This window comes from Schistocerca cancellata, chromosome 3, assembly GCF_023864275.1.
Source record: "Schistocerca cancellata isolate TAMUIC-IGC-003103 chromosome 3, iqSchCanc2.1, whole genome shotgun sequence".
Taxonomy (NCBI): Eukaryota; Metazoa; Arthropoda; class Insecta; order Orthoptera; family Acrididae; genus Schistocerca; species Schistocerca cancellata.
In genome coordinates, this window is record NC_064628.1 from 682870469 (window position 1) to 683908706 (window position 1038238).

Here is a 1038238-nt window from a genome sequence, read left to right on the forward strand (position 1 = left end):
AAGCTTAAGCTCTGCCTACAAAAATTCTGTCTATCCAATGAGAAACGTTATACTTTTCGTGATGGGGCAATGTTTTTAACGTTTGCAACGTAACAAAGACGCGAAAAAGTCTCACGCTAAAACTTGCAGCTGGTGTGGTCCTTTTAATGTTATCGTAAGATCTATACTGTTCTTGTGGAGGGCTCTATCTTTTAACATGGGCTGGGGGGTGGTCCTGACGTAACAGAGACACGAAAGGGTCTCACGCTAAAACATGCGGCTGGGGTGGCCCTTTTTGTGTTACTGTAAGATCTATACTGTTCTTCTGGAGGGCTCTAGCTTTTAACATGGGCTGGGGGTGGTCCTGACGTAACAGAGACGCGAAAAAGTCTCACGCTAAGGCTCTAGCTTTTAACATGGGCTGGGGGGTGGTCCTAACGGTTAGCTGGCGACGTGGGTGTCCGTCCCTTATCGTAGGGCCTTCTAACTTAACACGGTTCTGCTCTCGGCTTCTGTTCTCGTTTCTCCCCTCGGAACTGCGTCTGTCTCACGTTGGGTAGGTATGACATGCATTTAGGCATTCTTGTGTTAGTCTGTGGTATTCCATTTGCTCACTCGTTACTCGTATTACTTTGGTTAATTTAATGTCAGAGAGAAAAAATATGTGAAGTTCATGTCAGAATGTCAAGTTTCATAATTAATATTCCTTCCGCGAATTCCGAAGCGCCAGCGTAGTGCAGAGCTGTTCTGTACCAAGTGATCGTTTTTGGAAGCCATCGCAGTCTTTGGTTAATGGAATAAAGGGATATCTGCCAAGAGATACTTTGGAGGGTAGAGGTGCGAGCAATGATAGGCTTGCAGTCTCTGTAAGTTCGTTTGAGTAAAGATCAGAATCAGTTACGGTCACACGAATGCATTCGTTCCAGACATTCCCCCCCTTTCCAGTGGCTCTTGAGTTGCCGAAAGCTGTTCCAGTGTTGGACAGTGTACGGTTATCACTAGTTTACACTGCTCATATGAATTTATTCTGGTGATTCCAAAGAGTTTAATGATCTTGCTCCTAAGAGGAAAGCCCGTGAATGCATATAACTTTCTGTGTTCAGCCTGGTAGCCCTCTCTTTGAATGAAACAACAGCTACGTTCCTGCTAGCCTTTTTGAGAAACTGAACATCTCGACCTTTTGAAAATGTAATAGATCCTAGTGTAATTTTATTCCCTTAGTGGACTTTTCAGCAGGAATTTGTATTTGAATCCTGGGGTACGGAAAACAATAGGAGCTCAATATATTTAACTTCAGTTTCACAGTGAATAATTTTCGCCTTTTCCATACGAGGGTTGGATCACAATATACGACAATTATGGGTCACATATTATTCTCATGGCTATAAATGACTCGCACACATTATCTTGGCTCACTTCGGAGGGTAGGTGGCTTATGCTACAGTACATATACAGGATGTCTGTTTTAACTTCAGACAACAAAATATTTCGAAAACGACGCATTGTACGAAAAAATATTCTAGGTGAAGATCATCTGTCTGTGCTGCAACTGGCCATCTCCTAACCACCCCTCCTGCGTGAACGGATCAACTTTGTATGTTCAAATCGTAATCCCCCATTTTTATTTCTCATTCGGACTCTACGCCAATAAATACATACGGTTTACTTAAACCATTGTATCCCATAGTGGTAGATGGCGCCGTAATCGACGAATGACAAGTGTGCCTGTTTTTGCCATTAGAACCGACGCATTTAATTCTACATTTCGTTTACGATGTAAATGTAAATTTTTGTGTTCTAACGGCTGACGTTTATGTTAGAAATTTACTTTAGTGTTACAAATATGATTTTGCAGTAGAAATAATATGCCCAAACATTGACATTTCTTGCAAATAAACTACTTGTATGGCAACGTAGTTCTCTATTATACACGGAGTTGATTGTCCAAACCATCGGAATTGTTTTCGGTGAACGCCCTTGCAACCCGCCTTCAGACTGACTGACGTCGGTGAATGTTCCATCCAATCGTTGTAAAGCTCACATTGGCCGCAACGCAGCTACCGGCGAAATACAAACCACAGCCATCGCAATAAGTGATACTGACAGGCGCACGTACTATGGATATTCACCGAAAACAAGCACACCAATGGTGAGAGGCAAGAGGACTCATTGATATCAAGCATCCCGGTGGGAACAGAAAACTACTACACCCACGTCGTTCCTGGATCAGGCTAAACGTAGTTAATAACCAGACATTGAAATGACTAACCGTATTGTACTGTACAATGAAATTGTCGATTACAGCGCCATCTACACGTACGGGAAACAATCGTTTGGATAAACCGTAAGTATATTTTTTGCACAGAATCCGAATATCCAATAATATGAAGCGGATGAGGTTCCCATTTAAAAACACAAAGTTGACCCCGCTCACGCAGGAGTGGTTGTTGGGAGGTAGCCAGCTGTAGCACCGACAGATGGTCCCTTTACTAATATTAACTTTTCACGTAGAACTCTTCTTTTTTTTCGTACGACGTGTCGTTTGTAGATATTTAGTTGTCTCAAGTGAAAACAAACACACCCTGTATGTTGATGAAATTAAGCTGCATATCAGATTCATAACAGCTGTTGGCAGTGACCACACAAAGCAATATCTGTTCAAAATGTTTGGATGTTTAAATGTGCACTGATATTATCCAGTTTTAAAGCAACAATAGTGCAAGCAAAAACGAACTGCTTGCTAAATGTTTTGCCCAGGATTATAATTACGTTCCCACTGTTCGACAAGGTGTGCCTGTGCAACAACAAAATTTTTAAAGATACGCAGGTGACAATGTAAGGTGAAAGAGGGACAAATAACGATGCGGGTAGACATTGTTGTGCGTGCAATGCTCATTCTTGTTGCAACAGCTGGTGAGATCAATTTACTTGCAAGTTTTTCTACATCAGGAGTTGAAAATAGAGGAGAAATTTAAGAAATTAGAATTTCAAGACCAAGGTAAGTCAAGGAATTTTTTCATGATACCTTTCTAACAGTAGGTACTAGTAGATACGGGCCTGGTAGCTTATAGCTCGTATTTAGATTGTGCAGTAGAAACACTGCGGGTTGTGTGGGTCAAGTAATGAGAGTTTTCGCTAACATCTTTGGAGAAAATGGGGGTGCGGCATCTGTCCCTATGAAAACGGACAGATGACGCACCCTTACTGTGGGACAAATGCCGCTATGCTCGCAACGCTAATAGAGGTCCATTTGATTTTGTTTTACAGAAAAATGCGCCGGCCGTGGTGGTCTAGCTGTTCTAGGCGCGCAGTCCGGAACCGCGCGACTGCTACGGTCGCAGGTTCGAATCCTGCCTCGGGCATGGATGTGTGTGATGTCCTTAGGTTAGTTAGGTTTAAGTAGTTCTAAGTTTTAGGAGACTGATGACCACAGATGTTAAGTCCCATAGTGCTCAGAGCCACTTGAACCATATTTGAACCAGAAAAATGCCGAGAAAACGCATTAGGACTAAAGAAAATGGACTGCAGAGCATCTAACAGAGGTCGTGAGACTAGTCGAAGAGGATGGTAATGCTAAAATGAAAACAGCTGGAATGAAAAAAAAGTACCAGAACGAATATTAAGGAACAGACTTGCTACTCGCTAATTAAAAAAAAAAAACGGGGTATGGTCTACCATCGAACTTGGGTGAAGGCCCAGAAAGTAAATTAGTTGCCCACCTAAAGAAATTGCCAGTATATGGCTTTCCTACCAAACCATCAGACCTCAGGTAAATAGCTTTCAATTTAGCTGACGAGATGGTACGGAGAAATAAATTCAGTCAAGAAAACAAAAGTGCAGGAAAAGATTGGCTTCTCTCATTTCTAGAACGCAATTCAGACTTAAGCATCGAAAAGTCCAAGGGATTTCTGTTGCCAGAGCGATCGGAATGAACAGAGACGAAGTCAGTTTTTATTTTGATCTATTGACAAAAACGACAGAAAACCGGCCTTTGGATAAAGTGGTATCTATAATGTAGACGGAACTGAACATGGAAACGTTATAGCGGCAAAAGGAAGCAGAGATGCCCATGCTTCTGCTGAAAAACGGGTGACAGTAACAGTTATTGCCTGTTGTAATGGCGAGGGAAATTTCTTACTACCTTACTGAATTTAGAAAGAGCTAAATAAAAAAAAAACAAGACGCTGAAGACAACATGCACTCAGGATCAGTTAATATGAGAACACAACCCGCTTATGTCAACACTGACATTTTGATGGATTGGTTCAAAAACGATTTCCTTCCTAGAAAGGCGGCCCTGCTCTGCTTCTGCTAAATGGTCATGCCTCTCATATGAATTCTGTCACCGTATTGGAGCTAGCTGTTGAAAAGTAAGTGTCAATAGTTCGTTTGCCTAATCATACGACAAACTTTTTACAGCCCCTAGACTGATCATTTTTCAAGCCGCTAAAATCTTACTTTAAAGAGGCTTGTCATCCATGGATTGTAGCTAATGCAAGCAAAGGCAGAAGAATTACAAGGCAGCAGTTTGGAGAGTTGCTCTTCAAAGCATAGACTCGTGCTACAACTGTCCAAAATGGTATATCCCGCTTGATAGAGCAGTAATTCCTAACCATGCCTTTGTTTCAGACATTAATAATACTGAGACTGAACTCCCTACTACTGATTTGACTCCAGATCAGCCATCAGCATCAACGTCAGAAACAAATTTTGTTAACAGGACACCCTTCTACTTGCAAACGTCGGCACAAATTTAGCTACTGTTCGACCATCTGCACGCGGCAATTCCAGTGTAAATGACAACTCAGTGACTCCTCATGGAGAAACTCCTTCAAAATTGCTAGAACAGATTACATTTGTTCCTGCACTACCTCATAGAAGTAAATCCGGAAGAAAACAGTCAGCAATGAATCTAACATGCGACGAGTTTATAGCAACGGAAAGAAAGAAAATTACTGAAGGGAAGAAGAAAGAAAAGTGTGAGTACAAAAAAATGTAGCAGCTAAAAGAAGTCAGATCCCCAAAACCAGAGGAAAAAAGCCGCCAAATAAGCGTCTGTTTAAGACACAATTTCAGAAGAAGATGATCATCATATTTCCCTACACAATAATTTCTCCTAAGAATTAAGTTTTAAAGGAAACGAATGTGTAGAATGCCATGAACTTTACCAAGAAACATCATCTACCTCTGATTGTACTCAATGTGCCTGGATGTTCTAGATGGCTTCATGAATCACGCAGTCTCTATGAAAGCATGTATTGTTTGTGAGGACGATTTAAAAATCAATCCGAAAAACAAAAGCCAAAGTGAATTCATTTTCAGTATCGTTTGCAATTGGCCATCTGTCTCTCCCTTCTGCGGTATCTTGCCTGCCATTTGATATTTTATTGAAATTTACAAGCCATTGTACATCATAAGAATTTACCTTTGTTACAAAGTTTTTGTAGTACGATAATTTCTGTAACAATATACAATGTTCAAACCATCAATCTTGCCTAAATTTATTGCCATTTAAGAATTTATATAGTGATAAAAATTAATTTGAATAAACGTGCGGTGTCTGTCCCGCCTTTACTTACTTCTCAATAGTCTTGTGATATGGTCCCGACCACTTAAACATTAACTATGACTTTCTAAACAGAAACATAATTCCCATAAGAAATTAATTCATTGTCACTACCCTGGAAAACTTATGATCTTTAATATACTTAATACCATTAGCACACAGAGTATACGTTCGAGTAACGCAAAAGTTTGATACTGTCATGACAATCACGAGGTTGCTCGTGCACAGTAGAGACATTTTGCAAACGGTAGTGATCGGTCGTGACACATCTATTCGAGCCAACGTTTAGTGAGGCCCTTTGACTAGACAAAGCAGTACTATTCTGTTCCTGACAGTGTTCGGGCAATTTTGTGGTGAGCTGCTCTTGGATGAGCTGTCACGCTTTGGCTATGGACGATCGATGTAGTAACTTACTTTGTTGTTACTTTCTGATGGCCATTCTCATGCGAAATACAAATAGTGTGGTGAGATTGCAACTAGAATTTGACAGCTTAGTGTAATATTTATTTTCAGCATTCTTCAGAGCTTCGAAGTGCCTTTCCGTGTCTTCAAACTTCCGTTGTTCAGTGAGACAGTTAGCTTCTCAGGCACATGTTACAGAATCTGCGTTTCATTAACTCATCCACACAGTGAGTGTTTTGATTATATCACACTCTCGTTTATAACTTGTCTCAGACCAGTTCTTTCTCATGTGGTGGCCTTGTATGCCACGTGGTTTACATACAGACAGTTGTACCGCTTCTTATACCCATGGTTGTGATTTGAGTCGTATTTATTATCTTTGAGCTGAAGCTTCTACGGTTTATTTTCATTTCCGTGTCACTGATAAATTCATGCTTAATGATACGAATAATTACATGCTTTAGTAGTTGTAGTCGTAGTAGTAGGATACTATACATGCTTTTGTTTCAAAATTCAAGAAAAAAATAAAGTAATTGACATATACAGACTTCTCAAACGTACAGGTCAAGTATGAAAAGGATGGGACAGGTAGAAGGCCATGGCCTTGTACTAGGAACCATCCCGGCATTTTCCCGAAGTAATTTAGGGAAACCACGGAAAACATAAGCCAAAATGGCTTGATGAATGTTGGAGCCTCTACCTTCCCGAAAACAAGACCACTTTGTTTAAAACAGCACTGCCTCATTCAGTTTATAGCATAATTTTTGCAGTCCACAATTAATTTGAAGTACGAACTCTGATCCGTACACTGTCTTAGTAGGAATGTTAATGAATACGAGGCTAAACCGCAGTAAGTGTAAGCTTCTTCAGAACTGCAATCAGCACAAACATTTTTACAATTGTTTGCTTTGTTACTGCTAGGAAGGTAAATGACGGAGGAGAGGCTCCGAGGATGTTTGTCACTTATCAGATTATGTTCAGCGTTTCGTTATACAGCTGTATATTTCAGGTAAAAGAATTGTGTGTTAGGATATCAGATGGAACCACACATGCGCAGAGAACATGATTTACGTGCAAGGTGGATCATTTACACGTTATTTGAATCAGATTATGAAATTGCTAAAAGCAGAAGAGATTTTAAAACTCTCTCAAATGTTTATTCATGTCTCCATTTCTTTCCGTTATCCAAAGCATGCACTACCTACTCCTGAATATGTTTTTGGAAGATGGTCAGGCAGCATTATGAATTGTTATATGTAAGTCTGCAGGCTTTCGTGGCCGTTGTCATTGAAGTTATAATCTTATGTGTTATTAGGCCGCGTCATGTTTCTTCTAAATGTTCGACGTTTCGACCCCTCAGCTGGGATCTTCCTCAGGATCTTTTGGTGTCCACTACTGCTAGAGCACTGTGTTCTGCTGGGATCTTCCTCAGGATCTTTTGGTGTCCACTACTGCTAGAACACTGTGTTCTAGCAGTAGTGGACACCAAAAGATCCTGAGGAAGATCCCAGCAGAGGGATCGAAACGTCGAACCTTTTAGAAGAAACATGATGCGGTCTAATAACCCAGAAGATTTTAACTTCATCATGAATTGTTTCTTGAGTCAATACTTATGTAGTAAGTAGAAAATATTCAGGGAATTTTTCTGAAGATTTATTTCAATACTCAGAACATACAAGCAAGAGAGGGGTGGCTTACAAGATTCAAAGAAAAGCTGCACGATTCGTTAAGTGTTATTTAGAGTGAGATTGTCACAGAGATTCTCAACAAACCGCTACAACAATGACGAAATGCATCATGGAGAGCCTGAAACGAGTCGAGGGACATATTACTTCTTCCATTTTACATCCCGCGTAATGACTAACATGGTAAGCACAGTTCTAAGTTCTAGGGGACTAATGACCTCAGAAGTTGAGTCCCATAGTGCTCAGAGCCATTTGAACCATTTGAACTACCTACCAAAGCAATAGAAAAGGGGGAAATTATTGTGGCACAGTGTACATCCTCCACTGCACATGGTACTGTGGTTTGCGCAGTACATGTTGATGTATCAACGCCGTAGCAGCAAAGATCGTCCAGTTATTGCAGCTGACGCTGACCTCCTGGTTGTACGCCTCATCCGTAGCCGTGACTTGCACTTAAGGTGTATCTAGGGCAGCAGTATAACAGCTCGACACAAACAGCTGCAGTAATGACGACTTCACGATGCCAAGCTACTCTCGGTGAGTGGTAGCGGTGGCTTGGTGCCATCATATTAATACCAATGCTGTTTTTACTGGCACTCGCTATTGTAAAGATGTTGCATCACTGTTCGGATAGAGTAATACGTCTATTCGAGTTTCATTATAGTCACTCGATGAAACTTTTATGAAAGGCGCCTTCCGAAATCCTGAAGTACTCCATGTCTTGTCCATATCTGCTCAAGGATTAGGAACACAAGTCGACTACTTTACGTCGCTCCCATGCAAGACAAAGTCACTTAGACGTGAAAAAATTAGAGAAAAAATTAATATTAAGCACATCGTACTATAGTAGATACGTAGCAGTTGGACTTCACAATGAAGCACAACAATATTTTCTAGATAAGCGTCAATGGAAAATCGCCGGCCAGAGTGGCCGAGCAGTTCCAGGCGCTACAGTCTGTAATCGCGCGACCGCTACGGTCGCAGGTTCGAATCCTGCCTCGGGCATGGATGTGTGTGATGTCCTTAGGTTAGTTAGGTTTAAGTAGTTCTAAGTTCTAGGGGACTGATGACCACAGCAGTTAAGTCCCATAGTGCTCAGAACCATTTGAACCAATGGAAAATCCCCAAGCTCTAGACGAACGTAGTAGGTTTCTTTCGCAAAATCTAACATACATTAAGTGTCTGGACTACATTTTAGGAAGATTTCGGGTTTAAAGCGAGCAGTTGTAGCTCAAGGGGCTCATGGAAATTCCTCGGAAGTGGGCTCTTCCGCCGTAAGCATCAGAGGTGTTTCTCACGTTAGGTCACTTATCGGGTAAGAGCCAAATACGATCAAAATTACTGCCTCAAACTCAAATGCTAACCTCGTCCCAGAAATGATATAACCGAGCGAGGTGGCACAGTGACAAGTCACCGGACTCGTATTCGGGAGGACAGTGGTTCAGATTCTAGGCAAGCCATCCTGATTTAGATTCCGTGGTTTCCCTAAATCGCTCAAGGCAAATGCCGAGTTCATTCTTCCGAAAACGGCACGGTCAGTATCTCTTTCCTTTATTTCCCTATTCGTAACTTGTGCATCTGTATACCGACTTCGTCGTCACGTGACCGAGATAGATTATATTGGCGTAATACTAATTCTTGCAGACAACTTGACCAGAAGAAGGGATCGGTTGGTAGGACATGTTCTGAGGCATCAAGGGATCACCAATTTAGTATTGGAGGGCAGCGTGGAGGGTAAAAATCGTAGGGGGAGACCAAGAGATGAATACACTAAGCAGATTCAGAAGGATGTAGGTTGCAGTAGGTACTGGGAGATGAAGAAGCTTGCACAGGATAGAGTAGCATGGAGAGCTGCATCAAACCAGTCTCAGGACTGAAGACCACAACAACAACAAACTAACAGGGTTGCCAGGAAATTAGGAATATTTACACTGAAGAGCCAAAAGAAACTGGTACATCTGCCTAATATCGTGTCGTCCCCCTGCGAGAACGCAGGAGTTCCGCAACACGACGTTACATCGATTCGACTAATGTCTGAAGTAGTACTGGAGGGAGCCAACAACATGAATCCTACAGGGCTGTCCATAAATCCGTAAGAGGGGGCGGAGATCTCTTTTGAACAGCAGTTTTCAAGGCACCCCAGATATGCTCAATAATGCTCATGTCTGGGGAATTTGGTAGCCAGGAAAGTGTTTAATCTCAGAAGAGTGTTCCTGGAGCCAACCTGTAGCAATTCTGGACGTGTGGAGTGTCGCATTGTCGTGCTGGAATTGCCCAAGTCCGTCGGAATGCACAATGGACATGAATGGATGCAGGTGATCAGAGAGGATGCTTACGTACTTGTCACCTACCAGAGTCGTACTTAGACGTGTCAGCGGTCCCACATTACTCCAACTGCACACGCCCCACACCATCAGAGAGCCTCCACCAGCTTGAACAATCACCTTCTGACATGGAGGGTACTTGGATTAATGAGGTTGTCTCCATACCCGTACACGTCCATCCGCTCGATACTGTCTGAAAGGAGACTTGTACGGCCAGGCAACATGTTTCCGGTCATCGGCAGTCCAATGTCAGTGTTGACGGGCTCAAGCGAGGCGTAAAGTTTTGTGTCGCGCAACCATCGAGGGTAAACGAGTGAGCCTTCCGCTCCGAAAGCTCATGTCGATGATGTATCGTTGAATGGTTGGCACACTGACACTTGTTGATGGCCCAGCATTGAAATCTGCGGCAATTTGTGGGAGGATTGCACTTCTCTTCAGTCGTCGTTGGTCCTATTCTTGCAGGATCTTTTTCCGGCCGCAGCGATGTCGGAGATTTGATGTTTTACCAAATTCCTGATATTCACGGTACACTCGTGAAATGGTCGTACGGGAACATCCCCACTACATCGCTACCTCGAAGATACTGTGTCGCATTGCTCGTGCGCCGACTATAACACAATGTTCAAACTCACTGAAATCTTAATAACCTGCCGTTGTAGCAGCAGTAACCGATCTAACAACTGTGCCAGTCATTTGTTGCCTTGTATAGCTGTTTCCGACCGCACCGCTGTATTTTGCCTGTTTACATATAGCTGTATTTGAATATGCGTGCCTATACCAGTTTCTTTGGCGTTTCAGTGTAGTTGACGTGAGTAATGTGACGCTTTGGTAAGATCTTTGGGTAAACAACAAGTTGTTCAAAAATGTTCAAATGCGTATGAAATCTTACGGGACTTAACTGCTAAGGTCATCAGTCCCTAAGCTTACACACTATTTAACCTAAATTATCCTAAGGATAGACACACACACACCCATGCCCGAGGGAGGACTCGAACCTCTGCCGGGACCAGCTGCATAGTCCATGACTGCAACTAGTTGTCAAACTTGACTTTTTACGAGTATCAGATAATAAGAAGCGTATTTTAATGTATGAGCAACAGCAAATTATCAACAACTTTAAAATATTACTGAAATATTACATCCAACAACTGCAGACAGCAATTATAGTGTACTGAAAGTTGACAAATTCCATTTACAACGACAGGACATATATTGATGAAGGCAATAAAGTCGAAATAAGCTTATGTAGTAAAATAAAATATCAAGCGGCATACTGTCTCCAATTCTCTGCATAATGTCCTACTGTGACATATTACGCAGCAGGCCCCATAATAAAGAAAATAATTAATAATTCATTGAAAAACATAATCAACAATCTCTTGTGTTGCGTTCTCTCTAATGGGATTTTGCTTGTGCAGTGCTAAGTGGAAGGTCATTTACATATATAAGGAATAGGAGTGGACCCGAAATTGAACCCTGTGGGAATCCTTCTGTGGTTTTTTTTCCCCACTCACTAAAATTTTTCATGTTTCCAACACTGAATTATTCAGCACAGCTTTTTGCATCTGCTATTTTATTGAGAGTTTGAAAAGTGTCTTGTTGTCTTATTAGTTGGTATGTGTCACAGTCGGGTAATTGGTCACGTAATGTGGAAGCAACATCATTGAAAAGGGGGCACTCGTAGATCACATGATCGGGGGTTCACGACATTCACACGCGGGTGTGGCCCTTTTCCCGAACCGACATAAGTATGTCGGGTATGGCTCATGTCCAGTGAGAAAATGAATTAGTCCTCTAGTGGGTTCAAAATACGTCATTTTCAATCGTTCCCTAATGTTTGGAAGAAGTTCATATGTCCTACGCCTTGTTTTATCCGCCTCCCATAGTTCTTGCCATAGTTGTTCGCCCCTTTGCCGAATCTCACCCTTATCCCTAGCCCCAGTGGCTAATATCTCTTCTGTCTTCGTGACGTTCCCTTTCTTAACCGAGAACCACGCAGCCTGCTCTCTAATTTTGATGTCCAGGGGGCAGAGCCCCATTATGACTAATAGGGTTTCCCCTGGTGATGTTCTATAGGCCCCCACAGACCTGAGTATCATGTTCCTCTGAACCCTTCTCACTGTCATGGCGAGCACAACCCTCGTGAGCCTGTGTGCCCAGACTCCCGAGCCGTAACCCACTATTGATGTTAAGATACTATTATGGTATAGTTTTATGAGATGAGGGGGGAGATGAAATCTTTTGTGTCCGATAGAAATGAGATTGTTTAGTGTTTTAAGGGCTTTCTGGGTTACGGTGTCAATGTGTTTCCCGAAGTTCCACTTTTCATCAATGATGATTCCTAGGTACCGTGTTTCACGTCGCCGAAGAACCGGCGAGCGCTCGATTCGTACAGTAGGGCTTCTGATTAATTGTCCTTTTAATAATAGGTAAGTAGATTTTCTTGGTGATACTTTCATTTTAGTGTTTTGGCACCACAGTTACAGTTTGTTCAGGGCACTTTCTATCTTAGGTTCTATGTCTTCGCGTCTACGGCCGCCGACCAACAGGAGGAGGTCATCCGGAGAGGCTATCACGTCTAGCACCTCTTCACTTTGTTGTGTTTGTTGTTGTGGTCTTCAGTCCTGAGACTGGTTTGATGCAGCTCTCCATGCTACTCTATCCTGTGCAAGCTTCTTCATCTCCCAGTATCTACTGCAACCTACATCCTTCTGAATCTGCTTAGTGTATTCATCTCTTGGTCTCCCTCTACGATTTTTACCCTCCACACTGCCCTCCAATGCTAAATTTGTGATTCCTTGATGCCTCAAAACATGTCCTACCAACCGATCCCTTCTTCTAGTCAAGTTGTGCCACAAACTTCTCTTCTCCCCAATCCTATTCAATACCTCCTCATTAGTTACGTGATCTACCCACCTTATCTTCAGCATTCTTCTGTAGCACCACATTTCGAAAGCTTCTATTCTCTTCTTGTCCAAACTAGTTATCGTCCATGTTTCACTTCCATACATGGCTACACTCCATACAAATACTTTCAGAAACGACTTCCTGACACTTAAATCTATACTCGATGTTAACAAATTCCTCTTCTTGAGAAACGCTTTCCTTGCCATTGCCAGTCTACATTTTATATCCTCTCTACTTCGACCATCATCGGTTATTTTACTCCCTAAATAGCAAAACTCCTTTACTACTTTAAGTGTCTCATTTCCTAATCTAATTCCCTCAGCATCACCCGACTTAATTTGACTACAATCCATTATCCTCGTTTTGCTTTTGTTGATGTTCATCTTATATCCTCCTTTCAAGACACTGTCCATTCCGTTCAACTGCTCTTCCAAGTCCTTTGCTGTCTCTGACAGAATTACAATGTCATCGGCGAACCTCAAAGTTTTTACTTCTTCTCCATGAATTTTAATACCTACTCCGAATTTTTCTTTTGTTTCCTTTACTGCTTGCTCAATATACAGATTGAATAACATCGGGGAGAGGCTACAACCCTGTCTTACTCCTTTCCCAATCACTGCTTCCCTTTCATGCCCCTCGACTCTTATAACTGCCATCTGGTTTCTGTACAAACTGTAAATAGCCTTTCGCTCCCTGTATTTTACCCCTGCCACCTTCAGAATTTGAAAGAGAGTATTCCAGTTAACATTGTCAAAAGCTTTCTCTAAGTCTACAAATGCTAGAAACGTAGGTTTGCCTTTTCTTAATCTTTCTTCTAAGATAAGTCGTAAGGTCAGTATTGCCTCACGTGTTCCAACATTTCTACGGAATCCAAACTGATCTTCCCCGAGGTCGGCTTCTACCAGTTTTTCCATTCGTCTGTAAAGAATTCGCGTTAGTATTTTGCAGCTGTGACTTATTAAACTGATAGTTCGGTAATTTTCACATCTGTCAACACCTGCTTTCTTTGGGATTGGAATTATTATATTCTTCTTGAAGTCTGAGGGTATTTCGCCTGTCTCATACATCGTGCTCACCAGATGGTAGAGTTTTGTCATGACTGGCTCTCCCGAGGCCATCAGTAGTTCAAATGGAATGTTGTCTACTCCCGGGGCCTTGTTTCGACTCAGGTCTTTCAGTGCTCTGTCAAACTCTTCACGCAGTATCTTATCTCCCATTTCGTCTTCATCTACATCCTCTTCCATTTCCATAATATTGTCCTCAAGTACATCGCCCTTGTATAAACCCTCTATATACTCCTTCCACCTTTCTGCCTTCCCTTCTTTGCTTAGAACTGGGTTGCCATCTGAGCTCTTGATATTCATACAAGTGGTTCTCTTCTCTCCAAAGGTCTCTTTAATTTTCCTGTAGGCAGTATCTATCTTACCCCTAGTGAGACAAGCCTCTACATCCTTACATTTGTCCTCTAGCCATCCCTGCTTAGCCATTTTGCACTTCCTGTCGATCTCATTTTTGAGACGTTTGTATTCCTTTTTGCCTGCTTCATTTACTGCATTTTTGTATTTTCTCCTTTCATCAATTAAATTCAATATTTCTTCTGTTACCCAAGGATTTCTATTAGCCCTCGTTTTTTTACCTACTTGATCCTCTGCTGCCTTCACTACTTCATCCCTCAGAGCTACCCATTCTTCTTCTACTGTATTTCTTTCCCCCATTCCTGTCAATTGTTCCCTTATGCTCTCCCTGAAACTCTCTACAACCTCTGGTTCTTTCAGTTTATCCAGGTCCCATCTCCTTAAATTCCCACCTTTTTGCAGTTTCTTCAGTTTCTATCTGCAGTTCATAACCAATAGATTGTGGTCAGAATCCACATCTGCCCCAGGAAATGTCTTACAATTTAAAACCTGGTTCCTAAATCTCTGTCTTACGATTATATAATCTATCTGATACCTACTAGTATCTCCAGGATTCTTCCAGGTATACAACCTTCTTTTATGATTCTTGAACCAAGTGTTGGCTATGATTAAGTTATGCTCTGTGCAAAATTCTACAAGGCGGCTTCCTCTTTCATTTCTTCCCCCCAATCCATATTCACCTACTATGTTTCCTTCTCTCCCTTTTCCTACTGACGAATTCCAGTCACCCATGACTATTAAATTTTCGTCTCCTTTCACTACCTGAATAATTTCTTTTATCTCGTCATACATTTCATCTATTTCTTCATCATCTGCAGTGGTAGTTGGCATATAAACTTGTACTACTGTAGTAGGCATGGGCTTTGTGTCTATCTTGGCCACAATAATGCGTTCACTATGCTGTTTGTAGTAGCTAACCCGCACTCCTATTTTTTTATTCATTATTAAACCTACTCCTGCATTACCCCTATTTGATTTTGTATTTATAACCCTGTAATCACCTGACCAAAAGTCTTGTTCCTCCTGCCACCGAACTTCACTAATTCCCACTATATCTAACTTTAACCTATCCATTTCCCTTTTTAAATTTTCTAACCTACCTGCCCGATTAAGGGATCTGACATTCCACGCTCCGATCCGTAGAACGCCAGTTTTCTTTCTCACTTTGTTGTAAGGTATCTAATACTATAATCTAATAGTGCGCATCGACTGCCAAAAGCGTACGGTGTGGAGCGTCTCGATGCTGTCCTAATGAGGGCCGGCCCGGGGTCCCCGGCAGCCAGAAGGCGGCCGCCGCGACTGCACTCTCGCCTGGCGACTTTCTCCGCGACGCGACGCGAGCGCCAGAGGCAGCCGCAGCCGGCCCCACTCCACTCTCCCCGGCAGTGTGCTGTGTGTGGCCCGCGCCGCGACGCGCCGTCTGCCGCTACCTGACCACTGTGCTTGCGTTCAGTGCCGTGCCGTGAAGTGTACCGCGCCGAGAGTGACAAGTGCCGCCATGAACCACGCCCTGCAGTACCGACAGCAGCACCAGCTCTTCAGCTGGGCCGCCACCGCCGTACCACTCACGTGAGTCCAACAAGCGCTTCACCATTCTGTTCGCCTTTGCTTGGGGGAGTCCGTTTGGCGTGCAACGCCGGCCGGGCAACGAGCCAGCGTTTGTTTACATTTTGCGCGTTGTGGCGGTATGCACTGGACCCCCACCTGCGATTTTCGTTTTATAAGGAAACACGCTATTCACCACGCAGCTACCCTAGTATGCATCGAATGGTTATAACTAAAATGCAGGTACTCATCGAGGTCCAGTGTGCGCTGTAATTATCGTACGGCAGCGAAACTTGGTAGATATTCTAAGGCGTTAATGTAAACCGATTTACGCTGAAAAAAAGTACCTGTTTTGGCCACCAGGTGCAGATCTCTGTGAATGCAAGAAAGACATAGAAATATTTCCATGAATAACGTACCGTATTAGGAATGGGTCGAGTGCAGAAAAGATCGAACAAGTGGGAAAGACATAAAATTATTTTTACTATTAACTGCCGCTAAGACAATCTATGCAGTATGAGCACCGGAGACGCCGACGAGATGCTGAATAGAGAGCGTTGGTCGAGTTGCAGCGATCTACACTATGTGATCAAAAGTATCCGGACACCTGTCTGCAAATGACTTGCAAGTTCGTGGCGCCCTCCATCGGTAATGCTGGAATTCAGTATGGTGTTGGCCCACCCTTGGCCTTGATGACAGCTTCCACTCTCGCAGGCATACGTTCAGTCAGGTGCTGGAAGGTTTCTAGGGGAATGGCAGCCCATTCTTCACGGAGTGCTGCACTGAGGAGAGGTATCGATGTGGGTGGGTGACGCCTGTCACAAAGTTGGGGTTCCAAAACATCCTATAGGTGTTCTGTAGGATTCAGGTCAAGACTCTGTGCAGGCCAGTCCATTAGAGGGAAGCTATTGTCGTGTAACCACTCGGCCACAGACTGTGCATTATGATGTGCTCGGTTGCACTGAAAGATGCAATCGACATCCCCGAATTGCTCTTCAACAGTGGGAAGCAAGAAGGTGCTTAAAATATCAGTTTAGGCCTGTGCTGTGATAGTGCCACGCAAAACAAGGGGTGCAAGTCCCCTCGATGAAAAACGTGACCACACCATAACACCACCGCCTCCGAATTTTACTGTTTTCGATGTACACGCTGGCAGATGACGTTCACCGGGCATTCACCATACCCACACCCTGCCATCGGATCGCCACTTGTGTACCGTGATTCGTTACTCCACACAACATTTTTTCACTGTCCAATCTCCAATGTTTGCACTCCTCACACCAAGCGAGGCGTCGTTTGGCATTTACCGGCGTGATGTGTGGGTTATGAGCAGCCGCTCGACCATGAAATCCAAGTTTTCTCACCTCCCGCCTGTCATAGTACTTGCAGTGGATACTGATACAGTTTGGAATTCCTGTGTGATGGTTTGGATAGACGTCTGCCTATTACATATTAAGACCGTCTTCAACTGTCGGCGGTCTCTATCAGTCAACAGACGAGGTCGGCCTCTACGCTTTTGTGCTCTACGTGTCCCTGCACGTTTCCACGTCACTATCACATCGGAAACAGTGGACCTAGGGATGTTTAGGAGTGTGGAAATCTCGCGTACAGACGTATGACACAGGTGACAATCACTTGACCACGTTCGAAGTCCGTGAGTTCCGCAGAGCGCCCCATTCTGGTCTCTCTCGATGTCGAATGACTACTGAGGTCGCTGATATGAAGTACCTGGCAGTAGGTGGTAGGACAGTGCACCTAACATGAAAAACGTTTGTTTTTAGGGATATCCGGATACTTTTGATCACATAGTGTATGTAGAGTAGAAATGGTGCTAGGCGGTTGTGTAATCCTTCACTGCTGATGTAAGTGGCAGTGATCTGGTGTGTAAGTGCCATCCGGTTGTGTGAAATCGGTGCAGTAAGATGTGTTGACGTACAGACGTTACAGAAAGGCGAAAAGGAGCTATAGTTTTTGAAAGTGCCCATGAAGTTGCCATATTTGCTGATGCATCGATACGGACTATCAAAGTGTCTACAATGAATGGTGTGCCACTCGAAGCCGCATAGTGAAACATAAGAATAGTGTAACCATCCGGCCAGCTTCAGTTGCGGACACTCACCTGAAGATGGGTGGACGGTTGTCAACCGAAATATTGTGGCAAAAAGTCAACATAATCCTTCTGCACTCCCGAAACTCATAGAATATTCAGTACGTCGGGAGAACTTGTAAGTAGGCTGTTTAGGTTTTTATGTTGGTAACGTCACCTAGCGCTCTGTATGAAAATCACTGGCTGTGCTGTGTGCAGTCTGTGGCTGGTTGGCATTGTTGTAATATTCGCTATTGTAGTGTTGGGCAGCTGGATGTGAGCAGCGCGTAACGTTGCGCAGTTGGAGGTGAGCCACCAGCAGTGGTGGATGTGGGGAGGGAGATGGTTGTTTTGAGAGCGGATGATCTGGACGTGTGTCCATCAGAGACTAAATTTCTAAGACTGGATGTCATGAACTGATATTATATATATATATATATATATATATATATATATATATATATATATATATATATATATATATATAAAATGACTTTTGAACACTATTAAGGTAAACACATTGTTTGTTCTCTATCAAAATCTTTCATTTGCTAAGTGTGCCTATCAGTAGTTAGTGCCTTCAGTAGTTAGAATCTTTTATTTAGCTGGCAGTATTGGCGCTCGCTGTATTGCAGTAGTTCGAGTAACGAAGGTTTTTGTGAGATAAGTGATTCATGAAAGGTATAGGTTATTGTTAGTCAGGGCCATTCTTTTGTAGGGATTATTGAAAGTCAGATTGCGTTGCGCTAAAAATATGTTGTGTAAGTTTATTGATGATTATAATAAGTAAAGAGAGAAATGTCTGAGTACGTTTAGTTTTACTCAGCTGTTTGAAAATCAAATAACTTAAGGGGTTTATCAGCACAGTCATTCATAAATACCCGGCCGGTGTGGCCGTGCGGTTCTAGGCGCTGCAGTCTGGAGCCGCGTGACCGCTACGGTCGCAGGTTCGAATCCTGCCTCGGGCATGGTTGTGTGTGATGTCCTTAGGTTAGTTAGGTTTAAGTAGTTCTAAGTTCTAGGGGACTGATGACCACAGATGTTTAGTCCCATAGTGCCGAGAGCCATTTGAACCATTCATAAATTTTTCTAAGGGGAGGTTTCAAACTTCAAAAATCACAAAAGAATAGAGGTTTTAGGAAAAGTAATAACCGACAGGTAACGAAGGCGAACACCACTCCTTATCAATCGATTTCAAACCTGACACGAATTTCTGGTTTCTGTAAATGCAGGCCAATCTCAACCAGCTTCCGAGCGAACATTGTGAAGGGAATTATATGTAATGGATATCTCGAGTCGTTTATCTACGAAAGGTCATTCTTCAAAGTGGCACACAAAGCAGAAGGTCTTCCGTAGACCATACAAAACAGGAACTGAGTGGGCATTAGCTGACTGGTGGTATGCAATGCGGTCCAACGCGTTGCTGTTTTGTCTCTTTTCAAATGGTGCGGGGCGTCCAGTGGATCGTCGGACCAGTGGTGAGACTGTAGCTCATATTGGAGCTGGTTGCGTGATGTTAGGGGACATTCTCGATCGTGTTAATATGAACATGAACATCAACATTCTCGGTGATCAAGTGTTGAACTTCCTTCTCCATATTCCATGGTGAGTATATTTTGACGCTCTCATCTTCCAATATCACAACAGTCATGTTTACCGGGATGGATGGTAACACTTCTGGTCTGATTGCACATCCAGGCACCCTATCGCACCTTGACAGACCCACTAAATAAGCCGTTCTTAACTGCACAGAAAATGTCTGTGGCCATTTGGAACAGCAGGTGAAATGTAGCAATCAACTTCCCTTCAATTTGGCAGCTCGACGGAATCTAATTATTAATGAGTGGCTAGTTTCCTGAAGAAATTAGTCTACTTCCTTCCTCGCCGAATTCAGACGTCGTCAGGGCTAGAGACAATGTTACACGATATTAGCGTGATGTCTGCTGGGGTGACTATCTATCTGATGTGGCTATTTGCATAACGGCTTCAGAGTATTATTGCTCAATTTCCAATGAAACAATATGTTAACTGATTTTTCCGTTGCTTTTTGTAGAACAACATGGTTGGAAATAGAAAATGCAATATTGTGTGTGTTCTACTGGATTAATTTATTTAGCTAACCAGTTTTCATCTTACAATGCCATTATGAAATGTTAGTTGACTACTCTCGTCAAAGAATTTACAATGTTTGTAAATAGCAATGGAAAGGTGTTACTCATCTAGACTGAAACAGGAACACGCAGTAAATATTATCTTTGACAGAGCAGCAATTACAAAGTAAAAAGTTGATCATTTAAATAAATATAAAGGGAGAAAATTAGGAGAAGCATTAATGCTAAATACGAGAAACAATTAACTCTGTAGCAATTTAAATTAAGTTGACAACCCCAATAAAACAAAATTAGTACTTGACAAGAGTACCAAAGTATGACTTGAATAGGCATTTCATATGAAAAATGATACATAAACAGAGGGAAAGATAGAAATGACAATTATAACAACAGGATATATTAAGTAAATCGGCAATCACAACAAAATAAATAAATGTGGGGACAGAAAGGGACAGACACTGCAGGAAGCATTTAGAAAAATGTGAGGACGGGATGAAATTTAAGAGGGGAAATACTGAGTTGTGTTTGGTCATTTAATTTTAAATCAGGACTGTGGGACAGACGTTTGTTTATTTCCAGGGACTTCAACAGGTTGAGTTTCTGGCCTCTGTTTGCTTAGTGGAGGACATGGATCTGTGGTTGTTAGTTGTTGGCCTTCACTCTGTACATGCTCAGCTCATGTGGAATCATAATTCTGTAACCTCCAGCTGTGTTCATGTTCAGGCAATCTGCTTGCTTTGTCTCTGCCTGGCTAACCGGTACAAAACTGAAACGTCCCCTTAGAACATTTTTACAAGTGAAACGTCCACTTAGAACAATTATACAAGCCTGTGCTTAACCTGACACACAATATTATTTAGCGCAACGCAATCTGACTTTCAATAACCCCTACAAAACAATGGCCCTGACTAACTTTAACCTATACCTTTTACAAATCACTTACCTCACAAAAATCTTCGCTACTCAAGCTACTGCAAAACAGCGAGCGCCACTACTGCCAGCTAAATAAAAGATTCAAACTACTGAAGGTACTAACTACTGATAGGGATAGTTAGCAAATGAAAGATATTAATAGAGAACAAACAATGTATTTACCTTAATATTCATAATTGACATTCAGTCTTACAGATTATCAAAACTCCGCCATCTCTCTCCCCACGTCCACCACTGCTGGCGGCTCACCTCCAACTGCCCAACGCTATCTGCTGTTCACATCCAGCTATAGCAGTTCATGACAACAATGGCAGGCAACAATGCAAACTAGCCACATACTGCACACAGCACAGCCAGTGATTTTCATACAGAGAGCGCTACGTAACGTTGCCAATAAGAAAACATAAATAGCAAACTTACATAAAGATAACATAAACAGCCTACTTACATAGCCCCCATGCTCCCCACAAAAAATTTTACAAAATATTTTTGGGCAGTGGCCAATAAAGATTTGATAAAATTTTTCATAATTACAGTAACAAAGATATCAAATGCACACACTTATTTATACAATGTTGGTCAAAAGCTAAAATTTTCTCACAGTCCATAAAGACAGTCCAGATTGTTCATCATAATAGTAATTACAGTTTATGTTTTTCACAAAGTGTCATTAGTAAAAGAAATTGCACACAAAAGTAGTGGATTTCCATGCAGTCTTGAAGAAGTAGTGTTGTCCTTCCAACGGAAAGACAGTGCTGACTCTTGAAATGCTGACAGGTAATGGGCCACAACAGAGCAAACCCACAGCAGAGTCAGTCGAAGTTGATGAATATTGGTAGGTAGGTCATCACAGAGCAGACCCACTGCAGTCCTGGTAGAGAGTATTGATGGGCCACCAGAGATGCAGACCCACTGTAGTCCTTGTAGAAATAATGGTATTGGTGAGTCAGCAAAGGTGTAGACCCACTGTAGTCCTTGTAGAAACTGTGGTACTGGTGAGTCAGCAAAGGTGTAGACCCACTGTAGTCCTGGTAGAGATGGCCAGCACCCATCTGCTGCGACTGTGCAGGTGCAAAATCACCATCGAAGAGTCTTGCAGAGAAGATAGCAAGTCCATAAACCACCACTTGTGCACGCACAAAGTTTTTGGGAATTGTCCTTAGAACCAGCAATGCTGTTATCCAGTCCCTTGCTGAATTAGTAACACACGTGCAAACACTAACAGTCCCTACTTCTCACATATTGTCCATATACTATGACCAACAGAATGTGTGCAGTGAAATGAATGCTTACAAGTTAATAATATGATGAACTGGTGTCAATTACAATTATATAACATAAGAATACAATTACAAAGATACAAAATACATCATTAAAAACATAACAATACAGATAATATTTGTAGTAATAGGGGCTTTACAAAAGAATAGAAATAAACATATACATCAGTGTTACAGGAATGATGACATGAGTACAAAAATAAAAGATCAGAATCACTTTTGAAACGTCAACTTCACACATGAGCATTAAAACAACACAGAATAAATAATGTCTAAGCATCTTTACAAAGAAAATAACAGAGTATTAGAAAAATTCTACAACATAGCTGTCATCAGCTAAACACATAAGGACAGGAAAAACACGAATACACAAGGGTACACAAACATATAGCGGAATAACACAAAAGGAAAGGACAGGGTTTGTTTTACTGCAGTATTTTGCTTGGAGATCTCCCTTCATTCCATAGATCGTTCGTCTTATTTCAACCTCTGCTTCCACCAAAAAAATCCTATCTAAGCATGCTTTCTGTATTTATATGTTCACACATTGCTTACCTCATCATTTATTTCCAAGAAAATCCTACCTATACCTCCTTCCTGTATTCTATTCATATTTCTTTCAAAATAATTATTTCTGATTGTACAATAATCATTGGGGCCCAAATCTTTCTTCGCAATGCATTCTTTACCTATTCTCCATAGTCAGTTTCATATATAGTCTACCCCCTCTTAAGCTAACTTAAATCTACTGAGCTCAGATATATATACCAAGGGACGAGGCAATGCAGCAAAAAAAAAATAATTAACACAAACATCAATGACAAAATATAGAAATGGCAAAGCAAGCAGCATAAATTAGCAAAGCAAGTGCAATATTACAACTAATATAAGGCAATGCAGGAAACAAGAAAAACTAGCTTAGAAGAGTAACACAAAGTCAAATTCAGTAACACTATGCCTGACAAACAGCAGCAACTTATACCTAAACATGACATAGCTCAAGCAGAAAAAATATTACAGGAAACAACAATGCAGACAAGGGAAATGCATATTCACATCTTAATGTCTATGTAATTAAAGTGGTGCACCATAACAACTGATTGTAAAAAAATATTACCATGTACCTGAAAAGGAAATTAAGTGTTACTGTTACTAGTTACTTCTTATTGTTCTTTCCTTTCCAAGTTCTCCTTTTTTAAAGAATGTGGATTACAAAATTATCATTTAATAGATCTGTTGACAGAAAGAGTTCACATTAGCAAATGCATCTCATTTTATAAAAGCAATGTTGCAACACAGCTGGAAACCAGACATCAAATGAAATAAGCAATTACGCAAACCAAAGCATAAAAATGTCATTCAGTAGTCATGTGACATTTCATTTCATAAGTTAATTGCTCTCAACTCTCGTACAAAGACTCTTGTCATAATCAGGTGTGCAGATGTAAAAATATTTCTTGTCATTTTGTTAGGCATTTCAGTAAATATCATAAATTTTTAAGTAACGAGGGTGTCGCATTAGCGATGAAAGGCACATCCTAATGGCTTATTCTCCAGGTGTTTGACACAGCTGTGTGCCCACAACGCATTACAAAAATCATATGTTTTCAAGTAGCGAGCGTGTCGCATTAGCGATGCCCTCTACAAAGGAATGTCATTAACAGAGGTATAGGCCTCTCTTTGTCCTTCTCTTCCACCTGTGCCTCTGGCACACCCTAATGGCTTGTTCTCCAGGTGTCTGACACACCTGGGTGCCCACGACGCATTATGTGCAGGTGGTCACTTAACTTTCTTACGGAAATATTTACGACAGTAGTTTCCGCTACAGTGACAGTCTCATATACAAAATTTCACAGGTCAAGAATTAGCGTTGCAAATCTGTAGAAACAAAATGCTATTGATATGACAGTGTCCAAAATATTTTCGCTTGCATTGTGATACATTCACGCATTTACACACACATTTCATAACTCTTAAAGTACGATTCTTGGTTTCCAACATCCTTTTTCACAAGTCTAGAGTCCCTAACCACTATTCATTACTCCTTACCTTATTCGTCGACACTTTTTCCATATTTCATCATAACAGATACATAGCATAATCAAATAACTCATATAGCATCAGCTTATGGATCATAAACTTACCGCAACAGCATAATACACATCGTCGTCGTAAAAATAACATCATAAAACCTCAGTCAAATCTCAAAATCGTCGTAGCTTCCTCCAATAATTTCAAAACCTAACAAAATTCTCTGCTCATGTCAAAAGTGTCATCTGCCTCCAACGTACTTTAAAATCATACTCCCTTACCAAATACATCATTCAAAGTTCTCATAGTATCACAATGGTTCCAAAAAAATATGAACAGTGCACAAAGTACAGACAAAGTACAATTTCTTAAGTGTGAAGTAATCCAACTCTGTAATTGCGTAAACATGTGTCACTGACGTAGTAAAAAGATGTTTGTTTCTCTGTTAAATGATCAGATAGGTGTGTAATTTATGTGTTAGAGAAATATGGTACCGATGTGTAAAGTTGTATAAGCAAATACCATATTAGCTAGGGCTCCTTGTGCTTGCCAAACACATGGTACACAAAGTAGGCGTGTACCCCCCTGAGGTTCTAAGTTCTGCAGAAGTCAATGTACCGACCTCATGATAAACAAAGTGAAATGCTTTGCGTATAGATATCATACTTATTACGCTTATTGCCGTGATGAGGAAAGTACTGTGCTGTAACGTATTGTTGTCCTACGGAAAAGGCTGTCTCCTTGTAGCAATAGCACAAAAGTTACTACTAAAACATGTTTTACTTTACAGAAGAATTCAGAAAAACTGTGCAGATATCAAACAGATACACCGCAAAAGCAACATTGTAAATTGTCACTCATTAGTAACGTCGTGATATAATCGTGTAGCTGTCAAAGAAACCAAATACTAAGTCATCTTGAATTTCACAGAAAGCACCTCAAATCCAGAATCCACTCGTAAGCAAACCAAAATGTTGCATGAAAATTTCATTAGCAGTGCTGGTATATGTTCTAAGTATGTAAGCCGTATATTCGTTATGTAATCGTGCAACTAACAAGGAGGAATGTATAAATAACAACACTGTGTCGTCTGTTCGCAATAAAAATGCATTCGCAATTACTTGTCTAAGTTACCTATGTTCTTGACTGGATGGTTAGTTAGCTTTAAAAACATAGTTGCATGTTAACAGTTTCTCAGTGTGACAAATTGTACAAGTGGTGTGAAGTGAAAATTGCAAAGACTAAGTTAAAAAGCAGATTATCTGTCAATAAATGGTTTTACATGAGAAATGTGGTGTAAACCTTTACTCTTCCTAGTACGCAGAGTTTCAACTTGAATGCAATTATCATGCGGTATTCGTCCGTAAAGAATACTGGAATTTTGCTCAAGGTTAGCGTCAATGTTATTTTTCTCGGAGCCAGCCGGCGCACGCGGCTGCCTGCGGTGTGAGTCATTGTCTGTTTCTTTGTTGGCGCGCGCCGTTACTGGGATTAGGAGGCCTAACTTCCACAAATTCATCGTGACGAGAGTGCTCTGCTCTATTTAAATCTCGCCAGTTCTGATGCAATTCAGGTCTGTCGTTACGATCATATCGTCTGTCGTCATGTCGGTAGTTTACATAGTTTCTTTCTTGTCTGTTATGTGGTGGAGAATTTCTCCCTGAGTCGTAACTGCGTGCTGGACCGTTGCGTCTAAAGTTATTCTGTCTCCCTTGATAATAGTTATTTTGGTTACCATATTGTCTGTTTCTCTGATTGTCTCTGTGATAGTCATTACCGCGGAAAGGTGATCTTTCCCTGTAACTATTACTCTGCCAGTGGTTATCATATGGGTGGTGTCTGTTTTGGTCACGATTTACGTTGTAAGAATAGGTTTGTCGTGGCCATTTATTGTTTCTGTCGTCACGGAATTGAGACGGATGTGACCTGTAGTGATTGTTTTCCTGTTTTCGCATCCCGCGACTGTCTGTGTCAATTTCCAGTTCTTGTAACAATCCCTGAAAAGCTTCAATGTCGTCTTTGCAACGTCCTGCTAAAATAATATGTCTCAAATGTTCGGGCAGTTTGATTAAGCAAATGCGGATGAGTTCTGAGGGGCTGTATGGGTTTGACAGGTACTGATTCTTGTGCAACATGTCTTCAAAATATTTGACAAGACTGGAAAATTCAGATTGTTCAAAGTGTTTCATCATCATGATGCTATGTTTTACACGATCTTGTGTAGCTTGTGACCAATATGCTGAGAGGAACGCATGGTAAAATTCTCCTTCACTGTGACAATCGTGAATGACCGATCGCATTCTTACAGCTGGTTCATTCTCTAAGTAGCCACACATAAATTCTAACCTGTGCTCCAATGACCAGTTGGGAGGGAAACAATGAGAGAATTGATGGAGCCATGCTTGTGGATGAATGTCGTTGCCAGAATTCTTAAATGTTTTGAATTTACGTGTAGTAATGAACAGCTTATAGTCAAAATCATCGTGTCGGCGAGTAGCATGTCGGTCATTGTCACGTCGTTTCGGCGGTTCCATCTCAAAATTCGGTGTACCTTGCCAATTTCTTTCATAATTACCGAAATGCCCTGTGCTATTATTTTGTGGCTTTTCCGTATTTCTAAGTTCCTCTTCCCGTGTTGGAGCGCGAGTATCCTCTGAAATATGTAATTCTTGTATTACCTGTGTCAACTGATCTTGTACTTCCCGGATTTCTCTTTTGTACTGTGTATTGATTTGATTTTGATTTTGTTTGAATTTTCTAATTTGTTCATACTCTTCTGTGTCAGTGAAGGCTACGGGTCTTGTGTCATTCAGATCATCATCTACCTTTGTAGATAAGTTAGTGACCTGATCCGAAAGTTCGGCTACTTTCTCTGATAATGAACTAATTTCCCCCATGTGTCTTTCTACTGTGTCCTTTAAGTTTTCCTGAGTTTTTGCAAGTTGCGTAACCGAATCGGTAGATGCAACTGAGTCCATTTTAGCTTGCAAGGTCTCATGATTTTCATGAACAATAGTTTGCAGCTCTTTTATGGCTGCTTCGTGATTCTGTAATGCATTTTCATGCCGCGAAAAAATAGGCTGAAAATGCTCACAAATTTGTGTTTTTACGTCATTACAGACTTTTTGGCATTTCGATTCAATGTTATGTAACTCAGTAGTTAGATCTTCACGTGTTTGTTCAAGTGTGGTGTCTAACTTCCGAAGATTTTGTTCCATTGTGTCTAACTTTTGAAGATTTTGTTCCACTGTGTCTAACTTTTTAAGATTTTGTTCCACTGTGTCTAACTTTTTAAGATTTTGTTCCATTGTGTCTAACTTTTGAAGATTTTGTCCCATCTGTCTCTGATTTTGTTCCATTTGTTGCATTAGTTGTAATAACAATGCATTAGTGTCTGGAATCTGTTTCTCTATGCTTTTTGACAGTGCGTTTTCACCGGCCGCATTCACATTTTGACAAGCTGAAAATGTGTCTTGACTTATTTGAGAAAACGGTGAGGACGCAAAACCTGAATCTACAGTATTTGCAATATTGTGTCCTATCATTTCGGATTCCTGAGGCGAGCTGTTGCCGACCGATCGATTGATAATGCTTCCCTGTTCACTACCTGTTTGACTGTCTACGCCATTGTTTGACGTCCGCTCCATTTCCCTATGCACAGTTACCAAATTACTACTTTGAACATTAGTTAACTCATTACACAGTGGCGCTAACACATTGCTTTCGTCTTCACTGTCGTTTCTCAGTTTACTTTGGAGCCGAGTGTTACGTTTTTCACACGCCATTATTGTGACAATATTTCACACGATAACACAGAAAAACACAATTTGAAGAGCAAAAATAGGAGAACACATTAACATAGCACTGAAAATAATATCTAGTTAATTGCAGCTGCGAAATACTTGGTGCAAATCTACATGCATGCCACAACTGTTTTACAGTACAACAATGAAAGGCTGCAACTACAAAGGAGATTCCCTCTACAATTACGCACTAGCAATAAACAAAAGCTACACTAAATACACAAACTACAAGAAAAAATCAGAAGATTCCAGTGAGGTATCCTGGCAGGGTCGCCATATGAAACGTCCCCTTAGAACATTTTTACAAGTGAAACGTCCACTTAGAACAATTATACAAGCCTGTGCTTAACCTGACACACAATATTATTTAGCGCAACGCAATCTGACTTTCAATAACCCCTACAAAACAATGGCCCTGACTAACTTTAACCTATACCTTTTACAAATCACTTACCTCACAAAAATCTTCGCTACTCAAGCTACTGCAAAACAGCGAGCGCCACTACTGCCAGCTAAATAAAAGATTCAAACTACTGAAGGTACTAACTACTGATAGGGATAGTTAGCAAATGAAAGATATTAATAGAGAACAAACAATGTATTTACCTTAATATTCATAATTGACATTCAGTCTTACAGATTATCAAAACTCCGCCATCTCTCTCCCCACGTCCACCACTGCTGGCGGCTCACCTCCAACTGCCCAACGCTATCTGCTGTTCACATCCAGCTATAGCAGTTCATGACAACAATGGCAGGCAACAATGCAAACTAGCCACATACTGCACACAGCACAGCCAGTGATTTTCATACAGAGAGCGCTACGTAACGTTGCCAATAAGAAAACATAAATAGCAAACTTACATAAAGATAACATAAACAGCCTACTTACAAAACTTACCACAATCAGGATACGTAGTTTTGTGCACCACACTGTCTGATAGTAACTCGGCCTCATCTTTGCTAATGCAAATGATGTGGTGTTCCTCACATAGTAGGAAAATCTGCAGTTTCAGGAGTTTGTGTTTTTGCTACACTCCATGATACATGTCGTAGGTATGAGACTGTACACCTGTGGGAGGAGCAACAGAGGGAGCATAGAGGAGAAGTATCATTTTCAGCTGCAATGTGTTGCAAAATGTTGTCAATCAAGACAGGATGTAGTCATTGCTGAAGGCCATAAATTTTATTACACCTAAATCTGCTTTGAAATTTTCTTTGGACATGGGAACAGTGATGAGATGGTGCCCCATTGAGTGAAATAGATGGATGTGTGCGTGTTACTGGGTCTTGTGAGCAAGAAATCGTAGTTGAATTTGCAGTAACAGTTTTATATTAATTCTACATCAAGGTGTTTGTGTACTGATGTCAATGGTTAGATCTAAGGAGTTTATGAATATTAATTTCATTTGAGGTTGTGTGGGTAGACTACAAACAGCTGGTCAGAACGACGTCCAATTGGTAATCAGGACCTGTACTTGGCACACATTCATGCAAGCAAACGGTCCACAATGGGTGTCGGGACGGCCGGAGGGTATTGGTGAAGGCAAGAGCTTGCCCACTCCTGGAATCTGGAATGCTAACGTTCTGTTTGTTGGAAAGTTCTTGTGCATATCTAAAAACGAAAGTGAGTCCTCTATAACGGAAGTTTGCAAAACCATTCGACACCATCCTGGAGTGTGTGAAACTCTGGGTAAGATCGTGATCTGACGAGTGGATGCACGAGCAGCACTGAGTGGAGAACGTTTAGGACATTTACTAATGTTTCTTACTTGTTGTTCAAATAGAAACGAAGTATTATCGAAATACGTTGACTACGACTTATTTCTGTGTTTTGATATAAGGAGCAAGATCCAAAAGGCTGTAAAAATATTTCTGATGTACCCTGTAAATAGCCTCAAAGTTCAATGGTTAGTTCCAGCGTGATCATTTTTTAGAAGTGATGGTCCATAGTACCGAATGACTGGTTATTATTACTGATGGCCTTCGGAATACTTCATTTCTGATTTTTTTTATCTCCGATTTTTAGTTTTCTCTCCCACCTGATATTACTGAAAGATACATAAACATCGTAAATTTTTTTCTAGCGTTATTTCCTAACTTGTCAATCGTTTTGTTGAATACCTGCTTCAGTTCCCATACGATTATATGGGAATATAATTTCTGAACATTAAGTTGAGAAGGGTAAACCAATAATCATGTTAATATTATAAAACTATATTCTTTATGTATGTTCATGGCATTACCTGTGGCTTTTAGGTGTAATAATTATCTCTATACAAAAAAGAATGTGTGATTAGCTTTCTTGTATCTTCTATAAAATTTAGACCTCGGGGCGTGGCATGTTGACGCTAAGTAATATAAACAAATTGTAATTTTCAAATTTTGCCCCCCTCACCCTTTGACAGAGTCTATTGATATCCATGAATCCGAGTGCACACAAAAATGAAAATAATAAGCCTGAACACTGGCGACCAGTTATAATTGTTTACAAGGTGGTGCACAAATGAAAGACGTATGAAGTTCAAGTGTTCTGTTGACCACCACAGTTTGTTGTGACTGCATTGAAGTGAATTGATTTTTAATTTTAGAATGAAAACGTACAAAATTACCTCTTATTTGAAGTTGTCTGCTCGCGTTTACTGTGCAAAGGAGGACTGAAAAACATCGCACATGTTTCTCTCCCACAATTCGGACTAAGCAATGTCATGTTATCGAATCAGAAATAACACCACCCCTTCCTTTAACATTTATTCTGTCTATAAATTTAATAACCTGTTTCATAGTTGCCAATAACAAGTGGTAGAAACATATCCTTCTGTTTCTATAGAATAACAATGGTATATGATTTAGAAAATTATGAACTTTTTAGCTTACTAAAATATTTATCACGAACTTCTAATGCCTATGCCTTGTCTCTGTAACCACTCTTTCATATTTTATGTTCTCTTCTACATTTCATGACAGTCTTGACATTTTGATAGCTCCAGCAGGTATACAATCTTTTTTCTTGGTTTTCTTAACAAAGTTTTCTCCTTTTAGTACATTTCTTAGCAGCTTACTATTTCTAGATAAATGTCGAAAGAGATTTCCTTTTTTGGTTTCCTTCTCATGGATGAGTACAAAACATAAATACAATGCTAGTTGTCAAATTAATTCTGAACTTAGCAGTATCACCCATCGATTCTGTGTCGTGGTAAAACTCGAGTCACAGCAACTATACACTACCTGTTTGGGACTTGTTTTCTAAATAAAGCCAAATGGTTTTGTGAGACGCTGTAGACATCGAGTTACCGCGTTGATGTGGTTTTTAAGCTCATTGTATGCAGTTCGTACAAAAATTTACAAGTACACACAACTTTAGCCCACCATCTGAATCTCTTTACTTCAACAGTGCACAGAATATCAAATTCAAGTACAACAATAACACAAGAAATATAAGAAAAAGTGAAACAACTGTTAAAATGTGTGTTAAATATACTGGTTAGCGATCATTATATTTAAAACGAAGAGAATGCCCCAAGAAACCACAGTATCGTGAAACGTTTGGTGGAATTGCTTGAGAATTGCTTCAGAGCGCAGAAAATGTTGAGAACATGACAAGAGAAATTAATAGCGTGACAAATTAGAATTTCGTCAAGTGAACTCTTAAGTCGTAGTGGGTATTATGTCTAAGTCCACCTTCAGACGTCTGCTACAGCGGAAGTTATATATTGTTCCTTATGCAGAGACTGGAGCTTCGCCCTCTGCCCGCTTCCCTTCTCCGCAAAAATATTAGAAACAAATAGCTTTTTCACAGTAGCCAAAATGCGTGATTTATATGAAAATTGTGTGCTCTCAGCGGAAGATGTGCTTAGGTGCGAAATCGTTATGGCTACATAAACAGATCATTCAACGAAATTGTGAATGGCTTCAATGGCTTTTATCACGATCATAAATCAAGTTTCCGACACAGACGGTATCATTGAACTATTACTACTTTGAGATATATTTATTTACGATTTCGCGTCTCTTTTGTTAGGTACGAAAGTTAGCAAATAAATTTAGAATCATTCCTATTATCGAATTTCAGGATACCCAAGAACTATTACACTTTTTCCAATGGAATCGTCTTCGCAAAAACCGTGTTAAGAGAGAAACCCATTAATAACAGACGAAAGGAGCAAAGTGAAGATGATTGCCAGTGTGCACATGCAGAAGGATGTACTCTATTAAACACGTGACAAATTGGTATTTCAGTGTACTGTGGTCGAGAAGTACTTTTACCATTTCCTCTGACGTAAACACAGTTAATTCTGCACATTTTCACTGTTGACTGCTAATATTTGATTTGTACCGAAACATTTGTATGTATTAATGCATAAAATATTAGTGCAGCTCTGTGGTGTATATGAAGTTATTCAAGGGATATTTGTTGGCTCCACGGCAAGGGGCGCAAAAAACTTTTGTTACACTTTCCAGTTCGTCGCATAGCCCTAAAAGAATGACTCCAGTCTTGTTGAGAGGTAGTTTCACCAAATCATTTGTAGCCAACACGAATCTCGTGTTAGCCTTTATTATTCCTAAAGTTACACTGCTAAGACAAAAAGCTAATATACTCTCTCTCCTTTCAAAGAACTAGTTATTACATGTTTTACCGGTACTTTCTGTTCGTTCATATGTGGCGATTAGTTTTTATAATGGAAAGTACAGTGTTAACCTGCAAGGAAAGGTATCTTTTAGACGGTTTCCGGAGCCCCGTTTATTGAAGGGCCGGATAACCTTCTCATTTCCGCTGCACATAAACAACGAGTCAGAAGAAAAACTGCGAAAACACTTCTTGCAAGTTCTCACGCCTATCTCCCGTTCTCCCTCAACCTGGCTGTAAGATGATACCCAGAAGCCAGGAAGAGCATCCTACGGCAGCAATAAAAACCATCTATCCCTCCACCAAAGATAAATATGAAAAATGAAACTACTTTCTATCCTTTGGAAAGGCAATTCTATAAATTTTCATAAGTGCCAAACAGATCTTTTATATATGAAAAATGTTATTTACCACCTTGTGCTGCTGGTAAAATACTTCATTTCTACAACTAGTTTCAATCTATGACCATCATCGTGTTCATAAAAGTATTCGCAGCAGCACATTAGGCGAAATATGAAATCGTTACGTCAAGTAGAGAAACAATGAATAATAGACTGTCATCATATCGTAATATAAATTACGTCGTCAATCTACAAAGATTGTGCTAGGCACCGTACTCAGTCATGTTTGACTACATGACTGAATACAGTCCCTAAAACTTTTTATATACACAACAAAAAAAGTTTTGCATCACCACGGTTCCGAGAGTTCCGGAACCTGTACAGAAAACTGAAATAGAGATCAACATAAACATAATTCTCACCCTTTTTATTGCTCATAAAAACCACACATTGCATGTTGTACCGCCATACAGCGAGACTTTCGGAGGTGGTACACACCTATACCTCTATTACCCAGTAGCGCTTCCACTTGCATTAAAGCATGACTGTATTCGTCGTGGCATACTATCCATAAGTTCATCAAGGCACTGTTGGACCAGATTGTCCCACTCCTCACCAGCGATTCGGCGTAGATCCCTCAGAGTGGTTGGTGAGTCACGTCGTCCATAAAGAGCCCTTTTCAATCTATCCCAGGCATGTTCGATAGGGTCCTTGTCTGGAGAAGCGATGTTGTTATCCTGAAGGAAGTCTTTCACAAGATGTGCACAATGGGGGCGCGAATCGTCGTACATGAAGACGAATGCGTCACCAATATGTTGCCAATATGGTTGCACTATCGGCCGGATCGTACAGCCGTTACGGCGCCTTCTTTGACCACCAGTGACGTACGTCGGCCCCACATAATGCCACCTCAAAACAGCAGGAAACCTCCACCTTGCTGCACTCGCTGGACAATGTGTCTAAGGCGTTCAGACTGACCGGGTTGCCTCGAAACACGTCTCCGACGATTGTCTGGTGAAGGCATATGCGACACTCATAGGTGAAGAGAAAGTGATGCCAATGCTGAGCGGTCCATTCGGCAAGTTGCTAGGTCCATCTGTACCGCACTGCATGGTTTGGTGGTTGCAAAGATGGCCCTCGGCATGGAAGTTGCGCATCATGTAGCCTATTGCGCACAGTCTGAATTATAACACGACGTCCTGTGGCTGCACGAAAAGCATTATTCAACATGGTGGCGTTGATGTCAGGGTTCCTCCGAGCCATAATCCGTCAGTAGCGGTCATCTAGTGCCGTAGTAGCCCTTGGGTGGCCTGAACGAGGCAGGTCTTCGACAGTTCCTGTCTCTCTGTATCTTCTTCATGTCCGAACAACATCGCTTTGGTTCCCTTCGAGACGTCTGGACACTTCCCTTGTTGACAGCCCTTCCTGGCAATAAGTAACAATGAAAACGCGATCGAACCACGGTATTGACCGTCTAGGCATGGTTGAACTACAGTGTACCTCCTCCCTGGTAGAATAACTGGAACTCATCGGCTGTCGGACTCCCTCAGTCCAATAGACGCTGCTCATGCATGATTGTTTACATCTTAGGGCGGGTTTGATGACATCTCTGAACATTCGAAGAGAATGTGTCTGTGATACAATATCTACGGTCAACGTCTACTTTCAGGAGTTTGGGAACTGGGGTGATGCAAAACTTTTTTTGATGTGTGTAGATTGACGACGTAATTTATATTACAACATGATAACAGTGTATTATTCATGGTTTTGTCATCTGACGATAACGATTTTATATTTCGCCTAACATGATGCTGCGTATGCTTTTATGAACCTGATGATAGTCAGACGACTGAAAATGGTTGTATAAATAAGGTATTTACCAGCAATAAAAGCGGGTAATATGACGTTTTTCATGTAAAAGACTTTACTGCGATATACAGGGCTATTACAAATGATTGAAGCGATTTCATAAATTCACTGTAGCTCCATTCATTGAGATATGGTCACGACACACTACAGATACGTAGAAAAACTCATAAAGTTTTGTTCGGCTGAAGCCGCACTTCAGGTTTCTGCTGTCAGAGCGCTCGGGAGCGCAGTGAGACAAAATGGCGACAGGAGCCGAGAAAGCGTATGTCGTGCTTGAAATGCGCTCACATCAGTCAGTCATAACAGTGCAACGACACTTCAGGACGAAGTTCAACAAAGATCCACCAACTGCTAACTCCATTCGGCGATGGTATGTGCAGTTTAAAGCTTCTGGATGCCTCTGTAAGGGGAAATCAACGGGTCGGCCTGCAGTGAGCGAAGAAACGGGTGAACGCGTGCGGGCAAATTTCACGCGTAGCCCGCGGAAAATTGGCTCATGCCACAACTGGAGACCGACAGCGCCGACTTCATCTTTCAACAGGATGGTGCTCCACCGCACTTCCGTCATGATGTTCGGCATTTCTTAAACAGGAGATTGAAAAACCGATGGATCGGTGGTGGTGGAGATCATGATCAGCAATTCATGTCATGGCCTCCACGCTCTCCCGACTTAACCCCATGCAATTTCTTTCTGTGGGGTTATGTGAAAGATTCAGTGTTTAAACCTCCTCTACCAAGAAACGTGCCAGAACTGCGAGCTCGCATCAACGATGCTTTCGAACTCATTGATGGGGACATGCTGCGCCGAGTGTGGGAGGAACTTGATTATCGGCTTGATGTTTGCCGAATCACTAAAGGGGCACATATAGAACATTTGTGAATGCCTAAAAAAACTTTTTGAGTTTTTGCATGTGTGTGCAAAGCATTGTGAAAATATCTCAAATAATAAAGTTAATGTAGAGCTGTGAAATCGCTTCAATCATTTGTAATAACCCTGTACAATTATATTCGACCCCAGTTCCTACAAAATATTAAGAGCAACGATTATAATGTAGCGGTCATGTGTGTATTCTTTATGCACAGCCAGGTACCGAAAGATGCAAGCCAAGTTTAGGTGTTGTCCAGAAAAGCAAAATACAAGTTAAAAAAAAAATGATTTACAGTTGACTTCAGTAGCGTTTTCTTATATTGTTTGCCTATCGCACTACAGTTCAACAGATCTCACTTGCAGCCTTGTTCTTCTGAAGAAATAAGATCGATACCGTGATTCCTGATCTCTTCTCGTACCAATATTCATGGTGTGACAAAACAGCGAAATGTTGTTTTGGACTTCATTGTAACAGGTACCACGGTGAAACACGAAGTTTTGTGTTTGACTGTGGTACTTTAAACACCTTAACTTGTTGCCAACAGGGAAATGATTATTTGCTGATAAAGACGTTCGACGAGGGAAACCAGTAACAGTGAATCAAATGGTGTGCGATCTGCGGCCGTTTTATTTTAATACCAGTCTTGGCTTCGCACTCGTAGCACTAAGAAAAGAAACTCCCATCCGACCCCCGTCAGATTTAGTGCTGAGATGGCCTAGTGGATAGTTCGTCAAAAACTGAACTCCGATCAGAAATGAAAACAGTAAGAAGGTGTAAAGAACTCTGAAAAAAGAAGCGAAATAGAAACAGTGAACGGACCAAATTCAAGATGTACCTTAAAGAGTGTATCTCAATAGCAGCGCGTCGTGGTAATGTAGACACGGTTTTGGATTGCGAAGGAAGGGGTCCTTCAAATGCCCTCCCCCCCCCCCCCCCTCCCGCGCCCAATATGTTTCCTTTTTTTTCACAAAATTATGAACTTCCGTCCGGTTATTGACGTGTCTATTCACTGTATTCAGATTTGTGTCAGTATCATGGTGTTACTTCCTTCTGCAACAGCGCGGTATAAGGAAGGGATCTCCAGAAGTACGAATCGCCTATTTGTTCTACACAAGTATCACATGTTATGACTCTTGCGTTTCGTTTTAGAAGTTATGACTCTTGAATTCCTTTGTGGTAAACATACACTACTGGCCATTAAAATTGCTACATCAAGACGAAATGCAGATGATGAACGGGTATTCATTGGACAAATATATTATACTAGAACTGACATGTGATTTCATTTTCACGCAATTTGGGTGCATAAATCCTGAGAAATCAGTACCCAGAACAACCACCTCTAGCCGTAATAACGGCCTTGATACGCCTGGCCGTTGAGTCAAACGGAGCTTGGATGGCGTGTACAGGTACAGCTGCCTAAGCAGCTTCAACACGATACCACAGTTCATCAAGAGTAGTGACTGGCGTATTGTGACGAGCCAGTTGCTCGGCCACCATTGACCAGACGTTTTCAACTGGTGAGAGATGTGGAGAATGTGCTGGCCAGGGCAGCAGTCGAACATTTTCTGTATCCAGAAAGGCCCGTACAGGACCTGCAACATGCAGTCGTGCATTATCCTGATAAAATGTAGAGTTTCGGAGGGATCGAATGAAGGGTAGAGACACGGGTCGTAACACATCTGAAATGTAATGTCCACTGTTCAAAGTGCCGTCAGTGCGAACAACAGGTGACCGAGACGTGTAACCAATGGCACCCCATACCATCATGCCGGGTGATACGACAGTATGGCGATGACGAATACACGCTTCCAATGTTCATTCGCCCCGATGTCGCGAAACACGGATGCGACCATCATGATGCTGTAAACAGAACCTAGATTCATCCGAAAAAATGACGTTTTGCCATTCGTGCACCCAGGTTCGTCGTTGAGTACACCATGGCAGGCGTTCCTGTCTGTGATGCAGCGTCAAGGGTAATCGCAGCCATGGTCTCCGAGCTGATAGTCCATGCTGCTGCAAACGTTGTCGAACTGTTGGTGCAGATGGTTGTTGTCTTGCAAACGTCACCATCTGTTGACTCAGGTATGGAGACGTGGCTGCACGATCCGTTACAGCCATGCGGATAAGATGCCTGTCATCTCCACTGCTAATGATACGAGGCCGTTGGGATCCACCACGGCGTTCCGTATTACCCTCCTGAACCCACCGATTCCATATTCTTCTAACAGTCATTGGATCTCAAACGTCGCGAGCAGCAATGTCGCGATACGGTAAACCGCAATCGCGATAGGCTACAATCCGACCTTTATCAAAGTCGGAAACGTGGTGGTACACATTTCTGCTCCTTACACGAGGCATCACAACAACGTTTCACCAGGCAACGCCGATCAACTGCTGTTTGTGTATGAGAAATCGGTTGGAGACTTTCCTCATGTCAGCACGTTGTAGGTGTCGCCACCGTTGGCAACCTTGTGTGAATGCTCTGAAAAGTTAATCATTTGCATATCACAGCATCTTCTTCCCGTCGGTTAAATTTCGCGTCAATAGCACGTCATCTTCATGGTGTAGCAATTTTAACGGCGAGTAGTGCATTTCATATCCGTTTATTTGTTGTTTTCATTTCTGTAAGAAGTATACGCGGCCTCTCGCCTGCTCTCACTTTTCATCACGTTTACTTGCGACGGAAATATATTTTTACCACATGACTCATGTTTCGTAAGCTACGTATAGTGCGACAATTGCGAAGGCTACATAAGCAGAGCAGAGACGTCAATGACCCGATGAGCAGACGGAAAGTTCATAAGATTGATATACACCTGCGCGAGGGAGGTTTGGTCACAGATCTCCCGTCTCGCATTCCGACACGGTGACCACAGAACCACGACGCGGTAGATTTAGCAATCCGCTAGATGTTGTATATCTAAAGCTGTTTCTATTTTGCTTTTCTTTTTAACAGTTCAGTAGACCAACTTCTTGTTTTCATGCTTGATCTGTGTTCAGTTTTTGACAGGCTATCTACTGGATCATTTTACGACTAAATCTGAGGGATGCGCTATGCGAGTTTCCCTAGCAAGTATCTAAAGACAGATATAAATTATCGTTCTGTTTGTTAGTGAAAACCGTATAAAATCAATATACTAGCCTTCACATACGTGACGAGGAACTTTAATTTATAATATGTATAAACCTACATTATTTTCGTTAACAGGTGGGTGTCTAGCGGAAAAAGACGTTGTTACAAAACGGTTGACAATTTATCATCGGCTGGTACAGAGTCCCATAAGATTCAGCTGTCAAATAGCTGGCTTGGCGATGACATCGTCTGCACGTGAAACCTGTTGCCACATACTTGTGAATGAGTAATTAGCTACTGTAAGTTAGCACGCCGCTGAATGACTACTGATGTCTGTAGTACCGGTATGGTATTTGTGGTACAACAGTTCTTTAAATGACTATGTTGAACAATGTTGTTCTTTCCAATCCCCTATTTAATTGTTCTCACCCACTCTGTGATGTCACCTTTTTTTGTGGAAACGGCTCTGTTTCTTCAAAAATATTTCTATAGAGAAATATAAAGTGGTCTAGCGGTAGCACCTTTGACTAACGTATTCAGTCTTGGGTTCTAACCCACACACTGCTTAAATTTTGAATAAAAATCCTCAGCCTTGGCAGCCGTAGCCTTCTGGTATAAAGGGCCAACCTAGTTATGTCGTCGACATTAGCAAAGACGGCGGAGGAGCGGACATAGGTTCAGGGCACTCTCTTGCCATTGGTGTGGGAGACTGCACCAGTGAACAACGGCTTGCGGTTGTAGAAAGCAATGGAAACCATTGCGTTAAAGACACTTAACGTATATCTACAGAATATGTGGTCTATAATTGAGAAGGTATCACGATGATCTCTCCGTTGGCAAAAGATCAAAAGATTGCTGATTTTCCCTTACTATGATAAACAAGAATGAAAAATGGTATCATAGCAAAAAAAAAAAAAAAAAAATGGCAAACACGCCCTGGGCAGAGTTAGGGAAGTAAAAGAATGGAAGTGGTTTTTCGGCTTATCAGAGACATTTAAATCAAAACATGCTAACATATTCTCCTTTTTTAGAAGTTAACCCTGCTTCCCCAGTACAGGGAGCTCTCTTAGCTGCAACGTGTTGGCAACTGCATCTTGCAATTTATGGGCTGGAGGCTCCCATCCTGTGCCCAAAATCCGGAAGATTCACCAGCCATAGTAAACAACATATATCATGTGTTGAAGAGCATATATGTAATAGCTCAAAAGGTTTCTGCGGTCGAAAAATTTTTGGGGTGGATTTGTGGATTTTTTTTCAAAATTATGGGTAGGGATGTTGACTTTCTCCCGAGGACACCATATTTCTCCCAAATCTGTCAACTTTGCATGCATGGTTAGGGAGTAAGAACAAACACACACAAATTTATGTGCTTCTAGACAGTGTGATGCATCTACAATAGTAAATATCCAAGAGTAGCGGCGCATATGTAATACGAGGTGCCCGCATCTCGTTGTCGTGCGGTAGCGTTCTCGCTTCCCACGCCCGAGTTCCCGGGTTCGGTTCCCGGCGGGGTCAGGGATTTTCTCTGCCTCGTGATGGCTGGGTGTTGTGTGCTGTCCTTAGGTTAGTTAGGTTTAAGTAGTTCTAAGTTCTAGGGGACTTATGACCACAGCAGTTGAGTCCCATAGTGCTCAGAGCCATTTTTAATACGAGGTATCCCAGAGTGATGTTGCATGCAACCTGAACTTTAATGAGACATAGTGTCATACTGAACTACTTGACAAATGCCTTGTTGAATGACATGATGGTATGTGTCATATTATACGACTTAACATCATTTATAATGTTACTTAACATGATGCAATATGTTGCATGACATGAGTACTAAAACTAAAAAGTAAGAAAGTGCGAATATGTCAACATGTTATAATTTAAATGTTTTTGAAGCTGCCAGATGAGTCTGTTCTACAATATTTAATCTCTAACTGTGCGCAGGATATATTCACCCGTTTTTGTACTATGACACGAACATGTTTCATTCTGGTTTCTAACTCTTATTCTACCACGAAATGTTGCAACAACTAATCCGTATTAACTACAAGTAAGACCAGCTGAAACAAGCAGAACAACTGCGGAACACTGTATGAATGTAATAATATACAATGTAATAATATAAAATCCAGTGAAAAACGTAAGCATCTAAAACACAAGCTACAAACCAGCCCATGAAATTACAATCAGTCAAGTCGTTGTAATTTCATGGACAGCATTGCAGTTTGTATTTTACATGCTTACTTTTTCGACTGGATTGTAAAATATTGTATACTCCTATAATTACATACATTACATATACTCCTATAATTACATTATTCAATCCTGTTACTCTTTTTGTTTATATGTATTTTATTTATGTTTTTATTTAATATTAGTCAGTGTACAATTGTTAATATTTCAGTTTTGTGATCTGATTACCACCGAAGTTTCAATGGTAACTTTTTCTGGATTGGGACAAGACTGTCATCTTTGGCTTTGAAGTTCTTTGACTGTCATTGCTATACATCACAAATTGTCATCTTTGACTTTGAAGTTCTTTGGCTTGTATTGCTATACATGACATGGTGTCCTTTTGTGAGTGGGCCATCACATTGTAATCTTGCTACGATTTTTCATTTATATTGACAATTATGGCTTTCAGATTCAACGTATGTCAAAGCACGTATAAATGGCGATAAATCTGCGATAATTTTTGTGAGAATTTTATTGATTCAACGGTTTTTTTCTGTTTTTCCGTTGACGATGGTTTAATACCGAAACCGATAGCAGAACAAATATCATTACCACAGACAGCACAGTGTAATGCTTTTTGTAAAATAATTACGGAATATCTTTCGACTGTATCACTGTTTTTAATATTTTTAACATAGAAGAAAGATTAATATACATAACAAATAGATATTGTTTTTAAAAACAATTTCGTTGAATGATGAATGTTTTTTCTGTTCGTTTTTACGTACATAGATATTGTTTTTAAAAACAATTACGTTGAATGATGAATGTTTTTTCTGTTCGTTTTTACGTACATCTATCAAGAATCATATAAGCCTTAATTCATTGCAGCGTTCGTAAATCCATATGAATAAATATTGTTCTCCCGAGGGCAACCAGTACAGTAACCGAGGAAGGTGTAACATTCTACGAATCATAGGGAAGGAATGTCAGAAGTCTGAATGAATGTGGTAGAAGAGCCAGAAAACCTGAAAAAGGAAATGGAAAATGTCATTCTAGAAAAGTACGCCTCTGTAGCTGAGTGACCAGCGCTGCTGACCGCTATGTGGGGAACCAAGCTTCCGTTCCTGGTACTGCCAGGCCTTTTTGCTTGTTGGGAATAGTGATACGGGGTGAACTCAATGTTGTGAGACCAACTTGACCGATCAGTAGCGCTGCCGAGGTCAAGAAACCCGACAACTTCCGGGAGAGCAGTGTGCTGACCACACCCCCTCCGTACCGCAGCGGAAGAGGACGTCACGGCGGTCGGTAGGGCCCGCTTGGTCCGTCCACTGCCAGAACGCGGATCTTTGACTTTGGCATTCTAAAAATAGTGCAGTGAGTGAATTGAAATGGAAATGAGAAAGAAGATAATATTTTCTAGTCAGACGAATATAGGGACTGTCAACAGCAATTGAAAGTGGTATAATAGGAGCAGGATTCGTTATGAATGGGGAGGTGGGGTATAGAGTGAGTTAATACCAACGTTACAGTGATAGGGTTCATTACAATCAACACTAAACCAAAACCAATAACAATAGTTCAGGCATACGTGCCGTCTTCAGAAGCAGAAGCTAGAGACAAAGAGATAATATATGAGAATATTAAAAGGGTAATTCAGAATGTAAAGATAGATGACCTGATCGCCATGGGAACTTAAAAGCAGCTGTAGCGGAAGGACAAAAAGACAGGATTAACGATGACACTTGATATGTAGTGGGAATGGCAGAGGAGAAAGACTAATTAATTTCTGCAATAAATTCTACGAGAATGAGTCAAATTAAAACCTTAACTTTTTAAAAAATATTATTTATTGTGCAGAAGTGGTACGAATCTGTATCACTTTTCAACATAATCTCCCCCACGCTCAATGCAAGTCCTCCAGCGCTTACAAAGTGCATAAATTCCTTTAGAAAAAAATTCTATTGGTAGTCCGCGCAACCACTCGTGTACAGCGTGGCGTACCTCTTCATCAGAACGGAACTTCTTTCCTCCCATTGCGTCTTTGAGTGGTCCAGACATGTGGAAATCACTTGGGGCAAGGTCTGGTGAGTATGGTGGATGACGAAGACACTCAAAATGCAGGTCTCTGATTGTTGCAACTGTTGTACAGGCAGTGTGGGGCCATGCATTGTTATGTTGCAAAAGGACACCTGCTGACAGCAATCCACGTCGCTTTGATTTGATTGCGGGCAGCAGATGATTTTTTTAGGAGGTCTGTGTATGATGCACGGGTGACAGTGGTCCCTCTAGGCATGTAATGCTCCAAAATGACGCCTTTTTCGATCCAAAAGAGAGTCAGCATAACCTTCCCTGCTGGTGGTTCCGTTCGAAACTTCTTTGGTTTTGGTGACGAGGAATGGCGCCATTCCTTGCTCGCTCTCTTCGCTTCCGGTTGGTGGAAGTGAACCCGGGTTTCCTCCCCAGTAAAAATTCTTGCAAAGAAGCCATCACCTTCTCGTTCAAAGCGCCGACGAAGTTCTTCACAAGCATCAACACGTCGTTCTCTAATTTCAGGAGTCAGCTGCCGTGGCACCCATCTTGCAGACACTTTGTGAAACTGGAGCACATCATGCACAATATTGTGTACTGACTCATGACTAATCTGTAAGCATGCTGCAATGTCATTCAGTGTCACTCGACGGTTTTCCTTCACTATGGCTTCAACTGCTGCAATGTTCTGTGGAGTCACAACTCGTTGTGCCTGACCTGGACGAGGAGTATCTTCCACTGAAGTCACACCATTTGCGAACTTCCTACTCCATTCGTAGACTTGCTGCTGTGACAGACATGCATCACCGTACTGAACCTTCATTCGTCGATGAATTTCAATAGGTTTCACACCTTTACTACGCAAAAACAGAATAACAGAACGCTGTTCTTCCCTAGTGCAAATCGCAAGTGGGTCGGCCATCTTTATACTGATACAGCGACGGTATGTGTGCATCTGAACTATGCTGCCAACTACAGGCCATTCAGCACGCTGTTTGTAGCACGCTTACCAACTTACAGGATAACGGCGCGAAGTTTCGATTTGTTATTACAAATTGAAGGTTTTCATTTGACTCACCCTCGTAGCTTGTAATAGCGAATACACCGTTCAAAAAACAAGGGGAGTAGGTGTACTTGGTGAGGCCGGGTGACATGGGAAGAGGCCAGCTGGATTCCTTCATGGACAGACGCAGATTCCCAAATCAGATATTGGATTGTAAGACGTATCCAGAATCAGATACAGACTGCGATCAGACTTTATTAATGATGAAGTGTAGACGGAAGTGTAAGAGAATGGACAGACGAACACAGGTACAGTGAACGTAAAGGCGAAGAAACGTTTAGTGTCGGAAGAAATACGTCAATTGATCGACGAAAGAAAAAAGTATAAAAATGTTCAGGGAAAGATAGGAAGTGACTTGGGAATGAAATAAACAGGAAGGGCCGGGATGCCAAAGAGAAATGGCTCCTGGAAAAAGTGTGAAGAAATCGAAAATGCTTGCTGGAAAGACTGACGCAGCATAGAGAAAAGTCAAAACAACGTTGGCTGAAATAAAACTAGGGCGTCAACATTAAGACTGCAATGTGAATTAAACTGTTAAACGCAGAGGAGACAGCTGATTGATGGAAAGAGGCCGCTATGAGTGAAATGACTTGTCTGATTACATGATAGAAGCGTGTCGATGTGGAAGACATAGGAAATACAGTATTGCAGTCAGAGTTTAACAGATCTTTGGAAGACTTGCCATCAAATATGGCGAAAGGGATCTATAAAATTTTTACAGAATTTTTAAAATCATTCGGGAAGCGGCAACCATACTGCTGTTCAAGTTGGTGTGTAGAATGTATGAGATTGGCGACATACCACTCCCCCCCCTCCACTTTCAGTGAAATGTTCACACAGTTCCGTAGATAGCAAGGGCACATAAGTGCGAGAACTATCGCACAATCAGATTAACAATTCAAGTTTCTGACAAGAATAATACAGAAAAGAATGAAAAAGAAAATGAACGATCGAACAGATGAAAATCAATTTGCTTATTGGAAAGGCAAAGACAGTTCTGATGTTGTGATTAATAATGAAAGCAAGGATTAAGAAAAAACTACTTGGAAAAAGTGTTCGACAACGTAAAATGGCCAAGATTTTTGAAATTCTCACGATAGTAAGGATAGACTATAGGGAAAGACGAGTAGTATGCGATACGTACAAGACTGAAGTGGATAAATAAGAATAGAAGACCAAGTACGAAGTGCTAGGGCTAAAACGAATGTAAGACTCCCACTGTTCAGTCTGTACATCAATTAAGCAATGACTGAAATAAAGGAAAGGTTCGAGAGCGGGATTAAAATTCGTAGTGAAAGGATACCAATGACAAGATTAGTTGATTACATTTTTATCCTAAATGAAACTGAAGGATTACAGGACCTGTTGAACCGAAGGAATAATTTAATGAGTAAGGAATATGTATTTGGGGAAAACTGAAGAAAGACGAAAGTAATAAAGAGGAGAAGAAATGAGAAAAATAATATCACGAAGTGAGCAGGAAGTACAAAAAGTGAAGGAATTCTGCTTCACTGAACGCAAAATAACATATGACGGATGAAGGAAGGAAGATATAAAAAGCAGATTAGCGCAGGCAAAGAGGGTATTCCTGCCCAACAGAAGTTTGCTAGTTCATACATCGACTTCAATTTGAGGAAGAAACTTTCGAGAATATAACCTTGAGGTACAGCTTTGTACGATAGTGAATCATGGATTATTCACAGAGTGTGGGAAACCAGGGAAAGAAGACAATCGAAGCTTTTCAGATGGCGCTGAAACTTGGGGGAAGTAAAAGGATAAGGACTAAGGAGGCTCTTCGTAGACTCGGCGAAGAGAGTAACATATGTAAAACACTGACAAGAAAAAGGTACAGGATAACAGGGAATGTGTAAAGACATCAAAGAATAACTTGCATCGTACCAGAGGAAGCCATAGTGGGTAAAAACTGTAGGAGAAATCAGACATTGGATTACATCCAACAAATAATTTGAGGACATAGGGTGCGAGCACCTCTCGGAGGTGTGGATGTTGGCACAAAGAGGAATTCGGGGCCGGCCGCATCAAAACAGTCAGAATGTTGTTGACTGAAAATAAATAGTCTCACATTCTATAAAAAAATATGGGTGTGTCATTCCACTTTCTCAGCCAACGGTCATAGCTGTCATAGCTTCATTTCTCGAGGAGATAATTAAAATTTCATGACTGCCCCGCGTGTCTGCTGACAGCCTATCCCTCTCTCCTCAAGTGGGAACCTAAAATAATGAAAAATAAAAAATAATAATAGTAATAATAATAATTCTATATAATAAAAATGTAAATATTAACTTGTTCGCCGGCTGGGGTGGCCGAGCTGTTCTAGGCGCTACAGTCTGGAACCACGCGACCGCTACGGTCGCAAGCTCGAATCCTGCCTCGGGCATGGGTGTGTGTGATGTCCTTAGGTTAGTTAGGTTTAAGTAGTTCTAAGTTCTAGGGGACTGATGACCTCAGAAGTTAAGTCCCATAGTGCTCAGAGCGATTTGAACCATTTAGCCATTAACTTGTTCAAAATATTAAATCTTCGAAAGTTCTTCGCTGTATGTTTCAAAACGCCGTGCATAAAAACAGGATTCTTCCGGGGCTCATACCTCGGAGTCTATTGGGGACAGAAAGGTAGGTTCAAGTATTCTGGTTAGCCCTTGGGCTACGGTTCATTTCTACACCCAACGCAAGGGTTGTCTTAGTGTTACTATGCTAGGCAGTGCAGGGTCAAAGTATGAATATCACAAACTTTTTCCTACTTAGGCGATTGGAGCAAATCGTCTGGTCCTCTTGCATTTCATGAGGTCTGCGGTGGGCCTCAAGGGGCTTGTGGAAGCACCATTAGTTCATGGACGGTTCCTTAGAAAGCCACCCAAAAAGGTTTTCTTGCAATTTTTCATTCTAAAGTCGAGTCGCGGAGTCCTAGACGGCTGTGCACAGCAAATGGTTAAAATTTTTGCGGTGTATTCCTAAGATCGCGATCTCGAACAAACTTGAAAATTTTCTTGATATCTTTATCCGTTTCGGAGATATAGAGGATCAAAGTTACCCTACTTGTACACGTAAAATACACGCTTAAAATTCGGTGTAAAGCGAAAACATGGCTTATAAACTGACTTAGCACGGAGAAATATGTCTTCCTTATTATGAGAAGAGTGCTGGCAACCCCAAGTTGTAGTACTGAAGCACACGAAAAATTTTTGTGCGCATAAAATCAAGCCAAAGTTGTAAAACTAGTTTTGCTTTATTTCGAGTTCACGTCGGTAACTTCGTTCTCATTATATCCAATTTTAAACAATTGTACACATAAGAATGTGCTGTTTTGTTTACTTCCTCGCTGTCGGTATTACAGAAAACAGGAACGCTGCATTTATGGTTCATCGGCTTATACTAGAATACTGTTACGGAATCTGAATTAGCAATATTAAACAAGCCTCACGGTCAGAGAGAAAGGAAGTGGAGATGGGTAGAGAGCGGGCAGGAAATGGGTGTAGAAAAGCGGAAATAGTAGATGGATGGAGGGAGGAGGGCGAAAGTGATGGTCAGAGAGAGGGAAGAGGAGTCATGGCCAGAGAGGGGAGAGGAGGAGGTAGATAGAGCGCGAGGAGGTGATTAAGACGTATATGCCGTTTCCAAACATATTTAACAATTGCGAAGTATAATTGAATAAGCTAGTAATAATAATAACTACACTACTGGCCATTAAAATTGCTACACCACGAAGATGACGTGCTACAGACGCGAAATTTAACCGACAGGAAGAAAATGCTGTGATATGCAAATGATTAGCTTTTCAGGGCATTCACACAAAGTTGGTGCCGGTGGTTACACCTACAACGTGCTGACACGAGGAAAATTTCCAACCGATTTCTCATACACAAACAGCAGTTGACCGGCGTTGCCTGGTGAAACGTTGTTGTGATGCCTCGTGTAAGGAGGAGAAATGCGTACCATCACGATTGTAGACCATCGCGATTGCGTTTTATCGTATCACGACAGTGCTGCTCGCGTTGGTCGAGATCCAATGAATGTTAGCAGAATATGGAATCAGTGGGTTCAGGAGGGTAATACGGAACGCCATGCTGGATCCCAACGGCCTCGTATCACTAACAGTCGAGATGACAGATACCTTATCCGCATGGCTGTAGCGGATCGTGCAGCCACGTCTCGATCCCTGAGTCAACAGATGGTTACGTTTGTAAGACAAAAACCATCTGCACGAACAGTTTGCAGCAGCATGGACTATCAGCACGGAGACCATGGCTGCGGTTACCCTTGACGCTGCATCACAGACAGGAACGCCTGCGATGGTGTACTCAACGATGAACCTGGGTGCACGAATGGCAAAACGTCATTTTTTCGGATGAATCCCGGTTCTGTTTACAGCATCATGATGGTCGCATCCGTGTTTGGCGACATCGCGGTGAACGCACATTGGAAGCGTGTATTCGTCACCGCCATATTGGCGTATCACCCGGCGTGTTGGTATGGGCTGTCATTGGTTACACGTCGCGGTCACCTCTTGTTCGCATTGACGACACTTTGAACAGTGGACGTTTCATTTCAGATATGTTACGACCCGTGGCTCTACCCTTCATTCGAACCCTCCAAAACCCTACATTTCAGCAGGATAATGCACGGCCGCATGTTGCAGGTCATGCACGGACCTTTCTGGATACAGAAAATGTTCGACTGCTGCCCTGGCCAGCATATTCTCCAGATCTCTCACCAATTGAAAGCGTCTGGTCAATAGTGGCCGAGCAACTGGCTCATCGCAATACGCCAGTCACTACTCTTGATGAACTGTGGTATCGTTTTGAAGCTGCATGGGCCGCTGTATCTGTACACGCCTTCCAAGCTCTGTTTGACAAAATGCCCAGGTGTATCATGGCCGTTATTACGGCCAGAGGTGGTTGTTTTGGGAACTTATTTCTCAGGATCTATGCACCTAAATTGCGTGAAAATGTAATCACATGTCAGTTCTAGGGTAATATATCTGTCCAACGAACACCCGTTTATCATACGCATTTCTTCTTGGTGTAGTAATTTTAATGGCCAGTAGTGTATTATTATTTTTATTATTATCAAGATATTTGTATTATAAGAGATATTTTCCAGGCCACTAAAATTGCGGCAGGCTTTGAAATGTAGGTGTATATTAGCATTATTGTTTCCAGGGAAAGGGAGTAGCAGAACTGATAGAAAAATAGTCATTCTGGACTGAAATGATGCAACTGATTTATCTCACCAAAAACCAATATAGTATTTGTTTAATGTCTCACCAAATTTCTAATTGCCAGTAACGCAGAAGTTACACTTCAGCTCAGTTGCTGGACGTCGGTATGTACTCTGAGGTCACAAGTCAGTGGGATAGCGATATGCAGATGGTGTTAGTATCGCGTTCACAACGTATAAATGGGCGGTGCACTGGCGCAGCTGGCATTTGTACTCAGGTAATTCATGTGAAAAGGTGTTCATGACCGCACGTTGGTAATTAACAGACTTTGAACCCGGAATGGTAGTGGGAGCTAGACGAATGGGACATTCCATTTTGGAAGTAGTTACGGAATTCAACACTCGGAAATGGAAATGAGCGTTTGGCGTCATTGGCCGGGAGGCCTCTTGCGGGGCAGGTCCGGCCGCCTTAGTGCAGGTCTTATTACATTCGACGCCACATTGGGCGACCTGCTCGCCGGATGGGGATGGAATGATGATGAAGACAACACAACGCCCAGACCCTGAGCGGAGAAAATCTCCGACCCAGCCGGGAATCGAACCCGGGCCCGTAGTACGGCAATCCGTTACGCTGACCACTCAGCTATCGGGGCGGACAATACTCGGAGGTACACAGTATCAAGAGTGTGCCGGGAATACCAAATGTCACGCATTAGCTCTCAGCGCGGGCAACACAGTGGCCAACGGCCTTCACTTAACGACCGAGAGCAGCGGCGTTTGCACAGAGTTGTCAATGCTAACAGATTGCATGAAATGACCTTAGAAATCAGTGTGGGGCGTAGGACGAACGTATCCCTTAGGACAGGGAAGCGAAATCTGGCGTTAATGGGCCATGGCAGCAGACAACTGACGAGAGTGGCTTTCCCAACAGCACAACATCGTCTGTTTCCTGGGATCGTGACCATATCGGTTGCATCCTAGACGACTGGAAAACCGTGGAGTGGTCAGATGAGTCCAGATTCCAGTAGGTAAGAGGTGATGGTACAGTTCCTTTGTGGCACAGAACCCACGAAGCCGTGGACCCAAGTTGTCAACAAGGCTCTGAGCAAGCTGATAGGGCACGATAATGGTGTGGGCTGTGTTTACATGGAATGGACTGGGTCACTGGCTGGAAATGGTTATGCTCGGCTATTTGGAGACTATCTGCAGCAATTCATGGACGTCATGTTGTGATAAACCTTTTGCATATCTTTTATGTGTTGGTCTTCTTTAAAGGCGAAGAGAAAAGACGAAGCGGCAGCCCATCATAGAGCCTTTGCCTACCGTCAGGTATTTTTGATTTCCAGTTGTTAAAAACAGAGGAGTTTTTCTTGTACCAGTAGGAGGAAGGAAGGATTCGCGCTCAGCTAATGAACGAGTGAGAAGCACGCCATTTTAAGCGAGTAATTGTAGACCGCCATTTTGGGGTTGCTATGAATAAGTGAAGAGTATGTATTTCATATGTGCACCGTTTAGAAAAATACAGTATTGTTTTATTAACGGAAAGGTCGTGTGAGTTGTTATTTCAAATACTACGATAATTACAAGAACTGAAGCCCCCCTGTGTACTTTAATTACGAAGATCCGATAAGCTCAGTGGGAACACGGTCAAGACTTCGAAGGTGAACACGGCGACCAAACGTAGCATTATAAAGAAGGGTAAGCACAAATCTACAGCGGAGAAAGAAACTACTTCCCCCTGCAAAATAATATGAACTAATACGAACTTACTTCCAGGCATAGCTCAGCTTACTGTGCTTGTCATTCATGGTGAAAAATTAATCTCATTAATTCAATACATTTTAAAAAGCCACGCATTTCAACATTTTACTATCATCTATTCCATTATTTTATTATATTATAATGTTCCCAAACAATGATGGAATTTTTATGGTCGACACTGCGCCGTGTTACCGGGCTGCAGTCGTTCGCGATTTGTTTGAAGAACATTGTGGGCAATTCGAGCGAATTATTCGGTCAGCCGGATCGCCAGATATGGGACATAATCGAGAGGTCAGTTCGTACACAAAATCTGCACTGGCAAGAAATTAGCAGTTATGGACGGCTATAGTGGTAGCATGGCTCAATATTTCTGCAGGGGACTTTCAACGATTTTTTGAATCCATGCCATGTCGAGTTGTTGCACTGTGTAGGGAAAAAAGATCTGACAATACTAGGAGATATCCTATGACTTTTTTTACTTCAGTTTATGTACCACTTGAGCCAGCCTTCTAAAGAATGTCAATTATTAGCGTTTCATAATTTTTCTCTAAGAGTTTCAATTGACTGATCTCTACACGATAACTAGAGCGGCCCATGTTATTCGAGACACCAACTAACTACTGTGTCCATCAGTATCTAGCATGTAAGCTTAGTCGTACAGTCGAGCCTTCTCTGCGTCCTCATATTACCTTACAAAAAGTGAATGCAGGTGAACAGACAGATTCAGTCTTCCTTGACTTTCGAAAGTCGATACTGTGCGACTATCACACTGGTCATCTTAAGAAACGTGTTATTTGATCGAAGGATGTTTCACTGCAAGAACCCAATACGTTATACTGCACGACGAGTGCTTAATTAAAGCGCAAGAAATAGTTTGTATCTTTTAAGCGTAATAGAACCACTTATTTTCTCAATATACGCTCACAAATTGTCAGGCAGTGTCACAATGTTCGCTGATGATGTTACTACATTCAACAAAATATCGTGTTTCGACAGTGACAACGAAAAACCACTCAGACGGTATATTCATTTGGTGATCTTTACCTGTGACTAAATCTTATATGATGTCAATATCAAAGAAAGGGAATTCCATAGCGTCTGATTACGCTATTACTGGAAAGTTCTAGAGCCCAACACAATTAAAATATTTGATGTGGCGCTACGAAGAGGTATGAGACTGGACGACTACGTAAAATCAGTAGCGCGGGAAGGTGAACGGTAGATTCAGAGTTGTTAGAATGGGTTGGGCAGACTACTGTACATCCCAGAAGGGAGCCGGACACAAGTAACCGTAACAGCTGACGTTGGAGCAATTCAGAGAAGCGCTGCTACCATCGTAACGGATCGGTGTGACCCATGCGAAAGTGTAACAAAATTGTTCAGGGAACTTAAGCCAGAATCTTTGGATTAAATACGACGTTTATACCGCATAATACTCTTGGCCAAATTTGGAGGATCAGTATTCGAGGTGGACTGTGCAGTAATTCTGTTTTTTTTTTTTTTTCCTTTATTGGGTTTCGATTCCCCCTAAAGGGGGCTAAAGGGGGCGGGCTGGCAGCAGCTTATTACGCCGCTCTTCAGCCTACAGAATTTGTTTTAAAAAGATGAAGATAATAAAAAAATAATAACAGTTGGCGATAAAATCGGTGACTTAAAGGTAAAAATGGCAGAAAATTCTGGAGCGTAAAACATAAAACACAGGGTCGATGAAGCTAATAAAACACACAGGAAGCAGAAAAACAATAGACAGACAATTAAAAAAACACGGCGACAGTCTGGGTAGTAATTCTGCTGCAGCCATCGTTTATATCGAGCAGGAAGCATGATACGAGTAAATATAGAGAGTAAAGTGCGTACCGAGGCTTATAAACAATGTTTCCCCTGGCTCTATACGCGATTCTAATAGGATGGGAACTCGCTAATTTTGGTAGATAGCGCTCTTCACCAGGCACTATACAGAGATTTAGTGTGTGTGTGTGTGTGTGTGTGTGTGTGTGTGTGTTTGTGTAGAAGAAAATGGAAATGTGGCGTCCTGCAGGCATCCTTGACAGAAAATGTGCGAGAAGACCCGTTCGCGTGTCGTTGCCGTCACCAGCGATTAATCTTTCTCACGCAGTGTCAGACCATTACTTCTGTTACAGAAAGACGCAATATCGGGAATTTTTTTGCCACATCAAATATTTAGAACCGAAATGAGGTTCGGTCTATGAATTTCAGTGCACTGAGTTTGGAAACAAGAATCATTAATCTTCTTGTTATAATCTTGTTGCTCAAAGGGAGCAGCAATAATCGAATAAAATGGACTTTGTTGCAGTATAGAAGCTAAAAAAATAGTTTGCAAGCTCATAGCGTTAACATCGTTGAAAATTTCGAAATTATAGGACATGCTAAATAACAATTGATCAGCAAAAAACCTGAAATGTTTCACAGTTACAATGGTATGTTGAAAACTCGTATATAATAATATTGGCGAAGTCATGAAAGCTGATGAATACTGAATAGTGCCTATTATTTACAAAATACAAAAATATCAGGTAAGTTACTAGAAAGTTGTAAAAGGTGTTGATTTCAAATGAAACATCAGAATCCGACATATTTTTGCTACCAAGCGTTGTGCCACATACTTCGGTATGTGCATATAGTGAACAACGCGAACCATCGGTATATTATGTGAAATCTGGCGTAGTGTATTACGTATATAACGTCTGCAATATTTTGGTTTGCATGTTTCAGATTTTAGGTAATTATGTGATTTTTTTCAATAAATCGCCAAGTTATTGTGGGTCTTTGCTTGCGTTGTGTTTACTAGACTTGCATGAGTTTACTGGAGATGTCGGGTGTATCAAGACTAGCAATACTTTCGTTCTCCCAGTGACGTCATCGTCGCCAGTGTTTTCGTTTTATTTATTTTTTTATTTCATACAGATTATAGTGACAGAGTGATCTTGTGTGTAGCCATTGTCTAAATTAGGTTAGGCCATAGTTTAGTTGATAGCTGCAAAGACAACGAATGAGTTGTGAAATTCAATATTCCGAGATCTCTGTGTCAAGAATGCGCCGAGAATGCCAAATTTTAGGCATTACCTCTCACCACGGACAGCGCAACGGCCGAAAGCATTCACTTGACCGGGAGCAGTGGCGTATGCGTCGATGTGTCAGTGCTAACAGACAAGCAACGCTGCATGAAACAATCACAGAAATCAGTGTGGGGCGTACAACGAACTTATCTGTTAGGACAGTGCGGCGAAATTCGGTGTCAATGGGTTATGGCAAAGACGACCAACGCGAGTACCTTTGCTAACAACACGACCTCGCCTGCAGCGCCCTTCTGGACTTGTGAACACATTGGTTAGATCCTAGACGGCCGGAAAACCGTGGTTTGGTCAGGTGAGTCCCGATTTCGGATCGTAAAAGCTGATTTTTAGGGTTAGAGTGTGGTGCAGACCCCACGAAACCATGGACCCAGGTTGTCAACAAGGCGCTGTGCAAGCTGGCGGTGGCTCCATTATGATGAGGGCTGTGTTTACATGGAATGAACTGGGTCCTCTGGTCCAGCCGAACCGATCATTGACTGAAATGGTTATATTCGGCTAATTGAAGACGATTTTCAACCTTTGATGGACTTCACGTTTCTACACAACGATGATAATTTTATGGATGACATTGTGCCATTCCATCGTACCACAGTTCGCGATTGATTTGAACATTCTCTATTGTTTGAACGAATGATCTAGCCATCAGTTCGACCGACATTAATCCCATCGAATACTTGTGGCACATAATGGAGACGTCAGTTCATTTGCAACATTCTGCACTAGCAACATTTACGCTATTACGGACAGCTATAGAGGGCAACATGGTTCAATATTTCTGCAGGGACTTGCAACGACTTGTTGAGTCCATGCCACGTCGAGTTGCTACACAACGCCAGGCAAAATGAAGTCGCCTCGATATTAGGAAGTATCCCATGATTTTTATCACCTCAGTGTACATCCCCTATGAAAAACCCTATTATCCCTCTGTAGTCTGATATTTTCAAGTTTTTCCTATGTATAAAGAGGCCAAGAACAAGAATGTCCTCGCCAAAAGCCGCTTATTACCGTGGAGTTGACGATAGCTTCTCAGCTTTTGTTTTGGTAATATTTTCGTTCCTCGAGGTGCGTATCACTGCCATGCTGAATTAGTCTGTCTGTAGGCACAGACCCTGTCGTCTGTTAATCTTGCAGCAAGCTGATTCCAAACTACAGAAAACAGTTTTGCTACTAAAGTTCTATAATTAGTCTGCTCCTCTGGTGTCTAGCTCATCTTCAGTTCATGTTTAAGGAATAGAACCTGTTACGGATTCCGTCTGTATACACACTCCTCTTCCACCATCTCTAACAATTTTAGGTTTTAAAGGTAATCTTTTATTTTCCATACTTCCACTTCAAATGTCTCAGATCTACTCTCTCACTGAGATGTCTTTAGCTTTTTTCAATTTTCAATCCTCCTCCTTCCTGTTTCCTGCATTTCAGTACCTTAGTGGCGACCATGGCTTAGTTTTAACGAGAGCGTACCGTAACCTGTTGTCGTATAGAATTTCATTAACGTCGCTTTGTGTGGTTTGTATCTCACGATTCTGTCAGTTTTTCTACATATCAAATAAAATTATAGAAATTGTTTACTTTTTCATCTTGGCTGCTCCGATTTTTTTTATCTCTCAGATAGCATGCTCTTTTGTCCTGTACGGTTCTCTCTTGCACCGTGAAAGTTATTCCCTGATTTCTTAGGAAATCTCCTCTCATTCTGTTCCTTCTGCTAGTCTGAGTTTTTCACATTTACCTATCCTCGCCGATTTTGTGGAGAACCGCCAGCATTTTAGTGTTTCATAACAACAATGCCTAACACCCAAATCGGTTCAAATGGCTTTAAGCACTATGGGACTTAACATTCATCAGTGCCCTAGACTTAGAACTACTTAAACCTAACTAACCTAAGTACATCAACACATCCATGCCCGAGGCAGGATTCGAACCTGCGACCGTAGCAGCAGCGCAGTTCCGGACTGAAGCTCGGTCACAACGGCCGGCTCGAAAACAGTTCGGTGAAGTTTTGTCAGCTTCTCTCCCGTATACAAACTTGCGTGAGGCCTTGTCTTGTCATGGAGAAGGAAAAGTTCGTTTGCTGAAGTCGTTTCTTCAATTTCCTGAGGGTGGCACAGTACACTTGACAGTTGATCGTTGCACCATTTGTTACGGCGTATAGTCAAGCGCCGGCACGTCAGTCGGAAACGAGAGAGCAGAGACTGCATGAAGAAGACGTCAGCCAATTGCACACTGTCCGACCCCTCCCCCTCCCCCCACCCTCTCTCCCAGGACGACAATGCGAAGGCAGCGGTCTCTATGCGAAGAGGACAGAAGCGCCCCGCCGACTGGTCGCGGCTCACTTCTACAGCAGCATCAAGATTAGGTACTTCAAGGCCAGTGACTTAGGAATTGTATATACTGAAGAACATTGTTTATTTCCTCTGTCGCCCTTCCGCTTGCGACACATCTGTGTAAATACAAAGTTAAGTATTGTAATCACTTCCTTTGTAATAAAATTCATTAATACGGTTTGTTTGAATGTTGTCTAGCGATCCGAGAAAGCAGGTTTCCTAGACACCCCATATTTCACGAGTAGGCAGGATCCACCACCATGAAATGAAATGGTGGTATGGCATTGTTGGCCGGGATGAGAGAGGACAACAAACAGAATAGTGCCTTCAGAGTTCCAGAAGACCGTCTCCACGACATTACCGGCTGAGGGAGTGGCTTTAACTTATTGTTTGGAGGAGAGGTGACTCCACTTCACCGCCGTTTTTTTCTGGTTCATAGTGCTGAATCTATGTCTCACCACCGGTGACGACGTTCAACAAACATTTATCACGATCAGGCATCGTAGCGGGCAAGCAGTTCCGCGCAGATGATCCTTCGTTGTTTTTATCGTCTTCTCTTAGGCAGCGAGGAATCCAGCGGGCACGTACCTTTGCGTAACCGGCTGGGGACGATTGTGTCAGCACTAGATTAGATTAGATTAGATTAGTACTTGTTCCATAGATCATGAATACTACACTTCGTAATGATGTGGAACGTGTCAGGTTAATAAAAGGTGTCTATACAAGATATGCTTTTTGTGGTAATTGGGGAAATTACCCACTTACTATATCCAAAAATTCATCTAATGAGTTGAAGGAGTTGCCATTTAAGAAGTTCTTTTAATTTCCTTTTAAATGCTATATGGCTATCTGTCAGACTTTTGATGCTGCTAGGTAAGTTCAAAATGGTTCAAATGGCTCTGAGCACTATGCGACTTAACTTCTAAGGTCATCAGTCGCCTAGAACTTAGAACTAATTAAACCTAACTAACCTAAGGACATCACACACATCCATGCCCGAGGCAGGATTCGAACCTGCGACCGTAGCGGTCACGCAGTTCCAGACTGAAGCGCCTTTAACTGCACGGCCACATCGGCCGGCTGCTAGGTAAGTGACCAAAGACTTTTGTGGCAGCATAATTTACCCCCTTCTGAGCCAAAGTTAGAGTTAACCTTGAGTAGTGAAGATCATCCTTTCTCCTAGTGTTGTAGCCTTTTACACTGCTATTACTTTTGAATTCGTTCGGATTGTTAATAACAAATTTCATAAGTGAATAAATATATTCTGAAACTACAGTGAAGATCTCTAGCTCTTTAAATAAGGGTCTGCAGGATGATATTGGATGAGCTCCAGCAATTATTCTGATTACACGTTTTTGTGCAATGAACACTCTTTTACTCAATGATGAGTTACCCCAGAATATGATGCCACACGAAAGCAGAGAATGAAAATAGGCGTGGTAAGCTAATTTACTGAGATGTATATCGCCAAAATTTGCAATGACCCTAATAGCATAAGTAGCTGAACTCAAACGTTTCAGCAGATCCTCAGTGTGTTTTTTCCAGTTCAACCCCTCATCAATGCATACACCTAGAAATTTTGAATATTCTACCTTAGCAACCGATTTCCGATCGAAGTCTATATTTATCAATGGTGTCATTCCATTTACTGTGTGAAACTGTATGTACGGCGTTTTGTCCAAGTTTAATGAGAGCCCATTTGCAGACAACCACTTTATGATTTTCTGAAAAACATCGTTTACAACTTCACTAGTTAATTCTTGTCTGTTGGGTGTGATAGCTATACTTTTATCATCAGAAAAAAGTACCAGCTTTGCATCTTCTTGAATATAGAATGGCAAGTCATTAATATATATTAAGAAAGCAGAGGACCCAAGACCGAACCTTGCGGCACCCCATTCTTGATTGTTGGGACACTTTGAGAAATCGCCAGTTTTTTGCATATTATGTGAACTGCTTATTTCAACTTTCTGCACTCTTCCAGTTAGGTATGATTTAAACCATTTGAGCGCTGTCCCATTCATACCACAGTACTTGAGCTTATCTAGCAGTGCTACCAACAGAGATGTCCACTTGAGCAGCGAAGTGTTTCATTTTGATCCGTCGAACACCTCGAATGAGAGTGTCCGCACGTTCCAAGATTGCAGGAGTCACAGTATGTAGGTAATGTATGTATGTACAGCTGTGTGCGGACGTCCGTCACGCTGGAGATCAGACATATTTGCGCGGCCTGGTTGCGATTATAACAGACGGCCCGCCGGACGACTCACCGTGCTTTTGTTCAATGTCAGGTCTCCGTAGACATTCTGTAAGCGCCTATGAATATCAGTCATGCTGTGGTTTTCCGCCAAAAGAAACTCAATGACGGCTCTCTCCTTGGAACGCACATCCGTTACAGACGCCGTTTTGAGCACTACATATAGCGCTGCCATCTATCGGAACTTCACGAAACTGTAGGGGCCGAAGCGAGAATGTCCCACGACGTCCCACAACAAATTCCAAAGTTTTTCAACCGAAATTGGGCGAGAGAAAAATATGTTGAATTGTTGAATTCTGCTCGTACTTTGATTCCGAATAACTGGGAACTCCGGTGACGGAATACTATGTGATAGTTAAAAGAAAAGTCTGTTTCACTATGCAAACGTGCTAGGAGAAGCATGGCGACTATGCAATCCTTTATAAGCAACTTGTTCGCATTTTTTGTTATAAGCATAGATTGGTGCATCTTACATTTCACTGTTATGTCATTCAGTTTACCGCATGGTATTATCATTTAGTATTATAAGAGTCTTTTAGAAATAATATCATCGTGATTCTGTCCTGTTGTTGAAGTGGACGACCACTCCCTTCGCGAAAGTGTTCGCGTAAGGTCGTTGGACTTCAAGCACGCACAAAGGCGTCAGGGAAAGTCTCAGCGGTGTGAATAGCAAGCAGGCGGTGGGACCGCCTGTTGATGAGGCGCCAACGCAAACTGGACAACGCCACGCTACACCAACATTCAGCAGACAATGCTTCCGAGGAGCCGGACAAGTTCTTCCATAGAAGCTAGCGGCATCCTGATCTGGCCGAAATGAGTATGTAACGAAATGTCGAGGCACAGAAACATGAAACAGTTCATATATGGGCTGTTCAAAAAGTCTCTCCGCAGTGCTGTATGATTGCTAGCCGCGCGTGCCTTATGCCGCAGTGAATATACCGAAATCAAACTCAGTGAAATACAAGTTATTAATTTACTGAATATTCATTTTTCCTGAGATAAACGAAACAGTGGAATGTTGGGAGGGTCCACTTGAACGGAAGTAACCCAGGCGGGCGAATAATCATACGGCACGCGCGGCTGACAAACAAACGGCACTGCGGAGAGACTTTTTGAACACCCCGTATTAAAAGCTGTTAAAATACAGGGCTATTACAAATGATTGAAGCGATTTCATAAATTCACTGTAGCTCCATTCATTGACATATGGTCACGACACACTACAGATACGTAGAAAAACTCATAAAGTTTTGTTCGGCTGAAGCCGCACTTCAGATTTCTGCCGCCAGAGCGCTCGAGAGCGCAGTGAGACAAAATGGCGACAGGAGCCGAGAAAGCGTATGTCGTGCTTGAAATGCACTCACATCAGTCAGTCATAACAATGCAACGACACTTCAGGACGAAGTTCAACAAAAATCCACCAACTGCTAACTCCATTCGGCGATGGTATGCGCAGTTTAAAGCTTCTGGATGCCTCTGTAAGGGGAAATCAACGGGTCGGCCTGCAGTGAGCGAAGAAACGGTTGAATGCGTGCGGGCAAGTTTCACGCGTAGCCCGCGGAAGTCGACGAATAAAGCAAGCAGGGAGGTAAACGTACCAAAGCCGACGGTTTGGAAAATCTTACGGAAAAGGCTAAAGCAGAAGCCTTACCGTTTACAATTGCTACAAGCCCTGACACCCGATGACAAAGTTAAACGCTTTGAATTTTCGGCGCGGTTGCAGCAGCTCATGGAAGAGGATGCGTTCAGTGTGGAACTTGTTTTCAGTGATGAGGCAACATTTTTTCTTAATGGTGAAGTGAACAGACACAATGTGCGAATATGGGCGGTAGAGAATCCTCACGCATTCGTGTAGCAAATTCGCAATTCACCAAAAGTTAACGTGTTTTGTGCAATCTCACGGTTTAAAGTTTACGGCCCCTTTTTCTTCTGCGGAAAAAACGTTACAGGACACGTGTATCTGGACATGCTGGAAAATTGGCTCATGCCACAACTGGAGACCGACAGCGCCGACTTCGTCTTTCAACAGGATGGTGCTCCACCGCACTTCCATTATGATGTTCGGCATTTCTTAAACAGGAGATTGGAAAACTGATGGATCGGTCGTGGTGGAGATCATGATCAGCAATTCATGTCATGGCCTGCACGCTCTCTCGACTTAACCCCATGCGATTTCTTTCTGTGGGGTTATGTGAAAGATTCAGTGTTTAAACCTCCTCTACCAAGAAACGTGCCAGAACTGCGAGCTCGCATCAACGATGCTTTCGAACTCATTGATGGGGACATGCTGCGCCAAGTGTGGGAGGAACTTGATTATCGGCTTGATGTCTGCCGAATCACTAAAGGGGCACATATCGAACATTTGTGAATGCCTAAAAAAACTTTTTGAGTTTTTGTATGTGTGTGCAAAGCATTGTGAAAATATCTCAAATAATAAAGTTATTGTAGAGATGTGAAATCGCTTCAATCATTTATAATAACCCTGTATACTCTGCGAACAGTTGTAATTCAGTGTGTAATAACATACGCTTCAGGAGGCATTTCCTAACATCATGTGTCAATTTATTTTTAGACGTAATTACTGTGTACAATGGTGCATGACCGACGCATAGATGTAATAACTATCTTGATTAGGCGCTGATGGTCTCGCATTTAGTGTCCGTCATCGCATGTATTCTGACGGTCCCTCACCTAACCCCTGGAATTACATGTAACAGAAACTGTAGTTTAGAGCCGCAGTATTTCTTCAATATAGAAACACAGGCTGAAATAAAATTTATTTTTCTGAAAGGATATTACTTCAGATTTCAGGTCCAAGGCTTTCTCACAGTCAATGACTTCGACAAAAAGTGATATTTCCTATTCAGTGCTCCGTCCGCGTGATGCAACTGAATGGAACAATTACAAAACCGTTCAAGTTTTAGAGAATTCTCTTACTCCACAGATATTATGTAAATAATTTTGCAAGTTTCTTTTCTTCCAGCGCAAATAGTTTCTATTAAAACACTATCATATCCTGAGTTCTTTCCTTTCTTCATACACCGAATGACTTTACATAGTTGATGCGGAATCTACATCTACATCAACTTCACTACTCTGCAGTTCACATTGTAGTGCTTGGCAGAGGGTTAATGGACCCACTTTGGACTATTTATCGACCGTTCTGTTCACAAATAACATGTAGTAAACATGAACACCTAAATATTGCCTTGCGAGTTCTGAATTGCTCCTTATGTAGATGGGAGTCGACAACATATTTTCTCATTCGGAGGAGAAATTTGGTGACTGAAATGTCGTGATAAGATCTCGCTGCAACGAAAAACGCCTTTGTTTTATTGATTGACACATCAACTTTCATATCATATCCGCGAGACTCTCTTCCCTACATCACTATAATACAAAACGAGCTGCTCTACTCGGAACTTTTTCGATGTAGTCAGTCAGTACTATCTGGTAAGGATGCCATAGCAGAGCACGGACACGAGTAGTGAGGGCAATTTTTTTTTTATAGATTTGTTGCAGCTTCTAAGACCTCTGCCAACAAAACACAGTCCTTGGATCGCCCTCTCCAGAACACTTTCTGTGTGATGTTTCCAGTTTAAATTTTTCTTACTTGTAATTTAGTACAATCGACATCATCTAAATTTGTATGATTTATTGTGTAACTGGAATTTATCAGATTTTTTTGGTGCTCGTGTGGACGTCCTCACACTTTATACTGCTTAAGGTCAATCTGCACATTTCGCACTACACGATAACTCCTCTACATCATTTTATGATCAATACTATATAGAGACGACAGCATCGCGTGTAAAAAATGTAAAAGAGTTGCTCAGATTGTCTCATAAAATGTTTGTATAGACTAGGAACAGCAGAGGTCCTGTAATACTTCATTGGGGAATTCCAGATATCACTCCTTTATCACTTGATGACTTCCCATCAGTTTTTACGAACTTTTAACTTTCTGACAGGAAAACACAAAGCCTGTCGCACAACTGAGACGATACTTCATAGGTACGCATTTTTATTAAAAATTCCTTGTGAGGAAAGGTGTCAAAGGACTTTTGGAAAACTGGAAATATGGAATCTACTTGAGGTCGCCTGTCGATAGCGCTCATTACTTCGTGAGGATAAAGAGCCGTTTGAGTTGCACAAATATGATTTTTCTGTATTAGTGCTTGTTATGTTTGAATAGATCGTTTTCTTAAAGGGATTTCTTAACGTTGGAACACTGTATATGTTCCAAAATCCTACTGCAAATCGATATCAATGACATATTTTCTTGGGTATTAGTCAGCTGCAGTTGGTCCTTTAAATACAGCTGAAGCGGCTATTAATACCCAAGATGACTACTCATAACTGCAGTTGTCCCACGTACAAGGTTGTCATGATGTGTGTCGGTAATTCAGTCGGTTAGGTACTTCTATTTCCATTATTGTGTATTGGTGTGATATTTGCGATTTTCTAGCCTCTAGATACGGACATCTCACTTAGCGAGCGATTCTTTATTATTTGGTAAGAAGGGAGCTATTCCATCAGCATACTCCGAAATGAATGTAATCGGCACACAAAATCAGGACACTGTTGCAGAAGCAACAAGAAAAGCATTAAAAATTTAAAAGAACGCGAAATCTCCATGCCTGGCGACATTTTACGGAAGTTCGAAACTTAAGCAGACTTCAGTGTGAGATGATTTCCCACAATGAAACTCTGACTAGAAATTTGACAGAAAATCCAAAGACATTATTCAGTCTGAACCAGACGACTTACCTTTATTACGTGACATCAATAGTTTCGCTACAGAGAGAATATATTCTTCTAAATTGTTCGTGTTGTCAGCTGTTATTGTTTAGAATTCTTGAATATTGACTGCTTCTTCTTTGGTGGAGGAATTTCGGAAAACCGTGTTAAATAACTTAGATTTAGTGGCTCTGTCACTGGTAGCATTATCATTGCTATCACGCAATGAAGGTAGTGACTGCGTCTTGCCGGCCACTGTGACCTTGCGGTTCTAGGCACTTCAGTCTGGAACCGCGCTGCTGCTGCGGTCGCAGGTTCAAATCCTGCCTCGGGCATGGATGTGTGTGGTGTCGTTAGGTTAGTTAGGTTTAATTAGTTCTAAGTCTAGGGGACTGACGACCTCAGATGTTAACTCCCATAGTGCTGAGAGCCATTTGAACTGCGTCTTGCCGCTGTTGTATTTTACATTGTTGTAGAAACTACTAAAAACATCTCACTTCAAAATTCGCTTTAAGTTTCGAACTTGTGTAAAATATCTCCAATTTCGGGGAATTTGCGTTCTTTTAAATCCATCATTCTCTTTACTTTACTTCTGCAGCAGTGTCGAGTTTTGTGTACCAAGGGGGATGTGGTCAGTCTGTTATCAGTTTTCTTGCCGTCAACACTGTTTCATTGAATTTAAGGCCCATCCGATCGACGCTAAAATAGTTAGTTTGGAAGAAACGGAGACTCTCCATTAGGAAGGCTACAAGCAAATTTTCATCTACTTTTTTAAACAGATTTACTGTCTTTTCGTTTTCTTTTGGTGGATTTAAATGTTGCGCTGTTCAGTCTCGCCACAGCGAACTTAGGGTCGTTGTGTTCTGTATCCGAAATAACTCTCTCTATTTTCTCAGGACTGTTTGTTGCCAAGAGGTATAGTGTCTTACGACAACCATTTACAATTCGTGTGGGCTCCTGAACTACATGATAATTTTTTTTTCGGACTAATCATTTAGTACAGTTTCATTTTACGCATCCCACCAACTTCAAACATGTTACCTCGCCAACAAATCGGGGCTAAATTTGTTACATAACATCATTATCTCGTTTCCGCGAATCATATTGAATAATACGTTCTTTTCCATTAACGACCTGTCATCTAGAATGAAATACCGAGTTTCCCAGATAGGAAAGCGTCCATGGAGTCACACAGATGACTGTACATATTATTACTAAATATTAGTGTGGAACTGTCACAAAGTTCAACGAAGGAGTCCACCTTCAGAATCTGTACCAGGATCGCTGATAGTGTAAAACCTATCATTCATCGAGATAAAACTCTCTTCATAAGCTGAGAGCACGTATTTTGAGCCACTTTGGTGCTCTCTTAAATTCATTAAACGTAATGACTCTGCATAGCAAAATGCAATTGTACTCCGTGTAGAAAAGTTATAAAAAGCAGCCTTTTCCAAGCAAAACACTGAATACTAAAGAATAATACTTACTGTCTACATTCAATTAATTCGATCTCTTATTGCTCTGACTAAAAATCTTTTCAACTCTTAAAATCGATACCCTAGTGTGCAAACTCGAGTGTGCCACTCCATGTCACACCAGGCTTCTCGGAGACGAATATTAGCTGACACACATCTTGACTGTGCTAATTGCTCCCAGAGGCCTGCTGATCGGCCACGTGATTAACAGTTGTTTCTTAACAAGTGACTACCTAATTGCTGGCTGAGATATGGCCCCTGGTATGTATGTAGATGTGGGTGTTACGAAGATGCTTCGGTAACTAAACTGGGAATCTCTGGAAGGAAGACGACGTTATTTTCGAGGAACACTATTGAGGAAATTTATAGAGCCGGCATTCGAAGCTGACTGCAGAACGATTCTAATGTCCACCAAGCACAGTATGGTGTCTTGCGGAGTGTGTATGTAGAGGCAGGTGTAGGTAGATGCAGCAGGTCCAACGCCACATGAAATGTGGTAGGCTTTATAGAGAAAGAGTATTAACTCAGCTACAGCAAAACGACATACAATTAGTTACAGCTATAAGCGCAGTTTTTTACTTTCTTATCTATTTTTATAGCCTCAGTGGTTAACAAACAACGGAAAAATTAAGTATTCAGTAAAATGATTAAATGTCAAAAATTTGCGTTTATAGATACCACCAGCTTGCATTTCGGGATATAGCTACTTCGTCAAGCTTTCATCTACCTCCTGATTGCAGGAACAGTGGAAGCTTATCAGAACGTAATGTAAAGACAGGCAGATGAATATCAACTGAAACAAATATAATGGAAGCCGATGAAAAACTCAATACCATTTGACTCAACGGTGCACGATCAGCCACGGACTTCACGTATCTAGCAGCATCCGTCAGATACGATTAAATATGACATATTTCTGTACACACAGCAGACGGATATTTGTTGGAGCAATCGTAATTAAGTGTCGCACACGAAGGAGGCCACTTACAAGGTCTTCGGTCAATTCTCGGACATCATTCGTCGGTCTGAGGCGTTCACGAAACTGGATTAATGACCGTGAGAACTATGATTCAACACCACACCTGAAACACCAAACACTGACAAGAATTCTGTCTAAATAATAGCTTCGTTTGACAGTTTTCCACTCGCACCAGACCTTAGCGGAACACTATTCCTGGCACAGAAAACTGTGCTACATGGGCAGCCCTTGAGGCCATTCCTATATAAACGCAACCACTTTCGTCCGGCATACAATTCACGTTTGGGCTCATTAGGGTTATTCTTTCTAGGTGTTTTCATTTATTCATTTAGTAGCTACCTCATCAACATGTACCCTCTTGAAACTCTACTGCAAATCGTTCAACAGACAAGTGCACTAGCAAAAGACCCACGGTGGTTTGCAAATCGTGAGAGGTAAAATTACAATTCACATTACTGGCATACCTGACCTGGAAAGTGCTGCGCACGTCAGAACCGCCTTTAAGTCTTAAGACTCACCACTCATAATATTCACGCAACGGACTAAACAACGTTTGCAATCAGACTGCCAACGGACTAAACAACACTCGCAATCGAACTGTCGCCCCCAGCAGTGCCCCTAAGGTGGGTATTTTAATATAATAATCCTGCGCTCCTAGCGTGTGCTCCAATCACAAGAAAATTAATAAATTCATGGACGATCAGGAAGAAAAAGCTACTGAAATGAAATACTGTTTTCCTGAGATTTAGATTGCTCTAAAACATATGAATACTCAGATATAGAACATTGGTCAAAAATAAAAAAGAAACGCGAAACAACTTCACAGTTACGGTTGATATTAACAGTTGGGAAAGCTACACTACTGGCCATTAAAATTGCTACACCAAGGACAAATGCAGATGATAAACGGGTGTTCATTGGACAAATACATTATACTAGAACTGACATGTGATTACATTTTCACGCAATTTGGGTGCATAGATCCTGAGAAATCAGTACCCAGAACAAACAACTCTGGCCGTAATAATGGCCTTGACACGCCTGGCCATTGAGTCAAACAGAGCTTGGATGGCGTGTACAGGTACAGCTGCCCATGCAGCTTCAACACGATACTATAGTTCATCAAGAGTAGTGACTGGCGGATTGTGACGAGCCAGTTGCTCGGCCACCTTTGACCAGACGTTTTCAATTGACGAGAGATCTGCAGAATGTGCTGGCCAGGGCAGCAGTCGAACATTTTCTGTATTCAGAAAGGCCCGTACAGGATTGCAACAGGCGGTCGTGCATTATCCTGCTGAAATTTAGGGTTTCACAGGGATCGAATGAAGGGTAGTGACACGGGTCGTAACACATCTGAAATGTAACGTCCACTGTTCAAAGTGCCGTCAATGAGAACAAGAGGTGACCGAGAGGTGTAACCAATGGCACCCCATACCATCTCGCCAGGTAATACGCCAGTATGGCGATGACGAATACACGCTTCCATTGTGCGTTCACCGCGATGTCGCCAAACACGGATGCGACCGTCATGATGCTGTAAACAGAACCTGAATTCATCCGAAAAAAAATTCGTTTTGCCATTCGTGCACCCAGGTTCGTCGTTGAGTACACCATCGCAGGCGCTCCTGTCTGTGATGCAGCGTCAAGGGTAACCGCAGCCATGGTCTCCGAGCTGATAGTCTACGCTGCTGCAAACGTCGTCGAACTGTTCGTGCAGATGGTTGTTGTCTTGCAAACGTTCCCATCTGTTGACTCAGGGATCGAGACGTGGCTGCACGATCCGTTACAGCCATCGGATCAGCTGCCTGTCATCTCGACTGCTAGTGATACGAGGCCGTTGGGATCCAGCGCCGTGTTCCGTATTACGCTCCTGAACCTACCGATTCCATATTCTGCTAACAGTCATTGGATCTCGACCAACGCGAGCAGCAATGTCGCGATACGATAAACGGCAATCGCGATAGGCTACAATCCGACCTTTATCAAAGTCGGAAACGTGATGGTACGCATTTCTCCTCCTTACACGAGGCATCACAACAATGTTTCACCAGGCATCGCCGGTCAACTGCTGTTTGTGTATGAGAAATCGGTTGGAAACTTTCCTCATGTCAGCACGTTGTAGGTGTCGCCACCGGCGCCAACCTTGTGTGAATGCCCTGAAAAGCTAATCATTTGCATATCACAGCATCTTCTTGCTGTCGGTTAAATTTCGCGTCTGTAGCTCGTCATCTTCGTGGTGTAGCAATTTTAATGGCCAGTAGTGTATTAAATAGAATGGGCGTTCAAGTTAATATGACACCTCCCACAAAATAATCGCAACAAACGCTATATGACTAATACGTGTAAAATTGACAGAGATTGTGAACCTCTAGCTGGACGTTCAGTACGACACACATTGGCTGAAACTCAAATGCTACAGGTCAGCCGGCCGGCGTGGCCGAGCGGTTCTAGGCTGTGGTGGTGTCCTTTGGTGAGTTAGGTTTAAGTAGTTCTAGGTGCTAGTCCCATAGTGCTCAGAGCCATTTTTGAGCTACAGGTCAGGTTGACTCGCTGCAATGAAGAATAAACTCCTCAACGAAAAATTCCTAATATGCAAGGAGCTGCAGATATGCTTACAAAATCTCGAAGGTGGCCAGCTGCTAAGACAGCAACCAGTGCACCCGTGCACCGAGATGAGTGAAAATCATGTGTGGCACCTTCCGGAAAACCAAGACTGTCTTCTCCCCTGGACCTCCACCGAGTGCCTCGAATAATCTTCCCTTGCTTCTCTTCTCAGCACCATGGCTCCAAGTGGATCGTCCTCTAAACCTGCCGCCTCCAGCCGACAAGCGCCTCACGCAGTTCGCGCCAGTGGCGTAATCATACCACCGCGCCTGAGCTCCATCCTAGACACGGCATAAAACAATATCCTCCCAATGTGAAATCTCCCACCACGAGTTGCGCGTCAACGGCGGTCCCCTAATCGCGTCGCGATATCATCCCGCCCGCGCGAACACCGTCCCGCGTCAGAAACGTTATGTGGGCTACTTGGCTCCCACGCTACTCTGGCGCCAGAGTAACGGGCAATAATTTTTTCCCGCAGCAGACAGTGCTGTTTTCTCGAAACCGGTAGTTTAAGTAGGTGCCAAACAGTCGCACGCCCGAGCCGGATAAAACGTCCCATGACGGAACCCAAGACGCCGGTTGACACCTTGCGGCGCACCGGCACCCGGCCTTCCAGGGATTTGAAAACATCAAGGCCGATGGATGCTGCAAGTCTCCACAATGCGGTGCAGCCCCTGCTTTTCTCACAGCTTGAGTGAGCCTTTCAAGAACTGCAGATCCACCTTCGGTTAACACCTCGGCCATGGGTCCCGTCGACCAGCTCGAGGGACACATCTCCCAGGCGGACTCGGCGATACGAAAAAAGATACAGTTCTAATTACCAGTTATCTCCAACTATTGGAAGTCTCTTAGGGTTTGCTGCCGGTCGACGTCGATTTGCAGCCTGGCGTCAGTTCTCAGCGGGACTCATCAGCAGAAGCAGCTTTCTCCTGAAGATGGCGAACAGTTGGACCGCCGAAATATTGAATCGAGTTGATTTAGGATCCGGCAGCAAAACCGAGGAGACTTTCAAGGCTTATTACGCCGGGAAGGCCTCCGAAGTCACATCCCCTACTGTTAATCCTAGCGCAAATAAACTCTTCATTCCACGTTATACATTCATTCAATTGTCCAGATGGATCACAACGTAACTGAGATGGCTATAATGCATCTACTTACAGTTCATTGTTGTTCAAATTATTATCTTTTTTTCTCTCTTTATTGATTTTCAATTCCCCCCAAAGGGGGCGGGCTGGCAGCAGCTTACTACGCTGCTCTACAGCCTACAGACTTTTTGGTAAAAAAGGAAGAAGAAAGAAACAAGAAAAAAACAGGCGATAAAATGGTGATTTAAAGTGTAAAATGGCGTAAAAATGCGGAAAGTTAAAACAGAAAGCAAAAGGGGTTTGCAATGTTGATAAAATACACAGGAATAAGACAAGTAACATTGTAGACACACAATTAAAAAAAACAGGGCGACAGTCTGGTTTCTGTTCGTAAGAGATAAAAAAATTCACATCCAGCGACAGTATGATGGCTGTTCGCTACACTTCCCAAAAGACACAACACGGAACACTCACTGGAAAAACACACCGTAAAACACCGCACGAATATGGCGGCACAAATATGGCACTCCCGATCCAAAGGCAGATAGGGGGGGGGGACCTGGAGAAGGGGGAAAAACAAGGAGGGAGGAGAGGAAAAAACGAAAAGGGGGGGAACCAAGGAGGGAGAGGACTAATAAAGGGGGAGAAGGGCAGACGCAAGAGGCAATGAGAGGAGGTAGAGGAGGGAAATGTAAAAGGACTCGGGGGAGAGAAGGGGGCAAAGAGAGGGGAGGTGGGGAAGAAAGAGGATGGAAGGGGGGGGGAGAGAGCCCGGGAAAAGGACAGAGGAAAGGAGGGGGAGTGAGGATCAGAGTTGATATGAGGGATAAATGGAGGGAGAGAGGGCATCATCCAGGAGGGGGAGTTGATGGAAGCCACCTTGGGAAAGGAGATGTAGGGTGTAGAGATGGAGGGTAAATTATTATCACGTAGTTATCGCTATCAAAACAAAATGTTTGACATAATGTAACGAGTACAGTAAAATCGAATGGAAGGATATCAAATTGCTGAAACGCAACTACCAACAAAAAATAAACTACACCAAATCTCCATTGGTGATGCAGAACATGAGGTATATGTGCAAGTCCTCTGACATTAGGGTCTTTGATAGAGGGCAGATTGTCATGATCTGGCGCCTGGGGCAGACGACTTCGAAAACGGCAAAGCTGTTCGGGGTTTCACGTGCTGGTGGCGTGCGCGTGTCTGGGAAGTGTTTGACTGACGGTTGAACGACGGGTAGGCGTCAAAGTGTTGCACTTTCACGCTTCATCGTAATAAGTGGGGGAAGGAGATCTGTCCACTCTGTAAAGCAGGAGAGGCAGCGATCTGTGTCAGACTGAGCACAATCCTGATACGTGAACAAGTGTTTCGGAGCTCACTCTTCAGCCACAGTGTTGAGCATGGAGTTCCAAAGAAGATGACCCCTGCATACTCGCATGTTGCTCTACGACTGCAGTGCCACTAGTACCTTGACAGTGGACTATGTATCAATAGAAGCGTCTCGACTGACTGCATGTGTGAGATGGCAGGAACTATGCCCCTTACATGAAGTCATTAAAGATCACTGAACTCACATTGAGTGTACAGTAGGGCTGAACAAAAATGACTGACAAGGCACAATGCATCTTGTAGAGGGTATAATATGGACGTATTGGAATAATTAATGTTGGGTGATGGTTTTAAAGTGTTGTAGAATTCTTCTTGCACTTCGCATTACGCCTGGGTCTGTTGATATGAATTACTTTTGACTTATCGCGCTTTACTCCACGCAAACGCAATTTATTACCACTACCTGTTAGGAGAGTCATGTAATGTGATGATTGAAGGTCGTGAGTTAAAATAAATTTGTGCTAATCGACCGCATCTGTTTTCAATCAAGTGGTTGAAATCCCAAGTCACTTTATTAATTAATTTTATGTTCAACATTTGCATCTGGTGTTCAATATCTGAATATAACATCAATGTACACCCCTTTTTAATTAAAAGGGATTAATTCTGAATCAATTAATGTCAACACTGCCACCGCAATTCGATCAGGAGTCACAGGGCCTTATTACTTTCTTTGCGTTATCCGATATTGCGGCAGTTTTGCACTCTCTGTTGATCTGTTAGTCAATTAGCTGGGGTGAACACACGCCAAAACCAGATAAGTGACGGGTGGGGTGTTACACATGAATCATGTTTCTTGTTACACCTCGTCGATAGTTTTGTCAGAATTCGCTTTCATCCAGGTCAACGGCTAGTCTAAAAATATCAGTCCAGTCACATTAATGTGACCTACTGTCAAAAGCCTGAATAAAAACATTTACAGCGCGGACTGCTCCGAGATGTGCTCTAAGGGAGTCACTCACGTTCTGGAGGTACCGGCAGGGACGTGGAGCCATAGAGACTCTCCGTCTCTAATGACCTCGTTGTCGACGGGACGTTAAACACTAACCACCACCACCACCACCACCATAGAGACTCCAGTGCTGGGCCAGCTTCGCGGAGGTTTGTCGGCTGAGAGTGGGTGGAGCGTACAGCTCTATCCATGTGGTCTCACAGATTCTCGATTGGCTTAAAATCGGCGTGTTTGGTGGTGCTCTCTGAACCACGCACGTTCACTGCAAGCTGCATGATACCTTCCGGTAGAGGCCATCGTGCCGAGTAAAAACAGACTGCATGTAGAAGTTTACGTGGTCCACAAGGATGGGTGCATATTCGTGTTGATCCACTGTGCCTTCCAGAATCCTATTTCACTCAGAGAATTCAACAAAAATATTATCCAGACCACAAAACTCGCTTCTTGTTTCGCTTCAGATGTTTGACGCCGTACACGCCAACTGCAATCAGTCCGATGGAGCATAAAACGTGGTTCATCTGAAAAGGCAACCTTTTGCCACTCAGTAACCGTCCATTTGCGGTACTGGTGTGGAAGTTTTAGTCTTCGTCGCAGATGAGCAGCAGTGAGCAAGGGTGCGTGAACCAGACGACGCTGCGGAGGCCCACACGCAGCATTCACTAAACGTTCGTTGAGGAGACAGTGTTGGCAGGCCCATGGTTCGTCTGGGCAGTTTAATGGTCCTTGAATTACGTAACCATTACGGCACCTCACCTCAACCTCTCGATACCAGCAATATTCTACTGTGTTTCTGTAAAATAGTTAACATACTTCTGTGACAACATTCAGATTTGATTTCAATAAAGTAGAGGTACTTCGTTACATCGATATGTTTATATTGCAATGATATTATTCTTATGTGTATTCTTTTTTTGTCGCTATGATCTTTGGCGTACTTGTAACTCTGATTTTTGGGCGCTTAAGCGGTTATTAGAGAGTCAAGCTTTGGTCGTCATGTTAAAAAGACGCAAATTGTAGTCAGTTTATGAAATGTGAACTTAAACAGTGAGGAAGATATTTTCAAGTATGTTTTATATTGTGAAGCGATGTTTTGGAACGAGTTAAGTGATATTGCAACAAAAGTAATAAAAAAGAAGTTTAACTTAAATTCGGAGTTACTTTTTTTACATCACCATTGTCCTAACTTGCAAAAGTTTAATCTTCAAGAATGGTTTATGAAACACTACAGAACTTTTGAATATCGCAGAATAACATCTAGGCCTCTTTGCATCCGAGCTTGGAATCATCACTACCTAGATTTTCGACGATTGAGCCATGAGTTCACAACCACACCAGCGTGGGAAACACGAAAAGATGAGTGCCTAGTTTATCTATTATTTCAAGAAATGACTATTAACTGTGCTCTAATGACAGCCGCCACATAACATAACTTTGTTGTTGCCCGAAAATGCAATATTTAGCAACGTGATCAACACTACAATCATAATTAATTTTTGACCTTTGTTGTGGTAGGGTTGTTATAGCAGTCAGTTGCTCGTGTATTCGCCCGTATACATCTCCGCTACCGTCATTCACCTCTGTCATCTAGGGCTCGTGGTGCACACGGCTGCCTCTGCGTCGTTTCTCGATAGCGTCACTTTGCCATACATGGTATATCTCAACTATAGCGGCACGCGAAATATTTACAAACTCAGACGCTTCGGAAATTCTTTCACCCTTGGTCTAACAGCCAACGATCATTTTTGTTTCTTGTTTTGGCGCCATATAAATCGCTCTGTTCCCGCTTTACGACGACGACGGTCCTGTTACCTGCGTCCTCCCGGACACATTCCACTGCTAGTGCTGAAACCTGCCGTTGGTGAGTATTGCACGTTGCCGTCGAATATAGGCGGTAGTCACATTAATGTGTATGGACTGTATATAACTGCGCCACGGACGCCGGCCTGTGGTAGCAACGGCAGTATTATGCTTCCGGGAACATTGGGACTATCACCTGGGCTTTCATGAGACCTGTCGTAGTAATCAAGGGCACCATGACAGCTCTGGACTACGTGCGCATTGTTATGGACCTTTCACATCCCATAATACTTGGTGCCTTCCCCCACCTCGATGGCATTTTGCAGGAGCATGTCTGTATACAAGCCCAGAATCCTGCTACAGTGGTTTGAGGAGTATTATAGTGAACACAGGCTGATATCTTAGCCACCAAATTCGCCTGATCTCAACCCTATCGAACATATCTGATCATATGTTGGCAGAAGAGCCAACACCGTATAGCTAGAGGAGGCCGAAATGCACGCTTTAAAGCTCACGCAGGCTGGCGTGAGGTCTGGAAAATGACAAGGAATTATAGTAGCCAAAAATAGTACATAGCTTCTGGAATCCATAATTGGTGTACATCGCTCTTTACGGTACAGGTTTTACAATCTCAATATTGACTGGTAATGGCGCCTTGCTAGGTCGTAGCAAATGACGTAGCTGAAGGCTATGCTAACTATCGTCTCGGCAAATGAGAGCGTATTTGTCAGTGTAGCTTCGCTAGCAAAGTCGGCTGTACAACTGGGGCGAGTGCTAGGACGTCTCTCTAGACCTGCCGTGTGGCGGCGCTCGGTCTGCAATCACTGACACTGAAGACACGCGGGTCCGGCGTATACTAATGGACCGCGGCCGATTTAAAGGCTACCACCTAGCAAGTGTGGTGTCTGGCGGTGACACCACATCTGAGACACAGTCAGCCCCTAGCTCTGCACCTACAAACCACTGGCCATAATTTACGGGAACTGCGTGACCTATTGCGTAGTCATCTGGTCCCCTCACACCTACGGAAAGCTACGAAGGATTTTTTGAATACATATCACACTCCAAAATTGGACCAACACGCCTTTAAACACTTTGTCATATTGTATTGGCTCATCAGTTTATCTACTAAACGTATTCATGCCTTTCTCTGAAAGACCTCGAGTCTTGCCAGTTCCTTGTTGTGCATCATAACCTCAGTAAGTACACTATATCTAATTTACTTCGTATCCTCCTGTCGCCACATAACTCTAGTCTTGGACTCGTGAGAGGGTCACCGCTGTTCCAATACTAAGTCCTATTTACTAGTTATAATAACACTGTAAGAAACCAACAACTACGGGAGCGTCTGAAAAGTAATGCCTCCGAATTTTTTAAGTGAAAACTTCTTAAAGCTTTCTAAATAAAACAAACGTTATTAACATTCCTCATCTTTATTCTTCATGTCTACATATTTACTTCTCAACATATTCACCCAGGCAACGAACACATTTCTTCCAACAAGAGACCGGTTTGTTGATACAGTCACTGTAGAATATTTGTCTTCGTTGACGGAGCCACAATCTCACCTCTGCTAGCACCGCTCCATCACTATCAAAGAAAGCCCTCGGAGGAGTTATTTAAGTTTTGGAAACAGATGACGATCGAATAGGTTCAATTCTGGAGTGTGTGGAAGATGATCGATGACAGTGAATCCAAGGCTTATTGCAGATCTCACAGCGCTCATATGGCGTCTGGGGTTGTCATGCTGAAGGAGCGGGTACCGTACTCCATGAGCGGAAGAGCTCTTCGAACAGGAAACTCGACTACAACACTCTGTTCCTCATGCACCGACATAGTTACTTTACACATCGCCATCTTACACGCAGAGAGTTGTAAATATGTAGACATGGAGAATAAAGGCCGGCCGTGGTGGCCGAGCGGTTCTAGGCGCTTCAGTCCTTAACCGCGCGACTGCTACGGTCGCAGGTTCGAATCCTCCGTCGGGCATGGATGTGTGTGATGTCCTTAGGTTAGTTAGGTTTAAGTAGTTCTAAGTTCTTGGGGACAGATGACCTCCGATGTTAAGTCCCATAGTGCTCAGAGCCATTTGAACCATTTGAGAATAAAGATGTAGAATGTTAATAACTACCGTTTTATTTAAAAAGTTTTAAGAGTTTCAACACAAAAATAGGAGGTATTAAGTATCAGCACACATTCATACTTCATACTTTCTGATACACCTAAATGTAAAACATATATCGGCGACAAGACATCCAGCAAGGAAGTTTCGAAGGGCTGTTTTCGATACAGCTTGCAGTTGGTTTCTATTGATGACCATAGTCCTGGACCTCTTGGAATGATATAGAAATAATCATAACTTCATCCCTATCATATACTAATAGTGGACAAGGACATTCTACGCTCTCGGGAGTCCTGTTAAACCAAAATCCAGTCACACATATATGAGTGCCGTTTCCTAACTTTAAACACACATGGTTGGGACAATGGCCACGGTTACCGCCAAGCCCTGACTCGTATTAAGGTCTTCGAATTGAAGCCTTCCGTGACATCAGGGAATGTACCAGGTGGTTATAAAGTGCTGCTACTGAGAGGTCCAGTGACAGCTGTAAGCAGCATACGGCAGCCAGTCTTGATGGGTATTGCGGCAATGTGGAACTGTTTTAGGCTGAAAAAAGTTCCAACTTTGGCCACCATGCACAAATCTGGCGCTGTGAGAGCAAGGAAGACGATTAGAAATGTTGCCATATGTAATGGATAAGAAACAGGACGTGGGCGGGAAAGATAAAAAAAGTGAGAAAGGCATAATGTTGATCTTATTATTAGCCGAAACTTACACAGTTTGTTAAATTTGAACACCGGAGAAATTGACGGGATGTTGTAGCGCCAGATTTGCACCTAGTCTCAAAAATTGGAACTAGTTATTTTCCAGTGTAAATCGATTCCGCGTTAACGCATTACCATACCTACCAAATTTTGCTTCCATACGATAATTACGCTGGACCTCCGTGAGTAACTGCACACTAATTATAGCCACTTGGTAGCATTGGCTCTTTTAGTTTTTGTAATTTTTCTTTATGGAAGGTCGGTTTTTGTGTCACTCTGTTTTCTTCACCGATACATAATGTTTCACAATCTGCAGTGGGGTCCCTTTATGTTTCTCAGTTGCATATACTGTAGTACGTGTCGCTCTATATCTTCTTCAGTTCAGCAGATATTTCATTAAAGTTTTTTTGGTTTCATGTTATTAAAGCTAGCACTCTGCCATGCACTACGTAGCGGTTTGCTGTGTATTCGCTAACACGTATCACTGTTTACGGTATATATAATTGTCCAAAACGGAAAGGCAGTGAAGATGGCGAAATATCGTCGAAATATGTATGGATGAAGGAAAATGAGAAATTCTGTTTTGTTAATGGCGGAATGTTCCAAAAAATATTACTGTGTCGTTTTGTCCAACTTACGCTGCTGAGAGTTTGTTTTACAATATTTTAGGCTGACTTTGTCCGTGAATCTGGAACCCGCAATTTCATAGCTGCTGTATACGTCTAAACACCGTAGTCAATACTACGAACTCATAAATGTCAAAGCTGTACTGGGCCCACTCAAATCACGAACAGGGTTCGAGTCGGTGTAGAACGGAAAGCTTCGGAGGTGTTACAGTTTCACAGACTGTAACGTGTATTTTTTGCCGCGGCGGAGGCAGGAAGCTGCGTTTCTCGGAGATCTCGCGAGAGCCTTGGCCGCCAATGAATGGCGAGGCGCGGGCGTCGCTTTCGCCGGCAGTTTTCCGTGTCAAGGCCAGCGGGCCACGGCGGCGGCAGCGCCTGGTTTCTCCGCTGCCGTGTCCGCGGCCACGCACACGGCGCCGTCCGGTTCGCTGACCCTACCCGTAAGCGAATGGCAGCGCTGGAACCTCCACTGTCGAAAGTGCCACATGCTTTCCTTTGACTTCGATCCTAAGTTTTCAAACAAGATTCAGAGAGCATATGGAGGGTACAGCCTGCAAAAAATCTGCATATGGGCAACATCTGAGGAGCACCAACCATTCGAACCTGTATTGTAATGATTTGTTTTCAAGTGTAGATAACGATACCGTCGTGACTAGTCAACATCAAGACGCATTTCTTGTCTTGATTATATTTCTCAAAATTTTCAAAATATATTTTTGTCTGTCTGTGATGGTAGTTCTGTTTCGATGCGTGAGAACCTTTAGTTCATACACTACTGGCCATTAAAATTGCTACAACAAGAAGAAATGCAGATGATAAACGGGTATTCATTGGACAAATATATTATACTAGAACTGACATGTGATTACATTTTCACGCAATTTGGGTGCATAGATCCTGAGAAATCAGTACCCAGAACCACCACCTCTGGCCGTAATAACGGCCTTGATACGCCTGGGCATTGAGTCAAACAGAGTTTGGATGGCGTGTACAGGTACAGTTGCCCATGCAGCTTCAACACGATACCACAGTTCATCAAGAGTAGTGCGTGGCGTATTCTGACAAGCCAGTTGCTCGGCCACCATTGACCAGACGTTTTAAATTGGTGAGAGATGTGGAGAATGTGCTGGCCAGTGCAGCAGTCGAACATTTTCTGTGTCCAGAAAGGCCCGTGCAGGACCTGCAACATGCGGTCGTGCATTATCCTGCTGAAATTTAGGGTTTCGCAGGGATCGAATGAAAGGTAGAGCCACGAGTCGTAAGACATCTGAAATGTAACGTCCACTGTTCGGAGTGTCGTCAATGCGAACAAGAGGTGACCGAGAGGTGTAACCAATGGCACCCCATCCATCACGCCGTATGATACGCCAATATGGCGATGACGAATACACGCTTCCAATGTGCGTTCACCGAGATGTCGCCAAACACGGATGCGACCATCATGATGCTGTAAACAGAACCTGGGTTCATCCGAAAAAATGACGTTTTGCCATTCCTGCATCCAGGTTCGTCGTTGATTACACCATCGCAGGCGCTCCCGTCTGTGATGCAGGATCAAGGGTAACCGCAGCCATGGTCTCCGAGCTGACAGTCCATGCTGCTGCAAACGGCGTCGAACTGTTCGTGCACGTGGTTGTTGTCTTGCAAACGTCCCCATCTGTTGTCTCAGGGATTGAGAGGTGGCTGCACGATCCGTTACAGCCATGCGGATAAGATGCCTGTCATCTCGACTGCTAGTGATACGAGGCCGATGGGATCCAGTGCGGCGTTCCGTATTACCCTCCTGAACCCACCGATTCCATATTCTGCTAACAGTCATTGGATCTCGATCAACGCGAGCAGCAATGTCGCGATACGATAAACCGCAATCGCGGTAGGTTACAATCCGACCTTTATCAAAGTCGGAAACGTGATGGTACGCATTTCTCCTGCATACACGAGGCATCACAACAACGTTTCACCAGGCAACGCCGGTCAACTGCTATTTGTGTATGAGAAATCGGTTGGAAACTTTTCTCATGTCAGCACGTTGTAGGTGTCGCCACCGGCGCCAACCTTGTGTGAATGCTCTGAAAAGCTAATCATTTGCATATCACAGCATCTTCTTCCTGTGGGTTAAATTTCGCGTCTGTAGCACGTCATCTTCGTGTTGTAGCAATTTTAATGGCCAGTAGTGTATTTCATGTTGCTTTATATTCTTTCTTCTGCAACTAGTCATAATTTATTGTTTCTAAAACTAACTGATTATTCAAACTCATCAAAATACAATTATAATTCGATATAAACTGTTGTACATAAGTGACGTCTCTGTGAGCCAGTAACGATATGAATGTTAAGCTGCGATTGGAAGAGTTGTAATATCTTTGTACTACAGGCCTGTTATTTGATGTATTCGCTCGTAAGAGGTTAGTCAGTTCTGTTCTGTGTTCGGTCTTGTGCGAACGAGCGTCAGGTGTGATTCTACAAATCTCGATTCCACTCATGTAAAAATACATTCATAAAACTATATTGTAGAAGAATAAGTATTTTATGACGAAATGTGTTCTTGTCAAGTGTGGGAAATACAAAGTAGTATCGTTTATAAAGTGTTTGATTTAAAAACTCATTTAATACCATTATTTTGGAGAAGTTTGGAGAAGTGAATTATCATCCCATTTTTTGAAGAATGGACTACAACGGACTGTCTGCCTGTGAGACTATGCAAATGTTGCGATACACGTAAAATTCAGTCCTCTACCAGCTACATCATGCCCCTTATTATTTCAGGACAACGAGCAACAAATAACAGCAATAATTACGTCGGTCGCCGCAACAAGAGAGTATAACATTTAACTGTCGACTTTTACACCGACGAGCGTTAACACAACTGATCTACTACCTGTGTCTTGCAATTTTACCTAAACAAATTCTATCTCTAGTGTGCTTAGACAGAATTGTTAACGGAATTTGATTTTGACTTCTTCAACAATAATTTTAATTAGACGGCGGGAGTGGGTAGTTTAGAATTCACAGCCGTGAAAAGCATTAATTCCTCTTAATTTTTGTTATTTATTTTTTATTTCTTATGCTGTGTGTTGTTTGATTCACTGAGACAGTATGTGGGCGGATCCAGTAGCGGAAACAACTATCTAAAAGTTAAATGCACCAAAATAAATGAAAAACAGAGGACAAATACTGTAGAGCTTATTTTAGTATTTGTAGTTGGGTAACTGGTTAAGGGTTTTGTGAGGCTCTGCCCACTCGTCTCTTATATGGTGCCTAAAAAATGGCTCTGAGCACTATGGGACTCAACTGCTGTGGTCATAAGTCCCCTAGAACTTAGAACTACTTAAACCTAACTAACCTAAGGACATCACACACATCCATGCCCGAGGCAGGATTCGAACCTGCGACCGTAGCGGTCGCGCGGTTCCAGACTGTAGCGCCTTTAACCGCTCGGCCACTCCGGCCGGCTATGGTGCCTAAACGATGCTCCTTTCTCGGATAGCTAAACAACAATTCAAGCAAATCACATTAATGGCTTTTATTACAATAAAGTAGATTGACAAAACTTTGGGTCGCAAGCAATTGGCGACATGCAAAAATAATCAGTGTCCTTCGCTATATACATTGTCCACATAAGCAGTTATTATAAGGCACAGGTCTCAGTATAACACTTACGATGACGGCTCTTCTAGTGTTCTCTTCTAGTCCGTGTCTACTAGCGTCCCTGCTAGTGCGCGTCTTTTACTGTCCAGCCGAGGCTGGCAGGAGCGGCGCTTGTATTCTCTTCTTGTAGAGGCCGCTCCTGCCGTGGTGCGGTCCTAGTCAGCGAGCTTTTGGCTGACGTCGGCTCACTGCATTCTCTGCGGTTACGTTCTTCATCTTCGTGCCGGCGCTTGCCGTTATGCCGGAACAGGTTTCTAGTATTAGAAGTAGTTGTAGCGTTTTAAAAAATTAAATACCAGAAATAAGCCGGCCGCGGTAGCCGATCGGTTCTAGGCGCTCAGTCCGGAACCGCGCGACTGCTACGGTCGCACGTTCGAATCCTGCCTCGGGCATGGATGTGTGTGATGTCCTTAGATTAGTTAGGTTTAAGTAGTTCTAAGTTCTAGGGGACTGATGACCTTAGAAGTTAAGTCGCATAGTGCTCAGAGCCATTTGAACCATTTGAACCAGAAATAAATAATTAATACATAATTTATTACTTTCTAAGTAAATGTGATTTTATGGCCTATTTTAGCTCTTCAGATAGTAGACTGTAATTATGAAGAATATATAAATAAAGAAATAAGTGAATGTCATATAAAATTTTTTGATAAATTTTACAGTGAAACTGAATATCGCTATATCATCGATCAATGCATTACCAGGCTTTCGCCGTACTTCACCGTTGTGAAGAACCATCTAATTTTTTCGTATCCTCTCATAGTGTCCATGCATAAACACATTCTGTGGTATGGAACACAATAACAATGGGTCCATAAGCACGTGCTTTTGTTTTCATTGCTCGGTAGTTCAGATTAGAAATGGGTCATTCTTGAATGAACTGGTCTAAATGAACCGTTCATTAAAGGTAAAGAAAGGCTGAAGAAAGACTTAATAAGGAACGGCCATTCACTATTCATTTCCATGGCTGTCGTTCTCGTTTCCGGGAACGGTCTTTCATTCGGCCGTTCTCGTTCCTGCTTTGGTCTTATTGAGTCCGTCTCGTTCCTCACTCTAGTTCCTCCATTCCTCGTTCCTGCTTCGGTCCTGTTCTGCCTGCTCGTTCTTTCTTATGTAGTCACTTGTTCCAATTAATTTTTTTTTATTATTATATATGCTGTTAAGTAAGATCTTGGTTGGATAGATCAATAGAAAAATATACATGACAAGGAACTAAAACATATATGATAACACGTCTAGTCACACGCAGCATCTGCGAGGCATGCTAGAAACCAAGTTTTCCATATATCCGCGTGGAAGAGACCTTCAAATGCGTCGAATTTGAGGTGACACCTGTTCCAAAGTGAATATCTTTTTCCCTTGCAACTTCTTCTTTATATAAGACTCATTTTCAATAGTATTAGCAACAGGTCCTGAGAGCCTGCACACCTTTCTCCTTTTTCCAGTTGCTGCCAAGCCTGCTGCGGTACTTCAAATCATTGTCCTCTTGCAGTATCTCATCTTCATTTTTGTCGGTGAACCAACGTTGACAGTCGTTATCAAATATCTTTGATTAGATTAAAGTAGTTTTTCGTTCCATAAAGCCGTGCTGAGGAGATCCTCGTGGATATGGAACATGTAAATTTTTTTAAAAAGCTGACATAACAATACTAATAATATGTTTATATACAATACATCATTTGTTTCTGTTAAAAAATTCGTCAATGGAGTAGAAGGAGCTGGGCAATCGTAAGTCTTTCAGGCTCCTTTTAATCTGATCTTTATTTGTAACTAAATGTTTTATGTTTGCTGGCAAATTATTGAATATGAGTGTTCCTGAGTAGTGGACCCCTTTTTGAACTAAAGTAAGTGCTTTTAAGTCCTTGTGCAGATCATTTTTGTTCCTGGTATTGTATGTATTCTGTTTATTGGAAAAAGAGATATATTATTTAGGACAATTTCATTAAGGAGTAAATATACTGAGAGGCAGTAGTTAGTATACATAGTTCTTTGAAGAGGTTTCTACAGGACGTCCGTGAATTTACTCCACAAATAATACCTATTACACACTTTTGGACTCTGAAAACACGCGATGAGCAAGTAACAGTCATGTCTCTTGTTGTTTGTCTCCGTCAAGAATTCAAAGTAAACTAATGCTTTACGGACATTACATGAAGGACAAAATCTCCCTCTGTTGGATCGTGAAAGGACTAAGGCGATAGCTGTTACTATCTGCGTGTAATGCCGACCAGGCTCTTTCTTAACAGACTTTATAACTTATATAAAAATGAAGTTGTGTGTAATACATACTGTTATGGCTTGCTTTGCAAGCTGTGTAGTTCTTTAGTGGTTACAGGAGCGAGGAACAAAGCCATTCATGGACAGGAAATGTAGATATCAATTTATTCTACATCTAATATCAAATAGTAGCAATAATACATAACTTTGTTGCTGTAGTGGCTGCGTCAGTTGCTAAAAGCAGATTCGAATGAAAGAATATGTACCGAAACAAAAGCTTTACAAAACTGTCACTCTTCAATACAACGTCTGTTCACAGTATGTGAAACCCTGGCTATTATGAAAGTCTGTAAATATTATTCAACTGGCAAAAACTGAAAATGGGCTCAGTGCATGTATGTTCGGACATAGACCCGCCGTTGGAGCTCCGGAAAGGGGATGCTTGAATCTCATTGGCAGCGAGATAACCGTTCGTGATGATGATGATGTTTGGTTTGTGGGGCGCTCAACTGCGTGGTTATCAGCGCCCGTACAATTATCCAATCTTTGCTCAGCCCAATTTCGCCACTTTCCTGGATGATGATGAAATGATGAGGACAACGCAAACACCCAGTCATCTCGAGGCAGGTGAAAATCCCTGACCCCGCCGGGAATCGAACCCGGGACCCCGTGCTCGGGAAGCGAGAACGCTACCGCGAGACCACGAGCGGCGGACGATAACAGTTCGTGGCAGAGCCCTCGTGTCGCGCTGGCGGATATAGCAAATGTGGCGGCTTAACTAGCGGCACGCATATTTGAAAGTGTGGCCGATAGGATAAAAGCCGATGCTGCACATACATATTTTCCAGCCAACCAAATGAGAAATCTTCTAATCTCTTTGTTTTGATCAAATGTAAAACACGTCCTTTAGCGCAAGGCAAATGGTTTTTTTGTTCGACCAAGCAAAATGAGCAGCCATTGTTTTTTTTAATTCACATATTTTTTAAAGTTTATCTCCTTCATGTCACGACTAGTTTTTAAGATAACTCTTAATCATTTTTTTGATGTAGTGTAAGAAAGTAAACTTGCGATTTTATTGTAGTGTAAGAAAGTTTGTATAAAACTTGCGATTTTCGCATTTTGTCCAAAAATAAAACATGGCAGAAAGGCATAAAATCGTGTTTATTTTTTACCTCGAAAAATATTGTTCAGTTGCTAACGAAACCCTGTTTGCAGGGACAAATTTATAATCTTTCATTAACGCATATTAGGCAAATTGTTGAAGTTTATGCTTGTTTCACTGTCGCCTGTTAATGACCACCTGTGCTCGTTCAGAACTTCTCCTTCTTTGCCTGCTGTGGCGACTCTTGCCTGGCTTGCGGTCACTGGCCCATGACGTCAGCTGGCGTCGCTTTCTGAGAAGGCATTCGGCTAAGAAGATCGAAGTTAGCAGCCCGTCTACGTCAATCAACGAATTAATCGTGTGGAAGTAATACTTGCGCATGCTTGATGTTTCTTTCGGAATATAATTTAAAATCCATGTAGCATGCACAGTCAGATAATAAAAGAACGATGAACGAGTAACAACGAACGGTTCATAAAAATGTTCAATTACCAGTGAACTAGTTCCCAAAGATGAACGAATCTGCCCATCTGTAGTTCACATGCCATCGTCCTTGCACTAGTGGAAATGTTCTTTGCATGTGACAAGCACACTAATACTCCAGTCGGCAGGTATATGGGACCTTACAAAAGATTCGAATTTAATTAAATTTTAGGGAATTAAATGTACGTGCGCCGTAGTATCCGAGATTTCGAGCTTGGGAACTGCGAGCTAATTTGGAGGCATATGTAAAACCACGAAATTTCGCCATTTCTTTTGAGTGTTGTGACCGTAACGTTTTTCCCTTGCGTTACGCTACAAAAAGCACTGAGATGTTTTTTGTAGAAAGTAAAATGAACTATAATATGCACTGGTCAAACATATTTTTATACCATATACTTACCAAGATACAGAGATTCAAGGAAACGGCAAAATTCCTAAAGTACAAAGAAACTGCAAAAAGGGCAGATTTTAATATGATAATTTTACTTCGGGTGTCCTAAGGACATCGGCCAATCTGACCAGCCAACTCACCATCTCAAGCAGAAATGAACGCCTCGTTGGAAGGGGGAGGCAGGGACTTGCTGGAGCTGATAAATGTTGACCATTAGAGGCACGTGCCACTATGCTTTAAAATTGAAGGTATAATGCCGAAAGATTTACCTTCTGTATTTTTTTGACGAGAAATTTGCCGTTCCTTTCAGGAGCTGCACCTCTGTAGCTAATTTGAAAGACCGCGGTGGCCGTGCGGTTCTAGGTGCTGCAGTCCGGAACCGCGGGACTGCTACGGTCGCAGGTTCGAATCCTGCCTCGGGGATGGATGTGTGTGATGTCCTTAGGTTAGTTAGGTTTAAGTAGTTCTAAGTTCTAGGGGACTGATGACCTAAGATGTTAAGTCCCATAGTGCTCAGAGCCATCTGAACCAATGAAACGGTAGGAATTTTAACGCTCTACAAGAAAGATCAAAGTGACCCACCCGGATAACAGAGCGCGTTCCCGGGACTTGGGAAGTCGCGCCGGCCCACTTTGAATTCACCCGGTGGACTAACGACGGGGACCGGTGTGCCAGACAGCCTGGATGTGGTATTTAGGAGGTTTGCTCAGCCAGATGGTTGAATACCGGGTTGGTACTCGCGTCTCCTCTCAGATACACGCTATGCAAACATTAAGAAAACCTTCTTACATTTGAACATACGTTTCAATCTGGACGCAGATAGGTAGGGCAGACGAACTCTGTCCCTGGGGAGGGTGGAGGGTGGAGGGGGGGTAGTGGTAACGTCAGGAAGGATATTCGGTCACCTACTGTCAATAAAATGTCTTCTACCCATGTAACAATGAAAAACAGAAGTAAGAACTTCAAAAGCCTAAACCGTTAATTGTAATTTTATTTTTGATGACCGGCTTCGGCCAATCTAAGTTGCCATTAATGGATTTGCATCATATCCGATGATGGCAACTTGGATTTGCTGGAACAGACAATCATAAATTATAACTATCGATCTTGACTGTTGAAGGTTTTACTTTCGTATTTCGTATTACTCTGCATCGCCGCCATAGTTGAGTGGTGCCATGTATATAGTGTATAACGACGTCGACCCCGTAGAGACACGGGACAAGCCAAGGACGAAAGAGTAGAAGAGGAAGAAGGAAAAGGAGAAGGAGAAAGAGAAGAAAGTGTATGTGCTGTTTGTCATGGAACACTAGGGGAATATTTTATAGACAAGAGTCCCCTGGACAAAAATCGCGTACTTTCGATTCCTCCAAGTCAGTACAGGATTCTTGAGATTGGTAAGTCGGAATCTACATTCCAGACCACCTACGTACAACATTCAAAAAGTTTGTGAAATTCTGACTTTTTTAACTTAAGCCTCTGCCATTTTTGACTTTCTGCCTACTAGGCAGTTTGGGTAATTTATTGCCATTTTCATATGTGGTTAAGAAGAAATTTGTAGGCTTCCTAGCCAAATTGTCCCTTTACAGACAATGTTACACGGTATTAGCGCTATGTCTCCTGTGGAGTGGCTAACTTATTATGCGATGTGCTTATCATGTCTACATGACAATAATGACGATGTGTTCGAAATTGCCCAATAGTGACGAATAATAGGTTCGTCTCAGCCACTGTCTGCAGGATTCCTTGGGCGTCGGGCAGCACGTCAGCAGCGTTTCCACTATAGCAAGTAAGTCCACCCATCACTGCTACTTTTTAAGTCCACGCTTCCATCATCATTGGCACCAACACAATGTAGATTCTTGGGACACTATTTCATTCGGTCGCCGATCTCAGTTATCTTCTCTCCTTCTCCAGAGCACGTTGTCTCACCTGGATGGCAGCAAGCTGACTTATGGTTGAACGCCTCGTGAAATCTTCCTTGGTCTTCCTGGATATTGCGGCTGCGGTATCGTCCAACATGCGCCAGGTCAACTCGCTCCTTAGTGCTGAGAAAGACTATTTACAGTTTGCACAGAAATCAGACGGCAGTTCTAAGAGTCGAGGGACGTGAAAAGGAAGCAGTGATTGGGAAGTGAGTGAGACAGGGTTGTAACCTGCCTCCAATGTTACTCCATCTATATATTGCACAAGCAGTAAAAGAAACCAAAGGAAATTTGGAGTATGAATTTAAGTTCAAGGAGAAGAAATAAAAACTTTAAGGTTTACCTGTGACATTGTAGTTCTATCAGAGACAGCAAAGGACTTGGAAGAGCAGTTGAATCAAATGGACAATGTCTTGAGAGGAGGATATAAGATGAACATCATCAAAAATAAAACAAGGACAATGGAATGTAATCGAATTAATTCAGGTCATGCTCAGGGAATTAGACTAGGAAACGAGACACTTAAAGTAGTAAATGAGTTTTGCCATATGGGCAGCAAAATAACTGATGATGGTCGAAACAGAGGTGATATAAAATGTAGATTGGCAATTCCGAGAAAAGCATTTCTGAAGAAGAGAAATTTGTTAGCATCGAATATTGGTTTAAGTGTTAGGAAGTGTTTTCCGAAGATATTTATCTAGAATGTAGCCACGTAGGGAAGTGAAACATGGACGATAAACAGTTTAGACAAAAAGAGAATGAAGCTTTCGAAATGTGATACTTCAGAAGAATATTGAAGATTAGATGGGTCGATTACGTAACTAATAAGGAGGTACTGAATACAATTGGGGAGGTAAGAAATTTGTGGCATAATTTTGCCAAAAAAAGGGGTCGGTTGATAGGACACATTCTGAGACATCAAGGGATCACCAATTTAGTACTGGTGGGAAGTTTGGGGGGTAAAGATCATAGAGGGAGACTAAGAGATGAGTACAGAAAGCAGATTGAGAAGGATCTAGGTTGCAGTAGTTATTCGGAGACGAAGAGGCTCGCGGAGGATGGAGTAGCATGGAGAGCTGCATCAAACCAGTCTTCGGACTGAAGATCATCACAATAAAGAGAATTTAACACTTCGATACCAGTCCTCATGTTCCTGGAACGCAGCATTAAATTTTTCTTCTATAATTCTTGTGGAGGCACCACCTACAACGAATAGCACGTCATCTGCAAATGCTACCAGTCCGTGTATGCTATCGCTTTCATGTAACTTCTGTAGTATGGGCTCCAGTGCTACATTCCAAAACTCTGGCCCATACACTGATGATTGCGGACAACATTTTGTTATTGTCGTCGTTATTTTCTTTCCTGGGCATGTTAAAAAAACATGTCGCACGTGGTAATAATGTCTCAACAGTTGTACGCCGCTTGTGGACATTCCAAATCTCTAAGGCCAGCAAAGAAAGATGGCCGCCAGGAAGATGAGTCATCATCGCTAGAGCGTATGCAGACTGAGTATCTGTTGCTAGCGAAATCGCCGCATTAATTGCGTCTGCAGTCGACTTGCCTCTTCTAAACCCGTACTGGTCTGGTCTCATTCCGTGTAGCAGTCTGTGGTCTCGTAATCTTTTGAGTCATAGTTTTTCAAATATCTTGCGAGAACGTTCAAAAGACAAATTGGTCTGTAGGATTTAAGTATCATCCTCCCCTTTACTAACTGCTACCGCTTCAGCGTGCTTCCACAGTACAGGGACCCTTCCTTGCAAAAGACACTCGTTGCACAGTACGCAAAAATATCTAAGTCGTCACATAGGACTTGTATTAATTCGGCAAGGATCCCGTCCGATCTTGGAGATTCTTTTCTTTTTCAGTCTTAAAATTATTTGCCTAATTTCTTCTCGTGGGATGGGGTACACAAGTTTATTGTTTCTGTAATCATCCCCTAAGATTTCTCGTAACCTACGGTGATCATATGTTTTGTCGTCTTCTCCGCCGTCATGATGTAGTGTTTTCTTTAGCAGGGCAGCTGGCTATTCCGAATTTTCTGTTACCGTCGCATCATCCCCTCTGAGCGTAGGTTGGTGATTGTATTTTCTCGCAGACTATTTTATGTGGTAAATCCCAGTGATCGGTTTCTGAGTTAGTCTCCACGAATTGCTTCTACAATTTCACTTTTGTTTTCAGTACCTCTTCCTTAAAACATTGTTTAACATAAATGTAACTATGAAACCTTCGGATTCTTTCTTTTTGGGTCATACTGCTCTGGTATAGCTTCCTGGCTTTTCTTCTTTCACGTCTTAATTTCTGCAGCCCCTCGGTCCATATGTAAGGTGCTCCTTTACCTCTGTTGACAGGCTTGCGCTTTAACATTAACATTATCACCGAGCGATGGACTTCCTGGGTACTGAAACATCCTTCATAGTTCTCTCAGTTAGGATCCTTGGTGTTGTATTTGGACCCTATGCATACGTTTTCTGTGATGTCTTGGATTTCCTTTCCAGTGATGGTGTAGTGTGCCAACGGCCTTGCCGTAGTGGTAACAGGCTCACGTCAGATCACCGAAGTTAAGCGCTGTCAGGCTGACCTAGCATTTGGGCGGATGACCATCCTGTCTGCCGAGCGCTCTTGGCAAGCGGGGTGCACTCAGCCCTTGTGAGGCAAACTGAAGAGCTACTTGATTGAGAAGTAGCGGCTCCGGTCTCGCAAACTCACATACGGCCGGGAGAGCGGTGTGCTGACCACATGCCCCTCCATATCCGTATCCTGTGACGCCTATGAGCTGAGGATGACACGGCTGCCGGTCATTACCGTTGGGACTTCATGCTCTGTTCGGGAGGAGTTAAGTTTTTAGTTTTAGATGGTACAGTGTACGATATTTTGGTCAGTTAATGTCATTCCACTCTCAACCTCCAGCCTGTCACACGGTGCATCATGCCTTATTTGCTAAAGTGCATTTAATTTGACGTTCTCCGATCATCCCTTCGTAGGTTGGCGGACTGTGAGGTGCATTCAATACCTGTAGATGTAATTTTAGTTGGCAACGAACATTCAACCACGCGAGTAACGTTTCCGTCAGGGAATTTCGTTTTATAACGTTACAAGAATATCTCTGACTTCTAGCGGGTGCCACCCATACAGACTGAAGATCTCAAAGATGTTGCTTACACTTGTCAGTTGACTCCATCAGAAGTTGAGAGTCGTAGACAATGTGAGCAGATAGTATCCATCCGACACACATTTTGGACAATTTATCTTTACGACAAGAGTAGAATAAATACATTTCATTAAGAAGCTTTATCATTTAAGAACACCTTAAAATTCCATGATGTCTGAAAATGGTATATTCATTGTATTAGGCGGCGGAATTACTTCCTGTATGGTAACAGAGACACGAGAAGGGCGTGGTTGGAGGGGACCAGGCATATGTTGCTTGTGGTCTTTCCGCTAAGAGAATTCCTGCATTGAAGACCATGATAGTAATAAAGTGAAGTATTTATTTCAGATGTGATTTTCATTTTGTCCTGTTAGCCGCACTGGTTTTAAAAACCATGAACTAAAGCAACAACTGGCACTGATGAGTGGCAGTGGGTACTGAACAGTAGATCATCTCTTAGACAACATGAATCTGACAGTGAACCTAACATCTTTTATTTAAGTGAATATTTTGTAGCTATGCAGCATTATACTCTCATGAATCTGTAAATACCCGAGACATTTACATGACAGAATGAACCTCCGAAAACACCTGACTTCAGTGTTATCGAACCACTATGATCTTTATTGAAAGAGGAATCAATGGAATGTTAACTTTTCCCAGCAAGTCTCAAATGTTTTGTATTCCTCTTCGATGATTCGTGCCTATCACATTGTCCATCGTTCAAGATTTTTGTGTTGAGACTTCCAGGAGGAATAAGGTTCGCTTGGATGTCGAAAGGAGGTTGCTCACATAATTCAGTCTTGCTCTTGTATTGTAATTCTAAATGCCATGTGATTGTACAATTTTAACATTGTAGTTTTACGCGGTAAGGTTACGTACCAGGAAGAGCATCGACGGATATCGTGGTGGTGTTGGCATAGTGATCAGAGTTACTTCCTGGCATCACTTCCTGGCTGGCAGAGGGCCACCACTGTCTCGCTGTTGACAGTCCAGCCACGTGTACACTCTTTGTCTTTCCCCGAGGTCGCCGGAACCAATTTCTCTGTTAGATGCGCGCAGCGGAGAATCCTCGTCCACCTGCCGATTTGGACTTTTTCTTCGAACGTGGGTTGTTGTCCCAATGCGTTACCGACCTGCCATGGATAAATGTGCATCACACATGGATAGATGAAAATTTTGCGTTCGTTAGCTTCACCTTCCATACATAATCCGGCCCTCATTACCTCAGGGTGTACCTGATACAATGGACTTCCACGTCCTCTCGTCTGCACTCAGGGTTGCTGCCTCTCTCCCTTAGTGTCTCTTCTATTCTACTACATCTTTCTTGATTGCCTCGGCTGCTCTTTCCATCTTCATGTAAATACATACTCCGCAAGCCACCGTACGGTGCGTGGCGGAGGGTACCATGTATCACTACTAGAGTGGCCGTCATGAAATTACTTCTACATCTACGTGATTAATCTGCTATTCACAATAAAGCGCTTGGCAGAGGGTTCAATGAACCATCTTCAAGCTCTCTCTACTGTTCCCTCTCAACGGCACGCGGGAAAAACGAGCACTTAAATTTTTCTGTGCGAGCCCTGATTTCTCTTATTTTATCGTGATGATGATTTCTCCCTATGTAGGTGGGTGCCAACAGAATGTTTTCGCAGTAGGAGGAGAAAACTGGTGATTGAAATTTCATGAGAAGATCCAGTCACAACGAAAAACGCTTTTGTTTTAATGATTGCCAGTCCAATTTACGTATCATGTCTGTGACACTATCTCTTTAGTAGACCTATTGCACCTTCTAAGTGATCTGCCAATGAATTGCAGTCTTTGGTTTGCTCTTCCCTCAAATTATCTATGTGATCGTTCCAATTTAGGTTATTTGTAATTGTAATCCCTAAGTATTTAGTTGAATTTACAGCCTTCAGATTTGTGTGACTTATCGCATAATCGAAATTTCGCTGATTTCCTTTAGTACTCATGTCAATAACTTCACACTTTTCCTTATTCAGGGTCAATTGCCACTTTTCGCACGATACGGATATCTTATGTAAATCATTTTTCAAATCGTTTTGATCATCTGATGAATTTACAAGACGGTAAATGACAGCATCATCTGCAAACAATCTAAGACGGCTACTCAGATTGTCTCCTATGGCGTTAATATAGATCAGGAACAACAGAGGGCCGATAACACTTCCTTAGGGAACGCCGGATATTACTTCTGTTTTACTCGATGACTTTCCGTCTGTTACTACGAACTGTGACATTTCTGACAGGAAATCACGATTCCAGTCGCACAACTGAGGCGATACTCCGTAGTCACGTAGTTTGGTTAGAAGACGCGTGTGAGGAACGGTGTCGAAAGCCCTCTGGAAATCTAAAAATATGAAATCAATTTGACATCCCCTGTCGATAGCACTTATTACTTCATGAGATCTTGTGTTTCACAAGAACGATATTTTCTGAAACCGTGCTGACTATGGCCGGCCGGTGTGACCGAGCGGTTCTAGGCGCTTCAGTTTGGAACTGCGCGACCGCTACGGTCGCAGGTTCGAATCCTGCCTCGGGAATTGATGTGTGTTACGTCCTTAGGTTAGTTAGGTTTAAGTGGTTCTAAGTTCTAGGGACTGATGACCTCAGATGTTAAGTCCCATAGTGCTCAGAGCCATTTTTTCGTGCTGGCTATCTGTCAATAAATCGTTTTCTTCGAGGTACTTCATAATGTTCGAATACAATATTTGTTCCAAAACCCTACTGCAAATCGACGTTAGTGATATAGGCCTGTAATTCAGCGGATTAGTCGTACTTCCCCTTTTGGGCATTAGTGTGACTTGAGCAATGTTGCAGTCTTTAGGTATGGATATTTCTGTGAGCGAGTGGTTGTATATAATTGCTAAATATGGAGCTTTTTTATCAGCATACTCTGAGAGGAACCTGACTGGTATACAATCTCGACCGGAGGCCTTGCCTTTAGTAAGTGATTTAAGCTGTTTCGTTACTCCAAGGACGCATCAAAGTCATATCCGCTGGCCGCAGTCCACAGGCGCTATGTTTCGCCCGTCTCATAGCTTTGTTGCCACATACCCATTGTTAACAGTGCACATAAGTCAGTGTCATGTGACTGTTCTTGTTCCCGTGCGATACTGAGTGTTCACATGTGGTTTCAGGCTTCCATAGAACGGTGTGTTTGGTAGAGGGCAAAATGCCGGAGCAAGAGCCTATCTGCACTGCTGCTCCAGTTGGTGTGCATAAAGGGCGAAAGGACATTAGTAAACAATCTAAAATTGTCATACCGAATGCAGTGAAGATTTTTACTGATCGGGCCAATAGTGAAGAAACCAGGAATAATGTAAATTTCCAGCAAGTTCATTAAATGACAACAAAACCTTGTGGTATCCGGAGTCGACTGTATCCCATACTAACAGTGCAGAATCTCTACACATGAGCATATAAATGAAAACGGAAATCTACGGATTTGGACGATTGTGACAAAAAGTTAGTGCGTGAACTGTACTTAGACACTACTACAGAAGAGAGTATCGAACAGCTTGAAAAATACAGGGTGTTTTCCGTGAAAAAAATTAAGTGTTCTTTCTCAAAGACCTCCGTTCTTTGTCTCCTTTGCTTATTTGATTTTTTTATTTAGAAAGCACAACGAACGACGAAAATTTTTAGTGAAATACAAAGACATAACAGCAGCAAGAACGAAGTTTTGTGAACAATGCATTTATTGCTAGCTGAGGACAGTAGGCTTGTAGCATACTTCGATGGAACTTGGATTTCACAAAATCATACTCACAAGTATATTTTCTCGGCTTCAACGAAAATGTTGGCTTTTATAGAGTATATCGCCGATTTGGGCGATGGGTGCAGTGACGAAGGGTCAGTGAGAGCAGCAAATAAAAATTTTTCGGGAGGTAGGGAATATTCTCGAACGTACAGTATTAAGGGGAACCGTCGGAACTAAAATCCTGGCGGCGGCATGCAAGTACCCTCGTGTTGTCTCGCAGATGAAATGCTTCCATAGGTATCACGATGTAACAGATGTTACCACTATTAATTTTACAGTTTTCTGAACATATTTCTGTTTCTATAACCTCCTACAGAACGCAAATTCGTCAGTGACATTTTCGTTACAGAGTTCACACCTCTTACAGTACATTATTTTTTTTATTTCGGAATACGTTTATGTTTTTACGATAAAATATGTATCACGTGCATCTATAAACTTTTAGAATGTTCACATATTTTTTTCTCAGTTAAAGTGTGTCAGCGGTTCTGTTTTTTTTTTCCAGGAGGTAGAAGTAAAAACTTATGTTCCTTCAAAATTTCTTGTAAAGTTAATTTTTATTTTTTTACATAGTAACTGGCAAAAATTTTGTTTGGGAAAGTACTCCATCATATTCTAGATTAAAAATATAGATGTCTAGTTTTTTCAGAATTTTTACTAACATCTGAAATTATCAGTAATTGGTAAGGCTGTAAGATGGTGAGATGGCCTTGTGCCTATTTTCGTGACGGCTGCTGTAGTCTTTTCCTTTCCAGTTCCACTTGCAAATAGAGCGAGGCAAAAACGACAGTCTGTATGGGTCTGTAAGAGCCCTAATTTCTCATATCTTATCTTCGTGCTACTTACGCGAAATGCATGATGCTGGCAGTAGAATCGTTCTGCAGTCAGCCTCAAATGCCGGTTCTCTAAATTTTCTCAGTAATGCCAATCGAAAACAACGTTGCCTTCCTTCCAGAGATCCCCACTTGAGTTTTCAAAGCATCTCCGTAATACTTGAATTCTGTTCGAGCCACCAGTCGCAAATTAGCAGCCGCCCCTCATTTGCTTTCGTGCCTTCCTGGAATCAAATCTGGTGCGGATCCCAAACACTCAAGCATTACTCAAGAACAGGTCACACTAGCGTCCTGTGTGCAGTCTCCTTCACATTTGAACCATATTTTCCCAAAATTCTTCCAGTATACCGAAGTCGATCGTTCGTCTGCCCCACCACAATCCTAACATGCTCGCTCCATTTTATATTACTTTGCAACGTTACGCCCAGATGTTTAAAAGATATGTCTGTGTCAAGCAGGACGCTACTAGTGGTGCACCCGAACATTGCGGGTGTTTTTCCTACTCATCCGCAGTAGCTTACGCTTTTCTACATTTAGAGCTAATTGTCATTCATCACACCAACTACAAACTTTGTCTTAGTCATCTTCTATCCTCGTACAGTCATTCAACTTCGACATATTCCCCTACACCACGACATAATCAGCAAACAACTGCAGATTGCTGTCCACCTTGTCTGCTAGATCATTTATGGGTACAGAAAATAATAGCTGTCCTATCACATTTCCTTGGGGCACTCCTGACAATACCCTAGTCTCTGATGAACTCTGGCCGTCGAGGACAACGTATTACGTAAGAAGTCTTCAAGCCCCTCACATATATGTGAACCCATTCCTCACGCTCGTACCTTCGTTCGTGTCAAATGATTTTTGGAAACCTAGCGATATGGAATCTGCCTGTGCCATTCGTCCATAGGTCGCAGTATATCATGTGAGAAAAGGCTAAGCTGAGTCTCGCACGGGAGGTGCTTTCTAAACTCAGCTAGACTCAGCTTACATTTACGAAGAAAAAATAAGCATAAAACTCAAAACAGCATTTTCTACCAAGGAATAAAACTGTACAATAAATTACCAAAAAAGATTAAAGAAATTGCATAAATACACTTAATTAAAAAGGCAGATAGAAAGCACCTGTTATGCAATACATTTTACACATTGAAGGATTACTTTGCTAAAACAGAGTAGGGGTTTGATAAGAAATGTTACCAGAATGAGATTTTCACTCTGCAGCGGAGTGTGCGCTGATATGAAACTTCCTGGCGTATTAAAACTGTGGCTAAGCCATGTCTCCGCATATTCTTTCTTTCAGGAGTGCTAGTTCTGCAGGGTTCGCAGGAGAGCTTCTGTAAAGTTTGGAAGGTAGGAGACGAGATACTGGCAGAAGTAAAGCTGTGAGGAGGGGGCGTGAGTCGTGCTTGGGTAGCTCAGTTGATAGAGCACTTGCCCGCGAAAGGCAAAGGTCCCGAGTTCGAGTCTCGGTACGGCCCACAGTTTTAATCTGCGAGGAAGTTTCAAGAAATGTTATACAAATAAATAATAATAAAAATGATTACAAAATATCCAACATTCCACATAACACCTTCACTTTAAGTTTTTTCCTTTCTAGAAATACTTACCCCAAGCTATGCATTGCACAATACTAGCACCTCTTCCTCTTTCTGAGCTCAACATCTCACTCATTATGAAGGGATGCTGACTCAGCTTTTCAGAATAGCAAATGGGAAGTTGCGGTACAGAAAATGGCCCAGAGATCACCAGTGTGTGTGTGTGTGTCTGTGTGTCTGTCTGTGTGTGTGTGTGTGTGTGTGTGTGTGTGTGTGTGTGTAGTGAGTGCAGTATTATGAAACAACGTGTGTATACTGAAGTTAAAATCTTCTGGGTTATTAGGCCGCGTCATATTTCTTCTAAAATGTTCGACGTTTCGACCCGTCTGCTGGGATCTTCCTCAGGATCTTTTGGTGTCCACTACTGCTAGAACACGAGTGTCGCGTCTACTTATAAAGGGGGGATTTTCTGGCTTTCGTGCTGGAAAAGTGATAGTATTGGTTAAAATTCATGTGGCTACATTTGGTGGGCCATGGTCATAGGCTAATACAGAAGAAGGGGCGTTGGTAGCTCATCTCCTGTGGATGCCACTGGCGATCATCATCATTGGATAGAAAGGCACTGTTCCACACTTATGCTGGAGAAGGGCTATTGGTTGAAATGCCTGCTACCACTATTGGTGGTCGTCATCAGTGGCTAGATTCGAAACGGACAGAGCAAGAGTGGGAGAATGTTTATCCAACATAGTGCAGTGACTGATAGTAAGATATGAGTGAACTATGTGGCATTACTTTATTTAAGAAGTTATTTGTAACAAAAATATTGTATACCAGGAGTAAATCTAATGATTGTCTCTAACTGGAAGTCTGTAAATGTATGTGTATACGAATTAGCTTACTTTAAATTGATCTGAATTTGTAAATACATTGACATATCTAATATCCTTGTAAAGAGAGATCTACGGATGAATAAAGCTACTACTACTACCACTAAAACCGTGCTGATTCGTGGACGTAAGCTTCTTGGTCTCAGGGAAATGTTTATTATTCGATCTGAGAATATGTTAAGGAATTCAATAGCAAACCGACGTTAAGGATATTGGACTGTAATTTTGCGAGTCCGTTCTTTTTCCCGTCTTATATGTAGGAGTCACCTGCACTTTTTCCAGTCGCTTGGGACTTCGCGCTGGGTGAGAGATTCGCGATAAATGCAACTAATTAAGGGGCCAATGACGTAGAGTCCTATTTGTAAAACCGAACTGGGATGCCATCCGGACATGGCGACTTATTTGTTTTCAACTATTTCAGTGGTTTCTCTTCGCTGGAGATGCTGTGTTACTATGTCGCCCACGCGGGGGTTTGTTCGATGACCGAAGGATGGTATGTTCGTTACTTTCTTCAGTAACATCGGAAGGCGATCTTTCTACATCCGACGGACGTGACCAAATCATTTCAGCTTTGGCTCTTGGAAAGTTTTCCCGAAGACTTTGTATTTCAATCTTTCCGAATAATTGTATCGGATATTGTCTCTCCTGATATTGTTGGAGGCAGAACTTTTGAATCGAATCACACTCACAGGATTTGCAGACATAGAAGAAACACTCTACAGCGTAAAATTGTACAAGGTGTTTGAAATTCTCAGAAAAAATCATTTTAAGCTACAGGGCAACACGGGTAATATACAGTATTCGGGCTGCTTAAAAAAGTGTCTCATATTCCTGCAGGAGATAGTATCGGCTGAAACTAGAAGAAAAGTTCCTGTAATTATCCATGTTTCACGTATAAGTAGACACAAGGAGCAGTGATGCATGTGACTACCATGCATGCTGACACATCCTTCACAACTTCCTCGCAGTTTGTCACTCACCCTTTCTAATGTTCCTTTCTACATTCAGATTGCGTCAGTTCCATTGGTCACGCGTTCCTGTAATGTCTGCACATTGTGAATGTCTTGGACATACACCAACGCCCCTTTCATCGGACCTGGATGCGTTGTATTTCTGGCTCTGGTGACGTTTAAAGGCCCAGAGTCATGGACACTGACAAAGCATACGCCTGTTCAGGGCACTAAAATAAACATGATGGGACGCATGAAGGGTTACAGTCTGAGGGATCAGATAAGGAATGAAGACATCAGTTCTGAGTTGAGCATTTACTCAGTTAACGAACCGATACAACAAAAGAAGGTTTAAGTGGCTGCTTTCCTAAGACTCGATTTTTGTAGTTTTTCTTCCGTAAATAGATCCAGATAATACTTGACCGTTGTGACTGATTAACGACTTATTTTTTTATTTATTTTGCTGTAGACTCAAATCTGGTAAACTAATATCGGTCACTGATTTTGCAGTGTTTAAAAATATTATGTAACTATACCGACGTCCAATGAGGTTTGATATTTTGTCAAAAATCAGAGGACCTAATCTTATTTTGGAAACCATTGTTTTATTCATTACTGCTGTGATTCCTCTGGTGGAGTCAGTACAGCTGATAAAGAATATTATAAGTCATCATCAGACCAAAAAATGCATAAAATACAAAAAGCAAAAATACTGTTAGATACACAAAAATTAAGAAGTGTGATATAAAGGGCGAAATAAAGACATACCCAGTATCTTGGCACAAAAGTAACAAGTCAAACAGTCAACAAATGCCCATTTACTCATTTGACATTAACTCTCCTTGCCTCAGGGGTTCTACTTATAAAATGGAACAGTTACTCTCGTAGAGGGCTCTTCAGTAAGACAGGATTATATGCGCAGAAACCAAAATTTAGAAAATAATATTTAAGTTTTAAAAACTATAACGTAATCTTTTAAAAATATAATCGACTACAGTATTGAGTATTTAAAAAAAGCTTGTTCGATAAAAGGAAACGAACTTGTTTTTCACTGCAGTATTTAGCAAGCATGTGAAATTATAACTGCAAAGTAACCAAACATAATCAAAAATATGACAGTCAAAGACACAATAATTTTTCCAGAAAAGGAGTACAAAAAGAAAAAGTAAGATTGAACGATGATTATTTTATGTTTAATTTTATATTTAATAATTACTTCGCATATTTTTCTGTAATTTTAGTTTTGATGGTGCCAAGTAATAGTCGAAATCACTAAACTGTTGTAAGTGAAACCAACACGATCAAGACAACAGTGAATAGAAAAGTATAAACTGAAACTTACTTATTCTATTACATGGCAATAAATCAGAATCCAAAATTCTTAACACATGGAAAATTTATGACTAGAAAAGAAATCAAATCAAACGTGTAGAAAATTGGACGAGATTGATTCATTTCAATATAACCTAAGACATAAGTTTATCTATTATGAGGGTCAGCTGCCACTCTTTGTAATATCTGCAAGACTTTTTACATTTCATACAATTAGCTAAAGATGTGACCAAGAAGTATTGCTTAATTTCCATGTTAGAGCTCATTTTAGTTTCGTTACTATGTACTGTACTTCCTCCATTCACCATCAGTTGGCCCAATTGAAGGAAGGTAATGTTGACTTCGGTGCTTGTGTTGACATGCGACTCATTGCTCTGCAGTACTAGCATCAAGCACATCAGTACGTAGCATCAACAGGTTAGTGTTCATCACGAACGTGGTTTTGCAGTCAGTGCAATGTTTACAAATGCGGAGCTGGCAGATGCCCATTTGATGTATGGATTAGCACGGGGCAATAGCCGTGGCTCGGTACGTTTATATCGAGACAGATTTCCAGAACGAAGGTGTTCCGACAGGAAGACGTTCGAAGCAATTGATCGGCGTCTTAGGGAGCACGGAACATTCCAGCCTATGACTCGCGACTGGGGAAGACCTATAACAACGAGGACACCTGCAATGGACGAGGCAATTCTTCGTGCAGTTGACGACAACCCTAATGTCAGCGTCAGAGAAGTTGCTGCTGTACAAGGTAACGTTGACCACGTCACTGTATGGAGAGTGCTACGGGAGAAACAGTTGTTTCCGTACCATGTACAGCGCGTGCAGGCGCTATTAGCAGCTGATTGGCCTCCACGGGTACACTTCTGCGAATGGTTCATCTAAAAATGTGTCAATCCTCATTTCAGTGCAAATGTTCTCTTTACGGATGAGGCTTCATTCCAACGTGATCAAATTGTAGATTTTCACAGTCAACATGTGTGGGCTGACGAGAATCCGCACGTAATTGTGTAATCACGTCATCAACACAGATTTTCTGTGAACGTTTGGGCAGGCATTGTTGGTGATGTCTTGATTGGGCCCCATGTTCTTCCACCTACGCTCAATGGAGCACGTTATCATGATTTCATACGCGATACTCTACCTGTGCTGCTAGAACATGTGCCTTTACAAGTACGACACAACATGTGGTTCATTCACGATGGAGATCCTGCACATTTCAGTCGAAGTGTTCGTACGCTTCTCAACAACTGATTCGGTGACCGATGGATTGGTAGAGGCGGATCAATTCCGTGGCCTCCAAGCTCTCCTGACCTCAACCCTCTTGACTTTCATTTATGGGGGCATTTGAAAGCTCTTGTCTACGCAACCCCGGTACCAAATGTAGAGAATCTTCGTGCTCGTATTGTGGACAGCTGTGATACAATACGCCTTTCTCCAGGGCTGCATCAGCGCATCAGGGATTCCATGCGAAGGAGGGTGGATGCATGTATCCTCGCTAACGAAGGACATTTTGAACATTTCCTGTAACAATGTGTTTGAAGTCACGTTGTTACGTTCTGCTGCTGTCTGTTTCCATTCCATGATTAATGTGATTTGAAGAGAAGTAATAAAATGAGCTCTAACATGGAATTTTCCGTGATTTTCCTAAATCGCTTCAGGCAAATGCCGGGGTGGTTCCTTTGAAAAAGGGCACGGCCGATTTCCTTCTCCATCCTTCCCTCACCCGAGCTTGCGCTCCGTCTCTAAACACCTCGTTGTCGACGGGACGTTAAACACTAATCTCCTCCTCCTCTAACATGGAAAGTAAGCGTTTCCGTACACATGTCCACATAACATATTTTCTTTCTTTGTGTGTGAGGAATGTTTCCTGAAAGTTTGGCCGTGCCTTTTTGTAACACCCTGTATATTACTTCCTTGATGTGCGCCAGGTGCTACTTTCGCTTAAGAATTATATATGAAAATATGAAAATATTTTAGTATGTTATTCTACAAGTAAAACTAAAGAATAAAGTTGGTTTAAACATCGGTCCGCAAGTGTTTAGTTACGGAGTTACATCTAATAAAAGATGTTGCCTGATATTTTGAAACTTCGCTAATACGAAGCCATCGCCAAACCGTACGAGGTTAAAGTAAAGCACGATTTCCATTTATTTTGTCAGGACAAATTCAATAGACGTGAGGCATTGCTTGCTCGCATTATGAATACAATAGACAAAATTAAGAACAACCCTGTGAAACTGAAACGAGCAACAAAATCTGTTGATACACGTGCAGCTAAATGCACTGAACTCGGTGGAGACATTTTTGAACTTCTTAAAGTCATTACCACCAGTAGACTGTTGTCTATGTGCAGTGTTACGTTTACAATTACACGATCACGATTTCGGCTTCAAAGTGCCATTATCAAGTGTTTTAAGTGTTATACTTAAAACACTTGATATGGCACTTTGAATCATGACCGTGTAAGTGTTTTAAGTGTAACACTGCAAATAAACAGCAGTCTAAGGGCGGCACTGACTTTAAAGAAATATATTATGATTGTGGTCCCGTATTATGAAAAAGATTATTACATTTTTGAACATTTATTTGAATGTACTGTGAAACTATATGTAAATGTACAACTTCCTTAACACTGCGCTTTGTTTTTCCGGTTCAACATGAATTCACGTGTGCTATGGTATTAATAAAAGCACACTGTCTGACACATTCATACAGTTTCAGTTAATATTATTACTATAATTTTTCCAAAATTCAATTCTCTACATCTTCTGTTGAAAACTTTGTGCAATTGCCTGGAATTTAAAAAAACAAACTGGGCCAAGTAGTTCATAAATTTAAAAAATTACAAAATTTCGTCTTTCCTTCTCTGGATGTTCTGAAAACTACTGCACTACTGCACTACTGGGACACGTTTTATTAGATTCACCAGATCAGTAACAACAAAATAAATGGAAATCGTGCTTTACTTAAACCTCGTACAGTTTTGCAGTGGTTTCGTATTAGCGAAGTTGCAAAATTTCAGGAAAAATCTTTTATTAGCCGTAACTCCGTAACTAAACATTTGCGGACCTATGTTTATATGACCTTTTTTTCTTTTGTTCTACTTGTAGAATAATATATTAAAATATTTGAACAGTAGGGATCATTCTCTTACGTCCTTGAGGAGCGCTTGGTGTTACTTTCGCTTAAGAATGATGTATTTTCTGTATTTGAGGAATTCTTCAATCAGATTGCTTAAATTTACTAGGTGACGTTGCGGAACTGCTCTGAAGACTGTACGTGATTTAAAAAAATGCGGTACTAATATGGATCTAGATATTTACAGACCTCTGAATCTCGCTAACGAAGAGGGCAAGCTTCATTTTACGTGATCTGTAGCTGCAGAATCTCTGCTGATTGCTGCAGAGGAACTATTCCGTCAGAAAGAGAGATATTACGTGCGAGCAAAATGTACACTGTGTGATTAAAACTATCCAGACATATATCGGCGGACGTTAATATGGGATGTGTCCACCCTTCGCCTTTATGAGGACTTAAACTGTGCTGGAGACACTTTCAATAAGGTGTCTGAATGTATGTGGAGGAATGGTAGCTCACTATTCCTGAAGATCCGAAACCAGGAAAGGACCCTGGGACGTGGAGCGAAGTCGAATTTCTGACCCATCCCAAATGTGTTCCGTTGGGTTCAAGTCGGGGCTCTGAGCAGGCCAGTCCATTTCACGAATGTTATTGTCCGCAGGCCTCACCGATAAAGCTTTACAATAAGGTGCGTTGTCATGCCGATAGCAACAATCACTGTTTGTCATGCTAATACCAACAGTCACAATTTCCGAACTGTTCCTCTACTGTACGCAGTACACAGTGGTGTAAAATATATTCATATCCTTTCTTAATTGCAAGAAGGGGATCACACTCTGACAACGAAGAACACCTCCATACCGTAACACCACCTTACCTGTGCTTTACTGTTACACAGCACATGATGGCAGGTAACGCTCTCCAGGCATTCGCCAAACCCAAACCCTTCCATCTGATTGCCACTGTGCGTAAAACGATTCGTCACTCAAAATCACTCGTTTCACATCATCCACTGTCAAGTGAGATCACTCTTTGCACCACCTAAAGTGTCGCCTAGCACTAACTGCAGAAATTTGTGGCTAACGAATAGCTTCTCAACCATTGTACCCCATTATTTTTAACTCTCTATGTCCAGTCATTGTACTAGACGGACTGCGGGTACCACTTTGTAACTCAGTTGCCATACCTTCCTCTGATTTCATGCGACATTTTACAACCACCGTTTGCAATGCTCGACGGTTCCTGTCCTTTAGTACATAACTCGTGCCTGATCTTAGTTTAGCTATAGTCGTTCCTTGCTATTTCCACTACACAATCACCAACAGCTGACTTGAATGACTTTAGAAGTATTGAAATGCCGCTGATGGATCTGTGACTCAGGTTACATACAATGACTAGTCCACGTTCGAAATGACTGAGCCTTCCTGACCATCCCATACTGCTGTTACTGCTTTTCTGCTGACAACACAACCAGCCTTCTTTCATATTGGTGGATCCGCCTCTCGTGAAATCTAGTGGTCCATTCCGCATCACATGCTGGTGTCCGGACACTTTCGATCAGATCGTCTGCAAGAAAATGACACCTGTGGGATAGGTCTGTAAGGGTTGAACGGTCTCCATTTGTTTTATGCCGGCAGTATCGACTAGACAGCTTTCCTGTCCAGAGTTATCAGACAATTTATGCACGGCACGTGGAACGCGGCTCTCTCGAGCGGCCGTGCCTTCAGTAACAAAGTTCGGGGTGGCGTCGCGTGAGCGTGTGTTGCCGCGAGAGGCCGACCGCAGCGACCCACGCATAAGACATTAGATCGTGACGTCAGCAAGGTCATCGACTCGCCCCCGTGTTGCGTTCTGTCGCCCTACATCGCCTACATATTGAGACAAAACAGTCACCGCGAAGCAATTGGCATGACAAGAAAAACTTTTTAACTCTCGCTCTCAGAGACGAAGAAACTAGAAGCATAAATGTGGCAGTGTTGAGAGAAGTTAAAAATCAAGTGGACTGGTGTAATATGGATAGTACGAGGGTGATTCAAATGAAAACCTTAAATTTGTAATAACAAACTGAAATTTCGCACCGGCCGTTATCCTGTAAGTTGGTAAGAATGCTATGAACAGCGTGCAGAATGGCCTGTAGGTGGCAGCATAGTGCAGATTGTGACGTCGTTGTCACAAGTTTCGTTACGTCGTATACAAAAAATTTATTACATATATATTTTTATTTTTTAATTTATCATCATGATTCTTTATCTCAGGGATATTGTCTTCTCTTATCACTTTTACTTACATGCATAAGTAAATATGAAACGGGTTCTTGAAGGGCCTCAGTTATTCATGTACCAACTTTAGATTTTGAACATGATGACTAAAATGCAGTTGCCGTTAACTGAATTGAATGTAATTTTGTTAATTTCTATTTATTGATTGCAAAGCAAGGCTTGAGAGAATTTCGATTGTTGCCGTGGAGCAACCAAGGTAGAACTTACTGAACTCATGGAATCTGAATAGTTTAAAAACATGAACTTTAACGTAAAATAATTATCTGTTGCAATTTAAAAAGGTTCTTATAACGAAATCTCTCGCATTTACATTTACTGTTAACACTGAAAAATAAATTAATACTTCGGCGCGTAATGGCTGACCAGAGGCTGCATCGGAAGATGAGCTTCTCGCAGCGCAAATTACTGAAAAAATGCTTATTAAAAATAATTAGCCACTGCGAGCATTTGAGGTGACAACTATTACAAAGAAATTCATTTTGTAATAATAATAACAAGTTTATTTTAGCAATTAATACGAATAACTTACTTAAAATATATGTAGCCGCTCAATGGCTGCCTTCCGTATAGCGAAACAAAACAGTGTGTCTACCACAAAATACGTCCTTCCTCCTCGGCCGTACAATCGCGTCTCTTTCGATCATTTTTTATTTTCATAGACATTAAATAAAGATGCTATCGCTGCTATCAGTTGTTTCAAGAACATTAACTACATCTTTTACACTAATTATATTCATAAAATACGTAAACTTCGATTTACAACCGCTAAAAATGTCAATATTTATGTGACGTTCCGTCACAAGATGCACACATACCGTCGCAGTATCGGTATAAAGATGGCCGACCCACTTGCGATTTGCACCAGGGAAGAACAGCGTTCTGGTATTCGGTTTTTCCGTAGTGATGGTGTGAAACCTATTGAAATTCATCGACGAATGAAGGTTCAGTACGGTGATGCATGTTTGTCACAGCAGTTTGTCTACGAAAGCAGTAATAAGTTCGCATATGGTGTGACTTCAGTGGAAGTTGCTCCTCATCCACGTCAGGCACAATGAGTTGTGACTCCACAGAACATTGCAGCAGTTGAAGCCATAGTGAAGGAAAACCGCCGAGTGACACCGAATGACATTGCAGCATGTTCACAGATTAGTCATGGGTCAGCACATCACATTCTGCATGTTGTACTCCAGTTTCACAAAGCGTCTGCAAGATGGGTGCCACGGCAGCTCACTCCTGAAATGAGAGAACGACGTGTTGATGCTTGTAAAGAACTTCTTCGGGGCTTTGAACGAGAAGGTGATGGCTTCCTTGCAAGAATCCTTACTGGGGACGAAACCTGGGTTCACTTCCACCAACTGGAGACGAAGAGAGCGGGCAAGGAATGGCGCCATTCCTCATAACCAAAACCAAAGAAGTTTCGAACAAAACCATCAGCAGGGAAGGTTATGCTGACTCTCTTTTGGGACGAAAAAGGCGTCATTTTGGAGCATTACATGCCTAGAGGGACCTCTGTCACCAGTGCATCATACACAGATCTCCTAAAAAATTATCTGCGGCCTGCAATCAAATCAAAGCGACGTGGATTGCTGTCAGCAGGTGTCCTTTTAAAACATGACAATGCAAGGCCCCACACTGCCCGTACAACAGTTCGAACAATTACAGACCTGCATTTTGAGTGTCTTTCTCATCTACAATACTCACCAGATCTTGCCCCAAGTGATTTCCATATGTTTGGACCACTCAAAGACGCAATGGGAGGAAAGAAGTTCCGTTCTGATGAAGAGGTACGCCAAGCGGTGCATAAGTGGTTGCGCAGACTACCAAAATAATTTTTTTCTAAAGAAATTTATGCTCTTTGTAAGCGCTGGAGGACTTGCATTGGGCGTCGGGGAGATTATATTGAAAAATGATGCAACTTTGTACCACTTCTGCACAATAAATAACATTTAAAAAAATATTTAAGGTTTTCATTTGACTCACCCTCGTACTAAGAAAAGGTGGTGAGGAAAGAAGTCTGTAGAAAACCCGTAAAAGAGTGAGGTTTATTACTTGTGCTATTATTATTATTATTATGCTCCATTAATGTGAGTACTACTACATGTGATGGGTTATTTAATTGAGATTTTTATTGTAGAAATAATAAATATGTTTTCTCTTACAGTGGCTACTGCCCTAAAATTAGTACAGAGTTTGTTTTGTAATTGGTGACTGAAATTCATATATTTGTAACTTCTGTTGAATTACAAAATTTACAGAATGGTTTAGAAGAGTCGCAACCAGTTGCCTAATTTCCGCTTTTCATTATTACACTATTCAGTAGTACGTTTCTCTGTCTATCCAAGCTGCTACATCCGAGTAACATATGTTTCACAGTTAGGCTACCTCCAATACATCGACGTACTGCGTCGTTGGTTATTCCGAACTGATGGTAGGAAGCCTTTAGTTTTCCGTGTCGCATTACCATCACTGTGAAATTAGAAGAGATAGATATTCTTATAGCTAGCCTTTGGCGCACCTTGGAAAATATTCTTCTTATAAAGATTTGTTTTGTAGTCTCACATTCTGCTACAGCTGCTTTTCGTGACATGGGACGTTTAGTATAGCTAACTTCACAGTGTGATCTGGATGCCTCTTTTGCCAGCTTATCTTCAAGTTCGTTTTCTGGTATTCCTACGTGAGCTTAAATCCCATGCCTACAATACGGTTATTCTTTTGCAACATATTTGTTTTATTTCTTGTTTCTTCTATGAGGTTGTTGTAATGCTTTGGATTCCCTAAAGAATTTGATGTTGCTTTAGTGCCCTTCCTTGTAAGCCATCTAATGTGTTCAGCATTTCGAGAGCCTTTAAAATGGCAAAGCACTCTGCCTGATTGAGAATTCATTTTAGAGTTTGTTTTTCACCAGATGTGTTAACTTTTTGTTGATGAAAATTGTTAAGCTTGATTCTGCTCCTTGTTGAGCTTTACTCCTTTTAGTGACTGCTTATATCCAAGTATTGCCTCCTGTTATTTCTTTCGTTAAGAACGACAGTATTCTTATGAGAAACAAGAGTTTCTAATGTTTAATTAATATTTCCAGTTTTCATTTAACTTTGTCCATTCACTGTTCCTTTTATTTTAATAATTCTTGGAATTAGGTGCGACAGAATACAAGCGGTTCGTCAGTTACTACTCTGTAGCCTTTGGAAATCTTGATGTTAATTAATCAGTGTATTCGTTTGTGCTTATTGCAACTGTGTTGCCTTATTAGAGCGTTAATCCGTATTGGGGATGCATATGATAATATATGCAATACTGCTCCTCTGTAAATGATTTTTGGAGCCTCTGAATCAAGTCCCCTCTTAAATGTGGATGGTTTTGATAATGCATGCATTAATGTTGTACATTTGTCTGTGACGTGCCCTACATGTCAATAAGAAGGTTAGTGGGACATCAGCTATGCATCAGGGATAGTTAGCTTCGTGCTGGAAGGAGCAATAGGGGAAAAAATTGCACGGCCAGACAAGGACTAGAATATGGAAAAACAGATCATAGAGGATGTTGGCTGAAAGATGAATAGATTAGCACAAGGCAGCAAAACAGTGTATATCCATGACTCAAATACCTTGTCGACTTTGTTCAGACGCGAAAACAACTAAAAAGAAAAACAACGTTAATTAGGCAAAGTGAAAACCCATTTTTGAACATCGGCGGTATTTTGGAGTAGTCATGTAAAAAGAAAAGAAAAAGGGCGAAACTAAGGCATTTCCCCTTCAACTCAGTACTGTACGTTCAAATTCATTCTATTTGTGGTGTATAGATCTATGTTATATTCAATAGTTGGTACATTTTTGTCTATAGAAAGACAACTGAGAAACAGCCAACTGCCACAGGAATCGTAGAGAATACTGTAATAGAGTGGAATGAAATGGGACAATCCGTAAATGTCTCTGTTTTATCCTGCAACTTGAATCACACTGTCATGACACACAGACGGCTCACAAATTTGAGAATCAGCTCTGGTATCAGACAACACATGGGCAGTACGCGGCTGATGTTCACGTTGATACTGTTTCCTTTATTGCACATTACACCCATGAAAACCTTATCTGGGATAAAGTATAGATTGCAAAAGGTGACGTGTAGAAACAAGATTGCAGTTGTAAGGGTCGAAGGACATGAAAGGAAGGCAGCAGTCGAAGGACAGGGTGTACCTCAGTTTAACACTCATGTTGTTCAGTCTGTACATAGAGTAAGCAATAAAGGAGACCGAAGGGAAATTTAGATATAGGGTTAACGTTTAGGCAGCAAAACGAAGATTTTGAAAAAAAAGGGCTTTGAAGATTGAACAAAGTGTGTTGAAAGGAGCAAGTGTAATATACTGTAATCAGAGAATATATCGCTGGGCAAATTAGTGACCCCGCAAATGCGATTCTTTCAAGATTCGAACTCACATGTTTGATGCTGAAGTTTCACTGCATGAACAGCGAAAACGTGGTAAGCGACCAAACTCTTGCCTTTCGTTACTCTAAGGGGGTGTAAGAGAGAAAAAGTTTCGAAAAGGTTTGAAATTACCTGTAAAATTCGTTGGAAGTCGCTAAGTGCTCTTGTTCTGAAATACTGGATGAATATGCGCATGGAAACACGATTGAAGGGACACATTTTTGCTATCAGTTAACTGCCTCCAAGGCGAGACAGAAGTTTAAAATTTGGTGCAAAGATGTCTACAACCTTTCTCTATAGCGGTGCAAAAACGTGGCTCCCTGCGACGTCACCCTCACCTCGGCAATGCTTTAAATGGTAAGGTGACCACACATGCGAGAAAAATGCAACAGTCAGAAGTTCATGTGCGGTCTAAGGGGGATTAGTGATGTAACATTCATACCAAATACCACCGCAATTCCACAACCCCAGAGTGTCACACGATGGGAAGGTCTTCAGCCCCTTCTCTTGACACATGTGATATGGTCAGAACCGCGGCACACAGAGTTGAAAGCACGCGGTTTTCTTATGGCATTTCAGACACACCATCGCTTATAATCATCACGAAAAGGCCTCGGGAGGTTGCATATAGGATGTCAATGAAAACACCCCTTCCCTTGTTGTCTAAAACGAGAGTTTTCAATGGGATGAGCAGCACGACGACTTTCTTGACAAACTTTGACACTGACGACACCCCCTGGACGATTATACCCTTTTCTACGGATATCGCAGGCTGCAACTCCACTGAATGTCTCAACCCTTCGGAGCGTAGCATGACAGCAATTTTTTCTCTGGTATACGCGGTAGAACCAGTAGGGAATATTCAAAGCCATTCGGGTGACTGTTTCAGCGGTTTAGTAATTTTTATGTTGAATTCACGAAATAGTTTTAACGTCCAACACCAAAGATAGGTGGCATGCTTGTATGCCTGCAACAAGTCTCGTCAAAAGGACATAGGAAATTAAAACTCAGTATGGTCGGCAACAAAATAAGTGACATATAGAAATCGTTTACCAACATAATATGTACACAAATACTCATCATTACTTTTATGACAAGGCATGGCGGTGAAGTAAAAGTTCCGAACATGGGTCTAGCCTAGCTTGCTGAATTTTGGCTAACCACCTAATAGTTGTTGAGATGGACAGCTTTCAGATAGTTTATAGTTCAAGCTCGAATAACTAATAACAACTTTGATACTTGACTTTTACGTCCGACAATCACTCATAGTGGCTGGGCTATAACTGCAGCGACTGCTCACTGAGGCGACGAAAGTCATAGGATAGCGATATGCCCATATACAAATGACGGTAGTATCGCGTACACAAAGCATAAAAGGGCAGTGCATTAACGGGGCTGTCATTTGCTCTCAGGAGATTCATGTGAAAAGGTTTACGACGTGATTATGGCCGCACGATGGGAATTAACAGAGTCTGTAGGTGGAGCTAGACGCATAGGACACTCCATTCCGGAAATAGTTAGGGAATTTAATATCCCGACATCCACAGTATCAAGAGCGTGCCGATAAGACCAAAGTTCACCCATTATATCTCACGACGGACAATTCACTAGTTAACGTCCTTTCCTTAATGACCGAGAGCAGCTGCGTTCGCATAGAGTTCTGACTGCTCGCAGAGGAGCAACACTGCGTGAAATAACTGCGGAAATCTTGTGGGACGTACGACGAACTTACCCGTTTGGACAATGCAACGAAATCTAGTGTTACTGTGCCACGGTAGTAGACGACTGACGTGAGTGCCTTTGCTAACAGCACGACATCGCCTACATCGTCTCACCTGGGCTCGTGACCGTATCGATTGGACAATAGACGACTGGAAAACCATGGACTGTCAGATGAGTCCCGATTTCAGTTGGTAAGAGCTGACGGTAGACTTCGAGTGTGACGCAGACCACATAAAGCAGCGAAACCAGGTTGTCAACAAGGCACTTTGCAAGCTGGTGGTGGCTCCATAAAGGTGTGGGAGATGTTTTCGTCGAATGGACTGGGTCCTCTGGTCAGACCGAACAGATAATTGACTGGAAATGATTATGTTCGGCTACTTAGAGCCCATTTGCAGCCCTTCATGGACTTCATGTTCCAAAAGAACGATGGAATTTTTAGGGTGCAAAGAGTATATAAAATACAAATTGGCAAAAGCAAGAAAGTATAAAATATTCTCGGTATTCTTGCCGCGTCAGTTCTAGATAAAATCTCGAGCTTTCGACGATTACCTCTATCGTCATCGTCAGGAGCTGACTGTCTCCACTGCTGCTATGGTAACCTCTATATAGCCCGAAGACGTCTTCTGATTGGTCGGCTTCTGATTGGTCGGCTTCTGATTGGTCGGCGATTACGTGCTGCTGTCTCAGACGGTGTCACTGTGTGCGCCGGTGGCGCCACCGCTTCCGTTTGAACGTAAACCTTGGAAGGAACGTCTCTGCTGCTTCTCTGCATCAAGCGCTCGTTTCCACGCACGGCTCAGATGGTATCCGCTATCGCGGTTAAAGTTCTTTTGGCTCATTCTTATTTCAACAGCCTCCTTAATAACAGAATCCCAGTACGTGGAGGCATGGGCCAGAATTTTAGTTTCATCGAACAATATCTTGTGTTTGTTCGTGAGGCTGTGCTCCGCAATTGCCGATTTCTCCAGCTCTCTATTTTTAATATGGCGTTGGTGTTCTGCACAGCGGTCGGAAACGGTACGAATAGTCTGACCTATATAATTGCTTCCACACTCACAGGGTATATTATAAACTCCAGGGACCCTGAGGCCGAGATTGTCCTTAATTTTCTTAGGAGGACGAAAAATCGGTCTTATACCACGTCTACGCAAGACTCTTCCTATTTTGCTGGAAATTGCGCCACAAAAAGGAAGAACCGCAATCGGTGTTTCATCCTGTGAGGTTGCAGCATTATCATGTTTCCTTCTTTTGGAGAACGCTGCCTTTATATCGCGTGCACCATAGCCGTTCTTTCAGAACACGTTCTTTAGGTGATTAATCTCGGACGTTAAGTGGTCCTCGTCTGAAACAGTTTTGGCTCTATATACCAACGTGTTCAAAACGGCTCTCTTCTGAGCAGGGTGATGGAAACTCTGTGCGTTCAGGTATAAATCGGTATGCGTCGGCTTACGGTATACACAGAGGCCAAGACGCCCGTCTGTCTGTCGTTGTACTAAAACGTCTAAGAAAGGCAGTCTCCCTTCCTTCTCCATCTCGACAGTGAACTGGATGTTCGAATGGATGCTGTTCATGTGTTCAATGAATTCTTTAAGAGCTTCTTCGCCGTGTGGCCAGATCATAAATGTATCGTCAACGTAACGATAAAATAAGGATGGACGGAGGGGAGCCGAATTTAGTGCACGTTCTTCAAAATTCTCCATAAAAAAGTTAGCCAGTGATGGAGACAACGGAGTGCCCATTGCCATACCGTCTGTCATTTCATAAAATTTATTACCATACAAGAAGTAGGTGGTCGTCATCACGTGCCGGAACAACTTTACAGTTTCAGGAGGAAAGAGATCCGCCAGCATTTTCAAAGTGTCCTCCACAGGAACTTTTGTGAACAGCGACACCACATCCAGGCTGACTAAAATGTCATTTGGACCAACTCTAATATCTTTGATTTTCTCAATGAACATCTGGGAGTTTTTGATGTGATGTTGACACCGGCCAACTATAGGAGTCATCAACTTTGTTAGGTATTTGGCCAGCTTATAAGTAGGAGAACCAATTGCACTGACAATAGGTCTCATGGGAACATTATCCTTATGGACCTTCGGTAGTCCGTACAAAAGGAAACGTGATAATGCTGCAACCTCGCTGCAACCTCACAGGATGAAACACCGATTGCGGTTCTTCCTTTTTGTGGCGCAATTTCCAGCAAAATAGGAAGAGTCCTGCGTAGACGTGGTATAAGACCGATTTTTCGTCCTCCTAAGAAAATTAAGGAGATGATGCGCCCTGTTAAGGATAATCTCGGCCTCAGGGTCCCTGGAGTTTATAATATACCCTGTGAGTGTGGAAGCAATTATATAGGTTAGACTATTCGTACCGTTTCCGACCGCTGTGCAGAACACCAATGCCATATTAAAAATAGAGAGCTGGAGAAATCGGCAATTGCGGAGCACAGCCTCACGAACAAACAAAAGATATTGTTCGATGAAACTAAAATTCTGTCCCATGCCTCCACGTACTGGGATTCTGTTATTAAGGAGGCTGTTGAAATAAGAATGAGCCAAAAGAACTTTAACCGCGATAGCGGATACCATCTGAGCTGTGCGTGGAAACGAGCGCTTGATGCAGAGAAGCAGCAGAGACGTTCCTTCCAAGGTTTACGTTCAAACGGAAGCGGTGGCGCCACCGGCGCACACAGTGACACCGTCTGAGACAGCAGCACGTAATCGCCGACCAATCAGAAGCCGACCAATCAGAAGCCGTCTTCGGGCTATATAGAGGCTACCATAGCAGCAGTGGAGACAGTCAGCTCCTGACGATGACGATGGAGGTAATCGTCGAAAGCTCGAGATTTTATTAGAAATGACGCGGCAAGAATACCGAGAATATTTTATACATAAGTGCCGCTGCGAAAAACTTCGTTCTCACAAAAGCAAGAAAGGTTTTTTCTGAAAAAGGGAAAATTCCAAGTGCGAATCCATATTTAATTGTTAGAAATTTTTTCTGAAAATATTTGTTTGGATCCTAGCATTATATGGAAAGAAAATGGGACGGTAAACAGTACAGGTAAGAAAGGAATAGAATCTTTCGAAATACCGTGTTACAGGAAATGTTGAAGATTGAATCTAAACAGAGAGAAAAGAACTTTATCTTACAACTAGACGAAAAGAGAGAATAAGTTAATAGGAAAAATCCTGATGCTTCAAGCAATAGTCAAATTGGTAATGGAGGGAAGTGACGAAGCACAAGTTCTGGACAAGGAGCAAGAGTTAAATACAGTGAGCAGGTCTAAATGGAATTAGCTTGCAACAGTATGCAGATTTAGTTTTGTAGGGGATAAAATACCGCGGATGGCTGCAGTCTTCGGACTGAAAACAACTATAAAATTATGATCACCATCTATCGTAAAACTGAGCTTGCGTGCTAACTCCAAGATTGTACTCGATAAAGTTTTTCCAACCTCGGCGATAGTTCTCACATTAAATTCCATGATCACGTACGAACTATCAGCATTTCGGCTTCCTTCTTTCGCTTTCCAGTTTATCATCAACCGTTACTTTTCTCAACCGCTCTAATAGCCAGGGATACTAACGCTTGCTAATGCTGTGGCAGTCTATTTGCGGGTAGTAGATTCGAGTCCTATTGATGGTGGAAATCTTTCCATAATACGGATGAGAAGTAGTGTGGAGAAAAGATCGCGATCTCAGACTTTGCACCGGTATTATGGCTTAAATTCCAAACGTATCCGCAGGGTCTCATGTGGTGAGGGCAAATGATGGTATTAATGGTGATCTGCCTGTGGGACGGGGCAGTGAAACTAAATAAATCTGTGCGCGATTGTCATAAAGTGCAAACGTGCTGAGGAATTGGTTAGGCAAGTGTGAAAATCCCCTGTGGCTTCGCAGAACGAACGATCAGTCATGTCAACTGTACAGCCACGCTGCTATCGATTGGTTTCCTACCAGTTTGCGATTACTGCTCAGTTTGTTTCTGAAAGGGATCGTACAGCACCTCATTGCGAATTGGAAGTGAGTAATTTGTTTAGCGAATAACTGCTACGAGTGGAGGAGTATATATTGCATGGTAACTTGAACCTTCAAATCTGGCACTATTAGATTTTTTTCTGATACCACATTAACGTATTCAATGCTGGTTATCTCAGTTTTATACCTGCATGTACGTTCGGAAAGCTACTGATTGGCGGAGAGTATTTGGATACATTAACGTAATTGTACGTTCCGAAGAAGCTTATGATTTAAACGTGAAACGGTAATGGAAACAAAGAGGGAATAGGGACAAAATATCATGTATATGTGTATCGCCCTACGAATGTTGGTCAGTTTGTTATCGAAGAAAAAAAGCAACACACATATTCAGACAAAAATAATCATTAGTTATAATAAAAACTTATTATTGCAAGAAACCAACAGTTTTATGTGACCCAGCTTCTCTGTATCAGTGCCGAGCACGCTGGCATTAAAGGAAAGGTTTTTTCCCCGTGCAGTTCGACTACACATTTCTGGAGACTCGTCTTCTTTGTTTACTGCGCTATTGCATTAACATAAAGTGGCAAACTCTTCAATGCTGGTTATCTCAGTTTTATACCTGCATGTACGTTCGGAAAGCTACTGATTGGCGGAGAGTATTTGGATACATCCTATTCTATTCGTATATGGGGTGAGACGAAATGTCAGTCTCCATGCCTACGTACTGGTTCTGAATATTCCACTCTTATTGTAATGATCCCTGCATGAGATATACGTAGGAACTTCAGAAAATAAGTTACACACGTCGTCGTACGCTTAAGACCACTCCGCAACTAGAGTGCCGCACTGTCATGAGAGACTAAATGCTTCGGGTTCCTTGTTGCACAGTTCTGCCGCGATTCGGGTAACAGGGGCGACCGAAATGGTGCTGCAACTGAAAATGTACTCCAAAGTTGAATTACATGGACCAGTACGACTCTTGCGATCAAAACGTCTAACTGCACATAGTTTCACCTCAAAATTCCGGCGCTTTAAGGACCAACTGCGATGTCGCGTGCAGCCGTAGTGAGATGGTGCCAACAATTCGACCATGGTCTCACAGATATGGACGACGCTGATCGAGAAGGAAGGACATCGACACCAACTACAGACGATAAAGTCCAGGCGACCGAAAAACTGATTCGCAGCAATCGCTGGGAAAGAGGTTTTCCAGCGATGAGGGCATTCACACAGCGGTTCTCGAATGACTCCGTGAGCGATCTCTATGATCGAGGAACTAAACGGTTGTTAGAACGTTCTGACTGTTGTTTACTTGGTGACATATTGAAAGATAATGGCATTTGCGTGTGTCACTTTGAGGTGTAGTCTAGCAATGGCCTGCCTTAATAATGTGTAACTTATTTTTTGAAATCCCCTCGTACGATACGGGCATTAGAATTCTTTCACGGTCTTTCTCGAATATCTGTTCCACAAAATTCCACTGGAAAGACATAGTCGTTCTTACAAAGAATTCCATTGAAGTTTCCTGAGCATATGCGTAGAATTTTCCTATATGCCCTGGTTCCACGTTCCTAAATTCGATTTCTGCCACTGTGATTACTTCGTAAAGAGTCCTAACGCTGGGTTAGTATTCTAGAATCGGTCGCAATGTGTGCCATTGTTTGTAGGTGCTCTACATTTTACCAGCTCCTTCCAGCAGTCTAAGTCTTCCATGCACCTTTCAAACAAATATGACTGAGTGAGAGCACGAATACACTTTTCTTTGAAGGAACGAAATTAAACGTTTATATTTAATACAGTATTAACATGTTGTATCCCATAACCAAACCGAAGAAGAAGGCAATGAAGATGAGTAGAAAAGAGAATAAAAATTTGCTTAACCACGAAACTGGACAGACAGTGTAGTGGGAGAAGCAAGATTTCACAAGATAGACGAAGCAAGGATGGTGTAAGAAGTAATTTTCCACAGGCAAAGACAGCTTTCTTCGATAAAACTACTGGTGTCAGACAGTGATATGCAAATGAGGAAAAAGTTCCGGGTAGTAAATGTCTGGAGCACTGGATTGTATGAAAGTGAAACCTAGGCTGATAGAAAGTCAGTGTAGGAGAAGCTGGAAGCATTTGAAATCTGGTGCTATCGAAGGGTGTTGAGAAATAAGTAGACGAAGTACGAAATGAAGGAGATCTAAAAAGAATAGGAGAGCGAGGAGGTTTATGGAAGACCCTTTAAAGAAAAAAAAATTGCATCCACAAAGTTGGCAATACAGAACACAAGTTATTAAACATAAGATGAGTGTGGAACACCTGTAAACTACGATAGTGTTTTCGAGTAAAGTTTACAAAAGTGAGGTCAAGTGGATAAATAAAAAATGTAGCATAAGAAAAATCAGATTTATAAAAGGAGAAAAATTGTCAAAAGTGAATGTGCTACCATGTTGTTTTTTTCGATTTTAAATGCCGCTATCACCGTAGGAAAAAGCGCAGCACTTTATAAAATGTATAAAGAGGCAAAAACACAGTAAGTAAAATTATGCGCCAATTTTATGAAGAAATACTATTTTCATCTAAAAATACAGAAATGTATACACACACATCATGTATACGGTATCATATTTTCGAAATGACGACAGAAGATGCTTCATAAATATAAATGAAACGCGTCTGCTGCAAAATACTCTTTGATTGCAGCAAGCTTGAGATGAAAAAACCGAGAATAACTGTTTACAAGAGCTGCTGTGGGAGATGACCCCAAAACAAACGTTAGATCTTTAACAGAAGTCGCCTGGGACTCTTGCTGTTTATTCTTCTTGCAGACAACATTAATACTAACCTCAGATTTTTCGCTGATGATGAAGTCATCTGTAATGGAGTACTGTCGGAAAAACGCAGCAAAACTATTTAAAGTGGTGTTAAAGTTGGTAACTTGTTTTAAATGTCAAGAGCGTAAAACTCTGCGATTCATAAAAAAAAGTAGTATCTTTTGGATACAACATCAGCACGTCTCAATTGTAATCGGTCAACTCTTCTCGGTGTAACAATCTGTGGGGATATGAACTGGAACGATCACATAGGCTCAGTCGTAAGCAAAACAGGTGGCAGATTTCGATTCATTGTTAGAATATTAGGGAAATACTGTCGGTATAGGAAAGAAACAAGTTTGAATACATTCTGTCTGGAACCGCGTGACCGCTACGGTCGCAGGTTGGAATCCTGCCTCGGGCATGGATGTGTGTGATGTCCTTAGGTTAGTTAGGTTTAAGTAGTTCTATGTTTCAGGGGACTGATGACCACAGATGTTAAGTCCCATAGTGCTCAGGGCCATTTGAACCATTTTTGAAGTTTGAATACAAAACATCCTAGAATATTGCTCAGGTGTGTGGGACCGTAACAGGCAGGACTAACAGGGCATATTTAACGTCTAAAGAGAAGAGCAGGAAGAACGATCGCAGAACCGACCCTTAGGTGAATGTCACGAAGATGCTAAAGAAACTCAGTTGGCAGATTCCTGAGCGTAGACGGAAACCATTCTTATAAAGCTTACTTACAAAGTTTCTAGAACCAGCTTTAAATTACGTGTTCAGAAATATTGGCTACTAAAAACCCCCAATGTATCGCTGCCGTAAGGATTAGATTAATTTCAATGCGCACAATGTCGTTTAGACATTCCTCCAGAGCTTCATAGGTAAATGGAGCTGGAAGATACTCTGATAGCTGATACAATCGGGATCGTGTTAAGGGGATGTCTACTGATGCTGGTGCAGTTATTCGAGACTATATCGTTTCGAGTTACACCACTCACGTAGATGACCTGCATTTCTGTCTCCCGTCCTTCGATGCACGGGTAGAATGTGTGTCAACGTGACGCGACCGCCCCTACTTGACCTGTGACCTGTCGTAAAATGCCCCTTGTCCCAGCGACAGACTGATCCACTGCTGTTGATCACCGTGACCGACTTTGTAAGGCCCCCATTCTCTTGTCCGGATGTTTATCCGATATTTCACCAAAATTATCTCATCAGAAAAGCCATAAACACTACTAGCCATTAAAAAAGCAGTATCGCCTATGATAGTAAATAAAGAAATTCTGCTTGTTGTTTGTATGCAGTATAGTAGGAAGAACGTATGATTTTAGTCGAGGGTATACGGAGCATGAAACTTAGAGCTGGTACTACTGGCAGCAGGAATGGCTAAGCAGTCTGGGTCTCGAGCGATCTGAGCTTGGCTTGCAGATACGAGTCCTGTTGCTCCAACACTACGGCAGATTTCGTTAGCCGCAGTCGCTAGTAAGGGGTGGCCCACCGCTCTCTCGCAACCCACAACCAGTCCGGAGAACTTGCTAGCCAGAGTAAGAGACGAACACCATTTGTGTCGTGGTAGGTAACGACAAGATGAGCAATATGCGATCTTGAGTTATCTTGTTGAAAGATAAGTTCATGGACACCTCGATGATAGGGCACAGCCATCGCCCTTAGCACCCCATAACCATAATGCCTTTTATTACAGTTAGCTCACCGATCAGAATAGTAGATACCCCATTAAAAGAGAGAACATTTACTCTGGATCGCTTTACGAGGTGCAGAACTGACACAAAGACGTCTCTCACCGCTGACGTAAAATCGTATTTGTGAAACATAGGTGCCAGTAGGTTTTAGGGTATCAGCGCAGTGATATGGGTCGACATGTAATCGTGATAGAAATGCAGAAAGGAGCTATCGGGGGTTGGACGTGCCCATAACTGTATCGTGAGTACAGTCGCTCGATTTGTTAATGTATTCAATTAGCCTGTCCAACGTGTCTACAGGGAATGGTGTGACACTCGTCGCTAAATAACACCGGTAGTAAAAAAATCCTAACTGACCTGAACCGGAGACGAATGTCACACCCTCTCAATAATGGCTTTCAAACTCGGCAGTTGTTCTTGCTGACTGTGAATGGAGGTCCATCTCAACCAGTTTCCGAACGGACATTACCAAAGGGATTGCATTCAGCGGATATTTGGAGACTGGTATCTCGCAAAAAGCCACTTCTCGCAGCGACAAGTGAAACTGGACTTCTCCAGTCGACCAAACGTCACAGAAATTGCGCAGTATCTGACTGGAGGCGTGTACTATGGGCCTAGGAGTCGCGATTTTGCTTATTTTCCAACGACACAAGGCACCGAGTGCACCAACGGCCGAATGATGTGCTTAACACGCAGTGCGTGGAGGGTGAAGTTCAGGCCGGAGGTGGTTGTGCGATGTAGTGGGGTGTTTTATTTTCCATGACTTGGACCCAACTCATTCGGGTTACTCTCGGCATGAGCCAAGGTCATTATTTCAACATTCCTGGGGACCAAGTTATTCCTCTTCTTCTACATCTTCGTGATGAGTCTACTGCTGTCAACGGGAGTTCTAAGATGACAGCAGCCGTGCATAAAAGGGTGCACGAGATTGTTCCGCTGGCATCGTCACGCCTATACTAGACACGATTTTAATCCTAGAGGTATGTCTGTGGCATTTGGAGCAGCGGGTGAAACACAGCAATCGGCATTTACGCCACCTGGAAGTTCTACAGGATGTAATCGTCAGTAAGAGGCTACAAGTGGATGTGGTGTATCTGACGAATCTTGTGGACTTACTTCCTCGTCGAACTGACCGTCGAGCAGTTGGATTTTTGTAATTTTTTTTATATATATGCTATGTGAAGTTCGGAACTGATATATCGCTTTCTCAAGGCAAGTCGATGCAACTCTCAAAAATTCTCGAGAAAATCGACTTTGAAGATTCCCAAGGAACCTTAATTCACTAAGTTGAGGCTATTTTGCACAAGTAGTGTCGGCGAATGATAACCGGGTAACTGATGGATCACTAAGATTCGTTCGTACAAAATCTCCGAAAGTTATTCAGCGATTGCTTTGAAATTTTGACGTAACATTGCATTGGATACGTGCTTCTCTCTCTCTGGATACGTTATTACCGAAAATGTAGAAAAGTTCTTGACCGATTTACTTTAAATTTTTACACACTACTCTAATGAACTTTCGGTCGGACATAAGAACAGTAAAACGCTGTTAGCAAACAAGAAAGTTGTGAGGGGGGGGGGGAGAGGAGATAGATCGAAAGGTGGGAGGAAATGGAAGTAGAAAACGGAAAGGAGGAGGTGTACAGAGAGAAGGGTAGGAAGAGATAGAGAGATAGGGGAGGTAAAGATGGATATAGAAAGATACAGGAGGTGATGGAAAGAGGGTGAGAGTGGGCAGAAGGAGATAGAGAGAGAGAGAGAGGATGCAGGAGTAGATGAACTGAGAAAGAGGGGAGAAGATGATGAAAAAAGAGAGTGGGAAGCATGAGGAGATGGACAGAGGCAGGGGAAGGAGGAGAGGAGGAGAGTTGGACGTATATCCAGTTCTGACACATGTTGTAAGCGTGTGCTCTCAGTTTCTTTCTTTTCCGTTTAACCAGACTGAACAACAGCAACGTGTGGTTGTCAAATATATGCTAATTGACAAATATCTAATAATCATTTTTATGAAATATGCGTGTCTACTTGTTTCTAAACACATTGCACATATTGAAAATATAAATTCTTAATTACTGATTTTTATAGAAGATAATTAATTAAGATTGTTTAAATTTAAAAAATCATTACAAGTTTCTTAACCATCTCTTATAGAATATCGATAGTTAAGAATTTACATGTGCAACGAAAATTGTAATTTTCCATGTGATACATAACTAGAAACAAAAAGATATGCATTTTTTGAAAAAATGATGGTTAGATATGTATTAATTATCACATATTTTACTAATTTCTTATTTAAATTAGGCATTCGAACTGAATTAAATAGAGAAAACGAAAGAAAAACATCCCATATTAGAACCAACAAATGCATTGATTGTCCGATTACCATTGTCCAACACTGCCGAGTGGATCACGTGACCCGTTGTCGAAACCACTTTAATTTTAGAGAATTGCAGTTCCCCGGAAACCTTCAAAGTAGATTTTCTCGAGAAGTTTTTAGAGTTGTATCGAACTGCTTTGGGAAATTGATATCTGAGCTTTGAACTTGACGTACCACAAATACAAAGAAATTAAAGAAATTCTATGGCCACTTTGCCTCCTTGTGAGACCGTTTTCGCTGCTAGAGGCTGTGTTACCCAGTATTAACGCGAAGTCTCCTGTGGGTGGCTAATCTTTTGTCCAGTTTTTCAGGCTATTGATCTACAGGAGTGTAAAATTTATGTCTGCAAATCTGAGTGCGAAATTTTACCCTGAACGTCGAATCCTGCGTCCACTTATTAAAAGAACGGACACGACAAACGAAATTGCGTTAGTCAAAAGCGGGGATCGAAAACTGCTAAATTATGCAAGAAGGTAGCGCTCGTACGGTGAACTTCCTCATTATCCCGACAGTTGTTCTCGAAGTGGACGCGTTGTCTAATACAGGAAGTCGTGTACCTATACGATCGAATACGGTGTGACGGTTTGGGGTAGGGCCGTTGCACCGATAAAGAGGCCCGGAAGTAGGGCGAAGGCGTGGTCAAATTGCTGGTAAGAAAAGGAGGTCGCCTGGAGGGATTAGGGGAAAGGGGCGTGGGGGGTGGAAGGGCAGAGAGTGGGCGTGTCGTGGGAATCGCCACGCCCCCCTACCCTCCTGGCAGCTCTCGCCCGCTCGCCCGCCTGAATAATTGAGCGCCGCGGCGCTGGCCGGCCGGCGCCTTCGCCCCCGGCGTCAGTAGGCGCCGACATGGACGGCTGCGAGGTTGCCGAGCGCTGCGACGGGCTCTTCGGGAGCCCGACCCACGTCCTCGAGTTCGAGAACCCGCTCGCCAAGTACTCCACCATACTCGTCAGGTCAGACGCTCCGCTACAGCACTGCATTCTTATCACCATCTGCTGCTGCCGCCACACGTTGCGAAATACTGTGTATGTCAGGACGTTTGCACGTGTAAGCAGCAATTATCCCATGACCATTGCAGACACATCTTCGTTATTTAAATCCTGGCTTGCCAACATGTTGTCGTTGTTGTGCTCTTCAATCCTGAGACTGGTTTGATGCAGCTCTCCATGCTACTCTATCCTGTGCAAGCCTCTTCATCTCCCAGTACCTACTGCAGCCTACATCCTTCTGAATCTGCTTAGTCGATTCATCTCTTGGTCTCCCTCAACTATTTTTACCCTCCATGCTGCCCTCCAGTACTAAATTGGTGATCCCTTGATGCCTCAGAACATGTCCTACCAACCGATCTTCTCTTCTAGTCAAGTTGTGCGACAAACTCCTCCGCAATTCTATTCAATACCTCCTCATTAGTTATGTGATCTACCCATCTAATCTTCAGCATTCTTCTGTAGCACCACATTTCGAAAACTTCTATTCTCTTCTTGTCCAAACTATTTGTCGTCCATGGTTCACTTCCATACATGGCTACACTCCATACAAATACTTTCAGAAGCGACTTCCTGACACTTAAATCTATACTCGATGTTAACAAATTTCTCTTCTTCAGGAACGCTTTCCATGCCATTGCCAGTCTACATTCAGTTATTTTGCTGCCCAAATAGCAAAACTCCTTTACTTCTTTAAGCGTCTCATTTCCTAATCTAATTCCCTCAGCATAACCTGATTTAATTCGACTACATTCCATTATCCTCGTTTTGCTTTTGTTGATGTTCATCTTATACCTTCCTTTCAAGCCAATGTCCATTCCGTTCAACTGCTCTTCCAAGTCCTTTGCTGTCTCTGACAGAATTACAATGTCATCGGCGAACCTCAAAGTTTTTATTTCTTCTCCAGCGATTTTAATACCTACTCCGAACTTTTCTTTCGTTTCCTGTACTGCTTGCTCAATATACAGAGTGACTAGCATCGGGGATAGGCTACAACCCTGTCTCACTCCCTTCCCAACCACTGCTTCCCTTTCGTGTCCCTCGACTCTTATAACTGCCATCTGCTTCCTGTACAAATTGTAAACAGCCTTTCGCTCCCTGTATTTTACCCCTGCCACCTTCAGAATTTGAAAGAGAGTATTCCAGTCAACATTGTCAAAAGCTTTCTCTAAGTCTACAAATGCTAGAAACGTGGGTTTGTCTTTCCTTAATCTTGCTTCTAAGATAAGTCGTAGGGTCAGTATTGCCTCACGTGTTTCAACATTACTACGGAATCCAAGCTGATCTTCCCCGAGGTCGGCTACTACCAGTTTTTCCATTCGTCTGTAAAGAATTCGGGTTAGTATTTTGCAGCTGTGACTTATTAAACTGATAGTTCAGTAATTTTCGCATCTGTCGACACCTGCTTTCTTTGGGATTGGAATTATTATATTCCTCCTGAAGTCTGAGGGAATGCCAACATGTACGTATTTAATCTCTGCTGATCCTTCGCGGGTAATGGGACAGCGGCCGGTCAGATATTTCCCAAAGAAAAATCACCAAACAGCCGTATGTTTTCAGACGTTATGTTGTGTACACGACCAGTTTCGGCATCTCATTATTGTTACCTGTAGGCCCCTATGCACTCCTTGCATAGAGAATCAGATATACCGTTCCATGCATAAATGGAGCCATCAGTAGCTGGATTCCCTGGAATTTTTTGTGAAGTGTGCACTTCGAAGACTTGACAATAATATGTGCTCGTTCATCCATTTACAAATCCTTTCCTTACTTCGACAACACACACTTCATTATGCCTGTCAGCACTGCATCCATACTTCAGCACAGTGAATTTGCAACTTCTCTCTCCTCCGCCTCTCTCTTGTGCGCGCTCGCGCCCTGCGGTATTGTTGCCGTACTTGAAAACATTCTCTGGATTTTATACAAATTTCCCTCATTTTGCCAGCATTTCTAACTCAGAGTTCTGTGACGTTATTTTCCAAAAGTTTTTCATAAATACAGGGCGTATCAAAAGGAATCATCCGATTTAAAAAAATCGTGAGTATTGTTTTATTTGAGATATATGGGTGAACAACGTACTGTTTGAAAGAACAAACTCTTGAGTTTTACGTGGTTCCCGCTAGGTAGTAGTGTGCGCCTGCTTCAGTTCTAGTGAAAATTGTGTCGGGACAACAGGAAGCGTAATGTATCCTACGATTTGCTCAGTGCGGATCAGTAATAACTGTTCAGCGTAACTTTCGTACTAGGTATAGTGTGGATCCCCATACACCAAAGAGCATTAGACGATGACATGAACAATTCCTAGAAACTGGTTGTTTGTGTAAAGGCAAATCGTGGGGCCCGTCCCTGAGTGTCTGACACAGACGTCGAACGCATCCGCTGTTCTTTCACAAAGAGTCCGCTGAAATCCGTTCGACGTGCAGCTCGACAGCTCAGCTTGCCCCCGATGTCCGTTTGGCATGTGGTGCGCCGACTTTTATACATGAAACCATACAAAATTCAGGTACTGCGAGCTCTTCGTGAACGTGACAAACAACAACGTGTGGAGTTCTGTTATTTCGTTCTTGGCATGATGGAGGATGACAGTTTTCTTCTACGCTTAGTATTTAGTCACGAGGCAATATTTCATTTAAATGGAATGGTGAACCCTCATAATGTGAGTGTATGGGATACGCAACAACCACAGGAAATTGTACAACATGAGAGGGACTATCCAAAATTTAATGTGTTTTCTGCAGTTTCACGAGAAAAGGTGTACGGTCCATTTGTCGAGAACACTGTTACAGGAAGCACATATCTCGATATGCTTGGGAACTTTCTTTTCCCACAACTGGACACTGATTCGAATCACTTCATTTGCCAACATGATGGGGCAACGCCACATTAGCATCTGAAAGTGCGGTAATTTTTAAATCAAAGGATTACTGAACGATGGATCGGTCGCACTGGACCAATGATTTAGCCTCAGATTACTGGCCTCCAAGGTCACCGGACCTGACTGTATGTGATTATTTCTTGTGGGGGCTTATAAAGACTCTGTTTATGTGTCTCCGTTACCAACAACAGTGAATGAACTGAGACGTAACAGCAGCTGTGGAAGCTTCCACAGCTGCTGTTATGTCTCAAGACATGCTTGCTGCAGTGTGGGAATAATTTGAATACTACATTGACATATGCCGTGCATCTGAGGGCGGGCGTATTGAACACCTACGAAAATGTGTGAAAAAAACTTTTTGAGTTTTCCGTTCACTTAAAAACAAAATTCATGGTATATGTTTATTGGTTTCCGAAATATAGACGTGCAAAATCGGATGATTCTTTTTGGTACACCCTGCATATTACGGTTTATTAAGTAAGGGATATTGCCAAAAATTAAGAAACTATCCAGAAAATTACATCAAAATTACAGAATTCATTAATAAGCAATTATGAGGCAGGGTGTTGTGTTATAATGCGCAATCGAAACGTCACATGTTGTGGAAATCTATACTTCAGCAGTTTCCTTAGTATAAATGTAATATAGCACTCTGTCGTTTTTCTGCAACGCAGTATTCAACAAAATTTTGAGATGGATAAATAAGTTCTGCGTTGTTACTGTACCACGATATGCTGTGTGCGAATGATTTCTGAACGGTTGCTTTACAATTGAAAAAAAGTTTACGGACAGCAGAAGAACAATTCGTACTTTGAAGAAAAATTATGAAACTGGCTCCTGCCAATCAGAATCATCTGACAGCGTTAAGCAGTTGCACCATTTTCTACTGAGCAATTTTTTGAGTGGCTGACGAGAGTATTTTGTCTCGTGTTTCCAAAGTTATACCTCCACACCTACTGTTCACATGTGGTGTAATAATTAATGAGAAATATTTCGCTACAAAACTGTTCTCGATGATATGTAGGGATAGTGACGACAATATGTAGATGATGATGAAGGTAATGATGATGATACGAAGCTGAATTAAATCATATGAGATTCTTGGGAGAGGCAAATCAATGTGTAGGTTTGTTGATCAACTGGAACGATATTTTCTTCGATGTACACTGGTAGCGTTCGGACATCAAGTTTTCGTTTGGTGTTATGTGCAACTACTGTTTCTGCGTTTTTGTTATCAACGGCGATGAACGAGAAGTGAGACCGTGAAACCAGGAGCCTCCCGAACACCTGGGGGGGGGGGGGGTGGGGGGGGGGTGGGGGGGGGGGTGTTTAGCGGCGAACATAATGTATCCACCCAACAGTGTAAAATGCCTTATCCTCTGACACACTTGGATGTGTAGGATTGCACGTAGGTGCACTGTACCGTCATGTAGCGTCTCCTCTCCTCTACTACACAGCTAAATTTTCTATGATGGACGGTGATATATCAGTTTCCATGAGTACGTGTCCCATCATTCCGATTATAAGCAGTTTCTTCGTCCACAAATTGAAAGATTTTTTTATTGGAAGCTTTAATATTTATTTTTGACATAATAGTTGCGTGCGTATTTTGGCGCCCTCGACAAGAATTGTATCAGGTGCCCTTCTCATCGTCGCTCAATTTTACGTCTCCTCCCCCCCCCAAAAAAAAGCCTACAAATTCTCTAAAGTTTTTTATAGATGGACAATGCCCCAATTATATGTTCATCATAAGTTAGTGTAATAAGGATCTGTGGGATTTAATCATTAAAAAAGAACAGAGCAATAACAAGAAAACAGTGTTATAATTATGCGAATCAAGAAGGAATAATACTAATGTTGACTGGCCCCGTATAGTGAGTGAAAGTGCAGTGTTGAGCTTTGATGTCTGTTTTATTTCCGAATGTGTTCCGCTAATAGCAGTCTAAGTGTGGAACACGAGGCTAATTTGCCATGAGTTCTCTAAAGAAACTCCAAGGCTCTTTCATTTTCTGACATAATGAAAGTTATCTTTACAGGCGACTGTTTTAGCCCGTCTAAGACGACCATCTTCCTATCTTCAGATCCAGTTGCTGCACAGGAGAAACATGCGTTGTCAGTAAGGTAGAAGTATACGGCGGAGATATTTTTCCCTCAGAGACACTGCATGTTTCTTACATGCAGCAGCTCGATCTGAAGAAAGCCTCCTGACACACTGTTTACTGGTTGTCTCTAAAGATAATTGTTACTGTGTCTAGAAGAGATACATTTTAACGATTTTAGCCATCACGGCCCTCTCCAGACGATATATAAAGCTAATGTACTTTGTGAAATTCTAAGGTTCATTTAAAGGCAGTATTTTTGTATGACGTTTAATGGAATAAATTTTTGTGTCTGATAATAATAATAATAAAAACCATGCAGTTACTAGCAGGACTTACAGGAAACTGGGAATATTTGTGAGAACTTGCGACATTTTGAGATATAAATGAAGAAAAACACTTAGGAATGAGAAGTAGTAAAAGTATTTTTAATATGTTTGTAACTAAAAGTAAGTGGTAAATTTTTGCTTTCTGTTGAAATGACACTTCTAGGCCAATAAGCTGGACTACACTTTATTGCCGCTTGGATATCCACAAGATTGTCCAGGAGAGTAAGGCGCTGAAAACGTAAGCTGACAACTTTCCGTATATGGCGTCTCCCAAATCTCGTAATTCATCTTACCGGCCGATCCGACTGTGATTGTATGCCACTAATAAACATGCTGTAGAGCGCCCGTAAACAAAATAATTGCTATTATCCGTCCTCAACCGAGTGCATCACGTGTGTATCTTATATATTTATCGGTAATAATAATACTTACTATTATTATCATCATTGTAGCCTGTACAATCTCATGTCAAGGGAGTTGAGACCAACCAAACGCTTACTTGCACACAACACCAACGGAAAACAATAGACAATCCCAGGGAAATAGCACAGATTGACACACATGAGAAAATAATAAAGCACGGAAGCTTAAATTAATCTAACAATCATTATTAGTGCTTTCTACGAAACTTCAGAAATTACCAACGACTTCGTGGGACAAATTTACACATACATAAACAAAATGTGCGTTGCTTGTATTTTGACCATATTAGCAAAAATATGGTACAGTTGTGTGTGCAGAAGACAGTTACGCATTCCTGCCAGTGAGTAGTCGGTTACGTCACGCAGGCTTTCATGACGTTTTTTTAACACAGTGAACTACGCTTCTCATATATCTCGTAGTGGTCTCTTGTGTCTGGTACGTTTCTGCAGACATTACTCCAAACTAATTGCCTGCATACTCATCTGAAAACTCTCACTTTTGAGCTATAAGAGAGGATCCAGTATCAATATGACCAATACAGTATAAAAGGAGTTGATTGTCACTGTACACCCTGCTAACGCTGTTTCATAATTGAAGGATCGTCGTGCTAAAGTAAATGGCTTTCTCCATTGATTGCTGTTGTAGGTACTACGAAAGCCAGCAGATGGCATGAGAGGCAACTCATGATAGATGGGGTAAGAGCAGAATGCATTACACGGGTTGGCTATACTCGACATACAGGTTATAGACTTCCACTAGCTCTTGTCATTTTGTCGCCTGTCTCTTGCATGTCTTCGTTGGTGGTAGAATGGATAGGGAAAACAATATGAATAATTCATCAAAATGAAGCGACAGTAAAACTAGTGCTGTCAAAGAAAGCGTAACGAAGCCGAGGAAGTATTTTGTTTCTGATGATACAGTGAGCACTGTAGCAACAACTCGCAATAAGCTGTTCCGATGATGTTCAGATGAAAGGCAGTTATTCTGTGGGCTTTCTCCAAGCAGCTGATATGATCATTAACACAATTAAGGTTAATAAAAGTCCTGCCCCATGGATTAAAATCAACATGCTGGGGTAATTCTGATAAAAAAACGCATTTGGTGAAATAGAGGGACGAGAAATGATAAGACTGTTGAAAGAAAGGTGGTGAAGTGAAGATTTCAAATCGATTACATACAATGAATTCACTGGTACAAAAGGATTGTAATCAAAGAAGAAAAGAGACATCAAAAGTATGAAGAAATAGCTACCTGAGGTGCAAAAAGAGTTTTACAGTGAATTGTGCCGATACCGGACAGTAATATAATTACTAGTTGTCAAAATAATACAAAACTTATTTGGTGGACTTATCCCGTTTAGCGTTTCAGTGCAAATTTATTTAGAAAGGTCAGTGATTATTTGTTACTTTGGAATCACGCCAAGAGATAACTTGTTTTCCAAAAGTTAATGAGCAAGTGTTAATGTGGAGATAGTGCTTAGTGCATAGTTATGTTCATGTTATTCGAATAAAATTTATTCTGAGTAACTTAGGAAGTACATTTTGTTACTTAACCCCTTTAGCATGATAACCCCTCAGTTCTCTTAGAATCCCACTTGGTTCCATCTTGCCGATAGTTACCTTTCACTGACTATAAGACTGCACCATGAAAATATCTCCTGGGAGGCTTGGATTGATAAAGTGTTCCCTGACTTTCGGAAACATTCCATATAATTCTGCATTGTCATCTAGTTGAAAAGATAAGAGCCTACCGAGTATGGGGTCAGATGTGTGATTGGATTTCCTTGCAGATGTTACTCAACATGTTGTTCTTAAAGGGAAGCAATCGACAGATGCAAAGGTAATTTCTTAAGTATCTCAAAGGGGTCTTATGCGGAGGGGGCAGTGTCCACGGTATATATACGCTGAAGAGCCGAAGCTTCCTATCCTCTGCGCAACGAGAGACTCAGTAGCTTTTGGTAGCGCTGCAGTGACGCGTCGCGATGAAGATATACAGGGTGACACACGGCAGACGGAATGTTTTGAACTGTGTAGTACTGAGGGCGCGGCGGTGGGAGGTGGTCGTGGTGGGGATAGTTCTGATCCACACAAGACGCCATTTCATTTACTCAGTCACTATCGAGCAGTGGGACTTGCAACGTCGAGTGTATGTCTATGACAGTTTCGTGAAAAGTGGTGAGTCTATTATTGCTACGCAGCGATTGTTTCGTGCGCGGTTTAATGTCGGTCGACATGGAGCTGTTCCAAGCCATAACACAATCCTCAGATGGGTGGAAAACTTCAGATAAACTGGAAACATACTGGATGAGAAGCATCCTGGCCCGAGGCGCAGAGTAACGACACCAGAAAATGTTCAAAGGGTAAGGCAAGCGGCAGTCAGAAGCCCAGGACGCTCAGCTGGACGTCATGCTAGTGAATTACGAATCAGTCGTGAATCAGTTAGACGAATTTTGCATAAAGCATTAAAATTCCATCCCTACAAAATGCTTATTGTCCAACAGCTTAAGGAAACTGATTTTGCTGTACGAGAAGACTTCGCTAACTGAATGCAAGTGATTTTGGGATCGAATGAAAATGAAATTTTATTCATGAGCGATGAAGCTCATTTTCATTTAAACGGGACCGTGAATAAGCAGAACCTACGTTACTGGGCTCCAGAGCATCCACACCTTATCCACCAGTGTCCTCTACACTCAGAAAAAGTAACAAGTCTGCTGTACTCTTGGCTCTATTGGCATTATTGGACCTTATTTTTTTCGTTACATTCGTATGCTTGAAACATTCTTGAAAGCAGAACTAAGAATACGACGAATCTCTTTAAAACGCGTTTGGTTCCACCAGGCTGGGGCAACATCGCACACACCAAACACTTCAATGACAGTCTTTAGACGCTAGTTTCCTGGCCGGATTATCTCACGTTTTGGCAATGTTCCTTGGCCTCCCAGGTCTCCCGACTTGTCAGTATGTGACTTTTTTCTGTGGGGGTACCTTACGAACTGTATCTATAACCACAAACCACGAAATTTGGACGAGTTGAATAATGCAATCAGTCATGAAATTGCTGCCATCCCTGCAGAGATTTTAGTTTGTGTGATGGAGAATTTTGAGAAGAGACTTGAGTCCTGCATTCGAATTGATGGACATCACCTTGACGACATTATTTTTCACAAATAACTTTGTTAACTAAAATGGCAAATAATGAGCTTTCATTTTGTGTAAATAAACATGCATTAATTTTAAAGTTGGCTGAGTATTATTTCATTAAAAACCGTCCGTCTCCCGTGTGTCACCCTGTACAAGCAGGGAGGGAGAGCGAATGGAGAACGGGGATACGAGCCGCAAATGTGGAAGTTCTCAGACGTAAGACACTTTGACAAAGTTGTTGTCTGCCGCCGCGAGGCGTACGAACCCGACAAAGCTGGTCGACTGTTCGCGTGCTACTATCGTGAATGTGAATGACTGATGGTGAAACTACTAGTGGGCGGCAAGTTTTCAGGCATACAGGCCTCATCACAGAACGGGGAGGTCGTAGGCTTGCCCACTCTGTAAAGCGGGATAGGCGGCGCTGTGTGGCAGGTCAGGTAACAGAGCACAGTGCTGGTGCAAACACCAAATGTTTCGGAGCAGAGCGTCTAACGCACATTGTTGAACTTCGGGTTCCGCAGCGGACGTGTTCATATGTTGACTGAACTACGTCACATACGATTACAGTGTGCAAAGGAAAGACTGGAACGTGGACCAAAAGAAACGTGTCAACTGGTCGGGTGAAACACGTTTCTTGTTAAATATGGCCGTGTACGGATGCGTCACCATCCACGCTAACGGCTGTTCGGAACATAACTGTACCACTGACGCAGAACCGTGGGGGATGTATTATACTGTGGTTTCATGGGACCTGTGGTAGTAATCGAAGGCACCATAGCAGCTGTTGACTACTGCCTACCATCTGCATCCCATCCTGCTTGTTGCCTTCCTCGACGGCGATGGTACGAAGGCCATTCGGAAAGTTATGTCCGATCGGTCGAAAATCGAAACCACTGTGAAAATCAAAGAAGTTTCATTTGAAACAGTCAGCTACATTTTCAGCTACTTGTCTGTGTAATCGCCGCTCCGAATTAGACATTTGTCTTAGTGTCGTACCAAGTTTACAACACTCTGGTCATGGACAGCCACTTGTGCTTTCCGCCAGTTCTCTACGCTGGTGTACATTTCGTTGTCTGCGCCAAAATGTTGCCTTCATAGTCAGCGGTTCATGTGACCAGAGGGTGAGCCACTTACGGGCTGTATTGTGGGTGATCAAACACTTCCCATCGAAAACGCCGCAGGAGCATCTTCATTGCCCCTGCAGAGTGTGGCCGAGAATTGGCATGAAGAAGGGAACGCATGACAGTTACGTTAAGAGGGTTGCATGAAATCAGGCGGAACCCCTCCTCAAGACTTCGCATTTGGCTGGAGACATTATTTTCAATACATCTTTATGTGCATACGTCTTTATGGGCATACTAGAGACGCTGCCCAATACATCTGTGCTAAACGTCAGCGGATTTTCACGGTGGTTTTCTGCGAACGTTTGGGCAGGCATTTCGCGCCCGATCGGACCTTACTTTCCGAATAGTCCTCGTATCTACCATCAGAACAACTGTGTCACAAGGCCAGAACCGTGGCACAGTGGTTTGAGGGGCATGAGAGTGAACACAAGTTGATGTCTTAGCCATCAAATTCCTGATGGCACACATGTGGGACCTCTCTGGCATCATCTCAGCACCAGCAAAGCAACAGACTGTATTTAGGAGAACTGCTTTACCTTTTGTAGACATATAACGTCACTGAGGACTTGCCGAATCCATGCAACGTTGAATCGTTGATAATTTGCGTTCCAAGTGTGTACCTAAAGAGGAATAACAGCATAAAACTTGATGTAGGAAGAGCAGATGACAATCTGTGATTGACTGGTCGAATTCTTAAAGAAGTGGATTATGAAGCACCTCACCTACTCTTCGCCTTTTTTTTAATAGTATACGATATGTACAGCTGCTACATTTAACTGAAAGGACGACACAGGAGATGAAAACGGCGGACTGCGTCAAACCAGTCAGAAGAATGATGGAAAAAAATGCCTTGGTCGACGTAGGTACAAGTTTGTACCACAGTGTCGGCTGAAGAGAGGGATAATGGAAAAGTGCGAAACAAGCGGTTATTAGTACACAGGGTGTTACAAAAAGGTACGGCCAAACTTTCAGAAAACATTCCTCACAAACAAAGAAAGAAAATATGTTATGTGGACATGTGTCCAGAAACGCTTACTTTCCATGTTAGAGCTCATTTTATTACTTGTCTTCAAATCACATTAATAATGGAATGGAAACACATAGCAACAGAACGAACCAGCGTGACTTTAAACACTTTGTTACAGGAAATGTTCAAAATGTCCTCTGTTAGCGAGGATACATGCATCCACCCTCCGTCGCATGGAATCCCTGATGCGCTGATGCAGCCCTGGAGAATGGCTTATTGTATCACAGCCGTCCACAATACGAGCACGAAGAGTCTCTACATTTGGCACCGGGGTTGCGTAGACAAGAGCTTTCAAATGCCCCCATAAATGAAAGTCAAGAGGGTAGGTCAGGAGAGCGTGGAGGCCATGCAATTGGTCCGCCTCTACCAATCCATCGGTCACCGAATCTGTTGTTGAGAAGCGTACGAACACTTCGACTGAAATGTGCAGGAGCTCCATCGTGCATGAAGCACGGTGTCGTACTTGTAAAGGCACATGTTCTAGCAGCACAGGTAGAGTATCCCGTATGAAATCATGATAACGTGCTCCAATGAGCGTAGGTGGAAGAACATGGGGCCCAATCAAGATATCACCAACAATGCCTGCCCAAACGTTCGCAGAAAATCTGTGTTGATGACGTGATTGCACAATTGCGTGCGGATTCTCGTCAGCCCACACATGTTTATTGTGAAAATTTACAATTTGATCACGTTGGAATGAAGCCTCATCCGTAAAGAGAACATTTGCACTGAAATGAGGATTGACACATTGTTGGATGAACCATTCGCAGAAGTGTACCCGTGGAGGCCAATCAGCTGCTGATAGTGCCTGCACACGCTGTACATGGTACGGAAACAACTGTTTCTCCCGTAGCACTCTCCATACAGTGACGTGGTCAACGTTATCTTGTACAGCAGCAACTTCTCTGACGCTGACATTAGGGTTATCGTCAACTGCAAGAAGAATTGCCTCGTCCACTGCAGGTGTCCTCGTCGTTCTAGGTCTTCCCTAGTCGCGAGTCATAGGCTGGAATGTTCCGTGCTCCCTAAGACGCCGATCAATTGCTTCGAACGTCTTCCTGTCGGGACACCTTCGTTCTGGAAATCTGTCTCGATACAAACGTACCGCGCCACGGCCATTGCCTCGTGCTAATCATACATCAAATGGGCATTGTAAACATTGCACTGACTGCAAAACCACGTTCGTGATGAACACTAATCTGTTGATGCTACGTACTGATGTGCTTTATGCTAGTACTGTAGAGCAATGAGTCGCATGTCAACACAAGCACCGAAGTCAACATTACCTTCCTTCAATTGGGCCAACTGGCGGTGAATGGAGGAAGTACAGTACATACTGACGAAACTAAAATGAGCTCTAACATGGAAATTAAGCGTTTCCGGACACATATCCACATAACATCTTTTCTTTATTTGTGTGTGAGGAATGTTTCCTGAAAGTTTGGCCGTACCTTTTTGTAACACCCTGTACATGTAGATGTAGAACTTAATATTTTTCCTGTCATAATTGTTAACATAATACTTTGAAATGAGCATTACTGAAGATTGAACTTCCGACCTAGCACTGAAGGAGTTCCTTGTGAGGCGATACGGCATGCTATACGACCCGATGAAATAGAAGTTCTTCTGCTACATTATCAAACTCTGTGGCACTGGTGCAGCAACAGTGGTAATGTTACAGAGACAATTCACTCGTGGTTGCAGTAAGATGGTTTTATTACTTCTTCACTTGCGACGCGTTTCGCCTGTATTTAAAGGTGTCTTCAGACAATCAGTCTGATCAGCGGCGAGATCCGCTGCAGGTTGGCGTGCGGTCGTATGCGCCGGCCCCTAGTGGCTCACGACTCCACATTTATCGGTGCGACGCTCGTGTTCCCACAGGGATGATACAATATGTATTATGACGCGGAGTGTGGCTCGCCATGCGACGAGCAACAAGAAAGCACGCTTCACGTTTCTGAGAGGACCCCATTGTGGATTATCATTTATTAAAGCTTAAGAAACTGAAAAAGGAATGGAAGTACTGGGTGCACCCGTACAATTCCATAAATATCAAAATTAATTCAGATGCTTCTCGTGAGCTTTCCCAATACGAACACAAATTCCACGAGTTTCACAGAATGAGTCCAGATAATTTCTGCTTTTCGGAGCAACTAGTATCAGCTGCTCTGGCAAAACAAGAAACAGATTTTCGACTCGCTACTTATTCTGCTGAGGAAGCTACTCATTACAACAAGGTAAGTTGGTCAAGTGTTTCAGTGACAATGAAAGTGACACTAGGAAATATTTACTTTCAGTAAGATCTCTTAGCATGGCACTTCATTCATTGTGGTACATAAATAAATAGTGGTTACAAATTAATAAAGCTAGGATTATATATCTAAAACTGTTCAGTTTCGCAAACCAGTATATTAGTCAACCAGAGGAGTATTCAAAGAGACATTGCTAGATTATAAGATTCACCACCAATGGTCGGCGTAGGGGCACACAACGTGTTTCAAGAAGTAGAAGCAACCCTTGATGGTGAGGAAAATCCCGACGTCTGTTTCTTGCCTTCGTCCAGCTGCTTATTCAGAAGTAACAGGAATTTATGCTTCACATCTCATTTACGACTGGCACAATGTTTCCCGCATACTGGGAGCACAGATGGAAAAAAACATCCAGTTATCATAATCAGTTTATTAGTACCGGTGTCTTTTCATTCCAGTATATTTTCCAGTTCCAGATTCGGCTTTTAGCGGCAGCATACGAAAAAGAGCAGTGGGCGGCAACAGCGTCGTGTGTGGGGCGTACGTGCCGACCTCGTCGCGGACAGCCTGCAATATAGTTCACGTATTTTCTCGAGAACAGAAAGAGGTATCGATCTTCTTACACAGTTTAAGACAATTTCGATACGTTATCCATATTTCGTAAGCAGCGATCTATGACCTAAGACCCACCAAAAGGGAACTCGCCAGCGACGACATCTTTTACTGCAAACTTTTCAAAATATGCCTAGTAGTTCATTTATTTGCGAAATGTCACAATAGCTGTGGGCAATAACAAAGAAAACAGTTTGTTAACACGAGACTCGAACTCGGGACCTTTACCTTTCGCGGGCAAGTACTCTACCAACTGAGCTACCGAAGCACGACTCACGTCCGGTACTCACAGCTTTACTTCTGCCAGTATCTCGTCTCCTACCTTCCAAACTTTACGGAAGCTCTCCTGCGAAACTTGCAGAACTAGCACTCCCGAAAGAAAGGATATTGTGGAGACATGGCTTAGCCACAGCCTGGGGGATGTTTCCAGAATGAAATTTTCACTCTGCAGCGGAGTGTGCGCTGATATGGAACTTCCTGGCAGATTAAAACTGTGTGCCCGACCGACACTCGAACTCGGGACCTTTGCCTTTCGCGGGCAAGTGCTCTACCAACTGAGCTACTCCTTTCTTCCAGGAGTGCTAGTTCTGCAAGGGTCGCAGGAGAGCTTCTGTAAAGTTTGGAAGGTAGGAGACGAGATACTGGCAGAAGTAAAGCTGTGAGTACCGGACGTGAGTCGTGCTTCGGTAGCTCAGTTGGTAGAGCACTTGCCCGCGAAAGGCAAAGCTCCCGAGTTCGAGTCTCGGTCGGGCACACAGTTTTAATCTGCCAGGAAGTTTCATATCAGCGCACACTCCGCTGCAGAGTGAAAATTTCATTCTGGAGTTTGTTAACAAGCTGTGTTGTCAGATTATGAGATACGGAAAAATAATTTGTTTTTAACTAATAGTTTGCTCAAAACTGGGTGTGACTTACTGCATAGCGGAGACACACGTTTATCGCTAAACAGTGGTTTTTTATTTTTTTAATGCGAAAAGTAAAACTGTAACTAAGAAACTAACCACACAGACGGATGTAACTTTGCTTCATCTACATAAAGTACTGCTTATAGTAGAAACAAATTGCGTGGAGCGTTGAAAAATGGTTCAAATGGCTCTGAGCACTATGGGACTTAACAGCTGTGGTCATCAGTCCCCTAGAACTTAGAACTACTTAAACCTAACTAACCTAAGGACATCACACACATCCATGCTCGAGGCAGGATTCGAACCTGCGACCGTAGCAGTCGCGCGGTTCCAGACTGAAGTGCTTAGAACCGGAGCCGGGCATTACGATATGGTTGCATGTAAGTATCGTCCTCGTACAAACAAGTCAAGTCGCTTTCACTATGTCTGTGTGTGTTCTGTTGACGCAAGATGCTTCTGTGTCGTACCGCGAGACACATCACATATCGTATCGCCTTACTTTCTCAGCGCTAAATTAATATGAAACACATTCCAAAATTTGTGGAAGTGTTGTGTATCATTCACAAAAAAAATTAAAGCTTGTCAGACGATAGCAATAAAATGAGTTCCAGAACAAAGGAGAATAAAATCTTAGTGGCGGTCATAAATATAAGGTCGCGTGGGTAGCCGTGCGGTAATAGGCGCCTTTTGACGTTTCGCGCCCCCCCCCCCCCCCCTACCCTTCCGTCGGAGGTTCGAGTCCTCCCTCGGGCTGGGTGTGTGTGTGTTGTCCTTAGCATAAGCTAGTTTACGTCAGATTCAGTAGTGTGTAAGCTTAGGGACCGATGACCTCAGCAATTTAGTCCCACAAGACCTTACCACAAATTCTATAAATAGAAGTGTCGACCACATCACAATAAATCACATTATTGTTGTGTAACAGGACCCGATGACCACACGCCCTCATCCGGAACAGAAAACATACCTGAACAGCTCCAGAAATTTGGTCGGCAGACTTCTGCTTCACGCTGTGTGCAACGCGATGCACTGATTCTGATTGTGAGACGGACATTTGTCCTTATAGCGGCACAGGTTAACGAAATTTAATGATAACGAAAAGATATTTACAGGGGCTTTGTTGCTTCTAAACTGTCTGATGTGCAGCAAAACTCAAACATTACGCTTTCGCTGGAGCATGCGCAGTATTCAGCAACTGTTTGCAGAAACCCTGTGCTCTGCTAATTGCCTGCCAAAAAGGACAAATCGGAGGTTTGACGACGGCCGGACCGTATCTGGCAGCAGTTGTATCGGCTGTGTCCAAGGTCGCTTACCGGCCACAGTGGCCGTGCGGTTCTAGGCGCTACAGTCTGGAGCCGAGCGACTGCTACGGTCGCAGGTTCGAATCCTGCCTCGGACATGGATGTGTGTGATGTCCTTAGGTTAGTTAGGTTTAATTAGTTCTAAGTTCTAGGCGACTGGTAACCTCAGAAGTTAAGTCGCATAGTGCTCAGAGCCATTTGAACCAAGGTCGCTTATGACAGCCAGTCTATGGCTGTGAGGCGGTATCATCCAGAAAGAGCAAGTCGGCCGCCTAGCACAAAACGAAACGCAAATATACGAACTCAGAAGAACCTCGTGCTCTTCCAACAAGTTGTTTGACGCTTGCATCAGTGAAGTACACGATAGTTAAATTAAACTTCCACTACTTCAAAGGGCTCCCATGACAAACGAGTCATAGTAAGACAATGAGACTGTGTATAAACGCTCGTAAGGGCATACGGAAGAGAAATAACGAATAAACCGTTGAAAGAAACACATTTTAATTTCCACATGAAAGGATAGCAATTGTTAATTGCATACCATTTTTACGGTCCAGGTTACAAACGTCGCTCAGCATGACGAACATCTGCATCCACGACAGCCTCGAAGCGCAACAGAGATTTCTCTACTTCTGCCCGAAATAACGGTGATCCATCGAATGCTAAGCCGTCGTGACACAGCTCGTGCACCGCTTTAAGGTAACACACAGCGTCCAGCGTACTCAGCCATGGCAACAGTAACAGCTTCAGCAATTTTTAGTGCAATGGACCGTCGCCCTCTCCTAGGAGCAATTCGCAAATCCCCAGTTAATTCGAATTTCAGAATATTGTTCTTTGACCTCGGTGCGGAAAGAGCACCTCTCCGTATTGCACTTACGTTCCGATGCCCGCCCGGTTGGCCGTGCGGTATAACGCACGGTTTTTCGGGCAGGAAGGAGCGCCTGGTCTCCGGCACGAATCCGCCCGGCGGATTTGTGTCGAGGTCCGGTGAACCGGCCAGTCTGTGGGTGGTTTTTAGGCGGTTTTCCATCTGCCTCGGCGAATGCGGGCTGGTTCCCCTTATTCCGCCTCAGTTACACTATGTCGTCGATTGCTGCGCAAACAAGTTTTCCACGTACGCGTACATCACCATTACTCTACCGCGCAAACATAGGGGTTACACTCGTCTGGTGTGAGACGTTCCCTGGGGGGCCCACCGGTGGCCGAACCGCACAATAACCCTGGGTTCGGTGTGGGGCGGCGGAGGGGTGAAGTGGACTGCGATAGTCGTCGTGGGATTGTGGACCACTGCGGCTGCGGTGGGGACGGAGCCTCTCCGTCGTTTCTACGTCCCCGGTTAACATAAAGTACAATGCAATACAATATGTTCCGATACTTACGAACAGCTGCAGCGCTATTACTGTTGTTTTGATAAAACAGCTCAACTTATCCATGCTAACTGTCTCCAGTTATAATGCACACTGATGCTTGTGTTTCAATCCTATGTCGCCGTACCAGTACCGGCGCCTAACGGTAAGCCATGACCCTACTAACAACGCAAATCCTGCACTGCACAATTTGAACATAATTCCTGTAATGTTAGGTATCGTTATGGTATATATTTTTACTTCCACACTTGCTCAAGTAACGAAAGCTTAATCGTAACTTCCCTGTAGTTAGAACATGGAAGAACTGCTTAGCGTAACTCAAATTCATATGGCTCTAAGCACTATGGAACTTAACATCTGAGGTCATCAGTCCCCTAGACTTAGAACTACTTAAACCTTACTAACCTAAGGACATCCATGCCCAAGGCAGGACTCGAATCTGTGACCGTTGCAGCAGCGCGGTTCTGGACTGAAGCGCCTAGAACCTCTCGGCTACAACGTTAGCGTGACTGCCTCCAACTTAGGACAGTTAGCAAAATCAATCACATTCATTCAGAAGCAACGTATGCCACATACACTCATGATAACGGTACGTGTTGCACCATGAAGACCTTAATCTAAAGCTACGAAATAAATACCCCAGTATTTCTGTGCACCTGGGACTAGTTGATTCAAATTTCATCCTTACGCGGCCTTGTTTTCAGAACGGAAATAAAGCCACTTCTACAGATCTACATCTACATCTACATCCATACTCCGCAAGCCACCTGACGGTGTGTGGCGGAGGGTACCTTCAGTACCTCTATCGGTTCTCCCTTCTATTCCAGTCTCGTATTGTTCGTGGAAAGAAGGACTGTCGGTATGCCTCTGTGTGGGCTCTAATCTCTCTGATTTTATCCTCATGGTCTCTTCGCGAGATATACGTAGGAGGGAGCAATATACTGCTTGACTCTTCGGTGAAGGTATGTTCTCGAAACTTTGACAAAAGCCCGTACCGAGCTACTGAGCGTCTCTCCTGCAGAGTCTTCCACTGGAGTTTATCTATCATCTCCGTAACGCTTTCGCGATTACTAAATGATCCTGTAACGAAGCGCGCTGCTCTCCGTTGGATCTTCTCTATGTCTTGTATCAACCCTATCTGGTACGGATCCCACACTGCTGAGCAGTATTCAAGCAGTGGGCGAACAAGCGTACTGTAACCTACTTCCTTTGTTTTCGGATTGCATTTCCTTAGGATTCTTCCAATGAATCTCAGTCTGGCATCTGCTTTACCGACAATCAACATTATATGATCATTCCATTTTAAATCACTCCTAATGCGTACTCCCAGATAATTTATGGTATTAACTGCTTCCAGTTGCTGACCTGCTATTTTGTAGCTAAATGATAAAGGATCTATCTTTCTGTGTATTCGTAGCACATTACACTTGTCTACATTGAGATTCAGTTGCCATTCCATGAGAAGTGATGGGCCGCTGTGGCCGAGCGGTTCTAGACGCTTCAGTCCGGAACCGCGCTGCTGCTACGGTCACAGGTCCGAATCCTACCTCGGGCATGGATGTGTGTGATGTCCTTTGGTTAGTTAGGTTTAAGAAGTTCTAAGTCTAGGGGTCTGACGACCTTATATGCTAAGTCCCATAGTGCTTAGAGCCATTTGAACCATTTGATTTGAAGAATGATGTGAGTACATTATGTGTATTGTGGGTGTCTCGGGTCACTGGATTTTTTATGGAGAGATTGCAACGCGGCACACCCAGGGGCTTGGACGTGCAAGTTACGAACATTTCTCGGAATGTGAGAAATGTCGAAGCACTCGTATGAGGGACGTGGGAATATAATAGCCACGTATCTCGCACAAACGCGACTGTAGTGCAATTTCTACAGAACGGCTGGTGACAAGATGGAGTCAGGGTAACAGTGTGCCTGGAAGAGAAGGTGCGGGTTCTTCTAAAATAGCTACAACACAATAAGATCGTAGGATTGTTCGACTGGTTCTGACGAATAGACAGTTGGTCAGAGGCTACAGGCTGTGTGTCCCAAGAAACCGTCGGAGTAGATTACTGGAAGCTGGGTTGTCGTCTCGGGTTGTTATGCGTCGTTTCCCGCTGACACCGTACCACAAACAGTACTTCTAAGGTATAGGACCGGAGTCGGCTTGGACGTTGAGTGACGTTCTGTGTTGATCAGCGATGAGCCTTTTTTCTGTTTCTGGCAATAGGATCGACACCGGCGTCCTTAGACTGTCTGGTGAATGGTTACAGAAAGCAGTGATTCTCAAGGCCCGTGCAACTACAACTCGTTCTGGTTGGAGCTACTGGATATGACAATGGCAGTGCTCAAATGATTGCTGGAGGGAGGCTGAATGCTCGCCAGTATGTAGCAAGAAAGGTAAATCCTGTAGTCATATTCAACAAACGCCTAGGGGAAGGTGCGGATCCTTGAGTGGCCTGCTCGGTTCCCTGGCTATTCACCTGTTGAGCATATCTGGGATGCGGTGAAAAGATGTATGGTTTCACATCAGCATCCGGCCAGAAATTCACACGGCGCATGGTTTAGACATGACAAGTAATTCCTCAAGATGACATTCGGAGTTTGTTCGCTTGCATGCCACAATGAGCTTATGCTGATATTTATGATGGACATCCATTCCGAATAAAATGAAAGTTTAATCATTTAGCAGCAGTTATGTGATGACTATATCCACAAAGTTTAATAAACATTGGACTAGTGACTCATAGTGTAACATGTTCCATTTCTGTCAGTGTATGAGTGATGCATAAGAAGAAAAAAAATCTGGAGATAGAACGCCAAGCTTGAGAACACCTGACATTCTGCAATGTGTGGGAGACACGTCACAATGAAAGTACGTGTGGTTTAACACTAACCAAGTTATACAGACACGAAACTCATGTTTTTCACGAAATGTGACTTGATCACAGCACAGGACACAGCAATCCAATCTTCAGGATTTGCAGTATTTGACGCTGTCTTCGACCGCAATTTTTATTCTTTAATTTTTGTTCGACTTGCTGAAATAGTATTATAACATGACAAATTTCTATCGAAGATAGGCACTGTCAAATGATTAATGTGACAACCTGCCAAAAGTTAATTCTGGAGTTCTAGTACAGACCTCGTGGCTGCCGCATCCCAGTCGCGAAGTGGGGCCGAGGCAGTGCCAGATAAGTGTTGCATTCTGACGATAGTTTATGGATTTTTAGTTTTAGCCTGACGATGTCCACTATGGACAAACGATAGATACTGTTATTCTGAAGAAGGTTGGGTTATCCCGACTGAAACGTAGGTAAATTCTAGATAAACGGTGCAGCTGGGGCTGTTCATTATTAAAATTAAAATTAATATTATACAGTTGCTGACAGGGCCGCGAAATGTTGAAGATACCTACCAAAAGCCTGAATAACCACCTTTTGCAGCTTGAACCGTTCCGAGACGTGCAGGAAGAGAGTCAACGAGGTTCTGTAATGCACCGACAGGGACGTGGAGCCATGCCGACTCCAGCGTTGTGACCAGCTGTGATACGTATCTTGGCTGAGGATCTATGGCGTGAATAACCCAGTCAGGATGGTATCACAGATTCAGTGGAGTAAGGTAAACTTGTCATGGTGCTCTTCGAAGCACACACGTACATTGCAATCTATGTGATGTGTTGCGTTGTCCTGTGGGTAAATGCCATAGTGCAGAGGAAAACCAAAGTGCGTGTAAGGTGAACACGGTCCCCAAGGATAGAAACACACTTGTGTTGATCCCTCGTGGCTTCCAGAATGACGAAATCCTCCAGCAAGGGTGCCACGCATTCATACTTTGACGCCATATATGCCAAAGGCCATCTATCCGATGAAGCATAAAACTTTATTCATCTGAAAAGACCATCTGTCGCCTTCAGTGGACGGCCACTTATGGTACTGGGGTGCAAATTCCAGCCTTCGTCACCGACGAACAGCAGTCGGCATGACTGCATGAGGCAGGCGTTTGCTGCGGAGGCCCCTATGCAGCAACGTTTGCTGAACAGTCGTTGAGGAGACATCGTTGGTAGTTCCTTGGTTCATCCGGATGGACAGATGCTCAACAATTGCACGTCTATTCGCCCATACACATCTTCGCAGCCGACGTTCACCCCTGTCAATTTTGGCCTGTTATGCATCCACAGTTGCCTCGGTGCCGGTTCTTGAAAGCGCCATTTTGCTGTGCACGGTATACTTTAATCACAGCGGCACGCGAACAGTTTACAAACTTAGCTGTTTCTGAAATGCTTCCACCCTTGTTGCGAAAGCCAGTGATCACGCCCTGTTAGAGGTCAGATACATCGCTCCGTTGACACATTACAACGACAGCACTGTTTTCCACGTCTCCCCAATATGCTTTATATGCCATCAACTGCTAATGCTGCCCTCTGAGAATGGTTATTGGACGTTGACGTCGAATATAGGTGGTGTCACATTAATGCGTATGGACAGTGTAAAATTATATGATAAACAAACACAGATGACGGGTAGCGAAGAGTGACTGTTAGCATACTCTTTTCCAAATGAAGATAAGAGCTACAGAATGGCAGCAGGGAAGTGATACATTGCAGGTGACGTTTGAGATGTTAATTTTAACATGTACGTGTAACAGGGTTGGTTATTCGTATCTCCAGTGTTTCAGAAGACGACTCTACGAAAACTGAAAGACATACATTAAAGTAACACATATTATTGGACAGTGCATCGAAAGTGTTAATTCGTAATACGCGCTGACGCGTACTTGCAGGAGTACGAGAAGATGCAGATAAATAAGCCGTCCTGTATTGTTGCATCGAATTAGCTCGCGCCTGCATATAGGCAACCGGCTGAACAGGCTGCCAAAGCGGGCTGCTGTCGTTGGGCGTTCCCAGGCAGCCTAAGCGGCCACTTCTATGAACTGCACGCAAGCATCGACGTTTGCTGCGTCACAAAGGGTGCCTATATTGAGCGACGGTAATGTGAGTTACAAACCTGGAGAGATGATGTTTCCTCTGATGCATGTATATTTTTTGTAAGTCCTATGGTTTTTCACACAGTCGTCTTCTGAAATCCCAGAGATACATACAAATAACTCTGCACATCTTAGTCGCGATTTTCTCTTGTGTTCTGGCAAATATGTGCTATGTATGGTTGTTTATCTTCTCGCAGCTAGCCAGAGCTGCCTTTATGATAGCATACTTCCGTATCTATTAAAATTTATCCTTTAGGCCAACATCACAATCCAGCATTAAAATTACTCGTTGCAGCAACTGATCAGTAACTGCCTCGAATACGGTGATTACATCAGCCATTCTATAGATGTAATATTCAGATTGTGTTGATGGAGAATGAACAAAATATGCAGAGAAATATGGTCCCGTTATAGAACACACGAAACTGTGGACATGGTGTTCTGATATTGTTTAGCCAATAGCAATCGTTAGACATGTATCAATTACGTCTAACCACTTCCTGAAAGCCACATTCCAGCTTGTTCCAGTGACTTGCAGACGTGGTACAATTAACAACATATCAAGGTATCATAGTAGACCTTGCATGTTCTCACACCAAATATGTATGAACGCATGAAGCAGAGAGAAGAAATGTTCCTGAAACGCGTGTGAAGAGTTGTTGATGCTGAACTGTGGATCATCGGCGCTCCGTATCAGAGTTCATTGGCAGAACTGTAAGCTAGCATCTAAAATTTGGTCTTGTGGCCTCAGAACTTGCACATGATGTAAGTGATATGGATAAAGTAACTGCGCACGCAGAATTGACCACACAATAGCATTCCGGTGACATGGCGATTTATTTGCATTTTCTTTAAATTGAGATGTTTATGCCTTAGATAGTAACATTATAGACATTCACTGTTGCCAGTTTTCCGTTAATTTAAAAACAATAAAGAGATGGTGTATGAAACTCAAGCCATGTCGTGAAACCTCGAAAGTATATGAAAAATAAAACTGTCATACACAAACCTGACGCAACAGCACATTAAACCACTCTTAGAATGCGAGGAGTATGCATTGTCAAAATAGCTATTCTAGCATCCGGTCACACTTTTACGACAGCCAAACAGTTGACTAATGAGTTAACTAAAACTCGCAGTTTCTTTCTAAAATAATTTAACAGGTAAAAATTAAGATAATTTAAAATGATAGGGAACAAAATAAGTATTCAATGTTCAGAAAATATTAGTGTGATATTGTCTGAAGTCGTTACAAGAATAACTTAAATTAGAAGTATACGAAGAAAAGTAGGACTGAAGTTGAAATCATGCTGCGTTAGAAAAATACCTAAAGAAACGTCTGCGCTATAAACCGAGAAATTTACTCATCAATTGTTTCCAGTCACATAGAACATAACTGGAAAATAAATATTTTGAAAATATTTAAAAATTTTCTAGGAACAAACTAAAAGAAGGATGAGACTATTAAAGTAATTATATTGAAAGTTAATAGTTGTGCTGTCACAGTCTGGGGGTCATCCAACATTTAGTCTGTCCGCTGGTCACCTACATTTATTATAAAATGATAGCCGACTTGCAATCTGTACAAATTATTTCCGATTTTCACTTGGGTGGCGTACTAGTAAAACTCTGACGCTGTGATCTGTAAAACGTATACTGAAATAGCGCACCCTATTTTCCAATACTTATGGTAACCTGCTTCAGTTAAGTTAAGCCTTATACTTACAACGTGAGGGGAAACTGATCCAAGTCTGTACTGAAAAAGTATACATTCTGTGGAGACCTATCGACACTGTTATAGACATTAACACTTCAAATCTCAATTTTAGAAACACAGACACGATATAACATTGCAAACAAGTTCAATAAAAATAAAATAACATTTTGGCTGGGAAGTAAATGCTATAACAGCCGGAAGTTCGAAACTGTCAAGTGTTGATGACTTAGGTTTTTCGAGGTTTAGATGTATGACTACGAAACCAGTGGTGGTTTCGGTGCGCAGTCACACCAAAGTCTAGTTGATTTGTTTGCTGTTGTCAGAAAAGTCCTTTCTCATTGTCGCCTTTGTTTCGAAAGGTGCCTATAAAAAAATGTGTTCGTCCTCCTTCCACAAAAATTTCTGTACAAATTCTTTTTCTAGCATCTTGAAAATATTTAGGCATACATCTGGCTCGAAAATTCTGTCGCAGATTGGGATTAAGGAGAAAACTACTAATGATGGAGTAACGTGATTTCAAGTATAAATAAGGAAATGTATCGGAATATTCCCCCTTTTTGTAAGGCTCTTTCGAGAAGTCGTATCGATATGTATACTACAATGGTGTGCATATTTTTTCTTTATTTTTTTTTTGTGAAGAACTCTATCTGTTGTGCCTCCCCTTCCAATAACTTTGGGTGAAACCTAAACGAAAGCTGTGAAAGCTAAACGAAAATAATTAGAAAAGGCAACCTAACGTTGTATGTGCAGGCACTTCAAATAGCATGCTTTCTTAAAAAAATATGGTTCCTTTGAAAATAAGAACTTCGTAGTCATATGTGTAACTTAAATTCACTCTTATTTACTACTTTCATTCATGTTGAATGTTAGGATGAGACATCTTTTTGAAACACCCTTCATTTTGTGAATACTGTCGTGATATCGAAAGCAGCTGTGTAAAGCTGTCTTACACCTACTTCGTATGCAGCCCGCACATCAGTTCGATCCACCAGGTTGTATAACAAACAGGAACTTGCCCTTTGTCCGTCCCTGACTTGCGTGCCTCAAAAAGTATGCGACGAAGAGTCTATATCGTACTACGAACCGTAACTACGTACCTAGTTAGCTGGAATCTTAGATGAAATTCGATCACCTCTTCCAAGGCATTGTAGCGTAGACGGATGGAGATATACTGGCATGAAATCTGAGAATACTCCGTATATAATGGGAGATTAAACAGTTTCGGTTTGAGGGCGTTGACGCGGCGTATATGCGACTGATCGTGATTCCGATGCGGTTACATAAACATCGACATGTAGGCATTCGTATCTTTCGGACGTGCAAGTGGTAAATGCAGAAACATGAACTAAAGTAACAATATTACCAAATGCGTCCAAACAGACAGAAACGAGGTGGCTGCCAAAGGTCCAACACCGGTACACATCGATCTAATAATAATGAATGGGGTAGCATGTATGTCGAAAACCGGGAAAACTGCGACTTGGTGTGCTGCTATTTCATATCCCCACATTGCAAATGTCGTAACGCAGAAGTTACGCTAACTCAAATGGGAGACACTCGAGCACCCACACTATAGGTCTGATCTTTACCCATGCGGTTATTACGCCTTCGGTCCCCCAAAAAAGCCCTTGAAAGCTCGTCTATTCCTGTAGGACGAATTCGTGCAGTAGGCAGTTACGGACTACTTCACGCAACAGGACACGTTGTTTTACCAAACGGGTATCTCAAACCTAATGCGTCGGTGGGCCGATTGCCTCAATATTTACGATAATTTTGTTTGACTGGCATACCGATACTGGGCAATACGGCCTTTGAACAGAAACTTTATCATCGCCCATTATACACTACTGGCCATTAAAATTTCTACACCACGAAGATGACGTGCTACAGACGCGAAATTTAACCGACAGGAAGAAGATGCTGTGATATGCAAATGATTAGCTTTTCAGCACATTCACACAAGTTTGGCGCCGGTGGTGACACCTACAACGTGCTGACATGAAGAAAGTTTCCAACCGATTTCTCATACACAAACAGCAGTTGACCGGCGATTCCTGATGTAACATCGTTGTGTTGCTTCGTGTAAGGAGGATAAATGCGTACCATCGCGTTTCCGATGTTGATAAAGGTCGGATTGTAGCCTATCGCGATTGCGGTTTATCGTATCGCGACATTGTTGCTCACGTTGGTCGAGATCCAATGACCGTTAACAGAATATGAAATCGGTGGATTCAGGAGGGTAATACGGAACGCCGTGCTGGAACCCAACGGCCTCGTATCGCCAGCAGTCGAGATGACAGGCATCTTATCCGCACGGCTGTAGCGGATCGTGCAGCCACGTCTCGATCCTTGGGTCAACAGATGGGGACGTTTGCAAGACAACAACCATCTGCACGAACAGTTCGACGACGTTTGCAGCAGCATGGCCTATTAGCTCGGAGTCCGTGGCTGCGGTTACCCTTGACGCCGCATCACAGACAGGAGCGCCTGCTATGGTGTACTCAACGACGAACCTGGGTGCACGAATGGCAAAACGTCATTTTTTCGGATGAATGCAGGTTCTGTTTACAGCATCATGATGGTCGCACCCGTGTTTGGCGACATCGCGGTGAACGCACATTGGAACTGTGTATTCGTCATCGACGTACTGGCGTATCAGCCGGCGTGATGGTATGTGTTGCCATTGGTTACACGTCTCGATCACCTCTTGTTCGCATTGATGGCACTTTGAACAGTGGACGTTACATTTCAGATGTGTTACGACCCGTGGCTCTACCCTTCATTCGATCCCTGCGAAACCCTACATTTGAGCAAGATAATGCACGATCGCATGTTGCAGGTCCTGTACGGGCCTTTCTGGATACAGAAAATGTTCGACTGTTGCCCTGGCCAGCACATTCTCCAGATCTCTCACCAATTGTAAACGTCTGGTCAATGGTGGCTGAGCAACTGGCTCATCACAATGCGCCAGTCACTACTGTTGATGAACTGTGGTATCGTGTTGAAGGTGCATGAGCAGCTGTACCTGTACACGCCACCCAAGCTCTGTTTGACTCAATGCCCAGGCGTATCAAGGCCGTTACTACTGCCAGAGGTAATTGTTCTGGGTACTGATTTCTCATGATCTATGCACCGAAACTGCCTGAAAATGTAATCACATGTCAGTTCTAGTATAATATATTTCTCCAATGAATACCCGTTTATCATCTGCATTTCTTCTTGGTATAGCAATTTTAATGGCCAGTAGTATATAAACACTCCAGGATCCGTAATCTCACTCTCTTATGCGCAATAGTTCGGGAGTTATTGGCATTTTACTGATGTTTGTTTAAAACTGAGATCCACTGTAAATTAAGGCTAGGAACACCAAATTTGGTATGAAGGTTTAGTTATGGGCTATACTATTGGGATTAGTGACTAGGGTAGTAGTTTTTGTATTTTCGTGGTTGTTTCCATTTTCAGACACTTCACTGTAGATGGTCTAATACCAATTTTGTTGTGGGTCAAAATTATTAATGGAGTTGTGTAAGTCGATTAAAATTAGGTGTGTGTGACAGTACCTAACAGTTGCTGTTGTGTAGTTGCTATTCTTAGTAGCATCCCTTACAAGCAAACCAGCTGTGTCTTTACCGGCGGTTATTCGTACTTTATGTGCTTGGGCTATGCAGGTTGTGTTAGAACAAAATAACTCGATGCAGTCATAAGGTAGAGCCGCGTACATCTGCTTTAAAGCCCTGTAGCTAATTCACTGCAGATTATAACCTGGAGCTGTGATCCTGCAGTTAAATACTCTATGCATTGACTAGAATTGCGAGTTAATAAAATACACAGAATTGTAAAAGAAAAGTTAAAAGAATAACTTAATTACACAGGTTCTATTCCAACGTCTGTAATTCATATAAACGGCAGAGAATTATATTGAATAATGTATATTCAAGAAAGGACCTTTGAAATGAATGGGAAGCGATCTTACGATATTCAGTTAAAATACGGACAAAAAGATGCCCTTATCAAATGCAGTAAAATTACGTTGAAAGTATTATGAGAATGGCAGCAAAATCCCCAAACTAAATCCTTGTCAATGATACACGAAAACTAAGTCTGTTAATCACAATACACGAAACACCAGTTTACATAGTTCAGAATTCAACCTGATGATGTACTAACTATTACATATGATACAAAGAATGGTAACTCATACTCTGTCTATTCTCAGTTCCGTAAATCAAGAGGAAATAATTAGCTACTATTCTGGAGCACTTTCAGGTCTCTCGAAATATAAAGTCTCTTCAGAAGTTAAAGTATGGTAGCGGCCATTTACCACCCAGAATCAAACATCTTCGCAATCGAATATCACTCTTTACCACAGGCACGTCTGCCTACTTTCAGCACTCGCGTAAAAATGTCCAGAATCGGTCCCTTGAGCTCTTCACTCGAAAAGCCCCAGTCTCTACTTGACCCTTTTAGTTTTCTGCTGCTGTCTGGTTTTCCATTGGCTGTAGGCCGTCCCCACAAAAATACATTGTTCTTACGTTCTAAAAACATGATTTGATTCATCATAACCACTTCTCGGACTAAAATAATATATTACAACAATACTGAAATAAAGAAAGGTTATAAAAGTGCGGTCACACTAAGATCATTCACAACAATTACAAATAGTAAATGAGAAGGAACTGTTGTTAAATGTTGTTTAAACAATTAATTAAACAATTAATGCAATTAATTAATTAAACAATTAATTATGCCTTCTCGACAGAAGCGTCTTTTGATGCTCTTTTCAATTGTTGTGTCCGCTGACAGATGCAATTGACCACTTTTAAATTAGCACAGTTTTATTTAATAGCACTTGCAATCAACCTCTGAATAAAGTTACCGGCAAAATTATAAACTGTTCATTAAATAAATACACGACTATGACAAAACACGAGGTATTGATGCCATGTTCATTTTCTGTGTGAATATAGTTCAAATGGTTCAAATGGCTCTGAGCACTATGGGACTTAACATCTGAGATCAGCAGTCCCCTAGAACTAAGAACTACTTAAACCTAACTAACCTAAGGACATCACACACATCCATGCCCGATGCAGGATTCGAACCTGCGACCGTAGCTGTCGCGCGATTCCAGACTGAAGCGCCTAGAACCGCTCGGTCACAGCGGCCGGCTGTAAATATGGAGAATACGATGTTCTGACTACATTTGCGTAATAATAGAGATGTAAAAGGCAATGTTAATCAAGAAATGAAATAGATACAGGTATTTCAGTATTAGTCGCTTGTGAGCTCTGCAACATTCATGTACTAATTTTTATTTACATGGCAAACCCTATTTTCAGGGCTACATTTTATTTTGGACTAATGGATCTATGCAGATATTTGTAAAAACGACAATGATACATCATTCCATATTAATGTAATACTGCCGCCTTCTGAAGAAGACAGATTTAAATCTGTCGAAACCTAGGTAAAGATTACTTTATCCATTGCAACTGGTCGGCTGTTTTTAGTCTTATTAGATACAGGTATGTAGCTTTCAGAAATGATGCCTATAGGGGAGTGTTATCATCTGAGATATCGTTTCTTGAGATCACATGAAGCAATTACATGTTGTTACTTCAGAGGTTCGTTGTGTAAATGTTTATTTACTGTGAAATATTAATTTCTGTAGTTTTAAAGACATTGAAGTATTATTGTGCCACTGGATATACCTCATTTTTCCGAGACTGCATACGTATTCAGATTGGCATTAATATTTAACTGTCAGTTATTGTCGAATCTCAAAGAACTGTAACTTGGTCATCTTTACGTTTGTCTGACATTCCGTCATTTCTTGGAGTATCTCTTGTACAAAGGTCATAAGAGTAACACCCGATCAAAATATCAGTTTTGGGATTTTCTCCACTTCCGGCTGCGGGCTTCTTGTCTCTGTATCAGCGCTCACCTGGGGCGGTCCTGCGACGTCTTCATCCCGCAGACTTGTACCCAGCCAAGCAAACAAACTCATGTCTCCTCAGTACCAGACCTAGGTGGACCAATAACTTGCCTACATACACGTAACATGTACCGCATTTAAAGTTCGTCAGACAGATAACGTCGGGAGAAGGAATTTTTGAAAGATCTCGTGTAAGTCGTAAAGATAAAGTCTTGGCAGTTAGAAAATGATTTACGAGGGCAGTTTTTTTTAAGACAGGGAGTTATGTTTTACACGGAGGAGAAAGCAAGTGACCTTTTTAGGGAAAATTCGGGGAGTCGGTCGCTGCGTGAAAGGGGTAGCAGGAAGCGATTTAACATGTCCTCATGCGAACGTTTGACCACTACGAGGTCAGGTGCAAGTCATGAAAATCAACAAGCGTTCTGTGTGTGATCCGCTCCCGTGGTGTACAGAAAGGCCGAGTCCACGTCTCTCGTTCTTCTGATCTGTACAAAGTGACAACATTGTGTGCTTAGAATATTTTCGGCTAAGCAGTGACGCGCAGAAAAAGTACTTTAAAAATTCACAACACTTTTCAGACTTTTGTTTTTGGAGAGAGAAACACGGCGTAGACGTTCAGTAATTCTACTGTGCGAACGAAGCTGGTGAACTTAAACTTTCATGAGTGCGCTGGACCTCGATTGTTCTAAAATTACATAGAGTCGGGACTTCATATAAATTTTGTTTCATACGTGCCACTCATAACATTGTCCTGTGCATTACTTGCCGGGCTGTAAAGATTCCGTGGCAGCACTAACTCATTTCGGAAAGTTGCGATCGTTGGTGTCTCAAGGCGAGCAAACATTTTAACTTTTACTATTTTTGATTCTTCGAATGGTGTGATGTTAGGTATTTGATGGCCTTGTATTGAGTTGTACAGCGGAAGAGCTACAGGAATGTATCAGCTATTTATCATAAACTGTGCTTCCTGTTAGATACCAAAGTTACTATCCTCACTCATATCAACATGTTGTAATGCAAGCATGGATGTTCTGGCTAGACATAGCGTTTTGCCGTTTCTTTCTACGCCCTTGTTGTAAGTTAGGCAAAATACATCGTACACTTGTGCGTAGTCTCAGAGAACTGAGAGAGACATTTATGAACAAAAATAACAAAATTAATAAATGATTGCACCCATGCACTCTTAACTGAGTCGAGGAACAACTGCGGGTGTATTCAGCTGCAACGTGATACAGCACTGTTCACCTGGTTCGCTTGCGAAATTTACCCCGCAAGTGCATGACCTCACACAATTGTGCAAGACACATCGCACTTACTGTTAAGCCAGGAAGATTAACTGTTCCATTGCAACATCGAATTTCATGGGCTATACACTTGGTAACGACGACAGATGGCTGTTTGATCTGAAGCTGCTCCACCACAATAAAAATATCAAACCATTTTGTAGTGAACTGCTATTACACATATTTAAAACTGGTTAACGCAAAAGGACACATCTGTCTGTGTCTTCTTTATTTCTAAAGTGAAATGACCAGGGTATACGGTGCCTCCCGTACGTGCTGTAAAGTACTGCAACGAAACTTACTGGAAACTTGCCGAACGTACCTTGCACATTAGAATCTATGTCAGCAACTACAACATTATGTTTGTCATGTTCGTTCTTGTTCTGTTTCCGTGGCGCCGCCTTTATCTACATAAAACACGTTCCTCCTCTCCTCACAAATGTGTTACAGAACCTAACAATGAAATCCACTTGCATTAATACTATACTCCACTACCGATATCCCTCTGCAACCTTTGCCACTCATACACCCCTGCGATAGCAAACTGACGATTCCTTGACTTCTCAGGAGGTATCCTACGAATCAATCCCTTCTATCAGCCAAGCTGTGCAATATGTTTCTCTTTTCCCCAGTCCGATTCAGTACCTCCTCACTAGTTACTCATCTATCCATCCGCTCTTCGAAATTCTTCCGTAGCATCGCGTTTCGAAAGCTTGTCTGAATTGTTAATCATCCATATTTCACTGTCGTACAAGGCTACACGCCAAATACCTTCAGGAAAGAATTCCTAACGATTAAATCTGTATTTCATTTCATGTTTTAAAAAAACTGCGACTTCTACCACTATCATTCATTTTGCTGCCCTAATAACTAAACTCATCTGCTACACACAGTGTCCCATTCCCCGATTTAATTCCCTCAGCATCGTATGGTTTAATTAGACTACATTGCATTACACTTGATTTACTTTTGTTGATGTTCATCTCATAACCTATTTTCAAGACACTGACTGTTCCGTTCAACTGCTTTTCCAAGCCGTTTGCCGTCTCCGACAAAAATTCAATTTGGTATCAAACGTGTAAGTTTTAACTTCTTCTCCGTGACTTTTAATTCCATTACCAAATATCTCCTGCTTGTTCAATGTGCTCAAGGAATTACCTCATTGGTAGGCTACGATTCTCAGTTACTTCTTTCATTCCATACCCTTCGACTCTTATAACTGCGCCCTGGTTTCTGATCAAGTTGTAGATAATCTGTTGCTGCCTGTATTTCACCGCCTACTATCTTCAAAATTTAAAATAGTGTAGTCCCGCTGACATTCTCAAAAGGCTTCTCTAAATGTACAGTTGCTGTACAGGTTTGCCTCTCAACAATCTGTCTTATATATTTATCTCGATCCTAAACTGTTCCTCCCTGAAATCGGCTTCTAGCAGTTATTCCTTTCTTACGCAAGTAGGTAGTGTAAATATTTTGGAAGCATGATATATTAAACTGATAGTTTGATAACATTCACACATATCAGCATCTGCAATTCTTGGAAATGGAGCTATTTCGTAATGCTTGAAATCAGAGGGTATTTCGTCAGTTTGATATATCCCAGAACCTTTTGAAATAGTTTTGTTACGGCTGGCTCTCGCAAGGATTTCAGTTATTCGAGGGCTTGTAGCTACTTCAGGGTACTTGAAGCGATTTAGAGATTTCAGCGTTCTATCAAATTCTTCTCGTAATATTACGTCTTCCAACTCGTCTTCATTTACTTCCTCTTCCCTTTAATTAATATTGTTTCAAATTCATTTACCTTGTACAGTCCATTAATCCCAGCTTTTCCATTTTTATTACTGCCTTGCCATCTGAACTCTTCATATTCATACAACTGCTTCTCTTTTCTCCAAAGCTCTCTTTTATTTTGATACAGGTGGAATCTCTCTTTTCGTTAGTCATGCATGCATCTAAAGCCATGCGTTTGTCCTCTATACGTTCCTATTTTCGCGGGTTGCGTTATCTATCAAAATCATTTTAAGATGCATGTATTCACTTTCTCCCGCTTCGTTTGCTGAATTTTTGTACTTCCTTCTGTGTTTTCCAAGTAGTTCCGCTAGATCTCATTTTTTTACTGTTTGATTCTCTGCAGCCCACACTATTCCATCTCTAGAACTATCCATTTGTCTTCTATTATTTTCCTTTTCCCTGTTTTAGTAAACTGTTGTCTAATGCTTGCTGTGAGAATCGTAACAATTTCTAGTGCTTTTGGTTTCTGCAGATCTGGTCTCCTTAATCTCCAACCTCTCCCCATTTTCTTCAGTTTTAATCTTCAGTTCGTAGCCCGTATATTATGGTCTGTGTCCACATCTGCCCTAAAAATATTTTGTAGTTTAAAATATGGTTTTGAAATACCACCACGCGGCTTCTTATTTCATTTATTTTCCCTAATGCATGCTCACCTACTCTTTTTCCTTATCTTACTTTTCCTTCTGTCGACTTCCAGATCCCCATCACAATTAAATTTCCGCCCTATTAACGATTTGAATTTATTTTATCTCATCATACATCATTTCAATCTCTCCGTCATCTACGAAGCTACTTGGCACATAAACTTGTACTACTGTGGTGGATGTTGGCTTCCTATCTTTCTTAGCTACTATAATGTTTTCATTATGCTGTTAATAGTAGCTTAACCTCATTCCTTCTTTCTTATTCATTATTAGACCTACTCTTGCATTACTTGTATTTGTATTTATAAACCTGTACTTACCTGAACAACGATTGCGTTGTTCTTCCTGTCTCCGCGCTTCACTAATTCCCACTATATCTGACGTCAACTTTTCCATTTTTCAAATTCTCTAAACCACCTACAGAATTAAGGTCTCTAACGTACCTCGCTCTGACCTGTAGAACGAATCCTACTGATCTCTCTCGGAGGTTCAAATGGTGCATTATTTATCTCTGGAATATTTATCGAAGAGGATGTCGTCATCATTAAGCCATATAGTAGGGCTGCATGTCTTCAGGAAAAATAACGTCTCTAGTTTCCCCATTCTTCTTCCAGCCGTTCGCGGTACCAATATAGCAAGGCCATGTTGGCTCATGTTACAAAACAACACTGTTGCTACCGAAAATACTGAAATGCTGCTGCTCCTCGTCAGGAATCATAGCTTAATTTGTCCTCTCCACAGATACTCCCCCGTTGCGGTTGAATCTACAGTACGACTATCTGCATCATTGAGGCACGCTATGCGCTCCATTTTGGTGCGGTACATAGTTCACGGAGGGAAATGCAAAGGATAGGGAAATGCAAAGGTTTAGTCTAGGTGTAATGTGGGTCACTGAAGTGAAATGGAAAGACGACAAGGATATCTGGTCAGGTGTATATAGGGTATTATCAACGTCAGCAGAAACTGGTGTAACTGGAGTAGCATTCGTCATGAATTTGAAGGTGGGGCACAGTTTAAGTTACTGTGAACAGTTCAGTGATATGTTTATTCCCATCAGAATCGGCAGCAAGCCAGCGGCAACAGCAGTAGGTCAGATATACTTGCCGACATTGCAGGCAGAAGATGAAGAGACAGAGAGAGTATATGGGGACATTGAATGGGTAGCTCAGTATACAAAGGGAAATGAAAATCTAATAATCAGGGAGAACGGGAACGCTGCATTAGCGGAGGAAACATAAGACGGAGTTACGGGAGAATATAGGCTTAGTAGTAGGACTGAGAGAGAGAAAAGAGACTAATTGAGTATTGCAGTATATTCGAGCAGGTAACAGCGAATACATTGTTAAAAAATCATATGAGGTATACTTGGAAATTAGGAAGATTTCAGCCGGATTACCTCACGCTGAGGCAGAGATTCCTTAATCAGATACTGAATTGTAAATTTCACCCAAGAGCAGATACAGATTTAGATAATTTAATAATGATAAAGAGTAGACTGGAATTTAAGACAAACGTCCGAGAATCAGTGTGACAAGGAGTGGGGTATTGGGGTTTGAGAAATGATTATGTGCGTTTGAATTTCTTTAACGCTGTAGATACTGTGATAAAGAATACTTAGTAGGCAGTTCAGCTGAAAAGGAACGGACGTCTCTAGAATAGGGCAATCACGAAAGTTTGACATGTAAGTTCAAGGACGGTAACGGTGAAGAAAACTTGGGTAACAGAAAAACTAATCGACAAGCGAAGGAACAACAAAGACACTCAGAAAAAGACAGGAATATAGCAGTATAAATCACAGGAATAATATAAATAGGGAGTGCTGTTAAGCAAAAGCAACTGGTTTGCACGAAAAATACGAAGAAATCCTATAAGAATTTTGTCAGGAGTAGTGAGTCAGCATATAGAAACACCAAGTAACGTTAGGTGAGATATGAAGGAAAGACATCACCATCAAGAGTGCAAGACGAATCCACTGCTAAAAGTAGAGATTAGAGCTGAAAGATGGAAAAAGTAGATTGAGTGTCTCTATGTGGAGAAGGAAGTGTCTGAGTCGTGATAGAAGAAGGAATGGAGGTCTGTACGGAAGACAACGACGATGCAATATTACAGTCTGAGTTTGACAGAGCTTTGGAAGACCTTCGATCAAATAAGGAAGAAGGGATAGTTAACATTTCTCGGAATTTCTGAAATTATGCGGTAAATGGCAACCGAACAACAATTCAAGTTGGCGTGTAGAATTACCTGTATGAGACTGGAAACATACAGTCATATTTCCTGTAAAATATCAATTCCGAAGATAGGAAAGGGAGATTCAGTGCGAAAACAAACGTATAATCAGCGTAATGGCTCATTCGTCAAAGTTGCTGACAAGACTAACATACAGAAGAAAACTGAGTGTCAGTTAGAAGACGATCAGTTTGCCTTCAGAAAGGGTAGAGGCACCAGACAGACAGTTCTGACGTGGCGACTGATAAAGGAAGAAAGCCTTTAAAAAAATCAAGACAAGCACATTGGATTAATAGACATAGAAAAACCATCCGATAATGTAGAATGGTGCCGTATTTTCTAAATTCTCTAGTTTTAAGCTATACGCAACGATTGGTAATGTGGAAAAGTTGTAAGACAGGAATGTAGTCTTTCGTTCCTACTATTGAATATACATGTCGAAGAAGCAGTGATGGAAGTGAAAGGAAGGCTTAGGAGTCGGATTAAAACTCAGCGAAAGTGGCTAAGAATTACAGGATCTCTTGATTGGAATGAACTGTCTAACGAGTATTAAACACGGATTGAGGTAAACGGAAGGAAGATGAAAGTTATGAGGAGTGGCAGAAATGAACTTAGAGATAAACTCATTAAAAGCTGGTGACCACGGTTTAGATGAAGCTGCGACGTTGTACGCGAAATAAGACATAAGACGGTCGAAGCCGGTAAACTGAAAAGGTAGTTGTGATTATCTAACATTTTAAAACAAGTCTAATAGTATCAAACATCGGATTTAATTTGAGACATACATTTCTGAGCGTGTACTTCTGGAGCAAAGCTTTGTATGATAGTGAATCACAGACCGTCGGAAAACCGGAAAACCGCGCGGAATGGCCGCGCTGTTTGAGGCGCCACGTGCGGGTAGCGCGGGCCCTCCCACAGGAGGTTCGAGTCCTCCCTCGGGCGTGGGTGTGTGCGTCGTTCTTAGAAATAAGTTAGTTTAAGTAGTGCGTAAGTCTAGGGCTGATGACCTCAGCAGTTTGGTTCCTTAGGAATTCACACACATTTGAACATTTGAAAACAGGAAAAGAAGAGAATGAGATGTCGGGCAGAATGATTGGACGTGTGCGAATAACTTCCATGATACTAAGGGAGCTGTGGAGGCTAAAATTGTAGGGGAGTGTAGAAATTGGACTATATCAATAAATCAATGAGGACGCTAATAGCAAGTGATACTCCGACAATGAAACGGTTGGCACGCTAGAGGACCTTGTGGTGGGCCGCATCAAACTTGTCAGAAGACTGATGGCCCTATACATCTACACCTACGTGATTACTCTGCTATTCACAATAAAGTGCCTGGCAGAGGGTTCAATGAACCACCATCAAGCTGTCTCTCTACCGTTCCACTCTCGAACGGCGCGCGGGAAAAACGAGTACTTAAATTTTTCTGTGCGGGGCCTGATTTCTCTTATTTTATCGTGATAATCATTTCTTCTGACTGGTGATTGAAATTTCATAACAAGATCCCGTCGCAACGAAAAACGCCTCTGTTTTAGTGATTGCCGCTTCACGTATCTTGTCTGTGGGTCTATCTCCCCTATCTCGCGATAATACAATACGAGCTGACCTTCTTTGTACTTTTTCGATGTCATCCGTCTGTTCCACCTGATGCGGATCCCACACCGCACAGCAATACTCCAGAGTAGGGCGGACAAGCGTGGTATAAGTAGTCTCTTTAGTAGACCTGTTGCATCTTGTAAGTTTTCTGCCAAAGAATCGCAGTCTTTGGTTTGCTCTACCCACAACATTATCTGTGTGATCGTTCCAATTTAGGTTATTTGTGATTGTGATCCTAATTTACAGCCTTCAGATTTGTGTGACTTATCGCGTAATCGAAATTTAGCCGATTTCTTTTAGTACTCATGTGAATAACTTCACACTTTTCTTTACTTTACTTAGGGTTAGTTGCCACTGTTCGCATCATACAGATATCTTATCCAAATCATTATGCAATTCGTTTTGGTCATCTGATGGCTTTACAAGACGGTAAATGACAGCATCATGTGCAGACAATCTAAGACGGCTACTCAGATTGTCTCGTATGTCGTTAATATAGATCACGAACAATAGAGGGCCTATAACACTTCCTTGGGGAACGCCGGATATTATTTCTGTTTTACTCGATGACTTTCTGTCTATTACTACGAACTGTGACACCTTTCTGACAGGACATCACGAACTCAGTCGCACAACTGAGGTGATACTCCTTAGGCACGCCGATTGTTTAGAAGACGCTTGTGAGGAACGGTGTCGAAAGCCTTCTGGAAATCTAAAAATATGGAATCAATTTGACATCTCCTGCCGATAGCACTCATTACTTCATGCGTATAAAGAGCTAGTTGTGTTTCGCAAGAGCGATATTTTCTGAATCCGTGCTGACTATGTGTCAATAAATCGTTTTCTTTGAGGTACTTCATTATGTTCGAATACAGTATATGTTCCAAAACGCTACTGCAAATCAACGTTAGTGATATGGGCCTTTAATTCAGCGGATTACTTCTACTTCCCTTTTTGGGTATTGGTGTGACTTGAGCAATTTTCCAGTCTTTAGGTACGGATCTTTCTGTGAGCGAGCGGTTGTGTATAATTGTTAAATATGGAGCTATTGTAGTAGCATACTCTGAAAGGAACCTGACTGGTATCTTCTCTGGACCGGAGGCCTTGGCTTTGTTGAGTGATTTAAGCTGCTTTGTTACACCGAGGATATCTACTTCTATGTTTCTCATCCTGGCAGTTGTTATTGATTGGAATTCAGGAATATTTCCTTCATCTTTTTTGGTGAAGGAATTTCGGAAAACCGTGTTTAATAACTCTGTTTTAGTGGCACTGTCATCAGTGTCTTCACCGTTGTTATCGAGCAGTGAAGGTATTGATTGCGTCTTGCCACTGGTGTGCTTTGCGTATGACAAGATTCTCTTTGCGTTTTCTGCCAGATTTCGAGACAGAATTTCGTTGTGGAAATTATTAAAAGCATCTCGCATTGAAGTACGCGCTATATTTAGAACTTCTGCAAAATTTTGCCAGTCTTGGGGATTTTGTGTTCTTTTCAGTCTGGCATGCTTTTTTCGCTGCTTCTGCAACAGCGATCTGACCCGTTTTGTGTATCACGGGGGATCAGTACAATCAGTTGCTGTCGATACTATCTCTCTGAAATCATTCCACAACTTTTCTACGCTTCCATGATCAGATTGGATGGAGTGAAGACTGTCTCTTAAAAAGGCGTTAAGAGCATTTTTATCAGGTTTTTTAAATAGATAGACTTTGCGTTTCTTTTTGATGGTTGTGTTACAGTATTCAGCCAAGCAGCAACTGTTTTGTGGTCCCTTATTCCTTGTATTCGTGACGTTACTCACTATTTGTCCAGGATTATTTGTTGCTAAGAACTCAAGTATGTTTTCGCAACCATTTACGCTTCGAGTGGGCTCATGAACTAATTGCTGAAAATAATTTTCTGAGAAAGCTTTCAGTACAATTTCGGATGAAGTTTTATGCCTACCACCGGCTTTAAAAGTATAATTTTTCCAGCATATCGAGGGTAGATTGAAGTCACCACTGACTATGATTGTATGAGTGGGGTACCTATTTGGAATTTCTCTTTGAACTCAGCAGCAACTATGTCTTCTGATTCGGGGAGTCGGCAAAACGATCCAATTAATTGTTTAGTCCGACTGTCAGGTATAACCTCTACCCATACTATTTCGCAGGAACTATATTTCAATTTCACTACAAGGCAAACTACTTTTTAGTGCAATAAATACTCCACCACCAACTGTATTTAATCTATTGTTTCTGAACACTGTCAAATCGTTGGAAAAAATTTCGTATGAACTTATTTCCAGCTTTAGCCAGCTTTCTGTACCTATTACTATTTGAGCTTCAGTGCTTTCTATTAGGGCTTGGAGCTCTAGTTCTTTACCAACACAGCTACGACAATTTACAACTATTTTACCGATCGTTTTTACAACTACCTTACTGTGTTTTACCTGCTCTCTTTTAGACGGACGCCCTTTCTGTGGTTCCCTGAGACCCTCTAACATGGTACGGAGATATACTGGGAAAATCACGAGGTAGAGCCAGTAGATGGTGCTAGCTTCAGTAGAAGATTAATTCTATTTGAATCGCATTCTCTCACATACAAGTCCATTGCGTTGACCCTGACGTCGCCTCACTCGATGAATGGACACGTGACTTCGTTCGCGGAGAATTATTCACTGGATTTGGCCGCTAAGCTCCCTGATTCTTCTCGTGCTATTCCAAACGGTGGGCTTTGTGTCAACAGCATATCGTTGTGTCTCTTCATCTAATTTTCCTTTTAATCTGTAATAACACATAACAGAGAATAATGGCCCACAAGTATCGGTAAGACTCAGAAATCTATTTTTCACAATGAGCACAAGACTTGCTATTTGACAACAGTTTGCAGAAGGGTGAAAACGTTCGGACTTGGAAATCTACATCTACATCTACATCTACATCCATACTCCGCAAGCCACCTGACGGTGTGTGGCGGAGGGTACCTTCAGTACCTCTATCGGTTCTCCCTTCTATTCCAGTCTCGTATTGTTCGTGGAAAGAAGGATTGTCGGTATGCCTCTGTGTGGGCTCTAATCTCTCTGATTTTATCCTCATGGTCTCTTCGCGAGATATACGTAGGAGGGAGCAATATACTGCTTGACTATTCGGTGAAGGTATGTTCTCGAAACTTTGACAAAAGCCCGTACCGAGCTACTGAGCGTCTCTCCTGCAGAGTCTTCCACTGGAGTTTATCTATCATCTCCGTAACGCTTTCGCGATTACTAAATGATCCTGTAACGAAGCGCGCTGCTCTCCGTTGGATCTTCTCTATGTCTTGTATCAACCCTAGCTGTATTCAAGCAGTGGGCGAACAAGCGTACTGTAACCTACTTCCTTTGTTTTCGGATTGCATTTCCTTAGGATTCTTCCAATGAATCTCAGTCTGGCATCTGATTTACCGACAATCAACATTATATGATCATTCCATTTTAAATCACTCCTAATGCGTACTCCCAGATAATTTATTGTATTAACTGCTTCCAGTTGCTGACCTGCTATTTTGTAGCTAAATGATAAAGGATCTATCTTTCTGTGTATTCGCAGCACATTACACTTGTCTACATTGAGATTCAGTTGCCATTCCCTGCACCATGCGTCAATTCGCTGCAGCTCCTCCTGCATTTCAGTACAATTTTCCATTGTTACAACCTCTCGATACACCACAGCATCATCTGCAAAAAGCCTCAGTGAACTTCCGATGTCATCCACCAGGTCATTTATGTATATTGTGAATAGCAACGGTCCTATGACACTCCCCTGCGGCACACCTGACATTACTCTTACTTCGGAAGACTTCTCTCCATTGAGAATAACATGCTGCGTCCTGTTATCTAGGAACTCCTCAATCCAATCACACAATTGGTCTGATAGTCCATATGCTCTTACTTTGTTCAATAAACGACTGTGGGGAACTGTATCGAACGCCTTGCGGAAGTCAAGAAACACGGCATCTACCTGTGAACCCGTGTCTATGGCCCTCTGAGTCTCGTGGACGAATAGCGCGAGCTGGGTTTCACATGACCGTCTTTTTCGAAACCCATGCTGATTCCTACAGAGTAGATTTCTAGTCTCCAGAAAAGTCATTATACTCGAACACAATACGTGTTCCAAAATTCTACAACTGATCGACGTTAGAGATATAGGTCTATAGTTCTGCACATCTGTTCGACGTCCCTTCTTGAAAACGGGGATGACCTGTGCCCTTTTCCAATCCTTTGGAACGCTACGCTCTTCTGGAGACCTACGGTACACCGCTGCAAGAAGGGGGGCAAGTTCCTTCGCGTACTCTGTGTAAAATTGAACTGGTATCCCATCAGGTCCAGAGGCCTTTCCTCTTTTGAGCGATTTTAATTGTTTCTCTATCCCTCTATCGTCTATTTCGATATCTACCATTTTGTCATCTGTGCGACAATCTAGAGAAGGAACTACAGTGCAATCTTCCTCTGTGAAACAACTTTGGAAAAAGACATTTAGTATTTCGGCCTTTAGTCTGTCATCCTCTGTTTCAGTACCATTTTGGTCACAGAGTGTCTGGACATTTTGTTTTGATCCACCTACCGCTTTGACATAAGACCAAAATTTCTTAGGATTTTCTGCCAAGTCAGTACATAGAACTTTACTTTCGAATTCATTGAACGCCTCTCGCATAGCTCTCTTCACACTACATTTCGCTTCGCGTAATTTTTGTTTGTCTGCAAGGCTTTGGCTATGTTTATGTTTGCTGTGAAGTTCCCTTTGCTTCCGCAGCAGTTTTCTAACTCGGTTGTTGAACCACGGTGGCTCTTTTCCATCTCGTGTCAGACATATCCTATATTAGCCTTCCTTCAATTCACTGTACTCTTTTCTAAATTATTCATTGATTTTATGATAATTACACAACATAACATTGTCGAATTATGAACTTTTTTCGGAAGTGCTTACGCAGACCTGTTACAATGTCTGCTGTGATACTCACTTGGTAAGGGCCCCAGACACAATAGTTTAGAAATCGACTCGTTGCTTGCAGTTTCCTTAACACATACATTGCTGTTTCAAGGATTACAACCGGCAAATATTAGTTTTCTATTCGGCTTTCTCTGCTACTAGTTCCGTATGTTCACTCGATTTCATATTATATTTTAGTATTAACTCTGAATATTTAAGCCTTATGATAGGCTCCACAACTTTACCACTATTCTAATTGGATACTGAAGGGATCAACCCCCTTACATTTACCCCATTTAACGAGAACTGTCTTCCAAATTACAAAATGTAATGTCCAAGTCATTTTCCATTTTATTTCCATCGTCCAGTGACGACAGATTCCTGTGGAAAATAGTGTCGCATAACAACATCAGAATGTATTTTAAAGAGTCCAATGTGCCTTTCACCGTTAATCCGATTTTCTTATAGCGGAGCATTATCTGTTGCACGTAGCGTCTCCATATCAGGCCCCTTATTGTGTGTCTGCCATCTTACTTTGTCGTCACCATCACCAGTGAATGAAAATGAAAAGAAAATTAGAAACAAAAATTCTCTTATTTGCAAAGTGGAACGGTCTTATTGTATTCTTTTGTCTTGTAGATATAGAAGTCATGAGCAATACATTTTCTATAACTTTTGGGTAATTCTGTGGATTTGTGTGTACGCAGACTTTTCTGGGTTATACAGCTGATGACGAAATCAATACCTTTGTTTTCACGAGCCTCCTTCCCACCTGTATTTTGTTAACTTCAGAGCTCGTGAAGAATGAGAGAGACGCCGTCGAAATACCGTGTTTTTTACTTAATCCCCTTAAATTTGTTAGTGCAATCACTTAGTTCGGCACTATACAACCTTGGACGATTGCCCTTGCGTGTTTGTTCTCCCTTATCAGATACTGTCGAACAATTTTAGCCAATTAGGCCTCCGAATGAACACAAAGCATGAAGTCACATTGAAGCGACTGCTTCAGGTGAGGACCGCACCGTGTCGCTAGCTGCTGGGTAGTATGAGTGGCGTTAGGAGCGGCGGCAGCCTACAGATGGCAGCACCATATGTGTGTGTTGCTAGAGCGGAGGAAATTACATGCTGTTCTTCATGTACCTGAAGTCCATACAAGAATTTTCATCCTGTTTTGACTCTACGAAGCATATTCCAACGTTAGTTACAAATGGTTAGAAACACCTTATAGAAGAATCCTAATTCCAAATCTACTGTGCTCTGCCTCTTCACTCATAAAGAGATCGGTGTACGGTATTTTTTTTATTTGAAGTCCGGTACCAGTACGGAGAGAATATAATCCGAAGAGGTCAACGCTCAAGCAGAGCAGCAACCTATATAAGAAATGAATGATTCAAACTGATTTTAGTCTCCTGTCATTCCCGTGGGAGGCCACCCTTTAACTCTCATAGTTTGAGGGAGGTCGGAATTTTTCCTCACAGTAGTGCAGGATTTCTTTTTGATTTACTTGTCCTCGGAAACCAAGTCCATTTACCTACTCTGTTTACGACTGTTAGTGTTAATGGACGACTGACTGTGTCTAGAGTTGCGCTCTGCCAAAATTATGGCTCGGTAGTTTGGTATACTAATGTAAATGACGTAGCAAATGTAGAATTGGTAGAACTGTTACGGAAAGAAACATAAAGGAATGTTTAAGAGAGAATTTTGAAACCGACGACTTCTCTTTGTTTTTTGTTTGTTTAGAGCCGCACATCACTCAGTGTTAGTCCATTGTGTATTATACATCCTTAAAGAATATAAATTGCATTTTATAAGTAATAAAAATCAGTTGATGGCGTAACTTTTGCGCTTTTATGTAACCAAAGCAATTACTTTCGATGCAAATACAGTTTACACGCACAAACATAAAAAATATGTATAATTATTGTTATTATTTTGTACCGAATAGAACATTATTCATCATGATCAAGGCAAGAGTTTTCTGGTATTATTTGTAAATGTGGAAGATGTTTATGAATAACGCAGACATGTTGTACACAGGTTCGACAAAGTACTCAAGTGATGTTTGTTATATTTTTGTTTTGCCTTTTTGTTGAGAAAATTGAATTTTCCAGCGCTATATGATAAACCTGTATTGTTTCCTTTATTTTTACTAAAACATACCTCTGATTCATTTAACAGATCAACAATTTTCGAATAAAACCCGAATTAAACATTGGAAATTTCAGTTTTGATACAAAGATTGCTTATTTTTAAGTAACAGATAGAAGGATAACAATGAAGAACAAAAATGTTCTATAGGTACCTGTCCCTCCTTCAGTCACTTTCTAGACGGTTCACCCCTTTCGGTTTTTAGAACAATCTGGTACAACAGGGATCGCATACGTAAAGGACGCGATCGTTGTAAGGTAACGCCCCATAGGTATGCAACACACCTAACGTGGAGGTAACGTAGGTACCACCTTCACTGATCAAAGCTACTAAGAAATCTACCGTAATCTACGCCTACCTACGATAGTCTACTGTAACTCATATTGTATGTGACAAATTGAAGATATCGACTGAGAGCGATGTAGCGATGGTAAGAAACTGGATTCGCATTCGGAAGGACATCTATTCAAATCCCCGTCTGGTAGTCCAAATTTAGATTTTGAGTGATTTCAAAAATGGTTCAAATGGCTCGGAGCACTATGGGACTCAACTGCTGTGGTCATAAGTCCCCTAGAACTTAGAACTACTTAAACCTAACTAACCTAAGGACATCACACACATCCATGCCCGAGGCAGGATTCGAACCTGCGACCGTAGCGGTCGTGCGGTTCCAGACTGTAGCGCCTGTAACCGCTCGGCCACTCCGGCCGGCCTGAGTGATTTCCCTAAATTGCTTAAGGCAAATTTCACGATGGTTCCATTGAAAGAGCTCGGTCGGTTTCCTTCCTTACCTTTATTATTTGAAAGAAAACTTCACAAGGACATATGTCCTATTCCGAACGGTTTTCCGAGATACAACAAATGGTTCAAATGGCTCTGAGCACTATGGGACTTAACATCTGTGGTCATCAGTCCCCTAGAACGTAGAACTACTTAAACCGAACTAACCTAAGGAAAGCACACACATCCATGCCCGAGGCAGGATTCGAACCTGCGACCGTAGCAGTCCCGCGGTTCCGGACTGAGCGCCTAGAACCGCTAGACCACCGCGGCCGGCCCGAGATACAACACATTTAATATACATTGTTATTTGTTTTCTATATCATTCGATACATTGACAGGTTGACATATGTAGAACAGTTAGTAAGCATTATAGCACGCGTTTTACAATGTATCAATTGGAAAACAATTTTTAACACATTCACCTCTAAGCACATCGTACGAGACACATTACAGTTGTTGCGGAGTTCGAATATCCCACCGTCAACTTCAATACATTTGAACCCCTTGTGAGAACACGAGTTGCTTGTCTGAGTGCCTCTGCACGTCCACTAATGAAAAGAGCAGCGTTCATGATGCGACCAAGCAGATCATCTCGAGTATTCACCTTTCGTTTGTTCACCTCAGACTTGATCCAAATCCTTACACAAAAATATAATTGCGTAAAGTCTGATGATTTTGTGGCCTGTTAGTTGTACCCCTAATACCACGACCAGCCATTGATTAGGATAAGAGCGTTTGGGATGGTCCTTCCCACGTCTGGTAAAATATGGAGGGGTTGCGTCAAGCTGTAAGTACATTGTAGCCCGTCTGGCCAAAGGAACGTTCTCACGGTGCCCAAAAAACGAATTTTCCAAAAATATACATGCAATTGTATCCTGTCATTCACTCTTCTAGAATGACTGGACATATCAACATATTATCGATCATGCTGCACCAAACATTGATCGAAAAACGGATTTTGAAATTAGTTTCCATTGTAGATTGTAGATTTTCCTCCGATCACTTATGATTATCACGAGTGTTGATTGCATTACTTGTAAACGTAACTTCGTAAGTGAATAGCATTAATGAAAGTAAATGACAATTGTAATCCAACAGTGGTGTAATTCAAGTCGTTAGGCATTATCGCCCATGTGAGTATCGTGGACATGTTTTATGTGAAAACAGTACAAATTTTTCTATTGCATTGTTCGCCATTCACGTGCTTCTGGGAGACTGATACGTGCAGAAAGTCGCCATGCGCTTGTAGTGGGACTACATTGCCCATTCCAACAATGTGTTAGTGTTCCTGCATAACTTGTTTAAACACACGTTCAGAAGAAAAATGGGAATTTTGAAGAACACCTGTTTCCCTCCAGTGAGCTGAAACCTCTGGCAAACCCTCTACGATCAGACGTGTCGAAAAGCGTCTAAGTTATTCTTCGACAGCAGTGGGAGCGCTATTATCGTAAAAGCCGAAAAACATACACGATATCTGCAATTTATTCATCAGTGTAGATCTGTGGTATTTTAGCCAGCACGTGTACAAACACGGTTCACCGATTCTTCGGTGATACATTCTGAACCCTTCGCGCTACTTCTCTCGAAACATATCATGGACAAGTACGCCATCAACAGAATAATTTAATGGTAGAAAGTCATCCCGAACAGAGAGGTTAAGAGCAACGGGATAGATGCTGGGATAGAATTAAACGTCAAAGAGGCTGGGTGAGTAAGATATATTCGTGCTTGCCATCAGCCCAAAAACAAATATACAATAAATGTGTTCTATCTCGGAAACCATTCGGAACTGAGCATATCTCCATATGATGTGTTTTGCATCAGCTGAGCGTTGTTGTCATATCCTTGAATATTTACCATTCCTAATGGGGCACTGTGTTTACTCTCTGGCGTAGAGTCGAGCTACTGGGGCACGAAGTCGATGGTTTCATATGATACATGATTTTATTCACAGCCGTCATTTTTCCAGCAATTGTGATGTATATTTTTTCAAAATAAAATCAGGTGTCGGCTGCACAGTTCAAATATTTTGTGGCATTTAACTGGTTTCGGCACATTAATCTGTCATGTAAGGAAGCTGGATACTACCTTATGTACTGAACTTCCAAAGAAGGCAGATTAATGTCCCGAAACCACTTAAGTGCAATAAATATTTCAGTTGTGCAGCTGAAGACTGATGTTATTATGAAAGGAAGATAATTCGTGTGATATCTAAGTTGTTCTTGAAGATTTGAAAGTCAGACAAAAACTTTCTGCGATGTTTATTATTATCACACTAGAGCACAAATAGAAACGTGTATTTTCTCCACTTCCATAAGACAGCCAACGTTGATGCCATCGTACCATTGCTATGCAAGATTACTCAGCAACGCACAGCGTGCCATCTGCAGCTGTAAAACCAAACCACCATCTGTCATTCCTATCATTCTACAAGCCACTAATTGCTCCAGAGGTAGATACTTTTGAAATGGTGGCTTGTGACGTAATTCTTATAGCTTTCTGGCTGAAGGCTAACTTTAAGCAAGATTCATGGGATCAAAACATAATTCGATTGAAATCTATATTTTTAATATTATTTTTAGCTTGGTTGATACGGTGATACAGGAATATCAACTAAAATTGCTACAAAAATGCCAAAATAAAAACTGAATAAATGTGGTTAATTTGTATATCACAATTTTGCGTTTGATTAGTAGGATACAAATATGGATTTTGTCAACGTACATTATCTTCAGCATTTTCGACCAGTTCTGTCAATGTTTTAATTAATTAATAGTAATTAAAACATTTTTTAAATAAAACTAGTTAGCTAGGAGGTGGGATTTTGACCTTGTACTGCAATTCAGATGCCTCAATGATTTGAGAATGCTATTTAAGAAAAGCGTAAAAAAGTAAGCTAAACAGTGGTCTCGTAAAAATTTGTGTGTGATTATTGGTGGAAACTATGTTTCACAAAATCTATGTGTCACTGCCAATGACAGATTATTCTGATTCTCAAAAGGTTCAAATGGCTCTGAGCACAATGGGACTTAACATCTGAGGTCATCAGTCCCCTAGAACTACTTAAACCTAACTACCTTAAGGACATCACACACATACATTCCCGAGGCAGGATTCGAACCTGTGACCGTAGCATTCTGATTCTCAATGAGTGTTAGGAGGTCTACTGTTGGGGATAATTTCTAAAAACGAAACCGAATTAGACGAAAATGAAAAGTGAAAAGACTTAAACCAAAAGAGACTGATAATTTCAAGCAATTTTATGTCGTATCGGCAAGTGTCTGTCATGTTACATCAGAAGTAACGTCTCTTACGTGAACATGCAGGTTACAGGAAATAGAAGAAGAGGCTTTCGATCTGAAGCAGTCGCTTAGACACATATTGTGTGCTTGCAGTCAATCTCAGAGTGGCATAAAGAAAACAGAATAAAACAGGATTATATCACGAATTGTGGGAATGGAGCTCAAACGTTCACTTGGACAGCCTAATTTAGGCTTTCCGAAGATTGCCTAAATCAGTACATTGGACTGTCGGGATGTTTCTTTTAAAAACGTGGTCACAGACGATTTCTTTGTAACTTCTTTGTCCAACATACCATGCTAATAATCCGTCTGTAATGATATTATTGCTGACAGGACCTAAATCTGTAGCCTTCCAATATCCCTTCCTTCAGAAATAAACAAAAAACCATTGAATCTCCAGTTTGTCGTTTAAGGTGAAATCAAAATATAACAGTAGCATACCACGTGAAGACGTAAGTATAATTAAGGAGAAGTTTTCACTGGTTTGAAAAACGTTTGAGGACCCCGCCATATTTTTCTGCTTCATTTTTTCCCCATGCTATTGCTGTTATACATTCATTAGCGACTTCATTTTCGTTTTTACTGCAGCGGAGAACATTTTGGATAGTTACAAATGTCTCATTGGAGAGCACATCAAAGGTCGCCTGTTGGCTTCTGTCCCGGGTTCTTCGCCTGACGTTCGTTTGTTGATTTTTCTGACGTTTCGCCAGCACTAATGGCTGGCATTGTCAGACCTTCACACTCCACTGCTGGTAGTGCACTGGACTCGAGCTCGCGGCCGCAGGTTATAATACACTACTGGCCATTAAAATTGCTACACCACGAAGATGACGTGCTACAGACGCGAAATTTAACCGACAGGAAGAAGATGCAGTGATATGCAAATGTTTAGCTTTTCAGAGCATTCACACAAGGTTGGCGCCGGTGGCGACACCTACAACGTGCTGACATCGGGAAAGTATCCAACCGATTTCTCATACACAAACAGCAGTTGACCGGCGTTGCCTGGTGAAAAGTTGTTGTGATACCTCGTGTAAGAATGAGAAATGCGTACCACTACTTTTCCGACTTTGATAGAGGTCGGATTGTAGTCTATCCCGATTGCGGTTTATCGTATCGCGACATTGCTGCTCGCGTTGGTCGAAATCCAATGTCTGTTAGCAGAACATGGAATCGGTGGGTTCAGGAGGGTAATACGGAACGCCGCGCTGGATCCCAACGGCCTCGTATCATTAGCAGTCGAGATGACGGGCATCTTATCCGCATGGCTGTAACGGATCGTGGAGCCACGTCTCGATACCTGGGTCAACAGATGGGGACGTTTGCAAGACAACAACCATCTGCACGAACAGTTCGACGACGTTTGCAGCAGCATGGATTATCAGCTCGGAGACCATGGCTGCGGTTATCCTTGACGCTGCATCACAGACAGGAGCGCCTGCGATGGTGTACTCAACGACGAACCTGGGTGCACGAATGGCAAAACGTCATTTTTTCGGATGAATCTAGGTTCTATTTACAGCATCATGATGGTCGCATCCGTATTTGGCGACATCGCGGTGAACGCACATTGGAGGCGTGTATTCGTCATCGCCATACTGGCGTATCACCCGGCGTGATGGTATGGGGTGCTATTGGTTACACGTCTCGGTCACCTCTTGTTCGCATTGATGGCACTTTCAACAGTGGACGCTACATTTCAGCTGTGTTACGACCCGTGGCTCTACCCTTCATTCGATCCCTGCGAAACCCTACATTTCAGCAGGATAATGCACTACCGCATGTTGCAGGTCCTGTACGTGCCTTTCTGGCTACAGAAAATGTTCGACTGCTGCCCTGGCCAGCACATTCTCCAGATCTCTCACCAATTGAAAACGTCTGGTCAATGGTGGCCGAGCAACTGGCCCGTCGCAATACGCCAGTCACTACTCTTGATGAACTGTGGTATCGTGTTGAAGCTGCATGGGCAGCTGTACCCGTACACGCCATCCAATGTCTGTTTGACTCAATGCCCAGGCGTATCAAGGCCCATATTACGGCCAGAGGTGGTTGTTCTGGGTACTGATTTGTCAGGATCTATGCGCCCAAATTGCGTGAAAATGTAATCACATGTCAGTTCTAGTATAATATATTTGTGCAATGAATACCTGTTTATTATCTGCATTTCTTCTTGGTGTAGCAATTTTAATGGCCAGTAGTGTATTTTGTACCTGGCACGCCAGCGTCCGAGGGCTTTTCGACGGCCATTACCGCTGTGGTTCTCTCCTTGTTACCTGCAACGGTCGTTCTCTGCAGCACGGGAATCCAGGATCCGTTCACCTAGATACTTTTCCTATTTCTTGTTGAAGCTATTGTCATTTTTGTGGATTTATGTATCTTTCCTGAAGAAGCGGGTGTGACAGCTCTTTTCCACAACGAGAACTGCAGTGTTGGCGAATTTCATTATGTAGTCTGTCTCTCAAAGCGCGTGCTCCGCCACGACCAATTTCTCAACCTGTCCCAATCTGCAGTGCCGCTTATGTCTGGTTATCCTGGTGTCGCCAAGCGGTTAAAGGCGCTACAGCCTGGAACCGCGCGGCCGCTACGGTCGCATGTTCGAATCCTGCCTCGGGCATGGATGTGTGTGATGTCCTTAGGTTAGTTAGGTTTAAGTGGTTCTAAGTTCTAGGGGACTGATGACCTCAGCAGTTAAGTCCCATAGTGCTCAGAGCCATTTGAACCATTTTTTTGATCCTGGTGTCGACTGATTGTCCAGTCATCCCTACACAGACTTATCCACATGTTCATAGTGTGCGGTATATTCCCGACATTTCAAGTGGGTCCCTTTTATCTTTTGCCGTTCTCAGACACTCTTTAATCTTCTTAGTCGATTCATAAACAGTTCTCACGCTGTGTTTGCGCAATATACGTTGATTCTGTTCGTCATTCTGGAAATGTGTGGTAGAAATGCCGTAACTGACATTTCTTCTTCCGATGTGTCCCTTCGTAGAGTATTTTATTCCGAGCCACATCTTATGTAAGTGGTGGAGTACCCATTGCTCCTCAGAATGTTTTTTAGGTGTTGCATCTCGCGGCTGAGGCGCTACGGCTCATATATTTGTTTTCGGTGCTTTACGAGAGTATTAATCATGTCTCTTTTCTGGTTCGGGTGGCTCTTTGACAGTTGATGCACGTCTCGACCCAGAATCGAACGCTCAAACTCCTGCATGCTAACCCAAAACGCTGTACACCGTATCAACTGTGAAACACGGTTTAAGTGCTAACAGCGTTAGTTACGGTTCATATGATTACAGTGTTGCCAGATTGCCAATCTTTAACGTCCATTTACTGTCCGAAATATGCGCAGGGCGAAATTTTGTGACAACATTTTTGTGTTGCCAGTATGCGAGGAATTGCGCTGCGAAGTCCAAGTGCGTGAATTTTTCTTCATCCTGTATATAATTTGAACTCGAATGGAATCAGCTCGAAAGGAAGACACTGAAGAATTAAGGCTGTGAAACATATATTCTGAGTCCGACCGAATTAGAACTGGATTTGGTAGTGCCATTCACTACCTTATTTTTGTTACAAAATATGTATCTTTTTTACAATAATTTCGCGATTTGACAACTTCATTGACTTCCAGTGAATTCTGTCCGCTTGTATTTGAATTGATATATTAGGACTTTTTTTCTTTTCTTTTCCTTTTTTTAATCCGTTGCCAGTTACATTTGGTTCGTGCTTCTTGTTCTCAATCGCTACAATTTTTTGTTAACGCCATGCAGAATGTGGGAAGTGAGTTACTCAAAGTAAGTGGAAGCGTTCGTTAGCGACAGATCGCCGAATGGCTTCGCGGTAAAGCAGACTGTCTGCACGAGCGCTTTGCGCTGCCCGTGTAAATTGCTTGGGTGAATATTGCAGTGAGTGCTTGGAGTCTCCTGGAAATCCGTCATGCGAGAGAAAACCGCGAAGAAGTCTGTCGCGTCTCGGACGACCTCGCTGGGGTAGGAACCCGGAGGCGTGGCCTTGTGCGCCTCGTGGAAATGCCACGATGTGTCAGATCCGCTGACGTAATGGGAGGCGCCACAATAAAATACCGAAGTCATAACAAATCAAGACTGGTATTTCTTCCTACCTTTGTTCTTTCCATAATATTTCTTTTCTATAAGCAACAGCGATAATACCCTCAGCCGGCCGTTGCGGCCGAGCGGTTCTAGGCGTTTCAGTATGGAACCGCGCTGCTGCTACAGTCGCAGGTTCGAATCCTGCCTCGAGCATGGATATGTGTGATGTCCTTAGGTTAGTTAGGTTTAAGTAGTTCTAAGTCTAGGGGACTCATGAACTCGGATGTTAAGTCCTATCGTGGTTAGAGCAATTTGAACCAATTTTTTGTGGTACCCTCATCATAGCACAGATTAAAAGACTATATAACAACAGAGATGAAAACCATCTATAGCACCTTCATAAGTTGTCGCTCAACTGTAACAAAAATAATGTGGATGCAGTTTCTCACAAGGCTCACTTGCAAAGTCACATTTTACTATTGAAAGATTGTATAATAATAACTGGAGTTTAACAGTTTAAATCTTAGGACTAAAACACAATTGTGTGCAAAACTTAAGGACGAAAGGATTTTCGCGTAATACGTATGTCGCTGCCAGGTAACACAGATCGATGAAACTTGGGCCATGCGTAGATGCAGCTGCTAAAGCATAATACAGAAGTTAACTGAAAAATACGCAATCAGAAGAAGAGAAATGACACTTTCATTCAAAGAGAATACTTACACAGAAGTCACCACGTTTCATGATATAGCTCCTCCGGTGACCCGGTAGAAATAGTTAATTATTTATGTCTAAGGAAAGGTATATTCTGCGTTAACTGCAGCGATCATGTAACGCTGATTGAGTGTTAACGCCAAGCTTACTGTGATAGGTGCGGCATTAACATCTCTGTTACTACTACAAATTACGATGCGTGACCGATTTTGCGCTCTCTATTGTTGGCCTCTCGAACTATCAGATTCTATCTTGTCAAACATTTTAGTTCTAGTGAGTTCTGTTTCTTAATATTGTAATTATTCCTTGTGTCTTATGACATATCATACGTCTCAATTACTGCGATATTATTATTTTCCACGATGATTTCCTCTGCTGACGAGCATTCTAATTTCTAAACAGGACTAAAATTTGTAAACGATAACTCATTTTCGCCGTAAGTTGGCAAATTCCATTGTGTTTTCTTTGCAGAAGATGTCTGCCATGAAACTTGTAAATGTACGAAACAATTTTTCTAAATAGTAATCTGAATTATTTAAAAAAATAGCCGGATGGTTTTCACAAAATGATTTATTAGTTAGATTTCCAGAGTCTCAGATATTCTGTATTTCATCGTTAGTCGACCCCACTTCTAGACACTAATAAGAAAAATTATTTTTCTTAGCGAAGTTTTACCCTGTTCTTTAATAGCTAGCCGGTATGCCAGACAAAAAATAATATATTGACTGCTGAATGACTTCTTCCAGAACTTCGCTACAGGAACTACAATAGGTAAATTTCATGTTACTAACTTAACTTACAAAAAATTAATATCTACTGTGAACAGAAATCGTCTCAATTATAAAATATTCTCTATATTTAACAAGATTTGGGGCAACGGCCGTGCCTCGGTGGTTACACCGGTTCCCGTGAGATTACCGAAGTTAAGCGCTGTCGGGCGTGGTCGGCACTTGGATGGGTGACCATCCAGGCCGCCATGCGCTGTTGCCATTTTTCGGGGTGCTCTCAGCCTCGTGATGCCAATTGAGGAGCTACTCGACCGAATAGTAGCGGCTCCGATCAAGAATACCATCATAACGACCGGGAAAGCGGTGTGCTGACCCCACGCCCCTCATATCCGCATCCTCCTCGAAGGATGACACGGGGGTCGGATGGTCCCGGTAGGCCACTCGTGGCCTGCAGACGGAGTGCTTTATTTAACAAGCTTTGACATTCCTTCAAGTAAAATATAAATAGTAAGCTATATTTTACCAAGACATTACCAAAGACATTACCAAAGTGTTCACCTAGGACGACAGTGCATACCCTGCAACATGTGCTGGCCATAAGGCTGGTAAGGAGTTGTTGTGGTAGGGCCCTTCAGGTTGACAACTGCTGACTATCTCTCGCTGCATGTCGACGTGCTGCAACAAGTCTTCCCAACAAATCCCGTTCGCTATAAGAGTACATCCACTGTTTCTAGAAGCTCCTAGGCCTGCGCTGTTCGGTCGCATATTGTCATATAATTGTTAGGTCCAAATGCACACTTGAAAAGCTGCACACGGGGAAGAAGTGCAACATTACAGTAACGTTGACCGGTGACTGTACCGTATTCAAAGATTCGGAGGTCAGTACGCCTATGGAAAATCTTGGCTCCCCGCACCATTACACCCGGACCACTCAATTGACTGCGTTCTACAAAGTTGGATGTGCCCTTTATGGTGAGAGGTGGGGGGGGGGACACAAAGGACACAGGAGCGTTGTCGAACGTGATCGTTTTGGAGATCCATATGTTATGGTGTTGGGAGACATGGCGTTACATGGAGATACTGACTTCCAGAACACGATACAGTCACCAGTCACTGTTACTGTGACACCGTACTCCTCCCTCTTGTGCGTCTTTTCAGGGGTGCTTTCGGCCCTGACTCATTGTTGTGGACGACAATGCGCGACTGCAACGAACAGCCAAGGTGATCTGGAACGAGTTGACATTTTGCGAAAAGACTCATAAGCCCGTTCGCACGACTTAAATTCTATCGAGCACGTGTGGAATTCTTCGGGGAGTCGTATTCGAGCACGTCCAGATGCACCAACGAACATCCAGCTGTTGTCAACCTCGGTGGTGCAGGAATGGGACGTCCTACCACAAGAACTCCTTAGCAACCTCGTGGCCTCCATGGGAGACTGCTGCATTGCGGTCCATGGTGATCATACAGTCTATTAAGAACCACGTCCTGCCTTTTTAATGCCCAGAAGACTATCATAAATAGCGGCGACTTCGTTATACTTATTGTCTTTGAATCGGATTGTCATTTCTGTTCGTCTCTCTGTGTATGTCTGTCAGTTGCGGTAAAAGTTTTTTCTCTGTTTGGTCTAAGTTACATCGATTTATGTTACACATGGACACAATGACATACTATGCAAATGTGCTATCGTCATCAAGTTTTTAACACCAGCGTGGTCGTAAAGAGTTCTACATTCAGTGTAAAGTGCAGAGATTGACTGCAGGAACTACACTGAAGAGGCAAATAAAGTGGTACACCTGCCTGATATCGTATAGGGTCCCCGCATGCACGCAGAAGTGTCACCGCAGCACAATCTGGCATGGACTCGACTACTGCCTGAAGTGGTGTTGAGAGAATTGACACCATCAATCCTGCATGGCTGTCCATAAATTTGTAAGACTAAGAGGGGGATGGAAATCTCTTCTGAACAGAACGTTGCAGTGCATCTCAGATATGCTCAATAATGTTCATGTCTGGAGAGTTTGGTTGCCAGCGGAACTGTCTAAACTCAGAAGAGTGTTCCTCAAGCCACTCTTCAGCAATTCTGGACGTGTAAGGTGTCGCATTTGGCCAGCTGGAATTGCCCAAGTTCATCGGAATGCACAATGGACATAAATGGATGCAGGTCATCACACAGGATGAATACGTACGTGTCACCTGTCAGAGTCGTATCTAGACTTATCAGCGGTCCCATATTACTCCAACTGAAACACGCCCCCCCCACCCCCCCCACCCCCCCCACCCACCATTACAGACCCTCTACCAGCTTCATCAGTCCCCTGCTGACATGCAGGGTCCATGGATTTATGAGGTTGTCTCCATACCCTTACACGTCCATCCGCACGGTACGATTTGAAACGAGACTCGTCCGACCAGGAAACATGTTTACAGTCATCAACAGTCCAATATCGATGTTGAAGGGCCCAGGCGAGGCGTAATTTCTTGTGTCATGCAGTCATCAAGGGTATACGAGTGGTCCTTCGACTCCGAAACCCCATATCGATGATGTTTCGTTGAATGGTTTGCACGCTGACACTTTTTGATCGCCCTGCATTAACATCTGCAGCAATTTATGGAAAGTTTGCACTTCTGTCGCATTGAATGATTCTCTCCAGTCGTCGTTGGTCCCGTTCTTTTTTCTGCCGCAGTGATGTCGTATATTTGATGTTTTACCGGATTCCTGATATTAACGGTACACTCGTGAAATGATAGGGAAAATCCCCATTTCATCCCTACCTTGGAGATGCTGTGTCACATCGCTCGTGCGCCGACTATAACACCACGTTCAAACACACTAAATCTTGATAATTTACCATTGTAGCAGCAGCAACGGATCTAATAACTGCGCCAGACACTTGTCTCATATAGGCGTTGCCGACCCCAGCGCCGTTTTGTGCCTGTTTACATATCCCTGTATTTGAATACGCATGTTTACACCAGTTTCTTTCACGCTTCAATGGTTATTATAAGAGCAGCATCTGTGAACAATGTTAGTGATACGCGACAATTGTTTTATTACCAATCCGTTGTATCCTACGTTATCATATATTGAAGCAATTACAGAGAATATTCTCAGCCACGAGAGGTTGGTCAAATCATATGTGAAATCATTTGTCGACCCTGATGCGGGCCATTGCCGGAATTATAATTCAGCTGTCTCAGAATACATACTCGCTTATGGGGTTTGTGTCTAATAACATGGACTCATCTATCAGAACTGAATTATTCATTCAATTAACATACGAAAACAATTTCCACTTAGAAAAAATTTCCTTAGCCTTTTTATAGTAAGATGTGACCCATTCTGAAGGTTCATTTTTCAAAGGACTTCCAACAGACCTAAAAATAGAATTTTTTTGAAGTTGAAAAGCTTCTTTGGAGCAAATTCGTTTTATTTTCCTTGCAGCACATTAGAGCCTTTTGTTCCAAACTACTGGTGGGCGCTGTCGTTGATATTTTATACAAAAATTGTAGCGACCAGAAAACTTTGACGGAATATCAGTTCCCATTGGGTTCAGAAAAGAGGAATTGGTAGCGGCCTTTCAATTTCTCTGCACATTTTCGTGCCATGGACTGACGTAATATCATTTCTGGCTTGGTGGCGAGTAACGTGAAGACTTTTAGGATAGTGAAATTTCCACCACGCAACCAGCAATTTGTTTCCCATCAGTTGGCGAATTCCTTTGCGAAGAGGCAATATCATCTTCTTACAGTTCTAACAAGAATATCTGCTGAAGCAGCATATTCGTGGATAATGACTTTGGGGTGAGCTTTGGCGCAAGACAACTCAGTTAAGTAAACCGGTCATTCGCAACTAATACCGCTGCTTTTGGCTACAAACAAAATTCTGTTTCGCGGGACACGGTATGTTGTGTACAACTCGCTACTTCGACCGGTCCTGGAATTCGCCACAACGGTGTGGTGGAACTCAGCGGTCTTACACAATCGAAATTTTCTGCTGGATTGCGAATTCCTTGGTAGGGAGTACGCAGCATGTTACCTTGAATTTCAGGATTGTCCAAGGAAATTGTGCTGGGACCCTTTCTGACCATGTTGTATATTAACGAACTGATGATCAGTTATCTATAGTGAAGTAATGTGTGAATGAAGTTGCACAAATATTCTAAGCGACCATGATGACACTTCAAAGTGAGGCAAAAGCAGGCAATCTGCTTTAAATGTCAAAAAATGTGAAATTTCCCTTTCAGACAATTCAGTAACATAGTACCGTGCGACTAAAATATAAAAGACTCACAATTGGTTTGTCAGTTCAAACAGATACCTGGATGTAAAACGATTTAGGAATTTGAAAGGGTATGATCACATAGGTTCAGCTTTGGGTACAGACAATAAAGCAGAAAAGAATAAAAACCGTTTGAAAAATATTACGAAAGAAGAGTGAATTGAATACGAATAGAAGAAAGAAAAAGTTCCAGAAATAGAAATAAAAAGCCTGGATGAAATAAGAATAAAAGAACTCACGGCATCTTTTGAAACCACAAAAATCGAAAAGCAACAGATTTAAATGGAATAAATGCAGAGTTATTTAATTATGGAGTATTGTCATTAGACCGGTTGTTATATTTGTACTGGAAGCAAAAAGCGAAATTGGAAGACAGAGCACAGAAACTTCACGCAAAAATTTCAAGCACAAGACTGAAAACAGCAGCAGAACGCTTACTAGTGGAAGACGAGGTCGGGTTTAGAAAGAGGCAGTCAACAACTGACGGAGATTTTGTTTTACGAGAGCCTATTGAAAAGTGAGACACAAAAATTGCTTTTATAGAATTTGAGACATCTTTTGATAATATGGTTGGAGAAAAGTTATGGAGAATAACGGAGTACAGAGGTTGTCCTTTGTAGCTTTTTGTCAGCACTTAAAACTCTGTATAAAGAAACATCGATAATATTAGATATAGAAGGATTGTACACAAATAAACAAAGGAAGGATACAAGGCTGCAATTTATCCACTAAGCTGTTCAGTATTTACACTGAGGATGCAATTCTCGGCTAAACGTTAGGGATCAGCTAAACAAATCAGCAAAGCTAAAATCACTCCTTTACGCTGATCTTGCGCTGACTTTTTCAGCAGAAAATGGTTTCCACGAATGAATTTATGACTAAACAAAATATGTACAGAATGTAATATGAAAATATCTTCTAATAATTCTAAGTCAGTGACATTTTGAGGAAAACATTCAGTGAGATATCAGTTAATGAAAAACAATTAAACAGCTAAAATATTTCAACTATGTTGAAGTAAAATATCAAATAAATAGTAAAAAGGTATCCAGATTAATCTGAATAGTTTTGGAACTATCTGTGGAACTATTAATAGAACTTTAAAGCAGAAAACACGGGACGAAACCAGAGTGAAATTTTACAGACCATTTGCGCTGCTGACCCTATTGTAAGGAAGAGAATCGTCGGTGTTGACTAAAAAAAAATGAAAAGTAAAAGAAATACGAGAAATAGAAATGAGATTTCTTAGAGTGGTGAAAGGACATGAAAGAATAGATAAAATACGAAATGAATATATTCGAAAAGATAATTAAAAAACTCTCTTTTAAACTATCATATTAATATAAGATCGCTGATAATGTTTTCAAAAATTTTATATTCGAAAAGAGTTGAAAATTAAGAGAGAGAAAGAAAAACTGGATGGAAACAAAATGAAGTGGAATGAACACCTACAAAGAATGGATTTAGGGAGACTACAAAGTCAGATAAAGAACTTTAAACGAAAATGCAAAAAGAAACTCTGACAGTCCGAGAAAAAGATGGGAAACGTAACAGATCACAATTGGTCTAATACGGAAACTACAGAATAAAAAGATGGTTCGGTAGCAGGTAAAGCAGATGGCTGTAATTGGTGGGATACTGGGAAAATGCTCTCTAGAAAGGCGTTTGCTGACGGGACATAATCTAGAATATCACACAAGTACGTGGGACCCATTCCAGATAGGAATAATAGGACATTTTTAACATATAGAGAGAGGTGCAGCGCGAAAGGTCACGGGGTGACTGATGCACGTCAGGACTTCACGGTGTCGCTAACGAACTCTAGTAGACATTTTACAGAAGAAGCTATATATCTAGCAAAACTCCAATTCCAAAGTTTCAGTGACTAGAATTAATTGAGTAATCTGGGCATACACCACATTCCCCTATGTATTGCTCCCGCAGCGATCATGAGGATAACATTCAGACCAATTACAACGATCACAGAGGCATTTACGCAGTCATTCTTGCTCCTTTACATACGGAGATGGGAATGTTAATACGTGGTACAATGGTAAGTACCCTCTTTCACGCACTTCACAGTGGTTGTAGGGTATAAATCAAGATGTACTTGTAGATCCAATGCTATCGCGAATCCAGTCGTACATTAAGACGGACACACCACGTTCCAAATAGCTTCCCCCACGTTAACTTGCGGCAAGACATAGGCGTCTCACCTCCTTCCCCTCAGCGCCCCCCCCCCCCCGCCACCCACCAACAGCTACCCCACAAGCTACCATTTCCGAAAACTCAACATTTCTTTTACGAGGAGGAGAAAAGATAAGGGTTTAACGTCCAGTTAACGACTAGCACATTAGACATGGGCACTAGTTCTGATTAGGGAAGAACATCGGCCGCTTCCTTTACGTGGGGAATCTTCCCGACCCTTGCCTGAAGCTATTTCTGGAAATCACTCTTTTACGAGAAGGCGCGACTGTACCAGAGCCTCTACGACCAGGCCCTTGGGCACAAAATCCGCTGTAGAGTTAGATCGGCTGACACTATAATCAGCATGCTATGAATGATGGGGTGAAAGGGATCACAACGATAGAAAAAGAGATGTAATGCTCGAAACACCAACTAAACAATATGAAAAGAGCATTTATTTATCTGGTCTACATTTTCATCTATACTCTGCAAGCCTCCTCAGGGCGGAGGGCGCTTCTAGTACCACTAACTAACCCCCTCTCCCCCTTACTCTGTTCCATTCGCGTGGGAAGGATGATTGTCTGTAAGCCTCTGTATTAGCTATAATTTCTCGAATTTTTTTCCATTTCGCGAGATGTCTGTGGGAGGAAATAACATGTTCTCTTTCCGAAAAGCACTCTCTCGAAATTTCAATAGTAAACCTCTCCATGATGCATAGCGCCAGTTTTGTAGCGTCTGGAATACTGTTCCAGTAGTGCAGACGGAGCGTGTTGATTCAAATAGAGACGTGTCCCCCATGTTGTTTCGGACCCTACGTCAGAAACATTGTCGAGATTCTGCCACATTGATTCATAGTCCAAAATCCCCCCTACATCTGGTGCCGCCGGCCGCTGTGGCCGAGCGGTTATAGGTGCTTCAGTCCGGAACCGCACTGCTGGGACTGATGGCCTCAGATGTTAAGTCCCATAGTGCTTAGAGCCATTTGAACCATCTGGTGCCCATTCTGAGTGAGTTGTTGCCACCCAGCACTAGCCATATCTGCATACAAAAAATGGCTCTGAGCACTATGGGACAACTTCTGAGGTCATCAGTCGCCAGAACTTAGAACTACTTAAACCTAACTAACCTAAAGACATCACACACATCCATGCCCGAGGCAGGATTCGAACCTGCGACCGTAGCGGTCGCGCGGTTCCAAACTGTAGCGCCTAGAACCGCTCGGTCACTTCCGCCGGCTATCTGCATACATTCAGATTGTATGTTCTGGAGTCCTTTCCTCTTCGGTGCAAGAAAGCGCTGTATGATCGGTGTGCGATCAGAAAGTAGGTCAGCTCTCTTGAAAGACTGAGGTTCCGTAATCAGAGCCGATCACTGATGCATGGGAAGAAGTTGTGGACTCGTCTTCCTCTTTCAGTGTCATTCCAACATTCTTGCCAGAGGAGGAGTTCCAGGTTTCTTACTGTTTTCGGCCTGTGTCCTACACTCGTACGATATTTTGAAATTGACGCTAGCCTTTCGTCTTAAGAACGTGTCCATGAGCTGTAGGACTCTGGGTACAGTTGCTAAGCGTAGCACATTCTGCCTTTCTTCACTGTTTCGTGGGGCAAGATAGGAGTTCGAACGTTTTTTCTAAGGCTGGGGTATGTATGTATGTATGTATGTATGTATGTGTGTGTGTGTGTGTGTGTGTGTGTATGTGATTGCGGGGGGAGGGGGGGTGATTAGCTGCCCTATGTTGCCCCTCGCTGGATACGCTGTTGATTCTCTTCAATCAATAGACAGCTGCTTTCTTCCCTATTTATAGGTCAAGTGAACATATTCCTGGAATTACTTGCATTTCTCAGAGGTCCTGTCAGCATGAGGAATATTTCTCGTTGTGTTCTGATTCTCGTGCTGCCGTGAACACTTTCGGCCTGTGAATCTCATACCACGTCCGAAAAGTTTCGAAACTGGATTATTAACAATAGAGTTAAGATAGTCGTTTTAATGTTTCAGGTGAACAAGGCATATAAATTTGATACAACTATGCAAACTGCCAAAAAAGTTCTTCTTTCGGTTGATGTTCAACTCGCACCTCATTGATTGTTAATGATGTTCTCAAAAAGTTGAGCTTTCTTGGGAAATTTTGCGTTTTGATGTTTTGTGATAGGTTCGTGTCGATAACACCAATTCTCGTCACCCGTGTCGATTTTTTCCAGAAAATAATAATAATAATAAAACAAGGAATTTCTGTCCACCTGCACCAAAATTCGTCACCACAACACTGTACTCAAACCTGAGGTGCCGGCCGGTGTGGCCGTGCGGTTCCAGACGCTTCAGTCTGGAACCGCGTGACCGCTACGTTCGCAGGTTCGAATCCTGCCTCGGGCATGGATGTGTGTGATGTCCTTAGGTTAGTTAGGTTTAAGTAGTTCTAGGTTCTAGGGGACTGATGATCACAGATGTTAAGTCCCATAGTGCTCAGAGCCATATTTTTGAACCTGAGGTGCTATACGCCAGTGAGACACTAATGCTACTCACAAAGGCCGACGTTGAGAACATTCTCACACAGGAAAGAAAAATCATCAGGAAAATTATTGGACCAAAACTCACGGACGAAGGATACAGACTTCAATCCAGGGACACCACAGAGAAGTTCTCCAACATCGCTGCGGACATTAGAAAGAGACGATTAAAATTTTATGGACGCATCAGCACACTCCCACAGACCAGACTCACCAACAGAATCCTCAGGTACATCCAGGGACTCAAGGCCCCTACACCCTGGATGACACGAGTCAAAATTGATCTAGAAAGATCTCAGATTCAGCGGACGTCATGGGCGAAGCGTCTACAGACACAAGGTGTACAAGTGGGAATTGATGTCAGAGAAAACAGCGCCTAAAGCAAAGGCCACGGTGGACTGCACAAAGAAAGAGAGCCTTTAGTGAACGAATGAAAGAGTACTGGAAGGACAGGAAGAACAAGTAGTCATGAATGTTTCGCGTGGTCTGATGAAAGGCCTGTAACGTGTGTAATAATAATAATAATAATAATAATAATAATATGGTCAAACCCTGTACAACATAACAGGCATGCACAGTGGATACAAGCAGAAACAGACACATACAAGATGATACCACAAATGCCTGAAGTGATCATGTTGCAACATGAAGTCACCCGAGCAATTAATTCTACGCACAATTGGAAAGCCTCTGGAAAAGATAAAACAGCAAATTTCTGGCTAAAGAAGTTCACCTCAACACATTCACATCTAACTAAATTATTTAACAGTTGCATTGCAGACCCATACACAGTCCCTGATACACTAACACAAGGAATAACTTATCTGAAACCTAAAGATCAAGCAGACACAGCAAACCCAGCTAAATATCGCCCCATAAAATGCCTACCAACAATATATAAAATATTAACTTCAGTCATTACACAGAAATTAATGACACTTACAACACAGAACAAAATTATAAATGAAGAACAAAAAGGCTGCTGCAAAGGAGCACGAGGATGCAAAGAGCAACTGATAATAGATGCAGAGGTGACATATCAAGCTAAAACTAAACAAAGGACACTATACTACGCATACGTTGATTACCAAAAAGCTGTTGATAGTGTACCCCACTCATGGTTACTACAAATATTGGAAATATACAAAGTAGATCCTAAATTAATACAGTTCTTAAACATAGTAATGAAAAATTGGAAAACCACTCTTAATATCCAAACAAATTCAAATAATATCACATCACAGACAATACAGATTAAGCGTGGAATATACCAAGTAGACTCATTAAGTCCTTTCTGGTGCTGTTTTGCTCTGAACCCACTATCCAACATGCTAAATAATACAAATTATGGATACAATATTACTGGACCATACCAACACAAAATCACACATTTGCTATACATGCATGATCTAAAACTACTGGCAGCAACAAATCAACAACTCAACCAATTACTAAAGATAACAGAAGTATTCAGCAGTGATATAAATATGGCTTTTGGAACAGACAAACGTAAGAAAAATAGCATAGTCAAGTGAAAACACACTAAACAAGAAGATTACATATTGGATAACCACAGTGACTGCATAAGAGAAATGGAAAAAACAGATGCCTATAAATATCTGGGATACAGGCAAAAAATAGGAATAGATAATACAAATATTAAAGAAGAACTACAAGAAAAATATAGACAAAGACTAACAAATATACTGAAAACAGAATTGCCAGCAAGAAACAAGACAAAAGCTATAAATACTTATGCTATACCAATATTGACCTACTCATTTGGAGTAGTGAAATGGAGTAACACGAACCTAGAAGCACTCAATACACTTACACGATCACAATGCCACAAATATAGAATACATCACATACATTCAGCAACAGAAAGATTCACGTTAAGCAGAAAGGAAGGAGGAAGGGTATTTATCGACATAAAAAACCTACATTGTGGACAGGTAGACAATTTAAGAAAATTCTTTATAGAACGAGCAGAAACTAGCAAAATACACAAAGCAGTAACTCATACAAATACATCGGCTACACCATTGCAATTTCATAACCACTTCTACAACCCTTTAGATCACATAACATCAACAGATGCAAAGAAAGTAAATTGGATAAAGAAAACACTACATGAGAAGCACCGTATCATCTAACACAGCCACACATCGATCAAGACGCATCCAACAAATGTCTAAGAAAAGGCAATATATACAGTGAGATGGAAGGATTCATGATTGCAATACAGGATTAAACAATAAACACCAGGTATTACAGCAAGCATATTATTAAAGATCCCAATACCACAACAGATAAATGCAGACTTATCACATCACAAGCGGATGTACAATACTAGCAAATACAGAATACACCAGAAGACATGACAATGTAGCAAAAATAATACATCAACAACTTGACATACAACATAAACTAATAAAACAACACGTTCCCACATAAGTATGCACCACAAAATGTACTGGAGAATTATGAATACAAATTATACTGGAACAGAACCATTATAACAGATAAAACAACACCACATAACAAACCTGACATCATACTCACAAAAAAAGAAGAAATTAACACAACTAATCGAAATATCCATACCAAATACAACAAATATACAAAGGAAAACAGGAGAAAAAATTGAAAAATACATCCAACTGGCTGAGGAAGTGAAGGACATGTGGCATCAGGATAAAGTTGACATTATACCAATTATACTATCAACTACAGGAGTCATACCACACAATATCCACCAGAACATCAACGCAATACAGCTACATCCAAACGTATATATACAACTATAGAAATCTGTAATTATTGATACATGTTCAATTACCCGAAAGTTCCTAAATGCAATGTAACATATACCGTACAGTTAAAAGGAAGTCATGCTTGATCAAGGTCCACGTCACTTTCCATTTTTAACCAGACATAACGTCTGAGAAAGGAAAGAAATAATAATAATATTTGTATTTGAGTGAGCTCGTGGCAGGCGTTCAAGTGTAACTGATTTTGTTCGGGAGTGATGGTGTGCAGCACAAACTTTACAGACACTTAACTCTTCTTCAAAACGCTCTGGAGAATGTGTTGAACATTTGATCTTGCCCCGTTGCTTATACACTACGAATAAAATCAGCGTTGGAGCTTTTTGGCAGGACGGTGCACGTCCACAGTACGAAAGTAGAAACTGAGGCTATAATGAATATGTGGCTGGGAGCCGAATCCACGCTGTGAAGCTGAGATTCCCCAGTCAGATCATTCTAGCGTGTTTAGTATTTTTTATGAGCATATGTCTGAGCAAACTACTGCGGTATTAGCTCCTCACATTTCTTGATATCCTGTGAATTCCCAGCGAGTAATGTGGGAACGCAGATTGTTTCATCGTAGAGCGAATCAGCCTTGCGTGGGCAGGATGCCTGGTTCTCCCTGAAACTGTGGGTTTTACCGCGCTCTTTGTTCCCAGTAGTGGAGCCCTGCGCGGTTCCTATCGGTGAGCTGCATAGCAGAAGAAATAATGAGTCTTTGCTTTTTCATAGTTAAAATGCAAGGAAATTTGTCACAGTCTGATGGTAATGAAATTACAAAGAATGGTCTTGAAATATTTATCATCCCTTCTGAAAATTAGTTAGTAGAAAGCTGCTTAAATCATACTACTTTTGGGTTTTTATTTATTGTAGCCTAGACAATTAGTTACAAAATTATTTAAAACAGTCTCGATTTTGATGTAATGGAAATTGAAATTTAATGGAATTTAGAATTTTTAATGGAATTTGGAATTTTTAATGGGATTTGGAATTTTTGATGGAATTTTGAATTTAATGGAAGAATGGAAATTCTGAGAAAAATACACTAAATTTAGTTTTTTAAACATCTGCAAGTGGTACAAATTAGGGATCTGGTTTCCTAATTTGTACCAGTGGGTGTATAAATTGCACTGCCATTATAAACTATGTTCTGAGCTTTGAGATAACTGCTAGTGTCTGTTTAAGGAAATGTTCCATATTTCAGCTCATACATCACGATTTGCAGACATTACAATATAACATTTTCACTGCTTTCCTCACGCCTGCGCTCTGTCTATGAATCCACATTTTGCATTTCACACATCTGATCATTTTATCCATTCGATATTTCTCGCACAATTAGCAATATCCCCGTTTCCCACAGATACTTCAAAACCCTTTTCACAAGCGAAGCTGTATTTTTACCTTTATTTTCCTTTGCTTCGGCTGTCTTTTTGCATAGGCTAATCGTCAGCTCACAGGCTTCTCGGTTAAGTCTTCAAGGTTCTGTTGAAACTTTCATCATTTCCGTCGGCTTCGGTGATATTTTTTTTGACGGACACCTTTAGCCCACATTTTGCCTACCATGGCTTGTCCTGCATTGAAATTATGGGGCAATCCATTTCGTTCTGCAATGTCGAAAGCAAGTTTTTTTCCGTGCGACATCCATAAAACGAACATCATCTCTTCAAATGTAAGAATATGTTCTTCCAGTTAGTTTTAACGTCGTTGGAAAACATTTTACTGCTGCTAAAGTATTTTTACATCCCCGTTTGCATTTTTATTTTAATTTTCTGTGTTCCCTTGATTGTTGCGACAGCTACATTTTATATGCGCACACATTGATTTAATCCACAATCTCCTTTTAGATGCACTGTTCCAGCTAAATGGTGTTCACGTGCGCCCCAGTTTCCATAACGCCATTCTGTGGCCATACTGTAACACAAAAAATGGTGTAAATAATATCATAGGATAAAGAACGCATTACAAACTTCACCACATCCTTTCTGATCACAGTGTTGTATTAATAATAATAATAAACGGATTTTTTACAGCTCGTTATACGACCAAGTTTCTTAAATTGTAGCAGTACAATACCGGGAACTTATAGGGGTACATTATATTATCTTAATCAATTTCCTACACACGAATCAAAACGAAAACAAATTTGAGACTACCTGAAAAGGAAGACTTTCTTGTACGTTCACCAATAGATAAAACATTGGTTTGCCACTATCCTTATAACAGTAATTCTCATCTCTTTCGAGTCAGTCGAAAACTATAAGACGATCTGTTCCACAACACATAGAACTGCCAGCTGTCAATGTGGTCCCAAGAAGCACGTCGTCCTGGTCTCACTAAATGTTGGTCTGTACAAGGGATATGAATTTTATAGCAGTGGTACGAATTAGAAGTCCTTATACTATAGGCAGTCGCCCCCCCCCCCTATGTAATTAGTAGTTTGCTTGTTTGCAGGTTTATCTAAGTACTGGTTCTCTTCCAATAAGGGGTCATTGTTCTCTTAAGTAAACAAGTCAGCTATGTGTTATAGCCAAACTGATTGGCCCTTACGCAAACAAATTTTTTACTTAGTCGCATGTTTTGTTTATGTGGCTCATAATTAACGGTCAATAAATGTCAAAATAATTACCACAATTTATGTGCAAGATGGGGGCATGTTAACCCACATTGTCAGTGCTTTTTAGCTTAAACTGAATAGTTTTCTGACGTAAGGGTCATTAAGTTAGGCTAGCGCAGGTAGCTGCTTTGTTTACTTAAGAGAACAGTTCCCCCCATTCATAACTCCCCACTACTCATGTCTACAGCCCTGATGCACATTGAAATCGCCGCCCCACAGTGCCGCAGCATGCTGCCAGAGGAAACAAAAGTAAATGGGGGAGGGAAGATGCATTGATGAAATGGAGTCCGGTCGAATTATTTATTTACTTCGTTTCAAAGCGAACAACGCAGCAATAGTCCATGCTTAGTTTCCCAAGTTTACGACAATATTGCAAAATCATACGACACAGTGGTTAGGTGGTGCATACTTTTTCAGTGTGATCAAAGAACGCTGAGTGATGAGAAAGAATGGTAGACTATCAATCTGTGAAGAACAGTATGTCGCAAGAGGCGGCCGGGTATTGAAGACCGGTTTATGACACTCGAGACGCTGGTCGTAAAACTAAAATTAAGTCACGAATATCAGAGTTGAGCATCTTATGTGACATCTAAACATACCAGAAGTCTCCAGGGTTCCACGCCTGCTCACACTCGTTCGCAAATTACATTGGCCCGAGGCAGCAGGGGTGATGTCGCGTCTGTGTCATGCCAGAGATGACCTCTTTAGTCACCTGATCACCGTGGAAAGGTGCTCAATTTGTTTCTATGGCCACAAGACAAAGGAGTAAACGAAGAGGTGGAAACGCATGGTTCCAGCACCGCCGAAAAACGTGAAGACTCAACCATTATAGTCCAGAGTGAAGCAGAGTGCTTCTGGGACTGTCACGGTGTGCTGCTAACAGATTATGAAGGACCAGGAAAATGCCGTCGAAATATCCTGCCGAGGGCACTGGAGGCTGCCGATTTTAGCTCATCCCTCACATTCTCCTGACTCAGTAAATTCCTTCATCTACAGACATACATACTCCGCAAGCCACCGTACGGTGCGTGGCGGAGGTTACCCTGCACCACTACAGGTCATTTACTTTCCTAACGTGGGAAAACTACAGTCTATATGCCTCCGTATGAGTCCTAATTTCTCATATCTTATCTTCGTGTTCCTTACGCAAAATGTATGTTGGCAGCCGTAAAGTCGTTCTGCAGTCAGCTTCAAATGCCGGGTCTCCAAATTTTCTCAATAGTATTCCTCGAAAAGAACGTCCCGTTCCCTCCAGGGATTCACATTTGAGTTCCTGATGCAGGTCCGCAACACTTGCGTATTGTTCGAACCTACTGCCAACAACTCTCAGATGAAGAAACCATTGCGTGACGACGAGGTTTCTCTGGATACGAATCGTTTTCTGAGCAGCTGAAATGTAGACTTCTACAACCCATCGTGACAAGCCATCCTTATGATTTTATTTTATTTTGTCGCTACCAGTTTCAACGCTTCAGTGCGTCATCCTCAGGCTGTTTTTGATGCGGCACAGGTTGCTTTGATCGCCATGCATAACCCATCAGTTGCCAGCAGTACTGGATACGCAGATAACGTGTCAGCACTCCAACCATCAACTGCCAGTTGAGTAGGCAGTTGATGGTTGGAGTGCTGTTACGTTATCTGCGTATCCAATACTGCTGGCAACTGATGGGTTATGCATGGCGATCAAAGCAACCTGTGCTGCATCAAAAACAGCCACAGGATGACGCAGTGAAGTGTTGAAACTGGTAGCGACAAAATAAAATAAAATCATAAATACGGCTGTAGGTGTTTTTTTGTCATGTAGTAAACGGCCGTCGTCCCGAGACCTGCTGTTAAAGGATGGACATAAGCTTTCTATAACCAAGGTCTCCGCCAAGCGATCCGTCGTTGGAAAAAAATTTGTCTCTTTGAAGGCTGAATACGTAGAAAAGCCAACACACAAGTCATGTTTCGTGTTAGCATCTTGAGAGTTTCTTCTAGATACTAACACAAACTTTATTACAGTCCCTGCTATCGTAAAATGCACTGAACACCAACAGTTGTCAACTTTGAAAGAAAAACTCGATAATTATGAAAAGAAAAATGAAAACCAGCATTATATGGGATTATTACTCTTGTGCCTAGCTTTAAACTTACCTCCTACGAAAGTTGTGTCGGGTTGGGGAGGGGGGGGGGGGGGGTTGAAGAGAGGCAGCAGTGTTAATCTTTTTATTCTTCTTATTTATTGGTTCTTTGTATGTATAAAGACATGACAAAATCTGTTTTGGTTCTAGGAGAAAAAGAAATAAAACGTATTTGTTTTATAAGAAGTTTTATTCAATGCAAAACTAAGAATATTTCATAAATTGTGATTTATTTTCTTGTGTTTTCCTAATAAACGCTGTTATATCTCTAATTCGTGATTGGGACATTAAATTGATGAACGTAATCATCTTGGGGTTGAAGCTCTTTTTTTCCGTGTTTGCTTTAACAATACGTATGTTTTTAGATAGGGTCCGCCTTTAGCAAAACACAATTTTTTTCTTTAACCCAAACATGTTTCATTGCAGTTGCAGCATCTTCAGTGGGCATTTTTTCATCTTTTTACCACTGTAGAAACACAACACATTATAAAAGCCACACCATGTGGTAGAAATATGAAAAATAAAAGTCCACTGAAGATGCTGCAACTGGAGTGAAACATGTTTGGGTTAAGAAACGAAATTGTGTTTTGCTAAAGGCACACCCTATCCAAAAACATACGTATTTATGAACGTAATTTGTTTGTTAACACATCAGGTCACTGACACGATCTTTAAAAATGATCACGTCTTTGAATCTACAGTATTTAGGCACCCCAAGAAGTAACGGAGAACATTCGGACAATATCTCCTTTACTAAAAAAGTCACTGGGTGCTTCTGAGGTACCCATTGTGATGTTTCTGCTACTCTGCTAACAACTCAGTACACCACGCCTCTTTCTGTATTGGCGCGTCCGCCTCTCATAATGTCAAGTGGTCAATTCCACATTGTATAAGGGAATTTAAGGGGGGGGGGGGGTTGGGGGTTCGAACGCTTATGGTCAGATAGTGTATATCCTTGCATTTCTCCTGATAACATCTGTCGCCTTGCCGAATGGAACAGTTCGGAGTAGTATGATATTTCTCTAAAGAGAATGATTCTTGGTTCTCTAGAAATGCTTAGTAGGAGCAAAATATCTGTCCCACTATCATTGGAACGCAACATTTCATTTCCGCATCCTGTCTCTCCGAAAAGAAGGCGGTGGTGGGCTGGAGCTGCGGTGGGTGGAAGAGTTCATACGTTTCCTTCTCAGCGAAATAAATGAGGACACAAGAATAACAATGGAACGCAAACACGTGAGACTAGAGTGCAAATATGTCACTACCAGCGAAACTTGGCATCAGTACACTTTCGACATTTTCGGATCGACAAACAATGGTTCCGTCATATGTCCCTTTTCGCAGAGTGACAAGAAGAGTATTGTAAACATGCGTGACAGACCTTGACGAAAGGAAGCAAACAATTGTTCATATACGGGACGTTAAAAAAAAAAGTGTCGCACACTCATACAGGGAGTAGTATTGTTGAAAATTAAAGAGAAACGCTCGCTGACGTGGCCGTTGTTTATTACGACAGCCAACTGTCAATTGACATTACAGGAGGTGCTCAGTGTGTTAGAAACAGTTTCTTACACATCCTGCGGCCATCCTCCTCAAAGAATCACGAACTCGTGTGAACACACTTGACTGCCGCATTATTTGGTCACTCGCCTGGGACACACTGTGTTGTAAAGTGCGCACGTTGTCGACGGCTGTGGAGTACACAGTTACCTTCACATGTCCGCATAGCCAGAAACCTAACGAACTAAGATCAGGCGAACGAATAGGCTACGCTAATTGACCTACTCGATCAATCAATCGCTCATTACTCATTTGTAGTAGTTATTATCGTACGAGGCTTAGACGGTGCCAAAACACATCAATTACCTTTCTGCAAGAGAAACGGTCTAAAATCGGTGCTTAATGGCAGCTGTTAATTTTTCTTGTAAACTATGTAGCTCTATGAGTCTGTCTCCTACAATTCCTACTCTCACACTAATACTAAAGTGAACGTGGTTCCTTGCTTCCGTGGTCTCCCGAGGACTCATATCTGCCTACACGCGATTATTGTGGTAATTTATTAGCCCACTCTTTAAATCAAATGCAAGCTGTGAAGTATAGACTTTGAGCATTTCGTCTTAGGATGAGTAGGCACATGTGCCATTGTGTCCTTGTGATCTCAAAGTGTGGCTTCAAATGGGATGGATAAAACAACTTCTCTTATAAAACTGACCATCCAGGATTGGCACTTTTGCCTTCAGCAGCTCCAATTCTTCGTACTTTTTTTTTTGACAGCATCTTATACTTGTCAAAACACTTGTTCTTCCATAACCGGCGTGCGAATTGTGCAAGATCTAGCATGATCCTTTGTACTTCTTAGGAACAAATCCGTGTCTGCAAGATGCTGTAAAAACCTGCTCAATTTTTTTTCCATGTGGAATTCGGCCCTCAGAATGTCGCTCGGTGTAGATGACTCACGCCTTTCGATTAATACCGTTGGCTAAACCGTACGAGCGCAAGATGTCTGCTACTTCCAGAGTGGAGACATAGGACTCATTGTTTACAAACAAAATCACTGATCTGATGCCAGCACAACCAGCTCGGTACATACGAACTGACTGATGTAGGAGACAGTTTAAGTACTATACCTGATAACACCATCTCAAAGTGCAGGGGCAGACATAGCTAACAAGACATGAGCAACGAATGTCAATAACAGGCCTATACTACTGAGTATTGACCACTCTCGACACAAATAAAATGGCTCATATCTCAAAAATGTATTTGTTTTTACTTTTATAATATTTTTAGATGTAGAGAAAGTTTTTCACAATGTGGACTGAAGTACAATCCTTCAAATTTTGAGGGTAGCAACGAATAAAATATAGGGAGCGAAAGTTTTTATACAGCTTGTACAGAAAATAGGCTACATTAATAATAGTCGATGGACTTCTGAAAGAGAGATAGAACTTGAGAAGGGAGTCAGACGAGGTTGTAGCCTATTCGCGATGTTTTTCAGTCCGTACATTGCGCAAGCGGTAAAGTGACCAAAGAAAAATTTGAAGCAGTTACAGTTCAGGGGGAAAAATAAAAACTTTGTGGTTAGCAGACGACATAATTTTGTCAGAGACAGCGAAGACGTAATTCTGTCAGAGATAGCAGTGATGTTATTACTCTACAAGAGACATCAAAGGTTTTGGAAGAGCAGCTGGACGGAATGCATAGAGCCTGGAAAAGACAACAACAAAAGTAAAATAAAACTAAGACAAGTGTAATTGAAATGTAGTCGAATTAAATCAGGCGACGCTAAGGGAATTACATTGAAAATGAAACATTAAAAGTGGTAGATGATTTTTTTTATTTGGGTACCCAAATAACTAATAGTGACTAAAGTAAGGAAGACACAGACTGGCAATAATAAGAAAAGTAGTATTAGAAAAAGAGGAATTTTTTAACATCTAATAAAAGTTTAAGTGTTTGCAAGTCGTTTTTGAAGGTTTTTGTTTGGCGTGGCGCCTTGTGTGGAAGTGAAACGGGTACGATAAGCGATGTAGACAAGAATAGAATAGAAGATTTTCAAATGTGGTGAAACAGAAGAATGCTGAAAATTGTATGGGTAGAACGAATAACGAATGGAGAGTTGCTGAACTGAATTGGAGGAAAAGAACTTTATTACACAACTTAATCAAAAGAAGAGGCCAGATGGTAGGACACATTCTGAGGCATCAAGGAATCGGCAGTTTTGTAATGGAAGGAAGTGTGTGAAGCAAAAATTGTACAGTGAACATATGGTGTACCTCCGGCGTTTCGAATCTCAGTTCGACATACTTTTTTTGTGATCAGCCTTCTCGCTGGTTTGATGTGGTCTGCCACGAATATCTGTCTTGCCCAGAGAGCTTCATATTGTGTAGTGCAACCTGTACAAGAGCTTCTGTGGCGGTTTTGCGTATCATCAACAAGGACAAATGCAATGAATATGGATGAAATGATACTCTGTGGTATTCTGCGCTTTGAATTTACTCTGATATTTAGCAGTTGCAATGATTTGATTTTGAAAATGATACTGACAATATTATACACATGTATAATGCAATATTCATACTACAACTTCTGCCGGATAATTATTTTGTTCAAATTGCACAAGAATTCCACCTGACGCAGTGTAATAATGTTGACTGTAAGTTGTGTTCATATCACTAAGATTACAGATCGTACATCAGAGCTTTTATAATTTTTGTCTTCGATTGATTAAATTATTCTTAGCTAATTGATCATGAAAAGGAACCACAGAATACCACCCGCACACAACACTGACGTATGCTACCAGAAATATTTTTCTCCGTGATTCGTGCGTAGTTTAATTTTGGCCTCATATATGTCAGCAATGAAATGTTGTTCAACAATAAATACCATCAGCACTGTTCTTAGAAGAAGCAGTCTGATTCGATGAATTTTTTCTTTCATAAATAGAGTTCAGTACCACCGGTGCACATTTATTTCTTACACATCGGAATAATGTTTGCAGTTTCAAGTAATTTAAATTTGCCGCTGAGATAAAAGTTAAGATGGCGGCCAACAAAAGATAGGGGATTTCTTTTTAATTAATATTTTCCTTTGCTCAATAAATAATTAATCATTTAAACTGATGCCACCAAAAACAATTATTAACACTGTTTTGCAAATTAGTTTAACACAAACCCATGATATTTCGACCAGAAGTACAGATGAAGTTGCTATATAATCGCAACTAACAATGGTTGCGCTTCCTGCAGCTCTGATAAAACAATTAATACAAAAATTAAAAGCGGAAGTGATTTTTCAATAATTAATCATAAATAGTTTTAACGCATTTGGCTCTGTTTTTTACCAGCAAATGAACATAAAATTACAATAATTTTACGTTAAATTTTCATTGAACAGACCTCAAATCGATTCGCGTCTTGCGTCGGCGATGTACATCAGAAGATGACGACAAAAGGGTACAAAACAAAAGAAAAGAATGACATAGATTAATGAAGACTGTGAGACAAATATTGTCTCTGTTGTACATAATTATCATCTTTTTAAGAAATAATTACATAATTGAATGAATATTATTCACACGTTCATACTCCACCCGTCACGCCTTGGACGAAGGCGAGCAGAAACCTCTTTGCTACCTGGTATGTGCTTTATAGGGTCGGCTATTCTGCCCCAGTAGCAGACTACTTTTACTCCCACAGATCCAGGTGCTGAAATTTGCCTTGTACACTTTCATTCATGCTTTTCATTCATCAGGTGTGACGAGGAATGGTTGTATACACTGACATAATGCACACAGATGTATTGACTATGCGTGTGGCGCTCCGGTAATTACCAGAAATCTTAGTAAATTGTGAGGTGAAATAAAGGTAATATCCTTTGTGGCCACTATAGACAGTTTTTTTTATGCAGTTTCCAGTCTGCGGCTAGAATTGAAGTGCCATAGGCGGTTATATTTAGTTAAATGTTAAACAAAATGATAAAGAGTCTCACAGTACTCTTTGCCTTCCATATAACGTTTTTAAGCACCTTACAACACTGTTTGTATTGGGCTACTGTAGCTCGATTGTGACTGTTTCTAACGATTTGTTATAATTCCCACTTTGTTGTACATGGTATCCTTTCGCACTAGTCAGTCACCCAGGCTGCCGTTTACTGCTATTATCATGTTTAGAACACTCTAATGAAAAGCAACCTTCAAAGAGCGTGAGATATGTGTTAATGAAAGCAATACATTTTCATCTATTTTATCGGCTCTGTAAACTTTCTGCCACTCATGTTACTTAACGAGGTGTAAAAAACTCTGTTGCCGTTGGATTAGCTTTTCTACATATTTTGTAATTATATAGAATATTTGTTTGACTACAAAACTCTATTAATGTTAAAATTTGCGCTTCATGGTCTGAAAGACCATTCATCTGTTTACTAACAGAAATGAAAACTGAATAAAAATATGCCCCGTGCACACTGGTTGGAAAAAACATAGTCTGCATCAGGTCATACGAGTTTAGATCTTCCAACATCCTTTTACTTGCACAGTCACATACAAAATTAATATTGAAGTCACCACATATAACTAATTTTTGGTACTTCCTATAAAGTGAACCAAGAACCCTCTCTAGTTTGAGCAGAAATGCTCTGAAGTCAGAGTTAGGGTACTTATAAATAACAACAATTAGAAATTTAGTTTCACTAACTTCAACTGCCCCTGCACAACATTCAAATACCTGTTCAGCGCAGTGCCGTGAGACGTCTACGGACGTAAATGGAATATTGTTTTCTACGTACATGGCCTCCCCCTCACTCCTCATAGAACTCCTTGAAAAACAGCCAGCTAATCTGTGTCACGGTAAAGGAAGCCTCTGAATTGCCAAATTATTCAAGTGGTACTCCGATACATCAATAGTGTCAGGGTAAACATCTATAAACAGTTCACTAATTTATCTCCTAATACCTATTACATTTTGATGAAATACGCTAATTCGTTAGCTACATGGATACCTGACCTCCTTTGAACGTCATTCCTTTGTTAGAGGGATTTCCTTTAAGCAGGGATACGTATCAGCTGACTTCAATAAAAAAAAAGGTGCAGCTCTAACACCAACTACTACAGGAATTTTTCCATGGGTGGTCCCACCACCGCCCACTACACGGTCACCTATAAACTCTGCCAGCCTCCCCTTCCCATACCTACCGAGGTGCAGGCCACGCCTACTGAAATCCGATCTATTGATAGATTCAAATGGCACCACTGCAATGTGAGCCATGCCCTCCGCCATCAGTGCTTTCTCCAGCCTCTTGTTAATATGCCTAGTAGCAGTATTAAGATGAGGCCGATCACAACGCTGAAACAGTTGCACTAAGTGTACATTAGTGCCACCAGTTTGAGCAGCTGTCTTTACGAGGTGCCACCTACATCACACTCCCCGTCGCTATCAAGACTATTCCAAGGACCACCCACAATCACCACCTGATCCCTTGCACTAAGCTTCACAATGCTGGTGACCTGCAACTGCTGCCATTCGAACTACTTAGCAGCAGGACCTTCTTCTTTCTATTAGAATTTACAACTGACAGGCTGCCTAGCTGCTGAGGACTGCTGCATGTTTCCTACACCCACAGGTACTACAGACTCCTCTCCACTAAACTCAGACAGTTGGTCGAATCTATTGGTCATACACAAAGTACAACTGTCTGAATATCACTCCTCCTAGCTGCCTTCTTACCAACTGCCAGTTCCTGTTCCCCAGCGCCCTTCGCCCTCCTCATCCTATTTATTTTCTCCTTTGCGTTTTGTAACTGCACCTGGCAGGCCCAGATCTTACGGTCCTGCTCCTCTATCAACTTACCAGGTGTACCGGTATGAAATGAGCGTTTTTTGTGAAAATGAACCCTAATTTTGAATTGAGAAGTAAAAAAAATTTATTCAAAGTACTGACTATTGCTTTCTATTCATTTTGACCACCTTTCTGGCAATTTGTGTACACCACGCCAGTAGAAATGTTCGTCTTTTGAAGCAAACCAATCAGACATCCAATTTTCGACGTCTTCGTAGGAAACGAAGTGTTCCTCAGCCAATGCGTGTCCCATTGATGAAAACAAATGGTAGTCGGAAGGGGCCAAGTCTGAATACGGCGGGTGGGGTAGCAGCTCCCAGCCAAGTGTTTTGATTGTATCCTGGACCAGTTTTGCTTTGTGTGCAGGTGCATTGTTGTGTAAAAAAATTACTTTGCCATGTCTTCTGGCCCATTCTGGTCTTTTTTCGGTCAATGCATAGTTCAAATTGATCATTTGTTGTCTGTAGCGATTAGTATTCACAGTTTCGCCGCGTTAAGAAGCTCGTGATACACCACATGTTTCTGATCCCACCAAACACAGAGCATTGGTTCAAATGGCTCTGAGCACTATGGGACTTAACTGCTACGGTCATCAGTCCCCTAGAACTTAGAACTACTTAAACCTAACTAACCTAAGGACAGCACATAACACCCAGCCATCACGAGGCAGAGAAAATCCCTGACCCCGCCGGGAATCGAACCCGGGAACCCGGGCGTGGGAAGCGAGAACCACAGAGCATTGGATTCTTGCCGAATCGATCTGGTTTTGCAGTCGATGTTGATGGTTCTCCCGTTTTCCCGTTTAGGATTCTTAAAATAAATCCATTTTTCATCGCCAGCAACAATTCAATGCAAATTTTATTTTCTTTCATGTCTTTGAAGGAAAATTTGACAAATGGTTTTTCGATTTTCCATCTGTCTATCATTCAATTCATGTGGCACCCACTTTCCACACTTTTGGATCTTTCTCATAGCTTTCAAGCGGTGAGAAATTGTTTGTTGTGCAACATTTAGCGTTGCTGCCATTTGCTTCTGGCTCAAGGTATCATCTTCATCCAATATTGCTTGCAATTCGGCGTCTTCGAACTTTTTTGGTGGTCTTCCACATTCTTCATTTCTTACATCAAAACCATTAATTCTGAACCGTTGAAACCATCTTTTGCATGTTGCTTCTGATAGAGCATGATCACCATATGCCGCGACAAGCATTCGATGCGACTCTGCAACTTTTTTTCAAATGAAAACAAAAAATTAATGCTTTCCGCAAATCATATCTTTCTGGTACAAAATTCGACATTGTTGACACGATGAAAACATAAGAAGTTGTTTGTTCCATGACTTGATGTATACTAAATATCTTTGATAGATGTCATACCAACCAAACAAAAAACAATTGAGGCTCGTTCACAACGAATGTTCACTGTCGACACATTTGTATCTTAACGCTCACTTCATACCGGTACACCTGGTACATCTGCTACAAATTCTGCATTTCCTGGAGAGGATCTCGCTAGAATGCTCGCTGGCATTCCCGCAACATCCCCCCCCCCCCCCAATGAAAATACTTTGAGCAAATCTCACGCTGTAACCCACTACTTACAAACCTACGACAAAGCCCACACTTCTCACTCATGGTAAAATGTTAACAGTTACTGAAAAAAGTAAACATCTACGTTACCTAAATTCAATTACTATAGTAGGACTATTTAAAGAACTAACAATAGTGGTCTCAAATTTCCCTCTCTACTAACAAAGCAACTAATTTTATTAATATTGCTAAACCACAAGTAATACCAATAGCACATAAACTTCACTCAATTTCTTATCTAAAACCAGAAATTCAAACGAACACTAGCACACTTGACGAAAAGAAACACAGTGAACGATAGTTTTCTGAAATGTTTCACTACATACAATATGAAACGTCAGCTATAAACTATCGTAGTATATTTAATAAATAACTTCAATGCATAAAAATCTCTATGAAGATTCCGAAAATTTATTAAACCGTTATTTCATCTGAAATAGCTCGAGACACCGTTGAAAACACCGAATAACAGTGCACAAACAACTTTGTCAGAAATTAAGAAACACTGTAGCTGCAACTGCATGCTGCGAAATGTAAACACACTGCTAATATTTAGATGAACGAATGAAAACTACTGAATTTAATATTAGAATACAGTGCACAAACAACTTGATTAATGCTTAGTTTTAGAACCGCTACAGCTGCAAACGCACGCTGCGAAATGTCACGGTAAGATGTATTCTACAGTGAATCATAGCAAAATGACACTATGAATTTTTCACTTACTTCACTGATTCCTTAATTTAAATGCCAGGTTTGGTTTCACATATATTTGTACAAATATAGCGAATGGGCTTTTTAATCGTGCTGGACAGCACTAGTGCTATAGCGGAGCTTTCAGTGTAACTCATAGATTTTGTTTACACTTTCGGAAACCATCAGGTATTTAGAGATCTATTGCAATAGAACATCTCATTGCATAATATCCTTCCAATGGTCAGAAGCTGTGGGTTCACGAACATGGTCAGGCAGTGTTACATAAACTAAAAGTTTGAAGGTGGCTGATGTAGCTGAACTGCCCAAAAACAAGAATTACCGTAAGGGAACTGGCTTACTTCTAGATGCCTTTGGCCGGCCCCTTACCTGTAAAGTAATCCTTAAAGATCTTTAAAAACACTAGATTTCAATGCTAGCGTATATTTTCTCTTTCAAGGTTATGTATCAATTTTTTTTTCTGAAAAAGAGAAAACAAAACGAATATGGGAATCGCATTCTCCACTAATAATACACTTACTAGCGCAGACATCAAAACAGTCGAGGTAGAAACCAGTGAGAGTGGAGTATACAACGTTTCGTGTTCTGGTTACTCGATTATATCCCAGGATTGTGGCAAGTTGTTTTCTACCATGCACAATTTTTCAACTGAGCATGTGCTAAACATCTACAGATGAACCTCTATGATATATATATGCAGACTAAAGGGACGAATTAAAGTTTGTACCAAGGCCAGGATTCGAACCCGGGTCTCCTGCTCAGTAGGCAGATGTGCTAACCACTACGCCACCCTGGCACGTTATAATAAAAATTGAGATAAAGATTAATGTTGTTCCATTTGGTCCTAATAAGGTTTTAAAATCGTTGTGCAAGGTTAAATTTAATTTGTTTCAAATGATATTAATCCGTGACGCACAACTGCATGGACTACACTAGTACGTCTTCCTCCTCATCCACGGTTGAAGCTTGAAAAGCTCTCTGGAGCCACATAGCCCCATTTCAGTAAAGCACTTATGCCTGAGTTTCAGGGAAGATCCCCCATTTCGTTGTATGCTAACGAGCTATTCCAATAGAGCTGGAGAACCTATGCAATGCTGCTCAAGTTTAGGGGGAATACAAAGTGGGCAGCGGCGTGAATAGGAATTTGTATCGAGGAAGCAGGCCTGCTATGGTAGTCCGTGCAGTTGTGAAAAGTCACTGTGCCAGGATGGCGTAGTCGTTAGCACATCTGGACAGTGAAAGGCAGATCTCGGTTCGTATCCTGCTCTTCGTACAATTTTTCATTCGTTGCTTTAGTCTGCATATATGTACATCGTCGATGTTAATGACCTGAAAAAGTCTCTGGAACCATATAGTTTCATTTCATACAGATGAACCGTAAATGTCTGACATCTGCTGGATACGTTACACGATTTATAAGCGCGCTGCAGTCAGCAAGCTGGGTACTCTATGGTGATGTCCGGTGGGTTGCCCTTTGGTGTGGCCCTCGGCGTACTCTGTCGCCTTCATTGAGAGTAAACCATGGAAACGAAGGAATTCAATGCGTTACGAGAATGAGAAGCCTCTGCACCGGCTAAGTAAAGAGTACATCGTGGGTAGCCGAATATGTTTGGCAGGTGCACAGGTGAAACACCGTGCGTGGTTGCAAACGACGACTGGCTTCAAGTATCCAGAAGGCCAGGAAAAAATTCGAGATTCGCATGGCCTACTCGTCCCGCCTTCTATGTCGGAAAAACAAGTACAACTTTTAGACACGGTTCCAGTAGCATATGACTGCCTTGAGATGAAATCGGTTAGAGCACTCGTTCAATGCAGAGAGCACACACGACACTAAACACGTTGCGGACTAATTAAAAAATAACAGTTGCTCAGTTCTGGCTACAGCCCAACGGAAAGGACTTAGATCTGCTAATCAAACGCAAAGAGGCAGTGGCACTGTAAAATCAGAAAGACCATTTTGAAAGGAACACTATATTTTGCTAGTCACTATTTCAGTAAGTTTCAGGATTTATTTCGACTTAACAATCCTTAGTGATGAGATATCTAACGAAACTGTAATGCGAACGTCAACATAAAGTTATTTATAGTATCTAAATACGAGAACATAGATTTTTGCTTAACTCTTAGTATATGAACACTTTAAGACGAAACAAAGAAGGATGCAACACAAAGGAATTATTCGAGTGGGGCGGAAATTGGTAGCTGTGATTTACGTGTACAGACAAACAAATGATTAGAATTTCAGAAGAAATGCATAATGTATTCAAGAGACAGAGTTTCACAAACTGAGCAAGTCAACAACGCGTTGGTCCACCTCTGGCTCTTATGCAAGCAGTTTTTCGTCTTGGTATTGACTCGTAGAGCTGTTTGATGTCCTCCTTAGGGATATCGTACCATATTCTGTCCAGTTGGCGCACTAGATTGTCAAAATCCCCAGCTGACTAGAGGACGCTACCCATACTGTTCCAAGCGTTCTCAATTCAGAAGAGATCTGGCGACCTTTCTGGTCAAATTATGCTTGGACAAACACGAAGACAAGCGATAGACACTCCCGCAGTGTGCGGCCGGTCATTATCTTGCTGAAATGTAAAACCAGGGTGGCTTGGCTTGAAGACCAGCAAAAGGTGGCGTAGAATATTGTCGACGTACCGGTGTGCTGTGAGGCTGCCGCGGATGACTACCAAAGGGATCCTTCTCTGAAAAGAAATGGCACTCTAGACCATATAGCACATGGTAGTCGGGCCGCATGGTCGGCGACACTCAGGGTGCTAACTCACTGATGTCTGGGGTGTCTCCAGTCACTTTTTCGCTGGTCATCGAGTCTCAGTTCAAAGAGGGACTCGTCTCTGAAGACAATTCTACTACAGTCAATGAGATTCGAGGAAAAGACATCTCTGGAGACGCCCCAGACAGCGGCTTAACCGTGGATTTAATTTCAAAGAATATTCTTAAAAATTTATTTTATTTACTAGCGATTCATCAAGAACATTAACACATTTAATCACACTATGTGAGCATGGAAGTACTTGCCAGGGAGTAACTGATGAAATCAAAATGAAATTGCTTTTAACAAATGGGAATTTTATTCCTAAAAGCTTTTTTTTCTTTTTAAAAGAAACAGATTTAAAATTATAAGCAGAAAGCACCCTCCAAATATCAACTTACAATTTATTCAGAGGCAGAAAGAAACAAATTTTTGAGTGTATGAGCTTTCGGGCTGAGAACCTTGCCGCTCCCTTTTGACACGGCCGTAGTCACGACCGCTCACAACAACCTCTGAAAGACTACACTGGTGCAAATCTGCAACACACCAGATTACCTTAAAGTAAAAGTTTTAACAATTCACACAAGCACACAAACTATGCACCCCGTAGGAGGGCTGGAAATGGTATAAAACACTAAAATTAAAAGATTAACTTGCCACCGAAGGTGCAACTTGATTTTAACTTCTAAGAAAATCCTTACAGTGGAAGGGTGGCAACTTTGTATACTAAAATGGCCATTTAAATAAAAGCCCATGAAATGCAATCTTATATAAAATTATAAAAGATTGGCCAAACGAATTAACATGTTCTACAGTACACATATACCGCCTCTCAAGATGATAGGCAAGATAAAAACATATTTCAGGAATTAGGCCGTTACATTCCAAGCAATAAATTCGATAACACACCGAATCTGACAAACATGACAGAGGCAGTTACTAACGTACGGTAGATTGATAGGGAGATTACCGAACAACCCGAACCGCAGGTTGCTCTAACCTGCCCCTACTCCACAAGGGAAAAACGGACCACCCAGTTCACAAATAACCAACTTCCCGCAGGTGGGCAAGCGGAAAAGAATGGTGGGATGACCCCAAAACAAAGCGGCTGGTGACCTCACCAAGAAAACAAGTAGAATTTAACAAGTAAATGAAACAACATGTCACCAAACACTTAACTTCTAATAAACTGCGATTTCTGGAGAAGACCTGGCGCTGCACCCCCAAATCGCTCTCTCGAACCGTCTGCTGCCAGCCGCTTCAACGGAAGGCGCGCCCATCTCCCGTCTCAAGGCGTCACAGCTCGCACCGGCCAGACCGATGTCGTGGGTTGACTCCTGTTGCTCTCGTGGCGGCCGCGAAGCCACTACCCCTCGCTATACGGCGCGGCCCACTGGACTCACGTGACGACGTCACATGCACCGACGCTCAAGACGGACAAGTCATCTTGTGTCTCAGTGCGCGACCGACCAACTGATCGATCCAACCGCCAATGACCATTGCCTGAGCAACTCGAGCAGACTGGCGGCCTCACGCGCAGACTCAGGTGCAGGAACTAAGCCCCGACCGAGCGACCACTCACTCCTGGCGGGGAAAAAAACTCACTCCTGGCGGAGTGGAGAGACTCTCATTTATCCGGCTTTAAACATTGATCCGAACGGAAGACATACTAAGACTCCGGGCGACAGACAGACACTGACTGCCCCACAAATTCGGATGAGAGACTGACCCCAGACTGACTCAGGACTCACGTGGACTGACTCCAAACTCACTCGGACTGACTACTGGCGAGCTCAGAGCGCCCCTTAAATGCGCGTGAACAGGCAACCTTTCGCCTTTCCCACCAGAGGGAGACACCAAAGCTGCGATTGCCACAGTGGCGCCACCGCCAGAAACAGAGGGCGACTGCTTCACACTACGCGCTGCGGCGCGCTCTTCAAAACAGCGTTTTTCTACCACGGCTCAGCGGTGTTTACCAACCGGACTCTCGACTACCGTACAGTGATGGTCTAGAGTACGATTTCTGTTCGTTGCAGGATCCCTTTGGTTGTCATCGGCGGCATCCTCACAGCCAGCGGTACGTTGATGATATTCTACGCCCCGGTTTGTTTCCCTTCACTGGAAACCATCCTGGCTCTCTGAGCACTATGGGACTCAACTGCTGAGGTCATAAGTCCCCTAGAACTTAGAACTAGTTAAACCGAACTAACCTAAGGACATCACAAACATCCATGCCCGACGCAGGATTCGAACCTGCGACCGTAGCGGTCTTGCGGTTCCAGACTGCAGCGCCTTAAACCGCACGGCCACTTCGGCCGGCGGAAACCATCCTGGGCTTACGTTTCAGCCCACTGTGGGAGTTTATGCTGCATGTCTTCGTGTTTGACGAATCATAATTTTACCAGCAAGGTCGCCGGATCTCTCCTCAACTGAAAAACATTGAAGCATTATGGGTAGTGTCCTCCAGTCAGATCGAATTTTGACGATCTAGTGCGCCAGTTAGACAGAATTTGGTACGAAATGGCTCTGAGCACTATTGGACTTAACTTCTGAGGTCACCAGTCGCCTAGAACTTAGAACTAATTAAACCTAACTAACCTAAGGAATCACACACATCCATGCCCGAGGCAGGATTCGAACCTGCGACCGCAGCGAATTTGGTACGATAGCCCTCTGGACGACATCCAGCGATTCTGTTAATCAGTGCCAAGGCTAATAGCTGCTGGCGTAAGGGCCAGAGGTGGGCCAACGCGTTATTGACTTGCTCAGTTTGTGAAGCACTTTCTCTTGAATAACTCATCCAATTTTTCTGAAATTATAATCGTTTTGTGTGCTTGTACATGTACATTTTACTACACTCCTGGAAACTGAAATAAGAACACCGTGAATTCATTGTCCCAGGAAGGGGAAACTTTATTGACACATTCCTGGGGTCAGATACATCACATGATCACACTGACAGAACCACAGGCACATAGACACTGGCAACAGAGCATGCACAATGTCGGCACTAGTACAGTGTATATCCACCTTTCGCAGCAATGCAGGCTGCTATTCTCCCATGGAGACGATCGTAGAGATGCTGGATGTAGTCCTGTGGAACGGCTTGCCATGCCATTTCCACCTGGCGCCTCAGTTGGACCAGCGTTCGTGCTGGACGTGCAGACCGCGTGAGACGACGCTTCATCCAGTCTCAAACATGCTCAATGGGGGACAGATCCGGAGATCTTGCTGGCCAGGGTAGTTGACTTACACCTTCTAGAGCACGTTGGGTGACACGGGATACATGCGGACGTGCATTGTCCTGTTGGAACAGCAAGTTCCCTTGCCGGTCTAGGAATGGTAGAACGATGGGTTCGATGACGGTTTGGATGTACCGTGCACTATTCAGTGTCCCCTCGACGATCACCAGTGGTGTACGGCCAGTGTAGGAGATCGCTCCCCACACCATGATGCCGGGTGTTGGCCCTGTGTGCCTCGGTCGTATGCAGTCCTGATTGTGGCGCTCACCTGCACGGCGCCAAACACGCATACGACCATCATTGGCACCAAGGCAGAAGCGACTCTCATTGCTGAAGACGACACGTCTCCATTCGTCCCTCCATTCACGCCTGTCGCGACACCACTGGAGGCGGGCTGCACGATGTTGGGGCGTGAGCGGAAGACGGCTTAACGGTGTGCGGGACCGTAGCCCAGCTTCATGGAGACGGTTGCGAATGGTCCTCACCGATACCCCAGGAGCAACAGTGTCCCTAATTTGCTGGGAAGTGGCGGTGCGGTCCCCTACGGCACTGCGTAGGATCCTACGGTCTTGGCGTGCATCCGTGCGTCGCTGCGGTCCGGTCCCAGGTCGACGGGCACGTGCACCTTCCGCCGACCACTGGCGACAACATCGATGTACTGTGGAGACCTCACGCCCCACGTGTTGAGCAATTCGGCGGTACGTCCACCCGGCCTCCCGCATGCCCACTATACGCCCTCGCTCAAAGTCCGTCAACTGCACATACGGTTCACGTCCACGCTGTCGCGGCATGCTACCAGTGTTAAAGACTGCGATGGAGCTCCGTATGCCACGGCAAACTGGCTGATACTGACGGCGGCGGTACACAAATGCTGCGCAGCTAGCGCCATTCGACGGCCAACACCGCGGTTCCTGGTGTGTCCGCTGTGCCGTGCGTGTGATCATTGCTTGTACAGCCCTCTCGCAGTGTCCGGAGCAAGTATGGTGGGTCTGACACACCGGTGTCAATGTGTTCTTTTTTCCATTTCCAGGAGTGTAGTTTCCGTCCCGTTGGGATAATTACTTCGTGTTTTCTTTCTTAGAGTGTATATACGGAATGTTTTGATGTATACGAAAAGAAGGGCTCGTTGAGTTTAGGGATGTACTGTTGTGAAGGACAGTTCTCGACAAGGAACTCTTTTACTTCAGCCACGAATGTTTATCCCAGCTAACATGCTAACTTTCTCACGCCTGCTAATTTTATCTTCCTTTCCTTGATCTCGCGATTTAATTTAATTTAACCCACTACCTTGAACAGGAATACATTCATTTCCATCATTATCTTGCCAGAAAGCTCCAAGGGCAACCGCTGCTTGGGAAGAATCACACGGTTTGTTCTTGTGGCCTACTGACCGTGATAGTGGGACGAGCACTTAGATCTGCATTTTTCTTCCAGTTGCCCTCTGCCGAATTCTCTTAGATGTTTTGCCTTGATCAGTGTGTTATTTGACAACAGATTATCATGCTGCTAAAGTATGGACTTAGTTACAACGAGGTCACTTCTGGGTATTTCTGTTCTTACTACATAACTATTGTGCGACTAAGAGCCGGCTTTCATTCATACCATATTCTGTATATGTACTTTCTCTGTACCTACAATAAAGCGCGTTTCGCATCACAGATATAAAATTTGTAGTTTCGTTTATTCCTGATCCGATTTCTATCTTAAGTAGCCCATCCACCCAAAAGTACTATTACTTCCTTAATTTTGATGAGAAGGGCTTTATAATCTGCGAATACTTCTATGGGTATCTGTTAATCTGCACTTTTTCCCCTGATTTACTGGCCCTATAGACATACGTGAGGAATGACAGAGCACTTACTTAATGACGTAGGTAATTTTCTTCCTATCCCAGTTTTACTCTTCTCATATGTTTTTTTCTGGGTACGGCGGGGTACTAAAACGCACAAGTTCAAATGGCTCTGAGCACTATGGGACTCAACTGCTGTGGTCATAAGTCCCCTAGAACTTAGAACTACTTAAACCTAACTAACCTAAGGACAGCACACAACACCCAGCCATCACGAGGCAGAGAAAATCCCTGACCCCGCCGGGAATCGAACCCGGGAACCCGGGCGTGGGAAGCGAGAACGCTACCGCACGACCACGAGATGCGGGCAACGCACAAGTAGCACAATATAATTCTTCTTAGAAATTTGGGCATTTTTTGCCTTTTCTGAAGAGCAGTGTCAACAACAACCCTGCTACTTACCCACAAATGTTTCTCAGAACTACCCTCTTGAGTTTCTCACGTCTGCTCGTTTTCTCTTCCACTCCATTCCTTGGTCTCATTTCATCAATGACCTTCTTACAAGTTGGCGTAGAAATGGACCGAGATTCAGGGGACCTTTTTTTTAGTGGGAGTTTGCTTTTAGGAGAGTAATAATCAATAACGATGAACATCATGTGTATGCTGAAACCTACAGAAAGCGCTACAATGAAAGCGTACCTAAGAAATGCCATATTTAAAATAACACCTCTATGACCAGTTTGAAAAATGAAGTGGACTAGTCCCTCCCGCTCGCCAATAGGTGGCAGTGTGAGGGTATTTTTAAGAAGATGATGAAAGGGCATGACGATGGTTAACGTTCTTCGAAACGGAGCGTATATTTTGTGCACTTGTACCTGAGGATCGACCGGAAAACAACAGTTATTGCAAGACGACAGTTGGAACACCAGTGTTTTAAACTAGATGCTAGGAGGTGGAATATCTAGTCCATAAAGTATTGGGTGTTTTATGTCTCATTCGTTCTCGTCACCTGTAATTCCCTACCTCCCTAGAAGGAGGCGGACAAGCAGCTACTCTGATGTCACTCTTCAGCTTATGGTTTAAAAATATTAAAATGCAGAAAGATACATTGCTAGGAATAAAAACGACGATGCTGTGGGCTGTTGGTAATATTTTCTAGATGAGGGATTCTGATGTAGATGGGACATGAGAGGAAATGATATGACAAAGGATACTGGATATTGGGAGGTGTTAAAAGAGGGATGTAGATGGTGCGATGCCTTTGGGTTGCATTTATGCATGGAAAATGTAAGATGGATTCCTCAGCTGGAATAGAAGTTGTGAGGTAGGTTATAGTTGATAGGATCGATAGATCTCACCATTGTTTATGATTTCATAGTCTTGGAGAGGAAGTCGGTTGAGATTACCCTGAGAAAGCTTAAGATGAGAAGTACGAGTACGGTAGGTGAGATTCGCTGATGAGATTGCTATCATCAGTGAAAGTGAACGAGAATTACAGAGTCTGCTGAAGGGAATGAACAGTCTAGTGAGTACAGAATATGGACTGAAGATGAGAGTAATGAGAAGTAACAGAAATGAGAACATCGGAAAACTTAACATCTGTATTGATGGTTATGAAGTAGATGAAGTTCAGGAATTCTTCTACCTAGGGAGCAAAATAATCCAAGACGCACATAGCACGGAGGACATCAGAGGCAGACTAGCACTGGCAAAAAAGGGCATTCCTGGCCAAGAGAAGTCTACTAGTGTCAAACATAATCCTTAATTTGAGAAAGAAATTTCTGAGAATGTATGTTTCGATCACAGCCAGGTATGGTAGTGAAATATGCACTGTGGGAATACTGGAACACAAGAAGTGTATTTGAGATGAGATGCTACACACGAATGATGAAAATTAGGTGGACTGATAAGGTGAGAAATGAGGAGGTCCTGCGATGAACCTGAGAGGAAAGGAATATATGGAAAAGAGTGACAAGGAGAAGGGAGAGGATGATAGGACATCTGCCAAGACATCACGGAATAAGTGCTTTGGTACTACAGGGAGCTGTAGAGGTAAAATCTGTAGAGGACGAGAGAGACTGGAATACAAACGGATAATAATTGAGAACAATGAATGAAATTTTCACTCTGCGGCGGAGATTACGCTGATTTGAAACTTCGTGGCAGATTAAAACTGTGTGCCGGACTGAGATTCGAACTCGGGACCTTTGCCTTACGCGGGCAAGTGCTCTACCAACTGAGTTACCCAAACATGACTCACAACCCGTCTTCACAATTTTACTTCCGCCAGTACCTCATCTCCCACCTTCCAAACTTCACAGAAGTTCTCCTGCGAAACGTGTAGCACTAGCACTACTAGAAGAAAGGAGAACTTCTGTGAAGTTTGGAAGGTGGGAGACGAAGTACTGGCGGAAGTAAAATTGTGAGGAGGGGTCGTGAGTCTTGTTGGGTAGCTCAGTTGGTAGAGCACTTACGCATGAAAGGCAAAGGTCCCGAGTTCGAGTCTCGGTCCGGCAAACAGTTTTAATCTGCCAGGAAGTTTCTATTGAGAACGTAGGTTGCAAGGGCTACTCTGTGATGAAGAGATTGACACAGGAGTGGAATTCGTGGGGGGCCGCATCTAACCAGAAGACTGATGACCCAAAAAAAGGGCGAGATGTAGGGATACAAGTGCGCCCATTGCTCTGGGTTCCGAGAGGAGGAGGTGCAGTGAGATGGTGCAATTCGAATTTGCGGGAGACATAGGACTGGCGAAGATACTCCAAGTGTTTTAGAAGTGAGAACTTTATCACCTGGTATAGGATAGGAATGGCGGAAGGTGAAATGATATGAAAGGCGAGCTGGAGTGCATGGCGTTGGAACATTTAGAGGAAGTTGTAGAAACTGGGATGGACCGTTGATTTAGTTCCCAGTCCCCGAATACTCTATCTGGTTAAAAGTATTCAAAATCCCTACGGAATGCGGAATTGACCACTAGACCAGCGTGTGTAAAAGGAGGCGGGAAGTACTCTCTTGCCAGTATAGAAGCAGTAACAGCAGAATTGGTCGATCAGGATGAGTTCGAACGTGGACTACTTTTTGGATGTCACCAGAGGGGTATTTCATCGCTTCCAGTGCTGCCCAAGCTGACTGTTGGTGATGCGGTTGTGAAGTAGATAGGCGAAAGAACAACCAGAGCCAAATTATAAAGCAGGCCTAAATCATCCACTGATGGACAGGGGGTTGTTGAGGATTGCGGAGGGTGGTTGTAAAAATAGCATGAAATCAGCCGAAGGAACCACTCGTGAGTTACAAAGTGCTACCAGGGAGTTGAAGTGTCCAGAGGCGCTGTACCACTGCATGAGAGAGTTGACTGATACGGTACCTGATTGGTCATGACCTATATGCTGCGTCTCTGTACAAAATCAAATGGCTGATTGACGATATTCACGCCTGCGGCAGCGAGGGCATTCCAGAGCACGCACTGTGATGCTGTGCGCTCTGCGAAGGTGTAGCGGGTAATGGTCGTCAAGCGTTAAGAACACTGAATTCCAGACATGTCAACCTGGTGCATCTTGGACGATACTGCAGCCGCGTACCCAGGAATGCCAAGGAAGGCTTTACAAGACAATCAACCGCACGGCAGTATGCTGCCATCCCGGCTACACCAAATACTCTGCAGATGGAGAGAAGACAGTTGAGGTGTTGAGGTCGGTGACCACTGAATGAAATGGATTTTCAAGAGCTTACTCTGCGTTGATGCAAGTGATCACGGAAGCGTGAATTCTAAGACGTTATAGTGAGACGTGCTGTCGCTTGTATAGTTGAAACGCTATTGACGTGCTGCCCTAAGCCGAAGGAATTCAGCAGACAGTGGCTGTTGACCGGAGCAGTAGGAGGGCGGATCCAATAGCGGAAACATATGCGAACAGTTTAGATGCACCCTAATAAACGAACAGAAACAGAACAGAACCTGTAGCACTAAAAGAGTACTCATAGTTGGGTAATTAAGAGTTTTTAGTTATAGTTTTGTAGTAGAGAATAATTATAATAGTACCGTTTTTGTAGAATTAGCATTTTTTAAACATTTGTAAGTGTAAGACACAAATAATTAATACGTGTATTTATTAGTACCCACAAAAATGTAACTGTAGGGCGTAGATAGTAGGCTGTAATATGGATAACAATTAATTTCAAAAGATCACTTTTTTAGTTTCAGTTCAAGAGGAGAAATAGATTTCCATTCCTCCACAGACATTCAGACACTTCAAAGAGAGTGTTCCCAGCAGACCTCTAGCTGCCATAAAAGCGAATTAAATGGTTTAAATGGCTCTGAGTACTATGGGACTTACCATCTATGGTCATCAGTCCCCTAGAACTTAGAACTACTTAAACGTAACTAACCTAAGGACAACACACAACACCCAGTAATCACGAGGCAGAGAAAATCCCTGACCCCGCCGGGAATCGAACCCGGGAACCCGGGCATGGGAAGCGAGAACGCTACCGCACGACGAAGAGCTGCGGACGAAAGTGAATTAATATGTTAATGTCCATTAGAAAAAAGTGAGCGTTTGGATACTCTGGATCAGATAATGTATTTGTTGCTCCCGCGCCCAATACTCGTAGCAGCTATTCATCCGGAAACTTTTCTGCCCCTATGCCGGCCACACAGCTGGTTGACACGTGCTGCACTGGATTGGTTCGGCGCCCGCCCGTCGGTCGCTAATCTCAGGGACGTGAGCTGCTTGCACAGACCATCCGCCCTTCGCTGCACAGATAATGCACGCCCAATGTCCTGTGCCTTACGGCTGGAGACAAAACACCGCTACCTTTATCACATCCTGAGGCCGGTCATTGTGCAAAAGTAGAGCAAACAGCTGTTCTGTGAACTTCAACAATAACCAGCCGGTGCCTGAAGAGAAGGAAAAGTACTGTCTCCAGCCTCATGAGATTTGTATCGAAATCCACAGAAAGACATACTGTTTTGCTGGAATTCTTAGAATACTGTAATATTTCCTCCCTATAGGTGGTACCCTAAGCTAGTCATCGTTGTTATTAAATGAATTTTTTGGTGGGAAATTCTCGAAAAGTTTTGGTGAATAGCTGGTAATCGTTCTGAGCACAGAAGGGGAGAACATGTAATAGAATGGAAATGGATACTACACCCAGCATCCTTCGAGACAATCCTTTGGGATAAATCCTACTACGCCAGCTGTTTTCCTTTCAACAAATAAGAGTTAGAACATATAATCTTGTAACTCTTTCTCCATAGCAATAACTCGATATTTTCAATGAAAGAGTCTGCCGAATATAAGTGAGTATTTGCAATGACAGACAGAAATATTCGATGTTTGCTTCACAAAGACTCCAAACGCAGAGGCAATATTATAGAACTATTCGTACTACCAGATTTTGTGTAGTTTTATAGTTACGCTGCACTTTACCGAAATCAGAATATTGATCTTATACGAAATGTAATTTTAGCCCTAAATATTTATACGATGTGCCAGACTGCAGTAGTTTGTGACTTTAATCTGATATTACCGGTTTTTTCTTCCTTATTTTGAACGTTGTTTCTCTAATCACTCTTTAATCCGAAGGCTGGTTTGATGTAGTTCTACATGCTAATCTATCCTGCTCAAGTTTCTTCATCTCTGCACAACTATTGCAATCTATATCGATTTGAATCTGTTTACGGAGTTCCTCCACAATTTGTTTATCTCCCTCCTCCCCACAGCTCCCCCGAAACACACACACACTTCCCCCAGCACCAAACTGTCTATTCATTGATGCCTCAGTTTATGTTCTATCTACGTATTCCTTTTTTTGGTCAAGCTTTGCTTTAACTTTGTTTCATCCGCAAATCGATTCAGTATCTCCTGATTATTTATATGATCTACCCACCTAATCTTCACCATTGTTCTATAGCACTACATTTCAATAGCTTCTATTCTGTCATTGCCTGGAACGTTTGTCGTCTAGGTTTCACTTGCATTCAATGCTGCAGTTGAAACAAACACTACTAGGAAAGTCTTCCTAACGCTTAAATTTGTATGCGATGTTAGCAAATTCCCTTTCTTCTCAAACTTATTGTCAATCGGCTGTTAAATCGGCTGTTACGTATCCCCGTGCACTTTGGTTTTTATATACAGTTTGATTGAATGTAAAAGAATGTTATTCATTTGATTGGTAGTAATAAAATCATGGATTGAACTTTTATAATCTTTGGCTATAATACAGTTTATATGACATAACACTTTAATAAACCATATGTTGATTATCGTTGCAAACAAAAAAGGTAAAATGCAGTTCTCATTACTAGTTTCGGTAGTTGAAAGTTTAACTTTGTGTACTCTGATCTATTATGTGGGGATACGCCCACCACTGAAAGATTTCCTGATGTGAAAGTATGATAGCTAATTTGCAAAACTATGTTCTATTACTCTAATATGGCTTGTTAGAAATGAAACACTATATCATTACTGTAACTGATTACGAAATTAAACATGTCTTTCTCTACTTTAGTCTTTGAAATGCGCCGGCCGCGGTGGTCTAGCGGTTCTAGGCGCTCAGTCCGGAACCGCGCGACTGCTACGGTCGCAGGTTCGAATCCTGCCTCGGGCATGGATGTGTGTGATGTCCTTAGGTTAGTTAGGTTTAAGTAGTTCTAAATTCTAGGGGACTGATGACCACAGCTGTTAAGTCCCATAGTGCTCAGAGCCATTTGAACCATTTTTGAGCCTTTGAAATGCACTGAAAGTTACTCTTATTACACGCACAGAAGCTACAGTATGCAATGTTTGCCAAACATAAAAGCTGCAGTGGATTTTTTGAACACTATTGACTGCCACGGCTATCACGAGAGCGTGAAGCTAAAAATGAAAATGATTTTAATATTATTAGCCACACCAGATTTCAACACAGCAGTCTTTGATCTCACACAAGTAAAGTTTTAACTCTCTGATTTACGTAAATTATTTACATCACTGATATTGTACTAGCAGTTGCCCATGGCCATCTGAAAATTACATAATAAAATATGCAATTCTCCTCTGTGGTCTCCGGGAAGCTGAAAGAAATAATTTTAATGTACAATTACCTGACGCTTAAATATGGGAAAACTGCTTTCATTAAATTATGGTTTGAATTTGCCGCGGCAGTGGCTCCCGCAATCGTGGCGCAGCACTGCGTCACAAAAAATGCTAAATTCGCTGAAAAGGGCTAAAAATGTGGGATGAAATACTGGGCAAGCGAGCTACAGATTATTACTACTATTTTTAACAATTTCTATATTCAGAATTAACATAAAATTTAAAGTACACACATTTTCTGTAGATCAGTGCCCAATGGCGTCTTTCTCGCTGAAAAAAGAAATGAAAGCGAAATGAGCATTCGAGAGAGCGTCACAGACTCTTACAACATTCATGGCTACGAGAGAACAGAGAAAGTAATGTCTAAGCCTCCACTATTTATAAGCAATTTAATATGCTCAAATATATCTTTGTTATATTTTTAATTATAATTGTCTGCGTCGGTTTCCACACTCGGCGACCACAGACGTTATTTGCAGAATTGACATACATAATATTATACAGACATATAAATGCAAAATAATTATTTATTTTATACAGAATCCACATAATGGATGACTGTTCATGTATAAATGAAATATAAGGACACAGAAAAATGTTTTTTTCCTATATAACACTGTCCTCTTCCCTAGCGTAGCGGTAGCGTTACCGTCTACCACTTAGGGGGCCAGCGTACGATTCTCGGCAGGGGACTGGGTGTTGTATGTCCTTCATAATCATTTTCATCTTCATTGACTCGCAAGTGGCCGATGTGGCGTCACCTAAGAAGGACTTGCAATACGGCAGTCGAACTCCCCCGAATGGGGCCTCCCGGCCAACAATGCCGTACGATCTCTCTCTTTTTTTCTTTTTTTTTCTTTCATGACACAGATTTTACAAATGTCTTGACAGGAGACGTCACACGGCATTCTAGATATTCCCTGCTTCTGCCATTATAAGTTTTTCTGCTACCCAAACAATACTCATCTGCTACTTTCGGTGTCTCATTTCTTTATCTAATTCTCTCAGCATAGCCTGATTTGACTACGCACCATTACTCTTGTTTTACTTTTGTTGTTGTTCATCTGATGTTGTCTTTTCAAGACACCACCCATTCCCTTCAACTGCTCTGCAAAGTGCTTTGCCATCTCTAAGAGAACTACAATGTCATCGTCAGGTCTCAATATTTTATTTCTTCACCCTGAAATTTGATTCCCTTTCCAAATTTCTCCTTGGTTTTCTTTATTGCTTGCTCAGTGTACACACTGAATGGCAAGGGGAGTAGTCTACAACCCTGTCTCACTCCCTTCTCAACCACTGCTTCCACTCATAACAGCAGTCTGGTATCTATAGAAGTTGTAGACAAACTTCCGTTTCCTGTATTTTATTCTTTATCTCTTCAAAATTTCGAAGAGCGTAGTGAAATTAACATTGTCTAAAGCCTTCTCTGAATCTATAAATGGCGTCAACGTTTGATTGCCTTTCTTCAACCTATCCGCTAAGTTAAGTCTTCGGTCCAGCATTGCTCCTGAACTCAAACTGCTCTTCCTGGAGATCAGCTTGTGCCAGTTTTTCCATTCGTCTCTAAATAATTGGTGTCAATATTTTGCGACGATGAGTTATTAAACTGATAGTTCGGAAGTATTCAGTAGTGTAACTGGCAGCCATATCTTGTCTTATTCACATTTAAGGAGAAATGTTCAACAAACGGTCATTTTTTGAAGTTTTTAAGCATTTCCTTACGATCATTCAACAACGTTACTTTCATGTGTACACAGCATACACATCCAAAAAATTAAATTGTGTTGATGATTGTATTACAGAAAATGGTTGAAATCGTAACAGGCGGCTCGAAACGTGTAGCGCGCTAGGACGCACGCCGTTGGAAGCACTATTACGCTATGGGAGACATTCTACTGCGCTTGCATGGGACCTGTGATAGTAATCGAAGATACGCTGACAGCTGTGAACCACTTGCATTCCGTTATGCTTGACATCTTCCCCGACGGCGATGTCATATTTCAGTAGTATAACTATCCCTGTCTCGGAGCCAGAACCGTGCAACAGTGGTTTGAGGTGCATTGCAGTGAACTCACGTAAATTTCTCTGCGACCAAATTCGCCTATTAAATCCTATGGAACCCATCTGGGTCCCTATCGGATGCTATCACTGCGTATGCATATCAGCGGCCCGTTATTTACGCGAATTACATGATCTGTGCCTATAGACATCTAATGCCACATACCTCCACAAACCTACAAACAAGCTGTCGGATTCCTGATACGCAGAATCAATGTCGTATTTGGTTCCAAAGACGGCCAAACAAGCTATTAAGGACGTGGTTATAACGTTTTGGCTCACCAGTGTGTGTTCCAAATATCTACAGCAAATTAATGTCAATGATGTGGACGGATTACTTCAGTTTCCTTTCTTGTGAATTGGTGTGATCTGTGCAACTCTCCAGACCGTTAGTTACGTATCTTCAGTCGAGCGAGAGGTTGCTTATGATTGCTAACTACACTCCTGGAAACTGAAATAAGAACACCGTGAATTCATTGTCCCAGGAAGGGGGAAACTTTATTGACACATTCCTGGGGTCAGATACATCACATGATCACACTGACAGAACCACAGGCACATAGACATAGGCAACAGAGCATGCACAATGTCGGCACTAGTACAGTGTATATCCACATTTCGCAGCAATGCAGGCTGCTATTCTCCCATGGAGACGATCGTAGAGATGCTGGATGTAGTCCTGTGGAACGGCTTGCCATGCCATTTCCACCTGGCGCCTCAGTTGGACCAGCGTTCGTGCTGGACGTGCAGACCGCGTGAGACGACGCTTCATCCAGTCCCAAACATGCTCAATGGGGGACAGATCCGGAGATCTTGCTGGCCAGGGTAGTTGACTTACACCTTCTAGAGCACGTTGGGTGGCACGGGATACATGCGGACGTGCATTGTCCTGTTGGAACAGCAAGTTCCCTTGCCGGGCTAGGAATGGTAGAACGATGGGTTCGATGACGGTTTGGATGTACCGTGCACTATTCAGTGTCCCCTCGACGATCACCAGTGGTGTACGGCCAGTGTAGGAGATCGCTCCCCACACCATGATGCCGGGTGTTGGCCCTGTGTGCCTCGGTCGTATGCAGTCCTGATTGTGGCGCTCACCTGCACGGCGCCAAACACGCATAAGACCATCATTGGCACCAAGGCAGAAGCGACTCTCATCGCTGAAGACGACACGTCTCCATTCGTCCCTCCATTCACGCCTGTCGCGACACCACTGGAGGTGGGCTGCACGATGTTGGGGCGTGAGCGGAAGACGGCCTAACGGTGTGCGGGACCGTAGCCCAGCTTCATGGAGACGGTTGCGAATGGTCCTCGCCGATACCCCAGGAGCAACAGTGTCCCTAGTTTGCTGGGAAGTGGCGGTGCGGTCCCCTACGGCACTGCGTAGGATCCTACGGTCTTGGCGTGCATCCGTGCGTCGCTGCGGTCCGGTCCCAGGTCGACGGGCACGTGCACCTTCCGCCGACCACTGGCGACAACATCGATGTACTGTGGAGACCGCACGCCCCACGTGTTGAGCAATTCGGCGGTACGTCCACCCGGCCTCCCGCATGCCCACTATACGCCCTCGCTCAAAGTCCGTCAACTGCATATACGGTTCACGTCCACGCTGTCGCGGCATGCTACCAGTGTTAAAGACTGCGATGGAGCTCCGTATGCCACGGCAAACTGGCTGACACTGACGGCGGCGGTGCACAAATGCTGCGCAGCTAGCGCCATTCGACGGCCAACACCGCGGTTCCTGGTGTGTCCGCTGTGCCGTGCGTGTGATCATTGCTTGTACAGCCCTCTCGCAGTGTCCGGATCAAGTATGGTGGGTCTGACACACCGGTGTCAATGTGTTCTTTTTTCCATTTCCAGGAGTGTATAAAGCTATTACAGCGGCATACTGCGAAAGATGTCTAATTGGTGTAAGGTCTGGACTGGAAGACTTGCCTTTATTGATTTAAGCTGTTTCATTACACCGAGCGTATCTACTTCCAAGTTACTCATGTTGGCAACATGTGTGGAAGGTAGGAGACGAGGTACTGGCAGAAATGAAGGTGTGAGGAAGGGTCGCGAGTCGTGGTTGGGTAGTTCAGGTGGTAGAGCACTTGCCCGAAAAAGGCAAAGGTCCCGAGTTCGAGTCTCGGTCCGGCACACCGTTATAATCTGCCAGGAAGTTTCATATCAGCGCACACTCCGCTGCACAGTGAAAATCTCATTCTGGAAACATCCCCCAGGCTGTGGCCAAGCCATGTCTCCGCAATATTCTTTCTTCCAGGAGCGCTAGTTCTGCAAGGGTCGCAGAAGAGCTTCTGTGAAGTTTATAAGGTAGGAGATGAGGTACTGACAGAATTGAAGCTGTGAAGACGGGTCGTGAATCGTGGTTGGGTAGCTCAGATGGTAGGGCACTTGCCCGCGAAAGGCAAAGGTCCCGAGTTCGAGTTTCGGTTCGGCACACAGTTTTAATCCGCCAGGAATCTTGCTTGGGTAGCTCAGATGGTAGGGCACTTGCCCGCGAAAGGCAAAGGTCCCGAGTTCGAGTCTTGGTCCGGCACACAGTTTTAACCTTCCAGGAAGTTTCAATTATGTATATAGCTTGAATGGATATGCTGAAGTTCGAAAATGAGGCAGTAGTGTATGGAGAGCTCTTACGGGAATAACTGGAAGATTGAAGTATGTGGTAGAGAAGGCCGATTTGACAACTCGCGGAGATGTCACAAGTAGTACCGACAGAAAGAAGTGGGTGATATGTGTAATGAAAGCGTTAAGGCTACTCTCAGTCTAAGGCTACGGTTAGGAAATAGCACAGGATGGATTTATGACCTTTTGCGAACTACCTGCAGCGACTTCCACATGGCACTAGATTTCCATTCTTCTGCACAGGCCACGATACGGCTTCCAGCGGGGAATATTTCGTATCCGTGTTATCGTCAGCCCTGTGCGGAGGAAGCGATCTCTGTACACTTCTGTAGACACGTGTCGTAACACGTCTCACTTTATAGCTTTGCCCTAGCGAAACGTTTATGTAGGGCACGTACCTCACATTGATTCCTCCTTGAGGACTGGTTCTCCGAGTTTCCAAGGAAGTGCTACAAACGGTACATGACTGTACAGCATCTGACGACATATCTCCGTCCTGTTGTGAAAGATCAGGAAGTATGGTCCCGTCACGAGACAAGCACATCAATCCCCCCCCCCCCCCAACCACCACCACCACCACCACTACCACCACCCTACGCCTCAAACTCTCTCTCTCTCTCTCTCTTTCTCTCTCTCTCTGTCTCTGTCTGTCTGTCTGTCTCTCTCTCTTTCTCTCTCTCTCTGTCTCTGTCTGTCTGTCTGTCTGTCTCTCTCTCTCTCTCTCTCTCTCTCTCTCTCTCTCTCTCTGTCTCTCTCTCTCCACGGAGTGGAGGGAATTGTATACGTTAATCTCCACTACTAGATCTGAAGTATCTCAGATAATTATATAGTTTCTCTATCTTCGATTTAGTCTAATTTATTCAACATAATGTGTCCAGAATCTGAAAGTTACTCTTCAAATGGATTACGCAGTACGACAGGAGGAAGACGCAGGTCGTTTCAGTCTGTGAGAAGCGTCGCAAGATTGATGCACGGAACTTCAGACGTATCTCACTGACTTCGATTTGCTGCTGGATAATGAAAGATACACTGCATTACACAAAAAAAGTGAAGCGGCCACAAGACATGGTCGGAAGTCACTGTAACTTCGTAAATATTGAAAGGAGCCTACTGGAGCGCATTTGTATGTGGCACCCGAATAATGATTTTATAAACGATGTATGTCTTTGATAGGCTTTATATCGGTTACTGTATAAGACCGCAGACCCAGAGATACTGCATCTGGTCTGAGATTATTATAATGTTGGTGTAAGAGAGCGCTTGGCGCACAGTTGTAGGTAGCTGTCTGTGAGCGAAAGAGGATGGAGTAGGCAGTTTTTGTGGCATGCTGTGCGAAGCCACCAACTGTTAGACTATTGTAGGTATGTCAATATTTTTAAACTTGGAAGCAGAAGTCTTCAAGCAAGCAAGGTATAGATGTTAAATAATTATGATTTTTCTTTTTGCCAAGGCATTATTATAGATGAGTTGGCTGATAATTTGTAATTGTTGAGTAACACCCAGAATGTACGTAAACTGATTTGATAAAAAGGCCAATCAGATATTTCACTTTTGTAATGTTGCTAAGATTTATTAATATAATTATTCGTAATTTGATGATTTGCTTTTATGTTGGATTAATGAGGTTAGATAATACTTGCTGTTTATATCTCATTGTTTGTGAATCAGTCGTGAGTAATGTAACTTCAGTTGTCAGATTGCTTTGATAAGCCAAACTTAACTTGCAATATAATATTGCTAAAAAAACTCAGTGTTAGTAACTCATCATAGTCAGTACCGCCTCCCTGTGCAGGTCATATATTTTTCAAAGAAGTTGGATATTTCTTAAATGTTCTCGTTTATCAGCCAAAAGAATTTCACTTGCATTTCAAGTATTATGGTCAGCATTGCACACTGCTGAGCCTGTAGCTGGCATATTTTCTTATGAGAGACCAGAATATATCGCTTTCCACTGTTGCTGCTCTAGAGGTGAGACAATGTAATTTATTTGTTATATGCACAGGGACCAAAGTTATAAGTTTCGAACAGGGCCAGAGGATTCAGTGCCTAAGGGGCTGAATGTATTTTGCAGTGATTGTATTTCTTTATTGTTATTGGGAGTTGCATTGCTCAATCAGTTCGTATAAAATTTTGCTAACAATAACACAGAGTTGCCACACCACTTCAACTTACAACACGCTACACGATAACCCGATTTTTGTATCCACTCCACGGTTCATACATTCATCCAACATAATCGTAAAGCATTAATCTTTCTTAAAAGAACGTTACAATACACACACCATCGGCGGGTATGAAAACGATTGGGTTACAGTTCTCTGTGACAGATAGAAAAGCCACCAGAGTGCATAAAATATGTTGTCCAGTTTTAGTTATGTTAGGAGGACTGGTAGCTTATATTAAGGGAGTGAACAACGTCGGGTGTGAAGTGATCATTGTGAGAAACAATTAGATGATTCGTATTCGTGAGAGACAGCGGTACCAACACCCGACATGGTTTTGAATGGGGCCTCGCAGTGGATCCCTATTTGGTCTGCTGGTCGAATGGTGCAATATTAAGATTTGTGGAGTTTATTTATTTTATTTAATCGTATGGTGATTTTATACAATATACAGTTGATATAAGACAGATGATTTTATACAATATACGTATGATATTAGACAAGATTAAACCTTGAAGCCCGTGGTTTTCGACCAGTTAATTAAGCTGGGTGTGAGAGTGAACAAGTCACCGGGAATTCCAGGGTATGAATGAAGTGGACAGCGTTGGACTAAATGTTCAATTGTCTGCTCTTCTTGATTACATTCACACATTGGTGAACTGATCCAGCCCCATTTGTACCTGAAGTACCTACAACAACCATGTCCAGTCCTTAACCTGTTGAGGTGGGACCAAAGATTCCTCGGTAGGTCAAAACCTTTTGGCTTCTTTGTGGGATCAAGGTGATGGGCTCTTGTTCCAAATGTTTTTGTTGACCATTCATGCTTCCAGGTTTCATTTAGCTCAAAACCATCCACGATGAGTTGTCCTGCAGTAACACTTGCTGGTCTTCTTGATCGCCATCGTTGCTGTGGCGGATGGCAGAATGCCTAGTGCAGTGGTAGAGAGGGTGATGCAGAGATTTTTTTGGCCTCCCTCAGTAGAGCTTGTTTCCGCCTTAAGTGAGGTGGAGGGATGTGACTCAGTACAGGTAACCAGTGGTATGGTGTTGATTTGGTGGAACCAGTAATGCAGGCATTGAGTCGTTAAGTTTTGTGTCTACCGTATTCACATGTACACTTTCCAACCAGACAGGTGCACAGTACTCGGCAGCAGAGTACACAAGACTGATGCCAGTTAAACGCAGTCAGCAGGGGTTCCCCAGGTGGTACCACTGAGATTATGTAGTATGTTGTTCCTTGCAGAAAGCTTGGTGATGTGCTCTTTGTGGCTCAGGGTTCTATCTAGAGTGATTCCGAGATATTTTAGGAAAGGATTATACCTCAACGTTTGTCCATTGAGCAGAACTCTTGGTTTGTAGTTCGCAGCATGATTCGCTAGATGGAAACAAGAGACTTCAGTTTTTGAGTTTGTGGAGTATTCGGATTTGACGGTGGCCTGATGTTGCACTGTATAGGAACACGAAGGGAGGCATACTTCTCGCCAAGGTTCCAGTCGACTATTTCTGAGGAATATGATATTTTCAGTGCCCGTGTTATTCAGATTACGATGCAAAAATCCTTTGTACATGCATGCATGTGCAAAGGAACTTTGCATTGTAATCAGAATAACATGGGCACTGCAATATCGTATTTATCCGCCGATACCGGACAAGCGAGTTTCAAGTACAGCGTGTGACCTGTACGGGAATATAAATGGTGGACACATGAGTACAGGTCGTAGGCGCATGGTTGACGACATGTGGAAGTTTGGGACTGGCCGTGAATCGCGCACGGATAGCCAAATGATAAGGCGACCGCCCGCGATTAGCGGGAAATCCGGATTCGAGTCTCGGTCCGGCACAGATTTTCGTTGTCGTCATTTCATTCTACAGATGATGGTATTTCTGAGGAAGGATCGCCGAAATGTGCACCAATTACATCGTAACCCCTGCGTAGCTCTGCCGTAGGAGAACAAATAATGGACTCCCCGCAACATTGCGTCATCCCGCATCGTTACCCGGAGGCTAGCAGCAGCCAAACTAGGGAATCACCATCCCTTGTATAGACTAATGTTAAAATCACTACACAAAAAGGCTGCGTCTGGAGCGGAACAGTAATTGGGGAAGTATGGACTGCTGATGAATGCCGTCGTTCTGTGTTCAGCGATGAATCGCTGTTCTGCACTGCCCCGGCTAAGCACAGTCGGCGAGTATGACGGCGACCGAGGGAGGTCCCATTCGTCCAATGTTTTGGACACAGTGAGTTACTTCTGACGTCATGGTGTTGGAAGCTATCCTGTACATATGATTTCATGTTATCGCTGGTAGTGACTGTGGGAATTGTGACTGCGCAACGGCACGTTATGGACGTCGTGTACGCGACGGTATCGTGGTGCTATTTTTCAACAGGAGAATGCTCGTCTACAAATGGTATGTGTCTCTGTGAACTGTCTGTCTGCTGTTGAGGTAACTACAGTGGCCAGGAAAATTCCGAGACCTCTCCACGACAGAACATGCGTGGTACGAGCTCGGATGTCATCTCCAGCCTCGTGCCATTATACATTTACATCTGCTGTGGGTCTGCCTCTGGAGAGGCATACAACGGGTTTGGGTCTATAGCACACTCCGTAACCAAATCAGTGCATGCATCCAATCCAGAGGGGGTACAAAGTCAACAGACAAACGCGCTCATACAACCAAGTTGTTTGTAAATTTTGCTCGATTTTGTAATCACTGCAATAACATCGTATACTCCGTCAACCGGTGAAGTTTTATTTCGTTCCTTCCCATTTGCCGGCCGCGGTGGCCGAGCGATTCTAGGCGCTTCAGTCCGAAACCGCGTGACTGCTACGGTCGCAGGTTCGAATCTTGCCTCGGGCATGGATGTGTGTGATGTCCTTAGGTTAGTTAGGTTTAAGTAGTTCTAAGTCTAGGGGACTGATGACCTCAGATGTTAAGTCCCATAGTGCTCAGAGCCATTTGAACCACTTGAACCTTCCCACTTCCAGAAAGCCTTCACGCAGTTGCACAACATTGCTCAAGAATTAAAATAGGTACATGTAGATATAATTGAACAAATATGCGACTGTACTGGAGATTCCTAATAAAAAATATGTCGTTCTTATTGGAGAGGCATTGTCAGTAGCAAAGATAGAGTCAGGTTTCCCTTAAGGTAGCGTGACGGGGCAACTGATTTTGAAGACCTATGTACTGTATATGCTGGCGGATAACAACTGTATGCGTGCCTATGCCCAAAACACTCTATAGTGTACAGAGAAGTTAGATGATTGGGAACGTCTTACGAATTGTGGAGGTACTTATAGGCGATGAGTGTTTGATGGAATGATTGACAGCTGATTGTAAACAGAAATAAATGAGATACGAGATCGTTAAGTACACTAAAAATGCTATATTGTTTGACTAATTCAGTCACTAGAATCAGTCACTATCTCGATTTCTGTCCGCAGTGATTTAAGGTGAGACGACATTAAATATAGTCGTGGACGTACGACGGAGTCCCGCACCATCACCTAAGGAACAAAATTTAAGTGTACGCTATACCTAACCAGCTTTGGATTGAAGAATTCCTGTAAAATCGAGTACCATGTCATTCTGAACGTAAAGAAATCTTCAGGGATAACTTCGGGAGTACTACAGCGAGGTGATGAAAGTCATAGGATATCGATATGCACATATACAGATGGCGGTAGTACCTCGTACACGAAATATAAAAGAGCAGTGGATTTATGGTGCAGTCATTTGAACTCATTTGATTCGTGTAAAAAGGTTTACAATGTGGTTATGCTCGAACTACGGGAATTAACACACCTTGAACAAGGTTAAAAAATGGTTCAAATGGCTCTGAGCATTATGGGACTTAACAGGTCATCAGTCCCCTAGAACTTAGAACTACTTAAACCTAACTAATCTAAGGACGTCACACACATTAATGCCCAAGGCAGGATTCGAACCTGCGACCGTAGCGGTTGCGAGGTTCCAGACTGAAGCGCCTAGAACCGCTCGGCCTCTCCTGTGAGCCCTTGAACAAGGAGTGGCTGTTGGAGTCAGGCGCATGGCACATTCCATTTCGGAAATCGCTAGGGAATTCAATATTTCGAGATCACCAGAGTCAGGAGTGTTCCGAGAATATCAAATATGAGGCATTAACTCTCACCACGGTCAGCGCAGTAGCCGACGACCTTCACTTAACGGCCGAGAGCAGCGGCGTTTGCGCAGAATTGGCAATGTTAACAGACAAGCAACACTACGTGAAATAACTGCACAAACCAATGTGAGACGTACGACGAACGTAGGACAGTGCAGTGAAATTTGGCGTTAATGAGCAATGGCAGCAAACGAGCGACGCGAGTGCTTTTGCTAACAGCACAACCTCGGATGCAGCGCCTCTCCTGATCTCGCGACCGTATCGGTTGGACGCTAGACTGCAGGAAAACCGTGGCCCCGTCAGATCCGTCCCGATTTCAGTTTGTCAGGGCCGATGGCGGAGACCCAACGAAGCCATGGGCCAAGGCTATCAACGAGGCATGGTCTAAATTCGTGATGGCTCCATAGTAGGGTGGTCTGTGTTTGCATGGAATGGATAGGTCTTCTGGTCAAACTGAGATGTTCATTGACTGGAAATGATTATGTTCGGCTCCATGTTCCCAAACAAGTACGGAATTTTTGTAGAAGACAATGCGCCATGTCACCGGGCCACAAATGTTCGTGATTGATTTGAAGAACGTTATGGACAACTTAAGCGAATCATTTGGCTACCCGGACCATCGGACATGATTCACATTAAACATTTATGAGGCATAATCGAGAGGTCAGTTCGTGGACAAAATACCGTGCCATCAACACCTTCTTCTCTGCCTCGTGATGTGTGGGTGTTGTGTGACGTCCTTAGGTTAGTTAGGTTTAAGTAGTTCTAAGTTCTAGGGGACTGATGACCATAGATGTTAAGTCTCATAGTGCTCAGAGCCATTTGAACCATTTTTGAACCAACACCTTCGCAATTATGGTCGCCTATAGGGGCAACATGGCTTGGTATCTCTGTTGGAGGCTTCGAACGTCGAGCAGATGCATTACGCCGGGCAAAAGCAAATCCGACACAATAGTAAGAGGTATCCCGTGACTTTTGTCACTTTTGTGTACAAAAGATTCAGAGAAGGGCCTGCACTACCCCCAGAGACCACGTTCGAAAACGGGAGAGGAAACACTTTTTCCTCGGACATGCATCTCGTACAGTCACCATGACGCTGAAATTACCTTAGTTTGTGCCGATACAGAGGGGTAGCGACATTTTTTCTTCCCACGAATCTTTCACTGACGATTAGCAAACAGAAGTTGCTAGATGAGCGCACGGGAGCGCATTGAGTGCTGATGCTTCCGAGGAATTCTCCTTCTGCAGAATCCGTCATTGTCCACTTCGCGCTGGACGCATGCCAGTCCGTAGCTCAAGCAGTATTTGCAGATCCTCATATGAACTGGTGAAGACGGCCGGTAGGAGGGGAAGCTGAAACAGCCGACAGCGCTTGACTATGCTAGAGGTCTAAGATTTTCACTAAACTACACTTCCCTCTTCGCACGGCGGGTGTACCACCAGAGCAAAGATATTTTCTGGAACTTTATTGTGCAGAACAAGAAACGACGTGCAAGAACAGCTGTATAGCGAAATAAAAGCTTCTTGGCCAAAGGCTCACGTGCGCAGAAAGATCACGAGAGCTGTACGAGGCACTTTACTGCATTGTTCACTGCTGGAACGAAAGGAATTGTAATGCACAGAAATAAATTTATCTGTACTCCTACGGAAACGTGACTGCTATTCTGCCTGTGTCCCAGAAGTCACCGCAAGGCGATATATTGCGCTGTTACATTCTGGTACGTTACACTGAATACATTCTTTGTGAAGCACGTTTTTCGACGGTTACGTAGAGAGCTTACGACACCACCGCAGTGTAGTCACACCAGCGCTCTCAAACTGAAGAACTAATAGCAACTGGAATATATTGTTATACTTGTTTACGCTTGAGTCATTCTGCACAATTTTACGGAGAGAGTCACATCGTAACGAATCACACAACTGGTACATAGCACGAAAAACGTTTTCAGTAACATACAGGCAGTTCTTTCCACGCGTATGTCATCACTATTCTTCCATCGCCAGCCTAATTTCAGAGCAGTGGAATATATCACGAACTACTGAAAACTGTAAAAGAGAACATAAAAAATAAATTATTTGCAAACACCGCCGAATTATAATGCGACTGAGTGGTAAAAGTGATTTCGTTCGTTCTGAAATATAGTTTCCACAAAAAAATCATTAACTGAACACATACAGTTAGCGCTTTAGGTTCTCACACTAAAATAGCAACCATCTTTACACAACATTTCTGTGTTGACGGCAATTTAACCATGTAATATACACTGACGAGCCAAAGAAACTGGTTCACCTGCCTAATATCCCCCCAGCAAACACGCAGAACTGCCGCAACACGACAATGTCTGTCGTAGTGCTGCAGCGGGCTGACGTCATGAATCCCGTAGGGCTGTCATAAATCCGTAAGAGCACGAGGGGTTAGAGATCTCTTCCGAACAGCACGTTGCAAGGCATCCCAGATATGCTCAATAATGTTCATGTCTGGCGAACTTAGTGGCCACTGAGAAGAGTGTTCCTGGAGCCAATCTGTAGCCATTGTGAACGTCTGGGATGTCGCATTGTCCTGCTGAAATTGACCAAGTCCGTCGAAATGCACCATAGACGTGAAATGGATGGAAGTGATAAGACAGGATGCTTACGTACGTTTCATCTGTCAGAGTCGTATCTAGACGTATCAGGAGTCCCGTATCACTCCAACTGCATATGCCCCACACCATTACAGAGCCTCCACCGGGCTGAACATTCCCCTGCTGACATGCAGGGTCCATGGATTCATGAAGTTGTCTCCATACCCGTACACGTCCATCCGCGCGATACAATTTGGAACGAGATAGTTCGACCAGGTTATAAGGTTCCAGTCATCAACAGTCCTATGTCGGTGTTGACGGGCCGAGGCGAGGCTTAAAGCTTTGTGTTGTGCAGTCATCGAGGGTACATGAGTAGACCTTCGGTTCCGAAAGCCCATATCGATGGTGATTCGTTGAACGGTTCGCACGCTGACACTTGTTGATGGCCCGGCATTGAAATCTGCAGCAGTTCTTATTTGTTATTTACTAAGCAGGTTTGTTGTTGTTGTTGTGGTCTTGAGTCCTAAGACTGGTTTGATGCAGCTCACCATGCTATTCTATCCTGTGCAAGCTCCTTCATCTCCCACTACCTACTGCAACCTACATCCTTCTGAATCTTCTTGGTGTATTCATCTCTTGGCCTCCCTCTACGATTTTTACCCTCCACGCTGCCCTCCAATACTAAATTGGTGATCCCTTGATGTCTCAGAACATGTCCTAACAACCGATCCCTTCTTCTAGTCAAGTTGGGCCACAAATTTCTCTTCTCCCCAATCCTATTCAACACCTCCTCATTAGTTATGTAAGCAGGTACGCTAGCCATTACACCACTGCAGCAGTTTTCTAAAGGGTTGCACTTCTGTCACGTTGAACGATTCTTTTCAGTCGTCGTTGGTCCCATTCTTTCAGGATCTTTTTCCAACCCAGCGATATTGGAGTTTGATGTTTTAATGGATTTTTTATATCCACGGTACACTCGTGAAATGGTCGTAAGGGATAATCCCCACTCCATCACTACCTCGGAGATACTATGCTCCATCACTACCTCGGAGATACTATGTCCCATGGCCCGTGCGCCGACTATAACACCACGTTCAATCTCGCTTAAATCTTGATAACCTGCCATTGTAGCTGCAGTAACCGATCTAACAAATACGCCAGACACTTGTTTTATGTAGACGTTGCCGGCCGCAGTGCCGTATTCTGCCTGTTTACCTATCTCTCTATTTGAATACGGATGCCTATACCAGTTTCTTCAATGTACAATGTGTGTGTGATGTGAAATGGTTGCTGGTGACAAATGAAAGTCGAGAATGCAATTAGTAACTTTCGTTTCCTCAGTCAGTAAAAACATTATTTCAAAAACAAACATTGTTATATAAAAGTAACACAGAACACTCTACACGTATTTAAGACACAACTGAGTAACTCCACTGCAGCTTGAAGTCAAATACTAGATATTCGTGGGAAGTACACTACCAAATTCCCTTTAACTGTTCCATTTGGTAATTGCAGTTCTTTTGCGCAGAACGTTTAAACACACGCAGACAGTAACATTCACAAATATTAAAAAAAAACGTTTTTTCAAACACATTTCCGATCAAATAAGTACAATACATGACAACACTGTATAGATTTTCAGTGTGCCTAAAGCCCCTTTTACACGAGCGATTTCCCAGAAACTTCGCTCAGTGGATACTCGACAGCTTCTGAAAAGACGACGGTCAAAGTTTTCGCGGTACTCCATCTGCTTTTTAGCGAGTAAACAGTCCAACCGCAGAGGTAGCACAGTGGCTATCGTCGCGGCTTCACACTTTCGCACCATGTGTTCGAAACCCTATTATTATATTATTATTTTTATTTTTCATTTCTCTACCCACATCCCAGAAGATAACTAAACAATTTTTCGCCATTTTATATTGAAATAACCTTGTCCTTATCTGTACACTAACTAGTTTTAGGTAAAGTGTTCCGTTATGGGAGATTTGCCGCGAAACTATTGCCGGCGCATGAAACCTTCAACAGTGGTAACGACGTTCCTTTCCCGCGTGAGTTTCATGCGAAGAAATGTCACTGTGACAACCTGCCTTCGTGCTATGATCGCGGTGTTCGGAATTTTTACATTTCGGATGTTTCTGTGATCTTTGTCATCCAAGGGAATACACCAAATCTTCCTACAGAATAAACATGAGAGTCAAGTACAAGAATTCATACAAGAATGAAATATAAGAATAAGAGCATTTAAAAAAATATTTTAAACCCTGAAAATGGCACACACTTATATATTATATAATAAATGTATGACACTTACTATGAAACACAATTGTAGTTCTACAATTAATATAACGCCAGTTTATCACCTAAATTGATAAGGAATATTAGTGTAGTAACCTCCTAGGGATATGGATGGGTAAATGAATAAAGTAATATAAATAAAAATAATAATTGGGTTGTGAACACAGGGCGAAAAAGTGAGAGACCCTGACGTTAGCTACAGAGCCACCACTTCGGCTGGGAGCATCACGCGCTAAAAGGTCGTTTTCATCCTCAGGTAGCGCTGAAATTGTATGTGTTGCGAGAGCTGTCTTTTGTGGAGTCTGGCGCCAGAACTGTGAAAATGGTGTTATGAGCGATCACCCTTTTTACGAAAAAAAATCTAAATGTAGCAACAGAATGTAGGAACAAGCAATTGTAATAGAGATTGTTGATGACTGAAGCGAAACTGATACTCTTTGTTCTCGACAAAGGTAGTGTTGTAATTCTCCACACTTCTGAGATCTGAAGAAATAGAAAAAGTGTCGTTTTTGGGAAGGTGTACATTTATTTGTTCGGGAAAATACATACTTCTCATCAAACAATACTTTGAAGAAAATAAATAGCGTTTTTTTGCTTTATCCTTTGTGTCTTGTTTTCTTTCAGAGATTCAGATAACGTGGAAAATTATTTTTCTTGTTAAGCAGATCTGAGTTTTTCACTGTTGAAATAATTATCGTTAAAAAACTTTTATCTATTTGCAGTCTCATTTATGCAGAGTGTAGGCATTTTCTTCGCCCACTTGCTGAAAGACGTAAATACGTTTCTGCTTCTAATAACCCTACCACAACGAAGGTCAAAAATTAATTATGATTGTAGTGTTGCTCACGCTGCTAAATATCGCATTTTCGGGCAATAACAGAGTTATATTATGTGGCAAGTGTCATTAGAGCACAGTTAATAAAGTCATTTCTTGAAATAATGGATAAACTAGGGACTCATCTTTTCGTGTTTCCCACGATGGTCTCGTTGTGAACTCATGGCTGAATCGTCGAAAATCTAGGTAGCGATGATTCCAAGCTCGGATGCAAAGAGGCCTAAGTGTTAGTCTGCGATATTCAAATGTTTTATAGATGTGTTTCGTAAACCATTCTTGAAGATTAAACTTTTGCAAGTTAGGACAATGGTGATGTAAAAAAGTAATCAGCACTCCGAATTTAAGTTACACTTCTTTATTATTACTTATCAGTTTATTACTTTTATTACTTACTTTATTACTTACTAAGTTACACTTCTTTTTTATTACTTATTACTCTTTTTTATTACTTATCACTTCACAATATAAAACATACTTGAAAATATCTTCCTCAAAGTTCACATTTCATAAATTGACTACAATTTGCGTCTTTTTAACATGACGACCAAAGCTTGACTCTCTAATAACCGCTTACGCGCCCAAAAATCAGAGTCACAAGTACGTCAAAGATCATAGTGTCAAAAGAAAGAATACACGTAAGAATAATATCATTGCAATATATACATATCGATGTATCGAAGTACCTCTACATTAATGAAATCAATTTGAATGTTGTCACAGAAATACGTTAACTATTTTACAGAAACACAGTAGAATATTGCTGGTATCGAGAGGTTGAGGTGGGGTGCCGTAATGGTTACTTAATTCAAGTACCATTACATACTCTCTGATCCATCGACTCTCTTGGAGGCAGAACACTTGTAGGAAAAATGCCACTCCGTCACGCAAACTTTGCAACGTGTCACAAAAACAAAGAAAACAACAAAATAAAGATTCAGAATGCACGGAAGTACAAAATTAATTACTATAACAGAACTGAGCACGGCGAGAATAGCTTAGCTTCCTAATTTCCTAATTAACTCTATTGCCGCCATCTTAGATTTTTTAATATTGCATTATGATGGCTGACGGTAAGGGGGTGAAGTGTGTCTTGCTACTGATAATGTTGATGACGTCATGGTCCCCGTGGAGGGGGGGGGGGGAGAAGGCTTTTAATTTCCTACTAGCACAACTATGCTATTTTCATCGTCTTGAATTTTTGATTATTTTTTTCATTTTTAATACTACTCTGTGATTTTTTGGGAACAAAACTGGGAAAGGGGAAGAGGAGGGGGTGTGGAGAGGGGCAGAGGGAAGGTGAGGGGCATGATTATGGGGTGAAGCTCAAGGTAGGAAACTTTCTCGAACACTCGCACTGTAAGCGCAAAGTGCGCCATGGTCATCCTACCATTACTATTTTCACTACGGACATGTTCTGAAATTCTACTGAATCATATTAGTTTTCTCTAGTTTAATATTCTAATCTTATTTATTCCCAGGTAAATGTAGTGACTACCAACATAATAAAATCTGTGCTCTAGACCAAGGAGGTTAACCACATCTGAATGTACTGTGCGACAGAACATGACCTACAACGGCGTTGATATCAACGTCTCGTGTTACCCGTCCTATCCTGTATTCGTTCCGGTCTTTTCGTAAAAGGCAGTCCTGACTGTCTTGTTCGTGCAGCCTAACTTTTTGAAACTGTCCCTGCTCTTCATTAGTGCGTGTCTTTGTTTTTGGGTATTGCCTTACTGTGTTGTGAGCTTGTGACACATAGCTCAGCTCAGTGTCGAAGCAGAGTGGTCCTGCGTCTGTGGCGTTGGTTTCCCAGACCCGAAATTAGCCTACTTTCAGACTGACGCGACGTTTCATAGAACTGTCGGGCAGTCTGTTTTATACTGGCCCTAATCACTGGAATGCCCGTTTCTTCATGCTAGCTTCTAGTTGATTTGTCTCTCGGAAGATGTAAGTCGAACCGCAGGGCTGGTACGCGCTGTAGCCGACATATGTGTCAATTGGCTGCATTTACCCCACACTGCGGAGGGATCGGTGCGCGTGGTGGAAGCGTCGATTGTGGGTTAGGTAATGGGTGACGCGCCTTTAAGCGGGCGTGTGCTTCCCCATGCCTCTCGCATATTCAACTTCCATGTGAGGTGCCTGTCAAGTACCATCCCGAGGTATTTCACCGTGCGAAACCAAGGTATGGGGCCTCCCATGATTCGCAGCTGCTAGAGGTTCAAGGGCACTCTACGTAGCATGATTACGACGGCGTCGCTTTTTGTGGGGTTAAAATTAAGACGCCATTTCGTGGCCAAGGCTCCTATGACGTCACGTCGCGTCTATCGACAGCGACGAACGACGTCAGTACTTCGGGAGCGCGCGTAGAGTGCGGTGTCATCCGCATAAAAGGCTAGGGATAACCTCTCTGACCTAGGTACGTCGGCAGTGTATAGGGAGTACAAGAGAGGATTGAGAACGGACCTCTGTGGCACTCCTGCTCGTATAGGCCTTGCAGGTGAAATGCGTCATTGCCGCGAACATGGAAAGTGGGCACTGCTGTTCTTGATTTACATAAATGATCTAGGTGATAATCTGAGCAGCCCCCTTAGATTGTTTGCAGATTTACCGTCTAGTAAAATCATCAGACGATCAATTCCAATTACAAAATGATCTAGAGAGAATTTCTGTATGGTGCTAAAAGAGGCAATTGGCAATAAACAAAGAAAAGTGCGAGGTCGTCTATATGGGTACTAAAAGAAATACGATCAATTTTGGGTATACGATAAATCGCATTAATCTAAGGGTTGTCAATTCGACTAAATACCAAGGAATTACAATTACGAGCAACTTAAATTGGAAAGACCAGATAGATAATATTGTGGGGAAGGCGAAACAAAGACTGCGCTTTGTTGACAGAACACTTGAAGATGTGACAAACCCATTAAAGAGACAGCCTACCTTACACTTGTCCGTCCTCTGCTGGACTATTACTGCGCGGTGTGGAATCCTCACCAGGTATGATTGACGGAGGACATCGAAAAAGTGCAAAGAAGGGCAGCTCGTTTCGTGTTATCGCGTAACAGGGGCGAGAGTGTCACTGATATGATACCCAAGTTGGGGTGGCAGTCACTGAAACAAAGGCGGTCTTTTTTGCGGCGAGATCTAAAAAGAAAGTGTGTGAAATCTTATGGGATGTTACTGCTAAGGTCATCAGTCCCTAAGCTTACAGACTAGTTAACCTAAATTATCCTATGGACAAACACACACACCCATGCCCGAGGAAGGACTCGAACCTCAGCCGGGACCAGCCGCACAGTCCATGACAGCAGCGCCCAGACCGCTCGGCTAATCCCGCGCGGCTGCGGCCAGATCTATTTACGAAATTTCAATAACCAACTTTCTCTTCCGAATTCGAAAATATTTTGTTGACACCCACCTACGTAGGGAGAAATGATCAACATAATAAAATAAGAGAAATCAGAGGTAGAACAGAAAGATTTAGGTGTTCCTTTTTCCTACGCACCATTCTAGAGTGGAATGGTAGAGAAGTAGTATGAAAATGGTTCTATGAACCCTTTGCCAGGCACGTAAGTGTGAATTGCAGAGCAACCATGTAGATGTAAATGTAGATGTAGATGAGTCTGACGTGTGGTGTCGCAACCAAATGGCTCAAATGGCTCTGAGCACTATGCGACTTAACTTCTGAGGTCATTAGTCGCCTAGAACTTAGAACTAATTAAACCTAACTAACCTAAGGACAGCACACACATCCATGCCCGAGGCAGGATTCGAACCTGCGACCGTAGCGCTCGCTCGGCTCCAGACTGTAGCGCCTAGAACCGCACGGCCACTCCGGCCGGCTTGTCGCAACCCCCAGGAGACACAGTTTGTAAGAGGTTCAGTTTATTTAACTTCCTATCATTCTAATTTTTTTCATTTTTATGATGTTGATTTTAATAACTATACTTTAAGAGTCCCTCGTGAAACACGCAGTTAAAGACCTTGGAGACGTCAAAGAGTCGCGCCCCCGCGTAGTCAAAAATGGTTCAAATGGCTCTGAGCACTATGGGACTCAACATCTTAGGTCATAAGTCCCCTAGAACTTAGAACTACTTAAACCTGACTAACCTAAGGACATCACACAACACCCAGTCATCACGAGGCAGGATTCGAACCTGCGACCGTAGCAGTCCCGCGGTTCCGGACTGCAGCGCCAGAACCGCTAGACCACCGCGGCCGGCCCCGCGTAGTCCCCGTCCTCCAAGGGTCCCTCCGCGTCCTTAACAACACGCAGTAGCTGGTGGTGCGTGCTGTGGCCGCGCCGCACACCGAATTGCTCTGGCGATAGTCGTCGCTCTCTGTCCACTTGCTACATGAGTCATTGTCTATATATACGTTCGGATGCATTGGACAGAACAGGTCGGTAGTTTTGCGGAAGCCTTGAGTCTTTTTCGTTTGTCTTTTCCTTCCTTCTTCTGCTGGCAGCAGCCGCCTTGGCTGAAGGTGGGGAGTTGGTAGAGCGAGTTGCCTCTGTGACAGCTCTGCAGCTTCGCGGGTCGTCGGCTCAGCCGCAACCTTTAAGCGGCGAGCAGCTCGGAGGAAAGCGCCGGCTGCCACCAGTCGCTAGCAGCAGGAAGAACCACGGATGGCCCAGCTGACCCGCCGTACGCACCGCCGCTTCCGCCTCTGACGCCTCGCACTTCTCTCTCGCCACCCGCTCGGCGAAAGGCAGTGGCGTAACGAGGAGGGGGGGGGGGGGGGCGGAGGGGGCCTATATTGCCACAGGGTGCCAGTTGCAGAGAGACGCAAAATGGTCTCTTTCCGGAAAATGTACACTTAAGCGCCAAAGAAACTGGTGTAGGCATGCGTATTCAAATACAGAGATATCTAAACAGGCAGAATACGGTGCTGCGGTCGGAAAAAAGTGACTGGCGCTGTTATTAGATCGATTACTGCTGCTACAATGACAGGTTATCAAGATTCAAGAGAGTTTGAATGTGGTCTTACAGTCGGCGCACGAGCCATGGGACGTAGAATCTCTGAGGTAGCGATGAAGTGGGGATTTTCCCATTCGACCATTTCACGAGTGTACCGTGAATTCAGGAATCCGGTAAATCATCAAATCTCTGACACCGCTGTACCCGGAAAAATATCTGCAAGAACGGGATCAACGACGACTGAAGAGAATGGTTCAACGTGACAGAAGTACAAACATTGTGCAAACTGCCGCAGATTTCAAACCTGGGCCATCAACAAGTGTCAGCGTGCGAACCTTTCAACGAAACGTAATCGATAGTGGCTTTCGGAGCCGAAGGCCCACTGGTGTACCCTTGATGACTGCACGACACGAAGCTTGACGCCTCGCCTGGGCTTGTCAGCACCGCCATTGGACTGTTGTTGCCTGGAACCATGTTTCCTAGTCGGTTGAGTCTTGTTTCAAATTGCATCGGGCCAATGGACGTCTACAGGTATGGAGTCATGAATCCATGGACTCTGCATGTCAGCAGAGGACTGTTCAAGCTGGCGTAGGCTCTGTAATGGTGTGGGGCGTGTGCAGTTGGACTGATATGGGACCCCTGATACGTCTAGATACGACTCTGACAGGTGACACGTACATAAGCATCGTGCCTCATCACCTGCATCCATTTATGTCGGTTGTGCATTCCGATGCACTTGGGCAATTCCGGCAGGACAATGCGACACTCTGCACGTCCAGAATTGCAACAAAGTGGCTCCAGGAACACTCTTCTGAGTTTAGACATTTCTGCTCGCCACCAAACTCCCCAGACGTGATCATTATTGCGCATATCTCGGATGCGATGCAACGCGCTGTTCAGAAGAGATCTCCAACCCCTCGTACTCTTACGGATTTATGGACAGCCCTGCAGGATTCATGATGTCAATTCCCTCCAGCACTCCGTCACACACTAGTCGAGTCTATGACACGTCGTGTTGCGGCACTTCTGCGTGTACGCGGGGGTGTACGGGATGTTAGGCAGGTGTAACAGTTTCTTTGGCTCTTCACTGTATTACTATTTGAGAGCTTGTATGCATTTAAGCTTGCAATCAAGAATAATTAAATTCGTCTGACCTAGTTTCTCGCTCCCCACCGGAGACGGCTGCTGGCATTCGAAAGACTTGTAGTGTCACGTGCTGTGACTTAAGAGCCACGGCCTTTATCGTGGGTCTCGGAAAATGGTAGGTGACGTCACAATTACAACGGCGACTATTGACAGTGCCCTCTTCTCACTTTATGTGGGTACCGTGAAGCAGCAGATTTGGATCTTTTTATTTTACTTAACATCCAAACGGCACATTTCAGGGTGTCAGTTTTTTTATCAAGTTTTACTTACTAGAAGCCTGTAACAGCAATAATTGTAAAACACACTATATTCATATCACTTCTTAACATAGACTCGCTAATTGTGGAATGAATTTTCAGTTTGTCCTGATTGTAGATTGAGCCCATGTTCTGAGGAAAGTAGATCGTTAACGTGCGCAGCTGTAATATGTATTATTTTTTCTGTTTCCATTGTATATGTGTTTCAGGAAAACAACGGAACTTGTGTTATCTCTGACCGTCTCATGATCGCAGTCACAGAGAACTAAATTTTCATTCATCTAAACTCGGATCTCGCAGTTTATATTCTGCTGTCTAAGTCGATCTGGACCACATTTTAATACAGCACAGACTGTTACTTTCTATAAGTTACAACTTTCTGTGTACGTAATGGAAAGGATTTTGAGATTTTCTGCGAAAGATTTCCTCGACGTAGGGAAGTCAAACGAGGACGCGTTAAAGCTTTTCACACATTGCATTCTGCTTCAAGTTAATCATACAGGAGGTCCCAGGAGGAATGGTCAGTATTCAGGGATATGTCCGAAACGATGTCTGGTAAACATAGGCTCATACGTTTAGAGGTATGGGCACTTGTTCAGTAGATGAGACGTTTCAAAGTAGCGAAGATGTGTAAGTGCTCATAACTGTTAAGGTATGCACTTTAGAACCTGTGTTTACTGCAGATTTTTTTCTTGTTTTGGTCCACGCTGTCATTTGTGAAAATACGAAAAGCAAAGAGCTTGTAGTAGGAAATAATACTGAAGATAAAGTGCTCACAGCTCTGATAGTATGAATTTTAGAGCCCATGTACACTGAACTTTTCTGCTTCGAATGATCTTTCCTGTCATATCCCTGAATATCAACCATTCCTCCTGAAACCTGTTCGTTTATAAAATGTACAATTCACTATACTGTAGAAACATGTTAACGTGCTACGCTTCTTTCTGTAACGAACTTTGCAAAGTGTACTTGTATCTTTAAGAGGAACGTAGATAGATTTACTGATTTCATACCGAACGTTATTTTTGTCGTGTGTGATAGACAAACAGAAGTCAGATTACTAGATAACATTCCAATAGATGGAGTATCCTAAAGAGCCTTCGGTTAACTTTGTGACAACTTTTGGTAGTTGCATAACTGACTCCTGTTAGTGAAAAAGAAACAGGAATGACTCTGAAGCAAGGCAGCTGCCTTATACGACGGAAGCAGGTTGCGCTGTAAATGGGTGAAAAAGCAGGTAGAAGGGGATGTTGTCATTTTCAGCCCTTACACGTGTCAACTACGCTTTTATCCTTTCCAGGGCACCGCGCACTAAAGCCAGTGTAGTAGAACTCCGCTCCTAATGAGTAATAATAGTGACCTGAAGCCATGATGATTATTATCTGTCGTATCTAATGGAAATCATAGGCCGGCCGCTGTGGCCAAGCGGTACTAGGAGCTTCAGTCTGGAACCGCGCGACCGCTTCGGTCGCAGGTTCGAATCCTGCCTCGGGCATGGACGTGAGTGATGTCTTTAGGTTGGTTAGGTTTAAGTAGTTCTAAGTTCTAGGGGACTGATCTCAGATGTTAAGTCCCATAGTGATCAGAGCCATTTGAACCATTTTGAACAAAAATCGTAATACTCAGACACTCGCCTGGCCACAAAGTAGTTGTCACGGATGTTCACACGTACACCTGCATTTTGGTACATCCGCATCGGCGCAGGCTTTGATCTGCAAAGCAGGCTAGGTACTACTGCAGATATTCGCGTACACACAGATATCTAGTTAAACCTGAAGACTGTAATGCATGGAGAGGTCGCAGGAGGCCCTTGTGTTGCGATGGCTGTCACATTGTTCAAGACCGTGATAGGAATGGTGACGGAGATGATGATCCTCGTGGTGACGAATAGCTGAAGGCCTGAAAAATTCATCCTGCCATTGGATGATCGTTCATGTGTTCGTGTTGTCAGATTTATGCTTGTTGAGGGCAGTGCTTTTGTTGATCACGAATAATTTCTTACACTTTTAGGACATTTCTCGGACTGTGTCATAATACATGAACGTAATAGTACGATGCTGCTTCAGAATGCGTTGTTCCCTGTGGTCACAGAACTTTGCGGTGCATCCACCTGCCAGATTGCCTGGCGCATCTGAGCGAGGTGGTTTCAGCTAGTTTGCAGAAATGACGAGGCTTGTTTCCCTCGTAATTTGTGGCCCTGTGTGGGTTTTCCGGGGAGACGACTACGAGAGGGAAAAGATGGGGGGAAGTCAGTTCTCCGTGAAGCAGCCGCCTTGCGTAATACGACTAGCACGCATCCTAATTTGGTTCCTATTGGTTCCCAGTTCTGACCCCTCGCCTCATTGACTGCAGATGAAATTCACATTATAAAAATCCTCGGTGAGCCATTTTTGCAGAAAGCTTTGAAAAGTTAGTAAACGCTCACTCTTCCTCACCTTACCTTCTTAGTACTCGTCGGCTCGCAACATAAACGATATTTCACCAATTTATTATAGCGTGCTTCAGTTGTAACTGGAATAATGAATAATATGTTATCCAGAAACGAATTCAGTAAAGTACTGCAGCTCTTTATTTTGTGTATGGCATGTGCCTACATGCGTACGCACATAACACAATCGTAAATTAGTCCACGGATTTTTGTACTAAGCTTATCAGCGTTGTGTCGGGAGCATGGACGTCATTAAATGAAGTAAATAAAATTTCACCTCTGTGCCATTCCCTCTATTAATAATACTCCATAGCTTAGACAAAACTGTGGAAACACTGAAAACACAACACATTATTATGCCAAATACATTGTAGAACTCTCGTTGGCCGGCCGCTGTGGCCGAGCGATTCTAGGCGCTTCAGTCCGGAACCGCGCTGCTGCTACGGTCGCAGGTTCGAATCCTGCCTCGGGCATGGATGTGTCTGATGTCATTAGGTTAGTTAGGTTTAAGTAGTTCTAAGTCTAGGGCACTGATGACCTCCAATGTTAAGTCCCATAATGCTTAGCGCCATTTGAACCGTTTTTTGAACTCTCATTGGCATTCAAAACAGCTCCCAGTGTCTCGGGATGCATAAATACAGGTTCTATACGGTTTCCATGAGAAACCATTCTTCCCGAAATCAGCAATAAGTTCAGGTAACGCTCATCCTTCTCTCAAAGCAGACCACAAAGGCTCAATAATATTGAGAGCTGATAAATGTGGTGGGCACGCTAGATGCTACAGTTAATCCTTGTGCTCACAAAACCAGCTGTGTGAGCTGTAGCGCTGTCACAGCATCAGCATCGGTAATCGAACATTGCACCAAGGGATGAACCCATCACCCAAAATGGTCACATAATCCTTGGACACGATGCAGTCTTTCGCCCCTACTGTTCAATGTGTACATCGAGAAAGCAATGATGGAAATAAAAGAAAGGTTCGGTAGTGGAATTGAAATGTAAGGTGAAAGGATATCAGTGATACGATTCGCTGATGACATTGCTAAGCTGAGTGAAAGTGAAGAAGAATTGCATGATTTGCTGAATGGAGTGAACAATGTAATGAGTACGGAATATGGATCGAGAGTAAATCGAAGAAAGACGAAAGTAATGAGAAATAGCAGAAATGAGAGCAGCTAGAAACTTAACATCAGGATAGATGGTCCCGAAGTAGATGAAGTTAAGGAACTCAGCAAAATACTGTAACCACTGACGGACGGAGCAAGGAAGGACATCAAAAACAGACTAGCACTGGCAAAAAGGGCATTCCTGGCTAAGAGAAGTCTACTAGTATCAAACATAGGCCTTAATTTGAGGAAGAAATTTCTGAGAATGTACGTCTGGAGTACAGGATTGTATGGTAGTGAAACATGGACTGCGGGAAAATTGGAACAGAAGGGAATCGAAGCATTTGAGACGTGGTGTTACTGATGAGGTAAGGAATGAGGAGGTTCTCCTCAGAATCGGAGAGGAAAGGAATATGTGGAAAATACTGACAAGGAAAAGGGACACGATGATCGGACCTGTTAAGACATCAGCGAATGACTTCCATGGTACTAGAAGGAGCTGTAGAGGGCAAAAATTGTAGAGGGAGATAGAGATCGGAATACATTCAGCAGATAATTGAGGACGTAGGATGTAAGTGCACGCCGGCCGGTGTGGCCGTACGGTTCTAGGCGCTTCAGTCTGGAACCGCGTGACCGCTACGGTCGCAGGTTCGAATCCTGCCTCGGGCATGGATGGGTGTGACGTCCTTAGGTTAGTTAGGTTTAATTAGTTCTAAGTTCTAGGGGACTGATGACCTCAGAAGTTAAGTCGCATAGTGCTCAGAACCATTTGAACCATTTTTTTGTAAGTGCTACTGTGAGATTAAGAGGTTGGCACAGGAGGGGAATTTGCGGCGGGCCGCATCAAATAATTCAGAAGAATGATGACCCCCCCCCCTCCCCAAAAAAATCCTTGGCAGTAATATTACCTTACAGAATAACCATGGGACCCATGGAATACCGCGATGTGGTTGCTCATATCATCACCTAACCCCTGCCGTGAAAACTCTTGGCACGTAAACACGGAAAGATGGAAACACTATGAAACAAGATCAATCCGAGCAAATCACTTTCTGACATTCTTCCATTTGCGTCACTGATGAGCAGTTTTGGAATTCCAGCTCACTCTGCAATTTACCGCTTATGGAGCACCATTCGTGTTGTTTTGGTGCTGAAAGAGTTCGCGAGTGACATTCCCTTAATTTTTGTCTCTATCCTCTTGAATGACCATCATGTGGATTGTGAGCAACAGGTACCATATCATTTATTTTGTCCGGTCTGGTCGTTGCAAGCTTGCCCTTTACTCTCTACGCAGTCTTCGAGTGCTCTTTTAATAACCATTCGTTGAACTGTCATTCCTATTGGTCACCTTTTCCTCATTCAATATCAAATGGTTCAAATGGCTCTGAGCACTATGGGACTTAACTTCGTAGGTCATCAGTCCCCTAGAACTTAGAACTACTTAAACCTAACTAACCGAAGGACATCACACACATCCATGCCCGAGGCAGGATTCGAACCTGCGTCGCGTGGTTCCAGACTGTAGCGCCTAGAACCGATCGGCTACCCCAGCCGGTCTCATTCAATATCACTTCTGCATTCAAGCAGAGCAGTCTGAGATCAAGTCTGGGTTCAAACAATCCAGTCTCAAACACCACACTAATTACATTTTTAAACGATGAGATTGGCATCTCAATGGCATAAACGGCCTTCTGCCAAGCATATATTAACAGTGGCCTTAGTCAAATCTGCATATTTTCTGTTCCACTTTGCTTTGACTAAAGTGAAATCTTACTCTTCCACTTTGACTACAGAGTAGCTGTGCAATGCTATCAGGCCAGTGGAAAAAGTTTGTTGTTCAGGTAGCACGTTTTAGGCAGCTGGAAATGCAGCAGTAAGTCACGACAATGAAACAAATATGTGTGTTTTCAGTCCTCTTATATCGATATTTTCTTTCTTAGCGTTAACAAAATTCCTTTCTTAGACCTGGAATAGGGCTTTATTCAAAATTCTCTAGTTGTAAGATGCATGGTTTTGCAGACGAATGATTCATACCGCTGTGTTTGAGATTTGTGAGGGACAGTCAAATGAAAACCGAACACTCGCACAACGGGACCATGGAATGAGTCCATCCAAAGGTAATCACCACACGTGTTAAGATATTTACCCCACTGGGAGACGACAGGACCAAATTCCTGTGTTGTCCGACGCAGTGCGCTGCCGGCGGATCCACAACCTCACCCACTCGTGCACTTTCTTGTCCGACTGAAACCGTCGTCGACACATGTCTCTGTTCAGATCGCCAAAGATATGAAAATCACTCGCGAAACACTCGGGCTGTACGGAGGATGTTTCAGTGTTTCCCAACCAAATCGTTGAAGCATAGCTTTCTTCCTTTTGGCAATTACTGGAACGGGCGTTAATCGTGTAACAGGATGATGCCCTACGATAGCATTACTGGCTTTATTGGCTTTATGGCACGTCGCAGTTTGTGTAAAGTGTCTTCATGTCACTGCGCGCTGATTCTGGTTTCACGCTCGAAGAACTCGACGAGCAGAGGAAACATTCTGTTGCATGATAACGCCCACCCCCCACACTGCCAATCGGAGGAAGATTGGCTTTAGTGGTTTGGTTGGGAAAGACTTCAAGATACTCTGCACAGCCGACATCTCTCGCAGTCTGATTGTCAAGTCTTTTGCGATCTGAAGAAAGACGCGTGTGGACGTTGGTTTCAGCCGGACGAGGAAGTGCGAGAGTGGGTGCGGTCGTGGATCCACCAGCAATTGGCCGCGTTCTACGAAACAGGAATTCGTCTCGTCTTCTGGTGGGCTAAATGTCTCAACGCGCATGGCGATTACTTTTGAATGGAACCATTGCATGCTCCCGTTGCCGCAGGTGTTCGGTTTTCGTTTGACTGCCCTCTGTATATTCTAAGAATATTTTCATGCTATTCTGAGTGTTCGACGTCACCCAGTTGCATTGTCTGAGATTTTTTTCTTTTTCTCAAGCTATCATCTTCGTGGACGCTAATCAGGTGTTATCTGATGATGGCATAACAAACCCAAATCTGCTGCTATGTAACAAACAAATATTAGTGGATGTAATGGAAAAATGTGTGTTTCTCCACCTTGAAAAAAATTTAGCAGTTACTTTACAATGAGGTACAGTCATGCGATACCTCCTAACATTGTATTTTAAACATAGCTGCCTAACAGCAACGGTTCCACGTAATAAAACTAAAAACAGTCGACCAGTTGCAATGGATAAAGAAATCTTTACCTAAGTTTCAACAGATTTAAATCTGTCTTCTTCAGAAAGCGGCAATTTTACATTAATATGGACTGATGTATCATCGTCGTTTTTACAAATATCTGCATAGATCCATTTGTCCAAATTAAAATATAGCCCTGAAAATAGGGTTTGTCATGTAAATAAAAATTAGTACATGGATGTTGCAGAGCTCACAACATTGTGTCCAAACTCCTTCTGTCCGGTGTAGTACAACAACTCGATGTGACATGGAGTCAACAGGTCGCTACAATTCGCTGCAGAAATATTAAGCTGTTCTGTCTCTGTAGCCGTCCATAAATGCGAAAGTATTGCCAATGCAGGATTTTGTGCGCGAACTGACGTCTCGATTATGTCACATAAATGGTCGATGGGACTCATATCGGACAACCTGGGTGGCTAAATCGCTCTCTCGAATTGTCCAGAATGTTCTTCAAACCAATCGCGAACGATTGTGGCCCGATTGCATGTGCAATGTCATCCATAAAGAAATCTATCGTTCCTTGAGAACATGAAGTCCATGCAAATGGCCTCCAAGTAGCCCAACAAACCCATTTTCCAGTCAATGATGGGTTCAGTTGGACCAGAGAACTCACTCCATTCCAAGTAAACACAGTCTCTCGAATTGTCCAGAATGTTCTTCAAACCAATCGCGAACGATTGTGGCCCGGTTGCATGTCCAATGTCATCCATAAAGAAATCTATCGTTCCTTGAGAACATGAAGTCCATGCAAATGGCCTCCAAGTAGCCCAACAAACCCATTTTCCAGTCAATGATGGGTTCAGTTGGACCAGAGAACTCACTCCATTCCAAGTAAACACAGTCTCTCGAATTGTCCAGAATGTTCTTCAAACCAATCGCGAACGATTGTGGCCCGATTGCATGTGCAATGTCATCCATAAAGAAATCTATCGTTCCTTGAGAACATGAAGTCCATGCAAATGGCCTCCAAGTAGCCCAACAAACCCATTTTCCAGTCAATGATGGGTTCAGTTGGACCAGAGAACTCACTCCATTCCAAGTAAACACAGTCTCTCGAATTGAACAGAATGTTCTTCAAACCAATCGCGAACGATTGTGGCCCGGTTGCATGTGCAATGTCATCCATAAAGAAATCTATCGTTCCTTGAGAACATGAAGTCCATGCAAATGGCCTCCAAGTAGCCCAACAAAACCATTTTTCCAGTCAATGATGGGTTCAGTTGGACCAGAGAACTCACTCCATTCCAAGTAAACACAGTCTCTCGAATTGTCCAGAATGTTCTTCAAACCAATCGCGAACGATTGTGGCCCGGTTGCATGTGCAATGTCATCCATAAAGAAATCTAGCGTACCTTGAGAACATGAAGTCCATGCAAATGGCCTCCAAGTAGCCCAACAAAACCATTTTGCAGTCAATGATGGGTTCAGTTGGACCAGAGAACTCACTCCATTCCAAGTAAACACAGCCCACACCAAAAACTCTTAGCAGCATAAATCTGGACTCATCTGACCAAGCCGTGGTTTTTCCAGTCGCCTAGAGTCCAACCGATATGGTCACGACCCCAGGAGAGCAGCTGCTCGTGATGTGCTGTTAACAAAGGCACCCGCGCTGGCCGGGTGCTGCTGTCAGAGACCACTAAAGTCACACCTTCCTAATGGATACGTTCGTCGTACGTCCCACAATGATTTCTGCCGTTATTTCACGCATTGTTGCTTGTATGATACCACTTTGACAAAGAAGGCCACTGACGTTGGAGAAATTAATCACCGTGAAACCAGAGCCTAGATTTTCCTACAGAAAAGTGTGGAGGAATGAATGACAGGATTCTGTCATCGAAGAAACCTTTGAGATCAGAATGTACAAGTACTACATTAAGTGGGACAGCGGCTTTACATCTACATCTACGTGATTACTCTGCTATTCACAATTAAGTGCCTGCTCTCTCTCTACCGTTGCATTCTCGAACGGCGAGCGGGAAAAACGAGCACTTAAATACCCTTTGTGGTGCATGGAATCGGTCTTTCGATGCGGAAGACTACACAGAAATAAGCTATACACAATCTAAAGCAATCGGCATTGTTACTGATACTCGTAAGTCATTTTCATCTACATAATTTCTGTTAGTATGCGGAAGTTCCGTGACTCGCGAAGTCTTCATAGCATAATTCTGCCAGCTACCGATGAAAGTATCTCGTAGCCTATTAGTACGACAGTCAGATGACGACGATGACGGCAGAGCAAGTCGTTGAAACGCTTGAGTGTAAAAATAAATCGCACGCTGCAAGAAAAGCGAGAAACGTCGGGGGTGTATAAAGTGTACATTTGAATCCATGGTATTGTAAGTTATCCGTAAAATCATCGTACCTGTGAGAGACCTCCACAACCGCCATTAAAGAAATGATACGCTGCTTTTATGGTGGATTATGTTCATACTATATTGCTCTTGAAGAACTATGGATGTGAGCACTCCGCGCAAGGAGAGATACAAAATTTTTATTGGTGATTTCCAGCGAATACTGAGCAGATTAGGTTCTGGAAAGGAACCTAATGTCTCATACTACCGTTCATTCTCTGAGCAACTGAAATCGGGATTCATTTGACCAGGCCATGGCTTTCCAGTCGCCTAGGGTCCAACCGATATGGTCACCTGCCCAGGAGAGGCGCTGCAGGTGATTTAGCAAAGACACTCGCTTCTGTCGTCTGCTGCCAGAGGCCAGCAAAGCCATATTTCGCCACGTTGCCCTAATGGAAACGTTCGTGTATGTCCCGCATTGATTTCTGCAGTTATTTCACGCAGCGTTGCTTGTCTGTTAGCACTGACAACTCTACGCAAACGCCGCTGCTCTCGGTCGTTAAGTGAAGGCCAGCGGCCATTGCGTAGTCCTCGGTGAGAGGTATTCTCGGCACACTCTTGATGCTGTTTCTCCAGTAATATTACTCTACTGGCCATTAAAATTGCTACACCAAGAAGAAATGCAGATGATAAACGGATATTCATTGGACAAATATATTATACTAGAAGTGACATCTGATTACATTTTCACGCAATTTGGGTGCATAGATTTCATTTCAGTTGGTGAGAGATCTGTAGAATATGCTGGCCAGGGCAGCAGTCGAACATTTTCTGCAGTCAGAATGGCCCATACAGGACCTGCAACATGCGGTCGCGCATTATCCTGCTGAAATGTAGGGTTTCGCAGGGATCGAATGAAGGGTAGAGCCACGGGTCGTAACACATCTGAAATGTAACGTCCAGTGTTCAAAGTGCCATCAATGCGAACAAGAGGTAACCGAGGCGTGTACCCATAGCACCCCATACCATCACGCCAGGTGATACGCCAGTATGGCGATGACGAATACACGCTTCCAATGTGCGTTCACCGCGATGTCGCCAAACATGGATGCGACCATCATGATGCTGTAAACAGAACCTCGATTCATCCGAAAAAATGACGTTTTGCCATTCGTGCACCCAGGTTCGTCGTTGAGTACACCATCGCAGGCGCTCCTGTCTGTGGTGCAGCGTCAAGGGTAACCGCAGCCATGGTCTCCGAGTTGACAGTCCATGCTGCTGCAAACGTCGTCGAACTGTTCGTGCAGATGGTTGTTGTTTTCCAAACGTCCCCATCTGTTGACTCAGGTATCGAGACGTGGCTGCACGATCCGTTACAGCTATGCGGATAAGATGCCTGTCATCTCGACTGCTAGTGATACGAGGCCGCTGGGACCCAGCACGGCGTTCCGTATTACCCTCCTGAACCCACCGATTCGATATTCTGTTAACAGTCATTGGATGTCGACCGACGCGAGCAGCAATGTCGCGGTCCGATAAACCGCAATCGCGATAGGCTACAATCCGACCTTTATCAAAGTCGGAAACGTGATGGTACGCATTTCTTCCCCTTAGACGAGGCATCACAACAACGTTCCACGAGGCAACGCCGGTCAACTGCTGTTTGTGTATGTGAAATCGGTTGGAAACTTTCCTCATGTCAGTACGTTGTAGGTGTCGCCACCGGCGCCAACCTTGTGTGAATGCTCTGAAAAGCTAATCATTCGCATATCACAACATCGTCTTCCTGTCGGTTAAATTTCGCGTCTGTAGCATGTCATCTTCTTGGTGTAGCTATTTTAATGGCCAGTAGTGTAGATTCCCTAACGAGTGAATGACCAATGTGTCTAGCTCCAACTACCATCCCGCATTCAGAGTCGTTTAAGATCTGTCGTGAGGCCGTAATCACGTCGGGAATGAGAGCACCGCAAATGTATTATACCTTGTGTACGCGATACTGTCGCCATATGTATGTGTCATATCAATAGCCCATAATTTTTATCATGTCAGTGTATGTTGCAACATAGCGTTACGAGACCGTCAGCGGCTGTTCCTGCGTGTGCGGGGCCACCAGAGAATTTCGGAAGAGTGTTTGTGTCCGGTGTCTTCGGTCGCGGCCAGTGGGCAGCGGGTTGTTACGCAAGCGGCGCGCAGCCGGTCCGTAATACTTGCTGTACCCTGTGCTCACTGCGCGCCGCGCCGAGCCTTACATAAGTGTTACGGGGGGAGGCGGAAGTGTGGCGGGTATTGGTCGGAACTGGCCGGAGAAAGCGCTGCGCCGCGCCGAGCCGAGCCGGCGAAAGCCGACCCACTCCTCAGACCCGCCTCGGCCGCGAGGTCTCGGCCGGGTGTCGAAACGCTGCCGCCCAGGAGCTCGCCCGCCGTGCACAAGCTACGCTGTTAGTACTTCATAAAGGGGCCGTACAAAGAAAAATATGGAAACACGGCGAGAAATGCAAACTTGCACATAATGCACATGCTAGCCGAGCCTCTAGGTTACGTCGTTGTATTAGAATGGTGCAGATGTTTGTACCGTTTTTGTTTCGCATGTTGGTGTTCCGGTTGCTGTGGCTATATTTATCTACTGTTATTTTTTATTTGTATTTCATTGTTGCTGTTTGGGTTTACATGTTGTCATTTTGTCATTTCGAGATCGTGGGTGAAGCTGTCGACGGTAGGAAGTTGAGTGCCAAGTGGAGAAATCGGAACATTTCCGAAATATTCCTCTATTTGTATAAGAACGTAGGCTTCCGCGGCCGGTGTCATCGTGATTAAAATTGTTCTGGGTATTATGCCGCGTCATTGCTAAATACTAACAACAATAATAAACTAAAACCGACGTTTCGGCCGAATTGCAACGGCCTTCCTCAGGGCACGACTGGTTTTGCATGGGGATAGGTGCTTCTGTTTATATAAGACTAACGATGTCTGACGTCTCTGCTGTAAAACGTTTAATTGGCCATCTATTATGATTGCTAGTCATGACGTAAGGCAAGATGGAAACAAAGAGGCTATTCGTGGATGTCCATGTCGTCAACGATTGGTAGCTATCCGCCAATCAGCGTTCGGCTTCTGGTCGGCAAGTATTCCTCCCGGTGTGCGCGGAAGTGGACTGACAGTTGCTCTACAGCTGTGTGTGCAGATACGTCCGTGTCCTGTGTAGCTTCTGCACCGCGACCGCTCGCGGCCCGTTTTACTGGGATGGCCGGCAGCCAGGACGCCGGGAGTTTGTAGCCACCTTCTCTGCTGATGTAGTCAGGCTGTTTCATAATAAAATTTATAATATGTGAAAGGCGTCAGTGAACGGCTAGGCAACGTCCTCCGCCGACGAGGTTTCAAACCGATTTTACGAAGCAATCACAGGATCCACGAAATGATAGGTTCCAGCAAGGATGTAGTCAACGTTCTTAACACTGCAGGTGTTTACGAACTACGGTGTGAATGCGGAGTTGCCTACATAGGAGAAACAGGGAGACATGTCAGCTTACGAGTAGCAGAACACGAACGCTTTGTACGATTACAACAACATAACAAATCGGCGTTAGCGGAACACCACCGTGACTGTGGACAACCTATCAGGTTCCAGGAGGCCCGAGTACTGGCGAAAGAGTCGTGGATGCGAGAACGCAAAATACGGGACGCGATGGAAATTATTAAACAGCCTGACAACATCAACAGAGAAGGTCGCTACAAAGTCCCAGCGTCCTGGCTGCCGGCCATCCCAGTCCAACGGGCCGCGAGCGGTCACTGGGCAGAAGCTACACGGGACACGGGCGTATCTGCACAAACAGCTGTAGAGCAACTGTCAGTCCACTTCCGCGCACACCAGGAGGAAAACTTGCCGGCCAGAAGCCGAACGCTGATTGGCGGACAGCTACCAATCGTTGACGACATGGACATCCACGAATAGCCTCTTTCTTTCCATCTTCCCTTACGTCATGACTAGCCAATCATATTAGACGGCCAATTAAAAGTTTTACAACAGTGACGTCAGACATCGATAGTCTGTAATGAAGCACCTATCCCCATGCAAAACCAGTCGTGCCCTGAGGAAGGCCGTTGCAATTCGGCCGAAATGTCGGTTTTAGTTTATTATTGTTGTTAGTATTTAGCAATGACGCGGCATAATACCCAGAAGAATTTTAATCACTATTCCTCTATTTGACCTCAATAGAGGGATGACACCAGCGGATGCAGCCAAAAACAGTGCGCCGTGTATGGGAGTAATGCCACTGGACATAGGACAGCGCTCGGTAAAAATATTGTTTTCTCGTTTTAAGAAGGCTCGGTTTGACGTTACTGATCTCCAGGTTCAGGAAGACCTTCAGGATTTGATTAAGATCGTTTAAGCTTTTTAATCCACTATTATCCACGCCAGTGTACTCGAGAACTCGAAAATATGATGAACCGCGATAATTCCAGCGTCGTGCGACATTCACATCCAATGGGGAAGGTTCAAAAATCGTCTGGGTACCGCATGCTCTAAGCCAAAACCACAAAAATCAGCGTGTGGCCGGCCATTTGAGCATCTTTGCTTGCTCGTCATCAATTGGTTCGTGAACAACACAGACCATTTCTATCCTGTATTGTTACTGGTGACTAGGGATGGGTTTTTTATATTAACACAAGGAAAAGAAAGGGACTGTTGAGGCCAAAGAAAGTAAACTCCCCGTGCAAAGACTTGTGATCACCTACGAAACATAATGTTATGCATATGGTAAAACGGCGACGGTGTGGTGTACTACGAATTGCTTCCCCATAGTGCAACCATCACAGCTGGAGTTTATTGTCAACAATTGCGACGCCTTGCAGACTCAGTCAAAGAACAACGACCAGGAAGAATGCGTGGAAGTGATGCTATTCCACGGTAAGGCTGAGTTAAGCACAATCTAAGGCAATCGACATCGATACGTACACCCGTCCATCACAGTCATATAGTGGAAGGCACATTACTTCCTCGTATCTCATTATTCCAGGAGGCGCCGGCCGTTGTGGCCGAGTGGTTCTAGGCTCTTCAGCCTGGAACCGCGCGACTGGTACGGTCGCAGGTTCGAATCTTGCCTCGGGCCTGGATGTGTGTGATAGGTTAGTTAGGTTTAAGTAGTTCTAAGTTCTATGGGACTGATGACCTCAGATGTTATGTCCCATAGTGCTTAGGGCCATTTTTATTTATTCCAGGAGGCCAGCGGTGACCAGTAGTTGAATGCTTCCATCATATGCTGATGATAACCGAACGTAATTTGTGTTTTCGTATGTCCTACAATTTATCCACGACCGTGTTTTACTATACCTGACCGCTTAGCAAAAGGCTTTTGGAATTGAGTGGTACGGAAATTGTGAGCTCAAAGGGTGTAGAAAAATTCTTTTACACTAACATTACCAAATAACAGTTGAACGCGCTATGCTCTGCTTTCCGAAATTACGAAACAAACCAGACCCAAATCAGATCTGTCCACGAGGTTGACGAACGATGGTCTGTGCACTGGTCACCTTGTTTTGGTTCTCAGATGGTTTTCCACACTCCTCTATCCACGTTTTCTATTCGTTCTTCAGCAAGACAAAGATGAGCATTGCATAAATATATACAGGAACGTTCAAGCACAAATGCAGCAAAGCTTACAGATGGCGCACACGGCATTCTTTTTTTTAGAGTAACAAATTCCTGAAACGATAGGAAGAATGGAAAAGAAAATTAAGGATCTGTTAGACGACGATCAGTTTCGCTTCGAAAAAGATACACTCACCAGAGACACAATTCTGAGTTGTGCTTCATAATTTAAGGCAGACGCGAGATGCTTTCATTGGACGTATAGAACGAGAAAATGCGTTCGACTACGTAAAATTGTGCAAGGTGTTCGAAATTCTCAGACAAATACGCGTAAGCTGAAGGAAAAGATGGGTATTATACAATATAAATAAGAACTAAGAGTGAACAGTAAGAATGTAAGACCCAGAATAAAGTGCTCGTATTAAAAAGCGTATAAGACAGGGATGTAGCCTTTCCTCTCTGCTCTTCAATGTATACATCTAAGAAGACGGTAATAGAAAGGTATGTTCAGGAATTGGAAGTTAATTCACAATGGGAGAACAGCAATGATAGACATAGCAATACTCACAGAAGGCGAGGAAGGTTTGCAGGACATACTAAATAGAATGAAAACACTAATGAGCTCAGAGTGTCGCTCTAAACCAGAGAATGGTAAAAGTACTGAGGAGTATCAGAAATGAGATTATCGATAAACTTAATGTCTAAATTCTCAACCACGAAATAGACGAAGTGAAGAAATGTTGCTGTCTTCGAAGCAAAATAATATGTGACGGACAAAATAACGTGTGACGAAAAAAATAACGTGTGGCTGACTAAACAAGGATGACATAGTAATGGTCTAGCACAGGCACAGAGGACTGCTCGAAAGTCTACTGTTATCAAGCTTAGGCAATAATTTGAGGATGTACATAAGGAGCACAGTATTGTATGAAAGTGAATAATGGAAAACCGAAGAAGAAGATAACTGAGGTATTTAATGTGTGGTTCTCTATAGAAGGATGTCGAAAATTAGATTGAATGATAAGATGACAACTGACGACCTTCGCCACAGATTCGGCAAGGAAAGGAATGGTTGGAAATTACTGACAGGAAGAAGCTGCAGAGGAAGACGAAGATTGGAATGTACCAAATAAATAATGCAGAACAGTGGGTTACAAGTGCTGCTCTGAGACGAAAATGTTGGCTCAGGTAAGGAAATCGTGGCATGCCGCATCAGACAAATCAGATGACGGAAGATTTAAAAAATAAACACAACCAAAAAAAGAAAGGAAGAAGTCGCAGCCATATTATGGAAGTACAATAATTGACAAATCATGTCTATGTGTGAGGTGTGGCCGAGCGATTCCAGGCGCTTCAGTCTGGAACCGCGCGACCGCTACGGTCGCAGGTTCGAATCCTGCCTCAAGCATGGATGTGTGTGATGTCCTTAGGTTAGTTAGGTTTAAGTAGTTCTAAGTTCTAGGGGACTGATGACTTCAGATGTTAAGTCCCATAGTGCTCAGAGCCATTTGAACCATTTGAACTGTGTGTGATCATACGTTTTAACTCGTCAGGGCGGGACAAACGATAAAGTGGAGAAAAATAGTAGTTACCCTTCGCGCTGTGCATCGGGAGGTAGGCTAGTGGGACTACTGCGGCGCGCATGTCTTAGGGTTTTCCGAATTTAACGCTAGCATTGCAGATCTGCGTGAATTTGGACACATGAAGCGGCGACACCGTAGGAAACGGGAAATACGTGGTTTCGTCAGTTTAAGGAGCTAGTAACATTCAGCACAGTATATCGACCTGACGAAGATGCACTAGTGGAATGCTAGTCGATTTCCCGTTCACGCTTTGACAGCTTATCTGGTGCCATAGGTGGCAGATGCTTCAGCGTTTCGACATCGCCCCGCCCCCCTTACCCAATCGGTCTTCTTACTGACAGGTGGTTAAGGGTGCTCCTCTTAGGAGGCTGCGAACCGTTAACCGCGTGATATTCAGGAGCGTGTACTGTCGGCTGGTGCAGCCGAATACGTAAGGCTCGTGCCACTGTCCCAAAAATAACATCACTTGTTCACATTGGAACTGCGATCAATATTCAGTCGGAATAAAACGCAAAATGTCAAGCAAGTGAACCTGAAGCTTCTAAGAACAAACGAGTGTATAATTTACTCGTTTTCCGGCGTCACTGCATCTTTTTGCAAACAACAATTACTCACTTTACTTCATAAGTACACACCAAGTCCGGTGGACAGTTAAAGTTTGAGAGCGAGCGCCGCACACTTAGTTTCTGTATCTGTTACGTGACTGCTGACGTGTCCGGTGCTAATACGCTTTTACGTAACTGAAGCGCCGGGGGAAAGCGCTTCTCTGAACTGGTGTAATGATAAAGCGTAGCTTCGCGCAGCACCTTGTCAGATTGACTGCTGTGACGTGGAGTAGCTACGCTCTCCGTGCATCTACAACTGCAAATGTGCTCAGACAGTAGCTGTTTCTTCACTATTTATGATGTAGCAACTGTTCCATAAACTTGACGAAAACTGACGCCTACTAATCCTCACCCCTTCCATGTGACCCCTGCAGAAATCCCCAGAAACATATACTCTTCTTTCTTAGGCTGGTATTACACTATCAAATTTCTTTTGACAGAGAAATTTGGACAAATATTAATCATATTTTTTGAAAAGGATCTTTGACGTGGCGTAAAAAGGGGTAGTATGCTGTAATCAAACATTTCGTCATAGTTTCTTCAGAATTTAGTAACAGAAGAACCACATGATATCAACTGAGAAATTATTTTCAATGCTGTTAATTTTATAGATCCCAGTCACTAAACGAGTCAGCGATTTTTCCATCACGGATACGAAGTGTAATTAAACTAATGTCTCTCCTCCTGTTAATTTTAACAGGAGGACGGATATTAGTGCAGTACAGTAGCCGACTCGTAGTTATGTCATCGAAAATCATTTAAAACGAAAAATATATTGTGTTCTGTTTAAGTTCAAAAGGAGCTGATTACGAATATATCCGCGTGCATGCCAAGTACTTTGATGGTTTACGCAGATTAAACTTCGTCTCGTGAATTTCTGTACGGATTTCTGACTTATTTTAATACATTTAAAACTAGGCACGATTTTTACATTCTTGGACATTAGTTGTTATTCATTCCGGTAAAAAAATCTCTTGTCCTTGCTGCTATGACTTTTGTGTACCTATCAAATCAATGTTATGCCGAAACTGGTAGCACATAGAAGTTCATAAAATAAAATAAATTTCTACAATATTAATTGCATCAAGAAGTTCATGCTAACCGTCGTCCCACGATCCATAATGGATCAACGAAGGTTAAACTAAACTCCTCCCGAACAGCCCATGAAGGCCCGAAGGTACTGACCGGCCGCCGTCTCACCCTCAGTTCATAGGCGTCACTGGATGCGGATATGGAGGAACATGTGGTCAGCACAAGGGCTGGGTGCATCCCGCTTACCAACAGCGCTCGGCAAACCGGATGGTAACCAATCCAAGTGCTAGCCCAGCACGACAGCTCTTAAATTCGGTGATCTGACGGTAACCCGTGTTACCACTGTACATATCGACCTGACGTGGGACAACCCCATAAAATTAATCGCACGTGACGTAGATGTCCCAGACTGAGAGTCATTGGAAAAATCCTCAGGAAATGTGGTCCATCAACAAAGGAAGTAGCTTGTAAAACTCGTTCGACGAAAACTTGAATATTACTCGTTAGTCTGGAATTCGTACCAGTTAGGACTGGTAGATGAAATAGAGAATATCCAAAGAAGAGCAGCACTTTTCGTTACAGGGTCATTTTGTTAGCGCGAAAGCGTCACGGAGATGATCAGCCAACTTCTGTGGCAGACTCAGCAAGAGAGGCGTTCTGCACCATGCTGTGATTTACTATGAAAGTTCACCAATCACAGGTAACCAATGTATTGGTTCCTGATATGTACCTGTCGCGGAAAAACCGTGAGGATTAAATTCGAGCCCATACGGAGGTTTACCAGCAGTCGTCCTTCCCGCGAACTGTACGCGACTCGAACAGGAAAAGGGGGAAGCGACACTGACAGACCAAGTACCCTCCGCCACACACTGAAAGTTTCCTTTCTGAGTTCAAATTTAGATGCAAAATTATCCCTCTGACAAGTGCAGTAGATCAGTAAGCAGCAGCTTAGTCGTGAAAATTGCAGTGCTAGACATTTCCAAGCCCATCCTGTTACTGGACAAATTTCAGAGCGCTCATCGTTCATTGGCTACAGTTTCATAGCCATAGCTCCATAACGGTGCATTCCTCACCTATAGTTATCTGGAAAATTTTGTTCGATTCAACATCCTCAACCTTGCTCCGTCATAATAATCAGTTTGTCTCTTTCCAGCCTGTATACTCTAAGCCAAGCAAAACCTTCGGAACAGCGGTCAGCTACTACGCGTCTTGCAAGTGAATTCCAGACATAATTCTAGTGCCGGTTACGACATCCGAGTGAGGTATTAACCCTCAACAATACCGTCTACCGAATTATTTGTATGGGAAGGTAGATTTGAGGTTAACTTTCAGTAAACGACGAGATCGCTCGGCGTTCTTCCGTGCGCTGTCTTTGAGCAATGCAGTGTCATGGTGCTAACAAGAGAGACACTAAGTACATGGAGGCACACTTACACGAAAACGAACTTGATGTTAACACTCAGTGTCCTGTTTGCCTGCAGGTCCTACGGCAACCGAGTTGAATTTTGTCGCCTATTGCGGTAGGCTGTAGTTGATGCTTATGGATAGTCTTATTCCTGTGTCTGAAAGTGAGCCCATAGTCGCCAAATTCTCTACAAGGAAATACTGTCGCAGTTGCTTCTTCCAGATTTGGATCGAAACATTATCTTCTACCAGTAACTTACCATGTCAGAAATTTCTGAGCCACGGCATCAACTTAATTCGTATGGGAAATGCCTCTGGATTCTAACATACACTAGGGACCACGTAGACGAATCACGAATCTACGATACCATGAAAAATAAGTCGAGAACCCCCTATGACCAGGTTTCCACCACGTCTAATGCGTTTCCACCACGTCTAATGCACTACTTCATTCATTAGGCACATAATACCCAGAGCTTCGGGTAAAGGTCTATCACTCATCATAAAATTTAGGATATAACACAGTACTCAAATAATTCACATCACTATACTATAAACCAGATGTTTATAAAGCCATTTCAAAAACTATTCAGGCATAACTATAGTTCTGACGTTCATACCCCGCTCACGCTTCTGTAACACAAACTAAACATTCCAGGCTTGCGGTTGAAAAACGCTGCAATACCTAAAGTTGGGTATTCCATGCCAGCTTTAAGCTGAGGGTCGACCTGTGAGGTCTACCAGTTTGATACAGGGCGTTATGTCCAGCTCGTATTCGTGTGTACATGTAGTAGTAACTTGACATGCTAGGTAAGCTAGGTACTACATTGGTGCTCCTTTCGTGGCTGTCCACTAAAACATATCACGAGGAATAGCGCAAAATCAAAATAAAATAAGCTTGCAGATGTAAAAAGCGTTTGTCGGATGAAAGGTACCGGCAAGATCTTGGTTTCAAGGGAAATACCTCCGTATATAGAGAATCCTAAGTTGAAGGCTGTCCTGTTAACTGAGGGCTGCCACAGGTTTCTGTTTTAGGTCCACTGCTTTTATTTTTATGTGTTAATGATCTGCCACTAAACATGACGGACGATTTCAAAATTTTGGTACTTTTAGATGATAGGTATCGTTTTGAAAGACTGGAATGTAATGTACATTAGCAAGTGGGGTAGTGGGTAACATCTTGTAGGGAATATATCTTCACTTAACTGCATCAAAACACAGAGCACACAGTTTCTGCTACAATACTCTCGCAAACATCACGTTTCACTGTCGCAAACTGATCAAATAACTATTGAAGTCTAGTATATTAAAGTGTTACGCGTGTACGTAGATGGAACGCCTTTTTATGCGTATCACATTCAGGATCTTGTCCATAAATTGAATGCTGCCGTTTTACGTGTAATCTGCACTGCCCGGCGGGATTAGCCGAGCGGTCTAGGGTGCTGCAGTCATGAACTGTGCGGCTCGTCCCGGTGGAGGTTCGAGTCCTCCCTCGGGCATGGGTGTGTGTGTTTGTCCTTAGGATAATTAAGGTTAAGTAATGTGTAAGCTTAGCGACTGATGACCTTAGCAGTTAAGTCCCATAAGATTTCACACACATTTGAACATTTCTTTGTAATCTGCACCGCCTGTCATACTGTAAAGCAGAAACATTTTTCCTTTTCAGTCTGTTATATCCCATTGTATCTTATTCCCAGACAGTCTTGTCTTTTCAACAAGCGTATACTTATTTGAAAAAAGATCAGTCAGAACAATCTGCGGTGCCAGTTGGTGAACTTCGTATAAGCCTCTGGTAACCCTGTCCATATACACTGTCATTAGTTCTGTGGATAATACGCGTACCCACTGAAAAGCAACTGCAGCATTCACTAAGTAAACAACAGAAACACGATATGCACTTGGTTAACACTTCCTTAATCATCGTTCAAAAAGATTTAAACGATTTTTCAAATCTCATTTTTAATGTATTAAAAAGAATCTGAGTGGTAACCCCAGACTTCCAATTCGAAGTTGAAGGCTTCCTCGTGGTATACCAATTTTATTGGACACAGGAATTCCTCACTGTAGTTTAGAGTTTTTCGCTGTAATATCTTACTTATTTGGATGTACTGACACTTTTGTTTTAGTATTCTTTGATTTTTTTCTCCATTAACACCTCGTGAATTAGAGAATTACAGTGTCTTGATCCGTTACCGATTACCTTTCGCTTGCCTGGTCCTATGGATCCAGTGGTAACCAATACGTAACTGTACCTCCCATGTGGGGTAATCGCAACTAGGTAGTGTAATCGGCGGCGAAAGCTCCTGCAGAACAAGCGACCTGTATTCAGCATGATTCAGCTGAAATAACTTTCACCCGGATAGCGCGTTCACCTCTGCGCTTCTGGGTTCAGGAGAACAGGATCCGCCGGGATGGCTATCTCGCGGTGCAAAGTCCGTAGCTGTGTGTGCTGATAGGACGTGCTGGTTCTAATGGTGCTTTTGTTGTTTTTCTTGTTTGTATAAGGCAACACAGCAGCCCGCTTATTAGCACCCATACATATGTGAGTGGCAGTTGCATTAACATACATTCATTACACATTTCAGCTTCTCTCCTGATTAATATGCATGTATAGAAGGATCATATGGGATTTGTGCCTTCATGCAAACACTTTCTCTGTTCTCCCCAACAAAGAAACAAAGAAAGCAATTGCAGCAAAACATTTCTGCAAATCTGGTTTGTCTAATAGGCAGAGAAAAGATACAATCACATGAGCATTTCACAATGCCATACAGCAATATGAAATGCTCATAAAATTGCGTCGTAAAAAAATAAAAGAATATAATCAGTCAGTCACTTAATCTCCTAGGTCAATATGAAATTTTCTCCATACAATGCAACGTGAGTAAAATGAAAGATTGGTTGGGAAAATTTATAAAAATGTGTGAAGCTGTTTTCGTTATCCTCTAAAGATGTCGCCTTGTAGATGAATCCGTCCTCTCTCTCCTAATTTGTAACATTCAGTTCATACTTCCCACTCTCGCTGTTCTGGGCCACTTCATCATTTACTTCTCGTAACAATGTTCATAATTTCATGAATTCCTCATTCTGGATTAGTTGTCTTATTAATAAAGTATTCCTTTCCTGTCTGCGATTAATTAACGACTTTCACAAATTTGTTTACGGTAGTATTTGCTCTTCCGATTCTTCTTCATTGCTAAATGCTTATGCCTTTGTTCTCTATCTACATCTGCAATTGCCGGCCGGTGTGGCCGAGCGGTTCTAGGCGCTTCAGTCTGGAAGCGCGCGACCGCTACGGTCGCAGGTTCGAATCCTGCCTCGGGCATGGATGTGTGTGTTGTCCTTAGGTTAGTTAAGTTTAACTAGTTCTAAGTTCTAGGGGACTGATGACCTCAGCTGTTTAAGTCCCATAGTGCTCAGAGCCATTTGAGCCAATACATCTGCAATTAGTCGCTGTTATTTATTTTCTTACTATATCCACACAGTCTATCCCTCTCAATCATACCTTAAAATACCTCGATAAATTTCTTCTGTACTTGTGTTTTAAGAGGATGATAGTCAATTAACTGTCTTTATTTATGAGGGAAATTCTTCTTTTAATATCCAACATGCTGTCATCATCAGTTAATGTACCAACCAAGTCGAAGAGCCCATTTACTTGCTTATATTTGTATCTTCTGTGTTGGTGACTGATCTCGCTCGTCTGTCTAATTCACCAATCAGCATATTTTTAAAACTGTATTTATTTTTAAGCTTCGTTTCTCCAGTGGGTCTGTTAAAGTTCTGAATCTGTAATTCAAGTCTTTCTTAAACCTCCTACGGTTATAACATAGCCCGCAAACCTAGGAAATGTACTTGTTCGTCACTGATTTTTATCGATGGCTCGGAGGCTCGGCATGAGCACTTGGGAAACTGCACGATTTGCTGCGTGTTCGAGGAGTGCTGTGGTGAATGTCTTCAACATGTGGTGAAACCAAGGCGAAACCACGTCCAGACGTCTTGGGGTTGGGCGGCCACCCCTCATTAAAGTTGTTGAACATCGCAGGCTGGGCAGAGTAGTAAAACAGGACAGACGGCGAACTGTGGCGGAACTAACGTCGGACTTTAATGCTAGGCAGAGTACATGTGTGTCTAAACACACAGTGCACCGAATATTCCAAACGATGGGCTCCCGCAGCCGATTCAGGCATGTGTCAATGTTAATACCACGACATCAGCACCTACGACTGAAATGGGTACGAGACTATCGGCAACGGACGTTGGCACAGTGGCAGAGCGTTGCATGGTATGATGACAGGAGGCCGCGAATCCGTCGTCTTCCAGGGGAACAGCTCCTTGACATCTGTACTACGGGGCGGAGCTGGAGGCGGCCCCATTATGCACTGGGGAACATTCACGTGGGCACCCATAGGTCCAATGGAGCTAGTGCAATGCACCATGACGGCCGAAGAGTATCGTACACTGGTTACAGACCACATGCAGCCCTTCAAGACGATCAGGTTTCCCGGCATCAGTTTCATGTTTCAACAAGATGACGCGCCATGTCACAAGCCCAGGAGTGTGATGGAGTGGTTCAGGGAACACAGTAGCGAGTTCCAATTGACGTGCTGGTCCCCCTCCTCGCCAGATCTGAACCCGGTTGAACATCTGGGATTTGACTGAATGTGACGTCAGAGCTCATCGCCGCCCTCCCAGGAATCAACGAGAATAGCTTGTGTGTGTAGATGTGTTGCCAACTCCCTTCAGCGATCTGCCAAGGCCTCACTGCTTCCATGCGTCTCTTCTGTTATCCGTGCCAAAGGTGGACATGCCGGCTAATAGGTAGGTGGTCATGATGTTCTGGATGATCAGCGTTTATGGGTACTTTAGTGTGCGCGACTGCTACGGTCGCAGGTTCGAATCCTGTCTCGGGCATGGATGTGTGTGATGTCCTTAGGTTAGTTAGGTTTAAGTAGTTCTAAGTTCTAGGGGACTGAAGACCACAGCTGTTAAGTCCCATAGTGCTCAGAGCCATTTGAACCACTTTTACTTTAGTGTTTCTTATCATAATTGTTATTACTATTTATGCAGGAATCTGGTCAGTTGGCCAAGAGATAGTGTACTTACAACGAAGTTGCATCTATCAACTTAACATGAGATATTATACACAGCAGACGATAGAGATATATCTATAGTTTGTTCGAAATGCCACTAATACGAGCTACCCCACTAATATTGTGAGACTCGTATATCCACAGCTCCCGTGGTTGTTCCTATCTAAGCAGGAACCTGGGCCCAGTTGGACAGACCGTCAAAAACTAAATACAGATCAAGCATGAAAACAGGAATAAGGTGTAGTGAAGTGAAAAAAAATAGCAATAGCGAACAGTCAGAGTACAGCAAGTGTAATCTAGAGCAGCCTGAAACAACACCGGCGTCGTGGATAAACGGCCAAGGTGTTGGACTGCCAAGCGGGTGAGTCGTGTTCAAACCTCTCTCGTCCTACTTCTTACTTTTTTTTCCTCTGTTCGCTGTATTCAAATTTGTGTCTGTGTCGTGGTGTGACGACCGTTTGCAACAGCGAGGTATGAAGTAGGGACCTATAATGACAGTTGACTCTGCACAACTACTCAATTAGCAGCCGAAAAGAAGCGACTCGAATGGGAATCGCAAACATTTGCTGACTGGGCGACAAGTCAACCGTATCCTCTACCGGGAAAAACGTCCGGTGTGTCATACATGGCATTAGTGACAGCATGTGTGTCATATGATAGGAATCTCTTATCGACTCACCTAATTTGTTCGACTGGTACGTGAGTGAGATATGCCTCCTTGCTCGATATAGGTGTTCGTGTGAACGTGAATGTGATCAGTCCTAAAGAACTGACGAAAACATGAAAGTTTGTCACATAAGCTGCAACAAATGAACGCAGTTGTTTCACTGTTTGAACACGAGTCTGTGCTATGTTGAACATTAGTCTGTGCTCTGTCCGAACATATACTATGTGATCAAAAGTATACAGACACCTGGCCGAAAATGACTTAGAAGTTCGTAGCGCCCTCCATCGGTAACGCTGGAATTCATTATGGTGTTGGCCCACCCTTAGCCTTGATGACAGCTTCCACTCTCGCTGGCATACGTTCAATCAGGAACGGAAAGGTTTCTTGGGGAATGACAGCCTATTCTTCACGGAGTGCTGCGCTGAGAAGAGGTATCGATGTCGGTCGGTGATGCCTGGCACGAATTGGACGTTCCAAAACATCCCAAAGGTGTTCTATAGGATTCAGGTCAGGACTGTGTGCAGGCCAATCCATTACAGGGATGTTATTGTTGTGTAACCACTCCGCCACAGGCCACTTATTATGAACAGGTGCTCGATCGTTTTGAAAGATGCAGTCGCCATCCCCGAATTGCTCTTCAAGAGTGGGAAGTAAGAAGGTGCCTGTACAAGTAGGCCTGTGCTGCGATAGTGCCACGCAAAACAACAAGGGGTTCAAGTCCCCTCCATGAAACACAACGACCACACCATAACACCACCGCCTCAGAATTTTACTGTTGGCACTACACGCGCTGGCAGATGTCTTTCACCGGGCATTCGCCATAGCCACACCCTGCCATCGGATCGCCACATTGCGTACCGTTATTCGTCACTCCAAACAACGTTTTCCACTGTTAAGGCTCCTTACACCAAGAGAGGCGGCGTCTGGCATTTACCGGCGTGACGTGTGGCTTATGAGCAGCCGCTCCACCATGAAATACAAGTTTTCTCACCTCCCACCTGTCATAGTACTTGCAGTTGATCCTGATGCAGTTTGGAGTTCCTGTGTGATGGCCTGGATAAATGTCTGCCTATTACCTATTACGACCCTTTTCAACTGTAAGCGGGCTCTGTCAGTCATCACAGACGAGATCTGCCTGTAAGTTTTTGTGCTGTAACTGCCCGTTCACGTTTCCACTTCACTATCATATCGGAAACAGTGGACCTAGGGATGTTCAGGAATGTGGAAATCTCGCGTACAGACGTATGTCACAAGTGACACTCAATCACCTGACCACGTTCGAAGTCCGTGAGCTCCGCGGAGCGCTCCATTCTGCTCTCTCATGATGTCTAATGACTAATGAGGTCGCTGATATGGAGTACGTGGCGGTAAGTGGCAGCACAATGCACCTAATATGAAAAACGTATGTTTTCGGTGGTGTCCGAATACATTTGATCATCTAGTGTATGTTTTTTAGCGTTTTCAAAGTTTCGTTTCGTTTTGGAAGTTTTGAGTTTTGAATTCCTTTGTTGTAACATAGTTCACACATCGTCTATTTGTTGTTTTTATTCCTGTGAGTCGTCTATGTGGTATCTCGCCTGCTGTCACTATTCATCATATTTACTTGCCATTGTAACGTATTCTTACCACATGGCTCGTATTCTATAAGAAATGTGTAGTATGACCACTGCCAAGACTACGGAAAGTTAACAAACATTTCAGTGACCGGACGGACAGTTCATAATGTTGTGAAAAAGAGAAGGTATAGTACGAAGGAGTTTTGAACACTGCTCGTCCAGTTTACAGTCCAACATAGCGACCACTTTTTTTATCTCATTTTGTTTGTTGTTGTTGTTCGTTGCATTTGTTCGGGGCGGGCGTCCCATGACACCCGTTCACATTCATCATTAATTCTTTCACTCGGATTTTTTATTACAGAGAGCAGCTAGCCCTCTGAAAGAACACGCTGAAATACCGTGCCGGCATAACCACGACGCCGTGGATGTTCAATTACTCTCGATATTGCACTTGTGCTAGGACCGTTCCTTATTTTATTTTGCTTTTTTTCACAGTTCAGTAACTCTTTTTCTTGTTTTTATGCTTGATCTGTGTTCAGTTTTTGGCGGGCTATTCACTGGGCCATATTACCACTAAATCTTAGAGAGGTACGATGGGGAAGTTCCCTTGTGAGTTAGACGGGAATGGTTGAGAAGTTAGTTGAAAAAAGAAGCATTTCCATCATTAGGAAAACAGGTGTGAAATATCAGGGAGAATTGTGAGCTACCCTGACGGTCTGTAATAACGTGTAGCACTGTCACTGGCAGAGGATGACTCGTTGATAACTCATATCATACACTCCTGGAAATTGAAATAAGAACACCGTGAATTCATTGTCCCAGGAAGGGGAAACTTTATTGACACATTCCTGGGGTCAGATACATCACATGATCACACTGACAGAACCACAGGCACATAGACACAGGCAACAGAGCATGCACAATGTCGGCACTAGTACAGTGTATATCCACCTTTCGCAGCAATGCAGGCTGCTATTCTCCATGGAGACGATCGTAGAGATGCTGGATGTAGTCCTGTGGAACGGCTTGCCATGCCATTTCCACCTAGCGCCTCAGTTGGACCAGCGTTCGTGCTGGACGTGCAGACCGCGTGAGACGACGCTTCATCCAGTCCCAAACATGCTCAATGGGGGACAGATCCGGAGATCTTGCTGGCCAGGGTAGTTGACTTACACCTTCTAGAGCACGTTGGGTGGCACGGGATACATGCGGACGTGCATTGTCCTGTTGGAACAGCAAGTTCCCTTGCCGGTCTAGGAATGGTAGAACGATGGGTTCGATGACCGTTTGGATGTACCGTGCACTATTCAGTGTCCCCTCGACGATCACCAGTGGTGTACGGCCAGTGTAGGAGATCGCTCCCCACACCATGATGCCGGGTGTTGGCCCTGTGTGCCTCGGTCGTATGCAGTCCTGATTGTGGCGCTCACCTGCACGGCGCCAAACACGCATACGACCATCATTGGCACCAAGGCAGAAGCGACTCTCATCGATGAAGACGACACGTCTCCATTCGTCCCTCCATTCACGCCTGTCGCGACACCACTGGAGGCGGGCTGCACGATGTTGGGGCGTGAGCGGAAGACGGCCTAACGGTGTGCGGGACCGTAGCCCGGCTTCATGGAGACGGTTGCGAATGGTCCTCGCCGATACCCCAGGAGCAACAGTGTCCCTAATTTGTTGGGAAGTGGCGGTGCGGTCCCCTACGCCACTGCGTAGGATCCTACGGTCTTGGCGTGCATCCGTGCGTCGCTGCGGTCCGGTCCCAGGTCGACGGGCACGTGCACCTTCCGCCGACAACTGGCGACAACATCGATGTACTGTGGAGACCTCACGCCCCACGTGTTGAGCAATTCGGCGGTACGTCCACCCGGCCTCCCGCATGCCCACTATACGCCCTCGCTCAAAGTCCGTCAACTGCACATACGGTTCACGTCCACGCTGTCGCGGCATGCTACCAGTGTTAAAGACTGCGATGGAGCTCCGTATGCCACGGCAAACTGGCTGACACTGACGGCGGCGGTGCACAAATGCTGCGCAGCTAGCGCCATTCGACGGCCAACACCGCGGTTCCTGGTGTGTCCGCTGTGCCGTGCGTGTGATCATTGCTTGTACAGCCCTCTCGCAGTGTCCGGAGCAAGTATGGTGGGTCTGACACACCGGTGTCAATGTGTTCTTTTTTCCATTTCCAGGAGTGTATATTTGTTGTTTATAGCCATTACTGCACATAGATTTTTGTGTGATGTATTATAATAAAAAGAAATAAATGTGTTTGTTCCTCATAAATTATTAGTAGTGAGTAAATTATTAACTACAAATAAAAGAAAAAAGCTATAATTATGAGCTGAGGAGCTATCTTTTTCCAGGAATTGTCTTTTATAATAATTTTCTTATTATTTTATTGTCTTGAGCGAAGCAAACGGATAATGTTACTGAAGTGTCCGCCCCCGGTATCTGAGTGGCCAGCGCGACGTACTGTCAATTCTAAGGGCCTGGGTTCGATTCCCGGCTGGGTCGGAGGTTTTCTCCGCTCAGGGCCTGGGTGTTGTGTTGTCCTAATCATCATCATTTCATCCCCATCGACGCGCAAGTCGCCGAAGCGACTTCAAATCGAAAGACTTGCACCAGGCGAGCGGTCTACCCGACGGGAGGCCCTCGTCACACGCCATTGAAATTGATGTTACTGAAGTAAAATTTTATCAGCTGTGACGTACTGTATCGACAAGATTGCTGAACCTGGTAGTCTGTTTTCATCCATTCTGAAGTAGCTTTTTATACTCTTTATTTTATAGAAATGAACTCATAAGATGATGCAGTCACTGCCATTATCAGAAATATTTGCACAGCTATTTCGATGTCTGGATAATTATCTCTTAATCTACACTTTGAAAAAAGTTACTAAATATCCAACTGGGAAGTCTTGTCATTGTCCTTCAGCACAATCTTCCGAAACTTGAAAGGAGTCATTTCGTTAACTGGGCCACCTCTGCTATATTTAGCACCAAAATCAGCAGCATATTTTTCTAGATAAATACATTATTTAGGACGTTTCCTGAGAGGAAATGAAAGTCAGATGAAATGTTGTGACACATGTGCGATCCGTCTCCCATTGACCTATTGTTCTATCAAATGCTTTGAAGCACTGTTGCTCCCCACTCGCTGACCTTTGAGATCCTACACTACCGAAGTAGCAGCAACGTATCCAACGGTAAACATGTGAGGAGGTGTGTAGGTGGCAGACGTATGAACCAAGCGTACTGTTGCCACGCATATCGTGTTTGCCGTATATGTCTTTTCGGTTGTAATGGTTTCTTCATGATGCTGCCTGACCGAAAGGTGAGCTTGGTGGTCTGATGGTAAAGCACATGCGGGATCGATTCCTGGTCAAACCTTGAAATTTCTTATTCTGATTTGTTCTATCCTTCACCTCTCAGTGATGTGAAAAAAATTCTAGGAACTACACGTAGTTCAGATTACACTTCAAAATGTAGGCACCCTTTCCCCAGTCGGACTATTGGGTTACCCGCCAAAGTGATGTCTAATTCGAAGACACCAGGTGACTAAAAATGCCTCTCGATGGACTCACAGCCTATCATGCCGTAGGCTATTTATTTATTTTACGAGGTGCATTCAAGTTCTAAGGCCTCCGATTTTTTTTCTAATTAACTACTCACCCGAAATCGATGAAACTGGCGTTACTTCTCGACGTAATCGCCCTGTAGATGTACACATTTTTCACAACGCTGACACCATGATTCCATGGCAGCGGCGAAGGCTTCTTTAGGAGTCTGTTTTGACCACTGGAAAATCGCTGAGGCAATAGCAGCACGGCTGGTGAATGTGCGGCCACGGAGAGTGTCTTTCATTGTTGGAAAAAGCCAAAAGTCACTAGGAGCCAGGTCAGGTGAGTAGGGAGCATGAGGAATCACTTCAGAGTTGTTATCACGAAGAAACTGTTGCGTAACGTTAGCTCGATGTGCGGGTGCGTTGTCTTGGTGAAACAGCACACGCACAGCCCTTCCCGGACGTTTTTGTTGCAGTGCAGGAAGGAATTTGTTCTTCAAAACATTTTCGTAGGATGCACCTGTTACCGTAGTGCCCTTGCGATGGGTAAGGATTACGCCCTCGCTGTCCCAGAACATGGACACCATCATTTTTTCAGCACTGGCGGTAAGCCGAAATTTTTTTGGTGGCAGTGAATCTGTGTGCTTCCATTGAGCTGACTGGCGCTTTGTTTCTGGATTGAAAAATGGCAACCACGTCTCATCCATTGTCACAACCGACGAAAAGAAAGTCCCATTCATGCTATCGTTGCGCGTCAACATTGCTTGGCAACATGCCACACGGGCAGCCGTGTGGTCGTCTGTCAGCATTCGTGGCACCCACCTGGATGACACTTTTTGCATTTTCAGGTCGTCATACAGGATTGTGTGCACAGAACCCACAGAAATGCCAACTCTGGAGGCGATCTGTTCAACAGTCATTCGGCGATCCCCCAAAACAATTCTCTCCACTCTCGATCACGTCGTGAGACCGGCTTGTGCGAGGCCGAGGTTGTTTCGGTTTGTTGTCACACGATGTTCTGCCTTAATTAAACTGTCGCACCCACGAACGCACTTTCGACACATCCATAACTCCATCACCACATGTCTCCTTCAACTGTCGATGAATTTCAATTAGTTTCACACTACGCAAATTCAGAAAACGAATGATTGCACGCTGTTCAAGTAAGGAAAACGTCGCCATTTTAAGTATTTAAAACAGTTCTCATCTGCCATACGGTGCTGCCATCTCTGGGACGTATTGACAATGAACACGGCCTCATTTTAAAACAAAGCGCATGTTTCTATCTCTTTCCAGTCTGGAGAAAAAAAATCAGAGGCCTTAGAACTTGAATGCACCTCGTACCTGGAGAAAATGACACTGCGATGTCAACTAACTTTTACAGTCGCAGGCTAAATGTCAGGATCTTTCTCGTAGCGGAAGAAAGGAATGCGAAAGGCAAGAGAAGCCACATACCTCTCCCAGTTATTTCTGAAAGCTTATTTACTTTTTTGTCAGTTTTTGCATCCTGTCTGTGCCTGTTTTTTAGCGGGGGCCTATCTCGCCTCATAATCGGGGCACGGCTCTGGGCGGAATGGGAACGAAAGAACAACGACTGAATAATTACGTAGGAGTAAGCCCACGCGCAGGTCAATTCAGCCACTACCACAGGCGCTGTCAAGTGCTGCGGGATTGCCGCTGTCGCCAGGGGCAGACCAAGCTGTTTGGGCACTGTTGCGTTGTCTGACTGTGATCACGGTGGCAGTACTGTCAAATACCTCCTTAGCAGCAATGAGGAAGGCGGCGATTCATCGTCATTATCTGAAGACACCACTACCATTAGCTAGCTGTACTGATTCATACATACCACGAAAAATTATCTGACCATGATTCAAGACTGCATACATCCTCCTCCACAGCGGAGTTGGAGAACACAAGGAATTCGACTTCAGGTGTTCTCACACCAGAGCCAGCTAGGTGCATTTAGTTTTTCAGCTGCTGGTTTAATGCTGTCATCTCCCTCTCTCTTCCGATCTTGTGCTATCGTTTCATATCAGCATAACCATCACAATGATCACTCCAGCGAACTCTTTTGGATATTCTATTCCTCATCTGCTCCTAATTTTCCCGTCCACTTCTCTTTTCAGAGGACGCGTTCAGCAACGCTGGCTGCAGAAGCAGAAATTCTCATAACCTGTCCTTCATTATGGGAAGTTTATTTCATAGACTTCATTCCTCATCTATTCTTTTGGTGTATCCTCAGACTGTACATTATACGCGCATCCATATACATACTCCGCAAGCCACCACACGGTGTTCGGTGGAGGGTACCTAGTACCATTGCCAATCATTCCCTCTTCTGTTCCACTTGCAAACGGAGCGATGAAAAGTGATCTTGTGTATGGTCTTATCATGATTCAAGACAAGTACGTACATGCCACCCAGCAAAGGAGTAGGAGTAGGGAATATGACTTCAGATTTTGTCCTACCATGGCCAATTAGGGTCCTTATTTCTTTTGTCTTCGTGGTCCTTACGCAAAATGTACGGTGGCAGAGTAGAATAGTTCTACATTCAGCCGTAAATGCCGGTCTCTAAACTTTCCCGATAGTGTTTCGCGAAAAGATCATCATCTTCTCTCCAGGAATTCCCATTTCAATCCAGAAAGCATCTCCATAATACTTGCGTACTGATCGAACTAATCTAGCGGCCCGCCTTTGAATTGTTTCTCTATCTTCCTATAACCCAACCTGACAAGGATCATTACACACGAGCAGTACTCAAGACTGGAAATACCAGTGTTCTCTATGCGATCTCCTTTACGGATGTCACAAAATCTCTTATAATTCTCCGAATAAACAAAATCGACCATTTGCCTTCCCTCATATACTCCTTAATGTTTATTCCATTTAATATCGCTTTCCAGCGATAGGCCTAGACATTAAATCGTCGACTGCGTCAAGGAGGAGAATACCAGTACTATATTCTAATATTACATGCGGATTTGTTCCTGTCACCAGCATTAATTTTTTCTAGATTTAGAGCAAACTGCCTTTCATCACAACAAATAGTAATCCTAACGACGACAATTTCCCGTACACTAGAGCCTCATCTGCGAACAGTAGCAGATTGCTTCTCACCCTGTCCTCTAGAGCATTTATGTATACAGATAACAAGAGCGCTCCTATTTTCACGGGGTACTTCTATCGACACCCTGGCCTCCAACGAGCGCTCACCGTCCAGGGCAACGTAATGGGTTCTATTACTTAAGAAGTCCTCGAGCCACTCACGTATCTGCATGCCTGTTCCTTATGCTCGGACAGTCCTTTAGAGTCTGCAGCGGAATCACGAAATCTAAGAGTGTAGAATCTTCCTGTTTCCCTTCGTCCATAGTTCGCAGGATAATTTACCGTGCCTACTTAATTTTTAACTTTCTTCCACAGCAGCACATTGCAATGCTTCTATACCTCCTTCTCCGCGTTTCCGATGGTCCACGTCTCACCTCCATACTAAGCTGTTCATGTGCAGATTGAAGGATCGAGCGAGGTAGCCCAATGGTTAGCACACCGTACTCGCATTCGGGAGAACGAATGTTCGTCCGGCCATCCCAGGTTTTTTGTGATTTTCCTAAATCAATCCAGGCAAATGCTGAGACGGTTCGTTAGAGAAGTCCATGGCCGTTATTCTTCCCCATCTTTTAGTAATACGCGTTTGTGCTCCGTCTTCCAATGATGATGATGATGATTGGTTTGTTGGGCGCTCAACTGCGCAGTTATCAGCGCCCGTCCAAATTCGCCACTTTCATGAATGATGATGAAACGATGAGGACAACACAAACACCCAGTCATCTCGAGGCAGGTGAAAGTCCCTGACCCCGCCGGGAATCGAACCCGGTTCCCCGTGCTCGTGAAGCGAGAAAGCGACCACGAGACCACGAGCTGCGGACCCGTCTTCTAATGACCCCGCTGTCGGTGGCACGGTACACACTAATCCTCCTTCCGTTCTTCCCTCTTGTATAGAGCCAAGGTGTCGGACTAGAATCTTCTATCAGCATTGGTCAACTGTGAAAAATTCGGCAGCTTAGCTCTTTACGTGAGGGAACGCTTTAACGATAGGGTTGCTGCCTCGAAACTAGTCGCAAAAAAGTGTTGTTTGTGAGCTATTTCCCAAACAAGTACTTTATCAGCTACTGATTTGCAAACAGAATTCGCCTTCGAAAAGAATGTAGATGTTCATGAAAAGTGGAAGGTCATCAATCTCTCTGTTCTAAGATAACTGGGCCAAAATAGTGGGTGCCTCAAGACGAAAAAGGACCAATTCACACATCAGTAGTTTCACAGTGTCGGGAAGAACGGAAAACTAAGATACGCTTAACGTTTCGTCGACGTCGATTTAAATCGAGACAGAGCACAAGCTCGGATCGAGGAAGGATGGGAAATGAAACGGCCGCGCCACCTCAGAGGAAGAATCTTGGCATTAGCCTTGAACGATACGATTTGTGGAATTCACTGGAAAACCTAAATCCAGATGGACGGACTGGGATCTGAACCACTGTCCTTCCGTGTACGACTGCAGTATGCCACCACGCTTAGTACGTGATGGGAAGATAGAGGTCCATCTTGTTGCAGCTGAAGATCAAAGTTTATTTATATGTGGCTTTCTCGCACTTTGTCGGTATAATTCAATTATTCGCTTTCGATTCTAATGTTTGAACACCAGAACTGCTGACTGTTGTAATGGGAACAGCCGACCAATAGGTCGTTTAGGTCTTTTAGCTCAGAGGGGGTGACTTCGCTGTATGGAGTGGTCCGGACATTGTAGAAATGTGCAGGATAACACGTTTGTTCAGCTTTGACTACCATGCTCATTAAGGAATGAATAGTTGAAACCTTGGAAAGTGTTGTTCCCTCCTCATTTGAGATATTTCCCGCTGTCCGTACCATACATCTAATATACCTTTCGTTACAGTGTTCTGCATAAGGTAGACATACATAGAAAGACACACTACTAGCCATTAAAATTGCTACACCAAGAAGAAATGCTGATGATAAACAGGTATTCATTAGACAAATACATTATACTAGAACTGACATGTGATTACATTTTCACGCAATTTGGGTGCATATATCCTGAGAAATCAGTACCCAGAACAACCACCTTTGACCGTAATAACTGCCTTGATACGCCTGGGCATTGGGTCAAACAGAGCTTGGATGGCGTGTACAGGTACAGCTGCCCATGCAGCTTCAACACGATACCACAGTTCATCAACAGTAGTGACTGGCGTATTGTGAGGAGCCAGTTGCTCGGCCACCATTGTCCAGACGTTTTCAATTGGTGAGAGATTTGGAGAATGTGCTGGCCAGGCCAGCAGTCGAACATTCTCTGTTTCCAGAAAGGCCCGTACAGGACCTGCAACATGCGATCGTGCATTATCCTGCTGAAATGCAGTGTTTCGCAGGGATCGAATGAAGAGTAGGGCCACGGGTCGTAACAAATCTGAAATGTAACGTCCACTGTTCAAAGTGCCGTCAATGCGAACAAGAGCTGATCGAGACGCGTAACCTGTTGACTCAGGGATCGAGACGTGGCCGCACGATCCGTTACAGCCATGCAGATAAGATGCCTGTCATCTCGACTGCTAGTGATATGAGGCCGTTGGGATCCAGCACAGCGTTCCGTATTATCCCCCTGAACCCACCGATTCCATATTCTGCTGACAGTCATCGGATCTCGACCATCGCGAGCAGCAAAGTCGCGATACGATAAACCGCAATCGCGATAGGCTACAATCCGACCTTTATCAAAGTCGGAAACGTGATGGTACGAATTTCTCCTCCTTAAACGAGGCATCACAACAACGTTACATCAGGCAACGCTGGTCAACTGCTGTTTGTGTATGAGAAATCGGTTGGAAACTTCCCTCATGTGAGCACGTTGTAGGTGTCGCCACCGGCGCCAACCTTGGGTGAATGCTCTGAAAACGTAATCATTTGCATATCACAGCATCTTCTTCCTGCCGGTTAAATTTCGCGTCTGTAGCACGTCATCATTGTGGTGTAGCAATTTTAAAGGCCATTAGTGTAGAAAGATATTCCTTCTGTGTTGCTACTCTAATTGGTTAACTGTTTCATTGTAGCCATAATCAAAACGTACTCTTTGCTAATTGGTCAACTGTCTCGTTGAATCCATAATCAAAATGTACACAGGGTCCCAGCAATGTTGCGACAAGCTTCGAGGGGTTGTAAAGAATGTCTTGAGGAGAGAACTCGTGTCCGGAAACTTCATACAACGACACTATAGAGCGTAGAAGTTAGAGGCGCCTGCGCCTGCCATTAGACCACTTCGTCGGCATCAAATGTGACTTTTTACGCTCTTGGGACGTAGACGGTACGTCTCGCATTGTTGTTTGTTAATCAGTAATCGCTACTAATTGCGCGGAGATGAAGCTAGCTGCTGAGCAGAGAGGCCTTGTCTCCTGTGAATGGGATGCTCTGTTGCCTCAGTGGGTGACTGTTTCGGTCACAGTTTTCCATCCGCAAGCTGTTTTTTTCCTAGAACCCTCTACAATCTACAACGTTTTTCATCATACAGAAGAAAAATAAACTGCAGATGGAACCGCATGCCCCAAACCGTCATCCACTAAGGCACCAAGGCATCACCCGTAGAGGACAAGATCTTTCCACCAGCAGCTGGCTCCATTTTCGCCAGTAGCAGTCGTGCCAATCAGTCGCGATCACTGAATAACAAACTACAATGCGAGACGTTCCTCCTACGTCCGCCTAAGTGAAGCACTTTATTTTCTTAAGGAGATAACGGGTTTTTACTTCTGATGATGGTTCGTTAGAGATGAAACGTATCTACCGAAGTCGATCGATACATTTGTGAACAAAAGAATTTATTTGACACAGATCACCTTCTCCATTTTGACAATGTCAAATTTCATTGATGTAGAGAGAAAGAGGGCGTTCCTGTGGAACTGTAGGTTGTTAGTGGGGGAGATGGGGAGGGGGGGGGGCGAGGTAATTGGACGGCTGGGGGTTACTCGGGACTGATATCTACAGTGTGAGGCCCAGATAAGGGAAACGCAGCTGAAAGACGCCAGTCTGACTTCGAATCTACAAACATGCTAAAAGGTATACATTAAGTCCTCATCCAAACCCAGCTACTCAAGACAGCCCGTGGTACTCAACAGTTTAATTAAAGAAGAAGGAGCTAATGACCAAAACGGAAGCTATTTCGGAAAATAATGGGCTTTTAATATAAAAGATGCAGTGTGCCGCTGTCTGAGAAATAGTCGTCTTGCCTACGGAATTCTCAATGCACTTGTACAGAATCATACTGCGGATCACCATCAAAGTTGACCGCAATGAGCTTTCAGTGATGTTGTTGCAAAAGATAAAAGATGAGGTCTAGATCAAGAATGTTTGTTGTAATGACTTGCTTCCGTTGAATCGACGTCTACAGATATAAACTATGGAAAGAATGGTAGCCATCATCGCTGTCAGTAAAGGAAAATTACTTCTCTTCGCAGAGTTCATTCCAATCTCAATACGTTGCGGTTTACATTCTCCTGCCAGATCCTGGCCTGCGTATCGAATATCGAGGAGATGGTAAGGTTGCCTACACTTTGTTCGCTTACATGCTATGAAACTCTAAGGTAGCCGATGAAGACACATCGCAGATGTTGTAAGCATCTGTGCATCGCGGCACCAGCTGTGTCCTTTTCTCCAAGCACTCACTGTGTGTATTTACGAGGTGGCCTGTGAATAGCCCAGTGACTGCGCGACTTCACGGGTGGAGTGCCTGACGTGTCTGGCTCCGATGATTCAGACGTGATTCAACACAGAGAGATCTCGATCCTTCCTCCATCCTGGACCCGACAAAGACTTGCAGAATTAAATTAGAATTATATTAATACCTTCAGCTGCTGACGGGCGTTGATATATATCAACGGCGACACGTGAAAATGTGTGCCCCGTCCGGCACTCGAACCCGGGATCTCCTGCTTACACGGCAGATGCTCTATCCATCTGAGCCATGTCCGAAAGAACAGACACCATATCCATATAATTATATAGTTCTGGCAATACCGGCCATGACCTTCTTCTGTGCTGATGCACACACATTCCACGAACTCTTACGGGACTTGGTAAGAATGTCTTCCACGAGTAATGAGTGTGTTGGGATGGGACACTACGAATGTAGCGTGTGGACATACAAGGTGAGAATGTGGGTCTCGCGGGAGGCGTGCGCGAGATGGTCCCTGCAGTCGCAATATCCTCCGTGCCCTCGGTGGCTCAGTTGGATTGAGCGTCTGCGCTGTAAGCAGGAGATCCCGGGTTCGAGTGCCGGTCGGGGCACACATTTTCACGTGTCCCCTTTGATATATATCAACGCCCGTCAGCAGCTCAAGGTATTAATATAATTTTAATTTCGTTCTAGACGACTGCAGGTCATCATTGTTGTCCGTTCTTTCGGGCATGGCTCAGATGGATAGAGCATCTGCCATATAAGCAGGAGATCCCGGACGTGTTCGAAAGAATAGACACCATATCCATATAAGTATAAGGACTTACAGCGTCATAGCTAAACGCTACGTCATATTTCATATTCAGAGACAAAAAGGGCGAAGTTTCTGAAATATGACACCCATCCCTAACTCAGCTGTCCATGCAAAATATCTACTGACTTAAACAAGTGGATTCTATATGAGACAGCTTACTCGGAATTTTCAATATACTTGACATGAAGCTGGCCGATGTGGCCGTGCGGTTAAAGGCGCTTCAGTCTGGAACCGCGTGACCGCTACGGTCGCAGGTTTGAATCCTGCCTCGGGCATGGATGTGTGTGATGTCCTTAGGTTAGTTAGGTTTAATTAGTTCTAAGTTCTAGGCGACTGATGACCTCAGAAGTTAAGTCGCATAGTGCTCAGAGCCATTTTGAACTTGACATGAACATATCACTTGGTTCTCATTAACGTAACATACACCTGGCTATACCACTGTGATTGCTTGTAATTTACTGGTTGTGTTGATACTACACTCTCCAGTCCTATTAACGTGACCGCCGGTCTAAAGCCTGAATAACCGACTTTTACAGCAGCTGCAAGACTTGCAGGAAGGGAGTCAGTGAGGTTCTGGAAGGTACTGGTAGGGATATGGAGCCATGCCGTGGCTAGTTGTGCTACGTGTATCGATTGGGGATTCATGGCGCGAGCAGCCCTATCGAAGTAGTCCCAAAGATTCCAGTTGGGTTTAGGTTTTGGGAGTTTAGTTGCCAGGGGTGAACGGTAAACTCATCTTGGTACTCTTGAACCATGTACATGCACTGCGCCCTTTGTGACGCGTTGTGTTGGGCTGCTGGTAGATAGTTACAAGGAAAAACAAACTGCCCGTAAGAGGGTACATGGTTTTCTAGATTAGATGCATTCTTTTGCTATTATCCTGTGCCTTGTAGAACGACGAGATCACCCAAAGAATGCCAAGAAAACACTCCCCAGACCATAAAGCTCCCTCTTCCAGCCTGAAACCTTCCGACGGTTGTTGCAGAGTCGTCAAGGCCAGCGCCCATCTGTCCGATGGAACATAAAATGTGATTCATCTGGAAAGTCTGCCTGTCACCGTTTAGTGGGCATCCAGTTGCAGTATTGACGTCTCCAATGAACAACAATATGCAAGGCTGCAGGAAGCACGCGCCGGCTGCGGGGGCCCGTAGGCGGCAGTGTCCGCTGAACGCTCGTTGAAGAGACACTGTTGGTAGCCCCTCGGTCCATCTGGATGGTCACTTGCTCAACATCTGAACGTCTGTTCACCAGTACACGTCTCTGCAGCTGTCGTGCATCCCTGTGCTACCTCACAGCTGCCTCGGCGCAGGTTTTGGAAAGCACTATTTTGCCATGCGTTAACCACAAAGACTTGCGAATATTTTACAGACTTAGACATTTCGTAAATTCTTCCACCCTTGGCGCCGAAACCCAACGATCAAACCCTTTTGGACGTCAGATAAATGATTCCGTTTCCGCATTACGACAACGACTGCACTGTTTTCCGCGTACCCCGGATACGCCTTATATACGCGCCAGTGCTAGTGCTGCCACCTGTCGTCTGTGAGTGGTTATTCCATTTTGACGTCGGACATAGGCAGCGGTCACATTAATGTGACCGGAACGTTCGTAAATTGTACTTGTACTTCTTCAGACAGATGTCAACCATTAATTCTAGTTTTCACTTTCGGTTTCCTATCTTAAGATACCATCCAAAGCTACAGACACATACGGACAGTTAAAACCATCTTTTACTGATTATAAAGTAACAATATTTTAACGATTTTTTGAGTTAATTTAATATCAACATGAAATATTAGTTATTTTTCCTGGACGATTTCTCGACAACATCCGATTTCATATTCACATTGTTTAAATAAAATTATAGCGATTAAAATATAAATCACAAATGTTTTACGTTATGTGCAATTTCGTAAAATCTTTGTCCGTACTAACACGGAGGTTATACAAGAATAATTTACGTAATTATAGAACCGGTACTTTTCTATTCTTAAGTCCTTATCTGAGTACAGCATCATGTCATCAGCATGACATATAGCTCACCTATCGGACGAACAGTGGTGACACATGCCGAGACTAAAACAATCTACTTCTTCTGCAGTATGACAGTTACTCATTTTACCTGACCCTCCAACCAATTCTACTACAACACTCACTAGAGCCAAAGACAAGTGATCTATAGGTACTATTTTATTTCACATGACAATCACAAGTCTCGGCACAGAAGAGAATCTGAGAACATGCACCAGTAGGCGACAAAGCGATGAAGAACAATAAAAGTCAAAATTTTAACCACGCCGGCCGCTGTGGCCGAGCGGTTCTAGGCGTTTCAGTCTGGAACCGCGCTGCTGCAACGGTCACAGGTGCGAATCATGCCTCGGGCATGGATGTGTGTGATGTCCTTAGGTTAGTTAGGTTTAAGTAGTTCTAAGTCTAGGGGACTGATGACCTCAGATGTTAAGTCCCATAGTGCTCAGAGCCATTTGAATTTATCGTTAGTAGGTCGTTGGTGCCAATGTTCATCGGAGACAAGGATATAGTCAGGAGTGCCCCAGGGAAGTGTGATAGCACGGCTGTTTATCTAATGAGGCGGCCAGAATGAGCAGCAGTCTGGGTTTTTTTGCTGTTGCTGCCATGGTGTACGGTAAGTTGAGTGACTGTAGGAAGAGACAAGACGGCTTAGACAAAATTTCCAGCTGGTGTTGAAACCTCCCAACAGTAAAAAAAATATATATATATTATGGAACATTCACATTTAGTGTAACTTTCCAACAGTTTATTATTCCGTAACCTACCAATAATACAATGTGACTAATCTCTCAATAAAATTGTGGCTCACTTAAAACCTTTCAATAATTAACTGACTGTATATCTAAACTGGTAAATTTGGACGTCAGCAGCGCTGCGTCATGGGCCTGAAAGATCATTCTGAATAAATTGAAAATTGTTACCCCAATGAAGTCGCCGGATAACGCGTATATATATCTGCTCCTATAACAAATTTTTCTGCCACAGCCCAGTGCAATGCTGACCCATAGATTTGTCATGTATAAAAAGAAAGAACTTAATTTTCTTTACAATAATCGTGATGACCATGGATTGGAGAAATAAGTAAATTCTTTAAATTGAGATGAATGATTGTCAAAAGTTAATTTTTATAAGAAAGATTATTATTAAGAGAGTTTTTAGAACATTTACATGGGACTTGATGTAACAATAGTACATATGCGCGAGGCTTGTAGTACATGGCTCAGGCACCGCCATCGCTCCCCACGACCGGCCCAGCCAACCCGATACACCAGACTCCTAGCTGCTACTTACTCCTACTGCCACACAGTTCCTACTGTAGCCAACACTGCTCTCTGGTCTGGGATTCTCTTATAGCTTACATATCGCAGGCAGCGCGTGAGCAATCCATCGAAATTACATCTGCTCGAGTGCGCTAGCAAAAAATTCCTTACTCATGGATCTCTTACAGTGTGAAGAAGGGCAGCTAGCCCTAAATGTGAAAAAAAAACGTAAATTAATGCGGATAAGGACAAAAAAATCTGTAAACAATCTGAGCAACCGTTACACGCTGCAGATGATTTTGTCATTTATCGTCTAGTAAAGTTATCAGAAGATCAAAACCAATTGAAAAACGAGTTATGTAAGATATCTGTATTGTTGCGAAAATTGTCAGTTGTCTCTAAATAGTGAAAAATGTGGGGTCAGCCACATGAGTACTAAAGGAATCAGTTAGCTTCGGTTACACAATAAATCAATCAAATCTAACGGCCGTAAATTCAACTAAATACCTCGGAATTACAGTTACGAACAATATGAATTGGAAAGAACTCTTAGAAAATGTTGTGAGGAGGGTGAACCAAAGACAACGTTTTATTGGCAGCACACTAAGGAGATGCAACAGATCAACTTAAGGGACTGCCTGCAATACCCTTCTCCGTATTCCTTTGGAGTATTCCTGCGCCGTGTCGGATCCCTCCCATATAAGATTAACGGAGTACATCGAGAAAGTATAAAGAAGAGCAGCACGTATTATCGAGAAATAGGAGAGAGAGTGTCACGGAGATGATACAGGATTTCGGGTGGACATAATTAAACCAACGGCGTTTCTCGTTGCGACAGGATCTTGTCACGAAATTTAAATCACCAATCCACCGAATGCGAGAATATTTTGTTGATACCGACCTACATAGGGAGCAACGATCATCATAAAAATAAGGGAAATCAGAGCTCGGACTGAAAGATATAGGTGTTCGTTTCTCCGCCCGCTGTTAGAGAGTGCAATAACAGAATTATTTTGAAGGTGGTTCGATGAACATACTGCCAGGCACTTAAGTGTGATTTGCAGAGTATCGATGTAGATGTAGATGCAGATGCGTGCCTGATGACGTCGTACAGCAGTTATTGTGATAATCCCGCTTGGAAAGCCCCTACAGAAATGGCAATATGTCCGGACATGAAAAGTGACAGTGGATTTAAAGTGGCTCATGGAGCCGCTGAATGCCAGATTCGCGTCTGGAGTCAGCTTTCGTCTAAGGCGTCTGGAACTGACTGATAACTGCAAACTAGCTACGATTCGAGAGGAACAGAAGCCGTTGGCTTTTGCTTTACGCAGTATCATATACGTAAACAAACATTTATTCCACAAATAGCCATGTGCCTTTATACTAGTTTTTACCACTGTATATCCGGACGAAATGTAATTTTTTTCTAAAAAACACAGATTGCCTGGACAGTGTACCGAACCAACGGTCATTAATATGTCAACGCGTGTTAGGTCTAGATCCTACTCGGCTATTTCAAACATTTTATCAGCATCGTCCAATACTCTAACCATAAAACTGAGCGAAGTCGTCGCAATGGACTCGCATTGGGGAGGGCGACGGTTCAAATCCCAGTCTGGTGATACAGATTTTGGTTTCCATAAATCACTCAAAGCAGATATCAAGATGGTTACTTCCCACCCTTCTTCAGTCTGAACTTGTATTTAATTTCTAATGGCGTCACTGCCGACGGCACGTGAAACCCTAACCTGCCTTGCTTTATCTGCTCGTGAAAAATTTCGTATTGTATTCACATACAAGGAGATCGCCATATTTCCACTCTGAACGCTCATAGGATGTTGGCGGCGTGCAGCCACTTTGCAATTACACTTCGGAGAGGCTGCAGAGACAGCACGCGTTGCGCCACCGCCAGCACAGCCCGCTGATAAACGGGCAGCCAGACGTTTTTGCAGCCGGGCTTCACCTTGCGCAGTCACATGCTTGCTGTCAGTGTGGCCAACCTTTCCCGCGTCCGCTCTCCGACTGACACATGAGGCTAGATTTTTCGCTGTATAGTTGTTTAATGTTGCTCAACTTGCCACACTACAGAAGAATTATACCATCAGCCAAACTGACGCACACATTTAGGTCTCTGTATCACTCCCCTTATTCAGTGCTAGAATTCAGGAGATAGCGTCCAATACCTCCTTTGGAATTGAATAATCTACTTTACTACTGTATAATACCATCGAGTGCTCTAATTTTTTTATTTATTTATAGGTAATTTGCAAATAGGTCTACTTCCTGCAAACTAAAGCGCCCACTACATTTTGTACTTCGTGTAATAACTATTACGCCGTAATTTCCTGTTGTAAGTGTTTGAAAGAGGTAATGCTTTTCAACTAATTGATTAATTACCAACATAATACAACTTGTCTCTCAAATTATTGATGGCGTTTTTGACTATCTGAACACTTATGCCGTCCGTGGTGGCCAAGCGGTTAAAGGAGCTACAGTCTGGAACCGCGCGGCCGCTACGGTCGCAGGTTCGAATCCTGCCTTGGGCATGGATGTGTGTGATGTCCTTAGGTTAGTTAGGTTTAAGTAGTTCTAAGTTCTAGGGGACTGATGACCTTAGAAGTTAAGTCCCATAGTGCTCAGAGCCATTTGAACCATTTGAACACTTATTCATGTGTTGACCTGGTACTGCAACCTAGGAGGGCAACTTGTGATAAATCAAAAACTAACATGTAATGTCCCACAAAAGAAAATCAAAATTAGTGGATAAACAGGGTATGTTCTCTAATGAAAAAAGAAAAAAATTACTACAAAATCGTACATGACATATGATGCTCAAAGTATACAATACCGGAAACAGATCCTACAAACCTCATGTAAATGACAATTATCTCAATAGTATTGCACGGTCGACAAAGTTGCACGAAGCGATCGGATTATCTATGCGCTGCCTCCATCCTTGTGTAACATCTTCAACGCTATCGGACTGACTGATACGACAGTGACTGCGAACCACAAAACTGTAAAGCTATACAATATGCATTAATTGATTAATGCTGCCGAAAATTGAAAGAACACTCGACTGAGGCTGTAAACAATACCAAAACCTCCATGCGTGCCGAAGCAGCGAAGGTGCCCCTCTCGGGTGAATCTCTTGTACGTCGGTGAAGAACCTGTAAGGCCACGCCTCGAACGTCGGACTTCACCTCCATAGCCACCAACGGATCCCATTCTGCGACGTGTACACGGCGCCATCTCCAAACGAACTCTTCTCCTCGGAGTTCCATAACGGGTCACGATACGTACAACTTGTCGTCCCAGAATAAACTCTTCGCTCCTGTGTTCCGAAAAAACACCCTCGATCGCCCTCAAAATCAGCACTTCTAAAAAATATTATTCCACATGGAGCGCCTCTGAAACTCATTCTACTAACTACATACAGCAAGATTCCTCTACGCCAATCGTATAATCAAAAACAGCCACAACCTCTCCATCCAGGGGATAGGCAAAAGACACTTCCCCAAGAGAAAGGCTTGCTGCTAAAAGTTACTGATGGATGCTACCGGAATTTCTCTGACGTGACCATCTGATACCCAGTCATAGCGCTTAATTTTTCACTGTGCACGGAAAATAACATGACGCGGTAAACCAACTTTCGAAAACAAATGCAATGACTGTATTGGCTACAGACAGCAGCATGGGGCAGCAGAGTACAACGTTTTACTGCACTACTGGCAATCAAAATTGCTACACCACGAAGATTACGTGCTTAAGACGAAAAATTTAACCAACAGGAAAAAGATGCTGTAATATGCAAATGATTAGCTTTTCAGAGCATTCACAGAAGGTTGGCGCTGGTGGCGACACCTACAACTTGCTGACATGAGGAAAGTTTCCAACCGATTTCTCATAAACAAACAACAGTTGACCGGCGTTGCCTGGTGAAATGTTGTTATGATGCCTCGTGTAAGGAGGAGAAATGCGTACCATCACGTTTCCGACTTTGATAAAGGTCGGATTGTAGCCCATCGCGATTGCGGTTTATCGTATCGCGACATTGCTGCTCGCGTTCGTCGAGATCCAATGACTATTAGCAGAATATGGAATCGGTGTGTTCAGGAGGGTAATACGGATCGCCGTGCGGGATCCCAACGGCCTCGTATCACTAGCAGTCGAGATGACAGGCATCTTATCCTCATGGCTGTAACGGATCGTGCAGCCACGTCTCGATCCCTGAGTCAACAGATGGGAACGTTCGCAAGACAACAACCATCTGCACGAACAGTTCGACGACGTTTGCAGCAGCATGGACTATCAGCTCGGAGACCGTGGCTGCGGTTACCCTTGACGCTGCACCACAGACAGGAGCGCCTGCGATGGTGTACGCAACGACGAACCTGGGTGCACTTATGGCAAAACGTCATTTTTTCGGATGAATCGAGGTTCTGTTTACAGCATCATGATGGTCGCACCCGTGTTTGGCGACATCGCGGTGAACGCACATTGGAAGCATGTATTCATCATCGCCATACTGGCGTATCACCCGGCGTGATGGTATGGGGTGCCATTGGTTTCACATCTCGGTCACCTCTTGTTCGCATTGACGGCACTTTGAACAGTGGACGTTACTTTTCAGATGTGTTACGACCCGTGGCTCTACCCTTCATTAGATCCCTGCGAAACCCTACATTTCAGCAGGATAATGCACGACCGCATGTTGCAGGTCCTTACGGTCCTTTCTGGATGCAGAAAATGTTCGACTGCTGCCCTGGCCAGCACATTCTCCAGATTTCTCACCAACTGAATACGTCTGGTCAACGGTGGCCCAGCAACTGGCTCGTCACAATACGCCAGTAACTACTCTTGATGAACTGTGGTATCGTGTTGAAGCTGCATGGGCAGCTGTACCTGTACACGCCATCCAAGGCGTATCAAGGCCGTTGTTACGGCCAGATGTGGTTGTTCTGGGTACTGATTTCTCAGGATCTATGCACCCAAATTGCGTGAAAATGTAATCACATGTCAGTTCTAGGGTAATATATTTGTCCAATGAATACCCGTATATCATCTGCATTTCTTCTTGGTGTAGCAATTTTAATGGCCAGTAGTGTATATTAGTGTTATCTCAAAAGAACGGCCTTGCGCCAGATGGCCTGAAAGTTGTAAAAGCAGTCCGGCCAGCAATGGGCACAATACTCCGGTCTGCGTTAGCAGTAGGCCACTGCTGGTCAGTGGTCGACTCCCCGTGGCGTCTCCCCCGGTAATTACGCAAAATGCCGTAACGTGAAAGCAACCACGAGGCCGTCACATGCTCTCCGCCATCCTGCCTGCGTGTAGCCGCTTCCGGTTTCCCGGAATTCGACTTAGTAAGGCGGCCCTCAGGAAGAACTCCGCTGCATTTCCGTCCATGTAACGACAGCACAGAAAGGACACAAAATCTTAGTCAGCAGAAAGCAAGACCCGTCACCACTATAATCATCCAGCGTAACTAGATGCGGAGGCATACACTGTGCAGTCACTGTCATCCCATCTCATTAAACGCCACAACAATAAGAAAAAATGAAAGGAAGGCAAGCCCTCAGGACCAGCCAGCTTTCAATGGGGAGGACAAAATCTGAAAAACCCAAAAACATGACACATTACCAAGCTTAATATAATGTCGAAGTGCCATTGACATTCAAAACAGCTTCCAGTCGTCTCTGAACAGACATAAACAGGTCCCGTATGATTTACAAGCGTATGATGTTAGGAAGAACTCCACTTGCAGCTGGTAAAATTGTAATTTATTAAAACACAAGTGATTTCGCGGCTTAAAGCCGCGTCATCATGTGCAACGTACACGGAAAAAGCAAAGTACACTGTCACCATATTTTGTGGATATTAATATTAATAATGGAATGTCTCATATATACTCAAAACATTAAAAGATCTGAGGCATATCCATTACTTCTAGTCAAAATTTACTATCCAGAGAATATCTTGAATACTTTGTCGAGCGAGAGGTAAAGTTTGCAGTATGAACAGCAGGACAGCTCGGTGCAGGGCAAGGCAAAAGCAGTCCGCACGAACGACAGAGAGAGACTAGCTAGCTGGAGGAACGGAAGCTATCCATGTGCACAGTGTGACGTCATATACTCATGACTAGGAATGCTGGGTCGCTACCTTTACAAACAAGAAAAATACAGAATTTTGTTACATACTAACACCTAATCATACAAACAATTAAAATTATCCAGAATGCTATGATGATTTAACTGCAATTTGTTGTTCAACATGAACTGTGCGTTCAGTTTTTATGTCTAACAGTTTCCGCTTCCTCTATCATATTCAAAGTAAGGCTTTTTTTCTGTTAAATGAAGTACCTTCAAATTTTCCGAAGCTCTTGTAATACTGTAACCCTCTTCGCGTACGTGCGTTGTTAATGCAGATCGCGGCTTACTTAAGTTACAGTGTTCCTGGAATCTTATTCGAAATGACCTATCAGTTCTTCCTATGGATTTCTTAGGACAATCATTGAATGTAATGAAGTATACACCCGCTCCATGATATTTATTTACCGCACCTTCTTCCTTGTGCCTGAGTTTCCTGGCTCGATCTGAAAATTCAAAGTACGCTGGAATAATTTTTTAGATTTCATAAGTCTGCCAATTTTTTTTTCAGATATTGCACCCACACATTGTATTCTACAAAAAATAAAGCGATCCTTTGTCTGCTCGGCTGGTCTAAATGAAATAAAATCGGCCTTTAGTCCATTTTGGAAGATTTTTTTTTGGATGTGCTTCTATTAATTGCGTACAGATACTGGATACGCTTACACGAAACACTTTATAAAAAAATAAAAGAGCCATATTTTGAATATATTAGAGGAAGTGGAAATTTTTATACATAAAGACGAAAACGCAACATTGAACAACCAATTGAAATTAAAGCACCGTAGCACTCTGGCTAATTTTGATCGTTTGTATAATTAGGTGTTAGTATGTAATAAAATTCTGCATTATTCTCGCTTGTAAAGGTAGCGACCCAGCGCTCCTGTTCATGAGTATATGACGTCACACTGTCCACATGGATAGCTTCCATTCCGCCAGACAGCTAGTCTCTCCTTGTCGTTCGTGCGTACCGCTTTTGCCTTGCCCTCCACCGAGCTGACCTGCTGTTCTACATCTACATCTACATTTATACTCCGCAAGCCACCCAACGGCGTGTGGCGGAGGGCACTTTACGTGCCACTGTCATGTTGACACTCATGCTGGCAAACTTCGAGGAATGGAGCACGTCTTCTTTACCTTTCACTCGCCATAGTATTGACGACATTCCCTGAATAGTAAATTTTTAGTAGGAGCGGTGGCATGTCTACGATCGTTTAACGTTGTGGATATATATTGGACATTCCCTTACTAATTTTAATGCCCACAAAATGTGGCGATACTGTACTTTATTTTTTACCGTGGAGGTCGCACCTGATGATATGGCTTTAAGCCGCGGGATCGGTTGTGTTTTAGTGAACAACAATTTCACCAGCTGTTATCGAAGTTCTTCCTAATATCATGCCTTTCAACAGCTGCGATTGCCCAGAATATAGAATAATTTGTTACGAGGGAAGTTTATACCATCCTTCCCGCAAAATAATTGCAAGTTGAGGTAACGACGATGGAGCAGCCTTCTCTCCAAAGCAGACCGTAAAGGCTCAATAATACTGACGTGACAAAAAGTAAAAACACCTATAGTCGTCCTTATGATTTTATTTTATTTTGTCGCTACCAATTTCGACGCTTCATTGCGTCATTTTCAGGCTGTTTTGTTGCGGCACAGGTTGATACGATCCTCAATCATAACCCATCAGTTGCCAGCATTACTGGATTCGCAGATGATGTGTCAGCCCTCCAACCATCAACTGTCAACTGTTGACATTTGACAGGTTGATACGATCCCCATTCATAACCCATCAGTTGCCAGCATTACTGGATTCGCAGATGATTTGTCAGCCCTCCAACCATCAACTGTCAACTGTTGACAGTGGCCAGGTTGATACGATCCTCATTCATAACCCATCAGTTGCCAGCATTACTGGATTCGCAGATGATGTGTCAGCCCTCCAACCATCAACTGTCAACTGTTGACAGTTGACAGGTTGATACGATCCCCATTCATAACCCATCAGTTGCCAGCATTACTGGATTCGCAGATGATGTGTCAGCCCTCCAAACATCAACGGCTGTAGGTGTTTTTATTTTTTGTCACGATAGTAAACGGCTGTCGTCCTAGAGACGTCCTGCTAAAAGGATGGACATACAAAATCTGAATAATACTGAGATCTGACGGCAGTGGTGGCCAAGGGAAACTCGGCAATTCATCTCGGCCGGCCGCGGTGGTCTAGCGGTTCTAGGCGCTCAGTCCGGAGCCGCGCGACTGCTACGGTCGCAGGTTCGAATCCTGCCTCGGGCATGGATGTGTGTGATATCCTTAGGTTAGTTAGGTTTAAGTAGTTCTAAGTTCTAGGGGACTGATGACCATAGATGTTAAGTCCCATAGTGCTCAGAGCCATTTGAACCATTTGAATTCATCTCGTCCTCACAAAACCAGTCCCGGACGTTTCGAATTGTGTGAACAGGGGAGTTGTCTTGGAGCACAGCATCACCACTGGGGAACAAACATTGTACCACGGGATGGGCCTGATCAGCCAAAATGGTCACATAATCCTTGGCAGTAACGCAGGCTTGCAAAGTAACCAAGGGGCCCATGGAATACCACGATATGGCTGCCAAAAACGTCACCGAACCCCTCTCCGATATAAGCTAGGCAAGAATTTGGAAACAGACTGTAACAAAGACTCATCCGGCCAGACTTATTTCTGCCATCGTTCTGTAGCCCAGGTTTAACGGCTTCAGCACCACGTTTCCCTGTTACGGACGTTTGCAGCACTACTGTGTGGTTTTGGAATTCCAGCTCGCCCTACAATTTCCTGCCGGCCGGGGTGGCCGAGCGGTTCTAGGCGCTACAGTCTGGAACCGCGAGACCGCTACGGCCGCAGGTTCGAATCCTGCCTGGGGCATGGATGTGTGTGATGTACTTAGGTTAGGTAGGTTTAAGTAGTTCTAAGTGTAGGGGACTGATGACCTCAGATGTTAAGTCCCATAGTGCTCAGAGCCGAGCCTACAATTTCCTGCTTATGGTACTCCCTTCATGTTATTTTAGTGCTGACAGGGATCGCGAGTACGATATTCAGTTCTGCAGTGACTTTTAAACCTGTCATTCTCTTATTTTTCGTCACAATTCTCTTCAGTGACCATCTGTTACGACCACTAAACACACACTGTGAATTAGCGGATGATGTTTCTCCACTTTCTCTGTATGTGGTATAAATCTTCAATAAGGTACCTCTTGAAACACCAAACACTTCGGCTTCCTTGGTGCAGCTGTAAAGTGAAGGTAGAGGGGGGGGAGGGGGGGAGTTGGAGAACGGAAAGGGAAGCATCTCCTGCCTAGTAAGCAGGAGATCACGCGTTCGAATCCCGGTCCGGTACACATTTTGACTCGTCCCGATGCAACTGACATCAGTGCTATTTGCCTGTTCCTTCTGCTGTTAAGTGTTTTGCATGAAATTCTGTCCTCATTTATTCCTTTTAGTACCTCACTTCGTATTTTATCTAGCCGCTTAAACTTTAACATTATTCGATAGCTCGCCATTTCAATAAGTTCCAGTTTCTTCTTCCCTCATTTTCGTACGGTCCAAGTTTCACTTGTACTGCTGTGTCGTTCCCAGTTTTGATGTTAAGCAGGTCGTCATCGTCCTTTTTACTGCTATTCAACACCTTTGTCTCTGATTATTCTTCAGTCATAGTCCGTGCTACGGATGTTACCTGTTCCTTCCCAAATCTACATCTAGGGCGTGCTGAAAATTATAGCAATCGAATTTTTTATGGAAATCTCTTAAAACTTTTTAAATAAAACAAGCGTTATTAGCATTCTTCATCTTTAATTCTTTATGTCTACATATGTGCAATCCTCTGCCGTCAGAATGCTCCGAAATGTAGGCTGTAACATGATGGTGTGTGACATTGTCGATGCTTGAGAAACAGCATGCTCTAATCGATTTTCGAATTCGGAGAGTTCGTCAACACATGGAGCGCTCTCTCCTTCATCATGACAATGCCAGACCACACACGAGCGATGCGACATCTGAGACAATCATTGTCATCGACCATCCTCCCTGCAGTCCCGACTTGGCCCCATACAAATTTAATATGTTTCCGAAAGTCAAAGAACCCCTTCGGGAACTTCACCTCAATAATGATGAAGCGGTAAAGCTCCGTCAATAAAGTGAAACATTCTACAGTGATGGTATGAACAAACTAAGCTCTTGGGGAGAGAAATGTTTTCGTTGCCAGGGTGACTACATTGCGAAATACATATATAGATATGAAGATAAAGATGTATCATGCTAATGACGTTTCATTTAAAAAGGTATAAGAGTTTTCACATAAAAAATTCTAAGGCATTACCACTCAGCACGCCTTCATGTATCTATACCATGGAAACCACTGAGTAGTGTATCGCAGAGCGCGAATTCCATTGTGAAAAATATTGGGGGTTCATTAGCGTCTCGAGCACGGGAAGAATGGTTGTTTAAGTGCGTCTGTGGGCTCTATAATAAGTTTTCACGATCCTTACGGGAGCAAGGGTAGGTGATTTGCAATATGTTCCTAGTATACGCCTAGGATTCCTGTTTGAAACACTGTAAGAAGGCTCTACCGGATCATTTGCGTCTTTCTTCAAGTGTCTGCTGGTTCAGGATTTCAGCATCTCCGTGGCGCTCTCCCAGGGGTCAAACAGACATTTGGGTCCTTTGCGCTGCCTTTGTTTGTATACGTTCTGTATCCTCTGCAAATCCTATTTAGTTCTGGTTCCACACACTTGAGCAATAGAGTAGGATGGTGTTCTGTAAGCAGTCTCGATGTAGACGGGTTTTATTTTCCCACAACTTTAGAAATGAACGAAGGTCTACGACCTGCTTTACCTACTAATGATGACACTATGTGATCATTCCATTTCATAGTCCTAAAATTGTTACACTCAGCTATTTGGTTCCAGTTATGAATCATTAATCATGTAGTCATAGAATACTATGTTTTCTCGTTCGGCACAGTGCACAATTTCACATTTCAGAACATTTATTTCAACAGTTCTCCTTATAGCCGCCCAGAAAGATTATGTAGTCTGGAAACCTTAGCAATGATAGCACAAGTTTTGAACCAACTTGCCAGTTGATGCCGTGATTAGCACAGGTTTTATCGCAACTACGACTGAAGTTTGTTTTACGAGTTCTGCGTTTTGATCTGATGATGATGACTGAAGTCGTAACGTAGTAATAAATGAAAACTTGTTACGTAATCTAACTTACCTTCTTCACAAAAAATTGAGAAGCACACAGGCTGTAAACGGTCAACTGCTCATGCCTGGTAGTTTCGCATCGACATCAGTTTCAATAGAAATGACTATCCATACATATCTCAATTCCAGAGCCATAAATCTACACGTAAAGCCAAGTTTTGGTGCACATAAGACGAAACTGATATAAAATAAACATTTCTTAAGACAGAGATAATGCAGAAACGTCCGTTCCTAAGAATCGAACAGTAAATTCCAAAGCGAGGTCACTGACAGGCCAAGATGCCAGATGTAGCAGGCGGTGTGAAGCAACCACTCCCTTGTCCAAGAGGAGTCGTGGAAACGGCGCTCGAGTATTTGTCGTGTCAATATTGCAGTGCCTGTACCGAGGTGCGAACGCCTTCGAGCAAGTGCGAGCAGTGTTTTTCTCGCTCCTCCTGTTTGAACACGGGTCGTGAAGGTCACGGACACCGCTGTCGTCTCATCAGGGGTTAAAGAAATCCGTCAACTTCACACACGTGTGCGCACAATAAACTGCGTTATTGGCCGGGACATCCGTGTTGCGTAAACTTGAAGAGGCCATATATCAGTGCCGAAGCCAGCAGGAAGCGTCTTAGGCTATAAGTCCGAATCTGATTGGGCTCAGACTTCAGCCAGGGCCTAACTTAATGAGAAATATCGTAGCGCTTCATCACGTTACGTACTACTACCTACTGTGCATTTTTTCCTGTTAACACTTTGACTGCCACGAGGCCGCCGACACACACAGCAAAGCCCCACGCTTCACGCCATGTGCCCGCCAACAGCCATAAGCTGCACTATGTTTAGTAAAGCTTATTTCTGGACGGCGTGTTTGCAGTCCAGTCACACGCCACTTGTTGACGAAACATACACTGTAGACAGACGTGGTCTGTGAATGCTGTAGGTTTCTTGCAGTCCATTGTCATCATCATTACCTACACAGTCATAGTCGTCGTGACTCCTATCGCTATCAGTTGTGTCCACACAAAACGTCAAAAATTCTGGTAATATTGGATCACGGTATCAAATTTTGATTCTTCCATCATCCTTAGTAATTCTTGGTCAGTGAAACCACGCACTTTACGACGTTTGAAATGTCGTTCCGTCACATCGACTGATGGTACGGGATTCATTTGAGATAAAAACATTTCTGTTCGTATTGTACGTTAAATCTAATCTCAGTGTTCACACCAAAATATAAATTAGCTTTTGTCTTGTCAGCTAGTGTGGGAGTTCGCACCGACACAAACAAGGGAGGAGAGAAGATGCGTTGGCCGGTGGCAGGAATCCAAAATGATCTGTACACTTGCAGATTAATAGAACACTTTATTTTTAAAAAGGAAAGAATGTAAGTTTACTTCTCGTTATGAGGTGGCTTGGTATGCTTGCTGTGCCTTCTACATACAATTACTTTTCTATAATATTACTACTGGCAGAACGCAAGCTAAGTATCGTCTTCCTATTAGTCAGTACTGATGCTCTCTATGTCTGCGACCGAAAAGAGCCCGACCAGCGATGGGCGGCTGGTTACGTTGGGTTGACGGATGATTTAGGACTGCATAGCTGTCAGCTTTGTAGCAGATTTAGGGCGACGTTGAAGTTGCGTAAGAATTAGTGGTAAAAACTCTGTTAGAGGTACAGTCGGAAATAACAAATTTCAAAACGTTGAACGAGATATTCTACCTGATTTTCTGTACACCGGTGTCATCTCAAGCAAGAAACGCAAATTAACGCAAAGTGTTAAAATATACTGGGTGATTCTTATCAACGTTTAAAAGCCCCCGAAACAACTTATAAGTCACCGACACAAATAATTTAATGTGAGAAACATGGGTTCGTGAAAGTCGGAAAAAAACCCAAAAAATGTATCTGAAATGTTGAACGTGTAACGTCGCCGGTAATGTACCTCGCCGCACGCGCAGCAGTTGGGCTTGAGCGTGAGGTGATGACTCAGGGGATGCAAACGGTGCAAATTTTGAACACCTGATCTGTTGTAAATGTAGAAATTACAGAATCATTATCCTCGCTGTAACGAGGTAAAAGCTGTTCTTATTTTGCGTTTCATTTCTTTTCTCCTTTTTTTGTTTAAAGACACCATTTACCAAGGAAAACATAGGTCATTTGCTGGTAATGACACAGTTCGGTTGCTATTACCCATTTACTTGAGAAACCATACGGTAGGTTTTTGTTATACTGTGCTCTGCAATAAACCAGCTGAGATCGCGAGATCGGTAAATAAAATAATAAATCTTACCTCAATGTAAACATAGTAAGTGTTTACTGCCTGCCGGCCGAAGTGGCCGTGCGGTTAAAGGCGCTGCAGCCTGGAACCGCAAGACCGCTACGGTCGCAGGTTCGAATCCTGCCTCGGGCATGGATGTTTGTGATGTCACTAGGTTAGTTAGGTTTAACTAGTTCTGAGTTCTAGGGGACTAATGACCTCAGCAGTTCAGTCCCATAGTGCTCAGAACCATTTGAACCATTTTTGTTTACTGCCTGCCTGCCAGACGCAAGACTCGAACCGTAAGCTCCACGCGCTAAAGTCGCGACGTGAATACTATACTTGGCTTGGAGTGATCAAGTGCGACAGGCTGATACGTTCAACCGCTGCATGAGGGGCAAGGTAAGTCATCTGATTACGTCGCATGTTCAACATTTGTCATCCACTTTTGGGGTATTTCCCAACATTTGAGACGCCATGTATCTTGCATTAAATTACATGTCTCAGTGTCATCTACGTGGCTTCGGAGGTTTTTAACAATAATCACCCTTTATGCTGTACTAAAGAGCGTGGAACTTGTGGCAACCAAATGGCGCATTGCGTCAGTCTGGAGCTTCGCTGTCTCTGCCGGCGGACTCATGGCAATCAGCGTGATAAATGAGATATTCATCGTGTCGTCCTCCCATGAAATACTGAACTCCTGTCCGATACCGGCGACGAAGTCATACTCCCCCCCCCCCACCCCCCGCTACTAACCCCACCACATACTCCTGAATCATCTCCCAAATCTCGGCAAGACTAAAATTCGCTGCCCCAGTTTTTCAACGAAAGGGCTGTACACTCCACTTCTGAGATGACGCAGACAGACAAAACCAGGGACAGAGGATTGAGACCAGGTGCTCTTTTGAGGTCAAGGTACAGGCCCAGTTGACCCTTTCCATCTTGGACCATATTGATGCAATCGTTGTTTTACAGCAGCAACAAAAGGTGGTGGCGTCCTATTATTGCTGTAGCATATGATCCAACGTTGCTCGAGGGGAACATGCTCAAGAAATCCTGAAGATTCCGTAGCAGAAATCGAAACCACTCTTGTCCATCTAATTTTTTTGTGAAAAATGAGTCCAACGAGACTATCACTTTCGCCTCCTAGACACAATTCGATCATAAACGATTGTGATGGAGAGTCTCGCGAACTGCACGTGCATTTACTTCGATTTTAAGCCCGATGAGGTGAGAACTTGAACGAAAACTTGGAGATTTCCTCTGTGATCGTGTTTGATACTTGATACTGAAGTCATTGGCGGCTCTTAACATACTTGTACTTTCAAAATTACATCCCAAACGGCACGTGTGGAGTGTTTTGCGTCTCCGGAACGTTTTATTACACTATCGCACACTTTCACCCTCGTCAGTTTTGGTTACTAATAATATAATGTACTCCTATACTAGGCAGCTACTGTGTAGTGTGTGGTGCATCACACCAGTGTAAGTCAATCATCCGTTCTGTTTGATTTGTATGAGGAGCGGCGGACAGATGACAATACATGCTACACGCCTATTATTGTCGTGAACCCTAGGCGAGATACACAATGGAGGCGTGAGATCTGTTGCATATATTTCCTCACAAGCCAGTTCTTAAATCTGTGCATCAGAAATTCAGGAGAACAATGTAGATTTTTTGGATATTATCCATTTGCGTTCTTAAAGCAAATTCGTTGCATTTTCATACATTACGACACTGAACAGAGTGACTTCCTAATGACTTCAAAAACTGGAGCAGCTTTCTGGAATACGGCAGGCTACCGTTAGGTATGCCGTTTCGTTTAAAGGTGCAGTTCATTCTCCTAGAATCTACTAACAAATTCAAGTCTTCCACTTACCTACCCTATCACTGATTTCACTTCTTCGTCCCAATTTAATGCCTTCGAAGTTTTTACGCTAAAAATTTTACAAGAAATTCCATTCAACAAATCAGGTGTAAATACGGTGTAAATCCTTGAGTGTGTCCTTACAGCCATTCCTCGACGTTACTAATCCTCAAAACAGCTCCGTCTTCTGCAGATGATAAATAGCTGATGAATGTACTATTGGGCAAAACCTAAGGACGAAATTAACTTCCCAATGATGCGACACTGCAAAGTAACGTAGCTCGATGAAATTTGGACCATACACAGAAAGAAATACTACAATATAGAAGGCAGCTGATAGAGATACACAGTGACACGAACAGATGTTACGTTTATTCGGAGACAATAATTACAGTAAAGTCATAGCGATTCATGAAGGTCCCTGGGCATTACAAGCGGCAGGACATGGTTCTTAATAGGGTGTATGACCGTTAAGGACGGCATTACAACCTTAGCAACATAATCCCATTCTGGCTGCATGTTCGACAAGAAGCTGTAGTAAGTAGTGCGTTCCAGTCCTCCACTGGCGTGACCGATAACAGCCTGATGGTTCCTGGGGCACGTAGACACGTTGCAATACGATTCCCCAAAGTATCGCACACGTGATCGATGGGATTTAAGTCGGCGGAGGGGCAGGTGAGGCCATTCGCCGACCATCCCCTCCTTCCTAAGGCACATTCACCTGGGGCTGTTAGATGCGGTTGCACATTATCATCCATAGAAATAAAGCCAGGGCCGAACGCACCTCTCAAAAGACGCAGATGGGAAAAGAGTAGATAACATTGATCTGTGAGTGTACCTTGTTCAAGGACTTGAATGCCAGTACACCCATGTAACATTATGCCTCCCCACACCACAGCACCTGGCCCACCTAAACGACCACGTTCAACCGTACTGAAAGCACCCCCAAACGGTGAGAGGTGGAGTCACGTAATGCACCCAGGAACGTTATTGAACATGGTCATTTATCATGTTATCTTTTTTGTTTCTCAGCCTCTTTTTTTCCAAAGTCGCAATTATACGAGCTACATGGGTTAAATGCCGTCTTTTGCAACTGTAAATGAAAGTCTTACACAAACCAAATGCACTTCGCTTCATTTTAAAGCATCTTCCCTTTCTCTCCTAGGTTCATGAAGAGTTCTCATGGTTTAAGTTACTACTATAAACAGTATTAATTAGATAATAATTATTATCTTTACTTACGGTTATTTTGTTGCTTCCGTCACTCTTCCTGTTCTTCTACACATATGTGGTAAATTTTTGCATACAGTGCTTTCACTGACACTAAATATGTCCACGTTTTTGTGTTGTGCACCAGCACTGTCATCTAGGCAGTTCATGAGCTTTGTTTTGCTATTGCGGCACGCGTTTGTCTTCTGTTTGTTTTGCTACTAGCGGGAGCTTCTGCTACGGCTCTGTATGTTTGAGTGTTTATATTTTCCGACTAGTATGTGTGTGGGCGTGTTTATATTTTCGAGTGTGTGTGTTTGTGTGTGTTTAAGGGGAGCTAACATGTCCAAGCTACTTTTTGTATAACTTGTTGCTTTACAATGCTGAGTGATCTAGCGTGGGAATATTGCATATGATTTTGTGGTGTGTACAGACTTGTTCTTTATCTACAACATGTTTAATTATTCTGAATATCATTTGGTTGCCGATGTATGTCGGGTCTTTTACTGTGTGTTTCTTCTCTATTATTACTTTATGGATTTGGAATAAAGAGTAACCGCCATGGATACCACAAATAATATCCTTAACTAGACAGTATCCCCGTCATAGATCACCCACCACTGAACCATAGTAAAGCAACAATTTACCCACACACACATTATTTAGGACATGTTAGCTCCGCTGATACAGATACACACAGGCACACGCACACTCACACACACTCTTGTAGAAAATATAAGCACGCCCACGCACAAACACAATAGTTGTAACACACACACACACACACACGCGCGGAGAGAGAGAGAGAGAGAGAGAGAGAGAGAGAGAGAGAGACAGAGACAGAGAGTGAGAGAGAGAGCAAAGAACGCGTAAGAAAAATCCATGTTATTACATTGGCTTCAAAAGGTGCTTTAAAATAAAGTGACGTTTGGTCCTAACAAGACTTTCATTGCCGTCGCCAAAGACGGCACTTATACGATCATTTTGGTGGCTCAGGTGTTACAGTGTGGTGAGACATAAAGTTGCTTGTGCGTACTGACCTTAAAATCTTTGGACACGGTACGCTCATCCGTCAACCTTATTGTGGGACTGTATTCGTTTCCTACATGCATGTTTCCATGGCTACCTTCGGTCCTGTCTTAATTTTTTGCGGATGAAAATGCGCGGCCGTATCGAACAGCGCAGGTAAATAAGCTCTTGGAACGAGGGGATATTTGACGAACGGATTCGCCTGCCCGATCCACGAACTTAAATTCCATCGCACGTGGTGGGGAGACATATTGCAGAACGTCTACATGCACCAACGACCATCCAGCAGTCGTCATAAAAAAATAAAGCAACTGAAGTAATAATATAAACACTTTTTCAGATATAGGAGAATTTTAACTGCGCCATTTCTTCTCGATAAATGCTGAGGAAGGTGATAACTCCACAGCGTATTAAATTGGAATTCTAACATAAATTCTGCGGAAGAGCGGTGAATTGCGGTTTCATTTGCGTTCTAATGGAGATTGCGCATGAGGATGTTCTAGTGCGGTTTCACTTGTATATATGTGCAGCCTCTACAGAAAAATTGGCAAGAAAGAAGGAATATTCTTTTGTTCACGAAGCACCCTACTCACTTTAGTCGATCTCACTAATTTCCAGGAAATACTATAATGTATTTACCCTCATTGCTGCAACTTACAATCTTGGTGATAAGCGCAAATATACTATTAATGCTTCAGAATTAACAGAAGCTAAAAGTATGAGAATATCGCCTTCCATAGTACATAAGGTCAATGTCAAAAATAAAATTACATTATAGCCAGCCGTGAATGAAAAGTCAGGTAATATAATTACAGAATTTGTGCTACATTCATTGCCAAAAGCGCATCAGTTATCTCTTCATTTACAATTTAGACACTCCACAATTTAGACACTCCCCTTGAAAAACGCAAGTTAGCCAAACTGAAGTGTTCATCTATCGCAGTATATCTCTCTATTATGGGGAGATATATATGATGTACTATTTCAGTCCACGTGTGTCTAAAACACGAACTGGAAATCAGATAGGGAGACTTCAAATACATACAAACACCGAGACTGTAATTTATTACCTCCTCAGTAACAAACGAAACTACTAGCAATAACAAAGACTTGCCTAGCAGCAGACGGTGTACTACTTGATTTTCGGCGAATATCTGTAACATGTGGGTCACCACCTCATGGAGTTGAAAATGAAAGCAGTAAATACACTTGCAGTTATTTTAGGTGTTTCATGCAATTATCTTAATCATAATTACTGGCTTGAACTACAGCCGTTGGACAAAAATATCGAAACACCCAAAACATAACACATGACCACGCCAAATACGATGTAGGAGAACCGTTGGTATTCAGAATAGCATCCAGTCGGTCAGAATGGATTAACATAGGTCCTGTATGATTCTCAAGACGATCTTATACAGTTATTCCTGCAAAATACTGTCAAGTTCAGCTAACGATGATGGACTTGTATAGCAATCCTGCGCCCTTGTCTCCTAAATAGACCACAAAGGCTAAATAATATTGAAATCTGGTGACTGTGGTGGCCAGGAATGATGTGACATTTCACCATCGTGGTCACAAAACAAGTCCGCAGCGAGGCGAACTGTGTGAACAGCCGCCCTATCGTTTTGGAACACGGCATGGCCATTTGGGAACAAACATTGTACCATGGGATAGACTTGATCAGCCAAAAAGGTCACATAATCCTTGATAGTAATGCGACGGTGCAGAATAGCCGTAAGATCCGTGGAATATTACGATATGGGTGCCCAAATCGTCAACCGAACCGCCGCTATGTTTCGCTCTTGTGACGTAAACGCGGTCAGAAGTTAGAAAAAGGGTGAAATACGATTCATCTGACCAAATGACATTCTTCCGATGTTCCATAGTACAGGTTCTATACCTTCGACACCACTTTTTCCTGTTAGAGCATTTGCATAAGTAATTAGTGGTTCTGGAATTCCAGGTTGCCCTACGATTCTCCTCTTACGGAGCTCCCTTCGTGCTGTTTTACGCTGACAGGGTTCGCGAGTGCGCCATCAGTTCTCCAGTACCGAGCGAGGTGGCGCAGTGGTTAGCACACTGGACTCGCATTCGGGAGGACGACGGTTCAATCCCGCGTCCGGCCATCCTGATTTAGGTTTTCCGTGATTTCCCTAAATCGCTCCAGGCAAATGCGGGGATGGTTCCTTTGAAATGGCACGGCCGACTTCCTTCCCCGTCCTTTCCTAATCCAATGAGACCGATGACCTCGCTGTTTGGTCTCTTCCCCAAAACAACCCAATCAGTTCTCCAGTGATGTTTTACAGTTGTCGTTACGCCAATTCTCTTCAACGACTGTCCGCCACGGTCACTCACCACACACGTACATCCATTGTGACTTGGCGGATCATATTTTTCCGCTATCCTGTTCTTTTTTTTTGAGTGAGCAGTCATTAGTCTTCTGTCTGGTTTCATGCGGCCCACCACGAACTCCCCTCCTGTGCCAACCTTCATCTCAGACTAGTACTAACAACCTATCTCTTCAATTACTTGCTGGATGTATTCCATTCTCTGTCTTCCTCTACAGTTTTTACCCTCTACAGCTCCGTCTGGTACCATGGGAGTCATTCCCTAATGTCTTAACACATGTCCTCTGTCCGTTCTTCTTGTCACTGTTTTCCTTTCCTCCCTGATTCTGTGTAGAACCTCCTCATTCCTTTCCTTAACAATCCACCTAATTTTCAACATTCGTCTTTAGCATGAAATCGTAAAGGCTTCGATTCTCTTCTGCTCCGGTTTTTCCACAGTCCATGTTTCACTACCATACAATGCTGTACTCCAGTCGTACATTTTCAAAAACTTCTTTCCCAAATTAAGGCCTGTGTCTGATACAACTGGAATTGCCAAGTCTATTGTTATGTCCTCCTTGCTCCATCCTTCATGGGTTATTTTGCTGCATAGATTGCAGAATTCCTCAACTTCATTTACTTAGTGGTCGCCAATCCTAATGGTAAGTTTCTCGCTGTTTTCATTTCTGATTTATTTTCATCTTTCTCCGATTTAATATCAATCAATATTCTGTCCTCATTAGACTGGTCATTCCATTCACCAGATCACGTAATTCTTATTAATTTTAATTGAGGATAGCAATGTCATCACCAAATCATATCGTTCACATCCTTTCAGCTTGAATTTCAGTTCCATTCTTGAAACTCTCTTATTTCATTTATTGCCTCCTCGATGTGTATGTCGAACAGTAAGAGCAAAATACTAGATTCCTGTCTTACTCCGTTTTTGATCCGAGCACTTCGTTCTTGGTCTTCCGCTCTTGTTGTTCCCTCTTGGTTCATGGACACAGTGTGTATTACCTATTTTTCCTGTAGCTTACCCCTATTTTTCTCAGAATTTCGAACATCTCTCTGCAGTATACTGTTTTAAATATCTAGGAGAATGGAGATTTGACAACATGATAGAAATGACGGAAATACAGACCATAATGGAGAGGGATTTTCATTAAAAATGAACATTTATAGGTAATAAAAGTCGTTATTGTGGAATACAAAACTGAATCACCATGAAACAGTGGTCGAACCAGATATACTCTATGCAGTAGCATCTGTTAAACAGACTACGAAGGGAGGGCTCGAAAAATTAGAAAGAACTCTAAAAAGAATATTAGGAAAAATCCCTAAAGCTGCAGTTGGTCAGAATACAGATTCCGGTCTACTACAGAACTGTGTCTGCAAGTTAGAAAGTTAACAGACTCAATGAGGAAAAGTAGAGTAAACTTCTATGGATACATATGAACAAAGATTAAAGACAGAATACCTAAACAAATTTTTGACTTATTAAACGATTACAAATCCAAAATCACTAGTCTGTGAGAGAGAGATATCAAAAATGTGGGGTCAACAATTTTTAAAGAAGCAGTAGAAAAGATAGGCTTTCAGGAAAACAAAAATGAAGAACTGGGAGAAAGGAGACACGAGAAGAGAAAAAACAACATTCCTGAAGAGCGAAAGAAGCTTATTCAAGAAGGTAACTGCAGCTGAAAGCAAAGAAGCAGAATTTAAGTTGATTTGTCGTATCTTCTAAAGGGTTTATTCGAAATAAAAAATACCAAAAATTGTACTCCACAGTAACGGAGTTCAATGTCAATTAATAATGGTTAAGATCGATCTGGCAAATTTGCTAGGAAATATAGGATAATACACTGAAGAGCCAAAGATACTGTTACACCTACCTAATACGCGTATCGTGTAGGTCCCCCGCGAGCACGCAGAAGTACCGCAACACGACGTGGCATGGACTCGATTAGTGTCTGAAGTAGTGCCGGAGGGAATTGACACCATTAATCCTGTAGGGTTGTCCATAAATCCGTATGAGTACGACGAGCGGAGATCTCTTATGAGCAGCACGTTGCAAGGCATGCCAGATATGCTCAATGATGTTCGTGTCTGGGGAGTTTCGTGACCAGCGGAAGTGTTTAAACTCAGAAGAGTGTTCCTGGAGCCACTCTGTACCAATTCTGGACGTGCGGAGTGTCGCATTGTCCTGCCGGAATTGCTCAAGTCTCTCGGAATCCACAATGGACATGGATGAATGCAGGTGGTCAGACAGGATGCTTACGTACGCGTCACCTGTCAGAATCGTTTCTAGACATAATAGGGGTCTCATATCACTCCAACTGCACACAGCCCGCACCATTACAGAGCTCCACCAGCTTGAACAGTCCTCTGCTGACATGCAGGGTGCATGGATTCATGAGGTTGTCTTCATAGCCGTACAAGTCCATCTGCTCGATACAATTTGAAACGAGACTCGTCCAACCACACAACATGTTCCCAGTCGCCAACAGACCAATGTCGGTGTTGACGAGCCCAGGCGAGACGTAAAGCTTTGTTTCGTGCAGTCATCAAAGGTACACGAATAGGCCTCCGGTTCCGAAAGCCCATATCGATGATGTTTCGTTGAATGGTTTGCACGCTGACACTAGTTGATGGCCCAGCATTGAAATCTGCAGCAATTTGCGAAAGCGTTGCACTTCTGTCGCGTTGAACGATTCTCTTCTGTCGTCGTTGGTCCCGTTCTTCCAGGATCTTTTTCCGGCCGCAGCGATGTTGGAGATTTGATTTTTTACGGGATTCTTGATATTCACAGTCCACTCGTGAAATAGTCATACGGGAAAATCCACACTTCATTGCTACCTCGGAGATGCTGTTTCCAATCGCTGGTATGCCGACTACAACACCACGTTCTAACTCACTTAAATCTTGATAACCTACCATTGTAGCAGCAGAGTGTGCTCCCTGCCGCCGTTGGATAAGCAGCTGCAGCAGCAAGTCGTATACTCCTAGCTCACTCATTTGTTACATAGTTTAATTCTTAATTTCTTTGCGTGTTTTTAGTACTTGCATTGTTTAATTCATAAACTTCGGGCGTATTATAGTATTTGAGAGTTGTAGCATCGCGTTTTAGTACCTGAATAGTGTAAATTCGCGTAGCCTCCTTCCGCCGCCGAGCAGTGTGTCAGCAGTGCACAAGTGGCAGCATTACTGCATTTACTAGGCAATCTTGTATTCTAAAAACCATTTAAATTTTGTGTCGATTTGTTTGCGCTCTCTGTAGATTAGTTCAGACGTTCTTTGCACAACAGTTTTTAGCATGGATAGGGACTGCAACTGCTGTGTTCGGATGCAGGCTGAGTTGGCATCCCTTTGCTCCCAGCTTCAGGCAGTGTTGGCTTCGGTCACACAACTTGAGGCTGTTGCCAATGGGCATCACTGTGGGGGTCCGGATGGGGGTTTGTCGGGGACGGCCAGCTCGTCCCACGCATCCCCCGATCGGACTACGACTGTGGTTGCCCGGGATACTGCCCGCATTGAGGCTGATCCCTCACCTGTGGTAGAGTGGGAGGTCGTCTCAAGGTGTGGCAGGTGGCGAAAGACATTCCGGAGGGCTGAACGGAAGGCCTCTCCAGTTTGTCTGACGAACCGGTTTCAGGCTCTGTCTCAGGCTGATACTGATCTTCGGCCTGACATGGCTGCTTGTACTGTTCCAGAGGTTGCCCCTCAGTCTGCAAGATCCGGGCGGTCGCAGAGGGTGGGCTTACTGGTAGTTGGGAGCTCCAACGTCAGGCGCGTAATGGGGCCCCTTAGGGATATGGCAGCAAGGGAGGGGAAGAAAACTAAAGTGCACTCCGTGTGCATACCGGGGGGAGTCATTCCAGATGTGGAAAGGGTCCTTCCGGATGCCATGAAGGGTACAGGGTGCACCCATCTGCAGGTGGTCGCTCATGTCGGCACCAATGATGTGTGTCGCTATGGATCGGAGGAAATCCTCTCTGGCTTCAGGCGGCTATCTGATTTGGTGAAGACTGCCAGTCTCGCTAGCGGGATGAAAGCAGAGCTCACCATCTGCAGCATCGTCGACAGGACTGACTGCGGACCTTTGATACAGAGCCGAGTGGAGGGTCTGAATCAGAGGCTGAGACGGTTCTGCGACCGTGCGGGCTGCAGATTCCTCGACTTGCGCCATAGGGTGGTGGGGTTTCGGGTTCCGCTGGATAGGTCAGGAGTCCACTACACGCAACAAGCGGCTACACGGGTAGCAGGGGTTGTGTGGCGTGGGCTGGGCGGTTTTTTAGGTTAGATGGCCTCGGGCAAGTACAGAAAGGGCAACAGCCTCAACGGGTGCGGGGCAAAGTCAGGACATGCGGGGACCAAGCAGCAATCGGTATTGTAATTGTAAACTGTCGAAGCTGCGTTGGTAAAGTACCGGAACTTCAAGCGCTGATAGAAAGCACCGAAGCTGAAATCGTTATAGGTACAGAAAGCTGGCTGAAGCCAGAGATAAATTTTGCTGAAATTTTTACAAAGGTACAGACGGTGTTTAGAAAGGATAGATTGCATGCAACCGGTGGTGGAGTGTTCGTCGCTGTTAGTAGTAGTTTATCCTGTAGTGAAGTAGAAGTGGATAGTTCCTGTGAATTATTATGGGTGGAGGTTACACTCAACAACCGAGCTAGGTTAATAATTGGCTCCTTTTACCGACCCCCCGACTCAGCAGCGTTAGTGGCAGAACAACTGAGAGAAAATTTGGAATACATTTCACATACATTTTCTCAGAATGTTATAGTCTTAGGTGGAGATTTCAATTTACCAGATATAGACTGGGACACTCAGATGTTTAGGACGGGTGGTAGGGACAGAGCATCGAGTGGCATTATACTGAGTGCACTATCCGAAAATTACCTCGAGCAATTAAACAGAGAACCGACTCGTGGAGATAACATCTTGGACCTACTGATAACAAACAGACCCGAACTTTTCGACTCTGTAAGTGCAGAACAGGGAATCAGTGATCATAAGGCCGTTGCAGCATCCCTGAATATGGAAGTTAATAGGAATATAAAAAAGGGAGGAAGGTTTATCTGTTTAGCAAGAGTAATAGAAGGCAGATTTCAGACTACCTAACAGATCAAAACGAAAATTTCTGTTCCGACACTGAAAATGTTGAGTGTTTATGGAAAAAGTTCAAGGCAATCGTAAAATGCGTTTTAGACAGGTACGTGCCGAGTAAAACTGTGAGGGACGGGAAAAACCCACCGTGGTACAACAACAAAGTTAGGAAACTATTGCGAAAGCAAAGAGAGCTTCACTCCAAGTTTAAACGCAGCCAAAACCTCTCAGACAAACAGAAGCTAAACGGTGTCAAAGTTAGCGTAAAGAGGGCTATGCGTGAAGCGTTCAGTGAATTCGAATGTAAAATACTAGGTACCGACTTGACAGAAAATCCTAGGAAGTTCTGGTCTTACGTTAAATCAGTAAGTGGCTCGAAACAGCATGTCCAAACACTCAGGGATGATGATGGCATTGAAACAGAGGATGACAAGCGTAAAGCTGAAATACTAAACACCTTTTTCCAAAGCTGTTTCACAGAGGAAGACCGCACTGCAGTTCCTTCTCTAAATCCTCGCACAAACGAAAAAATGGCTGACATCGAAATAAGTGTCCAAGGAATAGAAAAGCAACTGGAATCACTCAACAGAGGAAAGTCCACTGGACCTGACGGGATACCAATTCGATTCTACGCAGAGTACGCGAAAGAACTTGCCCCCCTTCTAACAGCCGTGTACCGCAAGTCTCTAGAGGAACGGAAGGTTCCAAATGATTGGAAAAGAGCACAGGTAGTCCCAGTCTTCAAGAAGGGTCGTCGAGCAGATGCGCAAAACTATAGACCTATATCTCTGACGTCGATCTGTTGTAGAATTTTAGAACATGTTTTTTGCTCGAGTATCATGTGGTTTTTGGAAACCCAGAATCTACTATGCAGGAATCAACATGGACTCCGGAAACAGCGATCGTGTGAGACCCAACTCGCTTTATTTGTTCCTGAGACCCGGAAAATATTAGATACAGGCTCCCAGGTAGATGCTATTTTTCTTGACTTCCGGAAGGCGTTCGATACAGTTCCGCACTGTCGCCTGATAAACAAAGTAAGAGCCTACGGAATATCAGACCAGCTGTGTGGCTGGATTGAAGAGGTTTTAGCAAACAGAACACAGCATGTTGTTATCAACGGAGAGACGTCTACAGACGTTAAAGTAACCTCTGGCGTGCCAGAGGGGAGTGTTATGGGACCATTGCTTTTCACAATATATATAAATGACCTAGTAGATAGTGTCGGAAGTTCCATGAGGCTTTTAGCGGATGATGCTGTAGTATACAGAGAAGTTGCAGCATTAGAAAATTGTAGCGAAATGCAGGAAGATCTGCAGCGGATAGGCACTTGGTGCAGGGAGTGGCAACTGACCCTTAACATAGACAAATGTAATGTATTGCGAATACATAGAAAGAAGGATCCTTTATTGTACGATTATATGATAGCGGAACAAACACTGGTAGCAGTTGCTTCTGTAAAATATCTGGGAGTATGCGTGCGGAACGATTTGAAGTGGAATGATCATATAAAATTAATTGTTGGTAAGGCGGGTACCAGGTTGAGATTCATTGGGAGAGTCCTTAGAAAATGTAGTCCATCAACAAAGGAGGTGGCTTACAAAACAGTCGTTCGACCTATACTTGAGTATTGCTCATCAGTGTGGGATCCGTACCAGATCGGGTTGACGGAGGAGATAGAGAAGATCCAAAGAAGAGCGGCGCGTTTCGTCACAGGGTTATTTGGTAACCGTGATAGCGTTACGGAGATGTTTATCAAACTCAAGTGGCAGACTCTGCAAGAGAGGCGCTCTGCATCGCGGTGTAGCTTGCTCGCCAGGTTTCGAGAGGGTGCGTTTCTGGATGAGGTATCGAATATATTGCTTCCCCCTACTTATACCTCCCGAGGAGATCACGAATGTAAAATTAGAGAGATTAGAGCGCGCACAGAGGCTTTCAGACAGTCGTTCTTCCCGCGAACCATACGCGACTGGAACAGGAAAGGGAGGTAATGACAGTGGCACTTAAAGTGCCCTCCGCCACACACCGTTGGGTGGCTTGCGGAGTATAAATGTAGATGTAGATGCAGATGTAGTAACCGATCTAACGACTGCGCCAGACGCCTGTTGTCTTACATAGGCGTTGCCGACTGCAGCACCGTGTTCTGCCTGTTTACATATTTCTGTATTTGTATACGCATGCCTATACCACTATCTTTGGCGCTTCAGTGTATATGGTGATGTGGTACTCTTATTCACATGAGACGAGGAAGGCTACAGACAGCAGCAAATAGTTAATGATTTTTATTGGGATGGACAGCGCGTGTTAAAAGATAAACGAGACAGGTGGAAGGAAAAAGAAATCGAAGGACACGATTCGGCCGTCAGGTCGACCACACAGAAAGTTTTCATGCTGCGCGTGTTAAGCCCTTGACCCCGGCTTCTTTGGCAACCCCTTGATTATAATTTCGTTGCCAAGTACTGCTGACTGATACATCATGCAAAATACATGTTGTTATCTTGCCTGTATAATGGACGCTTAACTTAACAGGAGGGGAATTACACTAGCTGTATTAAATCGAGAGCCTATTACTTAGCAGGCTGTATGGTTGTGGAAAGCAGGCTGCTACGAACGTAGCAGATTGGCAGCATGGAGAATGTGAATGTAAGATGTAGAATGTACTTAGTCGCACCCTTAATGTACTGTTAAAACGAGTTTATCAGACTACGCCTAGTGTGCTGTGAAGGACTACGCACATTTTACTCCAACAGCCACCTCTTCATGATTAATGTGAAATCACAACTTTTTGGTTGAAAAAAGTTTGTGAAACAGCAATGAAGAAAAGTCTGTACTATTATTATTATTAACGCACGCGTACATACACAAGGTACAGGATAATACTTAAATTTGACAACCAGATTGCAGTAATCTGTATCATTTCATTCATGTCTTTCAGACCTCTTCACTTCTCCACAATACGTCTCATTGCCCTCATCACAATCATACACTGCTCTTTCACAATATTCACATTTCTTCAAGTTATGGGCATATCCCCCTTGTCTCGTTCTAATGGAATCTCGACCCTGCAAACTTCGACGTGGGGCTTTTAATTCTGTGTGCGTTCTGGTGTGGAAGTTAGAGTCAGCGATTTTTCCACTTATCGGTAATACAGAAAACTATGACTCGAAGACCGACCCATTGCTACTTGCGTCACTTTAGGCGTAAAGCGGGTGGCTTCTGGAAAGCGGTACTTACAGTTGAGTTCTTTTGTATCTTGGCTGCTTTTCTTCTAGATCCGGAGGAGCAATTTGTATAGAACAGACAACCTCTATACGACAGTAGATCTGCCAGTGCCCGTAATGGGCATCTTGACGTCATTCAGACGTGCATCTTAACCGACCATGCATCGAATTCCCGTGTAGGGTCTCAGTTTTCAGCAACTGAGTCCACGAATGAAATAACAGCATTGCATAGAGTACGTCTTTTGCATCCAAGTATTCTTTCCGGTTATTGTTGGAGTAGATATAGTTGAGCCAACTTTTGACAGTTTCCCCGAATTCTGCTTAAAAGACAGTGCCCATTGGGAGCTGGTCGTGTAAGAGTAGGCAGTGAAGGAAAATATAAGGGTACCTACTGTAGTCTATTTATACACCAGTCTGTCATTTAGGCCTGTACGTATTAACTTTTGCAAAAAATAAACACCTTTTTGCTCTTAAGAAGCACAATAAAAGTGAGAGTACAGAGGCGTTAACCTAGTACTGTTACCCGGGCAATCGGAAGACAGCACACGTTCAGTCGAGCAGGAGTTCGCAAGTGAAGTAAACCGTATAGCTCTCATTCCACGATTCTCTGCATTTATCGCATAGTATCCAGTTATCATACAAGTCATATGCGCACCATAGGCAGCTGCATATTTTTCATAATCAGTTACTAGAGCTACTACGAGAAATTTCCTTTTTGCAGATCAAATTTTTTTTCTATTCTCAACGATTCTGTCAGTTTTTCTTTTCTCTTCGGTTTTCATTCTCCTCTTTATCCTTCTATTTCTATTGGAGAGCGTTTTCATCGGTGAGCATGGAGAGGATTTGCGGTTTTAGTCCCTTCTCTTCCTTCTGTCAACTGGAGACAACAGGTGACAAATGCGGCGCTGAATTCTGGCTGTTCCTTGGGAGTTCCTGGTTGGGTTTCCTTTGTAGGGACCATGTATTCCACGTGGACAAACTCGGTCAGCATTGAGTGCATAGCTGTTAAAGTAGATGACGAGCTGCATGCAGCCATGGGTGCTGACTACGGAGTCCCAGCACGTGCAGCTGGAACAAGGACTTGCAGTGCAGAAGAAAGGCCCCTGGAGAGCGAGGAAAGCGGCCCCCGTGCTGGGCTGGGCTGGGCTACCCTGCTCTGCCGCCCACCGCGTTACGCAAGGCGCCGTAACACCGCTACGTTACAGTACGTTACGAAGCGTTACAGCGCAGCCTGGCGAACGTGACACTAGCATACTCTACTACAGCACGCTTCCTGCCAGCCTCGCGATAGCACGCGGTACACGAGTCACCCAAATCAACAACTGTAAGGCTCCAGATCACGAGCTTAAGATTGGAGGACTGACATTTGAATGAGCGCTCCTAATTCCATAAAATAAATATGTCGAAGAAGAGAAGACTATACAGTCATGGAAAAGTGCAGAAATCATTCTCGACTTCAAAAAAGGCCACAGCACAAACATCGAGAATTACAGGTCTTTTTTGTCCACAGGGTACGTCTAAAGTTTTGTTTTATACCGTTTGTAAAATCATAGGCGCACCCTGTATATTTTACAAGTTGCTAACAAAAATCATTACAAATCGCCTAAGTTGACTTTTACGAGTCAATAGACATGTGGGATTCAGAAACGGCTTCGATACAGCTGACAATACCCAAGCAGTATCCACACTGATAAATGTACAGAGTAAAACATCCCACACCACGTGGCCTTCATAGACTAATAGAAGGCGTTCGACACGGTCGAAACCTGATCAGAAATGAGGACGACGAACAGAGCCCTCATGGACTGCAGATGTACCAACTTAATCCCCAACATTTACGAGACTGTCACTCTACATGTGAAAATAAAGGAAGACTGGATCATTGGAAAGATTCCTGTGAGAAGAGGCGTCAGACAAGGAGGAGCCATCCCACTTAAGTTACTCACCTCGGCTCTGGAGGATGTATGGGCCTGTCCTGTGGACATAAAGGTATCAACATGGAAAAGTCTCAACCATCTCCGTTTTGCAGATACTATCGTTCTCAGCAGCGACGCAAACGAATTGTCGACAACGAGAAGTTAAAGATGCCTCCCAAGCTGGAGGTCCCAAAATTAACCCTCAATGGACCAAAGGCATGAGCCCTATGAATATTGCGATGTCCATCGATGACCATTGTGTGGTAGTAGTACACCAATACATTTAGGCCTATCTGGGACGTAAAGATCCAACTTGGGAGGGATAACCAGAGACCAAAGATCGATCACCAGGCGAAATGTTCTCACCTGGATAGCATTCGTGTTACCTTCTCTGCAAACCGACTACCCCAAAGTCTTAAAGGGAAGGTTTAGCATATGCATCCTGCGAGTAACAACATAGGGGCTCGAAACAGCAATTTACAAGAAGCAGCGCAAACCGACTCCGGCACTGTCAAGACCAAGAGTGACAGCAATACTTGGAGCGAGAAACAGAAAGATCAAGAACGAAGAGATACGAGGAAAACGAGGGTCCAAGGCGTTGTAGTGCGATTAGAGAGAATGAACTGGCATTGGGTAGGAGACGTGGCTGGGAACAACTTCAAACTGACCAGAGCAAAGTCGGACGCCTCTGGCGAGATGGAGAGACGACATGCAACGACATGCGTGAAAAACAAGCTGGATCCATGGAAATATTTGTAAGGAATCTATGCCCAGCAGTGGGTACTTAGAAGCTGAAGAAAAAGAAGGCATCACCTTGTGGGCGAGGATCTCATATATGCGAGGGCGAGTTGAAAAGAAAAGGCTTTTTTGTATAAAGATACATTTTACTGGCAAAACAACATTGCGAATAACGTCATTTTCGTACGTTATATCCCTCAGACTGTGCACTCGGTCTGTCTCTTCCCAGTTTCATTATTGAAATCATATTTCTGAGAATTGTGACTCGTAAAACTATAATGACGACCGTCACTTTCTAAGTCACTTGCTATGTATTGCAAGGAGTAATCATACCGAGATGTGACATATTATTTACGGCAATGGATGAGTTGCAGACCTCGGTTGTTGCAGTCTGCATTTTGGCTGTTGGTCAAATTCGAAAATCACATCGCCGTCATTATGGAAATATCTGCCACATGATTTCTTCATCCGAGGAAGGAAGAAGTCAATTGGTAGCCTGTCAAGAGCACGTAGGAGGAAACGGGGAGAGACAAAATTTGATAGCCCAAGAAAGCGGCATGTGTGCCTGTGTCCTATGCACAATGATCTGGAGCGTTGTCGTGGAGCAAAACAACGTGGACAGCTTCCAGCGACTCTTCGTCTTGACAGCATCTTGTATCCTTGTCCGGAGATTTTTCTAGGATGCTTCTGTGGCCATTTGCCCCATACGAGCATCACCTGTTACAACCACCCCATGGATATTAAAGCCACAGATTCTGAAACAAACGCGGCTGAAGGCCTAAATACAGAGCAACAAGAATTTTAAGTGAAATACGGCTGAAGGCCTAATCTTAAAGTTGTTATGAAGTTCGCCTGAAGGCCATATACTAAACATAAAACAGACGATATTAATACACTGCTGAAGGCCTGGAACAGTACCTGCGACCAAATAAAATATCAGAAATAACAAGCAGTGATGCTCAGAAGTCTTCCAAGGGTCGGCCTGGAGAGGAAATTCTAACCACAGTTTAGGTGAGACAGGCAGCCAAGCGTAACACTGAACAATCGGGTGGCAACACAACCTAGGGACGGCTGAGGAACCAGCCAACAGCCTAATCAGTTCCCTTCCACCAGTCACACTGGGTGCTCTATTTCAACCGATCGACTGACCACTCCAGTACGCAGACAGAATTCATCTCCTCAGTGGAAATCACAGAAGCTACACACGGTTCCACGTAAACACACTTGCACAACAACCAGGACAACCGTAAAAACAATCACGGTGGAACAACAAGGACGAATCAATTCGACACACAGAGTTTCCACAAGCGGTCGGCGACAAAATACACGTCGTCCGATGACACGACCGACCGAACGACCAACCCAGGTCGTTCCCACTCAAGTTACGTGTGTCGGCAACGGTCGGGTGAGTCTTGGCTGTCCGAAGCTGACTACAGTTCCAACCCGACGCAACTCCATGTCCGTTCGGAACTCGAAGACACGGCGACACGGGCATTCTGGGTCGGACCCACTCATGCAGAGGTAACTCTTGCCCATTGGCCACGACACTTCTGTGCAAGGAAGGAACCGACCCACGTCCGACACGATGACCAAGTGACGAGGCCCAGAAACAGTCAAAAGACCCAATACACGCCGCCCGATGAGACCAACCAACGGTCGTCCCGTTCCAATCTCATTCCATCGGACAGTTCAAGTGTATCGCCAGCGGTCAGCGAGCACTGGCTGTCCGCACTTCACTGGCGCTCCGTCCCCGACTTCACTGCTCCTGCTGCGCCCCGACTGAGCTCCCAACTCCACTCCAGACACACGACGACCCGAAAATACTACCGGTCGCTCCAGAGATGGTACGACAGTGCACTTATCGATAAGCACTGCTGCTGCCACTCACGGGCAGGTTGTTGTTGTTGTGGTCTTCAGTCCTGAGACTGGTTTGATGCAGCTCTCCATGCTACTCTATCCTGTGCAAGCTTCTTCATCTCCCAGCACCTACTGCAACCTACATCCTTCTGAATCTGCTTAGAGTATTCATCTCTTGGTCTCCCTCTACGATGTTTACCCTCCACGCTGCCCTCCAATACTAAATTGGTGATCCCTTGATGCCTCAGAACTTGTCCTACCAACCGATCCCTTCTTCTGGTCAAGTTGTGCCACAAACTTGTCTTCTCCCCAATCCTATTCAATACTTCCTCATTAGTTATGTGATCTACCCATCTAATCTTCAGCATTCTTCTGTAGCACCACATTTCGAAAGCTTCTATTCTCTTCTTGTCTGAACTATTTACCGTCCATGTTTCACTTCCATACATGGCTACACTCCATACAAATACTTTCAGAAATGACTTCCTGACACTTAAATCTATACTCGATATTAACACATTTCTCTTCTTCAGAAACGCTTTCCTTGCCATTGCCAGTCTACATTTTATATCCTCACTACTTCGACCATCATCAGTTATTTTGCTCCCCAAATAGCAAAACTCCTTTACTACTTTAAGTGTCTCATTTCCTAATCTAATTCCCTCAGCATCACCCGACTTTATTCGACTACATTCCATTATCCTCGTTTTGCTTTTGTTGATGTTCACGGGCAGGTAAGGCAGGAAAATAGTGACGCCAGTAAACGGAATAAGAAAACGAGGTGGCAGTACCGTAAGAGAAGATGACAAACAATAAACTGGATTAACATGAGCCGCGCACGGCTCAACCGTCTTGCCTCATACGCCTGCTACAGTTACCGACTACCTCGTTAATTTTCGCTTATACCTAGCAATTCCTGAGGTACGTGTTTTTCAAGAAATTCTGACTTCTTGTTAGACTTCTCAAAGTATTACTCGTCTTTCCCACTTCATTTTTGCTGGAGTGGTAACTTAGTCTGATATTTAAACAAGCCTAGTAGATTCATAGCTCAGCGTTCAGCATGCGTTGTGATCCTCACTAAGAGCACACTTTTTGCTGATAATAGAACACCACCCCACAGTTCTCGACTGTCGACAAAAGCGGGCATCCTCAATTCACATGTCGTGGAAGCTAGATGTATGCCGGCTCGTCTGCACGTAACTTTATACTCTGAAAGCTACTGCAAATGCATGGCAGAGGATGCTTCCCATTGTACCAGATACTAGGGCTACTTCCCATTACATTCACGCATGAAGCGCAGGAAGATTGCCTCTGTGCACTCTGCCATCCGTCTTGTCTTGGCAGTCTCTACGTGAGTGATACGTACGGAGTTCTTACCTTAATATTGAAATTTCCTAAGTAGGTTCATGCGTCTGTTTCCACGCGTCCGCCAGTTCAGTTCCTTCAGCATCTCCATGACACTCTCCCAAGGGTCAAACAAATGTTACCTTTCGTTTTGTCTTTTTTTGTGTACGTTCCATATCCCCGCACACTTGAGAAACATTCTACCTGCGACCGCACGAGCATTTTGTAAACAATTCTTACTGGCCACTTATTGCCTTTCCTCAGTATCCTACAAATGAACTGCAGTCTGCCACCCTCCTTAACTATGACTGAGCCTGTGTGAGAATTCATTTCTCTACGAATCCAGGTGTTTGTGTGATCTGATCAATTCCTCTTGGGACTCAGTGATATAGTGTAGTCATCGTCTAGAGTAAAACCCGAATTCTATAATTACAGCTTTACAACTATGTTCGTTGGAAATGATGTTACAAGTGGAAACTCGAAAATCACTCAGACTTTGCACACTGTGTTTATTATGTTTTATTTTATGACAAATTGCTGTTGCTTTTTGCTGTTACTGAAACTACCTAGAGCTCCAGAACAAAGATTTTCGCGATGACACTCTGTAATAAAATATTCTCGGACTTATTGCAGCATCAGTTGTGGATAAAACTTCGAGCCTTTAATACCTTTCATCATATTCTTCGTCAGGAGGAAGTGACTTGGCTGCCTTTTTTCTATTGTCATTTTAAATGCCCACGAAGGGGTCGCAGTGGATAAAACCGCTCTTTCAGCCAAAGGTTACATAAATGCATAAAATGTGTTAAAATGCATAAAAAGAGATCCTAATACATGATGTGTTTTTGCGAAACTTGCTGGTGAAAAATATTTTAACTTTTACTTAAAAACAGATGACAATGCCTGACGATTTTTTAAAAACTCCATTTATGGACAATATTAATGATTTTAAAACTTTTTAGATCTTTTAATTTTGTGGTAGGAATACAATCACTGATAGTAATGTGTTATGACGATGTGGTGTAATAGTGATGCTGGGGTGCATGGAAATCATTACAGTCATGATGGAGGTGGACTGACGGGAATGACCACCCCGCCCTGTGGAACCGCTGGTAGCTACTGGAAAGTAGAGGTTGAGGAAGGGGGGGAGAGGGGAGAGGAACATTGAAGGATGGTGTCACGTGGACCGTTCTGGCTGCTTAAGAGTATACGTCGGAACGGATTATATCTTTGGGGAGTTGGAGTTGCTTCAAATTCCAACAGGATAGTATGGGTAGGCTTGAAAGTGCATGGAAGGTGAAATATAATTTTAGCCGTACTTCAGAGTACCTGGATTGGTCCTTTGGTGCCTTATTCGACCAACGACAAAACGGATCGCAGAGAAAACAGTTCCACAGTGTAGGACTAATCGATGCAAGATTTAGACTCCAAACACCAACGGACAAGAAGACATCCCAATGAACATCCGTTGCCAGCTACGACAGTCTGTTGCTCCTGACGATGGTGGTAATCGCCGATAGGTCGAGGGTTTTCCCAGGATTGACGAGGAAAGAAGACCGAGAATATTTTATATCAAGAGACTTGTTGCTTCCTTCAACGAATCGATTTGCAGAAGTAGGTCGCAGAGGTCAGATGCTGCAGCAGCAGCAGCAGCAGCAGTAGAAAGCCAACTTCCTAGAAGGCGCTCGAACACAGCGGCGCTAATTTGCAACCGGATAGGTAGGGCAACAAACTGCAGCGGACTTGGTTCTTGGAACGGACTGCACTTTATAAGCCCGCTCTCGTAAGGGAGAGAGTTCTCACGTCACATGGTTTTTTTTAAAAACACTCAGTCCACGAACATTACGTCACTGGTTCAAGAGCACCATTATTTCTTAGACGAGGAAGACTTGGTACTGCATGTACATCTATACGCTGCAAACCAACAATTCCCTGTAAACGTCCGTCTGGGCTCGAATCACTCTCGTTTTATCTTCATCGCCTTTTCGCGAGATATACGTACGAGGGAGCAATATATTGGTTGACTCTTCCAGAAACGAATACTCTTGGAACATTAACAGAAGATCACACCGCGGTGTAGAACACCTCTCTTGCGGCGTCTGCCAGTGCAGTTGGCCGAGGATGTGACGCTTTCGTGCTTAGTAAATTAACCTGTAACAAAGCGCGCTGCTCTTCTTAGGATCTTCTCTGTTTCTTCCATCAATCCTATCTGGCACGGATCCCATAATGACGAGCAGTATTCAAGTACTCGTCCAACTAATGTTTTGTAAGCTATTTTCTTTGTTGATGCACTAAGGATTTTTCGAATCAATCTCAGTCTGGCATCCGTCTTACTCGCAGTTAATTTACGTGGTCTTTCCACCTCAAATAGCTCCATACGCATAATCCTAGATAATTTATGGAAGTAGCTGCTTCAAATAATTGTTCTAAAATTGTGTAATCATACACTAAAGGATCTTTGTGGCTGTGTATTCGTAATAGGTTACATTTGTTTATGCTGAGAGTCAATCGACACTCCTTGCAGCAAGCGACGATGCTCTGCAGGTCTTTCTGCATTTCGCTACAATTTTCTAGAGTTGCAACAATAGCATCATCCGCGAAAAGCCTCAAGGTTCTTGCGACGTTATCTACTAGATCATTTATAAATACTGTGAAAAGTAATGTCCCTAACAGTCCCCTGATGCATACCCGAAGTTTCTCTTATATCTAAAGACGGGTTAGGAATAGAGTTAATTTTTATGGCATGTAAGACACATTTATAATGGAGTAAACAGTACACTGAAGGGCTATGGAAATTCGTATAGGCATGTGTATTAAAATACAGAGATTTGTAAACAGACAGAAGACGGCGCTGCACTCGGCGACGCCTCTATAAGACAACAAGTGTCTGGCGCAGTTGTTGGATCGGTTACTGCTGCTACAGTTGTAGGTTATCAAGATTTAAGTGACTGTGAACGTGGTGTTACACTCAGTGCACGAGCGATGGACACAGTATCTCTGAGATAGTGATGAAATGGAGATATTTCCCGTACGACCATTTCACGAGTGTACCGTGAATATCAGGAATCCAGTAAAACATCAAATCTCTGACATCGCTTAGGCCGGGAAAAGATCCTACAAGAATGAGATCAACAGCGACTGAGTAGAATCGTTCAACATAACAGAAATGCAATCCTTCCTCAAATTGCTGCAGATTTCAATGCTGGGCCTTCAACAGGTGTCAGCGTGCGAACCATTCAACGAAAGATCATCGATGTGGGTTTTCGGAGCCGTAGGCCCACTCGTGTACCCTTGATGACTGCACGACATAAAGCTTTACGCCTCTTCTAGGCCCGTCAACGGCGATATTGGACTGTTGATGACTGGAAACATGTTGCCTGCTTGTCAGCAAGGGACTGTTCAAGCTGGTGGAGGCTCTGTGATGGTGTGGGGCGTGTGCAGTAGGAGTGATATGGTACCGCTGATACCTCTAGATAGAAATCTGACAGGTGGCACGTACGTAACCATCCGACTGATCACCTGCATCCATTCACATCCATTGTGCATTTTGATGGACTTGGGCAATTCCAGCAGGGCAGAATTGCTACAAAGGGGCTCCAGAACACTCTTTGAGTTTAAACACATCCGCTGGCCACCAATCTCCCCACACACGAACATTATTCAGCATATCTGGGACGCCTTGCAACGTGCTGTTGAGAAGAGATCTCCACCCCCTCGTACTCTTACGGATTTAAAAACAACCCTGCAGGATTAATAGTGTCAATTCCGTCCAGCACTATTTCAGACATAGTCCACGTCGTGTTGCGGCACTTCTGCGTGCTCTCGGGGACCCTACACGATATTAGGCGGGTGTACCAGTTTCTTTGGCTCTTCAGTGTACTGTCAGATGAAACCTACCACCTTATCTCACATTCCGCGTCAGATTTCACATTGTTGCCTTAAGCAAAAAGAGTAGTGGATGTTAACACTGAGATAATTGAGTCCAGTACATATTCAGCGACAACTAAGTAGGAAGTAGCCTTGAAAGGCACTTCGAAAGCGATTTTCATTGATCAACTGAATATCTAAGATTATTCATTTGATATAGCCTAGTTTTTCACACGTTCAGTTTATTTCTCGTTCAGTTGAAAGCCGTCTGTTAGAAAGGTATTTCATACAATATGTCACTCCGCGATATGCGAATGACTTGCAAAAATGACTACCCTGTCCACATTTTCGTTTGGTAGCACAGTCTCCTCTTCGGTTATGCGTCATACCTGGAGGCAACACTGTGAAGGCATAGCTGGCTAGCAGGCAGGTTGCTGGGCAATTAGATTCAAGTCCGCCTAGCCCTGACGTATGCGGAAAAGGCAGTAATCTACAATGGCGCCCCTTAATGTTTTTACGATAGATTAAAGAAAAGAGAATATTAAATAACCTGGTGATAAAGGTATGTGAACAGTAATTGGATGAAGGTAATGGACTTCGTTGTGTAAGACTTCCATGCACCAGAACGTGACAAAATACATGAAACACACTCCAGTCATTATTTCATTCTTATTTTGCAGCGAAATATACAGCAAATAAAGTTACTTGATAAGAGTAATAGTTGTTGCTGATGGTGGTGGTGTAGCAGTAAAGATGTTACAGTGCAGCAAGACAGTTTCTTCCGCATAAATTAGACTGGAGTACATGTACCGAAGTGAAAAACTTTTGAAGTTATAAAGAAAATACGGACATAACCACAGACGCTAGAACACGTAAACCACTCAATATTCAGCAAGCATCTTTAGTTAAAGAAAAAATGATTTTCAAAATTTCAGTATCGTGTACCCTGACCATTTTACAGCCATGGACAATGAATTCAGAAACACCTGTCTAATAGCCTATAATGGTGAACCCGTCAGAAATCCCTATGTTGTTTCGAAAAGCACAGTACTTTGTCAGGCACGGTAGTACTGGAAGAACGTATAGTTCAACAAGAATTAGGAACCAAGGTGCGACGTGGTATTTTTTGCGTGAATGAATAATTTTCAGGCGTGAAAGACGGGATAATGAGGAAATAAATCCTGCAAATGACTGAGATTTGAGGCCCATACCATTGGACTTACAGTCTGACACTTACTTGCTTAGCCACCGTGTCACACTAGTAGTGGGCGGCACCCCATTTCTCCTTGACGCAAGCGACGACACCATCCACATCTACATCTAAATTTAAATTTAGGAGACGGTTATTATCGATGGGCTGCTGGACGTATAAGCGTGTAGTATCGGTCATTATGTGTACCCCGTGTTGCAAAAGATTGGCCATCTTAGTCGTGAGTTGTTCCACGAAGACAGAAAGCCACAGTGAAAAAAGGTGTGACTGGCAGTACGTTCTTGTGATTGACAAGTATTGATCATTGAAACGTCGTACTGATATGGTAAGAGTGATTAAATTGCCCCAGCTCTCATTGAAAAGCGCCAAGAGTTCACACCATTTTCTCACATTCACAATATACAGTTATGTGTTGCGGACGGAGACTAGGTATAGTTAAGCGATTCAGTGCAAGTTGCCATAAATATGCCACATCGAATTTCGTCTAATCTTAAGCCTACATAGGCCACTATGAACAAAATATAAGTAACAGTTTTTATTATATGTTTTCTAATAGTTTATAATTGTATTTATAAACAGTCAGATGTTCTTTTTTACCTTCGAAGGCAATATGTCTACTTTTACGCAATTTGGTTTCGAATATATGTTATTCGATTAAAAAAAAAGAACCTCCTAAAATAAAAAGTGTGAAATATTTTGACTTATATTTGGATGTGTATGGTATTTAACAGCTATTACACACTACATCCTTCATGGAAACTGCCTGGCCCAATGAAGGAAAACAAGTCGTTCCATTGGACCATTGACACTTGTTTTTATTTTTCAATTATTTTGTTAACAGCGAATGTTTATGACTTCTGTATCTACTATAGTGAAATGCAAAAAATAAGGTTCATTTTACACTGAGAATAAAATATTTATTACAATATCCGAGGATTTTATTACGCATTTCCTTTAGGTGGCCCATTAATAGCAACCTTTCCCTATATTTGTCTCCAGGTGGACTTCAGGTGGTAATTTACACATGGCAAGTGATGCAACTTTTATTGAACGCTGCAATAAACCTTAAAGTGACGCAGATAAATGACACTATTTTCGACTCAATCACCACCTCTCCATAAACAGCTGGCGGAACGTCCTACGAATCTTTCGATTTCTCGACGATAGAAATCCGCTTGTTGGTCGTAGCGCCATTCGAGAACCGCTGTGCGAACGTCCTCATCGTTGAAAAATCACTTTCCCAGACCTTTCAGCTAGCCGAAAATATGGAAATGGTATGGTGCAAGATCTCCCTACCTTCCAGATTAGCATAATCCACGCCTGTGCTGCGCTGATCGAATTACTGACGCCATTTCACTACCGCTGGATGCGACGTTGCATCTGGTCGAAGTACCACCAGGATTTCATGGTGAACCTGTGTACAGTTTAGACGTTTAGCTTACAAGAATCGCACTGTCCCGCGTGCTTCGACTTTGGAGTATGTTTCCAGTTGCCGCGTTATTTCGTTCTCATACTCTGATGCACCGATTTTTCCGTACCGCAGCATATCTTCGAAAAATCCGGAACACGTACTATCCTCTGCCAGTGCGACACTTTTATTGCGCAATGATCTTAGCGTGGAACGAAATACGTAACTTAATTTCTAAAGTCGCTACGTACATTTATACTCTGCAAGCTACCGCAAAGCGCATGGAAGAAACTACAGGGTGACTATTATTGAACTATATGAAGTAAAGTCGTCATAACTTCTGAACGGTTTGCGTTAGGACGTTCAAATTGCACGTTCAGCCGCGGTGCATGACGGTAATTAGTCTGAGCTGTATGGTTTGGTTTAGCAACTAAGCCCACTTTCATTGGGATGGGTTCGTCAATAAGCAAAATTTGCGCATTTGGGGGACTGTGAAACGTCCCCTTAGAAAAATTTATACACGACTGTGCTTAAACTGACACACAATATTTTTAGCGCAACGCAATCTGACTATCAAAAATCCCTACAAAAGAATGGCCCTGACTAACATTAAACTATACCTTTCACAAATCACTTACCTCACAAAAATCTTCATTACTCGAACTACTGCAATACAGCGAGCGCCATTACTGCCAGCTAAATAAAAGATTCAAACTACTGAAGGCACTAACTACTGATAGGCATAGTTAGCAATTGAAAGATGTTAATAGAGAACAAACAATGTATTTACCTTAACAGTCATAATATATATACAGCAGTTCATGACATCCATTCTGTACTCAAAAATCCGCCATCTCATTTCCCCACATCCACCACTGCTGGCGGCTCACCTCCAACTGCGCAACGCTACGCGCTGTTCACGTCCAGCTGCCCCTGCCCAACACTACAATGGCAGACAACAATGCAAACTAGCCACAGACTGCACACAGCACAGCCAGTGATTTTCATACAGAGCGCTACGTAACGTTGCCAAGAAGAACCTAAACAGCCTACTTACAACTGAGAATCCGCATTTCGCGATTGAGAAATCTCTTCACCCTCAACGGGTGACTGTGTGGTGTGCAATGTATAATCACGGAATAATCGTTGCGGTATTCCGTTATGGCATGCTGATAAGCGAGCGGTACGTGAAGGTTTTGACAGATGATTTCATCCCTGTTATCCGAAGTGACCCTGATTTCGACAAGATGTGGTTCATGCAAGACGGAACTCAACCACGTGGAAGCAGGAGAGTGTTTGATGTCCTGGAGAAGCACTTTGGGGACCCCATTCTGGCTCTGGGCTACGCAGAGGCCACTGGCAATGGATCTCAATAGACCGCCATATTTTCCGAATCTGAACACATGCGATTACTTCTTGTGAGGCTATAGTGAAAATAAGGTGTACAGCAATAACCCAAATCCAATGGTGAGCTGAAAACAGCCATTCAGATCATAGACAGCATCGATGTTCCGATACTTCAGCGGGTCAAGCAGAATTTCGCTATTCGTCTGCGCCGCATCATCGCCAATGACGGCAGGCATATCGAACATGTCCGAATCTAAATCAGAATATCTGTGGGGACTGATGACCATAGATGTTAAGTCCCATGGTGCTCAGAGCCAGAATATCTGTAGTGACGTTTATATGTTAAATAAAGTGAGTGCACACCGTAGTTTGTAACTAATTTACGTTTTTTTCACATAGTTCATTAATTTTCACCCTATACTTATCATTGTGACACATGTTAGGATTTCTTCCCGTTCGATTCGCGCATGGAACGGGGGAAGAATGGTTGCTTCTGTGTGCGTTGTAATTATTCTAGTGTCCTCTTTGTATAGGAATGAAACATAAATGGCTATTTTATATTCCTAGTTTCGTCACTTACTGCTGGTTCCTGAAACTGTGTAAGTAGGCTTCCGCGACATGTTAGTCTCAGCTGAAAGGGATTTTTTTCGTTTTTTGAAGCTCAAAGTTCTGCATTTCTAAACAATTAAAGCAAGTTGGCAACATTTGCACTACTTTGAAATCTTATCAGAATCTGACTAAATATTTGTGCGGCTTTATTTAGACAGTATTTCATTACATATAACTGCATTAGCAAAATAATTTCTGACGATGTTATGTTTGCGAGATTATTAATATAAAACGGAGATAGGGTCCCAACTCACTTCTCTGGAGCATACCTGCAATATTTCTTCACCTGCCGTTGATTCACCATTCAAGACAACATGTTACGTCCGCCCTATCAACAAATCCTCATCTGAGACACAAATTTGCTTCGATCACAGAGACTGCATGTAACAGGGTATAAGACAACCACAAATCGGTCGATGGCGCTTAGCTAAGCTCAGTAGCATGGAGGATAATTGACCTTGGGAGACAACAAAAGGTCTCTCATGGTCAAGCCCGAGGAGTGTACTTCCTACCTTTCTGAAACAATACATCTACATCTACATCTACATCTACATTTATACTCCGCAAGCCACCCAACGGTGTTTGGCGGAGGGCACTTTACGTGCCACTGTCATTACCTCCCTTTCCTGTTCCAGTCGCGTACGGTTCGCGGGAAGAACGACTGTCTGAAAGCCCCCGTGCGCGCTCTAATCTCTCTAATTTTACATTCGTGATCTCCTCGGGAGGTATAAGTAGGGGGAAGCAATATATTCGATACCTCATCCAGAAACGCACCCTCTCGAAACCTGGCGAGCAAGCTACACCGCGATGCAGAGCGCCTCTCTTGCAGAGTCTGCCACTTGAGTTTGTTAAACATCTCCGTAACGCTATCACGGTTACCAAATAACCCTGTGACGAAACGCGCCGCTCTTCTTTGGATCTTCTCTATCTCCTCCGTCAACCCGATCTGGTACGGATCCCACACTGATGAGCAATACTCAAGTATAGGTCGAACGAGTGTTTTGTAAGCCACTTCCTTTGTTGATGGACTACATTTTCTAAGGACTCTCCCAATGAATCTCAACCTGGTACCCGCCTTACCAACAATTAATTTTATATGATCATTCCACTTCAAATCGTTCCGCACGCATACTCCCAGATATTTTACAGAAGTAACTGCTACCAGTGTTTGTTCCGCTATCATATAATCATACAATAAAGGATCCTTCTTTCTATGTATTCGCAATACATTAAATTTGTCTATGTTAAGGGGTGCGAGCGACGGGGTGGTACACTGTCTAGTTGAATCAGTGGGTTTCATAAGGAGTAATGTGGATGATCAGACGGCTGCACATGAGCAGATAGAGGAATCCTCCCTGGATCACCGGTGAGACACAACGGCAGGCGTACCGGGGGTCGCATTTCGTCCTATGTAAACATTAACTCCATGAAAACCTTCCTGGACTAGTAAACGCAAGTAGTCATTTCATTGTGTTTGTGTTATAAAGTTCCGTTTCTAAGACTTCGCTCTCTGCAAAACACAAAGAAACAGTCTTCCGACTAATTTTGAGACGACATGCTGTCAAACCATGAAACACATAAAAACAGGCCAACCTGTATAATTTTTTTAATGCAGCTTCAGAAATCCATTCACAACAAAATAAGATTTCCGTGCCACGATTTCAACCCTAAACAAGAAAACCAGTCCAAAAATTTGAATAATATTTTACAGAAATAAAATGAAATCCGCCGCGTATAGCACATAGGTGTTGATAAACGTCTTAGTATCAGGAAAACAAAGCGACTTGCGAGTAAGACTCGCTCTGAGGGTTTCATACAAATTTAGTTATATGTATACATAGTTCGCCCATTGCGGGAATCGAGAATCTCGATTGTTTTTGCCTGTTATCGATATTAATGCTGGCAAGAAATCGGTCCCTGCGATTGCAAGACTTTCGAGAATGTTTCAGTTTCACGTTTGAAATCGGATGACAAAAGAAATATTTTGTTCATATGATGTAATTATAAATTAACAATCTTCTGATGTTTTCCTTTACTTGTACTGGGAGACCTGACTGAAAAATTCATGATTCTGTGTCAACAGAAAGTGCACTATAGGTTTTAATGAACGAGTTTGCAAGTGTCAAATTGCGTGACATAAGTGGCCATTTACATTCACATAGAAGCTTCAATTTTGTATACCGGCAAGGGACTGTAGACCTTAGTGTCTGACATAAATTTGATCTTGGAATGTGTACCCGCTCCTGAGGAAAATGGTTTTTAACAGTCGGACAGACACACAGACAACCGGACTATCGATACAGGTACCGAACACCAAAAAGACAAAAAATTGTGTTTTGCCGATGGTCGAGTTAACCACTTGAGAATATCTCCAATACCTCCATGAGAGGCACTTACTTGGTAATCGTCTCATGCGTTTTTTAACGTACTCGCACACATTGTTCTTCTCAGCAGCACCTGTTTTGCTGAGGAAATAACTGAGTTCGTCAATAACGAGATTTATGGAAAGAGTAGGGGCTCTGTACGACGGTCTTTACTTGCCAAACAGGCGTTGACTCATCCAGTCCAACTAGACGACATTCTGATGGTCCAGAGGAAAACGACATGTCAGGCGAGTACTCCATGCAAGCGCAGCACCGAAGGACAGCCACATTTCTGAAAGCTAGTTGTTTCTGTACAGGAGTGCTCACGCGAGTACGGGGAATATCTTCGTGCCTATAGCTGAGTTATTTGTGTACTCTTTGATTTCGCTTCCAGGGAATAGGTGTATAAATACTACGAAAAAATACAGTGTGGTACATTACTAAATTGTGTTTCTAGATTAACAGGTCCAGAGAAACTGATTTGCCCTTCCAGTTTCTTGTTTTCAGCTTGTTTGACAACACTGAACCTGAAATCTTGCTGAAAACACGTTTTCCCTTAAAAGAAAAAAAACGATCAACACATTGAAAGTTGAGCAATTAAACTCTATAGCGTGTCCTGCACATCTCATAATAACACGTGATTGTTAAAAATAAGTTATTTGTGTTTTCTTATTAAAATATGTCTCGGCCACGTTTAGCTCCCATTGTGCTATCCGTATTCAGAAAAGGAACATGTTTATTACTTAATTAATAGATAAACTTGACTATGTGATGACTACCGTACACATTGTCACATTGTTTCCATGCAGTATGGTAAATTCTAACGCGCTCTGACATAGATATCTGGTGTATAAGTTATAGGATTGGTTTCCACTTCCCTTCTACTAAACGTGAAGTCTTCGTACGTTAGTTTCCTTGCTCAAGTATTTTTCATCACATATATGTCACAATAAGTGGGTTCTTATTTTACTGAAATCTGAAAAATATAAGATTTTTATGATAACACTGGAGAGTGAAAATTAGGCCAAAAGTATTTTTTCTGTTTAGATTAGCCTTAATAATTGGTTGGTTAGGCATCGTACGACCTAATTAACTGGTTGTCATCTCCGACAACATGATGTCTATTTTGATAAGGTGTTTTGTAAAGTTAACGATTTGTAAAAAAATCATCTTTGGTATTACGCCGCGTCATTAAGAAGCACTAAAACAACCAAAATACAGTCGTTTCGACCATCACTGCATCAGTTCTCTTCAGGATGACTAACTTCTCGAATACATTTCGTGAGTGCTTATAGTTTTCTTTTATCATACCACATAAAAAAACTCACCTGTAGGTGGGGGCCTAAGAACTCTGCCGGTTATTTTTAGTTATAGCAAATAAATCCCATATCTGTTCTAAACAAAGGCTATCATGTGCACTTGATTTTCCTGCAACTAGTGTTGGGGAGGTCTCTGCTAGAAGTGACAGTGAAAACTGGTGATGAAGTGCGCTTTCAATACGGAGGCGAGCAAACTGCTGGTAACACTGAGAACTAATAAACAATGTATGCTTGGCTGTGGGCGATATACTAATGTTTTCGTATTTCTGCCGTGTCACAGGAACTTCTTTCTTTCTTTCTCGTGTCTTCTCAAGTGTACAGATGTACTGATGTCTGTCCTAGGAAACTGACGCAAGACCGATTTGCGTTTTGCAGAAGCAGACCGAACCAAATGTCATATGATGTTCACAAAATACGACAACTGACTGACCCCTAAAACCCAAAGGGCCATTATTTGGTGTATAGTGACTTGTCCCTGCGGCATCCATACCCTGTGCTATCACATTTTGTTCCGACGGAGTAGTGATATTTTAAACTAGACTCCTTATACTGTATCTCTAATAAAAAATGGGTGCCACTCAAGTCCGATTCTTGGTGGTCAAACACGGGACCCACTTCGAGTTATTCAACTTTACCCGAGTTTAGGATGGTACTGAAAGAGAATTACAAATTTTTCTGACTCACCACTATATTGAAATGCCCGCCCGGCTAGCCTAGCGATGTAACGCGCTGCTTCCCGAGCAGGAAGGCGTGCCGGTCCCCGGCACGAATGGGTCCGGCAGATTAGCGTCGAGGTCCAATGTCATGGCCAGCCTCTGGATGGTTTTTAGGCGGTTTTCCATCTGCCTCGGCGAATGCGGGCTGGTTCCCCTTATTCCGCCTCAGTTACACTATGTCGCCGATTGCTGGGCAAACACTTTCTCCACACCATAACTACCACGCAAACATTTGGGTTTACACTCTTCTCGTATGAGATGTTCCAGGGGAGGGGGGGGGGGGGGCTCCACTGGGGCCGAACCGCACAATAACCCTGGGTTCGGTGTGGATCGGCGGCGGGGTGGGTGGACTACTGTGGCCTGTTGTGGGGTTGTGGACCACTAAGGGCTACGGTGGGAGGAAGCCTCTCCGTCGTTTCTAGGTCCCCGGTTCAACACACACATACACATACATCATATTGAAACCACGTTCCTTCACAAATTTTCAATGGTGAATCTTCCAAACACTACCAGCACGAGGTTCAACAGAATCAGACGTCTCAGACCCGTCAGAGGAGGAGGACTAGCATAGTGGACATCTATCCATACACTGATGCACAAGGTGTAATGAGATACACAGTAATGTGTTCTATGCATGTTTTGGCTGCTGAAATCTTTTCCCTGTGCACTTCACTTATCACAAGGTTTCTCCTTCGAACCTGGCGAACTTCCACACAGCGACGCAGGAACCATGTACAGAAGGTGGAGTGCCGCAAAAACCTGCCGGGCTTACGTTCTATAGTTTCTGGGTGTGATGAAAGCGGAGTTTATCCTCTTACACATATATCTATAACAATCTAATCGCTCTCAAGTGCTTGGCAGAGGATGATTTTTTACGGTACCATGTATTACGGTTCTGCCTCTTTCCATTTCCGGTTGGAGCGAGGGAAGAATGACTGTATGGACTCCTTTGTGTCTGCTTTTATATACATATGTTTAACTACACCATCTTTATTGAATAATTAAGTAACTGAAGTACATTCGTAGCTTTTGCCCTGAGAGACGCTTGATAAAGTTTTCCAAGCAGTTTCTCGTTGGATGCACAGCGTCTTCCTTCGAGACTCAACCAGTGAAGATTTTCCAACATTTGTCTTACGGTCTCTCACCGTCCAAATAAGTTTGTACCCATCTGTCCCGCTGTTTCAGAATGAAATTTCCACTCTGAAGTGGAATGTGTGCTGTCGAGAAGTGTGTACAGGAGAGAAAATCTAACAAGCAAACAGTCGATCATTACGTATACATCTTACCAATACATTCATGGCTAGCTTAAGTCGTCTGGTATAACCATTATTTATTACCTGTTGAACAATATCACAAAGTAGAAACTGTACCAGTTATTGCTGTACTTAAAGCAGAAACATTTTCTTAAATTCTGAAACTGAAATCTGGCTACCCAAATTGTGCTGTGATTGTTTTGCACAGCTTAGATGGCTATTCTTGGTATTTATAGCTTTTACTTGAGGTAACGGGAAACAATGAATTAGTTCAGAGAGAACTGCTTCACAGGAGTGGCCACTGAAGAAATTTCGGTTTGATTTGAGAATCTTTTCTCACGATTTAGTTTGTGTCCATCTTGATATCGAACAATGGTCGTCGGACTGAGGTGGAGAGACTATATCCTTAAAGTTGCCACTTAGTTCATCTGGATGTAGTAAGCTTGTAAGTGATACAAGAATGTATCACAGAAAAAAGTGACGATTATATATGAGCGAAGACGAAGAGCTGAACCATAGGTGACAGTTTTCTTTGACGACTTTTGTGTTCCACAAACGACCCATTGCTACTGTCCCCAATTTTGTCTATTTAGCGTAGACTTTGAGCACAAAATTCAGGAAACTTCGCCGTGTCCAACAGACTGTCTGTTTTACCTGGGAACTAATGACGAGCTTATTTCCCAATCTGGATAATTTCTGACTTTTACTGATGGGAAGTATAAGTGAAATGAGTACAGGAAGTCAGTTTTCTTAAAAACGAGTACCTACTTGGCTATTGCAGGTTAGCTGACATCCGTCATCGTCCACGCTGTGTAGACATCAGATGTAGGACGCGATTATCATAATGCGGGTTCCTAGCGTGAACAGACTACTTCAGCGCACGTACCCCCTGTGAAGGGACTGCATTGACCCTTGTGTAGTGAATTTCCCCTTCTGTTTATTGATTGGATAGCCACTGAATTGCTATTTATTTATTTAATGGGATAATAATAATTATTAAAAGGTGGCAATTTTTTTTAGCATTGATCTTACTATTTCGATTGTTGCGAGTCAGCGATAGTGCAGTGCTGCTCGCTTTGGGAGAATACACATTTTATAAGAATTATTTGGTCCAGGAAACACTTTTGCGATCACGGTTGCGATATAGACGGTATTCGCGTAACTGTACTGATTAAAAGTTATCGTTTCCGAAAGACGCAGGTTCGATTAAAGCTGTGTGCACTTTTGCGCGTATAATGAAAATATTCATAACACGTCGCGTAACAAAAAAGAAACATGCGAATCACAACCGTGGTCAAACGAAGAAAATACACTCCTGGAAATGGAAAAAAGAACACATTGACACCGGTGTGTCAGACCCACCATACTTGCTCCGGACACTGCGAGAGGGCTGTACAAGCAATGATCACACGCACGGCACAGCGGACACACCAGGAACCGCGGTGTTGGCCGTCGAATGGCGCTAGCTGCGCAGCATTTGTGCACCGCCGCCGTCAGTGTCAGCCAGTTTGCCGTGGCATACGGAGCTCCATCGCAGTCTTTAACACTGGTAGCATGCCGCGACAGCGTGGACGTCAACCGAATGTGCAGTTGACGGACTTTGAGCGAGGGCGTATAGTGGGCATGCGGGAGGCCGGGTGGACGTACCGCCGAATTGCTCAACACGTGGGGCGTGAGGTCTCCACAGTACATCGATGTTGTCGCCAGTGGTCGGCGGAAGGTGCACGTGCCCGTCGACCTGGGACCGGACCTCAGCGACGCACGGATGCACGCCAAGACCGTAGGATCCTACGCAGTGCCGTAGGGGACCGCTCAGCCACTTCCCAGCAAATTAGGGACACTGTTGCTCCTGGGGTATCGGCGAGGACCATTCGCAACCGTCTCCATGAAGCTGGGCTACGGTCCCGCACACCGTTAGGCCGTCTTCCGCTCACGCCCCAACATCGTGCAGCCCGCCTCCAGTGGTGTCGCGACAGGCGTGAATGGAGGGACGAATGGAGACGTGTCGTCTTCAGCGATGAGAGTCGCTTCTGCCTTGGTGCCAATGATGGTCGTATGCGTGTTTGGCACCGTGCAGGTGAGCGCCACAATCAGGACTGCATACGACCGAGGCACACAGGGCCAACACCCGGCATCATGGTGTGGGGAGCGATCTCCTACACTGGCCGTACACCACTGGTGATCGTCGAGGGGACACTGAATAGTGCACGGTACATCCAAACCGTCATCGAACCCATCGTTCTACCATTCCTAGACCGGCAAGGGAACTTGCTGTTCCAACAGGACAATGCACGTCCGCATGTATCCCGTGCCACCCAACGTGCTCTAGAAGGTGTAAGTCAACTACCCTGGCCAGCAAGATCTCCGGATCTGTCCCCCATTGAGCATGTTTGGGACTGGATGAAGCGTCGTCTCACGCGGTCTGCACGTCCAGCACGAACGCTGGTCCAACTGAGGCGCCAGGTGGAAATGGCATGGCAAGCCGTTCCACAGGACTACATCCAGCATCTCTACGATCGTCTCCATGGGAGAATAGCAGCCTGCATTGCTGCGAAAGGTGGATATACAGTGTACTAGTGCCGACATTGTGCATGCTCTGTTGCCTGTGTCTATGTGCCTGTGGTTCTGTCAGTGTGATCATGTGATGTATCTGACCCCAGGAATGTGTCAATAAAGTTTCCCCTTCCTGGGACAATGAATTCTCGGTGTTCTTATTTCAATTTCCAGGAGTGTACATGATAACATAAATGTTGTGATTCTTGAGTTTCTCCCGGCGTATTTGATAATCAAAATATCCACGGGTATGCTGCCGGTCTATAGTGTCCAACGGGCACATTATTTCGGCGATCAAACATGTCGCCATCATCAGGTGAACTGACGGACTGAGCTCCTGTGAACGTGCCGGCACGGAGATCCGTACGCTATGGCTGCTCAGAGGGAACTGGGTTTGGTCGCGGCGGCGGCCGATTTAAATACCCTCCGCCCGCGGCGCGCTCCCTCCGCCGTCCGCGCCCAGCGCCACGGTCGCGCGGTGGAACAGATTGCGACGGCGTCTGAGATGACGTCGGTGTGATGGCTCTGTCCGCCGTGGTCGTCACAACTATACGTCTGCTCGATTTACTCTTGATTAACCCGATCGCTGGTTCCCAAGCCTTGCTAAGATTATAGCCACAGTCCCGGTTTATGAGGTCGTCATTGGTGCGAATTTCGATGGCCTCTCTAACAACGCTGTCCCAGTATCTCGACGTCTGTACCAGAATCCTCGTGCGGTCATACTCCATGGCGTGATTTTCCGACAAACAATGTTCAGCGACCGCCGACTTGCTCGGATACATCAGTCGAGTGTGCCTCTGGTGTTCACGGCATCGATCCTCGACGGTACGCATCGTCTGACCAATATACGACTTGCCACATTGACACGGAATCTGGTACACGCCGGCCTTCCTCAAACCGAGGTCATCTTTGGCGCTCCCCACCAGTGCACGAGTTTTATTTGGAGGACAAAACACAGTTCCGACCCGGTGTTTCTTCAGAATGCGGGCGATTTTCCCCGAGAGTGCGCCTGTGTATGGAATAAATGCAATGCCTACCTCCTCCCTCGTGACTTCATCCATCTCAACAGGTTGTGCTGCAGTGGGTGGGCGGAGAGCACGTTGAATCTGCCACTCTGAGTACCCATTTTTTGAAATACAGTTCTCAGATGTTCCAATTCCTGGGGTAGACTCTCTGCGTCAGAGATAGTGCGCGCCCTATGTACTAGAGTTTTAAGTACCCCATTCCTCTGTGAAGGGTGGTGGCAGCTGTCTGCATGCAAATACAGATCAGTGTGCGTAGCCTTCCGATACACCCCATGACCTAGGGTGCCGTCAGCCCTTCTCTTGACCAAGACGTCAAGGAAAGGTAATTTACCCTCCGTTTCAGTCTCCATAGTGAATTTGATGTTGGGGTGTATGGAGTTTAGATGTGTAAGGAAGTCAAGGAGTTTATCCATACCATGTGGCCAGATGACGAACGTGTCGTCCACGTAACGGAAAAAGCAAGTAGGTTTCCATACGGATGACGACAGGGCTTCCTCCTCGAAGTTCTCCATGTACAAATTCGCTACCACCGGTGAGAGTGGGCTACCCATGGCGACTCCCTCCGTTTGTTCGTAGTATTCTCCATTAAAAAGAAAATACGTGGAAGTCAAGACATGCCTAAAAAGTTCAGTGGTCTTCTCATCAAACTTCTGACTAATCAATTCTAGTGACTCTCGCAGGGGTACCCTCGTAAACAAGGAAACGACATCAAAACTCACCATGATATCTGACTCATCCAGCCTGAAGCTATCAAGGCGTTTAACAAAATCCACGGAATTACGGATGTGATGAGGGCATTTACCCACATAAGGACTTAATATTCCCGTCAGGTATTTGGCCAACAAATATGTAGGTGCCCTGATGTTGCTGACAATGGGGCGTAATGGTACCCCCTCTTTGTGAACCTTCGGGAGTCCATATAGTCTAGGCGGTACCGGACCTTGGGGTAACAATTTCTTAGCGTCACCCTCCGGTAAATCTGCGTCTTTGAGAAGCGCCCTCGTCTTGTTCTCCACCTTCTTTGTAGGGTCAACGCTGATCTTCCGGTAGGAATCGTCATTTAGCAGGCTCAGCATCTTATCAGTGTAGTCCTTATGGGAGACAACAACTGTAGCATTGCCTTTGTCAGCTGGTAAGACAACAATTTCAGAGCGCTCCCTCAGATCACGAATGGCCGCCCTCTCTTTACTGCTGATATTTGACTTCATCGGCTTGGATTTCGTCAACGCACGACAAGTTTCACGACGTATTTCCTCGGCTGATTCTGGCGGAAGTCGAGCTGCAACCTGTTCAACAGCACTAACAATTTCTGCGACCGGAGTGAACTTGGGGGTGGGAGCGAAGTTGAGACCTCTCTGCAAAACCGAGACCGCATCATCACTCAACACCATGCCACTCAAATTGATGACAGTCTTGCACGGAACTTGCAGGGATGGTTTGTCAAGGAGACGTGAGAACTTAGCTGTTTGACGTCCTGTAGCCTTCTTATGGGCGGAATCAGCTGACACCCAGGTGACACCATCAATCCAATCCCAGGAACAAGAAGTGAACTTACTAGCTAGTTGCAAATGTAGTTTGAGTAATTCCTGTGAGATAAACTCAAGGCTCCGGCGGGTGAATTGCACTCTCTCACGTACCAATGCGAGGCTGGCTCGTTTCTTGATTCTTTTAGCTGCTGCAGAATCGATGTGATGCATAACCTTAGCAAAATTTGGAACAACATTCTCGGAACGACATCTCTTTAGAAAGGCAAGAGTACTTAGCAAACGACATCTACGGTGGCGCAACTTTTCAAATTTCTTCATGCTGCGATACATCTCCTCCCCGTAAAGGTGTATGATGTGATTCTTGAGTTTCTCCCGGCGTATTTGATAATCAAAATATCCACGGGTATGCTGCCGGTCTATAGTGTCCAACGGGCACAATATTTCGGCGATCAAACATGTCGCCATCATCAGGTGAACTGACGGACTGAGCTCCTGTGAACGTGCCGGCACGGAGATCCGTACGCTATGACTGTTCAGAGGGAACTGGGTTTGGTCGCGGCGGCGGCCGATTTAAATACCCTCCGCCCGCGGCGCGCTCCCTCCGCCGTCCGCGCCCAGCGCCACGGTCGCGCGGTGGTACTCAGAGTGGCAGATTCAACGTGCTCTCCGCCCACCCACTGCAGCACAACCTGTTGAGATGGATGAAGTCACGAGGGAGGAGGTAGGCATTGCATTTATTCCATACACAGGCGCACTCTCGGGGAAAATCGCCCGCATTCTGAAGAAACACCGGGTCGGAACTGTGTTTTGTCCTCCAAATAAAACTCGTGCACTGGTGGGGAGCGCCAAAGATGACCTCGGTTTGAGGAAGGCCGGCGTGTACCAGATTCCGTGTCAATGTGGCAAGTCGTATATTGGTCAGACGATGCGTACCGTCGAGGATCGATGCCGTGAACACCAGAGGCACACTCGACTGATGTATCCGAGCAAGTCGGCGGTCGCTGAACATTGTTTGTCGGAAAATCACGCCATGGAGTATGACCGCACGAGGATTCTGGTACAGACGTCGAGATACTGGGACAGCGTTGTTAGAGAGGCCATCGAAATTCGCACCAATGACGACCTCATAAACCGGGACTGTGGCTATAATCTTAGCAAGGCTTGGGAACCAGCGATCGGGTTAATCAAGAGTAAATCGAGCAGACGTATAGTTGTGACGACCACGGCGGACAGAGCCATCACACCGACGTCATCTCAGACGCCGTCGCAATCTGTTCCACCGCGCGACCGTGGCGCTGGGCGCGGACGGCGGAGGGAGCGCGCCGCGGGCGGAGGGTATTTAAATCGGCCGCCGCCGCGACCAAACCCAGTTCCCTCTGAGCAGCCATAGCGTACGGATCTCCGTGCCGGCACGTTCACAGGAGCTCAGTCCGTCAGTTCACCTGATGATGGCGACATGTTTGATCGCCGAAATAATGTGCCCGTTGGACACTATAGACCGGCAGCATACCCGTGGATATTTTGATTAACATAAATGTTCTTCGCTGTTATTCAGGACAGGCTCAGATTAGACCTTGCAATTTTTAGTTATAGGAAATGACGTCACACTGGGGAGATATTTGTTTTGAATAACTTGTATTTACCTTCTCTCTCTCTCTCTTTTTTACAGCCTTTCTACCTTCACATCGATTAAGGAACTTTTCCTTCTCTACCGGCCAGTACGAGAACAAAATTCAGACTCAACAAAATGTCTTACATCGAATTATTACATGCTTAACCCTTAACAATCATATATAGTTTCGTAGTACAAAAATGCTAATTTATTCCGTGCACTAGAAAGTCTTTGATACACTGAGCACAAAAATTAAAGTAATAAAATTATAATTACATTTTTAATATCATGAATACTTCTTTAAATAATGAAAATAAGGTTTGACATCGTCGTAATATTAATTTTCATCGTTGTAGCACTACAGTAGAAAACACTATAGAAGCCGAGTGAGCTGTAAGGACAGCTTACATCTTACAGCACCGTTCCTGTCGTAAGAGTTAGTGTAGTCTGCATGAGAACGCCACAGAAATGGTCGAGAAGCTCTAATGGGAGACACTACAGGAAAGATTAGTTTCATGGCAAGGTTTACCGTCTAAATTCCGAGAGTGGGTCTTCCAAGACAACGACCCCGTTATTTCCTCTATCATTAATCACCCGTGACGGCCATGACGGAAAATTTGACCATACGCAGTGGCTTGCCGACATTCGTCCTTGCTGGTGATTTCCGCTAATCCAACAAGAAGAAGAACGGAAAATTGCACGGGTACATCGTAAGCCCACCACTACGCTCTTATTGGCTCTACCACTTGCCCGCGAAAGGCAAAGGTCCCGAGTTCGAGTTTCGGTCGGGCACACAGTTTTAATCTGCCAGGAAGTTTCATATCAGCGTACACTCCGCTGCAGAGTGAAAATCTCATTCTGGAAACCTCCCCCAGGCTGTGGCTAAGCCATGTCTCCGCAATATCCTTTCTTTCTGGAGTGCTAGTCCTGCAAGGTTCGCAGGAGAGCTTCTGTAAAGTTTGGAAGGTAGGAGACGAGATACTGGCAGAAGTAAAGCTCTGAGTACCGGGCGTGAGTCGTGCTTCGGTAGCTCAGATTGTAGAGCACTTGCCCGCGAAAGGCAAAGGTCCCGAGTTCGAGTCTCGGTCGGGCACACAGTTTTAATCTGCCAGGAAGTTCCAGGTTCTGTTTGTTTGAAAAATGGTTCAAATGGCTCTGAGCACTATGGGACTTAACATCTGAGGTCATCAGTCCCCTAGAACTTAGAACTACTTAAACCTAACTAACCTAAGGACATCACACACATCCATGCCCGAGGCAGGATTCGAACCTGCGACCGTAGCGGTCGCGCGGTTCCAGACTGAAGCGCCTAGAACCGCTCGGCCACTCTGGCCGGCTTTGTTTGAAAATATGGACGCATTTTTGTTTTCCGCGGACAGGGGGAGCCGCATCACAGTGACTGCATTCGCACAATACATACAGCGGCAGCTCGAGTCTTTATGGTGTGGGGTGCGATTGGGTCCAGCCAGAAATCACAGTTGGGCACAGACCAGTGTGACTCGCAGCCATACCCTTTCTGCACAGCGCCCCAGACGCCATTTTTCAGCAAGACAATGCACGAACACATGTTTCTGCAGGAACACGCGCCTTCTTGGTGTCAAGGATGTCGGCCTTTTGTCCTGGCTCGCCAGATCAGCAATCGAAAATATGTGGGATATCTGGAAAAGACAGGTGCAGTACTGTGACCCAATGCCAACCAACACAGATGAACTTTAGAAGCAGGTGAATGCAGCATGGATGGCTATACCACAGGGCGCCATTCGCGCCTTGGACGCGTCTATGCAAGCACGCATGGAACAAGTTATCAGGGCCCGTGGTGGATCCTGTGCCTACTAGACAACAACACACATGCTGAACCGAGGTGACTGAAATGCTAATCATTTCTGCAGAACATACTAATGTACATGTCCTGTGAATATGAACGCCCCACCTTTAGTCGTTCAAGGTGTTCTGTTTTCTCTGAACGTTAGCGAAAGTGAAGCCGATGTTAATGGGTCGGAGAGTCAGTGACTCTTATGATTCTCAGACTATTAACAACCGTCAGAATGTTACACAATTTTGAAAAATTTCTCCGTTTGCAGTGATACTCTATCACTTTAAATAAAAATAATCACTCTTTGTGACTACAAATATCAGAAAATGTCGCACGAAATCTACATGTAAACAACGTTATTTAGCAAAACAAGACTTACGGAATTGCTTTCTAAAGTATAAGAAAGCCTTCATTGGTAAGCCATTAAGGGTTGATTAATGTCTCAAAATCCAGTGCAAACGTAATTTAAACAATGGCATTACCTTTAACAGATAACGCTTGTTAATCAATAAGTCACATTAATGACGTGTGCTTAAGGAAACATTGTAAGCCGGCCCTAGTGGCCGAGCGGTTCTAGGCGCCACAGTTTGGAACCGCGCGACCGCTACGGTCGCAGGTTCGAATCCTGCCTCGGGCATGGATGTGTGTGATGTCCTTAGGTTAGTTAGGTTTAAGTAGTTCTAAGTTCTAGGGGACTGATGACCACATCAGTTAAGTCCCATAGTGCTCAGAGCCATTTGAACCATTTGAAACATTGTAAACTAAACCATAGCAATAGCAATGTGTACGAGGGCGGGTTGAAAAGTACTGCCTCCCAATTTTTTTATTTGGAAACTCGTAAAGCTTCTTAAATAAAACAAACGTTGCATAAACAGACATAATGTCTGATGGGATACCGCAATCAGTGGTTATACAATGTTACTTATAATCCGTATTGATTGCAAAATGTTTATTCACATGACCGGTTTCGGTTCCTCTAGAACCATCTTCAGATCTGCATGCTGTGTGTGGACGGGTTACTCCTGTAACCGAAACTGCAGATCTGAAGATGGTTCTAGAGGAACCGAAACCGGTCATGTGAATAAACGTTTTGAAATCAAGACGGATTAAGAAACATTGTAAAACAACTGTATCAACATAATACGTCCTTATTCCTCCTGTCTACGTATTTATTTCTGAACGCAGTCACCCTGGCGACAAATGAATTTCTCCCAATGCGAGACGAGTTTGTTCATACCGTCACTGTAAAATGTTTGACTTCGTTGACGGAGCCGCAATCTCACCTCCGCTTTCGTACCTTTGTCACCGTCACTGTGAAGTTCTCGAAGATATTCTTCCAGTTTTGGAAACTGATGAATATCGGAAGAGGCCAAGCCGAGACTACACTCCTGGAAATTGAAATAAGAACACCGTGAATTCATTGTCCCAGGAAGGGGAAACTTTATTGACACATTCCTGGGGTCAGATACATCACATGATCACACTAACAGAACCACAGGCACATAGACACAGGCAACAGAGCATGCACAATGTCGGCACTAGTACACTGTATATCCACCTTTCGCAGCAATGCAGGCTGCTATTCTCCCATGGAGACGATCGTAGAGATGCTGGATGTAGTCCTGTGGAACGGCTTGCCTTGCCATTTCCACCTGGCGCCTCAGTTGGACCAGCGTTCGTGCTGGACGTGCAGACCGCGTGAGACGACGCTTCATCCAGTCCCAAACATGCTCAATGGGGGACAGATCCGGAGATCTTGCTGGCCAGGGTAGTTGACTTACACCTTCTAGAGCACGTTGGGTGGCACGGGATACATGCGGACGTGCATTGTCCTGTTGGAACAGCAAGTTCCCTTGCCGATCTAGGAATGGTAGACTGGCAGTGGCTGACACTGACGGCGGCGGTGCACAAATGCTGCGCAGCTAGCGCCATTCGACGGCCAACACCGCGGTTCCTGGTGTGTCCGCTGTGCCGTGCGTGTATCATTGCTTGTACAGTCCTCCCGCAGTGTCCGGAGCAAGTATGGTGGGTCTGACATACCGGTGTCAATGTGTTCTTTTTTCCATTTCCTGGAGTGTATAAGGAGTATGGTAGATGACAGTGAACCCAAGGCGTCGGATCGTTACAGATGTCGCAGCGTTCGTGTGTGATCTGGCATCGTCATACTTAAGGAGAGGGTGCGCCATGTGTTGACGAACTCTTCGAATTCGAAAGCGATTCCAGCAACATGTTCCAATTCGAAGGCGCCTAGCGGTAGAGGGCTGCAAAAATGTATTCATGAAGACTGAAGATGTATAATGTTAACAATGTTTGTTTCATTTTAAAGGCTTTAAGAGCCTTTCCTTAAAAAATTCGGAACCATGACTTTTCAGCAAGTCCTCGTAACATAAAAGACTGAATGTTCATGTAGAATGCTTCGGGATGTAGTGTCAGTATTTGAGAAAAGGGACTACTAAAAATATAGTGCAAATGAAATTCAATTTATTTTATTTATTTGTGTATTTATCGGCGTCCGTGGGGCCATGCGTCCCAAAGATACTTCGTTATCTAACGAGTCAGCACATAGTCTGCAGAACGCTGTTTAGAAAATTCGTAAAGAATGAATTAAGGAATCAATAAAATACGAAAAACAGTGAATATATGAATAAATGGCACGTTAGAGCAACACGTACTGCGACGAACAGAATAGAAGCAGTGTGCCACAGCGAAATCCGTCAACTTGGGTTCGAATACTTAGGGTTTTTCACTGAATTTCTTCAGGCAACGTATTGAAAATGAAACCTACTGAACAGTACACAACTTCCTGTTCAGTGCTTAAAGAGCTGTTGTTTGAGTGCATATCGTCTTTTCCGTCTAGTGTTCACTGGATTAATTTTGCAGTTTCTTCCTAGTGAGTCAGTAATGTCAACAAGAAATCCCAGAATTGAATAAATGTACCGGGACGGCAGAGTAAGAAATCCGAAACAACTGAATAGCGGCCTAAACGAAGCTGACGTATGGAACCGAAGGTCATCAGTCTGACCGACCTTTTCTGGGCTAAGAATGTTTTGAGGGCACAGAATTGCTGCAGAATAGCCGTCGCTTTTCAGTGTCACGTAGAGTGGAGGTTACTCTGAGAGTGAAAATAGCGGCGTTCAGTTTCTGCACAACATGCCGAACGCAGTACTTCCAAGAAAGCGTTCGATCTTCCCTTAGTGCTAAAAAATTTAAATGGTCGGCTTCCCTGATTTTTATGACTATATTGCGTTTTTCTAACGTTGTGGATGACAGCTGATCGACTGTTTCACGTAAAACGTAGACGAATACGTCATTCACGTCCTAGTAGCCGTTTACCATCGATTCTTTCAAAGAGTTCATTTAACATTTTTTCAGTCATACTATGACTCGGTTACACTCAGTGACAGTGCACCTTGAATTCCTGCTGCTAAGGCGAGTACACCATTCCTTTGTTATATATTTTTACGAGCTTCAAACAGGAGCGACTTATTCTCACTTATGTGTGTGGTTACTACACACATCAAAAAAAGTTCTGCATCATCCCGGTTCCCTGAACTCCTTAATATGGACGTTGACTGTGGATACTTTATCACAGACACAGTCCCAGACATGTCATTAAACCCGCCCAAAGATGTAAACAACCATATGAGCAGCGGCTATTAGACGGAGGGGGTCCGACAGCCGATCAGTTCCAGTCATTCCACGAGGAAGAAGGTACGCGGTTCGTGTTGTCTGTGGTTTAACCATGCCTAGACGCTCAATACCGCGGTTAGATCGCATCCACATTGTTGCTTTGTGCCAGGAAGGGCTCTCAACAAGGGAAGTGTCCAGACGCCTCGGAGTGAACCGAAGCGATGTTGTTCGGACATGGAGGACATACAGAAAGACAGGAACTGTCGATGACATGCCTCGCTCAGCCCGCCCAAGGGCTGTTGGAATATTGCTGTGCGGTGTGGGATCCACATCAAATAGGATTGACGAAGGACATCGAAGAAGTGCAAAGAAAGGCAGATCGTATTCTACTGTCGTGAAATAGAGAGAGAGAGTGGCACTGGTATGATAAGCGAACTGGGGTGGTAGTAATTAAACAAAGGCGTCTGCGACAGGGTCTTGTCTGAAATTTCACTCCTCTCAAAGTGTGAAAATATTTTGTTGGCGCCCATTTAAATGTGGAGAAGTGATCATCATAACAAAATAAGAGAAATCGGAGCTCGCAGAGAAATATTTAAATGTTCGCTTTCGCTGGCCGGAGTGGCCGAGCGGTTCTAGGCGCTACAGCCTGGAACCACGCGACCGCTACGGTCGCGGATTCGAATCCTCCCTCGGGCATGGATGTGTGTGATGTCCTTAGGTTAGTTGGGTTTAAGTAGTTCTAAGTTCTAGGGGACTGATGACGTCAGATGTTAAATCGCATAGATCTCAGAGCTATTTGAACCATTTTTTTTCGCTTTCCCATGCGCTGTTCGGGTGTGGAACGGTAGGAAAACAGCCTGAAGGTGGAGATACTGATATTATCATCTATGTCCATTTGCAGCCCATTTGATATTGGCACACGTAAATGATGACACGAGCGATCGAATCGTCTCTCAATTTTTAGTTTTTCCTATCCTTACACATAAATTTAGGACTGAGTATGATCCTATTTACACAATAGGAGCAGTTAAACTTTGTGGAAGTTACATTTTTAAGAGACACGTTATATTATGGAACTTTGCAGGCGCTTAATTCGGTTGAGGGCGTGTATGCAACTACACAATTATACGATTAAACTTGTACGCATGTGCCTGTGAGCAATGGCAAGAAAGAATTCCTACAGATAGTTATACTACAGTGATCTGTTTGCTTGCGACTGCGTGCCGCTTTTGCATTACAAACATAGTGACGTCGGTTGATAAACATCAGCCGTAAAAAAAACCTGAAGTTGTACGTTATATTGCCAGCGAAACATCATGGCAAGCTATCGACGTCATTTGGCTGCAGTCCCGAAACTAAATGAATTACACATCGGTTCATTTAGAGAAATAATCTTGGAATCGTGCAATTGACAACCACCTTGACAAGGATGTCCCAAAACAAATAGTCAATGACACTGTAACGTTCTTCAAAATCACTGTTGCTTCGTGTCTGTCAATCATAGACACAAAATGGGTTAACAACCTTCCAACTCATCTGTACAATCTCCGTCGGCTACAGTAATGACATTCGCCTAACGGTATTTAACGACTATGGCAGTCGATTAGCTTTTGATAACGCAGTTTGCTGGCGCCAAGGAAAATTCAGATATCGTATAGGGTTTTCGTATGTTTTCTACCATTATAGATAATTCACCTTTACTGTACTAGGACAGAGATGAATGAGCGTGCTGCACAAGTACTGGATAAGATTCTTGACTCTGTGTTTCACTTTAAGTTTATCTGTGGTTCGCTTGCACGCCTGTGAGTTGAGCAGCACTGAGGCAATCTTATTTGAGGTATGGTAGCAAGAAATTGAGTTTGGAGAACGAAACTTGTTATTTGTGAATCTGAGAAAAATTGACTGCAGTACTTTATTTTGAAGATGAAAATTTGTTTGTAAACATACGTTATTGATTCTGGAGGCGATTTTTTGAGGAATTTTTTAAGTAACCAGTTCATGTGCAAGAATGAAATGTTTGTTAGTCACAACTCTTAACTGAAGGAAGTTTTTGTCCCTCAGATAACTAGTAACATTCATGATTAGTGTTAATTTGACCTCTTTGTTTTCATTATGTCACCAATAACGCAATTTGCTAGAATGTCTGTAATTTTTGTATTGAGAGAGTTTCGTAATTGCTAGAATCTTCTTATATTGTATAGTATTTTTCACAATAATCAGAATTTCATATTTCAGGAACGATTTTCTTTAAAGTTAAACCCTCCTCCATTATTCTTGGTAAAGTTATGAGTATTTTATCGTTTGTGTATTGCACATTACGCCACAAGAAGTCACAGACTGTTTCCGACAAGCAAAAAATAAATTTTGTAGTGAGTAGTTTATTTCTTGTTTGGCTGCTGCATCTGCTGATCTCTACTTGCTTTCGAGAACATGAGCATAAAGTAAGTCACTTTTATTTAAGGCAGATCTCACTTTACGTTCTTGTGAGCAAACAGTACACAGAACGTTCAGTGCTTATTAAGCAGATTAATTTGCAGTGAACAGTGTAGTTAATATCGTCAGTTATTTTCTACCGAGTTGAGGAGTGAATATTTCAAGTGAAGCTTTGTACTCCAGTACTGAGTTACAGTTAAATAGTTTTCACTAAGTACACTATTAGTTTCTTTTGGAATTTAATAACATTTATTTTCATTATGCAAATTCACTTTTATTAAAGTTTTGCTCTATGACACTGTTGACACACGCAACACAGGGCAAACAGACAGTCAGTATTGAAGCTGAATATGGTATGCAATGCAAAGCACACTCTACACGAAGAGAAAGTTTTCGAAAAAAAAATATTTAATATTTTCATTTATAGATAAATTTTTAAAGATAGCTTACAATCGAAAGCGCATGAGTCGCTAGAAGTACAAAATGTTCTTCTCTGAATGAAAATTCAGTCTTAGCTTCTTATCTCACTGGTACTTTCGTAGAATACATTCATGCTCTTATTCTAGACCCTAAAGGCCTAAGAATGTCTATCGACCGCCGTGTCATCCTCTGCCTTGCGGCGTTATGCGGACGCGTTATGGTGCGGCATCTAGTCAGCACATTGCTTTCCCAGCCGTTTTGCCGACTTCCCGCACATTAGGGCCGCTACTAATCGGTAGCTCCTCAGCTGCCATTACGAGCCTGAATGCTGCCCCTAACAGTCCTCCCACCAAGGAAAAGTCCCTGGCAGCACCGGGAATCGAACCCGAGTCCTCCCCATATGGCAGCCATCTAAGCTAAGCAGCCGATTGTCCTCGGAGGCTGCCTTCCTCAGTCGAAGGCGAAACGTCAGGGGAAAGTCTTATGTATGGACCACGGCATCTCAGCCCGGAAGTGTTAAGCGATTATAAGTAGTAACTGTTCAGTGAGTTTATAATATTACTTAAAATCCGTCTTGATTGCAAATTTTTTTTTTATTATTCATATGACCGGTTTCGGTTCATTCAGAACATGCTACGTCACATGTGAAAGCATGTGAAAGTTGCTGGATTTGGACGGGTTACTCCTGTAACTGAAATATCAGATCTGAAGATGGTTCTGAATGAACCGAAACCGGTCATATGAATAATAAAAAAAAATTGCAATGAAGACGGATTTTAAGTAATATTATAAAATCACTGATTGCTGTTATCCCATAAGACATTATGTCTGTTTTTGCAAAGTTCAGTGAGTTGTCAAGAGAATCGTTCCGTACGGATACTTTTTTTCACTTGCTGCTTATTTTTACCGACCCATCACCTGATTTCTTACAGTGGGTCACTTATTGCCTCTTGGCCGCTACGATCGGTGTATGGGACCCGAATTGATCTGAGTAGCAGACACCTATGTACTTGGCAATTTTATCAAACACATTAAGGCAAGTATTACGGGAATCGTTCCTTCAAACAGGTTGTGGATGACTTCCTGCCACATGCGTGTCCATTCTGAGGTGGTGAAGTAAAGTTGAAACAAATGAGCCCTCGGTCACAAATTTTAGCTTTATTAACCAGGTTTATCACTTGTAAGAGTGCCTTCATCAGAATTTAAATTCGGATGAAGGCACTCTTAGAAGTGTTGAAACCTGCTTAATAAGACTAAAATTGTTACCGAGGGCTCATTTGTTTCAACTTCAACTTATAAACGGTCACTGAACCTAGCAGCCATGTTTAAAACTTTGTGGTGAAGTAAGATAAAGACGTCCGGAAGCCGCATGATGGTTTCTGGCACAGTTCAGTAGCAGGTTGTGTGCCACTGACTTCCTCCGAACTTCGCACAAGCTTACCCAGCCACTTGCTCAAGATGGGCAAAACAAAACTCTCCGGTAAATGCGTACATTAAGACTGACGCAGGGTCGAACTCTTTTCGGATACTTGCCGCTTCGTTCGCTACAGAGTCCGTTTCGCGCCATTTTGTCACTACATTTTCCATTGCAGACTTTGGTGTGGGTTTTGCCAAAACGCTTCCAGTCTTCAGCTCCTGCGCAAACAGTTTAGCACACTTTTTCCTGAACTGTGATTCACTTAACACTCGACAATCACCAAGCGCTGTTTTATTGTGAACACCATTTTGTGTTGCATTCAGCTGGTCATTAAACACGTGTGCTCCTCTCACTCACTCTGACGTAGAGTTGTGCTCTATCAAGACTACCGTGCGGTAGATTTTTTACAGCCCATAAATGACGCAGGGAACAGCAGGATTAGTGGCACTGGTACGGAAGAAGCATAAATGAATGTCTGAGAGAGAAACTGGAAGCCGACGACTTCTCTTTTTTGTTTGCTAGTTTGGTTGTTCGTTTTGCACATAATTAGAACCATACATCATTCAGTGTTAGTCCATTGTTTATTTTATATCCTTACACAACATAAATAGTATTTTATGAGTAATAAAAGTAGTTGATCGCGTAACTTCTGCACTTATATGTAACTAAAGTAGTTACTTTTGTTGCAAGTATAGCTCCATACACAAGCATAAAAAGCTGTGTATAATTACTGTTATTATTCTGTATTCAATAGATCGTTCTTCATCATGATCAACGGTAAGTGTCTTCTTTTATTACTAATACACGCGAAACTTGTTTATGAATAACAGAAAAGTGTTTTATATAACTTCGACAAAATATTGAAGCAATGTTTGATGTATTTTTGTTTGCATTTTTTTAAATTTTTCATTAGAGCAGTATAATAAATCTGAATTTTTCTTTATTTTTAATACAATTTCCCTTGTTTCACATTAAAAATCAATTTTCGAATAAAGACTAAATTAAGCTCCGACAATATTAATTTTGCTATAAATACTTTTTACCTTTAAGTAACAGACAGAAGGATGACTATGCAAACTTCCTGGCAGATTAAAACTGTGTGCCGGACCGAGACTCGATTCGGGATCTTTGCCTTTCACCGGCAAGTGCTCAACCAATTGAGCTACCCAAGCACCCCGCCTCACAGCTTTACTTCCGCCAGTACCTCGTCTCCTGCCTTCCAAACCATACAGAAGCTCTCCTGCGAAACTTGCAGAACTATCACTCCTGATAGAAAGGGATATTGCGGAGACATGGCTTTGCCACATCCTGGGGGATGTTTCCAGAATGAAATTTTCACTCTGCGGCGGAGTGTGCGCTGATTTTGGAACTTCCTGGTAGTTCGGCAAGTTTCGCAGGAGAGCTTCTGTGAAGTCTGGAAGGTAGGAGAAGAGGTACAGGTCTGAGGACGGGTCGTGAGTTGTGCTTGAGTAGCTCAGCTGATTAGCGGGCACAGTAGCTCAGCATGTTCGGTCAGAGGGTTAGCTGCCCTCTGTAATAAAAAAAAAGAAATGGTAGAGCGCTTGCCCGCGAAAGGCAAAGGTCCCTAATTCCAGTCTCAGTCCGGCACACAGTTTTAATCTGCCAGGAAGTCATGTCAGCCCACACCTCGCTGCAGAGTCAAAATCTCATTCATGACTACGCAGATCCAAATTGTACTGTAGGTTACCTGGTCCTTTATATACCCTCACTCATTTTCTAGACGGTTCACAGCTTCACGTTCTTAGGAGAATCTAGTATGACATTGATCGCATATGCAAAGAAAGCGATAGTTTTGAGCTAACGACCGATTGGTATGCAACACACCAAATGTCCAGGTAATGAGGGTACGATCTTAAGTGTCCAAAGCTACTAGGAAAACTACCGCAGTCTACGATTACTGATGACAGTGTACGGTAGCCTACAGTAGTTTTACAACTCAGGCGTAACGATGCAGCAAAGTACTCGGAACAGAGCATGCAGCAGATGTGCATCGGCAGACATGTGACAGAAATCAATTGGTGCATCAATATCATGGTTTTCAGCATTTTTTGCGATGGGGAGTTCTCCTGATCATTACTGAGGGTCGAGTCCGCGCCAGTCTTATAAATATTTTTTGGGTCTACTGTTTAATGTGGGCATCGACCTACTAGACTACTCGGTATTTTTCCCATTCACAAATAATTTCCAGAGATGAAAGAAATAATATGTGATAGAAAAAACCCTTGGATCTACTAGGAATTTAACACTGAATCTTCAGATTTGTAATGTGGTAGTTACCCACTTGACTACAGGTGGTACTACATGCGTGATAACTTTATCATCGATTAAGCTATAATATCCGCCCCATTAAGACGGCTGATGAGCTAGTGGAATACTGAACAAGATTTGTAGTCGGACTAAAGCCTACCAGCAAGTGATATTTGCATTTCGATATTAACAGGGGTAATTCGTCAGACCTCGGACGTACCACAAATGACCATTACACTGAAATGACAACAGTCATCGTGTCGCTCCTTCTTTTGCCTGGAGTAGTGCAGCAATTGGACATGGTGTAGACTCAACAAGTCATTGGAAGTCACTTGCAGATGTATTGATCCACGCTGCCTCTATAGCCGTAATAATTGCGGAATTGTTTCCGGTCTGGGATTTTGTGCACGAACTAACCTGTCGATTATGTCCCATAAATGCTCATGGGATTACTTTCGGGCGACGTGGGTGACCAAATCATTCCCTCGAATTGTCCAGAATGTTCTTCAAACGAGTTCCGAACGGTTGTGTCTTGGCGACATGACATCGTCGTATTGGAACATGAAGTCCATGAATGGCTGAAAATAGTCGTAGCCGAACTAATGATTTCCAGTCAATGATCTGTTCATTTGGTCCAGGAGACCCAGTCTGTTCCATGTAAACACAGCCCACACATTATGGAGCCACCATTAGCATTTATAAAGCCTTGTTTACAACTTGGGTCAATGGCTTCCTTGGGTATGCGCCACACTCGAATCCTAAAATCATCTCTTACCAACTGAAACTGGGACTCATCTGAACAGCCCACGGTTTTCCAGTCATCTAGGGTTCAACATATATGGTCACGAGCCCAGGAGAGGCGCTACAGGCAATGTCGTGCTGCTAGCGAAAGGCGTTCACGTCGGTCGTCTCCTGCCCTAGCCCATTAACGTCACATTTCACCGCACAATCCTAAAGGATGGTTATTTCACATAGCGCTGCTGCATGTCTATTAACGCTGACAACTCTACGCAAACGCCGCTGCTCTCGATCGTTAAGCGAAGGCCGCCGGCTACTGTGTTGTCCGTGGCGAGAGGTAATGCCTGAAATTTTGTATTCTTAGCCAACTCTTGACGCTGTGGATCTCGGCATATTGTGTTCACTGCCGATTTCCGGAATGAAATGTCCCATGCGGCTAACTCAAACTACGATTCGGCGTTCGAAGTACGTTACTTCCGATCGTGCGACCATAACCACGTCGGAAACCTTTTCACATGAATTACCTGAGAACAAATGGCTGCTCCGCCCATGGACTGCCCTTCTATACCTTGTGTACGCGACGGTATCACCATCTGTGTGTGTGTGCATATCGCTATCCCTGGACTTTTGTTACCTAGATGTGTAAGACTTTTGCTGCTGAGGAATACATCATCGGTCCACAAATTTCCGAGACTGACTTTATTCATGATCTGTAAGAGACTTCAGCGCAGTAACTACGGTAGCAGCTTGAACTAACATCTACAGGGTGTTACAAAAAGGTACGGCCAAACTTTCAGGAAACATTCCTCACACACAAAGAAAGAAAATATGTTATGTGGACATGTGTCCGGAAACGCTTACTTTCCATGTTAGAGCTCATTTTATTACTTCTCTTCAAATCACATTAATCATGGAATGGAAACACACAGCAACAGAACGTACCAGCGTGACTTCAAACACTTTGTTACAGGAAATGTTCAAAATGCCCTCCGTTAGCGAGGATACGTGCATACACCCTCCGTCGCATGGAATCCCTGATGCGCTTATGCAGCCCTGGAGAATGGCATATTGTATCACAGCTGTCCACAATACGAGCACGAAGAGTCTCTACATTTGGTACCGGGGCTGCGTAGACAAGAGCTTTCAAATGCCCCCATAAATGAAAGTCAAGAGGGTTGAGGTCAGGAGAGCGTGGAGGCCATGGAATTGGTCCGCCTCTACCAATCCATCGGTCACCGAATCTGTTGTTGAGAAGCGTACGAACACTTCGACTGAAATGTGCAGGAGCTCCATCGTGCATGAACCACATGTTGTGTCGTACTTGTAAAGGCACATGTTCTAGCAGCACAGATAGAGTATCCCGTAGGAAACCGATAACGTGCTCCATTGAGCGTAGGTGGACGAAACTAAAATGAGCTCTAACATGGAAATTAAGCGTTTCCGGACACATGTCCACATAACATCTTTTCTTTATTTGTGTGTGAGGAATGTTTCCGGAAACTTTGGCCGTACCTTTTTGTAACAGCCTGTATAAACATGAGACGTGCATTCGACCAGTCAGCTGTTTGCAGGCAGTGTTAAGCAGTGGAAGTGCCGTTAGTTGTTGTGTCGTAAATCGTAATGGAGTAATATCTCTAAATCAATGTTTCAAGAGATTCTTCATAATTGTTTAGACAACGAAAAACTGTGTCCAAAGTTTGTCCCGCAAACCTTGACTCCCGAACAAAAGGAAAGAGGCTTGGAAACCTGATGCGACTCTATTGAAGTGTAAAACGCGGACAATTCATTTCTGGAAAATATCATCACTGGTGGCGTGACTTGGTGTTATCAATACGAACCTACCACAAAACGATACAGTGCAGAAATTCACACGAAGTCTCGACGCTGTGACGACAAGAGAAATTCAAGGCAACGTGACGCACGATTTGAACATCATCCCAAAGAAGGGCTTCTCTGACATTTTCACGTGGGTGTATGTACGTTCTGTGAATTTTCCTCTATTGGGGGGAAATCTGTGTAGAACGCCTGAAAAATGAAATCACCATATTAAATTTTCTCTTTTTTTATTAAATGGGTCTCAAAATTATTTGGACTGAGGGGGTATAAACGATTCGATAGATGAAGTAGGAAGCGTCTTGAAAGTATTCGCGCATGGTGATTTTGTGCATGTGGAGAAAATCCACAAAGTTCTATAAAATGTAAGGAGACTGCAGAGGTTCGCGACTTGGCATAATAACTGACAGTTAACCTCCTTCACAATAGAATCTAACGTATTACGCATAAATAGACGAAAAGATCTGTTATTGTTCGATTGCACTACTGTCGACCAATCAATAACTACAGCCACAACCATAAAATATCCAGGAGTGTACTTACGAAGCTAGCTAAAGTGGAAACAGGAAATGATATTCATTCAAGGAATTACCAACAGAGGTCATCCACGACCGAGGTGTGTTATCAAACCTTTGATGACGTTTTCTGAGCACTGTGCAGCACTTTCCAAAGTAGGATCAAGATGAGATAGAAAGCCGATTCTTCCGCACGGAGTCGTTTGGTATGCATAGAATGCCACGAAAGTGATTGTATGAACCGTTGATGCCAGGATGACCCTCATTTGACGAGTCCTAAGGAAAAAGCCCTGAAAGTAAACACGCAGCTAGAACATAAGAAACAAATATCTATAAAGTGGAGCACTAGTCCGTAACTTGTGAACTGGAAGAGCGTCGTATAAATCCAAGCTGAGCTCGTGGAAATCTACGGCAACAGTACGTCATGGTGATACACAGTGGTTAGGAGCACAGATGCTTCCAGTGTGGTCAACAAATCTGAATGACGAACGACGAAGTGGCGGACAATCCCTCAATGAAGAACCGGGAATGCAAGAGAAGTGGAAGACCTGCTGCTCAAAGAACGGAGGTAAGTAATGGATCGGTTTTCAATACACTACACGACGTTTTAAACATGACTGCGGCCTAACTGCATGGCTCCGCGAAGTTTTCTGGCTCTGGCGCCGCGACAAGTTATAAAATAACTATCACTGGATAAAATAGACATTCCAACCACGGTTACAGTTGCCTTCCTGTGAATCAGGAATCATGAAGTTTTCCTAAGTTGGAATTGTTCATGACTGGCAAGAAGGCCACTGCGACCACCTACCATACTAAGGTATCTGACACGTGATTCCATCTACTGAGTGTTTCGATAGTCGAGAGCGACTTACTGTTCGCCTTTTGTTCAGCACACAAACATGAGAAGTATTTGTCACTATTTGGTTCAAATGGTTCAAATGGCTCTAAGCACTATGGGACTGAACATCTGAAGTCATCAGTCCCCTAGACTTAGAACTACTGAAACCTAACTAACCTAAGGACATCCATGCCCGAGGCAGGATTCGAACCTGCGACCGTAGCAGCAACGCGGTTCTCACTTATGGACAATTAGAGGAAGATACAGAGGTATTTCAGTTCTGATAGTTATTTGTTTGTTCTGTAGTACCTGTGACGTGATATAAGTACATTTTGATTAATAAACTAGTCGCACGGGCAGTTGAGTTCGAAAATACTCTTTGTAAATACGGATCATTAGAAGTTTGTGTACCTCTGTGGGTGCATGCAAGACACGAAATCAAGTGAAGTGAAAGAAAATTATTGCATTGATTTGTAGCACCAGAATATTCCATTCATCAATTTTGTTCATTATCTACGCGTATGCGTAAGCCAGGGGGGTCCCAAAAGAAACCGAATTGTTGTCATAAAAAATTTATTGATGAATCTTTTTACAAAATTACTTCGGTGACCAAAATACTCTCCATTACGTGCGATGCACTTGTCAAGTCTCTTTTCCCACTGCTGGAAGCATGTTTGGACCTCTTGAAGTTTAATATAGTCCGGTGCCCTTTGCGAAGCTGTTTTTACCGCCTCCACATCGTCATAACGCTCCCCTTCTAGCGTTTTTTTCATTCGTGGAAATAGGAAAAAGCCGCACGGGGCTAGGTCCGGTGAATACGGAGCGTGGGGAACAACAACCCACCTATGAGATGCCAAATAGTGGGTCACTCGTAAGGCCGTGGGTGCTGGAGCGTTGTCGTGATGCAGAAACCAGTCATCTGATCGCCAAAGTTCCGGGTTTTTCCTCCTCACATCCTCTCGCAGACGCCTTAAAACATCCAAGTAAAAGTGCTGGTTAACAGTCTGGCCAGGGGTTACGAATTCCCGATGCACAATTCCACGAACATAAAAAAAACAATGATCATCGTCTTCACATTTGACCTCACTTGCCTTGATTTTTTTGGTCTGGGAGAGTTGGGAGTCCTCCACTGGCCTGACGCTTGCTTGGTTTCTGGGTCATACCCGTAACACCAACTCTCATCCTCCTTTGTTCAGGAAGTTTGGATCACGTGCAGTCTCTGTTTTCAAGTCCTGACACACATTCATGCGGCTGGTTTTCTTCTCCTGTGTGAGAAGGCGCGGAACAAATTTAGCAGCAACACGTCTCATGTGCAAATCCTCACTCAAAATTTGCTGGCACGAGCTCCAACTGATTCCTGTCTCTGCTGAAATTTGGTCGATAGTTTGGCGAGGATCCTCGTTGATCTGTTCTCCTCATTTCGCGATGTTGAAGGGCGTCCAGAACGAGCTTGGTCTTCAACACATCTCACCACGTTTAAGGCACCCAAACCACTCGAAAACCTGTGTGCGGCTCATAGTGTCCTCCCGGAAAGCTTCCTGAAGCATTTGGTATGTCTCCGTTGCATTTTTTTTAAAGCAGGAAACAAAATTTCACGCACACTCTTTGTTCTTTTAAAGTTGCCATAACGAGTTCGCAGAGGTAACCCGCCAACAGTCAGAGAAACACAATACCACACTTGGACGTTCAGCTCTATACTGACGCCATCTGCACAGCCGTTTCATGAAGGTCTCTACTAACACCATCTAGCGTGAGAACCCTGGACTTCGTCTGCGAGTGGCAGCGCCCTCGGAGTCCGGTTTCTTTTGGGTCCACCCATCGTACACTTTGAAGCGCCAAAGAAACTGGTGTAGGCAAGCGTATTCAAATATATAATGCGGCGCTGCGGTTGGCAACGCTTATAGAAGAGGACAAGTGTTAGATCGATTACTGCTGCTACAATGGCGGGTTATCTAGATTTGAGTGAGTTTTGATCCATGAAGTGCAACTGGAAATTTCGAACTTCGTGTACAACCTGAAGAGTGGGACTGCTACAGTTTACAAATTCCCTGTAATAAACAAAATGATCTACTAGAGTTCAGGTCCAGAATAGAAGAGGCGCTCTGTAAGCATGGAAAAAATATGACCAAAAGAATAGATAGGCCTTCAGCCACTAGTAAGGCAGGACTACTACCCAAGAGGCATTAGTGTACAACAAAACCAGTTCTGGTTAAGTCTACTCGAACTGATGCAGAAGGTCGTTCGCCTCAGTTTACAGACGCAAATCAAAGATGTAAAAGACGAAATTCTGAAGGACAGAAATTTTGTTGCAAATATGGTTGACAACTATAAACTATCTTAGGTTTGATCTTACGTACTTCATAATACTTCACTACTGGCTACAAAATATGGCTTCCCGTTTCTTTTTTTTTTTCATTAAAATGGAAATATATTCATATATTAAGGGCTTAAATGACAATGGTCACCATCCGCTGAATTTCACGACTGCTCACAACGATTCAGAAATTCCGCCGGATCGAGACATGTTACAGCTGCGTCCGACCAATCTAATGACTTCTTTAGGTTCCTACTGCCAGTATGACGCTGAGACGGAGAAAAGCAACAGATTATGCTCTGGGAAAACTTCACAGGAGCATGCTTCCGAAATCTTCTGAAGAAGGTAGGGAGACTGTGAAGATGATGCGCACTGGAAATTGTCCAAGACGTGTTTTTGTTCCACTACGACGCCCCAGTCAATGGACTGTACTGTACACAGCTAGACATGTTGCTTCTCCGGACTACCAAATTTTGCCTTCCCCCTCCGCCCCTCGCACCTTCTTATTCTCTCGATATGACACCTAGTGATATCTTGTACTTTCCTCCTTCCTGGGTTGAAGAACACATCTCTTCTTCAGTAGACGACGAGGTGGTATTTGAGGTTAACGTTTCCTGGACAGCTTAAATACAAATTGCTGCAACGACAGTCTGGAAATGCCTATTTTATTGGAGGGTGAATATGTACAGAAGGACGAACACGAACCTCTTGATTTTTTTCGAGATTCACATTTTACGACTACCCCTCATATATGCGTAGATGTGGCTGTCGATAATCAAATTTTGCAGTGAGATTCGAGTTCACCAAAAATTCTGGGCCACTACTGTTCAGTGATTCGAGCAGAATAGCTCATCTACGGAAGTAACTTACAAAGACATTTGCGTGATGCTAACAAAGCGATGCCGATACTCCTAGTGAACTGGTGTGCTGGCATTTCACTTCACAAAGTAGCTCCGCGTTCCTAGCAGACGCTCTGCAGGCGGGCCGTCAACCCAGACACCTCAGATTGCGTAACAAGAAGAGCGCTGCAACGCGTTACAGCTCTTGACGTCATTCCGAGTGCCTTTCACTTGCTCCGCGTAACGCAGGGCGCAGAGCGCGACGGAGCAACAGCCCAGTAACTCGACGGAGCGACGCCTGCTGACCGGAAAGCGTAGTGCGGCCACACTATTTGTCTGCACGCGAAACTCGGCGGCCAAAGAATGTCACCAACACAAGTATGGAGCTAAAAAGCACGTGGACTGGATGAGGAGCCAAGTGGAAATTTCAGTATCCAGCAAGGATGTGGCTGAGCAAACGGCAGTCATTACACTCAACGTGCAAACGTGAAGGAAAGCCAGGTGTCAAAAATTGGCAACATTTTACAGAAGCTCGAAATTCTGCATGGACTTCAATATGAAATGATTGTAATAGTGTCCACAACGAAACACTGTCACGAAATCTAACAGAAAATCCAGAGAGATCCTGGTCGTACGCCCGCGTAAAACGTTCAATAAGTAATGCAGCACATATTTTTCTCGGCCAATTTCGGGTGAAAAAACGCAGAATTTCTTGTCGAACATCGTGGAATAATTCCGCAGCGGCCCCTGTAGTTTCATGAAGTTCCGAGTAGCGGCGGCGCTTCAAAATGTTCCAAGTAGAAAGTTGAAATTGACTTTCTTTGGTCGGAAAACCATAGTATCGCCGATATTCACAGGTACTTGCAGAATGTCTACGGAGACCTGGCGGTGAACAAAAGCTCAATGAGTCGTTGGGCGAGACGCCTCTCATAATTTCAACAAGGTTGCGGCAGACCTGTCCAGTCTCCTGCGTGACGGCCGGCTGCACACAACTATGATTCCTGTAATGCTGTAACGTGCGGACACTCTCACATCCGAGTTGATCTTTTTCTTCTCCATGACAACACAAGGCTTCACAAGAGTCTGCGCAACCGAGAGGAGCTCACAGAGCTTCACTGGATTGTTCTTCCTTATCCACCCTACAGCCCGGATCTCCCACCTTCCGACCTCCATCTATTTGGCCAAGTGAAGGCTGCACTTTGCGGGAAACAGTACGTGGTTGATGGCGAGGTTACTGATGCAGCAACACGTTGGCTTCGACCGCGACCAGTAGTGTGTTCAATGCGGGCATACAAAGCCTCCCAGTGACTTAAGGCCGTCACATTGAACGGAGATTATATTGAAAAGTAGGGTTTTGTAGCCAAAAGAGTGAAGAGTAATTCGGTCTTTTGAAAAAAATGGGTTGCATTACTTCCTCGTATGCTAGCCAACAAACACAATCAATATCAAATGGTTCAAATGGCTCTCAGCACTATGGGACTTAACAGCTGAGGTCATCAGTCCCCTAGAACTTAGAAATACTTAAACCCAACTAACCTAAGGACATCACACACATCCGTGCCAAGGCAGGATTCGAACCTGCGACCGTATCGGTCGCGCGGTTCCAGACTGACGCCCCTAGAACCGCTCGGCCACTCCGGCCCGCACAATCAATATCTTCACTGCGCAGTAGCAGTAGTTATATTACCGGTGATAGCGCCTCTACAGGTTTCCCGAAGAATTCGAATCACAAACAACTGCCAACATGAGTAAAGAGTAGCTATCCTGGGTGTAGCGAGGCAAATTACATCATGTAATGAAGGCAAGTCTTCGGTCCAGGTTGCATAACAGTAAGGTTCCTTCCGGAGTGTGAAGATGTAGTAGTTCCATAATTGGCAATCATATACAACCGTCCGCTCGTCGAAATATCTGTACCTAAAGACTGGAAACTCACACAGGTTACATTAATGCATAAGAAAGGAGTCAAAAGTGGTCCTCTGAATAGTAGACCCATTACCACACAGCATGAATTCAGAAAATATCGTTCTTGTGGAACAACTAGTTCTTTACTCACACGAAGTAATGAGTGCTGTCAACAGGGAGCCTCGCGTGATTTCATATTTCTATATTTCCAGAAGGCTATTGACACGGTTGCGGACAAGCGGCTTCTGATCAAATTGCGTGCCAATGCCATCTCGTTTTCAGTTGTGCGCCTGGATTCGTGATATCCTGTTAGAGTAATCACAGTTCACAGTGATTGACGGAAAGTGATCTAATGAAATAAAAGAGTTATCTGGAGTTCACGAATGAAGTGTTGCAGGCCCTCTGCTGTTCCTTGTCTACGTAAACTATCTGGGAGACTATTTTAGCAGATCAATTATTCAAAATGACAGTCACAATCGCATTATTTATTTTGACGCTAATCGGTTTCAACCCGCGATGGGGTCATCTTCAGGGCATTTTACACCATTAGGTCGCTCGCTGGAGTCGTCACCCTGCCTGTGCACGGCTGGTAACTATCAACTACCTTCGTGTAAATTGCTCTGAAGATGACCCCATCGCGGGTTAAAACTGGTTGGCGGCAGAATAAATAATGCGATTGTGACTGTCATTTTGAATAATTGATTATAAGTAAATTAATCCCTGTTATCTCCGCACAACTATGTTGTCTAATATATATATATATATATATATATATATATATATATATATATCAGCAGAGCACTTAGGTTGTGTACAGATTCGTTTATCGTCTAGTAAACCCTTCAGAATATGAAAACCAAAATGATTTGGGTGAGATATGTTCATGGTGCGAAAAGCGGAGAATGATTCTAAGAAATAAAATTGTGAGATCATCCACATGAATACTAAAAAATAATCTGTTAAACTTAGGTTACAAGATAAATCCCACAAATTTAAAGGTTGACGATTCAGTTAAACACCAATCTAATTACTAATAACTCGAACTGGAACCATCACACAGAAGATGCTGTCGTGAACACGAACCAAAAGCTGCGTTTTATTGGCTGAACACTTACAACGTGCAACAAATCTGCACAAGCTTTCCCGTTCTCTTTTGAAATACTGCTGCGCAATGTGGGATCCTAGCCAGATAAGACTGACGGAGGACACTGAAAAAGGGCGGCTTGCTTTGTATCACTGCGAAGTAGGGGAGAGAGTGTCACGGACATGATACACGAGTTGGGGTGAGATCGTTTCCCGAAATTTCAATCACCAACTTTTTCCTCCGAATGCAAAAATATTTTGTAGGCTCCCATCTACGTAGTGAGAAAATGACCGCTGTAATAAAATAAGAGCAAACAAACCTAACACGGAAAATATTAATTGTTCGTTTTTCTCCCGTACTCGACAGTGGTACTCCAGAGTGGAACCATCGAGAAATAGTCAGAGTGGTTCGATGTATCCTGTACTAATCACTTAAGTGTGAATTTCGTAGCGGTCATGCAGATGTAAATGTACTTCATTTAGTTTAGAGCCATATACATGACATGTGTTTCTGTGGTTGAGGTGAAAAACCGCAATCACCTAAAACAGTGTGGGAAATCGCCGAAATACGGTTTTATTCACATTTTTCTAGATCATATTGAATGAAATTTTAGAGCACGCTTGAATTACTACCTTTCGTAAAACAAATCGATGAGAAAGGTGGACGCAGAGGTCCTAGAAAATCGGGCAACGTCTAAGAATCTATTATAACGTTGACGACATGTCTTGACTTTCTCGTTGTTTTGTGGGTTAACACATCATTCAGAAAGAAAGCATCGATAGCTCGACAGCGAGCAGTAAGAAGTTCTCTTGTGGTCGTCATTCTCCATATCTTCCAGTAGTTAGGCGTTTTAACTGCATTATCACAAAACGTAAAGTAGCTAATAAAGTTCCTCATAAACTGTCCATCACAATTGGAGAAGAACAGTGACGTCCACACTTACAACATTAAACGAAAAGAAGTCGGCCGTCGAAAGTGCTGCTTTTGTAACTGCATATCACTGCCTTTAGAAAAAAAGAGTCGTGAATTGATATTATTTCGTTTCTGTAGACGCACGAACACAAGCACTTTACGCAGTAAATTGCTTCAATAATTGAATCAATTCGACAGTTAATGCAAATGCAGTAGCAACGTAAACAGGCGAACTACCGAAAAGAAGAGTCATCGACGGAGTCATTGGGATACACTACAAGACTGCGTTAAGATCTTTTGTTTTTTCCTTGTAAATTTATGAATTTGTTTTCCATTACTGAAGTTATTCGCTATTGTTATTTTAATCACGTTACTTACAGGAAACTCCATCAGTTCAAGCCTCTCCCCCATCTCTTACTGAACCGTTATACGTACCTTGAAGGGAAAAAAACAACAACAAAAAACGGAGGAGCAGGAAAGTAGATTAATGTTTAGCACCCATCGACGACGAAGACATTAGAGCGCGGAAAAAGAGACATGATTTTGTTCGAATTATAAATACACTCCTGGAAATTGAAATAAGAACACCCTGAATTCATTGTCCCAGGAAGGGGAAACTTTATTGACACATTCCTGGGGTCAGATACATCACATGATCACACTGACAGAACCACAGGCACATAGACACAGGCAACAGAGCATGCACAATGTCGGCACTAGTACAGTGTATATCCACCTTTCGCAGCAATGCAGGCTGCTATTCTCCCATGGAGACGATCGTAGAGATGCTGGATGTAGTCCTGTGGAACGGCTTGCCATGCCATTTCCACCTGGCGCCTCAGTTGGACCAGCGTTCGTGCTGGACGTGCAGACCGCGTGAGAAGACGCTTCATCCAGTCCCAAACATGCTCAATGGGGGACAGATCCGGAGATCTTGCTGGCCAGGGTAGTTGACTTACACCTTCTAGAGCACGTTGGGTGGCACGGGATACATGCGGACGTGCATTGTCCTGTTGGAACAGCAAGTTCCCTTGCCGGTCTAGGAATGGTAGAACGATGGGTTCGATGACGGTTTGGATGTACCGTGCACTATTCAGTGTCCCCTCGACGATCACCAGTGGTGTACGGCCAGTGTAGGAGATCGCTCCCCACACCATGATGCCGGGTGTTGGCCCTGTGTGCCTCGGTCGTATGCAGTCCTGATTGTGGCGCTCACCTGCACGGCGCCAAACACGCATACGACCATCATTGGCACCAAAGCAGAAGCGACTCTCATCGCTGAAGACGACACGTCTCCATTCGTCCCTCCATTCACGCCTGTCGCGACACCACTGGAGGCGGGCTGCACGATGTTGGGGCGTGAGCGGAAGACGGCCTAACGGTGTGCGGGACCGTAGCCCAGCTTCATGGAGACGGTTGCGAATGGTCCTCGCCGATACCCCAGGAGCAACAGTGTCCCTAATTTGCTGGGAAGTGGCGGTGCGGTCCCCTACGGCACTGCGTAGGATCCTACGGTCTTGGCGTGCATCCGTGCGTCGCTGCGGTCCGGTCCCAGGTCGACGGGCACGTGCACCTTCCGCCGACCACTGGCGACAACATCGATGTACTGTGGAGACCTCACGCCCCACGTGTTGAGCAATTCGGCGGTACGTCCACCCGGCCTCCCGCATGCCCACTATACGCCCTCGCTCAAAGTCCGTCAACTGCACATACGGTTCACGTCTACGCTGTCGCGGCATGCTACCAGTGTTAAAGACTGCGATGGAGCTCCGTATGCCACGGCAAACTGGCTGACACTGACGGCGGCGGTGCACAAATGCTGCGCAGCTAGCGCCATTCGACGGCCAACACCGCGGTTCCTGGTGTGTCCGCTTTGCCGTGCGTGTGATCATTGCTTGTACAGCCCTCTCGCAGTGTCCGGAGCAAGTATGGTGGGTCTGACACACCGGTGTCAATGTGTTCTTTTTTCCATTTCCAGGAGTGTATTTGCCGTTTCTTACTAGTGCACAGCTGCTTCCAGGAAAACGACACACATAACATTTTGAAGAGTGGAGGAACTGAGCACAAGATGAGCTTTAGGTGACTGTTCGACATGTTATTATTCGAATGAGGTACTAATTCTGATGATGACTCAGAACAGAAACCTGTAAACTGTAGTAGATCTATCCAATACGATCAACACCACAGTGAATAAAAAAGTCTTTTCCGAATCACAATTCTCGCTCCTGTTTGACGATATAAAAGTAAATCACTGGAAACACTGCAGCCGTGCTAACCGGCGCGTCATCACCTTCTGAGGCTAATGAAGGAGGCAATGGACGTTAAGAAGTGCCGAAAATGTTGATTCCATTATCTGGACTTTTCCTGAGCCTTAGACAGCGTCTGGTATGAAGACCTTGGCTTCACGCTTTTTAATCAAGCGGTTCCAGTGTTGCTCGTCCACCTGTTTCGGACGTATGTTCCAGGTGCGCGTCCAGCATGGGGTTTCTTGGGACCGCAATATCAGTGCTGACTCGCCCACGAGGACTGGTGTTGTGGTCGATGCTCTTCACTCTTTCCACAGTCGACTTGCCAGTCCCAGACATAATATCGTCCACTATGTATGCAGAGGACACGATGGCCTTCGGACGGAGCCTGAACGTCCGGCACAGTCCCGACGCCTCCAAGACTGATCGCACAACCTCCTGGACCCTGAAGTGGCGCCTCGCTTACAAAGCAAGACTAAAGTCAAGCCATTCCCGTCATCCGTCGGATCATCCTAGCCAGCATACAAATCGTCCACCGCCGTGGAAACCCAATGCAGTCGAAGTAAAACTAAGCGTTACCTCGTTGGACGCTGGTTTGACAGGGGGCCATCACGTACAGAAACTCTGAGAGAAGGCGCTAGGCGGATACAGGAGTCTGCATCAGACGCTAAGCCCTGCACCAACATTAACGGAACACCTCCGCTTGGTCCTGTACAAGTAGCTGCTCCGATCTGTGTTGGAGTATGGCGCCATGGTGTGGAGGGACGCCGTGGAGTTAATTGGTTAGTCAGTTACATGTTCCATAGATCGTTTGAACGTTTTCTTCAATCCATATGCTGCCCAGTTTACGGGATGTATACACGTGATTAGTATTGACATTAATGAATATATTATTAAGTCCAACGCATGCAATTCACCTAAAAACTATGTTTTTAAATAAAAATTCGTCCATGGAGTCAGAATTGTCCTGGATCAATAATTTTAGGTTAGATTTAAAACTTGATTTGCTACCTGTGGGTCACTTATTGTTATTGGATAAATGATTAAAACATTTTTTTTACTGCATATTGAACTCCTTTCTGAACCACCGACAGCTTTAATTATGGGTAAAGAAGATCTTTTGATCTAGTGTTGTAAGTATGGACATCACTGTTCTTCCCAAATTGTGATGTATAATTTATGAGGAACTTTATTAACGATTGTACGTATCGTGATAGTGTGGACAAAACTCCTAACTACTTGAAGAGATGGAGAATGGCGACCACAGGTAAACACCTCATATTATTCTTATTGCTCGCTCATGTGATATCGCTGCTTTTCTTTTGAATGATGTGTTAACCCATAGATTATTCCAGAAGATATTATTAAGTGGAAGTATGCAGTATATGTCAGGAGGTTGTTTCGTTCGTTTCCAAGACTAGCAATTATACAAACAGCAAAAGTGGTTGCACTTAATTGTTTTAGCAGCACAGCAATACCGTTCTCCAGTTTTCATCAACGTGTACACTGAAAAATTTGAATCGTCTACTCCTTTTCACGTGATACATCACTTGTTGGTAAGACTATTTGTTGTACAGAAATGAATATAGTGTGTTTTCTCAAAAGTAATCGCGAGTCCATTTTCAGAGAACTACTAAATAGTTCTCTGAAAAACATCATTAAAAATCTCTTATGTTGTATTCTCTGCAATGTAGGTTTTTATAACACTAGTACTGTCTGCAAAAAGTACCTATTCTGCTTCTTAAATGTTAAGCGGGATGTCAGTCACATATTTAACGAATAGGAGTGGACCCCAGTCATTAAAGTTTCTCTCCTTCCAAAACCGAGTTGTTGAGAACTTTTGCATTCAGTTTGTTAAGTATGATTTAAACCAGCTGTGTGTAAAGCAATCAGTTTCATAATTTTTTCTAAGAGAGTAACATGATCTATGTAATAAGACGCCTAGGGAAGACCACAAAAATATGATATTTTATTATTTACGACCTCAAATATTTGGTAAGTGATTGTGTAAATAGCATCCTGTCTAGTAACCCTTCTGTAATCGAAACTTTCATGTATTAAGTAAACTGTTTCTACTTGAACGAAGGCTACTATTGAGTGCATTACTTTGTCGAATATGTTGGAAAAAGTCACCAGTAAGGAAATTAGACGATAAGTCTTTCTTATCACTTTTCATAGAAAGAGGTTTAAATTTGTGTGTTTTAATCATTCTGGAAAAAATTTCTTGGTGAACTGTTGCATTAGATATGTCAGTAACATTAAGGACATAACTTATTAAGTTTGAAGAGCTTTTCAGAATTCTACCAGAAATTCCATCAACACCATATGTGATAATGGTTTTAGAATTCTTAGAATTCTGTTACTTTGAGGGAAGGATGATGTTGCTGCTTCTAATTGCTCACAATTTGGTAAAATGACGTTTTTAATATATTTTCTCTCTTCTTCAACTTAACCTTTGAATATAATGTTTTTGTTGCTACAGTTACAAAGTGATTGCTAAAAATACTTACAACTTCTGAAATATTAATCACAATATTGTCCATTAGTTTCAACTGTTGTAGTATCTTGTACATCCAGTTTTGAATCGCCCCTCCAGGAATTACAAAATGAGTTCACCGTGTATTTCAGTAATATTCGTGCACTGACCGAACCTTTCGGTAATAAATCTTGCAGCACCACTTGAGTTGCTTCGACCTGGTGCAAATCCCAACCACTTGAGCAGTATGCAAGAATCAGTCATGTATGTGTTTTGTACGCTGTCTCACTTATAGATAAGCAACACTTTCCCAGAATTCTCACAACAAAACATACTATTCGCCTCCCCTAAAACCAACCTTACCTGGTCTTTCCATTTCATGTCGTTCTGCGACGTTAAACGTGAATATTTAATCGGTGTGACTGTTTCAAAAAGTACGCCAAAAACTGTGTCTGGACATTACACGATTGCTTTTCCTGCTTGTATGCATAAACTTACATTTTTCTACATTTAGAGCTAGCTGTCATTCATCACACCAAATAGAAATTCTGTCCAAGCCATCCTGTATGCTCCTTCAGTCATTCAACGACAATATTTTCCATACACTACAGCATCATCACTAAAGAGTCGAAGATTGATGCTCACTATGTCCATGAACTCTTGCCATCTTGAACAACGTACTGGGATCTATTACTCACGAAGTCTTAGAACCCTTCTCACATCTGGGAACCTGTTCCGTATGCTCGGACATTCGTTCTCTTTCTGCGGTGTGGCAGTGTCAGACGCTTTTCGGAAATCTAGGAAATGTGCAATCTGCCTGTTGCCCTCCGTCCATGATTCGTAGGTTGTCCTTCAAGAAAAGGGTAAGTTGAGTTTTGCATGAGCGATGATTTCTAAATCCGTGCACATTCTTGGGCAGAAACTTTTCTCTCTCAAGGCAATTTATTGTAGTCGAACTTAGAATGTCAGTCCAAAAAGTTTCTAGACGGGGTTAGTAAAAAAACTGAGAAAAGTTCGGAATTTAATAATATTACAGTTATATAGTAGTATCTTTATATGCGGATGATATTATTCTCTATAATGTAGACTTTCTAGTCCAAATTATAACAGTGGGATGTTGAACTACCGCAGCGTTGCGTTAGGTGTGACGTCGGTGCCATTTCTTAGGTTATATACCAAAAAATAACATATATATTTTTATTTTTAATTTGTCAGCATAAATTTTTCTTCTGTCAGAGCATGATTCTTTCTCTCAGGTATATTATCTTTATTTATCACTTTTACTTATGTGCTTAAGTAAATATGAAATGGGTTGTTGAAGGGTCGCAGTTATTCATGTGCCAACTTTAGATTTTGAACGTGGTGACTAAAATATAGTTGCCGTTAACTGAATTGAATGTAATTTTGTTAATTTTAATTTTATTGATTGCAAAGCAAGGCTCGAGAGAATTTCGATTGTTGCCGTGGAGCGGCCAAGATAGAACTTACTGAACTCATGGAATCTGTATAATTTAAAAAAAAATGAACTTTAACGTAACGTAAATTAATTATCTGTTGCAATTTAAAAAGGTTCTTACAACGAAATCTCTCGCATTTACAGTTACTGTTAACACTGAAAAATAAATTAATACTTCGGCGCGTAATGGCCGAATAGAGGCTGCATGCGAAGATGAGCTTCTCGCAGCGCAAATTACTGAAAAAATGCTTATTAAAAATAATTAGCCACTGCGAGCATTTGAGGTGACAACTATTAAGAGGAAATTCATTTTTTGATAGCAATAACAATTTTATTATTGAATAATACAGAATAACTTACTTAAAATATGTGTAGCCGCTCAATGGCTGCCTTCCGTACAGCAAAACAAAACTGTGTGTGTGTACCATAAAGTACGTCCTTCCTCCCCGGCCGCACAATCGCGTCTCTTTCGATACTTTTTTATTTTCATAGACATTAAATAAAGATGCTACTCTTAAATTATCGCTGCATATCAGTTGTTTCAAGAACATTAACTATATCTTTTACACTAATTATATTCATAAAAGACTTTAACTGCGGTTTACAACCGATAAAAACGTCAATATTTATGTGACGTACCGTCACATAGAGTTGTATCGCACAAAGTAATTACGGGATATTCCGGACAGAGCAGGTACCAAAGGTACCTAAATTTTTATGTTTTTTCTGTAACAGGCAAATATGGGGAAGTCAGGATATAAGTGGCATGAAAATAACATGAAGTAAGCCATAGAAAAAGTCTGACTTCCTGTAATGACAGTCACGGCCGGGAGTGAGAAATATTCATTTCTAAGATGTACGTTGGGTGACAGTAAAGCCTTAGCTTTACATCATGAGCCGCGCAACTGCTACGGTCGCAGGTTCGAATCCTGCCTCGGGCATGGATGTGTGTGATGTCCTTAGGTTATTTAGGTTTAAGTAGTACTAAGTTCTAGGGGACTGATGACCATAGATGTTAAGTCCCATTGTGCTGACAGCCATTTGAACCTTTACATCATGAAAACAATTTGGCCACGAAGCCTGTTATAGGATATATATATATATATATATATATATATATATATATATATATATATATATATATATATATATAACAGTGATGAACAGGAAACATATTTTAGGGTAAATGAAATCTTCAAAACAGACATGGCTGACTCGCGGCCGTGCATTCCCTGGAGCGACTAGCCTTTTATGTTTCGTGTCTTGCACTGTCAATGATATTTTGTAGCTGACCAAGAGGCCTTTAATTGACTAGCTCCGCACAACACGTTTTCCCCGTAATGCTTAATACATATTGTATCTTTATTCTAAATTTATGTAGATAATGTCTTGAAGAAATTTAGGTAGAACTGTTTCAATTATTTTAATTTGCTGGTTTATTTAAAATTATTTAATTTAAAAATTTTAAGAAGGCCAATGTTGTCTTATTTGATGAATGAATTTGAGGTTATTGTTATTATAATCCAACGGCTCTCATTCACAGTTTTGAACGCCTTCATATTTGTAGTGTTAAATCAACTTCAATTTTCTCAACTATTTTTCAAAGGAGCCCCGTTCTTAAAAAATATATTGTTGTCCAAGGATAAAATATGTTGGTTAAAGGGGGCATGGTCCTTCCTTGTCATTTCCTTTATCCGGCTAATACCCGATTTCAGAGGAAGAAACGAAACTGTAATGTAATCTCGTTGTGGCGTACCACAATGTTTCTACTGACTCGGTCGATGACTCTTCTTCCGCGTAGTTCAGCTGTTTACGTCGCCACTACATCTTCATTAACTGCTGTCGTATTTCGATTAGTCAAGCAAGTGACTGCGTCAACTTCTTGTGCTCGTGCATCTACCGGAACGAAGTAGTATCAGATGCTTCTTCTGAAGGCAACACTCCTGTCTGGAGCCGTCTGAGTGTGGAAAAACTGGAAATAAGGAGCCGCAGCTGTTGCGTGATTTCCTAGAACACTGCTTTCTCGTCAAAATAAGAAAAAATGTAATAATTCAAGCAGACTCTGAAATTTTGCTGGCCTTGTGATCCTGAAAAAGAACGTATACAGCACAAATTACGTAGCGAGCTTACGTCGAACAATAGGTTTTGTGTTTTTTTTTCTTCATCAATCTACTGACTGGTTTGATGCGGCCCGCCACGAATTCCTCTCCTGTGTGCTAATCTCTGCATCTCAGAGTAGCACTTGCAACCTACGTCGTGAATTATTTGCTTGACGTATTCCAATCTCTGTCTTCCTCTACAGTTTTTGCCCTCTACAGCTCCCTCTAGTACCATGGAAGTCATTCCCTCATGTCTTAGCAGATGTCCTATCATCCTGTCCCTTCTCCTTATCAGTGTTTTCCACATATTCCTTTCCTCTCCGATTCTGCGTAGAACCACCTCATTCCTTACCTTATCAGGCCACCTAATTTTCAATATTCGTCTATAGCACCACATCTCAAATGCTTCGATTCTCTTCTGTTCCGGTTTTCCCACAGTCCATGTTTCACTACCATACAATCCTGTACTCCAGACGTATATCCTCAGAAATTTCTTCCTCAAATTAAGGCCGGTATTTGATATTAGTAGACTTCTCTTGGCCAGAAATGCGTCTTTTGCCATAGCGAGTCTGCTTTTGATGTCCTCCTTGCTCCTTCCGTCATTGGTTATTTTATTGCCCAGGTAGCAGAATTCCTTAACTTCATTGACTTCGTGACCATCAATCCTGATGTTAAGTTTCTCGCTGTTCTCATTTCTACTACTCATTACCTTCGTCTTTCTCCGATTTACTCTCAAACCATACTCTGTACTCATTAGACTGTTCATTCCGTTCAGCAGATCATTTAATTCTTCTTCACTTTCACTCAGGATAGCAATGTCATCAGCGAATCGTATCATTGATATCCTTTCACCTTGTATTTTAATTCCACTCCTGAACCTTTCTTTTATTTCCATCATTGCTTCCTCGATGTACAGATTAAAGAGTAGGGGCGAAAGGCTACAGCCTTTTCTTACACCCTTCTTAATACGAGCACTTCGTTCTTGATCGTCCACTCTTATTATTCCCTCTGGGTTGTTGTACATATTGTATATGACCCGTCTCTGCCTATAGCTTACCCCTACTTTTTTAGAATCTCGAACAGCTTGCACCATTTTATATTGTCGAACGCTTTTTCCAGGTCGACAAATCCTATGAAAGTGTCTCGATTTTTCTTTAGCCTTGCTTCCATTATTAGCCGTAACATCAGAATTGCCTCTCTCGTCCCTTTGCTTTTCCTAAAGCCAAACTGATCGTCACCTAGCGCATTCTCAATTTTCTTTTCCATTCTTTTGTATATTATTCTTGTAAGCTGCTTCGATGCATGAACAGTTAAGCTGATTGTGCGATAATTCTCGCACTTGTCAGCTCTTGCCGTCTTCGGAATTGTGTGGATGATGCTTTTCCGAAAGTCAGATGGTATATCGCCAAACTCATATATTCTACACACCAACTTGAATAGTCGTTTTGTTGCCACTTCCCCCAATGATTTTAGAAATTCTGATGGAATGTTATGTATCCCTTCTGCCTTATTTGACCGTAAGTCCTCCAAAGCTCTTTTAAATTCCGATTCTAATACTGGATCCCCTATCTCTTCTAAATCGACTCCTGTTTCTTCTTCTATCACATCAGACAAATCTTCACCCTCATAGAGGCTTTCAATGTATTCCTTCCACCTATCTGCTCTCTCCTCTGCATTTAACAGTGGAATTCCCGTTGCACTCTTAATGTTACCACCGTTGCTTTTAATGTCACCAAAGGTTGTTTTGACTTTCCTTTATGCTGAGTCTGTCCTTCCGACGATCATATCTTTTTCGATGTCTTCACATTTTTCCTGCAGCCATTTCGTCTTAGCTTCCCTGCACTTCCTATTTATTTCATTCCTCAGCGACTTGTATTTCTGTATTCCTGATTTTCCCGGAACATGTTTGTACTTCCTCCTTTCATCAATCAACTGAAGTATTTCTTCTGTTACCCATGGTTTCTTCGCAGCTACCTTCTTTGTACCTGTGTTTTTCTTCCCAACTTCTGTGATGGCCCTTTTTAGAGATTTCCATTCCTCTTCAACTGTACTGCCTACGGCGCTATTCCTTATTGCTGTATCTATAGCGTTAGAGAACTTCAAACGTATCTCGTCATTCCTTAATACTTCCGTATCCCACTTCTTTGCGTATTGATTCTTCCTGACTAATGTCTTGAACTTCAGCCTACTCTTCATCACTACTATATTGTGATCTGAGTCTATATCTGCTCCTGGGTACGCCTTAAATCCAGTATCTGATTTCGGAATCTCTGCCTGACCATGATGTAATCTAATTAAAATCTTCCCGTGTCTCCCGGCCTTTTCCGAGTATACCTCCCCCTCTTGTGATTCTTGAACGGGGTATTCGCTATTACTAGCTGAAACTTGTTACAGAACTCAATTAGTCTTTCTCCTCTTTCATTCCTTGTCCCAAGCCCATATTCTCCTGTAACCTTTTCTTCTACTCCATTCCCTACAACTGCATTCCAGTCGCCCATGACTATTCGATTTTCGTCCCCCTTTACATACTGCATTACCCTTTCAATATCCTCATACACTTTCTCTATCTGTTCATCTTCAGCTTGCGACGTCGGCATGTATACCTGAACTATCGTTGTCGGTGTTGGTCTGTTGTCGATTCTGATTAGAACAACCCGGTCACTGAACTGTTCACAGTAACACGCCCTCTGCCCTACCTTCCTATTCATAACGAATCCTACACCTGTTATACCATTTTCTGCTGCTGTTGATATTACCCGATACTCATCTGACCAGAAATCCTTGTCTTCCTTTACTTCACTTCACTGTCCCCTACTATATCTAGATTGAGCCTTTGCGCTTCCCTTTTCAGATTTTCTATTTTCCCTACCACGTTCAAGCTTCTGACATTCCAATCCCCGACTCGTAGAACGTTATCCTTTCGTAGATTATTCAATCTTTTTCTCATGGTAACCTCCCCCTTGGCAGTCCCCTCCCGGAGATCCGAATGGGGGACAATTCCGGAATCTTTTGCCAATGGAGAGATCATCATGACACTTCTTCAATTACAGGCCACATGTCCTGTGGATACACGTTACGTGTCTTTAATGCAGTGGTTTTCATTGCCTTCTGCAGCCTCATGTCGTTGATCATTGCTGATTCTTCCGCCTTTAGGGGCAATTTCCCACCCCTAGGACAAGAGAGTGCCCTGAACCTCTATCCACTCCTCCGCCCTCTTTGACAAGGCCGTTGGCAGAATGAGGGTGACTTCTTATGCCGGAAGTCTTCGGCCGCCAATGCTGATTATTTATCAAAATTTAGGCAGTGGCGCGGATCGAACCCTGGACCGAAGACGTTTTGATTATGAATCAAAGGCGCTACCCTTAGTCCACGGGTGGACTAGGAAAATGAAATAAAGATTTCAAGACTTCAGAAAACTTCTAGTTGCATGCCTTATTTGTGGATTTTTTAATGTACACTCCTGGAAATGGAAAAAAGAACACATTGACACCGGTGTGTCAGACCCACCATACTTGCTCCGGACACTGCAAGAGGGCTGTACAAGCAATGATCACACGCACGGCACAGCGGACACACCAGGAACCGCGGTGTTGGCCGTCGAATGGCGCTAGCTGCGCAGCATTTGTGCACCGCCGCCGTCAGTGTCAGCCAGTTTGCCGTGGCATACGGAGCTCCATCGCAGTCTTTAACACTGGTAGCATGCCGCGACAGCGTGGACGTGAACCGTATGTGCAGTTGACGGACTTTGAACGAGGGCGTATAGTGGGCATGCGGGAGGCCGGGTGGACGTACCGCCGAATTGCTCAACACGTGGGGCGTGAGGTCTCCACAGTACATCGATGTTGTCGCCAGTGGTCGGCGGAAGGTGCACGTGCCCGTCGACCTGGGACCGGACCGCAGCGACGCACGGATGCACGCCAAGACCGTAGGATCCTACGCAGTGCCGTAGGGGACCGCACCGCCACTTCCCAGCAAATTAGGGACACTGTTGCTCCTGGGGTATCGGCGAGGACCATTCGCAATCGTCTCCATGAAGTTGGGCTACTGTCCCGCACACCGTTAGGCCGTCTTCCGCTCACGCCCCAACATCGTGCAGCCCGCCTCCAGTAGTGTCGCGACAGGCGTGAATGGAGGGACGAATGGAGACGTGTCGTCTTCAGCGATGAGAGTCGCTTCTGCCTTGGTGCCAATGATGGTCGTATGCGTGTTTGGCGCCGTGCAGGTGAGCGCCATAATCAGGACTGCACACGACCGAGGCACACAGGGCCAACACCCGGCATCATGGTGTGGGGAGCGATCTCCTACACTGGCCGTACACCACTGGTGATCGTCGAGGGGACACTGAATAGTGCACGGTACATCCAAACCGTCATCGAACCCATCGTTCTACCATTCCTAGACCGGCAAGGGAACTTGCTGTTCCAACAGGACAATGCACGTCCGCATGTATCCCGTGCCACCCAACGTGCTCTAGAAGGTGTAAGTCAACTACCCTGGCCAGCAAGATCTCCGGATCTGTCCCCCATTGAGCCTGTTTGGGACTGGATGAAGCGTCGTCTCACGCGGTCTGCACGTCCAGCACGAACGCTGGTCCAACTGAGGCGCCAGGTGGAAATGGCATGGCAAGCCGTTCCACAGGACTACATCCAGCATCTCTACGATCGTCTCCATGGGAGAATAGCAGCCTGCATTGCTGCGAAAGGTGGATATACACTGTACTAGTGCCGACATTGTGCATGCTCTGTTGCCTGTGTCTATGTGCCTGTGGTTCTGTCAGTGTGATCATGTGATGTATCTGACCCCAGGAATGTGTCAAAAAAGTTTCCCCTTCCTGGGACAATGAATTCACGGTGTTCTTATTTCAATTTCCAGGAGTGTATTTTTGTGCAATCGAAAAATGTCATAGTACTTTCCTATCCACGGCTATGTTCCCTGTTCTTTTAGTTTTCTACTTACAGTTTCTTCGACAACGCGATCACAAGAAAATCATCAGTTTTATGGTATATGGATGTAATCCTTAGCGAGAACCGCAATTTTTTACACAGCAAGTCTCGTGTATTTCTGGGAGTTAGGCACAGGTGATGCAGTTATGTGCATCATCTCCGTCTCTGGTGTACACTCCTGGGTAGCCGGATAAGTTAAAGCAAAGCTCCTAAGACGGGGAGGTGCAGCCGGCCGTTGTGGCCGAGCGGTTCTAGGCGCTTCAGTCTGGAACCGTTCGACCGCTACGGCCGCAGGTTCGAATCCTGCCTCGGGTATGGATGTGTGTAATGTCCTTATGTTAGTTAGTTTTAAGTAGTTCTGCCCGCATCTCGTGGCCGTGCGGTAGCGTTCTCGCTTCCCACGCCCGGGTTCCCGGGTTCGATTCCCGGCGGGGTCAGGGATTTTCTCTGCCTCGTGATGGCTGGGTGTTGTGTGGTGTCCTTAGGTTAGTTAGGTTTAAGTAGTTCTAAGTTCTAGGGGACTTATGACCACAGCAGTTGAGTCCCATAGTGCTCAGAGCCATTTGACCCATTTTTTTTAAAGTAGTTCTAAGTCTAGGGGACTTATGACCTGAGCTGTTAAGTCGCATAGTGCTCAGAGCCATTTGAACCATTTCAGCAGGGGGGAGGTACGCCGGCCCCGGATCGAATCTGCCCGGCGAATTAATGACGAAAGTCGGTGTTCCGGGTCGAAGGAGGTAGCGCAGTGGTTAGCACAATGGACTCGCATTCGGGAGGACGACGGTTCGCACCCTCGTCCGGTCATCCTGATTTAAGTTTTCCGGGATTTCTCTGAATCGCTTAAGGCAAATGCCAGAATGGTTTCTTTGAAAGGGCATGGCCGATTTTTAGGTGGTATCACTGACCCCATCATGTGAATGCCGAACTGGTACCGAAGTCCCTCCTCAGTTACATGATTCGCAACAATTTAGAAAATTTTCGTTCACTTTCACGGGACGGACACTACACAAAGACAGTTAGGGTACACATATTCCGTCCCAGCGAGGTAACGGGCTAGCGACCAAGAAGAGCATCCGGCCACATTTTAAATTAAACATGACAATCCGTTAATAACCTTGCCGACATTGCGCCTGTGCTGGGCAAAGTCACAAGAAAGAGAAAACGTAGAATATCTCTCTCTTCGGTTTCAAACATACAGTTCCGTCAAGTAGCAGATAATGTGTACAGTGTGGAAGAGGAACGCGATAGTATCTCTCTTTCTGTAGCACTTAAATAAGCTATGCTTATTGCATCACGTTTCTTGCAGGATTACAGCTGCGTGTCACGCGGGGCACTGTACATTACATTTCACCTTAAGCGTGACCTTCTTAATCTCCCTTCATTTCCACAATTCAGCTTTAACAAGTCAGTCACAAACTGAAGAGCAATCACTACAGTCATGCACAAGATACTGTCACATCTGATACATTGCGTTCACCAGTAGAAAGAAGTCACTGTGAAATCAAGTCCCCCCCCCTCCCCCGCTTTCACTTCATCTACTTAATCTCCTCCCCCACATCAATAATCCTCTACCCCTTATCTACTAATATCTTTGATTCATTCCTGTTAACCCTTGTGTGTACCATTCCCTCATTCACTCCCTCATTCACTATACACCCATCCCCCCTCCTCACTTACCCACCCATCCCCCACTTTTTTCCCCATTTTTATATCATTGTACGCTTGACCTTTTATGACAATCATTGGAATCAACAATAAAACAACAAAATATTTACTCAATTAGTAATGAAAGGTATTTTGATGTTCGTTTTAGTGCGTTTTTTAACAAAAAGTGTAAGTAGGCTGTTTAGGTTTTTATGTTGGTAACGCCACGTAGCGCTCTATATGAAAATCACTGACTGTGCTGTGTGAAGTCTGTGGCTGGTTGGCATTGTTGGAATATTCGCTACTGTAGTGTTGGGCAGTTGGATGTGAATAGCGCGTAGCGTTGCGCAGTTGGAGGTAGAGATGGGCAAACTGAAACAGATAACTGTTTCGAAACAAATGAATCAATACAATGTAATGTTTCGAAACGCTGTTTCGAAACAGTGAAACAGTTTGTGTTTTGTAATAGTACTGGAGGCAGGAACAAACTGCAGAAACAACGGATACGCTGCTGGGATTCCCAAATTTCGTTAGTATGGATAATATATACCCGGCCTGCTAATATTCATGCACACATTGTGGAGAATAGGCACATTGACTATAGACTCATGAATAAAGCCACATAAATCGAAAAAATAACGAAATATAAGAGAAAAAATTTTTGTTCCTCAAGGTGTTTCAAATCATTACTATAAATCCATCATGCTTCCCAGCCCTTCCCGTTCACCATTACATCATCAATGATCCGTCACTCACATTGCTTGAAAGTACATCCAATTTATGTATATGTCTAAAAACTGCCACTCTACGCCTTTTCTAATTCAAAATGTTGTAGGTTTACTTGAGTTTTTTTAATGTGATTACTGTACATGAACAGAGAAGCATATTTTATAGGAGATGTGTAATTTAACTGAATGTTTTTCACACTTTTATTATTTTGAATGCGAATAGTGTGCTTTATTTTATTGTTTGTTAGTGTCTATAAAGCATATATTACGCCATTTCGGAATAGAGCAGTCAATTAGAAACGAAACTTTATTTCCGGAAATCTTAAGCATCAAGCTGTTGTGTGTCAAAATGATTTCGACACTCTTGAAAGAGTTTGATGAAGTAGTATGTTAAACGTATTTCCGTATCTGTGCCGTGCCCGACTCTCGTCCGAGACAAAGTGAAATGAAGCATCACTGTTTCGATACAGTTAGTCCGTCCAAGCACAAGTGGACTGAAACAGCGTTATTTTGAAACAACGATACAGTTTATGTGGCTGGCTCGAGATCGAATCTGGTCCCTTTATCCGACAGAGTGCGGAATGAAACACCACTGTTTAGAAACAATGAAACAGTTCCACGTATCGATACACTGTATCGAAACATAGAAACAGTGGCCAAGTCTAGTTGGAGGTGAGCCGCCAGCAGTGGTGGATGTGGGAGAGAGATAGCAGAATTTTGAGAGCGGACGATCTTGACGTGCGTCCATCAGAAAGAGTAAATTTGTAATATTGGATATCATGAACTGATATATATATATGATGACTTTTGAACATTATTAAGGTAAATACATTGTTTGTTGTCTATCAAAATCTTTCATTTGCTAACTATGCCTATCAGTAGTTAGTGCCTTCAGTAGTTTGAATCTTTTATTTAGCTGGCAGTATTGGCGCTCGCTGTATTGCAGTAGTTTGAGTAACGAAGATTTTTGTGAAGTTAGTGATTCATGAAAGGTATAGATTATTGTTAGTCAGGGCCATTCTTTTGTAGGGATTATTGAAAGTCAGATTCCGTTGCGCTAAAAATATTGTGTGTCAGTTTTGTGATGATCAGAATAAGTAAAGAGAGAAATGTCTGAGTACGTTCAGTTTTGCTCAGCTGTTTGAAAATCAAATAACGTAAGGGGTTAAGCAGCACAGTAATTCATTAATTTTTCTAAGGGGATGTTTCAAAAGGTACGATGATCTATGTAGTTGTAGCAGAAACAAAGTATTTTACCGCAAACCTACCATGTCGGCATGCTATTGACGAAAATCTCCATAAAATATTGATTCATTTCGACTTCTAATTTGTGTCCCACATTTTAATTTTGAAAATCTAGTCGCCCTATTACTTCCTATAACAAGGTACTTTATCTTAGAAAATAAATTTACAGTTACAGCTGTTGTGCAAAACCGCGCGGGTTAGCCGAGCGGTCTTGGGCGCTGCAGTCACGGACTGCGCGGCTGGTCCCGGCGGAGTTTCGAGTCCTCCCTGGGGCATGGTTGTGTGTGTGTTTGTCCTTAGGATAATGTAGGTTAAGTAGTGTGTAAGCTTAGGGACTGATGACCTTAGCAGTTAAGTCCCATAAGATTTCACACACATTTGAACATTTTTTTTGTTGTGCAAAATAACGACTGTTTTACATTATTCATTTAATTTTGTGTTGATCTGAACTGTCTCTGTGCAGTTCAGTACAGACTGTGTGCATGTCTTGTCATTTCCTGGAAATTTGCTGACGTACACTATACGCACTTAGAAAATAGTTGAAACGAGGATGAAATGAAAAAAATTTGCAAGCAGACATAACTCAAAACACCGAATAGGTATTTCCTGGTACGAATATGCGTTAACTCTCGCGTGTCACGTCGAAGCCTGAGGCACGTGATCAGGTAAGGGCAAGTCCAGCGTACGGGACCCGGCGAGCGGCGCGCGCCACTTTGCTTCTGTTACACTCACAAATCGATGGTTTGACGTCAGCGCCCAGCAGCCTGCACTTAGGGTAATTACTGGACGACTAGACAAAAAGCCCGTTCTACGGCAGCAGAGTGACTGGAGCGAACTATCACTACTACAAAACTAGTCGCAACTCTAATGTGTGTGACAAACACTGTAATTAAACACCATCGCTCAATGTTTTGCACCATTGTACAAAGCGTTTAGTTAAAATTATCAGAGTGAAGCTTCCTGTCCAGTTTTGTGTTGTATTTTTTTTTTCTTCGACGTTAAACAGATCATCTGCATTATACTCCGCAAGCGCCTAATGGTGTCTGGCGGAGGGTACTTTTTGAACCACTATCTGAGCCCTGCAATCCTGTTCAAGTCGCGAATAGCGCATGGGAAGAATGTTTTTTCGGTAAGCCTCTGTAATGGCTTTAATTTCTTAAATTTTCTCCTCATGGTCGTTACGCGAGACGTATGTGCAGGAAAGTAAATATGCTGTCCGACTCTTCCCGGAAACTGCTGTCTCGAAATGTCAACAGTAAGTCTCTCCGTGATGAACAGCGCCTCTCTTGTAACGTCTACCAATGGAGTATGTTGAGCATCTCCGTAACGCTCTCGTGCAGACTAAACGATCCCTTGACGAAACATGCGGCTCTTCGTTGGATGTTCTCCATCTCTTCTGTCAGTCCTATCTGGTAGAGATCCCAGACAGATGAACAATACTCAACAATCGGTCCTTGAGATTGTTCTATGAATCTGAGTCTGGCATTTGCTTTTCCCGCTGTTTGTTTTATAGGTCATTCCATTTAAAGTCGCTCTCGATAGTTACTCCTAGATACTTTACGGCAGAGACTAGCAGTTCCAGGGGTTTGTCACCTATAATGTAGCTATACAGTAGTGAATTTCTTTTCCTATCTTAGAATGCTCATTTTTTTTTATCAAAATAGATTGCCTGGAGACAATAAACAGACAACCAGTAGGGAAACAAATTCTTTATACTCTTTTTAGGGTCCCGTTCCTCAATCGCTAAAACCTGAACCCTTACAGGATCAGTTTATTGTCCGTCTGTGTGTCTGTCCGACCGTTGAAAGCCCTTTTTTTTCAGGAACGTGTAGACGTATTAAGTTGAAATTAATGTCGTATACTAAGGGCTATTGTCCCTTGGTGGTGTAAAACATAGAAGCTTCTAAGTCAAAGCAGTCAAAAAATACGGCAGTTTATGTCAAATAGTTTGATGTAATCTCAATCATCGAAACCTGTACGATACTTACCTTTGGGCTAGAATCATGAAATTTGTCAAGAGGCAAGGTTTCACGCCACAACCAAAGGAAAAATTTCGAAAATTGTTAATAACTCTCGTGTTATGAGAGTGTGGCAACGGCCTTGCCGCAGTGGTTACACCAGTTCCCGTCAGATCACCGAAGTTAAGAGCTATCGGGCGTGGCCGGTACTTGGATGGGTGACCATCCAGGCCGCCATGTGCTGTTGCCATTTTTCTGGGTGCTCTCGGCCTTGTGATGCCAAATGAGGAGCTACTCGACTGAATAGTAGCGGCTCCGGTCAAAGAAAACCATCATAACGATTGGGAGGTCGGTATGCTGACCACACGCCCTCCTATCCGCATCCTCAAATGAGGATGACACGGCGGTCGGATGGTCCCGACGGGCCACTAAGGTAGTAAGCCGTTTAAAGGGTACTGCGGTTTGAAGATTCGTGAAAAGCTAATCGTTCTTGTTAGTATCTGTTATTATTTTAATAACATTTCGACGATTAAAACCTACAGAAGAATATAAAAAAAATAAACTCAGAAATGACCAAGCTACACCCTAGCGTAGGAGGTAGGAACACCATGTTATGGTTAACTCCGCACAGGGTTCCATTCCTGATGTATCTAGATTTTATTTTAACTTCCACTCTTTTCTAAAAGATTGTGAGTGTTTCTTACGAAACACTTGATCTTATGTAAATGTAAGTACGTTATCTGTCAGGAGAGAGTTTGTTCGATTTGGTAAGCTGTTGTCCTTACTGACTGGACATACATCTTCCTTTTTTTGTCTTATTGCATATTCACGGATACTGAAGATTTCATTTATGTATACCACAGACAGAACGTAAATAGCGTATGGACAAGGGAGGAAAAGTGCATTTTGATAGAGCTAACGCAGAAATTTGAGCGTGTCCATTTTCGTGAACCAGCTGTGTGGTTTGTGAGCAAAATAAGGGCGACAACTGCCGCTGGAGAGTGCTGAGGTTCTGCAATATCACGTTAACCAGATTGTCCCGTATGCCGACGGCGTTCTCTCTCGTGACGGTGGATATCCCGCATGCGTGGATGTCAACGTTAGCTGCCTCGTCCAGTGAGCCACGGCTTTAGTATTTGCCACATATCTCTCCCGTCGCCGATTTTCTAGAGAACCTACTGATTTCTTACATTATCAGTCCATTTAATTTTCAAGATCCTTCTGTCACACCACATCTTATACGCTCCGATTCTCTCCTTCGTTTTTTACTGTAGGCCTAGTCCATGATTCACTGCTCCAAACATATATCCTCAGAACTTTATTTCCAAAGACATGTTTTGATGTTGGCATATTCTTCCAGCGACAATGGTCTCTTTGTTTGTGCTAGTTCACTTGCATATATCTGGCTTCGTCCTTTATGCGTTATTTTGCTTCCAACGTAGGAAGATTCCTTCACGTCATCCACAGTTTGATATGTTTTTATTTTGATGTTAAATTCATCGTGAATGTAATTTCTGCTATTCCTCATTACATACGTGTTTCTTCGCTTTACTGTCAGCCGACATTTTGTACTCATTATTCTTTTCATTCAACTGTTTCTATAGTTCATCACTTTGCCTGACGACAGCCATGCCATCAGCTAATCCTGTCATTGTTATTTTCACCTTGAACCTCAATCTTACGTATGACCTTCTTTCCTTTTGCTTGTGAGCTGGTGTTGGTGTACGCATTTCTCACATCTCTCTCACAAAACGTGCTACATCTGCCTTTCCTTCCATAAATCTCTCTTCATTGGAAATACGGCATGTAAGTTCCAGATTCTTCGTACCATCGTTAGCATACCTGTCTTGCAAATGGAACTGTCAACAACAGTATGGCATGGATGTATGGATTGCCGTAGCGGAGAGCTGCACCTACATGCGCCAGCATGGCGGGTAGCTGGCGTGTTTGGCATGTCACAGTTATGGCTCTGACGTCAATCGACCAGCGATGCATTATCTCCGGTGAGAAGTCAGATCCAACAGCAATCAGTACTAACGTTACACAAAGCTTTTACGCACCGACAAAGCTGGTGGCACAGGTCATGCAATAGGTAGTTCTGCGACGTTAACAAGAGATGTTTAATAAACCAGTATCTTGAGACGAGAAGAGATTTTCTTACTTTTCCTAGACATACTCCATGAGTCGAACAACTGGGAAAGGTAAAAGTGTGTACCGTACCATTAAGTAAATCATAATTTGATCTTCCTTACAAAATAGCGTGAAAATCGTAGATATACATCAGAGAGACATGAACGGAATACTGTAAAATATTTATTTATATACAAAATACATTTTCCACTTCTAGTATTATAATAGGAAGTGATTCACTTAGATATTCGGTTTTACAAAATTAAATAATTCTTTAAAGTGTTGAAAATTGACAACATGAGTGAAATATATTATTTCTACCACAGCTGATTTGGAAACCCCATGTTAAAAAAATTGAAAAACGGACCAAGTAATAGCCCGTCACGTCAGTAAATCAGAAGAGCGATAACCCTCGACACTAAATCTCATGTCCTTCCAAAATAAAACCGTGTGGATAGAAAGATGTAACATTCCTTTCTGTTGAACTGTCGCAGCGCAACATAACACAATGGTTTCTATTAGTCAAAAATTCGACGATTCAGTTCCATTTTTTATGAAAAACTAGCGTTTCGACCGAGGTTTCGCCCGCGTTCGCAAACCATGGCCAAAATTATTTCGAGAAATGCTTGCTTGAACGTAAATGAATATGTTCACCAAGTCTGCAGGTGGCGCTGTTGTATTCAACCACTAACGCCACTTTTGTAATCTCCTCAATACGTTGCATGTGTCAGTCGTGATCAGAACAGTGTTGTGTGTGGCTTTGAGGGCATTATGTCGGAGCTGAGTGATTACGAACGTGGGAAAATTAGTTAGACGAACTGTTTGGTGTTTCAACGAGCACCACTTCGAATTATATAGCGTTTAGGGAAAGCGAAAAAATATTATTCTCTATGTCACAACGCGGATGAAAGTGCGTGTTGAGTGATTGTGGTTAGACGCTCTTTGGAGAAAATTGCGAAGAAAAAATAATAGGACGACAGGTGCAAAAGTCGTCCCAGAACTGAATGTCGCAGTCGCGAACCCTGTCAACACCAAAACAACAGGAAGGGAGCTTCAGAAGCAGGGAATTACAAAATGGTTCAAATGGCTCTGAGCACTATGGGACTCAACATCTGAGGTCATCAGTCCCCTAGAACTTAGAACTACTTAAACCTAACTAACCTAAGTACATCACACACATCCATGCCCGAGGCAGGATTCGAACCTGCGACCGTAGCGGTCACGCGGCTCAAGACTGAAGCGTCTAGAACCGCACGGCCATACCGGCCTGCAGGGAATTACAACGCGAGATGAATTTCTATAACCACTCTCAGCACTGAAAATTGTGGTAACAGGAAAAGTGGTACTGAAACCATAAAAGTTGAACTATAGGGCCATAAAAGAATATCATTTCGTCGGATGAGGCTTGTTGTACACTGTCTCCAACTTATGGCCGAGTTTACGTCCCAGGAGGAATACATTGCGGGCTTCGTTGATGATATGGGCATCCATATCCACAATGGAGCAACAGACACCGCCCTATCCAAGTGTTCCATGGGCCACATGGTTACTGTGCAAGGTCGCATTACTGCTTGTTGTCTGATCAGGTCTAAGCTATGGGAGGATGTTTATTCTTTATGGTGATGTCGTGTTCCAATATGACAAGTCCCCTGTTCACAAGTTCGCATCGACAAGGTCAGGTTTTTGAGAACAAAGACGAATTTTAGGTTCTCCTCTTGCACCTACAGTCACCAGATCTGAATGTTACTGTGTCTTTGTGGTCTACTTTTGAGAGAAGTGTGGAAGATCGCTATCCATCATCATTACCTGAACTTGCCAATAGTTTGCAGGAAGAATGTTATAAGGATAACTTGAAACCCATCCGTATTTATCCATTCCGAGACGACGGGAAGCTCTCTTGAATGCCAACGGTTGTCATACACAGTATTAACCATGGTAATGAGTCCTGTTCTTGGTTTTTGCATGTTTTTGTCCACCCGAATATATTGCAGATATATTTAAAACTAAACTGGCCATTAAAATTGCTACACCAAGAAGAAATGCAGATGATAAACGGGTATTTATTGGACAAATATATTATACTAGAACTGACATGTGATTACATTTTCACGTAATTTGGGTGCATAGATCCTGAGAAATCAGAACCCAGGACAACCACCTCTGGCCGTAATAACGGCCTTGATACGCCTGGGCATTGAGTGAAACAGAGCTTGGATGGCGTGTACAGGTACAGCTGCCCATTCAGCTTCAACCACAGTTCATCAAGAGTAGTGACTGGCGTATTGTGACGAGCCAGTTGCTCGACCACCATTGACCAGACGTTTTCAATTGGTGATAAATCTGGAGAATGTGCTGGCCAGGGCAGCAGTCAAACATTTTCTGTATCCAAAAAGTCCCGTACAGGACCTGCAACATGCGGTCGTGCATTGTCCTGCTGAAATGTAGGGTTTCGCAGGGATCGAATGAAGGGTAGAGCCACGGGTCGTAACACATCTGAAATGTAACGTCCACCGTTCAAAGTGCCGTCAATGCGAACAAGAGGTGACCGAGACGTGTAACAAATGGCACCCCATACCATCACGCCGGGTGATACGCCAGTATGGCGATGACGAATAAACGCTTCCAATGTGCGTTCACCGCAATGGCGCCAGAAAGGATGCGACCATCATGATGCTGTAAACACAACCTGGATTCGTCCGAAAAAAGGACGTTTTGCCATTCGTGCACCCAGGTTCGTCGTTAAGTACACCATCGCAGGCGCTGCTGTCTGTGATGCAGCGTCAAGGGTAACCGCAGCCATGGTGTCCGAGCTGATAGTCCATGCTGCTGCAAACGTCTTCGAACTGTTCGTGGAGATGGTTGTTGTCTTGCAAACGTCCCCATCTGTTGACTCAGGAATCGAGACGTGGCTGCACGATCCGTTCCAGCCATGCGGGTAAGATGCTTGTCATCTCGACTGCTAGTGATACGAGGCCGTTGGGATCCAGCACGGCGTTCTGTATAGCCCTCCTGAACCCACCGATTCCATATTCTGCTAACAGTCATTGGATCTTGAACAACGCGAGCAGCAATGTCGCGATACGATAAACCACAATCGCGATAGGCTACAATCCGATCTTTATCAAAGTCGTAAACGTTACGGTACGCATTTCTCCTCCTTACATGAGGCATCACAACAACATTTCACTAGGCAACGCCGGTCAACTGCTGTTTGAGTATGAGAATCGTTTGGAAACTTTCCTCACGTCAGCACGTTGTAGGTGTCGCCACCGGTGCCGACCTTGTGTGAATGCTCTGAAAAGCTAATCATTTGCATATCACGGCATCTTTTTCCTGTCAGTTAAATTTCGAGCCTGTAGCACGTCATCTTCGTGGTGTAGCAATTTTAATGGCCGGTAGTGTAGATGCTGCGATCCTCATACCACCTACGTAGATTCTCCTGTCCGCACAATCTCATAGCGAGCCAATTTCTCTAGAGAATTAGCACTCACTTGTTTAAGATGTACCCAGTATATCGCGATCTCAGCACATTCGTGTGATTTCGACCGGCCAGTAAGCCAGAATATGTCAAGGAACTATACTGAAAGATCTTTCAGGGGAATAAAATTATTTTGTGCATCTGCAGTTTCGACATAGGATAACATCAAACCGCTCGATTGAACTTGGGTAGCCTAGCTTGTTTAACGTTGATGGGCAAGCAGTGGAAAACGCTAACCGCACGTGCGTTTCACCGACGGGTGAGCAAAAGAGAAGAGAAGCGACCGCATGACGGATGCGGCGTCGCGACGACCCGGAAGGCGACGCCCCGGCGTCCTGTCCTCGGTTTTTGCCCACCGCCTGCCGTCGACGCCCCGACCCGCGCACGCAACACGACCAATGAGGCAGCTGCTCGCCTTGACGTCAGCGGCGAGGGTCAACCTACCGCGCCTGCCGCTCACCGGCTCCAGCAGTGCCGGTCTCCGGTCACGAGATACTTAAAGAGGTGCGCAGCTGCAACTATCTATGCAATATGTGCTTTATACTTCATCAGAAAGTTTTTCGAACACTCGTGAGTGTAAACATGTAGGTCGACGAATCAGGATCTTGAGTGAATCGTTGCTATCCTTGGAATTTTTAAAATTTCGACCTTATATTCTATCCGTATTCAACGTTTCTCTACAGTTTTTAGGGCTGTTTTTATTAATACTATTGATGGGTAATATACCTTGTGATCAAAAAGTCAGTATAAATTTGAAAACTGAATAAATTACGGAATAATGTAGATAGAGAGGTAAAAATTGACACACATGCTTGGAATGACATGGGTTTTTATTAGAACCAAAAAAATACAAAAGTTAAAAAAAATGTCCGACAGATGGCGCTTCATCTGATCAGAATAGCAATAAGTAGCATAACAAAGTAAGACAAAGATGTTGTTCTTCACAGGAAATGCTCAATATGTCCACCATCATTCCTCAACAATAGCTGTAGTTGAGGAATAATGTTGTGAACAGCACTGTAAAGCATGTCCGGAGTTATGGTGAGGCATTGGCGTCGGATGTTGTCTTTCAGCATCCCTAGAGATGTCGGTCGATCACGATACACTCGCGGCTTCAGGTAACCCCAAAGCCAATAATCGCACGGACTGAGGTCTGGGGACCTGGGAGGCCAAGCATGACGAAATTGGCGGCTGTGCACACGATCATCACCAAACGACGCGCACAAGAGATCTTTCACGCGTCTAGCAATACTTTGTTTTTTTTTTTTTTGTTCTAATAAAATCCCATGTCATTCCAAACATGTGTGTCAAGTTTTACCTCTCTATATACATTATTCCGTGGTTTATTAAGTTTTTCAAATTTATACTGACTTTTTGATCACCCGGTACACTCAAGAGCTACAGAAACTGTTACACCTGCCTAATATCTTGTAGTGCCCACTCGAGCACGCGGAAGTGCCGCAGCACAGGGCGGCATGGACCTGACTGATGTCTGAAGTAATGCTGGAGGGAAATAACACCATCATTTCTGCAGGTTCAAAAAAATGGCACTGAGCACTATGGGATTTAACAGTGGAGGTCATCAGTCACCTAGAACTTAGAACTATTTAAACATAACTAACCTAAGGACATCACATACATCCATGCCCGAGGCAGGATTCGAACCTGCGACCGTAGCGGTCACGCGGTTCCAGACTGAAGCGCCTAGAACCGCTCGGCCACTCTGGCCGGCCCATTTCTGCAGGGCTGTCCATAAATCCGTGAGAGTGCGAGGGGGTCGATATTTCTTCTGAACAGCACGTTGCAAGGCACCCGAGATGTGCTCAATAATGTTCATGTCTCAGGAGTGTGGTGGCCAGCGGAAGTGTTTAAACTCAGAACACTGTCCCTGGAGTCACTCTGTAGTAATTATGGACGTGTGGAATTGCTGGAATTGTCCAAGTCCGTCGGAATGCACAATGGACACGAATGGATGCAGGTGATGACAGGATGCTTACGTACGTGCCACCTGTCAGAGTCGCATCTAGACGTATCAGTGATCCCATATCACTCCAACAGCACACGCCCCACGCCATTACATAGCCTCCACCAGCTAGAGCAGTCCCCTGCTGACATGCGGGGTCCGTGGATTCATGACGTTGTCACCATATCCGTTCACGTCCATCCGCTCGATACAATTTGAAACGAGACTCTTCCGGCCACGCAATATGTTTCCAGTCATGAACAGCCGAATATCGGTGTTGACGGGCCCAGGCGAGGTGTAAAGCTTTGTGTCGTGCAGTCATCAAGGGTACACAAGTGGGCCTTCGGCTCCGAAAGCCCATATCGATGATGTTTCGTTGAATGGTTCGCACACTGACACTTGTCGATTGTCCAGCATTGAAATCAGGAGCAATTTGCGGAAGGATTGCAATAAATGTCACGTTGAACGATTCTCTTCAATAGTCGTTGGGCCGTTCTTGCAGGATCTTTTCGCGGTCGTAGCCATGTTGGAGATTTGATGTTTTGCCGGAATGCTGATATTCACGGTGCACTCGTTAATTGGTCGTACGGGAAAATCCCCACTTCACCGCCACGTGGGAAATAATGTGTCCCATTCATCGTGCGCCGATTATAACACCATGTTCAAACTCACTTAAATCTTGATAACCTGCCATTGTTGCAGCAGTAACCGATCTAACAACTGTGCCAGACACTTGTTGTCTTACATGGGCGTTGCCGACCGCATCGCCGTATTCTGCCTGTTTACATATCTCTGTATTTGAATACGCATGCCTATAAAATTTCTTTGGAACTTCAGAGTATGTAGGTCGACGGATCCATATCCTGCATGCATCTTTTGCTAATCTTCGAAATTTTTCAAATTTTCGCCCCATGTTCTTTCTGTATCCACGAATTCTCTACAGGCTTAGAGGCTGTTTTTCTTGCTACTGCTAACGAGTAATGTAATTGATAAATTTTATGTAATACTGTGGACTCAACCATATTAAATTCATCATAAGATCACAAATCACACGATGCGTTTCTACACCGTCTTCATCTTCAGGTAAGCATTTGACAGAGTATGCACAGCAGAACGCTGACAAAGATCAGAGTATACGGTTTAGGTTCCTAGATATGTGAGTGGCTCGAAGACTTTTTAAATAATAGAACACAGCACGTGGTCCTCGACAGCGAGTATTCATCGGAGATAAGAGTATCGTCAGGAGTGCCAGAGGGAATGTGATATGACCGCTTTTATTCCCTACATACGTAAATGAACTGTCAGCCAGGGTGAACGGCAATTTGCGGCTGTTGGCTAAAGACGCTGAGGTGTGCAGTAAGGTCTCATCGTCGTGTTGTTGTAGGCATATAGAGGATGATAGACAAAATTTCTGGTTGGTGTAATGAATGAAATTAGCTCCAGATGTAAGAATGTGGAAGGTAATGTGGATGAGTTCGAATACAACAGTAGTAGGTCGAAGCTTCACACAGTCACTTCGATTTAATATCTAGGTGTAACGTCGGTTGGTAAGTAGGGTGGGTGAAAGCTCGACTTCGTTTTCTTGGGAGAATTCTGGGGATGCGTAGTTCAGTTATAACGGAGACGACTTGTAGAACGCTGGTGCGGCCTTTCTTGAGTAGTTTACGAGTATTGTTTGCGAACCCCACCAGGTCGGATTAAAGGAAGACATCGAAGCAGTGCAGAGGCGGACTGCTAGATTTGTTACCGGGAGGTTCGATCAGCACGCAAGAATTGCAGAGATGCTTCGTGAACTGAAATAGAAATCCCTGGAGCAAAGATGATGCTGTTTTCACAAGGCTGCCAAATTTACAGAACCGGCATTTGAGGCTAACTACAGATCAGTTCTACAGCCGCGAAAGCACATATGACGAAAGAGCCATGAAAATAAGATGCTAGAAATTAGGGCTCGTACAGGGTTTTTCGGCAGTCGTTTTTCCCTCACCATTTGCCAGTGGAACAGGCAAAGGACGTGACTAGTAGTGGTCCAAGGTACCCTCCTCCGCGCACCGTACGGTGATTTGTGGAGTAAGTATGTAAATATAACTGTAAAATATATAAGAATCTTTAAAAAAATTACTACTTTAACAGCCGTTGGACTGAGCAGTCGCCGTCTTACTTTACATTCAACCGTGTTCGTCTTCTGCTGGTACTATTGAGCCTACCGACTTGTTTGTTCAGTACGTCGTCTTCTTCCACCGTCTTGTATCGTATGCTTTGCTGCGTATTACCTGGAAAACGTTCATCGATGGTTACGCCAGTTAGCAGTACACCAGACTGTGGCACCATGGAAGAATGTCTCATCTATATTCAAGTGAAGTCTCCACGATCGTTTGGTGTGGTGCATCGTTCGGGTCGGCAAGAGATGAATCAACTGACAGTTTATGTAACAGTCAAATTTATCTGCTTATGGGCTGCTCCTATACTGGCCAAAGCATGGACGAATTTATTCTAGAATCCTCTCAAAGCTTTTGAAGTTATGATTCGAGACAATCTTAATTTGATCATTTAAAATTAAGGAGGAGGCTATTCAGAGAAAAGAGTGTCGTCAGGAGTGCCCCAGGGAATCCGAAAGGACTGCTGTTGTTCTCTATATACCATACATAAATGATTTGACGGACAGGATGTGCAGCAATCTATGGTTGTTTGCTGATGATGCTGTCGTGTGCGGTAAGCTACCGAATTTAAGTGACTGTAAGAAGATACCAGTTAGTTGAATGTAGTCAATTACAGTCATTGGAAAAGGAATGGACAAGGTACAGGGACACAGTACTAGAAGTGGCTAAAGAATGTCTTGGAACAGTAGTGTGTAAAAGTAGGATGAAGCAAACAGCTTGGTGGAATGATACAGTCAAGGGAGCCTGTAAAAGGAAAAAGAAGGCATATCAAAAATGGCTACATACCAGAACCCAGGTAGACAGAGAAAGTTATGTTGAAGAAAGAAACAAAGCCAAACAGATAATTGCAGCATCCAAGAAGAAATCTTGGGAAGACTTTGGAAACAGGTTGGAGACTATGGGTCAAGCTGCTGGAAAACCATTTTGGAGTGTAATTAGCAGTCTTCGTAAGGGAGGTAAGAAGGAAATGGCAAGTATTTTGGACATGTCCTGAAAACTGCTGGTGAATCCTGTGGATGCCTTGGGCAGATGGAGGGAATATTTTGAAGAGTTGCTCAATGTAGGTGAAAATGCGATCAGTAATGTTTCAGATTTCGAGGTAGAATGGGATAGGAATGATGATGGAAATAGGATCACACTTGAGGAAGTGTAAAAAATGGTCAATAGATTGCAGTGCAATAAAGCGGCTGGGGTGGATGAAATTAAGTCGGAACTCATCAAATACAGTGGAATGTCGGGTCTTAAATGGCTACACAGGGTAATTGAAATGGCCTGGGAGTCGGGACAGGTTCCATCAGACTGGACAAAAGCAATAATCACACCAATCTTTAAACATGGAAACAGAAAAGATTGTAACAACTACAGAGGTATCTCTTTAATCAGCGTTGTGGGTAAAATCTTCGCAGGTATTGTTGAAAGGAAAGTGCGAGTATTAGTTGAGGACCAATTGGATGAAAATCAGTGTGGGTTTAGGCCTCTTAGAGGTTGTCAGGACCAGATCTTTAGCTTACGGAAAATAATGGAGAAGTGTTATGAGTGGAACAGGGAATTGTAGCTATGATTTATAGATCTAGAAAAGGCATATGACCGGTTTCCTAGGAGGAAGTTATTGTCTGTTCTACAAGATTATGGAATAGGAGGCAAACTTTTGCAAGCAATTAAAGGTCTTTACATGGATAGTCAGGCAGCAGTTAGAGTTGACGGTAAATTGAGTTCATGGTTCAGAGTAGTTTCAGGGGTAAGACAAGGCTGCAACCTGTCTCCACTGTTGTTCATATTATTTATGGATCATATGTTGAAAACAATAGACTGGCTGGGTGAGATTAAGATATGTGAACACAAAATAAGCAGTCTTGCATATGCGGATGACTTAGTTGTGATGGCAGATTCGATTGAAAGTTTGCAAAGTAATATTTCAGAGCTAGATCAGAAATGTAAGGACTATGGTATGAAGATTAGCATCTCCAAAACGAAAGTAATGGCAGTGGGAAAGAAATATAAACGGATTGAGTGCCAAATGGGAGGAACAAAGTTAGAACAGGTGGACGGTTTCAAGTACTTAGGATGCATATTCTCGCAGGATGGCAACATAGTGAAAGAACTGGAAGCGAGGTGTAGCAAAGCTAATACAGTGAGCGCTCAGCTACGATCTACTCTCTTCTGCAAGAAGGAAGTCAGTACCAAGACTAAGTTATCTGTGCACCGTTCAATCTTACGACCAACTTTGTTGTATGGGAGCGAAAGCTGCGTGGATTCAGGTTACCTTATCAACAAGGTTGAGGTTACGGATATGAAAGTAGCTAGGATGATTGCAGGTACGAGTAGATGGGAACAATGGCAGGAGGGTGTCCACAATGAGGAAATCAAAGAAAAACTGGGAATGAACTCTATAGATGTAGCAGTCAGGGCGAACAGGCTTAGATGGTGGGGTCATGTTACACGCATGGGAGAAGCAAGGTTACCCAAGAGACTCGTGGATTCAGCAGTAGAGGGTAGGAGGAGTCGGGGCAGACCGAGGAGAAGGTACCTGGATTCGGTTAAGAATGATTTTGAAGTAATAGATTTAACATCAGAAGAGGCACCAATGTTAGCACTGAATAGGGGATCATGGAGGAACTGTATAAGGGGGGCTATGCTCCAGACTGAACGCTTAAATGCATAATCAGTCTTAAATGATGATGATGATGATGATGATGTAGGAAGATACAAGACTATCTGGACAAAACTTCTAGTTGTTGTGATGATTGGCAGCTGGCTCTAAATCTGGAAAAATATAAATCAGTGTTGATGAGTATGAAGAACAAATCTGTAATGTTCAGATACAGTATTATTAGTCTCCTGCTGGACACAGTCGAATCGTTTAAATATCTGGGCGTAACGTTGCGAAGCGGTATGAAATGGAACGAGCAAGGGAAAACAGTGGTAGGGAAGGCGAAGGATCGACTTTGGTTTATTGGGAGAATTTTAGGAAAGCGTGATTCACCTCTAAAGGAGGACGCATGTAAGACGCTGATGCGACGTATTGAGTGCTGTCGAATGTTTGGGATCGGTGGGACTGAAGGAAGACATCGAAGCAATTCAGAGGCGTGCTGCTAATTTGTTTCCGGAAGGTTCAAAAAACACGGTAATGTTACGGGGAAGCTTCGAGAACTCAAATGAGAATCCCTGGAGGGAAGGTGAGATTCTTTTCGAGAAATACTATTGAGAAAATTTAGAAAACTGGTATTTGAAGCTGACTGCCGAACGATTCTACTGCCGCAAACTTACGTTGTGCTTAAGGACCAGGAAGATAAGTTACTAGATATTAGGGCCTTCGCTCTATTTGCGAGTGGAACAGGAAAGGAAATGACTAGAGGTGATAAAGGGTAGTCGCCGCCACGCACCGTACGGTGGCTAGCGGAGTATCTATATGTAGATGTAGAGGTACGGTTTTTCTACTTCTTTTTTTCATTTTTACGTATTAATCTTGTTTAAAGAGTCTTGTAAATTTTACAATAAGCCGAGAGCCTGCTCTCAAAATGGGTATTGTAGCTTGTGTCCTTTGTACGCAATTTACGTATTGAACCCAGTTGCCGGCTGGAGTGGCCGTGCGGTTCTGGGCGCTACAGTCTGGAGCCGAGCGCCCGCTGCGGTCTCAGGTTCGAGTCCCGCCTCGGGCATGGATGTTTGTGGTGTCCTTAGGTTAGTTAGGTTTAATTAGTTCTAAGTTCTAGGCGACTGATGACCTCAGAAGTTGAGTCGCATTGCGCTCAGAGCCATTTGAACCATTTTACTAATACACTGCCAGACAAGAAAAGCGAGGCACCTAGAAGACATGGTTGGTTATCAGTGTAACTTCATACGCGCACACCCTACCGGCGAGTATGTAAATGATTAGAGTTGAAATTCTCTGTGGAACGCCCACCAGAGTACATAAGTGCTGTTTATTGTTAGTGTTGTTAGGAGGCCTGGTGAGATGTGTAAGATTCGTGAACAACGTCTGCAGTTGAGCGATCACTGTCAAGGACACAAATAAGTCGCGTACTCTTATGAGAAAGCGGCATCAGAACCTGACAGGAATCTCAAAAGGGCGTCATTGCGGGTCTTCATTTAACCGGCTGGTCGAATTGAGCAACATCCAGTTTTGTGGGGCATTCTGATGTAGCAATGGCCCGACATTGTACTGCATGGGAGATTCCAGTTCACCATGTCTGAGACCTCAAGGGAGGTTCGCCATGTTGTGCAACAAGCATAATGTGACCCCTTCAGATCTCCGCCTACCATCTGAGAACAAGTAATGGGCTCATTCCGTGTCCTCGCGTACCACTATTCCGAGACTACCTGCAGCCACACTAGGGAATGCTGTCCCATTCGTTGGCTGCATAACACCATAACACGAAGGGCTGCGTTGGGAGTGCTACCGCAACCGGTAAGCAGGCCTGCTGATGGATCGCGTCACATTGTGTTCACCGATGAATCGTGGCTCTGCACTTCCTCTGAGGATGGCGGCGACCTAGGAAGGGATCCAGTTGTTCCAATGTTTTGCTGAGATGCAGCGGTGTTACTCCCAATGTCAAGGTGCAGGAAGCCATTGGCTATGACTTCAGGTCATGGCTGGTAGTGCTTGAGAGAACTCTGGTGGCCCAACGACATGGTCATCCTGTCTCATAAAGTGTTATCTCTCATGCGACTGTATCGTTGTGCCATTTTTCAACAGGACAATGCTCGTCTGCAAAATGGCACATGTCTCTACGAATGCGTGGTGTTGAGGTATTCCCGTGGACACCATGTTCCCAGATCTGTCTCCGATAGAACGTACGTGTGACCAGCTCGGATGTCAATTCCGTCCCATTGTCAATATGTATGATATCAAGGACCAGTTACGACCGTTGTGCACCAGCGTGCCTCAGAAGAGGATACAGTTCCTTTAAATAGAATTGTCAGACTCCCAAGTTCTTTGTAAATGAGACTTTTTTTAATTTTTTTTTATTTGTAGGCACTGAAATAGTGGTGTCACCGCCAGACACCACACTTGCTAGGTGGTAGCCTTTAAATCGGCCGCGCTCCGTTAGTATACGTCGGACCCGCGTGTCGCCACTATCAGTGATTGCAGACCGAGCGCCGCCACACGGCAGGTCTAGAGAGACTTCCTAGCAATTGCCCCAGTTGTACAGCCAACTTTGCTAGCGATGGTTCACTGACAAAATACGCTCTCAATTGCCGAGACGATTGTTAGCATAGCCTTCAGCTACGTCATTTGCTACGATCTAGCAAGGCGCTATTACCAGTTACTATTGATGCTGTAAAACATGTACCGTCAAGAGCGATGTCCACCATTTATGGATTAAAGTTAAGTATTCCACAGCTACGTCCTTTTTTTGCTAGTCTCATTTCCTTGACCTGTTCCAGACCTCACACCAGCCTGCGTGAGCTAAAGCGCGTGCCTTTCGGCTTCCTCTCATAGTGGGTTGGCTCTCTTGCCAATCGACAACAGAAATAACATGTGGCACCCTCTCAACGCGTGAGTTTCGTTTCGTCTCCTCCTCCCCTTCTGAATGATTCACCTTTTCTGTCATCCATTGTATTTCAGTATCAAGACCTCGTCTGTAACTAAAATTTCTATAATTATGTAAATATTTATTACATTGACGGAAAAAAATAATTACTGTAGGGTAGCATTGCAAGATACGGGTTAATGAAAACGCGAGATAAGCCATTGCAAATTTGAAACGTTGCTACACTAATAACCGGCGTGACCGCCAGAATGTTGAATGCAAGCATGCAAACGTCCATGCTTTGTGTTGTACAGGTGCCGGTTGTCAGTTAGTGGGTTGGAGTTCCATGCCTGTTGCATTTGGTCGGTCAGTACAGGGACCATAAATGCTGGTTGTGGATGACGCTAGAGTTGCCGTCCGATGATGTCCCATTTGTGCTCGATTGGAGACAAATCTGGTGATCGAGCAGGCCAAGGCAACATGTCGACACTTTTTGGATGGTGATGGGTTACAACAGTGGTGTGAGGAGTGTTATCCCGTTGGAAAACACGCTTTGGAATGGTGTTCGCGAAAGGCAGAACAACAGATCCTGTCAGCAGACTGACATACAAATTTCCATTCAGGTTGTGTGCAATGACCGTGAGAGTGCCTCTGCTATCATACGAAATCGCACCCAGAACAATAACTCCACTGTGTCTAGCACGCACACGGGTTGGCTGCAGGTCCACAAATGGCCTCCTTGTAACCAAGACACCGCCGTTACTGGCACCAACGTAGAAACAGGTTTCATCTGAAAACACAAAGACCTCCACACCACCGTCCAGTGAGTTCCCTCTTGACACTACAGATGTCGAAAATGGGACTGGCTTGCGGTCAGTGGAACGCACGCTACAGGGCGTCTGGTTTGAAGCTGTCCTGGAAGTAACGGATTTGTAACATTCCGCTGTGTCACTATCGAGCGAACTGCTGCTCAAATTGCTGCTACAGATGCAATACGATGCGCCAGAGCAATGCACCTATCACGATCGTCTTCCGTCTCGGTAGTGCCACGTGGCCGTCTGGAAACCAGGACTACGTCTGCCAGCAATCATGTTCAGTGGCTACATTCTTGGCAAGTCTTTCTGCAGTACCGCAGAAGGAATATACAGCATGTTACAGCCATGTTATACGACCTTGTTCAAACACAGTGAGATTTTTATAAAAAAAATGTTCAGATGTGTGAAATCTTATGGGACTTAACTGCTAAGGTCATCAGTTCCTAAGCTTACACACTACTTAACCTAAATTATCCTAAGGACAAACACACACACACCCATGCCCGACGGAGGACTCGAACCTCCGCCGGGACCAACCGTACAGTCCATGGCTGCAGCGCCCTAGACCGCTCGGCTAATCCCGCGCGACAATTTTTATAATGGCGTCTTTGTCACATTAAAGGCATTCTTGACAGACATCAACTCACCACTTCCAGTATCGAAGGTAACTAACACTCTTGACTGTTGCAGCGTATATACACTCCTGGAAATGGAAAAAAGAACACATTGACACCGGTGTGTCAGACCCACCATACTTGCTCCGGACACTGCGAGAGGGCTGTACAAGCAATGATCACACGCACGGCACAGCGGTCACACCAGGAACCGCGGTGTCGAATGGCGCTAGCTGCGCAGCATTTGTGCACCGCCGCCGTCAGTGTCAGCCAGTTTGCCGTGGCATACGGAGCTCCATCGCAGTCTTTAACACTGGTAGCATGCCGCGACAGCGTGGACGTGAACCGTATGTGCAGTTGACGGACTTTGAGCGAGGGCGTATAGTGGGCATGCGGGAGGCCGGGTGGACGTACCGCCGAATTGCTCAACACGTGGGGCGTGAGGTCTCCACAGTACATCGATGTTGTCGCCAGTGGTCGGCGGAAGGTGCACGTGCCCGTCGACCTGGGACCGGACCGCAGCGACGCACGGATGCACGCCAAGACCGTAGGATCCTACGCAGTGCCGTAGGGGACCGCACCGCCACTTCCCAGCAAATTAGAGACACTGTTGCTCCTGGGGTATCGGCGAGGACCATTCGCAACCGTCTCCATGAAGCTGGGCTACGGTCCCGCACACCGTTAGGCCGTCTTCCGCTCACGCCCCAACATCGTGCAGCCCCCCTCCAGTGGTGTCGCGACAGGCGTGAATGGAGGGACGAATGGAGACGTGTCGTCTTCAGCGATGAGAGTCGCTTCTGCCTTGGTGCCAATGATGGTCGTATGCGTGTTTGGCGCCGTGCAGGTGAGCGTCACAATCAGGACTGCATACGACCGAGGCACACAGGGCCAACACCCGGCATCATGGTGTGGGGAGCGATCTCCTACACTGGCCGTACACCACTGGTGATCGTCGAGGGGACACTGAATAGTGCACGGTACATCCAAACCGTCATCGAACCCATCGTTCTACCATTCCTAGACCGGCAAGGGAACTTGCTGTTCCAACAGGACAATGCACGTCCGCATGTATCCCGTGCCACCCAACGTGCTCTAGAAGGTGTAAGTCAACTACCCTAGCCAGCAAGATCTCCGGATCTGTCCCCCATTGAGCATGTTTGGGACTGGATGAAGCGTCGTCTCACGCGGTCTGCATGTCCAGCACGAACGCTGGTCCAACTGAGGCGGCAGGTGGAAATGGCATGGCAAGCCGTTCCACAGGACTACATCCAGCATCTCTACGATCGTCTCCATGGGAGAATAGCAGCCTGCATTGCTGCGAAAGGTGGATATAGACTGTACTAGTGCCGACATTGTGCATGCTCTGTTGCCTGTGTCTCTGTGCCTGTGGTTCTGTCAGTGTGATCATGTGATGTATCGGACCCCAGGAATGTGTCAATAAAGTTTCCCCTTCCTGGGACAATGAATTCACGGTGTTCTTATTTCAATTTCCAGGAGTGTATAAAGCAAAACTAATTTGCATACTCATAGTGGCGCTACCAGAGCCACTCTTATTCGACTAGGGCGAAATTTTAACAGATATTGTCTTTCAGATGTAGAAACACGACTACCAACTTTCGTTTGTGTAGCACATTCCTTCTGTATATTGCGTTTTTTTCTTCCGAACAAACGTAGATGTTGTTATTGACACTGGCTGAATGGTAAACGCAGGCGACATCAGTGTTACTGACACGGACATCAGAGACGCACGCTTTCTCACTGACACAGGAAACTAATGTAGCACACCTCCTGCCTGTATCTCTCACACACTGTCCACCTTCAACAGAGGCAACTAATTTTAATCCGAGATCCGTGACATTGTATGAGGTCTGGTTTCATTTTTTAACCAACAGATAACATGCGCTTCAGGGTCAAACGCTACATTGCCGAGCCCTGTGACATCTCCTGTTGCCATTCTCGATACTCCTTCATCCAAACTACCGACCAACTGGGTCTTGGCCTTCGCTTGTGTCAGACAGTGTACCTGCAGCCTGTCGAAAAATGCTTAGTGTTTTTAAACAGCTACAAATTAATGTGAAATTTTTACTGAAATTCGATAGTCCTAAGGAGGCCCATTCTTTACTGAAAACAGGGGTACTGTGATGGTTGACTTTCACACACTCAAGGTTTTGAGCAGTTCAAGCTGACAAGAATAATGTACAGAAAGATGGGAAAGAATATTGAGAATGTGTTGGACGTCGATCAGTTTGGCTTTAGAAAAGGAAAGACACTATAGAGGCAGTTCTGAGGTTGCGGCTGACAATGGAAGCAAGGCTAAGAGAAATCAAGGCACTTTCGTAGGATTTATCGACCTGGAGAAAGCGTTCGACAACGTGAAATGGTGCAAGATGCTCGAAATTCTGACGTAAATAGGGGTCAGCTACAGGGAGAGACGGATAATATACGACTTGTACAAGAACCAAGAGGAAATAATAAGACACCAAGAAGGAAATATTCGGATTAAAAAGAGTCTAAGGGAGGGATGCAGTCTTTCGCCCCTACTGTAAAATTTATACATACAAGAGACAGTGACCGAAATAAAAGAAAGGTTCAAGAATGGAATTAAAATTCAAATTCAAGGTGAAACAATATCAATGATAAGATTCGCTCATGGCATTGCTATCCTCAGTGAAAGTGAAGTAGAGTTACAGGATCTGCTGAGTAGAGTGAACAGTCTAATGAGTACAGAATATGGGTTGAGAGTAAATCGAATAAAGATGAAAGTAATGAGAAGCAGCAGAAATGAGAACAGCGAGGGGCTTAACATTACGATTGATAATCACGAAATAGATGAAGTTAAGGTATTCTGCTATCTAGGCAGCAAACAGGTGGAGCAAGGAGGATATCAAAAGCAGTTTAGAACTGATAAAGAAGGCATTTCTGACTAAGAGAAGTCTACTGGTATCAAACATAGGCCTTAATTTGGGAATGAAGTTTCTGAGAACGTACGTTTGGAACACAGGATTGCGTGCTAGCGAAACATGGAACAACGGAACAGAAGAAAATCGAAGCATTTGAGGCGAGGTGCTACAGCAGCATGTTGAAAATTGTGTAGACTGGTAAGGTAAGGAATGAGGAAGTTCCCCAGAGACTTGAAAGAATATATGACAAACATTGACAAGAAGAAGGGACTTGGGTTAAGGCCTCAGGGAATAATTTCCGTGGCACTAGAGGGAACTGTAGAGGATAAAAACTGTAGAGGAAAACAGAAATTTGAATACATCCAGCAAGTAATTAAGGATGTAGATCGGAAGTGCTACTCTGAGATGGGAAGGCTGGCACAGGAGAGGAATTCGTGGCCGGCCGCATCAAACCAGTCAATAGACTGATGACTGAGAAGACGTGGTTCACAGAGGGACAAGAAGAGACTGAAGTTGAGTCACTTCTGCAGCGGTCTTCAACTTTGACAAACATTGAAAAATCTGGAGATTTAAGCCGAAAAGAATTTCGTTTGAGGATTGTGTGATAGCGTACGTTGTAAGAATCAACAAAGAAATAGTTCAGCATATTTTAAATTAAAATTTGCACATTAGAAGATTTTGGTGAAATCTCATGCCCAAAAACCTGAAGCCTGTCGTGTTTGGCTAAGCTTGGGACCCGTGTGTTGGAACATCCACCCCTCTACCCGTTGACTTTTTTTTGCTCCGAAAGAGAAATGTGCACTGAGGGGAAAAAGGTTCAAATGGCTCTGAGCACTATGGGACTCAACTGCTGAGGTCATTAGTCCCCTAGAACTGAGAACTAGTTAAACCTAACTAACCTAAGGACATCACAAACATCCATGCCCGAGGCAGGATTCGAACCTGCGACCGTAGCGGTCTTGCGGTTCCAGACTGCAGCGCCTTTAACCGCACGGCCACTTCGGCCGGCGGGGAACAAGGTTTGAGACATATGAGGCGTGAAAGAAATAGCGAAGGAAACCATGAATATGCCATCAGAAGATAACATCAGATGCTGCTCTGAGATTCGCATGGAGCAGTGTATGGATCATGATGGGAGTATTTTTAAGGTGATAATGTGAAAGCTGTGAAAAAGTAAAAAGAAAAAAAAGAATGTTATGCCCTAAACCTGTTATTTTCTAGTCAAATCTCGTATAAGTATTAATGGAGCTACATATCATAATGACGACAAAACATCAATATCATTAGAGTATTTCATTATTTAGTTTTCGTTGGTTACTCAACCAGGTCGCCTTTCTTACAGGCCTATTCGTCACCTTTATTACTTTTATATAATGTTTAAGTATCAGAAGTTAGATGAAGACAATCTTGACGTAGTGGTATACTTTACTAACCACCAGCGATAAAGTGTTGCGGAAAAACACAGAATGTTTAGCAGGCAACGCTAAGTAGAAGGAAAGCTTCCAAGAAATACATATTGAGCTGTTTTATTTACCTGGTGCGGAATAGCGGAGTACTTCGAATCGCATCTGGGAAGATTATTCTCAAGACTTTGTCCATTGTCTTCAGCTCGTGTAATTAATTACCGGCACCTGGCGTTTTCCTGCCGACTTTAGGCTTTTATTTGGCGTAGCTTCTTGGTGCTTCTCGAAACAATGAGCAGTACACCCTTGATACCAAGAACCAGCCTTTTTCCCCGTGTAATATATACCAACTTAACGAATCATGCCCCATCCCTTTCCCAAGGAAGGCTCGTAGCATAATGTTGATGCTAACTTTTTTTCGTTCCAATCCGTTGTAAAATACATATATAGACACACAAGTGTTGCTGTAAATAGTTTGCCGGTAAAATAGTGTTCTGTTGGAGCTCAAAAATCCATATATTCAGTTAACTGTTCCTCCGAGATTTCTTGTTAGATCTACAAAAGAGTTATATCATGTCAGAGATAGAGAGGTACAAATTGACACACATGCTTGGAATGACATGGGGTTTTATTAGAACCAAAAAATACAAAAGTTAAAAAAATGTCCAACAGATGGCGCTTCATCTGATCAGAATAGCAATAATTAGCATAACAAAGTAAGACAAAGATGTTGTTCTTTACAGGAAATGCTCAATATGTCCACCATCATTCCTCAACAATAGCTGTAGTTGAGGAATAATGTTGTGAACAGCACTGTAAAGCATGTCCGGAGTTATGGTGAGGCATTGGCGTCGGATGTTGTCTTTCAGCATCCCTAGAGATGTCGGTCGATCACGATACACTTGTGACTTCAGGTAACCCCAAAGCCAATAATCGTACGGACTGAGGTCTGGGGACCTGGGAGGCCAAGCATGACGAAAGTGGCGGCTGAGCACACGATCATCACCAAACGACGCGTGCAAGAGATCTTTCACGCGTCTAGCAATATGGGGTGGTTCTAATAAAACCCCTTGTCATTCCAAGCATGTGTGTCAATTTTTACCTTTCTATCTACATTATTCCGTGGTTTATTAAGTTTTTTAAATTTATACTGACTTTATGATCACCCGGTATATTCCACCAACGGAAGATTCTGACTAACAACGATGATGCTATTTCGTCCATTGATTTAATGTGTAACATTTCACACCTTCTGCGAATAAACCGTTTCATTGTTAGCTATTATCCTACTTATCGACGTAATAAAAAAGTATAGAGCCTCAGTTTATGGTGCGACGTATCTACAGGCGGCCGTTCCGCCCGCAAACCGATCAGCGACTTTCCACTAGTTTACTGGCATTCTGGTTACCGACTTGTACCTTCGGACAAAATAGCAAGGCAAAGCTCCTGCCGGAAAACAAGGTGCGTTATGGTCTGAAAGTTCCAGAGAACAAGCAATGTGTACGATCTACTACGTCCTACTGCTATCTATAGCAGTGTGTCTACTCTGACGTGGTCAGTCCGCATTTACAGACCAGGAAGACAGCAGTCTATGTTTTCAAGATGAATTGTACATTGTGAAAAGGCGCTGTACCCGTTTACGGGAGTAGCAGACAGAATTTTCGTGTCCGAAGAAACAAATGAAAACTGGCAGGTTACTTAAGAGCAAGTACCCATGTATTTCCAACACTATTAAGTAACGGATAACGAAGTCAGGACTAATGAAACCAAAATGTAACGACCTAGTATATATTTCCAACTTTCAGTTATATTAGTAAGGCATAGACTCTAAATGGAAAAAAAAATCAGAAACAGTTGCTCGACAGCTAACGGAGAGGCGAATTCTAGGAGCGACAGAAAAACAAATAAAATGAAGGGTAAGAGGTGATTACCACCACAAGGAAAACGAAATGCAGGTGGCCGGGGCAAGCTACAAGGTGAATAGCTCTCCAAGGAAGGTGTTTGGTGGATTCCAAGAGGTAACATACGACCCAGACGACGACTTAATGCATGCTGAGTAGACGACTTTGTAAATGCACAACACATCAGTATTGCTAAGGGCCATAATGAATGTGGTGGTGGAGGGTGGGGGGCTAGACGAAACTTTTAGCAAGCTGTTGTTGTTGTTGTTGTGGTCTTCAGTCCTGAGACTGGTTTGATGCAGCTCTCCATGCTACTCTATCCTGTGCAAGCTTCTTCATCTCCCAGTACCTACTGCAACCTACATCCTTCATAATCTGCTTAGTGTATTCATCTCTTGGTCTCCCCCTACGATTTTTACCCTCCACGCTGCCCTCCAATACTAAATTGGTGATCCCTTGATGCCTCAGAACATGTCCTACCAACCGATCCCTTCTTCTGGTCAAGTTGTGCCACAAACTTCTCTTCTCCCCAATCCTATTCAATACTTCCTCATTAGCAAGCAGTGAATGTTAAATTTCTAATGTGAGTAAGAAAATGAATACTGATACGCTACCTAACAAAAAAGTTGAAGCATCCAGGGGGAGCCGGCCGGTGTGGCCGTGCGGTTCTAAGCGCGTCAGTTTGGAACCGCGTGACCGCTACGGTCGCAGGTTCGAATCCTGCCTCGGGCATGGATGTGTGTGATGTCCTTAGGTTAGTTAGGTTTAAGTAGTTCTAAGTTCTAGGGGACTGATGACCTCAGTAGTTAAGTCCCATAGTGCTCAGAGACATTTGAACCATCCAGGGGGAGAGGAGGAAACGAAACTTCAAGGATTTAAGGAGTGTCTGATATTATTCCGATGATTACAAAATCGAGTGAAATCTATAAATCACCTGGCTATCTGAGCCCACTTACCAGTATGACGAATCACCCACTCTGGCCTGGTCGCACGGACTGACTCGGTTGGGAAGCGCGTATAAAGCCACTGTATCCTCTACTGAAGTAAACTCGGCCACACCTGTTGCAACTAGTCCTTGACGTCTCGGATACGGGCACAGCGATGGAGTTCATCGCTAACATGTTCTATCTGGGCGAGATCTGGGACCTTGCTGGCTACGGGATTACCTCAGAATCACATAAACAGTTCAGACACGTGTCAGGTGTGCTCGAGCATTGTCCTGTTGAAAATTGCAACCACGATACTGTCGCGCGAGATATTGTCACAAGCAAACTATTGTGCTGTTACATTTAATTTACAGCTGTGGCAATGTTCTTTTGAAGAATTTGACTTTTGACAACTCGTGATTGATCAGATCAGAAGACGATCAATTTCTACGATCGAAACTGCTTATCAATGGTGAGTATTTACAGCTGATACTTTTATAATATATATTCAAAACGCAGCGTCTTTTTTTAAATTGCGTACCTGTATTGCACTGAAAATATCGGAACAAAAATGGAAATGTCGAATGTGTCTCGTCTGCAAACAAACGTCCTCCAGTCTCTCACAGTACTATCTGTTGACACTTTACTCGTCGCTTTGCAATCAGTACTGATGGTTCTGTCTCGCATTTTTTTCCCGGATTGTTTCGTGTGTGTTAACAGTGGCACACGACAGTGTGGTTAAGCATGCTGACTGAGGGTTGCTACATTACTCTGTTTTATGTGAACACGTTGCTGATAGAGTAACAAGGTTTCAGCCTTGTTGTGAAGGCATGTTCACAGTGTGAAAGATAACTAAGGTAACAAGCTGAATAAATCATAGTTAATCAGTATAGATTTTCCTGAGATGTGTGCAGACAAATACTCTCGAGGGAACCACACCCAATGGACATTTTTAGTGGAGTTACAGGCGAGAGAACATTCTTCACTCGTCCCTGCTGCAGTAGGTAGGAAGACACGAAAAGGTCACCGTGAAGGTGGGGGCACAAATTATATCTCTGCTTGCATATAAATGATTTACGTATCACGTCGCATCCAACATTCAGACGCTTATGGGCCAGGAGAAAGACCATAAATATTCGTCCAGAGAGTTGCTACCAATGTTGTAAACTATTGTTTTATGTCCTTGTGAAGTGTTCACGAGACGGTCAGAAAATTACATGACAATTTAAACGCGGACATATGGTCTTCATGATATAAGTCAATTGCTAATTAGTTAAAAATGATCAGTTTGCTGTTTGCGTTGAAGAGTATGTATCAATACTTAGACTTCAAGTCTTGAGAAAATCTAACACTTTAACTACTACAGATATAATTAATTTCTCATACGTTAGTGAAATAAACAAGCAATGCACCATGACAATCTTTGGAAGAAACAAGCGATCCTCTCGCAAAACGCTTCCAACTTAATGAAGAAAATCTGTATTTCCTACAGATCTACCGCCTGGATTGTTTATTTCGCACAGAGATCGTAAGGACGAGAAGAAACAGAAGGAACAGAGCACGCGCAGCAAGGCACGTTCTTCCTACGGCTGGAGCTGTGAAGAGACCAATCGATAGTTGTACTAAGTACTCTTCACCACACACTATATATTTAGATATAGATAAAGCAGGGCTTCTAAACATAAGTAATTGCTATGTTCAGCTACTCAGTAACAAATTTCTTCTGTTTACCTCGATTCGCCTGCAGTTACGAAATCCATGTTCGCCCTATATCTTGTGATATAACTGGACATATTACAGCGAATCATCGGTCAAAATCGTCTCAGTAACATATAGTTGGTTAATAAAAGTATCTATCAGTGTCACCTTTACTCTGTTAGATCGGTAACCAGTCATCTCCGTACAGTTGGGATAACTCGGCTCGGTGGGGTTTTTGGAAGGAAATGTTTGTCTTAAATCAAGATAAATTTTTGCAACACGACATATATTTCAGGGTTCAGTGAAGATTTATGATCAGTTTCCGAACTCTTTTGATGCCATTCACTCAAAGTATATTTACACAAACAGTCATTATATTTTACTTTTCCTATCATTTACTGGAAGTTTAAAGGAATATTAGAACAGTGTGAGATGTGGGCTTTCTAGGGTACAGCTGCAATAAGTTTCCTCCGTCAAATGTATTCTTCAAAATGTAGAGACCATTTTGTAACTTTACATTTTAAAAACTGTTTATGTGTACAGTATAAGTAAGTCAGTTTGCTCAGGAGGTGAAATATCTCAAGAAATCTACTTACTCCGACACAAAAAGTAATAGCTTTATCATTATTATTATTATTTAACGAAAAGTGAAGATTCAAACTCGAATTATTGTTAATTCCGACAAGTTACGGGGAATGAAATTTCAGATCTGTGTTATACAAAAAAGGGTAGTCATTGGCAGACATTAATTATAATTTAATGTTACATAAAATACAGACTAATTTCATTTTATGATACACACACACACACACACACACACAATGACGGTATTGGAAAAGAGATTTGAAATAAGATTTAAGGTTTACAACCTCGGAACGCGTTTTGGATGTGTGTTAAATGACTTCAGAGTTGCACATTGATGTCATGTTTTTAGCTATCTTCTGTGAGGAAATAGCGTGTGGTGGAACACCGTCGCTAGGAGTGTTTCTGAGGAGGCTAGACTGTTGACTGTACGAGCCTGAAGATATGTGAAGTAGCTTGAAACATTTTAGTTTTGTGAAATTTCGACTGGGAGGAGTAGAGCTTGCGGTAATGACAATATACAAAATTCTTCCTCAGAAGTGATCGTAGATCAGTTTATATTCTCCTACACTACCAAAATTAACAGTTAATCCCTAGAAAAAGGAAACCGGAATGGGATGCTCTGGATGTGCAGGAGTGGAACCAAGAAACCTGAAAGACATTCGTATTTGTGTACATGATTGAGACTGAAAATGAAGTAACACTGGCGAACATGGGTTCGCCATCTTGGTTATGAGGAGCGCCAGAGCCAGTTCTCTGTGACTGGCTGAATGGTGTTTTTCTCAGTCGTGGATACCGAGTATCGGACCTTATGGAAACCCTCTAAAGACATTTGTTTTCTTGGACTCGGCTACTAACCGAAGTTCCATAAGAATATCAGCTGCTGTTTATTTATTACAACGAAAGTCAATTTCCTTCCAGCCGTAAGTTTTCGTTAATGTTCTTTAGTTTCTAAATTGATTTCAAGACAACGTTGTTTCATTTTCAGGCTTATGTTGGACGTGCTTCGTAAATCGAATGCCCTAAGTACTATAGCTGTCCTTCCATCAGGGGGAGCACCTTTCTCGTCCCCCATATAGTATAGTTACAGGCGAGTCTAAGTGCCTGGTAGGACGGTGTTGCATAATGGAAGGACAGGTATAGCATTCGATTCATAAAATTCGACTTGTACTTGAAGATGAGACATTATTGTCTGGGAATCGATAGCGCGTAGGGTAAATCCGGGATAGATGGTCACAATTTTTTCAAAAGCCAGTTCACGACGTAATACACAAGAACAAACTGAAACTTTCCATAAATTGCCTTTTCAGGTCATAAAAAACTAGAGACGACTTCGTATACAAAGATATACCACATTTCATACCAGTTAAAAATTCTTAAAAATATGTGACACTTGGCCATCTTACCCGAGTATCAGGGCTAGACGGCAGACATGTAAGGGATAATATAGCCACTTGACAAAACACTTTAAAATCAAAGAGAAAATTAAGAGTCCGCAGCTCGTGGTCGTGCGGTAGCGTTCTCGCTTCCCAGGTTCGACTCCCGGCGGGGTCAGGGATTTTCTCTGCCTCGTGATGACTGGGTGTTGTGTGATGTCCTTAGGTTAGTTAGGTTTAAGTAGTTCTAAGTTCTAGGGGACTGATGACCATAGATGTTAAGTCCCATAGTTCTCAGAGCCATTTGAACCATTTGAGAAAATTAGAAATTTTTTTAACACTTTAAATATGTTTTATTGGATCTCTTGATGAAAATAATGTTTTATGAAGGTGTTCCTTGTAGGTAAATCATAACTTAGACAGAATATCATCTGTAAAAAGTATTTTACAATTCTTGAATTTTTTAACGTTTTTATTAACTCGTGTTAACATATTATTTTTACATAGGTTTGGGATGGGGCCCGCCTTTAGCAAAACACAATTTTGTTTTTTGTCCCTAGGCATGTTTCAGTGCAGTTGCAGCAGCATCAATGGGTTTTTTATTTTATGGCTGTTAAATATAAGGAATGTTCTTTACTGTTATATACATCTAAATTTTAGTTTCTAAATCGTAATTACAGATTTTCGAAGAGCACAGATTTTTGAAGAGCACATAAAATTATGTATTCATATGTATGAATGTATGTATGAATACATAATTATGTATACATACATACATACATATGAATATATAATTTTATGTGCTCTTCAAAAATCTGTGCTCTTCCTAAATGTAATTACGATTTAAAAAGTAATATTTAGATGTTATGCAGATAGGAGAACCCAGTCTCAGTCTACTAAGTGAGAGACGGTACTTGTTAAGGCTGTTCACGTCGACTTGCTACTATAAACAGTGTCACCTGTGTAGCTATTACAAACCCCATCGGAAGGATGAAATTTCGCTCTGATGGTGCAGTAGTTAACGTAATAGACTGGCATTCGAAAGGACCATTGTTTAGCTCTTCTTTCGACCAAATTTTTCTGTGGTTTTCTTAAACAAATAATAAATGCAAGGTGAGTTCCTTTTTTATGCGAGTCCCACCATCCGATCCTGAGTTTGTCACTAACAACCTAGTCATCGACTGGGTGCTAAACCCTGACCTCAATCCCTTCCTTCCAAACGAAGCAACTAAGAGTGGGACAGGCCTCTGACGTCGGCGAAGCTCGCAGATGCTGCGCGAGCCTCTTTGTGCTGCGGTCGACGATCCCGCGCTGTGGTCGGCGCCGTTATGCTCATATTTCGCACTGCCCCGTCGCCTCTCTCTGACGAGGCAAAGACGCAACGCGAACGCAGTTGCAGCGGACCAACCGACAGCCGCTAATGGCTTAACAGTTTCGTTAGTGGGTGCGGAGCCAAGCTCCGAGGTGCGAAAGACCTGACACACTTCCGCCCTGTGCCGGAATACAGCAGTGGTCCAGGTTAATAATGTGTCAGACCGTCTACTGCCTCGACAGTGCCCTCGATTCGGCGATAGTACAGAAGTTTGTTGAAGTAAGCCATCCGTTGAAGCCAATCGTTGGTGTTAAATCCAAAAGTACTACCAAATTACCTGAATGTCAACTGTTACGAGGTGCATTAAAAAAGTAATACGGGACTTTTTTTCTGAAAGCAGGTTGGTTTTATTCAGGACTCCAATACACCATACTACTCCCCAATCTTTTGGTTACAACATTATCTCCGTTCAATGCGACGCCGTTATTCCAACTTACTAGTAGGGCCTGTGTAACTTTCCCGTATAAACATAATAAAAATGATGATCCTTTTGTTAATATATTATCTCATGAAAGCTGAAAAATGTTGATGCAAGCAGCGCTACGCGATGGCCCTGTGAAATAAATCTGAAAAATTCTTACCTCATGATGGTGTCGCCGGATAACGCTGTCTATATATCTGCTCGTAAATGGCACAGTTTAGTGCAATGCTGGCCTATCTACGAGGGTCACTCCAAAAGAAATGCACACTACTTTTTTTTAATTCATCCTTTATTCTACACGTTTGAAAGTTTTACAGTGTGTAGATACATCCTTTAGGAACAATATTTTCATTTCTCCACATAATTTCCATCCCTCTCAACTGCTTTACGCCATCTTGAAAGCAGCGCCTGCATACCCGCACGGTAAAATTCTGGACCAACCTGTTGGAGCCACTGTTTGGCATCGTGCACAAGGGAGTCATCATCTTCAAACCTTGTTCCACGAAGAGAGTCTTTCAGTTTCCCAGATAGACGATAGTCACATGGAGCCAGGTCAGGACTGGTGAGTGTTTCAGTGTTGTCCATCCGAGTCTTGTAATGGGCTTCGTGGTTTTTTGGCTGACATGTGGCCGTGCATTGTCGTGCAACAGCAAAACATCCTGCTTTTGCCGATGTGGTCGAACACGACTCAGTCGAGCTTGAAGTTTCTTCAGTGTTATCACATATGCGTCAGAATTTATGGTGGTTCCACTTGGCATGATGTCTACAACCAACAGTCCTTCGGAATCGAAAAACACTGTAGCCATAACTTTTCCTGCAGAAGGTGTGGTTTTGAATTTCTTTTTCTTGAGTGAATTTGCATGATGCCACTCCATTGATTGCCTCTTCGTCTCTGGTGAAAAATGATGGAGCCATGTTGAAACGCGTACGTTTCATAGGCAGCGATGGCGAGCCACAGAATCTCTGACCAGAGAGCATGTAGTCAGTTCAGTTGCAAGTTGCATGTAGCGAGTCGGTAGAAGCTGTCAGTGCTAGTAGCGCGCGAGAGATAGTTGCGAGTTAGCTGTTATGTGAGGAGTCGGCGGGCGCCGACATTGGACTCTGGTCGAGATTCAGGACGAGGTATATTGTTAAATAAGGTAATGAAGCAGCTTTGCGCTCAGCTAAAAAAAAAAGTATAGTAAGTGTAATTAATTTGTTCAAGAATCGCCCCAATAATAATTTCGTTTTTAAAGCAACCATTTTTAACAAAGAAGCCTTTTTTGGAACAATATTTCTCTTGCATTTCCTTAAAGAAAAGTTTCCCCTTAAATTCAAAAAAAATTATATTTGCGATGCATTTCCTCCAAGCTATGGCGAAAAATAAGAGCAGATGCAGTTTTATTGAGGTAAGAATTTGAGTTTAATCAGGGCCTAAGATCGACATTTCGGTCTATTTGCGTTTTCATTGTCACTGAGCTTTCATTCTTTGTATTGAATTGACTTTCATTTTTTGTGGGAGGGTATACATAGGTCAGATTGCTAGTTCTCATTTAATTGTCATTGTCAATAAATTATTTTATTTGCTGGTAGATTACACAAGGTTATATTCCCATTAACATTTTTAATTATTGTCCTTTTCAAATTTCTCTGGGGAGGTTACACTTGGCTCCACTTATATTTAAATATTGTCTTTTCAACATTTTTGTGGGGAGGTTACAATGTTTCATCACCTGACACAATTCTTCTAAGATATTCATCTCCACCATTCTTGTACTGTTCCAAAAGTTTGCTGCATACCGTTTTTCTTGTTTCTTTGTGAGCCACTGTCAACATCCTGGTAACCTACCCGGCGCAAACCTTTTTTAACGCCAACACTTTCAGTATTCTGCAAACACTTCCTTCCCCTATCCCAACGTAGCGTGACAATTCGTTCACTGTGATGCGTCTGTCAGCAGTCACCAATCCGTTAATTCCTTGCACATTGTCTGGAGTGTGTGCAGTACGAGGCCTGCCGCTGCGAGGACAATCCTCAGTATTGCCGTGCCCGCTTTCATCACGTAACCTGCTTGCCCATCGACTAACTGTACTGCGATCGACAGCAGCATCTCCATACACCTTTTTCAACCTCTTGTGGATGTTCCCCACTGTCTCGTTTTCACAGCACAGGAATTGTATGACAGCACGTTGCTTCTGACGAACGTCAAGTGTAGCAGCCATCTTGAAGACATGCTGTGACGGCGCCACTCACGGGAACAGGTTGAACTAAGTTTGAAAACAAGCGGGAAGGATGTATCTACACACTGTACAACCTTCACACATGCAGAATGAAAACTGTATTTTTACAAAAATAGTGTGCATTTCTTTTGGAGAGACCCTCTTACTATTTCTGGACAACATTTGTGTGAGATCTGAATTATTAGAAAACTCACTTTGCTTACTGACACAGCTGCACACCTGGTCGTCTGATTACTAAACAACACATGACTATAATCTGCGAAAATGCCTGAAGTATTTAAATTTAAATAAATGACTGGATCGGGCCTGGTAATGACTTAAGACAAAATTATTCCTTCCTTTTTTTTTTAGACAGGTAAAAATTATATTCTGAAAATTCTCTACATTATTGATAAAGATCTGAAACCCATTACATGAAAAACTGAATGTTACAAACCTGATTCAACTGGTGCTGACGAATCACAGAAAGATTGAAACAAATTCATATTAACATCTCAGACAAGTGACTTAACTACGCGCATGCCAGTAAAAACAATAAAATGTACCTTACAATATGTGTCTATGAACTGCGCTGTACCAGTGACAGGCTACAACTGCACTGTAGCAGCGAGCGACTGCAACTGCTCTTTATCAGCGAGCGATTGCAACAACTGCCGAAACTGCTGTGACCTGCGACTCTATTGCAGCAAAGATATTTTCTGTCGCGGGCAGCATGTGAGAAATACATCGAAATTACATTTGCTACAGCAGGGTGGTCAACCCCTTACAGCTGCACGCCCGAATGTTACCACTATGACTGGTCGACGTCGGAGCCAGCGTCTCTGTGCATCAATAACATCCCCATCACCCAGGTACTGCTTCTCGCGGAGTACATCCTTCACTGGGCCAAAGAGATGGAAGTCGGAAGGTGCGAGATCCAAGCTGTAGGGTGGATGAGAAAGAACAGACCAATGACGTTTTGTGAGCTTCTCTAGGGTGAGGTCTTGCGTTCTCGTGGAGAAGGTTCAAATGGTTCAAATGGCTCTGAGCACTATGGGAATTAACTTCTGAGGTCATCAGTCCCCTAGAACTTAGAACTATTTAAACCTAACTAACCTAAGGACATCACACACATCCATGCCCCAGGCAGGATTCGAATCTGCGACCGTAGCGGTCGCGCGGTTCCAGAGTGTAGCGCCTAGAACCGCTCGTCCACTGCGGCCGGCCATGGAGAAGGAGAAGTTCGTTTCCATTTTTGTGGAGACGGACACGCAGAAGTCGTTTCTTCAGTTTCCTGACGGTAACACAATACACGTCACAGTTGATCATTGCACAATGGGGGAGGACATCAAACAGAATAACCCCTTCAGAGTCCCAGAAGACCGTCGCCATGACCTTATCCACTAGGGGTGCAGCATTGAACTTTTTTTTGAACATTTTCTTCGGAAAAGAGGTGGTGTGGTGCCATTCCGTGCACTGCCGCTTTGCTCCCGCTTCGAAGAGATGAACCCGTATTTCATCGCCTGTGTCGAAGTTCCGCAAAAAGTCCTCACGATTAGCCTCGTAACGTGCAAGCAATTCCGCACAGATAGTCCTTCGTTGTTCATTATGGTGTTTTGTTAGGCTGCGAGGAGCCCAGCAGGCAGACAGCCTAGTGGACGAGTGTGTCAGCGTTATCAACAGAGGCGTCCAGTTGAGCAGCAAGGTCCTTGACTGTGATCCGTCGATCACATTGAATGAGAGTGTCCGCACGTTCCAACGTTGCAAGGGTCACAGATCTGTGCGGCCGAATGGTACGCAGGAGATCGGACAGGTTTGCGCAACCTTGCGATGATGATAAGTGCCTTGCCCAACGACTCACCATGCTTTTGTTCACTCCGACGTCCCCGTTGCATTCTGTAAGCGCCTATGAATATCTGCGTTGCTCTGGTTTTCCGTCAGAAGAAATTCAATGAAAGCTCTTTGCTTGAAACGCACTAACTTCGTTACAGACGTCATTTTCAAGGTTATGTATAGAGCCTCCACCTATCGGAACTTCTTGAAACTAAGGTGGCTGAATTGGGAATATTCCACCACGTCTCACAACAAATTCCATATGCTTTTGTCTGAAACTGGCAGAGAATAAATTCGTTGTGTTACTTACTGGATGACCCCGTTGTTCCAAATAATCGCAGAAATTTCTTGAGAGGTTAGGGTCGGATGACAGGCTGAGTGTCGTTCAGACCAGGAACGTATGCATGCATCATCTAGGAGAACGAGACTATTAACAGCAACAGCATACCCATCACGAAGATCAAGAAGTAAAGGGCGACACTTTGTCACCGAGAATGTTGAAACAAACATCGAGCTTCAAGTTCAGGGTACATGGATGAGGATACTCAAAGTATCAAAAACATCCCCAAAATAACCCATAATGATCTTCAGCCCAAACTGCAACACTACAGATTACGCACCTCACTGAGCTGTTGGTGCAATCGACGCCTTCTTACGATAACCTCCACCTATAATCAAGTTTCTGTGTTATCGACCCACCGTAAACGAGCATCTTTATAAGTGGCTCTGAGCAATGCTGTTTGAGATATACCCACAATTCCCTTCCGCATTATCATCCGGAAACCGGTTCAGATGGACCTACGTTCACTGACAACTGCAATTTCAGTCGAATACGATACCGGCTGTCATCGACAAGGCGTCACATTAGTCTACGATCGCTGTCGATTACGATATTTTACGAGCACTATTGTTACGGTCTATTACTTGGCTGTGAATAGCACACCACTTCTTGTAGATACATTGGACAGACCTCGTTCATGAAGCAACAGTTCGGGCAATTTCAATCATGGCGTGGTTATGCGACTTCCAAATACTTTACCCACTTTCTGCTATTGTGTCTCGTCTCATTATGGACTTCTGACGTATCTGCACTCACAATTTAGACCGTGATTGAATTACTAATTGTGATGTGCGTACTGTAAGACCTTCGGTACACACACCATCATATTATTTGACTTGTCGCTCTAACGAAGTAGGCGAGTGTCAGCAATATGTCTCGTGGTCTTATCGTGGCGTGTTTATCTTCTGCCGTTAGGTCAGACGATAGAAATGCCCTTGCACGCTTTGAGTAGCAGATTGACGGTGACCAACTTCAAACAGAACTTGACTGATTTTCACACACATTTATTAAAATAATAACAAGCCTAAAAATTACTTAACTTGGTTCTGGATGCTATTTACAGCCGGCCGCGGTGGTCTAGCGGTTCAAGGCGCTCAGTCCGGAACCGCGCGACTGCTACGGTCGCAGGTTCGAATCCTGCCTCGGGCATCGATGTGTGTGATGTCCTTAGGTTAGTTAGGTTTAAGTAGTTCTAAGTTCTAGGGGACTGATGACGACAGATGTTAAGTCCCATAGTGCTCAGAGCCGTTTGAACCATTTTTTGCTATTTACAATTGACAATCTGAAGTTCCTTTGGTCTTGGTCCGTTAATCTTATTCTCACATATCTCTGATACTTGACAAAGTGTCTATACATTTATCTTCATGGCTATGTACAGGAATATGATAATATTATTAGGCGCAGACTGAAACTTGACTATAGACTGGTACAGACAAATGCAGACTAATGCGGACTAATGCAGACTGACTAATCGGAGGTCTGTACACTCGTTATAATACCTCGAGCGTTCAGGTATCACTGCGCGAGTGTGATCCGCGAGGAGAAAAGGTTCTACATTAGCAGCAATCTCATTTGCTGCGTTAAATATTAATACGCAGATCGGCGGAAGCAGAATTTGGTCCGTCTCTAAGACAGCGCCATCTCATAGTGTGGAGACGGACGAGCGCTGCGCCTGCGCTGTTGTGCTTAGTGGGGCGCGCTCTAGTGGGAAAGTTGTGTAAGCGCTGACTACGCGGAACTATGTACACAACACTAATAGTTAGTTTATAGGTTAATTTAGACAATCTGACAAAAATAATTATTCTTATCCGAAACATACCTTGATCAGTGTGAAAAAGAAAGCATATTGCAAATCGTTTATGTGAGATCATAGGAAACTGTAATTAGGAGTTGTAACAACAGTCACCAGTAAAATTGGGACATACATTTTACTGAACAAAGAACCAGTAGTAATTAAACCCGAAATGTCAGTGACTGATTAACTATTTTCATTAACTACTGTGTGATAAACCTGTGAATCAACATTTACCTTTAATATTGGTTACGCACTCTCTTGTGAAACACTATCAAAATATCAGTCCCTCATATTAGCTGTTGAAAAGATATCCTACATGGTTTTCAGTGAAGCGAATTTTATGATTCGGGCCAGGAACCTGTCACAGGTAACTTGACTTGGCTCAGTAACAGCTTGTATGCACACTTAAATCAAACTGGCCCGCATCTCGTGGTCGTGCGGTAGCGTTCTCGCTTCCCACGCCCGGGTTCCCGGGTTCGATTCCCGGCGGGGTCAGGGATTTTCTCTGCCTCGTGATGGCTGGGTGTTGTGTGCTGTCCTTAGGTTAGTTAGGTTTAAGTAGTTCTAAGTTCTAGGGGACTGATGACCATAGAAGTTAAGTCCCATAGTGCTCAGAGCCATTTGAACCACTTAAATCAAACTACACTCCTGGTAATGGAAAAAAGAACACATTGACACCGGTGTGTCAGACCCACCATACTTGCTCCGGACACTGCGAGAGGGCTGTACAAGCAATGATCACACGCACGGCACAGCGGACACACCAGGAACCGCGGTGTTGGCCGTCGAATGGCGCTAGCTGCGCAGCATTTGTGCACCGCCGCCGTCAGTGTCAGCCAGTTTCCCGTGGCATACGGAGCTCCATCGCAGTCTTTAACACTGGTAGCATGCCGCGACAGCGTGGACGTGAACCGTATGTGCAGTTGACGGACTTTGAGCGAGGGCGTATAGTGGGCATGTTGGAGGCCGGGTGGACGTACCGCCGAATTGCTCAACACGTGGGGCGTGAGGTCTCCACAGTACATCGATGTCGCCAGTGGTCGGCGGAAGGTGCACGTGCCCGTCGACCTGGGACCGGACCGCAGCGACGCACGGATGCACGCCAAGACCGTAGGATCCTACGCAGGGCCGTAGGGGACCGCACCACCACTTTCCAGCAAATTAGGGACACTGTTGCTCCTGGGGTATCGGCGAGGACCATTCGCAACCGTCTCCATGAAGCTTGGCTACGGTCCCGCACACCGTTAGGCCGTCTTCCGCTCACGCCCCAACATCGTGCAGCCCGCCTCCAGTGGTGTCGCGACAGGCGTGAATGGAGGGACGAATGGAGACGTGTCGTCTTCAGCGATGAGAGTCGCTTCTGCCTTGGTGCCAATGATGGTCGTATGCGTGTTTGGCGCCGTGCAGATGAGCGCCACAATCAGGACTGCATACGACCGAGGCACACAGGGCCAACACCCGGCATCATGGTGTGGGGAGCGATCTCCTACACTGGCCGTACACCACTGGTGATCGTCGAGGGGACACTGAATAGTGCACGGTACATCCAAACCGTCATCGAACCCATCGTTCTACCATTCCTAGACCGGCAAGGGAACTTGCTGTTCCAACAGGACAATGCACGTCCGCATGTATCCCGTGCCACCCAACGTGCTCTAGAAGGTGTAAGTCAACTACCCTGGCCAGCAAGATCTCCGGATCTGTCCCCCATTGAGCATGTTTGGGACTGGATGAAGCGTCGTCTCACGCGGTCTGCACGTCCAGCACGAACGCTGGTCCAACTGAGGCGGCAGGTGGAAATGGCATGGCAAGCCGTTCCACAAGACTACATCCAGCATCTCTACGATCGTCTCTATGGGAGAATAGCAGCCTGCATTGCTGCGATAGGTGGATATACACTGCACTAGTGCCGACATTGTGCATGCTCTGTTGCCTGTGTCTATGTGCCTGTGGTTCTGTCAGTGTGATCATGTGATGTATCTGACCCCAGGAATGTGTCAATAAAGTTTCCCCTTCCTGCGACAATGAATTCACGGTGTTCTTAAGCCAATTTCCAGGAGTGTATATTGAAAAAAACACTAGCAATAAATACTGACCCGCGTGATTTACAACACTAAAGAAACAATATGCTACCTGTAGGCGACGACGTGAAGCACTACATGGGTGTCGTCGAATAATACATGGTTTTAGCCTCAGCGTTTACATGTCTCATGAATGGCTCTTCTCCTACTTAATGAAGCACGTTTAGATATTACGTATCTTCACAAGCGGAACCAACGACCATCTGAGGCTATAGTTCCTTTTAGCAAAGCCAGGATGTACTCACTGTGACAGCCGACTACTAACTGGTGCTTCGTCCTCAGTTGGTCCACTCTCTTCTTGCACTCCACCTTTACCATTGACGCACTTTCGCCTCCGTAACATAGTAGCACTTCCTTCCAGCTTTTTGTATCCTATTGTTACAGTACCATTGAACCTACACATTCACCAATAAATCATATAATATTTTCACAGATTACTTTACATGTATCGAGATGATTCGTATTCGGTGCAAAACCAGAAACAAAGATAAATGCTAATGAATTATACACAGAGTAGAGGCAAAAAATTATCTACAAGCGACTGAAAATTATAAATGACATACAGTGTTGGTGTTCACACTCTGCGTTTTGCATCACAGTTTTCTGCTATGAACTGCTCGCATGATCTTCCTTTTTGCCGTTCTATCGAAAATTTGTGCTTGCTGAGCAAGCAGAGTCTTTGAAGACATAGCACAGCGGTATGTATCTAAAGTGGATAAATAGTTCCTGTCAATTTCCTCGTTTACATGAAGAGCATCAATATCCTTTTAAAATTATCATTTAGTACGACGCTTTTATCATCATCATTATCAATAGCAGCAGCAGCAGCATCTTAACAGACACTGTAGGATGTATGCCTCATCTAGATCTTCTTCTTCTTCTTTATCGTCGCCTTCTCCCACGTCACTTAGGGGGGCGTTGCTCTTCTGGATCCTTCTCCTCCATAGGACTCTATACATTGCCTCTTCTTTCTTCCATCCTTTCTCCCTTAGGCCCCCGGATATCTTATCCTTCCGCCTCATCTTCGGTCTTCTTCTCGCTCCTTCAATCTTTATATCTTCAACTCTGTTTCCGTTATACTCTTCCCCTTTTCTCTGTAAGTGTCCGTACCACCTTAGTCTGCTCTCTTGTATCTTTTTCCCCGTGTGTCCCACTTTCACAGCTCCTCTAACAAATTCATTTCTAATCCTGTCCTTCCTTGTTACCCCACACATCCACCTCAGCATCCTCATTTCCGCCCCTTCCATCTTCCTTTCCTGGGCTACTCTGATTGGCCATGTCTCTGCCCCGTTTATCATAGCAGACCTTACCAACGGCTTGTGCACTTTCCCTTTCAACCCAATGCTCACCTTCTTGTCACACAACACTCCACTCATTTTCCTCCACTTGTTCCAACCGCAATTTATTCGGTGTTGTATCTCGCTTTCCAGTCCTCCGTCCCTCTGTATGTGCGATCCCAGGTATTTAAATTTGCCTCTTCTAGATACCTCCATGAAATTCCGTTTTCAGTTATCATACCCAGTGATTTAAATAATATACTACTTCATTGCTCAGAAATTCACATATTCTAACCATCACTTACAATGTTTCTTTACCCTCACTAGAAACTACACCGAGGGGAAAAAGATCTCAACACTAAGGAGGAGTTGTGCGACATAAACGAAAGTTGGTAGGCGTGTTTCTACATCTGAAAGATAACGACTATTAAAATTTCGCGCCAGTGGCATGAGAGTGGCCCTAATAGCATCACTATGAGAATGCAAATCAGGTTCGTTTTAAATACACGATGCAAACGTCGTGAACGTTAGTTAGCTTTGAGACTCGACGTGGTGAGTGATGATAGTCAAGAATGTCTTTAAGACGACGAAGACACCATTATCAACAGCTCACTAAGAAATACTGTTCACTACGTAGTATGGCTACGAGAAGCTGGATGTTTCTTCAGCCATATTGCAGAAAGGCTTGGCAGGAATACATCTACATCTACATCTACGTGATTACTCTGCTATTCACAATAAAATGCCTGGCAGAGGGTGCAATGAACCACCTTCATGCTGCCTCTCTACCGTTTCACTGTCGAACAGCACGCGGGAAAAACGAGCACTTAAATTTTTCTGTGCGAGCCCTGATTTCTCTTATTTTATCGTGATGATCATTTCTCGCCATGTAGGTGGGCGCCAACAGAATGTTTTCGCAATCGGAGGAGAAAACTGGTGATTGAAATTTCATGAGAAGATCCCGTCGCAACGAAAAGCGCATATATTTTAATGATTGCCACTCCAATTCACGTATCATGTCTGTGACACTATCTCTCCTATTTCGTGATAAAACAAAACGAGCTGACCTTCTTTGTACTTTTTCGATGTCATCCTTCAGTCCCACCTGATGCGGATCCCACACCGCACACCAATACTCCAGAGTAGGGCGGACAAGCGTAGTGTAACCAGTCTCTTTGGTAGACCTGTTACATCTTCTAAGTGTTCGGCCAATGAATCGCAGTCTTTGGTTTGCTCTACCCACAATATTATCATGTGATCGTTCCAATTTAGGTTATTTGTAATTGTAATCGCTAAGTATTTAGTTGAATTTACAGCCCTCAGATTTGTGTGACTTATCGCGTAATCGAAATTTAGCTGATTTCTTTTAGTACTCATGCGAATAACTTCGCAATTTTCTTTATTCAGGGTCAATTGCCACTTTTCGCACCATACAGATATCTTATCTAAATCATTTTGCAAGTCGTTTTGATCATCTGATGACTTTACAAAACGGTAAATGACAGCATCATCTGCAAACAATCTAAGACGGCTACTCAGATTGTCTCCTATGTCGTTAAAATAGATCAGGAATAATAGAGGGCCTATAACACTTCCTTGTACAAACGCCGGATATTACTTCTGTTTTACTCTATGACTTTCCGTCTATTACTACGAACTGTGACCTTTCTGACAGGAAATCAGGAATCCAGTCGCACAACTGAGGCGATACTCCGTAGGCACGCAGTTTGGTTAGAAGACGCTTGTGAAGAACGGTGTCGAAAGCCTTCTGGAAACCTAAAAATATGGAATCAATTTGACGTCCCCTGTCGATAGCACTTATTACTTCCTGAGTATAAAGAGCTAGTTGCGTTTCACAAGAACGATATTTTCTGAATCCGTGCTGACTATATGACAATAAATCGTTTTCTTCGAGGTACTTCATAATGTTCGAATACAGTATTTATTCTAAAATCGACGTTAGTGATGTAGGCCTGTGATTCAGCGGATTAGTCCTACTTCCCTTTTTGGGTATTGGTGTGACTTGAGCAATTTTCCAGTATTTAGGGACGGATCTTTCTGTGAGCGAGTGATTGCATACAATTGCTAAATATGGAGTTATTTGATCAGCATACTCTGAGAGGAACCTGAATGGTATACAATCTCGACCGGAGGCCTTGCCTTTATTAAGTGATTTAAGCTGCTTTATTACACCGAGAATATCTACTTCTATGTTTCTCATCTTGGCAGTTGTTCTTGATTGGAATTCAGGAATATTTACTTCGTCTTATTTGGTGAAGGAGTTTCGGAAAACCGTGTAATATAGCCACTGTACATGATAGTTGGTAGCAGTGGTCACTGGGATGTATGGTCACAAGAAGACCGGGCTCCGGACGGCAACGTGGCATTACCGAGAGGGGAAGACCATAGTGCTCGGCATATGGCTCTGGCGCATCGTATTGCTTCCGCAGCATCGATTTGAGCAGCAGTTGGCAACACAGGGACACAACGAACTGTTACGAATTGACTATTCAAGAACAGCTCCGAGCCAGACAGCCTGTAGCGTGCATTCCACAGACGCCAAACCACACAGCCTTTAGCGACTTCAGTGGTGTCAAGCGAGAGCTGATTGGAAGGCAAGGTATTGCTCTGTGTTTTCTGATGACATCTGGATCTGTCTAGGTGCCAAGAAGGCGGTGTGTTAGTTAGAACCAACCTGTCTGCGTGCTGGACATCTGGAATTATGGTCCGGGATGCAATTTCATATGACAACAGGAGCACTCTCGTTGTTATACCACACATCCTGACTTCCAATTTGGACGTCTGCTGACTGGATCTGTTGTTCTGTCATTCACGAACAGCAGTCCAAATGGAGTTTTCCAACAGGATAACGCTCGCCCACATACCGCTATTGTCACCTAACATGTTCTACTGAGTGTCAACATGTTGCCTTAGCCTGTTCGAGCACCAGATCCGTTTATGATGGAGCGCATATGGAACACCATCGGACTACAACTCTAGCGTCATCTGCAGCCAGCAATAGCCCTCCCTGTATTGACCGACCAAGTGCAACAGACATCGAACTCCATCCCACAAACCAACATCCGACACTTGTACAGCACAATGCATGCACGTCTGCATGCTTTCGTTCAACATTCTAGCGGTTACACAGGTTATTAATGTACCAGCATTTCGCATTTCAATGGCTTATCTGGCGCTTAGATTAACTTGTGATCTCGCAATGTTAATCTCTTAAATTCTTTAGCTTGACAACTGTATTCTAAAAATTTCATTGCTCTACATTTTTTGGTCAGTATATATACATATATCAGAAGGAGTAAAAATAAGAATAAAAACGATCTGTATCGTTTTTGATTAAGTGATTAAAGTTTTTGAAAAATAAGTTTCCGGTCTCTGTCTGAAAGAATTTTTAAAACAATGTGCATTACAAGACTTCACTTCTAACACTGCGACGTGGGCTTTGACTATGTAAACCTTTCAAAAACTGTGAATATCTAGAGACCAATGAAGAAAAGCTTTAATGAACGAAAAACACCAACTAGATCACTAATTTTTATTGACGATGACGGGTTTCATTGTAGCCAGCGGGCCATTTTCACGTGTAATGTTTGTCAGTAACAATGTAGCATAACTATTTCTAACGAACTTTGGCGTAATGCAGACGGTGTTTTCATTTGTAATACCAACTGAGATCACGCTTTGGTTTCGTGAAACATGCCGTCTATTTCAAGAAAGGGAAACATGCTTTTTGAGAATTATTAGGAGAGAGTGGAATATAAACAAACTGAGCAAGGGGTAAAGTGAAATTGGAGACGAAATTGTGACTGTAATCACATAAAATTGCAGGGAGGTGTGATATTTACGCGTGGTCATGGGCCGAATGCTCTGCCGGATTCCTAGAGTTTAGAGAATATCGACGTGACGGCGTAAAAGGGGGCTGGTAGCTGCCATTAGAAAACATGTAGCAGCTACTTGTATATGTTTATCTTAATTTAATACTGCATAATCTATATTATTCGAAAGTCTGTATCTTTTTTAGTAATGATTTATATAGTAAAATACTGTACCAGTAAAGTTTTTTCCACACACGGCATGACTCGTTTGAGGAATTTATCTTTATTTTCAAGTATTACCATTTACATTAATGCTGTATCTGATGTCTGCACGTGTGTGTTGTTCTGGTTCTGTTGAATTCCAGTCGTCTTAAAAGTGTTGTGCCTCCTTCATTGCGGATAAATTCACATCCGGGGACGTGGACACCGCTAGCAGTAATAAAAGGTTACCCTCCGTTGTAGTAAGTTGTAACAGTGTTCCAAATCAGATCGTAATGTCAACATGTCACATACGCCGCGTTTGAACAGCGAGAAACCTCTCAGGGGACCCACAGCGGGTAAACGGTGCACCTGTGACGTACGTGTCAGGTAATAGAAGTGCTTCTATCTTCTCTAATAACTCTACAAAGTTGTGTCCGTCATTAATTTTTTTGTCCGTGGATCCGTAACCTGCATACCTATCCACACAACTCTCACCATTCATTGCTCATAGTGTTACCTTCTATCATTCCTCTTGCAGACACAGCTAAAGGACCGTCTGACAAATTATATTAACATTTTGTACTACAATACATTAGAGCCAGTCAGTGAGCTGCTGTGCTTCATGAAATGAGATACAAAATTCTCGCTAGTGACTGTGTGCGTTTTTACTGTTGCAGGTGAGTAACACTACAATAGTTGCATCTGTGCGAAATCCAGCTGTGTGGGTGGAAGGCGCAGCTGCAGTGCAGCCCCACACTGATGGTAAGTGAAGCATTAAGCCGGAGCCAAAGTGTGGCTGAGCTGCCTCCATCGTCTCCTGTTGGCTGATCGTCAACCTCCAGTGAGTGCATACTGCTGCTGCTGCTGCTGCTGCTGTGACAGCCGGTCTCCTTCAACATTCAGGCAATTAGCCATTGTTGATGTACTGCATGCGGTGTTGAAGTGACTGCATTTGCACTGCCACCTAACAGTCCTTGCAAACACTCAGCAGTGAGCGTGATTTATGCCCCAAAATACGATCGATATTACAAAATTCAATCTGACATCAAACGTAAAGACCTGAAGAATTCAGGATATTCTTTTCTGTTAACATAATCATGGTCTGCATATACATATCAGTCAAGAGTCCATAACAGTGACACTGATCTAATACACAAGGGTACAAAAAACAAGATTTTTATTATGACTTTAAGATGCTGAAGTATTTGGAAATAAAATTTAATATTTTGCATACATAAACTCAAGCTCTATACCATTCCTCTAAAATAAACGGAAAAGAATATTTACTGTATATTAAAATAAAGAAATGTCTTTACCATAGGTTTAAAGACAGTGAAATCAAACTGAATATTATAATGAATGACAGCTACGTGCATGCATGGCAGTTTGTAGTCAGTCAGATAATTTGGTAAGACAGTAGACAATACTGAAATAGTTTAGTACAGGAGTATTTTACTGCCGGAATTTGATTTTCATTGGCATAATTCTGTGCTGGGCTTCTTCTGATAATTTTCCATTATATACAAGCCAAATATTTTACTTCTGTCGCCATACGTAATAAGGTCATCACTAGTTTCTTATAATTTTTATAGGTTCTGCATACAACTACTCAAAGGAAGAAAGAGTAAAGTTTAGCGTCCTGTTAGTGATGGCGTGGAGTACTAATATGGATAAGACAAGAATGGGGAAGAAGTTCACAAGTTGTTGTGGTCTTCAGTCCAGAGACTGGTTTGATGCAGCCCTCCATGCTACTCTATCCTGTCCAAGCTTGTTCATCTCCCAGTACCTACTGCAACCTATATTCTTCTGAATCTGCTCAATGTATTCATCTCTTGGTCTCCCTCTACGATTTGTACCCTCCACGCTGCCTCCCAATACTAAATTGGCGATCCCTTGATGCCTCAGAATATGTCCTACCAACCGATCCCTTCTTCTAGTCAAGTTGTGCCATTAATTTCTCTTCTTTCCAACTCTATTCAGTACCTACTTATTAGTTATGTGATCTACTCATTTAATCTTCAGCATTGCTCTATAGCACCAGATTTCGAAAGCTTCTATTCTCTTCTTGTCCAAACTATTTATCGTCCACCTTTCACTTCCATACATGGCTACACTCCATACAAATACTTTCAGAAACGACTTCCTGACACTTAAATCTGTACTCGAAGTTAACAAATTTCTCTCCTTCAGAAACGCTTTCCTTGGCATTGTCAGTCTACATTTTATGTCCTCTCTACTTCGACCATCATTAGTTATTTTGCTCCCCAAATAGCAAAACTCATTTACTACTTTAAGCGTCTCATTTCCTAATCTAATTCCCGCAGCCTCACCCATTATCCTCGTTTTGCTTTTGTTGATGTTCATCTTATATCCTCCTTCCAAGACACCGTCCATTGCTTTCAGCTGCTCTTCCAGGTCCTTTGCTGTCTCTGACAGACTTACAATGTCATCGTCGAACCTCAAAGTTTTTGTTTCTTCTCCACGGATTTTAATTCCTACTCTGAATTTTTCTTTTTTTTCCTTTACTGCTTGCTCAGTATACAGATTGGATAACATTGGGGAGAGGCTACAACCCTGTCTCACTCCCTTCCCAACCACTGCTTCCCTTTCATGTCCCTCGACTCTTATAACTGCCATCTGGTTTCTGTACAAATTGTAAATAGCCTTTCGCTCCCTGTATTTTACCCCTGCCACCTTCAGAACTTGAAAGAGAGTATTCCATTCAACGTTGTCAAAAGCTTTCTCTAAGTCTACAAATGCTAGAAACGTAGGTTTGCCTTTCCTTAAGCCATTTTTTAAGATAAGTCGTAGGGTCAGTACTGCCTCACGTGTTCCAACATTTCTACGGAATACAAACTGATCTTCCCCGAGGGAAGTTCACATATGTTCTTCATTAAGAAAATGTGGGGTCCTGCCCACACGTCTTTTATGGAGTGCCTAAATATTTCTGCTTTCTCGGATAGCTATACAATAATTCAAGCAAATCACATTAATGGTAGATTGACAATACTTTGCGTTTACAACGAGTTGTCGCAAGCGACGTACGACATACAAATCATCAATGTCCTTCACTATATACAATGTTCAAGCAAGTTATTCACATTCAGTCAGAAGTCACTGCTGTCGTTAACATCACTGCTCTGCTGAGCCTTCCTGCTATTGCCTCTGCTATTCTCTTCGGGCAGAGGCCGCTCCTGCTGTGGTGACGTCCTAGTCAGTGTGCTATTGGCTGACGTCGTCTCACAGCCCCCTCTGCTCTTGCGTTCTTCATCTTCGTGCTGGCACTTGTCGATACGCCAGAACAGAAACCATCCAAACATTTTTCTTAATTGAATTATTTCAGTGACACGCCATCACAATTGCAACTAATGTTTTGGTATTACACTTCTTCTCGTGAAACGTCTTTCCTTTGAATACATTAGCTAATTATGTGAATTAACCACTGATCACATAGGTAAATCATGTTCATTTTGCCTTTCATTCAAAGTAGCATTTGAAGTTGTCATTGTAGAGAGAACATACGATGTGGTTATAAGTTATCTTACAACTTCTGGGAATGCAAGGCAGATCATGCCAGGAACAAGAGCTTATATAGGAGAACTGCTCAATTTCTATGCTTCAGGAGAAAAAAGGAAAAACTACGTGTTCCATTCTCCGGTAACTGACGGGTGTAAGAGCCTTACTAATTACCGCAAGAGTAAAGAACTGACGGGGAGAACACGGCAAGTGTCAGCAGCCGATTTGCAGAAACTTCGCTCAGTGGAAGAGCAGTCAGAATAAGCGGACACGTGTCTCAGTTTATCTGTAGGTATTCCACCGTTTCTAAAAAAACGTCGGTCAAAGTAATTTCCAAATACTTTATGTGCTTTTACGGCGCGAGATAATCAGACGAAACGTTGGCACAGTGATTATCATCACGGCTTACTAATTTTGTGCCGAGTATTTTCCTATGTATACTGATATAAAGTTGTCTTTATTCTTCTATTAACTGTACGTCAGATGAATGAATTAAAGAAAGAAAGGAATGAGGAAATTAGTTGAAATTGTTGTCGGGGATCTTGATTCATAAGCGCCAGTTTTAGGAAAAGCGATCCGTTATGCATGGTTTGCGCGAAATTATTGCCAACACACGAAATTTTCACTAACGTTTCTTTTCCTAGAGTGGGATTCATACGAAGAAGTGTCACTGTGGCAAACCTGCCTTCGATCAGCGCTCGTGGTCTTCCGGAATATCTGTGTTTCCAATGTTTCTACGATCAGTATCACCCAGGGGAGAGCACCAAATCTTCCTGAAGAGTAAACATATGAATAAAATACAAAAGTCATATCAGAATATGAGAATTTAAAAAGGTGGCAACCTCTCAAAATACCATATACACATATATTGCATAATAAATGTGTGACACTTACTGTGATATCCAGTTGTGATTTTACAATTAATTTGGCGTCCTTGTATCCCCTAATTTCATAACAAACATTACCGTAGTAACTTTCTACGTACACGTAGATAAATGAAAACGATGAATGTAATAATCTGGTTTCGAACACCGGGCGCAATATTAAGTTACCGCGACGCTAACCATTGAGCCACCAATTCGGCTGTGGATATCACGCGATAAAGAGTACTTAAATTACTTGAAAATTATCTCGAAATATTTGACCATCGTTTTTTCAGAAACGGTCGAGCAGCTACGGATAAGCCGAGATACGTACTCGCTTATGTTTACTGCTGTTCCACTGAGCAGTTCCTGGGAAACCGGGTGATGGTACCTATCGTGTCCTCCTCCTAAGAAAGGTAGAAACGATGACCAAATATAATTTTAGAATGACATCTGGTTGCTACGGAGGGTCACGATTTCCTCACATTAGCGTAACTGTGTAATATGTACTAAGAATCTAAAGTGCACTGCTCCACTACACGCGTCATAAAAAGTTCTGCATCACCCCGGTTCCCAGAACTCCTGAAGACAGACGTTGACTGTGGATATTGTATCACAGACACAGTCCCTTTGACTGTTCAGAGATATCACTAGACCCGCCCAAAGATGTAAAGAACCATGCATGAGCAGCGCCTATTAGACGGAGGGAGTCCGACAGCCGATCAGCTCCAGTCATTCCACCATGAAGGAGGTACACGGCCAGTGTTGTCTGTAGTTCAACCATGCCTAGACGGTCAATACCGCGGATCGATCGCGTTCGCATTGTTACTTTGTACCAAGAAGGGCTCTCAACAGGGAAGTGTCCAGGCGTCTCGGAGTGAACCAAAGTGCTGTTGTTCGTACATGGAGGAGATACAGAGAGACAGGAACCGTCGATAACATGCCTTCCTCAGGCCACCCAAGGGCTACTACTCCATTGGATGACCGCTACGTACGTATCATGGCTCGGAGGAACCCTGACAGCAACGCCACCATGTTGGATAATGCATTTCGTGCAGCCACAGGACGTCGTGTTACGACTCCAACTGTGCGCAATAGGCTGCATGATGCAGAACTTCACTCCCGACATCCATGGTGAGATCCATCTTTGCAACCACCGCACCATGCAGCGCGATACAAATGGGCCCAACAACATGCCGAATGGACCGCTCAGGATTGGCATCACATTCTCTTCACCGATGAGTGTCGCATATGCCTTCAACCAGACAATCGTGGGAGACGTCTTTGGTGGCAACCCAGTCAGGCTGAACGCCTTAGACACCCTGTCCAGCGAGTGCAGCAAGACGGAGGTTCCCTGCTGTTTTGGGGTGGAATTATGTGGGGCCTACATACGCAGCAGGTGGTCATGGAAGGCGCCATAATGGCTGTACGATACGTGAATGCCATCCTCCAACCGATAGTGCAACCATATCGGCAGCATATCGGCGAGGCATTCGTCTTCATGGACGACAATTCGCGCCCCCACCGTGCACTTCTTGTGAACGACTTCCTTCAGGATAACGACATCGCTCGACTAGTGGCCAGCCTGTTCTCCAGACATGAACCTTATCGAACATGCCTGGGATATATTGAAAAGGGCTGTTAGTGAACGACATGACCCACCAACCACTCTGAGGGATCTACACCATATCGCCGTTGAGGAGTGGGACAATCTGGACCAACAGTGCCTTGATGAACTTGTGGATGGTATGCCAGGACGAATAGAGGGATGCATCAATGGAAGAGGACGTGCTACTGGTTATTAGAGGTACCGGTGTGTACAGCTATCTGGATCATAACCTCTGAAGGTCTCGCTGTATGCTATGTGTGGTTTTAATGAACAATAAAAAGGACGGAAATGATGTTTATGTTGATCTCTATCCCAATTTTCTGTACAGGTTCCGGAACTCCCGAAACGAGGTGATGCAAAATTTTTTTGATGTGTGTATATTTATTTCTGACGATTAACTACTACTTAGTTTTTTTAATCGTGATTTTATATGTACATTTACAGGGTTTCTCTAACTATCTATTGGAGATATACTTTTTTGATAGCAAATGTAGTGATAAGTTTCCTTTAATTTACGTCTATAGTCACAAACGTTTTGTTAACAGATTACCGGGTTCGGTCTATAATGACCATCATCAGATCTGTTTTATGAAAACGAAGTCCTAATGTACTGCAGCCATAGTGGCATCGACAAATGTTAAATGCAAAATCAGCAAGATTTGACAATCCACTATGGCTGCAGTACATTAGGACTTTGTTTTCATAAAACAGATCTGATGATGGTCATTATAGACCGAAGACGGTAATCTGTTAATAAAAAGTTTGTGACCATAGACGTAAAACAAAGGAAACTTATTGTGTACACGGGTCATTTTTTTATTCGCCACAATGTCGCAGCTTGTGAATGTAATGATGTTTGGTTGTAAACTAGCATGTAAAGTAGGAGCAATAGCTTGAGAATTGAAGTACAATATCATTGCCGTCGGTGGACACTACATCGGAATTTTATTGTGCCTTGCACTCGAACTGCAGTTTTCTATGTATTCACTATAGTACTACACTCACAATTAACCTACAGGCGTTGCTAGCGTCTGAAACATGGTGATGCACGTGGTAGCGGGGCACGCGACCTTGGAGTGCCCGCGTGAAGAATGCCTGCCGCAGCACGCGCGCTGTGCCGCAGGTTCAGGGACCTGCCGCCGCCATCTTCTCTGCATAATGTATTCTGTCACGCTAAAAACAAAACAAGGAAACTTAAAACCCGTCATGAGCCTTCCATTGTTTACCGTATAGCTAAGCGTCCTCGCTCAAGCACTGCAAAGAAGACTCTGTAAACGGAAACTTCTAAATAAGCCAAACCCTTGTTTATCTTTAGAACCCACTACATACATATATAATGCCTGACAAAAAAGTGAAACACTTAGAGGGGGAGGAGGAAACGAGAAACTTCATAGTTTGAGAGGGTATATTCTGTTATTTCGACGATAGAAAATCGAGTCACATTTACAAAGAACGCAGCAGTATAGCGTTTCACCGCCTCAGGTCTCAATGAATGCATTGTATCCTTTCCTGAGAGAAGCTAGCCCACTTGTTTCTGTACTTGATACAGTGGATACAATGGGTCGGAGTTGACGTCCGAGCTGATGCCACCACGTTTTATTGCGAACAGATCGGGGGGAACTTGCTGGCCACAAGAGTACTCCAAAATCACGCAGACAGGTCACAGAGGTACGTGGCAAGTGGACGAGGATTGTACTGTTGAAAAATGGCATCACCATACTGTTGCATGAGAGGTAGAATGTAAGGGTGCATGTTGTCTGTGGCGACCCGTTGTGCCGTAACAGTTCCCTCAGTCATCACCAGCCGTGTCCGGAGTCTGTGACATGGAGCGTTGACGCCATCATCAGGGCGCAAAGGTATTGTACACGCTTCTTGCTAAGAGCGTGTACAACCGCATTTATTTCCTTTGAAGCGCATTGCAGTGTATGGTACAGAATAGCGAGTAATATTTTCATTTAACTTTGGTTCTTGGTATTACAGACAGCAGGAAGGAGCTCTGGCACTACGTCGTTACTTCCTCTGCGCTGCAGTTCTTCTATCTGTCGAGAAACTTGATAGCCATATGGCATGTTCATAAGATGTAATAAAGAACGGAATATCTCTTGAACAGCTACAAACTTCAGCAACTGAATTACTCAACAATTAACATTTTACGCAAGAAGGAGCGAAAAGTAGAGTTTAGCGTCTTGTCGACGAATATATAACAAGCAGAAGACTGGACGGATAATGGTGAGGGGCGGGAATGGGAGTATCGGCGACGGTTTTCAATGGAATGATGCCAAAATTCGCATAAATGGAATTTGAGAAATCACTGAAACTTTAAATCTGACGAGCCGAAAGCGATTTTGAATTCCGTTGCACCAGAATGTGTGTTCAGCGCTTGAATCACGGCGACACCTCAGTAAATTTGTAAAAATCTTCTCAAAGCTACCCGGTGAACTTTGTTGCTGAGTTCAGTCATCGTAGAGCTTAACGAACTTCGAAGAATTAATATCAGTAATTTCTCTATGCTGATCTCAGAATTTACAGCACGATGATCAGTTACGTTACATTGACGTCGGTGAGTGTTAACCTGAGGTTATCTCCAGCAGCAGAGGAGAAAAATCACCAAGAAAAAGTATACACTTTCCGAAACATGCTGCATGAAAGATGAGTAGGTGTCTAGAACTTAACCAACAGGATTCGGTAAACGCGTCTATAAGATAAAATACGAACGCAGTGAAGATGAAAATAGTGTACTGCACACGGCATCAGTATAAGCTGCTTAGAGTTAAGGAAACCAGTAAACCGACGTAGGAGGATCATGCAAGGGTGCACTACATAGATGAAGGATTTGGCGCAAGAATTCCTATTTAACATCTATGATGATCATAAAATCAATTAGCTCAAACACTTTAAGACACCTGATATATTAGAGTCAATTGCAGAAGATATACGAAGTTATTATCTGTAGAAAATATGAAATATAATGTTATTACTTCATCAGGTAATTCAGAAAATTATGAATTTTTAGAAACAATTAGCTAACGGTGAAAAAACTGAACCATCCAGAACATAGGTGGGTATATAAATAAAAATAATAAAGTTGCAACTCTCTGTGACAGGTAAAAAGGCCGCCAGATTACATTAGTGTTAATGTTGTTACCAAGTCTGGTAGATTATATAGGCCTAAGGGACGAGAATAGCGTGAAATGTTGGGTATTCTCTGCGAAGGACAAGGAGATATCACGTACTCATGTGAGACAGTGTTATCAGCATCTGGCGCCGTTTCAAAGAGGCCTCATTGTGGGTCTACATTTGACCGGCTGGTCGAATCGTGGAACATCCAGACTTGTCAGACATTCGAAAGTTACGGTGACGCAATTTTGGATTCTATGGCAGCATAACGTCCTCACACTCCTTACCAAGGTGCTCATCCATGACATCTGACCATCACAGGAGAGTATCGCCGTATTGTGCACCAATCACATCCTGACCCTTTCACATCTGCGTCTTACATCCAAGAACCAGAACTGGACTCACTGCAAAATTATGTGTCCTCACGTAACGTTGGTCGGACTACGCGATTACCGTCGCATGCATAGCCTGCCGTTAACGCCACAACACAAACGGCTGCATTTGGAGTGGTACGGCGACCAGCAGGAGTAGGCAGCTGATAAATGGCGTCGTACTGTCCTCAGAGACGAGTCGCTATTCTGCACGTGTATGACGGCGACCTGGGGATAGGTATCATTCTTCCAATTTTTTTGGAGATGTACACCTATAATATGACTCCACCGGTAGACGCCGAAAGCACTGGGGATCCACTCTGAAACCATGGCCTCTCAACATCCGCCTACAGATCTTGGATGTTCATCAGAACTGGATAAAGACACCTACAACTTAGTCACAGGCGTCCTACATGTTAGTATGAATGAGATCGGGTGATTTTGATGCTGCGTACATTCACCCTCATGTCCGTGGCTTTTTGCTCAAATCGTTACGGTATACTGGATACTGGTGGAAGGGGGGGAGGGAGTGTGCTTTAGTTACAAATGGATTCACATGAACAGACAACAGAGGTCTGGAGCCCAGCCAAGTTTTACTCCGTTCCTTTCGTCATGACATTTTCACGACACCATGGAACGACGTATTGTCGGCAAGCTGGATGTGTCTTGTCATAAGGTTTAAGATGTAATCGAACCCTGTCGTCGACGCCGTTGATGCGGACTTTACCCACGCGTTCACTGAAGGAGTTCCTAGGCCCAATGAAGTGCAGTGAGTGGAGATACTCGTTTGGTGCTGTGACTGAGTGGTTCTGAACTCCATGACCGCTTACCGCTGGTTACAACAATAGACTGATCAGTGATCTGCTTCACTGTGGCCATTCTGTTCGTAGCAAAGACAGGCATGACCTGCCTGGGATGCAGCGACCGCGCTAAATAATGTACAGATAAAACAGCCGCAGATAGCAGAGAATATGATTTTACCGTATATGCGGTTTCGCCCATCAAATAGGAGCATCATCAGACCTGTGAAAATTACACTATTCAGCAACAATATCAGATGAAACTAATGACTGTCTGCTTACAACATAGTACACTACTGGCCATTAAAATTGCTACACCACGAAAATGACGTGCTACAGACGCGAAATTTAACCGACAGGAAGAAGATGCTGTGATATGCAAATGATTAGCTTTTCAGAGCATTCACAGAAGGCTGGCGCCGGTGGCGACACCTACAATGTGCTGACATGAGGGAAGTTTCCGATTTCTCATACACAAACAGCAGTTGACCGGTGTTGCCTGGTGAAACGTTGTTGTGATGCCTCGTGTAAGGAGTAGAAATCCGTACCATCACGTTTCCGACTTTGATAAAGGTCAGATAGTAGCCTATTGCGATTGAGGTTTATCGTATCGCGACATTGCTGCTCGCGTTGGTCGAGATCCAATGACTGCTAGCAGAATATGGAATCGGTCGGTTCAGGAGGGTAATACGGAACGCCGTGCTGGATCCCAACGGCCTCGTATCACTAGCAGTCGAGCTGAAAGATATCTTATCCGCATGGCTGTAACGGGTCGTGCAGCCACGTCTCGATCTTTGAGTCAACAGACGGGGACGTTTGCAACACAACAACCATCTGCACGAACAGTTCGACGACGTTTGCAGCAGCATGGACCATCAGCTCGGAGACCATGGCTGCGGTTACCCTTGACGCTGCATCACAGACAGTAGCGCCTGCGATGGTGTACTCAACGACGAACCTGGGTGCACGAATGGCAAAACGTCATTTTTTCGGATGAATCCAGGTTCTGTTTACAGCATCACGTTGGTCGCATCCGTGTTTGGCGACATCGCGGTGAACGCACATTGGAAGCGTGTATTCGTCATCGCCATACTGGCGTATCACCCGGCGTGATGGTATGGGGTGCCATTGGTTAAACGTCTCGGTCACCTCTAGTTCGCATTGACGGCACTTTGAACAGTGGACGTTACATTTCAGATCGACCCGTGGCTCTACCCTTCATTCGATCCCTGCGAAACCCTACATTTCAGCAGGATAATGCACGACCGCATGTTGCAGGTCCTATACTGGCCTTTCTGGATACAGAAAATGTTCGACTGCTGCCCTGGCCAGCACATTCTCCAGATTTATCACCAACTGAAAACGTCTGGTCAATGGTGGCCGAGCAACTGGATCGTCACAATACACCAGTCGCTACTCTTGATGAACTGTGGTATCGTGTTGAAGCTGCATGGGCAACTGTACCTGTACACGCCATGCAAGCTCTCTTTGACTCAATGCCCAGGCGTATCAAGGCCGTTATTACGGCCAGAGGTGATTGTTCTGGGTACTGATTTCTCAGGAATTTTGCACCCAAATTGCGTGTAAATGTAATAGCATGTCAGTTCTAGTAAAATATATTTGTCCAATGAATACCCGTTTATCATCTGCATTTCTTCTTGGTGTAGCGATTTTAATAGCCAGTAGTGGAACTTACAATTGTTGCTCAGGTAGCATAATACTGGGGTTAATGGTACCGTTCGGTACCACAGAACAATACAAAGTTGCAGGAGATGAAGCTGTATTGTTTATTGTGGTCTCATTGGTCGGGTACACAGCAAAGCACACCTGTACAAGTTATCAGATGCGTCATATGGATACAAGGTACAACACTTATTAACGTTCATTTATGAAATATTACAGCTAACAAATGACGACCACTCGCGGCTAGACAATACTCGAAGTGTCTCACCCAGTTTTTGAGCACATCTTTCGTAATTGCTGGAGGAATTCTGGAAATTTCGTCGTCAATTCCACCTTCTAACTGCTGCAAAGTTCTCGGCCGGTCTTGTACAGTTTCGCCCTCAAATAATCCCATAGGTAAAAGTCTGGCACCGTTAAATCAGGCGAGCGAGGCGGTAATTCTGCACAAGCGTGTCTGGAAATTATGTTGTTACTTAATGCACATCACACCGGATTATGAGATGACTGGACGCCGGCGAAATGTTCAGCGTTTGGGAACGTTACCGTAAAGAACGAGGAGGGCTTGCCTACAAACTGTCACGCACACTTTCGATGTTCTCGGGAGATCGGACGGTTTTTCGAGGGCCTGACTTTCGATTCGATGCGCCAGCAGTTTCACGGAAGTTTGTTACCCACTTCAACATTGTTCCACAAGCAGGAATTGGTTAAGGCGGCTGAATCTTCAAAATTATTACGAAAGGCGCATTGCACGAGCACGACAGATTTGCCGTAGTAATCGCACGATGTTGCTTCGGCCAGTGCAACATAACAACTGACCTTTATGTGAGATGGAACTTGATACTCCGTAATATTAATAGACGGCGCCAACGTCACTGTATCTTGTTTTTAGTGCGTGTGATTCGAATTTGAAATCGTCAAAACATTGTGAAACAACCTGTAACTCAAAAATCTGTAACAGTTCATCGAAAAACGGAAAATCTGTTTCAAGCGAATTCAGTTTCTTAAATTAATACATTTTGCCGGTTTCTTGTCGTTTCCTTAAGTATCTCCTGTTTTTCTAGCACATTTAACAAGGAGTCTTATATGCTGGGTGGATCTTAAGTTTCTCTTATGCTGTACGTGGCTGCACTTAAGCACTCATCTAAAGCCGTACAGCTAGAAATTAGACTGCAATGTTCTTTAGACCGTGCATGAAACGGTTTTTCTGTCTGGTCGATAATTGCTTTCGCGATGATGACGTTTGATTTTTTTACATTCCCGACTCACTGTATTTATACGTGGGTATATTACCTGTATGCTTCAAGGCGTGTCCAAGAAAATTATCAGTCAGAAAAGCTACATTGATCTCCTGTCTAGTAAATCTGTCACTATCCAGCTACTTATGGGACATTCACAGGTAAGTGTAATATGACGTTCGTTTGCGTCTCCACAACTTGTCTATCTTTCGCTCATTTATCATTTTTCTCAAGAGAGTCGTATAGTTTCATATCTCGTACTTGATAACCGTTTCTTAGCCCAATCTCTTTACTAGTATGTAGTTCTTTTCCTCTTTTCTCATCTGTAAGGGACAACCGAAATATCTTACGTGACACTGAATAGAAATACGTTTTTATGCTGTGTCGGATGATTCGAAATATTTTCAATAATTGTTCCTGAAAATGCAGGCTTTCCATAGACCTTAAACCCATGTTTCCTCTCTAGTCTGCTAAAAAAAACATCGAGGAAAGTGATACTATTTTGGATTCATGGTCAAACTACTGTTTAGTGCCTATAAATATAACTGTACTGTCACCTACGTATCGAAAGTAATGCAGTATTTTTCACTATTGTGTACGGATACCTTTACAAAAATCTAATTTCGAAGTCTTTTCTTAATAATATACAGATTAGATTTTTTAAAATTACTCTGACATTAAAGAAAGGTTACTGGTCTACGCTACGTAGATGACAGTATTTCTACCAATCCATTGCTAAGCTATCCCCCATTCGGCAGTTTTTTTCAATGATTCTAAAGAACCAGGGACTTTAAACTTAATTATGAGATGTCTAACAACTCGCCTATCTTGCCCAGCGCATGCTTTTGTGTACCAACAAGTCACGTCTAATTCTTTCTACGGTCTCATTCATGGCACATTCGTAAATAATTTGAATTACATTCCACGAAGCTAATATTGTGGCTTGTATAATACCTAAGCCTATCACTCTGTATGAGTGCTGGATACTATTCTTGACGCCCAGAATCTGGTCTAATTTCTAAATATGTTTTAGTTGCTTAACAAGCACATTATTTACTTCAGCACTGCGGGCTTTTTCGTTATGTATACTAATAATAAATCTGTAAAATCTTCTTGTGTCTCTATTTGTCTGTTCAACGCGCTAATCTCCAAAACTGTAAGGCGAATACTCATGGGGTTTCCGCAGGTAACTACAGTACAGCTCTTGGGCACAGTATAAGCTTTATTTCATCAAACTAGGATACACGGAAAAAAAATCCGAGTGAGGTGGCGCAGTGGTTAGCACACTGGACTCGCATTCGGGAGGACGACGGTTCAATCCCGTCTCCGGCTTTTACAGCTTTTTAATACCATTGAGCCTTACACAATGACTGGGTACTTGCACACAATTTCTGAAAATAACAGAACTTTGTTACCCACACATTAGTTCCATGCTTAGAAATAATTAGGTATTGAAAACAGATGCCAGTCACACTATTTCAGATCTATATACTGCTATTACAAAAACGTCCCCTAGGTGGTGGCATATATCAACACAATGATGATCCAACTTCGGAGTGAAATCATGAGACCAGGCTCACAGCGGTGACACCTGTCTATAAACACGACATGGATGTCCCTCGCTCAGACTTGAGACAACCACGAAAGTCGATAGACTTCCCCGACGGTCGAGACAGCGCATGTACACGTCATAGTGACGTCATGGAGAAGTGTTACCGAGGTGAATCTGGCGTTCCCTGTGTTCATCACTCCGCGCACGATGTCTAGAAGTCAGTGCTATTCGGCGAGACACCACTTTGCCTAGCGGAGACCGTGTCGTTAAATTCTTGCTAACTGTGCCGGCTCCAGTGAGTATCTTGCGGAGGCCATAGGAGGACAATCGCTTGCGCATTAGGCCCGGTTTGGAATTTGACGATAACGCAGCTGGCGCCGGTCCGGCGGGCAAATAGGACGCTTCTGGAAATTTTAAGCAGCTGTTTGAACTGTAGATAATCTTGTAGAGGACAAGGAGTGCTATCTCACACATTAGCCCTGCTCCTGAATTTCACCACGCCGCCCTGGCGCCAGTGCCTTGAGGTTAACAACCCGTGCTTTTGACACAGGTACTAACTCACTCGTTGCTTGGACGACGTCTTAAAACTTAGCGGGAATGGAAGAACTGGCGTCGCCTTTCGGAGGGTCAGCAGTGCTATTTCTTTCGGGTTGTCCAGGGTTTCCACAATTTTCCTGGGTGGGGGCTTAGCAAGGAATTGTTGTAAGTTTCAAATGAAACAATTTCGTTCCAGAGATCTTTCTATGTCTCAAACAGCTACGATTTATATATGCAGACTGAGAAACCGAATGAAAATTTGTGCCAAGGTTGGTATTCTAACCAGAGTTTGCTGCTTACTATGCAGATGTGCTAACTATTACGCTACCCTACCACAGTGCCTTTTTATAGCTGCACGGACTGCCCTAGCATGTCCCCCTCGTCAGTCCAAATTCCCATTCACGTCTCAGCACCCTTCGTTTTCTTCCCTAAACTCAAACAGTACTGTAGAGGCTCGCCAGCTGTTTTGGAATAGCACCTCAGCGTTGAACAAAAGTGGGGACCCTGCTGGATTGAGGAGGGGGCATGCTAGAGTAGTCCATTCAGGTGTGAAAAAGCACTGTGCCAAGATAGCTTAGAGGTTACAGCATCTACGAATGGGCAAGAGAACTAGGTTCTAATCCCAACATTCGTCTCTTCAGTGTGCATATATAAATCATTTTTATAAATTTGTTCAAACTGTAAAAATAAGAGATTTGTTGTTGTTGTGGTCTTCAGTCCTGAGACTAGTTTGATGCAGCTCTCCATGGTACTCTATCCTGTGCAAGCGTCTTCATCTCCCAGTACCTACTGCAACCTACATCCTTTTGAATCTGTTTAGTGTATTCATCTCTTGGTCTCCCTCTATAATTTTTACGCTCCACGCTGCCCTCCAATAATAAATTGGTGATCCCTTGATGCCTCAGAATATTCCCCACCAACCGACCCTTTCTCCTAGTCAAGTTGTGCCACAAACTCCTCATCTCCCCAATTATATTCAGTACCTCCTCATTAGTTATGTGATCTACCCATCTAATTCTTCTCCTAGTCAAGTTGTGCCACGAACTCCTCATCATCTCCCCAATTATATTCAATACCTCCTCATTAGGTCAATCTGTCTTCTTCAGGCTTTCCTTGCCATTGCCAGTCTACATTTGATATCCTCTCTACTCCGACGATCATTAGTTATTTTGCTCCCCAAATAGCAAAACTTCTTTACTACTTTAAGTATCTCATTTCCTAATCTAATTCCCTCAGCATCACCCGACTTAATTCGACTACATTCCATTATCCTCGTTTTGCTTTTGTTGATGTTCATCTTATACCGTCCTTTCAAGACACTGTCCATTCCGTTCGACTGCTCTTCCAAGTCCTTCGCTGTCTCTGACAGAATTACAATGTCATCCGCGAACCTCAAGGTTTTTATTTCTTCTGCATGGATTTTAATACCTACTCCGAATTTTTCTTTTGTTTCCTTTATTGCGTGCTCAGTATACAGATTGAATAACACCGTCCGCAGCTCGTGGTCGTGCGGTAGCGTTCTCGCTTCCCACGCCCGGGTTCCCGGAGGGGCAGGGATTTTCTCTGCCTCGTGATGACTGGGTGTTGTGTGATGTCCTTAGGTTAGTTAGGTTTAAGTAGTTCTAAGTTCTAGGGGACTGATGACCATAGATGTTAAGTCCCACAGTGCTCAGAGCCATTTGAACCATTTGAATAACATCGAGGAGAGGCTACAATCCTGTCTCACTCCCTTCCCAACCACTGCTTCCCTTTCATGTCCCTCGACTCTTATAACTGCCATCTGGTTTCTGTAGAAATTGTAAATAGCCTTTCGCTCCCTGTATTTTACCTCTGCCACCTTCAGAATTTGAAAGAGAGTATTCCAGTCAACATTGTCAAAAGCTTTCTCTAAGCCTACAAATGCTAGAAACGTAGGTTTGCCTTTCCTTAATCTTTCTTCTAAGATAAGTCGTAAGGTCAGTATTGCCTCACGTGTTCCAACATTTCTGCGGAATCCACACTGATCTTCCCCGAGGTCGGTTTCTATCAGTTTTTCCATTCGTCTGTAAAGAATTCGCGTTAGTTTTTTGCAGCAGTGACTTATTAAACTGATAGTTCGGTAGTTTTCACATCTGTCAACACCTGCTTTCTTTGGTATTGGAATTATTATATTCTTCTTGAAGTCTGAGGGTATTTCGCCTGTCTCATACATTTTGCTCACCAGATGGTAGAGTTTTCTCCCAAGACTGTCAGTAGTTCTAATGGAATGTTGTCTACTCCCGGGGCCATGTTTCGATTTAGGTCTTTCAGTGCTCTGTCAAACTCTTCACGCAGTATCATATCTCCCATTTCATCTTCATCTACATCCTCTTCCATTTCCATAATATTGCCCTCAAGTACCTCGCCCTTGTATAGACCCTCTATATACTCCTTCCACGTTTCTGATTTCCCTTCTTTGCTTAGAACTGGGTTTCCATCTGAGCTCTTGATATTCATACAAGTGGTTCTCTTTTCTCCAAAGGTCTCTTTAATTTTCCTGTAGGCAGTATCTATATTACCCCTAGTGAGATAATCTTCTGCATCCTTACATTTGTCCTTTAGCCATGCCTGCTTAGCCATTTTGCACTTCCTGTCGATCTCATTTTTGAGACGTTTGTATTCCTTATTGTCTGCTTTATTTATTGCATTTTTATATTTTCTCCTTTCATCAATTAAATTCAATATTTCTTCTGTCACCCAAGAATGTCTACTAGCTCTCGTCTTTTTACTTACTTTATCCTCTGCTGCCTTCACTACTTCATCCCTCAAAGCTACCCATTCTTCGTCTACTGTATTTCCTTCCCCCATTCTTGTCAATTGTTCCCTTATGCTCTCCCTGAAACTCAGTACAACCTCTGGTTCAGTCAGTTTATTCAGGTCCCATCTCCTTAAATTCCCACCTTTTTGCAGTTTCTTCAGTTTTAATCTACAGTTCATAACCAACAGATTGTGGTCAGAGTCCACATCTGCCCCTGGAAATGTCTTACAATTTAAAACCTGGTTACTAAATCTCTGTCTTACCATTATATAATCTATCTGAAACCTTCTAGTATCTCCACGCCTCTTCCATGTATACAACCTTCTTTTATGATTCTTGAACCAAGTGTTAGCTATGGTTAAGTTATGCTCTGTGCAAAATTCAATCAGGCGGCTTCCTCTTTCATTTCTTCCCCCCCCCCCCCCCCCCAATCCATATTCACCTGTTACGTTTCCTTCTCTCCCTTTTGGTACTATCGAAATCCAGTGACCAATGACTATTAAATTTTCGTCTCCCTTCACTATCTGAATAATTTCTTTTATTTCATCAAACATTTCTTCAATTCCTTCGTCATCTGCAGAGCTAGTTGGCATATAAACTTGTACTACTGTAGTAGGTGTGGGCTTCGTATCTATCTTGGCCACAATAATGTGCTCACTATGCTGTTTGTAGTAGCTTACCCGCACTCCTAATTTTTATTCATTATTAAAGCTACTCCTGCATTACCCCTATTTGATTTTGTATTTATAACCCTGTATTCACATGACCAAAAGTCTTGTTCCTCCTGCCACCGAAGGTCCATGGTTCATTGGGAGGCTCTTCTAAATAGCACTCGTGATAGGTGCACTTGATCCAGCGCCTACTGTCGCTCTTCACGCTACATCTTTGGACTAGTGTGTTGGCGACAACTTACGCCAGCACATCTAAAAACACACTTTAGAAGTTATGAATGAATTAACAAATTGTTGTTCCTACAACACACATTGGTGTGTAGACCACTCCAAGACATTTCTGAATACACCGTATTCAGAAACGTTAGCCCCATCGTTGCCATTTCTTTTTTGTAGTCAGTTTTGTGACTGGTTTTTATCGGGCCTGCCACGAATTCTTCTCTTATGCCAACTGCTACATCTCAGCATAGCACTTGTACGCATCGCACTCATTTATTCATTGGATATAATCCAAATCCCTCTTCTACAGTTTTTACCCTCTACAACCACCCCCACAAGTACTATGTGATGCACTCCTTGATGTCCTAACACATCGACTGCTGCCTTGTTCCTTCTTGTCAGCGTTTTCCAGATGCTACTCTTGTCGTTGATTCAGTGGAGAATGTCCTTATTTCTTATGAGTCCACCTAACTTTCAACATACTTCTACAGTATTTTAACTCAAACACTTTGTTCTCTTTTCCGGTTTTTATGCAATCCATGATTCACTTTCATCGAGTACTGAGCTCCAAACGTGAGCTTCGTGCTGCTGATTACTTTTGTCTTTCTTCGTTTTACACCAAATGCGACGTGTGCGTGTGCTCATTAAAGATTCATTCCGCTCAACAGTGCCTAAAATTCTCCCTCAGTTTCAATGAGAACAGCACTGTCATACGCGAATCTCGTCAATGGTATGCTTTCACCCTGAGTCATAACCCCACTCCTGAACCTATTGATTTCCATCACGGCTTCTTCGCTGTTTAGACTGAACGACAGAGGCCTAAGACTGCATCCCAGTTTTACTCCGTTTTTAATCCCAGCACTTCTTTCTTAGTCTTCCATTCTTATTTTTTCTTCATTATTATTGTACATGTTGTATATTACCTGTATTTCCCTATAGCTTCCTCCTATTTTACTTAGAATTTCGAACATCTTGCACCACTTTACATTGCCGAACCCCATTTTCTAGATTGAGAAATACTATGAATTTGTCTTGGATTTTCCTTGTTATGCCTCCATTATCAAGCGCAACAACTGCCTCTCTGGCGCGTTTATCTTTCCTAAGGCCAGCCTGATAGTTCGTTAGTAGATCCTCAGTGTCTTTTCCGTTGTAATATCCCTTGAGACGCTACTAAAGAAATTTTATTTTCTGTAGCTCTAATAACCGACGTTAATATAGTATGTCAAATCTATCACATACGCATAATGAATACATTCACTGGCTTTTGTCTCATGGTATGGACAATTATTCTTAAACATAAAATGTTCTCTGAGCGACAAGTTTTGCAGCCAACAAATGTTCCTTCAGAGGCACCATTTTTATAAACATCGCATTGCAGTGCCAATATTTTTTTCTGTGAACACCTGAACATTTTTCTGAATACACCTGCATAGAATGATATGAAATTCATGACAAACCCTCTTAATATATTAAGACTAAGCCAAAAACACAACTCGAGTGCTAAATAATTGTGCATCAGTGTGCATTATTAACAATGTTAAGTCATTGGCTGTCATAAACTGAAAACTAAAAGAAACAGATATAGTATTTACCGTGTTGTTTCAAACGTGTCGATGGGACAGGAGATCCGGAAATGAAATCCTTGAATAAGTGTTTTAATTTGTCACATATACGAGAGTAATCACTGTTAGCAAGTACCACAGATGTAGTCAGCTTTAAAACATTTAAAAAAAGGAAAGAAATGTAAGTATCTAGGAAGAAGGGTTCAATTTTATAACAAAGTAAGACACGTAAGAACGTACTAGTCGATAAACAGGGTCATAAAACCATTCAGCAGAATCAGGAGCGACAACACAAGCAAGAGCTGGGGAGAAGACGTGCGTCCTATAAGTCACACTGGAAGATCTTTACACTTCTTTTCAGCATTTTATTTTATTATCCTTCGCCAGTCACATTATTCTTGTTATCATCTGACGCTGTTGCCATGCTGACGTCTTCCTATGGATCACTCTTTCTTTTACTAGTTTAAATACTTTGTTTGATACGTTAGCTGTTCTTTTATTATTGTTACATAACAGGTGAGTTTATAGCTCTGTTTACCGACCAGTATGTACTGTGAGCTAATTTACGAGACTAGATTCACCATAAACTCCGTCCTTGCTTTGCTCCTTCCTAGTAACATGTCCTTGTACCACCTCATTGAACATGCTTTACCTGTTGGCATTGGTTCCTATATGTCCAGGTTCCTCGGATGCAGCGACAGTAGTTTCATTTGGCTTGCATGGTTGAGCACAAACGTCTAACGAATTACTAATACAGAAAGTTTCCGTAAATACAATAATGGCCATTAGAATTGCTACACGTAGAAGAAATGCAGATGATAAACGGGTATTCATTGGACAAATATATTATACTACAACTGACATGCGACTACATTTTCACGCAGTTTGGGTGCATAGATCTTGAGAAATCAGTACCCAGAACAACCACCTCTGGCATTAGTAACAGCCTTGATAAGCCTGGGCATTGAGTCAAACAGAGCTTGGATGCCGTGTACAGGTACAGAAGCCCATGCAGCTTCAACACGATACTACAGTTCATTATGAGTAGTGACTGGCGTATTGTGACGAGCCAGTTGCTCGGCCACCATTGACCAGACGTTTTCAGTTGGTGGAAGATCTGGAGAATGTGCTGGCCAGGGCAGCAGTCGAACATTTTCTTTATCCAGAAAGGCCCGTACAGGACCTGCAACATGCGGTCGTGCATTGTCCTGCTGAAATGTAGGGTTTCGCAGGCAAAGAATGAAGGGTAGAGTCACTGGCCGTAACACATCTGAAATGTAACGTCCACTGTTCAAAGTGCCGTCAGTGTGAACAAGAGGTGACCGAGACGTATAACCAATGGCCCCCCTTACCATCACGCCGGATGATACGCCAATATGGCGATGACGAATGCACGCTTCCAATGGGCGTTCACCGCGATGTCGCCAAACACGGATGCGACCATCATGATGCTGTAAACAGAACCTGGATTCATCCGAAAAACTGACGTTTTGCCATTTGTGCACCCAGGTTCGTCGTTGAGTACACCATCGCAGGCGATCCTGTCCGTGATGCAGCGTCAAGGGTAACCGCAACCATGGTCTCCGAGTTGATAGTCCATGCTGCTGCAAACATCGTCGAACTCTTTGTGCAGATGGTTGTTGTCTTGCAAACGTCCCCATCTGTTGACTCTGGGATCGAGACGTGGCTGCACGATCAGTTACAGCAATGCGGATAAGATGCCTGTCATCTCGACTGCTAGTGATACGAGGCCGTTGGGATCCAGCGTTCCGTATTACCCTCCTGAATCCACTGATTCCATATTCTGCTAACACTCATTGGACCTCGACTAACGCGAGCAGCAATGTCGTGATACGATAAACCGCAATCGCGATAGGCTACAATCCGACCTTTATCAAAGTCTGAAACGTGTTGGTACGCATTTCTCCTCCTTACACGAGGCATCGCAACAACGTTTCACCAGGCAACCCCGGTCAACTTCTGTTTGTGTATGAGAAATCGGTTGGAAACTTTCCTCATGTCAGCACGTTGTAGGTGTCACCACCGACGCCAACCTAGTGTGAATGCTCTGAAAAGCTAATCATTCGCATATCACAACATCTTCTTCCTGTCGGTTAAATTTCGCGTCTGTAGCACGTCATCTTCGTGGTGTATCAGTTTTAATGGCCAGTTGTGAATGTTGCGACGTATGTTGTAAAATTCCTTCGAACGAAATTGTTTATTTTTAGTGTTTCGATATTAAGATAATTATTATCGAAACCGATCATGAAGTGGATTTTCTATGATCATTTAATAAACGTTTTATCTATTACAGGTTAGTAATGGCTCGTATCAAATTTCATAGAATAAAAAAGAAAGAGAGGTAGAGAACGGGAGTGTAGGAGAAAAAGTGGGAGGAATAAAAAGGGGCAGAGGAAGACAGGTTTAGGGCATATGGCCCGTACGCGCCTTGATATGAAATCGCAAGCGTGCTATAATCTCTTTTCCAGTGTACTCGTAGCTAAGCAATCGCCTCTTTCACATCCCACCAGGGGGCATGCGGGCTCTGCACTGTGCCGACTACACGGCGTTGCGCGTGAGATCACTCCGTCGTTTACCACCGATAACTGCAGGATGGTCGTCCAGAGACAAGTGCTGTCAGTCATGTGGGGCAGAGGTGCTATCAGGTAAATATCACCTCGAGCGGGCTATATCAGTTTTGATTTTACCAGTTTACACGCGCTCTCTACTCGGATTCGGAGGAAGATGGCCTGGGAAGTTGGCCTGATATTTGGTATCGACAGAATTAACAGACAAAGTGGATTAATGCATCGTCTGATGATTATTGAGCCGGCACTTGTTGGATTTATTTGGTAAGCACGCCAGTGCGTAGATTCTACGAAGCTTTACCAAAAAGCTATCTGCTGTGGTTTAAGATTCTTAATACTATGGGTTTGAGTTAACTCTGATTTTATTTAAAGAGTTTACTGATTCCACAATACTAAAACTGTTTATGGGTTTATGCCCTGTTGGTAATTTAGGATTTTGTTAGGGCTGGTTTTCTGTAATTTGTTTTGTATGCAGGTTTAGTGAAGGTTCAGTTGGACGTGGTTATGCCATATGGAACCAACTCCAAAAATAGACATTTTGAGATAGAGATGTTTTAGCACAACTTTACATGTAAAATTCAAATATGGCATAATCACAAAAGCAATTGTCGCATTATAAACATTTTAATGTCCCATCAGATTAATATTGTAGCAACATTTATTGATCCACCAAGCGCAGGGGGCCGAAACTGGAGTTGGTTCCTTATGGGTTAGCTTAAAATTTAACAGCAGGATTTGGTTCTTGTGCTTTGCATTGGAAAGAAGGAAAACGAAGCAACTCTTATATAACAGAAATGTCGACACTTCATGATTCACGTTTGCACAATTTGTGATTCACTGTACCAGTGTAAGAGTAGCAAAATTAAGAAGTAAATACAAAAATCGTTGAAACATCATGACGAATTCACTACTATTTTATTGTTTTCTATACAGTTTTATGAAAGTAAATACTTCAACATTTAAGGTAACATTATTATTACAGTTGTTGATCATATAGATATGTTATGTTCTTATGATTCTCTTACACACTGCATGCTTGAAAACTACTCCAAAGTGAAATCAAGTGTACCATAAATACCATAAATATCATCTACAATGTCAGGGTCTGAACTTAAGTTTCCATAAAACTGTCTGGCATGCCCTGGAATGAGATGCTTTAACTACTGCAATTTTGGCAGTGATACTGGTTTACCATTTGAACATAAAGGTACTAAGAATGCTGGTAGGTCTGGCAAAGACTTTGGGCAGCCTGCAGTGAATTCATTGTCCCAGGAAGGGGAAACTTTATTGACACATTCCTGGGGTCAGATACATCACATGATCACACTGACAGAACCACAGGCACATAGACACAGGCAACAGAGCATGCACAATGTCGGCACTAGTACAGTGTATATCCACCTTTCGCAGCAATGCAGGCTGCTATTCTCCCATGGAGACGATCGTAGAGATGCTGGATGTAGTCCTGTGGAACGGCTTGCCATGCCATTTCCACCTGGCGCCTCAGTTGGACCAGCGTTCGTGCTGGATGTGCAGACCGCGTGAGACGACGCTTCATCCAGTCCCAAACATGCTCAATGGGGGACAGATCCGGAGATCTTGCTGGCCAGGGTAGTTGACTTACACCTTCTAGAGCACGTTGGGTGGCACGGGATACATGCGGACGTGCATTGTCCTGTTGGAACAGCAAGTTCCCTTGCCGGTCTAGGAATGGTAGAACGATGGGTTCGATGACGGTTTTGATGTACCGTGCACTATTCAGTGTCCCCTCGACGATCACCAGTGGTGTACGGCCAGTGTAGGAGATCGCTCCCCACACCATGATGCCGGGTGTTGGCCCTGTGTGCCTCGGTCGTATGCAGTCCTGATTGTGGCGCTCACCTGCACGGCGCCAAACACGCATACGACCATCATTGGCACCAAGGCAGAAGCGACTCTCATCGCTGAAGACGACACGTCTCCATTCGTCCCTCCATTCACGCCTGTCGCGACATCACTGGAGGCGGGCTGCACGATGTTGGGGCGTGAGCGGAAGACGGCCTAACGGTGTGCGGGACCGTAGCCCAGCTTCATGGAGACGGTTGCGAATGGTCCTCGCCGATACCCCAGGAGCAACAGTGTCCCTAATTTGCTGGGAAGTGGCGGTGCGGTCCCCTACGGCACTGCGTAGGATCCTACGGTCTTGGCGTGCATCCGTGCGTCGCTGCGGTCCGGTCCCAGGTCGACGGGCACGTGCACCTTCCGCCGACCACTGGCGACAACATCGATGTACTGTGGAGACCTCACGCCCCACGTGTTGAGCAATTCGGCGGTACGTCCACCCGGCCTCCCGCATGCCCACTATACGCCCTCGCTCAGAGTCCGTCAACTGCACATACGGTTCACGTCCACGCTGTCGCGGCATGCTACCAGTGTTAAAGACTGCGATGGAGCTCCGTATGCCACGGCAAACTGGCTGACACTGACGGCTGCGGTGCACAAATGCTGCGCAGCTAGCGCCATTCGACGGCCAACACCGCGGTTCCTGGTGTGTCCGCTGTGCCGTGCGTGTGATCATTGCTTGTACAGCCCTCTCGCAGTGTCCGGAGCAAGTATGGTGGGTCTGACACACCGGTGTCAATGTGTTCTTTTTTCCATTTCCAAGAGTGTATATTTCAACGAAATTCTTATGAAGTTGTTGTTCATGAATACTGCATAAAAATTATTCCATTCCGTCTTTGGCGTGGTCGTACAGCAACCTTCTGTTGCTGCTATTTAAAGAAACAGTCACAGGTTGCACAATATTCTTTATTAACTGAAGAACAACGCGTTTCTCCTTGGTTATTCTTATTTGAGGAAGTTCCAGCCAGTTAACTATGTTATTATGAATGTCATGCTTTCTATTGACTGAAGTTTTTTTTTTTTTAGGGTGAAGTATTCCAAAAGCTTTCCCTTGCCATCCTGTGGCTGTAAGGAGGGTATTTTTTCTGGTTTGTTGCATGACAGTGATATCATCTTCTGGGGTGTACAGCCTTTGTTGCAATTTTAGCGCACTTTCTGTATCACCAGAGTCACGGTCGTTCTAAGAATGAATGACTGGAAATAAAAAGTTTTAGGGTAATAGTTTTAAGGTTGGAATGTTCCTGCATAGCAGTCTTCAACATCAAAAGCATTTGTATGTTTCTGTTCTGTCCTCTACGAGAACCAGACCACAAAATTAGTAAATTAACTTTTATTTTCTACCTAACATAAAGATATCGAGGAGTTTCTCTCGATAACATCTCTATCAAAATAGTATGTCTTTTTGAACAGTAACATACAAGAAAATACACTTTTCATAACTACTAATTAATTACTTACGTTTCAACTGCAACACGTAAACAAGCAAAACATATGATATTCTTAAGAGGATTTGGTTCCATAATGCAAATCAATACCACATGGATACAGCAGCTGGTAGTTGCTTCAGACCCCTCTAGAGAGCATCACGTAATGGAATGGACTTGGTTCTATTTAGCGTGACATGCTACACACATTCCACCACAATCTGCAACAGAGAACCAGAAATAAAAAAAAATGTTAGTTTGTTTACAATCGAACAACAACTTCCAATTATACTGCCTGATGTTTTATTTGAAGCTATGTGGGCGCTTTTTAAATTTAAGCGAGCTTTTAGTCATTATTGATGTCTTTTTTTTTACCACATGGTTGTGTTAATTGAAATTTTTTCTGTGTGGTCTAGTAATGCCTGAATTCACACAGTGCTTTATTGGAACTTACTTGAGACAAGCGCTACGCAAAGACATGCCGTCAAACCTCAGTTGTAAATTTCTCGTCTGACCATCCAAATACAGCTTTTCCATGGTTTCTTATCGCTTATCATGTGGATTTCTGTGCAGACTGACCTATGCGCTGTTTCGATACGTAATGTGAAGTGGAATATAACTTATTTGCCTGTAGCTAAGCAACTGACTGTTTCGCGTCTCGCCAGGAGACATGCGAGCTCTCTGTCATGCCGACTTGATGGCGGCCCGTGGGAACTCTCTGGCGTTCGTTGACCACCAATAAGTGGAGGACGGCCATCCGCGAACAAGTGCTGGCAGACATGTGGGACATGGACACTATGCGAAACTGTTTGTCGCTTGGAAGGAGACTGCGTGGATATTCTATCAACGAGTGTGGTCGAGAAACGCGTCCCTCACATTCGGTGGATGGCAGCCCTGGGCCTTAAGCTGTTCTTTGTGTCTACAGAAACCGCCAGCAAAGTGGAACTACTGAGACGTGTTTATTTAGCTCATTTATGTGTTGAAGTTATGAGCTGCTATCCGGAGCTATCCGCTGTGTTATAGGGTTCTTTATACTACGTTTGAGTTAGGCTCAGTTCCATTTACAGGATTTAACCTTTCAGCTACCTTATATAGGTAAAATTTGTTATGTCACTGATACTTCTGTATCGGGTTTGAGCCTAGTTCGTAATTTATGAGTATTATTTTTCTTGGCTCTATGAAACTGATTTTGGTACTCACCATTAATTTTGCTGATTGCTGTTTTAAGTGAAGCCTTGAGCGCGTTCTTGCTTAAATTTTAGTTCTACTTCATTTTTTAAAACTAAGCTGACTAATCTGAATATGAAATCAAGTTATATACATTTATAAATGTTTATTGACATTGGAATTTTACTTGATTATTTACGAACGGTGAAGTAACACTTCTTTGGTCTGAAATTCACATTGTTTTGTAACAGTTCCTTGCCTCTTTCCGGATTCTGCGGGTACTAACCGAACCGTTAAAAACGTTTTCTGATGTCTGTTGTACATTTTTGGGAACATGTATTAATTAAAACGTGTTCATCTGTCCCTTGTTGGGTTTACATAGTGGGTAAACCATATATGAGAAGTCAGAGTTTACACCTTCTCACTATTTATAATTACAATTAAAGTTGAAATATTGAATTGCTTGCATTTATGAGATACTTACTTTCACATGTTAAAAGAAATATCTGACCACAGGCTGGAGTATTTTTTCTTAAATTTCTTAATTCTGGACAACGTGTTACGTTTTCTGTGGCCTGGCAGCATATCACTCCCGGCTCCTCGCTTCCTATAGTATTTCTGGTACACTAAATATTGCTTCATCACTGACGATTAACTTACGGGAAAAAATGAATTCCTCCAGTACCTACTGCACGCCATTGCAAAAGTCCGAACGATCCTCACTGTCTCGAATAGTTAGTACATATTACATGTGGAGACATTTGTATAGAACGCGCCATACAGTTGACGGCGGTATCTACAGTCCTCTTCTCGCACGTATCGTGAATTTCTTCGGGTTCCTCACAAATGATTCCCGCACAAGTTCCACCTTATCTGCTGACGGTCCCGGCCAATCTGTTTTCTTCCCACTATATACGTAACCAGTGGCCGCCCTGAACGTAGCCTTGAAAATGGCTTCTCTGACGGAAATCATTTCCAAGCGGGGAGCTGTCATTCAGTTTCTTTGGAGGAAAATCGGAGCATCACACATATTCATCGGCGCTTGCAGAATGTCTGCAGAGACCTGGCGGTGAACAAAAGCAAGGTAAGTCCTTGGGTGAAGCGTCTGTCAACATCGCAACAAGGTGGCGAAAACCTGTCCGATCTTCCACAATTCTGTTGGCTGCTCGCAGCTGTCTCTCCTACAATGTTGGAACGTGCGGACGCTCTCAGTCAGGGTGATCAACAGAACACAATCAAACACCACGCTGCTCAACTGGACGTGCTGTAGTGCTGAGACAACGTCCACCTGAGCACTTCTAGGCGCTTCAGTTTGGAACGGCGCGACCGCTACGGTCGCAGGTTCGAATCCTGACTCGGGCATGGGTGTGTGTGATGTCCTTAGGTTAGTTAGGTTTAAGTAGTTCTAAGTTCTAGGGGACTGATGACCACAGATGTTAAGGCCCATAGTGCTCAGGGTCATTTGAACCTTTTTTTTGGAACAAGGTCCACCAGTTAGGATACTCAAAGGTGCATGCCCGCTGGGTTCCCCGCTGCCTAGCAAAAGATCAAGGGCAACGAACGTCTATCTGTACGGAACTACTTGCGCATTACGAGGCTGATCGTGACAAATTTTTGTGGAACATCGACACAGGTGATGAAACATGGGTTCATCACATCGAACCGGAAACAAAACGGCAGCCCATGGAGTGGTTCCACTCCCACCTCCTCCCCCCCCCCCCCCACTCCTCCCTCATGATGCAACGATCACCTCAGAAGTGTATTATGCTGTTGTTGTTGTTGTGGTCTTCAGTCCTGAGACTGGTTTGATGCAGCTCTCCATGCTACTCTATTCTGTGCAAGCTTCTTCATCTCCCGGTACCTACTGCAACCTACATCCTTCTGAATCTGCTTAGTATATTCATCTCTTGGTCTCCCTCTACGATTTTTACCCTCCATGCTGCCCTCCAATACTAAATTGGTGATGCCTCGATGTCTCAGAACATGTCCTACCAACCGATCCCTTCTTCTAGTCAAGTTGTGCCACAAGCCCCTCTTCTCCCCAATTCTATTCAATACCTCCTCATCAGTAATGTGATCTACCCATCTAATCTTCAGCATTCTTCTGTAGCACCACATTTCGAAAGCGTCTATTCTCTTCTTGTCTAAACTAATTATCGACCACGTTTCACTTCCATACATGGCTACACTCCATACAAATACTTTCAGTAACGACTTCCTCACACTTAAATCTATACTCGATGTTAACAAATCTGTCTTCTTCAGAAACGCTTTCCTTGCCATTGCCAGTCTACATTTGATATCCCCTCTACTTCGACCATCATGAGTTATTTTGCTCCCCAAATAGCAAAACTCCTTTACTACTTTAAGTATCTCATTTCCTAATCTAATTCCCTCAGCATCACCCGACTTAATTTGACTACATTCCATTATCCTCGTTTTTCTTTTGTTTATGTTCATCTTATACCCTCCTTTCAAGACACTGTCCATTCCGTTCAACTGCTCTTCCAAGCCCTTTGCTGTCTCTGACAGAATTACAATGTCATCGGCGAACCTCAAAGTTTTTATTTCTTCTCCATGGATTTTAATACCTACTCCGAATTTTTCTTTTGTTTCCTTTACTGCTTGCTCAATATACAGATTGAATAACATCGGGGATAGGCTACAACCTTCACTCCCTTCCCAACCACTGCTTCCCTTTCATGCCCCTCGACTCTCATAACTGCCATCTGGTTTCTATACAAATTGTAAATAGCCTTTCGCTCCCTGTATTTTACCCCTGCCACCTTCAGAATTTGAAAGAGAGTATTCCAGTCAACATTGTCAAAAGCTTTCTCTAAGCCTAAAAATGCTAGAAACGTATTTTTGCCTTTGCTTAATCTTTCTTCTAAGATAAGTCGTAAGGTCAGTATTACCTCACGTGTTCCAACATTTCTACGGAATCCACACTGATCTTCCCCGAGGTCGGTTTCTATCAGTTTTTCCATTCGTCTGTAAAGAATTCGCGTTAGTATTTTGCAGCCGTGACTTATTAAACTGATAGTTCGGTAATTTTCACATCTGTCAACACCTGCTTTCTTTGGGATTGGAATTATTATATTCTTCTTGAAGTCTGAGGGTATTTCGCCTGTCTGATACATCATGCTACCCTCTGGAAATGGCAGAAATACTTCAGCGTGTTCGTCGGTAACAAGAAAGTAAACGAGCTTGTCCTTCTCCATGGCAACGCAAGGCCTCACACAAGTCTGTGCACCCGACAAGATCACACAAAACTTGCTGTTCTTTCTCATCCACCCTCCAGCCCGGATCTCGCAACTTCCTACTTCCACCTGTATGACCGGATTATGGGGACGTTATTGGTGCAGCAAGACATTGTCTCCGACGTCGACCAGTAGAGTGGTACCTGCGGGCATCCAGGCCCTATCAGTAAGGGGACGTAAGGCCATCGCACTGAACGGAGATTATGTTGAAAAATAGGATTTTGTAGCTAATACAGTGGGAACTGTGGTGTCACCGCCAGACACCACACTTGCTAGGTGGTAGCTTTTAAATCGGCCGCGGTCCGCTACTATACGACGGACCCGCGTGTCGCCACTGTCAGTAATTGCAGACCGAGCGCCACCACACGGCAGGTCTAGAGAGACGTACTAGCACTCGCCCCAGTTGTACAGCCGACGTTGCTAGCCAGGGTTCACTGACAACTACGCTCTCATTTGCCGAGACGATAGTTAGCATAGCCTTCAGCTACATATGCTACGACCTAGCAAGGCGCCATTACCAGTATAGATATTGAGATTCTATTAATGTATCATCAAGAGCGATGTTCTACAAATGTGGATTAAAGTTAAGTATTCCAGAAGCTACGTACTTTTCTTTATAGCATTCATTACGTATCCTGTTTCAGACCTCACGCCAGCCTGCGTGAGCTTATAGCGTGCATTTCGGTATCCTCAAACAAAACAGTGTTGGCACTTCTGCCGACACTTCAGGAATAATATGGCGTATTGGAATACTAAATGAGCTGTGCGCAGATCGCGGCCCTGCGTTTATTGGTCGTCATCATGTTTTTGTGGTTCCGTCGCCTTGTTCTTCTTTTAACTCTATATACTGGCGTCACTAAGTTGCTCTTTTGCTCGCCCGTGAGTGGCAGCAGCAGCGCTTATCGATAAGTGCACCGTCGTACTATCTCTGCAGCGACCGCGAGTATTTCCGGTCGTCGTGTGTCTGGAGTTCAGCTGGGAGCTCAGTCGGAACGCAGCAGCACTGAAGTTCAGTCGGGGACGTGGCAGCAGTGCAGTCGGGGACGGAGCGCCAGTGCGGTGCGGACAGCCAGTGCTCGCGGACCGCTGGCGACATACATGAACTGTCCGACGGAAGGAGATAGGAGCGGGAACGACCGTTTGTTGGTCGTCTCATAGGGCGACGTGTATTTGGTCTTTTGACCGTTTCTGCGCCTCGTCAGTTGGTCATCTTGCCGGACGTGGGTCGGATTAGTTGCGTTGTTTGGTGGACGAGACCAAACAGCGAGGTCACCGGTATCATTGGATTAGGGAAGGACGGGGAAGGAAGTCGGCCGTGCCCTTTCAAAGGAACCATCCGGGCATTTGCCTGTAGCGATTAAGGAAATCACGGAAAACCTAAATCAGGACGTGGGTCGGTTCTTCCTTGTGCAGGGATGTCGTGGCCAGTGGTCAAGAGTTACCTCTGCATGGTTGGGTCAGAGACAGTGTGCCTGGGTCGCCGTGCCTCCGGATTCCAAACGGACATGGAGTTGAGAAGGGTTGGAGCTGCAGTCAGTTTCGGACAGCAAGGACTTGCCCGACCGTTGCCGACACACGTAACTGCTGTGGAAACGACCTGGGTTGGTCGTTCGGTCGGTCGTGTCATCGGAGGACGTGTATTTGGTCGCTGACCGCTTGTGGAAACTCTCTGTGTGTCGAATTGATTTGTCCTTGTTGTTCCACCGTGATTGCTTTTACGATTGTTCGAGTTCTTGTGCAAGTGTGTTTACGTGGAATCGTGTGTAGCTTCTGTGATTTCCACTGAGCAGATGAGTGCTGTCTGCGTACTGGAGTAGTCAGTCGGTCGGTTGAAATAGAGCAGCGAGTGTGTCGGGTGGAAGGGAACTGATTAGGCTGTCGGTTGGTTCTTCAGCCGTCCCCAGGTCGTGTTGCCACCCGATTGTTCAGTGTTACTTTTGGCTGCCTGTCTGACCTAAACTGTGGTCAGAGGTTCCTCCCCAGGCCGACCCTCTGAACACTTCTGAGAACCACTGTTTGTTGTTTGTGATTGTCATTTTATTTGGTCGCAGGTACTGCGCCAGGGCTTCAGCCGTGTATTAATATTGTCTGTTTTATGTTTAGTACATGGCCTTCAGCCGAACTTCATAACAACATTAAGCTTAGGCCTTCAGCTGTGTTTCGTTTTAAATTCTTGTTGCTCTGTATTTAGGCCTTCAGCCGCGTTTGTTTCAGAATCTGTGGCTTTAATATGTAAATCCTTGTCTGTAAGGTTTCTCATTAATTATCTTGAATTCTTGAAACGGCCTTCAGCCGTGTTCTGTAAATGTTTATCTTAAGGTTGTCTTTAATTATTACTGAGTAATTGTTTGGGACTTCAGCCGACAAGATACTTAAAGTTTTCTTAAGATGTTTTTCTGTTGTACTGTGTAAAAGCTTACTTTTAAAGCCTCTCTTTTATTACGTAAAGAAAATATTGTTATTGGGCCTTCAGCCAAAGAATTAATTTGAATTTTCCTTAATATGGCCTTTAGCCGGAATTTGTAAAAGCTTGGCTTTTAAAGAATTCCTTAGCTGATCTGAAATATTATTTCGGCCTTTAGCCGAGAAGGTATTGTAATTTTGCTTAAGTAAGGCCTTCAGCCGTTACTCTAAATCCTGGTGTTTTAAAAGCAATTATTCAAACTTATTCTGGAGAAGTTACTTGGGTCCTCAGCCGTGAATTGATGTTTGTTGTTTTAATGAGAAACCTGTGCCTTTGTCTGAGCAATAAAGTTGTGTGTGTTCTTGTACGACTAATAGTAATTGATCTTGGCCCCTTTCACAAACTGATCCGCTTTGTTCTGCGAAACAGTATTGCATTAAATGAAACCATATTGCTTTAAAAAAAAAATGTATTCCATTACCTATTGAACGTTCGTCCCTCTTCGTTCTCTTTCGCAGTACATACCTGATAAAAAATATCTGGACAGCTCTATGCCGCGCGACCGAGCGAGGTGGCGCAGTGGCTAGCACACTGGACTCGCATTCGGGAGGACGACCGTTCCATCCCGCGTGCGGCCATCCTGATTTAGGTTTTCCGTGATTTCCCAAAATCGCTCCAGGCAAATGCCGGCATGGTTCCTTTGAAAGGGCACGGCCGACTTCCTTCCCCGTCCTTCCCTAATCCGATGAGGCCGATGACCTCGCTGTTTGGTCTCTTCCCCCAAACAACCCAACCCAACCCTCAATGCAGTGCGGGATTAGCCGAGCGGTCTCAGGCGCTGCAGTCATGGACTGTGCGGCTCGTCCCGGCGGAGGTTCGAGTCCTCCCTCGTGCATGGGTGTTTGTGTTTGTCCTTAAGATAAATTAGGTTAAGTAGTGTGTAAGTTTAGGGACTGATGACCTAAACAGTTAAGTCCCATAAGATTTCACACACATTTGAACATTTTTTTGAAAGCTCTATGTAATGCGGACCACTAATGCCACCAGAGGCGGATCCGCCAGTCTAAAAGGAGGCGGGGAGTGTTGTGTGTTCAGCAGAGACTGAATAACAGAAGAATGGGTCGGTCAAGAGGTCTAATTCATATCGTATATGAATAACAATTCCATCAGACACATTACAACCCTTCAAAAGCCGCCCAGATCGACTGCTAGTGATGACACTGTGGAGTTGAACAGCGAGGGCTAAACAGAGACCAGGCCGACCTCATTATACTGATGGACAGGAACCGTTGAGCACTGCGGAGTGTGGTTGTAAAAATTTCATGAAATCAGCGGAAGAAATCACTCGTGAGTTACAAAGTGCTGACAGCATATGAGCTAACACAGCGACTGCGTGCAGAGTTCAAAAGAATCAGGTACGGTGGTCAAATGACTCATCATAAGCCACGCCGTGCTTAATGTGGTGTCGTTGTGGCCGAGCGGTTCTAGGCTCTTCAGTCCGAAGCAGCGCTGTTGGTACGGTCGCAGGTTCGAATCTTGCCTCGGGGATGGATGTGTGTCATGTCCTTAGGTTAGTTAGGTTCAAGTAGTTCTAAGTATAGGGAACTGATGACCTCAGATGTTAGGTTCCAAAGTGCTCAGAGCCACTTGAACTATTTTTTTTTAATCGGTGTAAAGAGCGACTTCACTGGGCAGTGCTTGAATCACGTTGGACACTGTGAGAAAGTAATGGCAGGATATGGGTTTGACAAATGCCTGGAGAACGTTGCGTACCAGCATGTGTAGTGCCAACATTGAAGCACAGACGTGGTGGTGTTACGGTATGGGAGTGTTTCTCGTGGTTACGGTTTGGTCCCCTTATTGTGCTTAAGAAAACTACAAACGTGGAAGGATAGCAGAGCGGTTCTAGGCGCTACAGTCTGGAATCGCGCGACCGATACGGTCGCAGTTTCGAATCCTGCCTTGGGCATGGATATGTGTGATGTCCTTGGGTTAGTTAGGTTTAAGTAGCTCTACGTTCTAGCGAACTGATGACCTCAGATGTTAAGTCCCATAGGGCTCAGAGCCATTTGAACCATTTTTTGTGGAAGGATATAAATACACTCCTGGAAATTGAAATAAGAACACCGTGAATTCATTGTCCCAGGAAGGGGAAACTTTATTGACACATTCCTGGGGTCAGATACATCACATGATCACACTGACAGAACCACAGGCACATAGACACAGGCAACAGAGCATGCACAATGTCGGCACCAGTACAGTGTATATCCACATTTCGCAGCAATGCAAGCTGCTATTCTCCCATGGAGACGATCGTAGAGATGCTGGATGTAGTCCTGTGGAACGGCTTGCCATGCCATTTCCACCTGGCGCCTCAGTTGGACCAGCGTTCGTGCTGGACGTGCAGACCGCGTGAGACGACGCTTCATACAGTCCCAAACATGCTCAATGGGGGACAGATCCGGAGATCTTGCTGGCCAGGGTAGTTGACTTACACCTTCTAGAGCACGTTGGGTGGCACGGGATACATGCGGACGTGCATTGTCCTGTTGGAACAGGAAGTTCCCTTGCCGGTCTAGGAATGGTAGAACGATGGGTTCGATGACGGTTTGGATGCACCGTGCATTATTCAGTGTCCCCTCGACGATCACCAGTGGTGTACGGCCAGTGTAGGAGATCGCTTCCCACACCATGATGCCGGGTGTTGGCCCTGTGTGCCTCGGTCGTATGCAGTCCTGATTGTGGCGCTCACCTGCACGGCGCCAAACACGCATACGACCATCATTGGCACCAAGGCAGAAGCGACTCTCATCGCTGAAGACGACACGTCTCCATTCGTCCCTCCATTCACGCCTGTCGCGACACCACTGGAGGCGGGCTGCACGATGTTGGGGCGTGAGCGGAAGACGGCCTAACGGTGTGCGGGACCGTAGCCCAGCTTCATGGAGACGGTTGCGAATGGTCCTCGCCGATACCCCAGGAGCAACAGTGTCCCTAATTTGCTGGGAAGTGACGGTGCGGTCCCCTACGGCACTGCGTAGGATCCTACGGTCTTGGCGTGCATCCGTGCGTCGCTGCGGTCCGGTCCCAGGTCGACGGGCACGTGCACCTTCCGCCGACCACTGGCGACAACATCGATGTACTGTGGAGACCTCACGCCCCACGTGTTGAGCAATTCGGCGGTACGTCCACCCGGCCTCCCGCATGCCCACTATACGCCCTCGCTCAAAGTACGTCAACTGCACATACAGTTCACGTCCACGCTGTCGTGGCATGCTACCAGTGTTAAAGACTGCGATGGAGCTCCGTATGCCACGGCAAACTGGCTGACACTGACGGCGGCGGTGCACAAATGCTGCGCAGCTAGCGCCATTCGACGGCCAACACCGCGGTTCCTGGTGTGTCCGCTGTGCCGTGCGTGTGATCATTGCTTGTACAGCCCTCTCGCAGTGTCCGGAGCAAGTATGGTGGGTCTGACACACCGGTGTCAATGTGTTCTTTTTTCCATTTCCAGGAGTGTATATCGTGTACCTCGTACAGTTAGATAAACAGTTCAGAGACGATGATTTATCAGCATGATAATGCACCTTGCCATAAAGCATCATCTATGAGGCAACCTTCTGTGCATAATAACATTCCTGAAATCTACTGGCCTACCCCGAATCCTGACGCGAAGGCAGTGGAGCCCTTTTATGATTGGAACGTTGATTACGCTCCAGGTCCCAGCATCCAACTTCACTGCCCTCCCTGGTTTTGGCTCTTGAAGCAGAATTAGCTGCCATTCCTCCACATACATTCAGATACCGCACTGAAAGTGAACCCAGCAGATTTCAAGACATGAGTAAGGCAAAAAGTGGATACAAAACCACACGAATATCCACTAACAGGTAACCGTATATTTTTCATCAGATGGCGTATTTGATCGTTTACCAGGTCATCCTCTCAGCTGTGCTCTATTGTATACGCTGAGGTGATAAAGTCTTGGGATACCTCTTAATATCTTGTCGGACCTTCTTGTCTTCTGCACGGCGTAGTGCAGCATGTCGAAGTGGTACTGACTCAACAAGTTGTTGGAAGTACAATGCAGAGCTATTTAGCCACGCCGCCTCTACAGCCGTCCACAACTGCGAAACAGCTGCCGGTGCAGGATTTTGTGCACGAACTGGACTCTCGATTACATCCCATAAATGTTTAATGGGATTCATTTCGGCGATCTTGGTAGCCAAATCATTGCTCGGATTGTCCAGAATGTTCTTCAAACGATTCGCGAACAATTGTGGGGCGGTGACATGGCGCTCTGTCATCCATAAAAATTCCATCGTTCTTTGGGAACATAAAGTCCACGAATGGCTGAAAATGCTCTCTAAATAGCCAGACATAACTATTTCCAGTCCACGATCGGTTCAGATGGACGAGAAGGGCCAATCCATTCCATGTAAAGACAGCCAACGCCATTATGAAGCAAACAACAGCTTGCAAAAAAATGGCTCTGAGCACTATGGGACTTAGGTCATCAGTCCCCTAGTACTTAGAACTACTTAAACCTAACTAACCTAAGGATATCACACACATCCACGCCCGAGGCAGGATTCGAACCTGCGTCCGTAGCAGTCCCGCGGTTCCGGACTGAATCGGCTAGAACCGCACGGCCACCGCGGCCGGCCAACAGCTTGCACAGTGCCTTGTTGACAACTTGGTCCATGGCTTCTTGGGGTCTGCACTACACTCTTACCAACTGAAATCGGGACTCATCTGAGCAGGATACGGTTTCCCAGTCGCCTAGCATCCAGCCGACATGTTCATGAGCCCAGTAGAGGCGCTGCAAGCGATGTCGTGCTGTTAGCAAAAGCGCTCGCGTCGGTCGTCTGCTGCCATAGCAGATTAACGCCAAATTCTTCGTACTGTCATAACGGATACGTTCGCCGCACGTTCCACATCGATTTCTGCGGTTATGTCACGCAGTGTTGCTTGTCTATTAGCACTGATACCTCTAGGCAGACGCCGCTGCTCTCCGTCGATAAGTGAAGGCCTTCGGCCACTGCTTTGTCCGTGGTGTTAGATAGGGCCTGAAATCTGCTATTCTTGGCACACTCCTGACACTGTGGATCTCTGAATACTGAATTCCCTAACGGTCTCCGAAATGGAACGTCCCACGCGTCTAGCACCAACTACCATTCCGCTTTAAAAGTGTATTAATTGCCGTCGTGCGGCCATAATCACGACGGAAACCTTTTCATCTGAGTACAAATGACAGCTCTGCCAATTCGCAGCCCTTTCCTACCTTGTGTACGCGATACTACCGCCACTTGTATATGTCCAATCGCTATCCTGTAAGCCGCCCTTCTTTCATCTGTTCTTCGAATCATTAGAATTGTTGTGGGTTGGCAGGAGAGCCAACACCGGGTGCTAGACGAAGCCGAAAGGCGCGGCGCGTTTTAGCTCACGCAGGCTGGCGTGAGGTCTGGAACAGGACAAGGAATTTAGACTTCAGAAAAACGGACGTAGCTGGTGGAATACTTAACTTTAATCCATTAATGATGAGCGTCGCTCTTGGCGGTACATGATTACAGAATCAATAGTAACTGGTACTGGCGCCTTGCTAGGTCGTAGCAAATGACGTAGCTGAAGGCTATGCTAACTATCGTCTCGGCAAATGAGAGCATAATTTGTCAGTGAACCATCGCTAGCAAAGTCGGTTGTACAACTGGGGCGAGTGCTAGGAAGTCTCTCTAGACCTGCCGTGTGTCGGCGCTCGGTCTGCAATCACTGATAGTGGCGACACGCGGGTCCGACGTGTACTAACGGACCGCGGCCGATTTAAAGGCTACCACCTAGCAAGTATGGTGTCTGACGGTGACACCACAAGAATACACTATGTTTTCGAAACACATTTGTGATTCTTATTGGCAGTAATACATAATCCGGCATTATTTCAGCGGTTATTGGAGTCAACAGGTTACACGATGTTTGTCACATACTTCTGTGGCTTTACTTGGCTATACTACACAATGCGATCACACCGCGTGTGTATAATTAAGGTGATGGACTATTGGCACCTCACTGTATAGCAGTTCTCTAGCACTGGAATGAGGTATTTGTTGTCACACTATTTTACTGACGATTTTCCAGTCTTGTTCAACATTTGTAAGGTGATGGTTGCGCTTTTTTCATTGAAAAGATTGATTTCAAACTCCCAATGAAATCATCACTATTGAGGATCGAAGTTCCAACGTCGTTTCAAATGTGGAAGTTGGAGGCTAATCCACCATTAAACGTGAAAAATCACTTACGCGTATTGGCGAGCATACTTGAAGCTGACGCACGTTAACGATGGCTTGCTACGCTTTCCCGGTCTCTAAATTGTTCGATTAGTGCTTCTGGCAAACGCAGCTGGCCTTGGAATACCTCAACGCTATTCGCCGCTAGTCTGACCGTCTGTAGACTATTAGTTCCTGATGTTGTCGAGCGACTACTTAATCGCAGCTTCCAGCGACCTCGGGAGACTCGCAACGCATATCGCAGAGTCCTGGTAGAAACTGCTTGGTCACTGTACTGCTGATCAGGCACTATTATTTTATTGTCTTTACTAGGATAATAAAAATATGAAAAATTTGGTGAGGGACAACGGAGATCATTAGAATAGCGTCCAGTCATCAGTCCGTTATTATTAACTTACGTCTATCGCACAGCGAGAAACTTTTTAGTAGTTGCCAGATAAGCTTCCAGTTTAAGTCTTCAAATGTGTTCCCTCAATAGTGATTTCTCTTCTTCGTTTCTCCAGAGTAAGCAAAGAGCTGGCTTTACAAGCGGAGTAGCCACCGATTATTTTTCGAGTTGTTTATATTACCAACCAGAAACCAGAAAATCTTGAATCTTTGACAACGTGTAGCCAGTTGTGAAGTACTTGAAGCGTATTAGCTCCCGCTAACGTTTTTTTCTTAATTCCACATGTTTTAGACATCCCACTCCGTCATTTTAGGACAAAGCGTTTCCCACTTTGAGAAGGTGGTTTTAGCTCCCTCAGTTACTTACAACTAAGGAAAACCTCCAAAATATCTGGGAACCATGAGGATACCAGTGAGGAGGCAGCTTTCGGTGCTCTAGTTTTGATACGGAGCTATGGAAATTGTGTCGGAGTAAGTACATGTTAAGCCTAATATATGTGCGCATATCTGATTGTGCATCTGTAAAACTGCAGTGAAAGACTTGCGGCACATTTATTCGAGTACGCCTGCCCATGGGTGTAAAACTGAAACCAGAAGACTGCAAGGGAAGGAAGTGAAACACACATAGAACGCTATAGCCGACGTATAGGTCGCGAGAGAATTCAGCAACTGCGTTGATATTTGAAAATTTACTTAGCATTTATTTCTCCTACTCAGTTGCAATTTTTTTTTATTTTTAAAATATAACTAGTTTCGATCACATGTGATCATCTGCAGAGCTATGTAGCTGCATAAGCAAAAACTGTGCATCGGAGTATGTGATAAAAACTAGTCATACTGTAAACAAATGTGAAAATGAGACGGAAAAACAAACAAAATATCAATTTCTATACACACAAAAATTGAAAAATGACAGCTAACGAGAGATACAAATTTCCTGATCTTTATTGCTGTTTAGAAGGTTTTTATTCCGCAGCACTTAGAAATTCAAATAAATTGAATCAAGAGAGTACCCGTATGACTACATTTCATCAAAACATTTTACTTATATCTTGGAAAGTTGTTGAAAAAGACTGAACTCACTATGCTTGAAAAGTAGAGGAAGATGAAAATAATAATCGTTCAGTTTTCAGAAAAATAAACCGTGATTCTTGAGAATGGTGTTATTGATCCAGATGTCTCATTTGTATGCGTAGAGCAACAGAAGCCCACAAGTGATAGCTACTTCAAGAAAATTACGGAAGACATGTTTGAAATTCACCTGGGATACTGAAAGTCATTTGCAAAAGAAAATTCCCCGAAACGTGAAGTTTATACTCAATTTCGGCTGCCATTTTCTACCCTTCGCAGGAATATATGAAACTTAAAGTACAAACCATTCAAATGTTAAATGTTTCAAAGAAACATGTCGAGAAGTACGATAAGAAATAAGACTAATAAAAAGACAAGACCAAGAAAAGTACGCCCATGAACAATCGAATTGGAGGCAGCTTGCTACCTTCAAGAATGGAGTGCTCCTCTCACTACGGGAAATGGACTAGTTACGGCGTGTAGCGTGGCTGGAATGCCGCCAGACCTCGTAGTGGCCCTGGAATTGACAGGTCGGCGCACGCTCGACAAGGCGCGTAGTATCAGTGCATTTGGTACTGATTGGTCAAAGGTCACGGGACAAATTGTTCCGTTACAAGCAGTGTGAAGACACTATATACACTACACATGGTGAACCCGAACTTAACCGACAAAATTCCGGCTGTTTCTCAGGGGTGTCAGTACTTTGGTATAAGAGACCAAATACCTCTCAGGGCTAGTTTTACAGTAATAATTACGATTTATTCAGTTTGCTACCTCAGCTACATTTGTTTTTGTGAAAATATACGTCCTGACAAAAAGTTATAGCATCATATCTTCTAATGACTGGATATCAATGTAATTACACTATGTTATGGTTCAAATGGCTCTGAGCACTATGGGACTTAACATCTGAGGTCATCAGTCCCCTAGAACTTAGAACTACTTAAACCTAATTAACCTAAGGACATCACACACCTACATCGCCGAGGCAGAATTCGAACCTGCGACAGTAGTGGTCGCGCGGTTCCAGACTGAAGCGTCTAGAACCGTTCGGCCACACCGGCTGACCACAGTATGTGATCAAAGTTATACGGACACCTGGTTGAAAATGTCTTACAAGTTCGTGACGCCCTCCATCGGTAATGCTGTAATTCAATATGGTGTTGGCCCACCCTTAGCCTTGACGGCAGCTTCCACTCCCGCAGGCATACGTTCAATCAGGTGCTCGAAGGTTTTTTGGGGAATGGCAGCCCAATGTTCACGGAGTGCTGCACTGAGGAGAGGTATCGATAGTGGTCGGTGAGGCCTGGCACGAAGTCGGCCTTCCAAAACATCCCGAGTGTTTTCTATAGGATTCACATCGGGACTCTGTGCAGGCCAGTCCATTATAGGGATGTTATTGTCGTGTAACCACTCCGCCACTGGCCGTGCATTATGAACAGGTGCTCGATAGTTTTGAAAGATGCAATCGGCATCCCCGAATTGTTCTTCAACAGTGGGAAGGAAGAACATGCTTAAAACATTAATGTAGGACTGTGCTGTGATAGTGCCACGCAAAACAACAAGGGGTTCAAGCCCCCTCCATGGAAAGCACAATCACCCCATAACACCATAACACCACCGCCTCCGAATTTTACTGTTGGGACTACACACGCTGGCAGATGACGTTCACCGGGCATTCGCCATACCCACATCCTGCCATCGGATCGCCACATTGTGTACCGTGATTCGTCACTCCACACAACGTTTTTCCACTGTTCAATCGTCCAATGTTTACGCTCCTTACACCAAGCGAGGCGTCGTTTAGCATTTACCGCCGTGACGTGTGACTTGTTAACAGCCTCTCGACCATGAAATCCAAGTTTTCTCACCTCTCGTCTAACTGTCATAGTTCTTACAGTGGATGCTGATGCAGTTTGGAATTCCTGTGTGATGACAGATGTGTGCCTATTACACATTACGACCTCTTCAGCTGATGGCGGTCTCTGTCAGTCAACAGACGAGATCGGCCTGTACGCTTTTGTGCTGTACGTGTCCCTTCACGTTTCCACTTCACTATCACATCGGAAACAGTGGTCCTAGGGGTGTTCAGGAGTTGGGAAATCTTTCCTACAGCCGTATGACACAAGTGACACCCAATCACCTGACCACGTTCGAAGTCCGTGAGTTCCGCGGAGGGCCCCATTCTGCTCTCTCACGATGACTGGCGCAGAAGTAACAATCCGATGCATGGTCAAAGGGCTCCCTCCAAACCATCGGAATCCCAAACTTCAGTGAAGTTTTCGTGCCCTTCGTCCACCGCCGGAGGTATTCCACGCACTTCTTTCAGACCGTGTGCGGTGCCCAGGGCTTATCTTGGTCACCCAGCTTGACTTGAAAGTAAGCCTGGTAGGCCTTCTTCACAAATCCAGTGATGTTCTTCCTGTCCACTGAAAGCGTGTATTCTCCGCAGATGTAGCAGAAAACGTCTGGATTATTCATGCATGAACGTCGCGCAGAAGCCATATCAATCTGAAATAGTAATAGAAATATGCAGTTGACTGTCAGACAATAAAAATTAGAATAAATTTTATACTATAGTAAGAAAAAAAGGCATCTATTGGAGTGATTAACTGTTACAATCTTAAAGGCTTCTTTTGTTTTCATATGTCCTGAATAATCCCCTTAAAACCCCTAATATTAGCATATTGAAGCCTATAAAAAGGCTTACATTTCAGGGAAAAATGGTCATGTAGGCCTATGGCTGTATCTCAAAAAGTTGACCTGATAGAGCAAAATCAATGGGATATTCGGACTCAGAACACCAAAATTAGTCTAAATCAGCTGAGAAACCCATGACGTTTTTTTGGTTGTTGCCCAGTGCTATTGAAGTCACTGATATGGAGTACCTGGCAGTAGGTGGCACCACAATGCACCTAATATGAGAAACTTATTTTTTGTGGGGTGTCCGAATACTTTTGCTCACATAGTGTTTGTAGACGTACACCACATCAGCGAATATATAACTAATCGGAGTTGCAATGCTCTGCAACAAGTAGAGCGGTGACAGGAATGCACTGTTACTGTTAATTTTTTGTGTTGTTCTAAGGCCTAGCAGAATTCATGAGGTACGTGAATAGCGTCACATGTCGAATGATCACTGAGAACAACACAGAGATGCCGAAAACTAGTGTGAGACAGTGTTATCAGCACCTAATACTCTTTGCAAGGGGCCCAATTGTAGGGCTCTATGTGGCCAGCTACTAGAATCGTGTAATATCCAGATTTACCGGGCGTTGTAATGTGAGAGTTCCCCCATGTTGGGCTGCACGGGAATGTCAGAACAGGCGTACTTGTCAGGATTACGGTCGATCGTGTCTGACCACCACAAAGGAGTATCGCAGTATTTTGCACCATTCACTTCGTAACCCCTGTGTTTGAGCACCTGCCATCCCAGAAAAAGTAATGAAATCTCGGCAACATTTTGTGTTATTGAGCATCATTGATCAGAGGCTAGCAGCAGCCCTAGTTCGGAGTTACCATGCCGTGCGTTAACACAAAAGACAGCGTTTGAGGCGATTCCACTACCAGGAAGCGTGCACTGTTGATAAATGGCGCCATATTGTGTTCAGCGGTGAACGGCGGTTCCTCCCTATCCCGGGTTACCAACATCGGCGAGTAGGGCGGCAACTTCGGAAAAGTCTTCTTCCAAGGTGTTGGTGAGGCACAGGGGCATTTGTCCTGGCGTAATTGTGTGTAGACCAGTCACGTATGACTTCAGGTCACGGTTGAGTGAACTAGCGGTACGTCACCGGCATTCTGCGTTCTCATGTTACTTCTCATGCGACAGTAGCGTGGTACAATTCTGCAACTGGACAATGTCGTCCACACATGGTAAGTGTCCCTAGGAACTTTCTGCCTGACGTTTCTCACCGTCCCCACCCTCTTGGGCCGGCCGGTGTGGCCGTGCGGTTCTAAGCGCGTCAGTTTGGAACCGCGTGACCGCTACGGTCGCAGGTTCGAATCCTGCCTCGGGCATGGATGTGTGTGATGTCCTTAGGTTAGTTAGGTTTAAGTAGTTCTAAGTTCTAGGGGACTGATGACCTCAGTAGTTAAGTCCCATAGTGCTCAGAGCCATTTGAACCATTTGAACCCACCCTCTTGTTGCCCAGTGTTAAGTGATGTTTGGAGTACGTTAGGCTGGTCACATTTTCACAACACTTGCTACACTGAGATAGTGTCACACTGCAATGAGCAACAGGGACAGTCGAATTTTAATAACTGGTTCTGTTCATAATAAAGATACTCATATGTTTTTATTTCTCTTCCTTGTTATATGTTGATGGCTAGTAGTTGTTTTCCTTTATGTGGTTCATCTTTCTATAACAGTTCAGAGGATGATCGGGTTACTACTTCAATAACAATGTGAAATCTGGTAGAATTTCTGCAGAAGTACATTTTCATTCATTTCACTTAACAATACAAATCAATGAAACACATATAATTCGTTCTCCATCCTCGCTCTTCCGACTCGTACAACCAACTGGCCAAAAGAACAAAGATTTTCCTCTAACAAAATGTAGCAAAAAAATTACTGTCATATGTCGATCGATTTACGAAAAATAATGTGTGGGACATACATTTCATAAATAAAGTACAATTAACTGTCTATCTTCTTTGAGAAGTCCATAACTGTCGTTGTAATTATATTAAGTATTTATAAACACTGATATTTAAACATTTTCACATAGCACGGTAGCAGTGGATTTTTGGTTTTTACGCCTTCACCACGGCATCGTTACTTCATATGATCCAAGATCGGGTAGTACATTTATCGTTCACTTCATATGATCCAAGATCGGGTATTGCATTTACCTAATGATAACCAGTTTTATTACACGTTGAGATACTGCCGTGGCCAACAAGATCGCCATATCATTCCCGAGAGAGCATGTGTGAGATCTGCTCGGACACCAATCCGTCCCCGTGCCAGGTATCCAGGATATCGAGGACCAGTTACAACAGTTGCGGGTGGGTTGCTCCAGGAGAGGTTACGATAGCTGTAACAACGTATCCAATTGGATCAGTGCATGCATCCAGCCAGAGAGTATGTAACGTCGCACTGATCTGCCTGAACTCCTGCTGCTAAGCTCGTCGCACATTTGACTGGATTTTGTAATCACTGTAATTACATAATATACCTTCTCAACTCATGAAAGTTCATATCGTTTCCTCCTTCCCATCTGTGTGCTTCGCTTTTTTTTTTTTTTAATGCAATGTGCCTTAACAACAGTGAAAGATTTGTGATACACAATCACCAAAATACACGACGCGAAACACAGAGTAATTCAATAAGCCTCAGAATTTTAGAACATGTTTTTTGCTCGAGTATCATGTCGTTTTTGGAAACCCAGAATCTATTATGTAGGAATCAACATGGATTCCGGAAACAGCGATCGTGTGAGACCCAACTCGCTTTATTTGTTCATGAGACCCAGAAAATATTAGATACAGGCTCCCAGGTAGATGCTATTTTTCTTGACTTCCGGAAGGCGTTCGACACAGTTCCACACTGTCGCCTGATAAACAAAGTAAGAGCCTACGGAATATCAGACCAGCTGTGTGGCTGGATTGAAGAGTTTTTAGCAAACAGAACACAGCATGTTGTTATCAACGGAGAGACGTCTACAGACGTTAAAGTAACCTCTGGCGTGCCACAGGGGAGTGTTATGGGATCATTGCTTTTCACAATATATATAAATGACCTAGTAGATAGTGTCGGAAGTTCCATGCGGCTTTTCGCGGATGATGCTGTAGTATACAGAGAAGTTGCAGCATTAGAAAATTGTAGCGAAATGCAGGAAGATTTGCAGCGGATAGGCACTTGGTGCAGGGAGTGGCAACTGACCCTTAACATAGACAAATGTAATGTATTGCGAATACATAGAAAGAAGGATCCTTTATTGTATGATTATATGATAGCGGAACAAACACTGGTAGCAGTTACTTCTGTACAATATCTGGGAGTATGTGTGCGGAACGATTTGAAGTGGAATGATCATATAAAATTAATTGTTGGTAAGGCGGGTACCAGGTTGAGATTCATTGGGAGAGTCCTTAGAAAATGTAGTCCATCAACAAAGGAGGTGGCTTACAAAACACTCGTTCGACCTATACTTGAGTATTGCTTATCAGCGTGGGATCCGTACCAGATCGGGGTTGACGGAGGAGATAGAGAAGATCCAAAGAAGAGCGGCGCGTTTCGTCACAGGGTTATTTGGTAAGCGTGATAGCGTTACGGAGATGTTTAACAAACTCAAGTGGCAGACTCTGCAAGAGAGGCGCTCTGCATCGCGGTGTAGCTTGCTCGCCAGGTTTCGAGAGGGTGCGTTTCTGGATGAGGTATCGAATATATTGCTTCCTCCTACTTATACCTCCCGAGGAGATCACGAATGTAAAATTAGAGAGATTAGAGCGCGCACGGAGGCTTTCAGACAGTCGTTCTTCCCGCGAACCATACGCGACTGGAACAGGAAAGGGAGGTAATGACAGTGGCACGTAAAGTGCCCTCCGTCACACACCGTTGGGTGGCTTGCGGAGTATAAATGTAGATGTAGATGTAGATGAAACACTTAAACTTTCAGTCTTTTCTCGTACTATACCGCCCAGCATGCAGCAAATACAGAACTGTTGGCTTACAGCTATCGCTCAAAATGTCGTCGAACTTGATCTCGGCAAAGTGTACGGCGACGCACCAGAAACTCTCATACACGTTCAAGACTCCCTTGACTTCGGCGCAATACTTGTGCAACTGTTATAGTTCTATCAATCACGTCCATGTGAGTATCGACCGAAGTCTCATAAATTAGTCTCTTCACATGACACTAGCAGAATAAGTTGTCATCTCATACATGACTGCATTACTGTTGGAGTACGCCCTCTCTTGTAAATACGGCCAGGTCTATAAACAACACGGAAACAGGGAAAATTGGTTCAAATGGCTCTGAGCACTATGGGTCTCAACTTCTGAGGTCATCAGTCCCCAGAACTTAGAACTACTTAAATCCACCTAACCTAAGGACATCACACACATCCATGCCCGAGGCAGGATTCGAACCTGCGACCGTAGCTGTTGCACGGTTCCAGACTGTAGCGCCTAGAACCGCTCGGCCAGGAAACAGGGAAACTGTGGTTTACTCACATTGCTATAAAAACCGGTATACAAACTCGACTCAGGAAGTTCGTTGTCTGCAAGGACTGCATCTTCTGTGGATTATAAGAGAACAGTTGTCGTTATGTAAAATTCTAAAGACAGTTGTTTAGCTTGTATTCAGAGGTGCTGCAACACTCAGACTACTGGTGGCACGATTTCACCCGTCGTGTGTTATTCCAGATTGAGTGTTTTCCTGTCCTGGTGCGACCAGTGTCTTCCATTCTAACGTGGAAGCATCCGGTTGACGCCTGTGCACAGAAGCAAAACTACTCTGATGTCCATGCAGCCAATCTGTACACCCTATCAAAATGTGAAACTCACACTGGAGGGAAAAAAATCCGAGACAGAACCGAGCAGTAGTAATGAATGCAAGCTTGTGTACGAAGAGTGAAGAGTAAAGTGAGCATTACTGTTATGAATAGCAAGTACCGTGAGTGGGATGGAACAAGTTTTTTATTTTATTTGTATATATATATATTTTATTTGTATATATATATATATATATATATATATATATATATATATAATTTGTCGAGCAAGACACACAGCACAAATCATGAATATTTGAACTATCGCTTAGATATTTTCAGTGCAATACAGACACAAACATAAATGGGGATAAGAGCTCAAACGAAATGCGGTTAGTATGTAACGAGCTACAGGAATAAACCAGTAACTTTGAAAGATGACTGTGTTGCATCCATGTTCGACAGCACAAATTAATCACACAAACTTTTATCTAACTTCAGCATATGAAGCAACTGCTGTCTCTGTTTCGATATTCCTGTAGCAGGAAACGCTTTCGGCATCAGAATACTGCGTCTCTGGTAGGTTCGGCAGACACTGTACCGATGACTTTCGAATACGTGGAGTCTTTGGTGTATAGTGACACTTTGCGAGTAGCTGTGAGGCATGAAGGACCTTCTCCAGATGAGCTCCTTTGTAAACTGTAGGTAAAAAACAATCTTCATCATTCTTATTCATTTTTCGAGACAGGCTTTTGATCATTCCGTTTCCATGCGTTATCCGTTAATGCTGAAGTCATATTCTTGACATATTATTGTCGCCTAATTTAGATTAGTTAGTTTTTCGCGAGTCGTCGTATGTGTACAACGACCAATCGATATTTTGACAAGTGTCCTAGCCCAGAAAGTAATGCAACGCATTATTTTTCTTTAACAATTCTTGATCGAACATAATGAGAATTACACACACGAAAGAATGGTGTTTTATTTACATACCTTATTTTTCTACGTAGTCTCCAATCCGTTCTATGGCCCCCCTCCTGCGCGAAACAAGGGCGTGTATGCACTGTTGGTACCAATACTTCTCCCGGTGGGGGAGCCAGTGATTCACTGTGCGAAACACCTCCTCATCGTCCTCAAAATGTCTTCTGCGAATGCTTCGTAATGCGCTCGCTGCAACATGTCAGCTGTGACAGCAGTGGATGGTCTCCCCGACCGCTGCAAATCGTGGAGCTCCGCCGAACGGTCTTTTGATGACATCACCCTGCGTGCCCAGCGAGTAACTGTACTTCTGTCGACAGCAGATGCTCCATAGACTTTGCACAGGCTTTAGTGAATATTCCCGACAGTGTCTATCTCTGCCGTGAGAAACTGTCTTGCAGCTGTGCTATCTGTATGAAGTGACGGAAACTTGGCGCACTTACTCAGGAGACTTCAAGTAATACACACGTAACGTTTCGCATTCGTAGCATTGTTTTCGGCTGAGAAAAAATGCTGTGCACTACTTTCTGAGCAACCCTAGTACATCCATTTTCAATGTATTTATCAAAGCCATCAATTATATTCATTGTATAAGTTTGCGAGACTTTCATTGTTACTAACGCTTGGTCTTGCATTGTGTGCCTTTATTATTAGGCATTGTGTATGCTTACTGTTAATGGAACCTCCATTGCTTTTATGTTCGTCCCAGTATAGATTTATTCGAAAACGCTGCTACGGATTTTACAAATCCTCCATATAATCTTTCGTAGTCCTCGGCCCACCTTTCCCGTTGTCACGATTTCGCCTTTTTGTAATATAGTTGAGTGACTCGTATGCGTCCTCCAAACTCCAAATACATAAATATACTGATAAGGAGCGAGAGTTATCTCCGGTCCCAGTCGGTTAAAATCTTTCTGCAACCACTATTGATGCACCTTGTTAGTGGCTGCTCCTGGTACGCCATTTCTTGTAGGTACGTTGGACACGCCTTGCTGATTCACCAACAAATCGGGCAACTTCTTCACTGTCTGGTCATAGGCACGACGATAGCTCCTTCCTGCGATTCACACGTCCGCAACTCATAATCTAGCGCAGTGTTTTCCATCCTGGATGTAATTACCTATTCAGCAGTGAATGAAAATTTATTAGGAATAAAAACAAAACGAGGGAGCACTTTAGAGACTACTTTAAACTGAATTATTAATAGTAATCTCTATTAGGCTGTCCAAATGTCGGTAGACTATAACATATAACACGTCATCAGCTGATATTCTATGAAGTATACAGGCAGATTGAAGTGATGAATGAAAATTTGTACGAAGGTTGGGATTCGAAACCAGGTCTGCTGCTCACTAGACAGATGCGTTGACCACTTCGACACCCTAGCACAGCGGCTATCCTAGTACAGGGTGTTTCAAAAATGACCGGTATATTTGAAACGGCAATAAAAACTAAACGACCAGCGATAGAAATACACCGTTTGTTGCAATATGCTTGGGACAACAGTACATTTTCAGGCGGACAAACTTTCGAAATTACAGTAGTTACAATTTTCAACAACAGATGGCGCTGCAAGTGATGTGAAAGATATAGAAGACAACGCAGTCTGTGGGTGCGCCATTCTGTACGTCATCTTTCTGCTGTAAGCGTGTGCTGTTCACAACGTGCAAGTGTGCTGTGGACAACATGGTTTATTCCTTAGAACAGAGGATTTTTCTGGTGTTGGAATTCCACCGCCTAGAACACAGTGTTGTTGCAACAAGACGAAGTTTTCAACGGAGGTTTAATGTAACCAAAGGACCGAAAAGCGATACAATAAAGGATCTGTTTGAAAAATTTCAACGGACTGGGAACGTGACGGATGAACGTGCTGGAAAGGTGGGGCGACCGCGTACGGCAACCACTGAGGGCAACGCGCAGCTAGTGCAGCAGGTGATCCAACAGCGGCCTCGGGTTTCCGTTCGCCGTGTTGCAGCTGCGGTCCAAATGACGCCAACGTCCACGTATCGTCTCATGCGCCAGAGTTTAAACCTCTATCCATACAAAATTCAAACGCGGCAACCCCTCAGCGCCGCTACCATTGCTGCACGAGAGACATTCGCTAACGATATAGTGCACAGGATTGATGACGGCGATATGCATGTGGGCAGCATTTGGTTTACTGACGAAGCTTATTTTTACCTGGACGGCTTCGTCAATAAACAGAACTGGCGCATATGGGGAACCGAAAAGCCCCATGTTGCAGTCCCATCGTCCCTGCATCCTCAAAAAGTACTGGTCTGGGCCGTCATTTCTTCCAAAGGAATCATTGGCCCATTTTTCAGATCCGAAACGATTACTGCATCACGCTATCTGGACATTCTTCGTGAATTTGTGGCGGTACAAACTGCCTTAGACGACACTGCGAACACCTCGTGGTTTATGCAAGATGGTGCCCGGCCACATCGCACGGCCGACGTCTTTAATTTCCTGAATGAATATTTCGATGATCGTGTGATTGCTTTGGGCTATCCGAAACATACAGGAGGCGGCGTGGATTGGCCTCCCTATTTGCCAGACATGAACCCCTGTGACTTCTTTCTGTGGGGACACTTGAAAGACCAGGTGTACCGCCAGAATCCAGAAACAATTGAACAGCTGAAGCAGTACATCTCATCTGCATGTGAAGCCATTCCGCCAGACACGTTGTCAAAGGTTTCGGGTAATTTCATTCAGAGACTACGCCATATTATTGCTACGCATGGTGGATATGTGGAAAATATCGCACTAGAGTGTTTCCCAGACCGCAGCGCCATCTGTTGTTGAAAATTGTAACTACTGTAATTTCGAAAGTTTGTCCGCCTGAAAATGTACTGTTGTCCCAAGCATATTGCAACAAATGGTGTATTTCTATTGCTGCTCGTTTAGTTTTTATTGCCGTTTCAAATATACCGGTCATTTTTGAAACACCCTGTATGTGTCTTTCCTCAATACGAATTCCCATTCACGCCTCAGTCCACTTGGTATTCCCACTGTACTCGAATAGCATGGGAATTTGAATTGAGGATGGAGGCATACTGGTGTAGCTCGTGCAGTTGCACAAACCCAGCTTACCAGCGTGGCTTAGTGGTTAACGCATCTGCCTAGTGAGCAGCAGAGCTGGGTTCGAATCCCAGCATTGGTAAAAATCTTCATTCGTCACTTCAGTCTGAGTATATCCATCATAGATGTTTCAGACTTAAAAAGGGCTCTGAAACCACGTAGTTTCATTTCACTGGTCTCCCCTGCTGGATAAAAGGATCCTATAGACATTTCCATGCAACGTGATCTTCGGCGATACAAATCAATGTCAGTCCTGTATATTTTGGAATGTTACCTCATCGTTCTTACCCCCATAAGTTCGTCTTTGCAGCGTTTTATTATTTTTTGCAATCCAGAAAAGAACTTTCTTCTGCTAACCACCACCCATATTCCTTGGTAGTGTCCGGCCCGCATCCACCTTTTCTTCATCACTATCATAGTACATCTCCCATCCTAATCTCTTCCCTAAACCATTTATTTTCTTTCCTGTCTCTTCCAGTAATTTAGAAAGTACATCTCTCCAATAGTTGAAGAGCCACCATCAAATTTTGAATGGTCTACGTGTTAGATGATCACCTGTCACTTTCGTGAGTAAAACCTGTTAAACGAACTGCTTGTTAACATTGTCTCATATAAATTAAGAAACTTCATTCTGGAAATATATATATAGGGTACTGCCAGTGCCCAAGGACAGCTTTACTATTCTATTTCTTGTTTTTGCTGTCCATTCAGTGGTAGTAATCACTTGCCATCAAAAATAAATTGTTAATAGGAACTCTTTTTCACAATTTGAAAGACTAACCTGGGTTCTAAGCTCAGTTTCAGTGGATGAAGGAGTATTTTCTATTAGTGAAATGCGAGCCGTACACAACGACCTTGCTGCAGTGGATACAGCGGTTCCCGTGAGATCACCGAAGTTAAGTGCTGTTGGGCGTGGCCAGCACTTGGATGGGTGACCATCCGGGCTGCCATGCGCTGTTGCCATTTTTCGGGGTGCACTCAGCCTCGGGATGCCAATTGAGGAGCTACTCGACGGAATAGTAGCGGCTTCGGTCAAGAATACCATCATAACGACTGGGAGAGCGGTGTGCTGACCCCACGCCCCTCCACCCGTATCCTCCACTGAGGATGACACGGCGGTCGGATGGTCCCGGTAGGCCACTCGTGGCCTGAAGACGGAGTGAAATTCGAGCCAAAGTACAATTTCCCGAAACTTGCAAAGGCAACATTGTGTAAACAGATCTTAATACAATAGCATTGGCACTGTTTTAGCGAAAGGTCTTCCGTTAATACCTATTAACTGTGGAAGAAATCTCCCTTTCGCCACAACTTGCAAATGTGAAAGTAATCTTCAAATGACGGTAGCAATGAAAACAAATGAGAAGAACTGACTAAACTTGGTAAATGACTTCTGATGTGCAATGGCAGTCACCAAACCAAATACAAAAATAGGATTGTTAGAAAAAAGTAGAAACAAACACCACGGTGGCTCATTAGTTTTGGTTTAGTGAGAAAAGTAGATAGTGAATGATAATTAGTTGTTTGAACATTAAGTAACTGTTCTAAATAATTTGTCACTTTAAAAATAAAAGTGTTAATTTTTTATTGTTTAATGTTTAATTCTTTCCCAAGCTTTGTTTAGGGTATTAGATGACATCTGATCTCATTCAGGGGTAACGGTCTCAGAAAGGTTGGCAACCACTGGTCTTCTAGTGAATGCCGGTGCAATAGCTCAGGACATTCGGTTAGGCGGCTGGCCACTCTCTATGATAAAAAAAAAGAGTCATATTTTCATTACTAAGTAGCCCGTAGACGGTCTTTAATATTGCAACATTGTACAATATTGCACTCTTAATACGAATAATAGTGCAATATATTGATGTTCTCTTTAGAATGGGTAATAAAATTGTCAGTTATATTGCCAATAATATTCTGTGCTTCGAAATGTTGGACGGTAAAGACACTGCTGCTGTGATAATTTATCTGCTTTGTTACTGGTAGAAAAAAAATTGGATGAAAAATTGGTTCATGGAACGTAAAAACTCGCGAAAACTTGTTGAGGGAATTGAGGTTTGAAAAAAAAAATCATAACATTTTGTATGTTAACAGTACAACCTTTCATACCTTACTGGAAATGGTTCTCCTAGTAGATTGGCGTCCTCATGCATAGGTACTTGCCCACCCCTTCCAACCACCCCCCCCCTCCTTCCAACACTCCCACCCCTCCCTCCTACTACTGGATGAATTCCTGCGGAAGCCCATATCCCCATCATCAAAGAAACGAAATAATGCGATGAGACATGCAGATCCACCAAGTCAAAGCTTATTATTATTCTATGATTCCTTCTTACTGGCAACTGTTTGGAAGACTTGAAATTTACAAATGCAGTTGCATCGTACAGCTATTTGACACATAGTTATGGAAACGTGTCATGCAATAATGCGTGCACAAAATAATTATATTCGGGTAACTGATGAATACCCACTGGTAAATGTTTACATCTACATTTACATCTACATGACTACTCTGCAATTGCCATTTAAGTGCTTGGCAGAGGGTTCATCGAACCACAATCTCAGTATCTCTCTACCATTCCACTCCCGAACAGCGCGCAGGAAAAACGAACACCTAAACCTTTCCGTTCGAGCTCTGATTTCTCTTATTTTATTTTGATGATCATTCCTACCTATGTAGGTTGGACTCAAAAAAATATTTTCGTATTCGGAAGAGAAAGTTGGTGACTGAAATTTCGTAAATAGATCTCGCCGCAACGAAAAAAGTCTTTGCTTTAATGACTTCCATCCCAACTCGCGTATCATATCTGCCACACTCTCTCTCCTATTACGTGATAATACAAAACGAGCTGCCCTTTTTTGGACCCTTTCCATGTCCTCCGTCAAACCCACCTGGTAAGGATCACACACCGCGCAGCAATATTCTAACAGAGGACGAACGAGTGTAGTGTAAGCTGTCTCTTTAGTGGACTTGTTGCATCTTCTAAGTATCCTGCCAATGAAACGCAAGCTTTGGCTCGCCTTCCCCACAATATTATCTATGTGGTCTTTCCAACTGAAGTTGTTCGTAATTTTAACACCCAGGTACTTAGTTGAATTGACACCTTGAGAATTGTACTATTTATCGAGCAATCGAATTCCAACGGATTTCCTTTGGAACTCATGTGGATCACCTCACACTTTTAGTTATTTAGCGTCAACACACCTGCCACACCATACAGCAATCTTTTCTAAATCGCTTTGCAACTGATACTGGTCTTCGGATGACCTTACTAGACGGTAAATTACAGCATCATCTGCGAACAACCTAAGAGAACTGCTCAGATTGTCATCCAGGTCATTTATATAGATCAGGAACAGCAGAGGTCCCAGGACGCTTCCCTGGGGAAGACCTGATATCACTTCAGTTTTACTCGATGATTTGCCGTCTATCACTACGAACTGCGACCTTCCTGACATACACTTTATTTCATAACTTTGCATTAATTAATTTTTTTTAAACTCTTTACTTCGTGGTCGTTCCCTAGATTTTCTGAGCAACAAATCATAAGAGTCATCATTCATAACACTTCTGTTGTTAAACTCAATTGCTCTAAAATCCCACAATGCCTGCAATGATTTACACGTTTCGATGCACTCTTGTTTTGAACAGTATTATTGCACCGGACGACCGAACAAAAGCGGAGCTCTCGCCGAACAGCGTCTAATGATCAATTCATTTTACCTCCACGTCGACCCATATTACTGCTTTATTTCCTTTCATTCGCCCGGCGGTACACACCAGTCCACCGTCATGGCTCACGACAGCGATGGGGATCACGCGACTGCCTGGTGCAAGCGCTCCAAAGTGACGAGAGTGGGTCTGTTAAGGGGATATCTCACGTTTCGTGTGATCAGGTAATTTTCGTTGTAAGGAAAATAAAGAACATATTTTAAGCTGAAAGATTACCGTCAAACCTCCTGGCCTAGGGACGCCAGATGAAAGTTGATGTCGTCGAGCACTGAATGAAAATTGTGCAACGGGTAACGGGGGAGGGGAGCTTGAGAGCGCTACCTAGAGAGTGTACGATACTAGTCAAGGGGCTGGAGGGCTCACCCGCTGATGTGTGGGTCCCTGCATTCTGTATCTTTTATTTTAAATGAATTCCTTTAATTTGACTTCTTTGTGATTTTTAAGGTATGTTAAAGATTGATTACCTATTTATTTTAAACATTATCACTCGACTTTACAGCGATTGCAGCAATTGTTCCAGTTTACAGATATTACAATTTTATAACTTATAGCTCGGGTATACTAATCTGCACGCACATTTCTACGGGCAAGACGGAATTGCGTTGCCCAAATGTATACCACCAAAGTGTCCCAATATTTTACATAGGGCATCCACTACGTGAGGAGGATAACGGGCAAACTGGGGACCAGATACATTAACTCAGGGGGTCAAATTTCCGAAATTAAACGAGAACATTCATTTCCTTACACAATCCAAAGCTGGAAATAAAAGAATTAGTACAAATATTCGAATACCTCTCTTCCATGCGTGAACATTGAGACAGACGCACTGAGGGCACGTCTGCTCACTTACCCGTCTTCTGTAACACTCCTAGAATGTGGCGGGCACCCGGAGGTCTTCCTGGGCCCCGGTGGAGGAGGTGGTCGAACCACTTGGCCGTGACGAACCTCTCCACCCCAAATCTTGTGACACTGGTGAGTCTTTGACTTTTACCTGCCCGTGCTGTCTCTCTGATCCCCTACCCAGGAGTGAGATTGGCACTACTATACGATAGAACTACATCCCAACTAACATTTGGCCATGCTTCACGGAAAAGTGTCAGGAGGATTAGGAAAGTTCATGTGTAGATTCACGTTCACGTGCAAGAAATGCATAATACACGACACGTATAAATACGTATTATGAAGCGTGACACATTTCTTTCCACCCGTCCACATGGGTTGTGTTGCAACCGCGGTCGGCCGCGTCGTGCAATAAAATTGGCGGCGGAGCCGCCTCTGTTTGTATTTCCCGTGCGAGCGAGCAGCGAAACGTGCTGCTTATAGAGCGGAAACTACTGTACCGTTTCAAAGTGTATGTGAATATATGTTACGAACCGAATTCTATTCCTGAACGCCGACAGCCGTACTTGGTGTAAAATGTGTTCAACAGAATATACTTTACAGCCAATGAAGCCTGCAGGATGCAGCTGGGTTTGAGGTATGTATGCGAGATGCTCTCCTTGCACTAATTCCCGGGCGTCCTTCGTGGTCTGGCGTTGGCCTTGCGAGATAACCACAGGGCTTTCCCAGCAGGCGACAGGGGAAAGCGGTCCGCGTCACGGGCTGTGGCAACGCAACGTTCTGTACAGCTCCGCTGACGTCTGAAGACGGTTCTCGGACGCACGTCAGTGAGCGACGGCCATCACGTGCTCATTCCTAGTCGATCTAGTTTTCCGTGCGAGAGTGACCTTGCGGGACCTCAGCCCACGAGACGTTCCGGCACGTGCACCTGCTAGGGACTGCAGGACAAGACCTCTTGGCGTGTCCCATCTCACGACAGGTGTAGTCACGACAAGTTGGTACGGCTGCTTCTTGTAACGATTTTGTTCAGACTTTCAGATACACTGACGGAAAAACGAATCGCAGCACCAAGGAGTTGTGCGCCATAAACGATTCGTAGGTGTATTCCTACATCTGAAAGACGATGTCTACTCAAATTTCGTGCCAGGCGCATAGGAGTGGCACTAATAGCACCATTGTGAACATGTAAATAAGATTTACTTTAAATGCACCCTGTATTGATCGTGAGCGTTAGTTCATGAGCCCGCACGAATTGTACGAGGTGCATTCAAGTTCTAAGGCTTCCGATTTTTTTTTCTAATTAACTACTCACCCGAAATCGATGAAACTGGCGTTACTTCTCGACGTAATCGCCCTGCGGACGTACACATTTTCCACAACGCTGACGCCATGATTCCATGGCAGCAGCGAAGACTTCTTTAGGAGTCTGTTTTGACCACTGGAAAATCGCTGAGGCAATAGCAGCACGGCTGGTGAATGTGCGGCCACGGAGAGTGTCTTTCATTGTTGGAAAAAGCCAAAAGTCACTAGGAGGCAGGTCAGGTGAGTAGGGAGCATGAGGAATCACTTCAAAGTTGTTATCACGAAGAAACTGTTGCGTAACGTTAGCTCGATGTGCGGGTGCGTTGTCTTGGTGAAACAGCACACACACCGCCCTTCCCGGACGTTTTTGTAGCAGTGCAGGAAGGAATTTGTTCTTCAAAACATTTTCGTAGGATGCACCTGTTACCGTAGTGTTCTTTGGAACGCAATGGGTAAGGATTATGCCCTCGCTGTCCCAGAACATGGACACCATCATTTTTTCAGCACTGGCGGTTACCCGAAATTTTTTTGGTGGCGGTGAATCTGTGTGCTTCCATTGAGCTGACTGGCGCTTTGTTTCTGGATTGAAAAATGGCATCCACGTCTCACCCATTGTCACAACCGACGAAAAGAAAGTCCCATTCATGCTGTCGTTGCGCGTCAACATTGCTTGGCAACATGCCACACGGGCAGCCTTGTAGTCGTCTGTCAGCATTCGTGGCACCCACCTGGATGATACTTTTCGCATTTTCAGGTCGTCATGCAGGATTGTGTGCACAGAACCCACAGAAATGCCAACTCTGGAGGCGATCTGTTCAACAGTCATTCGGCGATCCCCCAAAACAATTCTCTCCACTTTCTCGATCATGTCGTCAGACCGGCTTGTGCAAGCCCGATGTTGTTTCGGTTTGTTGTCACACGATGTTCTGCCTTCATTAAACTGTCACACCCACGAACGCACTTTCGACACATCCATAACTCCATCACCACTTGTCTCCTTCAACTGTCGATGAATTTCAATTGATTTCACACCACGCAAATTCAGAAAACGAATGATTGCACGCTGTTCAAGTAAGGAAAACGTCGCCATTTTAAGTATTTAAAACAGTTCTCATTCTCGCCACTGGCGGTAAAATTCCATGTGCCGTACTGTGCTGCCATCTCTGGGACGTATTGACAATGAACGCGGCCTCATTTTAAAACAATGCGCATGTTTCTATCTCTTTCCAGTCTGGAGAAAAAAAATCGGAGGCCTTAGAACTTGAATGCACCTCGTAAATGGTTGCGAAAACACACTTGACCTCTTAGCCACAAATAATCCTGATCTAATAGAGAGATTAGTGAACACAAGGTAATTGTAGCGAGGCTCGAAACCATATCAACCAAAACCATTAAAAGTAAACGCAAAATATATCTATTTAAAACAGTACATAAAAATTCGCTTGATGCCTTCCTAAGAGAGAGTCTCCATTCCTTACAAGCTAATTATGTAAGTGTAGACCAGATATGGCTCAAATGCAAAGATGCAGTATCGACAGCAATAGATAGATTCATACCACATAAGTTAATAAGAGACGGGACTGATCCACCACGATAGACAAAACACGTCATAACACAGTTACTGAAGCAGCGAAAAAAGCATGCCAAATTCAGAAGAACGCAAAATCTCCAAGGCTGGCTAAGTTTCACGGAAGCTCGAAATTTAGTGCGGACGTCAATGCTAGATGTTTTTAATAGTTTTCACAATGAAACATTGTCTCAAAATATGGTAGAAAACCCAAAGAGATTCTGGTCATATGTTAAGTACACCAGCGGCAAAAAACAGTCAATACCGTCACTGCACGACAGCGATGGAAATGTTACCGATGATGGTGCCACTAAAGCGGAGTTACTAATTACGGTTTTCCGTAATTCCTTCACGAAAGAAGACGAAGTAAATATTCCAGAATTCGAAAACAGCTGTTAGCATGAGTGATATAAAAGTAGACACCTTAGGTGTTGCGAAAGAACTAAAATCACTTAAGAAAGGCAACTCTTCCGTTACAGATGTTATACCAATCAGGTTCTTTTCAGAGTATGCAGACACAACAGCGCCTTTCTTAGCAATCACGTACAACCGCTCACTTGACGAAATGTCTGTTCCTAAAGACTGGCAAGTACCACACCAATGTTCAAGAAAATAGAAGTAACCCATTGAATTACAGAACCATATCACTGACCTCAGTTTGCAGTAGGATTTTGGAGGATATACTGTACTCGAACATTATGAATCACCTTGAAGAAAATGACTTATTGATACATAACCAACACGGATTCAGAAAATATCGTTCTTGTGCAACACAGCTAGCTCTTTATTCCCATGTAGTAATGAGTGCTGTCGACAAGGGATCTCAGATCAATTCCATATTTCTAGATTTCCAGAAGGCTTTTGATACCATTCCTCACAAGCGTCTATTAATCAAATTGCGTGCATATGGAGTATCGTCTCAGTTGTGTGACTGGATTCGTGATTTCCTCTCAGAGAGGTCACAGTTCGTAGTGATAGACGGTAAATCACCGAGTAGAACAGAAGTGATATCTGGCGTTCCGCAAGGTAGTGTCATGGGCCCTCTGCTGTTCCTGATTTACGTAAATGATCTAGGTGATAATCTGAGCAGTCTCCTTAGATTGTTTGCAGATGACACTGTAATTTACCGTCTAGTAAGCTCATCAGACGATCAATTACAATTACTGAATGCTGTAGAGAGAATTTCTGTATGGTGCGAAAAGTGTCAATTTGCACTAAACAAAGAAAAGTATGAGGTCATCCACATGGGTACTAAAAGAAATCCGATAAAATTTTGGTATACGATAAATCGCACAAACCTAAGGGCTGTCAATTCGACTAAATACCTACGAATTACAATTACGAGCAACTTTAATTGGAAAGACCACATAGATAATATTGCAGTGAAGGAGAAACAAAGACTGCGCTTTGTTGGCAGAACACTTAGAAGATGCGACAAACCCACTAAAGTAGGGGCGGGCAAACGTTGCACGCGGCTCATGAGCGCACAGCGCTGCACGTGTGCTGCTCGCGTGCAATCGTCGACAGGGGCAGTGGCGACAGCCAGCAGGTTGCGGCAGTGTAGTACCAGGTTAAGATGCGGACGTTGAAGCGAAGCGACCACTACGTAGTGAACGTTGTATTTCAATAACCGGAAAATGCAGAGTGAATCAAGGAAACGGAGAATTGGAGATTTGCTATCTTTTAAAAAGGAATGGGAGAGTCATTTTTTTCTCTGTGCAAAAACGTGAAAATTGGAAATGTGTAATATGTGACAGTATTCTGACTGGTCAGCGGAAGTTTTATATTGAACGCCATTATAATAAATTTCAGTATGTTGCCGTTCTTGGTGCAATAAAAGAGGAATTTCTCAAGCGATTTGGGGATATATCTTACTTATCCCAAGGTCTTGAATAGTTCTCGAGACAATCTGCTGTTTCTGTAGATGATATTCATCCCAGTTTGCAAATGGAATTAATAGATCTACAGCGTAATTCTCGTCTGAGAGACAAGTTCCTTTTGGCAAGACGTGTAATAGATTTTTATCACGATTTTCACAGCAAGAGTTTCCTCTTCCCCATCATGAAGCCATGAAGATATTGTCAATGTTTCGCTCGACATACGTTTGTGAGAGATTTTTTCTGTTATGAAAGTCTCGGTTAAGAGCAAACATCAGTAATGAAAATTTACGTAACTGTTTGCGTTTGTCTGTATGTAGAAATTTTGTTGCAGACATTAAACGTATTGTAAACTCCACCTGTGATAATTAAATAAAACGTATCGTAGGTAATAGGTACTCTTTCAAACCACGATTACTTTCAAGCACTCCTACTAACCTTATTCCTTCATCCAATAAAGCAGGCCAGGAAACAAGACGCATTACAAAGGAAGAAGCGGTGAGACGGTATGGCGGGGAGGGGAGAGAAGCGGGTGGCCAGCTTGCCCCTGTGTGCGCGCAGAACACCTGTTAACTGCACACGTGCATGTGCACCGCACACGTGCCGGATTCCTGCCCGCCCCTGCACTAAAGAGACTGCCTACATTACACTTGTCCGTCCTCTGCTGGAATATTGCTGCGCAGTATGAGATACTTACCAGGTAGAATTGACGGAGGACATCGAAAAAGTGCAAAGAAGGGCAGCTCGTTTCGTGTTATCGCGCAATAGGGGTGAGAGCGTCACTGATATGATTCGCGAGTTGGGGTGGCAGTCACTGAAACAAAGGCGGTTTTCTCTGCGGCGAGATCCATTTGCGAAATTTCAATCACCAACTTTCTCTTCCGAATGCGAACATATTTTGTTGACACACACCTACGTAGGGAGGAATGACCGTCATAATAAAATAAGAGAAATCAGAGCTCGAACGGAAAGATGTAGGTGTTCCTTTTTCCCACGCGCCGTTGGAGAGTGGAATGGGAGAGTAGTAGTATGAAAATGGTTCGATGAACCCTCTGCAGAGTAACCATGTACATGTAAATGTAGATGCCTTTGAGGCAGGACGTAGGGAGCTGACTTTAGTTAAGAATGCCTTCAGGGCGACAAAGACGCCATTATCAACACCTCACTGAATTTGAACGCAGTCGTGTAATAGAGCTGCGAGAAGCTGGATGACATTCTGCGATATTACAGGAATGCGGGCTCTCTGCATGATTGCTGACAGCGATGGGCACGATAACGTACTGTCGCAAGAAGACCGGGCTCCGGACGGCCACATGGAACTACTGAGAGAGAAAACCATCGAGGTCGGTGTGGCTCTGGCGCATCGCACTGCATCTGCAGCAGCAATTTGAGCAGAAGTTGACACCACAGTGACACAACGAACTGTTGAGCTTGATGTCCTGCAACATATGTTAATGACACAGATTCAAGCACTTGAAAATGGCATAAGAGGCCGAAACCAGGGTCGTAATTAAATAAACAAGACTACAGTCAAATGGCGGTGTGTTCATTTACAAAATGTTGGTTACTTCAAGGACAGCTCCGAGATAGGCGCCCTACAGTGCATTCCATTGACCCCAAATCACCGCCATTTGCCACTTCAGTGGTGTCAAGCGAGAGCTCATTGGAGGATAGGGTGGAGGTATACTGTGTTTTTGCTGGCCGGGGTGGCCGAGCGGTTCTAGGCGCTACAGTCTGGAACCGCGCGTCCGCTACGGTCGCAGGTTCGAATCCTGCCTCGGGAATGGATGAGTGTGATGTCCTTAGGATGGTTAGGTTTATGTAGTTCTAATAGGAGACCTTAGAAGTTAAGTCCCATAGTGCTCAGAGCCATTTTTATACTGTTTTCTGATGAACGCTGGTTCTGCCTCGGTGCCAGCGGCAGTCATTTGTTGGTTAGGAGGAGGCCTGCAAACCAACAACCAACCTGTGTGCGTGAGACACTCTGGACCTAGTTATGGTCTGGGGTGCGATTTCATATAACAACAGGTGCACCCTGACTGCTGCAACTTTGTTTGTCAGCCTGGTGATTCGACTTCTTGTGCTGCAGTTCATGAACAGCACTCCAGAGGGTGTCTCCCAACAGAATAATGCTCGTCCACATACCGCTGTTGTAACTTAATATGCCCTTCAGGGTGTCGACATGTTGCCTTGGCCTGCTCGATCACTATATCTGCCTCTGATCAAGCACATATGGGACATCATCATCGGATGACAACTATAGTGCATCCACAGACAGCGTTATCCGTCCCTGTAAAGACCAACGAAGCGCAGCAGGCATGGAATTCCATCCCACAAACTGACATCAGCTAGTATTCAACATTCTAGCGACTTATTAATGTACCAGTACTAAAGATTTGGAGTGGCTTATCTCGCGCTTACATTAATCTGTGATCCTGCATAGTTAATCACTTATATATATATATTCCCTGGACAAATTTATTTCCGAAATTACATTACTCTACATTAATTATTTTTTGGTGTCGCTATTTATTTTTCATCAGTTTAGATACAACTAGCATTTGGTTTCTGGCGGCGTTCGTCAGATGTCGGTGTCATGCACACAAAGATGCATACAGACATGCCTTAAGCAGTGAAATGGTTAAATAACGAGGCTTCTAAGTTAAATCGGGGCTATGAGTGTTTATGAAGAAGGTGCGGAAATTCAAGACGTGTTATAATTAGACAAATGAATGTAACCGGCATTGTAACAGCACTTTAAAAAAATGGTTCAAATGGCTCTGAGCACTATGGAACTTAACTTCTAAGGTCATCAGTCAGCTAGAACTTAGAACTACTTAAACCTAACTAACGTAAGGACATCACACACATCCATGCCCGAGGCAGGATTCGAACCTGCGACCGTAGCAGTCGTGCGGCTCCAGACTGTAGCGGCTAGAACCGCTCGGCCTCCTCGGCCGGCTAACAGCACTTCAGATCTGGCTCAAGAGGAAGCCAGACTGATGATTGCTCTGAAGAAATAGTCGACGGAAGTCTCGTTTTAATGACAATACACCGTCGCAGTAAGGACTGTAGACGGCAAGATTGATAGGTAGGCACTGCTGTTGAACGGATACGTAGTATCCTGAACGAACTTCTGCATATCACGAACTGAATGAGTGATGCATGACTCTTATGTTTAAAACAAGTCTAAAGACGTAAACAATCGTGTTTCTGTGAACTGATACATAATTCTAAGAGGCAGTTCTGAGGGTGTGCTGTGGCTGTAGGTGACATGCGGATCGACCATGCCACCCTGGAGACTTTTAGTCAGCGTACAGACTGTTACAAGCCTTCAGGTTCAAAATCATATGGATGGTACAGGATACCAAACTGAGTACATGAGATAAACGGACTGTTTAGTTTTTGTAATTCCAGTTTTCATAATATTTATGTAATTTGAAGGTCATGCCCTATATAGATTTCCAAAACCAATAAAACGTAGTTCTAGAAAACGCTCGAAAAAATCGCTTTGACAATTCGATTGCCAAGTGCTGTAGCATACAAAACAGTTGCAGTAAATTGGGAAAAAAGAAAAAAAAAGAGTAGCAAACAATCGTACTCGTGCACCCGTGGTCCGGTTTTGACTATGAGAAATTTTATTACTTTTACCAAAAATTGTTTATTTGTTATGAGATGAAAATGTTAAATATCAAATACTGAGTCCCAAGTTTTTAATGAAAATAACATTCTTTTACATTTATCTCTGAATCATGAAAATAAAATTTGTTACTGATATGCGAAACCCTCAACTGTTAAAATCAAATAACTTATGCACTTCAATGATAGTGTTCAACAACGTATTGTCAGCTTGCACGTTTTGCTCTCTTAAGATCGTACTATCTATTACAATCAATACATTTTTTTTTTTGTTACAATACAGCATCACCGGTCGATTGCGGTCTAACTGTGTTGGTGAGGCAGTAAATTTATGCACAGGGCAGTGACTGCGTCACTGCAATTCACTTTGGAGGTGTGGCGGTGGGACTTGTAATCCCGTACCACCCTCTGACGGTGACAGTACTACATGAGTCAGGCAGAAAAATTTAGCCTAACGTGGGCAGGTATGATTGGAAAGTATTGGACGCAGAATGGGGGCTAGTCCCGCCAAATGATGCGTCCGTGGTGGGCGTGCCAGGCCTATCGTTAGCCATGGTCGGAATCCGATTCCTCTAGGATGGTTAGGGGAACCGGATGTCGATGCCAGCGGCGTGGAAGTGTGGTCTCAACGTGGCGTAACCCATGGACAGTGTCCCGCAAGGCATCCACTTTCTCATAGAGCCGCCGCGCGTTGTTGCGTATGGTCGTCTTTAGGGGGACGATATCCGCTTCCTCGTGGAGAGTGACAATTCTCGTGAGTGGCGGTGCGTGCAGGCTCCACCTGAGCACCTTGTTCTGCAGGCGCTGCAATGTCCGCATCCTGGTGACACTAATCGTGGCCCATGCAGCAGATCCATACGTGAGGGCAGGCAGGATAACTGTTCGGTAAATGCGGAGCTTGGTATGCAGGTTAAGTTCCCTACTGCGAAAGAGCGGGTACAAAACCCTGGTTAGCTTTTGCCCCTTGTTGGTGACATACTCCGCATGACAGTGGAAGAGCAACTTGTGGTCCATCTGGACCCAGAGATAGGTGGTTGTCGGGGACCAGGGGACCTGCACACCTGCAATCGAGATATTGCGGCGGAGGACTGGGCGCCGTTTCGTGAAGTAAACTGCCGTAGTTTTGGCGGCATTGAGAGCTATTTTGTTTGTCCGGCACCAGGTGATAGTGGCGTCCACCTGTCGCTGGAGGCGGGCGACGACGGCGTCAGTAATGCGGCCAGTGGTGTAAAGTGCTGTGTCGTCAGCGTATTGTGCAAGGTGGCACTCGGGGATGACCGGCATATCATTGACATAGATATTAAAAAGGATGGGAGTAGCACCGATCCTTGCGAAGTGCCTGCCGACAATTGGCGAATGCCAGTACGCATTCCCCGTTGAGCCACTAGGAAACTCCTGCCACGGAGGAAGTCATCCACGATCTTGACATAAATATCCGGTATAGGGGTCTGTGTCAGCATCTTGTGTACGAGGTTGTCTTGCCAGATCTTGTCGTAGGCGTTTTGCAAGTCCAGAAAAACGGCAGCTGTCGACTTGGCAGTGTTGAAGCCTTAGCTGATGTGTTCAGTGATCCGTAGGACCTGAAGTTCAGCAGAGAGGTGCGAAGTGAATCCAAACTGTTCAGGACGGATCGTCCCAGCTGCCGCAAGAGGTTGGGAAAGTCGGTGAAGGATCACAGATTCAAGGACCTTCGCCATAGTGTTTAGGAGGCTAATGGGCCTGTTGGTGGGGACTGTAGGGTCCTTGAACCTCTTGGGGATCGCAATCAGCTTAGCTTGTTTCCTCTGAGGGGGGAAAGGGCCGGATGTGAGACAACAGTTTAAAATCTTGGTGAACAAGATGAGTGGTGCGCGGGGAAAGTGGCGAAAATGTTCATTTACAATTCCATCCAATCCAGGGGCCGACCGGCCACGTTTCCGTCGAAGGATGCGCTGAATTTCTGCCATGGACGTGAGAAGGGGAAACAATAATATACAAAGTTACTGCTATAACCGACTGCGAAAGAGTCAGATTTTACTATGACAACGGTATTTAATCCATTAGACAAGTGGGTAGCGTTTAAATTATATTCTGAACTGTCGGTCTTTAAAGCAAACCTGCTCGTGATTAGAATACTACCGTGCATTACTGTAATGGAAAACGGCCTCAGTTTAATTGAGTCCACTAACAGTTTTATATAAATTTCATTTATTTACTTATATTTGTTTTTTTATATCTGTAATTATTTCTATAAATATAAATTAGGTCATTTTCAAGTGTTTCTAAAAGATTATGCTGTAGAGAAACTATGTCCAAAAGATTACACTACAAGGCAAATGGACTTAAAATGTTAACGATATTATGTACTCGTAACACTTTAAAGCCAGCTGGTTTCTACTTTTATCTTTAGACGTTAGAATCAGCACATGGAGAAACTACTGCCGCTACGTCATCTGAATCGTCCGAAATTTTGTAATGCTGCCCAATTTCAGGTAATAATTATGCGAAATACTGTCACTGAAACTGTTATCCTTACTGATTCGGCAGCTGGAGTGCTCCCTCTCACACCTCGTACGTCAGTGATTCCAACCGATTTATTTATTCACTCAGTTGGAGCGGCATCGACTCCGTATAAGGATATCGTTTGCACAAGGTCTCTCTCATATACTGTATGCTAATGATCCCAACCGAATTATTCATTCATTTTAAGCGACTTCAGCTCCGAATCAAGGTTATGTTTGCTGTAACAAACAATAAAGACATTAGACTTTTTAAACAATAAATAACTGCTAAAACCGACTGCGAAAGAGTCAGATTTTACTACGATAACGGCATTTAACCCATTAGACAAGTGGGTAGCGTTTATATTGAAACTAAAACAGTGATAATATAAATGTATTCTGAGACACGTTGGAATTGATTTACAATCAGTGTGTTTTTCACATGGTCACTTGTATGTCACGAACTGGTAGTTCAGAAAACCTGTTCATGCTCATACCATACACTATACAAAAAACAACAAATGTTAATAATCTAAAGTTGTCTACAAAAAATAAAAATAACTTCAGAAACAATGAAAACAAAAAGCGAAAACAGAGGAGTATTTTCATTTATAGTCTACATGATTTATTACAATTTGAAGTTCCGTGCCTTCGGAGTTGGCGAAGTCACAACGAGGAGCCAAAATTTGCATCCTGATACAATTACCAGGGATATCCTAGATTAGAACGTAAGTTATATATAATTCCCATACATATTTAGCAGTGGTGGAGCACTGCCGGATTTACTAGTTAAAAATAAAATGATTTTACTTTTATTAAAAAATAAGATACAGTATTGGTTAATTAACATTACAACAGATAATAAACGCACAATTGATATACAAAAGTTGAAAACAATTGTTTCTAGCGAAAATCGATACAACGACCTCCCGAATTCAAGGCTTGTGCTCTACGCATTCCAACTTAGTATGAAGAAAACTGACAAAGGCAGAGAAGTGTGTGAGGTGCCCTCGTTAGCTCTAAGGACGACACAGATTCCTGCAAAGGCTGCTCAGTTCCAGTAAATATTTTCCTTTTATTGTATTCTAGCAGAACAACCATTGTTGAACCAATGTCCTTCTGGGAATGTATTTTGGTTGTTGTGCCCGACTGTAAGAAATCAATTAGTAGGCCCTATGCTCTATTACGGAAGGAGTGCACAACATGAGATTGTCGAGTGTTGGTAATTTCATTTTTTAGACCGTTCTCCTAGCAGTTCTGTTCTTTATTTTTGTTCTGCTCGTAATGCTATCGATATCGTGATCAGTTTTATGATATTTATGTACAGTGTGTGCCACACAGGGGTTTACACTGTTAGAACTTTCAGAATAGGTATTAAAGATAACCTGATCCAGTTAAGATTATTTTGTTGTCTCATGTGTGTAATCATTAATTTGTTTTTTTTTTAATTATCAGTTGCTAGTAACCACACATAAATAACAAAATGGTTCGAAACTTGTCCTTAGAACAAAAAAATTGGATTGTGAAGTCTTACAGAAAAAGTGAAAACATGAAAGAGGTGCAGAGATGATGGCAGGCAGAGTTCGAAACTGCGCCACCGTCACTTGTAATAATAACTAAATTACATGACAAATTTGAGGGGGAATGAAGTGTGCAAGATCTGAAGAAGGGACGATGTGGCAGGAAGAAATCGGTAGTGGACGAAACAGGGGTGGACGCAGTAGTGCAAGTTTCGCAAGATCCCCAAGAAGTTGGTACGGCAAGTTGTACTTGAATAAGGTCAAAGCAAACTGGAAGCCCTACATTCCAAGGCTGCTAAAGGCGATGAAGGTGGACAATCTGGATAGGCGCCTCGAATTTTGTGAATGGATTTGCGATAATGAACAGCTGACTGATATCTGATAAGGCGCCGTATAAATGAATGGAACCATCAATCACTATGCCTGCGTACTGGGCAGGAGACAATCTCCATGTTGCCCGGGAGAACGAGCTGTTAATCTCCCCGGGTTAACATGTGGCAGGAGTGAGTTCTATCAGCCGCTCACCAACTGCATCGAGATGAAAACGGTTTTTTTTTCCTTCAGTAAGACGATGCACAGTCACATTACCATTGTGAGGTGCGGTAATCCCTGAAAGAAAATGCATATCTTAAAATTTATGAGCATTTGTTCATTAGAAGATTTATGTTTCAAAGTAGCGAAGATGAAAAAGTACTCACAGCTTGTAAAGTATGCATTTTAAAGCACATGTTTACTGGACTTTTTTTTCTTGTTTTGGTCCATACTGGCACTTCCCAAAATATGGAAAGCAAAGAGCAGTAGAAGAGATTTGTTTCACAGTATCAAAGATCAAGAATTGCTAATAGCTCTTTAGGTATGTGTTTTAGATCCCATGTTTACTTGACTTTTCTGTTTCGAATGGTCATTCCTGTCATATCCCTGAGTATTGATCATCACTTCTGAACCACCCTGTACATGCGCAGGAAGATTTTATCTGACAAAACTTTGTTTCTACAACTTTCACAGTATCCTTCAAAAATTCCTACACTCTCCGTTTGCGATCTGAAGGGCATCTGCCTTGGCAAAGATTACTGAACTGCCTTGCACAATACCATTTGTGGTTTTGACCTCCGATCAAAACTGAGCCTAGATAATATGCAAATATACATTCAAAATGGAAACAATGACAAATAGTTTAAGAAAACTACTCAGATAAGTTGTCTACCTAGATTCTCATATCAAATTTTGTGTTCATATCTTTAGTCTGGAGCTGATAACGTACTCACAGTAATATCTGCGAACTAATTCCTCACAGTAGCATGAAACACCGTCTCCTGGGGTTTTTAGATATCCTGATCACAATCCCTTAATCAAAATGATGGGTCGTCACAGAATGCAGTTTCAGTATCGGCGGCGGAACTCAGAACAAATGGTCAAATACGTCTCGTAGCCTCACAGCTGGTTGTATAGTATCTTAAATGCCAGATGACAAATGAAAAACAAAAAGCAGAGTAAAAGGAACAACACTGACATAATAACTGTAGCTCATTTCAGCATCTTGTGTTCATCTATAACTAATTTGACTTTTAATTTGGTTACGTGGAATACTCAGCTAATTTTAAATTACATCCTGACAGGAAAGTCCACTGAGCTTAACAGAGGCTAAGGCACCGTCCACTTGTTTCCTAATAATGGGATTCAATATCCGTCTGGTTATTCAAATTTAGGTTTTCCATGATTTCCCTGAGCATCTTAAAATGAAATTTGAAAAAAAAAATATTGAGCGATGACTGCCATTCAGAAAAAAATTACACGACTCCAAAGGTTTCCATGAAAACCCCAAGAAGAGGACGAGAGCCACTTCAACAGAAGAAAAAAACATCGAGGAATGATGAGAGAAATGTGGAAGAAAAGTAAGGAGAAACTGTTGAAATAACCTTAGTCCATAGCGGCTCATACGTAAAAGAGATCTGGTTTCACACATTACATTGAAATCACTGTTCCTGTCACAGAACAAGCGCCAGTCAGTACCGTCCCTAGAGATACTAATACTGCTGCACATCAGTTACCAGTGCATGAAAGGCTATAATTCTAATATTCACTGCCAACGGCTTTGCGACGTAGGATACACCGGTACTCGTTGGGTCTGGTTAGCACCTGCATTGGTGACCACCTTGGTTCGCAGGTTGCCGTTGGTTCAAGGATGCGCAAGCAGGTGAAATAACTTCTGACAGACTTGCATCAGGCTGTTGAGCAATATGGAATTATCTGATGTTCCCACTTGCGGGAAGTCAGCTCTCGGAAGAAGCTGTGTCAATAACCTTGTTTGGAAAATTTCGGAAAAGAGGTGCACAATGCCTGATAATTAAAGTGTGCCGGATTTCAAGATTCAAATTTAAGTACATCGAGAGGTTACAACTCATTGCTACCGTGTCCGCCCCCGGTAGCCGAGTGGTCAGCGCGACAGACTGTCAATCCTAAGGGCCCGGGTTCGATTCCCTGCTGGGTCGGAGATTGTCTCCGCTTAGGGACTGGGTGTTGTGTTGTCCTAATCATCATCATTTCATCCCTATCGACGTGCAAGTCGCCGACGTGGCGTCAAATCGAAAGACTTGCACCAGGCGAGCGGTCTACCCGACGGGAGACTCTTGTCCCACGCCATTATTATTATAATTGCTACCGTTACCATTTCCGCCAGATAGGAGCGTTAAGCTTGGCTGTCACGTTGATGCTTCTCACAAGCAATATGTTACCATAGATTCACTGGAAAATTTGAAAAACCCAAGAAATTTTTTAAAAAATCAAAAATACTTTTATTGATACCAACTGAACCACAAAAAATTGAGATTTTAGGAGACAACAATCCAAATTATCGGTGTCTGAAAATAACGTCTTGTAGATGGCGTCCTTCCGCACGTACAGTTTGTTTACGATAACTTGATTTCGATAGAACTGTCAGAAGCGGAGAAGATCGGCGCTACTTGAGAGATACTCGTTTGTCTCCGAGCGCTGCCGACATCAAGCTGCCCCTAGATATGAAGTGTTACAAAAAGCTTGCGACCACTAGCACATAACTTTTGTAAGCACTTTCTGAGGTGTTTATATAAGAACGAAAACTTACTCAAGCTTACGTCTTCAAGTCACTGGGGCAAGCTTACTTCAGGAACTGACCGCGAGTACTTGTTTTAGAAGTGCAGTTATTCGCAAACACCAGCGCAGTCGCCACTGTTGACGCATTATTATTAATGAATAAAAATCGTGACGAAACACAAAAGTAAAATATAAAAACAAAAAAAATATTAGAGTAGTACATATTGATGTTACCAAGAAACGCTTCAGTTAATTAAAATCAGAGGACTTCACTGTCCGCAGCTCGTGGTCTTGCGGTAGCGTTCTTGCTTCCCGCGCACTGGGTCCCGGGTTCGATTCCCGGCGGGGCAGGGATTTTCTCTGCCTCGAGATGACTGGGTGTTGTGTCTTTCATCATCATTTCATCATCATTGACTCGCAAGTCGCCGAAGTGGCGTCAGCTAAAAAGGACTTGAAATTTCGGCGGCCTAACACCCTGCATGGGGTCTCCCGGCCAACAATGTCGTACGATCATTTCATTTCAGAGGACTTCACTAAGATTGAAACTTGACAATATCGTAAGCAAATTTCCAACATCTTCTGTCGATTGTGTAATCAAGCATTCGATAACAGGAAACAAAAATGAGGCGCGGGATTTCACCAAGAGACTGCCTTTTAATTACTCTTCAATATTTGCTAGCAGCGTTTACTACTTTTATCACATGTGTCATGCATTTATGTTTACGGTAACATTAAAAAAAATCAGCTAAAATTTGAAGACGTCTGGACTGCCATTCTAAATGCCTTCTGGTGAAACTATTTGATTGATAAACTCATTTCGCAATTCCTTGACTGATTGTGCCAATTATATGTGTTTAGGGGTTCCAACAGTACGCCGGCCGCTGTGACCGAGCGGTTCTAGGCGCTTCAGTCCGGAACCGCGCTGCTGCTATGGTCGCAGGTTCGAATCTTGCCTCGGGCATGGATGTGTGTGATGTCCTTAGGTTAGTTAGGTTTAAGTAGTTCTAAATCTAGGGGACTGATGATCTCAGATGTTAAGTCCCATAGTGCTTAGAGCCATTTTAACCATTTGAACCATCCAACGGTACATTTGTTTCGTCCCATCTGTCTTTGTGCCGTTTTCCTTTCTGACACTGGTACTTTTGCACCAGTACTTCTGTAAATTTGAGATGAATTTCCGCGAAAAAACAAATTCGACAAGCACTTGCAGCAAGATAGGGAAAAAAAGTAGAACGAATTTTCACCCCACAGGGGGTTGTGCGCTGCTTTCAAATTTCCTTACTATTTAAAAGCGTGTGCCGAAATGAAACTTGAACCTGGGAACCCGGTCTGGCATACAGTTACAATTTGTCAGGAAGTTTCAAGAAAGAGACTGCTTGGGAACTTCTTGAATTTGACGAAACTACCGGTCATAGATGGGAGGGGGGAGGGATAATTTTGTATGGATTGTATGGATAATGCGCCATACCACAGCAGGAAATTTTACAGGATACCTAATAAATAGGATTACGATGTTAGTGTGATTGCAAGGCCGGCGGGGTAGCCGAGCGGTTCTAGGCGCTACAGTCTCGAAGCGCGCGACCACTACGGTCGCAGGTTCGAATCCTGCCTCGGGCATGGATGTGTGTGCTGTCCTTAGGTTAGTTAGGTTTAAGTAGTTCTAAGTTCTAGGGGACTGATGACCTCAGAAGTTAAGTCCCATAATGCTCAGACCCATTTGAACCATTTGATTCATCTCGGCGATCTGGGTGACCAAATCATTGCTCGAATTCTCCAGAATGTTCTTCAAACCAGTCGCGAACAGTTGTGATTGCAAGATGGGCAAATAAACAGCTAAACTGCTACGACTCAGTCCGGAAGGCTGAACTGTTATCTAAAATGAAGGAAAACAAATCAGCCATGAAAGTGTACGTCTTGGATAAAATCGCTGAGAACACAGGCCTCTAGATCCGATAGAATTGGCGTCGGCCAAGATAAAACGCAGTTTCAGGGAGAACAATATAGCTGGTGTCATGTCGAAGGAAAGATTGCACAGACTTCTCAGTGCTGCTTTTCTCTCAGTTTCTGGACAGAACTGGCAAGGTTACTGCAGGAAAGTGCAGCAGCTGGAGCGAGAGTATTGGACACGAGGTGGAATAATGGAGGTGGCCATCGATAAAGTTATCATCAGTACCGTGCTCTCGAGCGAATGTCCTCATGATGATCTTGAAACAAACATAAGTGACAGTTATCTTTAGAGAACATCTTTTTGACAGTTCTTTCAAGTGCAATTAATTAACACTTTGTAAACATTACTGCAGTCAGCGTTTAATAAATGCAGTGTGCAAACGGATTTCACACATGTTTTTTACCTTTCGATTCATAGTGCCGTAAGTCGTACACTCATCTACATTCGGCCGGCCGCGGTGGTCTAGCGGTTCTAGGCGCGCAGTCCGGAACCGCGCGACCACTACGGTCGCAGGTTCGAATCCTGCCTCGGGCATGGATGTGTGTGATGTCCTTAGGTTAGTTAGGTTTAAGTAGTTCTAAATTCTAGGGGACTGATGACCTCAGATGTTAAGTCCCATAGTGCTCAGAGCCATTTGAACCATTTTCATCTACATTCACTTTTCATTGTTAAGGCTCTCAAGCATGAATACGACAACAAATTAGGTTATTTCTGATCCGACCGAAGTATCACTCAAGCGGGCAATCATTCCGCAAATGCAGCCTGCGATTTCGTGTTAAGCGCAAAACCAGCATTGCTACAAGCAGCCGATGCTGCCTTCCCCTCGCCGCTCCTCATCCCTAAGCGCCCTTAATGCGGAGGCACGCCCGTTCCCGATAGCCACCGCGCCAATCGCCAACTTATCGTGGACAAAGAGTGTGCATTCTTACAAGCAATCTGCTCGTACAATTCCCCATTGTTTGCTGCAATATCTCAACAGGGATACCACAAGTTCGTCTAGAATTCTTTCGGTTCATCCAGTGTTCTTGGCCGAGAGGCATCGAACCCAATCCTTAAGGTAGCTCCACAAACGGACAAATCTGGTGATCTTGGGAGCCAGGGAATGTTACCGAATCTTGAGATGCCACGATTACCGAACAATTCTCGCACAGCTCCGTTGATTGGCATTCAGTTGTGTGATGTCGCACCATCCCGTTGAAACCAGATTCGTGAAGTTGTGGAATATTGCTCAATGCAGGTGCAACAGAACATGGCAAAATCTCGACATACCGATCCGAATTGGCAGTCACTGTGACCCACTCTCCATTTTTGAAACCCATTTTTATGGCAATTCCACTCATCCATGATTACTGAATAGTGAGACTGTTTACGGCTCAAGGTCCCTATCCAACAGTGCTGTCAAATGTATAGATGGACCCACGTGTTCGCTAACAGCTGAAACAATACTTCACGGAATAATGTAGACAGAGAGGTAAAAACTGAAACACATGATTGAAATGACACGGGGTCTCAGTGAGACCAAAAAAGTGCACAAAATGACAAAAAGATGGCGTTCCGTATGACACAAAGCAGCAGTTAGCATAACAACTGATCTTTTTTTTTAGCGAGGAAGATGTTCTTTATAACAAATGTTCTACCTGTCGGCCGTCGTTCATCAACAATACCTATAGTCGAAGGAGACGCAAAGCGTATCACCTGTATGGTGAAAAAATGCCATCTGATGTCGTCTTTTAGCACCACCAATGAGGTCGGACGATCGCCGCAGACGTGCGATTTCAGGTAACTCCACAATCAATAATCCCACAGTTTGAGGACGGAACGACGTGGCGCAGTGTGCAGCACGCTGGTCTCGCATTCGGAAGGTTAACGAATTCGGTCACCCTGTTTTAGGTTCTCCATGATTTGCCTAAATCGCTTCAGGTAAATGCCGGGATGGTTCCTTTGAAAGAGCATGGCCGACTTGCTTCCCCATCGCTCCCTGATCTGATGGGACCAATGACCTCGCTGTTTGGTTCACTCCCCCAAATCAACCAACCAACCAAACAAACAACCAACAGATTGAGGCCTAATGACCTATGAGACCAAGCATGACGGATCTAGCGGCTCAGCAAGCGATCCTCACCAAACGATGTGCGTAAGAGATCTAGGAGAGTGCTATCCCGCATAAAAGTCGTACCTTCCAGCAGGTGTTTATCAGCCAGGATAGAAATGATGCGATTCTGTAACCCGTTACGCCAACAGTTTGAAAAGCAGCATCCCGAAGAGAAAGGGTCCGATCTCGGTTGGTGTGGTAAATCCACTCCACACCACGACTTTCTCGTCGTTTTGGTAGCCCAAATTCTGCAGTTGCGGGTCTTCTCATACGGCGTCACTTATTTGTTCCCGTCCAGCACCATCTGTTGTCCAGCTTTTGGTTTAAATACAACCCCATGTCATTTCACGCAAGTGTGTCAAGTTTTACCTCTTTACCAACATTATTCCTTGATTTAGACAATTTCCAAATGTTAACGGACTTTTGTGTCACCCTGTAAATGGCTGCCACTATGTGTACAGATGTCACTACGTATTTTAAAAAAATCTCCGTTTTTCTGTGTCGCCGTTTTACTCTTACCAGTAAATACGCATACGTAGAAGAGTGTACGTGGTCTACAATGTTAGTAAGAAGGTCTGTTCACAAGAGTAGTTGTCACGTATTTTGTATTGTTCTCATTCAAACTGCACAATTCGTTTACTGAAATTAACATAAAACCGCGACTAATAATTGTAGTCTAACAGGACATTAGATGATTCTCAGACTTGTAATAATTTATGTTGTCCTTAGTTTTTATTTCAAAATCTAAAATAACTTGGGAGCCCCACAGCTTTGACAGACTTATTGTGACTGGGTCAGTTAGACCTAGTCAGAAACTGTCATTGAATTCTAACAAAATTTTATTTGAAATAAATGAGATTGTTGTCCTGTGGTCTACAATCCTTCACCGACATTTCACATTGTTGTAAGAACAGGTAAGCGTATATCAACTACATCATTAGTTCAAATGGTTCAAATGGCTCTGAGCACTATGAGACTTATCATCTGAGATCATCAGTCCCCTAGAACTTAGAACTACCTAAACCTAACTGACCTAAGGACATCACACACATCCATGCCCGAGGAAGGATTCGAGCCTACGACTGTAGTGGTCGCGTGGCACCAGACTGAAGCGCCTAGAACCGCTCGGCCACACCTTTTCACTAATGAGAATAATACTGATGATGAATAACAAATAGATGAAGACGGCTGCAATATTTCACCGCCTCGAAAGACTTCACTCATTGGCGCCAGGCCCAGCGGTCCTGGGAGCAACAACCCCCCGACCAAAGGCGAAATCTCAGAATAGTCGAGGCTGCATTAGCAGTTAACTCTTCACTCAACTTAAACGTCCAGGGTTCGGTGTGCAACGAAGTCGTCGCTCTCGCAGCTACCCCTCTACCCGGCAGTGGCAGCGCGCCGCCAGCGGTCCTGGCTTGCCTGCGTCCTGCATGGACCTGCTCGCTGCTGCGTCCCCAACCAACCTCATGTCCGTTTGCCACACATCAAGAAATCCTGTACGCAGACAGCATTAAAATAACTGCTCATTCAAAACCACAAGATACACACGGATCCTGGGAAAACAATTCCACCAACAACTCACAATACTAAAACCAGTCACTATGAAACGACACAGACGAATTGTAAGTCGGCACAAACACAAAGAAGCCATAAGCGGTCCGACACCCCCGGGATAACAAGGCCGCCCAGCAGTGTTAGTGACGTCACTCTAAGCGGCCCATAGCCGACGCAGCAGTCCACGGACACTTCCGTACAGACGCGCCTGATGCTAACGATCTTCTGTTCGTCATACAGAAAGGAGTGAACTATAATTCGAACCAAAGACCAAATTATATATATTCTTGTAAACAGCATACAGGTTCATAATGAAATACCGATTACATATACGGGCAGGAATAAGTTTAATCAATTGAGAAACTTTGCCACTATTTTATAATTGTCAGAACACTATTTAGCTTTAAAACTCGCATACAGGTAGTGACAAATGCCAACTGACAGCAGGACTTGACATTTTCAAGCTATTACACTGAAAGTAAATTACCTTAAACACTGTCATACATAGCAAAACCCTCACAACTTTCGTTTACAATAAGGTAACAAGAGTTCGCTTTATCTCATAAAACACATGACTATTGTGAATTTACTCATATGTTCATGGTGACAGCTCTTTTCAAGAATTTTTACAAGTGTATCCCCAGTAATAAAGAATGGAAACAAAAGATAGATATCAAATATTCTCCTTTTAACATAGACATTACTGAACACAAGATTCTGTCTTGCACTGTGATACTAAGGGACTGCTCTTTCCTTTAAGAAAAGACTGACAATTTGAAGTTCACTCTGCTATTGAAGATACACTTCTTGAAACAATATTAAAAATGTTATGAAAGGTAAGGCAATGAAAAACAACCGAGTGCATTACATGTAAGAATGTGAGCAAAATTCTGAGGCTCTCTTTACTTACCATTTTCAGTCTCTCTACAGCTTATTTCCTTTTCCACGTAGAAATCACCAACTGCAAGTCTCATTATTGCTGTCTGTTACTAACAAAGTGCTTTTCTATTTAGAAAACCTGACAATTTGATGTTCTTTCTGGTACTGAAGATAAACACTTTTCAGAGGAGTTCTAGAACCTATTCCTGCCCGTATATGTAATCAGTATTTCGTTATGAACCTTTATGCTGTTTACAAGAATATACATAATTTGGTCTTTGGTTCGAATTATAGTTCACTCCTTTCTGTATGACGGACAGAAGATCGTTAGCATCTGGCGCGTCTGTACGGAGGTGTCCGTGGACTGCTGCGTCGGCTATGGGCCGCTTAGTGTGACGTCACTAACACTGCTGGGCGGCCTTGTTATCCCGGGGGTGTCTAGCGGTCGGAAGACCAAATGCACGTCGTCCGCTGCGACGACCGACCGAACGACCAACCTCGGTCGTCCCCACTCAAGTCAGGCACAGGGGAAAATCCCAGAATAAATCGTCGACTGACAACTTATTGCCTTTAGGTAACTTCGATGGGCAGAAACACACACACACACACACACACACACACACACACACACACACAAGTGAAAGTTGCACTACTCGAATATCGCGGTCAATTCAACTAAAACTCGCTGAACCCGGTCGTTGACGTGGTCGTGCACTCTCGCGACCGCATCCTTCCGTCGGACAGTGCATTTGTGTCGCCAGCGGTCGGGCGAGTACTGGCTGTCCGGCCCTCACTGCTGCTCCGTACCAACTCAACTAACTGGACACACGACGACCCGGAAATACTAGAGGCCGCTCCAAAGATGGTACCACAGTACGCGCTATCGATAAGCGCTGCTGCTGCCACTTACGGACACACAAGGCGAGCAAACGTAGTGGCGCCAGTGGATACACTAAGGAAACTAGAAGCCACTATCGCTTTTACAAGACGCCAACCTATGAAAGGCATCAACACGAGCCGCACATGGCTCAGTGAGCATAATAAATATATTATACGTAATTGTATTTAATAAGCATCTATTATTATTATTACTGCACCGCATCATAGTCTACTGACTAGTGCTCTGGGCTGTCACCGTTGTGGTCCTGGCTTCGAAACTCGGTCTAGCCATAGGTGATTGTTTTGGTAGGAAGGCGGCGCTGGAATAGGCTTTCTCACGATTATCCCTTTACCCCCTCAGTGTGCCGATTGTCTAGATGAAATCGTCTATCATCCGTCTCACCTTGGGGCTTGTACGCACCATATATTTACTTTTTACTTATTGTCTGGTTTAGGTTTTGTTGTATTTCTTTGTAATTTATATTACTGCATTGTATTTAATTCTACTTTAGTTTATTTTTCTTTATTTTTACATTTTTATTTTAGGGCTACAAACATTCTCCGTCCTACACCAGGACCTATGTCATCATTTTCACTGTTCATAACTAAAGAGATGTGATTTTGAATGAAATCAACAGAGAATTGGCCTCGGTATCACAAGTCAAAGATGCGACTCTCACTCCTATTGCAAGCCAGGAACTGAAGGCGTATTTCGGTCTTCTTATATTGGCTGGTGTGTACAGATCTGCTGGAGAATCTCTTGAAGAGCTATGGGACAACATTAATAGTTGGCCAGTTTTTTGTGTAACGATGTCACTTCAGCGTTTCCACACAGTCAGCAGATCTCTCAGTTTTGACAACAAGGAAGATCGACCGGCCAGGCGACGCCGTGATAAACTGGCTGCTTTCTGCAACAGTTGCCTAAAATATCGTTCCTAACGAAGATGTTACAGTGGATGAGCAACTGGTTCCATTCAATGGAAGGTGTCCCTTCCGGTATTCAATACCTTCAAAATCGAAAGGAAATTATGGATTAAAATTGTGGTTATTATCTGACGTGAAAGCAGCATATGTTTGTACGGCAGAAGTGATGCAGGAAAACCGGAAAATGGACCACGAGAAACAAATCAATGTTGTTTTAAGGCTTGCTGTAAGTATTGAGAAAACTGGGCGAAACATTAGCACCACATCTTCCACATCTACATCCATACTCCGCAAGCCACCTGACGGTGTGTGGCGGAGGGTACCCTGAGTACCTCTATCGGTTCTCCCTTCTATTCCAGTCTCGTATTGTTCGTGGAAAGAAGGATTGTCGGTATCCCTCTGTGTGGGCTCTAATCTCTCTGATTTTATCCTCATGGTCTCTTCGCGAGATATACGTGGGGGGAGCAATGTACTGCTTGACTCTTCGGTGAAGGTATGCCCCGAAATTTTAACAAAAGCCCGTACCGAGCTACTGAGCGTCTCTCCTGCAGAGTCTTCCACTGGAGTTTATCTATCATCTCCGTAACGCTTTCGCGAATACTAAATGATCCTGTAACGAAGCGCGCTGCTCTCCGTTGGATCTTCTCTATCTCTTCTATCAACCCTATCTGGTACGGATCCCACACTGCTGAGCAGTATTCAAGCAGTGGGCGAAAAAGCGTACTGTAACCTACTTCCTTTGTTTTCGGATTGCATTTCCTTAGGATTCTTCCAATGAATCTCAGTCTGGCATCTGCTTTACCGACGACCAACTTTATATGATCATTCCATTTTAAATCACTCCTAATGCGTACTCCCAGATAATTTATGGAATTAACTGCTTCCAGTTGCTGACCTGCTATTTTGTAGCTAAATGATAAGGGATCTATCTTTCTATGTATTCGCAGCACATTACACTTGTCTACATTGAGATTCAATTGCCATTCCCTTCACCATGCGTCAATTCGCTGCAGATCCTCCTGCATTTCAGTACAATTTTCCATTGTTACAACCTCTCGATACACCACAGCATCATCTGCAAAAAGCCTCAGTGAACTTCCGGTGTCATCCACAAGGTCATTTATGTATATTGTGAATAGCAACGGTCCTATGACACTCCCCTGCGGCACACCTGAAATCACTCTTACTTCGGAAGACTTCTCTCCATTGAGAATGACATGCTGCGTTCTGTTATCTAGGAACTCTTCAATCCAATCTTTACGGACTATATCCTGGCTAAAGACCTTGTCAAGAAAAATCTAACATTAGCTGGAACTCTCAGAAAGAACAAAGCTGAGATTACGACAGAAATGCAGCCAAACAATAGCAGACCAGTACTTTCAAGCATCTTTGGGTTCCTGGGGGAAGTAATGTTGGTTTCGTTCGTGCCAAAAAAAAAAAAAAAAAAGAAAGAAAAAAAAGGCCTGAAGTAATACTGCATTACAACAGAAGGAAAAGGGAAGTTGACACAACAGATAAACTTGACAGCACTTATTCCTGCTCAAGGTCACAAGGTGTACGAAATGAGGGCCTGTTTGTTTGCTCTATAACGTACAAGATATTGCTGCAGTAAACGCTTCTGTGTTGTGTGTACACATTAGTCCAGAGTATAATCAAAATAAATTGTACAGAAGGCGGCTATTTCTAGGAGAACTTGGATATGAGCTAACAAAACCAATTCGAGAAGAAAGAATGACCAAAAATCTTTCTAACAAGATCAAAGTGAGTTTGGAGAATATTGCAGGAACGAGTTCAGGAGCAAAAGAACAGAAAGAGGGCGGTGCAAAGAGTGTGGATCGAAGAACGACCGAAAGAAAAAAAGTGTAATAGATGTCAGTCATTCCTCTACCAAGAGCATGCAGATATTTGCTACAAGAATTTCATAAGTTAATGCGATAAACATAGAAATTGAGTTCAATATACTACCTCAAAGTCAAATTTTGTAATTTAATTTAAATTTTATAATAATTATTGTCTGCAATAAATGTTGAAACTTAAGGTCTAATGTGTCTTTTTCTGCAAAAAGTAATTTGATGTACCATGTAAGAATAATCTATTTTTCAACAAAAATTTTGTAAATGATTTTTAATTTTGTAGAAATCATGTTTGGTAAGTATTGATAATTTCTAGTATTTCTACAGAAAAAGCCATCTGCAAAATATAATTTGACGTGCCACCTAAGCCTAAAACACTTATTTTAATAGCGGATCTAACTGATTCATACACAATGTGTGTATTTCAGTTTGGATCACCATACGAAGGTTAAGCGTCACAGACAATTACAATGGCTCACTCCGTGAAGCTGCATTTATCAAGCCTACACCAGCTAATTTTAACGCCTAAGTATACCTCCAGAAATCCATATTGGAGATTAAAATATGACTCTTTGGCAAACACTACACATTTCATAGACATCTCTGATGGGCGTAGTTTTTTTTTTTTTTGTTTTAAAGTGGACTTGTAGTCCGGGGTGATATGTTACAATGCAGCATCACCAGTCTGTTGCGGTCTAACTGTGTTGGTGAGGCAGTAAATTTCCACAGGGCAGTGACTGCGTCACAATTCACTTTGGAGGTGTGGCGGTGGGACTTGTAGTCCCGTACCTTGTATGATGAGCGTAGTTTGTTTCAAAATTAGTATTTATAATTTTGAATCAGTTTTCTGACTGCGAGAATATATACATCCGCGGAAAGTCAACAGCACATTCACTTCCTTTCACACACCGTGAGGTGTACTCTACATATTAGGCACATATCTACAGAAACTCATAAGAAACAAGAATTATACTCTGATAACGCAGTCTGCTTGGCAAATTCTACCTATGTACGACATCTGTCGTTCCTGATATCATATTGGAGCGTTTCCTCTGCAGAATAACTCTTCAATTTAAGACCTACTTCCGCATTAGCCCTCCCCCCCCTTCCCCCAACGATTATCTAATGGTGGCATATATCAGTTCCTGTAATTTTTCGTAGAGGTTTTTCATCTCCATATCAATCAGACTGTCAGGACGTTAGTGCATGCTCTACTCTTGGTATTCATTCTCATGTTTCTGCGGTATTTGGATTGGTAGCGGATTTTCTTTAACATTACCCTTTAAAGGAACAGTCACGGAAGTCAACAGCAGCCATTATTGATAAAAATACTTCAGTGAACTTTCTGTGTCACGTGCAACCTTTAAGTAACCTACCTATTTTTCATTCTCTATAGAACAAAAATTTACAATTATAAAACATCATGATACAATGAGTAAGTATTTTCCTTTGTTTTAGGAATGAAAAGACATTATCACGTTATAGTAACTGAAAGGAGAATAGCGCTTTAGTATGGGCCAGTGGGAGGTATGGGCCACTTGGTGTTTCTCGAGTGCCGTCAGACAGTGAACGCATGCTCTGCTTGGAATAGAGCACAGACGGCACTTAGCCATTTGCTAAACTTGAGCGATGGAGTGTCGAATTTGTGTTATTGTTTTTGATTGTAGAAGCTAGTTAACTGTGTAGTTTTCAGCATCTGTTTGAAGTGTTAAAGATAAGAAGTAATATTTTCATTCTAGTATTAATATCTAAGTAGTCTTGTGCAGACTGTGTTGTAATAATGAAGTGCTGTTCACTCACTGCAGCTTCTGTTTGCGCCATGCTTTAATGTACAATGTCATTCTGGTAGTACATAAGTTCTACCATGGTTCTACGAGAAGACTACCAGTGACGATCAACGAGATTGGTTGACACCGCAGCGAAGCAAGCGGTTTAAAGTGTTTTGAAGACAAAATGATCGAAAGTGCTGCTGTCGATCATTATAATCTAACTGGAACTACACTGCAAAGGAGATTAAAATCAGATGCAAAGAATCAGCAGATATGTGTGACACATCGCAGATGGGATTTTTCAAACCAATAGTGTTTATGGGGAATTTTTGAAGAAGACTGGGTCCAGAACGAAATATGTGAGGCGTGGGCACGTCAACTTTGAGCAGACATCGAGCTTTCATTGTACAATTGAAAAGTTTTCAGTTTTTTTTTCTCTTTCAACTATGAAAATTAGGCAAGTGTTGGTGTGACGACGTAGGCTTTCCCGGCGTAATAAGTCGTGAAAGTCTCTTCGGGTTTGCTGCCGGAATTTAAAATCAACTTGACTCGATATTTCGGCGATCCAGCTGGTCACCATCTTTAGGAGAATGCTACTTCTGTTGATGAGTCCCGCTGCATTCTCCTGAAGATTGCGACCAGTTGGATCGCCGAAATATCGAGTCAAGTTGATTTTAGGATTTTAGGATGTCCGGCACATAGCTCGCGTGCGGTTGAAGCAGTATTGAATAGCATATTTCATGACAGGTGGATTGGTCGTCGAAGCACCATACCATGGCCCGCACGTTCACCGGATCTGACGTCCCCGGATTTCTTTCTGTGGGGAAAGTTGAAGGATATTTGCTATCGTGATCCGCCCACAACCCCTGACAACATGCGTCAGCGTATTGTCAATGCATGTGTGAACATTACGGAAGGCGAACTACTCGCTGTTGAGAGGAATGTCGTTACACGTATTGCCAAATGTGTTGAGGTAGACGGACATGATTTAGAGCATTTATTGCATTAATGTGGTATTTACAGGTAATCACGCTGTTTCAGCATGCGTTCTCAGAAATGATAAGTTCACAAAGGTTCATGTATCACATTGGAACAACCGAAATAAAATGTTCAGACGTACCTACGTTATGTATTTTAATTTAAAAAAGACCTACTTGTTACCAACAGTTCGTCTAAAATTGTGAGCCATTTGTTTGTGACCATTACAGCGCCATCTATCACAAAGCGAAGAAAGTGGTCCAACTAAAACATTCATTTTTTTTTTCGTACTACACGAATATGTAATTAAAAATGGGGATTCCTATTTAAAAAACGCAGTTGATATCCGTTCGGCCTATGGCAGCGGCATCTAGCGGGCCAACCATAGCGCAATTTGGTTTCCCCCTTCAAGCTAGACAAGGTTCGTTCTTTGTAGTTTTTTCGTTGGACGAAAAATGGTTCTGAGCACTATGGGACTTAACATCTGAGGTCATCAGTCCCCTAGAACTTAGAACTACTTAAACCTAACTAACCTAAGGACATCACACACACCCATGCCTGAGGCAGGATTCGAATCTGCGACCGTAGAGGTCGTGCCTTCGTTGGACGCTTAATTCGTGAGATATTTGGCCCGGTCACGATCAATGGACCACCCTGTATATCAACGCCATTCAGCAGCTGAAGGTATTAACATTCTAATTTCGTTTAATTCTAATCTCGTTACAGATGTCGCATGTCGGGGCTGGCCGGACGGGCAAAACAGGACAGGATGCGAACTGTGGCGGTACTAACATCAGACTTTAATGCTGGGCAGAGTACAAGTGCATCTGAACACTTAGTGCACCGAACAATGCTAACCATGGTCCTCCGCAGCCGAAAACCCATTCTTGCGCCAATGTTAACACCACGACATGGCAACTACGACTAAAATGGGCGCGTGACCATCGGCAGTGGACGTTGGCGCAGTGGCAGAGCGTTGCGTGGTGTGATGAGTCGTGATACCTTCTTCATCGAGCCTATGGGAAGGCGCGAATCCGTCGTCTTCCAGGGAACAGCTCCTTGACACCTACACGTCAGAACGGAGACAATGTGGCGGCGGCTGCATTATGCTCTGGAAAAGATTCATGTGGGCATCCACGGGTGCAGTGGAGCTCGTGCAAGACACCATGACGGCCAAGAAGTATCATACACTGATTGCAGACTACGTAACTATCAAGTTTCCTGAGAGCAGTGGCATTTTTCAGCAAGGTAATGCACTATGTCACAAGGTCAGGAGTGTGATGGAGTGGTTCTGGGAATACAGTGGTGTGTCCCAAGTGATGTACTGCCTTCCCAACTCGCCAGATCTCAACCCGAATCAAGACACCTGGAATGTGACAGTGTGACGTTGAAACGTCCCCTTAGAAAAATTAATCAATTACTGTGGTAAGTAGGCTGTTTAGGTTGTTATGTTGGTAAGGTCACCTAGCGCTCTGTATGAAAATCACTGGCTGGGGGGCAATGTTGAAATAGTCGCTATTGTAGTGTTGGGCAGTTAGCTGTTAACAGCGCGTAGCGTTGCGCAGTTGGAGGTGAGCCGCCAGCAGTGGTGGATATGGGGAGTGAGATGGCGGAGTTTTGAGAGCGAATGATCTGGACGTGTGTCCATCAGAGATAGTAAATTTGTAAGACTGAATCTCATGAACTGATATAGGGCTTTTGAACACTATTAAGGTAAATACATTGTTTGTTCTCTATCAAAATCTTTCATTTGCTGACTATGTCTATCAGTTGTTCGTGACATTTATTCAGCTGGCAGTATTGGCGCACGCTGTATTGCAGTAGTTTGAGTAACGAAGATTTTTGTGAGGTAAGTGAATTGTGAAAGGTATAGGTTATTGTTAGTCAGGGCCATTCTTTTGTAGGGATTAATGAAAGTCAGGTTGCGTTGCTCTAAAAATATTGTGTGTCACTTTAGTGAATGTCTGAGTACGTTCAGTTTTGCTCAGGTGTTTGAAAATCAAATAACATAAGATGTTTATCAGCACAGTAATTGATTAATTTTTCTAAGGGGACGTTTCAACGTCACAGATCATATCCCCCCTCCCCGGAATTTACGAGAATTAGGTGCCTTGCAGATGTAATGCCAACTCCTTCCAGCGACGTACCGAGGCCTCATTGGTTCCATGCCAGGACGCGTCGCCGCTGTTATTGCGCCAAAGGTGGACATACCGACTGTTAGGTAGAGGGTAATAACTGTTCTGCCTGATCAGTGTATATTCCACTTGTGCAGTTCATAATTTCAACTTGGTACAACCGACACGTGCAAGATCCTACTTATCTGGAATTCACTAGGAACACTGAAAACGTTACGTTATTTATTTAGGCCACCAAAGCTGAGACCAGTTTTAAATGATGCCCTTGAATCACTAACCGGTGTTCGAGTTGGGAGTTTGAAACGTTCTACATTCACCAGACGGATCGAGTGCCTTCACAGCGCACAAGACTTCAACGAATTCGGATCGAGTGCCTTCGCAGCCCACAATACTTCAAGGAACTACACGGTTGTGTTGTTTTGGCTCTGGGAAGATTCAACAATTTGAGAACAAGACCACGACACCATCATTTTGTTAGCCATCAGCAACGGAGATTTTTTAGTCTGCTTGATCATATTTTCTGAAATCCTTGCGCTGGGTGAGTTCATCTGCCGTCAACTTCAGCGCCAAGACGTGGCTTATGCAGAGTTAATCAACATTGCCAGGGATCTTAAAAGGGAACTGATGATAGATTGGATACATCAGGGTACCGGTGATGTTGTTGAGGGTTACTGCAAAGTGCCTGTGTTCATAACCTTTCCGGATGCCTACGATAGTTCACTGCAGTGTCAGATCTAGAAACACTGTGAACTTTTTAACAGCTTGAATTGTCTTTGACCACGAAAAATCATTGGTGAAGTTAGGAAATTCCATTCATCTTATGCTTCAGATACATTAGTTGCTGATTTATCAACAACAGCTGAGTTGAATATCTGTCATCAACGTCTGAATCAACTGGAGCAGTTGCCTCAAAGCGCAGTGGAAACCTTGTCTGTCTGCGACCATCTACATCTACAAGGATACTCTGCAAATCACACTGGCGGAGGATTCATCGAACCACCACTACATAATTCTCTATTATTCCACTCTCGAAAAGCGCGTTGAAAAAATGAATATCGATATATTTCCGTGCGAGCTCTGATTTCCCTTATTTTATTACGATGATCGTTTCTTTCTATGTACGTCGGCATCAATAAAATATGTTTGCTTTCGGAGGAAAAATGGAAATGAGCGTTTGGCGTCATTGGTCGGGAGGCCCCTTACGGGGCAGGTCCGGCCGCCTTGGTGCAGGTCTCATTACATTCGACGCCACATTGGGCGACCTGCGCGCCGGATGGGGATGAAATGATTATGAAGACAGCACAACACCCAGTCGCTGAGCGGAGAAAATCACCGACCCAGCCGGCAATCGAAACCGGGCCCCTTAGGACGGCAGTCCGTCACGCTCACTTTTCTTTTTTTTTTTTTTTTTTATCGTTGGGTTTGGTCGTTGCGGACGTCACATGACATCCGCTAAAGTTCCTTTGTTGATCATTCCACTCAGTTTTTTTATTACAGAGGCGAGCCAACTCTCTGACCGAGCACGCTCAGCTACCTTGCCGGCAAATCATTCTGAGGAGAAAATAAGTGATTGAAATTTTGTGAGAAGATTCTGCCGCAACTAAAAACTCCTTTGTTTTAATGGTCTCAATCCCAAATCCTGCATCATGTCCGTGACACTGTCTCCCCTTTTTCGAGATAATATAAGACATGCTGCTCTTCTTTAAATTTTCTCGAGGTTCTCCGTTAATCCTAACTGGTAAGACTCCCAGATGCGCAGCAGTACTCCAAAGGAGGACGGACAAGCGTAGTGTAGGCAGTGTCTTTAGTAGATCTGTTACATTTTCTAAGTGTTCTACCAATGAAACAAAGCCTTTGGTTTGCCTTCCCCACAACATTTTCTATGTGTTCTTTCCAATTTAAATTGTTCCTAATTTTAATTCCTATGAATTTAGTTGATTTCGTAAATTTGCGGTAAGATATTAGGGGACCAAACTGCTTAGGTCATCGCTCCCTAACTTAAACTAACTTACGTTATGGACAACAAACACCTCCATGCACGAGGGAGGACTCGAAACTCCGACGGGGGGAGCCGCGCACTCACAAGACGCCTCAGACCGCGTGGCTACTCCGCGCGGCTATCTTTAGTTGAATTAGTGGTCTTTAAATTAGATTGATTTATCGTGCAACCAAAGATTAACGGATTTCTTTTAGCACTCTTGTGGATGACCTCGCACCTTTCTTTATTTAGGATCATTGCCAGTTTCGCTCCATTTAGATATGTTTTCTAATTTGTTTTGATCTTCTCATGAATTTACTAGTCGTTAACGACAGCATCATCTGCAAACAACCCGAGACGCCTGCTCAGATTGCCTCCTAAATCGTTTATAGAGATAAGGAACAGCGTAGGGCCTATAACACTACTCTGGGGGACGCCAGAAATCACTTATGTTTTACTCGTTACTTTCCGTCAGTTACTATGAACTGTGACCTCTCTGACAGGAAATCACGAATCCAGTCACATACCACAGACGATATTCCACAAGCTCGCAATTTCACCACAAGCCGCTTGTGTAGTACAGTGTCAAAAGCACTCAACACTTAGTGTCTGTAAAGAGCTAGTTGCGTTTCACAAGAACGATGTTTTCTAAATCCGTGTTGGCTGTGTGTCAATACACCGTTTTCTTCGAGGTAATTCATGATGTTCGGACACAATATATGTTCAAAAAACTGCTTCATATCGACGTTAAAGATATGGGCCTGTAATTTAGTGAATTAATCCTACTACCTTTCTTGAATATTGGTGGGATCTGTGCAACATTCCAGTCTTTGGGTACGGATCCTTAGTCGAGCTAGCGGTTGTATATCGTTGTTAGATTTATCCTGAAGTTTTTTGGCTTCTACAGCTCTTTGCAACTTTACTAGTGACAACCGCCAAGAATGAGCGCATTTTCTTCACAGTTAAGAGAATGAGATATACGTAAGGAATACTACTAGCGAATAATGTATGATGGGCTAGCCGTGATGACAATTTATCGAGAAGAAAAGGCTGATGTCCAAACTGTGACAAATGATATGGCAAAAAAAGAGACTGCCGTCTTCCTTTTGTACTTTAAATTTCTAGTAAATGGTTTTTATCATTTGTTCTATTTATACGTCTTTTATACACTTCAAAATAAATTAACACGGGCCTAGACTTTTCAAACACAGGCAATTAGTAGAATCTGTGCAGAAATTCTCTTAGCAACTGGATCATATTTCATTAAAATTATTCAAATTTCATAACCTTATAAAACTGATTTCATAATGTAATTCATAACCGCAGTAAAATGTCTTCGTAGTGTCATTACACAAATGACATTAAACAAAACACTTTCCAATGACACTTTATTTTTGTGATTTTGGACAAATTGGTATGGATCAAGTTTTAATTTCAGGAACGTAAAGAAACTAAATACTATGCGACATTTTAAAACGTGAAAAAATACTGTTTTCAACACTTCTGTATTTTTAAATGAACACCACCTATTATTTTGTATATAATCAACAGCATGAAAAATCACAAAACTAACGGCGTTGGCTTCATCGCTATACGTCAATTACATGCCGAGAAATTGCGAAGCGAAGTTGTCGCTTGAAATAAATGAAGTGCAAGTCGTGAGACTCAAGCGTGCTCCTCACGCTGCCGGTAATCCTGATGTGACTGACGTACTACGTCAGTGGAGTGTTAATATATGGTGTGGTATTGTATGGCAACACGTCATTGGCCCATATTTCATTGATGACACTCCTAAATGGGGATAGTAACACACTTGATTTCACGTTTATAAAAGTTGTGAAATATGTGGCTTGTAAAGTATAGTAACGGCGTCGCAGCTTCTGACGTAATGCATCGCGTGTGCTACTGTGCCCAAAGAAGGGTTTGCCTGCACTGGCGCCAGTACCCTGCCGTAAACATACCAATATCACAACGGCACGCTCTACCTTCAGTGTACAAGTGTCTCCTAATCCGTTCTGCTGAAATGCATTCATACTGTAACGTAATTCACATACGTTGCCACATTAAAACCTGTTTTCTTGTGGCTTGTTACATTTGCCGTCATCTAGTCGATATGCCGGCGTTCAGTAATGATGAAAACCTAGATATTATTTTAATTTATTGCGAATGTCACAGAAATGGAACCGCAGCTGTGACACTGTATGCTGAACGCTACCCAGATCGGCGGTGTCTGATCGGCGGTGTCTGTCACGTCGAACCATTGGCAACATCTGCAAGACACTCACGGAAACAGGAAGCTGGGCTGCCACAAAACGTCGAAGTACAACGTCAGCGACAGGCCATGGAAATGAAATTGCTGTTCTGGCTGCTGTAGCGCACAATCCTCCGGGGGTGTACGAGAAATTGCACAAGATGAAGGAATAAGCCACAGTAGTGTGCGCAGAATCTTGCATCGGCATCGGTTTCATCTGTTCCGTATCTCACTCCACCAAGAACTGGACTTTAAATCCCGCATTGCATTCTGTCGTTTTGCACTTCAGCAGTTGCAAGGTAATCCAGCATTCCTAAGCAATAATTGTTTACGGACGAGGCTTCACTTACAAATCATGGTAATGTGAATCTGCGGAACATGCGCAACTGGTCCGTGCAAAATTCCCATTGAATTCGCCAAGTTGCTCATCGGCGACGGTGGAGTGTCAATGTTTGGTGCGGTATCATTGCTAACTGTATTGTAGGTCCCTATTTTTGCCGTGTAACACTGAATGGACAGCGATACTCACCATTTCTTCAACCGACACTAGCGCTCCTCATGGAGGATCTAGGATCGGAAACTCGTCTATCAACTTGGTTCCAACATGATGGATGTCCCGCACACAACGCAAAAGTTGCCAGAGACGTTCTAGATGCGGCATTTCCAAATAGGTGAATGGGGCGGGGAGGTACTGTGCGATGGCTAGCACGGTCCCGCGACTTGACGTCATTAGACTTCTTTCTCTGGAGCGTAGTGAGAGACAGTTGAAGATCGTATACTGCGGCGTCTGCGGCAATATGCGTAGAAACTCTACAATCTATCCAACACTCTCTCGTTACCTGTCTGCAAACGTGTATTGAGGCAAACGGAGGGCACTTCGAACATATGTTGACATGACACAGTTTCAATGGTCAAGATGTGGGTGTATTTTCTATGCTGAATGTAATGCACAACAATACAGTTTCTGTGGGCGATAGGGCACTAGTAAATGTGTTTAGCAAAGTGAATTCAATTGTGTTGTTTCTAATTGTAGCTCTGGTTGTCATTTTACTATAACAAACATACATTTACAATTTGAAAAATGTAACTTTACGTTGGACATGTTACTTGTTTATTTTTGTGGGATGTGCATACCTTCCCATTGTGTGACCCCCTGACACAGGCAGCGTGAGGTGCACGCTTGAGTCTCAGGACGTGCGCTAGCTGTGCGCTTCATTTATTTCAAGCGTCAATTTCGCTTCGCAATTTCTCGGGATGTAATTGATATATTTTGATGCAACCAACGCCATGATTTTTGTGATTTTTCATGCTATTGACTGCATACGAAATAATACGGGGTGTCTATTTAAAAATGCAAGTGTTTGTGTTGAAAATAGCATTTGTTTACGTTTTAAAGTTTCGCATAGTTTTTGGTTTCCTAAGCCCCTGCCGTACGTTATTACTGGTGAAAACCGTTTTTGAATATCTATTGTTGTTCCAGAGATATTTGAGGTGGCAGAGTGAGGTGAGACACCCTGTATGTAAATATATTTGAATGGTTCTGTTTTGTATTTCCTTGTAATTATGCAGAGCGTCAAAAAAAATTCCATTTTGGAGAGGTAGTAGTATGAACCAAAACAAGAAAAAATGTCCAATAAACGTTGAATCTAAAGTGCATACCTTATGAGCTATGAGCACTTGACCGTCTTTGCTATTATGAAAAATATCTTTTCCACTGAACAAATGCTCATAGCTCTGTGTCCAGAATAGAGCCCATGTTTACTAGACAATTTTGTCTATTCTATCACCTCTCAAAATATGGAATATTTTTAATGCCCCTTGTGTAGGTACCCGCTATTTTATACTGTAAATTCAGATATTGATGGTCCATGTACAGGGGCCGATAAACAGAAACGTTAAAACAGGTAGAAAAAGGCAGAACATTACGAATGGAAAGGTGGAGCGTGTAAAGGGAAGAGTGAGCGGACCTATCTACTTCTCTGTAAGCAGTCGCACAGGAACCTCCAAGCTGTAGGCAGCTCTTTCAGATGTACGATTGTAGATCGTAAAGGTTGTGGGAAAGGCCTCGGATAACGAATGGTTTCACGTCCTAGAAGCTGTAAAACACAACGTAATCTCAATGGCATATCGCAAAGATTAAGAGCCAGAAATACGTGCATGGCACTGCCGGCGACAACGACGAACTACCTGTTCACGTGTCGCCTCCAGGCAAAGTAGCGATTTAGTATTGTAATATATGGATCAGTCTTTAAATGTATTTTAGACTCCAACATACTGTGCATTGATCTTTAGTATCATATTTTTGAGTATTAGCTACGAGTTCTGTTCATTTCAGTTTCAAAATTGCTTTTGAATAACTAAAGCAGTTACCTCATAGCTAACTTTTAAATTCAGACAGCACGGGAACGGCAGCTAGCATTGGCCACTTAAGCGAAAATTGATAAAAGCTTGTTTTTTATAAAAGAGTCATGGCTGCTTTAAAACCTCTATTTGAAGATTTGTGTTTGTGTAAATGGTGAAAAAGATTTCTGACTAAAACGACACATAGCATGGAAAGATTTTCTAAGATTACAATTCGAGCTGTTAATGAAAGTGTCGGATAGTACGGGCCGTAAAACAAAAGTAGGATTTTAAATGAAAAGGCTGTTTTTGTGGTTCACAGACAAATGTAATCCGTTAATATATCAAGAGCACAATATAATTAAAAAATTAATTGAAAACGTAAAACAAAAAATGGTTCAAATGCCTCTGAGCACTATGGGACTTAACATATATGGTCATCAGTCCCCTAGAACTTAGAACTACTTAAACCTAACTAACCTAAGGACAGCACACAACACCCAGCCATCACGAGGCAGAGAAAATCCCTGACCCCGCCGGGAATCGAACCCGGGAACCCGGGCGTGAAAACGTAAAACAAAAACTAAACTTTGTTCACACACTGCAGCAGTCGAGTTCCTGTTTTCTACGCTTACAATATAGTGTGTGGAGGTGCGTAAGAAAAACATCTCTGAAATTTCACATTTCGTGGTTGTGACCTTAAGCCCGGAAGCCCCCCACCACCTTAAATACGGCACTGAGCGTATGTAACGTTTGAAACATTCTGTTACGCTACGTACTTTGACTTCTGTGGACAACAGACTTACCACCAATACCGATGGTACGAGCGCTGTCCAGTAATGCACAGTACTACTTTCAACTATCAGCACGGCACACAGTTTTAATTAGCCACGCAGTTTCATTTAGTCTTACCGGACAGACTGCCTTTGTGTAGAAACAAAGCTGCTCTCTTGTACAAATCGTGCGTCCTGGGCGAGTTAATAACTATTTCGTTTGTCTGGTTCCCATCAGTCTATAGTTTCAGCGTAACATTTGTCTCCATACGAATGTATAAGCTAAATTTAACAATACTCTCACTAGCGCCATTATGACAGATTTTATGTTTGTAATACGTCAGCTACAACATTTAACCATATAAACAACATATAAACTGCACTTACATATGATTTGACGATCAGCAGCTGTATGAAATATTATTCCAATTTATTCGCTTAATATGAATTCCATGACGTTAGTTGCAATAGGTACGGAATTATTACTAGACAAAGAAAAATTTGTGGCGGACCAGGACTCGGACTCTTATTTCCTACTTATCGTGATCAGTCGCCTTAACCACTTTAGATATCTGTACCCACCTTCATATGTCACTGTCGACATGTTTTTTTTTACATTGTACTCTTACGCACGTCCCCGTTTAAGCTCGCAACATTACTTGATTCCTGCTTAGTCAGAATGACATAAGACTACAAGACAAGGATACGGACAGTGACGTAGAGGTTTCGATCCGGCCGGAGAGTGTGAACGGATAGGAAAAGTTGTTAAAGCGTTTACTCGCGATAAGTGGTAAATGTGGGTTTGAGTCCTGGTCTGGCACAAACTTCACAACCGCGTAGTACGTATATGCCCACTGCAGGTGGTGTCCTCAAATTCGCGTTCAGCGAATAATTTGGAATAATATATAAAATGAAAGTAAATGTGCAGACGAATAGTTTGGGATATTATCTTTGGCTCAATAGTTATTCTCTATAATGACTACACTAGAATACAGAGTAGAAATCAATGCAAAGGCAGGGTTCCTACGAAAGTAACAGAACAATGTCTGTAGCATATTATATCGAATTTATTGTTAAAGTAGTAGATACATGTAAGACATAAACAATCAAGACGGAATTACATAGTTTTTTTTCATAATACGAATAACAAAATAAGGTGTTTGCGTTTACTGGACGGATATTGGTATAAAGGTATTCACTGTCCTCTTGTGTTATTGAATTGTTAGTACTTTGTCCAAGCTTCGTTTTCGTAATTACCTCAAACATTCTCTTCGGCATTGATTTTGTTATGGATTGTAGTTCCCACAGTGAAATTGTCCCGCTTTATCGCTCTTTTCATTTCACGTACGGCCGCAAATGGCCTTCCATTGCGATAAACAAGCCTTGCAAGTACTTCGCAAAGGTTTTCCATGGAACTCAAACGCAGACTATGTGTAGACCTTTACAAAACATCGATATCTTTATCTTCAGACCACTTTTTGGTTCTATCAGAACTATACACAGATCCATAATCTTCTTGAAACGTTACATTTTCGTCCCTAAGTCCACAGACACTTCAATCGTTTCTGTATCTATCATTTCAGTGAACACACAGTGAAATCTCGTTTCGCAGGACACAGCCGATCAGGTTGTGGAAAGTGTGGTGTCACCGCCATACACCACACTTGCTAGGTGGTAGCCTTTAAATCGGCCGCGGTCCGTTAGTATACGTCGGACCCGCGTGTCGCCACTATCAGTGATTGCAGACCGAGCGCCGCCACACGGCGGGTCTAGAGAGACTTCTTAGCACTCGCCCCCGTGTGGTACAACCGACTTTGCTAGCGATGGTTCACTGACAAAATACGCTATCATTTGCCGAGACGATAGTTAGCATAGCCTTCAGCTACGTCATTTGCTATGACCTAGCAAGGCGCCATGTTCAGTTACTATTGATATTGTGAATAATGTACAGTCAAGAGCGACGCTCATCATTAATGGATTAAAGTTAAGTATTCCACCAGCTACGTCCGTTTTTCTAAATTCTAATTGCCTTGTCTTGTTCCAGACCTCACGCCAGCCTGCGTGAGCTAAAACGCGTGCCTTTCGGCGTCCTCTAGTAACACGGTGTTGGCTCTCCTGCCAACCCACAACAGAAAGGAGCCAACGTCAATTACTGTTGGTTATACAAGAACACACACAACTTTATTGCTCAAACCAATGCACAGTTTTCTCTTTAAAACAACAATGATCAATTCAATACTGAGGGCCCAAGTAACTTCTCCAGTATAAGTTTGAATGATTGCTTTTTTAACACCATGATTTAGAGTAACGGCTGAAGGCCTTAGTTAAGCAAAATTACAATATCTTCTCGGCTAAAGGCCGAAACAATATTTCAGATCTGCTAAGGAAATTCTTTAAAAGCCAAGCATTTACAAATTCCGGCTAAAGGCCATATTAAAGAAAATTCAAGTTAATTCTTCGGCTGAAAGCTCAATAAAAATTTTTATTTACATAATAAAAGAGAGGCTTTAAAGATAAGCTTTTACACAGTGCAACAGAAAAACATCTTAAGAAAACTTGAAGTATCTTGTCCGCTGAAGGCCCAAACAATTACTCAAGAATAATTAAGATAAACATTTACAGAACACGGCTGAAGGCCATTACAAGAATTCAAGATAATTAAAGAGAAACGTTACAGACAAGGATTTACATATTAAAGCCACAGATTCTGAAACAAACGTGGCTGAAGGCCTAAATACAGAGCAACAAGAATTTTAAGTGAAACACGGCTGAAGGCTTAATCTTAAAGTTGTTATAAAGTTTAGCTGAAGGCCATATACTAAACATAAAACAGGCAATATTAATACACGGCTGAAGGCCTGGCACAGTACGTGCGACCAAATAAAATGACAATCACAAACAACAAACAGTGGTGCTCAGAAATGTTCCATGGGTCGACCTGGGGAGGAAACTCCGACCACAGTTTAGGTGAGACAGGCAGCCAAGCGTAACACTAAACAATCGGGTTGTAGCACGACCTACAGACGGGTGACGAACCAACCAACTGCCTAATCAATTCCCTTCCACTCAACCAACAGCACGACAAACAAAGATATCAGCAAAGACTAGGATCGCAGCAGGATTATGTCTTAATAACTGGCGTATAAACACAGTCAAGGCACAATAAACACTCAAAGAGAAAAGGAGAACAACACCAAGCTGTCGGATTACACGCTGTGCCGGACAGCAACAACACAGCGAGGAAAACACACTGCCGCCAAAACTTCGCTAACGACAAGGGCAGATAACCGGAACGTTAATGGCCTCAAGGCAGAAGATATCGCTGGTGCACTTCACAAATAAATTATAATCTTTTCAAAGGTTTAACACAATACAGGGAGACGGCTGCAAAATTTTGCCGAATCCCATCACACCATCACGTTGCTGCTTGTGGGGACAGCCCGGATGCAACAACCAGCGATCAACAAATAGATGTCAAAACGTTTGAGCTTTCATGACAGTTCACTGCTAAGTTCGTTGCCCACCGCATACTGGAGTTGAGTAACCCTGTGAACAGTTCAATGTGGATGAAGCCCGACCAACAGGCATTACATGCATCGATCAAAAATGATACTGCATTGAAAATGGCTAGTTTCTAGCTGCAATTTACATCTGCCGATAAAATTTCAAAAGGACGACTGATAGCTGAAATCTATTATTTACAAGTCAATATAACAGTCGCTGCGTGCAACAGCCTTCTGAATGGAAGGTAACCTGATGATACTTTTTCATATTAGGTCTATTGTGCTACTCCTGCTGCCAGGCACTCCATATCAGCGTCCTCAGCTGTCATTAGACATCATATGAGAGCAGAATGGGGCGCTCCGCGGGACTCACGGACTTCGAACGTGGTCAGGTGATGGGGTGTCACTTGTGTATACGTCTGTACGCGAGATTTTCACACTCCTAAACATCCCCAGGTCCACTGTTTCCGATGTGATAGTGAAATGGAAACGTGAAGGGACACGTACCGCACGAAAGCATAAAGGCCGACCTCGTCTGTTGACTGACAGAGACCGCCAATAGTTGAAGAGGGTCGTAATATATAATAGGCAGACATCAATCCAGACCATCACACAGGAATTCCAAACTGAATCAAGATCCACTGCAAGTGCTATGACGGTTAGACGGGAGGTGAGGAAACGTGGATTTCTTGGTCGAGCGGCTGATCATAAGCCACACATCACGCCGGTAAATTTCAAATGACGCCTCGCTTGGTGTAAGGAGCGCAAACGTTGGACGATTGAATAGTGGAAAAATATTGTGTGTAGTGACGAATCACGGTACACAATGTGGCGATCAAAAAAATGTTAAAATGTGTGTGAAATCTTATGGGTCTTAACTGCTAAGGTCATCAGTCCCTAAGCTTACACACTACTTAACCTAAATTATCCTAAGAACAAACACATACACCCATACCCGAGGGAGGACTCGAACCTCTGCCGGGACCAGCCGCACAGTCCATGACTGCAGCGCTCTAGATCGCTTGGCTGTGGCGATCCGATGGGTGTGGGTATAACGAACGCCCGATGAACGTCATCTGTCACCGTTTGAAGAGCCAACAATAAAATTCGGAGGCGGTGGTGTTATAATGTGGTCGTGTTTTTCATGGAGGGGGCTTGCACCCCTTGTTGTTTTGCGTCGCACTATCACAGCACAGGCCGACATTTATGTTATAAGCAACTTTTTGCTTCCCATTGTTGAAGAGCAATTCGGGGATGGCGATTGCATCTTTCAACATGATCGAGCACCTGTTGATAATGCACGGCCTATGGCGGAATGGTTACACGACAATAACATCTCTGTAATGGACTGGCCTGCACAGAGTCCTGACCTGAATCATATAGAACACCTTTGGGATGTTTTGGAACGCCGACTTCGAGCCAGGCCTCACCGACTGACATCGATACCGCTCTTCGATGTCGCACTCCCTGAAGTATGGGGTGCCATTCCCCAAGAAACCTTCCAACACTTGATTGAACATATACCTGAGAGAGTGGAAGCTGTCATCAAGGCTAAGGGTGGGCCAACACCATACTGAATTTCGGCATTAGGGATGGAGAGCGGCACGAACTTGTAAGTCTTTTCAGCCAGGTGTCCGGATGCTTTTGATCACATAGTGTATCTCTTGTACCACTCCGTTTTCTGAAACCAAATTGTTCTTCCCCTATGTCCTCTTCCGTTACAAGTACCAGTCTATGATTCAGTATCCTCAGTATAATTCTGGTAACGGGAAAGATTATACTCGTTATGTATTCTGTGCATTTCTTTTTACCCGATTTATTGGGGATTGGAACCGTCAATGTCTTCACATTTTTAGCCATTTACCACTATCATACCCCACAAGGCATAAGGCTATCGTTTCTCACGTGCCTTTTTTACCCATACTCTGAAATAATGCTATAGGAAGAATGTCCATTCCAGCAGATTTACCTTTTATTTCGTTTAGTGCTTTCTCTACTTCAGAGATCACAACTGAAATCCTTCTTCCCATGTTTCTATCTTGCATTTCTTTAGTTAAATTTTTTTTCCGCTTCTGCACTTTATATACTTCCTTCACTTTTTCAGTGTTGTGCTCATTTGCATCACGACTAACACGTGATCGCTGTTAATGTCATTTCCTTGTGGTCCGTCATAGCTTTCCACTGCATTCCAGTACTATGCTAAATACGGATGTCATTCAGTAATCTTTTGAAAATCGTTGCTATCGGTGTGAAGAACTAAACATTTCAATTAAATGGTTCAAATGGCTCTGAGCACTATGGAACTTAACATCTGATGTCATCAATCCCCTAGAACTTAGAACTACTTAAACCTTCCAACACTTGATTGAACATATACCTGAGAGAGTGGAAGCTGTCATCAAGGCTAAGGGTGGGCCAACACCATACTGAATTTCGGCATTAGGGATGGAGAGCGGCACGAACTTGTAAGTCTTTTCAGCCAGGTGTCCGGATGCTTTTGATCACATAGTGTATCTCTTGTACCACTCCGTTTTCTGAAACCAAATTGTTCTTCCCCTATGTCCTCTTCCGTTATAAGTACCAGTCTATGATTCAGTATCCTCAGTATAATTCTGGTAACGGGAAAGATTATACTCGTTATGTATTCTGTGCATTTCTTTTTACCCGATTTATTTGGGATTGGAACCGTCAATGTCTTCACATTTTTAGCCATTTACCACTATCATACCCCACAAGGCATAAGGCTATCGTTTCTCACGTGCCTTTTTTACCCATAATCTGAAATAATGCTATAGGAAGAATGTCCATTCCAGCAGATTTACCTTTTATTTCGTTTAGTGCTTTCTCTACTTCAGAGATCACAACTGAAATCCTTCTTCCCATGTTTCTATCTTGCATTTCTTTAGTTAAATTTTTTTTTCCGCTTCTGCACTTTATATACTTCCTTCACTTTTTCAGTGTTGTGCTCATTTGCATCACGACTAACACGTGATCGCTGTTAATGTCATTTCCTTGTGGTCCGTCATAGCTTTCCACTGCATTCCAGTACTATGCTAAATACGGATGTCATTCAGTAATCTTTTGAAAATCGTTGCTATCGGTGTGAAGAACTAAACATTTCAATTAAATGGTTCAAATGGCTCTGAGCACTATGGAACTTAACATCTGATGTCATCAATCCCCTAGAACTTAGAACTACTTAAACCTAACTAACCTAAGGATATCACACACATCCATGACCGAGGCAGAATTCGAAGCTGCGACCGTAGCAGCAGCGCGGTTCCGGACTGAAGCTCCTAGAACCAGTCGCCACAGTGGCCGGTCTTTCAATTAAAAAGGATTAGTTTCAAATATTGACATGCGAATTGCATAAATAAAATTTAATCTTAAAAATATTCCCTCTGACATATGTTACGCAAATTAATTATTTTAGATGCCCTGTAATTCTTTAAAGATCAGCTTGAGCTTTGTGAGTTCCGCAAAGAAAATAAACAAAATATTAAACGTTAAGGTAACTATTTCGAGAAAGTAATTCAATGAAATTGTATTTCTGTAAACGTTTTAATAGACAAATTAGTGGTCATTCAACCGTGACCCTTTGTTACAATTTGTCAAGGAATGAAGTGATAGCTGTCTTCATGCATGCTCTTTATAAACCATGAAACATTATTAATGTATCTTTGGAGTGATATTTCAGCAACAATAAAGAACTTTAAATTATATTAAAACGTAATGGGTGTAATCTGGATATGACGGAGCACTGATTGTTTCTACAGGAACCGTAAAAAACAAGTGATCTTTCACAAGTTTTTGTACAGTTGAAATGCTTTCTCTATATGTTATTTCACCAAGCAATCTTGAAAGATCACACACATGGTCAAAGTCGATTCCCTCAAAATTTCAAAGGCATCGGCTCACACTTAAGTTTCACGTCCATCTACTTAAACGTAAATTTTTATATCGCCAACATCAGTTTGATACGTTTAAAACAGTGAAAGAAATGCTATGAATCAAACATTGTTACAACAGAGTCAAAAAAGTTTAGACTGTTGTCGGTCCTCACTTTGAAAGGATTGTTATAACGAGGCAAGAGCGATTCTCTTTATTTCTTGTAAAAGTTTTCGTATGTGTTATAACAGTGAACTTGCGTACGTAAAGTGAACGGAAGATTTCATTTACAGGAAACACTCTGGGAAATCACGATGCATCAGTAAAGGAAAGTCCACACAAGGCGTTTTTACAACTAATCACAGAGCACTGCTGCAGCGCTTCTAGTCTTTATCAAACGATCGTGTTAGCAGACATCAATTGCAATCCGCTATGACCCTAATAAATCAATATGGTCCACAAGACAATGTAGCCAGGTTGTAGGCGAACATAAATGGGAAATCTTTGAAAGAATTGCGACATTGTTCCCGCTAAACCTTGTGGTAATGTAGAGAACCGGTATTCAAGGAAGACTGCAATAACTCTGTCTGCATCATATATCTCACGCTGAGTTCATGAGACTAAGGCAAGAGAGAATAGGTCGCTTACGGCAACTAGACAGTCGTTTTTCCCTCGCTCCAACACGTGTAGAACAGGACAGAATGTTCCTTATATTGGTGCGAAGTGCCATCTGCTATGCACTTGAGCGTGGCGCGCGGAGTACATGTACAGATGCTGATGAACAAGTTCTTTGATTAAGTATTATAGATTCCGATGTGACAGCACAGTGGAATAAAAAAGTATTCAACGTTAACCACGTAAGTTGCACATCCCGAATATTTAGTTAACGATCCTAAACATCAAAACGGCAAATGTTAGTGCGCAAAGTGGCAAGTAATTTGATATATTGGTAATATTTTTGTGTAGATTTGTTTAAATCGAACGGTATGCTAATTTATTGTTTTCGAATCCTTTTGAAAAGAGAAATGTGGTAGTATAAGTAGCCACCGAGGATGTTACTTGATGAATAGCATTGTGACTCGATGTTTTGTCAGTGCACGTCCTACATCTATATACGGGGTGTCCCATTTATCTTGACCAGCCTAAATAACTGTTCGTCCAGATGCAAATTACAAAATGTTTGAAGCAAATGTTCTTTAGCCGTCAGGGGGTATCAATCAGCACGATTGCCTTCGTTGTAGCTTTGTTTTTTACAAAGATATGAACAGCGGTATGACTTTTCTACATGGCACCCTGTATTTTTTATTCGGTAATTAATTTCCTCTCCTAAAGACCTATTCAAAATTGTATCACAGGGTACCATTCACTGAAACATAACGTTATTCATTACATAACACAACACTGACTTTGAGCCCGGGACCACAAACTCGTCCACTTGCTGGAGTTGTCAGAAAACAAATTAACTCTGACTCTCCTGTATCAATGCCCGGGGGTAGAACATTCAAAGGTGCTCAAAGTAGTGACCTGAACGCCAATACACTAGTGTACTCGTTGAATGAAAGAATTATTTACTGCTTCCATTGTTACCCGCTGATGAGAATTACAAGCAAGCACAATACTTCCCTGCATGTCCTCTGGAGTTGTTGGAATATTGCCATAGACAACGTCTTTAATGCATCCACAAAGAAAAAAGTCCAGAGGATTTAAATCAGGAGACCTAGCAGGCCAAGTAACTGTTTCCCCTCGACCAATCCATCTGGCAGGCTACCTTCGGTTCAGAACACGAGGTGCACGCATGGCATTATGTGCTGGACATCCATCGTGGTGATACCACAAAAGCATTCTGGTTCTTAGCGGCACTTCATCCAGAAGAGGAGGAAGAATTCGTCTGAGAAAGTTGGCATACACTGTGCCGTTTAGACTACCATGATTGTAATAAGGGACAATAATTGTACTACCAAGCATCCCACACCAGACGTTCATTGAAGCTGATGTTCCACCTGTCGAAGCCATCGTGGGCTGTAGCTGGACCAATATTGCATGTTCCTTGTATTTACCTGTCCTTTGTTTGATAAGGAACCTTAGTCGGTAAATAGAAAATTGGAGAAGAACTTCGAGTTGGCGAGTGCTACTATGATTGCGTTGTCGTGGGTTGCAACTTCAGTTTCCTGAAGCGTCGCAACAAGACGAGAAAACATCCTTCGTCAAGGTGGATTCTTGTCAGGATATCGCTGCAGATTTTTCGCTGGGAAGCTGCCCGCGTAGCATTTCGCCTACCTTCGACAACAACAACAACAAAAGAAACCTTACATCGGTGCAGTTTGTAGGAAGGACAGCCTTTACTGTATGCCTACTCTACACAACTGTATTTACAAAGACTAAACTAGTGCACTAAATGTACCCGTACATAAGAAAACAGTATTGCGATTACTGTTCTGATAACTTACATTCCCCATAGATGAGAAGCATTTCTACATCCTCTTCGTTGGTGTACATTCTGCTCACACAACTCTTCAACTGACTATGGTTGACAGAATGACGAGTGTCCATTCTACTTATGTACACATTTGTTCTCCGTCAACGTCAGCACGTGGATGTGTTCCATTACCCCGAGTACCTGTACTAACCGCTGGGAGCGTCAACGTCAATGAAATTTAGAAATTTGTGGTAGGGTCTATGGGACCAAAGTGCTAAGGTCTTCGGACCCTAGGCTTACGCACTACTTAATCCAACTTAAACTAACTTTCGCTAAGGACAACACACACACACCCATGCCCGATGGAGGACTCGAACCTTCGACGAGTAGAGCCGCGAGAACCGTGAGAAGACGTCCTAGACCGCACGGCTACCCCTTGCGGCAAACACCAATGTAGTGTCATGCAATTATAGCAAATCGACGAACACGGATGTCTTTCTTTAGGGCTCCAACAATATCGCATGGAGAGAGGTCCGGACTTTATCGAAGACGTGCTTCCCAGCGAAACTACTGCAGCGAACTCGCGTCCAAGGTTGTTTCGAATAGGCTGCAGATTTTTCGCTGGGAAGCCCTTACACGTCCTCCATATGGACCGATCTCTCCCCATGCGATTTCCATAATTTTTGACCCCTGAAAAAATACCTCTGCGCACGATGAAGTGCACACCTGGGTATTACCGTGGCTTCGTGGCAACCGCAAAAATTTTACTATGAAGGCTCTGACCGTCTTTCCTTATGGTGGGATATAAGAATTAACGTTTATGGCGATTACTCTTGAAATAATAAACAATTTACTTACATTTTTCCATCCATATAATTTTTATTTGTCTGCCCCTCATTAGTAGCCACTGAGGATGTCACCTTACGAATGGTACTTTTGAGTCACTAGTTTGACAATGCGCGTTTCACATCTACACCTGCATCCATACTGTGCAAACCGCTGTGAATAACGTGGATGGGGGTATTTTCCATTGTACCAGTTATTAGCTCTTTTTCTCGTTCCATTCACGTCTGGAGCGTGGGAAAAATGAGTGTTCAAGCTCATCAGCGCATTGTAGTTAGTGTGATTCTGTCCTCACGAGCCGGCCGCTGTGGCCGAGTGGTTCTAGGCGCTTCAGTCCGGAAGCGCGCCGCTGGTACGGTCGCAGGTTCGAATCCTGACTCGGGCATGGGTGTGTGCGATGTCCTTAGGTTAGTTAGGTTTAAGTAGTTCTAAGTCTGGGAGACTGATGACCTCAGATGTTAAGTCCCATAGTGATTAGAGCCATTTGAACCATTTTTTTTGCCCTCACGATCCATATGGGAGTGATAAGTAGGGGGTTGTAGTATATTATTAGTCATCATTTAAATCCCATTCTTGAGACTTTGTATGCTTGGGGTACTTCTCTGTCTTCAGGAGCCCGTCAGTTCAATATCTTCTCCATCCCTATGACAAACACACACACACACACACACACACACACACACAGGAGAGGTGGTCTGTCGTCGTAGGAAAGCTGAGTAGGAGCAGAAATGATCAGCGAACAAGATAACACAGCAAACACAAGATTTACTTGTATTTCTCCAAGCGCACGAACACTACAAATTATAAATAACGCACCAAGAAATAGCGTCCAGCTCTCTATGACAACAAATAAGAGGCTGGCTATACTAAAACACGATCGATGGATTCAGAGCCGCGGCTAGACAGCGTCTACGTAGCATCATGTAGCGAAGAGTCTCCAAGTGCGAGTGTGGTCATTGGCTGCCGTCGGCTGTCCTATGTGGTGACGGCAAGAAGTCATGGTACGGAGCCACTAGAGGCACGGATCAGCAGGCGCACACCAACGAGTCTACTGGATCCTGTGCGACCACTATTGGCGTCTGAAGGAAACTTTCAGTTCTGTTGCCGACTTCGCGACGCCTGGGGGTGCTATCGATACGTGGTACCACAGTATATATTCAGTATCCTACGTTAGTCCTGTTGCGGACGGGTCCCAGACACTTGAGCAATATTATAGGAAGGGTCGCACGGGGTATGTGTGAGCGATCTCTTTTGGTAACTGATTCCGCAGCTCGTGGTCTTGTGGTAGCGTTCTCGCTTCTCGCGCACGGGGTCCCGGGTTCGACTCCCGGCGGGGTCAGGGATTTTTCCTGCCTCGAGATGACTGGGTGGTGTTGTGTCGTCTTCATCAGCATCATTCATCCCCATTAAGGTCGGAGGAAGGCAATGGCAACACACCTTCACTAGAACCTTGCCTAGTACGGCGGTGCAGGTCTCCCGCATCGTTCCCTACGCTCCTCGGTCTATGTGATCTCAACATCCATCATCCTTTGTGCACTGATTGCGTTTCCCTAGTATTCTACCAATAAACCGAAGTGTACCGCATGCCTTACCTACGGCTGAGTCTATGTGATCATTCCATTTCATGCCCTTGCAAAGCGTTACCCTCAGCCGTTTGTATGAATTGGCCGATTCCAACTGTGACTTATTGATATTACAGTCACAGGCTACTACATTTTTCCTCTTTTGAAGTGCACAGTTTCTGAACATTTAAAGCAAACTGCCAGTCTTCGCACATCTTTTAAATCTTCTCAAGATCTGACTGAATATTTGTGCAGCTTCGTTCAGACTGTACTCGATTTTAAATAACGGCATCATCCGCGGAAAGTTTGAGGTTACTACCAATTTTGTCCTCAAGGTCCTTAATGGACAACATGAACAGCAATCCCAACACAGTTCCCTTGGACACACCCGAAATTCCCCAATCCACTCACAAGTTTAGCTTTGTATTCCACATGACGTACCTTTGATAAATAAGCGTTTATGTGGTACTGAGTAAATTACTTTTCGAAAATCGAAAAATAATGCATCTGTCTGACTACTTTGGACCATTGATGCCAGGAAAACGTGATAATAGAACGAACACGCCGCTCATCGAAACGATGTGTGGGAGAGTGTTGTTCTTTGGAACACAACTCAGGCTTTCGTCTCTACTCAGCCCTGTAGAACAAGTTTGTTGTATTTTTTTAATTCCCTTTTCAAATGATAGCAGTAAATTACATCTGTTGCGGTCTTCTTCTGAAATTACAAAAATTATACCGGAAAAGTAAGGTTTCTTCCAAATGTGAGAAACTGCTCCAAGGTACGACATGGTCTTGTTCTATTCAAATCTAAATGTGTTTTGATCTAGAAAATCTTCTCAATATTGTATTTGATGGTCCTCATGTTACATTATTACTCTAACTCGGATCGATAACCAGTAAGTGAAATCACATTAAGAAGAAGTCTTATCAAAAAGCAGTTACAAGTTACATCTACATCTACATCTCCATCTACATGGATACTCTGCAAATGACATTTAAGTGCCTAGCAGAGGGTTCATCGAACCACCTTCACAATTCTCTATTATTCCAATCTCGTATAGCGCGCGGAAAGAATGAACACCTTTATCTTTCCGTACGAGCTCTGCTTTCCCTTATTTTATCGTGGTGATCGTTCCGCCCTATGTAGGTCGGTGTCAACATAATATTTTCGCATTCGGAGGAGAAAGTTGGTGATTGGAATTTCGTGAGAAGATTCCGTCGTAACGAAAAACGCCTTCCTTCTAATGATTTCCAGCCCAATGCCCGTATCATTTCTGTGACACTTTCTCCCATATTTGGCGATAAAACAAAACGTGCTGCCTTTCTTTGAACTTTTTCGATGTACTCTGTCAGTCCTACCTGGTAAGGATCCCACACCGTGCAGCAGTATTCTAAAAGAGGACGGCCAAGCGTAGTGTAGGCAGTCTGCTTAGTAGGTCTGTTACATTTTCTAAGTGTGCTGCCAATAAAACGCAGCCTTGGTTAGCCTTCCCCAAAACATTTTCTATGTGTTCTTTCCAATTTCAGTTGTTCGTAATTGTAATGCCTAGGTATTTAGTTGAATTTACGGCTTTTAGATTAGACTGATCTATCGTGTAACCGAAGTTCCTTTTAGTACTCATGTGGATGACCTTTTTTGAAATAATAGACACTATTGGCAACTAATCAAATTTCCATTTGAAGACAGGGAAAATTGTTAAGATATTAAAGAAACTCAGTTCATTTCCAAATTTCTCGTGTTCCGGTAGAAGACCTGCTTCCGTTTCAAGGTAAAAGACGGCGCACGACAGGCGAAGTATGCCTCAGCCGTCCATGCGTTATGTAACTAGTTTTAAAAATGTGGAGAATTTTACTAACCATAAAACTCTGGAATTGAAGAATTAACAATATCATTCAAATAGGTTATATATGTACAGCACTGAAATATGTAGAACTCATAATATTTACAAACGCTGCACAAAACACGACCTCATGCCTCTCAACAATAAAACACAGTAGAAAAAGCCGAAAACTGTTTATGGCGGTTTCTAGTGCGCATTCTTTCAATGAATTCTAAAATTAATCTCTGCATTGTAACACCAACCCCAGAACATCATGTCATACTAAGTAGGCTACAGTATCTTCTAGGTATACCGCTCTTCCCTACATTTATCATGAACGTCTGAATATAAGCTTAGATGCCTCTAAATCGGTTATGGCATAGTACCAGAAGCACTTAATTGCAGTCTGAGGCTATTTTTCCCGGGAAAAATGACGTATTTCTATTGCGACAGTGATGAGTACGTATAGATAACTTGTATTCGAAGAAGTGTGAGCGATGGTTATGCGATTAGTTTCGTACATATCGTGTAGGGAACATGAAAATTGGATAAGATGAATTAGAACACGTACTGAATTACACAGTCGATGTGAGAATGCAACAGGAAAGAAAACTGATAATACTGGTACTCTCCGCCGTCCGCTGTACAATGGCTTACAGAGTATATACACTCCTGGAAATGGAAAAAAGAACACATTGACACCGGTGTGTCAGACCCACCATACTTGCTCCGGACACTGCGAGAGGGCTGTACAAGCAATGATCACACGCACGGCACAGCGGACACACCAGGAACCGCGGTGTTGGCCGTCGAATGGCGCTAGCTGCGCAGCATTTGTGCACCGCCGCCGTCAGTGTCAGCCAGTTTGCCGTGGCATACGGAGCTCCATCGCAGTCTTTAACACTGGTAGCATGCCGCGACAGCGTGGACTTGAACCGTATGTGCAGTTGACGGACTTTGAGCGAGGGCGTATAGTGGGCATGCGGGAGGCCGGGTGGACGTACCGGCGAATTGCTCAACACGTGGGGCGTGAGGTCTCCACAGTGCATCGATGTTGTCGCCAGTGGTCGGCGGAAGGTGCACGTGCCCGTCGACCTGGGACCGGACCGCAGCGACGCACGGATGCACGCCAAGACCGTAGGATCCTACGCAGTGCCGTAGGGGACCGCACCGCCACTTCCCAGCAAATTAGGGACACTGTTGCTCCTGGGGTATCGGCGAGGACCATTCGCAACCGTCTCCATGAAGCTGGGCTACGGTCCCGCACACCGTTAGGCCGTCTTCCGCTCACGCCCCAACATCGTGCAGCCCGCCTCCAGTGGTGTCGCGACAGGCGTGAATGGAGGGACGAATGGAGACGTGTCGTCTTCAGCGATGAGAGTCGCTTCTGCCTTGGTGCCAATGATGGTCGTATGCGTGTTTGGCGCCGTGCAGGTGAGCGCCACAATCAGGACTGCATACGACCGAGGCACACAGGGCCAACACTCGGCATCATGGTGTGGGGAGCGATCTCCTACACTGGCCGTACACCACTGGTGATCGTCGAGGGGACACTGAATAGTGCACGGTACATCCAAACCGTCATCGAACCCATCGTTCTACCATTCCTAGACCGGCAAGGGAACTTGCTGTTCCAACAGGACAATGCACGTCCGCATGTATCCCGTGCCACCCAACGTGCTCTAGACGGTGTACGTCAACTACCCTGGCCAGCAAGGTCTCCGGATCTGTCCACCATTGAGCATGTTTGGGACTGGATGAAGCGTCGTCTCACGCGGTCTGCACGTCCAGCACGAACGCTGGTCCAACTGAGGCGCCAGGTGGAAATGGCATGGCAAGCCGTTCCACAGGACTACATCCAGCGTCTCTACGATCGTCTCCATGGGAGAATAGCAGCCTGCATTGCTGCGAAAGGTGGATATACACTGTACTAGTGCCGACATTGTGCATGCTCTGTTGCCTGTGTCTATGTGCCTGTGGTTCTGTCAGTGTGATCATGTGATGTATCTGACCCCAGGAATGTGTCAATAAAGTTTCACCTTCCTGGGACAATGAATTCACGGTGTTCTTATTTCAATTTCCAGGAGTGTATGTAGATGTCAAATGGTTCAAAATGGTTCAAATGGCTCTGAGGACTATAGGACTTACCTTCTGAGGTCATCAGTCCCCTATAACTTAGAACTACTTAAACCTAACTAACCTAAGGGCATCACACACATACATGCCCGATGCAGGATTCGAACCTGCGACAGTAGCAGTCGCGCGGTTCCAGACTATAGCGCCTCGAACCGCTCGGCCACACCGGCCGGCAGACCTATCAAAATATTCCATAATATCTTCTCCTTGTTCATATTCTTTCAAAGATAATATGAAACATGGTTTTCTGTTTTCACTGGCTGAGAATGACAAGCTTCGTCTTTCCCGGAACGAGGGTTTGCGTAAATTGCTTTCGCAAACATTTGCAGATCGTCCGGAAACTGACGTCAGCTCCCTCTACAAACCGCAACTCCTTAAAAGTTTTCTGTTTTCGGATGTGTTAAGAGCAAGAACCAAAACATTCTCGAGTTTCAAGTGAGCATTTCGCATATGCTATGTCATTAATCGCTCGTAGATCAGATACACTTCGTATTCAAGCATCTTTCCATTCAGATTTTCCATTTTTTCAAGCCAGTAACGTATTATGTTACCGTGCTATTTAAAATAAAAATAAAACTGCAACTGATCATGACATTTTATTCCATTACTATTATATCATATGGCGTGTGACTAATACATGTCTAGATCATCATAATCGATGATTTTTTAAAATCACAATGCAGGTTTTCCAATCATATGTAATGTCTAACTCATGTAAGTCATAATCTGTTCTTCTGGCAAAAGAAATTCAAAATTTCCAACCATCTTTTATCAGGGCTGTCAGGATTTTGTCTTTCGATTAACGTCTCAAAATTACTGTGTCAGTTACTTTCGAGATTTCCATTCCGCAAACCACAATAGTTTCCTCTTTTTGTAGAAGGTGAAACTTAACAAAAGTTTTTCTGAAATTCGATGAATGTAATACTGAAATCGGTGTTCCGAAAATGTTGGACCATGGAAGATAGCCATACGGTCCCTCCCTTCAACCGTCGTACGAACGATGAAGTGGCAGATACTGAGATAAGCGATCGTGAAATAGAAAAGCAAATACAATCGGTCAGTAGTGGATAGGCATCAGGACCAGGTGAGATACCTACAAGGTTCTACTGTGATTATGCGAAAGATCTCGCTACACTACTAACAGCAGTTTATCGTAGCTCGCCGTAGCAATGTAGGGTACCTGCCAGCTGGAAAAAAACGCAGGCCGTTCCCGTTCTCAAGGAGGCTCGTAGGACAGATGCACACAATTATAGGCCTGTGTTGTTGACGTCAGTCTGTGTAGAATAATGGATCATGTTTTATGACTTTTCGGAGAACGAAGATCTCCTAAAAAAAAAAAAAATCAACATGGGTTTCCCAAGAGAGGTCCTACGAAACTCAGCTCGCTGTTTTCATCTATGAGATCCACAGTGCTGTAGATATCAGCGGTAAGGCTGATGCAGTGTTCCTAGACTTCAGGAAGGCATTTGACGCCGACTCGCAGTGCCGTTTAGTGAAAGAAATACTAGCTTCCCGAGCATCGGGTCAGATTGGCGACTGGATACAAGAATTCCTTGCAGATTGAAGTCAACAAGTCGCTCTTAACGGACAAAATCAACAGGTGTAGAGGTAATTTTCGGAGTACCCCAAGGAACTATGATAGGACCATTATTGTTTACAGTCGATACATAGTGATCTAGCAGAAAGCGTTTGATGGCCTTTAAACCTGTTCGTAGATGATGCGTTTGTCTGTGAGGAAGCAGCAACGCCAGATGACAGTGTCGAGTTGCAAAATGACCTTCAGAGGACTGATGAACGGTGAAGACTCTGGTAGTTTACCCTGAACGTCAATAAATGTAGCATTTTACGCATACATAGGAAAATAAATCCATTGCTGTACAACTACACTGTTGGTGACAGATTGCTGGAAACAGCATCTACCGTCAAAATATCTTGGAGAAACTATCCAGGCCGACCATTAGTGGAATGACCACACAAAGCAAAAAGTAGGAAAAGCAGATGCCAAACTGAGATTCATATGAAAGAAATGTAATTCATCGAAGAAAGAAGTGGCTTATAAGGCGCTTGTTCGACAGATTCTTTGATTACTGTTCGTCAATCAGGGACTCTTACCAGATATAACTGACAGAATATATGAAGAAGATCCTACGAAAAGCGGCGCGTTTCGTCACGGGATCGTTTGGTCTGCGCGAGAGCGATACAGAGAAGGTCAACAAACTCCAGTGGCATGCGCTACCGGAGAGGCGCTGTGCATAATGGTGAGATTCACTATTCAAATTTCGAGAGAGTACTTTCCAGGAAGAGTCGGTCAACGCATTACTTCCTCCCACAGCTTTTCGTGAAATGACCACAACGTGAAAATTCGAGAAATAGAGCTAATACACAGGCTTACCGACAATCATTCTTTCCATGCGCCATTCGCGAGTAGAACGGGGAAGCGAGAATCAGTTAGTGGTACCAGAAGTACCCTAGGCCACACACTGTCAGTTGGCTTGTGGAGCGTTGATGTATATGTAGCTCTCATATCGTATGGGGGAAACCAGAATAGGAAACCAGAATACCAATTTTCGTCACAAAATGTTCCACACCCTGTGGTCTTCTTTAGAGCCTAGAACCACGTGTATAGCAAAAGTGGGTGTCTTACGCTGTAGGGAATGGTGATGTCTGGAACAGATGGTCATCGAAGTTTCAACGAAAGATTTCAATTCTTGCTCGACATGTAGGACGTATTGGCTGACATTCTGTCAAAATTTAAAACTGGTTGAGAGTACATCTTTTACAGAGAGAGACATGAATCGTAACTGCAGAAAATCGTGAAGATAATTAGAGATTTGCGGAGTATCAGATTGTAGCTATCGGAAACGTAAAAGTAGTGCCAATCGTCAGCAAGTGACTCGCACCCAAATAAAGTGCACCGGTTTCAGTTAACACTGTGAACTCTGAACGGTAACGGTAACTGGCTCACCCTTGCAAACTGTGTGAGATATTGCCGCGTCCCCCAAGGATAGTCCGTTTGCCTCGTGCAGACATTGGTTTTCGCTGGGTGGGGAACGCTGACGTCACTGAGAAGAAGGTGCCACTCATGTCGCCTGGGGCAACAGAGGTGCTGTGTGCAGTCGGCTTCTGACGCAGGATCGGGCGCAAGAGCTGCAGTGTAGCCGTCTCCTGGCCTTGTACAGGCCTTGACCCGAAGAAATTCTACCATAACTCTTATTTATCTTCTTAGTTTCCTTCTCCCCTTGTTCCTCTTACTTTCTGATCTGTATTAGATGCTTTGGTTTTTGTGCGACGATGGCAATCGCATCTCCATTTACTTCTTGTTTTAAACACAAAGACAGCCTTTCAGTGTATGACGGTCGTACCACAAATTCTGAATTAAGGAAGGAGCTTTTTCTGTAAAGTGTTTTTTTTCTCCTTGATGAAAAAATGTTCACTGAAGCGTCAAAGAAACTGGTATAGGCATGTATATTCAAATACAGAGGTATGACAACAGGCAGAATATGCCGCTGCGGTCAGCAACGTCTGTATAAGGGAGCAAGTGCCTGGTGCCGTTGTTAGATCTTTTACTGCTGCTACAATGGCAGGTTCTCAAGATTTAAGTGAGTTTGAACGATGGGACACAGCATCTCAGAGGTAGCGATGAAGTGAGGATTTTACTGTACGACTATTTTACGAGTGTATCGTAGATATCAGGATTCGGTAAAACATGAAAACTGCGACATCGCTGCGGCCGGAGAAAGATCCTGCAAAAACGAGGCCAACGACGACTGAGGAGAATAGTTCAACGTGACAGAAGTGCAACCCTACTTCAAGTTACTGCAGATTTCAATGCTGGGCCATTAACAAGTGTCAGCTTGCGAACGATTCAACGAAACATCATCGATATGGGCTTTCGGAGCCGAAGGCCCACTCGTGTACCCTTGATGACTGCAGAACACAAAGCTTTACGCCTTGCCTGGGCCCGTCAGCGCCGACATTGGACCGTTGATGACTGGAAACATGTTGCCTGGTTGGACGAGTCTCTTTTCAAATTGTATCGAGCGGATGGACGTGTGCGGGTCTGGAGGCAACCTCATGAATCCATGGATCCTGAATGTCAGCAGGGGACTATTGAAGTTGCTAGAGGCTCTGTAATTGTGTGGGGCATGTGCAGTTGGAGTGATATGGGACCCCTAATCCGTCTAGATACGGCTCTGACAGGTGACACGTACATAAGCATCCTGTCTGATCACCTGCATCCATTCTGTCCATTGTGCATTCCGTCGGACTTGGGCAATTCCAGCAGGACAATGCGACACCCCATAAGTCCAGAATTGCTACAGGAACACTCATTTGAGTTTAAACACTTCTGATGGCCACCAAAGTCCCCAGAAATGAACATTTTTGAGCACATCTGGGATGCCTTGCAACGTGCTGTTCAGAAGATATCTCCACCCCCTCGTACTCTTAGGGATTTATGGACAGCTCTGCAGTTTTCATGATTTCATTCCCTACAGTGCTACTTCATACATTAGTCGAGTCCATGCCACGTCGCGATGCGACACTTCCGTGTGCTCACGGGGCCCTACAAGATATTAAGCAGTTTCTGACTCTTGAGTGTATAATACCTGGTACTTGTGTCCACCAAACGTTTATATAAACGTACAAAATGTAAACTGTGGTAGTAGTTCTAGAATAAAGACAGTAGTGTCTAACTAAAATTGCGTATGACGGAAATTATTCAGAATTCGACATTCTTTCTTTTACTTTTGATATAGTGTGTCCAATTATCAGATCTTCGATTTTTTTATCGTTTTTGGATCAGATATCTGAGTTCATTGTAAACTTTTGTTGAGTTAACGCTTGTATCTCAGTAACCGAGACACACCTCCGTAGTTGAGGTCGCTAAGGCAATCCTGCGCGATGGCTCGACTCGGAGGTAATCTTTCGAAACCTGCTATTGGAAGAAATTTTCTCCGACAATGTTTGACCGGCAAAGGGAGGAGAGGCTGTGACGTGAAAATCCTGACCATCAGGCTTTGTGTCAATGCTCTGGATTAAACTTCAAGTGTCTCCGTAGTGTCTCATGAGATGAGAACATTGATGACGGTGATCAGCCCGTCGAATGGAGACGTTATGCTCGGCTGCCCCGAGGTGATGCTCGAAAGGAGTCGGCTGTGTGCTGACACTGGATTTCGCCTTCTTCCTTCTGTCTTCATTATACACAAATATGACACCATACTATAGACACACACATTACAGTCACTGTCATGCCATAGATACATGTAACGCATAACTTGCTTTCAGAGCTTGGACCTTTATGTTCGGAGGAATGGACCCGATTAGTCGGTTGACGTATTCCTCTGGATTCTCACCGTGTCTAATTTCTTTCCTGCTTGTTTTTCTGTCGAAGCTGCAGAGGCGCTGGATTTTTCCACATGCTACACCGCCACTGATTTGTCGTAAATCGATGCAGGAAAAACGTAAACCACCCGTCACCTGCTGAGACCAGCAGGTAATAAGAGGTGAGACGGACCGTAGTGAAACGAATTGGTCGCCACTTCTACGCTGGTGAAAAACAATGGTTGACTTGCCAAGCCATGGACAAACCTGTACTTAGTGCAGAGTAGACAAGCTGCTACCCTTCTGTATCCCTGTTTACCGCAGGCATAAGGTACAGAGATTTCTACTGGTGCGCTTACGCTTTCATTGGATGCTAAAAGTTGGGAGAGAAATCTCCTTGGCTGATCTTTAGAGCGGACATGGAAGTCCGAGAAGGAACCCCTATCTTTCTAAGCTATTTCGAAGCCACAGAAAGCTACAGGAATTAACATCGAACACGAACATACCTCAGAGTTTTAAGACTTGAGCAAGGTCCTACTTACCACTTACGTGTGTAGCTGACATGTCTGCGTCAGAAAACAACTGTTTCCTTCTTTATGCAATAATATTTGTCACTCATACTCCAGAATGTCACAGTGGCAATGAAATGCTCGCGTAGCTGAATGTGAGACATACAATCCTAAGAGATGTATAGTCCGAGAAAACTCTCGGAGAGATGGGTGATGCGATTAGCTGAACTGATAAAAATCCAACATCGACTGGTATTGACTCATTTCCGGTCGTTACCAGCTTTAGCTAGCAGACAACACTCTGACGTTCTTCTTTCGGATGGGGTTTCGAACCTGCAACGTTGCCTTACGCGGGCAATGCTATCGCTGACTGAGCTGAGCTATCCATCGCCGACTCACGACGCACCCTCAAGACCCCCCCCCCCCCCCCTCCAAACACCAAAGAACATCTCCAGTATACGCTGTCTGATCAAAAGTGTCCGGATGTAATGCAGAATTGACCTTTAGAGGTTATCTGAAGCGGATCCACCAGTACAAAACAAGACGGGCTGTATTGGGTTATCAGTAGAGAAGCAGCAACAACAGAAAGCTTCAGACAGGGCAGCCCAGCGACTTTGAACGTGGGCTAGTCACTGGATGTTGCTCGAGTAATAAATCCACCAGGCACATTTCAGTTCTTCTACGGATGCCGAAATCGACTGGTAACTGTGAAGTGGAACCGTGAAGGAACAACCACAGCTGAACAAAAAATAGGCGACCTCATGTACTTATTCTCAAGGTTCAATAAATGGCTCTAAGCACTATGGGACTTAACATCTGAGGTCAATAGTTCCCAAGAATTAGAACTACTTCAACCTAAGTAACCTAAGGACATCACACACATCCATGCCCGAGGCAGGATTGCAGCCTGCGACCGTAGGAGGCCCGCGGTTCCGGACTGAAGCGCGTAGAACCGCTCGGTCACAACGGCCAGCTACTGTCAAGGATCATCGGGCACTGCGGAGGATGGATACAAAAAATTGCGTAGAGTCGGCGGAGGAAATCACTTGCGAGTTCCAGGGTGCTACCAGTAGTCCAGCTAACACAATGACTGTACGTAGATAGATCAAAGAACGGGCTAAAATGATCGAGCAGCTTTTCCAGTCACTGCTAAGCGACACTCAAGGTGGTGTAAAGAGTGACACCATTAGTCAGTGGATGACTGGAAATGAATGATTGGGAGTGATGGATCACGCTATACTCTGTCGCAATCCGATGGGAGGGTTTTATTTGGAGAATGTCTGGAGAAACTCAACTGCCATCAAGTGTATTGCGCACAGTTAAGTACGGAGGAGATGGTGTTAAGATATTGCGGTGCTTTTGGTGGTCCTCTTGTTAGGCTTATTTTTGTCGTCGGTCTTCCGACTGGTTTGATGCGGCCCGCCACGAATTCTTCTCCTGTGCTAACCTATTCATATCAGAGTAGCATTTACAACCTACGTCCTCAATTATATACTGGATGTATTCCAATCTCTGTCTTCCTCAGAGCTCCCTCTAGTAGCATGGAAGTCATTCCACTTCTCTTAACAGATGTCCTATTATCCTGCCCCTTCTCCTTATCAGCCTTTTCCACATATTCCTCTCCTCTCGTATTCTACGTAGAACCTCCTCATTCCTTACCTTATCAGTCCACCAAATTTTAATTTTCGTCTGAAGCACCACATCTCAAGTGCTTCGATTCACTTCTGTTCCAGTTTTCCCACAGTCCATGTTTCACTACCATACATTGCTGTACTCCAGATGTACATTCTCAGAAATTTCTTTCTCAAATTAAGGCCTATATTGTTTTCTCTTGACCAGGAATAACTTTTGTGCCATACCTAGTCTGCTTTTGATGTCCTCCTTGCTCCGTCCATCACTCGTTATTTTACTGACTAGGTAGCAGAATTCCTTAACTTCATCTGCTTCTTGACCATCGATCCTGATATTAAGTTTCTCGCTGTTCCCATTTCTACTACTTCTCATTACCTTCGTCTTCCTTCACTTTACTCTCAGTCCATACTCTGTACTCATTAGATTGTTCATTCCATTCAGCAGATCATGTTCACTTTCACTGACGATAGAAATGTCATAAGCTAATCGTATCATTGATATCCTTCCACTTTGCATTTTAATTCCACTCCTGAACCTTTCTTTTATTTCCATCTTTACGTCCTCGATGTACAGTTTGAACAATAGTGGTGAAAGGCTACATCCTTGTCTTACACCCTTTTTAATACGAGCACTTCGTTCTTGGTCGTCCACTCTCATCATTCCCTCTTGGTTGTTGTACATATTGTATATGGCGTGTCTCTCCCTATAGCTTAACCCAATTGTTTTCAGAATTTCTACCATCTTGCACCATTTTATATTGTCGAATGCTTTTTCCAGGTCGACAAATCCTGTGAACGCGTCTTGATTTTTCTTTAGTCTTGCTTCCATTATTAACCGCAACGTCAGAATTGCCTCTCCGGTGCCTTTACTTTTCCTAAAGCCAAACTGATCGTCATATAGCGCATCCTCAATTTTTTTCACTCTTCTGTATATTATTCATTTAAGCAACTTGGTTGCATGAGTAGTTAAAACTTCCGTGCTAAGAGGCCGTGGTCCAATAGTAGAAATACTTCTCCCTGACGTTTCTTTGCCAGCTGCTGGCAACATCATCTGAGGTGAGTCTACGACTGGCTGTTAGGCCGTGGAGGTCCTGTTTATATAGAGCGCGTAGAGGGCGCCACCACTCGTCACGTGTTGTCAACAGTAAAACTATCTCTGGCTGGCGTCATTACTCTCGATCGAAGGTAATCGATTGTCACATCTTTGGTACAAAGTCGATCGCCATATCTTATCTAACTTCAAGCCTTCTTCTTTCCTGTTAAAATTATTGTGGTGTTTAAAAATCTCTACAGCCTCTCTATACATACGTGCATAATAATGCGATGTCTTAGCTAGCACGGTCGTCTCACTAAATTTTATTTCATGGTCACCCGTTTCAAAAACATGTTCCGCTACAGCCGATTTGTCCGTGTCTCCCAGTCGACAGTTCCTTTTGTGTTCAGTTAGGCGAGTATTGATACTTCTTTTTGTGGTTCCAATGTAAACCTTCCCACAACCACACGCTATGATTTGTTGCATGAGTTGTTAAGCTGATTGCGCGATAATTCCCGCTCTTGTCAGCTCTTGCCGTCTTCGGAATTGTGTGGATGATGCTTTTCCGAAAGTGAGATGGTATGTCGCCAGACTCATATTTTTCTCACACCAACGTGAATAGTCGTTTTGTTGCCACGTCCCCCAATGATTTAGAAATTCTGATGGAATGTTATCTATCCCTTCTGCCTTATTTGACCTTAAGTCCTCCAAAGCTCTTTTAAATTCTGATTCTAATACTGGATCCCCTACCTCTTCTAAATCGACTCGTGGTTTTTCTTGTAACACATCAGACAAATCTTCCCCCTCATAGAGGCTTTCCGTGTATTCTTTCCGTCTATCCACTCTCTCTTCTGCATTTAACATTTTTTCCCGCTTAAGATACCAATAATGTGGAATAATACGAAAACTCTCAACAGCATTTTGTATTGCATGATGGTTTGTATCAGCACGACAACGCCCCCAGTCATAGAGGAGGGTAAGTGAGGCAATAGTTATGGACAGTAACATTACTGAAATGGAACAGTCTGCCTACCGAGCCCCGACCTAAATCCAGTTGAACACTTCTGGGATGATTTAGAACGTCGACTTCTCTCTAGACCTGAGCGTCCAATACTGATGTCTTCTCTGTTTCTGCCTCTTGAGAAAGAATGAGCTGAAATTCTTCCAAATATGTTCATTAAAAGTGTCTCCTGCAGAATTCAAGCCGTCATAAAGGCGACATTCATGTCCACCGATAGGTGTCCGAATGCTTTTAATAACATAGTGCACTCCACTGCGGAGTGAAAGATTAAGTTTGGAAACAGTCCCTTTGTCTGACGCTAAGACATTTCTCCGCGATATTATTTCTTCTGGAAGTGCTAGACCCTCTGGGTACGCAGGAGATTTTCTGTGAAGTTTGGAAAGTAGAAGAGATACCAGGAGAACTAAAGCTGTGACTACTGGTCCTGAGTCGTGCTTGTAAGGCTCAGTAGGTAAAGGCGTCGCTTGCAAAATTCGAGGTTCCTGCCTTGAACACCGGTCTGACATACAGTTTTAATTTGCCGGACAGTTTCAAAGCAGGACACACTCCACTACATTCTTGAAACACTGAATTTATTTCAGACTTGAGTACATACTTTTCACCGTTCCAGTTCATTTTTTGTAGATGTAGTTGTACTGAAAGCATCGAATCTGCGCACTGGATTAATGATACCTGTTCTCGTAAGCAGGTCACCCCGAGTGCTCTAATTGGTCGATTTCCCGAGGATGATGGCAAATGCTGGGCAAGTCCTAAATTTCCACCCTAGATGTCACAAACGAAACATACGATAACGCACAGAAGAAGGTGCACACTTACACGACTTTTTTTTTCCTTTAGGTTAACTGACTACTGGGGCAGCAGGAAGGCATCCTGCCACAACGTAAAAAAATTAAATGGCTAACCAGAATATAATATTCGAACTCTGTGATCAATAGGCAACGCAACGAAGAAGAAGAACTACCTAGACACAACAGTTTATTCGGGGAATCAACTACTCATTTTAGCTAATGTTGTCGATTCGTCGCAGATTTTTGAAGAGAAGTGAGTACGTCCTATTGCATACTGTGCAATGAGTTGAGGTGTTATCAGTGTTTGCTTAAAGATCCCCCCTTACCTACTGCTAGGTGATGCCCGCTTTGCCAAGTCATGTGCTAACTGTACAGCGAACCGATGCAAAACAGCAACTCGCGCATTCGTCCGCAGTCAGTGAATTTTGGAAATGTCTATTTATCCAGCTCTGAGGAGAAAAGTGTGGTACGAGAATCCACAAGCAGTAGTGGTACTGCTAAACTTTCGCATACCAACATATTTCTCTGTCAAATTAAAAAAAAATTATTTCGATTTCATTTATACAAGACTATTATAAATGATGAGAGCGATTTCACAGATTTTCTGTAACTACACTCCTGGAAATGGAAAAAAGAACACATTGACACCGGTGTGTCAGACCCACCATACTTGCTCCGGACACTGCGAGAGGGCTGTACAAGCAATGATCACACGCATGGCACAGCGGACACACCAGGAACCGCGGTGTTGGCCGTCGAATGGCGCTAGCTGTGCAGCATTTGTGCACCGCCGCCGTCAGTGTCAGCCAGTTTGCCGTGGCATATGGAGCTCCATCGCAGTCTTTAACACTGGTAGCATGCCGCGACAGCGTGGACGTGAACCGTATGTGCAGTTGACGGACTTTGAGCGAGGGCGTATAGTGGGCATGCGGGAGGCCGGGTGGACGTACCGCCGAATTGTTCAACACGTGGGGCGTGAGGTCTCCACAGTACATTGATGTTGTCGCCAGTGGTCGGCGGAAGGTGCACGTGCCCGTCGACCTGGGACCGGACCGCAGCGACGCACGGATGCACACCAAGACCGTAGGATCCTACGCAGTGCCGTAGGGGACCGCACCGCCACTTCCCAGCAAATTAGGGACACTGTTGCTCCTGGGGTATCGGCGAGGACCATTCGCAACCGTCTCCATGAAGCTGGGCTACGGTCCCGCACACCGTTAGGCCGTCTTCCGCTCACGCCCCAACATCGTGCAGCCCGCCTCCAGTGGTGTCGCGACAGGCGTGAATGGAGGGACGAATGGAGACGTGTCGTCTTCAGCGATGAGAGTCGCTTCTGCCTTGGTGCCAATGATGGTCGTATGCGTGTTTGGCGCCGTGCAGGTGAGCGCCACAATCAGGACTGCATACGACCGAGGCACACAGGGCCAACACCCGGCATCATGGTGTGGGGAGCGATCTCCTACACTGGCCGTACACCACTGGTGATCGTCGAGTGGACACTGAATAGTGCACGGTACATCCAAACCGTCATCGAACCCATCGTTCTACCATTCCTAGACCGGCAAGGGAACTTGCTGTTCCAACAGGACAATGCACGTCCGCATGTATCCCGTGCCACCCAACGTGCTCTAGAAGGTGTAAGTCAACTACCCTGGCCAGCAAGATCTCCGGATCTGTCCCCCATTGAGCATGTTTGGGACTGGATGAAGCATCGTCTCACGCAGTCTGCACGTCCAGCACGAACGCTGGTCCAACTGAGGCGCCAGGTGGAAATGGCATGGCAAGCCGTTCCACAGGACTACATCCAGCATCTCTACGATCGTCTCCATGGGAGAATAGCAGCCTGTATTGCTGCGAAAGGTGGATATACACTGTACTAGTGCTGACATTGTGCATGCTCTGTTACCTGTGTCTATGTGCCTGTGGTTCTGTCAGTGTGATCATGTGATGTATCTGACCCCAGGAATGTGTCAATAAAGTTTCCCCTTCCTGGGACAATGAATTCACGGTGTTCTTATTTCAATTTCCAGGAGTGTATATTATTTAACATATTGTCACAAGGCTTTGCACACACTTAGGAAAACTTAAAAAGTTTAATTGACATGTTAACATGTGTTCATACTGATTCTGCAGATATCAAGTCGATAGTCAATTTCTTCCTACACTCGGCGCAACACATCCCTGTAAATCTGTTCAAAAGCACTGCTTCCGACAGCTCGTAGTTCTGGTAGGCTGTTGATAGAGAAGGCGTAAATTCTGTGACCGAACACTGATAGTGATATTAAATCTTTCACATAACCCAACACAAAAACATCGCATGGGCTTAGATCGGAAAATGTGAAGGCCAAGACATCAATTGCTGATGATCAACCCCATCACGATTCATCTATCGGTTTTTCAATTTCTTATCTAAGAATTCACGAATGTCATGGAAGCTGGCTGGAGAACTATTCTGCTGGGTGATGAAGTCCACACTGTTGGTCTCTGGTTGTGGCATGAGCTAGTTTGGCAGCATTTTGAATAAAACAGATACACATGTTCTGTAATGGTCTTTTCGCAGAAGAAAAAGGGACCGTAAATTTTAAACTTTGAGACTGCAGAGAACACATCAACTTTTAGTTAATCTCGAATGTGCTGCACGATAGTATTGGGATTCTCTTCGCCCTGCTGCGCACATTGTACCTGTTCACTGTACCATTCGCAAAAAAAATGTTTCTTCATCATCGAAGATGAGTTTCTCTCAAAATCCGTCGGCTTCCATAAGCTGTTGGAACTGAGCCGAAAATTCAGAACGTCTGACTTCGTCATCGGGAGTTAGGGCTTTTAGAAATTGCAAGAGGTAAGGCTTCAGCTTCAGTCGACTCCTTAAGATCTTCCAAATGGTCGGTTATGGTATATTCAGCTCTCTGCTTGCTCAGTTCGTCAACTTCCATGGGCTGCGTGCGGTCGACCGTTTGTTCATTGACTGGAGATCGACCGCTGATTTCCCCTCAAAGATGCATCCTGAAGCTTTAAACTGCGCATACCACCGCAGAATGGAGTTGGCAGTTGGAGGATGTTTGCTTGAACTTCATTCTGAAGTGTCGTTGCTCTGTTACGGCAGACTGATATGAGTGCATTTCATGCGAAAATACGCTTTCTTGGCGCCTATCGTCGTCTTGGGTAACTGCTCGCTGCTGCACTCTCGTGGCAGTAATCTGAAGTGCGGCTGCAGCAATAAAAACTTTTTGAGTTTTGCTATGCTGTTAGGTTTTGTGACAATATGCCAATGCAACTACAGTGAATTTACGAAACCGCTTCAATCATTTATAGTAATCTTGTATTTAAGGTTGTTATAATTAGATAATTTTATACATACACGCTATTTGCTTTGATATAATGCATAGTTTTCGTGCACTGTACATAATATCGTTTTGCTTTCTTGTAGAGTATTGCAGTAAGCTCTAGAATGTGATTATCATATCAGTTTTCACGACACGGTCATCGTTTCTAACTGCCATGCAGAGGACCCGGATTCTTTTCGTGTTTCAACTAGGGGTATTTTACTTGGTGGGTAATGCCAGATTCCTTCTTTTAATGCTCCTATTTTCTGTTTTCTAAAGGTCGCGTCCATGTCCATTCCAGTACATTCATATCTTTTCTCAGATCTCTAATTTCTGCCTCTTAAACAAGAAGAAGAACCAACGCTCTTCTCACTAGTGGTAGTGTTGTAACTATATAATTATGTAGTTATTGCTATGAGAAACACTCCTGATATGGAGTATTGTTTATCTAAGAGAACCATCACTAATGTACGGTAGGAAAATTACGTGTTGGTCAGCATGTTCCGGGATGCTACACGTTGCTTCGGACGACTTGTTCGAAATCGTACAGGATTCTAATGAAGTCAGGGAAGTTTCATGAGATAGTGAGCTCCCACTGGTAAAACATCGCAGTCGTGTCTGTCTACTTGTCTTTGAACACGCTAATCTCAATACTTACTAAACAAATTTTCATTGGGTTTTCGCAGGTAACTTAAGCGTAGTTTGGGGTACCGTAATGGTTATTAATTCGTCAAAATCGGGTCATCGAAAAAAAAAAGAATCCCGTGATTTACAGTGTTTCTAAGACTTTCTTATCTGTCTGTCTGTCTGAACAAGCTAATCTCCAAAACAACTCGACGGATTTTTATGGGGTTTTCCCTGGTAATTTCAACGCAGTTAGGGTCATCGTACCGATTGTATTTCATGAAAATCGGATCGCGTAAAAGACAGATATACGTACATGTTATAAATATTATGATCCACATCTCCACCGAAATCAGTGGACCGATTTCAATCAAACTTGGTGCAGTGGGTTTAAGGACCACCTGGCTATCCAAAGGGCTTCGGGTGGAGGTGAAAAAAGCGTAGGCAACGAAGCACGGATACCCAGATTTTATTCATCCAGTATTTGGGAAGGAGAGCACTTAGTGGCTTGCAACAAACGTTACACATAATTTCAAACCATGACGAAACACTGTCTCGTTGACAGTCCCCGCAAAATAATGAGAGGAGATAAGTTTAGTGCTTACTTCTTTTTCGCTGTTCCTGCAGTGAAACTGTCGTATCAGGCATGATGTCATGACGTTTACATTTATTTCTTCTTTGCTTCTAACTGTATTCGCAAGATATTTAGCAGACAGTATCCACAAATGCTGCTGAATGTACCTACAAAATTATATCACTGTACGACACATGGTTCAGGACGTATGAGGGAAGTAGATGAACAGAGAGAGGGAGAAGAGGAGAAACAAAAGAAGAGGAGATGGTCGTGGTCGTGCGGTAGCGTTCTCGCTTCCCACGCCCGGGTTCCCGGGTTCGATTCCCGGCGGGGTCAGGGATTTTCTCTGCCTCGTGATGGCTGGGTGTTGTGTGCTGTCCTTAGGTTAGTTAGGTTTAAGTAGTTCTAACTTCTAGGGGACTGATGACCATAGATGTTAAGTCCCATAGTGCTCAGAGCCATTTGAACCATTTGAAGAGGAGATGGACCTGTAGATGGGAGAAGAGGAGATGAACATTGAAAGCAGATAAGGGGAGGAGTAGATGGGCTGCGAGAGGGGGAGTAGCAGATGGACAGAGAGAGAGAGAGAGAGAGAGCCGGAGGTAGGTGGACAGAGAGTGGGGGTGGAGGAGGCGGGAAGAAAGAGATAAAATGGACGAAAATGATCGTCAATGACCCTTAAACGTAGTTAGGGGTATCGTGCAGGTTGTATTTCATGAAAATCGGATCGCAAAAAAGACAGACATTCATACATGTTATAAAAATGTATGTATGTTCCACACCTCCACCGAAGTCAATGGACCGATTTCAATCAAACTTGGTACATTCCGTGCATTCACTTCATTTCAGGTATCTTAATCATTGTGTCATTTCAGTTAGGGTAATTTCGCAGAAACTCTTTGCCAAACCAGTTGGGAAGCTGAGCACAGCCAACTGAAGACCAGTAAGGTGGCAACACTGCGCGGACAAACCGGGTTGCCAGCCGAGTTGCTCTCCTTCAGTTTCGCCGATATCGTCTTGAAAAACCCTCGACAGCAGGTGTGAATGTGTGCCTGCGTCAGAACAAATTCCTTTCACTTTAATTAAGCCCGTCGCAGAGAAATTAATGAGAAATGTCGTGAAAAATAAAACATCACTACGGCAAGATTCTGATTACTTATCACAACCGGTTTTGTTTGCTCCACCGTCTTTTAGGAGGGATATGCCACTGTTCCAGATATCGTCCGAAACCATGCTTAAGAATGTTAATGCTATAGTGAGTTTAGACTTCCACAAGACGAAATGTAAAAGTCATCGTCCGCATCCCTCAAATAAAAACCAAAGAGAACAGTTAAGGAACTCAGATTTTAAAGTCTCTGATTACTCGTAAAATTCTAAGAACTGAAGCAACTGATGTAGGTGAATGCACTGAGTAAAACCCGTGAGTCATCTACTGCTACGCACTGGTCGGTGAGCGGAAAAGTTCTCTAAACTTGTAAGTGGGCAAGTCACGTTAATGTCCTTTCCCTGGGCTGCTTCCAGTTTCCTGCTTCATCTTGCCGTTAGCTGGATGGGTAAGGTAGCAGTAGTACCAGACAGATGCCTAATTCGTACTCAGTCGTTACTCTTTTCTGAGATTTTGTTATTCCACCCTTAAATAGGTCACAGCTGGTAATATTCGCTCTCTAGAAAAATATACAGCTGTACAGTACGAAAGTCTAAGAACACTTAAACAAAAGACTGACTGACAACAAAATTATTAAGCACAGGAGTAGCTATGGAGTATTTAGGGTGACCCTTCAGTGTAATTCTGGTGAATTTATATCAAAGATCGAGTGAAACCAAAAACCTCATCGATTTTTACTTTCGCATAGCGATAGCTGGTTTCGATGTAATAATACGTACCCTTTCGGCTACAACATGTTACAAGCGCGATGTGTATGCAAACAGAACGAACGGGTACTTCCATTGTAATACACCTAAAGTACACCATAACGAATTTCCACTCTATAAATTGTATAAATATCAGCTTATTAATCCCTTCATTAAATAACTTTAAATGACTTTTATTGGCCAGTCGGACGATACATTATCAGCACAATCCTGAAATAACCTACTGAACGTCAAAATAAATGTAGAATATGTTTAGTTCAGCACGCAAGGCCATCCATGTGAAGAAGGAAACGTACCTACCATAAACATGGCATGTAATTTCTAGAATTCCTTGTCATCTTGAATATTCTTAAGTATTCATGTCGTTTCATTCTCAGCAAGGTATCTGAGAAATTTTGAAAATTTTAATTTATAAAAATATAAATACTTTTTACTAAAATATTATTGGGGACGTAGCCCACTTGACGCCTCCCTCCAAAGTGGACTTGAACCTGTTGGAAAATGCTGTTGTAGACTGTTGTTGTTGTTGTTGTGGTCTTCACTCCTGAGACTGATTTGATGCAGCTCTCCATGCTACTCTATCCTGTGCAAGCTTCTTCATCTCCCAGTACCTACTGCAGCCTACATCCTTCTGAATCTGCTTAGTGTATTCATTTCTTGGTCTCCCTCTACGATTTTTACCCTCCACGCTGCCCTCCAGTACTAAATTGGTGATGCCTCGATGTCTCAGAACATGTCCTACCAACCGATCCCTTCTTCTAGTCAAGTTGTGCCACAAACTCCTCCCCAATCCTATTCAGTACCTACTCATTAGTTATGTGGTCTACCCATCTAATCTTCAGCATTCTTCTGTAGCACCACATTTCGAAAGCTTTTATTCTCTTCTTGTCCAAACTATTTATCGTCCATGTTTCACTTCCATACATGACTACACTCCAAACAAATACTTTCAGAAACGACTTCCTGACACTTAAATCAATACTCGAAGTTAACAAATTTGTTATCAGTCACTAATTCTGTGCATTAGTACATAAATGTGTCTGTACTCATTTGGACATGTCCTAACCACTCAGTGTTTTGAAAATGTTCCATTAGTGATTTCTGTGCACCTTTTTCCACAACGCAGGAGATCGAGGTGGATGTGATAGTAAAAAACTTTCGCACACGTTAATTGGCTTGCATAAGATTTCTCGTCCGCCCCTCGTGGTCTCGCGGTAGCGTTCTCGCTTCCCGAGCACGGGGTCCCGGGTTCGATTCCCGACGGGGTCAGGGATTTTTCCTGCCTCGAGATGGCTGGGTGTTGTTGTGTCGTCTTCATCGTCATCATTCATCCCCATTACGGTCGGAGGAAGGCAACGGCAAACCACCTCCATTAGGACCTTGCCTAGTATGGCGGTGCGGGTCTCCCGCATCGTTCCCCTACGCTCTGTAAAGAAGCATGGGACTTCATTTCATTTCATTTCAAGATTTCTCACGTCCTCCTCCTACTTATGACCTCACGGTCATCCGTATGGAAATACGAGGACGTGCTCAAGTTTTTATTCTGTTCTCAATATCTGTTGAGGTATTACATGACATGCATATTACTCGGTCGACTTTCCCGCTTCTCTGACACGAGTTGCTACCTTCTGCAGCTAGAGGGCTACAAATTGGAGGGTGTAATGTGGCGGGGAGTAACGTAACTACGTTGCTGCGTGAGAACCAGCGTGCTGCAATGGAGGTCCAGTTGAAATCCATAGAGAAATGAGAGCTGTGTATGGTAATGATCGTTTCGGTAACAGTAACGTGCGACGTTGGGCTGATCGTGCTCGTGATGAAGGAGACGGAGGTGCTAACCTCAGTGTGTGCGACAGAGAATCAGAATGAACGACCGCGTCCGGCAACCGACGAGAGTCATCGGAATCAGACTGATGAACTCACCAGAGAAAATCGTTGGGTAAAACAGACACAGTGTGGCATATCACGAAAGCGTATGCAGGTCATCCTCATTCTTGACACGAAACGGAGGAGATTGGACACCTATTCAACAATATCTTTGGCCTTTTGAGCGTGAGAGTGATGGGTTCCTGAATAATGTAGTGGCAACTGATGAAATCCGAAGTCAACATTTTGACCGCGAAAACAAGGGAGCATCATTGGAGTTCCGCCACAAAGAATCACCGACGGCAAAAAAGTTCAAGACCTTGCTATCAGCAGGCAAGTCATGTTCATAGTGTGAAATGGTTCAAAATGGTTCAAATGGCTCTAAGCACTATGGGACTTCATCTGAGGTCATCAGTCCCCTAGACTTAGACTAGTTAAACCTAACTAAGGACATCACACACAGCCTTGCAGGATTCCAACCTGCGACCGTAGCAGATTCCGGACTGAAGCGCCTAGAAGCGCTCGGCCACAGCGGCCGGCTCATAGTGTGAAATATCTGACGCTCGGTAAACGGATATTTGATTGGGCTAGTAAAATGTAAACAAGGCAGCGATATCCGGTTCGAATTTCCTCGTACGTATGTTGTGTCGTATGTCACCGTGGTAATTGTCACAGGTGCTGCAAAAACACATCATCTTCCCGGTCTTCGTCTGTCCGTACGCATTTGCCGTAAGAAATTAATGTGCGTGACGTCTTGAAGCGGTAAGGCCCATCGGCCACCAGGCGCCGAACGCCACCGCCCGCCGCTGCCCCCGCCACCCGCCACTTTTCCACTCACGCGCACCTGTGGCGCGCCCCCCACCCTCACCGCCCGCCGGCCGGCGCAGGTGCTGCCGCCAGCGGAGAAAGCGCGCGTGCAGCTCCTGTCAGCGCGGAGGCGCAGCGCATGGCGTCAGTCGCTTCCCAGCCTTCATAGTGTGAGCATCGCTGACCGTGCGCCGGACGCGAGTGCCACCTGTTGCTAGTATCCGTTCTGTGACCGTCGTAGCGCCGGCCGGTAGTCCGTCGCCTGGTGCAACTGCCACTTCTCCGCCGAGGATTACCCAGCAGAGAACGAGATGCTCCTCACGTAAGTTACCTCTAGCGGATGGAAATTTCTTCGGCGGCGCTTGGCGGCAGATGCAGCATCCGTAAGAGCGCCGCCGCTGGTTCAGCAATACCTGTGCGATACGACCCCTGCTAAGGAAGACCTGTACGTTGCGTACGTTAACGCGTCGCACGTGCAAACTAGCATTCTCATCACGTGAACCACGTGCTGTGGCGTCACATTTCCTTTCCTTGCCAAGCTTGGCACTGCCCAGTCGGAAGTGCCAAGTCGGGCAAACGATTTCAGAACAACCTGGCGGTCAAAACTCTGATGTATTGCCAGAGGTACCAACTAGGAGAGCTGGAAGTTACCAAACTGACTATTATGCATCAGTTGTGTTGCGAATGTCGACGGCATGGAACAGATCAATGTTCAGCGAAGGACAGCTTTTCACTACTACGTCACATTGAAGTTGCATTTTGACACACCTTTTTAATGTTAAGTGCACGAATACGAAAATATTCACAAGAGCTCAGCGACAGGAAGTTGTCTTTTAGTACTCAGTTCTCCAGTCTCACTGAGACTCTTCAGGATTGCTTTGGACGATTACAGGGGACCGACGGTATTACATATGGAGGAGAGTAAAATGAAACAATGTATCCATCTATTGTATTTTCAGTGGCTCGTTGTAGGAAAACTATGTATACAGTGCAAACAGACATATCTGCTACGGAATACAGTATGATATTATGCCCGTGCTCGTACATAAAGGTACAGGTATAAATCCGCTCGACTTTCCGAAACAAAGAAAATTCTGAACTTTGGCAAAATTAAAAGCAGAGCTCGATAATATTTGTCTAGTCTAGAGTATCCCTTCTCGCACTTTTCCAACAAGATCGGACATATTTTTGCACCACACAGATCATTATCGAACTCTGCATTGACGTAATAACTTGCTCAAGGTTCTCATCTCTTGTTTTCTCGGACTAGATCTGTCGTCGCTGCTTTACTTTCGTCCACAATCCAAAGATAAAGGCTGGGCTGATAAAACGGTTCTAATTTCACTCGTTAATTATCTCTAGTAGTATGGAAGACATACGTCACTAGCTCTTTTTATGCAAAATGTTCATAATAAACCTACGCTTAAGTCAGACTTTGGTTTATTTATTGCTTCCCTCATGTTCAGTCCATCAACAAAATGAGCATAATACATTTCGGAAGGGAGGTTCATCAAGGAGTCATCAAAGCTGGATCTTAAGCTCGGATTGAACAAGCGTGAGTGAAGGACAGTGGTACTCACGATTTCAAAGACACTATCCCGGAATTTGCCTGAAACGCGTCGTGAAATCCAAATCCTGAATGGACCCGAAATGAATTTCAACTGCCGTTCTCCTCAGTTAAAACACAGCGTCTTACCCGTTGTGCCACTTCTTACGGTTATATGGGTTTCGACAGCGCCTGCCATCCTCAGGTGTCTACGTGAAACGTATGAATTATGTTATCATGACGGATACTTTTCTTTAGACCTCACTAGTAGGCAGGGTATTCCAGGAGGAATGGTCAGTATTCAGGGATTTGCAGGAGCTATCATTCGAAACAAAAAAGTCTGATAAAGATGGGCTCTAAAATGCATACTTTAAGAGCTATGAGCGATTCTTCATCTTCGATACTGTGAAACAAATCTCTTGTACTGCAGGCTCTTTGCTTTTGTTTCTGAACAGTGGTAGTATGGACAAAAACAACAAAAAAAGTGCTGTAAACATGTGCTCTAAAGTGCTTATCTTAAGAGCTATGTTCAAAGACCACCTGTTCATCTTTGCTTTTGTGAAACACACTTCTAACGAAGAAGTGCTGATAGCTCTTAAAGTATTCGTTTTAGAGCCCACGTTTATTAGATTTTTTTTCTTTTTTTGTCCATACTGCCTCTTCACAAAATATGGAATGCAAAGATCTTCCAGTAGAAGAGATTTTTTCCGCAGTATCGAATATGAAGTGTTCACAGCTCTTAAGGTATGCATGTTAGTGCCCATGCTCACTAGACCTTTTTGTTTCGAATAATCTTTCCGGTCATATGCCTGAATATTAACTATTTTTCCGAGGACACCTTGTATGGATTGTAAAGCGCAGGGAGGTTTGTCCTAGCCCGAAAGACAAAACTTTCGGTAAAACAAACGAGTTAATTTAGCAGCGAAAGGCAGTGCTACCGAAATGCATCGTACCATAACAAAGTTCTCACTTGTGTCCCGAGTTCGAGTCTCGGCCCGGCACACACATTTTAAACTGCCAGGAAGTTTCACCGTACCAATTTGAATGGTGCCCGAAGTAGCATATGTGTTTTATTCTAGAAAATTTTTTAGTTACAATCGCAGGGGTCTGCGGGCTCCAATTGCAAACAAAACTGCTCCGTGATTCGGAGGGCGTGCACTAAGATAATTTGCAAAAGATCAAAGTTCCAGGCGCAGCAGTCCAGCAGCCCACGCAACAGGCTGCCCGCGCTGTTTACCTTCCAGCTCTCGCTTTGGTTGCGGTTCCAGCGACGGGTCGGGCATGTGTATAAGCCGGCGGTAGCGCCAAGAACGCAGCCTCAAGGACGTGGAAGCTGCCTGCGCAGCTGGTGGTGCCGAGCTGGGTTATCCAATTACATGGCTCGGGCGTCCGAGAATTGCTTCTGCATTCCAAACATCCTCTGCGAACGTATATGCACTACTCACAAGAGTTCCATAAAGCTCCTGAGTATACTGCTGAAAGGAGTTCCCATAACAACAGACGTTCCAGGACCACAAAGCGATGGAAAACGTGAGATAACGGTTTTGGGCCTTGAATGGCATCTTCCCTCACTGGCTTTCCACATTTTCGGCTCCGCAGAAATTGTATGCTCGTCTTTGCCTGAAGTCAGATGGCGGCGTGAGGTAACTCGTTGATTAACTGGTCTTCAATTCCCTTGATGTTAACCGAGGTAGTTTTTCCTGAAGTTGCAGTCAATGCCGGGGTGAGTTAATATCAACGACAACGGTCCACCATCTTCCTAGTACAAAGCTGAAACGACAAAAACTTACAGGAACTTTTGAGATAGTATGAAAATTGTCACCTTAAGATGTAAAAAAGGTCCGAAACGAGTTATGGCTAACACGAATTAGCTAACACGAATTACCAGTAACCCCCCCCCCCCCCAAATCTCCTTAGAGAATCTAACTTCCACGTATAAAATGGTTTCAAACTGTTTGATGGGACACATTCTGAGACATTAAGGACTCATATTCATCAGTTGTACTGAAGGGAAGAGGGGAGGGGGAGTAAAATCGTAGAGGGAGACAAAAAGGTAAATATAGTAAGTACGTTCAAATGGATATAGTTTGCAGAAGATATTCGGAAATGAAGCGACCTGCACAGGGTAGACTAGTGTGGAAAGCCGCATCAAACCAGTCTTCGGGCTGGAACCACCCCACATCAACAACATTGGACCACTGTCCGATAGGATTAGTGAGGACACTGAAAAAGTTCGAATAAGTTCTGTTCGTTTTGTGTTATCGCAAAATAGGGAAGAGTGTGAGATGGATATGATGAGCGAGTTGGGGCAGTAATCATAAAAACAAGTTGTAGCCAGATCTTTACACGAAATTTCAGTCACCAACTTTGTCCTCCGCATGTCGCAATATTTGGTTGACTCCCACTTACATGCTGATACATCACCATTGTAATGAAATAAAGGGGGAGAACGCACGGAAAGCTTTAAGTGTTCATTTTCTCCGTGGGCTATTCGAACTGTAATGGTCCAAAAGTAAAGACTTAAGTGTGAATTGCTGGGTAATCATGCAGACATAGATCATGTAAATGTAGATCTACTTTACAAACGAGTGAATGTGTTAAACATTTGACATTAATCGTGTTAATCATGAATGGTTGAAGACACAAAACCGGAATTATGTTGATTACATCAGTTTCGGATTATTCACATGTACGGTGACAAAAAATTCAAAATTAAATCTGAAGCAGAAGTTCTACTGCACGAACAGCGAAAATATAGTAAGCGGTAAACTTTTTTCCTTTCCACATTTTGTAAGGGGGTGTCAGCGAAAAAAAGCTTCGGAAAGGTTTGAAACTATGTGTAAAGTTTGTTGTAGGTTGCTAATCGCTCTCATTCTCAAATAGTGAGTGAATAGAGTCTGCATAATTTGCCCGCCGTGAGTTATCACTGCCTGGAAACATCTACACAATTTCTAAATTTAATAAAAGGCAAATTGATAAACCTTTAACGTAAGATTGCATCTCCTAATGAGTGGATTATGATAAGATGTTAAATTTTTAAATTAAATACGAAGTACTAAAACTCAAACTTTAGTTGCCCCTGGAAGCCGATATGTAGGCAACCCGCAACTGACACCTGGCCCCCGGCTGTTTAAAGATAATGCCTGGTTACGAAGTGGTACGTGTTATTTCAACAGGCTGTGTTCCTGTCACCGGCAATACTTTCACACACGTATTAGTTTTGTGAAAAAAAGGCCACACCTAAAAACTTGCTTCACATATATGTTAATATTTAAAGGCCCCATTCACATACGGAAAACAGAACTATTCGTCTCAAAAAACATCGTCAACCACTCGACACCCAATTCTGTATTAGCACCTGCTCCGGATTTCTCTATACATTTCAGTCTGCAGGTAAACTCTTCTCTGTTACGCCATCATGTTTTCTAGTGACATCTACCCATCTTCCATTACCTCGTCGCCTCTGTCTTTTACTATCTCTTGGAATACAGCAAAGACCTGCATGGACCTTGTATCATAGATCGGTATAGCTACACATCCCACTCATTTCGATTCCATTTTCCCTACGGTGGCAGTTACGTCTTCCACGTCCATTTGTTTTGCTGTCCCTCCTAGTAGTATCCAACAAGTACTTCTCAGCTGATCGCTCAGAGAACCTTAGTTTGTCAATCGATCTTGCATTAAGAATGTCATAACTAATAATTGTTGGAAGTTTTCACTTGTCAGTCATCCTTTTATAGTTTTCTAAAAGCACGGGGCGCCCTAATAACTTTCCAGAGTATTTACGAAATTACTTATATTTTAACTTCTTCAGTCTCTTTTTACTAACATTTTTTAGTACGACATGTTTTGGCAGCATGCTGCTATCATCAGGTGCGTTACAGCTATATTTACATTAAATTAATCTGAAGTAAGGCGAGTATTATTTGCTGGGTGTGTCATGAAGGTTATGTATCGTCACTTAACCACTTTTACTGGAAATTCGTTTGTCTGAGACACAGAGTAAAGTAATAAATGCGTACCCTTCCCTCAACACATTAATATTCACATTTACATCACTCCAGAGGCTCTTAACTCTGTGTAACCTAATGATGGGAGCATGCTGCACAACTCGTCGTGCAAATAAATATTAGTAATAAAGTGATTGAATCAGTTAAAATTATTTCCTATATTTAAAATACCTCAGACTTAAACAGTTACATAAACATGGACAAAATTAAGCTCCTTAGTATTACCGTAACTTGTGCATTCAGTCGTTGTCTTCAGCTTCCCAAAATCGAAACATTCATAAGCAGATTATTTGACTTACTTTCCTTTTCTATATGCCCCTTATAGACTACGTGTGTCATACCGTAAGCGATTTTTGTGACTATTTTCAAACTTGCTCTGTTAAGGTCTTTTATTAGTTGTGGAAGGGTATCTGTTCTCGAGACAAACTGTAGACTTACAAATTGTAGTTGATTGATGTGTTATTAATCAATATGTTTTCCTTTTGCCTATTCCCACTATGAGTAGCCTTGCAGGACTACTGAAAACAGTTGACGTGACAGAGATATGCTTTGCTTAATTCCTGTCTTCTAAATCTGTATAGTTCAGTGTCGACGCATCCATTCGTCAATATACAAACGCACATTGAATCACTGCCGTGTTTCTGAAATGATTTTAGTATTTTGTTTTAGTCAACAAATAACTTTCGTAAGCCACTCTACACTGAATGGCGGAGGGTACATTGTACCAGTACTATCAATTCCTGGCGTTATTCCAGTCGCATATTGAGTGATCATGACTGTCTCCTCCATCAGTTTAAAAATTTCGAAACTAGATAAACAAGAAAAAAAGAGAAAATTTAAGATGGTGGTTTTAATGGCTCAGGTGCTCTGAATTCCCTTCCTCACATGAATACAGCACTCAGAAGGTTCATACAACCATGTGAAACTCTCAGAAAAGTCTTGGGACGCTCTTCAACTTGCGCATCACATATACATTTTGTTCAGTCTTAGCGAATGTGGATGAGTAGGAAAAACAAACTCGTAATGTTCGGATACAGCATTAGTAGTGTCCTCCTTGAATATCTGGGCGTAACGTTGCGAAGCGATATGAAAAGGAGCGAGCATTGTTAAGGGCTGTTGTAGGTAAGGCGAATGGTCGACTTCGGTTTGTTGGGAGAATTTTAGGAAAATGTAGTTCATCTGTAAAGGAGACCGCTTATAGGACGCTAGACCTATTCTTGAGTGCTGCACGAGTGCTTAGGATCCGTGGCGGATCGGGCTGAAAGAAGACATCGAAGCAATGCCAAGCTGCTACATTTGTTAGCGGTTGGTTTGATCAGCACTAAAGTGTTATGATATACTTCATGCATGGTTCATATACCCAAGTGAAACTGTCACAAAATTCCTTCCTTGGGACGCTGTTCAACTCGCATCACTTTCACATTCACATTCCCTGGAGGGAAGAAGACATTCTTTTTAAAGGACACTACAGAAGAAGTTTAGAGAACCGGCACTTGAACGTGACTGAAGAACGATCCTACTGCCGACAACATACGAGAAATTAGTTATTGTACAGAGTACCCTCCGCCACGCACCGAAAGGTGGTTTGCAGAGTATGTATCGAGATGTAGAAATAGGTCAGAGACCTGTTGTGCACTTTGTCGTTTGTGGTAGATTCGTATTCATAACACCAAGTCTTTTCACAAGTGATGATTTCTTCCAGAAAAGAATTTCCTTGTTTTGCGTTTCAGTCGAGTCGTGGCATGCGTTCCCGTGCCGTGTTTGTCCAGGTTGTCACGGTGTGCGAACAGGCTTTGCACACACTTTTCTCTTTTTCTGGAGAAGAATGGCTTGACCACTTGATTTAAAGATGTTTTGCTCGTCACTGCTTTACGATTTGTGACGCAGCAATGTTGACATATGGCCACATGTCTACCACTTAACGCTAACCGCTCACAACTGTCTGGTCGAATGCACGTCTGCTGTTTATAGTTGTTAGTTCGATCTGCCACCGCAGTTGCTTATAGTCGTACGCCAGCAATAACATCAGTCTCGGAACGTTTTAGATGGACGCTGTGTGTGACTCTGTACACCTACCAACCTGTTTTAACTTAATCTCGTGAGCATTTCTGTTACACTGTCTCCGACCTGTTACGGTTCGCCGGCCGGGGTGGCCGAGCGGTTCTAGGCGCTACAGTCTGGAACCGCGCGACCACTACGGTCGCAGGTTCGAATCCTGCTTCGGACATGGATGTGTGTGATGTCCTTAGGTTAGTTAGGTTTAAGTAGTTCTAAGTTCTAGGGGACTGATGACCTCAGCAGTTAAGTCCCATAGTGCTCAGAGCCATTTGAGCCATTTTTTTGCTGATCCTGTACGATAAATCGTTTACATATACTGAAAACGTTAGAGGTCCTATGATGCTTCCTTCTGGCACACCCGATGTAATTTCCGTTTCTGTAGAATATTCCCGTATAACGTACTGGCTTCTGTTTTTGTCAAATATTCATCGACTCAGTCCAGTATCTGTGAAGATACACCGTATGATCGCGGTTTGGTTACTATTGGATAGGATGATACAGTACCGAACGCTTTTCAGAAGTGCATCTCCCTGTACGAACAAAGCAAGCTGTGCTGCACACGAGTGATTTTTCCCAATTCCGTCTGATTCTTAGACAGAGGTTCGTTTTACTTCAGAAAGTCATAATATTAGAGCTTAGCGTTTGCTCTAGGAAACTACAGTGGGCTGATATAATTAACAACAGTCTCTAAATATATGCAGCCGATATTTTATTCTATTCGTAAATAAGAGTGACCTGTGCTCCTTTCCAGTTTCGGTAGACGATTTGTTGCGAAAGAGGTTATGGGTATAAGCTAGGAAAGGAGGCAGTTCCGCATCGTATTCAGTGTAAAATCTAACTAGGCTTCAGTCAACATCTGTGAATTTAATGTTATGTAAGAAATAAAAATCCATGTTACTCATATGAAATTATTAGTAGATCGTTCTAGGCAGAACGCGGTACACAGGAAATGAAAATCCATGTTAACCATATGAAATTATTAGCAGACAGCTATAGGCAGAGCGCGATGCATAGGGAACGGCAGGTACTGCAGAAATTCCTGGATAATACTGCACTCTCTCAATGTTAAGAAAACTGTCACTAACTTTTTTTGTCCACCAAGCTTCCAAAACTGAAGTGAGGAGCAGTATTATCTGCAAAACACAATACAATTGTAAAAGGACATGACTGCAGCAGTTTCAAATCCATGTGGTGTCAACGCTAATATCCAGCATTGCCTTGATTTCCATTGTAACCTAAAAATACGCTGCATTAATTCGTTCTCTTGCTATAATCATTGATGTTCAACAGTTCTATGTGTTTCAGTAGCTCCGAAGTTCCGCGTTGTGCAAAAAAATTCACGGTATCATGGGTTTAAAACATTACGAAAACGTGAAATTTTTAGTCGCTTTCGTGGGTGTGATCCATTATCGCAATTGAGAGCTGTATGATTTTTGTCCACTGTCCCTGAACGCCTAAAAATACCGATAAAGCTTTAAATCACTTTTTGCTCTTCGAATGGGAGTCGTTATTTCCTTTGGACATTGATTATCGCCATTTCTTTAAGTTCTTTGTTTAGTACTTTATCAGTGAATTTAATGTCTTAACATCCTTCTATAGAACTACGTTTCAAAACCTTCCAATTTTTTCTAGTATGTTTTTCACAGGGTGGCCAAGTTAAACTGATTCACGAACTATATTGTATGAAGATAAAAATTGACTGTAATATCATCCTCGTTTTAACACAGCAGGATGACTCTCTCGTGTAACTTACGGCGAATCACTGACAACGGCAACTGCCACGTAGCGCAAGTTTCTAAACATGATTATATCCTGCAGTTTTAACGCTGGACCATGCACGGAAAAATTCATACTGTTATTTTTTTTAATCTTATGGGACTTAACTGCTAAGGTCATCAGTCCCTAAGCTTACACACTACTTAACCTAAATTATCCTAAGGACAAACAGACACACCCATGCCCGAGGGAGGACTCGAACCTCCGCCGGCACCCATGCCATTATTAAAGGGAAGTTTGCACTTCATAACTTTCTGCCGGCCGCGGTGGTCTAGCGGTTCTGGCGCTGCAGTCCGGAACCGCGGGACTGCTACGGTCGCAGGTTCGAATCCTGCCTCGGGGATGGGTGTGTATGATGTCCTTAGGTTAGTTAGGTTTAAGTAGTTCTAAGTTCTAGGGGACTTATGACCTAAGATGTTGAGTCCCATAGTGCTCAGAGCCATTTGAACCATTTTGAATCATAACTTTCTGAATCTTTACTTACCAGTCTCGCTGATTAAGCTGCACTAACGACGAAACATGAGTTAATGAACACGAAATTTAGTTTTTGATACGTCAGGCCTAACATATACATGTCAAAAGTTTGCTTAGACCCGTTAGATGAGTGGTCAGTGCGGCGGAATGCCATGCCAAGGGGCCCGGGTTCGATTCCCGGCTGGGTCATATTTCCTCCGCTCAGGGACTGGGTGTTGTGTTGTCCTCATCATCATTTCATGGCAATCTCCGATGCGCAAGTCGCCCAATGTGTGGCGTCGAATGCAATAAGTACTTGCCTTCGGCGACCGAAGTTCCTCGCACGGGGGACTCCCGGCCCACAATGCCATACACTCATTTCCATTTCTGCTTTGAAAGTCGGTGTCAAAATAACCCTCAGTAGGCCCTAATGACCTGTTTATCAGTTTTTCACTGCTACCACGGAATTGTAAAAAAGATAAATGTCAAGATACACTGCAGTTCAGAGTCTTGGTTAAATTGTAGAGTACCTTACAACTGGACAGGTAGGTCGATTCAAAGTTCGGATGAAGTTAAGATATGCCACCTCCAGTAGTACCTAGGCTAGTAAAACAAAACATCACTGGGAGCGATGACAGTTGTACAGGATGATTCTTACCGTCGTGAGGAAATAACTGCCTCCACTTCAGCGTACATTCTACTCATTATGGAACTTTTCCCCTTAACTCACGAGCTGTTATGGTACACCCTCTACCTCCTTTGAACACCACACAGCGAGTGTTTTTTTAGGCCTGAGCAGAGGCAGACCTGAGAGCCGCAGACGCAGACCGGCGAATGCCTCCGGGATGTGGCAGGTAGGCGAGGCGAACCCTGGAGCCGGACCCATTTTTTTGCTGTCGTCTGATGAGCGTTAAAAACATTCCAGGAACCCCGTCCGTCCTTTCCCAGAACTATTCAGTTTGTCTTCTTGATGCAATAATTTACCAACAGCTGTATGTATTGTAGAATTTTTTTTTATTTTATGAACTTCTATGTGCTACCAGTTTCGGCATTACATTTGATGCCATCTTCAGGCCCCACTCATCATAGTCGTAAAATCGCTATACACGGAAGGAGCCATATAACTGGATCCGTGAATCAAATCGTCATGCAACAGCTCTTGGTGGCCAGGCGACACCTGTCTGGATAAGATTCGAGAGAATGAAGAAGTACTTGGCCGACAGGAAACAAGAAAATTCTTTGTATAAAGTTGGCTAGAGTGGTCCAATGAAGACCATAAATGTAAATAAATAAATAAATAAAGGAAGACATCGAATCAGTTCAGAGGTGAGCTGCCATATTTGTTACCGGTATGTTAGAACAACACTCAAGTGTTGCGGAGATGCTTCGGGAACTGAAATAGGAATCACCGGAGGGAAGGCAACGTCCTTTTCGAAGATCAGTATTGAAAAAATTTAGAGGAACAGCAGAACGGTTTTACTGCCGCCAAGGTACATTTTGCCTTTTCCTTTGGTCATCTGTCTTCTGTCTGGTTTCATGCGCCCGCCACGAATTCCTCTCCTGTGCTAATCTCTTCATCTCAGAGTAGCACTTGCAACCTACGTCCTCAATTATTTGCTGGATGTATTCAAATCTCTGTCTTGCTCTACAGTTTTTGCCCTATACAGCTCCCTCTAGTACCATGGCAGTCATTCCCTGTTTTCTTAATAGATGTCCTACCATTTTGTCTCTTCTCGTTGTCAGTGTTTTCCACATATTCCTTTCCTCTCCTCCTCGTTCCTTATCTTATCAGTCATTCGTCTGTAGCACCACATCTCAAATGCTTCGATTTTCGCTTAAGGACTCGTACAGAGGCACATAGAAGTCGTTTCTTCCTCGCTCTATGCGAGAGTGGCACGGGAAAGGAAATGGCTAGTGATGGTACAGGGTATGTTCCATCACGCACCGTATAGTGGCTTGCGAGTATGTATGTAGCTGTAAGTGTAATAGCCCGCGCCGAGACCCCAATAAAGTCTCTCAGGTGAGTCTTTCAAGGCTGCACTTAATTGAAGTAAAAGCATTGTATCTGTTCATGATGTTCCTTTTTTTCCAGTTCCACTAAGTGTCAAATGAATCATTTACTATAGCTGCCAGCAGAAAGCTATCAACTGCGTATGCTGGAAAGTTGGGAAGCAAATATTTACAAATCTCTAACAGACTTCTTCATTTATCCTATTTGTACGCAGGACAGAGAACTAAATGGTTCAAATGGTTCTGAGCACTATGGGACTCAACTTCTGTGGTCATCAGTCCCCTAGAACTTAAAACTACTTAAACCTAACTAACCTAAGGACAACACACACATCCATCCCCGAGGCAGGATTCGAACCTGCGACCGTAGCGGCCTCGCTTTCCAGACTGTGGCGCCTAGAAACGCACGGCCACTCCGGCCGGCAACAGAGAACTGTTCACACTGCTGTGCTTGACTGCTCTTCAGACGTCCACTGTGCTGTACTTACATCTTTTATGACAGGGTCACTTAGAAAATAGTTAAGAAAAGTCCTGGTGTCCTACATAAGCCTCACCGTCAGCGGAAACAGCGGTTAGTTTGAGCCGGCGGGTAGTATGGGCCACAAGGTGTTTCTCGAGATTGCCGTAAAACAGTGGACGCATGCACAAGGGCTGCTGCCGAGCGTTTTAGTGTTTCTAGCACTACACTGAAAACGAGATTCAAGTCAGTAATAGAAAATGTAGGACACCTCAGGTGGGTTTTTCCAAACAGCTTTTGAAGAAAAATACCTGTAAAACACTTGAAAGATTTGATTATACGTTACTGTCGCTAACTAAGATTGGGCTTCAAAATCTGGCTTACGATTTGGCAGTAAATTTAAAACTGCCTCACAGTTTTAACTATCAAAACTTCTTGAAGACGTAGCCCGAGCTGTCATACAGAAAACCTCGCTTCACATGTTTAGTGTGTTGTGTCAGGTGCAGTGTACAACAGGTTGAAAAGGTTTGTAACTGTTTTTACTATCCTGTACTTTTACTATATAGACAGATCAATTTGTGAATCCCAACAAAACGTTTTATATTTACAAACCTATATTTTGGTCTGTGACCCATAATACCAGACAATTTTTTGGCCGCGCGGGATTAGCCGAGCGGTCTTGGGCGCTGCAGTCATGGACTGTGCGGCTGGTCCCAGCGGTGGTTCGAGTCCTCCCTCGGGCATGGGTGTGTGTGTTTGTCCTTAGGATAATTTAGGTTAAGTGGTGTGTAAGATTAAGGACTGATGACCTTAGCAGTTAAGTCCCATAAGATTTCACACACACACAATTTTCTTAATATCTCGAATCGTAAATTATAGAATATCTTTTCTTATTGGGTTTCCTTGTGGTTAGAAATCTTCTTTTCAACATTTGCTCCAAAACAAATGCTCAAGTAAACGTTTTATGCAGTTACACCTTATTTCAAAACAACAATAAAAGTTTCATAACAATTTTGGCTTGAGAGACCCGCACTGTCCACGGTTCCCCCTACTGTGCTTTTTTTATTTTTTATTTTTTTTTCCTGACGTGTACAAGCAGGCGGGATAGCTAGTGGACAGACTCCGGCGGTTATAAACTTGCCACTTAGAAGGAATAAAACTGTAGAAACATGTGTGCATTCTCTATGAGAATGTGTGGTGCACGTATGAAACTAGAGAACGTCTTCGTTGCTGCCACTTTATTTCTAAACAGTAAGATAGCGTCACGTCCCCACAACTTCCGACACACGCTGATTCTACGATGATGTCTATAACACACTAATAAGGAAATATACAACAACACGCTGATAAGTGACATTTTATTTGTTTCTGAGAAGACATTAACACATCACGCTAAGGCCAATCCATTCGTCACAAGCGAGCGAATCCACTGGCATGTTGGGCGTCCTTGTCAAATGGTTCAAATGGCTCTGAGCACTATGGGACTCAACATCTTAGGTCATAAGTCCCCTAGAACTTAGAACTACTTAAACCTAACTAACCTAAGGACATCACACACATCCATGCCCGAGGCAGGATTCGAACCTGCGACCGTAGCAGTCCCGCGGTTCCGGACTGCAGCGCCAGAACCGCTAGACCACCGCGGCCGGCGCGTCCTTGTCACAAGGAAAACAGCTTTCGGCAGCGCAGGTGTCAGCTTCCTCACTTCCGTTCTGCAGCCGCACCGGCGCGCCTTCCCATCTGTCCGTCACCTGGAGGGGAACTACGAGCGAAAGGTCCGATTCATTTCGCCGAAGCCCGCACGGATGGAAAGCTTTCTCCCAACTTCCGCCTGTAGAACCAGCACCTCCTAGACAGTCTACGGGATTGAAATTGAAACCCATGTGAAAGTTATCTATGCCCTTTTTTGAGGAAACTGCAGGTGGCAGTTTGCTCAACACTGCATAAATTTTATACGTACACCCTACGGAGATGCTACGCTAGAAATCACAGTGGAGACATTTTTTTTTTTTTTTGGTACCATTTCAATACACTCTCTTCAATGGTGTCAACAGTTATAAAATCAGTGACGCTAATTTTAAGGTACGTGGTGTTTAATATAGATAAAATTTCGGTCATTTGGAATTTTTGGTGAGATTAAATGCTGATTACAAAAAAATGGTTCAGATGGCTCTGAGCACTATGGGACTTAGCTTCTAAGGTAATCAGTCCCCTAGAACTTAGAACTACTTAAACCTAACTAACCTAAGGACATCACACACATCCATGCCCGAGGCAGGATTCGAATCTACGACTGTAGGGGTCGCGCGGTTCCAGACTGTAACGGCTAGAAACGCTCGGCCACTCCGGCCGGCTACCTGATGACATATTGTTTGGTTAGGTTTATGGATTAAAGGGGTTAAACTGCGTGGTAATCAGTCGATAAAATATTGAACACATATATAGAAAAGGTCATTAATATTCTGATAGGCAAACCGAAAAGGCACTGACAAATATTGTTTCAGTGGCTTTCACTTGCTGCCTGTTCATTGTCTGGTGTTAAATCTCTACATACTATAAAAATGTATGTATGTATGTATGTTAGTGTGTATTGATGTATGTTCTGCCGGCCGGGGTGACCGAGCGGTTCTAGGCGCTACAGTCTGGAACCGGGGGACCGCTACAGTTGCAGGTTCTAATCCTGTCTCGGGCATGGATGTGTGTGATGTGCTTAGGTCAGTTAGGCTTAAGTAGTTCTAAGTTCTAGGGGACTGATGACCTCAGATGGTAAGTCCCATAGTGCTCAGAGCCATTTGAACCATCTCCTCCCAAATCACTAGCTCAATTTCAACCAGACTTGGTACACGCATCCTTTACTGTCAGGCGACAGTCACTTGTGGTGATAAGAACCAACTAAATATCACATTTCAGGAGATATGACGTCATAAACAATGCGTTTTGAACTACCACACCATGTAAGACATTTAAATGTATTACCTTTGTACTACTAACTCTATTCCCAATAAATTTCGCCGACAGCATCCACATAAGCTACCAAATGCACCTAGAAAATTATATCGTGGTACCACACATACCTCAGGAGATATGAAGATATAAACAATGAGATGCGTTAAAAACTCCCGCATTATGCATGACGTTTAAATTACTTCCTTTCTACTTACTCTGTTCGCAACGTGGTTCGCAGACAGTGTCCACATACACCGGTGAAAGTACCTACACGGATATGTCATTTTACGACACATACTTCAAGAGGTAAGACATCATAAACACCGACATGTGTGGAAAATGCCGTATCATGCATGAACGTTTAATACATTCATTCATTACTACCGTTCGGATCTGCCGTGTGCTATTGGCAAGCGGGATGCACTCAGCACTTGTGACGCCAATTGAGGAGCTACTTGATTGAGTAGTAGCGGCGCCGGTCACGAAAACTAACAACGGAGGAAGAGCGATGTTCTGACCACATGCGCCGCCGTGTTCGCATCCGTTGACGTCTAACATCTGCTTCAAGATCTGTTCGGACGACGTTTGTTTGTTTCTGTCAGCGTACTGTAGTCTGCAACATGTGTTTCTGGGAATTAGTTTCATTATATGTTTAAAGGCTGAAAAATCTTTGACCAGAAACATTTTTTACGGTTATTATTTTACCTTCATCAGTTTCAGGGTTGTTTCTCGATATTGGGACCGCGGTATATTTATAAGGATATCATTTTTGCATAAATTATTGCTTCTAGAATGTAACAACGATGTTCATAAGGGTAATGACAAAATAAATTTTCTGAAGGAAGTGGTGGTGATGATTTATGGTGGAGGGCGCTAAACAGCAAGGTCATCAGCGCCCTGTGAAAAAAGTAAACGGTCGCTAATATCCAGTCTTTCGTTACTTCAACAATCACAGAATTCTAACAACCTACATGTTTAATAACTGTGTTTTATTTATTAAAACAAAATGCATGTGTGAAAGGAGGTTGAACGGATGCAGCTGCGTGTCAACTTCTTGGTTTCCGCGGCAAGTATCTTATATTCGGTGACCATCCATACAGATTTTGATTCTAATAATCTGTCGAGAGGGATGCCGCGATGACTCCATAGGAGAGGCATGGCCTTTGAGATAATCTTGTCGGTCTTCATTAACGAGTATTTTAAAAATTACAAGAGACGCTTAGCTGACTTTATGTCGTTTCCATGGAACATCACGAGGAAATTGTGGTTTTTAATCCCCAAATGAATTTGTTTACAATGTTTACAAGATTATCTATGATTACGACGAGCATTAAACTTCTTCTCAATACTAATATTATTTCCATTGGCGGCTACTTCTTCTTCACTATAGTTTTTGTACGTAGGCCACACAAGTTTGAAATTATTTTAAATTGGTGTCATATTGGAGTCTTTGTAAGACTTTGCAATTGCTGCTTTAGTCGTAATTGTTGACTTTCTTCTTTTCTTATCAAAATTTAAAATTAATCGATCAAACTAGCAGCCATGCCAGTCCCCACAAAGATTTTTTACTAATGAGTAAACATTTAAATAAAACCTTGATTTTACGTATCTATCCTTCGGTTTCGTCCCTGCACAGGCTTTACCCGTTATCAGTTAATCCTAGTCGACCATTTTTAGAATCTAAAGTGGCTACTTTAGCACGTACTCTGGACACTTCACCTCTTCACAAGAACTTGGTGATTTTGGAAATTTTTCTCCTCACTATCATTCTCAGTACTGGAAACAGCTGGGCAGTATAATAAGCTTTAGCAACGATGCATGTGTTGATATACTTTGTTCTTTGAACTTGGTTCATATATCGAGTTAAATTCTCTATAATGGCTCCTTGCACTTTATCTGCTGCAATTTTCGACACGCTGAGCTACAGTACCGGCGGCCACTTGGTTACCGTAAACTACCAACGATACCTATGCACAGATACATTATAGACGCATAAAACTTGTCTTGCTATTTTCTCGGAATTGCCAGAGTAGTACACGTTTTGAACATTGTGTTGTTTACACGGCCTACTAAAGGTGTACAAGTCGAAGTAAATCGGTGGTCCGAACGTGATGAGTTACCGGTGAGTGACGAGGCAGACCTCCTGCCGCTCCGCCGTGGACGGTTCGCGAGGCGCGGCCGGCCGCTCGCATGCAGCGCTGTGTCGCTGACGTCACAACAGACGCAACCTGCTGCTTCTCCTCCTACTCGTCCACTTGCCGGCCACGGTTTCCGCCGCCGCCTCCAGCGGCGAACGCGCTGACGCGTCCTCTTGTCTCACTCACGAGTCTTGGTGGCGTCATACAGCGCCGCACCGCTACAATAAACAACACGTTGATGTCCGCTGATAAAGATAAGTGTCTTTACCCTCGCCTTTACTTTTAAATCTGAAGAGATCAAGCGAAGTTGTAACATTGTTCTGGTAACAGCTTGTAGGTTATTATGATACTCTTACCAGATACCCGTTTTTGTGTTTATGGAGTTTGATGTCGACCTGACGTTCGTTATAAATTATTGATTTTAAGGACTAACATTATGGGAGATAAGCGGTTTGAGACTCTATGCACATTTAGACTTGCACTAACACTTTCACGAGTAATACGATTCTTTTTCGCGCACAATCGGTGCCCCTTTGGTGCGCAAATACGTAATTTATTTACTGGGCTTAAGCTTTGGTCTTATGTTGGTCTTCGCACAGTCACCCGTGTTTTAGCTTTTTCCATACCCACATTACCTATCGCGACACAACCTGCTATGTCTCTGTTTAAATGGGTTCGTCATTTTATCGATGGGTCATTAGAGTAGAGAATTAGTATGACATTTGTCGGTTGACAACTTTGAGGATTACCCTTACTTAAGGAGGATCTGAGATCCTTGTTGGTTTATTTCACTGTGGTAGTGCCGACCTGTTAAGCGATATGAAGGACGCCAAAGTACATCACTTTATTTCGATCTGGTGTACAACGTAGGCTTGCAAGGTATTTGTGAGTGTTCTTTGCGTGCTCTTTGCATTCCGTTTTTCTAGGCACTACAGTCTGGAAATGCGCGACCGCTACGGTCGCAGGTTCGAATCCTGCCTCGGGCATGGATGTGTGTGATGTCCTTAGGTTGGTTAGGTTTAAGTAGTTCTAAGTTCTAGGGGATTGATGACCTCTGAAGTTAAGTCCCAAAGTGCTCAGAGCCATTTGAACATTTCCGTTTTTCTTTTCATGTGTTGTTCGACGTTGCGTTTTGCGGCAAACTGCCTTTTTGATGCCGTGACAACTAATTATATCACCAGTTGTGATAGTACCTAGGCCGTAAATATGCACATTATTGTACTTCATAGATTACAATGTGACATTTTACTTTAAATGAGGATAGGTGCTCATAAATATTAGGAATTTTCTCGTTTATAAGAATTATACAGGATTTTCATATAAAAATATTGAGAAGCTTTTTTCGTCGGAGCTCCTGATTTTATGCGTCTTGTTCTGATCTTTTTAATGTTTTTGCACGTTCTCTTGCAAATCCCTGACGTTAAATAGTTTCACGACTAACAAGCTTGTACACGTTTTATTTTATTGTGCTGTATGTACACAGAGATTTGTTTTAACGCCGCTACTTTCATTTTGTAGCTTTTAGTGCTTTTATGATAGTCCGCTACTCTCTGTAAAGCTTGCTTAGTACACTTTGATATGCACTATAAGTATACTCTTTTTGTTATACAGGGGCGTGAAGATGGCGTAGTGGAATACCGAAACTGGTAGACCAAATAAAGTAGAATAACATTTCAATTACACGGCTGTTGGCGAATTTCATTGATAATTACTCTGGTAATGTTGGTTATTCTTCAGCCAGTGGTTGATAGCAGTTGAAATGTTTCCGGAGGTACTGGGCCCGTGAGTAATGTGATGAGCTGTCTCTAATGAAAATCAGGCTCAAGAATGAATTTTCAGATTTTTCAGCGAAGTGTGTACTGATTTGAAACTTCCTGGCAGATTAAAACTATGTGCGGCGCCGAGACCCGGTCCTGGGACCTTTGTCTTTTTGAGGCCAAATGCTCTGCCGGCTGACCTATCTATGCACGGCCTGCCTTCACAGATTTGCTCCCGGAAGTTCCTCTCTGCTACCTTCAAAATTTCACAGAAGTTCCCTTGCATACCTTTCTTCCAACAGTGGAGTCCCGCAAGGTATATGGGAGTACGTCTGTGAAGTTTAGTGTCTAACCAAATTCATAATCAAAGTTTCATCCATGAGATGATAGTAAATCTGTTGCCTTCAGATGTACGTGCAAATACTTTCATAGTTATAGCCAAGTCCACAGTAGCCTTGCTTATGAAGCTTACACATTCATGGAGCATCTTATCTTACTTTACCTGATCAGAATACTTGTGAGTACACAGGAGAAACACTTGGAATCACTCATGAAATATCTGCCACCAATACATCACACGTACTTCAAGAACAGTCTAGTACCGCTGAACACACGCCCCAGTGACATAACTTCGCAGAATAAGGATGCCAATGACTTTGTTTACGACTGAAAAGTTAAGAAATACCGGTACAGTTGTGACAAGTGTAGTAATGTTACAGGCTTTTTAATCAGCAGTTCTACAAAAACTGAGGATATGAAAGTTCTGTGTGTTGAGAGAACAGGATACAAATTTAGGTATTTCTTGATTTGAAACCAGTACTAATAACAAGTCTGATGTCGTGTTGTTTCCTATAAGATTTAGAGAGAACTGAACCAAGTTTTGTACATCATTAGATATTATGCTCCCAAGCCTAACTGCTTGTCGGTATAATACACTCCTGGAAATGGAAAAAAGAACGCATTGACACCGGTGTGTCAGACCCACCATACTTGCTCCGGACACTGCGAGAGGGCTGTACAAGCAATGATCACACGCACGGCACAGCGGACACACCAGGAACCGCGGTGTTGGCCGTCGAATGGCGCTAGCTGCGCAGCATTTGTGCACCGCCGCCGTCGGTGTCAGCCAGTTTGCCGTGGCATACGGAGCAGTTGACGGACATTGAGCGAGGGCGTATAGTGGGCATGCGGGAGGCCGGGTGGATGTACCGCCGAATTGCTCAACACGTGGGGCATGAGGTCTCCACAGTACATCGATGTTGTCGCCAGTGGTCGGCGGAAGGTGCACGTGCCCGTCGACCTGGGACCGGACCGCAGCGACGCACGGATGCACGCCAAGACCGTAGGATCCTACGCAGTGCCGTAGGGGACCGCACCGCCACTTCCCAGCAAATTAGGGACACTGTTGCTCCTGGGGTATCGGCGAGTACCATTCGCAACCGTCTCCATGAAGCTGGGCTACGGTCCCGCACACCGTTAGGCCGTCTTCCGCTCACGCCCCAACATCGTGCAGCCCGCCTCCAGTGGTGTCGCGACAGGCGTGAATGGAGGGACGAATGGAGACGTGTCGTCTTCAGCGATGAGAGTCGCTTCTGCCTTGGTGCCAATGATGGTCGTATGCGTGTTTGGCGTCGTGCAGGTGAGCGCCACAATCAGGACTGCATACGACCGAGGCACACAGGGCCAACACCCGGCATCATGGTGTGGGGAGCGATCTCCTACACTGGCCGTACACCACTGGTGATCGTCGAGGGGACACTGAATAGTGCACGGTACATCCAAACCGTCATCGAACCCATCGTTCTACCATTCCTAGACCGACAAGGGAACTTGCTGTTCCAACAGGACAATGCACGTCCGCAAGTATCCCGTGCCACCCAACGTGCTCTAGAAGGTGTAAGTCAACTACCCTGGCCAGCAAGATCTCCGGATCTGTCTCCCATTGAGCATGTTTGGGACTGGATGAAGCGTCGTCTCACGCGGTCTGCACGTCCAGCACGAACGCTGGTCCAACTGAGGCGCCAGGTGGAAATGGCATGGCAAGCCGTTCCACAGGACTACATCCAGCATCTCTACGATCGTCTCCATGGGAGAATAGCAGCCTGCATTGCTGCGAAAGGTGGATATACACTGTACTAGTGCCGACATTGTGCATGCTCTGTTGCCTGTGTCTATGTGCCTGTGGTTCTGTCAGTGTGATCATGTGATGTATCTGACCCCAGGAATGTGTCAATAAAGTTTCCCCTTCCTGGGACAATGAATTCACGGTGTTCTTATTTCAATTTCCAGGAGTGTATGATATAATAGTCCATTCAAACATAGCTAAACACGGAAAACGATTTAAATCGTGTGATTAATTGATTCAAGTGACTTTTCTTCTCTCAATTTTCTCTCAAAATTGACTTTTATGGACTTGATCTACTTTAATCATGAACCCCACAATTTAACAATAAATTACAGAAAGAGCCAGAAACCCCACCAATTTAATGGGGGAGACATAGGAAGAACCGTTATTAGATTAATGAAAAAATATTTTCTTTAGATTATCAAGCACACTAAATGAACAATTCAAGCGCCAGAAGTACATAAGGGTGCTAATTATGGGTCTGAAACATCTATGATCTTACAGCTTACAAGCAATGTTATGAGGGACACTCACCAGAGAAGGTAATGTTCCACAAGTCAATCAGATTATGGAAATGAACTCGTTAGAATTTGAAGTAATCTGGATTCATCTAGCGTCTCTTGGATCTCAGAAAAGGAGACCGATGGCTTGAACGAGGAGAGAGAAATTCTTGACGCCAGGTGACCGTCACTGAATATCAATTAGCAACTTCACTTATCTCTTCCTCTTCCGCCGTCGCTAAAGGATACCATAAAGACACATATATTCTCGTACCAGCACGAGGATTGAAATTTGACTTTCATAGCCAAGCACTTGAGAAAACAGTATTTTATAAGGTGCTGTGTTGATTGATGGGGGCCAAAAGTCAGATGGAAAAAAATTGTTGTGCGTTGCTGAGTCACGATGCATCGAGTTTTGTTCCGATGAAAGCGTGAGCCCTTGGAGAAAGCCTGTTGAACGGCAGTATATTGCCGACAGTGAAATTGGCAGCTGGGAGAGTTGACATTACACGTGAAGAGGGAGGGGAAGAATAGAGGTTGAAGTTCAACGTTTTGTCGGCATAGAGAACTATCTCAGATGGAAAAGACTGGGGATGGAATCTGGTCGCTATTACGCTGAAAGTGCCTAGAGAGAGGCCATCCAGGGATGCAACTTATCACCAGTGCTGTTCAACTAAAATCTTAAGAAGGGCATTGACGAATATGATGAGAATGTGGAGGGCTTGAAGTATATTGGAATGAAACAAAGATTACAACATTTTCTGCCAATTTAGTTGTCAATGAGGAGAACTATCCTTGGCAGATTTCCACTATGAACAGAAATCAGCTAAGGACAGTACTTTTACTTATGGCATGCATCGGTTAGAAAAATGCACCGATGATGATAACAGCCGTGTACCGCAAGTCTCTAGAGGAACGGAAGGTTCCAGATGATTGGAAAAGAGCACAGGTAGTGCCAGTCTTCAAGAAGGGTCGCCGAGCAGATGCCCAAAACTGTAGACCTATATCTCTGACGTTGATCTGTTGTAGAATTTTAGAACATGTTTTCTGCTCGCGTATCATGTCGTTTCTGGAAACCCAGAATCTACTCTGTAGGAATCAGCATGGATTCCGGAAATAGCGATCGTGTGAGACCCAACTCGCTTTATTTGTTCATGAGACCCAGAAAATATTAAATAGAGGCTCTCCCAGGTAGATGCTATTTTCCTTGACTTCCGGAAGGCGTTCGATACAGTACCGCACTGTCACCTGATAAACAAAGTAAGAGCCTACGGAATATCAGACCAGCTGTGTGGCTGGATTGAAGAGTTTTTACCAAACAGAACACAGCATGTTGTTCTCAATGGAGAGACGTCTACAGACGTTAAAGTAACCTCTGGCGTGCCACAGGGGAGTGTTATGCGACCATTGCTTTTCACAATATATATAAATGACCTAGTAGATAGTGTCGGAAGTTCCATGCGTCTTTTCGCGGATGATGCTGTAGTATACAGAGAAGTTGCAGCATTAGAAAATTGTAGCGAAATGCAGGAAGATCTGCAGCGGATAGGCACTTGGTGCAGGGAGTGGCAACTGACCCTTAACATAGACAAATGTAATGTATTGCGAATACATAGAAGAAGGATCCTTTATTGTATGATTATATGATAGCGGAACAAACACTGGTAGCAGTTACTTCTGTAAAATATCTGGGAGTATGCGTGCGGAACGATTTGAAGTGCAACGATCATATAAAATTAATTGTTGGTAAGGCGGGTGCCAGGTTGAGATTCATTGGGAGAATCCTTGGAAAATGTAGTCCATCAACAAAGGAGGTGGCTTACAAAACACTCGTTCGACCTATACTTGAGTATTGCTCATCAGTGTGGGATCCGTACCAGATCGGGTTGACGGAGGAGATACAGAAGATCCAAAGAAGAGCGGCGCGTTTCGTCACAGGGTTATTTGGTAACCGTGATAGCGTTACGGAGATGTTTAGCAAACTCAGGTGGCAGACTCTGCAAGAGAGACGCTCTGCATCGCGGTGTAGCTTGCTGGCCAGGTTTCGAGAGGGTGCGTTTCTGGATGAGGTATCGAATATATTGCTTCCCCCTAATTATACCTCCCGAGGAGATCACGAACGTAAAATTAGAGAGATTCGAGCGTGCACGGAGGCTTTCCGGCAGTCGTTCTTCCCGCGAACCATACGCGACTGGAACAGAAAAGGGAGATAATGACAGTGGCACGTAAAGTGCCCTCCGCCACATACCAGTTGGTGGCTTGCGGAGTATAAATGTAGATTGAGATGTAGATGTAGATATCAGTCGAAATCGATTTGCAACAAGGTAATTAAATTTTATTTCGGCGACTGGTTGCTACATTCTTTATAATTTTATATTCCACGGTCGCTGCACAGAAAGGGAACCATATGGCCCAACATACAAAAACAAAACTTGTGCCATGACAAAGAATATACCCATTACAGCCAAGATATCAATTGATGATCAGTCAATAGAACAAGTTTCGAGCTTCACTTATCTTGGTTGTAATTTATTTATTAACTCTGATAACGAAGTGAAGAAAAAGTGCCGTCGATTTCGTTATACGTTGGGCACAATTCGGCGAACATTGAACTGTAAGGTGAGACGAGAGACTCAACATAAATTTTATCGTTCTATGGTTGTGAAAACATTGATGCACGGAAGTGATACGTGGGTGAATAAATCGAATTACCGAAACAAAATAAAATCACAACTGAATTTCTGGTCGGGCCATAGTCACGTAGAATGTTTTAGATGTCTTCGTGTTTGTCGTTATTACAATGTCAACCACTGAAATTTCGACGTTAGGTCAATTTCATGTGGCTACAGATGCTGAGAACACAACAGTAGTCATCGATTTTATTCGTTTTAGTAATGCAGACTGCAGATGTGTTTTCAGCACTTGTAACCACATGAATTTGACCTAAGATCGAAACTGCAGTAGTGTATATAGTAGTAAATAGTACAGCTGAATACAATACATAATACAATAGTCTGAAAACAAATGCGGTTCCGCAGATCAGTGGAAGGTTACTTCCTAAAAGAACTCCCTGGAAGACAAAAGGTAGTTAAGAGATTAGAAAAAAAAATGGTTCAAATGGCTTTGGCCACTATGGGACTAACTTCTGAGGTCATCAGTCCCCTAGAACTTGGAACTATTTAAACCTAACTAACCTAAGGACATCACACAGATCCATTCCCGATGCAGGATTCGAACCTACGACCTTAGCGGTCGCGCGGTTCCAGACTGAAGCGCCTAAAACCCCACCGGCAAATTATTATTGTTGAATGAAAGAATTTCGAAAACAAAAGAAGTTAGGAAAACACATTTTTGAAATGTATGGGAACAGAATTCTTGCCCTTAGATATCCTCCAACCAGAAGACCCATGAAAAGACGGCAGGAAAACTGAAGTTGGAAGAGACCAATAGCCTAATCCTTGAAGAGGAAGGCGAGTAAGTGTTACTGCTGTTATATCGGAAGTACAGATTCAATACAAATGATTAAATCACTGTGACGAATTACAATGAACGGCTCATTGGAGACTAGAAGTTGGCAATTAGGCGTTCTGAACTTAACGAACAGTGCAATCGCTCCAAACACAGTGCTGATATTGCTGACAGTTATCGGCGATTCTGGTGAACGCCTTCCGCCGAGTTACGTGAGATTCTCGGGGAAAATCATAGCGGTGTGGCGGCTAACGGTATCGGTCGGCCGGATACCTGCACGGAACTGACGACTACACTTTCGTCGGAAACGCCACGGCGCCCGTCGTAAGATTCGTCGCACAAAAGCGCAGTCCACGGTAATACGAAGGGAAAATATACGGCTCAAAAGTGCGCACTGCATTGTAAAGTGATGGTGGTCCACATTTTGTCCGTTAGCAATCGACAGAACACCGAAATATCATATACTGAGATAAGAGTTTTGATTATATCAGTTGGAAAAAGTTGGTGAAAGCACGAGACTGTAAAAACAGTGGGTATATTTATCATAATAACTTTTTCTGGTACCAATGGCAATCTTATTTTTGTTAATACACTGCTGGCCATTAAAACTGCTACACTAAGAAGAAATGCAGATGTATTCATTGGACAAATATATTATACTAGAACTGACATGTGATTACATTTTCACGCTATTTGGGTGCATAAATCCTTAGAAATCAGTACCCAGAACAACCACCTCTGGCCGTCATAAAGGCCTTGATACGCCAGGGCATTAAGTCAAACAGAGCTTGGATGGCGTGTACAGGTACAGCTGCCCATGCAGCTTCAAAACAATACCACAGTTCATCAGGAGTAGAGACTGGCGTATTGTGATGAGACAGTTGCTCGGCCATCATTGACCAGACGTTTTCAGTTGGTGAGAGATGTGGAGCATGTGATGGCCAGGGCAGCAGTCAAACATTTTCTGTATCCAGAATGGCCCGTACAGGACCAGCAACATGCGGTCGTGCATTATCCTGCGGAAATGTAGGGTTTCGCAGGGATCGAATGAAGGGTAGAGCCACGGGTCGTAACAGATCTGAAATGTAGCGTCCACTGTTCAAAGTGCCGTCAATGCGAACAAGACGTGACCGAGACGTGTAACCAATGGCACCCCCTACCATTACGCCGGGTGATACACCAGTATGGCGATGACGAATACACGCTTCGAATTTGCGGTCACCGCAATGTCGCCAAACACGGGTGCGACCATCATGATGCTGTAAACAGAACCTGGATTAATCCGAAAAAAAGGACGTTTAGCCATTCGTGCACCCAGGTTCGTCGTTGAGTATACCATCGCAAGCGCTCTTGTCTATGATGCACCGTCAAGGGTAACCGCAGCCTTGGTCTCCGAGCTGATAGCCCATGCTGCTGCAAATGTCGTCGAACTGTTCGTGCAGATGGTTGTTGTCTTGCAAACGTCCCAATCTGTTGACTCAGTGATCGAGACGTGGCTGCACGATCCGTTAGAGCCATGCGGATAAGATGTCTGTCATCTCGACTGCTAGTGATTCGAGGCCGTTGGGATCCAGCACGGCGTTCCGTATTACCCTCCTGAACCCACCGATCCCATATTCTGCTAACAGTCATTGGATCTCGATCAAAGCGAGCAGCAATGTCGCGATACGATAAACCGCAAGCGCGGTAGGCTACAATCCGATCTTTATCAAAGTCGGAAACGTGATGGTATGCATTTTTCCTCCTTACTCGAGGCATCGTAACAACGTTTCACCAGGCAACGCTGGTCAACTGCTTTTTGTGTATGTGGATGTCGCCACCGGCGCCAACCTTGTGTGAATGCTCTGAAAAGCTAATCATTTGCATATCACAGCATCTTGTTCCTGTCGGTTAAATTTCGCGTCTGTAGCACGTCATCTTCGTGGTGTAGCAATTTTAATGGCCAGTAGTGTATTTTGCACGACGCATTTTGTAGAATTATCCACGTCTTCAAGTAGGTTTCCGTGTGCTACACCATTTATTCGTTTTCTTCCTATATGCGAGGTGCTGCATTGTTTTGTATTCCTTATTTTAATATAAAAAATATGTGCAATTTTAATTAATGATCGATCTTCATGTTGAGTTAATGCCGGATTCGGAAAAACATTCTACTTAAGGTTTTCTTGTGGTCCTCTTATGCAGAAACTCACACTTATTAAACATCACACGCCGTTTTATGTGCACGCTACACAATGAAACCAGCGAAGATACAAAAACATTCACAAAGATATTAACTAAAAGTGAAAATAGTTTTATAGCTTTTTCGTAAGTAGAAATTGACCGTTAACTCTATATAAGGACTGAACATTAGTTAAAGATTGCAGCTTTTTCATATATTCCAGTGAAGGCACCAGAACGTGCGGCACATCATGAGTGGCACAGCACACGGAAAATGCACTTGAAAATGGGACTGATTTTCATAAACGAGTCTTTAAAAATATAAATAAAAAGAAAATCGTGATTGGCAGTATCAAGACTTGTTTCGTAAACAAACCCATCGAGGTAGAGATCACAAAACAGGAAATCAACCACAGTCGTTCAACAGCGGAAAGGCATCTGGACGCCTTGAGATACAAGTTCTTCAGAGATTATGCGAAAGGGCTTGCTTCCTTTCTAGTACCAGTTTATCGTAGGCCGTTGAAGCAATAAAGGTTATCAAGCTCTTGGAATACAGCGCAAGTCACTCCTGGTTTCAAGAAGGACCGTAAGGTGGATGGACAAGTCATATACCTATATTGCTGACATCAATCTGTTGCAGAATCACGAAAAATTTTTATATTTACGCATTATCACGTTTTTGAAGAACTAAAATCTTCTGTACAAAAACAATCAAGGATCTGAATTCAAAGATCTTTCAAAAATCAGCTTGCTGTTTTCGTCCATGAAGTCCAGAGCACCGTGCGGAAAGGTGGCCAGGTTCAGGCCGTGGGCCGTGTTCCTTGACTTCTGGAAGGCATTCCATACAGTTCCGCACCTCATTTAGTGAACAAAATATGAGCTTACCGGATATCGGCCCACCAGGTTTGTAACTGGATTCCAGCTTACCGAGTATCGGAGCAGATTTGTTACTACATTAATTAAAACTTCCGGGCTGAATTGCCGTGGTCCATATATAAAACTTCTTCTCCTTCCTGATGTTTCGTTGCCTACTGCGGGCAACATCTGAGGTGAGTCGGCGACTGGCTGCTAGGCATTTTTTTTCTTTATTGATTTTCAATTCCCCCCGAAGGGGGCGGGCTGGCAGCAGCTTCCTACGCTGCTCTACAGCCTACAGACTTTTTTTTTAAAGAAAGGAAGAAGAAAGAAACAAGAAAAAACAGGCGATAAAATGGTGATTTAAAGTGGGAAATGGCGTAAAAATGCGGAAAGTTAAAACAGAAAGCAAAAGGGGATGGCAATGTTGATAAAATACACAGGAATCAGACAAGTAACATAGTAGACACACAATTAAAAAACATGGCGACAGTCTGGTTTCTGTTCGCAAGAGATAAAAAAAATTCACACCCAGCGACAGTATGATGGCTGTTCGCTACACTTCCCAAAAGACACAACACGGAACACTCACCGGAAAAACACACCGTAAAACACCGCACGAAAATGGCGGCACAAATATGGCATTCCCAATCCAAAGGCAGATAGGGGGGGGACCTGGAGAAGGGGGAAAAACAAGGAGGGAGGAGAGGAAAAAACGAAAAGGAGGGGGGAACCAAGGAGGGAGAGGACTAATAAAGGGGGAGAAGGGCAGACGCGAGAGGGAATGAGAGGAGTCAGAGGAGGGAAATGTAAAAGGACTCGGTGGTGAGAAGGGGGCAAAGAGAGGGGAGGTGGGGAAGAAAGAGGATGGAAGGGGGGGGGAGAGGGAGCCCGGGAAAAGGACAGAGGAAAGGAGGGGGAGTGAGGATCAGAGTTGATATGAGGGATAAATGGAGGGAGAGAGGGAATCATCCGGGAGGGGGAGTTCATGGAAGCCACCTTGGGAAAGGAGATGTAGGGTGTAGAGATGGAGGGTAGGGGGGACACAACGGTGAAGACGTGACAGGGGGTGGGGATCAGAGAGGAGAGGAGCAACCAGGGGGTGAGGGGGTTCAAGACGGCGGGAGGAGTAGAAGATGCGGATATGTTCGAGGAATAGGAGAAGATGGGGGAAAGAAATGAGATCAAAGAGAATCCACGTGGAGGACGGAAGGCGAATACGGAAGGCGAGGCGGAGTGCATGACGCTCAAGGATCTGGTGGGACTTATAGAATTTTGGGGGGGGGGGGGGCAGATATCCAGGCAGGACTGACATAACATAGGATGGGTCGGATTAAGGATTTGTAGGTGTGGAGGATGGTAGAGGGGTGCAACCCCCACGTTCGGCCAGAGAGGAGTTTGAGGAGTCGGAGGCGGTTGTGGGCTTTGGATTGGATGGAGTGGAGATGAGGGATCCAGGTGAGGTGACGGTCAATGGTGAGGCCAAGGTAGGTGACGGTGGGGGTAGGGCGGACAGGACGGGCGCAGACAGTAAGGGAGAAATCCAGGAGCCGGAAGGAGCGAGTGGTACGACCTACGATGACGGCCTGAGTCTGGGACTGCTAGGCACTGGAGGTCCCGCTTATATAGAGCGCTTAGATGGCGCCATCACTCGTCACGTGCTTTCGACTTTAAAACTATCTCTGGCTAGTGCCATCTCTCTCGATTACAGGTAATCGATTGTCACTCGTTGGTACAAAGTCGACCGCCATATCTTGTCTAGTTTTAATCCTCCTCCTTTTCTATTAAAATTATTTCCGCGCTTGCAGATCTCTATAGCTTCTCTATACATGCGAGTATAATAATGTGAGGTCCTAGCTATTACGTTTGTCTCACTAAATCTTATTTCGTGATCACCGTCTTTGAAAACGTGTTCCGCTACAGCTGATTTCTCAGTCTGTCCCAACCTACCGTTCCTTTTGTGTTCCGTTTGGCGGGTATTAACACTCCTTTTAGTTGTTCCAGTATAAACCATGCCACAGCTACACGGAATTTTATACACACCTGGGGTAGCTAAGGGGTGTCGTGCGTCTTTCACCGATCTTAAACTTTCTCTAATTTTCTTGGTAGGTCGAAAGATTGTCTCCACTTGAAACTTGGCCAAAACTACCAATACGGTCCGTGAAGTTATGAATAAATGGAAGAATAACTTTTCCAGCCGACAGTTATTGTTGTCGTGTATTTTCGGACACTTTTCTTCTAGGGTGGAGTGCTCGATCTATTTCCTTGTCAGTGTACCCATTTCTCTTGAAAGCTGTTCGCAAATGGCTGAATTCATCTTGCAAGTAAATCGGCTCGCAGATGTTATTAGCTCTGTCCACTAAAGTTTTTATGACTCCTCTCTTCTGCCTAGGATGATGATTCGAATTCTTATGTAGGTAAAGATCGGTGTGTGTGTCTTTCCTATATATCTTGTGCGCTAAAGTCCCATCTGCCCGTTTAATAACCAATACACCCAAAAAATTTAGCTGTCCATTACTCTCTTTCTCCATGGTGAATTGTATCCTTGGGTTGAAACTGTTTATGTGCACCAAAAATCACTCAGTTCCTCTTCAGCATGATTCCATATGACAAAGGTGTCATCCACGTATCGATACCATTTCAAAGGGCTTTCTTTGGCCGACTGCAGCACCTGTTGTTCGAAAATTGCGTGTCAGCAATGGCAGGGCTAAGAGGGCTACCCATGGCCACCCCATCAATTTGTTCATAAAACTCGTTGTTATATTGAAAATAAGTCGAGGATAGACTCAGAAGATGTTGCCCGCAGCCGGCAACGAAACGTCAGGAAGTAGAAGTTTTATATATGGACCACGGCAATTCAGCCCGGAAGTTTTAATTAATGAAGACGCCGGCCGTGAAAGCTTACATGCTATAGATTTGTTACTAGTTCCAGCTTACCAAGAATCGAACCAGATTTGCGACTGGATCCCAGATTACTGAGTATCGGAGCAAATTTGTGCCTGGATTAAAGCTTACCGAGTATCGGACCATATTTATAGCTGGATTCCAGCTTACTGAGTATTGGATCACATTTCTGTCTGGATTCCAGCTTTACCGAGTATCGGAGCAGATTCGTTACTGGATTCCAGATTAGTTCGAGCCTACCGATTATCGTACACGGTTTGCGACTAGATTCCAGCTTACCAAGCATCAGACCACATTTGTTGCTGGATTCCAGCTTACCGAGTAATGGACTACGTTTGTTACTGGATTCCAGCTTATCGAGTACAGAACCTGGTTTGACTGGGTCTCAGATCACCGATCATCGGACCGCATTTGTGACTGGACTCCAGCTTACCGAATATCGAACCAGATTAGTGACTAGCTTCAGGACTTCCTAGAAAATATAACGGAAGAGGTTTCTCTTAACAGAACAAAGCTGACAGATGTAAGCATAATTTAGGGAGAACCCCGAGGAAGTACGGTAGGGCCATTACTGCTTACAATATACAGGTTGAATCAGAACTCCAGCGACAGACTCTCAGAGCTGGTTGTATGGACCAAAACAAGAACAAAATGTATGCGCTGTAAAATGAATACCTTAAGAGCTAAGAGTACTTTTTCATCTTCCCTACAGTAAAACACGTCTCTTCTACTGAAAAAAATGCTCGTAGTTCTTAAGGTATGCAGTTTAGAGCTTCGCTTTGGTGCGTACTATCTCCTCTGAAAGACTGTCGGATAATTTCTAGTTCACCATGTATATGACTGATTCGGCGGATAACTTCGGAAGCTGCATGAGGCTTTTCATAGACGATGCAGTTGTCTGCAGGAAGACAGCAACGCAAGAGTGTAGCGAAACGCAGGGAGACATCCGGAGGATTACTGATCGATTAAGGGACTGGAAGATTACTCAAAAAGTAATTAAATGTTACATTTTACGAATATTCTATTACGCTTTGGCGACAAACCACTTAAAATAGTACTCTCCATCCGAACAGGCCTTCAAGGCCTAATAGTAACGACCGTCAGCTGGGTCATTCTCAGTCCACAAGCGTCACTGGATGAAGATATGGAGGGGCATGTGTTTAGCGCACCGTTCTCCCGGTTGGTGTTAGTTTAGAAGACCGGAGTCGCTACTTCTCATTGAAGTATCTCCACAGTTTGCCTCACACGGGCTGACTGCACGCCGCTTGCCAACATCGCTCGGCGTACCGATACGGTCACGATACAAGTGCTAGCCCAGCCCAACGGCAATCAACTTCGGTGATCTGACGGGAGCCGGTGTTAGCACTGCGGCAAGGCCGTCGGCAACGAAAATAGCAGGAACCGTAAAACACTAAGGACTAACTGTCCGCAGCCATCTGAGTGGAATGACTACATAAAACTAACTGTAGCAAAAACAAAGGCCAGGCTAAGATTCATGAGAAGAATATTGAGAAAATGAAGTTGATCTACGAAAACATGTCTTAAGGGGCTCTCAAGGGCTCAGTATTTATTGCGCAGAGCTGAATATTTTATTTATTTATTTTTGCAATAGTTGTTACAGTAGAGAAATACAAAACAGAAAATTTACTCGATAGCTTATACACTTCACTTATTCAGTTTGTATTTAGGTGTAGTTGTAGTAGTATTTTAGGAACCTATGTTGTCATGAAAGAGTCTCTATTTCATTGAAATGTAGACAGGAAGCTCCTCACACGTGCTTCACCAGTTGTGCATAATTTCTCGTTGTGCGCTGTAAGGTAAGCAACTCAACCGCAATTCGCGTCCGCATCGTCGAGTGCCGACATGTTCGCTAAGAGGGCAGATTTCTGACTACAGATATTGCGCATTAATACGGTGCTGTCCTTGGCTTCGCATGATATATACTGACAAAATATTTATTGTGTCAATGATATTGAGCGTGTGAAGGCCGCTTTACAAAACACTGGGCCGATAATTGAAGTATTGCGTGTCAGTCTGAGACCCTTAGCAGGTTGAAGAAGATACAAAGAAGTGTTACACGTTTCGTCACAGTATCGTTTTGTAAGCGCGAGAGCCTTACGGGTATGCTCATTAAACGGATATGCTCACGTAACACCAGCGGCAGACGCTACAAGAGATGTGTTGCTCACCATGGAGAGAGAGACAGATAAAATTTCGAGCGCGTACGTTTAACGGTGAGGAAATACCCCCGTACACCATCAAACTTATTTTTCAAAGTCACTCTTGCCTATCCACGGATTTGTCAAAGAAGGCCGAATGCGTTCCAAAAAGTTTGCCAATTCAACCTCACGCTGTTCGTCTATGCCCTGTTTTGACGGCAGTGAGAACGGCTACAAGTGCAGGTAAAGCATTTCTATCATTTGATCTTGCATTGTGGGATAAATAAGAGCAAGAAGAAGAAGAAGAAAACAAGACGTTGGTATAGGGCATGGTTTAAAATGACAGGGAAATATACACATGAAAACCTGTTAAAGGAAATGTTAAATTCGAAACCTGATGAAAATCAACTTTCTCCGAATGGACAGTGAAACTCCTAATAACTTGTTCCGAGTCACTTCCCCTCGCAATGAAAAAGAAGACACAAGTACGCGAAAATTTATTCTCTTCTACTTGGCCCTCTGATGACAGCTAATTAAAATACCACAACGTGGGAACATATAGCCCACGCCGTCTGTGGAACAACCGCAAAACTCCGATTTTTATTTTATTTTATTGCAGCCCTGTCTGTATGTTTTGCGTAGAAGACTGATTTTCTTCCTAACCTCTTCCTGTATAACACATGGCTGGGAAAGGTGCGACATTTCTACCATTTTCCGTATGTCCATCTTTTTAGAGATGATTGCGGAACTTTGCTGTTAGATACAGGATGTCAAATCAAACACCTTTCAGCCGTCTAGTTTCCAACCTTATCTTTTTTGGCAACCACTTTCAGAGTTTTAATACGACATCTTCAGTCCTGTGACCGATTCTACCTCGGTTGTCATCAAAACAGGGCCAGCAATAATGGTATTATTAGATTTTTGCTGTGGTGATCACTTCAGCCCTCGTCTACCGTCAGATAGCAGTATTGCTGGCCCCCACAACAGAGGTAGGATCTTCCTACACGTCGGTCAGGGTCCTGAAGGTGGCGTAGTAAAACGCTGAAACTGCTTATTCAAAAAGATTTTGCGCTTGCAGCCGGTCGTCTTTAGCCTCCATCCACGATATTTCGACTGAACAACTGCCAGCCATCCTCGGGTGAGCCATCGAAGACTGACGAAGGCGCCCTCCGTTCCGTAATATACAGGGTGAGTCACCTAACGTTACCGCTGGATATATTTCGTAAACCACAACAAATAGTGACGAACCAATTACACAGACCGAACGTGAGGAGAGGGGCTAGTGTAATTGTTTAATACAAACCATACAAAAATGCACAGAAGTATGTTCTTTAACACAAACCTACGTTTTTTTAAATGGAACCACGTTAGTTTTGTTAGCACATCTGAACATATAAACAAATACGTAATCAGTGCCGTTTGTTGCATTGTAAAATGTTAATTACATCCGGAGATATTGTAACCTAAAGTTGACGCTTGAGTACCACTCCTCCGCTGTTCGATCGTGTGTATCGGAGAGCACTGCAACAAACATCGCGTTTCTACAGAATGATCTGCCAACGTTGCTCGAAAATGTCCAACTGGAAACGCGTCGACGTATGTGGTATCAGCATGACGGTGCACCTGCACATTCCGGAATTAACACTAGGCTGATCCTTGACAGGATGTTCGACGGGCGTTTCATAGAACGTGGAGGACGCATAAATTGGCCAGTCCGTTCTCCTGATCTTACACCTCTGGACTTCTTTCTGTGGGGTACGTTAAAGGAGAATGTGTACTGATGTGCCTACAACCCCAGATGATATGAAACAACGTATTGTGGCAGCCTGCGGCGACATTACACCAGATGTACTGCGGCGTGTACGACATTCATTACGCCAGAGATTGCAATTGTGTGCAGCAAATGATGGCCACCACATTGAACATCTATTGGCCTGACATGTCGGGACACACTCTATTCCGCTCCGTAATTGAAAACGGAAATCACGTGTGTACGTGTACCTCACCCCTCATGGTAATGTACATGGGCGTCAGTGAAAAAGACCAATAAAAAGGTGTTAGCATGTGGACGTAATGTGCTGTTCCAGTCTCTTGTGTACCTAAGGTCCATCACCGTTCCCTTCGGATCCCTACGTAACTCGGTGCTCTCCGATACTCACGATCGAACAGCGGAGGAGGGGTACTCAAGCGTCAACTTTAGGTTACAATATCTCCGGATGTAATTAACATTTTACAATGCAACAAACGGCACTGATTACGTATTTGTTTATATGTTCAGATGTGCTAACAAAACTAACGGGATTCCATTTAAAAAAACGTAGGTTTGTGTTAAAAATCATACTTCCGTGCATTTTTTTATGGTTTGTATTAACCAATTACACTAGCCCCTCTCCTCACGTTCGGTCTGTGGAATCGGTTCGTCGGTATTTGATGTGGTTTACGAAATATATCCAGCGGTAACGTTAGGTGACTCACCCTGTATAGCGTGCAGCGAGTATTCAGCGCAGGCGTCAAATTATGGACAGACGAACCACACCGCCCGCCGGCAGCGCCCTCGCTGGTGGAGCTACAGAACTCAGCTGTCTTCGGCGCTGTCAGTTGCCGCGGCCATCGGAGTACTCTGACGTCTTAGCCTGGAGCAGATCTTAGAGATGACGGGGTTCCACGCATTATCTAGCTGGTAGCCATTGTCACGGTTCATAAGATTGTCTGTCATGCGAATTTCCACTGATTCTTTTATGACGGAGTCCCAAAAGGATGTTGCTGTGGCCAAAATTGTTGTCTTGTCATACTCCATTGAGTGTCCAGTGGAAATGCAATGCTCAGCAATTGCAGACTTGTTAGGTTGCAAAAGGCGAGTACAGCGTTGATGTTCAGTACAACGTTCTTCCCTTGTTCGCAATGTTTGTCCTTTATATGGCATGCCACACTGACAAGGTATTTTATAAATTCCCGCCTTCCGCAATACCAGATCGTCATTCACTGATCCCAGCAGGTCGGAAATCTTCGATGGCGAACGGAAAATCACTTTCACTTCGAAGCCGTGGAGGATTCTCACAAGTTTGAAGGAAATTTTGCCAACAAAGGGAAGAAAAGCTAAAGATTTAGTAGGCGTGCTCTCTTCTTTCTCCACTCCCTGATTCTTTGGCTTAATTGAAAGTGCCTTGCTAATTTTCTGGGTAGAATTTCCATTCTCTTTGAAAACCCTCTTCAGGTGGGCAAGCTCTTCAGGCAAACTATCTGCATCTGACACTACATCAGCTCTGTGTACAAGTGTTTTAAGTGCACTCATTGTTTGCGATGGGTGATGGCAGCTGGACGAATTTAAATACAAATCAGTATGTGTAGGCTTCCGATAAACTGAATGCCCCAGAGAGCCATCACTCTTCCGTCTAACTAGCACATCCAAGATAGGGAGGCAACCATTTCTCTGTAATTCCATGGTAAACCGAATGTTCTCATGAATGGAGTTGAGGTCATCTAAAAACTCCATTAATTTGTCTTCTCCATGAGGCCACACTACGAATGTATCATCCACGTGCCTCCAAAAAAACAGTTGGTTTGAGGGCTGCTGATTCAAGTGCTCTCTCCTCAAAATCCTCCATAAAAAATTTCAAATTTCACGCTGAAACTGGTTGCCAAATAAAACAAGGTTGGAAACTAGACGGCTGAAAGGTGTTTGATTTGACATCCTATTTCCCCATTTTGGTGCTTACCAGTGCTATTTTATTTTTATGCTTGATCATAGTTTCCATCGTTCTAGGAAACTCACGAAACAGCGAGAGAAATTGTAATAAAATTCTTTTTCACTGGAAATGTGCGCCGAAACATTAGCTCAAGCAGCGTTCGCCATCCTGTCACATTTTCCGTCAGTCAAAATTTCTCTCAAACACATAAGACACGTGCTATGTTTGACAAACACGTCAAACAGCGCCGAACACAGTCAAATATTTGACAATAAATAGTAAGTTTGACAAATTGTTTGACCACCTTAGGGGTCCATAAGGAGCCATAATACTTCCTTTCGTGTACGCTTGTCGAGAACACCGTGATAGTAAAAACAGAGATGTATGAGTTCATACGGAGGCTTACTGGCGGTTATTCCTTCCAAATACTATTTGCGAATGGTACAGGCGAGGAGGGAAAGTGATATTTGAAGTGTCCTCCACCAGACACTGAAAGGTGGCTTGCGGAGTCCATCTATGGATGTAGATGTAGATAAAGTAACTCAGATACCTAAAAGTACTCGCCTAGTGGCCCGGGCGGCACAGCATTCCTGAGCTTGCGGTTTATCAGCGGTTGTGTTCGTGTGTCCCCACAGCCGGTGACTCCGCAACCGCCAGCTTCCGGTCACGATGATAACTGTCCGCCCACTGCACGCGTCAGCTGTGGCTGCAGGTGGACGTTGCTGCCACACAGAGTGTTTTAAGGTGCGTTCACAAGCGCCATATTTTGTGGCAATGTTAGGCCGCACTAGCGTAGCCGTCTGTACTGCTTCAACGTGTCTGGCAACATTGCATATACTGTACTGCACGCTGCTTTTCCACCAAGGGTGGAGAATAATTCGTACAGCAGTCAAATATTTGACAATCATAGTAAAATTTGACAAATTGGTTGATTGCCTTAGGGGGCCTTAAGGAACCATAATACTTCCTCTCTTGTACATTTGTCGAAAACACGGTGATGGTAAAAATAGAGACGTATGAGTTCATACGGAGGGTTACTGCCAGTTATTCTATCCACACGTTATTTCCTTGTCTGGAGATGCATCCGTCTCTCGTTTTTGTTTCCTACTTCTCTCACTGTGCGCTGCAGTCACGTGTCTGAGCGAAAACAATATCGTTTCGCTTTTGTTCGAAAGTTTTGCCGCATGCATACGTAGTCACCTGTTTTGTTAGTTGTTTGTTGTTGTCAGAATGTTGTATCGTCCGTTTGTTGTATTCGACAATGGTCAAGTGGACAAACGAGATAACTATGAGGTCTGAGCATGTTCTTTGAAACTACGTGCAAGCGTAGCCAAATTTCCGCATTTTTATTAAATACTCCACACTGGCTGTAAAATACTTTTAGTTAAAAGACGACGTCGTGTTTCGTGTCAATTGAAGCCACATTCTCTGCTGATAGTGTCTTTTTAAAAAGTCATAGCGGAGATTTAACGGCCTTAGAGAGCCGTTCCCCATCATTCACCTCAAGTTATTAACAAATAGCGCGCTAAAAGCGGTAGTCCGCAGTTATAATGAAGGGGATAGAAGTGCCATGTCACGAGCAGGAAGGTGGTTAAATGGCAGCAGGCAAAACAAAACTGACTATGACTTGTTAAAAAGTAGCAACATCACCCGAGTATGCCTCTTCAATTGACGAGAAACTGGTCGTTTAATAAAAAATATTTCACAGACAGCGCGGATCTTTAATTCGAAACTATGAATTTCATAAGTGCGATTTGTCTACGACCAGAGATATGGGACATCGCCAGTAATCTTTACAAAGAACGCAATCTAAAAAGAACAGTTGACGAGTTGCTAACGATGGGCTCAGGATTGCGCTTGATGAAATATACAAAAAATTCCGAAGTTTTCGAACATATGCCAGATGCAGAGCAGAAATGTTGCGTAGGTAGAGGGAAAGCACAGATGGCTTTTTATCCACACGCTTTGCACTTGATGCCATGATTTTTATCCTATCTCGAGACATGCCTAAAGCACGAATTTCTATTACAAAAAGTGTGTGCTGTAGAATGGAGATGAAATATAAATAAAAATGATATTCTCATTTCGAACTTAGTGTAAACCTTAACTCCTTCTATTACAGTATTGAACGCTTTAAACAACTACATTAAACTTCTTTAGAAATTACTACATTACTGGGCATTAAAATTGCTACATCACGAAGATGACGTGCTACGGACGCGAAATTTAACCGACAGGAAGAATATGCTGTGATATGCAAATGATTAGCTTTTCAGAGCATTCACTCAAGGTTGGCGCCGGTGGCGACACCTACAACGTGCTGACATGAGGAAAGATTCTAACCGATTTCTCATACTCAAACAGCAGTTGACCGGCGTTGCCTGGTGAAATGTTGTTGTGATGCCTAGTGTAATGAGGAGAATTGCGTACCGTCACCTTTCCGACTTTGATAAAGGTCGGATTGTAACCTATCGCGATTGCGGTTTACCGTATCGCGACATTGCTGCTCGCGTTGCTCGAGATCCGATGACTGTTAGCAGAATATGGAATCGGTGGGTTCAGGAGGGTAATACGGAACGCCGTGCTGGATCCCAACGGCCTCGTATCACTAGCAGTCGAAATGACAGGCATCTTATCCGCTTGACTGTAACGGATCGTGCAGCCACGTCTCGATCTCTGAGTCAATAAATGAGGACGTTTGCAAGACAACAACCATCTGCACGAACAGTTCGACGACGTTTGCAGCAGCATGGACTATCAGCTCGGAGACCATGGCTGCGGTTACCCTTGACGGTGCATCATAGACAGGAGCGCTTGCGATAGTGTACTCACCGACGAAACTGGGTGCACGAATGGCAAAACGTCATTTTTTTCTGATGAATCCAGGTTCTGTTTACAGCATTATGATGGTCGCATCCGTGTTTGGCGAACATTGGAAGCGTGTATTCGTCATAGCCATACTTGCGTATCACCCGGCGTGATGGTACGGGGTGCAATTGGTTACACGTCTCGGTCACCTCTTGTTCGCATTGACGGAACTTTGAACAGTGGACGTTACATTTCAGATGTGTTACGACCCGTGGCTCTACCCTTCATTCGATCCCTGCGAAACCCTACATTTCAGCAGGATAATGCACGACCGCATGTTGCAGGTCCTGTACGGGCCTTTCTAAATACAGAAAATGTTCGACTGCTGCCCTGGCCAGCACATTCTCCAGATCTCTCACCAATTGAAAACGTCTGGTCAATGGTGGCCGAGCAACTGGCTCGTCACAATACGCCAGTCACTACTCTTGATGAACTGTAGTTTCGTGTTGAAGCTGCATGGGCAGCTGTACCTGTACACGCCATCCGAGCTCTGTTTGACTCAATGCCCAGGCGTATGAAGGCCGTTATTACGGCCAGAGGTGGTTGTTCTGGGTACTGATTTCTCAGGATCTATGCACCCAAATTGCGTGAAAATGTAATCACATGTCAGTTCTAGTATAACGTATTTGTCCAAAGAATACCCGTTTATCATCTGCATTTCTTCTTGGTGTAGCAATTTTAATGGCCAGTAGTGTATTTTACAGGCAGCACGGATCATTTAATTCAAAACTATGAATTTCATAAAAGGGATTTGTCTACGACCAGGGATATGGGACATCGAAAGTAATATTTACAAAGAACGCCATCTAAAAAGAACAGTTGACGAGTTGCTGACGATGGGCTTGGGATTGCGCTTGATGAATCATACCAAAAATTCCGAAGTCTTCGAACATATGCCAGATGCGGAGCAAAAAAGTTGCGTAGGTAGAGGGAAAGCACAGATGGCTTTATATCCACACGCTTTGCATTTGTTGCCACGATTTTTATCCTATCTCGAGACTTGCCTGAAGCACGAATTTATAGTGCAAAAAAGTGAGTGCTGTCGAATGGAGATGAAATATAATAAAAAATGGTATTCTTATTTCGAACTTGGTGTAAACTTCTTCTATTACAGCATTGCATGCTTTAAACAACTACATCAAACTTCTATACAAAGCACTAGAGAGCTAAATAATGAAGGCTGATGGCCATTCAGGCTGAAGCTGGTAGACGCTCTCTTATATTTGTATTGGTTTCAGCAGTTCTCGGACAAACTCCTTGTCTGATATACGAAATCGTGTTTCGACATTCTGGTAAAATTCTGTAACAGATACGCATCTAGCATGAGTTCACCAGTTAGATTTTCCAAAGCATTCCGCTTAGTTTAATAAGAACGTACTCGCAAAGCCTGGTTTATCTCGTTCTCTGTAACTTTATTTCTTGTGTGATGTAAAAGCAGGAGACCCTAGCTCGCGTTCGTTTATTTTGAGACAATAGTGTCGCCCCGTGTTAACACTTCTGATCCGGACATGTACTGGCGCAAACATTGCCGGGCGACAATGACCAGTAATTTTGTAGTGCATGTGTCTGCAATTCGTGTCGCCGCAGTGTTGTCGGATAACATTGTGGGAAACTATTGTCGACAATACGTAATTTTTATGGCGCCTGTAGATTGTCGTACCTTGAGGACTGGCTCGGGAAGACACGGGTGCTCGTGGCTGCCGTGCAGGGAGGACAGCTCGCAGAGGAGAGGAGAGGAGAGGAGAGGAGAGAAATATTTCCCAAGGCCGTCCGCCGGACGAGGCCGCGGGAGAAACTCGCGTCGTGTTATTCGTGTTACCAGACTCTGGCCGCCTCGCCGCCCGGCAGGGACGCACTGCGTGCTGCGTGGCGCGTGTTGCGTGCGCGGATCGGAAACGCTCCAGGTTGTCCGCCCGCCTGAATATGGCCTCATCTCTGGTAACAGAACGGTTCGGCCAACTTTCAGAAGGATCAGGACCGCCAAAGAATTTGCTTCTGACTGCTGAAACGAGTGTCAAGAAGGAAGAAAGTGTGTTGACAAAGTATGTGAAAGTGGGAAAACTAAAAATTTGTTCTTTTTTGAAGGAATGACATATAAAATGGAAGTAGGTTATAAAATAATGGAAAACAAGGGAATAAAAATAAAAATTTAATTAAGTCACAGAGATGGACAGATCGAAAGAAGCAGTGTGGCCTTAGAGATTGGAAAGAAAAGATTAGAACTTCCGAAAGAGAGAGAGAGAGAGAGCTGAAAGGCTAGTCTCAAAATATCATATGAAAAGACGGAATACATGGCCACAGAAGCAACACACAAAAAATTTGTTTTTTTTGAAGATGTTAAAGGAAGGCTTTAGAACGAAGTTGTACGATCAGAAGTCCTCTACGGGTCGGAAACACCACTTTCATCTGGATGCAAAATGGCATTAGAAGATTTGGAAAAGAAAGCATGAAGAAACTTGAGAAAAATATTAGGTCCTGTCAAGAACAGTGTGACAACTGGGTTTGAGGCCAAATAAGGAAATATAATCATTCTGCCTTATAATAACAGATGAGATCAAGAAAAGATATGTCACATTCTGAGGACATCTAGAAAGGATGAAGGAAGTTTATGTAACAGAGAAGATCCACACATTCCGCCAAAACACGGAGAACTAAGAAAGAGGATGAAAATGCAAGACAAAAAAGGACTTTTAAAAAATGTAGATTGAGCTAGAGACCTTAATCAACGCAGAAAAATTCAGATTAGAAGTAAAAAAAATTCAAGGGATTTCCGGGAAGATAAAACAAACAGAAAAACACCTTGTGCCAAATGGTCAGATGGAAAAATGAAAGAATTTTGAAGGCGGATGAAGGAAAAGGGAAATAAATAGTTATATTGATGTAGTACTTAGTTAACCTGATACGAGAGAACAAAATGGCACAAGACAAAAACTATTCATAAATAGTGAACATAAACTGAACTACAGCTATAGTTATTATCTGCGTATCTTGTTCTAGGTCTTGATCAAGGCATAAGTGTGGAATGTGATCACCGGAACTACCTATCCAGAGCCACAAAATGGGGACTTAAATAATTTAGCTGTGTATGTTCTCAAATCCAGGCTAGGTGAAGCAAAAATGCTATTGTTAGTGACAACAGTCAAAAAATTGAGGGAGATACAATGTTGATTGATTAATAAAGGCGATGTTACATGTATTGGAGTGTTATTTTTTCGTGATTCTATAAATTCCCCGATATGCTACACCATCAATATTTTGAGATCACTTATTGTCTGCCATCATTCATTTGAAATCGAAATCATCATCAGCGATTTGCCAAAATCAAAATTAATAACGTAACATTATGTTTTCGAGGTAATGACTAACTCTCGTATTCCCATTCTTTCCATTTGTTTAAATAACTCACGCCTCTTACTCAGTTACGAAGTTATTATCGATAGAGTTCTCTGGAATGTCTCACCTAACTCGATATCGGTTATGCTTCAATGTATCCCTCCTTTAGCTGTAGCTGACGTCAGTAAAATAAATTCAAATGTAAAAATTTTTCGCTCTCTTTTACTAGGAGTAAACGGACAACAATTAGTTAAATGGCAGTTTTATTAAAAAGCCAATATTCTTGTAACAGACAAAAAATTTCCTCATCGATTTCAACTCAGTTGCAGCTCAAGAACACGTTTACGATAGCTCTTTAATTTTTCACGAAATTAATTTCGTTATTTCCTGGTTCATCAAACGACTCCCTTTAAAGTGTGACCCTTGCTGAAGGCATCAACCAGCAGCGAACAGCGTTCGATATCGAAGACGCTCACTTGCTAGCGCCCGTACTACCGTGCCTGTGCTTTCCGGGATCGTCAAACATAACGAAAATCTCAAAGCCAACGTACGGCAGTTTAGAAACATAAACAATTACCTTTGCTCTTCTCTTGTACCGGTTGTTAAAAAAAGTATTCCATATTTTAAGAGATCATAGCGTAGACCAAAACAAGACCGAGACGTCTAAATTTACGACCAAGTCATTTAAATTTATTCGCGAGCTTAATTCCAATAAAATGCTCTTCGTTCGCAGTAGAAACGCTGCAGTGCAAAGTGCTTTACAAAATGAGCTGGTGGATAGATGAATTATGCTCTCACAAAAACTGAAAAACTGATGTCCTCGGCGATATCATTTCCGGCCGTTGCCTGCGCTCTGAAACAAACAACTTTTACGTCCGTTCACATGCCACGGTGGATATCAACAGCCAGGCAGTGGCGACCACGATATAACGTTTCTGAACTGTACTGTGTTGAAGGATGAGGGCAAAGCGCCGTACATCCAATATTCCACCACCTAATTTCTAAAATTTTATGTGACGGTACGCACCTCTTCAATCATACAACCCCCTCCCCCCCCCCCCCCCTCTCTCTCCCATCCACAGCAATAGTAGAAGAAGGAATATTTTGTTATTAAGCTTCATTAGCCTCATCTTCAGGCCGTATATACTATATATATGGACGTGGATACCGTGAACTTCTATCTATTCAACGTATACACTCCAAACGGCCGGCCGGAGTGGCCGTGCGGTTCTAGACGCTGCAGTCCGGAGCCGAGCGACCACTACGGTCGCAGGTTCGCATCCTGCCTCGGGCATGGATGTGTGTGATGTCCTTAGGTTAGTTAGGTTTAATTAGTTCTAAGTTCTAGGCGACTGATGACCTTAGAAGTTAAGTCCCATAGTGCTCAGAGCCATGTCCTTAGGTTAGTTAGGTTTAATTAGTTCTAAGTTCTAGGCGACTGATGACCTTAGAAGTTAAGTCGCATAGTGCTCAGAGTCATTTGAACCACTCCAGACGCACGACAACTGTGACAGTTAGGACATATTGGGCCTTAAGGCTGACGGTTGATATAGCGTGAATGAGTGCAATGTCTGGACATACTTGTTGACGATGTAATTTATATTGCTATGTGACAAATATATTTTATTATCTGACCCCAATGATTTTATATCGCCTAATACGATGTTGTACATTCTTTCTTTTAACATGATGATGATCTGTGACCGAAACAGGTTCTAAAATAAAGAAATTTTATAATCAGCTATTGGTGGTAATCATGACGTTCTTTAAGTACTCATTATTACAGTATCTTCAGCCAGGACCAATGACCTTTGCAGTCTGGTTTCTTCAACCTCCCAAATCAACCAACCTATCTTTAGCCTTAGAGAACTTCTACGGCGTTTCACTACTCTTCAGTACATCAGTAATCCACTTCTTTGCACAGCGATTCTTTCGGGAGTTTCTCTTAAGCCACAGCCTACTCTTTACCATTACTAAAATAAGACATCAAGCTATATTTGCTCCTTGATGCGCCTTACAATCCACCGTCTGATTTCAGAATCTGACTCTCTCCATGATATGATCCAATTCGAATCTTCCCGTATCTCCCGGTTTTTTCCAAGTCTACTTCCTCCTCTCTGAATTTTGGACAGTGTTTTCACTATAACCAGCTGAAATTGATTGAACAACTTAATTATTATAGTTCATCCTTCAGTCCTACTACCAAGCCCATATCCCCACGTAACTCTGTCTTCTGTCTCCACACCTGGCACCACTCTAAAGTCCCCCAGATTATTAGATTGCCATTTCCCTACACATACTGAATTACTAGTTCGATATCCTTATACGCCTTCTCTACACCTTCTGCTTGTGACGTTAGCGTTTATACCTGAGCTATTATTCTTGGTGTTCGTTTGCTGTTGGCTGTGACGAGAACTACACTATCACTGAACTGTTCGTAGTATCTAACTCTCCGCCCTACCTTCTCATTCATGACGTATCCTAATACCGTTGTACCATTTTCTGCTGCTAGTGACATTACCCTACACCCCTCTGAACAGAAATCCTTATCTTCTATCTATTTCACTATATTTACTCTCTTTGTAGATTGAACGTCTACAGACGTTAAAGTAACCTCTGGCGTGCCACAGGGGAGTGTTATGGGACCATTGCTTTTCACAATATATATAAATGACCTAGTAGATAGTGTCGGAAGTTCCATGCGGCTTTTCGCGGATGATGCTGTAGTATACAGAGAAGTTGCAGCATTAGAAAATTGTAGCGAAATGCAGGAAGATCTGCAGCGGATAGCACTTGGTGCAGGGAGTGTCAACTGACCCTTAACATAGACAAATGTAATGTATTGCGAATACATAGAAAGAAGGTTCCTTTATTGTATGATTATACGATAGCGGAACAAACACTGGTAGCAGTTACTTCTGTAAAATATCTGGGAGTATGCGTGCGGAACGATTTGAAGTGGAATGATCATATAAAATTAATTGTTGGTAAGGCGGGTACCAGATTGAGATGCATTGGGAGAGTCCTTAGAAAATGTAGTCCATCAACAAAGGAGGTGGCTTACAAAACACTCGTTCGACCTATACTTGAGTATTGCTCATGAGTGTGGGATCCATACCAGATCGGGTTGACGGAGGAGATAGAGAAGATCCAAAGAAGAGCGGCGCGTTTCGTCACAGGGTTATTTGGTAACTGTGATAGCGTTACGGAGATGTTTAACAAACTCAAGTGGCAGACTCTGCAAGAGAGGCGCTCTGCATCGCGGTGTAGCTTGCTCGCCAGGTTTCGAGAGGGTGCGTTTCTGGATGAGGTATCGAATATATTGCTTCCCCCTACTTATACCTCCCGAGGAGATCACGAATGTAAAATTAGAGAGATTCGAGCGCGCACGGAGGCTTTCAGACAGACGTTCTTCCCGGGAACCATACGCGACTGGAACAGGAAAGGGAGGTAATGACAGTGGCACGTAAAGTGCCCTCCGCTACACACCGTTGGGTGGCTTGCGGAGTATAAATGTAGATGTAGATGAACCTTTGCATTTTCGTTTCAGATTTTCTAGCTTCACTACCTACTTTCAAACATGACATTCGATGCTCCCAGCTGGTAGACTGTTTTGTTGGTTATTCAATTTTTTTCTCATGGCCACCTCACTCTTGGCAATTCCTTCCCGAAGATCAGAAAGATCTGGGATCGTTTTCCACTTACAGACCGCAAGTCCTGTGGATACACACTACGTGTCTTCAATGCAAATGTTTTCATTCCCTTCTGAATGGTCATGGCGTTGATCATTGCTGGTTCGCCCGTATTTTAGTGGCAGTTTCCGAAACCAAGGGAAGAAACAGAAGAAAAACTTCAAAAAGCCAAGTTTGCTAGTGAAGCATTTATTTCGATAACCGGTTTCCATAAGACTACGGTACCATCTTCGGATCTTATGTTCGGTAAATCCACACTATCTCCAGTAAACGATAAGATTCGAAGATGGTAACATAGTCTTACCGAAACGGGCTATCGAAATAAAAAAAATGGCTCTGAGCACTATGGGACTTAACATCTACGGTCATCACTCCCCTAGAACTTAGAACTACTTAAACCTAACTAACCTAAGGACAGCACACAACACCCAGCCATCACGAGGCAGAGAAAATCCCTGACCTCGCCGGGAATCGAACCCGGGAACCCGGGCGTGGGAAGCGAGAACGCTACCGCACGACCACGAGATGCGGGCGCTGTCGAAATAAATGCTTTACTGACGATCTTGGCGTTTTGAAGTTTCCCTTCTGAGTTTATACGTTGCAGAATGCGTCCATTCTGGCACAATGTCAAGGATATATACCAAGCGCTAGAGGTTGCCTCGAAACATTATCCGCTTCTCCGCCGGTTTTCGACAAGGCCCGTGGCAGAACGAGGGTGACTCCGTACAGCAGAAGTCTTCGGTCGGCATTGGTAGTAACTGTTATTGTAAGTTTATGCAGCGCCTGGGCGAAGCCAGACCTCAGGATGTTTTGGTTACTATTCAAATACCCTAGCAATAAGGAGGAACTCAATGCAAAAAATGCATGAGCTACAGGTACAATGGCATAGAATTTAGTGTTCTCATGTGATTGGGTACTCAGAATTCCAATCCTCCTACCAAGGAAGATCATTTACAGTTCTAGGAATCGAGCCCGGTTTCTCCATGTAGCGGTCTGCTTGCTGTGCCGCAAGGTGCATGGAAATAAAAATACTGTCCAAATCAGTGCTCTTCATTACATAACGTGTACATCAGTTTCAAATTTTTTGCATCCACTCACTCTCCTTGTACATATTAAATCAAGCTTCTTGTTTCTCTTACGTACCACGTCGATGTCTAACACCGGAATTAAGTGCAATTCAGGTAACAAGCGTACCACGACAGAGGGCTGAGGAAAGCTATTGGACCTGTAATTTCTGACCAATACGGAGTACCCATACATGGCAGATACAGTCACATCGAGACGCCTGATTACACACGTGTTGAAACTCACTTCTTGTTGCCTAACGTTGCAATACACGTACGAGACACACAACAGAAAAGTGTCATGGCCGCAGAAATCGTTGGCAGCAAGCTACATGCCATGACCAAGTGGGAACTTTCTCTCCTCACTTACATATCCAGTTGTTAGAGGGAGGCTTCAAATTGCTGGACAGCCGTTCACACAAGGTTCTGCCACAAGCGGAAACTAATAACGCCCTCGTTTTCAGGTTATGACATGCAAACTGTTATGACAAGCAAATTGTGGACTTCGGATCTCAAAAGACTTAAATATCAGATACCGCACAACGCCTTTACGAGCGGGAATCCCTCACTCTGTTTTCCGGCATATATTTCGCGTAAGGAAATTTCGGATGCGAACTGACTATACAGCATCATTATTCCGTAGCAGAAGGCGCCATCCGTCAGTGTATCTATGTAGTTACCTGTGAATGTCGTTAGTGCTCTGTCTTACTTTCTTTTTTAAAAAAATTTTCGCCATTCGGCTGTTAATTACTTGTTTATAGTAAACAGTTATGACTGCGTACAACAAATGAACAATTATCAGTAAAATGGCGGATTTTTTTTTTTTAAAAAAGCTCTTTATGACTGTGGTCACCCACGAAGGGAAGATCATCAGCTCTGTATTAGCCTCATGCCAATTGTGTTGCACGTCCAAACTTTATTGCTTCTGTGAGTGTGTTACGTAAAATGCGTGAAATGCTGAATTCATCTTCTCAGATTGACACAAAGCATGGTATCCTGCGTCATACAGTGTGGAACGAACATCAGTCCCTAGGAAGAGTAACCTCTTCAAGAAAGCACGATGAAACTGGTCGTCGACGCAGTTGCCCCGTTGCTCAAGGTAATTCCAACGAGAATGGAAACGATTAAGGTAGCTTAAGAGTATAATTATACTAACTGGAAGTGGAGGGCGAGGAAGCTTAATTACGACGGAATTCTCCTCTCAAAGCATCTGTTCGCCTCACTGCTTCGGTGAGTAACTCAGAAATAGGTTGCCATTTCGATGGAAAGTTTGCGCCATGTAGCGAATACGCTCATGTTATGTGACAAATACATGTTTAAGATATCAGATGCTGCCTTCTCGTATCCCGAATATAATACGGCACTTGAGCTAATTTGTAATATTGTATCATACATCGCCATACATCATATAAGAAAATAATGTTCGTACTACTCATTATACACGAAAATTTTAGGACCTAAGTACCAATACTTCACTGCACCTTTTGTACCAGACCTAAGGGGTTCCTTAACAATACGGTAACGGTGTATCGTTGCCCCGGCTGTAATCAGCGACACATAACTGTAATTATCAGCCATAATCAGTTTCCAGGCTCTTTCTTCATAAAGGCCAGTTCTTTTGTATACAATCTCGTGATCGTGATAACTATGGCTAAGATCCATTCAGGAAGTGGACGGACAATATAAATGCAAATGATGGTTCCCGACTGATCATGTATCTGATTCTTTTCCTCTGTCATTATTCCCGCGTTTAACGGGATTCGAACGCGATTCAGCGTTATAATGTCGAGCCTGGCGTTCTAGCGGTAAAGCGCGTGCCTGAAAAACGGGGTCACAGAATCGAACCTCGGTCGGAACCACTTAAGTTTCAGCGACTTTTAATCCAGCCTTCACCTCTCGACGATGTGGGGAGTCGCCACAAGCGATAACTGGCGTAGAGTGTGGACACTCCACCACTTACATCTACATCTACACGATTACTCTGCAATTCTGGCAGAGGGTTCATCGAACCACTTTCAAGCTATTTCTCTACCGTTTCACTCTCGAACAAACGAACATTTAAATGTTTCTGTAGGAGCTCTGATTTCTCTTGTTTTGTTAGGATGATTATTCCTCCCTTTGTATGTGGGCGGCAACAAAATATTTTCACACTCTGAGGAGAAAGTTGGTGATTGAAATAATAAATCTAAGACTTTGGTTCGCTTTACCCACAATATTGTTTATGTGATCGTTCCAACTTCAGTTATATGTAATTGCTGTTAAGTATTTAGTTGATTTTACAACCTTCAAATTTGTATGATTGATTGTGTAACAGAAAAACTTTGGCGGATTTCTTTTGGTGTTTATGTTGACGACTTCTCACTTTTCATTATTTAGAGTGAATTGCTACCTTTCACACGATAACTTATAATGTTCGAACACAGTCTATGTACCAAAAGCCTATTGCAAAGCGACGTCAGCGACATGGTTCTCTGATGTAGTGGATTAGTCCTATTTACTTTCTTGGGTGTTGGTGTGACTTGTGCAACTTTTCAGTCTTTAGGTACGGATCTTTGAACGAGCGATTGGTTGTACGCACATCAAAAAAAGTTTTGCATCACCCCGGTTCAGAGAACTCCTGAAGATAGAACTTGACTGTGGATATTGTATCACAGAGACAGTTCCTTTGACTGTTCAGAGATGTCACTAAACCCTCCCAAAGATGAAAACAACCATGCATGAGCTGCGCCTATTACACGGAGGGGGTCCGACAGCCGATCAGTTCCAGTCATTCCACCAGGAAGGAGGTACACGACTCGTGTTGTCTGTAGTTCAACCATGGCTAGACGGTCAATACGGCACTTCGATCGCGTCAGCATTGTTACTTTGTGCCAGGAATGGCTCTCAACAAGGGAAGTTCCCAGGCGTCTCGTAGTGAACCAAACCGATGTTGTTCGGACATGGAGGAGATACAGAGAGACAGGATGACGTGCCTCGCTGAGGTCGTCCAAGGGCTACTACTCCAGCGGATGACTGTTACCTACGGATTATGGCTCGGCGGAACCCTGACAACAAAGCCACCATGTTGAATAATGCTTTTCGTGCAGCCACAGGACGTCGTGTTACCACTCAAACTGTGCGCAATAGGCTGCATGATGCGCAACTTCACTCCCGACGTCCATGGCCAGGTCCATCTTTGCAAGCACGACACCATGCAGCGCGGTACACATGGGCTCAACAATATGCCGAATGGATCGCTCGGTAATGGCGTCACGTTCTCTTCACCGATGAGTGTAGCACATGCCTTCAACCAGACAATCGTCGGGGACGTATTTGGAAGCAACCCGGTCAGGCTGCACGCCTTAGACACACTGTCCAGCGAATGCAGCAAGGTGGAGGTTCCCTGCTGTTTTGGGGTGGCAATATGTGGGGCCGACGTACGCCGCTGGTGGTCATGGAAGGTGCCGTAACGGTTATACGATACGTGAATGTCATCCTCCGACCGGTAGTCCAACCATATCGGCAGCATATTGGAGAGGCACTCGTCTTCATGGACGACAATTCGCGCCCCCATCGTGCACATCTTGTGAATGACTTACTTCAGTATAACGACATCGCTCGACTAGAGTGGCCAGCATGTTCCCCAGCCATAGGAAATGCCTGGGATAGGTTGAAAAGGGCTGTTTATGGACGACGTGACCCACCAACTACTCTGAGGCTACTCCGAATCGCCGTTGAGGAGTGGGACAATCTGGACCAACAGTGCCTTGATAAACTAGTGGATAGTATGCCATGACGAATACAGGCATGCAGCAATGCAAGGGGACGTGCTACTGGGTTTTAGAGGTACCTCTGTGTACGGCAATCTGGACCACCACCTCTGAAGCTCTCGCTGTGTGGTGGCAAAACATGCAATGTGTGGTTTTTAAGAGCAATAGAAAGGGCGGAGATGGTGTTTATGTTGAACTCTGTTCCAATTTTCTGTACTGGTTCCAGAACTGTCGGAACCGAGGTGTTGCATAACTTTTTTTGATGTGTGTACATCATCGCTAAATATGGAGCTATTGTATCAGCACTGACGATATACAGTTAGGCCTGGAGGCTTGTTATTATTAAGTGATTTAAGCTGATTTGCTGCACCGAGCCTATCAACTTCTAAGTTACTCCTGTTGGCAGTTGTTCTTGACTCGAGCTCTGGAATATCTCAATGATCATAATTCTTTTAAATTTAGCGTCATACGCGAGATTCAGGAATCGGTATGTTTACTGACACGGTTAGAAATGTAAGATGTGAGTAAGGATGTCCACGATATACAACGTTTCCGTTGCAGCTTCACTCACTAGAGTTTGCTAACCATTTCTGTGACACCCTTTAGGTTTCTCGTACGAACTTAGAACAAATATTGCAGCTCTTTTGTCAGTCTTCTCTAACTCTTCCATTAATCCAACTTAGTGTCAGACATCGACGAAAAGTACTCAAAAGCTGGCCGATTTTAGCACCGTGACGTGGACAGTTATCCTCCTGGAAGATGGCACCGTTCTTGGTAAGACATCAACAATATATGGATGGAAATGGTCCACAATAATATTCAAGTAATCCACAGCTATTGTGGTGTGTTTGATTATTAACACAAGTCCCAAGGGCGCTCAGTTGAATGTTATGCATAACTTCATACAGCACCCTACGTCATCAGTTAACAGCATCTCACTGCTTTTCTGTCCTTTGACAAAGGACCCCTACTTCTAGATGGCCCTTTACTTCCTCTTTTGCCTCTTCAGTATTCAAACTACGTAAATACCAGTGGTGACTTACTTCTATCTTGAGTCTGGCATGTTGAATCATCCGATAAGTACTGACTAATCTGCTTTCCTTAAAGGGACTACCTTACTTTTCCATTTGCATGGAGAACATCACACAAAGAATTAAAAAAAATTATTCCATTCCATCTGTAACATGTATTCGTCTTCTTGATTCAGTGTTTTCTTTTGCCAACAAGTAGGATGTGAATTTCAGATAAATGTCTCATAACATAAGTTTAAAAAAAAGAGAGGTGTTTAATCAGCAAGTGTGCTACGTCGTCTGCCCGTTGTCTGCTTGAATGTGTGCGTCGAGTATCGTACCCACCCACGGTTGTGAGTCCACTCACGTGCCGCGAGCAGTTAACCGATACTTGGCCGTCGGCAGCCATGTGTCCTCCTCCGACTGTTCTTCCCCGTCCTCGTGCTGTTCTGTTTCCTTCTCCCACCTTTCTAGTCTCTGCTCTTCTGTTTCAACCCACAGGCACGGTAGCGCACGCCCAGCGTGGTTTCATGTGTAGAATATGACGTGCGCGCTTGTCTTTGCCTTGAAGAATTTCTTGTGAGCTGTTAAGTCGGAGAAACGATGACGTCTCGTGGCGGCTATAAGGAAAACAACGGTCGATCTGCAAACAAATTAATTAATTAATTACATTCACATTTGGCTTGCATAGAACAGGGATTGTGACAGTGATCTGAACACCACGGTGTTTTGTTACTGAAAATTTACTGTGGGTAGTATCCCCTTAACATCCATATTTTTCAGCAGTTGAGGCTCGTTGTTACACTAGTTCGACTTAACACATGGGTAAAGTCGCCGTAGACGATCAAACAATTTGTCAAACTTCGTGTGTTTCTCAAATTATTAAACTGTGTGCTGCTTTGTTTGATATTTTTGTCAAACAACTTTATCCGATGTATTTGAATAAAATATTGCTTGACAATCGATATGATAAAAAAGTCGGATGTTTATGCATGCGTTTGTCAACTAGTAACCATTAATTTGAAGAAATATTATCTATGATATATCTGGCAGCTGTAGATTATATTTGGAAGATTTGGTGGAGATATTACACGATAATCATGCATAACAACAGTGTCACATGGATGCACATATCACCAGCTATTGAAGTTTCTGTTATATCCCCAAAAATATATATACTTATCAGCACTTGAATTAGGGACTGATATCTAGTAGTGTGCGCTATAACCGCATTCTAAGAAGACTGTCTACGTGGTGACAAAAAAATGGTTCAAACAGCTCTGAACACTATGCGACTTAACTTCCGAGGTCATCAGTCGCCTAGAACTTAGAACTAATTAAACCTAACTAACCTAAGGACATCACACACATCCATGCCCGAGGCAGGATTCGAACCTGCGACTGTAGCGGTCGCTCTGCTCCAGACTGTAGCGCCTAGAACCGCACGGCCACTCCGGCCGGCACGTGGTGGCAGATGCATCTGCAACGATACAAATCGAAGTACACTGAAGGGATTGAATGCTTCTCGGCCTCTACCAACTTTAAATACCAGAGAATGCAGAGTTTAATGCGCCTAAGATGTCAATAACTAAACGTAGCATAAAAGTAAGCATAACACAGACAAATATTACTGCATTTACTTTCTTCGACATCGACATCAATCCATTTATATCAATTCAGCCGCTTACACCGGTAGCTTCGCCGAAAATCTTCTTAAAGCACGCGTGTAGTAGCACCATGTTTCACCGTGAAGATGACGACACTTCATGGTAAGAACTAATTTTTCCCTCTCTGTCTCTCTTTAACTTTCTCACCGTTTGTTTTAGTGACATCGTGACAGTCCAAGAAAATTTACGTTTCTACTTTTGGCACATTATAAGCGGCACCGATAGTACCATTGTAGTGTATTGCAGATTAAGGTTTTAGCTAAATATTTCCGTTATAGGCTCTTTGGAACTACATTATCCCTGAGGAAGCGAATTTCATGCGAACAAAATTAACGTCAGAATACTTGATCTGGTCATTTCACATGCCAAAACAAACTTATGTGTTAACCAACTTGCGATATTTTGCTATTGTAGTATTGAGAATAGGTAATGTACAAAATATATATTAATAAAGTCATTTGTCACAAATGTAAAGATAATAGTTCCGTAAAATCGATTGTAAACGAAGAAAACTGTCGTCCATAAAAGGAAGAACCCTGTTACGCATCATATTCTGATTATATCAACTACGAACGAAGCTACTTCGACACTAAATGAAGTAAATCGAACCGTAAAACACACACCTTTTTGAACGGAAGTGAGAACACGTCTACGATCAACAGCATGCACATCTAGGAGAACGCACATGCTCGTCCTAGTGCACGTTTGAAAGCTACATTTCTCAATAACCAGTAAGTATTCGAACGAAGAGTTTGTTGTGGCTTAAATTTTAGAATTAAACTCGGTGTAAGAAACAAACACAAGTGATAACAATACGTTGTACAATGATGTTAATACAATTTCATTCCGGGCAGGTATTGTCAAACACAAAACATTTAGGCAAACCTTACATTTTTATTTCTTCTCCGCTGAACTTCAGTTCCCTTCGTATACTTCTTCTCGGTTTGTTTTACTGCTTGCTTTATGTACTGGATGAATAACATGGAAGACAGATGTATCTCCATGTATCCCATGTATCTCTCTTCCCGAATACCACATCTCTTTGACGCCAGTGACTATTGTATCTTTAATATGAATAAAGCACTTTTTTTTTAATTGACTGCTGTGTGTTACATATGACCAACACTCTTCTGACTATGTAGCAGGTTGTAGATTTCTTACTGCATTACACATCACTTTCTTATTTACGTCTGCTTACATTTAATACGGTATACATTACTTTATAGATATTTGACAGCAGTTACGAAACTCAAAAAAAAAAAAAAAAAAAAAAAAATACTCCACCAAAGCCAAATAACACAAACTACCGAGTCCCTAACTATATTTTGTTCACTGTTGGATATTACGTTACTAAATATTGCAACGAAATGTATCGGCATCCTATTATGAGTAGTGATAGTTTCATGGTTTATAAATAGCTACATAAAATAACTCATAGCGTTTACCTTAACATCTTACTGAAGCCAAGGCGTGTACGCATCTTCGAATATTTCTCACGTTTGTTTAATAAGGTCTGAACGATCAGTACGTACATAAATATTACCAGCAACATTCTGTAACATTAATATTCATTCTAATTTGATTTTAACACTTTACTGAGAGTTCTATATAGTTCCAAACATTAATTTCGAGTGGCTGTGAAAACAACATAGTTCATGAATTTGTGTTACAAATGGCTACGCCTGAAAACAAATTTAAATCCTTGCATACGTTTAATCATAAGCTTTTGAGTTAGTAGCATCTTATTGAATGAACACACTTACTACGTTACACCGTGTGCGTTAATGTGCCAGTCGAATATTGCCACACATTAGAACGTACTACTGTTGGCGACACTGCCATGTACTTACTTGTTCTCCAAAACAGCGAAAAATAATGACAAACATCTCTATCGTTCCGCCAGTTCCTGCAAACGATCACCTTTTTTAAAAATATCAGAAACACGTGGAGCCTACCCATACTGGGTTGTGCCATCACTGCAGCCACGATGAGATATCTTTGGTGCTCATATGCATTTAACTATTTCTTCTTCAAGGATTAACGTCAACACTATGTAAATTAATTCTTTTTCTAACTTGCTACTTTAGAAACGATTTAAAAAGCTTCTGCTTCCAGAATGCGGAACTCAAACGGCTCAACTAGAAAAACACACCCTTGTGTTTACAGTAAGCGTCCAGGGGTTTGAGTCTTGGGAAATGGAACAGTGTCCACAGTGAAAGCAGCCCAACAGTGGAGCGAGTAGTGCTATCGACTAATAGGTAAGGCTGTCCAGTGTGTCATCAAACATAGCGGAATTCTGCGTGAGCATACCTAGAGGTCAGCCACTGGAGAAACCGGTGCGCTTACTGCGAATGTTATTTTTAGCATTGTGGCCGCCTTAATATGCAGATGGGCAGCGCAGTAGCGGACCCCTGCGGACGGTGTATGACTCATAGCGCACGCTGTGGTTTCCCTATAGAGCGGTACTCGCAGTTGTAATTTATCAGAGGTGTCGTCACTGGCGCGGCATGTTAGAAAGGTCACTAACACAGGTGCGTGTTGGCAGGTGCTCTAGACGTTAGGAAATGTGTGGGAAGGAAAACGACAACAAAACTAGTCCTGGCTACCTGTTTGTAGTCATCGTCATATCGTAATCGTTTCCATCTCCTAACAAGTAAGAAGGAAGATGCGTCTAAGCAGGAAAGCAGGACGAGAGGCGTTCGATAAGTAATGCAACACTTTTTTTCTTGGCTAATTTCGGTTGTACTTAATTTCATTACGTGATTAGACTAAGTATAGAGCTACAGCTGACTAGTCAGATGTAGTCTGTATATTCAGCTTGTTCACGTTACAGTTTTGAGGTAAGCGTCAGTGAAACCGTAACTAGTACGAACGCGATGCAATCAAACACGACAAGCTTTCGCACAGCGACGCTAAACTGATTTGTCAGAACCCGGAATTAACTTTGCGTTGCTCCTCACTCCAAAGGCCTATTGGCCAAGCTTTCAATGGCGGATCATGCGTTGATTGCTGTTTGCCACTTCCCGGATCGTTATGGAAGGCGAGTACAAAGAGTATGCAGCAACGCTAATTAAAGTGCTGTTCCGCGCGGTGATTGACTGTTGCGTGCGGCGCCGAGCCTTCATTAGGCGTAGGTCTAGCTGGTCCTTTTTCAGAGCCGTGACACCTGAAACTTTTTGTTGCGCGCGGTTAAGGACGGGCGAAGGAACGACAGGCTGCTACGTCAGCGGGAGTCGAATGTCATTGTCATGTCACTCTGTCGCTTCGCATCCGTCACGTCCAGTTGTTTTCCACTAAATGAACAAAATGAAGAGATCTTCGCCATAAATAAAAATATACTCTGAGGAGAAAGAGACAAAGAAAGACACACGACGCAAGAAGTATCCGAAAGAAACTGGAATAGGTGGATGTGATATGAGAAAGACCTTCACAAATTGAGAAGTCGATAACGCTTGCTCCACCACTGGTCTTTAAGCAAGCAGTTATTCGGCTTGGCACTGAGTGAAAGAGTTGTTGGATGTCCTCTTGAGGGACATCATGCCAAATTCTTTCAGTCGACGCGTTAGATCCTCAGAACCCTTGAATGGTTTCAGGACCCTACCAATATTGCCCCAAACGTTCTCAATTGGGAAAGAAAATGGTTCAAATGGCTCTGAGCACTATGAGACTTAACATCTGAGGTCATCAGCTCCCTAGAACTTAGAACTAGTTAAACCTAACCAACCTAAGGACATCACACACATCCATGTCCGAGGCAGGATTAGAACCTGCGACCGTAGCAGTCGCGCGGTTCGGGACTGAAGCACCTAGAACCGCTCGGCCACCGCAATCGGCAGTTGGGAAAGATTCGGAGACCTTGATGGCTAAGGTAGGGTTTGCCAACCACGAAGACAAGCTGTAGAAACATTCGTCGTGTGCTGGAGGGAATTATCTCGCTGAAATGGAAGCGCGGGATTGGTTGTCATGAAGGGTAACAGGACGGGGTGTATAATGTCGTAGCGCTGTGCTTTAAAAGTGCGCCGGTGACAACCAAAAGGGTCCTTCTATGAAAAGACCCAGACCATCAATCCTGGTGTCGGGTCGTATGACGGAACGTGACTAGACATATCTTCGCTGCTCATCGGGGCTCCATTCGAAAAGGGACTCTCCACTGAAGACAATTCTACTCCATTTAATGAGCTTCCAGGTCAAAGACAACCATTAGTGTCGGTCTGAATGCCATTTCTGTTCATAGTACGACCACTTTGGTTGTCATCTGCGACACCGTTACAGCACAACTGTACGTCGACGATATTCTACACCCCGTTTTGTTGACCTTCATGGCAAGGAATTCTGGGCTTACATTCAGCAAGGTAATGCCCGCTCGCACACGGCAAGAGTTTCTACTTCTTGTATTCGTGCTTGCCAAATCCTACCTTGACCAGCAAGGTCGTCCGATCTCTCTCCAGTTGAGAATGTTTTGAGCAATATGGGCAGGGACCTCAAACCATCTAGAGATTTTGACGAACTAGCATTCCAATTCGACAGTATTTGGCACTATATCCCTCAAGAGGACATCCATCAAATATGTCAGTTATTTCCAAGCCGAATAACTACTTCATAAGCGCCAGAAGTGTAGCAAGCGTTATGGATTTGCTCAGTTTGTGAAACTTTTTCTCTTCAAAAAATCTTCCAATTTTTAATTGTAATCATCTGTTTGTCTGTGCATGTACGTCTCATCTATCAATTTCCGTTCCATTTGGAAAATTTTGTGGTGCGTCGTTTTTTGTTGTCTCAGAGTGTATTTATTGGGATACGCCGCCACATGACACTGTCACATTCCATGCCGCGTCAATAGACATTTCCCACGTTTATGTGGACAAAGTGTGCGAGTCATTTGCATCACAAGTACTTTCCATGATTTGGCGCCCTATCTTTTGGGTACCTGCTTTTATTTCACTGCACGAAAAAGGTATGGCGTTGAAATGTGTCTACAGCTTATAATGCATTAATTGTTAAATCTGTCTTGGTATTTTTAGTTTCGCTACAATTGCGAAATTTGAGTTGTAGCACATGCATACTTGGGAGTGCATCTCATTATAACGTAATTTTTTTTAAAAAAAATTACGTGCCTTAAATAGTACGTCGCAGGTCCTCAAATTACGAATTGGTAAATCACTTTTGTTATCACAGGCGTGCTTTAATTCATGACATCCAGCCAACCAAAATTATGGCAGAGACATTCATACAATATAAGAATCACAAAAGACTGTATGTACTCTAGGGCCACTGCCGCGAGATGGTTACTATATTTCACATCTATCCTTAATACTCACCCACACATTTTCATTGCTTATATATTACAATTAGTTGGGTAAGATTTTAGATTTCTTCCGGTAGTTCTTGTTTTACACTGAAACTGAAGATTTATGTTCCGTTAACAATGAAGTGCCAAGTAAGTGTGTATTTTTGTCTTACATTATTAACTTGCACATTTACGTCAATGGAATTTCAAAATAAAGTAAAAGTCTCTTATTTACAGCTGCCGAGAATTCTTCCGGGTGTACAGCCGTGGTCCATCGAATTCTTCTATCCCTGAAGTTTCGTACAAAGCTACGTTGGACATCTTGCCGGCTCAGTACAAACAGGAGCACCTCCGAAGATGTCCAACGTAGCTTTGGACGAAACGTCAGGGATAGAAGAATTCCACGGACCACTCCCGTACAACCCAGAAGAATTCTCGGCAGCTGAAACATCCGGTCGTGAAAGCCTCCTCTTATTTACACTCGAAAATGTTATCCTACTCCCCAACGCAACATTAAAATACTAAATTCTTTAAAACACAAGCTTTTGATCATGAAATACACAGGGACATTTGTCCCATGTATCACATATTTCAATATATATGGCTGACTGAGTTACATTTCAGCGTACTAATCGCCAGGAGGGCATCAGCTCTGCGCGATATACGACTAATGGAGCCACTAAGAAACGATTACAGTTCCTGACCAAAACAACACCATTACTGGTCACACTCAATACCTGCAAAGCTAGCTTGTGGTAGACACATACTACAAAGGATGTGGACTTCTTTCGGTATTTCGTTGACTGTGTCGCGCAAATAGATTAATATCATCATTAAAGTCATTATTGGCCTATAGATGACTAACCATATCGTATTCGTTTCCATCTCGTAACAAGTAAGAACAAAGAAGCGTCTTAGCAGTAAAGCAGGACGAGGGTCACTCAAAGAGTAATGCAACACATATTTATCTCGGCCAGTTTTGCTTGAAAAAATGCAGAATTTGTTGTGGGACATCACGGAATATTCCCGGTTCAGCCCCTATGGTGTCATGAACTTCCGGTCGGTAGTGGCGCTATACGTAGCTTTCAAAATAGCACCTGATCGCAGCTATTCATGGGTGCTTGTAAAATGTTTACGGAGACTTGGCATTGAACAAAATCACGGTGAGTCGGCCGGCCGCACGCTGCTGTGACTCCTACAGAGTTGGAACGTGTGGACACTCTCTTACGAGGAGATCGGCCGATCCCCTATTCAGTAGTCTGGGAATTCTGACATTGCCCTCACAGTATATATTTTCTTTAATGTCATTTGTTGTGAGCAGTATTAGCCTATTCCCAAGAGTTAGCAGCTTTCACTCGGTTAATACTACGCAGAAATCAAATCTGCATGTGGAATGCACTTCCTTGACTCTTGTGCAGAAAGGAGTGCAGTATTCTGCTGCATCCATTTTCAATAAGCTACCACAAGAACTCAAAAATCTTAGCAGTAGCCCAAACTCTTTTAAGTCTAAACTGAAGAGTTTCCACATGGCTCACTCCTTCTATTCTGTCGAGGAGCTCCTGGAAGTGCTAAAAAATTAACAAATTCCAGTGTTACATTGTTGATTTTCTTTATTTAAACTTACGAAGTGTCACCTGAATATGTTTTTTTATATTTCATTTTATCTGTTTCTAATATCGTGTTATAATCTCATGTACGAGGTGCATTCAAGTTCTAAGGGCTCCGATTTTTTTTTTCTCCGGACTGGAAAGAGATAGAAACATGCGCATTGTTTTAAAATGAGGCCACGTTCATTGTCAATACATCCTAGAGATGGCAGCACCGTACGGCAGATGTAATTTTACCGCCAGCGGCGAGAATGAGAACTGTTTTAAATACTTAAAATGGCGACGTTTTCCTTACTTGAATAGCGTGCAATCATTCGTTTTCTGAATTTGCGTGGTGTGAAAACAATTGAAATTCATCGACAGTTGAAGGAGACATGTGGTGATGGAGTTATGGATGTGTCGAAAGTGCGTTCGTGGTTGCGACAGTTTAATGAAGGCAGAACATCGTATGACAACAAACCGAAACAACCTCGGGCTCGCACAAGCCAGTCTGACCACATGATCGAGAAAGTGGAGAGAATTGTTTTGGGGGATCGCCGAATGACTGTTGAACAGATCGCCTCCAGAGTTGGCATTTCTGTGGGTCCTGTGCACACAATCCTGCATGACGACCTGAAAATACGAAAAGTGCCATCTAGGTGGATGCCACGAATCCTGACGGACGACCACACGGCTGCCCGTGTGGCATGTTGCCCAGCAATGTTGACGCGCAACGACAGCATGAATGGGACTTTCTTTTCGTCGGTTGTGACAATGGATGAGATGTGGATGCCATTTTTCAATCCAGAAACAAAGCGCCAGTCAGCTCAGTGGAAGCACACAGATTCACCGCCACCAAAAAAATTTCGGGAAACCGCCAGTGCTGAAAAAATGATGGTGTCCATGTTCTGGGACAGCGAGGGCGTAATCCTTACCCATTGCGTTCCAAAGGGCACTACAGTAACAGGTGCATCCTACGAAAATGTTTTGAAGAACAAATTCCTTCCTGCACTGCAACAAAAACGTCCGGGAAGGGCTGCGCGTGTGCTGTTTCACTAAGACAACGCACCCGCACATCGAGCTAACGTTACGCAACAGCTTCTTCGTGATAACAATTTTGAAGTGATTCCTCATGCTCCATACTCACCTGACCTGGCTCCTAGTGACTTTTGGCTTTTTCCAACAATGAAAGACACTCTCCGTGGCCGCACATTCACCAGCCGTGCTGCTATTGCCTCAGCGATTTTCCAGTGGTCAAAACAGACCCCTAAAGAAGCCTTCGCCGCTGCCATGGAATCATGGCGTCAGCGTTGTGAAAAATGTGTACGTCCGCAGGGCGATTACGTCGAGAAGTAACGCCAGTTTCATCGATTTCGGGTGAGTAGTTAATTAGAAAAAAGATCGGAGGCCTTAGAACTTGAATGCACCTCGTATTGACTCGTTCCATGACCATGGAGACTTCTCCCTAATTTGGTCCCACGGAACAACAAATAAATAAATAAACAGAGTCAAAAATCTCGCTGCACCACTGGACGTCTCTATTCGTACTGCCGACAGTCGGGGGTTCTCAGAGATGTGTGCCTGCTCGGTTCCTCGCCGCCTAATGGAAGACCATAAACAGCGAGAACGACCACCGGTGCGGAACTGCTTGTGCGTTACGCGGCTGATCGTGCCAATTTTTGTCGAACATCGCCACAGGCGATGAAACATGAGTAGATCACATCGAACCGGTGACAGTACGTCAATCCATGAAGTGGCCCAACACCACCTTTCCTCCGCGTCTCAATTCTAGGTCTCAGACAACTGTGTACGGTCGAGAGGAGCCCACAAAATGTCATTGGACTGTTCTTTCTCATCCATCCTACAGCCCGAATCTCGCACCTTCCGACCTCCATCTATTTGACCCAACGAAGGATGCACACCGCAAGAAACAGTACGTGGATGATGGGGAAGTAATTGATGTAGCAAGATGTTGGCTCTGACGTCGACCGGTAGAGTGGTACCATGAGGGCATACAGGCCCTCCCAGTAAGGTAACATAATGGCTCTGAGCACTATGGGACTTAACATCTATGGTCATCAGTCCCCTAGAACTTGGAACTACTTAAACCTAACTAACCTAAGGACATCACACAACACCCAGTCATCACGGGTAACATAAAGCTGTCGCGTAGAACAGAGGTTATGTTGGAAAAGACGGTTTTGTAGCCTGCAGAGTGGGGAATAATACTGTAAATTGGAATTCTGAATACAACCAACCTACTTCCAAGTTGGAATATGAACCAGCATCGAAGGGTAGAATTTGGCTTAATGTAGACAATAAGATAATTACAAAGCATGGAGCGAAGGAACAGTGGGCTTTTCAACGTAAACAAAAAGCATCTGGGAAAACTAAATGAGTTCAGGAACTGTGCCAGATGAAAGATAAGTCTTTGGTGTCCACCGCGTTCTTGTGATAGCGGTTGTTGTAGAGAAATCAGCTTACTTCAAACGGTTTCGCTTACAGTAACAAATGGTTTCCGCACTATCATACGTGAAACTGCGATGCTGTGTTCAACTCATTGTCGTCTAAAGTGTGTGCAACCTTACGTAAAATTAACAGTAGTATCGACTTTGTCCCTGCACCCTCATACGCTGCTAATCTTCTTGCCTATAGTGGATCATAATCTAGTCCATTTTACTGGTTCAAATCCGACGCATTCAACAATCTCTCCAAAAGCTCATTGCACGATGAAGGGAATGAAGACTGTAGTAATTTGACGCTGGAATATTATACAGTATGGGGGTACTTGATGACTCCATATGTGGCCGTTCAGGTCTATACATAGAACATGTAATGCACTGAATGTATATGCACTGAATAGTGGTCTATGGTACATGCACGCTTTACTAAGGGCAGCACTGCGCTCTCAGGTGTTTTGTTACATCTGTTTTTAATATATATTTATGTAGTGATATTCGACACGGTACGGGACTACAAGTCCCACTGTCACACCTTCACCTGCCCATGTTAGGCAAAATTTTCTGCCTGACTCATGTAGTACTATCACCGTCAGAGGGTGGTACGGGACTATAAGTCCCACCGCCACACCTCCAAAGTGAATTGCAGTGACGCAGTCACTGCCCTATGGAAGTTTACTGCCTCACCAACGCAGTTAGACCGCAATAGACCGGTGATGCTGTATTGTAACATATCATCCCGGACTACAAGTCCTTTAAAAAAAAAAAAAATAAAATAAAAGAATAAGTGAACAACTCAAGTAATAGGGTGGAGAGATTTTGACTGTAAGCGAATTGTGGACTCTGATAGTAGCATCCACTAGCCGGCCCGGGTGGCCGAGCGGTTCTAGGCGCTTCAGTATGGAATCGCGCTACCGCTACGGTCGCAGGTTCGAATCCTGCCTCGGGCATGGATGTGTGTGATGTCCTTAGGTTAGTTAGGTTTAAGTAGTTCTAAGTTTTAGGGGACTGATGACCTCAGATGTTAAATCCCATAGTGCTCAGAGCCATATTAACCATATACAGGGTGTTTCAAAAATGACCGGTATATTTGAAATGGCAATAAAAACTAAACGAGCAGCGATAGAAATACACCGTTTGTTGCAATATGCTTGGGACAACAGTACATTTTCAGGCAGACAAACTTTCGAAATTACAGTAGTTACAATTTTCAACAACAGAAGGCGCTGCAAGTGATGTGAAAGATATAGAAGACAACGCAGTCTGTGGGTGCGCCATTCTGTACGTCGTCTTTCTGCTGTAAGCGTGTGCTGTTCACAACGTGCAAGTGTGCTGTAGACAACATGGTTTATTCCTTAGAACAGAGGATTTTTCTGGTGTTGGAATTCCACCGCCTAGAACACAGTGTTGTTGCAACAGGACGAAGTTTTCAACGGAGGTTTAATGTAACTAAAGGACCGAAAAGCGATACAATAAAGGATCTGTTTGAAAAATTTCAACGGACTGGGAACATGACGGATGAACGTGCTGGAAAGGTAGGGCGACCGCGTACGGCAACCACAGAGGGCAACGCGCAGCTAGTGCAGCAGGTGATCCAACAGCGGCCTTGGGTTTCCGTTCGCCGTGTTGCAGCTGCGGTCCAAATGACGCCAACGTCCACGTATCGTCTCATGCGCCAGAGTTTACACCTCTATCCATACAAAATTCAAACGCGGCAACCCCTCAGCGCCGCTACCATTGCTGCACGAGAGACATTCGCTAACGATATAGTGCACAGGATTGATGACGGCGATATGCATGTGGGCAGCATTTGGTTTACTGTCGAAGCTTATTTTTACCTGGACGGCTTCGTCAATAAACAGAACTGGCGCATATGGGGAACCGAAAAGCCCCATGTTGCAGTCCCATCGTCCCTGCATCCTCAAAAAGTACTGGTCTGGGCCGCCATTTCTTCCAAAGGAATCATTGGCCCATTTTTCAGATCCGAAACGATTACTGCATCACGCTATCTGGACATTCTTCGTCAATTTGTGGCGGTACAAACTGCCTTAGACGAAACTGCGAACACCTCGTGGTTTATGCAAGATGGTGCCCGGCCACATCGCACGGCCGACGTCTTTAATTTCCTGAATGAATATTTCGATGATCGTGTGATTGTTTTGGGCTATCCGAAACATACAGGAGGCGGCGTGGATTGGCCTCCCTATTCGCCAGACATGAACCCCTGTGACTTCTTTCTGTGGGGACACTTGAAAGACCAGGTGTACCGCCAGAATCCAGAAACAATTGAACAGCTGAAGCAGTACATCTCATCTGCATGTGAAGCCATTCCGCCAGACACGTTGTCAAAGGTTTCGGGTAATTTCATTCAGAGACTACGCCATATTATTGCTACGCGTGGTGGATATGTGGAAAATATCGTACTATAGAGTTTCCCAGACCGCAGCGCCATCTGTTGTTGAAAATTGTAACTACTGTAATTTCGAAAGTTTGTCTGCCTGAAAATGTACTGTTGTCCCAAGCATATTGCAACAAACGGTGTATTTCTATCGCTGCTCGTTTAGTTTTTATTGCCGTTTCAAATATACCGGTCATTTTTGAAACACCCTGTAATTGCATCCACTATAACTCCAAAATCATGAAAGGAAAAATATAAAATTTTGCAGCGCACTGCATGTGACTTCTTCCAACAACGAAACATGATATCATACATTAGCCGAAATATTCAACCTTTTTCCGTTTCTTCCTAGCTTATCCATTACCCACGCTGTTTACTCATGTACGAAACGTAGCTCTTTCAGCCAGTCTGTTAAGTACCTAGTAATAAGTACCTATAAAATTTCAGCATGAATACTTCCAAGCAATATCTCGTAAAATCATACTTCTTCGATTCGTTTTGTGGCCTTTGGCATTTCTCACTGCATACGATGTTAGCTCCCAGAACATCCAATTAGACACACTGTTTACTCATACAGGAAACATATCTCTTTCAGCCCATCTGTAAGTACCCAGTAATAAGTACATACGAAATTCGAGCGTGGTTACCTGCAAGTAATATCTTGTTAAACATACTTCTTAGATTCGATCTGCGGCATTAGGCAGTTATCAGAACAGCCGATGTTAGCTTGCAGAATATTGATTGTGTTCGTATCATCCTTGAATTATTCTTTTGTATCACTGTTAGTAACATGTAATTGTCTATGACGTCGCATTTACTCTGCCAGATACACTGCATATCCACACCACATTCAGTGTAGTAGTGTACATGGCTACACAGAAAATAATTGCTCTTCCTTAATGGTCACATACAACTGAGATATTACAGCTTGTTTGGGAGAGAAGATCTATTAATTCAATATATTTTTTACCACAGAACCACGTAATATGAACTGTTCCTGTAGAGAACGAATAACTAAAGCTTAGTAAGTATCACAGCATCACATAGAAGCAGCAGATTTGTCTTGAACACTGAATAATAGCGTCATGAAATTTCTTTGCACTTAATATTAAAGCGACATAACTGTCGGGCGATAGCGCCGAAATATTGCTGAATTTCGGATGTGCGTTTGAGATTGAAAATAAGAAGCTTTCTCGAAGGGGACAAATTCCTTCGTAATAATAAATAAGATCCAATTTGCCAGTCGTCAGAATTTGGCCTCAGTGTCTCTCATCAGACGTCATGAATGCTGTGGCATTTACGTAGGGAATGCCTTCGGTACCTTAACTTGTGTAACTTATCATTGCCTCTTTTCCGGTTAGGGAAAAAGATACTTTTCCACGGGATACCTAACCGGATATGTTGCAAGCCCTATGATTCTCTTGCAGATAACAGACGTTGTCTTGAACTGGGCCCCTTAAATAGAGAGAGATGTAATCGTGCGATGCTCCAAGGAGAACACTCCCATCAGAACTCATTAGCTTCTGTTTTGTCGGTTCGGTAGCCATGACATTTCGTTATTCCTCCTTTGTTTCAAGGTCGTGACAAGTGGTTCGTTATGATTACTGATCAGGCTTGCATCAAATATTTACGTTCTTGGCTTTGACTCTCAAGTGAAATATTTAACAAATGATATATTTACGAACAGTGAACATAGCAATTTCGAAACTTTAGCATGCAGATAGCTCACAAGATTATAAACGGATGCGCTGGAGGATTGTGCGAACAACGTGCTCAATGCTATGTTGCCTTGGCATTATATGTTGCCTCAAATGGCGGCTAACTACCCCATACAATGACAGGTTTCGATAGGTGACAAATTTATGAAGACTTTATTACTATCAGCCACTTTTTGGTCGACTGTTCAGTGGAGGGGCTTCTTACAAGCTTCCCCAGAAATCACCGTGTTCAGCTACCCACATTTCCTTTGGTAGAGGCTGCCTTTCGTCCACAGATATTCATACGCCTCATTGAAAGTGTCCCCAGCAGAATTCAAGCAGTCATATAGGCAAGGGGAGGACACATCCCGTGATAATGTGCGCCAACAGATATTCGGAAACTTCAGATACTGTATCTACAGCGGCAATAACTTACGTACACAAACCTTTCTCTTCAGCCAGTCTATCTATTAGTGAAAACCGTATCAAAACTCCTACATCAGTTCCTGAGATTAGCTTCCACATACAGACAGACGAACTGGGCTTGGGACTTTAGTAGTGTGTTTAGGAGTAAATATACAATGACGGAAGCGAACCTGATGCCTCGCTTTCGTGATCTTCTGCATTTCCTATGTCTTGGATGGCAGTATCTAACCGAAAAGTGTAGTGATCGATGGATTGGTCGAGAAAGTCTATAGCATGGAGCCAACGTTCAGTTGAATGTGGTTATGGAGGGATTCAGAAGCAATGATGATGTTTTCACTAATATTATTGCTTGTTGGAACATCGGAAACTTTATTTAAAACACTCTGTAGACCGTGATAAGGAAATAACTTTGTATTCAACGTACTTAGTAAAAAATTTAAACACACTTGCCGACGAGGGATAGCTTCGTGTATGCCAGTCGGCGAAACGTCACATTAAAATGTGTAGCGAATGGTGACGTTAAATCAGTGGCTCAAATGGCATCAAGTCCATCTTCGTAAGAGAGCGACACCGTTTTAAAATTCAACGAAATAGCTGAATAAATTTCAATCAGTAAATAGACTGGACTTTACAGAATTGTCTACCTTTCCGCGCTGTGACTTGTAAACAGTCCACATACGTTTTCCTACCCGACTTGTTGTCACGTTTAGTTTGCGTTTCACAGTTTTGTCATATCTACCATTCAATATATCTACGTTCGTGCTCCGTAGGTTCTGTAATTGGCGTAACCTATATTTTTGTTTCTGAAATAATGGATTGCAAACCATGAGATGTACCAGCAGAACTTTATTCTTCTACCTGTTTCGGTTCATAAAACCACCATCATTTCAGGGAAAGCTGGACACCGGTGATTTACACGTACGTATCAGCGCAGTGGCACTACACACAACTTGGATCTGCCTTGGCTCTTACAATATTTGCTAATCTTTACAGTTTATGACGATCATAAACTTGAAGTATTAGTTGAAAACAGTCTTGGTTCCAATTTCAGTTTTTTTATTTATCAACTACGCGTTTCACCTTATTTAGGCATCTTCAGGATAATATTTAATTTTGTATTTCTTAGGACGATCCTTTAGACAGTTTAGCTAAAGGGCATCGTCGAGTACATCAGGCCTTCGTTAACCTCAGTAAATGTTTTCTAGATGGGCGTGTGTGACTCCAAGACCTGCATAACTCGCACACGTTCACAGGAGAAACGTGAACGTGTGTTTTTTTGTGCTTATGCATTATATAACGAAGAGGTATTGCCAAACTTCCCGGAAACATTCCTCACACATAGAAGAGTAAAGTGTCTTATATGAACATGGGTCTGCAAACGGTACCTGCATTACATGAAACGTTTTCGTACCTACATGGAATATTTAATGGCTCTGAGCACTATGGGACTTAACATCTGAGGTCATCAGTCCCATAGAACTTAGAACTACTTAAACCTAACTAACCTAAGGACATCACACACAACCATGCCCGAGGCAGGATTCAAACCTGCGACCGTAGCAGTCTCGCGGTTCCGGACTGAAGCGCCTAGAACGGCACGGCCACCGCGGCCGGTCGGAATATTCAAAATACCCCCTCAGTTTCGTTTGGTTTGGTTGTAATTCTTAGGTTCACCGCTAGTGCTCTTTGATCAAAATGAACGAAAGTAATGTTGAAGTGTGACTCACTTCGCTGTTTGTGTTGACAAGCAGCTAACTTCATTGCTTTATTAGCATCAAGCCCGTAGTATCAATTGTTTACTGTTCGTCACGGACTTGGTTTCCGGTACAGTCCAATAGAAGTGTGCTTAAATTGGTATCTAGTACATACCCATTTGCTGTATGGGTTACCAGATGGTAATGGCAGTTACTCTCAACGTTTGTATCGGGAGAGATTTCGAACGTCAGTGCCTCGACAGGAGGATGTTTTAAGCAAAAACTGGGACGTTTACGCCTACTACTCGCAACTGGGAGAGGCCTAGAGGGACGAAGACATATGGAGGAAGAGCTTCTTCGTATAGTTGACGATAACCGTAGTGACAGCGTAAAGCGATTATCTTCAACAACGTACTGTCTGGAGAGTGCTACACTAGAACCTGCTTTATCCCAGCATATACAGCGTGTGCAGGCACCATCAGTAGCTGATTTTCTCGCACGGGTACTATTCTGTGAATGTGTCATTCAACAATGCGTCACCCCTCAGTTTAGCAGATTTGCTGTTCACGGATGAGGCTTCGTTTAAAAGTAAATCATTAACATGTTGGACAGTTGCAGAAACGGAGCTGTGTAATATAGAAATAAAGCGCTTTCGGACCCCTGTCCGTGTAACATATTTTCTTTCTCTCCGTGCGAGGACTGTTACCTGAAACATTTTTGTTGTACTTTGTAAAAAAACGGACGAGAGTTTACAGTGATATAAAGCAAGCTGTTATAAAAGCAGACACAACAGATACGAGCACAGGTCTTGCTTTCTACACTTATAGAATCAAAAGGCTTGACAACAATGAAATTTTCGCTAAGTTAAACAGTCGTGCCGACACTCCGAAGCCGTGTTAAAACGCACTACGGAGAGCACAGTCCTTAATCTTTGACATGGCGGCGTGGACGTCATGTCTGCCGCAGCGGCTGTTCTCAGCCAAGGACAGGACCCGCGGAATATTACCTGTTTGTTGTGCCTTACATCACACAGCCACAAAAAGTACGCGCTCTTGAAAGGAGCAAAAAGTGTCGCTAGCCTTCGATATTAACATGTTGTTTTCTGACGCTAAGAGTCATTAGTTGTCAGTGGAGAGACGAACTAAACACATTTCTTACATGTGTTCATAAAACAGCCATGGTTGGCTCTGGAAAAAAAAAGTTACAGTTTCTTTAGGTATCATCGATATAAGTGAATCATATTTGATGACGCTGCCATTATTAAGTTCAACATCGTCAACAGCATCAGCACCATCACCATTATGTTATTTACTCCAGTCATCTGCTATCCATTGCTTGATAAATGTTTCTGCTAGATTTTGCTAGTTTGACTTTTTATCCGGCTGCAAACCTGACAAGCGCGCCACGAATCACTAGCCCGGGAAAACCTACGCAGTCACATGATCGGTAACTTTATTTCTTCTCTTCCTCATTACATTCGTCTTTCTTTAATTTATGCTGAGCCGTATCCCGTGTCATGTACTTGAATATTGTATTTTTTAGCTTGAGGCTGAAGAAAGCTACCTAAGGCACTCCAAGACAGGAAACCAGAGATAGAATGCAGAGGGCAGGCTCAAGGGGGGCGAACTGCAAATGCTCCGGGCAGCTGTTCCATAGTAGGAGTTTCAGTTCAGAGAATTAATCGGTATCTGCTTATACCAACTAGACGCTGTTGTAAGATGTCATAGCAGACAGTGGTCACAAACAGGCACGTCTTATCACATGCAGGAAGCATGATACTAGCTTCTGAAAACGGCTACGTCACTGGGAAATTTGGAACTTTGTGGTAAGGTCTTATGGGACCAAACTGCTGATGTCATCGGTCCCTAGGCGTGTACACTGCTTAATCTAACTTAAACTAACTTATGCTAAGGACAACACACACATCCATGCCCGAGGGAGGGCTTGAACCTCCGATGGGGAGAGCCGCTCGAACCGTGGCAAAGCGAACGATACCATGTTGCTACCCTCCGCGGCTACGACCATTTCAAGAGTGCACCGTGAATATTAGGAATCCGGTAAAACATGAAACCTCCGACATCGCTGGGGCTGGAAAAAGATCCTCCAAGAACGGGACCAACGACAACTGAGGAGAATCGTTCAACGTGACAGTGGTGCAACCCTTTCGCAAATTGCTGCAGATTTCAATGCTGGGCCATCTGCAAGTGTCAGCGTGTGAACCATTAAACGAAATATCATCGATTTGGTCTTCCGGAGCCGAAGATCCACTCGTGTACCCTTGCAACTCGCCTGGGCAGGTCAACACCGACTTTCGGCTGTTGATGACTGGAAACATGTTGCCTGCTCGGACCAGTCTCGTTTCGAGAGGATCAACGTGTACGGGCATGGAAACAACCTCCCGAATCCATTGAACCTGCATGTCAGCAGGGGACTGTTCAAACTGGTGGAGGCTCTGTGATGGTGTGAGGCGTGTGCAGTTGGAGTATATGGGATCTCTGATACGTCTAGATACGAGTCTGACAGGTGACACGTACGTAAGCATCTTATCTGGTCACCTGCATCCATTCATGCCCATTTTGCATTCCGACGGACTTGGACAATTCCAGCTGGACAATGCGGCACCCCACACGTCCAGAGTTGCTACGGAGTGACTCCAGGAACGCTCTTCTGAGTTTAAATACTTTGCTGGCCACCAAACTCTTCAGACATGAACATTATTGAGCATATCTGGTACCTCCACCCCTTGTAATCTTATGGATTTATGGACAGCCCTGCACGATTCATTGTGTCATTTACCTCCAGCACTACTTCAGACATTAGTCGAGTCCATGCGACGTCGTGTTGTGGCACTTCTGCGTGCTCGCGGAGGCCCTACACTATATTAGGCAGGTGTACAATTTTTTTTTTTGGCTCTTCAGTCTAAATAAACTGAACATTCAACCATGACCATGCAAAATGACAACAATAATATTCAGTTATACAGTGAAATATAACTAACTCACCACTTCCGTGTATTGTTGCGGCCACAAGCTGCTGCATACTGCTACATCCATTTGTTTGTCTTTTTATGGTTACGCCCATTAGGTGGCAGCACTTGTGCATTGTGAAAAGATTGAATATTCACGAATGTGTGCATGCGATTTCCATTGAGGAAGAATATTTTTGTTGCTGTTAATACACGGCAAATATTAATGTACGCAACTGTAGCCAAAGAGTCTCTTAAAGGGTTAATCTCTAACACGCTTCCTCTACCGTATGCCATGACGCAGCATCATTGTCCTCCACATTGTTCATTCCATCCAACATATCTTTAACCCTTTAACCATTCCTTGCTTTCGATGAGACCAGCAATGTCATTAGTGAATCTTGTCATTGACATCTTTTCACAGTGAATTTTGATCCCTCTGCTGACTTTCATCAAATCTAAAACATAGCTTTACGGGTTGTGTTTTTTCCCTTGATTTATGGAAGACTGTTTATCAGGACCACTTCAGCGCCCCCCCCCTCCCTCCCTTAGTGCTTCGCTGGTCAGATAGTGTGTAGTCACTGCCCAACTATACTTCTCCGCTCGTGTTGCTAATGGTCAGATACCTACCGTCTGGCGCCCGCTAACGGCACTTTACGTAAGCCAGAGCCTGGAAAACAAATTCCCTCGTCGTGTCATAAAAATACTGCCTGTGTTTATCATCCATGGGCGCGGTCTCCATGTGTTGCAGCAGCGTAAAAACGCCACAAAGTGCCTTTCGTCGGCTTGGTCCTCACGAAGGTCGTGCTGTTTTGCCTTGTACGCACCTGCTGAACCAGTTCAACCAGTCGGCTACGCGCTGTCGTGGTATGCTGGTGAACACAGTCAGTCGATTAGACGAGATATCGCAATATTAAGGCAACTAACTAACTAACTCCATCTCCAGTTCCACTGGAACGCGCAATATCGACCTTCGGTCAATATCTGACAACTTCATTTTATGAACGTGAACATCTTTTTCTGGCTGCTCTGTAGTATTTGTCTACTTACTTGTGTCCTGATTTGTGCTCTAGACCGCCAAACTGGCCAACGGGCCGGAACCGGCCGCAGCCGCGAACAAGCACGAACGACTGGTGAGGGTGTCCGAACGTATTCATAGTATTCACTTACATGTCCAGTTAAGTCTGCCTAGAGACAAAGAAACGAGTCCTTGCGACCAGCCGTATGCATCCGTTTATTTTTCAATGGCGAGTGTGTGTATGTCTCTCTCTCTCTCTCTCTCTGTCTCTCTCTCTGTGTGTGTGTGTGTGTGTGTGTGTGTGTGTACGGGGGGGGGGGGGGGAATATGATATTACACACAACTTGTTTGAATCATAGTTAGCAAACAAAATGCAAAAAGTTGTGATAAATAACTATTACACAATGTTAGGAAGGTAGAAAATTTTAGTGACTGGGGAGAAATTACAAGCATACTCTTGTAGGGTTCAATTTTGGGTCCACTCCAGTCCATTATATAAGTGAATGACGTTCCACTCAACGTTCGAAAACCAGAGTTGCTACTTTTTGCAGACGATGTTAGTACCATAAAAAATCCCATAAGAGAGAAAGCAATAGAAGAAACTGTTACTCATGTTTCACAAAGAATTATCAAGTGTTTCTCTCAGAATGGACTATCCTCAAATTGCGAGAAACACTTTTTTCAGTTCTGTTCAACAAAGAAGAGTTATACGAACAGTTTATGTAGCACATGAACAGGAGTCAGTAAACAGAATGCTCCAAATTTTTCGGAGTACATATTGATAAAAACATGAACTGGTAGAAACATAATACTGAGTTTCCCAAACAATTAACTTAGCTGCTTTTGCTCTTTGTATAATTGCTAACCTTGGAAACAAACGAATGAACCTCTTGAGATATTTTGCATATTTCCACTCACCGATCTCTTCTTATGGAATAATTTTCTGTGGTAACTCATAACTTAGAAAGAAAGTGTTGATTGCACAAAAGCGAGCAATAACAATAGTATATAGTTTTCACCAGCGGTGTCACGCAGGTACATCTTCAAGGAGTTGAGTACTCTTCACTGCACCAAAACAATACATATATTCGTACATAATCCGTCTCAGTTTGGAAAGAACAGTTATATCCATACCTTCAGTACTATAAGAAAATGGCCATTATTACCCATTACTATAGCTGTCTGTGGCTCACAAACGAGTTCAGTATGCAGCAACAAAATTTTTTGATCATTTGTTCAATATCATAAAATGTTTGATAGGTACAAAAGCAAGTTTCAAATTTGACCTAAAATCATTTCTCTTGGGCAACTCCTCCCATTCCATGGACGAATTTCTTTTCCAAAAATGGCATCCTCCAAAGAAAGCTAGTTTCATGGTGTAGTGGCATGTGTAGGACTAACACTGTCTTCAGTAATATTAACACTAATCATGAATCATGTATACCTGTAAACTGACTCGTTCCAAATCATTTCGATAAAAGAATCGTTCAAATGATTGTGCAACATGTAACTAACCTACCCTAACATGTTATGTGCCAATAAATCCAATGATATGACGTGAATAAAGTAAACTCCAGCTTTTGACATTCGCTGCCGCTACGCTGAACACCTGTGGATTGTAAATTGAAGGTGGTAAATTGAAGATGGTTTTTGTCTAATGATCTCGTCGTACCCGCGACGTTAACTTCGCCTTTTCATTCTGTCCCTCATCTGTCCCTCTAAATGTGGGGCCCGTTCTCTCTGCACTGTCCGAGATAGCAGCCTTAGTTCCTAGTAGTATCCAGGAAGTCGTTGTAGCTGAGGACAACTAGCAAGTACATTGGTCGTTAATTTTTTTCCACCTGAAGGCCAGCACTGCAGAGGATGTAATGTTGGATAACCCTTACGTCTTCTCACAATTTGCGTTACTATTCCGGATTATCGTGTGCGTGCTGATCAACTAGTTTGTTTAGACCGTCAGGAACATTCTCTGAACTGCTACTTATCACGAAAGGCCTTCGTTAATTGCTAACAGTTTCCGTTGTTTCCCTAGCATACGCTCCCGATAAAGCGATACTATGCGATTTCCAAGAAAATAAATTGACCGTCACTTGTTGCTGGTTTCCCTCTCGATAACCTTGAACTGTTATGTTAACGAAGTCATTGCAATTCTGTTGATGTCTCTATCCTTCGCGTTACGGTACAGCTGAGCGTTTTGTTACTAAATAGTAACAATATTTTCTTTCTAAGAGCGATTTTGCTAAATGAGAACAAAATGAAGGAAACGAACCCTAAGAATATAGGGAGAAGAAGAGGTTTATGGACATAGGGCCGGAAATGCGGTCCTAGAGAAGTACACCCACTTGAAAGCGGAGACAAAAAAATCTTCGACAGTGTAGGTTTCAATGGTTGTAACCACACATGAGATTTTACGGCTGGATCTTCTGGCTGGTTTGATGCGGCCAGCCACGAACAGCTCACCTACGCTAACCTCCTCATCTCAGAGTAGCACTTGCACACTGAGTCTTCAATTATTTGTTGTATGTATCCAAATTTCTATCTTCACCTACAGTTTTTACCCTCTACAATCCCCTCCAGTATCATGGAGGTTATTATTTATCACTCTGCCCATCTTCCTGCAGTGTTTTCCATATGTCTCTTCTTTCCCGTGTCTCCGGAGAACCTCCTCATTCCTTATCTTACCAGTCCATATGATTTACAACATTCTTCTGTAGCATCACATCTCAAACGCTTCGATTCTCTTCTGTTTTTCCACAGTCCATGTTTCACGACCATACAATGCTCTGCTCCAAACGGACATTCTCAGAAATTTTTTCTTCAAAGTAAGGCCTATGTTTGGTACTAGTAAATTTCTATTGGCCAGAGATGCCCTTTTTTGCCGGTACTAGTCTGCCTTTATATCATTCTTGCTCTGTCCATCCTAAATTATTTTGCTGCCTAGGTACCAGAACTTCTTAACTCCGTCTGCTTCGTGATCCCCAGTTCTGATCCTTTCTCGCCGGTCTCGTTCCTGTTACTTCTAACTACTTTCGTCTTTCTTGAGTTTACCCTCAGTTCCTATTCTCTACTCATTAGACTGTTCATCCCAGTCAAAATATCGTTTAATTCTTCTTCATTTCCGCTGAAGACAGCAATGTCACTATCTACGGGAGTTAAATAAGATGGAAAACATTCTGTAGACTAAAATAATGAAACTACGTAATGTGACTCAAGAAAAGTAAGGTGTGCGTGTGTGTGAAATTTCTAAAACTATTAAAAATAACAATTGTAAAAATGTAGCGGTCTGTAAGGACTTGGTTTTCTCTACGAAATACATTAATAAAAATGAAATGGGTGTCAATGAAATCTTTAGTTTTGTTTTTTTTAATGAAAAATTTCACTCTATGTACGGAATGGTGTAAATTAAGCGGACATATAATATTCGAAATGAAGGAATCGGTGAGGAAATAAATCTAGGGAAGAAAGTCTAGAACAAAAGACAGGTCCAGAAATAAATAATCAGGCACTGAAAAAAGCAGTAAAGGAAAAAAAATTGTAGGGTAGATCAAGATTAATATATGCAAAATAAAAAAGACGAGACATTGGATGCAACAGCTACGTAGAGGTGAAAAGTCTAGCACAAGACAACAAATCATTCGAAAAGCAGGCTGCTTTTTTTTTTGTGCGCCTGTCTGTGCATGTCGTCACACCTGTAATTATCAGCAACAGCGATAATTCAGAAATGAAATATTAGTTCGCTCAGACGAAGTGGAAACTGGATTAAGATTAAAATTGCAAAACATGTAGCGCTGCAGAAGGACATGTATGACAAAGTGTTTATCAAAGGGGCGCAGAAGGAGGTACAAAAATGAGTAACTCAAGAATCTGTACTAAATATAGTTCCACAGACGAAAGGCGAACTGTAATCAATTAATATGGCTTTTAGTATGCGGTTTTTGAGCATTTAGTGAGTATGTAAAGTTGAGGTACGATTGGATTTAAGTTACCTTCGTATATATGTAGCTCCCTGACAAATTGACTCAAATCTGGATGTCATGGCGCCGGTTGTATAACAACAGAAGTGTTATAAATATTCGACACTCTATATACTTCTCGAAATATTGATGAAACAAGTTGATATCTCGAACGTGAACAGTTTGCTGTTCGCTTGCGACAATCCATTATTTGTTGCTATAATTGCTGTCATGACACGAGAACTCCTGAATGTCCAATAACAGCGGAATGGGTTGTGACGGTCAAGGAAAAATGAACTGATAGCTGTGAGAAGCTGCATGGAACAAAGAATTTTACGAAGTTCTTTTTAATACACCACAGTAAAAAAGAAAAGTCTTTTTCGAGGCGAGAATAAAATGCCTGTATGCTCGTTTATAATAATCAAAAACCCTTCCACGTTCTGCATGGCAGTTTATGTACCTGCTGCGGGATATGGCTACTCCAGTAACCTAATGATGTCGTCTCTCTTCATTCATACATCCGTCTGTATTAACAACCTGTCCTCGATAGTATTTGTACATAGAGCATCAGATTCTTGTTTTCCGAAAAATGTTCTGAATATGATAGTTTATTTTGTCTAACGCTGTTATTGCCTTCACTAATTTACTTTTCTTTGTTTTTCAGGTAAGTGAATGATCATCATCAGCACTAACAAATAACCATCGGATTCAAGATAAACGATGCGGTTTTATGAAAATCTTTCACGGTAAGAAAGCTGCATGTTTCGCTATCTATTAAGTGTAACTTTCAAATAAAATGCGCTACATTCCTCATGGGGTAAGACACCAATGCCCTCTGAACTGGAATATTTGGGGTAAACCATTAAAACTCTTTGCAAAGTGTAAGACGAACAAACATCTTTGTAAAGGTGCTGGATATGTGTCAAGATCGTTTATCAAAGGGAGATCGTAATTTAATGATTTCATTATTACATTCGAATTGACACATTCCTGGCTAATGAGATATACTTACAGTTTATGTTAACCGGCATTAACTCGAGCCTCCAATAATAACGTAGATTCAAAAATCCACAACTCCTGTGCATATACAGGGTGTTACAAAAAGGTACGGCCAAACTTTCAGGAAACATTCCTCACACACAAAGAAAGAAAATATGTTATGTGGACATGTGTCCGGAAACGCTTACTTTCCAAGTTAGAGCTCATTTTATTACTTCTCTTCAAATCACATTAATCGTGGAATGGAAACACACAGCAACAGAACGTACCAGTGTGACTTCAAACACTTTGTTACAGGAAATGTTCAAAATGTCCTCCGTTAGCGAGGATACATGCATCCACCCTCCGTCGCATGGAATCCCTGATGCGCTGATGCAGCCCTGGAGAATGGCGTATTGTATCACAGCCGTCCACAATACGAGCACGAAGAGTCTCTACATTTGGTACCGGGGCTGCGTAGACAAGAGCCTTCAAATGCCCCAATAAATGAAAGTCAAGAGGGTTAAGGTCAGGAGAGCGTGGAGGCCATGGAATTGGTCCGCCTCTACCAATCCATCGGTCACCGAATCTGTTGTTGAGAAGCGTACGAACACTTCGACTGAAATGTGCAGGAGCTCCATCGTGCATGAACCACATGTTGTGTCGTACTTGTAAAGGCACACGTTCTAGCAGCACACGTAGAGTATCCCGTATGAAACGATGATAACGTGCTCCATTGAGCGTCGGTGGAAGAACATGGGGCCCAATCAAGACATCACCAACAACACCTGCCCAAACGTTCACAGAAAATCTGTGTTGATGACGTGATTGCACAATTGCGTGCGGATTCTCGTCAGCCCACACATGTTGATTGTGAAAATTTACAATTTGATCACGTTGAAATGAAGCCTCATCCGTAAAGAGAACATTCGCACTGAAATGAGGATTGACACATTGTTGGAGGAACCATTCGCAGAAGTGTACCCGTGGAGGCCAATCAGCTGCAACTGCACGAAGGGTTACCGTCAACTGCACGAAGAATTGCCTCGTCCATTGCAGGTATCCTCGTCGTTCTAGGTCTTCCCCAGTCGCGAGTCATAGGCTGGAATGTTCCGTGCTCCCTAAGACGCCGATCAACTGCTTCGAACGTCTTCCTGTCGGGACACCTTCGTTCTGGAAATCTGTCTCGATACAAACGTACCGCGCCACGGCTTTTGCCCCGTAATCCATACATCAAATGGGCTTCTGCCAACTCCGCATTTGTAAACATTGCACTGACTGCAAAACCACGTTCGTGATGAACACTAACCTGTTGATGCTACGTACTGGTGTGCTTGATGGTACTGTAGAGCAATTAGTCGCATGTCAACACAAGCACCGAAGTCAACATTACCTTCCTTCAATTGAGCCAACTGGCGGTGAATCGAGGAAGTACAGTACATACTGACAAAACTAAAATGAGCTCTAACATGGAAATTAAGCGTTTCCGGACACATGTCCACATAACATCTTTTCCTTATTTGTGTGTGAGGAATGTTTCCTGAAAGTTTGGCCGTACCTTTTTGTAACACCCTGTATACACTGCGTCCTAGAAGTCTTTCCCTCATTACAAATATGCATAAGGCAGAAAATATGACACACAGGCACATATTCTTTATCTTGAAGTGCAGGTAACATATTTAAGTTCTTCTGTACACAAACACACACACACACACACACACACACACACACACACACACACTCACACACACACACACACACACACACACACACACACACACACACACAATTAAAAAATTTCGACTTGTGCTCTTTTCGTTGCCCAGAGTATATCCTGGCGATATTTCAATTCGAATAACATGCAGGTCAACATTTCTTGAAGGATGGATGTTATTTGGTGTCAGTAATTCTACGCCGTAATGCTGCGTTGTCGTACACTGGTGTTTGGTAAACGTGTTCCTTGATGTCCGGCGATCGCGGAGGCCAGCTGATGGGCCCACCACGCCCGATCCATCTTCCCGGAAGTGCTGTATCCAAATATTCGCGAACATCTAAATTCAATGGGGTGGCACACAGTCTTGTCGAAAAATTAAGTGTGGAATCTCCTGAAAAAAAATGGTTCAAATGGCTCTGAGCACTATGGGACTTAACATCTATGGTCATCAGTCCCCTAGAACTACTTAAACCTAACTAACCTGAGGACATCACACAACATCCAGTCATCACGAGGCAGAGAAAATCCCTGAGCCCGCCGGGAATCGAACCCGGGAACCCGGGCGTGGGAAGCGAGAACGCTACCGCACGACCACGAGCTGCGGACTGAATGTCCTGAATCTGCGGCTCAACGAATAAGTGCAACTAATCAAGATAGTTATTGGCTGTGATTATCGTTTCACTGAAGGAAAAAGGTCCTGTGATTTTGATGTGCGTAAGACAGTACCACACTTGCACCTTAGGGCTGTCTCTGACAGTCTCAAATACAGAGTGGGGATTTTCGGACCTCAGATGTTAGCACTGTCTCTGTTGACAACACCTTCGAATGAAATATGGCCTCACCTGAGAAAAAGACATGTTCCAGTTAATCATCATCTTCCTCGATCTCAGCCAGCTTAGCATCAGCAATGTCATAATGGGCACTGTAATTCTTCGGTTGGAGGGACTGCACGATCTGGACTTTGTACGCACGGAGAAAAAATTGTTATGTAGGATGCAGTGCAGTGATGTCTTCGGAATCTGTAACTAATGAGAGGCTCTGCGGACTGACTTCTTGGGATTTCTTGCCGGGCGCCTCTCACTGTCTCACTATGCATTGTTTTGGCACACGGTCAAAGCCTGTCTGCTCTAGCGAAATCACAGACGCTGCCTATTTTCTTAAACGTCCCATACCACATCTTGACGATTTTACCGTATCATGGCTGTCTATGGTATGTCGTCTGGAATTTTCTCTGGACTGTTTATGGTGACTGACTCCTTCAGCTAAGGCTTTTTTTAAATTATTATTCTACTGGCTACTGCCGTCATCCTCAAGGTGTCGGGCAAGACCTATGTCGGGATTACAAAACTAATTATTGTATAAATTTGAGTTGTGATGATGGCTAATAACACAGATAGTTCACTGTATCCCAATGGCATTGAACGTCCCTCAAAAATTGCCGGTTCTGCCTGAATTCAGATTATGTTTGTAATATAGGGAAGAGTATTATATCTTCGAACATTTTCAGACTTTCGCTTCTAGCAAGTCCTGCAGTAGAGGTTTTACTTACTTTCTCACTCCGTTTTTAAATGACAGCATTCACTTTGCTGCAGTCTTTTTCTGAAATTACAGGAATTTTTCTATAAAAGAAAGGTTTTCACAAACGTGAAAATTTGTTTCAAGATAAAAAATGATCATGTACCTAGGAACAAATACTCTGTATGAATTTAAAAAAGTCGCAATTGAGAACATCTTCTCAGTATAATGTTTGTCTATCTGTTGCATTATTATTCTGCTACAAACCAATAATCAGTAAGTGAAATAAAATTAAGTAAAAGCACTATCGAAAACCAGGAGTGGAAAGGGCTATAAGTGTACAAAAACAAAAATCACTATAAAATGCCAAATTATGACTTCAAGCAAAATGTTACCATCATGTACATTAAAAGATTACGTTTGATCAGAAGATTGCAACACTGTAATTGGTTCTTATCGATACAGAGTATTGTGAAACTTACTGATATTTCTCTATCGATGTTTTAATTAATTAACAATAATCAAAACATTGTCTTTCAAGTGAAAATAGTAGTACAATCGAGGTATTTTCACTTCCGGGTTCAATTGAACATCAGTTACTCCAGAAGGTTTTTTTTAAAAAAATAAGTGTCAAAAGTAAGATGAGCAGTGTTCTCGTAACAGGCTTTCTACGATTAGTTCACGTGAGCCATCTACCACAAAACCTACTTAGTTATTGCGAATGAGAAGTGGTCCTGACTTCCGATGCCTGTTAATACAGCTGATGATAATTTCTGAAAGACAAACCAAATATGAAAACTTGAAACACATGAAGAAAGCTGATAAATATAAGTAAAAACAGCGATATAGTAAGGGACGTAAAATTTCAAGCAATTTTGTGTAGTGATCGAAAGTGTCTGCTATGTTATATCAGAAAATAACTTTCTTTACGTAGAATTTAGATTATGACGATCAATGCAGTTTTCATCTCAAGCAGCAATTTGCAGTATGTCGATTAGTCGCTGTCGATCCTGGATTTATAAAAAGCGCAACGAGCTGAATTACATCACACTATGTTACGCAAATTTTCATCGTTACGATTTGGGTTTCTGGTGGGAAACCTATTTTTCAAGGTTACTGTTCCAAAGCTGTTACTCATATTTTCTCGTAATCAAACAAGTAACCACCGAAGAAATTAAGCACTCATTCGAGAATTCACAACACACAACTACAAGATCATATCACAAGGATGGTGTAATATTTTAGACTGCAGGTTATGAATGTACCTTCCCAGTACACTATATTGAAAATGTGGTGCTGTCTACCACGACGTTAAAATGTCAGCTCATACGCCTGTTTAAAATGTAAAAAACACGAATTCACGGGTTTCGAAGGTCAAGCCTCTTCATCATCCGAGTAATTACAGTACAAGGACGTCTAAAAGCGACCAATATAAAACATGAACAAAATAATAAAAGTAGAGTAACGTGGCTGCTTCCCTTCCAGTTGTGTCTCCTTAAGATGACCATCCACAACGCTGTCAACTGATAAAACAGATCTTAAGAACAATGAGCTGCAAGGAAAATAGCCACGTTATTTTATTCTCATTACTGTTGTTTATCTTTTATACTGGTTGATTTTAGAGGTTCTTGTAAGTAGTTATTCTGATAATGAATGCTTGACTCTCGAAACGCTCAAATTCTACAGTACTGACCATTAAAATTGTTACACCACGAAGATGACGTGCTACGGACGCGAAATTTAACCGACAGGAAGAATATGCTGTGATGTGCAAATGATTAGCTTTTCAGAGCATTCACACAAGGTTGGCGCCGGTGGTGACAACTAAAACGTGCTGACATGAGGAAAGTTTCCAACCGATTTCTCATACACAAACAGCAGTTGACCGGCGTTGCCTGGTGAAACGTTGTTGTGATGCCTCATGTAACGAGGAGAAATGCGTACCATAACGTTTCCGACTTTGATAAAGGTCGGATTGTAGCCTATCGCGATTGCGGTTTATCGTATCGCGACATTGCTGCTCGCGTTGGTCGAGATCCAATGACTGTTAGCAGAATATGGGATCGGTGGGCTCAGGAGGGTAATACGGAACGCCGTGCTGGATCCCAACGGTCTCGTATCACTAGCAGTCGAGATGACAGGCATCTTATCCGCATGGCTGTAACGGATCGTGCAGCCACGTCTCGATCCCCGAGTCAAAGGCAGGGGACGTTTGCAAGACAACAACCATCTGCACGAACAGTTCGACGACGTTTGCAGCAGCATGGACTATCAGCTAGGAGACCATGGCTGCTGTTACCCTTGACGCTGCATCACAGACAGGAGCGCCTGCGATGGTGTACTCAACGACGAACCTGGGTGCACGAATGGCAAAACGTCATTTTTTCGGATGAATCCAGGTTCTGTTTACAGCATCATGATGGTCGAAAAAAATGGTTCAAATGGCTCTGAGCACTATGGGACTCAACTGCTGTGGTCATAAGTCCCCTAGAACTTAGAACTACTTAAACCTAACTAACCTAAGGACATCACACACATCCATGCCCGAGGCAGGATTCGAACCTGCGACCGTAGCGGTCGTGCGGTTCCAGACTGTAGCGCCTTTAACCGCTCGGCCACTCCGGCCGGCATGATGGTCGGCATCCGTGTTTGGCGACATTGCGGTGAACGCACATTGGAAGCGTGTATTCGTCATCGCCATACTGGCGTATCACCCGGCGTGATGGTATGGGGTGCCATTGGTTACACGTCTCGGTCACCTCTTGTTCCCATTGACGGCACTTTGAACAGTGGATGTTACATTTCAGATGTTTTACGACCCGTGGCTCTACCCTTCATTCGATCCCTGCGAAACCCTACATTTCAGCTGGGTAATGCACTACCGCATGTTGCAGGTCCTGTACGGTCCTTTCTGAATACGGAAAATGTTCGACTGCTGCCCTGGCCAGCACATTCTCCAGATCTTTCACCAACTGAAAACTGGTCAATGACGGCCGTGCAACTGGCTCATCACAATACGCCAGTCAGTACTCCTGATGAATTGTGGTATCGCGTTGAAGCTGCATGGGCAGCTGTACCTGTACACGCCATCCAAGCTCTGTTTGACTCAATGCCCAGGCGTATGAAGGCCGTTATTACGCCAGAGGTGTTTGTTCTGGGTACTGATTTCTCAGGATCTATTCACCCAAACTGCGTGATAACGTAATCACGTCAGTTCTAGTATAATATATTTGTCCAAGGAATACTCTTTTATCATCTGCATTTCTTCTTGGTGTAACAATTTTAATGGCCAGTAATGTAGTATTTTTTTACACTGTAAACAGGTGACTGAACTGACATTTTAACCCTGACTTTTACAACCACACTCTCGTATCCATTATGGGTAAAATCACTCTATCTAGCACACAACGGGGAGGGACTCCTATTTCAGTAATTCTCATAGCATTTAGGAATTAAATTCAGCTACATGTTCCCGGAGCAGGAGTCGTATTTGATAAAGGCCTTACATGGCGTCGGGAGCACTCATGATCTAACAAGAAATAGATGAGAAGCCACTGGAGCTGTTTTTCCAACAGTCGCTGCCAGGAAGTCCCCCTCTGAAGAACGTTTGTTGCGAGGTTGTAGACGCTCTTTGCTCAAGGCCTCACGAGCTTTCGTTTACTGCCGGCTGTTGGTACTTGCGGTTAACCGTCTCGTGAAAGTTAGGCTGCGTACGTCGCAATCCGCCACGTGCTGTCTCCGTCGCGTCCTGGTGGAGGCGAAGGCTGTCGAGCATTAAACCGCTGTGCTTACGTTTAATTCTTTCTGAGAGTACGACGTGGTCAGGAATGATTCACAGCAGTGTTAATATGACGGAAGATTTTTATATTCAGATAGTTTGTTGTACGATATGCTCCCCGCAGAATAACAGAGAGGTTAAAAGAGGAGGGGTGCACCGTTCTTTCATGCCAGCTGCTTCCGGATGCGACTCCTTTATCTTAGTTATTGCGCTAGTTGTCTTCGTGGAAGAATTAGAGGACGAACGACATGAATTATTAAAGGAGGAGATGTTGCGCCTGTTTCATCAGTCCCTACTACAGTGGAACGGTTAGCAGTAACCATAGTGGTAGAAGCTGGAAGACCTGTACTCATTTGATAGATGCGAACTATTGTAATCATAATAAAAATATAAAAAAAACGAAATTTGTATCACAATTGCCGCGCGGGATTAGCCGTGCGGTCTAAATCGCTGCAGTCATGGACTGTGGGGCTGGTCCCGGCGGAGGTTCGAGTCCTCCCTCGGGCATGGGTGTGTGTGTGTTTGTCCTTAGGATAATTTAGGTTAAGTAGTGTGTAAGCTTAGGGACTGATGACCTTAGCAGTTAAGTCCCATAAGATTTCACACACATTTGAACATTTTTTTGTATCACAAGTAAGTACCGCCTGTTCCTCCAAGTAATGTCGAAAGTGACAACCTTCTTCAGTAATGTATTTTTATCTCGCCTAATGATAACACCATGTATGGGACAAAACAATTACATACCGCGAATGTTCGCAAGGAAAGGACGACAACGGAAAAAAAAGAATCGTTTGTTGAAAAAACATGGCGTGAGTTAACTTTCAGTAACGACCTGACGATACTTTCATTTGTCAGCCAGTGTATCGCATTATGCCTGAGACGTCGATTAAGTTCGGTGAATTACACAAACTTTGCGGTAATCTATGGACAGATTGGCGTCTTCAGAATTTCTCCATTACACAAAAGTGTCCGTTGCGTCGAATAAAAAAACAAAAAGCCTGTGATCTATAAAGGAGCTCTTCTGTTTTTGTTAAATACACTGCCCAACAAAAAAAAGTGAGTCACACATAATAATGGCCGGAAGCCATCGTAGGAGGATGAACCAAATTTATTTTAAAAAATTGAAATACAAAAAGAAGTAACAGTTTATCTATCCACGTAGTTTCCCTGTACAGAAAAACGTTTTTCCAAGCGAACATCGTAGAAGGAATCACGTTGCGTCAGGAGCCAATTGCGCACGAATTCCTTCACGCCTTCGTAGAGCTTCTTCAAGCGGTCCAAACAAATGGGAATGGCAGGGCGGTAGATCCGGGCTTTAAGAAGGATGATCAGGTTGAGTCCTGTGGATTTCCTATAGCTTGGAGACCGTTAGAGCTCCAGTACGGGTCCTGGCATCGTCGAATCGGTTGCACTAGTCTTTTGCGGCGATATACATCCTTCACGTTGTTCAACAGCTCGCAGTAGTACACAGCATTGATTGCCCGTTGCTCATGCAAATATCAATGAGCAAAATGCCTCGCCGGTCGAAAAATGGTTGAAAGAACTTTGCCAGCTGACAGTTGAGTCCTGATCTTCACTGGATCTCCCTCCCTTTTCCCCCTCCACTCCTTACTAGCTCGTATGGATTCGGTAGTGTAGTGGTGGACCCACGTTTCGTCGCTGGTGACGCTACGTCTCAAAAATCTATCACCTTCCTTTAACAAATGGTTCCAATGGCTCTGAGTACTATGGGACTTAACATCAGTCCCCTAGAACTTAGAACTACTCAAATCTAACTAACCTAAGGACATCACACACATCTATGCTAGAGGCAGGATTCGAACCTGCGACCGTAGCGGTAGCGTGGTTCCAGACTCAAGCGCTTAGAACCGCTTGGCCACACCGGCCGGTACCTTCCTTTACAAACTCACAGTAAGCCTAGGACAAACTTCCAAATGTCTCAACTTCCGATTTTTGGGTAAAAGGTCGTAACTAAATATACGTAGACACCATTGGCGGGTATGTAAATCATTCGAGCTGCAATTCTTTGTGACAGATAGAATGGCCAGCAGAGCGTATTAATGTTGTCCGTGTTTAGTATTGTTACTAGTCCTGTAGGATAGTATAAAGGGCTTGAACGTTATCAGATGTTGAGAGATCATTGTCAATGACACAGACATGCCCCGTACTCAGACGAGACAACGTTATCAGCAACTGACAGAGTTTGAAAGAGACCTCATTGTGTTTCTCCTCAACAGAGGGTTGCCATACTGTGCACCAAGCTCATCGCAAACTTTTCACATCCACGTCTGTCATTCGAAGACAAGTAATAGATCCTTGCAAGATTTTATGTCATCCCGCAGCATTCTCCGTCATCGTGTACCAGTGTCTGGAGACTGGCAGAAGCTAGACTGGAGAATTACCGTAGGTTGTCATAAACACCACAACCACAACACAAAGGACTGTGTCTGGAGTGGTGCAGTGACAGGGAAGCATGGACTGCTGAAGAATGGCAGGCCGCTGTGGCCGAGCGGTTCTAAACGCTTCAGACTGAAACTGCGCGACCGCTACGGTCGCAGGTTCGAATCCTGCCTCGGGAATGGATGTGTGTGATGTCCTTAGGTTGGTTAGGTTTAAGTAGTTCTAAGTTCTAGGGGACTGATGACCTCAGATGTTGTCCCATAGTGCTCAGAGCCATTTGAACCATTTTTTTGCTGAAGAATGGCGTCGCAATGCGCTCAGCAAAGAATCACAGTTCTGCACTACCCCGGATGACCACCGTGGCGAGTATCATGGTGACCTGGGATGAGGTCCAGCTCTTCCAGTGCTTAACAGAGGCCATGTTACTTCTGGAATCCTGGAGTGGGGAGGCACTGGGTACGACTTCAGGTCACGGCTGGTAGTGGTTGAGAGAACTCTGGCGGCAGAACCGTGCATCACAAACATCGTGCATCTTCACGTGTGACCTGTCATGCAGCAGTATCGTGGAACCGTTTCTCGAGGGGAGGACAATGCTCGTCCACACATTACAAGTATCTCTGTGAACTGCCTGAGTGTTGTTGAGCTACTCCCGTGACTAGCACGGTCCCCAGATCAGTCCCCGAAACAACATGTGTGGGACGAGCCTAAACGTCAACTCCGTCCCAATGCCAGTATCCAGAGATGCAGTGACCTGTTAGAACTGTTGTGTGTCAGGTTGTCTCAGAACAGGCTACAACGGCTTTATGATGCCATCCCCAGCCTAATGAGTGGATGCATGCAGTTCACAGAGAGCGCATCGTCATACACACAAGTCGACTTTTCCGTTTCATCCTCCCGTTTTTGGAGCTTCACTTTTTGTAGAAAAAGAAACATTCAGCAGCCAAGATCGCATAAAATACACATAAAAAAAAGTTTTGCATCACCTCGGTTCCGAGAATTCCAGAACCTGTACAGGAAACTGGAATAGAGAACAACATAAACATTATTTTCGCCCTTTTTATTGCTCATGAAAACCACACATTGCATGTTGTACCACCATACAGCGAGACCTTCAGAGGTGGTGGTCCAGATTGCTGTACACACGGGTACCTCTAATACCCAGTAGCACGCCGTCTTGCATTGACGCACGCCTGTATTCGTTATGGCATACTATCCAGAAGTTCATCAAGGCACTGTTAGTCCAGATTGTCCCACTCCTCAAAGGCGATTCGGCAGAGATCCCACAGAGTGGTTGGTGGGTCACGTCGTCCATAAACAGCCCTTTTCAATCCATCCCAGGCATGTTCGATAGGGTTCATGCCTGGAGAACATGCTGGCCACTCTAGTCGAGGGATGTCGTTCTCCGGAAGGAAGTCAGTCACAAGATGTGCACGATGGGGGCGCGGTCATCTCCAGGTCTTAAAATGGTTTTGTTGTATCATATGTTCATTTTACACTGAACGTCACGCAAAAAATGTCAAGTGGCTAAAGAACAGCACATAATAACAAGTTTGTCTTCGTTTTTGTTATGTAATGTTTTTTATCCACTTGACATTTTTTGCGTGAGGTTCAGTGTAAAATGAACATATGATACCACCAAAAGATTTTAGATCTGAAGATCACAGCACGGTCTCTCTAAAGCGGTTGTCTTAAATAAAGACATATTTTATGCGATTTTGGCTGTTGAATGGGTTTTTACAATTAAAACAGCTCGCTCTTAAGTATTCTCAAAATGAGAAAATTCAAGCGTCACTTTTTGTCAGGCGGCATAGTTTATCGTTCTGTTTCTTCATTTAAACAGACCAATATCATATGCTGTGTAGGCTGATATGCCATCATTCACTACAGTCGTCAACTTCACTATCCGGCATTGAGGCAGTATAACCAGCGAATTGTACTTGAGGAAAGTCATTTGCTTGAATGCTTATAGGCCGCCTGTAGTTTGTATATTCTTGAGGTATTACAGAGTCAGTTTGTATGTAGAATAAAAGTGTATAGGCTACAGACCACTGTGCAACGTCTTTATTTATTAGCATTGGCTAATTATACTGGTACTGAAATTCGACGAAATTTTAATTTTCCTATAAAGAGGTTTCAGACAACTCATTATGTGAAACGGATGGATACGTCACTTCTTGATAAAGATCAGAACTGAAGAACACTGAGACCGGTTCTTCCAATATATTACCGCGACAAATTTTTTGCCTGATCGTCTCATCGGAAAAGGTGAAAACTGTTGTGGGTTGGCAAGAGAGCCAACCCGGTATACTAGAGGAAGCCGAAAGGCACGCGTTTTAGCTCACGCAGACTGGCGTGAGGTCTGGAACAGGTCAAGGAAATTAGACTTTAGCAAAAAACGTACGTAGCTGCTGGAATACTTAACTTTAATCCATAAATGGTACATTATTCATCATCTCAATAGTAACTGGCAATGGCGCCTTGCTAGGTCGTAGCAAATGACGTAGCTGAAGGCTATGCTAACTATTGTCTCGGCAAATGAGAGCGTATTTTGTCAGTGAACCATCGCTAGCAAAGTCGGTTGTACACTGGGGCGAGTGCTAGGAAGTCTCTCTAGACCTGCCGTGTGGCGGCGCTCGGTCTGCAATCACTGATAGTGGCGACACGCGGGTCCGACGTATACTAACGGACCGCGGCCGATTTAAACGCTACCACCTAGCAAGTGTGGTATCTGGCTGTGACACCACAAAAACTTGACTGAGTGTGGGTCCATTTTCATGCAGTAATTGACAGCCTTCAGTAAGATAAAACTACAGAATAGTCCGCAGTCGGGAAAGGACGATAGAGGGATTTATGAATGGGTAATAACTTGCCGGCAAGCTGGGGGAGAGTAAACGTTACGTGGGAAAGGGGACGCGACGGAGGCGATGTGGAGGTATTTCTGTGGGAAGGGCAGTCGAGCGCGGCGCGGGTGCCTTTGTTGTGTCTGGTATTGGCGTGTTTGTGCTTGTTGCTTGCTCACGAGCTCAATTTGAGGGCAAGTTTATGTAACGAAACGAGCCCTGGAGACTCAGCCAGAGGCGGGGAGTTCCCCGTCGTTGCACAGAATGATGCTCGGACGCTTCCTGTCAAGGGGTCCACGCAACGATTGTGCACGTCGTAGGAGTGGAAGGAGGAAGTTACGTACAGAGTCACAGTTCAAACAGCTTTATTCCGTCAGGTGTTGACAGTAAAATGTAACACAAAATTAAAGAATACGACGAACCACGATGGAAGTCTCTGAATGGGACGGAAACCGGTAGATGTGATGTACAGGTACAGACAAACAAATGGTTACAATTTCAGAAAAATTGGATGAGTTATTCAAGAGAAAGAACTTCATAAATTGAGCAAGTCAGTAAGGCATTGGCCCACCTCTGACCCTTATGCAAGCATTGATTGATAGACTTGTTGGTTGCACTCCTGAGGGATATCGTGCCAAATGCTGCCCAAATAGCGCGTCTGATCGCCAAGTCCCGAGCTCTCTCGAAGGCCTTGCCGATAATGCTCCAAACGTTCGCGAGTGGGGAGAGATCCGGCGACCTTGCTGGCCAAGTTAGGGTTTGGCAAGCACGAACACAGGCATTAGAAACACTCAAGGCCACTTCAGAATCGATGCAAGTCCTTCGAATGGCAATTACATTATAAAATATTACTATACTCACACTGTGCTTCAAGTGAAAGAGCTTTAAAATTTTTTATTGCGTATACATGTCGGCATCACATTCGTTTGTTGGATAGTCAACTGAAATAATGCATTCCCAGCTAATGGAGGTGATCTTTAGGAATACATAAACAAGAACAAAGTATTTCTCTGTAACAATGTTGAGCCAGAAAAAAATGTACAACTCTTTCGTCACTTTCAGGTTTACCTACTTAACTGGGCTACTAGATTTCAATAAAGCTGCATGAGTTTTTGTTTCCCTCGTATTTGTACAGGGAACACTGCATGCTAGTGCAGGCACGTTTTGCCAGAGTCGTGACGCGGATTTCGAATAATTCGGTTGCAGAGCAATGCAGCATTCCCTTTTGGGTTAGCCACTAGTGAATAGCAGTGATTTCAAAAGCTGTGGTGGATAAATAAGAAATCGTGCAGTGTTTTACAGATAAATTTACTCGCTACAAAAGGTAAAGTTTGTGAAATAATTTAAAATTTTTAGTTTTTTTGTATTAATAAGCTGAAAGAGTTAAATAACACTGCGTGCCCTCTCAGCCAGGAAAGTTTCATTTCACTTCCTCCTCCCATTATGGGAGTTTCACTGTTTTTGTCAGCCAATGTTAACAGTCTGACGATGAGAGGAATATGTAGCGTGTATGTGGAAAACAGATTCAGGAAAGAAAAATTAACGAATAGGGAAGAAGAGGTACAAGGCCACGGTGTTACCAAATCAGTTAGTCACAAAGAGTAATCACAGCTGATGTCTCTGACGCGCAGAATGCAGGTCGTTAGAGGAGCAGGACACGTACCAGGATACGTAGACGCCTGGCCGCCCGTCTCAGGGCAGCGGACCAGGAAGTCCGTTCTGTTCGGAACCGTGAGGGAGCACAGTTCAAGCCGTCATCTGGAAGCAAGTTGTCTCTCCCAGCGCAGGCCCGTTCACTACATCTCTGATGTCCTCATGCACGTTATCATTTAAAACTGATTCCAAACTACTTTATTCTACTTTCGTAGTCCCACACTGATTTGTTGTATAATGACAAAGAGAAAGGCATGAGGTCGGTGCAGGTGACATCCGATAATGGTGACTTTTAAAAATAAATTCACTTGCATTTTGTATGCAATGGCTATATATGGGATAAAAATTTTCTGTGATAAATGTTGATGAAGTAATTAATGCTTTAATGTGGCCGTGTTGATGATTCCAACATTCAGTTTTCATTACTCAGTAATTTGTTGATAACCTGTGTCAGCTGCAATAGCACGGAGTAGCCCGTACGCGACATCTCAGTGACAAATATTACGTACCCGTAAAATCGGGCAGCCTTTTGAGGGACGGTCGTGTTGTAAAAGGACTGCATAGTGTTGCTTGATGTACGCCCTCTCCACTGCCCTTGATTAGCGACTGTAATCTTCACCAACACAAGCCATAAAATAAACAATTATCTACCTGTAGACGATAGTGAGAACAATCGAAAGGCGTAGTGGCAAAATAAATAAATGACTGACAAAAAATCTTTTTTATTTGTATGTTTTTATTAAAAATTACTTATTATTAGTATTCATTATTAAATAAAAGCTTACACCACTCTTTCACATAAGGACTATACAGTATCCCGCAAAGTAACAACTCTCATAAAATTCTGCTCATATGGACGAATACAATCTAAAGTCAATATTTAACAATGAATACGTGTATTAAGTTTTTTTAAAAAATAAGAACATACAAACAAAACAGTTTCCGTCAGTTCAAAATGGTTGAAATGGCTCTGAGCACTATGGGACTTAACTTCCGAGGTCATCAGTCCCCTAGAACTTAGAACTACTTAAACCTTACTGAGGACATCACACACATCCATGCTCGAGGCAGGATTCCAACCTGCGACCGTAGCGGTCGCGTGGTTACAGACTGTAGCGCCTAGAACCTCTCGGTCATCAAGGCCGGCTTTTTGTCAGTCACTTGTTTATTTTGCAGCTTTGCGTTTAGATGGTTCACACCACTATCTTCAGATGATGAAGTGTTTACTTACATGGCTGGTGTTGGTGAAGAGTACAGACGTCTTTCCACAGTTGCAGACCAAGGGCAGTGGAAAGGACGTACATCAAGCAACAGTATGCAGGCCTTTTACAACACTACTTTCCCTCAAAAGACGAAAAATAGCCTACGCTGGCCTTGGTTTAAGACTGAAAAGATTTCTGTACTCTTCACCATCACCAGCCACGTAAATAAGCAATTCTCCACCTGAAGATGATAGTGTGACCCATCGAAACGCGTAGTGGCAAAATAAACAAGTGACTGACGCAGAAACTGTTTTATTTGTCAGGTTACCTTCCATTCAAAAAGCTGATGCACTCAGCGACTGCTATATTGACTTGTAAATTATAGATTGCAGCGATCAATCGTTCTTTTTAAATTTTATTGTGCAGATCTATATTTCGGCTATAGCCCTTCGCAATGCACTATTATTTTCGATCAATGCATGTAATGCCTGTTGGTCGGGCTTCATCCACAGTTCATTGAATACTCAAAGAACTGTGGATGAAGCCCGACCAACAGGCAATACTTGCATTGAGCGAAAATAATAGTACAATGAGAATGGCTAGCTTCTAGCCGAAATATAGATCTGCACAATAAAATTTAAAAAGGACGACTGATCGCTGCAATCTATGTTTTATTTGTATTTATCAACACTCGCAGCCCTCATAATTCCGTCGATTATGGAAGAAATATTCAAATAAAAAACATACCATAAAAATTGAGTGCTAGATCTTGTATCGTAAAGTGCAAACATTTTTGAGGCACGAGCAAGACAGATACGTGCCACATATTGCCGCTGCGTGGTACAAAGCCATGTTGGCTGCGACAGAATAACTGACGACTGGGTTTGGAGTATAGCGGAAGCTAGTGCTGAGAGGTACCACCACTGCCTGACGTCAAGTACAACATGGTAACAGGATTACGCTTTTGTTTGAAATTGGAATTAACAAAAGAAATGTAACATCAACGTCATATACACCAAGTAATCATAAGGACAAAGTTTACACAAAATATAAATATAAAAGGAACAGTATGCAGTAAATTGTCATGGATGGCTGCCAGCACCATCAGATAAAATTGAGCAATTTGTGACGTACCGATGGCATAATAGATTACGTGCACTAGCAAGTTCACATCATACAATATACGTAATACAGCTAATTTTAGGGGAGAGCTAATCGATATTTTCGGAATTATGAAATAGGATTTGCTGTCACTGGTCAGTTTTGCTGCAAGAGAGAGATGTCAATTAGTACTTACATAATAGGGAGCTGGACAATAACGTAAAATATAAACAGAAAGATGATGTACCTTCTAGTGGCATTTGAAAGCTCTAATAACGACTTCAATATCTCGATTGCCGAAACCCCGTATGGATACCTTAACCACTCACGGAATGAAAGATGTGTTACGCCTTATGTTTGGAATATCTTAGGTATTACAGTACCGGCTTCGTGTCTTTACCCTATAGGGACATCCAGGGTATTACGAACTTCTCTCTGTCCTTTCTAAAAGTCGTCAATTAGTTGTGCTCACTTCTTTAGGAATAATATCTCTCAGTCGGTGCAACCATTTTAAGTGAGAAAGAAGTTAGGAACGATACTTAAAATGAACCCATCAGGATCTCGAGCATCTTCGTCGAAAATATGACTCGTTGGAAACAATTAACGTCTAGGTGGTACGATCGCGTTTGCTCTTAAAATTTGAACGTTGCTGGTTTTTATTTTCTTCATAATTACTTTTACTTTCTTCACCTCATATTTCAATAAAATGTCACACATCGGTTTGCATTCTGATAACATCCATTCATTTGTACGTATCAGTTTCATATTAACTTCATGACAAGAAGAACTCCATGACACGCCCTCAAAACTGCTGCTACTGACTCGAAGAAGAACAGAGATAATACAAAATCTCAGCTCGGCGATTTTACGAAGTATCTGTCTTTTACATACAAGCAGTTTCATACACAATTGATTTACTTCTTTTATAAATACTTTCAGAATAAATTATAAAAACAGGAATAACAACAATAATTACGAATATAATCACAATTTCAAATTGAACTGGAAATATGAAAACTAGTTATGTATTCTGAAAGTAAATCTGACGTCAATTTCCCATGTTTTATTTCTGTTTATAAAACATAAGCGATTTACATTGTTCACAAACAACAAATACAAAATTACAGTTTTGATTCTGTTGAGTCGTGCTATGAATTTAATGTGACTATCGTATTCTCCGATATGTGACAGAGGTAGGTGCATGACCCAATTTCGTGACAAAGGTTGACCAGCGCCTGTCTCAGACTTTGCCTTATGACGACATTTTGATAGGGTGTGGGAAGACATGGTGCAGTACATCGCCGTCTCGGCTGTTGTCGACTTTCAGAATCCTGTGCCCTATTTGCCACTCAGATAGCTCCTCAATTGGCTCACGTGGCTGGATGCATTGCTCTCCAGTCCTCTCATTGGAGAAATACTTCTAGAAGTAACGGCAATTGAACGTTGATGCTTCACATGGCTGTCAGACGCGCTAGGGACGCGGACGTAGAGACCACAACAGCGGTCTCATGTCTCTATGCAGGGGCAGTGTACACTTGCCAGGAAACGTCCAAGCTACCACGTCTGGTCGCGCCACGTGTCGCTCGGGCGCACGTGTAAGAGACATCGTCCCTGGGGAGGGAGTCCTTGCTCCTAAGGGCCTTGCAACGTCGGGATCCTGCGAGGTCACCCACTGGTATGCCCCGTTTCTTAAAGCCTCCTCCGAGTAGCGCTGGTAGCTGACGCCTCTCAGCGATGGCAGCAGCGTTGACTCGACCTTTCACCACTTCTTAATGGTAGACGCAGTTACGTCGCACCTGAGACCATAGATGAGATAAAGAAAGGAAATTTGGGGCTTAACGTACTGTAATTAGAGACGGAGCACAGATTCGGATTGTGGAAGCATGGAAACGTATTCGGCTGTATGCTTTCAAAAGAACCGTCCTGGAATTCGCCTTGGGCAAGTACGGAAAACCGTGTGACCTTTATGGAAAGAAACTGTTCCACTCACTTGTGGTTCTTGCTGGCAACAGTAGTGCTCGCTTTACTCTTCGTGTGCAGTCTTGCATTCAGTCCTGCTCTGTGCTGCCTTGGCCCTGTTTTTCCGGCAATGTTAGCTGTACGTTAACAGTGACACATAGCAGTATTTAAAGGTTTGCTGATGAAGAGTTGACCGATATGCACTTCACGTATGCTTTCATTGAATACAGTGGAAGACCAACAAAACAACGATATGTTCAGCAACAGCGACGACAACCACATCACAGGCTTCTGCGAGAAACTGGATGTTTTGCACGGTTTTGTGGTTGCGTATTACAGTTTTTTCTACATCTACATCTACATGGTTACTCTGAAATTCACACTTAAGTGCCTGGCAGAGGGTTCATCGAACAATTTTCATACTACTTCTCTACCACTCCACTCTCGAATGGCGCGTGGGAAAAAAGAACACCTAAATCTTTCCTTTCGAGCTCTGATTTATCTTATTTTATTATGATGATCATTTCTCACTACGTAGGTGACGTAGGTGGGTGTCACCAAAATATTTTCGCCTTCGGAAGAGAAAGTTGGTGATTGAAATTTCGTAAATAGGTCTCGCCGCAAAGAAAACCGCCTTTGTTTCAGTGACTGCCACCCCAACTCGCGTATCATATCAGTGACACTCTTACCCCTACTGCGTGATAACACGAAACGAGCTGCCGTTCTTTGCACTTTTTCGATGACCTCCGTCAGTCCTGCCTGGTAAGGATCCCATACTACGCAGCAACATTCCAGCAGAGGACGGACAAGTGTAGTGTAGGATGTCTCTTTAGTGGGTTTGTCCCATCTTCTAAGTGTTCTGCCAAGAAAGCGCAATCTTTGATCCGCCTTCCCCACAATACTATCTATGTGCTCTTTCCAATTTAAGTCGCTCGTAATTGTGACTGTAATTTTTCATTGTCGCGACGGTATTTCCACAGAAATGAAGGTAACTGATGTAACAAACAGATAAAAAATCGTAATTAAATTATTACTCTTAACGAACCGTCGGAATCATGGGGCCCCTTATACCAAAATATTGAGTAGATATCCTTCAACAACATCTGAAAATTTACCTGAGTAATTCTGCTTCACCCTGCATATTATAAAAATGTATGCACCTAGGTGCGTATGTTCCAGGTCTCCCCCTAAGCTACTCGATCGACTTGTACCAACTTGATTCACGTATCATTTACTATCGGAAAAATAACACTATGTGGTAAGAAGCATCTACTTCTCATGGGTATTTGGGTAGGGGTGAAGAGGTGGTGACATACAACCATAACTTAGGAACGCCTATGGCAATTTCAACCAAATTTGGTGTGTACATGACTAAAATGAATAAAATACTGTGGGAGTAAGATACTGCTGCTACACCCACAGTTTGGCAAGGGTACGAAAAGGGTGAAATGTGAAAATGTTCGAAGATGCGCTATTAGTATTTATTTCCTATGTTTCGAAAGCATGAAGTGCAATCTGTCTGTTATTTGTGTTGTTCGACATCAGCCAGGCCACTAGAATGACGACAGCAGTGAGTCAATAATTCTGTCTGAATGTTTCGGGATCAAAGGTCATGCCACAATGCTGGTTACGATAAATATATTTAATGTCCTCTCTGGAGACGCATGTTGTTATAACAGAGAATGGGACAGTTTCTTCATGATTCAACTACAAGAGAAAGCCGAAGTTCACTGCAGTTTCAGATGAATACATGCACAAATATGTATTATGTATGTGTGTGTGTGTGTTTCCTCTTACAATTATTTTTTTACTGACAATTGCCAGCTTTATATTCCAATATCTGTAATTTTATGTAGTTTAAATAATAAGTTCTTCTGAAGTATAGCATTTCGCTATTAAATGTATTCATATGTTACTGCATGTAATTGCTTAGATTTCCTGATGAAGACACCCAAAATCGGTGTTGAAACCAGATTAAAGTAAAATCGTGGTGCAACTAGTTCGTTGTACTGTAAGTAACATTTATATATGTGTGAAATACGATATCCAGAGGTATTAATGTGACTACCTCCTACGTTTGACGTCAACGTGCTGTAACGACCCAAGGACGCCAGATGGCAGCATTAGCAGTGGAGGCTATAAAAACCGTGTCGCGGGGGGGGGGGGGGGGGGGAAGGAGGAGAGAGAAGGGTTTTGGAAAATAGTGCAGCCGTTGTCATAATGCAGAAACAGAGCGATTTATCTGACGTCCAAAAGGGCACTGTCATTGGCTTTGGGGCAAGTACTGGAAGCATATCCGAAACTGCCAAGTTTGGAAATTGTTCGCTTACCTCAGTTGTTAATGTATACCGTGCATGGCAAAATGGCGCTATCTAAAACTGGCGACGAGGCACCCGTGGTGCACCACGGGCCGTAGAGAACTGGGTTAAATGATGGCTCCAGAGATGTCTGCTGGCGAATTGACGTGTAAATGTTGAGCAACTAACTGCCCAGATCAACGAAGGGCCTACCAAAAAGACTCATCAATGACCGTTCAGCGATCGTTGCTGCGTATGAGCTTCCACAGCTGGTGCCTGGTTCAACCACTCATGCTGGGTGCTGTTCATTGGCGACGAAGCGTGGAATGTGCACGCCAGTATAGCAATTGGAGTTCACTGAGTAGCAACAGGTGGCCTTTTATGTTCCATCGGACAAATGTCCGTTGGCGTGTATGACCCTGCAATAATTAGCCGAAGGGTCCAGGGCGGAGGAGGAAGCATTATAGTCTGGGGACTGTTTTCATGGCGTACCCTGAATCATCATTTTGGAAGGCAGAATGGATCATCACAAGCATGTATCTATCCTTGGGGATCATGTCTACCCCTACATGCACCTGTTTGTCCTCGGCACGATGGCATCTACCAGCAGGACAATGCAACGTGTCACACAGCTCGCAGTGTATGTCCGTGACTCGAAGAGCACAAAGATGACTTTATCTTACTCCCCTGGTGACCAAATCCCTAAGGATTTAAACCCAATCCAGAATCTGTGGGAACACTTCGACCGGGCTCTTTGCGCCATGGATATCTGTTGTGTACATAGTTCCGCGTAGTCAGCGTGTACACAACTTTCCCACTAGAGCACGCCTCGCTAAGCACAACAGCGCAGGCGCAGCGCTCGTCCGTCTCCGCACTACGAGATGGCGCTGCCATAGAGACAGACCAAATTCTGCTTCCGCCGATCCGCGTATTAATATGTAACGCAGCCAATGAGATTGCTGCTAACGTAGAACCTTTTCTCCTCACGGATCACACTCGCGCAGTGATACATGAACGCGCGAGGTATTATAACGAGTGTACAGATCTCCGATTAGTCAGTCTGCATTTGTCTGCACCAGTCTGTACCAGTCTGCATTAATCTGTACCAGTCTGTACGAGTTCTACATTTGTCTGTACCAGTCTATAGTCAAGTTTCAGTCTACGCCTCATAAGATTACCATATTCCTGTACATAGCCACGAAGACAAATGTGTAGACACTTTTGTCAAGTATCAGAGATATATGTGCAAATAAGATTAACGTACCAATACCAAAGGAACTTCAGATTGTCAATTGTAAATAGCATCCAGAACCAAGTTAAGTAATTTTTGTGCTTGTTATTATTTTAATAAATGTGTGTGAAAATTAATCAAGTTCTGTTTAAAGTTGGTCACTGTCAATCTGCTACTCTAAGCGTGCAAGTGGCATTTCTATCGTCTGACCTAACGGCAGAAGATAAACACGCCACGATAAGACCACGAGACATATTGCTGACACTCGCCTACTTCATTAGAGCGACAAGTCAAATAATCTGATGGTGTGTGTACTGAAGGTCTTACAGTACGCGCACCACAATATCCAACTGAGAAACCTAGCACAACTGGCTGTGGCACTGAAGTCGGTATGGCTCCATATCCCTGTCAGTACCTTCCACTACCTCAATGACTCTCTTCCTGCACGTCCGTGCTGAAGAAAACTGTTATTCAGGCTTTTAACAGGTGGCCAAATGAATGTGACTGAACAGCTAGTATGAACAAAAATGGTTCGAATGGCTCTGAGTACTATGGGACTTAACGTCTGAGGTCATCAGTTCCCTAGAACTTAGAACTACTTAAACCTAACTAACCTAAGTACATCACACACATCCATGCCCGAAGCAGGATTCGAACCTGCGACCGTAGCGATCGCGCAGTTCCATACTGAAATGCCTAGGACCGCTTGGCCACAACTGCCGGCCTAGTATGACATAAAAATGGAAATAGTAGTAGGAAAAAAAAGTAGAACAACGAAGACAAATTAGAGGAAGACATGAGAAAAGAGTAAGAGAGAGAGAGAGAGAGAGAGAGACAGAGAGAGAGAGAGAGAGAGAGAGAGAGAGAGAGAAAGAGGGTGTTTTAGAACACAAGTAATGAAGAGAGGGGAAGAGGAAGTAAGTTGAAAGACTGGGAAACGAAACTAAAAAGAAGATGGTTAATTGGAGGAAACACACTATGTAAGTTAATTGATTTAAGGGAAAAGTTATAAGGTTGATAGAAGGAAGTAGTTCAACTTTTTCTCAAATGCAACAGGACGGCTTCTTCCAGAGGCAGACAGTAACAGCTGAGAAGGGGATGACAAGTACTTTAACACTGATGCGAGGTGTTGGGGTGTATAATCACAGAGCAGTCGATGAAGGAGACAGCGTCTGATAATCACTTAACTTGTCTGACCCAACCATACTAAACTGGCGTACGAAGCACTGACACAGTCAAATAATGACATGTTGGTAATGAAACTCGCACAAATATCATGGGCTGTTCCAGGGCTTGCATGATGTGTAACTATTATTTTAAGAAAATCAGTTTTATCTCAAATGTAGCATTGTATTAGTATTTGATTTGTAAAGTTAATATCGCCGACAGTAGATAAATTATAAATCTTGAAATTTCATAAAATTTTGTTGAACGAGGTTTTGAAAGTGGAAAACTGGTTTCATGTAATTACGCAAGCTGAAATAGTTTCTATAAATGTGAAGTGCAGTCATGTTTCAGAAGTAGATATTATTAGTAAAATCAGGCGAGACGAGGCATTGATAAGACAACGGACTTCTAATTTGGAGGGCGGCGATTCGCATCTCCTTACGGTTATCCAGATCGAAAAGTTGTGTTCTTTTCCTTAACTGCTTAAGACAAATACAGCCATGATTCCTTGGAAAAGGAATTAATGCTCCGCCTCTAAAAATTTCGTCACTAGACATTAAATTCTAACTTCTGTTCCTTCTTTTATTGATAAAATGGAAGTGCTACTGGGAGGCAAGTGATTAGTGTAGCCTGCGAATGGAAAATTTTTGGTCGCCCCGTAGACTATAGTAAACATTCTGTCAGCTGATGCAAAAAGGTTCTACTCCTGAATAACAAATAAATCATCTTTACACCTACAGCAAAAGACAAAATTAGTGTTTTTAACAGACACTGTATTCTCTGAAGTTTTCTTTACTGAACGTGAGTCTAAACACTATTTGTCTGCCACTTACCGCAGAGAGTAGTAGTTCTCGCTTAGGAGTCCATTGTCTGTCTCACGAGTTTATCTGAAATTATCATTATGATCTCCTACCACTAGAGTAATTTTGTTGCGCAGGTTGCAGCCACGGCCACTGAAGGCGTAGCGAAAAACAGAGTTCTCAGGTTTAATTGCTGGAATATTGAGCTGTAAAAAAGCCCTGCCCGTGCTGACGTCTGCGACTTGCGTCACGAGTGGTCGGCCATGACAGCAGCTGGACCCAGTCCGGTTTGCGTATAGGGGAGCCGAGCCGAAGGCACGGGACCGCCATTTTGACGCAGTTACTGACTTAGTGTCCGCATAGTACTGTCGATAACGCTTTGTCTGACACAGTTTAATCTCTGTAAGAGTGTAGTCTTCTGAGCAGATGTTCGAATCCCTCCTCGGGCATGGATGTGTGCGTTGTCCTTAGGTTAATTAGGTTTAAGTAGTTCTAAGTTCTAGGGGACTGATGACCACAGATGTTAAGTCCCATAGTGCTCAGAGCCATTTGAACCATTTTTTTAGAATACTATTCGCCATGAACTCTTAACAAAATATTCTTTTATTTATCTATTTTTTTATTGTTGCTGACAAGGAGATCACCCGACAAAAGGATTTTTGTAAATTTTTATATTTATGGTACATGAACTTCAGAACTGAAATATAAATCTGCCTAAGCAGTTAGATGCAACTCTCAAAAATTCTCGAGAAAACTGACTTCAGAGTTCTCCGACGAACTTTTAATTTACTAAAATTAGAGCGATTTTCAGGACGGGCTGCGTGACTCACTCGGTAGCGTCTACGAATGATAATAGGGTAATCAGTAGATCACTGGTTTAAATGTTGCTATGATCTTTCTTTCGTTTTATTTTTTTCTTTCAGTTCGAATACTTACATGATCTAAATATAAAATTCATCAAATATATGGTAATTAAGAGATTTTTTAATCATCATGTTTATGAAAACTACAAGTCTTCTTGTTTCTAATTATATACCATACGCAAAATTCCGGCTTTCATTGCAAATACAAATTTCTAATTTGCGATATTTTGTAAAAAATTATTAATAAACTTGTAATGTTTTTTACGGTTCCGCACCTTAGTTGATAAAAACGGAATCCTTAGAGGATCACTTTCCATCTGTTTGCCTGTCTATCTGACTATTAAGAATCCTTTCTCTCAGGAATGTGTAGACGTATCAAGTTCAAATTTATGTCACGTACTGAGGTCTACGGTTCCTTGGTGGTGTACAAAAAATTAAGTTTCTAAGTCAATGCAGACAAAAGATACGGTCATTTAAGTCACAGATTTTGATACTCGCAAACTCACTCATCAAAAACTGTGGGGTACTTACTGTTGGCTTAGAATCAAGATTTTTTTTTAGCTTAAACAATCTTTACTAACAGTCTTTTATAAAATACCGATAATTAAGAATCTGTGTTGGCAAAACGTGTGATATGTAATTAGAAACAAGTGGACGTGCGTTTTTCAAACAAAACAATGATCAGATATGTGTCAGTTAGCATACATTTGATGAGTTTTATATTTATGTGATGTAGGTATTCGAACTGAAAGAAAAAAAATACAACGAACAAAAGACCGCAGCGAGATTCGAACCAGCTGTCCACTGATTACCCGATTACCGTTCACCAAAGCTACCGAGGAACGTAGCAGGTCGTGGAAAACGCTTTAACTTTAGAGTCTTAAAGCTCCTCCTAAATGTTCTAAGACATTTTCTCGAGAATTTTTAAGATCTGGATTGAACTACTCTGGCGGATTAATGATTGAGTCCCGAACTTCACGTCCCATAAGTATTAAAATTATAAAAAATCTCTTTACCAGATGGTTAGCCTGCGAGAGTTAATCCCGTCTAGCCGGCCGGTGTCGCCGTGTGGTTCTAGGCGCTACAGTCTGGAACCGCGTGACCGCTACGGTCGCAGGTTCGAATCCTGCCTCGAAATGAATGTGTGTGATGTCCTTAGGTTAGTTAGGTTTAAGTAGCTCTAAGTTCTAGGGGACTGATGACCACAGATGTTAAGTCCCATAGTGCTCAGAGCCATTTGAACCAATCCCGTCTAGTACGAGATCTGCTGTACTCATAATCTGGCAAGATTATTTTATTTAACTTTGTGGTCTTCTACCGCCGTAGACATCTAAGGTTTGGAAGTCGTGTGCACCACCTATCTATGAACTGTGTAAACTACGAACTCTGTTTTGTTTGTGTCTCGTATTTTCTAAAGTGAAAATTGGAAACCAGTCCAGCATTTGCCTAAACGAGTGTAGGAAACCGCCTAAAACCCACTCTCTGGCTGGCCGGTGGACTAGTCACGGTGGTTAATCCGCAGTGCGTATTCTATCCGCATGTGGCTCCTCTTTCTCTCACTACAGCAACTTATGCTTTAGTTGAGTCGGCATAAGGAGACCCCTACAGATAGTGGCGCTGTTGCCAGCTTTCAACTGCCAAGTGCGAATGGCTGCAGGCGACTACAGTAGAGCTGTGACAACAATTATGCGTTGCTATAGAGACGTTTACAGAATCGCGTTGCGTGATTGGTTGGGGATACGGGAGAAGCTGCCGTTTCCAGATCTCTGCAAATGTCAAGGATCAACTTAACGTCAACTCGAGTATAGTATGCTGCTGGATACGGTAAATCGTAGCAAATATTAAATATTAAAAGAAAGAAATAAAAACCTATGTTTGACGGATTATCTGTGATCGTCTGCTGCGTATCAGAATAGGAATTTTTGAGTAGACATAATACTCCGAATTTTTTGGACACTCATACTGATGAATGTTTGAGAGGGAAGAAACATTACTGAATTTCTCAGACAGCTACCTACAACATTTATTGCTCGTCTTGGAAAGAAACAGCAGTATCACAACAGTCCACGTTCGTTGCTGAGCGGTCAGCGTAGATGGCTGCGACTCGCGGTACTGCCAAGGATTTTTCCTTGGTGAGAGGAATGATATGGGGTGCACTCAGCCTTCAGATGCCAACTGACGAGCTACTGGAATGAGAAGTAGCGGTTACACGGTCTGAAAAGTCGGTAGAATGGCCGCAGAGCGATGTGCTGACCACACGCCCTTGCGTACCGCATCCGTATCACGCCGCAGGGCAGAGCATGACACGGCGAACGCTAGACATCCGTTGTGCCTTGAAGGGCTACACGAGGAGCTCGTTATTATCCTAACATACCTTGTACGTTTCTACTCCTGAGTATAAGAGTCTGAGGCAATGTGCGATTTGCAGGGGGGGATGGGGGGGGATTTCCCCCCCTCTGCATCAGACCATCCCCTCCTCTGGTTTTAGTTTATGCATCCCAACCTGGGATGTTTATTTCCCACGCACTGGAGTAAAACTTGACATATAATGTAAATTTGTGGAGCCGAACACAAAGTTTTTAATAAGTATTACTATTAACACTATTAATATGTTCAGCTTTCTATCATCAGAATAAGTACAACTTTTCACAAATGTGCCTCTACGTTTTGAATTCCCCTCGTATATCTGTACCTGTATGTAGATGATTTTGTAAATAAGCTTTACCTATTATGTACTTTTAAAGATATAACAAGGGATGGCATTTCTGATAGTGCATACGTGTCAATAGTGAGTTTCGGCTTTAACATCTATTTATAAATAGCTGTTTAACCATGCGTAATGCCACGGTCCAAGCTAGTAACATATATAATTCTACTAACCCCCTAAGACATCCCCCCCACTGGTAGAAGCACAAATCGCTCCCTGGTCTGAGGTAACTCATCAGCGCGATGACTGTATGGTCATGACCAAATGTAAGTAGTTTTATTTTTATTATAATTACCACTATACTAATAATCTCAAACTGACAATTGCGGCGACTATTTCTTTTAATTTTGCATGATCGACTCGGAAAATAATCGATCCTTAGCTTAATATACGAGGGTTGGAACTTCAATAGTGGCAACTATTTATTTACACCTCGTACAAAATAGATAAGTGTTTTAAAGTTTTACTGACTTTCAAAGTAGTCACCAACATTGTGTATAGCCCGCTGCCAGCGATGTGGAAGTCGTAGGATACTCTTAGCAGTGCCAGTTGTGTTGACAGTTCGAGCGGCGCGGTCTATTGCCCGACGAATTTGTAGCAGTTCTGAAGCGAATGCTGTGAAGTGTTTCCTTCAGTTTAGAAATCGAGTTGAACTCACGAGGGCTTAAGTCAGGGGAGTAAAGTAGGTGGTATAGCACTCAGTAGCTCCATCAGTCAAACAAACCAGTATCAGCTTGCACTGTACGTGCGTGAGCATTGTCCTGCAAAATAATGGTCAGGTCCTGCAGAAAGTGTCATCACTTCTGTCCCTATGCTGGAACACAACCTACGACTGACTCGCGTAACTTACTTACCTTAAGATGTATTCACATTTTTTTTTATTTTTTATTATTTTCAATTATTTTTTCCCGTTGTGGCAAAAGATTTAAGTCGGTACACATTTATACTTATCAACATACACTCCGCCATTGTCTACGGCAACTTGTCAGGTACAAACATCAAGAAAGGTTTTGCATGAGCCAAGTTCCCACAACTTCTGAAGATAGACGTTGACTATGGATACTGTATCACAGTCACAATCCCTTTGACTGTTCAGAGATATCACTAAACCCGCTCAAAGATGTGAACAACCATGATCGAGCAGCACCTATTAGACAGAGGGGGTCCGACAGCCGATCAGTTCCAGTCATTCCACTAGTAGGAGGTACACGGCTCGTGTTGTCTGTAGTTCAATCATGCCTAGACGGTCAATATCGCGGTTTGACGCGTCCGCATTGTTGTTTGTGCCACGAAGTGCTCTCAACAAGGGAAGTATCCAGGCGTCTCGGAGTGAACCAAAGCGATGTTGTTCGGACATGGAGGAGATACAGAGAGACAGGAACTGTCGATGACATGCCTCGCTCAGGTCGCCCAAGCTCTCTTACTGCAGTAGATGACCGCTACCTACGGATTACGTCTCGAAAGAACCCTGACTGCAACGCCACCATGTTGAATAATGCTTTTCGTGCAGCCACAGGACATCGTGTTACGACTCTAACTGTGGCAATAGGTTGCATGATGCGCAACTTCACTCCTGATGTCCTTGGCGAGGTCCATATTTGCAACCACGACACCGTGCAGCGCGGTACAGATGGGCACAACAACATGGCGAATGGACCGCTCAGGATTGGCATCGCGTTCTCTTCACCGATGAGTGTTGCCTATGCCTTCAACCAGACAATCGTAGGAGACGTGTTTGGAGGCAACCCAATCAGCTTGAATGCCTTAGACACACTGTCCAGCGAGTGCAGCAAGATGGAGGTTCCCTGCTGTTTTGGGATGGCATTATGTGGGGCCGACATACGCCGCTGGGTCATGGAATGCCCCGTAACGGCTGTACGATACGTGAATGCCATCCTCCGACCGATAGTGCAAACGTATTGGTAGCATATTGGCGAGGCATTCGTCTTCATGGACAACAATTCGCGCTCCCATCGTGCACATCTTGTGAATGACTTCCTTCAGGATAACGACATCGCTCGACTTGAGTGGCCAGAATGTTCTCCAGACACAAACCCTATCGAACATGCCTGGGATGGAGTGAAAAGGGCTCTTTATGGACGACGTGACCCAGCAACCACTCTGACGGATCTACTCCGAATCGCCGGTGAAGAGTGGGACAATCTGGACCAACAAGGCCTTGATGAACTTGTGGATAGTATGCCACGACGAATACAGGCATGGACAACACAAGACGACGTGTTACTGGGTATTAGATGCTATGGGTATTAGAAGTACCAGTGTGTACAGCAATCTGAACCACCATCTCTGAAAGTCTCGCTGTATGGTGGTACAACATGCAATGTGTGGTTTTCATGAGCAATAAAAAGGGGCGGAAATGATGTTTATGTTGGTCTCTGTTTCAAGTTTTTGTACAGGTTCCAGGACTCTCGGAATCGAAGTGATGCAAAACTTTTTTTGATGTGTGTCTAAAGGCATTTGTCGGTCCGAGAGATGGAATTGCCCTCAGGTTTGATAAGTACAATAAGATGTGCGCCAACGGCAGAAACGTTTAGTTTAAAATGCGAGGGAAACGATTAGAAACGTTACTAACGAAGAAAATACATGTTTTGACAGGTATAAAACAACGGGACAAATTACTACAGCACAAGAAACCATGACAGTCCATTGAATGGATGGTACGTATGAAACTAACAGTGTTAATAAGTGGTAGTGCGGCTTGTCCCGGCGGAGGTTCGAGTCCTCCCTCGGGCATGGGTGTGTGTGTTCGTCCGTAGGATAATTTAGGTTAAGTAGTGTGTAAGCTTAGGGATTGATGACCTTAGCAATTAAGTCCCATAAGATTTCACACACAGTTTTTGAAGTGGTAGCGTTACGTGGGACAGAATAATAAAGAAAAACCCACTGAAGATAACACATAAAGTGGTGAAATATGCGTCTTTCGCGAAGTGGAATTTCTGTCCAACTGTTTCCTTTACAAACACAGCATCCAAACGACGATTATCGGTAGAACAAATTTGAATAGTTTTGTTGTTATCAACGATTTTTCCTCCGATCTTGTTTTGTTTTATAATTAACAGGCTCGAATCAGAGCTTATTATAGAGAAAAAGTAGCGGATGTGAAGTAGCTATCCCACTACTATAATTCCCGCATTCTCCAATATAGTGCTCTCGTTACTGTGTTACAACAGTTGGTGCGGTTTTTCATTTCTTACTTGCTAGGTGAAGTTCAAAACGATGACTGCATAGTTGAATCGAAGGCACAGGTGGTCAGTTTGAGCAGGTGTCCATTACTGCAACAGAACTGGAGCGCTGACTAGTAAAAGAAAAACAGGCGATGGCTGGCTCTGACCGTGCAGTAGGAAGCGGAAGTGTTCGCAGTTCAGCCCGCGGCGGAATGAAGGCGAGCGAGTGCGCTGCTGCCACTGCAGAAGCCTGCTGTGCGTGGACGATGGAAAGACGCAGAAGCGTCCAGGAAAGAGTACTAGTTCTCGAGCAAGTCGGCGCACAAACGCTTCCAAAGTGTGACTGCGTGGAGGTTTGCGATCTGGTACCTGTAACAGAATAACAACGGAAAAACGTATTTGGAATTTTTTACTTATATAACGTTTCCTTGGAGTTAGATAAGAATGTACCCTACCCTCGCATTTATTTAATGTGTTCACTGAAGAAGCTATTCTGATCATGAAGGGAATAAAAGCCAATAGTGAAGGAATACATTGTGCACTGCTTGACATTCTCTAAGGAACATTGTTGGACAGGAATAATCACAGGGAATGATGAAAGACATGAAAAACAGTACATATGTAATAGAGGTGGAGTGGAATATTTGTAACGAAAAATGGTACAGATTTCACCACATGGAAAAGCAGGATAACAGATATAAATAACGTTCATGTTCGACAGAGGTCAGACTCCCAACATAACTGTCGATATCGGACTCCCTGTAATGAATACCGAGCGAGGTGGCGCAGTGGTTAGCACACTGGACTCGCATTCGGGAGGACGACGGTTCAATCCCGCGTCCGGCCATCCTGATTTAGGTTTCCCGTGACTTCCCTAGATCACTCCAGGCGAATACAGGGATGGTTCCTTTGAAAGGGCACGGCCGACTTCCTTCCCCATCCTTCCCTAATCCGAGCTTGTGCTCCGTCTCTAATGACCTCGTTGTCGACGGGACGTTAAACACTAATATCCTCCTCCTCCTCCCTGTAATGAATATGCCCTCGTCGTTCATTAATGCACATTTTGCACCTGTTGTTCTTGCTATCTACCAATCTGTTGACGACTCCTTGTGGCATACTATCCCATTTCTCACTCAAGGCAATTTTCAGTTCTTGCACGGTTCCGGCAGGGGGTGTTCGTTGAGAAACACGACGTCTCCCAAGAGCATCCCAGGCATTGTGTATTGTATAGTAAACCGGGGATCTAGAAAAGACGGGAGGATTCGTCCTGCTGTATCCCTCAGTGGTACACAACCCCACAACAGGCCACTGCAGTCCACCCACCTCACTGCCGCCCCACACCGAACCCAGGGTTATTGTGCGGTTCGGCCCCCAGTGGACCCGCCCCAGGAAACGTCTCATACCAGACGAGTGTAACCCCAAATGTTTGTGTGGTAGAGTAATTATGGTGTACGCCTACGTGGTTACTGTGTTGGCGCAGCAATCGCCGACATGGTGTAACTGAGGCGGAATAAGGGAAACCAGCTCGCATTCACCGAGGTAGATGGAAAACCGCCCTAAAAACCATCCACAGGCTGGCCGGCAACCGAACCTCGACACTAATTCACCGGACGGATTCGTGCTGGAGAGCGGCACACCTTCCCGCTTTGGAAGCAGCGCGTTAGACCGCGCGGATAGCTGGGCATAGTCTGCAGGGTTTAGGCCAGGGGGCGGGGGGTGGGGCTACGCAGGCCATTCCATACATTCAACACCTTCACTTTCCATAGTCCAACATCTCAGCAGTCCTGTGTTGGCGAGCATTGTCGCCGATAAACAGAAAGTTGGGACCTACCGCACTCCTAAAGAGACAGATATGGTCCAGAATAATCCACCCTAACACCGCTGTGCTGAAACGGTACCTCGTGCAAAAATATGCCCCGATGTTCGGCCGTTGTGCATAACGCCTGTCCACACCATAATGCCTAGACCATTCCGGTGACGTTGATGAACATTCTGTGGTGTGTGACGTGTTGGTCTTCGTCTCCACACCCGCTAGAATCACTTGCCACAGTGAAGCGGGATTCATCGGAGAACATCACTCTGGACCACTGATCCTGACCCCCAATCAACGTTTCCTACACCGACGAATTCTGTGTCTACGACGGCGTGGTTGAGGTGGGATGCATTTAAGTAGCTTCCGAGCATAGAAACCAGCCTGATTTAATAGCCGCGAAAAGGTTCTGTAAGAGACACGTTTACCGGTAGCCGTTGCAAGGCTTTCCGCGGTGAGCGTAAGAGTGAGATATCTGTGCCCTTTCGCCATTAGGGCAACATATCAATCCTTTTGAGGTGTTGTGGTCCGTCTATGACCACAGACAAGCTTTCCATAGCATTTCCATCTTTAGCGGCCGTTTTTAATCGTCAGATGTCACTTTTGGGAAAACCCATGACTGTAGCCACAGTACGAGGTGCATTCAAGTTCTAAGGCCTCCGATTTTTTTTCTAATTAACTACTCACCCGAAATCGATGAAACTGGCGTTACTTCTCGACGTAATCGCCCTGCAGACGTACATATTTTTCACAACGCTGACAGCATGATTCCATGGTAGCGGCGAAGGCTTCTTTAGGAGTCTGTTTTGACCACTGGAAAATCGCTGAGGCAATAGTTGCACGGCTGGTGAATGTGCGGCCACGGAGAGTGTCTTTCATTGTTGGGAAAAGCCAAAAGTCACTAGGAGGCAGGTCAGGTGAGTAGGGAGCATGAGGAATCACTTCAAAGTTGTTATCACGAAGAAACTGTTGCGTAACGTTAGCTCGATGGTCGGGTGCGTTGTCTTGGTGAAACAGCACACGCGCAGCCCTTCCCGGACGTTTTTGTTGCAGTGCAGGAAGGAATTTGTTCTTCAAAACATTTTCGTAGGATGCACCTGTTACCGTAGTGCCCTTTGGAACGCAATGGGTAAGGATTACGCCCTCGCTGTCCCAGAACATGGACACCATCATTTTTTCAGCACTGGCGGTTACCCGAAATTTTTTTGGTGGTGGTGAATCTGTGTGATTCCATTGAGCTGACTGGCGCTTTGTTTCTGGATTGAAAAATGGCATGCACGTCTCATCCATTGTCACAACCGACGAAAAGAAAGTCCCATTCATGCTGCCGTTGCGCGTCAACATTGCTCGCCAACATGCCACACGGGCAGCCATGTGGTCGTCCGTCAGCATTCGTGGCATCCACCTGGATGACACTTTCCGCATTTTCAGGTCGTCATGCAGGATTGTGTGCACAGAACCCACAGAAATGCCAACTCTGGAGGCGATCTGTTCAACAGTCATTCAGCGATCCTCTAAAACAATTCTCTCCACTTTCTCGATCGTGTCGTCAGACCGGCTTGTGCGAGCCCGAGGTTGTTTCGGTTTGTTGTCACACGATGTTCTGCCTTCATTAAACTGTCGCACCCACGAACGCACTTTCGACACATCCATAACTCCATCACCACATGTCTCCTTCAACTGCCGATGAATTTCAATTGGTTTCACACCACGCAAATTCAGAAAACGAATGATTGCACGCTGTTCAAGTAAGGAATACGTCGCCATTTTAAGTATTTAAAACAGTTCTCATTCTCGCCGCTGGCGGTAAAATTCCATCTGCCGTACGGTGCTGCCATCTCTGGGACGTATTGACAATGAACGCGGCCTCATTTTAAAACAATGCGCATGTTTCTATCTCTTTCCAGTCCGGAGAAAAAAAATCGGAGGCCTTAGAACTTGAATGCACCTCGTAGTGACATTTTAACCGCCTTCGAGTCATCCAGCCGCTCGCTCACGATCGTAAGCGCTCAAATGATGTCTGGCAGAGATGTTGGCGTAGCACAAGGAATGTGCACTACTCGGTTCCATAACAACCATCGTCTAACACCGCACTGCACGAACTGTGGGATGTGTACTGAGAGTTTGTGCACAGGCTTCGACGAACCCTATGCCGGGCATATAATTGTGAATAGCAGAATATTCATTTAAATGTAGATGTCACTGACGCACAGGATGTGAATTCCAATCGTGTACACGATACTATCAGTGGCCAACATCTATGAACTGGCTTCTGTGGGATATCGTAAGCCAGTTCAAAGATGTTGATGGGATTGGAGTTAACTTCCTCAGCGTCAGTTAAGGCCTGAAGACGGTGTACGGAGTAGACTGGTTGCAATATACTGAAACGACAGCTGCAGGTGTTTCATTTTGAACGGTCGAAGTACCGCAGGCCGTGAGTCACAAAGATCGTACGAAAACTAGTCTACTGGAAGGCTTTCGATCACAAATCATTCCTCTGCGAGGTTATCACCGTGCGATTAGGAGAGGTTTTTCGGATATAACGCAGGTGGCCTCACACAGAGTGCGCATGCGATAGAGGGACAGTATTAGTGGTCAGCAGCGATGTCGCGCTCGCGCCGTGCAGAACCGGCCGCGCTGTGAGAGCCGCCAGCAGGGAAAGTGCGTCCGCGCACTTCCTGCATGAGGACACGGACGGCCCCTGCCAGCGCGCGTTGCCCAACAGCCGCTGCGACACCCCGCAGGCGGCTCCACCAGCTCCTCACCACCGGGGTACCCGCAGTCTTTCTCCCCACGTACCATCCATCAGTGTCGAATAACTGACTTGGTGAGCTTCACTACTGTTTGTGAAAAGTGCAACATACGAGGATGATAGGATGATGGTGAGGACAGCACAACATCCAGTCCCTGGCCGGAGGAAATACCCCGACCCAGCCGGGAATCTAACCCGGGCCCAGTGGATTGACAATCCTTCACGCTGACATATCAGCTACCGGGGGCGGACGCTGATACGCCCGAAAAAATGACGGAAAAGTTGTATCGCTTAGTACATTTTTGCTGTTCATGCAGAAAGCTTCAGCGTCAGATATGACATTTTAATTTACACCTATACACTCACTGTAGGCCCTACCTGCAAAATTATAGCTCAGGAGACACGAAGACAGGCATTTAGATGGGCGAAAAACTACCTTCTGTTTAAAAATGGACCGCAGTAAATATTCAGCATCAGTCAGAAGTTTTAATTTAATACTTCTTTACTACTGACTTTATTCGGAGCACACTTTGCAGACATATCAACATGTTTCGTTCAACGTACCTGCAAAATTACATATTGTAAGAGACAAAATGGTTCAAATGGCTCTGAGCACTATGGGACTTAACTACTGTGGTCATCAGTCCCCTAGAACTTAGAACTACTTAAACCTAACTAACCTAAGGACATCACACACATCCATGCCCGAGGCAGGATTCGAACCTGCGACCGTAGCGGTCACGCGGTTCCAGACTGTAGCGCCTATAACCGCACGGCTGTAAGAGACAAAATGGTTCAAATGGCTCTGAGCACTATGGGACTTAACTACTGTGGTCATCAGTCCCATAGAACTTAGAACTACTTAAACCTAGCTAACCTAAGGACATCACACACATCCATGCCCGAGGCAGGATTCGAACCTGCGACCGTAGCAGTCTCGCGGTTCCTGTAAGAGACATAATTCAGGCGATACGACGCAATAAACACTGAGGAGAAAACGTTTAACCAGACTACTTTCATTCAGTGTTTCGTAATGAGAACACTTAGTGACTTCCAACAAACTTTAAGCATAATTTCATATCTTTTCCGAATTTTGTCTCGCTTACGTGCTTAACGTCAAATTTTTAACACTTTAACTCATTTTTAAAGTAACCAGACGTCTGAAGTCGTTTTATACATGGGGTGTCGATTCTTTAAACAATAGAGGGTTTACTGGTTTGTTACTAAATCAGTTGATGAACAATTAACATTTCTGGTGTGGGACGAATGAGGTTGCGTTGGAATGGGCTGTTTGTGACTGCACGGTGTACGGTTCCTTGGTCCCTGCAAAACATGATGCATTATAGCCACCTCTTTCACTAATACGACGAGACACTGTGCCTACAGTGAATTTATCCAATGACGCGTTACGTGAACACTAGTACTATCCACATATTTGCAAGGAGCTATATCAGAAACAAACACTTACTCATAATGTCTAGTAATTATATTCTTTGTTCACGGCACATGCACTATAATACATTACTCAAAAAAGTATTAAAAAGACGTACTCGTGTTTATTAATGCGCATCGTACTTATTCAGACCCAGATCTAATCCCACTGCCTAGCTGTTGGTCTCTTACACTGGCTATGCCGAGTGCGCCTTTTAGGTGGTTTTCCTACCCTCCTCTGGGCAAATGCCAGGATGATTCCTTGACTCCACAAAAAAATCGCAGAACAAAGCCACTGAAAACATCAAGACACACCGAACTAAGTTCACGTAATTCACAGCTGGTGCGCACGACTTTCCCCCATGTGGTAGTTGATGGAAAAACTAAATTAAACTCCGAAGAATTTTTATAAAGTAAAAAAGATGTAAAAATAGTTTGTCTCCTTTTCTCCACAGTAACAAGGAAGCGAGGTGGCGCAGTGGTAAGAAATTGAACTTCCATTTGGGAGAACTGCAGTTCGAATCTCCATCTGGCCATTCTTATTTACGTTAATCGAATCGTTTAAGGCAAATGCAAGGACCATTCTTCTGGGAAGGGTAAAGCACTTACCCTTCCCACTCCTTCTAAGGTACCATCCTGCGATCGTTTCTTATGGTCGTGTACACTACGTTGAAACGTAATCTTCATGCCTACAAAAACAAATTAATTCAAGTCAGCCCACAAGTCAGCATGTGAAGCTACTTTGCACTCAGTTCTGTTAAACGTCAGCTGTTCTGGCAGAACCTGAGGAATAAGTGGTAGTCGTCTAAGCGAGTATAGCACTTATTAAAGAAGTAGGCTAAGTCTATCTGGACGGTAAGTTTCCCGTTAACTAGTGCCGACCCACTTACGCATCATCGACGTCACGAAAATAGCGTGTTTAACGTTCTGGAGTGAAGCTTCCGATTGTTAATGATATTCGTGCACTGCTGTCGCTTGTAGTACGGCACGGTTAGCAGTTAATGCAGTGTGACCAAGTCTGCAGAGTTGTTGCAGGAGGAACAAATCAAGCTGTAAGAGAAAAAAGAGAGAGAGAGAGAGAGAGATTAATGGCAGTGTACGGCAGCGCCTTCGGAAAATTACTTCTGTGAGCGGCGCCTGACACCCAGTAAACGGAAGTTTCTGCGGTGCCTCTCACCCACAGGCTACGGAAGGTTGACTGGTTTGTAAATGACCAGTATCTAGCATAGTGGTATCTAGTATCTAGTAAATATGTTATCAAAAGCATCCGAACACTCCTATGGAATGCAGAACTGGCCACTAGATGTCACGAGACGCGGACCCGCGAGTATAAAAGGAGGCGGGGAGTGTTTTGTTGTCAGTAGAGAAGTAGCATCAGTGGAATGTGTCAGTCAGTTGAGATCAGTGACTTCGAACGAGGTCACTGGATGTCATCTAATAAATCTATCAGGGACATTTCAATCATTATAAAGTCGTCCAAATCGACTATTGGAGATATTGTGAAGTGGAAACGCGAAGGAATGACAGTAGCTGAACCAACACCGGGCAGAGCCCAGGTACTGAAGGACAGGGGCCGTCGAGTATAGGGAGTAGTTGTCCAAATGTGTGTGAATCCCTAAGGTACCAAACTGCTGAAGCCATCGGTTCCTAGACTTACACATTACTTAAACTAACTTATAATAACTTATGCTAAGGACAAAACACACACACACACACACACATGCCCCAAGGAGGTTCAAATGGTTCAAATGGCTCTGAGCACTATGGGACTTAACATCTGAGGTCATCAGTCCCATAGAACTTAGAACTACTTAAACCTAAGTAACCTAAGGACATCACACACATCCATGCCCGAGGCAGGATTCGAACCTGCGACCGTAGCAGTCGCGCGGTTCCGGACTGAAGCGCCTAGAACCGCTCGGCCACCTCGGCCGGCCCCCAAGGAGGACTCGAACCTCCAGAGGGAGGGGCCGCGCAATCCGTGCGTGGCGCCAGCCACTCCGCCCGTCGGAGTAGTTTAAAAAAAAAAAAGCACATGAAGTAAGGGGAAGGGATCGCTCGCTAGTTCCAAAGTACTAACAACAGTTCAGCTGGGGACATTGTAGGGAATTAAAAAGAATGGGTGACAATAATCGAGCAGCTTCTCTTAAGCCGCTGAATTCTGTAGTCAGTGCTAAGCAAAGTGTGACGTAGTGTAAAGAGCGACTCGATTGGAGAGTGTACGACAGAAAACTACTGACGTGGAGTGATGAATCTCGTTATACCCTGTGGCAATCCGATGGAAGGGTTTGGGTTTGGCGAACGCTTGGAGAACTGTACCTGTCATCACGTGTAGTGCCAACACTGAAGTGTGGAGGAGATGGTATTGAGATATGGAGAGTGTTTTTCGTGGTTAGGTTGTCGTCCCCTTATTGCGTTTAAGAAAACTCTAATTGCGGAAGGATATGAACAAATTTTACAGCTTTATGTAATGGCTACAGTAGAGGAACAGTTCGGAAATGGCGGTTGTATTGGCATGACAATGAATCCTGTGATAAAGCAGCATCCGTGAGAAAATGGTTTGTTCTGCGCTTCTTATGTGGAGTCAGGGAACCATCCTGGCATCTGTCCAGAGGAGAGTGGGAAAACCACCTAAAAGGCCCACTCAGCATAGCCGGTGTAAGAGACCAACAGCTTCGCATGGGAACATTGGTCGGAACAAGTACGATGCGCGTTAAGTAACGCGAGTAAGACTTTTTAATACTTTTTTGGGTAATGTATTATAGTGAATATGCCGTGAACAAATAACATAATTATTACACATTATGACGTAAATGACTGTTGCTGATATAACACCCTCCAACAGTTCGGAAATTACGGTTATATTAGCATGACAATGAATCTTGTGATAAAGCAGCATCCGTGAGAAGATGGCTGGCGGGCAATAACAACCGTGAATTGGTTAGGCCTGCCTAGAATCCAGAACTGAACTAGTCAGTGGAATATCTTCGGGGTGAGTTACACATTGTAACTCACACGTGAACTAGTAGCGATCCACTTCGCTCCAGGCCCGCGCGTCGTAGATCACTACTTTTTGGAACATATATCGTGTTCCAACGTTATGAATTACTTCGTAAGAACGGGTCTACTGAAACACAGTCAACACGGATTTAGAAAACATCGTTGTTGTGAAACATAACTAATTCTTTACTCGCACGAAGTGTTGAGTGCTATCGACAAGGGATTTCAAATTGATTCAGAATTTCTGGATTTCCGGAAGGCTTTTGACACTGTACCAGATAAGCGGCTTGTAGTGAAATTGTGTACCTATGGAATATCGTCTGAATTGTGTGACTGGATTCGTGATTTCCTGTCAGAGAGGTCACAGTTCATAGTAACTGACTGAAACTCATCTAGTAAAACAGGAGTGATTTCTGGCGTTCCGCATGGTAGTGTTACAGGTTCCTTGCTGTTCCTTATCTATATAAACGATTTGGGAGACAATTTGAGCAGCCGTCATAGGTTGTTTGCAGATGACGCTTTCGTTTATGGACTAGTAAAGTCATCAGAAGATCAAAACAAATTGAAAAACGATTTAGAAAAGATATATGTATGGTGCGAAAATTGGCAATTGACCCTAAATAACGAAAAGTGTGAGATCATCCACATGAGTGCTAAAATGAATCCTTTAAATTTCGGTTACACAATAAATCAGTCAAATCTGAAGGCCGTAAATTCAACTAAATATCTAGGAATTACATTTACCAACAACTGCGTGTTATTGGCAGGACCCTTAAGAAATGTAGATCTACTAAGGAGACTACCTACACTACCCTTGTCCGTCCTCTTTTAGAATACTGCTGCGCGGTGTGGTGTGAGATCATTACCAGATAGGATTGACGGAGTACAACGATAAAGCTCAGAAAAGTGCAGCAGTTTTGTATTATCGCGAATTAGGGGAGAGAGTGTTACTGAAATCATACAGTGTTTGGGATGGACATCATTCAAACAAAGGCGTTTTTCGTTGCGGAGGAACCTTCTCACGAAATTCCAGTCACCAACTTTCTCCTTCGAATGTGAAAATATTTTGTTGACGCCGACTTACATAGGGAGAAACGATCACCATGATAAAATAAGGGAAATCAGAGTTCGTACGGAAAGATATAGGTGTTCGTTCTTTCCACGCGCTATACGATATTGGAATAATAGAGAATTGTGAAGGTCGTTCGATAAACCGTCTGCCAGGCACTTAAATGTGATTTGCAGAGTATCCGTGTAGATGTACTTGAAACTTCCTGGCAGATTAAAACTGTGTGCCGGACCGAGACTCGAACTCGGGACCTTTGCCTTTCGCAGGCAAGTGCTCTACCATCTGAGCTGCCCAAACACGACTCACGCCCCGTCCTCACAGCTTTACTTCTGTCAGTATCTCGTCTTCTACCTCCCAAACTTTACAGAAGATCTCCTGCGAACCTGCACAACTAGCACTCCTGAAAGAAAGGATATTGCGGAGACGTGGTTTAACCACAGCCTAGGGGATGTTTCCAGAAAGAGATTTTCACTCTGCAGGGGAGTGTGTGCTAATATGAAACTTCCTGGCAGATTAAAACTGTGTGCCAGTTCGAGACTCGAACTCGGGGCATTTATCTTTCGCGGGCAAGTGCTCTACCAACTGAGCTACCCAAGCACGACTTACGCCCCGTCCTCACAACTTTACTTCTGCCAGTACCTCGTCTCCTACCTTCCAAACTTTACACTCCTTTTCAGGAGTGCTAGTTCCGCAGGTTCGCAGGAGAGCTTCTGTGAACTTTGGAAAGTAGGAGACGAGGTACTGGCAGTAGTAAAGCTGTGAGGACGGGGCGTGAGTCGTGCTTGGGCAGCTCAGATGGTAGAGCACTTGTCCGCGAAAGGCAAAGGTCCCGAGTTCGAGTCTCGGTCTGCCAGGAAGTTTCATATCAGCGCGCACTCCGCTGCAGAGTGAAAATCTCATTCTAGATGTACTTAGTCGGGTTTCGGCTCTTGAGCAAGAACAGGCTGCCGATCCTCTACAACATTCAGACATCTCACTGAATGTGTCCCCAGCAGATTTCAACCGTCATAAAGGCGAAGTGTGGATGCACCGCATGTTAATGTCCACCAATACGTGTCAGCGTACTTTTGATCAGATAGTGTATTGGTGGGAAATTTTATTTGAATTACTGGTTGATTTAACACCTCGGATTAACTTGAAAATCCACGACCGCCCCACTTATTAATAAATAATAATATCTTGTGTGAGTCAAACATCGAAAATTTCATAGGCAGTTTCAATTCCATTTTTGACAAGCCACTCTCCAATTGGAGCGTAAATGCCAGACTGCATTTTCTCAGGTACCTTTGGCGTGATGCTGCACTTGTTTCTCATTTCCCCATCGAGTCGGTTCCATACAAATAACTCACAAACGTTTCGCAAAGTGTCATCATAAGATGTCTGTTCAGTGAGCAAGTATTTGTTTCTCTTCTATTTGCCGTCTGTAACAAACTTCTTCAAGTGGTTGTGTTTAAGGTCATCGTCTAGGACCAGTTTCCTCTTCCGCTTTTGCCTCTTGTTTCCCTGCATGTATCATAAACCGGTTTTTAAAATTCTTTAATACTCTGTAAGCCGAGTTCTATATTTTTTCTGTGGGACTTGGTGGTCGAGCGGTAAAGAGCGTGGCGGGAAACGAGAAGTCGCGTGTTCGAATCCCGCTCAGACCAAGGAAGTTTTCAGTCAGCGTTGGACCTAAACTTCAGCTCTGAATGATGTGAGTCGTCGCCAAGGACAGTTTACGGTTCGGATTCCACGTTAAACTATAGGTTCCCTTTCCCAGTTGAACAACTGTGGCAGATTAGACACACCCAAGCCGCTGAAGTGGTATCCAATAGAAAGACTATCATCCGGCCGTCGAGTTACTCTCAATTATTATTTTTCTATGTTCAGTGACGTTCAGTTATTTGCTTTCTGCTCCTCAGTACCTATTTGTTTGTCGCTCTGCCTACCCATTTTATTTCTTCCAATCTCTGCATTTCAGAATCCTCCAACTGCACCCTGTCTTCCCTCCAAGTTTCGGCACCGTACCGTGCGACACTCCAGGTTAATCAAGTCGTGAAAATTTTCCTGAATCCCATTTCTATAATGTTACGTAAAATCCTCCTCCTTCGTAAATAATAATTAAATTGCTGTTGCTATTCGACATCTACATTTATGCTCCGCAAGCCACCAAACGGTGTGTGGCGGATGGCGCTTTACGTGGCACTGTCGTTACCTCCCTTTCCGGTTCCAGTCGCGTATGATTCGCGGGAAAAACGACTGCCGGAAAGCCTCCGTGCGCGCTCGACTCTCTCTAATTTTACATTCGTGATCTCCTCGGGAGGTATAAGTAGGTTGAAGCAATATATTCGATACCTCATCCAGAAAAGCACCCTCTCGAAACCTGGACAGCAAGCTACCACCGCGATGCAGATCACCTCTCTTGCAGAGTCTGCCACTTGAGTTTGCTAAACATCTCCGTAACGCTATCACGCTTACCAAATTCTCTATGTAATATTTCTCGACTTAATATCTGTGCTACATTTCCAGTCGCTTGGTATTTTACATTTACATTAAATCTCTTTATACACTCCGCCAGCTACTATAGGCTGCGGGGTGGACGGTACAGTATACCACTCCTAATCATTTCATTTCCGCCGGCCAGAGTGGCCGAGCGATTCTAGGCGCTACAGTCTGGAACCGTGCGACCGCTACAGTCGCAGGTTCGAATCCTGCCTCGGTCATGGATGTGTGTGATGTCCTTAGGTTAGTTAGGTTTAAGTAGTTGTAAGTTCTAGGTGACTGATGACCTCAGAAGTTAAGTCCCATAGCGCTCAGAGCCACTTGAACCATTTCATTTCCTGTTTCATTCGGCACTTAAAATGTTCCCCATTTAGGCTACAGAATCCACAAAACACGGGCAACGTGTTCAAGGCGTACTCCACGACCGAGTCGCTAATCTGTGGTGACATTCTCAACTGTAAGTTAAACAATTCAAGTGTCAGTGGTTGTTACGATGTTAAGTCATTTGCAGTAGACTTTAGTCATCGGCTACAGCGGGCATGTGGCACCTTGCCGTTCTCGATCACCATTCGGCGACACTGTTCTTTGCGTTAAATGCTGCTCTATTCGCAACAGTCTCACGTGAAAGCAGGCCACCGATGGCGGAGAAAAATACGTCGGACGGTGACCTTCAGTCCACGCGGAATACGCAGAGTCGTAGAGTTGCCCACTCACTACACGCTCTGATTCCAGGCCTGTGGAAAAGACGCGCTTACGCAATGATTGTGCTGAGCAGTGGTGAAGCATTGTCTTAGCAGACGTGTGAGTAGTGACAAAGGCGGGGGGGGGGGGGAAGGGGGGGGAGAGGAAGGGGGCACGGCAGACGCCTTCCAGTGAGCCGTCCGTCGTGACCCGATTCCTGGAGCGGCGCGCTGAGCCAACCAGGCCTGCGTTACGCACGCGCCGCAGAACGCAGTGCATCGTCACCACGCGCCGCGCTTGCGTAACGCACGGCCGCTGCCAGGTTGCCCAGCTGGAACCGCGGTCTCCCAGTTAGCACCTGGAGCCCGTCTCTTAGCGCTGGAAATGTTTGCGGTGACGGTCTCGGCCTATCCGCTTGAATCGCAACGTATTGATAATTGTAATCTACATTCACTCTAAGACAAAAAAAAAAAAAAAAATTGACGCAACACGAATGAGTTATGTAAACTGGTAACACTTTGGTGGACGATGGATGAATTTGTGACGCTGCAGCACAATTTCAACGCGCAATCTGGCAAGGACAGTAAACAGGGGGGGAACGTCGATACTAGGGCATAAACTTTTTGTGAATTTAATTCCGTGTTCTCAGTTGAAATGTAACTATGCGCACATACAGGCGCATGAACAGTATACGCAGCTTTCAGAATTTGAGAGAGGATGTGTTGTTGGGCTCAAATAATCCGGATGTAGTCAGCGAATCGCTTCATATTTGAATAGGAGCGACACCACTATTTGACGATCTACATCTACATCGTTACTCTTCAATTCAACTTAAGTGCCTGACAGAAGGTTCATCGAACCATTTTCATACTACTACTCTACCGTTCCACTCTCGAATGGCGCGTGGGAAAAGGGAACACCTGAATCTTTCCGTTCGAGCTCTGATTTCTCTTATTGTATTATGATGATCATTTCTCTCCCAACATAGGTGGGTGTCAACAAAATATTTACGCATTCGGAAGAGAAAGTTGGTGACTGAAACTTGGTAAATAGATCTCGCAGCAAAGAAAACCGCCTTTGTTTCAGTGACTGCCACCCCAACTCGCGTATCATATCAGTGACACACTCAGCCCTATTGCGTGATAACACGAAACGAGCTGCCCTTCTTTTCACTTTTCGGTGTCCTCCGTCAACCCTACCTGGTAAGGATCCCATACCGCTCAGAAATATTCCAGCAGAGGACGGACAATTTGGTGGGTTTGTCGCGTCTTTTAAGTGTTCTGCCAACAAAGCGCAGTCTTTGTTTCGCCTTCCGCACAACATTATCTATGTTATCTTTCCAATTTAAGTTGCTCGTAATTGTAACTCTCAGGTATTTAGTCGAATTGACAGCCCTTAGATTTGTGCGATTTATCGTATACCCAAAATTTATCGGATTTCTTTTAGTACCCATGTGGATTACCTCGCACTTTTCTTTGTTCAGTGCAAAGTGCCACTTTTCGCACCATACACAAATTCTCTCTAGATCATTTTGTTGTTGAAATTGATCGTCTGATGATTTTACTAGACGATAAATTACAGCGTCATCTGCAAACAATCTAAGGAGGCTGCTCAGATTATCACCTAGATCATTTATATAAATCTTGAACACCAGAGGGCTTATGACACTACTTTGCGGAACGCCAGATATCACTTCTGTTCTACTCGATGATTTACCGTCTATCACTACAAACTATGACCTTTCTGAGACGAAATCACGAATCCAGTCACACAACTGAGACGATACTCCACATGCTCGCAATTTGATTAATAGTCGCTTGGGAGGATGGTGTTGACAGGAATGAGTAAACCACCCCGAAAACAGTGTCAAAAAGGAAGCGATCGACCTAGAGAGACGACAGAACGTGAGGCATCGAGCAATCGCCAGAGATGTACTCACAGCCCCGGATTCATCATTTTCACCCATCCGACGTGCAACTGGTACTTCAGTGACCACAAACACCATTAACAGGCGCCGAGAAAGGGGCTTCAGTTCACTGCTACCCTTGCGCGAACTGTCATTGAATCTGTACACCAAAAAGCCCTTATGAGGCGGTGTCTGGCACATTCGGCCTGAAATCTCGTTGACTGAAGTATTCAGTGATGAGTCCGGCTTCGAACTGACCGCTGATGACAGGCGAAGACATGTCTGGAGCTGCCGCAGACAACAGTGGGATACCAACCTGCCGACTGTCAGACATGATGGTTTGAGAATCCATTTCTTTTCCCAGCAAGACCCCTTTTTTTTGTCATCGCGACACCCTTCCAGCGCAGAGGTACGTCGCCGATGTTCTACGTTCCGTTTTGTTGCCCTTCAAGGCAAGCCGTCCAACATAAAGCCCTTCCGCACACGGCAACAGTTTGTACTGCTTGTCGTCGAGCTTGCCAAACCTTACCTTGGCCAGCGAGGTCATCAGATATCTCCACGACTGAGAATGTTTGGAGCATTATGGGCAGGGCCGTCCAACAAGCGTGAATTTTTGATGATCTAAGGCATCAATTGGACAGATTTTGGCACACTATCCCTCAAGAGGACATAAACAACTTTCTCAATCAATTCAAGGCCGAATTACTGCTTGCATGCTAGAATTGAACCACCGCGTGTTGACTTGCTCAATTTTTAAAGCTCTTCTCTTCAATAAGTCATCCAGTTTTTCTGAAACCGAAATTATTTGTACGTTTGAAAAGGCACATCACATTTACCGAGCGTATATACTGCGCAAGCCATTGCACCGTGCATGGCGGAGGTTACATCGTACGGATATCGTTTGTACGGATATTTTCGATTTTCTTTCCTTATTCCATTCGCGCAGAACTGAGAGGGGGAAAATGACTGCCTGCATGCGTCTGTACGTGCCCTAATTTCTCATCTCATTCTCATGTTTCATGTGAAACAAAACAAGAATGGATATTTCAAACATTCTACTCTTCTTTCACAAAACACTCTTTCAGTCCTATTGTGTTCTCAGCAGCCTGTTTAAGTGTCCCTAGACTTGTCTCAAGTACCAAATCCTGGAAAAAAATGTTTCAGCCATAACACATGATCTGTCTGCCAAGCTTTGCTTCCCTTTGGAGGTCAAGTGCCATGCATCAAGAACTCCTCCTTTAGCTGACGCACAGCTTGTGGAGTAAGCAGAGTGCACGTAAGTTGTTATCTGTGTCCGTGAAACACCTTTGTAATGGAAGGAGGTAATTTGGGTTTCAAAATAGTGAAAAAAGTTCCAAAAATGAAAAGACAAAACGTTTTTGTCAATGCAAGCGTGGAAGATCTCCAAATTCACTATGCTCAAACTGCCTCATATTCAGCCATCTCTTACTCTGAAAAAGAGAAATGGACAAACGTCAGTCTGTTCAAAAGAGAAAACACCATGGCTGATGTACTCTAAAATACCAGCCATCTTTATCAGATGCAGAAAGACCTGTTGATGATGTTGCCATTTCTCCCTTAAGAGATTTTGCAATATCTGATCTAAAAAAAATGGAGCTGGGTAACAAAGAAAAGTCAGTACAGAGAGTTTTTCTTGAATTCAGTTTTGTTATTGCCTTGCAAAACAATTAAAAGACACGAGGAATGGTTTTTGTTGACTGTCAATAGTTAAAACATTAATGTTGTTTTTCTGTGTTTGCATTATCACATGTAAAACGTAGGGCTTTAGTATCACTGGAACTTGAAACAAAAACATTTTTGAGGAAACTGGAATTTTTTTTAATTTGGTCCGTTTCAGTTGCATTAATATACAATCTTTGCTGCTGTGGTTACCTGTTTTGGGCTGACACACCTTGCCTAGACACAGCAAAAACACTCCTATTGTTGAAACTTCCTGGCAGATTAAAACTGTGTGCCCGACCGAGACTCGAACTCGGGACCTTTGCCTTTCGCGGGCAAGTGCTCTACCAACTGAGCTACCGAAGCACGACTCACGACCGGTACTCACAGCTTTACTTCTGCCAGTACCTCGTCTCCTACCTTCCAAACTTTACTATTGTTACTCAGAGTCAGTCAATTCCGTGGTATCGTACCTTAAACATTCTTAACAAATTGTTTATCCTCTAAATTGTCTCATTATTCTTTCAGTGATATGGTGAACAGCTTAAATTTGTTATCAGAATGTTTTCTCAATTCTTTGACACGAAAAACATATGAACGAAAAGAAATACGTTGTTTTCTTATTCTCCAGACAAATCTGAAATCTGGCACTTATAATATTTGACATTTCAAATTTTCACACAGTGATGGTAGCATAATGATCGCACGGTGTTTATCGAATACAGATTTTTTGAACTTTCCCAGCAGGGTTTCGCGAGAACTACGTTGCATTTTCTCTAAGCATTCCCATTTAAGTTCCCCGAGCATTTCTTCTTTTTCGTACGGGCTACACCAACCTGTTTCGATTCTGGAAGACCGCCTTCGAAATCGTTCGACACCTGTTGAAATTCTTGCTGGATTATACATTCTTAGCCATTAGTAGAAATCAGCAATCGGCAACCGTAATGTTTTCATTATTTTTCGACATTCATCTTTGTGTAGTCGCTTGGAAGGCAAGCGGCTCACGCCAGAGACATCCCGTAGCGCCCTTACCACTCCCTCGCGAACGTGCTCGTTCACTGCAAAGTAGCAAGAGAGATAAGCATTTGTTGTGCTTTCGTCCATCTATACGTGAGGTTCTTACGTAGCTCTCTGTGCCTATTTAGCACCTCAAACCATCCGAGTACTCAGTCAGGCTTAAGAGCACTTTTGTGAAGGAAATAAGAGGTAAAATTAAAATCTCAAAATATTCTAGGTTATAAGAAATTCAGGAAGGAACAGAGATAACTTTTTAAGTCATAAAAGAGTTTATGGGAAAAAGTTAGACATGTATTAGAATTCGAGAACAAACTTTCTATTAACTTGATAAATTACTGGCTAGAAAAAGAAACACGCGATTCAGATGTAAACTACACTGACGGAAAAAAAATCGTTACGTCAAGAAGGACTTGTGCGACATAAACGAAAAATGGTAGACATGTTTCTCCGTCTTAAAAATGACGTCCATTCAAATTTCGAGCCAGTTGCATTCGAGTGGCCTTCGTAGCACCACTGTGAGGATGAAAATCAGGTTTGCTTTAAATACACTCTATTATGGACGTGAGAATTTGTTACCTTTGACACTGGACGCGGTGGGATGATATGAGTCAAGAAAGCCTTTAAGGTGACATAGACGGCATTATCAACGCCTCACTGAGTTTGAACTTGGTCGTGTAATAGAGCTACGGGAAGCTGGATGTTCTTCCTGCGATACTCCAAAAATGGTTCAAATGGCTCTGAGCACTATACGACTTAACTTCTGAGGTCATCAGTCCCCTAGAACTTAGAACTAATTAAACCTAACTAACCTAAGGACATCACACATATCCATACCCGAGGCAGGATTCGAACCTGCGACCGTAGCGGTCGCTCGGCTTCAGACTGTAGCGCCTAGAACCGCAAGGCCACTCTGGCCGGGGCGATACTCCAGAAAGACTCGCCAGGAATGTGGTCACTGTATGTGATTGCTGGCAGCGGTAGTCACGAGAATGTACGGTCCCAAGAAGAGCGGTATCTGGACGGTCACATGATATTACCGGTGGACACACACACACACACACACACACACACACACACACACACACACATACACCTTCGTGTTCGGCGTATGACTCCGGCGCATCGTACTGCACCTGCAGCAACAATTTGAGCAGCAGTTGGTCCACAGCAACACAACGAACTGTTGGAAATTGGTCACGTCAATGAAAGTTCCGAGCCAGACACCCTGTAGCGTGCATTCCACTGACCCCAAATCACCGCCAATTGGGACTTCAGTGATGTCAAACGAGAGCTCATTGGAAGGCGGATGGAGGTTTGTCGTGTCTTCTGATGAAAGTGATTCTGCCTCGGTGCCAGTGATGGCCGTATATTGGTTATAAGCAGGCCAGCCAAAGGCCTGCAACCAAACCTGTCTGCGTGCTTCACACAGAGAACCTACATCTGTAGTCACATGGTTACTCCAAGCACCATGACTGCTAATTTCTTCGTCAGTCTGGTGATTCGACCTGTTGTGTTCCCATACATGAACAGCACTCCACGGGGTATTTTCCAACAGGATAACACTCGTCCACATACCGCCGTTTCATCGCAGCATGTTCTACGGAGTGACGACACGTTGGCTTGGCTTGCTCAATAGCAGAAATTGCACGTCTTGATTATCCCTAATAAACGCTTGCTTCTTTCGACTCGAAAGAGTACGCCTTTTTGTGTATACCTTATAGGAAACAGTGAAGCTTGTGCTAACTCCTTCGACATGCCTCCGGAAAAAAGTAATATTCCCACCATTATGTGGTTAACTCGAAAGTCAGTCATTTACTACTACAGCAGGATGCCAGTAGTATCCATCAGTCGCCTCCAAGAAATATTGTGGTATTTGCAAAACATAGCGGACCCGAGAGACATGTATTAACAGCCATTTAGTTGCAAATGGGACAATGTGTTCCTTCCTAACATTCCACAGTCCACGATAACCACTGAAAAATGTACCGCAGCAAAAGAAGAATATTTCTTTAACCAAAGAGAGCGACCATCACACGCGAACTCGAGGATTAGTGAGGAATATCTCCAAGGTCCCCGTGGTCTGTTAACATCAGGAGCCTTTTCCTGCCGAGGACTTCCTTTCCGGAAGCCAGCTTATTCACCGCTGTCCGTCTGCTACTGAGTGTGGAAAAGCACGGCGTCGCGTCTGTGAGGCGTGCGCCAGAGGAAGGCGTTGCGTACACTGACGTTCGATTTTCCGCTGAGCAGTTGGCGCTCTTGCTTAACGCATGTCTCACAAAATTCCTGTGAGGTAGTTACTCATTTCCGTTTCGGAACTCACCTGGAAAATCCCGTAGCTCGTCGCAATAGTGCTGTATGATGGAAAATGGGCTGCAAAAATGTTTCTACATCTACATACATACTCCGCAAGCCACCACATGATGTATGGCGGTGGGTTTGTTGTACCACTACTAGTCATTCCCTTCCGTATTCGCATTCGCAAATTTTCTCCTATCTTCGCGGTTCTGCAGTCAAACAAAAATTCCGGTTCTCTAAATTTTCCAAATAATTTTCCACGAAAAGAACGTCGCCTCACCTCCAATGATAGCCATTTGAGTTCCCGAAGCATCTCCGTGGTACTTGCGTGTTGATCGAGCTTACTGGTAACGAAGCTAGCAGCCCACCTCTGGACTTCTTCGATATCTTCCTTTGATTTGACCTGGTACGGATTCCAAGCACTCGAGCAGTACTCCAGAATGGAGCACGCCACTGTTCAGTTCGCGGTCTCCTTTGTTAGACGAGCTACACTTTGTTAACACCTTCCCAAAAAACCGAAGTCAATCATTCTCCTTCCCTGCTACCGTCTTTACGTGCTCGTCCATTTCCCATCGCTTTGCAACGTTGTGTCTAGATATTTAAATGACTTGACTTGACTGTGTCAAAAAGCGCACTACTAATACTGTATTGACTATTAGACGATTGTTTTTCCTACTCATTTCAGTTAACTTGATACCCATCACGACAAATACAAATTCTGAGTTAACTTACATTCTGCTCGACATTTTCCCGTATGCAAGAGTGTAATCAGATAAGAGTGAATAGTGCCGCCCTCGTAATGCTTACGTATAAAGATAGTTTTTGGGAGATTTTATGATTAATTCTTCAGGTAATTGCCCAAATGGCTGGTGATTTTGTGGACAAGTATACGATAAACTACAACCTAAGATTCATAGTAAGTCTGTTTTCTGTCTTTGTAAGTTGAGCGACAGCTATGAATGGCTTTGGTGTAGATGGGTAGCTGTAGGTCGCAAAGTTTGCAAATCGCAAAATCTGGATTGGATACATAACCTGTCCCGGAATATTTGTCTCCACTTAATTCTCCAGAACTGAGTTGGGTACTCAGGAAAAAGGCAGGGTAGTAAGGCCACGAGAAAAGAAAGATATATCGTTCACATTAAAGGTTAAGTTTTTGTCGCGCAGCATATGTTTTGTTTCTGGCGTGATGTTACATATGGAGGTGTGAGATTATCGACAAATATGCGGTATCGTACGAACCTTCAGCGCACGTGTTTTTTGTGGTAAACAGTAGTTCTGTGGTTGCTTGGGCATTTAAATGTGTTTAAAAGCTTTTCATTTTATCGCATTATCTAATGAGATGTTCATAACCAAGCGCAACACCTAAAAATAATATCGTACTAAATATTCTGAAGAATTTATTTACGATAGTCAGCCTTCTTGGTCAAAATAATGTACCGTTACATACAGAATTACATGTACATGAATTTATATGGTAAACTACTTACTTTCTCGTCCCTTTTTTTTTGTTCTGCACATGAATTAAATCTACACTATTACAATACTATTTTTTTCTTTTCTTTATTTTTTCTACTACTATCGCTCTAACAGTTAGATGGCTTCCTATCGTTTTCCTATGGCATCTCTGTTTACCCTCAGCCGGGTCTTGCTAAACTGTGACAGAAAGAGTTCCATGGGTTTTGCTCATTTCATATCATCGTGATTAGTTGAAAGTTGTCATGATACCTAATGCTATTACTACTGTTAAAACATCATATACTACTGCTACAATAACAAACCATGTAAGTATTACAGTTATCAAAAAAGACTAGTAATACTACCATCACCAAGAATTTTATTTTCTTTTCAGTAAATGCTACTACTACTACTGAAAATTAAGTTACTATTGCTAACAGTAACACTAATCTCTCAATAAATTTCTAATGTGATGTTACAAATGACCACTATTTCTCTTTACTGTAGTCTGAGATGGAGGAATATATACACATACAATTTAGTACTGTCGAAATGTATCTAGTTTCTCCCTACGTTTCATGACAATATTTTTGTGTCTCCAGACAGCATTGCAACGGACCAGGGCGTATCACTTCAGTGATTCGGTCTTCTTGGGTACGCTTGTAACCACCTCTCTTCACTTATTCTGTACAGGGCCAAATGATCGTAAAGCTATCGGCTTTGTTCACGTTCCTTGGCATCGTGAATAGGCCTTATTCGTCTCTACTGTGGAGTCCGTTGTCTGTAACTACACTCCTGGAAATGGAAAAAAGAACACATTGACACCGGTGTGTCAGACCCACCATGCTTGCTCCGGACACTGCGAGAGGGCTGTACGAGCAATGATCACACGCACGGCACAGCGGACACACCAGGAACCGCGGTGTTGGCCGTCGAATGGCGCTAGCTGCGCAGCATTTGTGCACCGCCGCCGTCAGTGTCAGCCAGTTTGCCGTGGCATACGGAGCTCCATCGCAGTCTTTAACACTGGTAGCATGCCGTGACAGCGTTGACGTGAACCGTATGTGCAGTTGACGGACTTTGAGCGAGGGCGTATAGTGGGCATGCGGGAGGCCGGGTGGACGTACCGCCGAATTGCTCAACACGTGGGGCGTGAGGTCTCCACAGTACATCGATGTTGTCGCCAGTGGTCGGCGGAAGGTGCACGTGCCCCTCGACCTGGGACCGGACCGCAGCGACGCACGGATGCACGCCAAGACCGTAGGATCCTACGCACTGCCGCAGGGGACCGCACCGCCACTTCCCAGCAAATTAGGGACACTGTTGCTCCTGGGGTATCGGCGAGGACCATTCGCAACCGTCTCCATGAAGCTGGGCTACGGTCCCGCACACTGTTAGGCCGTCTTCCGCTCACGCCCCAACATCGTGCAGCCCGCCTCCAGTGGTGTCGCGACAGGCGTGAATGGAGGGACGAATGGAGACGTGTCGTCTTCAGCGATGAGAGTCGCTTCTGCCTTGGTGCCAATGATGGTCGTATGCGTGTTTGGCGCCGTGCAGGTGAGCGCCACAATCAGGACTGCATACGACCGAGACACACAGGGCCAACACCCGGCATCATGGTGTGGGGAGCGATCTCCTACACTGGCCGTACACCACTGGTGATCGTCGAGGGGACACTGAATAGTGCACGGTACATCCAAACCGTCATCGAACCCATCGTTCTACCATTCCTAGACCGGCAAGGGAACTTGCTGTTCCAACAGGACAATGCACGTCCGCATGTATCCCGTGCCACCCAACGTGCTCTAGAAGGTGTAAGTCAACTACCCTGGCCAGCAAGATCTCCGGATCTGTCCCCCATTGAGCATGTTTGGGACTGGATGAAGCGTCGTCTCACGCGGTCTGCACGTCCAGCACGAACGCTGGTCCAACTGAGGCGCCAGGTGGAAATGGCATGGCAAGCCGTTCCACAGGACTACATCCAGCATCTCTACGATCGTCTCCATGGGAGAATAGCAGCCTGCATTGCTGCGAAAGGTGGATATACACTGTACTAGTGCCGACATTGTGCATGCTCTGTTGCCTGTGTCTATGTGCCTGTGGTTCTGTCAGTGTGATCATGTGATGTATCTGACCCCAGGAATGTGTCAATAAAGTTTCCCCTTCCTGGGACAATGAATTCACGTTGTTCTTATTTCAATTTCCAGGAGTGTAGTTCTTGCTTTTTCTAAGATAGCATCAGCTACAAGATTTAAGGTATCAAAGTCCTTAATTTACTCTTGTGTCATAAACAGTTTTACCTCTTAAAGGCTGTCTGGCGGTTTTTGCTATATCTTTGAGAAGAAGACATTCCGATAGGACAGGATCTGGTGTACAGATTTTCGCCGCAGTCACAACTGGTCGTTGCCGTTCTATTAATTCTATTCAGATACGTGGGGTGTGGCCCATGTCCGGAAAGACAGTGAGTGTACTAATGCCCTACTTGGCTCAAAATGTGTCATCTTCATGTTTTCAGTTACATCAGGCAGCAATTGAAACATTTTCCTTCCTGTGTCTGATGATTTCTTCTTTATTTCCATTCTGAAAATAACGAATTGTTTATTACTATGGGAATTGTTGCCGATTCTCCGAGAATATCTATTTTTTCATATTCTTTCTTCTTCAGCTAACAAATGGTAGCCTTTTATCCTATTTGTAGGTCCAGAGGCCACACACCCACCACACCACGCCTGTAGTGGTGATGCTGAAGGCCCCGCAGCATCGTAGTAAAATCCCTCGCTGTACGTCCCGTAACGGTGCGTAAGGTCTAACCAGTCGTAACCTGTGCGCCGAAACACTGCCACCAACGCCCATAATTCAAATGGCTCTGAGCACTATGGGACTTAAGATCTGAGGTCATCAGTCCCCTAGAACTTAGAACTACTTAAACCTAACTAACCTAAGGGCATCACACACATCCATGCCGGTGGCAGGATTCGAACCTGTTACCTTAGCGGTACCGCGGTTGCAGACTGAAGCGCCTAGAACCGCTCGGCCACCACGGCCGGCTCGCCCATGATTGTAGTTGAATATGAGAGCATTGTTTGAATATGAGAGTAAGGGAATACATTTAAAACAATAAATATGTCTGCATTAAAACGGAATATTTGGTTACATGCGCACCGAGACAGGTATTAAAATCACGCACAAAATAACACTTTTAATTTACGGTTGAAGAGAGTGATAGACTTGGAAACAGTTAATCGCAAGCTCGAGTAAAAATAAAGATAGCAAAGTAGTTACTTATGTGTGGCTGTAATTAAAAACTGATCTATCGCTAGAGACAAAAAAAAAAAAAGTTGGTAATTTTTTTGACGTGTTTTAACGTGCTGAGAGCTTCAAGCCCCCCTGGTCTGTACTGCCGGTGCTGTGATCATCCACCTGCCTTGGACACAGCCAAAATCGTAGTCTCTACTCTCCTTGGGAGACAATCTCTCAACGATACGCTGTACGGGCAGATCGGTCAACACCAATGAGACAGTGTAGATTTCGTCCTTTGTTTCTCAGCTGACGTGAATGAAAATAAACGCAAATATTGTTTCAGGTGGGCAACACATTGCAACAGGTTCTTCTAATAGATGAGATACGGAATTACCATGAAGGTAGAACACTGGTATTGCACACGAGATAACGATGCCCGTCTGACGTAATTCCCACACGCGAACGTGACTGTCTACTTGAATGCATTCCCTTGTGCCTCGTAATTGGTATTCAATGCACGGTACTTCAGGCAACGCAATGTCGACGTATGTTTCCAGTCTCACAACCACGCTTCGACAGTATTTTATTGTTTGTAATCAAATATTAATGACGGATAAAACAACTGCCATTGATTCTTACAGTATTCCTGGAATTCCTCCACCGGAAAAAGAAAGACAATGCCATGAAGCTGATTGTCTCACTAGATATCAATCCTGTAAGGGATGGTGGCTGGCATACGATTAACAGACCTCTCTTCCTGTCGTTCATACTGGCTTTTCTGGTCCGCAGACGTTACTTTTCATCTAGTTCGTTCTCCTTACGAGAATAAGTGCACGCCGTTACAGTCTACCTAAGAAGGAAAATAAAATCTATTGCTGTTGCAGGAATTGAATCAAAGTATTAAATGCTCAAGATGGTTTAGCTAAGAAGCTAGAGCAAGCTCCATAAACCGGAAATACACTATCAATACCGTTCTGTTATCGCGATTCCTGACCATTTCTCCTGATAGCTGTGTTCTAGCCGTGGTCTTCAGGCTGGTCTGATGCAGCTCTCCTCTTCAGTCTATCCTGTGAAGGTCATTCCTGCATGACTGTTGCAACGTACATCCATTTTAAGTCATCGTAGTCAAGTCTTAACCTCTCTGCCTATGTTTTTACCTATACATTTTTCTCCATAAACAAACCATCTATTCCTTAACTGGTGTTCTCTTAGAAGTATGAAACATCTAATGGAGGCAGTTTAAGGGGGGGGGGGGGGAGGCTGTTGTTGGTGTGGTCTTCAGTCCTGAGACTGGTTTGATGCAGCTCTCCATGCTACTCTATCCTGTGCAAGCTTCTTCATCTCCCAGTACCTACTGCAACCTACATCCTTCTGAATCTGCTTAGTGTATTCATCTCTTGGTCTCCCTCTACGATTTTTACCCTCCACGCTGCCCTCCAATAATAAATTGGTGATCCCTTGATACCTCAGAACATGTCCTATCAACCGATCCCTTCTTCTGGTCAAGTTGTGCCACAAACTTCTCTTCTCCCCAATCCTATTCAGTACTTCCTCATTAGTTATGTGATCTACCCATCTAATCTTCAGCATTCTTCTGTAGCACCACATTTCAAAAGCTTCTATTCTCTTCTTGTCCAAACTATTTATCGTCCATGTTTCACTTCCATACATGGCTACACTCCATACAAATACTTTCAGAAATGACTTCCTGACCTTAAATCTATACTCGATGTTGACAAATTTCTCTTCTTCAGAAACCCTTTCCTTGCCATTGCCAGTCCACATTTTATATCCTCTCTACTTCGACCATCATCAGTTATTTTGCTCCCCAAATAGCAAAACTCCTTTACTACTTTAAGTGTCTCATTTCCTAATCTAATTCCCTCAGCATCACCCGACTTAATTCGACTACATTCCATTATCCTTGCAGTCTAAGGGAGGGGGGGGGAGGCTATCTAGACATTATTTCGAACGCTAAACCACATTTTTTTGAGTCATCAGTCTTATTGTGGAATCGTCATAAGAAAGCGGAGCCACATCAAAGTCGGTAAGCCATATCGATACCACATACATTAGCGATGTTTCGCTGCAATCCGTCCCGACGAATGGCAGACGCCGAGGGAGACACGCCCCCCCCCCCCTCCTCTCTCAACACAGCAGAGTCCACTCATGGAAGTCACTATGGAGCAGATCTTGGAAGCGTTCTCTCCAAGTTCATGACCTCACTTCAAGCAGTCAACGAGTAGGAGTAAAGAGTTATTCAATTCTCAGATGGAAATTTACTTTTGTAAGTGTTGAACATTGTACTCCAAAAGAAGAGTTTGTGGCTGCACACATCAAGGGATGGTTTAACAGCCAGTGATAGTTGCAAATTATGAAACACTCTTGTGGCAAAGGATTGTATCAAGTTATGTGAATGTTTTTATTCATTCTTGTAACGAAGTGAACTTACGTTTCATATGTTGTAGTTCAGATGAACCATCTGCCAGAGGAATCAAAGAACCCACAGTTATGGCTGGATGACTGTAATTTCGTCTGGTCATAACACCAAGATTGCTTTGATGCAGACCGGCGAGAAAATCCTCTCCTATTCACCTCAGAGTAGCATTTGCACCCAACGTCCTTAATTATTTGTTGGATACATTGCAGCCACTGCATCATCATCTACAGCTTTCTCTAGCATTCTGGAAGCTATTCCTATGTCTTCAAGCACACCCCACTTTCTTCAGTTTCCATGTACTCTTTTCATCGTTTGAGGAGAATCTCCTCATTTCTTAACATATCGATCCACCCGATTTCAAGTATCTTTATATAGCAGCACATCTCAAACGCTTCCATGCCTTTTACTAACGTTTTTCCCATAGTGGATACAATGCTGTGCTCCAAGCGTACGTTCTCAGAAATTTTTTCTTCGAATTAAGGCCTATGTTTCATACCAGAAGACTTCTTTTGGCCAGGAATGCCCTCTTTGTCTGTACTAGTTTGCTTTTTATGTCCTCCTTGCTTTGTCCGTTACGTGCTATTTTCCTTCCAAGGTAGCTGATTTCCTTTGTCTTGTGCGTGGTCGCCAATTTGACGACTATTGCTAATCTCATTTTCTGCTAGTTTTATTTCGTCTTTCCTGTGTTTAGTCTCAGCCCGCCACGTGTATTCGGTACATTGTTCCATTCCACTCAACATATCATACAGTTATGCCTTACTTTCACTATACTTCCGCTATCTTTTTTTAGCAAAGAGTGTCAGGTGTGGTGTTTTTGCGTACGGATGACAATGGTGACGCTGCATCACGACTGTGTACAGGTTTTTTATACATTAGTTATACAAAAGTAACCTTTAATTGTACAACAGGTAAATAACTTAGAGAAGTGTTTGATACAGCACTGAATGCAGTATATCGTCAAGTTTTACTTACAAACGTTCAGTGTGGCTACCTTTCGCAAGAGGAGAAAAGTCCCATCTGTAATCGGTTTCCTGCCAAACCCTATGAATTTGTGCTTGAGGTATGGTGGCAACTGCATTTATTGTATTTTCTCGCATCTAGTTTCCTGGAAGCGGAGGAACAAACAATCTGCCCTTAGTGTAACCCCATACGCAGAAGTGCGTTGAGGTTAAATCCGGCGATCTTGACGACCAGGATATTGTTCCACCACATCCAATCAAGCCTGGCATATTCCTATGGAGATGCGCGACAGTTTCACGATGAGGCGCGCCATCTTCCTGGAAAATAAATTCTGTTTCCTTATCCTGTTGTAACTGAGGGATTTAACCATGTCAAGATACGATATGCAAATTACAGTTACAGACACTGCTGGCCGACCCTGACCCAGTGTCCTGTGCGATACAAAGCCAGTTTCGGCGAAACTATTGTACCAATTAATGACAGTTTGCCTTTGAGGTGGTGGGTTCAGATATTTAGTCTGAATTTCCTCTGAGCTGCCGTAGCGGGTTTGGATTCGTATAAGCAAAAGCAACACTTCGCACGCTCCCCACCATTATGCGACTCCAAGGCGGCTGTTGGAGTAACTCATTTGCGCATGCCGCCTAGCGGAAACATCGGCAATTAACAGTGTTAGGTGGGAATAAAACTTGAAGATATGATGCACTCAGTGCTGTGTCAAACACTTCTGTGAATTATTTGCCCTTTCCACAGTTAAAGATTACTTTTGTATTACTAGTTTATAAACACCCTGTATTCTTTAGAATCATGATTATTACGGAAACATAAAGAATGTGTGTGGGGGCGGATGTGGCGGAAGGTAGAATAGGTGCCAGCACGTAGCTATTCTCATCTACATCTACATCTACATGGATACCCTGCAAATCACATTTAAGTGCCTGGCAGAGGGTTCATCGAACCACCTTCACAATTCTCTGTTATTCCAATCTCGTATAGCGCAGGAAGAATGAACACCTATATCTTTCCGTACGAGCTTTGATTTCCCTTATTTTATCATGGTGATGGTTCCTCCCTATGCAAGTCGGTATCAACAAAATATTTTCGCATTCAGAGGACAAAGTTGGTGATTGGAATTTCGTGAGAAAATCGCCTTTCGTTTAATGATGTCCATCCCAAATCCTGTATCATATCTGTGACACTCTGTCCCATATTTCGCGATAATACAAAACGTGCTGCCTTTCTTTGAACTTTTTCGATGTACTCAGTCAGTCCTATCTGGTGAGGATCCCACACCGCGCAACAGTATTCTAAAAGTGGACGGACAAGCGTAGTGTAGGCAGTCTCCTTAGTAGGTCTGTTACATTTTCTAAGTGTCCGTCTTTGGTTAGCCTTCCCTACAACATTTTCTGTGTGTTCCTTTCAATTTAAATTGTTCGTAATTGTAATACCTAGGTATTTAGTTGAATTTACGGCTTTTAGATTAGGCTGATTTATCGTGTAACAGAGGTTTAGTGCGTTCCTTTTAGCACTCATGTGGATGACCTCACACTTTTCGTTATTTAAGGTCAACTGCCACTTTTCGCACCATTCCGATATTTCTTCTAAATCGTTTTGCAGTTTGTTTTGATCTTCTAATGACCTTAGTAGTCGATAAACGACAGCGTCATCTGCAAACAACCAAAGACGGCTGCTCATATTGTCTCCCAAATCGATTATATAGATAAGGAACAGCAAAGCGCCTATAACACTACCTTGGGGAACGCCAGAAATCGCTTCTGTTTTACTCGATGACATTCCGTCAATTACAACGAACTGTGACCTCTCTGACAGGAAATCACAGTTCCAGTCACATAACTAAGACGATATTCCATAAGCACGCAATTTCACTACGAGCCGCTTGTGTGGTACAGTGTCAAAAGCCTTCTGGAAATCCAGAAATACGGAATCAATCTGAAATCCCTTGATAATAGCACTCACCACATCATGTGAATAAAGAGCTAGTTGTGTTTCACAGCAACGATGTTTTCTAAACCCATGTTGACTGTGTTTCAATAGACTGTTTTCTTCGAGGTTATACATTATGTTTGAACACAATATATGTTCTAAAATGCTGCTGCATATCGACGTTAACGATATGGGCCTGTAATTTAGTGGATTACTCCTACTACCTTTCTTGAATATTGGTGTGACCTCTGCAACTTTCTAGTCTTTGAGTACCGATCTTTCGTCGAGCGAACGTTTGTATATGATTGTTAAGTATGGAACTAATGCATCAGCATACTCCGAAAGGAACCTAATTGGTATACAGTCTGGACCAGAAGACTTGCTTTTACTAAGTGATTTAAGCTGCTTCACTACTCTCTAAGAATTTCGAAGGAGTTGGCGAAGGAACGAGGTTATAGCGAAATGGCTCTGAGCACTATGCGACTTAACTTCTGAGGTCATCAGTCGCCTAGAACTTAGAACTAATTAAACTTAACTAACCTAAGGACAGCACACACATTCATGCCCGAGGCAGGATTCGAACCTGCGGCCGTAGCGGCCAGGGTATAGCGTTCCGCACAAAGAGGCCATCACAGCCGAGTACAGCTGTGACTGGGGGAGGGAGGATGGGGAAGAAAATCGGTTGTGAGCAGGAATCATGGAGTTGGTCACTGCTGGAACGTCCAGCATCTACTTTCCAAGTGGGGCGGCGTGCTAGCTGCCGGGTCGGAGTGTCGCCGCAGACGTCAGCGTGGTGTCAGCAGAGTGACACAAGACCCAGCAACAAACAGCTGCCGCTCCACTGTGCGCACCTCAGTACAGTATGCCGAGAGCGTCAACAGTGCATCAGGGTGGGATTCCAAGGCCGCCGCCCACCGGCCATCGGTCATCGCAGGGGAAACTGGAAAACAGGCCAGTGCGTCAGCTTTCGAACTGTTGCGTATCCTCTTGATGTCGTAACGATGCTCTGATTTTTGTTTTTCCCTAATTGATCCATCATAGCCGCGCAGGATTAGCCGAGCGGTGTAGGGCGCTGCAGTCATGGACTGTGTGGCTCATCCCGGCGGAGGTTCGAGTGCTCCCTCGGACATGGGTGTGTGTGTTTGTCCTTAGGATAATTTAGGTTAAGTAGTGTGTAAGCTTAGGGACTGATGACCTTAGCTGTTAAGTCCCATAAGATTTCACACACATTTGAACATTTGATCCATCATATCCTTGTCAAGGGCTCTTTCTTCCTTGACTTTTTTTTTCTATCGACGTAGACGGAAGGTAAACATTTCTTACTTTGGTGTTTCAGTATAGACAATATGCAAGAGGTATTTTACATGACGCTAAGATTTTGCACCAGAATATTCAACCACTTCTCTGTTTCTCACCGAGCGAGGTGGCGCATTGGTTAGCACACTGGACTCGCGTTCGGGAGGACGACGGTTCAATCCCGCGTCCGGCCATCCTGATTTAGGTTTTCCGTGATTTCCCTAAATCGCTCCAGGCAAATGCCGGGATGGTTCCTTCGAAAAGGCACGGCCGACTTCCTTCCCCGTCCTTCCCTAATCCGATGAGACCGATGACCTCGCTGTTTGGTCCGTTCCCCCCCAAACAGCCCAACCCCCTCTGTTCCTCGATGCGTACTGTGTATATTTTCCCTGTTTTCTGTCTTTGGATTTTTCTCTCCATCTCTTCTTCCTGTATAACGTTCTATTACCTCTCCTTCTCTTATTTCACCAGTATCTACGTCTTTATAGTTACTCCCTCCACCCCACCCACTCCTCTCTCCCTCTCTCTCTCTCTCTCTCTCTCTCTCTCTCTCTCTCTCTCTCTCTCTCTCTCACACACACACACACACACACACACACACACACACAGAGTGAGAGAGAGAGAGAGAGAAACATCCTTGATACTGAAAGCACGATATGTTTTTAAAATATAGAAAAGGGCGATTGAGGTTTTACTTCTTTGTTTATTGTTTTACAGTTGCAGCCAGTCATGCTGATAACTGGAAACGACTATATATTCCATATATTTCTAGTTAGTGATTGCTTATATAATAAAAAAAAGAAAAATTGTCTTGAGACTGTCGATTCCGGTCAGTGATGACCATCTTCAGACCAGTGTGTACCATATCATTATATAATAAAAGACATGTTTTAAACAGATCTGGAGATGGCCATCACTGAGCGAAATCGATAGTCTGAGGACAGTTTCTCTTATGATCATAGACTTGAACAAAAGACACAAATTTTTATTCGAGTTCATGTCGCAATTTACGCAACTTGAGTAACAATTCTGTTTACTAGATATTTATAAGACGAAGCAAGTAAACCAACTCTTGCCTTTACAAAACTACCCTTGACTAACAAATAATCATTGTCTCTTATACTGCTTCTGGGAATACTACACCACAATTCTTCCCTTGGGGAACTCATATGAACTATTCATGATTGTTTCCGCCACCGGAATTACGGTGTAACTACCCCGGTGCGTAGTCATTTGGATTCATCGAGTACAGAGAATTACATCAGCAGCAGAACACTCTCACAGAAACTACAATTCCGAAAAATAAAAAGGTAACGGCAATTATCTACATGGAATCTGTTCCACTCAAAACTCGCATGAATTAATTGTGTAAAGCTGTCCGCCCCCGATAGCTGAGTGGTCAGCGCGACGGAAAGTCAATCCTAAGGGCACGGGTTCGATTACCGGCAGGATCGGAGATTTTCTCCGCTCAGGGACTGGGTGTTGTGTTGTCCTCATCATCATCATTTCATCCGCATTGACGCGCAAGTCGCCGAAGTGGCGTCAACTCGAAAGACTTGCACCCGGCGAACGGTCTACCCGACGGGAGGCCCTAACCACACGAAATTTACATTTATTTACATTCTGTAAAGCTGATATTAAAATACAGCGTAAAGCTTGAACGTAAATCCTTCTTGCCTTGCCACTTCCCTCCATGCCGCACGGCGTTCTTCCACTGTACAGGATTTCACATTCTGTGTGTTCACTGCTAATAGTATCGTAAGCTAGTCGGCGATGGTGCGAATAAATCCTTCAGCGAGTCACAAAGATAGTTGAAGGAATGAGAGTATAGTGATTTCAGTTACGATAAAGCTGAAATGATGATGAAATTGTTTCTGCTAATACCCAAGCCTCCAGACGTCAGTCGCTCAGGTCGATACCAATCGTTGTGTGTCGATAGAGTACCAACGAAAACGCCAATTTAGTTCGTGCTATGAATGTCGTTAGTTAGAATATTCGTAAACAGTAATTAAAGGTAACACAAGAACTACGAAGCACAGGAAAACCGTAAGCGTATCTGTGAAACAGTGTTACCTACACTTCGCGTGGGTGAGTTGGTAGAGCATGCGGTCGTCGTATCAAGGGTCCCGTGTTCAAACCCCACTGTTGGGAAACATTTTTTTCAACTTTTTTCTCGTTAAACTGGAGAACATTTTTCTGGCTTGTAAAAGGACTTTCCGTAGTTTGTGGCTACGTTCTTTTGACAGTCTGCTTTAGCTTCGTTTGCTGAAAGTAGCAAACCTTATACGTAAGTGTGGTGTTCTTTCGCAAATGTCCGGCAGAACGCCACACCTATTTATACGAATGCACTCTATAGGTTTCAACTAACGAAGCGAAAGCAGACTGCCAAAAGAACATTGCCACAAACTCCGAAAAGTCCTTTTACAGGTAAGGAAAATATTCTCCTATACAATGCTTTCACGGGTGAACAGTTAAAAAAAGAAGTCATTTGTGGGGTTTGAATGCATGATCCTTGGTATGATGACGACACGCTCTACCAACTCACCCATTCAAAATCTGCAAAACAGTTTCTCACAGATAAGCTTTTCATGTGCTGCGTAGTTCTGGTATTAGTTTTAATTACTGTTTATACATGTTCTACAGGCCGACTGCACATAGCAGGAACCATATCGGTGTTTTTGTTGATACTCTGTCAACACAACGTTTCGTACCGATCTGAATGTCTTTCATCTGGAGGTTTGGGTGTAAGAGGTGAACCCCATAAGGTGCTCCGGAAAATGCGTGATTGACCTACACCCCAACAAATCAGAAATTAGGAATGACAGTGCTGCTGATGAAATACCACACTTCATCTAAAGGACACCGATATGGAATCACGGAAAATACGGACGATTTGTCAATAGAAGCTGATAACGCTCATTGCAAATGCTGCTTCTCGTAGGTACACTAGAAACTGATGAAACGACGCTTGAGTAAAGGGGCTGTGGCAACGTTCGGTTCTGCTTAAAAATCAAGGGAAGTCCTAGCGCAGTCAACATGCTGGCCGAGTTACGTTATCGAGTGGTCGTGAGTCAAATGAGAACTATGCCGCAGACACGAACACGACTGCGACTGTCTTTGAATGGGGGCAGAGAAGAAGCTGACCAGGCAGCACAGCTTGTTGACGAGGTATTCGAAACACATGTGACTCGAGCTACATTTTTGTTTTCTTCATGACTGTTCTCTCAATTTTTCACACAACATACGCTCATACGACACGTTCCTTTACTACGGGTTCACGCATTTCAGCATAAAACCAAAAGAGATGGAGCTCTGATTCAGGTAAAAATAAAGAGATCAGTATATGTAAAACCGAGTCCGGGAATGCTTAGTTTCCAAATTATGCGATTCCCATGCATGCTTTGCCAATTGAAACAACTATTAATTATGCATGCAATTTCGGCATGTCTTCGGCCTTCAGTTTCTCGCAGTAGTAAGTTTCAAACATGCTCAAATACACCTGGAAGAATGCGTATAATGTTTCCACAGTAAGAGTCATCATTAGCAGATGTTGCGCAAACCACCGATCTGAAATAAAACCATCTGTCGCCCTCCATTGGGCTACGTTAAATGAGCACGGAGAGCACGGAATTTTTCCACAGCTTTCATCCGTTGAGTTCTGTTATGTGCATTCTGCTAAGCTAAGAAACACATAATAAAGTGTGTAGCAGCGCCATGTCAAATTAAGAACATCCCTCGACATATTTCGCGAACATGAGCACATATATCAGAAACTTTCAAGAAAAAACAAACAAACACCGTCCGAACGCCGCCCGAATTGGCCGAGTGGTTTTAGACGCTTCAGTCTGGAACCGCGCAACCGCTACGGTCGCAGGTTCGAATCCTGCCTCGGGCATGGATGTGTGTGATGTCCTTAGGTTAGTTAGGCTTAAGTAGTTCTAAGTCTAGGGGACTGATGACCTCAGATGTTCAGTCCCACAGTATTCAGATCCATTTGAACCGTCCGAACAGGTCATGAAGGCCCAACTCACCGAACGGCGCTTGGCATCTCAGGATGCGGGTACGGAGGGGCCAAAAGTAATTGAATATTAGGTCTACAACTTTGCTTATACCGTATTTTTCTCAAAGTTCGAGGCTTTATTGCGAACAACTTGCAAAAGAGCTACGATTAAAAGCGTTGGCCATCGCTAGCCACTGCTCCCTCCCATCTTTCCGGCAGCATACGAATCCTGCGGCGGAGTAACTGCGTGTCTCCTCAGTAGATCCATGAATCGATTCAATTTTTCACTTGTTCATGCGACCGAAGATGCTGGTCAGCCAGTCTGCATGTCATTGATCGGAAAGGGAGATACTCAGATGTGGCAATGACTGGTGAGTACGGTAGCGTAGGGGGAAGGAGAGGTAGACCTTTCCATTCCAACGTTTCCACGAATGTTTTGACGGCTTTTGCGACGGGAGGTCGAGCGTTGTCATGCATCAAAACTACCTTCTCATGTCCGTCGCCGTATTGTATCCGTTTGTCGTTCAATACCCGGTTGAAACGCATCAGTTGACTTCGATAATGATCTTCTGTGATTATTTCCGTCAGTTCCAGTAGCCTTCTCTCGTCCTCCGCCATGCCAGTCTTCAATATCGAAGTCACCGTTCCTGAAGAGTTGAAGCCATTCTCTGCAACTATTTCACTAATAGGTGCCTCGTCATAGGTCTTACCCAGCATTTTGTGAGCCTCAGGCGCAGATTTCTTCATGTTGAAGCAGAAAATTAAAACTCGCCGCAAATGACGAGAACTGGGCTCAATCAAGCTGAGATTTATGGTGCAACCATAAACCGACTAATATTTTGATGCTATGTTTACAGATGCCTAACCTTATCGTATGATACGACCTACCTCCTGCCCCGCCACTTGCCCCTACTGTCATCTATTGCAAAACGGCGGAAGCAAAGTTGTAGATCTAATACAAATGGCTCAGCAGTCACAACTGACTTGCTCTTAATTCATGAGCCAATCAGTTCTCGATACATTTAATTATGAACTTCGTTTCTTCCTGTTACGGGGAAATCTGACTTGACCTATTTGCTGTTCACTGTTTTCGGTACGTCCTGTATTACAAATCGACTTTCTTCTTGTGGGACTAGAAAGTGAAATTTGGCCGCCGTCAATCGACAAGGCGCTTCGGTTACGACACTAGAGTCGTATATTGGTGTATAAGAGTCCCGAAGTGCTAGAGTGAAAGTGGACAGCCAAGCCCATTTCAAGAATCTTATTATCCACAAACCATTGCATCACAGATGCTGCTTTATGAGAGGATGCATTCTCATACTGATACAGCCATCGTCTCCGAACTGTTCCTCTACTGTTCCATACAATTTAGGGCGTGCGGCCGCGTACGTTTTGCTTCTTCTTCTGCTATTTCGGCTGTATACCGTCCAGCCAACTAGAGCGAGCCGGGTGACTGGCGCTCCAGCACTGGCTCCGTCCTTTTAAACCCTCGAACCGCGCTGCTGCGTAGGCGGGCACGGATACACAACGCGCCAAAGACGGTGATGGGCAGCAAATAGGTACAACATATGCATGGAATTAGATCTATTGCTGCACGATCGATCCACACCGTGAAATCGAAGTATCACTGCGTTCTGCACTGTTCCGACGTCTTTGTGAGTTTATTACGGAAAGTACCACATTCCATGATTTGTCCAAGTTGAAGCCGTTACCTGTATTAATTAAATTCATCGCCAACCGAATTTCAATCGTTTCTTTCACTACTGAGTCCCAGAAGAATGAAGTCGGGGCTAAAATTTAGACGTTATCGTACACCATGGATTGCCCAGTGTCAATACAGTGCTCTGTCAGCGCCGATTTATTAGGTTGTAAGAGTCGGGTGTACCTACGGTACTCTCTTAGACTGTACATATCGTCCGTCCGATGTATGAACGTTTACACTCACAGGGAATCTTGTTAACCCCTGGCTTCCGAAGCACCAAATCATCTTTAACGGAACTCATGAGTGCTGCTGCCTTTGGCAGAGGCCGAAAAGTCACTTTCACTTTGTGTTTGCTGAGGATCCGTCCTATTTTTGACGACAGGCTTCCCACGTTTGACAGAAAATGCATAGATGTAAAACTCTGCGTGTCTTCTTCTGCATTCCTTATGCCCACTGTTCGTTTCATTCGTCGTGCCAAATGTATCCGCTGTGCTTTGGCTTCAGAAGCTCTTCTGTCCTGCAGACTGCTCTCGTCGGCAATGACGTGTTCCCTGTGCACTAGGCTTGGAAAAACACTGGAATATGCGAAACGCGTTAGAGAGGATGTTACGTATAGGTGAAAAGATTAGTACAAGATAGCAGATATGAGACAAAAGCATCAAATCGTACGAAAGACTGATGGTACAAAAACAAAACTATTGCTTATCATTATTGGCGAACATTACTGTTTAGTCGGGAACCGATACATTACAAAATAGCCAAAAAAATAACAAACATTCTATCATCACAGAAAATCACTGCTACCGTTACAACATACATTTAGAGATGAGATTATTTTACTCGCGTTGTGTTACGCTACGTTCGTCGTGTGCGCCGTGTTTAAACGGTGTAGGACACCAGGCTTGAACTGATACCCCACCCTCTGCAGTCGGTGGAAAACGCAGCTGCTGACTTCATTTCGCAATTTTACCCATTCTTTGTTACAAATGATCAATACTAATGAATGATAAATGATTTAGAAAAGAAATGTGTGAGGAGTGAAAGAATTTCGTGCTCAAATCACATAGCTTTTTGTATTTCTCGTACCTATCGTGTGTTACACTGAAGAACCAAAGAAACTGGTACACCCGCCTAATATCGTGGACGGCCCCCGCGAGCACGCAGGAGTGCCGCACCACGAGTGGAATGGACTCTACTAAAGTCTGAAATAGTGCTGGAGGGAACTGACACCATTAATCCTGCAGGGCTCTCCATAGATCCGTAAGAGAGCAAGGGATAGAGATCTCTTCAGAACAGCACGTTGCAAGGCAGCCCAGATATGCTCAATAATGTTCATGTCTGGAGAGTCTGGTGGCCAGCGGAAGTGTTTAAACTCAAAAAGAGTGTTCCTGTAGCAATTCTGGACGTGTGGGGTGTCGAATTATCAAGCTGGATTTGCACAATGGACATGAATGGATAAAGGTGACAAGATGCTTATGCAGTGTCACCTGTCAGAGTCGTATCTAGGCGTATCACGGGTCCCATATCACTCCAACCGCATACGCCCCACACCATTACAGAGTTCCCACCAGCTTGAACAGTCCCCTGCTGACATGCAGGGTCCATGGATTCATGAGGTTGTCTCCATACCCGTACACGTCCATCAGCTCGCTACGATTTGAAACGAGACTTGTCCGACCAGGCGACATGTTTTCAGTCATCAACAGCCCAATGTCGGCGTTGACGGGCCCTGGCGAAGCTTAAAGCTTTGTGTCGTGCAGTCTTCAAGGGTACGCGAGTGAGCCTTTGGCCCCGAAAGCCCATATCGATGATGTTTCGTTGAATGGTTCGCACACTGACACTTGTTGATGGCCCGGCATTGAAATCTGCAGCAATTTGCGGGAGGGTTGCACTTCCGTCACGTTGAAAGATTGTCTTCAGTCGTCGTTGGTCCCGTTCTTGCAAGATCTTTTTCCGGCCGCAGCGATGTCGGAGATTTAATATTCCTGATATTCACGGTACACTCGTGAAATGGTCGTATGGGAAAATCCCAATTTTGTCGCTACCTCGGAGATGCTGTGTCCCATCGCTCGTGCGCCGACTGTAACGTCACGTTCAAAATAACTTAAATCTGCCATTGTAGGAGTAGTAACCGTTCCAACAACTGCGCCAGACACTTGTTTACATTGTATTTGAATATGCATGTCTATACCAGTTTCTTTGGCACTTTAGTGTGTGACAGTTCGTTTCCGAACGTTGTAAATTGATGTAGAGAACAAGGTTTTTATTTTAATTAATCTTTCCACTGTATTAGATGAGGCATTGAAAATTTCTAACATATATCCGCTGATTTACGCATTTCTAGACACCATAATCGTATGGGAATGTTATGTGTTGTTATGTATAGAAACATGCCACTCTCGTTTTCGTCTCACTATGCGTTTCAAGCCCAATTACGTTTTACGAGCGTTTCAGTTTAATGGCGCATTTTTGCTGTATAATTATGTAGCGAAACCTTCCGTGCGTCTGACGCTTGCTACGCAACTTCACGACCAGCTTTTTCTGTTGCTTGTTTGCTCTTTCGAAAGTTTCGTGTCTGCTCTGTCTCAAGGTCTGCTGGAGGCAGAAGGTAACCAGTGGTTTTCCTGCTTTGCTTCCCTCGTGTTTCTGTCCTGTCGAAGAGCAACTTACATCTGCTTTGGCTGCTTCTATTCCGTTTCCCCCTCTCTCCCTTCAGCGTTTACGATAGCATTCCGCAGCCTATCGATAGTTCGAGAATGAGACTTGAAGCAACGCTCAACCGCGTACTATCATTATTCTCGCCTTGCACATCCGTTAGGAGATAAAAAACTACGAGGAAAATTAATGGTATTCTTGTTAAGCCACTTCAGTATCTGTGGCCCTTTCAGGTCACGTATCGATCTCAGAATCTGCTTCCAGTAATAAGTAGTTGTGATATTTCCATCGAGTCATCTAAATCCGTCTTAGCTGTATTACGACTTCGTAGACTCATTGCTTTCAGAATCTACGAACCAAACGTATTCCTGTTCGCCTTGCCACCATCGTAACTTGTTTAGAAGTTGTCCAGACATGCAAGCCACATATCCTTGCCACTGAAGTCTACAGGTCCCCATTTTCTGGATAAAGTTAGAACATTGCATCACTTCCTACAGTTATGGTGTAGTTTGTTATGTAACTGCCTGAAAAGAAATTTCCTATATTTGTAGGTTGTCTTTAAACGGGTTATGTTTCACAGATGCTTTTAATATTTTCTTTGTCCTCTGAGGTACAGTTGTTAATCAATATGCTATCCAATAATCTTGGACCTAACTCGTTTCTGAATGGAAATTTTGCAGATAGCCACTGTCGCTGTGTTATTGTCAGCCTGTGATTCTACCTGTGATTATACAGAATACTTTAAGCAGCTTTCTGAAAACAGTGGCGACTCGTTTCTCATCTTTAGTGGATAATCACGCGCGATTCTCAAAATCTGCATCCCGTTCAGAAGTATTCGTACGAGCTAGAAGATGTTATCACGAACCTGACTGATGCCTCCGCCATAACATAATGATTCTGCCTTCAAGAAAATGGACGTTAATGGATGACGTCATTGGGAGTGACTGACCTGCCTGCTAGTATCACAGAGTGCTACATGTGGATAACAGTTGTGTGTTTACGTTACGTATGAGCTAGCGTAGATAAGGCCTGGACCAACACTGTCTTCTTTTCTGCATATGGATGGGCTGATTGCAAATTATGGTAGAGGCAGGTGGCTCGTTATTATGAGTCATTCTTCACTGAACTGAGAAATCTGTTATGCCAGCATGAAAATTTCATTAGAGCACTGGTCTCGCTGAAAACGATATTTTGCATCACTTTGAAATTACAAAAAGGGAAAATCATTTCCACAGTCTGTGCTACTGAATGCGTTATCATAAATTTTTTTATGACGTAGTATTAAGATACGATGGCCATTCGGGAACTAAGGGCCGCTCGGGTGCCAAATGAAAACCATAGTAAAAATCCAATGAAGCTTTGCACGGATGAGTTGGTCAGTGTCTCTAGTATGGTTGTCGATCGCGTCAAGTCGTTGTCTTCAGTTCTGAGCGCACAGTGAGCACTTGAAGATGCCTAGAAAATGTCTCTCCCCAAGTATAAGGGTCAGGTGTGAGATTTCGCCTGATGTCTTGCAGCCCACATACGACGTCATGCGTTTCCTTCTTCATAATAATTTGCTGCCGCGCTCTATAGGGTCAGTGAAGATATTCCTGCAGCGTTTTCGATGGAAAGTGTTAAATCACCCACGGATACAGACTGTAATTGGCTCTCCTTGAGTTCCGTCTCTGCTCATATGAACCATTGGATATGAAGACATTTTGGCTCAGACAATGAGCTATAGACCAGCGCAGAGAATTGCCGGAAAGTACAGGCGGCTACCTTTCTACGACGAGGATATTGGAAAGTTAGTACAACAGTACGACAGATGTCTAAGATGGAGCGGCGACTACGTAGGGAAGTTGCTGGAAGGTAGAGCTAATTGTGGCAAATAAAACATTTTTGATTTTCACAGTGGTTGCCATTTCCCGACCGATCGGACCTTACTTCCCGACTGTCCCTCGTACGACACGAATACTATGTGAGCGCGACTCAGTCGTAACTCCAGGAAGGTGTATTGCAGCAGATACACATTTTCAGCCTTCAGTTGAGCCCGAACAACACTTTTAAGGGCAGTTGACTCTACCTTTAATAGACTGTAACAAAGCAACCAAGGTGACACAATAAGAATGGAATACCAGGAACAAAGTACTCGGATTAAAAAGGATGTCGCCCATATTGTTCAATTTATACACCAACAAAGCATTGACTAAAATGAGAAAAAGGTAGAATTAACATACATGGTTAAAGGATATCAGTGATAAGATTCGGTGATGATATTGCTATCCTCAGTGAAAGTGAAGAAAACAGCTGAATGGATGAACACTCTAATGTGTACGAAGAGGGATTGAAAGTAAACTGGTCAAAAAAATGATAGTAATGAGGAGTAATTAGATTACTGATAAACTTTAAAATCGAAATTGGCGAGCACAAAGTAGAAGAAAATAAGGAATTCTGCATCCTTGGAAAGAAAAATAACAAATGACAGATGAAGCAAGGAGGACATAAACAGCAGACTAGTACAGGCGAAGCCGGCCCCTATGACCGAGCGGTTCTAGGCGCTTCAGTCCGGAACCGTGCTGCTGCTACGGTCGCAGGTTCGAATCCTGCCTCGGGCATAGACTTGTGTGATGTCCTTAGGTTAGTTAGGTTTGAGTAGTTCTAATTCTAGGGAACTGGTGACCTCAGATATTAAGTCCCATAGTGCTTAGAGCCATTTGAACCAAAGAGAATCCTATCAAACATCGGCCGTAATTTGAGGAATACATTTCTGAGAATGTATGTGTGCGCATGTTGTCCATTTTCGTCAAAGGCCTTGTTGGCGGAAAGCTCATTTTCCGACAGTCAGACTGCGAGTCAGCGTCTCCACTATATGGTGAGAGCAACTACCATTTTCGTAGAGGTGATAGGAAGGATTGAAAATCTTTTATATAAATGAAAAGCTTGTAGGAACTAGGCAAAAATGGATATCCCATGTGTTGTGAATGGAGGAATCAAGATTACCTCTATATTTTTGGCAATATATTCCGCAAGGTATCAGATGCACTGACAGGCCACATAAGGCACGGAAGGACCAAATGTGGCTGCAACGTACCGACCAAGGGCTAACGCATGACAGAAGAAGAATAATTGGCTCAAATGGCTCTGAGCACTATGGGACTTAACATCTAAGGTCATCAGTTCCCTAGAACTTAGAACTACTTAAACCTAACTAACCTAAGGACATCACACACATCCATGCCTGAGGCAGGATTCGAACCTGCGACCGTAGCAGTCGCGCGGTTCCGGACTGAAGCGCCTAGAACCGCAAGACCACCGCGGCCGGCGAAGAATAATTATTAATATAGTAGTGGCCGAGCGTAAAGAAAAGAGAGAACATGTTTTTTAAAAAAAAGGTACCATAGGGTCACAGAATAACTGCAAGGCGTTACATCATTGTCCAAAGACATGTTGTTAGCAGAAGTTTTCTCACTAAACAAACAAATTTCAAAGATATGTAATATAACAACAAGGTTTCTTCCACGTAGTAGGAGTTACGGCTGGTGCCAAAAATGACACGAATTGTCTCTGAGGTATTTCAAGAGCTGAGAGAGAGACTTTGATGGTCGGTGCCCCCCTCCCCCCCCCCCCCTCAATTTAAACGTAATCTTAGAGACAAGGGGTTTATGAATTTGTGTTGGTTATCATATCTTATCATTTGTGCTTTTCTATTCCGTGTATCTGATGCGAGCCAAGCAAGAGTTTCGCTTAATAGATTCAGAGATCCATTTAAAAACGACATACCAAATGACAACAACGTAATGCCGAAGGCGGTTAGTCCCGTGCGTATTTTCGATCCGGATCCATTCCTCCTGCCTTTTTCCCATACTGACTCTCAGCATGTTGCATTGCTTGGACGGATCAGTTTCACCGCGTTATTGGTCCACAAAACTACACGTCAAAAACACACTCTCCCTCCTGGACGCAGCCTTTGCCTACGTTGGCCTTCCAGCACCGCCTCCTTGCGACATAACCAGTCGCTGATACTCTTGGTTTACTTTCACGCGTCGGGTATTAATCACAGTCTGGCTGTAACACATAACGGGAAACACAGTCGTCTGCGATACGAGCTTTCCGAATTTCTCTCATACGGGGAAACCCAGTGAGCGACGACCAGTGCTGTTGTGTAGAAGCCTGGGTATTCCACGGGAAACCACCAAGCTCATCACTGGAGTAGGACTGATGACTTTTGCGACAGCAAAACTAGAGGAACTCGACAAATAGGCGAAATTAATGAAAATAAAATACAGAACAATTTGAGAAGGTTTGGTTGGATCTGGATTACGCCGTGTTTTGTGTGAAAAAATACATTGAGGTACTTTTAGTCCATTGCCATGAACCTCAGTATTGAAAATTTGCTCAGAATCAATTACGAACATCTAACTATTGCACACCGCATCGAGTTGGCGTAACCAACGCCTCTCCCTCCTTCACCAGTTTCTGGTCGCAGCTATAAAGTGCCACTGCAGGTTCAATTAGAGGTTTCCTGGAATTCGTCGTCCATGATATTCACACTATTGCTTGCCTCCGAGTCGTGCTGTCGGCATTCTGTCAATACGAACATTAAAAATGGAATTTCCGAAATGTTTGTGTATTCAGTTTATTCTTTACTTGCTCGATTTACACCCTATCCGATTCTATCGAACGGAGAATGGTTAGCTTCTACGAGTTTGTTGCCTAGATCGAGTACGGCGATATGGTACTTAATCGACAGTAGTCGTAACGAATTAACCTTCCTGCTATTGGTCTGAGTCAGCAACTCGTGGTCTCGCGGTAGCGTTCTTGCTTCCTGAGCATGGCGTCCCGGGTTCGATTCCCGGCGGGGTCAGGGATTTTCACCTGCCTCGTGATGACTGGGTGTTGTTGTGTCGTCTTCATCATCATCATTCATCCCCATTATGGTCGGAGGAAGGCAATGGCAAACCACCTCTACCAGAACCTTGCCTAGTACGACGGTGCGAGTCTCCCGCATCGTTCCCCTAAGCTCTGACAACTAGTATGGGACTTCATCATCATTATTGGCCCGAAGTGAGTTGCCAAAGCCATGCAAAAACTGCCTTAGATGGTTCGATGGGATCTGAGTATGAGCCAGGAGGATGTTGGTGCCATGATAACGATATGTTCAGTATCACTGAGAAAAGCCTATTAAGGAGAGGGAAGAAAAGGATTTTGGCATTCGTTAAGGATCGTTTGCAGATGGACTCATATTCGACAGCACCGTACTTTACATTTCGTTCCATCGATATTAATTTACAATTTGCGTCGTTTTCCAACTATAACTGTCGGTTAAGACGAGGTTGGTTCCTTTACTAAGCTAACTTCCATATTTATCGCTGTCCAATCCGAGATTACGCATTTCTCTAATGATCTCGTCGAAGGTACAACGTTAGGCTGTAGCCTTTTCCTACAGAGATTTTCTACAATTTGACTGTAACAGATACATAATAGAATGACGGGCTTCACCAGAGATGCATCATCGTGAAGTGTCTCACATCGATAACAACACTAAGAGTCACACGCTATAAAGAAAATATAGTTCCCATTTGCGACTATATGTTGGAAAATTAAGAGTTTTCTTTATATTCCAACGGTGCCTTCTCCTGATAAATGTATAGTATTTCTCGACACGTTCTTTCAAGACGATATTCTTACTTAACTGATGTACAAAGAAGATTTCTACAATGAAATTTGTCGAAAAAGTCTGCATTCTCATTAAGTTGCCTATTGTTATTGGTGAATTGGCTTCCCGACTTCGATTCGTAATCCAGTTATGACTGCAAGATGTGACTCTATACACGCAAAGGAGAAAATATGTTGTATATCTGGCGTACGTATTTTCAAACTATGCCTCGGTAATTTCTACGGAATACACAATTCGCTTTCTACATATGTAAATTTGTACACTTAAACAATCTGTTTTCGCCCTGAATCATCCAAACAGCTGCACTGTTGTCGGCAGCGGAACAGCCCAGATTCCACGATTATATTTGACATAGCAAACGACTTAATAATAACACCAAATTACAAGCTGAGACAAAGTAATCTTAGGTTTCCCTTTGCCTTCAAGATGAAATGAAATGATTGTATGGCATTGTCGTCCGGGAGGCCCCATGCCAGAGAGGTTGGCCGCCGTATTGCAAGTCATTTTTATTTGACACCACTTCGGTGACTTGCGAGTCAATGTTGATAAAGGACACACGACACCCAGTCATCCCGCGGCAGAGAAAATTCCTGACCCCGCCGGGAATCGAACTCGGGACCCCGTGCGCGGAAAGCGAGAACGCTACCGCAAGACCACTTCTACCTTCAAGGTTTTTGTTACAGATACCACACCAGGAAGAGCTTCAGAAACGCATTGTAAGTTTACAGTAACATGTGCCGCCTGTATGCGTAGGTTCCACCACTTGCAGGTATTACGACTTCTCGTTCCAATTTGGTAGTGTCTACATGTACTTCCTTGCATTCCTGAGGTAGCGTTACGAACACCTTTGTAACCATTTTGATGTGGTCTGATAAAAAATCTGGGCAGGCACGTCATACGACAGGTGCTCATCCGAGCGGAAAACAGAGCACTGGATGGAACATCGAGTTGACGGTGACAGTGGCATTATCAAGCGGAGCACAAAAAAAAAAAAAAAAAAAAAAAAAACATGAATACAAGAGAATTACACAGTATACGTAACATTCACGATTTGAAGAAGTCATAACTGGTGGAGTCGGGTGAATGCTCTGAAAATAAAGCAGTGCCACCAAATATTTCACAGTGGAAAAAAATTCCGGTAGACAATTCCACTCTTGTCTAGCAAACAGTTACGTTTGGTTTTACCGTTTCTCGAAGACATCTAAAACACCTTTTCCTGGCCGAAAGCGAGTTTTCCCTCTTAACATCTCCCAATTAAGCAGTTATCTGTGATTTTCCCTTAGCCTGATGTACGCCGTGACATCATATTTAATTGACGTCTGAGAACTAACTAACGGCCGGCCGCGGTGGTCTAGCGGTTCTGGTGCTGCAGTCCGGAACCGCGGGACTGCTACGGTCGCAGGTTCGAATCCTGCCTCGGGCATGGGTGTGTGTGATGTCCTTAGGTTAGTTAGGTTTAAGTAGTTCTACGTTCTAGGGGACTTATGACCTAAGATGTTGAGCCCCATAGTGCTCAGAGCCATTTTTTTTTAACTGACTAACGTTAGTGTGGCTTTTAGAGTGGAAAATAGGATGTACGAGAAGAATAAGCCTTAAGCAATAGTTTAATTTCGATCTTATGATGGTCCAGCCAAACCGAAGTGCTTGTGGTGTTCTGTTGTTGAAGATGAGGTCGGCCTGCATCAAGTGCACAGTAGCATGTTGAATAACGCAGGTTTGCTGGAGACGTTGAGTCCTCAAGGCCACTGGGATCGCAGGTGTTGGCAAGCATGGCGGCCCGTGGTCCAGCCATCACCTGTTGCAAGCGTCCTCGCCGCTTTCGTGTCAAGCGGTGTCCGTGACCCAGTGGCACGCACTCCATCACGCCATCCCAAGCACCGCACCCGCGGAGTGTCCATGCGCACTGGTAACCCTTCGGCGCAGTGCGTTGGCAGTCCTGGGTGGCCACAAAATCGGTGTTTCCTTATTTATGCTCTGGGCCTTGACGAGCCACATTAAGGTGGAACGTGAGTGCCCGACAATTTCCCACTCAGCACGCGACCAATTGTTGGGCGACCTTCCAGTCAACACCGGGGAGTAGGAAAAGGTGGCGTAAGTACACCCTAAAGCAGGCAGCTAGCGAGACCCCGGTCTAACTTTACGAAACTAACAGCCACAGGTTCAGGATGAGCAACAAGATTGTATTCAAACAGTAAAACCCAGGCTTTGCCTAGAAATACATACTGAATGCTGTACAAGAGGATCAATACAATTTCTTCCTGCTACAGCAGCGTAATGTACAATACCGGAGCATGAAAGAATGGCAGATGAACAAGGAACAGGATAAACACAGAAAGTGGTTCAGTGGGAATGGCAGAAAGCTCATTCCTTATCGGTCCACCTAATTTGAACATCCTTGTTTAGAACTATATCTCAAACCCTTCGATTTCTGGTTTTCCGACAGTCCACAATTCATCACCATACAGTGCTGTGCTCCGAACATACGTTTTCAGAAATTTCTTCTTCGAATTATGGCCGATATGCTATACGCGTAGACTTCTTCTGAAGGGCTTATGCTCATCTTTATAGCCATCGATGCATACGTAATACTGACGGGGTGAAATAAATGACGTGGTGAACTTACGCCACGGTCGACGTCACACATTTTTCGTAGGTGGAATGGGTTGTTAAGATCCCTTTATAAGTCAGAAAGCAGTTCAATACCTCGTCATTTTCAATACAACATTGACTGCGTAAATTAATTTCATCTCTACTGCCTCGTAAACATAACATGTCTGTGCTCCTATCAATACATTGCCCTCAGTTTTAGTTTCACTGAAAACAAAGGCTAAAGACTACAGAATTTACTTCATTAAAAGAGAAAAAAGGAAATATAATTGCTCAAATGTCTCGATGGAATAGTTACAAAAATGTACGGTAAATTAACTACTTGCTCCTCTTCATATCCTCAATAACCATACTTTGGTATCTAACCATTTAGCTGGATATTCCACATATGAAGAAACTTGCAGATTCTCTTCATCGCCGAACTGAAGCATTATTAGTTCTAGAGATGGTCTTATAATCATCCCGATGTCTCCTCTTCTTTCTTAACTGTACCAGTTCCCTACAGCGTGGCCATAGTTATACGGTTTGAGGCAATTATAGTGTCACTTGGCAGTTGGGTGCTGTTCCTAACGCCACCACTACCCCAGAAAGGGTATTTGTGTAACCCATCTGTCTGCGTCTAGAGTAAAACTCATGTACATGGGCAGGCTCAGATTCTCCAAACTAGGAGCGATACATTAGCTCACTCGCCTCTCCGGCCGGGTCACCCTGACTACTTCTGGATGTGACTAATTTTGTGTTTGGTTTGCTTACTTTCAGCGGTAGGTTACTAACAAGGGAACCTCCCCATCGCACCCCCCTCAGGTTTAGTTATAAGTTGGCACAGTGGATAGGCCTTGAAAAACTGAACACAGATCAATCGAGAAAACAGGAAGAAGTTGTGTGGAACTATGAAAAAAATAAGCAAAATATACAAACTAAGTAGTCCACGCGTAACATATGCAACATCAAGCAGAGCACTAGCACAGGAGCGCCGTGGTACCGTGGTTAGCGTGAGCAGCTGCGGTACGAGAGGTCCTTGGTTCAAGCCTTCCCTCGAGTGAAAAATTTTCTTTCTTTATTTTCGCAAAGTTATGATCTGTCCGTTCGTTCATTGACGTCTCTGTTCACTGTAATAAGTTTAGTGCCTGTGTTTTGCGACCGCACCGCAAAACCGTGCGATTAATAGACGAAAGGACGTGCCTCTCCAATGGGAACCGAAAACATTTGATCGCAAGGTCATAGGTCGACCGATTCCTCCACAGGAAAACACGTCCGATATATTCTATACGACACTGGTGACGGCATGTGCGTCACATGACAGGAATATGTTGTCGATCCACCTAACTTGTACACTTGGCGCATGGGTAAAAAGATTCTTCTACCTTGCCCGATTTAGGTTTTATTGTGGATGTGATAATCACTCCCAAAAAAGTGATGAAAACATAAGAGTTTGTCACATAAACTGCAACAAATGAATGCAACAGTTTCACAGTCGTGCAGTTTTCCCTGTGCTCTGTCAAAACATATGTTTTTAACGTTTGTTTAGGTGTAGCGTCTTCATACTACGGCGCAGTTACCTCGCATCGGACGGACAGATAATAATTGTCTGAAAATAAACAAAATTAACTTTTCACGCGAGGGAAGACTTGAACCAATGACCTCTCACTACACAGCTGCTCACCCTAACCACGGGACCACGGCGCTCCTAAGCTCACAGTGTCCTTGATGTTGTCTATCTTGCGATTGGACTACTCAGTTTGTATATTTTGCTTATTTTTTTCATAGTTCCACACAACTTATTCCTGTTTTCTCGATTGATCTGTGTTCAGTTTTTCAAGGCCTATCCACTGTGCCAACTTATATCCAAATCTGAGGGGGGTGCGATGGGGAGGTTCCCTTGTAAGGAGAGAAAAATCCTTTACATCGCGCTCGAATGACGGGACAAGTTATAAGAGGACAATTTTGAGGCAGCATCAGAATAGAATTAGTCCGTTGTAACCTGATGCCTCTGATATTGTGTTTTTCCCTCAGCACCTCCGACTTCCCGTCACGCAGTGTTACGGGGAACACTCCGCGGCCTCTGTCGGTGAGACGCTGTGGTCAACCAGGCGACCTTGGCCTCTTTGGCTCGTCCCCTGTCTCTGCCAGGTCACCTGATTACGTAACGGCTGCTCTGCTGTATTTCCTCCGTCTCACGACCGCCTCTGGTCCGTCTGCTGTCACCAACCGTCAGTGACTTTCGGTTGCTTATTGCCCTCACGAATTTCGACGTTCAGTTTGTTTTCTCTGCGGCCGGATGATGCGAAGTGGATTGGCAGCTGCGGTTCGCTTGGAATTCACGACAGCTGAGCTCGCCTGTAGTTAGGATCACTTTCACTGTATACTGTCAACCATACGAGAGATCTCCACTGTTCTATCCTGGAAGCCAGAGGCACAGAACTTAAGTTTTACAACGTACTTAGTCTTCATTAACGCTAACTTATCTAAAAATCAAAGACTTTTTTATATCGGGTACCATTGCCACACATTTGTTGAGAACTATTTTATATTCCATCCGGGGCTGTACTATGATTACAGTCATTTACCTCAGTCAGCTGATTTCGGCAATGTGCATTTTTTGCGTGCTTAATCACATCCTCCTAATTTTATAAAGTCACCATTTGTCGGCTGTTATTTTAATATACACTAAGCGCCGCCGGCCAGTGTGGCCGAGCGGTTCTAGGCGCTTCAGTCTGGAACCGCGCGACCGCTACGGTTGTAGGTTCGAATCCTGCCTCGGGCATGGATGTGTGTGATGTCCTTAGGTTGGTTTGGTTTAAGTTGTTCTAAGTTAGTCTAGGGGATTGATGACCTCAGATGTTAAGTCCCATAGTGTTCAGAGCCATTTGAATCATTTTGAACTGAAGCGCCAAAGAAACTGGTATAGGCATGCGATTACAGAGATACGTAAACAGGCAGAGTACGGCGCTGCGGTCGGCAACGCCTATATAAGACAACAAGTGTCTAGCGCAGTTGTTTGATCCGTTACTGCTGCTATACTGGCAGGTTATCAAGGTTTAAGTGAGTTTGAACGTGGTATTATAGTCGGCGCACGAGCGATGGGAAAGCATCTCCGAGGTAGCGATGAAGCGGGGCTTTTCCCGTTCGACCATTTCACAAGTGTAACGCGAATATCAGAAATCCGGTAAAACATCAAATCTCCAACATCGCTGTGGCCGGAAAAAGATCCTGCAAGAACGGAACCAACGACGACTGAAGAGAAACGTTCAACGTGACAGAAGTGCGACCCTCCCGCAAATTGCGACTGATTTCAAAGCTGGGTCATCAACAAGTGTCAGCGTGAAAACCATTCAGTGAAACATCATCGATATGGGCTTTCGGAGCCGAAGGACCATTCGTGTGCCCTTGATGAGTACACGTTACAAAGCTTTACACCTCGCCTGGGCCCGTAAACACCGACATTGGACTGTTGATGATTGGAAACGTGCTGCCTGGTTGGACGAATCTCGTTTCTTATTGTATCGACCAGATGGCCGTGTACCGGTACGCAGATAACCTGTTAAATCCATGGACCCTGCATGTCAGCGGGGAACTGTTCAAGCTGGTGGAGGCTCTGTAATGATATGGGCTGTGTGAAATTGGAGTGATAAGGGGCCCCTGATACTTCTAGATACACACTGACAGGTGACACGTACGTAAGCATCCTTTCTGATTTCTGCATCTTTTCATGCCCATTGTGCATTCCGACGGATCTGGGTAATTCCAGCAGGATAATGCGACACACCACACGTCCAGAATTGTTAAAGTGGCTCCAGGAACACTCTTATGAGTTTAAACACTTCCGTTGGCGACCCAACTCTCCACACGAGGACATGATTGAGCATATTTGGGATCCCTTGCAACATGGTGTTCAGAAGAGATCTCCTCCCCGTCGTACTCTTACGGATTTATGGATAGCTCTGCAGGATTCATGGTGTCAGTTTCCTCCAGCACTACTTCAGATGTCGAATCGATGCCACGTCGTGTTGCGGCACTTCTGCGTGCCTGCGGGGGCCCTCCACGATATTAGGCAGGTGTACCACGTTTTTTGGCTCTACAGTGCATGACTACTAGTATAGTATACTCAAACGAGAATAATGTTCGAAACTCCTCAGCTATTTACAGAACAAAACTGCCGAAGTGGAAGAGTCAAGTGAATGTAAAAATCATCATACACTCTGTGATAAAAAAGGCTGAAGCACCCAGACTAAGGAGGAAAGTAAATGAAACTTCACGAGTTAAGAGTGAATGCGATTTGATTTCAGTGATTACAGTGACGCGTCAGATTTACAGAGAAGTTTGCAGTATGAGCCTAGTTTTGATCATAGCGTGTTAAACACCATACGGTCTGGATGCATGTCCTCCTTCGTTAGGGAAGGTTGTCATAAAATAGTTATTAGCTTCTCCTGAGGCAAGGTGGCCCGCAACTACTGTAGCTGGTCCTTGATATCTTGAATACTCGCACCGGGACTCCCATGTCACACATGTTGTATCAGGGTCAGGTATGAGGATTTTGATGGACACGGGAGTACCTCAACATAATGCAGATAGTTGATAGAGACATTTACGATTTCGGATAAGCGTTATCATGTTGAAAACTGGCACCACGGTCCTGTTGCATGAAACGTAGTACAGAGGATGCAGGGTGAGATTTTCACTCTGCAGCGAAGTGTGCGCTGTTATGAAACTTCCTGGCAGATTAAAACTGTGTGCCGGACTGAGACTCGAACTCGGGACCTTTGCCTTTCGCGAGCAAGCGCTCTACCATCTGAGCTACCCAAGCACGACTCAAGGCCCGTCCTCACAGCATTACTTCTGTCAGTACCTCGTCTCGTACCTTCCCGTCCCGAGTTCGAGTCTCGGTCCGGCACACAGTTTTAATCTGCCAGGAAGTTTCAGGATGCAGGATGTTCGTGACATACCATTGTACCCTCAGAGTTCCCTCAATCACTATCAGCCATGACATACAGTCATACCTGATGGCGTCTCACTCCATTTTGATCCAAACAGTTCTTCCGTTATAATTGAAAATGTGCTATTAACTATTCGCCGTACCATATATTATGGGCTTCCCAGCAGTTGGATGTTCGGCTTTGGACAACACCTTTGCTACTCAAATAGACTCTCTTTAATGGCCTGTCCGGCCTCTTGATCGTAACCTATTGCATCTTTAGACCTTATGAGCAGTAATGTTACGCGTTTTCGCCATTTTGATGCCAGAGCTGTTAATACTTTTTGGTATATGTCGGTCACCACGTCAGCTGCTGTTAAGAAATATTTCTTCACTACGGGGGTACGTTCACTGTGTACCGAAGCACTCGACAAGGTCCAATACACCTGTCACCTGAAGATGTCGAATTAGGTAGTAAAAATAACGAGAAGTATGCCACATTACCTCCCAAAAGGAAGAAAAGACAGTGGTTGGCCCAAGAGAAGACTGACAGATCAAAACGTCGCAACGTGCGTATCTCTCTTACTCCTTCAAGAGGCTTCCATCTGGAAAGAAAATTCCTCATCATCGCAGTGTTTGTGTAACAGTGTCAGCAGAATTCTCCAAGAGGTCACACTTGCAGAAACGCTCTTGTGCACTTTGGTTTCATGTTTATTCCGCCAGTCATCACCTCATTTTTGCCGTCGACGTGTCGTTACACCTATGACAGTGTCAGCTGTCACACAAGCTGACAATGCACAAACACTCACCAACCGTCCTTACGACAAGGATGCTAAATTTGATATACAACACAGAGAATATAAGAAGCACTCCTGAAAACGGGGTCATAACATTAAGGTGTAAAATAATAAATGGGCACAATGACACGTTGGCATCAGAGGGCTACAGTGAGTGCCGGAGTCGGATGACGGGCACTGTAGACACCTCTTGCCGCTGGGCAAGCAATGCTGTGCGCTGCGCGCGCCGCACTTGTAAACAAACAATGCGCGCTGCGCGTTGGGCAAGCGGTGGAAGGAGGTCGTTGGCGACTCGCGAGCTCGGCGACTGGAAACTGCCCACTCAACTGGCCAGCCGGTCGCTGGCGCAAGCGCATGCGTAGTCGATGCGCGGCTGTGTAAGATACCTGTCCGCGCGGGTCGTCCCGGGAAAAACTCTGCCACCGCGGCCAAGTTTACATTCAGGAAGGAGCTTCTCAGATCGATGGCGCTACAGTGTGATACAGTGTACGTTGCATCAGGCGTAAGAGTTGTCTGGGGCAAGATTGTGGGAGTAGGGCTTATATAGAGTGTATGACAGTTAAGAGCGGAAACTGATACAGGTGAAAATATACGATAATACTGAGTGATCGAAAAGTCGCGAACATCACAAGGTAATCAAATATATATGTGTTTGTAATATGTATTTTATCTGATAAACTGTTACACATTATAACACATGCTCAGGCTGGGTGCCCTGTTTAGTAATGGACACACGAACACGTTTTACCTCGTTTGAGGGCACTTTGTGGAGCATTTGGGCACTGATGTTGTTAATCTCCCTTGTTGCTTTAAACATTAGTAATAAAGGTGTGACCTGAAGTCACGTAGGAGACCAGCGGCCGTTCTAATAAAAATGCGTAGATCTGCAGTTCAGCGTGAAGAATGACTTCATTGATCACAAAGTATAGATGGAGCGTTTCGAAATTACTTCCATCTTCAGTAATCTGAAACAGAAATATAACAATGTAACTGGTGTACAAAAATGCATTACAATAATTATTTTAGAAAGCAATAACTAAACAACATTAAACAAAACTGCAAACACGATCCATTCGTACCTACCCAAGTGCAAAGATAGCACAAGTACAAGAGCGTTACCACATGAGACTACTAAGCGAGTTCCTACAAAACGGGGATAGGAAGACAAAACTGCCGCTAGGTGGTAGCAGACTAAACATGGTGAGGCCAATGGGTGCGGACTGTATATACCGTCTCTTTAAGGTAGATGCACAGGAAGAAGTCTGGAGATATTAAATCGGGCAAACGTGGAGATCATAATCCTTTGAAGATGATTTGATCACCAGATAATTCTCATAAGAAATGATTTAGATGTGTGGCATGCGGCACCACCTAGCTGAAACCAATCTGCCTGAAGAAGGAAAATAATGTTTGTGATGATGTCTTGGTACACAACACTGTTCACTATAACTTCGAAGAAAGTAGAGAGCCGGCCGTGTACTGCACACCACGCTCCAGTTTTCTCATAGTGCATGATATGAGGACGGTCGGTTGACCAAATTCTTGTGTTTTTATGACTTAGATATCCGTCAAGGCGAAACCACATTTCGTCAGTGAAGAAAACACGATCCAGTCCTGCGATCGCATGGATATCAACGTGCCATACATCGTACGTTAGACGTCTGTCTAGTTCCAGCATCTTCAATTGCTGTACACTACGAACATGATAAGCACGAAATTTCAGCTTCTGCATCGCTTTCTGAGCACTACCATACGGAATTTGAGATTGGACAGACAACAGCCTCAAATTTTCTGAAGGCGAATGCAATATCACATTTCTCACCTCAGCCAGTTTAGCGTTAGTCAAAATGGACGGCCTCGCAGTTCTCTTCTTGTATGCAACTGACCCGCACTCCTGGAAACTGGTAATTAATCTCTTATTGAATTTATAAATGATAGAGCGCAGCAATGAGTCACCCTTTTTATTTTTTTGCAGGTTTTATTACGCAAATTCAGATTTCGGTTAGTGCCTAGCCAATGCACTATTTTTTAATCTCGATGCATGTAATTTCCCTGTTGTTCGGGCGTCAATTGAGTTTGTCTTTCGCTTACTGTAGCATTTGCTATGTTCTTCTTGACCATTTATTTGAAATGTTTCATAAATACAACGTATTTCTCCTGAGACTGCCTCTGACAGCGAACGACTGGTTAGTTGTGGGACGTCATAGAGGCTGACTGTCGCGCCAAGGAAACGAAATATCGGTCGCAGCAGTCACTGTTTGCCGCAAGGTGCTCAAAGTGAGGTGGTGTCCACGTACAGGGACAGTCGTCATTGTTTACCTGACACAAAACGTCATGCAGCTGCCCCTATAGATTGAGTTTAATACGACCCGCAATTCTATATCCAGCCTTCAAAACCCACGTGCGAGAATTTCGTATTCTTTCTCTCGCTACTGGCAAACTTCTAGTTCTACAGAAAAAAGCCCAGGAACTTTTTGTATGAAATTTTATGTACAGTTTGTCACTTGGATACATTTTCGCTAGAGGCCGTTGTTTTTTATTTATTTGAGAAAAACGTGCCAAAGTAAGCTTAATTCTCACCCCCATTGGCACACGCAGCCTTCACCTGTCAGTATTTCTAGTATGTTGTTCATGACTCTGCTCCCTACCATTGTAAAAAAAAGAAAATTTGAAACTTCATGGATTACTTCGCACATTCGACTTTTTCACATTATTTTCACCTTTTTAATCTTCGTGACGAGTCTCATTACGCCACCGGCTTAATCGAGCACTAAGAAATGGTAAAATTGGTATTTGTGTAAATTTTACGCAACATTATATCGCTGTATTCGCCACGCCTTCTGAATACGAAACTACTGTACCTGTAAGGATTAAATTTGGATCGAATTGTCAATAATTTGAGTGTAACGTTTACAAAAATCTTTTTCCTTTCATTACACTTACAGCTACATTTAAATTAATAATGTTAACGAAATAGCCAACTATGTTAATGGTGTAATATCTCAGTCAGTTGAGACCAAAACAGTTCGAATATCGGGTATACTTCGTGTAGTCGGAAATTTTTTTAGAGTGGCAGGAGAGATTGGCACCAGCAGCATACTAGAAATCCTGACTAGTGAGGGATGAGTGTGGGGATGGAGGGGCGTTTGAAGGTCACTTTTGTACGTTTTTCTTGAGTAACTCGAAAACCGGAGCCTCCAACTAAAAGTATCCCTATGAAAGATTAAACTAAATTAAATTCCCTGCAAAAAGATCCTGTTCATTTTACTGCAGGACTAATACTCTGTACCTAGCGAACGATAGAATATAAAACTCTCGCATGTCGTTTCTGAAGGCCAGGTATAGAATTGCGGGTTGCAAAAACGACATTTGTAGAGGTTGCTGAATCACCCTTTATAATGCAAGAAGAGATGTTAAGCAAGAGTCAGTGAGATGGTGGGTCAGGAGAGTCAAGAGATGTGCTCCCTCCTATTTGAAGAGGGGGTCTTAGTTCTTCACACATTTGGCACCTATGCGCCTAGTAACTCAATAGGCATCTTAGATGTGTTTTCCTGCAGACGACTGTGAGTGTGTGTATAGAGAAGTGTTTCTTTTAGATTGTTAATGGTGAAGGGGAAGGCTGAAATAGAAAGTATCTTATCTCAACTCTGTGATTTGATAACACAGACTGGCAACTTTCCCGTGTGGTAACCTGCATTGTGTCATTACTGACAGAAGGGAACAACCGTTACACATCAATAATGACCATCGTATTAGCTATAGGTACTTTCTCGCCGGAAGCTAAGTACCGTTACTGTAAGAAGCTTTTCCTTGATGACAGAAACTTGCTTTCTTGTCTCTTCCTACCTTTTACTTTGTCATTGCAGCAATATGATAATCACTTGGTGCAAAGAATGGCAACTCACCTTAAAGTACACAAATACAATGCATACCACGTAAATAAGCGAAATGCTGCTTTGACCGTCACTGATGAGTCAGTCTAATGTGTAATCAGTCAAATAATTAGAAATACTTATCCAGTACGACTGAAGGTAGAAACAGCTCGTAGTCAAAGCATATAGCCGGCCGGAGTGGCCGAGCGGTTCTAGGCGCTTCAGTCTGGAACCGCGCGACCGCTACGGTTGCAGGTTCGAATCCTGCCTCGGGAATGGATGTGTGTCATGTCCTTAGGTTAGTTAGGTTTAAGTAGTTCTAAGTTCTAGGGGACTGATGACCTCAGATGTTAAGTCCCATAGTGCTCAGAGCTATTTGAATCAAGGCAAATATGAAACCGAGTGCCACAGAAAGCATACTAACGAAGTTAAATGCATCGACCTAGCCGTATAGCAGAGCAACGCGTAAAACGCTATCTCTGAACAAGACAGATTCCGCGCGTCGCATTAACAACGGTTCATCTGGTACACTGGTCATCCTGGGAATGGTATCAGTTTCCCACAGCGTGGGTGGATGCTTCTCTGGAATGTAAGAGCCAAACAGCTGAATCACGAAAGAGCAGGAAACAAAATTAACTCCTTTGTCATATCCAGTAAATGATATACAAGACTTTCCATCCCATCTTAAAGAAAGAATTGAAACAGAAATCATGTAGCCACAAAACACACAACAGGCGAGTACGCATCATGTACGGCCTTTGAAAACGAGAACAATGATAGATAGGAGAGAAGCTTTCGACACGTTCGATTTCGTCTTTCATTTCATTCTTGCTTCAGAGTTTTGGGATCAATTCCATACTAAAAGTTATTTTAACATGTATTCATAAAACTACGATTGTGAGTCGTGACTGTATATTGCGGTGATTCGAACAAGTAAATTTGCTGCAGGTGCAACAGAACAACATTTTACTTCATTGTATGTCCGTGTTATAACTTTTTAAGGCTGGAAGAAAGACTAAAATATCGAAAAATACTAAATTTCTGCTTTTTCCTTTGTCATACAAGAGGTGCAACACAGAATTTCAAGAACTTGCTCCAGGATTTATTAATTCCCGATGTACAAAGATCATTCTTGTAGACATTTCCAGCACAGCTGCTGCACTTTTACATTTAGCTTAATATACACATCAAAAAAAGTTTTGCATCACTTCGGTTCCGAGAGTTCCAGAACCTGTACAGAAAGTTGGAATAGAGATCAACATAAACGTCATTTTCGCCCTTTTTATTGCTCATGAAAACCATACATTGCATATTGTGCCACCATACAGCGAGACCTGCAGAGGTGGTGGTCCAGATCGCTGTACACCTCGGTACCTCATAATTCCTTCCTGGTGGAATGACTGGAACCGATCGGCAGTCGGACCCCCTCCGTCTAATAGGCGCTGCTCATGCATGGTTGTTTTCATCTTTGGGCCGGTTAAGTGACATCTCTGGTCAAAGGGACTGTGTCTGTGATACAATAACCACAGCCAACGTCTATCTTCAGGAGTTCTGGGAACCGGAGTGATGCAAAACTTTTTTTGATGTGTGCATCTGCGAGAGTAGCATCATGTCATTATGTAACTAGCTTGTATACATTAACACAAGTGAAACAATGTGCTTTGCTCTGTTTGATAGGATTTTGAGTTTTTTAACTTTGCTGCTGGTAAGCAACAATTTTGTTTGACGTGTATTTAGGTGGCTGGGCGAATTTGAGACTGTAAGTATAATGGAAGTGCAGTTACTCACAGAGGTCCAGTGTAGGCCGTGTGACAGCGAAACTTGGTAGATATCTAATGCCTTAATGCCGGTAAACTTACAGTGGAGAAAAATTTATTCCAATTTTGGACACCAGGTGCAAATATGGTGTTGTGAATGCAAGAAAGACTTATAGAAATGTTTCCAAATGTAATGGATTAATAACGGGACGTGGGCAGAAAAGGTCAAACAAGTTAGAAATGTAAAATGTTGATTTTATTACTAACCACCGCTTACGCAATTCGTTCAGTATTACCACAGGAACGTCGACGATATGCTGTACAGCGCTAGATTTGTACCCGGTGGGCAAAACTGGAACTAATGTTTTACAGTGCATTAGAATATCTACCAAGTTCCGCTGCCATACAATTATTACAGCCGACACTGAATCTCCGGGAGTAGCTGCACTTCCATTAGAACCAACCGGGACAAATATCCGGGATTCAGTCATCAGCGGCTTCTAGGACTTTTCTATATCACTTATCGCCTCTTTCCACCGTGGCAAGGAATTGCGTGTTTAAAAAAAATGTCAAGTTGCACCGATGTTCGTAGTACTCTTTAAATTGTCAGTCCCCCTCTAATTGCTTGGATAAGTCAGTTCAGCGGCCAGAGGAAGGCAGTTGAAGCCTCCCATTGATGATTAGATCTTTTTGAGCTACCCCGTTACCGTGCTGATGACTGCTATGTTTCAACTTCTGTACCTAATGGACCCAAACATTTTTTTTGTGGAATTAGTGTGGGGTGGTTTAGTGTGTCAGTCGAGGTGCAATAAAGTGTCGCAGTATTCGTCAAGCCGGACGTTGTGGCCGAGCGGTTCTAGGCGCTTCAGTCTGGATCCGCGCTGCTGCTACGATCACAGGTTCGAATCCTGCCTCGGGCATGGATGTGTGTGATGTCCTTAGTTTAGTTAGGGTAAGTAGTTGTAAGTTTAGGGGCTGATGACCTCAGATGTTAAGTCCCATAGTGCTTAGAGCCAGTATTCGTCAGCCTCGCGGGGTAGCACCTTGGTCTAGGGCGTCTTGTCACGGTCCGCGCGGGTCCCCACGTCGGAGGTTCGAGTCCTCCCTCGGGGATGGGTGTGTCTGTCGTCCTTAGTGTAAATTAGTTAGGTTAAATAGTGTGTAAGCTTGGGGACCGATGAACTCAGCAGTTTGGTCCCATAAGACCTTACCACAAAATTAAAAATTCAATTTTAAGTATTCGTCAAACAACGAATGTATCCGTGTAGCCCTGTGCACCAGGTTCTTTCTCAAATGAAGGCCTGTGTTTGATATTAGTAGACTTCTCGTGGCCCGGAGTGCTCATTTCGCCAGTACTAGTCTGGTTTTTATAGTCTCCTCGTTGCGTCTGCCGTGTGTTATTTTGCTGGCTCTAGGTAGCAGAGTTTGTTAACTTCATATACTTCGTAGTCACGAATTCCGATATTAAGTGTCTCGCTGTTCTCATTTCCGCTGCTTCTCATCACTCTTTGTGGGGTATTCAACTTCAAATGACAGTTATACGCTGTTTGCTTTGCAATGTTCGCTCGTAAACTGTTTGAGATGGTTCTACTTTCACACACGACAACAATACCTGTCAAGTTTTAAACCAGTTGTCACTAACAAGGCCTGACAGTTGTCTTACACGGCTCCGAGCGCTGGACAACTAGTACATTCCACGTTCATATTCCAACATATCGAGTAACTTAATTCAGGATGTGGTCTTAGGCAAGTCCACAGACGAGAGCTCCTTTCTGCGATTTTGCCTCTCTTTCACTCCTACGCATCTTACTGCGTTGATCCCATAGAACCGTTTGGCTCATACACACACCACTTCACTGCCACGGCTTAAGATAGCGCTGGATGGTCGCATGGCAACGTAGAACCAGTTTCATCCCGTCTACACGTTTCCTATGCGACCAGTCTGTCCCATTAAAGGGGTGACTAATGTTTTGTGGGGTGAGATTATTTTCCTGCTGAGGCAAAAAAAGTCATATTTTGAATGTATATGGTATTGTCAGAATTGTAGTCTTCGCGGAGCATTTTTGTCATTCAAAAGAAAAGAACCACTTTTATTTTGAATGAGTCAGCTCCCTGTTGCAAGCGAACTAAAATTACCTGCAGCCCTCTGCAGAGAGAGTTAAGAAGAAACCGTCACAGCGAAGTGGTTGTAGCAGTGACAAATAAATTCCACTGGTGCACGGCGGGCATCGTCTTGCGGGCCGGTCTGGGTTCTCCCAAGGCGCACAGTGGCAGCGGCAGGGCTCACAACCAGCAAAACCTGTAGGCGTTTCTTTCTGAAAGGAGAAAGTAAACCGCTCCCGTGTGCTGTATGACTGAGTCACTCTTTGACCGACCAGGGAATGCCCAGCAGGGCAAAATGTCACAGCTCGTGACCTGGCTGGAAAAGTGCTGGTGAGAAAAAAGACATTAACAATGGTATTTCGCAACAGTCGGCGTTAGACTTAAGGATTTTCTTTTTCTGGTAATGCAACGTGACAACAAAACGGATTGCTGGTGTTCGAAAAGAAGACTCATGGGACGCCGAAGAGATACGTCAACGTATGAACAAAGACGAACAGACAACAGGTATAATGTTTCTTTCACGCTGTCATTTGCGAATGGTGCTTATCGCAAAACAAGCGCTGAAAAATGGTTCAAAAGGCTCTGAGCACTATGGGACTTAACATCTGTGGTCATCAGTCCCCTAGAACTTAGAACTACTTAAACCTAACTAACCTAAGGTTAACACACACATCCATGCCCGAGGCAGGATTCGAACCTGCGACCGTAGCGGTCACGCGGTTCCAAACTGAAGCGCCTAGAACCGCAGACCACACCGGCCGGCACAAGCACTGAAAAAATGGTAGTTGAGTAAAATAGCTGAGCGACTATTTGTATTGTCTATCATGGAAATCACTAACGTAACTACTAATGAAATAACTACCTAAGGGAACTATCTGTAACAGTCGTTTATTTCACGAGTGTGGTAAGATACGCGCAGCAGTTACGAGCAGTAGTCATGAACCTTTAGTTATCACCTCAAAAAATAAATAAACAAATAAATCAAGAAGCGACTTTGGAACTTGTTAGACCATCTCTATGTACCTGCGGAAAAGGAAATACAATACTGTTTAAAAGACTGACTAAAAAGTGGGGTACCAGCTGCCTGATTGTACCTTCCTCAGCACCTTTAAAATGTCCCCAAAAGTTTTGGCTTGCGAGCATGTTCGCACTCTTTCTAACGTGCAACTCAACTATCGCTCCCACAAGCTTTTCTAATTATGACTCGCGTACACCCACTTGTCGCTCATGCCCATCCACTCCCACTTACCCATTCTCACTTACTATTTCAGCTCAACTCATTATCTCTTTGTGCCTCTGTCACTGTTTCCTCTCTCACAGCCTTCGCTCCGTCCTATTAGTACGGTCTTCTCTCGTTGTCACTGTCTCCCTCTTACTGCTGCCATCTGATTCATTTCTTCCTTCTGTTGCTGTCTCTTCTCTCTGTCACTACCTCTGTCTTCCTCGATGTCACTGTCATAGACTCTGTCTCTCATTATCACTGGCTCTCAACCATTTCCATTTTCTCCTTCTCTTCACTTCTCTCCCACTTTTACTGTCCCCTTCACTCTTTTTCTAGTACTGTTCTGTCGCTGTTAACCACGTTGCTCTGCCACTGTGTCCCTCTCTTTCTCTCACACTGCCATTGTATCCTTTGTGCTTTCTGCAGCACAACCATGTGTACTATTTTTCGCTGTTCGTTACTCTTCCCTCTCTTTCGCACAGCCACTGTTTCCTTCTCTCTCGTCATAAAAAAAGCTCGAATATGTTCGCAGGCCACAGTTTTTGGGAAAACCGAGGAAGGTAGAACGAGGCAGCTGGCACCCGACTTCTCAGTCAGTCTATTAAACATGAGTATAGGATAGAAGCATTTTTCCGCTGGTTCCCTCTTTTTCGCTTCCACAGCAGCGTGTCCCGAATAAAAAGAACGTTGTAGTCAGTAAAAGTTTGGTCATTTATGTATGTCATAATTTAAATAACGCAAAACTAATTTTCTCTCTCTCACCAGAGTTTCCTCGCACAAAAATTTTACATGTGCTTCAGTACTACAACATGGGATTTACAGAGCCCTTCTGATGATAACGGAGATACGTTACAGTATGTTTCTCCGAGCTATGTCACTTTATAAACTACGTTTTCGCCTCACATCGGATTTAAGTGCGTAGTACACGAATACTAAGAGGGAAATTTTGAGCCTCTGCACTTCGAAAACTAATAAAAATAACAAGAAAATTTTGAAGGCTGTTCGAGATCGGCATCTTAGGAATATATCGTATAACTTTTTGCCATTTACTGTGAACAGCCGCGTTGGAATCCGTGCGTTGGTTCTGGTATGAAGAAATGCTAAAAAAAAAAACCTTTCTGGGTTTTCCAAGGAACTTCCATGAGATAATTGTGCCTCCATAAGCTCCTCAAGGCTCACCGTAGACCACCTCAAATGCAGAATGAATCAACTGATTTACTACATTTGCCTAAGCGGGAGGATATGTGTAACATTCATACTTTGACCCTGTACCGTAGGATAGTGACATTAAGACGATCCTTCTGTTGGGTGTACAAATGGTCCCTAGCCGAAGGGCTACCCAGAATTCTTGACCCTACCTTTCTATCTCCAAAAGCACCCGAGGTATGAGCCCCTAAAGAATCCCGTTATTTAGCGCGGCGTTTTGAAACATATGCACTGTCGCATGCGTACCGATTCACAACTCAATGCAACACTTTTTCCGCACAATGATTGATTTGCGGCAGACCAGAATTTTGGTTACTCAGGAATCGTTCCACCTGGAAAATCTCCTCGTTGTTATTCTATAAATGCCTGCCTCGCAATAGTTTCTTCATCCAAAGAAGGTATGACTGGATGCCATATAAGACGAATACGCAGAAAAAAGAAAAAACTACGTGTATGCTGAGCAGAATGGGCTAGGCAGTTTTCGTGCAGCAAGTACATCACATTGGACAGCATCTTGCAGTGTTACATCTTGACTGTCTCCTGTAACCTCGTTAGGAGACTTCGGCATTTACACTACACCATAGTAGCCCCAAAATGTGCTCAATGTTACGTTCCCCACGATGCTTCGGTGGTTTGAATCCACATGTCTCCGCTATTTATTTTCTTCCTCTGCCTCGGCGTCATGGTGATAGTCAGCTCTCGTCCACAGTCATTAGGCGGCTCATGACATCATCAGGATTGGCCTGACACAACTTCAACATATCCACTGCCAACCAAATTAGGTTACTATCTGGGTCCTCTGCTAGCCTGTCATTGGGCCCTTGCTAAATATTCTCACCATGCTATTCGCGATATGATGAGAGTGGATGAGCAGCGTTCTGGGTTGTAATGAAATGGAAACCAGATATTTGTAGTGTTTAGTTCTCAGGCCGTACTTGTGCACAGGCCTCCCGGCTCTGTGGTTTGCTGATCTGTTTTCTCTCTTTCTGCGGCGCAGGGTGTAGAAAGAAGGCGGCGGTATCAGTCGCCGAATGGCGCGACTGCATGCCGAGTGAAAGTGCTGTCACCAGCGCCTTGGAGGTCGGCCGCCCGCGTAACGCCACACACAGCCAGCCCCGCAGCAGGCGGAAACCCGAAAACGGCTCGCGCAGGCGGCTCACCGATCTGTTTTTCTTTTTCAGTTTGTTGTCTTTTAATGGGAACCGGGGAGAAACTGTGTGGTAAGTGTAATGACCTTTGCGGTACTCATAAAGTTTGAGTTCTACTGGATAGGCACCACAGCCGCGATTAATACACCGAAGAGCCAAAGAAACTGGTACACCTCCCTAATATCGTTTAGAGCCGCTACGAGCTCATAGAAGTGCCGTAGCAGGACGTGGCATGGACTTTACTAATGTCTTCAGTAGTGCTGGATGGAAATGACACCATGAATCCTGCAGGGCTGTTCATAAATCCGTAAGAGTACGTGGGGCTGGAGATCTGTTCTTAACAGCACGTTGCAAGTCATCCAAGATGTGCACGATAATGTTCGTATCTGGGGAATTTGATGGCTAGCGGAAGTGTTTAAATTCAGAAGAGTGTTTCTGGCGCCATTCTGTGGTGTGGTGTGCCGCATTGTCCTGCTAGAATTTCCAAGTCCGTTGGAATGCACAATGGACATGAATGCATAGAGATGATAAAACAGGATGCTTACGTAGTGTCACCTGTCAGAGTCGTATCCAGACATATCAGGGGTCCCATATCACTCCAACTGCACACGCCCAACACCTTTACAGAGCCTTCACCAGCTTGAACAGTCCTCTGCTGACACGCAGGGTCCATGGATTCATGAGATTGTCTCCATACCCGTACACGTCCTTCCACACGATACAATTTCAAACGAGACTGGTCTGACTAGGCAACATTTTTCCAGTCATCAACAGTCCAGTGTCGGTGTTGACGGGCCCAAGCGAGGCGTAAAGTTTTGTGTCGTGCAGTCAATAAGGGTACACGATTGGGCATTCGGCTCCGAAAGCCCATATCGATGATGTTTCGTTGAATGGTTCGCACGCTGACACTTGTTGATGGCCCAACTATGAAACTGCAGCAGTTTGCGGAAGGGTTCCACTTCTGTCACGTTGAACGATTCTCTTCAGTCGTCGTTGGTCCCTTTCTTGCAGAATTTTTTTCCGGCCGCAGCGATATCCGAGATTTGACGTTTTACGGGATTCCTGATATTCACGGTACACTCGTGAAATGCTCGTACGGGAATATCCCCACTTCATCGCTACCTCGGAGACACTGAGTCCCATCGCTCGTTCACCGACTATAACACCACGTTAAAACTCACTTAAATCTTGATAACCTGCCATCGTAGCAGCAGTAACCGATTTAACAACTGCGCCAGATACTTGTTGTCTTATATAGGCGATGCCAACCGCAGCACCAAATTGTGCCCGTTTACATATCTCTGTATTTGAATACGCATGCCAGTTTCTTTGGTGTTCTAGTGTATAAACAATTGCGACATCCACAAAGTCTGTTAGATTAAATGACTAATTTGTGAAGCACTCCATTGCTAGCTTACAGCACGTGCACAAACAGATGTGAGTACAACATCCGCGTAAATGTATGACATAACCGCATGCTTTGCACGGTTAATGTGTGAATCGGTACAACGTCCGGACATGTATCCTCCAATGACGCGCAGAAAACTTTGTGCAGAGCAGCCAGATGACACCTCAGGAGAAATGCCAGGCACTGCCTTGTTGCTACAGATGCCCAGGGTGACGGACTGAATCAGTTTCTTATTGCACAAAGTTGTGTATTGCGTACAGAACATGTACAAACCGACCAGAAGATTAGAGACTGTGGACGATCGGCGAAAGCCAAACAGGAGTATAGTGGATACCGTTTACATGTGGAAATGGCTATGATGGAAATACCAGATTAAAAACCAACATCAGGACCATCGTACAAATCAGTGTTTGAAACAGGTGGAGAAAACGACTGTGGTGGAGCACACACTATATGAGCACGACCATGTAATGAAATTCACCGGCACACATGGTCTCACTGTGGAGAAAAATACCACCCCCGCTAGTTCAGCGAAGCTCTTCAAATCAATAATAAGACAATTGTTTGAACGACAATGGTGAATGTCTAAAGATAAATGGAGCCTCGATTCCCCCACAGAGGCTGACGGCCATTGTAGGTAGCAGTTGGAGAACCACAACATCACAACATCATCAGACGATGGGGGGCAAAAACACACATCCTCCGGCCGCAGTCTCGACTCCGGTACGTCACCAGCAATGAAGGGCGAATCCTTGACAATGGTAGCCACTTGTGCCGACGAAAGTTCAGAGAAATCACTAAACGAGCGTCGATGGATGACCCACAGACAAGCGCCTACAGACAACCGTGAAACGTGTGGCCGCAGACACTCTAAAAAAAATTATTTATAAACTATCTTTGGATATTGCAGAAATATGAGGTCACCGAGTGAAGCCACACTTATGAATCTATGGATTTCAGTTTTTATGGTTTTTCATAATTTTGCGCAGTGCTAGAGAGAATAATCGAATAGCTGTCAACTTCTTATCTTGAATCACGTGAGGAGGATAAATATTTTCTTCGATCCTTATTTCTTTTTTTAAAAAAAGAATACAATGCAAGTGAAACTTCCTGGCAAATTAAAACTGTGTGGGACCGGGTTGTAATCCGGGATTGTTTCACTCTGCAGCGAGGGTGAGATGTTATGAACTTTCCCGCCAGTTTAAAACTGTGCGCCAGATCAGTATTTAAACGGGAAAGCTATCCTTTCCCGGGCACTGCCCTAAGGGGATGAGCTATTTAGACACGACTCGTAATCCACCCTCACAGCTTCAGTTCCGCCAATACCTCATCTCCTACGTCCCAAGCTTCGCGGAAGCTGCGCATACCTTGCGGGACTAGCACTTCTGGAAGAAAGGATAGGGCGGGGAAAAGGCTTCCACAACGTTGGGGTATACAGGGTGGGCCAAGTGATACCGGCCTGGAAAATATTTCATGCATTTTAAGACAGGCAACAGAATTTTCATATTTCACACCCTCGAGGAGGATAATGTAAGTTGTCTGTCTTAAGATGCATGAAATACTTTCCGGATCAGTATCACTTTGACCACCCTGTATATGAATTTAATAAACGATGTATACTGCATATACTCGGCTTAAGATCTTACTCCAGTTTTTTCGAATGAACCACCACCTTCAGTTCGAGACGACAGTTTACTTTCCAGTAACCACGTGATTTCTGGAGTTTACCAGCACCGTTACTCGTGTAGGTGTTTGCAAACTTCCATGTAACAATAAATACCGTTTGCCTCGCACTTACTTTCAAGAGATCGTGGTCGCTCGCTTGCTAGTGGGCTATACGATTAATATTTTACGGATAACACTACAGTTGCAGTATTTATAGAATGTTTTGTAGTTTCAGTATGGTGGGAAAGAGACAGATATTATGCTTCTGTCCCGTACGAGGCAAGAAGAAAAGTAGTAGCCATGTTGTCGGGTTTAGCACCAAATTCTGCCTTGAATACATGTACCAACAAGATAAATGTTTCAGATCTCCCCATGAGATATTAGATGGAAGCTAAACTGGCGTACAACTATTCCTCTACCCACGGTTCGAAATTTCTGCTTTTAATATAGGGTGGTTGTAGGTTTGAAACACCGCTGTACTCGAATTGTTTGGATTGATAGTACTGAGTAGGATATGTCCGCTTAGACATCATGTGCTATGTTTTTGTGACTTAGTGGAAGTAAACCGGACCATTAAGTTGTACCAGAGAAAAGAAAACGGGATAATTGCTTTATGATTGTTGACTAACGGAGACTACACTGAACAGAGTGCGCTCTTTACCTAACTGCGTCTAGGGTACAGGACTCCATGTCCAAAGTAGTAGGATGCTTGTGTGCTCTTGGTAAATGGGTAGTGTAAAAGCTGACGAGTACCATCAAACTTCAAATGAGGAAGAAGTGAGGTTAATGTACAACCTGAGAGCGGCGTATTACAGTTGTATGTGAAGGAATCTGTTAGCTTTTCATATCTTTACACAAACGTTCTCATTCCCTACAGACGCAATAACAGATAATCTATTACCGCAGGACTTGATTATTTAAAGCTTCATAGAACTTCGGAAATTTCACTTTAACAATAACACTAATATTTACTACGATGATTTAGAGATAAAAATACTGTTTATTTGAGCAGAATGAATTTGTGTACCTGTAGATCCATTTTCAAATGCCAACTAAAATTGAAACATATGTATAGATCTGATCCCTACCGTTTCTTTGATTATCGCAAGGAAATTATTGCGTTGGTGGCATTAATTCACAAGGTATTTCAGAGATATGATCTATGTGTACGGCTTCAATTATACTTACTGCGACTGTTGACAATCTACTCTCGTGTTTCTTTAGTAGCGGAGCATTTAAGCAATTACATAAGTGCAGTTTATCTGTGTTCGCGGTCGCTGCGCACAGTAAACACTGAGGAAGTGCGCTGCAACAAATTATTACGATGATTTTCTTTCGTTGTCAAATTCATAAGCGACTGCCACTTTTCAAAGTGTTAAATTACAATGTTCCATGATGTTATTATTTTTCCAATGCGTGTTCCATGTGTAATGTTTCTTCCTTACACGTCTGTCATCAGCATCTGCACAAATATGCTACAACCCACTGCAGAGTGCATGATGGAGAGCATTTCTGACCGTCGTCCCTCACTCTTCATTCCTCTTTTGAACCGTGCAAAGTTAAATGAATGACTGCAGGGTGAATCCCGTAAGTCTCCAGTTTAAGGCAGTAACAAATTTTATCCAACAGATTTCGCTTCTTCTCTTCCGTGATTCAAAGTGATCCAATGTAGAGTGGGTTTCTTCCGGCTGCCTGGCTCATTTACTTCCAAGAACTTCATGTAAAATACACAGTAAGTCTTATTGTAAATCACGGTACTTGCAGTTCTGCTTTAACTTGACTTAAGGTCCGGGTTTATATCTTTACATCCACATTTAAAGCAAAAGGATTAAAGACTGGATCCTGAAAACAGAAATAAAGTAAGATTTCCACAAAATTTTGAAACTGATATGGTTTCGTTTGTTTTCATAGTCATGGAGAAGTTCACACGGCTTGTTTTGTGTGATAGTCAACTACTGGATTAATTCCTATTGTATTGTAGTTTTCTACTACAGTTATGTCCGAGTTAGCGGTATATATGACTATCTTTAGAGACAAATTTTACTCTTTACGAGGCATATAGTTTATCGCATTACGTAAATTGCTCTTACTTATAGCAGCATTACAAAACGATACTCGAACAGAACGTCATTCCACTCACTTTTCTTTTAGGTTATTTAGTCGCAGCCAGTTCCTCTTTTCTTCACGTATGTTTCAAATTTCCTTTAACGTCTGTTTACTGGTAAGTGATAATTATCCTTTATCGTACTTTGTCTATGTGTTTCACAAGGAGTTACGATATCCCTTTAGATCCACAGTACAATCATTCACTCTCGGCAAGATGGCTGGTTGGAATAGCTGTTTCTACAGAAGTCAGCATATGACTTCATTCCGATCTTCACTTTTTTCTAGCCGCTACCAGCCATAGCTTTCAGTGCTATATGCAAACAACATCTTCTTTAAATATATGAATAAAAATGAACTGTTTCAAATTCAATTACATGGATCATTTCTGTGAACTCCAAGTCCACGTGTTACGTCTGCTCTCCTTTACGAGTACGCAGACGCTCTAAATACAGTGATGGTACAGACTTCTATGTATGCAGCTACTCCTGTCAATCACTGCTCCCAGTGTCTTCAGAGTATTTTTAATAGTATTCCTACCCCTACTAAATAAATAAATACATACATACATATAAAAGCTTGTTCCATGGTGAATTAAATAAAGAAGGGTCTAATATAAGAACCCTGATATTGAGGATCATGAACATTCTTTTATTTGATTATTTGTCATCCATCTCCACATGTAGTACAACTAAAATTTGTCACCGTGACATTCTAGATAGCGTATCTTTTGTCTTCGCGAACTTTTGCTATTCGATTCTCTCATGCTCTGTTCAACTGACCAAATCGTAACAACACAACCTTCTTTCACAGCCACTACTTATCGTGGCCTGCCACGAACTATGACTGCAGGAAACTCTAACACTACACCTTTGACGATCAGCAGTATCCGTGACTTGTTCTGTAGTCAATTAAATATCATTGGATCTGCCATCGATAGCCAGCCAGACTCTGAATGAAAAAATGCCAATAAAAATATAAAAATGAAAGAACAAATAATACAAAATGCATGTATTACGTGTAGGTATACACGAACCTTACATGGTGGGTCTGTTACATGTTCGCAGATATATATATATATATATATATATATATATATATATATATATATATATATATAAAATATCTGCGAAATGATGTGAAACGAGTTAGTTTACAGATCCATTTGACATAAAGGACACATATGTCTTTCAGTCTTATTCCTGCAACTATACACAGAAATATGCTTCTTTTACAAGCTACTAGTTTTGAATAAAAATTCATTTATGGAATAAGATTTGTAAAGAAGAAATGGTTCTAGGTGAGGTAAAAACTTACTCTGCTACTTCTCAGACATTTTTGTTTCTGGAGACTACTATCACCAAAGTAAGAGAATGTTGTAAACAGCATTCTTCCAACAGAAAGTCAGTGCCCTCCAAAATGTAACTTTTTCTTTTTTTTTTTTGACTTGTCAGTCTTCTGACTGGTTTGATGCAGCCAGCCACAAATCCCTCTCCTATGTCAAACGTTTCATTTCAGAGTAACATTTGTAGCCTACGTCCTCAATTATATGTTGGACGTTCTCCAGTATCTATATTCCTCTATAGTTTTTACCCTCTGCAGCTCCATCTAGTACTACTGATGATGTTATCCCCGATGTCTTAAAACATGTCCTATCACCTTGTCCCTTCTTGTTAGCATTTTCCGTATATTCCTTTCCTCACTAATTTTGCGGAGCGCCTCCTCATTCCTTGCTTTGTCAGTCGACCTAATTTTCAACATTTTTCTGTAGCACCACGTATCAAATGGTTCGATTCCCTTCCGTTACGGTTTTCCCACAGTTGGTATTGCACTACCTCAGAATGATGTGCTTCAAACGTACATTCTCAGAAATTTCTTCCTCAAATTAAGACCTATAACTGATACTAGTAGACTTCCCTTGACCAGGAACGCTCAGTGCTAGTCTGGTGCTTATTTCCTCCTTGCTCCACCTAGCGTGGGTTCTTTTGCGACCTATGTAACAGAATTCGTTAACTTCATCCATTTCGAGATTACCAATCCTGTCGTTAGATTTCTCGCTGTTCTCATATCTGCTGTTTCTCATTACTTTCGTTTTTTTTTAATTTACACTCAATCCGTAATCTGTATTCATTAGACTGTTCGTCCCACTCAACAGATCCTGTAAGTCTTCTTCATTTTAACTGAGGATAGCAATGTCATCAGCGAATCCTACCATTTGTATCCTTTCATCTTGAATTTGAATCACACTCTCGAACATTTCTTTTATTTCTGTGGTGTGCGTACTGTAAGACCTTCAGTACACACACCATCAGATTATTTGACTTGTCGCTCTAACGAAGTAGGCGAGTGTCAGCAATATGTCTCATGGTCTTATCGTGGCGTTTTTATCTTCTGCCGTTAGGTCAGACGATAGAAATGCCACTTGCACGCTTAGAGTAGCAGATTGATGGTGACTAACTTTAAACAGAACTTGGTTAATTTTTGCACACATTTATTAAAATAATAATGAGCATAAAAATTACTTAACTTGGTTCTGGATGCTATTTACAATTGACGATCTGAAGTTCCTTTGGTATTGGTACGTTAATCTTATTCTCGCATATATCTCTGATACTTGACAAAAGTGTCTATATATTTATCTTCATGTCTATATACAGGACTATGGTAATATTATTAGGCGCAGACTGAAACTTGACTATAGACTGGTACAGGCTGGTGCAGACAAATGCAGACTGACTAATCGGAGGTCTGTACACTTGTTATAATACCTCGCACGTTAATGTGTCATTGCGTGAGTGTGATCCGCGAGGAGAAAAGATTCTACGTAAGCAGCAATCTCATTGGCTGCGTTACATATTAATACGCGGATCGGCGAAAGCAGAATTTGGTCCGTCTCTATGGCAGCGCCATGTCGTAGTGCGGAGACGGACCAGCGCTGCGCCTGCGCTGTTGTGCTTAGCGGGGCGCGCTCTAGTGGGAAAGTTGTGGACGCGCTGACTACGCAGAACTATGTACACAATAATTTCCGTCATAGAATGAACAGTAGGGGCGAAGGACTACATCCATATCTTACACACTTTTTAGTTCGCGCACTTCGTTCTTGGTTTCCAAGTCTTGGTTCTCGTACCTATTGTATATTACGTTCCGTTCGCTAAAGCTTACCCTTACCTTCCTCAAAATTTCGAACACCTTCCATCGTGCACCATGGAGACTACACGCTTTCAGAAGTAGAGTACAAGTGTGTGGTGAGCACAGCCGCTGTAATACGATCCTCACGGTATGTTTCCTTCTGCCTGTGCCCGCAGGGAGGTGAACAGCAGCGCGGAGGCGGGCCCGCCGGCGCGGCCGCAGCTGATGTCGCAGCAGTCGAGTGTGTGGGCGCGCAGGCAGCAGGCGGTCTGCGTGCGGCACGCCTTCAAGCACTACGGCTCCAACAAGAACCCCAACCACGTGCTCACCAACCTCAACATGACCGTCGCCAAGGGCACCATGTGAGTACCACCCGAAATACTACCCCACTCCTCACTGCCAAGTGGCTCATACTCTAGCGCCTATTAAAATGGCAGCAAACGTCTAATTCCTTAGAGCATTTATTAATGGTCCTGTCAATATTTCCTGTATTTACTAGGCGTCTAGTTTCAAACCTTACAGGTTCATTTTCAAGCTGCATTGACAGTGCCTGATCTTAATAACAGACACTGAGTGGCAACACATGCTCTATAAATGTTTACAAGATGAATGCCACTATCCACACATGCCTGTTCCCACGTCAAAATCAAATTGGAGGTCAACATAACAGCACCAATCATCGAAAGTTTCATGGTGATGTTGGCTATGTTGACCTCCAGTTTGATTTTGACTTGGTAACAAGCGTGTGTGGATTGTCGCAGTCATCTTGCAAACATTTATAGAGCATGTGTTACCACTCAATGTTCATTATTAAGATCAGGCACTGTCAGTGCAACCTCAGTAAATCAGACTTGAAAAGGTACTTGTAAGGTTCGAAACTAATCGTCTAATAAACACTGCAACTGTTGACAGAACCATTAATACGGGGTGCATTCAAGATCTAAGGCCTCCGATTTTTTTTCTAATTAACTACTCACCCGAAATCGATGAAACTGGCGTTACTTCTCGACGTAATCGCCCTGTAGACGTACACATTTTTCACAACGCTGACGCCATGATTCCATGGCAGCGGCGAAGGCTTCTTTAGGAGTCTGTTTTGATCACTGGAAAATCGCAGAGGCAATAGCAGCACGGCTGGTGAATGTGCGGCCACGGAGAGTGTCTTTCATTGATGGAAAAAGCCAAAAGTCACTAGGAGCCAGGTCAGGTAAGTAGGGAGCATGAGGAATCACTTCGAAGTTGTTATCACGACGAAACTGTTGCGTAACGTTAGCTCGATGTGCGGGTGCGTTGTCTTGGTGAAGCAGCACACCCACAGCCCTTCCCGGACGTTTTTGTTGCAGTGCAGGAAGGAATTTGTTCTTCAAAACATAATCGTAGGATGCACCTGTTACCGTAGTGCCCTTTGGAACGCAATGGGTAAGGATTACGCCCTCGCTGTCCCAGAACATGGACACCATCATTTTTTCAGCACTGGCGGGTACCCGAAATATTTTTGGTGGCGGTAAATCTGTGTGCTTCCATTGAGCTGACTGGCGCTTTGTTTCTGGATTGAAAAATGGCATCCACGTCTCATCCATTGTCACAATCGACGAAAAGAAAGTCCCATTCATGCTGTCGTTGTGCGTCAACATTGCTCAGCAACATGCCATACGGGCAGCCATGTGGTCGTCCGTCAGCATTCGTGGCACCCACCTGGATGACACTTTTCGCATTTTCAGGTCGTCATGCAGGATTGTGTGCACAGAACCCACAGAAATGCCAACTCTAAAGGCGATCTGTCCAACGGTCATTCGGCGATCCCCCAAAACAATTCTCTCCACTTTCTCGATCACGTCGTCAGACCGGCTTGTGCGAGCCCGAGGTTGTTTCGGTTTGTTGTCACACGACATTCTGCCTTCATTAAACTGTCGCACCCACGAACGCACTTTCGACACATCCATAACTCTATCACCACATGTCTCCTTCAACTGTCCATGAATTTCAATTGGTTTCACACCACACAAATTCAGAAAACGAATGATTGCATGCTGTTCAAGTAAGGAAAACGTCGCCATTTTAAGTATTTAAAACAGTTCTCATTCTCGCCGCTGGTGGTAAAATTCCATCTGCCTTACGGTGCTGCCGTCTCTGGGACATATTGACAATGAACGCGGCCTCATTTTAAAACAATGCGCATGTTTCTGTCTCTTTCCAGTCCGGAGAAAAAAAATCGGAGGCCTTAGAACTTGAATGCACCTCGTAGATACTTTAAGGAATTTAAACAAAGTTAGTGTTGCCTATCAACGAAATGTTGTACTCAAGAAATGTCTAACTGGCGTGAAGTATAGTATACAAGTGGATGTGTAAATTATTAGCATTTCAGCGCAGCTGCATAAAGTAGGCAGGAAACTAAATTATATAGCTTGTTTCTCACACACAGAACGCATCTGAATATGGATTGTTTGTGACAAGACCGTGTTAACGTCGTGTAAAATCAAGAAACGTCTACTTGCACTTCTCGATATTCGACAGCAGCAGGATCGTGCTCAGTCGAGACTGTGGTTTATGGTTCTGCGATTCTGCTGCTCGCTTTGGTGGGGATCGGTCGCCTCCTGCCAATATGGAATCGATGGTTTCAGGAGGACCATACACAGCGCCATGTGGAATCCCAGTGGCTCCACGCGACTAGCGTCAGAGAGATATTATGGTATGTTAATAACATTTACTTCGGAACCGTGTAAAAGGCATGACAGGCAGGAATTTTTGAAACGTGGAACAAATAACTCATTACGCTTTCTAAGTATGAAACAAACCATTGCACAATTGCAGAGCACTTAAAACATCAAAACCAACATTCTATAAATACGGAACAAGATATCAAAACAATTAATCGGAATAAACAACCGCAACAAATACCTTATACAAGTGTGGGAAAACTATCACATCCAGAAAGCGATTGCAGAGGACAAACATGTGATAAACGAGGAGACACACATCAATACAGGCTCTCTAACAAAATTAATGCAGAAAACCATTCCACGTGTACATGCAGATGTATGAAGGGCTTACTTCAGTAGTGGTACAAGGCCATTTTTATTCATTCTGAGATACAGTCCTAAAGTTAAATGAGCGCTGAAAAACCTGCAGTTGAGATACCAGAAATATTCAAGTATGTATATTTCAACATCAACCAAAACATAACAACAAAACGAGTGTTAAGACCCTCCTCCTGTGAAATCTGAAACGAATTTTGAAATGGTAGTCAGAAGAAGAAGAACAGTGGTAACAAAGGAACAAAAGCACTACATATGGATTAACATCCAGGAAATCTGCAAGTTGAACTTGAAATTATTACCTCATTATAGAAAAACAAAAAGTGTCAGAAATATTTATAACCTATATATACAACGTCGTAAATGTAAACAACAGTATAAATAAATATGTGTATGTATTACAGGGCACTGAAGATGCCTCGCAAAGAATAAAGGCGAAACTCTTATGGCACAAAAATTGTGCTTCAATCAAAGTAAAAATTATCTACATACCGTAAACGATATACTCTGGCTCGCATAGCCCGTAACTGGACAGCATCCGTCACGTTTCTAACATGTTGAATCGGTTCCTGTGGCCTATCTTCAAGATTTGCATGACCTCATCTTTCAACAAGATAACGCAAGACCACCTGTTGCATGTGGTGTCCTGGACTGTCTTCGTGTAGTGAGTGTTCTAATGATTTTATGGCCAACTCGTTCTCCAAATTTCTCACCCACTGAAAACACTGAGCCGGGGTTGTCAGGAGACTGTCACGTCACGACTCACAAGCCATTTTGAAGTGGAACAGAGTTGAAGCACCACGGAATGACGCATTCACATCTGTCATCGAAGTTCAGTTCGACTCAGCACCCAGCCACTGCCAGAGGCGGCATCTCCGTTTATAAAATTTCGCACCATTTATAACCTGAAATCACATACAAATTTATTCGTTTACTCTTTCTGCTCTACTGCGTACGCATAACAAGTAAAAATTCGTTATTTGCTATTCTTGCTTGCACTTTTTAATGTTCAGATCTGAATGTGATACAAGGATCGTTATGTTTAACTTTTACATCAAGTCAGCTTAGCAGGGTTGTGTATCTCAGTGGTTTATTTTACCGTTATTGAAAGTGAAGGTGGATTGTTGGTAGTCCGAAATCTGTAATATCTGAATAGACTTGCTAAATGGGTTCATGGTATTTGCTAATGCTGTAAACACTGAATTGTCAGACGCATTATTTTAAGGCAAACTTCATATTGTTACGCTTTTTGGGGTAGAAGATATGGTGTTGACGCTTATCATCAATACAACTGAGCTGCATCTCGGCGCGGTGCGTATCAGCGACTGTGATACTAGCCATTCTTGGTAATGCATCGGAAATTATATACTATCTTTATATATCAATAAATGGTAGTTTCCACAGTTGCGAAAGTGTGAAAAATCGCTAAAAAAGAATTTCCTGAAGGAATAAATGTTTAACTTGCTCTTCCACGTGCCTTGAAAGGAGGCACGTAAACTATTATGAAAATGCTTCGGTAGTTACTCGACCAGTTTCCCATATTCTTGTAGTCAGCAATGACGGTTACGAGTATCCATTGGAAACTACCACTTACAACATTCAGTGTAAGCCTCTCGAAGAGCACACAGAGGCAGTATCTCAGTCGAGAAACAGTGGACTGGTGTGATGGAAATATGAGTCGAAATATTGCTGGTCCAGCTCCGCCGCAAGAGCAGGAATACCCGGGCCACTGCGGCGTAACAGCTGCTAACAGACAACCTGGTAGTGTCCTTCAGCCACCCGGTGGCCTCCTTAAGAATTCTGCCTCCGGCCAAGGACGCCGAAGCTTCCAGAAGGCGCAGCTAGCTACGTGTGCGGTCGTCGCCGAGTCTTGGCGCTTCACAGGCTGGTGACAGAGCGCCAGCAGACTGCGGAGATTACCCACATCAGTGTTCTCGACGAGAACTGAAATCCCACCCACACTGAGATAATAAGAAAGCTCTACCATCCATCAGCTTGATCAAGTACCGTGCTGATTGTTCCGACAAGTCCGCTGTCGATTCCTTCTCAACTACCTGTGTAACCTAAACGTAGCTCCATCTATGATAGCCTGAACGTAAACTAGATACACTACTGGCCATTAAAATTGCTACACCAAGAATAAATGCACGTGATAAACGGGTATTCATTGGACAAATATATTATACTAGAACTGACATGCGATTACATTTTCACGCAATTTGGGAGCATAAATCCTGACAAATCAGTACCCAGAACAACCATCTCTGGCCGTAATAACGGCACTGATAAGCCTGGGCATTGAGTCAGAGCTTGGATGGCGTGTACAAGTACAGTTGCCCACGCAAACACGAAACCACAGTTCATCAAGAGTAGTGACTGGCGTATTGTGACGAGCCAGTTGCTCGGCCACAATTGACCAGACGTTTTCAATTGGTGAGAGATCTGGAGAATGTGCTGGCCAGGGCAGCAGTCGAACATTTTCTGTATCCAGAAAGGCCCTTACAGGACCTGCTACATGCGGTCGTGCACTATCCTGGTGAAATGTAGGGTTTCGCAGGAATCGAATGAAGGGTAGAGCCACGGATCGTAAAACGTCTGAAATGTAACGTCCACTGTTCAAAGTGCCGTCAATGCGAACAAGAGGTAGCCGAGATATGTAACCAATGGAACCCCATACCATCACGCCGGGTGATACGCCAGTATGGCGATGACGAATACACGCTTCCAATGTGCGTTTACCGTGATGTCGCCAAACACGGATGTGACCATCGTGATGCTGTAAACAGAACCTGGATTCATCCTAAAATATGACGTTTTGCCATTCGTGCACACAGGGTCGTCGTTGAGTACACCATCGCAGGCGCTCCTGTCTCTGATGCAGCGTCAAGGGTAACAGCAGCCACGGTCTCCGAGCTGATAGTCCATGCTGCTGCAAACGTCATCGAACTGTTCGTACAGATGGTTGTTGTCTTGCAAACGTCCCCATCTGTTCACTGAGGGATCGAGACGTGGCTGCCCGATCCGTTACAGCCATGCGGACAAGATGCCTGTCATCTCGACTGCTAGTGATACGAGGCCGTTGAGATCCAGCACGGCGTTCCGTATTACCCACCTGAACCCATCGATTCCATATTCTGCTAACAGTCATTGGTTCTCGACCAACGCGAGCAGCAATGTCGCGATACGATAAACCGCAATCGCGATAGGCTACAATCCGACCTTTATCAAAGTCGGAAAGGTGATGGTACGCATTTCTTCTCCTTACACGAGGCATCACAACAACGTTTCACCAGGCAATACCGGTCAACTGCCGTTTGTGTATAAGAAATCGGTTGGAAGCTTTCCTCATGTCAGCACGTTGTAGGTGTCGCCACCGGCGCCAACCTTGTGTGAAGGCTCTAAAAACCTAATCATTTGCTTATCATAGCGTCTTCTTCCTGTCGGTTAAATTTCGCGTCTGTAGCACGTCATCTTCGTGGTGTAGCAATTTTAATGGCCAGTAGTGTATTATCATTATGAAATGCTGTTGGTTAAGCCGGCAGAAGTGACCGGTCGCTCGGTTCCAGACTGCAGCGCCTAGAACCGCACGGCCACTCCGGCAGGCAAGAGATATTCACCCCCTTGTACTCTTACGGATTTATGGACAGCCCTGCAGCATTAATGGTATCAATTCCATCCAGCACTACTTCAGACATTAATCGAGTCCATGCCACGTTGCGTTGCGGCACTTCTGCGTGCTCGCGGGGGCTCTACATGGTATTAGGCAGGTATACAAGAATTTTGCACAGAGCATAATTTAATCATAGCTAACACGTGGTTCAAGAATCATGAAAGGAGGCTGTATACATGGAAGAAGCCTGGAGATACTGACAGGTTTCAGATAGATTATATAATGGTAAGACAGAGATTTAGGAACCAGGTTTTAAATTGTAAGACATTTCCTGGGGCAGATGTAGATTCTGACCACAATCTATTGGTTATGAACTGCAGATTGAAACTGAAGAAACTGCAAAAAGGTGGGAATTTAAGGAGATGGGACCTGGATAAACTGAAAGAACCAGAGGTTGTAGAGAGTTTCAGGGAGAGCATTAGGGAACAATTGACAGGAATGGGGGAAAGAAATACAGTAGAAGAAGAATGGGTAGCTTTGAGGGATGAAATAGTGAAGGCAGCAGAGGATCAAATAGGTAAAAAGACGCGGGCTAATAGAAATCCTTGGGTAACAGAAGAAATATTGAATTTAATTGATGAAAGGAGAAAATATAAAAATGCAGTAAATGAAGCAGGCAAAAAGGAATATAAACGTCTCAAAAATGAAATCGACAGGAAGTGCAAAATGGCTAAGCAGGGATGGCTGGAGGACAAATGTAAGGATGTAGAGGCTTGTCTCACTAGGGGTAAGATAGATACTGCCTACAGGAAAATTAAAGAGACCTTTGGAGAGAAGAGAACCACTTGTATGAATATCAAGAGCTCAGATGGCAACCCAGTTCTAAGCAAAGAAGGGAAAGCAGAAAGGTGGAAGGAGTATATAGAGGGTTTATACAAGGGCGATGTACTTGAGGACAATATTATGGAAATGGAAGAGGATGTAGATGAAGATGAAATGGGAAATAAGATACTGCGTGAAGAGTTTGACACAGCACTGAAAGACCTGAGTCAAAACAAGGCCCCTGGAGTAGACAAAATTCCATTAGAACTACTGATGGCCTCAGGAGAGCCAGTCATGACAAAACTCTACCATCTGGTGAGCACGATGTATGAGACAGGCGAAATACCCTCAGACTTTAAGAAGAATATAATAATTCCAATCCCAAAGAAAGCAGGTGTTGACAGGTGTGAAAGTTACCGAACTATCAGTTTAATAAGTCACAGCTGCAAAATACTAACGCGAATTCTTTACAGACGAATGGAAAAAGTAGTAGAAGCCGACCTCGGGGAAGATCAGTTTGGATTCCGTAGAAATGTTGGAACACGTGAGGCAATACTGACCTTAAGACTTATCTTAGAAGAAAGATTAAGAAAAGGCAAACCTACGTTTCTAGCATTTGTAGACTTAGAGAAAGCTTTTGATAATGTTGACTGGAATACTCTCTTTCAAATTCTGAAGGTGGCAGGGGTAAAATACAGGGAGCGAAAGGCTATTTACAATTTGTACAGAAACCAGATGGCAGTTATAAGAGTCGAGGGGCATGAAAGGGAAGCAGTGGTTGGGAAAGGAGTGAGACAGGGTTGTAGCCTCTCCCCGATGTTATTCAATCTGTATATTGAGCAAGCAGTAAAGGAAACAAAAGAAAAATTCGGAGTAGGTATTAAAATTCATGGAGAAGAAGTAAAAACTTTGAGGTTCGCCGATGACATTGTAATTCTGTCAGAGACAGCAAAGGACTTGGAAGAGCAGTTGAACGGAATGGACAGTGTCTTGAAAGGAGGATATAAGATGAAGATCAACAAAAGCAAAACGAGGATAATGGAATGTAGTCGAATTAAGTCGGGTGATGCTGAGGGAATTAGATTAGGAAATGAGACACTTAAGGTAGTAAAGGAGTTTTGCTATTTAGGGAGTAAAATAACCGATGATGGTCGAAGTAGAGAGGATATAAAATGTAGACTGGCAATGGCAAGGAAAGCGTTTCTCAAGAAGAGAAATTTGTTAACATCGAATATAGATTTAGGTGTCAGGAAGTCGTTTCTGAAAGTATTTGTATGGAATGTAGCCATGTATGGAAGTGAGACATGGACGATAACTAGTTTGGACAAGAAGAGAATAGAAGCTTTCGAAATGTGGTGCTACAGAAGAATGCTGAAGATAAGGTGGGTAGATCACGTAACTAATGAGGAGGTATTGAATAGGATTGGGGAGAAGAGAAGTTTGTGGCACAACTTGACCAGAAGAAGGGATCGGTTGGTAGGACATGTTCTGAGGCATCAAGGGATCACCAATTTAGCATTGGAGGGCAGCGTGGAGGGTAAAAATCGTAGAGGGAGACCAAGAGATCAATACACTAAGCAGATTCAGAAGGATGTAGGTTGCAGTAGGTACTGGGAGATGAAGAAACTTGCACAGGATAGAGTAGCATGGAGAGCTGCATCAAACCAGTCTCAGGACTGAAGACCACAACAACAACAACACAAGTTTCTTTGGCTCTTCAGTGTATAAATGAAATAATGTGGCTGTACAGACCTTTCCGAGTCTCAGACATCTATTATGTATACATCATAGATGCTTGAGACTCGAAAAGGCCTCTGGAAACATGTAGTTTCATTTTATTAAGAAACATCCATGCTTGGGTTTCAGGCAGATCTTTGGTTTCGTTCGATGCTGAGGGCCAATACATTTGAAGAGCCTCTGCAATGCCGTTAGAGTTTAGCGGTAATACCAAGTGGGCCGAGGCATGAATGGGAATTTGAATTGACGAGGGAGGCTTGCTATGGTAGTCCGTGAAACTGTGTAAAGCCCCTCTGACGGAGTGGTGCAGTGGTCGCATCTTCCTTGTGAGCAGGAGACCCGGGTTCGAATCCTGGGCTTCGCACATGTTTTCATTTTTCGCTTCAGGCTGCGTACATACATCACAGATGTTTGAAACTTGGAGCTATCCGTAGCTATCATGGTGCCTTCGGTTACTACAACAGGACCTGTGGAAAGCCAGGTGAGAGTTCTCGATAGCATAATACTGCCACCATAGGCAGTTAAACACTGTGATACATTAAGTAATCGATCACCTAGTACAGGATGTCTTTGCGACGTACTTGCGACTCAGAACTCGCGAAGGAAATGAATAATTTGAACATAGACATTTTAATGAACGTTTTTCAATGGGTCAGAAACTCCACGTATCCTGGTACGGCGCTTGCTGACTCACAGTTGAAACACTGTTGTTGTGAGTCAGCACCGCAGTCACGTGTTGTCCCGCCGGCTCGCTTCGCCAGTGCCGTCGACCAGGAAGGCTGGGCTGGGCTAGGCCAGGCTAAGGTACTCCAGGCCACGTGACCAGATTACCAGACCAGCTCCGCTAATGCTCCCCCCTGCCACCCGCCTCGTCCACTGCCTAGCGACCTCGCCGTCAAACGTGACCCGCGTTTAAGGTATCTTACTGGAGACAGTGACTAGGGTGCTGGATTCCACCGTAGGCATAGGCAGCGCGGAATCCAACTGAATGCAAACCCCTTCCTAGCAATAAAATCTGAGAGTTCTGTACTGTGAATCTGGCTGGCACAGGTCCCCAATCTCTCCTTGGTAATTCACACGCATCACATACAAACCACGCTTCGTGGGAGCCAAAAACAAGTCCTTGTATAAGGTTTTACTTCCAGCGGATATTTTTATACGCGAAGGAGATAGATCAATCCACTTTCCTATTTTGTTTATGAATCGGCGATTCACTGAGTAGACCGCCCTGCGGCCGCTAGGTAAATGAAATTTCTCGGCTTCAATTTCATTCAGCTACGTTAAGTGGATGTATAGTATTTCATTAGCGACCTACCCCGGCTTTGCACGTGTTCCACTAACTTTCTACAGCAGGAAGACTTGTTTGTCGTAGTGGTAATAAGTTATATACTTCTTCCTGGTAAATCAGTCAATTTGTTCAATTGTGTGTCAAATCTTATGGGACTTAACTGCTAAGGTCATCAGTCCCTAAGCTTACACACCACTTAACTTAAATTATCCTAAGGACAAAGACACACACCCGTGCCCGAGGGAGGACTCGAACCTCCGCCGGAACCAGCCGCACTGTCCATGACTGCAGCGCCTGAGACCGTTCGGCTAATCCCGCGCGGCCGTCGAGAATCAGTCCATTAATGAAAAACATATCAAAATCCCTACAGTAGTTCCTGAGTTTCGCCTTGACATACAGAACGAAATACGAGCTGGGGATTTTAGTTTACAATATTTATAGATACGATCAAACTTCACTTGTGAGTGTCTGGTGATTTGTATCTTCCCCTCCATTACATAACAATCGACAGAAACAAAAAACCTAATAAAGCCCTCCGCATACACTCATCACGAACATCCATAACACATTCCATAACCGCATGAGGGAATAAGTACTCTACATCAGCATTCACTTTCGGAGACGAATATCTTCATAAATGGATCATAACTTGCGACCTCCGACTAACAACCAGCTAATTTGTGCCCCCTGGTAATACAAACCGATCGGAGCCACACGACCAGTGGAGGAAAAAAAATGAAAAGAAGTGCATCTCAAATGGAGTTTACAAGAACAAGGTGACAAAAATTCATCGGATAGCGGTATGCACGTACCTGTATACAGCTCGCGTTACGACCGCGTACACGAGGTATAAAAGGTCAGTCCATTGGCGGCACTGTCATTTTTAATCAAGTGATACACGCGAAAAGTCTTCCGACGTGATTGTGACCGCACGACGGGAATTAATAGACTCTGAACGCGGAATGTAGTTGGAGCTAAAGGCATGGGACATTCCATTACGAAAATCGTTAGGGAATTCGGTATTCTGAGAGCCACAGTTTCAAGAGTGTACCGAGAATACCAAATTTCAGGCACTACCTCTCACCATGGACAACGCAGTAGCCGAAGATCTTCACTTAACGACCAATTACTGCATCGTTTGCATAGATTTGTTAGTGATAACAGACAAGTAACACTGCGTGAAATACCCGCAGAAGTTAGTGTAGGACGCACGACGAACGTATCTGCTAGGACAGTGCGACAAAATTTGGCGTTAATGGGCTGTGCCAGCAGACGACCGATGTGGGTGCCTTTGCGAACAGCACGACGTCGCATGCTGCACCTATCCTGGGCTCATGACCATATCGGTTGGTCCCTAGATGAAAATCAAATGGCTCTGAGCACTATGGGACTTAACTGCTGAGGTCATCAGTCCCCTAGAACTTAGAACTACTTAAACCTAACTAACCCAAGGACACCACACACATCCGTGCCCGAGGCAGGATTCGAACCTGCGACCGTAGCGGTCGCGCGGTTCCAGACTGTAGCGCCTAGAACCGTTCGGCCACCCGGCCAGCCTAGATGAGTGAAGCCCGTGGTATGGTCAGATGACAGGGTTCGAGACTGGCGCAGAAGCCATGGACCCAAGTTGTCTACGAGTCACCATTTAAGCTGGCGGTGGCTCCATAAAGGTGTGGGCTGTGTTTACATGGAGTGGACACGTTTCTCTGGTCCAGCTGAACAGATCACTGATTAAAATTGGCTACATTCGGCTACTTGGAGACCATTTTCGGTCATTCATGGACTTCATGTTCCCAAATAACGAACGGATTTTTATGGATGACAATGCGCCACGCCATCAGTCCACAATTAATCGCCATCGGTTTGAGGAACATTCTGGACAGTTCGAATGAATGATTTGGCCACCCAGATCGTCCGATATGAATCCCATCGAACATTTATGGGACATATATGGATATGGTGTGTGTTCTTTCTACATATTAGAACTACATATTATTACCTTCAGCTGCTGACGGGCGTTGATATATATCAACGGGGACAGGTGAAAATGTGTGCCCCGACTGGGACTCGAACCCGGGATCTCCTGCTTACATGGCAGAGCAGGAATAATAACCAAACAGGATACGTAATTTATGCAGGGTCTGACCTGAACCCAGGGCACAGAGGATAGTGCGACAGCCAGGGATTATCTCGCGCACGCCTCCCGCGAGACCCACATCCTCACCTTATATGTCCACACACTAAAGAGCGACGGCACTAGGCAATGGATGATTGGAATCGAGGGATTCGCAGTAATGAATCCGCTATGTCCTGTGGCATGACGACGGAAGCGTTTGGGTTTGGCGAATGATTGGAGAACGTTACCGGCCAATGTGTAGTGTCATCACTGAAGTACGAAGGAGGTGGTGTTACAATACAGGGGTGTTTTTCACGGTTAGGATGTTGACCCTTCATTGCGATGAAGAAAGTGCAAACTGCGGGAGGGTATGAACACATTTGATAACATTGTGTACTGTGTATGGAAGAGGATAGAAAAGTAATCGTTCGCATGAGATTACTGTATCAGCATGACCTTGCACCCTGTCATAAAGCAGCACCTGTGAGACGGTGCTTTGTGGGCAATAACATCCCGAAATGGATGGCCTGCCAAGGTGTGATGTCCCTGGCCGTGGACGACAATGTTTATTTCGCTAGAAGCTCGCCTTAATGCAGTTTCATACACGTGAAGTAGCATATGGTACAAAAGTGGAGTGAGGTACAAGCGACAGATGTATCAGTATGTACCAGTCCCGTGAGAGAGACCGCCAACTGTACTGAACGTGATTCTGATTTGTCGGCACGTTCGGGTGCTAGGAGTCAAAACCCCTAACTTCTCTCATTAATTGTATTTAACCCAATTTTGAGTACAACAGTCTCTCATGGTTACCCTACGAGTCTGTCGTTTTTGTTTATTAAATTTCACTAGTTTTGAGAAACATAAGAGTAACGATATTACAACCGAAGTGCTTCGGACACCTTCGGGTCGTTTTGGCATGCCTGGGGACGAAGTTCTTCAGCTGTGACAGTTATTATGTTTCGGGAATTCTGGAGGGCCGGACCCCGTAACTCTGTTTTGGCCTCTCTGGAGGGTCTGACACGTGTCTCAGTATCGTGCATTACTTAGTAATGAATATGTAATACTCAACTCTGTCTAGTGCGTACTGGAGATCCGGACATGTATATCATATTTCGGAAGTTGAATGGAAAATAAGATACAATTCAGAAAGCTATGTCGAGTGTTGTAAAAGACAGTGTAAATGTGTCAGTATTTGAATAATAACTAAACAGGATACATAATTTATACAGAGGCGGCCCTGAACCCAGTGAAGCATCTTTGAGAAGTGTTAAAACGTCGACTTCGCTCCATACCTGAGCGTCAAGCATCATTACCTTCTCTAGTTTCGGCTCCTGAGGAAGAATGGGGTGCCATTCCTTCACAGACATTGAGACATCTGATTAGAAGTACCTCCAGCAGAGTTCGAGCCGTCATAAAGGAGAAGGGTCCATATACTTTTGATCAGATAGTGTATGCGGTAGGAGTAAAGTGACAGAACACCTCAAAACAGAAATGAAAGTGAAAAGGAACCCAATCGTGTACTATTCATGGTAAATTATGAAGACTGGGAAGAATTTTTGAGTGGTATGGACACCAAAGTTAAAGAATTTAGATCAACGGTAAGCAAAGCAAAGTGATGAATATTAGAATGAGAGTAGTGTCTTGTTAAAAGCGAAGAACACACACTCGTGTCAAAAGCGAAGAACATACACAGTGGAAGAACAGAAATGTTAGCTGTCTAGAGAGCAAGATTATACAAGCTGCCTGAAGGTAAGCGAACGTCGAAAACGGCACAAACGAGGAATGTTTTCTTTAATAGAAGATTATTCACGCAGGACTGAGGAAGAAGGTTATTTACGTTTACAGCACATCATGCTCAGCAGTGAAATGAGACCCAGAAGCATTTGAAATGTGGTGGAACAGGAGGTTTTCAAAATCACGTGAACAGCTAAAGTATGAACACAGTTAAAATTACAGGCAAGCTACGAAATTTGTTGAAAAGCTGTACAAGCAGTGAGAGGGTCAGGGAGAGGGCATTGTTTTCCATGTGTGTTAAGGTGTAGAAGTATCGTTAACTCAGGACTGAAAAATTTTCGCAGCGAATGACCTAATAGTGTTGAGATTTCACGACAAATTGCTCTACATCATTTGCTACTAGTTAGTATTCATTACGTGTTCCAGCTTTCTTCAGACCAATACTGAATTAATTAATTCTTCTGCCTTTTCGGTGGGATATGAAGCAATTTGGGTTTGCTAAGATTTTCTTATTCGGAAGGGATTGTGGGGAGGGGGGGGGGTATAAATGTCCTCACTTGGCCCTCGGTGGGTACGCCATTGAATTGAAACGAACAGTAGAGAGGAAATAAAGTATGTATAAATAAATTTTTGAATATGCAGAAAGGATTATGGAGGAGATTCGGTACGAGTGTAAAGGTAGGCATAATTGTAGTAAGAGATGTAGGACGGCATCTTCGAAACGCGCACGATTGAATAATTGCTGTATTCTTGCAGGGACGCCTATCTTTTGGCAAAGTGCCTGTCAGATGCACTCGCAGCAAGATGTTGGCAGTAGCGAGTCGGGCGCCAAGAACATCCGCGCCAGCAGTGCCGTGTCCCCTGTGAATGCGTCCTGGGACGTACTTGGTGTGGGTCGTGGGTGAACGAACTGACCGGCCCCAAAGGGATAGGCATCCCGCAGCACTGCAATAACCCGGCCACACACCTGCTCTGCTCAGTTGGCCGCCCTCTGCACGCGCTCGTGCGTCATAAGCGACTCTCTCAGTAAGTGTGCAGGCGAGGCAATTTACGGGGCCGGCCGCGGTGGCCGAGCGGTTCTAAGCACTTCAGTTAGGAACCGCGCGACTGCTACGGTCGCAGGTTCGAATCCTACTTCGGGCATGGATGTATGTGATGTCTTTAGGTTTAAGTAGTTGTAAGTCTAGGGGACTGATGACCTCAGATGTTAAGTCCCATAGTGCACAGAACCATTTGAACCAATTTACGGGGAGCCCGTGCCGATATAACATCGCCGCGAAATGCCGGAAGACACGTTCATGGTCAACGTTCGAGGGTTCTACTTCGATTCCGAAGATTGTCGTTTGTTTCCATGAGGACTTGAAGTAAACATTGAAATTACATGCCGTCATGGAGGACTGTTACAATAATGGCTGTACTTTGATTTATCATTTTACAATACGTGAAGATATACATTCCACAAGGATGTAAAACGAACTGACTGGCCACGATTGCTTACAAAGTGCATTATGAGAGCTCTTGCCTATATTAACTTGTCTCAGGAAAGTTACCATTCTTTTACAGGCTCTACGACAGTAAACTGTAGCATTTATATTATCGGGACGCTAACTTAATAACAGTTAAAATACATATTTGCAGGCCGGAGTGACCGAGCGCCTCTAGGCGCTACAGTCTGGAACCGCGTGACCGCTACGGTCGCTTGTTCGAATCCTGCCTCGGGCATGGCTGTGCGTGATGTCCTTAGGTTAATTAGGTTTAAGTAGTTCTATGTTCTAGGGGACTGATGACCTCAGAAGTTAAGTCCCATAGTGCTCAGAGTCATTTGAACCAATACATGTTTATAGTTTGCAGACATTCAAAAATGGCTCTGAGTACTATGCGACTTAACTTACGAGGTCATCAGTCGCCTACAACTTAGAACTACTTAAACCTAACTGACCTAAGGACATCACACACATTCATGCTCGAGGCAGGATTCGAACCTGCGACCGTAGCGGTCACGCGGTTCCAGACTGAAGCGCCTAGAACCACACGGTCACACCGGCCGGCTTGCAAACATTATTGTAGATCTGCAATGTCTAGAATTGTTTATAAAAAACTGAAACATCTGGCAGATTAAAACTGTTTGTCGGATCAGGACTCGCACTCGTAACTTGTCTTTGGTAGACAATACTTTTGCCGACTGTGCTGGCCAGGTGCGGAATGCGACTCGCAATCACAGGTTTACTTCACATCTACCTTTTACGAGGTGCGTTCAGTAAGTAATGCAACACATTTGTTTTCTTGGCAAACTTTGGTTGAAAAATGCTGAATTTGTTTGGGGCATCGTGGAATATTCCCAGTTCATCCCCTTTAGTTTCATGAAGTTCAGATAGGTGGCGGTGCTATACGTAGCCTTCAAAATGGCATCTGTAACAGAGGAGTGTTCTAAGCGCCATTGAGTTTCTTTTGGTGGAAAACCGGAGCATCGCAGATATTCATAGGCGCTTGTAGGATGTCTACAGAGACTTAGCTGTCAACAAAAGCACGGTGAGGAGTCTGTTATCGCTGTAGCAACGCGCGCATATCCGTCCAGTCTTCGACGCGCCGGCCGGTCACACACAGGTGTGATTCCTGCAATGTTGGAACGTGCGGGCTCTGCTTTTCGAGGTGGTCAGCGGGTCACAAACACATCGCTACTCAACTGGACTTCTCTGTTGGTAGTTCTAACACTCTCGTCCACCAGTTGGGATACTGAAAGGTGTGTGCTCACTGGTTTCCGCGCCACCTGTCAGAAGAGCATAAAGAGTAACGAAGGAGACCTGCCAGTAAACAAAAGCACGGTGAGCCATTGGGCGAGGCGTGTGTTATCATCGCAACAAGGTCGCGTAAAGCTCTCCGATTTCCCGCGTGCCAGCTGGTCGCATACAGCTGTGACTCCTCCAGTGTTGGAACGTTCGGATACTCTCATTCCTCAAACCGATCGCGATTAATTGTGGACTGATGACATGACGCATTGTCATCCATAAAAATCCGGTCGTTGTTTGGGAACATGAAGTCCATGAGTGACTGAAAATGGTCTCCAAGTAGCCGAATATAACCATTGTCGGATCGCAATCAAACACCTCGCTTCTCAATTGGACGTCTTTGTTGGTAGTGCTGACACACGCGTCCACCAGTTTGGGTACTGAAAGGTGTGGTCCCGCCGGGTTCTTCATCCACCCTACAGCTCGGATCACGCACCTTCCGTCTGGCCCAATGAGGATGCACTCCGCGGGAAGCAATACGTGTATGGTGGGAAGTCAGAAGGATTGATGCAGCAAGACGTTCGAGCAATATGTGTATGGCGGGAAGGTTATCGATGCAGCAGGACGCTGGTTCCGACGTAGACCAGTAGAGTGGTACCAAGGGAGCAAACAGGTCCTCCCAGAAAGGTGGTGGAAGGCCGTGGCATTGAACGGAGATTACTTCGAAAAAAGAGTGGAGATTAATATGAACTATTGGAATAAAACCAACCGGATTTCAGAAAAAAATATATTTCGTTACTTACTGAACGCCCCTCCTATATTTCACAGAAGTTCTCTTGCATACCTTGTGCCACTAACACTCCTGCAAGTCAGAATATTGCGGAGATATTTCTCAGCCACAGTTTGGAGGGTTGTTTCCAGAATTAAACTCTCTCTTTGCGCTGATATGAAACTTCCTGGCAGATTAAAACTGTATGCTGGACCGGGATTTCAACTGGGAACCTAGCGCTAGTGCCACGAGGTATGTGCACGAGAACTTTTGTTTGAAGTTCCGAAGGTAGCGTGGAGGTGTTGGCGAAAGTAAAACTGTGAGGGCGGGTAGCTTAGTCAGTAAGAGCACAGACAGCCAAAAGCGAGGTTTCTGGTTCGAGCCCGAGTCAGGGCCCGGCACACAGTTTTAACTGTCATAAAGTTGCAACCACCGCACGATCTGCTGCGCAGTGAAAGATCCATTCTGGATGTAATAAAATTGGTTATACGAGTACAAACAGGCCAGATATAATCTGAGATCTACGATTTTTAAGTACAGTTTATTTCTGTGCATCTTTTCAAATTTTGTGCTCAAGGCGTAAGGCGCAAACTCGAGATTCGTTGCATTGTTTTCTAAAATGGTTCAAATGGCTCTGAGCACTATGGGACTTAACTGCTGTGGTCATCAGTCCCCTAGAACTTAGAACTACTTAAACCTAACTAACCTAAGAACATCACACACATCCATGCCCGAGGCAGGATTCAAACCTGCGGCCGTAGCGGTCGGGCGGTTTCCCGCGGTTCCAGACTGAAGCACCTAGAACCGCTCGGCCATAGAGGCCGGTCATCGTTTTCTCTACAGAAGACGTCGTTTACCGCGATGGTGACAGTAACGTGCTTCTAAGCGGTCAGTATATCAGAGACTATTTTTGTACGCACAAAATATGCCTGGACATTCATCGTATCCAATGCCCTGACCAAGGCTGCTAGCAGTAGTAGGTGCAAAGACAGTGCACCGTTTCACAGAATGATGCGCTCTGCAGTCCAGAAGAATGTTATAGTAGACTCACAATGATACTATCTCACATTCGTATTAGTCATGGTAGATACTGATACACATTTCTATAAAAAGAAACTGAATAAGAGGAATCGTTCAGAGAAGTGCAAGAACATAATAAATTCTGACAAAACACTTCACGGTTGAGGTTTGAAAGCTTCTGCCATTTGCGTAAAACGAATTACGTAAAATAAGGTGACGCTGTTAAAAGGCTTATTACGTCTACAGGTTCATCAGTCAGTGAAAAAAGCGCAAATCACTGCAGATATTTCCATCATTGCGCTGATACCACTACCGATAATTATAAAATGTGCAAGTCACTGCAGCACTTAAAGCAGAGTTGTTGGAGTCTCCTAACAGCTGCACGTACGCCACTGTATATTTCTACACAAGAAATAAAAACTTTGTTCTTTCCAGAGGTCAGTCCAACATCGTGCGTTGTAGTGTTTCTTTCGAGATGTTACCTTGGCTCTTGTGATTTTGTGCGTCATGTTTATCTGATAAAAACTTGTTTCGCCTGCGTCACACTTACTTCCACGCCTTGTTATTCACAGTGGAATAGATCAGTGCCACACAGCTGCGTCTTAAATACCTACCTTCTTCATCCGTTCTTTTCAATGTGGTATCTGATCAATTTAGTTAATGTTCCCTTTTCAGTGTCACTCCTGGTGAGAGGTAACAACCTTGTGAATGAAGGGAGAACAGCTATGAAAACAAATGAATGAGGAAGTTAAACGGGCATTCATCGAACTTGTAACGTTACATGTCTGTTCCTGCATCTAATTTTGGCTTGCGAGAGTCAGGTTAACGTGCGTGCAGAAGCATTTAAGCAGTCGTTTTCCCATCTCTCACTGCGCAAATGGAATCGGAAATAAAATCGATAATGAGGTTACGCTGTACCCTCCGCCGTGCACTATACAGTGGTTTGCTGAGTATATGTGTAGGCAGGGTGCCGTAGATTTGTATAGAAAGTTAACGTTAAAATTGATATCTGAATTTTCAACTCGACACTGGTACAAAGCTTCGATCTTCAAACATACAGGACGCTGACGACTTTGCTTTTTAGCACTCTGAAATAGCAACCATCACACACACACACACACACACACACACACACACACACACACACACACACACACAAGCAAATATCATCTTGTTCAGTTTTGTGCCTTCACTAAACATTGATGATTCATATCAGTAGCGAATAGTAAAAAATCTCGTGGCAAAGGTAAGATCTGCGGTCACTTCCTTATATCTGTGTGTCTTTTAACTCAGCAACCGATGGACATACGCAATATTGTTCTATTCATTTCTGTTTATATTTCCTTTATAGAGATTATCTCGCTGAACTACGCAAAAATACAACAGAAGGCCCACTGTCAACTCCATAGTCTATCGTTGTGAAACAGGGAACGTCAGCATATAATCCATCAACTTCAAAGCCTCACAAGCCAAGTCCACGTTCTCATAAGTAGTTGACTTAAGCGAAACATTATTGTCAGCCAAAGTGAGTGACTATGAAAAACTATCTTATCAAAATCGAATAAGAATTACTTAGTATTTTATCCAGCCTTAGTAGCTGTAGTCGTATATAATGAAATAATAAGCAACCAGCTGCGTAAAAGAAATTTAATATGTTTACCTGTTTCGGGAATTTAGTGCCCTTGTTCAGAAGGTTAAATCTATCGCATTATTTGCTAGTGTAAACAATAAGATGCATACAGCAAAAGAACATGGTCCTAGAAAATATGCAGGAGTTGTAAGTAATACAATACACAGTAATTGTATTACTTATTGTTCCTGTATGTTTTTTGGGATCGTGGCATTTTGTTCTATGCATCTTGTTCTTGGCGCAAATAATGCGATAGGTTTAACCTTCTGAAGAAGGGCACTAAGTGCTAGAAACTGGCAAAGAAATTAAATTTCTTTTATGCAGCTGGTTGCTTATTATTTCATTATTTAAGAATTATTTAGCCGTGTATTAAGAAAACCAGATGCCATAGTATTAAAGGTAGTGATGAATCAAACACGTGGCAGAAAGTGTGAAAGACGTAGATACTCGTGGAACCGATCTGTTGAAAAGGAAATACGAGAGAAACGAAGAAACAGCTTGGAAAGGAACACTGGAGGTTTCGTCGATACCAAACGGCTCACGGAGAGGGACAGGCGTTGGTCATAATACGTTACTATGCAGGGTGTAAGCCATAACTGTTTACAACGTATACCACAGTAGTGTAGGGGAAGGAAAGGCGAACAAGTTGACATGCGCCACTTGTGATCTACCAGTCCGGAAATAACATCAAACTCGACGCGCAAGTAGCCGAAGTGGCGTCAAATCGAAAGACTTGCACCCGACGAACGGTCTACTCGACGGGAGGCCCTAGCCACACGACATTTACATTTACCTCAAAGTGGCCTTCAAAACCCATCTAAGCCACAACGCATGCGCGTTGTGCAAGAATTTGGAATATCCTCTAGTCTATTCATGCCACCGGCGTAATCGTGCTCTTGCAAATTGTGAAATTGACTTTTGTTTAAATTTTATCTGACAACTTTGTCACTTTTAACGGCGTGATATTAACAATTAAACAATTTTGTTTCTCTGGCCTTCCTACTACGAGACAACTGTTCTTGTAACGGCTAAGTTTAGATTAAACTGGAAACCTAATTTGTTTTCACATAACATGTTCAGAAGTCATTTTCTTTCATCAACGTCACAGGGAATGTTACCTCAGTAATGCTAACGAAAGCCAGTGGCAAAAGAGCACAAGAAGATATTCAACATCTCGCGCTGTGAGCATGCGCCGTAGTTTAGGTGGCTTCGTACGCCAATTTGAGGTTGTTTCTCAGCTTCAAAGAGCACAGGTGTCTCATATTAAACTATTTCGTTCTGTAGATTAGTATAACGCTTCTTTCCAGATCAGTTATCATGCGAGAATGTGATTATGGTCGGTAGATAAAAGGGAAGCAATGTCTTTTGAGGGTATAAGTCACTAATTTTTTCGGGCAAGTACACTTGACATCATAACTGATTTAGGGCGAAACAACTGTAAATAAGTCAGTGAAGTATCATTGTATTTTCAGAAAACAATAACCCAAAGAACGCAGTTGAGTAATCACGACTGGTACCAGCAAGTGCATTTATAGTTATAAAAGCACCGACTCATTACGGTAAACACACAAACTTTTATATTGAAATTCGTTCTATGTCCTCTTTGAGACTATATTGATATTAGATTTAGTGTCACAATATTCGCCTGTGCATAGAACAGAAGCTGGGTAAGCGTTGTCGTTCGCAAATTCGCGACGTCTTCCCATCGTCCTTCCTACGAGAAAAGCTTTTTAGCTGTTCCTTCCCTGCAGTTAGTCTCGTAGGTTCATTATCAATCATTTTTCATTTCACCATTGTAACTAGGCATTTTGTTAACACTTTCCATCCACTGTCATACTGAAATTGAAAATAATCATAATTTTTTTCGTGGCAGCACGTATTGGCTGCTATTCTCATATGTTTCGGATGCGGTGGTCTCAAATTTCACCATTTTTTTCCTACGATAGCCTGTATTATTTCTACAAAGAATACCTTCGTCATAACTAATCCTTGTGCGTACTCAACCTAAGACATACTATCCTGTTTCGCTTTCTTGTTGCGCGTATCACTATGCTTGCAGTTCTGAACAAGAAAAATATTTGATCATACCAGTTCCGAAATCTTTGGGCTAGGAAAGTGCCTGGATGGGTTCGCAGTTTCAAAGTATTTTTGTGGGTGACAGATAAGATGCTGTGCTGTTTATAATGATAGTGCCTTCTCCCTGAAACGACAAATATGTAAAGGGAAATAGATTGTTGTTGTCGTCCATAAAACATTAGGAAAAACGAATTCTATGCAGCTGTAAAAGCAGACCAGATGCCTAAACTGAATATTTGCGTGCTTTCTTTTCCATTGTGAGTTTACTTTCACTCTCGGCTTCTTCTGCCTGTATTAGACTAGCTGAGACGAAGAAGTCCATTTTGTTCGCGACTGAGAGAAAGGAGTGTGTTGTCTTTCTTTTTGGGAATGAACAATGGAAGGCCATGCCTCACTGAAACCGCACCTAATGCTTGTTTGTGCGCTTGGGAACCGTGTAATTGCGATTACATTAGTTTCTTTTTTAGTCAGACTGTCGACTCTATTTCATGCTGCTATATCCTTTGCTAATCCTTCTACATCTGCTACACCCAGCATTTTCCACAATCTGTTGAAAGTACTTTAATGAGTGTTTGCCTCAACAATTCTTCTTCTCCTCCACGACTTCTTCCAATACAAAGTTCACCTCAATACATGTGCTACATCGTATCCTTCCCTTTCATACGGGTTTTTCACAGAATTCGCTCTTGAAGCACTTCATTCTGTACTTACCCCTGTCCATAATATCTAACATCACTCTGTAGCACCACTTTCAAAATTTTCCACTTGCTTCCTTTCCAGTGTCACGCGCTCGACGGATCATAGCGAAAGGTCGATCTGTGCTGAAGCTCCGCAGTTAAGTTCCAATTCAACAAACAATTTTATTAGAAATTTAAAATGAAAGCCTTCTCATACAGTCAAAACTGTGTTCTTTGCTCCCTAATATGTTTCGTGTGCTGAGAGCCACACCTCTATACAGACGTTTCTACGTTACTGAGGCGACGCACATTTGGAAATCATTCTATAAGCTGGCATCCGCGTTCTGGACTGAAGCTAAAAATATTTTTAATCTTAATTTTCTAATAGTGCAGTTGTATTTAAATTCTGACGAGGAGCTAATGGGGTAATCTGTTTCTCAGCAGTGTTTCGACCATTTAAAAGTAAACCAACGGATTCTGTGCATCCATTTGTTACGAGAGTACATCAATGTACGCCAGAAACTAAACAAAAACAGTAAGAGTGTACCGAAGTAGGCTTCTTCACAACAGGGCCACCAAAATATTAAGACAATCGTTACAAACTCCGTCATTATTAAATGACTAGATCAAATAAAGGAAGATTTACAAGAAACTGAAATGTCATAGAACACCACAAAAATTGTGTAGCCTTTAGGATACCAGTCAGGGAGCTATAGATTATGGAGAAACGTAGGGAGAAAGAAACGAGAATGAGAGAGAGAGAGAGAGGGGGTGGGGTGGGGGCGGGAGGAAGGGACGTCTTTTATTTTACACTAGAGCTAAAACGTAATAAGGTGTGGTTACACCATTAAGTAATATTTGCTTCTAGAAACTTTATCCACTGCTGGTTAGGTCACCAAATAATTATTCACTTTGCTGTTCTGTATCGGAACTTAACTCGGAAACGCTTCAATAAATTATTTCTGGTCATCAAAGTGAATAATGATTTAGCGACCTTTCCAGTTTCAAGTTCGCTTGCTTCCGACGCAACTTCATGTCGTACCTTAAATATTTGCTTATATTCGAACTTGTAAGCAGTAAAAACTTGTGAACGCACTTACAGATCTGTCAGAGCACTTTTATCGGCTAATATTTGATAAAATGAAATTAATCTGTGAAGATTTTAACTGATTTAGCATAGCGACTGTTTTTTCGTTATTGGTGAAGAGAAACTTTTCCTGTTGATGAAAGCTTAACTTTAAAGAATTGTATGACATTCTTCACTGGTGGACCCTGAGATATTGTTAAGCCGTGTAATCAAAAAAGTTTTCCTCCTTCGAGCACAACGTCCATTTTCCACGCGATGTACGAGTATTGCGGTTTACGTGTATCTGTTGAGTGCGGGTGACTAATGGGAGTGTGGTGCCACGTTTTTGCTGTGTGTAACGAATGAATGGAAGTGGTGAAACCCGGTACCGACACATACGTTACTCCTCTCGAAGAGCATCAGGGGCACACCGGGTTTAACGCACCACCACCTAAGGAGATGTTGGTTCTTAACATCTGCACCCGACAAACGGATCATGATCAGCAGTGGCACATGTCCTCACTCCATGAGACACTGTGTAAAGATTTGGAATTTAATCCAGAAAACTGTGCAAAGTATGGTGATCCGCAACTTTTCGCCAGAATCTCTCATCCGATTGCGGCCAAACATTGCTGGTGAAAATTGTTACACCACCAGCTTTCGAACCAGCTACTTCCGACGATCACCTTACAAGCATGCGTTAGCAACCTAGTCTACCACGGGGGGTTTTGTGGGATTCAAAACGGTATATTGTTATTGACTACGTCATTGTTATTGATTACGTCGTAAACAGAAAACAGCTGTCAAATAAAGATTTAAAAAATGCAGTCTTTTATTAGGGTAATGCACTTTCACACATAGATATAGGGTCAACAGGGAAAGTTAAGGATTTGAGGACCAGATTGTTGGAATACCCGTCATATTCATCAAAATCGGACACATCTGGAATCCATCCTTAGCAACTGGTACATCCGAGGTCTACGCGCCAAGTCATCCGCCACTGGAAAAAGCGTGTCGCACTGAGCGGTGAATACTTAGAGAAGGACTAAGCCATCGCCAAGTTTCATGGTCACAGCATGATTCCACTTCCCGCATAAGCTAAATACACTTCTGGCCACCGTAAATGCAACACCCTGAAGGAAGCATTCGAATCAAGTGAAATTTACACCATGAGTTTGCAGCGATGAGATATGCAACTGATTAGAATTTCAGCGCAGACGCACATCACGCGCGCCTGTGGCGCCACCTCATAGCGCCATTTGAGGCTTGGCGATTTCGATGACTGTACGTTCGGCACGTGTGTTTACCTTGTGGTTGTTTCATAAGACGATCAGTTATGCCTCGTAGAAAACAGCGAACATCTTTTGATCAAGTATCCGAGTTCGACAGAGGAAGGATAGTGGCTTACCGAGATTGTGGATTATCATACAGAGAAATCGCTAGTCGTGTTGGACGAAACCAAACAACTGTAATGCGGATATGCGACCGTTGGATGCAGGAGGGTACGACGGACGGACGTGCTCGATCGCATTCACCTCGGTGCACCACTGCGCGTGCTGATAGGCAAAATGTGCGCATGGCAGTGACGGATCGCTCAGTGACATCCCGAACCATAGCACAGCACATTGCGTCTGTAACGCATCATCCAGTGTCTGCGCGTACCATTCGACGCCGTTTACAGCAGAGTGGTCTGTCCGCAAGACGTCCATTGCTTCGTCTACCATTGACGCAGAACCACAGACGTCTCCGTAGCCAATGGTGTGATGACAGACGGATGTGGACGGCAGAATGGAATGACGTTGTCTTTACTGACGAGGCACGCTTCTGTCTGCAGCACCACGATGGTCGGATTCGAGTGTGGAGACACCGTGGAGAGAGGATGCTGGACAGCTGCATTATGCACCGCCACACTGGTCTTGCACCGGGTATTATGGTATGGGGCGGTATTGGATATTACTCTCGCACGCCTCTAGTACGCATTGCCGGTACTTTAAATAGCCGGCGCTACATATCCGAGGTGCTGGAGCCAGTTGTCCTTCCTTACCTTCAGGGCTCGGCCACAGCCATATTTCAACAGGATAATGCGCGACCACACGTGGCACGCATTGTCCAAAGGTTCTTCGTCAATAACCAGATTGAATTGCTTCCCTGGCCGGCTCGCTCTCCGGATCTTTCACCGATAGAAAACATGTGGTCCATGGTTGCTCAACGAGTGACCCAGATTACATCCCCAGCTGCCACACCAGATGATCTTTGGCAACGTGTGGAAGCTGCTTGGGCTGCTGTACCCCAGGAACACATCCAACGTCTCTTTGACTCAATGCCGAGACGTGTGGCACCGGTGATCTCCAACAATGGCGGCTACTCTGGCTACTGATTCTGGCAGGAACCACATGTCACAGACGTCTGTAAACGTAATCATTTGATACTTGGTCAACATGTTATCTACAAAATAAATTTTGTTGTGCTACCTCTTTTCTTTCTTGGTGTTGCATTTACGGTGGCCAGCAATGTACATTGTAAAGGCTACTTCTGCGTAACCTACAAGTGATTTCATTTAGTTAATCAGTATTTCAGAAACCATATCATATGATCACTTTTACTGCCGCTTTAGCGTGAATTACAGCTATATGAGCAATTAATATTTCTTTGTGGAAACTGATATTCAGAAATAGCATTCAATTTTGGTGCCTAGCTTCTCTTTTGGTGTCTCGAAGCTAGTTTACAGAAACTACATCTTGTCCAATAAATTTTCAAGTAAAACTGATTAAATAAAATTTTATAATCTCTTAAGCTAACGTGTTTCAAATAACATATTTAGTTGTATAACATAACGGCCGTCTTTATTAAATGTAATAAAATCTTATTAAGACCAGACGCGAAACACGTCTGTTGTTAATAAGACTTTTATTACAGGTGATAAAGACGGCAATTAACTTATACAACTTGTATACGTGCAAATGCGGGAAGGAGAATCCAAACAAGCAAAGAAGACAACATATTTGGCAGCGTGTTAAAAAAGAAACAGACTATTCTTGCATACACACAACAGCTCTACCCTTTTATTGCTTTTGTTTATTTAAAATGAAATGATAGTGACGTACTTTGCTCGAGAAGTACTATGATTACGTAACGCGCAAAATCATAGCTGAATGCAATGCTCGTGTTAATTGCTGACAACTTCAAATAATTGTTGTTTCATTATTATATCAAATGTATAGGGTAATTGTGCTATAAACAGCTCAGGAAAACTAATCCAAAGTGTATAACGTTGTACAATTTATGTTCGATATCGTATCTTAATGTATGAAATTTAGCTTATTCTCCGATGCTTTACAAGGCGATAGTTAAAATTTTATGCGTACTGTTCGAACGTGTTTCTGATATTGGCACACGCAATATATTTTCTATGTATACGCAGCCTGATTTGCTTTCTGTACTCTGTGGTCGACTGATTTCGACAGTCATACGTAGACTGACATTTGACGATGGAATTATACAGGATGTAACAAAAAGATATGGATAAGCTTTCAGGAAACATTCCTCACGTATAGAGGCAAAAAGAAATGCTTTTTTATGGGCATGGGTCTGGAAATGCTTTATTTCCATGTTGGACCCCTACTTCTCTTCAAATCACATTAATTATGGGAAACACACACAAACAGAACGTATCAGCATTACATGATAACAAATGTTCAAAATATGCTCTTATTTACGTGTGGTTAGGATGTACAGTAAGTTGTAATCCGTAGTTTCACCTCCAGTGTTTATTGTTCCAATGGAATGAAGGTAATGCTGACATGCGACTCACTTCAGCGCTCGAATGAGATGCGAATAACATCATTGCTCTACTAGCTTAGGTACATAGCAGAAGCTGTTTAGCACTGATCATGGGCTGTTCAAGCATGAACTGTTTAGTGTTCATAACGGACTTGATTTCCGGTACAGTTAAGTGGAAGTGTACCCTTACGTGGAGTTGGGAAATGCTCATTTGCTGTAAGAATTAGCAGATGGTAATGCCGGTGGCGCTCAAAGTTTGCATCGGTAGAGGTCTGTTGAGCGACGGTGCTCCAACGGGACGACGTTTAAAGCAACTGATCGTCGTCTTAGGGAGCACACGGTGTTCAAGTCTGGTACTACACATGATGAACACTAAACAGTTAACGCTGAGTGTCTGATGCCAAGAGATCAACGAAATTAGTCACAAGTCAGCAAAAGGAATGAAGTGACTCACATGTCAACATTACTTCCGGTGAACTTAGGAATTACAACGTACTATACATCCATCCAAACGTAACATGTAGGATGTTCTGAACATCTAATGGAAGGAAAAGTTTCATGTAATTTGGTACGTTCTGTTACTGCATGATGTTGCATTGTTATGTGATTATGAAGAGAAGCAGAAAATGAACTCTAACAAGGAAATGAAGCATTTCCACACTCACGTCCGTAAAACGCGTTATTCGAACATGTATGAGGAGTGTTCCTGGAAAGTTTGGCGATGGATTTTTGGTACGCCTCTGTATAAAAAAACTGACTGGAGCATTTCAGACGTATATCAGATACGCTAAAGCGCCAAAGAAATTTGTATAGGCATGCGTATTCAAAAACAGAGATATGCAAACAAGCAGAATGCGGCGCTGCAGTCGGCAACGCCTATGTAAGACATCAAGTGTATGGCGCAGTTGTAAGATCTGTTACTGCTGCTACAAAGACAGGTTATCAAGATTTGAGTGAGTTTGAACTTGGTGCTATAGTCGGCGCACGAGCGATGGAACACAGCATCTCCGAGGTAGCGATGAAGTGGGGATTTTCCCGTATGGCCATTTAAAGAGTGTACCGTGAATGTCAGGTGTCCAGTAAAACATCAAATCTCCGACGTCATTGCGACCGGAAAAAGATCCTGCAAGAACGAGACCAACGACGGCTGAAGAGAATCGTTCAACGTGACAGAACTGCAGCCCTTCCACTAATTGTAGCAGATTTCAATGCTGGGTCATAAGCAAGTGTCAGCGTGCAAGTCATTCAACGAAACATCATCGCCGGCCGCTGTGGCCGAGCGGTTCTAGGCGCTTCAGTCTGGAACCGCGCGACCGCTACGGTCGCAGGTTCGAATCCTGCCTCGGGCATGGATGTTTATGATGTCCTTAGGTTAGTAAGGTTTAAATAGTTCTAAGTTCTAGGGGACTGTTGGCCTCAGATGTTAAGTCCGATAGCGCTCAGAGCCATTTGAACCATTTTGAAAGATCATCGATATGGGCTTTCGGAGACGAAGCCCCACTAATGTACCCTTGATGACTGCACGATATAAAGCTTTACGCCTCGCCTCGGCCCATCAACACCGACATTGGACTGTTGATGACTGGAAACATGTTGCCTGGGCGGAGGAGTCTCGTTTAAGATTGTATCGACCGGAGGGACATGTACGCGTACGGAGACAACTTCGAGAATCCATGGTCTCTGCATGTCAGCAGGGGAGTGTTCAAGCTGGTGGAAGCTCTGTAACGGTGTGAGGCGTGGGCAGTTGGAGTGATATGGGACCTTTGAAACATCTAGATACGACTCTGACCGGCGACACGTACGTAAGCATCCTGCCTAATCATCTGCATCCATTCATGTCCATTGTGCATTCTTATGGACTTGGGAAATTCCAGCAGGACAATGCGACACCCCACAAGTCCAGAATTGCTACAGAGTGGCTCCATGAACGCTCTTCTAAGGTTAAACACTTCCGCTGGCCACCAAACTCCCCAGGCATGAACATTATTGTGCATATCTGGGATGCCTTGCGACCTGCTATTCAAAAGAGTTGTCTCTCGTAGTCTTAAGGATTTATGGACAGCCCTGCAAGACACACGGTGTCAGCTCCCTCCTGTACTACTTCAGACGTTAGTAGAGTCCATGCCATGTCGTGCTGTGGCATTTCTGCGTGGCCACGATGGGTCTACCCTATATTAGGCAGGTGTACCAGTTTCTTTGGCTCTTCTGAGTGAATGACATAAGTACAGTTGAACAGCCAAAAGTCATTTGTCAAAATGGGCCACACAAGAAAGTACATGGCGGCTCTTCAGTACTGGTGTGTTCGCGGCCCCTCTCGCACGCCTCTGGAGATCCAGGCTGCAGCTCCAGCGGCTCTCCAGGCCGAGCCCACGTGGGCAGATCACTTTCGCTTTTACCTTTCTACGGATTGTGTAAGAAGCGGCCGCCGCTTTCCACCAGTCATCCGGAGAATTTCCTGCTCCTTCCGCGGCGGCGGCAGCCCTACACCCGTTGCGCAACGGCCGTCCCACAAGCGGGTCACCAGCGGCCGCGGCGTCGCCAGCATCCGTCCCCCCGGGCAGCAGGTGCGGCCTTGCTGGGGACTGTGGGGCGCTGGCGGGTCACCACACACACCGACACCGACGTCTCTTGTTCCGTCGCTCTCCGTAAAGAGGAACATTGAGCACTGTACGACCACTGCGACGAGAGCTATCGGAAGTCAGTAGCAGGAAAGGACTCAATCATTGCTCCGTGAGATTACCCGGATCTGGGATCGATGCTGCCTAGTTACAGTAACACTGTGTCCGGGGGCAACTGGTCCAGCAACCGGAAAGCGGCAGGAAGCTGTCAGCTAGCAACAGTCGAGGACGAGACTTTGCCTTATTTCTACAGACGATATTTCTAACGTACCAGAAGAGTCCAAAAAAAAAGTGAAATTAGTCTTTGTTATTGTTGTGGGCTTCAGTCTGAAGCGTGGTTTGATGCTGCTTACCATAGTAGTCTGTCCCATACAAGCGTTCTCATCTCGGCAGAACTATTCCAGCCTGTATTCACTTAACTTGATTACTTTATTCTAACCTTGATCTTCCTCTACGAATCTTACCGTCCATACTTCCCTCCGTTATCAAATTGGCAATTCCTAGATGCATCAGGGTAAGTCGTACCAACTCATTCCTTCTTTCAGTTAACTTTCTCCATAGACTTCCATAGGTCGTATGCTACACACCTGGTTAGTAGACTCTACTATTTCGGTGAAATGTCGTCGCCCCAGGCGGTCGAATACTAAAGGGCGCCTATTTTTGCATGGAAGCGTCAACGAATATTTTGTCTCTAATAAAAGTGTTCTCCACGACGTGATATATCACTCCTATACATTTGCGACAATCTTTTGAAACGCCCTCTGTTAGATGCTTTAAGAAGAAGAGCGCATGTCAGGTGATTGTATAGCTATACTACTGTGATTCAAATTTAATAGTAGGGAGCTGGAAGGAGAAACACCTAGCAGATACTGAAAAGCTTCGAATGGTTTCGTGTTTCTTTTCATTCAAGCTCTTTGCAATGCATATCATGAAGAAAAGTGTTTAAAGAGCTCTCTACATGTTTTACTATGTATTATCGAGGTCTCACCGTAACCGCGAACAGAGGTTGCAAAATAGTTAAATATTTAGCGAGAGGTATCAGTTTTAACGCCGGCCGGGTTGACCGAGCGGTTCTAGGCGCTGCTGTCTGGAACCGCGCGACCGCTACGGTCGCAGGTTCGAATCCTGCCTCGGGCATGGATGTGTGTGATGTCCTTAGGTTAGTTAGGTTTAAGTAGTTCTAAGTTCTAGGGGACTGATGACCTCAGAAGTTGTCCCATAGTGCTCAGAGCCATTTGAACCACTTTTTCAGTCTTAACATCTTTGAAGAGCATTTAAGAAACACGCTGTGCTTATGATTGCCATTAGTTTACCGGAGAGTTCACACCTGATGTGGCACTATGACTTCAAGCGCTTCTCAGAACTATACATGAACCTTCACGACGATATGCAGGAGTGTGAATAAAACATATATCTCTTTGACTGATGAAACAACCGTGCATAAATCTCTGACCGCCGTCTTCAATCGTGCTTTCTCCGCTGTCACATTTACACAGCGGACGCCTTTTCTTCCTCTTTACATCGTAATGTTTTTTCCTTTGTTGCAGCTTAATGAAAAGGGAAGTCCAATATGTAACCTCAACTGAACTAGAGGTCGCCGGAGAGAGCAAACGGTCGTCTCCTTGATGGAGATATTAGGAACACATTTTCGAGCTAATGGACTGATTTATGGGTTTAATTAACGCCTTAAATATCAGCAATGGCCGTGGTTGTATTCCTGCAGGCAGTTTTAGCGAAAATCTTGGACCAGTCACACACGATTATGGCCCTGACGACCCTTCGTATTACTATCGTCGAGTTCGATACGTCGGGTAGTCAGTTCCTTTGATATTCGATTGCTAGATCAGTACATGCAGCGAACAGGTACATTCTGTACATAACAACCAACAACTGCGACATAAACATTTCCTTTCGAGTTTATCGCTTGGCAGCCTGGTGAAACGAGATTATTCTGCATTGTCAAAAAGTGTTGTGATAATAGTTTCTTATGATTACATCGAGTGACACACCAAGGAATCTCTAGAAAAATACGTAAGTTTTTATTATATCACTTTCTGTTACTATGGTAAATAAATTCTAGAAAGAGAAATTTTTTAGTGCAGCGAAACGACAGCCCCAGGAGTTCGACCTGTCAATTTCATTATGGCTGAATGAACAGGAGGCGCCTGTGGCGGCAGTTTATGTCTCGGGCGCCAGGTCGGATTCGCGTGCATCCGGTGATTGCGCAACTTGGCTCTGCCTTGCCCGTTACGAGCTCCTCCTGGCGCATATGTGGGATGATGACCCTGAGCCGCTCGATTCGGACGTATACCTGTTTACACCTGTTTACGTCCACCCCCTTACAAATCCTCATTAGACAACGCCCACTTCCACAGGTCGGACCATGACTGCGTAGATCACGCATCAATATATTCTGGGAGCATCCCTACATTGTCTGGAGCTACACACATCAAAAAAATTTTTGCACCGTCTCGGTTCCGAGAGTTCCGGAACCTGAATAAAAATCAAGATAAACATCATTTCTCCCCTTTTTTATTGCTCATGAAAACCACACACTGCATGTTGTACCACCATACAGCGAGATCTTCAGAGGTGGCGGTCCAGATTGCTGAACACACCGGTACCTCTAATACCCAGTAGCACGTCTTCTTGCATCGATACATGCCTGTATTCGTCATAGCACACAATCCAAAAGTTCATCAAGGCATTGTCGGTCCAGATTGTCCGACTCCTCAACGGCGATTCGGTGTGGATCCATCAGAGTGGTTGGTGGGTCATGTCGTCCATAAACAGCCCTTTCCAATCTATCCCAGGAATGTTCGATAGGGTTCATGTCTGGAGAACATGCTGACCACTCTAATCGAGCGATGTTGTTATCCTGAAGAAAATCATTCACAAGATGTGCGCGATGGGGGCGCAAATTATCGTCCATGAAGACGAATGCCTCGCCAATATGCAGCCGACATGGTTGCACTATTTGTCGGAGGATGGCATTCACGTATCATACAGCCGTTACGGCGCCTTCCATAACCACCAGCGGCGTACGTCGACCCCACATAATGCCACCCCGAAACAGCAGTGAACCTTCACCTTGCTGCACTCACTGGACAAAGTGTCTAAGACGTTCAGCCTGACCGGGTTGCCTCCAAACCTGTCTCCGAGATAGTCTGGTTGAAGGCATATTCGACACTCATCGGTGAAGAGAACGTGATGCCAATCCTGAGCGGTCCATACGGCATGTTTTTGGGCCCATATGTACCGCACTGCATGGTATCGTGGTTGCAAAGATGGACCTCGCCATGGACGTCAGGAGTGAAGTTACGCATCATGCAGCCTATTGCGCACAGTTTGAGTCGTAACACGACGTCCTGTGGGTGCACGAAAAGCATTATTCAACATGGTAGCGTTGCTGTCAGGGTTCCTCCGAGCCGTAATCCATAGGCAGCGGTCATCCACTGCAATAGTAGCCCTTGGGCGGCCTGAGCGAGGCATGTCATCGACAGTTCCCGTCTCTCTGTATCTCCTCCAAGTCCGAACAACGTCGTTTTGGGGCTCTCCGAGACGCCTGGACACTTCCCTTGTTGAGAGCCCTTCCTGGTACAAAGTAAATGCGGACGCGATCGAACCGCGGTATTGACCGCCTTGGCATGGTTGAACCAGAGACAACACGAGCCGTGTACCTCCTTCTTGGTGGAATGACTGGAACCGATCGGCAGTCGGATCTCCTCCGTCTAATAGGCGCCGCTGATACATGGTTGTTTACATCTTTGTGCGGGTTTAGTGACATCTATGAACAGTCAAAGAGACTGTGTGTGTGATACAATATCCACATTCAACGTGTATCTTCAGGAGTTCTGGGAACCGGTGTGATGCAAAAGTTTTTTTTTTAATATGTGTATTTGGAAATCACAGAGATGCGAGTAAAACTGAGGAAACTATAGGAAGCTGTGTATCCTTTTCGGATAATTATTAGTCGTCTTTTGAATCTACATTTTATTTTGCTTCTTAACCAAACATGTTTCAGCTATTAGACGTCTTCAGTAGAGTACAAAAGGAAATAATTAAACAATTCAGTCCGTAAGATATAAGGAATAGTAACTCATTCTGGAATGAATCTTTTACTCCGCAGTAGAATGTGAGCTGTTTTGAAACTTCCCGGCAGATTAAAACTTTGTACTGGATCGGGATTCCAACTCAGGCTCTTGCTTTTGCATTCATTAAACTACCCGATTTATTCCCTGTCTTCAAAACTTTACGTCCGACATGCCTCTCACCTATCTTCCATTTCTCCTGCGTACGTCCGCCACCGGAAATGAATTGTCAGCTAACATGATTGCCATGCAGAAGACTTGGGTCAATTCCCGGCACTGCCAGGGAGTTTTCCTTGGTGGAAGGACTGGTAAAGGTTCAAATGGTTCAAATCTATTGTAATAGGGGGAGACTTCAATCTACCAGGTATAGAATGGGATAGTCACACAATCAGAACTGGAGCCAGGGACAGAGACTCTTGTGACATTATCCTGACTTCCTTCTCCGAGAATTACTTCGAGCAGATAGTTAGAGAACCAACTCGTGAAGCTAACGTTTTAGACCTCATAGCAACAAATAGACCGGAACTTTTCGACTCCGTGAATGTAGAAGAGGGTATCAGTGATCATAAGTCAGTGGTTGCATCAATGACTACAAGTGTAATAAGAAATGCCAAGAAAGGAAGGAAAATATATTTGCTTAACAAGAGTGATAGGGCACAAATCGCAGAATATCTGAGTGACCACCATCAAACGTTCATTTCTGAGGAAGAGGATGTGGAACAAAAATGGAAAAAATTCAGAAACATCGTCCAGTACGCCTTAGATAAGTTCGTACCGACTAAGGTCCAAAGCGAGGGGAAAGATCCACCGTGGTATAACAATCATGTACGAAAGGTACTACGGAAACAAAGAAAGCTTCATCATAGGTTTAAGAGTAGTCGAATCATAGCTGATAAGGAAAAGCTGAACGAAGCGAAAAAGAGCGTAAAGAGAGCAATGAGAGAAGCATTCAACGAATTCGAACATAAAACATTGGCAAACAATCTAAACAAGAACCCTAAAAAGTTTTGGTCATATGTAAAATCGGTAAGCGGATCTAAATCCCCTATTCAGTCACTCGTTGACCACGATGGCACCGAAACAGAGGATGACAGAAGAAAGGCAGAAATACTGAATTCAGTGTTCCGAAACTGTTTCACTGCGGAAAATCGTAACACGGTCCCTGACTTCAGCCGTCGCACGGACGCCAAAATGGAAAATATTGAAATAAACGATATCGGAATTGAAAAACAACTGCTATCACTTAGTAGCGGAAAAGCATCCGGACCAGACGAGATACCCTTAAGATTCTACAGTGATTATGCTAAAGAACTTGCCCCCTTTCTATCAGCTATTTATCGTAGATCGCTGGAAGAACGTAAAGTACCTAGCGACTGGAAGAAAGCGCAGGTCGTTCCCATTTTCAAGAAGGGTCATAAATCAGATGCGAATAATTATAGGCCTATTTCGCTTACGTCAATCTGTTGTAGAATAATGGAACATGTTTTGTGTTCTCGTATTATGACGTTCTTAGATAATACAAATCTCCTTCATCATAACCAACATGGATTCCGCAAACAGAGATCATGTGAAACTCAGCTCGCCCTATTTGCCCAAGAAATTCATAGTGCCGTAGACACTGGCGAGCAGATTGATGCCGTATTCCTGGACTTCAGGAAGGCATTTGATACGGTTCCGCACTTACGTTTAGTGAAAAAAATACGAGCTTACGGAATATCGGACCAGGTTTGTGATTGGATTCAGGATTTCCTAGAAGAAAGAACACAACATGTCATTCTTAACGGTTCAAAATCTGCAGATGTAGAGGTAATTTCGGGAGTACCGCAAGGAAGCGTGATAGGACCTTTATTGTTTACAATATACATAAATGACTTAGTTGACAACATCGGTAGCTCCGTGAGGCTATTTGCAGATGACACGGTTGTCTACAAGAAAGTAGCAACATCAGAAGACTCGTACGTACTCCAGGAAGACCTGCAGAGGATTAATGCATGGTGCGACAGCTGGCAGCTTTTCCTAAACGTAGATAAATGTAATATAATGCGCATACATAGGGGCAGAAATCCATTCCAGTACGATTATGCCATAGGTGGTAAATCATTGGAAGCGGTAACGACCGTAAAATACTTAGGAGTTACTATCCGGAGCGATCTGAAGTGGAATGATCACATAAAACAAATAGTGGGAAAAGCAGGCGCCAGGTTGAGATTCATAGGAAGAATTCTAAGAAAATGTGACTCATCGACGAAAGAAGTAGCTTACAAAACGCTTGTTCGTCCGATTCTTGAGTATTGCTCATCAGTATGGGACCCTTACCAGGTTGGATTAATAGAAGAGATAGACATGATCCAGCGAAAAGCAGCGCGATTCGTCATGGGGACATTTAGTCAGCGCGAGAGCGTTACGGAGATGCTGAACAAGCTCCAGTGGCGGACACTTCAAGAAAGGCGTTACGCAATACGGAGAGGTTTATTATCGAAATTACGAGAGAGCACATTCCGGGAAGAGTTGGGAAACATATTACTACCGCCCACATATATCTCGCGTAATGATCACAACGAAAAGATCCGAGAAATTAGAGCAAATACGGAGACTTACAAGCAGTCGTTCTTCCCACGCACAATTCGTGAATGGAACAGGGAAGGGGGGATCAGATAGTGGTACAATAAGTACCCTCCGCCACACTCTCGCGGAGTATAGATGTAGATGTAGATGTAGAAATGGCTCTAACCACTATGGAACTTAACATCTGAGGTCATCAGTCTCCTATCCTAACTAACCTAAGGACATCACACACATCCATGCCCGAGGAAGGATTCGAACCTGCGACCGTAGCAACCGCGTGGTTCCGGAATGAAGCGCCTAGAACCGCTCGGCCACAGCGGTCGGCGACTGGTAAAGGGTCCACTCAGCCTCGTGATCAGTTTTAAAAGCTGAATGAAAAATACCGACTCTCAGGTCTGCAAAGCCTAGAGCGTCTTTAGCTGAGGATGACACGGCGGCCATTCGGTCCCGATTGACCCAGACTCGGGCCAGAGCGGTGGAGCTTCTCCTGTGTACTTGACTGGACTAGCACTCCTGAGAGGTTACCGCGGAGAAATTCCGCGTAGTGGAGGGGATTGTTTCCGGAATGAATTTTCCACTCTGCAGTGGAGTTTGGGAAGTAGGAGGGAGATACTGACAGAAGTAGATCTGTGACGTCACGTAATAAAATGCGCTGGGACAGCTCACTCCGTAAACAGCACTGCCCGCGAACGGCGACGTTTTGATATGCCAAGATTTATGAAACTAGAAGAGGTTCGCCCACTAAGGAACGCGTTCCTGTGTGAATGGTTCAGTAAGCAGCACCGGTGCAGCACTGCTCTCGTTCCGGCGGTTTCGTTCTTTTTGTGGTCGACTCGTTCCCTGTCCATGTCAAACAGTTCTTCATTGAGTTGCAGTCCCTTTCGTTCACTGCGGTTCGCTCGTTCATGTTCAACGTCAAACCGTTTTCCAAATCTCGCATACTAGATCTTTGCGTGGGCCGTTTAGCGCTCATCAATAATAATTCGAAACTTTACTACAACTGGAAACTGAAACTAACAGGGAGCCGTGATTCGCTTTTTTGTTTTATATGGTAGTAGATGTTTTTGAAAACAAAGTGTCCGTAATTTATCTTTCACGAATAACATTTATCACTGACAATTTGTATGTTTGTTTATAAATAACTTGTACGAGTTTTTAAAAAATAAAATTTTAAAATTAAATTAAATGAGTTTTTCAAAACAGTGTGCACCACTTTCACTTTTCAGCCTCTGAAGCACAGTGGTAATACTGTGAAGTGTTAAAGGGCAGTCGAAGAACATAAAGTTCATTCTAATCTTTTTCATTGTCTCAAATCAGTAATTTTTTTAGCTCGACTTTTGAAAATTTCTTATCACACATGACTGTAAAGTCGCTGGTTCGAATCTCACTAACGGTAATTTTTTTTATTTAAAATCCAAATGGTTGGCCGGGGTGGCCGAGCGGTTCTAGGCGATACAGTCTGGAACCGCGCGACCGCTACGGTCACAGGTTCGAATCCTGCCTCGGGCATGAATGTGTGTGATGTCCTTAGGTTAGTTAGGTTTAAGTAGTTCTAAGTTCTAGAGGACTGATGACCTCATAATTTAAGTCCCATAGTGCTCAGAGCCATTTGAACCACTAAAATCCAAATATTGAGAAACATTAATTTTAGTTAACGAATTCTGAATTACAATTTTCAATAAAAAATAACAATTTATATTTTTATTACTATTCAGACACAAATAAATTAAAATTTTATACAGATATACGGTATGAAACATGTTTCAAAAAAAGGTAACAATGAATGAGAGAAGATGAAGGACTTCCAAAAAGAGCCAGTGAGTTAGTTCCCAAAGCTGAACAAATTTCACCATCTCTTTTCAAAACAGAGCACAATCCGCTGGTGAGTGAACGCCTGTGGCTAAGCATTCCTGCGCAATTTTCTTTCTTCCGGAAGTGTTAGTCCAGCCAGCCATATAGAGGAGTTTTTGTGAGGCTTGGAGGTTAGGAGATGGATACGGGTGGAAGTAAAGATGGGAGACCGGTCGTGAGTCGTGATCGGATGGCTTACTGTGTAGGAGCATTTGCCTGCGAAAGCAGAGGTCCCGAGTTTGGGTCACACATTCACTTTTAACCTGTTAGCAAGTTTAGTAGTTACTATTATTTACAGGATACACGGCAATGAAGCAGCAATTGAAGAAGAAGAGCTGTATATATTAACCACATAACGCAGAGCCGATGGAGCAGCATCTGAGGAGAATCACGATTGCGAAATCAACTATTGTGCTGTATGTCGCAAGAAGGTATTACACCCTTTAAGGATACTAAACCACTTTTCACCTGCCACGAAATATGTAGCAGGCAGGGAGAAACTTTTTATTCTAGCGCAAATTTGATATACGTTATCTCCTCTTTATTATTGTGGGCAGCTATGCTTAGGTACCATGTCTGACCCTATTCAAGGCCGTACCCAAATAAAATACCACGGTACTCTGTCTGGACTTCAAAAATGGCTCTGAGCACTATGGGACTTAACTTCTGAGGTCATCAGTCCTCTAGAACTTAGAACTACTTAAACCTAACTAACCTAAGGACATCACACACATCCATGCCCGAGGCAGGATTCGAACCTGCGATCGTAGTGGTCGCGCGGTTCCAGACTGTAGCGCCTAGAACCGCTCGGCCACCCCGGCCAGCCATTTGGATTTTAAATAAAAGTAAAAAAAAGTATTACCGTTAGTGAGATTCGAACCAGCGACTTGACAGTCATAAAACTTCTTCGTTACACACTTTTTTTTTTTAACAGAAGACAAGTTTGTGTAAATTAATCTCTCCATCTCTCTCCCTCCCCCCCCCCCCTCGCCGCTCTCTCTCTCTCTCTCTCTCTCTCTCTCTCTCTCTCTCCCCTTCCTTCCCTCTCCTTCTCTCTCTATGATTCTTCTTCAGCTTTAAATGATCGTACAGCATGTATGTAAGAATGGGAAAGCGGCTCTGTGTCCATGTTAACTGATGCAAAAAGCAGCGCTCTTAGACACATATTAATGTATTAATAAGTGCCTTCGGGAAAAATTTTGTCATGTGTCACCCGAGTAGGTCACACGGAATGACTCAATTTCTTTCTTATTGCTCACTCACCCTTGTCAAGGAAATAATTTCATGGTCACGTCTGGGACACAGTTTTTTATACTGCCAGGAACAATTCAACAAACGATTCATTTTGGAATAAATATTTATCAAAGTCTTCCGCCTTATAGTTATGTTTCTGAAATGATAGTGTTAAGGTAACATCCTCGCTTAAACTGTGCCGTTATGCTGCAGTTAATTATCAACCGTAAAGAATTTAACGTCCTGTTTTGAGAGTCGCGGGAACACTAGACAAGATCTAAGACGAACATTTATGTGAGTGCTTCTAAATACTCTAAAGCTAGGCAGGGATGAAACCTGCAATATTATTAATAAAAAGTTCCACTATTGTGCTGCTGGGTCCAGCGTATTTTAACAGCAGATGTAGCTGTAGGGTACGTGAACTTTTAACCAGGCCGCAAAAAATCCATAAGCGAGAAGAGGTGAAAAGCATAAAAGTCTCACACGCTGAGTTACGGACAAACATATTTCTTGGCACGTAGTTTGCAACGTCGGCGCACCTTGACATTTACGGAACACCGTCAACTTCTGTCGTCAGCGTAATCTGATATGAATATTTTTGGTGTACAGATACAGGAATGACGTAGGCTTGTAACTTCTTTGTGTGTCCTACATTACTTTCTGTGTAGGTTTAAGTCCATAGTCGTTTAGACGCATTGAATAACAAAATCACTTGTAAATTTTCAATTAATCTCCTATCTAAATTCCTTCTTGACATTATTATATACGTTGTCATAATTATTTTCGCGTTTCTTGTCCTCATCTGCTTGTGTGTCTGTTTTAGAAATGCACTTAAAAACACGCTACATATTTTTAATGAACCGCACTCGAAAGGTACAACTTCGAACATCACAAAACATGAAGTTTGTGTAGCTGCACCGTACCGTGTTTCCGTGTGTATTTGTATTACAGATGTGCATGCAGATGGTGACAGATAACGCGAAAATACCTGTAGCAAGCTGTTGTTATCGTTATGGCTTACATGATTATTTTACATTCACATATAATGACTTCATACACAAATGGCTAAATGTATATGAAACAATACATAACTAAACAAACACAACAAAATATAGGTCTCTTAATCAGTCCACAGACCGTGGTATCACCAAATGCTAGACTGAATCCAACAAACTATATAATGGTTTACAGAATGCCCTACTACTAAAATTCTAGAGGTCGTGAATCTTTTTTGCTCAAGAGCCAACACTGACACTGAGGTAACGCCTCGGGCCACATGTATACAGATCTTATTATTAAATGGTAACCTACATAAATTAGTATGTTGTGAGCCCCAAATAGAAAAGTTATACTGAATGCGCTTTAAATTGGCCGCCTGCCCCCCGTACTGATCGCTAAGTCGACGCCATTCGGAATACTTTGTTTCGGCTGTTCTCCGTTTCAGACTGCGGCCATCCACAGCGACCTCCAAGTTACTATTCTGTAACTGCTTACGAAGTGTTCTTGTGGTGTCAGTACCAGCGTATGATTAATTAATTAACAACAGTAACTGTACTTATATATACGAGGGTTGGAACTTTAATAGTGGCAAATATTTATGTACAGCTCGTACAAAATGGATACGTGTTTCAAAGTTTTACTGACCTTCAAAGTAGTCACCAGCACCGTGTATAACCCGTTGCCAGCGATGTGGAAGTCGTAGGATACTCTTAGCACTGCCAGTTGTGTTGACAGTTCGAACGGCGCGGTCTATTGCCCGACTAATTTGTAACAGGTCTAAAGCGAATTCCGTGAAGTGTTTCCTTTAGTTTAGGAATCGAGTTGAACTCACGAGGGCTTAAGTCAGGGGAGTGCAGTAGGTGGTATAGCACTTAACAGCCCCATCAGTCAAACAAATCAGTAACAGCTTGCACTGTACGTGCTTGAGCATTGTCCAACAAAATGATGGTCAGGCCCTGCAGAAGGTGTCATCACTTCTTTCTGTAAGCTGTTCATTTTTGGAACAAAACCTACGACCAGCTTAGGGACAGAAGTGATGAAACTTTCTGCAAGACCTGACCATCATTTTTAAGGTCAATGCTCAAGCACGTACAGTGCGAGCTGTAACTGATTTGTTTGACTGATGGGGTTGCTAAGTGCTATACCACCTACTGCTCTCCCCTGACATTAGCCCACGTGAGGTCAACTCGATTTCTAAACTGAAGGTAACACTTCACGGAATTCGCTTCAGAACAGCTACAAATTCGTCTGGCAACTGACCGGGCCGCTCGAACTGTCAACACAACTGGCACTGCTACGACTTCCATATCGCTGGCAGCGGGTTATACACAGTGCTGGTATTTACTTTGAAGGTCAGTAAAACTTTGAAACACGTATCTCTTTTGTACGAGCTGTAAATAAATAGATACCACTATTAAAGTTCTAATCCTCGTAAAAGCATTATAAATAAGAGACACAATAACAAATATTTAATAATTGTTTTGAATGTGACTTTTCTTCCAGTCATTCCGTTGTGTTATGATAGCCTTAATTTAATTTGATAGTCCTTATTACAAGTATGTACCCCATTTGAGGATGAGGAGGAGACTAGTGTTTAACGTCCCGTCGACAGCGAGGTTCAAATGGCTCTGAGCACTATGGGACTTAACATCTGAGGTAAATAAATAATGTAAATGTCGTGAGACTAGGGCCTCCCGTCGGGTAGGCCGTTCGCCGGGTGCAAGTCTTTCGATTTGACACCACTTCGGCGACTTGCGCGTCGATGGGGATGAAATGATGATGATTAGTACAACACAACACCCAGTCCGTGAGCATAGAAAATCTCCAACCCAGCCGGGAATAGAACACGGGCCCTTAGGATTGACATTCTTTCACGCTGACCACTCAGCTACCGGGGGCGGACAACATCTGAGGTCATCAGTCCCCTAAAACTTAGAACTACTTAAACCTAACTAACCTAAGGACGTCACACATATCCACGCCCGAGTCAGGATTCGAACCTGCGACTGTAGCTGTCGGGCGGTTCCAGACTGAAGCGCCTAGAACCGCTCGGCCACAGCAGTCGCAGGTTCGAATCCTGTCTCAGGCATGGATGTGTGTGACGTCCTTAGGTTAGTTAGGTTTAAATAGTTCTAAGTTCTAGGGTACTGATGGCCTCATATATTAAGTCCCATAGTGCTCAGAGCCATTTGAACCATTTTTGAGTACATCCTAATGAATTTTTTTTTCACTGAGCTGGGAACGGTCGCAGGTTCGAATCCTGCCTCGGGCATGGATGTGTGTGATGCCCTTAGGTTAGTTAGGTTTAAGCAGTTCTTAGTTCTAGGCGACTGATGACCTCAGAAGTTAAGTCCCACAGTGCTCAGAGCCATTTGAACCATTTGATCTAGGAAACTACACTCTTAAGAAGCTCTTAACGTTAGTTGACTTTTTTGAATTCGGCTGTTAGTTGCTAGACGCGTATTATTATAAAATACGGCTGAGAAGCGCGAGCTGCGAGAATATTTGGTTCGGGCCGCAGTCTGACGTCCGCAATTCTAAGAGCGGATAAAAGTATTCACTGATAATGGCACAAATCTGCCGAAACAAGTTTGAGAGTTGAGAAGATAAATCATTTGCGTAATTAGCAGACTCCTCATAATTTCGTCTAAAAACACGACTCCTGTTAAAGCTTCCAAACCAAACGAAGATGAGTACGGAAAGTCTCTGCAAGCGAATGAATTTGAAGTATTCTGGTATGCGATTCAGCATTCCTTCAAAAATAACGAGGAGTTAAGATGAAGGGTTTAGTTAAATTGTGTTAACCAGTGACAGAGTTTTCTCGTCTCTTTATTGTTTTCAATGAGGATGTGGTATCTGTATGCACGTTTCACTGGAATTTTCCTCTTTGGCACTGGTGCCGTATATTAGAAATAAAAGATGGGCGACCGTAAACGATGAACAATAAAGCAAAATAAGACTCACAATGAAGTTTACTGCCCGCCGGGGAGGCCGAGCGGCTCTAGGCGCTACAGTCTGGAACCGCACGACCGCTACGGTCGCAGGTTCGGATCCTGCCTCGGGTATGGGTGTGTGTGATGTCCTTAGGTTAGTTAGGTTTAAGTAGTACTAAGTTCTAGGGGACTGATGACCTCAAAAGTTAAGTCCCATAGTGCTCAGAGCCATTTTTTGAAGTTTACTGGTAAGGCAGAGTTTTCCGGACGACTAGTAACACGGACCATTGGTAGTCAGGGGCGGATGGGAGTGTTGGAAAGCCATGTCTCCCCCTAGTGTCCCCTCTTCACTCCTCGCAGGCGTTCGTCTGAGGTGCCCTGCAGTACCGGAGCTTTCGACGTCGCAGTCGGCGCCATCGACTTGCACTCGGGCTAGGCGCACCGGTGGTTTCGCGATACCTTTAGCCGCGCTGACCCACTTACCACGCTCGCCGAGCTTTCTAGAGCCGGCGCCGACACCCCGAAATACCGGCCACCGCAGGCCGAGGCTGCAGTCCTCCCTGGCTGTCTCAGTTGGAGATCGTAGAAAGTCACCACACTCTAACAGAACGTCTCTATATAGAGCGAAGTTAGAAGGAAGGCAGAGCTTATTTTCCCGTATACGAGGGCATCGCAAGAAACTGTCTGCTGATTTAATTAGACAAGTACAGTTCAGACATTCGCTTAACTAATTCAGCTGTCACGTAGACAACTCAATCAAGATCAAATATTCGTCAATTTGCTAACTGATGGAAGTAGTAGAGGGTGCGGGGGACTACCCCCACCTCTCCATTCTCCACCACTTCCCTGTGTGTGTGTGGGCGGCGGGGGGAGGGGGGGGGGTAAGTCAAGCTTGACTATAGTAGGCAGGTTCATACGAATGTAAGGCTGTAGAAGTCATGCAGAGATACAGAGGCTTGCACTGGATGTAGCTTGAAGAGCTGAATCGGACAAGTTTTCGGACTGAACGTCGCAACATTCAACCCTCCGTAGGTTCGTATTTTCGTTAATAATTGTTGGTGTGGACTTGAGTCAAAATGGCTCTGAGCACTATGCGACTTAACTTCTGCGGTCATCAGTCGCCTAGAACTTAGAACTAATTAAACCTAACTAACCTAAGGACATCACACACATCCATGCCCGAGGCAGGATTCGAAGCTGCGACCGTAGCGGTCGCTCGGCTCCAGACTGCAGCGCCTAGAACCGCACGGCCACTCCGGCCGGCGGACTTGAGTCAAATGCTTTTCAACATCAAGAAATGCCGCATATACCTGTATGCTTTGATAGACTGTGTTCAGAATTTGAACGTCCTCCTTGCCCTTCATAGTGGAATAGCGCCAAGATGATCATAACCTTTGTAATAAATATCGTTAGTACAACAATAAAGTAAGTGCGAGAAGATACATGCGTTATACGCATCAGAAACAAAAAGTGGCTCTGAGCACTATGGGACTTAACTGCTGAGGTCATCAGTCCTCTAGAACTTAGAACTACTTAAACCTAACCAACCTAAGGACATCCACACATCCATGCCCGGGGCACGAATCGAACCTGCGACCGTAGCGGTCGCGCGGTTCCAGACTGTAGCGCCTAGATCCGCTCGGCCACTCTGGCCGGCAATAAATTAGTAAAGGTCAACACTGACTAGAATAAACACTGGAAGAGTTACAAAAAGTGAATATCACAAGAGAATTGATAAGATACTACCCAACCTTCGGAACATTGACAGTGAAGGATATATTGAAACACAATGTTAAAAACAAAGGTGGTAGTAAATTGTCGGACGAAAGGAATAAAGAATATAGGAAACACATGAAATCATTTTGAAAGAACAAGAAGGCAGGCACTGTCAAGAATCTAACAACTTAAAATGCATTTTGAAAAGCCGTTATTTTATTTGCTTACCGTATGGCGTACATCGTAATAGATATATATTCATACAGCAGAAAAGTCAACATTGTTCATGTACACAGTATTTTTATGCACCAAAATAATTTACAAATCAACATACATGCATCGGATACAATAAGTAGCCTCATCTGATTTTGTAAAATAAAGAAACCTCACAACAGTTGCTTAATCTACTCTCTTTTATTGTGTACACGTCCGATTTCGCAGCACTCAAAATTCCATCATCTGGAGTAAACTATAATAAAGAAAATATTCTGTTACACAAGAATGGGAGGGGTTGAAACGTCAATGGTGGCTTTATTACTCACAAGGGAACCTCCCCATCGCACCCCCGTCAGATTTAGTTATAAGTTGGCACATTGGATAGGTCTTGAAAAACTGAACACAGATCAATCGAGAAAACAGGAAGAAGTTGTGTGGAACCATGAAAAAAATAAGCAAAAATATACAAAATGAGTAGTCCATGCCCAAGATAGGCAATATGAAGGATAGTCTGATGTTGCCTATCTTGAGCATGGACTACTCATTTTGTATATTTTGCTTATTTTTTCATACTTCCACACAACTTCTTCCTGTTTTCTCGATTGATCTGTGTTCCGTTTTTTAAGGCCTATCCACTGTGCCAACTTATAACTAAATCTGAGGGGGGTGCGATGGGGAGGTTCCCTTGTCAGGTAAAAAATGGAAATGAGCGTCTGGCGTCCCTTTCGGGACAGGTCCGGCCGCCTTGGTGCAGGTCTTATTACATTCGACGCCACATTGGGCGACCTGCGCTCCGCATGGGGATGAAATGATGAAGATAGCACAACACCCAGTCCCTGAGCGGAGGAAGTCTCTGACCCAGCTGGGAATCGAACCATTTTGTAACCATATATATTTATTTAAGTATATTAACAAGGATACATTTTAAAATAATTTATTCTATTAACCTATTATATATTCGTAGTGTTGGTTAACATTACTGTTATTTTATAGGTTAGCCGAGCGGTCTAAGGCGCTGCAGTCATGGACTGTGCGGCTGGTCCCGGCGGAGGTTCGAGTCCTCCCTCGGGCATGGGTGTGTGTGTTTGTCCTTAGGATAATTTATGTCAAGTAGTGTGTAATCTTAGGGACTGATGACCTTAGTAGTTAAGTGATTCCACACACATTTGAACATTTTTTATTTTATAGGTTTTCGTTTGTATATTCTTTTCTTCTTCGTTTTCTCTTATTGTTGTTCCTTGAACCCTTTAACATGTCCATTTGTCATCTTTTTTTGGGTAAAAAATTGCAGGACAGGCATAATAATTTATATGTAGCATCGATATTGAGTTCATGTTTCTGTATGTCACGCACTCGTGATGCCACAGGCACATTGTGCATTCTGGTTTGATCTCTTCCTCTAGTTTGCGCTGTTAGGTGGGATAGTATGAGGGAAACATCAGCATGATAGATGCAGCAGAGGTGGAAGAAACGGTTTTACATATAGTACAGATTATACGTAAACTGAAAAAGAGAGAAATGTTCAAAATTTTCAAATGTGTGCGAAATCTTATGGGACTTAACTGCTAAGGTCATCAGTCCTCAAGCTTACACACTACTTAACCTAAATTATCCTAAGGACAAACACATACACCCATGCCCGAGGGAGGACTCGAACCTCCGCTGGGACCAGCCGCGCAGTCCATGACTGCAGCGCCTTAGACCACTCGGCTAATCCCGCGCGGCAAAAAGAGAGAAAATTATGTCATATTATATAAAAGAAGCAGAGAGGAAAGTGTGAGTAAACAATATAAATTTTATAGGGCACATAGTATAGGAAATCATTTAAAAATAATCGTGAGTAGTTGGCACATTCCAGGGCCCTTAGGTCGGCAATCCGTGACGCTGACCACTCAGCTATCGGGACGGACTAGTGGTCTGTTGACATCCAATTAGTAGTCTGTGATCGCAAGTGAGTGACCTCTCCTGAGCGACCCATTGTGCCCACTGTGTTGTTTCCCGGTTTCCTTTTACACTGGCGTTTCCGCATATCGTTACATCTTGAGGTCAATTCCGTATTATATAGGGCTATCTGGAGACTTTCGATCAGATAGCGTGTCTACATCTACATCTACATCTACATCCATACTCCGCAAGCCACCTGACGGTGTGTGGCGGAGGGTACCTTGAGTACCTCTATCGGTTCTCCCTTCTATTCCAGTCTCGTATTGTTCGTGGAAAGAAGGATTGTCGGTATGCCTCTGTGTGGGCTCTAATCTCTCTGATTTTATCCTCATGGTCTCTTCGCGATATATACGTAGGAGGGAGCAATATACTGCTTGACTCTTCGGTGAAGGTATGTTCTCGAAACTTTGACAAAAGCCCGTACCGAGCTACTGAGCGTCTCTCCTGCAGAGTCTTCCACTGGAGTTTATCTATCATCTCCCTAACGCTTTCGCGATTACTAAATGATCGTGTAACGAAGCGCGCTGCTCTCCGTTGGATCTTCTCTATATCTTCTATCAACCCTATTTGGTACGGATCCCACACTGCTGAGCAGTATTCAAGCAGTGGGCGAACAAGCGTACTGTAACCTACTTCCTTTGTTTTCGGATTGCATTTCCTTAGGATTCTTCCAATGAATCTCAGTCTGGCATCTGCTTTACCGACGATCAACAATATATGATCATTCCATTTTAAATCACTCCTAATGCGAACTCCCAGATAATTTATGGTATTAACTGCTTCCAGTTGCTGACCTGCTATTTTGTAGCTAAATGATAAAGGATCTATCTTTCTGTGTATTCGCAGCACATTACACTTGTCTACATTGAGATTCAATTGCCATTCCCTGCACCATGCGTCAATTCGCTGCAGATCCTCCTGCATTTCAGTACAACTTTCCATTGTTACAACCTCTCGATACACCACAGCATCATCTGCAAAAAGCCTCAGTGAACTTCCGATGTCATCCACCAGGTCATTTATGTATATTGTGAATAGCAACCATGACACTCCCCTGCGGCACACCTGAAATCACTCTTACTTCGGAAGACTTCTCTCCATTGAGAATGACATACTGCGTCCTGTTATCTAGGAACTCCTCAATCCAATCACACAATTGGTCTGTTAGGGTAGCAGTGGAATGTGAGCTGTTGTTTGAGGTCACGGCCAGTGTGTTCCCGTGGCAGACGTGCTTTCCTTTGTTGTAACGCGGAGGAACACGTGAGCGCGACGGCAGGTGGGCGCGCCAGCCAGACGGAGAAAGTGGAAGGCTGTGGCTGAGGCTGCCGTTACCTAACCTGGCAGCGGCCAGCCGAGGCGAGGCGGCCGCGGATCGAAAGCGCCCTCCTCGCGACACGCTCGCCCATTCAGCCGGTTTCCGCCGCCGCGGCGCTCAATGGGAAGGAAGTGCAGCCTCCGGCTTTGGTGCAGCCGGCCGCTCCCTCCCATTCACCACTTTTACTCCCCCGAGAGCGGGACTGGCCACTACCCACATATGGCACCCCGTCCGTTGTTTACAACTGTGTCCCGATCGTGTTCACCGTGTCGTACGCCGTGCCCACTGGTCTTCTCCCAGAGGAAAACCACCTCTCCCCCATCTGGTGCCCCATCTCAGCAAGAATTTCTCTGTGCTTCACTTTCACATTTGGCCACTACTCGTCTGGTTTTGTGCTTCAGCTAACCAATATCTAAGATGAGAGTTTGGTAAAGGTAGTTGTTAACCTTAGAGAAGAAGCTCCGTGATTGGTACCTCTGGGGAAGGGGGAGGGGAGGTGTGGAGAAGATAAGGTAATCAACCACGTCTATCATCGCAACACAATAGAAAAATCTGTCTTATTTCAAGGAACCAAAACGTCTGTACAGATTCTTGCTGGAAAAAAGACGTCGTTTGATAGTCTACTAATGGAAGTGGAGGTGACAAACTTTTTCAGGCAAGGTAAAATTTCCCTCTTGTCTGTGTCTTCTGCAAGTAAGAAACTTCTCACCGGGCATAACGTTTATCATGAACACGTCTATTCAGTTCCGAGTATGTTTTCAGTTTCAGGTCTTATCTACCTGATTTACTGAAACCTTGGCCTGTCTCGGGCATTGTTCCTTCTATTTAAAAAAAAATGGTTCAGATGGCTCTGAGCACTAGGGGACTTAACATCTGAGGTCATCAGTCCCCTGAAATTTAGAACTAATTAAACCTAACCAACCTAAGGACACCACACACACCCATGCCCGAGGCAGGATTCGAACCTGCGACCGTAGCGGTCGCGCGGTTCCAGACTGTAGCGCCTAGAACCGCTGTGCCACCCCGGCCGGCTTTAATTTTAAATAAGTGTACAATGTCAGAATATGTGTGCGACCTGTCGGTCACTCCGTTACCTGAAGGATCTTTTCTGCGCTATGTTGTTGACGACTTCTTCACTGGTCTTTCTCTCTGCCTGCGAAATATTTAGGACTCTTCTCCAACACCACGCCTCAAAAACCTGTAGCCTTTTCTGTTCTGTCTCTCCTGCTTCCACGTCTCCGAGTCATATAGGACAATGCCATTTATCAGAAGGTGTGTGGGAATGTAGATCTCTTTAGACTCAGGTCTGTATATTGTTTGTTCATGGTGAAATCGTGTAGCATGTTAGGCAACGTCGTATTCCTCTTCATTGCTTCTAAACGCGATCGTTACGACTGTTCTGCTTGTATCTTCTTTAAGATCTTCTGATGTATGTAATAAGGTGAACACTGTTCGTTGACTGTTCCATATGTAAGTAAACCTTATTCGGTAGAAGTTCAGTTTTTCTTGGAATGATCGAATCAGTACATTACGTGCGCTACACTCGATTATCTGATTATTACTTACCTGGGCCGAGCGGTTCTAGGCGCTACAGTCTGGAACCGCGAGACCGCTACGGTCTCAGGTTCGAATCCTGCCTCGGGCATGGATGTGTGTGATATCCTTAGGTTAGTTAGGTTTAAGTAGTTCTAAGTTCTAGGGGACTGATGACCTCAGAAGTTAAGTCCCATAGTGCTCAGAGCCATTTGAACCATTTTGAACCATTTACTTACCTGTAGTAATTTCAGTGGCTACATTTACACGGCTGATAACAGGTCTTTCTTTGCTTATGGCTCCCGTAAGCACGGCTCACGAACTAGTCTCTCAACAAAAAATCTAAAGGAGTGTCTGCACTACACCAGGATAGTGTCTGATCCATTTCGAGCTGCCCATTTTTGTCAGAATATTACCTCGAGATGCTCCAGAGTAAGAACTGCATAACATGATCCTATGCTATTATACTGAAATTTCAGCATTTCTGTGACGCTTTCGCACTAATTAAACGAATCGCGACGTTTTTTTTCTATATCTGCCTATCCTACATGGTTAGGGTGCCTGACTGACAAGTGAGACCCGAGTGTCGATCATTTTGTAAGGCATTTTCTTCGTGGGTTGGCTACACTTCCTTTCTTACTATTAGTTTGATGTGATCGTTCTGCTTTAAGTCGTCCATTCGCATACAGCCAAATATTTAATGGCTGTATCTGTTCCAGAGCTTATTCGGTAGTCGTGTAAACTTACAATAGCGGGTACTTTCTCCTAATTATGCGTAAGACTTGACATTTGTTTATGCTAAGAGTCAGCTGCAAATCTCTGCACCAAGTATCGATCCTCTTCAGGTGTTACTGCATGTCGTTACAATTTTCTAGCGATCCGGCTTCCCTATACACAACAGCGTCATCCGTGAATAGCCTCATGGCGCTTTTTACGTTGTCCATTAGACTATTTATCACATAGGTGGTCCGATACTCCGTGATATTTCTGCCGACAACCATTCACCCATCTCCAGGTGAGTTTACACTGCAGATAAGGCTGCCAGGTGTCAGGTTTCAGCCGGACATGTTCAGATTTTTTCCGTCGTGTCCTGTCAAATATATACAAATCCAGCCTGTCCAGCTTTTGTTAGGCTTTTCGGCGAAGATACAGAGAACGCACAATTAAGGCTAGTTCCAAGGTAATGGCGTAAACGCTAGGAATGAGTATAAGGAGGGATTAGGAATACATATAGTTACACGAACCAGTGCTATTCCAGAAAAGAAGGAAGAGTTGGGTAACAGCAAATTCTTTGATCAAAGGAAAAATTTCACGAAATTCATGTAACAGAATATACGTGTCTGCCTTTAAAAAGCTTTTGGCACATGAAAAGGGGACGCCTCGTTTCAAATTATATCATAATGAAGAATTGTATTCTGAATTACTGAAATTGCCAGAATGTTGCTTTGCAATTCCAGGCCGTCATGCATACGTCGAAAGGGTGTTCTCTTTCATAAACGCCCAGTGAAAAAAGCAACGCAATAAATTGCAAACCGATACAGTTAAAAAAATGATTTTGCTGTGTAATTTAAATTTATCCTGTTAAAGAGTTCCATGAAATTATTTACAAGAAAAATAACGTTTCTGGTAAAGCGGATTCAAAAGGAAAGTATTAATATGATACTTAACAATGAGTTATTGTTGTTTCTGTGTAACTATAATTGAAATCACTGAAGTCACGGCATACGTTTTCGTTTTCCGTCTGATAACAACAGATAGTGGTTTACTTTGTTTAATGGAGAGGTTTTAGTTTTTTTTTTTAACGTAAGGTTACCTTAGGAAGCAGGCTGCGCGCTAAGTCGCTATCACAACTGCCAAATTATAAGTCTGTTTACCGATTGTAATTTAGCTGAAGTACATTTAAGGTTGATCGCACAAATAAAGTGACTGTAATTGACTGTAAATAAACAACTGAAAATACCCAAACGACTATCTCCATTTCAAATAGGTAGTCCGGGTTTTCTATTTTGGACCTGTCAAAACAACTGGAGATTACTGGCCTACGTTGCTGACTTTATAATGAAAACTGGCGCGATAGCGGATGCGCATTGGCTATCGCTATATGGTCTCTCTGTCTAATTTTGCGCACCCTGTCGAATATTGCTCCATCTAGGGCGCGAAGGCTCATGTGCAGCGGTGATATTGCAAGCACGCCGTCCGTCGAAGTGCAGGCCTGGTCTAATATTCGATGGGTGGTATTTTGTTCATAAGATACTTTGTGCATCACACGGCACTCCGCAACTTCATATAATTTTGCCGGTTGGTGTGGCCGTGCGGTTCTAGGCGCTGCAGTCTGGAACCGCGTGACCGCTACGGTCACAGGTTCGAATCCTGCCTCGGGCATGGATGTGTGTGATGTCCTTAGGTTAGTTAGGTTTAAGTAGTTCTAAGTTCTAGGGGACTGATGACCACAGATGTTAAGTCCCATAGTGCTCAGAGCCATTTGAACCATTCCTATAATTTTGAGTCATGGGGTTTTGATTCTCAGCCGACATACCGGAAATGAAGTTAGTGACGTCCTGAGAGTATGACTGAAAAATGATGGATATATTGTAGTTTTATTGAGTGTTTCATCGAGCAGAGGCTCTGATATCCTATGACGAGGTGGAGGAAAGCTTGTGTATTTGATGCTTCAAAGAAAGTATCATACTTTTTGCGTTGTCAGTTTCGTTAATACAAAGTTCTCGAGTGTTTTTCAAAGTGAAAACTTGTTAACTGTGTTGAAGTTCCGTCACTGAAATGATAAAGAAACGTTACGGAACGTCCCCGTGACTGGGTAGGTGAGTGGAGAAACTTCGCCTCTGTGCTTGTACGTGCGGTTGTGTTAGCCCACAGGCAATACACGTGAGACGGCGCGTTTCGCAAATAGGGGCCACTCCCTGGCGGCAATTCGGTGGACAGCGCAAGCGGGAACTGCAAACAAGCAGCGAACGGCGTTTCACTGCGCGGAGAAGGAGACCCGGCTCCAGTAGTTGTACCCGCCGTGATCGATACTGAGATGTAGGCTTCGTTCTAGCGCCAACTGTTGGCCACTGCCTCACCTTCCTACGTAACACGTCGGTAGCTTAAAATACCGAGTTATGAGCAACTATCTAACAGCACGTAGTTCACATTTTCGCACATTAACACTCAATACCGGTTGTAGTTTTGTCGATCCACATTCAGGATGTTCCGAAATTCCCACTACAAACTTCTAGGACTTGTAGAGGGCAATGAGTACGTAATATTTTACGTAGGGACTGATGTCCGGAGACGTCATCGAATGACGCTACAGACCATCAAAGTTATAGGCTCCAGCGGCTATTAATTTATGTGTACATAGGGCGATTTCGTGATGATGTTACAAACTTTCTAGAATGATGGAGCAGGATAAACATATCAATGTGAGAAAAGTGTCCCCGTCCCTGAAATAAACGAGTCGAAAGCCATAAGCGAAAGCCATTCTGATACGTCTGGCAGTGGAGTACAAGTACTGGTACTATTGTTGCAAAGGCTGTACGGTAGGCAACTTTCAGAGGTGTTAGTATCGACAAAAACAAGAACAAAATGTCCAGTAAACATGGGCTTTAAAATGCATACCTTTACAGCTACGAGCAGTTTTTCATCTTCGATACTGTCAAAAACATCTCTTCTATTGAGCAAGTGCCGGCCGCGGTGGCCGAGCGGTTCTAGGCGCTGCAGTCCGGAACCGCGGGACTGCTACGGTCGCAGGTTCGAATCCTGCCTCGGGCATGGATGTGTGTGATGTCCTTAGGTTAGTTAGGTTTAAGTAGTTCTAAGTTCTAGGGGACTCATGACCTACGATGTTAGGTCTCATAGTGCTCAGAGCCATTTGAACCAACCAGTGCTCATAGCTCCTAAGGTATGCATTTCTTTACTGAACAGATTTTCTTGTTTTTGTCCACACTACCACCTCTGAAGCTTGCCTACCCTACAATATTAGCAACAACAGTACCAGTATACGTATTCCAATGTCAGCGGTGTCAGAACGGTTTTCGTTTATGACTTTCAACTCGTTCGTTTCCGGTTACAGGGACCCATATTTTAAATTGATACATTTATCCTTCTGAGTCATCTTGAAAGTTTGTGACATCGTCGCGGAATCACTGTATATACACTCCTGGAAATTGAAATAAGAACACCGTGAATTCATTGTCCCAGGAAGGGGAAACTTTATTGACACATTCCTGGGGTCAGATACATCACATGATCACACTGACAGAACCACAGGCACGTAGACACAGGCAACAGAGCATGCACAATGTCGGCACTAGTACAGTATATATCCACCTTTCGCAGCAATGCAGGCTGCTATTCTCCCATGGAGACGATCGTAGAGATGCTGGATGTAGTCCTGTGGAACGGCTTGCCATGCCATTTCCACCTGGCGCCTCAGTTGGACCAGCGTTCGTGCTGGACGTGCAGACCGCGTGAGACGACACTTCATCCAGTCCCAAACATGCTCAATGGGGGACAGATCCGGAGATCTTGCTGGCCAGGGTCGTTGACTTACACCTTCTAGAGCACGTTGGGTGGCACGGGATACACGCGGACGTGCATTGTCCTGTTGGAACAGCAAGTTCCCTTGCCGGTCTAGGAATGGTAGAACGATGGGTTCGATGACGGTTTGGATGTACCGTGCACTATTCAGTGTCCCCTCGACGATCACCAGTGGTGTACGGCCAGTGTAGGAGATCGCTCCCCACACCATGATGCCGGGTGTTGGCCCTGTGTGCCTCGGTCGTATGCAGTCCTGATTGTGGCGCTCACCTGCACGGCGCCAAACACGCATACGACCATCATTGGCACCAAGGCAGAAGCGACTCTCATCGCTGAAGACGACACGTCTCCATTCGTCCCTCCATTCACGCCTGTCGCGACACCACTGGAGGCGGGCTGCACGATGTTGGGGCGTGAGCGGAAGACGGCCTAACGGTGTGCGGGACCGTAGCCCAGCTTCATGGAGACGGTTGCGAATGGTCCTCGCCGATACCCCAGGAGCAACAGTGTCCCTAATTTGCTGGGAAGTGGCGGTGCGGTCCCCTACGGCACTGCGTAGGTTCCTACGGTCTTGGCGTGCATCCGTGCGTCGCTGCGGTCCGGTCCCAGGTCGACGGGCACGTGCACCTTCCGCCGACCACTGGCGACAACATCGATGTACTGTGGAGACCTCACGCCCCACGTGTTGAGCAATTCGGCGGTACGTCCACCCGGCCTCCCGCGTGCTCACTATACGCCCTCGCTCAAAGTCCGTCAACTGCACATACGGTTCACGTCCACGCTGTCGCGGCATGCTACCAGTGTTAAAGACTGCGATGGAGCTCCGTATGCCACGGCAAACTGGCTGACACTGACGGCGGCGGTGCACAAATGCTGCGCAGCTAGCGCCATTCGACGGCCAACACCGCGGTTCCTGGTGTGTCCGCTGTGCCGTGCGTGTGATCATTGCTTGTACAGCCCTCTCGCAGTGCCCGGAGCAAGTATGGTGGGTCTGACACACCGGTGTCAATGTGTTCTTTTTTCCATTTCCAGGAGTGTACATACATTTACAGCGGCCGTCACCTATAACTTTGACGCTCTGTGGTACCATTGGATGACGTTTCTGGACATGGGCTCCTGTTCAAAATACTATGTACTCATTCCCCTCTACAAGTCCTAGAAGTTCGTAACGGGAATGGTAATATGACGCTACAGGAATAAAACTAAATTCGTGGTGAAGAATCCTTATGTATGATGTCCCGCATGGTTCAATACTTAATCTAATTCTTTTCCTGACATAAATAATTTACCAAGAACCTCTGGCACTTTTACAAAAAAATATATTGTTTGTTAACCATACAAGCATACTGATTTAGGGCCCGTAAGAGAGACAACCAGAAGAACAGCGCCTAAAATTGATTTTACAGCGAACAGATCACCTCTTAATCTTATAAAAACTCTTTTTTTTAATCATAGACGAATAAAAATTAGGCACATGCACCAGATATACAGACCAGCGGGCGCACGCTAAATTCGTAGGCAGCCAAGCAGATGATAAACTGAGGTGACACCAGCTAGTAGGTACGTTAACCAAAAGCTGAACTCCACCTCTCGTTGTGTTGACTTGCATACGCAACGGCTACGGTGCTTTGGATACCGTACTGTCCTATAGCATAATATTCTGTAACAATAAAGCTAGGTAAAAAAGAATTTGTCCTATAGCAGCGCGCAGTAAGAATGTTAGAGAGGGTGAGTCACTAAATATTGCCACCTAGAATAACTCCGGAAATATGATAGTAGCTGAAAAGTTTGTGGGACAAATGTTGCATGAGACAACGGGGGCCATAATATGACGTTGGTTTTTTGTTGCTAGGTGGGGCCGCGTCAGAGATATGAAGGTCAAATTAGATTTTTTTTTTAAAATGGGATGCTATAATTTGGTACTTATTTTCTTAAAGCGGCTATCCTGACGAATCCAATGATGTGTAACAGTAAGGTCTTTGAAGGTCAAGAAGGTCAAAAAGGTCGCGTGAACGTCCGTTTACAGTAGGTGTTCGAAGTGATGACCATTGGTGTCAATGCAGTGCTGCAATCTGCTTACCACGGATTGAGGGGAATTCCCTAACACTTCGGTACTTATCGAAGCACACGCACTGACAATTCTGTCTGCTAAATCGTGCAAATACGCCAAATACGGCGTATCCATCAAACGTGCCATTGACATGTAAACACCATTCGACGGTTTCACAGTACAACACTAATTGGAACGGTAAGACTAGTATCGTCGAATCAAGCGAATGTGAATGATGTATTCCTTCGAAGAGCAAGTCGACATGCTTCTCATTTACAAAGAATGCCAACGAAATTCAGTGAGAGCTAAAGACTTATACGCTGAAATACGTCCTTAACGTACTCACGCCACACGTCGTACATTTAAATATGTGTATGATAAATTCAGAACAACTGGATCTTTAACGCATCGGAAACATATCCAGCAAAGGAAAGTTACTAATGAGGAAACGGAAATTGGTACTCTTGCCGCTGTGGTTCGAGGTCCTTGTATTAATTCGTGTCAAATCGCAAGGGAATCTGACATGAGTCAGAGTAGTGTTGTCCGTGTTCTACATCTCCATAAATATCAGCCTTACAATATCAGTCTCCACCAAGAATTAGCTGGTATGGATTGTATGCGTCGCATTGAATTCTGCCAATGGGCACCATTTCATATTCAGAGGGATGAAACATTTATTAACGTGATTTTATTTACTGACGAGGCTACATTCACGAACCATGTAAATGTTAGTTTGATAACATGCATTATTGGGCAGCGGAAAATCCATTTTGGATGCGACAAGTTGCACACCAAACCGTGGGCGGTGAATGTATGGTGTGGGATTCTGTAGGACAGAATTATAGGCCCCTACTTCATCGAAGGAAATCTTAATGATCGGAAGTACATCACATTCCTGCAAGAAACATTAAGTCTGTTATTGGAAGAAATACCTTTAGGAAAAAGGAACAGAATGTGGTATCAATATGATGGGTGTTCGGCACATTTTTCGCTGATGGCTAGAAATGAGTTGCAGAGACAATTCCCAAATCGTTGGCTTGGACGCGAAGGAGATGTGTCGTGGCCGGCTCGTTCGGCCAGACTTGACGCCTCTGGATTTTTACTTGTGGGGATCCGTGAAAGACATTGTTTATAAAGACTTTCAAGTACACCTGAAGATATGCGAGAGAGAATTGTCAGAGCATGCGCTTCGATAAGTGCCGATGTGATAAGGAATGCCACTCAATTCATGATAAGAAGATTTCAGCACTGGATTGATACCAATGGTCATCACTTCGAACACCTTCTGTAAATCGACGTTCATGCCACCTTTGTGACCTTCGTTGACCTTCAAAGACCTTACTGTTACACATCACTGGATTCCTCTCGATAGCCGATATCAGAAGATAAGTACCAAACTATAACTTTTCTTTTTTAAGAAAGGAAAGTTGTCTTCATATCTCTGATGCGACCCCACCTAGCAAAAAAAAAAAGTCATATTATGGCCCCCGTTGTCCCATAGTCCCATGCAACTGTTGTCCCACAAACTTTTCAGCTCCTATCATACTTTCGGAGTTATTCTTGGTGGCAATATTTAGTGACTCACCCTGTGTAAATTTGATAACTGAATATTTTCAAGAACATTCTTCAGGGACCTTGAGGGTTCCTATACTGTCTCGCCAATTAATGTATTTTATTTGTGGTTAAAAATATGAGTAGAATGTAAAGCTCACTACTTGAGCAATAAAATTTATAATATTGATGTAGACTTTTGCATAATACCCTTATTTATAGCGCATTAAGGAACTTATTTAGAAGCAATTGTCAATTATTAACATTGTGAGTTGATTAACACCACTGTTCTACAGTAAATGCTGTATAGTCCTCTAGGAAAGTCTTGGTGTCAAAACACTTATGTCATGAGAATTTTACGTCAAGATGGATACAAATGCTCTTCGAGTGGAGTTCCATCTTCAGCTTCGATATAATCTTTAGTCGCACTGGGCACTTCTGCAGCTGTGAGATTCCTTTATTGTTTCAACAGTCAGCTGAATTGCTGACAAATACAATAGTGGATTATGTCGAAAAGTGGCAAGTGCACTTGTTCTGATGTATAAGCAGCGATTGTCATTGTATTTTTCTTTTTACGACGGTCAGTGGAGGCTTCATTCTGGCATTCTTCACATTATTGATTAGAAAAAAATAGTATTAGCTTTTTGAATTACTAGAACAGTTAATACAGCAAATCCGTTGCGAAAGACTTCATAGTTAAAAGGAGATTTTAATCAAACAAAAGCCAGTACTGCAGATTGTTATCATTCAGGAAACTTTTACAAAATCCCCCTCCCGTGCATAAAAAACACTGGTGGTAAGATACAGTTAGCACTCTTACGGTGACAAAGATGAAAGCGGTAAAAGACTGCAGTCAGCGTCATACCCAAAGGCATCAGAGACTGTTGTTTGGTGACGGTCGCGATGACATCCCACCCCATAGTGTACCGCCGCTACAGAAGAATGCTGAAGATTAGATGGGTAGATCACATAACTAATGAGGAAGTATTGAATAGGATTGGGGAGAAGAGAAGTTTGTGGCACAACTTAACCAGAAGAAGCGATCGGTTGGTAGGACATGTTCTGAGGCATCAAGGGATCACCAATTTAGTGTTGGAGGGCAGCGTGGAGGGTAAAAATCGTAGGGGGAGACCAAGAGATGAATACACTAAGCAGATTCAGAAGGATGTAGGTTGCAGTAGGTACTGGGAGATGAAGAAGCTTGCACAGGATAGAGTAGCATGGACAGCTGCATCAAACCAGTCTCAGGATTGAAGACCACAACAACAACAACAACAGTGTACCGTCATTACCGGACACAATACTAAAGATTTTGTACCCATCGACGTGAGTGTTCGGCAGGTAGCGTTAGTGTGCTAGCTGCCCGCTGGCCCAGTCCACTGGCTGGGCTCTCGCCGCGGTAACCCACTGCCCCGGCTGACACAGCACTTGCAGCCAGCACCTGTTGCATCACGCGGCAACAGCCCTACCAGAGCATCTCGGCCGTTACGAAACGCACTCATTCCTCCTGAGCAGGTGCCACACGTCTCTATAGTTCCCCTTCACGTGGCCCGCTTGTGAAGCCGCTTCAGCTTTGGCGGCCCTCAAACGGTCAATAATATTGTCAAACCGTCTATAAAATGCCGCATGAGGTCTCGTATTGACATGCTGTCAATATTAGAAATACTGACGACCACTGTTTATGTCCCCCAAGAATATTCTCAATATTCCCAAAAAGTAAGGAGTGTATGAACTCGAATATTGGTGGTTTAACAATATTCGCCATTCAGATCTTGACAGAGCTTCATGAACCAGCCGCAAGGAGTTAGTATGCACTTCTTGTGTTTTCAGTTTGTGCATATAGAACCCCCAAGATCCAATTTTTCAAGTAGGCTTTTAATACGAAACAGTCTTAATACGTAGACCTACGATGACAGGCTGATGTAGATGTAGGTGTAGTCATTGAATTTACCACTTTATGACGGTCAGTGGAAGCTGCACTCTGGCATTCCTCTCATTATTGATTAGCAAAAGTAGTATTAGCTATTTGAAATATGCAGACGTGCGGAAAAACACTTCTTCATCGAAAAGTACGTCATAACATGCAATTACTAGTAAGAGGTCTTCGAAATACGAGGATGAGTCAAATGAAAACCTTAAATTTGTAATAACAAATCGAAATTTCGCGCCATTATCCTGTAAGTTGGTAAGCGTGCTACAAACAGCGTGCAGAATGACCTGTAGGTGGCAGCCTAGTGCAGATGCATACATACCGTCGCAGTATCAGTATAAAGATGGCCGCCCCACTTGCGACTTGCACCAGGTAAGAGCAGCGTTCTGTTATTCGATTTTTGCAGCGTTCTGTTGTTCGGTTTTTGCATAGTGAAGGTGTGAAACCTATTGAAATTCATCGACGAATGAAGGTTCAGTACGGTGATGCATGTTTGTCACAGCAACAAGTATACGAATAGAGTAGGAAGTTCGCAAATGGTGTGACTTCAGTGGAAGATGCTCCTCGTCCAGGTCAGGCACAACGAGTTGTGACTCCACAGAACATTGCAGCAGTTGAAGCCATAGTGACTGAAAACCGCCGAGTGACACTGAATGACATTGCAGCATGTTTACAGATTAGTCATGGGTCAGCACACCACGTTGTTCCTGATGAGCTCCAGCTTCACAAAGTGTCTTCAAGATGGGTGTCACGGCAGCTGACTCCTAAAATGAGAGAACATGTTGATACTCATGAAGAACTTCTTCGGCGCTTTGAACGAAAAGGTGATGGATTCCTTGCGAGAATCCTTACGGGGGACGAAACCTGGGTTCACTTCCACCAACCGGAAACGAAGAGAGCGAGCAAGTAATGGCGCCATTCCTCATCACCAAAACCAAGGGAGTTTCGAACAGAATCATCAGCAGGGAAGGTTATGCTGACTATCTTTTGGAACGAAAAAGTCGTCATTTTGAAGCATTACATGCCTAGAGGGACCACTGTCACCAGCGCATTATACACAAATCTCATAAAAAAATCATCTGTGACCTGAAATCAAATCAAAGCGACGTGGATTGCTGTCAGCAGGTGTCCTTTTGCAACATGACAATGCAAGGCCCCACAATGACCATACAAAAGTTGCAACAATCAGAGACCTGCATTTTGAGTGTCTTCCTCATCCAACATACTCACCAGACCTTGCCCCAAGTGATTTCCATGTGTTTGGACCACTCAAAGACGCAATCGGAGGAAAGAAGTTCCGTTCTGATGAAGAGGTACGCCACGCTGTGCTCGAGTGGTTGCGCGGACTACCAAAAGGATTTTTTTCTAAAGGAATTTATGCATTTTGTAAGCGCTGGAGGACTTGCATTGAGCGTGGGGGAGATTATGTTGAAAAGTGATACAGCTTTGTACCACTTCTGCAAATTAAATAATATTTTAAAAAATATTTAATGTTTTCATTTGACTCACCCTCGTAAGTGTCAATCTCATCAAATCGTCATAAACTGTAAAATATCTTGTCCTTAGGTTAGTTAGGTTTAAGTAGTTCTAAGTTCTAGGGGACTGATGACCACAGATGTTAAGTCCCATAGTGCTCAGAGCCATTTGAACCATTTGTAAAATATGGTTTGCATTAATTTCCTGGCTATATCTTTACAGAGCACATGTAATTACTTGACAGGATCCCAGTTGCGTTTGCTAAGTAAAGTCAAGTGAAGTCGTATAGCATATTCGGCTGGGAGACGGAAGGGCATGATCAGCTGCCTAATTGGGAAGTTTTGTCCTATCGTTCGCGCCCGCAGACACCTTTCCTTCGCGAAGTACTATACTCATCTGGGGAAGTGTATTTGTTAAGTGCAGGTGACTGTGATATATGTGTAGTGCAGCGTCATGGCCGTGTTGGAGGTGATGAGAGAGGGTAGAGAGTGAAACCCAGCGGTGGCACATAGCCTACAGCTCTTCAGTAGCACCAATAGGCCACCGAGCCGAACGTCCCTATCCGACGGGCAGATCGCCATCAACACTGTCACATGCTCTCAGTTCAGGAAATACTGCGGAGAGGTTTGGAATTCAATAAAGGACATATGCGCAAAGACTGGTGAGCACGGACTTTACGCTACCAACCCTAATGTCCACTCTCCCGTAAAGGCAAAATTGTCCAGAGCATGTGACCTACCCGAAGGGTCACCCATCTAAGTTCTGGCCACGCCCTACGGTACTCCGGCGATCTGACGGCAACCGGTGTTTCCACCTCGGCAAGACCGTTGACGTTGGGTTTGTTGTTCTTACAGCATTAAGATTCAAGCTTTCGAGTGACCTACTTGTCGCCAATAAGGTCAAAGCACTCCTAATCCTCGTAGATAGCGATTGTCTTTCTCATTAACGTGTTTTTCTCCCCTATTTTATATCGTTTTGACATTAACAATTTGTCGTAAGATGCAGGACTCGTCCAAAAATAGTTTATAAAATATTTCGGGTTCGTGGCTCTTGGTAAGGCAGTAAATTAACAAGCGACAATCGCTCCTTTTTTCAGCCATTCTCGAACATTTCCTCTTTTCTTTCCTTTTGCGTCTTGTCAGTTATAGCAAATGTAGCTGTGCCCTATGCTTTCTTTTGAGTGTCTGAGATCTTAATCTTGTGTAATCACGTTGCCAACCGACAATGCTGACGATGTTACTGATGGTGTAAGGAGCGCTTCTGTATAATGAAGGTCTGATAAACTAACGTTGTCAATAAATATTGAACGTTTGCAGACCAATTTACGAAGCTCCCTCATTCACAAAGTCCCTTGGCCCCATTGTTCTCACAGTCTAGAGTGTACTACCTGCCCACACATTCTTTTGCTTTACAATATACATTGTTAAGTGCAAAGCGTCACCAACCTATCAGAGATGTCATCACGGATCGGGCAACACTGAACACCTAAGGTTGCCTACAGGTATAAGGACCCCCTTTTATCAAGGCATCTTTCACGATCGTTGAAGATTCTGAAATCAAAAATTTTGTGAAAACTGCGTCACTGGGAACGAATAATCATAACTTAACGAAATTTGTTTGACGTAGGACCTAAAACAGCTAGGATGAATCACAGTACCAACTGTCTTCGTCGACTATCACGTCAGGCATTAAATTTCGGTGAGTGTGGTGTTCACTCCTGCTCATATTATCTTGCGTTAGGCATACTCAGCAATCCGAACTTAACTGAAACTTACCAAAAAAGACAGGCTGTTGTGAACTCACAAACAATTATGTGACTGAGAAAATTATACAGTACTTCACGTTTTTGATTCACTCACAAGCATACCTACATTCTAACTCCACCCTTTCTCTTCATGCACTCCAATCCATTTATCTACTGCACTCACGCCAGAGAAGAGTAACTTCTCCGTTTCATCCTTCTCTGCAACAACTTTCTAAGCCTCACTCCTATAAGTCTTATTGCAAGTGACAAATTCGCATCTGTCTACCGTCAAGCCACTCTACAATGGTAGCAGAAGGCACGTGGTACAGGAAGAACTATTTTCTCATCTCCCTGTTTCGTTTGGAGATGCTGCGCGAGAATAAAAGCTGTCCTTACCTCACGCTACACCCGAAATTTCCAGACTTTACTCACATGGCCTTTATGAGCGATGCGCGTTGAGAGAAGTAATACGTATCCTGACAACTATTGATTCGAATGCCCTCTCAAATTTTGGAATAAGACTTCCAGCGCCGGTTGGGGTGGCCGAGCGGTTCTAGGCGCTACAGTCTGGAACCGCGCGACCGCTGCGGTCGCAGGTTCAAATCCTGCCTCGGGCATGGATGTGTGTGTTGTCCTTCGGTTAGTTAGGTTTAAGTAGTTCTAAGTTCTAGGAGACTGATGACCTCAGAAGTTAAGTCCCGTAGTGCTCAGAGCCATTTGAACCAAGGCTTCCAGCGATATACTATGACTTTCATATAACTTCCCGTGTTGGAATTAGCATTTCTGTGACGCTCCCGTAATGACTACATATAAACGCGTGACGAAAGATACAGCTCTTTCCTATCACGTTAATTAAACTTCGTGTGGTTCCATTCCGTCGAACAATACCCAAGAATTCATCGACTGTTGGTTTTCAAGTGACCTCCCTTACACGTGAATTAAGCTTTAATAAGATTCTTGTGGTAAATCATAATCTCATGTTTGTCTTCCCTAGGGATAGATTTACGTGACTGATCCACCCTTAAAGGCTCCCACCAACTCTAAATACTGTAACGAATGTGAACAATGCCACCGACTGATCGTCCATGATGAAATCAAACGATTTCAGCTCATTTCGCACATTTACTCACATTAAAGGTATTTATATGGATGGGCCGAGCGAGGTGGCGCAATGTTAGCAAACTGTACTCGCATTCTGCAGGACGACGACTCCAATCCCCGTCCGGCCATCCAAATTCAGGTTTTCCGTGATTTTCCTAAATCGTTGGAGGCAAATGCCGGGAAGTTCCTTTAAAAAGGGTATTGCCGATTTCCTTCCCCATTCGTTAGTAATCGGAGCTTTTACTCCGTCTGTAATGAGCACGCTGTCGGTGGGACGTGAAAAACTAATCTTCCTTCCTCTTAATGTAGATGCTTAGGTACCAGGCTTCACAACGACTGCTGATCATCAGGTCTCTCTGCACTTCGTAACTGTTTTGTCACAACGCGACCAAACTGTATTCATATGCATCATCTGTGAACAGCATTAGAAAACTAGAAACTCTTTACACCTCCAGAGTCGAATTTGCCATTGAGACACTTTCACAACAAGTAAGAACGATATCAGCAATAGGAAAATTCGAGGGTCGTGGGAGATGCGTGGCCACGTCGAAACAAGAGACCAATGACTGCTTGTAAAATGCTGCCTACATCAGTTCTTGTCCTCCAATCGTCTGTTCCAATCTGAAGTAAGTGGAAAGACATAAAAATCTCAGAGAAGATCTGCGTAATGGGCAACAGGTTTGCTGAACGAGACTGTTAGAGTATTTCGAAGAATAGTGAAAATTTTTAATAACACTAACATTAAACGACGTCCACGAAACTAATGGAGTTAAGAAACCACAAGTAACCATTTGGAAATTCTTTGTCATTATTAACAAATGTAATATCAAAGAGCAAATGAGCCTGGCACTATGAACGTTCTACTACTAATACTAGAGTGCTTTGTTGCGTTTATGTGTGACATTAATGATACAAGAGCTGTACGGAAAGTAAGGTCTGATGAGTCGCGAAATGGAAACCGCAATGAAAATCAAAAATGTTTTATTTGCAAAAGTTGGTTACAGTTCCACAAACTTCTCTACATAGTCGCCGCTCCAACTTATACATTCGTCGTAGCGTTATACCAACTTTCCGCCAATTCTCTATGCTGGTCTGTCGCTGGTTGTCTGTACCAGAATATTTTCTTCATAGGCAGCGGTTCATTCGAGCAAAGATGAAAACCAGAAGGGAGATCAAACGCTTCTCATCGTAAAGGCTGCTGGAGCGTCTTCATTGCCCCTGCAGTGTGCTGCCGAGAATTTTCATGAAGAAAGAAATGCATGACAGTTATGTTGTGTGCGGTTGCATGAAATCAGGCGAAATCTCACGGCAGGCACCCATACTTCGCAGGAGATATTATTTTCTAGGCACCTTCACATGCTCACTGTGCGTTCAGAACTGCAAAGAGTGTCGTGACGTGACGCGATCGACGGGCATACCAGAGGTAGTATGCAACACATCTGTGCAAAACTCTATCAGATTTTCACAGCGATTACTATTCCCTCCTGGTCTGACCTTACTTTCCAAACAGCCCTCGTATATAGATTATGAAAGAGATTTTCACTCTGAAACGAAGGGTACACTGTATCAGAAGCGCTCTGTCAGGAAACTTCTATACAATTAGATGTAGAACAAAGAATTCCATGACAGAAGAATTTTTACTTCTGAAACCTCTCTCTTACTTACAAGTACGTGAGATGCTTGTGGGACGACTGGCTGTATTTATGTTGGACAGGTGTATACGTGTCTAACAAGCAAACCTGCTGTTGCTGCTCGCAAAAACACGTGAGTGAAGCCAAGCAGTTTCCGCCGTGACTTCTCGCCACTTAGAGAGGCCCTGCCATTCTTTTTTCGTCACACGGAACGCGTTTTAAAAAATTGTTTATTTCAGGTAACCAGCGAAGCCGCAACATGTCGCGGTTTCATTCGAGTTTTTCTTGTTCCTTTGGTGAAACCTGCCACTGTGGACGTTCACCGCCACCTTGCCTAAAATATGAAGCTGACGTTGACGTAACGAAAGATTTTCGAGGAGTTTATATAATTAATGCCACAGGTGAACAACCCGCCTTCTACACCGATTACTTGCGTGCCTCGCAATCCATCTTACGGAATGTAGCAGACATGACAAAAATTTAACAAAAATTTTTATGTAGATTAAGAGTAGCGGGGACTCTATAGCGCCTGCTTCGGAAACAAGTTGCCACTCCTGTTTCACTTGATCACTTACTGTCATCTATTAAAAGCTATGACGTTTCTGACTCAATAAGCACGTAATATGATTAGAAGCCACTTGCAAGGAACGGTTACGAAAGTCTTCTGGAAATATAGGAATATGGAATCAACCTGAAATGCCCTGTCGATAGCACAGTGAATAAAGAGCCATTTGTTTTTCAGAAGAACGATATTTTCTGAATCCGTGCTGGTTATTTGTCAACAGTTACATATCTCCTAGATATTCCATAACGCTGATACAAAGCATATGTTCCAGGATCTCACTAAAAAAAAAAACATTTGGTTCAAATGCCTCTGAGCACTATGGGACTTAACATCCGAGGTCATCAGTCCCCTAGAATTTAGAACTACTTAAACCTAACTAACCTAAGGAGATCACACACATCCATGCCCCAGGCAGGATTCGAACCTGCGACCGTAGCGGTCACGCAGTTCCAGACTGAAGCGTCTAGAACCGCACGGCCACACCGGCCGGCGATCTCACTAAAAATCAGTGTCAGTGTTACCGATGTATAATTCAACGGATTACATCTATTTCCTTTTCTGCAAGCAAGTGTGACATGTGCAACTTTCCAGTCGTTCGTCGAGAAACTGATTAGGATGACTTAAAAATGAAGCTATTTCATCGCCACGATCCGAAAGGAACCTGACGAGTATACAATCTAATCCTAATATTCAACGTTATTGACTTAAGTTTTTTTATTTTGTTTTGTTCGTCTATTGCATCCAAAGCTACTTAGTAGTGGAACGAGTCGCCACGTGCGTTGATATGAAAACGCGCCTAAATCAGAAGATTTTCAATGATACAAATGTATGAGAACATCGTTACATCCCACTGCTCTGAAATACTCCTACATCTAAGCACGCCTTTCTCTGCCTCGTGATGACTGGGTGTTGTGTGATGTCCTTAGGATAGTTAGGTTTAAGTAGTTCTAAGTTCTAGGGGACTGATGACCATAGATGTTAAGTTCCATAGTGCTCAGAACCATTTGAACCATTCTAAGCACGCCTGCAGTGAATGGGATAGGAACAACGGTACGTTGCAGCTTAGACATTTCATTTTTGTGAGGAAAATGGGACCCGAAGATTTTTTACTGATATGCGAAATCTTTTCTATACAAATTCAGTGACCTCAGTTTTCTCCAGGGTTCTTAGAACAGGTGTAGACGAAGGCTGCGCGAGGCCTACTGGTCTGGGACGTTGTTTTGCCTTGTTTACTCCCCGCTGAAATATTCCACTTCTAATGACATCCGCGTCGACGAAAGTCCCATATCCGTGTGGACGGCTAGGGAGAGCCGCGGGACGGTTGTGTGTGTGTGTGTGTGTGTGTGTGTGTGTGTGTGTGCGCACGTGTGCATGCGTGCATGTGTGTGTGTGTGTATGAGAGAGAGAGAGAGAGAGAGAGAGAGAGAGAGAATCCCACTTCACACCACAATTCATAAGAATAATATGAAAATTCAGAACCAGAAGGCAGTCTGGAAACAACATTACATTTCACTACACACATTCTCAGCAGCCGTAGAACAAAATTTCCGGTCTTAAAAGTGGCAGAAGGATTAAGGATTACATGTTAATGAAACATGTCTGAAATACTTACGTTTTTCTGGTGAGATTGTACCGACTGCTTTTGGTGTAGATACGTTTACAATAACAAACAGAACGATTTAATAGAGTAAGTATTAAAAGGCATCAGATTATCAGGTACAGTAACATAAGAACGGCAGCCGCTAGACTCTCGACAGAAATTGTGACTGGCCTTACGACTTGCGAAGCCTTGAGAGAAACTAACAATTTTTATAAAACTTAACATGAGAACTGGGAAAGAAAATACCTAGATTAGGTACAATAGGAAAAATCGCAACTTTGGCCGTACTAAGTAAATCGTTATAATTATAAAAAAGACTAAATTAATGTACTATCAGCAGATCGATAAGAAAGATGCATCAATTAACAACGAAGTAATCTTGATCATGATGAGCACCACAACTGACACTAATGTTCATTAATAAATAAATATCACGTCAGCTCTATTTTTACACATTTAATGTGCTACGACCCGTTTCGTTCGCTGAACGTCTTCAGGTTGCCTGCAGTTAACCAAAAGAGGAAATCAGGCTAAAGCTACAGTATCTTAACAAATAAAATGGACAACTCACACTGATAACAGCCTCATACCAAATCGTCACCGAGTTGTGCTGAGGTCATGACGTAAACTGGTCTACTTTTAGTAGGTAATGTTAAAAAGCAAATCCGTAAACACTGGTCATAAACATTCTGCCAACCGCCGGCGGAATTATGGTGAACAGACACGGCATGCTAAGCACAGTAAATTGGCCACCTGCTGCACGACAATGATAAACAGGTATACGTAGTACTTGGCCCCGTCGAGTGTGATCGTCACAATCGTTAGAAGCAATGACGAAACCTTGAGTTCGGAACTGATGTTAAAAGAGTGCACAATTAAATGAAACATTTGAAAAGGAGAGCCGCACAAAATCTAACACAAGTATGAACAATAACAAGGGAACGGGTGACAGTGCTCGCATCAAACTAAATCGTCTTTTCAAAGCTATGAAAGTACAATTTCAAAATTATTATGTAAAATACATCAGGAACGATAATTATGATTTCACAGAACGATCATAAGTCATTATTAAAGCAGTTATTTTCAGTACTTTCATACGTTCAATGATAAGACGTTGTTTGTTGTAACTGCTTTTATTCTGTAGTCAGCATAACTTTGTGTAATCACAATTACGGGTTCTGTTGTATTACGTGTAATTATTTCACACTCGATTGTATAATAAGTCGTATGAAATTATCAACCTGCTGATGATGATACAGATTAGTGCAACCAATGGTGTACGTTCTCTTCGACTGTAAATAACTGTAGCTAACTAAACACAGCTCTGTTGTATTCTTATTGACAACATGCGACAACCACCAGTCTGGTTACTTTAGCTCTTTTCATTTTCAAAGACAGTACAGCCGTGTAACTGCGTTATTAATTACTTATGATCTTTCTGTGAGAACATGATTATCGTTCCTGATATGTTTTACACAACTGTTTTGCTGTTGCACTTTATCATTATTCACTTACTGTCATACCTATCAAATGAAGATTTAGCTTGGTGTAAGCACTCTAACCTGTTCTTTTGTTATTGTGTGTAATTGTCTTGTTAACTTTTGTTCATTTCTACTTTTCAATTGTTTGGATTAGTTGTGTACTCCATAATATCAGTTCTACACTAAAGATTTTGTCTTTGCTTGTAACGACTGTGATAATTCAATCGACTATCGCGCTCGTCGGAGGCTAAATACTACGATAACCAGTCCATTTATGTCACGACTTTAGAAATACTCGGTGAGGATTTAGTATAAGGCTATTATCAGTGCGAGTTGCCTAATTTATTCATCAAGATGCTGTAGCTTTAGCCCCTTTCCTGTTTTGCTTTAACTGCAGGGAACCTGAAAATAATCAACGAGGTTAAAAGGTGGTAATACAATAAATGTGTAATACTAGAGCTGACGGATTTTTTAATTAAAATGAAAAAAAAACAGTTAAGTCGTTGAAAAAGACTACGAAATTTGGGGGAGTTGAAAATTATAATTTTGGGTGACACCTTCGAAAGTAAAGTTATTCATCCTCAGTGAATATTGTGGCGTTACCATTCTTTTCGAATGTACGTTAACCGGCTTCTTACGGTTATTGATACAGTAGCATCGAGTCGTATGACAGGTTTAGGACAGTATCTGACCCAGGTTCAGAGGGTGCAGCTGTGAGACGAGTGTTTTCAAGAGTAAGAGAGCAGTAATTAAAATCCAAGGCTTCCATGGCCATTGTAAATCACTATCTGGAGCAAGCACAAGAATTTCTACCTTCTAATTACTTGCCGGCCGGTGTGGCCGGGCGGTTCTAGGCGCTTCAGTCTGGAACCGCGTGACCGCTACGGACGCAGGTTCGAATCCTGCCTCGGGCATTGATGTGTGTGATGTCCTTAGGTTCGTTAGGTTTAAGTAGTTCTAAGTTCTAGGGGACTGATGACCACAGATGTTAAGTCCCATAGTGCTCAGAGCCATTTGAACCATTTTTTTCTAATTACTTTGTTGTCGAAATTCGCTGACCACAGACAAAAAGAAAAACAAAAAATAGGGCTACACCTTGTCTGCGAGAATTGTCCCCTGCCATACCAACACCTTCTATTCAAGATAACATAAAAGGAGCAATTGGGTTTCGTCCGTAGACGGACACTGGTGCAGTGTTTACAAGCACTTACTAACGGCTGCCATAAAAGTAACCGAAAACGATGTTGTAACCCCAGTTTGCCAACTCGGTACGTAGACGGCAGCTGGAGAGACCAGAGCAATTCACTGCTGCTTTCAGCGGAGAGGTTACGTCACTGCAAGACCGCTTATGAAACGGTGGGGATACGCTCATGCCCACCAAGCATGCGACTACAACTGTTACTGGCAGGGTCTGTTAATAACTTCCTGCTAAATTGCAAAGTGATGCCATCGGCTACCAGGGTAACGGTAAAACTGGTGGTTCGCACGTGAGTGGAAGGCAATAGGGATTCATGTCATACGACGTCACAAGCAGCAGTCTTTTGTATTGTAATATTCACTCTTGACTCAGCCATTAGACCACATTCGATAAGTTTGACAGGATTTTGTGGAATAAGCTGAAATACCCTTCCTCTGCGTTCTTCAGTATCGCATGTCCAGTATAAGCCTGAAAGTTGTGAACCACTGTGGTAGGTGTGCAGTGTAGTGTTGTTACGATTGATTATGGCAATGAAAGACAGGGAGAGGATGAAACCTAGCGTCGATCACATCCACTCTTCTCGATTAGCACCAAGGCGTGCGAAATTTACGTCAACAGCCGACGGATGGCCTGCACCCCCCCCCCCCCAACTGTATCACAAACCGCCGCCGTCAGTACAGGCGTTGGGGTTAAATACAGGAAATCCAAGCATAGTCTAGGAACCAGGAAGTGCGCACAATGCTCTCTCGTCATTTCTTCGTCGTATACAGGTTGTGGCTCTGGATTTCGGTGGGAGTGGATTTCGGCTTGGCGTTGTGCAAGGGTGGACTCTCAACCAATTGTAATTTCATTTAAATAACAGTACCGGGTGTTGTGTGCTGTCCTTAGAGTAGTTAGGTTTAGGTAGTTCTAAGTTCTAGGGGACTGATGACCATAGATGTTAAGTCCCATAGTGCTCAGAGCCATTTTTTTGACAGTACCGGGACGTATTCTTAAGGCACACCAAAGCAGAACATCGCGCTCAATCTTCCAAATGACATGCAATAAAATAAAAATTATGGAAATAAGCTCTTGTCCCACAATAATAATAAACCTTGAGGGAACACAAACGAATATACAATCAGAAAAACTTAATCTAATATACTTAGGAGTCATCCAATATAAAACTTTGCCACATTTAGATTAACTGTATGAAAGGAGCATTAAATATAACCTACAATAATACCTACAAGTGAAGAAGTATGCACAATGATACCCCACTAATTTACAGCGACTCAGTAACCCAATGGGCATCAAGAAACACAGAAAGGCAACTTCAGGCACTAAAAGCTTATCATTGAAATAGAATTCCTCAGGTAATTTCCTGTTTCACACAGCCTCACCGTGGTTCATCAAAATACAATACACTTATGAAGAAGACTCTGCTCTTCAATTTACAAGTCCCATACCAACGCCGGCGTTTCATCAAAATCTTGGCAGTACATTACTGCCACCACAGACTCAACGGGCAGTATAACAAAACGACAGAATAGCGTTTCATCCCTCTTCAGCAGCTGTAATTCTGTTAATCGAAATAATTAGCAACCAATTACACAAAAGAAACTTAACTTCCTTCACCGGTTAGAGGCAGCTAGTGCCTTTCTTCGTAAAGTTATAGTTATCGCATTATTTGCGAGCGTCAAAAATAAGATGCAAGCAGCATACTGCTGTGGTCCTAAAAAATACCACAATATTTAGTACAATAATGAACCGTTACGGCAAAAAAAAAGCTAATAAACGCTTACACGTGGTTCTTAGTGCCACTTGTAAGCATTTACGAGTTATTTTTGCAATAACAGATTCATCATTGTATTAAATTTTGTTCTTGTATTTTTAGGACCACAGCAACATTCTGCATTCACTTTATTTTTGACACTCGCAAATAATGCGATAATTATAACCTTCTGAAGAAGGGCACTAGCTGGTAAAGGAAATAAAATACTTTATGCAACTGCTTGCTGGTTACTTCAATTAAAACGACAGCAGTCAGTCTGATGCACAGCCTTCCAGTCCCTGTAACGGAAACATTTCTTCTGCATACGCTTCTTGGCTCCCAGCTGCTGTATCCTCAGGACGCACGGAGGCAAACCCAGTCTGCCACTCCGACCAGACGATGCCTCTCATTAACAGCAAGTCACATCCACTGTTGACAGTCCCTCACCGTACTGCCTTTCTGACTCTACACTATCCGCTCCTACTCAGGTGGCACTGTTGGGATTCCGTTACAACCGCATGGACCATCCATGCCGACGCAAAACGAGTTTGGCTGGCGCACCGGGCAAGGCCCCTGACGCCGTACGGAAGCCTTGTCCGTTGTGCTCACAGCCTGCTGCTGGCTCTCGATTCAAGTTGCCACGCCAGGCCCATACGTCCAACTCCCCGGTCCACGGTGTCCGTCTCACTCACCGGTGGTCGCCTGTTCTTCGCTACACGTAACCTTACGGATATCGCAACATCCTGCACCTGCCCCGCCGAAAGCGAACAAGCTCGGTCCTCAATATGTTGCCCGGTCCCCAGCGATACACCGCAGAATTGTCCCTCGCTCTCCACGGCGACTCGATGTTGGCTGCCAGAAGATGCGTCCGATTCCATTTTGGTCGTGCAACTGTTTTTTGTGTGTTGCACTGTCACAGGTAACCTCAGCTTGGCGCTGCGTGCGCTACTCACCGATATCAGCGGCTTCTGGCGCGAAAGGAGCGCCTGACCCAGACTGGTGCGAAATGCTCGTTGAGACGAGAACTAAAATGCGTTATGAAATAGCTACTTCATGGCACGAAGTGATGACAATTCGCTCCATCACCAGGCCTCGATCTCGATCTGGGCCCTACCGGGCCGAACGCTTCAGCAATGCTGTGCTTTAGCAACCAGAGCTACTCAGACTGGTTCACAAACGCTCAAACAGTAATGGATGGAGTACACACCTGTCCCTATACAACTGCTATAGTTTATCACGCACAAGTTTCCATCAAATGGACTCACAGCCCAGTAGTCGTTTGGTAGCGACATTTAACTCTTAACTCTTAATTCTTAATGAGTCACTGGGTCAAGCACAGGACAGTACACTGTTGTTGTTATAGCCTTCAATCCTGAGACTGGTTTGATGAAGCTCTCCATGCTACTCTACCCTGTGCGAGGTTCTTCATCTCCCAGTACCTACTGCAACCCAAATCCTTCTGAATCTGTTTAGTGTATTCATCTCTTGGTCTCCCTCTACGATTTTTGCCCTCCACGCTGCCCTCCAATACTAAATTGGTGATCCCTTGATGCCTCAGAATACGCCCTACCAACCTATCCCTTCTTCTAGACAAGTTGTGCCACAAATTTCTCTTCTCTCCAATTCTGTTCAATACCTCTTCATTAGTTACGTGATCTACTCATCTAATCTTCAGCATTCTTCCTTAGCACACAAGCTTCTATTCTCTTCTTGTGTAAACTATCTATCGTATACGTTTCACTTCACTTCCATACATGGCTACACTCCATACAAATACTTTCAGAAATGACTTCCTGACACTTAAATCTATACTCTATGTTAACAATTTTTTTTCCTTCAGAAACGCTTTCCTTGCCATTGACAGTCTACATTTTATATCCTCTCTACTTCGACCATCATCAGTTATGTTGCTCCCCAGATGGGAAAACTCGTTTACTACTTCAAGCGTCTCATTTCCTACTCTAATTACCGCAGCATCACCCGATTTAATTCGATTACATCCCATTATCCTCGTTTTGCTTTTGTTGATGTTCATCTTATATCTTCCTTTCAAAACACTGCCCATCTGTTCAGCTGCTCTTCCAGGTCCTTTGCTGTCTCTGACAGAATTACAATGTCATCGGCGAACCTCAAAGTTTTTATTTCTTCTCCACGGATTTTAATTCCAACTCCGAATTTTTCTTTTGTTTCCTTTACTGCTTGCTCAATATACAAACTGAATAACATCGGGGATAGACTACAACCCTGTCTCACTCCCTTCCCAACCACTGCTTCCCTTACATGCCCTGGGCTCTTATAACTGCCATCTGGTTTCTGCACAATTTGTAAATACCCTTTCGCTCCCTGTATTTTACCCCTGTCCCCTTCAGAATTTGAAAGAGAGTATTCCAGCCAACACTGACAAAAGCTTTCTCTAAGTCTACAAATGCTAGAAACGTAGGTTTGCCTTTCCATAATCTATTTTCTAAGATAAGCCGTAGGGTCAGTATTGCCTCACGTGTTCCAACATTTCTACGAAATCCAAACTGATCTTCCCCGAGGTCGGCTTCTACCAGTTTTTTAATTCGTCTGTAAAGATTTCGTGTTAGTATTTTGCAGCTGCGGCTTATTAAACTGATAGTTAGATAATTTTCACATCTGTCAACACCTGCTTTCTTTGGGATTGGAATTAGTGGACAGTACACAATAACAAAAAAAAAAAAAAAAAAAAACCACCACGAAGGAATTATCCGTAGATGCACACGTTGAGACAAACAGATGACTACAATATCAGAAATAATTGGATGGTCTATTCTAGAGAAAGTGCTTCGCAAACTGAGCAAGTCTATAGTGCACTGGTCCATCTCTGACCCTCATGCAAGGAGTTATTCGGCTTCGCGTTGATTGATAGATTTGTTGGATATCCTCCTTAGGGATATCCTGCCTAATTATATCCACCTGTCGCTTAGATCGTCAAAATCCCAAGCTCACTGGAGGGCCCTGTCCGTAAGAGTCCTAACATTCTCAGCTGGGGAGAGATCCAGCGACCGTGCTGGCCAAGGTTCGGTTGAACAAGCTCGAGGACACGTAGTAATAATTTTCGCCGTGTCCTAGTGGACATTATCTTGCTGAAATGTACTGAAGCACCAGTTTAACTTCGAATCGATGATAATGATGAATATATGGGACTATGACCGTTCGTCGGTACTCACATTCTGTCGTCTCTCTAGGTCGACCGCTTCCTTCTTGATCCTGTACTCGGCCGTGGTTCACCCTCTCCTGCCAACATCGTTGAATAGTGGCATCGCTCCTACTCAGATATCGAGCGATTCACCGTTTACTCCATCCGGCTTCTTTGAGCCCAACTTCACGTCTCTAACACTGATGTCCGTGTATTTTGTCTGCGAGGCATAGTTGTTGTCCAACTGAGTGCACGGAATGAAATTCGCGAAGACTTTATGCTCTGTATGGACAAGTCTTCTGTTTATCACTCTTCCCAGCTGTGCGGTGAAATTGCGCTGCAGCGTCGTCGACCGTCAAAGTTCACCGTATATTTTCCGTCGATACCTGTGTGAAATTCAATTTCTAACCAGTCTGCATATCTCCTTCGTGCTGCTTCGTTTTCTTTGTCTTAAAGGGTATTATTGACGATTACTTTCGTCCTGGCAGGAGCCACAGTTGTATAAAATTTCTTAAATGACAACATTTTCCGCCTTTGACGGCTGTTTAGCTATTATTCTTTACTTCTACGATTAGCTATTACACCGTTTTCAGGCGGTATTTGACAATATCAGCAAAAGTATCAAGCTGTCCAGCCACCAGCATATGGAGGGGAAACATAAAACTTAAGTAAGTAGTTATGTGTACAGTTCGTATGAAAAGAATTTAAAAGTGGGCCTAGTAGCTGAAAAGAGAACACGGACCAGCGCACATCAGTTGTAAAAAAACAAAATAAACTTTTTCATACCACCAACAGTTGCCTAAAAAGAAGTAACATCAACAGGCAAGAGCACATTGAGACGTTGTTTACGTTTCTGCTGCACGGTCCTACGCCAGTACATTTTACTACAGTTGAATCGTAGTGGGCAGTGTACTTGTATTACTGGTAAAGTGCCTTTGTGCTTTTGCAGCAATTTTACGGATAACTGATTGCCCTATGTTTTACGCTTAGCCGTTCTTTGCCAGTTGCTCGACAGTGTGGCGGCTTGTGCTAATGTACATCAGCTACCGTTTGAAAACGGTATGAGAGCCGAAATTGGTCAACAGTGCAAAATAAATAATAATTACACTCGAGGGAGCAAGATGTTTTTTACTGAAATTTTGACTGCTTTCATACTGTCCTCTTTCATTTCCTATCTTGCGCTAAGCTTTCCATCTCTGCTCATTCCACCGCCATGCCAGTTATTCCTGGATGCCATAAAAGGGGACACACTAACATGCCCTCTCTTTACCTCTTCACTCATTTTTTAGATTTTTTTGTTAATACCACATCTCAAATGCTTCTACTTTTTCCTCTGAATTTCCGATAGTCTCGTTTCACTTCCATACATTGATGTGCTCTCTTCATGCATTTTCAGAAAATTCGTCCTCTGTCCCATATCGATATCGTTATTTCAGTACAGTTCTTATATTGAAGAAAACTTTCTTCGCCTGTGCTAGCTCACATCTAATACCTTCCTTGCATCATTCAACATGTGTAATCTTCCTTCCTAGACAGCAGCACTTCTGCACAACTATTTTGTTCTCAATTTGGATGTTATACAAGCGGCTACTCTCCTTTCTAGTACTACTTTTCACCTTTGCTTTTTTATTCTTATGGTAAATTCAGTAACTCTTTCTCCCGTCCGGCAATAAGGGCTACATCGTGCGGTACTTTAGCATTCGCATCTATTCCCCAATAGGGACCGACCGACCGCGTGTCATCTTCTGCCACATGGCGTCATATGGATGCGGTTTGGAGGGTTTGAGATCTGTACACCATTCTCTCAGCCGTTGTCGGCTTTCTGGGCGTAGTAGCAGCAACTTCTCACTCAAGCAGGTCCTCAGCTGGCATCACGAGGCTGACTGCACTTCGTTCCAATCTTCCCACCAAGTAAAACACTGGCAGTACCGAGAATCGAACCCGGATCTTCCATATAGCAGCCAGAAGCACTACGTAGGCGGACATTCTTAAAGTGAGCTTTTCGATTTTTTTAAGGTTTTCAAAAAGTACATCAGCTGAACGTTCTGCAGCGCTTAGTCCAAGTTGAAACACCAAGGAGCGCTGCCCCTTATGTTATATCCTAGCCAGTAATGCCAAACGAGCCCGCTGCCAAAAGGTTGGCAGCATCAAAGTCCAGACGCCGTCCTCATGAGCAGTGCCAGCGATACAGGAAATCGCCGCAAGTCTGCGCGCGCCACCGCTGGCTTCTGGCTTCTTAAGCGCTGGAGTCGCGAGCGCTAGGACAGTTCTGGATTCGCCGCTCAGTTGTATACTCGCCACCGATTTGTGTACTTGCTAGTCAGTTGTGTGTTCATCGCAGCAGAGTTGGTGTTTGTCGTCAGCCGACGCTGACCTAGCCGCTCCGACTCGAACTAGACAGATTTCTGTAGACACGGAGTTCACTACTGTGTTTCTGTATCTTCTTTAATAAAGATAAGTACCGACTTTTATTTAATCAGAGTGTTTGGGTTTTCATCTTTCTGTTCACTGTTCCAGCGGACCGGTCGGCCCGCTATTAAAAGTGTGGCGGTGACTTCGTAAGCCGTTTCTACAGCGAAGTGTTTGTCGCTACGAACGCCGCCACAAAACCTTATAACTGTGAACCTCACCCACACGTTGTGGAACAAGTCGTGGTTACGCTCTAGTGACTTGGCAGCGAAACACGTCAACATCGGCCAAGCGCCCGGAATCGTTCGACGTGTGTCGACTGGTGAAAGGTATACGTGAATACAGTTTTGCAACGTTTTGGCGTGTTTATGTTTGTGTGTGTGTGTGTGTGTGTGTGTGTGTGTGTGTGTGTGTCTGCGAGCGGGCGTGCTTGCAACTGGCTACTATTCTGGCTTCGGAGCCCGAATTGGGTTAGCACTTGCCTGATCGTCTTTATACGTCTGATAAATACATAGTATTTTCTGTCCTTCTTTATTCGCTACTGAGTGAGAGAAATATGGCTGTCCTAATGTGTACGTAAGCGCCCTAATCTCTTATTCTCACGGTCCCTGCAGGAAATAAACGACGGTGACAACATAGCCCTCACACACTCTTCTCCGAATACCTGTATTCTAAATCTATCCAACAGTTTGGAGGGAATGATGTAGTATTTCTTCTAAGAACTGCCATTTAAATTCTCCAAGTATTTCTGCTAACACTTTCGTATGAGCTACTCCGGCCCATAACAGTCCTATCGGCGTGATCCTGAATTCTGTTCAAAATTAAGAGCAATTTTAAATGTTCGCGTAGCGTATATAAGAGGATTTGGGGAACCACCTGAAACCCACATCCAGGGTTGCCGTCTCTCCAGACATTCTCGTTAATCCGCGAGACGTGTTTAATCTGGGGAAGGCTTGCCTCCCTGTATCCCTGAAGCTGTGAGTATGTGAGAAATCGTTTTTTTTCTTTTATATATAATGAAAACATTGCAGCTCCTATTGTAACCTACCCATACTCTCCGGTAATCAACGGCCCGTGAACCTAATGTTTTCAGTTTCCAGAAAAGGCATCAACTCCGAAGAATTTGTGCCGTCAGACCGCAGATTCACTAATGATGATAGAAAAACTAAAATATTTGTAATTTTTTACGAATTTTAATTAGTTAACGAACGTGTTATTAATTATGAACTGAAATTTAGCAAAGCTGTAGTTGAAATAATACAGGTTCCGGTCCCTTTGAGAACAAAAGTTAAATTTTGAATTTATGTAACGGTTGAATATTTCGTCCATAAAGGAGGCATTATGAGGGCTGCAACAATTGATGAATACGTATAAAACAATTTGTGCGTCAGTCACTTGTTCATTTTGCCACTACGCGTTTCAGTGGTTCACACAATCATCATCAGGTGAGGAATTATTTATTTACATGGCCGGTGTTGGTGAAGAGTACAAACGTCTTTTCACAGTCGCAGACCAAGGGCAGTGTAATTTATTTTACGTCTTTTGTTAATGAAAAAAATTGTTTATTTAGGAAGCAAAAGGCGCTAAATAACCTACACAGCCCTTGGTCTGCGACTGTGAAAAGAAGGCTGTACTCTTCACGAACACCAGCACTGTAAATAAGCAGTTTTCCACTTGAAGATGATGTGTGAACCATCGGAAGGCGTAGTGGCAAAATAAACAAGTGACTCAGGCAGAAACTGTTTGATTTATTATGTAATAGTTACTGAAAGCGACAACAGTCACTGCACGCGTGAGAGGTTGTTTGAAACTGCAAGAGATTATAAGATGGAAAGTTAGCTAACGTGACATTGAACACTTTGTAATTATTCATAATAAAAAGTAATTTATTAATTGCAACTAATAATGTGATAATGACACAGAGAAATGTTACATCATTCTACAACGCTTCGTTGGGGCGCAACCGTTGCAAGTTTCGTTTCTATAGAACATTTGCCGTGCAGTATAACGTTCTGGGTTCTACTAGTGAAATATTCATACGTTTCTGAAGACATTCCGTATGACAGTATCTTGGTTAGTAGCCACTGGTCAGAATGGTTCTCCAGCGCCTTCAGTGTCTCGTGGAGTCTATTGCTACAAGGCGTAAAACAGTCGTCAGGCTGGTGTGCGATGCTATACAGTAGTGGTTCCGTAGTATCTAACTGAACAGTTCAAGCGTGTACTGGAGGAATGCCGGACATTTGCTACGCCGGACATTTGCCACACTTGCTCCTTCGCCAGGTAGCGATCCCTCAGGTAAGGGACGCCCTTCCTCGTACTTCTTCTGTCCGCTTTCAAACCGCCGTCTCCACATCTTACTCGATACAACTAGTAAGTAAGGGACCTTCTTCTTCGACATCTTGGCGAAATACAGAGCTTCTTTTCCGAAATCGAAATATTTATATCTTTTGGGAAACGAAAGCAATTCCGACGATTATGTCAGTATGTAATTAGTTCTGCCAAGTATAAATATAGATCCCTCTGACTGTACGGTAGCTTCCTTTCACGCTTACTGATTGCGATAGAAAGAGTCCATCGCCATGGGAGCAACAAGAAAGGAATGCTGTAAAGAGAATGTGAATGTACGCTAATCATTTCTTTTTGATCGCTGCATTTGTGCCTACTTTAATTACTACAACTGCATGCCCAAAAGACAATAAGGAAAGAAGAAATGGGTATGCGAATGTTTGAAAAGAAGAACGACATACTCCATATTAATTTACTCTCTAAAATCCGATATTCCTTCCGGCGAAACATTAGTTAATAAAGTGTAGCGGGACAATGTTCAAAACATGATTGGAAGTACGTTCATAAACAGAGACAAGAACAAGTATGATTGACATGTCATATAAAGTCGACGTACAATTTTAAAATGTTAGAAATAAGGAAATGAAGTAATACATAATGCTTTGCTTGTAATGTACGTTGTTGTTCTACATTGTTTAGCTCTGGTATTTACAGGGTCACAGAGAAAGCATCCTAGTTTTTGGAGGGCGAAGGCGTAATTGTAATGATCTCTACTACAACAGAAACAAGAAGCACAACTTAAGGAAAAATAATGTAATGTGTATTCCAGCTCACAAGCGACATTGATGCAGGTAGTTCCTGTGACTTACAAGGGAACCTCCCCATCGCACTCCCTTCAGATTTAGTTATAAATTGGCACAGTGGATAGGCCTTGAAAAACTGAACATAGATCAATCGAGAAAATAGGAATAAATTGTGTGGAACTATGAAAAAATAAGCAAAATATACGAACTGAGTAGTCCATGTGCAAGATAGGAAACATCAAGGATAACGTGAACTCAGGAGCGCCGTGGTCCTGTGGTTAGCGTGAGGAGCTGCGGAACGAGAGGGTCTTGGTCAAGTCTTCCCTCGAGTGAAAAGTTTAATTTTTTATTTTCAGACAATTATTATCTGTCCGTCCGTGTCAATTATCAAAGTTCAGGCACTCACACATAATCAACTTCGCTCTCCAAAATTCCAGGACATGTTCAGATTTGCTAGGACATATGCAGGATTTGACAGTCTACACACGGAAAAATTTGAAAACGTTAAAAACATATGTTTTGACAGAGCACAGGGAAAACTGTGCGACTGTGAAACTATTGCATTCATTTGTTGCAGTTCATGTAACAAACTCTTGTTTTCATCACTTTTTTGGGAGTGATTATTACATCCACAAGAAAACCTAAATCGGGCAAGGTAGAAGAATCGTTTTAGCCATTCGCCAAGTGTACAAGTTAGGTGGGTCGACGACATGTTCCTGTCATGTGACGCACATGCCGTAACCATTATTCAGGATATACGACGTCATAAGCGTGAAAAAGTGTCTCTTCTTAAAAATGCAGATTTCCTTGGCTACACTCATGCAGTGTTTGACATTTTATACATCGCACTTTTTGACCGTAATCTGATGATGCACTAAGAGAGGGAAACGCGTTATTAATAAACGTTGCATCAGTGCCTGTCTTTTATTCGGGACGTGGAAGCACTGTTGCTGCACCAGCACAAAGCAGGATTTGTATTGAGATAGGAGTTTCAGACTTAGACAAAGCACAACTATCTGAAACTTCGTAGCCTCTGGTGAACTGGTCAGCATTAGGAGACGAAACATTAAGCAAAGAAATTAGCGTTGAACCACGGCCAAATAATGATCATTAAAGATAATGACCAAGGCCGCAATAGCGGCCGTCCTGCATTTTAATGTCTATGGACTCGTGATGTCAGTTTCCAACCATAACAAATCTAAAATTGGCACTATCCAACACAGGTACATTACTGTGAGTCATGAGATGAACGAGACGTCTAGGGAAATACTCGCCTTACTCGTAAACTCGTGGGCGCTTCCTGGAGGAGCAGTTAACACAGGACGTAAATACGAGGCGATGACGCGGCTAAGTATGGGCGGGTTGCGTGGAAGCCGGCAGCTGCCTCGTGTACTTTTTCTTCTTCATTGGCGGCTGGAATGGAGATCGAGGCCGGACGGTGGAAAACTCCATGACCCCGGCGCAGCGGGCTCTCCGCAGAACAGGTTGTGGGCCGCGGAAATCCCGAGAGTCTCCCAACATACGGGCCAACATTCCGTGTCGTCTTACCTGGAGGTGCGCAACAGGCGGTCTCCACATCACCGATCTCTTACTCTGCCGCTATACACTCTTCTGTCCGCACCCGTTAGTTTTCTCCAAACACAGAACGAACTTTGCTGCCTACAGCGTCAAAGCTCTAACTCATTAATCACAACACATTCCTGGGCAGAAACTCTACTCCAGTACGGTGTGCGGACATTTGCCACAGCGGACATTTGCCACGATTTTAGCTGCTCCTAAGGGTTGGGTCCCTTGTCTCCCCCTCCTCCTGCTCCACCTCCTCCCTCGCCGTCCGACCCTCAGTAAAGATACTTACTGAGCCTTTCCGCTGCTTTTCTTAACATAGGACCAGAATCTCTATGGATTTTTCGCCACATTTTTAGAGAGAGCTTCGTTGTGGAAACCATTAAAAGCATCTCGCATTGAAATCCGCACCAAATTTCGAGCCACAGTAAAACTTCACCAATCTTGGAGATTTTGAGCTCGTCTAAATTATACGTGCCCTTTTCGGTGCTCCTGCAGCAGCTTTCTGTCGTGTTTTGTGTACCATGTTGGATCAGTTCCGTCTGATATTAATTTATTTGGTATGAATCTCTCGAGTGCTGTTGATACTATTTCTTTGAACTTAAGCCACATATGGTCTTCACGTATATAGTTTGGAAGGATTGGAGACTCTCTCTTAGAAAGACGTCAACCGAATTTTTTATAAATATATATATTTTGCGTTTAGTTTTGGTGAATTTCTTTGTAACGGAATTGAGCCTCGCTACGGCCGTGTGTTCACTAATTCCTGTACCCGTCGTGATGCTCAGGATTATTTGTGGCTAAGAGGTCAAGTGTGTTTTCGTAACCATTTACAATTTGAATGGCCTCGTGAACTAATTGTTCAACATAATTTTAAAAAAATATTTAGAACAATTATGGAAGTTGTTTTCTATCTATAGTAGGGTCTGAAAATGTATTTTTGTCAACATACGGAAGGTAGACTGAAGTCACTGCCAACTATAATTGTATGAGTAGGGTACCTATTTGCGATGAGACTCGAGTTTTCTTTGAAATGTTCAGCAACTGTTTCATCTGAGACCGGGGGTCGGTAAAAAGAGCAAGTTATTAATTTATTCTGTTTGTTGAATATAACCTCTGCCCATACTAACAAGGGAATCTCCCCATCGCACCCCCCTCAGATTTAGTTATAAGTTGGCACAGTGGATAGGCTTTGGAAAACTGAAGACAGATCAATCGAGAAAACAGGAAGAAGATGTGTGGAACTATGAAAAAAATAAGCAAAATGTACAAACTGAGTAGTCCATGTTCAACATAGGCAACACAAGGAAAACGTAAACTGAGGAACGCCGTGGTCCCGTGGTTAGCGTGAGCAGCTGCGGAACGAAAGGTCCTAGGTTCAAGTCTTCCCCCGAGTGAAAAGTTTAATTTCTTTATTTTCGCAAAGTTATGATCTGTCCGTTCGTTCATTGACGTCTCTGTTCACTGTAATAAGTTTAGTGTCTGTGTTTTGCAACCGCACCGCAAAACCGTGCGATTAGTACACGAAAGGAGGTGCCTCTCCAATGGGAACCGAAAACATTTGATCGCAAGGTCATAGGTCAAGCGATTCCTCCACAGGAAAACGCGTATGATATATTCTGCAGAGAGCCCGCTGCGCTGGGGTCATGGAGTTTTCCACCGTCCGGCCTCGACCTCCATTCCAGCCGCCAATGAAGAAGAAAAAGTACACGAGGCAGCTGCCGGCTTCCACGCAACCCGCCCATACTTAGCCGCGTCATCGCCTCGTATTTACGTCCTGTGTTAACTGCTCCTCCAGGAAGCGCCCACGAGTTTACGAGTAAGGCGAGTATTTCCCTAGACGTCTCGTTCATCTCATGACTCACAGTAATGTACCTGTGTTGGATAGTGCCAATTTTAGATTTGTTATGGTTGGAAACTGACATCACGAGTCCATAGACATTAAAATGCAGGACGGCCGCTATTGCGGCCTTGGTCATTATCTTTAATGATCATTTGGCCGTGGTTCAACGTTAATTTCTTTGCTTAATGTTTCGTCTCCTAATGCTGACCAGTTCACCAGAGGCTACGAAGTTTCAGATAGTTGTGCTTTGTCTAGGTCTGAAACTCCTATCTCAATACAAATCCTGCTTTGTGCTGGTGCAGCAACAGTGCTTCCACGTCCCGAATAAAAGACAGTCACTGATGCAACGTTTATTAATAACGCGTTTCCCTCTCTTAGAGCATCATCAGATTACGGTCAAAAAGTGCGATGTATAAAATGTCAAACACTGCATGAGTGTAGCCAAGGAAATCTGCATTTTTAAGAAGAGACACTTTTTCACGCTTATGACGTCGTATATCCTGAATAATGTGCCGTACAATGATATAATTTTGCATTTGCATTCAGTGCTATCTGTGGCTCTTCCTCTTCTTCTTCTTCTTCTCAAGACCTTACAACACCTTTGGGTTTCAGCTTCTTCAGCAAATTTCCCCCAATCTGCCCTCTCCCTAGCGCAGTTCTTCGGCATCCTCCACATCGTCTGTCCACCGATTTCGTGGCTTCCTTCTCTGTCTCGGTCTTCTTCTAGTTGGTTTCCATTCAACTTTTATACTCGTTTGGTATGTATGGATACCGTCTGCAAAAATGTATTGCGATTAGAATCAGTAGTAAGGAAGTAATAAATTCAAACGTGTAGGCTGATGCATAAGTGTTACTGCACAAACAGCGAAAATGTTACAGATAAACTTTGCCGGCCACTGTGGCCGAGCGGTTCTAGGCGCTTCAGTCTGGAATCGCGCGACCGCTACGGTCGCAGGTTCGAATCCTGCCTCGGGCATGGATGTGTGTGATGACCTGAGGTTAGTTAGGTTTAAGTAGTTCCGAGTTCTAGGGGACTGATGACCTCAGATGTTAAGTCGCATAGTGCCCAGAGCCACTTTTTTTTTAATACGTGACTTACTGTGTTCAACCTCCAACTTAAGACTATACCTCTTAATAAGCAGATTATGACAGCACTTTAAATTTCTTAATGAACAAATTTTTTGCCCCTGGAAGCCGTTAGATAGGCAACCTGCAAATGAAACTGGCTGATTTTATCCATTTACTAATATGTATACTACAGCCTCTCGTGCTGGCGCGGTCGAAGACCCGGCGACAAAAGCCGATAGGTAATGCGTCACAAAGCATAGATTTGTGAAAGCTGATGAATCTTTTTGAGACATGCTGTATTTTTCTGCTGATCATGACGGTATCGCGTTGTGGATCTACTAGAGTTATGGCATTTATTATTTTCGCCGATTTGCAAGGTACTGCGTTGGTCTTCGTTTCTTCTTTGGTACAGCAGTAATTCAAAGTGTTAAGTTTTGTTATTGGATTCGGTAATAATCTTGCGAAAACGCCCACTGCGTCTCGGCCAACGTGGTCCTCCTCCTCTGTATGGAGACGAGGAACACAGGCAGCAACGAAGTGCCGCGCTAACTACACGCAGCTGCGTTCGAGGGACAAATTAAACCAGCCCTGGGCGGGTGGTAACTACGAACCTGCCTGTGCGACGGTGAAAAAGGAAAAAAAAAGTATTTTATCTCCTCTGCGGCGGTGCGTATAATGGCAGGCGTTTATTACGTTGCCCCGAACCGGTTCCTGTCGTACGACTCGCTCTTCGCACTGGCTCCGGGACAGTTTCCACGTCTCCACAGGCCCAGCGGCGAAGCCGCCCGAATGGTCCGTACAGCAACAGTCGGAAGAAAAGTCCTTGACGGAGCAAATACCTGTTGTGACGAAGGCCGCCCTTTGCGTGCGGTAACTTCCCACTTGTAGACTCATTTGCATAAATGACTAAAATTATACGGAATCTTTCCGCAATGTTGTGTTCTCCTTGCATGGAAACAACCACTATAGCTAAGGAGTCTGCGTAGACGGAGGTATTCACGGATATCCTTAGTACTAGCTTTTTTGCAGATAAAAGCCTGCCTGTAAATTCAGTTAAATACTTAGGGATTGCAATTACAAATAGCCTACATTTGAACGATCACATAGATAATATTGTGGGTAGAGCAAACCAAAGACTGCGATTCATTGGGAGAACACTTAGAATGTGCAAGAGGTCTACTAAAGAGACTGCTTACACCACGCTTGTCCGCCCTATTCTGGAGTATTGCTGTGCGGTGTCCGCATAACGTGGGACTGTCTGATGACATCGACAAAGTACAAAGAAGGGCAGCTCGCTTCGTATTATCGCGAAATAGGGGAGATAGTGTCACAGACATGATACGTGAATTGGAGTGGCAACTATTAAAACAAAGGCGTTTTTCGTTGCGACGGGATCTTCTCATGAAACTTCAATCACCAGTTTTCTCCTCCGATTGCGAAAACATTCTGTTGCCAACCACCTACATAGGGACAAATTTCTCCCTATTATCATCGCGATAAAATAAGAGAAATCAGGGCTCGCACAGAAAAAGTGCTCGTTTTTCCAGCGTGCCGTTCGAGAGTGGAACGGTAGAGAGACAGCTTGAAGGTGGTTCATTGAAACCTCTGCCAGGCACTTTACTGTGAATAGCAGAGTAATCACGTAGATGTAGATGTACACATGGATATCAACAGATGCATCTGCGGGTACCTACAGTAGTAATTTCTTAGTGACGTCAGTATTACGATTTTCGTCTTATCGGTGGTAGAGATACACTCCTGGAAATGGAAAAAAGAACACAGACCCACCATACTTGCTCCGGACACTGCGAGAGGGCTGTACAACCAATGATCACACGCACGGCACAGCGGACACACCAGGAACCGCGGTGTTGGCCGTCGAATGGCGCTAGCTGCGCAGCATTTGTGCACCGCCGCCGTCAGTGTCAGCCAGTTTGCCGTGGCATACGGAGCTCCATCGCTGTCTTTAACACTGGTAGCATGCCGCGACAGCGTGGACGTGAACCGTATGTGCAGTTGACGGACTTTGAGCGAGGGCGTATAGTGGGCATGCGGGAGGCCGGGTGGACGTACCGCCGAATTGCTCAACACGTGGGGCGTGAGGTCTCCACAGTACATCGATGTTGTCGCCAGTGGTCGGCGGAAGGTGCACGTGCCCGTCGACCTGGGACCGGACCGCAGCGACGCACGGATGCACGCCAAGACCGTAGGATCCTACGCAGTGCCGTAGGGGACCGCACCGCCACTTCCCAGCAAATTAGGGACACTGTTGCTCCTGGGGTATCGGCGAGGACCATTCGCAACCGTCTCCATGAAGCTGGGCTACGGTCCCGCACACCGTTAGGCCGTCTTCCGCTCACGCCCCAACATCGTGCAGCCCGCCTCCAGTGGTGTCGCGACAGGCGTGAATGGAGGGACGAATGGAGACGTGTCGTCTTCAGCGATGAGAGTCGCTTCTGCCTTGGTGCCAATGATGGTCGTATGCGTGTTTGGCGCCGTGCAGGTGAGTGCCACAATCAGGACTGCATACGACCGAGGCACACAGGGCCAACACCCGGCATCATGGTGTGGGGAGCGATCTCCTACACTGGCCGTACACCACTGGTGATCGTCGAGGGGACACTGAATAGTGCACGGTACATCCAAACCGTCATCGAACCCATCGTTCTACCATTCCTAGACCGGCAAGGGAACTTGCTGTTCCAACAGGACAATGCACGTCCGCATGTATCCCGTGCCACCCAACGTGCTCTAGAAGGTGTAAGTCAACTACCCTGGCCAGCAAGATCTCCGGATCTGTGCCCCATTGAGCATGTTTGGGACTGGATGAAGCGTCGTCTCACGCGGTCTGCACGTCCAGCACGAACGCTGGTCCAACTGAGGCGCCAGGTGGAAATGGCATGGCAAGCCGTTCCACAGGACTACATCCAGCATCTCTACGATCGTCTCCATGGGAGAATAGCAGCCTGCATTGCTGCGAAAGGTGGATATACACTGTACTAGTGCCGACATTGTGCATGCTCTGTTGCCTGTGTCTATGTGCCTGTGGTTCCGTCAGTGTGATCATGTGATGTATCTGACCCCAGGAATGTGTCAATAAAGTTTCCCCTTCCTGGGAAATGAATTCACGGTGTTCTTATTTCAATTTCCAGGAGTGTAGTTTAAAGCTGCGGCACACATCTGTTCTAAGGGTAATTCAAGACTGGCAGTATGAAGGCGTTATTGGAATGTCTGATAGGTCCAGGCTCTTCGGAAGTCCATTCCCTTCCTTACTGCTTTACCTGTACCTATTGACATACGGTCTGTTGCGTCTAAAGTAAGGACGTCAAAACAGGGTTATCACAGGTGAAGAGGGCCTGCCTGGGTAAAAGAACGTTATTATCAACGAACACTGGCCATAATGTGAGGAACAGATTTCTGAGGATGTACGTTTGGTGCACAGCACTATACAGGGTGGTCCATTGATGGTCACTGGGCCAAATATCTCATGAAATAAGCGTCAAACGAAAAAAACTACAAAGAACGAAACTTGAATGGGGAAACCATATGGGGCTATGCTTGGCCCGCTAGATGGCGTTGCCATAGGTGAAACGGAAATCAACTGCGTTTTTTTAAATAGGAACCCCCATTTTTTATTACATGTTCGTGTAGTACGTAAAGAAATATGAATGTTTTAGTTGGACCACTTTTTTCGCTTTGTGATAGATGGCGCTGTAACAGTCACAAACACATGGCTCACAATTTTAGACTAACAATTGGTAACAGGTAGGTTTTTTAAATTAAAATATAGAACGTAGGTACGTTTGAACATTTTATTTCGATTGTTCCAATGTGATACATGTACCTTTGTGAACTTATCATTTCTGAGAACGCATGCTGTGACAGCGTGATTACCTGTAAATACCACATTAATGCAATAGATGCTCAAAATGATGACCGTCAACCTCAATGCATTTGGCAATACGTGTAACGACATTCCTCTCAACAGGGAGTAGTTCGCCTTCCGTAATGTTCGCACGTGCATTGACAATGCGCTGACGCATGTTGTTAGGCGTTGTCGGTGGATCACGATAACAATTATCCTTCATCTTTCCCCACAGGAAGAAATCCTGGGACGTCAGATCCGGTGAACGTGCGGGCCATGGTATGGTGCCTCGACGACCAATCCACCAGTCATGAAATAAGCTATTCAGTACCGCTTCAACCGCACGCTAGCTATGTGCTGGACATCCATCATGTTGAAAGTACATCGCCATTCTGTCATGCAGTGAAACATCTTTTAGTAACATTGGTAGAACATTACGTAGGAAATCAGCATACACTGCACCATTTAGATTGCCATCGAGAAAATGGGGGCCAATTATCCTTCCTCCCATAATGACGCACCATACATTAACCCGCCGAGGTCGCTGATGTTCCACTTGTCACAGTCGTCGTGGATTTCCCGTTGACCAATAGAGCATATTATGCCGGTTTACGTTACCGCTGTTGGTGAATGACGCTTCGTTGCTAAATAGAACACGTGTAAAAAATCTGTCATCGTCCCGTAATTTCTCTTGTTCCCAGTGGCAGAACTGTACACGACGTTCAAAGTCGTCGCCATGCAATTCCTGGTGTATAGAAATATGGTACGAGTGCAATCGATGTTGATGTAGCATTCTCAACACCGACGTTTTTGAGATTCCCGATTCTCACGCAATGTGTCTGCTACTGATATGCGGATTAGCCGCGACAGCAGCTAAACACCTACTTGGGCATCATCATTTGTTGCAGGTCGTGGCTGACATTTCACATGTGGCTGAACACTTTCTGTTTCCTTAAATAACGTAACTATCTGGCGAACGGTCCGGACACTTGGCTTATGTCGTCCAGGATACCGAGCAGCATACATAGCACATGCCCGTTGGTATTTTGATCACAATAGCTATACATCAACACTATATCGACCTTTTCCGCAGTTGGTAAACGGTCCGTTTTAACACGGGTAATGTACCACGAAGCAAATACCGTCCGCACTGGCGGAATGTTACGTGATACCATGTACTTATACGTTTGTGACTATTACAGCGCCACCTATCACAAAGCGAAAAAAGTGGTCCAACTAAAACATTCATATTTCTTTACATACTACACGAATATGTAATAAAAATGGGGGCTCATATTTAAAAAAAAAACGCAGTTGATATCCGTTTGACCTATGGCAGCGCCATCCTAGCGGGCCAACGATAGCTTCTGGTTTGCCCCTTCAAGCTAGACATGTTTCGTTCTTTGTAATTTTTTCTTTTGACGCTTATTTAGTGGGATATTTGGCCCGGTCACTATCAATGGACCACCCTGTATAGTAATGATTCAGGGACTGTGGGAAAACCGGAACAGAAGAGAATCGAAGTATTTGAGGCGTGGTGCCACAGAGAGATGCTGAAAATTAGATGGACTGATAAGGTAAGGAATGTGGAGGTTCTCCTCAGAACCGGTGAGCAGAGGAAAATGTGGAAAACACTAAGAGGAGGATGGGACAGGATGGCAGGACGTTTGTTATGACATCAAGAAATAACTTTCATGTTACTTGAATGAGTTACAGAGGGTAAAAACTATAGATGATGACACAGATTGGAACACATCCAACAAATAATTGAGGGTGAATGTGTTACTCTGGGACGAAGAGGTTGGCACATTAATGGAATTCGCATATAATGAGTGAGAAGACTAATGACTCAGTAAACAAAACGGAGAATGACTTGCTCGGGAGGCCTCTTTTTTCGTGGAATTTAAGAAGTGTGTCCTGGATACATCCCTGTCCGCTGACAACCTACGAAGTAAGAGTTTGATAAAGAGCTAGAGAAGGCATCGGAGTTACGACTACTGGGAGTGTGTTAATAACATCGACAACACGGGCATATCTACCTTTAAGATGAAACAAGATGACTATAAGGTTATACGAAAGCCCAAATGAGAATTGACGGTTTGACAGAAATTTGGCTACTTTCTTGATGGAAAGGAGTTGTAGTTGGTTGTTTTGCGTACAGAAAACTCTCTTCTCACAGCAGACACAAAAATGGGAACTCAAAAATGTTAAAACAAAAGTGTCAGGACGGACGAAATAGTATAATTAGTTTAACACTAATAGAAATGTCAACATTCTTGAAGTTTTCTCGACTATCAAGGTGCAGCGCCATAAAACAAACACATCTGCCTTGTTAGTGGAGATTTTTATTTTTCTCCTTCAGACGTTGTATGTGGAGATGGTTATCATGCTGCAGCGAAGAACGATGCTGAGTTCTAAGAAAATCCTGTTTCATTCATCTACCTTTTCGATAAATTTAAAGGAAACCGATAATCTTCTGCATGAAAATTTTTCGAGAGAGCTGACTTACGGAACGAATCAAGAAAATGGCAGGCTATTTTGTATGAAAATGTGGTCGTGATTGGCCATTATGCTTTTAGCTATGGAATGTATACAGCATTTTACGTATAGATATTTTAATAATTGGTACCTTAATATGTATCCACTAAAATGTGTTAGTTGTTTTTTCTCTGCATCTAACAGTCTTCCCGCCAAATTATCATTTAATTTACTACCTAATGTTTTCTGCATGATCGTATCTGCGCCATGGAGTACACTACGCCTCTCAATATAGATCACCCGTATTGTGTACACGTGTCCATAGTTTAACACCCGATCTGCTGCCCAGGGGAAAATAAACCTCAATTGCTTTCTTGTGCCACATGTTCTTAGAGGTACAAGCCAAACTGAAAATGTACTACTCGTAACATCTATAATCGATAGTCTGCAAATGAAGTAAATTCTAATGTATCTTTGTTCAGTACGCTGTTCTCGGTCATCATTAGAACTATCTGCACTTATGCCCCTAATACCCTATATGACGAGGCCCGACTTCAACAGACAAAAATTCCCGCCAGGCGCGAGTCCACATCGGAGTACCGGCTTATCGAACGGGCTTAGGAGGTTGGCAGTGCTTTAATATCCATGGATATGTATAGGGATAAGAGACTGGCGGTTACAGATGCGGATAAGAGACCTGCGAACGCCATATGGATGCTGAGAGAATTTTTCTTATCGATGCACCCTTCTAGGTATGGCGTTTTCAATCACAGTTCTCTCAGATTATTATTTGCTGTAGGATAATTTCTGAAAAAAAGATAATTTCCTCATGATTATTACACTTTTCCGTTGGCGCTTATTTCTCTGTGCCCTCCTTCACTTCTCACTCCTGACTGACTCGGCGTTTATTACCATGAAGGGTAATTAATTGAACTCAGAGGAGGCCTACAAAGATTTTAGTTTAGAGCGTCAAATACGTATCTGGAAGGGACTGAGCTTAGATTTTCGTGCCGGCCGGAGTGGCCGTGCGGTTCTAGGCGCTTCAGTCTGGAACCGCGCGACCGCTACGGTCGCAGGTTCGAATCCTGCCTCGGGCATGGATGTGTGTGATGTCCTTAGGTTAGTTAGGTTTAAGTAGTTCTAAGTTCTAGGGGACTGATGACGTCAGAAGTTAAGTCCCATAGTGCTCAGAGTCATTTTTTAGATTTTCATCCACGACAAATTTATCCACATACGAGTATATTTGACCACTGAGTTTGTCTGAAACGTTAAACTTATCAAGCAAAACTACAGGCACTCTTTTAATGTTCCCAGTTTGTAATATAGAGAAAAATCCAAGATCTTTAACACTGTATACTATGCGATATTTCGATTAGACACCTCACCTGGCCCACTTGCTTCGTTGTTAGATTAAACCGCTTCCGTTCCACAGGCGCATTCATGCCAAGCAGTAACGACGCCGTGATCTCGTAAGCACTATGCATTACAAGAAACCGGTTGAAAGTGGTAATTAACTAGAAAGTAACAAAGCAAATACCGTCACAATGGAAATCTGACAGATAGCCTCACTCCGTTAGGAATATTATTAGACTTCGAGGCGTTAGTAACCTACTCATTATTCGACAAGTTGAATTTGTCCCACTGCAAGTGTTCAGCTGTGTCTTGGAAGTGTTTCCGTCAAAGACAAATAACTGCTTGAGGTGGAAAAGCGAGAGAGATAGTACTCTGCTGGAAGACTGGCGAGCAACGAGAAGTCCTGACGGGTATGCGTAAAAGATAATTCTGAATCACATTTGCAACACTGTGTTACCACGGAAATGCTCCAAAAATTCATTCAAGAATGTGAAATAGTGACTGGTTGCTTTTTAATTCACTTATTTTTCGAGTTGTTTTGATCCGCGCTAACAAATTCGAAACAGAAAATGGTTTTGGAAAAATAAAGATCACGTAATAACGATTTTTGTTAGGACATCTTAGACAGAATCAAAATATTGGATAACCAGTAACCAAGTTAGCTGTTTCAGTTCACTGCTGTAGTACTTTACATGTGAAAATTAGCAGCTGGAAGCGGTTATTTGGTCGTTGGTTACCAACCATTAAAGATCGAATTTCTTAACTGAGATATTAGCATTTCAGATCAATATTCAGCTTGTAGAGCCAAAACAGTGGTGTTAGATGTTTTCCTGTCAAATCAGTTGTTTTCTTTTTGGAGCGGTGTTATCCTACAGGTATCACGAGATTGATTTCCAAAGTGATATGTTTCTAGTTATTAATTTCCAAAATGATCCGTTTTCGTCGTGATCCAGTTTTATAAGTCACATGCTTCGTGTTCTGTGGAGCTGTGGCACTTTTTTTGTAGACCTTGTTGAAGAGCAGAAGACGCCAATCCAGTACTGGGTTCGGTGCGGATTTTGGATTATGATCAATGTGGTCACAGGGGGCCGTTGTGGCCGAGTGGTTCTAGGCGCTTCAGTGTGGAACCACGCGACCGCTACGGCCGCAGGTTCGAATCCTGCCTCGGGCATGGATGTGTGTCATGTCCTTAGGCTAGTTAGGTTTAAGTAGTTCTAAGTCTAGGGGACTGATGACCTAAGATGTTAAGTCCCGTAGAACCATTTGAACCCTTTTGGGAGACGTACACAATGACAGGGTGCGTCTTGTGGTTGCAGCTACGGCCTGCTGGGCGCCAGCGGCTGCGGCAAGACGACGCTTCTGAGCTGCATCGTGGGCCGGCGGCGACTCAACACGGGCGAGATCTGGGTGCTGGGCGGCCGCCCCGGCTCCAAGGGCAGCGGAGTGCCCGGCCGGCGCGTCGGCTACATGCCGCAGGTCAGTCACCACCTGCAGCCTCCCTCTCTCTCTCTTTCTCTCTGCTTGTAAACACGAAGTGTAAGAAGGGGAAGGAAAGGTAAAGGATGGGTGGGACATTGTGATGCCTAGCCGCACGGGGCATTGGGGTAACGCAATGGTGAAAGTTGAAAATTTACAGCTCCTAATGAGCGGTTGCCTTAACCGCTTCGGCCATCCGGTCACGGCCCCTGCCCCACTCATGGCACAATGCATCGCAGCGCACCTCCTCCATTAAACTCACTATTCGCAAATCCTTATTACCGTAAGAGTTCGGATGCTATCTGCGCTTTCGCAGAACAGTCAGTGCAGAAAACCCGGAACATATACCCTTTCTGACAATGCGTCTTAGGGTGGGACGTCATGTTAAACTAACTTTCTGAAGTCGCTGAGCCGGCCGAAGTGGCCGTGCGGTTAAAGGCGCTGCAGTCTGGAACCGCAAGACCGCTACGGTCGCAGGTTCGAATCCTGCCTCGGGCATGGATGTTTGTGATGTCCTTAGGTTAGTTAGGTTTAACTAGTTCTAAGTTCTAGGGGACTAATGACCTCAGCAGTTGAGTCCCATAGTGCTCAGAGCCATTTTTTTGAAGTCGCTGAGTTGCACCGTAGCTACATAAGTGACGAATTAAAAGCAGTTTCACTCTTCAAAATCCGCTATTATTTTTGGAGTAATTGCAATATTTGGAACTTACGATTTGCAAGTTCTGAACATGAAACCGATTGCTGTCTTTTGCGGAAGTTCGTGATTTGGTACGAAAATAAGGAAATATGTAATGTCGAATGAAATGTATTTCATTTTACATAGGGAAGTAGGGATCTTCGCACATGTTGATATCAATTTCTACATAACGAGTATTTACATTTTTATCATCGGTAATGACACACTGTAAGTAGGCTGTTTAGGTTTTTATGTTGGTAACACCACGTAGCGCTCTATATGAAAATCACTGACTGTGCTGTGTGCAGTCAGTGGCTGATTTGCATTGTTGGAATTTGCTATTGTAGTGTTGGGCAGTTGGCTATTAACAGCGCGTAGCGTTGCGCAGTTGGAGGTGAGCCGCCAGCAGTGGTGGATGTGGGGAGAGAGATGGCGAAGTTTTGAGAGCGGATGATCTGGACGTGTGTCCATCAGAGACAGTACATTTGTAAGACTGGATGTCATGAACTGATATATATGTTATGACTTTTGAACACTATGAAGGTAAATACATCGTTTGTTCTCTATCAAAATCTTTCATTTGCTAAGTATGCCTATCAGTAGTTAGTGCCTTCAGTAGTTAGAATCTTTCATTTAGCTGGCAGTATTGGCGCACGCTGTATTGCAGTAGTTTGAGTAACGAAGATTTGTGTGAGGTAAGTGATTCATGAAAGGTATAGGTTATTGTTAGCCAGGGTCATTCTTTTGTAGGGATTTTTGAAAGTCAGATTGCGTTGCGCTAAAAATATTGTGTGTCAGTTTAAGCACAGTCATTTATAATTTTTCTAAGGGGACGTTTCAACACTATACATTCGCTCTCAGCTCAGTTCCCGCGCGACCGCTATGGCCGCAGGTTCGAATCCTGCCTCGGGCATAGATGTGTGTGATGTCCTTAGGTTAAAATCAAAATGGTTCAAATGGCTCTGAGCACTATGGGACTTATTCTACATAATTTTCATTTATGCTGTAATCATTCATTTCAGTGTCATGCAAAGCAACGACTTGAGATGCAGTGTAAATTGATGAATTAGCCACACTTATGTAAGTAGGTACACTTCGCAAAACTACGCAACCTGAACTGTGTAGGTATCTCTTGAACTGAGCTGATAGTTCAAATGGCTCTGAGCACTATGGGACTTAACTTCTGAGATCATCAGTCCCCTAGAACTTAGAACTACTTAAACCTAACTAACCTAAGGACAACACACACATCCATGCCCGAGGCAGGATTCGAACTTGTGACCGTAGCGGTCGCGCGGTTCCAGACTGTAGCGCCTAGAACCGGACGGCCACTCCGGCCGGCCTGTCCTTAGGTTAGTTAGGTTTCAGTAGTTCTGAAGTTCTAGGGGACTGATGATCTCAGAAGTTAAGTCCCATAGTGCTCAGAGCCATTTGAACCATCAGCTCAGTTCAAACGATACCTGCACAGTTCTGGTTGCGTAGTTTTGCGAAGTGTACCTACTTATATAAGTATGGCTAACTCATCAATTTACACTGCACCTCAAGTCGTTGCTTTGCATGACACTGAAATGAATGATTACAGCATAAATGAAAATTATGTAGAATAAGTTTTTCTGACCAGCCTCTCGGTGTTCGGATCACACTCTAGTTTTGAAATGATAGAGCAGATCTGTTACCGTTTTCTGCAGTGGTTTTAAATCAGTTCATTTTGTTCTTCGCCAAAAATCTTGAACATTCAGTGATTTGTACTCATGTGGGTTTGCATTGAAAACGTACTTCCTTCTGCGCTGTAGTGGCATTTCAGTTCTTGTATTACAGCAACATGGCCACCTTTGGCCGACACGGTCAGACAGCTACAGTTTGAGATGCACAGTAGGTAGTGATCATTAGTCTGCATTGTATCGTAACCACCTGTTGGCCAACAGGGATTTCTCTGCATGACGCACTGTCCCCGCCTCTGTAATCACGCAAGCGAGACCTTGTGCAACAGGCCAAGGGTCCTACCTTGTGCCTCCACACGTAGCTATTTCCATACCTGTTTTCATTGCAGGTTGTTAACGAGTGAGGTGCCTGGTGGTAAACGCACTGGACTTGCACAATCGGGGAGAGAGGTTCAATATCCCGGCCGGCAGTCGTGATTTAGTTTCTTCATAAAGCGGCTAATGCAATTGCCGGGTGCTTTTCTTAAACGGGCAAGATTGATGTCCTTCCCCGGCCGGGTCCTATCGGAGCTTCTTCCAGCTTCTACGAGACCTCGACAGGATATTAAATAATAATATTTCTTTCCTTTACCCTGTAACGTATGACTCCCGGCCACGCTGCACGGTCCTTTACCGCTAGTGACTCACGAGCCGTCTTTCGGTAGATTTGGGGTGTGGCTAGACTGGATCTGATGCACCGACCTCTGCCTCAACAATTTAAAGTGGCTCATGATTAAAACATTCCCTATATTTGTGTACCTATTTATTGACTGAAGTCTTTGCGGATGTTTAAATCACGAGCAGTTGTGGATGTCCTAACAGCAAAAATTTAAATTTAAAGTGGGCTGTCATTGGAGCCTTTTGACCTTCTGTAAGAGATAGTGACTGTTCCAAGAAGGCAGGTTTTTTCAGCACCTGCTGGAAATAAACATCCAGAAAATTCTGGCAGGAAGCCTCAGTTTACAAGGGACTTCTGTGTGAATGAAAGGGAGCACACGTCTGTGTTACTTTTCTTGCAGAGAAAATGTGCAACTAAATCGGAGTCTCGTTACCGTCTTTATCTCACAGTATATCCAGAGGACTTCTCTCATACCTCTTGACATCCTTATAAAGTGACTTTGAGCTAATGAAGCAGATCATTACATGTTTGGAGGATGGCACCAAGTAGAAGTGAAACACCGACTAAGGCATTTTGGTTAACTAGAAGCTGATAACATTATTTGTGTGATTGTTACGAATTATAATGGTTGATAGAGTGTGAAATGAAAAAATAGATGGAAAAATGACTGGCATAACTTTTTCCACAAAACTGAACCGAGTCGAAAGAATATGCTGGGACACAAGAACTAGTTAACATAGCTCAGAATCAAAATACATACTCACCAAGCCATTTTTCAGTGCATCGCAGTGGTTACGTAGTACTAGTACTAGTGTGTTCTGCCCTATTCCATTCGTGTACTGAGTGGGGAAAAATGACTCTCTATAGCTCTGGACGCACCCTAATCTCTCTCTCATGTTATTTGCATGGTCCCTATACACGAGGCATACGAAGGAGACACATACCGTTTTTTGGATACCTACCGGTTCTCTAAAGTTATTTAACAGGGTTTCGCGGGATCTCAACTTTCTTCCAAAGATTACCATTTTGGTTTCTGAGTGTGTGAGTTAAACTTTCGCATGCACTGCACCAACCGGTTACGATCCTAGTAGGACGTTTTTCAATTGGACGATCTCCGTTTGATAACGACTTCCAAATTACTTTAGAACTGCTCGCATTAGCGTCTTGTACACTATTTTCTCTGCATACGCCTTACAGTTTCCTAGAACCCGTCCGACAAATCTAATTTTTCCTCCACCTGTCCTAAAACTGATTTTACATGATCGTCCCATTTCATTTCGCACTCTAGTATTAACCCTAAGTATTAAAACGGTGTGACGAGCTACAAATTTTCGCCACTGAAATTTTAATCAGAAACGTTCGATTTCTTTCGCTTTGTTCCAGACATCGTCTAGCATTTGTCCACATTAAACCAGATCTGCCATTCATTACACTAGTGGAAATAATGTCCAAGTCTTTCTGTGCTTGATTACCATCGTCCAATGTCTTTACTAGTCATCGGGACTCAGTTCGAAGCAGTCCATGAAGACAATTCTACTCCAGTCAATGGAATTCCACACCGAAGACGAGTCTTCAGTTGCCCTGAACGGGGGTGGGATACTAACCTGATTGCCGCTCGCCATACAGGCCGACAGCCAGCAGTGATGATCTGGGGTTTCATTTTATTTCATAGTAGGATCTCTTTGTCTGTCATCCGCGGTATCTGACGGCACAGCGGTACGTCGACGATATTCCACTCCCCGTTTTGTTGCTCATCATGGCAGGCCTTCCTGGCCTTACATTTCAGCAAGATAATGCCCGTCCTCATACGGAGGGAGATTCTACTGCTGGTCTTCGTCCTTGCCAAAGCCTAACTTGACAGGGAAGGTCAACGAACCTCTCTCCCCCCCTAGTTGAGAACTTTTCCAGCACTACGGCCATTTTGTAATTTTGACGCTCAAACGCGCCAGTCGGACAGAATTTGGCACAATCTCCCTCAGTAGGACATCCAGTAACCTCATCAATCAGTGCCAAGCCGAATAAATGCTTGCATTAGGGCCACAGATGGACCAACGCGTTATTGACTTGCTCAATTTCTGAAGCTCTTACTCTTGAGTTTTCCTGTACGTTTGCTTCACATGTACCGATTCCGTCCCATCCGGATAATTCCTTTGTGGTTCGGGTTTCTTTCTTACCTTAGAGTGTATTAAAGTTAGCAAGGTGTACTAAAGTTAGCAGAAAAACTCGTGGCGCGGAAATACTCATACTATATCCATCTAATACTTCAGAATGAGAGCAGTTAAATACTTCCAACGACGTTTACACATAATTTAAAAATCTCCGCGAAACTTTTTCTCGTTGACACGCTCCACAGAATGATAAAAGAAAAAAAGTTTATCGCTTACTATATTTTCGCTGTTCACGTAATAAAACTGCAGCATCAGGCGTGAATTTTGAATTTATTACTTCTTGCTTACTAACTCTATTCGTAACATATTTTTCAGACGGTATCCTTATATACCACTGAATTTAGTAAAAAAGTGAATCATTTTACAACATGTAGTTCAGGAGGTAAGACGTCATAAACATTGACAGGAGTGAAACACTAGCTTATCTTAAAAACAAGAGCAAATTACCTACACTATACTAATGCAGTATTTGATAATGAATCTCTTACGTACGTGTGTTCGATTCTTTCAAGAATCCGGATGGTGGGGACCAGCGTCGTTTTTTAAAAATCGTGACTCTCGTGGGGAGCAGTATTACTCTGCAGTCTTCATTTTCCGTTTGCGTCCACGCAGCAAGTTTGCTACCCACGTCTACGACCCTCATCTATGTCTTCAATTGGAACATCAGATTGCATAGTCCCCGTAACTTTCTCAGTGCTGATCTTAGGCTTGTTATATTCTTTGCAGTGTTCTCTAGTTGCTCGACCTACTCTTTAATTGTTGTTTGTATTTTATCCATGCCGCATCTTGTGAAGTTCGAGGCTGTTGCTATATTCAGGATTATTAATGGAGACGCAACCCACTACAAAATACCTTTAAAAAAAACTTTAATTTATTTTCGTTACCTGTCTGTGATATCAAGCTTATCTCCAGATCGCTACACTAGTTTTACTGCGCGCAGCTGACGAATAAAATTTTGTAGTAAAACAGGCGTAGCCATCTGAAGATGGGGTTCTTAACCTGAAATTGATAGCGTCAATAGCGCAAATATTTTTTAAATTATTTCTAGCTAGTTATCTCTCCGTCAACAATCCTTAATAATCGTTAGTTATTTATACTCTGAGTCATTTTTATTAAACTCAGTAAGTATAACACTCACCGGTCTCTATCTTCCACAGTTACTGAGCTACGGTTAGTTCTTTGACGGTGAGTTCGTATCGGTAACCGCCGGCCGGGATGGCCATGCGGTTCTAGGCACTTCAGTCCGGAAACGCGTGACTGCAACGGTCGCAGGCTCGAATCCTGCCTCGGGTATGCATGTGTGTGATGTCCTTAGATTAGTTAGGTTTAAGTATTTCTAAGTTCTAAGGGACTGATGACCTCAGAAGTTAAGTCCCATAGTGGTCAGAGCCATTTGAGCCGTATCGGTAAGCCCGTTGACACCGCCGCCTCCAACTTTTTGACGTGAGAACCTGTAAACATTCCAATCTAAAGTCGTGGGTGGAATTTGGGGGGGGGGGGGGGGAGATATTCTGTGACACGGAACCAGCGCATAGTTCTTGCATTCTTACATATTCCTTGTCTACATTCGGTCCCGTTGCTTCCTCGTGGCCTTCGACGGAAATCAGTCATTGCGAGGAAGGAAGTGTATGCTTCATCCTCGGGTAGCTGTCTCGATTCGGATGTATCGCACGCAAGCAATCGGCGCATGGTTGCGGTGTCTATCTGGAGGCGTCATCGTCCTTGTTTCACAATGCGGACGCCCGGCGTCAATCTTTTCCGCTTCCTTACGCAGGACAAGACGGCGCCGCTGCAGTAGTCGTGATGCTATTCTACGCGTGACCTTGTCCTTGATCGCTGCTGAAGAATTCTTCGCGTGTAGCGTACACATGTCACTACTGTTTATATACACACATAATGAGCCTTACTTTAACGGCTCTACTATTTCTGTACCTGTACAAACACTCTAGCATCTTTGTTAGAAATTCTGTAAAAAAAATAAACCTGAAGGTAAGATCTTCGAGTTTGTTGAGGCCGCGACATGTCCCTTTTCAGTTTCTTCTAGACGATCGATGTTTCCACCCTTCTGCGTGGATCTTCTTCAGGATGTTCTAGGGTTTACGATTATCTGAATATTCAATGACACCGTCCCAGCATTTGCCTGGAGCGACTGAAGACCAAAATCTGGATGGTCGGACTTGGATCTAAACCGCCGTCCTCCCTAACTATGTCAGCCACTGCTCTACGTCGTTCGATGTGTGAAGGATCATTCGTGTCGTTGTGAGCAGGACCAACCAGTCCTTGGGATGACGTTTATCGCTTTCTTCATGTCCCTAAATCACTACTGGTGAATGCCACAGTAGTTCCTTGATCGAGCCATGGCCATAAACTCCCACTTTCTCCCCCCTCCCCCCCCCCCCCAAATTCCACCCATGTCCTTGTATGAGCAACTGTACTGACCTCGACGTTGACGAGATCTCAGCCACAAACCTTCCTTCTTTTTGTTTGATTTACATGCGGATCAAGGAGTCTTTACATATTCGCGGGAAATTGAGCTTACTAGTGACTGAAACGTAGCATCATTACCTACACATTGGTGTGAGATCTAACAGAATGACATCACGAGGAAGTCTGTCTCAAACTCGTATTTGTTTATATTCCAACAAAGAGTGTATTTTCTAAACTCGTCAATGCTATTGGTTTGAAGGAACCCTCCTGTCTAGGGCAAATATTTTAATCGATAGAACAAAAGGTGTATTTGTTATTCAACCGGAAATATGGAATTGTTCTACCAAGAAGCAACAGAAGAATCCAAAAATAAGATTTTCTTCCCTATATATCTGCTTTATCTTCAATAATGACTTTAACACATTCTAATTCTTAGCCTGCCGCTATTATTTTCCCCTGCTCCGAGCATCATGTTATCCACTCATGGCTATCGTTGCAGGTAAGCTACTATCCAGAAATACGCAACAGATCTACCACTAAACTGGCTCTCCTCTGGTGGTGGTTTTCGATATACATCTTTCCTCATGTATTCTCTTATTTCCTAATTTTGTACTTTTTCGTCAACTTAGTTTTCGACATTCTTCGATAGCATCATATTTCTGTTGTTTCCAGTTTTTGTTTTTCTGGGTTTCCAAACGTCCACGTTACACCCCGACATCTCCAATCGCCCACGTTACACTCCGATACAAGACAGAGCTGCTGACGTATAATTAAAGGAACTTCTTCCTAGTTTCCGTCAGTATCTGATACCAGCTCTTTCACTGAAAAAAGCAAGCGTTGCTTTTCCATTTCTTCTTCTCATATCTTACCTTTTTCTGCTATCACCTGTAATTATGCACTATCTAGTCAAAAGTATTCGGACACCGCTATGTAATGCGGAATTGCGTCATTGCACTATTCGCTGTATCCAGAAACGCCCTTACAGGACCTGCAACATGCGGTCGTGCACTATCCAGCTGAAATGTAGGGTTTTGGAGGGATCGAATGAAGGGTAGAGCCACGGGTCGTAACACATCTGAAATGTAACGTCACTGTTCAAAGTGCCGTCAATACGAACAAGAGGTGACCGAGACGTGTAACCAATGGCGCCCCATACCATCACGCCGGGTGATACACCAGTACGACGATGACGAATACACGCTTCCAATGTGCGTTCACCGCGATGTCGCCAAACACATCATGATGCTGTAAACAGAACCTGGATTCATCCGAAAAAATGACGTTTTGCCATAAGTGCGCCCAGGTTCGTCGTTGAGTACACCATCGCAGGCGCTCCTGTCTGTGATGCAGCGTCAAGGGTAACAGCAGCCATGGTCTCCGAGCTGATAGTCCATCCTTCTGCAAACGCCGTCGAACTGTTCGTGCAGATGGTTGTTGTGTTGCAAACGTCCCCATCTGTTGACTCAGGAATCGAGACGTGGCTGCACGATCCGTTACAGCCGTGCGGATAAGATGCCTGTCATCTCGACTGCTAGTGATACGAGGCCGTTGGGATCCAGCACGGCGTTCCGTATTACCCTCTTGAACCCACCGATTCCATATTCTGCTAACAGTCATTGAATCTCGTCCAACGCGAGCAGCAATGTCACGATACGATAAACCGCAATCGCGATAGACTACAATCCGACCTTTATCAAAGTCCGAAACGTCATGGTACGCATTTCTCCTCCTTACACGAGGCGTCACAACAACGTTTCACCAGGCAACGCCGGTCAACTGCTGTTTGTGTATGAGAAATCGGTTGGAAACTTTCCTCATGTCAGCACGTTGTAGGTGTCGACACCGGCGCCAACCTTGTGTGAATGCTCTGAAAAGCTAATTATTGCATATCACAGCATCTTCTTGCTGTCGGCTAAATTTCGCGTCTGTAGCACGTCATATTCGTGGTGTAACAATTTTAGTGGCCAGTAGTGTATATAGACACTTCATCCATTCCGAGAATCGAAGATCTAGACGATTTTTTACTTTTATCGACATTGATACTGGCAGGATATCGGTCCCAGGGATTCGAAGATTTTCGAGTGTTCTAATTTCAATTTTTGTGGTCGCGTAACAAAGAAAATTTTTTTAGTATGATATAATTTCAAATTAACAGTTACCCAATTTTCCCTTTACTTGTATTGTGAAACCCTTCTTCTTGCCAAACCTATGGGTTTTAATGAGTGAGTTTGCAAGCATCAAAATATATGACATAAATGACCGTATATTTTGACTCGATTGACTTAGAAGCTAAACATTTTTGCAGCGCCAAAAGGCTATAGATCTCAGTAAGTGACCTAAATTTCAACTTGATACGTTCACCCGTACCTAAGAAAAAGGTTTTTTAACAGACGGACAGACATACAGTCTGATAATGAAAAATGTGATGTGATATAATTATAGATTAATAATTTTGGGATTATTTGTCTTTGTTTGTCCTAGCAAATTTCATGGTTCTATGCCAACGAGAAGTACCTTGTACGTTTTGATGACTGAGTTTACGAGTATCAGAATATGAGACACAAAAGGCCGTATCTTTTGACTGCATTGACTTAGATGCTTCAGTTTTTTTGCATCGCTAAGAAACCTTAAACCTTAAAATCTGACATAAATTTCAACTTGATACGCCTACCCGTTCCTCAGAAAAGGATTTTGAACAGTCAGAAAGACAGACAGACAAAGAAACGGTCCTGTAAGGGGTCTGTTTTTACCGATTGTGGTGCGTACCTCTAAAAAATGGGAAGACTGATGGAAGCTGACCTCAGGGAAGACGAGTTTCGGTTCCGGAGGAATGTTGGACCAGGCGAGGATACTGGCCCTGTGACTTACCTTAGAAGGCATGTTAGAGGAGGGCAAATCTACGTTTATAGCATTCGTTGACTTAGAGAAATCTTAGGTTATATACAGCTTGTTCAGAAGCCAGACTGAAATTATCAGAGTTATAGGACGTGCAACGGAAGCCGTAGTCGAGAAGAGAATTCGACAGGAATGTAGCCTATCTCCGCTGGTATTCAATAAGTACATTGAGCTAGCAGTAAAGGAAACCAAAGAACAATTTGGAATTATAGTTCAGAGAGAAGAAATAACAACTTTGAGGTTTACCAATTGCACTTTAATTCTATCAGACAGCAAAGGAGTTGAAAGAGCAGTCGAACGGAATGGATAGTGCCTTGAAAGGAGGATGTAAGATAAGCATCAACGAAAATAAAATGTAGTCGAATTAAACCAGGCGATACTGAGAAAATCAGCTTAGGAAATGAGACACTGAAAGCAGTAGATGATGATGTTGGCCAAAATAGAGATGATGTAAAATGCAGGCTGACTATAGCGAAGAAAGCAGTTTTGGAGAAGGAGACTAGTTTGTTAAAATCTAATATAAATATGATTGTTAAAAAGTCTTTTCTGAAGGAATTTGGAGTGTAGTCTTATACGGAAGTGAAGCATGGACTATAAGCGTTTCAGACAAGAAGAGAATAGAAGCTTTTGTGATGTTGTCCTATACAAGAACGCAGAAGATTAGATGAGTAGATCGCGTAATTATAAGAATTTGGGGAGAAATGAAATTCATGACACAACTTGACTAAAAGAAGAGATCGGTTGTTGGAAGAGATTCTGAGGCATCAAGAAATCATCAGTTTAATATTGGAAAGAAATGTGGGGAGGATGGAGGAGGGGGGAGGAGGGGAAATTGTAGAGGGTGACTAAGAGATGAATACAGTAAGCTGGTTCAGACGTACGTAGTTTGCAGTAGTTATTCGGAGATGGAGCCTGACATTGTCACGAAGGAGATGTCAGTCTTAATGTAATTATTAAGCAAAAAATTTTAATATAAAAAACTTTTAATGCCTAGACTGCAATTTTCAGTACACTACTAAAGCAGGATGACTAGTTTCCGTAGTTTTCTACAATCGTCTTCAGTTCGTTCAAATTGTTAAAGAAAGGTGAGCATGCAGCGAAAGTCATCATTAGCTGTAGTCACGCAATGACATGCATTTGTATTATGGACCAACATGGCTCTGGCAGTACGCAGTTAAAGACTTCATCATGAGTGAGCCGGGTTGTATACCATAACTGCGCAACCTGACGGTAATAAAGAAGGAAAATGGACAGTTGCAGTAGTGAAAATTGCATCAAATGTCCATAATTTGCAAAAATACCTGCTGTACAATTGCAAATCATGGGGATGGGAAGCAATTTTCACCAATGCAACAGGCCATTTTCGTTTTTTATTAACATTCGTGCGAGATTATGGTTTGCAACCTGGCTCACTCATGATGAATTTTTTAACTACGTACTGTCATAGTCGTATTAGTCCCTAATACAAATGCATGTCGCTGCATGACTACAGCTAATGATCCTTTTCAATGTATGTTAGTAGATTTTTTACGAATTGAACGATCTGAAGACGGTTGTAGAGACCAGTCGAAACTAATCATCGTACTGTAATTTTATTCTGAAAACTACAGTCCAGGCAGTAAAAGTTTTTCATGTTAAAAAAATTTTGTTTAACAAATTCATTTCTTTGGGCTATCTTTCGAAGGTATCGTCCGTATAACTCAAGGAAATACCTCCCACGAGAGCAATTTTATGTTATCAGTACACAAAATTTCCTTATGTGAGTTTCTATCCAGCGACAATCTCTAGAACTCTGTTTGTGTCTATCGGCACCTTTGCATCAGCGTTGGCAGCATCTCTACACTGTTGTGAGAACTTTGCCGTAGGGAAGCCATCACTGGCACGAGCCTTCTGTTCCCTTGGCATGCAAGGACGCAAAGTGTTTGTGTTCTAGATACAGTTTCCTGTTTACTTGGAGAGGTTTTCCCCTGAGTATTGGACGTCATGCGTCGCATTATCGCTTTCTCACTGTGGACGCGGTCGATGATCTCGCTGTGTAACGGGCAGCCACGTCTTCATCGTAATAACACCCTTTGCAGCCATATACCTATTTGTACTTGTTCTTATTTCCTCTTTTTTCGACTTCTCTCACTTGCTTTTATTCTGAGAGTCGTATGTACTCATGAATATTCTCGAGGTATTTACCTGCCAAACAGTTCCTCTAGGGCAAACGAAATACCACACAAATAGTTAATACTGATTTGGGTTTAGCGTAGTACGTACTTCTACAACTGAACTTACATTCATGTTGACAATTACTTAACGATATTATCATCAATAATCCTGTTGGCGCCGGCCGGTGTGGCCGTGCGGTTCTAAGCGCGTCAGTTTGGAACCGCGTGACCGCTACGGTCGCAGGTTCGAATCCTGCCTCGGGCATGGATGTGTGTGATGTCCTTAGGTTAGTTAGGTTTAAGTAGTTCTAAGTTCTAGGGGACTGATGACCCCAGTAGTTAAGTCCCATAGTGCTCAGAGCCATTTGAACCATTTATTTTCTTGTTGGCACACTATTTCCTTCCTGACTGCTTAAGGTTCTGTCGACAACAAAGTCATTTAATAAAGAATACGGACTTAGTTATCGGTTTTTTGCGTTGTAAGCAGGGTCACGATTTTTAGGTTCACAGTTCAGATTCTGTGTGCCATTCGAATACCTCGACATTGTATTCACATTTATAACTACTCAAGTGTATTTGTATAACCTAAGACGTGTAGGCCGGCTGAAGTGGCCGTGCGGTTAAAGGCGCTGCAGTCTGGAACCGCAAGACCGCTACGGTCGCAGGTTCGAATCCTGCCTCGGGCATGGATATTTCTGATGTCCTTAGGTTAGTTAGGTTTAACTAGTTCTAGGTTCTAGGGGACTAATGACCTCAGCAGTTGAGTCCCATAGTGCTCATAGCCATTTGAACCTAAGACGTGTATTTAACGCTATTTTTGACCCGCTTGCAATGTTAACAACTGTTAATCCATACACTGTGCTACTACCTCTCAGGTTTTGAATGCAACCGATTAAATTTCATGTTTTGCACATCTTCGTGTTGCAAACATGGCAAGAAAATAGAACGTACATAAGAATCTGTTGTTTATTTCCAGCCTCTCTTAGGCAGTTACGATTGCAGACAACGGAACTTTCCAACGTCTTCATTTTATGAGCAACGTTACGCTTTTACGTCAATTGCACGAATTTTGCAGCAGCTACGTCAAAATGTTCCAGTAATCGACTGCATCAGCTTCGCACTTTTAGCTGCAGTGCAGTTTTTAACAAACCAACAGAGATATTCATGTGAAGTTTATTCTGGGTTCGTTTTTTCCTGGAAGCAGCTTTATTTCAAGTTTTCTTTCCCTGTGTGTTTCCGACTAGCTCCATTTATACTGTGCCAATTCACTCAACGCTGCGCATTTACGGTACTGCCCACTGTACTACATATCAAGGGAATTTCCCATTCCATTGGACTAATCTTGCTTCATAGTCCCTCGGAAAGCTATACGTTGGGCGCTGTAGTGCAGTCTTAAGATGCTAAATTAATAATGGTTTATGCTTTCGCGAAGTTCTAGACGTATATCTTCAAGCTTCTATCAGTTCAGGTTTTGCAGCTTACGTTCGATATTACTGTTACTGCTGTTTGTATTGGTTCCACACACTTGAGCAGTAACGATGGGTCGTCCGAGTGTGAGTAATTTCATTTGTAGATTGACTAAATTATCTCAGTATCGTACGAAGGAATCATAGTAAGCGATTGGTTTACCTTTGGCTGAGCGTACATACTCTTTCCTTTTTATGTTTCTACAAATTTATCTACCTAGGGATTTGACTGACTCGGCTTGTGACTCATCGGCACTGTATTGGACACTACATTTTTGCTACTTTCGTAGCAAAGTATCAATAGTATCAGAACTGTAGTGTCCAATACAGTAGCGATGGATCCTCTACAGCTTAAGGGGAGCCGGAGGTGCCTATGCTGCCCATGTTAAAATCACTAAATTTGAGGAACATTTATGAATAAACTACCAAATAGAAAAGTTTGATTTTTTTTACATATAGAGTGGTTTAGTACTGCAGTTATGACAGAGAGATGTTGGAGTATCTTTTCTAGTTTCCTTCCAATTATTGTTTTTTATTAATGACCCAAATTTTTTACAAATAATTGCTTTATAATATATAACTGAAATGAAACTACTGAACATATTGCTAAATGGCTGTGTTACAATGTAAGTTTGACCACTAGGAGTGCTGTATAAAAATTTCATCTCTCTAGCTTGAGTGGATTTTGAGAAAATGTTCCTTATATTCGAAAAATTCTAATTTACGGGAAATGGCTATCAAAGTTTCTCAATACATTCCTGCAGTATAGGATGGATTATCAGGGTCTTCTTCTTCATCCTCCAAAAGCTTCCTCTTCTGTCTTCTTTTCTGGCCTGTTGTTCCATCATACTTCATATGCCTTTCTCTTCTTTCTGCTCCTCTTATCCTTTCTTAGTGCTCGTACAGTGTTCACCCCAGCTGTAAATCCTAATCCCTTCAGAACTTCACACTTCACACTGTTCCCTTGGTTGTAGGTTGCTATTGTATCATAAATGCCAAAGTGCAGTGTTTTTATGCTTACAAACACCCTTTTAGGAATCACTTTCCAAATCAAATTGTTTACGCTCTCATTAGGATTCAGCGTCTTTCCGTGTAGACGTTTGTGTAACAATTCTGGCTGTGCTAAGTCATGAAAAATTGGTTTTATTGCATTTATCATAGCTGCTGGCAAACCATGTTTGTGATCATAGTCCTTTTTTGCATTATATTTGCACCAGGAATCTTTTGGGCACAGGCTGTGTTGAGGGTATTCATTGGAAGAGGCAGTATGAAGGAACAATGCCCACACTGCTTTTCGCATGTCACTAACATTATTAGTGTTTTGCCTTAAAGCATACCCATAGTATCTCTGTAGACGTCCAATCACCTCATCAGTAAGCCTGCCTCTCCCTTCTATTGTCTTTCCATCACTGAGCTTACTTGAACCCAAACTTTGTTTGAGCCTTCGAAGCCGTGCACCCATACGCTTTTGCACATGCCCAATGCATTCCAACTTTTCAACTACAAATTCATTTCCATATGGTTTCAGTTCCTCTATAGTCTTGAAACCTTTGGAGTCACCATCCCCAAGGTAGTATTTGCTAGAAGATGTCACAGGGCTATGGCCGGCCATGTGTTGCTTAGCAGACCAAAGCACTGTTTCAGTAATTGTAGTATCGCAACTTGGTATTAGTGTTAAATTTCTTTTCCCTTCGTTCTTCCTCTTCTTATATACACGGTTACTAAAACGTGGCATCGTTACCAGAACAACGCTTTACACAAGAAGTATAATACTACCAACAACAGGCGCAACACTGAACTAATTCGAAACGGTAAACAGCAGAGAGACGATGTTCCGCGCTCTTAGCGCTTCATTTGTCACAGAAAACAATGTAGCCAACCCTTGCACACTCGCTGTATGCGTAACATAAGGCGCTATATCCCAAGCAGTTCGCCAGGAAGTCACGAGAGGGTGTTAGATGCATTCAGCGCCGCCCATTTCCTCTGCAGGCGTGGGGGAAAATGGTAATAACTCCAGTTCTAGGGCGAGTAGAACAATAATTCAAAGTTTACATTAAAGAGGAATGTTTCAATTAATTTTCGGTAGCAAAACAAAATCGTAATTTTTTGGATTTGACCACCTCCGGCTCCCCTTAACACGCATTTCAACAAGTTGCCCCCCCCCCCTTTCCTCTCCATCCTCTCCCCCTGTCTTTCTCTCTCTTTCTCCCTCTCTGCATGTCGTGTTCTGAACCGAAGGTATTCTTCCAGATGGATTGGATTGGTCGCGAAGGAGCGGTGGATTGGTCTTCTCGGTCTCGTGACTTACGGTTTCTGGACTTTTTTCTTTGAGGATGCGTAAAGGGTGTAGTTTATCGCGATATTTCAACAACTCCAGGTACCATACAGGAACGTATTGTGCTTGCTTTGATTCACTTTAGCGGACAACGCTGGAAGCAGCGATGAATTCTTTCATCCAACATGTGGACCAGTGAATCACTGTGCATGATCACCACTTTGAATATCCTACCCTTTTTTGTCCCCACGACGGATTACAGTACTGCAGAATGGTATTAAGAATCCCCGTTTTTGTTTCTTATTAGAATTTTTTATATAGGTGAATAAGTGATATGGTTTTTGAACTGACCCTGAGGGTAGGAAGTGGATGAGCAGCGATCACGTCATAATTACAACATAAATAAATTACTTCTTACAGACATTAATTTTTCCGTCCAAAATCTGCGTCTCCTCGCATTTTGTCATAGGTTAAACGTCGCACTGTCCCTTCATTTATAATATATGGTCACATTTTCATGTCACGATTTTTTTGTTTTTTAATTTTTGTAAGCCAACTGCTGTGGAGCACCACTTCTGGTCTTGCACTAACAGCAGATTTTTCTTAATTTTTGTCGCAACTGTGTGGTCATTTGATGTCTCTTTACTTATTTGTTTGGAAACCAAATGCACGCGTGCGGTTTTGTGTGTGTGTGTGCGCATGAAACTGATATTTTTTAGATCTTACTATTATGTTAACACATTTGGGAGAGTGGTATTGTGGCTAGTCAGGGAGTGGGTTGTAGAAATTTGACATTGTATCTCATAGCTCTCAGAGAGTTAGTAAAAACGTTGTAGGTGTTCTGGTAATTTGATTTTTCGTTTAGAGGTTATTTGGAGGGGAAGTTCCAACAGTAAGGGGAAAAGGATCTGTGGAATTATTCTGATGATCATCTCTTGGGGTATTATTCTATCATTTTATAGCAACAGTAAGTAGTAATTTATTAATTTAAAACTTATGACGTGAATTGTTTTCTAATCTGTTAACACTGTATATAAAATCAAAACCGTATTATTCCAAATAAAACCCACTGAAGCTGCAGTCAGGATAAAAGTTGAAACACATCTGGAACAAATGAAATAGACTGCAGGGAGAGAAAGGAGTTTGAATTTATAAAACGAATGCTCTGGTTAACGTCCCTTTGTGAGCTAAACAACATTTGGTTAATACATTTTTATTTTACTTTTAGTCAAAAAAATTATTCGAAGTGATCACAATATAGGACACCTTGTATTATAAACAGTAACGGTCTTATTACATCTGTCAATTTCGTCGCTATAAGAACAACTTCCTGTTTCACTCTGCCCAATTCCCCGACTTGCTCCTCACAGTAACAATGAGCACTAGTGGTGCAAAGCTGACCCACCTACAACTGCCGAACACGTACGGAAATATCTTGAGTATTCCATAGTTGGCCAGTGTGGCTCCTACCGATGTCATTCCGTAATGAAAACCATTGGTCAAATTTATTGTGAAATGATTTGTCTAAAAGTAAAAAATAAAACAAATTAGAGAAACATCTGAACGATCCTCGAAATTGTAGACAGCAGATGAGGTGTCAATTCAGAACTTAAACTTCAGTGTTTAAGTTCACTTAGCAATAGCTTCTCAGTGCCCCGTTGCAGCAGACTGCACAGCCTATATAGTCCTCTAGAACTCTTTAATATTCTAAGTCAAACACTGAACTTTAGATTCCCAGTCGACACCTCATTTGCTGTACATGATTTGGAGTATCATTGAACTGCGCATCAGATGTTTTTATAATCTGTTTTATTTCTTACTTTTACACACATCATTTCATTAAACATTTGACGGTCTTTCTCTGAATTATTTTTTTACTGTCGGGTTTTGTTCAGAAAGTATTATCCCATTGACACATTCGTTTTCCAAGCTTCTTCTGTTCTCAAGGTGTCTTGCATTTAGTACTCGATTCGAAGGAACAATTTGACACTTAATTATCGCAACAATGTAACTTTTTAAGCTGAAAATAGCCCTGAATCTTGAAAAGATGAACTTTTTGACACTTCATTTACATAGCTAGCAGCAACTATTCGTGTAAGACATCAATTTTCCCACAATCGAGTAACCGAGTTTTCCATATAACCTGATTGTCTTAAGCAAATTACATATTTTTTTACGAAAGTAGACCTCACTCTGGTAAATTTAACACCCCATTTGTCCATTTACGACTCTTCGTTTGGCTATGATAATTCGGACAATGCGTAATACACTGAAGCGCCAAAGAAACTTGTGTAGGCATGCGTATTCAAATACAGAGATATATAAACAGGCAGAACACGGCGCTACGGTCGGCAACACCTATATAAGACAAGTGTCTGGCGCAGTTGTTAGATCGGCTGCTGCTGCTACAATGGCAGGTTATTAAGATTTATATGAGTTTGAACGTTGTATTTATAGTCGGCGCACGAGCGATGGGACAGCATCTCCGAGGTAGCGATGTAGTGGGGATTTTCCCATACGAACATTTCACCAGTGTACCGTGAACATCATAAATCCGGTAAAACATCAAATCTTCGACATCACTGCGGCCTGAGAAAGATCCTGCAAGAACGGAACCAACGACGACTGAGAAGAATCGTTCAGCGTGACAGAAGTGCAACTCTTCCGCAATTTGCTGCAGAATTCAGTGCTGGGCCATCAACAAGTGTCAGCGTGCGAACCATTCAACGATACATCATCGATATGGGCTTTCGGAACCGAAGGCCCACTCGTTACCCTTGATGACTGCATGATAGAAAGCTTTATGCCTCGCCTGGGCCCGTCAACACCGACATTGGACTGTTGATGACTGGAAACATGTTACGTGATCGGACAAATCTGGTTTCAAAATGTGTCGATCGAATGGACTTGTACAGGTATGGAGACAACCTCATGAATCTATGGACCCTGCATGTCAGCAGGGGACTGTTCAAGCTGGTGGAGGCTCTGTAATGGTGTGGGGCGTGGGAGTGATATGGGACCCCTGATACGTCTAGAAACGACTCTGACAGGTGACACGTAAGTAAGCATCCTGTCTGATCACCTGCATCCATTCGTGTCGATTTTGCATGCCGACGGACTTGGGCAAATCCAGCAGGACAATGCGACACCCCACACGTCCAAAATTGCTCTGGAGTGGCTCCAGTAACACTCTTCTGAGTTTATACACTTCCGCTGGCCACCAAACTCTCCAGACATGAACATTATTGAGCATATTTGGGATGCCTTGCTACGTGCTGTTCAGCAGATCTCCACCCCTCGTACTCTTACCGATTTATGGACAACCCTGCTGGATTCATGGTGTCAATTCCCTGCAGCACTACTTCAGACATTAGTCGAGTCCATGCCACAGCGTGCTCGCGGTTTCCTACACGATATTAGGTAGGTGCACCAGTTTTTTTTTCTTTTTTTTTTTCTTTTGCTATCGCTCCTCTCAAACGTTTGGCTAAAATCATGGCTGTAAGAGCGAGGAAAAGGAAGACTGTGCTAGCGATGGATGTGGAGCAGGTGAGTCACGCGCTACCTCGCAGTGTGAGGTCACAGGTCTCTGGCTACGCCCGCTCCTGATCAGTGTAGTTCTGCGCGAAGCGAAGGGTCGGTGCGTCGCAGCAGCGGTATGCAACCGCTGCCGGGGAAAGCGGCCCCGATACGCGAAAATGAGACACCGAGCTGTGCTGTTGGTACGCCCACGGTGCGTTCCTCGCGAGCTGGCGACCACTCTCGCTTGTTGCTGTAACAACCTGCTTCATTTCCATCTGTCGTCGCGTCACCATAGTGCTGGGCACCTAGCAGGGGATTTTGGAACATCTTGTGGTTCAGTATACCCAGAATACCTTTATCTTTGTTTACCTTCAGAAAGGAGATCGGTACGGATGATGAAAAGCTGTACCTAGCATTCAGTTACTGTTTGCCCAAAGCATATTGTTGTATTCCTTAAAGCGAGTCTAGCACCTAACATACAAGTCAGCAGGAAGCGTTCCCCTACCGCGGAATAGTCGTTGATGTACGAGATAGCTCACATGCACGCTTGCAACGTATGTGCTCCAGAGGGCGTTATCTCTAAAACAATTTATGTGGACAAGACAGCACGCAACTTGTAATAATCATTTACTAGAATAATGTTTACGGAATACACAGCTTTGAGTGCTGCAGGGTGCGTGTTCAAAGTGGTTCAAATGGCTCTGAGCACTATGAGACTTAACTTCTGAGGTCATCAGTCCCCTAGACTTAGAACTACTTAAACCTAACTAAGCTAAGGACATCACACACATCCATGCGCGAGGCAGGATTCGAACCTGCGACCGTAGCACCAGCTCGGTTCCGGACTGCAGCGCCTAGAACCGCTCGGTCACAAAGGCCGGCTGGTGCGTGGTACTCGAGTAAAAGTCCTGTGTGCTAAATAACCTAACACGTTGAAAGTAACTGTCTAATCTACAGAATTAAGTTTGGACTGCTGTCTATGACAGTTACTAAGTTCAGTCTTTGAATCTGAATTTCACTAGACACTCATCGCTTACCTTGTCCGGCAACCACTCTTTAGTAGCGCCTTGCTATTATGGTGGCACCGGATGCTCAGCATGGTTGATGATAACCGTAGAATGCAACTCTTGCTGCATGTACTGCGACAGGAACTGTAGAGCCACAACTGCGGAACTGGTGAACCTCAACTGGCTGAGTGTAGCGGCGCGTCTCCATTCATCCGCGATCCGAGGAATGATTTTCGTTTGCGCTCCACTTTGCGGAAGAGGAAAGTATTCCCAGTTTTAGGTGCTGTCTGTCGTGATGGATCTGATGCTTTGAAGGACTCGCAGCGGAAGCATAAATTTGTTCCAGTCTGCGAACGCCATCTGGATGGCGACAGATTGGAACTGAGCGGCGCATGCTGTGAAGTGTGTTTGAATAGTGGAGTGTACCATATGGCTACGTACACAGCAAAGGTAAATAAGTTTCTCACAGAAGCTGTTTAGGAGAGATACCGAGCAGCCCTCTTAGATTATTTGCAGATGATTCGGTGGTTTACCATTTAGTAAAATAATGAAAAGTTCAAAACGAATTGCAAAATGATATATACTAGGTATCTGCCAAGTGCGAAAAGTGGAAATTAACCTTAAACAGTAGTATGTGTGAGGTTCTCCAAATGAGTACTAAAAATTTCGTTTGCACAATAAATAATACAAATTTAAAGGTTGTACATTCAATTAGGAATTACAATTATAAGGAACATAAATTGAACCAACAGACAAAAAATGTTGTGAGGAAGGGCAACAGATAGTTTCATTCTCAAAACGCTTAGAAGACGCGAGAAATCCACTAAAGACACTGTCTGCTCTTAGCGTTTCCATCCTCTTCTGGAGCTCTGCTGCATGTGATCCTTATCAGATAGGACTGACGGAGGACAGCCATAAAATTCAAGGAAGGGCAGCTCGTTCTGTATTATCTTGAAATGAGAGACCTCCACAGATATGATAAGCGAGTTGGGATTGCAATGATTAAAACAAAGGCAGGTTTCGTTGCTGCGAGACCTATTCAAGATATTTCAAACACAATCTTTCTCTTCCGACTGCCAAAATATCTTGTTGAATCCCTCCTGCATACGGAGAGATGACTTCTTATTTTTCTTGGCCTTATATTGCATCTTCAGGGGTGGGCTTGTTAATCTGGATTTGGCAATGTTAGCGTTAGAGTGACCGGATGCCCTTAATGTTGCTCCCTCCTCTCCTTTTCCGGAACGGATAGTTTGTAGCACCCCACCGGGATGTTGTACAAGCCAGTTACTCGCCTAGTCAGATGTGGGAGACCGAATAAAGCTAAACCAGGATGGCCAGCATTCCGACTCTCGTCTGTAATCCACCGGGCCGGTTCGATCCGCGTTTCCCCGAATCCCGGAAGCTGCGTGATATCGTGCGGGTTTATCCGGGCTGGTGTACGGATTGATGATCATTGTATTAATATAAGGGAAATAAGAGCCCGCACAGAAAGATTTAGGTGATCATTTCGCCCATGTGCTGCTCCCGAGTTCAAAGGTCGAGAAATATTCCTATGAACCCTCTGCCAAACACTTAAGTAATCATTTAGACATAGATGGGCCCTGCAACATACCAAATGGACCGCTCAGGATTGGCATCACGCGCTCTTCACGGATGAGTGTCGCATATGCCTTCAACCGACAATCGTCAGAGACGTGTTTGGAGGCAACCCGGTCAGGCTGAATGCCTTAGACACACTGTCCAGCCAATGCAGCAAGGTCAAGGTAGAGGTTCCCTGCTGTTTTGGGGTGGCATTACTTGGGGCCGACGTACGCCACTGTTGGTCACGGAAGGCGCCGTAACGGCTGTACGATACGTGAATGTCAGCCTTCGACCGATACTGCAACCATATCGGCAGCATATTGGCGAGGCATTCGCCTTCATGGACGACAATTCGCACCCCCATCGTGCGCATCTTGTGAATGACTCCTTCAGGACAACGACATCGCTCGAATAGAGTGGCCAGCATGTTCTCCAGACGTGAACCCTATCGAACATGCCCGGGATAGATTAAAAAGGGCTTTTTATGGACGATGTGGCCCACCAACCACTCTGAGGGGTCTAAGCCGAATCGCTGTTGAGGAGTGGGACAATCTGGACCAACAGTGCCTTGATGAACTTGTGGGTAGTATGCCACGACGAATACAGGCATGCATAAATGCAAGAGGGTGTATTATGGGTATGGGTATTAGAGGTATCGGTGTGTACAGCAGTCTGGACCACCACCTCTGAAGGTCTCGCTGTATGGTGGTACAACATGCAATGTGCAGTTTTCATGAGCAACACAAAGGGCGGAAATGATGTTGGTCTCTGTTACAATTTTCTGTACAGGTTCCGGAACTCTCGGAGCCGAAGCGATACCAAACTTTTTTGATGTGTGTATGAATGTGTGGTGTCTATTATTTCGGACATGTTATATAACTGATTCCCCTCGATGGGCAATGGATCCACCTTCTTCAGTGCCGATGCACATTTACGATTGATCTCCTGCGGGGATATCACACTGCCGAGCTCGGAGGATGTGGACAGGGACAGCAGGTAGGTGGCGCTGGGTGAGAATGTGGGAGGTGTGCCGAGATAGTCAGGGCAGTTACGATAAATACCATGTCCGGGTGGCGCAGAGGTTACCGCAATTGCCTAGTAAGCAAGAGTTTCGGGGTTCGAATCCCAGTCCGGCACACATTTTTACTCGTCGCTGCTGGGAAGCGTAGAGTCCCGATGCAGCTGAATCGATAATCCCTTTACTTTCCTTTCCCCCCTTCCATCTTCAATTTACATATAATCAGAGATCTGACATACCGTTCACTATATCTTACTTGCTGCGCTGTTGTCACTGCGAGCAACCACATACTGTCGCGATTGTATGCAGTGAAAACGCTCAATTGGCAGTGCTGTGCTATATCGGTAAAAGAATTTCTTTGAACGGTTTGCAGGAGATCGCGCTGTTCGGCGAGTTCTCCATCAAGGAGACGATGATGTACTTCGGCTGGATCTTCGGCATGAGCACCTCCGAGATCCACGAGCGGCTGCGCTTCCTGCTGGACTTCCTGGACCTGCCCAGCCAGAACCGGCTCGTCAAGAACCTCAGGTGAGCCGCCTTTGCTGTCGCCCCAATGCTACGCTCTGGTCACAATATTGGACGTTGGCCTCCAGCGGTATTCAGTTTCTCGCTACAACGAGATGCAAGAAAAGCATTGGAGTCCAATAACAGATCCATAATTTTGTCTAATCGCAATTGCCTGCTACACAAAATCTGCGGTACAAAATGCGAGAGGGAGTGTTGTGAACGTACAATAATAACTAAATGCGACTATTAAGTCCAGCAGACTTTCTTGCTGCTACAGTTCTTTAATGGTGGCTGGTTTGCACACTTGCAAATGAACAATTGTCTGATGGGGCGGCACTGTAACAAAGACGTGGCAACACAATAACAATTAGCAAAAAACATTTATTAAGAGCATGTTGCAAAATGGTACTTAACTTTGGTACCGTTTGATACGTGACACCTGATTTCCTAAACCTAGTCCGCCTGCTTAGTTGAATGTTAACGTACATGCTTCCCTTGTAGCGGCCCCTGGTTCGATTTCCGTCCAGGTTGGAGATTTTCTCCGCTCGCGGACTGGGTGTTGTGTTGTCCTCATTTCGTTCTCCTCAAAAAAATGGTTCCAATGGCTCTGAGCACTATGGGAATTAATAGTGGTCATCAGTCCCCTAGAACTTAGAACTACTTAAACCTAACTAACCTAAAGACATCACACACATCCATGCCCGAGGCAGGATTCGAACCTGCGAACGTAGCGGTCGCGCGGTTCCAAACTGAAGCGCCTAGAACCGCTCGGCCACTCTGGCCGGCTGTTTCTCCTCATTGACACGCAAGTCGCCCAATGTGGCGTCGACTGAAATAAGACTTGCACTTGGTGGCCGAACTTCCCGATTGGGGCATGACGGCCAACAATGCCATACGGTCATTTCATTTTTTCCTAAACCTAATACAATGATGTCTAAATAATTTTGCTCTCTCTTGGCAGTCTTTGATCTTGTCGCTATAACTGGATATAATATTGGAGACAGGTTGGGTTGATTAAAGTTCTCCATTAACAGCGACTGCTAAATGGTAAGGTAATCTTCGGAGTACTGTACTGAGCTAACTGCAGGAATAGATCTGCCGGCCACGGTGGCCGAGCGATTAAAGGCGCTACTGTCTGGAACCGCACGACCCCTACGGTCGCAGGTTCGAATCCTGCTCGGGCATGGATGTGTGTGATGTCCTTAGGTTAGTTAGGTTTAAGTAGTTCTAAGTTCTAGGGGACTTATGACCACAGTAGTTGAGTCCCATAGTGCTCAGAGCCATTTGAACCATTTGAACAAGGAATAGATCTAAAACGCCTAACTGCTGGTGCGGAACTGGGCGAGTGTCCGGCGTGCGTCGTGTATTGGTGCCTATCTGCGGAAGAATTCCATGTGCGCAAGTGAGAGGCGGAAGCAAAAAAGTAACCAGCAGTTGACAGTGTTCCATACTAGATTTACATGACAACGCTGAAGGAAGGACGTGGAAGCAGGGAGAGATTTGTGTTTGTGAGTGCCATCTGGAGGCTGCTGAATGTAACTGAGAGATGCCAGGCGAGTGGTGCTAGGATTTCACCGTATTTGTTGTGTACCTCTTGCTAGATGCACAGATGAGGGCATCATCTGAAGTGCCCCAGGGAAGTGTGGTAGGTCCGCTGTTGTTTTTTATCTACATAAATGATCTTTTGGATAGGGTGGATAGCAATGTGCGGCTGTTTGCTGATGATGCTGTGGTGTACTGGAAGGTGTCGTCGTTGAATGACTGTAGGAGGATACAAGATGACTTGGACAGGATTTGTGATTGGTGTAAAGAATGGCAGCTAACTCTAAATATAGATAAATGCAAATTAATGCAGATGAATAGGAGAAAGAATCCCGTAATGTTTGAATACTCCATTAGTAGTGTAGCGCTTGACACAGTCACGTCGATTAAATATTTGGGCGTAACACTGTAGAGCGATATGAAGTGGGACAAGCATGTAATGGCAGTTGTGGGGAAGGCGGATAGTCGTCTTCGGTTCATTGGAAGAATTTTGGGAAGATGTGGTTCATCTGTAAACGAGACCGCTTATAAAACACTAATACGACCTATCCTTGAGTACTGCTCGAGCGTTTGGGATCCGTATCAGGTCGGATTGAGGGAGGACATAGAAGCAATTCAGAGGCGGGCTGCTAGATTTGTTACTGGTAGGTTTGATCATCACGCGAGTGTTACGGAAATGCTTCAGGAACTCGGGTGGGAGTCTCTAGAGGAAAGGAGGCGTTCTGTTCGTGAATCGCTACTAAGGAAATTTAGAGAACCAGCATTTGAGGCTGACTGCAGTACAATTTTACTGCCGCAAACTTAAATTTCGCGGAAAGACCACAAAGCTAAGATAAGAGAGATTAGGGCTCGTACAGAGGCATATAGGCAGTCATTTTCCCTCGTTCTGTTTGGGAGTGGAACAGGGAGAGAAGATGCTAGTTGTGGTACGAGGTACCCTCCGCCACGCACCGTATGGTGGATTGCGGAGTATGTATGTAGATGTAGAACCGGGAAGGACAGTTGACAGTGAAAAATGTTAAAAAAAAACAACAAAAGAAATTCGTATCCAGCGAGTGTTCACAAGTTCCTATCCGATTCATACGCGCGATCTGGGAATGCATCTGGATTCTTTTCTTCATTCAGTGACGCTGTATTCACAGAGATAATTCTGTTATAGCAGTATTAGCAGGCACGGGTATAAAGCTGAATCTAGATACACGGACCGGATAAAAATGTGCAAACATTGCGAGAAATGAGTGCTTGAACATAAATGCAGACGCTACCCAAGCCTGCAGGTTCGACTGTTGTATCTGATCACGAACGGCAAATGTGTAGTATGCTCAGTACGTTGCAAGTGTCAGTAGTGGTCAGAACAGGAACCTGTGTGGGGGATAGTGCATTGTGTCGAAGCTAAATGAAATCGAATGTGGGCAAATTGCTGGTTCCCTTACGGTGGATGCTCTCGTAACCAAGGCAGCCGAAGTATTTGCTGTTTCAAGGGACACCACATCGAAGATTTATACCCCCTACAGAGAATGTGGAAAAACGTCGTCTGCCAAGTCACAACGCTGACGAAAGTGTGTGTTGAGCGACCCTGTCGGACGGTCATTGAAAAGGATTGTGACGGAAAGTAAGGGGACGCCAGCTGCAAAAGTCGCTGCAGAACTGAATGTTGCGCTCGAGAACCCTGTCAGCGGCAAAAGAACATGAAGGGAGTTCCATAAGAATGGAATTCCAGAGAGAGCTGGACTTCCAGAACCACTCATCAGCGATGCACACACCCATAACGGGGAAATTTGGTGCTGAAGCCATAAAACCTGGACTATGGAGCAATGGAAGAAAGTCATTTGGTCGGGTGAGTCTTGTTTCCCTCTGTTCCAGTTTCTGGCCGAGTTTCCGTCCCAAGGGCGAAACGTGGCGGGAGTTCGGTGATGATTTGGGCAGCCATATCGTGATATTCGTGAGCCTTAGGGTTATTCAGGAAGGTCGCACTACTGCCAACGGTTATGTGACTAGTTTGATTGGTCAGGTTCGTCCCATGCTACAATGTGTGTTCCCCGATAGTGGTGCTGTGTTCCAAGGCGACAGTACCCCTTTTCATAAAGCTTGCATCGTCTACGACTGGTTTTGTGAGCACGAGGATAATTGTCACATCTCCCTGGCCACCAGAGTTACCAAATCTCAATATTATTGAGTCTCTCTGGTCTATTGTGGAGAGAAGTGTCCTTGATCGCTATCCAGCACCATCATCGTTACCTGAACGTGCCACTATTTTGCAGGAAGAATGGAATAAGATTCCCTTCAAAAACATTCAGGACCATCATTTATACTTTCCGTCGGTTTTCCCACTTTCTGTCGGGTATGGTAATGTGAAGTGTTGTCGGTGTTTCATGTTTGTGTCCGCCCCTGAATCCGTAATTCGAGGACAGCGCACTTCCAATTCCGTCATCCGAGCATGCCTTTCGGTTGGAACCGTAACTTTCAACACCACATTAGAAATTCCAGTTTAATTTACATGTTGAACCCACCTTTTCGAGACTGGACATCCACCTTCATACGTGTTGCTTCTACAATGGTACAAATATAAAATCTTAGAAAACCGGTATGTAAAAGCACAAACTATGTGAAATAGTTAAATGGAATGTTTGAAACACTGCCCTGTGACAGGTTACGAATTCTTACGGCACAACTGATCGAGATAGCGCCTGGGAGTGAATTCTGATTTACACAGAGAAACGGTCAAATCCCGTCTGACCATACTCATTTAAGTTTTGCGTAATTTTCCTTCAATCATGAAGCCAAATGTCGGGACAGCTTCCCTTGAATAGCACCCGGTTTCTTTTCTTGTGTTTCGTCACTAATAACCTCGTTGTGAACGGACGCTAAAGCGCATTTTCCATTCCTTGGATCTCGGAGGATCTAGAGTCTACTGTCTGGTGTGATGCGGCCCGCCACGAATTCCTCTCCTGTGCTAACCTCTTCATCTCAGAGTAGCACTTGCAACCTACGTCCTCAATTATTTGCTTGACGTATTCCAATCTCTGTCTTCCTCTACAGTTTTTGCCCTCTACAGCTCCCTCTAGTACCATGGAAGTCATTCCCTCATGTCTTAGCAGATGTCCTATCATCCTGTCCCTTCTCCTTATCAGTGTTCTCCACATATTCCTTTCCTCTCCGATTCTGCGTAGAACCTCCTCATTCCTTACCTTATCAGTCCACCTAATTTTCAACATTCGTCTATAGCACCACATCTCAAATGCTTCAATTCTCTTCTGCTCCGGTTTTCCCACAGTCCATGTTTCGCTACCATACAATGCTGTACTCCAGACGTACATCCTCAGAAATTTCTTCCTCAAATTAAGGCCGGTATTTGATATTAGTAGACTTCTCTTGACCAGGAATGCCTTTTCTGCCATAGCGAGTCTACTTTTGATGTCCTCCTTGCTCCGTCCGTCATTGGTTATTTTACTGCGTACGTAGCAGAATTCCTTAACTTCATTGACTTCGTGACCATCAATCCTGATGTTAAGTTTCTCGCTGTTCTCATTTATACTACTTCTCATTACCTTCGTCTTTCTCCGATTTACTCTCAAACCATACTGTGTACTCATTAGACTGTTCATTCCGTTCAGCAGATGATTTACTTCTTCTTCACTTTCACTCAGGATAGCAATGTCATCAGCGAATCGTATCATTGATATCCTTTCATCTTGTATTTTAATTCGACTCCTAAACCTTTCTTTTATTTCCATCATTGCCTCCTCGATGTACAGATTGAACAGTAGGGGCGAAAGGCTACAGCCTTGTCTTACACCCTTCTTAATACGAGCACTTCGTTCTTGATCGTCCACTCTTATTATTCCCTCTTGGTTGTTGTACATATTGTATATGACCCATCGCTCCCTATAGCTTACCTCTACTTTTTTCAGAATCTCGAACAGCTTGCACCATTTTATATTGTCGAACGCTTTTTCCAGGTCGACAAATCCTATGAAAGCGTCTTGATTTTTCTTTAGCCTTGCTTCAATTATTAGCCGTAACGTCAGAATTGCCTCTCTCGTCCCTTTACTTTTCCTAAAGCCAAACTGATCGTCACCTAGCGCATTCTCAATTTTCTTTTCCATTCTTCTGTATATTATTCTTGTAAGCAGCTTCGATGCATGAGCTGTTAAGCTGATTGTCCAATAATTCTCGCACTTGTCAGCTCTTGCCGTCTTCGGAATTGTGTGGATGATGCTTTTCCGAAAGTCAGATGGTATATCGCCAGACTCATATATTCTACACACCAACGTGAATAGTCGTTTTGTTGCCACTTCCCCCAATGATTTTAGAAATTCTGATGGAATGTTATCTATCCCTTCTGCCTTATTTGACCGTAAGTCCTCCAAAGCTCTTTTAAATTCCGATTCTAATGCTGGATCCCCTATCTCTTCTAAATCGACTCCTGTTTCTTCTCCTATCACATCAGACAAATCTTCACCCTCATAGAGGCTTTCAATGTATTCTTTCCATCTATCATCTCTCTCCTCTGCATTTAACAGTGGAATTCCCGTTGCACTCTTAATTTTATCACCGTTGCTTTTAATGTCACCAAAGGTTGTTTTGACTTTCCTATATGCTCAGTGTGTCCTTCCGACAATCACATCTTTTTCGATGTCTTCACATTTTTCCTGCAGCCATTTCGTCTTAGCTTCCCTGCACTTCCTATTTATTTCATTCCTCAGCGACGTTTACATATTACTAATGGACACTCAGACCTTGGTTTTAATCGTTTGCTAAAGCATTATGCTCGCCGCTATCTTAAAAAAGTCTGTGGATCGGACAGACAGTAACAGTAAAACGCGGCGATATCAAGGACTTCAAACTGCTTTGCTGATTCTGAAATTAGGTCGTAATTACAAATCGTGTGGAAGTGCTCTCGTTACGTACTAGCGACACCGAAGGCTAGCAATAACACACGATGGAAACTTCCAAGAACCTTGGCGGAACATCGCTTTCCAGCCAGCTGCGGCAGCCAACTATGTTTGCCATTTAATAGCATTCATCAGCACCTCCAGTTCTCTCTGACTGAAGTGCATCGTAAATTTGTGATGTTGACAGACGTAAACACACTGTTTTCTACCTAGTAGCTTGCCGTCATTCTGCAGTAGCAACAGTGCCACAACGACGCATCAGTTAGCTGCCATTTTTCCGTTTTCCTCAGCCAGTTACAAATTCCATGGGAATGGCCAAAACTATATCCACGTACGTAATTTCCTTCGGCGTACACTCCACTGCATATAATGATGATGCGTGTCGGCAGGCAGGGAGCTCCACCTACGGGGAGCCCGGCTCCAAGGTACAAGTCATTTTCGCTGACGCCACTTCGGCGACTTGTGTATCATATGAGCATGAAATGATCATGAAGGCAACACAACATCCAGTGCCCGAGCCGGCCGGGAATCGAACCCAGGACCGTCGCATGGCATTCTGACCTGCTGACAACTAAACTATGGAGGTGGACTTACTCCGCTGCAGAAAAGTAATTTTTATCGATAGTTCACGTTATCTGGTTACAACTTTTTCAGTATGCAAATACTGCGACTCTTAATCAGTTTTCTGGGAACTGTACTGAATATCCCAAGAGAACAGATCATTTAAAACAAATGTACACTAAAGTGCCAAAGGAACTGGTATAGCCATCAGTATTCAAATACAGAGATATGAAAGCATGCAGAATACGACGCTGTGTTCGACAATACCTATATAAGACAAGAAGTAGCTCGCTCAATTGTTAGATCTGTCACTGCTGCTACAATGACAGGTTATCAAGATTTAAGTTAGTTTCAACGTGGTATTATAATCGGCGCGCGAGCGATGCGACACAGCATCTCCGACGTAGCGATGACGTGGGAACTAGCGATGACGTGGGAACTTTCCCGTACGACCATTTCATGAGTGTACCTTGAATAGCAGAAATCCGATAAAATATCAAATCTCCGAAATCACTGCGGCCGGAAAAAAAGATCCTGCAAGAACGGGACCAGCGAAGACTGAAGAGAATCCTTCAGTGTGACAGAAGTGCAACCCTTCCGCAAATTGCTGCAGATTTCATTGCTGGGTCATCAACAAGTGTCAGCGTGCACACCATACAATGAAACATCATCGATAAGAGGTTTCGGAGCCGAATTCCCACTCGTGTATTCTTGATGACTGCACGACACGAAGTCTTACCCTTCGCCTGCGCCCATCAACACCGACATTGGACTGCTGATGACTGGAAACATATTGGCTGGTCGTAAGAGTCCCGTTTCAAATTGTATCGAGTTGATGGACGTCTACGGGTATGAAGAAACCTCATGACTCCATCGACCCTGCATCTCAGCAGGTAACTGTTCAAGGTAGTGGAGGCTCTATAATTGTGTGGGCCGTGTGCAGTTGGAGTAATATGGGACCCCTGATACGCCAGTGTACGACTCTTGACAGGTGACACGTACGTAAGCCTCCTGTCTGATCAAATGGTTCAAATGGCTCTGAGCACTATGGGACTCAACATCTATGGTCATCAGTCCCCTAGAACTTAGAACTACTTAAACCTAACTAACCTAAGGACATCACACAACACCCAGTCATCACGAGGCAGAGAAAATCTCTGACCCCGCCGGGAATCGAACCCGGGCGCGGGAAGCGAGAACGCTACCGCACGACCACGAGCTGCGGACCCTGTCTGATCACCTGCATCCATTCATGTCCACTATACATGCCAAACTCCCCAGACATGAACATTATTGAGCATATCTGGGATGCCTCTGCAACATGCTGTTCAGAAGTGATCTCCACCCCCTCGGATTCTTACGGATTTATGGAGAGCCCTGTAGGATGCATGACGTTAATTCCCTCCAGAACTACGTCAGACATTAGTCGAGTCCATGCAATGTCATGTTGCTGAATTTCTGTCTGTTCGCGGGGATCCTACACGATATTAGACAGGTGTATCAGTTTCTTTGGCTCTTCAGTAAATTTTGCCAAGCGTTGCTGCCTTCTTGTAACGATTTTAGAACTCGGCATAAGAATTAAGCTCTCAATGTGATTGCTCATCGTACGTGGTAATAACGGAGGTACAATCAGTAACCAATGCACATATTTCATATTTTCTTTCTAGGATGGCTTGGTCACTGGTTAGGGATCGCGGAATGACAGTAACTCGACCTTGGAAGTCCGCGAGAAATCAACGACACGATTATATTTGACAGGATGTTTCAAACACTCCACAGAACCTTTTCTCCCTCATTCTATTAGCTACCATCAAGAGATGGGCGGCACTCAAACAAAACCCTACGCAAGAGGCAGCTTACTTAAGGTGTCAACATATGTAAACAAACGGGACAGTCTTCAAACAGAAAGTGCCTGCGTCGCTAGTACAACGTTCAAGCACAGTCGCACGCACGCACGCACACACACACACACACACACACACACACACACACACACACAGAGAGAGAGAGAGAGAGAGAGAGAGAGAGAGAGAGAGAGAGAGAGAGACAGTCCATACAAAAGTCGTAACAAACAAAACAAAAAAAAACGTAATCTTTACACTTTCATTGTTTTGGCTCACTTACTGTAGTATAATGAGTGTGTCTGTTTCTAGTAACCGGAAACAAGAAATTACCTGGGCAAGATAGGTCGTGTGGAACTGTTTCTAAATACGGCCCAGTCCAAATCCAGTGAAGATGCCTTTCATACTTTCCCGCCCGCTTTCCATTTTAGTGCCTTTCAGTCCATTTCCTTGCTCTTCTCTCCGTCCGCCGCCCCTCCCCCCTCCCCTACTTCGCTCTCCATCTTGATCATGTCTTTTGCCCCTCCTCACTTTTTACCCCAGTCACAGAACTGCGATGGAAACGGCACCCACGGCTCACGACCCGTCTGACGCATCCTAGTTACGCCGCTGCTGTAGGGGACAAACGGATACACATGAACAGACAAGACAGTGGGTTCCTGTATCAGCCGCGGATGAGAGATGGTGGCAGGCGTATCCGAAGCCCCATTTCATCCCATGTTAACATCCTCCAAGCGAGAATACGCCCACTGCTTGCCCGACGGGTACCTTGTTCGTAAATGTGAAACATTACTTCGTCTCGTTACCGTTATTCTGCAGTAAATGTTTATAGGTCACAAGAAAATCGTAAATAAATAGTCCTGTAGTGTACAGTTTCGTAGTTCTTGTGGTTCATTAGGAAACCTATGGAATCACAACTTTTGTGTCTTCTTTTAGTTATTGCTCCAATTTATTGCACTGTGTACCCTCCCGTTTGCACAAACCGTGTTACAAATAAATATAAACGATAGCGTACTGTTCGCATTCATCGGATATCGTATTTAACAGTGTACCTCAACGTCCGCTTGGCGCGCTCCTGTCGCAGTCTATAAGAAAATTAGTAAGTGTGTCACCACTGTATGTGTTAAACTTGTAGTTTTAAGCTGCCAGGAATACAGTTGTTCACGGATATGTGCCTGTATTCTAGATTGTAAGGTTTCTGGTGAAGTATAGGAGAGGGCCTGAGAGTTCTGCTCTGGTGAGATCAAATAAATAGAAAATAACTAGAAAATAAAAGACTGTGAAGAGAGTTCGTGTGATGGCAGCGTGGCGTTTTGTGTTGTTTCAGCGGCGGTCAGCAGCGGCGGGTGTCGTTCGCCGTGGCGCTCATGCACGACCCGGAGCTGCTCATCCTGGACGAGCCCACGGTCGGCGTCGACCCCCTGCTGCGTCAGAGGTCAGTGTCAACAGCGACATTCTCTGCGATGTACTACACGCAAACAACCAACAGTTCTAGAGTAATCAATGCAAAACCTCAGCCGTCATGAACACTAACTATCTGCTGTACGAGGCGTATTTTTTAAAGTAAGTACCGTTTTGAAATTAAAAAAAAGACGTGCTAAGATATCTCAATAATTTTGTTTTTACATGAGAGCCTGTACCTTAATCTATTTTTCTACATAATTTCCGTCAATATTGAGGCACTTGTCATATTGTCATAACGTTGTACCAGTGTTTGAATACCCTCCTCGTAGAAGTCTGCCGCCTGACTTGTTAACCACTGCATCACCACTGTTTTGACTTCGTCGTCGTCTTGAAGACGCTGACCGCCCAGGTGTTTCTTCAAGTGCAGGAACAGACGGTAGTCACTGGCCGCAAGATCGGGGCTGTACGGAGGATGATCTAGAGTTTCCCATCGAAAAGATGTGATCTTTGGTCTGATTCGCCACATGCGGACGGGCATTGTCTTGCAGCAAAACGATGCCCCTGCTCAACTTCCATGGACTGTTGCTTTGATTCTGGTGTGACGTAGGCCACCCATGTTTCATCGCCCGTAACAATTTGGCTTCAGAAATCTCTTCCGTCGTTGTGGCACTGTCTAAAAGTTTGGTTTTGTGCACATCCGTCAACATTTTCGGTACCTAACGTGCGCACAAATTGCGGTAATTCAAGTGCTCGGTCACAGTGCCACATAAAACACTACGAGAAACATTAGGAAAGACATCCCGCAAGGAGGAAATCGTAAAGCGTCTGTTTTTTCTCACCTTATTGTCCACTTCCTGCACCAAAATTTCATTAACGACCGAAGGACGCCCACTTCGTTGTTCATCATGCACATTTGTGCGGCCATCTTTAAATGCTCTTACCCATTTTCTTACCATTCCATCACTCTTAATGTTTTCTCCGTAAACTGGACAGATCTCACGATGAATATCGATCGCGTTTAGGCCTTTAGCGCTAAGAAATCTTATAACATCCCGTACTTCACATTCGGCGGGACTCACGGTTATCGGAGAGATCTTAAGCACTCAGTACACAACGTAAACAAGGAAGAATCGGACTGTAATGGCGTCAGTGTGTAGATTAAGGTACAGGCTTTCATGTAAAAAGTTAAATTATTGAGATATCTTAGCACGTCTTTTTTTAATTTCAAAACGGTACTTACTTAAAAAAACACGCCTTGTAATATTTATAGTGATATGAAATGTAAATAAACAACAGGTAGCATTAGTGTAGTTAACGGTTTTCATGTACATAAACCATAGCTGTTAATTGTATTTCTAGTAATATGCAAAAACACATACTCCCCAAGAACTCCTTAAGTCAACATCCTCCACGTTTGAATAATGAAACAAGAGATTTTTGAAGCTGTTACTCCCTTATCTTCAAGCAGATAGTCTTGTTACTTCTTCTTCTTCTTCTGCTTCTTCCTTCTTAAATTGTTAGGAATTCTCCTGTTACGTCCTCTTTTTCGGTGAATATAAGATATTTTCGGAGACAATAACGCAAAGACTCTGTATTGTTGGAGGAGCAAACTGGGTTCAGGAACGGCTCTCTCTGAGCACTATGGGACTCAACTGCTATGGTCATAAGTCCCCTAGAACTTAGAACTACTTAAACCTAACTAACCTAAGGACATCACACACATCCATGCCCGAGGCAGGATTCGAACCTGCGACCTTAGGGGTCTCACGGTTCCAGACTGTAGCGCCTTTAACCGCTCGGCCACTCCGGCCTGCTAGTTCAGGAACGGTAAGTCCTGCTCAGACAACACATTCGCCATCAGTCAGATAATTGAAAAGCATGTGAAATTTAATACAGAAGCACACGTTCTGTAGTCACTAAATGTCAGCCTTTGACAATGTAGACAGGAGAACTGATGGGAAATAATGAACGGGAGAGGCATACTACACCATTTCTTAAAAGTAACCCAATAAGTGTATCCAGACTCAGAAATTGCCGTAGGTGGAGAAGAGAATACAACAACAAATGTAGGCAGTTTTTTTCGACACTTTTTAATGTCTATCCCCATCAATCCAAAAAGTTTCGAGATTGGATTAATAGAACATAAGGAAACGTGAAGGTGATGGTTTTAATGCTTCAGGTGTGTGGGTAGTCCTCCGCTCCTGCTTGAGTACAACATACAGTACATTCAGAGAGACATGTGAAACTTTGTGTAAAGTATTTTTTCGAATGTTTTTCAACTCGCGTGTCACATTGGCTTGAATGTCAGTTATGTCATCAAAGCATTGTCCCTTCATGTGAATTCCTGCACTTTGTCGTCACCCGTGATGATTTTTTACAGAACAGAACTGTACGTGTTTTGCTTTTCATTCAAGTCCCGGCGCGCGTCCAAGTGTTGTTGTCTTTGTTCTGGAGTCAATGTGTGCACGAAATACTTGACACACTTTTTTCTCTTCTTCAAAACATTCCGGAGGATTCTGAACACTTGAAAGACAACAACGTTGACACATACGGCCGCACGTCCACTACTTAACACCGTCTGCTCATAGCTCACTATCTGAATATACATTTGTTGTTTTCAGTTATTAGTTCAGGCTGCGATGGCAGTTACTTCCCTGACGTCACTTATATGCTAGGAAAAAAAATCAATCTCAGAACATAATGGACGAACAGCATATATTGATGATACGTTGAGGCAGTGGCTAAAAGAATAGTTTTACACCCAAAACTTTAATTAACGAAATTAATTAGTGAGAACAATCTTTGCTAATCACCAACTTCTTATGGCTGACAGTAAGGACATGCTTCCAAAATCCATTTATAAATTAAATGTAAATGCCAAGAGCCGTAACTTAACATCCTCAACCCAAAGAAACAATGAAATTATGGCTTTTAAAGGTCAAGACCCGATCTCAAGCAACTTGTAGTAAACTACCAGAAAATAGGGAAGTACTCCGTTTGCAGGCCATAAGTGGCCCATCGGGACCATCCGACCGCCGTGTCATCCTCAGGTGAGGATGCAGATAAGAGGGGGGTGTGATGAACACACCGCTCTCCCAGTTGTTACTATGGTTTTCTTTGACCGGAGCCGCTACTATTCGGTCGGGTAGCTCCTAAATTGGCATCACGAGTCTGAGTGCACCTCGAAAAATGGCAACAGCGCAGGGCGGCCCGGATGTTCACCCATCCAAGTGCCGACCACTCCCGACAGCGAATTAACTTCAGTGATCTCACGGGAACCGGTGTATCCACTGCGGCAAGGCCGTTGCAGGAAATATATACCAAAAAACTGGCAAATTCAGTTGCATTAGTGAGACAATATAAACAACGCTGAATAAAAGGTTGAGAAAACAAACGCTACGAACGTTCTACTAAACAATGGCAATGTCAGATATGTTTTACGGCAGTGAGACTTGGACATAACAGCTGTCTAGATATTAAAAGATTTTTTGTCACACTTTTTAAATTTTAATAACTTACATAAAGACCGCTTTCTCCATTCCTGACAATGTTAGCTTTACTAATAATAGGCGCAACTGAACTAAGAACACAAACTGCAGAAACAAGGCTTTTAATAAGAGCAGCTGGCTGATATGATAAGGAATACAAAAATCAGGCAACAAATGGATTTAGAAGCACAAATGAACAGATCAAAGATTACAGAAACAAATGAAGAAATCGTATAAGGAGAGTAGATAAAAATGTAATTCCCAAAATAATAATGAACTATCGGCCAATAGGGAAAAAAATCAGTAGGTAGACCAAGAAAGAGGTAAAGAGATGAAACGGAAACTAACTTCAGATAATGCAGGCACTGAATGATAGGACTTAACAGTCAAAGGCCTAAAACTAGAAGGAAGGAGGAAGGAGAAGAAGAAGAAACAGAATATTTACCTGAAGGTGAGGGAATAATGCCTTCAGAACTCCTCATGGAACAAATAAATAATATTATTCAACATTTGATTCCGCAGTCGCTATGAAATTGTTAGAGGTTATACCATGTTTCTCTCTGGGCAGTAAGGTTTTTGCCAAAAATTTAAGTTCTTATCAGGAGTGGTTATTTTCGTCCTTAGAGGCTGTTTATAAATGAAACCTAAAATAATGAGAAACATATATCGAATGTATAAGGCTTAAACCAAAATGCAAGTTGTATAATAGTGTTGAATATAATGCAGTATGTTTTAACAGTTAAAATTATTACAATTCAACAATATTTTTTAACTTTCAAATATAATGTTAAATGGGTCTTCGATCGCTTCTTGGTAGAATAAATTCGTAAGTATAACTGAAAAGCACAAAATGGTAGATGTTCTACAGTATTAATTTATTTAGTTAGTCGGTTTTCAGCTTACAAGGCTGTCATCAAACATTAACTAACTGTCCTTATTTAGGGTACGATATTAATGAACAACACTGAAAAGGATGTTACGCATAGTTAAGTGTAAACGTGGAGGAAATATTATCTTTGATAGTGTAGCAGTAAATTAATTGTTAATAATCAACAGCAAATAACTACAAAGCGAACAAATCAGAAAAAAAACATTGAAACTAAAACTCGAAAATAACATTACGTTCGTGTGTGCGCACGTAAGACGAAGGGAGGATGACAACATTAGTCAGTGACATTTGTGTTTGTAACTCACTCTCTATGTATAATACTTTATCCATGTTTTTCACCAGCATTGTACCATCTTAGACGATGATAGTAAATTAAAGTATGATGATGGCCTCGCAAGCCAAAAACCAGTAAGCCAAGTAAATTAATACTGTAGAATATCCACAATATTGTACTTTCCATTTAAGTTTCGGATATGAAATATAGACTCATTGATGATGACACAGATATGCTGAAGATTATTTGTAGAAGTGAAAGAGGAAGACTGGAAATTTTCTGCTATTGCATGAACAGGTGGATATTACCTCTATCATTAATCTGCAAGTAGTATTACTGGAGGAGACGACAAACCAATGAATTATCATCAACACGAATGTTGAAATTTCCTGACAGATTAAAACTATTCAACAGAGCGAAATTTGACACCGGTACACGTTTTTAATCTGCCATGAACTTTCAAAACAATGAATATTCCGCTACAGAGCGAAAAATTCAATCTGTGGACTTATATTCTTATTTCAAAAGTCGTATTTAGATAGTCATATACCATGCATATTTCGGAAAATCAGTCTAGGAGACTGAAGCAGGTAACAGAGACGTTGTATCCGTTGTCGTAATGTGTCTGCCTTTTGAGATAACATTCTTCACGGTGGTAATGTTGTCTTCCGTGGCTGTCGCGGATGCTTGAACCGGATGCGAAGAATCCGTCACATTAGTGATGCTGTCCTTACAATCCTCAATAAAATCATATGTTGTGTGCCAGTCATATCGCTGTCACTTCATTCCACTGTCTTACGATGACGAAGAGGCATTACTTTGACAGTTTGAGTAAACAGTTCAACATGCATTCGTCGCTCCTACTTGAGGTTACACTTCTAGTACCCTTCCAACGGTTCGAAATACGTCCGTTTCGAAATATGTTCTAAGTTGCGAGCGTAACAAAGCGTAAATGTGATCTGCTTCTAATTGAAGATCTTCGTCACAACACTATCAACACACTTTTGTGTCGGAACAGCTTTGTGGTTTCCTTTTACATTTACGTGACTGCTCTGTAATTCACACTCAAGTGTCGGGCAGAGGCTTCACTGAATCTCCTTCACACTAAACCTCTACCGCTCCATTCTCTAACACAGCTCGGGAAAAACGATCACTTAAATTTTTCGTGCGAACTCTGATTTATTTTATTACGATTATCATTGCTGCCTATGTATATGCGCGTCAACAAAATATGGTGATTTCAATTTCGTGAAAAGATCTCACCGCAACAAAAAACGTCTATTTGATTTAACGATTGCCACACCATCTCGCGTATCAAATCTGTGGAATTCTCTCTCCCGTTTCGCCATAATACAAAACGAACTGCCCTTCTTTGAACTCTTTCGATGTCCTCCGTCAGTCCTCCCTGTGAGGATCCCATACTGCTCAGCAATATTCTAGCAGAGCACGGACAAGCGTGGTGATGGCAGTCTCTTCAGTACAGTTGTGTGTTACAAGCCAGCGTTTCCCAGCCACCGTGTCGCGACACATTGGTGTGTTGTGAACACATGTCAGGCGTGTCGTGAGATTTTTAAGGTCTTCCAATCTTCCACAGATAAAATATCTACAACATAAAAAATGTATCACCAAATCGTTTCTTGGAATATCCCAGCAATTTGCAAGAGATAGCTCATCACTATGTGATTAATACGCACGATAATAATAAAAAAGTATGTGCCTTTGTGTTTGCTTTTTTACATCTATGAAAAAAATCACTTTTAACGGTGTCACGAAAGTACTTTGGTGCACCCCTATCGAAAGCGGTTCGAAGCGTTCTGTCAGTGAAGCGTACGCTTTATTTCGCCTCCCTCGCAACATTATCTATTTAAGCTGTTTGTAACTATAGTCGTTGGATATTTAGTTGAATTCGCAGCCTTTGCATTTGTGTGCTTTATCAAATAACCGAAATTTAACGGAATCCTTTTAGTTCAAAAATGTTCAAATGTCTGCGAATTCCTAAGGGATCAAATTACTGAGGTCATCGGTCCCTAGACGTACACACTACTTAAACTAACTTATGCTGAAACAACACACACAGTCATGCCCGAGGGAGGACTCGAGCCTCCGGCGGGAGAGGCCGCGCAATCCGTGGCATGGCGTCTCAAACCGCGCGGCCACTCTGCGCGGCAATCCTTTTAGTACTCAAGTTGATTACATCACACTTTTCATTATTTAGTGACCTCTGGGTGGTCTGGTACTCCTTTTAAAAACGGCATGCGCCTCGCAGTGACTTTCACATTCGATATATTCTTTCGATGCTGGTTTCTGAATAAACAGATTCTCTTACCGTACGAAGTTTATCTTAGAAAGTCCATTTCTGTGTACTGTCTCATATTCATATTTTCTGTGTGAAGTATGACTTCCAACAGCACATGCCAGACAATGAATGATATCACGTTCAACTAATTCCGGTGGTAAAACTGTAGTGTCTCAATGTTCCGCTATGTATATTTGTTAGTAGTTTCACTAATGTGTGATCAGCACTGTTTAGACAAAGACGAAAAAGGAAGTTTAGTTACTGCCCTTATCTGAAATTATATGTATGAATTTACCGAAAGATTTACAAAAAGAAGGAAAAAAAGAGTAAATTTTAATTTCTCGTTTAAGAAAAGATCGTTAAAAATGGAGTACAAGCTCGTATTGGAAAAGACCGTGGATGTAAATCGACCCTGTCCTTTTCGGAGAAATCATTTCGCCATTCGTCTTCAACGACTTGGGAAAAGCATGGAAAATCTAGACAGCTAGGGCGGGCGGGGTTTGAACCGCAATCTAGCCGAATGCAGGTCCAGTGCGCAACCCACTGCGCCACCTAGCTCAGTGTGAACAATGGTAGTGAACTGTGAGGTGGCTCTCGAGACGGAATGGCCGGTTCGAATCCTGGTGTTGGAAGAAAGTTTCTCTGTCGGTATTTGGCCGGGAACAGGAGGAGAGGTGATAACGTAAAGTTCCTAATCACTAAGCTTTGCACCAATGTCCTGAACTGAATTCCAAACCTCTTCGCAGTGTCTCATATAATGAGAGCATGTGATGATGGGAGCCGGTGATCCCCTTGGTGCCACTCGTACCTGGCGACTCGGATCCTGCATCGATAGCTGTCCTAATCGAGGCAGACTGCTGTCTCAACCGTCCTACTGTCTCCAGAAAGCTATCAAGCACAAACTGTGGTGTCACCGCCAGACACCACACTTGCTAGGTGGTAGCCTTTAAATCGGCCGCGGTCCGTTAGTATACGTCGGACCCGCGTGTCGCCACTATCAATGATTGCAGACGAGCGCCGCCACACGGCAGGTCTAGAGAGACGTCCTAGCACTCGCCCCAGTTGTACAGCCGACTTTGCTAGCGATGGTTCACTGACAAACTACGCTCTCATTTGCCGAGACGATAGTTAGCATAGCCTTCAGCTACGTCATTTGCTACGACCTAGCAAGGCGCCATTACCAGTTACTATTGATGCTGTAAAACATGTACCGTCAAGAGCGATGTTCACCAATTATGGACTAAAGTTAAGTATTCCAGAAGCTACGTACGTTTTTTACTAGTCTCATTCCGTGTCCTGTTCCAGACCTCACGCCAGCCTGCGTGAGCTTAAACAGTTGTACAGCCGACTTTGCTAGCGATGGTTCACTGACAAACTACGCTCTCATTTGCCGAGACGATAGTTAGCATAGCCTTCAGCTACGTCATTTGCTACGACCTAGCAAGGCGCCATTACCAGTTACTATTGATGCTGTAAAACATGTACCGTCAAGAGCGATGTTCACCAATTATGGACTAAAGTTAAGTATTCCAGAAGCTACGTACGTTTTTTACTAGTCTCATTCCGTGTCCTGTTCCAGACCTCACGCCAGCCTGCGTGAGCTTAAACAGTTGTACAGCCGACTTTGCTAGCGATGGTTCACTGACAAACTACGCTCTCATTTGCCGAGACGATAGTTAGCATAGCCTTCAGCTACGTCATTTGCTACGACCTAGCAAGGCGCCATTACCAGTTACTATTGATGCTGTAAAACATGTACCGTCAAGAGCGATGTTCACCAATTATGGACTAAAGTTAAGTATTCCAGAAGCTACGTACGTTTTTTACTAGTCTCATTCCGTGTCCTGTTCCAGACCTCACGCCAGCCTGCGTGAGCTTAAACGCGTGCCTTTCGGCTTCCTCCTAGTGGATTGGCTGTCTTGCCAGTCCACAACACAAACTGTGTGGTTCGAATGAAGAATAGATTTCAGTTGTTTATTTCAAACTACGACAGAGAGAAACACATGGCGCATGTCGCTGGATAGAGGAAGATTCAAAGTATTATGTTCGCACAGCCACTATACCAAATACTCAACATGAGCACCATGCGTTGCTCGAGAAACATCGAGTCGGTATTCCATTTCATTCCACATACGAATCAACACGTCCTATTCAACACTTCGTTTCCTCAGATCTGGAAGAGCAGCTGCCATAGATGGTGCAAAGACTCTGTCTTTTATGTACCCCCACAGAAAAAATTAGCTAGGTGTGAGGTCTGTGACATGGGAGGCCAAAAGCTAAGAACAAACACTTTTCCCAACTTTCCAGTCCAATGTTGTGGGATGATACTGTTAAGATAACGTCACACCTCAAGGTGAAAGTGAGGTAGTGCTGTCATTCATAAAAATGAAATCATTGGAATCTTCGTGAAGTTGAGAAAACAACCAATTTTGCAGAATGTCCAGGTATGACATTCCTGTCCCAATTTCCTACGCAAATCTGAATTGTTCGTAAATTTGTGGACAGAAACGGCACAAAACACATTCAGTTTCGGAGAGGCTCTTTCTGTTCGACGACAATGCCAGGGTTTTGTGCCCCCCCCCCCCCCAAATTTTTACATTATGGTGGTTTACTTTACCCGATAGATAAAACGTTGATTCGTCCGAAAAGATGTTCGGAAAAAGTGTCCTCTGGCAGATCCTGGAGAACTGAAATGCAAAATTCGTACTTTCTGTAATGATCTCCGGGACACAACCTGCCCTAACATTTGCCAGAAAAGTTTCAGAGTAGCGTACACTCCGTGAAAGAGTGAAAATTCATTCTGAAAGTAAATCTGCAACGGCTGAGCACAGCTTAACGGAAAGCATATGATAGATTTCGAAAAGACGTCTCTCAGTATACTTAGACAATGGTTTCTAGGACAGCATTAGTAAGGACGCAATCGACACACGAATGTCAGCGGATCTTGTTAATCGAGGTAAGGGTTTTGCCACAGCGCAACCTGGCAACCTGCCTTGGAACGGGAGATGCCACAAATTGTCTGCACCGCAGCGCTGGACGCCGGACACAAGTCGTAAACACTCGACCGCGACGTTGAACTGTTGTGGGGCGGCCGTTGTAAGCTTAAAATTCCAGTCGCCGACACCTATATGTATGAGACGGACTGTGATACACAGACACTTCGCCATAATATTGACATAAAAGATGCGCTCTTACTGCGATCTAGTGCGGCAAGGTGCCCCTGAAGATTTTATCGCATTTTTACTTGTTTCTCTTCGTTACGTATCTTATCGGCATATGTTTGCATTCGGGATTCTTAGACCATAAAAAATTAAAGCCTTGGATAGACAACGCTACAGTTCATTACTGACTGTACCACTGCTGCAGACCGAGCGGGCTCAGTGCCAGTTGTGATGTGAGATCCTTACGGTTGCCGTTATCCACCTAATGGACGTCGTTAAGTCTCAGCTCGGTAATGCAGTTCTGCCGCCTCAGAAGAGACCAGAAGCTGCCAACATTCGTTACTCCCAGTTCGCGTCGAAATGAAGGCAACGAAGGCGTTGAAAACTATTTTCTTTGCGGAAATATCTGTAGGAGTCGCCTTAGTGAAAATGAGAGCTCCATAAAGTCGTAAAGAGATCTTTCGTTACTCGCTGGCAGAATGGTCTCCTGTTTAAAACATGGACGTACTGATCCTCGTTTAGCAAGCAATCTTCTGCCAACATCTAACCACCATCGCCTATCAGCTACTGGTTGCCTGTCTGTACACGCTGTAGCCCACGGATTTTTCAGTCTGCGCCTGCTGTTGTAGGAATAATATAGTCTAGCGTTAGTAAGGAACCCCTCCATTTTAATTTACCCTCCAGTCTAAAATTAACAATGCGTGCCGACAGTTACATCTATATTTCTTACGGACAAACAAGATCATATAATTCACTACATCCACTGTGTATGACGAATTACAAATGTGATTTAAACTGGCGAAAATTACCTCATACAATCCTTAACGAAAACAGTGAATCAAAACAGATTATTTTCCTACCAGAATTTTCAAGAAGACCTGGCACCAAAAGCCGGCACTTCCTGAAACCGCGCAACCTCTACGGTCGCAGGTTCGAATCCTGCCTCGGGAATGGATGTGTGTGATGTCCTTAAGTTAGTTAGGTTTAAGTAGTTCTACGTTCTAGGAGACTGATGACCTAAGATGTTAAGTCCCATAGTGCTCAGAGCCATTTGAACCATTTTTGAACCTGGCACCAAAAACCTTTAAAGGTAAATTAGGTATATTAATCTTCCGATTATTCTACCATTACAGAACCAGTAATTCAGATCACACACACTCCTACATCTCCTTATTTTCGTTTCTGTCTGCCACGTATGTTTCGAAGTACTTTAGTCGTTTATTCAAGTAATAACTATTTCAGTCTATTAGTTTACCTGTCACTGCTTGTTCTTCATTATTCATAGACACACTTGCGGCTCTAAATAGTCGTATCTGCCTGTTTCTTACATTAACAGCTCATTTACCCTTTAATTATATAATAAATATCTCATTCTAATTACTTAAATCAAACTTTTTAATGATATGCTTACTGTCAACTCATGGAAACACCTGCCGCTTGTAATGTTTACTTGCTTCCCTTACTTATGCTTGTAAATATTTTATTCTGTGATTTAATGCAACTCATATCAAACATTGCAACGTAGCAAAGTGTGATATCTAACATGCTTATACTACTTGTACTAAAGTTCAGTGTTTGTTTACTGTGAAACCAAGTGCACCTAAATACTGTGCCTGTCTTTGTCTGTGTGTGTGTGTGTGTGTGTGTGTGTGTGTGTGTGTGTGTGTGTGTGTGTTTTAGCTGAATAAATTGTACGCAGTCGGGATGAATTTGTCGTGGATACCCTTTCTTTTCGTAAGCATTTCCGAAACTTTTGCACAAATTTCCGTTATTTCCGCCAACACAACAGACCTAGTGTTTAGCTGTAGATTGTACAGAAACTAATGTTACTGTAGCACTTCCATCCGATGATGTGCCTGCAGTGGATAGAAAACTAGTTAATGGCAAAATAAATCATATCAAAGGCAAAAAGCGACGGGCTGCATATGTATACCTACATAAATCCGCCTCCATACAGTGTTTCGCTCCGGCAGCTGTTCTCTCTTTTACAATGTCTACGTTTCAAATGCTCTGTACAGCTGTATAGTATCTGAAAAGCCAACAGTTTTCAAATTTGAGGTGACAAGGAAAATATAATAAAGATTTTTAATCAGGTAAAAAATTTAATCAGGTAAAAAATACTGCTACTGAAACACCTCTCTCTTTAAAATATCTCTTTTAATTACTATCCCGAATAGGAAAAATGGTTAACTTGGTGCCCTAAGTGCTCAGCTGGACATTGTACACTTACAACTTTTAGAAATTTGCTATAAATCCTGGTATCCAATAATACATATATGCACATGTCTATTTTTCTGCTAATCCACCTACACTATCAGGCACAATCTAATACACCCCAAACAGCGTATAATTTAGACGCATGCAACAGTTTGTGTTTCGCAGCTGACTATTTCCTTTAACTCGCACAGGAGGAAAGTGATTATAATAGTAAGAATAGATCGTTTGGATTATACTTATACCGAAAAATTACGAGTTGCAGTGCAAGAGCAAAGGGTACTACAGCATTTTATCTTTTTCCCCAACTATTTTTCACCGCTTAGTGAATTCTTCTTTCTGTATACACTATTTTTATTGCTTCTATTACACATGAAAAAGATAATTTGTATCAGTCCTGGATTCTAACACTGATCCCTGTCTTTCGTGACAGTACGTTACCAAAGCCGCTCAAACCGTGAACGCATAATCCCCATTATTTATGATGTACGTCTGCTTGTTGGTCAGGTTACCTCCTCTACAATCTTAGCAACTATTTGCATAATAAATCGGTTTGTTGTATTGTAGAAACAACGATTCGTAAATAATCATACTTCGTTGGCACACGTTTCTCTTCAAAACTTCCGAGACTAAGTTGCTTCCGAACAGGGCTCCTCACCTCAAAGTTGTGTGAATCCCTTCCTCCATCCTACTGAAAGTGTATCGTGGTCAAGGAAACATCCAGTGTACCAAAATAATAGAATAAAAATTGCCTCGTCTGGTAGGAAATCCCGTGTTTATTGCGTGGTGAGACTCTCCAAGTAAACCGGCACCCTCCGAGGCTCTAAAGAAACCGAACTGCCGTATATGAAACGTCATATCTCTCGAACTATGTGCTGCAAGATGAAATAATTTTGCGGTTACATGAGTAGCACATGTGAATACCGGCAGCAAAATGTGTTTTGAATAGAGCCAGTAGTAAATAAGTAATAAATTAGAACGTCATGCTTGATGCTGCACTTTTACTACATGAAAATCGAAAATGTGGTTAGGGTAAACGTTTCCCCTTTCACTTATTTGTGGGGGATGCCAACGAAAACAAGTTTCTTAAAGAATTGAAATTATGGGTGAAGTTTGTCGGAAGTTGGTAAATCCTCTCATTCTCAAGTACTGTATGAATATAGTTTGGGTAATTTGCGCCGTGAGTTATGGTACCTCAAGACATAGACTACACACAGTTTCTGACTGTAATAACTGACTTATTGTGTTAAAGCTTTAAGATAAGAGTGTAGCTATTTCAGAGTAGGTTATGACAGCATTTTAAATTTTTAATGTGATTTATAACTGAATGGCACATTGAAAATAAAACTTTTGTGGCCACTGGAAGACGTCAGGTAGGCAACCTGCAATTGATATTGTGCCGCGGGTTAGCTGTTTAGTATATTTAGGGGGCACTGAAAAGTAATGCCTACGACTTTTTGTGTGAAAACTCATAAACTATTTAAATTAAACCTACATCTTTCTTCTTCGTATCCACGTATTTACAGCCCCCTGCCGCTAGGTGGCTCCTAATTGTAGCTAGTAATATAGCGGTATGTATCACAAGTATGTCGGTGCATGCGGAGCAGCGTGCTATAATCGAGTTTCGACTTGGAAGGGTTCGTCCACACACGGAGCACCCACGCCTTCAGGATGACAATGCCAGTCCACACACGAGCGCTGCGACAATTCTACGCATTGGGTTCACTGTCATCGATCATCCTCCATAAGGTTTTGACTTGGCCCCATCCGATTTTCATCCTTTTCCAAAAACGAAGAACATCTTCGAGTACATCACTTTGATAGTAATGAAGAGGTATACGCGGACGTGAAGTTGTGGCTCCGTCAACAAAATCAAATATTCTACAGGACACTATCGACAAGCTGGTCTCTCGTTGGGAGAAATGTCTTCGTCGTCAGGGTGACTAAGTTGAGAAATACACTCATGCTCATAAATTAAGTATAATGCTGATAAATGGTGAAACAACGCTCTAGTGGGTGGTTTTCGGGTTTAAACCACCTCGGGGTATGACCATGTGGTGCATTTGACCTGCAGTCGTCGCACGGTGGCTCTGGCAGCAGTTCACATAGGGAGAGGTGTGTTTGTGCATCTCAGAACACGGTGGAGCGAGTAAGTGTGCAGACGTTTTCAGACGTGCTAATGGTGACTGTGTGTTGAAAAAGGCTCAAAGAACACATATTGATGACGTTATGAGGGGTAGAATACTAGGGCGACTGGAGCCTGGTCACACAGAGCAGGTCGTAGCACGGGCCCGCCGGGTGCCACAAAGTGTGATCTCAAGATTATGGCAACGATACCAGCAAACAGGAAACGTGTCCAGGCGCTACAGTACGGAACGTCCACAGTGTACAACACCACAAGAAGACCGATATCTCACCATCAGTGCCCGTAGTCGGCCACGGAGTACTGCAGGTAGCGGGTCATTACCGCAGCCACTGGAACAGTTGTCTCCAGACGCCCAGTCTACAGACGACTGCACAGACATGGTTTATTCGCCCGGAGACATGCTAGGTGCATTCCACTGACCCCTGCTCACAGGAGAGCCCGTAAAGCCTAGTGTCAAGAACGCAGTACATGGTCACTGGAACAGTGGTCCCAGGTTATGTTCACAGACGAGTCCAGGTATAGTCTGAATAGTGATTCTCGCCGGGTTTTCATCTTGCGTGAACCAGGAACCAGATACCAACCCCTTAATGTCCTTGAAAGCGACCTGTATGGAGGTCGTAGTTTGATGTTGTGGGGTGGGATTATGATTGGTGCACGTACACCCCTGCATGTCTTTGACAGAGGAACTGTAACAGGTCAGGTGTATCGGGACGTCATTTTGCACCAGTATGTCCACCCTTTCAGGGGTGCAGTGGGTCCTAACCTCCTCTTGATGAATGATAACGCACGGCCCCACCGAGCTGCCATCGTGGAGGAGTACCTTGAAACAGAAGATATCGGGCGAATGGAGTGGCCTGCCTGTTCTCCAGACCTAAACCCCATCCAGGACGTATGTGATGCTCTCGGTCGACGTATCGCTGCACGTCTTCAAACCCCTACTACACATCAGGAGCTCCGACAGGCACTGGTGCAAGAATGGGAGGCTATACCCCAGAAGCTGCTCGACCACCTGATCCAGAGTATGCCAACCCGTTGTGCGGCCTGTGATCATATCTCATACTGATGTCGGGGTACATGCGCAGTAAATAGTAGCGTTTTGTAGCACATGTGTTTCGAGACGGTTTTCTCAACTTATCACCAATACAGTGGACTTACAGATCTGTGTTGTGTGTGTTCCCTATGTGCCTATGCTATTAGCGCCAGTTTTGTGTAATGCCACGTTGTGTGGCACCACATTCTGCAATTATCCTTCATTTATGAGCATGACTGTAAATACGTAGACATGAAAGATAAAGCTGTAGAATGTTAACAACGTTTGTTTTATTGAAAAAGCTTTAAGAGAATTCACATAAAGAATTCGGAGGATCTTTCTCTAGCAGTCATTTTTGTCATTACTTTTTGTTGCAGGTGGTTGAGTGACGTTTGTATGTGTATGTTGCAGTATCTGGAATCATCTGGTGAACATCACCAAGGACGGCAACAAGACGGTCATCATCACGACGCACTACATAGAAGAGGCTCGGCAAGCGCACGTGGTACGTACTGAAAGAAGCCCTTGGTCTCAGACAAAATGTAGCCTAGCGGCTCCGTCTAGTACGCAGTCTGCGTCAGTGAAATAAAGTACGACTATCTATAGACTGAGCATAGTGAAATGTGCTCTTTGCCAAACGTCAAACTGAGATTTTTACTTTACTTTCCTACAATGCTGTTTGCTTGCGTTACGTGCTAAGAGGAAAACTTTAAAGTTACATAAATTTGACATTTTTCTACAAATTAATGTATTATTAGCAGCAATGGTGAATAATTGTTGCTGCTACGGTTGCAAAGAGATAGAAGGAAAATTGGTTTTTCATAGTTGAGTAACATAAAGGTCTAATTGTGGTTATTGTGTTAGTAAGAGGCATTAAAAATATCGAGACGCAGTATAATAAAGGACCAATAAAAAAATCTTAACTCCGTCCGAACAGGCCTTGGAAGGCCCACCGGTACCGACCGGCCGCCGTGTCATCCTCAGCGCACAGGCGTCACTGGATGCGGATACGGAGGGGCATCTGGTCAGCACACCGCTCTCCCGGCCGTATGTCAGTTTACGATACCGGAGCCGTTGCTTTTCAATCCAGTAGCTCCTCAGTTTGCCTCACAAAAGCTGAGTGCACCCCGCTTGCCAACAGCGCTCGGCAGAATAAAGGACCAATACCGCAGAGATGAGTTATGCGACAGTATGTCCATCTGTTTACGATACAAATGCTACATAAATTCAGGAGTGTGTACATTGAATGTAAACACATTTGAGCATTTTTCACTGCACCATTAAATGAATCTCTCTAAGCCATTGTGCTAATCTGAACGCAGCCGGCCGGATTGACCGTGCGGTTCTGGGCGCTACAGTCTGGAGCCGAGCGACCGCTACGGTCGCAGGTTCGAATCCTGCCTCGGGCATGGATGTGTGTAATGTCCTTAGGTTAGTTAGGTTTAATTAGTTCTAAGTTCTAGGCGACTGATGACCTCAGCAGTTGAGTCGCATAGTGCTCAGAGCCATTTGAACCATTTTTTAAATCTGAAAGCAACTACAATAGAAAACTGTGGTACTAGTACCTATGAACACAAAGAATAATCATGTCCAATTAACCTTTTTGTTCCTCTAAGGTTGAAAAAGGACTAAGAAGACTGTACCACAAAGTGAAAGCAGAAGAATTTCCTTTCCGAAATACATTTTAGTGTGATAAATTGCTAATTTATTGCACGTCATAGCCTGAAATTCAAAATTTTTGGGACGCTTTCATTTTGGTGTATTATAGCTGGAGTTAAGAATGGTGGCGTTTGAGTTTAGGCTTGTTCTGCGCCTCTACGTCACGCTTCTCTGACAACCAGTGAGCATTCAGTAGTGTTCTCAGTACCCTGCTATGGATGGCGTAGCCAATACAAGATGGGACGTGATCATAGCGTATTATTTAGTGAATTTTTATTCCATTTATTGCGAATTTTCACGTCTGATGATGATGGTAAGCGACAAATTCTGCACAAGCAAGGCATAATTTTCGGCATACACGCTTTCTTCAATGCAGCGCACACGTATGCGGTTACTGCAACCGTTGTTCGGAACCGGCAACAATGGAACGTAGTAAAAATCGGAAAAGTGAAATATTGCAACGTTCGGAGAATGCGATTCATTAAGCCTAAATAAACATATCATCTTAATCAGTCTGAAAGCATAGCGCTAGAAAAGTGAATTTGTTGCCCTCTGTCAAAGGGTAACTGCACCGTACTTTCTTCGCCGTTTTCGTATGCAGATGAAGGTTGAAACTTGTAGTATGTGCACCGGAAACGATTCTTCCGAGGGAGGTTGCCACATCTCGTTCAAAGAACATTGTATGCCCTTCATACAGGAACGCGTCGGTGGTTAAGTTCTCGCCCGAGATCGCAGAACTATTCTTGAAAGGAACGAAGGAAAGAAAATTAGTATCTATTTTCTTCGAACCGCGAGATCGCAAGAGATGAAATGCGGCCTCAAAAATGGACAAGATTGCGAGAGAAATGGCTTTGCGTTTTTTTAGAGGAACCAGCCTTGCAGTCACTTTAGCTTGTTTACGGAAATCACGGAAAACCTAAATTAACGTCTTAGAATCAATGTCTTCGAACGGCGACCTAAATCCCACGTATGCTGAATGACAGTGTTTTGCCACCGTACCATCTGAAACATATAGCACATTCGGTTATCCATGTCGTGCTGAGCTGTCAGTAGCTTCGAGAAATTCTGGTAGTTCTTCCATCATTTTTCAGCACTAAATGATCAACTGACAAGTAAAATAATGTTTGGGAAACGATGCAGATTCCGTATGAAATCCAATGATGTCCAGTAGGCTGACGACAGTAGAAGTCTTCTTTCTTGACTTTCGGGAATCTCCGACACAGTTCCACAAGATCGCCTAGTAAACAAAATACGTGATTAAGGAGTATCAGAACAGATATGCGATGGACAGAAGACATCCTTGTAAACAGATTCTAGTTATTAGATATTAAAGTGCAGGACTCGTGAGAATTGAAACTGAAGTCCACTATGCCTCAAGAAAATGTGATAGGACTGTTATTGTCCAGTTTGTCTACGAAGTATATACCCTGAAGAGCAAAGAAACTGGTACACCCCCGTAATATCGTGTAAGGCTCCCGTGAGCACGCAGAAGTGTCGCAACACGACGTGGCATGGATTCGACTTAAGTCTGAAGTAGTGCTGGAGGGAACTGACGCCATGAATCCAGCAGGACTGTCCATAAATCCATAGCAGTATGAGCGGGTGGAGATCGCTCGTGAACAGCAACTGCAAGGCATTCCAGATATGATCAGTAATGTCCATGTCTGGGGAGTTTGGTGGATAGAGGAAGTGTTTAAACTCAGAAGAGTGTTCCCGGATTCTCTCAGTAGCAATTCTGGACATTTGGGGTGTCGCATTGTCCTGCTGGCATTGCCCAAGTCCGTCGGAATGCACAATGGACATGAATGGATGCAGGTGATCGGAAAGGATGCTTACGTACGTGACACCTGTCAGAGTCGTACCTAGATGTACAAGGGTCCCATATCAGTTCAACTGCACACGCCCCACACCATTACAGAGTCTCCACCAGCTTGAACAGTACCCTGCTGACATGCAGAGCCCATGAATTCATAATGTTGTCTCCATACCTGTACATGTCCATCCGCTTGATACAATTTGAAACGAGACTCGTACGACCAGGCAACAAGTCTCCACTCACTAACAGTCTAATGTCGGTGCTCATGGTCCCAGGAGAGGGGTAAAGCTATGTGTCGTGCAGTCATCAAGGGTACTCGAGTGGGCCTTCGTCCCCGAAAGCCCATATCGGTGATGTTTTGTTGAATGGTTCGCACGTTGACACTTGTTGATTGCTCAGCACTGAAATCTACAGCAATTTGTGGAAGGGTTGCACTTCTGTCACGTTGAACAATTCTCTTCAGTCGTCTCTGGTTCCGTTCTTGCACGATATTTTCCGGCCTCAGATGTGATGTTTTACCGGATTCCTTATATTCACGTGGAATGGTAGTATGGGAAAATCCCCACTTCATGGCTACCTCGGAGATGCTGTGCACCATCGCTCGCTCGCCGACTATAATTCCACGTTCAAACTTACTTAAATCTTGATAACCTGCTATTGTAGCAGCAGTAACCACTCTAACAACTGCGCCAGACACTTGTTGTCTTATATAGGCGTTACCGACCACAGTGATGTATTCTGCCTGTTTACATATATCTGTATTTGAGTACTTATGCCTATACCAGTTTCTTTGGCGCCTCAGTGTAAATGGCTTGTTTGCAGATGACAGACGCAGTCGTATATGAAATTCAAGATTTGATGCATTCGCTACCAAAACTAGCAGCTGTCCCTGAACATAAATAATTATGTAATGTAAGCCCTGCAAATACACGAGCTTACCATATTGTTTAAATGCATGACAGGAATCAGTTACGACAGCTTAGTATCTATATCGACCACATAAATCTAACAGCGAGAAAGCCAGATACTGGATGTCCCAAAACATCTGAACGAAGTAAAATTCACTCGCAAAAGACGTCGTAATAAAACTCGTTCGGACAATTCTTGAATATTGCACTACACTGTGTTATTCTCACCAGGTGAAAGATGTGGACTCAAGGGAGAGTTATTTGGTTTGTCACTATTTCATTTGTTGTTATATTGTCACACGACAACTGAAAAACTCAAGCGAGAGGGGCTACTGGGAAGGTTCAGCACATCGCAGAGACCATCGCTGACAAAGTACTTTCCGATATAAGTCAAGAAAAAAATTATTTCCTTTAACTTACATTTTGTGTAATGGTCTTGAATGAAATATTAAAGAAATCCATGTGTAATGATAACATACACGATCCGTTCCCGAATGGGACAGAATATTGTGGTATCGGGGATTATCTTAGTGCACTATGACACTCCGCCACTTATCACATAATGACTTATGGATTACTGATGTAGTTGTACATCATTTCAACCGAGTGCCCCAGGATGCGCATTTTCAGCTTTTCACATCTCAATTAATAATCCATTAATTTCCTGGCGTACAGCCACGCAAATTTCAACTCCTCCACTGATATCTCGGGCGCGCGAATTCCGGCTACCCTCGGAGTGAGCCAACAGAACGAGCCTCCTGGCTCACTCCAAAGACGAATGAGAAATACTCGGCCGAAATATCAGTGGAAGAGTTGAAATTCACATGGCTGCATGCTAGAAGATTAATGGGTTGCTTCTAAACGATATATTCAAAGAAGCCCCGACCGATTCGTTTCTTCACCCTCGTATGTGATAATCCTCTTAATCCAATGACCTGAATATCGACGAGAAGTTAAACTGTAACCTTCCTCTTTCGGGCAAACGATGTAACACTATCGTGTATTACTGTCTCTATATTTTCGCCTTTGGTAACTTCATTATTTATTGAAAATTCACAGTGTGCACCTTCATTGTTGATTACCAATTAAAGTCTTTGCTTGTAATTGAGAATAAAGCGGATAATCTTTGAGAAGCATATACCATTCGCCTTGTTGGCAGCCCTGCTGAACGAATAATGCGATACCGTTGCAACTGACGGAAAGATGAGGATCGCTTTACAAATCTATTTGCATCTCATGGATCAAACAGGAAATTCCGGTTGGCGTGGCTCCTCACAGAACTACGAGCTTTCATAAGGCCAGCTGACAAGCTGAGTGAAGCCTTCGTGACGTAGTTGTAGGGTCGCGCAGTACAAGGCGACCAGCTTCGGAACTTGCCGCAAGGACAGCGTGAGAGCAACCTAATGACGTCACGCAAATTTCTCACTAATCGATAGCACACTTTTGCACTAAGAGTATCGAGAACGTCGCTGGAAAATTTTGCTTCTTAACTTCTTGACGAATTTCTTTACAGTGAAAAGTTAAGCCGTATAACCCCACTCCTACTGCAAGCTGGACCGCTTTCTTGTGTGGACATTTAGTGATGTTTTAGTGTGCTCGAAGTGGAAAGTGTGTTTCTGACTTGAGCTTTGGAACTGCAGTACGAGTTTGGAGAGAGACAGACTATTTAGGAAGAAACTCCGACACTCTTTTAGTTAGTGATGTGAATAATCGAAGAGAGAGAAGGTTGTCACACAGTTATACTGTCACACGGGGTTAAGCTTGCCTATAGCATGATTTGCGTAGCGTCGAAGAACGTCGTTCTAGCACGAGTTTTCTTACCTCAGGGCTAAATGTTTTTCCATTTGTCAACTTGGCAGCTTGTCATTAAGTGATTCGTACTCACAGCAGTAACGAAATATTTAAACAAAGCGAGAAAATACGCTTGTAGATAAAATTAGCACTCTTTACTGGCCATATCAGCAGCTGGATGACGTCAACTTCCTTATTCTCGGAAAACCCAAAGCTTCGGATAACGTGCCACATCGTACAGACACATTTCTTGTTAAGAGAAAACCTGCATCTTGGGGACTCTTTTCCCTTTCTCCCTGTAGAAGGAGACCTTGTAGTGTTAAATATAGCGTGCCTACTACAACGAAGGCGATTCCACACCGTTTGACTTTGAACGTATCTGACTCGACCCTACTGATAGATGTGAATCAGGCAGTTACTTTGATCGTTAATTAATCGAAGCTGACCATCAGATGTAGGTGAATTGGAGGCGCAGTACCACCATCGTAATAATGGGAAGAACCGAAATGAGATATAGCCTGAAATCAAGATCTACAAAGCAGCATAAAACGAATATTAAGCGCTGAAATCGGGAAAAAAGAGTGCATTAGTGTTCAATATCAAGCTGACATGTTATCAAGCGTCAGTTGAAATATGCAGTCAAATAAAACCCTGTAAGATTGAGGACGAGGTAAAGAATGGCTAACAATGCGGAGCAACAGTGGAGCATTACGGCGCGTTCCGTAGCCTGTAGGCCAGTAGTACATCTACATCTACATTTTTACTCCGCAAGCCACCCAACGGTGTGTGGCGGAGGGCACTTTACGTGCCACTGTCATTACCTCCCTTTCCTGTTCCAGTCGCGTAAGGTTCGCGGGAAGAACGACTGTCTGAAAGCCTCCGTGCGCGCTCGAGTGTCTCTAATTTCACATTCGTGATCTCCTCGGGTGGTATAGGTAGGGGGAAGCAATATATTCGATACCTCATCCAGAAACGCACCCTCTCGAAACCTGGACAGCAAGCTACACCGCGATGCAGAGCGCCTCTCTTGCAGACTCTGCCACTAGAGTTTGCTAAACATCTCCGTAACGCTGTCACGCTTACCAAATAGCCCTGTGACGAAACACGCCGCTGTTCTTTGGATCGTATCTATCTCCTCTGTCAACCCGATCTAGTACAGATCTCACACTGATGAGCAATACTCAAGTATAGGTCGAACGAGTGTTTTGTAAGCCACCTCCTTTGTTGGTGGACTACATTTTCTAAGGACTCTCCCAATGAATCTCAACCTGGTACCCGCCTTACCAACAATTAATTTTATATGTTCATTCCACTTCAAATCGTACTCAATCTCGCCCCTACCGCTCTCTACACAGTTATTAAAATTACTTTATGATCGACAGTTCAGAAATTCGAGCGATAGGGAAAAGCCGCCAGCCAATCGTAGTTCTTTCTCGAGCACCACGTGCTTGGTGGGTTGCCTGTTTCGTAGCTTACATGTAGTGCCTTGCGAAGCATAGCTGGTTGCTGGCTAGCAACACGGTCCACGCCGCTGCAATCTGTCAGTCGCAAAGTAATTTTAATCGGAGTATAGTGAACGTTTCAGCTTTCAAGGAGGGCGGGTAGGCGGTAGGTGTCTTAAGAACATTTTCGTTGGGTTTTTATAAATTTTTGACATGAAGTATGTGGTGAGTAATTGTTTTTATATGCTTTAACTTGCTATGACACTGCTTTAAAAATATTATAAAATAAAATTACTTCCCGATTCTACATGTCACAGTGTTGCTGAGGAACTGGTGGGCGGGTAGAAAATTTTACTACCAACAGAGACACAAAATTGGGCGCTCGAAGTCCTCTGTGATGGACATGGACACTACACATTTACTGCTCAGGACACTAACAAAAGCAAGAACACACAAACCATAAGAGTAGGCACTGTTTCCTATCACCACCCTAAACGACTGTTCCTACAAAGAAGGGTATGGTTTTAGACACATCTGTTAAGTTACCATTACCTGCCTGGTCCTAACAGCCAACCACATCCCAGCAATGAATCCCTGCACTCTTGCAATGTTTCTCCAATCCAAGGAACTTCTGTCACCGCCATCTTGGTGACCACCAATAACTATAGTCTGAAAGTCGTTGCCTTAAAATTAATCTGGCCCAAAATTTACTCCTCTACAGAAGGAATAGTGTCAAATAATTTCCGTCTCACTCTCGGCTCAGGGATCCTTAGGTTTCTTAAAATTATAATTTATAGTTTAATTACCTAATAAAATAAATGTAGCAGGACAACCTCTTCTTGCTGTCCTTTTCTGTTGGGGTGTGCGTCCGTACATTATTAAACAGCTGACTTGGTAATCCTTCTGATATTTTTTGTGCCTTGCATGTGCGACACTTTCAGTTTATTATCCGATTAGTAAAGTGAGTGTAACGCCAGGATTTGCGCCTGTATCTAAAAGTTTTTACAGGCGGGTCGGAACATGTTATCCTGGATTGAGAGTAAAAAAAATGGTTCAATGGCTCTGAGCACTATGGGACTTAACTTCTGTGGTCATCAGTCCCCTAGAACTTAGAACTACTTAAACCTAGCTAACCTAAGGACATCACACACATCCATGCCCGAGGCGGGATTCGAACCTGCGACCGTAGCGGTCGCGCGGTTCCAGACTGTAGCGCCTAGAACCGCTCGGCCACCCCGGCCGGCGATTGAGAGTCATCTACAGTAGCTTAAGTAATACCTACTGTGCCCCAGTAGAGTGTAAAAGGACCGTTACTGTTCATTTTTATGCATTTTGATTTTTCTCCTTCCTTGCGCAGTTGGAACAGGGTCCTCTTTCTCGGGTCTGTGCATGCCATTTCTACGATGGAATGGTCTAGGCTTCTTATGATCTGCATTTATAGTATACAGCCACCGTAATTTAGGCCTTCCACGCTGTCTCTGGCCTTCGTCAATCAGATGTTGCTCTGAGCTGACAATGAGATGATGGTCGGAGATGACTGAGCTGCCCGGCCGCGGTGGTCTTGCGGTTCTAGGCGCTGCAGTCCGGAACGGCGGGACTGCTACGGTCGCAGGTTCGAATCCTGCCTCGGGCATGGATGTGTGTGATGTCTTTAGGTTAGTTAGGCTTAAGTAGTTCTAAGTTCTAGGGGACTGATGACCTAAGATGTTAAGTCCCATAGTGCTCAGAGCCATTTGAACCATTTGAACTGAGCTGCCCGATGGCCGTACGATAAGTCGATTCCAACCAAGTCTCCATACTTCCATCTTCTCATTGAATGGAGCCGTTTCAGCACGTTATCGAATCGTTGTCGAGCGAGAGGTGACTAATGATTTTCTCACTGTCCGCATTTCCGCCACCTGTAGTGAGTGTTCAGCGCTTCGACATGCGGACCTACACTTGCTACCACGTAACGCAATTGCCTCACCATTATGTGGCATATATATATATATATATATATATATATATAGGGTGATCCATTTATCGTGCCCGGGCCAAATATCTCACGAAATAAGCGTCAAACGAAAAAAACTACAAAGAACGAAACTTGTCTAGCTTGAAGGGGGAAACCAGATGGCGCGATGGTTGGCCCGCTACATGGCGCTGCCCTAGGTCAATCGGATATCAACTGCGTTTTTTTTTTATATAGGAACCTCCATTTTTATTACATGTTCGTGTAGTACGTAAAGAAGAAATATGAATGTTTTAGTTGGACTACTTTTTTCGCTTAACTTTCATACATTACCGACTTAGCCGCTAGTATTTGTTGCAATCTTAGGCTTTCCGAAGATCATTCAGTTATCTACCACGAAATTCTATGTGATAAAAATTGCACAATATCCAGACAGATCTCGACAAAAATCAGATTTGTGCAGAGACTGACAACTAGCCCTTAATGTAGACAAATACGAAGTTGAGCACCTAACGACGCGTGAAAGTGCGGCATTCTTTGACTGGAGGTTAATGACGAAATGGCTCACAATACGAGTCAGTAATATCACGCAAATTCGGGGTGTTCATGAAAAGAGTTGCCTACCCCTACAGGAGGCAGTATTGATCAAAACCGAAACCAATACGTGTTAAGCTGGGAGCGGTTTTATTTGTGACTAATTATGGGTAGTAATCGTTGGTGTACGACCGTCTTACTGCTGGCGTTCACTGCGCGTGTCTGAATGTCACAGAAAATTACCACAATACGCATGAGTAGGCTGCCGTAAATCCTCGATGAGTCGTGGAGGTGAGGCATCAGGGTTGCTTCAGTGTCAACGTAAGGGCAGTAATTAATGTTGGCGACAGACTCATACGGCCACACAAATGCTGTGTATCGTCGATTTCTGCGCAGTGAATTACCATTGCAGATAGACAACGACAGTGATTTATGCACGACGGGGGACAGTGCGACAGTACCTCACAGCAATGGTTCATGGTCGGTGGGTTGGTCGAAGAGCTTCTGAAGTATGGCCTCCCCATTCAGCGTACCTGAACTCGCCACATTTCTGGCTATGGTGATATTTAAAGTCGTTGGTGTACGCGCAACCCACCGACGATGAGCAAGCGTAATCCGAATGGAGACAAGTGTATTTGAAAGAGGGTGCGATTTGCTGCGAACAATGGCTGAACCATGTGTCAGGATATGTGACAACAACAAGCACCACTGCCTACACTGTCTACTACTACGCAACAGGCAGAGTGGAATGAGATGACACATTAGCCCATATCTTAACAGGCATTGGTTTCCAGACATTTAATTATATTAACTCTCTTCTACTTTCGAGCTATAGAAATTATATAATAGATACGAACCGCATAGTCTCAGTTGGAGGGAACGCACATGGAAATCCCTTGGTTGGATACTGGGAAATTACATTTTATGGAGAAAAGAGGTTGTATACGAAACATTTGTACTGAGAACATTTGAATACTGTTACGGTGTATTGGACCCATATTGAAAAATCCTTAGCCGGCCGGAGTGGCCGTGCGGTTCTAGGCGCTACAGTCTGGATCCGCGGGACCGCTACGGTCGCAGGTTCGAATCCTGCCTAGGGCATGGATGTGTGTGATGTCCTTAGGTTAGTTAGGTTTAAATAGTTCTAAGTTCTAGGGGACTGACGACCTCAGAAGTTAAGTCCCATAGTGCTCAGGGCCATTTTTTTGAAAAATCTTATCAGGCTGACACTAAAAGAAAGGCGCTGCTCTTTTCGCAATATCATTGTTAGAAAACATTCAGAGCTCTCTTTAAAGGCAGAAAGTACGTATATTCTTCATTGAGCTAGATATCTATCCCGAAGACACGGCACAGATAAAATTAGACAAATATATGCTCACAGAAAGACAGACCAAGCAGTCATTCTTCTTACGCTCTATCCATGAAAGGAACTGGAAGATACCTAAATATAATTGTATGGTGCGATGAATAATACCCTCTGTCCCTGCTTTCAGTGTAGTTTTGGTGAGTATAGATGCTGGCTGCATGGTATTAATGTCAAACACTCGGATCTCACAGTAAGGGCAGTGAAATGCTGAAATTTATAGGCAGTAAGGAAACTCGTGCCAACAGCAGTGCATAAGCGTCGTGTTGGGAGCGCGCACAGAAGAATCCGCAGCGAGCTGTGACAGAATTCCCAATGACCTGACCTCGGTGGGACAATCCCTGTTATTGAGAATACAGATGACGCCACGGTTCTGCGTATATAGTATGCAAGGCTAACGAGACTGCACACAGAAACTGAGTTTTCTGTATCTTTCCTAGGACGGTTGCAGACGAGAGCTGAAACACTGCCCAGCTGTGTAATCGTAACTGGCCATTTTTTTTCACTCTGTAATATCTCGTATGTCATCAAATTACTAATCACTTATCCACCACCAGCAACTGAGGGTGAAGCTTTGACAACGCCAGCCGCTCGTTCTAGTGATAAGTCAGAAAAATCATCAAAGACACGTCGGCCAAAGAACCCGAAATAGAAGCCAACAGGCAACTTGTCATACATTTATTTTCTAAAAATATTCTTAATTTGGCAGTGCTTGTCGCGAGGAACTATTTCCAACTCATAGCGTCTTTCTGTAAGGACGTAAACAAATCACATCAGACTGACAGGGCTTCACCTTCGATGAGTTTGAAAATGAATAATTCACGTAAACCAGTAAATAATTAATAATAGTAATAATAATGCAAAATATTCGATTTAAAAGTAATGATTTGTCATACTGAATGCCTAGTTTCCAATGACTATTCAGACAACTTAGAGGTTTTGGAAAAGAGAATTATAAGGGAAACACTTTTTCCACTAAAGTCGGCAGGCCCTTGGAAGTAGAATACTGTTGAAAGATCACAAAAATACAGGAAAGGAAGAGAAGTTAACATTCTTTGATCATTTCTATAGAACTGATGATAAGAGATTAAGCAAATAGATTTTCAGATCCCTTAGCCAAAATAAGCCGATGACAAATCGCTTTCAAGGACAAAATAGTCACGGATTAAATTGTTTAAAGGCAATAATGGGAGGAAAATAGGTTGTAACAGAAACAAGGAGGGAGAAAACTGAAACATGGCTAAATGGTGACAAATCTGTTGAGACGTTGATGCGATGCAGTTCTGTGTATATTCTGGGACGATTTCTTGTCGTTGCATGCACATCGCCCATCTCCGGACCTTTTCCCCTCCATTACCGGTCAGGAAACCATCTTTCAAGTTTGTCCGTTTTATTAATGTTCATCCTGTTTATGGAACAATTAACATAATGCAGCCATTTGAGTATACATCAGGCTGGATAACATAGTTAGTTATCTGAGAAGTCAAGGAACTTTTAAAGAGTCTACCAACTATGCACAAACAAACATCTACAGGCCGGCCGGCTCGAGAAGATTTTTGTACAAGCGCTTACCATGTGGCGCCCCTGTTTCCCCTCGTGCACTTTCGGCCATGTCAGTGTCCGCTACTAATTGTGACACGTGCGCTGTATGTAAATCTAGCACTTGGATACGTCCTGTATGGAGATGTTACAGTTGTGGCGTCTTTGCGCCTCTTTCAGCTTGGCGCCCCAGACGATAACTTGTGTGGCTTGGGTCTTAAACCGGTCCTGTCTACCGGGTGAACTTGAATTTCACCTATAAAATTACAGAGGTTGATCGGGGATATTTTCCGAGTAGTTTAATATAAGGAACACGCGGTCTCCTGTATCTCTTAGCGGAGTATCAATACCATAGTGAAATCAGTTAAAAGACAGGGTTCCTATGAAATTAATAATACGATTCTGTAACGTACTGTACCGAATTTGTTATGAAAGTACTGTAGTAGATACATATAAAACATAAATAATAATGACTGAATTACGTCGTTTCTTTCATAACACGAGTAACAAAATAAGGCGTTTGCGTTTCCTGGGTGGAAAGTGGTGTAAAAGCACTCATTGTCCTGTTTGGTCATCGCATTGTTATTACTTTGTCCAACCTCTGTTCTTCCTAATTACCTCAAAAATTCTCTTCGGCAGCGCTTTTGTTAGCGTTGGTAGTTCTTGCAGTAAAATTGCCGCCCACTCTTCTCGTATCTAAGTGCATGATATACAACAAGTCTAGATACGGGCTCCCAGGTTGATGCCATATTTCTCGACTTTCGAAAGGCGTTCGACTCAGTTCCGCACTGTCGCTTGCTCCAAAAAATGCGCGCGTACGGTCTTTCTGTTGACATATGCGGTTGGATAGAAAGTTTCCTAACAAACAGGGAGCAGTATGTCGTCCTGAACGGGGTAACTTCAACAGAAACAAGCGTAACTTCAGGTGTGCCCCAGGGCAGCGTCACGCTTTTTACGATTTACGTAAACGATCTGGTTGATGGTATTGACAGCGGCATTAGACTGTTTGCCGATGATGCTGTTGTCTACAGGATAGCAGTATCACACGAAAGTTGTGAACAAATCAATGAGGATTTGCAGAAAATAAATGCGTGATGTAATGACTATCAGTTATCTCTCAATATTAGTAAGTATAACCTACTGCGTATAACAAGGCGAAAATCCCCATTAATGTACGAGTACAAAATAAATGCCCAGTCTTTGGAAGCTGTAACATCCGTCAAATATCTGGGTATGACTATTCGAAATGATCTCAAATGGAATGATCAGATTACACAAGTAACGGGTGAGGCAAACTCTAGATTGTGGTTTATTAGTAGAATCCTGAAGCGATGCAGTACTTCAACAAAGGAAATATCTTACAATACGTTAGTTCGTCCAGACTTATTGTTAGTCTGGGATCCTTACCAGTTGGGTCGGTTACAATAGATTGAGAAGGTCCAAAGAAGAACGGCCAGATTCGTGACTGGTACATATAGCCATCGCGAGAGCGTTACAAATCTCATAGAAAGTTTGAAATGGGACACACTTGCAGATAGACGGCGCGCTAAACGGAAGGGGCTGCTCAATAAATTCTGAAATCCGATCTTCACCGAGGATGCAGATCATATATTATTACCACCAACTTTCAAAACGCGCAATGATCACCATTTAAAGATAAGGGAAATTAGAGCTCGTACTGAGGCGTTCAGACAGTCGTTTTTCCCTCGCGCGATTCGTGAGCGGAACAGAGAGGGGGGGGGGATATGACTTTGGCGCGAATTGTGCCCTCCACCACACACCGCTTGTTGGCTAGCGGAGTACGTATGTAGATGTAGACATACAGCCTCAAATTGCCTTCCATTACGATAAAAACGTATTGCGAGGATTCCGAAAAGGTTTTCCACGGGGTTCATATCCGAGCTACGTGTAGGCCATGGCAAGACATCGATATCTTTATCTTCAAACGACTTTTTGGTTGTAGCAGAAGTATGCAGAGATGCGTCATCCTGTTGAGACATTAGACCTTCGTCCCCTAGGTCTTCTTCATACATTCTAATCAGTTCTGTCTCTAGCAGTTCAGTGTACATGTTACAATTCATTTAGCGTTCGGCCACGGAATGCGTTATTTACTTTTAGGACAAAAGGCTGTCCACATCATAACACTTCCACTACCAAAATTTCTGCTCATTCTTACCTGCTGCTCTGTTCTCAGATCGTGCTTATAGCATGGAAATCTACCCGGCCCATCTACATTAAATTTCTTGTCATCATTTAAGATCACTTTATCCCATTCTGAAGGCCATGACAAATGTTTTTCAGCAAATTCCAACCTAGCTTCCTTATATTTGGCTGTTAGAGCGAGTTTCTGCAGTTGTTTCCTGAATGAAAGATGGTTGTCATTAGACAAAATTTATCGTACACGCCTGGCTGTTACTGATAATTGTAAATCAGCAACAAATTGAGGAGAATAATGGTTTGCGGCCCGTGTTTTGCGCAAAAGGAACCGTTTCCATGCCTCAAATAATTTTCTAATTAGGCCATATTTTCCGTTGTGTCCATGTAGCGCTCCCAATCTAACGAAATTGTCAATCACTGCACTCTAACGATTGAACTTCTTGGCGACTGTACAATTGGAGAGCCGTATTTCCTTGCAGACACTATTTCCGCCTTTTCATCTCATGATAACTGTTTCCCACGTAGAATTGTCACAGTCGCGGTTTTTGGACGCAACACGCACTATCACTAATGGTGCTTCTTGCTACCTGCAGTAAAGGCACATACTCACACACTAACACCACACAGTACCGACTGGTTTCCACCCTCTTATCATCTGCATTGTTGATGTCGTGTTATGTACTGTACTACTGACAGTAGTCCCTCGGTGGGTACGCCTTTCCTACCTTAGGTTCCCAAGATCACGCAGGGTATGTATCACTTACACCCTTTGTCCTCATTGTAGAACTTACAACAAAATATCATAAGGCCAGCCCTACTTGAGCCGACGTTAATTTGATGCTGTCAGTTGCAATGGGCTGGGTGCGGCAGCTTCGCGCGTCACCCCAATCAATAACGTAAGGCGATTCTGTAAACGTCTCTATGGCAACACCTCAGTGTTGTCACAGTTCTATAGACAACTATAGTTTTCACTTACGGCCTTCTTACGCCTCCTCGAATGTAGATTTTATTCAATATTGATCTTAGTAAACAATATTACATACAGCAAAGACCGATGCAATTCATGTGACCAGAATACTACGGACATTACTTAAAAATCTGAAAATAACCCAAACAGAACGAAATCCACGACAATGAAACATATGGCGCTCCACGTCTCATCGCTTCTTCCTACACTTGGCACGGGACCTCCCCTCAGAGGAGCTACGCTGGCTGGCAAAAGGCCGACCCGCCCGCTCACCCAGTGATTGCAGACAACCGCCCGCTCCTTCGACGGCAGCAGAACCTGAAAATACGCGCCTTTGAACGCAGGTTACATTGATTGAAGACAAGACAGTAGACTGATACACTGGCAGCTGTTCCAGTTGACCGCCCAGAGGAATGTATGGAAAGGAGCGAAACCAGATGACAGAATAAAGTGAGGTCAATAGCACCACCAAACCAAGACGGGAGGCACAAATGTAAGTTTGACTCAACCACACCACTAGAATAAGAAACCTGAAGAAGCAGCTCACCAGAGATTCAGATCTAACAGCCTTACGAAGATTCCAACTGTATCAGGAGTGTCAACAACACCAGGCCGCCATTTACACTTGGGTTATTTTCCAGCACACCGAGAGCGACTGCCAGCAAAGTGGACCCTGTCCCCAACGTGGACTGCTTGTCATTGCCTCAGCACTTCAAACTTTCGCACGTCGCAATCATAACTTACCTCACTCTTTCGAATATTCCAGGCCATAGCCGAATAGTCTCACTCTGTTCAAGATCTATGCATTAGCAACTGGTTCAACATACACAACTCTTTTTCGAAGGTTCCCTCATGTAGAAATCAAGAAGGTTTAAGTCTGGTGGTCGAGGTGGTCAGGCACAAGGGCTCCCTCGTCATATTGATATTGTTGGGAAAATTTTTTTGAAATCTTAACTTTTCCTGGTGAATTGAATGTTCAAATAGATTACGGGTTTCCTGCCGGGTGACGTCGTCGACCACCGCCGATATTTCGGCAGGAGCACACCCTGCCATTCTCTATGCAGGGCAGGGTGTGCTCCCGTCTAAATATCGGCGGTGGTCGACGACGTCACCCGACAGCAAACCCGTAAGTTATTTGAACTTTTTTGAAGTGTAAAGGAGACTCACCGTCCGTCTCCTATGCTGATATGAACTTTTTTGTTCTTTTTGACTAGACGAAGGGATCGGTTGGTAGGACATGTTCTGAGACATCGAGGGATCACCAATTTAGTATTGGAGGGCCACGTGGAGGGTAAAAATCGTAGAGGGACACCAAGTGATGAATACACCAAGCAGATTCAGAAGGATGTAGGCTGCAGTAGGTACTGGGAGATGAAGAAGCTTGCACAGGATACAATAGCATGGAGAGCTTCATCAAACCAGTCTCAGGACTGAAGACCACAACAACAACAATCACTTTGTAAAGCTTGTTCTCTTAATTAGTGTTCACCCTGTACGAAACTGATTTTCCTCAGTAAATCATGTGTTGTTTGTAAATTAGTTTACCATACGGGAATAAGTAACATTAGAAGACAGACATGAAACCATAATCACCGTTATATTACAGGCAGCATAAAGAGACACAGAGAAAAAACAATATAAAATGAATGAAATGCGAAATCTTTAAGTTACGCCACCAAGTTAATAAGTTAAATAACTCGTTAGAGACCCCATATCTAACCCTGTCGTTGTTGTGGTCTTCAGTCCAGCCACTGGCTAGATGCAGCTCTCCATGCTACTCTATCCTGTGCAAGCGTCTTCATCTCCCAGTACCTATTGCAACCTACATCCTTCTGAATCCGCTTAATGTATTCATCTGTTGGTCTCCCTCTACGATTTTTACCCTCCACGCTGCCCTCCAATACTAAACTGGTGATCCCTTGATGCCTCAGAACATGTCCTACCAACCGATCCCTTCTTCTCGTCAAGTTATGCCACAAATTTCTCTTCTCTCCAATTCTATTCAATACCTCCTCATTAGTTATGTGATCTACCCATCTAATCTTCAGCATTCTTCTGTAGCACCACATTTCGAAAGCTTGTAGTCTCTTCTTGTCCAAACTATTTATCGTCCGTGTTTCACTTCCATACGTGGGTACACTCAATACAAATACTTTCAGAAACGACTTCCTGACACTTAAATCTATACTCGATGTTAACAAATTTCTCTTCTTCAGAAATGCTTTCCTTGCCATTTACAGTCTACATTTTATATCCTCTCTACTTCGACCATCATCAGTTATTTTGCTCTGGTGCAAATAATCGGAATATGACAGGTACCCAGCACAAGCTTACACAAGTCACTAAATACACTGAGACGTCAGATGTTGTGGTGTACCTCCAAATATCGTGTCGGATCTTCTTTTGCCCGGCGCAGTGCAGCAACTCGACGTGACATGGACTCAACAAGTCGTTGGAAGTCCCCTGCAGAATTATGCAGGCATGCCTCTATAGCTGTCTATAATTGCGAAAGTGTTGGCGGTGCAGGATTCTGTACACAACCCGACATCTCGACTATGTCCGATAAATATTCTATGGGATTCATGTCGGTCGAACTGGGTGGCCAAAGCATTAGCTCGAATTGTTCAACATGTTCTTTAAAACCAGTCGCGAACAATCGTGACACGCTGACATGGCGCAATATCTCCGTAATAACTGTTTGGGAACATGAAACCCATAAATGATTGCTAATGGTCGCCAATTAGTTGAACATATCCATTTCCAGTCAAAGATAGGTCCAGTTAGACGAGAGGACCCAGTCCATTCCATGTAAACACAGCCCACACCATTATGGAGCTGCACAGTGCCTTGGTGACACCTTGGATCCATGGCTTCGTGGGTCTGTGTCACACTCGAACCCTACCATCAGCTCTTATCAACTGACACTGGGACTCATCTGACGAGGCCCTGGTTTCCCAGTCGTCTAGGATCCGACCGATATAGCCAGCCCAGGCGATATCGTGCTGTTAGCAAAAGCATTCGCGTCGTTCCTCTGCTGCCACAGCCCATTAGCGCCACATTTCGCTACTCCGTCTTTAATGATAAATTGGTTTCTTTAGTTACTTCAAGCAATGTTGTTTGTTTGTTAGGACTAACAACCCTATGCAAACGCAGCTGCTCTCGGTCGTTAAGTGAAGGCTGTTGGGCACTGCGTTGTCCGTGGTGACATGTAATGCCTGCAATTTGGTATTCTATGGCACTGTAGATCGCGAAATATTGAATTCCCTAACTATTTCAGAAATGGAATGTCCCATGCGAATGGCTCCAAATACCATTCCGCGTTCAAAATCTGTTAATTCCCCTCGTGCGACCATAATCACGTCGGACACATTTTCACATGAATTACCTGAGTACAAACGACAGCTCTGCCAATGCACTGCCTTTCATACCTTGTGTACGCCACACTGCCACTTCTGTATATGTGCATACCGGTATCCCATGACTTCTGTCAACACAGTATGTGCTGAATCTAAAAAGTATGAGAAAAAAATTACATTTCTCGCGGCCCGCTTGTGGGACCAGGGCTAATACCGTTAGACCCCAATTTCACTCTCTGACATGACTAAGGACTCTTGAAAAAATAATATTATATACAAAGTAACATAGATACTCATACCATTTCATAGAGAATTCAAGATGCTGAAAGAAGTTTATCGACAGGTGTCCCATAAATGTTATATGGGGTTCATGTTCGGCTATCTGGGAGACCAGATCATTCGCTCGAATTGTTCAGAATGTTCTTCAAACCAATCGCGAACAATTGCCACCCGATGATATGACGCAGTACCATCCACAAAAATTCGATCGTTGTTTGGAAACATGAAGCTCATGAATGGCTGAAAATGGTCCCCAAGTAGCGGAAAATAGTCGTTTCCCGTCAATGAACGATGCAGTTGCATCAGAGGACCTAGTCCATTCTATGTAAACACAGCTAACACCATTATGGAGGGACCATCAGCTTGCAGAATGCCTTGCTGACAACTTGGATCCACGGCTTCATGGGATCTGCGCAACACTCCAACCCTACAGTCAACTCTTACCAACTGAAATCAAAACTCATGTGACCAGGACAAGGGTTTCCAGTCATCTAGAGTCCAACCGATATAGCCGCGAGCCCAGGAAAAGTGCTGCAGGCAATGTCGTACTGTTAGCAAAGGCACTCGCGTTGGTCGACTACTGCCATAGCTCATTAACGCCTAATGTCCCCGCACTGTCCTAACGGATACAATCGTCGTTCGTCCCACATTGATTTCTGCTGTCATTTCGCGCAGTGTTTCTCGCCTGTTAGCAACAACAACTCTACGCAAACGCCCCTGCTCTCGGCCGTTGAGGGGGGTAGGACGTCAAACGGGCCGACTTGGAGCAGGACGGGCACCACGGGACATTTTAATTTGCACTGTCTATACTTTTACAACTAAATTCATAAAACTTTGTCAGCATCACCAGGAAGGATTCAGGATTCACACTCGTAGCAGCGGAAGTTCAAAAACATAACAAAATAATTTTTTTACATGCGAAATTTCATCATTTTTCATGTACTATTGGCTGCATTTGTTGCTTTAGGTATACTTTTCTTCATAAGTAAGAGAGACTCTTCGATGAATTTTGCGCAGCATACAAACCATACTTACAGGTGTCTGAAACTCTAGAATATATTTAATTTATGAAAAAATGAATGAGCTTTTACGTTTTAAACTTTATGTTTAGGAAAAAATCAAATTTTGTAGTAAATTACCAAAAATTTTTACCACAGTTTTTAATAGATTTGGAAAATTCTAGAGTTTCATACACCTGTAAGTATGGTTTGTATGTTGTGCAAAATTCATCAAGGAATCTCTCTTACTTGTGAAGAAAAATGTACCTATAGGGCAACAAATGCAGTCAACAGTAAGTGAAAAAATGATGAAATTTCATATCTAAATAAAAATTATTTTGTTATGATTTTGCACTTCCACTGCCATGAGTGTGAATGCTGAAACCTTTCTGGTCATGGTGACAAAGTTTTATGAATTTATTTGTAAGCCGGCCGCGGTGGCCGTGCGGTTCTGGCGCTGCAGTCCGGAACCGCGGGACTGCTACGGTCGCAGGTTCGAATCCTGCCTCGGGCATGGGTGTGTGTGATGTCCTTAGGTTAGTTAGGTTTAAGTAGTTCTAAGTTCTAGAGGACTTATGACCTAAGATGTTGAGTCCCATAGTGCTCAGAGCGATTTGAACCAATTTATTTGTAAAAGTATAGACAGTAGAAAATAAAATGTCCTGTGGCGCCTCTCCTGCTCCAAGTCGGCCCGTTTGACGTCCTATCCCCCGTAACTGAAGACCGTTGGTCACAGCCTTGTCCGTGGTAATACCGAAATTTGGTACTGTCGGCACACTGTTGACATTGTGGACCTCGGAATATTGAATTTCCTATTTCCGAAACGGAATGTCCGAAGCGTCTAGCTCCAAATACCATACCACTTTCTAAGTCTGTTAATTCTCATCGAGAGCCGATTAATCACGGCGGAAACCCTTTCACATGAATTGTCTGAGTACAAATGTCAGCTCGACTGCCCTTTTATACCTTGTGTATGTGCATATCGCTGAAGTCCCTTCGTATATTCTGATAGTTGCGATATAAGACACACCAATTCCCTAATTTACTGGGACTATAGACCTACTTGATATAACGCAGCTCACCACACAGTACGAGAAACCTTAACTTCAGAACTACATATTGTCGACCGTGCAAGAGGGTCTCGTGTTATATGATGTTACAGCTGTAAACGGAAAAAAATACCGATGTCTCGTGTAAGAATACAAAGCGAGTAACCTGCGACCCAAACAACTGCTACACACTTCAGTTACGGTGTCTTGTAGATGTTCCTGACTTATGCAGGAGCACAGGAATACTAAAAAGGTACTTTCACAGTTCTCGTATAATTAACTGCTATTGCATTGGCATTTAAGACCAGACGTATTACTCATTCTGTGGGCTAATCGAAGTACAGGAAAGACAGTTAGCTCCACCGGTGGGACCTAACCTGCCGCGTTCAGAGCGAGATTAAATTAACAATACCTTGCTTTGCAGACAATGGCCATTGTGGGGAGCTACCGACACTGAAGCGGGTAATCTTATCCTAAATGTCAGAGGCTGATGCTGTTGTGGATATGTGGGACGGTCGGTTGTCCACTGCCGACTCCGGCGCATGCGCAGTAGGAAACAACGGCGCGAGCGCGAGTCAGGAGCACGAGATGTGTTGTGTCTGGCAAGGTGAGGCGACCACGTCTGTTGGGCAACGCGTCACCATAGTCGGTGCCTCGAGCGGTGCGTTGCCCAAGACTTGCGAAATCGGAGAAGCCAGTGCGTGTCTGGCCGCAGAAAGTGTCCCCACCGGGGCGTGGGTGCGGCGTTTCGCTTTCCGTAAGGGCACGCGACTGACGCTTTTCTCCACTTAAAGAGACCTACCGTTCCATGTGGGGAGAAAGGCGTGCTGATAAGGTGCTTTGGTGGCAGTACACCTTCTTCTGTGTTGAGATGATGGTAACCCTCTAATTAGGCTGAGGAAAGGTCAGATACTGAAAACACTGCCGGCCGGAGTGGCCGAGCGGTTCTAGGCGCTTCAGTCTGGAACCGCGTGACCGCTACAGTCGCAGGTTCGAATCCTGCCTCGGGCATGGAGGTGTGTGATGTCGTTAGGTTAGTTCACTTTAAGTAGTTCTAAGTTCTAGAGGACTGATGACCTCAGAACTTAAGTCCCATAGTGCTCAGAGCCATTTGAACCATTTTGAACCGAAAACCCTAATCAAGCAAAACCCAAATCAGGCTCTTCCTAGACAATATCCTGAAAGCCACAGAAGGAAATAAACTATCCTATTCGGTGTTTCCATATTTTCGATAGGTCTTCCATTAGTTCCACACTGACGCCCATTATGAAAGTACGTTCATATTATCTTAGATTAAATATGACGTTAATTTCATAGATCCATAGAGGGGAAATATTCGTGGACGTGGAACACAACACACAGAAATTAAATTTTTAGAGGCAGCTGTTTAGTTTCATTGACCCTCTGTGAAATGGTCGGAATGCATATATAGGGTGTAAATAATAACTGTTTAAAACGTATGATAGTGTGCAGAGGAAATCGAGACAATCAATTTGATATAGAACACTTGTGATCGATCATATCGGGAAGCAACCTCAAAATTATCTACAAAACCACCTAATCTACTGGTCGCGCGAGATTTCGATATTATCTCGCTCTCTTCACGCAAACTCATGACACTAGAGAAGAATGAGTGGGTCGGTTTTATTTATTTATTTATTTATTTATTGGAAAGTTAATGTAATTCAATTTTATACTGAGACACGTTTGCGCTAGAGACTGCGGTTTCGAGCTGTTCAAAAGAAACATACAAAGTGATCTTCAAACGCACACTCACCCTCCATCGGTCAAGATTTTTAGTATGTTGTCCGTGCTACTTCCTCCTAGCATTATAAAAAAATTGGCGACTGCATGAATTATTTCCAACATTAGAGCTTTTTGGTTTTCATTGACTGTGCTGTTATGCCACCGACGTAGTCGTGCACTTACAAATTGTAAAACTTGACGTTTGTGTAAATCGTACTTCACAATTTTTTTTAATTTTAACGTCATCAGATTAACAATTGAATAGTTTTGTTTATCCAGCTTTGTTACTGTGAAACTACTTGCTTGTAAGGATTAAGTTTAGATCGATGTACAAACGTAATTAGTTTTTTCCGTAACATTTACAAAAATCTTTCTTCCTTCGTGACCCTCACGGGGAAGTTTAAGTTAATAATGTTAACCAAACAGCCTACTAAGCCAGTGGCGAAGTAGCCAGTCAGTAAAGGTCGAATATGGTTAATAATTCTTGAAGCCCCTATTTTTTTTACATTGTTAGGGCAGAGTGCTAAAAACAACATACTAAAATTCTTGGCCCGTGGGTGGCGACTTTCGGTGTGTGTATGCATTTGAAGGTTGCTTTTGTGCGTTTTTATTGAATAATTCGAAAATCGCGGCCTCTAGAGAAAAATATCCGAGTCCAAAATTAAACTGCATTAAATTTCCTAGAAAAAAACCTATTCATTTTTTTTCTCTAGGAGTAACATTTTGCGCGAAAAGAGCGAGAGTTGCATCGAGTAATCCATACACACCGTTCACATTTACGCTGGGTAAACGTTCTGAACGAAGAATGAAGTCCCAGAAGTAAATCTGAATGCATCCAATCCTCCGGTTCCGACCTAGGCTTTTGGCTGTAAAATCTCGCGCGACGCGCATGCGCTATACTTAGGTCATTCTTATAGGCCAACTAGTTTAGCTCCCGCTGCTTCGTTCGCGTAGGCTCTACGGTCTGCATAGATTTTTTTCTTTCTTTAGTCGAATTTTTATGTTGTTCACAAACTGAAACGTCTCCTAAGCTTTTCACGCTAAATAAGGTCATAGAAGCATGGTCTTTGTCGAATACACTTCTGATCAAAAAGTGATTCTGGTAGCTGGCGTCGAAGGTTTTTGTTAATCAGGCCTTTTGCGTCTGTGGTCTCAATCATACCACTAGTGTTTTTAGGGTTAAGAACGGCGGTTACAGAGGACACGAACTGTCCCGCAGCATAGCCCGCCGAACTCATCTCTAATAAGCCACGGCATCTTACAACTACAGAGGCCACGACGCAGTCACCTTGACAACGTCCGTGAAGTGTAGAGTCATAGCTTACCAAATTACAAAAATCCCACAGTACCCTTAGTGGCCGTTGAGACCGTGTCACTTAAAGCAAGATCCTCATCGAGATCAAGACTACTGTACTGCACGCTCTAGATGACTGTTCAACGCAGTTGAGACTTGTAATGTCAAAACCGAAATGTGATTACGCTCGGGAATAAAACTCGTTTCAGTAAATAGCGTCTTTGTGGGAGACGTAGCGAAAACTAGGAAAACGTCTTATAACATCTGAAAACAAATACTTTCTGCCTTACGTGCCATTTTACCTGTGCAGATAACGGTCAGTAAGCAGTGGTGTAGGTCTTCCTGGTGTCGTTCATAGATGATTTCCTACTGGTCTCTATCTATACAATCCTCTATGAAGCATCGTACGACATCGTACGACAGATATGAATATGTAAACTTCTGTTTGTAGCCGTTAAGAAACATCGCATTCTGTGGAATCCTAATCCAAAAATTAAAAAAAAGTACTACAAATGTGCTCTGTTATCATCAGTGCAATTATGCAGGAGTAACAGTTCGCAGCCTCTTCACTTGTACCTCTCATCAACTGGTTCATTATTGCGGAAATATAAAGTGTCATTTATATGGCAGCAGTCATCGTGGAAAGACAAACTTCTGAACAATCAGCAGAGATACTATTGATCTCCACGTTTCTTTTCTCCTTCTTATAATCTTTCAGAAGACGACTTTTGATTGCCACTATTTGAAGTCGTCCTGCTGTTTCATTGACTTAGTTTTTTTCTTTTGTCATCCTTCTTTGATAACTGCCTGATCGCCAAAAAGTAAAAATACCTCACGCAAGAAACAGGCTACTCTGAAAATAAAACCGTGACAGACAAACGTATTTACACGAACAGCAAAAATAAGAATCAAATCAAATGGCGTTGTAGCAGCGCGTCACTTTCGTAACCAATAGCTGATCATGAATTAAGTCCAAAAAGCTGCTTCTATTTTGAGATGTTTATTTAACCACGACAGGCCTGTTTCAGCACTATTGCCATCATCAGGCCATGAGAAAGTAATGGTTTTACTATATACTATTTTCTAGGGCAGACGATAGCTTACTTGTCATATATGAAATTGACAACCATACATTTATAGAATTCGTAACTTACCTATAATATCGCTGGTTAGTCACTAAGCGTTTTTCTTACGTCTTTTAAAATTATTTTATGATGTAGCTCTCATAGGCTATATTTGTTGGAAGTTATAGCCTGAATGTTATTTGTTGTGTGTGACAATTTTTTGTTTGACGTTTAACCAACGATGTTATAAGTTTACATCAGAGCAGTTAACTTATCGATTTCCCTTAGTTACCGTGTTGTTTATTTTTATCTGTGAATGTGTGATTGGTTTGGCTTAGCTTACGTCTTTGGTTATTTATCCGTTTTCACGATCGGTGATTTGAATAAAGTTTTCTATATAGTGTTTATGTTGTAGATCTAATTGCTCCTTCAGTATTTGTTGTGGATATTAGTGTGCATGTGTGTGGATTTCGACCTCTTCCAGAATATTGAGCAAGCGACCTTTTGGTGTTATGTGGAAAATTTGGATGGAAATACAGAAGCGTCCGATCTTACCCGTCGGCTTTGACCCATGACGTCACAAATACCGCGGAAACGACTATAAACAATTCCAATATGGCGGATATAAAAACATCGCATACGTATTGTAAACACTGAAATACACAAGTTTCACAAAAAGCCTAATGACTGTAACGGGACAAGCGTGGGAAATTAGGGGTTTTTGGGTGCGGAGAAACTAAATATACAGAAATGTGGCCACCGACCGCCATTCAAAACCACGCAAAACAACGAAATAAATCAACATCACAAAACTGACCAAATACCAAAAAACACATTCCTATCCATAATCGGACACTTCCCTTAACCTATATAGCTCAACAGAACCTACCGATCACATCCCCCAATAGAAAACTAAGAAACGAAAGCTTCCCTTACACCTACATACATCGGCACTTATGCAGTTTAGCAGGTACGGAAAAAATTTTTCATTTTTTTTCAAAATTTGATCATCATGTGTCGTTATGCGGTGGGGGGAATCTGCAGTGCCCCCCCCATCCCCCCACAGGCTTCATTAGTGTCAAATCAATATTTTCGAATCATAGGCGTCCGCTGCCGCGGCCGCATTCCAAAAAAAAACTCCCAACCTAACCTCAAGTGGGCTACGCTACAGATCAATATTTTCATCAAATTGCTTCATATTACGTATACATGTTCATTAGTGTCAAATCAATATTTTCGAATCATAGGCGGCCGCTGCCGCGGCCGCATTCCAAAAAAAAACTCCCAACCTAACCTCGTATTCAGGGCTACGCTACAGATCAACCGAACCACAACCAAATACACTCAATAACAAACTCACCCGACGTACAGCAATGAGCATTAAATTAACCATTAACTCACTAATAGAAATTCCGCTTCAAATCCAACACCTGAGCAACAGAAAACTGACCCCACCACACGAAACAAACGAAACAAACGAAAACCATGAACACACCACCAGAGAGCACGACAAACAAAAACAAGACATCTACAAACACGCCACAATCGCAAATCAAACTCCGCGCCGTAATGACGTCACACACCACAACACGCTTACGTCACGGTCAAAGCCGACGGGTAAGATCGGACGCTTCTGTTGACCCATTTGGATTGCTTTTTCTACATTTTCTGTGGTATGTTGTTCTATCTGTAGGTGTTGAAAGAAGGTTGATTGGTTGCGTTCTGCGTCAAACAAAAAATTGTCACATACAACAAATAAAATTCAGGCTATAACTTCCAACAAACATAGCCTATGAAAGCTACGCCATAACAAAATTTTAAAAGACGTAAGAAAAACGCTTCGGTGACTAACCAGCGATGTTATAGATGAGTTAAGAATTCCATAAATATATGGTTGTCAATCTCATATATGACAAGTAGGCTACTGTCTGCCCTAGAAAATAATATATAGTAAAACCATTACTTTCAGATCGTCTTATGATGGCAATAGAGCTGAAACAGGCCTGTGGTGATTAAATAAACATCTCCAAAAAAGAAGCAGCTTTTTGGACTTAATTCATAATGTTTTTACACGACTTATATCGAGCTGCGGGCCCATTGGAAACAAAATTACAATAGCTGATTGTTGACGTCTGGCGAACTTCACAAGCCGTCTACTATTTATTGCTGTCCATTTATTACAGTTTACGGAAAGGAATTAAATTACTTTTCAACAAAAAGAGTAAAAAATGCTTTATTACAGAGAGTTCGAGCGAACGAGACGAAATTATCAAGAATTTTGTGCACGTCGTTCACTCACCTCCAACAGCCTGGTTGCTAAATCGTATGCTTTGTGTGCAAAACGAAGCGTGCTTTGCCAGATCGGCTTCTGACCGAGGAGTTCCCTGCGTAATAGCAATGAGAAAAACGATGTAGCCAGTCAAGGTTTAGTGGAATGGACAGTCTTCAGACCTATACTCTTATCCTCATGGTCTCGTTCACTATATGTGCTATTTACTTTTCTCACCTCTGTTATGAACAAACTATTGAACGCTTTGATTTGTTCGTAACATACAGGGCGTTACAAAAAGGTACGGCCAAACTTTCAGGAAACATTCCTCACACACAAAGAAAGAAAATATGTTATGTGGACATGTGTCCGGAAACGCTTAATTTCCATGTTAGAGCTCATTTTAGTTTCGTCAGTATGTACTATACTTCCTCGATTCACCGCCATGATTTCATACGGGATACTCTATCTGTGCTGCTAGAACATGTGCCTTTACAAGTACGACACAACATGTGGTTCATGCACGATGGAGCTCCTGCACATTTCAGTCGAAGTGTTCGTACGCTTCTCAACAACAGATTCGGTGACCGATGGATTGGCAGAGGCGGACCAATTCCATGGCCTCCACGCTCTCCGGACCTCAACCCTCTTGACTTTCATTTATGGGGGCATTTGAAAGCTCTTGTCTACGCAACCCCGGTACCAAATGTAGAGACTCTTCGTGCTCGTATTGTGGACGGCTGTGATACAATACGCCATTCTCCAGGGCTGCATCATAACAAAGTGTTTGAAGTCACGCTGGTACGTTCTTTTGCTGTGTGTTTCTATTCCATGATTAATGTGATTTGAAGAGAATTAATAAAATGAGCTCTAACATGGAAAGTAAGCGTTTCCGGACACATGTCCACATAACATATTTTCTTTCTTTGTGTGTGAGGAATGTTTCCTGAAAGTTCGGCCGTAGCTTTTTGTAACACCCTGTAGAAGAGATATATTAGTTACTATAATGATGTATGTGGTTCATCTAGGCTGACCAAGGTCAAAGACCTACAAATAAATTGTTCACTTGACTAAAGTGTGACAGACTGTACCGTTGATCTCATGTTCAACCTCCCAACCGCCGCTCAGTTGTCAAGCTTTCGTGACTAAAATAATAACGTCGTTGTATTTTTTTAATTTCTTTCTTATAATTGTTTACTTATTTCTGATTTCGGACAATTCTTTGTCCAACCCATGTTTAATAACTAACAAATGATTCACGGTTTCTTCTGGAGTAAGAAAAAATTAAAAACTTTTATTACAGATACTGTGTTATTGTTTAACTTACGAAACATTTAGGGCAATTACGCCTATTTCAGACCATCTGTCAAACAGCTCCATAAACGTAAACGTCAACAAACACACGTGTGATCTTCAATTACTGGTTCAGTTGCCTATCATTCCTTCAACTGTAACCAAATCAGTGGAAAATCAGCTTTAAATAAAGTAATTTTTCACGTTCAATTACCGACTTCCCTTATTTGCATTTCACCGGTAAGATGACGATTACATGATTTCACCTCGGAGATATCGAAGCGCCGGATTCGGTTTCAAACATAAATACACGACCCCATGATTTGGGATACCACAACAGTCCTGGTTGATTTGTTTGTATGTTTCGTGTATAATTTCTACAGCTGTCAAAAAGATGTGGAGAGCGACAACTTTTTTGCAGAAATAGTACCCTCTCCCTGGGTACATAGATACATTTCGAAATAATCGGGAGGCAGGCAAAATAGGTGCCTTATGCGATCTTTTTCCGTAATGACAAGGCGTGATCTAAAAGGATGAAAAACACACGGATTTCTTGAGGTGTACCGAATCGAGAGACTTCTGCAGCCATCTTACTGTCCACTCCTTGTACCATGAGAGAGTTTTCTATTCCCAAAAGCGAAGAAAACCGTTCGTAAATTTGAATTTGTTCCACGAAATGGCTTTGCTTAGCTTTGAAGTGTAATCTTTCTAAAGTAGCGTATCGTGGTGTATTTTCTTGTGCTTTCAGACGTCAGGAGAGGGCAGTATCAGAACAGATGAAGGTTTTTTTCGTAAAAGCAAGAATACCCATTAATACATTAAAAGTCTCTTACTGACAATCGTAAACACAGAATGATCTATCGGAGCCGGTGCATCGGACTTCCATTACCTTGATTCTGCTATTACCGTGTTGGAGAGAAATCTATTAAGTGCTGGGCTTCAGCTTCCCTTCTCTTGCCTGTCACACTTTTCAAATGAATGTAACTCAGTGTGTCCTCAGAGAATCGGAGTCTCTGCCAGCATCAAACTGAAATCTTTATAGCTTGAGCACAAGCACGCAAGGTGGCAATCAGCGCTAAGGTCACCGAGGATATGAGAGAGAGACAAACACAACCAGCATAAACTGGAATAACTACCTAAAAGAATTCCAGATTTGAGAGATAAACAAAACCGAAGGACGTCTTAAATGGCGCTAAGTGGCTGATTCCTGAAGGGCCACTCTGTTACGCAATTACTTTTAAGTTTTTATTCTTGCCAGTCGCGCTATCAGCCCACTGTCAGTCTTTGCTACTTTAGCTTATTATTTCAAACTCCCAGTGGCTTGTACAGAGGCCTGACGACACTGGCTAGAATTATTTCTGGATTTGTCTTCTGTGATAAACCGGATTACGCAGTAATTGTGAATTAGGCTTATGCCTACCTCCTCCTCTGCATGGAACACCTCCGCAAAATATAAAAAATTATCCTTTCTACACTATCTCTGTTAGTACTAAATTGAGCTCTTTGGCGCTACAGCTCTGTTGGGCATTGGCAGCGTATTTGCCTCCGGTTCTTCTTCTTCTTGAGGTGTTCAAATGGTTCAAATGGCTCTGAGCACAATGGGACTTAACATCTGAGGTCATCAGTCCCCTAGAACTTAGAACTACTTAAACCTAACCAACCTAAGGACATCACACACATCCATGCCCGAGGCAGGATTCGAACCTGCGACCGTAGCGGTCTCGCGGTTTCAGACTGAAGCGCTTAGAACCGGTCGGCCAAAACGGCCGGCTTTTGAGGTGTTACGGGTTCAGAGGGTGGTGAGGGAGGCAATGTCGGAGGAACTCGTGTCTGGTATATGGTTAGGGAGGCAATGTCGGAGGAACTCGTGTCTGGTATACTGCTCTGCCAACCACTAACGTTGGTTTGCTGAGTCTAAGCTGCTACTTCAAGGAAAAATCTTAGGCAATACCCAGATCGAACAGAGGGTCTACGTGTAGCGAGTCGCTCAGTGACGAAAGCGGTTTGGTTCTTCAAATGGTTCAAATGGCTCTGAGCACTATGCGACTTAACTTCTGAGGTCATCAGTCGCCTAGAACTTAGAACTAATTAAACCTAACTAACCTAAGGACATCACACACATCCATGCCCGAGGCAGGATTCGAACCTGCGACCGTAGCGGTCACGCGGTTCCAGACTGAAGCGCCTTTAACCGCACGGCCACACCGGCCGGCGAAAGCGGTTTCTCCCAGCATTTCCAGTCAAATTTCTTTTCATATTTCTACACACGTCGGGTATCTGAAACCATTTTCTAATCTTGTACTTTTGACAAACGTAATGAAATGAAGAGTTACAATGGTTGAATAAGCATTACTTAAGTCGTTGCTGACAACTGTAGTTCGTAGACCGTTGGAAAGAAAGAATCACAGAAGCAGGCCGAGATATGAGTGTGTGAGGTAGATGACGAAGTGGGATGCAACAATTGTTTCGAAATGAAGGCGCGGGTGGCTGGAAGCGAGATCATTGGAGAGGTGCATGAAATCAAACTTAGTGTTCATGACAGAAACAACAGGAGTTTTGTAAGAAGGAAAAATGTCTCTTTTAACAATAAAATTTTAGAGGTATCCTAATATAAGAATGAGATTTTCACTCTGCAGCGGAGTGTGCGCTGATATGAAACTCCCTGGCAGATTAAAACTGTGTGCCCGACTGAGACTCGAACTCGGGACCTATTGCCTTTCGCGGGCAAGTGCTCTACCATCTGAGCTACCCAAGCACGACTCACGCCCCGTCCTCACAACTTTACTTCTGCCAGTACATCGCCTCCTACCTTCCAAACTTTACAGAAGCTCCCCTGCGAACCTTGCAGAACTAACACTCCTGAAAGAAAGGATATTGCGGAGACATGGCTTAGCCACAGCCTGGGGGATGTTTCCAGAATGAGATTTTCAATCTGCAGTGGAGTGTCCGCTGATATGAAACTCCCTGGCAGATTAAAACTGTGGCCGGACCGAGACTCGAACTTGGGACTCCCGAGTTCGAGTCTCGGTGCGGCACACAGTTTTAATCTGCCAGGAAGTATCCTAATGTCGCCCAATTACACCGTAGAATACGAGGCAATGGTCTATAGGATGATAGTACGACATTGTCTGCTCTGTACACGTTTTTGTCCAGATTTTTCAATACGGATACGTCAATGAGATGTTTAATTCCTTGCAGAAAGAAAAATAGCGGATATAATCCAGCGGGGAGGGTTTATGGATGGCGGGTTCATACAGTTGTATGGTTTGGAAGACGGACTCTGTATCCGAGTTGAGGATACCTGTGGTCGGTCCCAGGTTCAGCGCCGTTAGTTGGCGCCCGTGTCGATGGTGTGCTGTTTTGCAGCCGGGAGCCTTGTTATTCCACGCGGCTGCCTCCCGGTCACGTCGCAGCAGTTATCGGCTGCCCCTCTCTCATAGTCAGTGGCACGTGGTCCCCGCGCTAATGGCCCCTGGGCCTTGTCGCCGCTGGGCGCTGAACAGTCGCTCTTCACCTCTCCCCCCGTGGCCTCTGCTTTTAGACCTCGGCCTTCGGAGAACCCTGAAGTTGTCCGTACAGAGACTACGGGGCTCGCATAAATGCAAAACTTTTATTAGAACGAAACGAATTTTGTGGGCTTGTCTAAAGATTGTACACAGCTGCGTCAGGTCGTTACATAATTGTTACTCGATGAGGTAAGAGACACAATACTTGGCACAGACTGTCAGCTAACCGTAGAGATTACTACACTCAAGAGCCAAAGAAACTGGTACACCTGCCTAATATCGTTTAGGGCCCCCGCGAGCACGCGGACGTACCGCAACATGACACCGCATGGACTCGACGAATGTCGGAAGTAGTGCTGGAGGGACACCATGAATCCTGCATTGCTGTCCATAAACCCGTAAGAGGACGAGGTGGTGGCGATTTCTTCTGAATAGCTTGCTGCAAGGCTCCCAGATATGCTCAATAATGTTCATGTCTGGGGAGTTTGGTGGCCAGCGGAAGTGTTTAAACTCAGAAGCGTGTTCCTCGAGCCACTCTGGACGTGTGGGGTGTAGCATTATCCTGCTGGAATTGCTCAAGTCCGTCGGAATGCACAATGGACGTGAATGGATGTAGGTGATCAGACAGGATGCTTACTTACGTGTCACCTAGACGTATCAGGGGTTCCATCTCACTCCAGCTGCACAGACTTCGCACCATTACAAAGTCTCCACCAGCTTCAACAGTCCCCTGCTGACATGCAGGGTTCATGGAGTCATGAGGTTGTTTCCATACCTGTACACGTCCATCCGCTCGATAAAATCTGCAACGAGACTCGTTCGACCAGGCAACAAGTTTCTGTTGTGGGTTGGCAGCAGAGCCAACACCGTATTATTAGAGGAAGCCGAAAGGCACGCGTTTTAGCTCACGCAGGCTGGCGTGAGGTCTGGAACAGGACAAGGAAATTAGACTTTAGAAAAACGGACGTAGCTGGTGGAATACTTAACTTTAATCCATTAATGATGAGCGTCGCTCTTGACTGTACATGACTCAGTATCATTAGTAACTGGTAATGGCGCCTTGCTAGGTCGTAGCAAATGACGTAGCTGAAGGCTACGCTAACTATCGTCTCGGCAATTGAGAGCGTATTTTGTCAGTGAACCATCGCTAGCAAAGTCGGTTGTCCAACTGGGGCGAGTGCTAGGAAGTCTCTCTAGACCTGCCGTGTGGCGGCGCTCGGTCTGCAATCATTGATAGTGGCGACACGCGGGTCCGACGTATACTAACGGACCGCGGCCGATTTAAAGGCTACCACCTAGCAAGTGTGGTGTCTGGCGGTGACCCCACAGTTTCCATTAATAAACAGTCCATTGTCGGTGTTGGCGGGCCCAGGAGGGGCGTAAGGCTTTGTGTCGTGCAGTCATCAAGGATACACGAGTGGGCCTTCGGCTTCGAAAGCCCATATAGAATGGTTCGCACGCTGACATTTGTTGATGGCCCAGCACTGAAATATGCAGCAATTCGCGGAACGATTGCTCTTCTGCCACGTTGAACGGTTCTGTTCAGTCGTCGTTGGTCCCGTTCTTGCAGGGTGTTTATCTGGCCGCAGCGATTTCGGAGATCTGATGGTTTACCAGGTTCCTGATATTCGCGGTACACTCGTGAAATTGTCGTAAGGGAAACTCCCCACTTCATCGCTACCTCGGAGATGCTATCGTTCGTGCGCCGAATATAACACCACGTTCAAACTCGCTTAAATTTAGATAATCTGCAATTGTAGCAGCAGTTTCCGACCTAACAACTGCGTCACACACTTGTTGTCTTATATAGGCATTGCCGACCGCATCGCCGTATTTTACCTGTTTCTATATCTCTGTATTTCAATACGCATGTATATACTAGTTTCTTTAGCGCTTCAATGTATTATTATCGTAAGAACATACAGACATACAAGGGTTGGACATGTATATGGAAAACCGCGAAAAAAAAATGCGTGCTTGAGTATAAACGCAGAGAATGCTAAGACTACAGGTTTTGTTGTTATATTTGTACACGCACGGCACCTGTGTTACGCCCTCAACACATTGGCAGTCGTGTTCAGAGCAGTGTTATGCGTAGTTGTGAGTGGATTATGGCGTAACTAAGTGAATTCGAACTTGGACAAATTGCTGGTGTTCGTATAGGGAGGGGGGATGCCTCCGCAACCAAGGGAGCCGAAGATTTTGGTGTTTAAAGTGGCAGTGTATCGAATACTTACACCGCATACAGGCAAAGGGGCAAACATAATCCGGTAAGTCACAACACGGACGAAAATGTGTGTTAAGTGATCGTAACGCACGGCCATTGAAAAGGATTGTGACGAAAAGTAGGAGGACGACAGTTGCAAAAGTACTGCAGAACTAAATGTCGCTCTCGCGAACCTGACAGCTCCAAAACAACAGTAAGGGAGCTCCATACGCTAGGAACTGCAGAGCGAGCTGCAATTTCAGTGCCATTCGTCAGTGATTCAAATGCCCGTAACAGGAAAACGTGGTGCGAAAGTTATAGAACTTAGACGATCGAGTAATGGAAGGAAGTCTTGTGGTCGGGTGAGTAATGTTTCACATTGTTTCCAACTACTAGCCAAGTTTACATCCCAAAAGTGAAAAATGGTGGGGGTTCGTTGATGATTTGAGTATCCATATTGTGGTATTCCGTAGGTCACACGGTTGCATTACTGCCACGGATTATGTGACCATTTTGGCTGATTAAGATCTATTCCATGGCACAAAGCTTCTTCTTCATTCGTGATCCTGTGTTCCAGAACCATAAGGCCCCAGTTCACACATGTCGTATCATACAGGACTGGTTTTGTGAGCACGAGGGTGAATTATCATATATCCCTGGCTCCAGAGTCATCAGATGTCAATGTTATTGAGTCTTTGTGGTCTACTTAGGAGAGAACAGAGCGTGATCTCGATCCACCTCTATCATAGTTGCCTGAACATACCACTATTTTGCAGAAAATGTGGTATAAGAGTCTCTTGAAAACCATACAGGGCCAGTTTTTATTCATTCTGAAACAATGGAAGCTATTTTGAACGCCAACAGTTTTCCTATACCGTATTTGGCATTCTAATGTTTTCGGTGTTTCCATATTTTTGACTTTTCCTTGTAACGTCATGGAGACCTAAAGGCTTACCATGCTACAAATATGAAGCCTGATGTCGAAATCGTCGGCTAACCAAACCAAAGGTGATCGTGTTGGTAGTCACCGGCAACCTGTAGCATCGCTCGTTGAGCGGGCAGTTCTCCGCAATATACCCTATATTGTCTATTCTTCCACACCAGTCATGTGCAACACGTTCAGAATAAATCAGTTTCTTCAAAATGTGCCCACGTCTCCCATGTCACTTTCGGATGCGATTGAGTCTCAATCAGTCGCAATGGAAGGGATCAGACCATGCAACCTTCGTCGTTCGGTTTTGAATTAGGTGGCTGTTCTGGAGTGGATGTTCATTCCAGCGATCTTCCCATTTATTTGTTACGTCGAATACGTCTGTGACCTGAAGATGACCCAATGTAGCTTGTGTTACTTTACGTATAATTGGAGAATTCTGGAAAGTATTATTTAGAACTGAGTTCTTATGAATTTGCACCTGCCAGCTTTTATTCTGAGATACAGAGGAGCAGTATTTGATGAAAGAGGTACACATTGAATGGGAGTAATCTGACAGCGCCACTAATGAAAATAGCGGCCGCATTCATACGCTTTGTTGTGTGTTTACATGCAGCTTTCATGCATTGTTGTTGTTGTGGTCTTCAGTCCTGAGACTGGTTTGATGCAGCTCTCCATGCTACTCTATCCTGTGCAAGCTTCTTCATCTCCCAGTACCTACTGCAACCTACATCCTTCTGAATCTGCTTAGTGTATTCATCTCCTGGTCTCCCTATACGATTTTTACCCTCCACACTGCCCTCCAATACTAAATTGGTGATCCCTTGATGCCTCAGAACATGTCCTACCAGCCGATCCCTTCTTCTGGTCAAGTTGTGCCACAAACTTCTCTTCTCCCCAATCCTATTCAATACTTCCTCGTTAGTTATGTGATCTACCCATCTAATCTTCAGCATTCTTCTGTAGCACCACATTTCGAAAGCTTCTATTCTCTTCTTGTCCATACTAGTTATCGTCCATGTTTCACTTCCATACATGGCTACACTCCATACAAATACTTTCAGAAATGACTTCCTGACACTTAAATCTATACTCGATGTTAACAAATTTCTCTTCTTCAGAAACGCTTTCCTTGCCATTGCCAGTCTACATTTTATATCCTCTCTACTTCGACCATCATCAGTTATTTTGCTCCCCAAATAGCAAAACTCCTTTAGTACTTTAAGTGTCTCATTACCTAATCTAATTCCCTCAGCATCACCCGACTTAATTCGACTACATTCCATTATCCTCGTTTTGCTTTTGTTGATGTTCATCTTATATCCTCCTTTCAAGACACTATCCATTCCATTCAACTGCTCTTCCAAGTCCTTTGCTGTCTCTGACAGAATTACAATGTCATCGGCGAATCTCAAAGTTTTTATTTCTTCTCCATGGATTTTAATACCTACTCCGAATTTTTCTTTTGTTTCCTTTACTGCTTGCTCAATATACAGATTGAATAACATCGGGGAGAGGCTACAACCCTGTCTTACTCCCTTCCCAACAACTGCTTCCCTTTCATGTCCCTCGACTCTTATAACTGCCATCTGGTTTCTGTACAAATTGTAAATAGCCTTTCGCTCCCTGTATTTTACCCCTGCCACCCTTAGAATTTGAAAGAGAGTATTCCAGTCAACATTGTCAAAAGGTTTCTCTAAGTCTACAAATGCTAGAAACGTAGGTTTGCCTTTCCTTAATCTTTCTTCTAAGATAAGTCGTAAGGTCAGTATTGCCTCACGTGTTCCAGTATTTCTACGGAATCCAAACTGATCTTCCCCGACGTCGGCTTCTACTAGTTTTTCCATTCGTCTGTAAAGAATACGTGTTAGGATTTTGCAGCTGTGGCTTATTAAACTGATTGTTCGGTAATTTTCACATCTATCAACACCTGCTTTCTTTGGGATTGGAATTATTATATTCTTCTTGAAGTCTGAAGGTATTTCGCCTGTTTCATACATCTTGCTCACCAGATGGTAGAGTTTTGTCAGGACTGGCTCTCCCAAGGCCGTCAGTAGTTCCAATGGAATGTTGTCTACTCCGGGGGCCTTGTTTCGGCTCAGGTCTTTCAGCGCTCTGTCAAACTCTTCACGCAGTATCGTATCTCCCATTTCATCTTCATCCACATCCTCTTCCATTTCCATAACATTGTACTCAAGTACATCGCCCTTGTATAGACCCTCTATATACTCCTTCCACCTTTCTGCTTTCCCTTCTTTGCTTAGAACTGGCTTTCCATCTGAGCTCTTGATATTCATACAAGTGGTTCTCTTATCTCCAAAGGTCTCTTTAATTTTCCTGTAGGCAGTATCTATCTTACCCCTAGTGAGATAAGCCTCTACATCCTTACATTTGTCCTCTAGCCATCCCTGCTTAGCCATTTTGCACTTCCTGTCGATCTCATTTTTGAGACGTTTGTATTCCTTTTTGCCTGCTTCATTTACTGCATTTTTATATTTTCTCCTTTCATCCATTAAATTCAATATTTCTTCTGTTACCCAAGGATTTCTACTAGCCCTCGTCTTTTTACCTACTTGATCCTCTGCTGCCTTCACTACTTCATCCCTCAAAGCTACCCATTCTTCTTCTACTGTATTTCTTTCCCCCATTCCTGTCAATTGTTCCCTTATGCTCTCCCTGAAACTCTGTACAACCTCTGGTTTAGTCAGTTTATCCAGGTCCCATCTCCTTAAATTCCCACCTTTTTGCAGTTTCTTCAGTTGTAATCTACAGGTCATAACCAATAGATTGTGGTCAGAGTCCACATCTGCCCCTGGAAATGTCTTGCAATTTAAAACCTGGTTCCTAAATCTCTGTCTTACCATTATATAATCTATCTGATACCTTTTAGTATCTCCAGGGTTCTTCCATGTATACAACCTTCTATCATGATTCTTAAACCAAGTGTTAGCTATGATTAAGTTGTGCTCTGTGCAAAATTCTACCAGGCGGCTTCCTCTTTCATTTCTTAGCCCCAATCCATATTCACCTACTACGTTTCCTTCTCTCCCTTTTCCTACACTCGAATTCCAGTCACCCATGACTATTAAATTTTCGTCTCCCTTCACTATCTGAATAATTTCTTTTATTTCATCATACATTTCTTCAATTTCTTCGTCATCTGCAGAGCTAGTTGGCATATAAACTTGTACTACTGTAGTAGGTGTGGGCTTCGTATCTATCTTGGCCACAATAATGCGTTCACTATGCTGTTTGTAGTAGCTTACCCGCATTCCTATTTTCCTATTCATTATTAAACCTACTCCTGCATTACCCCTATTTGACTTTGTGTTTATAACCCTGTAGTCACCTGACCAGAAGTCTTGTTCCTCCTGCCACCGAACTTCACTAATTCCCACTATATCTAACTTTAACCTATCCATTTCCCTTTTTAAATTTTCTAACCTACCTGCCCGATTAAGGGATCTGACATTCCACGCTCCGATCCGTAGAACGCCAGTTTTCTTTCTCCTGATAACGACATCCTCTTGAGTAGTCCCCGCCCGGAGATCCGAATGGGGGACTATTTTACCTCCGGAATATTTTACCCAAGAGGACGCCATCATCATTTAATCATACAGTAAAGCTGCATACCCTCGGGAAAAATTACGGCCGTAGTTTCCCCTTGCTTTCAGCCGTTCGCAGTACCAGCACAGCAAGTCCGTTTTGGTTATTGTTACAAGGCCAGATCAGTCAATCATCCAGACTGTTGCCCTTGCAACTACTGAAAAGGCTGCTGCCCCTCTTCAGGAACCACACGTTTGTCTGGCCTCTCAACAGATACCCCTCCGTTGTGGTTGTACCTACGGTACGGCTATCTGTATCGCTGAGGCACGCAAGCCTCCCCACCAACGGCAAGGTCTATGGTTCATGGGGGGAAGCTTTTCATGCATATGGGCACAATATTCAGCATCTGAGTACAAGTCAAGTTGCAGCATTTCGTAGTAGGTTATTTCCGTTTGCTCCCCACATGTTTCTGGCATTTTTCGGATTATATTTACATTTGAGCCAAGCTTCTTTGCCTGACTTACGCATTGTGGGTGACACCAAGATATTTAAGGACGAATTTATGGACTTAGTCGAATAACAAGTGTAACTTCTTGTGTGCCTCTTTATTATTGAGATGGAACAGTGGCCCCTGTTTTACTTGAAGCAGGCTGGAGTCCCCGTTTTAAATTCATTTAATGCAGTGAGGTCACTTGAGAGTGTGTTCTCACAATGCTTGATATCTTTCTTCAAATTAATGCCACCTCATCTGCATATTGTGTCCGCCAGCACAGGTGAGAGGTCAGCATCATTGACTGTCATGTGGAGGACGTGGGTTTAATTCCTGCTACTGTCCGGGATTAGTCCTCGGCAGGAGGGCCAGAACAGTGTATAGTCAGCCTCATGAAGCCATCTGAGCAGCTGACCGAGTGGTAGCAGCACCAGGCCTGCTAACTCAACAACAGCTGGAAGTGCAATGTGCTGACACCTATCCCTCCATATCGCATGCCCATGACGCCATTGGCTTACGGATGACATGGCGGTCGGTTGGCCCCAACTAATCCAGAACGGTGCTACTTATCATCTGCATACTGAAACTCAGAGTTAGTAGCTGGTATGCATTGGACATAATAATGCAACAGAATGGAAATCAGAGCTGACCATTTTCATGGTTTTCCACCTGCTAGCTTTTCTGTTCAGAAAAACTAAAAACATTCTACTAGAAAGAATGTTGCTGAGTAAAGTTGTTAGCTTCTAACATGGAATTACAACAAACTCGAGCATCAGGCCTTCCCTCCAACTTTTATTAGTCTGGCAGCAATTGCATTAACATTTATATGTGAGCTTATTCTTGGTTTGTGTTGATTTACAGAAGTTTCCTTATAAGCTTTCAGACTTTATGACTGCAGTATATAAAATTCAGTCTAGCTGTGGTCTTGTATCATTTATGACTTCTCACAATAATCAAGTCTATGTGAAACATTCAATATTGTGTCAGTGTCTTGAATGCACTACCTCACTCAACAAGATCTATTGACTGCAAACATCTACTTAGTATTAAAGAATCAGTTTCTAAAACCATGTGTTTTAAGTAAGGAGGAGAACTGTGAAAAGTAATAAAACTGGAGAAAAAGGAAAAAAGGATGGATATGAATTCTGGTTATATAGAAGAATGCTGAAAGATAATCGGACTTAAGAAGTGGAAAATGAAAAGGCTTTGAACAGAGGAGCAAAATGTATTTGGAAATGAAAATGGGAACCGGAGCTCGAGGCATCTACTAAGGTAGTTTGATTATGGTGCTAGCTTCAGAGGGAAAAAATTGTAAAGAATGTCACCACTGCAATATGTAGCACCGACTACGAGGACTTGATCCATTAGATCCTCTCTCTTCTATTTTACCAATTTCATAGTCACCACATTGTCTGTCACTCTGTTCCTCATTGGAGTGCTAGGGCAACAACACATGTAGGAAAGTCTTGTGGCATTTGGAAAATAGCAGAAAAGTACCTGGCAGATTACAGATTGTGTTTGTTAGGCATCCTCATGTGGATCAGTTGGCAAAGCATTACCCACAAAGAATGAAGATCTGTTGTTTCAGGCCCAGTCTGACAACCAGTTCTGATCTGTCAGAAGTTTCACTATAGCATACTTCTTTTTACAGTTAAAAATGCATTGTGGAGATAGAATGCTCCTGTCTCTGCCCCACAATGTAACAGTCAGTGTAGGATATTTTCTGCTGATGTAATTCTTGATTTGTTGTTGTACAGATTGGGCTGATGAGAAGTGGACACCTGCTAGCAGAGGAGTCTCCACATGTGCTGCTGTCCATGTATGGCTGCCAGTCTTTGGAGGAGGTGTTTCTCAAGCTCAGTCGTCGCCAGGGCAATGGTGCCAATGGCTCTGATAACCTCAACATCTCCAATAACATATCACTGGTGAGTGAAGTAAAACCTATACATTGCTATTTTAGTGCAAATTTTGTGCCTCCCCCTTCTGGGTGTGTGTGTGTGTGTGTGTGTGTGTGTGTGTGTGTGTGTGTGTGTAGTTTCCACATCACTCACAAATTCCATCTGCTTTTTGAAAATTGCTCCATATAAGTACCTCATTGCAGGCAAATTGTTTTCATTCCAAGTACCAACATCTTCAATATTCATTTTTGTTCTTGATGCCACTGTATATAATTTCTTCATTTTCAGATAGTTTTCCATTATCCTTTTCCAGTTCCCATAGCTTGCTCCATCACACGCCAATGTCAGATGTGTTCAGTTTCACAAAACACACTTTTTCAAATAAGTCTTTTTTTTATTTTACAGCTGATCACTGCTTTTCTGAATAACAGTCTTTTTTTTACTTAACAGCTGCAAACTGCTACCATGTTGAGAATATTTATTAACAACTAGGTAAATACAACGTACATCAATATTTAAATTTTGAACACTCTCACAGTGCAGAACTGACTAACTGTTGCACTGTAAACACATCTACAAACATTGTTGAGAACCCTCATGACACTGTCGATATAAATGTACCACATTCGAACAGGTGCAAAAACAATGAAACCCAATAAAACATAAAGTGTATTGGGAAGCTTGGCCTGTATCTGTATCAGTCAAATATTTATTCTACCAAGTACTTGTAGAATAAAACTGTTTGTAAAACAAATGCCATTCCTGTTATAGACAAGTGTAACACCCAATAGACTTTCTTACTTGCTATATTAGCATGACAATTTATGAATATCCTTTGAGACAATGTGTCAAGGAACATGAAATGAAATAGTATTAAATAATAGTTACATTAATAACAAATTAATCCTTGAATTGTGCAATGAAGAAATAAGAAAATATTTATATGAATATATAAATATATTATACATATGGAAGAACAGACACCACACATTCACATAACTGATTCACCTAGATGGGCAATGGATCCATCTTCTTCAGCACAGATGAGCAAGTACGTCTGACCTCCTGCAGGAATTTCAGATGAGCGAGCATGGAGGAAATTGACAGGGACTGGGGATAGACCACACTAGATGGAAATGTAGATTGGCCATGAGGCTTGCCAACATAGTCCATGCAGTTGCGATAACAATTGTTCCAGATGACACACTGTTTAACGCACCTGCCTAGTAAGTAGGAGATCCCAGGTCGAATCCTCATCCAGTACACATTTTCACTCATTGCCACCGAATTTTAATGTTCCAATGCAGCTACCATCAGTAATCTCTTTCCTTTCTTTCTCCCCACCTCCGCCTTCAATTTACATACAATATGTATATGTTTCTTGTTTACTACACCTGATTTAAAAGAGGGATTTCACAAAATCCTACTGATTAAATTGCAGGCATCTCTTCACTGGGGAAAGAAAGATGGACCAGTGTATGTGACAGAAGAAAGTGGAGTTGTTGGACTGAACTTCCACCAGTCAAAAGAAGTACTCATTCAAGATACAAGCAATGGTGTTGGATATCATGAGGTGAGAAAATATATGTATGATGATTTAACATTTGTAGGCAATACCTACTTCTGTAAACTAAATACATTCTTTCCAATTATAAACAGCTTTCATGCTACCTTATAATGAGCTGATATGGTGAACAAATAGTATCCAAACATATTTTGCCTAATGCTGTACATAGTTCATAAACAAATATAAATTCAGACAAGATTTTTACTCTTGGTGTAACATTTCCAGTTTTGATTTTATCCACAGAACTAGGAATGTGTTTTGGCCTTAAATTTGAATCCAAGCAGTTGCATTTCTTAATCAACCTCCAGAAACTTAGATGTCAAAATTATATAGGCGACAAAGGATATTAAAATGAGTATTTGAGGAACCCATGGCCAGAAATGAATATTTCAGGCAGCACCGGTGATGAATGAGCAATATGTGTGATACATGTGTTCATAAATTGCTGCAACATTGAAAGGCCCTACCCTGGAAAACAGTAATTTATTATCTGTGATGTGCCCAGGTTGGCTTTTCTTCTGCTATTATGTGAACTTTTTGGTTTATGAAAGTGAAGAGGAACTTGTTGGTAGGATCCTAGAAGTCTTTCCCTTTGTACAACAAACAATAGGGGTATTTGTCAGGATGAGGGGAAAATTTTAAGTGCTATTGCAATTGATGCATCATCTTGAACTGTTACTATGAATGTAAGTTGTTGGAATATGGCGTAACTTGTTTATGTCAGTATAAAAAACTAAATAACAACAATATGGGAAGCTGAGTTACAGATAGGCACAACAAAATGACTGTCAAACAAAGCCAGAATTAGATAAAATACATGTTATGCCTATCTGCGACTCAGCATCTCCGCTATATGCTGGGTAGCAGCTATCATTTCCATAATATTGTCATTATTCCATCCTGTATTTTCCATTGTTTAGCAATATAGAAAGAATAGAGTGCTACTCACTGCACACAGAAGGTGTTGAGTCACAGACAGGTATGAAATAAAAGACTGCTAAAATATTAAGCTTTCAGTCGAGGCATTCTTCCAAAACAGAAAACACAAACACATTCACACAAGCACAGCTCACCCACACATGGCCACTGTGGGTCAACTGTGACTGCATCTGACATCAGCCAGCAATCTGGTGGGGTGGGTGCTTGGGGGTAAGCAGGTGGCATGGGGCAAGGAAAGGAAGGGATAGTACAGTAGGACTGTGGGAAGATGCTCTGCTGACTGTGTGAACAAGCAGGAATGTGGTGGGCACAGGACACGGCTGCTAGGTGCTGGGTTGGGACGCTATGCTGGGAGAAGGGGGAGGACGGGTGGGGGAGGAAGCAGGAATGTGATCAATGAACTAAACTGCAACCACTGTGCTGCTTTCTATGTGAGCATGATGACTAGTTAGCTGTCTGTTTGCAAGAATGGTCACAACTAACCTTTGGCCAAGAGAAAACTGAACCACCTTGTTGTTGAATATTCTACCTAACACAATATGCTTCTCTTTACTGAGTGCTTCACAGCCTACACCATCAGGATTCCTGCCAACATCAGTATTTTTTAATTGCATAGGTGGGAAATTTCACAAAAGCATATCCCTAGTCATCCTGGCCTCCACCTTCCCTAGTCCCTGTCCTCCACATACCCATCTCCTTCCCTTCTCCCACACCAGCAATACACACAGCTTCTATCTCACCATTTCAGCTACTATTCTTTTCCCCTCCCTACTCTCCCTCCTCCCTCCTGCCTCCTTTGCCTACAGAAGCACAGCCTCCCAACACTGCATCTAGAGACACTGTTCTGCCCCCACCGTATCTCTGCATACTTTCACAGGCTACACAGCATTTTCCCCCACACCTAACCTACTGTGTCTCCCCTTCCCCATACCATGCCTCCTCATTACCTCTATCACCCACCCAAGTAGACTGTTGTTCATGACAAACACAGTCGAAGTCAGACACCAGTTCCCGGAGACAGTGGCCATGTTTGTGTGAGTCCTGCTTGGGTGAATGTCTGTGTCTTTTCTGTATTGGAAAAGGACTTTGTCTGAAAGCCTAATATTTTAACAGTATTTTTCATTATACCTGTCTGTGACTGTGGTGAGTAGCAATATATCCTTTTCATATTGCTGTTATTCCATCTTGCACTTTCTGTTGATAGAATAATAATATTAACAATGATGATGATGATGATGATGATGATGATGGTGATGATGGTGATGATGGTGATGGTGATGGTGATGGTGATGGTGGTGATGGTAATTCCTGATCATTCATTCCTTATTTCAAATTACTCAATTTAGTATAATTTAGACCCTAAACATTAGGGATAACCTGTAGTTTTCTACCATTTGAGACAGCAGTACTGATCCTGCAAACTGATTAATTCATACAGGTTTGTGTTACAGAACAACCCAGTTAAAAGAGCACACCCTATGAAAGACACTTTAACCATGTCACACAAAATTAGAGGAAAAGTCTTTTGTAAAAGGAATTAAAACACGTTTACTACATTAAGAATTGTTATTGTGGCAACATGTGCGAATATTTCTTAACATTTTGATAATTGGTACTAGGGTGTGGAGTGCATATCTCTAGAAATGTTTCCAGAGAAGGTTGGGATTTCTTTCATTCTAAGTCCTTACATGAAACTCCCTAGTCTGAAATCATCTGCTCCTACATCAATGCTCCCCCTGTGCTGTAAGTAAGGAACAAGTGCTGGCAAAGGCCAGGTAAAATGCTACCTCCACTGGCCCACAGTTTACCAAAGGCAAAAGTTAAGGGTTCTGTCACTATGTTCTGTCACTATGTTATCCAGTAACCACCCTCAGCACTCCAGTAATTTTCTCACCAAATTACACCCTTTTAACCATAAAAAAATTGTGTAAGGTATTTGTTGAAAAAATTTCTTGGTCAACTATACATTTGAGAACCCTATACTAGGTTTGTATTAAAGCTTATGGTCCTTTGGTTTGAACTTTATAATGTTAAATTAATGGGATACAGAAGTCCACTGACATATTAGATAGATAAACTTTCATGTCCTGCAAAAGAGTGATGGCGGTATACTCTTTATAAAAAATTGTTTGTGTTACATTTGACGGTTTATTTCATTTTGATGCTTTAGAGTAATGTTAATCTTGAATGTGAATGTTTTAAATGTCAGGTGAATGATGAGTGCTCATGCCAACTATTATTTTTATTTTCAGATGAATGGTGGCACCAAAGCCATGGGAAGTACTACAGCAGTTGACTGTGATGATTGTGGTGATTGTTCTAATTGTGGAAACCTGACAACGAAAGGCAAGATGAGAGCTCTTTTACAAAAGAATTTCTTACGGATGTGGCGAAATGTTGGGTATGTCTCACATTACTCATTACTTCCTTTCTCTCTGCCTTCCCCTTCTGTGTGTGCATACATTCCCTAAATGTTTAGCATCAGCAGTAGTAGTAGTTTTACTCATCTGTGTATCACTTTTACAAGGATACTGAACATATCATGACATAAAAGTTTAAGAACAAAAAGCATAATTAATATAACATAATTATAGGTCTAGTTTAACAATGATGGGATATGTAGTCAGTTGTGGCCTTACAATAGGAGCAATTCTGGAATTTGCCTGCAACAATTTAGGGAAATGCCAGAAAAAATCAGGGTGGCTAGATGGGAATTACAGCCCTCATCTACCCAAATGCTACATTTTATTTCCAATGTATACAGTTTGAGGAGAAGTAATCAGTGTCATTTTTGCTGGCTATTTTAGTTAATACCAACAGGATTCCCTTAGTGTTCATATTTTTTCTACTTCAGGTTTTTAATTTTCAGGTTCAGTCTATCATTATTGGTTTATGAAGAAAAAATCTTTCTTTTTTAAGATTCTGTAGCTTTATTTCCCATCACATTGGACACACTGGATTAATCTTATGGAGCTGCAGTTTAATTTTGTTAAATTGAAGAGTTGGAACTCATTTCATATTGATGTTGTTATTGTGGTCTTCAGTCCAGAGACTGGTTTGATGCAGCTCTCCATTCTGCTCCATCCTGTGCAAGCTTCTTCATCTCCCAGTATGTACTGCAACCTACATCCTTCTGAATCTGCTTAGTGTATTCATCGCTTGGTCTTCCTCTATGATTTTAATCCTCCTCGCTGCTCCCCAGAACTAAATTGGTGGCCTCATATTGATAATACCAGAAAAATATAGTGTGCATAGTGAAATATGCTCACATTTTAGGTATCCAGATAATCTATCTTCAAAGTAATTGAACTGAAACTACCAATATTGTTCGACATACAATATGCCTTGTATACTTCCTGTCAAATTAGTTGTTGAGTGAAACACATTCTCTTGCCAAAACAGTTAAATGAAAAGAGGTAATTTTAGAATTGTACACTCTCTCGGATAAATTCCTGTGGATGCCCATCTAAATTACAATACATTTTGTTTATGCATTCTAACACTACAATTATTTCATAATACAAGGTGTACAACTTTGCTTCCACCATTTTTTCCCCAACGTTTGAGGCTTTAATGAAACAAATTGGTTACACATGTATCATTCATCTCCTGTGTCAAAAAAATTGTTAATCTCTAGAAGCGATCCACAAATCGATCCAATTTGCGACTTCTTCATGAGATTAGAAGTGTTGGTCAGCCAGGCCATGCGCCATTGAGCTAAACAGGTGATAGTCAGAGGGAGCAACATCTGGAGAATATGGTGGGAGGGGTAAGACTTCCCATTTTAATGTTTCCATTTTGACCTCTTTTGCAACTTGGGGCCGAGTGTTGTCGTGCTGCAAAGTCACTTTATCGTGCCTATCGCTGCATTGTGGCTGTTTGTCTTTTAATGCTGTGCTCAGATGCATTAATTGCATTTGATAACAAGCACCTGTGATTGTGCCACTTGGTTTTAACACCTCATAGTACATGACACTGATCTGGTCCCATCAAATGCAGAGCATGATCTTGGAGCCACGAATATTTGGCCGTGGACGTGGAAGCATGGCTAGGATATCCCCATGATGTTTTGCATTTAGGGTTATCGTAATGAACCCATTTTTCATCCCTGGTCACAATGTGATGCAGAAATCCCTTCCATTTTTGCCTCTGAGGGGCAACTGTTCACAAACACACAAACCCCATTCAACGTCTCTTGGTTTCAGCTCACACGGGACCCAAGTTCCTTCTTTCTGGATCATGCCCACAGCCTTGAGACATTTTGAAATGGCTTGCTGTGTCACTCCCACTAATCATGCCAATTCTTCTTGAGTTTGACACGAGTCTTCACTCAGAAATGTCTCCAATTCTGCATCTTTGAAAACATTCTCTCTTCCACCACTATGCTCGTCTACGACATTAAAATCACCATTCTTGAAGCATTGAAACCACTTATGATATGTTCTTTCACTAATAGCATCCTTACCATATGTACTTGAGAGCATTTGATGAGACTCAGCCACTGTTTTCTTCATATTGAAGCAAAAGAGTAACACCTCCTGCAAATGACAAGAATTAGGCTCGTAAACTGTCATTTTCAATAAAGAACAACTTTATGATGCAGACACAAATCGACTAATGTTTGAATGAGGTTATGTTGACCGAGGTCCAAGCTACCTGCCTGATGTCTGCAATCTGTTTCTTTCGACCGCTGCTTACTGTTGTCACCACCTATCGGCAAACGGGGAAGCAAAGTTGTACACCTTGTACAAAAAGCTTGTGGAACAGTTCATTAATTTCACAACATTTATCACTGTATAGACACATTTCTAAATGTGAAAAGCTAGTGCTACATTCTTCATCCATTTTTCAATTCAGTCCCTGCATAAAATACACACACTGTCAACTGATGTCTGGACCATAATGATGATATCTGGTTTCTGCTTTGTGTATCACAATTTCCAATACAATATTATTCATCATTTTCTTATTTATTAAGCTTCTCTCCAGCTTAGATTTAGACTCACACACAATCGCCATCTCCAGCATCTTAGGCTGGAGTTGACAGTTGTGTGTGCATGCGGTGTGCTTGCTTGCGTGTGTGAATAGTGTGTGTCTCTCTTTTACTGATGAAGACTATGGCCGAAAGCTTTATGTAAGTGTCTGTTAATTGTGATTGTCTGCAGCTTGATGTTTCTTCTTTGTCATAAGTAGCAATGTGTCTTTTTCTACATTGTTGGTATTATAATTATTACCTGGATTTTCCATTGTTTGATATTTCTGATCTCTTACTTTCTCCTAGTAATTTTTCTAAAAACTAGATACTCAATTCTGGGTTCTTCACAAATGGTTGCTAAGTTTCTTTTTAGGTTGAAATTGTATGTACCTTTTTATTTGATAATGTGACTGGCCAGTTGCATATGAGTACTAGGGGACATCATAACTATTGCTTATATTTTTTAAAGTGTATTAAATCATTTCAATACAGTAAGAAGTTTCTGCCTGTTATTATCAGTTAATGTTTATGAATATAGTGAATTTTATTTAAGTGTATAGGCTTCTGTAGCTCTTACAAACCTGATTGAAATCTCTTTGTGGAAAATTAAATACAGATTACAAAACAAAAGCCAAAACATGTAGTGAGAATGATGGAGGGGGATGCTGCAAGATGGCACAAAATAACGTTTTGTTTTGTAAATCTTGCTTTATTTCACAGTAAATGGCCCAGTAAACAAAATAATCATATTCAAATTGTATTTTATTGATTTCTGTTTATCTTGCTGTACATGCCCCAGTACACAAAATAATTTTATCCTCATTGTATTTCACTGATTTCTGTTACACTAATTTAAAAGGAACTGAATTATATGGTATACTTTAAAATAAGAAATTGGTGGGATCATTATAAAATAAGCTAGGTACAATTATTGTTTTATAATGACACCAATAATTTGTGTTGCAGGGTAATGCTGTTCATTTTTGCACTGCCGGTGATGCAAGTTATTCTCTTCTGTCTTGCCATTGGTAGAGATCCTGTTGGTCTCCATTTGGCCATTGTAAACCATGAGATGAATTTTTCAAATGTTGAAGACTGTCCTGTTGATGGAAACTGCAGTGTTTCCAACCTAGGTTGTCGTTATCTCAAGCATTTAAAATCAGAAACTATAATAAAGGTAAATGAGAATATTTCATAGACATGTGAGCAAGACCTGAGCATACATCTTCTAATAACATACTGATAAATGTGAGATCATATGCCTTTCTAAAAGTTAAGGATTATCAAAGAACAATAGCACATTTCTTAGAAAGAATATCAGACGGGTTGCAGAACAAGATAAGGCCTAGCCACAACACGACAACAGTGTCCAAAATGTATAATTAAGTATTTTGTTATTTAAAGATGGTGTTAAGTGCAGAAGTGAGTAATATTAATGTGACTAAAACTTATAATTATGTTGTAAAAAACAGTGTTTGCAGTGATTGTATATGTGATATGAAGAGGAAAATGGAGAATTAAAAAGTCTTCAGCTAGTTGTTAATATTCTAAGGTGATGCATCAATTATCTTACAAAGAAAACAAATAGACGTTTCAAGAAATATCTAAAGCTGTTTACCAGGTCTAAATATGATTAAAAAAAATACAAATGATCCAGAATGCATGTGTATAGTTGGTTACAGCACAACAGTAAAAAATAAAGGCCAAAAGTGTGTAAACAGTTCAAACACAGTTCCCAGTGAGAATAATGCCCCAAAAGTGTGTAAATAATTCAAATATACTTCACAGTAAAAACAACAACCAAAACTATCCAAACAGTTCAAACACTCTTCCTACTTCTCTAGAAATTCCAAAAAAGTTATTAGCAAAGTGCCATACTCTCAATAAAATTAAATGAATAAACCTAATCTCACATATACAAACAGATTTAATGTGTTAACAGAAGCAGCAGCAAGTTCATGAACATTGAAAGCAAATATTCCAACCAATGCGAAAGTCAAGACAAAATGGAAAGTTGCAAAAGTAATGTTATTACCAGTTGTAAACAGCAGGCAAGAAATGCAGTGTGTGTCTTTTTAGTGGACAACTATGGCAAAAAGCTAGCTAGTATTTTACAAGTCATGAATATGGACTTTTGTGCAACTGGCATTGTGAAACCCAGTGTGAGGATGAGAAACATTGTTGATGATGCCTCAGAACATACTTCTGGATATTAATGGAATTCCTCTGGCTACAGAAATGATATTAAACACATCCAATATGATATTCTCCTGTTATCCAGAACTGCATCGACACAACACTGTTGATTTTTCAACAATGTGGATGCAACTGTACTGACTACCATGGTTGCTCCAAACAAATGGTCAGAGAGAATCATTTTGCACATTGAATTTTGATTCATATACGAAGAGAGCATTCATTCATAGACCAGTCTTGATAATGCAAATTCTACAATATAGGGACTTGTCTTTTCAGTGGCATGCAAATATTTTAGTATGTGTAGCATACAAAATAACTGCTCCAAGCCTCTGGAGAACTGTTAGGGAGCAGCAACCTACAAAGTAGATTTCTGCTCTATTGGCTAGTGTCTTATAGGCACTGAATATTATCATGCAGTTGAGGTTAGATATTGATCCCAAAGTGAAGTGATTACTTGTGGTGGAACAAGTACTTACCTAGAACAAACAATTCCTGTGTCTCAGAATCACTCCAAAAATCTTGAAATGATACTTTGTGGTACATGGTACATTCTAAGCTACAGAGAATGCAGTATATCCCTAACCTGCTTTGAGGTATCCAAACAGTCTATCCTGCAAAGTGCTGTCGAAATGGCTTCTTTATACCATTATAAATGTTGTGAAGACACTATTGCACACAACAAAAGTGCAAATACAACTGATATGTTATGAATCCAAGGACTGGATTTCCAAACACTCTCTCTCTCTCTCTCTCTCTCTCTGTGTGTGTGTGTGTGTGTGTGTGTGTGTGTGTGTGTGTGTGTGTGTGTGTGTGTGTGTGTGACAACTGCTTTCCATCCTTGTAATCTGAGGGTGTGCTCCATCTGTCTCCTTCCTTTATCCTAATCATATACCTCTTCAAAGTTGTTAGTTCTCCTTTCCTACATAAATAGCACTTTTTTTTTATGAGGAAATCTCAATAGTCATTCAGTGATTGTTCACCTTTTTCTTTCCATTTTTCACTTTTCCTGTGTAGTGTAAGAGCAGTAGTGGTGTACAATATGCTCAGAATATTCTTTTCTGTGATATATTAATTCCACTCTATTGTTCCTAAAACTGTATGTAAACTGCTTGTGTAAAAGGAAAAAAAATCTGTTGATAAAATTTCAAAGTTGACAAAGAGAAAATATTTGCTTTCAGGAGTTTCAAGTCACACTACTACTTACAGAAATATGTAAAAAAGATAATAACACTTCTGCCTTTCCAAGCCACTGTTCTTTTTTTCAGCAAGGAAATAGGACCTAGTTGGGAGATTGGACAGAGGGTTTTGAACAGGTTTTTAAGTTAAATTGTAAGAAAAACTAATTTTTAAGCCATTTACCAGATGCACTGGAAAAGGGTTTCTGACAAATTATGTAAAAAACTACTATCTGTAGGTTAATTATTATTTTATTAGTGTGACTTCCTTCAGTTGTAGATTATTAATTTTATAGTAAAACTTTACTGAACTTTTACATTTAATGAAGAGAGTAGCTTCACACATGTTTACATTTAGAGCTTGTTCTCAGATTTTGCTACAAACTGAAATCTTTTTCCAAGATCAGATTAGTTATGCATGACATTTTCTTTGGATCCCGCCATATCTGAAAACTTTGAGGTTACACCTAACATCAGCTTCAAACTTGTGATGTCAACAGTAGTGGTCTAATATGTTGTTCTGAAGTGAACACACTCCTTTACTTTGTGCTTGATGCTGAAACTTCCATCACAATAACACACTGCAGTTCAACTGTTAATAAAATTTTAGTCTCATTATAATTCCATCAAGATATTCCAATCTTCATTGGGTAGTGGTTAGCATTGTAAATTACTGAATAGGAGTTGTTGGATATGAGTTTAAGAGATAAACTTTGGCATTCTGCAACCTGTGAATAGTAATTGCAACGGCCAGCTGAGCCTCAGAAAATCGACACAGAGACTGTGAGAATAAAGAAAGACAAATACTGATATGCAAGACATTCAGCTAGCATCTAGTTGAAAGACTTTTGCCAGCTTGTGAGTAATGTGGCCTGTACACACATGTGTGTTCTTTTTTTGGGAAGGGGGGTGGAGGTTGTGAGAGAAGGTTGGGGCGTGGACAGGATACTGAATGTCTTCCTTCATTCCTGTGTTTTGTAGGCTGTCAGGTTTGAAAAATACTAGGTTAAATCCCATGATTGCTGTCGTTTGCAAATCACATGTTTCAATCAGGTCTGTCACTGTATTAGTTATTTTGGAATAAGGTGGTTATTTTAAAAGCTTTCTTGCTGTTTTATTAGAAAATTCACATGGTTCACTGTGCATCACCTTTGTGATTTGTACTTCCATATGATAAATTCCTGTGAGTCACTTTTTATTTCTCCCTTGACCTGTTCGATCCTCAAGAAGATGAACACTTCCCAACAGCATGTGAGAAAATTATGCTATTAATATTAAATATTTGATACTGCCAGTGATACCCATATAAATCCAACTATTCTAACTATAATGAAAGTTGTTATTTTGTTACAACCCTGAATCATCAAACTTAACCAAACTTTTGAAAACAAGTACAAATAGTGAGTTTTTTAAACTTATAACTACTGTATAATAATAAAATAATCTCAGTAATTACGACATGATAAAACACAGTCTAATAGTTTCATTCATTTTACAGGATTATTATCCCGATCCGCAAAGTGCTGTTAATGCAGTGAAAAATGGAGACGCATGGGGTGCTCTTTATTTCACTGAGAATTTCACTGATGCTCTTGTTGCAAGGATGGGCTTAGGCCGTCTTGCAGACGAGGAGACATTAGATCAGAGTGAAATACATGTATGGCTTGACATGTCCAGTAAGTACAAAATACAGCACAACCTGTGTGTGTGTGTGTGTGTGTGTGTGTGTGTGTGTGTGTGTGTGTGGGTGTGTGTGTGATTTACTCAACATTATTCTCATATAAATGAAACACTTCCAACTGTTGTAATATATTTTTGGCAATTCCAGATCAGCAGATTGGACTGATGCTAAACAGAGACTTACAGTTTGCTTACAGAGACTTTGCCAAAGATCTGTTAACAGCTTGTGGAGAAAATCCTAAACTAGCTGATGTTCCCATTCAGGTAATCCTACATAAGTTCAGTTTCTTTTTCAAACTTATGTTGCATAAAAGTGAAGTTTATTTTATGCTTCCGATATGTTATTGAATGTTACAACTTTCTCAAACCATTCTGACACTCAGGAAAAAAGAAGAAGAAGAAGAAGAAGAAGAAGAAGGGAGACATGCCTAGGATTGGTCTAGTAAAACTAAGTTTTATTATGCTCATTTACAAGCTAAGCATTGACTTGTACATTTATAGTTGAAATGTAACTCCTAATGGCTTAGGCAATGTAAAGTGCCTTTCTGCAATATGCTGTTGAACAAAAACAAGCAAAACAACACAGTCTTATTGATCTGTTAGAATCAAACAATTTTCAGGAAAAACATTGTAAATTTTGTCGTTACAAGAAGCAACATTTGAATGATTCATTCATTTGTTCACTCATCAAGTTGTGTAAATCCCATGACAAAGCAGGAATGTGAATTGGGCAAGTTACATTTTAACAGGCAGAAGCAGCCATTGTAGTTTACATCTGTAATGAATACTGACAACTAACATAACCACAACCAATGTAGACACATTGTTAACCAGGGAATTTCTTTTAGATTACTTTTTTTATTGTATTGGAAATAAGGAGCCCCAACTCAAAGTGATGGAGAAGGAAAGTGGAATGTGTGTGTGTGTGTGTGTGTGTGTGTGTGTGTGTGTGTGTGCGCGTGCGTGCGTGCGCGTGCGCGTGTGTGTGTGAGTGTGTGTTTGCACTTTACTCTGGATTACTCTCAGGTAAATGAAACACTTCCAACTGTTACATTATATTTTTCGCAGTTCCATGTCAGCAGATAGCCTCACAATAATAAATAAAAAAAACTTGTGTCTGACTGGCTTCCTATGATAGCACCCAGTAAGAACCTCTGTCTAGAATTACAGGTGAAAATTAGCTAACAGTCTCAAAGCTGAAAGAGAAATTGGACTTCCAATGGGCAGAGGCTCTGGAAGAGCCATCAAAAAATATCAAGATGGTGGCTACCAAAGGTAACAGTTCCCATGCCTTGAGCAGGCAGCCTGAATTCAACTTTTGGTGCTACCAGTCTCAGCCATTAACTGGCAAGCACAGACCATCCCAACAAATATTCCTCATTAGCTCATGGGATGGAGCACACAGTCTAATCAAGATTACTCAAGGAGGTCAGTCTGATATTGATGAAGACAACACAAGCAAGCCTTAAGATTCTGAAGATCCTGCTGAGAAGCATGTGTTGGAATCAAAAACGATTAAACTTAAAAGGATTTTTAGAATGGGAACCAGATGCATACAGACAATAACCAAGACAGTAAATTTGAACAGGTAAGACACTAGATGAAAAACTGCAGCATTGGGATACTAGCCTTGCAAATACAAGTTACAGGGAAGAAGATACAATGAGGTTGGAAGGCTACATAGTGCTGAAGCAAAACTAGAAAACAAAATGGGGAAAAAAGACACACAATTATACGCTTTGATATATTTGGACAGCATAATTTATGTGAAGTCTGAGTCAAAAAGGCTATCACCACTCACTTTCCAAGCAGGGAATAAATAGTATAGAATACTAACAGACATGCACTAACTAATGACAAGAACAGGAAAGACCCCAAAACTGGGAGTGAATTTTTTGGAGAGACTAGATGATGGACTGAGAAGCATACCACATAGACAAGTGAGCACACTTGCCAATGATTATAATGCACAGATGGCAAGAGAGTAACAACATATGGGAATAACAGGGGAGTGCCAAGCAAATTTAACAAGAAATGAAAGTGGGGAAAGATTGAGTGAAGTATGATGAGAGCACAAAATGAGAGCAGTGATGACACAAATAAGAAGCCAACTCAGTAATGGAAAGTCATGGGAAAGCCCATTCATCTGTACTGAGGAATCCCGTTTTGACTGTATAACAATCAGACAGATAAACACTAAACGGATCATAAACATTATGATCAAGAAGAATAAGCAAATAGAATTTGATCATTATCTCAAAGAAGTCAATAGCCATTGGATTCCAAACAGAATTAGGCAGCTGCAATTGTACAGAACAACCAGAAACACCAAGACGCACAGAGTCAAATTAAGATGTAATCAGGACAAATGTGAGAAGGGAATTGAAATTACTATGAAAGTGAAACATGAAGGGGTAAGCAGGCTAAAGTGTAGGGAAACAAAGTAAAGAAAAAGAAACACTGATATCAGAACAAGGACTGTGATGAAACAGTAGAGAACTGCAGGAAAGTCTGAAGAGACTGGAGCAACAAGAATAGCCTGGAATATTGAATTTTGTACTTACAATGAACAAGAAAGTGGCCACAGTAACAAAATGAACACGATAACAGGATGAAGCAAGAACTGGATGATGCTTGGGAAAATCTTAGGAAAAACAACTGTAGAAGCTTTTTGGGAATTGCAAAAGATTCTCGCTGGATATGTGGGCAGAGAGCTGTTTATGAGACAATAAAGGGGATCTGACCAATAGTGAAAAGGAGAACTGCGGAATACTTGCAAAGTATTTTTGTGGTCTGCTGATTTGTAAACAACCTGAAGGCAAACTGGAATAGGATTTAACATAGAATAAAAACAGTCACAACTTCCAAGTAAGATGAGGTTGCACAGGCTATAAGTGACTTCTAGAATAATAACATAAATGGAGACAATGGGTTAGTAACTGATGTGAGGAGGCAAAATGGTGGTAGACAACACAACCAACATTACCTACCTTATTTTGAGGACAAAGAAGTTACCAGAAGGATGAAATAATGCAATCATAGTGCCAATGCATAATACAGACAGAGGGGAGAGATGCAAGCTGTAAAAACTGCCTACACCACACTTGATTCTCATGAGGCAAGCAGGATATGAAACAAACAGGCCAAAGTGTCTCCCTGAAAGCATGGGTGACACATGGAAGTAACAATCATTTACGTAATTTTATGCAGTTGAAACTGAAATCCTGTTGCCACAGATTACAAAACATTAACATTCAGTACTTTCTTGATACCTCCGATCCCTCTATCTCCCACAAAACTGCCAAATTACATTTCTCTAACAAACTGTTTAAGTTAAAAACATTTCCTGACAGTTCAGGAAATGCATCCTAAAATCACCAAAAGATATTACAGTAATAATTTGTATAGTTTTCAATTGTTATTTTTAACCAGCTTCCATCTTAAATCATTATCTGATCAACAAATATTATCAACATGTGAGAATGGCATATTTACATCAAAAGTAGAGGCAAAACACAGGAGTCCAGTGTGTCAAGCATCATGGTTTCAAAATATTGCTCAGGTTCTTGAACAACTTATAGTGTCCATTGTACAGCATAAAAGTGGCTTGATGGAGCACTGCTAGGACATGTTTATACAGTACACTAAAAGTGTTGATTGACAGAGTTGTTGGATGTCCTAAGGAATATCATGCCACAATCTGTCCAACTGGCATGTTAAAGCATCAAATGTTCTCAACTGAGAAGAGATTCGGCAACCTTATTGGCCAAAGTAGGGTTCTACAAACACAAAGACAAGCAGTAGAAAGTCTAGCTGTGTGCGCGCAGGCATCATCTTGCTGAAATATAAGTCCAAGTTGGCTCAACATGGATGACAACAAAATGGAGGGAGGGGGGGGGTATAATATGATTGATGTACCACTTTGCAGAGTGCTAAACAAAGATCCAAGGAAAAAACTGGCCAAATGTTATATCTGGAGTGTTACACTGTGTGGTGTGGAGACCTGGACTTTGAGGAAGGAAGATGAAAGAAGACTGGAGGTGCTAGAGATGTGGATATGGAGAGGAATGGAAAAAGTCAAATGGAAAGACTGAGTAAGGAATGAAGAAGTATTAAGAAGAGTTGGAGAAGAAAGAAACATACTGGAAGTCATCAGAAAGAGAAAATGGAAGTTCTTGAAACTTAGTAAATAGGTTGTCTCAAGATAGTTTATATCTGTCTTCGAGAGTCTTCCAGTTCAGGTTCTTCATCATCTCTGTGACACTCTCCCTTGGGTCAACACTTGTGCTTCCCTTCTCGGTACATGTTTGACATCTGCCGTTAATCCTGTTTGGTACAGATTCCACACATTTGAGAAATATTCCAGAATGAGTCAAATGAGTGACTTGTAAACAGTCTCTTTTGCAGACCGATTGCTTTTCCCAGTATTCTGGCAATAAACTGAGGTTTACCACCTGCTTTATGCATGAATGAGCCTATGTGTTATTCTATTTCATATTCCTACAAAATGTTATATCCAGGTACTTGTACGCATTGGTTGATTCTATCTGTAACTTGTTGATGTTATAGTCATATGGTACGTCATTTCTTCATTTTGTGAAGTACAACATTTTACATTTCTGAATATTTAAAGCAAGTTGCCCAACTTTGCAGCACCTTGAAATCTTATCAAGACTTGACTGAATATTTATGCAGTTTTTTCAGCAGTAATTCACTGTAGATAACAGTGTCAACTGCAAGAAGTACGACGTTACTATTAATATTCTCCACAAAATCATTAATATACAAAATGAACAGCAAGGATTCCAACAAACTTCCCTGGGGCATATTCAAAGTTAATTCTACATCTGACAATAACTCTCCATCCAGGATAAACTGCTGCATCCTCTCTGTCAAAGAATCCTCAGTCGAGACACAATTTTTTTCTTGAACCTCATATGATCATACTTTTGACAAGAAGTGTAGACATGGCACTGAGTCAAATGCTTTTTGATAATCAAGAAATACTGCATCTACTTGATTGCCTTCATCCAAAGCTTTCAGTATGTTATGTGAGAAAAGTGTGAGTTGGGTTTCACATGATCAGTGTTTCTGGAATCCATACTCATTATGTTTTAGCTCAGTATATGTTCCAAGATTCTTCAACAAATTGATGTAAGGGATATTGGACAGTAGTTTTGTGGATCACTTCTACTACCTTTCCTGTAAATGTGCGTGACCTGTGCTTTCTTCCAGCAACTGCATACAGTTTTTTGTTTAAGGTATCTGTGATAGATTACATTTAGAAGATCAGCAAACTCAACTGTAAATTCAATATAGAATCTGATAGGGTTTCCATTAGACCCTGGAGCTTTCTCCATTTTAGCTGTTTCTCAACACTACTGACCGTAACACTTTTTTCACTCATCTTTCCAGTGGTACAAGGATTTAATTGCAACATTTCTCATGGATTTTTCTTTGTAAAGGAACATTTGAAAATGGAGTTGAGTATTTCAGTTTTTCTATCCTCAATTTCAGTTCTAGTCTCATTCATAAGTGACTGGACACTAACATCAGGTGCCACTGAACAAACTTTACATATGAGCAGAATTTCTTTAGGTTTTCTGAAAGATGACTTGACAATATTCTGCGACGGTGGTTACTGAAGGCTCCACATATTGCTCTCTTGACAGCCAGATGCTTTCCATTCAGAATCTCTCTATCTATAGCCCTATGCTTTGTTTCACACCTATTATGCAGTAGTCTCTGTTTCTTTAAGATTCTTTGCAATGACTCTACACCATGGAACTATTCTACTGCATGCATATCAATCCAGTGTATGGTCAACTTTTTTTAACCTGAGCCATAGTTCATCTACATGCTCCTGTCCTGTGCTGAAAATTACAAGTTCCTCATTGAGATGTGACACTATTGCTTTTTTATCTACTTTATTGAACATCTGTACCATTCTTCTTGTTTTAGTTGTCCTTTGTACTCTAGTAATCATTGTGCCAAAACTACACTGTGGTCACTGATACCTGTTTTGATGTAGACACACTCAAACATATCAAGTTTACTTATTGCCATTAGATATCATGTATTCCCATCATGAGTAGGGTTCCAAACTATTTGTTCTAGGTAGTTTTCAGAGAAGGCATTTACGGATGTTTCACAGGATGTCTTGTCACACCCACCACTAACAAAAGTATAATTTTCCCAGTTGATTTTTGGATGATTTAAGTCTCCACTGATGATTACTGTATGAGTGGGGAACTTACATACTACCAAACTGAGAAGGTCTCTTAAATTTTCAGTTACTATAGGAGGTGTGTCTGGTGGGTAACAGAAGGATCCAGTTACTATTTTATGCCCACCCCTGATGCTGAGTCATTCCCAAACAATCTGGCATGCAGCTTCAATTTTTGTCTTGGTGGATTTGAGTTTCTTGGCTACTGTGACAGACATATCCCCTCCATTTCCCATTAGCCTATCCTTTCTATAAACACTTAAATTCTCCCAAAAAATCTAACTGTTGCCAATTTCAGGTTCTAATCAGCTTTCTGTACTTAACATTATGTGAGATTCACTGCTTTTCAGGAGTGGTTCTTTACTCAGGCACTTTGTTGTGAATGTTTCAGCAGTTATATTACTAGGCTATTAATATTTTAATCTCTGTGGGGCGTTCTTTTGGGCCTTACACTTATACTTCTCAGTCTCCTGCAGCTGCCATGATGCCTAATCTAAAACGCCCTTGTGTCCATCCCACACACAGAGTCATCTACCTGCTTACCAGCCTCTGATTTTTAGTGCTCGCCTGACCCTTTAGGGGTGCCCTACAGTTCTTAACCACACAGCACAAGTCCAGAATTTCACAGTGTAGCTAGTCACAGAACCTTGAAAGTTCAGTCCTTCCACTCGACTCAGAACCAGGAGTCCGTGATCAGTTCTGTAGACAATGCTGCAAACTGCAAGCTTTGTTGAAACTCTATGCACAAGGCTAGTCTTCTCAACCTTTTCTGCCAGTCTCTGGAATGATCCAGGTATGACCTTGAAGACCAGACAACAGGCATTTGCCCCAACATGCACCACAATCTGTAGTTGGTTGCACCCTGTTCCCTCAGTGTCTGCTGGAACAGACTCTTCAACATGTTGAATGAGGCTCCCAGGCATACACCCTGAGTGCCCCTGGTGTTCCATCCTGTCTTAGTGGCCATTTCCCTAAGCGGTACCATTATTTACCATTTGAACTGCTCACCATTAATAGTCCCTATCCTTTTGCGTTTTCTTCCCCTTGACATGGGACAACGCAGGTTTCCCCAAAAGAGGTGAAGTGACCCCCACTGGCTCAGTTTCAGTTTCAGTGAAAGACACCTCAAATGGTTTGGTTAGGGGGATTGGTAGATTAGATTAGATTAGTACTTGTTCCATAGATCATGAATACAACACTTCGTAATGATGTGGAACGTGTCAGGTTAATAAAAGGTGTCTATACAAGATATTACATTACACTTAATATTTTTAATTTTTTTTTTTTGGGGGGGGGGGGGGGGGGGGGGGGGGAATTACCCACTGACTATATCCAAAAATTCATCTACTTAACTGTGGTAGCAAGGCAAATCTATAGGTTGTTCCAATTGGGAAACTGTCAGACACTGTCCTCTTTCTGTGGCCCCTGTTCCCAGCTACCACTTCCCACTGCTGTTTACCCTCCTCCCCCCTTAACGTCTTCAGTTCCTCCCTCGCTCTGTCCAAATCAGCCTGAAGGGGATCTAATTTTCTCCTCCTGTTCAGCTATAATCCTGTCTCTGCAGCTCTCAAACATTTTAAAGAGCACAAATAAGTTTAAGCTTACAACTGATGATAACAGTACGAGTTTATCATGGTTTTTGCAAGTGGTTAAAATTTCACAATCTATCATAATAGAAATGAGTATTAATGACTGTTTTAAGACCCAAGTGGCACAAGCCACCCTGGCACCAAGGTACAAGGGGCACCAGAGGCACAACAGAGGCAAAATTTCCGTACAGAACATGAAACTATCAGTAGTGGTGCCTTGGGTACCAAGATGTGTGGGGTGCTAGTGGTCTCCAAGTGCAAGATTTTTATACATTTGTATCACACTTAGAAGCAAATCCTGATACATGTGAAATGTATGCCAGAAAAGTGGAGGGGGGGGGGGGGGGGGGAAGGGGGAGAAGAGGGGTGCCAAACGCTAAGATTAGCAGAAGTGATGCAAAAGGTAAAATATGTAAATCTAGAATTTCAAATTGGTGCACAAATCATTGTGAAACATTATAATTTTCTGCAAGCACTCCAACAAATCTTGCATCTAATTTCACAATAATTCTTTTATTTCATGAACTGAATAACTTAATACATAAGTTATGTATTTGAATAGCTGGAAAGATTAGCTATTAATTTTCCAATGAACAGAAATAAAGGAAATGTAAATAGTAGGCCCAAATATGTATTGAACGTAACTGAAATCTATGTGTCATAAATAAAGCCTGATTTTTTTGGCTTTCTCTTTGTGAATGTATTTTCGTAAATGCATTTTCTTATCTTTTCCAGTTCCAAGAACCTGTCTATGGCACAAATGATCCAAGCTTCACTGATTTTGTAGCACCTGGTGTTATACTCACGTAAGTCTTTTCTAGCATCGTTAACATTCACTGTACTTGTACAGAATAGTTCCCCATTAAGAATAAAATAGCAAGTGAGTATATCAAAAGTAATCTTTTAGTCAAATTATTTACATTTATTTAAATACAGCAAAAGCAATTTACATCCTTCATTCAAAACTTGAGAACAATAGTCTACTACCATAGTCACTGAAATGGTCTTAACTATGGAAAACATCATGAAAATAATTTCTAGCTACATGAAAGTAATTCAGAACATTACAGATTACATTTTTGTGCTTGTTTTGTGGATATGATATTAAGTGAACTTTGTAACTGCCATTTCAAATTGTTTTTAATATGTTCCTCTTAAAATACACTGCCAGTTATTTTTAACTGGATACAGTTTGTGCTCTTTTAATTAATGGAAAGAGTCCTAAAATTGCATTTGGATAATGACAGTTATACAATCTGTGAAATTTTAGGAATTATAGATGTAATTATGTGTTGAACATGTAAGACCTAATTTCCTTTGATGTTTCACTGTGGATTAAAATATTAATGAAAATTTTCACTGACTTAGCTGACTCCTACTTGTTCTTTCCATAGTGTATGCCAAAAGTTGTGACATAAGCTATTTCCATTTTCTGCACACTTTTCAGAATAATAGAGGGCATGAGAAAAAAAAAAAATATTGTGAGAAATGCGACAGGGGAATTGTGTAAGATATTGTAATGTTAGTGGAAAGGATTTGAAAGATTTAGAGAGAGTAACGTTTCTCAGAAAAAAATTAGATAGACATGGAGAAAATAAATAGGGAATGGGCAGAAAGGGGGCAGGTATTGAGGATACTGAGCAGTAGGGAGGGAGCAGGGTAATGTGTGTAGCTATAAAGAAACTGCTTATTTGCTGAAATTACCTGCACTAAATATTTAATTACTTGCAGACTTGTCACTTTTCACTGCCCATTGCAGTAGCTTTAACTTATTCTGTGACTGAAACTGTATGTATGTGTTTTAAAAAAAATAAAAGAAAAAAATACACTGAGGATGCCACAACTGTAGTGAAACATGTTTGGGCATTAAAACAAAACAATAACTGTGTACTTGGAAAAAGGCAGACTCAGGAACTGAGCTTAAAATTCCAATATGATAATTTATGTACTATTTTTTCAACTTTTCTTTATCTCTAATGGAAGGTGTGAAGGAAGCATAGGAAGCAGGTTCCACCCAGTATGCAGTCTGCTGCATGAATATGAACAGTATGCACAGAGGGGAGGGTGGGCAGGACATGGGAGCAAAATCTTCAAATTTCATGCAGTTCTGGGAGTAAATATGTAGTTTGCATAGCGCAGTGTGTGTGAAGGACCAAGAATTACCCCCTCACTCATTTTGAAATAAGTACATAAACAAACTGTTGGTGCAGCACAACATTCACTATGTGACTACTTGAATACTGCATGCAGAACTAAAATTGTCTGTTGGCATTTGCTAATAACCTGAAGTCTTCCAGATTTTCACTCCTTCACATATATGGAGCAAAACAAGACAAACACAAAAATAGTTTTTAGATCAGAATATAAGAAAAATCAATAAATATCTACACCTCATCTGGTTTCCTGAGTGAGCTGAACATTAATGATCAATCTTTCTTTTTTTTAATTTCAGGATTGTGTTTTTCTTGGCTGTGGCTCTGACCTCATCAGTTCTTATTATTGAGCGAATGGAAGGTCTTCTTGACAGGAGCTGGGTTGCAGGTAACCTGCGCAGCAGTCTCTTGATTGCTGTTACTTTATTTCTCATGCACCAGACAGGAAAACCAACACTGTTTGTCATAATGTTGCTTAATAATAAACAAGCTTAATCCTTTTTCTTCACTGGATTTTGTTGTTCTGTAGATGTCCACTGGAAAAATAAAAAAATCTTTAAAATTTGACGCTAGTAGAGAATTAGACTGACTTTTAGTATAGAGATTTTACATTTTACTCTAATCCATGACAGTGTTGCTGCATTGTAATCAAGATATATTGTAGTTCCATTTTATTGAAAAAGTTGCTGTGCTACTCATAAATACAGTGCTGGACAAAAAAGTGAAGTACCCAGAAGGCAAGGAGGAAACTTCATGGGTGATGTTATTTCAGTGATTACAAACACAAGTAAAATACACAAAGAATTTGGCAATATGAGCTCACTCATCAGTATGACATTTACTCTTGCCTGGATGCAGAAGCTGATGCAGTTTCAAGGAGTTAAATAAAGCCAATGTAGCCTCTATGATGTAATCTGACTCACAATTGTGATAACTGATTCTTGATATTCTGGATACTGGCACTATGACCAAGTTGACCTCAAAGCTGGTCCCATTCATGTACTATTGGGGACAGGTCTGGGTGTTTCTTGCTGGACACAAGGGTACCTCAGCATCATGCACACAGTTCACAGAAACACATGCCATGTGTGGGTCAGCACTTTCCTTTCAAAAATAGGCACCATAATACTGTCATATGGGGATGTAGGATGTCCATGAAACACTGTTGTGCCATCAGAGTTCCCTCAGTCACAACCAACTGTGACCTGAAGTCATACTCAATGGCTCACAACACAATGATCTCAGAAGTTAATGCAACAGCACCTCTCTGGAACATTGGAAGAAAGGGACTTCTCCCATGGTTGCCACCATTCTCACCAGCTCACTGGCATCCAGGATGGTGCAAAACTATGATTCATTGCTGAACACAATGTGATGCCATTCATCAGAAGTCCATAATTCCCAGTCATGGCACCATTCCAAATACAGCAATTTGTGTTCTAGTGTTAATAGCAGCCTACACATGGGAGAGTAACTCCCTAGTCTCTCTGTTACTAGTCTCCAGTGAATGATCTAGGATTCCACAGAATGTCGCAGGGAGTCCATTACTTGTTTTAAGTGCAGGTGAAGATGTGAAGGGGTTAAGGTGTGCTTGGTGCACAATACAATGATCCTCCCTTATAGCAGTCAAATGTGATCAAGTGGAGCATTAATGAGGAGTATGCCTGTCCTCACATTCCCATGCTGCTCAACATGGGGTCACTGTCACATACATACAGCCCCACAAATCTTGATATTGCATGATACAACCAGTTGGCCAAATGCAGATCCACAATGAGGCCTCTTTCTGACTCAATCAGGTGCTGATAACCATCCTTCACACATGAGTATGTGGCATCTCCACTGGATGGTTCACATGTTCATACTCCTTATGATAAAATCCATGGTATCACAAACTGGAAGGTTTGATGATAAACTTTTCCATACATAAGACTTGAGAAGTCTGGCGACAGAAAATTTCAAATAGACTTTTATCAACAACAACAAAATATTTTTAACAAATCAGTAGTAGTTGAGTGTAAAACTATTATAACCCTTACACTTTTAATTTATTCCTTAATTTTGAAGTTGATTTTAATTTTCTTTTACAGGTGTAACACCATTTGAGGTATTGTTCTCACATGTAATAACACAGTTTGTGGTGATGTGTGGTCAAACAGCTCTAGTACTAATATTTATGATTGTAGTATTTGGTGTTCAATGCAAAGGAGACATTGGTTGGGTGGTAGTTCTGACAATTCTGCAAGGTCTCTGTGGCATGTGTTTTGGTAAGTAGGCTATAGTGCTGTGGTTCTGCTATTCTATTTAAACTGAATGAAGCATTTGGTTTATGTAACATTAATACCCAGGCAATAATTTAACTTTAATTACTTGTGTTTCCAGGATTTGTTATTTCTGCAATTTGCGAACTGGAAAGAAATGCTATTCAGCTGGCCCTGGGTAGTTTCTATCCCACACTACTACTCAGTGGTAAGTTAAAAACTCTTTAATTACAATCAGCTATCATTTATTTAAGACATTAGGATAGCTTTTGACATTTTTAGTGTAATTACACCTTACCTTGTTATTTTTCCACTACTTCTATTGTTCAAGTCCTTCATAAAAAAAACTCTAACATACACATCAAAAACAGTGTGCAGTTATAAAAAAAGAGTGGGAGCCAGTATAATACATATCATATTCACAATCCACAACAAGTTCTACAATACATTATTATAATATTTATTCTATAAATCACATTCATTCATCATGTTCCAAAGATTACACTGAGGACAAGCTCAAGAAATAGAACACACACAAAGATAACCAAGAAAGCACTTGTCAGAAAATAATTCACTGTACACTTCATTGTTGTTGTAGTCTTCAATGCAAAAACTGGTTTGACACAACTATCTTCACTAGTCTTTCCTCTGACAGTCTGCTTATCCCTTTGTAACTATTGCAGTCTACATCTATTTGAACCTACTTTCTGTGTTTAAGCCTTGGTATCTCTCACTAGTTTTTACCTCTTGCACTTCCCTCCATTACTTATACTATGGGATAGCTACCAGTATCATCATGTTTCAACATGTGAGAATAAAATACAAATTTATTAAAAAGACAAGAAAATATTAACACAAGGTCATTGTGATACTCTCTGAATTTCTCTCCATGTAACAGATTCCATTAGATAAATCAAAACTGATGTAGGTGTCTACATTTCTTTCAAAACATTATAATAAAAAATCATAAGATGTGCTCATCATGCATATAAAATTTTTTAGACTCTTAGTTTTATGCTACTTTATTCTCCAAAACTTAGCTGAGAAATTTGCAATTGATATATGTAAAAATAAAAATGCTGCCACTGGTGTGTGTGTGTGTGTGTGTGTGTGTGTGTGTGTGTGAAAGGGGGAGGGAGGACAGGGGAAAGGACAGGGAGGGTGATGCACACACACATTATGTACTGAATTGAATTAATTTTATTGTTGTAGAGACCTCAGAGGTCATCTCAGGTATTACAAGGGTCAAAAGAGCTACATATACAAGAAATTATTAATGTTTTTGACATTACGTATATCTATACATTACCAATGTCATATTTATACCTCATTTTGAACTTTTGGAAAAATGTGCTTTATATTACTGTTTACTGATGTATTACATCTAAATACAATAATAAACATTTTACATTTTCACTATATTCTTTGCCTAAATAAAAAATTCATCAGTTTCACAAGGACTCAATTCTAAAGAAAATATTTGATGTTCCATTTGAACTGTTTTTTTTTTTTAGTCACTTCTTGACGCAAGAAGGTAGGACATTGAAGAGTTCAGTTTATTTGTTTAGAAAGCATATCTATGTGTCTTTTTCTAGTTAAAGCATAGTAATACATACTATGTTTGTTCCTGGAATTGTACTTATGGCATATGTCATACTGCTGATTTAGTTCTTTTTGATATGAATTACATACTGTGGAATCAAATCCAGGATTTTGGTTGGGGGGGGGGGGGGAGGGTGACACTGAGCTTATATAAATTTTGTCTCACTTTGCTGTGTTCTAATTCTCTAAATGAAGAAGTTTTCTTAATGTGTTATGTTACTAACTACAATAGCAAGAAAATTTTTAAGACTGAAGTCTCTTTAAGTTTTCTTGTTGCTAGGCCTACAATCAACTCTGGGTGCTGTGCTGCATGTTATCCTCACTGCTTTCTTTTGTAATTTCAACACATTGGTTATATTTTTCTGGTTGTCCACAGAATGGTGCCATACACTGCTTGAATATATTTTAAGGAATAATGGACAGTTTTCAGCACTGGAATACCATCACAAAATTGTATTACCTTAGGGCAAATTTACCTTTACTAATTCTACATACTACCTCTCTTTTATCCCAAGACAGTTTAAATCAGTTTTTATCCCAAGGAAATTAGCAGCACTTAATTTCTGTTCCAATCGTGTATTATGATTCCACATAATTGTAAAGGTATTTTACTTTATCCTGATCACTACAGAGGGAGTCTGTATTAAACAAAGCTACAACATTGTCTGTGGTCAAATAATCTTTCATATTTCAACATTTCTATTGACTCCAGCATTATACAGACCACTAGATCATCAGCAAGGAAATAACTGCATGTCCCCATTACTTTATTTGGCAAGTCATTAATGTAAATTATAAATAAGATTGGACCCAGTACCAAGCCTTGAGGAATGCCCACAAGACCTGGACTGTGCAGTATTAATAATCATTTTCTGCATTGTACAACTGAAATATGATTTCACTAATTCAACAACTTTCTCTATACTGCCATAGAAACGTAATTTATTTACTATTTTATGGGATGCTGTGCCAGAAGCACTGATAAATCAATGTCTACTTTGAGCCAATGATTTGCTATCTAGTTGTGTAATGGATTATTTCAGAAATGATGCAGCAGCTTCAATTGTAATAACGCATCAACTGAAACTAAGCTGACAGTCACTGAACATCTTGTTTTCTTCCAGATAATTCAAAATCTGTTTATTGAGTATAGCTTCAGTTACTTTTGTAGCATTGTAATTGTTATAACTTGAAAATCTTCCTTTTCTATGAACTGGAGTAGCTTTTACATACTTCACACCCCTTGGGAACTGAGCTTATATTATGCATGTACTCACTACATTTGTCAATGGTTCTGCTAGGTCAGCTGATCCAGATTTTGAAATTTCTGAATTCAGTCCATATTTATCACTACTGAAAACTCCATAGCTTGTGGTCTAGTGGTCAGCATCATTGTCTCTGAATCACAGGGTCCTGTGTTCAGCCCTGGCCATGTCTGAGATTTTCTTCGATCAGGGGCTGAGTGTTTTGTGTTGTCCTAATCATTGCATCTCATCTTCAGTGACATGCAAGTGACCTAAGTGGTGTCAAACAGAAAGACTTGCACCAGGCAGTCTAACAATCCTAGATGGGGTCTCCCAGCCAATAATGTCATATCATCATTTCATTTAACATTGAAAATATTTTTCAGGGTTTTCAACACATACAGGTTTTGCTCCTCAATCAATCTAAGTTACAAATTTCAAAATTTAAATTTTGTGTTAAATTTTGACTATGGATTTTTCATTTTTCTAACTGTACACTCATCTCCTTTATTTTTTTCTAGCAATAATTTGGGTTTGACTTTCACAAGTTATTTCAACATTATCTACTAATTATCTATAATAAATACATTGTGATAACAAAGTCTCGGCAGATTAGATGAAAAACAAAAGAAATTCATAACTTAACCATGGAACAAAAAGTAAATCAAGACAAAACAGCATATGAAATTTTAACTTTTATGTTAGCTGTCACAGTTCTTCATTTATCACTTGATATTTGCTTTATAAAATCAATATATGAAACTTAACATGATTGAATTGGTAGAGTTTTATAATTACTTACTTTTGCTATGAGTAACTCACATTGGAGTTTAAAATGAAAGGTCCTGGTTTAATGACAGTTAGTGCTGTCTGAAATATAATAGATCAAATATCAAAATACAATAGATCAAATATCTTGTTCATTCTTTGTTTTCTATAACCTCATATGATTTGTGTCATACTGTTAGGATCTTTTTTCTACTACTGTAATAATATATTGGGAATAATTTAGCTTCTTTGTGCATAAAGACACATAAAAAGACACATAAAAATTTCCTTAGATAGTAATTAAATAAGCTATATGTCAATAATGGAACATCTAAACAATTTTAATTCTTCAAAAAATTAAAAAAATCTAATTGTTGAGGATACTTCTATCATTATAACATTAATATATTTATTGTGCTCTGTTGTATAAAGGTGGTGTAACAAGAAGAATCAACTATTTAACTCTTACAATCTTTCACTTCAGGTGTGATATGGCCAGTTGAAGGCATGCCAATTGTCCTGCAATACATCAGTCTGGGTTTACCTCTAACCATGGCCACCACTGGCCTCAGAAGTATGCTGAGTAGAGGCTGGACGATAACTCAGCCAGAAGTTTACAATGGTTTCATTGCCACCATTACCTGGATTGTTCTCTTCCTCACAATCAGTTTGATTGTCCTCAAAGTGAAGAGAGGTTAATCAGTATAGAAGGAGCCTTGTAGGAGTCTTAATATTTGTGTTGCTCCATGAGCATCACATTCCTTGTTGGTCTGTCAAATGTGCCAGTGATGTGGACTGACAAACACATGAAAGAAATTTGAACAGCTGCTGGACAGAATAAAGACTGCTACAGCAACAAGTGTGCCGAAGATTCCTCAGTTTTACTGTCTGTGTGGTATAGTGAAACTGCAAAACTTAAGACACAGTCTCACTGACTGTGAGTGTGTGGCTGTGTTAATGGTGTATATTTTGTGTGCTTTGTGGCAGTGAAACAATCACTGCATTATATTGTGTTGGTTCTGAATGGCCAAATGTATGACCATCTACTATCATTCATCCATATTGTTTTTCAGTTTTATAATAATTTTAAAATTCATATGAAGCATTTAAATCCCACTTTTATTTAAGCAATGGAAAAAATGGCAAGGATTTACACACATCATATTTGTATGAAGATTAATTTCACTTTGTCAGGATTGGAGGGAAAGGAACAAACTTGTCTTTTACATTTTTGGTAGCCTACATATTATGGGAATATGAGTAAAAATCTGTATCCATCAGGAGCAACTAAAGGTGGGATATAATGTATAAGGTGCATTTTAATAAATATTTATGAAACAATGTTTACAAAAGATTTCTGAAATTATTAAGTACCGCTGCACAAGAAAGACTTTATCAATAAACCTTAATTTTTTTATGGGTATTCTATGGTGCTTCGTTCAGTAATTGCTGCAGAGGCCTCTGCCCTATTTGTATGTGGTCCACAGCAGATATAATTTTTTTCCTGACATATCTCTGGAGGCAGTCAATTTTAAATGTTGTGTCAATTTAAATTGCACTTTATGTAATTTTTTTTTAATTGAAATCCTGAATATGGTCTGCAGACACAGTTCCAATTGTTTCCATGTGCTTTCAGAACAGATACAATTTTGTTTTGTGGAAATGAGCTTTGGAACAGCTCCTTCTCACAGAACATTTTGTTAATTTTTTATAAATACCATTATTCATATTTAGTCTGTGATTTACTTTTAAGCAGTGACTGCTTTAAATACGAGAATACTTGATACTGTTGTACTTAACATTGTTTGTTCTATCTGAATCCAAACATTACATACTGTACCTCAGAAACAATAAATATATTTGTTATACTACAATGACAAAGGTATTTTTAAATTCTGTTATAGACAGATGAAATGAAATCCTACCCAACTAAATAATTTCTAAATAACCCAAGTTCCAGTTGAACTCAATATTATCTTCAATGTGACCTAGTCTCCAGACACCTTTCCTGCTGATTTCACAGAAGTGGGGCCATCCAACTAATATGACCTTGCTACTATTACAGTGCTTAGTCATTAGGGGAAGGCTTTTCACTAAGATCTGATACAATGAAAGCAGAATTTGACTCAGTTCTTCCTTAATCACTGTGAATAGTTTTTGCTGGCTTTTGGCCAAACTAACCTAGTGCACAAATATGTGTGCTGGCATACAGTTTTAATCTGCCAGATAGTTCCACATCAGTGCATAATCTACTACAGAGTGAAAATTCATCCTGGAACACTAAGGCTGTCAATAAACCATGTTTCCACAATATCCTTTTTCCAGGAATATTAATCCCACTATGCACCAGATAGGCAGGAGTACTTCTTTCCTGCTCAGAAGGTAGGAAATCAGGTACTGGCAGAAGTAAACCTGGAAGGCAGATCATGAGTCATTATTGGATAGCTCAGTCAGTAGAGCACTTTCGCACAAAAGGCCAGGGCCCCAGGTCCGTGTCCTGATCAGCCACATTTTTAATCTGCCACAAAATTTCAGTTTCTGGTGTAGCTGAACTTAGAGTAATAACTCAGGCAAAACAAAGACTGCGCTTTGTTGGCAGAACACTTAGAAGATGTGACAAACCCACTAAAGAGACAGCCTACATTACACTTGTCCATTCTCTGCTGGAATATTGTTGTGCGGTATGGACTCTTACCAGGTAGGATTGACGGAGGACATCGAAAAAGTACAAAGAAGGGAAGCTCGTTTTGTGTTATCATGCAATAGGGGTGAGAGTGTCACTGATATGATACATGAGTAGGGGTGGCAGTCACTGAAACAAAAGTGGTTTTCTTTTCAGCAAGATCTATTTACGAAATTTCAATCACAAACTTCTTCTTCTGAATGTGTAAACATTTTGTTGACACCCACCTATGTAGGGAGGAATGATCATCATAATAAAATAAGAGAAATCAGAGCTCAGATGGAAAGATTTATGTGTTCCTTTTTCCCATGTGCCATTCGAGAGTGGAATGGTAGAGAAGTAGCATGAAAATTGTTCAATGAACCATTCGCCAGGCAATTAAGTGTGAATTGCAGAGTAACCATGTAGATGTAGATGTTCATTTGAACATGGCCTAAATTCAATAGCAAGGGGTAATAACTTGATTCGTCTCCTCTCTCCCACCCCCTCCCCCTCCCCACCCCACCCCAGATTCAGAAACTACACTTGATCATTTGGGCATGGTCTAAATCCCATAGCACAGAAATATACCACCAATGAGGTAATGGCAAAAGGTGACTAAAATTGCCTAGTATTGAATCAAGAAGTTATACACACATTACTGGTTGGAAAGACAGTCTTATGAAACAATGCTGAACTGCCCCAAACAACTAGTCTGTTGTCATGAAAGGTAGAAAGCTTATTAACAACCCTAAGGAAATATTTGTGCTTGGTAGAAACTACAGTTACCAACTTCCTACTCAAAACTGAAAATAAGAAATCTATTTCAAATACAAAAAATACAGCACAGTTATGGTCAAAGCTCAGTCATCCCTATAATTGCATGGAGATAAATAGAAAATGTCAAGGTTATTCATTTAGAGGCCTTATTTGAAGACTTCTGCAAAAAAGCTACACTTGTGCTTGAAAAGAGAGAGTAGAAAATTCCACAGAGAAAATTTCATAGTAAAAAGCTCACCAATAAGATATATTGTAATATATACTCATATTATAAATAATAATACAGGGAAATATTCCACGTGGGAAAAATATATCTAAAAACAAACATGGTGTGACTTACCAAACAAAAGTATTGGCAGGTCGATAGGCACACAAACAAACACAAACATACACACAAAATTCAAGCTTTCGCAACCAATGGTTGCTTCATCAGAAAAGAGGGAAGGAGAGGGAAAGACGAAAGGATGTGGGTTTTAAGGGAGAGGGTAAGGAGTCATTCCAATCCCCAGAGCGGAAAGACTTACCTTAGGGGGAAAAAAGGACAGGTATACACTTGCGCACACACACACACATATCCATCCGCACATACACAGACACAAGCAGACATTTGTAAAGACAAAGAGTTTGGCCAGAGATGTAAGTCGAGGTGGAACTACAGAGACAAAGATGTTGTTGAAAGACAGGTGAGGTGTGAGCGGCGGCAATATGAAATTAGAAATTAGCGGAGATTGAGGCCTGGCGGATAACAAGAAGAGAGGATATGCTGAAGGGCAAGTTCCCATCTCCGGAGTTCTGACAGGTTGGTGTTAGTGGGAAGTATCCAGATAACCCGGATGGTGTAACACTGTGCCAAGATGTGCTGGCCGTGCACCAAGGCAAATTTAGCCACAGGGTGATCCTCATTACCAACAAACACTGTCTGCCTGTGTCCATTCATGTGAATGGACAGTTTGTTGCTGGTCATTCCCACATAGAAAGCTTCACAGTGTAGGCAGGTCAGTTGGTAAATCACGTGGGTGCTTTCACACGTGGCTCTGCCTTTGATCGTGTGCATCTTCCGGGTTACAGGACTGGAGTAGATGGTGGTGGGAGGGTGCATGGGACAGATTTTACACCGCGGGCGGTTACAAGGGTAGGAGTCAGAGGGTAGGGAAGGTGGTTTGGGGATTCCATAGGGATGGTTTGGGGATTCCATAGGGATGAACTAAGAGGTTACGAAGGTTAGGTGGACGGCGGAAAGACACTCTTGGTGGAGTGGGGAGGATTTCATGAAGGATGGATCTCATTTCAGGGCAGGATTTGAGGAAGTCGTATCCCTGCTGGAGAGCCACATTCAGAGTCTGATCCAGTCCCGGAAAGTATCCTTTCACAAGTGGGGCACTTTTGGGGTTCTTCTGTGGGAGGTTCTGGGTTTGAGGAGATGAGGAAGTGGCTCTGGTTATTTGCTTCTGTATCAGGTTGGGAGAGTAGCTGCGGGATGCAAAAGCTGTTTTCAGGTTGTTGGTGTAATGGTTCAGGGATTCCGGACTGGAGCAGATTCGTTTGCCTTGAAGACCTAGGCCGTAGAGAAGGGACCGTTTGATGTGGAATGGGTGGCAGCTGTCATAATGGAGGTACTGTTGCTTGTTGGTGGGTTTGATGTGGACGGACGTGTGAAGCTGGCCATTGGACAGGTGGAGGTCAACATCAAGGAAAGGGGCATGGGATTTGGAGTAGGACCAGGTGAACCTGATGGAACCAGAGGAGTTGAGGTTGGAGAGGAATTTCTGGAGTTCTTCTTCACTGTGAGTCCAGATCATGAAAATGTCATCAATAAATCTGTACCAAACTTTGGGTTGGCAGGCCTGGGTAACCAACAAGGCTTCCTCTAAGCGACCCATGAATAGGTTGGCATACGAGGGGGCCATCCTGGTACCCGTGGCTGTTTCCTTTAATTGTTGGTATGTCTGGCCTTCGAAAGTGAAGAAGTTGTGGGTCAGGATGAAGCTGGCTAAGGTAATGAGGAAAGAAGTTTTAGGTAGGGTGGCAGGTGATCGGCGTGAAAGGAAGTGCTCCATCGCAGCGAGGCCCTGAACGTGTGGAATATTTGTGTATAAGGAAGTGGCATCAATGGTTACAAGGATGGTTTCTGGGGGTAACAGACTGGGTAAGGATTCCAGGCGTTCGAGAAAATGGTTGGTGTCTTTGATGAAGGATGGGAGCCTGCATGTAATGGATTGAAGGTGTTGATCTACGTAGGCAGAGATGCGTTCTGTTGGGGCTTGGTAACCAGCTACAATGGGACGGCTGGGATGATTGGGTTTGTGAATTTTGGGATTTTTTGGATTTTATAGCAGCGGTTGTGCTCTTGAGAGAATCGGTAATCTGACGCAAACATTGTGTAGCACCTCACTCAGTGGCCGACAGGCAGCAACTGACATGCTGTAAGGCAGGAACAAAATTCACACATGCACATAAAGGTCTCTTTCTTTACTATGTACAATGGTTCCACGCTATCAACTCTATTTAGCGTGGGAAAATCAAAGGTAGCTTTGTAGCCAGACTTTGTATTATGACCACCATCTCTCCTACTTTATGGAGCAGACAAGCATCCAGACCCCATGCTCAGTGAAGAGTTGTGGATGTCCAACCACTTATCGCCTAGTGGTAGTTTCGCTGTTCTTCTACCTCTTTCTGCAGATGCTCACAACAGTAGCATGTGAACATTTGACCAGCTTCACTGTTTTTGAGATACTCGTTCACAGGCTCTGTGTAATAACAATCTGTGCTTTGTCAAAGTCACTTATTTCAATAGATTTCCTCATTTGCAGCCCATTTCTTGGCTATGATGATGCCCTGTGCACGTCTAATCTGCTTGTATACTGTTGTTACCAAACCATGTTCCTGTTGTGCCACCAGGCAGCATCCAACATCACACTTGACAGTGGTAATAATGTTTTGGCTCTTCACTGTATAGACATCATCTTATATTTAGAGAGGGAGCATTGGCTATTGAGGCCACAAACAAATTTATTTTGAAGGATTTGGATGGGGAAGGCTTGGTAAATGATACTCAAGTTCCAACAGGATTGAGATGCCCTGATAACCTGAAGTGCTTGATACAGTATCAATGGTGCTCAATCAGTTACAGGACACTGACTTGCAAGGCGATAGCGCAAGAGATACGCAAGAAAATATGAATTAGTCACAACAGTTTATTGCTCTGATTAAAATTTGACAATTTTGTGAAACACAGGGGGAAGTAGTATTAAATTCTATCAGCTTACAAACTTTTGTTGTAACTGAACAGGTTTGCAATAAACATTCACATACATGTATGGAAACCTTACACAAACATTAATGCTGATTTTTTTTATGAGTACATAAATGAAACATTAGAAAAAGAAAATGTTGTCCTTCACAAAACATTAGTTGATTCAGAACCCAGACCAATATTTTATTTGGCAATGAGAGACTGCAATGATTCACTAAGTGGATTGCGAATGAGAAATTCAGTTACTGTTCATGTATTAGAATACTGAGTAAAAACTTTATCAGCTTTTATTCAGGTTTAGAACATGTTGGTGACATTCTGTTGAAACTAGAAGGAAAATGAACCCAGAATGAGATGTCAAACAAAGGAAATAAATCATACTAAATTGACTGTAATTGTTATCATGAGGAAAAATTATAGCAGCAAGATTCACTGTGGAGATAGTACAAACAGACATCACAACATTGCAGGATAAGCAAAAGTTCAAGAATAGGACTGAATCAGGATTGCAATCTTTTATTTGAACTGATGTTGTTACATATGCTCAGTGCACTTAAAGGTCCTTGCTATGGAAGGGTTGGAAGGGGATCAGTGACACCAGCTTGGTTGAGAGCTAAGATGATTATTCAGGGGGGAGCAGTGAGTGAGCAACAAATTTCATCATGTTGCCAAACATGGGGAACTATACCACATACTTTGGCTTTTTATGAACATCTATCACATTTAAGCTGCAGTTCACCTGAATCCATTTGTAGTTGGAATAGAACTGACTTTAAAATTAGACAAATACTCAACAATAGCATTCATTTCTACAGGGCCAATAGTGTACTTAATATGTTTCTTGGTGCAGTGTTGTTGACACTGTCCATGGCATATGACGAAATGTAAGAGGCTGTGTCAGCTAGTTCTGTACAGCCAATAAGGGAGCAGTGGGCAGGCTGTATGTTTGGAAGGAAGAGACATTACACTCTCACGTCAGTTTCAAAGTGAAATGTGATGTCTATACAGAAAAAAAAACAGCTGTGTTCTCAGGTCCCACCATAATGACAGACTCAAAAATAGCAACATATTCGGAAAAAAAACAGACAAATATTTCTGACAAAGAACATATAAATTTCACATCTGTGCTATCATGATGATGAGGCTAATGATTAAAAATCAGTAATACCATAGACTACAGGGTTAGTAAGCTAAAAATAGTAGGAAAGAAACAGTCTGAAAATCAACATAAAAATTTGTTGTTTATTTTATTTCTGCTAGTATTATCAAACTGTAGACCATCAACAAATGGCAGAAGTTCAGAATAAGTATAAGGTTAGTTTTTTGGCAGGTACTTTATGTCAATAAAACAATTTGTAATTTTAGTTAGTCAGAATAGGTTAAAAATAAATTTTTCCCAGTGAGTCTCTCATAAAAAAGACGGATTGTCTTACATTCAGTGTCGTCTTACACTCGGGTGAATACAGTACTTGGTCCGATGTATTAGATAAGTGTAGGATTGAAGAGGAAAGACAGTGGTGAGGTTTTTCATCTTTCTTTCTTTCAAAGCAGTTCTTTCACTCCTAATAATCTAGAAGTAATTTCTGTTATTGTCGATGTGGACAGATTGTATCTAGTAATAATTTGTTGTTAGTATACTTTACAGAAGTAGACTGCAGGATTGCTTCTGCTTGTTAATGTATGATGCTACTTATTTCGTATCACTGAAGATTCTCCTCTGTGATGGGCTTCACAGAAAACTGTGGGAATGAATGGGTTAATGAATGAATGAACTGGCGATGTTAATGGCTACAGGGAAGTGTCTGTGCTGGATAATAATAAGGAAATATAGAATAACTTAGACAATGTTTTCAGTTGGTATATTGACTGGAAGCTTTCTTCAAATGTTAGATAAATGTAGGAAATGCTGATATACAAGAGAAAGTGTCTGATAGTATCTCACTGCAACATTAATGGTGGACTTATGAGAACTGTTGCAGCATTTAAATACTTAATATTAATAAGGCAAACTGAAATGAAATGGAATAAACACTTGAAATCAGTAGGAGGTAAGGAAAGTGAAAGGCTTAGATTTGTTGGGTTTTTTTCAAGTAGTGAGCCCCTCCTCACCCACACTGGTATGATGGCCAACACAAAAGGTCTACTGCCATCTCTGCATAAGGGTTAGTTTTCACTAAAGTGAGGTCACGCAGGATGTGGGTACTATGATGTTTGTGTACATCTGGTTAAGGTTAACCATTAATATGCGCTCATCTGAAGAAGGACTGGGTCGAAAGTTGAATGAAGGGTAGCGGTTTGAAGGGCAGAGTGAAAAAAGTGCCAAGGCAATAGCCAAGGGAAATAAACCTCTGCAATAGTTGCGTCGGGTTGTGAGAGCAGTAGTGGTTTTCTTGCTGCCTGCAACAGGTCATGCAAGGGTAGGCTTTGTTAGTAGTGGGTATCATGCAGGTTGATACCTTTGACGTAGTGCAGTGGTGTTACTCAGTGGCTGCCGCTGGGTACTAGTGTTGATTTCTCAGTCAGCATCAGCATACCTGTAACAGTTAGGTTCATCATCATTTTGTATCTGATAGGTCATATATCAGATTCACAGTGTAGGGTAATGTTGGTAGTTTGTTTGTGCATCATTGTGTGAGGTTTCCCTGCTGTAGCCTGTTGTTCAGCTTTAATAGCAGTTGGCACATCCAGTCAATGTTGCTGATATTCAGGGGCTTGCCGACTTTGTTGATTGTGGGTGTACATTAGCTTGCCATAGGTGGTTAGGGGGCTGCAAAGTATGTTTTGATCACCTTTTAAGGAAACCACACAAATGTTAGTGCAAACTATTCTAAGGTAGTACTCCACATTTTGGGCCCTTTGTGAAGTTCCTCTGCTTTATTTCTTCATTGATGGTCATTGGTGTCTATGTACTGTGTTGTTATACTGGCTGAAAAATAGGGGGGGGGGGGGGGGGGGGAGGGTGCAAATTCAACGCTGAATACTTTAAATGATATAGCCAAAAGTTACACAGTTGCGTTTCATAGTTCTTTAGATTCACTGTTCACCCCCCCCCCCCCCAATAACACACAGTTATATGGCCAGTTAACTATAGGCAAATTTTACTGAGACCCATTAATAGTTTGCAGGCATTAAAAACTGAACCAAACAGTTCACAGTTCTCGCAGAATAATACGGAACGTATTGAACAGACACTGTCATTGTTTTAACACATGACCTATTTGTGTTACACTTATTTCACAGTTAAGTTGATGCATTGTTGCTGATCTAACCATTATGGAATCCTTGTCTGAAACTCGGCTGTGGACTGACTGTCTCAGGACCAAAAAATTATACATTGTTTGATGTTTAATTTACAGAAGTTACAATTAAAGCATAACTCACAAAATTAACTGAATACATTAAAAATTGGTTCTTTTGAATGGTATTTTCTACAATGAGGGTTGGGTCAAATTACTTGCTTAAGTGACGGAATTAACAGATATAGTTATGAAAAAATCCTTCTGACAAAACTGGTAGTTATTTTGGTATTAATTAAGGGCTGTCTTTACTAGAATGTTTTTGAATAGAGCCAAATAAATATTTAAAGAATCCTGGTGATTCTTTTTCCAAATGTTTATCATTATTACAGAATTTATATTTGTTTATAAGCCAACAATAGAATCTAAGTCACGGAACAATTATTGATTTCACCCTGTAACGGAAGATATTAACAAGGAATAGTCGAAATAAATCAGGAAATTAATTACATACACAAAACTAAGCACAAAATTAGATCTGGTGTTCTATTCATTAAAACTGAGGGCCAACTTTTCTCTTTTATGAAAATGCAGATTATACTCATGTATGTTAATGGTAATTAGTCAGAAATGAAAAATGAATTAATTACCACTCAAATCAAAATTAAGGGGATGGAAGTTGTACTAAATCATTGCCCCACTTCTCTACTCAACTCTGAGCACTACCCTCATTCAATCAGAAAATTAAATCTTTACAATATCACAAAATGTTACCAAATAGTTGACCTGTCAGAAATACTCACATCAGCTCACCACAGCTGCCAGTTAATCAGAAAAATTACTTTTCTTTGTTCCAGTATTACCACTTTAAGCTCATAATTCCTCAGAACAAAAATATAAGTTTTCAGATAACCTATAGATCCAATAAAGCAGCGTTATATGACTTGTACCCCACTAAAGTATTGCTCTTTCTGTTAAGCTCTCATTACCAGCTGCAGTGTCATGAATTGCACTATATATGAGGGTTGGAACTTAAATAGTGGCAACTATTTATTCACAACAGATACAAAAGAATAACATGTTTGCACCTGTAACTGTCCTTCAAAGTAGTCACCAGCATTGTGTAGAACCCATTGACAGCTATGTGGAAGGTGTAGTATACTGTTAGCAGAGCCTGTTCTACATCTACATTTATACTCCGCAAGCCACCTAATGGTGTATGGTGCAAATGGAGCAGTCTACTGCCTGTCGAATCTCTGGAACAGTTCCGAAATGAATGCCATGAACTGGTTCCTTCATCTTTGGAATCACATCAAAGTCACAAGGACTTAAGTTCAGGGAGTATGGTGGTTGGTACAGTACTTCCCAGTCCCACTGACTGAACAGAGTAGCCACAGCTTGCACAGTACGTGCCTGCGCATTGTCGTGCGAAATGATGGGTGTGTTGTGCAGAAAATGTTGCTGCTTCTTTCACAAAGCTGGTCGCAGGTGATGCTCCAAAAACTAACAGTAATATGACTTAAGTCCTTGTGACTTTGATTTGATTCCAAAGATGAAGGAACCACTTCATGGCATTCGCTTCAGAACTGTTCCAGAGATTTAACAGGCAGTACACTGCTCCATTCGCACCATCAACAGAACAGGCTCTGCTAATGGCATACTACGCCTTCCGCAACACTGGCAACAGGTTCTACACATTGCTGGTGACTACTTTGAAGGACAGTAACAGGTGCAAACATGTAACTCTTTTGTATCAATTGTGAATAAATACACTCCTGGAAATTGAAATAAGAACACCGTGAATTCATTGTCCCAGGAAGGGGAAACTTTATTGACACATTCCTGGGGTCAGATACATCACATGATCACACTGACAGAACCACAGGCACATAGACACAGGCAACAGAGCATGCACAATGTCGGCACTAGTACAGTGTATATCCACCTTTCGCAGCAATGCAGGCTGCTATTCTCCCATGGAGACGATCGCAGAGATGCTGGATGTAGTCCTGTGGAACGGCTTGCCATGCCATTTCCACCTGGCGCCTCAGTTGGACCAGCATTCGTGCTGGACGTGCAGACCGCGTGACGACGCTTCATCCAGTCCCAAACATGCTCAATGGGGGACAGATCCGGAGATCTTGCTGGCCAGGGTAGTTGACTTACACCTTCTAGAGCACGTTGGGTGGCATGGGATACATGCGGACGTGCATTGTCCTGTTGGAACAGCAAGTTCCCTTGCCGGTCTAGGAATGGTAGAACGATGGGTTCGATGACGGTTTGGATGTACTGTGCACTATTCAGTGTCCCCTCGACGATCATCAGTGGTGTACGGCCAGTGTAGGAGATCGCTCCCCACACCATGATGCCAGGTGTTGGCCCTGTGTGCCTCGGTCGTATGCAGTCCTGATTGTGGCGCTCACCTGCACGGCACCAAACACGCATACGACCATCATTGGCACCAAGGCAGAAGCGACTCTCATCGCTGAAGACGACATGTCTCCATTCGTCCCTCCATTCACGCCTGTCGCGACACCACTGGAGGCGGGCTGCACGATGTTGGGGCATGAGCGGAAGACGGCCTAAAGGTGTGCGGGACCGTAGCCCAGCTTCATGGAGACGGTTGCGAATGGTCCTCGCCGATACCCCAGGAGCAACAGTGTCCCTAATTTGCTGGGAAGTGGCGGTGCGGTCCCCTATGACACTGTGTAGGATCCTATGGTCTTGGCATGCATCCGTGCGTCGCTGCGGTCCGGTCCCAGGTCGACGGGCACGTGCACCTTCCGCCGACCACTGGCGACAACATCGATGTACTGTGGAGACCTCACGCCCCACGTGTTGAGCAATTTGGCGGTACGTCCACCCGGCCTCCCGCATGCCCACTATACGCCCTCGCTCAAAGTCCGTCAACTGCACATACGGTTCACGTCCACGCTGTCGTGGCATGCTACCAGTGTTAAAGACTGCGATGGAGCTCCGTATGCCACGGCAAACTGGCTGACACTGACGGCGGCGGTGCACAAATGCTGCGCAGCTAGCGCCATTCGACGGCCAACACCGCGGTTCCTGGTGTGTCCGCTGTGCCGTGCGTGTGATCATTGCTTGTACAGCCCTCTCGCAGTGTCCGGAGCAAGTATGGTGGGTCTGACACACCGGTGTCAATGTGTTCTTTTTTCCATTTCCAGGAGTGTAGTTGCCACTACTTAAGTTCCTGCCCTCGTACACAGTACCTAATGTTGCCTAGTTCAAAATTAAACCATCAATACAGTTACACCACATCTGTTTCTATACCATTATCTTTTTCATTACTCAATCATGTCTGTCAGCTCCATTATTTTACTTATCTTTCTTACTTCATTAGCTAGTAGAGTGCATTCTCAAAAAATATCCCCACTGCAGTGACAGGCTCCCTAACCATTAAGACCCTCACTTTATTCATTATTTTATTATTTCATTATTGTTTCATTATCTAATAAATAAGCACCTGCTCTGATTATCTAATGCAAAATTGATTCTACTGAAAAACACTCCACAGTAAGCAGATCCTTATGCTAAGGCAAACTTAACTCTCGTTACCGATCAGACAAAATTATCGGTTAGGAAAGCTATTATTTCACTGTCACTGTATTCCATCAAATTGCTTGAGATTCTAGCCTGAAGGGTGATATACATACAACTCTTGCTTGTATATTCCACACATAACTCCAGGCAACAATGTTTAAAGTTTTATTTTCTTAATGTTAGAAAAAGCTGTACCATGACACAGATAGATAGTTATCTTCATATACTGATTGCACTGACCACAAACACTCCTAATATACTGTAATTAATATTAAGACCTAGTATTCAAGGTGGTTTTTACTGCATATTGCCTCTGCTGCTGCACCCATGAGCTGATTACTTCAGATGTTAATTATAGTTTTCAGATAATCTGCACCTTCTCCTCCGCATATGATGACACTTCTCATTTTCAGTTTACCTTACCTCTTTGTTTGACAGAAATTCTTTAACAATGGTACCAACTTACTTTCTTCTATACTCTTACTCCCTTACTTATTACAAACATAACATAATAAAATATGTACATAAATAACACTGGAGTAACCTTTTCTAAAATATTTCTATACTTAAGTATCCTGCTGTACAAAATCACATAAAAGCCAAATACAGAATGTTTGTGATTCACTTATAAACTACAGATAGGATAGGAGAAGAGTCTGACTGCCTCAGGAATCACGAAAAATGAGACAGACTGCTGGGGTAAGCATTATCACCACATAATGATCCAACACAGAATGTTGAACCCCCTAATTGTTTGTAGGTCTTACTTCTGGTTCAATGCACATTATAGTAGGTTCCTCCTTTCCCTTTATGGGATAAACATTGGTACTCACACCATCATTCAACATCTCACTAGAATTAGAATTTACACTTGTTTTATTACTATTATTTACATTACCCTATTACTATTATCTACATTACCTTACCCTACAGCACATTTATATACAAGTGGCTCTTCACCACTACCTGCTCTAGTGTGAGCCAAAACTGGAGCATTATCGAGTTTAAATGGTTTGATCCAGAATTAAAATCATCTCCTCCATTTCTGTTACTTGAATTTCTCCTACCATTTCTCTTCCCATTCTGGCTATCCTCCACCATTCCTTGAATATTTAACTATAATTAGTCCTGTTCATCCTATTTACCTGAAACTTTCTCACTGATTAATTATTGTCATCAAAATTCCTCCTACAATCTTTCACTGAGGGCTTCACCCTCTCCACTTCATCATCATAATTCAAGAAATCACTAATATTACCCCTAGGGGAAGATAAAAGCAATTATCTAACTTTCAGAGGCAACTTAGTTTATAAACCCATAATTATTGATTCACTACATAGCTCTTTGTCCAAATATTTCAGTTTGTTTGTCCAAAGCTGACAGAAACCTTTCACAGTACCCTTCCTAGAGTCAAATCTCTCTCCACCCCAAAATTCACTCAAAATTCTCTGCTGCTTCTCTTTGGACCAATATTCATCTAAAAATGCTTTCTCAAAGCTTTGCCACAAAGTACAGCTATCGGCTACCTGAGGTGCCCATCCATAAGCAGCACCTTTCAAAAAACCTCCCAAAAATGACATTTTCTCTTTGTCATTCCATGTTGCAGGCAAATCATTAAATTTTCTAATGAAATCCAGTGGAAGCACTTCCCCATATGGTTCAAAATTATTAAATTTGTTACCACTAACAAATGAAAGACTGTTTGGAACCCTACATATTCTATGCATACAATTTTGTTCCTCTTCCATGTTTTTCTCTATTTCAGCCAATTTTGAATCTACATTTTTATTTACTTTTGCCACTCTTTCCTCTATCAATACTGCACACTTGGTTTCTATCTCAATTTCAAAATCATTTTTAATCTGATCGATTTGTTTCTCAAGTTTAACCCTGTTTTCAGCATATTTTTCTGGTTGCTTTCACTTCATCTTTACACTGATTTTCAAAAGCCTCCAAAAAATGGTTCAAATGTCTCTGAGCACTACGGGACTTAACTTCTGAGGTCATCAGTCCCCTAGAACTTAGAACTACTAAAACCTAACTAACCTAAGGACATCACACACATCCATGCCTGAGGCAGGATTCGAACCTGCGACCGTAGCAGTAGTGCAGTTCTAGACTGTAGTGCCTAGAACCGCTTGGCTGCTCCGGCCAGCTCAGAAGCCTCCACCCTCCTACTATAGTCATCACGAAGTTTCTGTCTCTCTTCTGCACATTTACTACTCATTAATGTTAATTGCCCATTGGTATTCTGCTCTACTTTCCTTATCTTCTCATCACATTCTCTAACTACTGCCTCAACCTTCTTATTTAATTCTGAAAGATTGGAGCTGACTACCTTAGTCTCCTTTTTAGTTTCTTTCTTCAGTTCATATTTCAAGCTAACCATGTCAATTCTAATGCTATCAGAATTCTATTCCACCCTGATAATGTATTTTTTCATACTACTAATGTCTTCTTTCATACACATAATACTCATAGTTTGTCTTAACATTGCTTCCAATTTTCCATCTGTCATAAACTGTATTTCATCCACTCCAGTACTGTTTTCATCTATTTTGCTCACCTCACCATAAAATGTAGATGGCGCTTTTATCATTTCATCAACAATAGGACTTTTGTCCCCATCATTCAAAGTTACATTCATGTCTGATTTAAAACCACTATCATCTACGGAACCAGTCCCCTGTTGTCCCTTCTCTCCTATCACACAGTCTTCTTCATTAAGGTGACTCATTATGTATCACTTAATATAAAACAGCTTTTGCTATGATATTACCTTACTCTTATTCACTCGTCTACTGCTACTGCTGCAGCTGTCATCTCATTTCATCCTCTGCACAGCTGCTGCAAGTTGTAGTTTTCTCAATGAGGCATCTTTTTTTATACCAGTTAGCTGTACTGATTGGCTGCCCATGTACTCAATGACTGCTTCCATAGAACCCATCACTGGTTAGCTGCTGTCCTGCTATGGCCATGAAACCCAATTACTGATTGGCTGTTGCATTTCCTTAGTTAAAATCACTGCACTGTAAACTGCTCTTGAGTTCACTGTTCAAAGTTTGTGAGTCCTAGTTTATTGTGCCCACATAAAATAATCGCCCACCACCCAGGGGTGCCATATGTGATGTTCAACTGCTATATTTCTTCATTGATGGTCCTCAGTGTCGATGTATTGCGCTGTTATACTGGCTGAAAAATAGGGAGGTGGAAGTTCAACACTAAATACTTTAAATGATGTAGCTGAAAGTTGCACAGTTGCGTTTCATAGTTATTTACATCCACTGTTCACAAACCCTCCCCTTCCCCCCTCCCCCCCAAATAATACACAGTTATATGACCAGTTAACTATAGGCAAATTTTGCTAAGCCTCATTAATAGTTTGCAGGCATATGTCAGCATACTGCTACACTAGTTTACTGTTGAATATCTTGAGCAGTAAATACCGAACCACACAGTTCACAGTTCTTGCAGAATAATACAGTATGTATCTATCAGACACTCATTGTTTTAGCACATGGCTTATTTGTGTTGCACTTATTTCACAGTTAAGTTGATGCATTGTTGTTGATCTAACCAATACGGGTTTCTTGTCTAAAACTCGGCCGTGGATTGACTGCCTTGGGACCAAAAATTGGGCCTTTATATATCATCACAATAATAGGTATGGAAATTATACATTGTTTGATGTTTAATTTAAAGAAATTACAATTAAATAAAAAAAGGGTTCTTTTTAACAGTATCTTCTTCAATGAGGGTTAGACCAAATTATTTGTTTAAATGATGAAATTAACAGATATAGTTATGCAAACAATACTTCTGACAAAACTGGTAATTACTTTGGAATTAATAAGAGTTGGTTTTGCTAATATGTTTTCGAATAGAGAAAATAAATACTTAAAGAATCCTAGTGATTCTTTTTCCAAATGTTTATCATTATTACAGAATTTATATTTCTTTATAAGCCAACAATAGAAGCTAAGTCACAGAACAATTACTGATTTCCCCCTATAACAAAAGATATTAACTATGAATAGTCAAAACAAATCAGGGAATTAATTACATACACAAAAATAAGCACAAAATTAGATCTGGTGTCCTATTCATTAAAACTGAGGGCCAACATTTCTCTTTTATAAAAAAATGCAGACTATACTCACATATGTTAATGATAATTAGTCAGAAATGAAAAAAATGAATTTAAGGAGGCAGATGGCAAAACAAGAGGGGAAGAAAAATGATCCCAGCTTGCTTCATCACACCTTATTAAAAATATCTGATGGCAGATCTCAAGATACTTCAGAGACACCAGTTCTGTGATTGTAACAAGCTGCTGTAGTCAATACAAAAAATGCATCAGATGTGGTCAGGCAACCTAACTGAGAATTGTGGGAGGAAATATGGTGATGTTTCCACAAAAATCTGTTGTTCAGATTTACAGACCTGCTGTTTTTGGTGGGCTGTCTCTTTGCATGTCACATATAGGGATGAAAAGATTAATCCATTAATGGCTAGACATATTTTTTCCTGAGTTTGAGTAATCTTTTATTCTGTAACTTTTTGGTGCATTAACGTGGTACTCATTCTTATTTTGAAAATTGCATTTCATTTAGGCCCTTTACCATGACAAATAATATATTATATACAACAGGTAGTAACTTATTGCACAGTAGTGAACATGTAAGAAATGGTAAATATGTTGCATTTCATGTAGGCCCTTTACCAATACAAATAACATATTATATACAACAGGCAGTAACGTATAGCACAGTAGTGAACATGTATGAAATGGTAAATAGAGAAACTGGTAAACTACATACAATTCAGTAACCATATTTTTTGTTTAAGACTGTGTTTTCTTAATTTAGGTCTAATTTGAACTACGGTAGTTCACAAAACATTTTTCAGGATGTAACCCCTACATTGTGCTTCACACAATGGAATTTAACCCATTTATGACACAATGTACCACAACACAGAGTAAATGTTTTTCAACAACATGGTTCAAGCCATCATAATGGACATTGGGCACCAGTCTTCTTGGGATTACAACACTTGGTGTTCCAGTCTTCAGAGCTGTCAATAATACCAGTGTTAATCTTCAGAAGAATTACTATATAAGTAGAAAATATCTTGCAAGCAGTTCCTATGCAATAACAACATGCATAAGGCTGTGCCATGTGGCAGAATCTGAAGTAGAGCCACCAGCACTTTTTTGACATGATCTGGACTCTGTAGAGGCCTTGATCCTGATTAAAGATATCTACCCCTCCCACACTAATGTTTTTATGCTGAACAATAGTTGGCTGCAGAATGCTGATCCACTTTCTACATTTTCCACTACATCACTGGTGAGTTAGAATTACAGTATTTTCTGGTGCAGGTCTATACCTCACCTTGCTGTTATCATTCCATCACTGAAGATTAATATTTTTGTCTGAAGTTTGTAATGCAGCAGTTCTCCCATTTGTATTTAGCTAGGTTTCTAAGTGAAGCATTTTTTGGGTGATCCTGCCTCATTGTACCAATAACAAATAAGTTATGCTCCAACCTAAAATGCAATGGAAGCAAAGAACTGAAGTAGGTGTCAAGAAAACTGCAGCTTTCTGGCGCAACAAAATTTTACCAGAGCTATTCAGTGACTGAAGTACATTAACATTTTGCTTTCAGAAATATCATCTCTTCCTGTATAGGTTGTCATTAGGCTTTGAAAGGCAGGGAAATTTAAACCATATGTGATAGTTTTCCCCTAATATGCTGCTTCAGTGAATGCTGTCCATAGTATGGTTCCATGGCCTCATTTGGAGAGAAAGTGGACATACAGATTTACAAAATTCTTTGAACATCTTATTTAAATCATCAATCAGTGGGCTTACTATATACACTTTATCAGATGAATCAATTTCTGAGTTACTATTGAGATTTGGAAATATATGTATACACTAGTGCAGTGTCTGTATTTTGCAATGTCTGTATAGTTCAACCCTTAACTGCCCAAATTTTTCAAGACTGGATATTTTACTTTTTTTAAATATATTGACTTCTTATACATCTAACTAATGGATATAAGCTATTATTTGACATTCCTCTGTCTTAGTGTGTCTGTGACATTATATGTCCATATGGACATGCTGGGAACTTAGGCACATATTTTTAATTTTTTCTGTGACATTGAAATTCAATTACAGATATTGTTATTACCCAGATTTAAAGACAAATAAGGCAAAATGTGAATAAAGTAATTCTTTTAAGCAAAGTTGTGACAACAGGCACAAAGTTTAATCACTAGCATTTCATTTTATGATTTTTGTGGCAATCTTCAAAACATTCTATATGCAATCCATCTCACATTTCCCACATTTCATGCAAACTCCTGATGACGTCTGTTTGCAGTATAAACCAACACATCTTCTCTTTCTCACAGTTTTTTTATTTATATTTTTTTACCATTATATCTGACATCACTCTGAACATGTGATTTGTATGAGCATATAAGACTGGTAGAAGGCATACGTGCTCCATTTACAGGATTCATATATCCCTTTAAGCAAACTTGTACAATTTCTCTCCTGAATTCAAGCTGAGTAGTCATAGCTCTTGTTTCTTTCTTCAGCTGCCAGGAATTATCTATAGATATTTCAATCACTCAAGAAAGTATAGTATATAGTATTGAATAGTATATAGTTTTGAATATTTATTCTGCACACGGCAATATTTCCATCCATCCTATCCACTCCTCCCATGCCTATATTATAAGCTGCCATAATTTGAAGACATTTACTTCATTGTCTTCTTCTCCTTTGCAGAATATCTTTCTAAAGATGATACAGGTTCCACTCCTTCACAGGTAGATGCAACAGAAACCACTTAATTGTCCACCCATTTTGTGACAATAATACCATCATCTTTGCAAAGTGAAAATTCAAAATATACCCTTTCCTTTTTAACTAGCTCTTGCTTTGAAGAAATGAGATCAGATTTGGGAGCTCCATTTTCTCTAATAGTGCCTGTTCCTTAATAACCTTCCTCTCTTAGGAAAGACAGAACAGCAAATCCTATAAGGAGGTTGTCAAAGAAGAACGGAGCAGCAATTGCTTTACTTCCAGAGTTAATTTATCTGTCATCTGAATGAGTGTGGCAGTGACCTTATCAAATTCATCTTCATCTGCTCTGTTTGCATTTGGTGATTTTCCTTGATCTGTGCTTCATACTCAAATTGTGTTGTTTTCCCTTGGTAAATTGCTTGCAAGAATGTCTTGCAAAATATTTTACCATTTAGTCATCATAAGAACAATGCTGCTGAGGAACAAAAAGCTTATTACATTTGTCTCCCACACTTTCAATAAAGGGTCCAATTTTCCACATCTTCTCTTTTTCATAAAATTTGTTGGTGTTGTCACACTGCAGACATTTGAGAATTTGTTGAAAACAATTTCTTCTCATGGTGTTGGATGCAACATGTGTCCAAATTTGAACCCCCATATAGCCTCTTATTGGGAAGAGGTTTGTAACTATGTAGAACGAGGATGCCAAGGAAATATCTAATTTCTTCACAAGTTATGTTAGGGTTCAGGAAGTTCTTAAGAACAGAAATAGTTGTTTGACTCATAAACTAGAATCGTATGAGATCTAAATCAAAGAATAACTGAATAATTTCTGCAGCAGACTTAACATATATGAAAAGCTTGAATCAGGAAATGGTCGAAAATTTCAAATTAGTGTACTTTGAACCCAGATTTTCTTTTCATTTCTGTTTCTGTAAACTGAAATCTATTTCTTATTGCATATCTACAATTTTATTTCAGCTTCAAAATGGAGTTGTCAAGGATTGAGATTGTCTGGTACTCCACCAATCCTCATCTGTGAGAAATGCTGGATCAGAGGATGCTATGTAAATTCCATTAGCCTGAGGAGCATTTGTTTCCTTAAACAGGATTTCCAAGACAACCTGCATAGTCAAACTTGATTGTAAAGTCTCTGTTATGGCTCGTTATGCAATAAAAGAGAAAAATAAATGAAATCATTTTTGACCCTATAACAGCTTGACAGTCTATATGGGCATGACTGAAATACTCCCTTCATGAAGAGGTGAACTGATGGATATCAAGTTTTCTCAAGTGAAGCTCTCAATAAAGACACTTAGATTTACTGCAAACACTTTTACCTGGAAAAACAAAGTTCTTAATAAAACAATACTTACTCCATATCAACTTCTCTGTTGGTATTGTCAAAGAACTTCCTACAATACAGACCATCACAAACACAATGGGAATGATATTTTAATATTTTGAGGAATCAGCCTCAGTTGCACAAATTTTATGGTCTTTACCAGGTTTCGGCTAAATTAATCTAGCCCTCTTCAGAAGCATAAAATTACTATAACATGCCAGAATAAGGCACAGTCACCATTAAAATTAAAACCTGTAGTACCATGGTACCACGTCGAATAAAACTACTTTGGCTGAAGTCCAGTCCCGGCATCTCTTCACCACGTGGTCGGTTGGCAGCGGCAATTAACGTTGGCACTTACCGTTGCACGCAGAATTGCACTGAGCACATAGTAACTCGTGCGCCTTCGCATATGGAGAGTCAAGGTGTATATCATTGGCTGTCTGTATATCATGTGTTAGGAACTGATAACCGTAATTGTAAGCAAACTAGGCATTATGTAGATGAAGTCCCTATGTGCATTAACTATATGTAAATAGTATTAAATGGTAAGAAATTTACTTGGTTGGATATATAAAGTTTAAGGATAACATTTACAACTTTAAGCACATATGGTCATCGTGTAAAGATCCCCATTGAACATGCCTAATAGTGAGGACCTTACTTGTCTCACTTATTTAGAACCTTAATCACTATCTATAATTTAACTAGGGTGTAACTGGGCATACAATGCCCCTGTCATCGCACTTAACTAGTACTGACAGACATATGTCAAGTGTATTAATTAAAGTGTGACAGAGCTTCTGAAGAAGGCTAGATTAATTTAGCCAAAACCTCTTGAATATCAGAAAATTTATGAAACTGAGGCTGATTCCTCAAAATATTAGTCTATCACAGTTGCTGACGAGGCTGCAATATGCTAAAAATTCTTAGAATGTAAATGGTAACAATGAAATTTTAAAACAAATAATATAGAATTCTAACCCTCTCTGACTGGAATACATGATTGCCAACACTAAAGATAATTGTAAGCTGACAATGAAGAAAGAACAAAGCTATTGTCTGGAGGAACATTGTATCAAACAATACAGGCACTGTAAAATACAGACACTGTGCTAATGTATTTCATGCTTAAGTGAAGGCAACCAGTTGAGAAAACTAAATAAGTGTTTCCCTGTGCAGGAATGACAATCTGTGTGAACACTATATAATGTAGACACTGGGACATATGGAGTTTTGCTCAGTCCTGGAAGCATTTCAGACAGCCGAAGTGATTAGGCAACCTCTCACAGCATGCAAGAAATCCAGGTTCGAGTCCTGATACAGTACAGATTTTCAAATGTTCCTGGTGAAATGTATAACAAAATTCACAAATTGCTTCAAATCTGTTCCTCACAGTGTCAGTAGAGGCAAGACAGTTATTAGTATCCTCTTTTATTTTCCCAGTCATGTATTCAAAATGGCGGTACAAGGTACATCTTCATCTACATGGATACTCTGCAACTCACACTTAAGTACCTGGCGGAGGGTTCACTGAACCAGCTTCACACTAATTCTCTATTATTCCAATTTTGAACAGTACGCAGGAAAAAAAAGAATACCTTTATCTTTCTGTGCAAGCTCTGATTTCCCATATTTTATTATGATGATTGTTTCTTCCTGTGTAGGTCAGCCTCAACAAAATAATTTCACATTTGGAGGAGAAAGTTGATATCCAGACAACAGGAGAATCCCAAAGTACTATAGGTTCAAAATTTGTGTAGCTTTTCACAGGAGAATGCTTGACATTTTCCTTTACAAATATGAGTCATTATGTCATTGTCAAAAATCGTCCTGAATAAACTGATTGATGTGGCATTGTTTTTCTGCAGTTTTTGGAGAAATGTTGATGTTTGCTCTATTTAAATTCAAAGGTGCCATTGAATTAGCTTTCTGCACATGATTTTACTGCCAAGTGAATTCATCTGTAAATGTTCTGCTTTTACCTTTCATATTTCTATGAATGCCTGATCTCTGCTTTGATGAACTTAGTGCTGAGTCATATACAGTATTTGTTCTTCTTGTTCGTATTTTATATACGTTTGTCACAAATGTTCACGATATATTATTGGTCATTATGTCCTGAGTTCAGCTTTTTAAGACAGCACTCCATAATCTAATTTGGTGAAATCTATTCCTTCATCGCTGTTAGCATCATCTCTGCTATTGTCTTGTCTGTCTGATGGCGGATCCAGAAACACTTCAACTCCACTGATGGGCATTAATTTCCTAACACATATCAGCATATTCTTCCTCCACCCCTTCTGGTAGCCACTTCAAAACATTTTCCGGATGATAACTATAAAATACAATGAACTTCACAATATTCCCCACAGTATGATACATCATACATTACTGTTTTCTCAGTTTTAAAACAAATTAAAGTATGTTATTAAAGAAATATTATTGTCAATCAATTAGGAATAAAACTGTGATTTATTTGTCTAACATTTTAGAGCAATTAATTATTTTCATTACTTGCATCCATGCCATGATGGTAGGAATGTACAGATCCCAAAATAATTAGCTGTTTCTCATTTAAGAAACTAACATCAAATGAATCCCTTCTTGTCAACTAAGTTATAAAAGACCCAAGGACACTCAGAACAAGCAAGTTTGGAAATTTAAAAATTTCCATGATATATAATTTTTAAATTAGGTTGGTCCTTCATATGAAAAATCATACAATAGATATTAAGAGGCACGAGTTTAATGTATTTACTGAGGTATACAGATAGTATGTGTTTCTTCAGAGAAATAAGGCAAGAAGAGAATGGTTAACTTGGTGCACAGTACCCTCTCTTAGGGGAAAAGAAACTACCTGATCTAGACACTAGGATGCACACATGGAATGCACAGACAACAGCACAAAGTGGGAAAATATACAATGCCCTCAAAGAACTGAAAAGGATGAAATTTAAGATCATGGACATAAATTAGATGAAATGAAATGTCGTGTGGCTAGGGCCTGCCATCAGGGAGACTGGCCGCCTGGTGCAAGTCTTTTGAACTGATGCCACTTCGGCGACTTGCGTGTTGACGGGGATGATACGATTATGAAGACAGCACAACACCCAGTCCCTAAGTGGAGAAAATCTCTGACCCAGCCACAGAATTCGGCCACGCAGGCCACTCAGCTATCGAAGCAGACATAAATTAGAAGAGATGGCCCAGCTATAACTTTTGTGACCCTGCTGAACAGAGAGTTTACTACTCAGGAACACCTGATGGACTATCTCATCAGGGATGAAATGCATCCTTCTATAATTCTTGTGATATTTTCATACAAGATTTTTCAGCGACCAAACAAATGAGAATGACTTGATTGTAATAGTGAATTGTCGCATCCAAATGAAACATTCCAATAGCAAAGGAATAGAAAATTGATAATTTTTCATCCTAATATTTTTCAAATTATGGAGATTCCTTCAAATAAAGAATGTTTATTAAATATCTGCCACTATTACATTATTGCATTGGGTCACTGTTCAGTGTCAGCTGGTATCATCACTTGGTAATGTCTGACCATGGCAGGGATGAATGTAATCATTTCTAAGAAAGTTACACAATCCCTTGGATGTAACAACATTATTGTTGAAACTTATCTATAGTTATACAATGGCCAGAAGAAGAAGAATAACAAATGGATTAAAAAAGAACAAAGTAAAGTGCATTCTCTTAAAACAGATAAGTGACAGTATCTTTGGTTTCCAATTACAAACCAATCTCTTACTAATACAAACAAAAACAATCTCTTACTAATACAAACAAAAAATAAAATATATCCTTTGTTTTTGTACCAAATTGGTTGCATAATGCATTACTAATTTTGTACCAGTGCCAGAGAGGATAGTGTTACTTCAAATAAATTCTAAGCCAGCACAGTTAATATTGTACAAGTATATGTACCCAATACTACCCATAGTGAGGAAAAATAGAATTAATTTATCAGATTTCATATGTTGTACATAAATTACCAAAACAAGACATTTTGATAATATTGGGAGATTTTAATGCCAAAGTAGGAAAAGTCCATCTGAGTAACAACATATGTCCTCATGAGCTTGTTGAAATAAATGAACATAGTAACAAAATAATTTTGCTGCTGGAGATAAGTTTGCAATACAAACACATATTTCAAACTCCAACCAAGAAGATAGTATGTCTGGAAATAGCCCTGATAAGATAATCTGAACTCAGATAAACTACATGATAATAAATAAAAGATATAGGAACAGTTTTACTTTGGTCAAAACGTGTCTTGGAATTGACATACAGTCAATCTGCCCCCCTCAGGCTGGAGGTTTCAGGTTTAAATTAAAACAAATCACAGGGAAGGGACAGTAAAATATGCTCTAAGAGAACTGAAAGAACCATTGGTAAAAAGTGAGGTGAAAGTCAAACTGAATGAAAATCTCAAAACACCATCTGATGTTGTAATGATAGAAGAAATGAAACTTATTTATGTGAAGGAGTAAAACCATCAAAAAAGTAATGTTCCAGCCTGAATCAGGAAAAAGGGAGTCATGGATGTCTGACAAAATGTTACCACTAATGGACCACAAAGAAGCTACAGAGCAAACCCAAGTGAATATAGAAGAGTGAAAAAAATTATCAAGGGGAAATCAGAGAAGCAAAGTAAGTAGAGCTGAAGCAAAACAGCTCTGAGATCGAAACTTTACAAAGTAAATATATCAATTTCAATGTTCATAAGAAAGTAAAATAAATGACTGGGAACGTCTGTACAAGACTGTGACCTACATTAGTATGTAAAAATGGTAAGCTGCTGGTAAACAAAAATGTAAGAAGAACTGTGTGGAAGAACATTTTCATGACGAGGGGCCAGATTCACATGAAGCTGATGGAGAAACAGGACCAGATGTTATAGCAGAAGAAATGAAATCAGCAGTAAGGGCAATGAAAAATGAGAAAACAGCAGGACCAGATGGGACATATTCCAAATTCCTCAAGTAGATCAGATACAATGGCCAACAAAACTATTCAATAAAATTCCTAAAAAATGTATCTGAGTTTGTAATCTTACAATTACCTATATTGCACTCAATTTTTTACTGTGAGCCTAGAAAATGAGAAATGTAACATGTTAAAGATATGCTGAGGAGTGAAACCAGGCTTTATTTTGTTACCACTGATATTTAATCTTTGTTCAGAATATATCTCCAGAGAAGCCCTTGGAAATGTCTAAGAAGAAATCATTTCAAAAGGAGAGAAGCTGAAAAATTTCTCCTATGCTGATGATATTGCAATATTTCCTGGCAGCTTGAACAGTCTTCAACATCTTATATGCTGAATCAATGGAAGTAGCAATGTTAAGGCCTAGAAATCAACATCAGAAAAACAAAATTGATGGTCATCAGCAATAAAGACATACCAGATCATTATCTAATTTTTAATGGTAAACTTATTGAACAAATGAACAATACTGTGAAAAAGAAAGTTGCCTCACTATATAGTGGAGATGCTGAGTCACAGATAGGCACAACAAAAAGACTTTCACAAATGTAGCTTTCGGCCAGTAAAGCTCTCGTCAAAATTAGATGACAAATACACACGTAACACTCACGCAAACACAACACACACACACACACTGTTGTGACAGTGCCACGAGATTTAAAAGTGCCGCTACGTCAGTACGCGAACACGGCGATAGAGGCGCTCCGCAGCTCCGCAGCTCGGCTGAGCGCGGGAGCGCCACCTAGCTATGAACGGCGCCGGCCGCATGTCACGGCACGGCAGTTGAGTGACAGATACGGAGATGGTAGTATGAAACTCGCTATTGTTTCTATGTTTGTATATCCACGCAAATTATTAGTGAATTAAAGGTTATAACACTTTTTGGCGACGAGGTCGGATATTTTTTTTCCTGCGTTGGGGAATTGTGCGTTCGTGTCTGCGCTGACATGGAACAGCTTCTGCAAGCGCTCATTGAACAACAAACACAGCTGACGGCTGCTATTCAGGCGTTGTCGACGTCGCTTACTCATCGTCTGTCTTCCGCTTCTCCGCCTCCGTTCCCTCCTTACGACGAGGCCGCTGAAGACTGGGAGGATTATGAGAAGCGTTTGCGGCAACACTTCTTGGCTTTCGGCGTTGTCGACGCTCCTATGTGTAAGTTGTTATTTCTATCTTGGATTTCCCCACGGATCTATCAGCTGCTATCTCAGTTAGCCCCTCTGCGGGAACCTGCCTCTCTGTCCTTCCAAGAAATGTGTGACTTATTGTCTAACTATTACCGAAAAAACACCCACGTCGTTGCCGCCCGCGTGGCGTTCTACCGGTGTCGTAAACAGCCCCATCAATCTTACCGGGCTTGGGCGGCGGAACTACACGGTTTGAGTAGGAAATGTCAGTTTGTCACGGACACTCATCATGAGTCTTATGCTGATTCAATGGTTAGGGATGCTATTCTACGGCTTGCTCCTGATAAAGAAGTTCGACAACGTGCCTTACAACTGCCAAACCCGTCGTTGTCGGAAGCTCTAAGCATCGCTCAATCTTTTGAAGTGTCTCACGCTGCTGGTGCGCAAATAGACGCGTGGTGTGATGTAGGCGCTATACAGACCACTTTCGACACGGACAATTTGCCTGTTTTCCAAGGGACCGACGATGTGGCGGCGGTTCACTCACGTCAACGACGTCGCGTTGGTCCGCAACGCTCGCAGCGAAAACAGCAGCCACAGAAGCAGGTTCGTTCCGCACTTCCTTCTTGTCCACGTTGTTTCGAACAGCATGACAGGGCCGCGTGTCCAAAACGTTGGGCCACGTGTAATTCATGTAGGAAAAAAGGCCACATTGCTTGTGTGTGTCAGTCCCCTAAAGTTCCTGTCGACGAGGACGAGGCATCGGACATGGATGTTAACTGTGTGCTTTCTCAAACAAATAAGTTGTTTGTTACTGTTCGTGTTCTGGATAAAGACATTCGCATACAAGTGGACACTGGCTCTGCAGTAACTCTCATTAATTCTCGCACGTATTTGGAGTTGGGCTCCCCTCCCTTGTCTCCAGTTACGCGAAATCTGAGGACTTATAATAAACAGAAAATTCCTATCGTTGGCCAGTTTGATGCTTCCACTGCCTAAAAGTCTGTTGTTCGGCCCGTCACGTTTTATGTGGTGGATCATGCGGGCAATTAAAATCTGTTCAGTTATGATGCTTTCCAGTTGTTTGGGTTCTCCATTGATGTGCACCTCATATCTGAGGATATTCCGTATCAACAGCTGGATGGATTGTGTTCTGAATTCTCGTCCGTGTTCTCTGCTGGTCTGGGTCGTGCCAAGGATTTTGAAGCCCACATTACTCTTTAACCTACAGCTCGCCCTAAGTTTTTCCGGGCACGCCCTATTCCGATGGCGTTGCGTGCACCTGCCAAGGCTAGACCGGTTAACAGCTTCAGGGATTCTCCTTCCTGTTACCTCCAGCGAATGGGCATCGCCAATCGTGGTGGTTTCTAAACCAAACGGGAGTCTGCGATTGTGTGGCGATTTTAAAGCCACTGTCAACGCTCAGAGCCTCATTGACACTTATCCTCTTCCCCGTTCTGAGGAGTTATTTACCAAGCTCGCTGGGGGCCAGTTCTTTTCCAAACTTGACCTATCGGAGGCGTACCATCAGTTGCCGTTGGATGCGTCTTCCAAGGAATTTCTCGTCATCAACACTCCTTGTGGTTTGTATCAGTACCAGCGGTTACCATTTGGTGTCGCTAGCGCGCCATTTTTCAGCTGTTTTTGGAACAGCTCACGGCTTCCGTTCCTGGCTGCATCAACTACCTGGATGACATTGTCACGGGGGCCTCCACTGAGGAGCACCTTCCCAATTTGCGTTCATTATTTCGGGTTCTGCATTCGGCTGGGTTGAAGTGCAATCTGGACAAGTCACAGTTCTTCCAACCCTCCATTGTGTATCTTGGTTTCCACTTGTCCCATGAGGGTATACGTCCTCTACGTCAGCACGTTGCGGCCATTACCGCTCTACCCCGGCCGTCTGCGGTCAAAGAACTTCAAGCGTTTCTAGGCAAGATTGCTTATTATCACAAATTCATTCCATCCGCGGTGGCGGTGGCTCATCCTCTGCATCAGCTGTTACGCAAAAACGTTCCTTTCTGTTGGTCCGATGAGTGTGAGCAGGCTTTTGTCCGCCTGAAGGCTCATTTGCAGTCGGCGCCTTGTCTTGCCACATTCCGTCCGGGTCAGCACTTGGTTCTGGCGACTGACGCGTCACAGTATGGCCTAGGGGCTGTTCTCGCCCATCGGTATGAGGATGGGTCGGAAAGACCCATCGCCTATGCTTCCAAGACCCTCAACGATGCCCAACGGCGTTACTCTCAAATCGAAAAGGAGGCACTCGCTATCATTTATGCTCTAAAAAAGTTCAGCGTTTTTTGTATGGTTCTAAGTTTCACCTCATCACCGACCACAAGCCGCTGGTCTCTGTCCAGCCCCTCGGCGTCGCTTCCGGATAAGGCAGCTCACCGCCTGCAACGTTGGGCCTTATACTTGTCTCGTTTTCACTATGAGATTCACTATCGCCCCACGGCCCAGCACGCCAACGCTGACGCGTTGTCGCGTTTGCCGATGGGCCCCGACCCGGTTTTCGATCGAGATGAACTACTGTTTCCACATTGATGAGGAAGAACGTCGTGCGGTCGAGGGTTTTCCGCTTACAGGTTCGCAGGTCGCGTCGGCTACTGCGCGGGATCCGGTCCTGCGTCAGGTGATCGGTTTTGTTCAACGGGGTTGGCCGGACAGGACCAAGGGCCGGGCATCGGATCCCCTTCGCAACTACCATGCCTTGCGCCTTCGTCTGTCTGTTCGTGAGGGTGTTGTTCTTATGGCCACGGATGGCGCATCTCCGCGGGTCGTGGTGCCAGCTTCTCTTTGCAAAGATGTTCTCAAACTATTGCATGAAGGCCATTGGGGGATTTTTCGGACTAAGTCCTTGGCCCGCAGGCGTGTTTATTGGCCCGGTATCGATTCGGACATCACCCACATGGTCGCTGCGTGTGGTCAGTGTGCTCAACTGGCTGCACCCCATACAATGCCCTCTCCGTGGCCTGATCCGGCGCAGCCATGGGAACGGGTGCACACTGACTTTGCCGGCCCCTTCCTCGGCACTTATTGGCTACTGTTGATTGACGCCTTCTCGAAGTTCCCGTTTGTTGTTCGATGTCCGTCGCCCACCACTGCGGCGACGACGCTGGCTTTGTCCAAAATCTTTGCGCTAGAAGGTCTTCCATCCACGATTGTCACGGACAACGGCCCTCAGTTCTCTTCGCAGGCCTTCCGTGATTTTTGTACTGGACAAGGGATTCATCATGTTACAGCACCGCCCTTCCATCCCCAATCGAATGGGGAGGTCGGGCGCCTTGTCCGCACTTTCAAAAGCCAGGTGAAAAAATTCCTTACTGATTTTTCTACCGATGACGATCTGTTGCAATTTCTGAGTTCTTATCGCTTCACGCCTCTGGGTGATCGCAGCCCTGCTGAACTCTTGCATGGCCGCCAACCGCGCACTCCACTGCACCTGCTTCACCCTGTCAGGCCTGGTACTGTGTCCCCTAGTGCGGGAAAATACTCGGTGGGCGCCGACGTGTGGGCACGAGGGTATGGATCTCGCCCTAAATGGATTCCAGGGGTGGTCAAGGCTCTTCGCGGCCGCCGGCTTTGTGAAATACGTACGGACGACGGCATGGTTGTTCGCCATTACGACCAGATGCGACCACGAGTGGTGGCCACGCCGGTGCCACCACCCCTTCTTTCGCCTCCACCAGCCCGAGAAGCCAGTCCTGTCGCTGCTGCCGATCTCCCGTGCGTGTTGCTGCAGCCAACGTCGCTGCCGCTTCCGAGTACGCCGGAACCGGCCCCAGTCGCGACCTCGCCTTCCCCGGGACCCATCTCGCTGGAGCACACCCCCAGGTCCACGACACCTATGGATGCTGCTCCGGAGTTTTCACCCATCTCGTCCGGGAGGCACGTTCCACGCACAAGCTTCCGTCCTGGACATTTTCGACCATATTCTCGTGTTTCTCCGCGGGATCTTCTCTGGGTCCCCCAAGAGGCCATGGATGTCTCCGCACTGTCAATGTCTCCAAGGAAGTGAGTGTCTTTTTTTTTTTTGAGGGGGGAAAAGTGTTGTGACAGTGCCACGAGATTTAAAAGTGCCGCTAAGTCAATACGCGAACACGGCGATAGAGGCGCTCCGCAGCTCGGCTGAGTGCGGGAGCGCCACCTAGCTATGAACGGCGCCGGCCGCATGTCACAGCACGGCAGTTGAGTGACAGATACGGAGTTGGTAGTATGAAACTCACTATTGTTTCTATGTTTGTATATCCACGCAAATTATTAGTGAATTAAAGGTTATAACACACACATGACTGTAGTCCCAGGAAACTGTCTTTTTGTTGTGCCAATCTGCCACTCAGCATCTTTGCTATATGGTGAGTGGCCACTTTCCTTTTTTGCAATATTGATTCATTCCATCCTGTAGTTTCCATTGTTTGAACAAATAAACAAATACACATATCTCGGAACTAACATTGACTACAAATAGGATAACTTTCAAGAAATTAATGTTTGTTCTGAGACTCAGAGCCACATTTTGCAAAATGACTAATGTGCTCAAGTGCTATCACCACTCAATCAAACCCAAATTAAGATTTCTACATTGATACATATTTTTCATTCTTTTCTATGGAGCTGAGGCTTGAAGCTTTACTGAGACAACAGGAAAACTGCTTGTGGCATTTGAGACATGGCTGTACAGGAGAATGCTAAGAGTGCCATGGACATGTAAAATTACTGACAATGTCATTCTCCACAGAATGAAGAAAGAAAAATAAGTCCTAGATACAGTAACATGCAGAAAACTACAATCTTCAATATGTAATGAAGAATGGAAACAGGTATAAACTCCTCCAAAATTATTCAAGAAAAGATACCTGGTTAAATCACATGAGAAAAAGTACATCTTGGCTCAGGACCTTAAGGACATGGACTTAACACCCTACCAAGGAACTTTTTTGAACAAGTGATAGTGATGCAGAGATGGTCACCATCTCAAATGGATAATCACTAGGAGGAGAAGAACCTTCACCAAGCCTTGTTAGTGGCTTGTAGAGTAAATATGTAAATAAAGATTTCTTTATAATCATGCATTAAAACTGTCTTATCACCTGTAGCATTTGATTGCAATGGTTGCAGTTGATTGCACTGAACACATTTTGCAGTATGGATGTTCTGGTTCTGTCTCTTGATTTTCATCCCATACTGCTATTTACTCACCACAATGATCATATACTACCCATGGCATGCATAAAACATTGTTTAATAATAATATACCTGATTTCTTTAACACCTAATTCTCCTTTCTGTGCTATGTGGTTCTTCTCAGATGAATGACCAATCTACATTGATCTCCACATCTCTCATGGTACTGCAAAAATTTGTTTTTGTACCAAATTTGTGGCCACCAAGAGATCCTAAACTCACCCAGAAAGAAACCTGATAAGTATGAACAATGCACTCACTAAAGTGAGCAGGTGTGCCCAAATATGCAGATAACCTTGCCACAGTTTTTTGAGTGATGGCTTGTGCAAAATTTTACCAGTGTATTACAATGTGTTGGCCTATACCCTTTTTGACTTACAAGGGCAGTAATCATAACTAAACTGAATATATTAATTTTACAAGTATAAATTTAACTGTTTAAATATATTTAAATTTTATAATTAATCATTTAACACTGTGAAGAACAAGAAATTATTATTATGGCAGCATTGGGAATCAAACCTGAGCCAACAAGTTGCCAATCACCGTGCTTAACCACTGCACTACCACACTATTTGAACTGCTGCTCATAAATACCTCATACTTTGTGCATAAAACTTTTGGGAGTGTTCTACCTTTACTTATGACCCATTCAGGCAAAATATTCTATGAACTAGAAAGGCATGTCAACCTCTTCTACTCACATAGTTTTATATTACTTATAGCTTCTGACAACTGAATAAATGGCCTTTTGGCAATCAACAAATATCTTTTGAATTCATTAATCTGTGGCAAATTATTTGACTGCAGATTATATACTTGTTCAGAAAAAGATCTGCCCATCCTAGAACCACCTTGATATTGAGCTAAATTACTCTCCAGTGTTGTTTCTACTCTGTTTAGTGTAATCTTAGCAGATCATCCACAGATTATCTACAGAAAACACTTTCATGCAAAATTTCCTCATATGCTTGCTTTTCTTAGCACCACAGCATTGGCTTACAAGGGTAGTAATCATAATTAAATTGAATATATTGATTTTATGTATATAAATTGTACTATTTAATGTTTTTTAATTTTGTAATTAAGTTTTACACTGAAAGGGGGAGAAAAAAATCAACAGCAGGAACCAAACCAAAACTGACGAACTGCCAGTCTCTACACTAGACCATTTGGCGATTCCACTGTTATGACAAGGGCTCCTCAAAAATTCCCGTTACTATATGCTTGCACAGTAGTGTACATGCAGTTTCAGAGGATAATACTGACCTGGTGCTGTGAACAATATAGCATTCTTAGTGTTGGAAGGGATGAAGACACATCATAGCATGTACAACTGTAAACAGACAGCTGCTTCTCTTCTCTGAGTGGATTGTAACACAGCTGACCATCATTTGAGCACTGCATACTGGTTTCGTGTTATTGTGGAGTGTGTCCTACAAAACTTGTTTTTGTCCATTTTATTTGCATACCAGCACTCATTCAGAGAAATGGCATAATTTTAGTGCAATTTATAATTTGTATTCAGAGAGGAATGATGTAATTTTAGTGCGATTTCTGGCTCACATTCGGAGAAACAAATCTTGTCACTTAAGTAAACCAGTTATCATCCACTGCTTCTGTTATCACACAATATCATGCAGGCCTTGAGAAATTAAATAAATACTTGACTGTGACTACTTATTGCTGTGCCCTGAAATGAGGGAAACCCCACCCAAAATCCTACACTCACCTAGTAAGTGATATTCTATACTCAACCAACCTGTAACTCATTTCATGTCATTTCAACTAAAAGTGTCTCTGACTTTGATTGAACCTGACTTCTTTGTTCGCCCTTGAGAGAAAGTAACCATACCAAAGTTTATTTTAAGGCATTTTGAAGTTTGGAAGTTCTGGTGTTTTCAACACTACATTGGTGCAAAATGACAGTTGTCGCTTGTCATCCAATGCATTTGTAATTTGTAGAGTATATACTCTGAAGTGTAAGGATTGTAAATAAAACCACTTAACCCTATTTAGCAAGCTTACCAGGGAAGGAAAAAATGTATACTTATATATTTTTTGTTTGATTTTGTAGAAAACATGGTAGAGCATTACATTAAAAATCAAGTAAATGGAATGAGATAATGACCAAAATATTTTTACCAAATCCCCAAAGCCCAAAGCATTTCTCTAGGGTGTTATTCCTGCTAAAATGGAAATTTCAGTTCAATTTTTTTAATTGGTAGCTTCATAAAATATTCTATTGTAAAAATAATTATTTAGAACTAAATGTTTTCAGTATCATCAACCTTTTTTAGGTAATATTTTGTTTGGATACCAAGGGGGGGAAGCCATTATCTGCTGGTTGGTAGCCATGTTTTCTGATTTACAAGCTCTTTAAATACCACTTTCACAGGAACAGGAGATTGCGTGCATTTAATGAGGACTGTAAAAAGGAATATGTAAAATTTAAACTTCAAAAATCAGAGAGAAAATTAAAAGTTGCATTAGGTGGCGAAGTCCAATGGAGTGATACTATATTTATTACACAATACTGCTGTTAAAATTGATTTCTCACCACATAAGAAAGAGTTACAAATGTGAAAGAAATTCATTTGTGACTATCCCAGTATCACTGAAATGGCCTTGACAAAATTTTAAAGTTTTTGTGATGTTCCTGATTACTCAGTCTGGTATAGCAGGCACAAATCTTTCTGAAAAGTGGGACAAAGCTAAAACTCGAAGTAATTGATTTAGTAATGAATTTTTATCCAAGTCATGAACAGGCAGAATTTGAATAAGCATGGGAGATGTGATATGCAGCAGGGGAAAGAAATGAAATTAAATTGCCCAATTTATGCAATTTATCCTAAGAGTATTCGAATTTTTAAAATGAATATACTGAAACTAAAGTATGTTCTTCTACAGCCTGTTCACTCTGCCCAAAATCAAGCGTTTTAACAGATGCAAATAGTATTGGCAAAGTATGTGCCTGCATCATTCATCAGAAGATAATTTTAGTGTAATTAATGCAGGGCCATTTGAAGAAAACTATAAACATACAATAAATGATGAAGTCAAGCTCAGTTGCATGTATGCTAGGACACTATAAAGAATGTTCTCTGAAAGAAACACTAATATAACTTTATTACTAGACCTGCATCATTTACAAGTCATTGCTGCAGCATTTGCATCAAAGTTACATTACTTACCATTAATGTTTTCAATTTCTCGTATAACATAAAAAGAAAATTGTTTACAACAAGGACGTATATATAATAGAAAAACAATATTATTTTGTTGTATCACTTCAGTCATTACCAATATTGCTCTTCTTGAGGTAGTGTGTTAATGTTTTTGGAGCGATAACAGGAAAATTAGCTTGTCTACCAGACAGTCGCCAACTTGATATTTCTATGTTCCACTTGTTGTAGATGTCATAATTATATAATTCTTCACTCTTTTTTTCTTTTTTAAATTAAAAAAAAGCATTCAGTTAACATACTCTTCAGGAGCTATGTCAGATGGGAGCACTTGGAAATCACACCACACACACATTGATAGCTCACTGACAGTCATGAATCTCTGCAGTTTGGGAGGATGGACCACTCTTTGAAGCTTTCAAAGAGCACATTTGTTGCTTGTGGAGTTTGTGCAGCAGTATTTCCTATGGCAAAAAGTGCGGTTTCATCAGTGAACTGTAACATGTGGTTGTTACTATCTATTTCATTAACATAAAAAAGAAATGGGGAGGGTCTATGACACATCCTGGCGTACACCTAGCTTCCGGTTTTGTTCTTCGGAGATTCATTCATGTACTGACACTACCTGCCTTTGGGTTTCAAGATACAGCAGATCGAAGTTTCTTCCTGACAGCCAAATGTATTTAGGAGTTGAAGTTCTGAAGCCAATTCAAAAACCAGGAATATATAGCGAATGGGATGCCATGAAAGACTTACTGCAGATGTAGGGACTTCATGCAGACAGGATGTTCAGATTCGAAAAAGAGATATAACTTTGATGAAGATTTATTGCCATTGCTTGCAGTTGTGACGCCGAAAGGCCTTTCTCAAACAATGAAAGAGAAGAAACTGCCTCTCTTATACGTCTTATGTCAAAATTACGAAGAAATCTCTCTAGATGGTGATAAACATCTGCAACAAATCGATGATGACTGGAGGAAACTTTCTGTCTTAAAAATAGAGGAAATTATTTAGAACTGTGCAGAAGATGACATATTCTGGGTGAACATACCAGAGCTCCCACTGTCATGTTAATCCCTTCCACATTCTAATTCTGACTGCATAACAGTTTTTAGTAAGATGAATCTTATGAAAATGAAAAATAGGAATAGGGTCATTATGTCCACAGGAAAGAATGTTTGCTTGCCAGCCAGTGTGGGAGAGGCAGCTGCTCATGCGAAAATTCTGTTCCTACTGAAAATATGCTCAGTAGCATAAAGAAATCGCAGTAATATTCGTGGTCATCCTCTTGTAGTTCTCCTGTTCCTGACTCTCCAGACAAGGAAGGTGATGGGGAATATAATAATGCATTCCATTTTCAAGTCTTCTTCCAGGGTACGTAAATAACGAAGCAATTTTTTGTATAATTTTATGAGCCATATTTAATTTTTATAAATTGTTTCCCAATAAAAAAATAAAAAATCAGTAGCATTAAAATATGGAGAAGTTAACGTGAAGTATTTGGACACACCTATTTTTACGTGGTACCAGTGTAAAGCCCCAGCTGCGGACGAGCACGAGTTTTTCCCAGTGCCATGCAACAACCATAATATCGCTCTAATTCCGTTATTCTTGACGATAAGCAAGTAAGTGAGAAAAAGTTCAGGAAAGGATTAAAATTATACTTAAAGTTTGTTGGCAGTAGCTTAGAGTCTTTGTTATGAAACACTGGACTATTATAGGATAGGTAATTTGGCTCCATTTTAAGCAGAAGCGTGTTTTTGAGTGTCTCATTATTTCTGACGTCATAGCTTCTGAACTACTAACAGTGCAGTGATATTACGTTGCAGGCGCATTCAGTGATATATGTAGATACTATAAGCAAAATTTGTGGCGACTTGCATTAACACTTAAAGAAGTGATAAATGGAAACATCGTGCCTGATGCTGAAGTTTTACTGTGTGTCACTGCAAGCAGAAGCTTAAGAAGAACATTCTATTGGCACCCACCTACGTAGGGAGAAATGATCATCACGATAAAATAAGAGAAATCAGAGCTCGCACAGAAAAATTTAAGTGCTCGTTTTTCCCGCGTGCCGTTTGAGAGTGGAACGGTAGAGAGACAACTTGAAGGTGGTTCATTGGACCCTCTGCCAGGCAGTTTATTGTGAATAGCAGAATAAACACGTAGATGTAGTAGATGTTTGACACGCGGAAGTGTCTATTGCATCATACCCCCCCCCCCCCCCCCCCGAACTATTTGCCGTACAGTGACAATTTTGCACGTGCACTCAAGTGATATATGTAGATACTATCTGCAAAGTGTGTTACGAATAGCATTAGTATCAAAGAAGTAAACAATTAAAACGTCATGGCAGATGTTGAACTTTGACCACATGAACAGCGAAAATGCAGTAAGCGCTAAACCTTTTTCCTTTCATCATTTTGCGGGGGCTGTCAGCGAGAAAAACTTTTATCAAGGCTTGTGTGTGAGGTTTGTTGGAAGTCGTTAAGTGTTATTTTCGAATAATGGATGATCGAAGTTGGAATATTTGAGCGCATCACCTGCAAGACAAATACTTAGTTTGTGATTGTAATGCTTAACGTGTTAACTTACGCTAAGTGAGTGGATTATAATAGCATGTTAAATTTTTAAATTCGACCAGTAATTAGGCGAAATATTGAAAATGAACTTTTTGTCGCCCCTGGAAGCCGTTAGATAGGTCACTGCAGCAAAAAGTCCAGGACAGACACCCAAAACTGGATTTTATACTGTAGATTGTAGATCTGCAGGATACCTTAACTACATGTACAATTTCGATGCCATTATGTGATCCAGTAACGCTGAAAGGTTGGATCGCTCTTACAGCGAGCACGAAGAAAATAAAAGGGAATACTCTCTGCTATGGACTTAAAAGTTGTTTGGAGAGAACGGACACATATAAACGTAGATTTCTCTTCACTTTTTTATAACCATTCCTTGAATGTTTCCCTTTTTCCAAAAAAAAAGTTCATTTCTCGTGCCTTTATTAGAGTTAAATTATTAAATAATGTAAATGTGTCTACTGCTTCTATGAACGCGCAGTTAGGACACGTGCTTTTAGGGCTTGGATCGCATTAACTATTCGAATGACCGCTGCTGGGGGCTTATTGTGCCCCTACTCCGGTCCGTGAAAATGTATTTTCTCCTTTTACCGCCGGTAAGCACAATAACTGGGACGTAAAATTATATGTTGCAACTATACTTAAGCTTTCGCTTAGAATTATCGTTTCTGTTGAACCCGGTCCCCGGGGCTATGTGGCAATTTATGGCTCTTAGAAAGACGTGGGATAACTGTGCTCGATTTTATGGAAACATGGAAAAGAGACTGGCCGGGGAGTGGGGGGTGGGGGAAGCGGGTCAAAGACTGGACCTTTCCCGTTCCCCGTACTTGTTGGCTAACAGAGAATGTGTTCGAAGGTGTAGGCGTTAATTTTCTACGAATTGTTAAAATGTTTTCACTGTATACTATTGCTATTACTGTGGTTTTGTTTCTCCCGGCTACACATTGCTGCCTAGAGAGAGAAGACTGCGGATTAACTGTGTCTGTCAAGGCCTCGGTGATCTCCGAAATTCATAAACGACTCTCTAGCGGCTGTGTCTTCGTTGTATACTCGCCTGAGTATCTCACGAATGGTAAGATTCGGTATTAAAATATACAGATTACTTATCGTTCTCCTGGAGATAGTCATTTATCCACTTGAGTTTCAAAACTACCATTGTTGGATAACACAAAGTATTCGGAGGTGTAGGCACCAGTTTTTCCAGGAATTGTTAAAATGTATTTGTTAGAACTGTTGTGGTTTTATCCTTTCCATTCATTGATTGCTTAGAGATCACGACAATGCGATTCTTACAGCTCTTGCTACGTGTCCAGTGAACGCATGCCGTTAGACCTGTCATCATTGTTGATCAGTCGCTGGCAAACATGGTTACCAGCAATCGAAAGTAGGCACAACTAGATGGAAAGTTGGAAGCAAAAAATCTGGGCTTTCACTTTCAATGTGCAGAAGTGGCGGTCGTAGTCTTTATTGCGGCTGGTAAGGAAAAAAAGACAGATAAACGAGAAATAAGAAGTAAGATTATATTCACAGCTTTGTTTGAAGCTCTGGGAACACATGCCAGAAAGATTAACATATACCCGAGAATGTAGGTAAGGGTATTTTTTTCACGAATGGGCTTAGACTAGAATGACAGCAGACTGTTACGTAAAGTAATTCATTTTGTTACAGTGTGTTCAATTTTTAACTTTAGATTGTTAGAAGTGTATAGTTCAGCTGTTGTTGTTAGTTGTAATATGTATTTTCTAACACCATGGGAAATAAGTGAAACAAATGAAGATTACTTCAAAGAAGATGTTGTTGCGAAACACCATGAAAATGTTAATAATTATTTTAGTCAAAAAACTATATGTCAAGTTGAGGTATGGAAAAAATGTACATATGACAACTGAATAAAAATTTCTTCTAAGTTGAAGTCATTGGTTGCCTGTTATGCAGTGTGAGTCAAAAAGAACTTGACAACTTTGGAATGATACAGAAATTTATTGAGATAACTTACAGAATTGGTAGATGTTTCATTTTGTAGCAAACACTCATGTTTGATTCACCTAGTGCATCAGTACCCCATTCCGCCACCAGTAGCGCCAGCGTAGTGCACAGTTGAAATTTAGGGATGGGTCATAGACATGTCTGTGGGTGGGCTAAACAGCGATTTTCCGATACCAGTGATTTCTGTGAACGCTACTTTTAGGTAACTGTGATTCTTAACTGCGATTTGTTGCAGTTAGCGAAATCACAACTTATATCCCTCCACACGTCACCAATGCTATTTCTACGATTTATGCTACTTCAATTGACGCGATTTCTGCGACTTACGCGATTTCGGCGCTTTACGCGATCTAGCACTGTAGATATTACACTGTCATTAATCACATGTAAGAAGTTAACTGTGCCAATACAATCAAGAAATATGTTCTCGTCTGTATAGGCGATTACTTGTCAGGAACTAAGGTTAACGTTTCAGTAACTCAACTGGCAAAAAGTTGCGTGAAATAGCTTTATTAACATTTTTAACGATTCTTCCTTGGTTGTTACATGATATACGAAAGATACGCTTGCCCAACAAAGAAAATTTCATCTCAACAAAACGGTCAGTAGTATGTTTCATTTGTTCTTCCTTTGGCCTTAATTTTGTATTAAAGGAACAAGTGTCAAAGTGTGATGTTGAGAATCGTAACACAAATTACCACGCATTACCGTAAGAGTTCATGTTCAGAATACGGATTCTAATCACACTGTTATGTTCACGGGTATCTGAACCATATTTTCAGTCAGTCGATATAGCGATAAAAAATGGTTCAAATGGCTCTGAGCACTATGGGACTTAACATCTGAGGTCATCAGTCCCCTAGAACTTTGAACTACTTAAACATAACTAACCTAATGACATCACACACCTCCAAGCCTGAGGCATGATTCGAACCTACGACCGTAGCGGTCGCGCGGTTTCAGATTGAAGCGCCTAAAACCGCTCGGTCACAGCGGCCAGCTGATATAGCCATAATTAAAACAAAAATATCATTGACAACAGAACTGGAGAAGTTGCCACAGCGTCTTTACACGGTCTTCGTCAAGAGTAGGTTAGTTTCGAAGTGTGTGAAGGAACTTAGTGACACCTTTTATGCAGAATGCGAAACCTCGCCCACCTTAATTGCTAATATTACCAGAAATATCAGCAGTTGTATAACGTGAATATGTTGCTAGTAATCAGTAGCAGTACATAAGTATAATAATCCTCGTGGTTTTCCAGACGCATTTCTCATATTGATTACTGGGTGCTCTATGTACCCTCCCACGTGTTGTTATTGTGGTCTTCAGTGCAGAAACTGGTTTGATGCAGCTCTCCATACTACTCTATCCTGTGCAAGCTTCTTCATCTCCCAGTACCTAATGCAACCTACATCCTTCTGAATCTGATTAGTGTATTCATCTCTTGGTCTCCCTGTGCGATTTTTACTCTCCACGCTGCCCTCCAGTACTAAATTGGTGATCCCTTGATGCCTCAGAACATGTCCTACCAACCGATCCCCTCTTCTAGTCAAGTTGTGCCACAAATTTCTCTTCTCCCCAATTCTAGTCAATACCTCCTCATTAATTATGAGATCTACCCATCTAATTTCAGCATTCTTCTGTAGCACCGCACTTCGAAAGCTTCTATTATCTTCCTGTCCAAACTATTTATCGTCCATGTTTCACTTCCATACATGGCTACACTCCATACAAATACTTTCAGAAACGACTTCCTGACACTTAAATCTATACTCGATGTTAAAAACTTTCTCTTCGTCAGAAACGCTTTCCTTTCCATAGCCAGTCAACAGTGACAGAATTACAATGTCGTCGACATACTTCAAAGTTTTTATTTCTTCTATATGGATTTTAATTCCTATTCCAAAGTTTTCCTTTGTTTCCTTTACTGCTTGCTGAATACACAGATTGAATAACATCTCACTCCCTTCTCAACCACTGCTTCCCTTTCATGCTCCTCGACTCTTATAACTGCCATCTGGTTTCTGTACAGATTGTAAATAGCCTTTCGCTCCATGTATTTGACCCCTACCACCTCCAGAATTTGAAAGAGAATATTCCAGTGAAGATTGTCAAAATCTTTCTCTAAGTGTATAAATGCTAGAAACGTAGGTCTGCCTTTTCTTAATCTATTTTCTAAGATAAGTCGTGTGGTCAGTATTGGCTCACGTGTTCCAAACTGATCTTCCCCGAGGTCAGCTTCTACCAGTTTTTCCATTCCACATATAGGTGAAATAATCGTGAAAATTCAAGACGGCTCTTGAAGAACTCGTGTTGTATAGCTAGAGAAGGCCGAAATGCACGCGTCAAACTCAAGCAGTCTGGCGTGAGGTCTGAAACAGGATACGTATTGAATGCTATAAAGAAAAGTACGTAGCTTCTGGAATACTTAACTTTAATCCACATTTGTAGAACATTGCTCGTGATGATACAGAAGTATTATAGCAATTGAATACGGCGCCTTGCTAGGTCGTAGCAACTGTAGCTGAAGGCTATGTTAACTATCGTCTCGGCAAATGAGAGCGTAATTCTCAGTGAAACATGGCTAGCAACGTCGGCTGTACAACTGAGGCGAGTGCTAGTACGCCTCACCAGACCTGCCGTGTGGTGGCGCTCGGTCTGCAATTACTGACAGTGGCGACAGGCGGGTCCGTCGTATACTAGCGGACCGCGGCCGATTTAAAAGCTACCACCTAGCAAGTGTGGTGTCTGGCGGTAAAACCACAACTTGCACTTTAAAAGGGTCACAATTGATAGCATAAGTGCGCAGAATAAGTACTGGTACAGTGTGGAATTGAAGCCAGAATGTGATTTGAAAGGGACAAATGTAAACTACACTGTGAATGAATAATGAAAATTCCATTCTCACCTTGTTTAAGTCAACCCATACACCTAAATTTTCGGACGCGTAGTTAGTGGCAAAGAGCTGGCAGAGTGTGGTATTTATCCGTCCATCCCTCCCACCTTGAAATTTGGTTGTGATGAGAGCCTGACCTGTGCATAGCCCAAGGTCTAGGTTTAGGAAGGTTGCGTGTTTTAAGGTTGATGATGTGCAAGTGAAAACACTGATCTTACATTTAAAAGTTGACATCGTGAATAGTATTAATACAATATTTGAAAATACAGAGAGAAGTTTAACTGCGTATTGTACTATCCGAAAAAGATATGTCTAGCGTATACAGTTGTTAAACATTTGGTAAAAGTTACATAGCCGACACCAGATTGCATTTTTGGTAGTTTATTTACTATACTCGTATGTGTGTAATACCGGTACGTATCAAAATACGTATCGGAGCCTGGTCCATTATCTAATATGTTTTCTGAAATTACCCTGCAGTTTTAGCTTTTAGAATGAAAAGTGTGTGTGCCTATGTCACGATAATTCCGGGATACGGTATACATCTATCTAAAAACTAAAGAAAACTTCACCCGAACAGGCCAAGGAGACCCATCGGCACAACTTTTACTTGGCATTCGCATTCGTCGGCTGCACCAATTCTCAACCGAGTATAAAATTTTTGTAACTGTTAGAGCAAAATAGCTTCTTGGTTCATTTCTTCGACCAGAAGTGTATAATACGTCTGAGAATGAAGTACAGTACGGACACTGGTCAGCAGGTGGCACACGACATCTAATGTTAACTGTGCTCTTTAGTTGCTACTTGCGACTCCTAGTTGCGACTTGTCACAGAAATCACAGTTAGACTCGACAGCAAGCCGCAAAGAAAAACAGTAGTACGGCCATCAGATGGCACACGGCGTTGCATGTTAACCGCGCTTTTTAATTACTGCTTACGACGTGTCACCAGTGAGCCGCTCGTCACTGAAATCGTAGCTACACTCGGTAGCTTGACAAAGGTTCACAGAAAGAAGTGCGCAATTCGGCCAACAGATGGCACACAGCGTTGAATGTTAAATGCTACTTGCAACTCATAGTGGTGACTGAAGTCGCTGCCTGATTCCGTAAAGTTTTTCTTGAGTATCTGTGACTTACAATCACTGTGATTTGTAACGTACGTGATTTCTTTATCGTCCCTATTAAGATGGCTACTGTCACTGGTGCTGTGTATTATGGTTTCATGAAAAGAACGGAATATGCTTGAAAACTTTTTAATTCCACAGATCGATGAAGATGACCGAAATAGGTTGGTTTACTACCAGCAAGACGGTGCACCACCTCATTTCCTCACAAAAGTTCTAGGTTTCCTCAACAATCGCTTTCCAGGTCGGTGAACTGGCCGTGAGGGGCCAATAGCATGGCTACCTCGCTCCCCAGACTTGACTCCACTGGATTTTTTCCTCTTGGGTCTCCTTAAAGACAGTGTGTTTGTTCCTCCTCAACCAAATAATTTAGCCGACCTGGAAAACAGAATCTACGGTGTCGTCGCACACGTTACGCCCGATTTGCTGTAATGAGTGTGGGAAGGAATTGGTTACCTGTGGGATATTTGCTGCATCACAAATGATAGTCAAATCGAATAAAAATTACACTTGCCACTTTTATGTGAAACTTGAGGTTGCTTGCTACAAAAAGACACATCCGCGGATTCTGTAAGTTGTCTCAATAAATTTCTGTATCATTCCAAATTTGTAAAGTCCTTTTTGACTCACCCTGTAGTAAGAACCTCAAAAGAAAGTTAGTCACTAAGTGCTAGTGTTTCAGAGTATCTATTCAGGGGCGCCCATACGACAGTTTGTGAGGTAGGTATATGGAGTATTTTTAAAATTTGGGAGATGAATAGCAACCTGTAAGAAGTCGTAAAAAGGTTGCAGTCCCGACCATGTTAAAAACATGCGCAATATCAACTTTTTCATCACGTTCTTGAAAGGAAAACATCTGACGACTGTACATTTTTCCCTTTCGCTGTGAGATGGGAGCGGGGCGTTCAACCTCCCCTCCCCCCCCCCGGCCCCCGCCTCCCCCCCCCCCCCCTCTTGTCCATTGGTATGGCCGCCCTTGTAGCTATTGTTTGTAGGCAGCAGGCAAAAGGCACAGGCAGAACGTTATTTCACCTCTGCCAACAGCCAGTTGTTACAGTGCTTCTTGCTGTTGAATGATAGGTATTATTCGCTCTGATACGGGACTCGGATAGGATAGCTTGTGTTTGATCTATACCTGAAGGGGCGTTGTTATCAGCACATCATTTTGTGAAATTGGATTCAATAAAATAACATGCAGGGATAATTATACATAGAAAATATTATCATTTATGTACTTAAAAAGGCTTTACCACCTCAAGAAAGTATTATACATGTTGAGTGAACTGTTTAATACGTGTAGAGCGTTTATAATTTGGCAACCTTATGGTGAAGCTCGCTAGAGCCTGAAATCTTCAGATCAATTATTTCAGTTCACAACCTACGAGGAAAATTAAACAACTTTGCCATCCGTCAGCTCAATAGATTTGTATATGCACTGCAGACCACGTGATGCATCGCCAACCTCACAGAAGAGATTAAAGAATATAGCATATACGTCTTAAAAAATGAAGTCCAAAAAATAAATTCAAATAATCCAAACTAATATTATAAATGTGAAAGTAGCTCTGTCTGTTTCACGACTAAACTGCTGAACAGATTTTGATAAAATTCGATGTGGAGATAGCGAACGCTGAGGAAAAACATAGGCTACTGTAGAAAGTGTGTAGTACAATATATTTCTGATTTGAAGAACATAACGCGAAATATGGAACATTGATTACTCGTTGACTTTGGAACTTCATCATATTTATGAACACGCTGCTGTTGTTTGGTATGTTCTACATAACATGGTTCAACATAGTTAATAAATCCTTATACAATCCTCTACATGTCTAATCGATACATCCCTGCTAATATCAGTCGCAAGTCTGTCACATTTTGGCCGCTGTAGCGTTATTCTTCCCTTATAATTTCAATATTGTAGTCAAATCTGTGCGAACAGCTTCTGGTGATGTGGTTAGCACTGCTGTTTCACAATGACAGGTGCCTGGGGTCGATTCCAGCCTCGGCCGGTTTTTTTCTCTTCGCGTCTGGATGTGTGCGCTGTCCTCAGCATTACTTTACCACCATCAATATGCAAGTCATCGAAGTGGCGTCAAGTGAAAAGACTTGCACCAAGCTCCCGGACATCCCAACGTGGGTGCCCTGGCCAATAAAGGCATACGCACTTCTCATTTCATTTTACTGATACACAAGAGCAACTGTGGATAACAGCTGGAATACAATGTTTATGCAATCCTCAACATGTTTAACATTTATTTTACATACTTACATAAGTTTTACAAACACACAGTTTTAAACAACAAAAAAGAAAATATATGTAACAGTATAATAATAACAGTATAATGTCATAATACAGGGCTATTACAAATGATTGAAGCGATTTCATAAATTCACTGTAGCTCCATTCATTGACATACGGTCACGACACACTACAGATACGTAGAAAAACTCATCAAGTTTTGTTCGGCTGAAGCCGCACTTCAGGTTTCTGCCGCCAGAGCGCTCGAGAGCTCAGTGAGACAAAATGGCGACAGGAGCCGAGAAAGCGTATGTCGTGCTTGAAATGCACTCACATCAGTCAGTCATAACAGTGCAACGACACTTCAGGACGAAGTTCAACAAAGATCCACCAACTGCTAACTCCATTCGGCGATGGGTTTAAAGCTTCTGGATGCCTCTGTAAGGGGAAATCAACGGGTCGGCCTGCAGTGAGCGAAGAAACGGTTGAACGCGTGCGGGCAGGTTTCACGCGTAGCCCGCGGAAGTCGACGAATAAAGCAAGCAGGGAGCTAAACGTACCACAGCCGACGGTTTGGAAAATCTTACGGAAAAGGCTAAAGCAGAAGCCTTACCGTTTACAATTGCTACATGCCCTGACACCCGATGACAAAGTCAAACGCTTTGAATTTTCGGCGCGGTTGCAACAGCTCATGGAAGAGGATGCGTTCAGTGCGAAACTTGTTTTCAGTGATGAAGCAACATTTTTTCTTAATGGTGAAGTGAACAGACACAATGTGCGAATCTGAGCGGTAGAGAATCCTCACGCATTCGTGCAGCAAATTCGCAGTTCACCAAAAGTTAACGTGTTTTGTGCAATCTCACGGTTTAAAGTTTATGGCCCCTTTTTCTTCTGCGAAAAAAAACGTTACAGGACACGTGTATCTGGACATGCTGGAAAATTGGCTCATGCCACAACTGGAGACTGACAGCGCCGAATTCATCTTTCAACAGGATGGTGCTCCACTGCACTTCCATCATGATGTTCGGCATTTCTCAAACAGGAGATTGGAAAACCGATGGATCGGTCATGGTGGAGATCATGATCAGCAATTCATGTCATGGCCTCCACACTCTCCTGACTTAACCCCATGCGATTTCTTTCTGTGGGGTTATGCGAAAGATTCAGTGTTTAAACCTCCTCTACCAAGAAACGTGCCAGAACTGCGAGCTCGCATCAACGATGCTTTCGAACTCATTGATGGGGACATGCTGCGCCGAATGTGGGAGGAACTTGATTATCGGCTTGATGTCTGCCGAATCACTAAAGGGCACATATCGAACATTTGTGAATGCCTAAAAAAACTTTTTGAGTTTTTGTCTGTGTGTGCAAAGCATTGTGAAAATATCTCAAATAATAAAGTTATTGTAGAGCTGTGAAATCGCTTCAATTATTTGTAATAACCCTGTACATTAATACAAATAATTACTATTATCCATTTTTCTTGCATTTGATGAAATAAAATTATCAATTACTGCATCAAAGGCGATCATTTCACACTTTTCTCTTTCCCATACACTTAAAAATGCTAGGTCACATAGGCAATCTTGTCCAATTAAGGAGTATTTGAAGTGCGACTTTTCATATGACGTTATAAAAGTAAGAAGCTCCAATGGAGTTTTAGGTTCAGTCTCTTTCTGCTGCGGAGTAACATATTGCAGTCACATATTTCGATATAGAGCCGTGTTCCATTAAAATATGTTTTATAAAATTCACCCAAATTTTTACAGTGCTTTTCAGGCCATCATCATTATTAGCCTCGTTTAATAAATTTTCAACGTCCAGTAAATATCCAGACATGGAATTAAGATCACATTTTTGTTTACATTGTGTACTTATTACTTGCTGCAGAAGATCAAGAACGCTTTTCAAAACACGAGAAATTTTACTTTCTGCGGGAAGGCCAACATCACGCGCCAATGCGCCTGAAAATTTTCGGTGTCTTATAACACGGATTGTTGTATCAATATTCCATTTTTCACAGATAGACTTAGCCTTTTCTATTGCCTCTTCACAAACCTCGTCTCGAATTTGTGCAAGTTCAGTCGTTAATGATTCAAGATCATGGAATGTTTCTCTAAAATTAGTTTTAGGATCTTGTAGTCTGAGCTGCATGCAATCAGTTCTCCTCAAGATTTCATTCCAGAATTGGACTAAAGTTATGAAATTGAAATTCAGTGTATTTTGCGATAAAACTTTAGCTTCATTTCTAGTGTTATTTGTGGTACTGCCGTCCTTCGCTAATTTTTATAATAGTCCAGCCCGTCGACAACAACATTAACCGCTTGTGCCCTGGCGCTCCATTGAGCTTCAGATTCACATCTAATAATTTTATTTAAAGCGTTTTGTTAATAATTCCCATCGTAATGTTGAACGTGAGGAAAAGAGGTGTATGTTATCAGTTACTCCAAAACATGTTTCAACGACTGGATCTTGCTTAGCTGCAGTAACTTTGCTAAATTTAAGGAGTGGTTATCACGATTTACAAACAACACTCCATTATTTTTTTCCATAATTCTTTGGTTAACGCCAGATATGTGACATGACATTACGGCATGCATTAGCATAACATTGTTATCTACAGTCTCTTAATGAAATATGATCTGGATGTTATTTTTCTAAAATTGTACTATCATTTGAGGATACATCTTTTGCACGTATTTCAATCAATCCCAAAAATGATTCTTCGTCAGAATCTTCTTTCTGAGCTTCTTTTTCTTGCTTCGGTTTTCATATTCCACTTTGGCAATCGCAAGGTCTAAATAAAAAACTGAATTTTTATTGTATTAATTAAGATATTACTTTTGCGCGACACAACAATAAATAAAATATATAAAGAAAAAATTACTTCATTGTCAACTGCAGACAATATAGAAATAATTTTTGAATAATGGCTGCCTCTTCAATATTTTATTGAACGCTGTTGTAACATTTGATTTCATGCACTGTTCACTGAATAACAGATTCGTCGAGTTGATGTTTGAAACAGTGCAATATACGAGTATAGGGAGCGTGCGGATGCAGCATTTTTGACTGAGAGCGCCTCTAGCGGCACGAGCGGGTAAAAATTGATGAGCGAGTGCCGAGAGGGCAGCAAGTACCAGTTCACCCCCTTTTCTTTAAAGAATCGAATAGCGATGTATAAAGCATATTAAACAATTTAAAACGTGTAAGACAATGTGTTGGATTTTTTACATTAATCATGTAAACGAGAAAAGGTTTGGAAAAGGTTTGAAATTATGCTTAAAGTCCGTTGGAAGTCAGAGGGATAAATAAAGTCTGAGTAACTTGCGCTCCATTCGAAGGAAACAGCTTTTTACGTATCTTACAATTAAATATTTGTGACGTCATTTCACCTGAATTGCGGCTCGTACAACGACATAGTCTTGTGGTAAATTCAGTGGTAAATTAGAGTAAATAATTAGAGTGTGATGCGAACATAGTTAGCAGTAAATAAGTAATAACTTAAAACGCCACGTCTGATGGTGAAGTTTGATGGCATTAACAGCAAAAATGTGGAAAGCAATAAAGTTTTCTCCTTTTATCATTTGTGGTAGTTGTCAGCGAGAAAAAGTTTGGTAAAAGTTTGAAATTCTGTGTGATGCTTTTTGGAAGTTGCGAAGTGCTGTCATTTTCAAGTAAGTCCGCAGCTCGTGGTCTAGTGGCTAGCGTTGCTGCCTCTGAATCACGGGGTCCTGGGTTCGATTACCCGGCCGGGTTGGAGATTATCTCTGCCCAGGGACTGGGTGTTTGTGTTGTCCTCATCATTTCATCATCATCATCATCTTTCGTGGCAGTGGCTAGATTGGATTGTGTAAAAACTGGACTGTGTAAAAATTGGGACTTTGTACTTGCGCTGATGACCACGCAGGTGAGCGCCCTACAAACCAAATATAATTTTCAAGTAATGAATGAACCAAGTTCGATTGCTTGAGAGCCGATAGTTACAAAGTTTGAAATGACTCAGTCATATTTCTTTAAAATAATTTAAGCAATTAATACCAAAGTATAATTACATATAGCCAATGTGTTATTCAATCTTTGTGAGAAAACAGGGGAAAGAGCTGTCGATTTTCTGTTGTTGCCTACTGCTACTCTCTTCTGATCTGTCTTGTGAGCTAAGCAATGATGAGCGCTTCAAATGAATAATAATTACTTAAGTTAATTCGTGCGTTCTGGGTTTTTTTGTAAAGTCATTACATTCTATTCTTTTGCCAGATGTGAACGGGAGAAGAAACGACATAGTCAAATGTGCCAGAATTGAGTGAAACGTAAGTAGTAAGACTGGCTGATTTGGGAAGCAATCGAACGGCCGTCGCTACAACGAGGAAAAACTAAAAATGAAATTATTCTAATTAATTAATAGAGTCTGCAAACTGATCAGGGTCGAAGTCTGACTATACGCTCAACAGAATTGCACGAGCGAATATTTACACCGCCTCAGCCATAAGTAAAAAAGAAGAAAATTTTTCAACTCCGTCAGTTAAGTCGTAATACGAACTTCCTCGCGGTCTACCCGAGCGAGAAAAAATTGCTTCAATGAAAAACATATAAAGAAGACCAAAAGACGTAAATTCTCTCATTCTCGCAGATATAACAGCTTTTGTGTGATCTGAAATAACAATTCGTAATAGAACCAGTCCAACTTCGGACATTTGTTTTTAAGCAAGCACAACTGTTTACATTATTTGTTTTCTCACAGACCACACAAAGTAGCGTTACAAACCGCGAGACAAACACACAGTTTTTAATTGCAGTATATGTCTTATCGTGTTTTACATCTTAATGAGTAGATTATGAGATCATTTATAATTTTTAAATTCGGCCAATAATTACGCGAAATGTTAAAGAAATTGTTGCTTCTCTAAGTCTGGGACTGGATGGATAATTGATTGAAAAAACCGGATGTCGCCATAGTTGATTAGTAACATGGATCAGTGGGACCTCTCACCGTAATATTTTGGAACATAACCTATAAATCCTGATGGTATCATAGGAGCAAGGAACTTTACTGTTTAAGTTTTCTTTTAGTGAAAGAAACAACTTTTTGTATACGGAGATATTTGATTGTTCACTGAACATATTATTTATAATGTATTTTATAACTCTAATCAAGAAATGAAATAATTATGTTACAATGATTATTAATATAGAATATATTTCCCAGAAATCGATCAAAATAACAACTGAAATAGTCCAGAAAATCTTGTTTGTCTTGGAGACATTTGGCACCCCTCTGCACGTGGCGCCTGGGGCGTCATAGACCCCCGCGCCCAGCCTTCGAAACGCCACGGCGTGAGGCTCACAAAACAATGTGAAACTGCCGAGCAGGAATTGCTAAAGAGAAAATGCAGAGCTGTAGAAGCATGCATAACTAAGGAAGGAAGGGAGATGTGTTTAACGTCCTGTCGACAACGAGGTCATTTGAGACGGGGCACAAGCTCGGATTAAGGAAGGGTGGCGAATGAAACCGGCCGTGCTGTTTCAAAGGAACCACCACAGAATTTGTCTTAAGCCATTTAGGAAAATCACGGAGAACCTAAATCTGGATGGCCAGGTGGGGAGTTGAACCATCGTCCTCCCTAATGCCAATCCAGTCTGTTAACCATTGCTCCATCTCGCTCGGTGCCAAACCAAGGGAAAGATAAATGTCTCCTGAAGGAAAATTAAAGAGGCCTTTGGAGAAAAGAGAAACAGTTGCATGAACGTCAAGAGACCAGATGGCAAACAAGTAATAAGCATGAAAGGCAAGGTTGAAAAAATGAAAAAACATACAGAATATTCGGAAATTTCCGTTACAGACTTCTAGGACTTGTTGAAGGGAGTAAGTAGATAAGATTTTGAGTTGGAACCCATGTCAGAAAATTTGCCGCTTGGGTGCTACAATCATCTGAAAAAATGTTGGTAATGCGACCACTTTTACAAGTAATTGATTAGGTGTGACGCAATACATCACTTGTTTTACAGTTACACTCATTAACGGCCAAAGATTCTCCTCGCGTACTTGTTGATGGGTTCTCTTCAACGTGTTGCAGTACAGCCTCTTCCAATTCGAATGCGTGGCGTTTCCAGGAGCACCACAGTCACGTCTGCTGACGGTGAAGGAACCCTTTCTCGAAGCCGTTACGTAACTGTGGCAAAAAGGGTATGCGACGGAGTTGGACATTGCGGAGATAGATCTCGATAAAGGCAGTGAGCAGCTTTTCCACTACCATGGCATTGACATTCGGAAGGATCTTCTACAACCGTACACTTAACCATGTTGTTCTAACGCTCACAGACACGTGAACGAGGCTCAAACCAGGTGAGAGAGGTAGGAGGGACTTCAAATGATATCAGCCGATCCGACCTAACCACCCCTCACAGTGATTACCCTGTCCTATACCTACCTTGCAAATATGTTTTCAAACTGATGCAGCACGGAAACTGTACCTTTCCCGGCTTGGGTTCATATTCAAAATATTATGTACTCACTTCCCTCTGGAATGGATTTTCCGAGCACCCTGTATAGAGTGTCAGCATAAGAGAAACAAACTTTAGGGTAGAAAGAGAAGAGGTAGGTGATGAAGAAATGGGAGATAGATCCTGCGAGAAGGATATGAGACAGCAGTCGAATATCGAAGTGGGAACGGGACTCCTGGAGTCGACTAAATTCCTTCAGAATTACTGAGATTCTTGGGAGATCCAGCCATGACAACTGGTGTGCAAGATATGTGAGGCAGGTGAAATACCTTCAGACTTCAGGAAGATTGTATGTATTCCAACTCCGAAGAAGGCAGCGCTGACAGGTGTGAATACCACCAAACCGTCAGTTCAATAAGTTATGGCGGCATGGTGACACGAACTGTTTACAGGAGAATCGAAAAACTGGCAGAAGCCGAGCTTGGGGAAAATCAGATTGCGTTCCTGAGAAATGTAACAACACGCTAGGCAATACTGACCGTATGACATACTCTACAAGTGAAACGTTTGTTTCATCCGTTCGCGCCGGCCGGTATGGCCGAGCGATTCTAGGCCCTTCAGTCTGGAACCGTGCGACCGCAACCGTCGCCGGTTAGAATCCGGCCCCGGGCTTGGATGTATGTGATGTCCTTAGGTTAATTAGGTTTAAGTAGTTCTAAGGTCTAGGAAGAAGTCTGGAGATACTGGAAGGTGTCAGATAGATTATATAATGGTAAGACAGAGATTTAGGAACCAGGTTTTAAATTGTAAGACATTTCCAGGGGCAGATGTACACTCTGACCACAATATATTGGTTATGAACTGTAGATTAAATCCGAAGAAACTGCAAAAAAGGTGGGAATTTAAGGAGATGGGACCTGGATAAACTGACTAAACCAGAGGCTGTACATGAAAGGAACATGAAAGGGAAGCAGTGGTTGGGAAGGGAGTGAGACAGGGTTGTGGCCTCTTCCCAATGCTATTCAATCTGTATATTGAGCAAGCAGTATAGGAAACAAAATAAAAGTTCGGAGTAGGTATTAAAATCCATGGAGAAGAAATAAAAACTTTGAGGTTCGCCGATGACATTGTGATTCTGTCAGAGACAGCAAAGGACCTGGAAGAGCAGTTGAATGGAATTGACAGTGTCTTGAAAGGAGGATATAAGATGAACATCAACAAAAGCAAAACGAGGATAATGGAATGTAGGCGAATTAAATCTGGTGATGCTGAGGGAATTAGATTAGGAAATGAGACACTTAAAGTTATAAAGGAGTTTTGCTATTTGGGGAACAAAATAACTGATGATGGTCGAAGTAGAGAGGATATAAAATGTAGACTGGCAATGGCAAGGAAAGCGTTTCTGAAGAAGAGAAATTTGTTAACATCGAGTATAGCTTTAAGTGTTAGGAAGTCGTTTCTGAAAGTATTTGTATGGAGTGTAGCCATGTACGGAAGTGAAACATGGACGATAAATTGTTTGGACAAGAAGAGAATAGAAGCTTTCGAAGTGTGGTGCCACAGAAGAATGCTGAAGATTAGATGGGTAGATCTCATAATTAATGAGGAGGTATTGACTAGAATTGGGGAGAAGAGAAATTTGTGGTACAACTTGACTTGAAGAAGGGATCGGTTGGTAGGACATGTTCTGAGGCATCAAGGGATCACTAATTTAGTTTTGGAGGGCAGCGTGGAGGGTAAAAATCGCACAGGGAGACCAAGAGATGAATACACTAAACAAATTCAGAAGGATGTAGATTGCAGTAAGTACTGGGAGATGAAGAAGCTTGCACAGGACAGAGTAGCATGGAGAGCTGCATCAAACCAGTCTCTGGACGGAAGACCACAACAACAACAACAACAACAAGATATAGGGGACTGATGACCTCAGATGTTAAGTCCCCTAGTGCTCTGAGCCATTCGAGCCATCCGTTCGTCGGGGCTTCCGTAGAGTCGCAACAAGTCACAAGTCTTGAGACCGTGATCAGAATCCATGCGGCACGAGAAACAATTACGCGACGTATCGCTCCAAGGATTTACTTGCGAACGCTTATTGGCAGATCCTGATTAATTGTCTGCGCCACTTCGCAATCAAATTAATAAGTTTCGCCAGCCTTGCATTGACTCGCCTGACGAACTTCTCACGACACAGATGTCAACATCAAAGCTAAGTAGCAATCCAACTAGTTTCAAAAAATTCCGAGATCTGACCACTGGCCTGGACTACGCACATTGTGAGCAGTTCATACACCGCCTCCAACGGATCACTACCTACTCCCGCTGATAGTCAGCACAGCAACGAGACTGAATTACTGTTGAAAGTCAGAGGGGAAATAGTCAAACAAAACATCACTTTCAGTTTTCCTTACTGCAAGAAATAAAATTTAGTGACATGAATTAACCTTATCCAATTCCCTTAAGTTTATCCCATTCCACCAACCAGCTAGCTAATCCTGATGTTAAGTTTCTCGCTGTTCTCATTTCTACTACTTCTCATTACCTTCGTCTTTCTCCGATTTACTCTCAAACCATACTGTGTACTCATTAGACTGTTCATTCCGTTCAGCAGATCATTTAATTCTTCTTCACTTTCACTCAGGATAGCAATGTCATCAGCGAATCGTATCATTGATATCCTTTCACCTTGTATTTTAATTCCACTCCTGAACCTTTCTTTTATTTCCATCATTGCTTCCTCGATGTACAGATTGAAGAGTAGGGGCGAAAGGCTACAGCCTTGTCTTACACCCTTCTTAATACGAGCACTTCGTTCTTGATCGTCCACTCTTATTATTCCCTCTTGGTTGTTGTACATGTTGTATGTGACCCGTCTCTCCCTATAGCTTACCCCTACTTTTTTCAGAATCTCGAACAGCTTGCACCATTTTATATTGTCGAACGCTTTTTCCAGGTCGACAAATCCTATGAAAGTGTCTTGATTTTTCTTTAGCCTTGTTTCCATTATTAGCCGTAACGTCAGAATTGCCTCTCTCGTCCCTTTACTTTTCTTAAAGCCAAACTGATCGTCACCTAGCGCATTCTCAATTTTCTTTTCCATTCGCCTGTATATTATTCTTGTAAGCAGCTTCGATGCATGAGCTGTTAAGCTGATTGTGCGACAATTCTCGCACTTGTCAGCTCTTGCCCTCTTCGGAATTGTGTGGATGATGCTTTTCCGAAAGTCAGATGGTATATCGCCAGACTCATATATTCTACACACCAACGTGAATAGTCGTTTTGTTGCCACTTCCCCCAATGATTTTAGAAATTCTGATGGAATGTTATCTATCCCTTCTGCCTTATTTGACCGTAAGTCCTCCAAAGCTCTTTTAAATTCCGATTCTAATACTGGATCCCCTATCTCTTCTAAATCGACTCCTGTTTCTTCTTCCATCACATCAGACAAATCTTCACCCTCATACAGACTTTCAATGTATTCTTTCCACCTATCTGGTCTCTCCTCTGCATTTAGCAGTGGAACTCCCGTTGCACTCTTAATGTTACCACCGTTGCTTTTAATGTCACCAAAGGTTGTTTTGATTTTCCTGTAAGCTGAGTCTGTCCTTCCGACAATCATATCTTTTTCGATGTCTTCACATTTTTCCTGCAGCCATTTCGTCTTAGCTTCCCTGCGCTTCCTATTTATTTCATTCCTCAGCGACTTTTATTTTTGTACTCCTGATTTTCCCGGAACATGTTTGTACTTCCTCCTTTCATCAATCAACTGAAGTATTTCTTCTGTTACCCATGGTTTCTTCTCAGCTACCTTCTTTGTACCTATGTTTTCCTTCCCAACTTCTGTGATGGCCCTTTTTAGAGATGTCCATTCGTCTTCAATTGTACTACCTACTGCGCTATTCCTTATTGCTGTATCTATAGCGTTAGAGAACTTCAAACGTATCTCGTCATTCCTTAGTACTTCCGTATCCCACTTCTTTGCATATTGATTCTTCCTGACTAATGTCTTGAACTTCAGCCTACTCTTCATCACTACTATATTGTGTTCTGAGTCTATATCTGCTCCTGGGTACGCCTTACAATCCAGTATCTGATTTCGGAATCTCTGTCTGACCATGATGTAATCTAATTGAAATCTTCCCGTATCTCCCGGCCTTTTCCAAGTATGCCTCCTCCTCTTGTGATTGTTGAACAGGGTATTCGCTATTACTAGCTGAAACTTGTTACAGAACTCAATTAGTCTTTCTCCTCTTTCATTCCTTGTCCCAAGCCCATATTCTCCTGTAACCTTTTCTTCTACTCCTTCCCCTACAACTGCATTCAAGTCGCCCATGACTATCAGATTTTCGTCCCCCTCTACATACTGCATTACCCTTTCAATATCCTCATACACTTTCTCTATCTGTTCATCTTCAGCTTGCGACGTCGGCATGTATACCTGAACTATCGTTGTCGGTGTTGGTCTGCTGTCGATTCTGATTAGAACAACCCGGTAACTGAACTGTTCACAGTAACACACCCTCTGCCCTACCTTCCTATTCATAACGAATCCTACACCTGTTATATCATTTTTTGCTGCTGTTGATATTACCCGATACTCATCTGACCAGAAATCCTTGTCTTCCTTCCACTTCACTTCACTGACCCCTACTATATCTAAATGAGCCTTTGCATTTCCCTTTTCAGATTTTCTAGTTTCCCTACCACGTTCAAGCTTCTGACATTCCACGCCCCGACCCGTAGAACGTTATCCTTTCGTTGATTATTCAATCTTTTTCTCATGGTAACCTCCCCCTTGGCAGTCCCCTCCCGGAGATCCGAATGGGGGACTATTCCGGAATGTTTTGCCAATGGAGAGATCATCATGACACTTTTTCAATTACAGGTCACATGTCCTGTGGATACACATTACGTGTCTTTAATGCAGTGGTTTCCATTGCCTTCTGCATCCTCATGTCGTTGATCATTGCTGATTCTTCCGCCTTTAGGGGCAATTTCCCACCCCTAGGACAAGAGAGTGCCCTGAACCTCTATCCGCTCCTCCGCTCTCTTTGACAAGGCCGTTGGCAGAATGAGGCTCCGAAAAAGTCCACGCACACTAATTCGCACCATTCGCCGAGAAAAACAGGAAAGTACTGAGTAGAATTCCGCGCCCGCACCCAGGAACGCACTTCGGTTTCTCTCAGTTTTCCGTATTGCACTAAGCAACTAGGTCGATCCAAAGGCTCACCACCTAACTACTTCAGTATACACAGTCAAAACACCTCTTCCACTCCGGATGGCTCACATCTTCTCCACTCCACATGTGGTATCGACCAATACCTCGATTTCTCGAACTTCGGACTCCTTCGCGAACATTTAGCCAGCGAGGTTCAGGAGCAGAATATAGGAATTTTCTTTGGCCATTTAATGCTCCTGCTTGTAGCATTACTATAAGGGACCTGCTTGCTTTCTGACAGAACTTTCTGCAGTGAGTGCTCGAAACACCAGCTCAACTGAGGAAACTACTCGCCCTTAAAATCCGCCTAGTCGAGCCCTCTCACCAGCCATTTAAGAGGGTGAGGGAGAAACAGGCTAATCATTTTCAGGGCAAACAAAAATATCCTGCTCCCTGCAGCCGGAAACTGACTGAGACGCATACAAAATTAAACAGGGTTAGCACACGTGGGCAGCCAGGAACTGTTACGTTACAGAGGGTAGGTTGAAGAAAGGCAAACCTACAATCGTGTATTTAGAAAAAGGGTTTGAGACTATCAACTGGATTATACTCTTCGAAATTCTGAAGGTAGCAGGGGCAAAACAGAAGGAGTGAAATGTTATTTACAACTTGTACAGAAATCATACTGCAAAAATCAGTTCAAAGTGAAGAAATGAAAAGTTTACGGATTGCCGATGACATTATAATTCTGTCAGAGGCAGTAAAGGTCATGGAACAGCTGCGGAGCGGAATAGATAGTGTAGAAAATGTAAGATGAGCTTCATCAAGAGTAAAACAGGATTAGTGGAATGTAGTCGAAATGAATCAGGCTGTGCTGAGGGAATTAGATTAGGAAACGAGACATCGAAAGTTGTAGGTAAGTTTAACAATTTGGACAGCAAAATAACTTATGTTGAGAGGATATAAAACGCAGATCGGCAATCGCAAGAAAAAACAGTTCTGAAAAAGAAGGACCAGTTAAAATCTAATACTGTTTTAAGTGTTAAGAACGCTTTTATGAAGGCATTTGTCTAGAGCGTAGCCTTGTATGGAAGTTAAACATTGGCGCTAATAAGTACAGAGAAGTAAATAGAAGCTTCTGAAATAGATATAGAAGAATGGTGAAATTAAATGTATAGATCGAATAACAAATGAGGAGATACTCAATCGAACTGGGGGAAAAAAATATGGCAGAAATGGCAATTCTTCTGTGATGTGCTTGGGCCACGACTGCACTCTCTGTTTGTTTACATACACTCCTGAGCACACAGAGGGTGCAAAGGATAATTTGTATGTTCTTTTTTATCTGTGTGACAAACCAGCGTGATATCGTTTCCTATGAGTGGAAACTGCTCTCATCGTATTGTTGGCATGTATCGACGTTAAAAAGAAATTCCAAAGATCCTATGATGAAGCAAGATTCTACCAAAACGGTCGTTGTGAAATAAAGTAAAAATACCAAGCGATCTTGGATGCAGAAGATTTCCTATTCGTTAATACTTTATCCCCTGTGTCTTCTATATCGACTACAGTTTCTTCTTTTATTGCGTCACCCAATTTCTATTCCTTACAGGGGCCTGATTCAGTGTACTCATTTTCGCTTGTCCGCACTTTCTGCGTTTAACTGTGGAGCGTCCATTGCACTCTCAATGTTGTCGCCCTGGCTTTTAGTTCAACGGAGACTGTTCTGGCTTTTCTAAATAATGAGTCAGTCCTGACGGTCATTCCACTTTCGATTTCTTCACATTTTTTTCTGCATCCATTTCGCCTTGGCTGCCCTGCATTTCCTGTGTTTTTTTCCATTCTTAAGTGATTTATATTATTGTATTCTTCTCTTCCTCTGAAGATTTTAGCACTTACTTCTTTTGTCGATCAGTTGAAGTATTTTTTCTGTTACCCAAGGTTTCTCCACAGTTGCATTCCTTAAACCTATGACTGTCTGTCCAGCATCTGTGATTATCCTTTTTAGAGATGTCCACCCCTCTTCAGCCGTGGTATTCCTTATCGCAGTATCCACATCTTTACTGAACTTCAAACGTGTATAATCATTCTGCAGTACTTCAGTAACCACTTCCTGCCAAAAAAGTCAGATATTTCTTCTTTTAAATACATTTCATTCTCCACTCAAAAGGGCAGAATTTGGCAGTCAAATACATCGCTTCATTTCCAGCCTCTCACTAGTGGTCCCCCATTGATTAAGCAAAACAAACACGTTGCAAACCTATGTATCACACAGGAAATACGCTTTGGCTACTGCTGCCGTTATTGTAGACATTTGCTGTTTCATTAACTGAAGGTATTGTAGAATCTGCTGCTTCTTTAGATGAACAGATGCAAGAGCACAGATACAGGGGGGACAGTTAGATGCTTCTTCTTTTAAATACATTTCATTCTCTACCCAAAAGGGCAGAATTGCCTGTTCGAGATTCTACTCTAGAGCGCATTTCTTTTAATCTAAATATAGGGGATGAGCTACTAATTAGACAGAGAGGGACCCATCTGGCAATATGTGGGAGAGGACTTGCAGTTCCGGAATTCACCTGACAACCAAGGCAAACCTCTCAGTAACTTTGGTCGGGTCTGGGGGATCGCAACTTTTTTAATTTACACTGCCTGACAAAAAAGTTAAGCAGCCAGAAGTGGAGGAGGAAACGAAATGAAAGTACATATATTGAGATGGTATGCGATGTTATCCATTGATTACAAAATCGAGCCAATTTACAAGAACTTGGCAGTATGAGCTCACTCATCAGCATGACGATGCATCGCGTATGGGCTGGATGAATGCATTGACTAGGTATTCTCTCCTAAGGCAAACTGGTCCTTGATATCGTGGATACTGTCATTAGGACAGAGTTTAGGTCCCAGTTGATTTCACACATGTTTCGTCACGGAAAGGTCTGGGAATCTTGCTGGCCACAGGAGTAACTCAGCATCACACAGACGGTTCATAGGGATCATGCCATGCGTGGACGAAACACTGGACTTTTAAAGATAGACGTCACGATACTGCCACGTGAGAGCTAACACATGAGGACGGATGATGTCCATAATGTACTGTTGTGCCGTCAATCACTACCAACCGTGATCTGAATTCATGGCTAGTGGGTCCTCAGACCGCTGAGTCTCTCAAGACATTGGAGGAATGGGGTCTCTCTCTCCCAATAGGTGTGCACGATACACGACGGCGATGAACATCCAGGCTAGTGGTAAACCACGATTCATTGCAGAACATAATGCGACCTCATTCATCAGAAGTCCATGACTGCCAGTCACAACACCAGTCCAAGTGCAGCCGTTTGTGTTCTGATCTACACACGGGACAGTAATTCCCCACTCTGGCTGCTGCTACACTGTGACCAATGTTGTGGGGTGACAGAATATTGCACGGAGTCGATTACTTGTTTTCGGATGGCAGGCACAGACGTGAAGAGCCTCCCTTGTGGTGGTCAGACGAGATCGACTGGAGCGTTGACGAAGAGCTGCCTCAAGTGAGCTTGCCCTCATGTTTTCATGCCGTTCAACATCGCGTTACCGTCACATCCAAATGCCCCCACAAACATGATAGCGCACGATTCGACTATACAGCCAAATGGAAACCCTCAGTGAGGTCCATTCCGAGTTTTGTCAGGTACTGATAACGCTGCCTCACAAGATTATGCGGCATATCCGTTCCTTATCAGTGGCTCTGTTCACTCCCTTATACACTGTGCCAAGCCTGGTAATTACACTAAACACGAACAACACCAATCAATTTTGATGGCTACTCTACCCATCACAGAGATTTGCAGCTTTAGTTATATATATGCTTGTGCACATGTGGACGATGTTAAAATGACACCTGAGCAAGTCTTTCGAGTGCTTCAGTGTTTTTGTCAGACGGTGTATTTCTGGGACACTGCCATTCATCATCCCCAACAAAGATTAAAATTAAGTGTGCGTATGTATGTACGGAAGTTGGGCAAAAATATGGAAACACACACAAAAAAACAGCTTATGAACATGCTTAATATGGTGTAGGAAAGCCTTTGACATTCAAAACAACTTCCCGCCCACTGAGAATGAATTAATGGAAGTCCTGCTTGGTTTTCAAGGGTATCTTATTCTATACTTAATGCAAAATATTGTCAAGTTCAGGTAACAATTATGCAGGTGGACAGCGATCACAGGGCCTTTTCTCCAAAGAAGATCACCGAGGCTCAGTACTACTGTGATGTTGTGAATGTGGTGACCACGGGAGATCGAAAATCCATCGTCAAAGTGACAAAACCAGTCCTGGACAATGCAAGTTATGTGAACAGGGGGCTCTGTCGTCTTGGAAGACTGCATCACCATTGAGGAACAAACATTGAACCATGGAATGGAACTGATCAATCAAAAATGGCCACCTAATCCATGGTAGTAATGCGTCCTTGCACACTAACCATGGGGTTCACGGAATATCATGATATGGTGCCCAAATCATCACCGAACTCCCGCCATGTTTCACTCTTGGGACGTAAATTTGGCCAGAAGTTGGAGACAGTTTGCAACAAAGCTCGTACGACCAAATGAGCTTCTTCCATTGCAGCATAGTTTATGTTTGACGGCGGTCATTTTCATCACTGATGAGTGGATTTGGAATTACAGCTGCCCCTGCAGTTCGTTGCTTCTGGAGCTCCCTTCGTGGGGATGCTGACAGCGTTCTACAATTCCACTTCTGCAGTGACTTTTGCAGCTGTCGTTCTCTCATTTTTCATCACAGTCCTCTTCAATGACCGCCTGTCACTATCACTCGTCCCAGTCTTTCGTTCACGTTGTGACTTAGTGGATGTCATTTTTCCTCTTTCGCTGTATACGATGTAAATATCAGATATGATGCCTCTTAAGACACCAAACACTTCTGCCACCTGGGTGATGGGAGCACCCACCATTCGAGCACCAATAATTTTCCGAGTTCCTTACTGACTTTGTAAGGTGTCAGGCAAATCCAACACGTTCCATGAAAACCCTGACATGATAAGCAAATCCAGTAGTATGTCACATAGCTCCGAATAAATCATGACATTAAATTAATCAAAGTAATACGAGTAACGAGTGAGCAAATGGAATACCACAGACTAACACAAGAATGCCTAAATGCATGTCATTCCTTCCCACCGTGAGACAGACGCAGTTCCAAGGGGAGAAACGAGAACAGAAGCCGAGAGCAGAACCGTGTTAAGTTAGAAGGCCCTACGATAAGGGACGGACACCCTCGTCGCCAGCTAACCGTTAGGACCACCCCCCCCCCCAGCCCATGTTAAAAGCTAGAGCCTTAGTGTGAGACTTTTTCGCGTCTCTGTTACGTCAGGACCACCCCCAAGCCCATGTTAAAAGATAGAGCCCCCCAGAAGAACAGTATAGATCTTACGATAACATTAAAAGGACCACACCAGCTGCAAGTTTCAGGCTGAGACTTTTTCGCGTCTCTGTTACGTTGCAAACTTTAAAAACATTGCCCCACCACAAAAAGTATAACGTTTCTCATTGGATAGACAGAATTTTTGTAGGCGGAGCTTAAGGTTAACATTGAGTCCCTGATTGGTCAGATGAAAACACAGCCAGATAGTTTTTTAAACCAACTTCGGTAAATTGTAGTAAGGAGAAGTTAGGTGAGAGTTGCTTCCGAGACGGCGAAGTGAGCGGAGCTGTGCTGTCCACCGCCCCCTGATGAACACTGACAAGGTAATGAACGCACGCGATGCCGCATAACAGCGCATAAAGCTTCACTCAGAACTGCAGAAGTCTCATCTGTTACACCCCCTTTTTGCGTAATACAAGTGTCGATCGTCAATTAAAGCTCATGGTGTTCACATTTGCCACTTGAAGTAAAAATCTGAAATGCGATGATTTTTCTGTTATATAGTTATTGAGAAGCCACATCAGCCACTGTAATTTACGACAAGTTAGATAAATAATTAAAGATAATTGAGGGTCACTGTAGACCATTTTGATAGTTTTCTCTTTTGTGAAACTTAATTTAAACCTAGATTATAGATGTGATATGGCATAGGTCATCCTTCGATCCATTGTAGAACTTCAAAACCCATTCAGGGAATATTCGTTCACATTTTTGTTGAACACAGTTGGTTTTTACCATCCTGTATTAAAACATTTCCTTTTATCAATAGTGCAATTTATAAACGATGTTTTGTGAGTAGAATAAAATTTCCAATGGTAAACTTAACTGCTTTTTCGACGTTATTTTACCAGCTAACTAAAAATAGGAAAGCCTTGAACCCCTTCCACTAAATTTAGTTAGTATTAAGATTCTTTTACAGGGAGTGCAGTGGAGCTGACGCTGAAATCATTAAGTATTTGGTTATATCATCGCTAGTCTCACTGAACTCTTCTGAATTCTACATGTCATGTGTGGTCTGGCGTCTCCTTACCAGCAACAGGTCCCAGGTTCAAACTAGTCAATTCCCTAAAAAACACGCTCAGAGCGTCGTTGCGCGAAAGTGGTAGGGAGACACGATATAGAACAAACAGACACCACGCAGAATGTTAGAACTTAGCTCCAACGTAATGCACTCACAACTACACAATTCTGAACACATCTTACGTTTACAAGGTATTGAGAACATTGGAGAAATGCCGTACATGGTAAAGTACAACAGCTCATCCTGTAGGCTTGGTTAGCATACGCAAAAAAATGTTCAAATGTTTGTGAATTTCTAAGGGACCAAACTGCATAGGTCATCAGTACCTAGACCTACACACTACTTAAACTAAGTTAAACTAACTTATGCTAAGAACAACACACACACCCATGCCCGAGGGAGGACTCGAACCTAGCATACGCACTTATGTTCAAGTATTAATTTGTCGAGACGTTTCCGTGTTTTTGTCCAACCCCTATATGTGTATATGCATATACATGGTGTTTCGCTAAATGTGTTTGCCTCTGTAAGCTACGAAGTAATAGGCGACGGAAATGTTAATTGCGGTAGATCACCATAAGAAACGTTACACTGTCTGCGGAGCTATGAACATAGTTTATTGTGTTATTATCCAAAGAGTTAAAGCAAAAAGATACAATTTTTTAAATGGAACAATAGTTGTTTCTATCATGCACTGGAATCAGTAACACCAGCTGTGTATACATCAAATTACATTCCTATCAAAAATGGCTCTGAGCACTATGGGACTTAACATCTGTGGTCATCAGTCCCCTAGAACTTAGAACTACTTAAACCTAACTAACCTAAGGACATCACACACATCCATGCCCGAGGCAGGATTCAAACCTGCGACCGTAGCGGTCACGCGGTTCCAGACTGAAGCGACTAGAACCGCACGGCCACACCGGCCGGCTACATTCACTTTTAATTTGGGAGCTAAAACCCTTCAAAGTTTCAGGGGCAGATACCACACACTCTGCGCATAACGCAATGCGCCTTCTAAATGTGGTGCGACCGAGTTGTAACGTCCCCGTTGTCACGGAGCGAGAAGCTTCCTCGATGTGCCGTTAGACTGCCGACTGTCGCCGCACACGGCTGTGTACCCGACAGTTCGAGCCACACAGACAAACGGGGCTCAATATACCACAGTTACTGACATCGGATGAAGATGGCATACACGAACAACGAGTACGTTGACATGTTGCTGATGCTCGGCGAGTGCTGACACGATGCCGTGAGATATCCTAGGCGAAGAGCTCCGACAGCCAGTACGTTCTTACGTGCCGAAAAACGACTTCGGGAAACAGGCAGCTTGGTAATGCGCCGCAGTAACAGACGAAGAACTGCAAGAACTGCGGAGACGGAGTTGTTTGTTTCAGTTGCAGTACACCACAATCCTCATGTTAGCTTACGAGCCATTGCTGCAGTCGCTGGTGTCAGTCTCACATCTGTGTGGCGTATAGCACACGGCCACAGGTTTCACTCGTACCGCCCGTCACTGACCCAGGAACTGCATGGGAACGATTTCCGTGCGAGAGTTACATTCTGTGAATGGGCCATGCGTAATTTCACGCTGGAGTCTTTATAAGGTGTTATGTTCTCTGATGAGTCCACCTTCACAAATTATGGTGCAGTGAATCGCCATAACGTGCACTACTGGGCCGCAAACAATCCTCAGTGGGTGCGACCTGTCGACCGTCAACGTAGGTGGTCTATTGATGTATGGTGTGAAATCCTTGGGGATGAAATCATCGGTCCACACTACTTCCCAGGTACACTGACAGGTGAGTTATATCGCGCGTTTATAGTCGACAGTTTGGGTGGTCTCCTTGAACATGTGTGTTTACACACGAGAGTCCATACGTGGATGCAGCACGATGGTCACCCATCCATGCCCGAGGGAGAATTCGAACCTGCGACCGTAGCGGTCGCGCGGTTCCAGACTGTAGCACCTAGAACCGCTCGGCCACCCCGGCCGGCGGGGCGCAATGGTCCTCATTCATGGCCCGCAAGGTCGCCCGAGTTAACACTATTAGATTTCTTTTTGTGGGGATATCTAAAGGATTGTGCTTATGTCACTGAGCCCAAATCCCCAGATGATCTACAATGGCGCATCGAGGACGCATGTTGCTCCGTGACACAGACGATGTTACATCTCTTTCGCAGATCCTTTAGAAGGGGCAGTGCACTGAGCGTTCAGGAACATGGACACACATTTGAACATCTCGTTTAAATCAACTTCCCACCGCCAGAACATCCATCACCCACCACACAGCCCGGTATTATGCACAGCGTGTGGTATCTGCCCCTGAAACTTTGAAGGTTTGTAGCTCCCAAACTAAAAGTGATAGGAATGTAATTTAAATTGATGTATGCACAGCTGGTGTTACTGATTTCAGTGCATGATAGGAACAGCTATTGTTCCGCTTGAAAATTGTATCTTTTTGCTGTAACTCTTTGGATGGTAGCACAATAAACTATGTTCATAGCTCCGCAGACAGTGTAACGTTTCTTATAGTGACCTACCGCAATAAATACACTCCTGGAAATTGAAATAAGAACACCGTGAACTCATTGTCCCAGAAAGGGGAAACTTTATTGACACATTCCTGGGGTCAGATACATCACATGATCACACTGACAGAACCACAGCCACATAGACACAGGCAACAGAGCATGCACAATGTCGGCACTAGTACAGTGTATATCCACCTTTCGCAGCAATGCAGGCTGCTATTCTCCCATGGAGACGATCGTAGAGATGCTGGATGTAGTCCTGTGGAACGGCTTGTCATGCCATTTCCACCTGGCGCCTCAGTTGGACCAGCGTTCGTGCTGGACGTGCAGACCGCGTGAGACGATGCTTCGTCCAGTCCCAAACATGCTCAATGGGGGACAGATGCGGAGATCTTGCTGGCCAGGGTAGTTGACTTACACCTTCTAGAGCACGTTGGGTGGCACGGGATACATGCGGACGTGCATTGTCCTGTTGGAACAGCAAGTTCCCTTGCCGGTCTAGGAATGGTAGAACGATGGGTTCGATGACGGTTTGGATGTACCGTGCACTATTCAGTGTCCCCTCGACGATCACCAGTGGTGTACGGCCAGTGTAGGAGATCGCTCCCCACACCATGATGCCGGGTGTTGGCCCTGTGTGCCTCGGTCGTATGCAGTCCTGATTGTGGCGCTCACCTGCACGGCGCCAAACACGCATACGACCATCATTGGCACCAAGGCAGAAGCGACTCTCATCGCTGAAGACGACACGTCTCCATTCGTCCCTCCATTCACGCCTGTCGCGACACCACTGGAGGCGGGCTGCACGATGTTGGGGCGTGAGCGGAAGACGGCCTAACGGTGTGCGGGACCGTAGCCCAGCTTCATGGAGACGGTTGCGAATGGTCCTCGCCGATACTCCAGGAGCAACAGTGTCCCTAATTTGCTGGGAAGTGGCAGTGCGGTCCCCTACGGCACTGCGTAGGATCCTACGGTCTTGGCGTGCATCCGTGCGTCGCTGCGGTCCGGTCCCAGGTCGACGGGCACGTGCACCTTCCGCCGACCACTGGCGACAACATCGATGTACTGTGGAGACCTCACGCCCCACGTGTTGAGCAATTCGGCGGTACGTCCACCCGACCTCCCGCATGCCCACTATACGCCCTCGCTCAAAGTCGGTCAACTGCACATACGGTTCACGTCCACGCTGTCGCGGCATGCTACCAGTGTTAAAGACTGCGATGGAGCTCCTTATGCCACGGCAAACTGGCTGACACTGACGGCGGCGGTGCACAAATGCTGCGCAGATAGCGCCATTCGACGGCCAACACCGCGGTTCCTGGTGTGTCTGCTGTACCGTGCGTGTGATCATTGCTTGTACAGCCCTCTCGCAGTGTCGAGAGGAAGTATGGTGGGTCTGACACATCGGTGTCATTGTGTTCTTTTTTCCATTTCCAGGAGTGTATTTCCATCGATTGCTTCGTAACTTACAGAGGCAAACACATTTAGTGAAACACCCTGTACAGTACAGAAAAAATGCTGCACTTGAAGATGGATATGCGATTCCCCATCCAGATTCAAGACAAAAGTGTATACAGCAAAACCAGATCGGATTCGTTTTAAAAACACTCATATGAAAACGAGGAGCTGGCAAGAATATCACATAATGCAGTGCATCAGAATGTATAGAGGAACGTGTATCACTCCGTCCTACCAGAGTTCGTAGCTCACTGAATAGACCGCTGGGACATCAAACTCACATCCAACGTGGAGATATGTGCTTCGATTGCTTGTCATGTTTCATGTTCCTTTTTTTTTAGACTTCTGTTCCCTAGTGATTGTGGTTTATTAGCAGGACATCACTTTGTCACATGTCAGTAGCCTCTCGCATGACAGTGGAATGCATCAAACTACGAGGTGCGTTCAAGTTCTAAGGCCTCCGATTTTTTTTTTCTGCAGACTGGAAAGAGATAGAAACATGCGCATTGTTTTAAAATGAGGCCGCGTTCATTGTCAATACGTCCCAGAGATGGCAGCACCGTACGGCAGATCTAATTTTACCGCCAGCGGCGAGAATAAAAACTGTTTTAAATACTTAAAATGGCCACGTTTTCCTTACTTGAACAGCGTGCAATCATTCGTTTTCTGAATTTGCGTGGTGTGAAAACAATTGAAATTCATCGACAGTTGAAGGAGACATGTGGTGATGGAGTTATGGATGTGTCGAAAGTGCGTTCGTGAGTGGGACAGTTTAATGAAGGCAGAACATCGTGTGACAACAAACCGAAACAACCTCGGGCTCGCACAAGCCGGTCTGACGACATGATCGAGAAAGTGGAGAGAATTGTTTTGGGGGATCGCCGAATGACTGTTGAACAGATCGCCTCCAGAGTTGGCATTTCTGTGGGTTCTGTGCACACAATCCTGCATGACGACCTGAAAATGCGAAAAGTGCCATCCAGGTAGGTGCCACGAATGCTGCCGGACGACCACATGACTGCCCGTGTGGCATGTTACCAAGCAATGTTGACGCGCTACTACAGCATGAATGGGACTTTCTTTTCGTCGGTTGTGACAATGGATGAGACGTGGATGCCATTTTTCAATCCAGAAACAAAGCGCCAGTCAGCTCAATGGAAGCACACAGATTCACCGCCACCAAAAAAATTTCGGGTAACCGCCAGTGCTGAAAAAATGATGGTGTCCATGTTCTGGGACAGCGAGGGCGTAATCCTTACCCATTGCGTTCCAAAGGGCACTACGGTAACAGGTGCATCCTACGAAAATGTTTTGAAGAACAAATTCCTTCCTGCACTGCAACAAAAACTTCCGGGAAAGGCTGCGCGTGTGCTGTTTCACCAAGACAACGCACCCACACATCGAGCTAACGTTACGCAACAGTTTCTTCGTGATAACAACTTTGAAGTGATTCCTCATGCTCCCTATTCACCTGTCCTGGCTCCTAGTGACTTTTGGCTTTTTCCAGCAATGAAAGACACTCTCCGTGGCCGCACATTCACCAGCCGTGCTGCTATTGCCTCAGCGATTTTCCAGTGGTCAAAACAGACTCCTAAAGAAGCCTTCGCCGCTGCCATGGAATCATGGCGTCATCGTTGTGAAAAATGTGTACGTCTGCAGGGCGATTACGTCGAGAAGTAAGGCCAGTTTCAGATTTCGGGTGAGTAGTTAATTAGAAAAAAAAATCGGAGTCCTTAGAACTTGAATGCACCTCGTATAAAACTAAATGCATGTGACTACTGTCCGCGCACTGCAAAACCATAACCTATTCTGTCAAGTTCATGTAGGGCGGCTTCCCGATGGAGCACACAAACGGTGAACAAGTGGACGTGCTTTTGGTGCCGACTGCATCCGATAATCAAGCTGGTGCTGCTCAGTACCCTCAAAAGCGGCATCCCGACAAGAACGTCTCCTGAAGCAACGCCTTTGGGTAACCGAAAACTTTCGTCCACAAGTAATAGACAGACGTCGTCCAAGGACTAGGTGCACTCCACAGGGGACGCGATTGTCGAAACCATTCACCAATCACCTCGGCGAAGTACCCATGATTTTGCAGGGCAGTTCCAGATATCTGAAAAACTGCTGCACGATGAAGAAGTGCATCAGTATTATTACACATTTACTCAACACCAGCGATCAGGACATCACATCCGACGAGTACAGTTCTGTGAATGGCTTTTGCACCAAGTGGAACATACTGAACGTTTTATAAATAATTTGATATGAACTGACGAATCTAGCTTCACTTGTGAAGGTATTTTCAACCTCCACAACAGCCGTTATTGGTCGAATTACAGCCACCATGTCAACCGTGAACGAGGTTTTCAGGCACGCTCTGGCATATATCTGTGGGCTGAAATCGTTGGAGGAGTGCTCTTGTGGCCTTACCTAGTTCCGTACAAGTTTAATGCGCCGCTGTTACGTACGTTTCTTTGCAATACTTTGTCTGACGCACTAGAATACGTTCCACTTGGTGTTAACCGTGTAAGTAGGCTGTTTAGATTTTTATATGGGTAATGCCACGTAGCGCTCTATATGAAAATCACTGGCTGTGCTGTGTGCAGTATGTGGCTAGTTTGCATTGTTGTCTGCCATTGTTGTCATGAACTGCTACAGCTGGATGTGAACAGCGCGTAGCGTTGGGCACTTGGAGGTGAGCCGCCAGCAGTGGTGGATGTGGGGAGAGAGATGGCGGAGTTTTGTAATACTGGATGTCAATTATGAATATTAAGGTAAATACATTGTTTGTTCTCTATTAATATCTTTCATTTGCTAACTATCCCTATCAGTAGTTAGTGCCTTCTGTAGTTTGAATCTTTTATTTAGCTGGCAGTAGTGGCGCTCGCTGTATTGCAGTAGTTCCAGTAATGAAGATTTTTGTGAGGTAAGTTATTTGTGAAAGGTATAGTGTAATGTTACTCAGGGCCATTCTTTTGCAGGGATTTTTGATAGTCAGATTGCGTTGCGCTAAAATTATTGTGTGTCAGGTTAAGCACAGTCGTGTATAAATTGTTCTAAGGGGACGTTTCATATGTCGACCCTTAGCCTAGGATACCTCACTGGAATCTTCTGATTTTTTCTTGTAGTTTGTGTATTTAGTGTAGCTTTAGCGCGTAATTGTAGAGAGAATCTCCTTGGTAGTTGCAGTCTTTCATTGTTGTACAGTAAAACAGTTGTGGCATGCATATAGATTTGCACCAAGTATTTCGCAGCTACGCTTGCAATTAACTAGATATTATTTTCAGTGCTATGTTAATGTGTTCTCTTATTTTTGCTATTCAAATTGTGCTTTTCTGTGTTATCGTGTGAAATATTGTGACAATAATGGCGTGTGAAAAACGTAACACTAGGCTCCAAGCTAAATTGAGAAATAATAGTGACGACGAGCGTAGCTTATTAGCGCCGCCGAGTAATGAATTTACTAATGTTCAAAGTAGTAATTTGGTAACTGTGCATAGGGAAATGGAGCGGGCGTCAAACAATGGCGTAGGCAGTGAAACAGGTAGTGAACAGGGAAGCATTATCGATCGATCGGTCGGCAACAGCTCGCCTCAGGAATCCGAAATGATAGGACACAATTTTGCAAATACTGTAGATTCAGGTTTTGCGTCCTCACCGTTTTCTCAAGTAAGTCAAGACACATTTTCAGCTTGTCAAAATGTGAATGTTGCCGGTGCAAATTCACTGCCGAAAAGCACCGAGGAAAATGTTTCAGACACCAATGCATTGTTATTACAATTAATGCAACAAATGGGAGAAAAGCTTCAGAAGTTAGACACAATGGAACAACACCAGAGACAAACACAGCAACAGTTAGACGCAGTGGAACAAAATCTTAAAAAGTTAGACACGATGGAACAAAATCTTCAAAAGTTAGACTCATTGGAACAAACTCTCGAACAAACACGTGAAGATTTAACTGCTGAGTTACATAACATTGAATCGAAATGTCAAAAGGTCTGTAATGACGTAAAAACACAAATTTGTGAGCATTTTCAACCTATTTTTTCGCGGCATGAAAATGCATTACAGAATCACGAAGCAGCCATAAAAGAGCTGCAAACCATTGTTCATGAAAATCATGAGACCTTGTGGGCTAAAATTGACTCAGTTGCATCTACCGATTCGGTTACGCAACTGGCAAAAACTCAGGAAAACTTAAAGAACACAGTAGATTCGATTTCAACACAAATGGACACTCTGAAACTTGGTTCAGAAAAACACGCTGAGGAAATGTGTTCACTATCGGAGAAAGTAGCTGAACTTTCGGATCAGGTCACTAACTTATCTACAAAGGTAGATGATGATCTGAATGACACAAGACCCGTAGCCTTCACTGACACAGAAGAGTATGAACAAATTAGAAAATTCAGACAAAATCAAAATCAAATCAATACACAGTACAAAAGGGAAATCCGGGAAGTACAAGATCAGTTGACACAGGTGATACAAGAATTACATATTTCAGAGGATACTCGCGCTCCAACATGGGAAGAGGAACTTAGAAATACGGAAAAGCCACAAAATAATAACACAGGGCATTTCGGTAATTATGAAAGGAATTGGCAAGGTACACCGAATTTTGAGATGGAACCGCCGGCACGACGTAACAATGACCGATATGCTACTCGCCGACACGATGACTTTGACTATAAGCTGTTCATTACTACACGTAAATTCAAAACATTCAAGAATTCTGCCAATGACATTCATCCACAAGCGTGGCTCCATCAATTCTCTCATTGTTTTCCTCCCAACTGGTCATTAGAACACAGATTAGAATTTATGTGTGGCTACTTGGAGAATGAACCAGCTGTAAGAATGCGATCTGTCATTCACGATTGTCACAGTGAAGGAGAATTTTACCATGCGTTCCTCTCAGCATATTGGTCACAAGCTACACAAGATCGCGTAAAACATAGCATCATGATGATGAAACACTTTGAACAATCTGAATTTTCCAGTCTTGTCAAATATTTTGAAGACATGTTGCACAAGAATCAGTACCTGTCAAACCCATACAGCCCCTCAGAACTCATCCGCATTTGCTTAATCAAACTGCCTGAACATTTACGACATATTATTTTGGCAGGACGTTGCAAAGACGACATTGAAGCTTTTCAGGGACTGTTACAAGAACTGGAAATTGACATAGACAGTCGCGGGATGCGAAAACAGGAAAACAATCACTACAGGTCACATCCGTCACAATTCCGTGACGACAGAAACAATAAATGGCCACGAGAAACCTATTCTTACAACGTAAATCGTGACCAAAACAGACACCACCCATATGACAACCACTGGCAGAGTAATAGTTACAGGGAAAGATCACCTTTCCGCGGTAATGACTATCACAGAGACAATCAGAGAAACAGACAATATGGGAACCAATATAACTATTATCAAGGGAGACAGAATAACTTTAGACGCAACGGTCCAGCGCGCAGTTACGATTCAGGGAGAAATTCTCTACCACATGACCGACAAGAAAGAAACAATCGAATCTACCGACATGACGACAGACGATATGATCGCAACGACAGACCTGAATTGCATCAGAACTGGCGAGATTTAAACAGAGCAGAGCACTCTCGTCACGATGAATTTGTAGAAGTTAGGTCTCCAAATCCCAATAACGACGCGCGCCAACAAAGAGACAATAGGCAATGACTCACTCCGCTGGCAGCCACAATACATACTTATGAAACTGACGACGCAGCTGCCGTAGCTAGTAATTACGTAAAAATGGAAGACATTAGAGACATCTTACTCCAGGAACACGACGTAAAACATAATAACATTGCATATCCTGTGATTCACATTACTGTAAATGACGTAAAATTTACGGCAGTACTTGACTCTGGCAGTCCCATTTCAGTAATTAGTGAAACAGCTTTTAGCAAATGCAACAAATCGAACGATTGCCCCACACTTCCGTTACGTAAGATTAAATTACAAGGTGCAATCTTTGGAAAAAGTGTAGATGTACGCCAACAAACCAATTTAGAATTCTTTTGCCAAAGCCACAGCTTCTCTATGAACTTTCTTATTGTTCCATTATTGTCGACGGAAATTATACTGGGAGTAGACTTTTTGAATGAATACAAAGCAATCTTAAGCTTTAACGATGCTGAAATAAGTTTAGAGAAAGAAGGTAAGTCAATAGCTTTGAAATTTGAAGACTGGCTCTCAAACCATGATGAGGAAATTAATCGGCTTTACCTTCTGTTAGATAACAGTTCGGAATTTTCTACGGAACTAGACACTAACAATCACTCTGCAAGTACTGACAGGGATGATATTGACGGCATATTTGAAATTAATGAGTTAATTCAGAATAAAATTCAAACAATTGAGAATTGTAATGACACTGATAGGCAGGACCTTTTTGAGATTTTACAAGCACATTCCACAGTTTTTACTCACAAAACAGGAACAATCAAGGGATTTCAATACCAATTTCGTGTTCGTGAGCATACTAAATTTTGTGTTAGACCATATGTAATTCCAGCACATTATAGGGACCGTGTTAGAACAGAAATACAATCTATGCTTGACGAGGGCATTATTGAGCCTGCAGTAAGCTCATACAACAATCCGTTACATGTTGTTGAGAAGAAAAATGGATCGATCAGGCTTGTCTTAGATTCGAGACAAATCAATACTATCATCATTCCTGAAACAGATAGGCCACAGACGATGGAAGAACTTCTTCAAAATTTTAATGGTGTAAAAGTGTTGTCTTCCATTGATCTCAGATCCAGCTTTTATCAGATCGAACTTCATCCAGAATGCAGAAAATACACAGCTTTCCTTTGTTTCGGCGTTTGTTATCAGTTTCGGAAACTTCCTTTTGGTTTGAACATTTCTTCGGCAGCATTCATTCGTGGGTTAAATTCCATATTACCTGAGTTCTTAAAACGTCACATCACCTTATATGTGGACGATATTCTAATAGCAGAAGCTTCATGGGAACAACATAACCGCATCCTCAACAGTTTGTTACGTATTTTTGCAGAATCTGGAATTACAGTTAACTTGGAAAAGTCTGAATTCGGTAGGTCAAAGGTAAGGTTTTTGGGACATATTATTTCTTCTGAAGGCATTCAGCCGGATCCTGAAAAGTTAGAAGCAATCAGAGCCATTCCAGTTCCATCCACAAAAAAACAAGTCCGTAGTTTTCTAGGTCTCGTAAATTTTTATCGTCGTTTTCTGAATATGCATATTCTAGTTACACCAAAACTTTGTTCTCTCACTGGAAAAAGTACTATTTGGAACTGGGACGAACAAGCACAGTTGGAATTCAATTCTTTGAAAGAAGCGTTACTTCACGCGCCAATACTAGCTCATCCAGATCTGTCACAAGATTTCTGCCTTAGCACGGATTCTTCTAAAGTCGGTCTTGGTGCCCACTTATTTCAAGAAGCCATAGAAAATGACACTACTGTTCAGAAAACCATTGCTTTTGCTAGCCGAGTGCTAACAAAATCTGAAAAAAATTATTCCGTTACTGAATTAGAAGCTTTAGCTATCGTTTGGGCATTTAACAAATTCCATTTCTTTCTTTCTGGTAAGCACGTAAAAGTATACAGTGATCATCGTGCATTACAATTTCTTATGTCTTCAAAATTAAATCATGACAGGTTAAAACGTTGGGCATTGTTTCTGCAAGAATTCCACTTCACAATAGTCTACATTCCCGGCAAGGAGAACATTGTTGCGGACGCGCTGTCACGCGCACCGGCTGGGCTTGAGAAAAGTAACACAGAAGGCAACCTCGAGAAAAATTTCAGTATTCTTTACATTCAGAAAGTCGCCTTTGAAAACTTCATCACCACATCTTTAAAGGACATTGCTCATGAACAAGATAAAGATCCGATTTGGAAAGACATCAAAAGTAAATGGCATGAAAAGACACACACTCAGATTCGGCATTATTACCTGGTTAGAAACAACATACTCTTCAAACGCTGCACTGTTGATGACAAGCTATGGGTACTTTGCATTCCAGACGATTTTGTTAATAAGCTCATTTGGTACATTCATTTCAGCTACGCACATTTTGGCCCACGAAAATGTTATCATATTCTTCGAACGACTTGTTATTTTAACAATATGGAAAAGAGAATTCGAAGAGTCTTGTCTATTTGTAAACTTTGTCAAAAGGCGAAACCATCTACTGTCTCACATCGTGCTCCGCTGTTTCCTATCATTCCTTCTAAATTAAAAGAATTTGCTGCTGTTGATCTCTTGGGACCACTTGTCAGAACATCTAATGGATTTGCGTACGTTCTAGTCGCTGTTGAACTTACTTCAAAATTTGTTTCTTTCACTCCGTTACGTAAAGCCACTGGACGGTCTGTATCCAACGCCTTTGTTAAAAATTTCTTACGTGAAGTTGGACACGTTAGTAAAGTCATTTCAGATAACGGACCGCAATTCAGATCTGCTGTTTGGTCACGCATGCTTCGGAATCATAAAATCAAACCTGTTTTTATTTCATTGTATTCACCACATTGTAACCCGTCTGAACGGATTATGAAAGAAATCAATAAGCTTTGCAGACTTTATTGTCACAGAAAGCATCAGCATTGGGACAGATATTTACACTTATTTCAAAATGTGCTGAATGAAATGCCTCATGATTCCACTGCTTTACCACCTACTCTTGTACTGAAGAATGTAGAACCTCCGAACAGAATCAGAGAGCTTGTACCTTTCCCTAATACACGTAAACTTCGACACAAAGACATAATTGATTTGGCTCTTAAAAATATAAAAAATGCAGCAGACAAAAGGAGAAAACTACACGGTAAAGCAAATGCAAAGAAATTATATATTGGTCAGAAAGTTCTCATTAAAGCTCATTCATTGTCACATAAGAAGAAACAATTGAGTCACAAATTCTTTCTAGTTTACAATGGACCTTACAGAATCCGACGTATACCACATGATAATTGCGTTGAAGTTGAAACTCTGCGTACTAGGAAGAGTAAAGGTTTACACCACATTTCTCATGTAAAACCATTTATTGACAGATAATCTGCTTTTTAACTTAGTCTTTGCAATTTTCACTTCACGCTACTTGTACAATTCGTCACACTTAGTAACTGTTACCATGCAACAATGTTTGAAGTTAAATATCCAGTCAAGAACCAAGAGAACTTATTCAAACAGAAATTACGAATGCATTGTTATTGCGAACAGACGACACAGTGTTATTGTGTGTGTACATTCTTACTTGTTAGTTGCACGATTAGAACATATACCAGCACTGCTAATGAAATTTTCATGCAACATTTTGGTTTGCTTGAGAGTGGATTCTGGATTTGAGGTGCTTTCTGTGAAATACCAGATGACACAGTGGTTTCTTTGACAGATACACGGTTATATTACGACACTACTAATGTGTGACACAATTTACATTGTTGCTTTTGCGGTGTATTGTTTGATATCTGCACAGTTTTTCTGAATTCTTCTGTAAGGTAAAACATGTTTTAGTAGTAACTTTTGTGGTATAGCTACAATGAGACAGCCTTTTCTGTAGCACAACAATACGTTACAGCACAGTACTTTCCTCATCACGGCAATAAGCGTAATAACTAAGTTATCTATACGCAAAGCATTTCACTTTTGTGTATCATGAGGTAAGTACATTGACTTCTGCAGAACTTAGCTTTCGGAGGACAATAACTACGACACTTCCCAGAGATTATCTTACAGCAAGACGCATATTTAGCGCTACTGGACACGTATTTGAGTGATTAATTTTGTACTTAAAACATTTATTTTTAAAGATTTTTGAATTACAAAGAAAGTTTTTCGTGATACATTTCATTCCATTGCTGTAAGCTATAATACCTGAGGGTACAATTACAATAAACCTCAGGGGGGTACACGCCTACTTGGTGTACCATGTGTTTGGCAAGCACAAGGAGCCCTAGCTAATATGGTATTTGCTTATACAATTTAACACATCGGTACCATATTTCTCTAACACATAAATTACACAGCTATCTGATCATTTAACAGAGAAACAAACATCTTTTTTACTACGTCAGTGACACATGTTTACGCAATTACAGAGTTGGATTACTTCACACTTAAGAAATTGTATTTTGTCTGTACTTTTGCACTGTTCATATTTTTTTGGTACCATTGTGATACTATGAGAGCTTTGAATGATGTATTTGGTAAGGGAGCATGATTTTAAAGTACGTTTGAGGCAGATGACACTTTTGACATGAGCAGAGAATTTTGTTAGGTTTTGAAATTATTGGAGGAAGCTACGACGATTTTGAGATTTGACTGGTTATTATTACGATGACGATGAGTATTATGCTGCTGAGGTATGTTTATGATTAATAGGCTGATGCTATATGAGTTATTTGATTATGCTACTTATCTGTTATGATGCAATATTGAAGAAGTGTCGACGAATAAGGTAAGGAGTAATGAATAGTGGTTAGGGACACGAACTTGTGAAAAAGGATGTTGGAAACCAAGAATCGTACTTTTAAGAGTTATGAAAGGTGTGTAAATGCGTGAATGTATCACAATGCCGGCGAAAATTTTTTGAACACGGTTATATTCATAGGATTTTGTTTCTACAGATTTGTAACGCAAATTCTTGACCTGTGAAGACTGTCACTGTAGCGGAAACTGCTGTCGTAAATATTTCCGTAAGAAAGTTAAGTGACCACCTGCACGTGCGTCGTCGGAACACAGCTGTGTCAAACACCTGGAGAACAAGCCATTAGGGTGTGCCTTTCATCGCTAATGCGACACCCTCGTTACTTGAAAACATATGATTTTTGTAATGCGTTGTGGGCACACAGCTGTGTCAAACACCTGGAGAACAAGGCATTAGCGTGTGCCTTTCATCGCTAATGCGACACCCTCGTTACTTAAAAACATATGATTACTCGCACTTTGTGCTAATTATTGAAATGCTTATGAATTGATGGGAAATATTCGTACATCTGCACACCTGATTATGACAAGTGTCTTTCTCCGAGAGTTGAGTGCTACTGACTTACGAAATGCCACATGACTATTGAATGATATTTTTATGCTTTGCTTTTCATAGTTGCTTATTTCATTTAATATCTGGTTTCCAGCTGTGTTGCAGCATTAGTTTTATAAAATAAACTTAGATGCATTTGCTAATGTGAACTCTTTCTGTCAACAGATCTATTAAATAATTATTTTATGATCCACATTCTTTAAAAAAGGAGCACTTGGAAAGGAAAGAACAATAAGAAGGAACTAGTAACAGTAACACATAATTTTCTTTTCAAGTACATGGTAATATTTTTTTACAATAAGTTGTTGTGGTGCACCACTTTAATTACATAGACATTAAGATGACCACTTTAATTACATAGATATTAAGATGTGAATAGACATTTCCCTTTTCTGCATTGTTGTCTTTACTGTAATATTTTTTCTGCTTGCGCTATGTCATGTTTAGGTATAAGTTGCTGCTGTTTGCCAGGCATAGTGTTATTGAATTTGACTTTTGCTAATTTCTTAATGCTGCTTGCTTCGCAAATCTGCGTTTTTTTTCATTGCTGTTTATATTAACTGTGTTATGTGATGCTGCATTGCCTCGTCCCTTGGTATATATATCTGAGCTCAGTAGATTTAAGTTAGCTTAAGACGGGGTAGACTATATAAGAAACTAACTATGATGAATTGGACGAAATGCATAATGCATGAAGAAGCTATAAGAAAATGGTTTGGCCAAAAAAAAAAAAAAAAAAAAAAAAAAAAAAAAAAAAAAAAAAAAAAAAGGATACTGTACAGTGGAGAAAAACTATTTTTGACAGAGGAGGTGAACAGAATACAGAAAGCAGGCTTAGATAGGACTTTTGGGAATAATGATGAACGAAGGGAGATCTCCATGCAAAATACTGCAGTAAAACAAACCCTGTCCTTTCCTTTTGTGTCATCCCTCTATATGTTTGTGTACCCTTGTGTATTTGTGTTTTTCCTGTCTTTATGTGTTGATGTGTTTATGTGCTGATGAGAGCTATGTTGTAGAATTTTTCTAATACTCTGTTATTTTCTTTGTAAAGATGCTTAGACATTATTTATTCTGTTTTGTTTTAATGCTCATGTGTGAAGTTGACGTTTCAAAAGTGATTCTGATCTTTTATTTTTGTACTCATGTCATCATTCCTGTAACACTGATGTATATGTTTATTTCTATTCTTTTGTAAAGCCGGTACTACAAATGTTATCTGTATTGTTATGTTTTTAATTATGTATTTTGTACCTTTGTCATTGTATTCTTATGTTATAAAATTGTAATTGACAGCAGTTCATCAAATTAAGTAACTTGTAAGTTCCATCTCACTGCACACATTTCTGTTGGTCATAGTATATGGACAATTTGTGAGAAGTAGGGACTGTTAGTGTTTGTACGTGTGTTAATAATTCAGCAAGGGACTGGATAACAGCATTGCTGGTTCTAAGGACAATTCCAAAAACTTTGTGAGTGCACAAGTGGTGGTTATGGACTTGCTCTATTATCCGCAAGACTCTTCAATGGTGATTGTGCACCTGCACAGTCGCAACAGATGGCTGCTGGCCATCTCTACAAGGACTACAGTGGGTCTGCACCTCTGGTGGCCCACCAATACCATACTCTCTACCAGGACTACAGTGGGCCTGTCCACAATTTCTACAAGGACAACAGTGGGTCTGCACCTCTGGTGGTCCACCAATACCACAATCTCTACCAGGACTACAGTGGGTCTACTCTGTGATGACCTACCTACCAATATTCTTCGAAACGTCGACTGACTCTGCTGTGGGTTTGCTCTGTTGTGGCCCATTACCTGTCAGCATGTCAAGAGTCAGCACTGTCTTACTGTTGGAAGGACAATACTACTTCTTCAAGACTGCATGGAAATCCACTACTTCCGTGTGCATTGTATTCTACTGCTCAGACTTTGAGCAAACAAACTGCAGGTTTACTCTTATGATGAATGATCGGGACTGTCTTTATTGACTGTGAAAAAATTTTAGCTGTTGACCAACATTGTATCAATAAGTGTGTGCATTTGATATCTTTGTTATTGTAATTATGAAAAATTTTATCAAATCTTTATTGGCCACTGCCCAAAAATATTTTGTAAAATTTTTTGTGGGGAGCATGGGGGCTATGTAAGTAGGCTGTTTAGATTTTTATATGGGTAATGCCACGTAGCGCTCTATATGAAAATCACTGGCTGTGCTGTGTGCAGTATGTGGCTAGTTTGCATTGTTGTCTGCCATTGTTGTCATGAACTGCTACAGCTGGATGTGAACAGCGCGTAGCGTTGGGCACTTGGAGGTGAGCCGCCAGCAGTGGTGGATGTGGGGAGAGAGATGGCGGAGTTTTGTAATACTGGATGTCAATTATGAATATTAAGGTAAATACATTGTTTGTTCTCTATTAATATCTTTCATTTGCTAACTATCCCTATCAGTAGTTAGTGCCTTCTGTAGTTTGAATCTTTTATTTAGCTGGCAGTAGTGGCGCTCGCTGTATTGCAGTAGTTCCAGTAATGAAGATTTTTGTGAGGTAAGTTATTTGTGAAAGGTATAGTGTAATGTTACTCAGGGCCATTCTTTTGCAGGGATTTTTGATAGTCAGATTGCGTTGCGCTAAAATTATTGTGTGTCAGGTTAAGCACAGTCGTGTATAAATTGTTCTAAGGGGACGTTTCAACCGGCAGACATGGTTTCAGCATGATGGTGCACCATCACACTCTGCAATGAATGTGCGTAACTATTTGAATGAAGCATTTCCATGGAAATAGATTGGTCGTGGAGACCCAATGATGTGGTCTCCATGTTTCGAGGACCTTGATCCACTAGGTTCTTGTTTGTAAGGACGTTTAAAGGAACAGGTTTATAGTACGCCACTCATGGATGTACACGACCTAATAGCCGCTTCGATAGTGGTTGAAGCAGATGTGTTGCGCAGGATCCAGCAAAGTTTGATCCAGCGAGTGGTTAAGTGTTTGCAGATGGAAGGTGGCGGCTTTGAACATCTTTCCTAAACCGAATGTAGCTCGTTCATGTACGTACTGGCTTTGAAAGATAAGCCTGGACATCAAACGTACAGAGTGGAATTATCGTGCGTAGCATAATGTAGTCTAGTGCAGTCTATCTATTATGTTTTTTACACCTCGTGGGATACAGATGATGCTATTATATCCACTATTATTTTCTATTTGCTTTATTTGTGTCATGGACGAAACAAAGTGGTCGTTTACGTCTTAGGGATGTTCATATTATCTCTTAATGTTTAAATATAGGAAAGGTAACAGAAAGATATACGCAAGATACCGTATCGTGGAGGTGTAAATTAGATACAATGCGATGCTTTAACTGAAAAAAGTTTGGTGTGAAAGCGACTTGAACGTCAGCCACTCTGTATGTCCGTTCCCTACGGCACTGGCTCGCTTCGCTGAGCTAATGTCACTGCGCCGACACAGTGCAGAATTAATGCTACCTGTTCTTGACCACGCTACTCGCAGTTACAGCGTTGCCAGAGACTCTTTTATTAAACTGTTCTTTTATTAAAGCTATTGGCGGGACTGGGATGAGAAATCGCAAGCCGACTGACGACTGGGGCATTTTTTCATCACTCTGTGTTTATGTATGTACACTGAGGCGACAAAGTCATGACATACCTCTCAATATCGCGTCAGACATCCCTTTGGCCGGCGTAGTGCAGGAGCTCTACGTGGCATGGACTCGGCAAGTGGTTGGAAGTCCTCTGCAGAAATACTGAGCCACGTTGCCTATATAGCCCCTCCACAATGCGAAAGTGTTGCTGGTGCAGGAATTTGTGCACGAACTGTCCCCGTGACGGACTCCGATAAATGTTTGGCAGGATTCATTTTGGGTGATCTTGATGACCAAACTATTTGCTCTAACTGTCCAGAATGTTCGGCCATCCTGATTTTGGTTTTCCGTGATTTCCCTAAATCGCTCCAGGCATACGCCAGGATGGTTCCTTTGAAAGGGCACGGCCGATTTCCTTCCCCGTCCTTCCCTAATCCGCTGAGACCGATGACCTCGTAGTTTGGTCTCTTCCCCCAAAACAATCCAACCCCAACCCCCAGAATGTTCTTCACGCCAATCGCGAACAACTATGGCCCGATGATACGGCGCATTGTCACTCATGAAAATTCCATCGTTTTTTGGGAACATGAAGCCCATGAATGGCTGCAAATGGTTTCCTAGTAGCCAAGCATAACCATTTCCAGTCAGTGATACATGTAAACAGCCTACAGCATTGTGTAGTCACCACCATCTTGCACAGTGCCTTGTAGACAGCTTGATTCCATGGCTCTACGGGCCCTGCACCACACTCGAACCTACCACCAGCTGTTACCAACTGAAATCGGTACTAATGTGACCAGGCCACGGTTTTCCAGTCTTCTGGGGTCTAACTGATATGGTCAGGAACCCAGGAGAGGCGCTGTAGGCGATGCCATGCTGTTAGCAAAGGCACTAGCGTCGGGCGTCTGCTGCCATAGTCCATTAACGCCATATTGCAGCGCCCTCTCCTAAAGGATATATTCATCGTACGCCTGACATTAATTTCTGCGGTTTCTTCACGCAGTGTTGCTTATCTGTTAGCACTGACATCTCTACGCCAACACCGCTGCTCTCGGTCGTTAAGTGAAGGCCGTCGGCCACTGCATTGTCTGCAGTGAGATGCAATGTCGGAAATGTGGTACTCTTGACAGACACTGTGGAACACTGAATATTGAATTCCCACGACGATTTCCGAAATGGTATGTCCCATGCGCTAGCTACAACTACCATTCCTTGTTTCAAGTGTGTTACTCCTGTAGTGCGGCCATTATCACATTTTTTATATTATTTTCACGTCAAGTTCCGTAGGACCAAATTGAGGAGCAAATCTCCAAGGTCATGGAACGTGTCAGTACATGGAATTACAACATAAGAGTAATAACAGATAAAAGTAAATATTCATGAACCTGAAAAAAGTCAGTCCATATGTTTAAGTAAACGCTATCAGCAGTAAATAAGAAGCAGCTTAATTTTTCAAGGAACTCCTCGACAGAATAGAAGGAGTGACCCGTGAGGAAACTCTCCAGTTTCAGTTTGAAAGCGCGTGGATTACTGCTAAGATTTTTGAATTCGAGTGGCAGCTTATTGAAAATGGATGTAGCAGTATACTGCACACCTTTTTGCTCAAGAGTTAAGGATGTTCGATCCAAATGCAGGTTTGGTTTCTGCCGAGTATTAACCGACTGAAAGCTGCTTATTCTTGGGAATAAACTAATATTGTTAACAAGAAATGACAGTAAGAAATATATATATATTGAGAGGCCAATGTCAAAATACCCAGACTCGTGAACAGAGCTCGACAAGAGGTTCGTGAACTCACATCACTTATTGCCCGTACCGCCCGTTTCTGAGCCAAAAATATCCTTGTAGAATGGGAAGAGTTACCCTAAAATATAATACGATAAGACACAAGCGAATGAAAATAAACAAAGTAGACTAATTTTCGTTCTTAGTATCACTCCCTTCTGATACCCTCCGAATAGTAAAAATGGCAATTTTAAGTCTTTGAGCAAGATCGTGACCGTGGGCTTTCCACGACAGCTTACTATCTATCTGAACACCTAGAAATTTGAACTGTTCAGTTTCACTAATCATATGCCCGTTCTGTGAAATTAAAACGTCAGGTTTTGTTGAATTGTGTGTTAGAAACTGTAAAAATTGAGTCTTACTGTGATTTAACGTTAGTTTATTTTCTACAAGCCATGAACTGAGGTCATGTACTGCACTATTTGAAACCGAGCCAATGTTGCACACAACATCCTTTACTACCAAGCTAGTGTCATCAGCATACAGAAATATTTTAGAGTTTCCCGTAATATTAGAGGACATATCATTTATATAAATAAGGAACAGGAGTGGCCCCAACACTGAACCATGGGGCACCCCTCCACTTGACAGTACCCCACTCAGGCCCCACATCACAGCCGTTATCAACATTGTGAATAATGACCTTTTACTGCCCGTTGCTAAAGTAAGAGGTGAACCAATTGTGAGCTACTCCCCGTATTCCGTAATGGTCCAACTTCTGGAGCAATATTTTGTGATCAACACAATAAAATGCCTTAGTTAAATGAAAAAAATACGCCAAGCGTTCGAAACTTTTTATTTAGCCCATCCAGTACCTCACAGAGAAACGAGAATATAGCATTTTCAGTTGTTAAACGACTTATAAAGGCGAATTGTACATTTGATAGCAAATCGC

At 43.0% G+C, this 1038238-nt stretch overlaps 1 protein-coding gene, 1 non-coding gene and 2 pseudogenes across 3 annotated transcripts; 3 read left to right on the plus strand and 1 right to left on the minus strand.

Annotated features, from left to right (window-relative positions):
* Window positions 1-174349: 174349 nt before the first annotated feature.
* LOC126175665 (ABC transporter G family member 20) lies at window positions 174350-953741 on the plus strand. Of its 2 annotated transcripts, XM_049922576.1 has the most exons (18): window positions 174350-174362; window positions 553174-553320; window positions 735832-736017; window positions 831519-831678; window positions 855556-855710; window positions 865856-865963; window positions 881842-881935; window positions 923342-923509; window positions 924924-925055; window positions 928241-928389; window positions 931930-932140; window positions 935836-936013; window positions 936166-936281; window positions 944568-944638; window positions 946285-946373; window positions 948076-948252; window positions 948368-948454; window positions 952345-953741. In XM_049922576.1, the coding sequence occupies exons 2-18, from the start codon at window positions 553310-553312 to the stop codon at window positions 952557-952559; spliced, it is 2307 nt and encodes a 768-aa protein (XP_049778533.1). In that variant the 5' UTR covers window positions 174350-174362; window positions 553174-553309; the 3' UTR covers window positions 952560-953741. The 2 variants fall into 2 exon arrangements, with proteins under 2 accessions (XP_049778533.1, XP_049778531.1); XM_049922574.1 differs by lacking the exon at window positions 174350-174362 and having other exon boundaries at window positions 553136-553320.
* On the plus strand, window positions 177197-177314 carry LOC126177883 (5S ribosomal RNA; annotated as a pseudogene).
* Trnas-acu (transfer RNA serine (anticodon ACU)) lies at window positions 203933-204004 on the minus strand. The gene has a single exon. It is a non-coding gene; the product is annotated as a tRNA-Ser (tRNA).
* LOC126177874 (5S ribosomal RNA) lies at window positions 379981-380098 on the plus strand (annotated as a pseudogene).
* Window positions 953742-1038238: the final 84497 nt, after the last annotated feature.

Excerpts from the sequence above, each read along its gene's own strand:
- LOC126175665 (XM_049922576.1), top strand. Across the intron at positions 923,510-924,923 it reads TCTCCAATAACATATCACTG|GCATCTCTTCACTGGGGAAA; the intron begins GTGAGTGAAGTA and ends ATTAAATTGCAG. Across the intron at positions 932,141-935,835 it reads AATCAGAAACTATAATAAAG|GATTATTATCCCGATCCGCA; the intron begins GTAAATGAGAAT and ends TTCATTTTACAG.